Source organism: Ochotona princeps, chromosome 6 (genome assembly GCF_030435755.1).
Source record: "Ochotona princeps isolate mOchPri1 chromosome 6, mOchPri1.hap1, whole genome shotgun sequence".
In the NCBI taxonomy this organism is placed as follows: Eukaryota; Metazoa; Chordata; class Mammalia; order Lagomorpha; family Ochotonidae; genus Ochotona; species Ochotona princeps.
In genome coordinates, this window is record NC_080837.1 from 86,941,384 (window position 1) to 88,066,421 (window position 1,125,038).

Sequence of the window (1,125,038 nt, forward strand, 5' to 3'; positions counted from 1 at the left end):
CAAAAGGGCCTTGTAAGACAAAAGCAGACTGTGCGTTCTGGGTGTGCAAGGCTGCCGAGTCAGAAGGATGTGCAGCTGGCAGAGGAAGGCGTTGGACGTGACCTCCTTCATGGAAGGACGGATTATGGGAATAGAGGTGAAGTGGGAAGGGCAGGTGATTACGGTGGGTGTCTGCTGGCTTTGCCTTTGGAGTGTACCCCACCTGTAGCCACACTACATCGCCTTTCTCAGGCAGTTGGCTCTCCTCACATTCCCTGTTCATCTGGTAGAGGTGTGGCTGATGTCTTGGTCTCCGTGGGTGGACACTGACCAAGCTGACTAATCACCTCCCAGGCCGACAGGATCAACTCCAAGATTTGCATGTACAGAGGGAAGAAGCTATGCTGGCTTGAGATTTATGTAAAATCAGGAATCAGGTGGAAGGATCGGAGGGTGAGATGCATCGTGGGGAGGCTCGAACACCTTCAGCGACCTCCCCAGCGTGCTGTGGCGCCACTACATGGTATCAAAGCTCAGCCTATGGGAGATGAAGCTGAGGCTTTCGATCAAAGTACTGGGATTCAGAGGCTCCGGTTCCCCCTTGGGATGCAATGGGGGCCTGGTGCTTTGGGGAATCACCTTACCACCACAAGGGAAGAGCTTTGTGGGACAGTGTGGGAGGGACAAAGGGGGTGCCAGAGATGTCAGAACGGCATCACTGTCTCACCAGGAAACCCGATGTGCTTGACCTGAAGCTTTCCTTTCTCTGGGCTCGTGAACCAAGAGTCTGATGAAACAAAGGGACTGACTCTGACATATAAAGCTCCCAGGAATCACTGGGGCAGCTGTGCAAAAAATAGAACATTCTAAAACCCTATCAAGTATCCCGAGCACAGGGAGAAAGGTCCGGGTGTCATTCACGGTCACGGCCACACGAACAGCTCCTGACAGCTGCTGTGCTTTTTCCTTGTGCGGGATTCTATTCCGAGGGGTTCGCTATGTTCTCTCGGCACAGCTCCCAGCCATCACGTGAGGTCACAGCTACCATTGTTCACACTTGACAGGTGGGACACGGGGAGGGTTAGCACAGCGCTTTGCTGTAGGAGGCCGGCTCCAGGCCCAGCCCAGTGAAACTTACTCCCTGATAGTCATGCTCACATTTTGTCCACTTCCCCAGGTGTGAGCTGGACCCAGCGGCTTCCTTGTGATGGGCACAAGGGCAGAAACATTCGAGTGGGATTTGCAGGCTCTGTCACAGGTGCTGTGTGGCTTCTGTTCGTCGCCCTCTCCACTCCCTCTGGGGAAACCTCGCTGTCACCAGTCGGAATACAAAGGTGGTGAGCTCCGGTCAATGGCCACAGGAGATGACAAGTTTTGCCAAGGGTTTCCTTGGAAGTTCATCAGAGAGATGCAGAGCCAGCCTGCCAAGCCACCGGTGACTTCCAATCTCAGAAACTGTGAGATGTAAGGCTTGGTAAACTTGCCAGCAACTACTACACAGCAGTAGATAACTTCTACAGAGAGTGGGGCAGGCAGTGGGAGCTTGGTGCAATAAAGAGCTAAAATGTTGTGATTTCCTTGGAAGCAAGAGGTGAGTGGGAGCTGGAAAAGCTGTCAGGCTTTTCTGGAATGTTTGTGAAAGCTGAACGTGATGTGAACATATTGTTAGTACAATTGTGGACTTGCAGGAAGTTGCCAGGGAGGGTGAGGAGAGCAGAGGAAGGTACATTGGGAACTGGATAAAAGAGGATTTCGGTTACGCAATGGAGAGTTCAGTAACAGCACTGCTGTGGGTGGTAAGAATGCACCTGCTGGCCTGGTGATCAAATTACAGAAGTTTCTGTCTTCCCCTTGGCTCTGCTGTCCTTCTTTGATTCTTTGTCAGAAACCCCTTCCCTCTTACAGGCAAGGTGACCTCTTCAAGCCTCCGGTGCCCTCTCCACTCATGGTGGGTGTCCAGGGGATCAGTTTCCCATGTCCAAACTCATCCCAAGTCTTGGGGTTGCCATGGACTCAGCTTTGCTCCACGTTCATTTCTGAGGGGGCTGTCTGCTTTGTTTTCGCTGTGGCACAGGCTGAAGAACAGGGGTGAATTAATGCAATGATTGTTGAACTGAACTTTTCTATTCATTAGAACTTAGGAATGACTTCTGAGAGCAAATCAAGTGCAGGGTATGGCCAGGGAAACCTGGTCCAATGATAAAACTAAAATCTTTTTTTTTCTTAAAGATTTATTCATTTTATTACAGCCAGATATACACAGAGGAGGAGAGACAGAGAGGAAGATCTTCCGTCCGATGACCCACTCCCCAAGTGAACCGCAACGGGGCGATGCGCGCCAATCCGAAGCCGGGAACCTGGAACCTCTTCCGGGTCTCCCACGCGGGTGCAGGGTCCCAATGCTTTGGGCCGTCCTCAACTGCTTTCCCAGGCCACAAGCAGGGAGCTGGATGGGAAGTGGAGCTTCTGGGATTAGAACCGGTGCCCATATGGGATCCCAGGGCTTTCAAGGGGAGGATTCCAGCCGCTAGGCCACGCCGCCGGGCCCAAAACTAAAATCTTTGTAAAATCTTTGGAAAGTTTGTAGACGGTGCCTTGCTGTATTAATCAGTAAAGCAAACAAAACAAAACAAAACAAAACAAAGCAAAACAAACCCTGTAAAGACAAGGCAGGCTGGCCAGTGGATCCTCTTTGAGGATGCTGTGTCTTCGAAGCACAAAGCAAGAAAAGTACTTCCGCCCAAGAGACAAGCACATGTGGCTTCAATCAAGTGGAGCACTATGAGATTCACAGGAGACCCACGAAAGACGGAAGTAATTCAGCAACAGCATCACCATTGTGGGCTGAGACATGTGATACAAAGCTCTAGGGTGTGCGAGGAGACACCCTGTTTCAAACAGGAGCAAAGGGACTCAGCATGAGAACTGAGTCCCAACCAAAGGACTCACGGGGTCCCTCACCACGGGTGGGAGACCCTGAGAGCCAGCGATGCCTCCATCCTCTCCTCTCCCTTCCTGGACAGGGATGCCTGCAGCCTGTTCCTACGTTGTCCCTTGACAAGGGCACAGGTGCTGTGGGAGGCAGTAACCCGGCTTTGAAGAAGGGCCTTGCCTGATGAGCCATGAGAACACACACCCCGATCCCTTCTAGTCCGTGAGGGTTGGTAGAGGTTTGGAGGGCCTTGAGAGAGGTTTCCAGATAGGAAGGACATGGACGGATGGGGGACAGAGAGTGGGATGTTACAGCAAGCCTCCAGCACAGAGCTTCCTCTGCCCCTGCCCATTGACTCAGTTCTATGTCCATTTCCTCTTCTTCACGGTGCCCTGGACTGAGTGGCTGGCGCCTAACGGCAAGAGTAAGTCACAAGTGTTGGCAAGTGGATCAAAAGCTATGCCAGAAATGCAGACCGCTCCTACTCTCACTCCGTCTGTCTCAGTTCCTTAGGTCACTCATGCTGTGAGAAGCAGCACTATGTATGAGTAGTCCTGAAAAGAGGCTCCATCAGCAAGGAATCGAAACTCTGCCCTCCCAGCCAGGAGTCCCCAGCCGCAAACCAGAGACATGGTCCCTGGCTGACAGCTTCCCCTTAGGCCTCCTGGGGGACATGAAGCACACATCCATCAGGGAGGCTCACAGATTCCTAACTCTCAGAAACTTTGGATGAGAATAACACGTGCTGTCCTAGAGTTGGGAGCAGTCTACCACCCAGCAGCAAACAACACCTTGCCTAAGGCATGCCCCCAGAGCTTCTTAGAAACGGACATTCGTAGGACAAATCTCAGGTGCCGTGATGGGAAGAGATGAGTGGTCAGCTGGGAGCCAGCTGCGCAGGGGAACATGGCACTTCTGGAGGCCACACTGGAGATGCTCCATCGCTCAGCTGTGGGGTGGCCGTCGTTGCGCTGCACTTTCAAATTGCTGCCTCTCTTGCCTCTATTCCCATCTGGGGAAGAAGGCAGGTGGTGTGCAGATGCAGACATGCTAAAACAGGCACTGGTGAGGCCAGGGAGGCATGCGGCGGTGTGTTCAGAATGCGCCGGGGTCACGGGTTTTTATCTTATTTCTTAGGACAGACTTGACAAACTTGTAGGCAGAGTATAAGAACTAGAGGCATACAGCAGAGAGCAGCATTAGAAGATAAAATTCTAGAAGAGGCTGCAATAAATTTTATCTATTGGGAGGACCAAGCAGTGAAGTCCTTCTTGGAGCACAGTCTGGAGGAGATTCTAGGCACCAAGTTCTCTGTCCTCAGTAGGAGGCGGGATGTTCACAGGCCCGGGTTGGCCTCTGAACAGGGGCGTGGGCTTGGGGTAGATGCTTGCAGCCTTGGGGGGGCTGACACTGCACGGCAGTTGCTGTGGGATTCTCTGCTGAGGTGTTTCCTAAGAATTGTGAGCCGTGGGGAGCCACTGAGGCCACTTGGGCTGGGGGGCAGGTACGTCCCCCTGCTGCAGAGACAAAGGCCAGCTGGGGGCATTGGAGGCCAGGCCAGCAGGAAGGCTATCGCATGTGGTCCACAGAGCGTGGAGGGAGCCGTGAGGTCTGTGGCGGGAGGAAAGGCAGAGCGTTGGACCTGAGAAAGGAGGGAGGGAGAAGGCTGGGGAGAAGGATCTTGCTGGGAGCTGAGGCCCAGGAACTTTCCAGGTGAAGAGGTGGGCTTGCAATGGGGACAGGGGGCAGCTGGTGCCGTAATGGGACTGACCTGCCCACTCATCCCAAGGCCCTGGCTCCCAACACTGTCCCCCGGGGCTTTGGCCTTCCTGCCTCCTGGGAGTCGCAGGCCCCACATGGGTGATGTGTGAATGATGCTTCGGATCCAGGTGTATGCTCTTTCTGGAAGGGGAGGGGGATAGGTGGGGTGGGAGCTTCTCAGAAGGTGTCTTAGTATGAGACGATAAACTAATGGGCTTTCCCAGCATGGTTCATTTCATGGTCAGATAACTGAAAAAACAGAATTAAACAAAGTTATTTTTTAAAATGTGACTGCCAGGAGCTGTGATATGCAGCATTAGTAGGCACCGTGAGTTCACAAGCGCATAGGAATATACAATAACGCATTTCTAAGAAGGGACTTCGCAACAGAAGCACTCTGGAAAGCTGGGTGAAGCTATGCAGAAACTGCAGTCGCTGCTGACAGTCGCAGGCAAGCATGTATTCCTTTAACAGGGCTAACTCCATCTGGTTTTGAAAAAAAAATGGAAACAAATTTGAAAGCAATTTTGCCTAAGAAACCCTGAGTGCAGGCCTCACATGAGCTCCTGGAGCCAGCGTTCATGAAGCGGTGTTTCTCTAAACGCAGCCTCAGAAACCGGCCATCCCGCTTAACTGGGACTAATTACTGGAGCAGCTGATCTCCTGGGAAAGGCTGGGCACCAGAACAGCACCAGGGCACTCCCTGGGCAGAGTCCCCTCCCCGTGGAACCTGCACTTAGAGCCACACTGAGCCAACCCTCCCCAAATCAAAACAGTGATTCTCCAAAATGTGACTGCTCATTTAGGAGTTTTTAGGAGTTAATCTTTGGACACTTCCTTGCAACTAACTTTAAGTCCCCTTGACTCCAGGCTGAGAAATCTGGCAATACCCTGGAGGCGAGGCTAGGGCAGGGTCAGTCCTGAGGCGTTCCTGCCCACCCAGCAGCCCCCACGCCTGCCACCATTGCAGATTCAATGACTTTCCAAGCTTGTATTGACCCCAAGATCAGCCTGCAAGCTAACCTGGTGCCCGAAGAGTCACTGGAGAGAACGGCAAAGGAGCAGGAGCCCGGGTGGCCACCCCACCTCCTGGGTCAGCAAGTCAGTTAGTGACCATCCACACTCTGTTCTAGCTATGGCAGCTGCATGTTTCCAAGCATTTCCCTAATTCTGTTTCGCACCAAGGACCCACTCGTGCGCTTTTGTCATCTTGTCTCTAAAGGGGAAGAGGGAGTCACCTGGCCACACAGCCCACTGAGGGTCAGGACAGAGTCACCACGTGGCTGGCACGTGGAAAGTGAGCCTTACACAAAGACCCCACCCAGCCCTGACTGCTTCTGAGCACTGGCTTTCCAACTTGCACAAGAAGAACTTGGATGAGAGAGGGTGGGCACAGCACGCCTTCCTGGCAGGCAGGGCGCGCCAGCTGCAGTGGGTGTGCCTCAGTGGTTTTAATGTGTCTCAAGCAGCTACGATGGTAACCACCACATGCTGACTGTAACTAGCATAAGACTGTGCTTTGCCTGCAGATTTCTGAAGTGTATTTAGGAACGTATGCTGAACAGTGGTCTTTTGCTTAGACTCTTTCGAGGGTCCTGGGCATTCACATTTCCAAGTGGAGCACAGGTGAGCTTGGGAGAATGGAGCCTGGGTAGGGGGAGGCCTACTCAGGGCACTAGTCTAATGGAATCTAGCAACTTTCCCCCGTTTTTTTTTTTTTTTAAAGATTTATTCATTTTATTACAGCCAGATATACACAGAGGAGGAGAGACAGAGAGGAAGATCTTCCGTCCGATGACCCACTCCCCAAGTGAGCCGCAACGGGCAGATACGCGCCAATCCGAAGCCGGGAACCTGGAACCTCTTCCGGGTCTCCCACGCGGGTGCAGGGTCCCAATGCATTGGGCCGTCCTTGACTGCTTTCCCAGGCCACAAGCAGGGAGCTGGATGGGAAGTGGAGCTTCTGGGATTAGAACCAGCGCCCATATGGGATCCCGGGGCTTTCAAGGCGAGGACTTTAGCCGCTAGGCCACGCCACCGGGCCCTTTTTTTTAAAAAATTTATTTTTATTACAAAGTCAGATATACAGAGAGGAGGAGAGATAGAGAGGAAGTAGAGCTGCCGGGATTAGAACCAGTGACCATATGGGATCCCGGCGAGGACCTTAGCCACTAGGCCACGCCACCGGGCCCTCCCCCGGTTTTCAATTCTTGGAAGATAAACCATGCCAATCAGTAGCCGTGGGATTTGGAGCATGTTACTTAATCTCTCCAAGCCTGCATTGCCTGATTAAGGGGACACAGAGCGAGCTGGCGTTGCCACAAAGACTAAACAAGACGATGCCAACCGAAGAAGTGTAGCGCTGGAGGCACCACCGACAGCAGTCAGTTGACCCGAGTGCCCAGCACGCGGGCCCTCCATCCCACAGGGCTTTGGACTGTCTGTCCTGTGGCTGGCACTGCAGGATTTAAAGATCCAGTACAATACACAGAATGTTAAACACCTCGTTAATGTTTTCATGTGGATTACTTTTTTAAAATTTTGCAAATCAAATATTATTAAAAAACTAATTTCACATGTTTCTTTTTCCCGTCTCAAGAATGTTCTATTTATATATTCATTTGTTTATTTAAAAGAGAGAGAGAGAGAGGCGTCTTCCACCAACTGGCTCACTCCCCAGCTGGGAAGTGCAGCAGCCAGGACTCCAGCCAGCTCCTTGCTAATAAACCAGCAAGGGAGCAGATGGAGCTTGTGCGCTTGAGCCCGTTACCTGCCCGGGGAGCCCACCTGGAGCTGGAGCTGCCAGCTTCAGACTGGGCCACTCCTGGCTGTTGCAGGCGTTTGGGGAGTGAACCGGTGGATGGAAGAGCTCTTCCTCTCCAGTAAGTGAAAGATAAGCGCTTCTTAGTTAAAAAATAAGGAAGAAATGCTGACATCTGTATGTGTCGTGTGTAACAAGCAGGGCTGGCTTTGGCATTGAGGAGGATGGTGCCCCTCACCCGGAGAAGTGACCAATCAGCTCTGGACTGCAGGGCTGCCCCCTGGAGTCCTCGCTGTGCCCGTCCTCCCACTGAGACCCACAGCAGGGTACAGCTGCAAGCTCATCTTCCCAAGAGGACAGTCTGCACCTGGGGCTGTGGTGTTGCTTAAAACCTTCTGAGGGTTTCTACTGGCTTCCCCTGCACCCCAAACCCAGGCTCTGCTGCCCCCTTGCCCCTCCAGGCTCCTCTCTGTGCTGTTCCCAACACCTCCCTGTGTCCCTGCTCGCAGCTTTTCTGGGAAGGCTTACCTGTTGCTCCGCACCACCCCTGCCAGCCCCCACTCCCCGCACTGCTCCCGTACCACCCTCTTCCAGGGCCTGGCTCACCTGCCTCACTGTTTCAGCGCTGTCCGGGAACTTTCACCTTGCCTCTGGCCTTTCAAAGACAAGCTTGCTTCCTGCAGCTCTGCCTGTACCCAGGACCCCAGGCCTCCGCACCCTCCCCATTACTCGCAGAGCTGCCTGCTAGTCGAGCTAACAGGCTGGCCAGACAGCTGGTCAGGGGTCCCTGGCTCTCAGGTGGCAGAGCACAGGACCCTGTGATGGCAAGGGGCAGAGACCTCCCCTGTGCCTGGCTGCATGGGTTTACAGGGCAGGAGGGCTGACATGGTACTTTAGCTGCGGTATTGCTAGGTTCAGCAGTCCAACTGGCGACCCCAAGACTTGGCTTTTCTTCACCTCACCGACCTCACCAAGGTGCTCCATTCCGAAAGGTTCTTTGCTCCTGCTTGCCAGATGGTAGAGAAGCGAATCCTCCCGGGCTCACCACGGAGATCCCACTCCTCCGTTTCCCTCAATGGGCTCTTTTGGGGTTACATGTCCATCCCCGCACCAACACTGCCTGCCGCCTGGGGGTAGTGTGCAGTGCTTGGCTCAGGTTTGGGCTGCACACCAGCTCATGGCTGTGGGGCTGTGCAGGAGTTGGTGTTACATTGAGCAAGAGGCTAAAACTGGCAGCTCCCTCAAAGCCATGTCAGAGTGCCACAAGACACCCCCAGGGTGCCATGAGATACCCCCAGGGTGCCACAAAACGCCTACCAGGGTGCTATAAAACACCCCCAGGGTGCCACAAAACGCCAACCAGGGTGCCACAAAATGCCTACCAGGGTGCCATAAAACACCCCCAGGGTGCCACAAAACGCCAACCAGGGTGCCATGAAACACCCCCAGGGTGCCACAAAACGCCAACCAGGGTGCCACAAAATGCCTACCAGGGTGCCACAAAATGCCCATCAGGCTACTGTGAAGTCTTAAAATGTCCACTGCTGTAGAGCCTGAGCCCAGGGCAGAGTTCATTCCTGTGCTTCCTTACACAAAAATTGAATTTTAAAAGTTTGAAAGGGCAGGGCCCAACATGATGGCTAAATCCTTGCCTTACATTCACCAGAATCCCATATGGGTGCTGGTTGATGTCCTGCCTGCTCCATTTCCCATCCAGCTCCCTGCTTGTGGCCTGGCAGAAGAGTGGTGGACAGCTCAAAGCCTTGGGACCCTGCAGCCATGTGGGAGACCCAGAAGAAGCACCTGGCTCCTGGTTTCAGATCGGCTTAGCTCTGATCATTGCAGCCACTTGGAAAGTGAACCAGCAGGTAGAAGCTCTTTCTCTCTATATCTCCTCTCTGTAAATCTGTCTTTCCAATAAAAATAAGCAAAAGTTAAAAAATGGAAAGGCAGAGTTACAAAGGAGAGCGAGAATCTTCCATTTGTTGGTTCACTCCTCAAATGGCCCAGTGGCCAGGGTTAGGACCTTCTTCCACGTCTCCCGCATGTGCACAGGGGCCAAGCATTTGGGACATCCTCCACTGTTTTCCCAAGTGCATTAGCAAGGAGCTAGATCAGAAGTGGAGCAGTTGGGACCTGACCCAGTGCCCATATGGGACGCCAGTACTGCAGGTGCTGACTTTACCTGCTATGCCATAATGCCAGCCCTGAAAGTGGAAGTTTCAGGAACGTTCATGTTCATTGTATCAGTTGCTTTTTCTTTGGTCAGGCATGCCAGGGGCTCTCCATAAAATGAGGCTTATTCTTGTTATAGCTTAGGTAGAATGAACTGTGTAGATCAGTTATAGAGATATGTATCAACTGGAAAGATACAGAAGACTACCTTTGCTGGAGGAGAGTTGGGCTTCCTGCTGGCTCTTGCTGGAGGAGAGTTGGGCTTCCTGCTGGCTCGAGAACCTCCTGGGGGAAGGTTAGGCCTCCGACCTCTCTGTGCCCTGAGAAGCACCCATCCGGCACCAGGGTCACCATCTCAGAGCTGCTCTTTCTGTACAAACTCATTCATGCAAAAAACTTGTACTGCCAGGCACTATCTAGGTACAGGACAAGGGGTGGACCCGACCAACTGTGGGGAGCACACGTTCTGGTGGGCGGGGAAGACAGTACACACGCGCACTCACACGGTCGGGGGTGCTCCGTGGCCAAGGCAGCTTCTCTGGGGAACAATTGCTGAGCTGGCGTGCCTGATGACCTAGCATCTGCTGGGAAGATAACTGCCCAGGACTGCCCAAAGGGGCCGAGGCAAGGCTGCTCCTCCAAGTAGGGTCCCCGGTCAGTGGCTGGCAGACTTAGGACCCACATTTAGCCAAGTCTCTCTGGAGCCTTGCCAAGGGCACACCAGGAACAGTTATTTGCATTTTTGCTTTTTGGTTTTGATTGCCAAATCCTGTATCAGAATTTTTTTTGGAAGATTTATTTACTCGCAAGGCAGAGTTGCAGAGAAAGTGGGAGAGTCACGGAGTCTTCCATCTGCTTATTCACCCCACAAATGGCTGGAACCACCAGGGCCACGCATGAGCGAAGTCAGGAGCCTTCCACGGGTGGTTTCTTCCACGGGTGGCACGGGCTCAGCCACTTGGTCATTTTCTGCTTTCCAAGGCATGCTAGCATGGAGGTGAACTGGAAGTGGAGAGCTGGGACTCAAACTGACTGGTGTCACAGGCAGCGACTTAAGATGCTGCCCCACAACGCTGGCCCCTGTATGAACACTTTTAACTTTGCATTAAAAAATGTCAAATGCTCAGATCTTAAATGAGCAAGGTGCACGGCTGGGGAATTTTCATGGGTGTGGCTCAGCCCTTGTTACAACCCAGACCTTCCCACCTCCTCCTACCCAGTTAATCACCACCCTGGGGGGACCATGGCTCCAACTTCAGCCACCATCAACCCATCTGAAAGTTCTGGAACTCCACCCCCCCCACCCAACATTCTGCTTCAAGTAGTTGTATTTTTTTTTACAACTTTCTCGCTAACCGGGGTTTGATGTGACCGGCATTCCTCACATGGAAGTAAACCTGCAACCATCCAAGTAGACAGGTTTCTTCATGTCCAGGCCAACGCTGGCTGCTGGGCCACAGCTGGTCCACGTCCAGGCCAACGCCGGTCGCTGGGCCACAGCTGGCCCACGTCCAGGCCAACGCTGGTCACTGGGCCACGGCTGGTCCACGTCCAGGCCAACGCTCGTCACTGGGCCACAGCTGGTCCACATTCAGGTCCACACCGGCCGCTGGGCCATGGCTGGTTCACGTCCAGACCCACATTGACTGCTAGGCCACGGCTGGTTCACGTCCAGACCCACACTGACCGCTCTGGGCCATGGCTGGTCCACGTCCAGGCTCACACCGGTTGCTGTTTCAGGCCTAGACTAAGATCAGCTGCTGAGTACATCTGGTTCACGGCCACCTGCTGCTTCTCGGAGGCCATCGGACCATGTCTGCGGTGACCACGGAGCCAAAGTCACAATCCGCCCGGTCTCCATTTGGACACCCTCCTTACAGCGCCACCCGCCCACTTGCTGCCCCCTTTTCACCCACCCACCCACTCACCCGTCCACCTGCCCAGCCGACACTTGCCGGACAGCCAGCAACAGTTGTCCGGCCCACTGGACGCAGCGCACCCTCACTCCCTGATGCGAGCGTGTGTGGCCAGCGCGTGTGGCCAGTGCCGGGGCTCAGGTAATGACAGGGCTGCCTGGAGGCGAGGAGGCCGCGGGGCCACCTGGCTCCCCCCGTGCTAGCGCAGCCCAGGAGCGAGGTCCGCTTCTGCCCCAGCAACCTGAGCGCCCCGCCCCGGGGCCTCGCCATTGGTCCGCGGCGCCTGACGGACGGCTCGGCCGTGCAGTCGCGGCCCGCGCTGCCTCCAGGGCGGGCTCGGCGCGCGGCCTGGGGGCGGGGCGCCGGGCGGCGCATGCGCGGCGGGGGCCGGAGCGGGGCCGCGCGCGCTGAGGAGCCCGAGCCGCCGCGGGAAGCGCCCTGACCGCCGCGCCCTCGCCCGCCCGGCCCGCCCGCCGCGCGTCCTCACGGCCCAGGTGCGGAGCTGCTCCGGCTCGGCCCGCGGGGGAGCCCCGGGAGCCGCACGGTGAGAGCCCAACTTAGTTGGGAAGTTGTGGGTTTTGTTTTTGGAGGCGAGTCGGGCGCGGCGCGCGTGAGCGGCGGGGGGCCGGTCCGGCGCCGCCCCCTGCCCGCGCATTGTCCGCCGGGCCGCGGCCCGCTCCGCTGACCTGGGCCCCGGGCCGGTCTGGAGCCCGGGAGGGCCGAGGTCGCGTCCCACCGGGGGCCCAGGCGCTGGGGCAGTTTAGAGAAGGCCCCAGGAGGGTGCCTGCGAGCACCTGGGGGTCCGCACCAGCGCGGGCAGGCGGGCTTGGCTGTCCCTGGACAGGCCGTGTCCTCATGTGTGCGTGTCCCACCGAGCTCCGGGGCTCACGTGGGCCGGGTTGGGCAACCCCCCGCCCGGCCGTGCTTGGGGTTTGGCTCAGGGGCGCTCTCTGCACCCCACCGACCCCTGGCCCCCCAACGCTTGGATTGCCCGGGTCAGCAGGGATGCTACCATGCTGGACAAAGTCCTCCTCTTCCCGCTGCGCTCCGTGGAGCTGGACGTGCTGCCCTGCGTGGTCCCTGGCGTGTGGTCCAGTTGCAGGATACTTGGGGCCACCTCCTTGGGCTCTCTGGGTCTCTGCCCGCATTCCCCAGATGCTGCGCACTGCACTGTGACATTGGAGTAGCCCCGTGGCCAGCAGGCCACTCAGCGCTGGTGTCAGCCCTGTCCCTTGGCCAACACAGCAGTGTTTGGCCTGGGTTGGTGTCACACGCCCCACGGGCGAGGTGGGCAAGCCTTCTTGGGTTTCTCTAGCAGCCGCGGACAGTTTGCTAAGGTGAGGTCCTGGTCCTGGGCAGATGGGGACAGGAGCTTGGGAGGAACACACCTCAGCTCTTTTCTCACGGGCACTGGGCTGCTTCCGAGCTCTCGGGTGCTGGGGCGCAGCGCTGGCCGAGGCGGCACAGGCTAATTGCAGTGTAGGCGGCTGGGTGCCGGGAGGTGCTGCGACTGGTTAGTGGGACTGCCTTCCGACACCCACAGACTCTGGGCACTTGTCCAGAACGACAATTGGCTTGCGCGTCTGTCATGAAGTGTAGTTTATCTTGAAAGAATTTCTAACCCTTCAGTTCATCTGTGGATTGCTGTGAAAAAGGGGTATGGCTTCAGTAGTCCACTGTGGATTTCAACACCATGCGATGGTTGCCCTGCCCCCTCCGGTGAAGCTCTCTGTCCTCACGTGGGTGACAGGGCGCAGCTGTCTGAGCCCACAGCTGCTGTCCCCGAGGGCGGCGCTGGGTGTTAACCAGGGCAGATGCTCCTGCGCAGCAAGGCACACCAGCGCAAGCACACACTTTGGAACTGGGTAGAGTGAACTCAGATCCTCCTGTCCATCCACCACGTGTGGAGGCGCTGGGCCACTCAGTTTCAGGTCACTGCTCTACGAGGCTTTGTGGCACACCCTGTAGGACTTGGTGACACTGTGCGGGATGTAGCACAGGCCCCATGGCTGAAGGGATACTATCCATGCATTTTTACCCGATTTAAAAACTCTTGGGCAGGAGTTGTGGGGGAGCAGGCTGAGCTGTCACCTGCGTCCCACACACCCTGTGTGGGGCTGGTTGGAGTCCTGGCTGCTCCACTTCGGATCCGGCTGCCTGCTAGTGTGCCTGGGGAATTGCAGAGGGTGGCTGCAGCGTTGGGCCCCTGCACCCCTGTTGGAGACCCCCATGAAGTTCCTGGCTGTTGTGACTGGGGAGTGAACCAGAGGGTGGGAGCTCTCTTGTCTCTCCCACTTCCCTGCTGGTAACTGCCTTCAGGTGGACTCTTTTTTTTTTTTTTTTTAAAGATGTATTTATTTTTATTGGAAAAGCAGATATACAGAGAGGAGAAGAGACAGAGAGGAAGATCTGTCCATTGATTCACTCCCCAAGCAGCTGCAGCTGCCGGAGTTGAGCCGATCCGAAGCCAGGAGCCAGGAGCTTCTTTTTGGTCTCCCACGTGGGTGCAGGGTCCCAAGGGCTCGGGCCATCTTGGCTGCTTTCCCAGGCCACAAGCAAGGAGCTGGATGGGAAGCGGGGCCACCGGGATTAGAACTGGTGCCTATATATCCCAGTGCTTGTAAGGCAAGGACTTTAGCCACTAGGCTGTTGTGCTGGGCCCACAGAATCTTTTTTTTTTTTTTAATCGTTCTTAACTGGGGTGTTTCCAAATACAGAGGAAGGAATCCTGAGATGTCCTCCAGTGTGGTGTGTTTTAGAAGTGTGGCTTGCCTCGGGGGCTGATGGACAGCTAGTCCCCTGCTGGGCCTCCCTGCAGTGAGCCCTGGGCTGGGTGGGACGGATGCCACGCGTGGTCAGCATGGCAGTTATTGTAGTGGACCTTCTGATTCCCTCATTTCAGTGCAGACTTGCTAAGGTAGGTGTGGATTCCTGGGCCGGGTGTCAGCGCAGTGCCTCTGCTGTGTGGGCGCCTGAGCAAGTCACAGCCCTCCTTCCGGGGGCACACTTGGCAGGGTGTCGCCATGGACGGAATTAGTCACCACAGTCAGTTCACGGTACTTGTAATGCCAGATATAGAAGATAAATGCTAGAGCTGTCTGCTGAGAGGACGTTTCTGTATATGAAGCTCAGAATCCCTAGCCAACCTGTGAAAAACTTGGACTTTGGCTTGTTTTTTTTTTTTTTTTTTTTTTAAGTTTTGCTTATTCAAAAGGTGGAATGACAGAGAGAGCCAGCTCTTTTGCATGCTGGGTCACTCACTAGCCGGGCAGGCAGAGCCAGGAGTCTGGAATTCCATCCGGGTTTTCCTTGTGGGTGGTGAGGACCTGGGTGTGTCGAGTGTGCTTGTGGAAGCTGAGCTGGAGCTGGGCACTCGTCCACTGGGTGTGCCCAGCAGGGTCCCACACTCCCTTCTTTGGAAGTTGACCTTGAGGAACCCTTGTGCTTACCTGCTGGTCTGCCCCTGTGGATGTGGGGGCGGGCCCCTCTCCTGCTGAGCCGTGTTGAGAGTGGGGGCCGGCAGCCATCTGCTCTGCTGCCGGAAGTTGATTTCAGTTGTCTTCTAGTGACCTGTGGGTTGACATACACATACAGATGGAAGAGGAGGAGGTGGCTCATTCTGTCTGTCCTTGCTGGCGCTGAACCTCAGATCTGGCACTGAAATGCTGATTGCATGAAGATGCAGGGCCAAGATGTGTTTCCCCGTGTGAGCACAGGGAGGGTGGGTGTCTGTGTGTCGGGGGATGTGGACCCTGGAGTGGGAGGGGAGCACAGGTGCAGGTGTTCACCCTGGGTCGCTGGGGTTCCTCTCCTGGGAGTCAGCACCCGAGAACTTTGCTTGGTGGTGACACCACCAGCCTGTGGATGGCCGCGCAGTTCACGACTGCTAACTGCCGAGGGCCTAGGAGTGAATTAACTGGGCCACACTACAGGCAAGTTTTGGTCTGAAGTTGTCAAGGTAGAGAAGAGGTCCCCCAGGTGGAGTTCAGAGTTGATTTGTTAATGGTGATCACTAATGCAAGTGTATGATCCGACTTTATGACGTATTGCCATTTGTTGGCTCTGTGAGGCTGGACAGGCAAGCTGGCTCAGATTAAGAAACAGCACGCTTCGTGTTATTCTCCCCCTGTCTGCTGCACACTGTTGTTAAGCCACAGTTGTGCGGAGGTGTAATTTCATTGGTTGGCCAAACTTTGAACTTCACATCTAAGCATTTAACTATGTTAATTTGGTTTTCTTCATGGCTTGGGGAAACTGGTGTTTTCCGTTTTACTTCTGGCTCTGCTGATATTTTCTATTCTGAAGGAATTTCTGTTTTTGGTGTTTGTCATGTGGTGCGGATTGCTGTGAGCTCCCAGGGACTGACGTGGGTGCGTCAGGTCAGGTGGGCGCACAGGAGCCGGGACAGGACTTTAGGACGACGGGCCAGCAGGGACAGAGACCATCAGAGGACTTCAGGACAGTGGGCCAGCAGGGACAGACCGGCCAGTGGGGACAGAGACCATCAGAGGACTTCAGGACAACTGGCCGGCAGGGACAGAGACTGGCCAACAGGGACAGAGACCGGCCAGTGGGGACAGAGACTGGCCAGCGGGGACAGAGACCGGCCAGTGGGGACAGAGACCATCAGAGGACTTTAGGACGACCGGTGAGCACAGAGACCGTCAGAGGACTTCAGGATGACTGTCAAGCAGGGACGGAGACCGGCCAGTGGGGACAGAGACCTTCAGAGGACTTCAGGACGACTGGCCAACAGGATCGCTGCTGGATTTGCTATCATTTGCTTATGGAAAAATTGGTTTACTCAGATCTTTGAGAGTTTGCTGCTTATATATTGGATGTAGTGTCGTGTCTTATGTACCTGTCCCACCTAGGAGACACTTGTGAGGTAGAAATGAGTAAGCTGCTTTGGGATTAGAAAAGTGAGCTCCACAGATGGCTTGGTTGTGGCCCGGATGAGCCAGGTGCCGGCTTTAGACGACGTGCTGGTTGGAACATGGCTGCCAGCACTTGACAGGAGCAGGTTGTCTGAGCTGTGTGTGTCCCACAGTGTGCTGCTGTGGGGGAGCTCGGCGTGCGTGGGCCGAGTGTCCGCAGGTCGCTCAGCAGCACCGTCAGGGCGTAGAGGGGTTCAGGCTCCGGAGTCAGGTGCTTCCTGGCGCTCCACAACCGTTGTCCATGGCCTCTGACAGTGGGTGAGCCACGGGGCCCTGTACTTGCTGCCCTAGTTCAACTTTGTCTTGCAGGAAGTAGATTGCTGCCTGTGTTGTCTGTGTTGTCTGCCTGGCTTTGTGGGGAAGTGACTGTACCCCATGGGGTACCTGTTGTCTGGCTGCTTTGCCAGGCTGGGGGTGCGGCACAGTTCCCGCCCAGAGTTTCCACTCGCTGGCATCTCCCAGGAAGTTTGTTGACCCTTGTTCTGTGTAACCAGGTGCAGTCATTCTGCGGTGTCCCTCAGAGCTTTCTGTACTCGTCCCTCAGCTGCCTCAGAGGTGATGTTTTCAATGCTGCGCAAGGAAATCAAGGCTCACTTGGTACATTGTCATGTTTCTTTTCGTTAGTCTCTTGTTTTGTTCTCTACATTTGTAAGTGGGTAGTTCATTCATTGCTGCTCACATTTTTTAAAATATAATTTTTTAAAAAAATCATTATTTTATTTTTATTAGAAAGGTAGATCTACAGAGAGACAAAGATTTTTCCATCCGCTGGTTCACTCCCAAAGGGGCTGCAGTGGCTGGAGCTGAGCTGATCCGAAGCCAAGAGCCGTGAGCTTCCTCTAGGTCTTCTACGTGGGTGCAGGGTCCCAAGACTTGGGGCCGTCCTCTGCTGCTTTCCCAGGCCACAAGCAGGGAGGTGGGTGGGAAGTGGAGCAGCCGGGATTAGAACCGGCGCCCATATGGGATCCTGGAGTGTGGAAGACGAAGATTTAGCTACTGAGCCATTGCACCAGGCACACATCTTGTGTTTTGACAGATAGGTGTGTGCTTACAACCACAGCCTCCCTAGAACAGGTTCTTCCTCCCTCAGGTGCTCCAGGCCCTTTGCAGCCTAGGAAGGTGCCCGTGTGTTCTGTCCCTGGCTTCCACCTGTTCAGCAGTCTGTGTAAGGAATTACATAACCTGGCCCTTTGCAGAGTTCACCTCTTGGCTCATGTGATCCTGGCCACCTTAGTGATGTGTCCGACAATGTCTTTTTTTTTTTTTTTTTAAGATTTAGCTTATTTTTATTGGAAAGTCAGATATATAGAAAGGAGAGACAGGGAGGAGGATTTCTGTTCATTGAATTGCTCCCCAAGGAGCTGCGCCAATCTAAAGCCAGGAGCCAGGAGCTTCCTCCAGGTCTCCCACACGGGTGCAGGGTCCCAACGTTTTGGGCCATCCTCGACTGCTTTCCCAGGTCACAGGCAGGGAGCTGGATGGGAAGCAGGGCTGCAAGGACACGAACTGGCGTCCATGTGGGATCCCAGCGTGTGTGAAGTGAGGACTTCAGCCACTAGGCTACTACGCCGGGTCCCCGACAACATCTTTCCAAGTTGGATATGTGGTTATAACTTACAAATGTTCTCTCCCAGTCTTTTCGTTTTCCTTTGACGTTAAAGATTGTGGCTTTGATGACACCCTTTTTGTTTAGTGAGTTGTGTTTTTGGTGTAATAACTCAAAGACTACCCTGTGTTTTCTCCTGAAGTTTTGCAGTTTTACAAGCTGTTCGGTTCATGGCCACCTTGGAGTTCACTGTCCTAAGTGAGGTCAGGCTGAAGTTTAATTGTTTGCTTGTGGGTGTACAGTTGTCCCCCCAGAGCTGGATTTCTGTCTAGAGTTAGCTTGACACCTTTGCTGGAAGTTGACTGATGATAATATATGCAGGAGCCTCAAAAAATCATGGAAAATGGCATGAAAAGATAACTTTCGATGTTAACATTTTTGAAAAGCGTGCCTGTGTTTCAAAGAACCCTTTGAGCTACCCTCATGTGAGGGTCTCTCTGGGTTCTCCCTTCTCTTGTAGCTCTTGTTTCATTACTGCACTCTTGGGTTCTGCAGCTTTATAGTAAGTTTGAAACCTAGAACAGTGAGATACTTAGCAGAACATACTCACCTGTTAGAATTGTCCTGTTCTCTTGTTACGCTTAGGAAGACACAGTCTACATAGAGTCAGGACTGCTCGCTGTTGTAGGTGTCCCCGGGACCCACCCTGTCAGGGTTAGTTAGGGTTCTGAATGTGCTCCCAAGTTCTCCTGTGAGCCTGAGGGACGATGCTGTCGGTGGAATCGTGTGTGTGTGTGTGTGTGTGTGTGTGTGGGTCTGCAGCCCTTCTCCGTGCCGCGGCTGGGTCTCACGCACAGGTGCCAGCCAGGCTCACTGCAGGGGATGCAGTACAATGTGTTTTCAATGTGATTTTTGTGGTATGTATACATATGTATTTACTGTTATTTTTAGAATGGGAGGTGTTTTTGGAGGGCCTGCTCTGCAGTGAGATTTTAGGGTGCTGAGCTCCTTGATTTGTGCTTGCTAATGTTGCTTGTTCCCATAGGCTGGACCTCTGACTGAGTGCACGTCCTGGGTGGAAATCAGATGAGCGCCTTGGTGGTTTGTAGGTTTGCTGCCAGCCCCCGTTTGGCTCTCTGCCCACCCGGCTCCTGAGACAGCATTTAGCTCAGAGGGATTGTGGGTGGTGCTGTGGAGGGCAGCTCTCGGAGCAGTGGAACCAAGCATCAAGTTCTTGTTTTCAGTTCTGAATTAATACCATTAGTATTAACTTTGGTTTTGGAAGTATTTATTTCCCAGATGGCAGGGTGCCACAGGCGGAGGGTGTGATGGGCTGTTTTCACATTTGACAGTTTCTTGTAATTTTTTAAAAAAGATTTATTTATTTATTTTATTGGAAAGGCAGATATACACAGAGGAGGAGAGACAGAGAGGAAGATCTTTCGTCTGATGATTCACTCCCCAAGTGACTGCAACAGCTGGAGCTGTGCTGATCTGAAGCCAGGAGCCTGGAACTACTTCTGGGTCTCCCATGTGGGTGCGGGGTCCCAAAGCTTTGGGCTGTCCTCGACTGCTTCCCCAGGCCACAGGCAAGGAGCTGGATGGGAAGTGGAGCTGTCGGGATTAGAACTGGCGCCCATATGGGATCCCTGTGCGTTCAAGGCAAGGACTTTAGCCGCTAGGCCACCGTGCTGGGAGTTTCTGTAATTCTTAAGGCATTTCTACACATGCGCTCTGTGTAATGTGTGTGGTGTCTGTAAATCAACAACCTACCTCCTGCCTTTGCTGGCTGAGCTGTGACCAGTCTGCAGCTGCCGGGCATTGCTGCCTTTAACAAGCTGCGGAGGAGTGGCTGAGCTCAGAGGAGAGGAACTCGACACGAAACGAGAGTTGGAAGAAGAGTTGGGGTGCCCTTGGGGTGCTGTGAAGCTCAGACCTGGCTGAGGTGCGTGGCAGGAAGGACCAAAGCTTTTCCCTGAGCCCTCCTGCCAAGTTCTGTGGGGTGTGCTGGGAGCTGTGGGCGTTCCCTGTCCGGGCGTCTCCTGAAAGGTCAAGTCCCTGGAGGACGCTGAGAGCCTGGGTCTGCCTGTGCTGGGTGTTCATTCACCCTGCACTGATTGGGTAATATCTTGCTGCTGTCCTCCCTTCCTGTTTGAGGAAAACCAAGTTTCAGAGACTTTAGTTTGCTTCTTTCGCGCCAGTGACCCAGGGCTTTCTTCGGGGGCTTTGTGTTCGTAACACACTCTGCGTCGTACGTGCCGTTTGCCGTTTAGGTCACATTGCTTTTTCACTGTGATGTATTTATAGCTAAAACTTGTTCCCCACGGACAGTCGTTGTGGTCTGCTCTTCAGGGTTTCCTAGAATTCTTAAAAACATGCTTGGCTTGTGTGTTCATGCCTTGAGAGGGCCAGCAGCTCACACTGGAGCTGTGTTTTCTGTCTTTGCAGGGGTTTTGCTGGTGGAAATTAATCATTAACGTCACACACCCATTCACATCTCCGAAGTGTTTTACAAACACTTCAGTAGTTCATGTTTAACCAATATTGGAAGTTGAAAAACCAGTTTTATAGGTTCATTTTAGCAGAACTGAAATGTTAGGGAGGAAGTGGAATTCTTGAGTGAGACAAGTGCAGAGGGTTCGGTGCGGGCCTGGTGGTCCCCTGGCCCCTGGCTCTCAGGCCTGGTGGTCCCCTCAGCCTCCTGGCTCTCAGGCCTGGAGGTCCCCTCTTTCCTTGGCTCTCAGGCCTGGTGGTCCCCTCAGCCTCCCGGCTGTCAGGCCTGGTGGTCCCCTCAGCCTCCTGGCTCTCAGGCCTGGTGGTCCCCTCAGTCTCCCGGCTGTCTGGCCTGGTGGTCCCCTCAGTCTCCCGGCTCTCAGGCCTGGTGGTCCCCTCTGTCCTTGGCTCTCAGTTCTGGAGGTCCTCTTGCCCCAGCTCTCAGTTCTGGAGGTCCCCTCTGTCCTTGGCTCTCAGGCCTGGTGGTCCCCTGGCCCCCAGCTCTCAGTTCTGGAGGTCCCCTCGCCCCTGGCGCTCAGGCCTGGAGGTCCCCTCGGGCCCCAGACTGCCCAGCTTAGCTCTGTGTTGGGGTGTATCCCTAGTGCCAAGCGAGGCAGTGGAGTTGTGTAGACTGCGCCTACAGCGAACGGAGTGGGATGCGGGGAAGTGCCTGCAGGAGTCACAGAGCAGTGAGACTGTCTTCTGCGACTGCTCCCCAGGTGCACTGTCCCTCTCCATTCCTGGGAGCAGAGACTGGCAGGTGAAGAGCGCTGTGACACTGCTGATTGCTGGGAACGTGTTTCACGCCTGGTTCTGTAATTGGATACTCTGCTAGTGTGTACTGCTGCCTGTCACCTGATCCCCTCTGCTCCCCTGGCAACCCCAGTAAAATGGGTTTTGCTTGGCAAGGTTGTGGTGGGAGGCCGTGTGCCCTTGAGGGGCATCCTGTTGTGACTGCTCTGTGCCTGGTCCTCCTGGGGGCCTTGCTGCAGGGGCTGAGGCGCAGCAGGCACACTCACTCAGGGTTTCCTTCTGCTTTGCTCTCAGTATTTAACTCATTTTCTGACCATTGTTAAACCTCTTTTCTTTTACTAGTGTGTTACAATAATAAACGGAACGACTTGATAAATGTTGTGTCTGGGCAGTTTCCTAGGGTGGTCTTGGCCCAGGGCCTCTGCTTGCTCTGTGGATGACTGCCTGTGGTGGCACAGAGGAGAGAAGCTCCCAGAGTCTGCACATGGGGTTAGTTACATTTTCATTATGAACAGAAATCTCTTGTAATGGGGCCAGGTAAGATGGCGCTGAACTTCTCCCTGGACAGGCAGTGATGTTTCTTTTTTATTCTACTGAAACGTGAAAATTTAGTGAGATGAGTCGGTAGTTGGAGCTGTGACGTTAAGCTGCCCTGGGTTCCAGCTGCTTGTGCTCCGATGGGGCCTAGATGGGACTGTGGGTAGCGGAGATCATCTTGTTAAATGCTGACACCCACCGTGTCGTTTGGAAAGGTGTCTGAGAGCAACATGGACCTTTTGGAAAAAGGAGACTTTTTACCAGGGTAAGTTACACATAGGAGTAGTTAAGTTCATGGAAAATGTTTTTTTTTTTTTTTTTTTTTGATTTATTCATTTTATTACAGCCAGATATACACAGAGGAGGAGAGACAGAGAGGAAGATCTTCCGTCCGATGATTCACTCCCCAAGTGAGCCGCAACAGGCTGATGCGTGCCAATCCGAAGCCGGGAACCTGGAACCTCCTCCGGGTCTCCCACGCGGGTGCAGTGTCCCAATGCATTGGGCCGTCCTCAACTGCTTTCCCAGGCCACAAGCAGGGAGCTGGATGGGAAGTGGAGCTGCCGGGATTAGAACCGGCGCCCATATGGGATCCCGGGGCTTTCAAGGCGAGGACTTTAGCCGCTAGGCCATGCCGCCGGGCCCGGAAAATGGGTTTTAAATGATAAGTGTGTCTTGGTGCATAACATTTTTGAAATCTGTAGGTTATTTATAATACACATGTTCATGAACTTTCTGAAGAACCTATATATTCCTGAACTTCAAATTTTCTTTTTTCCCGAAATAAAACATCTGTAAAGTCCATTTCTGGGAACTTTCTGAACTTTGCTTCTACACCTTAGACAGATCAATGCTTGGGGACTGCCGCTGGCCAGAGCAGTGTCGTAAGCAGCAGAGCTGAGTGGAATTTCTTAGAGTCCTAGCAGCGAGGGTCAGTAATTGTTTCTCCTGTTTAGGTTAGGACTTGCACTGTACTCTTTCTTAATTTTTTTTTTTTTGAAAGAAGAAGTCAGGGAAGAAGACCGACCGAGTGTGCCAGGGCTCCTGAGTGCCTGCCAGCCATTGCCCGCGTGGTGGCAGGGTAGTCATTTGAGTTGTCTGTGATCGTGTGCGTCTTTGCTTCCTTCTTTTCCATTTGAGCTAATCAAAACTGCGCACTGAGGGACTTATCTGACGTGGTCCTGTGACCTGATTTTCAGCCCTCTCTCCCTCCTGCTGCTCTTTCTCTTTTAAAAGTCTCCTGCCAGCTAGAACGCGAGGCCCGAGGCCACTGCCCCTGGGGCCTGCTGTCCTGGCCGCAGGTCCTATGCTGCTGTCCGTCCACCTGACCTCAGGAAATTGTCTTGCCCCGGTGTCTGCTGTCCTCTCTAAGCAGACACTGCCCAGGACTGGCTTTGGTGCAGTACAGCACTGTCACTGCCTCCTGGAATCTGCGTTAGCAGGAACCGGAGCTGAGGCTTGAACCCAGGCACTCCGATAAGGCATGTTGTCTTAACCTCTAGGCCAAAGGCCTGCCCTAATTCTCCTATTTAACTTTTCCTGTATTGTCTTTGGCTACTATTTGCTTCTTTCTTCTGGTTTGCCAAGTGCTCACAGAGTGGAGTGGGAAATGGGGGCAGTTATTTGTTCTGCCTGGGGTGTAGTCCTTGGGGGCAGATGTTTCCTGCTTTGTCCATTGCTATGGACTTAGCACCTGTGGTGTGCTTGCTGCCCATGGCATCTTGTATTGATGCAATGAATTGAGTTTTAACAAAGTTGTATGTCTTAGTATCTATATTATTATTATTATTTAAAAATTGACTTATCTTATTGGAAAGGCAGATTTACAATAAAGAAAGAGAGACAGAAATGTTTTCCATGTGCTGGTTCACTCCCCAAATGGCCTCAGCGGTCGGAACTGAGCCGATCTGAAGCCAGGAGCCAGGAACCCCCTCCTCCAGGTCTCCCATGTGGGTGCAGGTTTCCAAGGCTTTGGACCATCCTTCACCTCTTTCCCAGGCCACAGGCAGGAAGCAGGATGGGAAGTGGAGTGTGCATGGGGGATCTTGGTGTGTGCAAGGTGAAGGCTTAGCCACTGAGCCATCGGCCAGGCCCAGTATCTGTATACTGTTAAACTCAATGAAAATCTGTGCTGAATGGATTATGGTTTTCATTGTTCACATCAGGTTGTAGTTTTATTTTGTGAGTTCTAAACATCCCCCTGGAAGAAGAGCAGGTACCATGTTACACGGAAGTTAATCGATGTTGGCCAAGCCTACTGGTAAAATTTCTGCAACTAGACCCAACTGTGGGCAACTGCTTAGCTTGCATTGTACCCAGGTAAGTGTTACACTGCTGGGAGAAAAACAGCTAATAGCTGGAGGGCATCCTGGGCTTGGTTAACTGTACCAGTGTGCTAGCATAGTTGCCTATTCTATTTTTTTAAAAGATATATCGGGAGCAGATGCCAGGATGCCAGCAGACAGGATCTAGGGACCTGTGTGCGAGCATATGTTGGTCCTGGGTAGGCAGGCAGGGCCCCAGGCTGGCATGGCACACCACTGCCAGAGGACTGGGCTTGGGAATCTGTGGGCATGGGGGGCTGTGGGTTGCCCCGGGAAGCGGGTTTGATTTGTGAAAGCGAGGACTGCTGAGGGAGAATGTGACAGGCAAGGAGTGACTTCTGGGGGACTTCGGCCAGTCAGGCCACTGCACTTGCAGGTGAGTGAGGGCGCTGAGACCGGGATATTTGGAGGAGGACCTTTTGGGGCCAAACCAATACACCCACCCATATGAGAGACCACCGCCTACGTTGCAGGTTGTAGCACCTGCAGGCACACCCAAGAATTGAGTGTCGGTGGGCCAGGCCATAGCATCCACAAAGGCCAACACTGGGGGTCATACTGTGACAGGTAAGGGCCGAGCACCCACTGGCACACATGAGATCTGGGTCTGCAGTAGGCCTGGTAGGTGAACTTGGGGAGCTCCCCTGGCTGGCTGTCACCCCTGCTGTTGAGCATCTGAGTCAGGGCTGGGTGTTGGTCAGGCCGGGTGGAACAGCTGCACTTGTCAGCAGGTGTGTGAGTTGGCTCTGTGGGGCAGTGGTGGGAGGTGGACTGTGCAGGGCCGGGCCAAACTTTAGCACTCTTGCATGTGTGGGAGCCAGGATGGAATATGGGCCATGCCAGGCTAGGCTAGGCTGTCACACCTATCCGTTTGCATGAGAGCCAGGAATGGGGTCAGGCTGGGCAGTGCTAGCTGTAGCACCTGCCAGTGGGAGTTGGGACTGTGGGTGGGCCAGGCCAGGCCAGGCCTGGCTGCAGCATCTGATGGGAAAAGCCAAGCTGGGTGATACTTTATGCTGGCTGGGACCACTGTCATGCTGAGGATCTGTGGCTGGGAGCGAGCCTGGTTGGGGAGCTAAGGGAGCATTCCTGCTGGGCTGAGGTTCCACTGGTGAGTGCGAGAGCTGGAATGGGGGCGGCGAACTGGGCTGGACATGGTTTCATATCCCTGTGCATGAGTGTGGGCTGGGTCTGAGGAGACTGGGTTGGTCTGTAGTAGCTGTGGTGCTCACAAGAGCCAGAGTGGGTGTAGGACAGGCTGGGTTAGGGCTCTGTACCTGCTGAACCATGTAAACTGGGTCTGGGGAAGGACCAGGTGTGGCTGGGTTATAGCACTCAACGGAAGAGCCAGAATGGGTGTGGGCTGGTTAACAAGGCTGCTGTACCTGCCAGGACAGGAGGTGGGCCACGTCAGGCTGGTGTGTGTGTGATTTGTGACTGGGAGGTGACCTGATAAAGGAGCTTGAGGAACTCCTCTGTTGGGGTGCAGACCCTCAGGTGAGTGCAAGAACCAAGGCTGGAGCAGCCCAGAACAAATCAGTTTACAATACTTGCTGACATACATGTGGGTCAAGTCTGGGGGTGGGCTAGGCTGAGCAAGTTCATAGCACCCACTGGCAGATGCGAGAACCAAGCCAGTTCACATTAGGGCCAAGATTAGGTGCAGTCCAGGCTGGGCCAGGCTGCAGCACCAGCCAGTATGAACTGGAACTGGGGTCAGGCTGGGCTGAGCTAGGCTGCAGCACCTATTTGTGAATGCCTTGGGTGAGGTGGGCCATACCAGTCTGGGCCATAAGACCCACCAACACACGTAAGATTTGCAATGGGGGGTGAGCCCAGTAGGGGAGTTGCAGGGGCTCCCCTGCTGGGCCACTGCTCCGGCTAGTGAGCCTGAGCATGAGAGTTGGGACTGGGGTAAGACCAGGCTGGGCAGGGCTACAAAGCCCACTGGCCTGCATGTGAGCTGGGTTAGGGGGAAAGCCAGGCTGGGCTAAGTGACCGTATCTGCTGGTTCATGCATGAGTCAGTAAGTGTAGGCTGGTTGGGTTTTGTTGCAGCATCAGCTTGTAGGTGCTGGGACTGGGGCAAATCCTGTCAGGCTCAACCATAGAACCACCTTGAAAGTGCAAGATTCAGGGCTGGGTGTGGGCCCAGTAGGGAAATTGTGGGCACCTCTGGTGCACTGCAGCTCCCGCTGGTGAGCATGAGAACCAGGGCTGGGGCAGACTTGGCTGGACAGATGGTGGCACCTGCCAGCACTAAGTATGGACTGGATATTGAGGTTAGTTGGGCTGAGCTAGGCTTCAACAACCATTTGTGTGTATGAAAGCTGAATAGGATGTGAGGCAAACTGGAGCAGTCTGCTGCACATACTGGAATGTGCAGGAACTGGGACTGTGGCCTACATGGATTTGCATATGAGGTGGACCTGGGGCTGAAATTAACCTGGTGACTGGATTAGCAGTGTGTGTGTAGACTGATGTGGATGGTGGCCTGAGCTGGACCCACACTGGCTGGCACACACAGGAAGGAGTCGGGTCTGGGGTTGCTTCTGTTGGAAGGTTTATTTGGGGACACTCAATGGATCACAGGACTCAGAACTCCAACCGCAGTGAAAATCACAGGATCTGGGGTCTGACTGTGGAGTGCACATGCCTGAATTGGGTCTGCACGGTTACTGAGGTCTGTGCAGTGGACGGCATGCCCAGATGCTCAGGGGGGACATGACAGCCAGTTGATTGAGGTCTGCAGAGAACATCTAGTGCCATGAAGGATAGAACAAATTGGACAGCTCTCCTGGACAAGCTTTGACAGCGAGTATCTGGGCGAATTAAGACGCTACAGTAGGCTGTGTTAGCAAATGGACCTTGGAAGCAACAAAGTGAGTAGCATCTCGGAGCTATCGAAACCTCTTAAGCAGCGCCCTCAGAACATGCTGCACGTTGGGGGCCCTGGGATGACAGCGGGTGGTCTTCCCCATCCCTGGGCGCTGATGCGGTTGGGCTGCTGGGTGCGCCCCTCTCCTCTTCTCTCGAATTTCCCAGAAACCAGAAGAAAAAGGGAGATTGAGGCAGGTGTGCTATGTCCTCTTGTCCATTCCTCGACCCTCCCCACCCTTATTGCTGGTCCACACTGGCGTGCATCCTTCTCAACCATGTAAACATCTTCAAAAATAAAAGGAATTTATTACTAACAAAAATATTTTTGCAAATCTTGCTCATTTCTTTTGTGTGTGTGTGTGTGTGCCTGGTTAGGGAAGTGCTCTTTACGGTGTAACATGTCCTGGTCATTATTGAAATGGGTATTCTGCTGGCGATGAGGTGTAGGCTTCCTGCCTAATTAAAAAAAAATAATTTAAAACATATTTACAGTAGAACAGTAGGGCATGGCATGATGGCTCAGTGACTAAATCCTTGCCTTGCAAGCACTGGGATCCCATATAGACACTGGTTCATGTTCGAGCTGCTTCGCTTCCCATCCAGCTCCCTGCTTGTGGCCTGGAAAAGCAGTCGAGGACGGCCCAAAGCCTTGGGACCCTGCACCCGCATGGGAGACTCGGGAGAGGCTCCTGGCTCCTGGCTCGTGCAGCTCTGGCTGTTGCAACCATTTGGGAGTGAACCAGTGAATGGAAGATCTTTCTCAGTCTCTCGTTCTTGTTGTAGAAATACCTTTGCAGTGAGAATAAGTATCTCGGTTGTTTTGAAGAACAGTAGAGTTGAGCCCTGAATATTCACTGTTTGGATTCTAGATAGCTGGTGAGGCATTGCTCTTCTCTGCATGTTTGTTTGTTTTTTAAAGATGAATCTATTTTTTTGGAGGGCAGAGCTGCAGAGAGGGGGTCTTCCAGCAGCTGGTTTGCTCTCTGAATGACCACAGCAACGAGGGCCGACCAAACCCAACCCAGAAGTGTAATCTGGGTCTTATAAGTGCGTGGGGCTGAGCCCTTGGGCCATTCTCGGCTGCTTTCCCAGGTGTGAGCTGGGAGCTGGGTGGAAGTGGAGCAGCTGTGAGGTGAGCCCACGCTTAGCCCCGTGCCTCACTTCTAGCGTACCAGGAAGTGAAGGTAAATTGCAGTATGCGTCTCTACTTCTGAGTAAAAGGTGAACTTCCAGTGAAACTTACATGTATCTTGACAGTAGGATGCTGGACTTCCTGCTGTCTGTACCTACAGTGTCAGGATACGCTTAAATAGCAGAGTGACGGACACTGTTGGAAATGAGTGGAGGAGGGAACGAGGAGAGGGTGGGTGGGGAAGTTTCCTGAGCCTGTGGAACTGTATCATGCAGAATAAAAATGAAAAACAAAGGATGTAGAAAAATCTACAGGTAGTGTATATAAGCCGTGTGCCATAAAGTTCACCATCTCTAAGTTTCCTGCGTTCATTCTTGTCTTCCAAGTCACTGCCGTCTGTTCTGTCTTGGTGACTGAAGGCTGGCTTGCCTTGGCGTCTGTCAGAGGCAGCCGTGTGCACGCGGGGCCCACAGGCAGGACCACAGCCCTGCTGCTGAGTGCCGTGCTGGGCAATCAGGCTGTTAGCGACTCGGGCATGGAAGATTAAACCTGCATCACTTACTGACCTGTGCGGTTTTGGAGTTCTTTGTCTGGATTTTTCTTTTCCCCTTTCAGATGATTGCTCTTAGAACCAGCACAAAAACATTAAGATTTATATGAAATTATTTTTGTTTTTTGTCATTGTTTTTATCTTTCCAAAGAATTTATGATTTTTTCCCCTGCAGGACCTGCTTTTCTTTCCTTTTTTCCCTGTATTAGAAGTTACTTACTTAAAAGAGCCATAGAGATCTTTCATCTGCTGGTTACTCCTCAGCTGGCCACAGTGGCCATCTCGGGTGGGCCGAAGCCAGGAGCCAAGAGCTTGGTTCGGGTGTCCCTTGAGGTGGCAGGGCCCCAAGCGTTCGAGCCGCATCTTCTGCCAGGTTTCCCCTGAGCGTTAGTGGGGAGCTGAATCTCGAAGTGGAGCAGCTGGGTTTGAACCGGCGCCCTGTGGGATGGCGGCCTCGCAGGCACTGGCTTTACCCACTGTGCCCGACGATGGTGTACTTCTTCCTGAGATGCATTTCCCTTTTTATTGTTGTAAAGGCGGTACTCTAGGTCATTGGACATCTTAAAGCGCTCTGTGCCTTCGGAATGATGGTGTTGGCAGTGTCTGCAGTACTGGTTTTCCTCCTCTCCTTGTTCCGACTGTCACCTTGAGGTCTCTGACTTGGTGAAGCTGTCTGAACAGTGACACACTGCTGCTTCTCACCGACTTTGTGTGTGTCACGTCCTAGGCTCATGGGTTCCTCAAAATCCCACACTTTCCTCTCCGTGTGGCTGCTCTGCCAGAAGTGCCGTGGCAAAGCTTTCGTAGTAAGCTCTGCGGGGTGGAGAGCTTAAATGGAGAAGTTTGTTGCCTGAGTCCACATAAAAGTGTTGGCTCATCTGTAAGGCAGCTCAGGACCCAGACACCATTTCAGAAGGACCATGTCTGCTGTCTCTCCACGCTGGCCTGCCTGCGGAGACTCCCGGGGCCACGGCTGCTCCTCCCAGGGAAGACCCCTTCTCGCTTCTTGGCAGAGAAGGTCACTGAGGCCTGACCGGGTTTGTCCCTTTAGCTCCCCCTTGTTAGATCAGGTGCCTGTTGTATGCCAGGAGAGGCGTGGTGGCCACCCTGCAGGTGCTCCTGCCTCTTCCCTGATTGGCACATTGCTAAGAACAGCAGTAATTATGATCAGTGGCCCCCTGCTGAGTGCTCAGAGCCTTGGTGCTCTGCAGAGCTGGGCTGTTCTCCCTGCTGTAGATGGGTGCACTCCCACCTGGGCACGGGGCTCCAGAGCCCAAGGTTTTCCTGTGTGCCTCGGCCCAGTGTCAGTAAGTGCGCAAGAGACCCCATCGTGAGCTGTGGATTAGGTAGAACTTTGTAATTTGACTGGGTCAGTAGAATTGTGCCATGGTTAACTTTCAGCTTTTGAATCTCTTATTCTAGAAGTTACCAGTTCTCATGATTCACCAGAAGTCTTGTTTTTATTATAGCAATAATGTGGAATCTGAGAGTTCAAGGATTATGTGTACTTCCCTACCCCACACAGGCACGTGGTGCTACCTCAGAGAAGGCTCAAGCTTGGAAATTTGTAGAGCATATTACATATGAATATGCCGAAGCCCTCTGTGAGGTACTCGATACACTCTGATAGCTAACAACCTTCCATGACCGTAGCTTCCCGTGACGCCAAGTAATGCACAGTCACTGCGGAGGCCGCGTTCCCCTCGGCTTCCCAGCGCCCCTACCATCCCCCCGTTGAGCTGGGGTCTCTTCCCCGTCTCTGTCGGGCTGCTGGGATGAGCTGCAGTCTGTGTCTCCTTCCTGCAGGGAGATACTGCCAGGGAAGGGCCTGCCTGAGCACAGCCTCTGTTAGCGACCCTCCCACTCTGTAACCTGTGGAGAGGCTTCCCGGGGCCCCAACAGAGTTCCTGAGTTGCTGGCGTCAGCAGGAATTGAAAGAATAAGAGGCTCCTGAAGCAGTCAGCACTGTTGAGCGCAGGAAGAACCCTAGGTCAGTTCTCAGCATTCGCAGAAACAACAGGAGCCTGGGAATAAAGTGGGTCACTTGTCAGCCAAGGGGCCTGCAGCAGGAGCTCCGAGTCAGCGTTGTAGCTTGCTCCAGTGTTGTTCTGGACCACGGGGTCAACGACCCACGCATGCTGCCCGAGTGGAACATTAAACTGTGCCATTAACTTTAACGTTGCAGACTGTGTCTGTGGAACCAAGGTGAGTTACTAGTCCCAGCTGTGCTGGTGGCGTGTCTCCATTAGATGACGCATCAGAATTTTCTGTGCGTCTGTGGGGCAGCTGTCGCATCAGAGGTTGGGAGAGGAGGCTGCCTGCCTGAGGCTGTCTGCCACTGGTGATGGGCCAGTGTCTGGCGGTCCTGTTGGGCATCAGAGGGATGTGATCTGGCTGATCTCCAGTCTGGTTCTGATTATAAAGAAAGAACTGATCAAATTCAATTTAGTGGATAAATATTATGACTAGAAGTAAATTGACTTTTTTTTTAAAGATTTATTTATTTTTATTACAAAGTCAGATAAACAGAGAGGAGAAGAGACAGAGAGGAAGATCTTCCGTCCAATGATTCACTCCCCAAGTGAGCCGCAACGGCTGGTGCTGTGCCGATCTGAAGCCGAGAACCAGGAACCTCTTCCGGGTCTCCCACACGGGTGCAGGGTCCCAAAGCTTTGGGCCGTCCTCGACTGCTTTCCCAGGCCACAGGCAGGGAGCTGGATGGGAAGTGGGACTGCCGGGATTAGAACCGGCAACTATATGGGATCCCGGGGCGTTCAAGGTGAGGACTTTAGCCGCTAGGCCACGCTGCTGGGCCCAGTAAATTGACTTTTGATAGTTTTATAATGTGCTGGGATATGTAAATTGGTTATTCAGTTATGGTTTTCCTGGAGCCTCGTTATTATTAATATTTTTTAAAGATTTACTTATTTAAAGGCAGAGTGACACACACACTCAACACACAGAGTTTCCATCTGAGCATTCATTCCCCAAAAGATGGCAGGCAATAGGCAGCTGTAGCAGGAGCCAGGCCCTGCGCTCAGGCCTGCTACAGGCTGCCAGCTGCTTGGGCCGTCTGCTGCTTCCCTTGTTTTAGCAGGACACTGGATCAGAAATGGAAACAGAATAGCCTGGACTGAACCAGCGCTACACTGTGGGATACCGGCCTCACAAGGGGCATGTTAGCGCGCTGTGCCGCAGGGCCATTCTTGGAAATGGCTCTGGTTTGGATGTGATAATGACCTGTTCATGAGTTGGGCGCCCTCTGCCATCTGAACTGGTTAGGATTTTTATAGGCCTGCCAGAGGGCCTCTGCTTTAGAAATCTTACGGGATTTCTAAATCCCATAAGGCCAGCTGTTTGTTTTTTTTTCCCTTGTTAAAACCGCATTTTTGGAGGTTGAACCTCAAGAAGTGTGTCCTCTTACTTTGTTTCCCCCCCTTGGTAGCTTGAGTTCTGAGCTGTTTACCACAGAGGCTGGTCATTGTTGTGTCGGCGTTTCTCTTGACAAGCTGCCCTTTGGCTGTGAAGATTGAGTCATGACATTGAGCGGGTCAGCGAGTGACAGGGCCTTGACGGTGACATTTCCCGAGAGTGTTCCTTGGTGTCTCATGATGTCGTTTCTTTCTTATGGGTCTGGGATAACGTGGTAGGCTTCGCAGACTGTTGCTAGAAGTTCAGTGTTTCTCTGTAGTTCTGGACCGTTTATCAGTGAGGAACAGAACAATACATAGTGTGAGTGGTAAGAGGATAGGAGAGTAGCAGGAAACCAAGGGTGCCACATTAAACATGGAAAGGGTCGCACTCACCAACATGGCAAAAAGGATGAATTCTCCTGGAAAGCATTAGCTGAGGAGCCAAGGAATATGGCCTTGTTAGTGGAGAGTTTGATTCTTGTTTGTCCCCCAAAAAGTGATCTTTGGAGTTACCCCAGGAGTTGGGATGGGACTGGGGACGGCAGAGGAAGAGATGAAGGCGTGCCACGTGGGTGCTTATAGAGACCTGTCCGGGGTGTCCTCTCTGTCCTTGGCATCTGTCGGGTTAGGGGGATAGGGCTCAGCTGTGAAGCCACTTGGGTGGAGCAGGCAGTTGAGATGTGTGGCTGGTTGCTAGGCCCTCATGTTAAGTGTGTGTGAGGTATACCACAACTAAAAGATTAAGGGCTAAAGCAGTTTTAATCATCTGTCTCCTAGCTAGAAATAGCCTGATAAAAATGATAGCAAATGTCATTTCTTTCTTAGGAAAAGTGCGTCTGTACTAGCGGTGAGTTTTGGGGTGTTTCCTATAGGAAGCTAGCTCCTTCCGGCTGTGAGCTGCCAGGGCTCTGAGCTGGGTGGAGTGGAGGAGTGGGTCCAGCCGGGCACTGTGCTCCTAAAACACATGCCTTCTTGTCATGCCTAACTCTCCTAACCTTGTAGCTCACATAAACTAGTAATAGCAAGACCGTTAGATTCCTTGTTTTTTTTTTTTTTTTTTTTTTTAAAGATTTATTCGTTTTATTACAGCCAGATATACACAGAGGAGGAGAGACAGAGAGGAAGATCTTCCGTCCGATGATTCACTCCCCAAGTGAGCCGCAACGGGCCAGTGCGCGCCGATCCGATGCTGGGAACCAGGAACCTCTTCCAGGTCTCCCACGCGGGTGCAGGGTCCCAATGCATTGGGCCGTCCTCTCCTGCTTTCCCAGGCCACAAGCAGGGAGCTGGATGGGAAGTGGACTGCCGGGATTAGAACCGGCGCCCATATGGGATCCCGGGGCGTTCAAGGCGAGGACTTTAGCCGCTAGGCCACGGCCGCCGGGCCCTAGATTCCTTGTTAATACAGTGTGGTAACACAAGGATTTGCAGCCACCAGTTTTTGAGTAATTTTTATGCCAGGAACTCTGAACAGGGCAGAAATTATTTGATCAGACTGTACGTATTACTCCTTAGAAAATAATGGGGCAGAAAGAGAAACAACAAAAAGGAAAACCCAATGATGTCTGAAGCAGATGTTGCTAAATTTGTTACTGAACTTGTAGAGAATAGATTGGCTCATGCTCAGTGCGAGATTCCTGATGTTTGGAGGACTACACAGGGAATTTGATGGGCACTCTGATGGCCTAGCAAGTGTACTGTGACAGTGGCTAATGCAGAGACTGTTGCTGGATGTGGTGAAGCCCAAGCCTGGGCGTAGATTTCTGGCTCTTGTTTTCGGGGTGTGTCTCATTTTTGGGGGTGTGGAAGTTGGCATTTCCCAGTCTGTCAAGCCGGTGCTTGGCTGACTTCTCTGCAGTAATGCAGGAATTTCCAGTTTTAAAGTGTCTGGTGTGAAGGGACTGGCACTGAGGTTCCCTTGCTTTGTATGGTTTCTGGATTGGGGTTCAGGTATTGCTTTGCCAACTAGCTTCTTTTGGCTGCAGCTGCTGGTGTGTGAGCTAGAAAGAATGCCCGCGTTCTGCACGCTTGCTGCTGCAGGGCACATGGCACACATACCTTTTTCATCTGTAGTGGTGGCTGCAGTTGTGATGATATTTTTTCCTTTGGTGTAGATGATCACAGGGCAGATCCTGGACGGGTGGGAGGACACGCGCTGGCGTTGAGGTCTTGGCCGAGTTGGGATGTTTGTGTGTCCCTATTTGAGGAGAGGCAATACGGATTCATAGATACTCGGGAGGAAAAGCATGTATGAGTGGTTACTTGGGGCAGACTTGTCTTGGAATTGTTTCCAGCAGGCTTCTGAAATAGCGTGCTTGGACTGGACTCTGAAGGAACTGGAGGAGAGTCCTGTCCAGTCCTGATGGCAGAGTGATTCTAAGGGACTGGATCACGCCTCAGAGCCACGTGTGTGCAAATGTAAGAAAGGGAGACTGAGCCCACCGGAGAAGGTGAGAGCCTGGGCACCGGCCGCTGGGGCGCAGGATGAGTTGGGAGTGTTGGGAGAGATGGAAATCAGTGGTGGGACAGGTGCAAAGCCACTTGGGGTGCAGAGTTCCAAGAACACGTGTGAGGGGAAGGGAAGTGATGCTTGTATGGATCTTAAAGTGTGACTGGTAGGTTACCAGGCAGGGGCTGGGGAGATGGAGGGACTTTGGACATGAAGAGCTTGTGTGACTGCCCTGTACAGTGAGGGGTTGTTGGTTTATTTGTTGTGGGTCACACGTGGCCACAGGGTTGGACTAGAAGTTGGGGTGGAGTGGACACACGTGGTGGTGTGCTAGGGAGTTTAGTGCCAGAGAAAAGTAGCCTCTGGTGTTTTGGGGAGCTTATCTGGGGAGCCGTGTGGATGATGATGAGATAGGGAGTGGGGGACCCTGTTTCTGAGACATCTGAGAGGAGACATTTAGGGAAGTTTAGGATGGAGCTCATGGGGCCCAGCGTGGTGAGGAGTCACCAAAGCTACTGAGCATGTGGGAGCGCCAGTGGATGAAATGTGGGGAGTAGGCGGTGGGGAGGAAGGGTGTTCGTTGCCTGGGCTGACCGCAGGTTTCCAGCACACATTGCTGGGTGGAAGGCTGCTCCGAGAGCATGGTTATCCTGGTGGGCGTGGGGCCAGCTCCCTGGAGCGGCTAGCATCGGAGTTCAGGTTACACTATCTGTTGCAGAATAGTTCTTTTTCTTGTCTGTAACCTATTTTAGTGTTTTTAGGTTCCATTTGGTTTACTTTTTGTTGACCGCGCTAGAAGGCATTAGCTGTGTGGTGTTCCGTTCGTCAGTGTTGTAGAGGTCTTAGTTGTGAGGACACAGTGCAGCGGTTGTAAGTACACTCACGTCCTGCACCTGTCCTCCCTGTTGGCTTCCTCTAGCAAGCCTGACCCTGTCCGTAAGAGCTGTCCTCTGCTCACAGCTCCGGCCAGCGCCCTCCTGCTGCTGTCCCTCTGAATCTGGCTAGCACGCCCCTGCTGTCCTTGGAAGGGGTCATTCAGGTTTGATCTTGTGACTGGCTTATTTCACTTCAGGATGTTCTCAGAGTTCATCCAAGTTGTGGCACATGTTAGAGTTCCCTTTTTTTTAAAAAAAAAAGATTTATTTTTATTGCAAAGTCAGATATACAGAGAGGAAGATCTTCTGTCCAATGGTTCATTCTGCAGGTGACTGCAATGGTGGGAGCTGTGATGATCTGAAGCCAGGAGCCAGGAACTTCCTCTGGGTCTCCCATGTAGGTGCAGGGCCAAGGCTTTGGGCTGTCCTCGACTGCTTTCCCAGGCCACAAGCAGGGAGCTGGATGGGAAGCGGGGCTGCTGGGGTTAGAACCAGTGCCCATATGGGATCCTGGTGCGTTCAAGGAGAGAACTTTAGCTGCTAAGCCACCGTGCTGGGCCCTAGAGTTTCTTTATTAATGCAAAAATAAAATTAAGATGTGGCTAGACTGTATTTATCCACCCATGATTGGTGGATATTAATGTTTCTTCCATTTGCTGGCTGTTGTAACATAAACGCGAGGGTTCAGATACTGCCGAGTCCTGCTTCCAGCTCTCAGGAGGCACGGCAGTCATCCCAGGCATGTGCCCTGGAGTGGAAGGGGGATACCAATTTTGCTGAATGCTCTTGATGAAGTAGTAGCTATTGTTTTCATGAAATCTCAACCTTTATTATATATACAAGTCCTAAAAAACTATTTAATTTGAAAGGCAGGGAGGAGAGAGAAGGAATCACTCTTGCATCTCCTGGATCCCTGCATGCCCACAGCAGCGGGGCTCAACGGAAGCCAGGAGCCTGAAATCTGTCCAGACCTTCCAGCTTGGAGGTGGGGACACAGCAAGTGAGCCGTGTCCGGCTGCTGGCCAGGATGCGCAGTGGCAGGGCGCTGGAACGGGCAATGGCAGTGGCTGAGAGCCCGCAGGTGTTCTGATGGGGGTGACTAACTGCTGTCCTGGCTGCACCCCCAAGTACGTACCTTTAGTGTATGATGTAAAAAGATGGGTTCACAGGACTTCTGCATGTGGAAATGTTATCCCTGGGGAAAACTAACTGCTTTTTGTGCTTCCCATTAAAAAAAAATATTTGCAAAGCAGAGAGAGATAGAGACTTTCCGTTCACTAATTATGCAAAAGCCGGGGGCCCTAGAACTCAACCCTGGTTTCCGTTGGGTGGCAGGAAGTGCACTGCTTGGACCATGGCCTGTGCCGTTCTCTTTGTTAGTAGGAAGTTGCAGTTGGGGGCAAGCCTAGGATTCGATCCCAGATACTCCAGGGTGAGATGTGGCTGTCTTGTAACACTTACCCTCTTTTTTTTTTTCTTTGATGAACTCAGTCTATACTTGAAGGGAACACTGTTATAGTGCAGTTATTTAGAAGTTGAGAATTTGGCATCTCTATTTTTGAAAATAAAGCAGACCTGTTATTTAAACGTCAATAAAGGGCAGTGTTTACCAGTGAGAAAAAAATGAGAATTTTGGAATACTTGTATATCGCATCACAAGCTTGACAACTTTTAGAAACTTTTCTTGAGTTTTGTTGTGACAGCTGTGGCTGACACTCATTCACAGTGGACCCACGACTGCCAAGGGGGGTGTCCCTGCTGGCTGCACAGTTCACGTGGAGCTTACCTTGAAAAGATGAATGCTGTTCATCATGTTTTGGTATAATATTAAACACGATTATTAATAATTACCTGAAAAGACTGTCCAGCTGTGTATGTGGAATAGACAGGTTTTTTTCACATACTTCCAAAACAGGAGCAGTTTCGGTTGAGAGGCTACAGTCTTCTGCGAAGCCAGACCGTAAGGAAGTTTGCCGAGCTGTAAAGAGTGCCACTTGGTTACATTTCTGCTGTATCTTGGAAAATGTTATTTTACATGTGAAGTAAGATATAGTACTTATTTTAATTTGTAATGGGTTCAATGTTATTTTAAAATGAGTTAATAAAATTTTTATGATTTATTTTTAATTCCTGATTACATGTTAGTAAATACAACCCACATAATAAACTTTTGTTGGAATCTTTAAGAGTAAAATGGTGTGTCAGAAGGCAGAGATGTTTGAAACCACTGCTAATAGCGTATAGTGGGTCGAGAGACTGGAATAATCTCCTAAGGAAATATTTTCCTGTTTGGCTCACTTTAAAGCCTTTTAGAAACAGGACAGAGTGAAGACAGCAGTGTGTGCCAGGCTGTTGGTGTGACACTGAGTTGTCGGGTGCTTACTGTGAGCCCGGTGTCGCCGTCAATGAGCCAGCCTCGCCGTTTTCCTCACCTGCCTTCCGCATCGGTGTGTGTGTGTGATGCATGTATGCATTCCGTGGCCACATGGATCCTCTGCCGTTTCCCGTGGTGTGGGAGTAAGGGCACAGAGGTCCAGAGGTGGACAGTGGCACCCGGGCCTAGGCCACAGCCACAGCCCCCACCCCAGACGGGGCCCCTCGGCGGGCCGGTGGAAGCAGTGGCAAGGGGTCCTGCCTTGGCCAGGGTCTGGGCCCGTTTTGTAGAACTGCTTCTCGAGTTCCCTTAGAAGTGTGGAGTGGACCTTCTCAGGTGGTGTGTGGTGTGGCTCCTCGTGGACTCCCTGTGGCCGGGCGTGGGCCTGCCTGGGGCGCTGACCACAGTGACCATGGCTGCAGCTCTGAGCACACTGCTCCTGGGAGTGGCTGCGGCACACCTGACAGTGTTATTTGGAACTGGCAAGGAATTTTCCCAGTGGGAGCAAGGAAGTGGGGGTGGAGGTGAGGTCAGGTGCTGATGGGGAGCACTGCCTGAGACCCGAGCAGGAGGAAGCGGGGGACTCCTCTGTGTCCCCCTGCCCAGCAGCGGGCATTGCCCTGGCTTCCTTGGCCATTCCACTTGGCGGACTCGGGGTGCTGCGTGTCGGGGTGGCTGAGCGGCTCCACTGCGGCTGCTTGCGGCCTTGTGGGTTTAGGTTCCTGATGTGCTTCTGTCCTTGTTACCAGCTTGGTGGAAGAGGGGCAGGAGTTCTGTGTTTTGAGTCTTGATGCTGAAGAGCCCTGCCTGTCTTCCTCCGCTTCGTACTGTGTCCTGCATCCAGTACCTCCTTTGCCCAGTGCTGCTGTGGCCAGGCCTAACTGTTCAATTTGTATTATGTAGCTGCAGGAGTTAAGCCTTGTCACTTCAACTGTATTTTGTGATAGAATTGAATTGCTGATTGTGTAAGGAGTTAGAAAGTAACTCAGGAGCACTCTCCCTGGAATGGAAGGGCCTGTGAGGATTGTGCTTCTTTAGAGTTACAGGGAAGGTTCTGGTCCGAGCACTTAGTGCATAGCAGTGGGATGTGGTAACACTGAGTGAAGGGGAAGAGCCCTGTTAGACAAATGGCTTGGGCACAGAGAGTTCCTTGGCTTGTGTAATCGGAGAGGAGGCAGGGAAGCAAGCTGGCAGACCGTGTTTTGGCAGTTGTTATGTCAGAATGCCTCCTTTGGGTGCATTTCCAGGATGAATGGCTAATTTGTTCTGAGTTCTTTTTCAAAGCTCCTTTGAGCAGATGAAAATTTGAGGAAATACTCTAGCCTCCCAGGCGCCCGGGGCCTGTTCTTGCGTTTGGCTTCTGCTTGTGTTTGAGAGTCCCCTTCCCCGGCCCCTTTCCGTTTTATTTGAGAGATAGAGAGGTGGAGAGAGATCTTCCCTTCAAAAGTGGGGTGACGGGCTGGACCAGGCTGAAGCTGGGAGCCACAGTGAGGCCAGGGGCCTGGTGTGGCCAGCAGGGAAGCAGCTGATGATGTGAGTTGAATGGTCTGGAAAGGGGCCGAGGGGATTGCTGCTTGCAGGCGCAAATGCCCTCGGATGGAGCTTCCTGTGTGCGGGAGTGCTTGTGGAACTTTGCTGGGTGGCCTCTCTCATTTCCTCAGGCTTGAGAGTGCGGTGAAGTTGCTCTAGAAATTGGGAATTGTCCTCCAGTTAAGAGGAGGAATTTCAGAGAACACAGACTTGTGCCGTGAGACATGCCACATAGCTTCGCAAGGTGCCAGAAGGTGGCTGTGAGTGAGGGCTGTGCTGAAAGCTGGACAGGCCAGTGTGTCTAGCCCTTTCCCTGAGCTTTGAAGGTGTGGGATGTATCATCAGAATAAGTTGAACCCAAAAGGACAGAAGAGTTGGGGTGCCAGGGAGGAAGCAGGGTATTCCTAAGCCCTGGAGAACAGGGAGGAGTAGGGGTGTGGACACACTGCTGAGTTGATCGCACTGGGCGTCTGAGTGGACCGTGAAGAATTAGCAGACTGTGCATTGCTGTGTGGGGCTGTGTAAGGTCTGGGCCTACTTGAGTTCTTTTTTCTTGGAGGATTCAGAACTGAGTTGTGGCAGGCAGCTTGAGATGGAGTGTATGCTTTGGTCTAGTTGGTTTCTTTACTTCCTGCTGCTAACCACTTAGGGTGTGTTCTACCTTTGGTGTCAAATCAGCCCTGTAACTCCCCCAGGAGTATTGCCGGCACTGCTGGGAACTCCAGTGATGCTGGGGACCACAGTTGTCAATGAATGTGTCTCAGGAGGGAGGAAGAAGGACATTTGAGAAAAGTTGAGTAATTTATCCTGAACTTGTGGGATGTGTGTCAATCCTCATATATCAGGTAATGTTGTATTGCTGGAAATTGACCGTATGGATGCTTGTGTGTGCCGTGCTCACTGCCGACCGCGTGGGTGCCGTGTGCCGTGTGCCGAGCTCACTGCCGACCGCGTGGGTGCCGTGTGCCGTGTGCCGAGCTCACTGCCGACCGCGTGGGTGCCGTGTGCTGTGCTCACTGCCGACCGCGTGGGTGCCGTGTGCCGTGCTCTCTGCCGACCGCGTGGGTGCCGTGTGCCGTGTGCCAGGCTCACTGCCGACCGCGTGGGTGCTGTGTGCCGTGTGCCAGGCTCACTGCCGACTGCGTGGGTGCTGTGTGCTGTGCTCACTGCCGACCGCGTGGGTGCTGTGTGCTGTGCTCACTGCCGACCGCGTGGGTGCCGTGTGCCGTGTGCAGTGCTCTCTGCCGACCGCGTGGGTGCCGTGTGCCAGGCTCACTGCCGACCCCGTGGGTGCCGTGTGCCGTGTGCGGTGCTCTCTGCCGACCGCGTGGGTGCCGTGTGCCGGGCTTACTCTTGCACACTGCAGTGCAAGTTTCCCTGTGTTCTTTGTCACTCCTCTTCTTCCTCATCCCTTAGGAGATGGTAATTTTTCATACATCCTTCACCTCTGATCCCTTAAAAACTGCACTATGACACCTAAGAAGGCCTGTGCACAAGCTGCCTGTGGAACGGGGGTTTATTGTTGGGGCTAAGTTGGTTATGTCAGAGTCAGTAGAAACCTGTTGTGTTTCAAAATGAAGTATGGAATTTTATTCAACAGTTTGTCCATTTTCCTGAAATGGAATAGTTAATAAATAAGCTAATGCTTAATTTGAGCAAATAGTTTTTGCAATAAGTTTCCTTATAAGCATGTCAATCTAAGGAATGAAAAGGTTACTTTTTCCTTTGTGTTGTTTGCTGATTGTTCTTCTAGAATGATGTTGGCCACATTAGCCTGTTTTTCCTACACAAGGGCCAGGTGAGCCTCCAGTAGCTGTTTTATTTTGTGATTTTAGAAATCTCATTTTGGAGCTGGGTCGGTTTCTGACTTCAGTATTCTCCTTTGGCTGAGTGTAAGATTACTGTGTATGGGCGGGTGCTTGATGCCGTGGTTACAGTGCCTAGTTGAGGTCCAGAGCTTCTGCCTCCATGACACCAGGGGACGTGGCGGATGTTGGTGCTTCAGGTACCTGCTGCTCACGTCACAGATGCAGATGGGGTGTCAGCCCTGGCTGGGGCAGACAGATCTTTAGCGACAAATCACTAAGTTGGATGTTACTGTCTGTCTGCCTCTCCCTGCCTTTCAAGTAAAGAGAAAAATTAGTAAATGAAAATGACAAGTGTCTTATAAAGTTACTGTGTAAGACTAAAGGAATCCTTCTGATATTCACTAATCCTTTTTGGTGGAATTAAACAATTTGGAAACAGGCCTTTGAATTAGAAAATTTCAATTTGTGTACAAGTCAGAATGTGGTATTGGTATGTTGGCCAAGGTTGTTGAGTCCAGCCAATCAGTATGCACAGTGTTAGAGCATAAAGGTGCACTGCTGAGGAACTGGTCTACAGCCATTTGAGGGACCTTGTCCCTGAGGGACCCTGTCCCTGAGGAACCCTCTCCCTGAGGGACCCCCGTCCTTGAGGGATGCTCTCCTTGAGGGACCCCATCCTTGAGGGACCATCTCCCTGAGGGTCTCTGTCCTTGAGATACCCTCTCCCTGAGGGACCCCGTCCTTGAGGGACCCCATCCTTGAGAGACCCTGTCCCTGAGGGACCCTCTCCCTGAGGGACCCCGTCCTTGAGGGACCCTCTCCCTGAGGGACCCCGTCCTTGAGGGACCCCATCCTTGAGAGACCCTGTCCCTGAGGGACCCTCTCCCTGAGGGTCTCTGTCCTGAGAGACCCTCTCCCTGAGGGACCCTCTCCTGAGATCCCGTCCTTGAGGGACCCTCTCCTTGAGGGCCTCTGTTGGAGAGCAGTGGCATCATTGGCAGAGTCTGGCATAGCTGCCGAGCATGGAGTTTACTAGATTCTCTCATGGTGTCCTCACGGTGACCCAGTGAAGACAGTGAGGTGACTGTGGTTTTATTCGTGGAGAAATGGAGGCCAAATGTTATGTAGCTGTTCAAGTGGCACAAAGCCAGGAAAGTTACTGCTACTGGGAATTGAACCCAAGTTTGTCTGTCTAATCCAGCACTGATAGAAATATAGTATGAACAATACAGGTATATTAAACATTTTTCCAGTAGCCACATTAGAAAAGTAAAAAGAAGCAAAGTAAACTTTGTGCTTTCTTTAATTTGTGTGTGTCTAAGAAGACTACTTCAACATGTAATTCGTGACATTTTCTCATCCTGAGTCCCATGGCGTGGGAGGTACTTTCTTCTGACTCCAGGCTGCTGCTCGTGCAGGCCCAGCAGCAGGGTGACAGCACCGGCTGCCAGGGAGTCCGGGATTGAGTTGCCGGATTTGGCGTCACTTCTAGCTGTGGACCGTTGTCTGAGGATGAGGAACAGAGCAGCTGTTAGGATGTAATCTTTCTGCTCTGAGACAAATTAAAAAACAAAGCAAGTGGCATTTCAAGGATAAGAAACTATGCTTAGCTTAAAGATAATAAAGAATGTAGTCACGTAGTTATTTTTGATAATAAAGCCACAAGTGGCTAGGACTTATTTTAACTTCGGAAAGGAGACAGTTGAGAATGCGTACATGGGTTAAAGGTAGATAATTCAACAATCTTTGTTTCTTCTCTGTCGCTTTTTCTTTTGAAGATACATTTGTTTGACAGAAGGAAGAGTTCTTTCTTCCCCTAGTTCATTCTTGCAGTCACAGTCAGGGCAGAGCTAGCCCTACACCAGGACCCGGCAGCTTCTTCCAGGCTGTCCTGTGGTGTGCTGCTGTCCCAGGCCATCCGCACAGTGCTGGGTGGGAAGTGGAGCAGCCGGGGCATGAACCGGCATCGGCGTAGCAGGTGACAGCCTGAAGTGCTCTGCCATACACTGGCTCCCGCAGTTTCCTTTCCGTGCCCGCGGGGTGTCTGGCATTGACCGTCCATTAAACAAGTGGTGGAAGCTGTGCTCAGGAATCTCACCCTCACGGGTTTAATTAGAAAAATCAGTGCCAGATTGTTTTGTGTTTGGTTTGATACGGTTGAGAATGAAAGCTTATGGTTGGTGGAAAGATGATAATTTTGTGTATGTTTTTGACAATGAACACAGTGTCTGCCTTGGAACTTTTGCCCCCTAGTGTCTGTCCTGGGATTGGCAAAGTGGTTGGGTATCTTTTTTTTTTTTTAAATATATATTTTATTATATTATTTATATATCTGAGGTGAAGGGGAATATTGAGGGAGAATCCCCACCCAGTCTCCCACCCGCCCAAGGTCCCAGATGTGGGGCATGCTGAGATACTTGCTCAAGTGGTCTTTATAGTCTTCCAGTTATGGATCGCTGCCAGTCATATCCCTCCCAGCTCGATTAGGTCATTGAAGAAGCCACTGATTGTCACAGTCCATCATGGAGTCTTCGTTTGCCCAGTATTTCGCTGCCCAACGTTTAGCTGAGGTGGTTGATTGACCTGTTCCGTCCTCCGTCCTCTCCTAGCCAGGGCTCTGAGTCCAGCAGTTCGATTGGGGAGATCACCAAAGAGACTTAGAGGTATTCCCAGATCAGATTCCCGCATGTTCCAGCTAGCACCGGTTCCAGCACAGTCCATCGCCACAATCAGTTGGTGGTTGCAATCGCTGGGCTGGCTCCGTTCTCAGTCCCGGCTTGCACTGGAACCAAGGGTGTTGCAGTTCAGCCTGGTTCTGCCCAGCATGCACTCTACTCTTTCATCAACCAGTGGGGTCTGCAGCCCAGTCGGGGCGACCCACAATAACCGCCACCAGGCCCGCCCCTCACCCTGGCCTGCCAGTATACATAGCAGACTAGTCCAGTCTGTCCCGCTTCCCATATGGCTCCAGTACCTGTCAATGGGCATTGAAGCTTAGTTCCCTCCAACCAACCAACTCTCCAGCCCTCACGGATATTGCTGAGTGCCTCTCCTTCTATCCACCCCAGCCCCTGTCCTAGTTTTCATCCCCTCTCGTGGGAGTAGTGACCCAAGAGGGGGAACCCCACCACTTCCCTCTTGGGTCTCTCTCAGCCCCAGTTTATGATCTCTTTGGGTGGTTCTGTGGTTGGGTATCTTTTGCAAGTGCTTTGTCAGTGTCTGTGTGTTTTTGAAAACACATCACGTGGCTTGCACCCCCCAGGGCCGCTCTGTAAAGTCTTATTTTGATGATCTGTGGCTGACCAGTTCATTGGCACATTAAAATTGCATAATATTTGAGGACAGACGGAGGTCTTTCATTTGCTGGTTCATTCCCTGTAGTCCACACACGGCTGGGGCTCAGTCAGGCCGCAGCCAGGAACAGGAGTTCAGTCCAGGTCTCCCCTGGAGGTAGGATGCCCCCACTCCAGGAGCGCTGTGTGGGGTGAGGGCATCTCAGCGTCTGTAGACACTACACCGAGCAGCTGCCCCGTACCCCAGATCTCTTCCTGAAGAAGGCTGGTCACTCACCCGGATCATTGTGATCTGTGTTTTTGACCAAGCTTTTGAAACAAGTCGTGAGATTCTGAGTGTACCCCAGTATTTCAGTCTGGGGTGTGAAAGCATGGCAGTATCATAAGATGGATAGAAATGTACTTGCCTAATCATTTTACAGGGCAAGAAGCTAGTTTAGTTTATTTGCATTGGGAGGGGAGAATGAAATTTTTGCTAGTTTAGTGATTATTTTGTTGGGGAGAAGTGATGAATTAAACAGTGCTTATTTTTCTGGTGTAAAAATTGAAACTGCCTGCAGGTGGCGTTTGAATTGAACATCTGTTTTGTTAGTTGTTGCTGCCCAAGGGTGATCTGGATCCCCAGACGATCTGTGGTGCACCTCACGTTGTCTGTGGGGTGTGGTCACGAGGCTAAGGTACGGGGCTCAGCTTTCACACTCCTGTTGTTTGTGGATGGCGGAGTGTGACTGACCCTTGAAACCAGGTCCCAGAAGCTTTGGGATGCAGGCTTGTCACTTGGTTTTCCTGATGCTATGCACAGCTTGTTGGACAGTTGGCCCAGGCCTCGAAATGCTGTTGGTTCCCTCCTGGCTGTTCTCATCCCTGGGATTGAGGGAGCCATTCCTGCTTGAATGGCCGGTTAAGGCCCCTGAGAGACCCTGTGAGGAACTGAGGACCCTGAGAGACCCTGTGAGGAGACTATGGGCCCTGAGAGACCCTATGAGGAGACTGCGGGCCTTGAGAGACCCTATGAGGAGACTGTGGGCCTTGAGAGACCCTGTGAGGAGACTGTTGACCCTGAGAGACCCTGTGAGGAGACTGTTGACCCTGAGAGACCCTGTGAGGAGACTATGGGCCCTGAGAGACCCTGTGAGGAGACTGTTGACCCTGAGAGACCCTGTGAGGAGACTGTTGACCCTGTGAGACCCTGTGAGGAGACTATGGGCCCTGAGAGACCCTGTGAGGAGACTATGGGCCCTGAGAGACCCTGTGAGGAGACTGTTGACCCTGAGAGACCCTGTGAGGAGACTGTTGACCCTGAGAGACCCTGTGAGGAGACTATGGGCCCTGAGAGACCCTGTGAGGAGACTGTTGACCCTGAGAGACCCTGTGAGGAGACTATGGGCCCTGAGAGACCCTGTTAGGAGACTGTTGACCCTGAGAGACCCTGTGAGGAGACTGTTGACCCTGTGAGACCCTGTGAGGAGACTATGGGCCCTGTGAGGAGGCTACAAGGCATTCGGTACCCTCCTACCTTGCTGTCATGTCGAGGTGACTTCCCAGTAATTTGTGAAGCAGTTAGTCAGCCCCAGCTTGAGAGAGTCACATTACTACTGAGCACTTTCACCTAATTGAACTTTGGATGAGAAGTATGTTGTGTGATTTGCTGGAAAGCAATGATGCCAGAAGTTTTGAGATAGACATGTATTTCATGTTAACTTGTGAGACTTGTTTATTTTTGTGGCGTCTGCTAAAATATCTTTTGAAGGAGGTAAGGAGCTAGCTATTTATGTGAGGAATTTTGTGAATGGTAGGGAACTGTAAAGAAGGAATGGTTCACATATATAAAAATTACTTCTCTTGTCTTCAATGGGAGGTTATTTATTTGCCTGTTTTATTTGTGGGGTCAAAGGAATGGTAAGTCTTTGACACACTGATTTGTTTCCCAGATGCCCGTGACAGCATGGGATGGGGCAAGCTGAAGGCGGAAGCTAGGAATGCAGTCTGGGTTTGCATGTGGCTGGACAGGTCCATCACTTGGGCCGTTACTGTGCCACCTGGTGTCCCCATTCCCAGGAAGCTGTATTGATTGGCCACATGCCTGTCCAGATAGTACTTCTTCATTGGGAAAAAAATTGGAAAGAACTAGGTTTAAACTAGGTAGAATACTAAGTCCGAAGAAACTGTGGCCTGTTCCTGCTGCTGTAGTTCAGGAAATCTGAGTTATGCAAGTTCGCAAACTGTTTCCAGGCCGTCAGATGCTGAAGAATGGGAGCACAGAAGGATGGGAGCTTGGAAGCTCAGGCAGTGGCTTAATTTATATGTGATTTTTTGTTTTAAAAATGATGGCAGGGAGTCCAGGTGAGTGTTCAGAGGTGCAGGTGTCTGAATCTCCAAGCTGCGTGGCTGTGGCTGGGGGAACCGTGCCGAGTCAGGCTTTCTGCTGGGGATCTTAGCTGGAATTACTTCCTAAGGACATCCATGGTAAGGTGTGTGGGCCTATAAGGGTGTGGGGCGGGCTGGGCTGCAACATTTACCAGCTCCTACAAGGCCAGGATGGAGGAGCGCTATGCTGGGCAAGGATCTAGCACCTGGTGGCGTGTATGATTCTGGGAGTGGGCCAGGTGGGCAAACTTCGGAAACTCCCCTAGTGATTCATAGCTCCTGTTGGTGAGCACATGATCCAGGCTTGGGAGTCAGACAGGCTGGGCAGGATAGCTCCAACTGTTGGCAAATATGTGGGTTGGTTTTGGAAGGGGGTGGACCAGGTAGGGCCAAGCAAATCTTAGCTCATTGGCAAGTGCAGAAACCAGGCTGGAGCACAGGTCATGCTGGGATAGGCTGTCACACCTACCGGTTTGCATGATCCAGGGATGGGAGCAGACTGAGCAGGGCCAGGTTCCAGCACCCACCAGTAAGAGTTGGAACTGGTGGCAGGCCAGGTCAGGCCAGGCTACAGCATCCAAGGCAAAGGCCCAGACAGGTGAGGGGCTATACTAAGCTGGGTCAGAGAAACCACTGGCACACGTGAGATCTGTGGCTGGGAACAGATCTGGTTGGGGAGCAAAGGGGACACCCTGGCTGGGCTGCGGTTCCCACTGGTGAATGCGAAGACCAGAGTAGGGGCTGCTGTCTAGTCTGGGCATGGCTGCAGACTAGGGAGCAGTCCAGACCAGGCGACTTAATGGTACCTGCCAGCATACATTTGGTGCAGGTGCAGGGTAGACCAGTTCATATCACCTGTTGGCGAATCTGAGCACCAGAGTGGAGTTTGGGTCGGGCCAGGTTGGGCCACAACACAGCCAGTTCACATGAGGGCCAGGACTGGGTGCTGGCTGTACTGGGCTAGGCTGTAGCCCACACCAGCATGAATTAGAATTAGGGGCTGGGCCAGGCCCAGCTAGGCTACAGCACCCACTGGCAAACATTGAAGAGAGGCGGGCCATGCCAGACTGGGCCGTAGTACCCAACCAGCACATGTGAGACCCAGGGGACGGGGCAGAACTGGCAGAGGGGATGTGGAGGGCTCCCCTCCTGGATCACCACTGCCACTGGAGAGAGTGAGTTGGGATGGGGGCAGACCAGGCAGGCAGGACTGCAACGCCTGTTGGCCTCATGTGGGCTGGATCAGGAGAAATCTCAGGCTGGGTTGACTGTTCCTGCTGGTACATGCCATGAGTCAGAGTGAATGTGGGTTGGTTGGGCTTTACCACAGCATCAGCTGGCACATGCTGGCACAGGGGGCAAATTCTGTCAGGTTAAACTACAGAACCACGTGGAGAGTGCAAGATCCGGGAGTGGGAGTGTACCCAGTAGGGAAACAGTGGACATCTCCCTCTTGGGTTACCACTCTGACTGGTGAGCATGAGAACCAGGACTGGGGCAGGCATGACTAGACAGAGAGTAACACCCGTTGGCAGGTGTGTGGGCTAGATAGTGGGGCCTGTTGGGTTGAATTAGGCTTCAATGCCCATTGACATGTACAAAAACTGAATGGGATGTAGGACAGATTGGATCAGTCTGCTGTACATACTGGGAAGCACAGGAACCAGGGCAGAGGGTGGGACTGGTGGAGGTTACTGTGGGTTGCTCCGATGAGGCTTCAGATCCCACTGGTGTCTGTGAAGGCTGACTGTGTCGTGGGTAGGATCAGGCTGAGCTGCAACACCCATAGATTTGTGTAAAAGAGTTGGAGACAGAACTGACCCAGCAGTTGCAACCACCAGCATGTGCGTAAGCTGACTGGGGCGACCGACTGTTCTGGACCCTGTATTGTGAAGCACACACAAGAATCAGGTCTGGGATCACCTCAGATGAAGTTTCTGTGGAGATCCCTCAGCTGAATTGCTGGATTCAGAAGCCCAAACATGGAGAGAATTGCAGGTTCTGTGGTCTGACCGTGGAGTGCATGTGTCCGAGCTGGGCCTCTTCAGTGGCTCAGACGGAGCAGTGGACAGTGTATTCAGGTCCACATGGAGAATATTGGAGCCTGCAGAGGACACCTGGTATCACAACAGAGAATGGAGGACAGGGCAGATTGACCAACTCCCCCAGGCAAGTGTTGACAATGAATAACTGGGCAAACGGAGACTTTCAGGTGGACTGTGTCAACTAGTGGAGAGATTTCATCATGCTTGGAGTGACGAGATCGGCAATATTTCAGATCTGTTGAACTATCGAAACCTCGTGAGCAGGACCCTCAGAGCATGCCCTACATTGGGGACCCTGGGGTGGTGTCTGGTGGCATGCCTCCATGCCCGGGTGCAGAGGCATTTGGGAGGCTGGGTGTGGCTTCTCTCCTTATCTCTTTCCTTCCCCCAGATGCAGGAAGGAAAAAAGGAAAATGTGGAAATGATGATCTCACCCACCTTCCTGTAGCTTTGACTCTAATCACTCTAATCAGTTACGTAAAAATTAACAAAATAAAAATAATAATTTAAAAATCTACAGAACACCTTATTTTCAGAGGATGTTAGAGCATAAGACACTGATGCCAGTGGCATGTGAAATTCCAAAACTCTGAAAACTTACATCATAGAGAAATGAAAAATTTTCTGTGGATTAGCCAAAAAAAAAATGGTGATAGTTTCAGGAAATAAAGTATTGTGTGATATATGTAGGTATCTAGTAGTTTGAGGGGTGAATCAAGGTTGCATTTGAGCTTTTGGAGTGTACTAGTGGTACTTAAAAGGGTGGGCACAGAGAATCAAGATGGCAGAATAGGTTAAGGACACATTTAAAAAGATGGAGAACTATTAGCCAGTGTGAAGCAGAGAGGGCACATTCCAGAAATGAGAGGGCAGAACAACAGCAGAGGGACACCTGGAAACTGACGGACACAGGAAAGCTGTGGACACAACCGTATGGTATTGCAGTGACTGATACCCCAGCGGTATTCAGTGAGCTGTGACCTAAACTCCGTGGCCAGCAGGAACTCCACCAGCAACAAGGAGGGAAGCGGCGTTCACTGGGAGCTCAGGAGATGAACCCAGACAAAGAACTGCCCCTCCTGCTGGCCTGTTGGACTTGACCAGGAGCAGAGACAGAGTGGCAGGTCCCAGATGGGCAGTGCAAGAACAGGGTGGATTTTACAGCCCAGTCCGCCCTCTAGAGCCAAATTGGGTGCCATTTTGTATAGGGAGGCAAAGGCTATGGACAATACTGTGCTTGCAATGAGCTGGGAGTGAATTCATTTCTGGTTCAGTCAACTGCAACAATGTGGCATCCTGCAGGTTCCACCCAAGATAGATCCCAGTAGCCCCCAGACCTGACAGCAAGCAGATCAAGAACTCTAGTAGTGGCGTATCAGGTGCCATTTTGTACAGTGTGGAGAAACTTTAAGACGTCAGGGACAACAGTGAGCTGCACATGCACTGAGCTCGTGAGAACTCACTGAGCTCATTGCATTGTATTGGTCCCACGGGAAAGTAATACCAACTATTGCATCGTACTGGTCAAAATAGGTCCATGTGGCCCTCAGATGTAATGGCCAGCAGGTTCCGGCAAGATCAGCACCACCAATAGTCTAGTTATAAAGGACACCTGGTGGCTCCCTAATCCTTAGAACTGCTTGAACTGGAAGTGGGAGAAAGGTTGTACCAACAGCAGTGCAGCCACAGCATGGGATCACAGGAGGTGGAGAGTGGTGAGCCAGGAGCTAATCTAGAGAAAGAATTGGGAAACAGCATCCAGGAGGGGCACAGACTATCCAACAGGGTTGACCAAAAGCGATCTTCACCAAGATACTTGATAATCAAGCTCTCTTCTATTGAACATAAGGAAAAGATCCCTCAATGTGCACGTGAAAAAAATCAGTTGACATATAGCAGAATGGCAATCAGAATCACAGGAGACCTCTCACAGGAAACTCTACAGGCAAGAAGAGAATGGAGTGACATATTCCAGATTCTAAAAGCAAAAAATCGTCGGCTCAAGATAACATACCCAATAAAGCTTTCCTTTGTCTTTGAAAGTGAAATCAAATTCTTCCACAGTAAAGACCTGCCCTACAAGTGGTACTTAAAGATGTTCTCCCAGAAGTGTCTCGGAGTAGCCCCTCAGGCAGGGGCGTGTCTGGGTGGGACCCTGTGGTTGCAGGGTGGGCGTGGTGGAGTCCTGCTCTGGCGACAGCTGCAGGGACTGGGGGCAGTCTCGACTCCGGATGTCTATTTTCACTCCTGAAGAAGTTAATTTACATAAAGCCCAGCTGTGTATGAACTTTTCTAAATTTAAAATTTATTCCTACCGCAGGGATGCGAGTGTCAGTGCTCAGAGAATTCATGGTCGTGCTGTGCTGTGTCTGGAGCTCCTGGGGGGTGTAGTTCCGCTTCCTTTGGCTAACAGGATGCAGCTGGCTGCAGAGTCCTCACCTGTGGAGTGGCTACTGCAAGTTTTCTTCTCTGTACACAGCTTTGCAGAGCAGCAACAACCATTTTTGCCGGAAACCACAAGGCCATGTCAAGCACCAAAAAAAGAAAGCCTGCTCTGTGTTCCCCTCCCCCATGGGTTCCGCCCTGACTTTCCTGAAGCTGCCAGGGTTCTGCCTCCCCCTGCCTGTGGGCTTCACTTCTTACGTTAAGCACTTTGCTTCTTATACCTGCTTCGCTTGACCTGTGACACAGCCCAGACCATCTTTAATGAGCTGCCACTCACTAGAGCTGTGGATACTGTGTCACCAAACAAGCAGTGCTGCTAACAGTGTCCCCATAGTGTGTGCTGGCCAGGGCTGTGGGGGACACGTGCTGTCGTGCCGAGAAGGCAGGTACAGAAGGAGGCGGGAGCTTGGAGCAGGACTGACCGACTCCTGGCCTTGTGGGTCAGATGGTCGGATTCCGCGAGGGGGGAGGACAGCAGCACCAGTAGAGACGCAAGAGCAAGGTACGTGTGGGCCAGGGCTGTGCCCAACATGGCGCATGTGGGTCAGGGGCAGTGCCCAACCTGGCATGTGTGGGCTGGGGCAGTGCCCAACAAGGCACGTGTGGGCTGGGAGCAGTGCGCTACTTGGCAAGTATGGGCCCGGGGCAGTGTCCAACAAGGGACTTGTGGGCGGGGTGCAGTGTCCGACAAGGGATGTGTGGGTCAGGGACATTGTCCAACCTGGCACATGTGGGCGGGGCAGTGCCCAACCTGACACGTATGGGTCAGGGGAAGTGCCCAGCAAGGCACGTGTGGGCCGGGGGCAGTGCCCAACAAGGATGCAGAGGTGGCAGAGAGGCAGAGCAGGGCCCTGGGAGTAGTGTGGGGGCCTGTGAACCTCACTGGTGAGATGTGTCACAGTGGCCGGGGGCCCTGCAAGGCCCTTGGCCATGCTGTTTACTTAGAATTGGGTGTCAGGGAAGTGAGTCTGGTAGTGCAGGAGACGTAGGGGTTGGAAGTGACAGAGATCACCCTGAGTTGGCTGCTAGGCAGCTCTGACCAGGCCATTAAAACACAAGTTTGCTATCTGTCCACTGTTTTCTTCTGTTTGGCAGTGCCTAGGTGTTACACACATGTCTTTTGTTCTCCCTTACCCCTATTTACAATCCAAGAAAATAAAGCATGACACTTAGGTAACTTTCCCAAGAAAGCAGAGCCAGAGCTCGGCCTCAGATCCAAGCTGTTTGTGTACATTTGAAATGTACCACTGTTGATTGATGTGCTACCTGTTCCCTTAGGAGTTGTTTCAGAATTCTTCCGTGCTGGAAGGAAGCTTGCCTGCTCTGTGTGAGGCCTCTGCCCGCAGCCGCAGGGCTGCACTGGGCCTGTGGGGGCAAGTGCCTCCAGTGACCGAGGTGGGTCAGGTGTGCCCCTTAAGTGACTCACACTTCTGTGTTTTTCCTGCCTTCATTTGCCAGCACGCAACTCCCTAAGGGTCTTTGCCCTTGAAAAGAACCCACCAGAAGCATGCTCCGGTGTTTCTACACAGTGGTTCCGTGTAGCAGCTGCGTTCCCATGCTATCTTTTCCAACTGGTATGAGTGCCACATGCCCAACCTTGAATGTCCTGTGGGTGGTGTCTGCTTGGCGGCCTGTGCAGGAAGAACTGAGAACAGGCTGCAGCGCAGTGGGCACTGGCTGGCCTTGGTTGGACTTGAGGGGTGTTCGTTTCTCTGGTTGATAGTTGCCTTACACTTGGGCGAGGCTTGTTTTGTCATTAGTGTACTGCTTTTGTACAATGGTAGCTGGCCACATGGTTGGTTTTCATTTAGCATTGTAAAGCAAAAAGTGTGGCTAGTAAAAGTTATCAGCCTGAGAATCAAGGTGGCAGAATAGGGTAGGGACATGTTTAAACAGACAGAGAACCTTTAGCCAGGGTGAAGCAGAGAGGGCACATTCCAGAGGACAGACCAAAGGCAGTGGGGCACCTGAAGACTGACGGACGTGGGAGAGCAGTGGAGACGATGGTGTGGTGTTGCAATGACCAGATACCGGCAGTGTCAACAAGTGGTGAACTGAGCTCCACCATTGGCTGGAGCTGCACAGGCTGCCAGCTGGGAAGGGGAGTTCATTGGGAGCTCAGGAGGTGAACCCAGGCAAAGAACTGCCCGTCCTGGTCATTTATTTGGTTGGACCAGGAGCAGAGACAGAACAGCAGATCCCCAACAGGTGGTGCGGGAACAGTGTGGATCCCACCAGAGTCTCATTGGGTGCCGTTTTGTGTAGGGAGGGAGGCAAAGGCTTACTAACAGGACTGCACGTGCACTGAGCTTGGAACAAACTCATTTATGGCTCAGTGCTTTGCACTGACATGACAAACTATGGTTCCACTCAAAATAGGTCTGGATAGCCCCCAGACCTAACAGCCAGGAGATCCAGAACTCCACCAGTGGCACATTAGGTGCCATTTGGTACAGAGTGGCAAAGGCTGTACACATGTACTGAGCTGAGAGTGAACTCGATTCAAGCTCCATGTATGGCACTGGTCCCACAGGGAAAGTAATACCAACTATTGCTTCGTACTGGTCAAAATAGGTCCATGTGGCCCTCAGATGTAATGGCCAGCAGGTTCCGGCAAGATCAGCACCACCAATAGTCTAGTTATAAAGGACACCTGGTGGCTCCCTAATCCTTAGAACTGCTTGAACTGGAAGTGGGAGAAAGGTTGTACCAACAGCAGTGCAGCCACAGCATGGGATCACAGAAGGTGGAGAGTGGTGAGCCAGGAGCTGGGGCTCTGGAGACCATGGTGTAAGTCTAACATAAAACCCCAGATCTGGAACTCGCTGGAGGGAGTGGCACAACTGACTGCAAACAAAGAGCCGTGTATCAACTGCAATAAGTAAAATCAAACTGTAGACTTGTGGGTGACACAGCTTAGAAACCTGCCCCAAGGAGAAGAATCTGCTAACCAGAAGTACAGTGACCAAGAGCAAAAGAAGAGACAGAGACACAATGAATACTACTGAAGACTTCCCTGCAAAGGAGCAAAAGCCTTTGCCAACTTCAGAGTTCATTGAGAAATACATCGAGAAAATTGGGGGGGGGTACACAATTCAGAAAGCTTGTTATGAAGCTTCTTATCAACAATGAGAAGCATGTAATACATGAGTTCAAGTAATTTAAGGAATATGTCCCACAGGAAATAACAACACTGAAACAAAAGCCAAATTATTGGAAATGAAAGACACAATAGAGCAAATTAAAAATTCAGTGGAAAGTCTTCATAATTAAATGAATGAAGCAGAAGAAAGAATCTCAGAATTGGAAGATACTTCTTGTCATTGTGGGGAAGCAATTAAAAAGCTGAAAGCAGAGCTGGGTCAAGCTAAAAAGAGTATTCAAGAATTAAGAGACAGTATTAAAAGGCCAAATATAAGCGGTATGGGAGTTCCAGAAGGTGCAGAAAGTGAAGCTGGGTTTAAGGTTATATTCAATGAAATAATAAATGAAAACTTCCCTAATCTGGAGAAAGAATTGGGAAACAAGATCCAGGAGGGGCACAGAATATCCAACAGGGTTGACCAAAAGCGATCTTCACCAAGATACTTGATAATCAAGCTCTCTTCAATCAAACATAAGGAAAAGATCCTTCAATGTGCATGTGAAAAAAATCAGTTGACATATAGCAGAATGGCAATCAGAATCACAGGAGACCTCTAACAGGAGTAAGAGGAGTGACATATTCCAGAGTATAAAAGCAAAAAATTGCCGGCCTAAGATAACGTACTCAACAAAGCTTTCCTTTGTCTTTGAAAGTGAAATCAAATTCTTCCACAGTAAAGACCTGCTCTACAAGTGGTACTTAAAGATGTTCTCTTGAAAGAGAAGGGGCATAGAGCCCACCAAAACCAAAGGCAAATGTGAAGAACATCTCCGTAAAACAACAACAGAAGACTAAATCAAACAATGAACAACCCATTTCTAAAATGACAAGACCAAATTACCAGCTATTTATATTAACCCTGAATGTAAATGGCTTACACTCACCAACGCATCAATCAAACATCATAGATGAGTAGACTAAATCAGAAAACTAAACCCATATATTTGTTGCCTACAGGAGATACATCTCGCCAACAAAGATGAGGCGAAACTATCTCCCATGGATTTTGATGTTTTTGTTTTTACTTTGATTTCTTCAAAACAGTGTTTTTCATTAAATTCTTCAGTGGCTCATAGATCATACAGTAGCATCATTTTCTTCAAGGAGGTCCTTGATTTTCTTTTTCATTTCTTCCGTGACACATTAGTCATTCAGTAGCATGTTATTTGACTTCATTGTGTTGTTAATTTCTTTTTTTCCTCCTGTTGTTGATTTTGTTTTGTGGCTTTTCATTTAAGGTGATGTACAGTAACTGTGTAATGGAGACTATCATATCCAGATGTGAGGATACAATGCAGTATGCATCTCTGCTTCCAGTTCAAAGATGGACTCCCAATGAAACTGTTACCTATATCTTGACAGTAGGATGCTGGACTTTGTCATTGTCCATGCCTGCAATGATGGATATATGACTATTTATGAAGAACTATACTATCATATTAATATAGGGAAATCTGTGTGTGTAGGGATGGGACTTGGTAGCGAGGGTTAGGGAAATTCCAGAGCCTATGGAACTGTATTATAAAATAATAAATAAATAAACGAATTATAAAAACAGCAGGCAACTGCTTCTGCTATTCTGCTTCCCAACCCTCAGCTTCCTCAGATCCCTGACTGTGCCTGAGGCTGAGCCCTGCCCGTGGGAGCACTGTGGCCAAAGGGGCAGCAAGGTTACGGGGAGGGTGAGAGGCCAAAGGGGCAGCAAGGTTACGGGCAGGGTGATAGGCCAAAGGGGCAGCAAGGTTACGGGCAGGGTGAGAGGCCTGGCTGAGGCAGTTCCCATTGTTTTGAAAGTGGCTTACTTTTTGTTGCATTTGTAGGGCAAAGACACACAGAGATATAGGGACAGACAGAGAGCTCTTCCATCTGCTGGTTCACTCCGCAAATGGACGTGTTGGCCCGAGCTGAGCCGAGCTGAAGCTGGAAGCCTGGACCCTCCTCGGGGTCTCCCATGTGGGTGCAGGGGCCCAAGGACTTGGGCCTGCCCTGCTGCTTTCCCAGGCCATAAAAGCCAGGAGCAGGATTGGAGTTGGAGTAGCTGGGACTCAAACTGGTGCCCCTATGGGATGCTGGTACCACAGACTTAGCATGCTGTGCCACTGGGCGGTCCCTAGTGCATCTTTTAACTTTGGGCCAAGTGCCTGTGCTGGGTCAGTGGTTAGATTTCCAGTCCTTACTTAGCAGGGTGTTCCCTTAGGATATGGAGGGAATGTGTATGTGCATGTGTCAGACTCGGTTTGGATCTGGGCTCTCCCACTTTTTGTCCTTGGTATTAAGTAATTTAATCTTTGGGAGATTCCATTTTTTTTAAGTCAGTGAAAGTGTCAGTTGTGAGACAAAATGCAACCTCAGATAGAAAACTGTGCAAATGATAGTACCCTCCCTAGAAGTCACCTGTACTCGGAGAGCTGCTTCTGAAACCCCTGGTCACTCCGTGGAGTGTTCTGGCAGATGCACTCTTTTTGGCTGCGTGTCACCATGTGAGGATGACCAGGCCCGTGACCAGTGTGGAATGACAGTTTGTATTACGAGAGCACCTGGGGCATGTGCTTGCTTGAACCGTGTTTGGTTGAGTTGGTCAGCAGCCCATCTTGCAGGTGCACTGCTCTGTCTGCAGTCCTCCATGGCTCCCTGGGTGATGTCATCCAGGTGTTATGGTCTGTGTCGCTGCCACTGACAGCTTTTGTCTGTGTGATGGTGAGCATGGCAGAGGCTGGTGAGTTTGAATTGGCTCATGCATTTCAAGAGTCTGCTTCGGGCATGCAAGGCCCGTGCTGCTGATGAGCAGGCAGTAGCTGCAGAAGATGTGCAGCTTCTAATCCTTCAGCAGCCCTTAAGGAGAGAGCTTGGAAATCTCTAAGCGGGACCGGAATGCCACAGGCAGGTAGCGAGCTCATAGTCAGGAACTGGAAGGGCTGCTCACCTGGGCTTTGGGGCGGGACTCTGCAGGCCCCAGGAAGCCAGGCAGTGGGGAGGAGCTCCGTGTCTTCCCTGGCACAAGATGAAACTGGAAGTGCCTTCCACCTTCCTCTTGCCCACAGTAACTCTGAATGTGGTCCACGTGTGCCTGGGGTTTCCTCACCTGTTACATAAACTGTACCAAAAAAAAAATGCCTTCAGTCCTTTTTCCCAGGCAGGTCTGAACAGGACCTGCACAGCTTGACTGAAGTGCCAGGTAGCGTGGGGAGTTAATTTTAAAAGGAGAGATTTTAATACAGCAAGGAGGTACTCAAGCTTGTGTCCTTTCGTTGTTGTCATCCTTGCTTCCTGCTTCAGTCTGAAGGGCTTGGCATCTTGAAGAGTATTTGTTATTGCTGCATTTCTCAGGCTCGTTTCTGGTACCTTGTGGCTCCTCAAGCCCCCAGAGTCAGAGTGAAGACAGGTGGGAAGGAAATGGCAGACGGTGTGGGGCAGTGAGTCCACGGGAGTCTGGGGGACAGGTGTGGAGGTGGCTCAGCGTCCCTGCGGGTCTGCCTGCCTGACTGCCCACTGCGCTCGGAGACATGTGGATCCCGGCTGGGTTGAGGGTTGGGAGGCCCTCTGCCCTGAGTGTGTTAACTGCCTTCTGAGTGGGCCTTGTCTGGGAGCTTCCCAGTGCTGAGGGGCGTCAGTAGGACTGGGGCTGTTGGCAACCCCCAGGTTGTGCTGTGGGCTTCCTGCACACCCCATGCTCTGTGCCCGTGCCGCTGCCGCTGCAGTGCCCGGGATGGTAGAGACTGCCCAGAGCAGGGATGCAGGCGGCCGCTGGGCCTGCTGTGCCGCAGGAGGGCTGCTGCTGGAACTCTGTGTCGGTGTGGGTGTTAAGCGGGGGCTGGCATCCGGCAGGTCCTGAATGGAATCCAGCACGGTCGCCCGGCCCAGTTACTGCAGAATATTGTCTTCTGCAAGTCTTGGTGCTGTGAGTTTGAGACTCATGGCTTGAAAGTACTGTTAGCCGAGCGCAGGGTGATGTCTTCTGGTGCCCGGGCAGGCTGCGGCTTCTGTGGGCAAGGGTGGCCCATCTCTTAGTGAGCAGAGCTCATCCCGGAGCAGCAGCATTGTGTGCGTGTGGGAATTAGGTTAGGGTTCCCTTCGGGTGCTACAGTGGCTTTGCTTTGGTGGCTGAGGAGCCTTCTGAGTGTGAAACCTTTAGTCTTTTACTGCCCGCACTTTGCTTCCAGCCCCTAGGAGTGGCACCCGGTGCCCAAGGACGCCTACCACCCCGCCCTTAGCCCGCCTTTGCTCCCCAAGCTCCCAGAAGTTGGGCGTTGGGTTGTTCCTACGGAGCCATGCCTCACATCTAGGGCCTTGGTGGGGCGTGTGTGTGTTTTGGTGACAACTTTACATTTAATTCTCATTTATTTTTTATGCTTCTGTTTCAGTGTCCCGGGTCATGAAACTGAATCCACAACAGGCTCCATTATATGTGAGTAAATGCTGAGGTTGCATTCCAGTTTGTACTTAGCAACATTGCTAGTTACAGTTCGCTTGGCTTGTGGTAGGGAGCATCAGAACGTTTTACCCGTGTGCATGTGATTTGTGGATGGATTTACCTCAGAAATGCAGGCTGGCTTAGTGGAGACTCAATGATGCCAGTCAGAACCCCTGGCCCCCAGCGGAACTGGAGGCTGTGGAGGCGGTTCCTCTCGCTCCACTAGGTGGCGCCTGCTGCTGGCCTAGGGAGCCTGGACAGGACTCCCTGTCGGGGCAGATGGAACGGGGCCCCATGGTTTGGAGAAGCCAATGGCCCGGAGAGGGTGGACAAGGCTCTGAAAAATAAGGAACATGGCTGTCGTAGTGGTGCAGCTGACTAGTCCTCCACCTGTGGTATCTGCATCCCGTATGGGCACTAGTTTGAGTCCAGGCTGCTCCACTTCCTGCCTGCTGCTGGCCTGGAAAAGCGGTGGCTGGCCCAAGTCCTTGGGTCCATGCACCCGTGTGGAGGCCCTGAGGGGGTTTCAGGCTCCCGGCTTCAGATCGGCTCAGCTCTGGCCAGCCTGGCCATTTGCGGAGTGGACCAGTGGATGGAAGATCTCTCTCTCATTTTCTGTCTGTTGTCCTCCCCCATCCTAACTTTGACATTCAGGTTAAATAACTGTTTATAAAATCAGGCATTTGTGGTTGGGGGTCCCGTCCCTGGGACTTGTGCAGGATGGCAGACACATGGGCAGCAGTGGCTGTGGCCAAGCGGAGCGACCCTGCCTGCTGAGTGCATGGGGAGCTGCGTTGTGCCAGTGCACAGGCTTGGGGAGCTGTGGTCCTCTGCTCCTGTTTGCTTCCAGCTGTGCTGTGTTGCCAACACTCACCTTTACAGTTGGAATGCTCACATGCTGACGTTTGTGTGGCCCAGTGTATGTTCGAAGCTATGTTACGGGTTTACTTTCTTTTCAAACTGCTTGGAGGTAACAGGTTTACTAGTTTGCATGTGAACTAAGTGCCTTGGCATTTTAAAAACAGCTTTGTTAGTCTAACTCCTCCGTGCTGATAGTCTCCCTTCAAACTATGACTGGACAGTCACTGCCGTTGCCTGCTGCTCCCCGTGGTGGCAACCCGTCTGCTGAGAACCACGCAGTGTGGCCTGCTGTGACTGCTCTTACCCTCTCTGGAACGTTGTCACGCAGGACCGCGCAGCGTGGCCTTCTGTGACTGCTCTGCCCCTCTTCTGGAACGTTCTCATGCAGGACCGCGCAGCGTGGCCTTCTGTGCCTGCTCTTACCCTCTCTGGAACGTTCTCATGCAGGACCACGCAGCGTGGCCTTCTGTGCCTGCTCTGCCCCTCTTCTGGAACGTTCTCATGCAGGACCGCGCAGCGTGGCCTTCTGTGCCTGCTCTGCCCCTCTTCTGGAACGTTCTCATGCAGGACCACGCAGCGTGGCCTTCTGTGCCTGCTCTGCCCCTCTTCTGGAACGTTCTCATGCAGGACCACGCAGCGTGGCCTTCTGTGCCTGCTCTGCCCCTCTTCTGGAACGTTCTCATGCAGGACCACGCAGCGTGGCCTTCTGTGCCTGCTCTGCCCCTCTTCTGGAACGTTCTCATGCAGGACCACGCAGCGTGGCCTTCTGTGCCTGCTCTGCCCCTCTTCTGGAACGTTCTCATGCAGGACCGCGCAGCGTGGCCTTCTGTGCCTGCTCTGCCCCTCTTCTGGAACGTTCTCATGCAGGACCACGCAGCGTGGCCTTCTGTGCCTGCTCTGCCCCTCTTCTGGAACGTTCTCATGCAGGACCGCGCAGCGTGGCCTTCTGTGCCTGCTCTGCCCCTCTTCTGGAACGTTCTCATGCAGGACCACGCAGCGTGGCCTTCTGTGCCTGCTCTGCCCCTCTTCTGGAACGTTCTCATGCAGGACCGCGCAGCGTGGCCTTCTGTGCCTGCTCTGCCCCTCTTCTGGAACGTTCTCATGCAGGACCGCGCAGCGTGGCCTTCTGTGCCTGCTCTGCCCCTCTTCTGGAACGTTGTCACGCAGGACCGCGCAGCGTGGCCTGCTGTGCCTGGCTGCTTTCACTTACTCCCCCTGAGAGCCACTGTCCATGTGCTCCTTTGTGCACTGAGGGAATGCAGTTCACCTTACATCGTCTGCTCTTCACGAGTGAGCTGGAACACTGACAGGTGTGTGTCTGTTTCTCTTGGACATCCGCCCGAAGTGGGAGTTGTCCTGTAACCTGGGCTGCCAGGGCTGGGCCAGGAGACGGTAGTAGGCGCTGCGTCCAAGCTGCCCATGTAGGCCCCGGCTTGCCAGGCAATGCTAGCAGGACTCTGGGTTGGGGTTGGGTCTGGGCACGGGACTCTCAGTAGTGGCTTCACTTGGGCCACCATGGCTGTCCCCTCTGCCGTTTTGATTGTAGCATCCAGTGGGCATACGCTGATGACCTCATCCTGGTTTAGATTCGCATCTCGCCAAGGGCTGGTGGCTGTGGCGTCTTCTCTGAGAACACTTCAGTGTGTTCAGGCCCTCAGCTCTTCATAAGCGGCTCCCTCCTTCTGGGCAATGAGGCGGGGTTTCTTTTTATCTGTTCCTACTGTAAATTTTGTAGATTCTCTATGCAAAACTTCTAAGAAATGTGTGTTTTCTCCCATTCGGTGGGTCGTCATTTCACTTTCTTAATGATGTCTTTTGGAACACAAAATTTTCAGTCTGGGTAATTTCCAGTTTGTTCCTTCTTTTCTTCCTTACCTTTGCTGTGTGTCGTGGGGCGCTTCTTCGCCAGGCAGATCGTGGAGAGCTGCTCCCAGGCTCACCTAGGGGCTCCTGGTGTTAGCTCTACGTTACATGCACGAGCCACGGTTAGTTTTGTGTAAGTTTTCATTGCATGTTACGTTTGTTGGACTCCTTCTTTTGCGAATATGTGCTGCTCTTGCTTGCTAAGTCTTTTTCTTCCCTGGTTGATGGACATGTGGAATCATTTCTGAACTCAATAATGTTCCTTTTTGGTTGCGTTTATTTGACTTTTGTATTCAAGTCTTGCTGTTTTCATTATGTAAGTCTGTACTGTTGTGAGAGTCAGGGTGTTGTGGTCACTGTGAGGCCATTGTCGCTGCTGTAGGCTTCCTCCCTGAATTGGGTCAGTCCTTGGCCGTGCTGGGATATGCTGCCGACTCGGATCTGATGGGCTTGCTGCTGCTCTCCCAGTGGATTCCCCGGGATCCTGTTACTTGGAAATGGGCTGTCCTTCGTGAGGTCCCTGTGGGGCTGTGCTCTGAGAAGACGGAGCGTAGGGCCTACGGATGCAGGTGTGGCTGGAGGGCCGACGGCTCCGAGACGCAAGGGACTGCCGGCCAGTGAGTGAACGGAGGCCGCACAGAGAACCTGGCAGCCCACGGCTGCCTGCGCTCAGCTGCCCGCAGCGGCAGGTGGGCCAGCTGGGGACTGACTGTCCCCACAGGAGCCCAAGCAGCACCCCCGCTTCTCCCTTGGCCCCTGGGTGTGTTTTGCTCCTCCAGAGCCTCGTCACGCTGCCAATCTCTTAAGTGGATTACCTGCCTCAGCCTGAAGAGTGCAGGCCAACAGCTGAGGCCTCAGCCTTTTGTGGGCTGGGGGCCGCTCAGCTGCAGGAAAGAACTGCATTTAAATGATGACACTTTGTTGCTAGTGCCAGGAGAGATAAGGAGTCTAGTGTTTCTTGGTCTAACTTTGGATCAAGAATTTCAGTTTCCTTCTGTTGGGCTTTCCAGTTTTCAGGAGCTTTCTTTGAAGCTCCTGCCCTTATGTGTGGTAGTTGTATTTCTGCATTTTTCCATTGCCTGCATGATGCTTTCCATAGACACTTGGTGGATTCCAAGCTTTCAGATAACAGTAAGGCATTCATGTCTCCATTTGGTACATGAAGGAAGCCTTGCTGTCAGTGTCAGAGCAAATGTCAAGTTCATTCAGGCCAATGTGTCCTCTGGTCTGGAGGCACAAGTTTCTTTTGCTGCTGACTGGCTCTGAGTCCCAGGGTAACTGACAAAAGAAAGGGTTCAGAGGTGTCCACCTGGGTGGGCGTGGACAGGGGCCTGCCCTTTTAGGTGGGCATGGACAGAGAGGCCCTGCCCTCTTGGGTGGGCGTGGAGACAGAGACCCTGCCCTCCTGGGTGGGCGTGGACAGGCCCTGCCCTCCTGGGTGGGTGTGGAGACGGAGGCCCTGCCTGCTTGAGTGGGCATGGCCAGGGCCCTGCCCTCTTGGGTGGGCATAGACAGAGAGACCCTGCCCTCCTGGGTGGGTGTGGAGACACAGAGAGGCCCTGCCCTCCTGGGTGGGTGTGGAGATGGAAGCCCTGCTCTCCTGGGTGGGCGTGGAGAGGTGGAGCCGCAGAATGTGATCTGCCCGTGGCCTGGACAGAAGACGGGCCTTACATCAGCAGGAAAGCCATGATGGTGTTTTGTCCTCAGCCTCTGGCCACGTCACCTGCTCTCACTGAAGGCACTGTGCCGTCGGGGCCAGCTAGCCCAGGCTGAGCACGCTAAAGGATGCCCCCTGGAGAATAGCATCTCCCGTGGTGCCTGTCCCACAATCGCAGGGGCCACTAGGGGAGACTACTGGTTCCCCTGGGGCCTGCAGACCCAGCGCCAGGAAGGCAGTGAGCGACAGAGTGGAGTTGTCTAAGGACAGCCTGCCCTGCTCCTTATCCCGCAGGGTCACGTACTCCGTGGGAAGAGGGCGGGATGGGGGAGAAGTCCCCAGTCTGTGGGGCCAGAGAAGTGTGTTATCTATATAATGTTAGATTAGTTAGTAGGTGTTATCTAATCACTCCCCACTCCTTTTCAATAAAATTTTGATTAAGCATTGATCAAGAACTAGTAAAAATCTTCTGTCCTCCCGCAGTTTTAAAGAAAGCATTATTAACCTGTTGGAAAGACCAGGAGAGCCCCTCCTATCTGCCCTCCTATCTGCGGGCCCTCCCTAGGGCTGGCAGCTGAGGCCATCTGCTGCTGGGTTTACCAGTGTGTGAGCTCGGAGGGCATGCTGGTACCACCATGCCACAGTGCTAACCCAGTCCTCTCTGCATTTTGACCAAGTCTCTGGTCCTGCCAGCAAAAGAATGTCTTTTCAAGTGGTTTGTTTATGGGAGCCATTCCAGAGGGTTGTGGAACCTCCGGGAGGGGCCAGGGGTGTGTGCGCGTGCACTGGCCAGTTGAGCTGTGCAGAGCACAAGACCAGGGATGGATGAAGAGCCTGCATGTGTGCAGTGTGTGATAAGTCTTTCAAAGTTGCTCTGTGACTCCAGCCTGCTTGTCCTTCAGCTTCTGCCACAGTTCTCTGGAAGGGAACCGCAGACGAGCACCATCTGCTGGCCTAGTTCCTGTGGTTCAAGAAGTGGTCCAGTGAGATTTAGTTTCCTGGATTGCTTGCCCTGGCCACCTCCCCGGCCCACACAGGACGGAGAAAGCTAGCTTTTCTGTGGCCACCTGAGGTCTAGAATGTGAAGGCCCGAATCCCTGGTTTTCCTGTGTCCTGTCTCCGGGCTGCAGCCCTGGCGTACCATGTGGCGCACCTGCTGAGGTGGTTTACACTCTGGGCCCTTCGTTCACACTCTATGTCTGCCTGCGTTCTGAGAGCCTTCTTCAGTTTGGCCTCGTCTGGGATGCTCTCTTCTGCTACATCTTAGTATTTTTGCAGTGTTAATAGCATTCCCTGGAGTGCTGCAGCTATGGGTGACACAGGTTCACCGTCCCGGGCCAGGCGAGGTGTGCGTGTTTGGGGGAGAGGTGTCCATGTTTGGGTGGAGGTGTGTTTGTGTGCCTGCATGGGGTGGTGTGCATGTGTTCATGTTGGTGTGTACATGTGTGTGGGGAGGAGCAGTGTGTGTGCGGTGGTGTGTGTGTGTATTGGGATACATTTCTCTCTGGAACAAGGGACCCTGGTTTTCGTCAGATGATTAAGGTCGTAATAGTTGAATGAATTTCGATTAAAAAATAAAGCAAGTTCCGATTTGCTGGCCTTTTCTCTGCAGATTCTTTCCTGAGTTTCCTGTTTGGAGAGTTGTTTAAAAACCACTTTTGTTGCTCCTCACCTTCTGGCTGGGCTCCAGTATAAAGGCCATTGTTTTGAAAGCCCCGGCCTCGGGGGCTCTCTCAGGTCCCTGACGTGTCCTTCTCGTGGCCTTTCCGGCCGGGCTGTCCCTGCAGGTGCACTGCTGCTTCCTAGTGCTCTGGTTGCCGTGGGGAGCTCAGCACGGCCAGCTCCCAGGGGCTCTTGGCCCCCTCCTGCCTGCTGCACGGTCACTGCCTTCCTGAGCCCCTCCGCGCCCATGGGGGCTCAGTCTGGTGGCGTGCTGGCAGGGCCTTGCTGATGTTTACTTGTTAGGGTCGTGTGGCTACGTGGGAGCAGCTCTGCTTCCTGAAGGTTGGTTTTCTGCTTCCGCTGCCTGTACTGAGTCCTGCCCGAGAGGTGCTGTAGGTGGGTTGGCGTCTGCTGTTCCCTTCCTTAGGCAGCAGTGGCTCTGCCAGGGAGGACAGGCTCTGGGCTTTACCAGAGGTGCTTTCTGTAGAATTTTCTGTTGATGGCAGAGCTGTGTTAACATCTGCGCCCATAGTGAGTCCTGCACATTAGCCTAAAATTCCTTTAAGGCCTTTTGTGTATCATAATTATGAATTTTATTTTTTAAACCTTTTATTTGGAAATAGCTTTGGAAGTATTTATTAATAATCTTAAACATTTTCTAAAATAGTGTACCTTTTGCTGAGAATACCCCGAGTGGATGACAGCTCTCTGCCTTGGCTGTGTCCACTCTGTCCCTTCAGCGTCCGTCAGTCACCCGTCTAAGTGACAGATGGCGTGGGTGCTCTGGAACGTGACCACAGGCACCCCTTTTGGGTGGCTTTGCAGGTGGCAGTGTCCCTTCCCTCTTGTTATGTGGAATGTTCTCATCTGAAGACACCTTGCTGTTAGGAAGGCTGACCACATGGAACTCTGGCAGCCGATGGGGCGGGCAGCACTCGGCTACCTGCTGAGGCTGGGTGCACCGCCAGAGGGCACACAGTGACAGCAGTCTGCAGAATTCCTGAAGATCTAACAGTTCATGAGCCTGTGTGAGCCAGCCCTGGCGCAGCACTGCCACCTCCTTGTCGCATGGCCCCATTTCTAAGCCTTGTGGTTGATGTCCCTTTCCTTTCCTACCCACGGCAGGCATTTCCTGACTGCGAGAGCTTGCATGTGATTTGACTCCTGAACTCGTGCGAGACTTGAAGTCCCAACATTTTCAGTTGATGGCAGGAGAGAATGCAAGCTTCATCCATGTGGGGTTTCAGAGGTAGCCTGGGGACAGGCCTCTTGAAGGGAATTCTTGCCAGAGAACTGTTAGAGAAGCCTCGGGCAGGCCCAGCCTCTCCCACAGGCTGCTTCCTGGCTGGCTGTGTGGTCCTTCCGCCTTCTGCCATGGCCCCTCTCCAGAGCCAGAGTGGGCACCTCTGACTGTGAGCTAGCCCCGTCACTTGGTAAGAGAGCTGCCTCTGTCCCCTTTTGTCTGCTGTGGCTGAGAGCTAGCCTCATCTGAGGTAGGAGAGCTGCCTCCGTCCCCCTCCTGTGAGCTAGCCTCGACCAAGGTAGGAGAGCTGCCTCCGTCCCCCTCCTGTGTGCTAGCCTCGACCAAGGTAGGAGAGCTGCCTCCGTCCCCCTCCTGTGTGCTAGCCTCGACCAAGGTAGGAGAGCTGCCTCCGTCCCCCTCCTGTGTGCTAGCCTCGACCAAGGTAGGAGAGCTGCCTCCGTCCCCCTCCTGTGTGCTAGCCTCGACCAAAGTAGGAGAGCTCTCAGCCTGTCTGGCCTCAGTGACTTGCTTCTTCCTGTGTGTCCCTTGGACACCTCCTCCCGTTGTTATTTGTCCACTTTTCCCAGTTAAAGGAATATCTCATGGGAAGGCAGGCGGGCTGGGTCTTGTGTGGGGAGGAAAGTTTGGCTGTAATTATGGAAAGATTGGCCTGTGCTGGTCCAACCATGTGAGTTGATGGGGGTGGCGGGACTAGGACCATGCCCACCATTTGGAACTCTTTTTATCTTTATAATCCTTTTTTTTTTCTTTAAGATTGATTTATTTTTATTACAAAGTCAGATATACAGAGAGGAGGAGAGACAGAGAGGAAGATCTTCTGTCCAATGATTTACTCCCCAAATGAGTGCAATGGCCAGTGCTGTGCCAATCTGAAGCCGGGAACCTGGAACCTCTTCCTGGTCTCCCACGCGGGTGCAGGGTCCCAAAGCTTTAGGCCGTCTTCCCCTGCTTTCCCAGGCCACAAGCAGGGAGCTGGATGGGAAGTGGAGCTGCCGGGATTAGAACCGGTGCCCATATGGGATCCCGGCATGTTCAAGGCCACTAGGCCACTCCGCCGGGCCCATATCTTTATAATCCTTTTATGAAAACCTCTTTTCTCAGGAAAGAAGTGATTAGTGGTAAGCTTGTATACTTTAGCCCAGGCTGGAGGAGCGGTGTGGATTATGAATCCCAGTGCTCAGGCCGAGTCAGCACAGTGTTTCCCTTGTGCTGGTGTCATCTGTCAGAGGTGGTCGCACTCAAGGTCAAGGGTGCTTCCCCGCTAGGTGCCAACTTGGGCCGTGGGAGGCGCTGGGTGGGGTGGGCTGCCCTGAGATCATCTCCCAGTGTGTACTGAGAACCACCCCAGAGGAGGGTCATGTGCTGGGCTCCTGCAGACAGTGGGGGTGGTTTACTGGGCCTCCCTCCAGGAGGCTTGGGGTAAGGCAGGTACCCCGGCAGCATGCCTGATTGAGATCTGGCTGTCATTTCTTGCTGGTCCTCCTGGGTTGATCTTTCAAGGTCATCCTAAGTAGTGGTGGGTGGAGACACACTTGTCTGTGGTCGTGACTGTATCGGCGCAGAGAGCCCTTCTTCCAGGAAACAGGGACTTGGATTCCAAGGCCTGTGGGATCCACATTCCAGATGCTTTGATGTGATTGAGGCCTCTGTGTTTTCTTTCATATTTTGAGCATAAGGCGGTATGACTCAACATTAAAAAACCACAAAGATCTAAGCGCAGTTTTAAGCTTGCTTACTTCTGTTGGGGAGTGAGAAGAGAGGCTGTTTGGAGAGCCTCGTTGCAGCAGTCCCACCCACCTGTGCGGCCAGCCGTCCTGTCCCCGGGTCCTGGGAACATTAGGTTGGTTTTCATACAGAAGGATAATTCTGATCTGGAAAAGACAGACTGGTTCTTAGACTTTCAGGTGAAAAATGACAAAAATGGTTTCTGTAAAGGTCTTTCAATAGTAAGTGGTCGTGGCTGCCACCCGGTGGTCTTGGCCCTCTGTGAAGGTCGCCCAGTTGTTGTGGCCCTGGTGATGCCAGCTGGCCACTGGCCATGTGGAATCAAATGGCTGTGACTGGCTTCCCAGTTTATTTGTGGACACTAAATTTCATATAATGTTCATGTTAAAAGATCGGTTTTGGGGAGTCGGTGCTATTGTTCAACTGGCTAATATTCTACTTTGCAAAGCTGGCATCCCATATGAATAAAAATGCTGGTTTGTGTCCCAGCTGTTCCACTTCCCATGCAGCTCCCTTCTTGGAAAGCAGTGGAGGACGGCTCAAAGCCTTGGGACCCTGTAGCTCATGGGAGACTCAGAAGAGGCTCCTGGCTTTGGCTCTGGTTGGTGTGGACATTTGGGGAGTAAACCAGTGGATGGAAGATCTTTCTCTGTCTCTCTTCTCTATAAATCTGCCTTGATAATGAAAATGCATAAATTTTTAAAAAAGGTTTTTTGACGATTAGAACATGAGGGAGATGTTGTGACCCCTGCAGAAACCAGGGGGTGGAGGGGACTTGTCCCATCCCCACCCCCTCCTACCTTGCATCCTGTGTCATCGACAGCGGCACTTTGGGGCTTTCGCTTGTTTTCAGATCGCGGTGCTTGTCTCAGTACCTAGAGAAGTTCTCTCGCACGTGCTGCAGTCCTGTTAGCCGGTCGCGTCATGCCAAAGGTGTTCAGCTGGGCCAGTCTCAGCGCCTCAGAGCCATTCAGAGATGGGCTGCTTGCATGGTGACGTGCGTTCTGAGCCGCGACGGAGCCTGCCCTGACTGCTGTTGGCTCGTCTAGCTTGGCACTCTTGCTGGACACTGACAGCCTGTTTGGGCTGATGGTTGATTCTGACTTTTTCATGTTGCATCGAGCAGGTCTGCGTACTGCGGGCGCAGGTGCACCTTGCAAGGTGGGATCGTGAAAGAAGCCACAGAAATCACGGTTGGGGAGTCCTTCCGGACTCGATCCAGAACCGGCCCTTGGCAGCACTGCTGCTCACAGACCTGGTCCTAGGTCTGGCCTCGCAAAAATGGAAAGAAAACTGAGGAAACTTCTGTCCCCCAGCTTTTGTAGTAAGCTGATTTTCCACGGATGCGTTAAGATCCGTGTATATTAAATCTCAGTGTGTGCATTTGTTTATATGTTATGGTTAAAGCAGGAGCTGTATGTTTTATAAATTGAAAATGTAATTCAATTTTTGTTCCATACGCTGATTTAACCACTGATATCCATTTGTAAAGACTACGAGGAGCTTAAGGACAAAGGTGCCTTCCTCCCCGTGGACGTATGGGAGGGAGAGCGGACAGCTCAAGAAGGCACGTGAGGCATACGGTGTCGTGGGTGAAGCTGGCTGTGTCTAGCTGTGTAGCCGTGTAACCGGCGTGTCCCCAGCTGAGTGGGGAGGAGCGGTGCAGCTCTCCACCTGTGTGCCGCAGGGGTGGGCCTGGCAGCCCGGTGGGAGGGGCGTCAGGGATGTAGCTGCAGCTGGGCCCCCGACGCCAAGGCACACTGAGCACGGAGACCAGGAACGGGGGCCAGCCATGGAACACGCCACCCACCACCTCTTTTCTCCTCCTCCCTCCCTCCCTCCTTGCCTGTCTTCCTTCCTTCCTTCCTTCCTCCTCCCCTCCCTCCCTCCCTGCCTTCTTTCTTTCCTTCCTGCATTTTACAGAAAGGGAGAGACAGAGAAGGTGATCCTTCACCCACCACCTCACGCCCCTCAATGGCTGCACCTGCCAAATCTGGGCCAGGGTGAAGCCCGGAGCTTCTTCCTGGTCTCCCACTCGGGCAGCAGGGCCATCTTCTGCTCCCTATCCAGGTGCGTTAGCAGGGGGTTGGGGCAGAAGTGGAGCAGCCGGGACACAGACTGGTGGAAGTATAGGAGGCTGGTGTTGCAGCTGTGGCTCACCGGCTGCACCACACTACCCCATGGATTGTTACCTCATTAGCTTACTTGCTCACCTTGCTGCTTGTAGGGTTCAGAAAGAGGACAGTTGCTACTTTCAGGCTTCTTCTGCATTCCCAGTGCCTGGAATCTGCACATGGGAGTGCTCAGGCAGTTCACTTGGGTGTAGCCCTACTGAGTGCTCAGGCAGTTCACTTGGGTGTAGCCCTACTGAGTGCTCAGGCAGTTCACTTGGGTGTAGCCCTACTGAGAGCACAGGTAATGTATGTGATCTCCCCTCAATGGTGTCAGTAACATGGACTGCTCTCTTCCCTCCAGGGCGACTGTGTTGTCACCGTCCTGCTGGCTGAGGAGGACAGAGTGGAAGAGGATGTTGTGTTTTACTTAGTGTTTTCGGGTTCTGCCCTCCATCACTGTGCGAGCACTCGGAAGGTCAGCTCTGACACGTTGGAGACCATCACTCCTGGTGAGTACCTGGACTCTGGTGTGTTCCTAGGCAGTGACCGGGAAAGCGAGTCGGGTTGTTGGTACTGTAGGCACATCTCCACATCCGTGCTGTTACACTCAGTCTGGAGCTGCCTCACAAGTGATGTCAGGCCATGGGTCGGCGGCACTGCTGCTCGGTTGGCGTGCTGGGACCTTCAGGAAGGCCGGGGCACCTGTGGGTGAGGTGACGTGATGTCATGGTGAGGTGACGTGATGTCAGGCCATGGGTTGGCGGCACTGCTGCTTGGTTGGCGTGCTGGGATTTTCAGGAAGGCTGGGGCTTCCTTGTCGCCCCCAGGCAGTGGTGAGCTGTGCAGCCCTCCTGGGGTGCTCCCTTGAGCTCTGTAGGGATCTGATGAGCTGGCCTGGCACCTGCCAGGTGCTTGGTGTGCAGCTGCGTCTTGTGTTCTGTGCTCCAGTGAGTCTGGGCGTTCCTCGCTTGGTGCTCAAGGAAGCTGGGGCGGAGCGCCTAGGCTCCTTGCGCGAGGCCTTCTGGCTCCGCAGCGGAGTCTCCCTGTTTTGCAAGCATCTTGCCCAGTCCTGCAGGTGTTTTGTGTTCCTCTTACATATTAACTGAACCTGGTAGGGACAGTTTGCAAGATGGAGTTAATGTTTAGGCCATGTTTTTTCAATCTGTCTCTTCCTTTATCACTCTCCCCCCCTCCTAAATCCTTTGAGGTAGATCTCCACAGAAATTCAGAAACTTTCCCGACTTCCTGTTGGAACTAAAAGAAAAAGCCTGGGATTCTTACTTACTTTCTTGTAAGCAGGAGATGGGAACTGGCTGCAGGTGTTGGCTTTCTCCGGCCTGCTGCAGCTGCTGGATGTGACTGCGTGTCTCCGAGCGTGAGGGCAGAATGGGTCCCTGTGTTCTGTGTCTGCCAAGGCTTTCCCTGCAGCTGTGCTCTATGGGCATTGGAGGAACTATGCATTTTTGCACAGAGCCTGAATTTGTTACTGGGTCTGTGTCACCTAACCTATGGTGAACTGCCCGCTGTGGCAGCTGTGTCACTCCTGGAGCCCACGCTGTAGGGAGGAGGCCTGCCAGGCTCGTGTGGGTGTGCCTGGGTGGGTGCTGGGCTCCTCGTCAGTAGCAGTGCTTGGTTTACTCTGTTTTCTGAAGGCCGATGCTGCGAACCCTGGTCCTCCGCTGGTGGGGAGACGCAGGCGGCCTGGTGATCTTGGAGTTGCAGCCGGGGAGCGGTAGTGGCTGCAGGGCAGTGTCAGGCTCCTGGCCACTCGTGCTGTGGCCACTGCCTTCCCGACAGTGAATTTCAGTTCTCTGCAAGTCTCCCACCCACTGCTGAGGAACGCTCCTGCCCCGCAGCCCTGCTCTTCTGGGCTCTCGCTCGTGTTTCCCCTGCTCGTTCTGCTCCAGTCAGCATCAACTTTGCAGGACTGGTCGATTCTTGTGCACATCCTTCACGTTGTGATGTTGACGGAGGTGCTGTCGTTGCCCTGTGGCCTTCTGCCGCCTGCGCAGAAGCGAGGCTACATCATGGAAGGTGCTCGCTTCTCCTGACCCCATCCGGGGCAGGCGGACCGGAGAGGAGGAAGCGTAGGTCTGGGACATGTCTCTTCTGAGGCATAGCAAAGCTGCATTGCGAAGGCAGAATTCAGTGTGGATGTCAGATGATTTACATCGTCCTGTGTGAAGTTGTGATGTCAGCCTTGGCTCGCATGGACTGATTGCTGCTTAGGGCTGCTGGGAACCGGTGGCTGCTTCTGAATAAACGATCAGGTCTGTGAACCACAGCAATTCTTTTCTTTAGCATTCGATTGAAGTACATATTATTACTTCTGTGTGTCTTTGTCATTTGTTCGGAAGTGAAGTGAGGCTGTGTGTGCTGTTTTGGGTGACATTGTTCAAGGGCCCTTCTACGTTCCACAGCTCCTGACTTACGGGCCGGCAGACAGTGTCACGGGGAAGATTTTCTTTCTGAAGTGGCCGTCTCAGATCTTCGTGACCTGGAGGCATGGCGCCTGGGTCCAGATCTGATTCTCCCCTTCTCTTCTGGGGCTCCTGCCCCTGGCAGTGGGGAACAGGGCGGAGACACCCTGGGTTGTCCCTTGCAGAGCCCTGGTTGTGAGTCATGTCTGGCACCCAGCAAATATTACCTAAGTGCATGTTATCTGGGAGGGGCAGCAAGGGGGGAGGCACAGAGGCAGCTGACCTGCAGGGCCCTTCCTGCTCCTGCCCTTGAACCCTCCCCTTGGCGGACGCCACAGCTACTTGCAGTTGTCTGTCTCCCCAGGGACTGTGAGCCCCTGGCAGGCTAGAACAGTTCCTCACGTGTCTCCACCCCCGGCAGGTGCCTGGTGGCAGTGGGCTTCCAGCTGTCTGGCCGACAGAACTGAGAGAGAGGTCAGCTGAGGGAGAGGTCCTAGAGCTGTGGGCAGGAAGTGCTCTTCTGTGCTGGCTGCTGTGGGTGTGTCATCAGGCTGCTGCCCTGCAGAGAAAGCCCATTTGTTTTCTAATTTTATCTCGTGTTTAAGAAGGCTATGTTTTAGTTTTGACTTGCTATTGGCTTAGTGTTTTGTTTCATTTCTTCCTAATTGATTTATTGTTTGAGTGAGTGCAGCGGGCGCATGGGCCTCAGTATTGCCACCTGCTGGTGCACTTCCAAGCGCCCACAACAGTCCTGGCTGGGGCAGGCTGGTGCTGGGAACCAGGAACTCAGTCCCCATCCATCTGCAGCCCACGTGCTGGCAGGAACCCAGTACTTGAGCCATCATTGCTGCCCCCTGGGGTGTGCAATGGCAGGGAACAAGCCAGGAGCCAGAGCTGGGTGTGAAACTAGAGCGTCCTAAGCCCTGGGCTGAGTGCCTCCCTGGTCGCCGGCAGGGTGCTGGGTTCAGCGTGTCCCTGGGCTGAGTGCCTCCCTGGTCGCCGGCAGGGTGCTGGGTTCAGCGTGTCCCTGGGCTGAGTGCCTCCCTGGTCGCCGGCAGGGTGCTGGGTTCAGCGTGTCCCTGGGCTGAGTGCCTCCCTGGTCGCCGGCAGGGTGCTGGGTTCAGCGTGTCCCTGGGCTGAGTGCCTCCCTGGTCGCCGGCAGGGTGCTGGGTTCAGCGTGTCCCTGGGCTGAGTGCCTCCCTGGTCGCCGGCAGGGTGCTGGGTTCAGCGTGTGCACGTGGCACTGCTCCCACCCACCCGCGGAAAATGCTCCCTTCTGCTACAGCCTCCTAGAGGCCTTCCGGTGGAGGCAGGGCCCAGGTCATGTGTCCGTGCGCACTCGCCCCTCGGGGGCTGGAGGCTTTTAGCTGGGCGTCACAGTCCCACTGGCCTGTCCCTCCAAGGGTGAGCCTTGCTGCTGTCTTCCCACGAGAGCCACTGGCCCTGAGTCCTTGGCCATCAGCCATCGGCCTGACTCACGGGCTTGGCCTCTGAGGAGCTCTGTAACCTGGGCAAGTTACTTTACTTGTTGAAGTTTCAGCTTGTCTGTGACAGAGGACAGCGCTTACCGTATAGAATGGCTGTGTAGAGGAAATGAGCTGTGATGCGTGTCCTGGGGCGGGCGGGTGGTGAGGGAACACCTGGCAGCAGCCTAGAATTACACAGCTGTGGGAGATTGCTTTCCTCACCAGGCTCAAGGACTTGAGGCTGCATGGGGCGAAGAGGAGTGACATTCAGCTTCCTTGTCTTCCTGACTGGCCGCGTGGGAACGAGGGGGTTTGCCTTGTCAGAGCCAGCAGGAGGCAGGCTTTATTCTGGACCTTGTCTGAGGCGCTCGGCCTGGGTCCTGGCCTCCCAGGCCTCGGCTCCCTCCACGTGGCTCCTGCCTGCAGCATGGGCTCAGGGCAGCTGCCAAGAGGAAAGTGCCTGTGGCCAATTAGGGGGCGCACGGGGAGGCGTAAACAAGCAGCACAAACATTGATGCAGCTTCTTCTTCTTGTCAGAGGACATTTTCTAGAAGAAAGATGGTAGTAGGACCAGTGTTCTGGCCTGTCGAGGTCAGCGTTTGAAGGTGAAGAGAAGCAGTGGCTGTTCTGTTGAATGCGTTGTGTTTAGTAGAAGCCCGGAAGGACTCCTTAGTCTCCACAACTGCCTGCCCGCAGACCTGTAGAGCGGCTGAGCCCGCAGGGGGCACGCGGGGTGTGCCTGCCTGTGGGGCTGTGCCCGACGGTGGGCGGTTCCCTGCCGTCCTTGTGTTCCTGGTTGGGTGGGTGGTTGTGAGGCCAGAGGTTGCTGGCAACAGTGAGGCAGAACCGTGTCATTGTGCAGCTCACAATGCTTGCTGGTCAGCCTCTTGGGCTGGGGACGAGGCGAGGGGTGAGAGCCAAGTCCGCTCAGGAAGCCTGTGAACGGACAGGGTTTGCCTGCGACTCAGCCACCCTTGGGCCTGGAGCTGCAGTGTGGTGGGCTGCCCTAGCCTGTTAGAGATGTGCGGCTGGGTGGGATGCCAGGCTGTTGGCAATTGGAAAAGCTGCTGGTGCTCGGAGGAAGGATGGGTGGCGCTGGGCATCGGCAGGGACGCTCACGCTGTTTGCTTCTTCTGTCAGGACATGACTGCTGTGAGACCGTGAAGGTGCTGCTGTGCGCCTCCAGAGGCGGCCTGCCCGTGTCTGTGGTAGCTGAAGAAGACTTCCGCTTCATCAAGGATGAGGCGTACGACGCAGCCCAGTTCCTGGCGACCAGCGCCGGCAACCAGCAGGCTCTAAACTTCACCCGCTTCCTGGACTGGTCAGGGCCGCCAGCTGGGGACGTGAATTCCCTGGATGAGAAGGTTGCTCTGGCGTTCAGGCACCTGAAGCTGCCAGCCGAGTGGAATGTGCTGGGGACTGATGCGGCTTTGCACGGTAAGAATTGTGTGGTCCAGAAGCAGACTTGAGTTTGGAGTACTTCTGTCTTCGTGGGCTGCCTGATGTGGTCACTGTGTCCGAGCCTCGGGGAGAGGCTGAGTGCATGATAAACAGGTCTGCCCCGTGCTGGTCAGCTTCCTGGGGCCTGGATTGCCTACGTGATCTTTTGAGCATAGCAGGCGGCTTTTGGGTTCAGCTTTCAAAGACAGGGTGCTCATTATTGTGTCCTGAAGTTCCAGGAGACAGTCTGGCATTGGAGTAGAAGGTGGGGTGAGGGGCGTGTGACGGAGGATGAGCTCCATGAAGCGGTCTGCTTCTTCAGCCTGTGCAGTTTCACGGCCTCCGTGTGAGGATGCACCCTCATGGGCAACACTGGGACCGCAGCTGGGGGCAGCTGCATGGTACCCCTGTACCCAGGCAAGTAGCCAGCAGCTAACGGGCATTCTGAGCCTGATGAATGGCACCCCAGGCCCCCTCTCGGTGGGGGGAAGGGGACAGCTGCAGCCTGCCCAGAGGAGGGGGTCTGGGGGCGAATTGGAGTGGGAACAGCTTACTGAGTGGGAAGAATGTTTTGTGGGGTCTTCCAGGGACCAGGCCACTGCACTCACAGGGATGGTTTTGAGGGGGGAAACTGGAGGGCATGTCTGGGCTAGGCTAAGGCACCCGCTCATGTGTGAGATCTGGACTGGGCTAAATAGCATCACCTACCACCTGCTGGCACTTGCAGAAGCTGGGACTGGGAGTGTGCCTGGCTGGGCTGGACCGCAGTACCTGTCTGCAAGTCCCAGAGCAGGGGTAGGATTAGACTGGGCCACTGCACTCAGCAGAATATGAGAGATCTGGATCTTTGCTTCTGGGCTTGCCTCTGAGAGACTGTAGTACCTGCTGGTTTGTGCTGAGAGCTGGGGGTGGTGTCAGGCAAAGCCAAGCTAGACTACAGAACTCACCTGGCATTTGTGGGAGCTGGGACTGGGAGGAGACTGGGCTGGACCAGGCTGCAGCACCTGCTGGCACATGTGGGATCTAGGGCTGGGAGCGGTCCTGGTGGGGGAACTGCCAGCACCTCTCAGCATGTGAGCTAGGTCTGGGGGTGGGGTGGGCTGGGTCAGTCAACAGCACACACTGACATGAGAGACAGCCAGGGTAGGGTGTGGGCCACTCCTGGCTGAACTAAGCTGCGGTACCCACCAGGTAGAGCTAAGACTGTGGGTGGGCTATGCCAGGCTGGTTTACTGTAGAAGGCCTGGGGCTGGGAACGGACCTAGTAGGGGAACTTTGGGGAACCCCCTCTCCCATGCTAGGCTGCAGCTCCCACTGGTGAGTTCAGGAGATGGGACTGTGGGCTGACTGGGCTGGGTAAGGCTCCAGCATCCATCGGCATGTGTGTGGGCTGGGCCTGAAGGCGTGCCATACTAGGCTAAGCTCCAGCAGCTGCTGGTTTACATGAGAGCCAAGTCTTGAGGTGGGCCAGGCTGGGCGAGGCTGCTGCACCCATCAGCAAGAGCTAGGATGGGTGTGGGCCAATTAGGCTAGGCTGCAGTGCCTGCTGGTTAGTTCCAGGATTGCAAGCCAGCCATGTCAGGGCTGCAGCACACGCAAAATCGGGGCTGGGAGTGGGCCTGCTAGGGGAACCTGGGCCACTCTTCATCTCCTGCTAGGCTGCAGCTCCCACTGGTGAGTATGAGAGCCTTAGCTGGGGGCAGGGTAGGCCAGGCCAGAGATGGCTGGGCTGCAGCATCTATTGGTATATGTGAGAGCTGGGTCTGGGGATGTGTCAGGCTCGATTCAGTCCACAGCCCACATTGTCATGAGCAAGAGTTATGACCAGGTGCAGGCCAGGCTGGGTTGGACCACAACATCCACCAGTTGGGCTGGGGGTGGGCCATGCTGGGCTGGGCTGCTGCACCTGGTGATATAAGCTGGGACTGGCGGTGGCTTGGTCTGAGCCAGGCTGTAGCACCTGCCAGCAAATGCCAAGATTGTGAGTGGGCAAACTGACTGGGCCACGGCACACTGGCATGCACATGCATTGGGCACTTCCTTACTGGATTAATGCTTCCACTGTTGACCGTGAGAGCTGGGACTGGGGTTTGCTGGTCTAGGGATGGGCCAGACTGGGCTAGGCTACTGCACCCACTGGTGCACATGAGAGCCAGACTGGGCACGAGGCAGCCAGGCTAGGCTATAGCATTTGCTTGCAAGTTCCGGGATTGGGTGCGAGTCTTGTCAGGCTGGACTGCAGTGCTCCCTGTAAGATTTGGGGCTGGGAGCAGTCCTGATGGTAAACTGGGCACTCCTCTACTGTGCCTCAGCTCGCATTAGTGAGCCTGAGAGCCAGGGCTGCTGGAGGTGGACCAGGCTGGTCAGGGCAGCAGCACCCCTCAGCTTATGTGTGGACCAGAACTAGGGGTGGGGCGGGCTCAGCTAAATGGCAACACCCATGGGAGTGTTACAGGAAGCAGATGGAATGCAGAACGGACCAGGCTAGGCCTCAGCATATGCTGGCACATGCAAAATCTGGGGCTGGGAGGGCCTGGTTTGGATTTTTGGAAATCTCCCTGACTGGGCTGCAGGACCCACTGGTGTTTGTGAAGATCACCTGTGGCCGGCTGGACTGGGCGTGGCAGTAGCACCCATCAGTTTGCATGAGAGAAGAGGCTGGGGTGGAATGGACCAGTTAACTGCATTCCCTGCCATGTACATTGGCTCAGATGATGGACTGACCCCGACCCTGCACTGGCTGGTGTATGCAAGAGTCAATTCTGAGGTCACCCCAGGCAAGTTTTCTTAGGTGGTTATACTCAAACCCTGACTACAGGGTCTGACCTTGGAGTGCGTGTATCAGGACTGGACTCCTTCAGTGCTGCTGGCTGTGCAGTGGACAGCAGGCCCAGATGTACATAGGGGACATGACAGCTGAGCTAGGCCAGTAGAAGAGGTCGAGTACCTCAGCAGAGATGACGAGCAGGACAGGTTGGACAGCTGTGCTGGCCAAGCTTTGTAGCATGTTCCTGGGCCTGTGGATGCACTAAGATGGACTTGGTCAGATAGTAGATCTTGGGAAGATTTTCTTAACCCTGGAGCAGTGAAACTGACATCTCAGCGCTGCTGAAACCAATCAAATAACATTTTCCAAAAAAAAAAAAAAAAAAACCACAAAAAAACCCCCGAAACATTTCCCTTTTGGGGCTCTAGGGCATCATCAAAAGAGAACCCCCATTTCTGAGTGCTGTAGTTTGACAGCAAGGAGCCACCCTCTCCCCTTCCTCCCCTGTGTCACACCTACCTTCCTCCACACCTTAGCGGGATGTCTGCTGTCAACTGTGTAAGCGATATCCAAAGGAAACCTTGGGCACTAAGTATCTGCACGGGCACAGTCCACCTGGGTGTCATGATGTTCTGTAATCACATGGCTACGTACCAATGCATAATGCAGTGGGGCCTGGGCCTGCCTGTCAGAACGAATCCTCCTGCCGTCCTCCTGCACCCTGACCCGTGTGGGAGACTGAGGATTCCCACCGGTGGCCCCCGAGCCACCAGCCGCTTTTTCAGTCCCCACCCCCAAGCGCAACAGTTTGAGAGACAGAGCTACCTGCGTGTCTGCCACTTCACACTAGCCAGGACTGCGTCAGGCTGAAGCAGGAGACGGGAGCTCCCTGCACGTCTGCCACAGGGTGCCAAGACCCAGGGAGAAGGAGAAGGATGGATCAGATGTGTGAGGCAGAGCCTTGGAGACGGGATGCAGGCATCTCAGTGGCTGTGGAACTCGCTGTGCCACAGTACCTGCCCCTCACAGGTTTACTTGTGCAGTGGGCATGTGGTCCAGGGGTTAGGATGCTGCCTCCCGCATTGGTGATGCTCCTGGGTTTGGGTCTGTCAGTACTCTTCATTCCCGCCTCCTGCTGATGTGGCCTCTGGGAGGCAGCAGGTGGTGGCACAGTGGTCAGGTCCCTGCCGTCCACAAGGGGGCCTGGGCTGAGCTACTGGGTCATACTCCAGTCTGGCCCAGAGCTGGCTCTTGTGGGCATTTGCGGAGTGAGTGAATCAGTAGTGAGAGACTGATGTTTTTGAAACATTAGCTTGTTTTTAAGATGCAACTATTTGAAAGTGCCAGGGAGGCTCCAGGAGGGAAGGAGACCCTCTGCATGCTGCTTCACTTCCTGGATGGCTTCAGTGGCCAGGCCAGGTCAGAGCCTGGAACTCCATCCCATCACAGTCAGACACTCAAGTCATCTCCGCTGCTGGCCCGGACACTTTGGCAGGGAGCCAAGTCTGGGACAAAGGAAGCAGGACAGCCCGGCCTCCCAGGTGGGATATATGCTCGGAAAGCTGCAGCTGAATTGTGCTGAGCCCCAGGGTGTTTGCTGGCGACTGAGGAGAGTTAGCTTAGAAGACCAGTATGGAGCCCCGTGGGCTGGATCTGCTTCTGCAGGGGCTGGTCAGTTTTAGCCACCCATCAGAGGGCTCCCAGATGCAGCAGCTGTGCCACCTGGGTGAGCAGACTGGGGAGCATGCCCAGGGTGCTGAGCCAAGGGTTTGGTTCCTACTCCTCCACGCCCGTCAGTTTAGTGTGTGGGTAAGTTCCTCCTGTGGATTTTCCCACCGAGTTGTGATCAGTAGCATCATCCTTGCAGGCACATGTTCCCAAGATCACACCAGGGCAGGCCTTCCCAGGTACAGCTGGGAAGAAGCTGTGAGCAGTGAAAGGCTGAGAGTGAAGCCAGCTCCAGGAGAACAGCTGTAACACTCAAGAAACCTGGAGAAGGAGCAGTTGACGTGATGAGGGTAGTAATGGATCTGGCAGCTGCTGGTGCAGCCATTTCTGTTGTGTTATTGGAGTAATTTTTGTAGCTGGCTGTTATAATCGATATTAAGATAGAACAAGATCGGTTATTTGTGGGGGCTTACAGTGTTTTTATGGTTATGTTTGGCTTGCTTCGAGCAGGCCTACTAGTTCTGTGGTTGGTTCAAGTTACAGTGACTTCAAGGAACCGCTAGCGGCTGCATCCCTGGGGCTCCTAAACCTTGTCTTTAGAGGGAGAGAACCAGCTGGCTTCATGTTGGGCACTCTGTTTTCTCTAAGTTTTTCTTGCATAGAATTTCTCAAACAATTCTAGCAAAAGCTAAACCTAATCCAGATACTTGAATTGAACCCACTGCACACCTACCAGTAAGGCTCAGGTGAAGAAGACCGTGTGGACAGGGCTGCAGAGCAGCACCTCCATGCGGTGGCCCCATGAGCTCACAGGAAGGCCGAGGAGAGCCAGCTCTCTGACCTTCAGTGCACGCTTGCTGTGTGCCAGACCGAAAACTTAGTTCCACCAGTGTTAGTGCACAGAGATGCATACTATAGTAGCAGGCGTCACCCAGACCTGAGGCTCAGCCACCTCACACAGTGTTGGTGCACCTGAGACTCAGCCACCTCACACAGCGTTGGGGTGCACCTAAGGCTCAGCCACCTCACACAGTGTTGGTGCACCTGAGACTCAGACACCTCACACAGTGTTGGGGTGCACCTGAGACTCAGACACCTCACACAGTGTTGGTGCACCTGAGGCTCAGCCACCTCACACAGTGTTGGGGTGCACCTAAGGCTCAGCCACCTCACACAGTGTTGGTGCACCTGAGGCTCAGCCACCTCACACAGTGTTGGTGCACCTGAGGCTCAGCCACCTCACACAGTGTTGGTGCACCTGAGGCTCAGCCACCTCACACAGTGTTGGGGTGCACCTGAGACTCAGCCACCTCACACAGTGTTGGTGCACCTGAAGCTCAGCCACCTCACACAGCGTTGGGGTGCACCTGAGGCTCAGCCACCTCACACAGTGTTGGGGTACTGCTGGGACTTGTCCTCACGGAGAGAGCCTTGTGTTGCCGTGGACAGAGAGTGCGTTCTCTGTGGCATCATTTCTATGGCAACCTCTAAGAAGCAAAGTGGCAGCGAACAACAGATTAGCAGTTGCCAGAGGCCGAGAGTGGGGGAGAGGTCAGGGGTGTTGGGGCAGTCGTTGCTGTGAGAATCTGGCGTTTGTTAACGTTTGTAGGTCTGGCTGTCCTTCACAAGTGAGTGTTGCTGTGGACATGTGCTGGTGGAGCAGTCAGAGAGATTGAACTCTGTGATTGCAACACAGATTGCAGCTGTGTGGTGATTTCACGGTGACGTTCTTGTGAGGGACACGACGAGCGTGTCCTTAGGTGTGCTCTGCAGGAATCTGCTGTGTGCGCTGTTGGTGTGGGCTGCTGGCTGGAACACGGCACGGGCAGGGCTGAGCTGGGGCGCCGAGCAGACTCTGCTGTCATGCTTGCATCTCACACCTGCTGCAGAGTTCTGGAATGACAGCAGGGCACTGTTACCCGACAGGAAGCCCTGCCGTCGAGAGCCGGGTGTTTGCAGGTGCCCAGCCAGAACTAGCAGAGGCCTCAGAAGACCAAAGGCTAGCCCCTACTGTATTTACATTCAGGGCTACTAGCTGTTTTTCAGGTCGGTGGCTCAGCCTCCTCCTCAGGAGGACAGTGTGTGATGATGTCCACGTGCATGCTCTTGCAGCAGATCTGGTGATCGGCCTGACCCTCAGGTGTGGACCTCAGTTGGGCACTTGGTTGTGTCAGGTGGGAAAGGCCCGGGCAGTGGGGCTGCTCTCAGCCTCCTCCCCGTTAAGTAACGTCCTTGTATTGTGTTTGTGTGGCTGGCTTCCAGCATCTTCTTGGTATGCCGAGCCCAGCGTCCAGTAGCCTCAGGCACGGAGCTGATGCCTCCAACAGGGCAGGGGAGGCGGACAGCACCGAGGGAGACCCCTCCCCCCACAGCAGCAGGTGGCTTGCCTTGGGAGCCCTAGCTTTGGACTTGAGCTTGAGGGTGTGGCCTGTCTCAGAGTCCCCACCTGTGGTTCTGCAGGAAAGAGCATGCTCGGTACTTGTTGCCACATCCTGTCTTCAGTGCAGGGAGCAGGGTGGGGCACACGTGGGCTCCTGCTGTGGGTTTTTGAGTCTCACTTGGTGGGCCCACTCCTGGCCTCCCAATGGTGGGGACAGTGGTGAATCCGGACAGTCTTTCCCTGCAAGACCCTCGTGCAGTAGTGCTCAGCGTGATGCGCAGAAAGCAAGAAGCTTCTTGGAGGACAGCTCCGTTCCTTCTTGGTCGTAATAACCAAGCGAGAGCTCCTCCCCAAGGGCAGAGAGAAGCCGCTGGTCTGAGTGCCCTGCCACGACCCTGTGCCCCTGGCACTGCCTGGCCCCTTAGCTGTGTGGAGGTGAGTGCCCTGTCTGGAGAAGGGTCTCCTGAGCCATTCCCTGGCCCCTCAGCTGTCATCACTACCATAAAGGAAGAGACTGCTGCAGATTTTTTTTCCTGGCCATGAACTGACAGCCATCTTGTGCTGGACAGGAAGGGACCGTAGTGGCAGGACATTGGTTCTGGGAGGCTCTGCTGTGTCTCAGACCCTGGAGCTGTGCAAAGAGGAAGGTCTGAGTTTCCCTGTTTTCTCTCAGTGTGGCCTGCTGCATGCTGTCCTTCCCTGGGCAGGGCTGTGTGAGGCCTTGCATGGGGGGGGAAACTGGTAGAGGATGGCCCAAAGCCTTGGGACCCTGTGCCCACATGAGAGACCTGGAGGAAGCTCCAGTCTCCTGGCTTCTCACTGGCTCAGCTCTGGCCATTGAGGCCATTTGGAGAGTGAACCAGCAGATCTTTCTGCAAATCTCATCTGCCTTTTCAATAAAAATAAATGATTTTTTTTTTAAAGAAACCAAAGAAAGACTGAAAAGGTATTTTCCATTCGGTTTTTAAATGATTGAAGAATCAGGTGTGTTGAGAGAACAGAGGGAAGCAGGCAGGGGAAGATAGGTTGAAGAGTGCCATTGGTCAGGGTGCAGCCAGGCAGGCGGAGCAGCAGGCGCTGCCTGAATCAGGTCGTCTCATTGTGGGGATGAGCCAAGCAAGGTCCCAGATTCACAGGGCTGGAGCTGGGGGGATGGCGGACCAGAACTGTTGGCCTCAGACAACCGGGCCGGCTCCTTGGTTTGGACAGAGCCCATTCAGGGAGACTGCTTCCCAAGCCCTCAGTGAGCCAGAGAACCTCCCTTCTCCCAGACCAAGGAGGCCGTCAGCAGTGCTGGACCCGCACGGGGCACCCCTGGGAATAGTGCAGGAAATGCAGTTAGTGATGTGCAGTAAGGTCTGAAACTGCCAGAACACGGCAGAAGGCAGACTTGGGCGAGAGCAGCACAGGTGTGGAGCGTCGGGAGCAGAGACTGATCCTGTGTGCTGGAGCTCTGTGGTGTGGACCACGAGCAAGGATCAAAAGTAGTCAGAGTATGGGTAGGTGAAAATGTTCACATACTTGAAGCAGCATGGACTGGGAGAGAGTCTGTTGATATGTCCATGTTGTCCTTCTGCAGCCGGGCCTCTCAGATGCAGTCTCTGGCATCTGTGAAGGTCAGCACAGATGTGACAAAAAAACAGGCGTGCAGTGGGCTGGCTGCGTGCGGTGGGTCCCGCATCCCCATGCAGTGGGCTGGCTGCGTGTGGTGGGTCCCGCATCCCCATGCAGTGGGCTGGCTGCGTGCGGTGGGTCCCGCATCCCCATGCAGTGGCCTGGCTGCGTGCAGTGGGTCCCGCATCCCCATGCAGTGGACTGGCTGCGTGCGGTGGGTCCCACATCCCCATACAGTGGGCTGGCTGCATGCGGTGGGTCCCGCATCCCCATGCAGTGGGCTGGCTGCGTGCGGTGGGTCCCGCATCCCCATGCAGTGGACTGGCTGCGTGCAGTGGGTCCCACACCTCTATACAGTGGGCTGGCTGCGTGCAGTGGGTCCCGCATCCCCATGCAGTGGGCTGGCTGCGTGCAGTGGGTCCCACATCCCCATGCAGTGGCCTGGCTGCATGCAGTGGGTCCCACACCTCTGTACAGTGGGCTGGCTGCGTGCAGTGGGTCCCGCATCCCCATGCAGTGGGCTGGCTGCGTGCAGTGGGTCCCACACCTCCATACAGTGGGCTGGCTGCGTGCAGTGGGTCCCGCATCCCCATGCAGTGGGCTGGCTGCGTGCAGTGGTGCTCCGGCCAGCAGAGCCAGTAACGTGGACATGGCGAGGATCAGGGGATGAGGCACCGACAGGAGACCAGTGATGGTGGAAGTCTCTCCGAAGTCTCCCTCTCTTGCCCTCTCACCTCTCCTTGTTTACTCTTTCCCCCACACCCTCATTAGCAGGATATTGGGTACAGCTGAGTCCAAGCCCATTCCCTGTAGTGCTCAGCTTAACCAGTGCTAATCAACTCCTTAGCCCACAACACAGTGGGTCCCACACCCCCATGCAGTGAGCTAGCTGTGTGCAGTCGGTCCCACACCCCAGGGCAGTGGACTAGCTGTGTGCAGTGGACTAGCTGTGTGCAGTGGGTCCCTCACCCCAGGGCAGTGGACTAGCTGTGTGCAGTGGACTAGCTGTGTGCAGTGGGTCCCACACCCCAGTGCAGTCAGAAGGGAACCATGTGGCTCACATTGGTTGAGACCTGTGCTAGGAGAGGAGCCTCACCAGGAGAATGTTTTGTGTTAGTCTGTGTGTTAGTCCTAGAGTGCAGGAGCCAGGCTGCTGCTGAGCCAAGTTATCAAGATGGAAGACCAGAAAAGGCAGGAGCCTGAGGAGGGCAGGCTCCAGGGTGGGTCCGCCCTCGTCTGCAGAGGCCCAGTTCTGTCAGTCACTACATTCTTAGCCCTTTGGGATTTGGTGGGGTGGGCCAAGTGCTTGGGAGCAGCTGTGGGCACCAGCAGATGGTACTGCTTGGTTCTCAGAGGTGCTCATGGTTACAGTTGTACCTGTATATGTAGTTGTCTTCTGTGCCATTCTGTCTTCCAGCCATGTACTTCTACATGAACATCCTGAAGTGGGAGTGTGTGATGTATAATTATATAGGAAAATGAAAAATATGAAACATTTTCCTGCCAAAGAATTTACTTTGGAAACAAGAATGGAGTGGCACACAAGTGATAGGACAAGTCACTGTAGACGCCCAGGTTCGAGGGTGAGCCCAGATCCGTGGCGAGGGTGGCTCACAGAGGCACTGGCGGGTGGCAGAATAAGAAGAAAACCCAGCCCACGAAGCTGCCCCTGAGGGAAGCCCGCCAGGACAAGCAACGATGCAGGGCTGAGAGGAAGCTAGGTAGGTCTCAGGGTGGTCACGAGTGCCTGGGAGGCTCAGAGCACAGCTTGGCCTGGTGGGCATGGTCAGCCAAGAGGTTGAGACAGAGAGGTGGTTGCTGGTGAAGACCAAGAGGACAGAGCAGGGAGAGGGAGGGGGCCCATTAGTGGGAGCCCTTCCTTCCGGTCACTGCGCTAGCCGTCTAGCCTTCCACCTGCCTCTTCATCTTTGGGTGGCAGTGCTGTGAGGGGGAGTGGCTTGGTGCTCTCGGGGATGGAGAAGGTGATGCCGAGAGGAGTCAGGGTGCTCCTCCTGCCACGATGTGCCAGTCCTGGCTCCACAGCCCTTTCTGCATTCCACATGAAGGACGCCCAAGTCGTGTTTTCCTTTGTCAAATCATTAGTGTGTTGCCTTAGTTTTTCTCTTTCTTCCTGCAGTTACTTTTTTGTTCGTTTAAACTTTGGAATGTATTTACAGGACATTGCCGGAAAAAGGTGAGCTGGGATGGAGGGCTCGTATATACCCTACGTCCAGTTTCTCCTGTAGCCGAGCAGCGAAGTTGGTGCAACACTGAGGCATTTTGTTGGGCGGTCAGGTTTCTTTAGTTTTGCCTACAGATGCTGTCTCCCAGGATTCTGTGCGGAACACTGTCGGGCAGGAAGCTGTCAGGTCTCCTGGGGCTCCTGCTGGCTCTGACACTTCATCGGACTCCATCTGATGCCTTAATAGCTGTGGAATCCTGGCCCAGCAGGTTGTAAAATGTCCTCCAATTGGGATTTGAAAAACATTAAAAAAATTCCTTTGGAAGGCAGAGATAGAGGGAGATGTGCCATCTGTTGGTCATTCCCTAAATGCCCACCACAGTCGGGACTGGCCAGGACAGAGCCAGGCTCCTGTGTCAGTGGCAGGGATCCGGCTGCTTGCAGGGTGTGCGTCCGCAGGACGTTGGAGCAGGCCAGGACGTACACCCAGGCAGTCGGATATGGGCTGTGCTCACCTTAAGCTGTCCCCCGCTCTTTTTTTCAGTTTTAATTATTTTTTTTTAATGATTTCAATATGATTTATAAATAAAATTCTAGGGACATAATGATAATGTCTTCCTTTCCTCGGCCTTCCTCCTGTCTGCTTGTTTCCCTTGTCTCTCCCTCTCTCCCTCTCACTCACTCTCATGCTCTCACTGTCTCACTCTCTCCCTCTGTCTTTCCCTCCCTCCCTCTCTCTCCTCTCCCTCTCTCACGCTCTACCCTGTCTCGCTCTCCTTCCTTCCCTCTCTCCCTCCCTCTCAGGGTCTCCCTCTCCCTCTCTGCCACACTCTCTCCCCTCTCTCATTCTCTCTCCCTTTCCGTCTCTCCCTCTCCCTCTCTCTCTCACACACACACTCTCTCTCCCTCTTTCTTTCTCTCCCTCTCTTCCTCCCTTTTAGCTTTTGAAGCAACACATTTTAAATTTGTGTTACAGTAAAAAGGCTTAGTACTTCCCCTTCTTGCTGTCAGTGAGTACACGAAGAAGCTGGCAGTTGCGACTGTCACGTTGCCTGTGTGTGGTGTGCCCCGCCAGCCTCAGGCTCCTCTTGCTCCTGAGTGATGCCCGTCAAGGCGCTGGCAGCTGCTCCTCTGGATCCCCTTGTTGCGGGGAGAAGTGTTTGAGGGGTCTCCCAGATACTTCCTAGTGACCCTGTCTGAAGCGGGGTGCTTTCCTGGTAGGGAGCTGCCTCCGTGCTGTCTCCAGGGAGTCGGGTGAGCCTGACGGGGCCTTTGCTGCTCTTCTTAGCAAATGAACCTTGTTGCATCCTCCCCACTGCAGATGCCGGCCCCCGCGAGACCTTGATGCATTTTGCTGTGCGCCGGGGACTGCTGAGGTTGACGTGGTTCCTGTTACAGAAGCCGGGTGGTCGCGGAGCTCTCAGCATCCACAACCAGGAAGGGGCGACGCCTGTGAGCCTGGCTCTGGAGCGAGGCCACCACAAGCTGCACCAGCTGCTCACCCAGTGAGTGTCCCCTCCCCGGGTCCAGGCCCACCGCGACTCAGCCTGCTGCTGTTGAAGGGGTGTAGCCCAAGGGACACCCGCACGCCCTCCACCTGCCACCTCTCCCTCCTTCCTGCTCTTTGCCCCTCGTGTGTGTCTGAGCACGGAGCCTGAGTCTTGTCTGTAACATTGCTGGTTGAACACCAGAGGAAACTTCCTGTACCATGCGTGCGCTCTGTGCCTCCTGGATGTGAACGAATGAATTAGAGACCCCTGTGTCCACATTCTCCTTCTCCACAGGAAGTCTGTGGGGTGACTGAGTTTTGGTTTGAGTGTGTTTCTGTGATTGGAGGAAGGTGGACGTCTCCTGGCATGGATACGGTAAAGGGAGCTGGCCAGTAGGGGTCCTGTCCGGTAGGGGTCGCTTGGGCCTCTGCTGACCCACGGACGGATCATGGGGAAGAAGACTTTCAGGCCTCAGTAGAGTTTATCTTTCTTAAACAGAGAAGTGAAGGGAGTGAAACAGCCACCAGTTTTTACTGCAGTGTTTATAAAGTCCGTCATTTCAGGAATAGCTTCTCTTTCGGCTGCAGTGTTGACTGGTTTTGTGGTTATCATCATCTTCCCAACAAGTGATCTGAGCAAGAACAAGCCCCACTGGACCTGTGTGATTTACCAGGGGAGGGACCGTTGTGAGTTGAGTTTGTGTCTCCAACTTCTCAGGAACGTGCTCCTGCCAGGCTTGATTTGGCTGTGTTTAAGTTTTCCATTTCTGGCTGTGTGTGAGGTGATGGGGACGGAGCAGGGAGAGCTCTTGGGGTGCCGGCCACTGGGCAGGCAGTTTTCTCCTGCAGCTCCTGCCATGATGCCTCTCGGGAGCCTGGGTGAGAGCATTGTGAAGGTAACTCGGGCACAGCTTGAGGGAAGCGAGTGTGTGCTCTTGGGGTCTTTCTGCATGCTTCCAAGCACCACTCCGTCACATGTCATTTGCCTCCTGGTGGAGAGAGCTGGACAAGGGGGGACCCAGCTGAGGAGCCATCCGATTGCACTGATGGTGGTGCCTGCGCTCTGGCTTCAGAGCTGCCCCTGCTGGGGCCTTCTGCGCTGTCCTGACTGGAGGCCCAGCCCAGGCTGAGTCCTGGCCTGCTCAGCGTGGGAAGCAGGCCATTCCCCCAAGGCCCTGGGTCCTCAGCTGGTACGCTAGGCTGGGCGGGAATTCCAGCCAGAAAGGGTTGCTGTGACTCAGTGACCTGTTTAGGTGTGCATTCGCCACACTCTGTGCCCATTCCATTGTCCATTTCCAGAGCCTTGTCCTTGTCCTGTCAGGAAACTCGACCCATGCCTGAAGGACCGACTTCCAGTGCAGCCTCTTCGCGGCAGCCCCCCGGCCACCTCTGCTCTCTGTGCCCCCAGGGCGTTTTGTGTCCTGGCTCCCTCAGCCCCTCGGCCCCTTGTCCCCTGTGTCCTGTTTAGGGCTGCCTTCTCAGCCTTCAGCCTTGTTGTCATGTGTGCCAGGGTAGTGCAGGATTTTACACTGAACGTTGCAAAAGGGTAGACCGCAGACACTCGCGCTATGACAGTTTCTGAGTGACGGGACAGGTTGGTTGATTATCTAATTGATACCCATGTTAAAGTCAGATTTTACTGCATACTGTCATTCCGGTTTACTTGAAGAGAGGCTGTGTGGTGAGAGCCAGAGAGCCTTGTTCTTGGTTTTTTTCCATTTGAAATGGTATATTCTTTTTTTTTAAAATTTATTCATTAATTACATTGTATTATGTGACACAGTTTCATAGGTACTGGGATTCTCCCCACCCCTCCCCAAACCCTCCCACCATGGTGGATTCCTCCACCTTGTTGCATAACCACAGTTCAAGTTCAGTTGAGATTCCCTCATTGCAAGCATAGATCAGACATAGAGTCCAGCATCTTATTGTCCAGTCAAGTTCAACGGCTTCTTAGGTATACCCTCTCTGGTCTGAAGACAGAGCCAGCAGAGTATCATCCCAATCAATTGAAAGCTCCAACATACTATCAGCAAAAATTTACATCATTATGGAATTAATTGACATAGTAATGAGTAACCAATATGTTAAAAATAAATGCGAGTTCCCAGCCACCTTCTGTGACCACCTCATTGACATTTCAATTTTAGTTTATACACAACATATAACACAACATACATAACATAACATGTTATACATAACATCATATCATCTTAAATTAAGGCAAACATGTGGTATCTAACCTTTTGGGATTGGCTCATTTCCCTTAGCATTATGGTTTCCAGTTTGACCCATTTGGCCACAAAGAACTGCATTTTGTTTTTTTTAATAGCTGAGTGGTATTCCATGGAGTAGATGAACCATAGCTTTCTTATCCAATCCTCTGCTGATGAGCATTTTGGCTGCTTCCATGTTTTTGCAATTACTGATTGTGCTGCTGTGAACATAGGGGTGCATGTTGGTTTCTCATAAAACAAGTGTTTTGGATATATTCCTAGGAGTGCTATTGCTGGATCATACGGTATGTTGAATTTGAGTTGTTTGAATATTCTCCATACTGATTTCCATAGAGGCTGTACCAGCCTGCAGCCCCACCAGCAGTGGAGTAGGGTTCCCTTTTCCCCGCAACCTCGCCAACAAGTGTTGTTGGTGCTTTTATTCATGTGGGCCAGTCTTACACTGGCGTTAGGTGGTACCTCATTGATGTTTTAATTTGGATTTCCCTTATTGCCAGGGAACTTGAGCATTTTTTCATATGTTTATTTGCCATTTGGGTTTGTTCCTTTGTGAAGTGTTTGCCCATTTCCTGTGCCCATTTCTTGAGTGGCTTGTTTGTTTTGGCATTTTGGTTGTTTTGTAGATCTTTGTATATTCTGGAGATTAGCCCTCTATCACCTACAAAGTGCGCGAAGATCTTCTCCCATTCTGTGGGTTGCTTTTTTGCTTTGTTGATTGTTTCCCTTGCTGTACAGAAGCTTCTTAGTTTGATGAGGTCCCATTTGTTTATTCTGGTCTTGATTGCTATTGCCTTTGGTGTCCTTTTTAGGAAGTTGGGACCTACCCCTAGATCTTGCAGAGTATTTCCAACACTCTCTTCCAAAAGTTTGAAGGTTTCTGGATGTAGGTTTAAATCTTTTATCCATTTAGATTTGATCTTAGTGTATGGTGAGAGATGTGGGTCTATCTTTTTGTTTCTGCAGGCTGTTAACCAACAGCATTTATTGAACAGACCTTCCCATTTGCCTGGATTGTCGTTTGTCTTTTTGTCAAAGATTATTTGGCTGTATCTGTGTGGGTTCCCTTCTGGTGTTTCTATTCTGCTGCATTGATCTTCGAGAGCCATGTTCTTGCTTGGTGGCCTGTGTGTCCTGGAGCAGGGGCCTTTCCAGCCCGGGTCCACACTCAGCTCTGCGGTGCCTCCGTGGTAGAGCTGTTGGGACCAGCCAGAGGTTGTGCGAGTCAGTTCTGTTCCATAGCAATGCCATTAGTGATGTCAGAGGTCACCCAGCTTGCGACAGGGTATCGTCTAGCAAAGAGGACTGTCAGGTGGCTGGTGGGGAGTCCGGGGCGTCTGAGGAGCTGTGGAATTGGTGACTCAGGTGAGCTTGCAAAGCTCTGTGCTTGTTTGTACGTGGCAGGAGCCAGGGAAGCTTTGAGGTGCAGATGAACCCATGACTCAGGTCTGACCTGAACCGATGCCCGAGCTAGCTCTACCTGCACTCGGGGCCTGTCCCGTTCCTTCCATGTTTGATGGAAATGTTGCCAGAATCCACAGTTACTGTCCGCAAGATTGGATGTCCCTGAGTGGGAAGAAGTGATTCGTGGTGTCCCAGGTGGGCTCCGGGGCGTGCTGGCAGTTGGAGGCAGCCAGGACTTAGTCCGGATGGAGGCCTTCACTGCCAGTGTGCCCCTCTCCTCAGAGTTTCTCTCTGAAGAGCTGACACAGAAAAGCCAGGATGTTTCCGTTTCACTGAGAGCTGTTTTTAAGGAATTTGCTGTCATCAAGTGTATCTGGCTTTTAGCATCTGTTCAGCGAGTCTTGGTCAGCTGCCTGCCCCACACTGGAAACCGTGGTTGGCTACGTTGTGGGTGTTCGGGCAGCCTGTGTGAGATGTGTGTTTTCTGTCTCTTTGGAGAGGTGTGCAGGCTGCAAGGCTGGGTGGAAAGCCACAGCACTGCTCTTGACACACGTTTCAGTTCCTTCTCTTAGACGCTTGCTGAAAACCTGGCTTCCAGGTTGCCTCAGTGAGCAGCTCTTCAAATGTGCACATTCACAGTAGATCCAAGTGCTTTTGAGCAAGATGTTCTGGAAGCAGAGTGGTCGCGTTTCCAAGTCCTCTCAGAGGCTTCCGCGCACAGCTGCAAAATAAGCTCGGAGCCTTTTCTTTGGCTTATGAGGACGACGGGGCAGAAGTAAGCTTCTTCCAAGGAGTAGCTGCCTGTCCCTCACCCGCCCGCCTTGCCAAGCTCACCTCGGTGGCTGTGTGGTGTGGAAAGGGGACATGACGGCTGGAGGCTGCCGTTCCCCAGTGTGACCCCCTGCTTTGTGTTTGCACAGCACTACCCAGGTTCTTCTGACAGCTCTGTGTGGGAGCCTCAGCTGCCCCATCAGGAGATACCCCAAGAGGCTGAGCAGCTCCCCGAGGCCGGGCTGCCCCCAGGTGTCTCCGGCCTGCAGCAGGAGGCTTGGGCGAGGAGTCATGGCAGCACTGGCAGGCTTGTAACCAGGTTGATTGATTTGTGATACAGAGGGTTAGTTTTGGTGCCTTCCCCTCCCCACCCTTGGGCAGATGTTCAACTCAGTGAGTCTGAGGATTCTGTTGTTTTGTAACGTGGAAGCCCTTCGCTGGCAGTGCCAGGACTGTAACCCGCTAGCCTGTTGGACAGTGTACAGTGAGCTTGCTGAGGAAGCGCTTGTGGAAAGGCAGTGCCCGCGTGGGCTTGCTGTGCTTGTTGGGCCAGACGTTGTGCGTCCACTCTCATTCTCATGCCCCCCGTGCTGGGAGAGCAGCGGCAGCTGGCAGTGCCCTCAGCCTGTGAGCTGTTCTGGGGCCGTAGTGTCTGCGGGAGGGTGGGAGGAAGGGCATCACCAAGGCGCTCCAGGGCCGTGTGTCTCGGCACACCTGGTTTCCCTCCCTGCAGCACCTGGGGAGGTGGGCTGGGCGGTGGGTGTGGTCTGTGGCCTGGGCATGGGGAGGCCGTGAAGCTTTTCTCCAGAGTTGTGAAATTGCACAGCCCTGTCTATGGTAACAGTCTCCATGGCAACAGCATGTGCTTTGAAAACAGCTGGTCTCTGAGCTCACTGTAGGCTTAAGTGGGACACGCTGTTGCTGTGGATAAGAGAGTGAGATTGGGTTGGCTCCTTCCATTTGCTTAAAAAAATTCAAGTCTTTAGACACCACTGCATGTAATGTTTAAATTAAAGAAGTTTCCTTAAAGATATAAGAATAGGAAGAATGACTTGGAAATGCTGTCTGTCTGTTAGTAGCAGAAATAGAAGTGATCCTTAGACAAGGATAAAAAGTAGGCGTGTTAAATAAATATTTTGGCTAAAGTCAATATTTGAGTGAAGCTGAATAGCACCAGCATAGAGTGAGGCTGTGTGGTACAAGAATAAATATGAGATAGTGTGAACCAGAACTGCTTTGATGTGTGTGTGTTAGAATGTGGTCGCTCTGAGAACTCGGCCTTTGGCAGAGCAGGGGTGCTCAGCGTTGCCCCTGCAGTACTGCTGGGGTACTGGGCAGCGGGCACATCAATGAGGCCACTCAAAGTTACAGCAAGAGTCTCAGTGACTTGTGTTCTAGAAGGGATTTAGTGAAGTGCAGGACTCCTTCAGTGCCAGGACTGCTGGCTGCTGAACACGGCTGTTTGGACAAGCTGCGTCTCTGTGTGCTGCCGAGAGACACGTACGGGCTAAAGATTTAGATTCTTCAAGTGATGCTGTCCTCACATCGATTAATGAAAACCAAATATATTGGAAATCTCCACTTCCTCCACGCCCCCAGCCCGGCTCCTGGCTGGCTGCAGTCGGGGCAGTCTTACCAGAATGGTAACACTGCTTGTTAAAATAGCAGGACATTGAGCCCCATTTTAGGCATAGATAGTGACGGGTGATGCAAAGGCGGCTGCCTGGCAGTTGCCCCCAAGCAAGGGGCTGAGTTCCTCTCCTTTTCCTGCCAGCACTTGGCTGTGTTTGGGTTGCCGTGGCCCCAGAGCATGCTGTGCCACGTGGCCCCACAGCGTGCCATGCCACATGATCACTGTTCATAGCGCAGCCCTGTGCTCCTGCTTCTTGTAGCGCGGGCGGCATTGCTTGGTTAGGAACTGGTGTGCAGAAGGCTGGTGGGATGAGTGCAAGATGCCCCCGAGGGCATCTCTAACCGCTGCCCTGTGCAGCTTTCTGTCTGCAGTTGTTTAAAGCACACAATTTGGAACAAAGTAGCAATGTTGAGGACAGGGTGACATTTCTGTGCAGTCACCCCAAAAAGGAGTGAGGGAGGAGAAGATTAGGCATGCTAGGGCTGACGTCTGCAGTGCCTCTGTGTGCGGGAGTGCACGTGTGACCATGGTGAGCCTCCGGCGAGTCTCCGTGAGGCTGCCAGGCCGGCGGGCAGCAGGCCAGTTGTTGCCTGGCCCTCCCCTCTGGCGGTGGCCTGTCCAGTCCCATCTCCAGGCGATTATGGTTTAATTTTTACAGGACTCAATGGAGCTTCCCCCCTCCAGGAATTATTTTTGCTTGAGAGAGAGAGAGAGCAAGAGCCCCTAGCCCACAGCTGTTGGGCACCACGTGGGCAGCAGAGACCCAGGCGCACTGCATGGGCAGCAAGCTGGAGCCAGAAGCCATCAGAGTGCCAGGGCTCCATGCCCACTCCAGGAATGCCAGGGCTCCATGCCCACTCCAGGACTCCTAAAGTTGGTGCTGTTGTGTGGACGTGCTTTTATGGAGCTGTTGCAATGGTCCGCTAAGGAGGAAGGAGGCGTCACAGTTCCTGTCAGAGCTGACTGGGCGCTCTGCAGGGCTTAGGGCGGGCAGAGCTGGCTGCTGTCGCCGTAAAGTTCTGTGCTGAGTCCAGCGCTGGAGTAGCATGGGCCTGCGACACTCGGGGTGCACGGGCGCCTCTGTGTGAGTACTGTCTCGGGGCTCCGGGGCTGCAGCACTCTCGGTTGTCCCCGCTGGCTCTTGGGCCTCGCTTCAGCTCTGTGTGGACATCCCCTGGGGGACTTGTGGAGTCAGGGCCTGAGCAGGGTGTTTTTTTTTTAAACAGTTAATTTGAATAGGCTTCAATGTGCTTAATATCCAGGCCTGAATTTTGTTGAGTTGCAACATACAAAGCTAGGCAAGAAGGCGGAGTAGATCAGTTCTCAGTTGTGAAATAGCAAGTGGGATGCTGGGAAATGAAGTCTTGTTAGACCACCTGTGTAAACTTTGGGATTTGGGCCAGTGTATCTCAGAGGAGTCTCCTCTAATTTGTGTTAACACTGCAGTGGAAGGGTTTGGCTGCGGCTCTAGGAAATTCCTGCCGGAGGCTCCTGGATTGAATTGCTGGATTAGCTGCGCATTGCTAGAAGAGATGTGTGCTTTGGTGTGATTAGAATTTAGTCGGAGACTGACCTAGTCGTAGTCATGTTGGGCGGTGGCAGGTCTGCAGGGTGGGAAGGGGGCCTGGGCACACCTTCCGGCCGGCTGGCTTACTGGCTGTGTTGTTGCTCCGGAAGCCCCAGCTCCCTCTCCTGCAAAATGGAAAGGCACTGAGGCCTGCCTCAGGTGGGGAGGGTGAGCGCGAGACGACATTTCTCGGACAGCAGTTTGAGCAGGTAATGTGGTAAGCTTTCTTTTTGAAAAGTGAGAAAATTTGTTTATTTGAAAGGTGTAGTTACAGAGGGAGAGAGGGGAGGGCAGACCTTCCCTCCGCTGGCTCACTGCCCAGATGGTCCCGATGGCGGCTCTTCCTTGTTTGCCCTCCACCTTGTAAGGTTTCCTTATGCAGCAGGAAGGTAAATCCTGCCCTTGTGCGGGATGCGCAGCCCCGCACCCTCTGCACCTCGTGACACTCCTCTTGTTCCGCTGGCCTGCTTCCTGCTGCCTTGGACTTTTGCCGTCGCCTGGCTTCTGACCTGCTCACTCCACTTGCGTCGCCTTTTTCGTGTTGTTAAGGACAGGGGTCAGGTCACCTTCTTGGAGAGCTTTCCTTGACCACCTGTCTGCAGAAGCAGCTGTCCCTCCTGCAGGACATTTTCTGCCGCTTGGCTTATCTGTCCAAAATGAAATTTCTCTGAAATGCAAGTTCCATTTAGTATTGGTCTTGACTGTCTCATTTCTCTTAGCAGTCTATTTTCAGGATCTAAAGTCATATTAATTGATGCGGGAGTCTCTGCTGAGTCTTTGGATAGATGTGTGGCCAGGACCTTCATCTTCTGCTCCTGTGTCACTTGGAGTGCTTGAAATTTGAGCAGAGGAACCACGTGGGGATGACTGGCTTCCAGGGGAAGGGTCCTGGGGGTGCCGTCGGGGTGGGGCCCTCTCCACAGGGCTGGGGACCCAGACATGCTGATGGGACTTCCCTTGGTGCTTGCTGCTTTGGCACTTACCAAGAGCCAGGGCTTTTGTAACTGCTTTGTGTGTAGCCTAGTTCCCTCGTTTCGTAAGATCTGTGTTTGTGTTTTAGACTTCCTGCCGAATAGGTCGGAGTCCCTTGCGCTCTGGTCTGTGTGCGCACTTGGAATGTTTGTTTTTTCGAGACAGCTCTGCTGCTTCAGCTCGAGCGGTCAGTGGAGCGCCTAGATACAGGTCAGCCTCAGGCTCTTCCATGGCTAACCCCATGAGTTACGGCTTGGAATTGCTTTGGAAGCAGTGCTTGGTTGGAAGGAACGCTCTGTGTTTGTCTCCGTGTTCAGTGCACGGCTCTGGGCGGTGCTAGTTGACTGACCTACGTACGCTACTGCTCTGTTCGCGCCCGTGGGCTGCTCCGTGGGAGGAGAGCGGGCGTCCCTCGGAGCGTGCTGCAGCCCCAGCGTCTGCCTTGCCGTGGCTGTCATCGTGCCCTGTGGTTTCTTCATGGGATTGCACGCTGGACGCCGCTCTTAGGTTACAGGTTGTCCTGCTGTGGCTAGTGAGGTGTGTGGGGATGCTTCCGTGAGAGAAAGCCCAGCTGCCAGTGAACTTCCCACATGCCCCCAAGTGCTGGTCAGCCATCCCTGGCACTGCCCATGGCTAGGGGAAGAGCATGTCGTGCCCGGCCTGGTCAGCTGTCCCTGGCACTGCCCCGTGACTAGGTGAGTTGCGTCTGACTGCGCTGTGCTTTCTGTCTGTAGATCCCAGGTTTCATTTTTCTGGTAGTTCATGTTTACAATTTCTGCTGCTGTGACCCAGCGAATGTTTAGAAAACAAACTGTTAGTGCTCCTGGGCCAGTTGAGGAGCTGTGACCTGACACATTGAGGTGCTGGCTGCTGTTGCGGGGGCTCTGTCAGGGTGGGCGCTGCTGTGCGGGGGCTCTGTCAGGGTGGGCGCTGCTGTGCGGGGGGGGGCTCTGCCAGGGTGAGGCGCTGCTGTGCGGGGGGGGCTCTGCCAGGGTGAGGCGCTGCTGTGCGGGGCGGGGGCTCTGCCAGGGTGAGGCGCTGCTGTGCGGGGCGGGGGCTCTGCCAGGGTGAGGCGCTGCTGTGCGGGGCGGGGGCTCTGCCAGGGTGAGGCGCTGCTGTGCGGGGTGGGGGCTCTGCCAGGGTGAGGCGCTGCTGTGCGGGGGCTCTGCCAGGGTGAGGCGCTCCTACACAGCAACACACTATTAGTGAGAGATGCGAATGTGACATTACCTTCTGTTGAGAATGCTTATTTTTCTTGCTGTTTGTTGGCAAGATTGGTCTCTTTCAGTTGTGAAGTGTGGTTAGAGTACTTGGTAAGAAGTACACCCGTTGCGTGGAAGCTTGTTGGGTGTCAGGTGTGGTGCGTGCCTTGCACTTTAGTGACAGTTATTGGAATGTTGCCAGGTGAGCCTGAGGTGGTGCTCCTGACCAGGCCGGTGAGCCTGAGGTGGTGCTCCTGACCTGCAACAGCTGGTCTGAAGGATGATGCTTCCTTGTGACTGACCTTGCGGATTTCTGTCAGCACGCAGAGCTGAGGCATTGCTGCGTGGGCACTGCCCTGCCGTGGGCTTAGTGGTCACTGTTTCTTCAGAGCGCTTCAGTCTTCCGACCAGCAGGGTTGAGTAATTTTGTGGTGTTGAGATTGGGGGAACTGGACCTGTGTGCTTTCTCCTGTGGTTAGGTGAAACTGCAGGTATAGGGCTATCATTTGTCTTGTGTTTTGGCTATATGAGAAAGCTAAAGAAACTTCTGGCATTTTAAAATACCATTATGTTCTTAAAATGGTATATATGAGGGGCCAGTGCAGTGCATAGTGTGTTAATCTTCGGCCTGTAATGCTGGCATCTAGTATGGGTACTGGTTCGAGTCCCAGCTGCTTCACTTTCTGTCTGGCCCCTGGCTGCTGGCCTGGGAAAGCAGTGTGAGATGGCCAAGCTTTGCGCTCCTGTACTAGTGTGGGAGAGCTGGAGAAGCTCCTGGCCCACAGCTCGGTCTACTGTCAGCTGCTGCAGCCTTCCAGAGAGTAAACCAGCAGATGGAAGATCTCTGTCTTTCCCTCTGTCTATCTGTGTATCTCTAACTTTTCAAGTAAAATATTTCTTTTTAAAAAAAGGGTATTTATGAAATACATGCAATTTGTGGCCTTTATCTAAAAATCAATAATGTCCCTCTTTGCAGGCACCGGTCTCCCAAGGATTAACTCCACAGCTTAGCTTGTTTCTCAGAGCATAACAGGATTGGTAATTTTGGCCTGATACATATAGCCACTGGCTTAACTGCAAGTTCCTGCTTCCTATTTGTCAAGTTATCTGCCAGGGGATTGGATAAAACTCAAGGGATTTAGGGTGGCCACGAGAGGATTGGATAAACACTGGGAGGAACTGAAGGGATTTAGGGTTGCCACTACTGGGAGGAACTGAAGGGATTTAGGGTGGCCACTACTGGGAGGAGCTAAGCAGAGTATAAAAGAAAGTCTGGAGTTGCAATAAAGATCATTCTGTCATCGACCGGCATTCGGTGTACTGCGTGTTGCCTTGTCTTGTCTCTCTGCGTTGTCTGCGTTGCAACCCTAGTCCCTCCGCTCGGCTCGGGGTACGTGGCGACGAGGGTGTTGCCAACATCTGTAATTTTGGACTGGCCCTTCTGCTGAAATGGCGTGCAGTGGTGTCCAGCTTTTCTCTTTTTTTTTTTTTTTAAAGATTTATTTAGTTTATTACAAAGTCAGACATACAGAGAGGAGGAGAGACAGAGAGGAAGATCTTCGGTCCGATGATTCACTCCCCAAGTGAGCCGCAGCGGGCCGGTGCACGCCGATCCGAAGCCGGGAACCTGGAACCTCTTCCAGGTCTCCCACGCGGGTGCAGGGTCCCAAAGCTTTGGGCCGTCCTCGACTGCTTTCCCAGGCCACAAGTAGGGAGCTGGATGGGAAGTGGAGCTGCCGGGATTAGAACCGGCGCCCAAATGGGATCCCGGGGCGTTCAAGGCGAGGACTTTAGCCGCTAGGCCACGCCGCCGGGCCCCAGCTTTTCTCTTTCCTCACAGTGGACAACTGCTTTGGGTCTAAGATGGTAACGACTTTACTCGTGAGCCACTTTTTTGTGTTTAAAGATTTTTAAGTTTTTATTGCCAAGCCAGATCTATAGAAAGGAGAGACAGAGAGGAAGATTTTTTGTCCGTGGATTCATTCCCCAGGTGCTGCCATGGCTGGAGCTGAGCCAATCCGAAGCTGGGCCCTCTTCCAGGTCTCCCACGTGGGTGCAGGGTCCCAAGGCTTTGGGCCGTCCTTGTCCTTGACTGCTTTTCCAAGGATGGGAAGCAGGACTGGCGGGATTAGAACCGGCGCCCATATGGGATTCCGGCTCGTGAAAGGTGAGGACTTTAGCCACTAGGCTACCGCTGGGCCCATGGGGCACTTTTTGAGAGCCTGTGATCCTTGCTGTCATTCGATAGCACGGCCTCTGGGTGTGCACCCATGACTGTGGGCACAGGCGCTGGCAGTGGTAGCCGGACTTGTGGGCCATTGCCCATCTTGGACCACCAGCTTTGCAGCCACTGTCCCTGCAGAGTCCTGCAGGTGGCGCGGGGTCATCCGGGGATGGGGACGAGGGGAAGACGCTGATTCGGAGTTTCTGGGGCTGCTGGTCTGGAACTGTGAGGCCTGCAGAGGGCCTGTCATTGCCCGAGTGCTGACTTGACTTGCAGTGGGGCAGAACTGTTTCTCATCAAGGTCTCTTGGACACATCAGCAGGTGCTGGAATGGACATTGCTGTGGCCCATGGAGAAGCTTCTCCCTCCCCGCCTTCAGGTGGCCTGGCTGCTCCGTGCTGTGCTTCCGCCACGAGGTCTGCCTGCAAGGGCCAGCCTCCCAGGTGGCATCATGGTTCTGAAGGCTGTGCAGCCTGGTCCCAGATCCCTGCTGAAGTCCTGAAGTTGGCCAACTGTGCCTGCTGTGTGCCAGGCCATGGGCAGCTTGGCTCCTTATCCTCATCGATTACCACCACAGTTTTGCATAGGGACTATTACTATATATTTTGTAATAGTCCATTCTCAGGTTTTCACATCTTATATATAATAAAATTTGATTTGGCTCATGTGTGTGGGAAACTTCCAGCTAAGGAGTCATTGAGTGTCCTTAACTGTGGCACAGGAATACTGCCAATCTGAAGAATGTGAAGATGGAATGAGTATGCCTGACAGGGCCTGGCAGGGCCTCCATGGCTCAGTAGGTGCCCAGGTCAGGCTGGCTTTTCCCTACCGTAAGTCAAGAGGAATAATAAGAGAATCACTTGTCACCAGGCTGCTGCTGTGGGTTAGCGGGTAAGGCCACTAGCTGCAGTGCTGACGTCCCATATGGACACCGGTTCATGTTCTGCCTACTCACTCCACTTCTGACCCAGCTCCCTGCTGTTAGACTGGCTGATGCAGTGGAGGCTGGCCTGCGCATTTGGACTGCTGCCACGTGTAGAGTCCCTGACTCTTGGCTTTGACTGACTCAACGCTGGGTGTTGTGAGCAATGAATCGAAGATCTGTCTCTCCCTTTAGAACTTTGTCTTTCAAGTCAACAAGTAAAGCTTAACATAAGTTCTCTCCTGCCTTTTAAAGATTATTATTTTTTTTTATTTTGCAAAATTTTGACCTCTGAGGAGCAAGAATAGTACGATGATTGTATATCCTTTATTACTCTTCAGCTGTGTGGGTTTTGTGCTGAGGTTCATTTATGTTCTTGAAAGGTAGATTGAGTGCGAGAGATCCCCTTGTGCGGGCTGCAGAGGTCGGTACCTGTCCAGGCCCAGGTCGGGAGCCTGCGCAGGTGGCAGGACCCAGCCCCTGGGGCACAGTGTGCTCTCGCAGGTGCACCCGCAGGATGCTGGAGAGGAAGAGGAGGAGCAGCCAGGACTTGAGCTGAACAGACCACACGTCCTGCCGTTATGATGGCAGCCCATGCTCCTCTGTCACAACTCGGGCCCTGATTGTCCAGTTCCTTACTCAATATAGTTTTACTAACTTGTTTTTGAGGATCAGAAATCATGTCAGCACGTAGGTGCCGAGAACAAATGTTCTGTCACACAACAGCGTGTTCCTCCAAGGTAGTGATTTAATCCAGGATCAGCTATATGGTTTATATTCACTTCATCAGATGCCTGAAAACACTCTTAGGAAATTATTTTTCTTCTGTTCTCGATCTTTTGCTGGATTTATTGCTTTAGCTCTTAGTGTCTGTCAAGTCACTTCTGGGCCCACTTGTTTGCATTCTGCTGGAGTTCACCTTCTGGGTGTCAGTCTCTTAAGCTTGAAGAGAACAAACAGGAGGTCCTGGGAGAGCTGGAACCCGGAGCTCCCCACTGTGGAGGGAGGGCAGGTGGGCAGCCCTGCTTTGTAGCCCGGCTGCCCTGTGTGGGTGAGAGCAGCGGCAGTCACAGATGAGGGGAAGGCTGAGGCCTGGGGTGATTGGGGTGATCACCTTGATGCCCTGGGCTCTCCTGGCCAGCCTGTGCAGCCTCCATCAGGGTGCTGCTGTGGCGTGCTGCCCACAGGCAGAGGCAAGTACCCTTCATTTCTTCAGAGTTGGGAGATGGGAAGAGAAGGTGGCCTAGATCTCCGCAGACCATCTGTGCTGGTCACCCGCCTTTGTGCACAGCTCACTGGCCCTTGGAGAGCCCAGCTGATGCTTGTCGGTTCCCAGCTGCGAGTCAGCCAGGGATTCCGGTGCGTTTGTAGCTGTGCTTTGCTTTTCTGCCACACTTGACTTGGTTCTAGTAAAATCTCTGTGTGCATTTCCCAAGCTAAATTGTTGGTTCCTAGGCAGAAACACAACTTCATTACTTAACTGCAGTCCACAGTCCACTGGATGAGGGGGTCTGACATGGGGCTGTACTGGTTTCCAGAAGCAAGTCCTGCCCAAGGGGAGTTGGGAACCTTCGGGGAGCATCCCTGGGAGTGCCATGGAGGGCACCATGAAGGCCCCGGCTTGGCCTTCCCTCTCCGTCCCACCCAGAGAGCAGATTCCATTCTCTGGAAAGACACACAGCTGTGCAAAGCTGAGAGCTGGGGGTCGGGGGGAAGGCTTGGGCGCCGGGCAGCCTCTGCACTGCTGCTCTGCAGGCTTGTGCTGTAAGGGCTGGGAGCACAGGAGCTGGGTGTGAGCCTGGGAAGGCCCCTGCTCCCACAGCTGTCAGCCCACCAGACGGGCCTTGGGTTGTGTTTCATTTAGTCCTTAAAGGAGACACCATGGCCGTCCTTGTAACCCAGCCTCTTGTTCAGGGTCCTTTACAGGTGACACGTGTTCCATTGAATGATCTTTGACGTCATCGTGTAAAGGCAGACCGTGAACGCAAGATTGAAATTAGGAGTAATTATGGAGAAAAAAAAGAGAGAAAAGGTGACTCACTTAGTTCCAGAGAAATTACTGGGTTGTACAGAGAGAAAGTGATAGTGTGAGTCAGCTGTGAGCAGGCTTTAGAAATGTGTAAGAGGTGGGCATGGACACTGGTCCAGCCGCAGTTAGACTGCACCAGGAGGTGGGCATGGACACTGGTCCAGCCGGAGTTAGAACTGCATCAGGAGGTGGGCATGGACACTGGTCCAGCCGGAGTTAGAACTGCATCAGGAGGTGGGCATGGACACTGGTCCAGCCGGAGTTAGAACTGCATCAGGAGGTGGGCATGGACATTGGTCCAGCCAGAGTTAGACTGCACCAGGAGGTGGGCATGGACACTGGTCCAGCCGGAGTTAGAACTGCATCAGGAGGTGGGCATGGACATTGGTCCAGCCGGGGTTAGAACTGCACCAGGAGGTGGGCATGGACACTGGTCCAGCCGCAGTTAGAACTGCATCAGGAGGTGGGCATGGACATTGGTCCAGCCGGGGTTAGAACTGCACCAGGAGGTGGGTGTGGACACTGGTCCAGCCGCAGTTAGAACTGCATCAGGAGTGGGCATGGACACTGGTCCAGCCGGGGTTAGAACTGCATCAGGAGGTGGGCATGGACATTGGTCCAGCCGCAGTTAGACTGCACCAGGAGGTGGGCATGGACACTGGTCCAGAAGAGTTAGAACTGCACCAGGAGGTGGGCGTGGACACTGGTCCAGCCAGAGTTAGAACTGCACCAGGAGGTGGGCATGGACACTGGTCCAGCCGGGGTTAGAATTGCACCAAGAGGTGGGCATGGACACTGGTCAGGCCGCAGTTAGAACGCACCAGGAGGTGGGCGTGGACACTGGTCCAGCCGCAGTTAGAACTGCATCAGGAGGTGGGCATGGACACTGGTCCAGCCGGGGTTGGACTGCACCAGGAGGTGGGCATGGACACTGGTCCAGCCAGGGTTGGACTGCACCAGGAGGTGGGCATGGACACTGGTCCAGCCGGGGTTAGACTGCACCAGGAGGTGGGCATGGACACTGGTCCAGCCGGGGTTAGAATTGCACCAAGAGGTGGGCATGGACACTGGTCAGGCCGCAGTTAGAACGCACCAGGAGGTGGGCGTGGACACTGGTCCAGCCGCAGTTAGAACTGCATCAGGAGGTGGGCATGGACACTGGTCCAGCCGGGGTTGGACTGCACCAGGAGGTGGGCATGGACACTGGTCCAGCCGGGGTTGGACTGCACCAGGAGGTGGGCGTGGACACTGGTCCAGCCGGGGTTAGACTGCACCAGGAGGTGGGCGTGGACACTGGTCCAGCCGCAGTTAGACTGCACCAGGAGGTGGGCGTGGACACTGGTCCAGCCGCAGTTAGAACTGCACCAGGAGGTGGGCGTGGACACTGGTCCAGCCGGAGTTAGAACTGCATCAGGAGGTGGGCGTGGACACTGGTCCAGCCGGAGTTAGACTGCACCAGGAGGTGGGCGTGGACACTGGTCCAGCCGGGGTTAGACTGCACCAGGAGGTGGGCATGGACACTGGTCCAGCCGCAGTTAGAACTGCATCAGGAGGTGGGCGTGGACACTGGTCCAGCCGCAGTTAGAACTGCACCAGGAGGTGGGCATGGACACTGGTCCAGCCGGGGTTGGACTGCACCAGGAGGTGGGCGTGGACACTGGTCCAGCCGGGGTTAGACTGCACCAGGAGGTGGGCGTGGACACTGGTCCAGCCGGAGTTAGACTGCACCAGGAGGTTGGCGTGGACACTGGTCCAGCCGCAGTTAGAACTGCACCAGGAGGTGGGCAAGGACACTGGTCCAGCCGGAGTTAGAACTGCATCAGGAGGTGGGTGTGGACACTGGTCCAGCCGGAGTTAGACTGCACCAGGAGGTGGGCGTGGACACTGGTCCAGCCGGGGTTAGACTGCACCAGGAGGTGGGCATGGACACTGGTCCAGCCGCAGTTAGAACTGCATCAGGAGGTGGGCGTGGACACTGGTCAAGCCGGAGTTAGAGCTGCACCAGGAGGTGGGCATGGACACTGGTCCAGCCGCAGTTAGAACTGCACCAGGAGGTGGGCATGGACACTGGTCCAGCCAGAGTTAGACTGCACCAGGAGGTGGGCATGGACACTGGTCCAGCCGCAGTTAGAACTGCACCAGGAGGTGGGCATGGACACTGGTCCAGCCGGAGTTAGAACTGAACCAAGAGGTGGGCATGGACACTGGTCCAGCCGCAGTTAGAACTGCATCAGGAGGTGGGCATGGACACTGGTCCAGCCGGGGTTGGACTGCACCAGGAGGTGGGCATGGACATTGGTCCAGCCGGGGTTGGACTGCACCAGGAGGTGGGCGTGGACACTGGTCAAGCCGGAGTTAGAGCTGCACCAGGAGGTGGGCGTGGACACTGGTCCAGCTGGGGTTAGACTGCACCAGGAGGTGGGCGTGGACGCTGGTCCAGGCGCGGTTAGAACTGCACCAGGAGTGGGCATGGACACTGGTCCAGCCGGAGTTAGAACTGCACCAGGAGGTGGGCGTGGACACTGGTCCAGCTGGGGTTAGACTGCACCAGGAGGTGGGCGTGGACACTGGTCCAGCCGGGGTTAGACTGCACCAGGAGGTGGGCGTGGACGCTGGTCCAGCCGCAGTTAGAACTGCACCAGGAGGTGGGCGTGGACACTGGTCCAGCCGGAGTTAGACTGCACCAGGAGGTGGGCATGGACACTGGTCCAGCCGGAGTTAGAACTGCACCAGAAGAGAGCACAATGTGCATGTGTGTGCTGGGGAAGTGGACGGTTGGGAACAGGACATTTGCTGTGTTTTCGAGGTCGTCATTCTCCTCATGTCCCTCTTCAGTGTGCCTGCTAAGCTCTGCCTCTGTGGCCCTGTTAGAGCTGTGTTGGTTTCTGATGGAACACAACTCGAAAATGCTGGCCTAGAGACCAGGAAGTGAAGATTCATTGCAGTACATGTTGCTACCTCCTCAATAAAATTAGGTCTGCCAATGAAGTATCTAAATACACATTTACATACCTTTGTATACATACCTTTGCCTGTACCTACCATGCCATGATATATTTAAATAGAGAAAGTTAAACTTTTAACTGTTATTAAGGAACTACACCGCGGTGATCATTTGGGGGAAATGTTGGGAAAAGTCAGCAGGGAGGGAGGAAGGTGAGGGGGTGGCAAGAACGTCTATGCTTACAAAACTGTATCATGAAAAATAATTTTAAAATGCCAGACTAGGATTTCATTTGTTAGTGGTAGAGAAGTTTCCTGTGCTCTTATTTATTTATTTATTTTTGCTATTATGTAATGTGTTAGGCCTTTGACCCTCAGTAACTTGAGTAAACAGCACCTCACAGCCAAGTAACTTGTGTGTGTTTAGAGGATAAGCCGGTTGTTACATGGTCCAAAGAGGTGGTTTTTTCCCATGCCACCAGAGGGACAGTGTCCAGGCCTGCGTGCCTGGAGGAGGCATGAGCTTGAGCCATTAGGAAGCCGGGCTGAGGCAGGGGCTCTGTGTGGCCGCCGTGAGATGTGCTTGGGAGTGGAGTTTTACAGTTTGACTGCAGAATGGCATTTAAGGAAATGTGGGAGAGGGAATGTGGGGGTGGAGGTTCAGGGTAACCAGCTTTCCTCCAGTGTGGCTGCCGGCTTCCGGGCCCAGAGAGCATCCAAGCTGCGGCAGAGGCTGTGGGAGTTGAAGTAAAAGGGTTGTGGAGAAATGTTGCCCACACCAAACGGTGGGAAGATGTGTCAAGGAAGAAGAGTGGAGGCCTGAGCTCAGGAAGCTGGCATGCCAGGGACGGCGGTGTGTGCACAGGGTGACATGGGGCTGACATGGGGTCAGCCGCACAGGAAGACCCAATCGAACCTGAAAGTTCTGCAGTGCTTCTCACGGGATGGAGAGGGGCGCTTGGACCCTGCGGCAGACAGGTTACAGCACTGGGAGAGAGTGGGAGCCAAGGGGCAGTGTGGGGAGGGCTGGAAGGAACGGGCTGGTGACTGGTGACTTCTGGACACCAGACAAGGCCGAGGCTAGAGAGCATGACAGCCCTTGGCCCTGCATGGCCCACACAAGGGACTGGCCACTTTGTTGTGTGTGTTGGGCCAGGGAGATCATTGTGACAGCCAAGATGTTTCTAGACCTCTGTGAGAGCTGCCAATGTGGAGCTTGAAGGTGACTGCGGCTGCCTCTCCCCTCTTCGCGGCACCACTGCTTCTGCAAGACGTTGCAGTGGGAGAAGGACTGGTCCAGAAGCTGGGGAAACTGCAGGCAGGCTGGCTGGAGGCGGTGGGTGGAGGCCTCTTTGAATAGCTGACCATTGCTTGAACTGATGTTAGTTGGCCTCAAGCAAAAAGCTCACCTGAGAATGAGGTCGCCAAGGCTCCTGTTTGTTGTTTTAGGAAATTATAGAAAGTTTGACCCCTGTGGGGAAGGGTTAGTAATAGACAAGTCAGTGACTCATTCGTAAGCAGGGGCCAGTTCAGTGGACATGTGAGAGCACCTTGGGGAAGAAGGGTCAGCCTGATCCCACTTATTTTAGTACCTAGACGTCTGTATTCTGTCTGTCTCCTTGAGTGTTGTTGATTTGAGTATCCCTGAATGATCAAGGCACATCCATCCTTTAGCTCACCAGGTGGTGCTCGGATTACTGACTGGTTGGGTTGTTTTCAGTTGCTCTGCCTCTTCCCAGAGAGGCAGAGGGGTGCAGAGACAGACAGAGCTCAACCCGTGGTTGGTTGCCCAGGGCTGAGTTGGGGCCAAAACTGAGAGTCAAAAACTCAGTCCCTCGGAGACTCGCAATATGGCCGACATAGGAGGAAGACTGTGAGAGAGCTCACAGACCGAGAGGGCTAGAACGCGACAAAAGCACGCTGAAAGCCGCAGACCTACCCGCAGACCGACCTGCAGACCGACCCGCAGACACGGTGGCCGTGAGGACCGGCGGTGATTGGGACCCGCTGGCATCTGCTCACCCTGGTCACCAGGACCCGCCAGGACCTGCGCCCGCTGCGGACACCAGTACCCTGAGTCATCGGGACCCGCCGGCATCCGCCCACCCTGGTCGCCAAGCCCCGCCGGGACCACCGCAGTCTCCAGGTTCCATCCGCCTACACCCGCCGGGACCAGCAACGGACGCAGTAGCCGGGAGACGCACCCGCGGCGAGGGTTCCCACCAGAGGAAGAGGCAGACTGCAAGAACCTGAGGTTTGAGTGAGTTGGGTGGGGACAGTGGTGGGTTGCAGGCTTTGGGAGTTGGCCCCCCAGGGGCATGCATAGAGCCTGAACACAATTGGTGTTCGTCTCCCCGCCCCTCCCCCCCCCCCCGAGAATCCAGCGTCTAGAGACACCGGGCGGGCGAGTGCCTTGAATCTGCCAAAACTGTGTCTGGGAGAAAGGCAAAAGGCACACTGAATACTCCCCCGTGCCTTTGCGGCCTGGCACTCAGCTGGGCGGTGCTATCCCACAGGAACCCAAGCACACCTCTGGGCTGGGCAGTCCCGTGCTAGCGCTGGGGCGGTCGGTCCCCTGCAAGCGCTGGGGTGGGCGGGCCTGCGCAGGAGGCGCTTCCAGAGAGCACCTGGAACACCCCACGCCCTATAGTCCCGTGCTTGGGAGACGAACCAGGAGAGCACTGAGGACCCGTGTGCAGGAGGCGTTCCCAGAGAGCACCTGGAACCTCCACGCCCTGCAGCCCCTGGCACTGGGGACACACCGAGAAAGCACCTAGAATCCTCCAAGCCCTGTGATCCCGCGCACAGGGGGCGCGCACAGAGAGTGCCTTCACTCCCCCACACCCTGTGGTAGCATACCTGTAGGGGACGAGCTGAGAGTGCGCTTTGAATCCGATGGGCCCTGGAAGTGGCGCCCTGAGGTCCAGTGTTCTGGAGACGCACCAAAAGTGCCTTGAAAATTCCCACACCCTGCTACTCCACGCCTGCAGACTCCGATCTCTACGGGATAGTGCTTGGAGACCCCTCAGCACACTGGTGCCTAGGTCTCTCAAAAAAGAAACACTAACACAATGGGAAGAAATACCAGAAAAGGTAATGATCCAGATGAGAGTGCCAACACCTTACCAATAAAGGATCAAAAGCCAATGTCTAGGGCCCGGCGCCGTGGCCTAGCGGCTAAAGTCCTCTCGCCTTGAAAGCCCCGGGATCCCATATGGGCGCCGGTTCTAATCCCGGCAGCTCCACTTCCCATCCAGCTCCCTGCTTGTGGCCTGGGAAAGCAGTTGAGGATGGCCCAATGCATTGGGACCCTGCACCTGGGTGGGAGACCCAGAAGAGGTTCCTGGTCCCGGCTTCGGATCGGCGCAGCACCGGCCCGTTGCGGCTCACTTGGGGAGTGAATCATCGGACCGAAGATCTTCCTCTCTGTCTCTCCTCCTCTCTGTATATCCGGCTTTCCAATAATAATAAAATCTTAAAAAAAAAAAATGTCAATGAGCTAATCATAGGATGTGGTTAAGAACTTGCATTTAAAAAAAAAAAAAAGCCAATATCTATTTCGGAGATGCGAGATGAAGACATAGAAGATCTACCAGACAAGGAATTCAAAAAAATAATGTTAAAATATGTCAGAGACAATGAGAAGAATTGGGAGGACTTCAAGGAGTTCAAGAACCACATAGCCTCAGAAATACAACAAATGAAAAGTAAAATCCTTGACTTAGAGCACAAAATTGAGAGCCTAACCAACAGAACAAATACAGCAGAAGAGAGGATCTCTGAAACGGAAGACACACAAAATGAACATACCCAGTTCATTAAACAGCTGGAGACACGTCTGAACAAAGCCAATAAGACCATACAAGAAATGAAAGACAACCTCAGAAAATCAAATATTAGGATTATTGGCCTTCCTGAAGGAGCGGAAAAAGAGTCAGGAATGCAAATGGTGCTCGACAAAATTATACAGGAAAACTTTCAAAACACTTGGAACATGAACCCAGCCCAAATCCAGGACGGTCAGAGGACTCCCAGCAGATATGACCCAAAGCGATCTTCACCCAGACATATGGTGCTCAAGTTCCACTCCAACGAAGACAAAGAAAGAATCCTAAGACAAGTATGAAGCAGAGAAAAGATTACATACCGGGGAAAACCAATCAGGATCACTGCTGACTTCTCTGAAGAGACCTTACAAGCAAGAAGAGAATGGACAAAAATCTTCCAAATCCTGAATCAGAACAACTGTCAACCAAGAATATTGTACCCAGCAAAGATCTCATTCGTATTTGAGAACGAAATCAAGTACTTTCACAGCAAAGAGAAATTAGAAGAATATGCCAGCACAAAACCAGCCCTACAAAGTCTCCTTAGAAATGCACTAAATCCAGAAAAAAAGGAGGTGAATCATAAGCAAAGATGGCAAACAGGAAGATCTCCCCACTAAAGTCCACACAAGGAAGGGCAATTACACAGATATCAACACCCACAAAAACAAGTATGGCAGGGCAAAATCACAACCTCTCAATTTTAACTCTTAACACAAATGGCCTGAACTCACCAATCAAAAGGCATAGATTAACAGAATGGATTATCAAACAGCACCCAAGTATCTGTTGCCTACAAGAGACACATCTAACCAGAAGAGATTCAAAGAAACTGAAAGTGAAAGGTTGGAAACAGATATTTCATGCCAATGGACGAGAAAAAAAGGCTGGGGTAGCTGTCTTAATTTCAGATGATGTGGACTTCAATCTGACACACATCAAAAAGGACAGGGAAGGACATTATATATTGGTGAAGGGACTGATCCATCAGGAAGTAATTACCATTGTGAACATATATGCACCAAATTCAAACGCACCTAGCTACGTGAAGCAATTACTCACGGACTTAAGGGGAGACATAGATATGCACACAATAATAGTGGGTGATCTTAACACCCCACTAACAACAATAGACAGATCAACAAAACAAAAACTCAACAAAGAAACAACAGAGCTCATACAAACAATAGAACAACTGGACTTGGTTGACATTTATAGAATTTTTTACCCTAAGGCCACAGATTATACATTTTTTTCAGCAGTGCATGGCACCTTCTCCAGGATCGACCACATGATAGGACACAAAGCAAACCTAAATAACTTCAAAAAGATAGGAATCATACCATGTACCCTCTCAGACCACCATGGAATGAAGCTGGAAATCAGCAATTCAAAATGCCCCAGGAAATACAGAAACTCTTGGAGGCTGAACAATATGCTATTAAACGAACAATGGATCAGAGAAGAAATTAAAGATGAGATCAAAAAATTTATGGAAACCAATGAAAACTCTGACACAACATTCCAAAATCTGTGGGACACTGCCAAAGCAGTGCTACGGGGTAAACTCATCGCAATTGGAGCTCATGTCAAGGCCCAAGAGAAGCGCCAAATACAGGAACTAAACACACACCTCCAGGAATTGGAAAAACAACAGCAGGAGAGCCCCACACACAATAGGAAACAAGAAATCATCAAAACAAGGGAGGAAATCAACCAGATAGAAATAAAAAAAACCATACACAAAATCAATGAATCAAAAAGCTGGTTTTTTGAGAAGATAAACAAGATAGACACCCCACTGGCCCGACTGACAAAGAAAAAACAAGAGAAGGCAAGAATTAACAGCATCAAAGATGAAAAAGGCAACATAACAACAGACACCGCATCCATTAAGGCCATAATTAGAAATTACTACAAAGCACTGTACTCCAACAAATCAGAAGATCACCAAGAAATGGAAAAGTTCTTAGACTTCTACCACCTGCCAAAACTTAGCCCAGAGGCAACAAACGACCTGAACAAACCCATAACTGAAGTAGAGATTGAATCAGTGATTAAAGACCTCCCAACAAAGAAAAGCCCAGGCCCAGATGGCTTCACTACAGAATTCTACAAAACATTCCGAACAGAACTGACCCCAATCCTCTACAAACTCTTCAAATCAATAGAAAAAGAGGCAACCCTTCCAAACTCATTCTATGAAGCCAACATTACCTTAATCCCAAAAGCAGACAGAGAACTAACAGAGAAGGAAAACTACAGACCTATCTCTTTGATGAACATTGATGCTAAGATTCTCAACAAAATCCTAGCCAACAGAATTCAAAAACACATCAGACAGATCATTCATCCAGATCAAGTAGGATTCATCCCTGGAATGCAGGGATGGTTCAACATTCAGAAATCCATAAATGTGATACACCACATCCAAAAACTGAAAAACAAGAATCACATGATAGTATCAATAGATGCAGAAAAAGCTTTCGACAAAATCCAACACCACTTCCTACTAAAAACCCTAACCAAGGTAGGCATAGATGGAAAAATCCACAACATAATTAAAGCCATATATGAAAAACCCAACGCCAGCATCATACTGAATGGAGAAAAGCTGGAACCCTTCCCACTGAGATCTGGAACAAGACAGGGATGTCCACTTTCTCCACTACTATTCAACATAGTCCTAGAGGTACTCGCTGAGGCCATAAGACAAGAAAAAGAAATCAGAGGAATCCAAATGGGAAACGAAGAAGTCAAACTCTCACTATATGCAGATGATATGATTCTTTATGTAGAAGAGCCAAGAGAGTCAATACAGAGACTGCTAGAACTTGTATGAGAGTTTGGCAGAGTGGCAGGGTACAAAATTAATGAACAAAAATCAACAGCCATAGTGTATGCGAACAGCCCCAAGATGGAAAAAGACTTAACCAGCAAGATACCATTCAAAATAGCAGAGAAAAGTATGAAATATCTGGGAATAAATCTAACCAAAAATGTAGGAGACTTATTTGAAGAAAACTACAAACTACTTAAAAAAGAAATTGAACAAGACCTCAAAAGATGGAGTAACATCCCATGCTCCTGGATAGGTAAAATCAATCTCATTAAAATGTCTATACTGCCAAAAGCAATATATACATTCAACGCAATCCCAATCAAATTGCCCAAAACATTCTTCATGGAACTGGAAACAATGATCCAAAGGTTCATCTGGAAGCACAAAAAACCGCGGATAGCTAGAACCATCCTGAAGAACAGGAAGTTAGCAGGGGGAATCACAGTTCCGGACCTCTGGACATACTATAGGGCAGTGGTTATCAAAACAGCGTGGTACTGGCACAAAGATAGAGAGGAAGATCAATGGAGCAGAATAGAAACACCAGAAGGAAACCCACACAGATACAGCCAAATAATCTTTGACAAAAAGACAAACGACAATCCAGGCAAATGGGAAGGTCTGTTCAATAAATGCTGTTGGGACAACTGGTTAATAGCCTGCAGAAACAAAAAAATAGATCCACATCTCTCACCATACACTAAGATCAGATCTAAATGGATAACAGATCTAAACCTACATCCAGAAACCTTCAAGCTTTTGGAAGAAAATGTTGGAAACACACTGCAACAATTAGGGGTAGGCCCTCACTTCCTAAAAAAGACTCCAAATGCAGTAGAAATCAAGACCAAAATAAACAATTGGGACCTCATCAAACTAAGAAGCTTCTGTACAGCTAGAGAAACAATCAACAAAGTAAAAAGGCAACCCACAGAATGGGAGCAGATCTTCGCACACGACATAGGTGATAGAGGGCTGATCTCCAGAATATACAAAGAGCTACAAAACAACCAAAATGCCAAAACAAACAAACTACTCAAGAAATGGGCACAGGAAATGGGCAAACACTTCACAAAGGAACAAACCCAAATGGCAAATAAACATATGAAAAAATGCTCAAGTTCCCTGGCAATAAGGGAAATCCAAATTAAAACATCAATGAGGTACCACCTAACGCCAGTGTAAGACTGGCCCACATGAATAAAAGCACCAACAACACTTGTTGGCGAGGTTGCGGGGAAAAGGGATCCCTACTCCACTGCTGGTGGGGCTGCAGGCTGGTACAGCCTCTATGGAAATCAGTATGGAGAATATTCAAACAACTCAAATTCAACATACCGTATGATCCAGCAATAGCACTCCTAGGAATATATCCAGAACACTTGTTTTATGAGAAACCAACATGCACTCCTATGCTCATAGCAGCACAATCAGTAATTGCAAAAACATGGAAGCAGCCAAAATGCCCATCAACAGAGGATTGGATAAGAAAGCTATGGTTCATCTACTCCATGGAATACTACTCAGCTATTAAAAAAAAACAAAATGCAGTTCTTTGTGGCCAAATGGGCCAAACTGGAAACCATAATGCTAAGGGAAATGAGCCAATCCCAAAAGGTTAGATACCACATGTTTGCCTTAATTTAAGATGATATGATGTTATGTATAACATGTTATATTTTGAATGTTATATGTTGTGTATAAACTAAAATTGAAGTATAGGTGAGGTGGTCACAGAAGGTGGCTGGGAACTCGCATTTACTTTTAACATATTGGTTACTCATTACTATGTCAATTAATTCCATAATGATGTAAATTTTTGCTGATGGTATGTTGGAGCTTTCAATTGACTGGGATGATACTCTGCTGGCTCTGTCTTCAGACCAGAGAGGGTATACCTAAGAAGCCGTTGAACTTGACTGGACAATAAGATGCTGGAGTCTATGTTTGGTATATGCTTGCAATGGGGGAATCTCAACTGAACTTGAGCTGTGGTTATGCAACAAGGTGGAGGAATCCACCATGGTGGGAGGGTTTGGGGAGGGGTGGGGAGAACCCAAGTATCTATGTAACTGTGTCACATAATACAATGTAATTAATGAAGTTAAATAATAAATAATTAAAAATAAGAAAAAAAAAACTCAGTCTCTCACCTGGGTCCAAGACCCAGACCACCCAGGGGCCACCAGCCCTGCCTTGCAGGGTTCACGGGGCCGGGAAGCTGGGGCCACGACTGGACCAGGCCTTGAGCCAGGGCTCCCTTCTTTGGTGCACTGCGGGCTTGTCGCATGTCTTCCCCTCCTTGCCCATGTGTGCTGGCCTCGAGGCACGCTCCTGACGCTCACTCGGCAGGCTCTGTGTTAACCTGGCCACAGTGTGGCATCACTGTCACCCTTCGTGTGGGACTTTCCAATTCCAGTTTTCCACTGGAGCATGATTCGAGCTTGTTTAAGACGGTTGTTTTCAGTTTACTTGAAAAGACGAGGGAGAACAGGGAAAGGGAGATGGCTTCCATCTGGTGGTTCCCTCTGCAGGTGGCCACAGCAGCCTTGGATGGATCCGCTGAAGTGAGGAGTGTCGTCGTCCACTCGGGTTTCCTGTAGGGGTGAGCCGCCATCCTCTGTCTTCCCGGGACGCTAGGTTAAAGAGCGCTGGGACTGGACGCAGGCGCCGCTTAGCACTGTCGCAAGTGCTGCTTCTGCTCCTCAGCTTCAGAGCTCTAGTTCCTCTTTGGTAAATTGTTCATGGCAAACAGTGTGATTTACTAAAAACTTGGGAAAACCAGTTGGAGTAATCTTTTTTTTTTTTTTTTAAAGATTTTATTATTATTGGAAAGCCGGATATACAGAGAGGAGGAGAGACAGAGAGGAAGATCTTCGGTCCGATGATTCACTCCCCAAGTGAGCCGCAACGGGCCGGTGCACGCCGATCCGAAGCCGGGAACCTGGAACCTCTTCTGGGTCTGCCACCCGGGTGTGTGGTCCCAAAGCATTGGGCCATCCTCGACTGCTTTCCCAGGCCACAAGCAGAGAGCTGGATGGGAAGTGGAGTTGCCGGGATTAGAACCGGCGCCCAAATGGGATCCCGGGGCGTTCAAGGAGAGGACTTTAGCCGCTAGGCCACGGCGCCAGGCCCGGAGTAATCTTTTTTTAAAAGTATTGATTACATTTCTTTTTGTTACACAGTTTCATAGGCTCTGATGTTCCCCCAACCCCTCCTAGTGCCCTCCCCCCATGGTGGATTCCTCCACCTTGTTGCAGTATTACAGTTCAAACTCAGTTGAGATTCTTTCATTGCAGGCATATACCAAGCATAGAGTCCAGCATCTTATTGTCCAGATATATTCAACGGTTTCTTGGGGAGACCATCATCTCTGGTCTGAAGGCTGAGCTGACAGGATATCATCCCTACCACTTAAAACCCCAGCATAACATCAACAACAATTTACAATACTATGGAGTTAATTGACATGGTATTGAGTAACCAATATGTTAAAAAATGCAGGTTGTTAACCACATCCTGTGACTACTTCATTGACATTTCAATTTTAGTTTATATACAACCGCTTTTATCCACCTTAAAATGGCTATAGGGTACTATTCAGTTGTCTTGTATCTATTGTTTTAGTATTTAGTAGTGTATAGTGTTGAAGCATAATTTTTACTGAACTTGTTAGATTTTAGGGTAGTCTAAACTGGCTTTATAACTCTAACAAGGCATATGTCAACAGTTTAGGTGCAGAACAGTTTTAGGAGGGGTGTGCAGAGAAATCTTCAATACCTTAGTGAGGAGTAACTAATCTTTGTGTCCTACCTAGTAAGGTATATGTGGGTCCATGCTGACTGTTTCCTGTCTAGTTCTAAGCTTTCCTTGTTATTCTCTATCTGTTCTAATTTATTATTATTATTATTATTTTGTTTTTACTTTAGGGGGAGCTCCGGAGCGACCCTGATGGTTATTGCAGGAGAGGGTGGGGATCCAAAGTTGGATCTAAGTAAGGACCAGAGAAAGCTCCTCTCCCTAGTCCCGAAGGAGTGTACTGTTCTTCTGTTTCTGCGGGCTGCTCAGGGCTCCTGGCTGTTGTTCCGATGACCTTTGATCTTGCCAGGGAGGATTTGGGCTTCTTCCATCCCATGTGGTAGATGCAAACGGGAATGGATGACCTCAGAGTTCTTGGCCTCCGAAGGCACTCAGTTGGAGTAATTGTATATACTTTGTATGTGATTTGTCAGTGTAGAGCATATCTTATTCCTTAATTCTTTAATTTCTTCAGTCTCAGATACAATAGTGAACTCAAATACAACCTCATTCCTGCCTCCCAGAAACCTTGGCAATCTGCTTTTTCCCTATAGGAAAATACTGAAGTATAATGGATTGATTGTTTATTTGCCTAAGCTATACTGAAAGATGTTGCTGTTACGGAGGAAAGAAAACAGTCCACCTTTTTAGATGAGGCTGAGCAAGTTGACGGCAGCAGAACCTGTCGCTGTGCCTGGTCCGGAGCACTGGGGATTGTTCTCACATGTTGCAAATGTCAGAGGAAATGAGATTTTCTGATAAAAGTGGGAAAGCTCAGAGCAAGAAGGGAAGGAATTGTTTTTGAACAAGTCAGAGCAGGGATGACTGAGTGTGGCTTTCCGTGGGAATGGGCCGGCGTCGCTGTGGTGATCACCCACTTCCTGGGTGTAGCATTCTGTTGACAGGCTATGAGAGCAGGTCCCAGGCAAGTTAAGAAATTTAACACTACATAGCTAGGAAATAAAGTACAAGGATTTGTGCCTAGAAATTGAAGCTATTAGATCATGTGCCAGGCTAGCAGGGACACCGGGGAGTAGAGCTTCAGCGATTGGTGCTGGTGTCAAATGCAGGAGAGAGTGTGTGCAGCCTGCGTGTGCATCTGTAGTGACTGTTTGTTGTCTGATGTGTTCATAAAGATTTGCATTGAGCAAAGTTGTTTTCATTTTTTTTTTTGAAAAAAGGATATAGTTCCTGGAACCAGATGCTTACTTCAAAATACTTGAAAATTGTATTGACAAGTCTAGGATAACAGGGTGTTTGGACAGAGGTATGTCCTGTGCCTGTTGTAAAGTGGCAGTGCTGTGTGTGGCTGCAGGTGACCGGCCCTGTGTCAGAGCACGCAGCTGGCAGCTGGTGGAACTGGCTTCACAAGCAACTCTTAGTGAGTGCTGGTTCTCTGCAAGCCCAGCTGGACGTGCCGGCATCTGCTTCCTCGGGCCTCGCTTGTTAGCTGACTAGGTTAAGATTCCAGCGTGTGGACATCCTCAGGGAGAAGTCCTGCAGCCTCCATGGAGCCTCTCACGGAGCACGTGGGAGGAGGAGGGGCTGGCAGCTGTGGGAGCAGCCCAGGGCAGGGCAGGGAGTCCTGCAGCCTCCACGGAGCCTCTCACGGAGCACGTGGGAGGAGGAGGGGCTGGCAGCTGTGGGAGCAGCCCAGGGCAGGGCTTTGTGGAGCACTACCACGCAGGGCGCAGCCTTGTCAGGGAGGCATGACACACACTCTTCCTAACGGCGTTCTTCTCTCAGGGAGGATGCTGGAGAGCCCGACTCCTGGAGCAGTCTGTCCTACGAGATCCCTTACGGAGAGTGCTCCGTGAGGCACCACCGGGGGCTGGGCGTTTACACGCTGACCTCCGGGGCTGAGGCGCGGCAGGAGCCCCCGGCTGCTGAGGAGAGCTGCACGGGACAGATCTTTAAACTGATGAACATCCAACAGCAGCTAATGGTAAGGAAGAATGTTTCCATCTTCTGGTGCCTGTGCACATCGGGTGTGCCCCTCCACAGGGAACCTGTGTCATTCAAACAGAAGCTCCGAGGGCTGTGCCCAGGCCACCACTGGATGCTGTCAAGGTTTTCAAGTCATTCAGCCTGCTGCATGACAGAGAAGCAACAGCTGGAGAGACAGAGAAGCAACAGCTGGGGCCGAGTCCTGCTGGCTGAAAGCAGATGTACGATTTGTGTCCATTTCATCGAAGTTGTGGGCAGAACCATTCCTGGGATTGCTGCTAGGAGCGGCATCGGGGTTTGCATAGCTAGTGTAGTGAACATTGCTCTTGCTGTTCGGTTAAAAGATCACTAAAACACTGAATTTCCGACTGCACTGAAACCTTCGGGATGGGATGGAGTCATAGAGCCTTACTGGGCTTCCTGCAGCGTTACCAGGGAAAGTAGCAACGTCACAGCCTGTGCCCCTCTGGCCCCTAACATCTCATTGGCTAAGTTTAGATACATTACTGGACTCCTGCAGCGTTACCACGGGAAGTAACAACATCCCAGCCTGTAACATCTCATTGGCTAAGTGCCGATACATTTTTTGCCTAGTTTATTCCAGAGCTGATTTGATTTGGAAACAGCTTGACCATAATTTCATTTGAGGTCATCTGAGGTCATCTTGTGCCAGAGGTTTCCTGGGAAACAGGCTTCTCTTTGATGGGGCTGCCTCTTGCACTCACAGTCATGCTGGTTCCAGGCACTCAGGTTTTCCCTTAGGACTCCATGCTGGGTTCTCCCCTTGGCTCAGACTGTGGCTGCCAGCCCTGCCAGGGAGGGCGTGGTGGGCAGAACAGCATGAGCATCAGGGCACAGTGGCAGAGCCCAGGAGCCTTGCCCTAGCTTTCTGGCACTCATACAGGGCAGCTGTGCATTGGGCAGGGCCAGTGTGATGAGGGCACCTGCATGCTTAGGGTTTGCTGGGTGAATGGGTGAGTGAGGGCCCAGGCAATGGTGGACTCTGCACCAGGTCTGCCATCCAAGTACTAACGAGGCCTGACCCTGCTTAGCTTCCGAGATCAGACGAGATCGGGCGCGTTCAGGGTGGTGTGGCCGTAGACGACTCTGCACAAGGTGTGTTACTGTATTGAGCAAACATCATTGTTCCAGGATTTCTGCAAATGTTGATAGGCACATTTATTAAAGATCCTCCTGGGTGCTTTTCTGTGCTTTGCTAAGCCCTGTGTGCATCTGTGTGAAATAACGTCCCCAATTACAACTGTGGATTAATTGTCGATTTTTCCTTTTTTCCACATTGTGTTGTTGAACATTTCTTCCATTTGCACAGTGGTCTTCAAGCTGACTGTTGCAACAGCATATTGCTGTCTGTCGGGTTGGTCCACTCTGTTTACAGTGCCTGCCCTGTCCTGCTGGACCAGACAGTGGCCACCGCCCCAGGCAGCTAGCAGCTGTGTGATGTTAGTGTAGCCTGAGCCCTTTGCCAGAAGCTCCAAGTAGAGGGGTGGCCTTTTAGCCTCATGGTTAGGGTGCTCGCGTCCCGTGTGGGCTCCTTGCTCTGGCTTGGGACTACAGCCTCCTGCCAGGATGCACCTTGGGTTGTAACGGGGGGACTCCGGTAACGGGGCTCCTGCCCCCCTTGGAGATCTGCTTTGTGTACCGTCTCCTGGCTCCACTCCTGGTCTAAGCCAGCAGCTGTGGGCCTTGGCGGAGTGAGTCAGTTAAAGTCAAAGAACAACTCCCATTCTATCTTGCCACTGTTGCTGCAAGTATGAACAACTGAAGCAGTTAATTTGGATGGGAGATGGTGTTTTGGGGACAAGACACTGTGTGACCCCCATAAGTACCTGGGGCACAGAGGCACCTGGCTGCGCCTTGGCATTCAAAGCAGTTTTTGCCTCTGGGCTTGGAAGTTTGTTTTGACCCCCCAGAGAGGTACTGTGGTATAGCAAATTAAGCTACCACCTGCAGTGCCAGCATCCTACAGGGTACCTGGTTCTAATCCCAGCTGTGCCACTTCTGATCCAGCTCCCGGTGGAGGTGCCTGGGAAAGCAACAGATGGCGGCCTAGGTGGCTAGCCCCTGTCCCCCTCCCAACCACATGGAAGACCCAGAAGAGGAATGGCCCAGGTGGCTAGCCCCCTGTACACCCCCCCCCCCAATATGGAAGACCCAGAAGGAATTTCTGGCCCCTTACTTCTGCTTACTCTGACCTAGCTACGCCTGAGCCATTGCATCCATTTGGGAGAGTGAACCAGGGGATGGAAGACCTCTGTCTCCCTGTGTCACTCTGCCTTTTAGTATATAAAATAGATCTTTTAAAAAAATATTTATTTTTTTTTGTTGCAAAGTCAGATATACAAAGGGGAGGAGGAGACGGAGAGGAAGATCCTCTGTCTGTTGATTCACTCCCCAAGCGGCCGCAACAGCTGGTGCTGAGCTGATCCGAAGCCAGGCGCCTGGAGCCTCATTTGGGTTTCCCACACAGGTGCAGGAACTCAAAACCTTGAGCCATCCTCAGTCACCACCACCTAGGCCACAAGCAAGGAGCTGGATGGGAAGCGAGCCGCTGGAATCAGAACTGATGCCCATATGGGATCCTGGCACATGCCAAGCATGGATTCTAGCCACTAGGCTACTGTGCTGGGCCCTAAAATGAATCTGCTTTTGTAGGTGGAGGATTACTGGACTATACTACATCTGCTTTCTTGTTTTTAGTTTTTTAAAGGTTCATTTTATTGTTATCAGAAAGGCAGATTTATAGACAGATGGAGAGGCACAGAGAAACATCTTCCATCCACTGGTTGACTCCCCAGATGGCTGCAATTTGTCAGAGCTTAGCCAATCTGAAGCCAGGAGCCAGGAGCTTCTTCCGAGCCTACCGTGGGTACAGGATCCCAAGGACTTGGGCCATCCCCCACTGCTTACTGCAGGCTGCGAGCAGAGAATTGATTAGAAGTGGAACAGCTGCGACACCAACTGGCGCCCATGTGGGAGCCTGGCACTTGGAGCTGGAGGGTTAGCCAGTGGAGCCATCATGATGGTCCTCTTCATCTACCTGCAAGTTTAATCTAGAGAAAACACTTATTTTTTACTTGCATTTTAGGCCATTTTTAATATCCAGGTGGATACATACATATGATCAAAATTGTTTGGAAGGAGATAAAATTCATTTGCATCCGTTGGAATCAACTCGTCCGACCTGGAAGGTGTGAAGCGTTGGGCGCTTCAGCCCGGTCGGTTTCTTTCTTGTAGATGCAGAGTTCCTTTCCCCATGGCTGGTTTTTAAAGTATCTTTCATTTCCTCCTAGAAATCAAACCTCGGGCAAATGGACAACCTCTTGCCCTTGATGGTGACAGCGCAGGACCCCTGCAGTGCGCCCAGCACCCCAGAGACAGATGGTTGCTTCCTTCCGGGTGCACCGCAGCCCTGGGGCAGCCAACAGCTTCCTCTTGGCCTGCCCCAGCGGGCTGCACACTGCCAAGGAGGCCCTGCTGGACAGAGTGACCGTGCCCGTGCCCCACCGAGCATGGCTGTGGGAGAGAACCCAGACCAGCCCTGCAGCTGGGAGGCAGGCGTGGCCACAAAAGGGGAAGAGGCGGAGCCAGCGTGCGCATGGGACTCCAGAGCTGTGCCTGGGCAGGACAGCTGCGTTGCCTGTGAGCCTCGCTGTGCGGTGGAGGGCACCGAGGGCTCCCCGAGCTCTGGAGACAGTCAGGGACAGCATGGAAGAGAGCCTGGAGCCCTGAAGAGTGGGGGCGTGGTCATGGAGCCAGGCCCACCCTGGTGTCCCCCTGGAGGCGTGCTGGCAGCCGGGGTGGCCGCAGGTGCAGCCCAGCAGGAACTGGAGGCCGTGGCTGCTCCCACGCAGGAACAGGTTCCCCGGGGAAGGGAGAAGGATGCAGCGGAGGGATTGGGGACCTCAGATGCTGGCGCGGTTGGAGCTGCTGCTCTGGGAGGTGGCAGGCCTGCGGCTTCTGCACGTGAAGTCAGCCATGGGGGAAGTTCTGTGGAGAAGGCAGCAGAAGCGGAAGCTCCAGGGAGAAGACCCGTGCAGAACGCTGATGTCCCAGTGGGTCATGGCTGCCTGGTCCCTGCGGGTGCTCTGGATGACAGGATTCCAGGAGGAATAGAACCTGGCATCGCCCCGACAGCAGGCCTGGGTGAGGCCGCGCCCTGCTTGGATGTAGGTGCCCCGCGGGCCCAGCAATCAGAAGTGAATTCCTGCACTGGAGGGGGTTTGCAGGGCGCTGCCTGTGCCGGTGCGCAGGGCACAGTGCCTCCTAGTGGCCAGTCTGGGGCACAGCACCCCAGGGACGAAGGCCCGCCCAGCATGCCAGGTGCTTCCGCTGCTGTGGGCAGTGCGGACCCACAGGCTTGCCCTGTGCCCTCCCGGCCTGCGGGGGAGACGCACGAGCCGGAGGATGACTATCCTCTTGGAGTTTTGGATGAAGTGGGCCAGAGGAAAGAGTTGAAGCGAGATACACTTTCAGGAAATACGCTTGAGGTTGTCTCACCTCCACACGATGTTGTCCCTGAAACTGCAGAAGCAGTGGTGCCAGGCCAGGCGGTGACATCAGACAGCACTGTCTCTCTGGCAGGCGGTCCCAGCAGTGAATCAGGAACCAGAGATGACGCGCTTTGTCCTGTCCCCTCCCACGGAGAAAAGGGGGCGGCGGCTCCTCGCCTGCACGCAGCCGCAGACGGCCGGGAGCGCCAGGACGGGGAGCCCGGGGAGCCTGGAGAGAAGGGGCCGTCCGCCTCGGGCACTGCTGCCGACCTAGAGCCCGGCATGGGGAACACCAGCCCCGCAGGACTTGGTGGGGAGCCAGAGGGGCCTGGTCCGTCAGCACACCCTGAGGCAGTGAACGCCGAGGGTGGCCCCGAAGCTGCCCCGCAGAGCGTGGGCCCTGCTGCTTGGGCTGCTGCTTCAGCTGCAGCTGTGGAGGGGAAAAGTTCGGTGGCTCCGGAGAGCCCCGTGGCTCCGGGACAAGGTGATAGGGAGGAGGCAGCGACTGGACCTTCCACGGAGGAGGCAGCGACTGGACCTTCCACGGAGGAAGGCACACTTCCCTCAGGGGTGCTGCGAGCTGAGCAGCGCACACTGGCTCCTGGCCTTGAGTTGTGGGCACACTCTGAGAACTCCAGCTCAGCTGCCCGTGGCGAGGACCAGGCGCTGCAGCCCTGCCACTCGCCGGGCACACCCTCTGCCTGGCTGAAGACGAAGAATGCTCGTGACCCGGAAGGGGCTCCTCGGGGCTCTCTGCTGTCTGAAGGTGGGGCTGCAGGGGGCCTGGGGTTACCAGGAGCAGGCCTGGCAGCAGAGCAGAAGTGCTCCCCTCTGTCGCCACAGGTGCGACGCGAGGGCTCTGAGGCTCTGAGCTGCGAGCTGCCCTTGGTGCGGGGTGTTGGCGTCAAGACCGCTCCCTCCCAGGAGAGCGTGGATCCCCACGGGGTGAGGAGAAATGAGCCAGTGGGCGCTGCCGCTGCTGGTGCTCCTCAAGGCCCCTCTGGGCCCGGAAGCAAGGAGTTTTCTCATGACTCCCTGGATGTCCCATTGCCCGAAGTTGTGCTGGGGATGGAGAAGAGTGTGACCCAGGGCCTGCCGGAGCCAGTGCTGGGCGGCGTTCTGATGGACGTGCCGGGGGCTGCGTCCCCAGACATGCCCCCTGCTGACTGCCGGGAAGGGTGGCTGGAGGGTGCAGACCACAGCTGTGCCGGGTGCGGCACCACCGAGACCACAATGGATGGCAAAGCCCAGCGGCCTGTCCTCCAGGCGCGGCCCCCAGAGGACGAGGCCCCAGCTGGTGGGCTGCAGTGCAGGACGGCCTTGCCCACAGGCGGGCACAGGAGTGCTTGCCCTCTGCCTCCCGAGCTCTCTGCCCACAAGCAGCCTCTACTCCAAGGAACCCACTCGATCGAGGCAGCTGCCAGCCACATCGTGGAGGCGGTCATGGAATGGGTCAGGGCCTCGGGAGCCCTGATGCCCCCGGGAGCCCTGATGCCCCAGGGGGCACACGCCAATCCTGAGAGTGTCTCTGCGGAGGAAGGGGGCGCTCGGCCCCCCGAGGTGACCTTGGAGGAGTCGGAGGAGAGGAACCTGCCTGTCCGAGGACCCGCAGCAGCCGCAGGTGAGCAGAGCCGGGAGGGGAAGTGGCTTCTCGCGTGTCTCTGTGCTTGTGCCCACGAGATGCTGAGGTCTCCGGGCAGAGCAGCTTTTGCTTCCTGTGGAGTCGACCCTGTGGGCCCTGATGGGGTTGTCTGTGAGCACCCCACCTGTTACCCGGAAGCAGCCGGCCCGCAGTCCGTGCTGTCACAGGTGTGCTAAGGTGCTGAAGGAGTCAGGATACAGTCTGATCCCCGCTGAGCTCCTTGTGTTGAACAGGTGTCTTCTGGTCAAGCCTGTGCCCCTGGTCTGCCTTGGGAGCAGGGCCATGTCAGGGCAGTGGCAGGAACAGCTGTTAGCAGCCCTCTGGGCCGAGGGCCGGCCTCCAGCATGGGGCTGTGAGGTCATTGGCTTGGCTTGGGGGTGGTGGGGGTGGAGGGGGCGGTGTTCCTTCCCCTGCTGGCCAGTGGAGCCATTCCATGGCCTGTTGCTTGAGGCAGCAGGCCTGGAGCCCAGGGCCCTGCGGGGCACTGGGTAGGATGCAGGATTTCCGCCTGCGCTCCGTCTGCTGGGCTGCTGTTGTGGGCAGACCTCACATCTACTTATCTCTGTGAGGCAGCTGCCCCGAGCGGACTGCTCAGTGGCCTGGCCCTAGGTCAGCAGCGAGCTGAGGGGGCTAGAGCGTCAGAGGAGAGCTCGCTGAGGGCTCAGGCTGAAGCTGAAACTTGAGTCCGATTTGCTGTGGACTCTTGAAGTGCTGGAAGGTCAGTTGGGACATCCGCTTCATGCCACCACCTGTTACCAGCTGGGGCCAGCAGCTTCCTCTGGGCTCACCCCCAGGCTTCTGAGGGTAAGAGGCCTCGAGTGATTGTTCTTCCCTCTCTCTAATTTTTGACAATCCTCTTAAGCACAGTAGGTGTTAAGGGCGTGGGGAGAAATGATCTATACTGAAGAACAAACCTGGCCTGGGCACAGAGTGGGTTGGCCGTGGCCCTCGGCTTTCCTGGTGGAGGCCCCCTGGCTGCAGCCCCTCTGCCGGGTTGAGGTAGGCTTCTGGTGAGTTGAGGTTTCTGCTTTAATTGAGCTTTGCCTTGTGGATGGCAGGAGCTTGCGGCTGCTGGCTTGGGCTTGCACACAAGGCGTCCGCTTTGGAGGCCCTGGCAGGTTGCTGTTTCGGAGAATGGGAGTGTCTCCAAGCTGATGGCAGTTCTGTCCCCTCCCCTGTGCTGTGTGCCAAGGCACACCACGGCTGTGAGCCCTCAGTTGCGGGAGGGATGTCTCTTCCTGGCTCTGTGTTTGGATTTTGACCCAAGCAAGTGTGAGCGTCTGAGGTTAGGACCACCAGGAAGTGTTGGAAGGTGCTGAGGAATGCCGGGTAAGGTTTTAGCTAGGAGGGAAGTGTTGGTGGGCTGTGGGTTGGCGTGCTTGGTGTAGGCGAGTGACTTGTTCTGCTCTCAGGAGGAGTCACAGTAGGCTCTGGGCTCACGGTCGCAAAGTATAGGACAGAGTAGCCTGTGATGAAATTAGTGCTTTCTTCAGAAAATAGCGCAGCTTGGGCAAGTCCCTGGTCACACTGCCTTGGAACAGAAAGCACGGGACTGTGGCCTCAGGACCCAGGGCATTTCCAGCGAGTCGAGGTTCACTCATGGATTGGCCCTCATGCTGTCGGCTGAGGTTAAGGCGGGGTGTGGCCCTTCAACGCACACGACGTGTTGGTCACAGAGCGAAATGAAGCTGGTTCTGTTTGTGTTTGCATTGCCAAGGTGAACTGTGACTGTCCCACCACAAGTCCCTGTAAAGCGAGGCAGGCGCCTGAATTAGCCCCTGACCTCACCCTGATCACTTCCTTCCGGTGTTGATGGGCAAGTGACTGAAGCCGCCAGGGTCGGGTCTGGCAGGCGTGGCCAGCTGAAGGACAGCTGTGTGTTTGCAGAGAAAGCACACACAAAGACCTTTTTCCTAAGATAAGAAATGGCTAGTTCGTGATTTTATTTTGGCTTTGGAAGAAATACAAATCAAAAGTTAGTTTACTGGAACTGTTGCTGTGAGGGCTGGATCAGGGTTTATGGTTTCTTTTATAAGACAGCCTGGTCTCGGAGGCCTGGCCTCACTCTTGGGCCTGTTGCACTTGACCTTTTGTAAGTCACTTGGTGAGAATGCCAGGTGGGACCACCTGGCTTGAGCCATTGCTGTGCCCTTAACTTGCAGAGTGACTTGCCCATGTGCCAGTCAGCACCACAGTCAGTCCAAGCTGGGCATGGACTACCTCCAAAGCCGCGTGGACAGGGCAGCCCGCAGGGTGTGTGCTGAGCAGGTGCTTCTCCAGCTAGTGCAAAACCTGAACTAGGAACCTGGCACTCGGTGAGGGGCGGGGAGGCTGAGGCACTGGTGGGGGAGGCACTCAGCAGGGTGGGGTAGAGGTGGGGGAGGCACTCAGCAGGGTGGGGGCTGGGGCACAGGTGGGGGAGGCACTCAGCAGGGTGGGGGCTGGGGCACAGGTGGGGGAGGCACTCAGCAGGGAGGGGGGCTGAGGCAGAGGTGGGGGAGGCACTCAGCAGGGTGGGGGGCTGAGGCACAGGTGGGGGAGGTACTTAAGTTGGGGGCCTGAGGCACAGGTGGGGGAGGCACTTAAGGTGGGGGGCTGGGGCACAGGTGGGGAAGGCACTCAGCAGGGTGGGGGCTGGGGCAGAGGTGGGGGAGGCACTCAGCAGGGTGGGGGGCTGAGGCACAGGTGGGGGAGGCACTCAGCAGGGTGGGGGGCTGGGGCACAGGTGGGGAAGGCACTTAGCAGGGTGGGGGGCTGGGGCACAGGTGGGGGAGGCACTTAGCAGGGTGGGGCAGAGGTGGGGGAGGCACTCAGCAGGGTGGGGGGCTGGGGCAGAGGTGGGGGAGGCACTCAGCAGGGTGGGGGCTGGGGCAGAGGTGGGGGAGGCACTTAAGGTGGGGGGCTGAGGCACAGGTGGGGGAGGCACTTAAGGTGGGGGGCTGAGGCACAGGTGGGGGAGGCACTCAGGGTGGGGGGCTGGGGCACAGGTGGGGGAGGCACTCAGCAGGGTGGGGGGCTGGGGCACAGGTGGGGGAGGCACTCAGCAGGGTGGGGCACAGGTGGGGGAGGCACTAAGGGTGGGGGGCTGGGGCACAGGTGGGGGAGGCACTCAGCAGGGTGGGGGGCTGGGGCACAGGTGGGGGAGGCACTCAGCAGGGTGGGGCACAGGTTGGGGAGGCACTCAGCAAGGTGGGGGGCTGGGGCACAGGTGGGGCAGGCACTCAGCAGGGTGGGGGGCTGGGGCACGGGTCCCAGTGTTTTCAAGCATGCTCTCTTCCTCTGTTCTCTTCAGAAATGCCAGATACGAAAGCCGAAGATGAAGTGGATCTTCTGGGAAGTGGCAGTGCGGTTTCGGTTTCTGAAGACGCGGCCGTGGGCAGTGGCGCTCCTGCTGCCGAGATGGGACGAGGCCCGAAGAGCCAGGGGGTGAGTGCCATGCTGGGCTGCGGTGGCAGAGGGACCCGGGGCGCTTCACTTCCTGCTCTTCTCGGAAGGCAGTGCAGATGTGTTGTTGCGCTGACCCCTCGTGAAAGGGCACGGCTCCTGCGCAGTGGACACAGACATGAGTTTGCCTGTGTTTAAATGTCTGATTAAGTCAGCATGTAATGAGGGCAGGGAGAGAGTTAGTCTCCTGTGGGAATCCCTCGGCGGTTGTTGTGAAAAACTTTACCGTGAACTCGAGATTGTGGAACTTGTGGCAAAGCTTACAAAGCATCCCCCGATGACGGTCACCACCCAGATAGCTCTTGGGCCTCCCCTCCCCGACGCCTCACACAGCCAGTGATGACACCGGCATGATTGCACCTCCCAGCTCGGTGGTCACCGCTGGGGCACAGGATACGTCTTACAGCGAGGACAGTGGCTTGGGGGAAGGTGTTTCTGTGACAGATTTACTGGGTACAGTTCACACCCTGAGAAATCTGCCTATTCAAGTAAGGGGCACCGCTGAGTGGTTTTAATATAGTTAGGTTTGTGCAGGGACTTACACTGATATTCTGATTTTAGGAAAGGACTGTCACCCCCCAAACAAGCCCCGCTGTTAATCTACTGCTCCCAGCCTCTCCCAGCTGCTCGCCATCTTGAACCCGCTTCTTATTGTCACGGGTGTACCCACTGTGGGACTTCATGTCAGCGGATGACGTTTTGTGACTGCCTTCTTTCACTCGGCATGTTTTCAGGACACAAGTGTGTTGTAGCGTGTGGCAGCACGTCCCTTGAGAGGTGCGTGCTCCGTGCTGCGTGCGTTGTGGGCTGCATGCAAGAACACCTTTCAAAGCAAACTCATTTTAAAATTTTATTTTCCATAATTTTACATGAAGTCTCCTCATTTATTTTCTTGAGGATCTAGGTTTTTTTTCTTGTTAATATGCAGGAGCAATCTTTTTATTTGTTTATTTGAAGTTACAGAGAATGTTTCATCTGCCCAAAGCAGCAGCCTGGAGCTGCCTCCTGGGCCCGCGTGCGGCCGCCTGAGCGTCTCCCAGGCTCGCTCTAGGCTTTCCAGGCTCGTCAGCAGGCAACCGGACTGTTACGCAATCCTGGCATTGCAGGCATTGGCTTCACCTGGTGTGCCATGCCCCTGGCCCCAACGAGCAATCTGGTCGAAAGGAACTGATTCCATGGCATCCAGAAAACCCTTAGAAAGCAGGAGTCAGTATGACACCAGTGTCTTGTTTTGAATTGTTCTCTAGACATTTAAGAATGAAATATAAAATCCCCTGTTAAGGTTTTTCTGTTGTGAACAAACAGTTCACTAGGAGTTGTGTGAATACCTGGCCAGAAGCATGTTAGTGCTCCTAAAGAAGACAGATGGGTAGACTAGGCCTGCCTCCCTGCTCCGTCCCTGCCTGCCTCCCTCCCTCCCTCCCTCCCTGCCTGCCTGCCTCTGCCGCTCCGTCCCTTCCCTCACTCCCTCCCTGCCTGCCTTCTTCCCTGCCTGCCTCCCTGCCTGCCTCCCCCACTCCATCCCTGCCTGCCTCCCTGCCTGCCTGCCTCTCCCCGCTCTGTCCCTGCCTGCCTCCCTCCGTCCCTCCCTGCCTGCCTGCCTGCCTCTGCCGCTCCGTCCCTTCCCTCACTCCCTCCCTGCCTGCCTTCTTCCCTGCCTGCCTCCCTGCCTGCCTCCCCCACTCCATCCCTGCCTCCCTCCCTCCCTGCCTGCCTCTCCCCGCTCTGTCCCTGCCTGCCTTCTTCCCTGCCTTCTTCCCTGCCTGCCTCCCTGCCTGCCTCCCTGCCTGCCTCCCCCACTCCATCCCTGCCTGCCTCCCTGCCTGCCTGCCTCTCCCCGCTCTGTCCCTGCCTGCCTCCCTCCGTCCCTCCCTGCCTGCCTGCCTGCCTCTGCCGCTCCGTCCCTTCCCTCCCTCCCTCCCTGCCTGCCTCTCCCCGCTCTGTCCCTGCCTGCCTCCCTGCCTGCCTCCCCTACTCCATCCCTGCCTCCCTCCCTCCCTGCCTGCCTCTCCCCGCTCTGTCCCTGCCTGCCTCCCTCCCTCCCTCCCTGCCTGCCTTCTTCCCTGCCTGCCTCCCTGCCTGCCTCCCCCACTCCATCCCTGCCTCCCTCCCTGCCTGCCTGCCTCCCCCGCTCTGTCCCTGCCTGCCTCCCCCCGCTCTGTCCCTGCCTGCCTCCCTCCGTCCCTCCCTCCCTGCCTGCCTGCCTCCCCCCTCCATCCATCCCTCCCTGCCTCTCTCACCCCCTCCCTCCCTCGCTCCATCCCTCCCTGCCTGCCTGCCTGCTTGCTTCACTCTCTTCCTCTGTTCATCCATTCCTCTCTCTGTCCCTCCTTTTCTCCCTTCCTTCATGTAGTTTGTGGTGAATCTCTGTCTCAGGTTAAGTCAGGGCTGGGTTCTAGTTCTGTTGCTCCTCAGCTGGCTTTGAACTTGACCTTCCCGGATGGCTGTGTGCTAATTGTTTCATCTCTGGCCCACACCCGCACATCTGGCTGTGCTGTCTGCAAAGGGCTAGTTGGGTCAGGACTGTGGCTGAGGTGGAGTGTCATTTGCTTAGTAATAGTTAATCCAATGCTCCTGGCACGTGCCCAGTCTGTGGGGTGGCCTTGAAAACAGTCATTGCTTCATTGAATTGTTTCATTCATTCATCATCATCCAGAAGTAAAATTTGTCTGTTGAGGGCCCGGTGCCGTGGCCTGGCGGCTAAAGTCCTCCCCTTGAACGCCCTGGGATCCCACATGGGCACTGGTTCTAATCCTGGTGGCCCCGCTTCCCATCCAGCTCCCTGCTTGTGGCCTGGGAAAGCAGTTGAGGACGACCCCAAGCCTTGGGACCCTGCACCCGTGTGGGAGACCTGGAAGATGCTCCTGGTTTTGGATAGGCGCAGTTCCGTCCGTTGCGGCCACTTGAGGAGTGCATCATTGGACGGAAGATCTTCCTCCCTGTCTCTCCCCCTCTCTGTATATCTGTCTTTCCAATAAAAAAAAATAATTCTTTAATTAAATCTTTAAGATTCTTTTAAAAAATTGTATATTGTATTCCTAAAAATTGGGAGTGGTGATTTTGTGGCCATGGCCTAGTAAATGTAAGTGGAGAATCCGTCTGAGGCGCCGTCTGTGGCTGCCAGGGCCTAGGATTCTCTGTTGAGTGGCACCACAGGTGTTTGGTGCGCATGGCTACAGTCCTGGTCTCGTGTGTGCAGTCGTATGATGCCTGTCATAGAAACCTCTGCCGAACCCGTGTGCTGCAGGACAAGCCTCGCTTTCATAAAAGGAATGGTCGGAACAGATAAAGGTTTTCTTGTGTTAGCAGGTTCGGGTTTTCTTCGTCTTTCTCCCCGTGATTGAAGGTTGTTCACCATGTAGGAGGCCAGGTTGTTTATCTGTGCCAAAAGAGTGCATCCCTGCCAACTGCCTGATGGCTCGATCATGGTCTGTTGTTGGCTGTTACTGAAATCCTCTCGGGGGTCATCCCTAGGTTCGGCATCCTCCCTTCTCATATACCCCATGGTTTCAAGGTTCTCCCTGTGCCTTTGGTTACTTCCTTTTCTCCTCGATGACTGAGTATCTGTGGAATACGCACAGCAAATGCTTAGAGCATAACCTGGTATAACCTGGTTTATAACCTATTTGAAAGGCAGATTGAGAGAGAGAGAGAAAGAGATCTTTCGATCTGCTAGTTCATTCCCGAGGTGGTTGCAGTGGCCGAAGCTGAATGGAGCCAGGGTCAGGAGCTTCTTCCCGCTGTCCTACGTGCAGGTACCCAAGGACTTGAGCCATTCTCTGCCTTCCCAGGCCATCAGCAGAGAGCTGGATCAGAAGTAGAGCAGCAGGACTCGAGCCAGCGCCTGAATGGGATGCTGGTAGCGCAGGTGGAGGATTAGTGTGCTACAGTGCCACACCAGTCCTGGAATTTCTGTTGGTTCGCTCCCTCAGCTGTGTAGCAGGTAGGCCAGGCAGAAGCCAGAATGCAGAGACTCGCTCCTATCTCGCCCTTGGGTGGCAGGGCCCCCGTGCTTGGACTGCCCTCCACTGCCTTTGCAGCCACATTGGCAGGAGCTCCAGCGGTCCTAGCAGCCCAACACCCAAGAACAAATACGGCCAAGGAGAACTGTAAAACCAGTCTGTTGAGTGTTTGGTCTCGGGGAAAGTTTGCTCTGCACTTTACCCTGTCAGTCGAGAAGGTTCTCAAGTGGAACCAGGATTCCTGTTGTGTAGTTAACAGCCCCACACCAGTCAGCTGGATTTCCATCCTTTCTCACAGAAGTATTAATGTTTGATTTCTAGCAAGTTGTGCTCAGTGCTGTGCTAGTCTTAGATTGTTTCCTGTTAATTTTGCATGTTTTATGTCCTGTTGTTACTTCTAGTGGTGCACTGTTGTATTGTTCTCTTTCTCTTGCATTTCCAGCAGTTTGGTTCAAACAGTTTGTCTTGTGTGGGTGTTTATGGTTTTTGTACCCAGCTGTTGTTGGCAGCTACCGAGTGGTTAGGGAAGGAGATGACCAGTCATGTCAGACCTGTGGGGCACTTACTCACATTCCCATGTCACTAAAAATTATGCGATGGTGTCCACAGAACGTCCTTGGAGCTCTGTACTTGACTTCGGGAAATAGCTGTGTGGTGGACGTAACTACTGAGCCAACACACGCAGTTCAGTCCCGGCATGAGGAGTCTGGGTGGAGGGCTGCTGCCGCTGATGCCAGCGTCTCTATCAGGCTGTCCTGAGAGAACACCTCTTGTTCTGACACTGCAGTGTGAGATTCAGTGAGTGTGTGGTGCCGTGGAAGCATGGGCTAGGGTGTGGCAGTCACTTCTGCCAGTGTGCGATCCTAGGCTCTGGGTTGAGTTTACTGATGCAAGCTTGACTCTGAACCACCTAAATCTGATTTGAAAAGCTTCTAGGGTAGAAAACCTGAAGAAGAGCATCGTGTAGTCTCCTGCTTGCCCCGTGCAGGCCTTCCCTGGGCTGTGAGCGTGGCAAGCCCAGGCTGCCCCGTGCAGGCCTTCCCTGGGCTGTGAGCGTGGCAGGCCCAGGCTGCCCCGTGCAGGCCTTCCCTGGGCTGTGAGCGTGGCAGGCCCAGGCTGCCCCTTGTTAGGCCTTCCCTGGGCTGTGAGCGTGGCAGGCCCAGGCTGCCCCGTGCAGGCCTTCCCTGGGCTGTGAGCGTGGCAGGCCCAGGCTGCCCCGTGTTAGGCCTTCCCTGGGCTGTGAGCGTGGCAGGCCCAGGCTGCCCCGTGTTAGGCCTTCCCTGGGCTGTGAACGTGATAGCCCAGCTTGCCCCGTGTTAGGGTTGCATTGTGTGAGCGTGCCCAGTGGTGGGCACCATAGAAACAAGGGCACATTACAGCGGAGCAGTTCCCTTGTTGCAGGGACAGCTTCAGGCTGCTCAGTTCTTTGGAATGGCCTGTAACTGAGATACTACTTAGCTAGTATTAAGTGAATGCCTTCCTTGGTTGAGGCAGGATGTCATGTGTGTGTGTGTGTGAAGATGTATGTGCGTGCTCTAAGGACACGATGTGTGACAGAGATCTTTCCTCTGGTTCACTCTCCAGATGGACACCGCAGCCAGGGTATGAGCAGGCCAGTGTCAGGAGCCAGGGACTGCACCCGTGTCTCCCATGGGGCTGGGTTGAAAGACGGAAGCGTAAGGACTGTGCCACAGTGCCAGCCCCATGAGAGCATTTTCAAAAATTAGGTATTTAGAATCCAGCTAACTGCAGCAAGCAGCATGTGTAGTTGGAATCACATTGTGTGACTCAGTGCATGGGCACAGGTCCCGGCCAAGGGTGGTCTGCCTTGTGGGCTTCGTGTGACCACCGCGTAGGAGCACAAGTGGGTGGGTAGTGCAGTGGGAAGGGCTGGGCCTGCTTTGGGGTAGGCGTATCTTTTTGTCTTAGTGTCCTTTCTTAACTTTCACTGAACCCTCCAAGGAGGATGAATTTGCTTCAGAAGTCTCAAATACCCTGGCTTGCAACCACTCTGGCAATAATACAAATTTTTGAAGATTTATTTTATTTTTATTGGAAAGTTAGAGATACAGAGAAGAGGAGAGACAGAGAGGAAGATCTTCCGTCAGTTGATTCGCTTCCCAGGTGCTGCCATGACCGGAGCTGAGCCGATCCGAATCCAGGAGCATCTTCTAGGTCTCCCACGTGGGTGCATAGTCCCAAGGCCCCGGGCTGCGCTTGATTGCTTTCCCAGGCTACAAGCAGGGAGCTGGATGGGAAGCGGTGCCACCGGGATTAGAACCGGTGCCCATATGGGATCCTGGTGCATGCAAGGTGAGGACTTTAGCTTCTAGGCTACTGCACTGGGTCCTAATACAATTTTAAAAATACAGCCAGCAAAGTATGGGAAGTAATATTAACTGCAGAGCTCTGGAGTCTGACAGCACTGGGCAGTGTGTGGACCATGTTGGGACTTCTCTTGAGCTAGCTACCTCCAGCTGGCTGGAGTCTCTTGTTTTTCTGGCCTCATAGCTCCACACAGTGGCACAAGTATTTCTGGGAACTCACCTGGCCCCACTACCCAAGGACTCAGTTTTGGTGATGTCATCATAAGAAACGTGCTGAAGAACCGTGTGGTCAGTGAGACCCACAGAGTGCACTGAAAGCATCCTGAACTTGGACCTGACTGCAGGTCCCTTTGCTCTTGCCTGTCTGTGCTTGTCCTTGGTCCTGACCTGCTCGAGCCTCCTCCCTCTGGGACTGGTGGGGTGTGTGAGGGTGGGGTGGTGCAACAGAGCCTTGTGTTCCCCCTGAAGATAGTTGCAAAAGATTTCAGAAACTGGGTGAAGTTCTTAGAGGAATAATTGGAAACAGGGCTCTTGTGGGAATGCTAGACGTGCAGCTTTCAGGAATATGAGGCGTGTGGGCCCAGAGTGGCTATCCCTGCTCTGAGCGGCATGGGAGCTGTCCGAAGCTCTGGCTCGGCCCTGCCCAGTGGCAGGTGTTTAGGAGGGGACATTGGGAACTTGTATTGCTTGAACTCTAACTGGGGAGCACTGGGCCCGTGGAGGAGTGCACCTGGCTCGGAGGTGATTCTTCTCGGTTGTATTTGTAGAAGGTGAGAGCATGCGAGCAGAAGGATGTGAAGCTGCTTGCCGACTCGTCCTTAAAGGGGATTCTTCGTGCTGTCTCGGTGCCCGTGGCGTCTGGAGCTCATAGGCAGGAGAGCAGGAGCGGAAGCTGCAGGGCCAGCTGCTGTTGACCAGTGGCTGCCACAGCAGCTCCCTTGGAGCTGGCCCTGATGGAATATGTCCAGTGTTTCTGCTGATCCCAGCCCTGCACTCTCTGCCCAGGAAGTCCTCACCCAGGACTTGCTGACAGTGCACTTGACCGTTTCCGTTAGCCCCCTCCAGTCCCTCTCCCCTACTGAGGATAGAAGAGATAGGTCCGTAACATTCTGTTGTGTGGGATCAGCTGTGTGCCTGTGCTGTGCTGGGCTGCCTTCTGATGCAGACTGCTGGGGGCCGTGGCTGGACCCTGGGCCACGGTGCGGGCGGATGCATGTCAAGCTGGGGTCCCACCTCTGCTGCGCCTCCTTCCCAGCTGGTGGCATCCTAGTTGCATACTCTTCTTCTGCCCGACTTCCTTGTGCTGCGTTGTGCGTTGCTGCCTGCCGCCAGTTTGCAGTGTTGTGTCCCTGTTCTGCAATTCCGCAAGCAGTCAGGCACCAGGAAGAGAAGGCAAGTCGCCAGAGGCCTAGGCAGGGCAATACGATGGCAGGAGCCAACCCCATCCCAGAAAAGCATGTAGGGAGAAGCAGAGTAGAGAAGCAGAGCCGATGCCCAGCTCATGGAGCCCCGAGAAGAGGTCTCCGTGCTGCCGCCCTGGCAGTGCCTTGGGCTGGCAGTGAGTGGAGCTCTGCTGACGTGCGTGGCTAAGGGCTTGCCATGTTGACAGCATTGTGCCTTGGAAAAGGGAGGAGGAGTTGGGCTTCCCTTTCCAGTTCCAGAAAGTGGTTCATTGTTTTTGCTGTAGACGAGTGCCTGTCTGTCACTGTGGTCTCCCTGATGAGGAGGCTCTGGCTCTGCTCCCCGTCAGGCCCGGGGAGGCCTGCTCCCCCCGACCAGGAACAGGACTCGCCATTGGGCTCTCCTCCCCGTCAGACCCGGGGAGGGCTGCCTCCCCCCCCCCCCCCCCCCCGACCTGAGACCGCTTTCTGCTCGAGTCAGGAACAGGACTTGCCATCCTGCTGTTCCAATGTGGAGCTCGAACCGGCTGCTGCTGGACTGAACCTGTAGAAGGGGTTAGCTGCAGGATTGCTGCGTGTTCTCCACTTGCCCTCCTCTGTCCTGGGTTCGCCCTCCTGGCAGGCCCCTCCCAGCCCCTGGGAAGCTGGCAGCGCCTGAGGGACACGTGGGCTGTTGGAGTCACACTGGGAGCTGGTGCTGCGGGTTGTTCTTCATTGGGGACTGGGACTGCCACTCCGCTTGGGCTCAGCCGACAGCGGACCTGTGTTCCTGTCGTGGAGGTGTCTGTAAGCACAGCTCAGAAGGGGTAAGCACAATCTCCGAGTCCTCTTGCTGTTTTTGTTTTTTTTTTGAAAGTCATTTACAGAGAAGAAAAACAGGAAAAGAGCTGTCCACTGGTTCACTCCCTAAATGGCCGCAATGGCCAGAGCTGAGCTGATCCGCAGCCAGGAGCCAGGAGCTTCTTCTGGGTCTCTCATGCAGGTGCAGAGTCCCAGGCCTTGGGCCGTTCTCGACTGCTTTGCCAGACCACAAGCAGGGAACTGGAAGGGAACTGGAGCAGCCAGGACACAAACCAGTGCCCATATGTGATTCTGTCGCATGCAAGGCGAGGACTTTATCCACTAGCCTACTGTGCCAGGCCCCGCCTTGCTGTTTTTAACTTAAGACTTGATCTAACAGCAATCATGTGACAGGCAACGTGAAGGTAGCTCGGTATAACAAATGGCTTTGAGCCATCTCTCCCTTTAAGGGTGGTTTGTTCTCTAGCTGGAAGGATGTGAATATGGGAGGATGGCAGAGAGTCTCACTGTGGGGCTGGGACACAAAATTAGAATGAAACCTGGGCCTTTCCCAGACCCTGTGAGTTCTTTCTGTGGAAATGGTGACCCAGGCCATCCAGGTCTGGTGGCAGTTGTTTCTAGAACAACTAACTCCAGAGTTCATCCTCAGAGTGAGGAAGATGGTAGTGGACGGTTCTGGGTGTTTTTTTATGGTTGGAGTGAGTGGGCTAGGTGTTTGGCGCAGCAGGTATAGCTGCCTATGAGTCCTGGAGCCCCAGCTTCCTGGCAGCTGCAGCCCTGGCGAGGCAGTGGCGAGGGCTCCAGCGCTCGGCTGCCTCCACCCTTGGCACTGAGCTCCAGCTCCTGGCCCCGCCCTAACTGCTGCATCTTAGGGGAAGTGAGCCAGGAGGTGGGAACTCGGCCTTGGTGTGTCTTGAATAAATAAGTAGACAAATACAATTAGAAAAAATTAAAAACCTTTACAGAAGAAAGAAGAGGACTAGTTCAGTCTTCTTCCTCCATTAAGGATTACATCATGTCATCAGCCAGTTCAGTCTGGCAGAGGGGCGGTAATTGCACAAACACAGATGAAGTGAGAGCTGCCTTTTGTGTAGCCACAGATCTCTCATATTTAGAGTCGTACACTCACTCAGGGACTTGTCTGCGCTGGGGCTGTCTTGAGTGCAGTGGACAGGACTTCAAATATTGGCATTCATTTTCACAAAATAAAACTTTATTTGGGAAAAGCCTTTTAAAATAAAGAAATAATAGTTAAAGCATTTTACAAGTGTGTATCATTAACTTTAAGCTTAAAAAGGAGGCCTTTTATCCCTGAGGCACTTGTGATGTGATGACCACAAGGAGATGCTGAATTGAGTAACCACTTGGCTGGCACAGAGAAAGCTATGTTCAGAGGGTGTGCAGTGCTTCAGCCTGCCATGCCTTAGCAGCAGGGGAGTGTGTGTGTGTGTGTGTGTGTGTGTAGAGCTTCTTCACAGTGTTGCCGTGTGTGTGTGTGTAGAGCTTCTTCAGTGTTGCCGTGTGTGTGTAGAGCTTCTTCACAGTGTTGCCGTGTGTGTGTGTGTGTAGAGCTTCCTGACAGCGTTGCCGTGTGTGTATAGCTTCTTCACAATGTTGCCGTGTGTGTGTGTGTGTGTGTGTGTAGAGCTTCCTCACAGTGTTGCCGTGTGTGTGTGTATAGCTTCTTCACAGTGTTGCTGTGTGTGTGTGTGTGTATGTGTGTGTAGAGCTTCTTCACAGTGATGTGTGTGTGTGTGTAGAGCTTCCTCACAGCGTTGCTTTCCCCAGCAGTGCAGACCATCCTGGCACTCACTGAGCATGTCTGCTCTGGAGGACTTTGGACAGTGACAGAGAAGAGGTGGGATCTCAGCAGCTTCTCCCCTCAAGGGTTTTTTCTGTTTTTGTTTTTTTGCTTGCGAGGCTGGAGTGTACTATTAAAATACTGTGCATTTGGCAGGTTTTGCCAAATTGTGTTCTTGCTGGCTCTGTCATTAGGGCTGTCATTGACAGAGTCCTTTGGGCCCTGCTCCCTCCTGGGGACTTGGGCTCCTGAAATAATAATTAGAAAATGTTTTAACATGTTAATTTGAGAGATGTAGAGGTAAGAAAGAGAAAGGTAACATTTGCTGCCTAGGATCTGGGCCAGGACCAAAGCGCAGAACCAAAAAGTCCTCTGTGCTTCCCCTGTTGGTGACAGGAGCCCAAGTACAGGAGCCTTCATACCTCCTATGCTGGTGACAGGAGCCCAAGTACAGGAGCCTTCACACCTCCCCTGCTGGTGACAGGAGCCCAAGTACGGGAGCCTTCACACCTCCCCTGCTGGTGACAGGAGCCCAAGTACAGGAGCCTTCACACCTCCCCTGCTGGTGACAGGAGCCCAAGTACAGGAGCCTTCACACCTCCCCTGCTGGTGACAGGAGCCCAAGTACAGGAGCCTTCACACCTCCTATGCTGGTGACAGGAGCCCAAGTACAGGAGCCGTCACACTTGCTCCCAGGTCTGCACTGCTGAGGGGCTGCGAGCAGGGGCTGTATCCAGGACTGGGGCACCAGGGCCTGTAGTAGGGGACGAAGCTGTCTTAACTCCGGGTGAAATGCTTGCTCTCCCAAGCATTGTTTTCTTTGCAGTAACTACCAGGTTTAACTTAAGCACTCATACCCCTGTGCTATCTCCTGGAATTCTTGCTTCCTTGTACTCAGGTTCCTGCATCCATGTGGTTCCTGCACCCACATGGCTCCTGGACACACGTAGCTCCTGTACCCACGTGGCTCTGGGCTCCTAGACTAACGTGGCTCCTGTACCCATGTGGTTCCTGGGCTCCTGGACACATGTGGCTCATGTACCCACATGGCTCCTGCATCCACATGGCTCCTGGGCTGTTGCACACACGTGGCTCATGGCTCCTGGGCACACGTGGCTGCTGCATCCACATGGCTCCTGGGCTGCTGCACACATGTGGCTCATGGCTCCTCGGCACACGTGGCTCCTGCATCCACATGGCTCCTGCACTTACGTGGCTCCTTTACCCACATGGCTCCTGCATCCACATGGCTCCTGGGCTCCTAGACACATGTGGATCCTGACCCACGAGGCTCCTGGATCCACATGGCTCCTGGCTCCTGGACACGTGGCTCCTGCACCCATGTGGCTCCTGGGCTCCTGAACACATGTGGCTCCTGCACCCACGTGGCTCCTGGGCTCCTGGACACGTGGCGCCTGACCCACGTGGCTCCTGCACCCATGTGGCTCCTGGGCTCCTGGACACACCTGGTCCTGCACCCACGTGGCTCCTGCACCCACGTGGATCCTGGGCTCCTGGACGCATGTGGTTCCTGTACCCACGTGGCTCCTGCATCCGCATGGCTCCTGGGTTCAGCCTGGACACACGTGACTCATGGCTCCTGGGCACTCATGGCTCCTGTACCCACATGGCTCCTACATCCATGTGGTTCCTGGGCTCCTAAACACGTGGCTCCTGAACACATGTGGCTCCTGAGCACCCACATGGCTCCTGGGTTCCTGGACACATGTGGCTCTTGCAACCACGTGGCTCCTGCATCCATATGGCTTCTGGGCTCCTTGACACATGTGGCTCCTGCACCCACATGGCTCCTCGGCTCCTGGATGCAGGTGGTTCTGCACCCACGTGGCTCCTATACCCACGTGGCTCCTGGGCGCCTAAGTGCATGTGGCTCCTGCACCCACGTGGCTCCTGCACCCACATGGCTCCTGGGCTCCTAGACACACGTTGCTCCTGAACACACGTGGCTCCTGCACCCACATGGCTCCTGGGCTCCTGGACATACGTGGCTCCTGAGCACCCACATGGCTCCTGGGCTCCTGGACTCATGTGGCTCCTGCACCCACATGGCAGCTGGGCACACGTGGCTCCTGCATCCACGTGGCTCCTGGGCTCCTGGACGCATGTGGCTCTTGTACCCACGTGGCTTCTGCACCCACATGGCTCCTGGGTTCAGCCTTGTCCAGCCACAGCCACTAGGTAGTGAACCAGTGAGTGCAAGTTCTCTGTCTTCCCCCCCCCACCACACCCTTTCAAAGAAATACAGTGAATCTTTAAAAATATAGTTTTAGCTCTGCTCTTATCACCCAGCCTACTGTGGTGTTTGGTTTTGTTTCTGTGGAGGTAAATGAGCCTTGGTCTGACTTAGGTGTATGCTTCTGCGTTCGGTCTGCTGTAGGGAGGATTGTTGTTTCCTCGAAGTACGTAAAGAAAATCAGCCTGGGTTAGGTAGATGCTTGAAAAAAAGACTTTACTACTACTATTCCTCTAGTACTCTTATTTGATACTAGATGAAAATTGACAGGTGCCAAGTTCTTGAATGTCTGTGGTGTGGACCTGAAATGACAGTGTGAACTTTTTGTGCTCTGCTGCGACAAAGCGTTCTGACCTGCTGTGGGCTCTGGGAACTTTCGCTCAAGGATGATCTTGTGGTAACATTGTGTTTTGGTCATTTGAAAGATGCTAATGTACTGAGTAATACAACTCTTGCAAATGTTGAAGGTTTTTTTCTGCACCACCAAACATCACATATGTAGCTATAAAGACTGAGAAACTGCCAGGTGTTCTAAAATTCGCACTTTTGTGTGGAAATCTCACTGTCGTCATCAGCAATAATCCTGCGCCTGTTCCCTTTTGAGGCAGCTCTACTGGTTCACTCCTAAGAACACCCTAGGTTCTGCTTAACTGTTGCCTTCAGTTCTTGTTTCAGGTCAGAGTGTTGTTTTAAGGAAAGTGCTGTTAGCTCAGCTCGTGGCCAGCTCGTGGACAGCTCGTGGCCAGCGCACGGTTGATTTTGCTCCAGACTGCGCTGCTCCCGTGGGCAGCAGGCCATGGAGCGTTCAGAAGGTGGAGGCATTGTCACTGAGATTTGGCCTCACAGCTCCAGCAGGGACATTGTTTTTTTTAAGATTTATTTTTATTTGAAAGGCTGAGTTACAGAGGGAAAGACAGAGCGATCTTTGATCTGATGGCTCACCCTCCAAGTGGACATAGTAGCCAGGGCTGGGCCATGCAAAGCCAAGAGCTTCTGAAGCACAGACATGGGTGCAGGGCCCACGCATCTGGGGCATCCTCTTGCTTTTCTGGGCCACTCTCAGGGATTGGAAGTAACGCCCAGGGTTGCAGACGGCAGCATAGGCCTCTGTGCCCGAGCACTGACCCCTGGCAAGGACTTGTGAGAGGGGCGGTGGACAGCAGGATGAGTGCAGCGTCCCTCACCTGCTGCGGCCCTGATGTGTGCTGTGGCTTGACCACTGAGATGCCAGGGCGACACAAAGAGCAAGTGACATGTTGGCGTGGCTGTGAGGCCATGTCTGACTGACCTCCCGGTGGCCTGGGAAAGTCTCAGACACACTTTGAGCACTCGATGAAACAACTCTTTTGTTTCATCTTTGTGAGCTGAGGTTGCTAGTACAGGTGCACCCTCAGTCTGTGACGGCCACTCCAGATGCATCCAGCTGTGCTTGTCCATCAGGGCTTGCTCACTGGCGCCTCTGCTTGAGCTGGGGCCTCGGAGCCCTTCTCAGGCTGCTGCTCAACCCCCCAGTGCGGCCCACTGGGCACACCACCTCCTGTTGATGCCTGCTGTGCCACTCAGAGCGCCCATTGTCCAGTTAGTGGATGGAGAGTGCGCTGCTCACAGAGCAGTATGGGCAGAACCCTAGCCTGGCATCCTCCGGTCACTTCATGGTGTGTGTGCTTCAGGCAGCGTGACCCAAGTGCGTTACACCCTGCTTTCCTCAGCTTCTCTCCTCAGACACTGATACCCTAAGTAGTTCCCACTGTTTGGAAATCCCGTGTCCTGTTTCCATAGCAGTTGTTTGGAAGCTTTAAGTTTAGCTGAAGTAACTGATGTAATCACCGTGGTGGACATTGCTGTTGCAAAGCAGGTGCAGAGTGACGCTCCCCTCTTATTGGCAGACTCTAGTGTGTGCATTTAGGGTTGAGTAGGGCCAGTGTGACGACTCAGATGGCTAGTCCTCTGTGCCTGCGAGTGCCAGCAACCCACCTGAGCACCGGTTCGTGTCCTGGCGGCTCCTCTTCCCATCCAGCTCCCTGCTTGTGGCCTGGGAAAGTAGCAGGGGAAAAAGTACAAAGGATTGAGTGAATAAGGGCCCTTAACCTTCTTGACGTGCGTGTAGAAGTCAGGCAACGATGTCTGCAGTCAAATGGAACATGTAAAAACTGTGTGCATTGGAGGCAAAGTCCTTGGAATTCTGACCCGGGAAAGCTCCACTGATGTGTGTTACAGATGCTTTGCTTGTTTGCAGCACACCTGTGTCCATCGCTGTAGCATCCACAGGGGAAGCTGAGGAGGGGTGGCCAGGGGGCTGCAGAGTAAGACGCTTGGTCCTGACTTTCTAATCAAAATAAAATAAGTTTAAAAAAATAGAAATAGTGATAGAAATAATGTAGCTACTGACCCTGTACGGTACTTGTGCCCTAAGCGTTAGGCACATATTTTATCTGTGTGAATTCATCCTTTCCCCACGACAGGGTTGTTACTGTTTGTCATGATTTGGGCTCGCATTTTGCAGGTGTAGCACTCAGAAAGGCTCCAGCTTACTCCAGACAGGTGGACGGAAGTCAGCGAGCCCTGGACCTCCCTCCGCTGCCCGTGTGCCTGTGCTCCGAGCAGGGCTGAGGACAAGCGCACCTCTGCTCTGTGCCATATGCTGTGATCGCGCTTCCCAGACGAACGCCCACAAGCTCGTCTTGGATGCAGTTACAGTGACCTTACTTGGAATTTCCAAAACCTTACCATCCACATTCGACCTGAATTAAGTGATCAAGACAGAACTGCATGCTTGTCTCTGAGCAGTGCCAGGGCTCTTGCTCGGTGCTGTAATTGCCAAGGTTAGCCTTCCTACAGTATGGAAAAGTGGCTTTCCTCCTCCCCCTTCGTTGGCGAGTGTTTTGGGAAGCATGACTGTCTCAGGGCGTCGGCCTGGAGGATGCGCCGGTCTCCCTTGGGAAGTTGAGTCATACCAGGCTCTTCTGAGTGGCTCTGCTGCAGGCCTTTGCCCTGCCTAGAAAAATAAGTCACATCATTTCCTAAAGCAAAACTGGCTCCTTTTATGTGCCAGTCGCAGTTCTGTGGTTAGGTTATTTTGAACAAACGTGTTCATGACTGGCCAGGAACTTTAGATGCCATACCCTATGTATGTGAAGTTACATTTGGATCTGCTTGCTGGAGAGGCTGCTTCCATGGGCCTTGGTCACCTTGCCCCCAGAGCTGCCCGGTGCTGCCCTGTGCTCGTGTCGAGCTGGTTGCCTTAAGAGCCCAGAATGTTTCATGATTTTTTTCCCTTTCCTGACACCATATAGAGCAACTGTCAGGTACCCAGGTGTTTGTTGAGTTGAGGAATAAATTAGTTAGTATGTCCTGGTTTGCTGCCAGCTGACCACCCTGTGCCCCTGGTGTGGACAGAATCCCTCTAGGAAATTCTGGCTGGCGAGTGTGCCAGTCTTGTTCTTGCCCCGCTCGCCCCGCTTGCCAGGGGGCAGTTGTCCTGATGTCCTTGGATGGTCATCTGGAAAGGAAGTTTGTTCTTGGTTCTTGCTGTCTTTTCCCATTCATTGTGAAGATGTACTTCACTTACCCCACCCCCCTTTTCTCAGGGAGCAGTGGTCTGTGTCCTTCATCGCCCACACCGGACACTGGACACAGGGCCGGAGTTCCTCTGCTCTGTGGCTGGGTCTCTTGGGCACACTTGACTGTGTGAAAGGACAGTCCTGCGGGTGGCTAGTGGCTCATGTCAAGTTCATGGCTCTTGTTCCCAGTCAGTGCTGTATTTCTCAGAGTGCCGTCCTGCAGCGCCTCTGAAACTTAGGTACTCTGCCTACAGTGCCTCTGAAACTTAGGCACTCTGCCTACAGCGCCTCTGAAACTTAGGCACTCTGTCCACAGGAAAAGTGTCTTGGGGGAAAACCAGACAGTTGAGTACCGACTTTCCGAAAGACAGGACGTCACTCTTCTGGGACCACTCTCAGGTCCTGCCCCTGAGAGAGTAGCAGAAGGAGGCTCAGAAGTTTGGACCCCTGCCCTCTGTGGGCTCCTGTCTCCTGCCTGGCCCAGCTGTTGTGGTCCCTTGGCCTAAATCAGCAGATGGAAGATCATTTTGTCTTTTGCCTCTTTCACTGTGCCTTTCAAGTAAGTGAAATGATAGATTCCTTAAATCCAGCTTTTTGGTGCGTCACAGCTGTCCCCAAGTTGTCCTCTCCAAGACCTACCAGACGTGTGTGACAAAACCCAGGTCTGTCTCCTTGAGGCTGATGGTGTTGGCCACTGTTTATTTTCCCTGCAGTGCTTTGTGCTTCCCACCCTGATCCCACATCTGTGCCTTGGTCCAGCTCTGGCCTTGTGCTGCTCCCCGTAGCTCCCACGGCCCAGGGTCACTGTGTACTCTGTTGCACCTGCCGGGACAGCGGCCACCTCCCTTCCATCCTCCAGTGCCTGTGTCTGACCCAGCTGCTGGGGCATTTTGGGAGAAATCTACAGTTGATACACATGTGCACAGGACATGAACTCCTATGGCTTTGGTATTTCATGGTGGAGTTATGTGGAGAGAGCATTTCCTCGGCATCCATGTCTTTGGGAACAAAGGACAGTGACCGTGTTGAAAGCTGCTTTACTCACAATTTTACAGGTGCAGGCTCTATGCGTTAGTAAGATTTGGACACTTGAGAAGCAGTTCGGGCGCTTCCAGCCACGTGCTCTTCAGGTTGCTTCCTGCCCAGGCCGAGTGCATGTACATTCCCTTCCCCTCCTCGGAGCCTCTGTGTGTGAGTCAGCGTGGGGGCGGCGGAGCCATGCTGAAGACCTAGCCGGAGCCTGGAGAAACCCTGCCGCTCTACTGTGGCTCTCTCCTCGCGGACCCACGCCCACAGGTGTCTTGTTTGAAGCAGAGAGGCGTTGCTCTCAGTACCAACAAAATGCCTCAGCTACGTTCTGTTAGACCCAGGCCCTGATTAAATAGGTCTCAGGATGACTGGGGAGATTCCTGAGACCACCGCTGCATGGAAAGGGCTGGCTGAGGAAGCCTTTCCTGTCCCCATCCTGTGTCTGGAGTGCAGGTGGGAGCTGGCATGTGAGTGCTGTGCCCTGCGCACGGGTTGAGAGGGTGTGTCTGCTGGTGCTTTCCTGGGCTCACCCCATCCAGGTCCCCCAGCGGCCAGCAGGTGCTGGAGACCACACAGTGCTGAAGCCCGGCCGCTACGAGAGCCCTGTGTTTTTCTTGTTGTGGAGGGTGAGTCCAGAGATTCAGAGTAGTTCCTGGTCACTTGCTCAGAACGGCCCCCAGTTTTCACACTGTCCCTGTGTCCCCCTACTCTCTAGCATGTCACTAGTTGCTGGAGTTGGAGGAGCAGTAGACGGCACTTTGTCCCAGGTCTTTGTCCTCTGTCTGAGTGTGGGTCCTAAGCACATGCAGCAGGCAGGGTCCTGCTCAGAGCTCGTGTGGCCTCTGCTTCCGCAGGGCTGCTGTGACCCAGTGCTCCGTACTGGGAAAGCCAAACTGTGTGGCTGTTGGGCCTCATCCTTCAGCCGGGAAAAGGATTGCTTCACTGTGTAGAATGTTCCGGAAGCCTGTAGGATGCTCCAGCCGACGCTGGCTTTTGTGGAACAGGAGCCGCTTGCTTCTCAGGGAGGAGGAGGCAGAGGATGTTAAAGGGTGGTCCAGGGGTCCTGCAGATAACCGCTGCCAGGAGTGATGGTGACCCCAGACTAAAGGAAACCCGGACCTGCTTTCCTGCCCAGCTCTGCTTTGGTAGGAAGTGCTTGGTTGCTGTGTTTCAAAATCGTAGCGTCTGTGACTGCAGATGGTTTTGATAAAAATTTGGACTTGCCACCTCAGCAGCAAACACGCAGGCCTGCCAATTCTGCCTGCCCTTGGCTGGGGGTGCTGAGCAGATCCCGAGGGAAGAAGGCAGACACCCCGAGACTGCCCTCCAGCTCTGCATTGTCCGGCAGAAGGGCTGGGCAGCCTGCTTGCTGAGCAGCACCAGAGGCAGGAGGAGAGTGGTCAATCCATATGTCTCAAATAGTGATGTGGCTGTTGCCGAAAATCAGATTATTCTAGAACAGGTTTCCCTCTAATTTTATAATCTTCCTGAAGGCAGAGGCCTTGTTATTTGTTTCCTGCCCTGCAGGGTCCTGTGTCTGCTCAATTGATATGGATGAGCTTTGTGGAAGCTGGGATGAAGGGCCCTGTCCCTGTAGAGAGACCGGGTCCCCTGGGGCCGGGGACATGTTAGATCCCATTAGAAGGTGGGGGTGGCGTTGGCAAGGGTCGTGTTAGATCCCATTTAGAAGGTGGGCTTGGGGCCCCTGGGGCAGTGGACATGTTAGATCCCATTGAGAAGGTGGGCCAGGTGGAGCAGACCCCTCTGAGGACAGGGGTGGCAGTGCTGTGTCCAGGGGGAAGGAGAGAGAGCCCTGAGTTATCCTTAGCCTACAGGGTCTTCTGCGGTGCCTCCTGGGTGCAGAGCCTAGAAGTGTTTGTAACTCCCTGGCTGGATTCCCACATCAGGAAGCCTGAATAAGACTTCTGTTTACAACTTGCCATCTCTGTTTGTCCTGCTGTCCAGCCTCCTCACTCTGAAAGCCGCATCTGCCTCCCTCTACACGCTGGTGACATCACGTTGGGGCTCACTGGCTGCCGGGAAGGGAGGGCATCATTACCCCCCCCCCTGCCTTGTCTAGGGCTAATTCGCGCAGGGTGGCATCAGGAGGTGCAGAGTGGGCTGAGGCCGCGGCTGGGGGTGTTGGCAGGTCAGCAGGCCGTGCTGGCCACCCGGCCCTTCTCCCTGGCCCTTGCTGTCAGCTGTGTTTGCAGGGCAGCAGGACCGTCTTCCTCCGTGCTGCTGGGGCAGACCCCTGTGTGCACATGTCCTGGGCTCATAGTATTAACTCTGGGCAACTTGTTGAAAGAGAAAAAGCATTTTTAACCCTTCCTTTTGAACCTTTACCCACTGCTTTGGCTGCTTCTTCCCTCAGTCCCTCTTTTCCCCTCACGCCTGAAGTGAGAGCACATCTTCTGTGGTCTGTGGTGGGGGCTGGAGGGGCCGCGTGCCTGACAGAACCGCCCAGTGACTCACAGCGCCGTGTCATGCACAGCGGTGCTCAGGCACACGCTCCTCTCGTCGTCTTTGAAGTGCTGCCGGCCTCCCCACTTGGATTCCCTGGCAGACACTTTTTGTAACTTCTTCCAGGAAGGTCAGGGCATAGCCCTGCAATAGCTGGCTGGCATTTTTCTATTGGTGAGTCCGTGGCTTGTGTGTGACAGACAGAAGCAGGGTTTCTGTGTGCACAAGCAGATGCTGTGCTGCACACGCTGTGCTCTGGGGTCACACCCTCTGGCTTTATTAGCCACTCGGCTGGGCCCTGTAGATGGTCTGCCGGCCTTTTCCCAGGGGCTGTGTGGGGAGGAGGAGCGGGAGGCGGCGGCTGGGAAGGGAAGCCTTGTTTTCCTCCTCTCCTCCTGTGAATCATGTTCCCACCACTGCAGTTAGGTTCTCAGCTCTCCAAGGCTGCGGCCCAGCAGAAAGGGCGAGTCGCTGACGTTGTTCCAGAGGGGGAAGGGGGGCTGCTGGGCGGGCTGGCCGGGCGCTCCCCGAGCCGGAGCTGTCCTCCCTTCTGCTGGATGGGCTGGGCGGGCTGGCCGGGCGCTCCCCGAGCCGGAGCTGTCCTCCCTTCTGCTGGACGGGCTGGCCAGGCGCCCCACGAGCCGGAGTTTCCTCCCTTCTGCTCTGCTGTCCTTGGATATTTGCAGCTTCAGTCGAAGCCCAGCTGCTGGTGAGCAGGAAACGACTCCAGGACTCCACCTTGCAGGACGTCTCCACCTCTCCCCAGCCTCTTTATGATTCTGGAAGGAAAAATTGGCTTTCTTGCCTTTTGTTTTCCCCCAAATAAGAGAACTTAGCACATTTTTTCTTGGGATTTCTTTGAAGTAGAATCGTCTTTCTCCTCTTCCTGCCAAGTGCAGACTGGAGGCGGCTGCGGCCTTGGGTTTCTTCCCCGTGTATGTCGGCCGCTGTGTTTGACCAGTTTGTTCTTCGCTTCTCGACGGGGTTTGTTGCCAGCATGGGAGTGGTGTGCACCGCTCGCTCGCTCAGGATCTGCGGCGGGTTTAGCATCTGTGGACACGGGTTCTTTCCATGGGGGTTGCAAGTCCCTCGTCTCACACCCTGAAGCTGCCAGAAAGCTCTTATTCAAGGGATTGGATCCTGCTTGGTCTCTGCTGCTGAGGTTGTGACCCCGAAAGGGTGTTCACACAGGGAAGTGTGAAAGGCGGAAGCCCCTGCTTGCCGTGAGAACTGCCCTGACAGGTACCCAGTGGTGCCCACCCTGCGTTTTGCCTCCTGGCCTCTGCTTTTGGGCAACATGTACGAGCGGCACAAGAGGCGCTACAGCTTGTGCGACATCTCCAGAGTGGACAGGACTGTGGACGTGGTGCTGCTGAAGGTAAGGGCCGTGCCTCGGTCTGCTGGAGTGCCAGCTGCTTGCCTTTGTGGGCTCCAGGGGCCGTCCGCCTCATCTTCCTGGTCACGAGTGAACGAATCTGCAGCTGCTGGCTGGGGTTGTGAGGGGGAGACACGGCATCTGGGCAGGGACTGGGAGGGAGGCCCACTTCCTGTTGGAGGAGACTTGTCGTGGACTCTGGGGTTCAGGTGGCCACCGTGTCCGCAGGGTGACCGAGGGAGAGAGCCCTCCCAGGGCTGCCTTTCCTGAGGGTCCTGACTCGGTCCTCCCCTGCCTCTCCCGTTCTGCTGGCCTCTGCCTTTTGTCTGGCTGTGCTCTGGCTGTTTCTCCACTCTCCTGGGGTAAGGCGGGCCCTCTGGGGAGGCCCTCTGGCCACCCTGATGTCTAAGGGGCAGAGCTGCCCTTGAGCTGGGTTGGAGTGGCTTCCCACTGGGGCCTCTTGCTGGGAGCTGCATGTCCCCCCCCACCCCAGTGTGCTCTGGGTGTACGAGTGGGCTGGGGCCTCTGGGAAGCTAATTGTTCGCAGGCGGCATGTCGGGATCCAGAACTGGGAAGGAGCCGCCAGCCGTGCAGATCGAGTCTGGGAATGTTAGACAACTCAGGAAGCACTTCTGAAAGTGCAGAGCTGCTGGCCGAGGCGGGAGCTGGGCGGAGTGCACCCCGCTGCCAGGAGCCTCAGCCTCGGAGTCAGGGCGGAGCAGCAGAGTGGGAGGACACAGTGGGGCTGTGGGATTGATTACACTCACTTCCTTAGGGTGAGTGAGGCTAGGCATGGGCTCAGAAGCCAGCCCCGGGCAGGGCAGTGGGAGGACAAGCGGTGCTGACACTTGCTGGCCTCACCTGATTGCAGTTGGTAACTTGGGGTTTTGTGCTTATTCCAAGATGACACTTGTTTGGTTTTTCTGACCCGTGATTCCTCCCTGAAATTACGGTGCTATCCTCATGGGATGGGTGCTACAGAGCTTGGCGGTTAGGACATGGGTTTGCAGGGTGATGAGCAAAACTCACTCTGTATATCACTTTGCACTTTCGAGCCCTCGCCCCTGGCTGGGCGCAGGTGGCCCTTGGTGTGCGGCCTGTCCTGCACCGTGATGAGGCGTAAGAGGAACCTCTGTGAGAACAGGCCGGGCTTTCCCCCACAAGGCTGCTGCTAATAAAGATACCTGCTTGTTTTGTTTGTCTGTTTTCCTGCCCACTACATGGAGGGAGGTTTTCCATGAAGAAAACCTTGCTGCTTGGAACAGGGTCGTTCATTGGAGTGAGCACTGGGCGTTCTGAAGACCCTCCTTGCTGTGTGAAGTGAGGGGAAGGCCTGTGCCTTCAGCTGGAGCCAGGTGTGGTGCTGGACCCAGGCGTGCCCAAGCAGAGAAGGGATACCGAGGAACTGTGTGAGAGGAACAGGAAGCAGTATTCAGAGGAGAGCTTAGAAGGACCCTCTGAGATGATGATCCTTAAGAGGGCCTTGCAGAAACTAGCAGAGGCTCGGGGCTCTGTGGTGACGGACAGACAGGTGCAGGCTGCAGGCAGGCTGGGGCCCGAGTGGCTTCCAGCTGCACAGGACCCAGCAGCGTGGTAGCCGTGCAGATGCCTTACCTCCGGTGGTGGACCAGGCCTGGGCACTGAATGTCCGCGGTCCTCCTCTAGTCCCTCTCCTGACTTCCCGTGTGATGGCGAGCAGGCAGCCCTGGGCTGCACTGAGTTCCGATGCGGCCCTTGGTCCTGCCCTCTGGCTGCCTCTGTTTTGAACTCTGGCATGTGCAACTTTATTCTTTCCCAGTGCAGACTGCTGATAGAAAGTGGCCTAGAAGTTTCCTTTCCCAGTGCAGGAGTTCTGCCGTGATGTTCTCTACAGAGATAAGAGACCTTGGCTGTTTGTGGAGAAGGCAGATTGTGAATAACTGTACACATTTCTCAGAAACGCTCTACTAAAGTGATCTGATCTTCACTACCGTTTTTTAGACATTATTTTTTATTTCTTTGCAAATCAGAGTGAGAGGGAGAGAGAGATTTTTGTCTTCCATGTGCTGGTTCACCCCTGACAGGCTGCAGTGGCCGAGATAGACCATGCTATAGCCAGGAGCTTCTTCTGGGTCTCCCACGTGGGCGCAGGTCCTGAGCACTTGGCCCTCCGGCAGCACCCATCCCAGGCACGAGTCGGCATGGGCGGGGAGCTGGAGCAGACACGAGCGGCAGGCTCCTGAACTGGTGTCCACACGGAGTGCTGCTTCGAGGCAGCGGCTGAGCCGGTAGTGGATCGACACTGGCCCCTCGCTCTGTTTTCCCTGCACACTTTGTGCAAACTCCTTGTACATGAGACATGTGCATCTGTCAGATGGTTTTTAGACATTTTCTGCTTCATTTTTTTTTATTAACAAATTACTCTTTAGTGTTCCTTAGTGATTTGGGCAAAATCATTTTGAATTTCAGTAATTTTGTTTTTTAAGATTTTACCTATTTTTATTTGAAAGGCAGTTTTACAGAGAGAAGGACACACACACACACCCCCCTTCCATCCACTGGTTCACTCCCCAGATAGCATACCCCGTGGCTCAGCCGATCTGGAGCTCTTCTGGTCTCCCACTGGTGTGCAGCGTCCCAAGGCTTTAGGGCATGCTCTGCTGCTTTCCTTGGAACCAGGTCACAAGTGGCGCAGCCAGGACACGAACTGGACCGCATGTGAGATGCCCGTACCATAGGCAGGAGACTAACCTTGAAAGCTACCATGCCAGCCTTGAATTTCAGTATTTTCTGGTTTTGTTTGGTTTTGTTTGTTTTAAATAGCTATGTTGAGTGTGTATGCCGTGACCCGTCATAGTGTTCTCCACCCATGCCTACCTCGGGGCCTTTGCTGTTTTATATAGAAGAGTCTGTCTTCTTTCATCCGTTTGTGAATTAACTCAGGCACTCAGACCACTAGTGCTAATTCCTTTGAAGAACTCTTTATCGACTTCAAGCTTTGGATCATACCCAACACGTTATATGAATTGTGTTTAATGCGCTGATTAAAAAAATAAGATTTATGTTATTTATTTGAGTTACAGAGAGGAGGGGAGAAGGAGAATCTTCCATTCTCTGGTTCACTCTCCAAATGGCCACAATGGCCCGGGCTGGGCCAGGTGGAAGCCAGGAGCCCAGAGCTGTTTCCTGTGTGGGTACCAGGCCCAAGCACTTAGCCACCTGTCGCTGTTTTCCCAGGCACATTAGCAGGGAGCTGGGATGGAACCAGGACTTGAACTGGTGCCCATATGGGATACTAGACTTGCAGGGCATCACAGGTAGGGGCTCAGCATGCTGTGCTACAATGCTGGCACAGACACTTTTGGTTTGAGAACAGAGATAGTGGGGGCGGTGCATGTCTGCAGCTCTGGACCTTCCCGGCGGGAGCAGCCTCAGAACCCACGGGCTGGGCTCAGCCTGCCTTCTGAACTCTGCTTGCTGTGCCAGTTGCGTGTGGTTGGCTCCAGGGTAGCTCTGCTGCACACCCTGAGCTGCCGCCTCAGAACAGCAGCCTGCTGCTGCATGCCACTGCCATCCTATGGTGTCCCCCAAAGACTCTGGAGCCTTGCGGTTCCCTGGTCCCCAGCTCAGGGAGCACCTCCCGTCTGGGTCCTCTGTCCCTGACAGTCTCTCATTCTGTTCCCCTGAGAACACGCGTGGCTGCTGGCGTTAGGACTGGTGGATCGTGAGTATGAAGCACAGGTTCAGCGTGCCCGCTTCATGCATGTGCTTCACAAAGCCAGTGCTGCCTTCTCCTTTTGGTAACGGAGGCCAGCTCCAGCCTGACCCAGCAGGGCAGCTAGGCATCCTGACAACTAACTGCTGGACCAGCCTAGGAGGAGGAAGGGGTCAGAATGTGGGGCTTCCTGCTGATGTGCACCCAGGGACCACCTCTGGCCCTGGGACCACCTCTCCTGCTTCAGTGCTCATGGAGACATGGCTCTTGGGTCCTGCTGCTGTCTCCAGAATGTTTTGTAGTTAGTGCTGGAGCGTGTTGGCTGAGTAATTAGAGGTTGTGCTTGCAGGAATGGCGGTGTGTGCGAAGGAAGACAGGCCCCTCCCCTTCTGTGCTTAGTGGCCACATGCCCACACTGGCCAAAGTGCAGGGTGGTTTGTCACCGCCTCTAGTGTTCTGTAAAAGCTTGTGTGCTGTAAGGAACTTGCCCCTTATCACCTAAGAGTCAGTAGGCCGAGGATGGAACTGTGTGGTTCCTGTCTCCTGCAGTACCTTGCCTAGGCGCTGGCTTCCTGAGAAGGAGGCAGAGCAAGAATGGGCTGTGGCTGGGAAGGAAGGCTGGGCCACAGGCTGCGCCGTCGGGATGTGGAAGCCCAGCTAGCTCCTTCCCTAAAGTGTGGGAAAGATCATGGGCCTGTTGGGGTCATCCCAGGCGGTCCCTCTGGGCTTCATGGCAGGAAGGGAAGTTCACCCGGCAGGTCTTCACTCGGAGGGCTTCCGAGGCGTGTTCTCTGTGCACTTGGGCTTTGGGAGTTCTGGGCACGTTGTCATGGAGACACCGTGATGAAAGAAAAGCAGTGGCCAGGTCTGTTTTTCAGCTAAAGAATCATAAATGTGATTAGGGCCAAAACCAGTTTTTGGTGACGTACCTCTCTCAGAGATGTTGATATTTAATGGCAGAATCTGCTTTTCACATTCCTGTTTGCCCAACAAAACTCCTGAATTCTCTTGGACTTTTCACTGGCCTATGCAGTCAGTTGCTTGTATTTTGTTTGTCTTTGAGAGATAAGGTGTAACCAGATCTTCCATTTCCTCTGAAACTCTCCTGCTGCTGAGGCTGCCTGGCTCAGGACTGCCAAGAAGGGCTTGCACAGCTCCTGAGGCCACATGCGGGCCTCGAGATCACAGCAGCGGTGTCCCCTCTTGGGGAACATGCGTAGGTGCTGGCCTCCACACCTTGGATTCCAGGTGTGTGGCCAGCTCTGTGGGAAACTCTGTGACCATGGTGCAGATGTATTGCTTTGGTTTTGTGAGTGAGAAAGAAATGTTGGAGCTGTTGCTGAGTAGAAGCCAAACGAGGGCAAGCTTCCCTTCTGTATCCGTGATTCTCAAGTGGAGTAAGAGGCGGGGAGAGGCTTTGATCTGGTTTCTGTCTTAAGCACAGATGAAGGTCATCTGGTGTTTGGACAGGATGTGGCTGAAAACACTGCTGCGGGTTTGCCATTCCCTCCACACTCGGTGTTGTGGTGTTTGTTCCCTGGTTCGAAGCACTGCCCGTGGTGGGGATCGTCTGGCCCAGCTCACTGGCTTTGCCAGGCTACCTTTCTTTAAACAAGCCTGCATGGTTGGTACCTGCTGCATATGCACTTGAAAAATTGCAGTAAAGCCTGCAGAGTGCAGCATTGAGCACTGCTGTCCTTCTCAGATGTAGGTTCATGTTGGTAAACCATCACCAGTGGCCTTCACCACAGCTTTGTCATTGTCCTCAGCCGAGAAGTCTGTACATCTGGTAAGCCCTGACTGCCCGCCCGCCCTGCCTCCCCGGGGCCTGGATCCTGCATGTGGTCACACTCCAGGGACTCACTGAGTCACAGACTGTCCACTTGATGCAGTGTCCTCAAAGTTCTTACATGCTGTTGTGGATATCAGCTTCCGAGGAACATCCTCTGTGTCTCTGTCTACATCTGTGTTATCTGTCACCTTTCAGTGACCACTCATCCTCTCCATGGACTTGCGGGACCGAGTCCACCGTCTGGCTGTTGGGAGTGGTACTGCTCTGAACCCAGACGAACACATTTTTGCTTTCTTTCTGATAATATGCCCAGATGTGAAACTGCTGAGTCATTGGGTGATCTGAGTGTGTGTTTATTTTTACATCTCCTTGAGGAAGCGTCGTGGTGTTTTTAAGCTGGCTGCACCATTTTTCATTGCCAGCAGCAGTACACCGTGAGTTCCAGTTTGTCTACGTTCCCTGTCCTCACGGACAGTTAAGGCCTTTCTTCTTTTTTGAAATAATAGCCGTCCTAAGGCGCACAGGCTGGTAGCTCACTGTGCTTCTTTTTTTTTTTTTTTTTTTTTTCACTTTCTCCTACTTTTATTGTCTTTTTCACTGTGCTTCTGATGTGTGTGCATGTCTTGTGCCGTAAGTCACCGAGCAGGAGAGGGAGCCCAGCTGCAGCACGTCCTCTGCATGCTCGAGACGCAAGGCCAGCCGGTCCTTCCCTTAAGCTTTCCTGACTGTGGCTAGCGTTTCTCAGGACACGTTGCCGTATCAGGTTCTGGAGGGTAGAGATGCCTGTGGGTCTTCTGGATCTGTCACTTGGGGTCTTCCTTCCTCTTTTCTCTAGATGCTGCCCTTTGTACCAGCATCTTGACTGATGGATCCCTTTGCCTGTGTCTCAAAGTGTGTCCCCTGAATTGAGGTTTCCACTGCTTCTAGACTAGCCAGGAGCAGCCTCATCCTGCCTGATGCTACATGCTCCTGTCTCCCCCTAATCCCATTCCATCTCTGCCTTCCTGTAGAGTTGCTTTCCAGGCCAGTCCTGATCCTTTCGTTCCTTGCTGATGTGCGTGGAGAGCTGCTGGAGCAGGGGCAGAGGACGGCTGGCATTGCTTGGAGCTCTTTCTCCTGTTCTTGGCAGTTCTGGACGTGTCAGCCCCTTGGTGCTCCTGGCAGGTCTGCAGGGGGAGGGCGGGGTGGCCGGGGTGCACAGCTGTGTCCCCTCAGATGCTCGAAGGCTGGAGTGTGTTCTGCACATTGCTTCGTGTACCTTCTCTTTCACACCCTTGACACCTGCACCCCTCCCCCATACACTATTCTCTTATCCTCTTTTTAGATTCACCTTTGTTGAACTTTTTCCGAATTGATGAACCACAAGTAATTATTTTTATGCTCAGGCTTTCTTACTGTTGTTGTGATTGTGTACCTGTTGTATTTTGCAAATTAACTATATTTTTCTGGCCTTTGACACAGGGTGTCTGACAGTCTAGACTTTGGACCCTGCCCCCAAGGTCACCCTAAGAGGTGGAGGCTATGCAGCCCGAGACTGCATGAAAATGAGTCCTCATCCGTGGGGTTTGCTGCTGCTATAATCCGCATGCTCTCTTGTTCAGCTGGGCTTAGCATGGCCTCTTGCTTGAAGTGTGCTCTCTGGGAGTGCTGGCTGGGAGCCATGAGGCTGGTCGGCTAGGCGCTGCAAGGAGGACAGTTTGGGAAGCATGCTCCGTCTCCCAGGCCTGCCTGTGGAGTCTCCCTGCTTCACAGTACAGATTCTACTTCCATAGTTGTAAATGATTGGCTAAATTGTGCATCATTTCAGATATTTTATGAACAGGAGGGTTTTCTGTTTTGTTTCTGTTCTACTTGCAAGGCTTGACGTAATATCTGATACATCAAGTAGTCAACATTCTTTTTAATAATAATAAGAAAAGCTGAGTGTGATGAATATCTTCAGTGTCTGTATTTGCATGAAGTTGGTGATGCATTAAAGCAAATCATTGCTTTTGAAACAAGGCTCAGTGGGTTCAGGCGCTCCCCACAACCTTGCATTGTGTCTTGGAGTGCTACCTGGCAGCCCAGCTGCTCCATTTCTGATGGAGCTTCCTGCTGGTGTGCCTGGGAAGGCCTGAGTGCTCCGGGACCCACCATCCCTGTAGGTCTGGGGGAGCCCTTGACCCCTGACTTTTAGTTCATCCCAGCCCCAATCGGGGGCTGTTTGGGGAGTACACCAGTAAATGAAAGATCTATTTTTATTGCCTCCCTTTGCTTTGCCTTTGAAATACAAGAATAAAGAAATCAATCAGTACACGTTTTTTGAAAAACAAAAGAACACACACTTGGGATGAACTGGCACACATTGCCCCCCAGTGAGAGGTGTAACCAACAAGCCAGACAAGAACAAGGACAGATGTGGGCAGGTCATGGCAAGATTGTCCAATTGTGTGGCCACCCTGCGATGTGTGGGCAGTTCTTAAAGGCATGGAGCAGTGCCGGAGTCCAGCTCCGGCCGAGGTTCGGAGCTCGGGAAGGGTGCGTGGATGAGGCGTGAAGAGAAAGAAGGGAGACGGACCACCAGATTCCTTGATCGTAGTGGACCAAGCAAGAAAGCTGTCCATTTTATTTATACAGAAGCAGTACAAAGTTTTTTCTTAGGGGCATATTGACATAGCTTCAGGGGGGCACAATTTACAACTTCTTGAGAAATGATTGAGGAAGGATTCCATATTCCTTGCTTATCTTGGCTTGTCAGTCTTCATCTGCTCTCCTCAAGTCTGGACTATAACCTAGGCGCCTCCTGTGTCAACCAGACCCCTATCTTGTATGAGTTAAAAGGTCTGGGGCCTTGGTCTATGGGGATCGGGGTTATTGACATTAGTTGGCCATTAGGTCTGTAAGCTCACACAGTTTGTTAAAGCAAGGGAAATAACGGCGGAAAGAATTGCAGTTAGCAATGAGCTAAGTTACTCTATTTAAGTTTCAACTCTACAATGGATGAGTGAGTGTTTCCAAAGACAATTCTACAAATTGTTTCAGTATTAAACAAGGCATTATCCATTCCAACGTTGCAACCAAGAGTTTCTCAGTAGACCAAACATCTTATGCAGTAATACACTCCTAATACAATTCTTATTCAACTTATCTATCACTAAACGGGAGAAATACATCAAGAGAGAAAAAACATGAAGATCTAAGACAAAAAGTTATAAACATTACATTCCTCTACAACTGCAGGCTCTACAACTTCCTAAGTGATCAAACAATAATCAAAAATATATCTTTATGATGTTAGTGGAATCACCCTGTATTTCCTCTAGCTAAAAATTTATGAAAACAACTAAAACAGCTACATTTTCTATATTCTAAAGAATTGCAAGGACAGGCTAACCTTTAAGACCACAGTAACCAAATTTTTTTGCCTTAGTAGGATAGGCTTCAGGGTTACAGTAGCTATATTCTTCGTCATAGCAGTATGGCCTTTAGGGTCACAGTAACTATATTCTTTGTCATAGCAGAATGACCTTTAGGGTCACAGTAACAGGATAACTTTTAGGGTTCCTCTTATCAAGCCATTCCCCAGAAAGCATGCTAAATATCTGGGCCAGATTTTATGGCAGTGGGTAAACAGCACAGACTTAATTATACTCCTGAGTGTAGTTAAAGGCCCACTCACCAGGACATCCTCAGTAACATTAACTCTTAAGCTCACGTTGGTTGTAAAAGCCATCTCACAGGGGCAGACAATGCCTCAATAGATTACATAGTGGGGTGGTTGAGTGCCCATGCGAGGGGGAGTGAAAACTGCGTCAAGGTGGTCAGAGATGAATCCACTTAGCCCTGCTAAGCAGCTGGTAGCTCCCCGGGCCCTGCCAGTCAGGGAGCTGTTCTCTTCACACCTTCGTGTTATACACACCTACTGCATGGACTCCATCAGAGCAGTTACCCTGTGTGGCCCACAAGTCCGCCCTGAGATACCTCTCCAGTGGGAATGAGGACATGTGTTCACACAGCCAGACAGGAGAAACAGCCAGGTGTCTGCAGGGGAATAGCCACACAGGCTGCGTGCCTGTTAACGTGTGGGGTGTTACCTGCAGCAGAAGGAAAGGGAGAGCAGTACTGATGTACACTGAGGCATGGGTTTGTGAAGTGCCAGTCATAAAATACCATAAACTGTGTGATTCCTTTCCTTTGAAATGTCTGGCACGGGCCTGTTTAGAGACAGAAGACAGTGGGTGGGTGGTGGTCTAGAGGTGGGCAGGGAGTGGGGTTAGAGTTCTGAGTTTGAGTGAATTTTATGGAGTAGCTTACTTTTTGTTTGTGCTGCTCCCAGGTACAGTTTTTATAAGATACTCCCTTGCTTTTTCCTCACCCCATGTAGCACGTGTTTGTCAGCACAGCAGCTTAATATCCCCTCAGCAAGTCCAGTCCCTGAAAATCCTTCACGGGACACCTGCCGATGGGGCCAGTGCCTCTCCTTCCCCTGGCCTAATGCTCTGGAGTTTCGTCCATGCTGATGCTTCCCTCGTTCATCAGCACTCGACGACACTTAGTCTGGACGCTGGGCACTTTAGAGCTGACTGACGATCTGTTGAGATTTCTGAGGAGGGGGTGGCTCGTTGTCTGTGGTTGTCGGAGCTGTGGGCTGCTGCTTGCATGGCTGTGCCCTTTGGACGTGCGTCTCACCATGTCTGCGTGCCTGGCCTCCCCGTCTCTGTGAGCACTTGGTGCTGCCAGTCTCCGATCCAGCTGTCCTGGTGGTTGTGTGCGTGCACTGTGGTCATAGCTAACTGTCACCTGTTGGTTGTCAAATCCTTTATGATGAAATGCTTATTCTTGCCTATCGTAAAAGCCTGGTAGTAACAGCTGTACTCTAGGAGTTTTGTTTTGGTCTAAAACACCCTGGATACAGTCCTACAGCAGCTAGTGTTTTAAAAATTTTTTTTCCCGGGCCCGGTGGCGTGGCCTAGTGGCTAAGGTCCTCGCCTTGAATGCGCCAGGATCCCATGTGGTTGCCGGTTCTAATCCCGGCAGTTCCACTTCCTTTCTGTCTCTCCTCCTCTCTGTATATCTGACTTTGCAATAAAAACAAAATAAATTAAAAAAAAAAATTTTTTTCCCTCTCTGTGGGTTATCTTTGCAGTTGCCTACTAGCACCTTCTGAGGTGTAGTTGAATATTTCTTATTTTTCATGCTGTTTTATGGGTAGTATCTATTCAATTTTTGCCTAATGCAAAGTCACAGAAAAGAATTCACCTATTTTTTTTTTGGAAATTTCATGGTTACAGTTTGATCATTTATCTAGCTAAATGATTTATTTTTATAAGTGGTAGTTGTATTGGTTTCAGTTGAAGGAACATCTCTTGTTCATAGGCCCCTCTTCCCCCCTTGCTGTATTTGGCTTCTGTGTTCCAGTCAATGGGCCAGGGCTGCTGAAGACGTGGAGCGGACGTGTGCTACCTCCTGTGACGTTCAAGTCCCGGCTGCTGCTGCTACTGCACTTCCAGTCTGACTCTCTGCTAATGTGGCAGATGGCTGAAGTCCTTGGCCCTGTATCCATGTGGAAGACCCCAGTGGGGACCCAGGCTTCTGGCTTTGACCTGGCCCAGCCCTGACCAGTGTGGCCACTGGGGAATGACCTAGCAGATGGAAGATCAGTCCCCCCCCCCCCCAATGTGAAGGGTGTATTTGTAAGGGTCTCTTTGTAGATTCTGTTCCAATTTCATGTCTGTACTGCACCATCCTGACCTGGTCTATAAACCATGGAATAATGCTGTTGCGTTTACTTTTACTTAAATTTCTAATTATTGACTGCTAGCATATGGAACTAGCATTGTGTTTGAGGGGAAGTATCAGCTTTATATCTGACAGTCTTGCTAAATTGTGTTCATCATTTATCCTGGGAGTTTTGTGCCTCTCCTCCTGAGCTGTGTTGGATGAAGCAGAGGAGGGGCAGGTGTTCTGGGGCAGTGCCCTGAAGTTGCAGGCTGAATCCTGGTGCCTCTTGCACTCACTGCACTTCTCACAGAGCTTCCTGCTGAAGGTCGCTGAACCTGTGCCACCGTGTGACTTCCACCTCACACAGCCTGCCTCGGCTGTCCCAGGTGTGGGCCTGAGATAGCAGGGTACTCCCCTCTCTGTCCCCGTCTGCCTGCCTGGCTGCCTCTGCCTCTGCCTTCAAGCAGATATAAAACAAACCCAGACCAAAACCACAGCAACAAGACCACCGTTGAAACCGCAGTGGTGGGAGGGCCCTCTGGCTTGTTCCTGCTCTGGGTGGAAGTGTGCCGGCTCCTGCAGGGCTGCCTGAGTGCGCTTCAGACCGAGGCAGTTCTGTTCTGCCCCTAGCTCTTGCTGGAGTTTTAGCATAAACAGAAGTTAAATTTTGCCAACTTGTTTCTTTTCTCCTAATGATAATCATTGAAGTGCCAGCTTTGTTGTTGCAGCACCTGTGTCCCTGGCATTGCACCTCTGCTGTTCTGCCGCCCCTGGCTGGGCTGTCGGGCCCCTGGTGGCCCGGAGGCTCTTGGCTGCCCTCAGAGCTGGTGCAAAGCTGGTTGGCTGCTGAAGCCTGGATGTGGAGTGCTTGTTGAGGGAATCTTAAATGATGAATTTAGTGCTTTTAGCAGAAACTGCCAGGCTTTTCAGGTTAGGTGTGTGTCCTTGAGTTGGAGTGGTTTGTGTAGCTTAATGGAGTGTTTGCACTTCCTGTCGCTGGGAAGGTTTGTTTCCCTGTGGTGTCTGGAGGATTTGTCACACCACTGACCTGCCGGGTGTCTTGTTGGAGGTCCGTCCGGCTGAAATTGTGTTGGAGTCACTGCCTTCTCAGGGCTCTGCCTTTAGTGTTTGTTGATGGGCTTTCCTGTTTTCTGCCTCACCGCTTCTTGCTTTCCCTGCTTTGGTCCCACTTGCTCTTCCCTTTGTAGTGAGGCTGCAGCTTGGCCTGCTGACCCAGGGCTTTCTGTTCTAGTAGCTGTCACTGCTGCGTGTCTTGCTCCAAGCACTGCCCTAGTTGGATCCCCCCAAAATGTTTGTATGTGGTATTTTAATTTTTATTAAATTCCAAATAGTTTCTTTTTTTTTTCTAATAGTTCTTACTTGATTCATGGGTTATATTTTAAAAATCTTTGGGGTTTTTCCACAGATCTTTTGTTTTCAGCTTCTGTTACTCTTGTGGTCAGAAAGCATACTTTCTGAGATTTCAGTTCTCCTAAACTTGAGATCTGTTTTAGGCCGCAATTTGTAGATCTTAGGATGGGTTTTGTTGTTGCCCCGGAATGTGGCACCCCATGTGTGCATCAGAAAATTACGCTGTCTCTTTTTGTATGTCTGCTGGCTTTCTGAGAGCAGAGTGCTACCTTGAATAGTGCTTTAAGAATTGCATTATTGCACAGCTAACGTGGAGTGTGACCGTTTTTAGGTGATTGGGAATTGGGTGGTGCCATGGTGTAGCAGGCAGAGCCTCAATCTGTGGTGCCCCACACCACATGGGCGCCAGTTTGTGTCCCTGCTTCTCCACTTCTGACCCAGTTCCCTGCTAATGGCCTGAGGAAGCAGCAGAGGATGGTTCAATGCTGGGACCCTTGCACCCATATAGGAGACCTTGAAGAAGCTTCCGGGTCCAGCCCATCTCTGACCATTGCAGCCATTTGGGGAGCAAGCCAGCAGATGGAATCAATCTCAGTCAATCTCTCTCTCTCTCTCTCTCTCTCTCTCTCTCTCTCTCTCTCGATGTGTACTCCAGTGGCCCCTCTGCGCCTGTTTCTTTTTTGGGGAGCTGGTGGTAATGCAGTGTGGGAACAGCACATCAGGGGTCAGACTCTCAGCAGGGGGTTCCTATGATACGGGATTCTGAAAATATTTTTTTGAATTATTTTTCCTTATTTGAAAGGCAGAGTTAGAGAGGAGGAAGGGAAGAGAGAGAGAGAGAAGGAGAATGAGCAGTGGCATGGTTTACTCCCCACATGGCAGCAACATGCAGGGTGGCCCAGACCTCTCTGGAGTTCTCCGGTGGGTGGCCGGAGCCAGGCACACGGGCCACTCTTCTGTGCTTCCAAGGAGCATCAGCAGCGAGCTGGAGCTGAGGCTGAGGAGCTAAGGCTTGAACTGGCACTCCATACAGGATGTCCGAACCACAGGTGGGGCTTTACCATGCTGCATGGGGTCAGCACTGTGGTATAGCAGTAAAACAGCTTCCCGTGTGGGTGCTAACTCAAGTCCCTTCTGCTCCACTTGGGATCCAGCTCCCTGGGAAAACAGATGAAGGTGGCCCGAGCGCTGGTGCCCAGCTGCCACGTGGGAGAACCAGAGCCCCTGATCCCAGCTTGGGCTGTTGTCGTCGTTTGGGAAGCGGAGCAGCAGATGAAGGTTCTCTCTGTTCCTCTTTCCATCTCCCCATCCCTCGGCCCTCTCCCCCTCTCCATTCCTGCCTGTCCCTCTCTCAATTCTACATTTCAAATAAAGAACTCTTAGCAATCAACACAAGCCTACAAAGTAGAACATGAGATAGGTATTTCAGTATCTGCTCGTGTTCATCGGCCACCTGTGTTTTTGTTTCGCTGTTGACATGCGCCATGAGCCTCTGTTGGAGCATCTTCTGCTGTCCTGCATGCTTGTCTTTTGTCCGTCCTGTCAGAGCCCGGGGTAGATTCTTGGTTGTACTGTGGAGTGCTTTTTGTTCTCAGTGTAATTTTACTTACTCTATAAGGCATTAATGAAGAAGACAAACTTGTACGCTAGTAACTTCAAGCAGTTGTCAAATGATCCCAAGGCACTTCACTGCCTGAACTCCCTGCGTTTCTTTTCTTCCAGATAAACCAAGGAAGCTGGTGCGCCCTCGAGCCGTGTCCTGATGCAGCGGCTCTGCTGGCTTCCGAGCAAGGTGGAGGTAAGCCGAGTTCTCCCGTGTCTACAGTGTCTGTTTTCTGCTCACAGCACGTTTGATTTGGGCATCCGTCGGCCCTCTGCATGGGGAGCACTAACCCGTGGAAGGGAGCCTGGCCTGCAGTTTGGGGCATTGTTGTCACAGTGTAAGAGGAGCCTCTGCGAGTCATGGGGCTGGGGGCTCACTGACTCCTGCAGAGTCTGTGCAGACGCGCAAGGGTTGTGTTCCTAATCTGTGCTCTCAATTGAGGCTTGAAGCCAAGCTCTCCGGCGTGGCTGCACATTGGGATTATCTGAGACCAGCTGGGTTCTGCCCTAGAATTCTGATTGCCCGGTTGGGCTGCAGCCTGTGCATCAAACTCTGTTCTTGTTTGGACATCCTCCTGTATGGTGGGAGTGGAGAGCCATGGCATGAAGGGAGTGTTGTCAGGACCCAAGTCTCTCTAGGCGCTCCAGGAGGATTAGTGATGGCCGCTGGCTGCCGCGGGCTGTGTCCCGCCTGTGAATGTGAGTTGAGTCCAGGTGCCGGTTCCTACAGCTGCCAGGGCAATACTGGAGATTTTCCTTCTGGTTTTTTCCATATGTTTAACTCAGCAAATCCTTGCCGTCCCTGTGTCCCTGAGCCTTTACCACAGCCTCGCGAAGGTGGCTCAGCTGCAGCGTGTTAAGGCCACACGGCTGTTGAGTCTCCCCGAGAGGCTTCTTACTGACACTCAGCTTTCCGAGAGCCGTTAGAAACTGCGTGTGTTTGGTCTTGACGTTTTGTAAGGCTGACCCTCTTCTCAGTTTAGCTGACACCTCTGCCATCCAGGCTCCTGGCGAGTCTTGTACTTAGAAGTACAAAAGTTAGTGTGGTTTTGATGCTCGGGCAGGTTGAGGCTTTTCCCGCAAGTGCTGTCACTCCCAGCCGCTCCAGCAGTCAGGTCTGCCGAGAAAGAGTTAAATGAGATTGCCTCACAATTTTGAATATTCAAAAAAAAGAAAGTATCCCAACCCATTCTTGTTTAATGTTCTTGGAATCACTGACCATTTTTCCCGGAGCATAATCTTGAATGCTTTAGGCCCCTTCCACACCCTAGTCCCAAGCATAAACAATTTAGTCTTTTTACACTGATTTTAAAACTTGAGTTTTGTGGAATTCAGCAACTGGATCCTGCGTCTGAACTTGCAGCCCGCAGTTTCAGTTCCAGGCAGTCTGTGAATCCTCCAGTATTTTCCAAGTTTGCTTTTCTTTCTTGCTTTGCTTTCTAAACACTTTCTTAAGAGAGAGCAATGAATTAGACCAAGTGAGATGCGTGCCTCTCAAAATCACTTTTTTTCTGCCTTAGTGCTGGATAAACACAAGATGGAATTGTGTTTAACATGATTAAGCAAAGTCCAAGAGATGTTGCTAAAAGGTTTTCGCCCAAGAGGAATTTATTTTTTAATATGTGTGTGTGTGTGTTAATTTATTTGAAAGCGGGGAGATGTAGGGGCCAGTGTGGCGACCCACAGGCGAACCCTCCACCTGCTGACAGTGGCATCCCATATGGGTGCTAGTTCATGTCCTGGCTGCTTCATGTCTGATCTAGTTCCCTGCTTGCAGCCTGGGAAAGCAGCAGAGGCTAGCTTAAGTCCTTGGGCCACTGTGCTGTGTAGGAGCCTTGGAGGAAGCTCCTGGCTGTGGATAGCTCAGCTCCAGCAGTTGTACTCATTTGAGGAGTGAACCAGAGTATGTATGGATCAGTTTCTTTCTCTGTCTCCCTTTTTCTCTCTGTAATCCTGCCTTTCAAATAAGAATAAACAAATCTTAAAGAAAAAATCAAGGTGGGAGATGGAGCATGAGAGCTCTGGTTCATGCATGCATAAATTGCGTCTAACTGCCTCTGTATCTCCTTTCCTGGGAGGGGTTTCCCCTGCTCTGTGTGAAATGGGCCGAGAGGTAGGCCAGGTGGATCTGAGCACCCCGGACTCTTTCCACTGGCTCTCACGTGGAATGCTGGAAGAATGCCACAGCCAGACACTGGGGACTCCCTTTCCCCTGGAGAGTGGCCGCAGGTCTCTCTGTTTTCCCTCCTCCCCAGCCTGCAGGTAGTGTTCTCTCACCCTGCGGACTTTCAGCCCCCCTTGGACTGTGGTCCCTAGCAGTGCTGGAGTGAATGTTCCTGCAGAGTGAAACTCAGATCTGCTCTGAGCTTTTTCTGGAGTTTGGACGTGGCCGGTTGGGCTGCCAGCTGGACAGCAAGCCGCCGGGCATGGGTGCTGTGACAGCCCTTTCTCTTTTTGGCTAGTCCCGCTGTCCTCCCACAACCACGGAATGGGGTGTTGATTTCCTGTGGGGAGATGGGGAAGGAGTAGAGAGATCAGGAATCCACCAGCACGGCCTGAATTGCCACACCTTCCGTGAAATGCAGAGAAAGCCCCCAGAGCGCCCATCGTTTCCAGGCTTTGCAAACACAGAGCTGTTCCCATTGAACTGACGCCCTGAAATACTGGAACCAAGACCAAAATGGGCTGAGATCATTTCCAATGGAAATATTTTCAGATTAGTCCCTTGCTTTCTATTTTGTATTTTGTAATTTTGTGTTGACACTGTCTAATAGGTTTGTCTCTGCCAGAAAAAACTAGTGACCACCAGTGCCCCCCCCCCCCCCAGTTTCTGTTTGGATACTTCACACTGCATCCAGCTGTCCAGCAGAAAAGCTGATGCTGACAAGTGATCCGTGATCTTGGCAAAGGCCGCTTCTCCCCGTCTTCCAAGCAGTGTGGCTGACTCATGGCAAATAATTTATTGCTTATCAGTTATTAACTGTTAATAACTGCAATCAGGGCAGTTTCTTTCCACACTTCCTCAACACACAGAGTGGGAGTGTGTACCTAGTCCTTGCCTTCTTTCAGTATGGAAATGAGGAACAAGTGGGGGAAATACAAAATGAAAGTGCTTTGTTTTGTTGGTTTGTTTCTTTGTTTTTAGTTTTAAAGCAAGATTTATCAGAAAAGCTGAGAAGAGAGACTCTGTCCTAGTGATGGGAGGGGGCTTCAAGAGAGAAAGAACTCTCATCCCCTGCCATGGCGGCAGAGAAAACCCAAGCCTCCTGCCATGAGCCGGGAGGAAAGAAGAAAAAAACAAAAAAACAAAAACAAAAAACCAAAAAACCCCTGACCTCCTGCCATAGTGGCAGGAGCTAAAAAGAAAAAGAAAAAAACAAATTAGTGGTGGGGATCTTGTCTTTTAAAGTGAGAGCACTTTCTAAGTGAGCGAGAGCACAAAGCCAAGGGTGAGAGCATGACCGCGCAGCTCTGCAGGAGTGGACGCCAGAGCTCAAGTGTGGTAGGGTGCTGCACTGCCCAGTCTTCATGGAGGGGTCCCCAGAGCCTGATGTGTGTTAAGGTGCTGGGCTGCCCAGTCTTCATGGAGGGGTCCCCAGAGCCTGATGTGTGTTAGGGTGCTGGGCTGCCCAGTCTTCATGGAGGGGTCCCCGGAGTTCGATGTGTGTTAGGGTGCTGGGCTGCCCAGTCTTCATGGAGGGGTCCCCAGAGCCTGGTGTGTGTTAGGGTGCTGGGCTGCCCAGTCTTCATGGAGGCGTCCCCAGAGCCTGATGTGTGTTAGGGTGCTGGGCTGCCCAGTCTTCATGGAGGCGTCCCCAGAGCCTGATGTGTGTTAGGGTGCTGGGCTGCCCAGTCTTCATGGAGGGGTCCCCAGAGCCTGATGTGTGTTAGGGTGCTGGGCTGCCCAGTCTTCATGGAGGGGTCCCCGGAGCCTGATGTGTGTTAGGGTGCTGGGCTGCCCAGTCTTCATGGAGGGGTCCCCAGAGTTCGATGTGTGTTAGGGTGCTGGGCTGCCCAGTCTTCATGGAGGCGTCCCCAGAGCCTGATGTGTGTTAGGGTGCTGGGCTGCCCAGTCTTCATGGAGGGGTCCCCGGAGTTTGATGTGTGTTAGGGTGCTGCGCAGCCCTGTCTCCAGGGGTCATCTATCTTCCCTTTTATGTACATCATCAGAATCTGAGGAGGAGCTGGAGTTACCCAGCCAGTCACAAGCATTTCCTGAGTGCAGAGGGGGCGTGATAGGTCCATCTTGGTCGTCATGCAGAATGTGGGAGAAGGGTGAAGTTGACCGGTTTCCTGGAACACGTCTGTTTCTGCCTTCATTCTGAAAATCCAGGCCTGCTGGGAGTTAGCTGGGTGAATCTGCACTTCCCTGGCCTTGTTGCCAATCTTTGCTCCAGCCCTTCTGATGATGTGGACGCACAGCCTGTTGGGCCAGAGCGCTGTGGTCAGGCATGGCAGCTTCACGTGGTGGGCGCCACTCTGCTCTCCACAGAAGAGGGAATCCATGGCTGACCCATACCTCTCCTGTGGACGTCGCCTCGAGGCCCTCTGCACACTGGCCCACCCCTGCTGTTGGCACTGTTGTGACCTGGTTACCTAGCAGCAGATCTTTTGAGGCCTGGGAGGGCTAGGTTGGGTAGCACATGGTGGTAGCACCACCTCCGTGTTAAACTCTGGCACACGTCTGGTAATGGAGACTTAAATTATTAGTGACTTTTTGTTTATTTGCCATTGTCTTATACTGTCAGCTGTACTTGAATTTGCTGTGTCCTGTCTCTGGCCAGGGCTTCCCTGGAAGTTGGTGGCCACCCACCAGGTCTCTGATCCTCCAGGTCACATCTCCTTTTGTCAGAGAATAGGCTCATGTCTAGCAGATTTCATGAGCCAAAGTTCTGGGGCTCCCCCAGTGCTCTCCGAGGGCCGAGCCCCACTGTCCTGAACTGCAGAGAAGTTTCCTTTGCTTACACATTGGCTCTCCTTGGAAGACCTTTAATAAGATAGGAACCTTATGTTCTCACCCATTGCACCCTCCCCTTTGTGTTTTATTGATAAAGTCACAAGTTTCCAGATAGAAATGTTCCTATTTTGTAACAGAACTTTTCATACTGCTACACGTTCTGTCAGAAGACTGTAACCTCCTGACTCCGCTGTCTCTCAGACTCTGTCCCACTACACAGCCGCATCCTGTGGTGTTGGGGTGGCAGAAGTGACTACAGTTCCCATCACGTGGTCATTCCTAGAGATGGACTTCAGATTTTGGTAGCCCCCCCCAAAAAAAATTCCCTAATTACCTGGGGGTGGCTCCTCAATAGGTACATTCCACTTACATACCTAAATATGGGCAGAATATGTCATGCCTTTATGATTCCTAGGGTTTAAACAAGTAAAATAAAAGAAATATTGATGGGTGCATGGATGGAAAAGGGGAAGAAGCGGAAGAAGGATCTGAAGAGCTGGCTGTTGGGGTGAAGAGAGAGTGGATTTTCCTTTTTAAGTATTGTTTGAATAATTCTCTTCCAGAGTGTGAGGACTTCCTGGATGTGGGGCTGGGCAGCGTGTGGGCATCCGGGAGCGACTCCGAGCTTGTGCCCTCCCGCAGGAACAGTGTGCACAGCGTCCTCGTGTCACAGGTACTGGCGGGGCGTCCCTGGGTGCTGCTGTCCCCTCCGGCCTTCCCTAGCAGTGTGGACAGCGTCCTCGTGCCGCAGGCACTGGCGGGGCCTGCCTCGCGGTGTGCCCTCGCCCTTTGCTGCCTTGTTCCTCTGATGTGTGCTGGTTGTGCTCTGTGTCCCTCCCCTAAGGAGCTGGGACCCAGCCAGCTCGGCAGGCTCCCCTCATCCCGAGAGGGTTATAAACCCTTCCTTTGGAGGGTAACTCAACCTGCCAAGACTTGGGAAAAGCAGTGGCCACGTTTATCTTCTGCAAGGTCATGGATGCTTATTTGCACCTTTTGAAACTCACATGGAAGTCTAAATGAAGCAGGGCTCCTTTGGGATGAATTGAGTCAGGTGACAGTGGGCAGAGGGCCGCAGCCTGGCCAACGTGCTGCCATGGTGTTCACTAACCATGGAACCGTTTTGGTTAATGTGCTCAGGTCTAAAGCCTATTTCAGAGTAGTGATAATCACCCCTGCATCTTGCTTAATTTGAACTTTCTAGACCTCTGCTTGCAAACCACGTTTATCCCTAGCGAAAGCCTGTTGGTACGTTTGCATGCAGCTGGAGGAGGGCTAAGAGAAGGTCAGTGGGGACTGGCTGCTTGCTTTTTTCTTGAGTTTCTGCCTGTAGAAAATTGCTTTGACCCCGAAGACTAGAGAGCTTTCCTGCGCGCAGCAGGGCAGCTGGTAGTACGCAGCGTGTCCGAGTGGTTGGCTCTCAGTGGACATGGTGCAGGTCTCCTGCGGCTGCTTGAGCAAGGCTGAAGAGCACTTCTTCCCCGAGCTTACGGTGGTGTGGAAACAGGCTGCAAGCATCTGTGTTCACTGGTTAAGTCAGTGCCGGGGAGCTCACGGTGCAGCAGTGCTGCTGGATTCTGGAAGTGTGTTCTAGAAGCTGCTGGAGCCTGCGTGCATGTGGCTGGCCGCTCATCCACTGGGGTCCAGGTTGTAGCTCTGGTCTCCCGTCCGTTGGTTGGCCCTGTGCAGCTCGTAATCCTCTTGGGCACACAGCCTTCGCAGGCGCTGTGCAAAGGTCTGTGCTGTGACTTGGGCTTTCTGCACCTGTTCCCTGTGGAACTGGCTCTCAGAGGGCCTGTGAAAACACCTCGCATTGCAAAGACCTCCGCTTCCCTAGAGCTACTGATGAAAGCCAAAGCTGGTATTTTTAAATGAAATCGGATTTGAATAATTACTGTTGTGATGGTGAAGCTTTTAATGTAGTTTTCTGTTCCCACTAGAGGGAATGCTGTTCTGAAGATATTGGTCCTCAGAAGCATCTAGTTTGTTTGTTTGGTTTGGTTTTGGTGGGGGAAATCAACAGATTGGAGATTTTCTCAAAATTCCAACTTTAAAATAGAATCATTGATAGTTACTGAAATGGGATCACACATAGTGGAATTCTGTTAGATATTTATGTATGTTTGAAAATTGAAATGGCAACAACTTCATCAAAAGTGAAGGCAGCACCTTCCCAAGAAATGCCGCCTCCTGGCCCTGCAGAGCCTGTTGGCTTCCAAGTGCTTATTACTGTGGGCATCGAGGGAGTGGTGCCTGCACAGGTATTTGTGGGAAGGCCGGCCAGGCACAGCCGGCGAGCTGCAGGATACTTCTCAGAGGAGATTGGTCTCCATTTCCTGCTGGAGTGCTGAGGGTGAGGCAGAAAGGCTAGGTGCGCCTCAAGCTCTGCGGGCGGGCACGAGGACGTTGGCCTTGCCAGGCCCGAGCTCCGGAAACGCCTGGCAGTCAGGCTTTCTGCAACATTTTTATAGAACCCGGGGCTCCCTTGTGAAAGGAGCAGGAGGAAGAGGCCCAAGGCTGGCGTGCGTTTCCAGGCAGCAGGCCCTGAACCGAGTCTGTGTACACGCTGGCAGACAGTAACTCCTAGGCCCTGGGCGGCGGAGGAGAAGTGAGCTTGGGAACTGGGCCCGGCTCTAAAAGTGGTCATCTTGTTGTGTTCTTTTCAAGCTCAGCCTTGAAAAATCTAATATTCAGTGGTTTGTCTAGTCACCTGGTGCTGGCAGGCAGGCCATCAGTTACCTCCGAGGTCATCCGTACCTCAGTGCTCATCCACGTGTGCGGGCAAGAATGCCCTTGGCTTTCCCCAGGCCCTAACCCTCTTCTTGTCTAAAAAGCCTCCTGGAGCCGAGGCGTGACAACATCGTTTCCTGTGCACGGAGTGGTGTATGACCTCACTTCCTGTGGCCTTGCTGAGGTCTGCTGGGCGGCCAGAAGTGATGGTCCTGACCTTTCCCAGTGCGCCTCCTCAGGGGCTGGGCCGAGCTCTGAGGCTGTTCTTACCATGTTAGCTAGCTTTTTGTTTCCTTAGCCAAAATTTTGGAGAGCAGGTTCTGAAAAAGAAAATGTTATTTGGTCTTAGAGTTTGGAGCTTTTCAGCTCAGAAACAGGCAGCCTTCTGGGTGACCCTGGCAGAGTAGCTGTGGAGGGTGACACAAGGTTCCAGGAAGCACCCCGAAAAGCTGGGCCAGACTCAGCTTGAGGACCCCCGCCCCCGAGACAGGAACCACCTTCCGAGGGCACCCCCAGCCACTCACCCCTCCAGACACTGTGGTTAGAGGAATCGGTCAACCCTTAACATCTGTGTGAGTTTGGGGAGCCACGCTGTCTTCAATTTGTAACACTTATGACAATTTCTGGTTCCTGAGGCCTTTAAAAATTAACGGCTTAAAATTTAGATTTTGTTTTGTAAATGAGGCTTGGTCCTGAGATCCTTCTGGCAGGTATGATTATTAAATACAGATGATCGAGGCCATTCTTCTCTGCAGAAGAATAGTTGACGTGTACAGAAGCTGTTGCTGCAAGGGCCAGCAGTGTGGCCTGCCTGGGACGGCTGCCTGCTGTGAGGCCAGGACCCCATCTGGGTGCCTGTTCCTGTCCCATCCAGCTTCCTGCTAATGGCCTGAGAGAAAGCAGCAGAAGATGGCCCAAGGTCTTGAGTCTCTGTACCCATATGGAAAACCCAGAAAAGGCTCTTGGCTTATGGCTTTGGACCTGCCCAGCTCTGGCCATTGCAGCCGTTTGGAGAGTGAACCAACAGCAGACAGGTAACATTCCGCGCTCCCCCCAACCCCCACAGTAATGCTTTGCCAGCCCATGCCAAAGGTGGGATGGGGACAGCACCTGGCTGGCCTAGGTGGCAGTACCTACTGTGAGTGTCATAACTGGGGGTGAGTCACAACACCTGCCAGAACCCAAGAGAACAGGATCTAGGGGCACCTCCTGTGGGTGACTTGTGGGCTCATCTCTGGGACTGGAGTGCCTGCAGGTTTACACAGAGGGCTGGAGTAGTGACAGGCTGACAGAACTCAGCTGACACTCATGGAAATAGGGATAGGAGGAGGCATGCAGGGCCAGGCTGCGGCACACACTAGCACATGCACAGGCCAGGCCTGAGGGGAGACCATGCCAGGCAGGGCTGCTGCACCCACCAGCATCCATGGGATACTGGCCTGGGAGCAGGCCTGGTAGGAGAACTTAGGGAACTCCCCTGCTAGACTAAGTTCCCACTGTGGAGCATTAAGAGTTGAAGCTGGGGGCAGGCCAGGCCAGACAAAGCTGCAGCACTTCTCAGAATTCGTGTGGGCCAGGTCTAGGGGCAAGCCAGGTTAAACTAGGCTTCAACACCCACCAGAGAGAGCTGATAACTGTGAGTGGGCCATACCAGGTTGGTTTGAAGCACCTGCTAGTATGCATAAGACTTGGGTTGGGAACAGACCTTGAAGGGGAGTTCTGGGGGCTCTCTTGCTGGACTTAGCTCCTGCTAGTGAGTGAGAGATTTGGGACTGTGAATGGACCAGGCTGGGCAAGGCTGTAGCACCTGTTAGTGTGGGTGTGGGCTGACTCTTGGAGGTGTACCAGAGTAGGTTAGGTTTCAACAACCACTGGCACTCAAAAAAAAAAAAAAAACAAAAAAAAACAAAAAAAAACAAAAAACAGAATGGATGCAGGACAGGCTGGGCTAGGCTTCACTACCCCCGGGTCACATGAGAGCCATGTTGGGGGTGGGCCAGATTAAGCTAGAGTGCTGTGCTCCTTGGCAAGAGCTGGACTGGGACAGGATGGGCTGAGCCAGACTGTGGCATCTGTTGCTGATTGTCAGAACTGGGGATGAGCCATTTTGGACTGGGCCCACCCACATGTGCAAGACTTGGCTGGGAGCAGACCTGGTAGGGAACTTTGGGGACTCCCTTGCTTGGCTGCTGCTTCCATTGGTAAGCATGAAAGCTGGGAGTAGGGGTAGGCCAGGCTGGGCTAGGCTGCCAATACCCCTGGCATTGAGAGAGAGCCAGAATGGGTGTGGGCCAGCTGGGCTAGACCATGGCACCAATGGCAAGTCATGTCAGGCTGGACTGCAGTATCCCCTGGTAGATGCAAGTTCCATGGCTGGGAGCATGCCATGCAGGAGAACTGTGCGCATTCCCCTGCTAGATTGTACCTATTGCTGGTGAGTGCGAGAACCAGGGCTGGGGGCAGGCCCAGCTGAGCTAAGCTGTAGCACCCATGGGTGTGCACAAGAACCAGATGGGATGCAGGCTGAACTCGGCTGAACTGAAGCAAAGGCTGGTATGTGCGAGAACCAGGGCTGAGTGGGCTGGGGATGGGGTGGATCGGTGGGGGTTGTTGGATGGCACCCCGATTAGGCCATGGCATCAGCTGGTATGTAAGCAGTGGGTCTGTAGTGATCTGGCTGGGCCGGCACGGAACTGACTGGACAGCTTGCATCCACCGTTACGTGTCAGCTGTTGTGAGTGGCAGGCTGAAACTGAAGCTGCCCTGGCTTGTGTCAGGTCTGAGGTCACCCCAGGTCAGGTTTCTTGGGGGATTCCCCAACTAGACCACTGGACTCACCCCTAGCGTCTGATCACAGGACATATGGCATGACATTGGGTTGACTGCCTGTGTCGGGACTGGGCCTCCTCGGTGGTTGTTGCCTCTGTGGTGGACAGCTTGTCTGGATGCGCATGGGGAACATGATGGCCAGCTCATGTGGACCAATAGGGAATGCCGACTGCTTCATCATAGGGTGGCAACAGAACAGGTTGGACAGTTCTTCCGGCCAAATTTTGCAGCGTGTTCCTGAGTGTGTGGATGCACCGAGGTGGGCTTTGTCCATCAATGGACCCGAAAGATTTTCTCCACCATGGAGCAACAAAAGCAACAACTTCTCAGAACTATCAAACCGCTCAGGTCACACCCTCCAAACACGCTTCCCCACATCAAGGTCTGTAAAGTGTCATCCTACGACCATCGTCCTTCTCCGGGTGCTGATTTAGTGTGACAGAAAGGAGCAGTGGTCTCCTCCTCTACCCCTGTGGACACAGGGAAAAAAAACCAGGAAGCTGAAACCCACCTAACTTCCCGCCCCACCCTAGTCGGGGCTCCATGTGTGCAGGATCCCAGGACCTCAGCTGGGTGGACAGTGTTGACAAGAGAGTAGCAAATTTTAAAGGAAATTACCTTTAATAATAACTTTTAGGGACGGAAATAAATACATTTAAGATTATACAAACTTTCGGGGCTGGCATTTTGTGACTGCTGAGTTGCTTGGAAGCTTGGCTGCTCCTTGCCTGTGGTCTGGAAAAGCAGTCAAGGACGGGGCAAAGCCTCGGGACCCTGCAGCCGCGTGGGGGACCTCAGGAAGTCCATGGCTCCTGGCTTCAGATTGGCTTAACTCTGGCAATTGCAACTACTTGAGAAATGAGCCAGTGAACGGAAGATCTGTTTTTTTCCTAATTCTGTTTTTGATAATGTCTACCTAGTTGCTTAGGGTGGGAAGGGTCTGGGGCCAGGGGAAAATGGGTGAGGCGTTTGTGTCCACAGTTTCTTTTCCTTCTTGTATCTGGGGGAAAGGGAGAGAGAAGGCAAGGAACTGCACCCAGCCTCCCAGGTGCCTCAGCACCTCGGGTGGGGAGCGGCCACCCAATGTCATCCCAGGGTCCCTGATGTGGTTTCAATAGTTCTGAAATGCTGTCTGTCCTGCAGATGCAAGGATCGGGTTCCTGGCTCTTGGGCTGGCCTGGCCAACCTCAACTGGTGCAGCATCTGAAGAATCAGTCAGTGGACGGCTGTCTGCCTTCATGCCTTCCAAGTAAAATAAATGAAATAGGTTTAAAAACGAATTGTGCATAAGCAGGTCACCAAGTGTTTTCTCATTCTGACAGCATCTTGCAACAGGGTGGATGTTTGGTGAGTGTGTGTGTGATGTCCCAGAGCAGCAAGCTGGGTGTGTTTGGAAGGCAGTGCCTTGGCAGGGCTGGAGACCAGAGTCTAGAGGTGGCTTTTTGTCAGGAAGCAGTTCTAAGCTGCAGAGAGCATGGGGGGGTAAGAGAGACACATGGCCGTCCCAGCTGCGGTTGCATTGCTGACTTGCCTGGCTGACGTGCTTTCAAGTTGTCTTGCCACACGTTTGAGGTGTCAATGCTTATTCTGCTTGTCAGTGGGGCTATTGTGAGAGAGAGAAAGTGAGGTAACTAAGGGTTCCTGTCTCAAGGCTGCTGGAGGAAATTACCACCAACGCATGGTGGCGTGTTTATCTTCCCATTGTGTGGGAGATGGGAGAGCCTGGAAGTCACAGCTGATTGCCCTCTGAAAGCTGTATGCTCCATGCCTGCCTTGGAGTCCTGGCTAAGTAGGAGTGCCTTGGCCGGCAGGAGCACCACATTCCCCCATCGCTGCCTCTGCCTTCCTGGGACTGTCTGCCCAGGTGTCGCCCCTACTCTCCTAAAGAGACCACCTACAGTGGACGTCAGAGCGAGGCCTCCCCCCTCTTGGCCCATGTGCACTCCAGCGTACACAGAGCAGGCACAGCAACAGGAGCGCTGGCTTTGAGGTCTTGCTCTTCCCAGGCGACTGAATGACACAGCCTTGCAGTTCAAGTGGAGGTCAACCCCAAGTTCATACCCAGTTGTGTGGAATGGACTGTCTGGGCCTCACTTCCTAATCTCCCCTCCCCTCCAGCCTCTGTTTACACATTGTCTCATAAGCAGTTAATCTAGGAACCAGATTCCATGGAGTGGGGAAGAATAGCCAGTGAGATTCAGACCCAGAGGGGTAACCAGCAGAAGCGTCAGTTAACGTTTGAAGTGACTGCTCCAAAACTGAGAGTGTTAGCTTCCATGGATTAGTTTGATTTTCTATGAAGTATCATCATTTTTTCACTTTTTTAAGAGATTTGTTATTCCGAAAGAATTAGAGAAAGGAGGTGAGGGGAGAGGAAGAGCGAGAGAGCAGGAGGTCGCCGCCTCCCTCTTCACAGTGGCTGGGACTGAGCTGGGCTGAAGCCAGGAGCTCCGTCCGGGTTCCCATGTGAATGCAGGGACACAGCGATTGGGCCATCTTCCACAGCTCTTCGTGGGCCCCTGGAAGGGAGCTAGTCAGGAAGGATAGCAGCTGGGACACACACTGATGCCCGTATGGGCAGAGACAGTGCGTCCCATTGCTGTACCACTGTACCAGTGTTGGATTTCATCACCCTTGACCTTGAGTCAGCCTAATCAGGGCATTACAAAAACACTGTGAAAAAATTACAGAAGCACCTTCCTTTCCCCATTCCTGGTCCTGTAAGGGAGCGTGGGGAAGGCACTAAGACAGTGCCCACGTTCCGAGGTGCCATGCCGTCTGCCCTCCATCTGAGACTCTGATGTCTGAGTAGAAGTGGAGCGCATTAGGTTACCCTGACCAGGGGACAACAAGGGGACAGGGGAGTGGCACTTTCTTGAGGACCCAAGGCTAACGGTTGTATGTGACGGACCTCACGGCCCTTAGCCCGTCCTCAGTGCCATGATGGATAACTTCCTGCCAGTGCGGTCCAGGAGCCAGCCTGCAGTCGTGTGAAGCTGTTCCATGTGTCTGCAGGGGCCCTGCAGAGCAGTTGCACAGTGTCGAAGATGGATTTCCCTACCTTGAGGCCAGCTGCCTGCTTTGTTCTCAGCAAAGGTCATGGAGATACTAGCCCTGACACACTGCTGGTTTGGAGTTCTTTTATTGTAGCAGTCCAGAGCCCAGGCCTGGACCTCCCATGTTGCCTCTCTGTCTTCTGTGTGAAAACCCAGTATGGTGGGAGTAGTTCTAGTGGTGTTGGAAGAGGGTGGGAGGAGGGGACCTTGACTGCTATATCCCTGAAGGTCAGGTGCACGCACATCCAGCCACAGTTGTGTTTTCTAAGAACACTGTTGTTGGTGTGGCCATGTGCCCTACCACTTAGGCCACTGACCAGGACATGCATGTTGAGTGTCCAAGGTGAGCGCTGGCTGCCACCCCAGCTTTCTGCCGGTGCAGAGGCTGTGACAGCACAAGGAGACCTGGGCTCCTGGCTCCTGGCTCTGGCATGACACAGCCCAGCCGCCACAGGTGTGTGGGGAATGAAGCAGCAGAATGAAGCTGTGTCCTTTTCTGCCTCTTGAATAAATTCCTTTGTAAAAATCAATGTGTTTGAAGCCAGTTCCGTTGCTGCCGTTTGGGGCTCTACTGGGAAGCCATTTGTGTGGCCTTAAATAACTGGACCTACCTGCTTGGCCCTCTTGTTAGCACCAACCATGTTTCTGTCTGTGGCAGCCTGCAGGAAAGCAGTCAGCCAGCGATGTCCTGGGACCCAGCGCTTCAGCCGAGGACACCACTTCTCGGGATCAGCGTTCTTCTCCAGGCGGTGATGTGTCTGCCCCGTTGACTGCAGAACCGAACAGGCCCAGAGAAGAGCTGGGCGCTGCTGGCCTCAACCCCCTTGGACTAGGAGCAGAGGGCTGCGCAAGGGACAAGGAGCCTGGTGGTCATGGTGAGGTGGAAGAGGAAGAGGAGCTGGACAGCATCACCGACGTGCCTGCCGGCCGCTCGCTGCTAAGGGGCTCTGTGCGTCCACTATCCCCCTTCCGGAGGCACAGCTGGGGCCCCGGGAAGAACACAACCAGTGATGCAGAGATGAACCAGCGGAGGTGAGCTGAGAGGCCCAGGGTTCGGGGTGGTGAGCCGGGAGGCCCAGGGCTGGGGGAGTTGAGATGAGAGGCCCAGGGCTTGGGGAGGTGAGCCAGGAGGCCCAGGGTTCGGGGTGGTGAGATGAGAGGCCCAGGGCTCGGGGAGGTGAGATGAGGGGCCCAGGGCTTGGGGAGGTGAGCCGGGAGGCCCAGGGCTTGGTGTCAGGAAGATGCCTGTCCCCATCCCAGCTCTGACTTCTTTGGATGGACCCTTGGGCTAGTCGCTCCGCTTTGATTTTCTCACCCATAAAATGAAGTGTTTTTCTTTTTGCTTATTTGTAATGGTTAAGTGCTTCCAATAGACACTCCTTAGTGACAATGTTTGTCAGCCTTGTTCATAAAATTGGTGCTCAGAAAACACTGCAAAGAATAGTTTTCTGTTAATTTTGAATTAAATAATTAAGTTGTAGTCTTAACAAGTCTTCATTTTTTTAAAAGGCTTCCTAAGAATTATAACCATCTGTTGGTGTCGCAGAATGCGTTAAGCAGACATCGTCTTCCTTTAATCCTTAAGGGACATGAAACACATTACACATTGTTAAGTTGTTATAAACAGTCTCAAGTATCCAGGGTATTACCACTCTGTGTGACCCAGTCCTCGTCCCTCTAGGAAACTTGGACCCTGGCCACCACTGCGCACAGGGCAGGTGGCTTTCTGCTTTAGAGTGTGCATTCCAGAGCTGCTGCTCAGGGCAGGATGGCACCTGCAGGAGGGGCTGGCTCAGCTCAGAGGAGCTCTTGGTTCTGCTCCACAGGTGGAGAGGGGGCAGAGTTCTGAGCCCACACGGCTGGTGGGGCTCCAGCACACAGACCCTCTGTCCTGTTTTCCCTGGGTCGGGAGTGGAGCAACTGGGACTCGAAGCAGTGGGATGCTGGCACTGCAGGGAGCAGCTTCCTGTGCTGTGCCGTAACGTCAGACCTCTTTGCTTGTGTTTAGAAATTCCTTGGCGTCCTAAAAACATCCTGGCTGTCCTGCCTGTCAGCTAGTGCCAAGTATTCATTCGCACGCCCACTCTTGTTCAGCTGTCCCACTCTGGGTGTCCACTGTGTATCCTGGAGATGCAGAGGTTATGAGGCCCCAAGGGCACCTTCCCTTTACAGGTAGTTATCCTTGACCCTGTGCCTTCTGGCCTTGTGGCCCAGGACACTGTGGCTGCATGATGACAAGCAGAGGAGTGCAGTGTGGTCGGCCCACTACTCTGTGTCATGTCCGCCAATGTCCTGACTATTCCCAGTTTGATTCATACTGCAGTTTTTGTCTTTGTGTTAAAACATTCACAACAACAGAAAGTCAGTGGACGTGGGGAACGACCCTTGTAGCTAGAATCTCATGAGGCTAGGGTGAGCTGCTTCCCGGGTGCCCTTCCTTGTCTTAGGTGAGGAGGGAGTCAGGCAGGAGGGTCCTGGGTTGTAGGGTCCCTTTTCTCTGTAAGCACCTTTTGGACCCTGTGTGGCGATGGCTGTCAGAGGTACATTTTACTCCTGTGTGCATGAGGAAATGGAGACTTGGGTAACTGAACTGGCCAAGGTTGTGTGATACTCTGCAGCGGGAAGTGACAGCAGAACTCTGAGGCTCTGGTCATTTCACTGTCTCGTGACATGGGTTTTTAACGATCATGTTCATGAGTATGACTTAAACCTTATCATATGTAATATTACCTGGGTTTTCAGGTTGTAAGAAAATCCTTTTCTAGTTTTGAATAATGTTCTTTTTTCTGATTTTTGTGCTTTTATAATGTAATAAACACGTATGTGTCCCCTGGTTGGCCCCTCAGGGCGAAGGGGCCTTGAGGCTGTCCCCACATATGGTGCTGGACACTTGGACCTTGGTGTTTTTCCCACTGTGTTGTTTCTGTCTTCCCACTGTGTGTGACCTAAGCACTGACCTCTTGCACTGTTCATTTTCAGTTCAATGCGAGCTCTTGGGGATGTTGTCAGGAGACCTCCCATCCATAGGAGAAGGTACAGACCTCCCTGACCTGGCGGACTAACCCTCTGCTCGGAGCGCAAACTAACAGGCCTTTCACTGCTCGCCACATTACACAGCCTTTTCTGATTTTTCTTTTATTTTCTTTTCTTGCATCTGATTTGAGCAAATGAAATTGAGGCACTTAGCACTGATGTCCATACTGTTTGAAATGGCTCCGCTGACGGTTTTTTCTGCATGTATTTTGCCGGCTGCCCCTCCCTTGTGTTCAGATGCCTCTGATAGGATCTCCCCCATCTAGGGGAGGTGGAACTGTCCATGCTGTACTGCTCTGATGTCCTGGGGAGCTACTTTGTTCCCATTCCAGAAGGCAGAGACACCTGTGTGCTCAGGCACAGGCCCTGAACTGCTTTCAGCACTTTGTTTCATGGTGTGATGAAAGCCTTGGTGATGGGCCACTTGGCAGCTTCCCTGTCTTTGGTGTAAAAACAAGAGTCATGAGTCAAGCTTTCAACCTCTGGATTCTCTATTAGGGTGAAGTTTTGAAGCTAAAATTATGTGATCAGTAATCTTGGAGTTGTTAGTCAACTTTTCTAAATGTTAAGTTTCATTTATGTTTATTACTCATAAATCATTAATGACTTTGTTTGGAAAAAATGTTTAAAAATGCAGAAATTAGCTTCTCATGTTAGGGCTGGATGACCTTGTCATAGGGACTGTGGTGTCATAGTGAACTGTTGTTCACTGTTGACTGACCTCGTCTGTTGGGAGGCAACCTGTCCAGCTTGAGCTTTTCCAAGGGGATGCTTTGTTTCCTGCTGAAGTGTAGACCAAAAATGTGTGTGTGTGAGAGAAAGCCAGTGCTTAAAATCAAATAATCTCAGGAATTTGATCATTGTGAATGTCCTGTTATCAGTGCCGTTTCCGGTAGGAGGTGTATAAACCTTTGCGGGTATTCCGCATGCCTTTGCTAAAAGCCTGTGCTGCAGACAGAGGGCAGACCAATTCCCGGCAGAGTCAAGGCAGCATGGAGAAGTGACCGTTAGCACTTGTAGTTATGGTTGCACTCACAGTGATGCTATTTTTTGTAGGAAGAACATAAAATATAATTTTCAGTTTTGTAGAGGGAGACATGTTTCTTTTTAATTTAAGACTTTCTGAATTTCAAAAAACAGACTCTCACAGCCAGCCAGCCAGTGAACCATTAGATGTTATCTCCACTTGGAGTAACTGAGAAAGCCAGGATGCTCTGTGATGGGCTCATTCTTCTGGAGGGCACACACTGGGTGGGCTGCAGCAGGACTGCCAAGTCCACCCCCCATGCCCTGTGCTTCATCCTGGTCCTGGGCCAAGGGCGGGGTGTGCTGCTGAGCTCTGCACCAGGAGCATCTGTTACCACGTTCTGTTTTTAGTATGCAGTTAGATATTTGGGCATAATGTGCTTGCTTATTAGCATATTGGTCATTTAAGAAATAAATTAATAATTGGAAAGAATGGGCTGTGACATTTTGTGTGTGAGCTCTGTTGTTGCTCACACATCACACGAGAGTGTTGGTGGCCAGTCCCATCCCAGTTACTCATTTATTCCCACTCGCTGTTTCCACACATAGGAGCTTTATATGATTCTTTCAATTGATTGAATACTGCTAAAGTTAGTTTTAAGTGCCAGCTTCAGGCTTTCCTTGTACCAGAGAGCCCTGCAGAGCAACTGTCCTCCTTTGTCCCACCCGCCCGCCCTCCTGGTGTCTGGGAGCCACTCCCTCCCTGTCCACAGGGCTCCGGAGGAGCACAGGGGCTTTCCTTGGACTGAGTTCTGTTCATCAACCCCCCTGCTGGAAACAAAAGCACTTGAAGGCCCACATGGTAACAGTAACATTTTTAAAAAGTTACTAGCTTTTGGTTAGTCAGAAGCTTTGTCCTGTCATGGAGCACTTGAGTCTTTGAATTATCCAACCCCAGATTTTCCATTCTTGTTGCTTTAGAACTCTTAGCAGTGGGTCAGGCCAGTGATCAGATGGCCTTGGTTTGTTCTGTGGGAAAAGTGGGTAGACACCAAACATGTAAAAGATGTATTTCCAACTCTACATGTAGAAAGATTCCCTGCGTTACTTAGAATTAAGGGATGGAGGGAGGGGGCTCACGCGGTGGGTCTCTGCAGGGCTAAGAGCCAGCACGCTGTGGCTCTGTAAGCCCCAGGGCAGAATTAGAGAATTAGAGAGAGTGTGATTGGGGTGTGCTGGGTGTGCAGAGGGGCTGCCCTCTGTGGGGTGAAGCTCCCTTGGATTTCTGGAGGGAGGTGCAGGAGGCGTTTTGGGGTTCCAGAGGGAGCCATTCTGCAAAGCGGTAGTTAGACAGTAACGGAATAATTTTATATTTCATAGGTCTTACTTTAGCCTTTTTCTAAATTCTGAATGTTACATTCCTAAATGCTGCGATGATTAAATCTTTCTCTAACTGTCCTTTTTTTTTTTTTTTAAACCTAATAACCCCATCCTTGTTTCCCTGTTTCTCCCTCTTCCCATTTTCCCCCGGACATCATCCCAGTATGAGCTGGTGCCCCTCTGGTGCGCAGCACTCGACAGGCCTGAGTGCTGACTGTAATTACAGAAGGTATGGTATCCTGACCTGGCAGCTGCCTGCCAGCGCTGTTGGCTGTCGCGTCGGGGCTGGGGCTGGGGCTTGGAGCTGGCTTCTCTGTGTCTGCCATGTGTTGGGGCTGCTCTGCATCTGAGCCCTCTTTGCCTCCGCTGCAGGAACTGCTGATGAGGAGTGGGTAGGGGCCATGCGTGAGGCCAGTGCCCTGAGCGCCTGGTTCGTCTCGGTGACTCGCCTCTGTGGGGCGGTGCGCCGTGTCGGCTCTCTGCGGAGTCCCAGGCCCAGGAATTGCGATCCCGGGGTTAGAGCAGCCAACAAGGCGCCGTGTTGCTGCTTTGCGCAGAACACCCGACAGTTTGGATTCAAAATTCACACTCCTCTTTCAGGATCCCTTTTGCAAAGTCCATGGCTAACACGTTCTAATGGCTGAGTTTGGGGGTGAGATAGATCTGATTTCCTTGGGCTTTTGAAATAAATCTCCCCCCTTACCTGTGCAATTGGGAATAAATGTTGCAAAGATGTTTGCCTGTAGTCAGCTGTGATTCTGTTGGCTCATTTGTTTGATTTACCTGCTGGAGGAAATAGGGACCTGTGGCTTCAGTTGAGGAGTAATTTGTGGGGATTCTTTAAACAAAACTAAACAGCAGTCTCCCGGGTGAGGCAGGTGGCAGCCCGCAGTGCTGTTTCCCTGAGCACCCACCAGTGACTAATTAGCTTCAGGTCCCCCAAGGAGAATGCCAGAAGCCATGGAGGTGGTCCACTGCAACTGTGTCTTCAGGTCTGGTTTATCTTAAAGCACATCCCATTGCACTTGTAACTGACGTGACTGACTCAGTAAAGAACAAGGAACAAGCCCACCCGCCTCTAGTGGCCTCCTGCTTATTGAACATGCCTCGGCACTCACTCCGTAAACAACTGATGCTTTATCTGTGGAGTTTTGGTTACGTTCTAAACCCTGCTTGCTCTTCTGCCCTTTCCCAATATCATGATGAAAAAAATAAAACCACTTGGACTTATGGAAGCCTCTCACCATTTGCTCTGAGAGTGCTGCGGCCAGCCCCTTTCGCCAGCAGTGCCTGGTCAGGTGTGCTCACATGGAAACATGGGTTTTCTGGGCCTGGCCACTCCACCTGTGCGGCTGTGGGGTCAGGTAGAATGTAGCTGAGTGTGGAGTTGTAACGGGTCACTCCACTGACAAAAGGCACGCCACCCAGTTTGTTTTCTGACAGTCGCTTTGCTCACATTTTCTCTGTGATGTGTTATTATTTGGCATTGCGTTGTTAGATATTGGCACAGTTAAGTAACATCAGAAGATGGGTAGGATAAGCAGGGTATGTTCCTGTGATTTGTTGAAAGAACCCTGAGGAATGGAGCTTTGCTGGTTCACGGTTGAAGCAAGGTGTCACCATGAGGAGACGCTGGGCAACGTTCTCTCAGCTCCCTTGGCCCAGAGAGGATGAGCACACAGAGGCGGCTCGCTCAGAGACCGTCTCGCCTGCTGACCTAGAGCGAGTCTGTGACTTGTGGAGTCCTGTGCCTTTCACCCCGACCCGCGGCGGTGACATGAACTGATTCTCCTCCCCTGTGCTCAGTTTCAGTCTGGAAGGCTTGGCAGGCGGAGTTGTTGCGGGCAGCCAGCCGTGCTTGTCTCTGGAAGGAAGTCCTGCACGTGGCGAGCTGAGGCAGCCTCTGGGCCAGGAGCAGCGGGGAGGTTCACTGTTCTCACTTTCGGAGGAGGAGCTCGGGGCTCAGCAGCGGGAGCACGGGATGTTCGATCAGCAGGTAAGACCGAGACACACACGTCTTTCAAACAGGGCCTTAATGAGGAACATGGAAGGCATGAGTCACTCTAAGTCTAGGGTCCATGGTTTCTTACCCATTGTGTAAAATACTCAGTCTGGCAGTTAAGATTCCGTAAAGATGACCGTGAATCCATGTAGGTGTAAGTGTTCAACATAAGCTAACTTTCTGGAATTGAGAAAATAGAACATGTGAGTTTTCCTTACATAAGGCCTTATGGTATCACTTGCCGAAGGTAAAGCAAGCCTTCAGTGTGTTCCTGTCCTTATTACACTTGCCAAGGTTTCTGGAGAATCACCTTGCTGTCCCGGCCAGAGTTCCCCGAGAACTCCTTTAGGTCTATGCCATCTTGCTCGGCCCTGATCAGCTCTGGTCTCCATGTTGCCTCTCCTGCCACCCCCTCTTTAGAAGTCCAGGCCTTATCAGTCAAGCCATTCCTTGGTTCTCTCTTGCTCAATCACTGGCTTGTGAGCTGAGAATTGGAATTGCCTGCTGTCGTCATATCCCGCTTGTACCTTGTCCTGTGTTCTTGTGTTGGGTTCCATCTGAATTCCCTCAAGGAGACATTTCTAGTTAACCAAAGTGTGGAGCGTGTGTCTTTGAGGGAATGATGGGGGTTTGAATGAATTCTAGTTCTGAAATGTTTACTAGTCCGTAGCGATGGCCAAAGACAAACTTGACGCCAAAGGGCTCCCTGATGGTGTGTCGCTCACCTGCGGGAATCGCCCTGAAGGCCTGGAAGGCTTTGGCTGCCAGGATTTTGCCTCCATTTCTGCAAAGGTTGGAAGAAGTCAGGAGGTGGAGGAGAATGTTGAAGCAGCTGATTTAGAGGTGTGTGTCCCAACAGTGACCAGGAGAGGCTGGACCAATAGGACCTGGCAGTCTTTGCTAGCTGCCCTGTGTGCCTTTTGTGCAAGCAAAGAAGCCAACAGGAAATCTGAGAAGAAACTGCATTTCTAGTTTAGGGGATCCTTTGTGGTCGTTTGTAGGACCCGATGAGACAGCGGAAGTGTCTGTTTGTGAATGCAGTTGTCCTCTTACAGGAGTAAATACTTTGGCTTCAACTTAAGCTCTCTGGCCCCTCTGCTGGACTTAGCCCGGACCTGGTCCACTGTCTCAGAGTCCCTTGTCCGTCTGGACTTAGTCCAGGCCAGGGTCATTGGGCTAGAGTCCCTCGTCAACCTAGACTTAGGCCAGGCCGGGTCCATGGGGCTCAGAGTCCCTCATCTGTCCTGAGTTAGCCTGGGCCTGGTCCATTGGGCTCAGAGTCCCTCATCTGCCCTGAGTTAGCCCGGACTTGGTCCATGGTGCTCAGAGTCCCTCAACTTCCCTGAGTTAGCACAGACCTGGTACATTGGGCTCAGAGTCCCTCATGTGCCCTGAATTAGCCCGGACCTGGTCCATAGGGCTCAGAGTCCCTCATGTGCCCTGAGTTAGCCTGGGTCGGGTCCATTGGGCTAGAGTCCCTCATGTGCCCTGAATTAGCCCGGACCTGGTCCATAGGGCTCAGAGTCCCTCATGTGCCCTGAGTTAGCCTGGGTCGGGTCCATTGGGCTAGAGTCCCTCATGTGCCCTGAGTTAGCCCTGGCCTGGTCCATTGGGCTAGAGTTCCTCATGTGCCCTGAGTTAGCCCAGGCCTGGCCCGTACTGCTCAGAGTCCCTCATGTGCCCTGAGTTAGCCCAGGCCTGTCCATTGGGCTCAGAGTCCCTCATGTGCCCTGAGTTAGCCTGGACCTGGTCCGTGGGGCTCAGAGTCCCTCATGTGCCCTGAGTTAGCCCGGACCTGGTCCGTGGGGCTAGAGTCCCTCATGTGCCCTGAGTTAGCCCGGACCTGGTCCGTGGGGCTCAGAGTCCCTCATGTGCCCTGAGTTATTCCGGACCTGGTCCATAGGGCTCAGAGTCCCTCATCTGCCCTGAGTTGACCCAAGCCGAGTCCATGGGGCTCAGAGTCCCTCATGTGCCCTGAGTTATTCCGGGCCTGGTCCATTGGGCTCAGGGTCCCTCATCTGCCCTGAGTTAGCCTGGGCCTGGTCCGTGGGGCTCAGAGTCCCTCATGTGCCCTGAGTTAGCCCGGACCTGGTCCACAGGGCTCAGAGTCCCTCATGTGCCCTGAGTTAGCCCGGACCTGGTCCACAGGACTCAGAGTCCCTCATGTGCCCTGAGTTAGCTCTGGCCTGATCCGTGGGGCTCAGAGTCCCTCATGTGCCCTGAGTTAGCCCGGACCTGGTCCATAGGGCTCAGAGTCCCTCATGTGCCCTGAGTTAGCCCACGCCTGGTCCATTGGGCTCAGAGTCCCTCATGTGCTCTGAGTTAGCTCTGGCCTGATCCATGGGGCTCAGAGTCCCTCGTCCTCCACCTCCCTGTTTGCGGGTATAGGATGAGAATGCAGAGCTCTGGCCTCTTTCTTAGTACTGTGTATGGAATGTCTTTCCTGAGACTGACACTTCCAGGAATTTGACAGTGAGTGATGTTATCACCTCTGATGTTCGTCTGAAATGCACTTCTGTTTAGCCCTTTTGATGAAGTCAGCATTGTGGTGCCTTGTTCTGCTCAGCCTCTGGGTCTCCTTCCAGGCCCCCCAGCTCCTCTGCAGCTTGAGAGCAGCTCCTTGGAACCGCTAGTGTTTCTCTGGCAGCAACTTCCTGTTGAAGGCCGTGCCTCTCGCTGAGGTCATTTTTCAGACCTCACAGCTGTATCTGAAACACAGTTCAGACTCCATGGTTACTCACGGACCAAGTCTAAATAACTCAAGTCTGTGACCCAGCTGAATCAAGTTCTTGCAAGTAATGAGTTCCTTTGCTTCCCTTTGGCCATGTGTGAGTCATGGTTCTGTTCTAGTGCGAAGGGAAAGGGTGAATGATAATTAGAATTGATGTGAATGGTCCCTCACAACCAAAGGGGAGGTGCCCTTCCTCACTGGGCTGTGTGCTCCTGGCGCCTCCTGAGGGCACCACGGCGCAGTGTCCGGGGCTGTGAGCCCTTGCCTGGGCCAGAGGAGGAAGGGACAGAGTTCGCCTGTTTGCTGTGGTCCTGAAGCCCTTTGCACAGGCACCTCATCCACCAGCGTGGCGTGCTGGACTTGCCCTCACACCCCAGGGGTGGGTAAGGGGTGCTTTCATTCTCAAAAAACAAGTGCTATTTATAGCTTCATCTTGGCAGAAGTTATTTTTACTTGATTATGCATTTGGCAGATGTCCATTAAACCCCCACTAAGTTAGGCGTGTGCAGGGGCTGCGGGCCTGCGGGGGGGGGACCTCCATCCGAGGTTCACGCTCTGCTTCTCCACCGTCGTGAGCTGCTCACCACCCGTCCGTGCCACCTGCCCTGTGCCTCGGGACCCAGAGGGTTGGCAGCCAGCTCAGAGCCCCTCCTCTTTGTTCTTCCCAGATGTGTCACCGATCCAGGCAGCAGGGATTTAACTACTGTACGTCAGCCATCGCTTCTCCGCTCACGAAATCCGTCTCATTGATGACCATCAGCCACTCAGGCCTGGACAGTGAGTATTCTGGGCGTGTGCTGTCTGCCTCTTCTGAAGCCCTCCCAGCGTGGCCTGCCTCTCCGTTGCAGGAAGGCCCGGAGCCCCATGGGGAACAGTGCTAGGTTCTGGGCCTGCCTCAGGCTGCCTGTGACCCTTGGCTCGTTCGGTGCCTGCTCCCTTTGTGTGTCACCCTGCACATTACCTCATAAGTTTCTTAGTTTAAAGTGATTTTAGTTTTGAAAAATAGTTGCCAATGAGCCTTGTCGGCAGAAAGCTAGTTGGAGAAGTGAAACCAAGCATCCGCCAGGTTCTTCACTTGATCTCCCCATGTGTCGGCAAGCCTTTGTCCTGTGTTTGCTTGCCCTGGCGTGGACATCAGTAACGCCATGCTGCCTCATCTCTAAGTACTTCAACGTGTGTTTCCCAAGAATGCTTTTTGTATGGCCCTAGAGCAAGTGCCTAAACCAGGAAGCTAATGTTGAGCCAGTGTGTTGTTTAGCATGCAGACATGTCCAGTTCTACAGACCAGTGCCGGAGAGTGCCCTGGGTTAGACAGTCTTGTCTCCTGGCTGTAGAAGTGTTGCTCATCTGGTCTCTGTCTCCCGTGAGCCGCAGCCCTGGGAAGTACCACACAGCAAAGGCCCATTAGTCTAGCAAGGGCCAAAGGTTCATATCCGAAGCAGCTGGGGACCAGCCCATGTGCCTGAGAAGGTTACATGGTGACATGACAGTGTGTAACTCTGGGCACTGAGAATTAGATGCTCTGAAACATGTTTGGGACAGTGCTGTTTGCCAGATGAGCAGGTTGTTCTTTGAGAAGAAGGATGTGTTCTTTGCTCAGACACTGTCTTCTGGAGGCTTCTTCTGGGATCCCAACCTGGTGTGCCCTGATCCATGTTTCTTTAGCCACCCCCAGACGTTCCTTAGTGTGACTGAGCTGCCCTGCACCCCTGCCACACCACACTCACCGCACCCTTGAGCATGGCGCTTCCGACAGTGTGGGTGATGATGTTTAATCGACCCTCCTTTGCATTTTAATTAGGACTCTACCTCATGAGGACTTTCCACGCGAAGTTACAGGAAGTCCTGAGACAGGAAAGCATTCTCTGGTCTCCTTCATTGGGTTTCCCATAGATTTGACCTTGGCTTCAGGGTTTTGCTGGTACTGGATAGAAATGATAGATTGTTTCTAAAGGATTTCGTGAGCCTAAGCCACTTGCTGCCCTGCAGCTTCCGTCTGCAGCCAGTGGACACATGGCCCCGGCCGGGAGTCTGCCTTAGCACCCAAGGGTCCCGGCACCAGTAGGGTGTGCCCCACAGGCCTTTCCTGGGCATAAAGCAACTGGTTACCTCTGCTCCAAGGAGCAAGGTAATGTCAGCTGTTTCTTGGTGCTTTGCAAACACCATAAGTAGTACACCTGACTCCAAAAACTAGTCTCTGTGGTTCTGGCACATCCAGCTCTTCCTTTTGTTGCTGAGAAGTGTGCCATTCAGCCCAGTGGGGTCTGAACTCAGGACCAGTCCACACCTGTGGGCAGCACGTCCTGCTACATGCTGTCTTGGCATACCAGCCGTAAGTCAGTGCACACTAGGATTTGCAGACAAACCCAGCCCCGCCATCCCTAATACCTCTGCCCCATGCACTTGATCCAGTTTCTCAACTATGTTTCTTATTCTTTGGAAACATGGCAAGTTCTGTTGGACATTAAATGCTGACTGTTGAAGGGAAGACTAGAGCTGCTCTCTGTGTGCTGTGCCTGCTTCAAGGGCAGCTGTGTTTCTCACTTTGCCCCAGACTCCAAGGCATGGGATTCTCTGCATGAGTCATCTTTGGCTGGTGTCTTCCTAGCTCAAAGTGTCATCATGGAAATATTGGTACACTTAGATTTCCAAACTAGTGTTTTGTTGTAACCATTCTTGCTATAGGACTTTGTTTTTGCTGCAAATTCTGCCTCAAGCCTTCAGCCATGAAGTGGGGGTGATGGGGTGACCTGCTGGGCATGCTTTCTACCATGTCCTGAGCCAGTGTGGTCATCACAGTGGAGGACTGTTGTCCATGGCCAGCAGAGTCCTGTGAGCCGAGGTGAAACGCTGTCGCAGGAACAGGCACGTTGTCCTGGGCGTCTTGGAAGAGGCCATGCCTTCTGTAGGTGCTGCCCTAGCAACACAGAGCTTTCTGCCTTTGCCTTCCTCAGCACGCCGGCTTCCACCTGTGACCTGTTGTCCTCCCTCTAAAGAGCTTACAGCCACCGTGACCCATCTTTCACAACTGTTAATCTGGCGTACATCCATCCATGGAACTGTGTGTCAGTAGTGTCTTGTTGGGTCATTTGCTAGATTTGAAAAAGCAGACAAATGGCGTTGGCTCTGAGCTGGGTATTTAAAGATCTCTTGATTCCAGGGAGGTACTGGATTGGGAAGGGCCAGGCAGCAGCCGACGTATGGTGGGCGACATGTTTCCGCTCCCATGTGTCACCCTCTTGTTTCTGAGGGAATCCAAGGAGCTGAGGCCTGACCTGGAAGTCCCCCCTGGCAGAAGCAGCTCTAGAAAATGTGATCACAGCATTTCTCCATTTTGCTTTGGAGAATTTGGTGTGAGATCTTGATCTCTCAACCAGTTGGAAAACAGAAATCTGTGGTTTCCTGATGGGAGCTGAGAGTCAGTTTAGTATTTGTAGACTGTAGTTATCCCATCACAGATCTCCTTGAAGCCTGCGTTTTGAAACTCTTTGTTGTGCCCTGCTGGGAAGTGCTCCACGCACAGTAGTGATCCCTCTCAGATGTTTTCATCTCCCTGTTTTTCCTTTTCACCTTGATCTTGCTCATTGGTGTTCCTCAGTGGCACCTGCCCTGGAGCCGTGCGCGCCTTCACTGGGGCGTGTCTTGACCGGTGGACACCGTGTCTGTTGATTCCCAGTCAGGTTCTCGTCTCCCACAGAAATAGTAAGCAGACATGAGTGCTGTGTGCAGCTTGTAACTGCATTGGGTTGGGGTGAGCATGTGTTCCTCGTGAGTGCAGAGCACCCCAGCAGAGAAGTCCACAGCGTGATGCAGAGAGTTCCCTGAGACTAGAAAGAAGGAGCAGGGATTGAGCCACCCAAGAATGGAGGGTGTGAGAGCGCAGGAGCCGTGTCTGGGCACCAAGGGACAGGTGCAGGACCTCTGAGTGGTCCATGGCACACAGCCAGTGCTCTCCTGCCTTCCACTGTTACCTCACACAGAGCCAGGGCCTGGCTGAAGCATAAATCAGGGAAGCAGGCACTGAGACAGCTAGCAGGATATAGCACATGCTGGGGGGAGCGGTGGGAACTTGTGACTTCCAGCCCCGCAGACCTAACTGGCTGCTGGCCTATTTCGTGTCGTCCTCTCCTCACCAACCCCCAGAATGGTCCTGGCCATTTATCATAAAGGTCCTATTTCTGTGTTTGCCTCCTTCTGGCGAGCAGGTCTGCTCCCTGCCTGTGCAAAGTTTTGAAACTCCAATCTGTCTCATGTCCTGGTGGCTTCATTTCAGGTGCCAGAGGATCCCATCTGTCGCTTGCAGTGGTTGTAGCCCATGGTCGTTGTCCTTCTGAGGACTTGCTGGCTTGTGCAGCAGTTCATCCACCAGGTTGACCCACTGCTGCTGGACTCTGTAGAGTCCATCTCTGCACATGAGGCAGCCGGGGGCCAGGGCACACATCTGTGTAATACCTTGTTCCACAAACCTGCTGCTGTTAGAGTGGATGCGGCAGATTGCACTCCTCATTGTGGACATTCCTGCCTGTCCGACCAGTCCACTGTCCACGGCCACGACCGAGTGCCATGGACTCCAGTACCTGCTCGCAAAGGTGCCTGCAGTGTAGGCTGTGTTGCTGCAATAAGTCGACGGATTTGTGAAAAACGTCCTGAAGTGGAGCACAGTCTTATGTTAGGGTGATGGAATAACTGGAAAACTCACTAAGGAATTTTCTTCCAATTTCTGATTCCTGAGTAAATGGAGAGAGAAGTGAGCCACGATTACTCTCAAGGGCAGGAGTTGATATGACAGAAGCGAAGAGTTGACATCTTGTTTTGGGCTTTAGGAGCTGTTGGAGATGCTCAGTGGTCCTGCCAGGAGTAGGCACACTGGCGTGTGCATGCGTCTGTGAGAACTAATCGGGGCAGGTTGAAGGCCCTGGGACCACGCTGCACTAGGAGCGCGTCCATGAAGCGTTTCAAGCGGGATAAGCTTTGCAGCAGCCACAGGTGCCATTCTCACCCTGAAGGGCAGGGAAGAGGGTGGCACTAGGCCAGGATTTTGAAGTCTTTTGGTCAAGCCAGAATTTGAGACTGTGATTCACATTTTCGGCCTCACCCACTGACTGGGGTCTGCAATAAACACAGAGCTGACGCAGCCCCTGGAGCAATCAGACCCCAGAGGTCGGTCTCCTGTCGCTCTGGAGTGAGTGTGGAAGGCTGAAATGGAGAATTACTTCCTTCAACAGGGCATTGAACATGTGTGCCTTTTCTGTTCATCCTGTGAAAATATAAACAAGACAGGTTTGTAAGTGTGTCTGTCAGCCTTTACTTGGAGCTGTCTCTTCCCTCCACACAGAACTGAGCATAAGAGGCGGCCTGGTGTTTCCACCACGGTTGTTTTGCAAGCAGGAGACCGGAATGAGTGACTGCCTTACGTGACAGTATGCAGTCCTTTCTCTCCAGAGAGCCTGATGAGAAGCTACGGGAAGCCTGACCCTAAAGCCTGCTGCCCCTTGGCATCTTGAACCTGTTGTGTCTGACACTCAGTGCAGCGAGCGTCTGTTGTCCCCTTTGCAGGCTGACATGGCAAAGCAGTTTCTAGAACCTCCTGTGTAGCAACTCTTTTTGCTGCATTGTCTGCTAATGCATTCATTTCCTTTGCTAATATAACAGGCCCTTTAATTTCTAGCATCTCCCGAAGCAGTGGCCACTGTCAGAGGCTCTAGCACGGTCTGAAGGGGAACTAACATTCATTGGGAATGTTCTTTGCAGTCAGGAAGCCTCTTTCCAAACTGCTGCTCATGCACCTGACACATGGAAAGTGCCTTTGGAATCACTAAATATTAACTCCTTGGCCTTTTGCTAATTGTAAGGCTCTAGTCAAAACAATTAGCCAGTCTTTTGAATTGAAGTGTTAGCTGGCTGAGCTTTTATCATGTGTGTAAGATCCACTGTGGCCTATGCACTTCCTTCATAAAGCAGCTGCCATTAGTAAGCCACTCAACACCTGGGTGTCAGGTGTGTCAGAGCCTCCACACAAGAGGGAGTTCGTCCGGACTCTCCTGGCAGTGGAGTGCCTGGACTGAGTAGAGTACCTGCTCTCTGACCTCCACACAGGAGGGAGTTCGTCCGGACTCTCCTGGCAGTGGAGTGGCTGGACTGAGTAGAGTACCTCCACACAGGAGGTAGTTCGTCCGGACTCTCCTGGCAGTGGAGTGGCTGGACTGAGTAGAGTACCTCCACACAGGAGGTAGTTCGTCCGGACTCTCCTGGCAGTGGAGTGGCTGGACAAATTAGAGTACCTCCACACAGGAGGGAGTTCGTCCGGACTCTCCTGGCAGTGGAGTGGCTGGACAGAGTAGAGTACCTCCACAGAGAAGGGAGTTTGTCCGGACTCTCCTGGCAGTGGAGTGGCTGGACAGAGTAGAGTACCTTCCCACAGTTGCCCGAGTCCTGAGAGGAACCTGAGACGGTACCGTGTCCTTTCATCTCTACAACTCACTTCACCTGACGTGGAGATTGAACTTGGTGTTGTCCTCTACCAAGAGCACAGCAGCCACGGCCCTGAAGCGTGCAGGCCAGACTGCAGCCCCAGAATTGAGCTCTTGAGAAAGATGGGCCGCTGGTCCTGACGCCGGGCTGTCTCCTGGCTCGCTGCTGCGGTAGTGAAGGCTTGTCCAAGCTGGAGGTTCCTATTACCGGAGTGTATGTTACCAGCTCTATAATGCTTTGAAATACTGCCTCCTGCTTGTGTGTCCGGAAGCGTAGGTCTGTGGCAGGACATTTGTTACCCTGGCCCCAGGATCCATGCTCTACAAAGCCCTGCCATTCCCTGGAGTACGCTCGGCTGCTACAGGGTCTGTGGCGGCCCTCCCAGGACAGAGCATTCTTTCTTGGATCAGGATATGCTCTAAGGAGTTGGGCCTCTTAGAGGAGGGGCTTGCTGGGGTATCTCCCGTCCTGGTTCTCCTGCAGAGTTGCAGGCCTGGGTGGTGGTTTGATCTGAGCCTCAAGGTGCCTGCAGAGCATCGTCTCCATCCTGTGAAGAGCTCTCTCTGAGTTCCACACTGAGGAGACCAAGCTCACGGGAAGAGAGCAGAGCCTTCCAAGGAGAGGAGTTGGCATTCAGACAGTGCCAAAACTGGTAACGCACGAGAACATCTTCTGTGCGGCAAGCTAAAGGCCAGGTGCATTTCCGATGAAGGTTGTTGGCTCTCCTGATACTGTATTTTGACAGAGGGGTCCTGCATGAAAGCTGGTCCACAGTGCCTCCTACTGTCAGCTTGAGGAATCAACACCTAGCTGTCGGTGGTCTCCTGAGGCACGTGGGCTGTGGGAGCCCACTGAGACCATAGACCCCATCTGGCCATTCAGCTGAGCCCATGAACCCAGTGAAAGTTCTCTCCTGCCTCCTGTAAATGCATCTGGCACTGGGGGCGTGGCTCAAGTGCTGCTCGCTGGAAGACGCCCTGTGTACCACTCTTCTCACTTTCTATACCTGAAATAATTTCCTGGACATTGTAGCCAGACGGCCATGCCCTTCAGGATGGTTCTGAGGTCACGGAGCAGTGCTCCCAGCAGGTATTACCCAGGGAGTCTGCTGTCTGCACTGCTTCCCTCATCGGAGGGCCCTGTCCTCCGTGTTATTTATACCATCTGGCACATGCGAGTGTAAGACCATTAGTGCTTACAAATGTGACATGAGGCTGGCATGGTGACACACCAGCCCATAGGCATCCTTAATGGGCTCCAGCCGGCGTCCATCTGCCCCGCCTCCAATGCAGCGACATGATCTGGGAACACAGTGGAGGATGACCCAACTCCCAGGGCAGAGTGGGGTCGCTTGTCTCAGCCACGTGCGTTCTGCTCTGCAGGTTGAGTTAGTTGTGGAGTATTCTCCCACAGTGCCCCTTGTACGGGCTCAGCCAGCATGTCTGGTAGCTGGTCGCTGGGAGGCACCGATGCCCAACATGTAAGGATGTGATCATGTGTATGATTAAGCTTGGGGGCTATAACTCTGCCACTAGGGAGTTCACCCTCTGGGGGGCATTGTACCTCATGCCTGGACTCTAAGCTCCAGGGTGAGTGAAACCACTTAACACTAAGACCAGCTGTCAGAGTTTTCCATAAACCCTGAAATCTCGGGGGGTATGCACTTCTGGGCCTGGAGCCACCAGCCCCCGCCCCTCCACCATCACTGAAGTGCCCTGCCTGGGGTCTACGCTGCAAGGTGGGACCAGGTTCAGCATCTTCCAAAGCTGGCCACTGCAGTGAGCGGGCCTTGATGGTGAATTTATTACTAATAATTTAAAATCCAGCTGCTTCTCTCCCACAGATAGGAATACCCAGTGGACTTGATTAGCACTGGGAGAATAAACCTACCCTCTCCTTGAGCGGGGTCACCCTGCACAAGGAAACACCGTGTGAGCGGGCCACGGAGCAGCCAGTGCCCTGGGAAGCAGCAGGAACCTGGGAGTGGGACCTGTGCAGGTGCAGGGCTGAGGACCAGCATGTCAGAGGGCAGGCCCCGGCGGAGAATCAGGGGTGCCCCACCTCGTACCTCCTTGGAGCTCACACACACCCGGGTCCCAGATGCCTGGACTGACAAGTGGGTGTGTGCCCCACCAGACCTGACTAGTTGCCTGCCTATCTCATGTATCTGTGTTCTGAAAGCTAAGTCTGTTTCAGAGAGCCAAATCGTGGCGATGTGATGTAATTTGTACCAGATCTGAAGAGATCAAGTAGGCATGTGACCCCCTGGAGAGGCAGGCCTCAGTGCTAAGAATATTTTACACTTATTTATTTTAAAAAAATGTTTGTTTGAAAGCTCAGGTGACAGAAGGAGAGATGGACGCAGGTGGGGAGCACGATGGATGTGGCTCACTGCCCAAGTGGCTGCCCTCACTGTGGGGTCTGGGCTAGGTGGAAGCCCGCAGAAGGCAGAGTGGCTCTGACTTCCCGCCTGGTCGCAGGGACCCCACGGCCCTGGGCTGCTTGTCCCTGCTGTCGCGGGTGACAGGCAGGGAGCCAGCACACCAGGACGTCCGCGGTCGCTTTCACGTTCACCCCCCAGCGTCCGCTGCGTACAGTTGGAATGGAAATGAGCTGAAACATGTACGTTTTCTTAGCATAGTTCTGTTTGCAGAACAGAGTATTGTGCCAGCTCAAAAATTTAGGCAAATTTAGGCTGATCTTTGGGGTGTAGAGAGTGGGTAGAGAGCTCCCCGGTCGTTCGGAGCACACACACTCCCCTGATCTGAGTGAGCTTAAGGCTGAATCCTCTGGGGCACCTCGAGCTTTCTGTGTCAGGGTTATGCTTATGCAAATAAAGGTTGGTTTCATTGTCAGTAATCGTTTTCTTCAGGGGAGGTTGCTTGGCATAGCCAGGGTGGTGGTGTCTTTTCTGGAAGATTGCCTAAAGCCGTGTGCGCGAGCTAGCATCTTGTAGTTGGTGCCATTTGAGTGGAGCTCACTCAGCCTGTCTCTGGGGTAGAGAGGCTTTAGCCTGCAGTCTGACTCCTGAATGCCTGACAAGGGAGTAGTTACTTACTGATCTGTGCGCCCAGTACCCGCCCTTTGCTATGTGCCTTGAGCTGGAAGAACATACATAGGTTGCAGGCCAGAGCAAGGGGGAACAGACAGGGCATGTTGAGTACAGCAGTGCAAATGATCGTTGAAGTTCTGAGCATGTCTCTGACTCCCAGGAGATGAGCCGAGTCTCCCAGAAGAAGTCATAGGAAGGGCTGGCTGGCAGGAAATTAGAGTGGGCTGGCGGTGGGGATACTGTGGAACTGGGCTTTACCAGGCTTGTGGCTTCACTGACAGTGACTGAATTAATCATTGCAAGTTCAGGCTATTCTCACTGCAGACGTGTTGGAGGTTGGGGGAGGCGGTTAGCAGGCTGTGCAGGACTCCAGTGACACTAGGCCAGGGCGGCAGCATACTGAATGGAGAGTCAGGACAAGGCCTGGCGATGCGTGCTGTGAGGGGAGGGAGGAGCAGGCTCGGGAGAGGCCCCGTTTGGACAGCCTGTGGATCCAACCCAGCAGGCGGTGGTCTGGAGCGCTCAGACCAGGTCCGGCCTGAGAGTAAAGTGTACAGCACACACAGGGATGTGGGGTACAGCCCAGGTGCACACCCCACATGGGTGCAGAAACTGCAGCTGTGGGCTGTGTCCACTGGAAAGAGTTCATGTCTTATTTTCATAACAAATACACACTGGCTGGATGAATTCTTTGACGCTGTCTTCAAGCTGCATATTTAGAAATGAAGGTGGAAGTGTTAAGGCTGCTGACGCCGCGTGTCTCTCCCTGGAGGGAAGGGATGTGTGAGCTCTGACTTCTTGTGTCGCCCACTGTCAGTTCGGCAGCGCGTGCAGCCGGCGAGGCACGTCTCTTTCTCCATCGGCATGTCTCCACTCCTGAGGTCTAAAAGGCTCTTCCCCCCGGACTCCTCGGACTCCAGTGAGGAGGAGGAGCTGCATAGTAAGTAAACGGCTCCCGAGTGCACTGCGGTGCGGCGCCTGGCTCGGAAGGTGCTTCGGCCTGGGCACTAGCCGTCCTCGCCCCTTTGCATGCCAGCCTTGGAGAGTCGTGCTTTTGTGCTTGGCTCTGCACGCCTCTACGTGGGTCAGTGGCCGCCCACTTCCGGGTACCCCGAGGCCTAGGCAATGTGTTCCCAACCCGTGTTGTCTTCTTTGCAGTACTGAGCAGTTTTGCCAAACTTTCCTCTTGGCCATGCCAATTTTATTTTCCTGGTCTTTTTTTTTTTCTCATGGAAAAGATTAATAGATGCCAAACTGAGGCATTTAAAAACTTATGTTGTGTTTTTAAAGATTTATGTTATTTTTGTTTGAAAGGCATACTACAGAAACTAGGAGAGAGGGCGAGACATCTTCCATCTGCTGGTTTATTTCCCAAGTGGCTGCAGTGGAACAAGCAGCGGCTTCGGGCTCTTCCGCGTGAGTGCAGGCAGCCAAGGACTTGAGCGATCCTCTGTTGCTTAACCGGGCCGTTTCTCCTGCCACAGACAGGACCTGGGTCAGAAACACAAGAGCCAGGACACAAGCTGGAATGCCTAGTCGCGGGTGGAGCCTTAGCCTGCTGCGCCCTGGCACTGGTCCAGCATAGTTTATTCTCTCAACACTTCTTTCCTAGTGCAGGCATTGGACCTGGCGATAAAGTGTCTGTTGTGTGTGCAGCTTCCTGCTGACCAGGGACCAGTTGGGGCTCAAGGATGTGTGTTGTGTGTGCAGCTTCCTGCTGACCAGGGACCAGTTGGGGCTCAAGAATGTGTGTTGTGTGTGCAGCTTCCTGCTGACCAGGGACCAGTTGGGGCTCAAGGATGTGTGTTGTGTGTGCAGCTTCCTGCTGACCAGAGACCAGTTGGGGCTCAAGGACACGAAGACTTCGCCCACCTCAACTGTTTCGGGCATGGGAAGCATGAAGCTTACATGGGACTTTTCTCTTTTTCTCTCTTTATCAGTAACTAAATAAAGAGAGATGTCTTTTTTTTTTAAAGATTTACTTATTTTATTACAAAGTCAGATATACAGAGAGGAGGAGAGACAGAGAGGAAGATCTTCCGTCCAATGATTCACTCCCCAAGTGAGCCGCAATGACCGGTGCGCACCAATCTGAAGCCGTGAAGCAGGAACCTTTTCCGGGTCTCCCACGTGGGTGCAGGGTCCCAATGCATTGGGCCGTCCTCGACTGCTTTCCCAGGCCACAAGCAGGGAGCTGGATGGGAAGTGGGGCTGCCGGGATTAGAACCGGCGCCCATATGGGATCCCGGGGTGTTCAAGGTGAGGACTTTAGCCGCTAGGCCATGCCGCCGGGCCTGAGAGATGTCTTTTGAGCTAATACCCTGTGAACAAGGGTTTGGGAGTTAATACTTTTTTTTTTCTCCTTTGAGCTCTGTTTTAGACGTTTAGCTTTTTGGTAAACTGTTTCAGATAAATACATACTTTGCAATACCTAACTTAAAAACAGTGCTCCCTTATTTTGTTAGCAAGGAGGACATAGGATGTGCAGAGCGTGTAACATGTGTGAGACCTGTGTTCAGGGTAGGTGTGTGTGGGCTGCAGTTAAGGGAGACCTGTGTTCAGGGTAGGTGTGTGTGGGCTGCAGTTAAGGGAGACCTGTGTTCGGGGTAGGTGTGTGTGGGCTGCAGTTAAGGGAGACCTGTGTTCGGGGTAGGTGTGTGGGCTGCAGTTAAGGGAGACCTGTTTTCGGGGTAGGTGTGTGTGGGATGCAGTTAAGGGAGACCTGTTTTCGGGGTAGCTGTGTGGGCTGCAGTTAAGGGGGAAGAGCGATAAATCACTGTCAGGAGAATCGCTCTCTTCACTTGTGTGCTGTTCATGTCATGCTCTGTATTTGTTTCAATGGGAAAACCTTTTCTTAAGAAAATGATTTGTTTATTTTAAAGCCAAAGAGATAGCGAGGGAGAGAGCTTTTCCATCTGTTGGTCCAAGCCCTGGATTACTGCAGGGGTCAATCAAGAGCGGTCCAGGCCACACCCAGGAGCCAGGTGTGTCACCCAGGTTTCCCACAGAACTGGAGAGGGCCCAAACACTTAGAAAATCTTTCCAGTGCTTTTCCCAGGCTGTTAACGGGAGTTGTGTTGGAACTGGGGTAACCAGGGTATGAACTTGTGTCCATGTGGGGTGCTGCTGGTGCAAGCAGCAGTTTTGCCTGCTACGTCACAATGCTGGCCCCAGGAAAACCTGTCCTAATATTGAATAATAAACTGCTTTTATGTCATGCAACTGGTTTTATAAGGGAAGCATAAGAAAATTCTTATGATTAAGCCACATTTTAATGTCATCACCCAGTGTGAGCGCTGGTTTGAGGCCCTGCTGCTCCATTTTTTATCCAAGTCCCTGCTGAGGGACTTGGGAAAGCCGTGACAAATGACCCAAGCCCTTGGCCCCGCCCCTCCGTGGTAGGTCCAGACCCCAGTCCTTGACTTCAACCTGGCCCTGGCTCGGCCTGTGTCTGCTTGGGAGTGAGCCAGCGGGTGGAAGATCTCCGTCTGTCTTTGCCTTTCAAATAAATAGATAAATCTTAAAAGCAATAAAATATTCTGACGAGTAAGCCCCTAGTTGTTTAGCACTTCCTGACTGTTGATGTATTTCTTGGGCCAGTGGTTTCACGTTGGAAGGGAAGTCCTTTACGTGCGGTAACGCAGAGTTCAGTTGACTTTGTTTTAAATGGAAGTATTTACCAGGGTTCAGTGTATTTTTCACTATTAAAACTTACCTGAAAAGTAGATATTAATGCTATGCCCGTTTTGAAGGGAGGAGAGTTGTCACAATCCATGTGAACTCGGCGTGTTCAGAGACCTCAAGGACGTTTCATCGCAGTGTCTGTGATGCACTGAGAAGTGGCTGGCCAGACATTCACGAGAACTACCACAGGGTCACCTGGAGCGCATCTGATGCTCACGGTGACTGCCATCTCATACCACCAGGCTGGCATGGTAGAACCCTGAAGGAGAAGCTTCAAGAAACTCCTCATGGAGATATTTGGTGTTTTTTAAAATGTGTTCCTTAAACTCGTAAGTCTCAGTGAGGATTCTCTGCACTGAAGTAGCGAAGAAACAGCAAGGAGGGGTGCAGCATATAGCCACGTGATTGCGGAGGACCTGGAGCAGCTTGCCGTGCTGACCTGTGTGTTCTGGAAGCCTCAGTGTGCAGACTGCTGCCTACAGCAGCTTGTGGAGCCAGGTTGCACGGGGACAGCTTGATGTGACCTTGTCCATCTGTTGATCCCAATCAACTCCTATCGGGGTCTCCCGTCCGCGGAAGAAATCACCCGACACTGGAGGACGTTTCGGAGGCGCTTTATTCAAACCTTGCGTTAATTCCGTTACGCAGAGGACCTCCTCCCCCTCCCGCAAGGCCCCTGGCTTATCTCTCAATCCTATCCAATCAGCTTACACTCCCGAGGCAAGCGGTAAAGGGCCAATTACAGGGCACTTCCAAGGCTCCAAGAGGAAGTAGGGTCCAGGCTCCATCTTAGGGCAGGGCATTGTCAGTGCCCCCAACAAACTCCCTGCACGTGATGCCCACAGAAATGCGTGTGATACCTCGTGCATAGTGATTTAGTAGTGGAAGTAACATTACTGGTTTCATATTCCTTGATGCTCTGAAAACCTGAGAACAGTTTAGGAATTTCAGGGGGAGGTATTGCAGATTAATTGCTGTTTTTGGAGCCACATCTAATGGGTCAAAGGCCCTGAATGAAATCTCAGTAGTGAGAAAGCGGAAGTTCTCGTAGGAGTCACAGAATCTCCCAGTTCCCAGCATTATTTTTCTTTTTAATTTTTGGTCATTTCCCAGAAACCTGCTGTTTGGTTGTTCTTGGTGACCTTTTGTATTGGTTGGGGGTTTTTCTGCTTTATACATTTTTTATTTGTTCGTATTTCTGTAGTGGTAAACTGCTAGTCAAGTGCTAAATGCATAGTAGTATCTTGACAGCTTGAGAGAATTTACTCCTGTGTTTGTCATTGAGGCTGCTTGAATGTAAAAGTTTTAAAGCCACCAACATAAATAAATCGAAGTTTTTTAAGAATGCACTAAGGTTGGTGCAGTGTTGTGGTGCAGTGAGGGAAGCTACTGCCTGCATTGTTAGCATGCCACATGGTTGCCTGTTCAAGTCCTGGATTAACCAGTATCTGCATGGTCTCTCCCTCTGTGTTCCCTCTTCTCCCTGTCTCCCTTCTCTCCCTTCTCTCCATCTCTCCCTTTCTCTCCCTCTCTTCCTGCTTCCCTCTCTCCCTCCTCTCTCTCCCCTCCCTCTCTCCCCCTTCCCCCTTCTCTCCCTCACTCCCTTTCTCTCTCTCTTCCTCACTCTGTCTTCTCTACCTCTCTCCCCTCTCCCCTTCCCTCTCCCTTTCACTTTCTCCCTCCCTCCCTCTCTCCTTCTGTCACTCTCTCTTCCCTCCCTCTCTCTCTCCCTACCTCTCTCTCTCCCTCTATCTCTCTTTCTCTCTCCCTTCTCCCTTTCCACCTCTCTCCTTTTCTCCCTCCCCCGTTTTCCCTCCTCTGTTTCATTTTGAATTTTACAATACAATTCCATGGGCTCTGGGCTTTCACCTAACCCCTCCCCAAATTCCCTCCCTCAACTGATTTCCTCTATATTTTTACAATAGTATAGTACTTGCTCAGCAGTCGTAGGTCCATCCTTCTGTTATTTGTGTCCTGACATTGTGGATACAGACAATGGCAGTCAATCCAGCATCCTATTGTCAAGATACATTTAACAGTTTCATTGGGAGTCCATCTTTAGTCAGGAAGTAGAGATGCATACTACATTGTATCTTCACAACTGGATGTGATAGTCTCTGTACATTCGCTTAAATGAGAAGCCATGGAACAAAATCAACAGTTGGAGTAAAGATAAAGGATTTACAACACCGTGGAATTAAGTAACATGCTACTGAATAGCAAATGTACTGATGAAGAGATGAAGAAGAAAATGCAAAATGCTACTGTGTGATCTGCGAGTCAGTGAAGGACTTAGTAAGAGAAAAGTAACTGTTTTGAAGAAATGAACATCAAAATAATATCAAAACCCATGGGTTGCAGCAAAAATGGTATTGAAAGGACTGTTGATCTTACAGTTTGCATTAAGGTTGCCTTATATCAGAGAGGACATATGGCTGTTCAATATAGTATTGGAAGTCTTTTCCAGACTATTAGGCAAGAAAAAGAAATTAAAGGAATTCAAATTGGAAATGAGGAATTGAAATTATCTCTATTTGCAGATGACGATTCTCTATTTAGGAGAACCAAAAGACTCAAGAGACTGTTGGAACTCATAAGAGACTTTGGCAGAGTAGCAGGATACAAAATTAATGAACACAAGTTGATGGTAAAAGTGTACACAAATCATTCCATAGATGAGAAAGAATTTGTAAGCACAGTCCCCTTTAAAATAGAGGAGAGGAATCTTAAATGCCTAGGAATTAAACTAAGTAAATATGTGGAAGACCTCTATGATGAAAACTGTAAAACACTAAAAAAATACATTAAAAGATGGAGAACCTTACCATGTTCCTGGATTTGCAGGATCAACATCATCAAAATGACCATGTTACCAAAAGTAATATACACATTCAACGCAATCCCAGTCAAAATCCCAACAACATTCTTAGACATGGAAAAGAAGATAGAAAAGTTCATCTGGAAACACAAGAGGCCACAAATTGCCAACTATCCTGAAGAATAAACATCAAGCTGAAGGAACCACAATTCCAGACTTAAAAACATACTACAGAGCAGTGGTTATCAAAACAGTCTGGTACAGAATCAGAAAAGGATCCACGGAACAGAATAGAAACACCAGAAGGGAGCCCACACATGTATAATGAACTAACCTTCAACAAGAGAACTGGAAACAATCCAGGGAAAAAGCCTGGGCCCTTCCACAAATGCTATTTGGACAACTGGATAGCAGCCTGCAGAGGGCAGAAACAAGACCTCCCGCCTGTCACCTTATGTAAAAATCATCTCTAATTGGATCAAGGACCTAAATCTGCACCCAGAAGCCATCAGACTATTAGAAGAAAACCTAGGAAGCATTCCGCAAGATACAGGAATGAGGAAAGACTTCTTGAAAAAGACGCCCAAAGCACAGGCAGGCAACGCCAAAATAAACAGATGGGACTGCATCCAGCTAAGAAGCTTCTGTACGGCAAAGGAAACAATCAGCAAAGTGAAGAAGAAATCAACATTAGGAGAAAATCATTGCACACTACACATCCAGTGGAGGAGTAATCCAGAATGTGCAGGGAGCTTCAGAAACCGAGGGACAATAAAAACAAACAAAAACTGAAGAAGTGGGCAAAGTAAATGAACAGACATTTTTCAGAAAAACGAATTCAGATGGCTAATGAACATATGAAAAGATGCTCAGGCTCCCTAGCTGTTAGGGAAATACAAATGAAAACAACATTGAGGTTCTGCCTAACTTCAGGGAAGTTGGCCTACATTTAGAATACTAACAGCACCTGCTGGTGTGGGTGTGGGGAGAAAGGTACCCTTCTTCACTGCTGGTGGGAGTGTAGGCTAGTACAACCACTGTGGAAGTCAGTACGAAGAGTGCTTAGAGAACTCCAAATACACCTGCCATCTGACCCAGCTCTCCTCCTCCTGGGACATATCCAAGAAAATGAAAACTGCATACGAGAAAGGCATCCATAATCCTGTCTTTACAGCAGCACAATCTACAACAACAAAGACATGGAAACAACCCAGATGCCCGTCGAAGAGGAATGATTAAGGAAAGTGTGGTATATCTCCTCCATGGAATAGTGCTCGGCTGTTAAAAAGAGTGAAGTTATTCAATTTGTAGCCAAATAGTCCCAACCATTGAAGTGTTTCCTCTGAAATAAGTCAATCCACAAAGGACAAATTTTCCTCCCTTCTTGTAACTTTAATAAGTAAATACAGTCTTTTAAAAATAAATGTAGGAAGGCATCATAAGGTTAAAACGCTGCTAGTTCCGACACCTGAGACATGCAGAAGTGGGAGCTCGTGCTGAGGCACCCTGCCCTTGATTTGCGGCTTTTCCCCTCACGGCTGCTGTCAACGTTTAGTGATGACATAAGCCCTGAGGAGCAGCAGGCTTTGGAAGGCTTGGGATTTGTTTTTGCGTTTCCTGGGAGTTATACCCACCTGTTGGTTATTTAAACGTTGTATTTTTCTGCAGCTTGGAACCTGGGGTGGGGGGGAAGTGAGCTGCTGAGAGGCTGACCCGCACTATGGTGCCGTCTGTCACATGGCAGTTTGGCTCACAGTCCTGGCCAAGTGGAGGGCCTCTGCGCTGCTGTGTGAGCGGTGCTGTTTCCTTTGCTGCATGTCCAGGCACACACATTCTTTGTGAAATTGGTGGCTTGTGACTTAAGTTCTGGGTGACTCAGACCTCGCTGACGTGGTGCCTGTTGTTTGTGCTTCGTGTCCTGCTATCTGAGTTGCCTTGGGGTCTCTAGCAGCCTGCGTCCGCAGTTACAAAGAATGCGTCTTTGCCGTGTTTTCTCATCTTCACCTGGAAGACGCGCTGTCCCTGCCTCTCACTTACCAGACTAGGAGCTGAAACCCTGCATTGTGATGGCGCCAACATGTAAAGCCAGCTCTAACGCTTTCTTCTTCACTGGACTGTTTCTGGGAATTCTCAGGAAAGTGCAAGCGACCCACTAGCCAGATGCCTAGCATAGAAACCTGAGAGCAGGACCAACAGTGACCGGTGGGAGCTTGCCTGCCTGTGTTCTCAGGGTTAGGCCTACAGAGGACCAGCAGTGACCGGTGGGAGCTTGCCTGCCTGTGTTCTCAGGGTTAGGCCTACAGAGGACCAGCAGTGACCGGTGGGAGCTTGCCTGCCTGTGTTCTCAGGGTTAGGCCTACAGAGGACCAACAGTGACCGGTGGGAGCTTGCCTGCCTGTGTTCTCAGGGTTAGGCCTACAGAGGACCAGCAGTGACCGGTGGGAGCTTGCCTGCCTGTGTTCTCAGGGTTAGGCCTGAGCAGGACCAGCAGTGACCGGTGGGAGCTTGCCTGCCTGTGTTCTCAGGGTTAGGCCTACAGAGGACCAGCAGTGACCGGTGGGAGCTTGCCTGCCTGTGTTCTGGGACAGACATTGAGCAGCACCTGCACATACGTGTGCATGTGTAAGCACTTGGAAGAAAATGGATCGGGAGGTTTTCAGCTACTTGAACCCAAAATTAAGTTTATTTTTTTATAAGAAACTCATTCTCTTCTTACTGATCTAAAGGGTTCAGGTTAATCTTTAGGAGGCAGCTGCGTGCACGGCCTTGGCGACGCTGTGTCCGGTGCAACTGTGTCGTTGTGTGTAGAAGGCATCTGACTGCAACAGGGTGAGGCCCCGATGTTAACATGTCCTGTGCCTCTTGTCTTCCAGGCTCACACGCCTTCCCCCACCCCAGCGCTCGTGTGACTGAGAGGTAAGTACACACACCTGGGTACTCCTTTTCCCAGAATGGAAGGATGGAAGCCGCGTGACTCAGGACCCCTGAGGAAGTGCGCTGAGCTGGGCTCCACGGGGTCCTGAGTTCTTGAGTGGTAAGTTTGCAAGAATGACCAGACTGCATCACTTCCTTGGGTATTCTCAGTCATTCCTGCTGCTGCTTTCCCCCTGGTTTTTTTCAATAATATTTGTTATTAACTTAGGTTATAGTATTCAAGCAGGATTTTACAGAACTTCATGCATTTTAGGATAATCACAACAGACTTAAAACTCTTGCAAGCCATATATTAACAGTTGAAGAGTAGAACAGTCTTAGGTGGGTGAGCAGAGAAATCCCCAATAACTTAGCAAGTCAGGAGTGACTGAACTGTACATCCATCCTACCTGGTGAGGTCTAGCAAATGCCAAGTCGGGAGCCTGACCAGAAATGTCCAGGCTGAGCCATTACAGGCCAGCTGACTTCTTCCTGTCTGTCCAAAGCTTTCTGTATTAGTCTATCTCTGTCTGTCCGAGCTAATTTTGGGGCTCTTGAGCGACCCTGATAGCCAGCGCAAGAGAGGATGGGCAGCCAAACTTAGAACTAAGTAAGGACCAGAGAAAGCTCCTCTCCTGAGTTCAGAAGGAAATTTGTAATTCTTTTATCTCTGAGGACCACCCGGGGCTCCTGGCTGTTCCAGTGTGACCCTATGAGGAGGGTCTGGGCTGCTCCAATTCTGTGTGGGAGATCCAATAGGAAATGACTGAGTTCGGAGTTCTCGGCCTACGAGGCACTCCGCTGTGACCCCGTGGAAGTGCCCTGGTTTCCATAATGAAGGTCCATGAGGGGCACACATATACATGTGACTCTGGGTTTATCCATGCTCTGCTTCTGCTGATGTTAAATTTCTGGCTCTAACAATTTCTGTGGTAATCTGTAGATATTAAGCTGCTTCAAAAAGTTCATAGAATATAGATTTGAAAGATGTTGATTTGGGTGCAGAATTGTTTAAATTTGGGCATAGTTTTTTCCATAATGCACACAACACGCAGCTGCCTGAAGGTCCCTGTATGTGTGGATTGCAGAATTTTTGCACACACACAAAAAAATTCCATCTTGTGTCTCTGAAAGAGCTTGTGAAGTGCTCTGTGTCTGCATTGTACGGTCCTGCCGTGGTCCTCGCTACTGGGAGTCAGTCCTGTGCCAGTGTGTGCAGTGCCCTCCCCATGCTGGTGAGCAGGGCTCCCCACAGCAGGAGCTCACTGCTGTCTTGCTGTCAATATTCCTATTTCCCTTTTGATGCTTGTGGGGTCCAGGACCCTAACTGGAGTGTCTCGGGGCCTCTGGGCTTCAAGGCTGCCTTTCACAGCAGCACCAACTGGGAGTCCTGTCCCCAGGCCATTCCCGCGCTGCTGCCTTTGGGCCAGTTCACCCCTTGCACTGCCTTCCATGCATTCCCCTTCATGTTGACAACAGTGGTTCATTTTAGAAGCACCAAGTTCATTGCTGGGCTTTGGTTGCAAGGAAGACCTGTGGTTCTGCTGGCACTGCATCTCCCCAGGGTTCCTGAGGTGGACAGAGCTGGCCACGGGGGTCAGAAGGGTTGGGGCAGAGGGTGCCACATCCCCCAAACCCAGTCCTGGAAGAGGGTTTCCTGTCCATGGAGCAGCCTGCTCTGGCTCACACCCAGCGCTCTGCAGGAAGAGGGCTCCGTGAGTGTTCCAAGTATCAAGGCTGACTCAGCATGGATGCTGTTGCACTGCATGCAACCAGGCAACCTGGATCTTTACAGCTCTCTGTGCATATACTCTGCCTCTGGTTGGCCTGCTGCATGCCCTGTGTAGGCTCTCCTAAGAGCACTGCTGCAGGGCCAGGCCCAGTCCTGGAAGGCATGGGAGACCTCTAGTGGTGAGAAACTTGGCGCTTGGTCAGCTGGGAGCCTTCCTGATTTGTGTGGCTGGTGACTAGGACTTCATCCGTCCTTTCTGAGTGGGATTTTCTTTTCCTGTTTGTTGTAATGAAGTTTGTAGACTGAGTACTGTTTTTAGATAAAGAAGTCTCGGGTGAAATAATTAATGAGTAACTGACAGGATCTTTTTAGCATGTGATCCATAATTGCAGCATTACGGCTGATAGACGAGAACTCAGCCGGGTCCTGGCAGTGGGCTGCAGGGGTTGTCGCCCATGCTATCCTCAGATATTGCGTGAAATCCAAGCCAGTTTTCAGTCTCCATCCTCTTCGGGCCATTCAGCTTCTTTAGTCCCTAAAAACAGGTTGCTCTGCTTGTTTTGTTTAGCATAATAGAAGAAAGCTACCCCCCCAAGAAAGATGTTGAGTGGAAGAGTGCAACAAAAGTCAGTCGTACGTTCAGCTACATCAAGAATAAAATGTCCAGCAGCGGGAAGAAGAGCAAAGTAAGTATCACTGAGAGCTCTGCCCTGCGACTGTCTCAGCCATTCCTTGGACCACCCCTCGCAGCCTGTGTGCCCCCCAGAACTTAGTAATGAGGACCCCAATAGAAATAAACTCAGGGGAACGGACCAAAGAACCCTGACCTTGGAGTGAAAAGCCACACTAAGTAGACCCAAGAGGTGCCACCCTTGGTGAGCTTGTCCTGCCTGTGCTGAGAACTTTCCATGAACCCTTAGCCTCTAGCACCCTCATCACACACACAGGTAGTCCAGGCACCCAAGGAGAGCTCCCTACCTGTGGAGAAGATGTTGACATAGGGTCCCCTGCTCGCACCCACAGCGCTTGCATCAGTGAGCAGGTGTGTGCTGTCGCAGCACAGATCAGTGCTTGGCATAAAGTCCAGTTGGTGCTGGGGATGCCACATCCCGTGTGGAAGAGTCTGCTAGGAACCCTGACTCGGGACGTGCTGAGGCAGCTTCCTCTGCTGTGTGTGATGGGGGGGCAGCATGTGAGGGTGGGTCACATGTTTAAGTCCCTGTCCCCTGAGTAGAAGCTCAGTGAATGCAGCCTCGCTCAGCGCTGTTGTTGTGCGACATGGAGAATGAATGAATAAATGAATGAATGGATGGAAAATCTCTCCATCTCTCTCCCTCTTTGACGTAAAACGAAAAATATATAGGCAGAAGGTTTTTGCTTTCAGATGTCATAGAAGGGGAGCAGTGGGTGTTTATCGTAGTGGTTGGGAAACCCACTTCCCATATGGAATGTCTGGGTTCAGGTTCCAGATACAGCTCCGCTCCTTGCGGATGCACGCCTGGGAGCCAGCTGGGTGGCACGCGTGGGTCACTGCCACCCACAGACGTATGCCTCACGTTCCTGACTCCTGGCTACGCACTGGCCGAGTCCCTGCCCGCTCGGAACCGACTGCAGAAAACACAAGGAAGGCAGATGACCCCTCAGAGAAGAAGAGATTTGAAGATCAAGTTAGTTTTAGTGCTAGATGTGTTTCTAGTTAGGAATATTTTGGAATGCAGCCTGCGGTGGTTGATGTTAAGTTGACGGCGGCAGTTTTTACATGCTCACTTCAGGCTCTTCCAGATAGAAGGAAAATAATCTCCTGAAAAAACCACAGAGAGGTGATTATATTTTGACTAATATATTCTTACTTTTCTAAAGAAGTCTATTTTAATGGGAAAAAAGATGAAATTAAGTTTCCCATACTGATTCTCAATCCTAAACCAAAGTGGATACATCTCAAATCAGAAGCAAAAACCTTCTGTCTCCCACTTTGCCTGTATTTCGTTCCCTGCTCACACACCCTTCAATAAAATATAGTAAATAAGGAAAAATTGGAAATCCTTAAATGGAGCCTCTTGCAAGAAATCACTGTTTGTATGCACATTTGTGTACACATGTGAATACATGCTCATATGTGTTTACAAACATGTTACAAGATGAGGGAATAAAGCCAGCACAATAGCTCATTGACTAAATACTCACCTTACAAGTGCTGGGATTGCATATGGGTGCAAGTTCGAGTCCTGGCTGCTCCACTTCCCATTCAGCTCCTTGCTTGTGGCCTGGGAAATTAGTAGAGGATACGCCAAAGCCTTGGGACTCTGCAACCACATGGGAACCCTGGAAGAGGTCCCTGGCTCCTGGCTTCAGATCGACTCAGCTCTGGCCATTGCGGCCTCTTGGGGAGTGAACCAGCGGATGGAGGATCTTTCTCTGTGTATCTCCCTTTTTTCTGTCTTTCCAATAAAAATAAATCTTTAAAAAGAAGGAACTAAACACAAACGCAGGGACTGCTCCGTTCTCCCCAGTTCTGTAGGCTTCAAAGAACGACAGTATACCTTCTCATCCAGCCAGCCAGGAGCAGAGCCAGGTGGCAACCGGGAGAAGACATACAGTCCAGTGAGCCCTGCCTGGCCCAGTCACGGTGAAATATTAGCACATATTTGGCCTCGGTTTGTAATTGTTTTCCAAAAAATTAAGGTCAAGGAGTATGGAATGCTCACTAGCAGTCCACATATTGGCAGCGAAGCTTCGAATGCAGCTTTCCCTGTCTCTGTTGTCCTTGGACACTGTTTGACGTCAATGGAGGAAATTCCCCTGGGCAGATTGCTACAAGCAAGGTATTACCGAGTGCCTCCCGCCTGTATGCTCCCAAGTACCTAAGAGCTCATTAGCTTAACTTTGAAAAATTTATGATTGATTTTGAATGAGTTCAGGATGTGTTTGGTTTTTATTTTGTTTTAAACTACCAGTAAATAATGGAGTCCCTGTGTGTCCTTCCCCCAGTGGCACAATGCGAGGCTCGTGCTGTAAGTCATCTTGGTGCTGAGGTGACACCCACACATTGTGTAGAAGAGCCTCCCATCCAGGAAGGTCTGGTCTGGTCCTGTGTATCTTCAAGGGAAGCTTGAATGAGTGAGCTTCAGGTCCCAGGGCAAGGAGGACTCCTGGCGTGCAGTGCCCACATTTTCCTGCTTGCTCTCAAGTCTGTTTCTGAGTGCTTTATGCTTTTCTCTTCCTCCTCCTCTGAGCATCTGTCATTTCACGAACTGCTGTTTGCCAGGAGGAGGAGGTAGACGGCAGAAGTGGCCTGTGTCGGGTCTGTCATCACTGCAGCAGCAGCCGACCTGCCAGCCGACCCTCCCCACCCCGTTCCTCCAGATCCGTCCTCCTTCGCACTTGGCTTGGAGGTTTGATCTTGGAGAGCTGTGGAACCTAGAGGTAGTGTGTTACCCACTAGCAGGTCCTTGGAGTGCCCAGCAGCCAACTAGCTAAAGAAGTTACCACTTTTTTTTTTCAAGATGTGTTTATTCATTTGAGAGACTGGATTAGATGCAGGAGAGAACTCTGCTGTCCACTAGCTTACTCCGCTCTGGCCACAGCAGGCCAGGAGCCAAGAGCTGCATCAGTCTCCCAGCATGCACGTGCATTGCAGCTGAGGCGTATTAGCCTGTCTGTCACAGTAGTTAACAGTTAACTTTTAAATTGGATCGTATTAGCCTGTCTGTCACAGTAGTTAACAGTTAACTTTTAAATTGGATCGTATTAGCCTGTCTGTCACAGTAGTTAACAGTTAACTTTTAAATCGGATGGTTACCAACCTGTAAGACAACCTGGCTTTTTTCCATTTAACAAAAGAATGAAAATGTGAGAGTTTAAGCTTTATTTTAAACAGTTACAAAGAAAAAAGTGTTCCATCTGCTAGTTCACTCCCCACATTGTTGCAACATCTGGACCTGGGCCAGGCTAAGGCGAGGAGCCAGGCACCTCATCCAGGTTTCCCACATGGATCCAGGGGCCCAGGGATGGGGACCACCGTCCAGTGCTTTTCCAGGCACCTTCATGGGGAGCTGGACTTGCTGTGGAGCAGCCAGCACCCAGGTGAGGTGCTGGTGTTACAGGCGGAGGGTTAACCTGTCGACAGCCCAGCACTGGCCCAGAGATGAGGTGGTTTTGTGTTGGGGCCAGTGTTCTCTCCAGGTATGCCATGCACTTGCAGCACAGAACAGGAGCACTGCTTGGCGGGATGACCCCGACAAGTCTGTATGGAATAGTAGAACTTCTCTGTAATGGTAAAAATTGGAGGTGCTGCCAAAGACGTTAACACTGTTTTCTATGGAACTGATGTCTTGCTGTGACAGACCATGTAATCTGTGTCCTTTTAAAGGGAAAAATTAAGCATTTACTGCATGTTAATATGGCAGTTGTGATTCTGAGGTACCTTACCACTGATTTGGAAATGTCAGCTTTCTTAAAACTTCGTAGATAGGTTTATGTGAAAATAGCTTTTAGTGACCGACCCAGTTACATTGCACTTAGCTTGTTAAAAGGTGGCCACAGGTGGACAGTCTTGACGGTGTTCACCTGCCTAATGAGGCTTGCATCTCCAGGAGTGTATGGCCTGTTGTTTCCCCTCCCCCTGCTTTTTAAAGACATTGTTTAAGGGATTTTGATCACGATCATTAGTGGGATTACTTGACTTTTTTTAAGGGGTTGGGGAGGGACCCTCAACAGGACCTGTAACAGGAAGGTTTGCTGTTCTGCTGTGAGCTTTCTTGCTAGGGAGTGCTTAAGGCCTCGCGTGCACAGTGACTGAGCTCATGAAGGAAGTGGAGCATCCCTTCAAACGTGGCTCCCTGTGTGTCTTGCTGCCAAGCTGCTGCCTTTGGGTATCACTAGGCTGGTTGAAAGTGTTTGAGACGCACTTGGCTGTGGGAGGTCCCTGCTTCCACGTGCCCTGGCAGACCCCTGCCCAGCTGCTGCTGCCCTGTACTGCCCGTTTTCTCTCACTGTGCCCATCAGGCTCCCCAAGGTACCCTGCAGAGGAGCTAGGGGCTGACGGGAGCTGAAGTCCCTGTCAGCACGTTTCCTCTTCATTCCTCCTCCGGGCAAGGATCTGCTTTGTGACAGTTTAATCACGCCGTGTTGCCACAGTTGTCTAGAATGTTCTGATTGCTAAATTGCAATTATTAAAGGAGGCAGGTCCAGAACACTGGCCTGCACGATTCTGCTTTCGTAACATCCAGTTGGAGCGTGGAAGAGGTGACTTCCAGACCAGCTGGTCACTGGAGCATCAGCAACGGCAGTGGAACTGTGTTATCTGGTCAGAGTCCAGCCTGCTGGCCACAGTCCCCTGCTGCAGCATGAGCTGTGCCTGCGTGCCCTGGTGGGGGTTCGTGCAGTTCACTTCCTGTGTCCCTCAGCCCCAGTAGTGTTCTCATAGTTGAGACCGTCGTAAGGAGACAGGCCGCCTCCGCCCGCCTCCGCCCGCCCTCCTTCCGTTTCTCAACTGGTCTCTGGCTTCCTCTTGGGGTGTCTTCTGCAGAGGGCAGCGAGAACTGCTGAGCTGTGCCTGGCGGGCATGAGCCCTCCTCTTGGGAGGGTGTTTCCTGGCATGGGGGCCAAACCATGTCGGGAAAATGGGGTCGATTTCCTGAGGTGCCCCTGATAACAGTGAGATTCTTAGGACCCAAACATGGGGAGGTAAGAGCCTGGCTTCCTTTTAAGCACTAAATTCTAACAAACACTGGAGGAGTTTGTTAGAATGTGTTGTTCTGGTTTTATCCTTGAAGAACTAGCTTGGATTTTTGCAAAAGATGAAAAATTGCTTATGATTTATTGAGATTCAAAGAGCATTACGAGACTTGAGAGAGCGTGGCAGGCGCTGCAAGTGTTGGTGAGCGGGGTTTGGCGCTCTCAGGTGTGATGGCTGTGTGGAAAAGCCCAGTGCAGCTGGGCGCCAGCACGCTAAGACCGCAGGCTTTGGCTTTGTTTTTCTGGTTGGGGAGGAAGTGCATGTTCCTCCGTTTTATTAGAGATCTGCATGCTTCAACAGTTACTCATTTTTGCTTAGTGCAGCTTCCTGTTTTGTAAGAAGTTTGTTTTTCTTCCTTCCTCTGCCCTCATTTCTTACACTTCAAACACGGTGGTTGAACTCTTAGGCTTTGTCATGCACTTATGCGAATAGAGGGCTGCCTGTGAACTATAAATGTTTTCATTCTAGACTAGCAAGGGGGTTCCAAACAGAAAGCTAGGGACCTGGGCTCTGGTTCTGTCCCTGCTGGTGATCCCCAGGGCTGGGTCTCCCAGGCTTGGCCACCACCTGCTGTGTGTCTCAAGTGTATTGTTAGACACAAGTGAGCCTCCCTCTCTTAGATGAAAATGGGGCGCGAAGCTGTGGGTCGTTTGTGAGGGAGCACATGCAGTTGCCTGTCGCAGTGCTTGGCGTGAAGTGACTGTCCAGAACTTCCCTGGCAGTTGTGAAGTGGGTGCTTGTGCCCGGCCCACACACTTGTGCCACAGGAGCAGGGAGCATTGTGACGTGGTGGTCGCAGTTGGGGAGCGCAGCCCTCTGCCTGGAAGCCACACTGCTCCTTTGTTGAGCGGCAGTGACGTCCACCATGCGTGTTCAGCCGGCAGGTGCTGTGCCCAGCAATGCCTCTGCAGAGCCCAGAGCCCACCTGCCAGCCCTGCCTCCCAGGGACATTGGGTGCCAAGAATTGGCTGCTTTAGATGTATTCTTTTCAAGCCCCAGCAGTCATCACTGTTCCTCCAGCTCTCTAAGGGTTACGTTTCTTTCCATCCCTGCTTGTGATTGTGGGATCTTTGTCAAGTTCTCTTAGGGTGGGGCAGGTCCTCGACTTTGGGTTTAAGTAATTTTTCATGTTCCTGCCTTCCTTGTGGCCTCTGCCCCTCAGAGCTGCTGCTTCCCCCACTAGTCCTCTTCCATTGCCTGTGTGCGTCCTCCTCCCAGTGTGAGCACCAGGCCACAGTTTGTGTTTGTAGGTGTTGGTGTGCTGATCAGAAAAGACTGGAGCTCTGGGGCTGGGGAAGCTGTGCAGTGTGGCGGAGTGAAGGAGGAAGGTTCAGTGTGGGTGTGTAGAGCAGCCTGAGTCCTCCTTGCTCCGCACACATGCCCACTGCCTGGAGCTGGCCCTGAGCTCTGCCCCTGTGTGGACACCTTGGGGCCCTGCAGGGGGTGCCGGAAGCTTCTCTTGAGCTGATCGTTGAATGTGGCATCTCTTGGTGGCAGAAGCCTTAACGGGCTCTGGCAGACTGCCCAGTATTTCTAGGGCTTTATACGACAGTCCTCTGGTTCACCCCTTGGTTTGGTTTTGCCCCAAACACGGTTCCTCATCCAGCCTAGACCATTCCCTGCCCACCTGCTGACCACCTGCCATCTGGGGCTTGGTTATGGGAGAGAGCTTCCTGTGTGCTGTTAACTGTCGATGTTTTTCTTTGACAGGAAAAGGAAAAAGAGAAAGAGAAAATTAAAGAGAAGGAGAAAGATAAGAAACCCATCAGTGGACACTCGTTCAGTCCCGTCCCTGTTGTGGGCCCCGTCAGCTGCAGCCAGTGTGCGAAGCCATTCAGCAACAAAGAAGCCTTCACCTGTGCCAGTAAGAGCCGTGGTCGCATGTGGGGGGGCAGGGTCGCATTCACACGTGTCCCTGGCTTCCTGTCAGTTCCATCCCCTGTCTGTTGCTCGTTGGTGGGGACAGTAGTCCCAGTCGTGTTCTTCTCACAGGGAAGACAGTCCCGGATGTATGAGGCAGTGTGTTGTCTTCCCTGTCCTCTGATTCCTAAACTTCCAGCTCCCCAAGTCTGTCAGCACCAAGCCCAGCCTCTGCCCAGCAGCCTGCCCAGACACTCCTCTCTGCCCAGCCCCTGCCCAGCCCAGGCCCAGCCTCTGCCTCTGCCCTGCCCAGCCTCTGCCCAGCAGCCTGCTGTGGGCTCACAGACACTCCTCTCTACCCAGCCTCTGCCCAGCCCCTGCCTAGCCTCTGCCCAGCAGCCTGCTGTGGGCTCACAGACACTCCTCTCTGCCCAGCCCCTGCCCAGCCTCTGCCCAGCAGCCTGCTGTGGGCTCACAGACACTCCTCTCTGCCCAGCCTCTGCCCAGCCCAGGCCCAGCCTCTGCCCAGCAGCCTGCTGTGGGCTCATAGACACTCCTCTCTGCCCAGCCTCTGCCCAGCCCCTGCCTAGCCGCTGCCCAGCAGCCTGCTGTGGGCTCACAGACACTCCTCTCTGCCCAGCCCCTGCCCAGCCTCTGCCCAGCAGCCTGCTGTGGGCTCACAGACACTCCTCTCTGCCCAGCCTCTGCCCAGCCCAGGCCCAGCCTCTGCCCAGCAGCCTGCTGTGGGCTCACAGACACTCCTCTCTGCCCAGCCTCTGCATTGGGTCTGCCCTGGCCATTGGCCACCTGGCCTCGGTGGCCGCAGACAAATGCCCTCAGAGGCACCCACTAGGAAGCGCCTGTGTTGACGAGCCTGGGTTTGCATAGTGCTTTCAGACACAATTTGGCACACGTTGTCTTTCCTGGACTGGACACTACTCAAGGCCCTGGTACTGCCCCTGGACTGCACAGTGCAGGTGGCCAGGTGCCTCCGAAACAGCAGTTCCTTAAGACCGTTATGTGTTGTATGATACCAGTCGTTTTCATTTTTTCACAAAATGTCAAATGTAAAAATCATTCATGGTCCTATGAGTGACCCCAGTTGGCCACCAAGTCATCACTTTTGAGTCTCTGCTCTGAGTCCGTATTTCTGGAAATCTGGTTGTTGCACACAGAGTAATGTGTGTGTTTATACACAGAGGGTTCTTGCAGTCAGAGGTGGCTGGGGGAGATACACCCAGCCCAGCCCACTGAAGACTAAGGTAACAGTATCTGATAATTCAAAGGCCGAGGGGCAGCCTTGGGCCTTGACCTTGGGATGTGTGGCTGCTGGGGACAGCTACAGGCGTGTCTAACAGGGAGCTGTCCCTGCCTGGGGACTCCACGGCTGATGCTGGGATGTGTGGCTGCTGGGGACAGCTACAGGCGTGTTGTGGCAGTGCTGTCTGTGCCAGGCTGACGGTGGCTCTGCGGTGGCTCTGCAGTGGCTCCGCAGTGGCTCCGCAGTGGCTCTGCAGTGGCTCTGCAGTGGCTCCGCGGTGGCTCTGCAGTGGCGCTTTCCTCCTGGTGCGAGTGACAGGTCCGGAGGAGGCTTGCTGGAGGCCTCAGAGGATGGACTTGCTGCTGTTCACGTTTAGGGGTCTTTCTGGGTGTTCTCTTTCTTTTCAACATATACACTATCGAGGCTGTTGCCGATTTATTTTCTGATGACAGCTTCTGAGTCCTTTCATGGTAGGAGGTTCCTCTTGATTAAACAGATAAACCAGTTGGACCAGCTGCAACCTAAGTGGAAAACTTGAAGCATGGGTGTGCTGGGTTAGATGCTGTTTTGGATTTCTTACTAGTTTTCTGGCATTGGGGTCTATCGCTTCCCTGAGATAGTGAAACTTCTGGACTCGAAAGATGGGTTTGCTGTGTGAGAGCAGGGTCTGAACAGTGCACCACTCTTTGTTGGGTGACGTTGGGGCACATGTCGACACACTCTTTTTCATTTCTTGGTGGGGTTGAACTGATAGGAGCAAGTTGCCCCTTTCACTCCTCAGCTCCTGACAGAGCTCCCGTGCAGAAGGCACTTGCGTAGCTGTCGCAGTGCTAAACGGAAAGCCGAGCTGCTCCAGTAAAACACACCAAACAAGAGCGGTGTGCTGTTTGGATCCTGCTCTCACAGGGCAAACCCCTGGCATATCCTCCCCCTGGCATGTGGAAAGCCCAGCACAGCGACATGCTTGTGATAGGCCTGGCATAAGCAGCCCTGCAGGAATGGCCTTCGCACTGTTCTGACTGCCCCCTCGTCTCTCCATTAAGCCTGTTTCTTTAAGCTAATCCCTCTAATGGTTTGCTTAATTTTTTGCTGAAAGAAGAGGAGAAGCAATGCCTGGTATAGAACAGTTCACCCCAGACTTGTAGCAAGTGGTAACAGGACTTACTAAAACCTTGTGTTTGTTCAGTTGTCTGCTAGGGTTTCCCTACTGTGTGAGAAGGTCATGTTGGTTGTGCCTTTTTGCTGTCGATTTCCTTTGAAGGATGTGCCCTTCCTTGCCCTTGATATGGATTTGTTGGTTTAAAACTTGGATTTTATCCCATCTAGTTTAAGTAGAAAGCAGGGGCAGCATGGAAGCAGGAAGGAGGGGTTCAAGAGAGTGCGTTTGGGGGTCAGGAAAGAGGGCAGAGGAGGCCGAGAGCTCCGAGGGCTGGGCCAGGGGAGGCGGGCAAGGAGCGAAGCCGGGCAGTAGACACGTTGGGCGTTCCCAAGAAGAAGTAAAGGCTGCGGGTCCTGTAGCCTCTGCCCTCCTGCCTGCCTCTGCAGGAATGCACTTCCTCTTTCATCTGCTGCATGGGACCCTGAGCCCTCTGCAGCAGGAGCTTAGACCAGAAGGGAGGTGCAGGGCATGCCCCCATGCCAGTCCCCTTGGGTTCCTCCCCTGGCTCCATGATAGCACGCTCCTTGTCCGGCACAGAGAGCTGTGGCCCTTAGAGGAGGCCCAGGGTATCAGAAATTGCCATGATGGCTACAGTCCTGTTTGTTTTGATGCCTGTGCCGTTCTGCTTTGGTTGTATTAGCTCTGAAACCTGGCAGAGCGATGCCGCCTGCTTTGTCTTTATTGCTGTTCAAGATTGCATTTGATAACATTTGAGTCTTCAGTGTTTCCATTTGAATTTTAGGTGGTTGTTTCTAGTTCTGTGTCAAGAATGCCTCTGGTGTTTTGATGGAGTTTGCTGTGGTGAAGTTGCTGCACATTGCTATGAAGGCGATGGGCATGTTGACAGGATGAGTCTTTCAATCTGCAGACTTGGGAAACTTCCGCTTTTTTATGCACACATGTCATCTGCTTTTTTAAAGAGCTTTTATTTTTTTGAAAGGTAGAGTTACACAGAGAGGGAGAGACAAGAGAGCGATCTTTTTTTTTTTTCAAAAGGGATTTATTTATTTTTATTGCAAAGTCAGATATACAGAGAGGAGGATCTTCCATCCGATGATTCACTCCCCAAGTGACCACAATGGCTGGAGCTGTGCCGATTAGGAACCAGAAGTTTTTTCCAGGTCTACCACGAGGGTACAGGGTCCCAAGGCTTTGGGCCGTCCTCAACTGCTTTCCCAGGCCACAAGCAGCGAGCTGGATGGGAAGTGGGGCTGCCGGGATTAGAGCTGATGCCCATATGGGATCCCGGCACATTCAAGGCGAGGACTTTAGCCGCTAGGCCACCACACCAGGCCCAGAAGTGATCTTCTATGCCTCAGAAGCAAGGCATGGACCAGGCAGAAGCGAGGAGCCTGGAACTCCATGCTGGGCTCCTCCAAACATGACAGAGACGCAGGCACTTGGACTGTGCTATGCTGCTTTCCCGGTCATGTCTGTAGGGAGCCAGGCTGGTGCTGGAGCAGCAGCTCAAACGGGATCCTGGCATCATGCGGCAGGTTGGCCCACAGCACCACAGTGCCGATCTCATGGTTTTCTCGGCGTTGTAAGGGCTCAGCTCCTTTGGCATCTTGGTTGACCTTGTCACGAGGCACTCGGTGCGTATTTTGCTTTGGGGAGTTGTTGCGAACGTTCTTGGTTGTGCTTTTTCAGCCAGACGAGTGTTGCTGATAAACATGGTACTGGTTTTTGCGTGTTGGTTTTCCAGCCTGCAGCTTTCTGAATTCTCTAATCAGTCTGTAATAGTCCCTTGGGGTTGAGTCCTTTGGTTCCCCCAGGAGAGAATCATGGCACCTGCAAACAGGACGGATTGCCTGTCTGCCTTCCAAGCCGTACAGCCTCTATTCCTTTCGCCTGCCCACTGGCTTTGGCTGCAACTCCCAGGACTGTGCTGAGCAAGGGTGGGCAGAGTGGGCACCTTGAGTGGTTGCAGACCTGGGTGGAAAGGCTTCCAGCTCTTCCCGTTCAGGGTCAGGGCAGCTTGTCACACACACAGCATTTGCTGGGTTGAACTGGGCTACTTATTTCCCTAGTTTGCCCAAGGTTTTCCTCATGAAAGAATGTGTTGTATCAGGTGTTTTTTTTTTTTATTTTTATTGCAAAGTCAGATAGAGAGGAGGAGAGACATAGAGGAATATCTTCCGTCCAATGGTTCACTCTCCAAGTGACTGCAGTGGGCAGAGCTGAGCCAGTCTGAAGCCAGGAGCCAGGAACTTCCTCCACGTCTCCCATGCAGGTGCAGGGTCCCAAGGCTTTGAGCCGTCCTTGACTGCTTTCCCAGGCCACAAACAAGGAGCTGGATGGGAAGTGGGGCTGCTGGGATTAGAACTGGTGCCCATATGGGATCCCTGTGTGTTCAAGGTGAGGACTTTAGCTGCTAGGCCACCACACCGGTCCCTGGTGGTTTTTCTGCACCAATTGAGATAGCCATGAATTTTTATCCTTCGTTCTGTTGATATGATTTATCGTGTTTATTGATTTGCCAGCCTCTGGGAAGGTGTAACGAAATGAACCGTCATAGGAGAGATGCTTGCATGCTGTGCTTACTGTCAGCCAGCTTAGCACAGCAAAGATACGGAATCAAGTCGATCCCTATCTGCTGTTGACTGGAGAAAGGAAGTGGAATGTTACACAATAGAATATTACTCAACCATACAACAGGAATGGGATTTTGACATTTGCGACAAAGTGGATGGAATAAGCAGACACAGAAAGAGAAAATATACAGACTATGTAATTTGTGTCAGTTTCATATTCTTTGATATATGTGTGTGTATATATATATTTGTGTCTGAATTATGCCGCTGCACAATTGCATAAGCTTTCTTGAGTCCCATGTTATATTCATTTCATTACTTTAAATAATGTTTTTATGTTTGTGTAGGTATATAATATTTATTTCTAACGCAAAAAAGTTTGAATGCATGCAGATGGAAGAAGAGTGTGTTCCCTGTGGACTCCCATCTGTGCCTGGCCTTGGAGGACGTCCCCACCTCTGGTGACCTGGGCTGTGACAGTGCTGTGGGGAGCTCTGCTAACCACATGTGGGGCATCTGCCTCAGCTGGGAAGGCCAGGGCTCAGTCAGGTCACAGGTGGAAGGGCAGTGAGCAGGTGCAGTGGCCAGGCTCCGCTTTGGCACTGCAAGTCCCACCACCCATTGCATCGTGAGGCTTGTGTAAGTCCTTCATTGGGGCTTAGATGTCCCTATTGACGATGGCTTCTCTGTGATGTTCCAGAGTGGCAGTGGTTACTACCCCTGTCTCTCTGCAGGTGGTACCCCAGCCCAGCTTCTGAGGGGACGGTGGTCCCCCGGCTGCCCCTTGGTTCTAGCAGTGGAGCCCCGGTGTCCAGGATCTGGCTGCTTCCCATGTGACCAAGCTGGACTTTGCTCTTTTTCAGGTTGTGGTGCTTTTGTTCACAAGGGCTGCAGAGAAAGTCTGGCCTCCTGTGCCAAGGTCAAGATGAAGGTAAGATGCAGTCGGACCTCGGTCTGCACCAGGAGCCCCAGCTGCGTCTTCTGGCAGTCTTCCCTGTCAGGTCGTGCTGTATTTCTCACCGACTGCCTGTAGCATTTTGTTGTTCTTAAAGTGATCTTCTTAATGGTATCTACAGGACACTGCCTGTTCCCACGCGTGGCTTCCTTACTCAGGATCAGGAGGGAGGGCAGCCGGTTGAAGCCATGTCTTTGATCTGCTGGTGGTTGGGGCTGCTCTGATGAGGTGGCTCTGACTCCCTGATAAAGAATGAGCCTTTGTCCTGTGGGGCGCCTGCTCTGAGCACAAAGGGAGTGGGCGCACCTGTGCTGCTCAGTGCTGCCCCCTGGGAACGGGTCCCCTTGCTGTCCAGCTCACGGGCACACGGCTCAGAGGACTGCCTGCCCCCCCGGGGGCATACGTGCGGCTGTCCAGCTCACGGGCACACGGCTCAGAGGACTGCCTGCCCCCCCGGGGGCTCACGTGCGGCTGTCCAGCTCACGGGCACACAGCTCAGAGGACTGCCTGCCCCCTGGGGGCTCACGTGCGGCTGTCCAGCTCACGGGCACACGGCTCAGAGGACTGCCTGCCCCCTGGGGGCTCACGTGCGGCTGTCCAGCTCACGGGCACACGGCTCAGAGGACTGCCTGCCCCCCCGGGGGCACACGTGCGGCTGTCCAGCTCACGGGCACACGGCTCAGAGGACTGCCTGCCCCCCGGGGGCATACGTGCGGCTGTCCAGCTCACGGGCACACGGCTCAGAGGACTGCCTGCCCCCCAGGGCGCACGTGCTCTGCTCATGGTGGACCTTCATCTGGGGCGCACCAGACCCTCCAGCTTCCGGGCTGCTCCCCTGGCACCAGGCATTCCCCAGTGACACGGGAGACCCAGGACTCTGGTCTGAGCAGCCCTGGACTTGGGGCAGGGGTGATGTCTCTACCCTCAAGGCTGACTCAGCAGAGGTTTTGTTAGGCTCACACAGTATTTTTTTTTTAAATTTGATTTAGTGTCATTTATGTTTTCATGTTGAAATTTTTGTTTATCATGGAGACAACTCCGATCCACTGGTTCGTTCGCCCAGATACCTGCAACAACTTGCATGGCCAACCTGGAGAGGCCTGCCTGGGTCTCCCACATGAGGGCAAAGACTCAGCTGACACCCAGTGGCATGTTCATAGCAGGTGGATCTGAGAGCAGAGTGGGTCCTGGAAGCCACATACTGTGATTCGGGCACAGGCGGCCCAGCCACTAAGCCGGACACGTGCCCTGTGTGCCATTCTCAAAGGTCACCTGATTCAAGTCATTTTGGATTTCTTCTTTCTCCTGGAAGGCCTCTCAGCCCAGGCCCAGTGTCTCCTGCCCAGTTCTTGCACTACTCCTTTCTGACTTTCCACAGAACTGTCACAGTCTCTAGGATAGTTGTCTTTAGTGACCAGTAACTTCCTGCCCTTGGGACATAAGCTCCAGGTGGCCCGGCAGCCTGTAGCAGTAAGCTGGTGACGTAGTAGAGCCCGGCCTCCCAGGACAGGGGCCAGGCGTGAGGGAAGGGGACGATGGGACCCCAGCTGCAATAAGAGGCCGCTCTGAATCTCAGGCAGAAAGCAGACGCAGGTGGTCTCTGCTGAGTCCTAATGCCACTGCAGGCCAGTGAGGACGCACCCAGAAACGGGGATTCCTCCTGGAATCCCAAGTGGTGCATCTTCTCTCCCGGGGTGACCGCAGTGTAGTTGCTTCCGTTTGTACATCTCAAGGTGCTTTTGTTGAATACTGCCACAAAAACTGCAGCACAAAGGAGCATGCTAGCAAAGAATTTTGTTTGCTTGTGAGTGCTAGTTGCTGGAGAAACAGACGTGAGCAGAAAGGTGCACCCCTGCTACTGCTGGGTGGAAAATGGACAGGCAGTTACTGGAGGGACAGTGCTGTGCCAGTGGCCTCCCCAGGAGGAGACGAGTGAAGCGGAGCCCTGCTGCAGGAGAGGCAGCCCGGAGCGCACTCAGCAGTGGCCTGGGACTCGGGGCATGCCTTCCGGGAGAGCTTCCTGAAAGCTGACTTGGGGCCCATCGCCAGTGCTGTCCTCAATGGAGTTTCCTTGTTCTTCAGCAACCCAGAGGAAGTCTCCAGGCGCACGACACGTCCTCGCTACCCACAGTCATCATGAGAGCCAAACGTAAGTAGTTGTGGAGTCCTGACTAGGCTCCTCCCTGGCTCCATGGCTCTGAACGTACGAAGCCAGCTGGCGTGTTGCTTCCTTTCTTCGTCACGACTGCAGTGCCTGCCGTGTGGTCGGAGCTGCCCGCCCATAGCTCGGCCCTGCGAGGCCTGCTGCCTGGGAAGCTCTCAGGAGATGGGAGCGCAGCCTGTATCTGGGCAGAGGCCATACTCTGCTCTTCTTTGCTTGTAGTGCAAAACGGAAACTGTTGCTTTTTCATGCGCTCCACAGTTGTGTAGCTCAGAGGAAGACCTTGTTTGCTAAGCTACTGTGTAACTTGAAAGTGGCTCAGTGTTCAGGGGCCAGCTGCTGCCCACGGTCGAGTCCTTCAGTCTCCCTTTAGCCCCAGACTGAACCCTGACCTTCCACCTGAGGCTGCACTTGACCTCACATGCTGGTCCCCCTGCACCCTCGTTTCCCGTCTGCTTCTTGCCTCCCCCCACTAGTCTGCCTTTGTGCTGGGGCTTCCCTGGAGCTTTGTCCCAGGTCTCAGGAGACCTCTGTGTGCTGTCGCAAGCTGCACGGTGGTGTCCGTCTGAGCCTGTGGCACGTTTTCCAGTTCTGCTCCCCCATAGATGGGCTGTTTACACATCCTCGAGCTACTACTGCAAGCAGCTCAGGAATCGGCAGATGTCTTCCTGGCTGCTCCAGGAGACTGCCAAGAGACACTTTTTCTGGATCTGATAGGAGGGCCCATCGCTGGTACTGTGCTGGAGTCAGACCCCGGCTGGCACTGCGCTGCCTGCACCATGATGGATGCCCGCAGGGGCACTGCTGCCCACTCCAACCTGGAGACACTGTGCCTCGTGGCTCTTGAGTGCTGTCGCCCGCAGCTCCAGAGTGGCTGTGCTGCCTGCTCCTCTCCTCAGGGCACTGAAGGCGTTGTGGGATGACGAGAAGGGAAAGTTGCCAGCCTGGCACACACTTGGACCTGTCATCTGGTCACTCTACACACCTGTTAGGAGTCTCGTCTTCCAGGGCTCTGCTGTGATGTTACCCCATATGCCAGAGGCCTACTTGCTGTCCCATGAAACAGTGTCTGCCTTACAAGATGTATCTGATGTGTAGGTTCCTTCTGGGAATGGCCTCTGACCCACACAAATGTCCAGAGTCTCGTTTTATCCCGCATCAGCCATACTGTGATTTCGAGGAAGCAGTCTGGATTCAAATCGTGTGCACTTGGGTCCCAGCATCCCTGCTGGATGGTCCTGGAGCCTAGAATGTTCCTGCGTCTCTTGCGCAGTGAGCTGCTTATGGATGTGCAGTGAGAACCCCTTGTCAGGCCCTCCCTGGCAGGCGCTCTGTGGAGAGCTGCTCGCAGCCCTGCCCTCAGCAAGGCCTCTGGGCCCCGTGTTCATATAAGGAAAAGCTCCTTCTAGGCTGCCTTTCCCATACAAGGTGCTGGGGTGCCTGGGGGCTTTGCCTGGTGGGCGCCCTGCCAGCCTGTCCCTCACTGGCTCCTGCATCCTGCTGACTCCTCCTGCAAAGCTGTTCTGCCTTCCCTCTGGTGGTTCTCATTTCCATGTCCCTCTCTCCCTCTGCCCTGCGCGCATCTGTACTGTGCTGTAAGAACAGGCTTTCTGTCCCAGCTGACCGTGTGTGCTCTCTGCTCTCCCCTCAGACACACGTGGGGTGTGCTCATCACCCTGCTGTGGGGCCTGGCCACGCACCATAGTTCTGGTGTCTGATGCTGATCTTCCTGAAGCACTGTGAAGCTGTAACAGCCCCTCCTCCCCCAGTCTTACTTCCTGCAGAGATCACCTGAGGGGCCTGTGAGGCAGGCCCCCCAGTCCCAGCACACAGAGGGCTGTGCAGTGCTGTCTGATGGGCCCTTGCGAGCTCTGCTGTTGGCCACTCCCAAACAGGGTGGCCGCAGTTCCTCTGAGGTTCCTGTTGGCACCTGCTCCCCACCTCAACTGCATGGTTTCCATCTCGCCTCCCAGGTTGCCCCTCTTGTTAGTTTCCCGCTTGCCCTCCCAGATACATGGTGCCAGCTTGTCGTGCCAACGCGGAGTCGCTCAGCCGAGGGAGTGTCCTCCTTTTTAGTGTGTCCATGCGGGGTTTTGCTTGTTACCAACAATGTGACATGGAGTAATTTAGGGCCTGCGTCTGATCTCAGACCCGCGCTAGCACCTGCTCCCCACCTCTGCAGAGCAGCAGTGCCAGCCTGTTGCAGAGGTTTTCTGCCAGTTTCCCCTCAGAGAAGATCTGTGTGGCAGCGTCTGCCAAGCGGGCACAGGTGTGTGGTGTTCCAGTCGGGTGCTGTCTTCCCTGCAGCCTCCCAGCCCAAGGAGCGCCCTCGATCCGCAGTGCTCGCCGAGGAGGCCGCCGCTGCCCCGGCCTTCACCAGCAGACGCTCCCAGCAGGGTGTCGTGCTCTCCAAGAGCGTCTCCATACAGAACATCACAGGGTAGGTGGCTGGAACGGGAGTCGTGTGCGTGGAGTGCTTCCGTCATCAGACGACCCCACAGGCTGAGCTGCGTCATCCAGCCCTCCTGTTGAAAATATTTTTAGAGCAAAACAAGGAGAATAGGAAAAACCGATGTAAGCCCAACTTTTTCCTTTCGACCACTTCGATGTCAGGCTTTCCTGTCCCTCAGAGGCCCGGGGCTTGTTTCATGTCTCTTAACTGCTGGGGTCTTACAGCATAAGTCAGTTTCTTGGAAGTCAGTCTTGAGGCTGTCACTACAGTTGGGCTGCCAGGTCCCTCCGGGGCCTTGCTGTTGAGTCACACAGCAGATGTGGCACAGGGCTGGCTGGCTGTGATCTTGCTGGTTGTTTGGGGTCAGATGCCCACCCTCCCATCAAATGAATAACTCATTGCAAACGTGGGATTCCGAGCATCTCTTGCATGTCCCTTATCCTTGGAGGAGAGTTGCAGCAAAAGGACGCAGTCTCCTTTCGTCTGTGTCTCTAACCTCTGTGTCCGGCTAGTGTTTCTTTGTATTTCCATTGTCTCCCACAGCCCTCCTTTCAAAGTTGTAACATTATCAGAATTTATGTGTGTTATGGCATTGACGGGTTGGCCTTTGATAAAATGTGAAGTTGTGACTGGTTGGCCTTGTGTCACATGACATTGACCGAGTGCCTGCTGTGCTGGCAGGTGGGTTGAATTGAGAACGTCCAAAGAGTTGCCCTTGTTTTCAGTTTGTGCAGTGGAGAAAGTGCGGTAGTTAGGCAGCAAGTTTTAAACAAATGTCTTTTAGAATGGGCAGTGTTCTGAGGCCCAAACCTCTCCATGCTGCTTGTCATTTTTTAAAAATGCTCAGATGGTTTGGGTTTGTAGTGATCTTGAAGTTCCCACGTTGGCTGCCGCTGTGTGCTTGGCAGAATGTGTCACAGCGGCTGGTACCTCAGCGGTGTCTTGGTGCTCTGAGAACAGTGGTTTGCTGGATACATTTGGCTGTATTTACTGCTTCTTATCTCTAGAGTTGGCAATGATGAGACCATGTCCAACACGTGGAAATTCCTGTCACACTCAACGGACTCACTCAATAAAATCTGCAAGGTCAACGAGTCAACAGAATCGCTTACTGATGAGGGTAAGAGGAAGAGGGACCCACAGCATGCTGCACGCTGAGCTGGCAGTCCTTGCCCCATTGTCAGCTGTGCGCTGAAGGGTGCCGGGCTTTCCTCTGGCCGCCCGTGCCTTCTGCTCCTGTGGCTGCCATGCCTTCTCCCTCCTGGACTCCTTGCACACATTTAGAACCAGCATTCCTGGCGTGTTGTCCACCAGCTCTCTGCAACTTTAGGAGGACCCTTCCAGTCCCTAATCCATATAGGAATCGGGTCTTCTTTATATGCGATGTTTATCGCTCCCAAGCAGAGTGTAGAATAGTGCGTCATGCCACTGGGGCGTGGACTCCTGCAGTTGTAGGAGGCGCTCCCCCTGCACAGCCTATGTAAGTGCAGGGTTTGTGTCCTGTGAAGCCACTGGCTGCTGACGGACAGGCTTTGCCACAGTTGCAAACCCATGGTCTCTGACACTTGGAGGCGTAGGTACGGATATGAACGAGGGACAGCTGATGGGAGACTTTGAGATCGACTCCAGACAGCTGGAGGCGGAGTCCTGGAGCCGGGTTGTGGACAGCAAGTTCCTGAAGCAGCAGAAGAAAGATGCGATCAAGCGGCAGGAAGTGATCTATGGTAAGACGCCAAAGTGCGGTTGGCATCATGCAGCGTTTCTAAGCTGACGGCTTACTGGGCTGAGAGTTAGCTCTTTCACCAAAGACATGGGAAAGTTTTCCTTGAAGAACTTGGGGTTGCAGGTGTGTGAGCTCAAGCACATCCGTTTTCCACTTCACCTCAGTGCTTTCACTGTCTGAGTTTGTGTGGCAGTTGGCTCCTGTCGCTGCCTGCGAACCAGACAGGACACACGGTGTCCAGCAGCAGCACAGTCTGCGGGGGATGAAGTACAATGAAGACTCGTTGGAGACGGGTGGAGCCCAGGGAACCTGTCCAGAAGGCAGGGTTAGGTCGTGAGCAATGGGCGCGGTAGGAAGAAGCAGCTTCTGACCCCCAGATGGAAGGTTCCGGTGGGGCTCTGGCCGCCCTGTGACTGCCCGGGTGAGCCCCCAGGATGAGTCCTGCTCCCAGCCTTCCCGTGTCTCTGCTGTCCTCACAGAGCTGATGCAGACGGAGTTCCATCACATCCGCACCCTCAAGATCATGGGCGACGTCTACGGCAGGGGCATGGTGACCGAGCTGCTGTTTGAGCAGCCGATGGTGGAAAAGCTGTTCCCCTGTCTGGACGAGCTCATCAGCATCCACAGCCAGTTCTTCCAGAAGATTCTGGAGCGGAAGAAGGAGTGTGCAGTGGATAAGAGTGATAACTTCCTCATCCGAAGGATAGGGGACGTGCTTGTCGGCCAGGTGAGGTGGATGTCCTAGCACTGTGTGGGCAGCTTGGTGTGTGAGCCTCCGTTTGCTTTCCTGTCAGATGGGAAGCACAGTAGGTTCCTCCTAAGGAAGTTAGAGTGTGTTGTTTCCACAGAATCCCTCATTCATGTGTTAGCCTTCCTGCCTCCAAACAAAGCCCCAGTTTGTGGAGCCAAGACGCCCTTGCCGGCCGCCTTGAGCCAGAGGTTCTCACTGCTCAGCTGACGCCGTCAGCTTGGGCAGGAGCACTGAGAGCGGTAAGGCCTCCTCCCCGTGCGTGGGCACAGGTGGTTCTGACACTCTCAACACTACACAGCTTTCAAAATAACTCTTGTTGGGAAGGTTCATGCCTGCTCCCAGCACCTAGACAGGCAAAGGGTTGTAACCGGGATCTGGGACGTTTTCTGCTTCTGGGTGGAATTAAAGGCTACTTGCCAATGATTGGACATTTGGCCCATCCTCCTCTGCATGAACACAGTAGGACTTGCATTCTTTCCCTGGCTTCTGTCTGGAGTTGCCTGAGGTGGGTGTTTAGCAAAGATGAGAAGAATGCATGGCAGCACAGTTCACAGACACGATGCTTGCAGAGGTCGTCGCAACTGTAGGCTGTGTCGTTGGTAGTTCTGTGGCAGCTGTTACTCCGGGTGTGTGGACATGCATGGTTTATACATGTTCCCATCCACTGAACGTTTGGAAGATTCCCACTGCTGTGAACACCTGTGTGGGTGGACATGTCTCTGGGCGTGCTGGGCCCACAGTGGCTGTGGAAGTTTGGAGGGACTGGGCAACTGGGTAGGCTGCTGTGGCCTGTCGGGGGGGTATTGGGGAACCAGCACTCCAGGTTTGCAAAGTGCTAATTGGATGTTGCAAGCTGGCTTGCAGAGTCAGTGCTGCGTTCTGTCCCTGCAGTTTTCGGGTGAGAATGCAGAACGTTTGAAGAAGATCTATGGCAAGTTTTGTGGGCAGCACACCCAGTCTGTGAACTACTTCAAGGACCTGTACACCAAGGACAAACGCTTTCAGGCCTTCGTGAAGGTACAGGGTGGGAGATGCAGGTGCCCATTAGCACCCCGTCTCAGCTCGAGCCATCTGCCAGGAGCAGGCCTCACAGTTCACCTGTTCTCCTGCAGAAGAAGATGAGCAGTCCCATCGTACGGAGGCTCGGGATCCCGGAGTGCATACTGCTGGTGACCCAGCGCATCACCAAGTACCCAGTCCTGTTCCAGAGGATCTTGCAGTGTACCAAAGGTGAGTCTGCTTTTTCTCCCAACCTGATTGGCCTGAAAGCATGGAATGTTCTAGCACCAGAGTGAGAGTGGGCTAACACCAGAGAGGAAGGAGCCACCTACTAGTTCCACCAAGACTTAAATGAGCAGCTCCTCCTCTGAGGGCTGGAGTGCTGCTGCTGCTGAATCCGCATCTCCTGACTGCTCCCTCCCCCCTCTCCCTCCCCCCCTCCTCCTTTCCTTCCCTCCCTCCCTCCCTCCCCCCTCCCTCCCCCCTCCTCCTTTCCTTCCCTCTCTCTTCCTCCCTTCCTCCCTCCCTTCCTCCCTCCCTCCCCCCTCCCCCCTCCCCCCTCTCTCCTCCTTTCCTTCCCTCTCTCTTCCTCTCTTTCTCTCCCTCCCTTCCTCCGTCTCTTCCCTCTCTCCTTCCCCCTCTCTCCCTCCCTCTCTCAGCCTCTTTCATCCCATCTTGATTCATAGGCAGTTATATTAAAGATTTGGAAAACAAAGAAAAAGCCCCTACTTCTCTCCTCTGCGTCTCTCCCTCCCTGGACGCCTGTGGGCCTTTGGCGTGTGCTCACAGCTCACACTCCCCTGCTGTCCATGCCCTGGCCGTGGGCTTTCTTTAGGCTTGGACTCAGGATAGCAGACGGGCTGCGTGCCTGGCCTCGTGCTCAGTGCACTTTCGTGGTTTGATGTGAGCGCAGAGGGAGTGGCAGGGAGCACAGGATGGGGGCTGGCTCCCCCGGCCCTCTCCTGTGAGAGCTGCCCAGGACAGAGCTGTGCTTTCCTCCAAGACAATGAGGTGGAGCAGGAAGACCTCACCCAGTGCCTCAGCCTGGTGAAGGATGTCATTGGGGCTGTGGACAGCAAAGTTGCGAGTTACGAGCGGAAAGCGCGTCTCCATGAGATTTACACCAGAACAGACAGCAAGTCCATCATGCGGATGAAGAGCGGGCAGATGTTTGCCAAGGAGGATCTAAAGCGCAAGCAGCTGGTACGCGACGGGAGTGTGTTTCTCAAGAGCTCTGCTGGCAGGCTGAAAGGTGAGGTGCCCTTAGGCCCCGGGGATTTGTGCTTCACCTGGCTGCCCCTCCAACACCTGCCCGGACGCCACCTGGGAGCACTGGACCTTTCTTGGCTTTTAATCTGACATCGAGGCCGACTGCTTTGATGGGAATGGCCTGACTAAGGCAGGCAGGGACAGTGGGAGATGAGGGGCTGGAGCACCATGCAGGACAGTCCAAGAATGCAAACCACAAAGGACACCACGTTCTCCCGGGTGGCCACCCTGGGGCCGTGCCTGTGCCCAGGGGATGCCAGGGGCACCTCGGCTTCCCGGTTCTGCGGGGTTTGACAGTTGGCGTGCTCAGGTCTTTTGTCCCTCTATAAAGCAAAAAAAGAAAAAGGCACCGCCCTCCGCTTGGTTTCCCTCTGACTGCCCACGGGGCCACCATGTCCACCCAGAATACTAGGTGAGCTTTGTTCTCCGGTGTGTCACATTTTGGCCAGAGCATTGGCTGCCCTCAGACGTGCCGCAGACTCTGTCATTACCACTGAGTGTGGGGCGATGGGCTCGGTGTGCTGTGCGTGAGGCAGGGCGCACGAGCAGGGCAGCAGAGACGGCCCGCAGTTTGGGCCAGCGGTGCTGCTCAGATGTGGACAGAAGGGCAGGAGATGTGCAAAGCCACGGGCCTCCCTCCTTTCGGCACTGAGTGGGTGTTCACCATGCTGCGCAGAGTCCAGGTTCCCTCCCCTGACCCACGGACTCTGCTCAGGCTGTGTGCACTGCGCTCGGAGACCAGCAGAGGCCACGCGCCTCTTGAGGGCCTCCATGCTCAAGACATGCTGCAGCTTGGAGCCTACGCTCTGCTCTTGTCTCTGCAGAGATTATTCCGTCATTCCCAATAAAAACTGCTGGGCCCCAGCTGTGGGGGTAAGGCTGTGGTCCAGCCACAGGTGGGAACAAGAGGTGTTGGGGCCTGCGTGCCTCTGCGGGAGACAGCAGTTGCTGTGGAGTCATTTTCAAGCCCAGGGGAGCTGCAGGAACAGCCAGACCTGTCAAGGCCCTGCGGCGAGGGGCAGGGTGGATGTTCTCCAATCCCCTGGCACTGATCATGCCGAGTCGAGATCCAGGCAAGGCCAGCGGCCCCTTGTGGGCAGACCCCCTTGCGTTGTTCAGGGCTTTGCAGTGCGCTCCCTGGGAGAGGGGCTGCAGGAACCACAGGGTTGCGGGAAGGGCCAGTAGCGGCCCCGCCTGCAGGGCCTGCTCCATGACTCGGTCCTGCCCTTGCTGGGCGCCCTCAGTCCTGCAAACTAGAGGGGAGTTCTTTCTGGGCAGCCCGGTGGCTCTGAGCAGGTTGTGGAAGAGGTCCTGACCTTCTGTTGCCAAACCACCTCTCAGCCCAGAGATGGCCGGATCCTTTTATTTCATTTTTGTGTTCCTAGATCCAGCTAGAGATGTCTGTTTCTGTGCAGAAAGCTGTTGTGGTATAGAGAGGCCCAGCATCAGGGCCGTGCACAGGCCTGTGGTGTTCTCCAGCAGCCGAGGCCCACAGCTGGGGCTGCCTTGCCTTAGCTGTGTGTCCATACCCCACCGAGGTTGCTGGTCTCCTCTGGTCAAGTCCAGCCTTTAAACTTTATTCTGAAAAACTATTCTTAAAATATTGCCTTAAGGGGTATGCCTTTCCTGGGCTGTGGTCACGTCCCTGTCCTGCAGAGCCTGAAGGCCCTGCCTGGGCTGGCGGCCTGCGCTATGCCCCAGGCGTGCTTCGCTGCCCCGGGCTGCGGGGAAGCTGCCGAGTCCTCACTCTTCCCTCTTTGTTTCCACTTTCCAGAGGTTCAAGCTGTTCTGCTCACTGATATTTTAGTTTTCCTGCAAGAGAAAGACCAGAAGTATGTCTTTGCCTCACTGGTAAGTGACACTGCTGTGCTCAGGCCAGGAGAGGTGCAGGCGGGCTGACCGGGCGTGGCGCAGGCGGACTGGCTGGGCTGGCCTGGTGTGGCGCAGGCGGGCTGGCTGGGCTGGCCGGGCGTGGCGCAGGCGGGCTGGCTGGGCTGACCGGGCGTGGCGCAGGCGGGCTGGCTGGGCTGGCCTGGCGTGGCGCAGGTGGGCTGGCCGCGCGAGGCACACGCCGGCTGGACAGGCTCGGCCTCGAAGCCCTGGCTGGCTGGAGAGCTTGTGGAAGAGTCGGCTCCATCGCAGCATTGCCCTTGCTTTCGTCAGTGTCTGGTCTTGCCTTGCACCAAAGCCACCCTCCCGTTTATGTGTTGTGTGGTGTGCAGTGGCCGTCTCTCCCTGCTCCTTGCAGGACCAGAAGTCCACGGTGATCTCTCTGAAGAAGCTCATCGTGAGGGAGGTGGCACACGAGGAGAAGGGCCTGTTTCTCATTAGCACGGGGGTGAGGGACCCCGAGATGGTGGAGGTCCACGCCGGCTCCAAGGAGGAGAGGAACAGCTGGATGCAGACCATCCAAGATACCATCAGCACCCTGTGAGCACGCCCCCGGCCCCAGGGCCCCAGCGCAGGCGGGCGGGAGCCTGGCGTCTGAGCGGCCTCTGCGTTGTCTGTCTAGGAACAGAGATGAAGATGAAGGCATCCCGAGTGAGAATGAGGAGGAGAAGAAAATGTTGGACAGCAGAGCTCGGGAGTTGAAAGGTCAGCTGGGTGGGCTGAGGGGTTTGGAGGCCACCACGGGGCACAGGGGACACTGGTCGTCCTGTCTGGGTGTCGGCAGCACAGGGTCTTTGCCGAAATTCACAGTCAGTTGTCAAACTCAGACAAAAGGGAGAAAACGTGAGGATGGGAGATCTGGGGGCATCTCTGTCGCCTGCCCCCACCCCTGCTTCGTCGCTCACCTGCGTGTCCATCACGGAGCAGGGGCCACCCGAGACTGACTTCCAGTTTGGACACTGGTTGTTGGGGCCTGCTGGTGTGGTGGCCTCACTAGCATCCTGCTTTGTAGAAGAGGACACGGAAGAGCAGTTCACAGCGGCAGGGCATGAGGCCTGGGCTCCCTGACAGCACCCCGCTGCAGGCCGCTCAGTGGAGCTGCGCTGGGAGGGCACTGTGTTACACTATTACTCTGCAGTGGGCTGCTGCAGGGAGCTGCCCGAGCCCTCCCAGCCTTGCTCTGGAGAAGAGGATACAGTCAGAGCCAGGCCACAGGTCGGGGTTAGCCAGCCACCCACATGGGGATAGGGGGCAGCTGGCAAGGCATTGCGTCTGCAGGGAGCTGACCACATGATCGCGTGCCCACAGTCTGAGCAGGGTAGACCCAGCTGGGGTGGCACCAGGCCTGGAAGGCAGAGCAGCCTTGATTTCTTTAGTTGACATCAACACAACTGGGAGGGTCGCTAAGGGAGTGGAGGGGCCAGAAGTGGGCAGGCCGGCGGAAGTCTGTGGAGCTGGGGAGAGGGACGGTGAGGTCGCCGAGCCCGGGGGGATTCCAGAGACTGCTCTGCCGTCACACAGATGCCAGGGAAGCAGAAACAGGACAGGCACTTGAACTGTTTAAACTTCAAAAACGAACTGTCTAAATAATCTAAACTTTAAACAGCAAAATGAGCCTCACGTTGTTCAGGGCTTCAGCGCTCCCTGGGAGAGGGGCTCCAGGAACCACAGGGTTGCAGGAAGGGCCAGTAGCAGCCCCACCTCCAGGGCCTGCTCCCTGACGCAGTCCTGCCCTTGCTGGGCGCACTCTCTGGGCAGCCCGGTGGCTCTGAGCTGAGCGGCAGTGCTGTGGCATAGTTAGTTGCTGCCTGCAGACCCTGCGTCTGCGTGAGCATCAGTTCACCTCTTCACTGCTCCGCTTCTGCTCCAGCTCCCTGCTAAGCTGCCTGGAAATCCAGTGGAAGATGCCTGCAGTCCTTGGGCCCCAGCAGCCACCTGGGAGACCCGGATGAAGTCCCGAGCTCCTGACTGGAGCAGCCATTTGGGGAGTGAACCGGCAGTTGGAAGATCACTGTGTGTCTGTCTGTCTCTCTCTCTGACTCTGCTTTTCAAATAAAGTAAATCTTTTCAGAAGATTTAAAAAACACAATTTTTACAGACTAAAAAATAAAATAGGATCTGGCATAGTAGGTTAAAGCTTCTGCCTGCAGTGGCAGCATCCTGTATGAGCGTCAGCTCGTGTCTTCGCTGCTCCTCTGCTGGTCCAGCTCCCCACGGATGTGCCTGGGAAGCCAGTGGACGGTGCCTCCGGTACTTGGGCTCTGCCCAGTCCGGATCATAGTGGCCGTTTGGGGAGTGCACCGGGAATGCAAGACCTCCGTCTCTCTGCTTCTGCCTCTCTCTGTAACTGCTTCTTGGATGGGATAGGACAGGACAAGGGCAGGGTCAGAGTAGTGTTAAACAGCCTGTACGTGGAAGGGAGGGAGTGGTCCGTCTGGAGATGGCCTTTGCTAGTGGCACTCCCCATGGCAGACAGTTTGAGCGTGCTCCCCATCGTTGCCTGCCCACAGAGCGCCCCTATAAGGCAGGGAGGGTGGCTGGGGTGCTGCCCTGCAGGAGACACAGCTGTGCAGAGAGGAGAGTGAAAGGGTCCTGGAAGGCACTGTCTTGGGGTGTGTGGCTGCAGACTGCTGGCCATGACAGGAAGTGGGCAGAACAGCACCAGGGGGCAAGAGTGTGGTCCTGGCTCGCCAGGTTGGACACCCCCATGTCAGCCATGTTTGCAGAGAGCCGCTCTCCACGTCAGGTAATTATGGAGAAAACCGTGTGTCTCCCCCTTACCCACATGGCTAATTCTAGAAGCAAGGTGGTCTTGACAAATGTCCCAGAGGGGAAACTTGGTACTGGACATGGGCCCGTCCTGAGGACAGGGTTAGTGCTGTCCCTACCACATGGTGCCACGAGGGGGCACTTGTGTCCTGGGTCCTAACATGCCACCTTGTCCCGTCTGCCCTCCAGAGCAGCTCCAGCAGAAGGACCAGCAGATCCTGCTGCTCCTGGAGGAGAAGGAGGTGATTTTCCGGGAGCTGACAGAGTGCAGCACGCCCTTACCTGAGGACTGCTCTTCCGCGCACAGCCCGAGAGCACTTTTCCGCGCCAGCACGCAGGAGGCCCTCAGAGGAGGCCCGCTGATGAAGAGTGCCATAAGCGAGGGTGAGTGGTACTCGGCACAGCCCGTGGGAGCTGCCACTTTGTCCCTGTCCGAGAGCCAGGGAGCTCCCGCCACTGCGATGGCTGCCAGAGCCTGAAACTAAGGCCTCGCGTGGGACCAGCGGGAGCCCCACGCCGCGAGCCACCGGGATGCCGGTGCCGTCCCAGCTAGCAGAACACAGCCCCAGGCCCTGCAGCGTGGCGCTGGGCGTCCCGAGCATTCGCCCCGTTTTCACTTTCCTTCTGAGGGATGGAGCTCTGACAGCACCCTAGTTAACACCCAGGCCTTGTGCGGAAGTGACTCACTGTCAGGGGCCGGGGAGCAGGTGTGCAGGCTGTGCTAGGGCCTGCTGCTGCTTCTGCCACAGGCCAGCGCTGCCTCCGACCCCCTGCCACCCCTGCCCACCCCTGCCTCCAGAGCTCCCTGTGCACTGTGCTGGCAGTACTGCAGCACCCACTCTGAGAGCGGGTCCCCAGCTGCCTTCCTGGGTGGGTGGCCTCTGCTCTCCTGCCCTGTGCTGTCCACCAGGCCAGGGGAGGGCCTCAGAGCTCAGTGGTCAGGTGTCCCAAGCAGGGCCGTGGGCCAGTGGGGACCGTGGGTTTGCTCTGTGCTTGAGGCCATGTGTGCCTGGGAAGTTGCTGGGTGGGCAAGGGGCCTGGCCTGTGTTCCCTGCCCGTGTCACCAGGTATACTGTAGCCTGGGCAGTTGCTAAGCAGACTCTGGCGAGGGTGGATTCCCAAGACCCTGCTGCTTACCTGAGTTCCCAAGACTGTCCCCAGGCCCTGGCAGCTGTGCCTGCATGGGCCTCGCTGCCTGGCATGGCGCGTCCCTGAAAAGCAGTGTAGACCTGCTCCAGCTGGGAGACCTGCCTGTCCCCAGGCCTGTTGCGCAGGCAACAGTCACTCTGTCATCAGCATGTCTTTTTTTTTTCCCTCTTTTTTTTTTTAAGATTTATTATTTTTATTGGAAAGGCAGATTTATAGAGAGGAAAGACAGAAATATCTCCCATCTGCTGCTTTACTCCCCAAGTGGCCACAATGGCCGGAGCCGAGTGGATCCGGAGCCAGGAGCCTCCTCAGGGTGTCCCATGCGAGTGCAGGGTCCCAAGGCTTTGGGCCATCCTCTGTTGCTGTCCCAAGCCACAAGCAGGGAGCCAGATGGGAAGTGCAGCAGCGGGGACACGGGCCAGCACCCATGTGGGATCCTGGCTCTACAGTTAGCCTGGCCTGTCCCCACACTGCCCTGGTGGTGTGTGTTTCTCATGTCCCCGTTAGGGTGTGCTTCCACGCCCCTGCCTCCTCCGGCCGTTCTCTGCCTGTGGCTGCGTTAGCATGTAGATGCTGATTAGGCCTCATTGGACCACCTGCTCTGGTTCCGCCACGGCTCTCTGTGTGCCTTGGTTCTCTGCCCATCTCTGTCCCATAGGCCGGTCTTCTCGTGAGCTCGGTTCCCCAGGAGCTCAGGTGTCTGTCTGCTAACAAGGCTTGGACTGGAGTGTTTTCACTTCTCAACTTTTGTTTGCAATTAGCTTCTTAGATTTTGAAATTCAGATAGCTTCCTCACTTCCCAGAACTCCCCCAGGTTGTTTCTGGGTTGTGCTCTTTCCGAGCCAGACAGCTGCTTTTCTGGGACTTGCTGGCCCTGGTCCCTGACCCCTGGGACTTCTTTCCTCGTGTCCACTCTGCCTCAGCCTGCAGCATTGCTCCCGCCCTCGTATACCGTGGCAGAGCACTGGCTGGTCAGACGTGAAGCCAAGCCCCTCGCTCCCACTCTGCGTGGAGGAGTCAGGACCTGCTGTTTCCCTGGCTGTTCGAAGGCCAACCCCTCACTGGGACCAAGTGTCTTTGGGTTGCTTTGGGTCTGATCTGGCAGCCGTGTGTGCCCCGTCCGGCTCATCTTCCCTCCTTATGGTTTTTCTGGGCCTCATGTAAATCAGCGTGGAGGTTTCACCTCTCAGGTTTTGGTAGAATCCCCCAGAGCCAGCATGCACCTGAGCCCTTGTCTGAGCCCTTGGCTGAGTCCTTGCATCACACGCTCCATGCGGCCGCGTCCCCTGATGTGCCTGTTATCTCTTTCCCAGTGGAACTCCTGCAGGGCCTGGTGAGTGCAAGTCTGGGCGGCCTGATGGGGCAAGTGGCCAGCAGCCCTGCTGAGCAGGAGGGCACCATGGGCCCTGTGTCCCTGCCCCGGCGAGCAGAAACCTTTGGCGGATTTGACAGCCACCAGATGAACGCTGCAAAAGGTAGGGGCTTGGGCACACGCCTCCTACAGGCCAATTTCCCACACCCACGATTACACCCACCTGTGTTCTGACAGTGTCTCTCCCACACTTGTGGGCAGGATGGGCTGCAGGGCAGCCAAGGAGCAGCAGTGTTTACCTTCCTCCTGTTCATGGAGGCTGCCTCCACGGGGCACCTCAAGTGCTGCCTGCCTCTCAGCCCGGAGGCACGGCCCAACCCTCTGTGTGTGTCAGCCCTGAGGTGTGACCCCCATGTTCTATCTGTCTCAGCCCTGAGGTGTGACCCCCATGTTCTGTGTGTCTCAGCCCCGAGGTGTGACCCCAACACTCTGTGTGTCTCAGCTCTGAGGTGTGACCCACACGCTCTGTGTGTCTCAGCCCCGAGGTGTGACCCCAACACTCTGTGTGTCTCAGCTCCGAGGTGTGACCCCAACACTCTGTGTGTCTCAGCCCCGAGGTATGACCCCAACCCTCTGTTTCTCAGCTCTGAGGTGTGACCCCAATGCTCTGTGTGTCTCAGCTCCGAGGTGTGACCCCCACGCTCTGTCTCAGCCCCAAGGTGTGACCCCAACACTCTGTGTGTCTCAGCTCCGAGGTGTGACCCCAACACTCTGTGTGTCTTGTGTAGGAGGCGAGAAGGACGAGGGAGATGAAGGCCAGGACCTCAGGCGCACGGGGTCCGACAGTGGTCTGAAAAAGGTACTGGCCCTCCACGGCTGCTCAGCCCTCTACTCGGGGCACAGCACCCTCGGAGCTTGTCCGTCTCCATCTTGGCTTAGAAGTCTCACTTGGGCCTTCAAAAAAGTCTTGCGTTGTTCCCAGGTCACAGCTTACTGCTTCTTGCCCTGCCCTGCCTGGCATTGTGCCCACCCGCACAGCAGTGCAGGACCCTGGTAGGACTGGCGCCCCACACCACGGGGCATCCGTCAGCGTCGGAGCGCTGGCTATGCCCTCTCTGCCACTGGGGACTGAAGGCAGCCTTGGGCGGGAGGCTCACTTCTGAGGCATCTGTCTTGTCTTGTAGGGTGGGAATGCGAACTTGGTGTTCACACTGAAGAGGAACAGTGAGGTAAGGACCCTGCTTACCCCCGCCGGGCTGGCATCTCTGCCTGCCGCAAGGTGACAGGCCTTCACCTCTCCTGGGCCCAGCTGCCCTCACTGGACAGATTGGGCCAGGGTCAGCTTCCTGTCCTCTTGTTGCTGTCCCACTCAGGGTGGCATCTTGGATTTGGCCTGTGGCCATGCCCTTGGCCCCTCAGTGCTGCTGTCCATCATCCTGTGAACATGGGCCATGCAACCGCTCTGGGGTCTGAATGCGTACACCAGGCTTAGCCTTGTTCGCACACCTGGATCTCAAAGCTTCAGGGCTCAGCCGTGGAGGCTTACTGGGAGTGATTGGCAGTGCCAGCCAGGCCTCTGTCCAGTGCACCTGTACCCTCTGTGGGTGCTGCTTCTCAGGGCTGTCCCTGCCGAGCTACCGCGGGTCTACCTTCCGTTCTGCCTCCCCTTGGCTTGTTTTTTTGTTTGTTTTGTTTTGTTTTTTGTTTTGTGTTTATATATATATATATTTTTATCTATTACATTGCAATATGTGACAGTTTTATAGGCACTGGGATTCCCCCCCCCACCCCTCCCCCCCCCCCTTGTAAGGGCCCTGATGTAGCAGCGATGGTGCTGGCCTTCAGATGTGCCCCAGGGAGGCTGTGGAGCCTGTGCTGGGAGGGGATGTGCCCAGGAGAGGCCCTGAAGCCTGTGCTGGGAGGGGATGTGCCCCGGGGAGGCCCTGGAGCCTGTGCTGGGAAGGAAAAGTGAGGACTAGCCTTGCTCCTGCTTCAAGGCCCTGCTGTCCTTACTGCCTTAGGGCTCTGAGCTGCATTGGTTTGTTTATCTGAAAGAGCTGGAGAGAAGGGCAGAGATGTGTCTTGCATCTCCCTTGACGGCTGCAGAGGCCAGAGTGGACCAGGCTGGAGCCACGAGTCAGCGGCTTCCTCCGGCTTTCCCATGTGCGTGCAGGGGTCCCAGCACTTGGGTTGTCGTCCACCGCTTGCTAAGGCCAAAAGCAGGGAGCTGGAAGGGAAGTGGAGCAGCTGAGAGACAGATCTGTGCCCACAGGGGATGCCAGCCTTGCAGGTGATAACTTGACCCACTGCACCCTGGCACCAGCCCTGTGCCTCACTGTTAACTGTGTCGTGGTGGGGGCAGGAGGCAGCTTTAAGGGAGGGGAGTGGCTGGAGAGGGAGCCGGGGGGAGGGTGGTGGAGAGGCTTTGCGTCTGCTGGCACTTGTGCTGAGCGGTGAGGTGAACTGGGTAGACCCAAGGGTAGATCCATGCCCCAGCCGCTCAGCTGGACCTGCGGGCTGGGGGCCGAGAGGCAACGTGTGTGAGAGCATGCGCGTGCTCTCGAAGACTTGTGTGTTGTCAGTAGTGTTGTATTCTGTTTGTCAGTGACATTTTGGTATCATTTGGGAAGAAAATTCTGAAAATACTAATATCTCAGTAGTGCGCATGACTCACTAAACACAATCGCGCCCCAAGAGGCGACTGCGGGGGGTGAGCGGGGGGCGGTGAGCGGGCTGTCCGGGGGTCACATGAGCAGGCTGTCCAGGAGCTACATGAGCGGGCCCAGCTGCTTTCCCGCCTCACTGCAAGCATGGGGCTGCTTGCTGGTCTCACAGCACTGGGCCAGGCTGCGCCGAGCCTCGCTGCCTGCCCGGGGCCGCTGTGGGCCAGGCCCTGCTAAGCATCTTTTTCCTCTGTTCTTGCAGCAAGTGGCACAGAGCATCTTGCACCTGCACCAGCTCCTGAGCCGTCTGCAGGTAGGCGCTGCGCCCGCCCGCCCGCAGCCCGGCCCGCACGGGCGTCCCCGGGCCTTGAGGTTAGCTTGTTTTCCACCAGGGTCTCCCAGGCGCATCGGGGGGTGTGCAGTGATCGCCTGGTGCCTGCTCGGGGTAGCCGCAGACAGCACTGCTGCGTGGCACTTCTGGGGCTGTCCACTTCAGCTTACTTCCTTTTCCAAAGCTGGACCTACCCCACTTGCACAGCCTTGCCGCCAGCTGCTCAGTGGCCGCTGCGGTCCTCAGCCGGCTCTCCTCTCTGCCTGCCTCAGGGCGTGGTGCTCCAGCAGGACAGCTACATCGAGGACCAGAAGCTGGTGCTGAGTGAGAGGCTGGTGTCTCGGGGCCTGGCCCGACCGAGCTCGCTCATCGAGCAGGAGAAGCAGCGCAGCCTGGAGAAGCAACGTCAGGGCTTGGCTGACCTACAGAAGCAGCAGGCCCAGCACGTGGAGGAACGGCGCAGGCGGGAGCGCGAGTGGGAAGCCCGCGAGCGGGAGCTGCAGGAGCGGGAGGCGCGGCTGGCCGAGCGGGAGGAGCAGGTGCAGCAGGGGCAGCGCGAGCTGGAGAGGGAGCAGGAGGAGCTGCGGCAGAAGAAGGGCGCCTACCAGGGTGACCTGGAGCGGCTGCGTGCGGCCCAGAGGCAGCTGGAGAGGGAGCAGGAGCGGCTGCGGCAGGACACAGAGCGGCTGGGCCAGGGGCCTCTGGAGCGTGACCCCTGCCAGGTAACAGACTGCAAAGCCAGGCCCAGAGGGCAGCACTGGTAGGGGCCTTGCAGTGAGAGAGGGCCTGTCTCACGGAATCTCCTTTAGGCACACGCAGGGGCTGGAAGGTGGCCGGAAGGGCCAAGAGATTGTGGTGGCAGCAGTGTTGGACCGTGTGCCCAGGGACGGAAGGGCTGGGCTGACTCCCTGCCGTCCTCAGCTCACGAGCGGCCCTCTCTTCTGTGCTGTGCTGGGTCCACTGTTGTGCCCAGAGGATTAGCCCTGGCTGGCAGTGCCAACACTAGGTTAGAGTGCCCATCTGAGTCTCATCTGCTCTGCCCTTCAACCTACCCTCTGTGCACCCACGGGAGGTCCAGATGGCGGCCCAGGCTTCTGGCTTTGGCCCGGCCCAGCCCTGGCTGTTGCTCGTATTTGGGGAATAAACAATTGCATGTGGAATCAGTCGCTGCTTTTCCTCTTTGCCTTTCAAGTAAATAAAATAAGTAAATCTTAGAAAACAGGCTTATCTCCCACTTGAAGGCCTGAAGACTGGTGGCCTGTTGGGGAACACAAGGATGCAGGAACCCCGAGCCGGGGATGCCATGGTCAGGAAGTGGCCTCAGGTGGCCGAGACCTCAGCCATCAGGCTCTGACAGAGCAGGTGGGTGGCAGCTGCTGGCCGGCCGCCCACATGCTGCCACGTGGTGCTCCTGGGAGGCCTCTGGAGGCCCACCTCTGTTCGCTGTGCTGGCTGCTCATGGGAGCGCTCAGGTGCTCAGCACCCTGATTCTGTGTTGAAATTGGTGCTGACCCATGGTGATTCTGGCTCGTGGGTATTTATGACAGGTGAAAAGCTTGGGTAGACACAGGTCTGCCTGTCTCCAAACACCCACCTGGTTGCCATGGTAGCCTTGAATGGTAAAAGACAAACGGGCATCTTCCAGAGTGGTTGGCCTTCATGCCCTGCACAGGTGGTTATGTGGCCTTGGCCCTGGGAGCTGGGGCTATCCTCCCCCCAGGACAGCTGGCCTGCTACCACAGGGCACACGTTGGGGATTGCCTTTGCCTGGGCTGACCCCTCACTGGGAGCTTGGCCCTAGCAGGCATCTGAGCTCCTGGCCTAAAGCAAGGCCCTCCATGGCTCAGCCTTGAGGGTGGGGCTCTTCGTGTGTTGGCACAGGGCTGTGTGCCCCGGAATGCTGAACTCGGTGCAGGTGACACAGGTGCAGGTGGCCTCCTGCCATTGCTCAGGTGTTCCTGTCCTGCTCTGAGCAGGGGGCGGGGTGCAGTGGCCGTGGAGCACGGGGGAGCCCCCAGCCAGCACAGCGGGTTGACTACAGTGGGGCTGGGAGCCAACAGCAGCATGCTGACTCTCTTTGCTGTGCGCAGGTCTCCCGGCCGCATGGCAAGCTGATGCGAATCCCGTCCTTCCTTCCCAGCGCTGAGGAGCCGCCTCTGCCACCTGCACCGTCTCTCGTCAAGTCTGGCTCCTTGGACTCGGAGCTGCCCGTGTCCCCAAAAAGGAACAGCATGTCTCGGACCCAGAAAGACAAGGGGCCTTTTCACATGCTGACTTCAGCCAGCCAGACTCACAGGGGCCCAGAGGGGCCAGGCCTGCCCCCTGGCCGCCCCTCCTCCTCCTCCTCCTCGGCCTCCTCCACAGCCTCCTCCTCAGCCTCCTCCTCGGCCTCCTCCTCGGCCTCCTCCCGCCTGTTTGGCTTAGCTAAGCCCAAGGAGAAGAAGGAGAAAAAGAAGAAGAGCAGAGGTGGCCGCGTCCAGCCAGGTGAGACGCCCTCCCTGTCTGCACTCAGGAAGAAATAATGTCTGGGCCATGGAATTGTGAAGGTTGGGACAGCCCCACGGGCCCCTCCCCACGCGGGAAGCGAGCCCTAGCGACCAGGCCCCTTCCCCTGTAGGCACTGGGCCTCGCAGGAGTGCTGGACAGCTGGGACTGTGATGCACCCAGGAGGGGCCTCCATGCCATCCTCCAGCAAGCCCTCTGGGCCCCCACATTAGGTGGCATGCTAAAGAGATGGCTCTGTTTGCAGCTCTGGTTCTTACGTCCAAGTGCAAAGGAGAGTCAGGATGAGGGAGGTCAGGACAGCCTCTCACTGAGTGCTCCAGGAGACGCCATGTGCGGGAAGTGCAGCTGCCACGAGCCCCTTCCCTGTAGGGCTGGGAGGAGGCGAGAGAAGCTCCCTCTGACCCTCCTCTTCCCTGCCTTCCATCTTGCAGAAGGCCCAGTGCCCGAAGCATCAGCCGAGGGGGAGGAGATCTTCTGCTGAGCCTCTGGCCCACGCTGGGGCAGCTGCCGCCCACGCTGTCCCGCCCGCCTGCCCAGGTTCTGCGAGCACCAGACGCTTGTCCTCCCAGGCCGCACTCAGGGTCCGGACTTGGCTTTGGCTGTCCCCTGTGAACACCCGGGCCTCCCAGGCAGGGCTCGCAGCAGCCAACTCCAGGGTGAGAATCCTGGCACGTCAGGGACCCTGAAGGCTGAGTGAGTGGCCGGTGAGCCTGAAGCTCAGTGCCTTTCCTCTGGGGGAACAAGCAGAGGTGGGGTTGTATCTGTGTCCACTCGCAGGGACACGCATGGGTACCGCGGTGTGGGTGCCACAGCGTGAGCTGGGAGGCGGGCTCAGGGCACTCGGTCGCAGGGACACACATGGGTGCTGCAGCGTGAGCTGGGAGGCGGGCTCAGGGCTCTCAGCTCTGACGTAGATCCCTCAGGCTGCTTCCTCTCCGGCTGCCCTCTGGTGAGAGCAGGCAGGGCACCGGAGCCGCCTGCCAGAGCACTGTGTTGGGCACTTAGGGAAATAAGATCTTGTTTTATCACCAAATCCAGAGGAATATGCTGGCTTTCCAAGGAGTCTGCCCTCCTGTTCTGGGCACAGATAAAATCCAAAAGCTGCCTCACCAGCTCTCCGTGCAGTGTGACGTCCTGGTTGCCACTGAGCGGCCTCCTGGTAGTGTCCTGCGGCTCTGGGGTGGCTGCTGGGGGGTCCGCCTGGCAGACCACGTGCGGAGGGAACTGGCCCAGGAACTTCTCCATCTGCGTCAGGAGGCCATGGCCAAATTTGGTTTCCTGAAACATTGTTGGAGTCGAACATCTGTCGATGCGCAGGGCTGCCCAGGTACTGCCTGCTTGCTTTTCTCTCCACTCGTGTCTGCGCTGTTGAGGTCTGTCTGCTGGGCTGTCCCCATGGGCGTGTAGGGGACAGCTTTGCCACTGCTGCTTCCCCAGGGTCCCAGGAAGGGAGTCCCTGGGAAATTTTGTGCTTCCCACGTGGCCTTTGACCCCTGCGCTGTAGCCCTCAGTAGCATGGGGCCTGAATATACTCTGAGGAAATGCCAACGTCTGTGCCATGGTACTCGTTGGCGAGGTGCAAGCTGGCCTTGCAGCAGGGGTATTTATCTCTCAGTTTATTGAAAGAGACGAGGTGTTGAATGTGTAGCCTAGCCTTGTTTTATTTATTGTGTGTGCGTATGTGCGTGTGTGAGGGAGCGCTGCGCTGGCCGTGCGGGGCAGGAGGCAGCCACCTGGGCCACTCACACACGCGTCTTCCCGGGATCCTGTGGGGGCCTGCCCGCAGCAGCCTGGGCCTTGCCGCAGTGTTGTCCTTGTCTGAGAAGCCCTGTGCGGTCTCAGCTTGTTTGTAAGTCTGACGCCCTCTGGTTTTCCTGTTGGAGCCGTGAGCTCCCCTCTGAGATCATGACTGGGTAGCTGTCCGGTGGCTTCACCCCAAACCCCAGCCAAGGCGTGCTGGTGTCCTGGCCTGTGACCAGGGGCCCCGCGGACCGGAGTGGACACTGTCCATAGCCCGGATTCGGCTTCCAGCTTCCCGTCATCCAGCTGCAGTGTCAGGCCTGCTCTTGGGGTTTTGGTGGCCGTGGTTTGAGGTCTAGACATCACCTCTGCCCACCCCACCAGTGTGAAGAGCTTGACAGGCCTGGGACCGGAGTCTCAGGTGTCTTGGAGCATGTCCCGTGGAGCCCAGTGCCCACTCAGCTGCCTAGGGTGGGGATGTCTGTGTTCCCCGCCCCTGCCTCGCAGCTGGCCACAGGACATTGGTTGCTGCTGCTGCTGCTGGGCTTTGGCCGTGGCCTGAGAGCTTGGGTGTGCCCTGGATCAGGCGCCCGACCTGTCACTGTCCTGGTGATGAACATTGTGTCCCCCAGAAGGTCTCCCCCTGAACCAAGTGCCTGGCTGTGGGTGGCTCTGTGGAGGATGGGCTGTGGGTAGCTGCCTGTGGTGGCCAGCTTCCGTCCGGAGACAGTCCCCCACGTGCCTGGCTCCTCTGGAACGTGAAGGAGCTTCTGCCGATGCCACCCCGACCCCGCGAGCTGTCTTCGGGAAAGGTATGAAGTCTGCCTTTGTCCCCATCCATGTCTCAGGGCGACAGCGCCAGCCACCGTGCTGTCTGCTCCCCACCGGGTCTCCCTGTGACCCTGGGGCTGTGCCAGGTCCTTTGTCCCCATCATGTCTCAGGGCGACAGCGCCAGCCACCGTGCTGTCTGCTCCCCACCGGGTCTCCCTGTGACCCTGGGGCTGTGCCAGGTCCTTTGCACGTGGCCAGACTGCCTGCCCCGTTAGAGGGTGGCACCCTAACCCTTGGGGCTCTACTTGCAGTTACTTCCTGTTCTTTGTCTCTGAAGCTCTTGCTCCTCAGCCAGTTTGTTCTTGCCAAGGATGCTGGATTTGCCCCGGAGCAGAGATGTACTCCAGGGACCTGTGGCCACTCGTGCTGCAGGACAGCCCGGCTTGTGAGTGAACTCTGTCCGGCATGGTGTCCGACCCCGTGCCTGGGGCGTTCCTGCCCACCCCGAGACTGAGGTCGGAGGGTTGCTTGCATTGGTTCTTACCTTCGCTGCCACGTGACTTTGCTAAGTCCCCCAGCTTGGGTCGGCCACCTGCTGGCCAGGTTTCAGGGTGGAGTGCTGTCACGCTGCCGGGGCAGGGGCCGATGGGAAGAGGCAGACACCTGCTTCTTCAGCTGCTCTGACTTCCCCAGTAGTCCGCAGGCTCACAGGCTGAAGGGAACACTGCCCCCTACATGCCACTGTGCACAGGCGCCGGGTGGCCTGCCCTCCCCTAGGGACCTCCAGGCGCTGAAGGGCCTGCCCCCTCCCTTTACCTGTGGCTCAGGGCCAGCTGACGGTCTCCTGTGTGTCCCCCGCTTGCGTGCTACGTGGGGGACAGCCGGCCGCCCAGCCCTTTCTCTGTTCAGCTGCAAATGCCCCGCCAGCATTTCTGCGCTCGAACCCTTGAGTAGAAGGCCGTGGGCACTGCGTGCTGTATATGGATCTGTAATTATGTACAGAGTGAAGCGGTTGTAAACTGCACCTTCTCCCTTCAGTGTGTGTTCTGGAATCTTGCCACAACACACTGGCTTTGTATTGTATTTATCTCCCTTCCTAGTTACTGACTTCAGACTTGGAAAATCCCCCCAGCCCTTCCCAAACAATAAACTTCCTTTGAGGTACTGACTGTTGCCTACTGACTGCAGGGGGAGGACCAGGACCCCACAGTGCAGCCTGCTCTCTGCCCAGCATGGGGAGCCTGTGGCAGGAAGCCGCTGCTGCTGCGTGACCCAAGGACCCCAGTCTGTCGTGAGCAAGAGCCTCCGGTCCCGACAGACACCAGGGGGTCACAAAGACCTGGGGACAAATGGAGTGAAAACCAAGAATGACAGACCCCGCTCCCCATCTGACTGAGCATGCTCTGTCCGGCAGTCCCGGGAGTGCCGTGCCAGCACAAGCCCTTACTGCTGGGAGGGGAACAAGGGTCCCCTGAAGACACAGAACCCCCGTGTGAGCGGGCACTGGGGCAAGGGGCTGGGTCAGGGCCTCTTGGCAGACGCGCACTGGCAGCACTGGTCCTCCGGAACGTGACCGGCAGCCGACTCAGGTGGCCGGGTCCCCGCTCACACCTCGCGGGTTCCCTCAGAAGGCATGCTGGTGTGAGCTCTCAGAAGTCTCGTCACCCGCCCGGGCCCGGGCATGCAGCCTGGAGCCCAGGATGGCAAGTGTGTTTCCGTGCCACAAGCCCCGCCTGTAGCTCACCCGGGTACTTGCTTAGAGCACGTGTTCTGGACACACCACTCGAGGCCATGCCTGGCCGGCTGCCAGCAGGACTCCCACAGGAGTCCCCTCGACTGGAGGGAAGGACCAGCTCTTCCCCCGAAGATGTTGGGGGGCTTTGCCTGGTCACAGCCAGCCCCTTGCACTCCCCTCCATCCTTGAGTCTCCTGGAGAACACTGCCACTTGGGGAAGTGCCCAGCCCATGGGCATCACAGTCCCTCATGCTGGCACAAAGCCAACTCCTGCCAGTGTCTTCCCTTTCCCACGTGCCCGCGGGCTTCCCAGGAGGCTCCCGTAGCCATGGCAACAGGCTTCCCACACCCAGGCACTGGGTCCACCTTACCTGTTGCCATGGCTCCGGTGGTCCCTTCCTGCCCACCAGGATGCCAGCAGCAGACTGAAGTTCCCATGGCCTCCTGCTGGGCTACCAGTGGCTGGCACTGAGCCAGGGACGGGCTACCCTGGGGGAACACATGCCCAGGTGACACCCTCATGAAGGCCATTTGCGTGACAATGGACGGTCCCTAGGCCCCAGCTGGACAGGCTTCAGAGATGGCCGAGGGGGGCATGAGTGGGCACAGCTCCTGGCACATCGCTGGCAGGGCTCAGCCCTGGGGCCTGGCCACTGCTGCCCCTGAGGCCCAGCAGTCCCTCCCTGCCTCCCCCACTGCCAGCTGCAGAGCCTGCCGGCCAGTTGCCTAGACAACCGTGGATTGTCCCCTGGTCCTCTGGGCCCCAGAGGGGAGTGCTGCTCAGCTGAAGCAATGAATCAAGGGCCCTGCCCTGCCCAGCTGGGGCAGGGGAGAGCTGACCCTGGGCAGAGGGGGAGGTCGGCAAGGTCAGGGCCATGGCCCCCGTGCAGGGCGCGACCACTGGCTGCCACCCCGATGGACAGAGGCGACACGGGTACTCATGCAGGGCTGGCACCTGGCATGCAGCATGGCAGCTGAGCTGTGGATTGGAGATCTGACCGCCATCTGGGTGTGGCTGGGCAGTGCCTGGCACGGGAGTGCATCCACATGCTGCTGGCCCCGCCTGGCCCACACTGGCCATCCTACCTGGATGCTGGGGACCTCCCTGCCTCCAGGTCTCCGCCTCTAGGAAGGCCCAGGGCCAGCAGCTCTGCCTTCCCCCGCCAGGCCACACCGCCCAGGCAGGACAGTGAGCCGCAGCCGCTCTCGCCCTGCCCCACTGAGGGCAGCGTGGCACATGTGTGTCCTGAGGCGACATGCTCCACCCCCAGCCTCAGAGGGCCGTGATGGATCGTCCTGGATTCATCGGCAAATCTGCCTCCAGTCCTCTGGGGCTGGCACACACGGGGGTCCCCACAGGAACCCCAGCCACCAGCCCGGGGACTGTGCTCAGCTCCAGGCCCGAATGGGAGGTGTACGTGAAGCCGCAGGGAAGCCGAGATGAAGAGCATGAAGGCATGACGCCAGGTGGTGAGGTTGTGTGTGCAGAGCTGTGCCCGCAGCGGCCCGTCCTCTCAGGGAAAGCAGAAATGAGGTACTGGGCGCACAAGGGGGCAGTCAGCCACAGAAACTTCTTAGTGTTCTGCACATAGGGGATGCAGGCAGTAACTTTTTTTTTTTTAAAGATTCATTTATTTGAAACAAAGTTAGAGAAAGATATTCCAGGTGCTGATTCATTCCCAAAGTGGTCACAGTAACCGGAGCCAGGACTGGGCCCCCACCTGGGGGGTCATCTCCAGAGGCTCTCCTAGGCGGTGGATGTGAGGTGGCTGGGACTTGAACCGGCGCCCCAGGGGGATGCTGGTGCGTGGACTAGCCAGTGCAGCGATTGTGCCGACTCCCCCTGGTGCCGCCTGTAAGCATTAAACTGCAGAAAGCCAGGCTTGCCACTGCCACTGCTCACCTGGCTTGATTGCATTGTTTATCGGAAAGGCAGAGACCTAGAGAGAGCAAGCGTCCATTCGCCAGTTCAGGCTGCAAATGCCCACAGCCAAGCCAGGCTCCAGGTCCGGGTCTGGCGTGAAGCAGGCACCGAGATGCGGCCCTGCTGCCTCCCTCTGGGACATGCTGTGGGCCTAGGACGAGGTGGCCTTGTCAGGACGCAGGACAGGTGGCTGGCCCAGGCCACAGCAGGCTCCTGTCTGGTGGGGCTCTGCCAGCTGGCCAGGGCAGGTCTACAACACGCCTCTGTGGCTGGCAACAGGAGACCCTCAGCTGAACCTGTCCCCAGGCCCCTACCCCTGCCTCACAGCAGCCCACTGGCACGCCTGGGGCTCAGCCCAGCTGCCTGTCGGGGAGCGCCCTCCACAGGCTCATCCAGGAATATACTAAGGCACGGTCACGAGTTTGCTCACCAGTGGGAGGAGCAATGGGGTGCCCCTCTAGGAAAGCAGCCGCCTCTGACAGGCAGTGGCCCCTCCAGGGCCAGCGAGGCTCTCTGGCAGAGCCCAGCACAGCTGGGGGACAGCTCCTGGCAGGGCCCTGGGTAAGGAGTTCAGTACCATGGGGCACCCACGCCCGCTGGGGACCCATGAGCAGTTGAGGCGCCTTCCAGAAAGGCAATGTCCCTAAGGCGCCCCGCCCCTGCAGGCTGTGGGCACTGGCCATGGGCTCCAGGGAGCTCCCACTTCGGCAGTCTGTACCCTGCCATGCTCCTGAAGCTGCAGCCCAGATGTGACTTGTACCCCAAATCAGAAAAGCTGTGGGGCTGGGGGCGCGACAGGTGCAAGTGACAGCTCTCCTCTGCACAGCGGCCTCCTCGGGTTGTCCTTGGCCCTCCCAGTCCATGGGACACGGCTGCAGGGCTAGGTGCCGTGCTCAGGCCCTGGCCGGCTCACCCCACACGTGATGCCGCGGCCTCCCACTGGGCGTCCACCCCTGCCTTCCCTCCGGGCGTGGTCACAGCTCCCCACATGTATGACTTGCATGTGGCTAATGCACTGAGCATCTGTGGCCTGGCTACCTCCCAGGGCCTGGGCCGGTCCATCCACGTGGCAGAGGTCCCCGGCCAGTCCACAAAGTGTGTGTGGCCCTGCTGCAACCGTGGGGTTGTCAGTGGCCTCTGGCCACGAGTGCCACCATGAACATGAGCTGGGCCCACAGCTCATGACAATGGATGGCAGGTCTCCTTGGCACCCACCCCCGAGCCAGGGTAGGGAAGGTGGCAGTGGTGACACACGCCAGGGGGCACTGCCTCCGGGGCCCAGCTCAGCTGCTGTGAGCATGGGGCCTGCAGGGCTGGAGGCCAGAAACTAACGCAGCCCCTGCCCGTGTGCCGAGGCAGATGGGTCTCCACTCTTTATTAAGTCAGGGCACAGAGCAGCACCGTGCAGGCCCCATGCTGTGGGCTCCCAGGGGCAGCAGGCACAATCCCTGCTCAAGCACCAGGAACCTGCCCACGGCTGCAGAGGCTGGGGAGAGAATCAGGCCCGCACAGGCTGGCAGGATGAGGGCATGCTCACTACGGGCAGCTAAGGCATGGGCAGCACAGTGACTCCCTCTGGGTGCTGAGCCCACGTCCCTCGGCCATGCTGGCTGAGTCCTGGCACCCCAGGCCAGTACGGAATGGGGGGGAGGCCAGAGAGCACACGAGCTCCCCCACGAGGCCCTGAAGCACTGCTGTTGACGTGGGTACAGGTGCCCGGCCGGCCCGCTGCCAGAGAGCTGCACTGGGCGCCCCTCTGGGCCCGAGGCTGCTGGCCTGGGGCAGCCAGCCTGGAGTGGCAGAGGCACGCAGGATGCTTCGCTTCTCATCTAAAGCTGGAGTCCACCGCCGACGCTGTGGCTTTCCCGGCAGGCGGAGCTGGCTTCTGGCCACCCAGTGCCGGCCCTGGGCTGTGCTTTCCGGCCACTCTGGCAGGGCAGCTGCGGGAGGAGAGGTCAGTGCCTCTGGGCTGTGCTCAGGCAACAAGCAGCAGAGGCAGAGGGGGCACCCAGCCTGACAGGGGCCCTCTGGGCCTGGGGACACCTCTGCACCCCAGCAGCTCTAGGAGAGGACTGGCGTGCCCCAGCGTGCACGTCCTGTGGGCAAAGGGGCCAAGGCCAAGGCTGCCCGCAGTTACATGCCCGCACTCCCAGCTGAATTCTCGCTGCTCAGCTACCGAGTGGAGGTGCCCGGCGTGCCTGAGGCTCCATGGTATCTGAGGTGGGGCGGGCACCGACAGCGGCTGAGAGGCTCCCAGTGCCCGGCAGCTCCAAGGGCTGCCGACAAGGTCCAGGGCGGCCAGGCAACCCCGGGGGGTGGGGAGCAGGACCCACAAGCAGGCCCTGGGAGAGACACGGCAACAGGGCAAGTCCAGCCTTGGTCCGGAGGCTGAGGTGCAGTGCCAGCCACCGTGCCAGCCCCCAGCTGCTGGTGTATGGTCCTACAGGGCAACCCCAACCTCCAGCCTTGCTGCCTTTGCTGTTCTAGCTGCTGGGAGCTGGGTTCCTGACCAGTGGTGTCCACAAAGCCACCAGCCGCCCACACTGACCCATCGTCGTCCTGTGTGAGCGTGACCCTGCGACCACCCGGCCAAGCCTCGACCCCCTCGGCGTGCCAGGCGCACGGGTCAGGATGCAGGTGTCCCAGGCCAAGGGGAGGCCTGCTCGCCGGTGAAGCCTCTTCTCACCTCCCCACACTCATCCAGCAGCCATGGCCCCCACCGACACAATCACAGGGTCTCTCCCACTGAGGACCACACCCCTGCCTCCCAAGCGAACACGGAGCTGGGCTGCTGCACAGCACAGGGCCTGCAGGGCTGTGTGCAGACAGGGATGCGGGGAGGGCGGGGCCTGCAGGGCTGTGTGCAGACAGGGATGCGGGGAGGGCGGGGCCTGCAGGGCTGTGTGCAGATGGGGAGGCAGGAAGGGCGGGGCCTGCAGGCCTGGGCAGGTGCTCACTGTCAGTCGTCAGCCCCTGTGCCCATGTCCTCCTGCCTAGAAGGGCCCTGGGACCCGGGCATCCAGCTTGAGGTCCAGGCACACTGCCTGTGGAGACAATGCTGGGAAGCAGGTGGCAGCCGGCCTGTGGGTGGGCACGGCCAGGACAGCAGCGCACCTGCGCACAGGATGCAGTGGCCTTGCCAGCAGCCCAGGGCCCACATGACCTCCACAGGTGGGTCCCACATCCCGGAATCTGCCCAGTGCCAAGGTCACTCAGCCTGGTGACGCTGGGCAGTGTCACCCCTCCCAAGGCTTGACCCAGCTGAGCCCTGGCAAACCCTCTGTCCAGAAGGAGGTGAGCAGAGCTGGCCCTGCTGAGTGCCCACCGTGCCCTCAGCCCCAGCTAACAGGGCCACTGCCCTCAGACACGCACAGGGTGGCCACTCTGCATGGGGTGGCCCCTGCCCTCAGACACAGCAGGGAGTGGGGGCTGTCGCTGTGGGGCACAGCGCGGCCGGGCGGGCCGTGGGGCTCACCTGCAGGCGGGTGCGGCTGCTCAGGCGGGCAGGTGCCTCCAGGTGCTCACGAAGGCCGTGGGGATGAGCGAGTAGGGCACGGTGGTGACACAGCTCCACGTGTCCGAGGTCGGGTCATAGCAGTCCAGGGTCTTACAGCGCTGCGTCCCGAAGTAGCCGCCCACCACATAGAGCTTGTTGCCCGCGGCCAGGGCGTGGCAGGACATGCGCTTGGAGGTCATGTCGCCCACGCGCGTCCACTGGTTGGCCTCACAGTCGAAGCGGTACGCACAGGCGGCCGTGAACTCCGTGTCGCCGCCCATGATGAAGATCTGGCTGCCCAGCACGGCAGCGGCCGTGTAGCGCCAGGGCTGTGGGCACTCGGCCTGCACGCTCCAGCGGTTCTCCGAGGGCTCGTAGCACTGCACCTTGGGCACCATGGCCCGGTGGGTGCCTGTGCCCCCGAACACAAACAGCTTGAGCCTGGCGCTCACCACGGCAGCGTTGCTCACGCCGTCCCGCAGCGGGGCCACCATCACCCACTTGTTGGCCACGGGGTCATACCGCTCCACCTGCTTGAGGGACACGGAGGGTGAGGCCGGGAAGACGCCCGCCAGGGACGTGTGGCCCCCCACCACATACAGGGAGTGCTCCAGCTCGGCCGAGCCATGGCCAAAGCGGGCAACGAGCATGGGCGCTGCCTTGGACCACTCCTCGCGCACCGTGTCGTACACCCACACGTCCTTGGAGACCCCGTTCTCGGAGCCACGGCCCCCCGTCACGTACACCTTGCAGCCGATGGCCGAGGCGCTGAACTCCTTGCGGGGGCTGGGCAGGTCAGCCTTGGGGATGATCTCTTTGGCCTTGTGGTCCACCTGGTAGATCTTGTCACACATGAAAGTCTGCCCACCCAGGATGAGCAGCGTGTGGCCGGCCTTGCGTGGCCGGGCGCAGGGGCTGCTGACCACACCGTCGTTCTGCAGGATGCGGGCCTTGCAGCACAGGGCCTCGTGCACCAGCCGCTGGCTGTGCTCGTCGGCCAGCAGCGGGGCCTCGGCGGCCATGGCCTGGCGCAGGCAGTCGGAGGGCAGCAGGGCCAGGCGCACGCCGTGCAGCAGCTCGGGCAGGTGTGCGCGGCGCTGCTCCGGGTCGTGCTTCACCCAGTGTAGCACCGCGTCGAGCACAGCTCGCTCATCTTCCGTCTCCAGCTCGTCGCTGGAGATGAGGCCCAGCAGCGCGTCCTTGGAGAGGCTGGCGAAGTCCTCGCCACGCCGCACACTCTCAAAGTGCAGCAGGCACATGCGCCAGGAGAACTCGTAGAGACGGCGGCACTGGTGGGCATCCGACAGCAGCATCATGCCCAGGCAGTTGGAGGGCTGCAGCCGCTTCTCCAGGAACTCGGCGGCGGCATCCCGCACGTCAGGGAACTGCAGCATGTCGCCCGCCTCCAGCAGCGACTCCGCATTCTCCTCGCTGATGACGATGCGTGACGAGTAGGCGAAGTCCAGCAGCAGCTCCAGCACCTCAGGGTGCAGACTGTCCCGGAAGTGCACTGTGTCGTCCCGGCTCTCGCGCAGCCCGTGGCTGAACATGGCCTCGAAGTAGCGGCTGGAAGCGGCCAGCACGGCCCGGTGGCAGGGGAAGGCGCGGTCGCCGGCCCAGAGCGTGACGTCGGTGAACATGTGGTGCTGGCGCAGCGTGTTGAGGTGGCTGAGCACGCAGTCGGGGTGTGAGGCCTTGTGGAACAGGGTGGCACTCGAGGCGCCGGTGCTGCCCCGCGACTTGCGGGTCTCATGCACACTCACTGACATGGTGCAGCGGCCTGGGGGAGGCAGGGACATGCACGGTGAGCTGCCCGCAGGGACACGGGGGTGAGGGACCCCGCCCCGCTCAGCAAGCACGCTGGTGGAAGAGGGCCCAGTTCTGGGCACCATCAGCCAGGACACGGGCCCCATGTGGGCCTCCCGGTGCCAGGCTGTGCTGGCCCAGGCTGGGGGAGCTCCGGGCTGTGGCACCTGTCCTCCTTGGCCCGGTGGACAGGGGCCACGTGGGGGACGGGGCCACGAGCGCACGCAGCAGGAGGGCCCCTCAGCTTGTCCCTGGGGCCTCTACGTCGCTTAGCTCTGCAAAGGCTAGGGGCCCCGACCATCGGGAAGCTCCCCACACTCGGACAGGGCTTCGGCTCCTGCCCGGCCCACCTTCCCCAGGCAGCAAGGAGACTGGCAGGGCAGACTGTGGGTCTGCTGCGGCCGGCCCCGACCCCAGGACACAGCCTTGTGGCTTGGCCTCGGCAAACATGGGCATAGCGGGCTCTTCGCGCCAGACACAGCTGCCCGTGGGTCAGAAGCACAGCTCAACTCCCTCAGCACATGGTGTCCAGACCAGGGCCCTCAAGGTCACCTCAGGGCACAGCCTACGCGCCTGGCACACCCTCACCGACTTCTCCCTTGAGCTGCTGTCTTAGCGCAGGGAGAGGGCCGTGCGCAGCGTCAGTCCACAGGAACCACTGACCGGGCCACAGTGCGTCCCCGGGCAGGGGCGCTCTCCCACGGGAGCTGACGGAACACAGCTCAGCAGCCTGGGGGAGCCAGGGACCAAGGCAAGCTAAGGGAACTTTCACACAAGGAGCAAACAGTGCCTTCGCGCCCGCAGCTTGGTCGGGACCCCGGGGAGGGACGAGTGAACCTCTTAGGCCAACCTGTCCTGCCCGTCCTGCCCATGGCCAAGGCGCCTGCACAAGGGCGGGGGTGGCACGGGGGTGCTGCTCAGTGCCCACAGCTGCTGCCCCAGGCCCCGGGGCCAATCCTGGGCACTCGGCACGGCCAGCAGGCTCTCGTGCTCCGAGCTGGTCCTGGAGCCACATGGCTCCCGGCGGCGGCTGTGTCCTCACCCACAGGACTGCCGGCTCTGCCCGTGCAGGTGGAGCCGGCGAACAGGGCAGCCTGGACACCAGGGAGCTGGGCCGGCGCACTGAGCTGTGCGGAAACCCAACAGGCCGGCCCAGCAGAAACACCAGGCCAATTTCAAAGCCATCCCGCACCATAGGCCGGCGACACCACAGGCTGAGAACGAAGGGGCGCCGGTCATGGAGCCGGGCACTGTGCTGCCCTGCCAGCCAAAGTGCCAGGCCTGAGCATGGCACAGAGGTTTACATGGCAGCAGCCAAACTGCCTCCCCACACACACATGCCAGCCATGTGTGTACATACACACACACACACCAGCTACAGACAGGCAGACCGGCCTCAACACTGCTGCTCACGCAGACAGGCCCTCCAGACCAAACAGCAGTGCCCGGCCAAGGCTCCTGCCACCCCAGGCCGACCCTGCCTGTCATCCCCATGTGGTACCCAGGAAGACGACCCTAGGGCAGCCCAGGTCCCAGCGGTGGTGTCCACAGGTCCCCCACATGGCTGGGACCCCCCTCCCAGGGCCGAGGGCTCCACGGGCCTGGGGTTTGCCTCTTGATTACCACCAGCAAGGGGGTGGGGCGGGGAGAGAGAGAGCCAGAGACCTTGCATCCACCGGCTCACTCAGCGCATGGCCAGAGCCAGGAGCTTCTTCAGGGTCCCCGGGTGGGTGCAGGGCCCAGGCCCTTGGGCCCTCTGCAGCTTTCCCAGGCCATTAGCAGGGAGCTGGATCAGACATGGGGCACCTGGGACCCGAAGCAGCGCCCACACGGAATGCCTTTTGCGACTTGACCTGCTGGGCCCCAGCTCTGGGAGTGGACCCTTTGCAGAGTGAGAACTGACAACAAACTCCCAGTCACAGCACGGACCCTGAGCCAAGGGCCGCCCGCGGAGTGGGGCTGGGCCTGGACGCCCACCTCGAGGAACTTCTCACAAGGTCCACGGACAGCACAACCATGTGGCAGGTTCATGCAGCACACAACACTCAAGCCGCAGGCCAGCCAGAGCTCAGAGGGCCGAGACAGCCACCCGGGTCTCCGCAGACTCATCTCCTGTCCTTTTCTGTTAATTTGGAAGGGCCAGAGACGGCAATGCGCACAGCAGGCCCAGCTCAGCCCGGGCCTCCACGGGGCAGGGATGAGATGTGTACCACAGCGGCCTGCGCAGCAAGCCCGCCCAGAAGCGGGGCAGCTGGGGACCCTGGTACGCCAGAGGTTAGGACCTCCCTGATTCCATCCAGCCCACGGAGGACCTGAGTGAAAACAGCCAGGGTGTGGGCATTACCAATGCACACTCGGCCCCATGGGCTCCCCTCCGGACAGGGCTTGGCTGTGATGCAGTGGATGAGCCACCACTGTGACACGGCACTCGTGGGAGGGCGCTCCCGTCCCAACCTACCCTGGGGAAAGCAGCGAGGACAGCCTGACCCTGGTCACCAAGGCCACCTGTGACCCAGCAGACAGCTCTATCCCAGCTCCTGGGGGCCTGAGATGGGGAGAGGTAGCAGGGTTCCAGGTAGAGGCCCTCTGTGAGTGGAGGCTCTGGTCCTTTGAGCCCCCTGCCTGCCCCTTCCTCCTGGACCCCTGTTACTGGGGGCTGGGGTCCCCCCGTGGCACCCCCATCCATCCCTGGAAGTGGAGGAGGTTGGGACGGGCCACCCTGACCTGATTCCTTCTGGTGCTCCCACCCCTCTCCCGGAGCCTAGGTCAGCGACTGCTGGCCCTGCCTCTCCCCCGTGGCCTGCTGAGCCTACCACTCTTTCACATTAAAAACAAACATATCTTAAAAATAAAAAGGGACCACCAAGGTGGGCTTCCTGCACACCAGCCACATGAGCTACATCAACAAAGCACAGGAAAGAAGCTTCTGGAAGAAATAGGGGCCCACCTGGTCCCATCTGCCTCGTGGATGCCTGGAGCGCACCCACAGGACCAAGTCCCTCCCGCACATCCAGCGTCCCCGGGAATTACAACTCCTGTTCATAGCAAACACATGGGCCCTGCCGTGCCTCCCTGCCTCCCATGGCCCTGCCCTCCCTGGCTCCTGCCTGGCCTGGGTCCCAGCAGGCTTTCCTGGGTCCCATGGGGCTTTGCTAGCTTCCCCCTGCCACCAGGCCATGCTCACCAGCCATGCTCCATCATCACCAGTACAAGAGGCACTCTGGGCACCCTCAGGATGGCCTGGGGCTGCGGCAGCACAGGACCCTGTGTGTGTGCCCGGTCCACATTCCCTCTAGCCCCTGGGCCTCGGAGGGCAGGCAGCACGGGACACTGGCACTTCCTGAGCACCCAGGGCTCCTGCCTGGTGCTGAGGCAAGCATCCCAGTACCAGGAATGGGTCTGCAGGTGCCCCAGGCACCGTCGTCTCCAGGCCCAGCTCCTGAGAGGCCGCGGAGGCCACGTGGCCAGCACTGGCAGTCTCCTGCCCCCTGCTTGCACCTTTTGGTCAGGATGGTAGTTGCAGGGGATCTGCTTGTGCCCCAAGGGCTGGGGGCACTGGCTCAGCAGCCCTCTTCCCCAGGGCAACCCCTGCCACCCTTCTCGCTGACCTCTGGGTCCCTCCATTCTGCCTCCAAGACTAGCGCCATGCCCATTACCCCCACAGGCAGGTCAAGCTGCCGGCAGTGCCCCGTGGCCATGCAGGGCTGGGGTTTGGGCACTTCTTGCTGTCCCCACCCCGGGGGTCCATTTTGTCTTTACCCCTGCAGGTGGGCAGGATGGCAGACCCTTCCCCCAGAGCCACCTCCACTCCTCACAGGCAGCCCCTGAACCCCGCCCCCTCCATGCCCAGCAAGATTCAGTGGAAGGTTCCAGGCCCCAGACAGGCCTTTTCCAGCTGACAGCCACGCGCTCGCCAGCTGAGCTTGGCAGCAGAACTTGCAGGAACACTCAGGAACAGTGGCCGTGCAGGGCTTAGCAGGCCACGGGGGAGAGGCAGGGCCAGCAGTCGCTGACCTAGGCTCCGGGAGAGGGGTGGGAGCATCAGAAGGAATCAGGTCAGGGTGGCCCATCCCAACCTCCTCCACTTCCAGGGATGGATGGGGGTGCCACGGGGGGACCCCAGCCCCCAGTAACAGGGGTCCAGGAGGAAGGGGCAGGCAGGGGGCTCAAAGGACCAGAGCCTCCACTCACAGAGGGCCTCTACCTGGAACCCTGCTACCTCTCCCCATCTCAGGCCCCCAGGAGCTGTGGGTGGCTCCAATGTGCCCAGAGGATCCTCCTGCCCCTTGCTCTGCAGCACCCACCGCCTCGGTCCTGTGCACCTGCCAGGATCTCCAGGCACAGGGCTCTTGAAGCCACAGCTGGCAGAGAAGGGAGGTGGACCCCCAGCAGCCACTTCCTGCTCTCCAATGGGGAAATGGAGGCAACTGCATGCCTAGGAGTCGCGGCCACCCTGCCTGCTCCTTCCCCGTCTAGTCCGACTTAGGCTGTGCAGGAGGACGCACCTGCTGCATACACTCCAGCCCCAGTAGGAGCTGGATGCCCAGGCCACGACTTCCTAGAAGAGGAGCAGCCCCACTGCCTGCCCAAAGCAGCTGGCCGGCCATGGCAGGAACTTCCCAGCAGAGCTTCACTTAATTAGGAAGTGAACTCCCTTCAGCCTGGATTGATCGGAGGTGCCCTCTCCAGCCCCGGCAGCCAAGCTTCTCTGTTGGAAATCCGCCCCACTCCCACCCACAGGGTGCCACCCATGCCAGGAGGCCGAGGAAGGACACCCACAGTGACCCTCGCAGAGGGAGCCAGGAGGCAGCCTGCCCTCCTCCTGCTCTGACTGCCCATCCAGGGGTCCCTCCCAGGACCCCCTTGGTCTTCTGGCTCTCTGTCCACCATTTGGCTCCGTGCAGGGGTTCCAATGAAAGGGAACATTTGGGATTGGAAGGACAGTGAAAGGCAGTGAAATATTTCATGATAGAACCTGGGGGCCTGAGAGATAAGGGGCACCTGCAACTAGCATCCGCCCCTAACTGCATGGCCCCCTCCCAGTTTATGTTTAGGGTTCCCCTCCCTGTTTATGTTTAGGGTTCCCCTCCCTGTTTATGTTTAGGGTTCCCCTTCCCTGTTCATGGTTATGGTTTTATGGTTTTATGATTTTAGACTTGGTTTAGCCTTTAAAAAGGATGCTATTGGGGTCGATGCCTAGCCTCCTGCGTGAGGAACTGGCCTCGGCCCCAGCGCGCTGGTGATCGAATAAAGCCTCTTGCTTTTGCATCAAGTCTTGTCTTCGGTGGTCATTGGGGAAACTCACTCTCTCGAGACAATTGGTAAGGTTTTTCCCTGTTGGGGGGCCTTACACCCTCATGCCCTCTGTTGGGGGGCCAGGCCAGCAGGTGACACCTGGGGGGAAGGTAGGGCTGCTCCACTCGCAGACCACACGCAGCGTCCACCCATCCCACCAGCCCCTGAGGGAGGAACCTGACCCAAGATGCAGGCAGACCCTGGCGCCCAGGCACCAGCTGCCCCCTTCCTGTGGCCTGGCACACCCCAGGGCTGGCACTCCCACCTGCTCACGCCCTTTGCTGGGGGCAGCTGGGGACCCCTGGGCTGGCCATGCACACCGCTGGTGGCAGACACTGGCTGGCCCTGGGACCCAGGGGTGCTGCCCCCACTGCCCGCCAGCTCCTAGGGTGCAGGGCTGCACCACGGTGACACCCCACCAAGGGGCCCAGGCCTGGGATCCCCACCCTCAGGACCAGGCTCTGATCCCGCCCAGTACAGGCTCTCCCCATCCCGCAGGACCAGGCTCCCATCCAGCCACCCAGTACAGGCTCTCACCCTGTCCACTCCCCAGGGCTCCCTGGTCCCCGCACTCAGGGACCCCGCACTCACCCACCCCACACTCACTCACCCCGCACTCACCCACCCCGCACTCACCCACCCCACACTCACTCACCCCACACTCACTCAACCCCACACTCACCCACCCCATACTCACTCACCCCATACTCACCCACCCCACACTCACCCCGCACTCACCCACCCCACACTCACCCACCCCACACTCACTCACCCCACACTCACCCACCCCGCACTCACCCACCCCACACTCACTCACCCCGCACTCACCCACCCCACACTCACCCACCCCACACTCACTCACCCCGCACTCACCCACCCCACACTCACCCCACACTCACTCACCCCACACTCACCCACCCCACACTCACTCACCCCGCACTCACCCACCCCACACTCACCCACCCCACACTCACCCCGCACTCACCCACCCCACACTCACCCACCCCACACTCACTCACCCCACACTCACCCACCCCACACTCACCCCGCATTCACCCCGCATTCACTCACCCCACACTCACTCACCCCACACTCACCCACCCCATACTCACCCACCCCGCACTCACCCACCCCACACTCACCCCACATTCACCCACCCCACACTCACCCCACATTCACCCACCCCACACTCACTCACCCCGCACTCACCCACCCCACACTCAACCCACACTCACTCACCCCGCACTCACCCACCCCACACTCACCCCATACTCACCCACCCCACACTCACCCACCCCATACTCACTCACCCCATACTCACCCACCCCACACTCACCCCGCACTCACCCACCCCACACTCACCCACCCCACATTCACTCACCCCACACTCACTCACCCCATACTCACCCTGCATTCACCCCGCATTCACCCACCCCACACTCACTCACCCCACACTCACCCACCCCACACTCACCCCACACTCACTCACCCCACACTCACCCACCCCATACTCACCCACCCCATACTCACCCACCCCGCACTCACCCACCCCACACTCACCCCGCACTCACCCACCCCACACTCACCCCACATTCACCCACCCCACACTCACTCACCCCACACTCACCCCACACTCACTCAACCCCACACTCACCCACCCCATACTCACTCACCCCGCACTCACCCACCCCACACTCACCCCATACTCACCCACCCCGCACTCACCCACCCCACACTCACCCCGCACTCACCCACCCCACACTCACCCCATACTCACCCACCCCGCACTCACCCACCACACACTCACCCCACACTCACCCACCCCACACTCACTCACCCACCCCACATTCACTCACCCCTCACTCACCGACCCCTGGTTCCCTCACTCACCGACCCCGGTCCCCTCACTCACCGACCCCGGTCCCCTCACTCACCGGCCGTCAGCTCCCGCAGGGTCCTCCCCCGCCCGCCGCTAGGCCCACAACCACCTTCTCGGGACCGCCCGCCCCGCCACCTGGGCCGAAGCGCCGCAGCCAATCAGCGTCAGACTTCTGTGACGGACGGGCGGCGGAGCCCGTGGTGGCCGCCGACATGGAGTGGGCGGGCCAGCCGCGCCGGTTCCGCGGTGGGCGGGACGACGAGAGGACGAGGACCGAGCTCTTAAAGGGACAGGCGCCCGAGGCCCAGGAGATGAGTTTCTGGAGGTTTCTGGGACCTTGCAGGCTGAGCGCCGGGCAGTTGGCGCTCTGGGGGCTCCGCGGCCGAGGGTCCATCCCGGTCCTCCCCTGGCCCAGCCTGATGTGTGTGGGGGCGTGTGTGCGCGCGCCTGTGACCTGTGAGATTCCCCAGGAAACCTGGATGTTTGAAGTCTTTTCCATCTACTATTGTAAGTTTTGACGAGTTATTTTTAAAGTTTACTTTAAGATAATAATGCAGGCTCCGGTAGCAGAGTTCAGTGACCAGAGCCAGTGGATTCGAGAACAGTCTGCTGCCCCTCAGCTGGCCTCTAATTGCCGCCTGTGCCCTCCCTGCTCCCGGAGATTACAGGGGCTGCACCCGGAAGGGCTATCATTTCCCCCTTGGGATGGCCAAGGCCTAAATTAGGTCCAAGCCTCGGCGAGGGCCCCAAGCCGGCTCTGCGTGGCAGGGAGGTGCCCCGCCCTGACCACACACCTGCCCACCGCGTGGCCACGAGGCCACCTCCAGGTCCCCCAGCTGCCAACACCTGTCCCTCCAAGCTCCCCCTAAGGCTGCTGGCAGGACAGAAAGGCCGGCAGCTAAACTAAACTAAATGCAAGCTAAGGTCAGCCAGGCAGTGGCCCCCAGTCCATCCATGTGGGCAGCCCCAGTGTGGCTTCCTCAGAGTGCTGTGTGGCTGCTGGAGCACCAGCCCTAATGTACCTGTTCCGAGCCGCAGGAAAGTTGGCTCCTGTCAGCTGGGTTAGCTCCCCTCGCACTGCCTGCAGTCTCATTCCACAGGACCTGCCAAGCCAGGGCCGCTCTGCCCTCTGTCCATCTTCCTGTCCTGGAGCTGCTGGTCAGTATAGGAATCTGCGTATGGCTGCCGGCAGGTCCACACTCACAGCTCCTGTCTGCTGCTGCAGAGCTGGGGTCTCAGCAGAGCTGGCCATGCAGCCCTCTGAGTGGGTCTCCAGTGAGCCCCAGGTGGCGGTGTGGTCACTGCACAGTCAGTGGTTTCTGATCTCAGGCTGTGTAAGCTCAGCTGAGGCCTTGCAGCTCCCAGGAGACAGAACCTTGGGTCCCTGGTGTGGCCCAGGCGGGGGACAGGGGGAGGGAGGGGCACAGTGGGCTAAGCTGCCATCTGCCATGCCGGCATCCCAGAGTCCAGCTACTCTGCTTCCCAGCCAGCTCCCTGCCAGGGCACCTGGGGAAGCCATGGGAGATGCCACAGTGCTTGGGCCCTGCCACCCACAGATGGAGCCCAGGTTCGGGCTTCGGCTGTCATGGCTCCTAGGGGAGTGACCCAGCAGATAAAAGATTCTGTGATGTTGTATGTGTGCGTGTGGAGTGTGGTGTGTGTGTCTGTATGGTCGCTGTGTGTTTGTGTGGGGTGTGTGTGATGTGTGTGTCTGTGTCCATGGTGTGTGTGTCTGCATGATCTGTGTATGTGTCTGTGTGGTGTGTGTGTGTCTGTGTGTCCCTCTCTGACGCTGCTTGTCAGAAGACGAATCTTCACGAAGAAGCCTGTGTGTGCTACACCGCTTCCCTGGGGGCCCTCAGTGGGAGAGGGGATGCTCTTTGGGGCATTGTGAAAACAGACCAGCAGAGGCGGAGTTGCATAGGCCAGAGTAGCCCCCTGGGAGTGGGGGCACAGGGACTGAGGGGCCTGGGGATGGGGGTGCAGGGGCTGGAGTAGCCCCCCCCGGGGTAACCCCCTGGTGGTGGGCACAGGGACCCGGGTGGCCCTGTAGTGGTGGGCACAGGGACCCGGGTAACCCCCTGGTGGTGGGCACAGGGACCCGGGTAGCCCTCTGGTGGTGGGCACAGGGACCCGGGTGGCCCTGTAGTGGTGGGCACAGGGACCGGGGTGGCCCTGTGGTGGTGGGCACAGGGACCCGGGTGGCCCTCTGGTGGTGGGCACAGGGACCCGGGTGGCCCTGTGGTGGTGGGCACAGGGACCCGGGTGGCCCTGTGGTGGTGGGCACAGGGACCCGGGTGGCTCCCACGGCAGCCCTGGGAGACAGCTCGATTTGTGAGTGCCAGCGATTGATTACTCATTCCAGAGATCATTCAGGCGCCGGGGCAGAAGGTTGACACATGAAATAAAATGATGCATTGCCATGCACAGATTAGAGACAGGAGACTAAAGGAGGCCTGTTCTGCTTCCTGGGAGGGAGGCAGGGCGGGAGGGGTGGGTGGGAAGCAAAAACTCACCCAGAGCCGGAACAACCCAGCGTCTCCTCCCAGCTCTGCCTCGTTCTGTGAGACAACCCCAGCCCGTCCGATGACTCAGTGAGCTACCCCTCTCCCTGCAAGCACCAGGACCCCATCTCTGTGCCAGTTCCTGTCCCAGCTGCTCCGTGTCTCATCCAGTTCCGTACTTATGGCCTGGGAAAGCAACAAAGCCTTGGAACCCTGCACACCCACGTGGGAGACCTGGGGGAGGTTTCTGGCACCTGGCTTCAGGTTGACTCAGCTCTACCTGTTGTGGCCATTTGAGGGATGGAAAAGCATTGGAAAATCTTTGTCTCTTCTCTCTGTAAGCCTGCCTTTTCAATATGAAGAAATGAAATGTTTTTAAAAATGAGACCACCAAAAAAGGTTTTGTCTGTGCAATTCTCAGTTTTCTCATCCATTAAATGGGCCTATTGACAGTACCAGATCCTGCCTGGTAGCAGTGAGAGCTGTGGGGCTGCAGCTGGAAGAGCCTGGCTCCTGAAGCGTGGGCATTGACCTGCTGGGCTGTGCCCCTGGCTCCCCTGGCTCCGGCACAGCCAAGAGGGGATGCCAGCCACCACGGTGGTACCTGCAGGGTTAGAGGGGGCATAGGAACCTGGGCCAGCTGACCCACGAGGGCAGAACAGGGTGAAGACCAGGGTGGTGCAAACTGAGCAGGAAGAGGAGCGCTGGGCCTGGCGGCCAGCAGAGGGCAGAGAACAGGGCCCCTCCCGACACAAGCCCTGGCAGTGGGAAGAGCCAGCTGTCCACCTGTTTGCTGGCCAGCACCCCATGCCGAATCCCCCTGAGAGGTGTGGAGCTGCCAGGGACAACCCAGAGGAAGCCATAAGCCATCTTCCTGTGTCAACATGGTTGCAATTAGAAAAGTGGACGCTGAGTGGGAAAAGCAGATGAATAGGTGAGGACTGAGTCCATTAACTCCATACTGTTTATACAGAATTGTTTACATTGTATAGACATGGAAGCACAATGTGTGGCCACCGCACAGACACTGTGCAACAGTTTATCAAAGGGTTTGGAGGTCATTGAGTGTAGTGATGACTTCCCGGGACCTGTAGGCTATCAAGACTGCCTTACAGATGCAGTGAGCAGGTGTAGCCCGGCGACAGGGATGGGGATTTGAGAAGTCCTGGAAGGCACTGCCTGCAGGAGGGCTCTCTGGAAGCCGGTGGGTGTTGTGAGGAAACTGCACGACCTGTGAGGGGTTTGCACCAAGTCATCTTTAACAACAACAAAGTTTTATTTTCATGTAACAGTCAGAATCATAGAAGAGACAGATCTTCCACCTGCTGGCTCACTGTCCAGTTGGCTGCAGTGGCCAGAGCTGAGCCCATCCAAAGCCAGGAGCTTGCTGAGTCTCCCCGGTGAGTAAGGGCGCCAAACACGTGGGCCATCCTCTTCTGCAATTCCAGATGACCCAGCAGGGACCTGGCTGGGAAGTAGAGCGGGGCCAGGGACCGGCAAATGCAGCCTTGTAGGTACAGACTCAGCCTGTCTGACACAATGCCCTCCTCAGCCCCAGCCAGCCAACGTTTGAATCACTCCCTGCATTCACTTGTTGCGTCAGTCCTGTGTTAGCACCGCCTGGACAGGGACAGCAGGCTGGGGACAGATCCCACTGTGGTGCCTCTGGGGAACCTTGGGGCGCCAAGTCGGTTCTGGGCCTGACACTAATCAGAGGCAAAGAGCAGTCAGGGCTGCGGCCATCAGGGCGAGGAGGGGCTGCCCAAAGGGAGGGCCCTTAGGTGCCGGGGGAGGGGCCGAAGCACATTGGCTCCCCTTCCCCCCCAGACTCCCAGGGGTCCGCGGGTACGGTGAGGGGGAGGGGGAGGACTCCCTGGCTGTGTTCCCGAGCCAAGCTTCTGAACACCCCAGAGAAAAACCGTTTTCCAGGGATAAAACTTTGCTGACTCGAACTTGGAGCTCTCAAGGTGACTGGGAGAGCAGAGAGCGAGTGGGCTGGGGGGTCATCACGGTGGACCCTGCTTGACCCTCTGACATCACCAACTCCTAAAATCACTTTCCCTTTTACTTGAGCAGCCCCCACCGAGCCAAGTGTCCTGGCAGCTGGGCTGGGAGCAGACCCAGCCCGGTGGCTGTCACTTCTGCCTCAGGCTGAGGAAAATTCAGAGGGGACTTGGAAGTCACCACAGCACTGCCCCTCCCAGGAGGAGCCTGGGGCTGCCCAGAGCTGGGGCAGGGTCAGGCGAGGTGTGCAGTTGCCTGTTTTCCTGTGCCCCTTGGCATCCTGGGCCCCAGCTCCTCTTTGGCACAGGCCAAGCACTGGGCAAAGCCAGTGTGTCCCTGGCTGTCAATCTTGGCCAGTCTGGGATGCACTCCGATCCTGGTGAGTGGGCCAGGCTCTGGGCAGACCTTGGGTGGAGCTGAGTGGAGGCGCAGGGAGCAGGAGCAGGGGTCTGCTGGGACCCCGCAATGTTCGAGCCCTCCTCCTCGGCTGCCTTGCTCTGACAACTTCCATGACCCCATGCGCCTGCTCCCACACCCCTGCCGACTGGAACCTACCTAGGAGCTGTGCGGGGCCAGGGGCTACTGCAGCCCCCACCCCAGATGACATGGCCTCACCCTGCAGCATTGTCCCTCAGGTCCTGGAGGAGACCCTAGTAACTGGGACCCAGATGAGGCTGGTGGCAAAAACAGGAGGGGAAGGGAGGGATCGCCTGCCAGACCCTGGACGCTCAGCAGGGATTTGAGCTGAAGGCTGGCAGGTGTCTGTGTAGCCTCCACATGCCCCCACTCCCAGGACCCGGGGCCCCTGGCTTGGCTGGTGGGTTGGGATGGGAGGGCGAGCCAGGGTCAGTTGGCCTGACTCTGGGCGCTGCTTTCCTTCAGCTGGCACAGTGCACCTGGCCACCTTCCAGTCCCCCTAAGGTCAGCCAGGACTGTCACTTGGGACCTGGGAGGGAGGCAGGCTCATAGCCTGAAAGGCCGGGGCTGGTGGCCATGGCTCCCGGAGGCTCCATGCTCTGGCCCCATGTCGTCACAAGGTCTGGGGTGGTGGCCACGGCTCCCGGAGGCTCCATGCTGTGGCCCCATGTCGTCACAAGGTCTGGGGTGGTGGCCACGGCTCCCAGAGGCTCCATTCTCTGGCCCCATGTCGTCACAAGGTCTGGGGTGGTGGCCACGGCTCCCAGAGGCTCCATGCTCTGGCCCCATGTCGTCACAAGGTCTGGGGTGGTGGCCACGGCTCCCAGAGGCTCCATGCTCTGGCCCCATGTCGTCACAAGGTCTGGGGTGGTGGTCACGGCTCCCAGAGGCTCCACATCTTGACCCAGGTGCTCTGACCCCGACGACCCGATAGCGGCTCCCTGACCTCAGCACCCTGAGCCCTGGTGCTCTGACCCCTTGTAGGGCTTACAAGCCGGCCGTGGTCCACCCCGGCCCTGGCCGGCTCCCTGTGGGGCTCCCAGGCCGGCCGTGGTCCACCCCGGCCCTGGCCAACTCCCTATAGGGTTCGCAGGCCGGCCGTGGTCCACCCCAGGCCCTGGCCGACTCCCTGTGCTGCTCCCAGGCCGGCCGTGGTCCACCCCGGCCCTGGCCAACTCCATGTGGGGCTCCCAGGCCGGCCGAGGTCCACCCCAGCCCCTGGCCGACTTCCTGTGGGGCTCGCAGGCCGGCTGTGAACGGGTGGCAACAGGTGTCAGGCTCCCGGCTCCAGAGGGCACATAGGAGGGTACCTGCTCCCAGGGGTGCCCAGCTGGGGTGCATTCATGGATGAGGCCTCTCGTTGGCTTGCCTTGGGTGCTCTTCACGCCGATTTTGCTCGAAGTCCCCCGCTGGTGGCCCATGTTCCACGCCAGGCCTCCACTGCTCAGCCTTCTCTCATCCAACCACCTTGTCTTCATGGAAGGCATGTGTTTCTGGCAGAGAATGTGGAGTTAGATCTCGCTACTTTATAAAATCATTTTAGAAAGAGAGAGGGCAAGTGAGCAGCCCTACCCACTGGCCCGCTTTGGATGGCAGGTCAGCAGTCGGTGCTCAAGCCATGCCTCCCGCCTGAGCGCTGGGAACTCCAGCACTGACCCAGCACCGCCACCTCCCTGGGGCTCACGAACAGGAGGCTGGAGCCCAGGGGCCCTGTGGGCTGTGAGGGTCTGCACGGCCCGCCGGGGTCTCCCTGCGGCACGGAGCCTGCCACTTTCTGCTCGCAGCTGGGCCACGGAGGTGGGTGTCTCCCCTGGCGGCCTTTGTGGAGCCTGCTCGTCTGTGTCTCCTTTTGCCCCAGGACGGGTGCCCTGAGAACAGTGCCTGCCCCAACCCTGACGTGGCATAGTGAGGGTGAGGATGCTCTGCTGCTGCTAAGGCCACCAATGTCTCCCTGGCTCTTCTGCTCCTGCACCTGCCGGCGTTTCCAGGCCTGCTCCGCTGTGTGTTGGGAGAGAGGTAAGCTGACTGCCAGGAGGGACCACAGCCAGCTAGCCGTGTGTGTGCATGAGTCAGGGGCTGCTCTTCCCTAACCCAGCCCCCTCTTCTGTGGTCTCCTGTTTCAGTTCCTTCATCAAGCCATCCTGATCCCGAGCTCCTCACTCTGCAGGCCTGGCCGATGCCCGCCTGGCGCTGGCCTGGGCTTCTGTCCCAGGACCTGTCCTCTCCTGAGCCCTGTGGGCTCTCCTGGGCCTTGTGCTGGACAGGTGCAGCGCCACCCTGCGGTCGGGAGGAGCAGTGTTTCCAGGGCAGGGAGGGGCGCAGGCTGGGCCTCACCTCACGCAGCCAGCCGGGACTGGGTTGCTGCTCTCAAGCTGTCTTTCTCCTGGACCACGTGAGGTTCTGGAGTCACAGGCCAGCAACAGCCTGACTCAGCTTGGAAACAGAGACTTTCTGCCTAATATTTGGGACAAACAGTTTTAAAATTGGGCGTATGCTGATGTAGGTAATCCAGCTACTCTACCTGCTGAGGCTTGAAGCTTATTAAGAAATAAATAAAGCCACAGCGGGACACCCACCCTGCAGGGTTGCACCCACTCTGCCACCTCAAGTGACCCCTGCCACCAGAGGCCTTGGGGAGCTCGGGAAAAGAGGATCAAAAAGCCAAGTTTGTTGATGAAATTCATGTTGGGCAGGGACTTGCACAAATTCACAGACATGCCCTCCAGGCCCAGGAGACTGGTGTGATTGCGACTTCTTGTGCAGACACAAATGCCCACATCCCGGCCTTGGTGAGGTCTCCTGGCGTGCTGTGAGGGATGCTGTGGCCTCTCCAGAGCCACACTCACATCAGACCCTGCACACGGCCACATGACATGGGGCAGGGCTGCAGGGTTAGGAGGACGCAGCAATAAGTGATGACCTGTGTGCCCTGTGGGTGAGGCTCCGTGTGCCCTGTAGGTGAGGCTCCGTGTGCCCTGTGGGTGAGGCTCCGTGTGCCCTGTGGGTGAGGCTCCGTGTGCCCTGTAGGTGACGGCTCTGTGTGCCCTGTGGTGAGGCTCTGTGTGCCCTGTGGGTGAGGTTCCGTGTGCCCTGTGGGTGAGGCTCCCCATGTGCCCTGTGGGTGGGGCTCCGTGTGCCCTGTGGGTGAGGCTCCGTGTGCCCTGTGGGTGAGGCTCTATGTGTGGTCCAGCTTTCCCTGGTCTGTGGGAAGAGTGGGAAGTCCCTTGGCCCCGGAAGGCTTACCTCCTCAGTTGAGACTGCAGCCTGGCGCTGCCATCCAGGTGGACTTGAGCGACACCAGAGCACCACATGCAGCTTGCAGAGCTGTGAAAGGTTCATTCCAGGAGATGCCATTAGATAAACAGGTTTGTGTAGACACAATGCACAAGTCTTCCAGCTCCCAGCAACACACTTCCCAGGCCGTGGCCCCGCTCAAGTCCAATGCCAGACGATTGCCTCACCCCAGCACCTCCTCACCTCCGCACTTCCACCTCTGGAGCCCACCCCTACTTCCCTGTGGCCTGGGGTCCCCTGAGGCCTGTCACACACGTGCCGTGTCCCCTGTGCCGTGGCTGCCGAGGGTCTTGGCTCTATGTGAACTCCTCTGAGGATGGGCAGTTGAGCCCTGCTTTATGGGTGTGAGTACCCTGTGTGGTCTGCATGTCGGGGTTTGGGGCCCTCGTGTCTGTCCCTTGGGTGGGCCTGGGAGCCGCTGCCCTGGTTGGATGCTAGCCCCTCACGGTGGACTCGTGTAGGATGTGCTGCTTGCTGGATTGGGGAACATGGCTGCCGAGTGAGTTGGCTCAGCTCGGTGGCCTCGTGCAGGACTTGATGTACTCGGATGAAGCGTGTGCAGACAGGTGCGTTCCCCAGGGAATGGCTTGGCTTCCAGGGGTCCCTGGCTTGGGGCTGTCCACTGGGTGCCCCTGCCCTCTGTAGAAGGCCATCTCGTTGGCTTTGGAGACGGCTGTTTCCTGCTGTGACTTTGGGGATGGAGAAAATCCACGCCCAGCGACTCAGAGCCCAGGGCTTGGCTCCAGACACACAGGAACAGGAAATGGCATTCAGCCATCCAGCCTCGCACATCAGTGTGTCCACAGATGGCCCCACTGCTGACACCCCTGCACCTACCGACAGTCTGGGCAAACCCCTCTGGTCTGAGAGTCCGGATTGGGGGTCCAGACAGCGCTGAGGAATCACTCCCTCCCTTGGCACCCCAGGATGCATCAGCATCCAGAGTCCCCCAGACAGTAAGATCATGTCTTTAGGGTCGTGCTCCCATCGCTGCCTGGGAAGCACCGGGAATGGCAGAAAGCCTGGAGCGGGTGTTGGCAGCAGCACGGAATACACACGCACGCTGGCTGCACCTGCAGGGCCTGCATGGCCTGTGGGCGCGGCCATGTGGACTCCTGGGGTCCCTGCGCGCTGCAGCTCGCTCACAGCCTCGCTGCTGGCTGCTCTCCCCACACCTCCTGTCTGTCTGGCCTCCACAGTGCTTCCACAGTGCTCAGACCAGAGAGGTTCTTTCTCTGCCTTGTGCCTGCAGAGCTGGAGCGCCAAAGCAAATTCCTTACCGCACGGAATTCAGAGGTGAACTTTGCTTTTCTGGAGCTCACACTCATCTGGTGGCATATCCTGCCTACATGGCCCAGGGGTGGTCTCCCCCAGCCCCAAGAGTAGCTGTAGGATGGTGGGCTGCAAGGGGCACCCCACCTCTATAAAGGTTAGTGCATGGGACTGGCACTGTGAGTTAGTGGGTTAGTTGGGGAAACCTCTGGTTCTGGCTTCTCCTAAAGGGCATTGGTTTGAGTCCCGTCTGTCCACTCCAGTCCTCCAGCTCCCTATTAATGTCCCTGGGAAGGCAGCAGAGGTGGCCCAGGTGGCCCCTGCCCCGTGTGAGGGACCCGGATGAAGCTCCTGGCTTCTAGTTGACCCATTGCAAGCATCGGGGGTGAGAAGCAGCGGACGACTGTTCTCAGTCTCCCTTGCTCCATCTCTAACTCTCCCCCCCTTTCCTCTCTCTCCCTCTCTCTAACTCTGCCAGAAACCAGGCTAGCCGGCTGAGACTCCAAGCCCCGACTGGCCTGGGCGTTCTGCTGAGTGAGTGCCTTTGAAGCTTCCGTGAACTCAGGAAGGGGGTCCACACTCTCCTTCACAGACCTCAGCATTCAGGGGAGCTGCACAGCAGCTGCCTCGGCAGGAGATGGGCGAGGTGTAGTCTCCTGGCCCCTTGTCTGCTTGCGCCATCCTCTCCAGGGAGTCCCCGGGGCTGGCTTTGGCCTGGACACACTGTGACCGGACCAGGCAGACTGGGTGGCTCTGGGCTTGGGGTTCCAGTTGGGTCGAGCAGGGAGGAGGCCAGGAGAGGAGTGTTGTGAGTGAAGACGCTGGGGATGGGGTGCCCTGACCACTAGCTTGAGGCTCCAGGCTGCTGGCAGGTGAGGTGGGTGAATCTTATAGCACACCAGGGGAGCTGAGCTCATGCTTATTGGGTTTCTGATCAGAAACTGCGCTGGTGAATAAGTAGTAAAGGGAGGCCTCCCGCCAGTGCTGAGGAGTCTTGGCCTCACTTTATCATGGGAACAGGAGGAGGCCGGCAGGTCCGACTACCCACGTATCAGGGGTGGGCATGGGGATTCCAGAGGGGAGGAGCTGTATTCTTTACTGACAGAGGGAGACAGGATAGGGACTCAAGGAGGGATGCTGGACTGCATGCTGGTGGACACATTGCTCATGCATCCGGTGACCAGCTGTAAAGCCAGGTCCCACTTGCCCTCTTCCCCCAGCCAAGGTCCTAGTTGGGAGGTGTAGAGTAAGTGACCCCCCACCAGGTGGCGATGTTGTCACACACTTGGGGACGCAGCGCCTGTCTCCATGGTAACAGGCTCCTGCATTTGTGGGGAGGCTCAGCTTGGTCCTCTGGGGGAGGCTGTGTGTGTAGGAGCTTCTGGGTGTTCAGAATCTGCTTACAAGCAGCTGACAGAGAGAGGGGGACAGAAGCTAGGACACGGCGTCTCATGTGGCAAGGTCGTGGGGCGAGGAGGGGAGAGGAGGGGAGAGGACCTCCAGATGGGCCACAGACGCTGGCCCCTGGGCTGGGACGCAGCTCAGGGCTGCTGCAGGGCTGGGGTGCCTGGGCGAGTGCCCAGCACTGGGGAGCTGCAGGCAAGGGCTGCTCTTGGGAATGACCACTGTTCCGTTTCCATGCCTCTGGGTGTCAGAAGTGAGGACAGACTACAGTGTTGCCAGCCCTGACCACTCTCTCCTGTGATCGGAAGTCGACTCCGATCTTCCCCTACAGGTGTGGGGTGCACCTGCTCGCTGTGCAACTGTGACACCCTAGGCAGGTGTGGCCTTGCCCCTGAGGGACACACAGCTTCCTTGCTAGCTGGCACCACTGAGGAGACACAGCCTGCCCGCATCACAGCTGCAGAGGCCTTCGGGATGTGCCCAGTGAGCAGATGCGTGTCAGGGGACCTTCCTGGAACCTGTGCTGCTCACTGCTGCAGAATTCTGGCCTGCTTGGGGCCACAGGTCATTGCTTGGCCTTAGTTTCCATGGCAGGGAAGGAGGGGGAAGAGCCTGGGAAGGCAAGGCTTTATTCCTAGACACGGTTCACTCTGGTGGCAGCTCTGTGCATTTCCTGGAGTAAGTCATAAGTCTGGAATGTTTTGAACCGGCGTCAAGCTCACAGTATGACGGTCTGACATGTGTCCATTGCTCACAGTCCCACCATCTTGCCCGGCCGCCAGGCCGTGAACACAGAGTGCTCCCTCTGGGGTTTGGGAATTAGCAAATAGTTGACTCTTCACCTCTGGGGCCTCCTCTGTGTCTCCTTCAAACAAGGACATTTGCTCCTGTCATTGTCCCTGGGAAGATGGCGGCTGGCCTGTGGGTGGGCACGGCCAGGACAGCAGTGCACCTACGCACAGGATGCAGTGGCCTTGCCAGCAGCCCAGGGCCCACATGACCTCCACAGGTGGGTCCCACATCCCGGAATCTGCCCAGCGCCAAGGTCACTCAGCCTGGTGACGCTGGGCAGTGTCACCCCTCCCAAGGCTTGACCCGGCTGAGCCCTAGCAAACCCTCTGTCCAGAAGGAGGTGAGCAGAGCTGGCCCTGCTGAGTGCCCACCGTGCCCCAGCTAACAGGGCCACTGCCCACTGAGCCCTCAGCCCCCAGCTAACAGGGCCACTGCCCACCGTGCCCTCAGCCCCCAGCTAGCAGGGCCACTGCCCACTGTGCACACAGCCCTGCAGAGCTGCCTGCCTGGCACATCCTGCCACACACCCTGCGGTGCCCTCTGAGTGGCTGGGCTGTGGTGCAGGCTCTGGTTCTTTCTGGGGTGACCTGTCCCATTAGCCCTCACCAGAGTCTCAAGTCTCATTTCTCTCCTGTGCGAGACCAGAACCTTGACTCCAGGCACACCTGCCAACCACCCACCCTCCGGAATTGCCCGGAGCAGCAGATCAGCACCCCCACAGTGACATCTGATGGCGTCCATTCAAGTGCATAGGCTGTGTCAGTAGGGTTTTCTTCCCCTGGAGAGGAATATGGACAAAGTGGGAGAAAGAAGTGGATCCTTCATCTGTTGAATCACTTTGAAGAGGGCTGCAGTGGCTTGGGCGGGGCAGGACAGAGCCCTCCTCCTAGAACTCCCTCTGGAAGCCTGTGGGCATGGCGGGGCCGAGACACTGGGGCCATCCTCCGCTCCTTTCCCAGGTGCGTTAGCAGGGACCTGGGCAGAGGTGGAGTGCCCGGGACTTGGCTGGCACTCCCCATGTGGAAGGCTGACACGGCAAGGGACCAGCACGCCAACTCCCCACCCTGGAGCTCTCTTCTGGGTCTTACAAAATCACACTTTCAACTTTGTTAGTGGGAGGGTCACTGCAGGACTGGAGGACGTGACCCCTGTGCCCTCACCCGATGTCCCCTGGGCATCACCACAGTTCAAGGGCACAGTCAGACACCCACATGAATGTAGTCAGGGCCCTGGCATGGCCATCCCCCCAGGGCCCTCTGGGTCTTCAGCCATGGCCCTCCCACCAGCTTCCTTGTGGGTCCATCCTACGTGTCCACAGCAGCTGGGCCGGCCCAAAGCCAGGACCTGGAGGTCTGCTAGATGGTGGCAGAGGTGCGAGTCCTCGAGCTGTCATCTGCTGCCTTCCGGGCGTGCATGAGCAGGGGCGGGATGGCAAGCAGAATGACCAGGACGCCAGCGGGCACTCTGACGTGTGCGCAGATAGCTGAAGCAGCTATTGGAAACGTAGTGACCAGTGCCACCTTGATGGCTTTAAAAAATTAATTTATTTTCATTGGAAAGGTAGATTTACAGAGAGGAGGCACAGATATTTCCTTTGTCTGCTGATTCACTTTCCAAATGGCCACAAAGGCCAGAGCTGAGCTTATCTGAAGCCAGGAGTCAGGAGCCTCTTCCAGATTTCCCATGTGGGTGCAGGGTCCCAAGGCTTTGACTCATCCCTGACTGCTTTCCCAGGCCACAAGCAGGGAGCTGGGTGGAAAGTGGAGCAGCCGGGAACCGGTGCGATGTGGGATGCTGGCGCCTGGAGGTGAAGGATTAGCCAGTTGAGTCATCGCATCGGCCCTGCTGGAACAGTTCTTAGCTGTGCTTGATGCCAGGGACCTCCGTGTCAGGTGCAGCGTCTCATTGGGGCCAGTTTTCTCCAGCTCAATAGAATGGTCAACCCACCAGGGGTTCAGTGAGCAGTGAGCTGGCTCTGTCTGCTCTGAAGTGCAGCACTTAGGGAGAAAATTGCTGAAGCCCAGAGCCTGGGGATGGGGAATTCAGGGTCTCACGGTCTCAAGCCATGAGGTGGCTGGGGTGAGACAGTCCCCACAGTCGCTGGTAGATTCTCCTATCATTTCTGATAGTATAGCATTGTTTGCTCAATTTTCCTAGTTGCATAAAGTCTACAGAAGCAGTGCAAGGAGGACCTGGTAAATCCCACGGTTCTGCCTTGGTCTGTGCCTTTTCCACATGCCCTTCTGTGAGAGGCACGCCGGCAACACCAGGGCGAATGTTTGGGCCAGCCCGGGACACGCTCAGATCCCTGGCTGCACCCTGGGGGGCTCAGGGTCCCTGACAGCCCCTGCCCTGCCGCCCGCCTCCCCACGCAGGGTCCCTGACAGCCCCTGCCCTGCCGCCCGCCTCCCCACGCAGGGTCCCTGACAGCCGCTGCCCTGCCGCCCGCCTCCCCACGCAGGGTCCCTGACGGTGTTGCGCCGCCAGGACAGGCTGAGGTCGTGTCCCCAGTGGGATCCCCGGCACTTCACAAGACCTACACAGGTGTGAACCCCAAATGCAGGATGCACACCCTGCTTCCACTGTCGGGGCACTCTCAGGTGACCCTAGAGTTCAGAACTGCCCATCCCCTCCTGCTGCCAACCTGGTTGGTGACCATGCCCTGCCTGACTCCGAGGAGGGTGTAACAGGTGCTGGGGTCAAGGCAGGGGTCGCACATCCGCGTCCATGCAAGTGTCCATTCAGCATGTACCAGGGCCCCTGTCAGATCTCCCTCCCACATGCAGACGGGGGGTGTGGCAGGGCATGGGTGAGCCGCATGCAGACAGGGACAGCCGCATCCCAGGGACAGCAAGTGAAGCGGATTCGTAGTTCCAACATGATGCCCAGGATGGATGGCTTGTGGCGGTTCTCCAAGCGGCCTGCAGCTAGGGGTGCCCCGACCTCCTGTGCTGGGTGTGGATCACACTACTGTCTGGAAGTCAGCACCTTCTGGTGCCCTGGCCCCTGTGGACATGGTCCCTGGGCAGATCCCCAGGCCTGGCTCACGCAGGTCTGCTGCTTTCCCAGGTCATTAGCGGGAACCAAATGGGAAGTGGAGCAGCCAGGACTTGAACCAGCACCCATAAGAGATGCTGGTACTGCAGGTGGTGGCCCTACCCCCTGAGCCACAATGCTATACCTGGAATCTGAATTTTACGAACTTGCCTCAGCAGCTGGCTCAGGCTGGGAGCTGTGTGTTGGCGGTGTCTCTGCTGTGCTGAACGCTCGCGATTTCGGAGGCGTCTGCTGGATGTTGGACCAGCAGTCTCACTCCTCACTGCACATTAGCATCACTTGGGGAGCTTTCAACAAAACGCTGCCGCCTGCTCCCCAGCCCAGCCCAATTAACTGGAGTCTCAGGGGCAGGAGCTGCAGCACTAGCCCAACCAGGCTCCCCAGCGGGAGGGGACGCAGCCGGGCAGGAGCTGCGCGGTCAGCAGCCGCCCGTGCGTGCCCTGGGGTTGTGGCTGGTAATTGTCTCGGCATGACTGGTTATTAAAGCCGTAAATTACCTGGCATACCTGGCCATGGTCGGCCACACAGTCTCTGGGTCAGCCTTCTCTGGAAAGGCAAGCTCAGAGCTGCACCCCAGCACCCACCTCAGAGTGCACCCCAGCACTCAGCTCAGAGCTGCACCCCAGCACCCAGCTCAGAGCTGCACCCCAGCACCCAGTTCAGAGTGCACCCCAACACCCACCTCAGAGTGCACCCCAGCACCCACCTCAGAGTGCACCCCAGCACCCACCTCAGAGTGCACCCCAGCACCCGCCTCAGAGCTGCACCCCAGCACCCAGCTCAGAGCTGTACCCCAGCACCCAGGTCAGAGCTGCACCCCAGCACCCAGCTCAGAGTGCACTGTAGCACCCAGCTCAGAGTGTACCCCAGCTCTGCTCATTAGAGGCAGTCACCCCTGTGTGGTCGCTGTGCTCCTGAGAGACCCAGAATGTGCCCTGTGTGTCACATGTGGCCTCCTCCAGCAGGTGCACCTGTGACTGGCAACCTTTGGGCAGATGCCACTGGGCTAAGCAGCACTCACTGCCCATCAGCCTTGCACTCCCAGGATCCCACCTGGGGCACAACCGCAGGTGGCTGGTGTGAGGCCCTGGGAGCTCTGGCCTGGGGTGCTTGGGTAAAGGCCTCCTACAGTAACTGAGATGTTGAGGTTCACTCACCCCCCACCCTGGAGCCAAACCCCCAGACCTCAGCCCCCCTTCAGGGCCCCTGTGGAGTCTCTGGCCTTTGTAGCAGAGTGTGTTGTTGGGCAGGGCTGGGGGCTGCAGGGCAGGGAGGGCTGGGGGCTGCATGTGCATAGGACTGGGACTGCAGGGCGGGGAGGGCTGGGGGCTTCAGGGCAGGGAGCTGGGGCTGCAGGGCAGGGAGGGCTGGGGTCTGGGGGCTGCGTGTGCATGGAGCTGGGGCTGCAGGGTGGGGAGGGCTGGGGGCTGATACCAGGGCCTCCAGGTTATCGTAAAGAGTGTTTGCAGGGACAGTGGCCTGGGACACAGCGTGGGCGGTGGCCGGCTCAATCAGTCACTGTGCAGTACAGGTGTTTAAACACTAAGGCCCCGTGGAAAATCCCTGGAAACAGTGTTCTTTCACTCCGTTTCCACGAGCGTCTTGGAGTGTTCTTGTGCGAGGTGGGTGACCTCTGGGGACAGATGTGCAGGCCACATAGGCCACCATGGCAGGTGCCTATTGAGAGGAACTCGAACGTTTCCTGCTCACAGGTCTGGTGGCTCCAAATTCACCTGGAAAGGAGTCTGAGCCCACTTCTGGTTTGAGATGCTGTGAGCAGAGGAAGGCACCAGCACCGGGCGTCCCTGGACCATCAGGGACCTGTGTTGGGCAGCCCACTATCAGCACATAGCCCCCCCCCCCAGCCTCTACCACCCCATCCTGCCCACGGAGGTGGGATTTCACAGTGACCCTGGGGGTCACACAGGAAGCTGTGAAGAACCAGGCGTGGGCACAGGAAACTGCAGGTCACCGCTGGGGAGACAGGGCACTGACACATGGGCTGGAGTCCCTCGAGTATTCAAAGTCCTGAGCACAGCTTGGGGTGTGTGTTCTACCAGTATGCCCAGTGTCCTGTGACTGTCGCTACAGTCAGGATTCCAAGGATCTCAGGCTACCACACACTGCAGCACCCCCAGCCTCCACCTGCTTCCTGGTAAAGTACAACCACCAGCATGGAAGATGCATGTCCCCTGGGGTGGGCGTGTAGCCGGGGGCGCTGTGTGGGACACACGGCTGGGGTGTAGCTGGGGGACGCTCTGTGTGGGACACCTGGCTGATGTGTAGCTGAGGGTTTCTGTGTGGGGGGGGGACACCCACCTGGGGTGTAGCCTGGGGCTGTGTGTGGAGCACCTGGCTGGGGTGTAGCTGGGGGTTATGTGTGTGGGGCACCTGGCTGGGGTGTAGCTGGGGGTTTCTGTGTGTGGGGCATCTGGCTGGGGTATAGTTGAGGGTCTCTGTGTGGGGGACACCGACTGGGGTGTAGCTGTTGTGGCGAGGACTTTGGCAAAGCGGCCACCACAACGGGTGTTTTACTGTTAGGGTTGTTCGGCTGAGACATCGCTAGCTGTGACATTGAGAGTGGGAGGTCACGTTCCTGTGGGGCTTGCTGACGTTCAGGACGTGTGAGCGCAGGCCCCTGAGCCAGGCCTCGCCACAGCCGAGTGTGTGCTCTGCCTCGGGCTGCGGGGGTGAAGGGCGTCCAAGCTGGCTACAGGCCCCTGACTCTGGGCTCCGTCATTGTCATGCTTAGGAAATTTAGCATGGAGACAGTGCCACTCTGAAGTACGCCGCCTTGGGCCACACATTTCCGCCAGCCTCAGAAGCAGAAGCAGTTTTTTTCTTTTTTTTTTTTTTTAGAGAGAGTCCTCCTATTCATTCGCTTCCCAGATGCCTGCCACAGCTGGAGCTGGGTGAGGAGAAGCCCGGTGCTGAAGCTCTGACTGGTGTCCCTGCAGGTGCGGGGCCCTGGGCACTGGAGCTGTCAGTGCTGCCTGCCAGGGTACGCATTTAGAGCCCCAGGAGTGGTGACTGCCCTGGGAGTGGACAGGGGCAGCTGCACTGGGAGCGGGTAGGAGGAGGCATCCTGTCTCCTGTGTGTTTGGCTCTGCAGCTCGGTGTGCCGGGTGCAGGCACCAGGCTTGGCGAAGCTGATCTCACGTCCTGCTGCTGTGTCCCTACACGCTCATGGCGTGTGACACAGGTCCTCCTTCCAGGAGTGGAGTTGGGTGGGTGCTCTCTCCTCTGAACACTTGCTAACTCACTTACCTGTAAGGTGGAGAGAACCAGTCGCAGCCCGCGGGCTAGCTCCCGAGCGTCCTGTGACAGGGCTCACTCCCGCCGCGCCCTGAGCTCTGCCCTGCCTGGCTCCGCGGTGTCGCGGCTTCTCAGGCCCTACGTGAGGCCCACACTCAGGTCACGTGAGGATGGCCGCGGGGCCTCGGCCAAGCCATCCTTTCTTCTGGAAAGTTGTCTGTAGGTTCGTCAGGCGGATTCTGGAATGTGCATGTAAAAGCAAAGGGAAGGCACGGGGCCAAAACAGCTGAAGAAATGATGGAGTCGGAGACTTTGGGTTCATTTTGAGAGTCGCCACTAAGCTGCAGTGTCACAACGGCAGGTAGAGGCAGGGTGGAGGGACGGCAGAGGCCAGAAATAGATCCTTTGACTGAGGTGACCGGCTGGTTGAGGTAGAGCTTTTGCCTTCCAACCCAGGAGCGGCTGGCCATCGTCCACACCCGGAAAAGCAGCTGGCCCTCTGCACCTTTGGCAGGATGGAGACCGGACCTGCTCCACAAACTGCGAAACTTCTGGAAGGAAAGGCAGTAAAAACTGTAGCTCTGGCCCAGGGAGATATCCAACCGGGACACAGAACATGCGAGCCGGGAGGAAGCCCAGGCGTGGGAGTGCACACACAGGAAGCACTTGGACCCTCAGGAGACACGCTCCAGGGGAAGCAAAGGCCAGCGAGTCCATGAGCAGGACGCACATGCAGGTGGACCTGTGTGGGCACAGAACCAGGGCAAAGCACACAGCCTGTTCTCAAGATTATCTACGTATTCATTGGTAAGGCAGAGTGACAGAAGGACTGAGAGAGAGAGGGGGATCCACTCGCTGGTCCAGTCTCATCTGGCTGTAATGGCCAGAGCTGCTGTCCAGGCCGAAGCCAGGCGCTTCTGCCGGGTCTCCCATGTGGGTGCAGGGGCCCCACACCAGGGCCAGCCTCTGCTGCTTTCCCAGGCCACAAGCAGGGAGCTGGATGGGAAGTGGAACATCTGGGATTTTATGGGCTGGTGGCATTGCGGGTGCCATGGTGCCTACCCCTACAATCCAGTTTTTAAAAGAAATGGGTCATGAGCCTGAGCATACTTGGGCTTAGAAAACAGACACATTCAGATCCTCTCCAGCATCTGCCAAAGTTGTTGTCAGGTGCCAGCCCCAGTAAGCCGAGCAGTCGCCTCCCCGCCCCCCAGTCCCAGGCCAGGGAGGGCCACAGTGTGGAACTAGAGTTCTTGGTAGCAACTGGGGGCCTGTGCCGTGGCTCTTGGGCTGGGCCAGGAGTTTAGCGGCTTCCTATGAAGTTTAAACACTTGTTTAGCAACAGTCCTCCTGTGTGCTTCCCCAAGAGAAGTGAAAAATTGCATCATGCAAAAACCCTGATGCACCTTCATAGCAATTTCATTCCCAGTCACCTCACCCTAAAAGCAACCCGACTATACCTGCTGGTGGGTCGCGAACCCACCGACCAGAGCTCTACTCAGCCCCAAAGACAAGCTAACCACAGAGACCTGTAGGAGACGGGCAGACGGTGCGCTGCTGGGGCAGCCTTACCTGTGCCCCCCCGGGAGGGGAGCGTTGGCGGGTAGTGTGGGCCTCGGAGCTGCCTTTTTGGCAGTGGCTGTCTTCCCTGGAGGTCCTCTGCTGGCGGCCTGGCCTGTGGATTCTGCACGGATTTGCCGCTCTGTGGCTCTGCCCGCCGGGCAGGCTTGGGCATTCCTGGCAGGGAGCAGAGAGGAGGCGAGTAGTGCACGACCAGAGGCAGCCCCTGCCTGGCTTCTGCCCACGGTCCTGCAGGTGTCTGAGGGCTGCGGGCTGGGGAGTGGAGCAGAGATCCTGTCTGGAAGGTCTGCTTCCTCACAGGTGCAGAAAATGGAGAGAAGGCCTCATTCACTGTTTTGCTCTCCGCGGTCTCATTCAGCCTCTGACAGATGTGGGATTTGGACACGCCCTCAAGTTGCTGCCCCGTCTACCCAGGAGGTTCCTGGATTCTGTGGCTCCGACTCTCTGCCCCCAGCGTGGGGGCTACCATGGGAAGAGCGAAGGCCGTGGGCATTGAGCATCTACACGGGTCCAGTGGACTCGGCTGCCTGTGCAGCCAGCATCCCATGTGGGCACCGGTTTGAGTCCCAGCTGTTCCACTAGTGACCCAGCTCCCTGCCAATGCCTCTGAGAAGGCAGCAGAAGATGGCCCAGTGTGGGGAGACCAGAGAAAGCCCTTGGCTTTAGTCTGGCCTTGCAACCAGCCCGGGAGTGAACCAGCAAACTGAAGCTCTTTCTCTACTATTCTGCAACTCTGCCTTTCAAATAAATAGACACATCTTTAAATCAGAGAGATGGAAGCATGTTGGTTAGCAGAACAGCGTTGCCATGTGGCAGAACCCCACAGGCACGCTCCGGCACTGTGCCTCAAGATCTGGGAGTACAGTGGGGAGCTGGGGTTTCGCTGAGTGAACTGCTCGGGGTTCCACTCTGTGCACCCCTCATCCTGCTCCGGGACCCGAGGTCCACCCCGAGCTGTCCCTGCAGGCCCTGGTAGACACATGGAAACCCAGAAGATCTCCTAGGGCCTGGGGAGGACCTGGCTTGTGGTCACGTCTGTCTTGTGTCCTCTGTTAGCACCAAGTTGTTTGATCGGACCCAGAGTCAAGGGCGGCCTCAAAGTCAGCTGGCAGAGTGTGGAAGAAGCAAGGCCGCCGAGGGCTTGCGCTATGTGTTCGACCCCAATAGCCCTCAGAGCCAGCGTCCCTCCTGGCACAGGCAGCTGTGTGTGGGTTTCTCCAGCTACACAGCCTGGGCCCACAGAGCTGGGGCCTTCTAGCTGGTGGCTGAGTGCTCAGGATGGCCCATGGTCAGACTCACTGGGCATCCGTGCTGACCCATCTGTGGATGGACAGAGGGAGGAACGAAGCAGGCGGGGGTGTTTCCCAGTGTCGTGGGGGTGTGGTCTTGCTGAGGCAGGGAGGCGAGTAGAGCCCAGTGGCCACAGCCTGCAGGGCCATCTGCGTGTGACACTGCCTTTCCCACAGCTCCCAGGAGAGAACCCGATGGGTCCTGCAGGGCTATTTCCGGTCTCTGGCAATCCCAGCTGCCTGATGTTACGTCACTGCACTGGGCATGCCTGGTGGGGAAGCCCGTGCTGGGGTCTGCCGGAGACCAGCTCCAGCTGAGTCCGGAGCTCGAGAAGGGTGTGTGGATGAGGCGCGAAGAGAGAAAGAAAGGAGAGACGGACCACTAGGATTCCTTGATCATTGTGGACCCCGCGAGAAAGCTGTCCGCTTTATACAGAAGCAGTACAAAGTTTTCTTTTAGGGGCATTTTGACATAGCTTCAGGGGGGCACAATTTACAACTTCTTGAGAAATGATTGAGGAAGGATTCCACATTCCTTGCTTATCTTGGTTTGCCAGTCTTCATCCGCTCTCCTCAGGTCTGGACTCTAACCTTGGCGCCACCTGTGACAACCAGGCCCCTACCTTGAATTATGTATGGGTTAGTAAGTCCGGGGTCTTGGTCTATGGGGATTACGGGCCATTGGCACTAAAGGCCATTAGGTCAGCAAGCTCACACAGTTTGTTAACTGAACAAGTAAAGCAAGAGTTATAACGGCGGAAAGAATTGTAATTAGCAATGAGCCAAGTTTACTCCATTTAAGTTTCAATTCTACAATGGACAAGTGAGTGTTTCCAAAGATAATTCTACAAATTGTTTTACCTTAAGACAGGGCATTATCCATTCCAACATTGCAGCCAAGAATTTCTCAGTAGGCAACACATCTTATTCAGTAATACACTCTTGCTACAATTCTTATTCTACAACTTATCCATCACTTAATGGGAGAAATACATCAAAAGAGAAAAAAACAAAGATCTGAGACAAAAGGTTTCAAACATTAAGTTCCTCTACAACTGCAGGTTCTACAACCTCGTGAGTGATCAAACAATAATCAAAAGTATATCTTTTTTTTTTTAAATATTTATTCATTTTATTACAGCCAGATATACACAGAGGAGGAGAGACAGAGAGGAAGATCTTCCGTCCGATGATTCACTCCCCAAGTGAGCCACACCGGGCCGATGCGCACCGATCCCAAGCCAGGAACCTGGAACCTCTTCCGGGTCTCCCACGCGGGTGCAGGGTCCCAAATCCTTGGGCCGTCCTCAACTGCTTTCCCAGGCCACAAGCAGGGAGCTGGATGGGAAGTGGAGCTGCCGGGATTAGAACTGGCGCCCATATGGGATCCCTGGGCTTTCAAGGCGAGAACTTTAGCCGCTAGGCCACGCCGCCGGGCCCAATCAAAAGTATATCTTTATGATGTTAGTGAAATCAGCCTATATTTCCTCTAGTTAGAAATTATGAAAGCAGCTAAAGCAACTACATTTTCTATGCTCTAAAGAGTTACAAGGACAGGCTAACCCTTAAGGTCACAGTAACTATAATTTTTTTTGCCTTAGCAGGATAGCCTTTAGGGTCCCAGTAACAGGATAGCTTTTAGGGTCACAGTAACAAGATAACTTTTAGGGTCCCAGTTACAGGATAGCTTTTAGGGTCCCAGTAGCTATATTTTTTGTCATGGCAGTTTTAACCCATACTCCCATCATTTCCATTAGTTTGTAAAATTCTTATCAAGCCATTTCCCAGAAAGCATGCTAAATGTCCGGGCCAGATTTTATGGCAATGGGTAGGCACACAATAAGGTGTCCAGAAATGGCATGGGTTTAATTGTACTCCTGTGCGCAGTTAAAGGCCCACTCACCAAGACATTATCAGTAACATTAACTCTCAAGTTCATGTTGGTTGCAAAAGCCATCTCACAGGGGTAAACAATGCCTCAATAGATTACAAAATTCTTAGTGGGGTGGTTGAGTGTCCATGTGAAAAGGGCTGAAACTGTGTCAAGGTGGTCAGAGAGAAATCTGCCAGGCCCTGCCAAACAGCTGGAAGCTCCCCCGGGCCCTGCCAAGCAGGGGAGCTGTTCTCTTCACATCTTTACATTATTCACACCCACTGCACTGACCCCAGCAGGGGTCCGCCTAACCCCAGGTTCTGCCAAGGTGGGCCCTGCCCGCGTAAGGCTGTCACCAGGTCAGCGTGCTTGGGTCCCATTCCCTGGGGACCTGGGGTGACTGGGGTCTGAGGAGGATGATTAGGAAAGACTGCTGTGGGGACTTGCTTCAGGAGCACGCTCAGGCGTGCGTGGGAATCCCTGGGGGCCTGCAGCAGTTCAGGCTCTGGGCGCAAGGACAAGTCCCTTGTGAGTAGCAGCACCAGTGGTCACAGCTCCTGGATCTGCTGACCGCACAGGATCTGGGACTTCTGCACCGCAGCCGCTGCTCCCCACGGCTCTGTAAGGGCCTGGGCATGGCCGGGGGTGGGACTGTAACTCCTGGCCAGCTCCCACGCGTGCTTCCTGGCTGCCAGCCGCCTGGTCAGCTGTGCCGCAGCAGTGCCATGGGGACAGTTAAGCCTGGTTGGGCTCTGCTGTGCATCCCCCTCCGGCCCTGGGGACCTGCTCTTGGTCCTGGCAGTGGCCGCCTCGAGCAGCTGCTGTCCCTTGCCCTTGGGCCGAGCCCCACACGACTTCTCCCATTGCTGGTCCTTTGGAACAGCAAGGCCACCGGGCCATGACTTCGGACACTGGGCAGGAGGCTCCAGACCAGGCTCAGAGTTAGAAAGATGGGCATGGTGGGGTCACAGTAACAAGATGGTGGAGTGGTAGGAAGAGGAGCGGGAAGGAGCTCAGGTCTCCCAAGAGGCTGCTGATTGAGCCGGGGCCTGATTCGATCCAGGCCTCCCGGTGGGTTCAGCTTGGCTGCCTCCCAGGGTGAGCAGGGAGTTATCTGCAGCAGACACAGTGGAGGTGGGCTAGCCCCCTGTCCCCTCCAGCTGGAGACAGGTGCTCAGCATGCAGCTCTCACTGGAGAGTGACGCCCTCCCGCTCGCCCAGAGCCCTGGAGCCACAGTACCTGTGCTCTGTGCGGACCTGGGAGTTGGGGCTTTCTGTGGAGCAGTGAGAGAAGGAGCTTGCTGTTAGTGGCCGCTGCATTGCACACCTGCAGCAGCTGCCCCGTGTGCCCTGCCTCGCTCCGCCCGTGGGATATTCAGCTGGACTGAACATGAAATGGGGTGCCCAGCCCCATGTGTTCTGGAATGGCCTTGCTCTCTGGGGGTTGCCTAGGCTGATATGCCCAACAGGCGAGTCCATATGCACCCCCTGTGTAGGCAGTGAGGCAAGCAGCCTGGCCTGAACAGCGCAAGGCTGTGGCTGCCGCAGGCTCCTGCTCAGCACACCTGGTCCCTGGATAGTCGCAGGTGCAGCAGTGGGGAGACCCTGGGCTGGAGCCTGGCGTGGCCAAGATGGTCCCCTGCCAAGCAGGGAGGTGCACACACCCTGACTCCTGCAGCAAGTGTGTCTGATACAAGTCCGGGACCTCAGACAGCATGGTGCAAAGGGGGTGCCTAGGAGGCCCCTGCCCAGCTGGTGGTCTTTGCTAGGAGCCCAGCAGCCTGCAGCCTCTTGTAAATGGCTCAGATGTTTGTGTGCACCTCCTCACATGCGTGTTTCATGACCACAATGCTGAATGATCTTTCTAAGACTGCTGGTAATGAAGATGCTGCAGGGTTTGGCCTGGGTGGGCATTCAGCCTAGTGGTTAAGGCACCACCTGGGTGGCTTACTCCTGGCCACCGACCCTGCAGGCTGCTTCCTCATCTGGGTGACAGGGCTGGCGTGCGTGTGATGCTGTTCTGGAAAGTTCTGGGAGTCACTGCTCAGGGCCTCTGGGGACACTGGTCAGCTCTCCGTACCTTGGTGTGTACTGTGGCACTAACAGCTGTCTTGTGCTGCGTTGAAGGCTGATGGCCAGGGTGTGGTGGTGGGAGTCTGTGGGACCTGGAACCTGTGGGATAGGGCCTTTGGTGAAAAGGTGTGTGACATCACAGACTCTTAGATATAGCGAGAATTGTATATGCTGATACAAAGTGGAAACAAGCTGAACCGTGCTCGGTGGGCTGGGGTCTTCCTGTCCTGTAACCCAGGACCATTAAGTGGAAGTACCCCAGTAAGAAGGCTGGCTGCCTGGGAGCTCGGTCGTCACCCGAGGCAGGCGAGGACACAGTGCTTTGGTTTGCCGGCTCTGCACACCTCTTGCACACACTCCCTGCGTGTTCTTGCTTTCCGTCCCACAAGTGTTCTGTGACGTTTTTATGGAGCTATCAAAGCCTCGTAGTGGATTCTGGCCTCCTCACATGGCTGATAAAGCTGGTATTCATTAGGGAGTGTTTAGGGAAAAGCGCCTTTTAGCTCGGCCACAATTTTTTGGCAATATTTGTAAATTAAAAATGTTTAAAATTGTATTTGAAAGGCAGAAATTGACAGAGAGAGTGTGTGCTGGCTTTGCTGGTTCCCTCTCCAACGTGAGTCAAGCTAGGGCTGGGCTCGGGGTTGGGCTGAGGCTGGGCTCGGGGTTGGGCTGCACCATGCTGGGGCTGGCTGGGGCTGGAATCTGAGGACTGGGCTGGGGCTGGCTGGGGCTGGGGACTAGGGACTGGGCTGGGGGTGGCTGGGGCTGGGGACTGGGCTGGGGCTGGCTGGGGGACTGGGCTGGTGCTGGCTGGTGCTGGGGACTGGGGACTGGGCTGGGGCTGGCTGGGGCTGGGGACTGGGGACTGGGCTGGGGCTGGCTGGGGCTGGGAACTGGGGACTGGGCTGGTGCTGGCTGGGGACTGGGCTGGTGCTGGCTGGGGCTGGGGACTGGGCTGGTGCTGGCTGGGGACTGGGCTGGTGCTGGCTGGGGCTGGCTGGAGCTGGGATCTGGGGACTGGGCTTGGGGCTGGCTGGGGCTGGCTGGGGTTAGGGACTGGGGACTGGGCTGGAGCTGGGGCTGGCGACTGGGGACTGGGCTGGGGCTGGGATCTGGGGACTGGGCTGGGGTTGGAATGTGGGGACTGGGCTGGGGCTGGCTGGGGCTGGCTGGGACTGGGCTGGGGCTGGGATCTGGGGGTGCTGGCTGGGGACTGGGCTGGTGCTGGCTGGGGCTGGCTGGAGCTGGGATCTGGGGACTGGGCTTGGGGCTGGCTGGGGCTGGCTGGGGTTAGGGACTGGGGACTGGGCTGGAGCTGGGGCTGGCGACTGGGGACTGGGCTGGTGCTGGCTGGGGCTGGCTAGGGCTGGCTGGGGCTGGAATCTGGGGACTGGGCTGGGGTTGGAATGTGGGGACTGGGCTGGGGCTGGCTGGGGCTGGCTGGGACTGGGCTGGGGCTGGGATCTGGGGACTGGGTTGGGTTTGGGATGTGGGTGACTGGGCTGGGGCTGAATGGGGCTGGCTGGGGCTGGCTGGGGCTGGGATCTGGGGGTACTATCAAGACGTCTTTGTGTGGGTATCTTAGTTTGGACACTGTGGGTGACTGTGGCTAACCACGAGGCCCCCAGGATACTTCCCTTTAACAGGCATATTCTGCCCCAAATATTCTTTCTCTTGAAGGGTACTATAAGACGCTTGTTTCTCTTCTGAGAGTTGAAGACAGCAAGGGCCAGCTGTTCCCAGAGTGCACCGGGAGAGGCTGGGGGACTGATGGCAGAGTGGGGCTGTGGCACCGGCCACAGCAACGTGCTCTGAACCCCAACCTTGAGCACAGGCAGGGTGGTAGCTGCCGACCTATGATACCCCTAGGCCAGTTGAACTCAGGCCCCTTCCCGGGGGTCAGAGGAGGGCAGGACCTCCACATTTGTGTTCCAGTCTGAGGGCATAGCCCTGTTGACTATGTATCCAGATACCTCCCAGTGGGGCGATGTGCAGAGGGGCCACTGTCCCTGCTGCGCAGGTGCCAATGAGGGAGGCCAGGTGCCTCCCGGCTCAGGACTCAGAGGGCTGGGCCACATCCACCATCCAGGGGCAATGTATCCACTGCCTTCTTGGGCTTTGCTGTGACATTGTCTGGTGCCTACTTCATGCTGTTCCTGGGTTGTTGTCTCCTGTGGCATCATGGCCGCAACCCAGCTGGGCACTCTGAGGACACTGCCTGCTCCCCTCCAACTCTTCCAGGAGCTGGGAGAGGGACCTGGAGGGCCGGCAGCTTCCTGGTGGTTGGGTCCGGGTGAGGTGGTATCCTGGGGACAGCACTGCTACAGCCACCCCTCAGACCCGCGTGGCCGTGTTTCCCGGCTGTTCTCAGCCTGCAGGAATGTAAGTTTAGCTTAGCTCTGTGTGTGGAGGTGGGGTGGGGCTGGAGGCAGAGCTGTGGCCATCACACACTCACCCACGTGTCCTGCTGCCTGTCGGTTGCAGGTCAGCACCTCCTGGTGGCTGTGGCCAGGTGCCTGTGCCCAGCACACGGCAAAATCGATGTGTCTGCTGGCCCTGGCCTTGCCTTGGCCACCGTGAGGCGCACAGGAGAGAAGGCCTCCAGCGAGCTTACGACAGGCCGTTGAAAGCAGGCTCACCCAGCATGAGCAGCAGCCCCGAGTGTAACTTCTGTTCTGACAGTTTCTGAGGTACATTCTAGGGAGTGGGCACAGGGGCCCTGAGAGCCACTTCCTGGCGGGGTCCTGGCTGGGAGGAGGGCAGAGCAGGCCGCTCAGCAAGGGCATTTCTCAGCAGCACCGACTCAGACTGGACACGAGAGGGCGCTGTTGACTGGACACGTGCAATGAGCCCTCCTCCTCATCCAGGTCAGGTGTTCCTGGGAGAGCTGAGCCTGCCTTGGGCCTTGGGCTGCTTGTGTGTGGGGGGCGTGGATGGGGCTGTGGTAGGACTGGAGCGTGGCCGGTGGAGCGGGAGAGGAGACCTGAGACAGGGTCCTGCTGGTGAGAGCAGCTGAGGCCTCGGCGCCTCGCGTCTCTCCTTGGAGCTGAGGTGTACTAAACACGGAGTCCAGGAGTGCGGTGCTGGGGAGGAAGCTGGGGTCTCTGTGAGGACTTTCCCACTGGTGTCCCGACAGGCAGCATCTGGGCGCTGCCGTGCCTCGACGGTTGACACTCCCCCAGCTGCCTGTCCGTCACTTCCCTGAGTGGGTTCTGGGGTCGTGTGCAGCAGGGTCTGATTGAGCTGCACTTGGTTGGTAAGAAGGGGCTGGACATCTGGGGGTTGGGAAGGGCAGCAGGGGGTGGGGAGCAAAGCCAGGCAATTCTCGCCAGCCCAGAGGCTCCTGCAGATCCCAGCTCCATCCTGGGCTTCTGCCCACTCTCCCTGCCAGGTCCACAGCACAGCTGCGGCCAAAGAAACAGGTTCCTGGTAGTGTCTTATAGGGGGACAGGGCTGTGTGAAACGGGGGTCGTGGGAGATGTGGGGTGTGCTAAACGGGGTGTTGGGGCAAGTGGGGGACATGGGGTGTGTGAAACGGGGTCAGGGACCAGGCAAGTGGAAGGTTCAGGGGCTGGACTGCATCCTAGATGGTGGACTTTGCAGGAATTGTCTGGAATCTTGTGGTCTTGGGAGCCACTGTGGTGAGTGGCCTTTCTCTGTAAGCTAAGGATCTGTCTACGCACTGGTGGGCATGTCTGTGAAGTGGGCTCACCTGCCCCTACCTGCCTGCAGGCTCTGAGGTCACTGAGTGTGAGGTGATGGTGTTTGGCAGCACAGCCACTGCAGACAAACGGGTGAGGGATGTCCGTTTATCCACACAAATTCCAGCATGTTAAAGGTTAAGGAAGGGGAGGGCAGGAGGGCGTCCTTCAGCAGTCCCCCCACTCCCACCCCACCCAACAGTGACACTGTAATTGGCTAGAAGACACGTCTATTCCCCTTGACCCTCCAGGCATGTCAGGGAACATGCCTGGGCTGGGAGCGTGCCTCAGGTCGTGGCAGGTAGGCTGTTGGTCTCGTCCACCAGGTAGCAGGCAGAGACCCGGGGGTGACTGCCTGTAGCACCTGTGCGTCGGAACAGACTGGACAGGATGACTGTCCGCCGAGGGACTGTGGTGGGTGCCAGGGCTCGGCCTGGGCAGGCCTGTGAACCACTGTCCGTCTCGCAAGTTGTGGCGTCCCTGTCACTTCTAGGTTCTGCTTACCAGCTCAGCCAGCAGCTGCTAGACTGAGACATGAACAGGCCGAAGCAGAGCCATTAGACAGTGCCTTCTGCGGAGGGTGGCAGGTGCAGTGAGGGGGTGCGGGGTGGGGTGCTTGGGTTTGAGGGCTGCATGGGACTGTCAGAGCCTGCTCATGGTTCTCACGCATGCGTGCACAGTGACTCCGGGGATCCCGAGCCAGAGCTCCGTCTCTGCCGGTCCCTCGTTTGCCAGCCCGGTGCCACTCTCCTGCTCAGGCTGTGTCCCCGTCATGTCATCGAGGCCATCCTCTCCCCGTAGGCCCCAGTCCTCAGTTTGGGGTTCAGTTGGCAGCCCTCTCCTCCCGGCTGTGCCCCTGGCACCCCATCCTTCCTCTTGCGCAGGCCTCACAGTCACTCTTCCTGGTCTCTTGGCTTTGAAATGGCTTGTGTGGCTTGGGTGTCCAAAGCAGGGGTCAGCTTGTGGAGGTGGAATGAGCCTGCTTGCTTGTGCCCTTGTCCAGGTCTCAGCCTGCTGCAGACGCCAGGTGGACCCAGCAGTGTCCTCACTGGTCCCTGTGCCTGCCGGTTGGCAGGTGTGTGTCAATCTGTAACTAGTGCTCACCGGGCACTCACACTGTGCTTGGGCTGCTGCCGGCAGACACAGGTGCGTCCCCGCACAGCGGGCCAGAAGTTCACACTGTGCCTGGGATACTGCCGGCAGACACAGGTGCGTTCCTGCGCAGCGGGCCAGAAGTTCACACTGTGCCTGGGATACTGCTGGCAGACACAGGTGCGTCCCCGCACAGCGGGCCAGAAGTTCACACTGTGCCTGGGATACTGCCGGCACACACAGGTGCGTCCCCGCACAGCGGGCCAGAAGTTCACACTGTGCCAGAAGTTCACACTGTACCTGGGACGCTGCTGGCAGACACGGGTGTGTCCCCGCACAGCGGGCCAGCGGTTTGTTCTCTCTGGAGGATGTGGTGGTCCTTTCTGGCAGGCCGAGATGCCAGCTCCCATGACATGACAGTTGTCACTGAGTGGCTGGGAAGTTGCCCAGGAAGCGTCACCTCATTTCAGGGTAAAGGGGTGATTTAGCCTCCTTGAGGCACAGCGTGGGTCACCTGGGGTTTAGGTCGGATCGACTGAGTCCAGATTACCTGCAGGTCTGTCTTCAGGCAACTGCTCCCGTCATCCTCTGCCAGCAAAGCCGCAAGTGACCAGTGGGTGATTCAGGGAACCCTGAGACCTAAAGGGGTGGGACTCTGTCCTCACTGATCATCACCCACCATGCAGAAGGGGGGCCTGGGCAGGGAGGGGCAGACAGAAGCGCTCGGCCCCCTGTCTGCCACGGGCCCCTCTGGCCACAGTCCTCATGGGTGACGTGAGCAGCTCAGCACCCAACGCAGACCCCTGGGAATGACCTCACTGCTGGGCTAGCGAATATCTGGGCCCCTGAGCTGGCCCCCAAGGGTGTGTCCCTCTTGAAACATCTGGCAGCAGCTTGAGGGGATGCAGTCACAGGTGTGATAGGTACAGCATCCTGAGGTGAGGTCTCCCCGAGGTAGCCAGCCTGCACCTGTCACCCAGCAACAGATGTCCTTAGAGCAGACACAGTCAGAGGTCACGTGGGTGCGTGAGGGTGGAGATGGGGCAGTGCAGCCACAAGCCGAGCAGCGCCAGCACAGGAACCACAAGGAAGCCGGGGCGGGGTGAGTCTCTGCAAGGAGCTGCACCCTCAGAGTCTGAGCCCTGAGGCCTCAAGCTGCCAGTCTGGGGCTCTTGGTTCCAGCAGCCCCAGGAAATGGACAGATGCCATCTCTCTGAGCTGTGGGCCCATGCTGACCCTCCTTAGACACCAGCCTGGGCGCAGAGCGGCTGTGGGGAGAGCTGGAGGCCGCGGCGCGCAGTGGAGACACCACAGGCATGCACAGGAAAGCTCCGTGGGACAGGCGTTCACACGACATGTAGAACACTCCTCAGGAAAGAAACTTGGGTTCCTTCTGGAAAACAACACAGTTAAAATAATCCCCGAACCCCTGGGGCTCGAGGTGGGTTGGGTGAGGTGTCCGAGTCATTCAGAACCTGTGTGAGGGCACCAGCTCGGGGTCCAGTGGGTGCAGGTCAGAAGGACTGGGAGTCGGGCACCGAGGCCCCGCTGGGCAGCTAGCCGGCCTGGGCAGGTGGCTTCTCCCTCCGGTCAGGGCCCTGGGAGTGCTGGGCTAGGGACAAACACAACATGGAGCCGCTGCTGCTCATGCTCACCCCCGGGCAGTGTTGTGTCCATCCTGGGTGATCAGCGCTGGGGCCAGTCAGCTCTCCACGGTGCTGCGACCTCCTTGCGGACTTCGCAGGTGGCTCCCTGGTGGACCTCCGTGGACAGGGCCCTCAGAGACCTCACTTGGATGGAGTTTGCACCTGCTTCCATTTGCACGGGGTAGGCTCAGCGCCGCCCCCCACCCCGTTTTATGACCCTGTGCAGAGGGTCGTGGAGGATGAGAAAGGCCTTGCCTGAGGAAGGCTACTGGGAAGTGCCCCCAGGGTGTCTCGAAGCCTCCCTGCTCTTAGCTGCTGTGTGCGGAGCCAAGTTCCATGGCTTTCCAGCCAGGACTCCCGTGGCCCCTGAACAAGTCTGCCCACTTTCTGCCTGGGCCGCTGCTCCAGCGTGAGGCCCTCGGATCCTCAGGGCCTGCCAGGCCCGTGTTGGCACTGCCTGAGGTGCCAGGCAGCCGGAAGCTGTCCTCACTACCCTCTCCCCAGCACGGGCCACGGGATGAGGGCTTCACACATGGCTTCATGCCCACTAGATTGGCCATGTGGAGCCCAGAGAGGGCGGGGCTCAGACCGTGTGGTCGGCACCCCTGTGGGCACATGGATGCAGCGAGTGTCTCTGCTTGTCTGTGTGGCAGGAATAGAATGTTCCTTCGCATAGCTCTGCAGACTTCTGGCCGTGGCCTCAGATGTCCCCTGCAGGACAGCATGAAGTGGCAGAGCAGCTTAGGCAGGCTTGGCTCTCGTGGCTGAGCTCTGGACAGGGCAGCGTGCTGGGACAAGCGAGAGCCCACCCAGCAAAGGGATGCTGTCCGGGCCTGGCGGACGCTTGTCAAAACCCACCGGGGCCTCAGAACTTAGTGGGAAAATGGAGGCCGCGGGTTGGTTTATGGGTCTAGCCTCACGCACAGCAGGTAGCCAGCATCCCAAGTGGGCACGGATCCGAGTTCCTGCTGCTCTGCTTCCGATCCAGCTCCCTGTTCGTGAGCCTGGGAAAGCAGCCAAGGATGGTCCTGTTGTTGGGGCCCTGCACCTGCCTGGGAGACCTGGAAGAAGCTCCTGGCTTCAGCCTGGCCACGTGCTGGCTGCTGCCAGGGAGTGAATCAGTGGATAGAATATCTCTCTGCAATTTTGCCTTTCCAATAAGGAACTCCTTTTTTCCCAGTAAGTTTATTTTAGTACAAAACATGTTGAAATCCGTGCAGACCAGGAGTCCTCCAGGAGCCGCTGGCCGACTGGGGGGATCCAGGAGTCCTCCGGGAGTCGCTGCCAACTAGGAGGGAGATCTGTGCACAGGTCTGTGGTCACAGAGTCCCCCCTGCAGCTGAACTCACTTCATTTTCACTCCATTTGCCCGTGAACCTTCCAAGGTTCCTCGTGCGTGGAAGCTGCTGCTCGTGGCTGTCTGTACTCTTAGTTAAAAGTGTTCTTTGGGGACAGCTGTGCTGAGTGCTGGCCCCAGGAGTGGGTACAGTCTCGGATCTGGTCTGTGCGTGGCAGGGAGGCGTCCTGCGAGGTGAGGCGTGGACGCTGCAGTACCGGCTCCCCAACCCGCACCCCTAGCACCCCTGAGACCAGCGGATGCCGCCACACCACAGGCCTCTTCAGGGCATCCCTGAGTCCTTGCGTGAGGGGTGCCAGGCCCAGTGCTGGGCCAGGTCAGGGGTGCTGTTGGCTGCCATTCTGTGTGATCTTAGAGAAAAGCGTGGGGGTGTGGCAGAAGGGGACGCAGCATGGCCTCCGAGAGTTGCAGGGACACAGAGGGGTTCCAGGCCTGGAGACCTTTCAGAGGGTGCGATGAGTCCCCTAGGTGTTCCTGCCACCTTGCCAGCCCACCGCTGTGGACACGCTCTCTCATGAGTGGGCACGTGGAGTCTTACCTGGTGGCTGCAGAGTCAGGCCAGGTGCCGTGCGGCTCCCTACCTGCGTGGCAAGGCCCACACCTCAGTGAGGTGGTCCCTGAGTTTAATTGCAATTTAAAGGCCTGAAATGAACTTAAACACCGAGCTCATCTGTGTCAGTGCACACATGATTGGCCCAGGGCCACTGGGAGTGCATGGGGTGCCTGTTTGCTGTGTGGTTGGGAGAGGCAGTGAGCCCTGCTGCATGCCACTGCCCCAGAGCTGCCTGATTCAGAGGGGGCTGCTGTGTCTCCCGGATGGGCCTGCCCTGGCTCTTGGGTGGCAGACCTCCCTCAAGCTTATAGCTAGGGGAGCCAGGAAATGGATGCTTGCATCAGAAATGGTGCCTTGGGCCCTGTCTGATGGATTGATCCCAACAGCCATGTTCTGGGAGCTGCCCCTGGGACCCTGGTAAACGTCGGGCTAGCAGTCTTTGGTTGCCTTGAAAGGGTCCCCAGTTTTGGACCCAGCATGATAGCCTAGTGGCTGAGTCCTTGCCTCGCAGACGCTGGGATCCCATATGGGCGCCGCTTTGTGTCCTGGCTGCTCCACTTCTCTTCCGGCTCCCTGCTTGTGGAGTTGTAGAGGACAGCCTAAAGTCTTGGGACTCTGCACCCGTGTGAGAGACTCAGGAAGCTCCTGGCTCCTGGCTTCAGATTGGCTCAGCTTCAGCTGTTGTGGCCACTGGGGAGTGAACCAGTGGATGGAAGATCTTCCTGTCTGTCTGTCCTCTCTGTAAATCCGCTTTACCAATAAAAATAAATAAATCTTTTTTTTTTTTTTTTTTAAATAGGGTCCCCTGCTTTATTCCAGCCACATTCTGGAAGGAGCAGGGTGTGTCCCTGGCCCCTAGATGAGCAGCACGGGCCTCCAGCCCCAGCTCTCCTCCGCCGTTCCTCCAGTAGATAGCTTCCAGTGGCCCCTGGGAGGCAGGATCTGGTTAAACAAGTCACAGCTGGTAACTCCCGCGTGGCGCGCTCACTCAGGCTGAGCATGCTCAATGGCCAGCACCAGGGCCTGATCACCACTGCAAACCAGCCAGGCCCCACAGCCTCTCCTGACAAGTGCACTGGAGGTGGAGTTTGCTGGGCGGCTTCAGGGGTAAGCACTGGCTCCCCCAGCTTTCCTGGGGTGTCCTCCCACCACCTTGTTTTCTCCACCAGGGCCTGGGTGTACGTGTGGAACCTGGCCCACCCCCTGCCTCGGAGACCCCTACCAGCACGCCCAGTGGGAGACAGAGCTCCAGTTTATTTCCAGTCTTCCCTGACTACACCCGGGCTGCCCACGGAGCTCCCACTGTGTCCCTCTGGAGGGCCAGTCTGCCTCCTCTCTCTGCTTGGCCAGCATGTAGGCCAAAGGAGAAGATTCCTGCCAACCACACACGGTCAGCTCCTCCCTTATTGCCCTCCCTGTGCCAGCCGCCACCCTCCCGGTTCCTGTTGGTCTGGGGAGCCCTCCCTGCAGCCCCTTCGTTTCCAGGCCTGCGCCCACAGATGCCCTGCATTAACGTCTAATTGGAAGCTAACGCATCCTCATCACGGTTGACCTTATTTATGGCGTGCCTGGCGTCTGAATGTCAAATTTGCATCCATGAATTCTCTAATAGTCACTTAAATATGTAAATAATGCACTTGTGGGGAGAAGGGGGGGAGCCTCCAGCCTGGGCTGCTAGGCTGCAAGATGCCACTTCCTTCCCCTGGTGGAGACGGTGGGGGTGGAGGGAGCAGGATCATTGGTACCTCCCTGCCACCAACTGATTAGGAGGGCCTGCGAGAAAGCCTGAGCCAGAAAGACAGGTGCCTGAGCTTCAGCTCAGCAGGGAGTTCCTGGGGGCCAGGGCGATTCACACGGGGTGCAGACGAGGGCCCCACAGGGGACCCTGGCGCGAGTCTGCGGTTCACCTGGCGCCCGTGGGCCCAGTGGCACGTGCCCGGTCTCTGCTGCCAAGGGCTGCGGCCAGGACACAGCACAGAGCTCAGGCAAGCATTGCAGAAGCCAACATTCTCATGTTAATTGCTTCTACTTCCTCAGGCAGAACACAAACTGAAAATGGCCTTGGTGTGCGAGGACTCCAGCCTTTCCCACGGGACCTGTGCTCTCCCCAGCAGGGTGTGAGTGTGAGCTGCTGTCCTGTTTGTTGCTGTCTTTCCTGGTTCATCGGAGAACAGGCTCTGCGTGAGGCCGCTGGTGAGGAGCACAGGGAAGTGGGATGTGTCGGCTCGGCCCCTGCGCCCCTGTAGGAGACCTGGATGAAGCTCCTGGCTTTAGCAGGTCCAACACTGGCCATTGTGAGCATTAGGAAGTGGACCAGTGGATGGCCTGTTTGTAACTCTGACTTCTAACTAACTAAATAAACCTTTTACAAAAAGTGGAAGAGGAAAGAGGCAAAGTTGTTGAGCTGGGCTAATGGCAGGCAGGGCCACCCCTGTCACCAGGCCACCCCTGTCGTCACCAGACCACCCCTGTCACCAGGCCACCCCTGTCAGTCACCAGGCCACCTCTGTCAGTCACCAGGCCACCCTGTCACCGGGCCACCCCTGTCAGTCACCAGGCTACCCCTGTCGTCACCAGGCCACCCCTGTCACCAGGCCCTACTCAACTTTTTGGGCCATTCCTGTCACCGGGAGCCCTGGGGGTCCTGCAAGAAGCCTGTGGTTAGATGCCTGAGGTCTTTGAAGACGACCGAGTGGGATGTTGTTGCTGGGAGGGGACTCAGCTCCCCACGGGGGCGAGGAACAAGAAGGATGGGCCTGGTGGTGAGGGCCCTGGTCCTGCTGCGCTGTGGCCGCTTGCTTATTTCATGGCCAGCTGCAGCACTGCACGCTTGGCTTGTAACTGCCTTGTTCAGGTGCATGTTCAGGTGTGAGCGTGTTTGTGTGTACACGCATGAGTGCTGCATGTGCAAGCAAATATCTGCTTTCACAGCGGTGTCCCGTGGGCTCTCAGGAGGTGGGAATTGGTGCTGTCGACGCTAGTTCAGCCACCTGGGCTGAGACGCATCCTGAGGAGCCAAAGGCTGAGGGAGGAGCGACCGTGCTGCGGAAGGAGCCGGGTGCCTCTACTCCTGCGTGACATGCAGGGTGGGCTGGACGAGGCTGGCCTGAGGGTCAGCTGCTGTGCTGGGAGCTTGCCTGCCCCTCTGTAGTGCCAGCCTAGCTGTTTGTGACCATGATGGGAAAGAGAACGGGGGCAGCCTGGCAGCTCAGGTCGTTGAGGTTGGCTAGGCACGAGAGCCAGGGCCTCCATGGCACACCTGCTTTCTGCTCAGGTGTGGCAGCAACGCCAGGCCACAGGGCTGAGCTGCTCCCCATGCCTGTGACGGTGAGTGACCAGCTCAGGGTTAGGACAGAAGTCCCCGTGTGCTCCGTGCTGGGGACAGCAGTGCAAGGGAGGGGCTCCCATGTGCCACCTCACTCTCAGGGTGCTGTGTGTGCTGAGTAGGAGGGTGAGGACACAGCTGCAGGTTCACAGGCGAGAGGGAGCTGCTAGCAGCAGCCTCCTGGGGGGCCTAGTGCCTGTTCGCGCCTGTGTGAGCCTGTGAGTACATCAGAGTGTGTGTACACCAGTGTGTGTACCTCAGCGTGAGCCTGTGTGTGTACGTGAGTGGGAGTCTGCAACAAGAGCTGTTTGGGTCCTGGTGGAATCCTGCCTTGTTTAGATTTGCTGTGATGAAGTGATGAAAATGCTCTTAGGACAAGGGGTCCAAGCTGCTAATTGCTCTGGGCTTCATGCTGGACCCCGATGCGCAGCCACCCTCTAGGGTCATGGAGCTGTTCTCGCCCAGCGCTAAGGAATGAAGTGATAAGCACCTCTGGGAACAGGAGGCAGACCCCTCTGGGGAGGGCGAGTGGGAGTCAAGCCCCAGTGGGGTGTAGCCCTGAAGGGCCTGGACAGCCATCTTGCTCTTTCATCCACCCAGCACAACACGACTTCCCGAAGACACAGGCAGATGTGGGTTGAACTCACGGGGCTGGAGCCACAGGGAGCTGCAGCTTGTTCTCATTGTGCAGGGCCACCTGGTCCTGGAGAGCTGGGCTGGGGAGGGGGTGGCTGATCCCCGAGGGACACAGCCATCTCTGTCCTGTCACTATGCCTTCATGTAGCCACAAGTGTTGACAGAGCTTTCCACAAGGCCAGGCCAGGGCATGGGCCAAGGCAGGGCACTGGCAGGGCAGGACATGGGCCTGGGCAGGGCAGAGACTGGGCCAGTGCAGGGCCAAGGCAGGACAGGTCCGCACCAGGACAGGGCCTATGCAGGGCAGGGCCCAGGCCAGGGCAGAGCACAGGCCACATCAGGGGACAAGCCAGGGCAGGGCACAGGCAGGGCAGAGCAGGGCACAGGCCACATCAGGGGACAAGCCAGGGCAAGCCAGAGCACAGGCAGGGCACAGGCAGGGCAGAGCAGGGCACAGGCCACATCAGGGGACAAGCCAGGGCAGGGCACAGGCAGGGCAGAGCAGGGCACAGGCCACATCAGGGGACAAGCCACGGCAGGGCAGGGCCCAGGCAGGGCAGAGCAGGGGACAAGCCAGGACACAGGCTGTCCTCCACTCCTGTGGACGTGGTCAGCTCCTGTTGGTCCCAGCTCAGGCAGGAGGCAGCCCCTGGCCAGGGTTTATGCTGTGGCGCCTGGCCCCTCTGCCTACCTGCTGTGAAGTTGGCAGCTGGCCTAGAGGATGACCTGCTTATCTCCAATGTTGTGTCTGTTCCATGTGGGAGTGCCAGCCAGTGAGTGGGGGGAAGTGGGAGGGGGATCTGACCTTGGGCTGTGGGGAGCTGGGGTCCCTGGGCGTGAGTCCTGTCCTTGGGCCAGTGTGTGTCCTGTGTCAGACTGGCCGGAGGCGCAGAACCTGGTGGTGACTGCAAAATGAATCCTGACCTGGAGGGTTGGGGAGGGCTTCCCAGAGGAGGTGGCATCTGGACACAGCTTTGAAGGAAGGCCCAGTTCTCTGAGTGAGGAAGAGGAAGAAGGGGACAGGACTAGAGGGAGGAGCAGGAGGATGGGGGAGGGGGAGGAGGGGAAGGAGAAACAGAAGGGAGAGGAGGAGGAGGAGGCAGTGACTTTGGCTCTGGTTTTCCGGAAGCCCCTGGGAGCCCCTTTCACCTCAGAGCTGAGCTTGGTGGCAGGTGGAGTTCAGCCTTGTGAGTGGTCAGTGGGAGTGGCTCCAGTCCCCAGGGGCCAGGCAGGGGCTCCCCACATGGCCGCCCAGGTCTTGGGCGCTTGGTGGACGTCTGTCTCAGGGGAGGCAGCCCGGCCCTGGGGCAGGAGCTGGTGAACTCGCTGCCCTGAGTGCTGGGGGTGGAGTGAGGAAGAGGAGGATGCGGGGGAATTCCAGCTACTAGTCCTTGCTTGCCTCCATGTCCCTGCAGACCCATGGTCTCCTGAGGCCTCTGAGGCTCCGGCCCCCAAGCCTGCCTGATGCTCGGTGACCTTTCCTGCTGCCCAGGCCAGCTCAGCCCTGAGCTGAGTGTGCGCCCCCCCACCCTGGTGGCTTGGGAGCTGAATTGCGGCCAGCTGAGAGCTTAGTGCAGGCAGCTGGACACAGGAGGCAGGCGGCCCGGGACATGGGTGAGCCTCGGCCCTGTTGGCCGGCCGCCCAGGGACCTGAGCATTAGGTCAGCAGCCACTGAGCGAGGTCTCACAGCACTCGCAGCGGAAGTGATGCGGTCACTTCTGGCTGGGCCAGAGGACTGGCTATGGTTAGAGGCACTCTTATGGCTGTTGTTTTAATGTTGATTTTGTATAATGTGTATTTGAAGGAGGGGAGAGAGAGGGGACACTGTTCTAGCTGTTTAATGATCATCTATGCATTTGAAAGGAGAGAGAGAGGGGGGAGAGGGAGAGAGGTAGGGGTGTAGGAAGTCTTGAGCCGTCCTATTCTTTGTGCTTGGATGCATGTGAGCAGGAAGCTGGGCAGGAGGAGGAAGTGGGATTTGATCCACGCGGTCCTGGGAGGGATGCAGGGACCCCTGCAGCAGCTTAACCCACTGCCCCACCACGCCAGTCCTGATGGCCTTGTACACACCTCTGTGTGTTAGGGACCAGCGTGGCAGCTGGGCCACAAGTCTTCTCTCTCCACTTTGCTATCCATTATTTAGAGAGTAATACCTACAGTAACTGCTAGCACCAGCCTCCATGCATGTGTGACTGTGTGTGTGACTGTGCACATGTGTGGTTGTGCGTGTGGCTGTGCAGGTGTGGTCATGTATGTGTCACTGTGTACATGTGTGGTTATGTGTGTGTCACTGTGGTTGTGTGTGGCTGTGCAGGTGTGGTCATATGTGTGTCACTGCACATGTGTGGTCATGTGTGTCACTGTGGTTGTGTGTCACTGTGCACATGTGTGGTTGTGTGTGGCTGTGCAGGTGTGGTCATGTGTGTGTCACTGTGTACATGTGTGGTCATGTGTGTGTCACTGCACATGTGTGGTTGTGTGTGGCTGTGCAGGTGTGGTCATGTGTGTGTCACTGTGTACATGTGTGGTTATGTGTGTGTCACTGTGGTTGTGTGTGGCTGTGCAGGTGTGGTCATGTGTGTGTCACTGCACATGTGCGGTTGTGTGTGGCTGTGCAGGTGTGGTCATGTGTGTGTCACTGTGCACATGTGTGGTTGTGTGTGGCTGTGCAGGTGTGGTCATGTGTGTGTCACTGTGTACATGTGTGGTTGTGTGTGGCTGTGCAGGTGTGGCCATGTGCATGTCGCTGCACATGTGTGGTCATGTGTGTGTCACTGGTTGTGTGTGGCTGTGCAGGTGTGGTCATGTGTATGTCACTGCACATGTGTGGTCATGTGTGTGTCACTGGTTGTGTGTGGCTGTGCAGGTGTGGTGATGTGTGTGTCACTGCACATGTGTGGTTGTGTGTGGCTGCAGGTGTGGTCATGTGTGTCACTGCACATGTGTGGTTGTGTGTGGCTGTGCAGGTGTGGTCATGTGTATGTCACTGCACATGTGTGGTCATGTGTGTCACTGTGCACATGTGTGGCTGTGCAGGTGCGGTCATGTGTGTGTCACTGTACACATGTGTGGTTGTGTGTGGCTGTGCAGGTGTGGTCATGTGTGTGTCACTGTGCACATATGTGGTCATGTGTGTCACTGTGGTTGTGTGTGGCTGTGCAGGTGTGGTCATGTGTGTGTCACTGCACATGTGTGGTTGTGTGTGGCTGTGCAGGTGTGGTCATGTGTGTGTCACTGTGTACATGTGTGGTTGTGTGTGGCTGTGCAGGTGTGGTCATGTGTGTGTCACTGCACATGTGTGGTTGTGTGTGGCTGTGCAGGTGTGGCCATGTGCATGTCGCTGCACATGTGTGGTCATGTGTGTCACTGTACACATGTGTGGCTGTGCAGGTGTGGTCATGTGTGTGTCACTGTGTACATGTGTGGTCATGTGTGTGTCACTGTGTACATGTGTGGTTGTGTGTGGCTGTGCAGGTGTGCTCATGTGTGTATGTCACTGTGCACATGTGTGGTTATGTGTGTGTCACTGGTTGTGTGTGGCTGTGCAGGTGTGGTCATGTGTGTGTCACTGTGCACATATGTGGTCATGTGTGTCAGTGTGGTTGTGCGTGGCTGTGCAGGTGTGGTCATGTGTGTGTCACTGCACATGTGTGGTTGTGTGTGGCTGTGCAGGTGTGGTCATGTGTGTGTCACTGCACATGTGTGGTTGTGTGTGGTTGTGCAGGTGTGGTGATGTGTGTGTCACTGCACATGTGTGGTCATGTGTGTCACTGTGGTTGTGTGTGGCTGTGCAGGTGTGGTCATGTGTGTGTCACTGTGCACATGTGTGGTTGTGTGTGGCTATGCAGGTGTGGTCATGTGTATGTCACTGCACATGTGTGGTTGTGTGTGGCTGTGCAGGTGTGGTCATGTGTGTGTCACTGCGCATGTGTGGTTGTGTGTGGCTGTGCAGGTGTGGTCATTTGTGTGTCACTGCTCATGTGTGGTTGTGTGTGGCTGTGCAGATGTGGTCATGTTATGTCACTGTGCACATGTGTGGTTGTGTTTGGCTGTGCAGGTGTGGTCATGTGTATGTCACTGTGCACATGTGTGGTTATGTGTGTGGCTGTGTGTGTAGTTGTGTGTGTCACTGCATGTGTGTGGTGTGTGTCACTGTGCACTTGTGTGGTGTGTGTGGCTGTGCAGGTGTGCTCGTGTGTGTCACTCTGCACATGTGTTGGGGTCTGTGCTCATGTGACTGTGTTCATGTTGTGCGTATGTGGCTGTACATGTGTGGCTGCACACACCCTGAGACAATACTGCAGGCTGCGAGGCAGGTGGCTTCACCATCTTAGGGCTGGGACTGGTGTGGAAAACCTGCAGGGTCTGGCGAGCCGGAGTGAGTGTGAGTGCATTAGTGTGTGTCAGTGTTTGAGTGTGTGATGTGTGTTAGAATGTGTGAGTGTGTGAGTGTGTGAGTGTCAGGGTGTGAGTGTGGGTTCATGAGTGTGTGAATGAGTGTCATTGTGTCAGTGTGTGAATGTGTCTGTGTGAATGGGTGTCATAGTGTGAGTGTGTGATGTGTGTTAGTATGTGTGAGTGCGTGAATGTGTGTCAGTGTGTGAGTGTCAGGGTGTGAGTGCATGGGTCTCAGTGTGTGTGAGTGTGTGGCATACACACATCAGAAGTGGTGGCGTGCCAGCTGGTTTGCCGTGGCCCTGTCACCTGTGGTCTCGCTGACTCCGCATCCCTGTCGCTCTCAGTGCAAGGTCCCAGGTGCCGCCTCTGTGGAGGGTTAGGACCCAAGGTTGCTGGACGCACGAGAGCATGTGGGGGCTGTGCCCGGGAGTCTCCCTGTCCCCGTCTGCACACAGCGGGCCCAGGGGCAGGGCCATGCATTTTTCACCTTGCTCTCTGCCCTCCTGCTCGCTCCTCCGGAGTACACAGCCCTTGGAGTGGATGCTAAGTCTCGATCAGAGCTGACACAGTTGTCTGAGTAAGGTCGCAGCCCCGTGCACTTGAGTAGCCATGCTGGGGTAAATGCGGGCTATCTGTTAAAATGCCCCACTTCTCACAGAACACCTGCTATAATAATCAGTCTTGTTTTATTGCAATGCTCTCCACAGCCTTTCAAAAATGCAATCTAGGGACAAGGAGGGTAGGGGAGCAGGGAGCACATAGGGGCGCGAGGTCCCCACCCGCTCTGGGAAGGGCACCATGGGCGCAACTCCCAGCCCCAGCACCCGCAGCCTTGGGCTTTGGATTGGGACAAGGAGGACGTTGCAAGGGCAATGGGCTTGATGGCTCCACTGACTGCTCCTGGGGCGGGGGCGGGAAGGTGGCTGAAACCTTACTGTCTATTTGCATAACCGGTGTCCAGCGGTTGGATGGAGGTTGCATGCCCTCTCCAGCTGGCCTGAACTGACCCAGCTCCATGGCCGCCCGAGGCTCCAGGGCTACAGCTAAGCCAGGCAGGCCGGTGGGGTCTGGGGCATGTTGGCAAGAAGCGTGCCTCCAATTTGGACATCTATGGGTTACCAATTCCTGTGTCTTTGCTGGGCAGGCTAGACAGCCCTCTGCTGTGGCACAGGACACTATGCAGTGGGCATCACCTGCCCATGGTGCAGCCTCTATCTGGGGCCGCCTCCTCCCCCGCTTATCCAAGCCCGGGCCCTTGGGAGGCAGCCAGGATCTGCCTTCCCGATCTGCTCTCCATGGCTTCTGCTCCCCATTCCCTTCCGGGGCTCCTGCCATGCGTGTTATTGTTGGAGCCGTGTCTGTTCTCCGCTGCACCCAGGCCTGCCTCTCTCCCAGCTGGTCCAGAGAGCAGAGGGAATCAAGCTGACTCCCGAAGAAGTGGCAGCGTTCAAGCTCAGAGTGGCAAGGGTGGGGCCTGCTGCTGAGCCACACTGCTGCTGGTGGGAGCAAAGCTGGCTGTGCTGTCTCCTTCTCCAGAAGGCTTGGGGAAAGCGGGGGTCTCCAAGTGAGCCGGCCAAAGTTCAGCGGTTACAGTCAAGCCCCGTCAAAGGGTCCACACGCGTGCACAGTCAGCCTCTTCCACAGGCTCACGTGGGACACGTTTGAGAGTCGGTCAGCAGTGGCCTCCTAAGCTGTGTTGCTTCTTCCTCCTCTTCAAATGTTGACTTATTAATTTGAAACAGTTAGAGGGAGGGAGAGATAAGGTTCACTCTCCAGGCTGAGTCCGGCTAAAGGCGGGTGCTGGGGCTTCATCTGGGTCTCCCATGTGGGTGCAGGGGCCCTGGCCTTGGGGCCACATCCAGCTGCTTGTCCCACGCCAACAGCAGGGAGCTGGATCATGAGCTCAGCAGCCCAGACTGGAATGAACGCCCACGTGGGATGCTGGCATCACAGATGGCTGCTTTACCTGCAGTGCTACAACGCCGGCCCTGTGTTTTTCTTTGTCAGACAAATGGGAAGTGATGGATGAAAGCTTTCCCAAGCATCAGAGAGTGGAATGTCTGCCCCTCAGGGCCCTAACCACGCGGCATGCATCCCTGCACTTCACAGGTGGCACTCAGCTCAAAGGGGACTTGCAACGGATATGGCAGGTGATCTGAAGCAGAACTTCACTGCACTCCAGACACACCTGGGGAGAGCAGGTGCTCAGATCCAGAGCAGATGGGCCGCATCGGGGACACACGGAGCTGCGGGTATGTGGAGGGAGTGACTGTGTGATCCTCCCCGCTTCCCACAGGGAGAAGCACTCGCTATAGACAGCACAGATGGCTACATTTGAGAGCTGAGGGCAGCAAGTGGCCAGTGAGGCAGATTAGACATGAGTTAAAGGGGCAGGTGCCCCCCGCAGGAGCAGGTTCAGTCACTTCCCACATCCAGTGTGTCTCGGCTTCCAGCCTCAGCCCTTAGCATCTCTGGGAGGCAGGTGGGTGGGGCCTGCTGCAGGGGCTACTTCTGACGAGTATAGGGACAGCTGGTCTGGGGCTGGGGAAAGGTGTGTGCAGGGTTAGGAGGTGTGAGCTGGCCTGGGTCCCCCCCTGCAGCACTGGATGAACTGTGGGTGCCTTCTCTCAGAGCTCCTACACACTAGGACATCCTGTGGGCATCAGGAAGATACCCTCAGATGGCAAAGCCAGCAGGGTGCCCATCCATCGGGAGTCGGGGCTCCCAATGACTTGGGGATGCTTACTGCATAAGGGTGGGACTGTCGCTCGTGGCTCTTCTGGATCCGGTTCCCTGGCCAGGCTGTGCGGCTTTGGTGTATTGACTGAGCAGGTGGTTCAGAGGCTGCCGTCTGCTGTGCACATGGGGTACTGTGTGTGCTGTGCTCATGGGGGTGCTGGCACAGTCTCCCCTGTTTGAGGACCTAGGCTAGCGACACTGCAGCGGTGGGTCAGGGTGCCTGTTCTCACCACAGCCAGAAATCCCCCAGCAGCTGCTCCGATGTGGTGAGGAGACTGGTCGAAACTCCTGCTGTCCAGGCCCGCATCACTCCTTGGCGTGGACAGAATCCGCCCGGGCTGCCTGCGTGCCCGTGCAGCCGGGGACTGACTGCTCCGCACCAGTTCCAGGTGCCCTGCATAGACTCCTCCTACCTCCTTCGAGGGGCTGGACACAGCTTCCTCACTCAGCGCAGGAGGGTAGGAGGTGTCCACAGGTCACACACACACCATATATCACAGACATACAGCACACATCACACGCTATATCCCACACATTCCACACACCACACACACATTCATCACACACCACGCCCACACACAGCACAACCACACACACCATGCATCCCACGCACCACACCTACACACATCACACACATACCATGCATCCCACATACCACACCCACACACAGCACACATCACACACACATACCATGGATCTGACACACCACGCCCACACACAGCACACACACACATACCATGGATCTGACACACCCACCCACACACATCACACACACATACCATGGATCTGACACACCCACCCACACACATCACACACACATACCATGGATCTGACACACCACGCCCACACACAGCACACACACGTACCATGGATCTGACACACCCACCCACACACATCACGCACACACATACCATGGATCCGACACACCCACCCACACACATCACACACACACATACCATGGATCCGACACACCACGCCCACACACAGCACACACACATACCATGGATCTGACACACCCACACACACACATCACACACACACATACCATGGATCCGACACACCCACCCACACACATCACACACACACATACCATGGATCCGACACACCATGCCCACACACAGCACACACACCAAGCATCTGACACACCACAGCACACACACATCACACACACCAAGCATCTGACACACCACGCCCACACACAGCACACACACATACCATGGATCTGACACACCCACACACACACATCACACACACACATACCATGGATCCGACACACCCACCCACACACATCACACACACACATACCATGGATCCGACACACCCACCCACACACAGCACACACACATACCATGGATCTGACACACCCACCCACACACATCACACACACACATACCATGGATCTGACACACCACGCCCACACACAGCACACACACATACCATGGATCTGACACACCCACCCACACACAGCACACACACATACCATGGATCTGACACACCCACCCACACACATCACACACACACGTACCATGGATCTGACACACCACGCCCACACACAGCACACACACCAAGCATCTGACACACCACAGCACACACACATCACACACACACCATGCATCCTACACCACGCCCACACACGGCACACATTCTGCACACACATGTTACCCCGACATACACATGTCACACCTATACACCCACACATTCCACCACTCGTCATATATCTATACTTTCTACATATTACCCCATACATGTATATGCATGTCACATGTGAATGCCCACACATCACACACATACACACTACACAATACATGTATACACAGATCCCACATATGAACACTGATCACTTGCCACCCACATAGACACATCACAAGACATTCTGTGTGCCATGTATACCACACACATGCTTCACACATGCCATACTTCACACACACTATGTATACACAGCATTCCCATACAATAGATACCGTACACATTACGTGCCCCTATATACTACGCAGCATCACGCATGACACGCGCACACACACACTCGGGGAAGACTGATGTGTCCACTGTGAAGGTGTGCTGGGTGGACTGTGTGCCCCAGGTCGCGTGCTTAGTCCAACCACTCGGGCTGGGTGGCTGTGGCAACAACAACCTGAGGCCTTAGAGCACACGAGATGGGGTCACTGTGTACAGCTCTGAGGACACCTGCCCTGCAGGCCACGCAGGCATGGCTGGCAGGGCCCTTCTGTCTCCCTGTGCCCTGGTACCACGTCGGGGCCAGCCCCATGCTTGCAAGACACAAATCCACCCACTAAAGCAAGCACTCGGGGCTGGCATTTCAGCATGGTAGCTGGGGGAGTGGCCCACTTACACCTCTGAATGCCAGCCTGGATGGCCAGAATCCAGGGGCATCGAGGCACTCAGGGTGGGGGCAGTGGGGGCCTCTGGACCTGCAGCCTGGGGGCTAAGCTGGAGGTTCAAGGGGAGCTGCGCTGTCACTGCCATGGTGGCCGTGCTGGCCATGGTGGCCGTGGTGGCTGTGCTGGCCATGGTGGCCGTGCTGGCCGTGCTGGCCGTGCTGGCCATGCTGGCCATGTGGCCATGGTGCTGACCGTGCTGGCCGTGCTGGCCATGGTGGCCGTGGTGGCTGTGCTGGCCATGGTGGCCATGCTGGCCATGCTGGCCGTGCTGGCCGTGCTGGCCGTGCTGGCCATGCTGGCCATGGTGGCCATGGTGGCCGTGCTGGCCATGGTGCTGACCGTGCTGGCCGTGCTGGCCATGCTGGCCATGCTGGCCATGCTGGCAGAGTGGAGGCAGGCTCCTTCCTGCATCTCTGTTGTTCCCCTACCTTGCCCCCATGCCTGGCACTTGGCTTCCTGGCAGGTGGCAAGTCTGAGCCTCCCTGGCCCGGTGTGTCACACCCAGGCCAGGCCAGGACCCCCCTCTGTGTGATAGGCCTGTCCCCTTCCTGGGCTAACTCCTCTTCCTCATCTCTTCATCCTGCAAGGGCCAACCATATGGACACAACCTGCCTCCCTCAAGCAGAAACCTCGGCCTGGGCTGCTGCGTGCGAGTGGCCGTGGCTAGAAGAGGCGGCTTAGCAGGGGTGGGAGGCCACAGGGGGTGAATGAGTGCAGTTGTACAGCACTGCCGTCAGTGCTGTGGGGCTGGGAGCCGACAAGTGAGGGTGGCCTGGGGGACCGAGGAATGTCATGGGCAGGGGAAGGGAGGCCTTGCTGCCCCCTCCTGTCCCCAGCTGACAGGACAACAGGGCAGGAGCTCGGGCCACCAGCTGCAGAGAGGGTTACTGGCTGAAGAGCGTGTTGGAGAAATAGGAGGTACAGGGTGGAGGATGGTGGGGAGGAAATGAGGGGCGCAGCGTCACGGGAAGAAGACATGTCAAGCTTTGTTGCTCACAGAGCAGGGGCCTGGGTCCCCCGGTGCCTTGCACCAGCCTACCCAGAGGGCACAGAGACCCTCAGAGGGTGACTGCTTCCCAGACACAGACCTCTTCCAGGGACACGGAGGGTGAAGGTGTTCTGCAGGTGTTTCCTAAGTGTGTCCGTGGCCACAACTGCCACGCCAGCCCCCTGTTCCCCTGGGCTCTGTGAGACCAGGGCCAGCTGTGTGACCCGGTGGGATGGGGTGGTGTCAGATCTGCCTGGGGAGCTGGGAAGAGGAAGGCTGTGCCTTGGAGTGACTGTGGGCCCTGGGCCACGGCACAGCCACCTGGGCCTCACGTGGTTTAATCGCGCTCACCTCCAGGGTCTGTTTACCCCCTGACACTTTGTGGCCCTGTGCGGGTGGCAGTGAGTGAGTGTCAAGTGTGTTTTTCCGTCCGGTGGGCTGGAGCAGGGTCAGCTCAGCCCTGGCTCCTCATGCTGGCTCTGCATGCAGAACCAGAACGAGCGCAGTGAAAGCTCAGTAGGCAGATACAAAGTCCATGTGCCACCAGGCACAGCAGCGCCAGCTCCAGGCCCAGCTCGCCCCTTGGTCAGATTTCTGTGGCATCAACAGCCCCCCCCTTCCTTCCTCTTGCCTCCTCCTGGGTCTCCCCAGCACCCCTGGTCTCTGGGACTGACTCCGCCCTGCACCACACAGGTGAAGGGGACATGGCTTAGAGCAGTGTGGGGCGGGCATGGGGGAAGAAAGGGTGCAAGGGGCACTTGGGAAGCACGCTAGGGACCTGTCCTTGGAGAAGGGCCCTGGGTGGCTTTGCTGAGGTCAGAGGCTTGGCAGGCTGAGCTGGCAGGGACAGGGTGTGGTGAAGCTGTTGCCCCACTAAGACTCAACACTCAACTCTTCCCGGAGGTCACTGAGGCTGTGGGGTAGGGCTTGGGGGGAACGCCCTGGTGTCTGTGCAGCTACAGAGCTGGGCAATACTAGTTGTGGCCCCCAAGAAGACCCTTAGGGACCTGCAGAGCCAGACCCTTGGGTCTTGGCTCAGTCCCGAGCCACCTGCTGGCCAGAGGGTCTCTTGTCCTGGGCAGAGGTCATCCAGCACTGTAGCGTGTACTTGTATGACCCGACACACACTGCCATGCCCGACTGGAGCCACCCACTCCCTGTGGGATGGTATCCCTGCCCCAAAGGCGGCCCCTTGCCACCAGCCAGTGGTGATGTTGCAGGAGCCAGGAGGGCTGTGGGGTGAGACCTAGGCTCTGCTGAGCTGTTTGGCACCAGGAAGAGACATGGCTGCAGCTGGTTCCTGCAAGGCGTTCCTTCTCTGCCTCCCTCCTTGGGAGCCACCTTTTGCCTTCCCAGGCGTCTCTCCTGACAGTGGAGCTGGCCTTGACTGGAATGGACATGGAGGCTGGGGGGACCGTGCAGGCGGCAGTGCTGACAGCCACACATGACCACATGCTCACATGCTCACGTCCACCTCCAGCCTGGTGCTGCACTGTCATCGCCAAGACAGGCAAGCAGCCCCTCTCGGGGCACTGGCCTCTGTGTCCTCTGAAAGTGGCAGTTGCTGATCCTGATGGCTTACTGACCCATGTTTGCTACCAGAAATAGCAAGGAGATGACCACGCGAAGTAGCCCCCGTGAGCAGCCTTCGTGGATGCAGAGTCACCTCCCTGGGGTGGAGCGAGCAGAGGCACCGTGTGCAGGAAGCTGGTGACATGGCCTACAGAGCTAGCCACCCTGTCTTGATGTCAAGCCTGCTCCAGGCCTTCCTGGGGGCGGCTGGGCAGACACACCCATCAGGCTCTGGCACTGGAGGCCAGAGGACAGGTGTGGCTTAATCCCGGAGGCCGGGTCAAGTGCTCGCTGGATTCCTTCCGCCCACGGAGAATGGCAGCCCCCAAGGCGCGCTCTGGCCTGGCCTGGCGAGGGAGTGAGGACAGCTGCGCAAACTTGCGCCAAGCTCCCCAGAGCACACATTAAAATTCCACTTCCCTCTCTGGGAGGCTTCCGACCTCGCCCCAGCTCTCTGCAGCAGCCGGGCGGCAGCCCCCAGGGCCACGGTGCTTCCCAGCTGCTTCCCTGAGTGGATCTGTGACAGGCCACCCTTGTAATCTTTGTTTTAGAGCTCGGGTATGCGGAGAGAAAGCCATGGAGGTTCAGCTTCCGCCAAGAATTAAAGCTGACATCAAGTGAGCACTTAGTGTCATGCAGATTGGGGCTCTGGTGCAAAGCATAGTGAGGAGAACTGGTTTCGGCTGGATGAGATGGCACAGTGCCCGTCTCCTTCCGTAGTTTCGGGTGTGAGTGGTATGTGTCCTGGGGATGATTCCCTGGGGATCTGGGGCAGGTGGGTTGCTGCAGGCGGGTGGGGCTGGGGCAGGAGAGGAGGCAGGAAGAACAGGTGGCCTCCCCTCTGGTTGCCGCTGCACAGGCCGTGGAACCCCAAGCCCACCCAAGGTGGGCTTTGCCATCAGACTGCTTGCTCACCCAGCTGGCAAGGGGCCTCACAGCACACGCTGGGGTCTCAGAACCCCTGCACCTCGTAGCACAGGGCCTGCGCCAGCGTGCCCTGGGAGGTGGGGCTGTGGCGGGCGACTGCCCAGGGGACCTCATCCCACAAGGGTGGAGGCTGTGTGTTCTGTCTTCACCTTTGTAAAGCCAAGGTCACCAGGCATGGGGTCTGCTGCCCAGACAGCTGCAAATGCTGTCAGGGGTTTTCACAGCCCGCATTGCGTCTTGTTGGTGTGGGTCAGTGGCTGAATTGAGGGCCGAGAGCTGGCCCCCACTACTTCCAGCTGGTGAGGAAAGGAGATGCTGTTGTGTACGATGGGGTCCTGCTGGACGGGGTGTGCAACCTGGCCTTGTTCCCCTGTGTACCCGACAGCCCGGCCATGAACCAGGGCATCTCGGCTCTGGGCAGGTGCACGGGCTGACGGCCTCTGTGAATGCCTTCCTGGCCATTCCCAGCAGGCATCCAGTCCACAGGACTCGCCAAGCCCTGGGAGCTGAGGCAGCACCGTGGCCAGGACCGGCTCCTGTTGCAGGCTCCATGCAGGCCAGCTCTCTGCCCAGGGGCTCCTCTGGGCTCCGTGTCCCTCCTTCATCCACAATGTTGTCACAGGACCTGATGATCCTAGCGGTCACAGACTCCGGGTGGCACAGCCAAAGGACATTAGTCTTCTAACCTCTGGGACCCTGTGTTCACAACGGGGCGCTGAGGCATAGCCAGAGAACATACAAGCTCTGTCGAGTTACCGACTGTACACCTCAGTCCCTGAGTGCGAACCCGGGCTGTGGTGCTGTAGGCTCGCTCTCAGCTGCTGAGCTCAGTGTTCAGCAAGGTCCGTCCCACAGTGTGTAGCTGGGAGCTGAATGACTGTGCCAGGGCCAGACGTGGCCTGCCTCCCAGCTGTGCCCCAGGAGAGCCATGTCCCTGTCCGGGTCTGCCTTGGTGCCTGCAGCCCTGGCTCACGGTGTCCGCTGCAGAAGGAGGAGAAACAGATGGGTGGCCCCGACGGCTGACATCTCTATTCTTCCGCCACCCCTGACCTGAGAAGGCCTTGGCATCCGCCAGCCTGTGACCCGACACCTCTACTTTGGGCCCCAGAAGCCACAGGCCCTCGGTCTGGCCCTGCTGCCGGAGCTGTATGGGCATTCCAGCCCTGTCAGCGAGGTCGGCCTGGCCACTGACAAGGCTGGCCCAGGCCAAGGCAGAGGGAGCTGCCCCTGGTGAGTGGACGCTGAGCAGTGATGGCTCTCTGCCTCGTGAGACCAAGGAGATGGTGACCTCTAGGCTGCCGCTGGCTGCCAAGGCTGGGATGTTAGCTCGGGCCCTGCACACGGCTTCCCTGGGGCCCACTCTGTGGGCCTTGGAAGACCGGGGACTCGGGGTGGACTGGGTTGGTTTGTGCTTGCTCACTGCTGCTTGTGTGTCCTGGCATTCCGTGGTGCAGCACTCACTCAGTCCTGATGGCGCGGCTTCCTACTGAGCTTCCTGCTGCTGCACCTGGGAGGGCAGCAGGTAACGGCACACCTATCTGGGTTCCAGTGCCCACGTGGGAGCTCTGGCTGAGGGCCTGGCCCTTGACTCTGGCCTGGTCAGCCCTGGCTGTTGCCACCATTTGGCGAGTGGGAACTAGAGGAAGCAAGTTCTCCATATTTCTCCTGTCTCTCTTTCTTGCTTTCAATCAGATAGACACATTTTAAAATAAACACAAGGAAAAACTGACACCCACAACTCCAAACTTTTCTACTTTTAAAAAAAGATTTCATTTATTTTTATTGGAAAGACAGACTTACAGGGCCCGGCGGCATGGCCTAGCGGCTAAAGTCCTTGCCTTGAATGTGCCAGGATCCCATATGGGTGCCGGTTCTAATCCCGGCAGCTCCACTTCCCATCCAGCTCCCTGCTTGTGGCCTGGGAAAGCAGTCGAGGACGGCCCAATGCTTTGGGACCCTGCACCTGTGTGGCAGACCCGGAAGAGGTTTCTGGTTCCCGGCTTCGGATCGGCGCAGCACCGGCCCGTTGCGGCTCACTTGGGGAGTGAATCATCGGATGGAAGATCTTCCTCTCTGTCTCTCCTCCTCTCTGTATATCTGACTTTGTAATAGAAATGAATAAATCTTTAAAAAAACAAAAGAAAAGACAGATTTACAGAGAGAAGGAGAGACAAAGTTCCTCCATCTGCTGGTTCATCCCACTGTGGCCACACTGGCCAGAGCTGAACTGATCTGAAGCCAGGAGCCAGGAGCTTCCTCTGAGTCTCTCATATGGTGCAGGGTCCCAGGGCCTTGGGCCAGCATCTACTGCTTTCCCAAGCATGGAGCTGGATGGGAGCTGGAGTAGCTGGGACATGAACTGGCGCTCATATGGGATCCTGGTGCATGCAAGGTGAGGATTTAGCCACTGAGCCATCATGCCAGGCTCAATCTCAAACCTTCATATTTATAAGATGTTGATGGTGAGAAGTCCGGGCTGTGACATAGTAGGCTAAACTTCTGCAGGCAGCACAGGCATCCCACACTGGAGCCTGTTCCAATCCAGCCTACACCACTTCCCGCTACGACTAAAAGTAGCAGGCGCTCCGGATCAGCCTGGGCAGTGAGACAATGTGGGTGTAAACCATCAAATGAAACATCTGTCTGTCTCTTTTTGTCTCTCCTTCCCTGTCTGCCAAATCTGCCTTTCAAGCACAAAGTAAAAAGTAAGGTCTTAAAACAGGAAATGATGCTGACAAATATATTGTCCATAAATGAAACCACAGGGCACCTGTTGTTGGTGGATGACATCTTCAGGGACACTCTTGGCTTTTTCAGGCTCAGAAAATGATTCTGGGTAGAAACCCAGATCTATGACAGGAGTGAGCTCCCCTGAGGATGGCCACTGGGCGGGAGGGTTAAGGCCCCTTGCCTCTTTAGGGGATTTCTTGACTAGAGACTCTCTGAGCAAAGCTGACACCATGTGGGATCCATAGCCAACGAGTCATTTCTATCGCTGCGGCCATCAAAAGCGTGGGCAGGGAGGCAAATGGAAGTGTCCTGTCGAGCTGTTCTTGTGCGGCCGATGAAGTGGGGTGATGTGACAGTTCAGGACTGCAGACAAACTCCCTCACTACCATACCATGTTCAGAGCAAAGTGGTAGATGTGACTGCAATACCACCAGCCATTCCATCAAATGTAATGGCAGAGGCTGCTGGGAAGCACACAAAAGCACAGCCTCACGGTGCGTCCCTGCAAGCGATGACCTCACAGCCTCACGGTGCGTCCCGTGCAAGTGATGACCTCACAGCCTCACGGTGCGTCCCGTGCAAGTGATGACCTCACAGCCTCACAGTGCTTCCCGTGCAAGTGATGACCTCACAGCCTCACGGTGCGTCCCGTGCAAGTGATGACCTCACAGCCTCACGGTGCGTCCCGTGCAAGTGATGACCTCACAGCCTCAGTGTGTCCCGTGCAAGCGATGACCTCACAGCCTCAGTGTGTCCCGTGCAAGTGATGACCTCACAGCCTCACAGTGCATCCGTGCAAGCGATGACCTCACAGCCTCAGTGTGTCCCGTGCAAGTGATGACCTCACAGCCTCACAGTGCGTCCCGTGCAAGTGATGACCTCACAGCCTCACAGTGCTTCCCTGCAAGCGATGACCTCACAGCCTCAGTGTGTCCCGTGCAAGTGATGACCTCACAGCCTCACAGTGCGTCCCTGCAAGCGATGACCTCACAGCCTCAGTGTGTCCCGTGCAAGTGATGACCTCACAGCCTCAGTGTGTCCCGTGCAAGCTATGACCTCACAGCCTCACAGTGCATCCCGTGCAAGCGATGACCTCAACTGTGAGAGGAACATGGCTCCCAGGAAGAGAAGGGGCGTCTGGGAGGACATGGCTCCCTCATGCACCTGGCAGGGGCTGCCCTGGAGCTGCTTTTCCACGGCCACAGAAACGCTTGTGCGCCTGGGTGGGTGGAGAGCTCAGTGCTGAGTCACCCTGGGGCCTCCCCAGCAAGCTCAGTGTGGTTCTGTGCCCACCCAGGTCGGGCCCCATCTGGTTCTGGTTCTGGTTCTAAGGTCAGTGCTCCTGCTGATAGTCATCACCATGTCCCTGCACCTGTCATGGCCAGACCCCTTGGCCCTGAGCCCAGCTTAGTGACAGACATGGAGGACCACGCTTGTAGGAACAGGGTCCATTGCCCTCACCCACGGCCCTGTCCACATCCGTGCTGTGGCTCTGCTCCAGCCCCGGGGGCAAGGATCCAGAACAAGGTGCCTTCACTCACCTCGCAGGGTCTGGTCCATCACTCAAGGCTGGACCCAGAACACGGTGCCTTCACTCACCCCACAGGTCTGGTCCATCACTCAAGGCTGGACCCAGAGCAGAGTGCCTTCACTCACCCCACAGGGTCGGGTCTGAAGAACCTAGATGTTTTCTGCCTTTTGTGAATACTGCCTTAATGGCTTGGCTGGGAGCTGTGTGAACTCCAGGCCTGATAGTCTACATGACACCCAGCAGGACACCTGGCAGGTCACGGAGGCAGACCACTCCTCAGGAAGGAGGTGCCTGGTGTTTGATAAGATTCACTGCCCTATAGCTCATCAATTTGTACTTTTTGAAAGTTGCTTCAAACCCACCAATAGAAGCCTGTTAAATCATGACTGTATAATTAATAGCCTGAAATGTATAAGAACTGGGGGGCGCGGGCTCTCTCTCTTTCTGTCTGGCTGGCGCTTACTTCTCTTTTTGTCCTCCCTGAGCAGCCTTGGCTGTGGCTGCCCCTCCCCCGCCCAACCATGCTGGGCTGGGGGAGGTGGCTGGGAGACCTAGGTTAACCTGAATAAACCACCTTTATGCCTTAGCACCGACTTCAGACTTGATGATTATCTGGGGATTTCAAAATCCGGCACAACAGGTCCATCACTCAAGGCTGGACCCAGAACACGGTGCCTCCACTCACCTCGCAGGGTCTGGTCCATCACTCAAGGCTGCTGAAATTTTCTTGGATCCCTGATATGTCAGCTGACTCAGTTCTGTCTCCATTGTGTTATTACAAAATCTGGCAAGCGTGCAGTCTTTCATTGCATCCGAGTCATTGATAAAAATGGAGAATGGGAACCAGTGGGGACCTGGACACCCTGAACGGCGCCGGAGAGCAGTGGCTCAGCCTTGATCTGTGCTCTCTGGTGTCTGCCCGCGGTGGGGGCAGGGGAAGGTCTCCAGAGCCTCGGGCCAGTTGGGCTCTGGGAAGTCCAGCTTTTCTGGGTATCCATGGTGCATATGGGCTAACTCCTCGCCGGCGCCCAGGGAAGCCGTCAGGAGTTTCTGTAAGGATGCAGCCAGGACTCGAGTGCCTGTGTGCTCCTGGCTGGGCTCTCTCCACATTCATGTGGACACTGTGTATCAACTGCTGTGTGTAGGGCTCATGGGCCCCTGTTGAGGGGGCTGAGTGTTATCAAGCCAAAGGCAGCTCCTGGGGAGGAAATGCATGGAAAATGGAACTCTTGGGGCCCAGTGTCATGGCTTGATTGGATAATTTCCCTCTTGCAAGTGCTGGGATCCCATGTGGCCACTGGCTCATGTCCCGGCTGCTCCACTTCCCTTCCAGCTCCCTGCTTGTGCACTGGGAAAGCAGTGGAGGATATTGCAAGGCCTTGGGACTCTGCACCTGTGTGGGAGACCCGGAGGAGGCTCCTGGCTCCTGGGTTCAGGGGAGTGAACCAGTGGATGAATCTTTCTCTTTGTTTCTCCTTCTCTCTGTAAGTCTGCCTTTCCAATAGAAAAAAGAAAAGAAGAGATGACTCCCCATACTTGAATGCCAGGGAAGCAGCCGCTCTCTGCCCCTGGCTCTGGGAAGCTTGTTTACCTGCAGCCTGGATTCCCACAATGTCCGCTGGGAGATACCGGGGCCATCGTGGGAAGCAGGGGAAGGTCCTGGCACATGGCACCGAAGCTGGCACGGATCGGGAGGACTGTGGGTTGCTTTCCGCCAGTCCTGGGGATGGCAGCTGTGGGAGGCAGAGCAGCACCACGTGGGAGCCGGCACAGCGCTGCCCACCGGCCTGCTTTGTCAGGGCCTGGCACAGCCTCCTGCACTCCGTGCCCCAGGCCTGGCGTCAGGGAGCCTGTTTCTCAGAGGAGATCAGGGTGGGCATTGCTGCAGTGCCTCCCTCGGGGGGCTGCAGGAGCCCGGCAGGCCAGGGAAGGACATGGGCCTGGGCTCAAAGCAGTCCTACACCTCCAGCCAGAGCTCCTGGCCCATCGTCCGCCTCAGGGGGCCCTTGGGGCCCATGCCCAGAGCAGTTGTGCAAGCACTTGGGGCTCCTGTTACCGGGAACCGGCGGCAGACCAAAATAAAGAGTGTGGGGGGGTGGCGGGGGCAGGAGGCCACCCAGGTCAGCTGGGAATGCCTGTCAGCCATCCAGGGCTGCTCCTGGGTGGCCTGGAGGTGGGTGCCTGACACGCGCAGTTCTCTCCCCAGCTTGCGCTCTGTGCACAACAGTCACAGCCTAGCTCCTGATCCCGCTAAGGGGGGCCTGCGCCCAGGGTGAGGGTGTGCGGTGAGGACCGCAGGCCCCCACAGCAAGTGCAGCTGAGGCTCGGCCTGTGAGGCCAGCTGGGCGGCCGCCTGGGCCGGCGGATCCCTGCCGGCAGCATGGCCGAGCAGGAGGCCAGCGCGCTGCAGATGCTGCTGCACACGCTCCAGGTAGGAAGGGATGGGCCTGGGGCACCTCTGGCGGGTGCCCACATAGATGCCTCTGGCCACTGCTGCCTGGTCTTCTCCCCAGCCACTGGGCAGGAAGCAGCTTGAAGCTGATCCAAGTGATGTTGGATCAGGCTTCAACATGAAATGCCGCTGGGAGGATTGCTTGGCTTCAGTGACCTCCAGAGAGCCCGGAGAGCTGGCTGGAGGAGGTGGCAGCGGTGGGCAGGGAGACCCTCAGGCTACTGCTCCCTGTCAGAAGGGCCCAGGGCAGGGACACTTGCTGGCAATGCATATTCCCAGGCAGGGTCTGGCCCAGGGAGTGATCGGAGGCTGGGAATCTGGTCCCCTGGGATTTGGAGACTCCTCGATCCAGGGAGGTGGGCTGCACGGCTGAAGAAGCTCCAGAGCCTGGTGTCTGCCCAGGCACATTCCGACATCCTGGTATGGGAGCAGTCGGTGCTGGAACCTGGAAAACCCCAGGCTATGGAGGGCAGGTGCAGTTGTGGGCCATGGTTCTGTGACCGTGGAGCCGCCCCCACGCAGCTGTGTCCATGTCCAGGGCTTGCTCCACCTCAGGCCGTAAAGTCTTGGGTTCATGGATACAGAAAGCATGTGCAAGTTACTCATTCATTCCCAGCCGTCGTCTGGTTCTGAAGGAAGTCTTTATTCCTGGGCATCCAAGCACCAAGACCCCAAGTCTCAAAAGTGAGTGACTTCCGTTCGGCTGCCGCCTGGGGTGCTGGGGAATGTATGCGTGTTCTTTTATCATTTATTTAGTTACATGAAACAGTGAGAGAGAGACACCTGTATGTGTTCACTCCCCAAATGGCTGCAATGGCCAGGGCTGGACAAGACCAAAACCAGGGGCTTCTTTTGGGTCTCCCGTGTGAGCGACAGGGGCTCAGGCACTTGGGCCATCTTCCACTGTTTCTCCCAGTTGCAGGGAGCTAGCTAGGCTGGAAATGGATCAGCTGCGACTCGAACTGGTCCCCACATGGTTTGCAGGTGATGGCTTAACTTACTGCGCCACACTGCCGGCCTGGATTTCCTCTCTTCTGATGCATTCCAGCTGGCACACCTGGGGCAAGACGGCACGTCCAGGGCTGTGGGAGTGGGCAGCTCCAAACAAGCCAAGTGATTCTGAGATTCTCGAAGAACCAGATGGACAAGTCAGCATTCCCAGCATCCCTCTAGTTTTATGGAAGTGTTCATGGATGGCATTCTAGAGAACTAGAAGGTTGAAATGGACTTTCCCGAAGATTCAAACATTCAGAAAATCAGCTGACTTCCCTTATCCAAAGCCTTCCGCGAAAAGGGAATATGAAAGTCATTACTGAGGGACAGGGCGGGAGCTTTGGCTCCAGCCCTTCGTCTGAGCTCCCCTCCCAGCGACATGGGACTGGTCACTGCAGGGCACTGCAAGCGATCAGTGACCAGAGAAAGGTTGAACCTTGTTCACGTGGCCCTGCACACTGAGTCCTATGTTTCCGGATGATCGAGCGGGTCTGTGTGCCACTGCAGCCCACCTTCTGCCCCTGCAGTGGAGGATAAGGCTGCGTGTGCGCGGGTCAAGTGTGGCTGCAGCGTCTTGCTTGCTGCACCTGCTGCTGGACGGAGTCTGAGGTTCTTACAGATAAGGGTGCTGTGCATCTGCACGAATAAAAGATAAACAACATATGCCCTGCATGGCCAGGGCATGCGCCCCATGGTGTGGTACAGACCACGTGTCCTGTAATGTGGCCCAGAACATGTGTCCGGTAGCATGGCCAGGGCATGTATCCCATGACATGGTGGTGTAGACCATGTGTCCTGTAATGTGGCCCAGAGCACGTGTCATGGCGAGCTGTTTCTGGTCACAGGTCTGACTCTGCTGCTGCACTCTCCAGCTGGCTGGGGGAGCCCCCGATACAGAGATGCTTGTGGGGGCACCCAGGCCTCCCCCAGCCAGACTGAGTCTGGGACAAACTCTGTCTTGCTCCCCAGTGTGCCCAGAAAGGCCTGGCCAGAGGAGAGCAGGGGATTGGAGGCCCATGTCTTTCAGGAGTGGCCCAGAGCAGCTCCCAGGGCTGCAGGAAGGGGAAGTGACTGTAGAGCATGAGGATTTGTGGTGGGCTCCCCGGCAGGTGCACGTGGGCCTGGGTGCGAGTGCTGGCGAGGAGGAAACACATCAGCTCTGGTGCTCACCGACTGCCTTTGCAAACCTGTCTGTCGCCGGCCTTTGTGTGCACGTCTGTGGAAAGGTGGTACCCAGGACAAGCTGGCCAGGTTCTGTGGGTGGGGGTGGGTGGTGTGAGAAGCCAGGGCTGCTCACCAGGCAGCTCCCCAGACTGCCCAGGGGCCATGGAGTCAGAGAACACAGCCAGGAGGTCGGACAGTATGCCCGCACTTCTCGCCGACCTGCCTCGCTCTTCGCTGGGCAGACTCCAAGATGCTTGGGCAAATGCAGAATGTCTGTTTGCACCCTGCTCTCACCCTCTGTGAAGTTCCCAGCTAATGGGGAATATGGGGCGCTGCCAGGATAGCGGCATACAGGCTCCACACCAGCTCTTGTGTTGGGAACCCTCACCCAGCGGCGCCCCACAAAATGCCAACTGAATACTTCATTGAGACATGTGTCTGTGGGCTTTGGCACACTTGGAGCTGTTGCATGGGCACATTTTTGCATTTGTCCTTGATTATTTTGCTTCAGGGACTCAAATCAAATCCCATTTCTGTGTCTCCGCCAAATGTGCCTGGTTAACTGCTTTTCTCAAGCTGGGCTCTGGCCATGACGTCAGCTGCAGGTGTGGCTGAGGCCACGGGGTGCCCAGCTCCCTGTGTGAGACTGCGGGCTTGGCTGAGGCTGCGGGGTGCGGAGCCCCGTGTGTGTGTGTGTGTGTGTGTGTGTGTGTGTGGCTGTGGAGCTCCCTGTGTGAGGTTGTGGGGTGCTGCTCTCCCTGTGTGTGGCGAGCAGTTGGTGTGGTTCACGGACATCAGGACCCGAAGATGCAGGGCTCTGTCTTGTGAAGCTTGAGGCTCCTGACCACCAGGGCAACTTTGAACCCTGGCTTTGCCTCAAGCATCCGTAGAAGCAAAGGCAAAGACATGTCCATTAGACGCAGCATGAAGGTGTGGGTGACATTGGGGTGCAGGTGCAGCCAGAACTGGGAGAGCGCCCCGTCGGGTGCCTTGATGGGCTCCGAGAAGGGCTTGGGGCTGAGGACGGAGACCAAGCACCTTCTGAGCCGCAGGCTGGAATGTGTCTGTCCTTCAGCTCTCACTCTGAGTGTGGTATCCCCCAAAGCTTTCCTGACCACCCCAGGAGGCTCGCTCAACACACCTGCTCCCCTCAACCCCGGCTGAATCCTGCACAGCCCCTGCTGTCCAAGTGCTCCCACCCTCTGTCAGGGTAGGGGGTCTCACCTGTCTTGTTCACCCTTTATCTCTGCTCCGCAAAGCACTGCCTGAAAGCTGGTGGGTGCTCAGTGTTTGCTGATTGAATGATACAAATGCGCCTGGCATAGCAGTGGTGCTATACAGAATTTTTTCATCACCACGAGAATGGGCTAATTTTTGGCAAATGCTGCTAGCATTCCCTGGGATATTAGGGATCTGTGAGACACCCTTGGTGAGCCACGGCTGTGGATGGCAGTTCCTGAGGGCCAGTGCGCCTCTGCTCTGGACACAGGTCCCCAGGCCCGCAGGTCTGAGCTCCAGGCAAGGCAACCTGCTGGGAACCCACAGTCCTGGGCTCGTCTTGCACTGAGGACATTACGACTCCTTCCCTAAAGGAAGGAAAAAGCTCCAGCAACAACAGGGGAACACAAGTGCTGTCCTTTTTGTTTTTATCTTAAAAATGTTTCAAATAGGGAGAATCAAGATGGCAGAATAGGGTAAGGACACATTTAAATGGACGGAGAAACATTGAATCAGGATGGAGCAGAGAGGACACATTCCAGGAAACAGGAGAGGACAGAACAACAGCAGAGGGGTACCTGGAGACTGACAGACACAGGAAAGCAGCAGACACAATGGTGTGGTGTTTCAGTGATTGATACTCCAGCGGCATTCAGAAAATGGCATCTGAACTCCACCAGCAGCCAGGTGGGAAGGGACTTTCACTGGGAGCTTGGGCGGTGAACCCAGACAAAGAACTGTCCATCCTGCTGGTTCATTTGATTTGACCAGGAGCAAAGACAGAGCAGCAGATCCCAGACAGGCAGTGCGAGAACAGGGTGGATTTCACAGCTCAGTCAGCCCGCTAGAGCTGAATTGGGTGCCATTTTGCATAAGGAGGAAAGGGCAAGGGAAAGGACTGAGCATGTGCTGATCTGGGAGTGAGCTCATTTCTGTCTCAGTGAACTGCAGCAACGTGGCATTCTACAGGTTCCACCCAAGACAGGTCTGGGTAGCCCTCAGACCTGATGGCCAACAGATCAAGAACTCTAGTAGTGGCACATCAGGCACCATTTTGCACACTGTGGCAAACGCTTTAAGACTGCAGGGGACAACAGTGAACTGCGCATGTGCTGAGCTCGCGAGAAATCACTGAGTTCCGTGGATTGCACTGGTCCCACAGGAAAATAATACTGACTATGGCATCGTACCAGTCAAAATAGGTCCGTGTAGCACCCAGACCTAACGTCCAACAGGTTCTGGCAAGATCAGCGCCACCAACAACCTAATTATATAGGACACTTGGTGTCTCTCTAATCTTGGGACCTGCTTCAACTGGAAGTGGGAGAAAGGTTGCAGAGACAACCATGCAGCCACAGCACAGTATCACAGGAGGTGGAGACTGGTGAGCCAGGAGCCAGGGCTGTGGAGACCACGGTAGAAATCTAAGAATCTAGACCTGGAACTCGCTGGAGGTTGTGGCACAAGTGGCTGCAAAGAGTTGTGTACCAACTGCTATAAGTAAAATTGCATTGTAAACCTGTGGGTGACACAGCTTAGAAACCTGCTCCAAGGAGAAGACTCTGCTAACCAGAAGTACAATGATCAAGAGCAAAAGAAGAGACAAAGGCTCAATGAATATTACTGAAAACTCCCCTGCAAAGGAGCAAAACCCTATGCCAGCCTCAGAGTTAACTGAGGAAGACATCGAGAATATGGGGCACACAGAATCCATAAGGCTCATTTTAAAGCTTCTGATCCACAATGAGAAGCACATACAAGAGTTCAAAGAATTTAAGGAAGCAATAAAGCAAATCAAGGCTGGTATATCAGAAATTAACAACACAGTAGAGCAAATTAAAAGTACAGTGGAGAGTCTCCAAATAGAATGAAGCAAGCAGAAGAAAGAATCTCAGAATTGGAAGATATTTCCTGTCACCAGGGGGAAGCAAACAAAAAGCTGGAAGCAGAGCTGGATCAGGCCAAAAAGAGTATTCAAGAATTGAAAGACACTATTAAGAGGCCAAATCTAAGAGTTATTGGAGTCCCAGAAGGTGCAGAAAGAGAAGCTGAGTTTGCAAATGTATTTAATGAAATAATAAAGGAAAATTTCCCAAATCTGGAAAAAAGAATTTGGAAACAAGATCCAGGAGGGGCACAGAACTCCCAACAGGCCTGATCAAAGGCGATCTTCATCAAGACACAGGATCATCAAACTCTCTTCAATTGAACATAAGGAAAAGATCCTTAAATGTGCACGTGAAAAAAACCAATTGACATATAGAGGAATGCCAATTAAACTCACGGGAGACTCTCACAGGAAACTCTTAGGGAAGAAGAGAATGGAGCGACACATTCCAGATTCTAAAAGAAGAAAATTGTCGGCCCAGGATAACATATGCAGCAAAGCTTTCTTTTGTCTTTGAAAATGAAAAATTCTTCCACAGTAAAGAAAAGTTAAAAGAATTTGCCTCTTCCAAACCTGCCCTACAAATGATACTTCAAGATGTTCTCTTGACAGAGAGGAGGAATAGCACCTACCAAAACCAAAGGCAAACAGGAAGAACATCCCAGGAAAGTGACAACAGAAGACTAAACGAATGAACAACCCATTCCTAAAATGACAGGACCAAAGTAACACCCATACATACTAAAGTCTGAATGTAAATGACTTAAGCTCAATCAAACATAATAGATTAGTAGACTGGATTAAAGAACAAAACCCATCTGTTTATTGTCTAGAAGAGACACACTTCACCAACAAAAATCAGTGGAAACTGTATCGTATGGGTTTTGTTGTTTTCTGTTAGTTTCATCTCTTCAAAACACTTTCTTCTGATTAAATCATTCAGTGACTCGTAGATCACGCAGTGGCATCATTTTCTTCAAGAAGGTTCTTGATTTTCATTTCCTCAGCTACACGTTAGTCATTTAGTAGCATTTTATTTAATTTCATGGTGTTGTTAATTTCTTTCTTCTCCCGGATGTTGATTTTGTTTTGTGGCTTTTCATTTAAGGGGATGTATAGTAGCTGTGTAATGGAGACCGTCATATCTAGTAACATGTTATTTAACTTCATGGCTTGTAAATTTCTATTTTTCTTTCTATTGCTGATTTTGTATTATGACTTTTCATTTGAGGAGATGTACAGTAGCTGTGAAATGGAGACTAACATATCCAGATGTGAGGATACAATGTAGTATGCATTTCTACTTCCAGACAAAGATGGACTTACAATGAAACTGTTTACTATATCTTGACAATAGGATGCTGGACCCTCTGCCATTGTCCATGCCCGCAATGATGGACATATGACTGTGTATGAAGAACTATACTTTAGTAATGATATAGAGGAACTAGGTGGGGGGGGAGGGAATTGGGGAGGGGATAAGGGGAATAGGAGCCTATGGAACTGTATCATAAAATGGTAATAATAATAATAATAATAATAATAATAATAATATGTAAAAAATGTTTCAAATAACCCAGGTACAAGGGGGAGTTGAGGGGCACACGTGTGATTAACCACCTCCCACACTTTCCCTAACACTTTACGGTGCAAACTGGCAGCTGCTCTTTTTGCTTACAGCAGGAATGTAGCCATCACCTAATGTAGGGTTCATGACAAGGCTCCTCAAGTGAGAAGAGAAAGGTATGTGAGGGACGAAACTCAGACAAGACGGCATTCGTGAGCATCCATGCGTCAGACAGTATGGTCTCCACTCGGCTTTTACACACAGTCTCTGTATTAGCTTCCGTGTGTGAAAGAGAACTGTATCCCGTGTGCGTTTGTGCCTGGCTGCTTGGGTTGGTGTAGCACCCTTCAGTGTCATCTGCTTGCTGAGGCCTCACCTTGTTCAGCACCGCGTAATATTTCTCCAGGTGCACATACCACACTTTCCTTATCCGGGGCCAGCTGAGGGACATGTCGGCTGATTCCCCATCGTGGCTGCTGTGAATCGAGCCGCCCTGAGCATGGGGTGCAGGTAGCATTGACATGCGGCTTCAGGGCCTTTGGAAGCTTTCCCAGGAGTGGGACAGCTGGGTCAAATGGAGGTCCTATTTTTAGATTTGGAGGAATCTCCGTACTGTTCTCCATGACAAATGCCCTCATTTGTCTTCCCGCTGTCAGGGTGGGGGCTGGGCTTGGCTATTTTCAGACTATTGGATAATAGTCCTTCGGGCGGGGTGGGGATGCCTCGCTGTTACTGCTATGTTCATCCCCCTGACAGCCTGTGTGCGCTCCCTGGTGCTCCTTGGTCATTTGGTTTAATGTCTGTTCAGACCCTTTGTTGCCCGGCTGTGTCAGTTACCTCCTGCAGCCCCAGGGTTTCCTCCCTTCCCGCCCTGCTGTGTGTCTGTTGTGCCTTCTCTGCTTCCATGATCCTCTCCGAGAAGCTCTTGGCCGTCCGAGCTCTTGGAGGCTCTTCCCTGTTTTCTGTAACTTCACGTCTAACATTTACAGTCATGTCCATTTTGGTGGCTCTTTTAAAAGTATGAAAGGTAGAGGTCTTTTTTTCAAACTTCTACATGTGAAAGTTGGATTTTTCCAATACCAGTTACGGAAAAGACCGTCCTGGCTATTCGCAAAGTTGGCCGCACAAGTTGGCCGCAGGTCATGGATTCATGTCTGGGCTTTTATTCTGTGCCATTGCACCGTTGTCATGCTGTTTGGCTACAACAGCCATCGTGTGTCCTGCAATCTGGCATTGTAATCACTAAGGCTTTGCTTTTTTGGCTCAAGATTACTTTGGCTAATTGGTGGTGGTGGTGGTGGGGGTCTGTGACTCAACAGAAATTTTAGAACTTTTCTCGAGTTCTGTGAAGAATGGCAATGGTGCTTTGATGGGGCTTCAAGTCAGAAAACTGCTTTGGCTGATGGAAATTTTGGTAATGCTCATTGCCTCTGCCCGTCTCTGCTTCAGTGTTCCTCTCATTTCTTTCTCGTCATTTTTATTATTAAGACGTTTTACATTATTGGTTAAATTTGTCCTGAGTTACTCAACCTTTATTTTGATAGCTATTGTGAGTGGGATTATTCTTATTAATATTGGTCTCAGTCAGACTATTGTTTCTTGTAAAACTGCTGTTGATTTTGCTTGTTGGTTTTGTGTGTTGGTTTTGTAGCCTGCAACTCAGCTGAATGCTTTTATCACTGGTGGAGTTAGGGTAGTTTGGGATCCATGCTGTATAGAATCATGGCACCTGCAAACAGGACGGATTGCCTGCCTGCCTTCCAAGCCGTACAGCCTCTATTCCTTTCTCCTGCCCACTGGCTTTGGCTGCAACTCCCAGGACTGTGCTGAGCAAGGGTGGGCAGAGTGGGCACCTTGGGTGGTTGCAGACCTGGGTGGAAAGGCTTCCAGCCCTTCCCGTTCAAGGTCAGGGCAGCTTGTCACACACACAGCATTTGCTGGGTTGAACTGGGCTACTTATTTCCCTAGTTTGCCCAAGGTTTTCCTCACAGAGGAGTGCCATTCTGACTCTCACCACGATGCCCTGGGGTGCACATGGCTTCAGCTTTGGGCTTTAGGTTAGAGGCAGGGTGATCCCAAGGTCAAGTCTCCCTCTCCCCCATGAGAGCCTGCTTAAGGGACTTGGAGGCCAGCAGCCCCTCCAGCGGAGCTCAGTCTGGCTGAACTCGCCCCTGCCCCTGGCCAGGCCTTCAGGCACCGCTGTCTCCTGAGGCCAGCTGCCAAGGGTTCCCATAGCTCTGCTAGACAGAGCCACCCCAGGCCGCCCTGGGGGCAGCGTCCTGCAGGATAGCTGCCTTAGGAAGGACTCCTCTGCAAGTCCTACCCATTCATGCAATGTGTATGTCCCAGGGCCTACAAAGATCCCAGAATGACTGCCGAACCTTAGCAAAGGGGAAGAGGCGAGTGTGAGCACTCCTACTGTGTGCTCACTCCGGGTCCTGTGGCCTCAGCCAGCAGTCAGGACTTGAGGCCAGCCACAGCCCATGCCTTAGGGGTTCCTTTTCTGTATCCTGGGCCCACCAGACATGGTTCCCTGATGAAATTCATACATAGAAGGAGGGAGGAAGAGTCATCTTTGTCCTTCTCCCCAGCTGACTGAACATGTGTTCAGCGTTCCATCTACGGGGATGTCAGAGTGCCTGGAAAATGGGGTTCGAAGTGTGAGTTTATTTTTCTAACTTACATCACATTTATTTTACACCAGTGTGCACTGATTGGTTTGAATTCGATTTTCCCTGAGCTTTTTGACACACTTTGGAGCCCACGCCAGCGTGTCATTGTCTGTAGCCGTGGGTTAATGCTTACGTCATACTGACACCCCTGGTGGGATTTGTTCTCACACATCACCGTGACTAAGCATTCCCGGGGCACAGCACACACTCAGCGGAGTGGGCTGTTCTGTGTTGTACTTAGTGCGTGGATGTAGCGTACTTTTGTTTAGGGCTTCCTTGAATCTGACTGTACATTTCTTGATCTCTGTTGTTGGAAGTTGCACCTGGTACCCTTCAGCAGTCAACTGTGTCAAGCACCTCTTGGGTCGGCTGTTAGTTGCTGCAAGACGTTTTTTCCACGACCTAACTCCAATAGTTGGTGATGCTTGCACTTCTCACCAGGCTACTTTCTCTGGTGTCTTGTGGCTGTCGTAGCACGTGCTGGCCACGTCAGGTGCCAACAGCTGACAAACTGCTGGCCATGTCAGCTCTTTGTTAGGAAATCACCTTCTGTCCTGATGGAGTGCTGCCTGGGAGTCTCACGGTTAATCCCAATGTTTGAGTTTCCTGGCTGGGTGGGCGTTGGATGCTGGCGCTGGTTCTGTCTGCCTTTCTCCCCGGGCAACACCCTGGGCCGTGGCACTTTTCAGAGCTGGAGCATCAGCGCTCTCCTGGACACATCTGGGTCCTCTTGTTTTCCCACTCATTTGTTGAGTGTTCACCAGAGCCAGATGACCAATGTCTCTGACTGACCACCAGACTAAGCTTCCCTTGCGTTTCCATACATGCATGTGTATTGGATACAAAACTGCACCGCAACAGAGGGACTACCAAGACTAGAGTGATGGTCAAACCAGGTGTATTGAGATCTGCTCCCGGGCGAGGTTCATTGGTCTGCAAAGCGGCTCAGGTCCACGGGCTGCGGAAGTGGCGCGTGCACTAAGCCGAGCACTCTGTAAGTAGTGGAGAATGGTTATGATGGGGCTTGATGTAAAAGTGTGTTGCCTTCTGATTGGTTGGTCCACTTAAATGAGTCCGGGGTGGCTATTCTCTGCAGGAACTTTTGGCACTACCTAGGGGCTCGCTGCCTGCCCCCGGGTCCTCCGGGCTAACAGAGTGCGATCTGAGGAGACACAGAATGCAGTGGTCAGACTGGATGGTCACAGAATGGTCCACGGTGGCCATTACTCCATGGCTGCACCTCAGCACTGCGTTTACCAAGCCATCCTGGCAGTGACAATAATTAACACCTGGCAGTGACAATAGTTAACAAGCTTGCCCTGCCCCTTGGGAGGGTGCCATTTGAAACCTCCAATCAACAAACACCTAAACTTGAAAGTAGCTTCAGGGCGGCAGGTCAGTTGGTAAGGTTTACTTGAGTTTTGTTTCATGGAATGCAGGATGAGAGCAAGTCCTGACCTAATAAGGGAGATTGACCATTGGGTCTTCGAGTGGTAGAGTTTTCTGACTTTCTCCCCATGTCAACTTGATCTTGAACATCTCAGCCTGCAAATGTCATAAGTGCCTTTGATGGAACAAACAAAAAATTCTTGCCTGAACAGCACCCTAAAATGTGACGCTTTCTCTAGGACCTCACGGCTTGATGTGGCTGTGAAGGTAGCAGCAAAACCTTATTAGACAGAGAACCCCAGGATAAACTTGGCCTCCCAAGGACCTGAGGGAGCAAACATCTGAGAATCTTCCGGAAATGACGCTGTCCGCAGACAGACATAAACACGTACGTCTCAAAACATTTGCCTGCTGCTTGGTGAAGTGTGCCTGCCACAGGACGGTTGAGAACAGAAGCAGAGAGCTGCTGGTGTGGAATACGGGGAGGGAGTAACGTGCACTGTGTGTTTGGAACAGGAGGGCCCTGGCTAATGGCACCTGGGACAATTCAGATGAACTCACTGCGGGTAATGAAAACTGCGCATAAGGCATAAGTACTTTTTCTGAAAAGTGCCGTTATTCTAACACGATAATGAGCCCTTAATGGACTGAGGTCAGGGGAGGCGAGCAGCCCCAGATAGCGCAGCCCAGGCCCTGTTCTTTTGCCGAGTCCATCTTGCGCTGCCATAAAGAGTAGCCCAGTGTGGGTCACACATGGCCCCTGGGGCAGGCGTGTGGCAAGGGCCCTCGTGCCTCGCCATGACGTGGCTAAGGACATCTCAGGGGAGCCGGTGCGTGCTTTGGAAGGAAGGCCCTGTGTTGCTGGCATCAACAGTGTCCCCAGGGGCTATCCCAGGTCTCACCTCTCAGCCAGTGCTTGCTGTTCCAGAGCATGCTCTGCGGTAGGCCAGCCCCGGAGGCATCTCTGGCCTGACTAGCACCAGATGAGCCATGTGTGGGGTCACCTTGCACACAAAGGAAAGCAAAAGTTGCATGTAGGGGCTACCAAGACAGGGGATCTAGAAAGACTCCTCGCTGCAGTAGACATAGTGGCCAGCCACACACTGGCTGGTCTGCACATGGAGCCATGTATTAAAATTAATTTTTATTGGAAAGGAAGATTTATGGAGAGAAGAAGAGACAGAGAAAAAGATCTTTCAATGCTGGTTCACTTCCCAAATGGCTGCAATGGCTGGAACTGAGCTGATCAGATCTGAAGCCAGGAGCCAGGAGCTTCTTCCAGGTCTCCCATACAGGAGCAGGGTCCTAAGGCTTTGGGACATCCTCCATTGCTTTCCCAGTGCACAAGCAGGGAACTGGATGGGAAGTGGAGCAGCCAGGATATGGACTGGCACCCATATGGGATCCTGGCATGTGGAGGTGGAGGATTAGCCAGTTAGGCCATCGGTAGGGTGAAGGCAGAGCTGGACCTGGGACCTGGACAGGTGAGCTTACAGCTTCCAAGCTCCAACCCATACCTGCTTTGTCTGGCAGCCCAGTCCCGCCTCGGTTCTGGGCCTGCCCCTTTGCCTGTCTCTTGTTGGAAGCATGTTGGTAGCAGATCGGTAGAAGGGAGGCGGTTTTAGCTGCAGCGGTTCGTTCTTGGTGCCTTGCAAGACCCAAGGCATGTCAGGATTGGCTGGGGTGGTTCAGGGTCCTGCAGCCTTGTCTCAGAAGCTCTATTTCCTTTGCCTGGGAGGGACCTCTCTCTGAATCGTCATTGTTCAACTTTGCAGCTGGCATGGGAGACACTGATGAAAAGGCCAAGGGCAGAGCGGCAGGGTTGCTGGCTTTGCTGTCCTTGTTGAATTCAGATATGTGGAAGAAATGGGGGAGGGGCCACAGGCAGTGAGGGTGGCACCTATGCTTGGTCTGGGTGGGATTTGGGTCTCCGACTGTGCCCATGGACTTTCCCATCATGAACATATGCATAGGCTCGGGGCATGCGGAAGGCAAACCCAGTGAACAGCACCCTGCATCGTCCATGCAGGTGCGCAAGGCCTCGCATTCTACTTCTGAGCCCACCAACTCCGCAACCAGCGGATGGAGGCGACAGACTAAAGACACGCTGGCAGCTGAAGGGGGAGAGGCAGTGGGGCCTGACACTGTGTCCTGCCCCAGCTCACAGGCGTGGGAGCCTGCTGTGTCCTGCCCCAGGGCCTTGGCTCATAGGTGTGGGAGCCTGCAGTGTCCTGCCCCAGGGCCTTGGCTCATAGGTGTGGGAGCCCGCTGTGCCCTGGAACCTGGCTCACAGGCATGGGAGCCTGCTGTGTCCTGGGCCCCAGCTCACAGGCTTGGGAGCCTGCTGTGTCCTGCCCCAGCTCACAGGCTTGGGAGCCTGCTGTGTCCTGCCCCAGCTCACAGGCATGGGAGCCCACTGTGCCCCGGGGGCTGGCTCACAGGTGTGGGAGCCTGCTGTGCCCCGGGGCCTGGCTCACAGGCATGGGAGCCCACTGTGTCCTGCCCCAGCTCACAGGCGTGGGAGCCCACTGTGCCCCGGGGCCTGGCTCACAGGCGTGGGAGCCCACTGTGTCCTGCCCCAGCTCACAGGCGTGGGAGCCCACTGTGCCCCGGGGCCTGGCTCACAGGCATGGGAGCCCACTGTGTCCTGCCCCAGCTCACAGGCGTGGGAGCCCGCTGTGCCCTGGAACCTGGCTCACAGGCGTGGGAGCCCACTGTGCCCTGGAGCCTGGTTCACAGGCGTGGGAGCCTACTAAAGATCAAGTGACATGCTGGGAGTCAGTCTCTTTGCAAGGAATACCTGGCTGGGAAATGGACTTCGGCTGTCTTGGAAGACAGTGGATGGAAAAGGGGCGGTGATCTACCATGGCCCATGGGTAACGCTGTGTTGACATCACATCAACGATGATACTCACAGACACACCTTGGTACCATGGGGCCTGAAGCATGCCCTTGCTTGAATTTCTCCAATAAGGGAACTTGAGGCTGCAAATCAAAGAAGAAATGGAGATGTTGATCTAGCATAAGCGACTTTATAAAGCAACGATTTTCAAGAAGTCAACAAATACCACAAAATTGGGAAATCAGGAAACAACGTGTTTTACACGGACACCTGACATTTCCTCCAGATCGGTTCTCATGTGTCTTTCGATGGATACTGTTTGACACCCCGCACACATGAAGTTTTAGCACGCCATCTTATAGAGGATGTGGAATAGTGCGGCCTTGTCATGGCTGATGAAGATTCGCTCTCACAATGCCAATGGGGAAACACTTCTGGCTACCATTTGTTCCGGGGTCATAGCATGGAAACGGTCGGGATTATCATCAGAGTTCCTTTGGAAAGAGCTGGAGGCTCTTGGGGAATGTTCTGTGGAGTTGCCCTTCTCTCTGTCACCACTGGCCACACTCAGCGCTGGGCACTGCAGATGCTGCCCCCCCACCCCGGACTTGACCCAGTCAGCATGTGTGGCAATGCTCCTGGAGGCCCTGCTGCACTGGGTGGCCGGCAGCAGCCGGACCTGAACAGCACAGGCATAAGTCCCCCAAACTCAGGCTCCTGTGAAAGCTGTGAAGCTTGGGGACCTGAGCATAGGGTAGGGCCCCTCCATGTCCTGAGGAGTCCCCTGCAGGGAAGGGGCTCGGCTTGAACTCCTCAAAGCCTCCTCTGTCAGGACAAAAGAGCATGGAGGAACTGGGGAGCCAGGAGGGCACCAGCTGGCTTGAGGACAGGGTCAGGAACTGGCTGTGTGGCTTCAAATGAGATGCTTGAACTGGGGAGTGTATGAGGTCCCCGATACCCCCACAGGGCAGTTGATTCCCGGCAGGGCCAGGGTGGCCAGTGGCTGGGGCCAAGCAGGAAGTGGTTGCTACGTCAGGGACATGGCCCTCCCTGGCCCATCTCCAGCTCCCCACCCCCAAGCCCTGATCCCAGTCTTGCTGCGCCTACCCAACCTGCGCTGTCCAGGGCCCCAGTGACGCTTAGGTGTGCTGTGAGCCTTGCTGCCCACCTCTGGTTTCCCAGGAACGACACAGGAGGGGTGGGTAGATGGCTTTTGCGGGCTCTCCTCCTAGGAAAGCTGCCGGGGAAGCAGGAGTGGGGGTGGCACGCCTGAGCTCAGTTCCCTGCCTTGCCCTCGTGGCTCCTGGCTTGAAAGGCCTGGGAGTCAAGTGTGACTGCAAAGCAGAGAATCCCGCTGGCTTCTCTCTGCCCCTATGGCCTTCCATTCCTCTCCTCCGAGGGCCGATGCACAGGGAGTGGGAGAGGCAGATGTGCACATGTGCATTTAAGTACATGTACATACGTGTGCATGCGTGTGTGTGTGTGTGTGAGAGAGAGAGAGCGAGTGAGTGAGCAGGTCTGTCCCGTCCCTTGCAGATGACTGGAATCCCTGGGTCAGTGGTTCTGTCCATGTTAAAGGCTCCTGGGGAAGTATTTCCAAATCGTTCACACCAGGTAGCGGCAGCTGCGCCCTGCCTGTTGCCTGCTACCCTTACGGACTGTGTGCGGTCGCCCTGCCTGTTGCCTGCTACCCTTACGGACTGTGTGCGGTCGCCCTGCCCGTTGCCTGCCACGCTGGTGGACTGTGTGGTTGCGCCTTCAAGCCTTTGCCCCTACGAGCCAGGCGAGATGGTGTCCTGTGCTCACTTGGACCACTCTGGCTGCTAATGGGACTGTCTGTGTTCATGGCTGAGTTTGTGTAATTGCTGTTTGTCTCCTGGGGAGAGATACCTTTCACTGGAAGTACTTCCTGAAGCTGTCAGTGTGAGATGTTACAAACATCAATCTTTGCTCCCAGGCTTCAAATACAAAAGCGCAGCTCCATCCCCAGGGTGGCCCGGGCGGCATTGGCAGCAGGCACCATGTTGGCTGGCGATGGGCTGAGACAGGTAGGGGCCACCACTCTCGGCTCCCAGCTCTCGTCTGCGAGCACCTTGGTTTTCATGCTGAGCTTGTGCCACTGTCTGCCTCTGTCCGCAGCTGACCAAGCCTGCCCATGGTCAGGCTCCGCACTGCTGTGCCCTGTCCTGGGATGGCAGTCCTCAGTGCCTCCCCGTTAGCCCTGGGGTGGCTTGTGTGCCACAGGTGCAAGCTTGCAGAGATGCACATGTCGCCCGTACAAGCTGCATTTTCCACCCCGCTTCTGAAGAGTGCCCTTGGTTACACCCTTTTGACTGTCCTTATTTGTCCTGGACAGTTCCGAGTGCCCTAGACCTTCTTCAAACGTTCTGGGCCATCTCAGAACAGCAGGGCAGCGGCCCAAAGGCTCCTTGTGCTCACATGCCCAGACGGACCAGGACTAACGCCTGCTCTTCTACAGTGCTGCAGGTGGAGGGTCTGCACGCCCGCCGGTAGCCACACCTGCCACCACTGTGTGCCGCTGAGGTCTCAACGACTCTGGGTTCTAACTCTGGAGCCTGAGGACATGGAAACTATTTACAGACTTGGCTGCTGGTCTTGTTGAACGGCCCGATTAAGGGCCCTTCCCGTCCGGCGTGGGTGCCCTCCTCCCTTCAGAAGTGTGGCGTTTCACCTCTGCGGTCGATGGCGGGTGCTGCAGGCCAGCGTGGGAACGTGACCAATGCCTGGCAGGGGTCCAGGAGGAAGAGCTCTGGCATGGCTGCCAGTGGAACCTGCCAGAAGGCCCTGCCCCAGTCTGTGTGTGAGACTCCTGCGGGGAAGCACAATGGCTCCGTCCAGGCCCCGCATGACCCACACGACTTCTGGGGTGGTGGCGCCTGTGCAAGTCCTTGGCCTTCCTGGCTTCACGGAAGAAGTTTGGGGGGGGCCCAGAGGGGTTAGCGTGGAGGCCATGGGCTTTGCCAGCTTAGGGGACTGAGGCCTGCGAGGTTCTGGGACTCCCCGGTGATGAGGACGTTGGTGCCTGCTGTTCTGGACCACAAGTAGGAGAGGGCTTCCCGGGCTCAGGCGGGCGTGGGAAGGAGAGCTGAGGGAGGCTTTGGATGGCTAGGACACAACTACTATTGCCCCCGATGACCCAAGGAGAGGCCTGTGGTCTTTCCAGAATTTTCCTTCTTGGAGGATGTGCAGGCTGCTATCTTGCTCCTACTCTCACTGTCCAGGGAGCATCCTGAAGCTGGCCGGGGAGGTGGATTTCCACAATGTGTCCACACCACTGCAGGCCCGGCCTGCCTGTTAAACACGGTGCCACTAGGCTGTGCTAGAGTATAGACAGAGTGCTACAGGCGCTGGCCAGCCGGCACCTGGCTGGCATTTCTTTCACTCTTCCCCCCTTTTTCTTTTGACAAAGATAAATCCTGCTGATCCCAGGGACTTCGACGCTGTGCTCACGCACTTTGAGATGAAGGACTTTGGGTGACATAACTGGGTGTGTAGGGCTGGAAGCCGTGTGCTCAGGATTATTTGTGTGTCTGCCTAGATGTTAAGTGGTCTCCTCCCAGCACCCAAGCCCTGACACGGGGTCTCCTCTGCCTCTGCCCAGGCTCCCAGCACCAACACGGGGTCCCGTCTGCTCCTGCCCAGGCTCCCAGCACCCAAGCCCCGACACGGGGTCCCGTCTGCCCCTGCCCAGGCTCCCAGCACCCAAGCCCCGACACGGGGTTCCCTCTGCCCCTGCCCGGGCTCCCAGCACCCAAGCCCTGACACGGGGTCCCCTCTGCTCTGCCCAGGCTCCCAGCACCGACACGGGGTCCTGTCTGCCCCTGCCCAGGCTCCCAGCACCCAAGCCTCGACACAGGGTCTCTGCCGCTGCCCAGGCTCCCAGCACCGACACGGGGTCCCCTCTGCCCCTGCCCGGGCTCCCAGCACCCAAGCCCTGACACGGGGTCCCCTCTGCTCTGCCCGGGCTCCCAGCACCCAAGCCCTGACACGGGGTCCCCTCTGCTCTGCCCAGGCTCCCAGCACCGACACGGGGTCCTGTCTGCCCCTGCCCAGGCTCCCAGCACCCAAGCCCCGACACAGGGTCTCTGCCGCTGCCCAGGCTCCCAGCACCGACACGGGGTCCCCTCTGCCCCTGCCCGGGCTCCCAGCACCCAAGCCCTGACACGGGGTCCCCTCTGCTCTGCCCGGGCTCCCAGCACCCAAGCCCTGACACGGGGTCTCCTCTGCCTCTGCCCAGGCTCCCAGCACCGACACGGGGTCCCGTCTGCCCCTGCCCAGGCTCCCAGCACCCAAGCCTCGACACAGGGTCTCTGCCGCTGCCCAGGCTCCTAGCACCCAAGCCCCGACACGGGGTCCCGTCTGCCCCTGCCCGGGCTCCCAGCACCCGGCCCTGGCATGAGAATCCACCTAGCTCCCCTCTGTCTGCCTGAACTACCTGTACCTGGAACTTGAGGCTGTGTCTCAGACGCCCTTCTCTTCTCCCCTCCCTGTCCTCCTCTGTGCTCATGGCTTCCCAGGCAGGGCCGTTGGGGAAACATCTGAGACTTCGGCCAGCAGCGTCCCTGACCCGCTCCTATCCCCGTGGAGGTCTCAGCTCCTGGGATCTCCAGCCGGCAGGTGCGGGTCTGGGGCACCTTGGCATGGCACTCAGACAAGCTGGTTCCCGCTGGGAGTGCCTTCCCCTACTGACTCCTGGGAGGACCCTCAGCCAGTCTTGGAGGGGCCTATTTCCCATCTGGCTCATGGCTACTCGCTCTGAGAGTTGGTGCTGCCTGGGCCATTTGCTCGGCAACTTCTCAGTCGTCATTGACACAGTCTCGTGGCAGGCTCGCTGAGGGGCTTCCCACGTTATTAGGGGAATTGAGTAGAATTAGATTAGGCCACCGATTAGGGGAAGGAAGGCACGTAGCTGTACTCTTCCTCCACAGCCGCCTGAGTGCGGAGGCTCGGGCCTCGCTCGCGGCTTCAGCTTTCCTCCCGCGCTCGCCTTGTGCGAGGCTGGCTCACGGCCCCCAGCTGCGCTCAGCCTGCCTTTCGGGGAGACGGAGAGACTGACAGCCTCGTCACAGTGACTGACTTCCCTTTCCTTTCTTTCTCGTTATTCGAGAATTCTTTCTCCAGTGGGAATCTGAGGGTGTCAGGAAAAGATTGATTTGGCGTCAGATTGAGCTAGCTATAATTTCCAATTTTCCTTGTGACTAACTTTGTTTTGCTGGGCAAGTTTTATAAATTCTCTGAGTTGGAATCTTTGCACAATCATCTCGTTTACATGTCACCGAAGTGCTGAAGGTGGGCATGCATCTGCTTGAAAAACAGACTGCCAGAGAGAGACAGAGCGGCCTTGCACCCCGCCTTACTCCCCCGACGCCTGCAACAGCCAAGCTGGGCCGAGGCCACGTCAGGAGCCCTCCGTCCGGGGCTCCCACGTGGATGCAGGGCCCGGGCACCTGTGCTGTGCCCTGCTGCCTCCCACAGCCATCAGCAGGAAGCAGAGCAGCCGGGACAGTGGAGGTGGGTGTCCATGCGGATCTTAACCTTCTGAGCCACGGTGCGCACCCTTCTGCTAGGTGAGGAAGCCGAGGTCAGACACGCCGCTGTGCGTGTCACTCGGTGTGGAACAGGATGACAAAGACGTCACTCAAAGCCCGGCCTTTCCTTGCTCAGTTTCAAGCTCTCCTGCTGTTGGGTAGGGTGCTTCAGCCTTCACTGTCCCCCATCAAGGCTTTCCCAGACCTACAAACCTAAAACCCGAGTTTCAGGTGAAAAGAGGCAGCAGCAGAGGGCTGGGATCCCAGGGGCTCCTGTGGCTGAGGCCGGGCTCCCTGGGGTGGGCTGGGGGTGCCTGGGCCATGGGACCCTCGGCCTGGCGGAGCTTCTGGCACCAGGTGCGTCCTCTGCTGACGCTAGCTTGGTGTCTTTTCCTCGAATAACACAGACCATGTCCGTGCTGGCGCCTAAACTGCTTCCAGGGAAATGCGAAGGCTCTGAGTAGGCAGGCTGGACCCCAAAAGCCAGAACAGAGAACCTGGGCACCTGTGCCTGCAAAGGGCCCCCATGGCCTGAGCTGTGTGGGCCTGCCAGGCCGCAGGTGGCACGAGCCAGGTCTGGGTCCAGCAGACCCCATGTGAGTCACATGGTACAGGCAGTGGGACGAATGGGGCTTAGTTGGCAGGTCAAGGCAGGAGACCCACTGCAGACGCCAGGGTTTCTCCACCTGCTGGATAGACAGGAACCCGCACGGAGCCTGGCAGGATTGTTCTTTGCTTGACTGTCCTCCAGTGACTCCTCTTACTTGCTCTAGCTGAGCGTCTGCTGGTTCCTCTGGACAACTCTCCACCTCCCATGGCCGTTCCATAGCTTCCCGTGGTGCACTGCAGCAACCGCCCCTCCAGTCCTGAAAAGGGCCTGGCGTGGACCATCCTGACTGAGCCGCCCTCCTGGGGATGCGTCACTGGTGACAACTTGGGGAAAGGGGGAGGTGCAAACATGGCGACACCTGCCGGGGCCCGTGTGGGTGGGACGAGCAGATCTCAGCCTCAGGGTGTGTGCATTTCCTGCTTGACTGCATGTGGCCAAGGTGCAGGAGCCTCCCAGAGGCAGGGTCCTGGGGCGGCGCCTGTAACACTGCTCCTGTGGGTGGGCCCTCACAAGGCAGGAAGATGGAGGAGAACCGTCCAGCATCCCTTCCCCACGTCATCCAAACGCCCATTCACATTCATCTTGCTGCTTGTAGGCCAACTGGATTTCCATTCTTGCGTGTGTTCGCCCACTATCCATCCGTTCACACATCCAGTTACTCATTTTGCATTCACCATAGTGAACGCGGGAAGCAAGGCCTTAAACACACAGACTTCACGGGTGGGACTCCACACGCCATCTGTGCTTCCCCTGCAGGTGCTTACGGCTCCTGGGAAAGTCACAAGGCGCCCTCTGCTGGCTTACAGGCAGGGTCCCAGGCCATGCCTGGTAGTTCCACCCTAAGGTTCCTGTCCTTTCGAGCACCTGCCTGTGGTCAGGATGTCTGTTCACCCGACCTGTGCCTGTGAGAAAGCAATGTTCCTCCCCAGAGATGCTTTGCTAACGGCTGCACAATTGTTGCGGTTGGGAAGCAAACCAGTGCGGGCAGGCATGGCAGACGTGGCAGACGTGACCTCTTCCACAGCGTCTGAGGGCAGTGCCCTTGTGGCTGGGTGTCCAGACCTGCATGCGCCATGTGTTTCTGTCCACATGTGCACGGACTCACACACTGGGTGCTTCCATGGCCTCACGGGATGCTGAGCCCGGTGTGCCCACACAAATCCCCCTGAGCCGGTGTAAAACGTGTAGGGAGGAAGGCGCAAGTGTTCTGTGTTCTGTGCTCTGGGACCTGGCCCTGGCGTGAGCCTGTGCTTGCCCCAAGGAAATTAGGACACGCTGGGCTTCGACACCCCCTGCCTGCTGTCGCCTCCCCTTGCATTTCCACTGCTTTCGGTGTTTTCATTGTAGAAGTCTGCGGTCAGCATTGGAAAATTAGAACATGGTTTCAGCAAAAATAACTTGCAACCCCACTAGTCGGGAACGACTGTGATTAGTCCGTTTCCCCAGATAGTTTGGTCTCATCTCCCTCGTTAGACTTAGACAAGAGCAATATGGAATTGTGCGCATCACAGACATGTAGCCAGGCCCCTTCGGGGGGCTCACACATTGGAAAACGGTTACTTAGGGAACTGGCGGCCCTGAAGGTGCCTGTTGTACCACGGGTCTGGACTCCAGAGTCCTGTGCCCGCCACCACTGTGGGAAGCCCCCTGTGCAGCCCCTCCCTCCCCCACCCCCCACCAAGCGTGCCCTTGGCCTGTGATCCAAGCCGGTTCCCACTCTTCCATGTTGCCCGATGTCCAGCAATGACTCATGCAGCTGCAGGGCAATTACCGCTGAGTGAGTTAGAGGAGAAAAGGAAACAGTGCTGGCTTTTAGAAGAGGGAGACTTTCATAGAAGGCCACCCTTGGGGGACAGAAAGGCTGAGAACATTGCAGACCCCAAAGCAATCTGCTGTGCCGAAGGAAGTGATGTCCCGGTCTGTCACACCCAATTACTGTGTGCATCTGCACGCATTTGCGTGGGCCGGCAAGGAACTGTCCCCCGGGGCCTTCCCCTGCCCCTCTCGTGGCTGGAGTTCTCAGCCTCTGGCAGCACAGCCGTGGGAGTGACGCTGTGCTCTCCACTTCCTGAGCTGCGGCAGGAGGTCCGGATGGACTGAGCGTGTGGCAAGTCCGGGCATGTGATGGTGAGGTGGGGGGCAGCCGTCCCCACCACAGATGGACACACTTAGCGCATTCCCTGGAATTCCACGGCTCTCAAGGCTCCATACAGAGGAACCCTTCTCCCCCATGGAAGGACTGATATGTCCCTTGAGGCCAAACGCTGTGTGCTCGGAACAGCAGGAAAGCTGGCAGATGGCCGTGCACTCAAGCAAAGAGCCAACGATGACTTCATTGGTGAGAGCAGCGGGCAACGACCTGGCCTGGAGATAAACATGGTGGAGGGACAGCTCTCCTTGGAGCAGCCCTGGCCGTGGAGCTGTTGCGGGGTGTGCGAGGGAGATCACGCTGGACCCGAGTGTAGGATGTCAGGAGGAGGCTGTATTTCCCAAGCGTGGTAGCAGCTCCCGCTGCACTCCGGGAGCACTGCACCAAGCAGCAAAGTCAGCGGTTCTAAGCTCTCCTCCTCCAGTCAGAACAAGAGCCACACAGTACAGTTTCAGGCAGGAAGCGAGTTGACAGAGCCCAGAGTTACAGTTAACTAATCCAACATGCCACAACAGGAGGCTTGTGGGGGCAGGTGCTCGGACCCGCTGGAGTAATTTCTGCACTGTCAGTTGTGAATGGTTGTTGTGAGGAACAGGGGCGCCTTTTTGCGCCTTCAGTGAACTTGAATGGTGTGAGCGGAGGTAGGAAGGGCGGGGTGCAGAAACTGTTTCTGTGCCCTGTCTGCTGTCAATTAACCTGGCAAGTGGCATGTGCCATCAATGTTGGTGCCCCATTACAGAGCAACCTGGTTGGTGGCCAGGCTGCCCAACCCTACCCACTGCTCCAGGCCAGGGACGGAGACACACTGAGCTGTCCTGATGTGAGGCTGGGCAGACAGCGTAAGGTGGATGCTGGTGGCAAGGCTGGTTGACATTCCAGAGCATCTAGCGCTGAGCGGACCACGGGCACACCTGGCTTTACTTCCTTAGCTTGATAAATGCTTGAAGCTCCTCTGAGACTTAGCAATGGAGAAGCAGGTGGACGGGTATACTGGTGCTCTGGGCTGCCTGCGCAACTCCTCCATCACCCTCAGCTGGGGTATCCCGTGGAGTTCATGACAAGCTCTTGGAAGGCTATTTTTCTCTGGGAGACTTCCTCTTTTCTTCCTTAATGGACTTGGTGCATGCTGTACTGCCAACCTGTCAGAGACGCTGTAGCGAAATGAGTGTGTTTTCCACACAAAGTAACTGCTGCATGGCTCAAAATACCAGCCTGCACCTGTATTAATTTAAGAGACAGTGTTACACATTTACTTATTTAAAGGGGTGGAGAGAAAGAGCAGAGATACCCTGCTACTGGCTCACTTCCCAGACGCCCATGACAGGGCTGGGCTGGCCTGAGCCTGGAGCTCAGCCTGGGTCTCCTACAGGGTGGTGGGAACCACCTCCACTCCTTCTCCCTCATGTCCCAGCTGGAATTGCAACTTGAACCTGAGCCCTCTAGCTCTGATATGGGATAGAGGGAGGAAAGACAGAGTCTTCAGCTCCGAGCCTTGAATGTTTCTGGAGAACTAACTATTGGAGTGGCTCCCCTCAGCAAGTTCATGTCAGCTGACCACACAGTTTGTGGCGAATGACCCAGGACAGCCCGGTGCTGTACGCTGCCTCTGCCAATGAGGGTGACGCTGAGCGATGCTCCCAGGGCAGACTCGAGCTTGTGGCCTAAGCAAGCAGGGGGAGCTTTAGAGTTTCAGACGTCAGCGAGGGCTCTGCCGCCCCTGTGACGTACAGCGGCTGGCCTCACCAAGTCATGGCCTCCCAAAAGAGCAGGACGGCGCTGTCCTGTCCCGGGGAACCTGCACTTTATAGGGTCAGCTTCCTCCAAGAAGAGTCGGCAAAGCTTGTGGGGCGGTTTCTGCTCGCTGTGGTGGCAGTGCTGGCTAAGAGAACCCACTGCTTCTCTCACTGCTTCCTCGCCAACTGTCTCCAGTCACCTCCTTCCCACGTGAGCATTCTCTCAGCTGGCATTCTGCTTCCTCTTGTGGCTGTCCCAGGGTGCCCGGACCACCTTCCTACTCCGGGCTTGGCTTGGACTTCAGCGTGACAACTCGTCAGTGTTTTTGTCACACTGATGGATCCTGTGTGTCCTCACCCGAGGCTTGATGTGCGTGTGAAGTGGATTGGTCAGCGGCCGGTGGAATGGACGGGTCGGGACAGGTGGTTGGAGGAATGCCAGTCCTCCCCCGACTATGTGGGTTGGCCCACATTCTCCACTTAGCAGCCGATGCTGTCTGGCGTCTGGGTGCTTGGGCCCCAGGTTCCTTGAGAGTCTCAAAATCAAGAGCAACCTTCTAGAACGATGAGAGCTGATAAAGCAGTGGAAACTGCATTCAAGGGAGGAGAAAGGGCCTTGCCTGGCCCTCCTTAAACGTGAGTGTTGAGCTCAGATCCGGCGAGTGCCTGCTGGGCCCTCGTGGATCCAGGCCTGGGAGGGAGAGGAGGGAGCCACCTGGCCAGCAGGCTCAGGCTCCCTGTCTCTGGCCAGCCAGGACTGGGACTCTCCTGGCTGCTGGCCACACTGTCCACGACTAGGCTGCTGTTGTCATCTTTGGCAGCCTCGGTCCCGACAGAGCTGGCCGCTGCTCTGCTCCCATCCTCCACTCATTTACCTCCTCAGCTCTGGTCTGCTCACCCTGATCTTCCAGAATCCTATCTTGGGGTGAGCTATGGCACGCTGAAGGTGTCTTCAGTCCCTCGTCTCACCTCTGGGTGGCAGGTTCACCCTCCTCTAAGGCCTCTGTGTTGGGAGATGCAGGCTGGGCCTGGAGGCTTGGTGCCAGCCCATCAGCTGTTTGTGACTGTGGCAGGTGGGAGTCCTGGAGGGCGGTGGGTAGCGTCTGGGGTCCTGGAGGGCGGTGGGCGGTCTCTGGGGTCCTGATGCCTGCAGGGCGAATGCCTGTATTACGGCGCAGTCCTCGTGGAAGGTTGGGTCTGGATGTATAGGACACACTCCAAGCAGGAGTTACCACCTGTGAGCCATGAGGCTGATCTGAAGAATGTGTGTGCTGTGTAAGGCGCTGACCATTTCTTAAAGATTTATTTATTTATTTGAAAGGCAGAGTGACAGAGAGAGAGAGAGAGACAGACAGAGCTCCTCCGTCCACTCACTACCCGGATCCCTCCTCCCTCTCCCCTCCTCCCTCTCCCCTCCTCCCTTTCCCCTCCCCCCTCTCCCTTCCCCCCTCCCCCCTCTCCCTTCCCCCCTCCCCCCTCTCCCTTCCCCCCTCCCCCCTCTCCCTTCCCCCCTCCCCCCTCCCCCTCTCCCTCCCCCCTCCCCCCTCTCCCTCTCCCCTCCTCCCTCTCCCCTCCTCCCTCTCCCCTCCTCCCTCTCCCCTCCCCCTCTCCCTTCCCCCCTCCCTCCTCTCCCTTCCCCCCTCTCCCCTCTCCCTTCCCCCCTCCCCCCTCTCCCCTCTCCCTTCCCCCCTCCCCCCTCTCCCTCTCCCCTCCCCCTCTCCCCTCCTCCCTCTCCCCTCCTCCCTCTCCCCTGCCAATTACACCAGCACCACGCTTTCAATAACCGGGCCCATCACGGGCAAATATTGGCAAGAACACGAAGAGGAAATCTTTACACTCCCGAGGGCAATGGCTGCCATCTTTCAGGAGAGGGAGATGAGTCAATTATCAGGCTGAGTTGGATGCTGTGGGTCGCCAGGCCAAGTCCACACCCCTGCATCCAAGGCCAGCTGAGTAGACGGTAAGAAAACCTGTGGAATGCAGTTAGTGGATTTAGCGGGTCAGCATCCAACCCCGTGTGTGTGTCTCAGGATCAGGAGGTGGACATGGGGCCCTCTGCTGCTGCAGCCTGGCTGGTGTCCGGGCGGGTCGTTGGCTTCCCAGGGTCGCAAGCTGGAAGCTGCTGGCTGGCAAGGTTCCCCAAAACCTGGATCAGGGAGAACCTGCTGCCTTTGCTTCACACCCTCATCCCTGTGGCCCTGTGAGCGACACTGGGGGTAGGGAGGTGGGGGAGAGAGAGGACGGTGCTTTCCGGGCAGTGGTCCTGAAGGCATGGCTGCCATGATGCTTAGCCAGGCCAGGCTTGCCTGGCCTGGAGTCTGTAACTGGGGTTGGCCTGGTGTCCTGCAATGGGTAGACAGCAGGGATCCATGAGCAGGGCCAGCAGAGACTGAGGGAGAGTGGACGGGGTGAGCAGAAAGGCTGCTGGGGGGACACGATGCTGAAAGAGAAAGGAGTCGAGGAGGCTCTACTGCCCAGGGTGTGGTTCCAGAGGTTAGCAGAGGCTCATGGCTCAGGAACCCTGCGTCCAGGCCACATGTGCTGGGCTGCTTGCCCCTCCCACCCTGCTGGGCCCATTGGGGACAGTCAGTGCCTTGACAGTCTGGCTGTGTTCCCAGCAGACGAACCAGTGGGCCCCATGCCCTCTCAGTCCTACAGAGCCAGACACCCCGCAGCCACACTGGCCCCTGTCATCACCATGGGTCTCCCACGGGTACTGGTCAATAGCACAATGCATCCCCCACTGTGGAACTGGAAGAGGCAGGAGAAGCTGTCCCTTCATGGTCAGTCTCTGAGAAGAAAACAAGGACCCCAGGGAAGCCGGGCAGTGGCGCCGGCGTTCCTGCCTGGAGGCAGGTGCTTCTCCACAGCCTTCTTGTAGCCACAGGTTCCAAGGCCAGTTTGCAGAAACCAAGTTGCTGTGTGGGGTGCCAGGGCCTCCTTTCCCAGAGTGTAGTCCTGTGTGTGGGTGGGACTCCACAGGTTAGGGCGGCTCCCACGTGGTGGCTGACGTCTGAAGTGGGGGGAGTGGGGTTGTGGGATGCCTCCTCTGCTCTGGTTGCCAGAGCGGACAGCGGAGGCCATGCATTGGCTGTCCCTGTCTGCTGAGCCACCTGCCCACAGCGTGCTTGTCTGTGTGGTCGCTGTGGCCCTCGGCATGGTTGCCTTAGCGTGATACAGTCTCTTCCATTGGCACCTTAGCCGGCGGCCCACCGCCTCGTGCCTGCCTTAGCCCTCAGCTACATCCTCCCGTCGCACTGGTCAGATGGTCCAGCTGAAGGTTGGGCAGTGTGACTTCTGGTGTAGTCTGCGGGGTAATGAGGGTCACTGTGATTGGCTAAGATTCAAGTGGAAGGAGCCGTAAGTCTCCTTGGTGATAGATGTGACAGTGTCCCAGTTGGGATGTTAGGATTAGATTCTTCATAAAAGATATTAATTTGGCCTATTTACCACCTTCCCCCCACCACGAAATTTGCTAGGTTTCAAAGCTTGGTTTGTGATAGATGAAGGGAAGTTGCTCTTAGACTTCGTTCAACTGCCCTTGCCTCGACTCCCCCCTCAGGGCCATGGGGTAGTGATGGTCAGTAGGCAAGGAGGGTCCTGCCTTGAGGTCTGAGCGGCATGCGGCAGTGACAGCTGGGCAGGGTAGCACTCAGGGCTGGTGCTGGCTACATGCTATGACAGTTCATGTATGCACAGCAAGCCTGCATGCCTGTGAGACAGCTGTCTGAACCGGGCCTCGAGTTGACCAGAGGCCATGTGGTAGCAGCGGCCCCAGCGGCCCCAGATGGGGGCTCAGACACGGGTTGGACTCCTGCATGCTGCCTGTGTGGTCCCTCAATTCACACTCAGCTCTTTAGAGTTTGGGACACAGGTACCTGTCACCTGGTGGACTTGGGGGCTTCTCCAAGCAGGACTGGCGCTCCTGTCTGCTCTGGGCAGAATCAAGGAGGCATGGCCGTGGGCCCTGGGGGTGGTACCGGCCGGGGAGCTGCTGTGGCCGAGGCCTGCTGGGCACTGATGTTAGGAGAGTTGGAGCATTGTGACCCAGTGAGGTGGAGCATGTCCCACAGGCCCTGGTCCTTGATGACTTCCCCTTGTGAGGCACGGCCCTGGCACTTGGCTGAGCCTGAGTGGCAGCCCAGGCTGCGAGCTAGGCATTCTCACCTCCCTCCAGGTGCTCGTAACCCAAGTGTGCCTGTCCTAAAGAGCATGTGCAAGTCAGGGAGGCGAGTGTGGCATCTGCCTAGGTGCAGCCCTGCTCTCCTGACCTCCTGGCCTCCTGGCCTCCTGGGCCTCCTGGCCTCCTGACCTCCTGACCTCCTGGCCTCCTGACCTCCTGGCCGCCTGGGCCTCCTGACCTCCTGGCCTCCTGGGCCTCCTGGCCTCCTGGGCCTCCTGACCTCCTGGCCTCCTGGCCTCCTGGGCCTCCTGGCCTCCTGACCTCCTGGGCCTCCCTGACCTCCTGGGCCTCCTGGGCCTCCTGGCCTCCTGGCCTCCTGGCTTCCTGGGCCTCCTGGCCTCCTGACCTCCTGGGCCTCCTGGGCCTCCCTGACCTCCTGGGCCTCCTGACCTCCTGGCCGCCTGGGCCTCCTGACCTCCTGGCCTCCTGGCCTCCTGACCTCCTGGCCTTCTGGCCTCCTTGCCTCCTGGCCTCCTGGCCTCCTGGGCCTCCTGACCTCCTGGCCTCCTGGCCTCCTGGCCTCCTGGCCTCCTGGCCTCCTGGCCTCCTGGGCCTCCTGACCTCCTGGCCTCCTGGGCCTCCTGGCCTCCTGGCCTCCTGGGCCTCCCTGACCTCCTGGCCTCCTGGGCCTCCCTGACCTCCTGGCCTCCTGGGCCTCCTGGCCTCCTGGGCCTCCTGGTCCTTAAGTGCTCTGAGCACCCGCTTCCTGCCTCCCACACTCCCATCCTGCAGCCCCAAGTTCTGCTGACCCTGCTCAGTGGGTAGCTACATTTCACATGGTGTGATGGGCCTGGGATCGGGTGGCTTCACAGTAGCTGGGGACCTCCAGATGCCTCGAGGAGGCTACTGTGGGAGCAGGAACCGCTGGTACCTACACTGCCCTGGCACTCATGGCCCCTCAAGATAAACACTGAAACCCGGGCCAGGTGCCGTGTTCACCCATGCTGGGCAGGAAGGAGGCCCAGGTCAGTAAGATCAGCCAGGATCGAGGCAGGCTGTCTCTGCCTTGGCGAGGTGTCTGGCATCTGGTGGGGAGGTGGGACTGGGCTGGCCGCTGCCACGGTTGACTTCACTGCTGTCCCCCCTAATTGCCATTTGCGATCAGTGCTCCCCACAGTCATTCATGGCTGGCTCCACACTTAATGATACCTTTTATTTAACCAATGGGCCTTCTCTAGTGACCCTGTAAGCTGCCTGGCTGCAAGAACAAATTTATTTTTGCCAAGATGGCTTTTTTGAGCTGTGAACCATGCCCTGCGCTCTCAGCTCTCGGGTTTGGAAGAGGTGTGGTCTTGCTCTGTGGAGACTGAGGGTTCACAGTTCACGGCCTGTTCTTTCTGCTGCATGGGCCGATTCGTTATGGGACTCAGTGATGCTAGGACAGCTGCTGTCAGTTAGCCCTGGGACCCCTGTGCTTCCCAGGGTCAGGACCGTGGGCGGCTTGAGGAGGGCCCTGCATGCTTCTCTTCCCACTTTTGAGTCTGTGATCCTATTGATGGTTCCCACCCACAGGACAGCGGAGGCTGTGGACTTGCTTTGGTCAGATGGGGGTATTTGTTCAGGTAGGGGGTCACCTGGTCAGATGGGGGGTCCCTGGTCAGATGAAGGGGTCTGATGGGGGAGTCCCTGTTCAGATGGCGGAGTCCCTGTTCAGATGGGGAGTTGCCTGCTCAGACAGGGGGGTCGCCTGGTCAGATGAGGTGTCCCTGCTCAGATGGGGGTCTCCTTGGTCAGATGGCGGGGTCACCTGGTCAGGCCCTGGACTTGCTTGGTCTTCAGTTAGCATTGGGCAGCTTGTGTGGGCTCTGCAGTGGCATTCTCCCTGGGACACACTTTGAGGTCAGTGCTGGCCATCAGGTTCTGCCAGTTGGCTGTTTTTCCCTGGTTCCCTTCAACCCCATTCCTTCCCATAGTTTGCTAACCGCCAATGCTGTGCTTGCCCAGCTCCAGGGCTGGGGTGGGGTGTTGTCTAACTGCCCTCTGCTGCAGGCTGCGCTGCACTGATGTTGGTGTTCCCAGCTGTGTGGAGTGGCCAGAGAGCTTGGCTCCTGAGGTTATGTCAAAGATGCCTGTGACTTCCACCTGGTCCCTAGGTGTGTGACCCACACAAGCCAGCTCCATGCAGGCAGTTCCAGGACCCTAGGCTGGGGGTGTGTGGGCACTTCCACCTGGTCCCTAGGTATGTGACCCACACAAGCCAGCTCCATGCAGGCAGTTCCAGGACTCTAGGCTGGGGGTGTGTGGGCACTCTGTCTGTAGTCCTGGGCAGGCTCCTCTGCAGCCATCCCTGCAGTGGAGCGACACCTGTGGGTGAGGCCATCTTGGACATTGCAGATCTCTGTGCCCAGCTTGGTGACCTCAGCTGGCCCCACAGAAAGCAGAAGGCCCTGTGGGCCAAGTCCTGCTCCAAACTGCCTCCTCACAACATCAGGAGCTACAGCACTGAGGCTCTTGTTCCAGGCACGAGGATGTGGGCTGGTCTGTCACCTGCTACGGATGCTGTGAGTTCTGATGGAGGTAGGGATTCCTGGGGTCTGAGGGCCTGGAGGCATCCATTGTGAGCCGCACCCCTGGAGCTGTGCTGTGCCCAACCTGCACAGCTACATGAGGTCACCGTGGGAGCAGGTGCCAGGAGAGCTTGCAGACAGGGGACTGCAGCTGGAACAGAATGAAAGGGGTCAGGGTGGCACTCCCAGGGTGCCCATGATGTGTTGGCACCAGTGGGCCTGCGTGGGGCAGAGAGTGGGGAGGCTGGAGATAGGTCTCCAAGGCAGAGCCACGCAAAAGGTTTTAATTTCCTATGACAATAAAGACTCAGGAGGGGGAAGGCAACAAGCAGACATGCTGGGTTTTGTTTTATTACTTTTTAATATTTATTTTGCTTATTTGAAAGGTGGAGTCATAGAGAAGGATACAGACCTGCAACCCATTAGTTCACTCCCTAGATAGCCACATGGCGGGCTGCAGTCAGGAGCTTCTCCCCTGGAGTGCAGGGGCCCAAGCCAGGGGCCCACGTGCTTGGCCATCTTGACTGACTTCCCAGGTGGAAGTGGAGTACCTGGGGCTTGAACCTGCACCCTTCTGGGGTGCCAGCTTTGCAGGCTGTGGCTTCACGCACTGTGCCGCCGTGTCAGCCCCCAACACAGAGGAAGCAGGAACGCTGCAGTATGGAACCCTCAGGTTGTGCGAGACACGCCTGTTCTTCTGCGCCTGCCTCTCTGCCGGCCAGCAGGAGAGCCCTGAACGGCAGGGGACCACTTGAGGATTCATTTAAAGCATCATTACAGGAAAACCCAGGCCCCTTGCAGCCTTCTTCTCTAATTGCTCATTTATTACCACTGTGGGTGAAATAATGGCCCTGTGTTATTCTTCTAAACGGTGTGAAATATTTATTGGTCAACATAGCAGCGTGTAAGTTAATGCCAGTCGAGATCTGGTGGGCCGTTTCTCTCTCCATCATTTTCACTTAAAGGAAAGCCATGTCACACCCCTCCCTTCTGGCTGGGGACCGGCTTCTCCGGATGGTGGGCTCTCCATGGGCTGCCCCACGGCTGCTCTGAAGTCTGTTTCTTCTAGGACAGAGCGCTCACATTTAGGAGCAGGCTCCCCAACAGTGGCTTTGTCTGGGCCGGTGAAGGGGAGGGTATCTGGGCCTTTGCTCACCTGAGCACAGCTGACGTGCTGAGCGGCCTCACCTGGACCGCGGTCAGGCCTTCATACAGTTACAGAAAGTGGGCAGGTGTATTTTGTCTTGATTTTACCTTGCTCTCGTCTGCTCTTTCCTCTCTCTCCCCTCTCCCCCTCTTTCCTCTCTCCGATTGCTCTCTGCCCCCCTCCTCTCTCCTTTTTCTCCCTGTATCCTCTCTCTTTCCCTCCCTCTTTCTCAACCAGAGAATCATCTTGGCAGACTCCCCTGGAAGACTTCCACTCAGGTCTTCACACTCCAACCTCTCTTCCATCTCGGCTCTCCAAAGAGGAGAGCACCGGGGACCCTGGCAGGTCCCTGGCCCGGGGATCCAGGAGCAAATGGGGCCTTTCTGGGGGACAGATAAGGAGTATCAACTGGTGTGTGTGCTGTGTGTAGGGTGGCCAGGAGGCCGAGCAAGGTGGGGGCGGGATTGAGTGCAGGCCAGTGCGCAGCCCTGCGTCCATCTCTGCGTCCCTGAGCCTGCTCTGAAAGTGGCCTGTGCGTGGGCCAGGCTGTGTCTCAGGAAGTTAGAGTGGAGCCCGGCTGCAGCAGGAAGCTCCTGGCTAGTGACGTAAGTTCAGTGACATTCAGGGTTTCACTCTGTGACCCAGGAGAAGGGCATGCAGGCAACATAGACCTGCCTTCTGTGCCACCCTGCCCTCCCTTGCTGCCACGCAGGAGGTGGCTTGGCCCCCTGGGTCCCTCTGCCATAGCCCTTCCCACCTGGCTCCCCCTTGCTGCTAGCCACTTCCAGACTGACTGGCACCCCACCCCTCCACATCTTGTGCTTGGAGGATGTGTGTACCCAGTGCAGTGGTGACTGAGCCCAGGCCCTGTCTGTGCGGCTCAGGGCCTGGCCGTGGGGTGGTTGACTGCGTGAGAGCAGATCTTGCATTCTTCTCAACCAGCTTGTTTTTTTTTTTTTTTTTAAAGAAAAACTGTTTCTTCTTTTTTTAAAAAAAGATTTATTTATTTATTTATTGCAAAGTCAGATTTACAGAGAGGAAGATCTTCCATCCACTGGGTCACTCACCAAGTGGCCACACAGCTGGAGCTGAGCTGGTCTGAAGCCAGGAGCCAGGAGCTTCTTCTGGGTCTCCCACGTGGGCGCAGGTCCCAAGGCCTTGGGCTGGTCTGTACTGCTTTCCTAGACCATAGGCAGGGAGCTGGAAGGGAAGTGGAACAGCTGGGACATGAACCAATGCCCACATGGGATCCAGGTGCGTGCAAGGCATGGACTTCAGCCACTAGGCTACTGTGCCAGCAACCCCTCCCACTGCCAAAAAAAAAAAAAAAAACCCAAACCAAAACTTATTTCATTAATGTAAACAAAACATGTTTCATGTCTCATAGGAAGAATTTTAAGAACACAGGACACTCCCAGTCTGCCCTCCTCCCTTCCTCAAGTAAGAAGGAGAGACCCTGCACCGAGGAGTACACCAGGGCTGTACATCACCCTCAAACCACAACTTCAGCCTTACACATGTTTTTGTAGGCTGTATGTTAGTTATCAAAAATCAAGAAAAACTTGCTCCATTTGTCTTTCTGGGTCTGGTTTATTTCACTAAGTATGATGATCTCCAGTGGCATCTACACTGTTGTAAAAAAGTCATACATTTTATGCTGAGCAGTCTTCCGTCATATCTATAAACATCATATCTATAAATCCATCACCAGCTGATGGACATTGGATTGACTCTGCTTCTTAGCTATTGTGAATTTGGCCGCCATTACCCTGGGGATACAGATAACTCGTCCACACGCTGGTTTCACTTTATTTGGGTGTATTCCCAGGAGTAGGATGACTGGGTCAGGTGGTAGATCTATTTTCAGATATCTGAGCAGTCTCCAGCCTGTCTTCCATAATGTTTGCATTGGCTTATATTTCTACCAACAGTGGATTAGGGAACTGTTCCCCCACATCCTTGCCAGCATTTGTTTTTTGATTTTTTGGATGGCGGCCATTCTAATGGAGGGGAGTTGAAGCCTCACTGTGGCTTTTATTTGCATTTCCCTGGTGGCTGGTGAACCTGAGCATTTCTTCACGTGTCTGTGGAATTTCTGTTTCATTCTTTAAGAAAAACCTGTTCATGTCCTTTGCCCATTTCTCAATTGTGTATTTGTTTTGTTGTTGTTGAGTTGTTGCATCCAACCTGAGCCTCTCCCCAAGAAGTGCAGCCCAGACAACTCGGCAAAGCAGCAAGGTTTATGGAGGTTTATGACCGGCTGGGGTCAGCTCTCCTTTCCTTCAAAGAGTGACCCCAGGATGAAGGTTACAAGGGTTTTTATAGAATGGGTGAATTGGACAGTTATGGGAACGAAGTGAGTCGGGCAGCCATGTGAAGAAGCTGTGGGAAGAGTGGGTGAGTTGGGCAGCCCTGGGAGGCAGCCATGGGAACCAGGCCATACAATATTAGTTCCTGGAATCGAGAGTTTCCGGCAGGGCACATTTCACCTTGTGCTTTGGCCTAAAAAGCAGGAAGCTGGCAAAGCATTTTGTACAGAGGCATAAAGAGCAGAGTAGCAAACTCATGCAGGCCTGAAGCAAAGCAACTCCATCTTGTACTGGAGTCCACAGAGCTTCTTGAGCTCTTCATAGATCCTGGGTATTAATCCTCCACAGTTGCATAGTTTCTCCCAATCTTCACTTTGTTGACTGTTTCCTTTGCTGTGCAGGTGCTTCTTAGCTTGATACAGTCCAACTTATTTGTTTTTGCTTTTATTGTTTGTGCTTCTGGAGTTTCATCTGAGGAGTCCTTGCCTGTGGTGACGTCTGACAGTGTTTGCCTTGTTTTCCTGTAGTAACTTGATAGTTTCAACTTTTAGAATCAGATCCTTGACTCGTGGTGTGTTGATTATTGGGTGGAGTATAAACTAGGGATCTTGTTACATATTGCTGCACACAAGGATTCAACTTCCAAACACCTTCTTGTTGAAGAAGCTTTCTCCGGGGAGTGCTACTAGATCATTTGTCAAAGATGAGTTGGTTGTAGAAGTGCAAGTTAATTTCTTAGGTTACAATTCTGTTCCATTGACCAACACGTCTATTTGTGTTGGTGCCAGGCTATTTTGATGATCAGTGTCCTTTGGTATGCCTTGAAATCATCTGGCTTTGCTATGTTATTTAAGATTGCTTTGACTTTATGGGGTCTTGTGCTTCCATATGAATTTTGGCATCATGTTTTTTCTAGATCTGAGAAGAATGTCAATTTCACTAAGCTTGCATTGAATCTATAAATTGCTTTGGATAGTATGAAGATCTTGATGATATTAATTCTTCTAGTCTATGAACATGGAAGACTTTTCCATTTGTATGTCTTTCTATTTCTTAATCTTTTATGATTTTCATTGTACAGATCTTTTTACATCCTTGCTTCATTTATGCCAAGTCTTTAGTATTTGTTGTTGTTGTTGTTGTTGTTACCTATCGTGAATGGGACTGGCTTTACACATGATTTCTCGGTCATGGCATTGCGTATATAGATGCTGTTGACTTTAGTGTGTTGATTTTTTCTTCTAGATTTATATTCTGTAACTTTACTAACCATGTGATCAGCAAATGGATAATTTGATTTCCCCTGTTCATTTGTAGCCCTTTGGTTTCTTTTTCTTTTCTACTGATTTTGGCTAAAACTCCAGAACTACTTCAGGTAGCGGTGGTGACAGTGGACACACTGGTCGGCTTCTGCGTCTCGGTGGAAGTGATCCCAACTTCTCCCCACTCACTATGATTTGTCTCATGTTGGCTTGATTGTGTTCAGGAATGATCCTTCTATATTCAGTTTGCTTAAGTTTTTTTTTATATTATGAAAAGATCTTGTTTTTTTGTCACATACTTTTTCTTCATCTATTGAGATGTTCATGCTTTGCTTTTTTTTAACTCATTAATCACATTGTATTATGTGACACAGTTTCATAGGTACTTGGGTTCTCCCCACCCCTCCCCAAACCCTCCTACCATGGTGGATTCCTCCACTTTGTTGCATAACCACAGTTCAAGTTCAGTTGAGATTCCCTCATTGTAAGCATATACCAATCATAGAGTCCAGCATGTTATTGTCCAGTCAAGTTCAACGGCTTCTTAGGTATACCCTCTCTGGTCTGAAGGCAGAGCCAGCAGAGTATCATCCCGATCAATTAAAAGCTCCAACATACCATCAGCAAAAATTTACATCATTATGGAATTAATTGACATAGTAATGAGTAACCAATATGCTTTCCTTTTTTTAAAGATTTATTTATTGTTATTGGAAAGGCAGATTTATAGAGAGGAGGAGAAACAGAGAGAAAGATCTTCCATCCACTGGTTCACTCCCCAAGTGACCACCAGAGCTAAGCCAATCCAAAACCAGGAGCTAGGAACTTCCTCTGAGTCTCCCACAGGGGCACAGGATCCCAATTCCCCTGGCCATCCTCTACTGCTTTCCCAGGTCACAAGCAGGCAAGTTGCATGGGAAGTTGAGCAGCTGGGATTAGAACTGGTGCCCACATGGGATCCCAGAGCATGCAAGGTGAGAGCTTTAGCCACTGGGCTATTGTGCTGAGCCCTGTTTGTGGGTTCTTATTGTGTGTGTGTGTGTGTGTGTGTGTGTGTGTGTGTGTGATCCCTCTTAGGCTGGGTACATGACCTCTGGGATGTGCAGTTGGATTTGGTTGGCTTGTGTTTTCCAAGGATTGTTGCATCTATGTTTATCAGGGGTATTGATGTTCAGTTGTTTTTCTTCTCTGCCTTGTTAGTCATGCCCTTTGCCCTTTGCCCTTTGTTCTTTCTCTCACTTCCTCTTTCCATGTCCCCGGGCCTTATTAACACGCTCTAAAGGTTATACAACACCTGTACAGCCTTGCAAATAAGTGCTTGTCCCTCCCTCTTCACGGAAAGGCAGGTGTCCTGGAGTCTGTCCAGCCGTGTGTGGGCAGAGAGATCATCTGCGTTCCTCTGGGAGCCATGTCAGGCTGGGCCCTGCAGTCTTTAGAGGGGCAGATCAGCTTGCTCCTAAGGAGACAGAGGTGCCAGCTGGGGATAGATGTCTGTGACACCTGCTAGAGGGAGCCAGAGGACAGGGCCTTCTGGCAACAGCCACCAGGTGGTGCAGAGAGCAGCATCAGAATGCCCTCCCCAGGCCAAAGCACCCAGGAGTGGCACAGATGCCGAGTGAGTGCAGAAGTCGCACTGCACTAGGAGACAGACCCACACTTATATTTTGTCTAGCATGCTTTTATTTTTACATTATTTTTGATCTGTAAAAATACAGCATTAAGGGGTCTGGTGCAGTGGCCTAGTGGCTAAAGTCCTTGCCTTGAACATGCTGGGATCCCATATGGGATCCGGTTCTAATCCCAGTGGCCCTGCTTCCCATCCAGTTCCCTGCTTGTGGCCAGGGAAAGCAGTTGAGGCTGGCCCAAAGCCTTGGGATCTTGCACCCGTGTGGGAGACCTCGAGGAGGCTCCTGGCTTTGGACTGGCGCAGCACTGGCCATTGCAGTCACTTGGGGAATGAATCATCAGATGGAAAATCTTCCTCTCTATCTCTTCTCCTCTCTATATATCTGACTTTGCAATTAAAAAAAAATACAGCATTAAGGGCTTGGTGCGATGGCCTTATGGCTAAATCTTTGCCTTGTGTGTGCCAGGGTCCCATGTGGGCACTGGTTCGAGTCCCAGCTGCTCCAGTTCCCATCCAGCTCGCTACTTGTGGCCTTCGAGGACAGTAGTGGTTGGCCTGAAGCCTTGGGACCCTGCGCCTGAGTTGGGGACCTGGAGGAGGTTCCTGGTTCCTGGCTTCGAATTGGTCCAGCTCTGGCTGTTGTGGCCACTTGGGAAGTGAACTAGTAGATGGAGGATCATTCTTGTCTTTCCTTCTCTTTGTGGGTTTGTCTTAAAAAACACAGCATCAAGATGTTCTCCATTTGGGGCCGTGTGTGTTGGGGGCACTGCTATGGTTCTGTGCTAAGTGGTGCTTGTGGTCTGAGCATGATCCCTGGGATGGAAGGAGTGTGGGCATCCCTGCATCCTGAGGGTGGCATGGGCAGCTGCCCTGCCACTGTTGCAGGTTCACCACATGTTTCTTGCACAGCCCCATTCTTGGCACCTGCTGGGAATACTGGGATGCACAGAGCTGGGTCCTCTTTCCTTCAGGGTTTTATTCTCTGGTGAGGAGAGTAAGCAAGATGACAGCCAGTGATACCATGTGGAGACAGAGGGGATTCCAGGGCTCGCGGTGGGTGCACTGGAAGGCTCAGCTGGCTCCGCCCACGTAGCGATAGGGAGAAATTTGGCTGCAGGGGGAGTATATAATGCAAGCAGCAGAGTAGGAACAGCATGGCTCGGGCGGGAACTGTCAGATGTCCTGTATTTCTGGTGTGTTTACCTTGGGCAAGGCTGCCGACGCAAGGCTGGCTCATGGAGAGATTTGGGAATTGCCTGATAGGCTGTGCTTCATCCTGGGCATAATGCAGAGTGATCACAGTCCATGGGTTTCACTAAGGGCAAGAGTCAATCTTTGCCTTAAACGATGCTCTAATCGTGCGAACATCACTGGCCAGATTTCCAGGAGCCTGGAGCAGCTTCTGCTGTGTGGGTCCCCCAGGGGACCGACAGAGCAATTCCTGGCTCCCTGTGGGCTTAGTGTCCCTTCTATTCCCCAAAGGACAGAGTGTACAGCACTGCAAGACCCCTTCACGTCTCTGCCCCAATTCTGTCCCAGCACGGGCAAGGGCTCCTCGAACAGCGCAGTGTGCCCATCAGCGGCATCAGCAGCAAGAGCTCCAGATGGAGCCCAGCTGGGGGACACAGTGGCAGCGGGGAGGCTGTGGGCCAGGGAGAAGATGCCGTCCCTGGCTCACCCCACCTCATATCTCCTGTGCTTATGTGCCCCGTTCATTCTCCCCACAGAGCTCCAGCGACCGGGAGTCCATCCTGACCATCCTCCGGGTACTGGACGATCTGCTGTCTATTGGTGAGTAGGCACTGCCTTGTCTGCTTGCCTGGTGGCGGGGTGAAGGGTGGCACTTGGACCCACAGCCGTGGCTTGTCCCAGGCGTCCAGGTGGCCTGGGTTTGCTCTGTTCCAAGTTTCCATGGGAGAGGTTGAATTGACAGCCCTCTGTTTTCTGTTTGGGATTTCTAAACCTGGGGCCTTCACTCTTACCATCTCCCCTGGGGTGATCCCAGCACAGGTGACATTCAACTCCGGGTGGTGCTTCAGCATGTCCCATCCGTGAGGCCCAGGTCCTCAGGGGTGTGTCTACCCCAACCCTGGGGGAAGCTACTCCTCAGTGGTTGAGCCCTCTCCTCTCCGCCTCGTCCATCCCTGGTGCCCAGGGCAAGAGTCAGGTGTTGCAACTTGCCTTCCCTGGGTCAGGTGGGGATAGGGACATGATGCAGGAGCTGGGCCCAGATGTGGAGAGGTGGTAGGTTTGATGGCAAAGTGGGGCATGGCGGAGTTAGCTGTCACCGGGAGCTCAGCTCCAGGAGCAGGGTCCCCTCCAGGGTCCTGACTATCTGTTGTCCACTCGCTGTCCAGGTCCACAAAGCCCACTCAGTGGCATTAGGAAGAACTAGGAGCACCCAATAGGCCACACTAAGCCAGAAGGCATGGCTGCAGCCTGAGTTACAGATTCAGGGGACGGTCTCTCCTGGGCCAGGCTTGCTGCAGCCTGTTGGGGAAGCCCTCTGTGGGAGAAAGCCGCTGGGGTGTGGGGCTCGTCTCACTCTAGTTCTTCAAGGGGCACCCTGGGCTCTCCCCTGGGCATAGGTGGTGATCGGCCTCCCTCTTTCAGAGGCCAGAGCACCTGCTATGCTGACCTCCTACCCTGTGTGGCCCCAAGGGGGCTCCAGAGGACACTTGGATTTGCTCCAGATTTTGAACTTGACCCCAGAAAAGAGGGGAGTACTGTTCAAGATGGCTCTTAGGTAGGAGGGCCAACCCCACCTCTGCTGTGGCTCCTCCATGTCCCCACAGTGAACACTGCTCCTGAGGGGGCTGCCCCAGGGGTTTCCGTCAGCAACTGGGACTGGTGTGGGAGTCATGAGAAGTGCTTGACCCAGCCCCTGCCTCAGACAACCGACCTGTAATGCAGAGAATGAAAATCCCTCTTCTGTGAAACGCATGACCACGTTTAAGGCCACATGCTTGTTCACACACGTGTGCACATACATGCACATAGCACACGTGTACACACATGCACATAACACACATAGCACACACGGCACACAATGCACATAACACACGTGTACACACATGCACACAGCACACGTGTGTACACACATGCCGCAGACTTCAGCAGTTCTCAGGAAATGGGCTCCGGGTTCTGCTGGGGACCTCAGCCAGATTCCCGAGCAGTCTGCTCTAGTCCCATCTCGCACCCCTTCTCCCCACGGCCCTGCACGCAGGTGCCTCAGCAGCAGGCAGGGTTGGTTGCTGGGAGGAGCCTCCCGCTCTCAGCGGTCACGCCTCTCATGTGTGGCCCATCCTCCCTCTCCTCCAGGCACAGATCGCAGGATCCACTACATGATCAGCAAGGGTGGCAGTGAGGCCCTGCTGCGGACCCTGGTGGACATGGCGAGGACGGACCCCCCCGACTACGAGGCCCTCCTGCCTCTCTTCCGGCTGCTGGCCAAAGTGGGCCTGAGAGGTACATGTAGCCCGGGGCCCAGAGATGGCCCAAGGTGCTTCTGGAGCTGTAGCCTGAGAGCCACAGGGAGCCCAGGGAGGCACAAGGAGGCCCTACACAGCTCCCTGGGGAGGCGGGACTGCCCAACTTGCCCGGCATCTTGTTGACTTGGATTTCAGCTAATCCAAGGTGTGGTGCCAGAGCAGAGGAGCAGGCTCCAGGGGTCTTAGGGTTGGATGCGGTGGGCGGACGGGGCGGGGGGCTCAGATGCAGCTGTGAACAGACATGGCACTGCTATTCGGTATGTGAGCGCTGGTCTGTGATGGGGGTGCGCCTCCTGGATGTGATGGGGGTGCGCCTCCTGGATGTGATGGGGGTGCGCCTCCTGGATGTGATGGGGGTGCGCCTCCTGGAGCTGCCCCACCACACTCCCCTGGCGGGGGTTCAGCGCAGGGGAAACCACTGCCTCTTGGTTCTGGAGGCTGGGAGCCCAGGGACTGACAGGCTCCGTCCCTGCTGGAGCCTCTGCAGGAGACTGCCCCACAGCACAGCCTGGCTCTTGGTTCACTGGCTGGTAGGTTCACCTGGCCTGCCTGTAGCCAGCTCCTCTGTATGCTGCTGCTCCTCCTGGCACCCAGACAGGACAACATGCCTGGATTTGGGGTCTGCATGAATCTGCATGTCCTCAGAAACCCTTTTGCACCAAAATAGCATTCTGGGGCTGTGGGTGACAATGGGGCTGAACGGAGGACAAGAGGAAGTTGACAAAGAGTAAGTCAACAGAAGTCCAGGAGGAGGTCCAATGCTGGCAGCTGCATCCCAGCCAGCGGGCATCCAGGCTGGCCCTGCTGTGTGGTAGTGACAGGCTTGGCTGGGCGGTTACTGAGACTTTCTGAAAGCTCAGTCTGAGTTCAGAAACTGCTTGAGTTTCTGTGCTGACTCAGGGAGGTCCCAGGAGTCTCACACGTGGGGTGTAGGGCCTCAGATGGACAACGGAGGGCATGAAAGTGCCAGAGGAGAAAGGGGTAGGGAAATGCTGGGACTGTGATTGCCAGGTTAATGCCCGTGACTTTTACTGTCACGAAGTTGTATGTGTTATTGTAATATCACATCCCTTGAAATATCATACAATATCACACTATAATATATACTGTTGTAATATAATACACAGTCATACTGTAACATAAACTGTCATAATATCAAACATTATAATGTTATAATATACAACATCCTAATATACACTCTAATATTATAACATAGACCACCGTAATATCATATACCATCCTACCATGACATAGACCACTGTAAAATCAGACACTAACATGCATGACATTTGCCCTGTAATATTGCATGCTATCATAATAGTATTTATATCATTATAATATTGTACATCACTGTAGCATATACTTCACTGTATATTGTATACTATCGTAAGGCTGTATATCATATACTATTATAGTATTGTAGTTCACTGTAGTATAACATACTGTCATGATGCTAGATATTATATACTGTGTAATAGTATGTCGCCTTGAGTTGTGTCGCCCAGACACTGCAGTCCTTGGCCTTCCTCCCGAGTTACCGTGGTATGACCTAACACAACAGAAAAGGTGTTAGCTGCTTGTGAGTGAAGTGGGATAAATACTTACTGTGTATTTCCATGCATATTCATTCACTGATTCCTGTTTATTTGCAAGGTAGGCACACCAGAGGAAGTCAGCCAGTCCACCTGCTGATGTCCCACCCGCATGCCCACGACAGCCAGGGCAGCGGGCCAACCAGAAAGCAGCTCTCAGGAGCTCAGTGCAGGTCTCCCTGTGGGTGGCAGTGCAGCCCAGGTGCCCAGCAGGGAGCTGGGAGCTGAAGTAAAGCTGGCCTAGAATGCAGCCTTGGGAATGGGGTGTGGTGTCTCCCGGGGCGTCTTAGCTGTCGTGGTGACGTCTTGATGTTTTCCGGTGAGGCGGTGGGACGTGCAGAGTGAGCCGGTCTCCTTGCTGGTGTCCCTTGGTCCGGAGGTAGACGTGTAGAGCCAGGATTCATTTCCAGCTTTAGTGCATCTGCCAAGCAAGCCCAGTGACTGGGCCTGGGGTTTGTGGGGGACACAGCGAGCATGGCTGGAAGCACAATCGCAGGCTGTCACAGGGGAAATGGGCATGGAACATGTGCTTTTCTGGTTTCATATTTGTTTCTGTTAGACGTAAGGGCTGGGGCCGGCATTGTGGCATAGCAGCTGAAGTTACCACCTGTGATGCCAGCCTCCCATACACAGATGCCAATTTGTGTCCCTGCCAATCCACTTCTGATCCAGCTCATTGCTAATGACCTTGGAAAAGAAGATGGTCCAAGTGTTAGGGCCTCTGCGCCCCATGTAGGAGACAGAGATGAAGCTCCTGCCTTTGGCCTGGCCCAGTCCAGGCTGTCCCAGTCATCTGGGGAGTGAGCCAGTGGACAGTAGACCACTCTCTCTCTGTAGCACTTGACTTTCAAATCAACAAATATGTGCTTGATACATAATGATGTGCAGCAATGAAGGTCAGGCTCTACAGGGCAGTAACTTGAAATTATTTGGGAGCAAATTTTTATTTTGTTAAAATGCACTTTTGCTTTTCATTGTGTGAGTTCTCTATCACACGGGAAGATGGCCTCTTACCCACCTGAGACTGAAGCTCTCATTAGCGGTTTGACATATTCTCTGCCCTTGTTTCTTCCTATTGGCAATGTTTTAAGGAGAAATACAGATGGAGTTTTGCTTTAAGATCACTTTTTTAGTGTATTTATTTGCAAAGAGATATTTTCCTGCATAACCACAGTACCAGCATGCAGCAGGTTTGTCTTCTAACCAAATCCCCAAGACAGGCCGCCTTGGGAGACGTGGAGCTCATTTCCCCGACAGATCTGCCGCTGGGCTGCGGCAAGGGCCCATGGTGGGTGGACGGAGGAGGTCACAACTCAACCCAGGAGATTCAGGCTTTTGTAACTAGTGACCCTAGGGAGGACTTAGGTCTGGTGGCAGAGTTTTCTTGGGATGTGGGACCTCCATGGCAGAACCTCTTCACCGGGCTGCAGCTCCCACCCTGCAGCTGGGGCAGTCGGCGCCCAGCCCAGTGTCACTCCAGTCCCTACCTGTTGGAGGGGACAGGCTCACTGCTCCCACGTGACACTGACCATCACTTACTTAGGTCTTCTTAGTTTGCACTTGACCCCAGAGGGAGCAGTCTGGCCACACTGTGCAGTGTCCACCAAGGAGGACAGAGGCCTGCCAGGCCCAGGGGCTCAGGAGTCCCGGGCCCACAGGCCTCCATGCCACACACGCAGCCGGAGTTAGCCCCTCTGATTTGCTTGGTCACCATGGGGCCATTGTTTGCAGCATGATTTTAATGGGTGTCTCCAGGAAGTGTGTGTTCCTCACTCACCCCCCTGCCCCATCCTGAGGCAGCCTGGTTTGTGTCCTCAGACAAAAAGATCGGGCAGAAGGCCCTGGAGCTGGACGCACTCGACGCGACGCTGATCCTGGCCAGGAAGAACGTGTCCCACAGCTGGAACCTCCTGCACTGCCTCTGGGCTCTGCGTGTGTTTGCCGGCCAGGGTGAGTGGGCAGCAAGGAGACAGGGATGGGGAGATGTGGTCCCAGCCTGAGCGATGGGCCTGACAGCACGGCTGCTGGAGGTGGGTGGCGCTTCTCAGTCTCCTGCTTAGCTGGGGCACTCTCAGACTTGTTTCTGGGGGTGGTCCTGGATGCTGCTTGTCCTCAGGGCCACTCCAGGTCTCTGGGTTGAACAAAGCAGAACCCCTGTGGCAGGACGAGGTCTGCCTGCTCGGTCCTTGTGTTCTGGGTATTGCTCTCGGCCACACTCCCGAGGTGACACATCTGTTCAGACCCACTGCTTCCAGTTGAGTGGAGTCATGCCTTGACTCGGGCACATGAAGCTTGGGAAGGCTTAGCATCTGGCTCCCTAGGGAGGCATTTTCATGAATTTGGGGGGCTCTCCCCTCCCAGCGCACATGTAGGGAGCACAGTGGTTCATTTCTCTTTCCTGAGCTCAGTCCTCGGGGATGGAAGTGACAGGTATTTCAACGAGAATCATGCATAAGGGGTGAAGCACGTGGCTTAGTGCCAGGAGTCCTGGGTCTGCCTTGTTTGGCTTCATTTGAGTCTTGGAATGGAGGCACTTAGCCTGGCTGACCCCAGCGTCTGCTCTAAAGTCGTAGAGAAGATTGTTATTGCTGCTGGCTGGCTCCAGTCGCACTGACAAAACGCCACAGTCTGGCAGAATGTTCTGGAAGCCGGGAGACAGAGCAAGTGTCAGCAGGGTCAGTTCTTCGGGGGGCCCTGCCTTGGCGCCCTGGTAGAGCCTTGCCCTGCGTATCCCTTGTGTCTGTCTGGGTTCACATTTCCCCCCCATATGCTCCACTTTGACTCACCTCTTCAGGGACTGGGGTGAGAGCTGCAGCATGTCTGGCTCACAGGTGAGCTCACAAATGTGGCAGAGATGGGGTGGACAGTGTCCACGCAGGCTGGGGTGGTCCACGGCAGGCTAGCTGCATGCTTGTGTCCCTTCCCTGTGGGCTCCTGCAGCAGCAGCAAGAGCGTGTCCACAGGGAGTAGGTAGGTGGCTGTGGGAGGAGTCCTGGTTTCCCTCAATGAATTCTGTTCTTGAACCTGGGAAAGAAATTTGTTCTAGGCAAGAAGGAGATGCATTGTTGACAGTGTCCCAGGTCTCCCATCTCAGGCATTCAGAGAGGGAAGTGGGGCTCATGGGAAGAGCTCAGTGAGGACACATAAGAGGGGAACGGGGCACTTGGCCCTGTGCCAAGGGTGTCTCACTGGCCAGTGGCCATGTGTGCCACCTGCCTGCCAGGTGGGGACTCCTGGACAATGGCTTATCCTCTGTGTGACAGTGGGTGGTCATGGAGACCTAGGAGAGCCCTGACTTGGCAGGTGCTCGCACAGTCTTGGCATTGTCCTGGGATGTGAGGAGGTGGACCTTTAGCTCAAGCGTACATTTACTGTCAACTGATGGTTCCATCCAATGCTCTGAACTATCACACTGCTGCTCTTGAGTGTGGGCTGTGCTGAGGGGCAGGCAGCATTCAGGAAGCCGTAGTCTGAGGGCACTCAGTGGGCCATTAGCCACCGTGGAAGGTCCCTGCAGGTGTCCTGAGAGGACACTGGCTGGGGCCAGGCCAGCCAGCCAGCCCGTTGGCTGCTCTCTGGTGAATAATGGGGGTATTTCCGGAGCTGCCAAAGATCCGGCCATGTCAGTCACCCAGCGAGTGAGGCCTCGGCGAGGGCTCTCACCCTCTCCCTGGCCCAAGCCCAGAGCTGTGTGCACTGGACACCACACTGCCTCACTGCCCTCAACACCACAGCTTCCCAGGTTGCCCTGAGTCCGCTACAGCCTGTCTTCTGGTGTGGAAGCCAGGACCAAGTGGGCAGCATCCCCAAGTTCAGCCCATCCAAGCAGTCATGGCCGGCACTGTTCCAGGAGGGCCATGCAGGCAGGCATGTTCCAGCATCTGTGGGGTGGACAAGAGTCCACAGAGAGCCACGTCCATGCCTCCAGACTTCCAGTTAGCTGCTGCTCTCTCTCTCCTCTGAGCCCTCCTTGTTTCTACTTACCCCCCAGGGCACACGGAGTTCCTAGTCCCTGTCTTGGACATCCTGAGCAGTCAGAGCTGGGGCAGTTCAGTGCCTTCCCCTGCCCACCTGCAGGGTCTCCCCATCGCTTGCAGGGGTGTTCTCTTGTGGTTCTGGGGGCCAAAAGCTCCCGGGGCCGACAGGATGGAGCTATTGACCATATTATGTGGAGGTCATGGTGACTTTGGAAATGCCAGTGGCTGGCAGAAGCCTCGCCTGTATAACCGGACACCCCTTCCGGTGTTGTTCTGCCATGCAAACCCAGATTGTGTTTTCCATGACCATCCAGCACGCCCCACCATTTGGTGTCCATTGGGGGACATGTTGAAGTCACTGACTCAGCCAAGGGGGAACTGGTGACCACCGTGGGCAAGGAAGGAGCCATCTAGCTGTTGAGGCTCCCCTTAGGGACTTTCGGGGTTTTGAACTGCGACATTGTAATGCCCTCAGTGCTAGAAGCGCCAAGCCGGTGAGCTCAGTCTACAGGCACCTTCTCCACGTTCTGTCTCCCCAGTCACCACAGCAGCCATGCTGGGCATCAACGGAGCCTTGGAGCTGCTTTTCCAGGTCATCCCTCCTTACACTTGCAAGCGTATGCGGACTATCAGGTAAGAGTCCCTGCTCAGCCTCTGTCCTCTGGGGATGCAGGCCCTCAGGTTCAAGGTCATGGTGGCTTCCCCGTTTGTAGATGTGAGATGGCGACTTGCATCCTGGCTGTGTCCGTCCCTGGGGGTCGTCACTGTCCTTGCTTGGGGTGAGGGGCTGAGTACAGGGCTGGGGCGCATGGCACCCAGAACATGCACGCTCCCATGACCAGGATTGGATTTTGTGGTCTGCAGCCTTTGGGTACCGTGTGTTACCCAGAGAAAATCTACCATGAAGAGGATTGTCTGGAACCAACAGGGTCAGTAAGGCATCGGCCAGCTCAAGCTCTGCTGCAGGGCTGGGTCATGGTGGCAGGCTGGTTGCTGTGTGGTGCACGTCTCCTCTGCCCGCCTCTGCCTGCTGGGGTGGAGCGAATCTTGGCTACAAAGAGAGAGGGCTGCGTGGGGAAGCTCTGAAGAGGCTCAGCCCATTAAGACCCATCATTTACGGCAGTGACTCAGCAAGGACCTTGAAAGAATATTAGCAGAAATTCAGCCACTTTCCAAGATCTATGGGGTCATTTGATAAGGAGCGTCCCTGTGCCCGGCTGTGGTGGCTCTGCCCCGGCCTCCCCCAACCAGGCTCATGTTCCACCTGATTATTTTCCTCCTGGGTCATCATAGCGAGGCCATTATCATCCATTCTCACCTACAGCTTTCTGCACCAGCATTTTCTGCAGTGAAATACATTACATCCTGGCAAAAAAAAAAAAAAAAATGCTCATTGAATAAGTCGGGAAGCCTTGAGTTTAGAAAAGTTAGGTAGGGGTCTTTTGGAAGGACTTCTCCCAGCTGTGCGGAAGCCCACTGATCTTGAGACTCAGGCGGAAGGGACTGGGGCACTGATGTTCTTGGGGGCCTTCTGGGGTGAGGCCACGCTGGGAGGCACTGTGCAGTTTGTCCACAGCCCTGCAGCCATGGGGAGGCCTGGGGGTGAGACCACGCCAGGAGGCCCCACACAGCTCGTCCACAGCCCTGCAGCCATGGGGAGGCCTGGGGCTGAGACCACGCCAGGAGGTCCTGCACAGCTCGTCCACAGTCCTGGAGCCATAGGGAGGCCTGGAGGTGAGGCCGTGCTGGGAGGCCCTACACAGCTCGTCCATAGTCCTCTGTGTCCACTTTGGTGGGCCTGACTTGGGTGTATCTTCTGGTCCTGGGGCAAGGCCTTGGCTGCTGATGTCTGCAGTGGCCACCAGGTGGGGGCTTTATGTTGGTGTGGTGCTCGAGGTTCTGTCTGCCCCCAGGCTGCCCTGAGCCAGCTGCTAGGGAGTCCAGCCCATCTGAGGACTCGCCTACACCATGCAAGCAGCTGTGGTACCCGCTGGGCCCACCCTCACAGGAAACCCACTCAGTCATCCCTCCTTGGTCCTTAGGGCTGCTGCTGCCAAGCTGCCTCAGGAGCTGGCTGACTCTGGGGTCAGGGTAGCAGACCGCTCAGCTTCCTGCCAGGCTGTGGGCTAGGGGCCCTGCCCCGTGTGGGCTCTGGGTGGCACTGTCTTACATGGGCTTCTCCTTCCCTGTTCACCATCATTACTGTCCCCACAGTTACAGGAGAATGTGTTAAAAGCTAAGAGGCAAAGTGAGAGGCTGGGCCGGAAGGGCGGGGTGGGAGCTGTCCCGACAGGTGCACCCTGTCGTTGGGCATCTGGAGCGTCTGACATCACCCAGGCAGCTTCCTTCTGAGCCTTGTGCATTGAGACGCCTGCAGCCGAGCATGTCTGCTCCAATTCCTTCCCCTTCACGCCCCAACCCATGGAATGATGCGGAGACTCCCTCTTCCGCCACTTCCTCCCAAGCCTGCTGCTGGCTCCATCCCCAAAGCCACCGGTGTGGGAGTGTGGGGGTATACCTCCCCACACTGAGGTAAGGGCTGTGGCTGCCACATTCTGACTGCCTTAGAGGAGTTACTGGTCATCCAACTTTCCCGGCCCTAACCTAGACATGCCTGAAGGTGTGCCGACCGCATCTCATCATAGGCTTTAGGGGTCGTGTGTGACGGAGGACTGGCGTACCTTGCTGGGCTACGCTAATGGCACTTACTAATTCAAGGTGTAGGGACTCCTGGCTGCCCACTGCTGCCCAGCTCCTCACAGATGCCAGAGCCTGCGGGCGCAAGGGGGCTCCCAGGGAGAGAAGATGATTTCATGGGCGGCCACCAGGAGCCCCATGATGTGTCACCCCGAGAGCCACGGAAGCTGCCCAGGCACTGGCCCCTGCGCTCCTCCCTGCCTGCCCTACTTCTCCTGCAGTGATCTATAGTTAGTCATGCAGCTGTGCCTGGCGAGGCCTTGTCTCCAGCTTGTACTCAGGACGAAATTGATGCTGGATGCCCTGACCATGCTGCACCGGAAATGGGGCTTGGAGGGCAAGGTCATGGCCCTCCGAAGCCCTGGGTGAGCCTTGTGCTGGGGGTGGCTGCTCCAGGCCTGGTCCTGCCCCCATGCGGGCACACTCACAGCAGCACACGTGGGAGCCCATCTCCTGCGTCCGTGTCTCCTGACAGCCCCCTGGTCTGAGCAGGGTGGTCAGCCTTGGGCAGCTCCTCTAGCACTCTGGCCTGGTTTTTGCTGACATCAGAACCCACAGAGGAAGTTCCTCTGTCCTGTGCTTGTCCCTCTCCCCAGCCATCTCCCTGAGTGTCCGCAGTCTGTCCTGCCCTGGCCCAGCCCCCAGAGATGGAAATTTACTGTTTCTAGGGGAAGCTGTGGAGGCGGCAGAGGGCAGAAGGCAGCATTTGCATGGAATCTGCACCTACTGCTGGATGTAGGTGCTGGTTTATTCACCTGCACAGCTGGGCAGCTAAGCACAGAGCTGGGCTGGGAGGGTGGAGGGATGGCATTGGTCCAGGAGTGCTGCCACTTGCTAACTTGTTCCACCTTGGGTGAGCTTGTTCATTGGCATGACAGCCACCAGCAGCCATGCGAATTCAGGAGCAAATTGCTAGAGCCAGGGATGGATGCCTTGTCCACTCCGACCCGTCCTGTGACCTGAGCCGCTCCTGTCAGCCCAGTCTCAGTCTCTCCGTGGGGAGCAAACTCTGCTGTCCAGGGGCTGTGGTTGTGCCAGCGTCCATGAGCGAGGGCATGGCCGTGCTGCCCCTTGACCTACGAATCATCACTTTCTGGTCATCAGGGCCCAGGGTCAGTTTCTGCTCAGGCTGATTCGGAGCCTTCGGTGCCCTGAGGCCATTGCCCAACACGTGGAGGACATGGGCCCCTCCCCCTGCCTGGAGTTTCCCAAGGCCATGGAAGTCGGACAGTGTCTCACTTAGGCCAGCACCCCTGTGCCCCCTCCCCTCCCATCCACATGGTCCCTGGCAGGCACATGTGCTATGATTTATCGCTGGAGTGGGCTGCACAGTTGGCCATAGGGGGAGGTGGACGTGTGTGGCCCTCAGCAAATCGCTTACATACTCCTTAGCACTGCCACCCCTTGCCCCACCCTTACTCCCCCCCAAACCTTGGCTGTCCCAGAAGCTTCCGGGGCCTGAAAGCGTGCAAGGCTCTGGTCTCCCTTCAAAGACCCCAGATGCCGGCCGTGCTGGTGCCTGAGCCTTGCCTAGTGCAGGATTACCAGGCACTGCTTCCTTGCCACTGTTGCCTGGTGATTTCATCTTCAATTTACGAGCTGGAGAAAGCTCCTCCTCTCCCTCTGTCTGAGTTCCCGTCTTTCCCAGAGCCAGGCCTGCCAGGCCCACCAAGCCTCTGTCCTGTTGTTCTCCAGGTCTGCTCAAGGCTGGCAGTGGAGGAAGAGAGGAGATTCAGCCAAAGCAAGGTCCTGAGCCCAAGACCGGGGACTGCCCGGGCACTCGGCTGCTCGGCTGCTTGGCTGCTCGGTCCCGGATACTGAGGGCTACCTGGGGACTCGGCTGCTCGGTCTTGTAGACCGGCGGCTGCCCGGGGACTCGGCTGCTTGGTCCCAGATACTGGGGGCTACCTGGGGACTCGGCTGCTCGGTCCCGGATACTGGGGGCTACCTGGGCACTGGGCTGCTTGGTCCTGGAGACCGGGGGCTGCCCTTGGACTTGGCTGCTTTGTCCTTTAGACCGGTGGCTGCCCAGGCACTCAGGCTGCTCGGTCAGGATACTGGGGGATGGAACAAGATGCAGATTTTTCTGTTTTTCAAACAGCTGCTGAGGTCCATCCATGTCCCTCCTGCTGGGACTGCCCGAGCAGCAGGGTGTCTGGGCTCAGCAATCCAGCAGGGCCCAATGCCAGCCTGTAGTGAGGGCGGGATGAATCTCTCCTGCAGCTTTGATTTTGGCAGCGAGGCTGTGCCTATCAATCCCCTTCGTTTTCTTAAGAAGCTGGAGGGCTGTCCTGGTGAAGGCCTGTGCCAGCCCTCCAAGCCACGGCAGCCAAAGCTTAGAGGGCCATTTGTCCACTCCCTGCTTCACTTTATCATTTTTAAAAAGATTTATTTATTTATTTGCAAGATACTGTAAGAGAGAGCTCTTCCATCTCTGGTTTGCTCCCCAAATGGCTGCATCAGCTGGGGTCTGGAGCTTGGGGTTCCGCCCGGGTCTCTCCCATGTGGGTGCAGGCACCCATGTGCTTGGAGTGTTTTCTGCTGTGTTAAGCAGGGAGTTGGATTGAAAGTGGAACAGCATAGACAGTCCAAGCCTAGTGCTCACATGGGATGCCAGTGTCTCAAGAGGGGATGACACCCACTGCAGCCCAAACAGGCTGCCACTCCTTCCTCCCAAGCTGAGAGCCTGAGCCACGCCTTGACCCCGAGCTTCAAGGCACAACTGACACGCTCAGGTACTCAATAGCCCGAACTAGGAGGGCTGGGGATGAGAATTCTCGGCTGACATCGCCCAGTGTGTCGGTCTCCGTGCCAGCTGTTGGGGCCAGGAGACCAGGCTTGTCCAAGCCACTGTGATGGCTGCGCAGCAGGTAGCCTGTGAGGACCGGCGAAGGCAGCAGCTTCCTGTCCTGGGGGAGGGCTGTCTGGTGCCTGTGCCCTTGGGAACACCCTGGGCACTGGTTTGTCTGCTCTGGGCCCAGCTCCTTGGGCGTCCCCTCTAACTGGGTACAGCCTGCCCACACCACACAGGGCATCCCAGTCCTGACTGTGCCTCTCCCAGCAGGGTGCCTTTGTCTCAGGGATGGAGCAGAACTGCAATGCACAATGGCTCTGGCACTGCAGTGTGTGGCTTGTCCTGAGCTTCATGCTGAGACTGGGGGTTGGGCAAGCCCACCCTCCCCAGGGATGACAGGACAGAGGACGGTCAGAACGGCGCTGACCAGATCAGCTTGGCTGTGTCTCAGTGTTCAGAGTCAGACCCGGCCAGGCCAGGCCAGGCCGACTTGCTGGGGCCTGTGAGGTTCAATATGGAAGCCTGTGTCTGACTTTGCCTGCTGGAGCCAGGGCCATCCCAGCAGACTCAGACGGGCTCCACTGGGCAAGCCGGCAGAGATGGGCCAGAGGCAGCTGCCCCGAGGATTGGGGCAGAGTGGGATTCTCCATCCCAGCTCGGTGTCCACACCCTTTTAGTGTTGGGGCCCTCATGGTTAGTCCTGACCCGGAGAGCTGGGGTCTGAGTGTCCTCCAGGGAGCCTTGGGTGTTCAGCCAGCTGGATGCACAGTGGTGTGTGGGTGCCTGAGGTTGTACCATTGACCACCCGCCGGGCCACACAGTGGTGTGGTTGCAGAGATGTGCTGTCTCAAGGGGCGTGTGGGCACCTGCTCGCTAGTGGGATGATGAATGGGAGGGATGCTGTAGTGGGTGGATGTCCAGGAGGCACCGCTGGCAGGGAAAGGTCTCTGCCACCTGCTGTGGACCCAAGGAGTGTCGGAGTGCCTCACCAGTCAGGCAGTGGGGCAGAGCTGCCCAGGGCTGACCCGCCCAGGGCTGTCCCCAGCAGGCAGGGAGAAGCGGATGTGGAGGGGGTTCAGGGGTGCTGGGTATACTGCAGGGCAGTGAGAGTGAGGATGTGGAAGGAACGCTCCCGGGGAATGGGAGCACAGACCCACTGAGAGAGCCCAGGAAAGCTGATAGACTCCTAAAAATATTCAGCTTTGTGGTAACCAGAGAAACCTGATTTGATACAGACACCAATTTCACAGATCGGAGTAGCAGAGTTTGAAAAATGGTAATCTTTATTGCTGGTGAGGGTTCAATAAGACAGGCCCTCCGCTTGTCCTGCTAGAAACGCAGACAGCAAAATCTTCATGCAACAGGGGTGATGAGCATGAAGATTTTTAGAAGTTGCCACTCTGTAACCCACAGTCTTCACGCCTTGAAATATATCCTGAATGATTGTCGTGAAAGGTGGCTGAAGACTTGTGAATAAAAGTATCGATCAATGTTACTTATAATTGGAAATAAAACTAGAAAAAGTCCAATGATAACGAATGTTGATAAAAGTGATGTATTTATGCATTATAACGTTCTATCGAAAGACACAAACTAGATTAGTATTGATGTTTGTCATGGGAAATAGATTTTGATAAAAACTGACTATGTACTGAAAAGGGTTCAATATGCAGTGTGACCCCAACAGTGTGACAATGACACTCGTGACAGAGAACCAAGTCCGCTCTGATCTTCCGGAGCAAAGTCGCCAGACCACAGGCAGGGGATCTGTGTGTGAGATCACTGTCAGATGGCAGGGGTCACTGATACCCGTGCGGGGCCTGTGGCTCTCCCGGGTTCCACCTTGGAGACTGCCCTGAGAATTGGGGTGCTGCCTGGCTACCTCCCTGACTTAGAGAACAGCTGATGGCTAGAGAGATCACCATGGGTAGCCCTCTTAGGACAGATTGGGTCTCTGGAGGGCCCGTGTAGTCAGTGCGTGTTGGAGGGGAAAGACCACCCCAAGGGAGTGTAGGGAACACGGGGGTCCTACCAGGCAGCCTGCACAGAGTTCAGGGAAGGACATTGTCCTGCAGAGGGGCATGGCCAGTGCTGTGACTTGTGAAGATGTAATGGCTCCCACGTCAGGTCCGCGTGCCACAGTGTTTACAGGAGCACACAGGTGTTCAGTGCCCGGCAGGTAGAAGTCCCAGTGCAAGACTCAAGTAGAAAGGTCTTGAGCATGGAGGGAGAGGAGGGGGAGGAGGAAGAGGAGGGGAGGTAGGGAGGTGGGGAGGAGGGGAAGGAAGGAAAGCAGGGGAGGAGGGGGAGGAGGGGGAGGAGGGGAGGAGGGGAGGAGGGGAAGGAAGGAAAGCAGGGAACCTTGAGCATAGGGGCAGCAGCCGGCTGACTGACACACACCAAACCAGAGTCCCTGGAGCGGGAGGGTGCGCAGAGCAGGAGACATGAAGACATAATGTCTTCAATCTCTGGAATATGATGAAAATTATACAATTAGAGGCCCAGGAAGCACAATCAACCACAAGTACAGGAACAGGAGAAAAACCACTCCAAGGCAGATGGTAATCAGAGTGATGAAGAGCAAATCTTGGCGGTCTCCAGCAGAGACAGTCACATACGTCATCTTCCCAAGCACCAACTGTGGCTTCCGCCTAGGGCTCCTGGGAGGCAGTGACTGGACCCCGGAGGGCAGGCAGCATCTCTGTGCGTGGGACACACACTCAGTCGTAAGAGCTCTCAGAACCACATGCGCCGCACAGGGGAAGGCTTCACACAGACCAAAGCTAACCGACTCTCCCAGCAGGACACCATACCAGGTGACACGTAGGCTCAGATTGTCAGGAGCACTCAGCAGCCCGGAACAGGGTCCACGAGGTAGCTCACCTGGCTTTCTCTTTATTATTTCAGTCTCTGTAAAAGGTGACTAAGTGGGGCTTGGCGGCGTGGCCTGGTGACTAAGGTCCTTGCCTTGATCCCATATGGCCGCTGGTTCTGATCCCGGCAGCTCCACTTCCTCCCTATCTCTCCTCCTCTCAGTATATCTGACTTTGTAATGAAAATAAAATAAATCTTTAAAAAAAAAAAAAAAAAAAAAGGTGACTAAGTGTGTGAGTAAGAGCGACCCCAGTGTGGCTGTAAGGAGCAGAGGCTGCAGTGAGATGCAGGCTTTCTGCCGTAATTGTCTTCCTCAGAAACGGCTGTGGAACATTCCAAGGTAGATGTGGTAAGCTAAGGCGCATATTAAAGCCGCCGCTAAAGCAGTGAAGTGCAGAGTTCATAGCTGATAAGTCACAAACATGCTGAACTGTAATAAACATATCCACTTAGCTGAACAGACATTGCAAAGAAACCAGATTTAGTAAGAGGCTAACATCTCACCCATCAGAAGACAGGCGAAGACTCACAGGGAGGTACCTAAGACACTCTGCAGACCATCATCAAGGCACGGGCAGTGGGGCTGGCGTGATGGTCCAGCTGGCTAATCCTCCACTGCAAGTGTCAGTATTCATGTCTGGACTGCGCTAATTTCCATCCTGCTCCCTGCTCGTGGCCTGGGAAAGCATGGAGGGTAGCCCAAGTCCTTGGGACCCTGCACGCACATGGGAGACCTTTTGAAGCTCCTGGCTTCAGGCTTCAGATGGACTCAGCTCTGGCTGTTGCAGCCTTGTGGGGAGTGAATCAGCAGATAAAAGATCTTTGTCTCTATTTTTTTTCCTGAAAAAATCTACTTTTCCATTGAAAAGAAGTAAGTATAGATTTTTAAAAGATGCAGGTAGGTTGAAATGAAAGGATAAAAGATATTCAAAACTAACACAAAATTAGAAGCACAAAGTCTAATGTCAGATAGAGGGTTCAGAGCGACCAGGGTTAGGAAGTCCATGTGATCAAAGGTCAGAGAGCTGGAGGCTCCTACCAGGGCTTCGAGACGACCACAAGGCTCCTACCAGGGCTTCGAGACGACCACAAGGCTCCTACCAGGGCTTCGAGACGACCACAAGGCTCCTACCAGGGCTTCGAGATGACCACAAGGTTACCAAGGCTTCGAGATGACCACAAGGCTCCTACCAGGGCTTCGAGATGACCACAAGGGTCCTACCAGGGCTTCGAGACGACTGCAATGTTCCTACCAGGGCTTCGAGACGACCACAAGGTTCCTACCAGGGCTTCGAGATGACCACGTGAAAGCTGCTGGAATGGAGAGGAGGAACACACACAGCCACAGGCACAGGTGGCAGCTCATGAACACACAGTCGTCTTAGCTGAGATGAAGGTGGGACCTTCATATCCTCTGTTAGCTGATGGGGTAAGCAGATATGAAACCAGCAAGGATAGAGAAAAGTAGAATAGTCAAGCAGTCAGTGGGACTTCATGACGTTGACAGAGCCCTCCGCTCCCCAGGAGCATGCTCTGCATTCCTTTTAAGTTCCCACAAGTTTCTGGACCAAGTTGGCTGTTAGGACGTGCCGTAACAAATCTATATACCTCAAATGATATCAAAGGTGTTCTTCGGACAGGGTGAAATTAGCTTATGAATCAACAACAGCAAGAAAAAACTTCCAGAAAGTTTGGAAATAATGGAGAACTTTTAAAGAAACAAGTCTAAGAAAATCTCAAAAAGAAATTAGATAATATTTTAAAGTGAATCAAAACTACAGGCAGCATTTTTAAATTTCTGGAGATGTCCAGTACTCAGAGTACATTGGCACAACCATGGTCACATGTCAGGAAAGAAGGCAGAAAAATCCGGTTAGTGACCTCACTGCGTCCACCTCCGGACACCAGAACAAGGAGATGGAGAAGACCCTGCATATTTAACAAGAATGTGAGAGCAGAGAGAAGAAAATGAACAATATGATGAGAATCAGCAAAATACTTCAACAGCTTTGCCACTGAGAAAACAGGTGACCAATGTGCCCGTAAGATGGGTTTGCTGTCCTAAGTCATTAAGAAAACACGTAAAATGTACAGCGTGGCCCACCATTGACCACTTACAGTGGCTGCAGCTAAGACGACTGACCTTGGCAAAGAGGAACTGGAGTTTCATGTGCTGATGGTGAGAAGGTTAACATGATTTAACTCCTTTGGAAAGCAATAGGTGGTTTCTGAAGAATAGCACGTGTACCTACCAGGACATCCAGCCGTCCCTCCTCTGGGTGTTTCTACCAGGTGAAGCAGTGTCCTTATGCAGACTTTGGTCCCTAATGCTCCTGATTCATTCCTAGCAGCCCAAACTGTCCATCAGCTAGAGAGGGGGACCACTGTCATGTTTCCATACAATGGGATGTTGCTTAGCAACAAGAATGAATCAATGATACTTGCCCCCACGTGGACAGCTCTGGAGATCGTGGTGTGAATCAAATCAGTGTGTGTGTTAAACTCCAGATATGTGGGTTTTGGAGAGGGCAGGTGGAGGAAGAGGATAGGGGCCGCATAGAAGCTTCAAGGCCTCGGGCATGTGTGAGGGACCACGGGTGAGCTCGTTGTCTTCCTGCGGTCATACACAGACGTGCACAGACAGCAGAGGCTAGTGTGTTGTGCATGTTACGTGTGTGCGATTCATTGGGTATAATCATTTCTTAACTCTTGGTTAAAGCGGAGAAGACATTTTTGTAAAGAATATGCACAGTATAACTTGAAGAAGGGCGTCAATAACTCCACTTGTTACAGAGTGATGGGACTACAAATGATCAACTTTAGGGCCTGGCACCATTGATGGCTCAATGGTCAAATCTTCACCTTGCAATTCGGGATCACATATGGACGCTGATTCATGTCCTGGCTGCTCCACTTGCTATCCAGCTCCCTGCTGGTGGCTTGGGAAAGCAGTGGAGGACAACCCAAAGCCTTGGGACCCTGTGCTCATGTGGAAGACCTGGATGAAGCTTCTGGCTTCTGGCTTCAGATAGGTTTAGCTCTGATCTTTATAACCAATTGGGGAGTGAACCAGTGGATGGAAGAGCTTTCTGTCTCTTTCTCTCTGTATATCTGATCTTCCTTTTCAACAAAAATAAATCTTTAAAAAAAACATCAACTTTAATTTTTCTATTATCATTAGGGATTACTCCTATAATTCTGAAAAATGAAACTAAATGAATATAATGGTAGAACCACTTGGTCCCAAGTGTATTGTATGCTCTAGTGTATTAGCTTTTGTTATTATACTTAAATGCCCAAGCAGACAACTTATGAAGAGGAAATATTTACCTGGCCACAATTTAGCAGGTACAAGCTTTGGCTCTGCCAAGGGGTCCATGAGGGATAGCAGAGACCTAGGGAGAAGGGACCAAACAATGATCCAGGAGGCATAGGGGAGACTGGGCTAAGCTCAGGCCTTTCTCAACACCTCCCGGAGGCCTGCCACCAGGCCCTGCCTCCTGCACACTTTAACTGGACCAAGCTCTCTCCCATTGGTACCATTTACTATGAGGCACAAGATTAGCGACCACAGCACATGCAAGCAGCAGCTCAGGCATACTGGGTAAAGAAGCCAGACTGGTTGGGCCCGCCCTTCTGTGGGTTGACGTCCAGCGACGGGTCACTCTTTGCCACAGCTGTTTTTGCTGGTGGAGTCCAGATGTTGTGCATGCTGCGGCAGGATGCGTCCACCTGAAAAGCCCTCAGGCTGCAGCCATGGGCACCCTTCCCTCAACACCACCCCTGGGCGAAGCCCCCACTGGCTTCACGGGAGGGCACGCCTGCTCGTGGGCAGGGACACAAGCCACACTGCAATCACAGCATCTGTTAGTGTGTACAGCAGGTGCCTGGGGAAGTAAAGGAAGCTGTTCTGGGCAGAAGATGAACGGGAACAGGAAACAGCCTGGGGTCTGTAGGGTGAGTGACAAAGGGGTTCCACCAGAAGGGGGTCCCACCAGAAGGCCGGGTCAGGAGACGAGAGAGAAGGCCAGTGAGTCATCTACCTTCTCCGTCTCTGCTGTCCTCCTCCCTCCACTTCCCTCCGTCCTTCCCATCACTGCCCTGTCCTTATCTTTTCATCTTAGTGGAATTTTTTTTTTGTTTCATTCTAGGAAAATACCTTGTGTTTAGTGTCAACTTGAACAATTCAAATTTCTGGTATGTTCCCTCCACTGCTCACAGCTTTTAGCTAAGCTTCAGACTCATAACTGTGTTTTGTATAGTCTTTTTAAATTAAGATTTATTTATTTTTATTTGAAAGGCAGATTTATAGAGTGAGAAGGACAGACAAAGAGAGAGAGAGATCTGCTGGTTTACTTCCAAAATGGCTGCAGCAGCTGGAGCTGGACCAACCTGAAGCTAGAATGCTCCTCTTCCATGTTGCTGCAGGACCCCAAACACCTGGACCATCTTCGCTGAATCCCAGGCACATTAGCAGGGAGCTGAGTTGGAAGTAGAGCAGGTGGGACTAGAACCAGCTACTATATGGGGTGTTGGCACTGCAGGCAGAGGCCTAGCCTTCCACACCATGGGGCTGGCCTGAGAGGACAATGATTTTCAATTTGAGATGCAGAGGGGGTTTCCTGTTTCACTCTCCAAATGCCCCCAGGGGCTGAGCTGCAGCTGGGAGCTGGGACCACAGCACAGGTGGCCCATGGGGACAGCGAGAGCCCACCATGGCAGGCACCACCTGTCGCCTCCCAGGGCGTGCATTAGCATGAGGCTGGAGTCAGGTGCTTGACTGGGACTGGACCCCAGGCATTCCAACAAAGGCATCCCAGACACAGAGCCCAGCATCATGCCCTTGTCCTTAGGGCCATGGCCTTGTCCCCCATCACAGTCCCAAAGATACTAAGTTTCTAACCACAAATGTGACTACTGCTCAGCACATATGGGATCTATGTGTCAAACTGCATGTCAATATGCAGAAATGGTTTGTCCAAAACTAAAATGCTTTGAAAGTAAGTGCATAGAAAAGAAAACACTGCATGTGAGAATGTTCTGAAGAATGCAAATCAGGTACCCCTGGGATTCTGGGGATTGATTACTGAGCTTCTTTGGTGCTGAGCGTAGCTTGCAAGGCTGTTTCTGCCTTACACAAGCAGATCCATCCTGCCAGGGCTAGTTCCAGTCAATAGTAGTCCTGTTCGATCTTGCTGGAGTTCGGCCTCAGTGTTTCACTGCCGGATCTCAGGGTCAGACCAAAGGAACAGAAGAGGAGCGGGTAGAGAATTGTGTCTGATACCGAGCGGCCTGCCCGGCCAGGCGCATGGCCGCCGATGTGGCTGTCCTGTTCCAGTGACTCTGACTTGATGCGCCCCATTGGGTGGGTGTGCTCAGTGGCAAAGCTTGTGGATACTGACACGCTGGTGTACAAAGGAGTGGTGGTCAGACTCAGGCCGTCTGGAAGGTTCTGTGAGCTCTCGCTTGAGCTCTCGCTCTGCGGGGTACAGGTTTCCCAGGTGATGGCTGGGGCCTCCGTCCTCCCCCTCCCTCTCAGGAGAACAGCTCGGTATTTTTCCTTGTGAATCCCCCTGTGCTACTGACATTTCACGATTTTAATAATCCCACAGGTTGCTTTTAAAGGGTAAAACAATTTTAGATTCCAACACATAGCAATAAATATCTTTTTTTAAAAAAAATATGCATTTAAATATTTATTTGAAAGGCAGAAAAAGAAAGAAGGAAGGAGAAAAGATAGTTTTCACCAATTGGTTCATTCCTTAAATGGCGAAAATAGCCAGACTGAACCAGTACAAAAACAGGAGCCAGGCGCTCTATCGGGGTCTCCCATGTGTTTGGCACAACGAATGCAGTGGCTGGACTGGAATGGGCAGGTAGAACTGGAACCTGATGTCTGATACAGGGTGCTGGTGTTGGGCACAGGCCCCTGAAACTCTAGAGACTTTCCGCATGCTTTATACTAAAGGGAAAACAGTGGGGGCACCCTACCCCACACCCCCAGTCAATAGAGTCATGGTTCCTGTAATCTGCACCAATCTGGGAACATGGGTCAGCCCAGGGCTCCACATGGCACATGCAAGTGTACCCCAGCTTTTTGTAACAGCACCTACCCACAGCCGGATTGAGGGCCAGGACAGGTGCTTGAGGCACCTGCCTCAGCAGGAGGGAGGTATGATGCGGCTGCAAGCCTCCACGTCCTTGAGGTTGAAGTATTTGTGCACCTGCCCCCCACTTCCCCCTCCCAGTCTCAACCGTTATGGTTACATACCACTAAGCCCCATTTCAGGTGGCGAGCTTGGGGCCAGCTGAATCTCCTGTCCACAGTTCATCTCCAACCCCTTAATTAGACGCTGCCATGCAGTCACGTGATACAGCTGCGGAATTAAAACATGAAAAGGGTGAGGGGGAGCAGAAAGCAAGCAGTGGCCTCCACACAAGACCCCGATCCCTGAGACCAAGGGCTCTGCAGCAGTTCCCTGGGTCCCGGAGGCAGAGAGAGCCGGAGTGCTCCCCGGATGCCCCGAATCGAGAGCCAGAGCGCTCCCTGGTTCTCCAGAACTGAGAGAGCTGGAGTGGCTCCCTGGGTCCCCTGAACTGAGATAGTGTGGCTCCCTGGGTCTCCCAATCCCAGAGAGCCGCAGTGGCCCCCAGAACCAGTCAGCAGCCAGGAGCATGCTCACACGACCCTGTCATCTGGAAGCAGTGGGCACTACAGCTCCCGATTAGCTGGCTGCAGCTGGCTTGGCTGAAAATAGAGATCCATGTGTTGTACTGGCATCTCATTCCAAGGATGCTGTGTCTGAGAAATGCAAGAAACGGGCTTAAAACACTCAGTTCCCTATTTTTTTCTTTCTATTGTCTGCAGAATCCAAATATTTTCTTTTGCACCCACAGCAGTCAAGGCTGGCCTAAGCCAAAGCTAGGATCCCAGAAACCTCCTGGGTTCCACAAGGTTGGCAGGGGCCCCCAAGTACGTGAGCCACCACCAGCTGTGCCCAAGCTGTGTGTTAGCAGGATGTCGGAGTGGAAGCAGAGGTGCTGGGACTTGAACCAGCCCTTGGTGGGTGTCCCAGGAGCTGGCTTAAGCCGCTGCACCCCCACGTCTCTCCGCTCCACACGCTTTGCCTGCACGCACAGCTCAGCCCAGCCCATGTGCTGTATGGTCTGAGGACCAACAGCGTATAATTGACACCCAAGCTGTGTCATGAAGCTATGCACTGCTGTGTGGAGACAGCCAAACCACACTGCCACCCCCTCTGCCCAGGCGAAAACGGGCACCAGGCCACACGCACGCATGTACGCATGCACCCTTTCTTCAGTGAGGCCAACTCGGTGGCAGTGAGAAGGAAGGGGACATGGCCTTGTGTGGGCAAAAGTTGATGTCTTAAGATGACTGTTTCTAAACAGAAGATTCCTGTTTTCTTAATGCATTTGAGCCTCGACTTCTGCTTCTATGTTGGGCACGAGTATGCCTGTCTGATGAGGGTGAGGTTTCCAGGCCCAGGGATGGTACTTGCGCCAGCCGTCTGCAAGCCCTCCTTCTCTCCGAGAGCACAGCACGCGTTGCTGGTGCTGGTGTTCATAGGCGTGCTTGCCCGGCTGGGGCGGCCACGTGCAGCCAGCCCTGAGCTCTGACCTGTGGAGCCCTGGATCCGTACCTGTCGGGGTATTCCTCTGCTTCATCTCCCTGCAGCCTCGAGCATATGGCTGGCAGGGATGTGGAGCCCAAGAGTCAGAAGCCTTCATGTCTCTCTGATGGGACAGGGCTGGCCGGCCTGGACAGGCAGAGTCAGGGCCTGCCCCGCCACTCTCCCTCCCTTCTCCCTGAACGGTGTGGGAGGGCGACTGCTGCAGGAGAGGGAGGGCGTGAAAGGACACATGGAGAGAGCTTACTACTGGCTAGACTGAAGGTCACCCAGGAGCGGGGGCAGGGCCCGGGGGCTGCAGTCTGATGCTGCGCCCGCCTTTCAGAAGTGGGACAATCACTCATTACCTCTGGAGAGTCCGTTACAAGTTTTCCCTTTTGTTTGCAGCGAGTTCTGTTCTGCACTGACAGTTTCTTTGGATGGTTCCTTGTGGTGCGTTCAGATGAGTTTGAGCGGCACACACACACTTACAAACACACATGTTCTTGCCCCTGTCATTGTGTCCCTCCTGGCTGCAGGTCTCCGGCGGCTTGCCTCTGCTGCCGGCCCTGATGACCTCTGTGGCGGTGTGCCCAGCACCAACAGGTGTGCTGACAAGCCCAAGGCCTAGCTCCCAGGATGAGGAGGCGTGAGCTACAGGTGTTCACAGCGTCAGAGGAACACGCTGCATGGTGTGGCCCTGGGGGCTCCTGCGACATACTAACTCTGTGTCCCAAACCTTTCCTTTCATCTCAGACTTTTCTTTCTTGGAGTGGGAATTTAGACCCAGCTGCTGGCAAGTAGGGTGGGGATGTCCACTGCTGGGGCCCATGAGGGTGCCATCAAGTGTTCTTGGTTAGGCCATCCTATCCCCAGTGAGGGTGTGTGGCCAGATTCCAAACGGGTTTTAAAAGAAAGCATGACCAACCCTCCCCCAGGAGTCTGCCTGTGGCACTCTCCATGGTTTTTGTGCTGAAAACTTGCATCCTGGAGCCCGCTCCATGGGATGTAGCGTACTTTACTTTCTGGAGAGTTCTGGCCTTGGGGAAAAGCATGGGTTCCCACAGAAACCCAGAGCAGGCATGCAGAACCACGTGGCTCTTGGTGTCAGGCGGACATGGTGTGGAGCGCTGAGTGGACCCATGCGTGGTGACTGAAGGGAGATCTTTTCGACTGCGGGTTGCGCACAACTTACCCACAGCTCAACGTTTTTGATTTTACAAAAATGGAAGGGGACAGCTTAGCAATGTGCCCATGTGGAAAATACCCTCTCCTGGGTCCTCGTTGGCTGAGTGCTGGGGGTGTAGTTGGTTTACAAGGCTGCCTTCCTCCCCTTTCCTCTTGGGAGCTGGCTACCCTAACACCCTGCTGGCCTAGTGGGTTTGTCCATCTACAGGCACGATGGCTGTGACCTCCCCTAGGGGAGAGTAGGCATTTTCTCCCAGCCTAGAGGTGGTGCACCAAGAGACAGCCCTACACTGAACTGCTGGTGGACGTGGGAGGAGCCTCTTCTCGGACATGAAGACACGTTCCAGAGAGGATGGGAAGGGAAGAGACTGTGAGGCAGACATGGCACGTTCGGGAGACAGCTTTCTGGTCACTCCGGGCCCTGGGAAAGGCTACATCAGCAGGACCTGACCAGGCTGGGCTTGAGACAAACGCTCACACAGCAGAGGTTTGCTTGGGAAAAAGGACTGTGCCTCTGTTGAAACGGACCATCAAGTTAAATGAGATTTTCTCAATTTATCCAAAGCTGTGACTTTTGGAACATGAAAACTTGACTGCACAAGTTCAGGTGATTTGTGCTCTTTGAAACATTTCCCTACGGACAGATTTAACCTTGGAATGTTTGAAAGTCATGGTCATTTCTGTGTACAGATGGATGGAAGTACAACTAACTAGTCTATTATAACAAGCTAACTAATCAGCCTAGCATTACAAGTCAACTAATTAGTTCACCATAGCAATTCTCCCCCAACAAGCCAACAGATGCAAACTGGGTGGACATTTTGGGAAGAAAATGAATTGCCCCCATTGCAAAACACAGCAATGCAGAGTGGCCTGGGCTCGATGATGCGTGGAGAGGACCCACCACACTCCCACCCTGGACAGCTGGCGGGAACCGGCAGCCTGAGGCCTCATGAACACAAAGCTGCGGGACTCGGAGGACTGCTTGTCTGGCCTGTGCAGCTGGCTCTCACTGCATAGAAGGAAAGCAGGGGCTCCCCAGGGGTGTGGATTGTGGAGAATCAGATGCAAATCCAAGTGCTGCTGTACTGAGAGAACTCCCCGGTGCTTTTCTAAAAGCGGCGTGCAGGTGCTGGGGCTTGGTCGGTTCTGCTGTATTTCTGCTCTTCTTCCCAAGTCACGTGTGAGGCACCCTGAAGATGCGCTTCATACAGTAGAATACACAGAGAGCATAACTGTAACATCCGCTGGGGAATATAACAATTCTTAGACAAGGGCTTTCTCAGGGTAGTCGGAGAAGCATGACAAAGCTCTTGCATTTTTCCCACATGTATGTATGTTCACTATTAGCTACTGCTAGTCACTACTTTTAGACATTGTAGGTTTAAGCATCAGCATTTCTACACCAGAGAGTAAATGAGGAGCAATGCATGGTCTCAAACAGCTGAGTGTTCTGAATATTTTTTACATTAGTGACACATATGTGGGTATGGTTTTATTTTATGAGTGCATTGTTTTTTTTTTTACAAGATTTATTTCTTATTTGAAAGGCAGATTTACAGAGAGGAGAGACAGAGAGAGAGAGAGGTCTTCCATCAGTTGGTTTAGTTCCCAAATGGCCACAACAGCCCAAGGAGCATGTCCTGGGTCTGCCACATGGGTGCAGGTTGGAGCCTCTCCCGGGTCTCCCACGCGGGTGCAGGTCCAGAGGCTTTGGGCCATTCTCCACTGCTTTCCCTGGCCACAAGCAGGGAGCTGGGTTACAAGTGGAGCATCCAAGACATCAATTGGTGCCCATATGGAATGCTGGACCACCGACTGGTCCTACAGTTATACTTCTGTATATTTCGGATGGCTGTGTCTAGGACTTGATTTCTAAGAGACTGACAGTTCTGTCTGTGAAAATACCACATTCAGCTGCAGCCATTCTCACTCATACCCCTCCTCTTCCTGTGTCTGCTTCCATGTGGTGACTCCCTCATGAAGGCAGGGAAAGCCTAGAACACCCACACCTCCCACTACACGCTCTGGGGAAGCTAGCCGGGCATTAACTAAGAGCATGGATGAGGCACAAAGGGCTGTACTAGTTAGTGCAGGCTGTGTGGAGCAAGCCCTCTGAGAAGTACAAACAAGCAGGTGCACAAAGGGCCAGAGGAAGATCTGAGATGGGGAAAAAACTACCCAAGACACGAGTGAACATTGCCTATTTCATGAATTCAGTGACTCAGCAGCTCAGAGATCAGACGCACAGACCACAGGATGAGCTGAAAACGAAGAAGAAAAAGAAGTAAGAGCTGAGCTTCTGCTTCTGAGTGCCACGCACAGACCTAGGGCAGAGCCGACACAGCAGGGAGCTGCATCCTGCTGCTGGGAACAGGCTTGCCAGGATCCCTGTGTCTGCAGAGAGAGACACCTGAGAGATTAAGGCGGCCAGAGTGACAGCAGTGGATAAGAAGCCTGCAGATCATGTTTTTATCTAAGAATAATTGGTCTCGGGAAGTCGCAAGTGATGGAAATACAGTGGCTGTGTGTGACCCACAGCCCTGCTCAGGTGGCCTTGGAAGAGCTGGGGGAACAGAGCCACAGTCCGCCCTGCCTCCTCCTGCTGTGTGGTCGCTGTGGGTGATGGCAACAACCTGGGTCAAGCTGCTGTACTCCTGCACCTGTCTGCTCTGTGGGAAGGATGAGCTCCCCTGGGACTCTGCTTCCTCAGCCCAGAGTGTGGGCAGGGGGGACACAGAGGCCCCTGTCTTGGGAAACGGAGTCCACACTGCAGAGAGAAGCAGTGTGTTGCAACCTAGTGAAGCAAGTTCAGAGATGCGCTCTGGAGCTGGCTGAAGAGATGTTTTAGGAGTCTGCTTTCTGGGGAGCAGAATTAACCAGGAGAACGCTGTGGCTATGCTGCAGTCTTACATGTAGGTCTGAATTTTATCTTCGCCGAGAACTGTGCAAGTGTATTTTCAGCACTGAAAGCTGCAAGCAGCTCTTAGTAAATACAGAGCAAAGAAGAGAGGCAGAATCATTTTCCAGCTTCCCCGTCAGTGTCGTGTCCCACACTCCCAACAAAACCAAAAGCACCAGTGCAAGTTACAAAGGAGAGAGGTTCCCAGCTGTAAAAGTACAGCGGGCACACTGTCTGGATTTAATTCTATGTACTCAAAGTTCAAGATAGCTAGTAGGAAATAGGGGACAAAGGACTGTATCAGAAGAGTGAAAGTAAGTGAAACAAAGAAATCTGGATCAAGAGGCCTGGAGGAAAAGAGACGCAAAAGAAGGAAATAAAAACAGAACCAAGGGAATAGGAGCCCACATTCAGTCCGGGGTGGGTGAGGCACACACAGGAGGCCACACGTTGTCCGGGATGGGCGAGGTGCACACAGGAGCCCACACACTGTCCGGGGTGGATGAGGCGCACACAGGATCCCACACGCTGTCCGGGGTGGATGAGGTGCACACAGGAGCCCACACGCTGTCCGGGGTGGATGAGGCGCACACAGGAGGCCACACGTTGTCCGGGATGGGCGAGGTGCACACAGGAGCCCACACACTGTCTGGGGTGGATGAGGCGTGCACACAGGATCCCACACGCTGTCCGGGGTGGATGAGGTGCACACAGGAGCCCACACGCTGTCCGGGGTGGATGAGGCGCACACAGGAGGCCACACGTTGTCCGGGATGGGCGAGGTGCACACAGGAGCCCACACACTGTCCGGGGTGGATGAGGCGCACACAGGAGCCCACACGCTGTCCGGCGTGGATGAGGAGCACACAGGAGCCCACATGCTGTCCGGGGTGGATGAGGCGCACACAGGAGGCCACACGTTGTCCGGGATGGGCGAGGTGCACACAGGAGCCCACACACTGTCCGGGGTGGATGAGGCGTGCACAGGAGCCCACACACTGTCTGGGGTGGGCGAGGCACGCACAGGACTGGCACAGAGCTGCCTTTAAACACCACCCATATAACATTCACTGGAGACACTCTGAAAACCAGAAACTGGAAATAAACAGGCAAATGAAGGGAAGCCTAAGAAAACCCAGTGGCCACATGCGCAAAATGACATGAAGTGGCACCAATACCAGACTCAGTGGAAAGCAGGGCTGGAAAGCACTAAAAGGGACAAAGGGCCAGCTCGTGTTGGGAATGCGAGCACTCCAGGTGCTGTGGTCAGATGTGCAGGAGTGTGAGGGTCTCAAACTGACACAAAGTCAGAGGAGCCAGGTGCATTTGCAGGGTACAGTTAGCAAGCTTAAACACTAAAATTGTATATGGAATTTTCTACTGAAAAACAAAAAAGCCAGAATCGCCCATTCTTCTCCCAAACGCAGTGAGAGATATGCCCCAGTACTGTTCACTAACTGGCTCTTTCTGGTGATGGGGACAGTGGTCCATAGCTACCCACGCATCCTACGTAGCCTGCCTGTCCAGGTGGGCGGTGGTGCAGTGGCTGCTTGCCCACATGGAGCACTGCCAGCAGCACTCCCTCCACGGTGTCCTGGGTGCGGGCTGCTCCTGGAGCCAGGTTCCGAAGGTGCCTCGAAGCCTTCTGACTTTGGAATCTATTGTAGCCATACCTGGCCACAACATAGGAGTCATTTACATGAAGCAATAGCATGACTTGGACAGAACAGAGCCTCCCTGGGGTGCAAAGCGAGCAGGGGCTTGCTCCCCCGGTCCTGTGTGGCAGGTTCACCTCCTTTGGGGTCCTGCATGACAGGTGCCCAGTTCTCTCCCAGTCCCACATGGTTGGGGTCTGTCTCTTCTGGTCCCGCATGGCTGGCTGATTTGCTGTGGCATCCTGACGTGGACACACAGCGTGCACAAGCGTGCCCTTCACTGTGCTGGCTCCGAAGTTGGGTCAGTTCGAGCGTCTCTTTCTCATAAGGTTTGGAAGCTTGTATCTCAACTTGACGTATGTTCAGTATTGTTCAGTTCATCAAGTTTAGGATTCCTGCATGAAAATGATGCTTAGGAAACTGGACAAAATCATGCGTGAATGATGGGATCTTCAAGACCCACAAATCTTCCCAGTCGCTGGGATCCCACATTCAGATGAAGTGAAATATGGCCATTCCAGTTCCCATCCAGCCCCCTGGCTGTGGCCTGGGAGAGCAGCACAGGATGACCCAAGTGTGTGGGCTCCTGCACCTGTGTGGGAATCTGGAGGAAGCTCCTGACTCCTGGCTTCAGGTCAGTCCACCTCCAGTTCTTGAGGACATTTGGAAAATGAACTAATAAGTGGAACATCTCTCTCCTTCTCTCTTTGTGAATGTACTTTCCCAATAAAAAGAAATAAGTCTTTAAAAATAGAGTGGAATTTGGCTCCAGATCTGCCGGGAAACTCAGCGTCTGCTGATGTGTCCACAGGACATGTCTTGCTGACCCTGGGCACGTGGTGGATGGTGGTGGCGATGGTTACGGAACAGCTGGGCCAGGAAATGGCCGTGGGGTTCCAGGGTTCTAAATATGTTCAGACACTTCCTCCCCCAGGGAGTCTGCCAGGTTTCTCCTATTCCGGCTCTCTCCAGTGCCCACCCCTCTGTGTTTGTCCCGGCCTGCACTGGGCTGTCTTTCCACAAGCATTTGCTTCTGTAGGGGATAATGAATCTCACTAAACAGAAAATAAAGGCAGCCTGTGATCTACTAAATTTGGGGTGCTCAATTCAGGTGCACCCAAGGTGGCTTGGTTTCTTTAACCCAGTCATACCTGTTGTACATTTCTAAGGGAGTGACTCAGGTCTCTGAAAGGGCCCACGCTACTTACCGCCTTGCTGTCGAGGTGCACTGTGTTCCCGATGAACGGTGGATGCTAATCCCACCGGTTGTATTCCTGCAAGCAGCTCTCCTCCTCCGAGGGGCGTCTCCTTGCTCAGCTCTCGTGCCCTGCCCAGAGCAGGAGCTTAGGAACATCTCATGCTATTCTGTTCATCTGTTTCTGTGTGTGGTTCCTGTGCTTTGGGATTCCTACCCTAAATCCTTGATGTTCCAGTGTCTGGCAGCATTTCTGCTACCTTGTCTTGTAACAGCTTCTAAGTGTGACTCTATCCTGATCTGGTTCTCACACGTGATTGTGGGTCTACGCCGTTCTCCTGTGGTGGACCTGCAGCTGCCCAGCCCGGGCCTGTGACTGTGGGCCTTTCTCATGACACGTGTACTGAGGACCCTTGTTGAGGTCTGCTGGCTGTGGAAGTATGGCTTGCTTCCAAGCTCCCTAGTGACCAGCCAGGGAAGCAGTGGAGAGCTGAGAAGGAGATGGCATGCCCCCGCCTGGGGCTGGCTCCATCTGGTAGCACTGAGTCTCCCCAGTTGATGGCTGGTCCATTTCCCAAAGACTGTAATGGCCAGAGCTGGGCAAGTCCAAAGTTCCTTCAGGATATCCCATGTGGGTGCTTGGGCACCTTCTGCTGCTTTCCCACTCGTTATCAGAGAGCTGGGTCAGAAATGGGGCAGTTGGGTTACAAACTGGCACCCAAAGTATGTATTATTTTTATGTAACCATCACATTTTTCTAATAAATAAAAGAGTAATAAAGCTTAATGTTAACCATTTCTGAGAGCTTAGCTCCTTAATGATAACTTGGGCAGCTCTGTCTTGAATGATGTCAGCAGTAAGCTGCCTTTCAATGCTTGATGCAAAATGTTCATGCTGGGTTAGCATGGAGAACCAAGTAGTGATCCTATACGAATTACGATTCTGTGCCTGAATGTGGGGACACTGCAGGACCGTCTTGACCTGGGTTATACACAGGCTCGAAAGGAAATATCAGAGCTCTCCTTCTGTCATGCCATGGAGTTCCCATGTGGATGCGTGTCGTGGTTGCCCTACTCAGTCCTCAGGTTCCTCGCAGAGTCCACTTCCTCTGCGGCTGCCCTGGCTCTAGGCCTTGAGTGTCAATAGCAGCACCCATAGGTGGAGCAGGGATCATTCCCTCCTGGAGTTTTCTGCCCCACAGCTCTCCACCAAGCTGTCTCTTATGTGCTTTGGGCCAGACTCGAGAACTCGAATTGTCTCTCAATCCATCAACAGCTAGGAGACTGGGTAGCTCTCCCCTTTGAGTGCCTGGGCAGCATGGGGTGGGTAGACCCAGGTCCAAGGTCCTGCTTGGAAGGAGTTGCATGGAAAACAGTGCTGGCCAGGCTGATAGCACTGTGCACCAAAATGTTGTGACCCTCTGACATGCCTGTGTCCCTTCCCTGCTCCCTGCTGTTCTGTGGGGCGCCAGGCGGAATTGAGGGACGTGTTCCCGCAAACAGAAGGAATGACAATCCCTGTGCGTTTCTCTATCTGGTGATGAGCTTTTAGGAAACAGCCAAGGTAAAAATGAGGCTGTAATAGATCGGTCCTAATCCCTGGGTGCTGGATGTTCTACAGAAACAGAGAGGAACCAGCGCTGTGGCACAGAAGGCACCGTGGCCACCTGCAGCACCAGCATCCCATGTGGGCATTGTCCCACTTATGATCCAGCTCCCTGATAACGCATCCGGAAAGCAGCAGCAGATGGCCCAAATACTTAGGCCATGTCATCCTGTGGGAGACCTGACTGAAACTCCTGGCCCCTGCTCTAAGCCTGGCCCACGCCCGGCTGTTGTGGCTGGGGAACGAATCGGTGCATGGAAGAGTTTTCTTTCTCTCTGTAACTCTGCCTTTCAAATAAGTAAATTAATTTTCAAAAATCAGAATGGAGAAGATCTATCACACACACTGAGGACAGGCTGCGGAGGGCAGACAGCGCAAATCAGGAAGAGAGTCCCCCAGAAAACAATCCTGCCAGGCCTCAGAGGCGCCAGAGCTTCCAGCTGTTGAAGCCAGCTGGCGAGCTGAGCAGGTGAATATTTTTTGTGTGTGACTGGGAAGTGGGGTGTCACTGTTACAAACACCTACACCTTGGGGAGCCCCTTTAGTGCTGGGTGTGGCATAGAGTCTGTGGGTGCCCAGGGTGCTGTGATGGGCGCGTTGATCCCTTGCCCGTGGTGCTGGTGAGCGCTTGAGGGGCAATGCCAGCAGGAGAGGAAGGCTTGGTCTTCCTAGAGGATTGACATTGGGCAGGCAGTGATGGGTGCAGGGGCCTCAGATGGAAATGAGGAGCACGGCCCTGGAAGGCGGTCTTTGTTCTAAAGCAGAAAGGATTCGGCTGGTGGCTTTCTTGCCTTTCTAGAAAGTTAAACCTGCAAGAGACTCAACTGGATAACTAGCTGAGGAGATTTCTGAGAGAAGTGCTGGAGGTGGGACTTGCTTTTTTCCAAGTGCTTTGAGTAAGATGTGAGAGGGGAACGTGACGGAGCAGTCATGAACCAAGGAGTCGGTACTCAGAGAGTCGGTAGACCCCCAAGCCAGGAAGCATGCTCCGAAGCAGAAATCCAGGCATGGCTGGAAAGCTCTTTGAGAAAGAGAGTCTGAGTTTGTATGAGCCGAGCCAGGGCCAGGCTGACTGGGAGGGAACACACAGCCAAGGGTGGCAGGTTCCTTGACTCTATTGGATAAGAACGTTGGCTATTCCTCAGGAGAAAGGAAGAATGACCCCAGAGGTGACTGAGAGGTTGTCATGGGTCCCACCACAGGCACAGGTTCAGAGCTCAAGCACCTCCGCTTGGTCTTAAAGGATGAGCCTTCCTCACTGTGTGTGATACTTTATTGTGGTCATAGTTGCAAGCATCCATGTTACAAAGACACTAAAATTACACAGAAGTTTCTAGAAAAAACATGAAGCACCCCTCCTCTGTGCACAATGAATTTCTCTAGCCTTTTAATACTTACCACCTCTACATATGTGTTTGTACAACTGTAGACACACACTTCTCAAGCTGCTTTGATTTTTCTCATTGATATTTAGCTTTCTGTCATGTAAGTCATTTCCACTAGACAGACACAGCCCTGCCTTCACTCTGTGTAGGGCACCATGTGGGCGTGCCCAAGTCCCCACGGCTGTTTGTGTGGGGGGCTGGAGATGTGGTACATGGCACTCTCATGCTTATGGGAACTCGGATGACGTGCAGGGGTTCGTTGTCAGTACAAGTGTCTCTGGATGCCCCCCATCTGGAGCGACAGGTTCTTGGTGGCTGTCTGCTTCCTGGAAGAAGACTCAGCTGCTTGAGGCTCTCACGACACTTGACTGGCAGGATGGAAGCAGGTGGCAGTTCCCCAGAACAGACCAGGTGGAGCCCCGAGGTGCCCTCACTGGCCTGTGCTCTTCTGCAGGGGGCAGCACCCCGTGTCCTCTCCTCTATGACCCTGTCCTGTTGGGGACAGCATGACATCACTCAACAGCCAACTTCCTCCATGTGGAATGATTGGGATAAACGCCACGAATGGCTTCTCAGAGAGGAGACTGGCGGCGTTAGAGACGCTGGCCTCCCTGGACAAGACTTAAAAATTTCCCCAGTGTTTACAAGGAAAATGACTTCATGCAACTTCTGTGATTTTGTTTATCAGAAAGCGCTGAGCAACTACGCAATACCCACCCTAGAAACGCCATTGAGTCTTTAAGCCTTCTAATCTTAACAATGGGGTTGTTAAAATAAACACGGGTGACTCCCAGAGGCCTGGGAGTCCACAGCCCTCCCGCCTGCAGGAGCCGGGCCACTGCCCTGCTTGGCACACGCTGGGGCTGCGTTGCCCCTGAGAGCTGCTCTGAAAGCCCAGTTCCTGTACACGAGCCGTTGCGTGTCAGTGATCCATCTCTGTTCCCTCACTTGGGGACCTGAAGGTCCAAACGCAGTGTTCTGGAAGATCTTAGAAATTAAGACAATTTCATTTTGCATTTCTTCATTGTGTAAAAAGACTTATTTTTGGCTTGGGTTTTATTTCCAGTGATAACCCATACACATAGAGAGAAGAAAAAGAATGAGTGCCATTAAATTGATGGATCAGAGACTTAAAAAGTTTTAAATGAATTCCTCTCCTGAACCCAGAAAGTTATAAGAAAAAAAAGGCCTTTCCCCAGCCCACTTAATCATCAGTAGCTCATTTCTGTCGTCCGGGCTGTCTTCTGGCTACGGGTGACTCAGAGAATGTCATGGACCTCAGACAGTGGAGTCTGAGCTAGCTCTCACGCGTCTCATTTAAAGGCACTCATTTCACATCATGTTTAAGGCCCGTTACACCATTTTTCTAGAACAATAGCCGCTATGTTTTGCATTTGGTCCCCTAATGGTACTGCCTCAAAGAATCATGGACTCTTTAAATTGTAAAAAAAAAAAAAAAAAAAAAAGTCTCCTTCACACCCACCTAAACACTTCCATATATTACAAGGGCCAGGCCTAGAGTGACCGAGTAATGAGTGTGATTGTCCCAACAGTAGCAGTCATCCGTTCTAATTAGAGTAAATGCTTCTGACGTAACGTACTGGATAGAAACGTGTATCTATTGCCACGGGGATGCGTGTCTGTCTGGGCGTGAGCGTTGCGGCAGGCATCCCCGTGGGGACCTGCTGCTTCGCTACACCGGGGGAACTCAGAGTCTGAGAGCGTGACAAATTTAAAGTGTTCTACTTACCCTTCAAAGACAGTTCCAACCTGCTCCCCTCCCCAGGTTCGTGACTCAGAGCTGCCTTTCGCTGTTTCTGACACTGGCAGCCTTCCTTCAGAAGACCCCATGGCCTGCGGGGGCAGGTGGGCGTGGGGTGGGGTTCCACCCACAGCCCCTTGGAGCTTCTCTGTCCTTGAGCTGGTGGGCTGGCTCCTCACACCTCTTTCTGGATGGCGCTTCCTCTGCCTGTTGTCTGGCAGTGCGCTCCTCCTGCGTGTCTTCCCCCGGAGCTGCCGCAGTGTCTGGCCGGCGGAGGGGCTGCTGGGAGGAAGCTCGCTTCTGTGCCCACCCTGAAGTCAATGCTGTTGTGTAGGGGAGGGGACGGGGGGAGTGCATTTATGTTCTTAGTTTACTTTGCACAAGAAGCTCTTAATTCGCATGTTCCTTTTTTATTCGTCCCTCCATAGCTATGCGGTGGCTTCCTTAGAACATCTCATCATGCAGTCTAGACTATTCACTCTGCTCCCGGACAAGGACTGTGGGCTGAGACTCGCATGGACAAGGAGTCTGGGATAACAGCCGGAGCCCTGCTGGGGCTGGGAACAGCAGGTGGACTCTGCCTGTGGCTCCGGAACCTTCCAGGAGGGCTCTAAGTTGGCAAGCCTGTCCAGTAGATTCCCTAGGCTCCTGTCAGCTCTTGGTGGGGTGGGCGTCTGCCCAGCCTAGCATCCGCTCACCTGCTCAGGACATGCCAGCCCCCTTCACTCTGCCCACCAGCTCCTTCTCTGACCAACCCCCACACCTCCCAGAGTGGCGCATTTCTTAGGATCATGAACACCAGGCACCTCCACTGGAAGTCTGTAGTTAGGTTCAGCCTGATGTGGAGTGTTCCGCAGCCACCCCTGCCGAGCTGTAGGAGCAGTTTCTCTGGCCTGAGACCCCACCCTGGTGGCTGCCACTCTTCCTGCTGCCCTGCGGCCTGCCCAGCTCTGCCGTACCTGAGTGTCCGGGCTGGGAATGCCTTCACTTGCAGCCTTTCGGAGTGGCTGCTTGCTCTTAACCCCGTGTCTGCTCATTTCCTTTTGGTGCTAGACATAAGCTCTGTGGCTCACCTGGGCAGCAGTTTGTCCAGGCTTTGTCTGGGCATGACCATTCCACACACTAGGGTAGTCGTCGGGGGACATGGTTACAAGAACCCACAAAGCAATCCTAGTGTCTTGTTTTGTGAGAAACCCTCACATTGTTGCCCCAGGTGGCTGTCCTCTCCTTGTGTTTCTTGGCCTTGACTGAGAACTCCTGTGTTCTCATCCCTGCCTTTATTGTGGCCCTCGTGGTTGCGCCTGGGGGCCCTGCTGCTGTGTAGGGATCTCCTTGTCCAGGACACCTCCCAAGTGCCCCTTGGCTGTCTGTGTCTTCTGGCTGAGGTGTCGGATGGGTCTTGGCCCATGTTTAAACCAGGTTGTCCGTCCCCTTGCTGTGGTGGGTGGCAGTGCCCGCAGGCTGTCTCTGATGACATCTGGATAGAGTTTTAGGAAAGACAGGGGAGGAGGGCGCTTTGTCCAGAGGGAAGTGGACACGTCCCACGCTGGGCACAGGATACAGCCCAGCTGTCTCACACATTTGTGGTTTTGCTTCCTTCTCATCAGGCACAAGGACAGCAGTCAGGCTGGGCTGGGATAGGCTGCAGCACCACCAGCAGGAGCTGGAACAGGGCACAGACTAGGCCAGACTGCACAATAAGACTGTGGATGCTAAGGTGAGGCGAGCCATGCCAGCCTGAGGCCAGTAGGGGCCAGGTAGAGTCTCAGAGACGGGGAATCTGGCAGGGCTCGGGTCATGGGGCCCACCTCTGTTGTGAAATATGGGTTCCTGAGCTCCGGGGACAGGGGAACCAGTGGGGTATGAGTCAATGGCTCAGATCCTGGGGCCTGCCTTCTAGGTGGGTGATGGTTTTGTGAACCCCTGGGGATGGGGATTTGGCAGGGCTTGAGTCTCCTGGCCTGGGGCCCTGGGGTCTTGGGGCCCTCCTACTAGGTTGAGGTTAGGTTGGTGAGCCCCAGGGGTGGGGGACCTGGTGATGCTTTGGGCACCTGGCCCAGGTATTAGGACTCGCCTGCAAGAACATTCGCTACTCAAGGAAAAAGGTGGGGCAGTGGACACGGGCTCTGTTGTAAAAGGAGAACATGGCAACACATTTGGTGCTGTAGCAGAACAGAACTAACTGGACAACTACCCTAAACGAACGATGACAGCCAAAAAGCTTGGCTCTGCGTCCCAGGTACCACGTGAGCGGAGTCTATTGGTCAGAGCTCCGGGGCCTTCCCGTCTGTTCTCACCCTCTACACCACCACTCTCTCTGGCCTCTGTCACCTGAGGGTGTCCCCACATTGGCCACATGCTTCCTCCTGGCATCTGAGAGGCACCTGGACCCTCTCACTCTCCCTTTTCATCATGCCTTTGACTCATGCCCTCTCACAGTTCCTGTTGTCCACTGACTACTCCTCTACTCTAAGCCTGAGGAGCTTTTTGAGCCCAAGGGTCTCTCAGCTTACTCTAGCATGTAGTTGGTGCCGAGAGAGATTTGTGGAATGAATGAGTAACATATAGAAAGCTCTGAGGCCAGCACCTAGCTTTAGAAAAGGCTCCGTAAATATTTGATGGTGTTCTCTGTTCAAACACTGTTGCATGGTGGGGGCAGAACAGCATAAAACAAAATGTGTTTCCTATTTTCTGGACCTCATGACTTGAAGGAGGAGACAGCCATGAGCAAAAGAGCTCCACATGCTGGGCGAGTGGCTGCAGGCTGGGCTGTGCAGCTAGGAAGGCCCGGTGCACCTGCCCTGGGCTGGGACCAGGATGGGCAGCAGGAGGGGAGAGCTGTGGGGAAAGCAGGATGAGAGGGCCCAGAGCATCTGGGGTTGCACCTGCCACAGGCACGGGAACAGAAGACAGCATCAGTGATGTGAAAGGGATCAGGGGCCCGGAGACAGAGCCAGGTTGGCGTGAGACAAGGTCTCAGCTGGCACTGCCCCTTGTGCTGGGCACCTGGTCCAGGCTTCAGCTTTGGGCCTTCCTCCTAGGAGAGAAGGGGTGCTTGAGAAGATGGTCTGGATGTGGCTGTAGCTGGCCGGGGGACTCAGGGTGCAAACAGGTGCGTTAGTTACGGGCTATTGCAGAGTTTGGGTGAGAGACAGCTGGGTGAACTGAATTCTAATTTGCTCTAAATAATAGCATTTTCCAACATACCTGAAAATGCCATGTAGCTGATGTACACCTTACTGTATATATAAAAAATCAGAAGGTAACTTTCGCACAGGGGCCAGTGGCTCTAGAAATTCGTTTCTCAGTAAAGAGTTAGACTGTTCCACGCTTGGGCCTTGGCGATGGAGAGGCATGGACAACCAGGGCCTCTCCGGGGGTTATCAAGGGGTGTCAGTGTGAGTACTGAGGCCCTGCTGGTCAGGACTGAAGGGTGCGTGCCCAGGCCTGGGGGAGGCATGGCTTCACTCTGCAAGCGGAAGATGGAGGAGAATGCTAGGCTCCTGGATTTAGAGTGGGCTGCGTCTCACGCTGCCCCTCACTGCCTGGGAGAGGAGGGCCTGTTTATCTCTGTGAACTCTAAACAGGACTCACAGCTCTACCCCCGGGGTTCCCGTAAGGCTCAAATGTGACCAACAGTACAGTGCACATTGCATTAGTGCAGCACGTGGGGTCCAAGGCGGCTCTCCAATTCTGGTGGTGATGACCAGAGACCCAGTAATGCTCTAAAAGTTTCCTGCATCCTGAAGAAAGATTCTGTTGACAACTAGCCATCTGCCCAAGTGGCCACAATAGCTAGGGCTGGGTCAGATTCAAGCCAGATGCCAGGAGCCATCTGGGTCTTCTACGTGGATGACAAAGACCCTCAACTCATCATCTTCAGCCTCCCAGCATGGGCACTGGCAGGGAGTTGGATCAGAAGTGGAGCAGCCAGGGCTTGTGCTTGTGCCAGGGCACTCCACTCTGGGATGCTCACGGCACACACAGTGGCCTAGCCCACTGTGCCACAGCACCTGCCCCATGCTCACTAACATGCCGATGGCTTCAGCTCAGCTCTCCAAGAGGAGAGAGGGAGTGGCTGCCATGTCTGGGCTCCGCACGGGTCTGAGGCAGTGGGCGACAGCTGTGATGGACATCATGGGGCAGGTGTGGCCCTGGTGGCTGCGTGGCTCACAGTGACATTTTGCAGTGTCCACAGTGGCCTTTCGTAGCTGTGGCCTCGGGGAAAGTTGATGGAGAAGGACATCCAGGATACCCCGCTGGGGAGCTCAGCCCTTATGGGATGCTGGGGTGGACGTAGACCTGGAGCACCCAGTGCCCCTCTTAGCTGTAGCTGGGGGACCCCCGGAACCTGGGGCTCCCGATTAGGCCCTGAAGGGGTGGCGCAGCACCCCAAAGGCAGGAGTTCCAGCGCTCCTGTTAGGCACCTACCACATTCGGGCCTGTGATTGCTTGGAGTAGCAGCCCTTGTGTGTAATATGTACATTTTAGTAGCATAAATGCCTGCTGTGGTGGGCAAGGAGCAGCCTCGGTCTCCAGGGCTCTTCCTTTCGTTGGTGCTACCCTGAGGCACTGAGGGCAGCTGTGTGGGCTGACCTGGGGTGCCGATGCCACGGGTGGTGGCTTAGCTTGCTGCCCCGCTAGGCTAGCCCCTTGGACACTGTAGCTTTGTTTTTGATAATGTGCTTTTTCATGTTAAGGTAATGTCAACGCAAAGAGAACAGATTCGATTCATGAATACAATTTTAAGAATATAGTGATGCTCCCTCCGCTTCCGTTTCCCTGCCTTCCTCACCCCTTCCCTTCCTTTTCTCTCCCCTCCCCTCCCCTGCAAAGGTGGAGGCATTGCTGCAGGGTTTAAGCAGTGCACTGGGAGGCCAGGACCTTTGCCCAGCCAAGGGACGCAGCCTCTGTGAGGATGGTCCCAGGCTGGCAAGTGCATTGAGAACTCTGCCTATGGCATTCACTAGCCCTGCAGCCCTCACCCACCCAGACTGCAGGCACACAATGCGAGGCTGAGCACAGCTCTGGCCAGTGCAGGCAGCAGGGGCCGGGGGCTGAAGTGGGTCCCTTTGAGGGCCGTGTGCAGGATGGACACCTGTGGGCCTGGTTTCTGCACTTGTGCCAGCACACAGTTGGTTGGCAGGGGTCTGTAGGGTGGCACCTGGAGCATGGGGATAGGGTGTGGAGGGACACGAGGCCCCTGTGCACTGACTCTGCCCTTTCCTCTCTCCCCAGGGCAGCCACGGAAGTCCTAGCTATGCTGCTGAGATCCAGTAAGCACCTTCACGAGGGTTGGTTCCTTCTTTTGCCCTGAGTCAGTCACAGGGCCCGTTGCCAACCTGTGTGTACCAGACCATGCTCCGGGTGTGCAGGGTGAGGTGGAGACTGCTGTGGGCACTCCTGGCACAGGGCTGCAGAAGGAGTGGGCGTTGGGGTGTGTCCTGTGTGCCGTAGTGCTGCCCAGCTAACCCAGGTGGGGAGTGGGGCACAGATCTTCCACCGTGGCCCAGCTCCTTCTGCCAGGGCCAGCGGGCTCAGGCTTGTTGAGGTCAGCGTCAGTTTCTTGTGGGATAAATAGGCAGCGTGTGTGGGAGGGAGGTCCCTGGCTGAGTGGATGTAGCTGAAGGCTCTACAGGTGCAGTGTTGGACAGCCTGGGCAGGGAGGGGCTGGTGATAAAGCTAGATAAAGAAGTTGTATTGGACAGGAGTGCTTGGTCGCTGGAGCCATTGCAACAGAATGGCCAAGCTTCTGAATGATTCAAGAACTTTCTTTTGCCCGAAGCCCTGGCCTAATTAGGTTGCGAATCAGTTTCAAGTGTGCCATGTAATAGAAGGCGGGATGCACTTGGGAGCAAAGGAGCCCTGGCTTAATATTTTTATTTTTTGAGGAAAAATATTTCTTCATTTGTTTTAATTCAGCGCCTTGGAAACCGGCTGTTTCAATTGTTATTTCTGCTTCCCTACGGGGAGCCCCATGCCTGTGGGTAATAGGTGAGCTTTAATGAAACCTCCCAATAAATAAATAAAATCAGAAACATCCCCCTGCCAGCCATACATCTCTGTCAGCCACAAGCACACGCAGGGAGCGGTCCATGGTGCTGCCCCTCGCAGACACGTAAGTGACTCGAGGCTGGGTTTACCTGGTTGGTAGAACTAGACCAGACCCCTAGCAGGGACAGCAGGTGCTGGGGAGGAGGGGATGGGCTCCTTTCGGGCACAACCTGCTTCAGGTATGCGCCCTGGGGGGGCCAGTGTGACACAGCAGGTGTAGAGGTGTGGAGGCGCAGGCTGCCAGGGGCCGATGCCGGCGGGCCAGCCTGAGGACAGCAGCTCCACCACCCAGTCCCAAGCAGCCCCCAGCCCCTGCAGCCCAGTCCCGCAGGCCTGAGCTCAGGAAGGTCCTCCTGCCCCTTTTTGCACCTGCAGCCTAAGGTGCCCAGCACCTCGTTGAGCCCCCTGCTGCTGTGAATAAACCCTGCGCGGACCCATGTGCTAGCAAGGAAGCTGAAGGAGCCTGAACTCTGGGCTGCCCATGGTCCTGCAGTGGGGGCTGCTGCGGCTCCCGGGGGGGTTCGCCTAGGTTGAGCTTCAGTGCAGGAAGTTGGGGTCTGAGCAGCTCAGGATCTTGCCTTCTGGCACCCAGGGCCAGGAACCGTTCTCTAACCTGTCACCCCGAGGCCACACCCTCCCAGCTGCTGGTTATCCTGGCCTTGAACCTGGCTTGGCCGAACTTATACCGCAGATGGAGCACATTCCAGCTCTGAATGAAGCCAAAACACACTATTTACCGTCGCAGGCTGTCAGTGTTGCCGGGACAATAAACACGGGGAATGGCTGGGCAGCTGAGGGCGCCAGGGCCTTTCACACGGTGGCTGGCTGGCGCTGCTCCCAGGTGGGAACCGGATGAGCAGAGGGTGGGAATGCGGAAGGCCTGGCTGGCCACGGTGGCCACGGGAGGCCAGAGGGGCACGGCATGCCAGGAGGGTTGAGCTCTCTGCCCTGTGGCTCCTGTGCAGAGGAGGATGGCAGGAGCTGAGAGGGCCTGGGGGCTTCATGTACCACATTCCCTCTGGGTCAGGGCCAGTAAAGCCAGCTTGGGTGTCCTTGGCTTCTTGCCAGCCATCTCAACAGTATGGCACCCCACACACTGGCCCGTGCTCAGCCCAGGTTCCGTCTGCGATGGGGCCTTGCCTGTGGGCGTGCCCTCTGGGGCGGGGTCCCGTCTCTGTGTCAGTCAGAGGAGCTTGTCCCCAGCCCTGTCCTGTTGGCAGCACAGCCTCCGTCCCTCCTGCAAGCGTTCAGCACAAATGCTCTTTGCCAAGGTGCAGCCTTGGAAGTGGTTTGAAGAAGGCACGCTGCAGTGGGGACACGCCTGCTCCATGCTGGCTTTAGGGACCGGGACCGGGATGGGTCTCCCAGCAGCGTCTCAGTGTCACCCCATGGCCCGAAGATAAAAGTCTTGTTCTTGTCGTGAGCAAACGCAGTCCGGGCTGGTCCAGAAGCTCAGCCAGGTCCAGGGCTGAGGAACCAGCGCCTGGCGCAGACTGGGGCCCATGGAGGGTGCTGGGCAGAAGGAAGGCCATCAGGGCAGCGAAGGAGATCAGGGAGGCAAGCAGGGCGGCAAGTGAGCCAACGGGTTTTGGCAGGCAGAGCCCTCCCAGCCCCTCCTGCTTACTGCCCTGTCTGGTCTTTGCACAGGGACCCAGAGGGCGGGGCTTCTCAGCAGCACTAGGCCTGGCACCCTGGCCCCATGCTGGGTCCCCACAGTGGGTGATGTGGGGACCCCAGGGCGGGAGGGGCCAAGGCTGCTGGCCTGAGAGGCTCTCTTCTAGTGATGAGTCCACAGAACGCAATGGGCCTCACCATGGCTCCCGGCGTCTTACCACAAGCTGCCCAGAGCCACACTGGCCCTGCCCCGCAGCCTGCACTCCCCCATGGGCTCTGCCTCCTCAGCAGGCCTGGCACCCCAGGGCTCTGCCTGCAGGCGCGTTTTCTTCTTCCAGCTGGATTGGGGGAGTCGGGGAAGGCCTTGAGCTAACAGAGCAAACTCCTGCTTCTTGCCAGGATCCTGACTTAGCCTTGCGCTGCATGGTGCGCAGCCAGGGCTGCAGCTCTGGGAACAGCTCAGGTGAGCTAGCCGCAGTCCAGAGCTCAGGCCAGCACGCCCAGACGCCGAGCGATCTCCCAGCGCCTCTCGGCCAAGCTCAGGAGCTGCAAGACCCTGTGCCCCTCGGGCGCTGTGGCACCTCCGCCCGGGCACTCTGCCCACCTGTCCTGGGGCTCCACAGTCTGCGCCCCACGGGGGCCAGCAGCTCATGCTCTGTGCGCACGTGCGGAGTCCGCAGGCGCCCGTCTCCCTGCAGCCCCTCGAGCCCCGCAACCCCCGAGCCCCCCGAGCCCCCTCAACCCTCGAGCCCCTGCAGCCCCCGAGCCCCCCAAGCCCCCGAGCCCCCCAAGCCCCCGCAGCCCCCCGAGCCCCCTGAGCCCCTCAGCCGGGCAGCTGCTCAGGCCTGAGTGCTCACCCAGAGGCCCGCCTCGCGGAAGAGTCCGCTGCTGTGGGGGCCGCGTGGTGGCGCTGTGGCTCCAGGCTTCCGCCGCGGACGCCCCGGCCCCGGTGAGTCACTGGCGGACCGGGAGGTTGTTTTAATCCAATTCTGGCCGTATCTGCTCTTCCGCACTATCTGTGGCTCCCAGCGCCGGCTGCGCACCTTCTGAAGGAAATTAGCCGTGATGCGGGGGAGCGGGAGGCGGGGACGGGGTGTCGCCTGGGCTAGGGCCCCCCAAGGGCCTCATCCGCACTCATGGCCTGCGCCCTGGCCAGAGCCTGTGCCTCAGACGGGCGGGGGGCGCTGTGGGGTGAAGAGTGCTCTGGGGTGAGGGACTGTGGGGTGATACACTGGGGTGAGGCGCTGTGGGGTGAGGGTGCTCTGGGGTGAGGGACTGTGGGGTGATACACTGGGGTGAGGCGCTGTGGGGTGAGGGTGCTGTGACATGATGGTGCTGTGGGGTGAGGCACTGTAAGGTGAGGATTCTGCGGGGTGAGGGCGCTGTGGAGTGGCAGTGCTGTGGGGGAGAGGGTGCTGTGGGGGAGGGTGCTGTGGGGGAGGGTGCTGTGGGGGAGGGTGCTGTGGGGGAGGGTGCTGTGGGGTGGGGGTGCTGTGGGGGAGGGCACTGTGGGGTGGGGGCGCTGTGGGTGAGGGCTCTGGGGTGAGGGAGCTGTGGGTGAGGACTCTGGGGTGAGGGAGCTGTGGGTGAGGACTCTGGGGTGAGGGAGCTGTGGGTGAGGACTCTGGGGTGAGGGTGCTGTGGGGTGGGGGCGCTGTGGGTGAGGACTCTGGGGTGAGGGAGCTGTGGGTGAGGACTCTGGGGTGAGGGAGCTGTGGGTGAGGACTCTGGGGTGAGGGTGCTGTGGGGTGGGGGCGCTGTGGGTGAGGACTCTGGGGTGAGGGTGCTGTGGGGTGGGGGCGCTGTGGGTGAGGACTCTGGGGTGAGGGTGCTGTGGGGTGGGGGCGCTGTGGGTGAGGGCTCTATGGGGTGAGGGTGCTGTGGGGGGTGGTGCTGTGGGGTGAGGGCACTGTAAGGTGAGGACTCTGCGGGGTGAGGGCGCTGTGGAGTGGCAGTGCTGTGGGGTGAGGCACTGTGGGGTGTGGGTGCCCTGGAGGCCTGCCAGGATTAGCCCCTGATGGTGCCCACTTTCTGCCCCCTGCTACGCTATGGAGCCAGTCTGGAAAGATCTAAAACAAATACTTGGGAGGAGAAAGGAGAGGAGAGGCTGGTGTTGGATCATGACTTCAAGTGGGCACAGTCCTCAGAAGGTTCAACTATGACACCAGGGAGGAGGGAGCAGGTGCAGGGGAAGGTACTGCCATGGAGCCCTGGGCCTCGGTGAGATACTGACCTAGGGCCCTGGACCACAGTGAGGTACTGACCCAGGGCCCTGGACCAACTGAGGTACTGACCCAGGGCCCTGGACCACAGTGAGGTACTGACCTGGGGTCCTGGGCCACAGTAAGGTACTGACCCAGGGCCCTGGACCACAGTGAGGTACTGACGCAGGGCCCAGGGCCACAGTGAGGTACTGACCCAGGGCCCTGGGCCTTGGTGAGATACTGACCCAGGGCCCTGGGCCACAATGAGGTACTGACTCAGGGCCCTGGGCCACAATGAGGTACTAACCTAGAGTCCTGGACCACAGTGAGGTACTGACCCAGGGCCCTGGGCCACAGTGAGGTGCTGACCTGGGGCCCTGGGCCAGAGTGAGGTGCTGACCTGGGGTCCTGGGCCACAGTGAGGTGCTGACCCGGGGTCCTGGGCCACAGTGAGGTGCTGACCCTGGAGCCCTTGACCACAGTGAGGTACTGACCCAGGGCCCTGGGCCACAGTGAGGTGCTGACCTGCGTCCTGGGCCACAGTGAGGTGCTGGACCTGGCGCCCTGGGCCACAGTGAGGTGCTGGACCTGGCGCCCTGGTCAGAATGTTGTCATTTCTGAGTCTTGAGATTAATATTCCTAATGAAGCGATTGAACTGGACTGAGTAAATGAGGGTCACCTTCTAGTTGGGATTATACCAAACAATCTTCCTAAGTTCCTGAAAAAATGCATATCATAAAATACCAAAAGAAAAGCCTGTGCATGGATTTCAAAAATCCTTTATTCCGAAACACACCTGTCTTTGATTCCCATTTTCCTGAACTTTCTGGAGTCCCTTCTCTTGGGTTGGCTTAGGGTGCTCAGTGTGTTCCCACAGGGCTGTGAATGGTGGGTGTCACAAACGGTCAGTTTAAAGGGCTGTCCTGCCACTGACACCATGTGGGAGCTGCCTCTCCAGGGCTTCCACAGGGGTCCCCAGCCTGTAGGTGGGGTCACCCCGTTCCTGTGATGGCAGCGTGAAGTCACGTGGAGGTGCCCATGTGCAGGACACTCAGGCCTCTTGACCCTCACCGACCCCACACTGCCCTGCAGGCTGGGGTATGCATGGCCCCGGCATGTCCTTCACTGACTGCGTGCCACCCTGCGGGCTGGGCATCATGCGGCTCTGGCATGTCCCTCATCGACTGGGCATCATGTGGGCCTGGCATGTCCCTCACTGGTTGTGTAAGATGCCTGTGTTGTTGCTGCTACCTGGAGAACCTCAGGCGATTCCAGGGTGAGCTCCCATGGAAATACACATGTGTTCCCCAGGATCTGGCGACTGCTGAGTGGAACCTGGTACTATTGTCTGTCTCCTTCCAGTGTTCAGGGCACGCTGTCTGAGACCCAGTGACTCCGCTCTGAGTGAGAACTGAGGCGTCCAGCTGCTGTGGGGAGCACAGAGGGAGGAGGGTGGCCGTGTCCTGAGGCTGTCCACCCATGGGGCTGTGGCTGTTTCCCTTTCAGTACTCTGGCGTGGCTTCCATGTGGTGTTCAGACACAGGGACCTGGGAATGGTGATGTGGGTGATGCAGGTGCTGCCCTATCCACCTGCTGCACGGGCATGTGTTACGCTGGCGTGCGGGACAGTTAGGGGTTAACTGGGGGGCTGCTGGGCCCTCCCCATTCTCTTGGGGTTTAGACCTGGCATCGCCCTGGCATAATTGATGCCTGCTTATGGATTGACAAAGACAAAGTATCACAGAGATTTAAAGAGATAGACAAAAAGATAAACACCTCAGGGCTGCGAAGGCACACGCTGCGGATCGACTGCTCAATTATTTATTTCTGTTGAGGTGCACGTCAGGTGTTTCCTGCCGACTGCTAATAACAGCATGTCGTGAGTCCTGTCTGGAGTTCAGGTAAATATTTAGCCGTTCTGTGACACTGCTTCCCGGGGTGAGTGACCCTGCCTCGGCCATAGCACGTTGTGAGGTCCGTAGGTGCTGTGTCTCCAGGGATTGGCTGGGGCTCCTGGGACACCCTGAACCCACGACGCAGGAAGAGGACCCGGTGGGTCCCAAGGCCTGGAGACCATGGCAGGCACCCTTGACAATTTGGGGCACTTTGGTCCCACATCTAACTTTGTGACTTGGGCTGTGAGTTTGTGTTTGAGCCTGTCTCACACATGCAGGGCTGGGTGAGGGCAGGATGGAAGGCAGGAGAAACAAGAAAACTGTCCCATGGTGAGTCATCACGGGTGTGTTTTCTAGGGGGACCGTTGGCTGCCATGGCAGAGGCTGGCTCCAACAGGAAACTGAGTGGACAGGAGAGCTGCTGGGCAGGTTCCAGGCCAAGGGTCATCCCTCAGGGAATGGCAGAGGCTGAGAGGGGCATCTGGGAATGGCTGGCGCCCTCCTGTGAGCCACCCTGATGGGTCTCTGGGTGCGCCTGTGGCAACTGGCCCTACCGGCTTTCCAGGCCTCTCCTGTCCCACTGCTCCCCTGGGCAGCCTTGGCTCCTGATTTTGTGTGGTTGGCACTGGTTGTGGCTTTTTCCCTTGTTGTGCCTGTGCAATGCAAGGATCCCCTGTCCCCAGAGAAGAGTGGGTTCCAAAAGACTGGTGGGAAAGGAAATGAGAAGATAAGGTTGTTTGGGTACTAAAATGCTCTGCAATCCACACATGCTTTTCTCACAGGCGCCTTTCCCAGGAGCATCTGAAGAGCCCGCCTGTCTGCATCCTGTGTCCCCCCAACATGGAGGCACCAGTTCAGATATTCCAGCCTTAGGGCCTCCTCCCTCACACTGTGCGGCCACAGCTGCCACCCCACCTCAGCTCCCCAGCAAGTCCTCATCTTCAGGGCAGCATTTGTCATGGTGCATGTGTCTGTTGGGTGTTGGCATCCCCCAGGTCCCATGGATGTACCAGTCCCAGGCGGCCTGCTGTGTCCCCAGTATGGCAGCTGTGGGTGGGGCCCACTGGGTGGTGGTGGCTTGCTGGAGAAGTGTTAGCCCAGTGGCTGCTGGTGGTACCTGGGCGTGGGTGTGGGTCTGCTTTTGGCTCATGTGCTGCTGTGCTCTGGGGCAGCTCGGGCTCTGCCTTGCAGGACAGCGACCTCTGTTTATCTGCAGCTGCGGAGAAAATCTCCGAGTGGTCACCACTTTTTGGGAATCAGCTGATTGCAGAGAATTTTCTAACTAGCTGCAGTGAAAGCTGATCATTTTCCATGAAACTTAACATGTCATCGGGTGTCAGATGCGGTGGGTTTCAATACGCCATAAGAGTGGATACTACAGCTGGTTATAATAGAAACAAAGCATTGACTAGAAGTGCTGCAACTGTGGAAGAAAAGGTGAAGAGAGATGTGTTACGGATTTCATTAAGTCTGGTGAGAGATTGAGTCACCAGATGGGAGAGAACTTTGCATCCTTCTCCCAGCAGACACTGTTGCCAGGTCCTTCCTCAGACTAGCCACCTGCTTCACAGCCCACTCCCTCACAGCCCGCCCTCCCTTAAAGCCCACCCTCTCCCTCACAGCCCAGCCCCTCCCTCACAGCCCAGCCCCTCCCTCACAGCCCAGCCCCTCCCTCACAGCCCAACTTCTCCCTCACAGCCTGCCCTCCCTCACAGCCCACCCCCTCCCTCACAGCCCACCCTCTCCCTCACAGCCCACCCTCTCCCTCACAGCCCAGCCCCTCCCTCATAGCCCAGCCCCTCCCTCACAGCCCAGCCCCTCCCTCACAGCCCAACTTCTCCCTCACAGCCTGCCCTCCCTCACAGCCCGCCCCCTCCTCAAAGCCCAGCCCCTCCCTCACAGCCCACCCTCCCTCACAGCCCAGTCCCCCCCTCACAGCCCCCCCCTCCCTCACAGCCCACCCTCTCCCTCACAGCCCAGTCCCTCCCTCAAAGCACAGCCCCTCCCTCATAGGCCACCCTCCCTCACAGCCCACCCCCTCCCTCACAGCCTGCCCTCCCTCACAGCCTGCCCTCCCTCAGAGCCCACCCCCTCCCTCACAGCCCAGCCCCTCCCTCACAGCCCACCCCCTCCCTCACAGCCTGCAGCCTGCCCTTCCTCAGCCTACCCCCTCCCTCACAGCCCAGCCCCTCCCTCACAGCCCACCCCCTCCCTCACAGCCTGCCCTCCCTCACAGCCTGCCCTCCCTCACAGCCCACCCCCTCCCTCACAGCCTGCCCCCTCCCTCACAGCCCACCCTCTCTCTCACAGTCCACCCCCGTCTCACAGCGCACTCTCCCTCACAGCCCACTTGCCCTCACAGTCCAGCCCCTTCCTCACAGCCCACTCTCCCTCAAAGCCCAGCCCCTCCCTCATAGCCCACCCTCCCTCACAGCCCACCCCCTCCCTCACAGCCCAGCCCCTCCCTCAAAGCCCACCCTCTCTCTCACAGCCCACCCTCTCCCTCACAGCCCAGCCCCTCCCTCACAGCCCACCCCCTCCCTCACAGCCCACCCCCTCCCTCACAGCCCACCTTCTCCCTCACAGCCCAGCCCCTCCCTCACAGCCCAACTTCTCCCTCTCAGCCTGCCCTCCCTCACAGCCCGCCCTCTCCCTCACAGCCCACCCTCTCCCTCACAGCCTGCCCTCTCCCTCACAGCCCGCCCCCTCCTCAAAGCCCACCCCTCCCTCACAGCCCAGTCCCTCCCTCACAGCCCACCCTCTCCCTCACAGTCCATCCCCGTCTCACAGCGCACTCTCCCTCACAGCCCACTTGCCCTCACAGTCCAGCCCCTTCCTCACAGCCCACCCTCTCCCTCACAGTCCACCCCCGTCTCACAGCGCACTCTCCCTCACAGCCCACTTGCCCTCACAGTCCAGCCCCTTCCTCACAGCCCACTCTCCCTCAAAGCCCAGCCCCTCCCTCATAGCTCACCCTCCCTCACAGCCCACCCCGTCCCTCAAAGCCCAGCCCCTCCCTCAAAGCCCACCCTCTCTCTCACAGCCCACCCTCTCCCTCACAGCCCAGCCCCTCCCTCAAAGCCCACCCTCTCCCTCACAGCCCACCCTCTCCCTCACAGCCCACCCTCTTATTTACAGCAAACTCCTTTCTTAAGCCCAGGAGCAGGAGAGTGGGCAGGGCATGGGGGAAGGTGGAGAAGGCTGTTTGTTTCATTGGAGACTCCCCTGAAGGTGGGGAGATTCCTGTGACTTGGGAAGGTTCTGGAAAGTCCTCAGAAGGAGGCCCAGTGTGGGGGAGAGTGTGTTTCACACAGCACTGAGGGCTTGGTCTCTGACCTTGCCACGCACTGCCTGGGGAACTCAGGGTCAGTGTCTAGGTTTGTAATGGCAGTCAATGGGAAAACAAGAATTGCTCGAAGTTGAGATCCATTCTCAGCTGAGTTACCGAAATGTATTATTTTATGCAAGAAAAATGCCTGTGAGCTAATTCAGTGTCCCTAATCTTTCTTGAACTAATAGTAATTGAGCAGTTTCTATTATGGGAGGCACTGAGCCTGGTTCTATTCCAGCACTCTGCTCGCTGCCCTTCCCCTAGCCTTTGTGTGAGAGTCTGCCCTGTGGGGGAGAGCTGGCTTGGCTCCTTCTCCAAGGCCTCAGACCTCTGCCTGTGGGTCAGCAAGTGACCCCGGTGACTTGAAGAAGCATAGGCTGTCTTGTGGGCCCACCACAGTTGGGGGGTCTGGTGATGAGGGAGTCTTAGGTCGTGTGATTTGCTGTGTGGCTCTGTCACCAGGAGCCTTGCAGACTTCCCCATGTGGCAGCTTGACAGCTAAAGGTGTGTACTAAGTGCAGAAGCCACATTGTGTTCCCAGCCTCTGGGCCCCAGGGACAGTGCGGGACATCTCCTTTGCGGTGACAGAGGGGATCCCGTCTGAGCCCTAGACATGCCATTTGTAAGCCCTGAGTACCTTCTCTCAGCCTCGATGTCTTCATTCATACGAAGACAGATCACACGCATTGACAGCTTGTCCAGAGGTCATTGAGATGGTTACAGGTGAAATGGATGAGACGGTGCAGTGGCTGAGCATGTGGGTGGGCTCGGGAGGGAACGCTGAGCTGTGGTGGTGTCTCAGACATGCTTCGGAGGCCTTGGCGAAGGTCTGCTTTGTCCAGAAACTCCCTCTCAGTAGGGCCCCGGAAGACCCCTGAGGTCGTGGGCCCGAGGGTGGCAGTTAGCAATACTGCTGCTCTGGGCCTTGGTGGTGTCCACGGAGGTGGCTGTGGGGTGGGAGGCCACAGGCTGGTGCTGTGGTCCTGAGGTGTCCTACTAAGATCAGCCCACTGTGTACAGGCTGACTCGATGGAGGGAGGGCTTGGAGACAGACCGTGGAGTTCAGTGGGGGCTGGACAAGCCCTGCTGAGTCGTCTTCTGTTTCAGGAATGGGAATCCAGAAAGGAATCCAGAAAGGAGTGGCTGGGCTGTAAGTGGTTCAAAGAACTGGACTTCTAGAAAGATCCTGAACAGATGGCAAGTTCGGTAACCCTCTAGGGCCAGAACCTCTGGGCCTGGCAATGGCCCATGTGCTGTGCAGCTGAGCATTGTCCGTTCTCAGGCATAGTGGGATCCTTGAGTTTCTTTGCCTCATGTGTCTTGCCAAAAGCAAAGGTGAGTCCTCAAAGACAAAAAATCCAGAGGAATCTTCCAGGATTAAGCCACTCGACACATGTAAAGATTTGCAGAGCCAGGAGCCACTAACACATACATGTAGATGTAATCTGCATGAATCTGGGCTCAGGTCGGGTGGGTGGGTCAGGGCTGCTCAGAACGAAAGGCAACAGCAGCAGACGGGGGTCATTTCGGGGAACAGGTCAAGCTCACTCCACAGGGACTGCGTGCAGACTCAGAAGCTCCCTTGCTCCAAGACCTGGGCTGGGCTCCTCCTCGTTCTAGCACTTATAGGTGATGGGAAGCTAGCAGAGACTGGCCAAGTATCTCGGTTCATCCTGTGCCGCTGACACAACATGCTCCAAGTGGGTAATTCTTCGAGCCCCCGGTGTGTGGAGAGGGCTCCCCTGGGGCAGGGCGGAGGACAAGCCAGTGGGGTGCAGCCTGAGTCCTCCCTTAGCAGGCTCAGAGCCCCTCACATGCGCAGGGTAGCCCTCATAGGCCTAGGCCTGTCTCTCACACCCACATGCCAGGTTCATGGCACGGGGAGCTCCACTAAGGCTACACAATAGTGCGCAGGAAAGTCCGAATCCCAGTGGATGGCTAGGGCACCTGTAGCCCTGCTTCTTGCATGGGACTTTCAGGAGGAGGAAGCTGCTGTGGTCCCACGCTCCTGTCACAGCAGAGCGACGCTGGAGCAGGGACCAGAGGGTACTGGTGGTGATGGACAGTGATGGCGAGGAGGGCAGCAGGCACTGTGTGCCCGCTGTGTGCACGCATGTGTTCCTTGCCTTTCGGGAGGCACTGTGGGGAGTGTGGCACATCCTCTGCACTTGTGCTGGGAGCCGCACGCCAACCACAAGAGTGACTGCCCGCGAGAGGTGGAGACTTAGTCCAGCCACGGTGTCGTTTGGGCACTGGTTTGATTCCATGAGGTCAGTTGAGTGGGGCTTGTGACTGAATCCTCATGGGGTTCTAGGGGATCGAAGCCCCTGAGACCCAGACAGGCGCCTGCTCCCTGACTCTTGCTGCGGGCTGTTTACTGTTGTGCTGATGGACTTTGGACGCTGAGAGCCATGAGGCAGAATAACCCTCTTCATAAACTCGGCTGCCTCAGGTGTCACGTTATAGTAATGAGATCTGACCGCCATGCGTTGTGGTGACTGGAGCCCTCTCCCCAATAGGAGTTGTTAGGAGCCTTGTCAGCAGGTGAACGCTGTGAGGGCCCTGTGACATTGCACAGCAGAGCGTGGTGGGCATGGCTGTGGGTGAGACCCCAGCACAGGAGGCTGAGGGACTGGCCGCAGGTCAGGCCATAAGGAGGCCACGAGCAGCTAGTGAGTGTGGGGGAGACACGTGGGGTCTTCCTGGAGCTGCGGGGCTGACAGGGCCCTGCGTTGCCCTGACCTAAGGCCTTCACTGATTTTGCCAAGGAAGGAGCCCAGGGAGGTGGGGTGCTTGTGGTTATGAATCGGGGATACTGAGCCTTGGAGACTTGGCGGCTGCCGGGCCCTCCTGTTCGGGAGACGAACTCTTTGTGAAGATGGTCCTCCCGGGCCCAGCACTGGAGCAGCAGCGAAGTGGTTACCATGGCAACCCGCTCTTGGGCCTGGATGCTGGGCCTCTAGTTGGTGACTCCTGGCAAGGGCTGTGTGTTTTCTTTCTCTTGATTATCAAAGTTTATTGTGGAATATGTGGTCAGTGACAGAAAGTCAAAAAAAGCAGGTGACATTGTCAGTCCCCTTTGCACCTGGATATGAAGTCGGCTTTGAGGGCTCAGCACTAGTGACACCCAGCCCCCAAATTAGAAATACAAGGTGAAGGCAGTGATGTGCCAGAGCAGTGTCTGACTGAGGGAAGTCAGGCTGAGTCAGGGTCAGGTGCATCGGGCAGTGTTGCAGGAGGCTGTGGGGGCCTGGCAGGGGAGCCAGTGCCTCTGGGGTGGGGCCAGGCCTGGGTTACCCAGGAAAGACCTTGAACTCCCCATGCCTGTCCTCCCGCATCCCCCAGCCGGTTTGACCAAGTTAAGCAACAGGCAGTAGTTCTCCAAGGACGTTGTTTGTGTAACCAGACAAGAGGCAGGGGTCCTGGAGCTCCCCGGCCCTCAGCTGTGCGCTCGGCCAGCAGCCTCTGAGCCCCTTCTGTGCCCCTCAGGATTCTGTCTGGCTCTGGAAGCAGCGCCCCTCCAGACCCGCAGGCTCCTCAGCAGCCCTCCCCTCCCCACGCTCTGCTCACCCCCGCCCACGTGGCACACCCTTCCCAGGCTCCGATGGACAGCGCCGGACAAGGTCGCGGCAAGGGCAGCCTCGCAGACTCAGTAAACAACACAGCTTGTTGGGGATTAACAGGAAACTGCAGAAAACCACAGCATTCGATCAGGGATTTTTCTCTCAGACAAGTCAAGATGTTTTTCATCACTCTCTTCCCCCAGACAGGAGAGAGCTGTGGATGAAGCCTGCCAGCTCATCCCCTTGAAGACAAAGTCACAAGTCTCTGGGCTGGCGCTGTCCCCCAGGCCCCGCCCGTTGTGGGCCATTTTGGCTTCTGTTCTGTGGCAAGGCTTCCCTTCATGTCTCTTACTTCATCCTAATTTTCTCCTAAGTGTCAGGTATTAGATGGGTTGGAACCTCGTTTAGGAACTCTCACACTGGGTGGCCAGGACCAACTGGGGAGAAGAATGTTCTGATACAAAAGAGAAATTTATTAGCGGAGGCAGGAAGGCAGTTTTAAAGTCCACAGCACATCACTGGGTGCCCAGGGCTCATCTCTCAGTTCAAGGTCGGGGCTGAGTGAGATGCCATCAAGAGAGCAAAAAATAAACAGGGCCGAGCACACAGCGGGGCTCCGAGAGCAGGCCATTTAGAATGCGAGGAACACGCAGGGAAGACATTGCCCTCTGGAATGAGCCTGGCGTGTGTCTGCGTCAGGCTGTGCATTCACATGCTCTCCCAGGGTCCCCAGGGGAGGCTCCTGGAGGGAGAGCCGTGGTGGGGGAGGGAGCGGGGCTGCAAGGTGGGGCGTGCAGCCTGTGCCAGCGCCAGGGCTCTTCAGCCGCAGGCTGGGCGTCTGCCGGTTGGGTCCACCTCATCCCGACTTAGCCTGTGGCCCAGGAGCGGAATCTGACAAGGAGCCCGAGTTCGCAGGCTGAGGGGTGTTCCACTTGACCACTCTTGCCCTGTGCTTTGTCCAAGAGACCCAGGATGAGGCACAGGGTCCCAGGAGAGATCTGAGCTAACGCAGAGAAGTCACGGGGTCCACCACGTGCCTTAGCTATAGTCAAGTCAGGTCAGACAGCCCAGCTGATTGCCCTGCTGGGGACCTCCAGCCTCTATCCTGAGTGTTTCCGGGGTTGAGCTGTCCCACCATCTCATGGACTAGCTTGACCATGAACATGTGAGCCAGCCCCCTGCCATGATGCTTGTCTAGCTGTGTGTGTCTTGAGGTCTCTCTGTAGAGTCTTGTACGTCAAGACAGCGACTCCAGAAGGACGCCTGCCAGGCTGAGTCAGGTGCATCGGGCAGTGTGCTGTGTGGGACCTGACAGAAGCAGGTGGTACTCTGAGATCCATGGGGCAAGGGACCCTTGGGGGCACCCGAGAGCTTGTGGGAAGTCTGGAGGTTGGGGAGCTGAGGCCAGCAGTAGGGAGACAGGGCTGTATGAGTGAAGCCCCTGGAAGTTCCTAAGGGGTCCTGAGTCTTCCCCCACCCACAAGGAAGAGAGGGGCTTGGCACAGTTCTGGTCTTGCCCATTGGGCTTTTTGGCAGTAGTGGCAAGTGTTGCGTTTCGAGCAGTGGATGGCAGGCACCTGGCCTCAGACAACTCCGGTCAGTCCTAGACCGCGAGAAGCCATGGTCGGCACTGGGTGATCTGCAGCCTGGCTGCCGTGCTCTGGGGGAGGTGCAGGGCAGTGTCCCCCGTGCTGTGTCCCTCACTGAGTCTCCCCTGACCCAGCCTTTCGGTTGGTTCAACCCGTGGCAATGTCCTAGGTCCCCTGAGATTCCTGACAGGGTGGGAATCTGATGGGCCCATCCTCTCTCTCTCTTTCTCACACATCAGTTACAGACATGTTCATGTTCTAGCTGTGAATTTGCTCAAAACGTAGGTATTCTGTTACATAACCACGGCTTAGCAAAACCCGAGAGGAAGCATGGACTGACTGGCTGCCCGTTGAGCAGCCCCCACTTGGCATCTCCCTCTTTCCCCGCCACTGCTGCTTCCAGCAAAGGTCCAGGCTCTGAAGCCCCATCTGTAATGGAGCTCGCGTCTCTCGGGGCCTCAGTCCCTGTCTTTTTTTTTTTCCCTTTTGCGACCTTGATGTTTTTGAGGCATTCAGGGGACCTCCCTCATTTGGGGGTTGCCAGTTGTCCTCAGGGTGTCGGGAATTCTGCGGGGTGGAGTACTGGAGGGCACTGTCTGGCCATGCTGACTTCCTGATGGAGGCAGCATCTGTACCCCCTTACCCCCTGAACATGTGTCGGGATCTTGTGGGAGATCCGCCCCAGGGCCTTCTGGGGCCGAGCAGGCTGGAGCACTGGGCCTGAAAATTGCCTCTCCCCCGGCTTTCAGAGTCCAACAGCCGCAGGGCGGTGAACCAGGGCTACGTGGGCAGCCTGCTCAGGCTATACCAGGACTGGCACAGCCACGACACGGCCAACAGCTTCATGCTCCTCCGCCGGGGCCTTCTGCTCTGCCTGAGGAACGTCACGGCTGTGTGCTCTGGCCGGGAGGCCTTCCGGGCGGCGGGGGGCCTGGAGCTGCTCTTCAGCATCACTCAGGTAGGTGATGCCTGCACCTCCGGGCTACCGTAAGGGCACCCCAACAGCTGGGAGCAGATGCTTTGGTCATGTGTGTACTCACTCGTGGCTGGAGGTGTAGTGCGGGGGGTGCTGAGAGTGTTGGCTTACCGGGGGCGGCAGGGAGGGAGAGAATTGGGGTTCACATCTGCTTCCCATACACCTCCTGCACCTGCAGTTGTGACTTGCAGGACAAGTCCCTCTGCTGCTCCAGGCCTCAGCTCCATGTTTGAAGTAGAACGGACAGCACACGTGTCATTGTGTGGACTGTGCTGTTGCTGTAGAAACGCCACGTGCTCTGAGGTGGCCAGTCCCACCTCGCTTCCTGGTGCGTGTGAGCCACGGCTGGAGGGACTCTGTGGGGATGCTGGGTGGATGTGACCCACAGGGTAAACCCTCAGCAGGGCAGTGGACACCAGGCGGAAGATGATGAGTCCGTGCTGCTGTGTGACAAGTGGAGTCACAGGTCCCGGGTGACCCACAAATGGACAGGGAGGGGCTCTTTAGAGATGTGACGTCCTCTCTGGGCAGGTGACCCCCACACCAGAACTTGAAGAAGTACAGGAGTCTGGGGTATCATTGGAAGGAGGGGGTCGGAGATGCCATATGGTTTGGGGTCCTGGACATCGAGGCTCCTGCGGGGCTGTTTCTTTCACATCCAGGCTGGAGGGGCTGTCTGCCCCCACCTGCAGATGTTCCAGCAAGCTGCTCTGCCTGCCGCTGTCTGCTTTGCCCATCTCTGGATTCCCTGCCGGGGGCTCGCTGTGCCAGGCTCTGTGCCCATGCAGCTTTGAATTGGAGAGGCAGCCAGGCGGGTGCCATTTGCCATCCGGGGGTGTGGAGCCTTTCCTATTGAAACCGGATTCCTTCAGCAGTCATGCAGGCCACACTGCAGCACAGTGTCTAATTTCTATCAGCTGTTGCCTCAAGCTGTCACTCCATCATCCCAGCTTTCCCAGCTTCCAACCCTGAAATTACTGTGGCTGGCACACCATTTCTCTGGGATAGGTTGTGCCACTGAGTGTCTCCAGGCTCCTGCTTGTTTCCTCAGCTGTGTCCCCAACCCAGCTCCTCCCAGTCCTGGGGACAGGTCCCTGCCAGCTGGCTGGTTCTCTGACCTGTGCTAGAAACCACCAGGTGGGGACCAGAGGACACCCAGAGGGGTGTTTCTGTGATGGGGACATGACACCAGAACACCAAGGACAGGCCTGGCTGCCTGGGAGCTGGGAGCCTGGAGGCAGATTCCAGCAGGTGCATGAAGATGAGGAGGCCAACAGCTCAGCCAGGCCTGGTGAGGCAAGCCCCCAGCCTCAGTGGTGCTGGGCAAGGCAGCACACTGTCACACAGAAAGCTAGCATGGAGTGGTGACTAGCCCAAGGCATACTCAGGTGTGGCGGGGAGAGGTCAGGTGGTGTAGGTGACAGCCTCACACCTGACTGGTGTCCCCACTGCTCCTCCAGCAAGTCTTCAGCCTGGTAGATGACATGTTCTCCCAGAGGAGCTTCTAGAGTGGAGTGAGGCCTGGCGTCTGACAGGCTGCTGAGAAGCTACCCATTCTGGCGAAAGGTTGATGCCTTCAACCCAGGGGCTCCTCATGTGGGTTGGGGTGCACACCATGTGGGCTCAGCTTGAAGAGGGCTGGGGCTCCTGGGTGGCTCACCCAGAGTCCCCGGATCCGGCAGTATCATTTTAGTCACTTTTTAAAAATTATTTATTATTTTTAATTCATTAATTACATTGTATTATGTGACACAGTTTCATAGGTACTTGGGTTCTCCCCACCCCTCCCCAAACCCTCCTACCATGGTGGATTCCTCCACCTTGTTGCATAACCACAGCTCAAGTTCAGGTGAGATTCCCCCATTGCAAGCGTATACCAAACATTGAGTCCAGCATCTTATTGTCCAGTCAAGTTCAACGGCTTCTTAGGTATACCCTCTCTGGTCTGAAGACAGAGCCAGCAGAGTATCATCCCAGTCAATTAAAAGCTCCAACATACCATCAGCAAAAATTTACATCATTATGGAATTAATTGACATAGTAATGAGTAACCAATATGGTAAAAGTAAATGCGAGTTCCTAGCCACCTTCTGTGACCACCTCATTAACATTTCAATTTTAGTTTATACACAACATATAACATTCATAACATAACATGTTATACATAACATCATATCATCTTAAATTAAGGCAAACATGTGGTATTTAACCTTTTGGGATTGGCTCATTTCCCTTAGCATTATGGTTTCCAGTTTGGCCCATTTGGCCACAAAGAACTGCATTTTGTTTTTTTTAATAGCTGAGTAGTATTCCATGGAGTAGATGAACCATAGCTTTCTTATCCAATCCTCTGTTGATGGGCATTTTGGCTGCTTCCATGTTTTTGCAATCACTGATTGTGCTGCTATGAACATAGGAGTGCATGTTGGTTTCTCATAAAACAATTGTTCTGGATATATTCCTAGGAGTGCTATTGCTGGATCATACGGTATGTTGATTTTGAGTTGTTTGAATATTCTCCATACTGATTTCCATAGAGGCTTGAGTCTCTTTAGTCACTTTTTGTGACTTAGGATGATAATGACAACAACAAAGCTCTAGCAGCACCAGTAGTGAGAGGAGGAGGAGGAGGAGGAAGGTGAGCCTAAGGGGGTGGGTTGGTGGAGGAAGGAGAGGCCCCTCCTCGTGGCCGAGCTCACTGTGGCTGAGGCTGTCCCAGGGACGTGTGAGTTCTGACTCTTTAAAGTGTTTGAGGTGAGTTCATCTCACAGTCTCTGCAGTGGAGACACAAGGCAGAGAGAGAGAGAGAGAGAGAGAGAGAGAGATACAGAGAGACTCAGATATAGACTGAGAGAGGTTGGGAGGGAGACACACAGAGAGAATGAGAGTCCACACTTTCAGCAGCTGTGGTGCCCACCACACACCCTGGTGCCCTGGTGGGGGATGCCGTTGGCAGGAAAAGGGTTCTACATCTAGAATATCAGGACTGAGGGAAGGCCTGCAGTAAAGCAGTGATAGCAAGGGCTGGCAGTGTGGGCAGATGGGACAAGCTCCTGCCTGTGGTGCCAGCGTCCCATGTTAGTGCTGCTTTGAGTCTCATCTGCTCTGCTTGTGAAACAACTTCCGATTGATGCCGCTTAAAGGCCTCTGCATCCCCGTGGGAGACCTGGATGGAGCTCATGGCTCCTAGCTTCAGCATGGCCATGCCCCAGCTCTGTTGCAGCCAGCTGGGGAGCGACCCAGCCAATGGAAGCTTCCTCTGTGTCTGTGAGTGCAAGTGGTACAGAGACCCTGAAAACCCACAGAGAGAGTGGAAAAAAACTGGGCCTGCTTCTACTCTGCAGACATCCTCCGTGGTTCAGAGTTCTAGGGACCAGGGCCTGCTCCTAACCCACGGGTGTCCTCTGTGGCTCCCAGCACCAGGGGCCATGGCCTGCTCCTAACCCACGGGTGTCCTCTGTGGCTCCCAGCACCAGGGGCCCGACCAGCACAGACCCGAGTGTGACTGACAGGCAGCTCTCTGGGGATTAGTGTCACCCCTTTGGAAGCCCCCGTTCTCTGCTCTGCTATTCCTGCAGTCTTCTGGATCTGAGACCATTGTGGCTATGGCAGACACTGCCGACACTGAGACTACCAAAGCAGTCACTCTGAGGTCTCTGCTCCCTCCAACTAGAATCAGAACACCAACTCATGACACCCCCACTCCACCTACAGAAACACCAAAAACAAAAGAAAACAAAAGCCTGTGACGGGCCTGGCGTAATAGCGTAATGGTTAAAGTCCTCGCCTTACACTCGCTGGGATCTAATATGGGCACCAGTTGTAATCCTGGCAGCCCTGCTGCCCATCCAGCTCCCTGCTTGTGGCCTGGGAAAGCAGTCGAGGACGGCCCAAAGCTTTGGGATCCTGCACCCACTCTGGAGACCCATGAGAGGCTCCAGGCTCCTGGCTTTGGGTTGGCGCAGCACTGGCTGTTGCAGCCACTTAGGGAGTGAACCATCGGACGGAAGATCTTCCTCTCTGTCTCTCCTCCACTCTTTATATCTGACTTTGCAATAAAAATGAAATTAATACATTCTGTTTATGATATCTAAACATTTAAATATTTATGAATAATTTAACCAAAGAAATGAGGAAATTCTACAGTGAGAATTATGAAACACCAGTAAAAGGAATTAGCAAGGATACAAAAAGGAAAAGTCATTCCTTGTTTATGGATTAGAAGTGATATTGTTAAAACGTCTGTACCACCTAAAGCAATCTGTAGATTCAATGCAACTCCTGTCAAAGTGCCAGGGACATTCCTCCTAGAATTAGAAAAATCAATCCCGAGATTCCCCAAACTCCCCAAATTCCCAAAACTCCTGTGGATTCACAGAGTGCCCAGAATGGCTGAAGTGAGCCTGAGCAAACCAGTGTGCGGCTGGAGGCATCACAATGCTTGAGCTCAAAGCATACCAAAAAGCTATAGGAGTTAAAACATCATGGCACCGGCACAAAAAGCACACCTAGATCAATGGAAGAGAATGGAGCTCAGAAATTGGATCAAGTGCATGAAACCTACTAAGTTTTAACACGAGTGCCAGACACACTTTTTTAAATGCTATTCTTTTCGATAAATGGTACCGACAAAATTAGATACATGTATATTCATAAGTATGTATATATGAAGGAAATTAGATCCCTACCTGTTGCTGTATATAAAATAAACTCAGTAATATGAAATCACTTCTGAAAAACACTTCAAGACATTGATGTGGCGATGATTTCTTGGATAAGACCGCAACAGTACGGGCAAGGAAAACAAAGCTAGACAAATGGGATGACGCCAAGCGCACAAGCAAAGCAAACAATCGACAGAGTGGAGAGACATCTAATGGATTGATATCCAGACTATATCAGGAACTCAAAATATATCAACAGCACAAAACCTCAACAGCAAAAAAGCAACCTGTTCATTTAGGAAACAGGCAAAGGACTTGAGCAGACGTTTCTCAGAAGAACTGCGTATGACCAACAGTCACGCGGAAAAAATCTTGACATCCCTGTCCATCAGGAGATGTAACTCCCAACCCCAGCGAGGTCCAGACGGCTGCCATCCACGAGACGGAGTGCGATCAACGCTGGCGAGCACGTGGGGAGAGGGTGACTGCTGTACCTGCAGGTGGGGGTGGAAGTCAGCATAGCTGCCTTGGGACCTGGCATGGATAGACAAGCAGAGACAAAGCTGCAGGGCTGTGTCCTGGAACGCAGCTATTGCTCCGCTGGGACTGTGTTCTCAAAAGGCGTGAGCTGATGGTATTGAAGACACGCTGTCCGCACCATATTTACAGCAGCTCTCACTCTCACAATGGCTAAGATGCTGAACCGATGGAGCTGCCCGTCCACTGATGACTGCACGCAGATATGCAATGGAATGCTATTCGGCTACAAAAGAGTAAAATTCTGCCATTTGCAGCCAAATGGCTGGAGCTAGGGAACATTGTGCTGAGTGAAATAAGCCAGACAAAGAATGACAAATGCTACATGTTCCGTCGTGTGTGTGAGAGCCAACGTTTTAAAAAATATCTCATGTGGAGGACTGGGTGTGAATCGGTCTGGAGGCTGGGAGGGGGCCGGTGGGGTGCGGGTACTTTGTGTTACTGCCTCACAATTGCTGCTTTGTCAGTTTACAACTTTCCTGAACTTGTTAAAAAATGCACTGTCCCATTTCTGTAGTCGTTTACAATGTGATCATGTGCGTCTCAGGCACGAGCTGGCTGGGCAGGAACGGGGCCTCCCACGGCGCTGGCTTTTCCCAGGGCCTGGCCTCTCTCCAGGAGCCCATGTCTTGTTTTCTGGGTCCCATCTTCCCACACAGACTGGAAGTGAGGGTATGGAGGGTGTGGGGGATCCTGCTGGGGGAAAGAGTGAGGGCTGAATGTGAGGTCGAGAGAAGACCCTTGTCAGGATGGCCAGACAGGGGAAGGGGCCATCATTTGTGGATGTGAGACGGTCGGCATGGAGACCACTCCTCAGAGCACAGCAGCTCAAGAGACGCAGGACACTGCTCAACTTTGTGGTCTTCACACCTGCACACAGGTGTTTGAGAAGCACCTGGGGAGTGTGTGAAGATAGGTTACAGCATGACTCAGCCAGTCTGGGAGCTGCACAGCATCCCACTTCCAACATGTCCTTGGGCACGGTCAGCTCTGCAGATGTGGAGGCCCCACTGGATGACCGCTTAGGGCATAGCCACAGTCGCTGTGATTGGGGGTGGTGGGAGGAGTGGAGGTAGTGGGAGGCCTGACCCTTAGGGCCAGTGACTGCTGCGCTGTCCGTCTGTGGGGGAAGGAGTGAGCCCTAAGGGCGATGTGGCCAACCTGGAGGGCAGGCAGGTCTGGAATGGTTTCCTGGCCACTCAACAGTGTGCACGCCTCCTGCTTCTGCAGCTGTGAGGGGCTGGGTCTCAGAGGGGGTGGTGTGGGGATGGTGGTGGAGGAGGGAGTCCCCTTCTCTGGGATCCTGTGGTCACGCAGGGAAGCAGGGTTGGGGTAGTGACCATCCGTGCAGGTGGCACGTGGGCCGTGAGAGTGGAGAAGGAGAGCCTCTCAGCTGCCAGGGGAGGGCTTAGCCTGTTTGCTCAGGTTGGGAGGACCCCTTCTCTTTCGTGCATCCTTCGGGGGCCTTCCAGGTCATGGCTGGGTGGACATGGCGGGCCAGCCAGGCTTCCTGCAGTGGCAGGTGCAGGGAGAGAAGGGCAAGGGTGGGCTGGAATGTCACTCAAAGGGGGCGTTTCCACAGAGGATAGTGCCACATGAAAAGCCTTGTCTCACAATCATGAAGACCTGAGGGCTAAGCTGAGACCCGCGCCAGCCTCCCTCCTCTTCCTCCTCTGCCCTCACTCTGCTTGCCCTTTCCAGTACTAAACACAAGGGGCTGTTTGGCCCGGCCAGAGCTGGAAGCAGCCTGGCATACTTTGCTCGGGCCACTTGAAGCTGTGTGCTCTGTGGCTGGCTGGCTGTGTTCACACTCACACTTGGGTGTGCTCAGTCTGGCTGCCTGGAGGTGGCTTCTCCAGGCTCTGTCTCTTGTTCCCTCCACGTCCCTGTGATGTGTGCCTGGAGGCGTCACGCGCGGCAGGGTTCCAGCACCCGCTAGCCGCACCTGGCCTCCGCGAGAATAGCTTCCTACACCCAGCTCTCGCTCTCAATTTAGTAAACCTGTTCTTACATTTTTCACAGTGTCAGGAAAGAAGGGTCCTGTCATGTTCCATTAGTGTCAAAATGCTCTATCTGCAAGCCCTGTCTTCCTGTGCTTTGGGCAGACACCAAGAGGGAGCAGTGCTGTGCGTGTTGAGACAAAGGCAGGCCGTTTCATTTAAGTACCTGGGACTCGATCTGCTCTTTTGATCTTGTGTTTTGTCTTCTCTTCAGATAGCAGCTGAGAAAGGGAAGCAAGGCTTGCATCCCTGTGCACTCCGTAACTTGGGCGGGAATTCACTTGTGGCACGTGGGTGGCTGAAGCGAGATGCCTACCCCGCAGTCCTGGACAATGTCTTACTTCATGGGCGTCCTCCTTGAAATAATTTTGAGTCTATTTTCAGCCTAAATGTATTCCAATCCCATATGAGCTGTGAAAGAGAAAGAAAATGTGGATTCTAGAGTAGACAGAATTGTGCATTACAATGGGCAGGCTGAGTGTAACTCCTTGCCTGAGCTACCTGCCTGTTGCAGCGAGAGGTGTGCACCTGCCTGGAGGTGTCTGACACCATCTCTCCTTGCCCAGAAACACCTGGAGGACAGCAGCATGGAGCCCGTGGTCTCGGCCATGCTTCAGATCCTGCGGCAGTGCTGCCCGAGGAGCCCCCTGCCCCTGGCCACAGCCAGCTGTGCCTACACAGCCCTGGTACCGGGGAGTGCTGCCCCCACCCCACCCCGGGTGGTAACTGACGGTGAGAGAAGTGGGCTGCCGTCAGCTTTGGGATGAGCCTGTGCGTTTGGGCAGTGAGCAGAGGAATGTGGATAAAACTAGAATCTCATCTCACCAGCCAACCACAATTTTCTAATCAGCTAATTATGGATATGGATGAAAAAGCTGTTTTTCATAAACAAGGTGAGCAGACATGAGCTCCCTCGTTTTGTCACTAATTATCAGCCATCGCCGCTTTGCCTAGAAGCTCTTGAAGGCCTGCCTGGTCATCTGTGCTACTCACAGCTCCGCCCTGACAGCTTGTGGAATTTGTTCACCCCAAAGATGCAATGGGGAGCACCTGCTTGCCTGGCCACCCTGTGCTGCTCTCAGGGTTAGTGAGTCTGCAGGAAGGTCTTTTCCTCCCAATCCTGGAGTGCTTCCGGCCTTGTCTCTCCCACCCCACGGGTGTGACTGCCCCAAGAGACTCTTTCTGAGTCGGCTCCTTCACTTCCACTGGAGGGCCCAGACCAGGTGGTCTCAAGTCACAACATGGCCGGTCTGCATGTCCCCTAAGCTGGGCTGACCTTCCTTGGGTGGGGGGACACTTGCTCACTGTCCCATGTTCTGCTTTGCTTGACACTGACTTTGCATTCACGTGGGATGGGGGTCAGATGTGGTGATGTCGTGTCCCAAATGCTGTGGGCACATCATATAACACATGCCAGCCAGCTTGTGTGTGTGTGTGGACACCGTGCAGTCGCAGGTGGGCCCTGGTCTGAGAGGGGTCGGTCTAACTGCTGTGGGGTGAGGTCTAGGTCCCCAGCGAAGGGGACACCTCACCCAGCGCAGCTCTTCTCTCTGCCCAGGAGATTTTGAAGATGACGGTGATGAAGAGCTGGATGAAGACTTGGATCCTGAAGATGGGAAAGAGGTGGGTGTGTGCCCTTGCTCCGCCCTCAGGCCTGTGTGAGCCCCAGGGCTGGCTGCAGTGCTGCCACGCAGGGACAGGGCCAGCGTGCTTCCAGGGGTCACTTGGTTGTGATAAAGACAGAGCTGTCTGTGGCTGGACTCATTTAGCAGGCGCTCGGAGTGCTCCGTCTGAGGGAAGGCGGCTGTGGCAGTGGGAGGGTTTATCCAGGAACTTTCCTGTGCTCGGCACAGCCCTGCTGTGCTGGACCACTCCACTGGAGCCTGGGGCCAGGGCCAGGGCCAGCATCCTCCCTCGCGTCCTCTGACATACACGACACACATGTGGCCGCCAGGGTGGCCTGGGTGGCAGGGCAGAGGTCAGCCGAGTACCTGTGGGTCAGGTGGCCATTGTTTGGGCTGTGTGGATGATTTGGTCCCAGCTGTGTGCTTGCCGTGGCATTGGAGCAGGCACGGGCAGTGAGTCACGATGTGTCTGGGTCCCAGCAGTAGGAGGTGACAGACTGGAGCAGTGGAGGGTTCCAGCCTCGGTGTTCTGGTGTCTAGCCTTGGAAATCCAGCTCGTAGTCACTGCCTGTGCCTTGTAGAAGATGCGGCAGCCTCGCCGGCCTCCACTCACCAGACGCTGGCAGCGCCTTCCCCTCGCCCCGTGTCAACAACCAAAACCACCTGCTGGAGTTGAGAAAATCCCCTATAGCTCCCCAGGGATGACACGCTGTCTGCGAGCTGTCTTTTGTTTCTTCTGGTGACTGCGGACATGGCCAAGTTTCTATGAGTTAGGGTTCCTTCATTCTGTCCCTCACTAACCCTACAAATGCCACCTTTAGCGACATTGCTGGGGAAGAACGCTCAGTTCACACCATCTCTCTCCCCCCTCTGACTTCCTTCCCTTCCTCCCCTTCCTCTCCCTCCGCTTCCTCTCCCTCCCCTTCCTCCCCTTCCTCTCCCTCCTCTCCCTCCTCTTCCTCCGCCTCCCCTCCCCCTTGCTGTCTCTCTCTCTCTCTCCATCCAGACAGAGAGCGCACTGGTGGTCTCCGTGGCCCTCAGTGCCCCTGCTGCTGGTGGTAGCACACGCAGGGGTGGGCCCCTGGCCTCATGTCTAGCTTGAGGCTGCTATTGACAGCCTGGTGTTCTCAGGGTTTTGTTGATAAATAGAATCATTCCCAAAGCCATCAGTAGCAAATTGGCTCTTGGCTGGGGCCGGGCAGTGCAGGCGCAGGGAGTGCATGCGGAGCGGCAGGAGCAGCGCTGGTGGCGGCATCATCTGTCACTGCCATTGCCCGAGCTCCTGCCTGCTGCTGGACGGCATGACGTCCCAGGCGGGTCAGGCACCTCTTGTGTCTGATGCAGAAGCCAGAGTCACGGCACGTCTGGCCTTGCCTGTGGGAGGGAGGGCTTTCTGGGTCCCCGCTGCATGGGGGAGCCCCATGAGTGAGGGCTGGAGAATGGTCACCCTCAGCCTGGAGCCACGGGGAAGCTGTGCGGTCCGTGTGTGTGTGTGTGTGTGTGTGTGTGTGTGTGTGTCTGGGTGCCGCAAGGGCAGGAGCCTGTTGTGCTGCCCTTGTGACCCCGGCAGTACTCGCTGCCTGAGACACGGACAAGAAGCTGGCTGAGTTTGGTTTCTGGTCACAGGGCTGACTCAGGCCTTTTACCGTGGCTTCCTCGAAAGTTGCTAGGCACTCACGGGGACCCGGACACTGGGAGGGGACTTGTGGCTGCACGAGGCCTTGGAGAAGCACTGAGCTCTTGGCTGTGACTGGCAGTTCCCGTGAGAGTGGTGCTGCGGACAGAAGTGGAGTGGCCGTGGGTGTGGGTGCTCTTCATGGAGACACCAGATGTGGATAAAACAAAGGTGGGATACCCCAGGTGTTTTCAAGCCCACTCTCCCAGCCCTCTGACCCGGGCACTGTGGTGGGCGAGGCCCACATGCGGTATGCTGGCCCTGGGCATGGTCACTCCTCACAAAGCCAGCGCCCCGGGTCCTGCCCTCAATGTGGCTCCAGTGGGAGTCCCCGCCTCCCCAGGGTGTGGCTCAAGTCTCCAGCAGGGGGCTGTCTTGCTCCAGGGGCCCAGGCCGGATGCGCTCTGTGGGCATTAAGGTGAAAGGGGTCCTGGTGTGTGAGGGCACAGACACAGGCTTGTCCCCAGAGGAGTGGGAGCGATACACAGGGCGATTGAGGTTGGAGGCGAACCTGCTGAGTGCACGGAGGTGGGTGGCCAGAAGTCACCTCTGTGACAGACATACTTGGCTATTGTCTACAACTGTGCCTGGGGCCCTGGGGAGCCTGGCTGGCTAACACTGGTGGTGGCTGCCACTTGCCAACTGGCACTCTGCGGCTGTGTGTTGCCTCGCCATGCGTGGAGTGGGTCTGCTGTGACCCACAGGGTCCGTCACGCCTCCAGATCCAGGCAGGGAGCATAGCCTTAATTGCGGGCAGACACACTCCTGCTAGTGGCTGCCTGGTTGTGTTTTCAGTGGGAGCACCCTGGGCTGTGGCTGGGCCGCAGTTGAGAGCTGGGGCAGGCAGGAGATGACTGGGACAGGAGGTGGCTGTGGAATGCGGGACACCCTTACTGCAGCAGGTCCCAGAGATTTCCTCTCCCTTACCTTGACGTTGGAGGAGCCTGGTGGAAGGCGGGTGGGTCAGAGGAGCCTGGTGGAAGGGGGTGGGTCAGGAGCCTGGTGGAAGGGGGCGGGTCAGGAGTGTGTGGAAGGGGGCGGGTCAGGAGCCTGGTGGAAGGGGGCGGGTCAGGAGCCTGGTGGAAGGGGGCGGGTCAGGAGTGTGTGGAAGGGGGCGGGTCAGGAGTGTGTGGAAGGGGGCGGGTCAGGAGTGTGTGGAAGGGGGCGGGTCAGGAGCCTGGTGGAAGGGGGCGGGTCAGAGGATCCTGGTGGAAGGGGGCGGGTCAGGAGCCTGGTGGAAGGGGGCGGGTCAGGAGTGTGTGGAAGGGGGCGGGTCAGGAGTGTGAGCATTGGTTTTCCACGTTCATTTGCCGCAGTCCTTCAGTGCTGCTGGGCTTTTCCTTGCGAACCAAATATACTTGTTGAAGAGACAGGGGAGGCTTCTCCCTGGTTTTGTTGGGGAGACTTGCTGTGAGATGTGGAGGTGAAGGGATCCCTCGTGTCTCTCTGTGAGACCACAGCATTGGGCAGGGCAGGACGTCAACGTTCGTGTAGGGCTGTGGGGAAACGCTGGCCTGGCAGAAAGGCAGCCCGGCCCTGTGAGCACTGGAGCCATGGTCCTGGGTCTGCCAGGAGGAGGGGGAGGGCAGAGGTGAGCAGGGTGCCTCCCGCTTCTCCTCAGAACTCGCCTTCCTGGCCCTCTGCTTCCTGTGGGCTGATGGAAGCCGCTCCTCTGCTGAGGGTTCCTTCTGTCGGGTGCTGCATGGCCGGTTGGCAGAGGTCTCTGTCAGGATGTGCCCTCCTCAGAGAGGCTGTCTCAGGCACCCAGGCTCAGCTGCCAGCATCCTGTCCGGGGCTCTGGCCTGCACGGGACGGGACCCCTTCCTTGCCCATCATGTGGAGCCGTGGGTGTGTGCCTGTTCATTGTCCATCGCCTTGGAGAGACCATGGTGACAGCAGGTGCCTGCCGACTGTGTATAGGAAGAGTAGAGGCCCTCTAAGAGGTGTGTGCAAACGCAGCCGAGGTGGAGTCAGGGCGAGTGGAGCCGGGGTGACCTGCTGTCATGCTGCATGTCCTGGTGCGGTTTGTGCAGTCTGCCTCACCTGAAGTGGAGCATTCCCTGCGTGTGCTGTGGGCTCGGAAATGTTGAGTAGCTTCTTTCCCTCCTTTTAAAAGAAGAATTATTTGTTTTTAATTGAAAGGAAGATATGCAGAGAGAAGATGAGACAGAATGATCTCCCGTTGCTCGTTCATTCCCCAAACAGCCACAGTGAGCAGAGATGAGCTAATCTGAAGCCTGGAGCCGGGAGCTTCCTCTGGGCCTGCCACGTGGGTGCGGGGCCGCCCTGCTCTACTTTCCCAAGCCACAGCAAGCAGCTGGATGGGAAGTGGAGCAGCTCGGACGTGACGCAGCACTGTATGCCAGTGCTTAAAGGTGGAGAAGTCGCCAGTTGAGCCACGGCGCTGGCCTTTCCTCTTCTGTTTGAACAGTGTCTTGCAGGTCGGAGCCTCTGCCGATAGAGTTGTGCTGTGCTTGGGAGGCAAGGAGCTGCTTCCCGAGGCCCTGAGGCAGTGCCACGCTGCTCTGACTGCTCCCCTGACAGCCGTGTGCCGCTTGGCTGTCCCACTGCAGGACGATGACCTGGACACAGACGTAGGCAAACTGAGTTCCGATCCTGGCTGTGACTGGCCTGAAGAGGAGCTGGCGCAATATGAGGCCATGTGTCCTGAGCTCTCCTGCAGCTTGGAGGTAGGCCGCGGGCTGTGGCTCCTCTTGCTGGGATCTGCCGGGCTCTCTGCAGAAGCTGGGAGGCCACGTTGAGGTGCCCAGATGGAAAGCCTGGCTCTGTCTCCCTGACCCCCTGGGGCAGGATGCTTCTAGGGCTCTCTGAAAAACAGTCAGAAAGGAGGAGGAGATGGCCAGCTGGGGTGCCAGCAAAGCCCTGCCATTTGATGCCCCACACTGAGAAGGGGCGCAGAGCCTGGGCAGGTGTTATAACTTGTAATCTGCTGGGCCAGGAATCTGGTCCCAGCGCTGGAAAAGCAGACCAAAACCCAGTGACTTCATGGTTCCCTGGCCAGCGTGGGACACTGTGCCGGTGGCTTTCTGGTGGTGGCCAGCAGAGCCCGGGCTTAGGCCTGGTAACAGTGGGGCAGGGCCTGGCTGCTGCTGCAGTTATAATTGGCGCCAGGACTCAAGATCTGCCTGTGGGTTTTCCTAAGTCGGAAGCTTGGCTGCGCTCCAGGGTCTGAGCCGCAGGGAGCAGGGAGTGAATCTGCTCCATTGCCCTCTGGAGAACACGGGTCTACACGGGTCTACACGGGTCTACACGATCCGAGTCTCGGTCACTGGAACTTCAGCTCACAAGGAAGGGTTTTTAACAGTCAAACTCAGCGGCACTTAAGAGGCCCCACAGTGGGTCACTGTGAAGCCCCTGTAAATGAGGTGGATCAACTAGCTTGTAAATTCATCAGGCTCTGCTATGCTGCACAGAAATGTACTGGGCCCACCCCGGCCCACCCTAGCCCCACTCGGCATGGGCTTCTATGATTCTGTCATCGAGTTGAGCCCTAAAGGGTGGTGTCCCTTGGCAAACCTTGAACAAACCTTGCGTTCTCTTTCATTTTAACCCTAAAGGAACTGGAGCCCCGATGTGGAAGTGCGGCGAACTTGCCACAGACCTGCTGTGCCAATCCCCAGCACATTTCGAGTGCTGCCCCTGCCACACAGCGTGGCTTGGGTCAGGACCCAGAAGCCCAGGAGCAAGAATGCAAAAACACTGGGCATACTTCTCTTCTGAGCATGGTGAAGACGGTGAGGGCTGCTGTGCCCCTGGGCGTCCGGAGAAGGGCGAGGAGCCCGCACCCAGGTGGACAAGCCAATGACCTTGGGGTGGACTCACCTGGAAAGCAAAGCCCTTGTACCCAGGCCTCCCCTGGAGAGCACGCGTGGGATGTGGAGGCCATCTCCTGCCCCAGGCTGGATGCCTCCTGGGACAGTCCTCCCGGAGGGCCCGCACACCCACTGGCAGAGCTCCTGGAGCTGCACCCCCAGCATGTCCGTTTCCACGACCCCCACCTGTATGTGGCCAAAGCGAAAGGAACCAGATCTGTGGTGGCCTTGGAGAGGGTGGCCTTTCCTGACCTCTGGGGACACTGTCCACCTCCCTCTGCCCAGCCCATGTTGGAACGTACACGTGGAGTGCAAAGGTGAAGGTGCCACTGACGGGCAAACCTGCGCGTCTCTTCATTTCTGAGGGTAGAGTGGTTTGCTGTTTGCAGGGCTGTGAGCCCTGGTCAGGAGCCAGCTCAGGCCCTCGGGGAGATTGGCCAAACGCACAAGTTAGTCATTTCAGGGTCAAGTGCAGGTGGCAGCAGGAGTGTCTCCCTTCTGGGAGTCCTTAGAGAGCCGCCACCCTTATGCCCGCTGCAAGCCACGAGTTTTGGGGGAGGTGATGTGTTGTGTCCCAAACCCAAACCCATCCTCAGAGGGAGCTTTGAGAGCCAGGAGCTGACTCTGGGCTGCTTCCTTGTTTTCTTTCATTCGCCTCTGGCCTCTTGCTAGCAGAGGTTCGTGTCCTTCCACCCCGCCGGCCTAGCTTGTAGATCTTGGCTTGGTTTAGAGAACCAGGTGGGGCTGGGAGAGATGGATGATTCCCAGAGTGCAGGAAAGTAAACTTGGCCTTGGGCTGAGCCAAGCAAGAGTGTTTTCTCTGGCAGAGGAGGCCACGAGGAGGAAGGAGTCTCTGTGTTTCCCCCTTGGCGGGGTGGTGGCGGCCCTGCCCTCAGGCACACTGTTGCCAGGTTCCTGGGAAGTGTAGCTTTGGGCTGGCCTGGTGCCATAGGTACCTGGTGCGCCATCTCCTGTCTGTTCCATTCCACCCCAGGGACAGCCAGAAGCTGCCTGGCCCCTGGCATTGATTTCTGCTCCCTGAGCTTGTCGCTCCAGGCTTCTGCAGCAGAGGAAGGCCCAGAAACCCAGCGGGGTATGCTGCCACCTGCAGCCCTAAGGTCGCCCTCAAATTCGTCTCAGTGCCCTGTGCTTAGTCCTGCCCGGATGGGAGCACCCCTGGCCTGGTGCCCTCACAGCACTCTGGAGCCACAAAGGCCCTAGGGAAATTCAGCACCCCAGTTGCCTGCACTGCTGCTGCTCCTGGCGGGGGAGGAGGGGAGGGCTGTGGCACGCCTAGAACCCAAGGCTTCTCTCTTTGTGTTTCTCTGGTGATTTCCAAGGCCCTTCCCAGGTGACCTACCATGAGAAGGATCAGGAGCGAGGGCTGGCCCTGTAACTGTCTCAGGGATTCCTTTCCAGGGTCAAGATCCTTGAGGACATCCGGAGGCTTATCCAGCCAGCTGATATCACCTACAAAGTGGTCTTCAGCTTGGACGAGCCTGGGTAGGTGGTCCACAGCTGTGGGGTGGGGTTCCTGGGGAGACTCCAATGGACTGCAGCTGAGAACCTGAACTGTTCCCCACTAGTAATGCCCTCCTGCTCCTGAAAGCAGCACGGTGAACACTCAGGGTCATGGTTGATAAGTGTGGCAGAGAGGAGGGCCGGTACTGGGGTGTTAGTTGGTAGAGCTGTGGCCTTGAGAGCTGCTTTGTGTTCCGGCTGCTGCACTTGCGACCCAGCTCCCTGCTTGTAGCCTGGGAAAGCGCAGGGGATGACCCGAGTGCTTGGCCCCTGCACCCACGTAGGAGACCTGGAGGAGGGTCCTGGCTCCTGCCTTTGACCTGGCTCAAACCCAGCCCTTGGGGTTCATTTGGGGAGTGAATAACAGGGTGAAAGCTGTTGCTCTCTTTTCTCTATAACTCTGCCTTTCAAATAAATAAATCTTTTGAAAAAGAAGATGCATAAGGGAAGGCTTGTCTTTAATAAATGTCAGGCTGTGTCCAAGAATAGCAAGCACGCTGCGCTCACGGCTTCTCCATTTCATCCCAGGCTTTCGCAAGACACCACTTCCAGCTGCCTGAGGTTCTTTTCCAAGTTTGAGTCAGGCAACCTGCGCAAGGCCATCCAAGTGCGGGAGTAAGTGTGGGGGCGCTGCAGGGTGGAGGGGTGGCTGCCGCAGCTTAAGTAAGTATAGGGGGGCTGCGGGGTGGAGGGGGAGTGGCTGCCACAGCTTAAGTAAGTGTAGGGGGGCTGCGGGGTGGAGGGAGGTGGCTCCTGCAGCTTAAGTAAGTGTAGGGGGGCTGCGGGGTGGAGGGGGGTGACTCCTGCAGCTGAAGAGAGAAGTTGGTGATCCTCTGGTGCCACTCTGGTCAGTGACCTCACAGAGGGCCTTGAGATCGGCCACAGTGGGAGAACTGTGAGACTGTACATTGGATGTCGGGTGGTGGACACTGCCAGTGCCCCTGGGGGCCCTCACCAGCCGTGGTCGCAGCTCGTGTATTGCTGTGAATACAGCGTGAGGCGGACAGTCCGTGCTGGGGTGTGGGAGCCTGTGCCTTGATGGGTACCCCAGCTTGTTTTGTTGGCCTGGGGAAGTATGTGCCCCCCAACTCCTGCACCCTCTGTCTGAGCATGTGTTCAGAGGCAGACAAGGTCAGGGTGGTGAACATTGTTCCAGAGACAGTGTGATGCCAATGAGCTTGAGGGGCAGAGAAGAACTTCATGGTCAAGGGGAGGCAAGGGCTGCATGGTCTCAAGGAATGAGGGAAATACAGGGAGGCGTGCCTCCTTCCAAGGGCACAGGGTCTGCTGCTCACCGAGGGACCATTCCCTCTGTCGGTGCAGGGCAATCCTGTTTCCCTGAGACCCACAGGCAGGAGGGTGCTTGTCCGGCTCCTGCAGGTACCTGGGGGCAGTGGCAGGCCTGGACCCCAACAGGGTTGGTGGTCACAGATGGACCACGGCATTAGGCCATGCGGGCACCTTTGCTGCCTTCCAACCGGAGATGTGCCAGTTCCCCAATTGTACTGCTGACCCTTCACACACCCTGTAGGGGCAGGAGCAGAAGCCACTGGTAGACTTCTGAGGAAAGGCAGGCCTCTTGTCCTAGAGGGGCACCTGGCTCAGACAGTGGGAGCGCTCACTCAGGGGTGTGGACTCTTCATGCCTGACCGTTCCGAGGGAGGTAAAGGGATTTTTACTGATTCTCTGTTTACCACACCAGGGCTCAGGGAGGCCTGCCCCCATCACAGAGACAGGCTGAGCTGCATGGGCGACAGAGGCAGACAGGTGATGAGCCGCCCAGTGCCTGTTCCCTGCGGCTCCCACTTTCCCTGCTGCTGCTCTGCAGATGGTGCACCCCATGGCCTGAGTGGACATCTCAGCCAAGGCCTGGTCTCTGGTTCTGACCCAAGAGTAGGATCTGGCTGTGGTCAGTGTAGCTGAGCCCCCAGGGTGCTCTGAACACGAGAAGTCTGGGTGCTGACGGTCAGTCGGATGCAACCGGGGGCAAACAGGTGCACTGACCTGTCCACTTGGCTTTCTTGCACTTGACTGCATGTAAGTTCTGGCTCAAAGTGCAGAAACAGAGCAGGCAGCAGGGTGTGGCTAGCCTGGTCCAGGCTGGTTGCTCCGACAGGGTACCCCATCTGCCCTACCCTCTATTCCCTGTCCTGTGAGTCCTAATGCTGCCTCTGTTGCCACACCGGGAGATAGAGCCTCAGGTGCCCATGGCCCTTCCAGGGCTGCTCGGCTGGAGCTTTCTCTAGGCAGTGCACACGAGGCAGCTGCACTTGTGTAACTGACCCTGCTGACGCTCTCTTGAATCTCGATGCCTGTGCCCGGGATGGAGAGATGAGAGTGGTGATAGTAACACCTCAGCCGACCTAGACCCCAGGCCTCATGCCTGAGAACTTGCTGGAAGCTTCCCTAGGGACCTTGTGGAGACCCTCCCGTCTCACCTCTGCCGGCAGGTTCGAGTATGACTTGCTGATCAACGCTGACATTGGCAGCTCCCAGCACCAGCAGTGGTTCTACTTTGGGGTGAGCGGGATGAGGGCTACTGTCCCTTACCGCTTCAACATCATCAACTGCGAGAAGCCCAACAGCCAGTTCAATTACGGTAGGAGTTCCGGGGCAGTGGGGACCTCCCAGAGAAAGGAGAATGAGGCCTTTTGATTTGCCTGATATGCACCAGCAGCCCCACAGGGGCTGGCCTGTTTTGGGTGCCTGGGTGTGGTAGGTGGTGGTTGGCAGATAGCAGGCAGCTGGGGATCCTCCCTCTGCCCTATGCACGGGGCAACCCCCTGCCTCCAGCTGAGGCTGCTGGAAGGGCCCTTTATTCCTTAGCTCTGTCTCCCTGGTCTCCCTGGTCTCCCGGAGCGAGTGTTTGCACCTGCCGTGGCAGCATGGGATGGCAGAATCCCCTGTGGTACACCCATGACCGACACCCCAGAGAGCTCCAGAAACAGTTCAGATTCTCCTTTGGAGGAGACATGCACGGTGCCACGGCTGGCGTGTGACCTCGTTTGTCTCCAGTGGTTCTGAGGCTGGAGGGGCTGGCCTGCTGCCTTATTGGGTGGCATCTGGGCTGGTGCGCAGGGCGCTGCCTTATCGGGTGGGCCCACATACAGGGTGCTGCCTCACGGGGTGGTGTGTGGGCTGGTGCACAGGATGCTGCCTCACTGGTTAGTGTCTAGACTCTGTGCAGGGTGCTGCCTCACTGGGTAACGTCTGGGCCCGTGTGCAGGTGCTGCTTCTCTGGGCAGTGTCCGGGCTGTGTGCAGGGCACTACCTCTGTTGCCTGCTAACCACACAGCCTCCTGATGGTGCAGAACAGGGAACTGGAGACTTGACCCTTGCACTTCATTTGTGTGGCTGCTGTGGCCGTTACCGTAGGCTGGAGGGGTCCCAGAGTCCCAGTTTGGTTCTCAGGGCAGTGTCCCCCAGGTGGGTCTGGGTGGACACCTTCCTTTCCTCGGCCAATGCTGCATGCCCGGGCCACTCCACCTCATCTTTAAAGTTGTCACATGGCTTCTATTCTCCCAGCAAGCTTCCCTTTTCAAAGGCCATTCATGATCTCATGCTGGGCCCTTGAATAATCTCCTAGTCTCAGGATCTTGCACTCACCAATAGGAAAGAGGAAACAGTGTGGAGCGCTGGCCAGAGCAGGCTCCTTAGACTGCCTGGAAGGGGCTCCCTCTGCTGAACGCTCCACAGGGACCCCAGTGAGTGCAAGCAGTGAGCCAGCCAGAGCACCCTCCCTCACAGAGGCAGGCAGCAGTGGGGGTTGGGGGACTGAGGTAGAGTAGGGCTGCTGAGGTGAGGGAGAGCGTGGGCTACACCTAAAGGTTCTGCAGATGACAGTGTGGGTGGGCAGACGTTGGGCTAAGGCAAGACCCTGGGGCTTCACTGCCTCGCAGGGGGAGGGGAGAGTGTGGGAGGAGTGGGCAGAGTGCGGGGTGATCCATGGGTCTGGTGTCCTGTGGTGGGGGTGGTTTGGGTGGGGCTGTGCTAGCAGGGCTGAGGCTAGACCCCTGAGACTGCGGTGCCTTGCAGGGGTGGGGGGAGCATGGGAGGAGTGGGGAGAGTGCGGGGTGGGCTACGCCCTGTGTCCTGTGATGCGGGCGGGTGGGGAGGGAGAAGGCCTGCTTGCTGCCTAGCTGGTGAACCTAAGCTTTATCCTGTCTCCATCACCACCCTTTCTGCAAAGCCTCTTGGGCCACCCCCAGTTCACCTTTCTGGCGCGAGGCACAGCCTTCTATGTGCTCTGTCCCTCTTTCTTGCTCTGTCCTGAGCCCTGCTTTTGTCCTGTGCAGGGATGCAGCCGACCCTGTATTCGGTGAAGGAGGCCCTCCTTGGCAGACCTGGCTGGGTGCGGGTTGGCTCTGAGATCTGTTACTACAGGTAAGGGGGGAGGCTGCGTGCCCTCGTGCTGTGTGCGGTTGGCCAGGCCCCGGAAGCCTGGGCCTTGGCTGCACCCCCTGAGGCCCACCTGTCCCATGGCAGGTGCCCATTCTCCTGGGGCACAGCAGGTTAGGTGGCACCCACAGCTTCCAGTCTGCTGGAAGACAGTGTGTCGGTGTTGAGACCTTGTTTTAGGCATGGCCTGGAGCTGGCGCACCAAGCCTTACTCCCTCCCCTGTCCCCACAAGTCTGGAATGCGCTGGCCCAGGCTGGCCCAAAGCCCCAAAGCATGCATGGCACATGATTCTGCAAGGCGACCTGGTGGCAGCAGAGGGGAGAAGGGTTTCAGAAGTCACTCTCAGTACTGGCTCACGGTCCATAGTTCATCCTGCGAAGTCGGAATTTAAAATGTCCCTATGTTCAATGAAAAAAATGCATTTGAGGCCCCTGAGTTGCTTCTCGGTATGTTTTCCTTGGATGGAATATAAAACTCAAGTTCATAAGAACAGGCGTGTTGGAGACATATTTCATTATTAGCTCATGACTGGTTTCTTCTGAAAAACTGGTACATTGGTACTGGTTCGTGGGTAAAGTAGGTCTTATCTTGAGACCCTTAAAGTCTGTTCTCACATCTCCAGAGCTCGAGCTTTTCTCACGCCAGAAGAGAACCGCGTGTAGGGCCGGCGATGTAGCCCAGCACGTCAAGCCGCCCCTGTGACTCTGGGATCCCGTGTGGGTGCTGATCAAGTCCGGGGTGCTGAGGCCGCACAGGAAAGTGAACCAGCTGACAGAAGATGTGTCTCCCCCTTTCTGTCTAACTCTGCCTTTCACATAAATAAATAAATATTGATTTAGAACAAAAAAGAAGAAAGGAAGAAAGAGAGAAAGAAAAGGAAAGGAAAGAGAGGGTATATGTGTGTCCCATGCTTCTGGGCTCTGGGGATGGCCAAGAGGTCAGAAGGTGCGGTTTCTGCTGCCATGTCCCACACAGGCAGAGCCAGCATGGAAGGCCTCATGGGGCCGGCCTGGGGTGCTGTCGCAGTGGGCCTCCCCGGACACGTGAGCCTGTGATTCTCCGTGGGATTTCTAGGTATTCAGAAACCCAGCAGGACCTGTTCCCTCTGAGTCGCTGCTGGGGTGCTGGAGGCCCTGCCTGCAGGACATAAACAGGAGAGCCCCACTCCGTATCAGGAGCTAGGAAGACCTGCTGAGATCTGGATGGCTCTGGCAGTTGGGGAAGGGACCGGACACGCAGAGGGAGGGGCTGTGTCTCCCCCCCCCCGGGGAGTGCAGGGGGCCAAGCAGCAGAGAAGGGTCTCCAATGCAAAGGCACAGCCCTGGCTGGAGGAAAGGCCTTGGAACTGCGTTCGGATTCATTAGCCACACAATTGCTGTGTGATTAAAGAGCAGGGGTGGGTGGGGATGGAAGGATGCCTGGAGATGTCATCGCTTCTCCCACCAGCCGAGGACGGCACAGATGAATGGATAAGCTCACTGCATTGTGATGGGGCTTGTTTCACAGTCAGTCACCACACTGTTAACACGTTTCCAATAACGTAACCCAGCAGCAGGATGGATGTGTGTGAGTCCTCTCACCCACCAGTCAGAACACCTCCCCTTTGCCGTGCGGCTTGCCTCTACCTCTGTGCCTTCATCTGGCTCTCCACTCTGTCTGGGCTGGTCTGGGAGAACCTGGTACCCTTAGCTCTGCATCCCTCGTGTGTTAATGGAGACCCACCAGTTTTCTGGCCAGATGGAGTGTCTCCTGGTTGGAGAGATGTGAGCCGAAGGGACTTCAAAAGGCTCTTGAAAATGGAGCCAAGAGGTGTTTACTGAGGGATTACCCCTGCTCCGCCAGGGGAGCTCCCATGGTGTGAGGTGGAGTGCAAGTGTGGATGTGACTGCTGTGCCGTCATCGAGTTTGTTTTGTAATCATTCACACAGGCTCACAGCGATGGCCTGAGGGAGGACAAGCTGGTCCCCACACTACACATTAGATGATAATAATTATAAGAGCACAGTCTCATTCTCTCTTGTTGCGCTCCACTGGTCTTCTGGCCCTGCCCTGAAGTCCCTCCCCACTTCTTTGCCACCTCTGCTGTCCCCAGTGATGTCCAGTAGCCAGGAAGTCATGGGGCCCTCTGGAGAGAAGAACCTGAAGGGCAGATGTGTGGAGTTCCACGTGGTTTTCATTTCTGCTTTGTTTCCTTCCCATGATGTGCGTCCCTCATGCCTTTCCCATTCTGTCCCCACCTGTGGCTCTGCCATCATCAGACATGGAAGGGCACAGGCAGAGTGGCCAGGGCACACAGCCTGCCTGTCTCAGCCCGGGGACACAGCCCATGTGTGGCTCTGTCATTATCCAGAGCTGATGGGCGCAGGGAGAGTGGCCGAGGGACACAGCCTGCCTGTCTCAGCTGATGCTCATCTGCATGGTGAGTGGGGCTGCGGCAGCTCACTCATGAAGATGAATGTGGTAGGAGTGCTCTGGTCACGCTTGTGCCCCGGGTGTCAGGAGAGAGCGCGGCGGCACTGCCAGCTCTGCAGCCCCTGGAGATCCTATCAGTGGACAAGAGGGATGCCACTTGTTAAGAAGAGTGTTGTTGTGCTCACAAGATGCCCTAATGCACTCTGACGTTTGCTCGTCTTCTCCTGCACTCTTGGATGTAGATGGAAGCCAACTGGGCTGCTTATAACTCTGCGTAGATGTTTCCTGCTCCCCTCACTGGGGGCTTTGAGTACAGAAGTGTGGCTTCTTGCAGAGGTAAAGGGCTAGGGAGCGGGAAGCAGAGGGGGCTGCTCAAACATGGGGGTGCTGGACCCAGCGGCATGGCCTAGCGGCTAAAAGTCTTCGCCTTGAACGCCCCGGGATCCCATATGGGCACCAGTTCTAATCCCGGCAGCCCCACTTCCCATCCAGCTCCCTGCTTGTGGCCTGGGAAAGCAGTCGAGGACGGCCCAAAGCTTTGGGACCCTGCACCCACGTGGGAGACCTGGAAGAGGTTCCTGGTTCCTGGCTTCGGATCGGCGCCGCACCGGCCGTTGCGGCTCACTTGGGGAGTGAAACATCGGATGGAAGCTCTTCCTCTCTGTCTCTCCTCCTCTCTGTATATCCGGCTTTCCAATAATAATAAATCTTTAAAAAAAAACATGGGGGTGCTGCGTGTGTCTGCCAGGTGGCGGTAGATCTGAGGGCTCTCTGAGTGGAGCTCTGCTTCTTCCGCTGGGAGAGCCAGCTGGGAAGGAGTGTTCTTGGACCCATGTTCCCCTCTTCTACCCCAGGACATGACGCTGGCAAATTACCCCTCTCAGCCTGAGCATCTCTGAGAAATGGGGCCGGGGGTCGGCCTGCCCCAGCTGTCCTGCGGGTCGGTGGCAGGAGATAAATGCTTGGGAAGCTTTCTCGGGGCCCGGCGTGTGGCGGGTTGGCCGGTGTTAGCCGTCACATGAGAGGCCGAGCAAGGACTGCATGCCTGTGGCAGTCGGAGGCGAAGCTCACTGCGTCCTCTTCCCGCTGCCACCTGTTCTCCTCACGGTCCTGCTGGGTTGAGGACTCTGGGTACCTAGGCAGCCCTGGCTTACGAGGGGCAAACTGTCAGACGGCCACTTGAGCTGGCCGAGAGACCTCTTGTGCCTCTAGCCATTTGCAGGAGGCTCCTGATGACAAGACTAAAGACCACGGTTATGGAATTAGTCCCGTGCGTGGGGGTGAACCCTGTTTCCTGTGCTCGTGTGGACTTTGTCAGGATGGAGACCATCTGCATGCCTCGTTGTTTCCATCTTTAGAGTGTGTGTGATGAAGGAGCTTGTTAGGATGAGGGATAAGATGATCACGTCCTCTTAGGATTGCTCCTGGGGTCAGGGCCAGTTTGTGCGCAAACTTTAAACGAGCAGCTGCTATGCTGGGCTCTGTGCCAGGCGTGAGCACACGCAGCTGCACGGGCCGGGTCCTGCCGCTGAGTGTTGGTGGCGAGGGAGGCGTGGTGCGGTCAGGCCTCAACCCGCGGGGAGCTTCCGGGAGACAGGGCTGAGGGATGTTGGTTAAGTGAGGAAGAGGGCATGGGAGGCGTGGAGCTCCCAGAGGAGGCATGTGACTGCTGTGCAGCCCTCTCTGGGTATGTTTCTCACGCAGTCGGCAGGGCAGCAGCTGCCCTCGGGTGAGACCTGGCTCTCAGGGATGGAGAGTCGCCCAAGAGGGAGCTTCAGCTGAGCCATGCCCAGGCGTGACAAAGTCGAGGCCTTCCGAATCAGGCACCCATTTAGCTGGGGGCAGGGCCACCTCCCACATGTGCCAGCTGACTCCACTGAGAGGCCTGAAGTTCTCCGAGGAAGGGGTGGACCTGGGTCTCCTGCTGCTGAAGCTGCCTCTGGCTGAGGTGGCATCCAGCAAGGGTCCTGGCAGGTCGGGATGGCCACACACACTCCGGTAACGGTGGACTACCCAGCAGCGAGGGCTGCCCGGGCAGCTGAGAGAACAGGCGTCCAGCAGTCGCAGTGACCCGGGAATGCCTCGCTGCATCGTGCTGGCCCGGCCCTTGGAGACTTGAGTGGCAAGAGCCGGTGTGTCTTAGCAGCTTCCCTTCCTGGGGCACAGGCAGGGCTGGTCTGGGCAGTATGGGAATGTCCTTTCTTCATCCCCTTGTCACTATGTCTCATGGCTGCTGTGCTTCCTGCTCTGGGTGAGGAGTGGGGCCTAGCCAGGGCAGAGCACCCGTGACTCTCAGAGTGTTATGGTTCCCCAGGTAGGGCACATTCTTTGTGCTCTGTGTCTGCAGGGGAAGAACGTGGGGTCATGAAGGCCCCCACCTGCCAATGTGAATGTGCCTGCAGGTGCGTGCCCACTCGCGTGTGTGTCTCCAGGAGAAGCACTTCCCTGTTCTTGTAGTGAGGAGGGCAAGGCCTCAGCCCATGGTTCAGTTTGGTGCTGGCCGCCTGTGCCTCTGCAGTGGGCTTTTCGGTGGTCTCAGCAGCTGGGACCACATGTGCTGATCTCACCTGCTGCTCTGTAGACTTCCCAGGACCCAGGATCTAAGATGCCACACAAATCAGGAAAGATGGGCTCATGCAGGTGACATATCTAGACCACACTGAGGGCTGAGCCACCCCTTTAGGCTCCTCTTCTGTGAGACCCTCATGTTGCAGGGCAGTCACGGGCATCTTGTGTGGCAACGGGGGCTGTGGGGCAAAGCTCGAGACGTGGCTCAGGCCGCGGCCCAGGGCCATCTGCTTCTCTCACTCTGGTGCTGAGTAGATTCTAGAAGTACTTGTGTTGACAAAGCACAAGGCACGAGGTAGTGGAGTTTCTGTTAGCGTCTTTCCCCTGCGTTTGTTTTTGCCTAGAGGAGGATGTCGTGGAGGTGGTGAGAGGCAGGGAAGAGCATCCCGTGACCCTAATGCTTTGCAAGAACACCCAAGAGCAATGGTTTGCCATCTCCTTCCTATGCCCTTCCCCCCATGGATCTCCAAAGCGCGCGGGCTGGGCAGCCAGGATCGTGCATCCGGAGGGGTTTGGGTGTGCTCTGCTTGACAGCTCAAGGAAAGCCCATGGAGCTGTTGAGAGATGGGTGGGTGGGCGGGCAGGCTGTGCCCCACAAGGGCACAGCATGTGGACTTAGGTGGCCTTGGCTGCTGCCGCTGCTCATTCTTGCTCTTCTTCTAGGAACCAGTACGCTCAGGGTGTGGCTGGTGCCGGCGGAGCGCCCGGGAGGTGTCACTACACCCTCACCTTCTGCGCCACCTTCCCGCACGGTGAGGACGTCTGTTACCTGGCTCACCACTACCCCTACACCTACTCAGCCCTCATGGTAATGCGCTGCTCATGGCAGGGCCATTCACAAGACCTCTGGAAACCAAGCTTGTGGGAGGGTAGCAGTGGGGAGGGGCTGCCTTCCGGAGGAGCCAGGAGCCAAGGACCCCATAGCTTGTGTGAGGGAGTCTCTGAGGGGTATATCTTAGACCTCAGGATGGAACTAAGCTAGGGTAAAACCATGCTCAGGAGCTGAAGGGAAAGTGGGGGGCGTGGGCCTGTCCCTGGCGTGGACAGCCGGGTCAGCCTTCCCAGTGCTTCCATGGCCTTGGTCTGGAGGTTACTGCCTGGGCTGGGCAGGATTGGGGGTGGACACAAGAAGGTAGGGGTAAGAGTCACTCTCAGGGCGTGACCTCCTCCACCGCAGCCCTTGGCACTCGAGCTCCTCCAGGTGAGGTGAGGGCTCACAAGAAAGCTTCCCGTACACGGATGCTGCACATCTTGTAGATGTCCTTCATTTAGTAGGAGTTGACTGTCGCTTTCCCCTGGCTGTGACGTGGATGTGCTGAGGGGAATGAGCACGGCCTCTTCTAGAAACAGTCCCCTGCTCTGTGTTCATGGAGGATGTAGCCATGCATTTACAGTGATGTGTGCATCCTCACACCTGTAGCAACGTGTGTCTGTGCATATGAATGTGTCAGCTCCCTTACACCTGCAGCCCTGTGTACCTATGTGCACTCTCGCCCTTGTCTCCATAGCAGTGGGTGTGCACCTGCAGCCGTGTGTACCTGTGTACACTCTCACCCTTGTCTCCATAGCAGTGGGTGTGCACCTGAAGCCATGTGTGTGCCTGAGTGTGCTGTTCACACCTGGAGCCATGTGTGTGTATCTGAGTGTGCTGTCCACGCCTAAAGCCACGTGCATTTACCTGAGTGTGCTCTTCACACCTGGAACCATGTGTGTGTGCCTGAGTAGTGTGCTGTCCATACCCAGAGCCACGTGTGTGTGCTTGAGTGTGTTGCCCAGGACAGCAGCAATGGATGTGTGTACCTGTGTATGTTGCCCAGGACTCGAACAATGGCTGTGTGTGCCTGAGTGTGTTGCCCAGGACTGGAGCAATGGCTGTGTGTGCCTGAGTGTGTTGCCCAGGACTGGAGCAATGGCTGTGTGTGCCTGAGTGTGTTGCCCAGGACTGGAACAATGGCTGTGTGTGCCTGAGTGTGTTGCCCAGGACTGGAGCAATGGCTGTGTGTGCCTGAGTGTGTTGCCCAGGACTGGAGCAATGGCTGTGTGTGCCTGAGTGTGTTGCCCAGGACTGGAGCAATGGCTGTGTGTGCCTGAGTGTGTTGCCTGTGACTGGAGCAATGGCTGTGTGTGCCTGAGTGTGTTGCCTGTGACTGGACCAATGCATGTGTGTGCAGCACTTCTGTTCAGCTGTCACGGTGCATGTTGCTAAGTGGCACTTATCCTGAGGTCTTAGCGAGATCGTTGTAGTTGACGTGTTTCCCCCACAGTGATGTGGGGACATTGAAGATATCCCTGTCTGTGTCACTGGAATAAGGAGACAGCTGTGCTGTCCCAGGGGCAGGGGATGCTCAGCTGGTTCCCCCGGGTGTCCTGTTTGGAGTGTTCAGATATTAATGCAGGAAGTGTGTCTTGGCGCACAGAACAGGGTCAGGATCCCTGGCTGAGCCGCCTGCTGCCCTGTGAGAGGCTCTTTGAGGGGGGAATGGTGCCCCAGTGAGGAGCTGGGTCCAGGCTCAAGCCTCTGACTCACTCACCGGCCTGTCCTCTTGCTCTGGGGTTCCTGGCTGAGCCATGTGCTCCCCCTATAAGAGGAAGGATACCCTGATGAGGACCACGGATCCAGGTTCAGGCCTCTGACTCGCTTGCCGGCATGTCCTTTGCTCTGGGGTCCCTGGCAGCACGCCTGGGAAGCAGCAGAGCTCAGAGGGTGAGATAATGGTGAGTCCCCTGGCCTCAGAAGAGGGTCTTGCTTGCCCCGTGCTTTGTGTTACAGGCGCAGATGGTCCTGGGTCTTGTGATGATGTGGATGTCTCAGACGGCCAAGGTCTTCCCCCTTTCCACAATCAGCTCCTGACCTGCTCTGTGATGCTGTGTGCCCGAGGGCTCCCCTTAGACCCACGTGTGTGTACCCTGTGAGGTCCACCTCCCACTGTGTCCCTTTGGATGGCAGGCTGGTGTCCCCGAGCTCATGTGAAGCCTGCATCCTTCCACCCATCCCTGATTGCCTCTGGTGCTATCTGTGTCTCTGGACCCACTCACTGGTCTATAGTTGGCCAGGGACAAGAGGAGCCCATGGACCATGGGGCATTCATCCCGCCTTGGAGGGGGCTGTGGAGGCCCTGGTAGCTGAGCCAGCCTGTGGGCCGGGCGTGCTTCCCAGGAGCCATGCATGTGGTAGGTGAATGACAGAAGAAGGTTTGCCTTTGACTTGCTCCTGCCTGAACGAGGCGTTTGTCACTTTGAAGTAGTAACATGGGTAATCTCGGTTTTAGGTTTTCCTTTTCCAGTCTCATCCTCTGTGGACGGGAAGCCACAGACCTGGAGAGAAACCCTCCTCCAGGCAGTGCTGGTGAGCGGGACTGGGAAGGGCACATTTTTCCTTCCACAGATCTGAGCGATGACCCTTGGCACGTCTCTGGTGCTGTGAGTCACACCAGCACTTGCCCTTCCCTGGTGCTGTGAGCCACACCAGCATTTGCCCTTCCCTGGTGCTGTGAGCCACACTAGCACTTGCCCTTCCCTGGTGCTGTGAGCCACACCAGCACTTGCAGGCATCCTGACAGCAGAGGCCATGTGTGTGCTGGCTGCTTTTCAGTGCGACTACAGTTTCAGAACTTTAAAAATTGTCCTATTCTCCCATAATGGGACAATTAGTGCTTGCTTCTTTGATACTGATATATTCCAGATGCTTGCCAGCAGCTCGGTTCTGTAATTGGCCGAATTATGGAATTAAAATAAAGCTAAAAGAAAGAAACACAACGTTGTGATAATTGTGAAGCAAACCAAGTCCTAGCTTCAGCAGCTGCATTGAGATCCCGCAGTGGTGATGCTGGCTTCGTGTTGCTAACTGTGCTCCTTGGAGCGGCAGGTAGGGGTCCCCCGGCTGGGAGCAGCCCCAGGAGAGTGGCTCATGAAGGGTTTAGCAGGTGAAGTCAGGGTGACTCCCTGGGAACTCACAGCTGTGTGAGTTGTCAAGCGGCAGGAAGAGCGTCCACAGGTGGAAAGCACACGGGAGAGTGGCTAAAGCTCTTGGGGCTCGGCAGCGTTGTCCCAGAGACGACACCCACTGTAGGAGACGCACAGCGAGTTGTCTTCAGGGACAGGGAGTAGAGGAAATGTGAGGGAAAGAGAATCACTTCGAATGACTTAGGATGCTGTGGGAACAAAACCTTTTTTTTGTTTTTGAAGATTTATTTTTATTGGAAAGGCAGATCAGATTTATAGACAGAAAGAGAGATAGAAAGATCCCCCATCTGCTGGTTCATTCTGCAAATGGACAATGGCCAGAGCTGGGATGAATTGCTAGCAGCCAGGAGCCTCCTCCAGCCCTAAGGCTTTGGGCCTCCCTCTACTGCTGTCCCAGGCCACACATAGGGAGCTGAATGAGAAACAGAGTAGCTGGGACACGAACTTGCACCCAGGTGAGACCCTGGCACTTACAAGGTGAGGATTTAGCCATTGAACCATTGCACCGGGCTCAGTCACAACGTTTTTTAAAAATTATTTATTTGAAAAACAGAGTGAGAGTTGGTGTGTGTGTGTGTGTGTGTGTGTGTGTGAGAGAGAGAGAGAGAGAGAGAGAGAGAGAGAGAGAGAGAGAGAGATCTTCTATCTCCCAGTTCAATCCCTGATGGCTGCCATGGCCAGGACTGGAGCCAGGAGCTAGCAGCTTCTTCCAGCTCTCCCACATGGATGTAGAGGCCCAAATACTTGGGCCACTCTCTACTGCTTTCCCGGGTACTGTAGTGGGGAGTTTGACTGGGAGTGGAGCACTGTGGACGTGAACTGGTACCCAGGTAAGATGCTCCAGTCTGAGATTGCAGCTTATCCTGCTGTGCTACAGCATTGGCACTGGTGTGTACAGTATCATATGAAGGGCTCAGAATAAATGAAGAGTTTATTTATCCGGTGGGAAATGGTGACTTACACGTGGGAGATCAAGGGTACATTGAGCACACTGCACATCAGCACTGCCAGGCAAGCAATAGGCAGAGAGCACTTTGGACCAGAATGAAAGCTGGGAACCCATGAGGCAGTGAGGGAGACAGCATGCCGGAGGCCATGCTGTGTGTGACTACAAGGACAGTGCAGTAACAAGATGGGGAATCAGCCTGGCCTGTGTGGCTTGCTCTCATCCAGAAGCAGTTCCTGGGAAGGCCTTCGTGAAGCCTGATGCGTGGTGTATGGGCTGGAAAGCCAGCTGGGTGATGGACAGCTGGGATGGGTTCGCAGGGGCTCGCAGCGTCAGGCAGGCCACGAGGATGCAGTGCTTACCACATTTCCTCTTGGTTGGACGATGTGGATCAGTTCCTCTATTGAGCTGATCGGAAGCCATTCTGTAATTTAGAGTAAAACTAACTCACAGAAGGAATCTGAGTGAAAGACCCCTTGGAAGTATCTAGAATGGCTACTCATGGCTTTCATAGTGTGGCTGATGAGCATACCTTCTTCATTCTTCCCAAATTCTCAGTGATGCAAGTGCCTTTAGTTTTCGTGGAGACAGGATATTAATTCCTCTTTTGTTTGCAGTTGCAGGATCTGATCATTTCTCTCAGCCTAAAGTAGGTCCCTTGATTTGGGTAGTGCATGTGGGTGGGTGGGGAAGGTGGGGGGCTCACGGGAGGCTCGGTGGCCGTTCCTGGTGACAGGTGTTGCTTGTCGTCCTCTTGGGATGAGGACCCTTAGACCCTGGCAAGATTGTTTCAGGGATGGCCTTCCTGGGCAGCACACACAAAGCAGGCCCTGTCTTGGGCGGTGGTCGTGCTCCTGCCGAGGGGCACGGAGCACAGGGGGTGCCTGAGTGCAGGATGTTCTTCCTTTCTCACTAACAGGGTGCGCTGAGGTTGAGGAAGGTCTTTCATGCAAGGGTCCAAGGGGTCTCTGGTGAAAGAGAGAAGGAGGAGCAGGGCACCACTCAGGGAGCCCTGGGATGGAGTAGTTTGGACCTGCAGGGGGATGGGGCTGTGGGATGGGCCTACAGGGGGATGGGGCCATGGGATGGGCCTGTAGGCCACAGCGTCCGGCACAGTGTCTGTCACAGAACAGGAGGGCTGTCAGGGTCACGTGGGAGTTGCCCTCATTGTTAGCAGTTTGGTGGGCAGGTACCTGCAGAGGCCCGGCTTCAGTCACCATCAGCCTCAGTGCATCCAGTGCCTCAGGCCCATCTTTCTGGGTGTGTGGCAAGCATCCCCTCCTGGAGCTCACTTTCAGGAGAATAAGTCAAAGCCGTGTTTGTGAAGGAAGTGCAGCAGCAGGGAAGAGCTGCTTTCTCTAGCAGGTGTGTTTGCAGGACAGGTGTGCAGTACCCCAAGGGTGGGGCACGGCGTGTTCAGAGCCCTCACTGGCAGGTCCAGGCACGAGATGCCACTTGGGACCGTGTGAGGAACCCATGTTCACCTAACTAGGCAGAAGCAAAGGGTGGGAGACGTGCGCTGTGAGTGGGGGAAGCGCGACCACAGTAGAGATGAGCTTCAGCCTGGCCTGCCTCTGCCTGCAGCGAGGGAGTGTGCTAAGGCGGCCCTAGGCTGAGGACAACCTACCCGGCACAGCAAAGGCTCCCTGAGCATCTGTGCTCCAAGTTACTGTGCCTGCTGGCTTGACTGACAGACCTGCCATCCGCTCAGCTCCCTGGACCTGACTCATGAGAGCTAGGCTGGAGCTCTTTGTTGAAGACCTGCACCTAGAGATGTCCCATTGAAGAGTTCCTGTCACTGTGACTGTGGAGAAGACCCCCACCATTCCTGGCAACGCTGTCTGTGTGGACTTTTAGGGTCTTCATAATATGTAAAAAAGAAAAAAAACAGATTTGATGAAGCAGATGGTACAGAGACAGATTAGAGAGACAGGGAGACACAGGGACACACAGACACATGCATGGAGGCAGGCAGACACATGTATGGGGACACACACATGGAGACAGTGACATGCAGACACACCAAGGCATCATCAGGACACAAGGGGACACACACATATAACATACACACAGTCACAGACATGGGACACACATGGAGATATCCATGCAGCCTCCTGGCTCTCTTCCTGGAGCCCCCCATCCCACCAGCAGGACAATGAGTTGGGGACATTGCACAGGCCTGACAATGCTCTCATGTGTTTGAGTTCCCTGATCTCCAAGCCCTTTTTGCCGTGGATTTTCTGTGTCCTCTGCAGTCCAGTCGCAGGCCCTTGGCTCTGTGGCACGCTCATGGCTGGCTGAAGTCTGTGGAGGCCAAGCTTGCCAGGTTGCCCCAGGCGTAGGGCCATGCCTGACCGCTCTGACCTGCACTCCCAGGGGCTGGCTTCATGACTCCCACTGCCTGTGTATTCTTCTTCCTCTGCCATTTTAATGTATATGTTTCAATCCCAAGTGATTTGATTCTGAAGACTTATGAGTTTTATATGTTCATTGTGCATCGTGCCCTTTATTGAAATACGATTTTAAAAATCCCATTTAATGCCCTCGACTTTCAGTGTGACTGTTGTCTATCGCTGCTGCCATGCCTGCTTTAATTTATGTTTGCTGATTCCTTTAGTTTCAATATTTCTCCTTTAAAATGTTTGAGCAGAAGCAAACACGAAGACAGTCTAGGAGCATTTTTCATACACATTATGCTGTCTTTCTCTTTGAAGGTATCTCTTGCTCCGCACGCTGGGATTTGAGCAAGTCTCAAGTTTGGCCGTCTAACAAGGCTGATTCACTTGTTTGTAACAAGTTTTGCTTTCCTTCTGCCATTTTGCTTCATGCTATTTTTTAAGCTTATTCTGATTTTCCTTCTTAGGTAGTGTGGACCACAATTTCTCTGACTGAATGACCCCTCTTACTGTTTACAATTACCCTCTTGCGTCTTGATAACAATGGACTTGAACTCGTGTTTTCCCTCTGACAGTAACAGTTGACACCCAGCCTGCCGCACCTGGCAGGTGCTTCCCATCCTCATCAGATGGATGAGCCCACAGCACAGGGCTGGGGGTGTCCTTCTCTCCCGGAGCTAGAGCGGGGAAGGCCAGTGCATACAGGGTGAGGTGGAGAGTTCACAGAGGGTGAGCGTGAGCACGCAGTCCTGCGCACAGCCACTGGCCACCTGCTGCACTGCTTAGAGCATGCAGTCCCCTACACTGCCACTGGCCACCTGCTGCGCCGCTTAGAGCACGCAGTCCCCTACACTGCCACTGGCCACCTGCTGCGCCGCTTAGAGCACGCAGTCCCCTACACTGCCACTGGCCACCTGCTGTGCCGCTTAGAGCACGCAGTCCCCTACACTGCCACTGGCCACCTGCTGTGCCGCTTAGAGCACGCAGTCCTGCACTGCCACTGGCCACCTGCTGCACTGCTTAGAGCATGCAGTCCTGCACTGCCACTGGCCACCTGCTGCGTCACTTAGAGCACACAGTCCTGTGCACTGCTGTGGCCACCTGCTGTATTGTTTGTGCGATTCCAAGAACTACGTGATCTCACTAGGTCTTGGCAGGATGAAAGTCACTGTTTCCCCTGCTCCTCCCCTGTAATTTTAACTTCAGTTTAGAGCCTTGTGATCCCAGCAAGATCTGCTCTGAGCACATGTTCCCTAAATCATTATGTTCAATGCCGGCAGTGTATGGTGGTCATATTGTTAATGGCTGCTGTGACCGGGCCTTGTGATGCTGGATCTCAGTTTGATTTGCAGCAGCTGGAGAACATCTTCAAGTTTTGGGGGGCTGTTAGGGGCTGAACCCTTGCCTGAGTCAAGCTGGTACTGTGTAAGGCCAGAGCAAGCACATGGCTTGATGTAGGTGACCTGGACTGTGGTCCTCCTGGGCAGAGGTGGGCTCTCTTCTGCATCTAACAAGGACGGTGGGGGCAGGGCATAGAGTAGGAGGAGTGATGGAACAGATGACATCAGGGAAGCAGAGGTGGTGTGCTGTGCATTCTGGCTGTGATGTGGACGGCAGTGTTGGTAGCCACAGCAAGCTGGACAGATGGGGAGCAGATTCTTCCCCGAAGCCTCCAGCTCTGTGAGACCATCTGAGCTGTCACGCCTGCTGGATTTGCGGTTGTTTCCTGCAACAGAGCTGGACAAGGGGGGAAGAATGCAACTGACAACCTTGATGCTATCCTCCGTGGGGGAGGACAGGGCAGGGCACACTGAGATGTGGGGGCTCTGGTCCCCAGGCAGGCACATTGATGGGGCTGCTCAGGGGTGAGGAAGGATCATGAGGCCGAGGCTTGTGTCTGGGGTGTGCTGGGCGAGGCTCCTGCAGGGAGCGGCCCACACTTGGGGTCTGAGAGCAAACTCTGGCGGATTCCTCCTGTGGAAGGGCTGCAGGGCTGTGTTCTTGGGAACGAGAGTGTCTTGGAGTAGGATGCTATGCTGAAGATGGCAGCAGGCTGTGTGTAGCAGGTGGCTGTGACCTGGGCGTCCCTAAGTCTAGAAGAAAAGGCCCTGGAAGTCTTCCCCTTGTGCAACTCAGATATTTCAAGAGAGGATAAATGGTAACGCTGTGATAGTTTAGTTTGGAAAACTCTTGTTTCCTGAGGTATTAACTGCTGATAGGACAAATGATCACAAACTTAGTGACTTTTGATTTTTGTGTTCAGTCTTTCAGGCCTTTAGGTTACAAGTCTGATCCAGATCTTATTGGGCCAAGAAGGTGGGTGGGGTTGGGGCTGGCTCCTCCTGGGGACTCTGGGGGCCCATTCCCTTGCTGCTCGTCCAGCTCAAGGCTCACTGCCTTCCTGACCCATGCTGCTGCTCTCCCTCCAAGCCGGTGCTGGCTGACTGCCTCTCTGCATCCAGGAGTGCCCTTAATCGCTTGTGATGGATTGGTCCTGAGGGGGCAACGCAGGCCAGTCTCTGCCAGCCTGGATCTGAAACTGTCCTTTTCACGGTGCAGGGGTTCTGGATTCCTTTGTGCAGCATGTCTGAACACACCCTTCCAACATGTGGCTGTGTGCAGTGTGTCTCAGGATAGTCCCATGACTGTTTATAAACATCTGTGTAAGAGCCCTGAACGTGGGGGCTTATCTAGCATCCCTGTTATTTCTCGAGAAGTGAGATGAGCGCTTCTCTCTTGGCCTGGTGAGCCCTTGGCAGTGATGGGCTCCTCAGATCTTACCTGGAGCATGGTTGCACCAATGCTCAGCAGGGCGACATGGCCGTGACTACAGGGAGAGGCTCTCAGCCTCATGGCTGCGTGTCCTGTTGCCCTGCTCAGTGGGGAGAGCTCCTGAGAATGTATGGGTGGTCAACCAGCAGTCTGTACTTTACTCGTGTTTTTGCAAGTGTTTGTGGAGAGACGCTTTGGATGCAATCACTTGCTGCTGGCTGGTTGTCCTGTTAGTTTGGCAATCCTTGGGGCCAGCTGCTGGGCTCACCCTCGAGCCGCTGTACCCTCCACCTGCCCCAGCGCTGAGGTGCTGCTTTCCCAGTGACTGCACCCAGGGGAAGGGGGTCTGGGGTCCTACCCTCTGGCTTTCAGTGTCGCTTGAGAACAGCACACACGCCTCCCCGAACTTGCAATGGGAGAACCTGCACTTCCCAAATTGTTGAAGCCACCGTTGCTTGCCATTGTGCTGAGCTCACACCAACTGTGCGATCTGCTCTTTCCTGCTCCAGACACATCTTGAGCTGATGGGAAGAAGCGTTAGCCACAGGCAGGTCTATTTCCGACAAGAGGTCCTCTGCCACACGCTGGGAGGGAATGCGTGTCCTCTGGTGACCATCACGGCCATGCCTGCATCCAACAGCGCTGACCATCTGGAAGAGCTCCGTGAGTACAGCCAGCACCTTCTTCTCCCAAGGTTGGGTCACAGGGGTGGCCCTCTGCATCCTGGCTCTGGTTGGAAGCATCTAATGGCTTGGGGACATGTCTATGTTTATGAGACACACATGACAAGCACAGATGAGGGCTGCTGTCAACAGGGCACTCCCTCTCAAAGACACAGAAGAGAGCATTTTGCCATGCAGGGCACCCCAACAGCAAGGGCATCGACCACACCTCCCTCTTATGATCCAGGAAACTTGCTCACACCCACAAGGACACATTCATATAGAATCATAGAGAGGCACAGACATGCAGAGGACTAGACACACAGGATCTCCACACACCCAACACGCACGGCCACACAGGATCTCCACACCCCAACATGCACAGACACAGGATCTCCACAGCCAACATGCACAGACACACAGGATCTCCACAGCCAACATGCACAGACACACAGGATCTCCACACCCAACATGCACAGACACAGGCTCTCCACAGCCAACACGCACAGACACACAGGATCTCCACAGCCAACACACAGACACTCAGGATCTCCACAGCCAACACATAGACACTCAGGATCTCCACACCCAACACACAGACACACAGGATCTCCACAGCCAACACACAGACACTCAGGATCTCCACACCCAACATACAGACACACAGGATCTCCACACCCAACACGCACAGACACACAGGATCTCCACAGCCAACACACACACACACACACAGGATCTCCACACCCAACACGCACGGACACACAGGATCTCCACACCCAACACACACACACACAGGATCTCCACACCCCAACACACAGACACACAGGATCTCCACAGCCAACACACAGACACTCAGGATCTCCACAGCCAACATGCACAGACACACTGGATCTCCACACCCAACATGCACAGACACACAGGATCTCCACACCCAACACACACACACACAGGATCTCCACACCCAACGCACAGACACACAGGATCTCCACAGCCAACACACACACACACACACAGGATCTCCACACCCAACACGCACAGACACACAGGATCTCCACACCCAACACACACACACACAGGATCTCCACACCCAACGCACAGACACACAGGATCTCCACAGCCAACACACACACACACACACAGGATCTCCACACCCAACATGCACGGACACACAGGATCTCCACATCCAACACACAGACACACAGGATCTCCACACCCCAACACACAGACACACAGGACCTCCACACCCAACACGCAGACACAGACACAGACACAGACACACTTGCAGGTGTACCCAAACACAAAAGAGATCCACAGTGACTCGCAGAGACCTGCCAGAGGCACACATTCATGTGTACACACATACACGTACGTGTGGATGCCTTCTGGAGTTTGGGTCCTGACCATGCGGGTCTCGGCTGCAGGCACAGACTGGGCTGGGCGAGGACGCCTGTTTGCCAGGAGGGTGCTCTCTGCACGGACCCTCCTGGGAGAGGGCAGAAGGGAGACCCAGCTCTTCCTGGCAATGCACTGGCCGTGTCCATGTGTGTCCAGGTTCTCCTATCAGTCGCTGCCAGTGGCTCCGAACAAGCCAGATAATCAACACCTGCTGGGCTCCTCAGAAATAAAGAGGCCCGAGATGCTTTTGTGACTCTTCACAAGTAAGGGTAGTTTCTGTCACGGACTCCCACTCGTGGAGGAGGGGACTCGGGGTCTGGGACCAGCTCGCCAAGTGACTGCCTGGTCAAGGTGGGTGTTGTCTGTGAGACCAGGCGGGAGTGGGCAGGACTCCGGCCTGCCGTTACCACACTAGGGTGCATTGTAGTGTCATTCATAACTTTCAGGGGAGGAAATAGTTGTCAGCAAAGAGGGCTGGGGAGGGGGTGGTGGGGAGGACGAGAACTCTTGGTGCCCGTTGAGGGGTTGGAGCAGGCAGGCTCGGTGAGCCCTGTGGGTTAGTAAACAAGGACTCCCATGCAGTGCTGGCTTGGTGTCTTAAGTATGTACCAATCCTCCAGCTGCCTGTGTTCTGGTGCTGGGGTTGGGGCTGCGGTAGGCCGTCTTCATTGCACAAGGCCCCGACTGTGCAGTTTGTGTACCACCCCTCTGTTTTGGCATCCTGGCATTCATCTGTACATTTTAGCCAGGGCCTGCCTGCCAAAGTGGGTGTAACTGGTGGTGGCTGTGACCCAGGGCTGCATCTGGTTGGTGGTGAGGCCAAGCCCTTGGCCACTCCTGTGTCATACAAGGCAGATGCCGCCTGGAATCCTGCAGCCTGTGTAGATTACGGAGCCAACTGGCATCTCATCCCAAGGGGTCTTCTCAGAGCCCCCATTTTACAGATGGGTCAACAGGACCCGGGGAGCTTCAGTGCTATGTTCTAGATTGGTGCCAGATACTGGAGGGCACACATGCCACACATGTACTGATGCTAGCATCTGTGGTGATGTGGCATGGCTGCATCCTGGCATCACACCTTCTCTGGATTGTTCTGTGTCTTCTGCTCTCAGGGCCTCACTCAGTTTTGAAAGTCACTTGTGTGAAATCATTGATGAATCAACATGCTTCTCGCTCCGTCTCACAGTGAATTTTGTATTCCTGTTTTCTCGGTGCCAGGAAGGAGGGGAGTGGTCACCTTGAGCTCGGTCTGCTTGGACCCTGGCTCTGACGCTGCTTGCAGGGTAGTCTGCACTGGGTACCTTGCAGGACTGTGCCCTGGACAGGTGGGTTGGTGTCTACCATGGGCATGGCAGATGCTGCTTGGCAGGTCTGGATCCCATAGGGGAGGGCCAGGTGGTCCTGGATCTGTCCCTGATGCCGGCTTCTTGCCAACATGGCATGCAGGGGGTCCCAAGCAGTTGGGTTTCTGCCACCAGTCCCTGGTTCCCAGCTTTGGCTTGGCTCCACCTTGGCTTTGTAGGCAGCTGGGGGTGAACCAGTGGATGGGAGAGCTCTCCCAGGCTCTGGCTGGCTGGCTGCTTCTTTTGAAGGAAGCTTGATCTGTGATGGTGCATGTATATGGACTATAGCGTGCTGCTTGAGTTCATGTATGCACAGGGACTCACCCAGGCTGGTCACCATTTCCCTGTCTTTGGAATTACTTCCTGGCCTTGGCCTTGGAGCTCCTTCCTCTGATTTGTCCTCCAGGATGTTGCACACGGTAGTCACCCCCTGCACTCATTGGCAGCGGGGTCTTCCTCCTTTGACTCTGCTCATTGGTTCCAAGCACCTCGCTCCCTCTCCCAGCCTTTCCGTTCACTGCTCCTTGTTCAGACTGAAGGGCTTTTTGTTTTTTTAATCTTCATAGGAGGGAGGACATGTGGCAATTCTGTGTCTGGTTTGCTGTACCTCACGTGATGTCCTTCAGTTTTAGCTGTTTTGCTATAAATGATAGGATTTCATCCCGTTATGTGGCTGAACCATGGTTCATTGTATGCATGTGTACACACACACCATGTCTTAACTCATCGGCCGATGACAGACGACTTGACTGTCTTGGCTGTTGTGGGCAGTGCGACCACCAGCTCAGTGGAATTGGTGTCCTGACATGATGATTTAGTGTCTTTGGGCTGCATTCCCAGGACTCCGATAGCTGGATCTTGGGGCTGCTCCGTTTGGAGTTTTCTGAGGAACCTGTATGTTGATTTGCACAGTGGTCCGCAAACAGTGTGTGAGAGTTCTTTGTTCACATCCTCACAGAATTTGCTGCTTTCTCTCTCTTTTTGTAATAGCCACGTTGAGGGGTGGGATGATGTCTGCTTGGGGTTCGGGCGTTCCTTCCCGGCTGGCTGGTAATACGGACTCTTCGTGTGTGTGTTGGCTATTTGTATTCCCTCTTTTGAGACTTGTCTATCCATGCCTGCTGCCCACTTTTAAACTATTGGTTGTTTTTCTGCTGTTGAGTTTATCGAGTTCCTAACATATTCTGGGTATTAATTCTTTGTCTGGGAAGTCTCTTGCGAATGTTCTCACCCTCCTGTTGGAGTCTCACTTGTCACTGCTTTGCTGTATGGAAGTTTCTGAGTTTCACAGATTCCCATTGGTCTAGTTTGTCTTGTGTATGCTTTTGAGGTCTTAATAAATCATTGCTCACACCAATGTCTTGAAGTGTGTTCCCTATGTTTTCTTGTAGCAGTTTCATAGTCTCAGGCTTTTCGTGAAGGTCCTGAGGAGCCTCCTTGAGCTGATTGTTGTGTCTGGCAGGAGGTCAGGATCTGCTGTCCAGTTTCTACTTAGGCATGCATAGTTTGTTACGAGTTCTAGCAACTTGTTGGTGGAAAGGCTGGACTTTGCACTTACAAAATCCTCTGAGTTACACACAGGGACAGTTGGACTCCTGTTTTCTGTTTCAGTGACTTCCTTCTCTTCCCTGTCTGCTCTTGTCCATGCTTCTGCCGCTGCGTCCAAGGACTGGGGGCAGCTGGAGGGCTTACTGTGGTCCAGCGTGTGGCTCTCAGCTTTTCCTTGTTTGCCATGTTGGCTGTGGGGTTGTCCTGTATGGCCCTTTTTAGTTTTGGGGTCTGCTCCCTCTCTAATTTGTGGAATGTTCTTACTGTGGGGTCTTACTGCCTGTGACTGCTGCCTACGTCCTGGCCACTGCCGCGGCGCCCACAGGGAAGACGGTAACAGAAGCCACCCACCCTCCCCGGTGCCCTTAAGTGTGCCTGTACAGCACAGGAACCACTTCACTTCCTCTGAGCCTCTGAATATGAAGTGTTGATTTAGGGAGAGAGAGCAGCCAGGGCTCCCTGCCTCCAGGCCTCCCTGCTGAGGGCTTAACAGTCTTATGTCTTCCTCAGAGCCAGGAGGGCTGTGCTGAGCCAGCAGCAGGGCTGGGCCCATGGGCAGCGCGGCAGGAGCTGCCTGGGGCCTGAGAGTCTCCTTTGCCCTTGCAAGATTATCGCCAAGTCTTAGTTCAGAAAACCCAGACAGGAGAGCGGACTGTGGGGACCCTGGGGGGATGGCCCCGCTCAAGGCTGGCTCCCCAGGGCTTGGTCTGAAGGCTTGAACCTTGGAGATCATTGCGGGCGGTGTATTGATTACCTTGGTTTTGTTTTTCCCAGGTGCCGGGCTCCAGAGAGTCTCTCAGAAGCATTTATTTCGTTTGATTTATTTTTCAAAAGCACTTTGCTTTAAGAAACCTGTTTTCCTGGAAACGTTAGCCTTACTTTTGGGATAGATGTCTTTATCTCCCTCATCCCCAGGCCTGCTGGCTGCACACTGCATCCCTCTGTGGTCCCTCCACTTGGCTCACAGGAGAGAAGCCTGCACAGCCCTGGGGACTGGAGCTCTCTGTCTGACCTTGGCAGTGGACAGTGAGCAGGGACCGCTCCTGAAACATTGCCCCAAAGCTCTCTGGGAGGAGACTTTGGTGATAAAGGGATGGTGACAGGACACCAGCTCCAACGAGTACCAGGATAGAGGTGGATGAGGCATGAGAACAGGCCAGGCCCTTCCTGCTGCAGGCCATGGGGTGCTAGGGCATGAGGCAGGGGTTCGCCCCTCAGGGAGAGGCTGAGGGGGGAAGCTGAGTGCGAGGGGAAGCAGCAGAGCCACCAGGCACAGGAGCCTAGCAGGCCTGGGATGGCCTCGAGGGGAGAGCCTGTCATGGAGCTCTTTCTAGTGCTGTGAGGTCCCTACCCTCTCCAGTGGGATAGCTGAGACTGTCCTCCCTTGTTGTGCTCCTCAGAACTCCCGGGCCCCCTTCGAGCCAGGGGTCCACTGCCAGGGGCTCCACCACTGAGGGAAAGCCGCCATGCTGTGGCTGGCTCTCCCCTGCTCCGACAGCTTCCCTGAGAGAGCTGCCCCCTTCAGCCAGAGGGGTAAGGAGCATCTTTTGGGAACTCTGCTTCTCTAGGTGGAGCCACAGGAGTTGAGAGGATGCCAGGGAGGCTGTGTGAGTGGCTACAAGGAGGTGGCTAGGCAGTCTGAACCAGACCCCTCCAGGCTGCACTGTCTAAGGTCCTTAGCTGAGCTGAGCCCTGCCTGTCCCAGCTCCTGGTCCTGGGTTTCCAGGGCGGCTGGGAGGGGCACACAGACAGGTCACAGCCACAGAAAGAAAGAGTACCTTGCTCCTTTTCTCCTTACATTCTTACAAAAGCAATGTTCTATCAGCCTGCCATTATGCTGAAAGCTTTTGCTTGGAAGACAATAGCTCTTCTGAGAAGAGAGATTTACCTGGGGTCCCCAGGGTGTAATGAGCTTTCATAGGCACCTGCCGGGGGCTGGGAGTTGTCACTTGTAAGTGCTTTTAACTTAGAACAGAGTGGAAAAATACACAGTTATAGAATTCCCCTTTTGGCTTCTTTGCAAATCATTTTCTATCCTCTCTGGCCTTTGCTCTTTCTGAGACACCTGATGGGGTTTGAAGAGCGAAGCTCTCTGCTGGGGACACTGAAGACAACAGTGGCCCAAGTGAGACAGACGTGGACGGAGGGAGAAACCTCTGTGTGCCCCCTCAGTGCCAACGTGGGGCCGAGTGTGGGATCTCGGAGCCGGAGCGCTCGCTGCAGTCCGGGGGATGTCTCTGCTGCTTGGCAGGGCCTGGGCTGCGGACGGGGCTGGCAGGGAGTGCGCTGCCGTGGTGGCTGGGACATCCCTTACCTGGCTGAACCACTTCTGGTTTTCCTTTTTTTGCCAAGTGCTATGTGCGGGGCTGGTCTCATTTAACATAAGGATCTCTAATTTGATCCATTTTGTGGCCAGCAGCAGGATTTCATTGTTTGCATGGCTGAGTAATATTCCATGTATATGTACGTGTGTGTTTGTATTATATATATGTAATATGTATATATTAACTATAATTAGTTATGTAATTATAATGAACGATACACATATAACACACACACACCGTTTGAAATTTGAAACCAGCAATCAGTGGCTGGACATCTGGGTAAGCTTCATGTCATTGTGATTGGGTTATCACACACACAGGAGGACAGGTCTACCTTTTATATGCTTGCTTCATTGCCTTCACAGTATTCCCAGGTGTAGGAATGCTGGGTCACACGGTAGATCCATTTTTGACATTCTTGAGAAGTCTCTATGCTGTCTTGAACAGTTCGTACGTACAAATGCTGATTTATAGGTTGGCTTTGTATCCCACAATGTCAGTGCAATTGTGTATTAGTTCCAGCAGTTTTTAGGTGGTGTTAGGGTTTCTGGCATGCAAGCTTGTGTCGTCCTCAGTCAGAAACAGTTTGCGGGTTTCTTCCCTGCGTGCCTCCTGTCTGTTTGCTTGGCCTGGCTCCTGTGGCTAGGATGTTCAGGGTCACACTGAGAACGCGTGGGGACAGGTACCTCTGCTTTATCTCCTTTTCCCCCTACATGACAGATTTGCTTTTCATTCTGTTTTTGTTAAGATTTATCTTATTTTACTTGGAAATTCAGAGTCACAGAGAGAAGGATGGACAGGTCTTTTGTCTGGTTCACTCTGCAGACATCTGCAATGGTTAGAGCTAGGCCAGTCTGAAACGGGGATCCAGGAGTCTCTTCCTGGTCTCCCATGTGGGCAGAGAGGCCCAAGGGCTTGGGCCAACTTCTGATGCTTTCCCAGGCCTTAAGCATCGAGCTAGATCAGGAATTGAAGTAGCTGGGACAAGAACTGCTGCCCGTATGGGACGCCGGTGCCAGCAGGTGGAGAATTAGCCTATTATGCCACCACACTGGCTCCTATTCTTGTTCTTAAAGGGCAACTTGCAGCTTTTCCTACTTGGGATGAAGTTGGCCATGGACTTGTCTCCCAGCAGCGGCGACACTAAAAACACCGAGTACTCTTGAGGGTCCGGCAAAACATGAACCGCGACCAGACCCCTTCACTGCCAAAAGCAGCTGCGTTTAAAACCTTCTCTCCACTGCGCCTGTGCCCATTGGTCTAAGCTTTCCTACCCGCTTCTTCCACCACCCTTCCTCCCGTTTTCCGCCACCCTTCTTCCCACATTTCTTCCCGTACTCTCTGCTTCATTCCCCAGTCTGTCTCCTCGTCACCCCCCAGTCTCCTCGTCACCCCCCAGTCTGTCTCCGCATCGCCCCCCTAGTCTTTCTTCATCGTCGTCTGTTCTGTCCCTCTGTCCGTCCATCTTAGTCCTCCGTCCCCTTTTACTGGCTACTTTTACATAGTTCTCCACCAATCACTTCTCCTCGTAGGTCCACTTGGCACTATCTGATAGGCCAGCAATCGCAGTGGGGGAATTAGCCTATCCCTGTGACTTCCTGTTTACCTGCTGGCGAGACCAGCTCCGCCTCCTGGCCCTGGGCCAGCCGCCATCTTGCAACGGCCCCTCCTAGTCCCAGGAGCGGCTTCAGCACCCCACTCCCCACAACTCATGGCCTTTGTCACATTGAGACACACACCTTGGAAGGGTGTGGAATACTCTGCACCAGCAGTCGTGGTCATGTGACTTGTTGATGCCACAATTGCAGTTATCATGTGCTCCGTGTGCATTTTTCGTGGGGCATAGTTGTACTTATTGCAGCGCATGAGCTGTCCTCTTACTGTGCGAGTGAATTTTGTTCCTGGCTTTATGTTGAACACTTTTGCATCTCTGTTCATCGGGGTGCTCTGTGATTTTGCCCTCTTGTCGGGCTTTGGCTTCAGGCTCCTGCTGGCCTTGTAATGTGAGTTTGGAAGCATTCTCCCAGGAGCGTTATAAAGGATTAGAGTGTCCTAAAGGCTTCGTGGACGTCTCCAGGGAAGCTGCCAGGGGTTGGCTCTTGTGTCGGTTTTGTGATGACTGTTTCAGTCTCCTGCTGTTGGTTGGTACAGGCTACTGCTCATGGTTCAACCTTGTTGGGGTGTATGTTAGAAATGTATTTGTTTTGGATGGTCATTTGTTGGCACGGAACTGTCTGTGGTGATTTTCTGGGATTCTTTGGAACTCTGTGGGATCTGTTTTGTTGTCTCTTATTTCATATAAAATGTGAAGTCTCTTCCCTTTGTCCTAGTCTAGGTGAGGGCTTGTCCATTTCATTCACATGTCGGAAAAGTCAGCTCTTAGTTCAGTTGACCTAGGAGCTGATGGGCCATCCAGACTCCTGGTGAAGCCCTAGGGCGGGGCCTAGTACCTGGGTCAGCAGGTGCCTCAACCTGGACCTTGATCTCAGCAGGCATGTCTGAAATTGGGGTCTGCCTTGGTGGGCCTCCAGGGGTTGCTGGTCCCCCAAGTGCACCTGTTGACTAGGGCTCAGCAAATGGCCTGGAGGCTGGATTCTCAAGGACCAGCTGATTCTACCATGTAACCCTGCACCTGAGGGCCCAACAGAGCCAGGGACGGTGGGGACAAGAGGCCAGCCTGGCAAGGTGCTTGTGTTGGAGTAATGAGTAACAGTAACCCCTCTCCCCACCCCCACACACTGTGTCCTTCGGACCCCTGTGGAGGTGAGGATTTATTTTTGGTTATTAACTCCTAGACAAAATTTGAGACAAAATATTGTGCTTGCTTCCCCCTGGTGAGAACTGAGGCTGAAGCCCTCTGGGGATGCGGGGGTAGCTCTGTGCCCGCCTGTGCTTTTGGACACCTGCCTGGGGTGGGCCCTTTTCCCTCTGCTTTCCTAAGTCCCTTGCAGCCTTCTCAGCAGGAGCTCAGGGTCTCCAGGGCTCGGGCTCCAGGGCCCGAAGCCAGCTTGTCTTCCAAGCATTCAGGCCTCTGTTTCCTGTCTCAGCCCATCTCTCCTGGGCTGTGCGGAACTACCTCTGCACTTGGGCTGCTTCTTCTGGAAGTCTGTTCAGCGTGCCTAGTCTGTCATTCTTTTTTTAGAATTAATTTTATTTTTATTGGAAAGTCAGATATACTGAGAGGAGGAGAGACAGAGAGGAAGATCTTTCGTCCAATGATTCGCTCCCCAAGTGGCTGTAATGGTTGGAGCTGAGCCAATCCAAAGCCAGGAGCCTAGAGCATCTTCCAGGTCCCCCATGCGGGTGCAGGGTCCCAAGGCTTTGGGCCATCCTCGACCGCTTTCCCAGACCACAAGGCCACAAGCAGGGAGCTGGATGGGAAGTGGAACTGTTGGGATTAGAACTGGTACCCATGTGGGATCCCAGCACTTGCAAGGCAAGGACTTTAACTGCTAGGCTACCGAGCCGGGCTCAGTCTCTAATTCTTTAGCAACTGGGGGTCCCATACATTGATCTTTTCTGGAATATGAATGCCTAGGTTTTGCTGCATCCTAGTGTGGACAGTGTGGATTTAGAAGTTTGTTAAGACTTGAAGTAGTAATGTGCTGTTCTAGGTTTGGAGATGCCATTTTTCCTGCTGAAAAGAATACCCTTTTTGTTGGGATGCTCTGGCTAATTCACCCCAGCATGAGGCTGCTCAAGGATCCCTGAGTCTGGATTCCCACCGGGGACCAGGGGTCTGCCTTGCCCCAAGGAACATTCACGGCAGAGCATGCGCTCTTTTCCTGTAGGTTGGCTGGCTTACCCAGAGGTGCCTCGTCTGTTGGGTGTCAGTCGCTTGTGCCAGCATCAACACTAGGAGGCTCAAAGAGGGCTACAATGGCCTCCTGCCCCTGGGTGCCGCCGCTGTGGGCATGCTTTGTTCCTTTGTGGCTGGAAGAGAGGCTCTGGTGAGGTCCCATGCTGGAGCTCCAAGCACAGAGGACAAGGGTCCTCAGGGCGTCCGGGGCTTGACGGATTCTTGGTATACTTAATCAGTAGCTCTTAAAAAGCTGGGACCTAGCGAGGTGGAAGTACCTGGGGTGGGCCTGGCCACTTTTCCAAAGTGACTGCTGGTGGCCTGCAGGAGCCCTGTGTCCTCTGTCGCAGGTGAGTGAGTGAGGGGGACTTTTGGCAGCAGGGACTTCCTGCCCTGCAGTGAAACACACAGGACACAGAATGGTTTGACTCACGTGATGGCGAGACTATTGGCTCTGCCTTCTCTCTTCTTCTTGAAAGAATGGGGGCAGAATCACTTCAGGGAGTGGGCCTGCAGTGCCCGGTGTATTTCCCAAGGCCAGGCATGGGGCAGAGGCGCTTGTCAAATGGAGGCCTGCAGGCTGTTTCTTGAGCTTCCTCTGCTGAGCCCAGGTCTCCCCACAGGTAGGAAGCATTGTCTCTCCCCGGTGGCATGGCGCTCAGGGCTCACCGGGTGTTGGGGCTGCCCAGGGTCTTGCGTGTGCGCCTTCCTGCAGGCTGACATGGGCAATATTGCCTCTCCCAGGCAGCATGGCGCCCAGAGCTCACTGGGGTCAGGGCTTCCCGGGCTATTGCTTATGTGTGTGCGCCTTCCCCCAAGCTGGCGTGGACAATGTTGCCTCTCCTAGGTGCCATGGCGCCCAGGGCTTACAGGACATCAGGGCTGCCCGGGCTGGTGTGTGTGTGTGTGTGTGTGTGTGTGTGTGTGCCTGCCTTCCCCCAGGCTGGCGTGGGCAGTGTTGCCTCTCCCAGGCGGCATGGCGCCCAGAGCTCGCTGGGCATTGGGGCTGCCTGGGCTGGTGAGTGTGTGTGTGTGTGTGTGTGTGTGTGTGCCTGCCTTCCCCCAGGCTGGCGTGGGCAGTGTTGCCTCTCCCAGGCGGCATGGCGCCCAGAGCTCGCTGGGCATTGGGGCTGCCCGGGTCTTGCATGTATGTGTGCCTTTTGTGCAGTTGGCCTTCTGGGGCTTGCTGAGTTCTGGTCCAGCTTCTGACATGACAGAATTTTCCAGAGCTAGGGCGTTACTGGCATGTTGCAGAGCACTTTGCACTTGGACGAGGCGATCCTGAAACTGATAGGGTAAAGCTGGAATTGGAAAGACCAGCAGCGCTCCCTGGGCCCCAGGAGCCATGACAGAACTTCACTGTGCCCAGGCAGGATCACGGGGCGGGAACACTGAGCAGGAAACGTTTGTTCTGTCTTCAGCATCAATGACGCCCATCAAGAGGAGTGTGACAAGCAAAAGGGGGGCCTGCACTTGAACAGACGAGGCTGTGCGTGTTCTTGGGGGCCCTGGGTAATCCTGAAGACTCCGAGCGTCTGCGAGGTTAGGGGAGCAGCAGGGCTGGGAAGGGGCTGCGGCCACCTGGGCCTGAGTCGTGCTGTAGCCTGCTTGGCTTCCTAACTTGCTCAGGCTCTGCCTCTGGGTCTTCAGCTCAGAGAAGTGTCAGTGACTGTGGCCTTTGTCCGGGCACACAACGTATCCTTGTTCATCACGATGAGAATGCTCTGGAAAAAACCAAAGAATTCCGGCATGCCAAATGGCACTGCAAGCACACTATGGCAAATCCCGTGTATTCCTTGTGATCGAAAAGAAATGTCACCAGATGGCAGGGCCGTTTCTGACGTTGTTATGAAAAGCAAGAATCCTTATCTTAATTTCTTTTCAATCAATAACAATTCCTAATTCAGGAGGAAGAGAAAAAGAGGAAGCACAGCTATTTGCTGTTGAAAGAAGCTGTGATGTAATGATTTGGTGGGCAGCTTACACATTTTAATTAAGCACTTGGATTAAATCAATATGTACCCAGCAGTTCAGCCCAGCAATCAACTTAATCTCATTAAACGTTCAGGCCCCAATAATTGATTAATAATGCATTATCGTTTATGAATTATTGACTTCAAGTTATTATAATTGTGTCTGCTTTGTTCATCGCACCTGCTGCCACATGTTAATTACAAAATGCAAGAATAACTTTGGAGATAAAGCTGGTTGGGTTTTTAATGAAGCCAGATTATCTTTCATTCAAAGATGGTTGCATAAAGGCGGCTTTCCTAGCCCTGCAGTGCCTTAGCTGCCCTAAGAACGGGAGCTCAGGGCGTCCGAGTTGGAGTTGGAGGTCCCCAGCTCTCGGGCTGAGGGGCCACAGCGGCACAGGACGCCTCAGCTCCATACTCCCAGTGGATTCTTCAGGCTGAAGCTGCGGAGTGACCATGACCCAGCCTGTGTGTGTAGAGGGATCTCACCTGAGAGAGGGGTTGCTTTGATCAGCAGTGGTCTGGGGGCAGAAGCAGTTTCTTAGCCAGCTAATAGACTGTAGTGTGAAAGACAGGCCGGAGGCTTTTGTGGACACCTGACATCAAACGGACGCGGCCCACCAGCTGACGTGGCTGTTTCAGCTGCTGATGTATCGAAGAGCCAGCCCTGGAAAACAACACCTTTTACAGGCCACAACCTGAGGCAGGAACTGAAGGCCAGTGGGCGCAATTCTGAGCCACCTGTCATTCGGCCGCGCCTGAGGGGCGTTTGAGGATCACAGAGCAGGGCAGGACTGCTCCCTCTCGGGTCAAGTGTAGGTGGGCCTTTGGGGAGAAGCCTCTGGTTGAAGAGGAGGGTCTGCCTACGGGGAGTTAGAGCTCCCTCATGTTACTAACCTCACTTGGTTTCCTGTAATTAGGATTTTTGTGTTTTTTTCCTGCTGTGTAGCCTCAGGCTGATCTCTGATGAGGGAGGAGTAAGGACAGGTGCTGACCAAAGGGCTGTTTCCAAGGGCAGCTGTCTTGGCCCCACAGGGAAGCCTCTTTGACATCCAAGGGCAGGATGAGAGGCCAGAAGGAGGCCCCAGGGCAAGGGGTGGAGACCACGGCCATGGTGCAGGCTGTGTAGCAAATCATCCACACCTTTGGCCATGGGCATCAAGAGAGCCCTTCAGGCACCAGCTTCCGGGCACCTGACCCAGCTAGGTCCCCTGAGCAGGGAAAGGCCCCCTGGGCCCCAACACAGGGCACAGAAAGCAGATGGGAAATGAGGGCTCAGGGAGGAGATTGGAAGTGGGGGTTCAGGAGGAGATGGGAAGTGGGGGTTCAGGAGGAGATGGGAAGTGGGGGTTCAGGAAGCAAATGGCAAGTAAGGCTTCCTGGCTCCCTGTTGTGAATTCCTTTGGAAGCCATGTTTTCTATGTGTGTTTCCCAGCAAAGGAGAGATAGCAAGGGAAGTGGATAACATGGGTTTGTATCAACATGTGTTGTAATCTGCATTTCTTGTTGGATTTTGGAAATTGATTTTAAAATTTTTATTGAAAGTCAGAGTTACAGAGCAAGAAGAGACAGAGGGGGTCCTCCAGTTGCTGGTTCACTCTGCGCATGGCTGTGAAGGCCAGAGTGAGCCGATCTAAAGGTAGGAGCCAGGAGTTTGTTTCAGGTCTCCCACATGGGTGCAGGGACTAGAGAACTTGGACCATCCTCTGCTGCTTTCCCAGGCCATAAGCAGGAAGGTGAATCACAAATGGAGTAGCTTAAACTTGCGCAGGCGCCTGTATGAGGGTGCCAGCACTGCAGGCAGAGGCTTAACCTACTACACCATGATGCCAAACCTGGAAAGTGATTTAAATTCTGAGCTTTCAGGTTCCTCATTTATAAAATGGAGGAACTGCACCCTTATACATTTGCGGTGAGGATGATAAAGCACAGTGTGTGGCAAGATACGTTCACCCTCAGATTCGTTGTGGCAGATTGAAACCTCCCGATGTGTGGGATGCTATCTAGTCATGTGGGTCAGCCCACAGGCTTCTGAGTGATGGGCGCTGTGCAGAGCCCAAGTGTCCAATGTGCGGGATGCTATCTAGTCACGTGGGTCAGCCCACAGGCTGTGGGAATGATGGGCACTGAGAGAAGCCCAAGTGGATGGACAACGTGTCCAGACATGTAGTGAGGTCTAGTCCCCAGAGGAGTGCAGGTCACTCTGCCCGCAGGCCTGGGCTTTCCCACACGGTAGCTGGGCGCTTGGACAGGCGCTCACTGCAGCATTGCTGTCCCTCTTCCTCATCTCCCAAGCAGCTTTGGTAACGCTTTCTCATCTGGCTGTGCTAAGGCTCAGAAATTGTACGTTTAAGTCACTGCGCCAGACACACATTGGTCTTCTACCTCCCTCTCATTCTTTCTTCTGGGCATTCTGGAGTTAGAATTTACCACCAAAGGGGCTTTGGTGTAGGCAGAATGTATCACTTTCCATTTGTAAAAACAGACCCTACCAGTGTACAGAAAACAGAAAGTAATAAAACCGTTCTATCTTAGCCTAAAGCACCCAGAGAAAACCCTGTATTTATAGTTAATACACCCAGTTAAAGATACAGTCAGCAGAGATTAAAGCCCCATCTTAACTCGTTTTGGCAAAATGAACCCAAATGCATCTAATGTTAGTCTGGGCCATGAATCTCCATCTATCCTAGCCTTGTTCTTTATACCTAGGTTGTCTACCAGGGATGAACCCACCGAGAGTGTCCAAAAGGGCCCCATTTATTAGCATAACGAGCAGAGGAAATTGGAAGCAGCTTGAGAATTCTAAGCGATGTTGGACGCGGTCTCTTAATAGATTCGGCTGCTGTGCCTGCATTGAAATGAATCCCAGCTCATCTTGGAGAGAAGGGCTCCTCCGGAGACCGAGACCATTGCCAAGGACTTGATTTGAGTTCTGCTTGATTTGTGTGGTTAGCTTCTCCCTGACTTTCACACATGGATGGTATTGAAGAAGCCCTCCCACCCGTGCTGTGGGTGTGTGGGCACAGGCTGTCCACTGTCCACTGGAGAGTGGCTCTGAAGGTAGGGGCCTTGCTTCTCACAGCAGCTCTGTGTGTCACATGGACATCTTAGTGCCAGCACGCTAGAGGTCACTTCTCCGTCCACAATACCTTGAATTCATTCAGGATAAAAGGTTCTTGTGAAGTGATTGGACTTCATCTGTGAAGTTGGGAGCACATTTCTAGAAAGGAAGTGAGGGTTCAAAGATGGAGGGTTGAAGCACTGTGCTGTCCATGGTCTCCTGATTTTCGTCTGTCCTAACTTTGCTCGTAGTACCAGGCAGAGCTTGGCTCCATAGATCCTGACTTGATCATGCCACTGTGTGTTCTCCCCATGGTCTCAGCTGCGTGCTTGCCCCCGGCACCCCTTCCTGATCTCAGCTGGGTACTTGCCCCTGGTTCCTTTCCCTGATGGCATTTAGGTACTTGGTCTCGGTGCTTGGCTCCCTGACTCTGCCCAAGGCAGGCACAGCTTGTGAGGGAATGTCTTGCAGGAGGAGGGTAGAGGCTGTGCTGAAGCTTTGAGCGTGAGCAGCCGTGCCACGCACCACGCAGGAGCGGCCGTGCCGGGCACCACGCAGGAGCGGCCGTGCCGCGCACCACGCAGACCCAGGTGCCATGTCAGCATCCAGAGTCGCCAGTGCTGGCAGGCGCACTGGTCAGTCTCGGGTCTCCTGCTTGTCCTTTCCTTCCCTGCAAGGAGATTGATGTGGAGTGACACTCGCTGAGCTTTTCCTGAAGGATGTGCTGACGACATCACAGCCCTAATTAACCTGTTTCTGTAGCAGCCAACAGTGGTGTCACAAAGGAGGGTGATGACTCAAGGTGGCACTCGGGTGGCAGGAGAGCACTTGGGCTTTGGGGAAAGGAGAGCAGCACCATCTTGCCTGCATGCGGACTTCCTCGGGGATGAAGAACAGGGGGAGTTAGCAACGGAAGAGAAGGAGTTGTTGGGCCCGGCGGCGTGGCCTAGCGGCTAAAGTCCTCGCCTTGAAAGCCCCGGGATCCCATATGGGCGCCGGTTCTAATCCCGGCAGCTCCACTTCCCATCCAGCTCCCTGCTTGTGGCCTGGGAAAGCAGGAGAGGACGGCCCAAAGCTTTGGGACCCTGCACCCGCGTGGGAGACCTGGAAGAGGTTCCAGGTCCTGGCATCGGTTTTGCGCGTACCGGCCCGTTGCGGCTCACTTGGGGAGTGAAACATCGGATGGAAGATCTTCCTCTCTGTCTCTCCTCCTCTCTGTATATCCGGCTTTTCAGTAATAATAAAATCTTTAAAAAAAAAAAAAAAGAGAAGGAATTGTTTCCCAATGGTGTCAGGGAAATCAGGGGTGACAAGAATCAGCTCTACGAGCAGCCGTGAGAGTGATGCTGACAGCTCTCCTGGGATGATGGACCTCACACATGGCTCTCAGGGATGAAGGATGGTCCGATTCGATACTGGGAGCACTGCCATGGTGTAGGCTCCAACAAGCCCTTGCTACAGAGGATCTAAGGCCAGATGGTCTCTTTCTCAACCACCTAACTCTGATTTTATTACAGCAGAGTAGCCTGTGGGTGTTTGGTTCCAATAAAGCTTTATTGGAGGGGCCGACACTGTGGCTCAACAGGCTAATCCTTCACCTCCAAGTACCACTATCCCATATGGACACTGTTATATGTTCCAACTGCTCCACTTCCCATCCAGCTCCCTGCCTGTGGCCTGAGAAAGCAAAGGAGGATGGCCCAAAGCTTTGGAACCCTGCACTCATGTGGGAGACCTGGAAGAAGCTCCTGGCTCCTGGCTGTGGATTGGCTCTGCTCTTGGCATTGTGCCTATTTAGTGAATGAACCAGCAGATGGGAGATCTTGCTCTGTCTTGTCTTTAAGTCTTTCCAATAAAACTAAATATATATTTTTTAAAATGACAACTTTATTTGTAAACAGGCTTGTGAAACAGTCAGCAACTACGTGGAGATCCTCCCTGGTGGTGTCAGCCGCGGACCTTGCCGGTGTCCCTGCCTGTCCCCTGAGTTGTGGCATGATGGCTGGGAAGAACACATGGTTACCAAGGTCCGCGAGTCTTCATTTCTTCAGCAGACACTCACTGTGGATCTGCTGTGTGCAGTGTGTTGGCTGGGAGTGCAGTGAGGCCCGGGTGCCATCATCTCCAGCTGTGTGTTCTAGTGAGCCATGCCAGCTTGGCCGAATGAGGGATTTACCCAAAGTCACTTCCAGGTTTCTCTTTTGAAGATTGACTTTTTTTCAGGAATCATATTAGAAATGCCGAACAATCTAAGATTTATGTGCAGACACCATAAAAGATAACACAATGAATACCACACTTTTCGTCACCACTCATATTTGATGAAGTTAGAACGTGTCAGAGCCCGGAAAGCGGTCATGTATATGATTCCCAGGCACCACCCTCGGCGTGCTGTCATCTGCTTGCTTGCTTTTAGACTTCAGCATGTATAAAGGTTTTATTAGACACATGGTGTAGCTTAGCCTCCTTGAGTTTCATGATCTAAGCCAACTGCAGTTCCACCTTGGACGTGGATGAGTGGGTTATAAGACCTTTGGAGCCGACACACAGGAGCATGACAATGTCAGCTTGGCAGAGTGGGTACTTCTAAGGGGGAGTTACAGGAGGGAGCTGGTAGGGTTTGGAAGCCAGGGGTAGTCATGACTTTTGTGGCCAGGAGTGGTCAAGATTTGCAAGCCCAGGAGTGACTGGAACAGTCAATGCAGCTCTTTAGAGCCCACCAGTTTGGGCAGAGATCTGGGAGGTAAGCTCGTGTTTGGAATACATGGATCTGGATAAAGCGCTAATTGGAAGCGTTTGAGCTGACACAGTGTGCCACATGCTGAGGTTCTGTTGGCCCGTTTTCCGTGTGAGTCGGTGCGTTTTCACCAGCTGTTGACATGTCTGGTTCCTGCTTTGCAGCTTACTGCCAGCAGAAGCTTTGCTGCCATTGCTGTATGGACAGGGTACTCCCACTGACTCGCCCACTCGCCTGCTGGTGGTGTCCGGATTGTTCCACAGATGCTGCTCTGATGGGATTTAAACTCTCGGTGTGGAAGGGAATTCTGGTGTCCAGGGGTAGGCAGGTGGCTCACTGAGTCAGCAAACAGCTGAGGGGCTCCAAGGGGCTCTGCTAATTGGGCTGTGCAGGGCGACAGCACGCCCTGCCTAAGGTCTCGGCTGGATGATCTGATGGATCTGTGTGGTTGTAATTAGATCTCACCATTGTTTCAGTTGTCTTGCTTTGATGAAAGGCAAGAATGAACACCTTTGAGAGGTTTGTTTTGCTTGGTGTTCCCTCTTTGGAAGATGGAGTCCTTACTGGTTTGTTTCCGTATCGCCCTTTCCCCAGCCCTGTATGACACGGTCACATCTTTCTGAGCAAGTGGCTCTGTCTCTGGTGTCTGAATTCCGGTTTACTGCGTTGTTTGTCCGTCTCTGTATCCCTGAATGCTAGCTTCATTTCTTTCTCTTTAGACGTCTCTTGATGCCTTGTGGGGCAGTCTTGCACTTTTTCTTCTTTAAGCACATTTTAATATTCTTAGACTCCAAATAAATTTTGTGATGAGCTTGTCTAGCTTAAAAAATACAAAATGCCTACTGGAATTTTTATTGGGATTTTATTGAAATAATTTATCAGGAAACAGTGATGTTTCTATGATGTTTAACACGTTCCCAAGAAGGTGCCAGGAGTCTTGGTGTGTTTCTCCATTTAGAGGAGAATCTTCAGCAGTTTGTGCGAAGTGTCGAGCCCTTCTGTATGAGACACTTGTGATGATAGTCTCTACAACTTTTTAGAATGACTGCTACCGGCGTAGAGAAACAAGACCGACTTTTCCACATCAATTTTGTTTTTATGAAATTGTGTGTGCAACTTTGGAATTGCAGATGTGTTACCTGATGGTTATTTAGGGCTTCCTGTGTGGATCATGGTATTACCCACAGAGGACAACTCTGTCCTTGTTTCTGAGTGTTTGTTCTTCATTTGTTTCTTGGGATTGGCTCTGATCCCAACGAAGGGCCTTCTGCACTTCACCATCAAGTCTGCTGCTGAATGGAGCGTGAGGTGGTGTCGGTGTCTTCTCTGCTTCCCAAGACTTGTCACATGGTTGCATTTTACTAGCCCTGCCTGCCCCGCCTGCTAAGATCTCTTCAGTCTGTGAGGGGGACAGACAGTGGCAGAGCTTGGTTTTCTGCTGTTCTGTGCCCCCAGGTCTGCCCTCACTTTGCTCGGGCTGAGTGTGTGAGTTCACACCGGCAGGTGTCATGTGTCCCTTTTCCCTTCTGCTGCTTGTCCCCTAAGCTGGGGCTGGGGACTCACCCCTTTCCTGTTCTCCGCCAGAGTCTGTGCAGCTTTAGAATTCCCTGTCTCTGTGTCTGGGGACTTCGCCGCTGTACTTCTCTGGATTTGGTGCTGTGTGTGAAAAGCACTCAACCTATTTATTCAGTTCTTTCCTGGATCATTTCCTGTTTGCCCTATTTATTTTTTTTTTTAAAGATTTATTCATTTTATTACAGCCAGATATATACAGAGGAGAGACAGAGAGGAAGATCTTCCGTCCGATGATTCACTCCCCAAGTGAGCCGCAACGGGCCGATGCGCGCCGATCCGAAGCCGGGAACCTGGAACCTCTTCCGGGTCTCCCACGCGGGTGCAGGGTCCCAATGCATTGGGCCGTCCTCGACTGCTTTCCCAGGCCACAAGCAGGGAGCTGGATGGGAAGTGGAGCTGCTGGGATTAGAACCGGCGCCCATATGGGATCTCGGGGCTTTCAAGGCGAGGACTTTAGCCGCTAGGCCACGCCGCCGGGCCCTGCCCTATTTATTTTTGAAGCAATTATAGACTATTGTTTCCTCTTGTAATTTTTCTACTTACTCTTCCAACATAGCTGGAATCACTTCGTCATATGTCCTTTATTGATCTCCCCAGTTTGTCAGCTTGTGTAACTTTGTTTTTTCCATTCTTAATGTTTACTCATGTGTTATTCTTTTCTCACTTCTCTTTAAATGCAGCATTTGCTCTGTCCTGCCAGAATAGCCTTATATTTTCTTTTTTCTATAAAGCATTAAAGTCTTAATTGTTGTACATTTCAGTCCATGATCTATTAGATACCTTCTTTCAACTTTTCACAGCTGTGCACTTTGTCTGGTGATCTGGTGGCTTGCACTGTGACCAGGGCGTGTCAGCCCCCTGTTTTGCTCAGACTTGGTCTTAGAGGCGCTCCCCCTCACCTGAGGCATGGTTAGTTTTGTAAATCTCTCAACATGCACGAAAAGCGCGTGTTCTCCAGCTAGTGGGTGCACCTTTAATTCCCCCCCACGTAAGTTCTTCAGATCACACACTGCAGTCTGTGCTGTTCAGACTTCCTGGACTGCTTAACCTATTCGTGTTTGAGAAAATTGTGCTAACTTCTTTTAACAGTGAATTACTCATTTCTTTTAATTTAGTCTAGACATTTGGGCTTATCTATTTGAGACGATGTTGTTTGGTGCATGTAAATTTTGAGTCATTATCTTTGGAATTATTGTTCTTCCTAATTGAAGCGTTGACCAGTAGATATTTTAATATTGATATTTCTACTTTGTGTGTTGGGGGATGGCACTTTCCCGGGCATGTGCATTCACAGTCGTGTGGGTTTTCATGTCAGTTGCCTTCTGCGGGTTCCAGCATGCTTGATCTACTTGGAACTGGATCTAGGGGACGCTCTGGGACTGGGGTTGAGTTTCCTCTTGGGAGGATTTCTTCCGTCAGTCACCCAGCAGCACGCTCAGCCTGGGTCTGGTTCAAGCCAGATTCTTGGCTTGCTGGCTTCTTGATCCTGCAAATTTGGACTGAGGAGGAGTGTGAGGGGCGCCGTCTGAGTGTGGGGCCAGAGCCGAGTCAGGTCATCTTTCTGGCGCTCCTCTTTGTGAAAGGCTTGTGTTTCTGGTTCACCCTGGATGTGCATCTGGTAACCTTCCGCGTGCCAGATTTCAGCACTGTTCCTTGTCCAGTTCCCCACATTGTTGTGGCCTTGGGCTTCTCCTGTCTCCTGGGGCCTGTATGCGGTCCTCCAGGCAGGCCACATCCTCTGCAGGTTGGCAGGAAGCTCGCAGGGCCAAGGATGACTTCAGAGCTCACCAATTCCTCGTGCCTTCTGGTTTTACTTTGCTAAAGAGCATGGAACGTTTCCTTTTCCATCAACCCAGCTGCTTCTGTGAGGAGGTGGGGGAGACGTCCCATCCACCGTGGTGCCAGAAATGGAAGAGTCCGCTCCAGGAACGTTTTCCGTGCTTCATTCTTGGAGGGCTGTGAGGATCCGGAAAGTGATACATGAGAACTCTGACCAGAAACAATAAAGTTCTTGGCTGTTCGCTGGTTATCTAAACAGCTGAGTAACTTTAAACGCTGATGTAACACATGTCTGCTCTGGAGAAGTAATCACTTGGGCTCTCTTCATGCCAAGGTGGCCGTGTGAGCCTCAACATCCCGGTCCTTGTGTGAGCGAGCAGAGTGAGCAGGCTGTGAGTGACTGACAGGCCACACTATGGCCAAGCCAACAGAGCCCAGGATGCCGGCAGTTGGCTTCTGTTGCAAAACCCTGCTTGGACCTTTCTGCCAACGATGTTTGGGTTCCTGGGCTTTGTGACCCTCTAATACCTGGGTGTGAGCCAGCTTCTAAAAGGCAGATTCCTTGGCATCCACCTTGCCTGTTTGTCTTTAAAGGGGCTGCTGTCTGGCAACCTCTGAGACTTTATCTAAGATCTGGGACTGCTGAGTCTCAGCTCCACACAGTAGACCAGCCTGTGTTCATGGCTTCTCCTGGCCACTCACTGTGGCGTTTCCCCTCTGTGCACCGGCCTGTGTTCAGAGCTTCTCCTGGCCACTCACTGTGGCGTTTCCCCTTTGTGCAGGGTGCCAGTTTCTGTGCTTTGGGTAACCTTTGTGATCCAGAGAGCCTGAGGGAACAGCATGCAGTCGAACAGGAGGCTCTTCGGGGGAATGAGGCAGCTCTGCCAGGCGTCTCATTTCTGGTCCTTGCTAATCCACGTGCTGAGTCAGCTCCCCCCAATGAGCCTGCTGCAATGAGGAGTTGCTGGACTGCCGAGCTAGGCTGTGCCACAGCCCCCTCTCTGTCGGCACAGTCATCCCCCGCCACCAGATGAACACAGAACAGTCGGCGTCCCTGTTCTTACTGCCTCCTGCTTGTTCCCACCGGCAGAACACTGAGTGACTCTGCGTGCACCGTGGCAGGGGACAGGAACTGCTGTCCTCATCCACTCGGAAGCACGTAGTTAGACTCATGACGTGGAAGAAGAGTTGACAGACACAGTCCTTTGCTTTAATGGTGACTTCATTTCTTCCGAATCTCCTACGCTGAAAGCCCAGATCCAGTACCGATCTCTTGAGAAACTTCTAACCTTCTGCCATGGACAACTCTCTGTCCTCTCTCCCCTTCAGTCTCTCTTCCTGTAAAACCACTTATTTATTTGCCAGATAGAGTAACAGAAAGAGAAGCAGAGCCAGCAATTTCTTCTCTGTTTCACTCTCCAAATGGTCACTACGGTTGGGGCTGGGCCAAGCCCAGGGATGTGAGGCAGGTCCGGAACCTGGGACTCCAGCCACGTTTCCCAGATCTTTATACTTGGGCCAGCCTTTGCTGCCTTTTGAGGCTCATTTGTAGGGAGCTGGGTTGGAAGCAGGGCAGCCAGATTTGAACCTGTACTCTTACGGGCTGGTGTCGCACAGCCCTAGAACCCTTCAAACACAGTCACCCTGGGCTATGGATGGGTGCTAGCCATGCTAACATAAGGATTGAGGTGGTTCCGATGGCTGCTACACTTTGGATGGGTGTTGGACAGATTTCCTTTGGTCAAAGTGAGAAAGGTGCGGTTCCCCAAGGGAAGGCAGGCAGGTGCCATGACCTTATTCTCGCCATCCACATGGAGTTGATTTCCTGACTGGTACCTAGGCTAGCATTCTACGTGCACTTCTTTCTGCAGTGGAGATGAGGTTTTGCATGATTACAGCGGAGCCGGGCATTTGAGGGTGTGGATGGAGAGGGTTCATCTCCGGCTGGGGACGCTTGGCCAGGGAGTCCACAGGGCACGTGTGAGTCCTTTCCGGGAAGCTTCATTGCCGAGCAGGGGGCACAGGGCAGGTGCAGCATGGAAGGGGCCTGTGACAGTTCTTGGGGTTCTCCTGGGGACACAGGCAGGTGCAGCATGGAGGGGGCCCATGTCAGTCTTGGGGTTCTCCTTGACTTTCTGCTTCTTTGAAGACAGCAGTGTTTGAACAAGATTTCAAAAACTTGTGGGTGGGTGGGGGAGCCAGTTTTGAGGGGAAACAGGATAAAAATGTAGCCAAAATTGCTGACAAGTGATGATGGTGTGTTTCAGGAAACCTGGAAGGGAATCAGAATGGTGACTGATCCTGGATGATCAAAAACAACCTCTGTCCCTCAGATTGAAGAGGGCAGGTCTCTCCAGAAGCAAACAGAGAACCCTGAGGGAGGCAGGACGCTGAGGGAGGCCGTGCCCCGTGTCCTCGGTGTGGGAGGCAGGACGCTGAGGGAGGCTGTGCCCCGTGTCCTCGGTGTGTGCCCCGTGTCCTTGGTGTCTGTGTGTGCCCCATGTCCTTGGTGTCTGTGTGTGCCCCGTGTCCTCGGTGTGGGAGGCAGGACGCTGAGGGAGGCCGTGCCCCGTGTCCTCAGTGTGGGAGGCAGGATGCTGAGGGAGGCCGTGCCCATGTCCTTACTGTTTTGTTAGTGGGGGCGAGTGAACTCGCCTGCTGATGGAAGGTCCGAGGGCTGCTTTGGTCCACTTTCAGCTGCTTTAACAAGATGTCCATGGGAGCTGACATGCAAAGGAGAGTTTAGTCCAATGGCTGGAGGCTGCCCAGTTGAAGCTGGGATGGTCCCATCAGGTTGGGTTCTCTGGTGACAACAGAAGGTGGATGCCATAATGGCACCAGTGTGTGTGTGTGTATGTGGGGGGGTAATGGCTTGTGAAACAGGAAGTCAGAGAGGCCCGCTCTTTTAGACAGCCCGTGCTGTCAGGAGCTAAGTAAGCGTCAAAGAACAACACCCGTGTCTTTCAAGGGTGGTAGCCCTTGACACTGCCCCATGGGGTGTGTACACCTCTGGGTGCTGCATTCAGACTGTGCTTAGGCCACTGTAATGGGAACAGTCAGAGTAGGGGTAGCACCTGAAGGGCCTGAAAGGATGCGGAGGGTGACTACGGGGCACAGGCCTCATGCATGGGACTGTGGAGTAGCTTCCGGGGAGCGGGGTGTCCTCCATAGCAGCAGAGTGGGCCTGTGGAGCTGAGCTCACGCGGGGGGCGGCAGGCCTATGGAGCTGAGCTCACAGGCACGGGTGGCAGGTCTGTGGAGCTGAGCTCACCTGCAGGGGTGGCAGGTCTGTGGAGCTGAGCTCACCTGCAGGGGTGGCAGGTCTGTGGAGCTGAGCTCACCTGCAGGGGTGGCAGGTCTGTGGAGCTGAGCTCACCTGTAGGGATGGTCCGGCTGTGGTGGTGGGCCTGTGGAGCTGAGCTCACCTGCAGGGATGGTCCGGCTGTGGCAGTGAGCCCATGGAACTGAGCTCATGGCGGTGGTGGTGGACCCCTGGAGCTAAGCTCTCAGGCTGTGGCGGTGGGTCTGTGGAGCTGAGCTCACGGGCACTGGTGGCAGATCTGTGGAGCTGAGCTCACGGGCAGTGGCGGTGGTCCCTTGGAGCTGAGCTCTCAGGCTCTGGCTGTGGGCCCGTGGAGCTGAGTCATGGGCAGTGGTAGTAGGGAGTGCAGGAAACCTGTGAGGACTGTGGCCTTGTGGGGGCGCTCCTTCTGCACCATTTCTTCTCTGAGTTCTTAGTGTTCTGCGTCTATGGCGTTGGACACCCGGGCAGTGCTCTGGCTTTTCCTCTAGGACCCAAACAATCATGTCCTTGTCCTTTGTGGAGGAAGAGCTGCTGCGCCTCCGCCTCCTGCGGTGATGGTGAGGCTTCTCCTTTGGGTGCCCAGATTCTCTTTGGATGCACATGTCGCTGGAAATCAGCTGAGTTTTGCTCATTTACTTCAAGAGCAGCGGAAGAAGCCGTGTGGGCACACCTCCACGTCTGCCTAGAAGAGCGGGTGTGTTCTCAGTGTTCTTTGATGTTTCCTGCGTGTCAGCTGCTCTGCCTGCACGTGAGCCATGGCGAGCATGTGGCATTTTTTGGTGAGTCCTAGCAGCTTCGGCAGACTCTGCCAATTGCTGCAAGAGGCAGAAGAGAACCAGAATGCGTGACCCAGTGAGCCCGAGGCAGGCATGATGTGACTTATGCCTGCTCAGGAGCAAGCGAGGCTGTTTCCCCTCCCCGATGAGGAGGCTGGCCCCCGCAGATCAGAGGTGTGGTGCCATGTGCTCCTGGCGAGCTCTGAGCAGCATCTTTGAAGGAACATGGGGTGCAGTGCAGCGCCCCTGGATTCACAGCCCTGTGGGCCTCACCCTCTGTGAGCTGGAGCAAGTCTTTGTTTCAATTTTCTGTTTTGGAGATGGACTGAGTTATGCCCTGAGCGCAAGGAGCCTGGTCCCTGACTGAGGGATCCCGCGCTTCCTGTTTTCCTGTCCCCTTCCTGGGAGCTCCCTAGGTGCTTGTCACACGCATCTCCCTGAGAGCAACAGGCCCTGGCGCCCCCCTGACAGTAACAGTGCCATGTGGATGGAGGGCAGGGCGGGTGGGGAGGTATGTGCGGTCAGGCAGGAAGATGGCAGGGAGCAGAGGTAAAAAGTACACAGGGTCCCTTTGAACTATTTTTGCAGCTTTTCTGTCCATTCAACGTGATTTCAAAATCAACTTAAAAAAGAAAACATACCCAAGATAACAGGAATGTACCTGTGTGCCAGAAATGAAAGAGGAATAGAGACTGGGCCAGGGAGCCGGTGAGGCTGTTAGGACAGATGCAACTGTGTGTGGAGTGGTGCAGTGCCACTTCTGTGGGGCCAGGGCAAGCAGGAGCAAGCAGGATGTGCGGCTGTGAGTGCCCCGGCTCCTGGTGATCCTTCTGCCTTGTGGCTCAGCTTTTTCCAGTGCAGGGTTTAGCCGAGAAAGACTGCTGTGCAGAACCCCACAGTACAGAACCCAGCCACTGGAAGGAGGAGGAGGGGCTCACACAGAGTGATTTTGTCAATAAGAGCATCCTGTCAGCTCTCACAGGCGCTGGGCTCTCTGCTGCTGATGAGGGAGTGATGCAGGCTCAGCTCTCACAGGCGCTGGGCTCCCCCTGTCATTGAGGGAGTGATGCAGGCTCAGGTCTCACAGGCGCTGGGCTCGCCCTCCTCCCCATTAGATTCAGGCTCTCACAGGGGCTGAATGTCTGCTCGTGAAGAGCTGCTGGTCACATCCCCCCTCCCCAAGTAGAAAACCTGATTCTGAGAATAATTTGAACAATTTATCTCTGATGGCCAAATTGTGTGACAATGATTTTGATTGCCCACTTTCAAAATGGCCAGTAAACTAAGGACATTATTGGAATTTAAAGGTAGAACAAGAAGCTGTGAGAACCAATAGATGTGTTTAAGGAAAATAAAGAAGCACGTGTTTGGGACACCAGCACCGTGCACAATGAAATGAGACTGGGTGAGTCTCAGTTTAACATCTCGGAACACAAGAGACAGATCTGAGGACATGGTGTTGTCAGGGCCACAGCCTCGAGTCGAGGCGGAGTCCCTGGAAGAGGCACTAGTAGACAGGATGAGGAGGCTTAGCTGGTTCAGAACGGGACAGAACAGGGTGTGAAGGCAGTGTCCTCCAGGCCCTGACTGAGAATTTTCCAGAATGATGAAGGTGAATCTAGGTTGAAGGAAAGAATGACTGAGGTGAAGTGCAATTTCAGAACAGCACACGTGGAGGGGGGTCAGCATGCAGCATGATCCATTGCTCAGTGCTTTGTTCTAGAAACAAGAAAATACAGGGTTGTGTTAGGAGGCTGTGACAAAAGCAGGGAAACACCACAGAGCATAAATGCTAAGTTGCAGCATTGAGGCTTGAGGTGCTCTGCTTGGTTGCTCAGCCCCAGCCCCATGGGAATTTAGCTCTGCTCTGGCTTCCCTGGTCAGGACCACAGGTGGGTCCCTCTCTGGTTGTATAAGTAACAAGCCTGCACCATCTTGCTTAGTAGTTGGTGCCTTCTGCCACAAGAGCCCCCTGTGCTTGTGCTGGGGAAGTTGGCAGAATTGGAAACATGAAGTGAGGGCCTCTGGGTCTGGGAGGGAGGGTGGAGAGACTAGTAGTACACGAAGAAGCCCAGTACATTCCTCCAGGCCAAGGCTTGAGCGCAGTCGGGCAGGTGCTTACCCAGAGCACTGGTGCCCAGAGGTCCCTCACTGCTCAGCTCCTTGGCGCAGTCACTCTGGGCTCCGTGAAGTTGGATTGTGCTGCTGGAGGTCTGGAGCGCACGTCTGCTTTGAGCTGCGCATGATCATTACTCTCTCTGACTCGTGGGAGATGCCCCCAAGGGTTTGCAAATTCACACAGAACAGAGTGTAAACTTACTATGGAATGCAGAGCACGAGAGAATCCAACTGAAACACATCAGAAAACCAGTTGCATTTGAAGCTAAATGAGTGATGATCCCCTCTGCTTGGGCAGCCAGAATGGAGGTCCGAGTCTAGAATGACAACTGCTGCATGCACGCTGGCCTTTGACTGGCTGTCATCGCCAGCACCCTGGCTTGGGCAGGAGAGGGGAGTGGGTGCCTGGGAGGGGGTCTCTCAACAGGGCTGTGGGATGAGCGGGACTCTCCAGCTCCCTGTCCTGGTTTGTACGGAGCTAGGAACCACAGGCAAAGTTCTGCCCTTCACTCAGGCTCTTGCTGGTATGCACACTTCTACTGAAACTTGGAGTGGAGGTTCCGTGCGTCACCAGATGCTGCCTTAGAGCCACAGGACAGGCCCTGCGTGCAGCACCTGTTCTGACAGGTGAGGGGTTGATGATGTGGCATTGTGGGCTCCACTGCCTCCTTCAATGCCAGCATCCCACCATGCACGTCAGTTCAAGTCCCAGAAGCTCCACTTCCAATCCGGCTCTTTCTGCGACTCTGCCTTTTAAATGAAGTAGAGACAGAGCTTACAGGAGAGAAACCAGGCGACTGACTCCTCAAGAACGGGATGTGGAGAGCTTAGGGCTCGCTGGTGGGGCCCAGTGCATCTGTCCATGTACCTCCTAGTGTAGGAGACCAAGGCCCCAACCCCCTGGAAGGATCCCCAGAAGCAAACAAGAGAACCTGCCAGCGTCATGGTGTGCAGTTCTGCTCCCATAGGCCTGTGAGAAGTCCTACGTGGTGAGGCCCTCTTGGCCTCTCTGCTGTCTGCCTGCATACCTGACCAACCACGGAGTGCGTACTTGGCCAGCCAGGGAGGAGACTGGTTGAATGGCTTCTGTCCCGTTCACCATGAGTAGGCGCCAAGTCCTCACTCTCAGCACAGCCGTTGTTCTTGGTCGTTCTACGGAGATCCTTCATGGCAAAACCCTATACCAGGGACTCTCACATAAGCTGACCTTCCTAGGTGAGGTGCCACCACCCAGTCTACCCCTGGACTTCTGTAGCAGACTGACCTGAAAGTAGATGACATGTCATGCTAATTGTGTATCTTTGTCACACGTGGCTTCCCTGAGCTGTGAGTATGTTTAAGATGGTAACTAAATGCCATAACACGTGTATGGACTATGTAGTATGGGGCGCCACTCACTCACGTAGCTTATCAGCAAGCCGTGTTTCTCTGCCTCAGGGAAGCTTGCAGGGTGGTGGCGAAGCAATGATGTGTTCACAGTTACTGGAATACTTGTGAATTTGCTGCAAGAGCATCATCTTGTAGATTAAAAGCACGTTCAGGTGTAGCTGGTATGTGTAGTCTAACCTAGCTCCCAGACTGGTGCCAAGGACAAAGATGGGCTTTAGGGGTTATCCTGGGGTGCTGGACAGTTGCCCACTACTGCACCCAGAGTTTCCCAGCCCTGTAAAGTAGCTCTGAGTGGAGGGTTGATCTGCCCATGGTAAGATCTCCTTTGCTGCCATGGCCTTGGTGGGCTGTGTCCAGGGCAGGCAATGTTAAAACCCCGGGACGTGGCCTTTGTTTTCCTGGCCTCCTCTTTGGGTGTGACTTAGCTTCATCCTTCTTCACTCCTCCACACCTCTCCCTTCTAGGTACAATAAGGAAGCCTTTGGGGTGCTTGCAGCTAGTGCAGGGGCTGCGTCAGCCCTTACTGTGCTCCAGTTTCAGTGCTGTCTCCTGGCCCCGACGTCTGCTCTGCTCAGAGGTCACCAACTTGTGGAGTACACTCTCCTGGTCAGGTGGACTGACCCTCAGATCAATGACGAGGAGTAGGCTCCCCTGGTCAGGTGGACTGACCCTCATACCACTGACGAGGAGTAGGTGCCCCTGGTCAGGTGGACTGACCCTCAGACCAATGACAAGGAGTAAGTGCCCCTGGTCAGGTGGACTGACCCTCAGACCACTGATGAGGAGTAGGCTCCCCTGGTCAGATGGACTGACCCTGAGACCACTGACGAGGAGTAGGTGCCCCTGGTCAGGTGGACTGACCCTCAGACCACTGATGAGGAGTAGGCTCCCTGGTCAGATGGACTGACCCTCATACCACTGATGAGGAGTAGGCACCCCTGGTCAGGTGGACTGACCCTCAGACCACTGATGAGGAGTAGGCTCCCTGGTCAGATGGACTGACCCTCATAGCACTGACGAGGAGTAGGCTCCCCTGGTCAGGTAACTGACCCTAAGACCACTGACAAGGAGTAGGCTCCCCGTTCAGATGGACTGACCCTCATACCACTGATGAGGAGTAGGCTCCCCTGGTCAGATGGACTGACCCTGAGACCACTGACGAGGAGTAAGTGCCCCTGGTCAGATGGACTGACCCTCAGACCACTGATGAGGAGTAGGCTCCCCGGTCAGATGGACTGACCCTCATACCACTGATGAGGAGTAGGTGCCCTTGGTCAGGTGGACTGACCCTCAGACCACTGACGAGGAGTAGGCTCCCCTGGTCAGATGGACTGACCCTGAGACCACTGACAAGGAGTAAGTGCCCCTGGTCAGGTGGACTGACCCTCAGACCACTGATGAGGAGTAGGCTCCCTGGTCAGGTGGACTGACCCTCAGACCACTGATGAGGAGTAGGCTCCCCTGGTCAGATGGACTGACCCTGAGACCACTGACGAGGAGTAGGCTCCCCTGGTCAGATGGACTGACCCTGAGACCACTGACGAGGAGTAGGCTCCCCTGGTCAGATGGACTGACCCTGAGACCACTGACGAGGAGTAGGCACCCCTGGTCAGGTGGACTGACCCTCAGACCAATGATGAGGAGTAGGCTCCCGTGGTCGGGTGGACTGACCCTCATACCACTGACGAGGAGTAGGCTCCCTGGTCAGATGGATTGACCCTTATATCACTGAAGTGTAGGTGCCCCTGGTCATATGGACCAACCCTCATATCATTGAAGACAGGCTTGAAGGGGCCTTGGTGGACATTCAATGGCAGAAAAAAACAATTGGAAGAAGGAAAAGTTGGAAACGTTTTTCTGTGAGTGAAGTCCCCAGGGCTGTTTGTACCAGCTGTTTCCGGGGCTTGTGGCTTTTTGTTCCCTGTCTCAGGGGGATCCATCTCTCTAGGGAATGGCCACAGGCCCGTGGTTGCAAGGCACTGCGTCACCTGGGTGAGCGTCTGATCAGGCTGTGAAGTATGGCCCCCAATTTCAGTGCCAGACTGCCTCTCCTCTCCACAAGTGGAGAATAATCACTGAACTGCTCCACAGTTTCTGATGTGAAGTTCAAGTCAAACCATGAAAAAACCCATATTTCACCAGGTCCTTATTTTAGGTTCCTGGCAGCAAATTTCCCTCTCGCTGAGCTATGGGAGGCTTTGGGGAAGGTCAGTTTGGCACTGCATGTATTAATCAGGAGCCCCTGGAATTGGGAGAAGTTTATTGGAAAAGTGCACTGGTGGGTGTAGCATGCTGTGTGAGGGGTGCTGCCTCTTAGGTCAGGGTGGCTGGGTGACTGAAGGGCCTTGGGACCACCGTCGTCATGTGCAGTCACCGCAGTGGCAGCACCCCTCATGTCCGAGGCTTCCTGGGGAGGTAGGTATCGACTGGAAGCTCTCGTACCTCATGTTCCCGTTTCCATGGTTGCCTTTGTGGGTGGAGCGTCTAGGGCTGTGCTGTGTGTGTCAGCAGCAGCCGTGAGGGTGGCCCTGGAATGCAGCACACAGGCAGAGGTGACAGTGGAGTCCAGCAGCTCAGTGGGCTCCTGGGCCAAAGCGCGGGGCAGCTGTGTGGCACACGGCATAGCTTCTCACCTTCTGGGTCCTCTGTGTGTTTATGCTGGGATTGGTGACAGAGGCATCCCCTGTGTGGCTTGGTCACAGAATCAGATCATACTTGCAGGTACTGAGCTCAGTGTGGTCAATGATTTATTTATTAATGTGCTTGTTGTAAAAATGCATCTTCTAAGGGAGTGTTGGATTTTAGGTAGCCAAAAAATGAGGATTTACCTGATGGACAGTTAGAGAGCATGAGAAGCTGCAGTTCTCTGGTGGTTCACTCCCCAAAGGCCTGCGATTCCCATGCCTGAACTGGGAACTCAGTCTGGGTCTCCTGTGGTGGAAACTCAGGTGCTCCGGCCATCGCTGCCAGCTGCCGAATCGGCCTGAGCAGAAAGCTGGAGTCCAGAGTCAGAGCTCCTGAATGTAGTCCCTCTGCTGCAGGATATGGCTGTGCAGGCTGGGGGGCCCCAACATGACTAGGGAGAAGAGGCCCCAGAAATCAGCAGGGAAAGGAACTCAACTACCAAGCCGTGGTCAGAGAGCCCTCGGGCCTGGCCCTCCCTGTAGCCATCGTTGTTTTGCATGGAGGAGTGCATGGTCGCACAGTCAATCATTTAATCAATCTGCTCACTCCTTGGCTGAAAGCACGGATCAGTCACCTTCTGCTCCGAGTTTCCCGTTGGGTGTGGGGGCCACGGGCTTTGGTCCATCTGCACTGCTTTCTCTGGCCATAAGCAGGGAGCTGAATGGAGCAACCGGGACATGAACCAGCACCCATATGGGATGCTGATACTTGCAAAGGGAGGATGAGTGACTTGAACCATCATGCTGGGCCATGGAGCTGTTTTTCAAAGCAGCCATTTTCCATTTGAGGGTGGACATAGGGGCTGATGATTGGTTGATCAATAAATATTTGTTGACCAACACAGTGTGTGATGGAGAGGCCATCCATGTTCACTGAGTGAGCCAAGGAGCGAATGAAATCTCCCTTTAGCCAATCTCCTGGGACATTCTTCAGGCCAGACTGTCGGCCGTCTCGGGAGCTGGAGCCCACGGCCAGGGACACTGTCCAGGCTGCCGGGTTTCTGGGCATCTCGGGCACTGGAGCCCCGTCCGGAGTTGCCCTCCTGCTGCTTGGTTGTCTCTGGGAGGGCTTTGCCTGCTGCACTTTGTCCTTCTGTCCTCTCTGCTCTTCCTGCTGGATACAGGCAGCTCCTATGCACATCAGTAGCACAGCATGTGAGCTGGTGCCTTCCAGCCCAGTGAACAGCATGTGCAAGGCTGAGCTGCTTCTAACACATGGCCTGTGCCCAGCTCCTCATGGCTCGGCTCATGGAAAGCAGTTCTCTGGCAGTAGCACTGGGGTTGACGCTGGTGATGTGCCGTTCAGCCAGATTCTGCCTTGGGGTCCAAGCTCTGGCTGCCCCGTGTTGATCTATCGTAGGCCAAGTTGGAAGGCGATGAAAAATTATTCCATTTGGTGCCTCGTTTACACAATATGGATCCTGGTGGGGCTTGGAGGGCTTTATTAATAATAGCGTCTGATGGTTTATTGGACATGTGGTGCCCAATTACTGAATCTGACAGTACAAGGTATATATTAATGGCTTATTAGGACAGATCTGGCTGGTAATTGATCACTAATGAGGCCGACTTGCTTGTATCCAGGCAAAATAAGATTTTGAAGCTCTTTTAGCCGGCCCTGCATGAGTGCCTTAGGAAAACGATCTGCTGAATGAGCGATGCGTAGATCACGGAGCATCTTAAAGCACCCGTTTTGCTAATTTTTGTGAGCATTTCTAGGTGATTTCTGGGAAAGCCAAGTTGGCAGCTGCCTTCAGTGCCCAGCCTCCCCCTGTGCCCTCACTGCCTAGGACTCCTGGGCCCTGTCTGAGGGGCAGAGGATGTTTCCCAGGGAGGGCAAGTGGTGCTAAGTTTTGCCTTGGATTCAGAGACGAGCTCCATGCAGGGTTAAGTTTCTCAAAAAGTCATCTATTTCCCTGATGAGAAGGTAAAATGCCTCCCTTCGCTGTGGCCCCAGAATAGATTGGGAGCACTTTGCTAAACACACCGTGTGTATGTCCTACAGAAGGCCTCGGGTGTGTGTGGGGGTAACAGTGGCTCAACAGGCTAATCCTACATCTGCAGTGCCAGCATCCATGAGAGCCAGTTCTTGTCCCTGGTGCTCCATTATAGCTCCCTGATTATAGTCTGAAAAAGCAGCAGACTATGGCCCAAAGTCTTAGGTCTCTATACCCATGTGGGAAACCTGGAGGAGGCTCCTGGCTTCCGGCTTTAGACTGGCTCAGCCCTGGCCTTTGAGACCATTTGGGGAGTGAATCAGCGATTGGAAATTTCTCTCTATGATGACCGAGTTAAAATAATAATTAAAAATAAATAGATAAATACGTAAGTAAATTTTTAAAAAGTGCTCTGGGCCCCTGTTTTAAATTCTGGTTTTGCACCTGCCCCTGTCCTTCCTGATATTTATGAATTTCACGTAGTGGAAATGGCGCTTCTGGCTGACGACTGTGCATTCTGAGGTTGAGCTCTGCGTCCCAGGAAGGCATTTTCTCAGCAACACTTAGCAAAATGATATCTATCAGATCACTGGTGCAGTTAGAATTTAATTTGCTCTATCAACGACCATTGTCATGCTACTTAACCTTAAAAAAAGTAATTTTCCTCAAGGGTTCATAATTCCTTTTACACTTCTTTCTTCCCCCTCACTGAATGGATTTAATAAACTCTTGAAAGGGAGAAGGCTGGCTAAGAGCCTTTCTTCAGGCGACAGTGAAGGAGTGACACCATTGTGTCCCCTGCTTCCCCCATCTCCCGGCCTCCCATTCACCCTTCAGCAAAAATCTGATGCTTGCCATGGCAACATTCCCACTGCTGCTAGCTCAAGGGGAAAGGCGGCCCTGCCAGGGGAAGGGGTTGGGGGATGGAGCAAAGGAGAGGCAAGGAGGGAAAGAAAATAAAATGATCAGAGAAGTGAAACAACCCCAAAGTGAGGGGAAGACAAAGAGTGAGGGGAGCCGGTGAAAGCTCACCTGGGCCCAGGCTGGCTCTGGGGCGTCTTTGCTGGCAGGTGGCCTCCTTGGGAATGATTCCCTTCTCTGACCAAGGGCACGGATTCTCCCCCCCCATCCCTGACCCCAGGACATTCAGCAATGTCTGGGGACATTGGCAGAGTGAGGAGAGGGGCCATGTCGTGCGTAGAGCCAGGTACCCTGGACTGAAGCGTGTGGCTGCCCAGTTCATGTCCCCCGCCAAGTCCCTGTGAATGTGAGTTCTCCTGGGAGTGCAGTCTTGGAGAAAGTGATGGCATGAAGCCGAGGTCATGCAGGAGTAGGGGCCCTCATCTAACGACCAGTATTCTTACAAGAAAGTTTGGACATGAGATACCAGGGACCAGTGAAGTGGGAAGAGGCAGGAGGGACCATTCCCAAGAACCATGGAGGACAGCTCTGTTGCTGAGAGTGAATCATGGCCCTGCTGACTCCAGCGTGCAACCTCTGGGAGAAAATGTATGTTCTGTTGCCACAAACCAGCAGCTGTGTGTGCGCACAAATGCCCCAGGGATGCTGCTGAGCCTGGCGCAAGGCACAGGACAGGGCTTGCCACTGGGAGGTGTAGGAGTGAGTATGGGTGGCACTGGTACTGAGAAGTGCTGCCCTGGAGCTGGGGTGTGGAGCTTGGGCTGACCATTGTGCTTACAGGCCAGTGGTGTGCTTGCCATCTCTCACCTGCTTCCTGCGTGTAGGCGTGGTCCTCTGTGTATTACACATGAGCTGACATGTCAGTGGAGGCCAGTGGAGCGTATGCTTGCTTCCTCAATTCCTTTGAAAGGAACCGATGTGCATATACCTGGAACTCAGTAGCCACTCTTCAGCAAGTGGACAAAGGCTCCTGGCACGTGGGCTGCTCACCATGGGGCTGAGCCAGCTCACATCAGCGGAGCACAGGCCCGGGTCCTGAGGCTGCACAGGACACCTGTGGGGATCCTGCCAACCCAGCAAAGAAGGCCAGCTGTGGATGCAACGGACTGCGGTGTAAGCATGTCCTGTTGGATAGAGCTCTGGCTGGAAGCGCAAGCAGGAGAAGGCTGCTTTTCCTTCCCCGGGGGCAGCTCCTCTGTTCTCTCTGAGTGTCAACATTCTCTTCTGTGGGAGGGGATCGTTGTGCCTGGTGTGGAGTAGGCAGGTTACAGCAGAAAGAGCTCAACAGAAGTACCAAGCGAAAATGTTACATGGGGACAAGCTTGTCCTGCCTCCTGAAGGTGACCCCCCCCAGGTAATGCAGACATGTGATCAAGGGAGCAGAGCTTTGCAGGAATATGTGCCACTCTGTCCCTGGTGCCTCTGTGCCAGGTTGGTTTTCAGGAGTGATGGTTAGGACCATTTTGCCAGGTAGCAGGTGCAGCTCGCCAAGGCCATTGTCAAGTATAAAGTTCACACAAGTTGGAGTACAGAAGCCATCATCAAGAAGTGACAAGAAGTGAGTGTGTGCTTGGTGCTCCTGCCTCCTCCTGGGCTGTTTCTCTACCAGGAGCAGTTGTGGTATGAGGTCTGCATCATGCACCATGGCGTGTTAGACACAGCCAGGGAAGGCTGTCTTGTAGCCTCAGTGCAGAGAGCAGGTCAGCAAGGATTCTCGGAGGTCAAGCTGGACAGCGTTGAGGGTCTGGGGCGAGAACTAGGCTGGAGGTGGCCGTCCGGCAGAGGTGCCGAGCCAGCTGTCTTGGCAGCTGCCCTGTGAGACAGCCCACACTCGGAGTGCCCTGATGAACACATGCTGCCCCAGGATGTCTTCCCATGCAACGTTTCAAGGGAAAACAAATTAGACAATACGTGCACTTCAATGAGATCCAGGAGAGTGATCTTTTCCTGAGGCCGAAACTGGGGCAAGGACATGGAGGAACTATGTTGTCACATTCTCCATCCAGTGGTGTAGGTGGCCGTCCCAGGGCCTTGCTCTGGAAGCTCACATGTGGAGGTCACATGGTCAGGGCCTTGCAGAACCACTCAAGTCCATGGCCACTCTGGGTCTGTGCCATATTGCTGCCCCTCCTCTGCCAAGCTGGCTTGCATCCTCTGAGTTGGGGCTGTCTGTGAATCTCTTCAAGTACAGGTGCCGTGGGCAGCGCTGGCCTTTTCTGAAGGGCCAGGGAGGGCCAGACGCTTCGGGGGTGATCACTATTGAGAAGCTTTTCCTTTCTTTCTTCTGCCAAGATGCCGTAAAAGCAGATCTTTGGTCATCGGCAGGAAACAGGGTAGCTGCCTGCTGTTCTGCCAAATTAATACTAACTTAGCCATTTGTATCTCCCTCCAAAAGCCTCACATTTCTCTGTTTTCTGAAGTTTCTTTGCAAGAGGATCCCTTGCTAAAGAGCCCCACTTGCACCTGACTAGGGCCAGGGCTTGGCTTCGTCTTCATCTCCTGCCTCTGCTCTCCCTCCAAGTTCAGGCCACGTGTTTCTGTATGGACGGTCCCATAAGGTATACTTGTATACTTCCTTTCTGGTCCGTCCTGTTTCAATAAAACATGCATGATGGGTATCCTCAGATCTTTATTTGAAAAGGTTTTTGTACTTGAAAGGCAGAGTTACAGAGGAAGCAGGGAACAACTGCTGGGTCATTCCCCAGATGGTTGCAATGGCCAGGACTGGGCCAGGACAAAGCCGGGCACTCAGAACTCCACGCAGGTCTCTCATGTGGGTGTCAAGTACTTGGGCCTCTTCTGCCACTTTCCCGGGAGTATTATCAGGGAGCTGGATCTGAATGAAGCAGCTGGCTCATGTGGGATGCCTCCCTACGGGCCTGGCTTAGCCCCCTGCACAGTGAGGTTAACCCGATCGACAGTGGGTCCAGTGTATCAGATGTGTGTTGTGTGGACACCCTCCCTCTATTCCTGCTGAGAGGTGCCCATCAGACAGCCTCGCAGCCCTAGTTCTTGTTGTTAGGAAGATCGAGTCCTTCCTCATTAGCTGCACCTGCACATCTGGGCTGACCAGGAGTGGAAGTGTGGTTTCTGATTCTTACATCTGTATCAAGCCACTTTTCACCAAATGTCTGAAAAATACTACTTTCAGAGAGAAGAAGCTTTTTGCTCCCTGTTTCACAGGCAGCTCCACTGACTCAGTTGCCCAGTGAGGTTGGGAGATAGCAATGACACAGCAGCTGTTGAAAAAGGGTCAGGTGGCAAGCCGGGAAGGAGGGAGAGAGCTAGACCCCACTAGGCTTTCAAAATAGCATTCATGGGGACCCCCTTAAAAGGCTGTGCCCCTGAAGGCCTCACAGCCTTTTCCTCAGCCTGACTCCGAAACACCACAGATACCTAAGCTTCTATGTTCCCAGTAGCATCACCGTATTCCATAAGGATCCAGTGTCTAGTGATGTATGAGTGAAATCTTATTCAGACCACAGCTCGGCCATTTACAGGCCTGGAGGGAACATCACTGGGAGTCTCATAGGGCCAGGACAACTGAGCTGTGGAGGAAAGTTGCATGCCCTCTGAGGTGAATGCTGACCATCTGAAAGGCAGAGGAGATAGTGAGATCCTCACCCATTCTGTCATTGTGTGGGCCACTCAGAGGGTGCTGTGTCACTGTGTGGGCCACTCAGAGGGTGCCCTGTCACTGTGTGGGCCACTCAGAGGGTGCCGTGTCGCTGTGGGCCACTCAGAGGGTGCTCTGTCACTGTGTGGGCCACTCAGAGGGTGCTGTGTCGCTGTGGGCCACTCAGAGGGTGCCGTGTCGCTGTGGGCCACTCAGAGGGTGCTCTGTCACTGTGTGGGCCACTCAGAGGGTGCTGTGTCGCTGTGGGCCACTCAGAGGGTGCTGTGTCACTGTGTGGGCCACTCAGAGGGTGCCGTGTCGCTGTGGGCCAGTCAGAGGGTGCTCTGTCACTGTGTGGGCCACTCAGAGGGTGCTGTGTCGCTGTGTGGGCCACTCAGAGGGTGCTCTGTCATTGTGTGGGCCACTCAGAGTGTGCTGTGTCACTGTGTGGGCCACTCAGAGGGTACTGTGTCGTTGTGGGCCAGTCAGAGGGTGCTGTGTCACTGTGTGGGCCACTCAGAGTGTGCTGTGTCACTGTGTGGGCCACTCAGAGGGTGCTCTGTCGCTGTGGGCCACCTAGAGTGTGCTGTGTCACTGTGTGGGCCACTTAGAGGGTTCTATCACTGTGTGGGTCATTTGGAGGGTTGCTCTGTTGCTGTGTGGGTTTGCTTAAAGGGGTGTTTTGTCAATGGGGTGGTCTTTGTGCTTTGCCTGTAGACAACTCCAAGCTGAAGGATCTCTTCGATCCAGTCCCACAAGGCTGTGAGTCAACATTGGGATGCAATGTTGTTGGTTTTTTGGGGATCTATTCTTGGTTCTTGGTTTTTGTTCACTGCCTGGGCCTGCGTCTGTGCCTTCCAAAACATTAGCATCTCCGTTCTTACCCACAGATCCATTTTTCTAGCAGTCACAGGCCAAGAAAACTTGTTAAGTTGGAAGGAAGTGGCTTAGTAGTCACATGAGGGTCATGTGTTAAACTACAGTCTCTGAATATGTCAGAGAAATGCAAAGTTTGTTCAAGATAAAGCATATTTTAAAAGAAATGTTAAAAGGCCCTTCTCTGGAGAGCACACATCTTGTTTGTGAAGCATCTGTTCAAATTCATGCCAGCTGAGAGAGCTCGGTGCTGGGGAAATGCTGACCCCAAGTTCAGTTATGATTTCCAACTGTTGCTGCTTGGTCTAACCATGTGTTATCCATTATAGCTTTCCCACCACATTGCAGAGCATCTGAGTAGGGGAAGCTGGTTGGCTTGGCACTGGGCTATCTGAAAATATTCAGAATGTTGCCAGGAAAAGAGTAAGAGAGTTACAAAGCTCTATTTATGACACGAAGTTGGCCAGGACGAAGACAGCTTTGCAGCTTCAATCTGGTTTTATTCCTATAAACAAGGACCATCCACACAAAGCAATGTTCTTAACTGTGGGGACATGTCTTTTGGGCTGCCACTGAGGCCAGTGCTAGGTCAAGCTTCATTTACTAATGAAAGGAGAAAAGTGCCTGCTGGGGAACGTTAAGGAGCCTCATCACGCTTCCAGAGTGGAATGCCGTCCCTTGCCAGGAGCAGGAGGCAAATGTCATGCCTATTTCTTCACGTTGAGAAAGCTCTGCCAATTATTTGACAGTGTGGGTGATTTTATGATAAAATTGTTTGATGAGTATGGGAAATAATTCAAGTTGCAGAGAAACGCAGGTGTCTCAGAAGCTCCAAGGCTGATCATCTGGATAAAATTCACAGGAATTCCATTTTGAACAGGAGGCTGAAATGCATAAACATCAGCGGAAGCAAGATGTGCGAGGGGAGAATTCCCAACACCCAAATGCAGGCTCTCGAGGTAGCATGGAGGTAGAATTAGAAGCAAGGACCCGATGTGGCAGCAAGCACCTGGTAGTCACATGGGAAGCACGTGGGTGGGGCTGCGGCAGCTGCAGCGGCAGTTCCTATCAGAAGCCCCACTATCTCCTAGAAGGGACAGACACACAGAGCTTGGCCATGGGGCACCATCTACTGAGAAGGCACAGACACACAGAGCTTGACCACGGGGCACCATCTACTGAGGAGGGACAGACACACAGAGCTTGACCACGGGGCACCATCTACTGAGAAGGGACAGACACACAGAGCTTGACCACGGGGCACCATCTACTGAGAAGGGACAGACACACAGAGCTTGACCACGGGGCACCATCTACTGAGGAGGGACAGACACACAGAGCTTGACCACGGGGCACCATCTACTGAGGAGGGACAGACACACAGAGCTTGACCACTGGGCACCATCTACTGAGAAGGGACAGACACACAGAGCTTGACCATGGGGCACCATCTACTGAGAAGGGACAGACACACAGAGCTTGACCACGGGGCACCATCTACTGAGAAGGTACAGACACACAGAGCTTGATGCACCCTCAGCAAAGCAGCTGCGCTTTTCTTTCTGGCAGGGTTCAAGACAGGACAAAACTCCCCTCCAGAGCACATGGCTGGGGAGGAAGCAGAGGGCAGCCAGAGTGTGCTGCACTTCCCCAGGCACACAGAACTTGAGTGCAGGGCAGCCGTCTAGTGAGAAGGGACAGACACACAGAGCTTGACCACGGGGCACCATCTACTGAGGAGGGACAGACACACAGAGCTTGACCACGGGGCACCATCTACTGAGAAGGGACAGACACACAGAGCTTGACCACGGGGCACCATCTACTGAGAAGGGACAGACACACAGAGCTTGACCACGGGGCACCATCTACTGAGAAGGGACAGACACACAGAGCTTGACCACGGGGCACCATCTACTGAGGAGGGACAGACACACAGAGCTTGACCACGGGGCACCATCTACTGAGAAGGGACAGACACACAGAGCTTGACCACGGGGCACCATCTACTGAGAAGGAATGTGCCCAGACCTAGGGCTCAGGAGGCATTGGAACCTGCTGTTTCTCCCAGCAACCACTCCCCAGGGACATCCAAGTAGACGGTTATCCAAGCGAGGCCTGCTTTGAGGTGTAGCTCAGGTGAGCACATAGAAGGACGCGGTTCATTTGGTGACTTGGCCATCTAGAGGATGGAAAAGGGGCTTAGGGAAGGGCGAGGACAGTGACATGGGATGTTAGGTGACCTGGGGGTGGATCCTTGGCAATGCACAAGGTATAAGGAAAGCTCTGAAACTCCTGGAGTTGTGTAGTCCACCAGGGAGGATGTGGAGGATGCAGGAAGGGGCGTGGTCCACCGTGGAGGAGGGGGAAGGTGAGGGATGGGGCTTGGCTCACCATGGAGGAGACAGAGAGTAGCTGAATGAGCATGGTCAACCCTGGAGGAAGAAGAGGAGGGTGGGAGAATGGGCCTGGCCCACTATTCGACTTAGACTTCTGCACAGGACTTTGGTGTTTGCTGTTGTCGGGGTGTCCCAGGGTTTGGGAGGGGTTGCAGTGTGAAGTGCGAGAAGGATAACCAATAGTTAACCAAGGTTGAGTGGATTTACATGACAAAAATGAAGAAGAAAGAAATCTTGGATGATGTGCATAGTCCTGGCTAATCAGCTGATATTCCTGAAATGTCAGTTTAGCATACAAAGGATTCAGATGACATATTCTTTGTGGCTCCTCAAGGATGCTCTTGCCCTAACTCTTGACCTTTGAAGAGTTAATTTGCATAGAGAAGACCTTTGTGGAAGTAACTGAAGCCACAGCCCTTGATGGGGCGCTCTGATCACAGGAGTGCTTAAGGCAGAGCTCTCATGGCAGTAGTCGGATGTGACGGCGGAGGCGTAGTGTGAAGGGAAGCCACGTCTGAACCTGAAAGGGGGCTTGGGCAATGGAGAGTGGAGGCCGTGTGCGGCTCACTGGGAGCCAGCAACCAGAAGCCGAGTCTGCCAAAAAAGTGGGCCAGCTGTGCAGGGTGTTGCCAGCAGAGATTCTGGGTAAGACCCCTGCGTGGCGGGACATCTGGGGACCAACCTGTGGCTTCCACGCCACAGAACTGTGAGAGAAGTTGGTGCTGTCTGAAGCCTTTGTCAATATTTACACATGTATGAATAAATAAATGCATACATTCCCAGCCACGAGCTGTGCGTACGCACAGAGCTGTCCTGTGCTTTGGTACGTTTTGGAGATGTTGTTAGTACCTGGACCTCCCTGTCAGGTGCTGTCTGGAAACAGGCTGTGTCGCCATCTTGTTCAGTGATGAGGAGCGACTCAGCGTGGGGGACTCTTAGGTCTCTGCTGCTGGGAGCTGCTGGCTCATGAACCTTGTCAGAAACCCCAAGTTGGCTTCAGTCTTCCCCGAAACAGCCAGACTCGCCGTGTCTCTCAGCCAGTCTGCGTGTGTACGTGTGCATGCAGATTGCAATGACCATTTCAAGACAGTGTGTGATGTGTTAAAAACACAGCTGGAAATCGGCCTTGAGACAAAGGGACCCAGCCCTGGGCGTGGGGGCTGCACTGGGGAAGGGGTGATATTGCCATCAGCCTTGGGCCTGTTCTTACCCACCAGCATCTCCTACGGGTTTTTCTTACTTGTGCTTGCCATGTTTTGCAAGCCCCTCTGTGAGCATACACAGAGAGAACAACTCCCACATCCTCCTTGCAAACATCCTGATTCTGGGCATGTAATGATGCGCGGTGGAAGCCTCGCCTCTGCCTGCCTGTGCCTGCTTGTGCACCGGCCTGGGGGGACAGCCCACTGAGGCCGCACAGGTGCACCGGCCTGGGTGGACAGCCCACTGAGGCCGCACAGGTGCACCGGCCTGGGTGGACAGCCCACTGAGGCCACACAGGTGCACCGGCCTGGATGGACAGTCCACTGAGGCCGCACAGGTGCACCGGCCTGGGTGGACAGCCCACTGAGGCCGCACAGGTGCACCGGCCTGGGTGGACAGTCCACTGAGGCCGCACAGGTGCACCAGCCGGGGTGGACAGCCCACTGAGGCCGCACAGGTGCACCGGCCTGGGTGGACAGCCCACTGAGGCCGCACAGGTGCACCGGCCTGGGTGGACAGCCCACTGAGGCCGCACAGGTGCACCGGCCGGGGTGGACAGCCCACTGAGGCCGCAGAGGTGCACCGGCCGGGTTGGACAGTCCACTGAGACCGCACAGGTGCACTGGCCTAGATGGACAGTCCACTGAGGCCGCACAGGTGCACCAGCCGGGGTGGACAGCCCACTGAGGCTGCATAGGTGCACTGGCTGGGGTGGACAGCCCACTGAGGCTGCACAGGTGCACCGGCCTGGGTGGACAGCCCACTGAGGCCGCGCAGGTGCACTGGCCGGGGTGGACAGCCCACTGAGGCCGCAGAGGTGCACCGGCCGGGTTGGACAGTCCACTGAGGCCACACAGGTGCACCGGCCTGGGTGGACAGCCCACTGAGGCCTTCCGTGTTGTAAATGTCAGAATGGTGACTTATGGCAAGCAACAAGCAGATGGACAGGAAGGCAGGGGTAGGCTGCTTGGTGGGTCTGGGGAGGCGGAGAGGAAATGTTCATGAGAAATGCAGAGGCTGGCAGGGAATGCAGTCAGAAGAGGAAGACTCACAAAGGACTGAGTGGTTACCTTGGAAAAACAATGTGCTTCTGTCTAGGAAGATGCACTAGGTACGTTTCCCTTGCTAAGGATTAGGGGGAAAAGGGGTGAAAAACCTAGCTCAGGGAGTCAGAGATCTTCTGGGAGACACAGATTTATGCCAAACCTTGGTTTATGTCTCTGTATACAATACGGGTGGCCCTGGCTTTTCTAAGAATGAGGGCAAGTGGGACGTTGGCTTGCTCTCTTCAGACCAGCAGCCAAGTAACAGCTCTGATGGGCTCAGCTCAGGTCACACAGCCACGGACCCTGAGTCTGAGGCTCTACCTAGGATTCTGCCTGGGGAACTGTCCTGGAGGGATGTGACGGGCTGCAGTCCCCATCGCCCTGTGGGTTAGGACAAGTATCAGCCTGGCCTCACCCCAGATGGACAGGGACACGCTCCCCTGGGTGAGATTCCTGGCGTTTAGACTTGTAGTTTTTCTGTTGAGTGTGCTGGAGAAGTCCTCATCTTGCACAAAAGCCGGCTGGGTCCCACCCAGGGACCCTGGGGGGTCCCACATTCCACAATTGATGGCATTCCTACAAATTGACCCCAATATGCTCCGCTTTCCTTAATTCCTAAAACCAGATTCTATGTGCATCTTTCCTGGGGTCCCCTTGTCTGGTTGGATGGGAGCAGACATGGAGGTGGTCAGGGTGGGTGAGAGCGTTGGAAGACCTGGCAGCTCAGCTGGGTCAGGGCTACCCCCTTCAGGTATTGAGGAACCGGTCCCATGAAAGAGGGGTGTGCCCAAATCCCTGTCGTCCGTGGGGGCAAGTGCAGGGTTGAAGTGTCAGGCACAGGAAAGCAGACTCCAGCCCAGAGAGGGAGAACTTTCTTCCCGTTTTAGCAGTCTTAAATGGAATTAACTCCTTTACATGATAACACATTCTGTGTCTTCATAGACAATTAAGGTCAGGCTGAGGGTCATTTTCCAGGATGGGGTAAAGCAGTAGAGAAGACGCGTTGCAGTAGAGTGAACCTGTGCTTGCAAACCCAGAATGTCATTATTGGCCTCAAAATTAAAGCTGTGTTGGAACTCTGTGCGACCTTCCGTTTGCTGTGACTTCCACCTCCGTCTAAGCTTTTGTGTCGGCACGTGATGGAAAGATGCCTGGGCTCGCCCAGTCCAACTCACCTTCCTGCGTTCACCCTCTGGTTTCCGGTTTCCCTTTGATGGATGTGTCGTGGTGTTTTCTCTTGCTCACCTTGTTGCTGTCTTTACCTCCATGTAGCATGTGTCCCTGTGCCACACTGCTGTTCCCTGTGTGGCCTCCAGCCGTCACATTCCCTCCCTGCTTACGTTTGGCCTTGGCACTTCCTCTTCCCTAAGTTCTAGGCACAGGACGTGTCCTCCCTCTCCAGCTTTGCTAGTGTATATGACGAACTAAAATTCTGTGCGGTATATTCAAGAAAAATAAAAAGGTGTGCGATGAGATGTTTTGATATAGGTATGCTCTGAGAAATTATTACCAAATTCAAGCTTGTTAATATCCCTATCAGCTTGCATAGGTTCAGGCACTGTTTTTGCGTGTGTGGTGAGAATATTTAAGATGAACTTCCAGCCCATTCTCAGTAGGGAAAATCACAATATTGATTATAGTCCACACCTCGTAAGGTAGATTACCCAGCACCTACCCATTTGTCCTACCTGACCTAGGCCCCGGGACCGGGCTCTCCTCCATCTTCCCTGCCTGACCTAGGCCCCGGGACCGGGCTCTCCTCCATCTTCCCTGCCTGACCTAGGCCCCGGGTCCAGGATCTCCCCGATCTTCCCTGCCTGACCTAGGCCCCGGGTCCAGGCTCTCCCCGATCTTCCCTGCCTGACCTAGGCCCCGGGACCAGGCTCTCCTCCATCTTCCCTGCCTGACCTAGGCCCCGGGACTGGGCTCTCCTCCATCTTCCCTGCCTGACCTAGGCCCCGGGTCCGGGCTCTCCCCGATCTTCCCTGCCTGACCTAGGCCCCGGGACCAGGCTCTCCCCGATCTTCCCTGCCTGACCTAGGCCCCGGGACCAGGCTCTCCCCGATCTTCCCTGCCTGACCTAGGCCCCGGGTCCAGGGTCTTCTCGTTTCTCACTTCTGGAGCCCATGCAGTGGAGTTTGGCTTTCAGAATTCATACCTAACTCAGTCATGCAGAGTTTATCACGCTTATTTCACCTCACATGCTGTTTCTTCGTTCTGCTAGGGTGTCACAAACAGTGAATTTCTCCCTAAGGCTGAATGATATTCCGATTTGCACATGCTTTGTGCTTCCATTCATCCATTGATGGACACTTGGGTGGTTTGTCGAGCTTTGTTGTTGTGAACATGGAGGCGCAGGTGTCTCTGATATGCTGATTTTGATTTCTTTGTATGTATCTCCAAATATGAGACTGCGGATCACGCTGTAGTCTTTTTAAATTTTGTTTTTAAGGAACCATTATACTTCTTCTTCTTCCTAGTATTTTGGTTGTTTGAGTTGTTTGAGCTCCTTGAGGATTTTGGAAGTAGCCACCTGTTAGATGAATGGCTTACAGGCCGGTCCTCTTTTTCCTGGATTACCTTCCACCTCTCTTTATTTTCACTGGAGTTATTTGCGCTTTAGGAATTATATTAGGAAGTCATGACCATGCCAATGCAGAGATCACAGGGGAGATGTGCAGGGAGCTGTGTCAGAAGTAGAACAGCCGGGACTTGAACCAGAGATCACAGGGGAGACGTGCAGGGAGCTGTGTCGGAAGTGGAGCAGCCGGGACTTGAACCAGAGATCACAGGGGAGACGTGCAGGGAGCTGTGTCGGAAGTGGAACCACCAGGACTTGAACCAGAGATCACAGGGGTGACGTGCAGGGAGCTGTGTCGGAAGTGGAACCACCAGGACTTGAACCAGAGATCACAGGGGAGACGTGCAGGGAGCTGTGCTGGAAGTGGAGCAGCCGGGACTTGAACCAGAGATCACAGGGGAGACGTGCATTGCAGGGAGCAGCTTTACTCTACACCACAACTCTGGCCCCAAGTTGTAGATCTTGCATTTACGTCTCTGATCCATTGATTTTTTTTAGAGAATAAAAACATTCTTCTGCCTGTTGCTATCCACTTTCCCAACCTCGTTTACCAAAGAAGTTGTCCTTCTCCCTTCCTGTTCTTGACACTTTGTTGGCCATCAGCCTGGCTCTCTTCTGCCTTCAGTCCTGTGTTTGTTTTTGTATTATGATCATGCCGTTTGGAAGATGGTAGTTCTGTAATAGATTTTAAAAGCTTCCAGCTTTGTTCCTTTTGCCATGTTGGTTGTCCATTTCAGTCTTTTGGGGTTTCATTTCAGGTTCAGAAATGCTTTTCTATTTGTGTAAAGAATGTGATTGTGATCTTAATAGGAGTTGCAATGAATCTGTAGGTCTGTTGACTTGCGTGGACATTTTCATAATAGTAATTCTTCCATTCTACCATCATGGACATTTTCTCATTAATCTGTGTTGTCCTTAATTTCCTTTGTCAGTGTTTTAGATGCTTTTGTTTGAAGGAAAGGGTTAGCTCTGATCATGTGCATTCCTGTTTCAGTCTGTTGTTGCTACCTTACTTTCCTTTTCATGTAGTTTTTTGTGCACGAAGGTGTGATTGGTGCTCTCATTCTGGTTTTGTGTTCTGAAATATCACTGAACTTGTCAGTTAATTGTAACAGTTTTTTTTTCTGGTGTGTGTGTGTGTAATTTTTGTTTTTTACATATGTAACAATGTCACCTGCACACAGATAATTTTACCTTCTCCTTTGTGACTTGAATGCCCTTTGTTGTTTAATTGCCCTAGCTCTGACTCCAAGTACTACGTGGGATGGAAATGATGACTGGTTGTCCTTGATTTTGTACCAGATCTTAGAGGCAAGCTTTCACTCCTATAGTCAGATGCTTGAATGGAAATGCAAGACACGGAGCCTTCTATAGGAAAACAGGTGAGGCTCAGCCGGATGTGCAGCCGGCAGGACTGCGCCCTGAGCGAGGAGTGGTGTCTCCTTCTGTGTGTTGTCACCCCTTTGGCTCCCTCCCAGGGCTGCACAGGTCCCTCTGACTGGGTGTTCTAAGCCTACAAGGCATCAGTAGCTGTGCACGTGTCTACAGTTGCTGACGGTCATAGTTAGCCTGCCTGAGTAAACCTGATGTTTCTTTCCTGTACATGGTGAGCTGTACCTGGCTGGTGCTGATCAGCACAAGCTCAAGCAGGGCTGGGTTTCAGCCTGATGAACCTGCTCTTCCTCCAACTCCTCATTTGTATTTTAATTGTGGCTTTAACTTTCATGAAGAGTTTTGACACATAAAATTATATGTCCTTGAGAGCTCCTGTGTGGTGTTTTGGTACATGTGCATGTTGTGGCAGGTGCACTCAAGGTGAATAAACCTATGTTTATCCTCAAAACCTCCAGCCCTTATGATGCACAACCAGAATCTTGGGTTTTGTTCTATGTAGCAGGCCAGACTTCTTCACTCCGGCCTGAGTAACTTAGTGTTATTTAATCCACCTGGCCTCAACCCACCCAGTGCTGCCTCAGCCTCGCGTAAGGGCCACTGCTATTCTTTTTTGGATATTAAAGTTCAATGAGAAAAATATGCCCCCGTACACTGTGTGAGCGGCTCAGAAGAGAGTGGGATGTTCGTGGGTTTGGCTGCTGTGCTGCCCTGTCCTCAGTGGCCGCTGGGAGGAGGGCCTCCTGAAGTCCCTCCCAGAACTGGCAGCTTCTGGTGCCTGGAGGAGGAGGTGCCCCTAGGCTGCCCCCATCCTCCTCTTGGGGGAGAGGACTGGCCTTTTGATGTGTAAATACTAGTTTGCTGCTCCATTTCTCTCTGCATTCAGTCATACAAAAGGCTCCTCTGCAGGTTATTGAGCAAGAGTGGTGAGTTAGATACGAGTTCTGGTCTGCTCCCTATGCTTGCTTCTAGCTTCCTCCCGTCACCCACCCACAGGATGCTTTACGTTTTCTTTGCCTCTTAGACACACACTTAATATCTCTTTAGCTGCCTTAATGTTGTTGCCCAGAACGTGGCTTAGCATGCTATGCCACAATGCTGTCCCCCAATTTCATTTTGTTTTAGTAAGCCAACTTTTGGTTTTCCTAATTTTTAAAAATTGTTTTTCCATTCTCTCTTTTATTTCGACCTTCATCTATATTATTTTCCTTGTGCTGATTTTAAGCATGGGTTGAGCTTGCTGGTTCCTTGAAATATTGTTTTCGTGTAGACGTCTGTGATCATGAACTTCTGTTCCATGGTCACCTTGCCTGCGTCCTGTAAAGATCTGTTATTGCGTGTTTCCACTTTCACTTGTCTCAAGGTATTTTTAGAGTTTTAAAATTTCCTCTTTGATGCAGCGATCATTGGAGAATGTGTCGATGCAGGGCTGTACACTTGTGGTTTGCTATCTTCTTATAGTTATGGATGTCTAGTTTCTTTCCATTATGTTGGGGAAATATAACTTGGAGTGACTTTGAGTTTGGAATTGCTTGACCTGCCGTGTGGTGCGTGCATTTGAGAAGAACATGTCTTCTTTGAATGGGGCTGGAATGTTCTGTGTCTGTTAGGTCCCTTGCCCCGTGACCATTGTACTGGACAGTCCACGTGGAGCGGCGTGTTGACACCTCCTACGCTGTCAGCCTGCTGTCTGCCCACTTCAGGCTGCTCCGGGTTCACTGGGGGTAGTTCGTGTCTGAGCTCAGGTAGAGGCACCATTAGCATGGTCTGATCTTGCTGCTGAATTGCCACTGTTATCATCATTGCCCTGCCCCCTTGTATGGGTGGGCGTCGCTCGCCCGCAGGGTCTCCTCTCCCCCCAGTCTCCGGCTGGGTCATGCTGACTCCCCTCCTATCCTGCTCACCCTCCCTGCCTCAGTTCCCCCAGACCACAGTCTGCACCGGTGTCTTCACTGTCTGCGACATGCTGACTCAATTCAGCCAGGGACCTGTGTGCTCTCAAGTTCACTAGTTTTAGCTGTGACTTGTCTTCCAAAGGGCTGATCCTGTTACCAAAAGCCTGCTGGGGAGCTGTCCTTGGTTGCTGTAGGTATCTCAGAGTCAGCGGGATAAAAACCTCACTGCTGACTTCCCTCCACCCTAGGCAGCTCTTCTGGCTCCTCCCGCATTGATTCTCATGACCCTGTGTTACCCACAGAGCTGAGGCTCAGGTTTGGCTGGCATCGTATTTCTTCTCCACACTGCAGTCTGCGTCTCGTGCCCACTGCTTCCCTACAAGTCCTGCTTCCGTGTGTCTGTCACCCCGTTTTAGTGTGGTGTGTGTATCTGCTTACCTGAACCCCTCGCCATCCGGCCTCGCCATGCCTGGAACTGCTGTTCACGCCGTCCACGTCTCATGCTCCGTGGTGCTCCTTCTCGGCAGGCTCTGCCAGTCACTTCCATTACAGGCAAGAATCAGGTGCCAGGTACTGCACAATGGAGGACCCCGGCCCCACTGGCAACGGCTCTCAGTGGCGGCCGAGCGGTGTGGGTGCATCCTCTGGTCATTGTGCTGGCGTAGTTCCAGTGCTGGCTGGGGGCTGGTGCTGCGAGACCCCGGGCACCCGAGCCTGGACCAGTGGTGCTTTGTGCCATGTGTGGTTTTAGCTTGCACTCTGCCTGCATCTGCCAGGACTGCTGCCCGCCTACCTCGGTCTGATTTTGTATTAGACAATACAAAGGGAGTACAAGAAGCTCATGGGAACTGTAATCAGAAGTATTACTTTCTTTTGGCATAAAAATGTTTTGAAATCTTGGGCTGGATACTGTGGAATAGTAGGCTAAGCTGCTGCTTCTGACACCGGCAGTGTAGATGGAGCCGGTTTGCATCTCTGCTGTTCCAGTTCTGGTCCAGCCCAAGTGCTTGGGCTGCTGTCACTCATGGGGGAGGCTTGGAAGAAGTCCCAGAGTCCTGGCTTAGGCCTGGCCCTGCCCTGGCTGTGGTGGCAATCAGGGACTGAGCTGGCAGGTGGAGGATCTGCCTCCCTATGTAACTGACTTCCAAATAAATAAATAAAGTCTTAAAGTTTTAAATCTATGCATACTTTTTCATAATGTATCTTTCTTTTTTTGAGATTTATTTGTTTTTATTGGAAAGGCAGATATACAGAGAGGAGGAGACAGAGAAGATCTCCCGGTCGATGGTTCACTCCCCAAGCAGCCGCAACAGCTGCAGCTGAGCCAATCTGAAGCCAGGAACTAGGAGCTTCCTCTGGGTCTCCCACGTGGGTGCAGAGTCCCAAGGCTTTGGGCCGTCCTTGACTGCTTTCTCAGGCCACAGGCAGGGAGCTGGATGGGAAGCGGAGCTGCCGGGATTAGAACCGGCACCCATATGGGATCTCTGCGCTTGCAAGGCGAGGACTTTAACCCCTACGCTATCGCACCAGACCCCATAATGTGTCTTTCTTAGAGTGGGCATGGAGCGAGTGGGGTTAAGACCTGACTTTGCCTCAGATTCCAGCTTCCTGCTGACAGGAGACACCAGAAGAAGCTCCTGGCTCCTCACTTGGGACTGGCTTAGTGTTGGTTATTGTGGACACTTGGGAGATCAACCAGTGTGGAGGGGGAGATTTCTCTCTGTCTCAAATAAACTAGCAATAAGCTTTAAAGTACATCTTTTTGACATTTCATAAAACTTTTTGCACCCATTTTTGTACCAACATAAATTCCTACTTTAGTTCTGCTTTTGGACGTTTGAGCCTTGGATCCCGTCTGCTCGCTCGTGCCCACTGCCCCGCTCTGGACTTGCGCATCTCTCATGGTGTGCTTCCATACACCACCTGCAGCAGTAGTGACGTGCACCTCGGCTTATGCTGCTGGCGTCCCCGTCAATACAGGAGCTCGCTTGCCCATCATCCCTGTATTCCCTCAGTGCTCCGGGCAGTGCCTTCCTGCCGTGCAGCGGACGCTTCCCTGCAGTGATGCTCGGGTGACGAGCTATCCCATTCTGGTGGAATTCTGCTCAGGGTTTGTATGATGTCTTGTCTAGCACTGGTGTTTAGGCAGAGCGAAGAAGCATCATTGATTTGTATGTCACTGATGCCCATGTCGTTGATTTATTTACGCCCAAGAACTGCCCTTCCTGGTGAGGGAAGCAAAAGTGTCCTCTGCAAGAGGCCAGCAGTAAGTGACACGAGTCAGGGAAAATGGTACCCTTGGAGCATTGGCTCCAAGGTCGTAGCACGGTGTGGATTGCCTGAGATGGGAGAGAGCTGGGGCAGCTGTTCAGGTGCGTGCGTTCTGCAGATTCTGAGTTCTTTGCATCCTTGGGGCCCTTAAATGCTGGGTAGGGAGCTAAGTGTCGCCAGGGGAGGCAGGGCGCTTGTGGTGGCCTGGCGAGGTAGGGCCCTCGCAGGAGCTGGCCGCAGTGGCCTGGCGCTGTAGCCTGCCCCTGTAGACTCTGTGCATTCGCCTGCAACGCTGCCTGGAAGTCTGGGCAATTCCGACTTTGTTCTCTGTCAACCCTGTGGTGCTCTCAGTCACGCCTGCCATTTGCCAGTCTGCTTTCTGAGAGGCTCCAAGCGTGCTGGGTGTGTGACGAATAAAAATTGTTTTAATGTTTTGTGACAGAACATTCCTGGGGTAAAAGACTGATAAATATCAAATCAAGTGGAGGCTAGAAATTTAATTTTCGCTATCAGGGCCAATCTGTGCTTCATTTTATCCTGACAAAAATTGATATTTTATCCCTGTGATAATGGAAGATTCTGATTGCAGTGCCTTTTCATAATTTTGGAAAAAAAAACCAAAACTCTTTCTTCTTCTCCAGAAACTCGAATCAGAGCAGAGCAGATCCTGCGTGTGTTGCAAGCAGAGGGCCGGGGGTTCCCACAGCCCTCTGTGTCTGTGAGGCGGCCAGCTTCTTCCCAGGCTGCCGGGTGGTGCCTGCGGGATCGCTCTGTGGTTGTCCTCCAGGAGTTCCTGGAGCCAAGGCAGTGATGCCCCGCCCCCTGGCACACACACAGACACAGACACACTTCCTTCAGTCCCTCTCCTCAGGGCAGGGGGACCAGCCGCTGCAGCCATGGCGAGAACCGAGCTGTCTGCTAGAGCTACTTATGGAGCAGGAGGGAGAAGCAATCCGCACTGGACGAGAACGCAGGGGGTCCATCAGCCCTCACTCTGCAGCCATTTCTCCCATCCTGGGATGCGAATCCAGGGCTTCTTTCTCAGAGAGCTCACCAGTGAGGGGGCCGTGGAAATGGGGTGCCCACAGGCAGCTGGGGTCCTGGCTTGTAGCCGTGTTCCTCTGCTGCCGGCACGTTCGTTAAACAGCACTGCTGGGTAAAGACCCATCCCGTGGCCACCATCGTTAGGGACACCCTGGCATCTCTATGACATCTGTCCCTACGGTGCCCTGATGTCTCCCAACGCTGTGGGTGGCCTGATGTCTGCCATCACTACGGTGCCCTGATGTCTCTCATCACTACGGTGCCCTGATGTCTCTCATCACTACGGTGCCCTGATGTCTGCCATCACTACGGTGCCCTGATGTCTCTCATCACTACGGTGCCCTGATGTCTGCCATCACTACGGTGCCCTGATGTCTCTCATCACTACGGTGCCCTGATGTCTCTCATCACTACGGTGCCCTGGCATCTCTGTATTCTGTGAATACCTTGTCATCTCCCATTTTTGAGAATACCCTGGGCTCAGATGAAACTCTTTCCCCAACTCTGTCTGTGGAACCCATAAGTGTACTGACTACCAACTGGCAGAGTTGGGCTTTTCTTCTGGTCCCTCAGCAATGTGTGTGGTTGTCCTGACTAGGAAGGTACAGTGATACATTCCACAAAGACACAAGGGGTAAACACCTTATCCAGGTGTCACAGACCAGGTAAACTTGGAGCTCAGGAGGCCTGGGGGATTCGGCAAGAACAGGAGGCTAGGAGACATAATCAACCAAAAATCTTATAGTGAAAACATGCAGGGTTCATGTGTTACAAAGTGAGATCAAGTCAGTGCTAGATGTGGTTGACAAGAGACTTAGCCGCCTGGAGGAAGTCCATTTGGAGAGCAGTGCGAGAGAGAGTGTGTCCATGTGCTGGGACAGTGAGGACATGGAGGACTGTTTGGAGGACCTCGAGTGGAGGGGATAGTAGCTAAGCAGGGTAGGAGAAGAGCTGAGGATTTAGAAGACTAGAGGGAGACTGGAGTCTTTCCCAAGAGCCTTCTGAGTACCTTGCAGGAGTGAGATTGTCTGTGTCCAGAGACAGCATGTTGAAAAAATGGACCAGGGGCAGGAGAAAATGTAAAACCTCTCAAGGGGAAGAAGACGTGATGGGAAGATATGAACTGGCTAGAAGGCACGGTGTCCTTGGAGAGCAAAGTGTAGCTCCCATCCCTTCCAGCTCCAGGAGAGGGAGAGAGCTTCCATCAATAGCGACCTCCATAGGAGAGAGCTTGGTGGATGTGCCTCAGTAGGACAGTAAACCACAGAAGATGGGCATGCAGAGACAGCATGGGACAGGAGAGCTACAGCAGGGAGCACCATACAAACCAGCGGGTCACTTCCCATGATAAACACCAGGAGGCAATAACAAGGTGAAAGTCGCCATTCAGTCATGTTTTGGAGGAGGTAAGATGTTGTAAATGACTTTTGTGGGGAGAGGAAGGGTGTTTTCACACTGAAAACAGATGTGAGAATAGTCCTGAAGCTGCTGGAGAGAGAGGAAAGGGCAGAGCGTGTTAACCCTCATCACCTCAAGACCAGCGGGTGGAGCGGGAGAGAAGGAATAAAAACACTGTCCATTGGCTGAAATGATTGTGCAGAAATTCAGTGATGCCAATAAAGATAAGTGGACTGAATTCAGCTATTTGGGGCTGAAATTAAGAGCTCAACAAAGCTGAAATCTATCCCCATTGTGCTGATTTATTAGAGGGACACTTGAGACAGCCTTTGAAGTTCACAATTATGAACCAGGAGCAAGCCGGTGCAATAATGCTCACAGCACATGGGAGCTGATTTGAGGAACTGCGTGTGGGAACCCAGAGCGCGGAGATGCAGTAAGACATGTGACTGTACCTGCTGGCTGTCATGCTGAGCAGTCACCCCACACTGCCAGGAGATGTGGACCTGTCCGTGCAATGGGGGACCTGAATCTCTGTGTTATTGGACTGTGTAGATCCCCGCTGTCAACAGGGTGACAATCTAAACATGTCCTGGCTCATCTCAGATGACTTCTGAGGCAATTTCCAAGATCACTAGCAGCTTTTGTGAGCAGAGGGCAGTGTGATTTGGTATCACTCATGATATTTGAACACTCAGTTCCTCATTGAGAAATCACCCTGTCCAGTGCTGAAGAATAGGTCAGTGCAGGCAGGATGCAACAAGCAAGGCCACATGCAGCCGGTGTGCTGGGGCGGGGTCCACGGTGGGAGCTCCCTACTTACATGGAGCCTTGGGTCTCCACAGCAGGAGCTCCCTGCTCATATGTTGGTTCCTCCCTGCCCTCCCCCGTCCCATCCTTGGTGGCAGAATGAATGAATGGCCCTATTCCTGGGTATGCCCACTGGTCACACACCTGACCTGCTCCACACTCCTCTGTCTGCACCTCTCTGCTGTCAGGGCGCAGCCTGGTCAGTCTCACAGCGTGGAGTTCTGTGACCTGCGTGGGCCCCACCCAGTACATTCCCTTGTCACACCATAGGCTGTGTTTGGCAAGTGGCTAATAGGGCCCCCAGAGGCATGCATGCATGCATTGTGGGGGCTGCTGGCCAAGGGTCTGTGTTTCAGAGCCAAGGTCCAGGCTGGGGATCTGACCTGGAGAGCAGTCAGCACTGAGCTGATGGTTAAAGCCCAGGGACTGTCAGGTCTGTAGATTTGTTTGGGCACTGACTGGCCTGACCAAAGCCAGCTGGGGCTGCAAGTACCCACTGGAAGGAGGGCCCAGGGACAGCAGCTGCAGAGGGAGGCAGAAAGATGTGCAGGTGGGCAAGCCCAGAGAAGGGGAAGTTTGGGAAGTTGGTGTTTCGTGTTGCTGGAGAAGCTGCAGCAGTGGAGAGCCAGGTCCAGGGCCAGGAGGAGTCAGTGGGCTGTCTGTGGGGCACTGCCTGGCTTTCCCTGCTGCCTACAGGCCTGGCTCCTGGGTCCAGCGCTTGTCCTTTGTGTAGAGGATGTGTCATCTAATCTTGATCGCATCACATAGGCATGCAGCTATGAGATTTAAAAAGCAATGAGTGTTTAATAAGCAGTGAAAGTGAAATGAAAGCCAGGGCACACAGGGAAGACAAGTTTCATTGCTCAGCCAGTTGGCCACAGTGGGGACACAGGCTCTGGGTCTTCCTTCCATGGTTTCTGCTCTTCTGACTACATCTATGTTATTCTCTGGGACTGCAAAGGAGAAGCTGTCCCTGTGGAGAGTAGGCCCGGTGCCAGGCTTCCCTGGGGACATCTCAAAACAAGGATGGGGTCCCAGGGCTCTGTGTGGGAGGAAATGAGGAGCAGAGACAGCCTCCCACCCTCGGCAGGCCTTGGGTCCTGGAGGACGGACTCTGGTTAGAGTACTAGGCATGGCTGCCCTAACCTCCTAATTATGCTGTTACCCCCTTCCTCTTGTCTTGTTTCTCATAGCCTCTGGCATGTAATTAAGTGGTCAAAGCAATACCAGGGTTTGAATTGGATCCCACATTCCTTTCAAATGGCAGACAGCCTAATGGACCATTGCTTCTGCAAACACACCTCATCGACCCTCACCTAATTAACACATGGCAGTGTAATCGACACATCCTTAGGAAAAGTTTGGTGATATTCCGCTTGGAACTCCAGGGGCTGAATTTTTATATGCAATTTGCTTTACAAGTGTATGCCTCTTACGGTGTGATTAATTACTTCCCCGAGAGAGGCCCTGGCACCCTTCCAACACTCAGAAGCTGGCCTGCCATGGGCAGAGATGGTGATGGAGGGACAAGTGAGCCTACCAGCCTGCCCCCAGAGGTGGGACCAGCAGTCGGGAACCCCATCCCTTGGGAGTTGGGCAATGCTAGATGTCAGAGAGCTCCTCTAGGTCTTAGCAGAGAACTTAGGCTGACCAGGCAGGGGGCAGGTGGCCCATGGCAGAGTGGGTCCTCAGGCAGAGGACCAGGAGCAGCAGCAAGGCCAAAAAGGGGCAGGGAAGGGCAGGGGGCTGGGCTGCGAGGACAGGGCTGGATTCTTGCTCCCTGCAGGAGCTCCCAGTGTCTGCCAGGGGTGTGTCTTGCTGGGTGCAGACAGAGAGACCCCGTTTGCTCTGTCTGGAGTACTGAGAAAACTTAGAAGTAGTGCTTGTGAGAACAGTGAGCTGGACTAACTGCCCCAGTAGAGGCTTGTGCTGAAGACTCGGGTGCGTTTCCGGGGAGGGAATGACAGTGGGAAGATTGGCATGGCTTTGATGGTGGGTGTGTTTTGATGGGCACCTAGAGGGCTGCATGCTGGCCTCCTTGCCAGTGTTCTTGTAGCCATTGTAGGCATCGCAGGAGGAGCACAGATGGCGGTTCCTCAGGGTGTGCCTCGCTCCCCTCGAGCCTGGGGGTGGCTCTGCTGTGCCCGCGTTCCCACTCAGGGCTCCCCCGGCAGTGATAGCAGTGACTGCCCTCAGCAGAGGCCTGGGGCAGGGTGGGGCTGTCCATCTGAGCCACCCCAGGTGTCCATGGCCAAAAGGAGACCCCCAGAGTGCCCCTGCCTTGCTGCTGTGTCGGGGTCCCCCACCATGGGTGAGCCTCCTGCACATGTAGCAAGCAGCCCATTGGAAGCAGGGCTGTCCCAGGGGCATCCAGCCCTTATTGGGTCAGCCCTTGTGGCCTCAGGCTAGACGTGGGGCCACCTCCTCTCTGCGACTCCTTGCCTGTGCTGTGGACTTGTGTTCCCAGAGGCACCTTCGTTAAGAACTGTTTTGGGATGACCTCAAGTTAGCTCAGCTGAGTGCCCAGTCAACCATGGACACACACGAAAGCTCCTCGATCTGCTACCTGGTCCTGGAGTGACCCAGCTGTGGTTTCCCACACCTGCCCCCTCCCTCCTCACCAGCCCTGGGGCTCCAGCCCACCTGAGGCCTCGAGGGCTTGTACCATGGTGTAGACTTTGCAAGGTGCCAGCTGCATGCTCTCTAACCCTAACCTGGTTGGCTTCCACAGCTCTGCTCCTGTTGAACATGGCAGCCTATTCCAGCATGCTGCACAGTGCCAATGCCTGGACGCTGCCCGGAGCAGGATCAGGAGCAGGACCAGGCTTGACTGTGGGTCTGGTGAAGCCTCACACGTAGCTCCTTGCCTTCCAGTCTCCTGGAGCAGGACCAGGAGTGGGACCAGGAGCAGGACCAGGCTTGTCTGTGGGTCTGGTGAAGTCTCACACGTAGCTCCTTGCCTTCCAGTCTCCTGGAGCAGGACCAGGAGCAGGACCAGGAGCGGGACCAGGCTTGTCTGTGGGTCTGGTGAAGTCTCACACGTAGCTCCTTGCCTTCCAGTCTCCTGTTTCTGAAACTGCCTGTGAGCATGTGGCTGTGGGGACCAGTGACCTCAGTGCAGGGAAGCCGCATGGAGTGGACTGGGCGGTGAGTGGGCAGGGTGGCCAGGTTTTCCTGCTGTGCCTGAGCCGGTCCACACAGTCCCTAGAGGTGGGTTTAATCCATTTACCTGAAGGGGGCAGTCTCAACCCAGGTCAGTGTTTGCTTGCCTGCGCATGTGCCCTGCTTGGGAGCACAAGTAGGGTGACCCCATCCTGCTGAGGTGAGTTGAGCAGGACTCCCCTGAGGAGGCAGTGCGGTTGGCAAAGACCCCACTGGCTCCCCACTGCCCGACATCGGGGTCTACACCAGCGCCTCAGATGATGGCGAACTCTCTCCTGGTCACCAATGCTGGCACCTCCTGTTTTCATTATTTGTAACTGGGCCCCAAAAGTCTCTCTCATGGCATTATTTTACCACAGTTGACAAGCTTATTTGGTACAGGTGACATCCAAGAGTCCTGGCATGCTAATGTCCTGGACAAGCTTGCTCAAGTCACTGCACAGCGACAAACACTGCTGTGCCCTGGGGGGCTGCTTTGCCCACTAGTTTCTGAGAACTGAAGCCTCCCTCTTCCAGGCAGGGTCCCTGGGGGGCTGCCTTGGGCCTGCCTCTGAAGCCAGCGAACTGACCAGTGTGACTGGTGTGACTGCCTGGAAGAAACACTTGTCCTTGTGAGAAGGTGACTGGGTCCTGTCCTCATGCTGTGTGGGACAGGGACCGGGACAGGGACCAGGCTGGGTGGTGTGACATCTGGGTGTGCCCACCCCGTACCTCACTCTGCACAGTTGTGGAGGTCCCCATACAGAGCATCCTCGGTCACTCAGCCGGGCAGTGTGGGGCAGGGACCATGCTGGGTGGGTGTGACATCTGGGTATTCCCACCCTGTACCTCACTCTGCACCACCATGGAGGTCCCCCCACAGAGCGTCCTCGGTCACTCAGCTGGACAGTGTGGGTCATATTCCTGAGGTGGAACTATGGGACCTTTGTCGTCTTGGAGCAGAAGTCACCTTAACGTGCTGCCTGCCTCGCTCAGGCAAACCTTAGAATAATATCATATTTCACAAACGCCTGTTAAACTGTCACATAAATTCCATGACTTTCTTTTTCCCACGGCTGCTGATTGCCGCAGAAGCTATTTCTGTGTGAGGGGAGATCTTTCCTATAACCTTCAACCTCCTCCTCCTTCATTTTCTGTAACCTTCAACCTCCTTCTCCTCCTCCTTTGGGGCCTGTCTCCACAGGCAGGGCCCTCAGGACTCCTTTGCCTCTCAACAGAGGGGCGTGCGACCACCCTACACACTGGGGTCCCAAGCTGTTTCACCAGGCCCTGGGTGGTCCAGTGTCCGCCTGGGCTGTCTCCGCTGGAGGTTGGAGTGGCCCAGGCTCGTCTGCCCAAGCTGGGGCTTCCTAAGCAGTCCGGGCAGCCCAGGATGCCTCACCGGCCCGGGACCCCAGGTGGCCAACCTGCCTGAAACCCTGTTCCTCGCTATTAAGGAAGCTGCTAGCCTGTACAGAGCACCCTGGCAGATGACGTCATCACCCACGTGGCCACGGCAAGGCCCGCTCTCCCACACTTTCTCCTCTCTGTTTTGTGTTTCAGGAAACCCTTTTAAGTTAAACCTGAGTCATTCTCAGTCAAACTGGATGTGGCCACGCTAATCATTCATGCATTCACACATTTAATTTACGATAGTGGGAATAATAACTCTTAATAATAATGACAGTAATTATACAGCTTAATTGCTTTTATTGAACAATTAATGTGTGCTATATACTTTACAAAATGCCTTATGGGCATAATCACACTTAATTTCTGCAGTAATCCAATGAGACAGGTACCATTATTTTCTGAGTTTTGTGAATAAGGCCCTGAAGCTCAGCGTGTGGGAGGCCTCCTTCAGCCTTGTGGGAAATGTTTGGTCCAAGAACCCAGTGGTACCTGAAACGCCAGGTGGAGCTGACCGTTGGTGCAACTGTTCAGTGACCTCACGGACACGGATGCGCTGCCAGCCACAGGCTTGCCATCACATCAGGACCGGCTCACTGGGGCAGAGCTGGCCAGGAGTCTTCTGGCACCTCCTCTTGCTCGAAACTGAAGTGTGAGAACTGGAGCTTTTCAGAGCTCTTGGTACTTCAGCTCAGTCCACGCTGGATTCATCTCTGGGGACTCTGTAAGGGCACCTGGGCATGGGCCTGGGGATGTTTGAAGGCCAGGCAGAAGGGGGCTGTTGCTGGCTGCTGAGAGGTGGCATGCTGGGAACTATCTAACCCAGATGTTGCTGGGGAAAGCTGATGGCTCAGGGCAAGCCCTGTCCACTCCGTGCGCGAGGTCCTGCTCCTTCCCTCTCCCTCTCCCTCTCCTTCCTGCCTTTCCTGTGTCCCTCCTTCCCTCCCACCTCCCTCCCTCTCTCCCTCCTTCTCTCTCCCTCCCTCTCTCTCTCTCTCCCTTTCTTTCTCTCCCTCCCTCTCTCCATTCCTTCCTCTCCCTCCCTCTCTCTTCCTCTCCTTCCCTCTCTCCCTCTCTTTCTGTCCTTTCCTCTCTCTCCATCTGTCTCTCCTTCCCTCTCTCTCCCTTTCTCTCTTTCTCTTCCTTCCTCCCCCCTCCTTTCCTGTTTGTAAGGTGTGAAGAGGAGAAGCATTTCATTAGCTCCTTCCTAACTCACCAGTCAGCCGTGTGTACATGTAGTCTGGAAATGTACATGATTAGCTGTCAGCTCCAAATCCTGTCCTTGTGGGGTGCTCCAGCTGGGGAGCCCAGACAGCATGTCTGCTTCTGGGGGACCCGGGCCTCTGTGAGAGCATGAATGGACCTCCTTTTCAGATGGGCAGCGTCCTTTCTCAGGTGTTTGTTCTTCCAATCCATCTGCTTGTGCAATGTGTATGTACCTGTCCCTGGGATGATTGCTGATTCCTGGGGAAGCGGAACGGACCAAAGTACTCATGCAGGGTCGTCCTCAGCGTGTTCTGGGCCTGAGACCTGTCAGGAGCCCCTGGCCCCATCACTATCATGTTGAACACGGTGTGGGCACTCCATCCTGCCTGGAATATCTTTGAATTTCAAGTAGTTTCGTGTTTGTGCTGCATGGCTGGGCTGTAGGCGGTACTTGATGTACCAGGAGCCGTGCTTTTAGCCAGCCTTGTCTGCAGTTTGGTAATTCTTGCAGGGCATGCAGGCCTCACGTACAGGTTGCTTTCAGAGCTGATGAAACTTTCGCAAATCCTGAATTCCACAGTTAGTGCCATTGATGTAATTTTGGGGACAATTAAGCATTTATTTGAGTTTAATGGTCCCATATTTGGAGTCAATGCATTTTCTTTTGAGAACTCAACTATTTTTTTCTGATTCTGCAGTGACCGACAGGAACTCAAGAGGCAAGGGACCATGGGTGGCTTCCTGTGCTGATGCTGGCTCCCATTACCCAGGCAGGGGAGAAAGCAAGAGGTGCGAGGCAGGCTGGGCTGGGACTCCCTTGCTAGGGGAACAGGAGCTGGTGGCAGCACAGGGACGCAGGTCCTGGGGTGCATCTCTCAGCCTCTGAGGAGGAAGAGGGGAGCTCATCCTGGTCCGGTGGAGCTGGCTAAGAGGTGGGTGTGTGAGGGACTTGGAGGATGAAGGCAGGTGTGGGAGGGCACTGGAGGGCCCTGGAGGATGAAGGAGGGCACTGGAGGGCACAGAAGGGACCAGGTGGATGAGGGAGGGCACTGGGGGGCGCTGGAGGATCAGAGAGGGCGCTGGAGGGTCCAGGAAGATGCTAGAAGATGAGGGAGGGCACTGGAGGGCTCTGGGGTATGTGGGAGGCAGTGCATCTTATGTCTGTGAGGTCTGGGGCCTGGAACCTGGGTTAGAACCCCAGCTCCAAGCTAGCTCCAGGTCTGGTCTCTGTGAATCTGCTGTCCACTGCCAGCACATCCTTGAAAGGGCAGGGGAGAGGCTGAGAGAGAATGCAGGGTTGTGTGGGCTGTATGAGTGGAGTTCCAGTGGACAGGGGAGACTGTGGGAGTGGTGGGACAGTTGTTTTGTTAGTGCCGTGGTGTGTTCCCCATTCTGGGCTGGCAGAAGCTGAGGGGTGTTGTACCTCAGGACGCCTTCACCTTCCCTTGGTCCACTGGGAGTTCCTGGGTGGTTTAAGAAAGCAGCCATGAGGCGGATACAGAGTCCCCCATGAGTGGCAGTGTCAGGACATGGCACCCATGGGATGAGTGGCTGTGATGTGGGTGTTGGGCAGGAACCCCCTGCCTGGATGAGGTGACTGAGGAGACGGTGATGTTGGGTGGCTTCCCCACGTCCAATCATCCAAATTGGTGGTCTAGTTACTTGGGTTGTGTCCCAGCTTTTGCCTCCTCTGACATTCCCGAGGTCTGAGGAGGGCTTTGCAAGTCAGAGGAGATGCTGGAGGCGGGGCCAGAGACAGGCCTGGGATGCTGGCAGGAGCCTAGTGGACCCTGAGGGTGTCTGTAGGGTAGATCTCCATTTACCCATTCAAACTCTCCCAGGCAGGCTCTGAGCAGACCTCCCCTCCCCCGCCAGCTCAGCAGGTTCCCAGTGTTCCTGGTGCTTGGCCTGCCAGGGGCTCTTTCTTGTTGCCCAGTCACCTGCAAGTGGACCTGACGCAGAGGGCGGGAATATCCAGATGCCCAGACATGAAAGGCAGGTTGCCAGGCAACCAGGGAGCTGCAGACACCGTCAGGTTCCTGTGCAGGATAAGCACTGCAGGGCACATCTGTGGTCATTTGCATGGGAACAGCCGGCGGAATCCCTGCCTTCTTACACTCCGTCCTCCTACCTGCCACTGTAAGCCAGCCTCCCAGGGTTCTGAGTCCCTCAGCAGCACTGCTGTCATCCTCTTGTGGACTTGTCCCCATTCCTGGGACCTTCAGAGCCTCTGCACACATGGGGTCTGTGTGACCCTAGGAGCTGCAGACCAGTGGGGCTGCTCTGCTGGGCGCTTGCTGGCCAGGTTCCCAGCAGTGCCAGGCGCTGACTTGAGGTCCTGGGCTTTGGGTAGCGTGCCTTTGTTTCAGTACCTGGGGTACTCTGGGTGGGGCTGTGCTGAGTATCTGGGAAGGACCAGGGTGCCCTAAGCAGCCTGGGAGATGCCGCACTGCGGAGGACAGGTCCCCGGCTTGAGCAAGAGGCATCCCGCTGGCTTGCTGAGCATCCTTGTACCAACTGGAAGCCACAGCCTGCAGCAGAGTCGCCCCAGCAGCCCCTAAACAAGGTGGCGGGGGAACCTTGCTTCTGTTTGAGGTGCCTGGCCCTCAGCATCCTTTTCCTGTTCAAATGTTTTCAGAGAAAGAGAGCAATATACTCAGTGTGACAGGAAAGCAGTTTCCTCAGAATGGACTTTGGTGCTTTCTGAATGAGTTGCCACAGCCTTCAGTTTCCTGCAGCCTCCTGTGCCCCATTTTATAATCCACGAGCCCTGGTGAAGCACCCCCAGATCTGCCATGTGGGCACCTTGGCCGAGCCTGCTGGACATAGACGAAACAGCCCTGCTGCCCTGCCTCCTCCTTTGGTCCCTTGTGTTTCTGTGCCCCTGAGTTGGGCGGGCTCTCTGAGAGCTCACTTGTGTTCCCCTGACCCAGGAATGCCTGGAAGGCTCTAGTTTCTCCCACTGGCCTGGGCGCTGGAACCTCCTGAGGCCTGTGGCTGGAGAGGCAGGGTCTGCGCTGTCAGCAGCCTCTGCAACAGGGACAGGGCAGCCGGCGCGTGGTGCAGGGCTGTGTGGCAGGGACAGGGCAGCCGGCGCGTGGTGCAGGGCTGTGTGGCAGGGACAGGGCAGCCGGCGCGTGGTGCAGGGCTGTGTGGCAGGGACAGGGCAGCCGGCGCGTGGTGCAGGGCTGTGTGGCAGGGACAGGGCAGCCGGCGCTTGGTGCAGGGCTGTGTGGCAGGGACAGGGCAGCCGGCGCGTGGTGCAGGGCTGTGTGGCAGGGACAGGGCAGCCGGCGCGTGGTGCAGGGCTGTGTGGCAGGGACAGGGCAGCTGGTGCTTGGTGCAGGGCTGACATCTGTCTGCTGCCTCTGACCTTTCGTGTGACCGTCGACAGTCCCTGAGCTCAGGGAGGCAGTGGTCTGGGGAACCTGGAACTGAGCTTTTAGTTCTTCCAAACCCCCATGCGATTAGAGGGGACAGGCCTGAGCTGGCAGCTCTGTCACGTGTGGGGTCCTTGCTGCCTTGAGTGTCCATGCTTCCCCCGTGCAGGGCTCCTTCCAGCTTCCTCCTCACTACCCGCACGCAGAAGCAGGCAGGACACAGTGCAGACGGGACTTGGACTTGGAACACCCAGGTGTCTCTCCTACTCCCTTTTCCTGCTAATCCTTCACCTGTGGTGTTGGCATTCCACTTGGCTGCTGGTTCTAGTCCTGGCTGCTGCATTTCTGATCCAGGTCCCTCCCAATGTACCTGGAAAAGCAGTGGAGGATGGCCCAAGGCCTGCAGCCCCTGCACTCATGTGCGACACCTGGCTAAGGTTCCAGCTCCTACTTTGGATTGGCCCACCCTGGCCATTGCAGCCATTTGGGGAGTGAACCAGCAGATGGACGATCTCTCTCTCTGTCTCTCTTTCTTTCTTCTCTCTCTGTAAATATGCTTTTGTAATTAAGTAAACACATCTTTTTAAGAAACGAGTAGAGGGGGATAGCCATCGTATAGCTCTGGATCAGCTCTAGAGACAGGGGAGTGGCGTGGGTAACGGCAGCCTGTCACCTGCTACAGATGTGGCCGGAGAAGCTCCCGCGGTTTAGCAAGCTGGACCACACCCTCTGTCTGTCTGTCAGCTGACGTCTCATGGATTTAAAAGGCTTGTCTCTTGTGAAATGGAGGAAGTGGATCAGGAATAAGTGGCAGTTTCAACTTTGGAGGAAAAGATACTTCATTAATCGCAGGTGTTAGAATTGTCTCTCTGGAAATCTGCACGATCAACAGAACAGACAGAAAGCAGTGTAAGGATGCTTCAGAGCTTGGAAATCCAACGACTCCTCGTTCCCTGGGAAAACTTATGAAGGGAACACACACAACAGGAAACAAAGCATGAAGCACTGTTTTTGCAGGGGAGGGAGCCGATTTCTGTGTACTCCTAAGGACTGTTAATACAGCAGCAACCCGTGGAGGGGCCGTGGAGAGCGGCGGGGAGCAGGAGCCAGCTCCAAGGGCAGTGCAATGCAGGCCCCGGCAAGGAGGTGTTTCAGGGCTAAAGACAAATGAGTTCATTTTCTGACATGCAGTCAGAACGTTCCCTGCCAGCAGACCTGAACTGGGAGGAATTCTGAAGGGATTTTATGTTTTAGGCAGAAGAAAAACAAAACCAGATGGAAATTTGAAGGTACAGAAAGGAGTGAAGGAAATAGAAAGGACAAATATGTATTTTAGTCTAAATTAACATTGACTTTATAAAACAATAATGTGTCATGTGGATTTTAAGATACACAGTGGAATTGAAATATAGTATATATGATATCACATTGTTCTAGTCCAAAGATATATTTTGTAATCTCTAGCCAACTACAGAAGAATAAAGGATATGTAATTACTAAAGTAATAGAGAAGGGAAAAAATGAATGGTGGGGAAAATGCCCACTTAATAAAAAAAATATCTAACAGGAAGACAGTTGATCTTCTATAAGGACAAATGGAGAGCAAGTCATGACACGCTGGTGTTAAACTCACAAAGACTGTTGCTCCAACCACCTCCAGGTGGCCAGCAGCGTAGGGTTAGGCCAGCACTGTAATCATGGATAGTGTAACCTTGAAGTCAGTAAGAAGTGACAACATTGCAGGGAGAAGCAAAAATCACAGTCCTGGGGGAGATGTCTGGGGCCCCGTCTCAGTAGTTCATAGGACGAACACGTGTTAGGAAAAACCTACAAATTCTAAGTGTTAGGCTTCACCAGCTCCACCTAATTGGAGGCTGTGGAGCATTGCACCCACTGAGGTGTCCTTTGGCCATGGGTGACGCTCAAAGCACACCATATGCTGCAACAATGACCTAATTACCACCTCACGCTCCTTGTAAAGGGAAGGAAGCGTTAGAACAGTGACATATTTAAAAGGGGAAGGAAGGAAAGATAAAAATTAGGAAATTCCTATAAAACAATTGTAAAGTAAATCAACAAAGAGGAGTTGACGCTTGGAAAAGATAAGAAGTGATAGATTATGTTTCAAAAGGATTAAGAAAAAATATCCTAATATCCTAGTAAAAATAGGCATAGCCTGAGATGCTTGAAAACAATGAAAAAGGCTTAACAACAATCTCATGTGGCCAAATTTGAAAGGATAAAGTACAATCACCAAACTGACACGGGAAGAAATAGAAAATCCAAATTGCCGAATAATGCAGAATAGGACTGTGCGTCTAGTCATTTTGATTTTTTTGCTACACAATATAGATTGTCATTAACATCATCTGACACAATTCTAGCCCCGATGGCTCCACCAGACAGTTCTACTGTATATTTAGCAGAGAAATGGATCATCCCATCTTTAAAATTACTCCACAAGGGAAAGAAGGGGTTACGCTTTCCAACTCACCATCGTCTGGATATTTAAGTCTGACAAGGACATTGCGAGAAAGAAACGTTTCAAGGAAGTCACTCTCAGGAGACACAGGTTCAAACATCCTAGTAACAGTGGAATCAAGGATTGCGCAGAAAGATAATATGTCATCATCAAGTCAATTTTATTCCAGGAGTGTAACGTAGCTAAAACTTGAACAAAAACTGTCGGTGCTAACTGAGTTGACGTGTTTCTAAACAGTCTGGTGGGAAGTGGCAGGTAGCTGAGAGAATGAGTGAAGCCGGAAGCCTGAGTAACCAATACCGTTGTGTGTATTTGGAATTTTCTATAAAGGAAATGAAAATAAGCCAGAGTAGTTCCCCACATTAGCAGATATAGGAGAAATTTATGTATTCATTTCCATGGATACTAAGAACTCACTTGAAATGATGTGACCTAATTTACAGCCGGGCCTTTAGCAGTGGTAACACAGGACATTTTCTGCATGTGACCTGAGCCACTGTCTGCGGCCTTGATGTCTGAGGTGAACAGGGGCAGGTGGCCCCAGTGCACGGACACCCTGCCCTGCATTGGAAAGCCCAGGCAACATGATGCCCCAGGGGTTTTCCTCCGCACCACATTGACGTAAGGGGCTGAGAATTCTTGTCCTGTGGGAGGCTGCGCTGCCCTGCACCTGGGCGGCTTTTGGAGCGACACTGGCCTCTGCTCAGACTCCACTGGTGACATCTGCCCCCCAGCTGGGCCTCTTCATTGCCAGTTCTCTCCTGGCCGGTAAGATCCCTCCCTACCCCTAGAGATCCATGGAAAAGAAATAAGTTTAAGGCTCAGGAAGGAAAGTGAAGCTTTTGTTATTTGCAGAAGTTGGGATTGAATATATAGAGACTCCTGAAGGAACAAGAAGGCAGACATGAATCTTACCACGCACGTTACACAGTGACCCCAAATTCACTCTCAGAAGCCAATGTAAACACACCTACACGTCAAACCCTGGGCTGTAAACCTCGCAGAAGAAAAGCGTTGTGACCATCGTAATACAGTTTTTGATGGCATGCAAAAGAAAAAGGGATTACTTTGCCTTTTCTGAAACAAAAATGTTTCTGGTTCAAAATGCACAAAGGCACAGGCATGGAGAATTTTCAAAACCTGTTTCTGCTAAAGAATTCTATTTAGAAAATATGTGGAACCCTTCCGCCCTCCATCATGGGAAAAGCCATCTGGTTTCAAGGTTTGAGCCGATCTTTTCTTTAAGAAGATATGCAAGTGAACAGCAAACCCAAGGGGAGTTTCCTACACCATTAGACATTAGGGAACGTGTTGGAGTGTTGAAACAGCTATCAGATACTGAGAGCAGCTTTGTAGGAGGCCTCGCACGACAAGGCCAGTCGTGCAGGTGGGGCGGCATTGTGCCAGGCGTGGTGGGGCCTCTTGATGGCATCGCACAATGGGGACCAACGCTGCTGCTCAGCGACTCCACCGGGCAGGTGGTCACCCTGAAGAGAGGCTACTACACAGCAACAGGAACAGCTTTACTCACCGTGGCTCCAGAAATGCCTCCACTGTTCAGGGGCAGGTGAAGAACAGGCCCATGCAGTGTGTTTCCTGCTGCGTGGTGCACTGGGACCCAAGCCTGTGACTGACAGCAACATGCGTATGTGTTCAGCAGCACGGAGGGCGCTTAGACCCAGGCTGAGCAAGCCACGCAGGAAGGTCCTGCCCCGTGTCATTCCCTCATTACAGGACCCAGAGATGGGAAGGAGAGAAATCTCCTTAGAGATGTATTTACTTGAAAGGCAGAGTTACAGAGGTGGGGTAGAGGTAGGAACAAAGCCCTTCCAGGGGCTGCTTCTCCGCCAGATGGCTGCAGTGTTTGGACGGGGCAGGTGGACGTGAGGAGGCAGGGGCTCCTTGGGAGTGTCACAGTGGGTGCAGGGCTGCAGCTCTCGGGCCGTCTTCAGCAGCCTTCCCAGGTGCCTGGCAGGGAGCTAGGCCGGATGTGCAGGGAGTGGACTTGGACTACGAGGGCAAGATTTGAGGGGATAACAGTGTTTGAGTTCATGACCATGTGCTTTTTTTTTTTTAAAGATTTATTTATTTTATTACAGCCAGATACACGAAAGGAGGAGAGACAGAGGGGAAGATCTTCCGTCCGATGATTCACTCCCCAAGTGAGCCACAACGGGCCGATGCGCGCCGATCCGAAGCTGGGAACCTGGAACCTCTTCCGGGTCTCCCACGCGGGTGCAGTGTCCCAATCCATTGGGCCGTCCTTGACTGCCCTCCCAGGCTACAAGCAGGGAGCTGGATGGGAAGTGGAGCCGCCAGGACCAGAACTGGCGCCCATATGGGATCCCGGGGCGTTCAAGGCGAGGACTTTAGCCGCCAGGCCACGCTGCCGGGCCTGACCATGCGCTTTTAAAGCCCCACGTGTGTATGTCAGCTCTCACTGGACCATGATGGTTATTTTATGTCAGTTTTTCATAAGGGTCTTTTTTTATATTGATGTGGTCAGATGCTCTGGTAAGCTGGAAGCACACAGGGGTGACCTCGTGGGGTGACCATTAGCACAAGGCATGTGATGTATCCGTGGACAGTCACACAGTGCCCGTTCACACTTGCTCCCCGTCCGGCTCCTCTGCTGTGACAAGCAGTCCCCTTGGTTCACACCTGTGCATCTCGGGTGATGCTCCGAGGTGATATGTGGCCAGCTTGTCCCCTGGCCACAGCTGCAGAAGTTTGAAGTGTCCCTGTCACCATTGTTTCCTGTAACTTGCTCCAGTCAGAACATCACCCTGCTCCTCCTCGGGGAACTGTGCTTTAGGACTTTAACAGTTGCTATGTGTCTGCCTAGACCTCCTGCCACTCCACTCCATTCTTTGCCGGGCCTGTCATCCATGTTCGGTCACAGTAATGGCGTGTCTGGGACTGGGCAGGTTACACCGACAAGTGATGTCTGGAGCTCTGTCTTCTGGAGGCTGGAGGCCAGAGGGTGCCATGCTGGCTCTGCTGGGGTGCCTGTCTGCACTCGTGGTGTGGATGGTCATGCGCTAGGAGTTCATGTGAGTGGTGAGGTTGCCGGGGAGTAGAGAGCCACCCGCCTTGCTTTCTGCAAGCTCTCGCTCTCGTGAGAAAACCTGGGGTCTCTGAAACTACCTTGTGCTATTCTAGGGGCACACCCAAATAACCCAGTGGTCTCCCCCTTAGCTGCCACCTCTTAATGTCGCCACACCGGGACCAAATCTGCAGTCCATGAGGCCTCAGAGGACAAGCCCCACTCAAGCCACCACCTGGCACATGCGAACTTAAGGCCTCAGGGGACAGGCCCCACTCAAGCCACCACCTGGCACATGCGAACTTAAGGCCTCAGGGGACAGGCCCCACTCAAGCCACCACCTGGCACGCGCGAGCTTGGCTTGTCAGACATTGTCAATGTGCCTCCTAGTCACAGGGTGGCTTCCTCACCCTTGCTTGCTAGTGGGGCTCTGCCCGCTGAAGCCATGCTGCCTTGGGAACATTGATTAATGAACATGACTCTGAAATGACGAGCATTCCTGAAGGGGACCAGGAAGCCACAGAAGTCACTCCACAGCCCCCACGTCTGGATGTGTCTGTGTCACAGACACTTGCTGGTGGAATCCAGCCACAGAGCAATGCTCTTCCCTTCCTCCCCACGCAGCAATGGCATGAGCGCCTCTCGTGTCGGTGCTGACGGCCGAGCAATGTTCTGTTCCGCAGGCCAGTTCCTTCACCACTTTGATCCATGTTGGGTTCCAGTTGCTTGCCTTATTATAAACATGGTCTTAATGAGAATTTCATTGCATTCTAGAATGTCCAGAGTCTGTGGTCAATTTGGATCATAATTACCTGGGTGCCTGGCCTGCCTACCAAACTGTGGGCTAAAACCCTTATTTCTCTTGGAACTTGGAGAACCTCGCCGTGTGCCAGCAGGAGCTTGTAACTGGTAGAAGGAAGGACTGGCTGGCTGGAGGTTTATGTAATTGGGCACACATGTGCTTGTATATCATCCTGCACACATCCAGTTCCTACTCATCTATCTATCCATTGGCCTTTTGCCTGCTGCCTGCTCAGCACTGATCAGTATGCTCGCTTCTCTACTCCTTACCAATTTCATTAGCACTGACATCCATTCAACAGGTAATGATAGGAATTCAAATATGGCCAAGCCATGATTCTCCTGTAGATTGTGGTAGTCTCTGGAATACATTTTATTAGTTGCAGAGAAAAAAAATGCAACTGCCTGATTCTACTTGCCAGCCTCTGAGCAGAGGTCAGTTACCAAGGCTGAAGCTGTCAGTCATGGGTGTGCGTGCCCATTACGGTTGGTCTAGCATGCTGCTGGCTGCCACGGCTAAGGGCCCCAGGGGCCCACTCTCCAGGCTGACTGCAGAGCTGCCTTCCAGCATGGAGAGAGGAGAGGAGAGCCACTGGAAACGCTTCATGCCTGCCTGTGTCTTCTGCAAAACCCCGTTTTCCTACTTGTTTCTGTGGGGAGTTCAGCAGCCTGGTGGGTCTTGTGGCATGTGGCCATTGAGCAGATTTCCAGCCTGGCTCTGCAGAGGGAGCTGTGTTGCTACTCCAGGAGAGCCGGCTGGGCTTGCTAATGAATGCCCCACGTCGTCCTTGGCCCATCAGGCAACAGAAACCAACTGGCTGGTCAGCGTGCATCCCGTGCGCACGGCAGATTTACAAGAGCCTCATCTATTTTTTCATTTCTCCTCGCTGGGCTAGGAACACTTACTGATGTCGTCCAATATGCCGTGGACGCACATAGTTCAGAAACCACCAAGAGTGATGTGGAGTTGTCGGCCTTGAGAATAGGCTGCTGATTGGGTACAGCTTCATCAGCGAGCCTTTTGTTGCTGTGCCAGCACAGCTTGCCCGGGAAGCAGAGGAAGCGACTATGAGCGGATGAGGAGATGGGAGTGCTGACCTCCAGTCAATTTCAGTTGTGCTCTGTGAGCTAGCTGTATCTCCCTCAGCAAGCTTATTTAAAGAGCTCCAGTTTGTCAACTGCTAGTCTCATTCCAGAACACCAGAGCTGCAGGGGACTGGCTGATTGTATCTGTCCCAATGTCCCATGCTCAAGTTCTGATCCTGAAGGTGAAGGCATTCGGAGACGGTGCCTTTGGGAGTTAGGTGGGCTGTTTGGGGTTAGTGTTGTGGCAGAGGCCCAGGGAGACCCTGATGCCTTCCACCATGGAAGGGGGCATCTCAGAACCAGACATAACTCTGTGGCCCCCAGGACTGTGAGGAATAAAGCTTGCTGTGCATAAGGAGGAGCCCTGCCCCAGGGGCCCGTTGTAGCAGCCCGAATGCCATGAGACAAGTCTCCCTCCTGTCCTGTTGCTCTGGACAGATAGTGCTCACCTCCGGCACGAGAGGAGAGGCTGTGACGACAGCCCTGGGAATCTGGTGGAAAAAGCAGCTTTCTTCCCACTGTGCCCCCTGCCTTGCCAGGACAGGGTCTCTGACTCGGGAGAGCCTGAGGAACCACCAGAAGCGGGCCCTTAGTGAGCAGGACCCCTGTGATGCGCCGCTGCCCGCTCCGACTCCCTGAGCCTCAGCAGCTCCTCATGCCCTTCTCATTCACTCTTGCTCCCCGCCTCAGAGGGCACGTCTGACTGCTGGCTGCTCCAGTGGGCCTGGCTTCAGGCTTGCACGTCGATGCCTGGGGTAGACCAGAGCTTGTGGCAGAAATGTGATGACCCTGGCTGACCCAGATAGAGGCTAATGGTCTGTAGCTACCTGGGAGTGTTGAGGAAGCCAGGGAGATGTGGCGCGGCTGCCATGGGGTGGGGTCACTGTCCTATGGCCTGGATCCGCAAGCTGGCTCCTACCCTGAGGCTGTCACATCTGTGACCAAGCTGGAGGGAACAAGGCAGAGGGCAAGGGCATCTGGTAATGAGTGTCACCGTGATCCTCTGCTGCTGTCACCCTCTCGTTGGCCACTACTGGAGTACATGGCCATGGCCACCTAGTAGAGAATCCCCAAAACTGTATGCTTTAGTCTAGGAAAATGTCCCCAACCCCAAAACAGGGGTCTGATCTAGGACAAGGTGGGAGGAGGGCCAGCAGGCAGGGAGCCAGGTGTGTCTGCCGTACATGGACATGGTGTCGCGAAGTTCACATTTCTCTGGTAGATTCCAGTCCTGATGCCAGGAGACCCTGAGTGCCAACTCCCTGTGGAGGGTTGTCAGGACAGAGCCCAAATCCCAAACAAAATGTGCAAGGAGGGGCCCTACCAGTCTGACTGCAGCTTACATTTCTTTTAAAAATTTATTTATTTATTTATTTTGAAAGTCAGAGTTGCAGAGTGAGAGAGATCCATCTACTGGTTCACTCGAAGATCCCCAGATGGTCCAAAGCCAGAGCAGGGCCAGGCGGGGGCGGGAGCTCGACGACCAGAGCCGGCCCAGGTGGAGCCTGATGACTAGTATCGGCCCAGGCGGGAGCCGGGAAGCCCGACGGCCAGAGCTCTGTCAGGGTGCAGCCAGATCCCTAGATGGTCCAAAGCCAGAGCTGGTCCAGCCAAGGCCCCAGAGCTTTACCTGGATCTTCTACAGGGGAGTCAAGGGCCAAAACATCTGGGCCATCTTCTGCTGCTTCTCCAGGCAATGATCAGGGAGTTGGATCAGAAATGGAGCAGCCAGGGGATGGATCTGTACCCGTATGAGATGCCGCATCTCTGGGTGGATCTGTTGTGCAGCTCTGAGTGCAGGACCACTGGCTTACCTGTTGTTGTTGCTTTTCTATCTGTCACTACTGGCCAGTGCCACTTCCTCTGGGAGAACAAACGCCATGATGGCTGTGGCGTTCTCAGTGCCCCCTCGAATTCCTGAATCTGCCCAAGTCCCCTGCCTGAGGCAAGACACAGCTGGGTGTTGTGTCGGTGACCTGCAGGACCAAAGTGGCCTGGTCCTACTGCAGTTAGAGCGGTGCGCTGGCCAGGACAACAGGCCCGGCTGCAGGGGTCAGTGCAGAAGCCAGCTCACGTAGGCCTGTGCCTTCTTGATCATAGCTGATGGTGATATCAGCAGGATCCTGTAATGTAACGGTTTCTTCTGGCATATTCTTTTATCTCCATGATCAGGAGGTATTCGTTACCATCTTCTTTCGTACCTGGCTTCAGGCAGTGTGTTCCTTATGAAACATTTTGTTTTCGTGGGGAAAGGACATTTAACTTTCAGCGAGTGAATGATATGGAAAGAAACAACGTTGATGGTTTTCCAGCTGCTCAGCAGTGGGGTATTTATACTTGGCAAATGTTGTGTTTGTCATCAGAGTTCAGGGAGCCTGACGAATTGGGCGAGAATAAGACAGGAAAAAGATGTTGGCAAAGAGCTAAATTGGACTAGGGGTTAGAGGAAACACAGCCCCCAGCATTCCTTGAGTTCACGGTGGCAGGAATGGAGTGGGGTGGGGCAGCTATCAATTGTCACTCATCAGTCAAGCTGGAGCCTCCAAATGTCATGTCAGGTGTCGCCTTGGCCAGCCTGTCCTCTCTCCTGGAGGTGTTCTCTGGCCACGCCCCAGGGCTGGGCAGCCTGCTTTCCTGACTCCTTTGATTCCCAAGTTTGAACACCCAGACACACGCACTTTCACCCCACTCCCTCGGGGGCAGGGTTCAGTGTCACGGAGAACACACTATAGGCCCTGTCTGTTCTTGGCTGGCGGTGCCGTGTAGTGGGAGGTTTTGTCATTGAACATGGAGGGAGAGGACTGCAGGGCAGCCAGGTCCTGAGCATTTTGCACTCACATCTGTTCCCTGTGATGGGGTCTGGGTGGTCAGTATCCATCCTCAAGTTGCAGATGGGGAAGCAGCTGCCAAGAAGCTGGGCTGATGCAGCTGACAGGGTGATGATGGCCAGGCGTAGACCTGTGGTCCTGGAGAACCCGAGGGTGTCAGCGCTGCCCCTTGGCTCCTCATTTCAGGTTACACGTGGCGAGTGCCAGGTAGAAATGAAAGGGTGTCTCTGTCCCTTTTCCTGCAGGACATCGACCCTACCAGGTGATCACTGCCCGGGTCCACCCAGGAGAGAGCAACGCCAGCTGGGTGGTGAAGGGGACCCTGGAGTTCCTGGTCAGCGGGGACCCTGTGGCAAGGCTCCTGAGGGAGGCCTTCATCTTCAAAATCATCCCCATGCTCAACCCAGATGGCGTCATCAGTGGCAAGTACGGGAGCATCCTGGCCAGTCCTGCTCTCATTGTGTTTCTATGAATCCTGTGTTCAGCTGTGGTCGGGGTTGCAGCCCAGCTGGGCCCTTGACCAGCCCCCGTGGGCTTCTGGGTGCACAGGGGGAGGACGACTCCATGTCGAGGCGGGCTGTGGGGAGCACCAGCGTCCTCGGGGCTTGGGCAGAGGCCCAGGTTTCAGAGAAGCCCCCAAGGTGGTAGGATCAGCAGCCACAGGCCTGGCTCCAGCTTTGTAGTTGGAGAGCAAGGCCCCTCAGAGGTTATAGAAAATTCCTGTTACTGCAGGGATGGACACTGCCTCTTATCTACAAAAAAGAAAAGCAGAACACAGGATAAACAGAAATATTAAAAAAATTCAGGAGATGCATTTTAAATTATGTTTACAATGAAAAATGTCAGCATTAAAGAAGGAAAAACATAAGCATAGGAACTGCAGAAAAGAGCAGTATTAATATGAAGTAGAAGAAATAAAATGAGAATTATAAAGAAATGCTAATTATAACTATAAAAATAAAACAAAATCTTGAGGACATAAATTGTGACAACAAAGAAATGGTGTAAGAAAGGTGGAGCTGTAACTTCCTTAAGACATTGTTAGACACGTGAGATTGGACTGCCATAGAACCTAGATAACTACGAAGGCTAAAACTGTAAAGATGACAGAAACAGCAGATTCCCGCTGCTCACCTGTGATAACGCAACCATAGTGAAGCTGTGGACTGTGGAGGTGGAGTCCACGCAGAATGGGGAGACAGGTGGGCAGTCATGACTTCCACGGTGACATGTAGGTGGCCATGGCTTCCATGGGTGACAGGTGGGCAGCCCCATCTTTCATGGGTGACAGGTGGGTAGCCCCATCTTTCATGGGTGACAGGTGGGCAGCCCCATCTTTCATGGGTGACAGGTAGGCAGCCCTGTCTTTCTTGGGTGACTCATGAGCAGCCATGGCTTCCTGATCTTTCAGGTCCCCTAGGCTCTGTAGTGCCCAGCATCGCTCAGTGGGGCAGAGAGCGGGACCTCCCTTTCTCCCGTTTGTGTCTGCCTGCCCCTTGCATGCACAAGAGGCCTGGGGGCCATGTCCTTCACCAGGAAGCACTGACCAGAGTTCTGGCACCCAAGACCTAAAGCTGGATAAGCCCTGTCCAGCTGAGCCAGCTGTTGCTGTGGGGTGCCTATGGCTCTGGAGGACAGCTCTGGGTCCTCTGTGAGGGATGCCTCCCCACCCAAGTGGCCTCGAGTTTATTCACAAGTTTTTTCCAACCAAATGGACCGAAGATGGTTCAGGGCCTTGATCCCACTTGGCCAGTTTCCCATGCAGCCTAGCTCTTTGTTGGAGTTAGCTTTTCACATGCTGACTCGCTAGGGAACAGGAAGAACCTGAAATGGAGTCCTGCCTCCCCCTGGGGTGTTGGCCTGTCTCCCACCCTGTCTCCAAGTGTTCCTGCTGGGATGAGGAGGACTTGTTCCATGCTGGCCTTTCTGGGAAAGGATCCCACTAGCCAGAGGCGGCCTCAGAGCCTGGGGAGTAAGGGCAGCAGTTTCTTCCGCTGCAAGTGTTCACGCCCCCAGTCAGGGCCTCACTCCAGGTCTTGGCTTAAGGGTTCCCATGGCCTCAGACCCCAGGGTCCTGCTAGCCTGGACACACTGTGTTTCCAGCTCACAGCTGGCTGCTGCGGGTTCCCATATGGCCGGCCAGCCTCTTCCCAGTGACACCAGCATTTATCATCATTACTGTTATTTATGATGACTCCAATTACCCTTTGCATCTATCCTGTGCCTTTCATCATGGAGCTCCAGACACCTGGGAGGAGCCCTGGGCTCAGGCAGGCCTTTCTGGCTGAAGGGACTTGGAAACCACAGCGTTACCAGCGAGCACACATCACTGGGGACAGACAGGACTGCCGTGGACATGAGATGTCTCACAGCAAAGGCCCGATGGCCTCCGGGTGCCCCAGTGTGCAGCTTGCCAAAGCCGTCTCTGTGACTGACAGCCCCATCTTTGGATGGGTAATTAGGTGGACTGTGTTTTGCCGTGAGTTTTGCCCATTTGGGGTGGTCTTCCTCTGGAGGAACACAACGATGAAAATGAACCCTGTTCATGAATTTCCTAAGCCTGCCCATGTAGAGCCCTGGCCTGGCATGGCACCCTTTGCCCAGTGTGGTTCCTCCAATGCTATTTCAGCTGTTCTCACCTTGGCTGATGTTCCTTGGGTTCATTCTTGTTAACAGGCTTTGTGCAGGGGGTAGAATGGCCCTACCTGCCACCTGGCCTGCACAGAGCAGTCACAGCATGTGGACCACAGAGCCTGCACCTGAACGTGGCGCTTGCGTTACTAGACCTTCTCTTTGACGAGCCCCCCTGCAGTTGCCAGGATAAGCAGAGAAGCTGTCTTTTGTGGGGATCGTGGGGCATTTTTGGTAACTGGCCGGGGAGATAAAGTCACAGCTTCCTAAATGTAGGTCGTGTCTGAGCATAGAGAGTCATAGCAAGCAGGAAGGACTATGCTAAGTTCTAGAAGAAACAGTTTCCCACCGTAAAGTGTTGAGCTTGTACTGAGCTAAGCTGAAGTCCAGGTGAATCTGGGACACTGACGAGGCGGTTCTTGGACTCCTGGAGCTGTGCTCAAGGTGGGTCACATGTCGCTAGCAGTGAGCTCATTGGGTTGCAGTAGAAGTGAAAATGCAGCTTGATTGGTGTAGGAATGGGGAGGAGACAGGGCCCTCCTGACCTGCTCACGAACTGGACTCGGGTGTGAGGGGACAAGGCAAGGGAGCAGAAGGTGGCACCAGTTCTACTAGTTTGAATTCTGTTAGCTGTGGCAAGATCCTTTTTAGGAAGCAGGGCACAGACTGGCATTGTGTGCATGGGGAACTCGGAGCATGACTGCCTGGAGAGCCGCAGAGGTGAAGAGCCTCATGTGGGTCAGTGTTGTGGGCTAAGGAGTTGGTTAGCACTCGTTAAGCTGAGCACTACAGGGAATGGGCTTGGGGCTGAAAGCACCTGGTCTAATGGAACTCAGCTGTACCCAATATCCTGCTAATGAGGGTGTGGGGGAAAGAGTAAACAAGGAGAGGTGAGAGGGCAAGAGAGGAGGCAATAAAAGCAGGCCTCAGAGAGAGGCCTGGGAGAGACACATTTCCACCATCACTGGTCTTCTGTTGGTGCCTCATCCCCAGATCCTCGCCGTGTCCATGTTACTGGCTCTGTGGGCCGCGCAGGTCAGCTCAGCGAAGTGTCCAGAGTCACCCCAGGATGCCCAGAGGGAAGCTGTCCATCTGTGAACATCAGGGCCATCTTGTCCATCAGCCAGCTCTGCAGGGATGGCCTGAAGACCAGCCTTCACTCCCGTGGGCTGGGTAAGCCTCACCATGAGCATAGGCATGTGTGGACTTGGTGGCAAGCAAAGTCCCTCCTGCTTGAGCCCTAGGTGTCTATATCACTCCTGTGGCCCCAAAGTGCAGGTCTTCCATGGGATCTCCCAGGAAGGGCCTTCAACAGCAGCAGGAGCGGAGCCGACACTGGAACACTGCCTCTCCTGCACTGGTTTGCTCAGGAGACATCACGAGGTCCAAGTTCCGCTACCAGAGTGCTCTAGCTGGGCGGGGTGTTGATTGCTGTTTACTCTCAGTAGTAAGGATGCTAAAGTCCAAGAGGTAAAGAGGAGTCAGTGTTTTTATTTCTTCCCATAAGTTTGTTTTATTTATTTGAAAGAGTTTTGGGAGTGGGAGGGGGATACAGAGAGAAAAATGTTTCATTTACTGGTTCACCCCCAAATGTCACCAGTGGCCAGGGCTGGGCAGGCTCAAACCAGGAGCTTCATCCAGGACTCCCACATGGGTGCAGGAGCCCAAGGACTTGGTCCATCTAATGCTGCTTTCCTGGGAGAATCAACAGGGAACTGGGCCAGAAATAGGGCAGTCAGGACTCTAGCCAGTGAGTGTCTGGGATCCCGGCATTGCAGGGGTCAGCTTAACCCATTATTACATAACACCACACCAACTTCTTAATAGACTCGAGGTCTCGCTGGTTTAACTGCGTGTAACAACGTGAAGAACAAGGGTTAGGGCAACTCAGACAGAGGACGCAGCCTGGTGAGCAGGTTAGCTGCCCAGTGGGCAACTCGTTACCTCCCAGAGCGAAGCCTGTGTCTGCAGATGGTGGCCCTGAGTATGCATGCTGTTTGTGGGAGAAGGACCTGAAAGATGGGGGTGCAGGGATTGAAGAGGATCCTAGATTTTGCCCTGGGGACTCTGATCGAGCCGGCCCTGTACAGCATGCTGCAGGGAGGACGACATCTGTCACTTGGAGGTCATTAGAGGAAGCAGTCCCTCCCTGGCCACTTGACAATACAAACAGCCGTGCCAGTAATGGGTCTCTGGTTTCCTCTGAGTGGTTATCTTCTGCGTCTGGCCAGCTCTCCTGCGGAGTGGTACAGAGTTCAGCCTCAGCTCAGCACACTTGGGATTGAAGAAAGTGTGGTTTGCTCAAGACGGGGGCAGGGGAGTAAGGACCTGTGTCCAGGGAGATCCTCCCAAGGGAATCGTGAGTAACAATCCCAAGACCGTCTGCCCCACATTGCATGCAGTAAAATTGGGGCATTTGAAGGAGTGAAAACAGCCTCATGTTTTCTTGAGGACAAACCAGTATCCCAGAGGGGTTGGGGATCTGGAAGCTGGAGAGAGGGGGCAACAGATGTCAGACTGACTCAGGCAGGGCCATGGCTGCCCCGGGAGAGGCAGACCACTAGAGGAGGGCCAGCCCCAGGCATGCCACCAGGCTGGCATTTGGGGCTTTGAGATGGGGACTGGGCCTGGCTCAGCCTTCAGCTGGCTGGGAGGATGGCCTGGAAGGGACAGGCTTCTCAGTGGCCAGGAGACCTGCATCCCTCCTTCAATGGCTGTTGGAGAGAGTGCAGTGTGAGGAGGCAGGGTTCACTCACATGCAGCCTCCAGCCATGGGACCTGGAAGTAGGCCCAGAGCCAAGAGCTTTCCCTCTGTCTCCCTGCCCTCCTCGCGGCTCCTGGTGCCTCTGTGGGCAGAACCTTCTTGGAAGCCAGCTGGGTCAGGAGAGGGGAGCTTGTGCAGTGCAGTCTGCGGTTCTGACAGCAGGTACAACTGAGCATCCCCTTGCAGGGTGCCCCACTGGATCAGTACCAGGCTTGGCCCTGGGGGTACGACTTGTTTTGGTAAAACAAAATGGCTTTATTGTTTCCAGTGGGCAAAGGAAGAACATTTAATGTGAATTGGGCAAAGAGGTTGTTTTAGAGCTCCTGGCCCCAGGGTCACTGTACACTGGGATTTCCCAGGGTGGCAACTGGGCGACTGCCCTCACCAGAGGGACAGCTGCATGGAGTCTGTCCCAAGTTGGAGAAAACCCTTCAGACGTGTTCACTTGCCGACCGCTTCAAGTACACCAGCTATGTTCTTACGTGTTTCTAGAATCATACCTATTTTGATTTGCAAGATAATACATTTTGAAATAGATTTTATCAACTTCCAACATCTTCCCATGGTAGAGGATGCAGATGATGTCATCAGGCTTTAAAACAACAATCTTGTGTTATTGATGGGCCATAATTCATTTAGCCAATTCTCCCGTATTGTAAACAGCGGATGGGGGATGTTCTTGTTATGTTCTTGGTGAATTTCCCTGCTAATGTCCTTGAGCTAAATCTGTAAAAGCGGCCAGTTGAGCCAGGCGTGATGTGGATTTGTGTTCAATGCAGATGAGGCTCTTCGGAAAAGTCCCCGATGAGGCCGGAGTTTGGCCTGGTTAGAGAGATGCTGCTCTGGGCGCCTCAGTTTGAGTCCTGGCTCTGGTTCCAGTTCCCACTTCCTGCCAGCGCACAGGTGATGGTTCCAGCACTTGGGGGACTTGGCTGGACTTCTGGCTCCTGGCTTTGATCTAATACAGGACTGGGTGTTGCCAGAAATGTAGTGAGTGAACCAGCAGAGGGGGGCATGCTCTCCTCCTGCTCCCACAAACAATCAATAAATAAGCAAGCTGAAGGAGTGATAGGCTCACATTCCCAGATGGGAAAGGCAAGCGCTGGGTCCTCAGACCATCCTTACCAACTTTGCTATTTCTCTGTCAGTCCGATAGGCTAAGCGTTCACGTTGGCACTTTGGTTTCCAACGTTACAGCATTCCATTCCTGCTTTACAGATTTACCAAGGCCGGGCAGAAGGAGTCGGGGGACACACTCCAGGCCTGTCCCCTGACTGTGATGTTGGTGAGCCATGCAGCCCCCAAAGGGTGAGCGCCCTGGGTGCGCCTGGCCCTTCTGAGGGCCATTGGAGCTTGACTGGCAGGTAGGGTGCAGGTCCCTGTGGTCTGGGTTGAGGCACACGGCAGTGATGTGCTGCCTCAGGTAAGATTAGGAGAGCTGCTGCAGGTTTTGTTTCCCTAACACTGTTCACTGCCTGCTTCTCTCAGTGTCCTTAATGGTCTTGAGGGGACTCCTGGAACACCTTACAGGGCTGGGCTCATAGCTGGGGTCTGCAGGTCCTGCCCTGTGGTCTGCCACTCCTGGGGCCGGTGCCTGTGTCTGCGGGTCTCTTGTTCACGTTGGCTTCTGAAGCCAGTTCTGTGTGGGGCAGAGGCCAGGAGCTGCCTGCCAGACGGGCACCGGAGGCCACGGCTATCAGGTAGTCAGGGCAGTGTCTCTCAACTTACTGCTCAGTGAGGCACAGGGTTTCCTTGGATGGCCTGCAGAGTTTGAGGGAGAGTGTCCTGCCTGCTCTGCAGTCCCTGTGAGGAGGAGGGACTGTCCGTGGCCCCGCAGGGCTGGGGCTGACCAGGCACGGAACCCTCCTCCCAGCTCTCAGTCCATGGCCTCTACTCTGCAGGCCTCCTTTCTGAGTGAGGCTAGGGCTGTGCAGGGCTCCTCTGGCCAAACCCTGGAGGAAGTTGGCCATCCCCAGACAGGGCCTCTGTGTAGAGAAAGCTCGGTGCCTGGTATCTGTGCCTTCTGCCCCGAGCCGACAGAGGAGCCTACACTTGCAGCCTTGGGCTCTGGAACAACACAGGATCAGCACAGGATGGAAATTGGAGCTTGGTTCTACAAAGCTCTAGGGGCAAGGTAGAGACAGGTGGCACAACCTTTGTGAAGACCTGGGTGCTGTCCTGGGCAAAGCCAGACATTGGTAGCAGTGTTCCCATTGCCCGACTCTGGTTACAGCCTTGTCTGTGAGGGACAGACACAAGTCTGACTCCGTTAAGTGCCAGATGGCATTGGGCCCTCATGCTCTCCCTCCGCGTCAATCAGCGGCTCTCACTGCATTGCCAGGAGTGTGCAGAGATAGCCAGGGGTGTCGCGTTTGGGCAGCCTCCACAGGAGACCCCCTTCCACATGACAAGCCTCAAACCACCATAGCTATGTGAGCTCTGAGAGCAGTGGGGGCCCGTGTTTGGGGGGACATGTGGGGCACTTGGCCTTGTGGGGCTGTCTGTGAGCACAACATGGAAATCGTTGCTGGGAGCCCCTGTGTGCCAAGTGAGGTGGCAGGGTGTGATGTGAGGCCACGGAGTCAGCTCCCGGGCCTCCATGCCAACCATCCCCACCCCGCACCCAGAGCCATGTCACGTTGGGAGCTGAGCGCGCCGTCGCCTTCTCAATGTGGCAGCTCTGAAAAAATATGACTATTTATTCCCAAATTTAAGGTTATTAATTATATCAGCATAAACCTAATTTATGGCATCATAAACAGCAATAATAAATGCTGCCAAACGCTAATCCCCAGTGCTTGCCAACTGTGCCTGGACTTGATGGGTCCTCCCCCCCCCCCCACTTCCCAGAAGCAGTAAATCACAAATGACTCTGTATTGCAGAGTCATTGATCAAGCTAGGCCGCAGCTCCTGGGGACATTCACAGGTTTTATGCAAGTTGTGAATCTGCATGGGCTGGGCGGCTGTGTGCTGCCTGCTGCATTGGCTGGGTGGCTGCCTGCTGCATTGGCCGGGTAGCTGTGAGCTGCCTGCTGCATTGGCTGGGTGGCTGTCTGCTGCATTGGCTGGGTGGCTGCCTGCTGCATTGGCTGGGTGGTTGTGAGCTGCCGGCTGCATTGGCTGGGTGGCTGCCTGCTGCATTGGCTGGGTGGCTGCCTGCTGCATTGGCTGGGTGGTTGTGAGCTGCTGGCTGCATTGGCTGGGTGGCTGCCTGCTGCATTGGCTGGGTGGTTGTGAGCTGCTGGCTGCATTGGCTGGGTGGCTGTCTGCTGCATTGGCTGGGTGGCTGCCTGCTGCATTGGCTGGGTGGTTGTGAGCTGCTGGCTGCATTGGCTGGGTGGCTGCCTGCTGCATTGGCTGGGTGGCTGCCTGCTGCATGGCTGGGTGGCTGCCTGCTGCATTGGCTGGGTGGTTGTGAGCTGCCTGCTGCATTGGCTGGGTGGCTGCCTGCTGCATTGGCTGGGTGGCTGCCTGCTGCATTGGCTGGGTGGTTGTGAGCTGCCGGCTGCATTGGCTGGGTGGCTGCCTGCTGCATTGGCTGGGTGGTTGTGAGCTGCTGGCTGCATTGGCTGGGTGGCTGCCTGCTGCATTGGCTGGGTGGCTGTCTGCTGCATGGCTGGGTGGCTGCCTGCTGCATTGGCTGGGTGGTTGTGAGCTGCCTGCTGCATTGGCTGGGTGGTTGTGAGCTGCCTGCTGCATTGGCTGGGTGGCTGCCTGCTGCATTGGCTGGGTGGCTGTCTGCTGCATTGGCTGGGTGGTTGTGAGCTGCTGGCTGCATTGGCTGGGTGGCTGCCTGCTGCATTGGCTGGGCGGCTGCTTGCTGCATTGGCACTGTGACTGTCTGCTGCCTGCTAAAGCTTGCTCTGCGTTTCCTGTCTGTCTCTCCCCCTGGCACAGGGGAAGCTGGGGAGAGAGGGCTGGAGGGGTGCAGCAGGAGCCCCCTTTCTCTCTCGTTATTGCCGTGGCTGCCCCTCTTCTAGGCACTGTGTCCCTACACTCAGAAGTTCTACAGCAAGACTGTTCCCAGAGCAGGTGCATGTCTGCAGTGGAGGGGAGGCCCCTTCTGTCCATCCTCTCAGAGGTCTCTGCTCTTGGGCAGGAGGAGGGAGCCCGCTGCCCTTCATGTGGGTTTACTTGTCAGAGATTTACTTGCTTATGGGAAAGGTAAATTGACAGACACGGGGAGCTGGGGCAGGGAGCACAGAATGAGAGAGGGAGAAGAGAGTAAGTGGGCTCCTCCACCTGCTGCTTCTCTCCCCAGTGGATCTCACTGTCTTCCTCTTTCCTCTGCTCTCTGCCCTCCCTCACCTGTGGCAGTCATGATGGAGATGTGTGCAGAGAGCTGAAACAATCTGAAGGTGTGGGCTCAGGTCGGGACCGGCTGTCTTCCAGCTATGTGACTTTACACACACACTGCATAAGGTGTGGGCTCAGGTCGGGACTGGCTGTCTTCCAGCTATGTGGCTTCACACACACTGCATAAGGTGTGGGCTCAGGTCGGGACTGGCTGCCTTCCAGCTATGTGGCTTCACACACACACTGCATAAGGTGTGGGCTCAGGTCGGGACCGGCTGTCTTCCAGCTATGTGACTTTACACACATACTGCATAAGGTGTGGGCTCAGGTCGGGACCGGCTGTCTTCCAGCTATGTGACTTTACACACACACTGCATAAGGTGTGGGCTCAGGTCGGGACTGGCTGTCTTCCAGCTATGTGGCTTCACACACATACTGCATAAGGTGTGGGCTCAGGTCGGGACTGGCTGTCTTCCAGCTATGTGGCTTCACACACACTGCATAAGGTGTGGGCTCAGGTCGGGACCGGCTGTCTTCCAGCTATGTGGCTTCACACACACACTGCATAAGGTGTGGGCTCAGGTCGGGACCGGCTGTCTTCCAGCTATGTGGCTTCACACACACACTGCATAAGGTGTGGGCTCAGGTCGGGACTGGCTGTCTTCCAGCTATGTGGCTTCACACACACTGCTTCACCTCATCACTCCTGCATTTTTAGCCAAGACCCTCTCCGCTGTCCCTCGCCTGCTGTGACTCAAATCACAATCAGCCAGCCGAGTTCCAAACCAGCGAGGCCCAAGCACTGAACAATGGCTCTGGCTGGGCTTCCCCACTGGCCCCACCCGTTCCCAGGGCTGGACAGAGCCCACTGCGCCATGCCTTCTTGATTTTCATGTGTCAGTCTCTCCAGTGATGTAGGTGAGCCCTGCATGGAAGCACATTCCGCAGAGACCAGGGGCCTGGAAGTCTTCCCTGCGTCTACAATCTTGGTAGTTTGGTAATCCTTGTGGTTTAAAGTGATGGCTGGGTCCAGGCTGGAACAAGCTGTGCAGAGAACATGGAGCGGAGAAAGCTGAGATCCTGGGCTTCGGCAAAGGCTGTTGGGTTTTTCCACAGAGGTGGTTGGTGCAGGGACAGGACGATGAGGCATCTTGCCTTCACAGTGGCCCTCGGGGAGGTGTCTCTGGAGCTGTTCAGGGCACCCTGCGTGGTCAGGTTCTGTGCAGAGGCAGCTGGTGCCCAGGCAGGAACCTTTGTCCAAGGTGCCCCACCTCAGGACCTGGCTTGGCTGGGAAGTGACCTGGCGGGAGCCAGAGGAAACCTCCCCTCTGAGAGGGGCTAGCAGGGGAGCCTTGCCCCACCCATGGCTTGAGCAGTGTGGTTCTGGAAGCTCCTGTCCATCAAGACTCTAAGGTTGCTCACAGAGGCCCTCCCTGCCGGGCCTGCAGGCGGCCTCCTTAGTCATGTGTCTCTGGGCCGCTGAGCCCTTTTGAGTTAATGGTCCAGTTCCTGCTCTGCCCTGCCTCCTTCTTGCAAATGTGCCCCATACATCTTCCCTCTGCAGGAAACACTTTCTCCTCTATTTACGGCTCCTCCCTGCCCCCGCCCTTCCCTCTGGCCCAATAATGGCCAAGGAGATAAATAAGATGCATAACTCTTTTTGGCTATTATATTTTTTGTGACTCTGAACAGTCATATATATAATAACAAGGAAACAAATCTTATTACTAAAGTAATTACAATAAATAAAAAGTAACTGAACGTGGAGCTTGGGGAAGGGGTGTGACCAACCGTTGCCTGCAGCAGGATTTAGGAAACACGATTGGCTGGCGTGGCTCATGGCCCTGTGCCACCATACATCCCACTCCTCTCACCCTGCGTCTTCCAAGGGGGAACGTGACCTGAGGAATCCTTCTCAGGGGTGGTAGCCCTGCACCCCCAGGGACAGGGTGCAGAGCTGAGGGGCCTCAGGAATGGCACGGCATTCTTAGCCCACTGCCCTCATCCCGCCTGTGAAGGCACACCTGCTCCATCACCTGCAGAGACCCCTGCCCCTTGGCAGGTCACGTGGGGTCACTGTAAGGGGCGATTTGAAGGTCGTTGCGGAGACAGACCCTGCCATCCTGGCCCTGGTGCCATTTTCTCTTCCTCACAACTCACCTGTCCACCAGACATGCAGAACAGGTCTTGGATGAAGAGGAATTTGACTACAGCTTTCTTCTTTGTGTGGGTGATTCAAGACCCTATCCCCCTTACCACTGTTTACACAGGAAACCGGGAGTTTAGGATCGAGTGGTGTCAGGGTCAGAGGTAGCTGTACACCAGAAACCCAGCCTCACTCCAGCTTTCCAGGGGCCTCGGGATGCCCCACCGGTGTGCGTCATGCATTCCTAAAATTGTAAAGTGCTACAACATCAGAGGTCAGTTTCTGGTCTAGGCCTGAAGGTCTCTCCTGCTCCCCGATGGACACTGCAAGCAAGGTGGGCATGTCTGCAGATGCTCCAGTGCACTCTTCTGCCCAGTGGTCCCGCAGCGAAGCTCGAGAAGCAGGGCAGACGACACAGCAAGCTCAGAACCGCCCGAGCGGGGACAGTGTTGTTCAGTGAGCTTTCTTGAAGGGGTTTCTTGGTGAGCGCTGTCCCAGGACGTGGAAGTACAGTGGATGCTAACTCAGTGGCTGGGTTGCCGGGTCTGTTGGTTGAACAGGGAACACTGCTGGCCTGTGTTCTGTGGTAGTTCACACTCACAGCACAATGCTGGGTGTTCCCTTCTCTCCTCATCCTCACCAGCATTGGTTTTCCTTGGTCAAGATGACCGGAGCGATCTGGGGTCTTGCTGTGGGTTGGATTCGTCTGCCCCTGAAGGTCGGTGATGCTGAGCTTTTTTCATGTTCTCTTTATGAGCGTGGATGTCTTGTTTGAGTGCCTTCCATAGTCCAGCTATTAACCCCTGTTTGGATTTGCAGACATCTCTGTCTTTGACTGTATTTGCTGTTGATCGATCCATTTCCGTTAGTTTGGTGAAATCCCACTGTCTATTTTGCTTTTGTTTCCTCTGCTTTTTTGGATCTGATCCAAAAAAATTCTTTCCCATTCCAGGATCCTGAAATGGTTCCAGTAGGTTTCCCTGTAGGAGTTTGGCATTCCAAGTCTTACCTTTGGGCCTTCCATTCTGAGTTGATTTTTGCATCTGATGAGAGACCTTGGTTGGTTTTGATTCCTCTGCATGGGGTATTCCGTTTGCCGGTACCATTGATCAAAAGATTTGTTGTCTTCTCAGTGCATATTCCCACCACGTGTCTGTGGTGGGTTTACTTATAAGATCTCTATGAAAATATCAGTGGAATTTTTCAATGAGCTGGAACACAACTACCATTTGCATAATGAGACAGAGAAGATCCCGACTAGCCAACGGGATCTTGAGGGAACACAACAACCCAGGAGCCATACGGTTACCGAACCTTAACGTTTATTCCACACCAATCGTCATGAAAGCAGCGTGGTGTAGGCCCACAGAAGATCCACAGACCAGTGGAACTGAGTAGCAACTTCCGAGTGAACCATTACAGTGGTGAATTTGCAGTGTGTCTGGTGTTTAGCTGTGTTCTGTAGAGACAAGGAAACTCAGACATGAAATATAAATAGATGAAGCTAACAATGATAGTAATTTGTGGTGGAATCCTTAGTGGAGGCAATGGAAACTGAAGGGCTGAAAGAATGTATTCCTTCCTGGGAGATTCATGCGAGTTGGAGTGTCTGTGCGCCCCTCTGTTTCGGTGCTGCATTTCTGCTATGTTCTTCCTCTAACCATGTGGGTCTCTGCTGAGCGTCTCACAGCTCAGGTACTTGGCTACAAACCAAACAAGCCAAGTTCGTCCCAGGCCAAATTGCAGGTTGAATAGCAATTGCTGGATTTTGACTGGTTCTTATGAAGTGGATTGTGATTTTGCTGTGATCCCAGGGGAGCTAGCTGTGTGGGAAGGGAAGAGATGGCTTATTCTGATGTGATGTCAGGATATTTGATGCTGGTATAGTGGAGATAATTTTTTTCACACTAAGTGCAGTATTAAGTGTAAATGCCTGGAGTCTGGGCTGTACTTTCCGATGCCAAGGCAAAGGGTTTCTGGGTCCGTGGGTCCTGAGTGGGAGGGCTCTCTCAGAGAGATTAATTAATGTCTGTCACTTGGGCAGCAGTCCCAGCGATGCAGACAGCAGGACTGCCCTCAGCAGTTGCCAAGGTCATTGAAGTTCCTCTGATCTACTGTGGGGAAGGCTTTCCCGTTCCGTGCAATTCAGGATATAGCTATTAATCTAGCCATCTTGACACTGAGTTACTGCGTGTTCTGAATCTGTGGCTTGGCCATAATGCATGTAGCACAGTGGATATCCTCTGAAAAAAACAATGCATTCTCCTTGGGTGGGCCATTTAGAAGGACTGAAAAGTACAGAATTGATTTCATGTCCAATAGATATTCAGAAATATTTGGGCCAAGCTAATCTTGTGTTTAGCAATTTGATATTGCTGGTAAAATTTACCCAGTTCCTGAGCATAGATGAGACCAAGTCCATTTTGCTACTTCCATGACTGCGGTTTCTCTTTGACAATAATGTCATCCCTCTTACCCTGTGCGTGTTTTGATGCGTGCATTCTTTGGTGTGAACATCCAACCATGAGCTCTCAGGGCACCTAGTGCCCAGCCCGCTTTCCCGTCCTGGTCTGGAAATTCCTCTGTGGGAACTTGCTCTGTGACTGGCCATCCTCCTCAAGGGTCACCTCCTGTGACCGAGAGCTTGAGCTGCTTCTCTTCCGACACAGCTCAAGACCACTCTCGTGTCCGTCCCCCAAGTCCTGCTGTCCAGGGTAGGCGTCTGCAGTGCTCTCAGGGACTTGGCATGGTGTCTTTGGGAGTCTTCCACCAGCTTCATGATGACTATTTGAATCATCTTGTTCACTCACTCATTCATTCACTGAGTTGCTCCTGGTGGAGAGGCACTTCAACACCTGTGGGCTGTCAGTTGTGTAAAGGTGATCCCAGCCAGAAGCCATGACAGAAAGGGCCTCGAGAAAGGGCTCCTCATTTATCCTAGGCTCCAGCACATCTGCATGAGAGTTGAAGGAAGGACAGGCAGCAGCCAGGTGTGTGGGCAGCAGGCAGGTGTGTGTGCAGCAGCAAGCCAGGTGTGTGTGCTGGTGGTGGGCAGGGGATGGGCAGCAGCCAGGTGTGTGTGCTGGTGGTGGGCCAGGGATGGCAGCAGGCAGGTGTGTGTGCTGGTGGTGGGCAGGGGATGGCAGCAGCCAGGTGTGTGTTGGTAGTGGGCAGGGGATGGCAGCAGCCAGGTGTGTGTTGGTGGTGGGCAGAGGATGGCAGCAGTCAGGTGTGTGTGTGCAGCAGCCAGGTATGTGTGCCAGTGGTGGGCAGGGGATGGGTCCCAGCCAGGTGTGTGTGCTGGTGGTGGGCAAGGGATGGCAGCATCCAGGTGTGTGTGCTGGTGGTGGGCAGCAGCCAGGTGTGTGTGCCGGTGGTGGGCAGGGGATGGCAGCAGGCAGGTGTGTGTGCTGGTGGTGGGCAGGGGATGGCAGCAACCAGGTGTATGTGTTGGTGGTGGGCAGCGAACGGGCAGCAGTCAGGTGTGTGTGTGTTGGTAGTGGGCAGCAGCCAGGTGTGTGTTGGTAGTGGGCAGTGTATGGGCAGCAGCAGGTGTGTGTGTACTGCTGGTGGGCAGGGGAGCAGTGGGCACTGGGACTCCTGAGTAGTGTCCACAAGACTAGCACATCCCAGAGTATCGTCCAGCACCTGATTATGCAACTCTCAGATATTTGAGGGCTTTCGGGAAGCCCAGGTGCTGGTCACAAAGTCTGGAACTCTAAGCTGTTTGCTGCCTGAGTCATGTGGCTAGCTCCCCTCCCATCCCTTACTAAAATGAAGTCGCTGATTCCTATTAATTCCTGCTGTATCACTGTGGACGACCTGGTTGGATTCGCGTTTGTCCCAGTTACACCTGTTGAGACTGAGGCACTCTGGGTCTTCAGTCTGGCCATCACTTCGCGTGGCTCTCTCCTCATTTACATGAGGTCTTCAGAGCCGATAAGAATGATTTTGTCTCTCTAACATGTCATTGATGCGTCTGTTGAACTTGAGTGAACCAAGGACATCATCCTGGAAGCCACAGATCCATTTAGCTGTAATCATTGAACCACTTTCTCGTCTGTTTCAGGGCTCTGTTGAGGATGTCTTTATAGACTCGAACATTGCTCACTGCAAGCCCGCGAGGTTCCATCTCCTTATCTAATCACCTGTCACAATGTGAGATGATGCTGGGCTGCTGCAGCTGGCATGATCTGCCTCATTGTTCCTGTGATGAAGGCGGGATTCCGGGAATTTCGGCTTCCTTCTCCAGGGGCCTTCAACTTCCATGCTCATCCAGTTTGTGTAAGTTAGTGTCAAGCTCTCGAGGTCCTGTTGCCATTTTCCCCCTTTTCAAATCCTCTAGTGTTGTGAATCTTCCCCAGTCCCCAATGCTGTCCCCAGCCAAGGGTGGGTACAGCCAGGGGCCTGGAAGGGAGAGCAGCCCTGCTCCTGGAGGCACCTGTGCCAAAGGAGAGCTTGCAGCCTTGGTGCTCCCAGATCGGAGCATTCCTCACGCTTGTCAGGAAGATTTAGCTGGAGGTGTGAGAGCTGCAGTTCCCCTGACCTTGGTTCACTGAGCTGACATATTACACATGGACCAAATTACTGTGTATTCAGGCATCTTAATCCAGAAAATTCTTTGTGACAGTAATCCAAATTATTTCACTTCTGTTGACTTCTTGTCCTGTGCTACTGACAGAATTCTGTCTGGAATATGAGTAGAGCATAGCTGGTGTGATGTTTGGGGCGTATTTCCATGTGTGACATTTACAGAGAGTGAATCCTGTGTGTCTCAGGCACCTGCTAAGGCTGAGATGCCCACACTGCTGATTCTGCTTCAGGAGGGAGGGAGGGTGGTCCTGAGCGTCTTGGCTGTTAACAGATGATTCTGGAAGTCCGACAGTTCTGTGCTGCTTCTTCCGTGTTCTTTCTGACTGCCAGAGTGTCAAATGATCATGGAGATTGTGTGTACGCACAAAGGCATGGATGAGACAGATATGCACGTGAGAGGGAGGGGGAAGGAGAGTGGAAGAGAGACAGAGGCAGAGGGTGAGAGAGAGCAGGAGAGAGAGAGCCCAAGAGAAAACATACATGAGCACATGAGGGGAGAACTTGCCAAGAGGAGTGAAGTGGAGAAGGCAGCCATGTCCGTGGGGAGGCAGCGAGCGTTGCTTTCAGAAACAGAGAGAGACTGGGTTAACTCCTATATAGTAGGAGACAGGAAATGGGAACTAGCATGGGATGCTGGAGCTAAGACTGCAGGTGTGTGCAGGTGAGGCCTGGACATCCTCTGGCATTAGTGTGAAGGCCCTCGTGCCAGGGAACCTGAGCCACTTTGTGTAGGCATGAGCTGTGTCAGGGTCTGGCTGAGAAGGGGTTGCCCTTCTGACTGGCCCTGGCCCAGGCATCTCATTAACCAGCTTGAGCCAGTGGCCTGCCCGGCCTTGAGGATTGGGAGGGCAGCCTGACCCGATGTGACAGCCCTCAGGCAAACTGGAGAGGGTCCATTGGGGTGGTTCCTCCTGGGAGAGCGGCACCTGTCTTAGACCCAGGTTATCCCTGAGGGGCTCCATGAGATGGCACCAGCCTGAGCCCAGATGGAGCCACCTGAAGCCTCAGGCAGTGCTCAGACCAGGCAAGCCTGCTGGGCTCCGAGAATGCAGCAAAACCCATGTGCACACTCCGGTGGCATGTTCACAAGGCCTGGCACTAAAGCTGCCCAGGTGGGGCAGCGGCTGCTCTGCCATGTAGGGTGTGTGCCCTGCAATGTCCTTTGTGGCCCTTTTATTTAGGGTGAGTGCATTTACTTTGTTTTTCTTGTCACCGAATGGTTTTGTGGTTGACTGAATGACTGGCTTGGATCCTGGATGAAACATCTGTCATGGGCAGAAGAGGAAAGAGGACAGTTCTCAGAGAGGTGACCAGCACTGGGCCGTTGTGCGCTGGCCATGGCAGGGGCAGAGGTGACCAGCGCTGGGCCGTTGTGCGCTGGCCATGGCAGGGGCAGAGGTGTCCAGCGCAGGACTGTTGTGCGCTGGCCATGGCAGGGGCAGAGATGACCAGCGCTGGGCCGTTGTGCGCTGGCCATGGCAGGGGCAGAGGTGTCCAGCGCAGGGCCGTTGTGCGCTGGCCATGGCAGGGGCAGAGATGACCAGCGCTGGGCCGTTGTGCGCTGACCATGGCAGGGGCAGAGGTGTCCAGCACTGGGCCGTTGTGCACTGGCCATGGCAGGGGCAGAGGTGTCCAGCGCAGGGCCGTTGTGCGCTGGCCATGGCAGGGGCAGAGGTGACCAGCGCTGGGCCATTGTGCATGGCAGGGGCAGAAGCCGTACACGCGTGGGTCTTTGAGTCCCCCTCAAGGTGCCTCAGGGTAAGCTGAGCCATTCGTTAGGTAATATTTCTGGACCTTCTCCAGAGTATGGGAGAACATGCCCAGCTTTATGCTGCCATTCCGCATCTTTTATATCTAGTTTTTTCCAGTTTGTTCTTCAGACTGGCCAGTAGTATTTGTGACCATTCGCTGAATGTAGACTGCTCAGGCCCATGGAACTGGCATAGCCCCTGTTTAGGTGTGGCTGCTTAGTGTGGGGTTCCCCTGGCTGTGGGCAGCATACCTTGTGGCATCTCTATGACATAGCTGGTGGGACCCCTGCTGGCCCAATGTTTGCTGGAATGTTGCTTCCCAGTTGGATCTCCTCTGGAAACAGACTTTGCTCTCTAACACTGAGGGCAGAACGCAGTGGACAGAGGGGGAGGTGGCCACTCACAGGGCACACTACTGCTCCTGCCCGCTCCAGGCTGGGACGGATCTGAGCACCATTGGTCTCCTGCCCCGAATGCAGCGGATGAGGCGGCTGGGACCCTGAGACTCCTTCTCTGCCCCTGTTCTCACCCTTAAAAGCACCTGTGTCAGCTCACTAAAGAAAGGAACTTGATGGGCCTGGTGCGATGGCGCAGTGCCCAAATCCTTGCTTTGCACATGCCAGGGTTCCATGTGAACTTCCTGTCCCAGCTGCTCTACTTCCCATCCAACTCCCTGCTTGTGGCCTGAGAAAGCAGCAAAGGATGGCCCAAAGCCTTGGGACCTTGACCTGTGTGGGAGAGACAGAAGAAGCTCCTGGCTCCCAATCAGCTCAGCTCCGACCATTGCAGCCACTTGGAGTGTGAACCCATGGACGAAAGACCTTTCTCTCTGTCCCTCCTTCTCTCTGTAAATTTGCCTTTCCAATAAAAATAAGTACATATTAAAAAAAATAAAGGGACTCAATGAACAGGGACATACAGGTAGAATTCTGCAGCCATTGCAGTGGAACCTTGGGCGTTTGAAGCCCTCTGTGTGTGTGTACTCACCTGGAGGATCGCAGTAGCACCTGCCATGTCCAGGGGCCACCACACGGTCCAGTGCCTCACGGCTCCATCAGAGGCAGAGGAAGTGCATCAAAGAAAGCTCTTAAGGGACTGCTGGAGTAAGCCCTTCCTTTGATAGTCCAGCTTTTCTTTTCCTTTTGTTCTTTTTCAAACTATACGCCGGATTCTTTGCTGTCTTTGGAGATGATCTGCTGCCCAGCAGCTGAGCTATCCACTGGACGCTATTCAGAGAATACACACTGTGCTTGTACTGTGCTGCTACTCTGAGTCTGTGAGTTAATTTGGGTTCTGCCTCTTCTCTGAGGGAACCAGGCAAGGGAATCTGTCACAGAGAGGAGTGCAGGGAAAGGCAGGGACATGCGCTGACCACGGGGTTTGCAGCTAGGGACATGGCCAGAGGAGACAGCCCAGGTGGTCACTGCCCTCCTGCGATGAGTCGGGGATGAACTGAGTCTACTGTTTTGTTTTAATTTTATTTGTGATAATGTTTACACAGTTGATTGGGGTGGGAAGGGTCGAGGCCCAGGGGAAAGAGGGTGAGACTGCTATTTCCACACTCTCCTGATCTTCTCTATCTGGGGTTAGGGGGAAACAGGGGAGAAGCCATACCCAGCCTCCCAACCATCTCAGTACCCAGGAATGGGAAATGACCACCTGATGTCATCCCAGGATCCCTGATGTGGCACATGTTCTGAGGATTCTGTTCAAGTGGTTTTGATAGTTCTGACATGCCATTCAATCTGGCCACTCCAAGGATGAGGAAATCCCTCCAAGGTCCATTGGCTGACATAGTCCACCCCAGAGTCTCCATTTGCCCAGAAAATTGCTGTCAAACTTTGCTGGGGTCTTTGAGAAATTTGTCCTGCTCTCCTTCATCTGCTATGGTACTGGATGTCCTCTCCAGGTTCCAAAGGCCTGCCATATCCTCTATGTGCATCTAGGTATGCTGTCCACTGCACCGTCTTCAGTAACTGAGGAAGCCCTATTTAACACATGCACCCCGCTGTTAGATCACAGGCCCTGCCACTCTCCTCATGGTTGGAGTTCTGAATTTAGTGGTTCAGTTGAGGGGACCCTCAAAGAAATCTCATCTGAGGTATTCCCAGATCAGACTCCTGTGTGCACCTGCCAATACTGGGTCTGGCTTTTTCTGTCACTCACCTTAGCCAGCACACATGCTGACAGTTACAATTGCTAAGTTAGATCTGTCTTCAGCCCCATCTCTTATGTAAACCAATAAGTGCTACAGCCCAGCATAACCCTTCCCACTACACATTCTGCCCTCACTACATGATCGGGAGCTGCAGCCCAGTCAGAGCGACCCTCAATAGGTCCTACTGGCTTGGCCCCCAAGCTTGGTTCCTGCCTGCCAGCATGTGCAGTGGACTGATTGTCCCACATCCCATTCAGCTCTCCTATGCATCACTGGGTGTTGAAACCTAACTCAACCCACTGACTCCATCCTTCAGCTTTCACTCTTGCCAGCAGGTGCCACTGCCTGTCTAGCCAGACCCATCCCCAGCCCTGATTCTCAAGCTCACCAGTGGGATTTACAGCCCATCTGAGCGGCTCAGTTTCCCTACTGGGCCCACTCCCAGGCCTGGATCTTGCACTCTGCAGGTGGTTCTACAGTCTGTCTTGACAGGACTTGCCCCTGGTCCTAGCACCTGCTAGCTGGTGCTGTGGCAAAGCCCAACCAGCCTGCTCTTATTCTGGCTCATGCATGCACCAGTGGATACGGTCAGTTAGTCCAGCCTGGCTGTCCCCCTCACCCAGTTCACATGCAGGCCAGTAGGTGCTGTAGCCCTGCACAGTTGGTCTGCCCTCAGTCCCAGCTCTCAAGCTCACCAGCAGGAGCAGTGGTTCACCAGGGGAGCCCCCACATTTCTGCTACTGGGTTTGCACTCCCCCACCCCACCCCAGGGTCATGTGTACTGTAGCCTGGTCTGGCATGGCCAATCTCACTATAGTCTGGCCTGGCTTGATTTGCCCCCAGTTCTGGCTCATGCTGACTGGTGCTGACGTCTTAACCAGCCCAATCAGCCCCCAATCCCAGCCCTAATGTGAACTGGCTGGTGCTGTGGCCCGACCCAGCCCATCCTGCATCCTGTGCTGGTCCTCACATCTGCCAGTGTGTTATGAACTGGCTTAGCCTGGCTTGCCCCCAGACCTGACCCACACATATCCCATTGGGTACTGTTATCTGACCCGATCTGAGCTGTTCTTTGTCTTGTTTTTTTTTCTTTTTTTCTTTTCTTTTTTTGCGCTCACCTACAGGGATTTCATCCTGACAAAGGAGTTCCTAAGCTCCTCTATCAGGTCTCCTCCCACTGGGAGATCTTGTATACACTGATGGGTCTTAGCCTGGACTTAGCCTACCTCCTGTCCTGGCAGGAACAGTGGTCTTGCCCAACTGGCCCACATCCATTCCAATTCTTACTGTTGGGTGTTACAGCCCAGCCATACCTGTTTCCATGCCCTGATACAGTTCTTACATGGTTCAGTGGGAGTAAAGACCTAGCCCAACCTTTTCTATATCCACTCTGGCTCTCATGAGCACCAGTGGGTACTGGAGTCAAGCCCAGTCTGGCACACCCCAGTCCCAGTCCATGCCCATGCCGAGAGACTGCAACCAGTCATGACCACCCAAATTGCTGCCCCCATTCCAGCTTTTGTGCTCACCAGTGGAAACCACAACCCCGCCAGGGCATTGCCTCAGCTCCCCAGCCAGGCCTATTCCCAGCCACTGATCCTGCATATGCCATTGGTTGCTCTGGCCCAGCTTGGCACAGTCCTTCCCCTGTCTTGACCTTTGCCATTGGATGCTGCAGCCTGACCTTCCCCAGCCTGCCCCCAGTCACAGCTCTGGTTGGCAAGTGCTACAGCGCAGCCAAGCCCTGCCCAGTCTGTTCCCATCCCCGACTCTTGCAAATTGATAGCTATGATAGCCTGGCTTGGCATGACTTGCATTCCAGCTTGGTTCTTGCACTTGCTGGTGAGTTAAAGTTGGCCTGGCCCTGCTCGATCTGCCCCCACTCCAGAACCAACCCACACACTTGCCAGTGGGTGAAGATACCCTGTTGAGCCTGACCAACACCCAGGACTGAGTCACATGCTTACCAGCAGAAGCTGTGGGCCACCAGGGGAGTTTCGTAAGTTCCCCCACCAGGCCTGCTCCCAGACCCAGATCTCACGTGTTCTGGGTGCTGGCCCCTTATCCAATATAGCCTGCCCCTCCATCCTGGCCTAGGTATGAGCTTGTGGATTGTTGCGGCCAGGTCTGCTTGACACCCAATCCTTGGGTGCATTTGCTGGTGCTGCAGCCTTGACCAGCCTGGCCCATACCCAATTCTAGTACCCCTGAGTGTTGAAGGGTTCCATGGTCATGTCTAGTCCAGCCTGTCACGATCAGTAAACCAGTAGAAACTGCAGTTCCTCAGGTGTGGGCCTACTTACCTGTGCCCAGAATCTGCCCCTAGACCTGATCCTCTATATGTGCTGATTAGTGTCCTGGCCCAGCCCAACATTACCTGTTCCCTATTCCCACTCTCACTGGCATACTAGATACTATCTCACTAGATACTTTGATCTAGTCCTGCCAGGTAGGTCCCCAGCTCTAGCTTTACTGAGCACCAATGAGTTGTATTAGGCAATGGTCGATGTTAAGGAGCCTAACTCAGGTCTCCCGAGTATGCTGGTGGTCAGTCTGACCCTTAAATGTCCTCTTGTCCCCCCTTCAAACTACTCAGTTTCAGCCCCCTCACTTACTTGCAACTGCAGGTACAGTGGTCTTGTCGATGGAAGTCCCTCAGAAGTCATTCTTCAGCTGGACGTGAGCCCTCAGGATGTGCACACAACTCCTGTGCCATCCCCAGGACACCCGGCAAGCCCACACCTCCGTGCCCCCAGAGCATGCAGCCGGGCGGCCTGAGGACCCTGGCGAGACAGGTTGTTCTGTGAAGTCAGACATTCTTTCTGCTCTGCTAAGATGGCCCATCCAGGAGCAAAGCCCATGCTGGCCCCACGTGGCTGTGACACATTGACTGTAGGACCTGCCAGTGCCCTGGCCCAAGCCCCACGTGGCTGTGATGCATTGACTGTGGGGCCTGCACAGTGCCCTGGCCCATGCTGGCCCCACGTGGCTGTGACACATTGACTGTGGGGCCTGCACAGTGCCCTGGCCCCATCCCTGGGTAGCTGTGGCACATTGACTGTGGGGCCTGCACAGTGCTCTGGCCCCATCCCTGGGTAGCTGTGACACATTGACTGTGGGGCCTGCACAGTGCCCTGGCCTGATCCCTGGGTAGCTGTGACACATTGACTGTGGGGCCTGCACAGTGCCCTGGCCTGATCCCTGGGTAGCTGTGATGCATTGACTGTGGGGCCTGCACAGTGTCCTGGCCCAATCCCCGGGTAGCTGTGACACATTGACTGTGGGGCCTGCACAGTGCCCTGGCCCCATCTCTGGGTAGCCGTGAGCTCTGTGTGCTCTGACACTCCAGGATTCAAGTGCTGAGCATAGTGGAGCCCAGCTTGTTTTGATTCCAGCATTTGGTTCTGGCACATGGTATCTGCTTTCGACTTTGTTGATGTGAATTGGGGGAGAATACCTGAAAAGGCAAACTGTGGTGGCAGTGCTGTGACGCAGTGGTGGTGGTGCCGTGGTATAGTGGTGGTAGTGCTGTGGTACAGTGGTGGCAGTGCATTGATGCAGTGGTGGCAGTGCTGTGGTACAGTGGTGGCAGTGCTATGACACAGTGGTGGCAGTGCCGCAGTACTGTGGTGGCAGTGCCATGGTGCAGTGGTGGTAGTGCCATGGTGCAGTGGTGGTAGCGCTGTGATGCAGTGGTGGCAGTGCCGTGACGCAGTGGTGGTGGTGCCATGGTGCAGTGGTGGCAGTGCCGTGATGCAGTGGTGGCAGTGCCATGGTGCAGTGGTGGCAGTGCCATGGTACAGTGGTGGCAGTGCTGTGGTACAGTGGTGACAGTGCCATGATGCAGTGGTGGCAGTGCCATGGTGCAGTGGTGGCAGTGCCATGGTACAGTGGTGGCAGTGCCGTGGTACAGTGGTGACAGTGTCATGGTGCAGTGGTGGCAGTGCTGTGGTACAGCGGTGGCAGTACCATGGTACAGTGGTGGCAGTGCCATGACGCAGTGGTGGCAGTGTTGTGGTGGCGGTCATGTGGATAGGATTTGCCAGCACCTTGAGGCAGGAGAACTGTGATACCTGTAGGATTGGTTGGCCAAGGCCAGGCCCTGCTGCAGATGGCACAAGGTCAGGCCCTAGACCCCAGAGCAGGAGCTCCTGACCCTGGGCTGTGCCTCCACAGCCATGACAGGGAGCAGGTGGGTTTGCAGAGGCCCAGCAGGGGGTCATGGGTTCAAGTTAGCATTGTGTTTCTAAAGGGACTTCAAGGACTTACCAGGAAGTAGCATGTTATCATTTGGGGAATGCATTGTTTGTTGTTGAGGCTGGCGTGGTGGTAACGTTGCAGGCAAAGCCTCCAGCAGTGGACACCGGTTCCAGTCCCGGCTACTCCTCTTTTGGTCCAGCTCCCTACTTACAGCCTGGGAAAGCAATGGAGGGTGGCCCAAATCCTTGGGTCCCTGCACCCATGTGAGAGATTTGGCAGAAGCTCCTAGCTCCCGGCTGCAGACCAGCCCAACTCTGGCCATTGCATTCATCTGGGGAGTGAACTAACTGATGGAAAATATCTGTCTTTCCCTCTCTTGCTAACTCTAACTTTCAAACAAAAATAAATCTAAACATGGGTGTGAATTATTAAGCCATGGCTGCCTTGGCCTTGGTGTAGGGCTCCAGGGTGGCCCTGAAGCCTCTCAGAAGAGCTGAGGTTCTGAGTGTCTGCTCCCACCAGCCAGTCCTGGGCCGCCTCACAGACTTGCCTCCTGTGCTCCCCAAGCGGAGCCATCTGGGCGGCCACCATCGCCATTCCCAGAGCTGGTCTCCTCTTTGTGGCTCAGGATTCTGCTGGGCAAGGGTCAGTTCAGGGGATCTCTGTCCAGTTGCCAGGGGAACCCCACCCTCGCAGCTCTTTGACCGCCAGTGATACCTCCCTGTGGGGCTGAGGTCCCTGTTCACTCAGACAACCCTTGATCTTCTGCAGTGCTGAAGAGGCCATGCTGGAGGGTCAGGGCTGGGCTGTGAGGGCCGAGGACAGAGAGGGATTCTGGGTGAGATCCCTGCGGGAAGACAAAGCCCTGTCTCCCTGCTCTGGGTGTTGGCCACATGTCCCTGGATGGTTGCACGGATGCTGAGGGTTGTGACATTTTAAAATGAGCCCTGTCAGCTCCTTTTAGAAGAGGAGGGTGGCGGCTCCTGGTCTTGGCCACTCCCTGGAGGCTGGTTCTGTTTCTGGTGGCAGCAGGATGGAGTGAGTCACAGACTGGACGCAGCTGGCCGTGGACCTCGGGGGCTCCTGGATGTGCCGGACTCACAGATCCACTGCGGAGGGCCTTGCCCACTTTTTGGAAGGAGGGTTAACTCTTGGGACCTCTGCATCTCATGAGCAAGAACCCTGGCACATACTGTGTGGCAGCTGACAGCTACAGGCAAGGCGCCCCACGGCAGAGGCTGCCAGAGACAACCCTTGCTCAGCTCGAGACTTGGGTTCTCTTGGTTAGACCTGGGGGCCACCACAGGCTGGCAGGCAGCCATGCCTGGGCGGGGTGGGGATGGGTGTGACCATCCTCCTGTCCCTCCTCCTAGCTGGGCCTTGTGCTGAGGTGGTGATTGCACAAGCTTTGGGGCCCAATTTGTAGGGTCTGCCAGGCTCTGCTCCACCCTGCGGCCCAGCCAGGTCCCTTACACCAGGCAGAGTGTTCCAGCGCTCTTAGCATGAGGCTGGCAGGCGCTTGACCGCACATACCCTCGGGGCCCATACTGCCCATGTGGCTAATCATGCGGCAGAAGCACAGGCCAGGGAGCCCAGCCTGATGAGTCTCATTTCCTTTGACCTTTATTCTGACCGCCCGGTGATCGGACAGCGCGTGGCTGAAGAGTGAAGCAGGCTGCTTGCTTTACGCCGAATCCAGTAGCATCTGACCTTGCTCTGCGGCGGTGCAGTGTATTGTTTGGATCATGAAATTGATGAGGCAAGGAGAAGAGACGCCGAGAGGAAATGCAGGGAGGGTGGAGAGTGCGCAGAGCGCAGGTTGCTTACATTCAAATTAACTGATGCTAATTTATTTACTTATGGTATTTATGGGATGCACCCATTGCTTATTAGCCCCTGGGTACATTTTAAAAGGATCATAAAAAGAGACACTCCTTGTCATTATGGCTAATTAACATTCAAATTGACTAGCTAACTAACATTTAAGCGCTAGGAACACAATTGGTCATGGGCCAGTCAACATTTTCATCACATGTCCTTAAATAGAATCCATTAGTTGTACCCCTCTCTTCTGCTTCGCCACCTGCTGCCAAGGTGCCCAGCCCCAGAGGAGGTGAGGAGTGATGGGGGATGGTGGCATTGCTGTTGCGGCAGTTACCAGCCATGGGTCTGGGGTGCTGAGGAGCGAGTGTTCACAGTCAGGCCACGGCTGCATGCATGTGGAGGCCATCTGAAGACAGGCCTATCGGCTGAGCCTGTTGCAGAAGAAAGGGACCCGGGGCACTTTGCATGCACTAATCTTCCATTTCCTCTTGTTTCCATTCTGGGCTTTGGCCTCCCTGCTCCAGGCCTGAGCCAAGGGTGTGCTGAACTCAGGAGGGGGCTCCTGGACCAGGCAGCAGCGTGTGCTGAGCACAGAGGTTGCTCTTCTATCTGCTATGGGGAGTCGCTTTTCTTCTGGGTGAGGACGAGGCAGACCTGATGGTGGGGTTGGCATGCTCACCTTCTGTTTAGCCTGATGGTTAGGCTGGGGTGGTGCTCCCTTCAGGCTGCTTTTGAGGGTCATTTCCAGGGGAACCGGAAGTTTTGGTCAAATGGCAGGATTGCACATTTATATTGTTTCTGGGGATTTAGAATCCTGAACTCCTGAAGTGGGCCTTTGGGCTGGTTGCCCTTCTGCTGTGCAGTGGGTAGGCCCTAGGCTGGTCACCCACCTGCTGTGCAGTGGGCCCTGGGCTGGGTCTCAGAAGCTGCTTGCCTGGCCACTAACCTTGACACCTGCGTTAATCTGTGTGCGGCTCACTCAGGTAACTCGGAAATGAGCAACCTGTCAGTCAAGCGAGAATATCAATCGAGTGCTTATCATGGAGCCCGGTGAGTTTTCAGTGCTCAAGGCAGGCATAGTAAACAATGCTGGCACTGCTTGTTATCAATGCCAGGACAGTATGTGACAATCTCCCACAGACTTGTGGGCTGATGCGCATTCAGCCCAAGGGGGCACGTGCACTGACTTGCTCTCCCAATGAGGCCCCTGGGGGCTGCGGCGCAGCCTCTCTGACATCTGTCTCCCCGTACAGACACATTTCTGCCTGAGACCCTCTGCTCCAAGTCTGTTGTGCCTTGGCCTCGGTGGTGGCTGGGCCAGTGGGTGAGTGCGGACCCAGAAGCCTGCCCTCGAGGCTAAGGCTCGTGGGAGTTCAGCTCTTGCCCTGGATGCTGCATCTAAAGGAACGCAGCAAGACAGAGACCGGAATCAAGTGAGGTCGCTAAGCTAGGTGAAGATGGACAATTGTAGGAGTAATGTATGAAAAGCTGTGTAAAGATGGGACAGATCTTGGGGTGCAAAGCTTTGTGGGGAAGGATGGGCCTGCTCAGCATGCCTTTGGGGTGCAGGCAGACCAGTCCTCCCACTACGGGGGCTGATTGACTCCCCCATGTGACAAGCTCTGCCCAGCCTGGTGGCTAGTGACCCAGACCCGAGTGGAACCTGGCCGCTTGGCATTCTTCTGAGCTGCAGGGAAGGGCCGGATCAATGGTCAGTAACATGACTCGACCACTGTGACCCTGAAACTCTTCATCTCCACATGGCTGAGGCCGAGCATCCAGGGAGGAGTGGGTCCAAAGTGAGTCATTTGAGCTGATCATTTCTCAGCGTGCTCAGGACCTCCCTGTCACTCTGGAAGGGAACACTCGAGGTCAGGGGTTCTCACATGTCCCCAGTGCTGCACTGCCCAGAGCAGAAGCAGCTGGCCTGGCCAAGCCGTGAGGAACCAGTGTCATGCCCTGTGGGCCTGAATGAAATTCTGGGATTTTATTGTGCTTGTTTCCTGCCAAATGGCCATACATCTTGGGCACTTTTCCACTGAAAGCATCCTGTTTTCTTGGCATCAGTTTAATGCATGCACAATGGCGGCAGTTTTGTAGGTAACCCTGGTTGCTGAATCTTCATGTTTTATGGACCCTGTCATGTGGATGTGATGTGGGGTGTTCTTACTCCTCCGGCCCAGATGCCTTTGTTGAGCGTGAGGTCAGTGCACACCTCTGGAATCTCCGTCTTGTTCATGGCAAACTTTCAGATCTCAGGGTCACTTCTTGGTGCCACGAGAGAATGTGCTCGCCTCTGCTGGTGGTGGATTCTTGGGTCATTCTTTGGCTGATGGTGGAACAGCCCTTCTTCTCAACACCCTTCTTTGCAGGAGCCGTCTTGTAGGGTGCAAGATGGAAGGGAAGCTGAAAGCCTCTTTAAGAACTCCTTTCCCAAACTTTTTGTCAATAAAGTGGGGTCCTGAATGGACTGTTGCTGCTATAATTGTATGAATTATTTCAATTTGAGGACACTGTATTAAAGTACAAATGGGGTATTTGATAAAGCTCAGAGAAAACAGAATCAAGAGGCAGTTTTTTGGGGGGTGCACCCATTGTAGCCCCTGCGTGGGATTTTCATCAGATGTCGACCCCTCATCTCAGAGAGCCTGGAAGAGAAAAACACCACGTTCTGCTTGCTACTGAACTGGCATTGAAGCTTGTGTGTGGTTTGGACAAAACTCTTCCAGGAGATCTGGCATTTATGGAAACAGTTTTGATCTGCGTGGGGCACCAGCCCCGGGCCTCACTGCTTCCACGCTGTCAGGTGGGAGCGTGGGGCTTTCCCAGGGTTATCTCCTGGCTCACTTTCAGGACCAGTGTGAGATGCTGTTCCCCTTGCTTGCAGCCTGCATGTCTCCTGGACTGTCCATCCAGTGCCACCCTCGCCTGGCTCAGCGCACCCTGCTGCCTCTGGGATCCCAGGCTCCGTTGACACTAACCTGACTTGGCAACTGCCCATTTGAGAAGCATCCATGGCTTTGGGTGACACTGTGAGAGCGCCTTGGGTTGCATTCTGTTAGTGAAACATTGCAAGGTGTGTGGATTCTGTGCTGCAAAGCCTCGTGTCTCTCTGTCTCTTCTCCTGCCATTACAGGCGGCTGTGGGGGTGGAGAGCAGAGCAGGGACTCAGACCATCTCACGTCAGTGCTGCCTCCTTCAGGGGCCAACTGTGTGACGCTGGACAAATCACCCTGCAGCCTCATAGTGCCCTTCTGATGCAAGGTGTAGGCACGTGGAATGTGGGAAAATGAGCTAGCCTAGGTGAACTCAGCTGTGTTCCTCAGTCACCTGCTCTGAGCCCGCAGGCGCGCTCTTGCGCGCTCTTTCGCGCGCTCTCTCTCTCTCTCTCTCAACGTTTGAGGTCACCCAGTTTCACAGGGCTGACCTCCCCACCCTCCCCACTCCTCTATCCGTGACCCAGGACTCACTGATTTAACATGAAAGATACAGGACATCCAGGCAAATTCAGATTTCAGATCAAATGCAGATTTCTTAGCACAAGTGTGTCCCAGGAGATATTTAATGGGCTGTGCTTATTAAAGATTATCTACTGTTTGTCTAAAATTCAAATTTAGCCTACAGTCTGTATTTGATCTGGCGCTTCTCTTCCTCCTGCACTCCCTTCTGTCTACCCAACCCTATCTGATATTTAAAACTTTCCTTGGGGGTGGCAAAGCTAAATGTCTGCTGTGGCTGGGATGGGGTGCCGATGGCTGGGTGTCCTGGTGCAAGCTGGCACAGGGCGCACAGAAGGTGGCATCCACCCTGCTTTGGTCTCTGTGTCCTTGCTGTGATGCAGGATTCACATGTTTCCAAGCTCAAGAAGAGGCAGCAGTTAAAGGAAGAGAGCATGTGAAATGTGCTGGAATTTAAATGTTCATTATTTGGGAAGTCACTTCTGGGTCAGGCATAGAAATACCCTGGCCTGGTCACTAAGTTTTCCCCACACACTTTCTGTGTGAGCCCTCCCTGGTTATCTCTGGGGGTGATTCTGTTCTTGGGGCTCAGTAGAAAGGGTCGTGTGTGTAGATTGGAATTTTCTTCCAAGGAGACCAAAGCCAAGAGAGACAGGACAAAGCCCACCTTTGGTTCACCAGGACTTACTGGTTTGAAGCAGTAGCAGTTGGAAGAATGAGTGATGGATGCTCTGTCCTTCCCACTGTCCCACTGCGGACGTCACCGGTTGCTCTAGCCAACCATCTGTCCCGGTGCTCTCCGGCACCCACCCCTCAGGGTCAGGAGAGAGCCGGTCCGCTTTCACCTGCACATTTTGCCGTTCAGCCCTGCTTCAGCACAGCAGTCCCTGGCAAGGGGGTCTGGGTGCACAGGCCACCTGGCTCAGGAGGTCCTTGCTGCACGCATCGGCCAGGTGGCAGCAGCCATCGGGTGCCCATCCAGCGCGGTCCCTGGAGTTGAGCACTAAATCTTGCCTTAGAAAGAAATTAATTTTAAGTTCCTCAATATTAATAGGAGTGTTAAGGGCCAGTACAATAAAAGTTCACTAATTTTATACTCTAACAGTCCTATGCAACCTTATTATTATTATTTTTCTTTATGAAATGGAAGCACTCTATTTAGGCTGCTGATGGAAAGTCGTTATTGCTCTGTTATTGTTGTTGTTGTTATTGTTATTATGTTGCTTTGAGTAGCGTTCCTTGGGATCTGCCATTTTGCAGTAGGAAGCCTAATGGTATTTTCATGGAGGACTGTGTGAAATAGTCCTAAAGAATAATGACAAATTTTTTCCAACTGGAAAAGTGCTAAAAAAAATGATAACACTGACAACTGGCTCGTGTGTTATTAGGCTGCTGTGCAGGTACATTGCTGAGGCCAAGGAGAGCAAAGTGGGGTTAGGTTCCAGAGTCTTGGCTGAAGTCCTGGCTTGACCGCTGTGGTTGTATCACCTCCACCATGGGTGGGGCCCGCATAATGGCCATGGGGCTTGTCACTCGGAGGAGCGCTAAAGCCTGCTGTGTTCTGGACTGGGTTAAGCATTTTGCAGATTTGTTTTCTCATTATCAGGCAAGGAGTCAGAGCAGGTAGCTCGTGAGTGACGTTCTGAGACTGTCACCCCACAGGAGCGCAGACTCCGTGGCACCCACTGTGGCTTCCCACTGCGTGCCACCAGGGGCTGAGCACCGGGAGCCTCAGACTCCACGGAGGTCTGTGGGAAGGCTTCAGAGAGCATGCTAGGAGTGAAGTGGCTTTTATCAGGACATGCACCAAAGTCAGAGTCAGGCTCAGGTGCAGGAAAGAGCTAAGGAACAAGAACAGGTGCAGCAGTCTGAGTCATGAGCGGAAGAAACACCTAACATTTAGGGGGGGCATTCACGTGGAGACGTGGGTGGCACCGCGAGCAGCCACTGGCAGACTGAGGATCCAGGAGGGCAGAAGACTGGCAGGTAAGGTTTGATGTCAAAAATATCTCCTGAAGGGCTGTTGATGGGACCACTGTACTGTCAGTGGGAAGTGTGTGTGTAGGGCAACCTGTGTGTGGTCTCTGTGCTGTGAGTGTGTGTGTTGAGGGCAATGTGTGGTCAGTGTGAGGTCTCTGTGCTGTGGACATGTGAGGAGGGCAGCGTGAGGTCTCTGTGCTGTGGACATGTGAGGAGGGCAGTGTGTGGTCTCTGTGCTGTGGGCGTGTGTGTGGAGGGCAGTGTGTGGTCGCTGTACCAAGCTCTGTCCATGGCTGTGGGTGTAGTGTGTGAGGTCGCTGTACCGAGCTCTGTCCGTGGCTGTGGGTGTAGTGTGTGAGGTCGCTGTACCGAGCTCTGTCCGTGGCTGTGGGTGTAGTGTGTGAGGTTGCTGTAGCAAGGGATGCCCATGGCTTGGTAGCAGCACTGCAGGTGGTGGTTGCCCTTTTCCCACTCTAGGCTGGGGACTGTGCACCCATGGAATTGTAGATTGGCGGGCACAGGGTTGGCAAAGGGAAATGTGCCCCCTGTGGATAGGGGCAGGTTGTGCCTTCAGGAGACAGTGCTTCTCCTTCCCTGACCACACAGGAGACTCATCTTGGCCAACGAGGAAAGTGAAGAGACAGGTCTGTCCCAGGAAGGCTGAGAACAAGAAGTAGCCACGTCGCCCTGCGGGAAAGCCTGCATAGGGGTGAGGGGGCCAAGGCTCGCTGCCATTGGAAGAAAAGCAGAGGTGAGGCTGCCGTGGGAGAGCTCTCCCGCATGGCAGACCTGCAACCTGGGTGCTGGGCCACCCGCTGTGGATCATCTACTCCAGGGACTGAGAGGAAAGTGTTGCCTTGAGCCGGAGTGAGGTGCTGAGCCAGGGCTGTGCCCAGCTCGTTCTCTCCAGCCAGCCTTGCTAGTGCAGGACCTCTGGCTGGGGGTTCGAGCTGCCCTCAGCCTCTGGGTGTGAGACCCTTGGCTAAGCCCTCCTGTTGAGATCACACCTAGCTGCCTTTTCCTCTACTCTACTGGTTCCCCTCACTCCCCCTGTAAAATATCCATTAATTTTCATTACTCAAAAGGCAGAGAGAGATAACATTTCCATCTGCTGATTCTCTCCACAATGCCCACAAGAGCCAGGTCTGGGCCAAACCCAGCCAGGGGCCTGGGACTCCATTTAGGTCTTCCAGGTGGGCCGCAGGGACCTGTGCACCATGGCAGAGGTGACCAAGGCCACCCCAACCACAGAACAGTGGTGATCACAAGTGCATCAAAATGCGAGTTAGAGATGGGATTGGGCTGTAAGTCTGGGTCCTTCAACAGGAAATGTGTTAATGCCTGCTCATATCTTCCAATTGCAAGCAGAACCACTCCCCAGTTAGAGACACTTCTGGAGTCAAACATGTGGGACCAGGGGTCCCCAGCCTGGATCCTCGCTCTTTGCTTGGTCCACAACCTTCTGGGTGGAGAGTCATCCCATGGGTGCTGTGCCTGGCCTGGAGCCCACCACCCCAGGGGAGCCGTGGGTGCTGTGCCCGGCCTGGAGCCCGCCGCCCCAGGGGAGCTGTGGGTGCTGTGCCCGGCCTGGAGCTCACTGCCCCAGGGAAGCCGTGGGTGCTGTGCCTGGCCTGGAGCCCACCACCCCAGGGGAGCCGTGGGTGCTGTGCCCGGCCTGGAGCCCACCACCCCAGGGGAGCCGTGGGTGCTGTGCCCGGCCTGGAGCCCACCACCCCAGGGGAGCTGTGGGTGCTGTGCCCGGCCTGGAGCCCACTGCCCCAGGGGAGCTGTGGCTCTGACCAGAGGGGGATCCACCATGGGTGTCTGAAGAGTAAGAAGTGGTGCAGTGTGAGGCTGCCCTTAGCGCTTACACCGATGTGACATGCTGCCGTGTGGTACTTGCAGGATGAGGGCTTCTAATGAGAAGTGCCTCACAGCGTTATTGTGTCTGCCTAGGGAGGCAGCACAACAAAGGCTTAGCAGGGTACCAGCATGCTGACTGATGCCTTTAGGACACAGCTGGCATTGGGCATCCATCTGTATCGCTGGACACTCCTGGTCACCAAGTGTGCAGGCACTCCTCTCCCATGCGTAGACATGCCTCCAGCACATGGCCTCCTGCTCAAGGCCTTCCAGCCTGGTCCACAGTCTGTGGTCAAGGTTCCCTCCTCTGATCTCAGATGATTTGCATTCACCCATTTCTCAGGGGCCAGTGAAGACAAGGTGGAAAGGAGGGAGGCCTGGCAGAGTGGAGAAGAAGAGGTCCCAGCACCCCAAACCCTATGCTGAGCTGCGGTGCTGGAGTCGGTACCCCTTGTGCTTGACCGGTTCTTGTTGATGCATTGGGGCTCTGTGAAAAGCGACAATGACATATGGGGAAGGGCCTGTTAGCCAGATTGGGGCTATGTGTGATAAATGGCATAATATGCGAAGGGACATCTGTTATCCATCACACCAGCTCCTTCCACACACCGGGAATGGAGAGGGAGGGGGAGGAGGAAGAGGAGGAAGAGGAGGAAGAGGAGGAAGAGGAGAGGCAGACTGCAGGACAGCAGGTGGGTACATCAGGACCAAGCTGGAGGAAGCCAGGAAAGAAGCTCCAAGTTTAGGGGAATAGACGTGATTCAGGAAGCTGCACCTGAGCGAGTGCCTCCAGCCACTGGTCATCCTGCCCGCTTTCTTCCCTGTCTCCTTTGTGCTCTTCCCAGTTCAGCTGGGTGACCAGGTGGAGCCATCATGCAGGCTGGCGAGGCCTTGCCCCTGTCCCTCCATGGGGGGATTGGCCCAGGTTGGATGTGCACATGGAGCCTTCTGGAGCTTCCTGCAGCTGCCTGCACACAGCAGGCTCCTGACCCCACCTCTGAGAGCTTACTTGTGCGGGAGGGACTTTGTCTTCCTCATGCTCCCATCACAGTCCTGCAAGCACCTGTCTTGTCTTCTGTCCTGTGTGCAAAGTCTCTGGTGTTTTTGTGTTGTCAGAGGAAATTGGGGTTTGCATTGGGTTTCTCTTTGTGAGGACACATATGTGACTCTTAGGGTAGCCTGGGGGTCCAGAGGAATGAATGATTCCCACAGCCTCCACAGGAGCAGCTGCCCAGACCCGTCTGGGGGTTCCTGGGAGCCTTCCCAGGGCATCCCAGAGCACACACACCTTGACATGAGGTGAGTGGGTGGCCTGTACCACGCTGGCCCCAGGACCGGCTCTGACTCACAGTATGAGGAGTCTTTTCCTTAAGGATTTGTTTGTTTATTGTAAGAGTCACAGAGAGAGATCTTCCATCTATTGATTCACTCTCCAAAGTGGCCACAACGGCCCAAGACTAGAATGATCTGAAGTCAGGAGCCTCCTCCTGGTCTCCTGTGCAGGTGCAGGGGCCAAGGGCTTGGACCATCTGCAGTTGCCTTCCCAGGCACATCAGCAGAAAGCCAGATCAGAGACAGAGCAGCTGGGCCTCAGACTGGTACCCATATGGGACCCTGGTTTTACCTGACACCCCACAGCACTGGGCCCACAAGGATGAGTTTTTGTTTCCCAAGCAGTCTGATGGTCAGCTAAATTTTGGCCTTTGCTGAGGAGGATTGACCAAAGTTCTGGAACAGGCTTGTCTGACTTGAAATCTCCATCTAGATATTTCTTTAGCTTGAGCTAGTGTTTTGGCCAAGAGGAATTAGGTTGTAAATCTCTCAAAACCAAAACTCCCACCTGGTAAAAAGTCGCATTTAGGAAACTTGGCTCTAAATCTCATCCCAAACATGGAGAGAATCCAGAGGTAGTTGCAGTCACAGGCTCCCTGAGCACCTGCTGGGCCAGGGGCTGAGGCACCCCGACCACAGGCTCCCTGAGCACCTGCTGGGCCAGGGGCTGAGGCACCCCGACCACAGGCTCCCTGAGCACCTGCTGGGCCAGGGGCTGAGGCACCCCGACCACAGGCTCCCTGAGCACCTGCTGGGCCAGGGGCTGAGGCACCTGGTTCTGACCTCAGGGAGTTTGCCAACAGGAAGAGAAAGAATCCTTAGAAAGTGCAATGCAAAGCAGCAGGTGCGTATTGGAGAGAAGCATTCCGAGCACCCCGTGCTCAGGAGGCAGAGGCTAGGGGGTCCCAGTCCACCACAGGTGGGACGCACTCAAGCTGCTTTCTCAGACTGCAGTAGCCACTGGCCCTCCCAGTATAAAATGAGTTCCTGTCTCTTTCTTGGGAGCTCAGGGGTAACACTGCCACCAGGGAGCGGTTACTCAGAGATCTAGTGGACACCACCACTCACAAAGGGGCTGACACCATCAAGGGCAGTGCCACTGGAACGGAGCTTCTGAATTTAAAAACAATCTGGCTGGGACTGTGGCTGGTACATTGGGCTAGGCCTTTGCCTGTGACCTGGCATTCCTCATAGGAGTGCCTGTCATGTCTTGGCTGCTTGACTTCCAGTCCAGCTCCCTGCTGATGTGCCCGGGAAGGCAGCAGAGGATGGCTCCGACACCTGGACCATGCCTCCCTGTGCAATCCCAGGCTCCTGGGTTTGGCTCTTCCCTGGCTGTGGTGAACATGGGGCTGAAGCAGTGATGAAAGAAAATGTTCTCTGTTTCTCTAACTGCCTTTCTTTTTTTATTATTATTAATTACATTGCATTATGTGACAAAGTTTTATAGGCACTGGGATTCCCCCACCCCTCCTCAAACTCTCCCCCCATGGTGGATTCCTCCACCTTGTTGCATTACCACAGTTCAAGTTCAGTTGAGACTCTTTCATTGTCTAACTGCCTTTCAAACAAATGAACAGTGGCTTTTAAACTCTAGCGGGACACACCTGACTGTCTAGCTGGACTATGTTGCTGTGGCATTTGAGTGAAGGGTGAGAGGAAGGTAAGTCAGGTGGGATACCCAACAGTAGCCCGAGCTTATCCAGCTGTGCAGGCTCTTGGGAAATGTGGGGAGCAGGTTGCAGGGAGGGTCCTGAGGCCGGGTGTGTACAAGTCACAAACAGCTGGCCCAGCTAGGAGGGAAAGGAGGAAAGAGGGATTCAGTTGTGATTTTGAAAGTTTTAGCCTGGGCATGGGATTTAGCAGCACTGAAACTTGAGGGAAAATGTTGGTTTTGGAGGAATATATTTCTTCTGGTTTTAAATGTGTAGAATTTAACTAAGTGCCAAACATTTGTGAGGGGTGAACCTGGCAGGGGCCAGGGACATGAGTCTGGCCAGGTGAGGGAGGCTGGTGTGCAGTGCTCTTATCCTTAGCACTGGACGTTACAGCCGTAGGAATAGAGGGCAGCTTGCAGAGACCACAGAGAAGCAGCAATGACCAAAAGCTAGAGCCTCCAGGAAGAAAGCACACAGAACTCAGCAAAAGAGGCTGTGGGGCTGGCGAGGGAGGCTGAGGCGCTGAGCACAGGCACAGCCGTCGCCGAGGTTCAAGGCTCAGGCACAGTGTGTCAACGCACCCCGAGGAGGACTCTTGGAGAGATGAGTAGAGGAGAAGGGATTCGGGACAAATGGAGTTAAAAGAGAATCAGAGAGCTCCTGTGAGGTCTTTGAGGTGGAGGGCTGTTCTGCCCTGTTCAGCATCCACAGTGGGCTAGGCACTCATGCTGCGGGGGAGGGAGATGCCACAACTGAATCCCTCTTCAGGGCCAACTGACTGTGAGTTCTCAGCCAAGAAGCCCAGGGCCTCCTTCTGAACTAGCTCAAGGTTCGCAACAACAATCCTGTATTCAGTGTGACAGAGTGGCAGCCCACCGCCTGGGCAGTGCCTTAGCCCAGGAGCCTGTAGAGTGGCAGGCTGCTGCCTGGGCAGTATCTTAGCCCACTGTGCCACCCCCACAGTTTCACTTCTTTTAAGCCCTAAATCATCAAATGTGGATGACACCATGTCACTGTTTGGGTCAAATGAGATGCTGCATATAAAGTCCCCAACACAATACCTGGTCACGGGGTGAAATTTCAACAGTGGCTATTTTTACTAAGAGTTAATTATCCTGATTAGCTACTGGATTGATCGATGATATTCTCATTGCATGGTTCTTGCATTAGCTCACATGGCTTCTGTTTCCAGTTGGCTTCTGTTTTGGCTGTGGCTTATCATGAAATCATAATGCATCCTATGGCATGTTTTCACAAATGCCTGTCATCTCTTTGGAAATGTTAATTTGTAGACATGCATGGATGTGTGCTCACTGTATGTGCAGGATCATCACTGCTTTTGTGTGGTTTGTGCATGTTGGATTGTTATGCCATAACTCAGCTGTGTGGCTGTTCCCATCAGCTAACCCTTTAGCGTGTGTGGTTGCCACTGCACATGTTCAGCCGCTCATCACCTTGTGCTGCTGTTTAGTAACTTGTTGAAGGCATTTGACCCCACAAAGCAGCCTGGCATTTTCCCAAAACTGCCTGAATTTACTGCTGCAGTTGCCAGCAAAAGACCATCAGGGTTTCAAGAGTCACGGTGGGCAGCTGCTATGGTTATTTTGTCAGTGCTGTTTCCTGTGCTGACCCTCCAGTCAGGGTTAAGGGTGTGCCCTCTTGGTGGTGAGGTGCTGTGGAGGCCTCTGTACTCATTGCCAGCCGTGGGGACCCAGGTAAGCCTTGGGACGGTTGCAGTGGTGACCAGCCTGGCTTGACCCGACCCTGGCTGAGTTTGCTCGTCTGCTATCTTGAGTTTCATGGGACAGGCTTTGCAAGGAGACACCCAGCTCAAGTGCCTGCAGGGCTCGGGGCTTCACTCTCTCCACCCCACCTTGGGAGTTGATGGTCTGGTTTGCTATTTTTACTTTTCTGCCATTTTCCACTCTTGTTCTCCTCAATTTCCATCAGGCTTTTCATGATTTCTGAACCTGTGGAAAAAACTCTGGGCAAGGTTTTGGTGGGTAGTGGTTAATGATGGCGAATCTAACAGGTGGCATCAGTGCCAGCATCCCATGTGGGCACTGCTCCAGTTGCAGTCCAGCTCCCTGCTTATTGCGTGGGAGGGCAGCCAGTGCTGACCGAAGGTTGGACTCCTGCCCCCCTGTGGGAGAGCGAGACGAGGCTCCTGGCTCCCGGCTCCCAGATTCAGACCGTCCTGGCTCTAGGAATTGCCACCATTTGGGGGGTAAACCAGAAGATGGTGGGTCTCTGTTTCTCCCCATCTCTGCAATTCTGACTTTAAAGTAAAATGAATAAATCTTACAAAAAATCTTGAGAAAAAGCTTTGGGCACTTGTCCTCCCAGGTATGCTAAGGTCAAGGGCTGTGATCACCTTCCAGAGCCCCCGTGCCTGTCCGCTGAGGGACCTTCCACCTGACCAGTAACTGCTCCCTGAACACAAGCCCAGTTGTTGGCAGGAACCTGGAAGAATGGAAACCCTTACCCTATTAGCAGAGCCTGTCATAAGGGCCATTTTGGAAAGTACTTCTGAAGATTTTTTTTAATTAAAGAATTGTCTATCATGTGCATTCAATAATCATACTCTTATGTGTCCATGCCAGTGCAGCACCAAGCGATTTCCATGGGGTGACTCATCACAGCTGTGTTCCTAATCACTCTGACCGGGAGGTTGCTTGTTTACCAACAGAGCGCAGGCAGCCAGCTGTGGTGTGTCTTTGCAGAGGAGCTGCCAGCAGAGCCGAACGCTGATGCGTACTGTAGTGGGGGGTGGGACCAACACCCTGTTCTTAGTGAAGTGAGCCAGACATAGTGACTGCATCCTGGGTGACTATTCTGCAACATTCGCGAGTGGGCAGAATGGCCCACGGTGTCTTCATTTTAGACATGAAGGAAGCAGAGGCCAGAGAGGCCCCGAAAGTGAGCGACTTTTCTTGCATGTCCTGCAGCCCACGTTGAGTGTCTGAGCTGAAAATGAAGCAAAGCAGCGTTCAGCCCGAGGTTCCTGGCACTAGGATGTTTACTGCATTAAAAATTAACGCAGCTTATCCTGCGCGCAGTCAGTCTCTTATGGAAATATCTCATGCTCTAAATCATATGTCTGTGTTGACAAATAATTTAAAATATGTGAACAATTTTGCAAACTCTAAAGTGCTGTAGAAATGCAAAGTGAATTATACTTTATAGAGTACAATTTGGCTTTCTTTTTTAGTAGCATAATGGAAGCTAACATTTGTGGATAAAATGTATGAAATGCTTTTTTTACAAGATTTTTTAAAAACTTATTTGAAAGGCACTGTTACAGAGAAAGTGAGATGGAGAGAGAGGTCTTCCATCTGCATATTTATTCCCCAGCTGACTTTAACAGCTGGGATTGGGCCAAGCTGAAGCCAGAAGTTTCTTCCAGATCCCACACGTAAGTGCAGGAGCCCATCTATTGGGCCACATTCTGCTGCTTTCCCAGGCATGTTAAGAAGGAGCTGGATTGGAAATGGAGCGGCCAGGACTCGAACTGGTGCCTATATGGGATGTCAGCACTTCAGATAGAAGTTTTACCCACTGTGCCAAAATACACCCCCAATCCTGTGTTAAATGATGTTATGTGAAGCATATGTAAGCCCTTAATTTTCATCAAAACAAGAATATTTGAGTCTTAGCACCATCATCATGCTTGTTACCTCCATTTGTATGTGAGGAAACTGAAGTCCACCCAGATTTCCCTGGAGGGCTAGGTGAGAAGGGAGAGGCAGACCCAGGGAGTGAATAGTTGACATTCATGTCTCACACGCTCATTTCCCCTTGCACTCATCCACTGACCCATCCCCTCATCCTTCTGTCTGCTCATCAGCTCTCTAGCCACTCACCTCCAGAATAATCCTCAGCCTTTTCTCAGAACCAATATGACACATAGTGACGTTCATTTAGTGATCATTTCCCCCGCGTTATAACTTGTGTAGGTGGCTACAGAGATGAACAGAGTGCAGGCTGCACAGCTTTTCATATACCACTTGAGATTTCAATCTGCTTCTGGCAGGGGGGCCACTTGGTGAAGTTCAGAGTCTTGAGCTTTTGTTTCTGAACTGGGCTGGTGCACAGAGAACAGCAGTGGGATGAGAGTGGGGACAGCAGGAGTGACCGGGACAACATGTCAGCCTGCCTTCCTGTGGACGGGTATGTGCTCTCGGCGAACTCCATGCTAAGACAAGAAGTCGGACTTCCAGGAGCTGGTCTAGCATGCCTGAACGCAGACAGCAATGGCTGCCCACAGGACACACGGTGCAGCCACGTTGCCAGCCCAAGTTGGGTGTACTTAGCAGTGGTAATTAACATCACATTGATCTGGATGTCGCAATTATAAAATGAAAGCACAAAAGGGACCCCTCCAGAAAGCTACCCTGCTTCTTGCATCCATATGGCTTTTCCCGTCTGCTAACAATTTGTTGAGCAAATCTAGCGTGAGATCATGCTGTGTTGACGCTGCAGTTCGGTGGGTTAAGGCCTTGTGTTCGGAAGTGCGCTACGGCTTCCCAAGAGCAGGCAGGGCTGGCTCCGGAGTGCCCTAGTGGGACTGAGTGGCCCTGTCTAGCATGATGCTGAAGGGGCCTGAGTTGTCCATGCTCAGGGCTAGCACATGTGCCCATGGCTGGGTGGGTGGGTTGGGGCAGGCCCCTGGGGGAGAGCCAGTGCAGGGGTCTTCTCACAGCCCAGTGACTGGGCTGTTCATGGAGGAGACAGGATGAAGCATCCGCGGGAGGAAACACAACGGAGTGTGCTTATGGCACCGGAGTCACCTCTGCTGTTTAAGGAAGAAATGTCTGCCGGCTTTACCTGGTTGGCCTTAGAAAGCAAAGCTGTCACGCTCAGACCTGCCAACCTTGCTGTCATTTGGACCGAGGAGGAGTGGCTGCCACGCTCTTGAGATGGATGGCTTGTTAGGTTTCACGACTGCTGCGTGTAACGCGCACAGGAAGCGTATCTATTGTCTCCTGTAAACTCGGGCAGAAATCCCTTTCATCATGGAGCCCAGATGAGATTACCTTGGCTTCTGATTCCTAGAAACTGTAATGGGATAGAAGGAAAACACCCATTTCTCTGTCACAATGATGATTTTGGCAAGATTTCTGTTCTCAGGGTGGCTTTCTCCTTCAAGCCCAGGCTGCGTGGGTGTTAGTTTGTAGAGCCCTTTGAATGACACAGGCTTGCAAGAGGCTGCATGTTTGCAGCCAGCCTATGCTTCACTCCCTGTGGCTTAAGAGGTGGGCAATCCACCAGCTTGCATGGCTTGAATGGCACGTTGTCATCAAAACCGGCCAGCTAGAATGTCCTCTACTTTCAGAGGGGAGCAGTGAGTCTAAGGGACACACAGCTTTTGTGTGGCTTCATTCAGGGGATTTCTAGGGTAAGGAGAGGGTGTTGGGAGGTACACGCCTGGGCCAAGGGGCCCCACTCTCTTGGGGGATTATTTAAGGCCAAGCAATCATGAAGGGAACAGGACCAGATGTGATCTGGGGACACTTTGGGGCACGGTCCTGCCAGGGTCCGGCTTGGATGATATTGAAGGATTTTAAAGTCATCTCCTTCAGGCTGGAGGTGAAGGTGAGGATTTTGGAAGTGAACGCTTGTCTTCTCCTAAGACAGCAGTGGGGCTGCACTGCTGGCGCAGCCCTTGGTTGTCCTAGCTCTTCTGGAAGTCTCTGCCTGGGATCGGCCACACTCCAGGTTCTTCCGGGGCCCGGGACAAAGTGCTTGATCCTGTTTATTTTTTCGTGCATTAAGTGTTCACTGCTCTGGTTCTCAGGGAGCACAGGGGTGTGAACACAGGAATGGCATGGCCTGACGGAGTGAATGGCCGGCCTACACAAAGCCAGCCATGACCACTCGAGAACCGTCAGCAGAACATGGAGATGTGCTCCCTAATGTTTGCAAGGTGGCTGTCTTTATTAAGATGAAAACTTCACAAAGTTGGTTGCAAAATAAAAGTAATTGCAATCAACTTTATTATGGGCACTGTACTATTATAATTAATGTTTTATGTACTATAATCCTCATTGTGATATATTGTAGTAATTTGCATCAATGTTGCCATGCTATGCACGTCCTTTTTGTATTAGTTTCTGATTTATATTGTTTTTCATGACTAAATGTGAGCAACACTCTTACTAAGCCATTTAAGAGAGAAGAAAGTTGAGGCAAGAAGCGGCCAGGCAGCTGCCAAGGGCAGGCCATCCCCGAGCACCCCCGAGCTGCTGGCTGGCCCCAAGCTGACCATGCAGGGACTCTGTCAGTTGAAGCAGCAGGCTGTGGTGGGTGTGAAGGCCTTCCTGGGAAGTGAGCCCATCCAATGGGCAGGGCTGGCAGATCTGCCTTCTAGGCCAAGGAAGCTCTCATGGCCCTGTGAGTTTATCACACAGCGTCTGCTCAGTCACTCACGGACTTACGGCCATGCTCACCTCCTGAAGATCTTGGCATGTTGCCAGGAAGCCTGCCTGCAGGCTGAGGTGTTAGAAAACCCGCGTGTCCCTATGCCCTAGTTTGTGCGTCCCTGGTACCCTCTCTGCTGGGGTGTGTGCACTGACCCTATGGTGGAGCAGGCTTCTGCATCCGGCACAGCCACCCAAACAGCTGTGCTCTTCTGTTGGCTGTGTCGTTTAGGCCTGGTGGGAGGGCTGGCCACCGGTTTGCAAGTGAGTTGGAGTGGGGTGTCACTGTGTCGTCTAGGCCTGGTGGGAGGGCTGGCCACCGGTTTGCAAGTGAGTTGGAGTGGGGTGTCACTGTGTCGTCTAGGCGTGGTGGGTGTTCCTGGATGCCAGTTTGCTCAGTGAGTTGGAGTGGGGTGTCACTGTGTCGTCTAGGCCTGGTGGGAGGGCTGGCCACCAGTTTGCTAAGTGAGTTGGAGTGGGGTGTCACTGTATCATCTAGACCTGGTGGGTGGGCTGGCCACTGGTTTGCTCAGTGAGTTGGAGTGGGGTGTCACTGTGTCATCTAGGCCTGGTGGGTGTTCCTGGATGCCAGTTTGCTCAGTGAGTAGTTGGAGTGGGGTGTCACTGTTATTTAGGCCTGGTGTGTGGCTGGATGCCAGTTTGCTTAGTGCGTTGGAGTGGCATGTCTACACTGCAGTGACATGTCTAGTTTGGATTTTCGTCTAATCTCCTTGTGTTTTTCCCAGAAGCATGTGTTCACACCCACAAAAGCAACAGAAGCCGCCATCAGTGGCGAATGCTCATTGTCCCCACACTGTGGACTGAAAGTGTGGTGTCAGTTCCCGTGTCTCAGCCGGTCTCGGAACATGCTTCCATCAGACAGGAGGTGTGTCTGCCAGTTCTCATGCTGCTCCTAGTCCCGGTGAGGAGAACGGCTGCAGATGATGATCTTTGAGATTTTTCTCAGTTTTGCGTCTATGATAAATGCCATGAGCATCCTGAGGCAGGTGTCCATACAACAGAATCAGCACATGTTCCTGGGACCTGCCACGGGCTGGGCAGCCTGGAGACCTGAACAATCAGGGAAGAATTCACAAGCAAGGCCTGAGCGACATCCCCTGCCACTGCGTTGTCAGAGGCAACAGCTCGGTGTGACAGTGATTTGTGCCAGGACTCAGCTGTGTCACTTTGCAAATGCTTGGGAGCTGCGACTTGAGTCAACTTAGTGTCTGGGTCGTGGGAGTCAGTCTAGCTACTGTGATGTCCAGGGCCAGCCATGCTGTGACAGACCTCAAAAGGTGCACCTCAGACAGGCTGCCCAAGAAGCACTTGGAAGTAATTTTTGGTGCAAAAAGGTTTTGAACTCCATGCACAATTTTTTCAACACCTGTTTTTCATGGACCTTTTGAAGATCCATCGCATGCCTAGATTGCAACTATTTTTGCAAGAAAAAAAAGTGCAGATTTTAATTCTAAGAACTTTTTGAAGCACTTCCTACTTGTGTGACTTTCTGCATGCCTCTTTTGAAGACTGGACCTTAGGGTGTGGAGCAGCCCTTGGGATGCGTGTTCACACCGTGGCCAGCTGACAGAGCTAAGAGTAAAGGCAGCATCGGCCTGCAGAGCCACCTCCCTACAACACTTCCCTGTGTGCTTGGCTCTGAGCTCCGGTGCTTTCTGCCTGTTGCGGCCTCTGGTCAGCCCTGCCTTCCTCAGGCCCCCCATTTCTGCTCCGGCAGTTCACACTCTCTGTGCTGCCCCTGGGCTGTGGCTACACTGCGTGTCCCTGCTGGCTCTGCACTTTGTGTCCATCAGCTTTAGCCACGTGAGAGAAGGGGCCGTTGATCACCCCCAGGGAAACATTTCTAACTCAAGGGGCTCCAAGACAGATCTGTCCTGGTCAGAGTCTGACCCTCAGGGACTGGGTGAGGCCGGCACTCCAGCCAGTCCTGAGCCCTGCTGCAGGAGAGAGGGCCTGGCTAGGACAAGCCTCTGCTGTGCACAGCAGCGTAATCCAGGCCTCGGGGAGAGCGTGTCTGCACCTGGCGTGTGTGTAGCGAATCCCCTGGAGCGTGTGTGTGATGCAGTGAGGCTGTAAGCCTCGTTAACCTCACGGAGGTTTTACGCAGGTCTCACAGAAGATCACGCCAGTGCTGAACCATAACACTGTCCAAGACGTGTGTGTGTGTTCTCCACTTTCCCAAGTTGGCATGTAAATCCTACAGTGAGCCAGGGCACTGGTGTGATGTGTGCGGATCCCACAGTGAGCCAGGGCGCTGGTGTGGTGCGTGTGAATATGAGACACAAAATCTATCCGTCGTGTGCTTTAAGCACCAGTCCCACAGATGCTGTCTCGGTCAGCCTTTCCCCCAGCACCTTCTGCTGCTGCCCTGTTTTTGCTCCTCCCTTCCCTGTGCGAGAGCATTCTCTCCTCACTGTGCAGCTCCCAGGCTGCCACGGGCTCCTTCCCTCTCCCTGTGCTGATTGCTCAAGCACCATGGTGGTGGCTTCCTTGGGTATCAAACCGCCAACATATCCAAGCTGAGACCCGGGGGCATCTCGCAGGGGTGTGGCCTTCCTGCTCCACGGGCAGCTGCTTACAGCTGTACAAGCAGCAACGCTATCTGCTGTGTAACCAAACAGTGGGGAGTATGCACTCAGGACAGACAGGGCCGAGGTCAAGGGCCACCATTTTTGTGGCCTTCCCTTGGGGCGTGTCCTGTGTGTCCTGAGCATCCATCACCGAGACGCTCCACCCTGACCCCAGCCGTGTCCCCATGTGCGGTAGATTTTCTGGCTCTGGTATGGGCTGCTCAGGATCTACTTCCTTAAGCTGCCACTGCCCCTTCTTGGCATCCCTGTCTGACACTGATGTGCACGCTTGGCCTGTGTTATCGTTCAGTGTGGTCCCACCAAGGCCACCCCGCAGCGGCACTCGGGCTGCTTCTGAAGTGGATAATCTTGTGTTGTCTGTGTGCAATGTCATAACCGGCCAAGGACCCTTGGCGGGAAGCAGCTTCCCATCCATGTCCCTGCATCTCGTCGCTGGCATTTCTCTGGCCCTTCTGAATACGTCAGCAGGTGCCCGGGGGTTCAGGATGGGCAGGCGCTCACTGCCCACCGATGCTTGGCTGCAAGGCTGCCACTCTGCCTCGCCAGGTGGGAAGGGAGCCTTAGCCCAGGCCCTCAGCCGCCAGCACTCTTTCTGGTTCATCTACACTGGTTCTTCAGACAAGCCTTGCAGTAGAGCAGCCCTGTACATTGTGCTGAAATCATGGCCTGATTCACGATGCCCTAGTTACAGAGCCTCTCTGGGGGCACGTGGCTGCCCCCACTGCAGAAGCCGCCTTCCACACGGCTGGTTCCCTCACGTGCTCAGACATGGGGCATGCCTGAAGGTGCTGTCCCTTCTCCGGGGTGTGAGTTGCCAGGCTGGGTGCCTTGGGCTATACACCTCCGCTCTGACTGGGTCTGAGCTCGCTCTGAGGTCCCCTGGGCATCTTTGTTTGAAATCACGGCGCTCCTGTTGATGGTGTTTCTCATCACCCAGGGGTCATGGACAGTCTAAATTCCTTAGGTGCTAATTCAGCAGCTGCAGTATGCAGAGATTTCACACGGTAGATGGGGAGGGCTTGGGGGAGGGCTTAGGAGAAATGAATGATCAGGCTTGAGACTGAGTGGGAATAGATTATTTTTGCTCCCCTTCGCGAATCTAATTTAGCTAAATGAAGTGGGACAGGAAGAGTGGATTGAGCTTTTTTCTTTATCAAGATATAATTGACAAATAAAAATTGTAGGTATTTATAGTGTACAATGTGATGTTTTGATATATGTCTTCATTGTGAAATCATTATCACAATCAAGCTAATTAGCATATCCATCATCTCATGGAGCTATTGTGTGGTGAGAACATTCAAGATGTACTGTGTTAGCAATTTTCAAGTGTAGAAACCATCGTTCCTGGCCACAGCGACCGGGACTCACTCCTGTCTAATGGAGCCACGTCCTTTAGCCAAGCCCCCCACCCTGCGTCCAGCCCCTGCAGTCAGTCTGTGCTGTCCGGCAACTTCAGTTGCTTGAGGTTCCACTGTGGGTGAGATCTGGCAAGTCTGTTGTGGAGCCTGCCTCGTTTCGCTTGGCACATGCCCCGTGGTGGGACTCATGCCTCTCTGCTGGAGGGGGTTGTGCTCTGTGGCAGCTGGGTTTGCTCTGTTTCTGTGTGGCTGTCAGAGCAGATGCCTGCTGGTGTGCTGACTGGCTTCCCGTTGGGTGTGTGCCCACAAGTGGCTGTAGAGCTGGGTTCCCGTTTGCCACAGTGCCCCGGCCAGTCTGCACCTCCGCCCCCATGCCTCTTCACACCTCTACCAGTGCTTCCTGGCTTGATTTTTTTTTTTTTGATGATTGCACTCTCACAGGTGTGAATAATAACTTATGTTCCATTTGCCTTTCCTCTCTCATTAGTGATGGTGGACATTTCCTCCTGGCAGTTTCTCTGTGTTCTTTTTAGGAATATCTGTTCACACCTTTTGCCCGCTTTATAAAAAAACGATGATTTGTCTTCTTGCTATGAAATTATTTAAAGTCCTTGTATATTTTATTAGCTAATGAAAGTGGACAGCTATTATAGTATGCTTATTAAATTTACTTTTACCTGACTATATATATATTCTAATTGGGAAAATGCTGATTGCACATTTAGAAGATACAGATAAAAGCGACAGACTAAAAAATGTATTTATTAGCTCTGTACCAACATTGAGCCAGGTCCCCATTGAAGACTATGTTGAGTGTCTCCCCTTTGAAAACGCATCCCTGAGGTCTCACTGTCGCCGGGCTGCAGGTCCATTTCTCAGAGTCTGTTTCCTGGGGGAGCGAATAGACTGCTCACATGTCCTGTGTGCACTGAGGTTGGATTGTGCCTGGGCACTTGTGCCAGAGCTCCTGCCCTCGCTGGGGAAGAGAGGATAGGATGGGATGGGTGTGGAAAGCATCTTCTAGCCCAGCCTGGGTGCCCGGGGCACGTGAGCCATCCCAGCCGAGTGCACGAGGCTTGCATCTATGGGTGCCCGTGCACATGTAACTGTGTCAGCTCTGCCTTTCAATAGACGGAAATTAACGCGTGCAGCATGAGGAAGAAAACCTAATTTCCAGTATTCTGACTTAAGTGGGTTAGGCACTCTTAGTATTGTAGCATGGAAATTGTCGTTTTCTATGTGGAAGTGATGTGTGCAGTTTTGCTTGCCTACTTTTAAAGGACGGCCGTGTGGTATGTGCAGTATTAATCAATTCCTTCATATCAAACCTATTCTTCTGAGACATGACTTTTAATGACAATATGGCAAGTGTTTTGTCACAAGAATGGAAATGATTTATTTGCCCTAATTATTTTTCAAATCGTGTTATTCACATTTCCAGTGTTGTTGTGCTTCTGTTGTTGGAGTTGTGTCCAGGTTTTTAATCTTGAGGACGGCAGAGCTGGGGCTGCCACCCTGTGGGTCCTTGTCCATCGCGTGGGTAAACTCCCACTGTGGGCGTGCTGCGTCTGGACTCCTAGCATGTTTCTTGCTTTTGATAACTTGTGCTAATTTTCCTTTGGAAGATTGTCCTAATTTGTACCCTCATACAATATTCTAGAATGTTCCTGTTATAGACAATTGGATTTCATGGGAAGGACTTGTATTGCCAGACTACTGGTAGCAGCATTGGAGTGGATTTAGGATTCCTGTTAAATGGGTAGATTTCAGGTGCTATTGCCGCGAAGTCATTACAAAAAGAGGAGAGGGCGCGTGTTGATTTACTTCACTTTAGAAACCCGAATTTTATTTTAATACTTATTTGTTTGACAGACAGACATAGAAAGAGAGTGAGCAAGGAGGCCAGAGACGGCTTCTGTCTTTCCATGCCATCTTTGCATCTGCTCATTCACTCTCCAGATGTGTGCAATGCCTGGTGCGGAAGCCCAGAGCCCAGAGCTCGTCCTGGGTGTCCCAGTGCTGAGGCCCAGAGCCCAGAGCTCGTCCTGGGTGTCCCAGTGCTGAGGCCCAGAGCCCAGAGCTCGTCCTGGGTGTCCCAGTGCTGAGGCCCAGAGCCCAGAGCTCGTCCTGGGTGTCCCAGTGCTGAGGCCCAGAGCCCAGAGCTCGTCCTGGGTGTCCCAGTGCTGAAGCCCAGAGCCCAGAGCTCCTCCTGGGTGTCCCAGTGAGTGGCAAGCTGCTGAGTCCCTGGGTCATCTGCTGCTTTCCCAAGTGCATTGGCAGGCAACTGGCTCAGAGGAGGCACCGCTGGGACTTGAAGCTGTGCTCCTGTAGATGCCAGCATCACAAGCACTGGTTCTGCCCGCTGTGCCACAACGCCAGCACCCTCTCCTCCATTTACAAGTTTCCCACAGCACTGTGTTGTTGACCTTAGATGCCCACAAAGCTGCAGGTGTTCAGAACTGCCTTCTCCACTGAGTGCTGGTCTGTGATGTGTGGTGGAGTTAGTGCTGCAAATGACTGAATTCTTGTTGTAAGCATCTGTTGTGTGTCAGTTAGGAACGAGGGCCCTGGGCGCGTTTGCTCTTGTGTGAAGATGGCTGTGCCAGTTTCTCTAGAGAGCCAGCAGCAGCATGGCAGCAAGGCCAGGTCTGCACACAGAGCGTCCAGGTAAGCCTGGGAGGGCACAACAGGCACTCCACATAGTCTAGAGCAGAGAGGAAGGTCGCACTTTAACCAAATGCATATTTATTTTATTTATTTGAAATGGAGAAGGGGAGGAGAGAAAGAGAGGTCCTTCATCTGTTGATTCTCACCCCAGATGTAGGTAATAACGGGGGATGAGTCAGGCTAAATTCAGAACTCAAATCGGGCTTCCCACATGGACGCCCAGTACCCACCCCTGGGCTGTGACCTGCAACCTCCCACATGGACAGCCAGGACCCACCCCTGGGCCGTGACCTGCAGGACCCACATGGACGGCAGGGACCCACCCCTGGGCTGTGACCTGCAACCTCCCACATGGACAGCCAGGACCCACCCCTGGGCCGTGACCTGCAGGACCCACATGGACGGCAGGGACCCACCCCTGGGCCGTGACCTGCACCCTCCCACGTGGACACCCGGGACCCACCCGTGGGTGTGACCTGCATTAGCAGGACGCTGGAATTACCTGGAATGAACAGGAGCTTCTGGGGCGCTGAGTGTGCGCTGGAGCAGTCTGATGCGGGATGCAGGACTCCTTCGCACTGTCTCATCCAGGGTACTGCCTGCCTGTCCCTGGACAGTGCTGGTTCTGTTTTGGGACGGTTTGGCCTAGAATTTGGCCTTCAAGTCAGACAGACTTGCAATGCCAGAGCTTAAGAGTGGCACAGAGACAGGCCTTGGGGCCTGAGGGGCCAGGGTGCCGAGCGAGTGCAATCAGGTTGGTCTGTGTATAGACTGGGAAGATCCAACGGGCCCTGACTGTGCTGGCCACACTGCTGGGAATGAGGCTGCAGGACCAAGCGTGGAGTCTCTGGGGAACCTGGGTTTCCCTTGCCGGTGGACACTGTTACTTTGCCTCAGGGCCAGGGTGACCTATGGGGGGCAGCATGCTAATGAGGAGGAGAGAGGAGGGAAGGCCTGTCTGGAGGGGAGAGAGCCGCCCGAACCACCCTCTGCCTTGGCCCCTGCCCTGCCAAGAAGGCTCCTTGCTGGCCTTGGGGCTGTGGTGGCCACGCACCCAGTGCCCGGGATGCGCTGGATCCCAGCATTTTAGTGAGTACCCTGACCTTTCCCCTCACACTTTACTGAACCATTTAGCTCAGTAGTTAAGGCACGGTTTAAGGATGATGAAATCCAAGTCTTGGTCAGCCCCATGCCTTGTTCTGGTTGTACACATTTTAATTACAGCGCCGGGGAGTAAGGCTCACCTCAAGTGTCCACAGCTCACGCTCTTGCCGTTGTCCCACTGCAAGTAGGGAGAACTCTGGGAGCGAGACCCTCTCTGCTTCCATCAACCCTTGTCTGGGCCCAAGGGCCGGGTGGGTTGGACTTGACAAATGCACCACTTGCCTGCAGAGTCACCCATTGGGGGCTCTATTTACTGCAGGGTGCGCCAAACCCTGTGTGGGAACTCAACTATACTCCAGCAGCCGCCGCATCCATTCTCCACAGAGACACTGGGCGTTTTCAGCTTTCCCCAGGGCTGCCCTGCAGCCAGATGGTTCAGTTCAGGTGGGAAGCAGGATGAGTGAGGGAAAGCCACGCTTGCTCGGAATGAGGTTGAACATTGGCTAGGACCAGGAGTGTGCCAGGGCTGCTGGGCTCAGCCCCGTAGGCTGCTCTGTAGTCTGCAGCCCTCCCATCCCTCACCGCTCAGCGATGTTTTCCTGACCCATCGCTGTGATGAGTTAACCTACTTGGGTAATATATTTATAATCCTTTTGAGCTCCTTGGAGGAAAGGTGCAATGTGAATATAAAATAGCAACAGCCTTCACCTTCAAGCACTTGCTGAATGCCTGGATGTGGGCTGAGGCTTTGTGAATCTGTGTCAGTTAGATACCCGGAGATCACAGTGGAAGGGAGTGGTGCAACACAAATGCTTATTAATTAGGCTTATTAGCGGCTCCTCCTGCGCAGAGCCGGGAGATGGATGACCTCTGCCTTGGTTCGTCCCTCGGGGTGTCCCTGCAGGTGCCAGTCCCATGAGCAATAAATAGCAACTCTCTCTCAGAAGAATTAGCTCTGTATTAGATTTTGAAAAATGTTAATTCTCCATAATCTATCTGAGTGAGCTGCTTTTTCTCCTGTCTCCCCTGCTGGCGGTGGCGTCTATGATGAAAGAGGGCATGTTGGAATCCTGGGGGTGCTCTCTGTGTTCTGCATGGAGAAGCTGTGTGAAGTAGTTCTGCTTGTGTGTCACCCACGTAATGTGAGAAAGAAGGTCAGGGGAAAGGTTGGCTTCTACCCACGCGTGCTTTCGACTGTGTGTCTCGTGGGCAGGCTCCTGCCACCTGCACCATCAGCTAAAGGTTGCTTCCTGGGCTTCACACCTGCCCCTAGGAGGTGGGGGAGGCGGTGCCTGGCTGGCCCAGTCATGGCCGTTCGTTACTGGCTGGGGAATGCAGTGGAAAGATTTGGGCAGATGGAATGGTTCATGTGCCTAGGGGAGGTTGCAGAAACCTTCAGTTGGGTTTTGAGATACAAACATTTAGCTGTTAATATAAACAAACTTCTACATTTCCACAATTACCGTTTGCCAGTGCAGATGCTGTGCAAGTGAGTCCCAGCTTCTCCTGAGGGCTGCCCTGCTGGCCCTGCTTCCTGCTTTAGTCAGGGAGGGAGCAGTTGGTCTCCAGCTGAACGGTCTCATGACAGTGTCCTCCCTGTTGCTCAGGTCAAGTTGGAAGGACATGTACTGTCAGGTTACCGAGCACCTGTTCATTCCGGGTTCCAGGGGTCTGAGGGCGCTTCTGCCCCCAGCTGCCTGGGAGGTGCCAGTTCTCTTCAATCTGCCAGCCAATCAGCCTTCCAGGAAAACAGCTGGCTGGAGCAGCTGCAGAGCGAAACCCCACTCCCTGTCCCCTCCAGCAAGTGCCAAGTGTGTGTAATGGAGACGCTGTCTGTAGGGGTATGCGCGGAAAGCTGCGCAAGCAGCGGGGATCAAGGAGTTGGCGGAGATAACCTGTGAGGGGTCAGGTGGGGAGAACCAGGCGGGGCAGAGCCATGGTGGATTTCCAGGTGCCCTCTTGCAGGGAGGGGCTGCCATGCCGTGTGTTCACAAGGAGTCATGCCACTTTGTAATGGCATGGGAAACAAGTGGACCTGAACACTCCCGGACCGAAATGTTTGGATCTTATGTGGACCTGGCAGGCATTGCTGTTTTCTAACCAAGCCTCTCCAACCTGGGTCCCGATGCCATCCACAAAGGGACGAGCTGCTCCTGTTTCCCGCACTCCCACTCCCGGTCTCTCTCCCTCCTTCCCAGCCTGTGCCTGCTGCATGGAGTTCAGGAGTGTGAGGCCACCTGGCTTCAGGATGGAGAAGCTGCCTAGCTGGCCCTGCTGCTTCACCTCCCTGCACCTCACCTCGCTTAGAACCACTGTACATTTCCCTTCGCACCCGCTGATGTGTCGTTGACTGACCCTCAGTCATTTCTGGGGTGACCTGTTTGCAACCACAAGTGACAGTGTCAGTGGCCCCTGACAGAGCGTGTAGTAGATGGGGTGGGTGGGGGAGCGGCGGTATCATCTGAAGAACCTTGCAGGGCAGCTGCCGTGGGTCGGGGTCCCTGGGAGGTGGACTCGTGGTGGACATTTGAATGCAGTGTTCTCTGCAATGAGTGGCCCTTGGCTACCGCGTGGGGCATGGCACTTGTGTGTGGGAAGGCATCTGTTGGGTATGTGTTGGGGGGCAAGGAGACGAGGCCCAGGCACAAGGAGTTGACAGAGACACAGCCGGGTCTTGACTGGTTCCTCAGGGTGCAGCTCGCAGCCGAGCAGCCTACAGGACTTGGACGAGTTCTAGCAGCTGGTGCTGAGGCAGGCATGGCGTGGTGCCCCATCATCACGGCACCTGTGACATCAGGGACGGGCAGAGAAAGCAGGGCTGCCTCACGGGGTCTGTGGCCTGGGCACGCTGGTTGGGTTCTATTTGAAGAGTGATGGAAGGCATCCGAAGGGTTCCCACAGGGCAGTGCGACTTGTCTGGGTATCCCCCTTTGATATTTGCATGGAAAAGACAACCGTGGAAGACAAAGGGGTGAGCTTAAGCCCTCACCTACACGGAATACGGCCTCAGGTGTGCAGGTCATGGTGAGGGACAAAGCGTGCCAGTCCGGGTCTGAAGCTTAACAATCTTCCAGCACAGAAAGCTGAAAGTTTACTCAGTGCATCCTAGGCCAGCAAGAACTAGGGCAGGCTGAGTGCTTCCTCTTTGCTGTGTGTGTGTGTGTGTGTGTGTGTGCGTGTGTGTGTGTGTAGAAGATGATGTATGTGGCATGTGTGTAGAGTGTGATGTGTGAGTTGAGTGTATGTGTGCACAGCATGTGTGGAGTGTTGTGTGTGGCATGTGTGTGTTGAGTGTGTGTGTGCACAGCATGTGTGGAGTGTTGTGTGTGGCATGTGTGTTGAGTGTGTGTGTGCACAGCATGTGTGGAGTGTTGTGTTGAGTGTGTGTGTGTGCACAGCATGTGTGGAGTGTGTGTGGCATGTGTGTTGAGTGTGTGTGTGCACAGCATGTGTGGAGTGTTATGTGTGAGTGTGTGTTGAGTGTGTGTGTGCACAGCATGTGTGGAGTGTTGTGTGTGGCATGTGTGTTGAGTGTGTGTGTTGCGTGTGCACAATGCTGAGTGCATGGTGGGCAATCTCCCTTTGCCTCTGCAGGCGCTGGAAGCTGACTTCCCTGTGGTCGAAGGGCAGGCTGCAGCAGGCGAGGGGTGTCCTGCTCCCAGCTGGCGGGCGGTGCCGCTTCTCCGACTCCAGCAGCATCAACGGCTTGCCCTGGAGGGCTTCAGGGCTGCATTGCATTTTGGTGGGGGCAGGGATGAAGGAGGCAGCGAGAAAGGAGCTTTGAGCCAACACATGACAGGAGGAATGTCCAAATCCTGTCATCTGAATCATCAGACCCTGCCTCCATCCTGTATTTCAAAAACTACACTCAAATACAATTGTGCTTTGACCCCACTCTTCTGGAGGCCTGGCGAGGCCCCTGCTGCTGTGTGTGGTGTCTGTGCGCCACCCTGGGGGCTTGTCCCGACGCACTTGTGTGCTGAGCCCAGCTGTCGGTGCCACTGGGAGCTCCTGTTTGAGGTACTGGCTGTCGCTGTCTCTTCTGTATTGAGAGGTGGGCAGAGCAGCCCTCAGCAAGCAGGTCTTCAGGGACTTGCTGAGCCGCAGGTGGAATCGAGGGGTGTGGTATGAGCTGGAACTACAGCTTCCTGACCAGTTCCAGGGGCTGCCAGGGCCGCGGGTGCACTGCCCTGCTCCGAGCAGCAGTGGCTTTGTGGGGCTCTGTTCCCACCTGCTCCAGACTCCCTGCTCTGATCCTCACAGTGCTTGGACTGGCTCAGAAATGTGACCGGACAGGTGTGGGCTCTGGAGTCCTGCCCCTGGGCACTTGCCCTTCCTGGCACTGCCAGTCAGCTGACTTGGGCAGATTGTTTGAGCTGTCTGCACCCCATTTTTCTCTGTGCAACTGAAATTTTTATACTGTGAGGGTTAAAAGCAAATATCCTGAAAACTGCTAACAAAATGCTTGCTGCAGGAGAGGTGCTCAGTCCCTGTTAAGTGTTATGTGCTTAAACAATTAACATTCAAGTAGTAATAGTCCTTACTTCCTGAGTGAGGATTGCTCCAATACACCATTTTATACGCAGAAGCTTAGCTTTGAATGTAAGGACTGTCTTCCTGAAATTCAGTACGTTTCTTAAAATGTCCATCGTATCTTTTTGTGATCTATTTTTAACTAAAAGGATTTTTAGAGAGAAGGAGAGATAGAGATAGAGATGACACAGAGAGAGAGCTCTTCCATCTGCTGGCTCACTCCCCAAATGGCTACAATGACTAGAGCTGAGCTGATCTGAAGCCAGGTGCCAGGAACTTCTTCCGGGTCTCCCACATGGTGCAAGGGCCTGAAGACTTGAGTTGTCTTCCGTTACTTTCCCAGGCCATAGGCAAGGAGTTAGACTGGAGGTGGAGTAGCTGGGACATGAACTGGCAGCCACATGGGATGGTGGTGCTACAGGTCAGAGGCTTAGCGTTCTGTGCCACTGCACCCCCAAATGCCCATCCTGTTCTTAACAGTCATCTCTTTCCAGCCTTCACAGAGTCCCTTCAGACTCTGCCTCTTCTCCGCTGCCTTGTCAGACGGTTTGCCAGTGGCTGTTCTGTCTGAGAAGGCAGCTTCCAGATTGGGCCCGACCTGCCGGACGCCATCTGCAGGAAGCAGTGGAGTCACGCGTGGTGGTCTTGGACCCTACACACTACACAGCATTACACCAGCAGCTCCAAGTTGGTCAGTGTGTGAGAACAGGAAGCCAGTACCCAGCACTCCCCTGCTCAGTACCCGGCACTCTCCTGCTCAGTACCCAGCACTCCCCTGCTCAGTACCCAGTACTCCCCTGCTCAGTACCCAGCACCCCACCATTCAGTACCCAGCACCCTACCATTCAGTACCCAGCACTCCCCCACTCAGTACCCAGCACTCCCCCACTCAGTACTCAGCACTCCCCTGCTCAGTACCCAGTACTCCCCTGCTCAGTACCCAGCACCCTCCTGCTCAGTACCCTGCACTCCCCTGCTCAGTACCCAGCACCCCGCCATTTAGTACCCAGCACCCCACCATTCAATACCCAGCACTCACCTGCTCAGTACCCAGCACTCCCTCACTCAGTACCCAGCACTCCCCTGCTCAGTACCCGGCACTCTCCAGCTCAGTACTCAACACTCCCCCACTACATGGTCATGTCTTCGCTTTGTGTTCCTTCAGTGCTTTTGGAGGCTAGACTGCTTTGGGTCTTGCCTCAGAAAATGTCTCCCTGCAGCCACTTCTGCACAACAGGCACTTGGACGCCATGGCTGAGCCCCACGGCTTCCTGGGCTGCCAGCTGAGCCCTCACCACCGCTTGCACAACTTCCTCCTCTGTGGACAGCTGGATGCTTGTATCTCTGTGATCTTGTCCCTCAGCCTGGTAGCATTCAAAGTTGACTGTTTCACCTCGAAATAGGAGAACTCACATTCTCTTCTGCCTGAGTCTCTGGCCTCTGGAGATGGACTTGCTGCATGGAGCGCAGCTGGACGGCATGGGGTGGTGTGCGTCTTTGTGTCTATACCCTTATCTGCAAAGGCAGTGACGGTAGGAGAATGTGGAGCTGGAATCTCCTGCCTGAGGTCCCGCACTGCCAGCCCTGGCTTGGAAGGATGTCAGAGCAGGTTTTCCTGTCTGCCTGAAGCCAGGGCTAAGAGCAGTGATGTCCCCTGGCTGCGACAGCCTTCACTTCCACACTGTCGCTGGACGGTGCATGAGTTGATCTGTTTCTTCTTCCTATCATTAGAAAGTTACAGAGAGTAGGTGAGATGGACATCTTTCATCAGCTGTGTCATACCCCTAGTGGTCACATTGGCCAGGGCTGAGCCAGGGGCTTAATCCAGTTCCCCCTGTGGTTGGCAGGGATGTTGGCATTGGGCCGTCTGCCTTTGCTTCCCCCGGCCACTGGCAGGGAGAGCTGGGATTCAGGCGCACCTCATGGGGTGCTGCAGCTTTACTTGCTATGCCACAGCTCCCGCACCGTGGTCTTATTTCTCTTTCTTTCCATTGTCCCTCTCGCTCACTGGGTGACTTGCACCCCAGGGCCTTTGTGGAACATGAGATAATATTTGCAGAATGCCTTCAGCTAGCTGGGCTCTCCAGATGACCTTCTTTGTAGCCGGTCATCCACGCTGGGTACCCTCTATCCTTGTAGGCTGAGCAGTAATCTCAGCTTAGTGACTTCGAAGCTGGTCCATTTCCACTCTGGCTTGGTTTCCATTCTCTGCATCTCTTGTTTAGGTTGCAATATCAATCCACCAACAAGCTGTGTTGGCAGCTCTGCTTTCAGCTCAGAGGCATTTTGTAGGGTCTTTCTGTGCTAAATGTGGGGTTCTGCACTTGATAAGGGTCCTGAGGCAGGGAGGAGGAGTGAAGCTGTGGTGCAGCCACTGCCTTGAAACCGAATCCTATGTTGGAGTGCTGCCTCGGGTCCCGTCCACCGCATCCAGTCCTGCTGTGTGGGAGGCCCTGGTGGAGTTTCTAGACCCTGGCTTGAGTCTGGCCCAGCCCTGGCTGTTCCGGCCACTGGGGGAGTAAACCAGTGGGTGCAAGATGTCTCTCTCTACCTGCCAATTCTGACGTAGAAGAGCCACTCTTTCCTGCTCGTGCCTGCCTAATCCCACTGTCACCATGCTTGTCACACTTGTGAGCACGTGCCAGTTGCCCTCACACGTGGGGACTGAAGAAGGTCTCAACTGTCACTGGGCCTTTGGAGCTGTGTTCCCCGGCAGGCTGCACAGCGTTTGCTGTGTGAACCAGAGGTCCACAATGCAGTGGGCGTGCGTCAAGGGTCTGAGAAGAGCTGAGAAAAAGCGTGCTTCATACCACATGGTCTTCGATTAGTGCCTCACTGCTGTGAGTGAGCTGCTGCTCTGGGAGCTGCATCCCTCCTGCTGTGGTGTCCACCGGCAGGCTCTGCACCGCCCTCCTTGGCTCACTCGCTCTCCCTCGGCTTTCCCTGCCCTGCCCTCCCTCTCCCACGCTCCTCCCTCCTGCCCTTCCTTCTGCACCCTGTACTTTCCTCTGGGCACACTGGGTCCTGGCTGGGCGTGTCTACATTTCCCATCCTCTTTCCTAGAGCCCAGGTTCCTGATGACCTTTGACCCTAACCTTCATCTAGTAACCTCTTCTCTGCCTAAGCTATGAATGCTGCTCCTGCCTGCATGTCATGCCAGGACCTCTGGCACATGACTGCTAGAGGCATATCTTCACAGGGTGAGCTCAGTGAACTCCCCAGGGCCTCTTGTCGTTCAGTCATGCCAGGATCCTGCCAGTGTTTTCTTGCTCTGATCCTTCTTGCTCCTTGACCTCCTGGGGGGCCACAGGAAGCCTTCCGATCCAAGATGAACAAGCAGGAACCACGGGACAAACAACCGCTCAGTCCCTGGGAATCTGCTCTTCCTGGAGACTGGGGCCCAGTAAAAGGCTTCTCCCTGGCCCCTTGAGGGCCAGCGCTCACCCATGGTGCAGACAGCATGGCCAACCTATGACCCCTGGTGCCATCAGGGCTCGTTGGGGTATGAGCTGATTGAGGGGTAGAGGGTCCTACGCCCGCACTTGGAGACTCAGCTGCCCCGGTGACGTGTGAGCCGAGAGCCCGAGAAGGACACTTGGTTCTTAAAGGAGAATCTGAATTTCCAAGCCTTGTCAGGTGAGGCAGCCCGACCTGTGCTAGACCTCCAGCCCTCTTGGCCCCATCTTGGGGGTCCTAGTGACAGGCTGCAGCTGAGGTCCTGTGCTCACAAATGCCAATGTTGACTCTTGGGGTCACCCTTTCTCAAAACAACCAAGTTGACTTATTTTAAATTAAAATCTGGTGGCCTCTGGCTTGGTAGAACCCTGGAGGGATGTTGGTGCTTGTGGGTCGGACACATCCACCTTCCCTGAGGCCTGCCTCTTGGCTTTCCCGGGCTCTGCTCTCTCCTTGGCAGAGGGATTCCACTTGGTGGAAGCCAGCAAGGACAGCAGGAAGCATGACTTGCCAGTCTACAGTTGTTCTAGTCAACCTCTAGTTTGGCTTCCGGTGTTGGCTGTGGTGGTTAAGCCAGGCAACAGCTGGGGGCTGACCGCAGCCTAGCTGCAGCCTGTGGGGGCACACACTCCACTGCTAATTGTGCAAAGATGGGGCAACTGGCCATTCTGGCCCTTGCTGTAGACGGGAGCCCCCTGAAACTGCACGTTCTGGACTGTAACCTGACAGTCATGAGATGACCCCTTCCTCTACTGAGTTGGCAGGAGCAAGAAATCAGCTCCCTAGTCAGGTACCCTCTTGTCAGAAGCTGGCACAGCCCCAGCCAGCGACGTCGGTGGGTTTGAAGAGGACATGATGATAAGGTAAGGTAGGGATGCAGGTCGGGGGTGAGATACAGGGGCCACAGTGCTCCTCCCCTTCCAGGGACCCTGAGTCCCACCCCGCTCCTGCGCCCCCTACGTGCACTCTACTGTCCCAGACAACTCCCTGACACAGCCCCTCGCTCCCCACTCCCTGCCCCTGCCTGCCCTGTCTCTTCCACAGAGTGGAATGAGGGAGGTGTTCGTCTGCCTGGAGTCTCTCCTCCTCCCTCTGGGCGGACAGTTCCTGACAGCACGGATTCAGCCTTCTGTCTCTATTGTTAATCCTTCTTGATAGTGGGGGAGAAAAACAGCCGAAGCTTCCCCGGAAATCCAGCGCTCGAGTCTGTTCCTTGAGTGTGACCTAGAAAGTGGAGCAATGGTTTCTGGGCTCTGCCGTTCCTGGATGCACTGCAGAGGATTGGGCTGGGCCCTGGCACTGCCCTGGCCTGGCTGCTCCGCTGCTGTGTTCTGTTCCGGAAGCATCTAGGAGAGGCTCCCTGTACGTGCCAGTGTCTGGCACCTGCCACCCGCTTCTTAGCGTGCACAGCTGGAACTCTGACCAGGTCCGGCTAGTTCCATTTGCACTGATAATAATGCCTTCTATCTGTGAGCTGTCTGTTTCCACACTGATTATCTTACTTGATGTCACTATTTGTGGGTTGTCAGTTTTTTTTTTCCTGCAGTTTGATGAATGATCCAGAAAGGATAAAAATAAGCAGCTGATTTTAAGCCAGAACCCCGCCAGAGGGAGTAGTGGGGTGGAGTCTCTGGCCTGCAGGGGCCTGGGTCAGGGATCTAGCCTGTGCCCCTTTTGGTAAAGAGAGTTTGGGTGGAACCCGCCATGCTTGCCATGCTGCAGCCTGTTGGGGCACACACTCCCCCTGTGCCCTGCATGGCTGCCTTCTCCCTGCATCTGCAGAGCGCTGTGGCTGTGACAGCTGGTAGCCTCTGCAGGGCTTCAAGGACTCACTTGGTGGTCCTGACACAGATGGTACTCTCCGGTCTGCATGGGAAAGCCTGCATCTTCCAGAGGCCACTACTATTGCCAAGGACATGGAGGACACTAGGGAAATGCCCTCTTGAATCAGACCTGCCAGCCGGTGGGCGGAGGCGTCTCCTCTGGTCCGGCAGGTGCACTGTGGTGGAAGAGCTGGCTGCGATGGTGGAGGCTGCACAGGTCTCCCTCAGGGAGGGTACTTGGAGAACGCAGGGCTGCACGCAAGGCCCCGCAGATGCTCCACAGGCAGCCGACATGTCCCTTGGGCTGTCCCAACCTGCTGTCCTGCTTTTGTGGTTGAGGTGAAGTTACTGCAGACACAGCTTGGCTGCAGTAATGGAGAGAGGCTTGGGGGCGCTCCAGCTCCTGTCCTCCATGCAGTGGGTGCAGGCTGCCGGCAAGCCCAGATCCTCTCAGGGAAGCCCAGCAGGCAGAACATATGGGATGGGCCACACCTGCAGGCGCTGGCAGGCACTGCTGGGCTGGGTGCGTTTCTCTCCTTCTGCGTGGCGGCGACACCCAGGTCTTTTCTTGGAGCCGGTGTGCGGTACCTGGTTGTGAGGGCGCTGTGCATTTGGACGACTTCTCACTCTGCTGAGCTGGGCCGGAACGTTCTGCCGGCAGACACCAGCTCTGCGTGTGCCGACATCTACGTGCGAGAGCAGAAGGCTCTGCTGTTCGCCTTTTTGTCCCGGCGGCTGGCACACCACCTGCCTGTTTTCATCACGGAGTTACAGATAAGGAGCCTGATTGCACACTGCTTAAGTGACTGCGTGATTAAAGTGAAATCATGCAAATAAAGACAATATTGAAATTCTCTGTTCTTCAGAGGCACCTGCAGTGTTAAAGGGGGGGGGGGGGACTGGGCTCTGAAATCTCTGACTCCTTCTCTTCCCTCCCCTGCCTGGCTGACCATGGCATCCCCATCGTGTCGGCGCCTTGGGAAAGGATTCCCTTGGGTGTGTACTCTCTCTAGTTTCTTTGCTAAGCACTGAGTGTGCAGTGATGCCTACTGGGGAGTCAGACTCAGCGGGGTGATCCTAGCCTGAGTCTCCAGGGTCCCTGGGGTCCACAGGCCGCAGGAGAGGGATGGTCTGCTGGTCTGCATGTGCAGGGAACAGTCCCCTCCCCCAGGGTGCCCTAGCAGAGAAGGGGCCCGTGCAAGGTGGTACCACAGGTATGAGGAAGCAAGGTACAGGAAGACCAGGGCCTAGGTGAGAAATGCCAGCAGGGCAGGCAACAGAGAGAGTGGCCCGTGCAAGGTGCCAGGCCAGAGCAGAGCATGGCCTGTGCAGATGCCAGCAGGGTGGGCAGCAGAATGTGGCCTATGCAGGGTGCCAGGCAATGAGCCAGAAGCTCCCAGGTAGGGCGTGGCCATCACACGGTGCTCCCGCCCTTTCAAGGGGCAACTCCTTCAGCTTCCTGTGCGGGAGCCCCCAGCTGCGAGGGATGGGGACAGAACAGTGTGGCCCCCAATAGCCTAAGTGTGGTGAGGGGAGGACCAGGAGTTTGTGACCGCTGGTGAGGAAGTGAGTTGCTGTGAGTAAAAGCGTTAGGCATATTTGTGAGCCCTTGCCGAGGTGAAGGGGGCTTTCGGCTGGTGTCTGAAGGGCGTTTAATGAGGCCGTGCGTAGCCCCACTCCTGCAGTGCCGCTCCGGGTATGGGGTTGGGAAATTGTGCTTACTTAGTGATTTCATTTTGAGCACCAACTTGTCCACACTCAGGATTTCTCTTGCTTTTCCCAGAAGCTCTTTGAGTCAGGTTTTACTTCACTTCTGCTTTGGGGTGAGGGAAGCAGACCCGTGCTCCATGTGTTTGCTGACCTGGGGTGAAGGGTAGGCGGTACAGGTGTGTGGGGAGGTGGAGGAAGCAGGCACACCTGCCAGGGTGGTGGGGATGGTTGGAGGGGAGCACGAGGGACAGCTCAGGGACAGGGTATGTCCCAGTAGCCATGTGCTTGCGAAAGGTCCCACTGCTGAGCACGTCACAGCAGCCAGCTGTGGATTGAGGTTGAGTGCCTCCCTGGGGCCTTGGTTTTGACATGGAGCCGGCAGCTCCGTCTGCTGTGAGTCATCAACTCTGTTCAGCGTTTGGGCTTTAGTTCAGAACTCTCCTCGTCTTACAGAAACTAGTTCCATCCTCTGCTCTGGGGCTAGCGCCTTTCAAGATGAAACCTCCACGATGATCATTTCCTGTAGGGATGTCAGGAACTTTTATTACCATGTGTGTGTTTCATTTTATTTATAAAATCACTCAGATATGCAGCAGTGCAGGGAATAAGGTACGAGACATCCTTAAACCTAACGCTAATATTGAACAGATCTCAATACTTTCATGTGTTTGCTTTAGGCTTCTTATTTTAAGCAAATGGAAGTCTCTACATTAGGATTCAAGTCCCCGTGGAATCCATTCACAATCGTTTCCATTCTCTTCTCTCCAAAACTGCAGTGAAGGTATTGGTGTGCGGGGCTGTTCACCTGTCTGGCTGTTCCCTACCTGTCCACCGCTCCTCCTGGGTATCCAACCTCCTGTCAACCGGGCCCTCCAGCCACCTGCCAGTCCAACCTCCTATCTGACCAGCCTTCCAGCCACCTGCCAGTCCAACCTCCTATCTGACCAGCCTTCCAGCCACCTGCCAGTCCAACCTCCTATCTGACCAGCCTTCCAGACACCTGCCAGTCCAACCTCCTATCTGACCAGCCTTCCAGCCACCTGCCAGTCCAACCTCCTATCAACCTGGCCCTACACCAGCTGTCACCTTTGTCGTCTTCTTCCCTCCTCCTCCCTCTGTCACTCCTTCATCCCTCCCTTCCTTGTCCTTCTCTCCCTCTTTCTGTTTGCTTCACATTCAGGTTTCCTCTCTGCCATCTTAGGCCATTTTTCCCTCTGTATACAACACATTTGTATCATGTAATAGAAAGTGTTAGAGTTTTTTAATGATAAGAGCAACATCAGGGGACATGCATGTATTGAAACACAGCCTGGGCCCTGTTTTTCCTGTTTCATCTGTTGGCGTGTGTGTGTGTGTGTGTGTGTGTGCGTTTGTCTTTTGTGGTTGTGTCGACCTCTGGGTGTTCTCAGCACTGCACGGCCGTGGCTGGCCGGAGTGCTGCCTTCCTTGGCCAGAGTGGATCATTGCATTTGGGCAGGTGCTGCAGGCTTCCCCAGGCTACCATTCTGCCTCTGGACTTGCCGCGGCTTCTGCTCTTCCACTGCACTGTTCTTGCTTGACTTGGAGGGTTTTGTGGATGCCTTTCCCTTTGAATTTACTCCATCTTCCTCATGGATTCTTGCTGCACATGAACTTGTTTTCACTCTGCCTTCTTAAAAACAAACCCTTGTATTGGAAATTCAATAAGCATTATCTTCTCATTTCTATACTCTGTAATTTTCATCATTGTTTCTTTCATCCACAAATCAATAGATCCTGTCCTCCTTGCCCGAGGGTGGCCAAGGAGGCTGCTATTGGAATAATTGACATTTTGAGGCAGGTGTTTGGCACAAGGACTTAAACCACAGCTTGGGGTGCCAGCACCCCACGGCACAGTGCTGTCTGGAACCCCGGCTCCTCCACTTCTCATCCAGCTTCCTGCTAACGTGTCCTGGAGGCAGCTGACGACAACTCCAGTACTTGTCTCCCTGCCACCTCTGTGAGAGACCCAGACTGAGTGCCAGGCTCCTGGCTTTGGCCTGGCCCAGCTGCCGCTTTCATGGCATTTGGGAACCAGTGCCCTGCTGCCTTTGTTGCTATTTTAAGCAATTTTAAAAAAATGATAGAAATAAAATAAACCTCTAAAATGATTCATCTTAGATTTGAGGTGCCACCTGGTTTCTGATTCCGTCCCTTCCTCAGCGAGCCTGACCGCGTGTGGAGGGGCCGTTAGTCTCATCACAGCGCAGTGTCTGCAATGACAGTGAGCAGTCAGGTGCAGAGAGCTCCTCAGGGCAGCCTCCCTTAGCTGAAGCACGGCGAGTCAGTGTGCGGACCTTCAGCGGCAGCTCGCCGCCTGCTCCCGACTCAAGCTTACTAGCTCCTTCATGACTGAGTCACAAGACCCAAACTCTGAAGTTATCGTTTTAAGTTTGAAGATGTCTGTTTCTATTTGAATGATACCTTATCTACATCCTAAATTCCAGGTTACCAGTTGTTTTCCCTCTCCACCCCGAAGTGTCCCTCATCACCTACTGCTGCCCTTTGTGATCAACAGTAAGTCTACTGAGCCGGGAGGAGGACGAGCGTGCCCCGTGCGGCGGCTGGCAGGCACGGCCCTGGTTCCCACTGCAGCCTCTCCCAGCTTGGACCTCGTGTGTCTCAATCAACTGGAGACACCCCGAGGTGGCACCTGGTAGCACCCCTGCAGGTCTGCTCGCACCTCAGGTGGACTTCCCCACCGCCACGTGCGCTCGGCCTGACCCTGGCCTCCTGGGAGCTGGCCGGCGTCACGTCGGGCTGAGGCATGCCGACTTTCTGAGCGTCTAACTCTCAAGCTGTCAGGCCGCCAGCTTTCAGCTGCTCACTGTTAGGTATTTCACATCCATTCTCATCCTGTGCTGTCCCCTCGGTGTTTGAAGATTTATAAATATTTTCAAATCCTTTGCAGTAACTGTGTGTGTAGGGGTGTGTAGGGGTGTGTAGGGGTGTGTAGGGGCGTGTAGGGGTGTGTAGGGGCGGGGGCTCCTGGAGGTGCTGAACATTCAATCTTCTGTGTTTAAACAAAAATCTTTTCCATTAAGACTTTTGCAGACATTGAAAATTCTATTAACGGAAGATAGAGTCTTCATTTCCTAATTAGAATGATCCCAGGGAGACATAACATATTAGCTTGTAATTATGAATGGCTGCCATGCCTTCCTCTTTATAACTGACCCTGGATTCAGAAGTCATTGCTTCCATGTCCCTGTTTTATCTCCTTGGCAGAGCCGTGGTTTTGCTGGTGGGCCCTGTCACCGCTCTGTGACCTGGCTGGGCTCACAGCACCTTAGGCCCTCGCACTGTGGAGCGTACTTAGTACCTGTCACAGCGTGTGGGCAAAGACGCTGCTCCCTAAGTGCTGATCTAGAGAACCAAATAATGCAGAATCGGAGTTTACAAAGAAATGCTCAGCTGTGGCAGCAGTGTCTCTCGCCCCTTGGTGAGAAATTGGAACCAGATGTTGAGCGTGCCCCGGCCCTCTGTGCCTTTCACAGGGTTAGACTGATGACTGGAGCCAGAAGCCAGAAGCCAGCGTGAGATGAGCGCGGCAAGCAGTGATGACGTAATGACATCACTTTGCGTTCATATAATTCTTTGTTGTTTAAGGTGTGTCCAGATTCACAATTTAAGCCCAGTCCTGCCTTGCAGCCGCAGGGCTGGGGACTGCCTGCTGGCTTGTCTTTTGTTCCTGTTTGTTCTTTCAAAGAGCACACTGCCACGGGGTGGGGGTATGATTATCATCAATTTGGGAAAAAAAAGTGAAGGCTCTGTGATTTGGCATGTTTAATGTGGGATGGTGAGAAGCAGAGACCTGGAGGGGACTTCAAAGGTGCAGCAGCAGGTGGGGGTGGAAGCGGGACTGGAGCCGAACAGGACAAGCCACATGGAACAGCTCTTCAAGCCCCGGATTTCCCTCTCAGGGCCTTCGGAACCGGAGACCACAGGGCCCTGTGCTCAAGATGTAGTAGGGAGGGACGCCTGGGGCCAAGCAGGAAGGAAGGAGATGTCACCCCACCCTGAGCTTCAAGTTCAGTGTGAAGGTGGAGGCACCTTGCTTAGGGACGTAGAGGGCATGACCCCAGTGCCGGGCTCAATGCCACAAAACAAAATCTTGTAGGGCCCTGTAACCCAGGGACAAAGCTATGGCCCCTGCACACCCGGGCCCACACCCATGACCCCTGCACACCCGGGCCCACACCCATGGACCCCTGCACACCTGGACCCACACCCATGACCCCTGCACACCCGGGCCCACACCCATGGACCCCTGCACACCCGGGCCCACACCCATGGACCCCTGCACACCCGGGCCCACACCCATGGACCCCTGCACACCCGGGCCCACACCCATGGGCCCCTGCACACCCGGGCCCACACCCATGGACCCCTGCACACGCGGGCCCACACCCATGGGCCCCTGCACACCCGGGCCCACACCCATGGAACCCTGCACACCCGGGCCCACACCCATGGGCCCTGCACACCCGGGCCCACACCCATGGGCCCCTGCACACCCGGGCCCACACCCATGAACCCCTGCACACCCGGGCCCACACCCATGGGCCCTGCACACGCGGGCCCACACCCATGGGCCCCTGCACACCCGGGCCCACACCCATGGGCCCTGCACACGCGGGCCCACACCCATGAACCCCTGCACACCCGGGCCCACACCCATGGGCCCCTGCACACCCGGGCCCACACCCATGGACCCCTGCACACGCGGGCCCACACCCATGAACCCCTGCACACCCGGGCCCACACCCATGGGCCCCTGCACACCCGGGCCCACACCCATGGGCCCCTGCACACCCGGGCCCACACCCATGGGCCCCTGCACACCCGGGCCCACACCCATGGACCCCTGCACATCTGGGTCCACACTCATGGGATCCTGCACACCTGGGTCCACATTCATGGGCCCCTGCACACTCCAGGGTCACATCCATAACCCGGTAGCTTTTATACCTGCCATCCCCTTCTACCCTAATGCCTGGGGTGAGGGGGCTTCTGCCTGGTAAAGTCCAGAGCCTGGCACAGTCTGGTGTGTGGGCCTGGCGTGTCCCCCAGGGGACTGGCCCCTGGACCCCAGCTGCGATCTACTAAGGGGCTGTCTTCATCACCTTCATGGCCTTGGAAAAAGCCAGGTTTCATGAGCCAGTGTCTTGGGACGCGTGCTGGGCTGAGAAATGCGCTGGGCATCTATTTGCTAAAAAGGCAAAATCAGAAGCTAGGGCTTTGGAAGTTCTCATCACCGAAAGTACTAAATGCTTGAGAGGGGATGATGTGTTTGCCCAGATTGGACGCTGCCTCATGTATACACACATAAAACATGACTTAAGAACCTCATGGTGTATATAATTTCTGTATGTATATACTTTTTAAATTTACAAAGCCTGTCCAGATTGCATGCTAGCTGCAAGACACCAGTCTGAAGTTTCTCATTTCCCTGCTTTTGAGAAGCCTACCCGTGGGAGGGTTGACCTGGGCCTGTTTTCTGAGGGGCAAAGAATGTGCTGGGAGCAGAGGGTCTCCATCTTGAGACGTCCTGCCTGTGGGACGCAGATGCGCCCTGCCTCTTCTCCAAGCCCGTGCTCCCACCGCACAGCAGCTCCATCTTTGAGCTTGTTACCTCTCCTGCTGAACCTGCGGAGACAATAGACATCCCCCGTAGACACAGCAAACAGTGAGGGTGGTTAGACACGGTGCTAGGTCCCTACCAACCCTCTGCTGACACCACACACTTGCTGAGAATCCCAACCTAACTCTGAAAGAAGCCGGAAGCCTCAGGATATGGGGTGGGTTTTGGTTTTAAGAACTTGAGAACTGTTGGGTTCTGTGGTTACATAGTTTAGAGTAAAGGGATGGAACCAGGAAGGCTGAGCTAAGATATGGCATGATTGTGAAGTTGAGCAAGCATCCTGAGAGCCAGGAGTCCTTATGGGGTGGTGATCCAGCAGGGATTGAAAGGTGGGGGTCCAGACCAGAGCAGAGCCCCATGCATCGAATGTCCTGACTTACTCTGGGAAGTCAGAGTGCGACCTGTACCGCTTAGGTTTTGGGCATGGATTCAGCTAGTAGGAGGTGTGCATTTTAAATGCATTAAAGAAAGCTGAAGGTGTAAGTAAATGTTTCTGCCCTCTTTAATCACCAGCAAAGTGCTCAGGGCCGGCAGTGACCTGGTCAGCAGGCAGCATCAGGAATTTCCAGGAGCAGCAGAAATAGCCTATTGTTATGGAGATAGAGCAGGCCAGGTTCTGCCCTCTTCAACTCAATTAGCACCTCATTGTAACATTGGGATGTCACCTGTGAAGTTCTCTTGCAGCTTCTCAAGTGTGACTCCCTTGGTCATCAGAAGAGCTTTTGAGTGGACAATCAGCTATTTTTACATGAGCTGTGAGAAAGCTGAGAAATTGCTGGGCTGGTGGTCATGCTGACTTGCCAGACAAAGTGGACAATTAAGGAGAGCAGTGCCATGTCCTCCTGGGAGAGGCCTGTGAGCAGCCATCCCACAGAGGGAGTGGGAGGGGTGTGAATGCGGGTGGGGCTGCTTGAAGGTGAGGGCCCTGAAGTGGCCTCCTGGCCTGTGGAGGAGACTTCTGCTTGTCCCATGGCCTCTGCGTGGTTGTCTGGCTTCAGAGGGAGTCCTAGAGCAGGTCATTCCAGGTTCCCTAGTGTGAGTCTATGAAACCTTGTCACTTACGGGCTCATTGATGGGATATAGACTGTGGAACCATTTTCACAGTTTTGGAAGTGGCATTTCCAGTGGGAATGCTCTCCAGGGTTTTGGGCCGTGTCCTCTAGGGTGTCTAAGGTGTCGGTGTGTGCTTCCTCATCATATTTCCTTACAAACACCTTCATTCCCATCAGGTTAATAATTGCACTGTTATTTTTCCTCTTTGTAATTTGCACCTCTTTTCCCTTGCTTTTCTGAGGTATTGATCTGTCTTCAAACAACCAGTTATAGTTCATTTCCTTCTCCACTGTTCTTCTAATCTCTATTCATTTATTTCTCGTCTATGTTGTTTTTCTTTCTTCAGTTTGCTTTGGTTAACTTTGTCCTGCTTTTGTTTCTTTAGGTACAAGTTTGCTCTATTAAAATCTTTCTCAAAGGCACCTACAAATGTGTTTGTTCCTCTAAGCATGGTGTCTTAGCATGCTGATGCTTTGTTTTCAGCTAGCACAAAGTTTTGCTATTTCCCTTATAATTTCTTCTTATAATCATTGGTCATCTAAGAATATATTGTTTAATTTTCGGGTGTTTGTGAATTTTCCACATTTAGCCCTGAATTTCTAGTTTGGTTTGCATTTGGTCAAAGATCACATACTATATGAGTGAACTGTTTAAATTTAATTGAACTTATTGGTGATCATTTGGTTTTCCTGGAGAATAGTCTATGTGTCCATGAGACAGTGTGTATCCTGCTCTTGATCAAGAGTGTGGAACCTATAAATATAAACATGAAGAGTTTATGGCGTGAAGACAGTCTCCTGCTGCCTTTTTCTTCTTCCTGATTGTGCTGTCCATTGCCAAGAAGAGGGACTTGAGGCAGCTTCTTCCATGCAGTATGGAGCCTTTACACACTGACCTGTGTTCCTACAAGAAGGCTGATCCTGACAGTGGGAAGCTGGACTCTGACGCTGTCCATGCCTGCATTGTCAGGAAACACTTCAATCGCAGCATGGTGGACTTGTGACAGTTCGTGAAGGACATCCATTGTACAATGGAGGGGAAAGCTGTGGGGAAGCGAGGGAAAGCTGTGGGGAGGAGGATGGGAAGTCCCAAAGCCTATGAAACAGTGTCATGTGGGGAGGAGGATGGGAAGTCCCAGAGCCCGTGAAACAGTGTCATAAAACAAAAATCATTTTAAAATCTAGATGCATGTGCTTGCCATGATGGATTTTTGGTGAGCTGGCCATTTGTGCTAAGTCCTCCTTTGTCTCTTGTAAGTTGGTTGAGGTCTGAAGGCATGAGCAGTCGGTTGCATGCTTGGTTGTTGCTTGTTCGGTATGTATTTCCAGGTCCTTTGTCTTTTTACCCATTATGTCTGAACCCACAGTACAACTCTGGAAGCCAGCTTGTGCTTGGAACACATTTTAAAACTCCAGTCTTTAACTGCTTACTCTACCCAAACGGCGACATCCCAAGAACCCTCACTACCTGCCTTCGGTTATTTTTGTGTTTTGTTTTCTCTGTTGTTTTGTCGTTTGTCCATTTTTCCATTACTGCTGAATTAAACTAGTGTTACCTAATGTGCTACTTAAACGGTGAAAGATTTTTTCCCTTTTTTGTTTTCCCCCCTGAAGATTTCAATATATTAATCTCTAGCAATTTATAATTTAGTTCAGATTAAATGCAACTTAGTTAAAATAAATCGTTAAACATCATTTGCAGATTAACACAGTTAACCACCGTTGGTTAGACGCTTGGGTCCTCAGTTACGTGGGGGGACATGCAGACTGCGGCCCTTAGACTCATTGTCTTCTCTTAATCACTGTCCAGTGATCTTCCCTTTCAGCCTGAAGTTCTCTTTTTAGTATTTTTTTAAATAATTTTTTTTTAAATTTGAAAGACAGATTTTACAGAGATAAGGAGAGAGAGACAAAGAGGGAGAGACAGAGAGACCTTCCCTCTGCTGGTTCACTGCTCAGATGGCCTCAGTGGTCAGAGCTGAGTCCATCGGAAGCCAGCATCCAGAAGTTCCCTCAGGGTCCATGTGGGTACAGGGACCGAGACATTGGGCCATCCTCCACTGCTTAACCGTAAATAGGGAGCTGGATAGGAAATGGAGCAGCTGGGACACGTGCTAACTTCACATTTGGAGGATTAGTCTGCTGTACCACCATGCTGCCTTCCCCACCATTAGTATTTCTGATATGGTAGATCTGTTAGCAATGAATTCTCTCCCTTTTTTCATCTGAAGCTGTGTTAGTTGATGTTTCATTTTCTAGGATCGTTTTCTGCGTAGCCGCGTCTTGGTTAGCAATATTGCACCCGCACTGAGTGTGCTCTCGCTAGCATCGGGCCTGCACTGGTTCTGCAGTCACTGGGCGTGCTGCCAACCGTCAGTCGGGGACTCCCGTGATCCTCAACCTTGTCTTCTTCGGTTTTCATGATGAGGGATCTCTGTGTGGATCCTTTGGGTTTATGTTGCCTAGAGGAATTTGGTAAGTTTCTTGGATAGGTAGATTGCTGATTTTCACCAGATTTTAAAGAAATTTTCAGCAATTATTGCTTCAACTATTGTTTAGCCTCTTTCCTCTGCTTATGAAACGATGTGTGTATCTCTGTGTGTGTGTGCATGTATGTGTGTGCTTGGTGCCACTCAATGGTTTCTGAGTTAATTTCTTTCATTCCTTTCTTTCTTTTGTGAAATGTGACAGTATCAGATGACCTGTAATTAATTGCTGAATGAGCCCCCTGCTGTGCTTCTATGGCGTATGTCTAGTGAATTTTTCATTTCAGTTATGAAACTTTCAACTCCGGCATTTTTATTGAGTTGTTCTTATGTTGCTTTACTATTGACCTCTATTTATTGAGACATGATTTTCATGTTTTAGTTCTTCACACATAGTTCCCTTTAGTTCTTTGAATGTGTGGATGGTAACTGAGTTTCATCTTTTTCCCACAGGGACAACATCTATTAACTACATAATTTCTATGGTTTAGGCCATATTTCTTCTCCTGCACCCATGTGGGAGGCCCAGAAGAAGTTCCTGATTCTTGGCTTTGCTTTGGCTTGGCTGGCTCTGGCCATAGTGGCCATTTGGAATGAACCAGTGGATGGAAGATCTCTCTCTCTTGCTCTCTCTCTCTCTCTCATTCTTTGTATCTCCCTCTCTCTGTAAAAGTGCCTTTTAAATAACATTTAAAAATAATCTCATAAAAGTTTTTAAAAAAGCATTGATTGGTGTGGGCTGGAGAGAGATGGGTAACAGAGAGAGAGAGACCAGCTTGCCCCAGATGGCTACAGTGCAGCCAGCTGGAGCACACTGAGCCCAGGAGCTTGGAGTTCCAGCGGAGTCTCTCGCAGGGGTGGTAGGGCCACAAGCACTTGTGTCATCTTCTGCCGCTTTGCAGTTTCTTTAGCAGGGAGCCAGATTGGAAGTGGAGTAGTGACTGAAGCCAGCCCCCGTAGGGCATTCTGGCTTAGCTGCTGTGCCGTGGCCTAATAACCCACTTGGGCCCAGGTTTGCTTGGGGATCTTGTTTAGGGCCGGTCTTTAAAACTGCACCAGGCAATTTCCAGCCATCTTCATTTGCTTCTTGCTTGCTCAGAGCCTCCGTCTGGGTCAGGCGCATGCCCACAGTCCAAGGTGGATGTGTCCTGCCCCTGTGGACTTCCCTAAGTTTCGGTAGCTATGTGATGTGTCCACAGGTGCCACTGTTTCAGATGGCCGTAAAACTCAGCAGTCGGCACAGATGCCTTTCATGATGCCCCCAGGGAAAAGTCTGTTTTCATTCAGTAATTTTGAATTAGGTCAAATACAGAGACTAGCGTGGCTGATTCTGCTTGCCTACGTGCAGAGATAACACTCATCCAATGATTTCTCAACAAAACAAACTTAATTGAAGAGTCTTGACACAGCTTGCAAGACACCACTAATTGGGTTTCACTTGCCATCTGCTGTGCTACCTGGCGGGGCCTGGGGAGACGCCAACTCAGAGCAGATGACAGAGTGACACGTGCAAACAGCTCCTTCCCGGGATTGCTGTTGTCTAATCCGGAGCCTGCTTGGGCGGGGGCAACGGGATCTGGAGGCTGCTGCTTTATTTCCTCAGGCTTTATTGGCGTCTCTTCGCCTTGGAGAGAGAAGGAGAAGGAGAAGGAGGAAGATGAGTGTCAGCTCGTGTGGGAAGATCTTTCCTACTGCCTATGATGTCGATGGTTATTTTCCTTAATAAAAGACATGGAAAAGTCATAATGGCTGCATTATGCTTGAGGTGTGTATTTTGGCTTCAGTCAATTGAAAAGAACGCCTTTTTCTGATCCATCAGTGCTTACTAAAGGGGTGCTTTGATTTCTCTACAATGCACAAGTCCTCTTGTTTTCTCTTTGGCTCTTAGTGGGAACAGACCAACACGACGCAAGGTGCTAATGCAGTGTCTTTCATGGATCTAGCCTAAAGCTCTGAGGTTGTTTCTTGGTCAGTAAGGAAGGCATGACCTGCTCATTTCAGAAAGGAAGCATTAATTCCACTTCCAGACTCAGCCAAACTTATTCCAAAAGTGATAATACGTAGGGTCTCGAGCAAGTTCATGGGAAAGAATATTATGAAAAAGCCATGCATAGATTCCATTTGGCATTCAATTGAAGGCTCCTCAGGCACTCAGAGCAGGGGCTGGGCACTGCAGAATCCATTCATTCTCCTGGCTCTCTGCTGCGTGTGCCATTCTTGGGGCTGTGGGTACAGCAGCATGGTGCCCGTTACTATGGAGATCTAGTGGGGCAGGCAAAACCTAAAGTACAGGTGTACTTGCGGTGTGCCAATGGATGGTGTCCATGCAACAGCCGTGCTGACAGAGGTGGATGGAGGGCAGTTAGGGGTGGTGTTGGGGGCAAGGGGCTACTGGGCGCAGAGGCTGCATACCCAGGAGACACTGCCAGGCACAGGCGACGCTGACGCAAGCACCCTGAGGTGGCATACACTGCGACCAGCCCAGAAGGAGAATGGCAGAACAGTTTAGAGAGATGACGAGGGCCAGGGCGGGGACCTGCCAGCTGGGATCCATCAGGGTGAGAGTGGAGATCACGGGGTCCTGAGGGAAGGAGTGACCGTCTCAGAGTGTTGTGTGGCAAGTTCTTGTGGCGGTCCAGGATGGAAACGGTGTGACCTGCGGGGTGGAGGCGGAGCAGGTCAGGAATTGGAGCTGGTTTGTGTACGTCTGTTAAATGCAGGGTCTGTGCAATCTGCTGTTGAGTGGGATTGGGATGTGAAGTAAGGGTGAGGCGGACTACGAGGTTGAGAGCTGAGAGGACAAGCAGGTGAAGAGCCGTTTTCCTGAGGGCAAGAACGGGCAGTTGGGACCCTTTCCTCGTGTGTTTATGAAACCTAAAACTTGGTCATTTGCGTTTAAAATTCACAGAGGTGTGTACTTGGAGTACATGAATGTATGAGTGTGTGATTGCATGTCTTCATGTATGTGTATGTGTCTCTGTGTGCACATATATGTCCATGTCATTGTATGTGTGCATGTCTGTGTGAGCACATGTGTGTCTGCCTGTGTGTGTTTCTGGGTGTGTGTCTTCCTCTGTGTGTTTGTGTGTCTGTGTGTCTGTGTGTGTCTTTATGTGTCTGCCTGTGTGTGCATGTGCATGCATGTCTCTGTGTGTGCCTATGCATGTCTGTGTGTTTGCCTGTGTGCATCTGTGTGTGCATGCGTGTCTGTGTGTCTGCCTATGTGTGTCTGTGTGTCTGCCTATGTGTGTCTGTGTGTCTGCCTATGCATGTCTGTGTGTTTGCCTGTGTGTGTCTGTGTGTTTGCCTGTGTGTGTCTGTGTGTCTGCCTATGTGTGTCTGTGTGTGCATGCATGTCTCTGTGTCTGCCTATGCATGTCTGTGTGTTTGCCTGTGTGCATCTGTGTGTGCATGCATGTCTCTGTGTCTGCCTATGTGTGTCTGTGTGTCTGCCTATGTGTGTCTATGTGTCTGCCTATGTGTGTCTGTGTGTCTGCCTATGTGTGTCTGTGTGTGCATGCGTGTCTGTGTGTCTGCCTATGTGTATCTGTGTGTGCATATGTGTCTGTGTGTTTTAAGAGGGAGACAGAAAGGCACAAGATCCTCTGGCGTCATCCGAGTGGGCTGCAGGGAACTTGGCAGTGACCCAGGCCATGCAGTGACCTGGGTGCTGACGGGGACAAGCAGAGGATGTTGGTGGTAAGGGCGCTCCCAGACTCTCCTGGCCACCTGCATTTGTAGGGTTGAGGCTTGGGCTCACATCCTTATTTAAATTATGGGGTCTTCAAAAGTTCATGGAGTATGCATGTTAAGGAAAAATGGAATGGGATTTGAACTCTTTTCTGCCCAAATACCTTATCTTTTAATTCTATTTTCCAGGAATTTTTGGAATTCCCCTCAATGTGAGTGAGGACAAATATGCAAATCTATTATTGAACTACAGTTCACTCAAATATGAGGTGGAGATGGCTTTGAGGATTAAGTGTTAAATACAGCTTTGTTTCTGTTTTTATTATCATGGTTTACTGAAAGTCTCAGAAAGAAGTCCATATTGATGATCTAATTATCTCTAAATCTTTATGTAACAAATAGTCATTCAGATCCATTTAATGTAGGGTGTGATGCTAAGTATTGGAGCTGGTTCAATAAGCATTAAAGCTGCAGGGCCGTGCTCAGGGGACGGAGACGAGGCGTCTTCAGCGCAGTTGTGGGTAGCCTGGGACAGCACTGGATGCCAGTGCGCATGCCGAAGAGAGCCCAGGGAGAAAACGTGCTAACTTGAGCTGATCGCTGATGATGTGCTAAGCATTTTGCTAAGTGCCTTCAGTGTGTAATGTCACTTAATTCTGAGAGAGAAATAAACAAAATCTTGTGAGTTAAATACTGATACTAAAAGGCAGGTGCATTGCTCATCTGACACTGAAGACTCCTACAATTGGCGAAGTGAAGCCATCTGGCCAAAAGTCTGAAAGCAGTGGTTCCAGGGCACAGGCCTGACCAGCTGACGCAGAGGCGAGCTTGCGTGAGGTGTGGGGGGTCAAGGCTGCCGTAGCTTGGTGTGCTCGGAAGGCGCTGGGCCTGACCAGCTGACACAGAGGTGAGCTTGCTCTGCGTGAGGCGTGGGGGGTCAAGGCTGCCGTAGCTTGGTGTGCTCGGAAGGCGCTGGGCCTGACCAGATGACACAGAGGTGAGCTTGCTCTGCGTGAGGCGTGGGGGGTCAAGGCTGCCGTAGCTTGGTGTGCTCGGAAGGCGCTGGGCCTGACCAGGTGACACAGAGGTGAGCTTGCTCTGCGTGAGGCGTGGGGGGTCAAGGCTGCCGTAGCTTGGTGTGCTCGGAAGGCGCTGGGCCTGACCAGGTGACACAGAGGTGAGCTTGCTCTGCGTGAGGCGTGGGGGGTCAAGGCTGCCGTAGCTTGGTGTGCTCGGAAGGCGCTGGGCCTGACCAGGTGACACAGAGGTGAGCTTGCTCTGCGTGAGGCGTGGGGGGTCAAGGCTGCCGTAGCTTGGTGTGCTCGGAAGGCGCTGGGCCTGAGCAGCTTCCTGCGGAGCAGGTAGATGGAGAGAAGGAAGGGACACACATTAGACCTGGTGCCAGCAGGGCGAGGACATGAGGCCGGGGGTCGCACAGGCGGTTGTGGGGACAGCCAGGGACTCTGTCCTCATGTCGCAGTGGCTTCGCGTCGGGCCGTATGGGTTCTGTCGGATTGGTCAGCCGAGACCAGCGGATAGCAAAGCTTCAGTGCAGCCTTCCTGGGGAGTGGGAAGCCACTGCGGGTGTGGGAGTAGGAGTTTGGAACTGTGTCAAATCGGAGAAGGAACATTATGGAGATGAGATAACTATGGCGTGGCCAATCTTGGACACATTTTCTCCAGATGAGTTTGTACTTTCAAAGCACACCGCTTTATCACAGGCCTCTTTCGCCAGAGACTGTTTGTGCGTGTCTTCATCTTGCTCCTGGCTGTGTGAAGGAGAAAAGCGCTTTAGGATAGAGAGCGTATGTACACATTTTCTTCTCTAGACGAATGTAACTCTGAATGGAGCTGCATCAAGGCAGCTGCCTGGCCTCATCCTGGAGCGGCAGGTGTCAGAGCCAAGCCTGAAACTCACTTTGCTCCCTCCTGTTCTTTGGCACCGTGAGAGCCACTTCCTTCTCATTCCACTTTTCCCTCTAGAGCTTTGAGGAAGAAAACGTCCGAGTGCCAGGGCGACTCGCTCATCCCTTGGCTTGGCTGGTCTGGCAGCAGCATTGCTTCTGAGGGTTGGTGTGGCTGCTTCCCGTCTTCTGAAAGCACCAGAGGGCAGAAACTCATTCTGCCTGCCCCAGAGGCTCATCTGGACTGTACGGCACACCAGAGCCTACAGCAGCGACACTGACCAAGAGCGGAGCAAGCACCTGCTCATGCTCTCATTGGCAGGACCAACCAGGCTGCTCCCTGGAGCTGCCTTTTGACTTGATGAGCCTTCCAGGGAGATGTAGCTGCCTGCTGCTCCACGAGGAAGCAAAGCCACAATCAGAAGGCCGTTTCCGAGGCAAGTGGACAGGAAGCTGGTGAAGAGCTGCAGCTTCCTTTCACCCATGCAGAGAAGTATGGGGTCTTACTGCTCCCGAGGGACGCCCCTGCCGCACTTCCTGGGAATGCTGCCCGCAAACTCGGCCAGCCTCTGCGGTGCGGGTGGGAGATGGACATTCTGCGGTGCTTCTGAAGAGTTATTTTCCTTCAGAATTTTGAACTTTACATGACTTTTTTTCCTACTGAATTTCTTACCACCAAGGAAGGCAGAGGCTTGCTACCCCCAGTGAGCTAACTGCCCCTGCACAGACGAGGCAGCCAGTAAGGGCCAGGCATGACCCGCAGTCCTGAGTCTGCATGTTTGGGTCCCAGGGGAACCCACCTGGATACTGGCTGTGTGCAGAAGTGTCCTGGCGGCGGCACAGCACGTCTGAGCTTCCTTTTCTCCTTGTAAGGGGAAACACTTCCCACTGTGGCCGCCCACTGTGCTGGGGATGCTTGAGGGCAGTCCCGGGATGGGCGTCCAGGCAGGGCCTGTAACCTTGGGTCCCAGCTTGTGGACACAGGTGACACACAGCCGGGAGTGTCCGGGCAGGGACTTGGAGCCCTGGGTCCCAAGTTCACACATGTGACATACAGGAGCTGCCTTGACAGTATAATGAGCAGGAGCTGAGTTAGTGGCTGGTACAGTTTTGTCTTTGGGACTCACACCAGACATCACAGGGTGCTGTCACAGCGGCTGAACGTGTCCCTGGTGTGGCGGTAACGAGCAACCTCTGATGCGTTTTTCAACTGGTTTCACTTCACGTAAACAGCTGGAAAGCAATATTTATTTCTGTTGATCAAGTTCACTCGGGGCTTTCTGTGGGCCAGGCGCTTCCTCATGTGTGACTCAGGGGCGGCGGTGCGTGGCGCTGCCTTTGAAGGGCTAGTGGAGACTCGGATGCAGTGTCGTCAGGCTGCGTGCACAGCCCTGGGGGCCCCACACCGTGCCACGCTGTGTGAGTTTGTTCTCCAGCGCACTGACAAAGGCAGGGTCACAGCCAGGTGCTAGCTCCTGCGTTCCTGGATGCTGATGATGGTTGGGCTCCTTTGCATCGGCCGTTCAGCTGTGTTGGATGGAAAGCCTTGCCCTTTCAGCGTCTTACTTGGTGTTTCAATATCCCCGTTCAGTTTTCTGCTGAAGCCTTGCCACCAGAAAGGGAGGATGTAAAGTTGAGTTTTCTGAGTGACATGCCTTGTTCCCTAAATTCCTAGGGTTTCTTCCCCAGTAAACCCCAGTAATATCACTGGGTCTTGTCCTGGTGTTGGATATTCCGGAGCAATACTCTTGGATTCATGACACGCTATTTCAATGTATTTGGATTTTTTTATTTGTATTTTTTATTTTTACTGTTTCATGAACATTTCCTCACTTGGGTTTTTAAGGTCTGTTCTGATCCTTGGATCCGGTACACCACCATCGAGGCAATGCTTTGTTGCACCTGCTTTCTGTAACAGGGAAAAGCCTGGCTGTTTTATTCAGAATTGATTTGCTTATTTAGTCAGTTCTAGAATACACACAGAGTAAGTACTTCTAAAACTACCTGCTCCAGGTTGCGTACTGCTGTGAAAGGCAAGATTGTGTCTCTAGCTTTACAGTTTACACCTAAAATTCTGTTTCCTAAAGTCACTTAGGTTGGTTCTTACTTCGTTCAGTATTTATTTGTCATCGAGTCCAAGTTCATTTGTAAATGTTTCTAATCCACTTGGATTCCCTCACATTTGATTACATTTGTTACTGATTCACATGAACGCGGTGCTGAAAGTTGGATGAAAAAATATGAGAACCAGAAGCTCCGGGACGCTCCTCACACTGAACATTTCCTATCCTGTTCCCACTCAGTCACAAATAAATAGATGCATTTTTTCTATTTTAAAGATTTATTTATTTTTATTGCAAAGTCAGATATACACAGAGGAGGAGAGACAGAGAGGAAGATCTTCCGTCCGATGATTCACTCCCCAAGTGAGAGCAACAGCCAGTGCTGCACCAATCCAAAGCCAGAAGCCAGGAGCCAGCAGTCTCTTCCAGGTCTCCCACATGGGTGCAGGGTCCCAATGCTTTAGGCAGTCCTTGACTGCTTTCCCAGGCCACAAGCAGGGAGCTGGATGGGAAGCAGGGCTGCTGGGATTAGAACTGGCGCCCATATGGGATCCTGGCACGTTCAAGCCGAGGCCTTTGGCCACTAGGCTGCCGCGCCAGGCCCAGATGCATGTGTTTATATCCTTCGATCTCATGTGGCCTTCTTTATAACTTAATTCTCTCTCTCTCTCTTTCTGTGTCTCTCTCTCTATATATATATGCGCACATATATGTTTATTTACATATGCTTATTTACATTTAAATTTTAATAACTTATTACTCAACTTTATATCTCAAAAACCACCACTCGACGCCAGATCACAGCTTCATGCTGTTGTTTTCAGCCGGTGTTGAACGTTCCGTTGTGATTACACCGGGTGGCTCACCTGCGATCCTAGACTGGTGTTTACTCCTGTGGACTGATGTTACACTCTGTCACTTTACCCAGTCCTTGTTTATTTTACCCAATTCTTTATTCTAGGTTACCAGTGGGCTTAGTAGAGTCTTCCTGGTTTACTGTAATATTATCTTCAAATGTGAATTCTAATCTTTCTATTGTTTTTTCTTGTTAACCAAAATGATACACATTATGGACTATAATGGGAAATTTCTGTTTTAAAAGACGTTTGAAAGGTGGAGTTGCAGAGAGAGAAGGACACACACATACATACCGAGAGGCTGAGAGAGAGGGATCTTCACCCTGTAGGTCGACTCCTCCAATGACTGTGTGTGAAACTTCCTCTGGGTCTCCCTTGGCGGTGCAGAGGCCCAGGGTCTCCCTCGGGGGTACAGGGCCCAGGCACCCCGTCGAGGGTGCAGGAGCCCAGGGTCTCCCTCGGAGGTGCAGGAGCCCAGGGTCTCCCTCGGAGGTACAGGGCCCAGGCACCCCCTCGAGGGTGCAGGAGCCCAGGGTCTCCCTCAGGGTGCAGGGACCCAGGGTCACCCTCAACGGATGCAGGGGCCCAGGGTCTCCCTCAGGGAGCAGGGACCCAGGGTCTCCCTCGGGGTGCAGGGGCCCAGGGTCTCCCTCAGGGGCAGGGACCCAGGGTCACCCTCGGAGGTGCAGGGGCCCAGGGTCTCCCTCAGGGGCAGGGACCCAGGGTCACCCTCGGGGACAGGGACCCAGGGTCACCCTCAGGGGTGCAGGGGCCCAGCTAGCTAGGCAGCTTGCACAGCTGGCTCAGGCTGCTGGTAGGGCAGTTGGGTCAGTAGCGGGGCAGCCAGGACTTGAACAGATGCTCATATGGATGTGGCATTGTAGGTGGCAGCTTAGCTCACTAAGCCATAATGCCAGCTCCTATAGCATGACAATTGAAAATAGCGCTCCAGTCATTCTGATTAAGTCAGGGTGAGCAGCATTTCTTCTTTGAGATCTCTTTATTGGTGGAGACTTGGAGCCCATAAGATTACAGCACAAGTTGCTGTGGACTGCCACTATCCAGTGTCCTGCTGCCCACTTCTGCTCTGTGTGTTCTTCAGCGTTTACCTGGGAGGGAGGGTGACCAGTGTGTTTCTGGGTGGTTTTGCACAGCACGCTGTGCTCTGAGGCCAGTTCTTCTGCCGTCAGTGACATGGCTTCACTCTCTGGTATGCTGGCATATCCCACTGGGCACAGCTGCCGCATGTCTGTCCATCTGGAGACGGATACCTGAGTTGGTCTCGTTGAGCTGTCCTGCAGTAACATGCTGGCTCAGGCTCCTCTCTGGGGCTGTCTCTGTCCTGGCTGATGGCGTTTCTCAAAGCTCGTTGCTGATCTGGTCATGCGGTGGTTATGGTAGCCCTCAGCACTAGGTGCTCACCCACAGAAATCCCCGTATTGAGTCTCCACTTGCACTGGGGTGTGGGAGGGTGAGGGTGTTCCGGCTTGGAGAATCCAGCTTTAGAAACCCGCATGTCTTCAAGGGGAATGCCAATCAATTCTGAGTTTCTTAATTATTGTTATAGAATGTAGAACTTGGAGAAGCTCCGCATTCCATCATCATGAAACTGGCAATTAGGTCTTGACTTGTAAACATGTCCTTCCTTAATTCCCATTGGACAACTTCTTTGGAAACTCAATAAAGGATTCAAAGTGTCCAGAACTTGAGTAAGTTGCTCCTGTCTGTGTCCACTGAGTCCTGGCCCATGGCTCCCAGGCTAGCTGGCTGCTGCCGTGGCAGGACGTGCTAACACACTGGCCTGTCTTGGAATCACCAGGCTAGCTGGCTGCTGCCGTGGCAGGGCGTGCTAACACACTGGCCTGTCTTGGAGTCACCAGGCTAGCTGGCTGCTGCCGTGGCAGGACGTGCTAACACACTGGCCTGTCTTGGAGTCAGCGGCAGGCCCAGGGGTCACTGCTCAGGGGCACGTGTGTTTGCATATTCTTCACCATTTTCTCTCTCAGCACATGCTTCTTGGAAGCTTCTATCTTCGGGTGTGGACCAATGGGAACCACATTTATTGAATACTGTATAAACATGTGAGACAACTGATTACATATTCTTGATTGATATACGTGACCTTGTAGAGCCACCTCTAGATTTGTGGCCAAACTGGCTGAGCCCTTCATCCGGTCTGACCAGGCTCCAGCCGAAGCTGTCACCGCCATGTGTAACCTGTATTAGATGCTGAGTTAGTATGATGAAATTCGACTTGCCAAGATTATTAGAGATAATAAATTTTGATCTTACCTCCATGTTGACTTCCAAAGAAAACATTTAAGAGACTAACATGCTGGGGGGAGAGATGGGTGGTCAAGTATTTTGGGGGTGTTCTCTGAGGTTTGGAGCCAGCTCTGCTCCAGGCAGGGGTGGAGATGGTCACCACCATGTCCCAGTTGCTGGTGATGGCCCCGAAGCTAGCAGAGTGTGCGGTTCCCTTCTAAATCGTGAGGCTCTACCCAAGGTACCACGTGAGGCACCGCCTCCCCAATCTGATCATGCACACATGTTCCATGGGGGAGGGGGCTCATGAGAACGCAGGCCTGGGGGTGATCAGGAATGCTGGTTGTGCCGGAGGCTGGAGGACTTGTTGGCAGTGATGGAGTTAGAGCGAGGTCAGCTGCTCCATGCCCACCTTGGCCCTGGCTCTCCTGTCCTGGTGGACCCAGCTCCTGCTGGCCTGGCTTCCCCTCCTCTCTGTGCGGCTGCTTCTGACAAGTCTGTGTGATGGAAGTGTCCTGAGCCCGGCAACCTGTCCCCGCAGTCCTGCTCGCTTTGAGCTTGAGAACACCTATGTCCTAATGCAAAGCTGCCCTCTTAGCTGCCCAGCTTGGCCTGCTCCATCTCAGTGTTTATTGCAAGAGCTCTGGTGTCGCCTGCCAGAATGCCACAGTCCTACAGAAAGAAAGTGCCCGCTCGGACAAGTGAGTGAGCAAGCCAGTTGAGACACGGTTTTATTGGGTTTCTTTCACTACATCGCTACAGAGCTATGAGGGTCTCGTTAGAAAGGCAGAGGAAAGCTCACTGAACAGAGTTACAGGATCAGCAGGGAGGGTCTTACTGGTTATCCTAATGGCGCCAGGCAGTTGGGTTGCAGGTGGCTGACCTTCCTGCGATACCTGGATTAGCTCTCAGTCAACTACAAAGGCGCCCTGACACTCCTGCTGTTCCATTAGCGCCACCTGTCTCAGGCAGCCAGCCACTCGAGCTTGGGAGTTCCCATGCATCCAAGAAGGTTCCCAGGGGTAACCCTTTGAGGAAAGAGTGCCCAACCTTGCCAAGGCAAAACGAGGCCTCCCACCACCTCCCCACGTGCCCTGGCCTACTTAACTGCTAAGCCTAAGAGTGTTGAAATCATTCAGAAAGTAGGCCAGTCTCCCTTGTTCTCTCCCTGACTTAGGGTCTGCTCTTTGCCTCAGGGCCCTGGTAATTTAAGGCCTTCTTGGTGAGACACTTGTCTCCTGTGTTGGGTGAGCACTCGTCTCACCCCAGAGCTGAGACTGGTAGTAGTCCGTGCTAACCGGAGTGTTCGTGACCTTCCTTGCCCAGGTCGGTCAGGCCACGTTCCGCTCAGGACGCTGTGGCTGGTGGCTCCAGGTCAGTGACCTGGGGGACCAGGTACTCTGTTCTTTGACAATTTCAGCTTGAAGTTTGGTCATAAAGTGAAGGTCGAAGCTCCTCTGCTTTCTCAGGCACAGAGACATCCCACTGGGCCCCTGTTGCGGAGGTCACAGGGCACACGGCTGGTGGTGGGGCACGTGAGCCGCCAGAGAGCCTGGGCAAACCCCAGTGAGGTTGGGGCAGGGCAAGCCTCAGCGAACATCGAGGTTGGAGGAAGTTACAAGGCCTGGTTCTGCTCCGGGATTCAGCTCTGCACAACTTGCCAGATTCAGGATCGGGGCACAGGCTGTGTCCTCTGAGAGCTTTGTGTTACTCAAGAACGCCCGGGCTACGCCTGTGAGACACCTCCTGAACGGGGTGAGGGGGCACTGTGGCTGAGAGAGCGCCCAGGTACACACTGCTGACCGTAGTCTGTCCATCCGAACACTGAGTTGAGGCTTCACTTCGACTCTGAGTGGAGAGGGTCCACTTGGCTCCAGCGGCTTCACCTCCGCAAAGCAGCAGGAAGTGGAGTCTTCCTTCCTTGTCTGTTTGTAATTTTCCATGGAATAAATAGCAGGTCTCGCGCTAAGGAAGCTGGGCTACAGGCTCTATTTGCAGGATGACCCCTTTTCGGAAATTACAGCCCTGAGCTTGTCGCCAGCCGCCCGTGCGGTCCATCTGTGCAGAGCGAGCAGCTGTCATCTCTGCGACGCCGCGCGGACAGCAGGCGGCTCGCCTTCATCATCACGTGCTCACAGAACCTGGGGTGCGAACGCAGGGGCGCCTGCTGGAGCTGGGGAGGGGCCAGCCGGCTTGCTTTAACCAGAAAAGTGCTCTAGGGAGCTGTGGTGTGAGCCCTAGTCATCAGCTCTCAGGGAAAGAGCTGGAGGCCCTGCAGATGCTCCTAGGTCAGCACCCAGCAGGCACACGCACACACAGACACACCATACACGTGCATACACAGCTACATACACACACAGACACATCCACACACAACTGCATACACACACATACATGCACACAGACACGTGCACACACAGATCCATACACAACTACACATACATGCACACAGTTACGTACATACACACATGCACACAGACACACCCACACACATGCACACACAGTTACATGCATACAGATACAAACATGTACATACATGTGTATATACTCACACACATATACACACAGACATATCCACACACATGTACATACAATACATCCACACATGGACACATACAGGCACATCCACACACATGCACACACAGACACAGCCCCCCAGACCTGTGTGGCCCCGGGAGAGCCTCTGTGTCATCCAGGCCATGGAGCTGCCCTGGCCTCGGGGCCTCCTCACGTGTGCACAGATTCCATGCCAGCCAGCCTTTCCAGGTGACGGATGCCCTGCATTCCAGGGGTGGCATCTATTTAAGGTCCCTTCGTGTTTTCCTCTGAGGGGAAACTCCTTCCGTTCTGCCCTGGCATCTCACTGTCAGACATGCCAAGGTCAGCTGACTTGAACCTGGCCTCCAGAGAGCATGGTGGCATTGGTGGAGACACCTGCATCCTGTGTCAGACCGTTTGGGGTCAAACCTGGAGCTTGAGGACCTGTAGCATGAAGATGCGTCAAATCCCACACATGGTGACAAAGCTGGGAGCCGGTCTCTATCACAATAAACTCTGTTTATTGCTTGATTATCTCTGGGGAGCTGTCTTTGGGATACAGGGACAGGCGCTGTGGACACTGACCCCGGGGTCTCTGAGGTGCGGGGACAGACGCCGTGGACACTGACCCTGGTGTCCCTGGAGCTTGGGGTCAGGCGCCGTGGACACTGACCCCGGGGTCTTTGAGGTGCGGGGACAGGCGCCGTGGACACTGACCCTGGGGTCCCTGGGGCTTGGGATCAGGCGCCGTGGACACTGACCCTGGTGTCCCTGGGGCTTGGGGTCAGGCACCGTGGACACTGACCCCGGGGTCTCTGAGGTGCGGGGACAGGCGCCGTGGACACTGACCCCGGGGTCCCTGGGGCTTGGGGTCAGGCGCCGTGGACACTGACCCTGGTGTCCCTGGGGCGCGGGGACAGGCGCCGTGGACACTGACCCTGGGGTCTCTGGGGCGCGGGGACAGGCGCCGTGGACACTGACCCTGGTGTCCCTGGCGCGCAGGGCACAGAGAGGGATGCTGTGGAGAGAATGGATACAGAATTACTTACACCTGGACACGTAGCATAGTTGCATTTGCATTTGCACAAACATGAAGGCTTTCAAAGGGTCTTGGCTGATCTGATTGTGATCAACCTGACCAGGAAAACACAAGTCCTTCCTGTGTTTGGAGGAGCGAATCAGGGTGGGGAGAATCACCATGAAGCAAGTCCTGGGGACTTGCGCCTGAATGTATTTCCCCGTGCTGGGGGACCCTCCATCGCTGTGCCCCCTTCCTGTATTCTGGGGATCCCTACGTCGCTGTACCCTCTTCCTCCCTGGTCGCCAGGCAAGCACAGAGCCGTGTTTCTAGGTGTCATTGTCACCACAAAGTTGACGCGAGAGGAAAAACAGGAAGCAGGAAAAGAACTAAAAGCCGCAGAGGAAGACGCAGAAAACCTAGCATTTCTAAGTCAAAATATTTGAATGGTGAAATCAGGGATAAATGATTACTCTCAAGATGTCCCGCTCCCCGCGATCTGCAAGGAAGGCTGACGAGCAGCAGGAAGCTGGTGCTTAGAGATAATTCGGGAACGTGCAGACGGGGGAGGTGGGCAGCCTGCCTCCACCTCCCAGGCGGAGTGGAAACACGGTGGTTTGTGGGAGGCACGGGAGCCTGTGTGATTCTGCACTTGTGTCTGGAGATTTCTGGATGACTGACACTCTAGCACCTGGGATTTTCCTGGTGACCATGAAGCTGCCTTAGCCCCAGGAAATGCTCTGTTAACCTAGGGAGAGCGCGAAGCATCAGTAAGACCGCTCCAAAGGGTTTGACCAGGTATCCACTGCGGGCACCTCAGTGAATCTGGGAAATCAGGGGTGGTCCCTGAGAGCTAACCATGTGGGCATAGGTGCAAGCTGTGGAGGGACATGCAAGGAGGGTGGCAGCGGCTGGCAGGGTGGGGTGGGGTGGGGAAGGAACAGGCCTCTAGGACGCCCGGGACGCTGCATTCCCTTGCTTGGTACGTGGCCTTTAGCCGGGCCCCCTTTGCAACTCAGCCTGGTGCTTTTCGGGGCAAACATGTCCCATCCCCAAATGAGGGCGTATGTGGTACTGGCCTTGTTGAGCTGTGACTCTTCATGCTCTGGTTTTTAGGGAAGTGACAGGCCCTGGCTGTCGACTGTGCCAGGGGTGGCAGTAGTGTGCTAGGAGCTGGACGTGAGTGTGAGGGCAAGCAGATGAAGCAGAAAGGCAGGCTGCCAGCTGTGAGCTTGTGGGTCATGCATGCAGTTGTTCCTAAGCCCTGGTCTCCTCGGTGCGGTGTAATAATATCTAGCTTACCAAGGACTGGGCCAGCTGGAAATATCACATGCAACACGCCCTGTGTGATGGATTGGGCTCCGATGAGTTATTTAGAGGTTTGAAGGGCCCAGAGCCTGGAGAAACATTGAATTTTCTCCGTGGATGTCTGTGACGGCGGCCGATGTTTCGCAGACTTGGTTCTGGAACGCCAGCAGTGCACTGTGAAGTCAGCCACGTTGCTGGTTCCTGTTGGGACTGTGAGTGATCGCAATGCTGTGGGAGCCTCAAGGCTGGGTCTGCAGCTTGTGGGCACTGACACCAACCCGACCGAAGTCCGAGGAATACGGGCTCGTTCATCTGTTGTGTCGAGCTGTCTGCCCCAGCGGCCCCTTCCTTCTAAGTGTTTGTTTGTCTGCTGCAGTCACAGGTGCTCACTGAGAGGGGAGGACTTGAACAGGCAGTGGCTTGCGCCCAGCATGCAGTTCCAGCCCACCATCTACCACACCAAAGGCCTCCTCCACTATCTGACCAGCATTGGCCGCAGGCCCGTGGTAAGTTGCTGCCCTCTACCTCCCGGCTACTTCCTTGTTCCCTCTGGGGGTGGGCAGGTGAGGTGGGGTGGGGACGGTGTTTTCTGACTAGGAAAGCAAACCAGCTGATGGGGGAAGAGGTTGGTGCATGCACATCTGGCATCCCATGCTTGGGTTTCTGAATTCTGGCTCCAGCTTCCTGTTCGAGCAGAACCCATGGAGGGAGTAAGAAGGGGGCTGCAAGGGCCTGGGTCCCTCCCACCTGCTTGGAAGGCCTGGATGGAGTGATGGAGTTGCTGGCTTTGGCATGGTGTAGCCGTACCTACTGCAGGTGTTTGGGAAGTGAGCAAGTGGAAGGCATATTTCTCTCTCTCTCTGTCTTTCTTTCTTTTTCTACCCTGCCTCTCAAATAAAATAAAGGAATATTTGTACAGAAAGGCAGCCCGGGGCCCAGACTGGGTGGGCCACATGTCGTGTGGCTCCGTTTCCAGAACTGTGAGGTTTGAGGCCCAGGCACTCACTCGGTCTGTACGGGGGAGCAGACCACTTTTCCTGTTCTCCGTTTGAGACTGCCTCCCATTCATCCCACCATCCCCCCGCCGTGCGTCCTTCTCGGATGCCCCTATGGTGGGAGCTGTGCCATTTGGTGCACTGGCCACCTCGGGGCACCAGGTCCTTGCTGTGGCTTCATCCTGCACAATGCTGGGTCTCCCAGAAGGCTTCCTCACAGGCACGCAGGTCATCGCCTCGACACGGTGTGCTGTGGACGCAGTGGGTGCTACAGGGGCCGACCTCAAGTTCAGCACACATTGCTGGGAACTGGGAGAGAATTTGTCGTTCATCCCATTTTCTTGGTCTTTATTTTTCTGGCTTTTCAGTTACTGGGCAAGAAAGAAATGCTCACACCCATGAAATAGTGTAGGTGTCTGTGTTTGCCCTGTTCTCAGAGGGCTGCGTCACATTGCAAGGTGCTAGCGTGTCTGGGATTTTCTCCTGAGCCACAGCGCCATGGGAGTGATGGAAAGCAGACCCTGAGAAACCAGAGGCCTGGGCTCCAGATAAGAAGAGGCAAGGCAGCCAAGTAGCCGTGAAAATGCTCATTTCCTGACTGCAAACTGTGAACACGCCCATCTGCAGAGTGTCCACATTTAGAGTCCTTGGTCGAGAAGCTGGCAGAATTGGCCAACTCGGTCATTCCCACCATGAATACTTTCTGAACATCATCACTGTGTGAGCACAACAGTGACGCATGCAGTGACTGTCTGTTGACAATGGATGAACACATAACACGCTCTTATTTAATCTCAGAAGAAATGCTGGCTCGGCTGGCATGCTGACATAGCAGGTAAAGCTTCTGTCTGTCCACATTGGACCGTCCTCTGCTGCCTTCCCAGGCCAATAGCAGGGAGCTGCATCAGAAGTGGAGCAGCCCAGACTAGAACATGAAATGTTGGCACTTGCAGCTGAGGACTAGCCTGTTGGGCCACCGCACTGGCCCCATAGCTATGCCTTCCAAAGGAATAATACAGATCTCTACAAGAAGAGTGTGCTGAAGAGGCCCAGCATTTTGTCAGAGGTCACCCTGGCGTGTCCTTCCAGGATCTGAATTCTGTCCTCTGTCTTCCACGCTGCAGTCCTACCACTCGATCGCTCTTGACATTTGAGAGTCCCCAAGACCGTCCCCAGTCTCAGTGGCTCCTAGAAAGCATCACAGAGCTCAATAGCAGCCGCTGCAGCTCCTTATAGTGAGGGGCTCTGGGTAGGAGTCACAGAGGGAAAGGTGTGTGGCAGGTCCAGGAGCAACCAGGCACGGGGGAGTCCTCCCCAGAGGTGGCTGGGCAGAGCTGAATCTGCCAGCAGTGGCCCATTGCCAGCCTGAGAGGTTCGCCACAGTCGGGGCCCAGGGTTTCTACTGGGGTTCCAGGGGTCAGCCAGGACCCATCACCCATATGGCCCAGGCCCTGGGTGAAGATCCTCTAACCCAGCGGAATAGTGCACCGGTGTAAGGCCAGCTCTCGGAGTCCAGGGAGGACGGCAGGTGTCTTGCAAGTGTGCAGGATTTGCATACTCCAAGTGCAGGAAGTCAACTTGGCATTTCACTGGCAACACAGTATGGGTTTTCTGCCTCACAGTCCTGGTCCTGCAGGGGTCAGTGTCCAGTGTGTTCATGGCCGCAAGATGCTCTGTTATCTGCTATCTGCCCTCTGGGGATCCTGGGTAATGCCTGGGAGGGGAGCGTCTTTATCCAACGGTGGGAAAGAACTCCTCCCAGCTCACACACATCTGAACTCACACACATTCTGCTCCCTGCAAAAACAGGACTCCTCTGTGCTCTGACAATCTCTAATTGAAGAGCAGAACATTTATTTTAAAGTGTGACAGGTGAAAGCCTTGTTTAAAAATATAAATAAACATTAATTAGCTACAAACATGACAGCCACAGACTCACTCCCTGCTGGGACCATCTGAGAGGTGGGTGAGAAGCAGCTGAGTGCTAAATGCTACTCACAGTGTTACAAAGCTCTCCGGCGGGCACAGCCAGGCGCCTGCACAGCCGTAGCTCAGCAGTCTCCTGCGGGCCCGCAGAGGCGCTGCCACCCACTGTGGTCCCGGCCAGCACCGGGGAGGCTCTGCTCAGCCTCACACACGGCGGGTGCAGGTCTCAGCTGCTCTGGCTGCTCTCAGGGCATGCATGGAGTAACCTATGTTCCCGGCACTGATGGGAATGTGGGGGGATGAGGGACAGTGTGCAGTGGCTGCAGGCGATTGCTCAAGACCAGAAGAGACACTCAGCTAGGGGCCACAGAGCAGCATTCCCATGCTGCCTCTCCAGTCCATCCATGCACCCATCCGCCACACAACCACAACCCGCACGGCCACACAAACAGCCACACACCCATCCACCCACACATCCACCATCCACCACCAACCTACACTTCCCCACTCACACACCCAAGCACCCATCCACCCACATACCCACCATCCACCACCCACTCACACACCTACCCATCTACCCACAAGCTGTCCACCCTCACAGCCTTGCACCCACACACCCACCATCCACTACCCACCCATACTCCCCCACTCGCACACCCACATGCCCATCCACCCACGCACCCATCTACCCACACACCCACCACCCACCATCTACCACCCACTCACCCACCCACACACCCATCCATCCACCCACCTACCCGTCCATACTCCACCCATCTATACGCCTGCCAATTCACCCACCTGCTTCCACCCATTCACCCACCTGCTTCCACCCATTCACCCACCACACACTAGTCCACCCATCATCCTCCCAGCTACCCACCCACCCATCTGCCCATCTGACCATCCACTTACATTCCCAGGCACCCTCACCTTTGGGCAGTCATCTACTGGCCTGTTTACCCGGTATGTGCACACAGTAGGTATTCTTGGTGCCAGGGACACAAAGAGCATTTTTAAAATGGTCATTTTATTTGAGACACACACCGTTCCCTTTGGTACAGAGTGGAGTCAGACCTGCGAGGAAGCCAGGTGTGGCTGAAGCCCAGACAAGGGCTGAGCCTCCTCCTCTCAGGGTTGTGGAGCCTGACGCTGAGAGGTGCCGAGGGGGCACGGCTGGGAGTCTCCCTTCGCTTTCACAACCTCAGCGAACCACGGTTGCACCCAGTGACGAGTGGCTTTGAGAAATGCTGTGTTGTGTGAGTGAATCTGGGCACTCACAAGGGTATCCTCTGTGTCTCCGTGAAGTTCAAGGTCAGGATAGGCAACTGTGAAGGAGGGTATTAAGACAACCAAACGGATCTACAACCTGAGGGGGGAGTTACTCCCAGCCCACTTGCTGAATGTGCTTCCCACCAAGGCATGGATGTACCCCAACACAGAAAATGAGAGATCCATAAGCCAGAGGCTTACCATGCAGTGTACGGACAGAGGCCGGCCCGTGAGGCTGACCTGCATCGGGAGTGTACGTCAGGCACCTGTGCAAGGCTTCACCAGTGAGAGGGGCAGGAGGAGGCGTGGAGGGGCCGGGGTGGCGTGTCTGCCTCTTTGTGGTGTTCCCGGTGGCAGGAGGTCAGGGCTGAGGCCCCAGGGAAGGATAGCCAAGACAGCACTGAGGGGCCCGGAGCAGCAGCTCACCTGTTCCTTGGTCCATGTCCAGGGGCTGGAGCTTTGGACCCTGGACACGGATTGATGTGGGGTCCCCAGGCTCCTGCTGGATGAGCAGGTGTGTGTTGGTGAAGGGCTCCCAGTGCACGCTCATGGGCTCATTTATTACCGTTTACAGCTGGCACAGAGTCGCCACCTCCCGCCAGAGGAGGGCATGCCGAGCGCAGTCCTGTCTCTCCTGGACGCTGTGGAATGGGAATTTTTGCTCCTGAAATGGTTTTCTTGGTCTTGTTTTGTCTCCCAGGCCTGTGTTTCTGCTAATCAGTCTCTTTAGAAGTGTGAAAGGGACAGTGTCCCCTCCTAAATTCCGTCCCCGGGGCCACGTGTACTTGGACAGTGCTGTTCTCTGCAGGTGACCCCTCAGAAGTGACGCAGGACGGGCTAGATGGGCTTTTGTCCTTAACAGTCTAACTTGTTTCACTGATTCACGCTAGCATCATTAAATCCGCAGCTGTGCTACTGCAGGAGAAATGCACCCCCTGCTGGCGGCCACGGTCAGGGGGCAAGGTGCCCACTGGGTCTCTGGCCGGAGGCAGCTCAGTCAGATTCCACTTTATTATTATTATTTAGCGTGGGACCCCTCTTGTGGCATCAGGAGGGCTGCTGGCCCATAGAGACTGTCTCCATCTGGGTGGTTGCCGAAGCTCCTGGGGGCACCCCTGGGAGAAGTGAAGAGTGCTTCGTCAGTTCCCTGGGTCCTTCCAGGAGCCCCCCTGGGCCTTGGGCTGGAGGCCCAGCACCCTGTGTTCGATTCCTCGAGCAGCTTGCCGCATCCGCCTTCCTTCCTCTTGGAATGGGGGAAGGTCAGCATGGGGCAGGGAGGGACAGTGGGGCGCCACTGCCTCGGTCAGGTTTTCCTACAGCTTCGGCAGAACTGTCCAGGGAGGGTAGTTGGAGTGAGTGGAGGAGCTGGCTTGTCCTGAGCCCCTTCTCTGGCTGGGGGGCCGGGAGCCAAGCAGAGGAAGCCACAGAAGGTGGTGTGAGGACCGGCTCCTTCCGTGGGCTCCAGGGCTGTCCTCAGATGTGTCCTCAGAAGGGTGTCCGAGGGAACTGGCTGAGCAGGTGGAGCTAGGCACTGTGGTTACAGCCAAGGGCCCGGTAGCACAAGGCAGCCGTGGTTCCCACCAAGGCCCTCAGACACGAGGCTCGATGCTCCAGTCTGGAAAGACAGGCGAGCGGGAAAAATGACCACCAGCACTTGGCCTTGGGGTAAAATGAGGAAGCAAGGGCAGCTCTGAGGCCAACCTCGTGGCATGCACAGAGCAGGAAGGCTGGTGGGTCAGGACCCATCCCACCCCAAGGGTGTGCCAGACAACTTGGGACATGATTAGGGGCTCCCCGTTCTGTTGAAGTCCTGGGCGTGGTGGGGGTTGGGGGGTGCCCTCACCCCAAGTGCTGCAGCCTGAAACTGGGGTAGGAGCAGAGGCCTGTCCAGCCTGCCACGCTGCAGGGGTGGTGGCCAGGTCATCACTGTGACAATGTCCTTCATGTGGATAGCTGGGGAGGGGTGGTTGTGGCTTCAGGGGTGCCTGCCGGGGACTCCATGCCCTGGTGCCCACTCTTGGGCTTACCTTCCTGCCCGCAGACAAGGCTGGACTCAGGAACAGGAAGCAGCCGCAGGGCCTCAGCCGAGCCCGGCCCTTCGCTGAGGAGCAGCCTGGCTGCATAGCTCTTCATCAGCGCTGAATAGGGGCTTTGAATGTCTGATTGTGGAAAGCTCCAGGAGCCAGACTGGGAGAGAGGGCATCACGGCAAGTGGCGTTGCGCCCTTGGGGAGTGTGTGCAGACAGTGCCTCTTTCCTGGCAGTCCACATGCACTGTGCGTTTATGAACAAGCTAAGCGTGTGACGGCCTGCAGCAGGTGGGAAGGGGGGCTCTGATGTGTCAGAAGGCAACAAGGCCAGTGTGCTGTGCTGCTCGAGGTGGTCTCTCCGTGCAGTGAGAAGGGTGGAGGATCAGGACAAACACAGCAGGGCACACAGCCTTCTCCTGTGTCCTGGCCCCTGGGGGAATCGCCGCAGAAGTCGGCCACGTGCCCACCCTGCTGACTGCCGCTGGGAAGGAGCAAAGCAGGTCTTTACAGAAAGCCTGCTTTTTAGGGTGTGCTGTAACCTTGGCCTCTAATGGCCCAATTTGAGTGAAAGGCTCTCATTTTTGCAACGGGAGCAGATCAAACAATGTCCTCTTAGCTGGTCAGGGGTGTCGGCTCTGCATGCGGCCCCTGTTGTTGACTGCAGTCCTGGGCCAGGATGCTGACAGCGCAGGAGAACCATGCACTGGGGGAGTGCTGGCCTCTGCATGTGCAGACCTGGCTGACCTTGGACTGGAAGTGTTTGCAGAGCATCGCATGGGTACCTCACCATTACCAACACCTCTCCTTGGCACTGTTCCCTGAACAGTCCAGCATAGCCACCATGTCCAGGGCACGTGCCTGCTGTTGGGTGTTACGAGTCTTCTAGACATGATGAAATGATTACGGGAGTGGGTCATGTTACGTCACAGGAAGGGTGTGTGTGGTGGGGTCATTCGTGTCTGCACATTCCTGGTCCCACTTCCCTGTGGACACCCAGGGAGGGCTGTGGGGCATCAGCAGGAACAGAACAAGGTTGGGAATGGTTCTGTGGAACCCTGGACCCTTGGCAGGCTAGTGATGAAGTCACCATGCCACACAGGCCCAGGCGCTGGATGTCACCTGCAGTATCCCGTGTTGGCCGGGCTCCCCAGGTTAGCGTATAAGGAAGAATGGCCATTTGGGGTTGTCAATACCTTCTCCAGAGCTTGTCTCTCTGCCACTCCAGCCTCGTCCTCACTGTCCTGTGGCAGTGACGTAAATAATTCAGAAGTCCAGCTGCTGGGAAATGGAGAACACAGCAGTTCCGAGCTGCAGAGCAGTACTGGGAACAGTGTTGGGGGAAGATTGAGCAGTGGGGAGTGGCAGGGCAGTGGAAGGGCGAGTGTGAGAAGTGGCATGGGCAGTGAGCTCTTGAACCAGGGGCCTGAAGAGATTGCAGAGGGTCGTGGGTGGGACTGAGGGAGGGAGGTGTGTGGGGAGGATGGCAGCGTGGCGCTGTTCAGCTGACTTGTTGAGCAAGAAGCCCAAGAGCCCATGTTAGTGTGTCAGGCCAAAGTCCAGGGTATACATGGCTGGTTTCCTAATCGCATCCCAGTCCGTGTGGCCTGCTCTGCTGAGGAAGGAGTAGGGCCAGCATGGGTCCAGTGAAGGGCTGGCGGTTCAAGGGGAAGCCGGGTGGCATCAGACAGGCCTGTAGTCTGCGCCTTTCCCGACGCCCCGGGCCTTGGGGAAGAGCACCATCCAGGTGTTCCTCTTGGTTTCTTCCTCCTGCGGCCTCTGAGTGTGTCTGTCCTCGGCTCCTGCAGAGTTTGCTTCTGATCTCCCATAGCTTCCTTTCCCTACCCATGTCCTTGTATCTGTGGCTGTGACCAGGCCCTCCTGTTTCAGGCACCAGGCCGTGTGGCCTTTCCTGGTTTAGACACTGGAAAGCACTTCACCAGGCTGGCTGGTGCCCACACACCCCGGGATGGCACATGCTGTGTTCACACTGCCCTTGGGGGGCAGGCTCAGGGTCCGTGCCTTTCCCTTGTCTCAGATGCAAATCCCCTGCACTCCAGCCTCCCCCTCTCTCTGACTCACGAAACTCTGGTACAGAGTCGTTGTGGGCATCGCAAGACCCTCCCAAGGTCCTGGGCCAGAGTGTGGCGTGCACACTATCTCTTCTTGGTGCCCAAGGTCCAGAGCTGCCCTCCAGCCATGGCTCATGCCTGAAGGGCATTTAGGAGCACACTGGGTCTGGGCAAAGGGGGGCTCCTGGATCAGCCCACTTGCCTGCTAGCAGTGCAAACCTGGATAGCTGAGGCATCTTCTGAAAGTGTGGTCTTGTGAAGGAAGGGGGTGGTAATAGCACTGCTGTCACTGTCTAAGCTCCCAGACTTTATGGAAACTGTAGGTTCTTAGCACAGTCCATGCAGTACTGCACACGGTTGTAAGTTTTAGCCCCGTATCTGCCATTTGGTGAGCATTCGGTGAATTCACTCTCATCATTATTGTTGTTCTGGAGGCAACGGCCTTATATTAAAATTTTAATCACCTGTAATTTAGCAGACCTCTAGAAAATTATTTCCTGGATCAATTAATGAAAGAGCAGGACAGGACTATTGATTAACCTGTGGACACTGGAGCACATGAGCCACTTACCTGCTATATAATTTCACAGGGAGTGAATTAATAACAGTATTGAATCCTCCAGGAGGAAAGAAAAAGCTTCCTCACCAGAAAAAACGAGATGATTAGTGTGCCCCCGCCCTGCCGTGTGAGGGCCGTGTGTTTGCTATGACTGACAGGCACTTCTTTTTAGGGGGATCATTAGAGCAACAGGCAAGCAGAGCAGGGTTTCAACCCTGGGTCCCAGAGGCCAGCTGGCCGCATCCCTGCAGGGTATGTCACTTGTCCCTCAGCCTTCGGGGGGCTTCTAGATTCACTGGGACTCTGTTGCTGAGACACGGTCTTACTTGGTATACCTTCCACGAGGATGATTGGTGCTTATTCACGGAGAGCCTGAGTGGACGAAGCATCAGGATGGGATGGTTCCCCAAGTGAGTTTTCAACTGGTTTCTCCATGCCGGGGCTTCTTGGGGTGGCCTTGGGGTGAGGGACAGCAGCATCTTTTGCAAAATTGTCAGAAAATAAGATTCCCAGGCCCGGCCCAGCTTACTTATGTCATAGGGCATTCAGGGCTCAGTGCAGCACTGTACCCAGCAACCCTTCCTCTGTGCTGGGCGCATTCATATCTGAGTCCATTGCTCTGGGGAGCTCGTGAGGATGTCACTCGGGCTTCACGAGCTGGTGGGAACTGCAGCCAGGGGTGCTCCCCTTCCTCAGCTCAGGAACCCTTGATCCCTTCCTCTGGGACAGGTGCTTGGAGAGAGGCGCTTCTCTGAAGCCCAGCACCATGGGCCCCCTCGGCTCTACTCTCCCGCGAGGATAAAACAGCAGCGTGATCTGAGCAGACAAGCACACTGTTGCCCCTGGAGGAAACAGCCAGTGTGCCCAAACAATCGCACTGATTTGATCATGCCAACCATGGAAAGTCCGGACACTGTGGGTACGAATGGGCTCCAGGGCTGCCACGCGGCAGACCTAATGCTGGATTTGGCTGACTTCCCTGATAGGCGTGCACAGCCTACGATTAACTTATTGGCTTGTGCCATTGGAGGTGGATCTCATGGCCTGAAGGATCGACTGGCTGAAAGCTGTGCTCTGTAGCAGCCGGCATGTAGGAGGCTTGAGGTGAAGGGGCGGTGGCTCTGGTGCTGAGGCTCTGTGTCTCGGGAAGACAGGGGTGTGAGGAGAGAGACAGATCAACCCCATTGGCTCACTTCCCAGATGCCAGCAACTGGGCTGGGCCACGCCAAAGTCAGGAGGCTAAAGCCCAGACTGGCGCTCCTGTGTGGGTGGCCAAGTCCAAGCACTTAAGCCCCCACCTACTGTGCAGCAGCAGAAATCCAGGACTGCTTGAACTCATGCTGTGGCACGCCGTACAGCATTATGCTGAAGCCGTTATGCCAGTGGCTTCCCCTCCTGGTCCTGGAATAGGTGCTAATAACCACTTACATTTAATGAGGTTATTATGCTCAAATCTAATCCTGTTGTTTTCTATTTGCTTAATATGTTCTTTAGTCCACATTTTTTGATATCCTCTCAGGTTAATTGGGAGTTTTTATTATTTTATCTCTACAAATTATTTATGCCCTTTAAATTATGTTTTAAAAGATTTATTCATTTTTTTAAAATTTGTAAGGCAGAGTCTCAGAACGAGAAACAGAAAGAGAGGGAGAGATCTTCCATTCATTGCTTCACTCTCCAAAAGAGAATAAGAGGGAAAGGTACTGGAGGGTTTCATCGGCCCCTGGGCCTGCGCACGTGTGGGCCCTTCAGAACACCCGTGGGCAAGGGGCGATGCCCTCCCACCTCCTCACCCCTCTCCAGCATGGCATTGGGAAGGCACTTCCCCCCTCGGCCACTGGGGGCAGCAGGCAGCTGTGCGTTTGTGGACCAAGAAACGGTGCAGAAACAGGGTCCTTGGAGTAAGAGCACAGCCTGTGGTTGGCTGAGCTCTTAATTTGAATGTGCAGTGGAGGGAAGCATATGTGAGGGTAAATTCCCAAAATACCCAGAATAATTGATTTTAAAGTCAGTTTGGGTGAAAAACATTTTTGAAATCCATGCATGGCTGCCCCATAGTGTGGAGCCTGGAGCTTTTCCATGGGGGCTTTGACTACAGGGGCATGGCTCTCCACAGGGCTAGTGGATTCACCCAATGTGCTCCCATGCTAATAGCCCTGACTGAGACCCCAAAGCTCACGGGGCTGACACCCCTGAGTTGAGCTGGGGAGCAAGGACTGCATGGCCCACGAGGGAATCATTCACTCATCTGGTGGCTGGTTTCCTGTTGACCAGGTGAGGGGAGAAGACTGGGCTGTATGTCTCCCACCACCCTGCAGACTGGCCGTGTGCAGTCATGGGGCTGGTGCTGAGGCCCTCCCCTCAGGCTGGCCATGTGTGGTCATGGGGCTGGTGCTGAGGCCCACCCTACAGGCTGGCCGTGTGTGGTCATGGGGCCGGTGCTGAGGCCCACCCCACAGGCTGACCATGTGCAGTCATGGGGCTGGTGCTGAGGCCCACCCCACAGGCTGGCCGTGTGTGATACTAGAGTTGGTGCTGAGGCCCACCCCACAGGCTGGCCGTGTGTGATACTAGAGTTGGTGCTGAGGCCCACCACACAGGCTGGCCGTGTGTGATACTAGAGTTGGTGCTGAGGCCCACCCCACAGGCTGGCCGTGTGTGATACTAGAGTTGGTGCTGAGGCCCACCCCACAGGCTGGCTGTGTGCATTCATGGGGCTGGTGCTGAGGCCCTCCCCTCAGGCTGGCCATGTGTGGTCATGGGGCTGGTGCTGAGGCCCACCCTACAGGCTGGCCATGTGTGGTCATGGGGCCGGTGCTGAGGCCCTCCCCACAGGCTGGCCATGTGTGGTCATGGGGCTGGTGCTGAGCCCCACCCCACAGGCTGGCCGTGTGTGATACTAGAGTTGGTGCTGAGGCCCACCCCACAGGCTGGCCGTGTGCAGTCATGGGGCCGGTGCTGAGGCCCACCCCACAGGCTGGCCGTGTGTAATACTAGAGTTGGTGCTGAGGCCCACCCTACAGGCTGGCCGTGTGCAGTCATGGGGCCGGTGCTGAGGCCCACCCCACAGGCTGGCCATGTGTGATACTAGAGTTGGTGCTGAGGCCCACCCCACAGGCTGGCTGTGTGCATTCATGGGGCTGGTACTGAGGCCCTCCCCTCAGGCTGGCCGTGTGTGGTACTAGAGTTGGAGCTGAGGGCCACTCTGCAGGCTGGCCGTGTGTGGTCATGGGGCCGGTGCTGAGGCCCTCCCCACAGGCTGACCATGTGCAGTCATGGGGCTGGTACTGAGGCCCACCCTACAGGCTGGCCGTGTGTGATACTAGAGTTGGAGCTGAGGGCCACTCTGCAGGCTGGCCGTGTGTGGTCATGGGGCTGGTACTGAGGCCCACCCCTCAGGCTGGCCGTGTGTGGTCATGGGGCCGGTGCTGAGGCCCACCTCACAGGCTGGCCATGTGTGGTACTAGAGTTGGAGCTGAGGGCCACTCTGCAGGCTGACCATTTGTGGTCACATCTGGCACCCAGGGCTTGCATGTGGACATACTGATGCCACATGTTCTCATTTTTATTAACTGGTGGATATCACATGGGCAAATCTGGATTCAGTGGGGGAAGAAATAGGCTCCTCTTGATGTATGGAATGGAATGGCAAAGGGGACATGTTTGTGTTGTTTGTTAAATTTTATCCCATTTCTCAAGTGTTATAATCTCTTCTGTACTCATGACATGAAGAGGCGGGAGTTGCGCTGCCTCAGCATGTTAGTGTCTCTCTGACCAGGGTGTGTGGGCAGGTAGAATGGTCCTGTGGACACGTACCAGTCCTTGCATGGTTCACTTTGGCCCTTTCACCCCTCTGTTGCTCTAGTGGACGTGTACCAGCCCTGTCCCTCTATTGATCCCGCGGCCACTGTAACAGCTCTGTCCCTCTATTGCTCTTTGGCCACTGTAACAGCCCTGTCCCTCTATTGGTCCCGCGGCCACTGTAACAGCTCTGTCCCTCTATTGCTCTGTGGCCACTGTACCAGCTCTGTCCCTCTATTGCTCTGCGGCCACTGTAACAGCCCTGTCCCTCTATTGGTCCCGTGGCCACTGTACCAGCCCTGTCCCTCTGTTGCTCTGTGGCCACTGTAACAGCTCTGTCCCTCTATTGCTCTGCGGCCACTGTACCAGCTCTGTCCCTCTATTGGTCCTGTGGCCACTGTACCAGCTCTGTCCCTCTATTGGTCCTATGACCGATGTACCAGCCCTGTCCCTCTGTTGCTCTGTGGCCACTGTACCAGCTCTGTCCCTCTGTTGGTCCTGTGGCCACTGTACCAGCTCTGTCCCTCTGTTGGTCCCGTGGCCACTGTACCAGCTCTGTGCCTCTGTTACTCTGTGGCCATTGTACCAGCCCTGTCCCTCTGTTGGTACTGTGGCCACTGTACCAGCTCTGTCCCTCTGTTGCTCTGTGGCCATTGTACCAGCCCTGTCCCTCTGTTGGTCCCGTGGCCACTGTACCAGCTCTGTCCCTCTGTTGCTCTGTTGCCATTGTACCAGCCCTGTCCCTCTGTTGGTCCTGTGGCCACTGTACCAGCTCTGTGCCTCTGTTGTTCCCATGGACGTGTACCAGCCCTTGTGGACCCCACCTTTGCCCTTTCATTCCTCTACTGCAGACGTAAGGCTCCCAGTGAGGGCCCTTCCTCCACCTGGGTCCCCTGACCTGCACAGCAGTCTCACACCTAAGCTCTAGCTGGAATGGAAAAGTCCACCTTTGCTAAGCCACTGAATTTCCATGGGTCACTCTTCACCACATCAGAATGTGGAGGAAAATGACAATAATTATTAACTTCTCTTTGTGTATGTAATCCATTCCTTTTAAGCAGATCTTCGCTATTGACTTCTTAAACGATGCACATCACTCATGTGTATGTTCTAATACTCCTGTTCCCATTCACTCTCTCAGCTTTGAGCCTGTCTACTCAGTCACAAGTCCATTTCCCCAAAGAGCTGTTCACGCCTCACACTTGCTCACTTTCTGTGCACCCCAGGCCCTTCTTCCCCAGTAACTCCATCCACATGGGTCTCCCCAGGCTCCCCAGGGGCTCCACATGGCTGGCTCTGCTGAGTGGAAACTGTCAACGCACAAGAGCCAGGGTGGCAGGGCTGGGTCCGTGTTCATCACCGTTGGGCGTCTGTGTTGCAGGTCTTCTGTGATTTCCACGGCCACTCTCAGAGGAAGAACGTGTTCCTGTACGGGTGTAGTGTCAAGGAGACCCTGTGGCAGGCAGCGTGCCCAGTGGGCTCAGCCAATCTCTTGGAGGATGTCAGCTACAGGGTGAGTCATGGAGGACAGTGGGTCTGCCATGGAGCCCCCTGCCTTCCACAGCGAGCACTGTGATAACATCAGCAGGCTGGGGTGTGTGTGCCTTACCCTGCTTCTTGCTGAGGAGGGGGTTAGACTTGGCTGTTTTGCTTCTGTGTTCTCTGGGATGTGGCGCACTAGCAAGGACATGTGAATCTCAGCCAGGAAAAACAAAGCACCTCGTATCCCCGTGGGTCATTAACCTCAAGGCTCTGACTCTACATGCCTCCATCTTAAGGAGGAAGATGGCGGAAAGCCTTCTTCTGTTGCGTGGTGCATGAGAGGAACCACATAATGGCAGGACTTGAAGTACATGTGTGGCGACAGGCAGTCTGTCCACACCCCACTCCTGGACATCCTACAAAAGCCACAGCAGTGACCCCCTGAGCCCAGCCGCACCCAGCTAAGCATCAGCTGTGCCCACTGACCCAGGGAGGAAGGTACGCTGTGGGAGGGAAGAAGAACTTGTTGGTGTCAAGCAGGCGAGCTGTGGCTTGCAGAGAATGACGGGCAGCAGGTGGCAACTTGTCCAGAGACGGAACTAAAGCAGCCTTGGCCTTACGTGTAGGTGGACAGAGAGGCTGGTTGCAGTGGTGCCTGCCTCCTCCTGCTGTGGACAGAATGCCTTCAGCCACAGGGAAAAGGAGAGTGTTAACAGAGAAAGGTCCACCGAAACATTGCTTCACCTGGAAACGGTTCCTCTCATCTCTGAAGCTTCCTCTGAGGCCAGCAGCTGTGAGGGTAGGGTGGCGTTTGAGGCTTGCATCTCAGCTTCAGTGTGTGACTCACTTCAGTTGTTAATACAGCTGGCTAGTTTCAGCTAAGGCGGAAGGCAGAGCACTGCAGAGGTACTATTGCTGTAGCCCGCTTCTACCAGAGGGAATAACGTGGGGCTGAGGAACAGACCGCTGGAAAGCCTGGCCAGCTCTGCTCTGTCCTTCGCTCACTCCTCTGCAGAGCCCTGTGGCTTAGGGAGGGTCTGTGCCCGGGCCTCACTCGTCCCAGGTGGGGCCCCGTGGTTTAAGGCAGGTTGGTACCTGGGTCTCACTCGTCCCAGGTGGGGCCCCGTGGTTTACGGCAGGTTGGTACCTGGGCCTCACTCGTCCCAGGTGGGGCCCCGTGGTTTAGGGAGGGTCTGTGCCCAGGCCTCACTCGTCCTAAATAAAACCCCTAAGTGGTTCATGGTGCTCTGCAGCCTCTCAGAGGAGAGTCATGGGGTAGCAGGGGACATGCAGATGCAGCAAAGGCAGCACAAAGTGCCTTCCCTCCCCTGCACCCTGCACAGCTTGGCATCACGGGGCTACCAGCACACACAGCTCCTTCTGCCATGAGCACTCTAAGTCTAGGGCACAGTGTTCTAGAAATAATGATCTCTGGGGGATCTGCCTAAATGCTTGGATGCATAATGTTTTGTTCAGATAGGTCTGTCAGGGTTGAAGGGCTCCTTTCTCATGTGGACAAGGAGACTGGGGCTGGAGGGAGAGTGTGTGAGACAGGTGTATGGCATGGCCGCGGCCAGGGAGCGGATGCAGGCGAGATGGGCCGTGTTAAGGTCATGGCTCCTGCTTGGCATTCTGCTTCCAGAGTCTGATTTCTCAAATGAGCCAACTCTAAAGGCGGTCTGCTCATCAGAGTGCTGGGCCTTTAGCATTCGTATTCACAGTCCAGTATTTATGCTTGTTAATAAGAACAAGTAATGTCACTGCTCCGGATCCAAGGATGCCAGTGAATTGCATCCTGTGTGATCATCCCAGTTGTCGCACAGCGTAACTGGGAAGGACTCTTAGTTCAACATTTCAGGGAGTTACTTAAGAATATTAGGAGCTTGGGATTCTCCAGAGGCCTTTGGCTGCCCCTGCACGACCAGCAGTCTGCAGGCAAGACCGTGGGGCGAGAATCCAGAGCAGGGGTGGAGAGGCTGTACATTGCCAGATTGTGGGGAAACGTGCGTGCACGGAGGGACAGAGGCAGCCCTCTCAAAATTGAAACCCCGAGGCCTGCAAGCTAGCCTCAATTTGGGACCTGCCCTTGGTGTTTTCTAGAACATACTTTAGGTGTCTGTGGTCAGACGTGACGATCCACCGCATAGAGTTAAGCAGAAAGGCCTCTGCTCAGCAGGAATAGAAACAAGGGCTACAAGTAATCAGGAAGTTAATTTTTATGAGTGAAATCTACATCTTAGGATTTGATTATTGTTTATAGTGATTAAATGTAAGTAACCCATTGGAAAAATAGGATACAAAAGTGTTACAAAAATATAGCCTGTTCTGGTTGGTTTTCAACAAGGATTACAGACTGTCAAGGATGGGGAATGTGTGACTAATACTCCGGAAACAAAGCAGACATACACTCTAAGTTGGCCACGAAGTTTGGTTCATCAGATTGCTAGATAAGCAGTAAAATATTAACATACACTGAACGTCCTGTGTGCAAAGGTGACGTAAAGTGTGCTGACAGACACTCAGCAGGGAGGGGATTTTAATAGACAATTAGAAACATAACAAGGAAAGAAAGAAGGAAATGAAAAGTGAGTGTTGAAAAATGTCCACAGTCACACTGAAAAATTCCCTGGACAGAGTGATCAGAAAGTTTGTAATAGGAAAATGAATTAGTAGACTTGATGATAATATAAAATTATTCAGAGGACAGAAATGTGGTGGAAAAGTAACCAGGCTTAAGGACCTACAGGACAGTGGCTAATAGATCAACTGACATGTCAGAAGGCTGAAGGAGAGGAGCTGAAATACCTGGGGAAATATTTGAATCAAATGTTTGTAGGAGAATAAGGCAATATTGGAAAAAAGTATGCAAGATATAAAGAAAACTTATACCAAGATGGCAAATGTAAATCCAATAGTCACACGGTGAGATTAGAGTTGGTGTTCTAAGGGTGCACACTTAGAAGCAAAGAAAGAAGCGTAGCACGTAACACCAAAGCCAAATGTAAGGAAGAACAGAATCAAAGCCAAATTTAAAATCAGTAATAAAAATCATACGAAGTAGAACCCAGGAATGCTAATTTAGTTTTTTGAAATGACCGACAAAAACAATTCTCTCCAGCTAGACCAAGAAAAGCAAAAAGTCAGGTCACCAACATTGGCAGTGAAAGTTGTCACGAAACAGGAAAGCTTGCCGTTAACAGACACATGCCAGAAAATGCATTCTCATAGTTCCAGTAACTAAGACTCAAAAAAACCCATAGAAAGTGTGATAAGGGTTAGTTTAAGAACTAGTAATTCTTAAGGAATGCATAGAAGAAATTATAAAAAATTCCAGAAAACTTAAGATGAAACACTTGCAAACTCAAGTTATGAGGTATACTGCCTTTATAGCAGTGCTGGGAGAAGTCTTCACAGGAAATGGCACCTGTAACCTTACAGACATCCATTTGGAAATCCCATACAAAATGTGAACAAATTGAGTATCCTGCACAACCCTTATTCGTTGTGACAGGTGGAATTACGTTGTCTATGTAATATTGGCTTAGGATTCAAGCAGTTGTATTTGAAGGCAGAATTCTAGAGAAGTAAGAGAGAGAGAGAGCTTCTATTTGCTGTTTTACTCCCCAGATGGCAGCAACAGCTGGAGTTGGGCTGGTCTGAAGCCAGGAGCCAGGAGTTTCTTCCGGGTATCACACATGGGAGCAGAGGCCCAAAACCTTGAGCCATCCTCTACTGCTTTCCCAGGAACATTAGCAGGAAGCTGGATTGAAAGTGAAGCACCTGGGACTTAAATTAGCACCGATGCAGGATGTTGGAACCATAGGTGGAGGCTTAACCTACTGCACTATGGTGCAGGCCCCACAATTTAACATTTATACTCCTCGTAGATTTTTTTTTTTAAAAATGACCAAAACTAGATTATCTTAATATATGCAGAAAAATAAATTGAGAAAATTCAGCATTCATTCAAAATAAAATCTTGTAACAAACTTGGAAAAGAAGGGGAAGTTTTGTACCTTCAATGGAGCATCTAAAAGAAGCCTTGAGGCATAATGGTAAAATCTTGGATGTACTTCTCTTTGATCTAGAACGATGCTGGAGCTATTCAGCCTGTAGTGCTGGATTCTCTACCCAGCACAAGTGGCCAACAAAATAGTGAAGGGAGGAAGCATGGTGGAAAAGAAAAAGCTTTGTGCACATTTAATAGATTTTAGGTATACAAGCCTAAGCAATCTATTACATGGTCAGCATAAACGTAGGTATTTTTTTGTAAACACAAGCAATCTACAAATGAAGTTAAAATTTATTTTCAACTATGTCAATTAGACAATTTAGCAAGAAGTACAATATGTTTGTAATGAAAACTATAAAACCAGATGCAAGGGAAGGAGTCAAAGGAGACCTAGGTTCCTGGCGCGGCCTCGCACGTTTACAAACAATACAGCCATGCTCTCTTGTCCCAGATACAGTTTCCATTGCCTCTCGGAACGGCTTTCGGTGATACCAACAAGTCAATCTTAAAAACATGTTATTTTTATTTATAAAGCTGAGTCACACAGAGAGAGCTTTAATTTGATGTTTCTCACCCCGAATAGCTGGAGTTGAGTTGATCTTTAGCTGGAATCCAGGAGCTTGTTCCAGGTCCCCACGTGGGAGCAGTGTTCCTAGGCTTTGGGCCGTCCTCTGCTGCTTTTCCAGGCCACAGGCTGGGAGCTGGATGGGAAGCGGGGCCGCTGAGCCAGGAATCGCCACCCGTGGGAGATGCCAGCGCCACAGGCAGAGCTCAGCATTCTACATACAGCACTACTCTGTTTGTTTGTTTTTATGGAGATGCCAAGGGACTGGAAATCAGATGATTTTTAAATAGAAAACAATGTTGAAAATTTTACTTCTATAATTTGAAAACTACAGCAGTTGAGAAACTGCAGTATTGGCAGAAAGCTAAGCATGCAGAGCAGCGTGCTAGGATTGCGCACACGTGTGAGCCATAGACGCTTTTGACAAAGACGCCAAACCAATGCAGCCCAGCGCAGGACAGGCTGAGTGAGCGTGAACTTGGATGCCTCATCGTCCACAGGACTTCACTAGAAAGGGAGCCTGGGATGGTGGCCTGGCGCTGACCCTCCTCGCCTCTCACTCTGACGCTCTGACTTCAGGTCAGACCTTGGCAGCGGACAGTGTCCGCTGCAGTGGGTGAAGCTGTCGCCTGCACTGCTGGCAGCCCGTGTGGGTGCCGCTTGGAATCATGGCTGCTCCGCTTTTGATCCTGGAAGTGCTCCTGGGAAAGCAGAGGAAGATGGCCTGAGTGCTTAGGGCCCTGCCACTCAGTGGGACAATGGATGGCATTGCAGGCCCCTGAGCTCAGCCTGACCCAGCCCCAGGTGTGTGACCATTTAGGGAGTGAACCAGCAGGTGGAAGATCCCTCTGTGTAAATCAGTCTCTCAAAGAAAAAATTAAATCTTAGGAAAAAAGACATCTCATCAGAGCTGATGCTCACACGCACATACACAGGCTTGGACACACACGGATTAGAGTGGCCAGCACACATGGAGTACGATTTACACACGGCACATTACTACAAATACGGACCAGGAAGTCAGGCCACAAGGCTTTGCTGCTGCTGAGTGTGCAAGATGAGCAGAACACGCTGGACAGCAGACGGCCATCCTCTGTGTCTTAGCCGAACACGCTGGACAGCAGACAGCCGTCCTCTGTGTCTTAGCCGAACACACTGGACAGCAGACGGCCATCCTCTGTGTCTTAGCCGAACACGCTGGACAGCAGACGGCCGTCCTCTGTGTCTTATCAGGCAGAAAATGCTCTCACCACACACCCCACTACTCGCGTTCCCTGGCATCTGCCCAGGGGAACTGGAAATCTCTGGCTACATAAAAGCCGCCATATGGTTTTTATAAGCAGCTCGATTCATAATTGCCAAAATTTGGAGGAGTTGAGATGTCCTTCTGCAGGTAAACGGATAAACTGGGACGCGCAGACAATGAGATGTTTTTCTGCACTAGATGGAAACGAGTGGGCCATGAAGAGACATGTGGCAGTTCAGCAGGTCTCACTACGGTGAAGGAGGCGGTCGGACAAGTAGTTGATTCCAGCTGTTGGGCCCTCCGGGAGAGGCCAAACTGCAGGGGCAGAAAAAGTGCAGCAATCGACAGTGGCCTTATGTGGCTGGGGCTGTGATGCGGATTCGTGGCCTCAGGCGTCTGTCCACACCCACGGATGCTCAACACCCACACGGTGAAGGTGCCCGTGGAGGTTTGCTGTCAGCAGCGATGGGCGCCCCTCAGGGAGATGCCTGCCCTGGGAGGCTCTGGGAGTTCCTGGGGAACCCCAGGCTCTGTTCTCAGTTCTCTCTGTGGACCTGAATCTGCTCTTAGAATTAGAACCTTTGGAAGAACAAGAACGACAAAATGGCGATGCAGAGTCACAAATGTAGGAACGTGTGGCTCAACACTGAGCAATCAAACTACTTCCAATAGCTTTTGATTTATTTGTGTGAAGAAGTTACAGAGAGAGAGACAGAGAGATCATTCATCTGCTTCACTCCCCAGATGGCTGCTTGGAGCTAGGAGCCTCCTCTGTGTCTCCAATCCTCTGCTGCTTTCCCAGGTTGTTGGCAGTGGAGCAGCCAGGACATGAGCTGGTCCTCATGTGGGAAGGCCGTATCAGAGGCAACAGCTTTATAACCGTTTATGACTGTTATGCTAAGCTGCTGATTGTTCCTGACACTTGTATTCTGAGTACATGAATAGCATGATGTCTGTCTTATCAGTCCCCGAGGCCCTGCACTGGCCAGTGACATGTAGTTCAGCAAATAATTACAGTGTGTGTTCTCTGCCCAGGCAGCAGAGGGACGGAGATGCAGCCCTGCCTTCCTGTGCGGAGAGGGGGTGTCAAGGGCGCCAACCACAGCAGGCTGCCAGGGGCAGGAGTGCGTTTGCTGCTCTCCAACTTCCCCGAAATCAGAGAGATGAGACAGACCTCTGTGCACTTGTCCACTCCCCAGTTGCTCACAGTATCCAAGACAAGGGCCAAACTGAAGCCAGGGGTCTGCCAAGCTGCCAACAGGGCGCTGTGGCCAGGCCATCACTCACTGACTCTCAGGTAGCCCCTTGGCAGGAAGCCCCCGACACGCTCATGTGCCAACTGCCCGTGTCCGTGATAAACTTTCAGATGGGCAAAAATGGGGTGAAGAGTCAGGGTACAAGACGGGGGGGGGTGCCAGTGTTGCCTAGGCAACTGGTGCGCAGGTGAGGCCAACCCTGCTGTTTCGCCTTGTCTCATGGCCTGCAGCTCTGCACACTGCGTGGGGTTCCCAGAGAACAGAGAAGCGCGTTGCGTTTGGTCCACGGTTTACATAATGTGGAGTTCACAATGTAATTAATAATTACATGATGGAATTAGCAGGCTGCGAAACACCAGGACAGCGAGTACCAGGCACATGGAGAGATTTGCTCGCTGCTGGAGAGAGCCACAGAACAGCATTTCTTTAAAAAGCAGCTCATTCGTATTCTTCCCAACACGAGCTCCTCCACGCTGTCTCCGCACTCTGCCCAAAGCCTGGCGTTTCAGTTGTCGGGGGTGCAGTTCTGTCCATACTGAAGTGAGGGTTTTTGGTGTCTCTGGGAACTGGGTTGGGTCACCGTCCTTGAGGGTGGTCCCGGGGTGAAACCCCTCCTCCTGCCATTGGGAGCAGCCAGAGCCTGCAGGTGTGTTCTGCCAAGATGAGGGGCCACTCAGAAGCAGTTAGATAGAGCTGGGAGCGTGACTCCACAGATGGCCCACTGGGCCTGGACTGATGGCTTCAACCAGGAGGCGGCAAGATTCCTGTTTCTGATCCCAGCTCCTGGGAACCAGGTGAGGTCTGTGTGACCCTGGGGCCACAGGGCTTGCCAGGGCCGCGTATAGCTGGGCAGACCGACTATGCGCTTCGGGGTGCTGTGCCCCTCAGCTTATCCACGCCGAAGCCAAGCCTGCAGGAGCACCCACAGTCACACTGAGGAGCCGAGCGGATGGGTGATGCTGGGTGTGGCCTTGGCCAGGCTGGGCTAGGATTTCCATCTTGTCTCTCCAGTGTTGTGGGACTTAGCACTACCTATTTTCAACTGTCTTGGCTTTTCCATTGCTAAGACAATTTGCAAGAACGTTGGGGCCCTTTCCTTAGGGTTAGTCCAAGAGTTGCAGTAAGAGTGCTGGGCACCTTGGGATGTGGAGTGAGCGCAGAGCAATCCTTGCTGCCATCCCGGCTCTGTGGTGAGTATGCCTGTTGTTGTTGTTGTAGGCACTCCCCAAGATCCTTGATAAGCTGGCACCGGCGTTCACCATGAGCGGCTGCAGCTTCCTCGTGGAGAAATCCCGAGCCTCCACGGCCCGCGTGGTGGTGTGGCGTGAGATGGGCGTGTCCAGGAGCTACACCATGGAGAGCAGCTACTGCGGCTGCAACCAAGGCCCCTACAAGGTACGTGGGCGCCAGGCGCTGCCAGCTCTCTCCCTCCCCTGCCAGTTGAAGGGCGGGCAGGCTGCACCACCTGGGAAGGAACAGCAGCCTTGCTGGTGTGGATCCCAGAGGCTGTTACGTCCCTTGGCTGCCCAGGGCCGCAAGCAGCCAGCACACGCTGTGACCCTCACCCCAGGGCTCCCCAGCTTTCAGGCCGTGTCCTGGCCTGGTTCTGTTACACATGGGAATTTGACTGTTTTTGCAACAAATGGGCCAGACCTGTACGCACCTCACCATGCTTGGTGTCTACTGTGCATGTGGGGTGCCTCTGTGCCTGAGACTGTGCCCATGCTGTGACTTGACAGACCACCGTGTGTGTGTGTGTGTGTGGTGTCTGTGGGGAGGGCGTGTGTCTCCCGCAGTGGGTGGGTGTGGACCTGGCCAGGGAGAGTGCGTGCTCCATATAAATCATGCTCCCTCTGCAGCCATACTAACTGAGTGAGCAGCTGCCTGGCAGCCACAGCAGGCACTGCTGGCGACTCGCCTCTCCCCCATGGAGGAGCATAAATAAGGGACATTGTGACAGAGCCAGGGCAGAAGGCTCCTTTAAATTTCTGAGGTGAGCTGACAGACAGCTCCTGGGTGACTTCCACTCAAGCTCGGGGTACCTGGACCTTGCCAGGGTCACTGCTCATTGTAGTGGTGTTGGTCCACTGCTGGAATGGCTGGGACACACTTGGCAGCTGCGCAGTTGGTCCTAGCCTGTAGAAATCTGCTAGTCACGTGGGGAGTGTGGGGAGCCGGGGCAGTGACACTGTTCACTTCCCACCTGGCCCGCTTAGCTTAAAGTGCTGGTTCAAGGAATTGTTTGTTACTGGATTAATGCAATGTTAGTTTGAATTAATCCTGGTAATATACATCAATGCGGTTGCAGAATCAGACGGGGTGAGATTGTGGGATGGACCCTGAGGGAGGTGCAGGTCACTGCATTCCCTAACCATGCTGTGTGAAGGCCTGAGAATCGTGCGCCAGTGCAGGTGGGAGCTAGGATTCTGCTCTTCCCGGCCACACAAGAGGCAGGCTGAAGGAGCCTCGCTGTGAAGGTTACATCAAAGAAACTGCTCCCTCTCTCAGTGTTCAAAGCCTGTAAGGTGGAGGGGCGGCGGGAGCCCTGCACACTCTGGCCCAAAGCCTTGTGGATGTGGGCTGGCCCCTCCGCCCAGAACCGTGGGACCGTGGCTTCCCCAGCAGTAGCGTAGGCTCCTGACTCTGGGTCGCTGAGCTGCAGTCCTGCAGGCCTGGGGTATTGGAGAGAGGAGTGGCTCTGAGATCCAGCCTTGCGCTGAGTTGGGTTCTCCCACACCACTCACACATGGGCTGTTGGCAACAACAGGGGATGCGAGAGGTGCGCCCAGTGGGAGGGCTTTTAGGTGTGGACGCCACAGCTGTCCCCAGGAGTTTTTCGCAGTGCTTTGTCTGGGTCTACGGGGGAAGCATGGTGGGAACTGGCTGCAGACAGCAAAACAGTGCCAGGCCTGACTTAGCTCGTGGTGCCGTGCTCCATATGAAACACCTCTCGGTGGACCGGCTCCTTCCTCCCCGCTCGTCTGCCACCTCCACACACGCTGTGCGGTCACACTGCTTCCCCAGTGCTCAGGGTTCGACCGAGTCTGCAGAACAGAGTCTGCCGGCTAGATGGTTGCACAGAACCTTCCGTCCTGGCCACATCGCAGATGGCATTTGGCCTGTTTGGAAGCGGGGTCCCAGCTGGGAACTGCGCTTATTATTGTGAGGTCTCTTGTTCAGCATCGTCATTGATCCAGCAGGACGATGATGCTTAACCACACCCGCGAGGAGCATGCCTTCTTCCCTCCAGGAGGGTGTGAATGTTCCTGCTTAGTGTGGCTTCCAAGGCGCTCTGGGGCTTTCTCACAGCACACTGAGCACCTGATGTGTTAGCAATGAAATGAAATATCGTTTCTTACTCTGCCATTTATGCTGGCTCTGCATTAAAGAACACAGGCTATTGCCTTCGAATAATTGTTATTAATATAGTATTCGGTATTTTCTCTCCCATTTTCCAGCCTGTAGTTGGCTAATTTTTAAAGCCCTCTGGTTTTTCTGTCGGGGAGGCAGCTGTCTGGGTGGTGCTGTAATCTGATGGTAATGTGGAGGCTCTGCCCACTGAGAGATTTACTTTGCTCGTCTGGACAGCCTGAAGCTATGGAGCCGGTGGAGGGGAAGCCAAGATGGAAGGTTGCATGCCTGGGGGACTCATTTGTCAGAGGCAAAACCTGTGTAGACATCTGCGCCCGCGTCCCGAGTGTGTGTGACCTGGGGTCACGTGCAGGGTGTGCTGGCACACGCTGCTGAGAGGCCCCACGGGTGCTCCCACCCAGGCAGGCTGTTGATTTGCTGCTTGCTCGGGGGGCTGCGCCGTGAGCCCAGCCAGAGGAAGGGCTGAAGGTGGGGGACTCAGGCACAGTTGGAACAGTGATCCATGCAATGCTGAATGAATTTGCAGCCCGCAAATGGTCTGCTTCGTGTCTCGGTCTCGACACATGTCACCTCTCCCTCTCACAGTATATTCTTGAAGACCTCAAGTCTGTATGAGCCACACACTGCCCACACCCCTGCCAAGTGTCTTCCTGGTCAGGTGCCAGAGGCCTCTTGCTACCCTTCCGCTTTCTCTGAGCTCAGAGTTAGAGTGCAGCAGTGTTAAAAACCAGTCTTAGCTGAAGAGTGGATGAAGGGATGCGTGGTGAGGGATTGTCCCCGGCCAATGGGTTACTGGAAAAGAAGTCCTCATGGCCCAGGTGTGCTGGAAGCTGTTGTGAACGGCCTCACGTGGCTGAAGGTGGAAGTGAGTGGGCAGGTTGAGGGAAGAGCTGGCAGGCTCAGGCTTGGCATTGTAGCGGGCTCCTTCCAGGGCAAGGTGCTCCGGCAGGTGCAGTGTATCTCAGGGCACACTCTAGCAGGTGTCCGTGAGGCAGGCAACTTACATCCCTGCATAGGCCCTACCTAGGGTGCAGTCTACCCTCTGTAACACTCTGATCCTTATTGGTCCACAGTGCCCAGCTGTGTCCACCCTCGGGATATGCCTGAAGCCAAAGGGAGGCTGCTTTGCCCAAAACCACAGCTGCTCCCGAAACCTGCCTTGGGGCAGTGCTGGTCTAGGGGCCCACTGCCCTGGCTACCTCCATTGTGACAACTTCAAAGGGCTTTCCAGCCCCCAAGCTCCCTATAGAATTTCTGGGGCCACTGTGCTGGCTGTGTGTTCCCAAGCTTCCTCAGGCATTCTTCCTTCAACCTTTTCCCAAACGCTGTTCCCTGCAGGTCCCACAGACCCTTGGCTACTTTTGGGGGCAGGCGCTACCTCAGGTCTCAGAAGCCTCGGGCAGGGGACTGATGTGGTGGGCTGAGCACCCAGGCATTCTTGTGGGGCTAGCAGGCACTCCTGGCTCTCCTGGGACAGCAGCTTACCCAGGATGCCTGCAGGGACCCCCTCCGTGGGAGTTCAGGGTTGCCCCACTCTGGGAGGAATCACATAATGGACTGCAATGCCGTGTTGCCCGAGGGGGCTATAACAGCTCTGTTTCTCTGCTGACCTTGGAAGCCAGGCAGGCCCGACACAGGGTTCTTGGCCATTGCCCACTCTCTGCTCAGGAGGTGTTGGCAAGAGGAGCCCCAGGCTTCAAACTGGGACACCCACTCTGCTCTTGGCTGCCGCTAGGTTTGTCTGCAGGTGAGGGATCTACCTCTCTGGGAGTGGAGACATGGTGTGTAGTGGAGACTCGGGCACCACCCATACCCTCCACCCTCAGTACAGGCCACAGCACGCTCCTCTTCACAGCACGCTCTTGGTTTTCACGCCCTCGGAGTTTGCTCGTCCTGCTGTGCTGGTCCCACGTGGCCAGGTGTTAGGGGACTTGGGCCATCTTTCCCCATCCCTCATCCTCTTCTGCTGTGTCTTGCCCTGGCTTCCAGGGTGGAGGCGGGCAGGACTGCAGGGTGGAGGTGAAGCAGACTGCAGGGGGAGACAAGGCAGGCAGGACTGCAGGGTGGAGGTGAGGCAGGCAGGACTGCAGGGTGGAGGTGAGGCAGGCAGGACTGCAGGGTGGAGGTGAGGCGAACAGGACTGCAGGGTGGAGGTGAGACAGGACTGCAGGGTGGAGGTGAGACAGGACTGCAGGGTGGAGGTGAGGCAGACTGCAGGGTGGAGGTGAGGCGGGCAGGACTGCAGGGTGGAGGTGAGGCAGACTGCAGGGGGAGGCTAGGCAGGCAGGATCACAGGGGGAGGAGAGGCCTTGGGCCTTCCCGATCAAGGTTTTTGTTCAATCACTTTTGGCAACCACAAATTTTGACGTTTCTTAGACACTGCTATTTCACATTTGTATTTATAGACTTAGCTGTGTCACAGCAACTTGTGTATGTGTTATTTAGAAACTGGCCTTGTTGCCAACCCGCTTATTGTAGCTGCCAACCACCTGTACAGCATCATCTGCATGACAGCCACGTCCCACGCCAGCGCCTAGGCAGGCCACAGGCACGGACGCGCACCCCTGCTCCAAGTGCATGTCAAGCACATCCCACGCCAGCGCCTAGGCAGGCCACAGGCACAGATGCGCACCCCTGCTGCCAAGCGCAAGGCGAGAGTGAGGGTTGTAGGCTGTGGCAGCTGAAGGAAAGCCCACTCGGACCACAGCTGCAGCCTGAGGTCATGTTGGGTTACTATTCTCCCATCACTTCCCAGGACCAGGGGCTGTAGGAAAGTGACTCTCCTGGCTTTTGTAGAGGGGGTGGAAGTTCATTCATGCCAGCCGTGGAAGACTCAGGATCCCCTCAGATCCCCATGAGGCCTGCCTGGAGGCATTTCAGGGCAGGCCTCTGAAATGTGTGTCCACGGCTCCACTACTCCAGTGTTCTTCAGGAAGCTTACATCAGCTGGCCCTGAGCACCCGAGTGGGACACCCAGAGCAGGTGCGGGGCATGAGGGTGCAGTTCTGTACCCAAGTTGGCTTGGCTCTGGCACCTGCCCCTTGGGGACGACAGCGTCAAGCATCCTGTCCTCCTGGCCCTGTCCCAGTGCCTTCATCCAGACTTTCGGGAGATTGCCAAGTTCTCCCAGCAGGGCTGTGCTTACACACTGATGTCCCAGAGAGAATTTACAGATGTTGTTCGTGGTTTTATTTTCCGCAGCTCCTAGGGGACCTTAGCATCTGATGTTCCGCCCTGTGTCGTTGAAGAATTAAAAAGAAAACTGACATAAAATGATGTTAGCTGCTTTTGGGCACTGTGTGATAATTCAATCCAGTACAAGGTGTAATGATCCAATCAGGGCAATTAGCATTTCCGTCTCTTTGAGCATCTATCATTTCTTTGGGTTGAGAAGTTTGATACTTTTCTGGGATCTGGGAACAGAACCAGCTGTGAGAGCCATGGCATGCCTGGGCTCTGATAACATTTTACTCAGGAGAACAGTTGCATTGCTGGTGATGTTCTAAAAAGAATGGTGACCCCCCCAAATCCATGGGGAGCCTGTGGCTTAACTTACTGGATGCTAGGTCTCCAAGCTTCCTCATCAGCTCTAAAGCTGCCCAGCTTGCCATTGTGGGGACCAGCTGGAGGCTGCCTCTGGCCACCCCAGCCCTGCCCACCAGCACGGCATTGAGGGTGTTCCTTAGCAGCCTGATGCTGGGTGAGCTTCCAGTTGACCCCCTTTGGGTTGTGAGCAGCCCGAGAGCTCAGTGTTGGTCAGAGTGCAGACTGCCAGGCCCTGAGCTTGGTCAGGATCCTGCCGCTTGGCCATATGTGTCGCTGGGGTGCAGGGTGGGTAGAAAATGGCCAGAGCTCAGGGTTGGGAAGCCAGGAGCCCTCTCTTTTCTGTGAGGGCTAGGACTTCGTTTCCAGGATTCTGAGCTGCAGTCAGAGGTTATATGCGGATGAGATTTAAAGCAGAAAGCAGCCCTGGTAAGAGATGCACTATTGATCTGTGCTGATATTTTAATGTTGCATGAGCTGCTGTCCCCTGCATCCATATTCTCTGACAGGCTCGTTCCATAGGGCTCTGGCTTTGTGTAAGTGTGCCTTGCTGTCAGAACGCAGCCCTATTCCTGTGCCGCTGGAGTCCAGATGCCGGACATGTCCAACGGCATGACTGCTCGTTGCAGCTTCATCCCATGCACCCTATCTCCAGGGGACATGATGCCACGGTGTCACCTAGCTCCCGTGCTCCCAATCAGGTGGGCCCGTGGGGCCCCTGGCAGTGCCGATCACCAGGGCCCGTGATGCCCCTGGCATTGCCGATCACCAGGGCCCGTGGTGCCAACGGCGTCACCTCGCTGCTGTCTGTGCTGTTATGTTGGTCTCCTTGTGTTTGATCTCAAAGCACACCATAAGTACTTTATTAACTCCCTGCAGGCGTGATGATGTAGTGAAATATTGCAGTCCTTCTGTAACCCACAGCTCCATAAATGCCTCAGCACCAGAATGGAACATTAAAAGGAATTAAATAAGAATCACGAGGCCGAAACGCTAATGAGGTTGCCACCAGGAAACTTTCCTGGGATTAAGAAGGCCTTGGGAGCATTGACTGTTACATGTCCATCCTAGAAAATGACTCGTTATGTCAAAAATAAGGATGGGTCTGGGACTTGGAGTAATCCAGTAAGCCTTGAATGCTCTCTGATCCTTTGAAAATAATTTGGCTGCAAAAGGCCACAAAGAAGAAGAGAGGGTTTATCTCTGTAAATCTTACTCTCCCCGTGTGACTGATCCAAATGCAATGAGCATAGGCCCTGAAGGAACAGACAAGAAAACCCAAAGCGACCTGCATTGAATTCAGTATTTTCATGCAGGGCCTGACCTGGCTGCTCAGCCCTGCTGCGAGTGGAGGCCTTGGTGTGGCCGACCCCACCCATGGGTGGAGCTGAATGGTCAGTGGTGAGGTGCTTCCTTGCTACATGTGTAGGAAGTGCAGTGGACTCCAAGCCCCAGGGTCAGCCTTGACTGTGAGGGACAGTGGGCATCATGGCCGCCTGCTAATGTATTGTCATTCTCCGCCATGCAGTCAACAGATGGCCTGGAAGGCTTCTATTCACATCAGCAAGCCAAGAGCATCTGTGTGTGTCTCTGTGTGCCTGCACCTGTGAGCCTGAGTGTGTCTCTGTATGTGTGCCTGTGTCTCTGTATGTGTGCCTGTGTCCCTGTATGTGTGCCTGCACCTGTGTGCCTGAGTGTGTCTCTGTGTCCCTGTATGTGTGCCTGTGTCCCTGTATGTGTGCCTGAGTGTGTCTCTGTGTCCCTGCACCTGTGTCCCTGTATGTGTGCCTGCACCTGTGTGCCTGAGTGTGTCTCTGTGTCCCTGTATGTGTGCCTGAGTGTGTCTCTGTGTCCCTGCACCTGTGTCCCTGTATGTGTGCCTGCACCTGTGTGCCTGAGTGTGTCTCTGTGTGCCCACACCTGTGTGCCTGTGTGCCTGAGTGTGTCTCTGTGTCCCTGCACCTGTGTCCCTGTATGTGTGCCTGCACCTGTGTGCCTGAGTGTGTCTCTGTGTCCCTGTATGTGTGCCTGAGTGTGTCTCTGTGTCCCTGCACCTGTGTCCCTGTATGTGTGCCTGCACCTGTGTGCCTGAGTGTGTCTCTGTGTGCCCACACCTGTGTGCCTGTGTGTATTTGTGTGTCCCTGCACCTGTGTGCCTGTGTCCCTGTGTGTGTGTCTGTGTGTGCCCACACCTGTGTCTCTGTGTGTGTCTGTATGTGTCTGTGCATGCCTGCACCTGTGTGCCTGTGTGTTTGTGTGTGCCTACACCTCTGTGCCTGTGTGTGCCTGCATGTGCCTGTGTTCCCCACTTATGACAGAGAAGAGAATGTTTTTGAATATTTGGAGCCCTGTGATAGGCATATGGCAATAGAAGTTTCTGGGTGAACCTGTGATTGTGTCCTAGGTTGGACTCATGTGGAGCTGTGGTGTGGGTCTGGGGGCACAGAGCACGATGCCCGTGCTGAGCAAGGCCAGCTGCGTTCTCACCGCATCTTCATTCCTCACGCGCTCTTTCCTTCACTCGTCGTTCTAAGAGCATTTTTTTTACAGACCCAGCAATGCGTTAAGTGCCCAGAATGTGACGGGTACTGGAGCCGACAGGCTGCTGCGCTGCCGAGCTCGCCGTCCAACAGAGAGGCCAACATTTAAGTAGGCACTGCGGCGGAGAGCCGAGTGGAAGGCTCTCAGGGCTGCTGGGCATGCGAAAGGAGGCAGCGGTCTCTGCTCAAAGACAGTTGTGGGCAACTCGGGCGATCTCCTCCCATCCCAGTTCTGCTCCCCATCCTGGCTTGTTGCATGTTCCTGGCTCTCACCAGGGGATGCCACGTGGGGTGGGCACTGTGCTGGGTTGGAGCACATACGCTCTCCCACTCACGTCTGGCACCTCGCAGATGCTCTCCGCGAGCTACGGTTAGTTAGCTCTGCCTCACTGAAGCCAATGGAAGCAGAACAGCCAGGACATTCCACAGTGTGCTTAGACTGGCCAAGGCCATCGAAAGGAATGCAGCTACTCTTAATTATTTCACCTTGAATCAGCTTCTTGCCGTGCTTCCCCCGGTAGTGATGAGGTACCTGTTCTTTCCAGTGAAATCAGAAGTGTGCCAAACATACTCATACGCATTGCTGTGCACGCAGAGCTGGGGCACAGGAGGAAATAGGGGTGAGGAGTGAGCTGGGCCAAGTGTGGCAGGGTTTCTGGATAAGCCAGAATGGTCGGAATGGAAGATGGGAGTGCTGATTTGCCTCTCCAGCTGTTCTCTGGGCAAGGGCATCTTCAAGGCCAGCAAGGGTAGGCAAAGCGGCCGTGTCAGGCTGAACTGCTTGTTGGCTTGCCTGAATTGTAGCCATTCCCAAGTAGGTCCTCCTGGGAACTTGAGCTGTCGCCCCAGGGCGGAATCATGATGCCCAAAGATAATGGTGGCCCCTGAGGCACCACGGGCCACCAGGCTGGGGCACTGCTCTCCCCTAGGGACTCACAGGAAGTGCCTTATCCAACAGCACACTCATGACTTTGACCTGAGATTCTTCCAGAAATTTGCTCACAGAAGTACACAAAGATAAGTAACTAAGGATGCCACTGCTTGTCAGGGATGGAGACAATCCCACTCCCTCGTGGGGCGTTCGTGTGACAAACGTTTCAGCTATGGAAGCTGCGGGTGGGGAGCAGGATGGTGCCATCAGTCTACGAACTTCAGCTTTTCTGCATACCAACTTCATCTTCTGTAAATATTTTTCAGTGTTAGAGAGAGAGATAGAGAGAGAGAGAGAGAGAGAGAGAGATTGATTTTCCATTGATATTGCAGCTGCTGGTTCACTCCCCAAATGGCTTCAAAAAGAGCATGGAACTGGGCCGTGCATGACAGCCTCTGGTGACTAAATCCTCACCTTGCATGCACCAGGATCCCGTATGGGTGCTGGTTTGCTTTCCACCTACTCCATCGAGGCTTGTGGCCTGGGAAGGCAGTAGAGGATGGCCCAATAGCTTCTTGGCCTTTTGGCTAAGATCAAGTCAGGATGGCCCAAAGCTTTGGGACCCTGCACCCATGTGGGAGACCTGGAAGAAGCCCCATGCTCCTGGCTTTAGATTGGCTCTGCTTGGCTGTTGTGGCCACTTGGGGAGTGAATCAGCGAGTGATCTTTCTCTCTAGCTTTCCTACTCTCTGTAAATCTAACTTTCCAATAAAAATAATAAATCAAAAATAGAGCATGGAACTCCATCTAGGCCACCCACACAGGTAGCTGGGGCCCCCGTTCTCGGGCCAGACTCAGCTGCCTTCCCTGTACATTGGCGGGAAGTTGAACTGGAAGCAGAGCAGCCAGGACTTGCACCGGCACTGCTGCCCAATGCCACCCTCCCTCACCTACTGTCTGTACTTTGAATAAATGATTTATCCTGTGTGGCACACCAGCTGATCCTTGTCTTTGCCACCACCATCATGCTCTCACACCAGCCTCCCAGTGTGAAAGCTGAGACACTGAGCATCTCCGTGGCGTTCCACAGCGTTCACAGCTCCTCAGTGGGGTCCCCCGCCTGAGCCACACCATCTCCCGTTGATGGGATTTTCAGCTGTTGTAAGGCTGGGACGAGCGGTGATTGCATTACATGCAAAATCTCTGTCTAAAACAATCTTAGCAAGAAGGAATTCTGGGCAAACTCTCAAAAGAGGAACTTGATATGGATAATTGGGAAGTCCTGAATTTCATTAAAACATAAAGAAATCACTCAAGAAGGTTTGTAAAAATATTTAAACATTTTGCTTACTGTAAATGTAACATGAATCAAATGTGAACTTTGTGAGCCTATGAATGCGTGTTGAATTACATTGAAATTGTAACGTCTGCGGTGAGGAGAGCTGTGATTTTTCCAACTAGGTCTGATTGCATGGAGAAAACCTTGGTCCCTTCCGCAACAGCACTAGACCTGGGCAGCAGATGGGAGGATTGTGTAAACGAGCAACAGTCAGATCAGAAGACCCTCCTTGGTCCCCCTAAGGAGAACGTGTCTCTGGCGGAGATGAGATGCGTCTGTTGGTGTGAGATGAGGAGAGTGGTCATGGGGTCCTAGCCATCTGTTGGATGGAAGAAACAGCCTGGTTGGGGGACAGATGACGAGAACGACACTTCTGAGGGACATGCAGGACATTCTGACCAGATGTGATGAAGGGCTACTCACAGGAGAGGGGGAGAGAAGTTGTTTGCGGGCATGTGTGTGCTGCTGGAAGCCTGGAGAAGTGCACAGAGCCTCCTGGACCCTCCAGAAGCAGCTCGGTGAGCTCTGTGACCACTCCGGCGGTGCTTGGGTCTGCAAGCAGCTTGTGCTGGGAGAGAATGGCCATTGTCGCGTGCCCTTAGCAGTGTCTTGGTAATGCGTGCCCGTTACTGCTGTGCCACAGCTGACGGTGTCCCTGTGGTGGCCTGGTTCCAAGGCCAAAGCTGCCCTGCCCGCACATGGTCTTCTAGCTTTCCACGGGACTCTTCGCTTTCCAGAAATGCAAATCTATATTTTTGGTGTCATTTTGACTGACGAAAGGGCCTCTGGGTCAAGCTTAACGAATACATTCCTTAAAAATCAGTACTGCAGCATCTCAGCATGGCTTCCAGGTTACCCTTGTTCCAGCCCAAGCATGCTCTTCCGCTCAGTCCTGCACCGTCAAAGTGCCCTCCCTCTGCGGCTGCTTTTCTTGTCCCTGTGGCAGTGGCTCCCTCCCCCCCCCGATGACTGGACGTAGAAGTAGGACTGAGCTGGGTGAGAAGCGAGTAACCGTCCAACCCTATCAAAAGAAAAGAAAAGCAAGCAAGCAAGCAAGCAAGCGTGCCTGAGCCGGAGCAATGGACCTAATGGTATGTAAAAGTCTTCCAGAAGTTGATAAGAAATGCACACTGTGAAAATGCTATCCATCTTTCACACCAAATTAAATTTGTCTTTTAATTTCATTTTACACAAACTTTTCAAACCCTAGGCTTTTGTGATTCTTGAAGTTCAGAATTACAATGTTTTAAAAATTATTTTCAATGAGCCCACTGGTGTTTTCTATTGGTGAGTGTGAATGTGACGCTCGATCACTTTCGCTCATGGAGAAAAGATATCCTCAGAGATAAGCGCTGAGCTATTAGCTGTGTTAACGTCGCGACGTCGGGATGTTGGAGCGGTCTGCAGTACAGTGGTCCTAGGATAATTCTGGCCAAACTTGCGAATAAGGCGAGCAGATGTTAAGGCTGCAGGTGTAGGCTTTGCTGCTCCTAAATACAGCAAGCCGTGGAAGAGAACCCGCGAGGCATGTGGGGCCTCCTGAGTGCTCACGCCTCTGGGTGGCTTCGCTCACCACGGGCTGCTCACTGCACGGTCTGGTGACCCTGCTGTCATGGACAACTTCTTTCCGGGGAGGCAGAGAGGATGACTGACAGCTTCCGAACCCTGCGGAGACAGAGGGTCCCAGGAGCTCTCGGCAGACTGTGAGGGCTGCGGGAAGAGGTGAGGACGAGGCCCAGCCTGTCACACTGCAGAAGAACTGCTCCCTGCCACCCCGGCACACACACCCATCCTGGCAGCAGAACCCACGGGCTTGGCTCCGGTGCCACAGAGAGAGCATCCTCAAATGTAAGGCAGCTCTTCAGAAGAGAGATGACGAAGGAATAGGGCCTTGCTGCCTTCTTTTGCTCACTCACCCGCTGTCGAAGCACACGGAAAGAGGGATGTTGCCCATGTGCCCCTGGCCGTGAGCCTCATTGCACTCCCCTGCCGCCTTCCTTGCCACCAACGTGCTGTGTCTTCCTGAAGGTCTCCGTGAAGGTATAGCAGTTCAGGGAACCTGAGCACTTTGCCCCGGAAGTGATCCTGTCACGTACTGGTCTCCCCAGTGTCTGCCCCAACTGGAACCTCAGAGCTAAACCGTTGTTACTGTTAGTCCAGCTCAAGACCACACACTGCGTTGCGTTCAGTCTCTTTAGATCACGCTAATCAGGAACAGTGCCTTACCCTCTATCTCCCTGGCATTCATGAAGAACAGGTGCTTTTTGGATCTGTCTGGTCATTTCCTGATCATTAGCTTTGACGTACGCATCTTTGGCAGGGATACCTCGAAAGCAAGGTGGGATCCTCCCTGGTTTGTCGCACTGGGAGGCGAATATAGGTCCTGTAAAATGGACCACTTGCAAAGCTGTGTCTGCCCTGCCCGCGTGTTGCCCACTTTAATGACACATTTTCCCCGGGGTCATGTTGTCATCTAGGCACTAGCGAAGCCTTCTGTGCTGTGTCATTGCTTCTCCCTTACTTCCCATCTTTGTGACCAAGCATTTCTCTTTCTCATCCATCCTTTCTGTCATTGTTATCACTATCATTGATTTATCATCTCTCCTGTCTGTAAGGATGTTTCAGCAAGTTTATAGAACATGAAATTAAAGGAGTTTTGGTACACTTTCTTGAAGCAAAGTGATGCAAGGACTTTTTTATAAACTCATGGATGGTCCGTGTGTGAACTTGAGATTTTGCATTGCCACAGATGTGTTTCGTTCTCACAATGTCTTCAGTGGACATTGTGAGGTTTCCTCCTGATCCATCCATCCTCTATGGATTTGTATAGGGTACAGTCTATCATGGTCACGCCCTTTGCTGCTCCTGTTGCCTCTGGTGTGACCTGAAGGAGCCGCTCTCTGCTTCCTAGGTCCTCATCTTTCTGTAATGGTTTTACCTTGTACCTGTCCAGATCTCCTGCCCTGGCTATGGAAGCCTTTTTCCTTCAAAGTTGTTCTAAGGAAATGTCTGTCTCTCTCCCCTACCCTTTCTCTCAGGTTACCTTTTTGAAAATAGGACAGAGGTGTCTAGAAATCAAGGTCCAGGGATGAGGTGTGCTCTTGCTCAGGTCAAACGGCTCAGAGGCCAACAGCACAGGCAGAAGTGCTGAGCCTCCAGGAGCCACAGGTGCCTCCAAGTCGCCAACAACAGTGTTGGGATTTTACTTGTTATCAAGTTTTTGTTTTTTTCCAACAGCGAGAAAATAAGCAACGTGTCATGATAATGATGGCAGATTCTTGGTCGTTGTCTTGAGATCCGCGACCTTGACATCTCTGTTCTGATAACTCCGTATTTACCTCTCCTACTCAAATCTTCTGTCTCCAAAGCGAGACATCCAATATGTCAGACTCTCCCTGGCACACAGTGAATGCTCCACAAGGTGCTCCTCTTGCCTGTCTCCAAATTATCCTGGACCTGCCCTCAAGCCTTCCTGAGTTCAGTTAATGTCTGCTCCAACTTTCTGGGTTCAGTTTTGACTTCTTCTCCCTCTTCCTCACAAGTCAGGAACATTACCACTCTTCATTGTATTTCCCCGTTGTCAATTCTGATCACCTGTCACTCGCATCTGTGCCGACTAACCATTATCTCCTTCCTAGATTACTGATGTAAAAGCCTCCCCACCTTAAATCTATTCTCAACGCATCAATAATAGGGTTATTTTCAACCATAAGCCAAGTGACGTCATTTCCTCCTTAGAATCCCAACACGTCTCCCCAGCACCGCAGAGGAAAGGCAAAGCCCTTGTAACAGCCTACAGCTCTTGCTCATGCTCTGCCCCTTGCTTGCTCTCCCAGACACTTTGGTCTCCTGACAATTCCTGGAAAACACCTGGTGTGTCCCCACCTTCTGACTCGCCTCCGAATCCTCTTGGCTGACGACCATCTTCAAGTCCTCACTCCGCTCTCATCTTCTCAGTGTAACTCAGTGCCCCCCACCCCTCACCTGCCACTTTGGAGCACCTCATTCCATGTATTCTGCCTTCTTTTTTATTTTCCCCCACATCGTTAATCACCTCCTAATATTATGAAATCCACCTGTGTGTATTATTTATTGTCTGTGTACTTGCTAAAATTAAATCTTCAAGAGCAGGAATCTGTTTCTTTGGCTCACTAAGAATTGTTTACCTTATGCCTAAAGCAGGTTATAAAACATGACAGATATTCAGCAAATTCATATTCAATGAAAGATTTAGATAAGTTGTTCTTATTACAAAGTAGTTGCATGTATCATGTATCTTTCTGTCCATCCATCTAGCCATTGACCTATCCCTCTGCCCACTGACACTTCTCTCTGCTGATGAGCAATCTCTCAGGTTAGGCATGTTCTTATGTAATTTTGAAACTAACAAAGAAATCATGGTGTGCTTCGGGTATTCCTATTTGCTTTCAAGAGCTGCTTATTGAACGTTCAGGAATTCTGATGTTGCAGTGTATTGGGTTAGGCCCCACTGCTCAGGTGGACCTTCCTTGTCGGTTGGGGATCAAGATGGCCTGCCTCTGACTCTGTTCGCTGACCCCCACAGGGGAGCCTGGAGTGAAGCTCCTGGCTTTGTCCAGGCCTAGTCCTGGTTGTTGTGAAAGAGAACCTGCACATGAGAGATGTCTGTCTCCACACTCCTTCTCTCTGTTGATCTGCCTCTTGGAGAAATAAGTAAATACATCTTTAAAAAATATTTGAGAATTTTAAGTTGGTTGTTAAGCCAGTGGTAACCTGGCATTGGCCCAAGTCAAGGTGTGCACCCCACAGACATTGGGAGAAGCTAGAGTTTGTGGCTTTCCTTGTCCTTTTTCTCTACCACCTATGACCTCAAAACTAGTTGGCCAGTAGGCCAACGAATCAATGAGACTTTGATTTTGGCCAGCAAGCCAGTTCCTCTCTGGATGAAAGTTCAGACTGATTCTTGTGTTAATGTTTTGTGGAAAAAGATGAATATGAACATCCAAGTGCAGGCGGAGAGAAACTTTGTTCAAAGCTCGCTAGTTCGAGGAGCCAGGGCTGAGCCGTGGCCGGGACCTGACAACCGGGTGGTGCAAAAGTTAGAGCAACAAGAAAACATCAGTGCTCTGACTGGAGGAGGCTGGCCCCGGGAAGCTGGGTCAACACAATGGGGCAGTTCACCCAGCTTGTTTGGGGGGAATAATTGGCTGTTTTCAGTTTCTCTCGGGTTGGGTAGGAGAGGGATGAAAACAGGAAGGCTGTCCGTTGCTGAGCCGGTGACTGCTTGCCGCACCGACTGTGCGTGCTGGAGTTGTGCTGGCCTTCTTGTGTGGGTCCAAGTTCTGTTGTCAGTGTGTGTATTCAGCTTGTCACCTTCTGTTTTTATTGTTCAGCTCATGGGAGGCTGTCTGGTGTGGCAGGCTGAGGTTCCAGGTAAGCCCCCAGTGCCAGCTCCTGCTGAGCGTGTACTGATGGTGTTTGTATGGGGAGAGCAGCTCATGGGAGGCTGTCTGGTGTGGCAGGCTGAGGTTCCAGGTAAGCCCCCAGTGCCAGCTCCTGCTGAGTGTGTACTGATGGTGTTTGTATGGGGAGAGCAGCTCATGGGAGGCTGTCTGGTGTGGCAGGCTGAGGTTCCAGGTAAGCCCCCAGTGCCAGCTCCTGCTGAGCGTGTACTGATGGTGTTTGTATGGGGAGAGCAGCTCATGGGAGGCTGTCTGGTATGGCAGGCTGAGGTTCCAGGTAAGCCCCCAGTGCCAGCTCCTGCTGAGTGTGTACTGATGGTGTTTGTATGGGGAGAGCAGCTGTGGGAGGCTGTCTGGTATGGCAGGCTGAGGTTCCAGGTAAGCCCCCAGTGCCAGCTCCTGCTGAGCGTGTACTGATGGTGTTTGTATGGGGAGAGCAGCTGTGGGAGGCTGTCTGGTATGGCAGGCTGAGGTTCCAGGTAAGCCCCCAGTGCCAGCTCCTGCTGAGTGTGTACTGATGGTGTTTGTATGGGGAGAGCAGCTGTGGGAGCATGCAGGTCCCTTGTGGCATCACTGTGTTGGTGGCAGCTAACATGGGAGCAAAGGCTGGGGGCTTTGGGGAGGGGACAGGGGCATCTGAATTGTTTCCCCTGAATGCACAACGGAGACCATCCCGCCTTGTCTGAACTGTCAGCAGTGGTCCAAATATACTCCTGTCTGGGCCTGCAGACACGCAGACACTGTTGTTGTGCATGACTCCAGAGCTGGGCATGAGTCTTTGCAGTCTGTTCCTGTGCACATGGATCACTGCTCTGACTGTTCTCATCAACAAGGGGTCAGTTTAAACCAGCGTGACACTTAGAAACTGCGTAGCCAGAGCCGGCTTGTCAGAGGCTCATTGGCAGCATTTAGGGACAAAAGTTCAACACATGTTGTTGTTCTTTAGAAAGTAAAACAGGGGCTGATTATTGAATTGACAGTGTAATGATGAACTTGATACTAGCGGGAACTGTAAAAATGGAGCCCATTTCCTTGGGAAAGTATGAGGTTTCTCACTATTGAAAGCTTTCCAGAAGACAGCCGTTGCTTGGATGTCTCAGCGAAGGTGTAGATCTCTCAGTGCCAGCCGTCTGTGGTGCAGAACGGTGCTTGGGGGTGTTGAGGAATGACTCCTTGCTTTAAGGGGTAGTGCTCTGCAGGAGTGGAGGATGGTGCCACTCAGAGAGGTGGGTGCTTTGCTCTGCAGGAGTGGAGGATGGTGCCACTCAGAGAGGTGGGTGCTTTGCTCTGCAGGAGTGGAGGGTGGTGCCACTCAGAGAGGTGGGTGCTTTGCTCTGCAGGAGTGGAGGATGGTGCCACTCAGAGAGGTGGGTGCTTTGCTCTGCAGGAGTGGAGGGTGGTGCCACTCAGAGAGGTGAGTGCTTTGCTCTTGGAGTGGAGGGCAGTGCCACACAGAGAGGTGGGTGCTTTGTTCTGCAACCTTAATTACAAAGGGTGCTGGCTGGAAGATGTCACTTCATCATGGGGACATCCCAAGTCATGTGCTCTTTGCCTAAACATTTGGTATGCTCTTTGAAGACTGAGAGAATCGCCTAACCAGGGAGCTTGCCTGTCTGTTCTTGCTGCCTTGAGACCCACGGGTTAATTGAGGTTAGACATTTAGCCATGGAGGCTCGGATGGCCTCAGTTTGTATATTTTTTTGTGTATGTGCTGGTCTTAATTCCTTGTCCTTTGTTCTGGCTTTGGCCTCTCATGCACTGGGCTTCAGATGGGGGCGGATGAATGGATCGTGAGTGGACATGTGTAATTTCCTGGGAAATTGCTAAACATCTGACTAGCAATCCCAGATGAGCTAATGTTCCACCCATCCCTGCCATTGCCAGCATCACCCATGGGCTAGGAACTCATTCCTAGGTAGGATTCCATTTTGACAGCCGGCGGTCCTAGCCAATCCTATGCAGAACGCTTTAATAAGTGATGAGGTCCAGTCGATTATTAGAATGCTGGGGGACATTGCTAGCCTTTGCACATCAAAGCCAGTGTCCCTGGAGGTTCACACACTGCAGAATGTTCCTTTGCCAACATCGACCCTCATGATGAAAATCAGTCAACAAGGAACAGTGAATCATAGGCTGTTTCTCCTGGGACTTTGGTGACCAAAAGAGCAGCACATTGTTAGATTCCAGCTGATTCCCTTCTGCAAAAGTGAATCATGATTGGTGTCTCAGGGCATCACTGAAGTAAGCATGTGCAAAATGCTGCAGTCAGCTTGGGGCCAACTTGGGGAGGGATCCCAACACACTGAAGCAGGTGCAGGGGAGGTTCAACGAGGGGTGACGGGTCAGAAGCATGTCACCCGTCCTCGAGGGCAGTGGTGCTTCACCTGCAAACGTGGCTGCTCTAAGTGTTGTGGCCACTTCTTTCAAGTAGATGTGACTCTCTCCCCAGCTCAGTATCCTAACACACACCAAAGTTTTCCAGAAATGAAAGCACACCCAGCCTGGTGGGATTTGCTCCTTGTACCAAAATACATTTCAGGAGATGCACAAAAGATTCCCCAAAAAATCTTACAATGAGTTAGTACTAGGTGACTGTTCTGCCAACTGCCACGCAACGCCTCATTTGTTGGGCCATCTCTGTGTACACCATGTTCTGGGAAAAGTCGCTCCTAGCCATGCTGGAGTGGATTTGACCCTTCACTCAAGGGGTTTACTTTGGATTTTCCTGTTGAGAGCTGCTTTGCAGCTGGGGCCCAGACTCCTGGAATCGAATCAGAAAGAGTTGGAGTGCAGGCCCGGTGGCGTGGCCTAGAGGCTAAAGTTCTCACCTTGAACACCCCGGGATCCCATATGGGCGCCGGTTCTAATCCCGGCAGCTCCACTTCCCATCCAGCTCCCTGCTTGTGGCCTGGGAAAGCAGTCGAGGACGGCCCAAAGATTTGGGAGCCTGCACCCATGTGGGAGACCTGGAAGAAAGTTCCTGGTTCCCGGCTTCGGATCGGCTCGCACCGACCGTTGCGGCTCACTTGGGGAGTGAATCATCGGACGGAAGATCTTCCTCTCTGTCTCTCCTCCTCTCTGTATATCCGACTTTCCAATAAAAATGAATAAATCTTTGAAAAAAAAAAAGAGCTGGAGTGCAGTGTGAGGGGTGACTGCCTTTCCCTTGAGGCCGTTCCTGAATCTGCTGTTACAGTGGAGCAGCATCCAAATCAGGGGCTGTCGCGTTCCTTCAAGGGCCAGGCCCTGGGGATTTTCTGTCTTCAGTATTCTGGCTGCCACTGTAGCAGAGCAGGAAAGCACCTGTTCATCTGGTCCAGGCAAGCAGGTGACTGAGTAGCATCCTGTGTGCTGGTGCTCCCTGGGCCAGCGGCCCACGCACTCCCGCTTGGAGTGCAGGCTGACTTTGCTCGCAAGGTCTCTTTCGCAGGGAGCGGCCATGGAGCTGCCAGTGCCTGAGCTCAGTTCATCCTGCCTGTGTCTCTGTGCTGACCTGCAGCCTGACAGGTCAGTCCGTGGTCTGAGGAGATGGGGGCCTTGGGACAGTCCGTGAGTTCTCTGAAGGCTCACAGATTTCCGCAGAGAAGGGTCATGGTCCCAGGAGCTAGCAAAGGAACTGCCCATGGGAAATGCAAAAGCGGCAGTGTCTTATTTGATTTTGCTTTAACTATATGCACCTTTCCAAATATGTGTTTCTTGTACTGATAACATGATTGTGATTGTTGGAAAAGCTCCTAATTGGATTGAGGGTTTGAATGCATAGAGTACAGTGTTCAAAAATTTGGTTGTTAATCTACACCCTGTCACACTTCAGCTGAACCCGAGTGACATCAAAGAATGAATAAGTGAATGGAAAGCAAATGGACTTGGTGCTGCCGCTGCGAAGACGTGTGAATGAGGCTCTGCTGGCACGCTGCGGGGGCGACAGCAAGGCGACAAGCAGCTCAGCGGCATTTTGGCAGTCACCTTAGGGGCAAATTCGATTTAAAGAAAACTCTGATTTCCCAGTTTCTTCCACATTCGCCATCTTATTTTATTGTAAGATGGTTCAGGCAAATTCTCATTGTGGCCCCATGCAACACATAAAGGAAAGGAGCCAGGCCGTCTGTGTAATCGACAGCTGGTGGATGGGTGGGCTCAGGTCAGAGCCAGGACTGGGGGTCCAGCTGTGTACTCCCCGCACTGGGTCTCCTGGACACGGGGTCCGGCCGTGTACTCCCCGCACTGGGTCTGCTGGACACGGGGTCTGGCCGTGTACTCCCCGCACTGGGTCTGCTGGACACGGGGTCCGGCCGTGTACTCCCCGCACTGGGTCTCCTGGACATGGAAGCTGCAACTCTTCTCCAATTGATTCACACTGCCAGCAGCCAGCTCTGTGTCTCTCCCTGCCTCGCCTTGCTTCCCTCACCCCTTTTGGGTCCTCCCTCCTCCCACTTGTTCCCTTCCTCCTTGCTGTCTGGGTTGCTTTCTTTACAACTCTGTGGCGTTTGAGAACAGCCAGGATCTTTTGGCTGAGGTGTCACTCCCTTCCTCATCATATGAAGGGTGGGGTGTGGGAGTGACATAGGAAGGTCCATCTCCAGGAAGGTACCTTGTGGGTATGTGGCGTCCACCCTCACCCCTGGGCCATCGCAGGGTGCTGGTTCCAAGAGATGGAGCGGCCATGCTTACTAGCGAGCAGTGAGACGTGATGTTAAAGAATGTCACAAACCTATCCTGCTTTCACAGAGACAGAGGTGGACTCACTGCACACTCAGCCCTGATTTACGTGCAGACCCAGGGAGTCTGGCAGTAGCCAAGGACCGTTTCTTCAGAAACTCACAGTCCACCCGCCTGTTGCCTGCCAGACCCACCTGCCCTCCTCCTCCCAGCCCACCCGCCCCCCTCCTCCCAGGCCCACCTACACGCCCTCCTCCCAGGCCCACCCGCCCTCCTCCTCCCAGCCCACCTGCCCCCCTCCTCCCAGGCCCACCTACACGCCCTCCTCCCAGACCACCTGCCCACCTCCTCCCAGCCCACCTGCCCGCTTCCTGCTAGGCCCGCCTGCCCCTCTCCTCCCAGCCCACCCGCGCGCTTCCTGCCAGGCCCACCTGCCCGTCTCCTCCCAGGCCCACCTGCCCTCCTCCTTCTAGCCCACCTGCCCTCCTCCTCCCAGCCCACCTACACGCTTCCTGCCAGGTCCACCTGCCCTCCTCCTCCCAGCCCACCTGCCTTCCTCCTCCCAGGCCCACCTACACGCCTCCTCCCAGCCCACCTGCCCTCCTCCTCCCAGCCCACCTGCCCGCTTCCTGCCAGGCCCACCTGCCCGTCTCCTTCCAGGCCCACCTGCCCTCCTTTTCCCAGCCCACCTGCCCTCCTCCTCCCAGGCCCACCTACATGCCTCCTCCCAGCCTACCTGCCCGCCTCCTGCCAGCCCACATGCTGCATCCTGCCAGGCCCACCTGCCTGCCTCCTCCCAGGCTAAAGGCTTGGGAGATACACAGCTACATGGAAGATGAGTGACCGGGTTAAAATGGGTTCGCAGAATCCACAGACAGGATTTACTGCCACAAATGGGCTTTGTTTTTATCCACAGGGTGTAAGCTTGGTGAAAGATCAGGACTTGGCTGGGGAAATGTCTTCAGAATTCAAGAATTCAAGAATTCTGGCTTCCTGGAGTGGACAAGGGGAGTTAGCTGGGCTCTGGCCTCCTGGAGTGGACGCTTACTGCACTCCTGCTCCGTGTAGGCCCAGGACCTACTCTCCGCCCATGGTGGCTGGGGGATCCTGGAGGGGACTGGCTGTAGCAACAACACATCTTCCATCAGGCTTCACACCCTGGCTGCCAACACACTGCTGGTGTAGACCGTTTTACAGTCGCAGAGGAAGGTTCGCATCAGACAGCTCTGTTGCTGACCAGCGATGATAGGGTGTCAAAGAAGGGCAGGGCTATTCCTGGCACCACCACCCGAAGGAGGTGGAGTCCATGCTGCTTGGAGCCAGGGAACCTCTAGTGTGTCCCCAGGAACCCTGTGTTTCGGTATCTTGTTACCTTCCAGGCTCAGCTGGAGTCCACTCTCACAAGGACCTAGTCCTTCCGGAGGCACTAATGATGCCCCTGCTAGGGAGCAAACTGGGCGCCAGCCTTGAAACAGGGTTCTAAAATGCACTGGACGCCCCGGGACACTGCTGTCTGTCCTTCCCTGGGCCCTGGGCATTGGCTGAGGTCGGGGGCATGGTGGCAGCCCCCACCCTGGCACGTGGATACCCATGCCGTTTGCTTGCAAGATGGGCCTGAGCTGGCACTGCACCCACCCATGAGAGAATTGGATCTCATCTCTCAGAAGGGGAGCTGACCCCTCCTCTACCTCCCCACCCCTCCATCTGGAGAAGAGGAGAAAAGGGAGGAATCTGGAAGTTGCCAGAGTTTAATTACTCCTACGGAAAGTGCCAGAAACTGTGAAAGCTTATCCTTCGGGGTGGGGGCTGGGGTGGGGAGGGCTGTGCCGAGTCCCTAGCAGTCTGCTTGCCACTTGCATTTTTCTTTCCTCCATAGCCCCGAAGGAATGAATTCCCACTTTTCCTCTCCAAGAACCAGCACAGATTGTCCCTTGGAGACGTGAGCAGAGCGTTTCAGACTGTGCCCCTTGGGACAGCACCCTGCCTGCCCCCCTCTGCATCCAGGCACACTGCACCTTCTGCCCCAGCACCCTGCCTGCACCCTCTGCATCCAGGCACACTGCACCTTCTCCCCCAGCACTCAGCACCCTGCCTGCCCCCCTCTGTGTCCAGGCACACTGCACCTTCTGCCCCAGCACCCTGCCTGCCCCCTGTGCATCCAGGCACACTGCACCTTCTCCCCCAGCACCCTGCCTGCCCCCCTCTGTGTCCAGGCACACTGCACCTTCTGCCCCAGGACCCTGCCTGCCCCCCCTGTGCATCCAGGCACACTGCACCTTCTCCCCCAGCACCCTGCCTGCCCCCCCCGTGTCCAGGCACACTGCACCTTCTCCCCCAGCACCCTGCCTGCCCCCTCTGTGTCCAGGTACACTGCACCTTCTCCCCCAGCACCCTGCCTGCCCCCTCTGTGTCCAGGTACACTGCACCTTCTGCCCCAACACCCTGCCTGCCCCCTCTGTGTCCAGGCACACTGCACCTTCTGCCCCAGGACCCTGCCTGCCCCCCCCCCCCCCATGCATCCAGGCACACTGCACCTTCTCCCCCAGCACCCTGCCTGCCCCCCTCTGTGTCCAGGTACACTGCACCTTCTCCCCCAGCACCCTGCCTGCCCCCTCTGTGTCCAGGCACACTGCACCTTCTCCCCCAGCACCCTGCCTGCCCCCTCTGTGTCCAGGTACACTGCACCTTCTCCCCCAGCACCCTGCCTGCCTCCCCCTGTGTCCAGGCACACTGCACCTTCTCCCCCAGCACCCTGCCTGGCCCCCCCGTGCATCCAGGCACACTGCACCTTCTGCCCCAGCACCCTGCCTGCCCCCCCCATGCATCCAGGCACACTGCACCTGCCCCAGCACCCTGCTTGCCCCCTGTGCATCCAGGCACACTGCACCTTCTGCCCCAGCACCCTGCCTGCCCTCTCTGTGGCCAGGCACACTGCACCTTCTGCCCCAGCACCCTGCCTGCCCCCCCCCCGCATCCAGGCACACTGCACCTTCTCCCCAGCACCCTGCCTGCCCCCCCCATACATCCAGGCACACTGCACCTTCTCCCCCAGCACCCTGCTTGCCCCCTGTGCATCCAGGCACACTGCACCTTCTGCCCCAGCACCCTGCCTGCCCCCCTCTGTGTCCAGACACACTGCACCTTCTGCCCCACCACCCTGCCTGGCCCCCCTCTGTGTCCAGGCGGACTGTACCTTCTCCCCCACCACCCTGCCAGGTCCCCTCTGCTTCCCTGCGTCCAGGCACACTGCACCTTCTGCCCCCTCTGACAGTGTAAACCCACACCACTGTCTAAAAGTCGCACCCTTCCCGAGCTCACTCCCTGGGGATGTCTGTGCAGATTCTAAGGCAGGTGCTTTGTGCCAGAGGGAGTGTTAGAAACAGCACAGAGGATAAGGAATTGGGTGGCAACACTGCCCCATGGCCTTGTGGGGGGACCAGGGAACTGTTACCAATTCCAGCGAACAATGGGTGTCTCCTTGTCAGATCTACCCACTTGTGGTGACCTCTGGTCCTTACTCCTCATGGCTTCCTAGTAGAGAAGGCAATATTGTTGCCCAAGAGATTGAGAGGGAGTTATATTTTTCTATGGAGGTTATGGGCCTAGGTCAAGGTCACCCCTCAAATGCAGAGCAGATGCCAAGGCCAACTGGCATTACTTCCTCTTCACCTCCCACTGTGGCAGCGCAGTGAGCTGGTGGCTCTGTGTTGCTGGGCTATGACTTCTGTGTTTTACCTGGGCTGTCCCAGGCAGCCAAGCCTTACCTGTCCTTATTGGGTGACCGAGCCCGGTAAGTAAAACCACAAACAAATCATTGGGAACTGCACTGGATGCAATCACCTTCTGCCTTTCTCTTGTGCCAGCCAGTGGAGGCACTCCAGAAATGTCTGGTTCAAAGAGCAAGCTGGAAGCTGGATGGGAATCCATGGGGTGCTTCTCAGAGCACAGCAGCTGTGCACCGAGGGCGGCCTCTGTGCTGCTGCCTGGCTGCAGAGGAGAACCCTGCTTCTCCTCACATCTCCTGCGGGATCAGCACACCCTGCCCTTTGATTCTGATGTTTTACTCTTTATGGCATGGATCTGCACAGCAGCCGCGCTTCTCCTTAGGCCCAAGGCTGGTGCTGGGCATTCACAGCTCCCGGAGGGGATGCGGGAGAAGCCTGAGGCCCAGGGGCCTGGGGCTCTGTGTGCTGCAAGGCCTTTCTTCTCTGCACACCTTTGATGTACCTGGTCCGCTCCGCACATCACATGGAATGCACAAGTCTCCCTACAGGCCGAGGCTCTGGCTTCCCTGGCCCCAGGTTAGCGTGCACCTGGAGCCAAATTTTGATTTTGCAGAGTCCAGTGGAAGTGAGTTGTCCACAGACGCAGAGGCGATGTCTACACACAAATGTATATGTACAAGCTGTGTATGCACACGCATACATGTATGTGTGTATTGGTTCCTGTTACATTGTTTCTGGGCATCTCTGCATATCTGTGTGTCTGTGTGTGGCTGGACACAGGAACGGTGTGAGTGGGCAGGAAAGCTTCCTGGAGGGCAAAGTCATCTTGTTGCTGAGCTAACACCGTTCTGAGGGCCAAGGTGTGCAATGCGACCACTGCCCACGCCAAGGGTGGTGGGGGTGGCTCCTAGCACTGGCCTTGGAAACGTAGCTGTGCTGTGCAGGTGACCACGGCACGCAACATTGCCAGATTTTCCGTGTGAGTCACTTGGGGTGAATGCTAGCTGACCTTCATCTAAGTCAGATGTCACAGGAGCGAGGTGAGGGTGCCTGTTCCTGTCTGGGCCAGCTTAGAGCAATGCAGCCTGGAAGGTCACTTTTCTTGGTCTGTCTTCAATTCTTGTTGAAAGTAACGTGGGAGTACAATGGGATCTGGAAGGCTCAGAACGAGTCCTTAAAATCAGTACACTTTGAGGAACACATGTTGAGAAATACTTTTCTGTTGAGAGGACCAAGTTTGCAGAAAAATTGGCTCAGCGGCCCTGCCTGCGTGCACGGTGTCTCCTCACGTCTGAGCCCCCCAGGATTCAGGGTGCCTTGTGTTTTGTGGTGGCTCAGCGGCCCTGCCAGCGTGCACAGATGCCTTGTTTTTGGTCTGCCTTTGGTCCCCAGCGACACACAATGCTGCAGGGCTTAGCCCTGGCTGCTGCAGCATTGGCACACCTTCTCGGGGGACATGCGGTGCCTGCTCCACTGTGTGCCCTTTTACAAATTGTTTGTTTTCTGTGTGGTGAGGTTTAAGATAAGCTTTGTCCTGTGGTTCTGGTGCCTCCATGGGAAAGGCCTGTGGGGAAAGAATGGCTGTTATGCAAATGTTGTGCTTCTGCATGGAAGTAAGTAAACAAGCTTAGGCAGTACGCAGTGTACGGTGAGCCCTTTACGCAGCGCTGGATCGTTGGCGCTCATGTCTGTAAGCTGTGAGGGAAGTGTGTGTTGGGTATGCCAGAAACTCACTGTGGAACCAACTGTGTTAGCTCATTTATCTCTTCATTGCCATTTTTTATTTATTTGGAATGATAGAAATGCAGAGAACTCTCCCACGAGCGGGTTCGTGCGCCTGAAGTCTGTAACAGCCAGGGCTGGGCCAGGGCTGGGAGTCAGGCCCTCAGCCCTGGTGTCCTGTGTGGGTGGCGGACACCTGCCGCCTCCCAGGGTAGGAAGCCCAGCTGGTGTAGGAAGCCCAGCTACAGCCCAGACACACACTCTGCTGCAGGAGGCAGCTGTCCCTGGTGGGAAGTGGACTACTCTGTTCAACACCTACCTAGCCCTGGTGGGAAGTGGACTACTCTGTTCAATACCTACCTAGCCCTGGTGGCCAGGCACTGTTCCTTCATTTCCATTTTAGCATCAGGCCATCTGGGGTGCAGCATTTTTAAATACTTGTTTGTTCATTCATTATTGTTTTAAAGGCTGAGAGAAAGAGAAAAATATTTTCCGTCCGCTGGTTCGCTCCCACAATGGCTGTAACAGCCAGTGCTGGGCCAAGCTGAAGCCTGGGGCTAGGAGCTGTATCCAGGTCTCCCATGTGGGTGTCAGGAACTGGCGACTGGGGCCAGTGTAGGCTGCTTCTCGGCATACTTAGCAGGAAGCTGAATGGGCAGCAGCATGGGGGAGGGGCACTAAGATACTGGAGACTGGCATCCAGTTGGCACATGCCCCCGAGGGGTCGCAGCACATGCCCCTGAGGGGTCACAGTCAGTGTCTGCCCCCTGAGGGGTCACAGTCAGTGTCTGCCCCTGAGGGGTCACAGTCAGTGTCTGCCCCTGAGGGGTCACAGCAGTGTCTGCCCTCTGAGGGGTCGCAGCAGCACATGCCCCTGAGGGGTCACAGCACATGCCCCTGAGGGGTCACAGTCAGTGTCTGCCCCCTGAGGGGTCACAGCAGTGTCTGGCCCTGAGGGGTCACAGTCAGTGTCTGCCCCGTGAGGGGTCACAGCACATGCCCCCTGAGGGGGTCACAGCAGTGTCTGCCCCTGAGGGGTCACAGCAGTGTCTGCCCCTGAGGGGTCACAGCAGCACATGCCCTCTGAGGGGTCACAGTCAGTGTCTGCCCCGTGAGGGGTCACAGTCAGTGTCTGCCCCCTGAGGGGTCACAGCAGTGTCTGGCCCTGAGGGGTCACAGTCAGTGTCTGCCCCTGAGGGGTCACAGTCAGTGTCTGCCCCGTGAGGGGTCACAGCACATGCCCCCTGAGGGGCCGCAGCGCATGCCCCTGAGGGGTCACAGTCAGTGTCTGCCCCTGAGGGGTCACAGCAGTGTCTGCCCCTGAGGGGTCACAGCACATGTCCCCTCAGGGGTCACAGCACATGCCCCCTGAGGCAGTATTTGTAAAGCCCAGGTGTGAACTCTGTCACTCGGCAGAGCTCTCCTTGCTCTGTGAGAAACACCAGAAGTGATACTGCAAGGGTAGGTCGACACCTTCAGGCACATCTGCCATACAAGGGAGGCTTGACTGGCGTGACCAGAGACGAGCTGTGGCACGGACCAAAGAAGGGTGGAGGGCCTGGTTCTTGTCCTCTGCCCAGCCCGTGGTCCTCAGGCTCAGAGCAGAGGAGTGTGTGTCCAGCACAGCCTGCTCCCAGCCCACCAAGCTCAGGCTCCATGGCGACTCCTGCCCACCCCACTCAGGAGCTGTGGCCGTCTGCTCCTTCATGGTGGCCACTCCCACCATGCTCAGGTGACACTGAGGCACTGTGCTGGAAGCACCGTGTCCAGCAGGCAGTGGTGGTGCTGGTCAGAGGTGTCCTTCGAAGAGGAGCCTGGTTGTGGGTGCCTTCATTGCCATGTTCCCGCTGGGCAGGCTTTGACACACAATGGTTTTCCTGTATTTATAGGAAAGAGAAAGAGAGAAGCAGAGCCTGGAAGGGCATTGCCTGTCCTCCTGGGACGGGAGCTGAGGGGCCCGAGAGGGTGGCTGGTTTGTAGGGCTCAGGATGGTGAGCCGAGGTGAGGAGCTGCACCTGCTTCTGTTGTTGTTGGGGGATGAGCTGGGGTCTCTTGGAGTGCACACCCAGGGAGGCTGAAGCCAAGCCTGGTCGAAACAGGAGCCAGCTGGGGCTGGAAGCCACCCTAGAGCACAGAGAGGGACCTGGACTCGGGCTGACCTCTGCACACAGGGCATGGATGGCCGTGAGTTCACTAGCCCTGTGAGCGGGACTCTGCCTGACATCAGAGATGCATGGTGGAGATGCCTGGGGAGAAGCAGGGGCCCTGGACTCGGAGAAGTGTGTGATATGGCACTTGCCCTGCGTGCTACAAGGCCCAGGGCTGGAAACCATCAAGTGGGAAGTGGCCAGGAGCAGGTGCTGTCTGTGGAAGACAGAGCTGTTCTTAGGGGCAAGCCACCTCCTGGGGGACATGCACTCCTGCTTGCAGTGGGGTCTTTGGAGCAGCAGCGCCTGCAGCCCTAGGGAGCTGAGTCCCCTGCCAACCCAGGAATTGGAGGATCTGTGACAGGAGGTTCTGAGAGGCCCTGGCCCCAGGAGTGTGATTAGTGGTAATTCCAGGAACTCGTGGGAAGATGGGCTCCTGCCCACAGTCCGAGCTGTGGAAGGGGAGAAGGCGACCCTTCCATATGGTAGATTTTCATCAAAATAAAACTTGAGGACAGAAGAACGTGCGCCTGGAGCCAGTTCCCTGCCTCCGCAGAGATTCCATCCATTTTAACCTAATTAAGCATCTCCTGTGCTCCGCCAGGCACTAGGAATAAATCAAAATGAGAAATGTGTGCCTCGAGCTCCGCAGAGCAGGCCAGTCCCACTCCCCGTCTGACTGCCGACAGCACCTGCTGGCGGGGCGCTCCCTCCTCGCTGCTCAGGGTGAGCAGGGCTCCACTTCCACGCGCTGCTCCCAAGCCGGCTTCTCTGCAGGCTCCTTGTGTGTGGTGTCTGTGAGACCCTGTAACCCCCATGCCTTTGGTTTTTCTCCTGCCACCTTCTGCGTTGGCATATCTCAAGTCCAGCCGTGTTGAGTTAAAGCTGGCGTTGTGGTGTGGACTGGGTCAGGTGTGGGTGAGGCCTCCTGTGGGTCTCTGTTACAGCCTTCACTGACTCGCACGGTGCACACAGCCCTGGCACTGCCGGACTTGAGCCAGTCGCTTCACATCCCTAGATGTACAGGAGCAGAGGCCCGCATCGCTGGCTCCGTGAGGCGGTCTGCACCAGGCCCCGCACACACTGGACCTGGTGAGGAGGTCTGCACCAGGCCCCGCACACTCCTGGACCTGGTGAGGAGGTCCGTACCAGGCCCCGCACACACCTGGACCCAGTACCAAGTCGGTCTATAAAGTGTTATTTCTAGACCTGCGTGGTAAAGGAATGGAAAGGAGCAGTAGCTGTAACTTTCTCCCTGGAGAGGGAGAAGAAAGAACTTTGTGGGCAGTGGGGAGACAGTTTCATAGTTGAAGGCCTATTGGGGGGCCACAAGAACCCGGCTTCCAGGCAGGGAGGGCAGTTAAGGGTAGGGGGTAAGGGTCTTTCCAGGGGCAGCAGGGAGCAGGAGCTGGGGGCGTCACAGCTGCTTATGTGGCATGACTAGGGCACAGTGTGGAACAAACCCGAGATGGCGCCTCGGGGACAGGCCTGCCCTCTAGAGTGAACCCTCTGCCACAACACAGGGCCAGTTCTGTGGCTCCAGGGCAGGGGAGGATCTGTGGAGCAGGTCCAGTGATGGAGAGCTGGTCTAGGACAGACACTGGGAGGTCAGGGCAGCAGGAAGCACAGTTTGGAGCAGCCATGTGCAGCAGTGTGTGGCGGGTGGGGTCTGCAGGGGAAGGTGAGATCTAGGGGCGTGGGACAGTTGCTGTGACATTACTGACAGCACGCAGGTGGCAGGGGTAGGTGTGCAGGACATCGGAAGTACCCTTGGGGAGTGCTGCACCAGGAGGATATGTGTGCCAACGGACATTCCTCAGGCCCTGGGGCAGTCGTGTCTGCATGCAATGGTCGCCAGGCTCTGGGGGTGGCTGGAACTCGGTCACTCAAGCCAGAGGTAGAGACGTAAGTAGGCGTTAAGATGGTGGGAGGTGGAGTAAAAGCCAAAAGTAGCATAAAAGCTAACAGGGATCCAGGTCCTGGCATGAAATGGGCGCTCAGAATAAGAGGGTGGAGAATAAAAGGTGCAGACGAAGGGGTGGGGGCTGCAGTAACAGGGGTCAGCAGTGGGGGCTGCGGTAACAGGGGTCATTGGAGTGGGGACTGCGGTAACAGGTGTCATTGGAGTGGAGTCTGTGGTAATGGGCAGGTGTCATTGGAGTGGGGGCTGCGGTAACAGGGGTCAGCAGTGGGGGCTGCAGTAACACGTGTCATTGGAGTGGGGACTGTGGTAACAGGTGTCATTGGAGTGGGGTCTGTGGTAATGGACAGGTGTCATTGGAGTGGAGTCTGTGGTAATGGACAGGTGTCGGAGTGGGGGCTGCAGTAACAGGAGTCATTGGAGTGGGGGCTGTGGTAACAGGAGTCATTGGAGTGGGGACTGTGGTAACAGGTGTCATTGGAGTGGGGTCTGTGGTAATGGACAGGTGTCATTGGAGTGGAGTCTGTGGTAATGGACAGGTGTCGGAGTGGGGGCTGCAGTAACAGGTGTCATTGGAGTGGGGGCTGCAGTAACAGGAGTCATTGGAGTGGGGGCTGCGGTAACAGGTGTCATTGGAGTGGGGGCTGCGGTAACAGGAGTCATTGGAGTGGGGGCTGTGGTAATGGACAGGTGTCATTGGAGTGGGGGCTGCGGTAACAGGTGTCATTGGAGTGGGGGCTGCGGTAACAGGTGTCATTGGAGTGGGGGCTGCAGTAACCTGTGTCATTGGAGTGGGGGCTGTGGTAATGGACAGGTGTCATTGGAGTGGGGGCTGCGGTAACAGGTGTCATTGGAGTGGGGGCTGCGGTAACAGGTGTCATTGGAGTGGGGGCTGTGGTAATGGACAGCAGGTGTTGGGGAAGATGCAGGGAAACACGAGGTTGACTGCAGGAGACACTGGCCAAGCAGCTAGCGGGAAGACCCTGCTAACTGGAGCACATTGCTCAGAGGCCAGTGGGCGCAGAGCATGGGCCACTGCATTAGGTGGGTGGAGCTCGCGGGCCTGGCTGCCGGAGAGGCTGAGCCCAGTTGGCTCATGTAGCTGTGAGTGGTGGCTGGCCATCTGGGAGGCAGCTTGCCGGTGAAGAACGCTGCCTTTACGTGCTGGATCCACAGCACCGACACACTGGGGCTCCTCTAGCTTGGTACTGATTGGAACTTGCTGTTGGACCTGCAAAGCTGCACCCTGTGTCAGTATATGCCAAAGCAGGCAATACTTCCAGAAAGCTCTGGATCTGGAAATAGTGTCACTGTTGTCTTTTCTCTTTTGTTTTTCAAAATTTCCTTATAAATGTCTCACATCTTAGACGCTTCCATAGCCCCCCGGTTTCCACAGCCCTTTGTAAATTACACATCAGTAACGCTGAGTTAGGAGGAAGCGAGGCGGAGTGCAGGGCTGGGGGTCCTGTGCAGCCAGGGGGATGATTGTGTCCCCAGGGGTGTCACTGGGGGGTCAGAGCTGCACTCTGCTCCATTCCTGCCCAGCGTTCCTGCATGCCACCTGCTGCCATCCTCACTGCCCGCATGGCTGTGTGCTAGCCTGGGTACAGCCCCTCTGGCCTGGCCTGACCTCTGGTCTGTGATTTCTGTGTGCGTTCCCCTAAGGAGCGCAGCGCCTACACGAGTCACCGACCCCACGGCTGTGAATTTGGGCCGCTGTCACCCGACAAAATTGATGTTTGCTACACTGTGACAGGTTTGGGTTTCTGAGCTAGCAGCCAGCAGTCATGTTCCTGTGACCTTTCGGAGCCACATTTCCTTTCATGTCAAGGAACAGACATATCCAACCTGAACATGCAGTCCACACTGTGACGGTGGGGGAGGGGATGCCTCGGATTTGTGCCCAGGGGGTTCATGTGAAATATGTCAAACTCTAGAATGGAGACTGTAGCATGAAATTCTCAATGGCTAATTAAGTGTGTGCACGTATACATTCTGTAACTCGCGATAAGCTCCGACAATTAGAGCGACAAGTACTGCTCGGGTAAATTTTAGTTTGGTTCATGAGAATATAACATTATCAAATTCACAGTGACAGATGCATTTATGTACTGGGTGGGCCCGCGTGAAACTACGCTTCACGGCTGACAAGTGTCAAGCTTGTGTCCGAGGCAAAACTTGGGGTCACCAGCGAAGCTGTGAGCAGTGTGTCCTGTGGGTGACGGAACATTAGTGAGCTAATACTTATCAAGCACTTTCTCAGGTCGTGTTTTTTTCATCAAGCTGTTCCTGTGAGGTAGAGGGGCGTGGGTGGGGCTCATGGCAGCTGCTCGCATCTGTCAGAAATTGGCCGTTTCTCCTGTCAATCTCCTAGAGCCAAGTCCTGGCCAGGCGTCCCTCAGAGCAGTCCCCAGCTGTGTTCCTGGCAGGGTGCTGCTGATGTCATTGCAGAGAATGGATACAAGGGAGGCCGAGGCCAGGCTTGTCTCGGCTTACCTTACGATAAGCCCAGTTTGCTGCAGACCTCAATGTCTTGGTGCCTTTGTTTTCCCATTTGAAAACCGCCATGGTCAGGACGGCCAACTTAATGCCCACCCCTTCCAGAGGCGGCTCCTGGCAGAACCATGGCTGTAGGTAATGTAGCAAACCAAGCTGACCCTTCCCTCTCTAGCTTTGCTCCTAGAGGCCTGCAGAGGACTCACTCGGGGCTTCTGTTGCAAAGATGGGGCTCTGGCTCTGCCTCAACCTAGGAACCCCTGGGGAGGAAGCCAGACCAGGCATGTGGTACCCAGCTCTGTGTAGTGCCATAGGAGTGAGTATTGAGCTTCTTGCAACGTGAGCCCACACAGCTGTTAGGAAGCTCCCGTCTGAAAACTGTAGAGCCGCCAGCCCAGAAGCTGCGCCAACTGCAGGCTTGGTTCGCTCAGGAGCCAGGTGGAGGTCACGTGGCTCCTGGGAGGTCTCCAGGGCGGGTGTGGGGTCTGCCATGAGAGCCTCTCCCCTACCCCCTCTGAGATTTCGCAGGGGCCTATTTCTGGACCCTCTGCCACTAATCCTACCCCTTGGGCCACAGAGTCTGCTCTCTCTCACGCCTGGACCATGCTTAGCATCTTCAGGAAGCATCATTTACATCCGAAAAGATTAAAACTTGTGACTGTCAAAATCAGGAAGTCATGTGGACCCTCCTGTAATTAGGACCCTGCAGGGTCTGAGGCCAGGGGGGACTCCGATTTGATTCAGACCTCTTCATTCGTCTGCTTATTCATTTGAAAGCTAATATATATTAAGTACCTGCTAAGTGCGAGCACCTACTGAGCCTGAGAGATATTTCTTATTAATTGGAGTGTCAAGTGCATGCTAGGGCTTCCATCCATCGTTATGGACAGACCTGCACCTGTCTCCACAGCCTCTGGAGGCCCAGGCTTGCCTGGACATAGATACTCGTGGCACCCAGACAGAACCTAAACATGAGCTCCTGAGGAAGGGCCGAGCGCTTGCGGCCAGCTGCCCTTCTCCGCACTGCCAGCCTGCTCACTCGCTCTCTTTTAATATTCTAAAACAAAATGAAAAGTTCAGTGGAAAATGATAAAGTTCAGATTTCATTAGCTTTTGATAGGACTGCTCCTTGGGGAGAAAGATCACATTTTTGGGTGACCTTTTTAGTTCATTCGCAGCTGAGAGAAAATCACCCTTCGTGTCTTTTCTATTTCTAGGTAATTAGATGGGGCTGGCCAGCCTGATCCTGGAGGGTGGCAGTGCCATGGAGTGGACAGCTGGGGAATGGAGCTCTTATCCTATTGGCCCCGGATTCCCAGACCTGGGGTGCCAGGTGCCAGTGGGATGGGAGATCAGGAAGTGGGCTCACCACTGTGAGGGCGCCCGATGGGGGGCTGGGCAGCGGGCAGCTCTCAGGGCAGGGCAGGGGTGGGACCTGGTGGAGCGTAAGGCAGAGGGCGGCTGTGGGGCGGGGAGCTGTCCCTGGCCACAGAGGATCGGGCTCCTCACAGGGAACTCGGTTCACAGGAACTGGAATGACAAGCGAAGCTTACTTTGCTGTGAGGACTTCCTGTAACCCACATGGCCTGGTGTAACTCGCACGTGGGCGAGTCCTCTGCTGACCGCCTCCGTGTGTGCATCTCGGGCTTTCTTCAGCGAGCTCTTCCGGTCTCACTTTCCATGATGTCTGAAGTCCCCTGGCAGCGCACACCCTGGACAGCCGCAGCGTCTGCCCCTGGACATTGCTGCCTGGGTTAGGTCACAGCTAGCTTACTCTGCCTCCCAGAGCCACCAGTGCTTGCCACACCAATGCCCTCGCAGGCAAGCTGGGCACGTGTGGTCCTGTGTCAGAGCGGCATGGCCCCCATAGCATCCCTCCTTCCTTCAGCTCCCAGGAAGGGAGAAGGCACCAAAGGCGAGGTGTCAGGTGGGATTCCTAGGAGTAAGACATTGGAAGGGGACGCATGGGCCCCCCGCTTGGCTGTGTGAGGGGCTTGGCAAGGACTGTGGTACACCCTCCTTTCCAGCGCTCCCCTCCCCCAGCCCTGGGACCGGCGTGCGTGTGCAATGCTGTGGCGCCTCTGAGACAAGGAATAACCCCGTGCCAGCAGTGTGAGGGCTCCCCAAGTTACCAGAACCAGCTCACTTCCGGCTGCTGCACCATGTACACCTGGCCCTCCCTCTCACCGTGGCTCTCTGGTAACCTCACGGCTGTCACCTGTGGCCTGGCACACCTTTGCACCCAACCTGGAGCCCCACGCACCACCTTCAAGGCTTCTCTGAGCCCTTCCACCAGTGTTCCAACCTGCTTTGCCGCTCACCACATGCCAGTGGGAGTGCCTCAGGGGAAGTGGGCTCCCACGAGAGCCTCGTCCACAGGGACTGTGCTGTGTCCAGGGCTGCATGCACGGAGAAGGGCTGCCTGCTCCCCTGGGCAGCAGCTGTGCCGCGTCTTGGGCCCCGGCCTTGGTGCTGCCGGGGCCTGTTCCGAGGGCACGGTGTCTGTGCCCTCATGCCTGGGCTGCTGTGTCCTCAACTTGGCACCTCTTTGTCTCCTGGCACATGCCAGACTTCCCCAGCTGTGGTTGCTCTCCACACCAGCTGCAGACACAGGCATGCAGCTGCAGACCTTGGGCCACTGTGCGATGTGCTTCCTCTTTCGCTATCATGTCGGTCAAGCCTCTAGGTGTGGCCTCAGCAGGGCCAGCTTCGTGTCTCTGCATTGCTGTTCTCACTCACAGAAGGTGGTCTGCACGGTCACGTGGGGCAAGCTCAGGCCACAGTCCCCTCCTGTTTCTCTGCTGACTTCTCGGGGCTCTGTGATGCTCCGTGGTGCTCCTGGCTTCTCATTATGTCTCTGTCACCTTCTCCACATGGTTGCTTGTGTCCCTCTTGTTTTTTTTTTAAGACACCGCCATGGAATTGGGGGTACGGCTGAATATGGTGTGATATGCCCTCAAGGTTCATAGTGTACTCAGACCTGGGAAGCCCGTGTTGTCAAAGTGGCTTGAAGGTTAGGGTTAGGGTGCGTTGAACTCACCCTTCTTGGTCATGTGCTTAGTTCTTGGCAAGCCCCCCTGTAAAGTAGAGGGAGCCATGCCAGCCAGAATAGCTGCAGAGGGAGATGGGTGAGCATTTGGAAAGCCGCTGGCATCGTGGCAGGCCTGTGTGGTGAGTGATCGGTAAATATTCATGCCCTTTCCCAAAAGTTGCTGCCACTCCTTTGGAATGACATTTCAGAGAGCAGATGGGATCTTGTTTTTCAGGCTCAAAAATTAATTTTCACAGCTTTAGTGCAGCATCACTAGACGGAATTGAAAAGGGTCTCTCTGTCTCGCCATGCTCTGTGGGATGAAGCTTGGGAGAGGAAGGGGTTTAGACACAAGCCCAGCAGGCCTGATTCCTCAGTCAATCAACTGTGCACGAAGAATGACTAAGAACTTAACACTGCCCACAGAGACAAGGTCCCACTGCTCTCAGAAGTGGACAAAGGGCAGCATGGACAGGCTGTGTTCTCTCTGTGCCAGGCCAGGCACTGGGGACCCAGCATGGGAAGCAGGGATGGCACAGCGTGGGCACTGAGGCAACCGAGAGTGGCCCTGGAGGCTTGGACAGGAAGCTGGGGCTGCAATGTGGGGAGATAGACAGGATCCAGGCCACAGGGACCATGGGACAAGGCCGTCCTAAGAGCTGGAGGGGTGATGGTGCTGTGCTCAGCAGTATCCATGGCCATGACCGCCATCCGCAGCAGTTCTGAGAGCTGCCTGTGGTGTAGACAGGACCGTGTCCACCCGCTGTGCCAGCGCTGCATTCCCAGACTGGTCCTCTCTCCTGCCTGCTGGCCCCTGCTCTCCAGCCGCGCTTCCTCACCAGCTCCCGAGGCTCTCCTAGCTCCCCACATTGTACCGACTGACACAGGCTGCTGGGACTCTGCCGCACGCGCCCAGGCACTGGCAGGGGCCAAGAGGCGCTTCTCGGGCCGTCAAACCCTCCGGTCTGGGAACAGACCAGGGACATTCTAGAGAGCTTCCTGAGTTCCAGTCCTGCTCCCTGACTTTGCTTGTGCCAAGGACACCGTGGTGAGCGTGCTGCCGCTGCCTCTGCTACCCATTCACTGGAGACGCAATGGCAGGTGAGCAGCTCACTCACAAGGGACAGAGGTGATGGGCTCGCAGTCCAGCCACAGGAGCCTGCACTGAGTAATTTAATTAGCAGTGTTTTCATGAAGGACAGAATCAAGCATGAAACATGAAAGCAGGGGTCTTTACACAAGAGGCAGGCAGGGGGTGGGAGCTGAGAAGGCGGGGAGCAGCATGTGGGAGGACGGAGCATGGCTGTGGACATACAATGCCCCCACCCACATCACGCGTGTGGCCTCAGTGCTATGCTTCCTGAGGTCAGTGCTGCAGGGCTGCTGCCAAAGCCACTCTTGTGACTTAATGCAGTTTGTGATATGCAAATGCTTCTGTTTGGAGCACAGGATCACACTGTGTCAAGAGATCAAGTGTCATTCATGGCTGGGGATGCTCACAAGCCTGTGGCCAAGCTGCAGGGCGTGCGGCATGCTGGACCCTCAGGGACACTTGCTGAGCTCGGTCCGCTGGCCCTCGGATGGGCAGAGCAGACCTGCCCTCAGAACAGCAGTTATCATGGCAAGCCTGCTGTTGCCTGGGGCCTCTTCCATTCTTTCCGGCTCACGGCTCCTGGGTGGCTCTGGATTCACTGAGGCAGAGAGGCAGGTAGTGGGCAGGCCAGCTGTGAGCTTGAGCACGGTCAGGCGCTGGTCCTGCCTCCCTCTGTCTTGCTGAGGGACAAGCTGCTGTGATGTGCTTGCCTGGCCACAGGGTGTCACACCTGCCCCAGGGACCCAAAAGGTCAGCTGCCAGCTGCCTGTAGCTACCTCTGCTGCCCACTGCGAGGAAGTCAGCCTGGGTCAGCCCCACTGCCACAGATGGCATGGATGGTTGTCTCTGCCAGGGCCAGAACTGCACGGGGGCCCCTGTGGCTTTGTGAGGCGGGGGCGGGGAGGAGGTATCTGTCCCTGGGGAAGCTCCCTCGGCAGCTCAGAGACATCTGAGTTGTTTGCTTGGAGAAGGACCCGCCCCTTGTGACGCTGGCTCTGCTCCCTGCCTGCTGGGGACTTTGGGGTGCTGATCCCAAGGAGCTGGGTCTTGAGGACTCAGTCTGTGAATCAGGGCTGGTCTCTTCCGGCTTGGAACACCAAGGAGTGAGCCGCAGACTTCAGCCTGCTACACTTTGTCAGTGCTGTGTTCTCCAGAGCTCTGAGAGTCAGCCTCAGTCCCTGGGCCCAGGCACTGAGTCTGCGAGCCTAGCTCAGGTGGCAGAAGGCCAAGGAGCTGCCAGGTGCACCTGTGGCCCTGGGTGTGTGTCCACACTGCACACAGGCCGCTTGGGGCGCCCGAGAGCTGACAGAGGGAGAAGGCACGCTTGGGCGGGGGGGATGGAGGTTCCAGGTTGTATGTGAAACAATGCTAACCACAGGGAGTCGAGCCTGCAGACAGAAGGAAAACACTGTTTACTGAGTTTCTCTCCAGAGAATTGTACTGACTAGGGCAGCTTGAGGCCAGCAGCCGCAGGTGAACAGTAGCACCGCTCTGCTGATGCCCAGTGCCAAGGAGAGCCCTGGGGGGAAGGGGGTCTGGAGTGCAGGCGCCTTTCCTTCATTCCGCTGGCTGAGCTGCAAGTGGGATGGCCGCCCAGGACAAGCAGGGCACAGGCACAAGTCGGGACAGAGGCAGCAAGGGATCCCCGGGGAGCCTGGATGGTCTCTTCTGCTGAGGCGTGTGGACCTACGTGTGTGACCTTCCACTGGGGCCGTATTGTCCAGGGTCTCCCAGGGGCCAGGGCTGAGCTGGGGCCTGAGGAGGCACTTTCTGGCGAGGGCAACTCCCCCGGTGGTTAGAGCATGAGGCCGTGACCTCTGCCAAGGCTCAGGCCCTGGGGTGCTGGAGGTTTGGAGCCACGGGGGGAAGATGGCAATGGTGGGTGATGATGAGCACGTGGTCACCATGAGGACCAAGCTGGGAGGCTGACGGGAGGCACAGATGGAAACGGAGAGACTTGGGGGAGCACTCCCTCGCCAGAGTGACTGCGAGAAGGGAGAGTCAGGCATTAGGAGCTTGGAAGACTGCGTGGCAGTGGTTTTCTCTGGACACAGACCCTGGCCCTTTAAGGCAACCACAGGAGAGGTGGCCCTTGGTCCTGGGCCTGCTGCACGTGCAGGTGCAAGGAGAGGTTGGGCCCCCGCACTGTTCCTGCAGCCACATGTGGAGGACAGCTGGCCTGGTGGCGGCGTCCCTGGGCGCTTGGTTCGAAGGCCCTGTTTGAGTCTCAGCCCTCATGCTTGCTGCTGCCGGCAGGTGTCTCTCCCGTGTCTGTGACAGGAGCCGTTCGGAGCTGCCCGTTGCCTGTGTGTTCACCTCACGTGTGTTTGTTTCACGTTTTCTCTTTTTATTGACTTATTTACAGCTCTCAGCTTTGCCAAGGTGTCATTGATAAATGAAAGTGTATGTGTTCAAGGTATACGGTGTGATGTTTTTATATGTCTGTGCGTTGTGGAGTGATTGCCACAATCAAGCTAATTAGCCTCTCCACCATCTCACACAGGTGACATTTCCTGTGTGTGTGATAGGAATGTGACAAGCTCCTCTCACAGTGTGTTCTTGCTGCCATTGGCCACCTGCTGGGCTTGCCCTCTGACCGTCCTCCCCTGAGTCCACCTGCAGCCCCAGCTCTGGCCACCACCTGCTTGGTTTCCATGAGCTCAACTTCTCTACCTTTGCAATCACAGTGTGGAATAAGGCTGGTGGAGCTTGAGCATGTAGCAGAAGGGAGAAAGGGTGCTTCTTCTGGAGTAGGGAGGCGTTTGTGTGTGTGAGCTCAGCACTGGGCTGGGTGAGTGGACATGCACCTGGTGGTGGTGTGTGGGCACCACGCTGTCGGTGGGCACAGGCCATCCTCAGCCAGGAGACAAGCCTCACCATTTGCCTGGACGGACTCAGCCATGACACCCAGCCCGCACACACTGGCGAGGGGAGGGGTGAAGTGCGGCAGGCTTGAGTCACACGCAATGCGCCATTTCCTTCCAATAACGATGCAGCTGCAGCGAGGGGCCCCCAGCCTCATCCGACGGACAGAGCTGGGTTCTTTACGTTTGATTTTGTCTTTTTTATAACCCTAACTTCCCAGCTCATTTCTGAGTAAATCCATGTAGCTCTGACGCAGGTGCTGAAGGAACAGGAAAAGGTCTTTTAGAGTTCCTCTCCGCATTTCCCCTGGGTTGCTGTATGCTGCCTCTCTGTCCCCCGGGCCCTAACCAATTCGCTGCGAGGAGGAAAGAGAAAACATGAGACCAACAGTTGGTGTGGGGTTCCTGGTCGTTACCCTTCTGTTGCAGCTCTCATTAGGAGAAGTGATTTGCATTAATAATGATAAGGATGGATGATGCAACACTTGAGGAGACAGCTTATTGCAAGTACAGGTGCACAGCACCCATGTGCTTGTAGAACTGGCGCCAGCCTGGTGCTTTGCACAGAACACATGTTCTCCTGCTCAGCCTGTTCCACCTCTTGTGAGTCAGCCCTCCAGTGAGGAGAAGTAACTACCACTCTCCAGGTGCCCCTGACCCAGGGCCAGCGGATGCCCCATCTGAATCCCATGGCTGTTGTGAGTCTAGAGCCACTGTGTCCTGGTGTGGCTCTGCCCTCTGTGGCTGGCAAGATGGTGGCTCCAGTGGCAGCTTGATACCTGGACTGTCAGTGCTCCCTCCTGTGGAACATGGCCCTGGACACTGTCACTGTCACTCCCAGTCTCAACTCTCCCCCGCACCAAGTTCTTTACCTTTATCCCAGTGACCCCTGCCAACACATACACGGACCCCTGACATCTACCAGAGCAGCAGAGAGTCTGCTGCCTGTACTTCCACCCTCTCATGGTGTGAAGGTGTGACATGGAGATGTGACATGGAGGGTAGTGACATCCACAAAGGGCAGGTCCTTCTTGGCTTCCTGTTGGGCTTCCTGTTTTTGCCAGTGGTGTCTGAAGTCGGTTACATTCATGTGAACCCTGTAGCTGATGGTCACAGCTCATGAAGTGGACATGCCCTGGCCTGGTTGACATGACCATGCAGAGACACCACCCCCTCACACTATGACAACTGGAAGTCTCTATGCTGGTTCACACACGGACTTGCCTCTCTGAGTTTAGCCGGGCCAAGATAACCAGACAGAAAGGCATCTAATGCAGGGGCCTTGCTCACCTGCGCAGCAGATGCCACACTGCACCTGGCTAAGAGCTCTGCAGAACATGTCAGTGACAGTGCTCAGGCAGCTTTTTCTTTCTTGTCATGGTGGACATTTCTCGCTTCAGAGTAGCCACCCATGGCTCGCTTGTATGGCTCCGTTACGAAGTCCAAAGCCTGCAAAAACAAAAAAGAAATGAAGACACATGAATGAGACTTTTAGACTAAGCAGACATGTTGTGTAGCTCAGGTGGGCAATCCATTGTGTGTGTGTGTGAAAAGCCATGCCTTTGTATGGGTTGTGTTAAAAACTGTGAAGCACCTTGAAGTACCTGCAAAAAAGAGAGGAAGATGACTGAAGCTTCATTTAATGCTGTGAAAAGACGGGCAACTCCAGAGAAGCCAGGCTGGAATGTGTGAACTTGGAGGGTGTATTTAAAGAAGATGTGAGCATGGAGGGTATGACATGGAGGGTGTGACATGGACAGTGTGACATGGAGGGAGTGCACATGGACGGTGTGATATGGTGGGTGTGATGGTGGTGCATGTGAACATGGAGGTGTGACATGGAGGGTGTCACCATGTTGGGTGTGACATGGAGGGTGTGACATGGAGGGTGTGACATGGTGGGTGTGACATGGAGGGTGTGACATGGTGGGTGTGACATGGAGAGTGTGACATGGAGGGTGTCACCATGGTGGGTGTGACATGGAGAGTGTGACATGGAGGGTGTCACCATGGTGGGTGTGACATGGTGGGTGTGACATGGAGAGTGTGACATGGTGGGTGTGACATGGAGAGTGTGACATGGAGGGTGTCACCATGGTGGGTGTGACATGGAGAGTGTGACATGGAGGGTGTCACCATGATGGGTGTGACATGGTGGGTGTGACATGGAGGGTGTGACATGGAGGGTGTGACATGGTGGGTGTGACATGGAGGGTGTGACATGGTGGGTGTGACATGGAGGGTGTGACATGGAGGGTGTGACATGTTGGGTGTGACATGGAGAGTGTGACATGGAGGGTGTCACCATGGTGGGTGTGACATGGTGGGTGTGACATGGAGGGTGTGACATGGAGGGTGTGACATGGAGGTGTGACATGGAGGATGTGAGCATGTGTGCGTGACATGGAGGGTGTGCGCATGAAGGGTGTGATGGTGGTGGGTGTGGGCATAGGGAGATTGTGGTGGCATGTGTGAATATAAGTAGCTGTGCGTATGTGGATATGATCATGAATTGATTTGATTTGGTGTGTGTGAGCATGAGTGCTGTGACCATTAGTAGGTGGGGCTTGGTGGCATCTCACTGTCAGGGCACCTCGCTGCATGTCAGTCTATCTCTGCATTGTTTTTTGTGTCACCATGTTGCTGGGGGGGATTGCTCATCAATTGTATTCTTTGCCATATAGGCATGTGTTCCCAAATTGAAACAATGTATTTCAAATGGTCCTTTCCTATGAAGACTCTGATATCTGACGTTGTTAGTTTTTCTTGTTCTTAAATGCTTCTATTTTATTATTTTCAAGATTTTATTTTTATTGGAAAGGAAAATTAATAGAGAGGAGATACAGAGAGAAAGATCTTTCATCTGCTTGTTCACTCCCCAAACAGCCACAAGGGCTGGAGCTCACCTGATCAAAAGCCAGGAGCCAGAAACTTCTTCCAGGTCTCCCCTGTGGATGCAGGGTCCCAAGCCTGTGGCCGGTCCTCGACTGCTTTCCCAGGCCACAGTCAGGGAGCTGGACAGGAAGTGGAGCAGCTGGGATATGAACTGGTGCCCATATGGGATTCTGGCTCAAGTATGGTGAGGACTTTAGCCACTAAGCCAGCGTGCCGGGCCCAGAATTTCCAATTTTTTTATCTGGTGCATGAAAAGTGTGCTTGTTGGTTGGGTATTGGGTGCTTTCATGCGTGTACGCATTTGGTCATGTTTAGATCAGGATAAATGTCTCTACGTCCTCAAGCGACTGTCGGATCTTCATGGTAGAACAGTCACACTCTCCTTCTGGCTCCTTTTTGTTACATGAACTATACTGTTCCTGCCTCTGCTTCGTGGGAACCTGGCACGCCAATCACCCTGTCTTTATTCCTCTGTCTGGTTGCCACCATCCTACCCGCAATTAGAAAAAAAAAAGAACCTAATCTGGAACTTTGAAGGGCCCCGAAGAGACCACGCAGTCTCCAGCAGCATGAACCAAGCAGGAGGATAGCAGTGCCGGCTGGGAGTACACTGAGAGGCTGCAGGACTCACAACGGCACGTGGCACCGGCACGTGAGCAGAGCGTCGAGGCCTGCGGGTAGACCTGCGCGTCTGCAGCCGCTGTCTGTCCAAGCTACTAAGTGTAAGCGTGCCCTTTCAGTGAGCAGTGCTGGGCTTACTTTGACAGAAACCACACACTGGGAAGAACTTTGTGGAATCACTCCTGTGTGCTGCACTCATGAGCTAATGCTGCAGGGGAACACTGGGGGCCTGCTGTGGAATGCTAGCTCCAAGTGCTGGTGTCTGCTGAGAGGCAGGGATTCACCGGGCAGTGAGAGAGAGCGCCCTGGAAGCCTGAGAGGAAGATTAGGGCTCCTTCGTTGTGTTTGAATGTGTCGGTGTATATTTTCTCTGACATGTCCTATCCTTTCTCTATTCTGCATACACATATATGATTTTATATATAATTCAGCACACATAGGCAAATGCTCATGGCCAAAATGGGTATAAAATAGTGACGAAGTGGGCTGTGGTTGATGCTGGATAGTTCCTGCTTTGGGTCTGCTTGAAGACAGCTAAAATGAAAACAAGACAAGGACAGATACTAACACTGGGCAAACCTGTACTTTCATATTCTGCCGCTGCCAAGTCAACTGGCTGAAGCCACGTGGATAGCCTTGGCATTGGAGGACAGAGTCACTGCCCAAGTCAACTGTGCCCACCTGGATGCATGTGCAAGACCCAGGGCCCGTGGCACCTCTGCTTGCAAGAGCAAAGGCTAGAAACACCCCCTGGACCAGCAGCCAACAGAGGAGCCTCCCTGCAGAGGGGTCTGTGGGGGAGAGTGAGGTGCTGCTGCACAGTGCTGCGGGAGATGCCAAGGGCCACCCGTGGATGGTACAGGCCGTCCCATGGGGGTACAGGCCGTCCCATGGGGGTACAGGCCCTCCCATGGTGGTACAGGCAGCCCCACAGTGGTGCATAACCTCTCACAGGTGGTGCATGTCCTCCCACAGGTGGTACAGGCCGTCCTACAGATGGTACAGGTGGTCCCGTGGTGGTACAGGCCATCCCATGGGGGTACAGGCCCTCCCATGGGGGTACAGGTCATCTCATGGTGGTACAGGCCGTCCCATGGGGGTACAGGCCCTCCCATGGGGGTACAGGCCCTCCCATGAGGGTACAGGCCCTCCCATGGGGGTACAGCCCATCCCATGGGGGTACAGGTCATCTCATGGTAGTACAGGCTGTCCCATGGGGGTACAGCCCATCCCATGGGGGTACAGGCCCTCCCATGGGGGTACAGGTCATCTCATGGTAGTACAGGCTGTCCCATGGGGGTACAGCCCATCCCATGGGGGTACAGCCCATCCCATAGGGGTATAGGTCATCTCATGGTAGTACAGGCTGTCCCATGGGGGTACAGCCCATCCCATGGGGGTACAGGCCCTCCCATGGGGGTACAGGCCCTCTCATGGTGGTACAGGCCCTCCCTTGGGGGTACAGGCCGTCCCATGGGGGTACAGGCCGTCCCATGGTGGTACAGGTGGTCCCACGGTGGCACAGGCCCTCCCATGGTGGTACAGGCCGTCCCACGGGGGTACAGGTCATCCCACAGTGGTACAGGTGGTCCTGTGGTGGTACAGGTGGTCCCACGGTGGCACAGGCTGTTCTCTGTATGGCAAAAGCAGAGAGAATGTAACATCAGGCTTGGCACTGAGTTGTCCCCGAGGGCTGTGGAATTTCTTGTTGTACTAGCTCTATGAACACATCGGAACCAGGTGTGCACAGTTTAAAATGGTGAATTTTACATTTTGTGAATTATTTTCCAATAGAATGATTAGGAACAAGAAAACTCTTTGAAAGCAATAATTTCTGATAAATGTGTGGGACTTGGCGGGAGACCAGGACCAGTGGGACAGTGGCAAGCAAGTACTCGGTTGCCACATTCACTTTTCTCTGTTAAGAGGGCAACTGCCAAGAGATGCTGCTCTTCAAATGCACACTGGGCCGTGGACTGCCCTGAGCTCGGTCCTGGTCCAGTGCCCTCGGGGTAGTCCAAGGGACCCTGGGGGACAGAGTTTGAGAAATCAGGGCCTACTAAATATGCAAATATAATCTATGTCCCAGGTAGAAGAAAGGGACAGATCATATCTAGAATGAGCATTTCTTGTTTAAACAGTTGCCTAAAAAGCCTGGGGTTTACCTATAATTCTGCTCTTACACCTTCCTGGGTGGCGAGGTAGGGCCTTTACGTGGTCATTGAGGGTGAGGTCCACAGGCTTGGTGGCTTGCAGGTCGCTGTGGAGGGACCGGCAGGGTGTGGGCCACCAGCAGAGGCCGAAGGCTCGTGTGGCCTGGGACATGAGGCTGGGGAAGATGGATGCTTGTACCTTCACCTGGGAACGTTAGGAGAACCCGCTGTGAAAAAGAGATGCAAGTGTCAGCTCTGAGAAACAGTTGCAGAACGAACTTTGTTTATATGTGTTGGTAGCACACACACATACGTCATTTGTTAGAATTAGTCACACAGGTGAAAGTGCTGCCAGCATCCAACGTGAAACCAGAAGCTTGTTCCACTTCCAGCACCGCGTCTGCTCCCAGCAGCGAGGGCTGGGGCCCAGTGCAGCCACAGCAGGCCCCAACTCCAGGCACATCGGGAACTGTGGCTGGTGTGGGAAAGCGGTGCTGGTGAAGTTGAGTGGATGTGCCTTCCAAAAGTAGGTTTGCTTTTTTTATTTGGATAATTATATAGGAAGGAGTCAGGGGACACATGAAAACACGATTCAAAGCAGAGGTGGTATGAGAAAGATGCTCTTTAATTTATCAAGATATATTTCCCTAAAATATTCTCCTCCCCCTTATAATATTCCCATTACTAGGACAGAAATCCAAACCTTTCCCCCTGATGTATTCTTTAAAACAGATGGCATTCCTTCTGTGGGGGCATTATTAGACATCCCACCTCCCACGAGCTCGCAGTCTGTGGCCCCATCCACTGGCGTATCAACGGTAAGTCGGTCTTAACTTTCTCACTTCGGTGACGTTCCTGGTGTCTCACGAGGCCGTGTCCACTGTGCCGCCTCTCTGGTAACCTCAGTGCCATTTCTACGTCGGGTCAGGGATTGTTGACAAGACATCAGTCCTGTCCTGTGAGAACCGGGGAGCTCAAGGCTCAACCAGGCACATGCCTGAAACCCAAGTGTGAGGTGCACGTCCCGGAGTGGAGGCACTTCAGTGTGTGTAGGAAGGGATGAACCTGTACCTCTCCCCGCGTTCTTATGGCTTCTGCGTGTGTAGGAAGGGATGAACCTGTACCTCTCCCTGCGCTCTTATGGCTTCTGCGTGTGTAGGAAGGGATGAACCTGTACCTCTCCCTGCGCTCTTATGGCTTCTGCGTGTGTAGGAAGGGATGAACCTGTACCTCTCCCTGCGCTCTTATGGCTTCTGCGTGTGTAGGAAGGGATGAACCTGTACCTCTCCCTGCGCTCTTATGGCTTCTGCGTGTGTAGGAAGGGATGAACCTGTACCTCTCCCTGCGCTCTTATGGCTTCTGCGTGTGTAGGAAGGGATGAACCTGTACCTCTCCCTGCGCTCTTATGGCTTCTGCGTGTGTAGGAAGGGATGAACCTGTACCTCTCCCCGCGCTCTTATGGCTTCTGCGTGTGTAGGAAGGGATGAACCTGTACCTCTCCCCGCGTTCTTATGGCTTCTGCGTGTGTAGGAAGGGATGAACCTGTACCTCTCCCTGCGTTCTTATGGCTTCTGCGTGTGTAGGAAGGGATGAACCTGTACCTCTCCCTGCGTTCTTATGGCTTCTGCGTGTGTAGGAAGGGATGAACCTGTACCTCTCCCTGCGCTCTTATGGCTTCTGCTCAGGTGAGGAGGTGTGTGTTAACCAGTCAACACTCAGATGAATACGTGGTTTTGCAGTTTTGTTGGGGACGGTGGCTTGAAGAGGCCCTAGACGCCAAGTCCAGCGCCTGGCTGCTTTGGCTCCATGGGATTCTCCTGCTCTTTTCAGGACTGCGCATTTGCCTCCAGATTGAGAGCCGAGGGGCCAGGCCAGCTCCTTGGCCTGGAGCATCCCGGGCAGTGTCCTCTTTTAACTCAGCACACGGTAACGGTGCTTGGCTGCCACCTGCTCTTTTGTGCTGTGACAGCCACGCAGGAAGGGTCCCCACGGCGGTGGCCCAGCCATGAGGAAGAAATGCTGCGATGTGGCAGTCAGTGCCAGTTGCATTCAACTTTTACCACGTGGGCGTGACTTCACCGTGCCCTCTGTCCACCCTGGCCTTCCATGGTCAGTGCAGAGACAGGCACAGCATCTGCTGCTTTGAAACCACCTGCAAAGAAAGAGCTCCCACACACATACATCACCTGTTTAAGCAGGGGAGGGCACACAACAGCGGTGCTAATGCAGGCCTGGGGCAGCAGGTGTGGACTGCACTGGGTTCCACCAGGGAGACCCATCTCAGCCTTTGTCCGTCGCACACAGTCCCAGCGGGTGGATAGTCCACACGGAGGACTTGTTCTGGGAAGAGGGCCAGCCAGCTCTGGGGCAGATGAGAAGCTTCTGAGGGAGAGAACGAAGTGGGGAGGTGATGGATGAGACAGTGGTCATCGGCTGCTGAGCCAGGATCCGCCACTGATGGTCCAGACCTCACACGCACAGCATCATCCCAGGGGTCCGAGCTGGAGTAAGGTTACCGCAGCTCTGCTTCCGGGGTCTCCTGCCAGCTGCCGCCCACTCCGCGGTCCATCTGCACGGATGGTGAAGTGCATCCCAACACACCAATTGTAGGCTGAACACGTTGGGAGTTGAAAATGCATCGCGTGCTAACCCGACCATCTGTGGTGCGTGGGCTGAGCTCCCGCGTGAAAGCAGGCCGCTCTGCACGTTTGATGAGAAGAATCGACAGCCTTGCATACTGCCACAAAAAGCTTCAGGTTGGAAACCCAGTGTGTGGTTTTAGGGTCATGCGTGCCACCTTTGCACTAGCTTGAATTTGAAACTTCGGAATCCACTGTGATAAGTCTCAGCCTTACTGTAGATGTCCCAGGGTTGGCTTGGCATGGATTTGATACCTCATGGGGTGTTGGTGGTGAGAAACCCCTGGGCTCCAGGCTGGGCGAGCTTCTTGCTTTATTGAGGTAGTAACTCTTTGCTGTGCAAGTCAGGAGGAGGTGAGGAGGCAGCAGCCAGGGCACAGGCCAGGGACCTTTCTGATGTCATAGGGCTGGCTGCTCACTCTACTCTGTGTGGGGCTAGGTGCTCACCCCACGGTATGTAGGACTGGGTGCTCACTCTACTCTGTGTAGGGCTGGGTGCTCCTCCATGCTGTGTAGGGCTGGGTGCTCACCCCATGCTTTGAGGGCTGGGTGCTCACCCCATGCTATGTAGGGCTGAGTGCTCAAGTCCATGCTGTGTAGGGCTGGGTGCTCAGTCCACACTGTGTAGGGCGGGGTGCTCACCCCATGCTGTGTAGGGCTGGGTGCTCAAGTCCATGCTGTGTAGGGCTGGGCGCTCACTCCACTCTCTGTAGGGTGGGGTGCTCACCCCATGCTGTGTAGGGCTAGCTGATCACCCTTCACTTTGTTCTGTTAGCAGCTGCAGCCTGCTGCAGCCCACACTCAGTGTTGGCAGAGAAGATGGAGCACATGGTGGGAGGGTCACTTCGAAGTCTGTTTGTCACTGTAGCCTCATGTTGGAGCTTCCTGTGAGGTCTAGAACTGCAGTGCACTCACAGGGGCAGGGTTTCTTGTTATCTTCCTTTAAGAGGCGTTCTCTCAATCACAGACAATCCCCCGTGTTACTGCAGGTTCAGGAGTTGTGAGCACAGGCCCATGCTGCTCCACATCCCCTCCCGGGCCCTTTCCTTTTCATCTCATCCTACACTAACCGCATTGCATTCTTTCAGACTCTGCTATTGTCCAGCTCCTTCCGGCAATTCCCATCCTTTATTTCAGTTTGGGTTGAAAGTCCAGTGGAAATGTTAGCGATAGCAAGGAATGTGGATGAGCTATACTCCAGTTGGCCAACCCAGGGGTGTAGAAGCCAGGAAACCCAGGAGATGAGTGTTGTTGGTTTCATCACATTAACCTGGATTGAGTGCAGGGTTTAGCTGTCTAGACAGACTGCAAGTTCTTGAAGCTGTGCTCACCTATCTCCTGCTCTTTACACTTCCCTACAGCCTACATGGGCTGACGTTGGATGGACAGATGGCATGCATGTAGGGCTGTGGTCTTTTCTAGAGGAATGTTGTACCTGAAACGAATGGTGTGAAGTGTAATACTCCATACACATGTCCAGGATTCTTGGCAACTCCCTTTAGCGTGATCACACCATCCCCAGTCACATTTCATGCTGCAAAAGCAGGGACTCCATTCAGATGGTAGGGTGTGAGATCTACAACAAGGCTCAGTTGTGAGGTTGGCCTGGAAGCACAGGTGTGTACTCTACATGGAAGAACAGGTGTGAGATCTGCAGGCCTGGAAGAACAGGTGTGAGCTCTGGAGGTAGGCACAGGTGTGAGCTCTGGAGGCAGGCACAGGTGTGAGCTCTGCAGGCAGGCACAGGTGTGAGCTCTGCAGGGAAGCACAGGTGTGAGCTCTGCAGGCAGGCACAGGTGTGAGCTCCGCAGGCAGGCACAGGTGTGAGCTCTGCAGGCCTGGAAGCACAGGTGTGAGCTCTGGAGGCAGGCACAGGTGTGAGCTCTGGAGGCAGGTACAGGTGTGAGCTCTGCAGGCAGGCACAAGTGTGAGCTCTGCCTGGAAGCACAGGTGTGAGCTCCGCAGGCAGGCACAGGTGTGAGCTCTGCAGGCCTGGAAGCACAGGTGTGAGCTCCGCAGGCAGGCACAGGTGTGAGCTCTGCAGGCAGGCACAGGTGTGAGCTCTGCAGGGAAGCACAGGTGTGAGCTCTGCAGGCCTGGAAGCACAGGTGTGAGCTCTGCAGGCCTGGAGGCACAGGTGTGAGCTCTGGAGGCAAGCTCAAGTAAGTTCTCTGCAGTGACGTGCAGGGTTTTTGGTCCTCTATCTGTAAATCCAGAGTGAGGAATTAATATGCAGGGTCAGTTCTGTACTTTGCCACATGTTTCTGAATGTTGTTTCTTTTTCCTTTTTGTAAAAGCATTCATGCTTACTGTGTATAATGTGGAATAGATTTAAACTCATGAAATAAAAGATACCACTGTTCAATGCTGTCCTGTTTCTTTCCTGCCTTACATAGATGTGTGTACATATGAGTATATTTATAGGCTCAGGTACTGTATATAAAGATTTGTGTGTTGCTGCACTTCTCCGTCTCAGGCTATCTCGTATCAAGTACAGTGGAGAGTGCTATTCAGGCAGAACATTGCATTCAAACATGCGTAACCATAGACGAACCAGAACATTGCATTCACACGTGCATAGCCACAGACGAACCACTCTCCACTTCTTGAATGTTGAGTTTCTGCTCTTTGCTTCCATGAACAATGTTCCAGAGAAGATGTGGTCATAAACCACTGTCTGCTTCCCTGTAATTCTCACAGAAGCCGGAAGTGGGATGGCTGCACCCATGGCCTTGTCTTCTGAAGGAGACTGGCCAAGCGCCTTTCTGGAAGGAGCTCCCTGGTTCTCTTTACCCCAGCAGCCTGGAGCATGCCTCTCTCAGCCTTCCTCAACAGCACCGTGTTAAATAATTGAAGCGCTTTGGCTGATTTGCTAGGTTTTAATTGCTGTGGTTGGTGTCTGCTTCTGCCCTCACAGTTACTTCCTGTTGCTGACTTATTCATGACTCCCTGCCACTGCACTGCATAGTGTCTTCTGCATTTGATTAAGGATCCTTTCAAACCTATTTCCACCTTTCAACTGTAGTATTGCAAACATTCTGTAGATGCTGTTTGCCATGAAGATTTTGTGAATGGCCTTCTTGACATCTAGATGTATCCATGCCTGTGTGGTATCTTTCGGGGACAGTGTGTTGCTCAGGCTCTTACCCCACATTGTCACCGTCAGCTATCGTCTTGTGAAATCGCTCATACGTTCAAATGAATGTATGAGGTCCCAGAGCAGAGCTGCTACGGATGTGCGGGTCGGCTCCTCACTGCTGCAAGGAGATACTCCAGGCAGCTCACAAGTTTGGGAGTTCAAGACTACAATGAGGGCAACTGCCTGAGAATGGGGGGAGGGCTCTCCGGGAGCAGAGCCCCACTGGGCTCCCTGCTGAGGGCAGCCCCTTCCCGGCCCAGTCTCAGAGCCTCCCCAGACACCACCAGGTGGGTCACGTGCCCGCTTTTCTGCTACCACTTACCTTGCAGCAGCAGAATCAATGAAGCAGGTGTGTTTGAACAGGTTAGCACCACGAAGTGACCGCTCCTGTCCCCACCGCTCAGTTTACAAGCAGAACCTGGACCCTGCCAGCAGCTCGCCACGCCTCACGCCCAAGCTCCCCACACCCCATGCGCCTCTCCCTGTTCTCCTTGAGGAGCCTCTGCCCGAGGAGCGTTACAGGAGAATGCTAAGTCTGCTAACTGGCATGCTGTTTAGGTCTGCTCCTTGTGGCTTTACATCAACATGACACCCTGCGTGTGTCTTTTATTTCTCCCACTTGACAGTGAAAGAGATTTCGGTCACCTGTGGTCTCACATGTTTTCACTGCCGACAGTGGATTTGTCCTGTCTGTTCACTGTCTGGGTGCTGATAGTGGAGGGTGGATACGTGGCGTCTGTTTGCTGTAATGGGCATTAGTGCTGTTTTGGAGGGCTGCTCCTGGCTTTAACCCCAGGCCAGTTTGCCTTGTGGTGTCCCTGCAGAAGCAGCTCTGGGGCTCGCATCACGGGGAGGAACTTCTGAGATCAAAGCTCTGTGTCTCACATTGCAGGTTTCCACAGCGATGCATCTGGCTTTCTTCAGCAGAAAGCTGAGAGGAACGGGCGTCCCCTGCTTTCCTTCTCCTGCCTGGGGCACCTTTAGGGCTCTGTGGGTGGACGAGGTAGCATTTCATGGTGACTGGAGTGGGCATTTGGGGACAATCTGCACATTTAGAAGTCCCGTGCTTTGCTCAGGCATGGGTGTCCAAATATTTAACCCATTAAAAATCTTTTTTTTTTTCAAGTTGATCTCCAAGTTTTCCCTATGTCTATTTTCATTTTTTGCCATTAGAGGTGCTATAAGTACATTCTTGCTATTTATGACTTGAAATTCTCTCCTCTTGTAACATGGTTTGATTGATGAACTCGGATTCCTGAGTTTGAACGCTGATCTGCCTGTGTTTGCCTTGCTGATCTTCATGTTCTCTCTCCACGCCTGAGGGTGCAGGGCCTGTTGCCACTGCTTCTGGTAAGAGGCTATGATTGGATCTCTGATGTTGAGGCTGTGATGAATTCTCTCTGAAACTTGGGGAAGAGGAGCTGACTCCTCCCCTGGGCAGGCGCTCACTTTAGGATCAGGGTCTACCTGTGTGTGTGAATTCACTTCATCTCTTTCTCTGTAGACATTGTGACTCTTGGTTTTGTGGTCTCTCTTTTTGCATTTTTGAATTTTTGCATTTGTGTTGTAAATTTAAGGAGATCTTGAATGTTGGGACTTGGAGGAGGGCTCCTTGCTTCAGTTACCTCTGGCTGTGGTAACCACTGAACGGTAAACAGCTCCATGCCTCATGAATCAAGGCTGCCAGCAGCTTCTGGAAGTGCCATGTGGTGGCAGGGCTGGGAGCCAGCTCGTTGAGGCAGCTCCATCCCGGGCTGAGCTGACCACAGGCCTGTGACGTGGGGCTTCCTCGCTGTGGCACTGCCACCTTGCCTGTGTGTGGTGGTGTGGTCCTGTCAAACCAGTGCACGGGACAGCTGTGGCTGTGTTATGTCTGACGGCATCCCGTGGTTGGGACAAAGCACTCCGCTCAGCCACGTGACATGGGGAGGAGCCCTGGAGGTGTGGAGGTGAATGTATAATCATCTTATCTGACGGCTGCATTTGGTGCAGAGCCTGTGGTCAGGCTGCACCTGGTGCAGGTCCGTGGTTGGGCTACATGTGTGTGCAGATCCGTGGTCAGGCTGCGTGTGGTGCAGGTCCGTGGTTGGGCTACGTGTGTGCAGAGCCTGTGGTCAGGTTGTGGTGGTGCAGGTCCGTGGTTGGGCTGTGTGTGCAGAGCCTGTGGTCAGGCTGCGCCTGGTGCAGGTCCGTGGTTGGGCTACATGTGTGTGCAGATCCGTGGTCAGGCTGCGTGTGGTGCAGGTCCGTGGTTGGGCTATGTGTGTGGAGATCCGTGGTCAGGTTGCGCCTGGTGCAGGTCCGTGGTTGGGCTATGTGTGTGCAGATCCGTGGTCAGGTTGCGCCTGGTGCAGGTCCATGGTTGGGCTACGTGTGTGCAGATCCGTGGTCAGTCTGCGCCTGGTGCAGGTCCGTGGTTGGACTGGGTGGGAGCTAGGAGCGCTTCTTGAGTTTTGGCACGCATTTGAGCCACCCTGAAGTGGAATTTGCCTTTCCCTCAATGTCTGCATGAAGTGGGATGAATCTTTCTTCACTTCTTTTTCTTTTTGAGGCTAATAGTTGAAAGTTAACAGTTCATGGCTTTATCATCACAGTGTCTAAGAACTGAGGAGAGATGGTGTCAGAGATTGCACTCAGTATCATTTTCTGCCCCAATGTTTCACCATTCAGTGTGCTATAGGCTGTTAGTTCAAAATGCAATCTTTTCTAACATGTTCAAGAGTTTTAGTTTACTAAGCAATTTAACCACCATGCACTCCTTTGGCTTTTAGAGTGATTGTGATGATTTAAAAATTACTTAACCACAGAAATAATATATTAATATTTAATCTTTCTGAAATTAAGCCGCCTCTGCTGTCCTGGCAGAAGCCCTGCGCAACGATGGTTGGATGCTGCTCGGCGTCCTTGGGGCTCTATCTGCGGTCTGTATTTAGAATGCTACATCAACGGCAGGGACTCATTTTGCTGTCTGTCTGCAGTCAGTCTGACCTTCGCTGCAAGGGCCGACTACCTGCCATTTCCGCCTGCATTCCGAGAAGCTGGTGTGATGGTGTTAGGCTGTCCCGGTGGGTAACAGGAACACCACTCGCGCTGTCTGTGAAGACAGTAGTGCGTGGGTCTGTACACTGGCACGGGGTGCGCCTGGGTTCTGCACCTGGGCATATTCACCTCCCGATGACTTCAGTGACCTCATTTCTGCCATGATGACAAGCGTTTGGCGTCAGCACCCTGCAAGGGGTACGTGCTGCTGCCCGGGCTGGCAGGAGTGTTAGCAGCAGGGTCACCACCTGTGCTGGGGGTACCCCAGGTCATACAAGCACAGCCCAGTCTGCAGGTCGCAGCAGAGCCATGTCATGTTCTAGGTGGGCCTGGGTCATCCGCTCTGAGCACCCTTGGGCTTGTAGTTAGTTTTGGATCTGTTGTTTCTCACGCTTGTTGACTTTGGCCCAGCCCAACCCTGAACCTACTGGGCACCTGTGGTGTGGCTGGTAGGTGGAGAAGATTTCCTGTCCATCAAACAAATCACTACAAAAATGTACAGCTCTCCCCTTGGCTTCGCCGCATGTACCAGGCTCTGATTTCTTTACATGCAAGAGTGGGATCGGGGACTTAATTCGATGAGCTACTGTATATATAATTATATGTTTTATTTCAAACATCTCCTGTTTTCTTAACCAGATGTACAGGGCATCTTCCTCTTTCATGTGTATTTTCAAACAACCCACGTGTTAGCTTTGTCTGTCACCACTGCTGGTCCTCACAGTTTTCAATAATTAATTTGAAAATGTTAAAATGAACTAAATCAGTTTATTTTGTCATTTCCTTGCTTTTTCCTTGAGGTAGATTTCATATTCTCCCTACAAATTCTCATGGATTTAAAAACATCCATGCAGCTGGTGCAGTAGTATGGCAAGCTAAGCCTCTGCCTGTGGTGCCTGGATCCCACATGGGTACCTGTTTGTATTCTGGCTGCTTCGCTTCTAATCTAGCTCCATGCTTTGGCCTGGAAAGGCAGCAGAGGATGGCTCAAGTCTCCGGGCGCTTACACCCATGTGGAAGACCCAGAAGAAGTTCCTGGCTCCGAGCTTTGGATCAGCTCAGTTCTGGCCGTTGTAGTCATATAGGAAGTGAACCAGAGGATGGAAGACAACTTTCTGTCTTTCCTTATGTCTTGGTAACTATGCCTTTAAGCAATGAGGATTGTCTGGAGTGAGGATTTGCAACTGTGGAAACGGATTTGTTGCCTAGCCGTGTACTGCTTTCCCTCAAGGTAGTTTGCAAACTCTCTACAGCTCCAGGACTCCTGAGCCTGGCACCCAGTAGGCTCCCGTGTCGGCAGCATTCCGTCCGGGGCTTTGTCAGGGTCTTCGAAATACCCACTGTTGGGAAACCTTGAGCAGATGGTACAACCCAGGCACTGAGTCCCCAGACACAGCTGCTCAAACTGCTCTCTTTAGGCCCAAGAAAGAAGAGTTCTTCTCAGTTTGTAACACGAAATTAAAAATATTTCTTCTCACATGCTTGCTAATTATGTTAAACCTATTGTCACTATGTGTATGTGTGTTTGCCTGGTTCGTTCATTACATAGTGAAGGTAGGAAACCAAGGTAATCCTAATTATATTTCTCTCCTTTTGTTAATTTGTTTCATTTTGACAAATAATTGCTTAATTAAGTAGTTGGTGTCAATTTCACATTTCATGGGCCATCAGCTAGCGCTTGTATGAAGATGTGTGCTGGTTCCAACCCCATCCCACCTTCCCACCCATTCCTCACACCCCTGTCCACGGGTGGGTAAGGAGGCACATGCGTGGGGATGTGAGTGTCCTTTTACAGTCCGCACTGGGTCCCTCACACCCCTGTCCACGGGCGGGTAGGAGGCACATGCGTGGGGATGTGAGTGTCCTGTTACAGTCCGCACTGGGTCCCTCACACCTCTGTCCATGGACGGTCAAGGAGGCACATACATGGGGACGTGAGTGTCCTGCTTACAAACCGCACTCTGTCCCCAACAGCTCTACCAGGGTTGGGCAAAAAGGCACATGGTTGGGGATTCTCCTGTTTCAGGACTGTATGAAGAACATTTTGGATGAGGAGGCCTCTGATGTTAAACTTAGCTAATTTTGTTAAGAAAACAAATTAGTGGGACAGAGACAAGCTACTGGGTCTAGCTGTGTGCATCCGTACCACACCTGTCATTGTGTGTGGTCTTTTTCAACGTGCCTTCCTTGGAGTAAAAGCACTGGGCCATGTCTTCAGGCCACAGGCCTGCCCAGGGCTGGCCAGAGCACGTGCTGGCCTTGAATGCAGCCATGAGCAGAGTCAGGTGTCACAGGCAGGCTGCTGTCCTCCTGGGCTGAGATCCTCATCCTGTGTGACACTGAAGCTGTCCTTTGGGGTGGGCCTGGCCTGGTGTCCTGTGCGTGTCACTGAAGCTGGCCTCTGGGGTGGGCCTGGCCTGGTGTCCTGCTGAGTTGAGGTCCTTGTCCCCTGTGTATCATTGAAGCTGTCCTCTGGGTTGGTGCCTTGCTGGGTTTAGGGCCTTTCTGTGGGCCTATCTGTGCATCTGACTAAAGCTGTTCCCTGGGGTGGGCCTGACCTGGTGTCCTGTGCGTGTTACTGAAGCTGGCCTCTGGGGTGGGCCTGAGCTGGTGTCCTGTGCGTGTCACTGAAGCTGTCCTCTGGGGTGGGACTGGCCTGGTGTCCTGGTTTGAAGTGCTTGTCCCCTGTGTTTCACTGAAGCTGTGCTCTGGGTTGGTGTCCTGCTGGGTTTAGGGCCTATATGTGTGTGTCACTGAAGCTGTCCTCTGGGGTGGGCCTGGCCTGGTGTCCTGTGCATGTTACTGAACTGTGCTCTGGGTTGGTGTCCTGCTGGTCTCCTTCAGGCTGTCTTCCCAGGTGGCTGGCCCTGCCTCGGCAGCCCACCTTGGTGATGCCAGGATTGCTCACAATCTGTGTTTGTGTGGGGTTCCTAAACCATCAGTCATGTTGGAGCCATGTGTGGCCACTCTGGGACCTGCAGTTTTGCTCTGCTGCAACCCAGCATCTTCCCCATGCAGCCAACAGGTAGCAGGAGATGCCCTATGTCAGGAACCTCTGGGAAGGGAGCGTGGACCAGTCATGCTAGGCTTCCAACGCACCTGGTGAAGCCATGCCTGGGCTGATCCCTGACTCCAGAAGTGTGTTTTTCCTTGGGAAAATCCTTAGCAAGAAGGCACACATGTGCATGGTGTGTGTGGTGTGTATGTGTGTGTGTGTGTGTGTGTGTGCAAACTTCCCTTCCATTTTTCTTTGGGATGTGAGTGTCCGTCAGCATTTTTTCTCCCTTCTGCTTCCTGGGGATTGAGTTTGAGCACAAAGTGGGGGACAGAGCCTGCACCAGGCCTGTGAATCTGGCGGATGGAATTACAAACACAGGCACCATACCCACCCAGCAGTTCTCACAGGAATTTGGTGATGGCTATTCACGGGTCTCCAGATGGACATTCTGTGAGTTGGTCAACCTCTGACTAATGCTGCCCCCTCCCCTGCCTTCCCTGCCCTCTGCTTCCTCAAATCTGTTGACGTTTCTATCACATGAGTCCAGGGGCATCTGGCTCCTGGGAGGAGGCCTCCTCAGCAGCCCACATGCATTGACTGACCCCAGGGACAGACTGTTCTGAGCAGGAGGGATGGTACCTGGAAGGGAGGAGGTTAGTGTCAGCATGGAGCAGGCAGGAGGGACTTCAGGGGGGTGCTTGGTTTGGGTGTAGTTGGAGCAGAAATGGCTGGGCAGTGAGGAGAGGTGGAGGTGGGTTGAATGTCATGAGGGAGGTCTGGCAGCGAGCGTGGGGCTGGGGTTTGCTTGGCAGGATCAGTGGGTGCCTTGTGGGTACTAACTCTGCCCTAGCAGCGAGCAAGAGCCCTCCAGTGCTGGACAAGGAGTTAGCATCTCTATGCTTCTCTGTGAAGTGGGGCAGCATGACTGCTCTAGGGAAATCAAGTTCAGCATGATGCCCTGGACAGGGTGCGAAGCTACCTTCAGGTTCTGTGCTCTGCCACGGTGTCCTGCAGCAAGGACACGGAACCCCAGGTCTGCAGAGGACATGGAGCGCTCCCAACCTTGGGTGGCGGGGAGATGGCTTCCATCATTGGACATTTCCGCTGCTGGAGTGAGGCCGGAGCAGGGCATATTGCCAGCCTGGAGGGGCAGGGTATGCACACAGTCCCACAGCGCAACATTCCCTGGGCCTGGGGTCACGGCTCCCTGTGTTGTCACTGGATGGCTTGCCTGGGGGCCTCTGCAGGGCAGGCTGGATTTTCATGGTAGGGCCCCAAACCCTCCACAAACAGGACAATGCTCACAGTAACATGGGTGCTGCTGGGCTGTGCCCCGCTCTGCCTGCCGTGCTCGCTCTCTCTGTCTCTCTCTCTCTCTCTCTCTCTCTCTCTCTATCTCTCTCTCTCTCTGCCCCTGGCTCTTCTGGAGCTGCCTCCACGGCTGTGCTCCAGCCCCCCTGGTCCCCACTGTTTGAGCACGGGGCTGGGAGGAGGTCTGCTATCAGGCCTCTCTGTCGTAGTGACACGGGAGCCGGCATGGTAGCACTGTGGGTAAAGCAGTTGCTGCTGCAGCATCCCTCAGGGATGCCAGCTTTGGTCCCGGCTGCTCCTCTGATGGTCTAGCTCCTCGCCAACAGCCTGGGAAACAGCATAAGGTAGGCCAAGTGCTTACGAGAGGCCTGGAAGAAGCTCCAGGCTTCTGGCTTCAACTGCTGAGACAATTTGGGAGTGAACCAGTGGATGGAAGAGCCCTCTTTCTTTCTGTAACTCTGCCTTTCAAATAAATTTTTAAAAATAAATTTTTGAAAGTAATACTGGTAGTAAATGCTCTCAGAGGTGTTCTGGGAGTCCCTCCCTGCCCCCTCGCTAGGCTGTCACTGAAGAACTGATTGAGGTGGGGATGCAGCAAGGAACTGGGAATGCAGGAAATCAGAGGGGGTCTCTGTATGAACACCATGTCTCCTCCCTGCCCCCAGGCTCCCCCTGGCCTGACTGTCCCTTTCGCCTCAGCCTTGACCAATTCCATGGTAAAGGCCACTGTGTTTCCCGCACGCCCGCTGCGCCTGCTCCCAGACACTAGGCTCTCGGCGAATCTGCTCCTGTCCGCTGGAGCTGCCCAGCCACGCCTCTGCCTCCTCTCCAAGACCCAGGAGAATCCCAGGAGAAGCTGAGCTCAGATTCATTCAAATACTCTGCCTGCGTCTCAGTCCCTTGTGCCCCATGGAGAGCGTGCACTCTCGTGACAGTGGCCCAAGCTGTCCCTGCTCCGCGGGGGCTGCTGGCTCGGACGCCAAGACACCACCCTCTGAGGGTGTTCGCGGGAATGAGACCTGCAGCTTGGCTGTGCCGGCCTGTACGTGGCCCCAAGCCACTACTACGTGGGGTGTCCCACCGCCGCCCTGTGGCCTCCTGAGCCCGCTCACACAGGACTGATGAGCCTGAGGACATGTGCACTGACCTGCCCCCCAGAGGGTGTGGGGGCCAGGGCCCCAGGGGCACGGCTGCAGTGTCTGGGTGAGAGGAGCCTGGCCCTGGGGGTGGGGCTGGACATATGTCCAGCTTGGCGATTTAGGGCAGGTGACCACCAACGGGAAGCCGTTGCTGTCCTAGGTGCCTGGGGACCGCTTATCCTCAGCTCATGTCACTTTCAACAACTGTGCGCCAAGTGAGATAAGGAGCCCCACTTGGTGGCTGGCTCTCTTGAGGACTCTAGGGCTAGTGCCAGCCGGGGTGCCACATATCAGCTGGATACCCAGCTGCCAGGACTGCCCACCTCTCGCTGGTGTGTGCCCTGGAGAGTGATGCTAGCCCCCGTTTGTCCACGTGCCCAGAAGTTGACCTGCAGGAGAAGTGTGGGCAGAGAGCCACTGAGAAGGGCTGCCCGCTTGATGGGAGGGGATGCTGACCTGGCCATTGTGTGGAACCGGCTGCTGATTCCGTCTGTATAGCTGTGGGCACCGAGATGTGATAGAGAGGGACCTTGCTCCGAACCACAACAGGCATTGATGGACCAGGTGGTAAAGCCAGACGTTCAAAATCCATTCATGTGAGAGGTGAGGAGACAGAGACACGCAGAGGGACTTGCTGCTTGGTGATTCGTTCCTGGGTGCTTGCGAGGGCCAGGGAGCAGTGGCCAGGGACTCTGGTGCTGCCCCGACTGGCAGCGGGCAACAGGCACTCAAGCCTCCCTCGCTGCTCTGAGAGGCCACAGGAATGCAGGAGGGAGTGAGGCGTGGAGCCTGGGGACTGGGCCGTGGGACACGGGCATCCCAGTGTCTGTCAGCCTCTGCCCGAAACGCATCCCAGTGAGGCAGAAGTCTGAGACTTTGCCAACACCTGGAAGCTGTGGCTGGTCGACTGAACCGAGAGCCATGGGACAGGTACCTTCCAAGCAAGCCTGGGACGGGCAGGCAGTGTGAACAGAGCAGTGTGCCAAGGGCAGTGGGTCGGCTGAACCGAGAGCCATGGGACAGGTGCCTTCCAAGCAAGCCTGGACAGGTGGGGGGTGTGAACAGAGCAGCGTGCCAGGGCGGCTGGCATCCCGGGAGCGCTCAGGTATTAAAGCCATGGCTGCAGAGGGTTTGTGCTGGTTGCAGGTTCGGCAGAGAGCAGACCCCTGAGAGCAGGAGGTCCCTGGGCGCTGGCCGGGTGACTTCTCCCTTTCTAAGCAGCTGACCACTTCCCTTCGGTGTCATTTTTCTCTTCTTTGCTACAAGCTCTGAGTTTTCTCTCTTGCATTTAGTTTCTACTTTCTGTGAAAATTACTGTCATTGGAATACCATGCTTTTATCTCACCCAACCAAGAGCTTTAATTGTAGAGGCATACAGGCCATGGGCACCCTCCTGTCACTGCTCACCGTGGGGCCTCTCAGGGTTGGAGCCACATCAAATCGACCAGGTGAAGTGCAAGCAGATTTCCACGAGGCGAGGTGACCGAGCCATATGAGTGACATTTGCACATCTGTGGGGAGGCAGACACCCGTGGCCCAGCTTTGTGGTCCTGGTGGACACGGCGCCCTCCATGTGCACATGCTGGACTGTTGGGGGTTGCTCTGCCTCCAGGCTGTGCTGCCTTCCCACCCTGTTGTCTTTCCGGCTTGTGAGGCTGCAGCCCTGGGCAGGAAGAGCGGGTGTGGTTCATTGTGCTGCCTGGGCTGGACTCGGCACACTGGAGATCCTGTTGGGGGAGAAGGGCATCGACCCTCATGGTCTCTGGGCACCCATGGGTGCCATCCTGGTGCTCCCTCCTCCCACAAAGTCAGCCCTAAGCATGAGAGGTCCTGAGATTCATTCTCCTATTGGCTTGAGCCTCTTAATTCACTGAAAGCATGAAGTGCAGGCTTTTGATCTGTAGCCCGTGCTGTGCAGGCTAGACTCAGAGAGACAGGGATTTCAACTGCACCCTTCCCCTCACCCACCAAACCTGCTGGCAGCCATCCGCAGGACAGCAGCCCGCAGGGATGCAAGGATGCCATGGGCATGGGGAAGGTGGCACTGCAGCTGTAGGGCCATGCCAGCCCTTCTTATGGAACAGTTTGATTTTTGGCTCAGCCGCTTGCCTGCTGTGGTACCCCGGACAAGGACTGGCATGACACAGTGCACTGACTGTGAGGGTGCTAAATGTGGCTACAGCTGTGTTAGCACTGTGTCTGTGCCCACCTACTCTCTCCCCTCTTGTGATTCTGGCTGGTCAGATCCCAGGTAAGGCTCCCAGTGCCACACCTGGAACACCTGGGCACCAAGGGGCAGCAGCCTGCACCCTCCCCGAACCCGCAGCACTAGAAGCAAAATTCAAAATCAGGCCAGAGAGAGCACTGGGACTCAGACCTGCATAGCAGGTGCCTGCTAACCAGGCCCAGCATGGCCCCAGGCAGGCCTTAGAAGTGATGGCCAGAGCCAGCAGATCAAAGGGAGGGGAGTGCAGGGCCACAGGCTGGAGGCAGAGATGGAGGCCTCCTGCTGTGCCCAAGCCTGCACTGATGCCAACCTGGAGAGCCTGGCTGAGAGCTGGGGAAGGGAACAAGCAATCTGGGAACGGGACTCTGGGTGCCGGCTGCACAGCGAGGAGGCCCTGGACCTGACGGGGCTGTCCGGCGCGTGCTGGCCATCAGAGCCGCCCTGTGCATCCACACAGACCCTGGGCTTCCCTAGTTGACCCATGCTTCCTGCCATCACCTCAGCTTAAGGCACTGCCTGCTTATATGTTTACAAAGCAGGCTGGAGCCTGCCCAAGCCTCAAGCCAGCTCACGTTCATTCTCTGGCCCACATTGACCTGCACTGATCGCTCCTGGGGGAGCAGCCACAGAGGTCCTCACTGGTGCTGGGGCCCTGCATGCTGTAGGGTGGATTTGACCAGCTCCTCACCCAGGGAAGGTCCCGCACAAGGGGATGGCCGGGGCTGCAGCCTCTCAGAGCTGCTGCTGACCGTTTGCTCCCATGGCTGGGCCCTGGCCCTGCGTCTCTACTCACTTGGGCGCTTTGTGAAGCTTCTGAAAGTCTCCCTGGGGCCATGATCCCATTGCTACATCTGTGCTGGTCCAGAGTGACCACCAAGGGTCAGGCAGCTGCATGCCAGGGCCCCAGGAGGAAGAAGGCAGCCGGGGAGTGCGGGGCGGGAGGGGAGTCCCAGGAACCCACGCAGGCCCAGCCAGAATCTCCCTGCCCCCTGTCATTATCAAATATTGGGATTAAAATGCCTAATTTAAATTTAATGATGTATAAAAGTTAATTTAAATTTAATTTTACTTACAACCTAAAATCATGTATTCCATAAAGTAACATTAATTCAGTTGTGTTACATAATGCCAGGCTCGCAAGCATTGCTTCCGGAGTTCTTTTTACTTTTTTTTTTGAACACTAATTTTGTGTATCTGAAAGGCAGAGGGACTGAGACAGGGAGAAACAGGCCAAAAGATAGAGCGGTCTTGCGTCCGCTGAGCCGTCCCCCAGGAGAGCAACGCCAGGGCGGGGCCGGGCCAAAGCCAGGAGCCAGCAACTGCCTCCAAGTCTCCCACGTGGGCGCAGGTGCCCCAGCTCTCCAACCACTGCTCACTGCTGGACGGGAGCTGGCCCTCACAGAGGGGCAGCTGTCACAGGTGGCCAATGAAGCCCTGCAACTCACAGTGGCCTCTTCAATATTAGTCTTCATTAGAAAATAAGGAATACACACATAGAAAGCTCTTCAGCCTTTCCGATTGCCATGCCTTTGTAGCCACAGTTAACGTGCGGCGTGCTTCAGGGCTATGGGAAATCCAAGCACGGATTGAAAAACAAAATTGAACCAACCTAAGTTCATCTTCAGCGCTCATTCCCACCAAGAATTGGAGGCATGCTTGTATACGATTTCGGGTTTTTAAGCCAGGGGGCCTCTTTGAGCCCAGGCAGTGAATGTTTCCTGTACCAGCACCCACCCCAGCAGTGTCACCGCCCACATTCTATGATGGGACCCTGCTCAAGTTCTTCCCACTAGTAGGACATTGCTGCACCGGTAGGGTTTTCCTGTGATCATGTCTTCAGATTAATGGGAGGCAGAGCTTCCTCAAGCCTCAGGGACATTGCCCCATGTTCCTCTGGCACTCCACAGTGCTGTGTCATGAGATTGCTTGGTTGGTGCTGGCATGGGCTGGTGGCTGGCAGCAGGTGCGCTGGAGGCCAAGGCTGGGGCTGCTCTCAGAAGCAAACCCTGCTCTTAGGCTCCCTTCCGGCCCACAGCTGGCATCCCTGGAAGGCTGGCATCCCTGGGAGGCTGGCATCTGGAAGGCTGGCTGTTTTCTCTCACTGGCTGTGTCTGTTCCGGTTCAGTTTGACGTGTTTCTGCTGGCCCGGGTCTACCCGGATTTCACTGACTCAGTCATTCTTGTCTGCCCTCTTGGAGAACGGAAAGCCCTTCTCTTGCTTGGAACATGATAAAATGCATGGCGTGACATCCAGTGTTTGAAAAAGAGCCCTTTAGTTAACAGTTGTGTTTATATTGTGGTAGTATTTCCCCCCTGGATGACGCAGTGACCTGGTCTTCACTGAGCCCCTTCCCTGGTGACCCAGTGAGTACCTTCCCTGCGAGCCGACTCACGCTGGGCCCAGGCCTTGCTGCTTTGGGTGCTCTCCTGGCATCAACACCAGAGTGCTTCGCTCTTGTATGTGCAGCATGGGTTTTCTCCTCCCTAGGGGGAGACCTCGTTTGTTGGAGTTTGCCTTTCATTCTGGAACATTCTCCCTGTGTATTCTTCCAAAGCAGAATTGGTTTAGCAAATCGGATAGTCCCTGTTGGCGTTCCGATTTCCTGTGCTTCCAAGGACTGACCTGAAGAGAACTGATCCTGCGCGGCCTGGGACTTGTTTTCCCAGAATTCAGTGCAATTCTCCATTTGTTTAAATTTTTCTTGTTGTCTCCCGGTGGAGTCCTGGGATGTATCATGTAACCCTTCAATGCTTATTACTAATTCCCATTCTCAGATAGTTTATAGCTGTGTTTCTATTCCAAATGGAATTTTTATTATATTTAATAATTTATTTTGCTAGTTTATTGAAAGAAAATTGATTTTTATATATTTAATTTGTAGCCCTGCCTACTCGCTCAATTCCTGCCTGCTATCTGGTAGATGAGTTTGTGTTTTGGCTGGCTCCCTTGGCTTGTTTTAGTATATAATCAGCCTTCGGATAATGATAATGTGATTCCTTATTTTCTAATGTGCATGACTCATTTTTTTCTAATCTTATTGGATTATCTGGAACTTTTCAGATGGCGGTAAATAAGAGTGTGTGAAAGTAGGCCACACTTTGGGCCACAGCTTCAACAAAGAGAAAGCTACACTCGAGAACATGCGTGGTTTTAACTACTGGTCTTCGGTGAGCTGAGGAGAGAAACTTAGAAACACTGGCCTGAGACTACACACTCTGAGTTATGCTTTGGAAAGGAGCTGAGTGTTATTGTGGCAATGATGGCTAGGATCCTGTTTCTGTTGTGTGACAGAGAACGTTGGAAGCACGGATAGCGTCCCCAAGCCTGGACAGTGAGTGACGGAGCTCGGGCCCGGCCTGTACCCACGTGCACGGAGGGCACCCGTGCTCCGGCTCTGTCAGCATTCAGGCGCAGGTCCCCGCCTCCAGAGCTCTCAGCAGTGGCACGGCCTCCACATTACTGGATTTCCTGAGAAAATCCACCCGACCCCGTGCTGTTCTTAGAGCATGTGCTCATTCAACCATATGCCATAATTATTTTTACCTATGCCATGTTTTGAACGTGAACAAAGGTATTGAAAGTTGGCATCCTTGTCTTAGTGCACACGGCAAGGGAACCGCGTTAAGATGTGCCCGTCCCACAGGTCGTCGGCGCCCGGTGTGTTCATGTGGCCTGTGGCCTGCGTCTCACCCTTGGATTCTGTTTTGCTGAGAGCTTTCAAGGGACCTGCCAAGCCTTCTCGATGCCTTTACTGCATCTGTGGAGAGGGCCCCAGGCTTGCCTTTCTTTGTTGGCAATTCTTACGCTTCCTGTTTTGTGACTGTTGAACCATCCTTGCACATCGGGTACATTTTACTTGCTTGTGGCATGTGGCTTGTCTGATGTTCTGCTGGGTTTTATTTGCTAATATTTTGTGGAGATTTTTTCTTTCACCTAGTTTCAATGTAGCTTACTGTTTTGTCATTCATTGCTTTTTCTCTCAAGGTGCTACAGGCACTGTTAAAACAAGGTTGGTGACGTTCAATGGTGTTTAATTGTTTGGGATAATTCTAGAATTACTGGAGTTAGTTCTTGAGCTGTTTTGTAAAAATCAGTTATAAATCCAGTAGGCGTGGTGTTTTCTTTGATGGAAATGTTTAATCACTGCTTCACTTTTATTACTTGTTTTTGTTCTGTTTGGATTAGCTATTCTTTCTTTGTTTACGAAGATCTATTTATTTACTTACCTACAATGGCTGTAAGAGGTTTAGGCCAAAGGCAGGAGCCAGAGACGTTGTCAAGCCTCCCGTGGGCGCCCGCTTCCTTGATGACCCTCTGGTGCAGCCAGGATTTGAACCTCTGCCCCTAGAAGGGATGTCAGCATCACAGGCAGCAGCTTAGCTCACTGTGCCACGGCACCTGCCCAGGGTGCACCCTCTCAATACAATCTTTGTGAATGGTCTGTGGTCAGGAGTTTATCCAATTCTTCAAGTTCTCATGCTTTTTGAATTTGTTAACATGTTGTTTTCTACATTAATTTATAGTGTTCTTTCTTATTTCGGTGGTTTTAGTTGGACGTTCCATTTTCCATCTCTCTTTTTTTGTTTGTTTTTTGTCCGGATAGAACTTTGCCTGTTTTGTCTCTTGAGCTTCTGTAACTTTTTCAGGTTTCATTTTATGTGTTTTTGCCTGGCCCTTCTTTCTTCCTGCCAATTTGGAGTTTTTGTTTGTTCTTTTTGTTCTATGTTCCTCGGGCACGTCGTACGATTCTTTATTTGGAATTCATCTTTTTTAAGTATATTTAATCATTGCTCTAAAATCCCCCACACTAGAGCCTATCTGGGTCTTGTTGGATCCCATCAATTTCATTCTCGTTTCTTTGAGGGGCTGCTTGTTTCCTTTTGAGTTTTTCCAGCTCTGTCAGTTAGTTGGAAACATGCTGTATTTCTCGTGGCTGTGAGCATTCTGGCATTCTTGATTTCTGGTTGTATTCGGCTGTGGTCAAAGCTGGTGCAGAATTCTGGCTTGTACGAACCGACCAAGGCTTGGCTTGTGTGCTAATGTGTGCTTCACCTGGAAAATGGAGCTTCCTGCACCGCCCCGGTGAGCATGAGGTCCGTGGCTGCGCCGCCCCCCCGGTGAGCGTGTGGTCTGTAGCTGCAGGTGGAATGTTCTGCAAGTGTCTGTTAGACACATTGCGTTTGTGGTCTGGCCCAACCCAGATGTGTTCTTGCTGACTTACTTTTTGAATGACCTGCCCATTGATGGCCATGGGGTGTGAAAATCCCCAACTATCATCGCATGAGAGTTTATTTCTCTGTATATATAGAATCACAGCTTCTTTTTTTAAAGTGGATTTATTTGCTTGCTTGAAAGGCAGAAAGAGACATGTTTTTCATCTGCTGGTTCACTGTCCATGGCCCTACAGCAGCAGCAGGTCAATGACAGACACCTGCGGAGTCTCCAGTGAGATGCAGGGGCCTGAGTCTGTGGGTCGTAAGTCACTGCATGTTCCAGGATTCTCCCAGAACCTGCTGGGTCTCCAGTGAGGTGCAGGGGTCTGAGCCTGTGCGTGGTGACCCACTGCGTGCTCCAGGGTCATCTCCAGGAAGCCTGGGAAGAAGCAGAGTGGCTGGCACTCCGACGTGGGATGCACCTGTTGCACCACTGGGTCTTCCCGTACTTCTTCTATTAATACATCCGAATCATCAATGTCTTGCTTTTTAATGCACCGCATGCTTGGAGTTCAGTTTTCTTCTTTCTTTTAAAAAATTTTATTTATTTTTATTGGAAAGGCAGATTTATAGAGAGAAGAGACAGAGTAAGATCTTCCATCTACTGGCTCACTTCCCACAGGGCTACACCAACTGGAGCTAAGCTCATCTGAAGTCCAGGTCTCCCACACGGGTGCAGGGTTCCGAGGCTTTGGGCTGTCCTCCAGTGTTCTCCCAGGCCACAAGCAGAGAGCTGGATGGAAGCAGGGCAGCCGGGACATGAAGCAGCACCCACTCGGTGCCTGCAGTTGAGCCATTGTGTCAGCCCCACAGATGCCATTCTTCTGTCCATATGGCCAGCTTGTTTCTCTCCATGACAGAATTTAATCCGTTTACACTGTGCATCAATACCTACAGTGTGAACTCATTCCTCTCCTTTTGTTAACTGCTTCGCCTTCTGTATTCTTCCTCCCGTCTGGGTCCTGCTGTCCATCCTGAAGTTTCCTGGTTCGTCATGCCTGCTCGTAGATCTGACCATGGGCAGGATCCTTTGTTTTCTTTGCTGTGTCTTTGGAGCTAGTGTTTCACAGTATCCACACTTTTCTTTCAAAATGTGGACATTTTTCATCTATTATGTCACTTACTAGTTCTCAATGCCTTTTCCATTGTTTTCTCTTTCCAGCATGTTCACACTGCAAATATTTGTTTATGTAACAGTGTCACATGTGTATCAGAGCCTCTCCCACTCATTAATTTCCTCTTATTTTTTCTGAATGTGTCATTTCAAAAAAGCAACTAATAGCTTAGAAATTCTTTGTCTTCTCATTGTTCAGTCTCTTAATGCAACTTTTATGTCATTGATTGAAGTTTTCAGTTCGAAAATTTCTGAATGATTCTTCTCAATGATTTGGATCTCTGTTGAGCTTTCATTATTTTTCTTGCGTTGTTGAATTGTCCATCTGTATGCGCTTGCTTCTCACTGAGTTTACTTAGAATCAATGTTTTGAGTCATTTTTCAGGCACTGTGCAGGTTCCTCTTTGCTTAGGGAACCTTTGTGTCCCTTCCAGCCTGTCCTGCCGTGTTTCTTGTGTCTGTTCGTGTTTGGGTGCGCAGCTGGCGAAAGGATAACGTCTTCGTTTTGGAGTCTGTTGAGTTAGGATGTGGCATGTCACTTGGCTCACTGCCTTGGCTTTGGGTTGGTGAGCCCAGAGTGTGTCCTGTGCTGGAATGGAACCAGCAGTGTGCAGTGTTCAGGCATGTGATGTGACTCTGTGTTGGGGGGGGTTCCAGAGATCTGTGGCTGCAGGCTCCGTACATATGTCTGTTTCACTGGTATGGGAGCGGCCGGAGTAATGGCTGTCACCACATTTCTAGTGCCTGGGACACACAGTCCTGTCTAGGTGACACGGGGGCTGATGGCACCAATTGCTCTGGGGTCCTGGGATCTGGGTGCAGTCCTTTCCCTATGTCCTGGTGGTCACAGACCCGGGTGTGATTTTGGGGGCCTCCTCCAGGTGCCTGGGTGTGTCCCCAGGACCCCAGCTGTGCCTAGATTATAGTAGCAAGAGTGCACTGGAAACAGGGTCTGGAGTAGTAGCCCCAGGCCTTGTAGGCAGGTGAATGTGACTAGGGATTATAGCACCGACTGACACAGAAGGCCCAACCCCAGGTCCCCTAGGACATACGAGGGTAACACTGGAATTTGTGCCACGGCCCCAGAGCCCTGTGCCTTGAGATGTGCTGGGTGTCCTTGGGTCCCATGGGACTGGGTGTTGGGACATTAGGGGATGTCCCTGGACTGTGCCGAGGGTGCAGAGGGGCTAGCTCTCACCCTGCCAGGCACACTGGCTCTGGGGACTTCTTGCAACAATGGGGGTGCCTACTAGTTCCACCTCTGCTTGAATCTGGAGTGAGGGTTGGGGCAACGTTGGCTCGTCATCTCAGTTTGGAGATACAGCCTGCAAGCCCTGGAATTCGCACTCCAGGCGTCACTCAGTGTTAGGGCTGGACCCCCGCCCTGCTGCCGGGGCAGCGAGGGAGGACAGAGACCTCAAGGGGCTGTGCCGGCTGTGCTCCTGCTGGGCCGCTAGGGGCGCTCTCCAGGGATGCTCCAGTGCAGCCCTGGAGTGCAGGCCTCCCTGTGTCCTGCTGGCCCTTCTCTGTGCTAGCAGCCACGCCCTCCTCATACAGTTCTCAGTTGATTCCTTGAAGTGGTCTTCTCTGCCATGGAACAGTCTGTGAAGACTGTCTGGTTTTGTTTTAATTCAGAAATACGGTTTTCCACCTGACTGGGGCAGCCTCTGGTACTCTCAGTGTCAGCAGCATCAAGTACCCTGAGGCCCAGGAACAAGACGTGCCCCTGGCTCTCTCTGTTGGTGAACCTGCAGCGGCAGGGCGCTCGCTTGTTACAGGTCTCATTTCTCCCTGGTCTTGGTGATGCTTTGGCTGTAGCGTCATTCCCACTTCTGCAGTGTGACCCTCCCCCAGGCAGGTGTGTGATCCCAGCTCTGACAGGCAGCTTAGCCCCAGAGTCCTCAAACATGGTGGTCCTGATGGAACAGTGGGCAGGAAGTCATGAGTTCAGGGTTAGGGTCAGAGTTAGGGTTAGGGGTTAGGGTCAGGGTCAGGGTTAGGGTTCAGGCTGCAGTTAGGGTTTGGGTTTGGGCTCAGGTTAGGGTTAGGGTTTAGGTTTAGGGTTCAGGTTCAGGTAAGGGATAGGGTCAGGGTTAAGAAAGGGTTAGAGTTAAGGTCAGTGTTAAGGTCAGGGTCAGGGTCAGGATTAGGGTTAGGGTCAGTGTCAGTTAGGGTTAGGGTCAGGGTCAGTGTTAGGGTCAGGGTCAGGGTTAGGGTCAGGGTCAGTGTTAGGGTCAGGGTCAGGGTTAGGGTCAGGGTCAGGATTAGGGTTAGGGATAGGGTCAGTGTCAGGGTTAGGGTCAGTGTCAGGGTTAGGGTCAGGGTCAGGGTTAGGGTTAGCTTTAGGGTCAGGGTTAGGTTTTCTGATAGGAAAGGACACCATAGCCAAAGTCAAGGTTCTGAAATTAATTCATGAATTAAATTACAAAGCAGTTCATAAACTGACCTATACTATCAACTTTTAAAAGCAAAATTTCTCTGTCCAATGTTTTCTGGAAAGAGTATCCATGCCGGAATATTGTGGTAGCATGACAGGAAACCACTATGCTTCTTGAAGAGCATCTCTGGGTGGTAAATCAGGAAGCCGATCCAACACAGCTGCAGAGAGAATTATGACAAGGGAATGCTGCTGCTGTCTGTTCCTCGGGAAGAAGACACAGAAAGCACAGTGAGGGTGTAGGGCAGAGAGGCCCGGAGCAGAGGTTTATTGAGCTGTGCCTGCACTAGCCCCTGACAGCCAGCAGGACACGCAGCCTTCAGAAGGCTGCAGGGATGTTCTAGAATCCCTGCAAGTGGCCAGTGTGCATGTCAGCAGATTGCAAGTAACCTACACGAAGGTACATTTTCACATTTATGCCATAGTGTCAAGGACAAGAAAAACCTGCAGACAGCTGATGGGAACTCTCATATCCATCCACTGCTACAGGAGAGTTGTTGAAACATTCTCCCCGCAGCAGTAATGCCTTGACAGTTTTAAAAGGTGTGTTCTCTCTCTCTCTCCCTCTCTCTCTGAGACTTATTTATATTGGAAAGGCAGATCATATTTATGTGAAACAGGAGACACAAAGATCCTCGTTTCACTGGTTCATACCCCAAGTGGCCACAATAGTGGAGCTGAGCCGATTCGGAGCCTGGAGCCAGGAGCCTCTTCCAGGTGTCACACACGGGTGCAGGGTCCCAAAACTTTGGGCCATCCTTGACTGCTTTCCCAGGCCACAAGCAGGGAGCTGGATGGGAACTGGAAGTTCTGGGACATGAACTTCACTCATACCGGATTCAGGTACTTGCAAGGTGAGGATTTAGTCATTGTGCCAGGTTCATGAATGTTCTCTTGATAAGAATATTAAACCCTTCTCCTACGCATGTATTTTATTGACTAATGTCAGCAGTAACGTCTGGATGGGGGGGGGTGTGAGGAGTAGCCACTTCCGCTTTTCATGTCACATCTTCACCATAAATCACTTGAAGACACGCCTGGATCTTGCTCTATCATTAAATCATGAGCAGTTTCATATTACTAAATGGTTGTTGTAATTATCATTTTAATGACTTCATTACGTTCCATCAAATTTATCCCACTGTAATGTCCTTAGTCATTCCTTCCTTATTAGTCATTTAGGGTTTTATTTCTCTCAGATTTTGGTCATTGCTTATTACACTGGCCTACTTGGCATTGTGTGCACCTAGTCTCACTTGATTTTGAGCCGGTTCATTAGGACGGGCTCCCTGAAGTGACATTTCCATGTCAAATATTATTGAGCGACTTCCCGAAGGTGCGAGTCAGGCCACGCCTCCTTCAGGTAATGTGGTACTTACCAGCTTCCAGCATGCAGCCTGGCACACAGCTCACCATCCAGACTCACTTGAATGGCACCGTGCCATGGTGAGAACCAGGACAGGGACACCGGCTGTGGCTCTGCTCTTCATTGCTGAAATAATGACATTGGCCATCTACTCTCCCCCATTCCTGACATGTGCAAAGGGAAGCCTATTTATCCGGGTCACTAGAGTGAGAATTTTCATCATTAAAATTTCCAGCGACCCCTGAACCAGGGCACAAGAGTGTCGCATCTCTAGTCACTGGCACCGCACACAAACCATCCTGTGTGTGCACTTCCTGCCCAGTGTCCACCTAACTGAGGGCGGATATCCACACTCGGTCTCCTGCTTTCCCATGTCACGTCTGGAGATGAGGATGAGTGCCCTGGTAAACACAGACCCACCTGAGGCACAGCACATGTGTGCGGGACCGTGACGGGCGCAGTCCTGCGACGGGCACATGAGGAGCTTGCCACCCACTGACACCCAGCAGGTGGGTGTCTCACCCTGCCCCACCTCAGCTCTGGTTTCCCTGTCTGCCCCGCATGAGGCTGTGCCATGCAGCAGGTGGGTGAGGCTACACGAAGTAGCTGCTGCTGGGCCTTGCCAGCCTTGCTTCCAGGCCGGGGACTGGGGCTGAAGGGAGATGAGCACACGTTCCTGATGCTGTGTGACAGCGAGGAGAATAGAGCAGTAAAGAGAGATTAATAGCAGAGAGCAAAATGGAATGAGGGCTTTGTCCAAATCCCCACAGCCAATAAAGTGTTTCGAGTCCATTAGTCAAGGTCTCCTGGGCTGGCCTTTTATGACACCAACCAGGCCTGAGATAAGCAGGCTGCCGCCGGGACACACACTTCTCCGGGCGGAACCTCTCCCTTGGGCAGGCAGGCCCGTCACGAGGACTCCTGCAGAACCCCGCCCACGCGTGCAGGTGGACCCTAGGACAGGAGGGCGTTCCTTCCCGTCCTCGCTGGAGGAGGCAAGCCGCCAGGAGAAGGACGGGGGAGAACAGGGTCCGTGGCGCTGCCCGGGGGGCTTCGGAGGTGCGTTTACCAGCCCCCTCCCCTGCACTGCCATGCAGTACCGCCGTCTGGAGGCGAAGGCCTGTTTTTTAAGAAATAAAATGTGCTATGATTTTTTGGTGAGGGTGGAATACATTTTATAAACTGGAAGACTTCGTTGCCAAGCTTAATTTTCCCCAAGAGCCGACTTTATGGGGAGCAGAGAATGAGAACTTGAGTGGATAGTGGTCCCTGATGCGGGAACTTGGGAGAGTCTGTGTCCCCAAAGGCAGAGAGTGACCCCCATTTCACAGACAAGGAAATGAAGGCTGGTGGAGTGCAGCAAGCCCACAGCCCTGGGCCAGAAAGCCATGGACTTGGTGGCCACGCCCCCCTCCCCCGCTGCCTTCTGCCTGGCCGCCCGGCACCGCCCCTGGCCCCCACAAGGTCTGGCCCCAGCCTGCTGCCCTTACAAGCCCCAGGCCCCAGCAGTCCCTGCCTCCTAGGCTGTGACCAGGAAACAGCAGGCTGATGCTCTGGTTTGCTTAGAAGGAGCTGTCTCACTTGTTATTTACTTGGAAGACACAAAGAGAGAGTCAGGATGATGGCCCATCTGCTGGATACCCTTCCCCCAAAGGCCCACAGCCTCTGGAACTGGGTGGGTGGGAGCTGGCAGCGGGAACCCCATGTGGGTTTCCCACGCAGGTGGCAGAGGCCCCGGGACTTGAGCCCCGTCACCTGTTGCCTCCTGAGGGGTGCGTTGGCAGGAAGCTGGGGTCCGGAGCCAGGTGTCCCTCCCACTGAGGGACCTGGGATGTCCCCCATAGCATCTTCATAGCTGTGTCCCTCACTGGCCTGAGCCCACACTTTCAGAGGACTTGGCTTGGAGCGGGCAGGGGGCAAGGTCAGCTCTGGGGTCACACACTGTGTGGGCACATTGAGCCAGTGCGCGCACAGTGTGTCCTTGTAGATGGGTTCTTTTTACTGACTTCAGTGTGTGGAGGAAAGAAGTGTCCTATTGTTCGGCACTGGTGATCAACCCAGGGGCAAAGGAATGACTCTCTGTGCGCTTCTAAAGCTCTGCTTCTTTCTAAGTGTGGGAAAGCATGGCTGTTGGACCACCGAGGGAGGGGCATTCGTCCCTTCACTTTCTCAGCCCCCACCTCTGCTTCTGATGGGGAACCCAGGCTGAGAACTGCCAATCCCAAAGCACGTTGCAACACACCCAGGGCAGGGGCTGCGGATGCTACTGGCTGCCGGCTGTGAGGTCAGCGGTCAGCTTGGGTCCCTTCGCTCATGGGGTCTCTCTGTGCCTGGCAGGGTTTGCAGTTTGGAACAAGGGAGCTGGAAGAAATGGGTGCCATGTTCTGCCTGGGCCTCCTCGTCCTGGAACTCAAGTCCGCCGGCTGCCGCCAACATCTTCTAGCCCGTGCTGCAGCTCTGCTGGACTCGGAGGAGGCGGCTCTGGACCTGTGCCTACAGCGGTAAGGCACCCACCACACAGGGGGCAAGTAGCAGTCGGTGAGTGCTGTAGCTGGCCTAGCAGAGAAGAGGGGCGGAGCCATTGCCAGAGGAACTGGAAGAGCCAATAAATGGAGATGGGTGCCCACATGGCAGTGTGGGGCAGTACCGTGTGCACACACAGGGCTCTGTGGGGCCATGGTGTGTCTGTGCCCCTAGGGCTGTGGGGCAGTGGCGTGTGCACACACAGGGCTCTGTGGGGCCATGGTGTGTCTGTGCCCTAGGGCTGTGGGGCAGTGGTGTGTGCACACACAGGGCTGTGGGGCCATGCCGTGTGCACACACAGGGCTGTGTGGAGCCATGGTGTGTCTGTGCCCCTAGGGCTGTGGGGCAGTGGCGTGTGCACACACAGGGCTCTGTGGGGCCATGGTGTGTCTGTGCCCCTAGGGCTGTGGGGCAGTGCCGTGTGCACACACAGGGCTCTGTGGGGCCATGGTGTGTCTGTGCCCCTAGGGCTGTGGGGCAGTGCCGTGTGCACACACAGGGCTCTGTGGGGCCATGGTGTGTCTGTGCCCTAGGGCTATGGGGCAGTGGTATGTGCACACACAGGGCTGTGGGGCAGTGCCGTGTGCACACACAGGGCTGTGTGGAGCCATGGTGTGTCTGTGCCCCTAGGGCTGTGGGGCAGTGCTGTGCACACACAGGGCTGCGTGGGGCCATGGTGTGTCTGTGCCCCTAGGGCTGTGGGGCAGTGCCATGTGCACACACAGGGCTGTGTGGAGCCATGGTGTGTCTGTGCCCCTAGGGCTGTGGGGCAGTACCGTGTGCACACACAGGGCTCTGTGGGGCCATGGTGTGTCTGTGCCCCTAGGGCTGTGGGGCAGTGTCGTGTGCACACAGGCAGTATGGAGGCATTGCTCAGAAAACAACGGCCATCACACTGATTCTCCCATAACATATCCCTTCTGTAAACGTGAAGGGTTTTCTGCAGAGCCCACTTGGAACTGAGCAGCCAGGCTGGGCGCTGGTGCTGGGCGAGGGAGCAAGGTTGCCATTGCCTGTGGGAGCCTGTCCTGTGGAGGCCTGCTCTGGCCGTGAGCCTAGCAGAGGAGGGCGAACAGGGAGGAGGCAGAGCGAGGGCAGCCGACAGCAGCGGGCTGTGTCACTGCCCTCGTCTGGCACCCCAGAGAGGACAGGGCCGCTGGGGGCAGGCCTTCCCTGCACTGCGGCCCAGAAGCAGGTGGCTGTCCTGGGACACTGCATTTGCACTGGGTTCCTGTTGCTCTCCACTGCACTGTCAGGCTGCTGCCCCGGCCCAGAAGGATGTCACGGCTGGAGTCTCCACTGCACGTGGGGCCTGGTTCCCCAAGAGCAGGCTGAGCCTGTGTTTCCCTGGGCATGTGGTACCCAGGAGCACGGAGACCTGTGCCTCCCTGGACCAGAGTCCTGTTGTAGCATCACAGATGTCCCCTGCCCTGCCCAGGCCCTGTGTGCCTCACGCTCCTGCTGGATCCTGTATGGACTTCCGGGCCAAGCCACCTGGGGCTGGCATCCCTCAGGGTCCCCCACTGCTCACAGAGTGACTACTGGCAGAGCCTGCTCTCATGTGCCTGGCTGCTCAGAGGGGTCTAACTGCCCATGAACCAGAACAGGAAGTCTGCTCAAAAGGCCTTCTCCAGTTTGAGTTCAGGGAAGCCCGTGCAGGCCTCCAGCGCCCCGGCTCCTGGGAGTATTCATCCCAAAGCTCCTGGGATCGGGTCCTTCCTCACACACGGCTGGCTGCCGATGGTACAGGGAGAGACTGGGGTCCTCTGTGAACCCGGCCCTGCCTATGCCCTCCTGTACGACTGGCTGCTGATGCTGGGGTCTTGCCAGTTTAGTCACCTCAGACCTGGAGTTACAGGCCCCTCACCCCCGCCTGCCTCTGACTCCTCGGCAGAGCCAACTGCCACCCCATCCCTCTCCCCAGGGAACCTGAGCTGCAGAGTGGGCTCAGTGGCAGCTCAGCAAGTCAAGGGCTCCGGGTCCCCCACAGGGAGAGGTAGCCTGGTGCGTCCTTAGTTTGATGAATGGCGGGGGTGGGCCCTGGGCACAGTGGTTACCATGCCACTTGGGAAGCTTGCCTCCCACTTGGAGTGCTTGCTGGAGGCCCAGCTCTTCCCATCCTCATTCCAGCTTCTTGCTGACCATGCATGCCCTGGGACGCAAGGCTTGGGGCCCGGCTCCGGACACCAGAGACCCGGTGGAGCCAGGCTCCTGCCCGGCCAGCTCCAGCGTGAGGATGTTTGGGGAGTAAACCAGAGGATGGATATGTCTGTCTTTCTGTCTCTGCCATTCTAATAAAATCAAAATTAACAAAGAAACATTTAAAGCATAGCAATAGTTATGCTTCAGTCATGCGTCCATGGATTTTGGGAGAAAAGTGATAATTTTAATGATGAAAAAAGATGCCTGTTCATTTTTGAAAGCAGTTTTATTCTCCTAAATGAGAGATTATAATTGGAAAATGCAGAATGCACCCCATGGCTGTATTTAATCATGCAGCTAACCACGTCCACACATCACTGGTAGAACCACATCGTTGCCCACCATGAGTAGGCATGTAGTGTCTCAGCAACAATGCTTGTGCTATATTTATAAATACTGGTTAGTTGATTATCTTTTTTCTTTTTCAAATTTTAGGTGCCCATGGGAGATGTTTAAATGTAGAATGTGATGTGTTCCAATTTTGAAAAGAATCGTTTATCATGAATTACTTTCTTGTAAATGTCCTGGCTGTTTTTGACACTATTTTGTTAAACATTAATTTAAAACACCACTTTTAAAGTTAGCTTAATGTTGCACGTGAAGGTTGGTTAATTTATATTTTTTGTACACATTGCAAATTTTTTTTTTCTGGATTGACATTTGCTTTTACAATTCTTACATAGATGTGTACACTGAGTGTTCTTGCTTCCAGCAGGGGCATCTATCAAACTTGCTCTTTGTTTCTTTACCTTTATTTTTCAAGATTTATTTGTTTTTTATTGGAAAATCAGATTTACAGAGAGGAAGAGAGACACAGAGAAAGATCTTCCATCTGCTGGTTCACTCTAGATGAAGCCAGGAGCCAGGAGCCTCTTCCAGGTCTCCCACGTGGGTGCAGGGTCCCAAGACTTTGGGCCGTCCTTGACTGCATTCCCAGGCCAGAAGCAGGGAGCTGGATGGGAAGCGGAGCAGCTGGGACATGAGCCGGTGCCCACACAGGATCCTGGCACTTGGAGGCAGAGGGTTAGCCTGTTGAACCTCATGTTGGGCCCAGTTCTTATCCCTTGACAAGCCTGTCTACAGAGCTTAGCAAGAGCTAAGCTCACATTCACTGTAACCCCATGCTGGTGTTTCTGACACTAAACTGAGGTAGGTAGGTTTATAATAAATGTTTGTATGTATTGTAACTGCGTTTACATTTTTATTATTTAATCATTTTGTGTTTTAAGTTATCTACTTTTGTCACTGGTTATCACTGCAGTTCATAATATATTATGAGAGATCTTTTCTTTAAAGCTATTTACTTTTAAGAAAACTTTTATTTATTTGGAAGACAGGATTTAGAGAGAGACCAAAAGAGCAAGTGATCTATGTTCCACTGCCCAGACGGGCATGCGGCCAGGGATGGGCCAGGCTGAAGCCAGGAGCCAGGGGCTTACCTTGTCCCCTCATAGGAGTGGCAGGGGCCCAAGTACTTGGTCAGCTGTTGCTGAGGTACAAGGCACGCTAGCAGGGAACTGGATCCTAGAAACTATTGCCTCGATGGCATGCCAGCATCGCCAGCAAAAGCTGAAGTCACTGAGTCACTTACGGAGGAGCTTGCAAAGTCTCCTGGGAAAATGGGCATTAGAAAATGTTGAATGGATTTCAGGTTGTTTGCACAAAGATTAATTTATCTTTTAGTTCCATTCCTTTCCATTTTCTTTAGTTCCATTCCATTTTTTTCATAAATGTTTTGAAGTACCCTCATATATACATTCTCGGATATATTTTTAGTTTTATATTCTACTCAATTACTTTAACTTCAAGAAACATGGGGATATGTCTTTAAACTTCAGTTTTAACTTAATTTGAAAGACAGATGAGGGGAAGAGATAAGGGAGGGAGAGAAACAGATTGTCCACCTGGTGTCCCACCCTCCACACCCCTGCAGCAGCCAGACTGATCAGATCAAAGCCCAGGAACCAGGAACTTCCTCCAGGTCTCCCACGTGAGTGCAGGGACCCATCAGCCACTGCCTCCCAGCACATCAGCAAGAAGCTGGGGTCGGGGGCACAGGCAGGACTCCCCAGCACGGGCCTGACCCACACAGCGCCCTGGCCCCACGCACGTGCTCATAAGGAGTTTCCGATGCTGCAGCCCGCCTTGTTGGTGTCTGTCCAGGGCTACGCTCTGTTGCAGTCCTGGGAGTTGTAACCCACAGGGACCGACCTTGAGCTGTGTAGAAACCATGGCTGGCTTGCTCTGTTCACTGGTGGCCTGTATGATGTTCCCCAGATGGGAAGCTTCCCGCCTCCTGAGGTCTCTGGCACTAGTCAGTCAGGTGCCGTCGGCGTCCATGCTGTTTTCCTGTCATGCGTCTCTTAGCGAGGAGGGCACTTCAGGAAGCTGACGGGAACATTTCTGCTTATTCTGTTGTAAAACATTTCGAAATCCAGGCATGGTTTATTCATAGTGCACATTTTTATATGAGCTTTTACAAGATGTCTTTTATATCATCACATACTTCTAATCTCAGTTTTTAGATTTTATTATGGCTCTGAAAGTATCTTTTTATGATATTTTCGTGTCTGGTTGTCTCCATTGTAAAGTGAATCTTTGTATTATTTGTATATTTATCCATAATTTCTGAACTTACTCACTGGCTCTATCTAAAATAATCTCTGTGGATTTGTCTGCTTTTCTTAGACAGACACAGATTGGCTCTGAGCTGTTGCGTTGCTTAGTTCCTCGCGTGCCCTTGGCCTGTTTGGAGGGTCCCGTGGTGAGGATGTCTCCCGGCTGTGGCTTCTCAGAGTAGGGCCTCCTGTGGACTTGACTGTGAGTGGCTGAGACCCAGGTGAAGGGGCAGAGCTTGCCTATGAATGCAACAGCTTCCTTGTTGGTCACCTCTCATCCTTAGGTCATTAACATACCAGGACTGATGGTGGATTTTCCTAAAAAAACAAAACCAAAGCAACAACAACAAAAATAACCCTAGTGTATGTAAAAGCGATTGTTTCTTGGAATAGAGCCGAGTTCCATGCGTAAGTTTTCTGACAGTTAGCCAGCCTTGAGTGTCTCGGGAAAGGCATTTTCCCATGGTGCATTGCTGCACCAGGAGTCAGGGCTGGGCTGGGTGGGCGCTGTTCTGTCCATCTATTTATATAAACCCTAAATGTCCTAGGGTTTACCTGAACTTGGAGTACATACACAGCAGGTGTGAGTGACCTGCAACCTGTTTATGTGAAAACCGTCGTATTTTCCCTCGTGATAACTGCCTGTGTGTGACAAGGGGGATGGGGGCACCCCAGGCCGCTCCCAGCCCAGGGCTGTGACCCATGCCCTGCACCCTGCCACCCGCTCCTGCGTTTCCGCGCGGATTCATCTCACCTGTGCCAGAGAGCAGCTCCAAACAGGCGGCTTGTGAGCTCTTGAAATGACGCGCTGTAGCAGTGTTTCTTATTTGAGAGCTAAAATTACACGTTGGTGGGACTCAGGGATACCTCGCTGCGAGCATGCGTGTGTAACGATCAAGTCCTCCAGCATTTATCACGTGTTTACAGTGGACACACCCCAATCCTGTCCCCTAGGTGAGCCCAGCTTTGTGGCACCATTTCCCACAGCTGGGCCAGCCCTGTCCCTCCTCTCTGCTGCCTTGATACCTTTGCCAGGCTGTGTGTCTGTGTGTCCCGCGCTGGTCACTCCCATGTCGGCCACTCCTGGGCTGCACTCCTGCCCTCACGGCTCGGCTTCCCTTCCGTTGCTGTCCATCCGTGTTCGTGCTTGACTCTGGAGTGCTCTCGATCTGGTCTGTGCACTGGCCATGGCCTGTTCCTCGGTCTGCACTGTGAGTGAGCTGAGCATGACCGGGGCGCTGGTGCTTGGTGAGGACTCGGGGAGGTCAAGGAGAAGCCGCGGGAAGCGAGGGAGGATGCGTGCTGTCACATCTGCAGAACAGGGAGACGGCAATCCCAGCAGCCCCTCAGGACAGGACTGAGGCCCAGGGGCCCCCGGACCTGCAGGGATCCCGCCAGCTCTGAGTGAAAGCCACTTGGCCATCAGGGCGCTCTGTCACCCGAGCTGCATTCGCGTTTGTAAAACAGCCCACGGACTGAAGTCCTGAAGGCTGTGCTGTGACTCACGCGTCAAGCCACCAGCTTGGATGCCAGTGGCACTGGCATGACTTCATGCCCCAGCTGCTCCGCTTCTGACCCAGTGCCCTGCCTGGGAAAACAATGGGAGATGGCCCAAGTCCTTGAGGCCCGGAGCCACGAGGGAGACCCTGACAAAGCCTGTCCCTGTGGTCAGTGGACGGGACGGTTCGGTCTCTCTCTCTCTCTCTCTCTCTCTCATTTTCGAATGAAGAAGTAGCATTTTTAAAACAAAGAATGTCATGTCTGAGAATATTCTTAGCATCATTTGATGGTAGCAGGTCGAAGAACAAAACACAGTTCCAATACGAGCAACAGAGGCAAAATCAAATATTTTGGTATGATTTTATGCTGAGTGTTCTGTAATAAGCAAATGAGAGTAATGAAAGCAGTTGCTGGTGTGTCTACGCAGGGAGAGCTGTAATGAGCACGCCATGCTCTGTAAGCGGGCTCTTTCCCCCTGGAGAGCCACTTGGCACTGCTCAGGAAGACCCATAAAGCCAGATTTGATCCAGGGTCTCCCGCTTGCAGAATACTCCTCAAGAAAATAAACAGAACTGAAAACAATATTTAAAATGTGCATATTTACAGAATGACACTAATATCTCCCCGTACTTCACAACAACTCAAATTCCTAGTGGCAGAAAAAGAAAGAATGATGTTGATTAATTTTCTAGAATACTATAAGACCATAAAAATCACAGCTATGTCGATGTTTACATGGAGTAATAACACCGCAAATATTTACGAGGCCTCTCCAGAGGCCAGGCGCGGGGCTAAGGCTTGGCGAAGTATTATCTCACTTAATCATGCAACTAATTCTGCGTGTCAGTTGCTGTTATTATCTTTGACTCCTACAAACGGGAATTAAATGTCATGGAGATTAAGAAGCGCGCCGAATGTCAGCCATCCAGTGTGTCGCTATGCTGGCTTGAAGTCCGACGGCCGTCAGCTCAAGGTTTAAGCCCTCACTTGCTAGTGTAGCCCGTCACTTGGGGAATAAAGTATAAAGTGAGGGTGACCGCTGCTCTCCGTCTGCTGCCCATCCCCTCTGCCACGCAGAAGCATGGGTGCGGGTGTTTTCGGGTCTCCCCGATGCCTGGCTCCTCTAGAGTCTGGCAAGCATGTAGCATTATGCTGACTTGAGCTCACTTTGGCCAGTAGCACTCCTTGGTTGTATTACTGTATTTAGAAGCCAAGATTTGTGTCCCAGGCCGGGGCATCGTGGCCCAGGGATGACCAGGGACTCGGCTGGCAGACAGGGAGGTGGGAGAGTGTGTGTCTTCCCCCAGAGCCTGTTAACCCCCAGTAACCCCTGAGCAGGCGACCTCATGGCAACAGTCTCCGTGGCTCCCCGGGAGCCCAGGAACTCTGAGTGACTTTGGGGTGCACATAGGTGATCTGCTCCTTGCCACTCTACACAGGGGACCCTTTGTTCATGGCTCAGGCTCTGCCAGATGTATGGCCATTCTCCCACCCCTGAACCCCAAGTCGCTGAGAGTAGTGTGGGCTCCCGGGCCCCCGGAAGGAGTTCAGTTAAGGAAATCACCCTGCCAAATCTCGGTTGCAACCCTCGTTTTCAGAAATTCTTCATTCCAAACACAGGAAACAAGTCAAATCTTTGCAAATATTCCCAAATGGGCGAGGTGTTCTTGTTCGAGGTTTCAAGTGCATGAATCTGCGGCCATAGCCCTTTCTACGTGTTTGTTCTGTCTTGCTCTGTGGACTCGCACTTCATCAGCACCCTCGCCCCTTGGCTCCACCGGGACAAGCAGCCCTAGCCATCCGGGCTGCCCTGTCACCTGGGAAGGGGTGTGGTCAGGTGAGCGGCTGTGGAGGCAGAGTGGAACTGTGTTCTGACCACAGGAAAAGGAGGGGCGGGGCAGGGAGGGAAGCTGCCCTGCAGGCCCCGCCAAGGCTGTGACTTGCAAACAGCAGGTCCTCAGAGAGACAAAGCCACGCTCAAGTCCACTTTTGGTTCTGCCCCCTGAGGCTGGGTGTTCTGCTGTGCAAAAAATGGGTGGCATGCCCGTTCCATGGCCACCTCCATCGTGTATATCCTGTCCTGGCCAAGGCCCAGCTCCTCTGAGATGGAGGAACAAAAACGGGCAGCTGGACCCCCCGTGCTGCCCCAGGAGCAGCCTCCCCCAGGGCTTCGGGTCAAGCTTTCAGCAGCGTAGCCCGCAGGAACCTCGGTTCTGGGTCTGTGTATTCCCGCACACAGGGAGCACACGGCCGCACCGGCCAGCTCTCAGCTTTCTCTGCGTCCTGAGGGGGGATCCCCACGTTCTGTAGGCCTCAGCACCCTGCGCTACTTTGGGAAGTGGCAGCCAACGGCATTCTTGGCTTCTAGCAGAGGCTGCCCGGTTGTGACCGTGAACTTGGATTCTAAAAGCAAAATAGGAAAATGATGCTGCGTGGCACAGCGCTCTCACTGGATGGAATAGAAGTTAAAGTGTGGTTTGATGCTTGTAAAGGGACAGCTTTGCCATCAACAGGCAGTGGCAGAGTGGCACCCCATGGTGAGGGAAGAGAAAGCAAGAAGGTGGTGCAAGGGGCTGTCCCAGATTTTAGGAAATGACAACTTGAGGGAAGGACCCCACACCAGTCCCACGTGGAAAGCAGGATCTGGAGCTAACAGCCCTTGACGTGGGCTCCACGACTTGCTCAGTTGCCCCTCCTGGAGGTGGGCACAGCCGAAGACCCAGCTGGACCACTTCTGTTTCTTCAGATGGGCGTGCCCACGTCTGCCCTTGGGTGTATCCTGTTGAGCCAGAGCCTGCTGGTTCCCTCTATGGCATGAGGAGAGCCAGGTGGAATGCAGGGTCATTTAGCATAAGCCAGCAAGCTTCAGGGCCCTGGAAATGGAAAGTGGTTGTGCCAGTGTGCTGGGGAGATGGGAGCCTGTTGGGTGGCTTGGCATCCAGGCCACAGCTGGGATCTCTGCTCTTGTCAACATGCAGTTGACAAACAGGACCCAGACACTGAGTCAGGGACGTGCCTTCTGGGTGTGGAAGGCTGTAAAGATTGCATCCTTGCTGCCTCGCAGCAGGCAGGCCCTGGAGGATCATGACCTTGCCTGTTGTTGGGGGGCGGGGAGGAGAGGCAGGGCAGGAAGCTGAATGTCTGATCCAAGCCACGGTGCGTCGCCAAGGTTGATCAGAAATTCAAGCCCAGGTCAATGAATCCGCATTTATGTGCTGTTGTTTTCCCTGGAACGTGCTGGGAACTGTGCTTAAAAATCTATCCATAACGTACTTTCTGGATGAAACACAAAAACAAAACAAGGCCAGAGAGTATGTTCTCGGCAAATGGGCATTCTTCCCCAAAAATCCGGCCCCTCCTCTGACTCCCCCAGTGGGAAACAGCCCAATGCCAGTCCTACAGGTTGCACTGCCCACCTACTGAGCAATGGCCTGGGGCAGAACCAGCTGGCCAGCAAATCCTCCTAGCAGTTCGGTGTTTCTTCCCTGGGAAGTGGAGGCCGCACTGGGTGTGCCCCTGTCTGGACACAGGCCCTCCCTGCAGACGTGTTGCTGTCACGGGGTCATCTGAGCTTTGCGGGGCCTGGGGAGTGTGGATCCACCTCGCCTCCTCGGCGAGGCTCCCGGAAGCTCAGACTGCTTGGATCCCGGCCGCAGCCTTTGTTTAACCCCACGGGTATGACTGCGCTGGAAAACGGACGCCGGAGATCAGGTGTCCTTGGCTAACAGCATTAACAGTACCTCTGATACTAATAAGCAGTTTATTGATTCCTTGGCATGGTCTTACTGTTTGCACATATGAATTCCAGGAGTTCCTGTGAGATGGGCAGGCACTGTGCAGCAGCTGGGAGAGCCAGTGGCGTCTTCTCACAGCAGCAGTTAGAGGCCCGGCTCCTGTTTCCCTCCCAGCTTCCTGCTCAGGTGCCTGACAATGCAGCAGTGATGGCCAAGTCCTCCCGCCTCTGTCACCCCTGCAGGACACTCAAGTGACTCGGGTGGCCTTCTGGGCTCCTGGCCTCCATCTGGCCTGACTGCACAGCGGCACTGGGAAGTGAGGAGGCAGCAGATGGGAGATCTGTCTCCCTGGGCCTCTCCCTCTCCTTCCCTCAGTCCCTCTGTTTTTCAAATAAATGACTAAATAATGCGTCCCCACACTGCATCCCACCAGCAGTTCCAAAAGCTTGCTTATTGTTGCATTGCACAGAGGTGACCAAGCCATGGAGTGCTTCAACCATGTGCCCGAGGTCGTGCAGGTGTGACACGACAGTGCTGCACTCTAGCAGGACAGCTAAGCTCCCGGACCCTCCGTGTCACCTCCACGATCCTGCAGAGGCCGACCACAGGATTGTGAAACACAGCACTTCCTCAGCTCCTCACCGACCCATCGTATGCTTGCCAGGGTTGTCTGGAGAGATGCTGGTCTCGGTTTGTCCACGTAGGGCTGGTGTGAGAGTGACAGAGGACTCTGCCGTGGTTCTTGGGCCTTTACTGAGGTCACCCCCACCCTCCTCTGCAGCCCACAGGCAGGGGATGGGGGCCACTGCTTGCTGGGGGCTGGCGAGGTCCTCTTGGCTGAAAAACTCCAGCTGAGCTCCAGGTTGCAGATGCATGGCTGACAAGATGCGCAGTGCATGTCCTGACTCTGTCCAAGGCTTGCTTGCAAACCAGGGCTTGGGGAAGAAGCTTTGGCTGAGAACAGTGGTTGCCTAGATTCAGACGTGTGAATGTGGTGCGGGAAGTCACAGGATTGGCATCAAGGGGCTTGGCTGAGCGCTTAGGAAGGGACATCGCTAGAAACACCCAAAACTCCCGTGGAAGGAAATGCTCCCACAAAGGTGATTGGGCCGTGACTTCCTTCAGGTACAACTGTGTGATAAATGGATTCTGACATGGAAGCAGAAACTTTGAGATCATGGTAAATGAATTTGAAAGTTTATTTTATTAAAAATTGTATGTTCTGAAAAAGTCCATGCATGGAATTCAAAGTTTGGGCACCAAAATAAGCTTTGATTTCGTTTTTTTCACAAACTGTTTCAAGTCCTTGGGTCCATAGCTCCATGAAGCTGTCAGCACAAGGAGAGGCACCATTCTTCCCCTCTCCCCAGTAGCCTGACCTCTGTGTGTGACTCCCAGCCTAACAGCCCCAGCCACCACTCTTCTGCTTCCTGTCACTCAATGCCACCCTGCGTTTGGGAATAGAATTTAAATGAAATCAGTAACTGTGCACTTTCCAAGCCTTTTCCCCACTGTGCAGTGATGCTAAGATTTACTCAAGTCCCCCTCATTTTGTTTTAATTTCTGACGTGAGTACCAGCTGGTGGGCTGGAGACAGGCAGAAGGACTGGTTCCCCTGGAGGTCAGGCTGGGCAGGTCTGTCCTGACTTGGGTGTTTGCTGCTTAATCCCCCTGCCCCCACCGGTGCGCATTTCCTGTGATGGTGGCTGCAGAGCTGGCTCCTCTTTGACATTCAAGTCTCAGCTTAAATGTCATGCTCTCCGTTTAAATTTCACTGGCTCAGCAAGGCTCTCCGTGACCACGGTACCTAGAGTAGCATCCAGGCACCGTGGCCGTAGTGCCTCTAACTTGGTGTTATTTGTCTCCTCCTGGCCAGGGCAGAGGCCACAGGAGAGAACACATGACCTGCCTTGGGTGACAGTGATTCGGAGTCCTGGCAGCAGCAGCAGCCAGGACATAAAAGGTGATCAGTCAGATTAACCATTAGGCATTTTCTGAGTTCTCACCAGGTGCTTATGGGAACATATGGAAACTGTCGACTGAGGAACAGGATGTAAGAATTAGCAATAATGCCCTTGAAGGAATATATTGAAAGCATACTAATTCGTGGGTATTTATACAGAGGATCATTCAGACACACAGAGTAATGGCTTCTTTAATAGTTTCTGTGTACTAACAAACACATTGAGCTGTAGCCATGGAAATAATGCTCATCCCTTTCTGTATAAATGACCCCAGCACACACGCAGATGGTATTCTCGGTGCTCTAGAGCGACCCTGGATAGGCTCCATTCTCAGAGCCACCCTGGAAGGGGCCCCTGTGTCTCTGGGGGCTGGACCGGCCATGGCTTCGCCAGGCTCCATTTGCCGCACATGCTACTGTCCAGCTGACAGTTCGGGTGTCCAGAGAACCAGAAAGCACATACCTGGCCATGCGGTGTTTGTGCTGCTTGTCTTCACACTGTCCTAAGGGAAATAAATTGAAATGAGTGCTGGCCTGTAGCTTGAGATTAATGTTTGTTTACCTCGATTATCACCTCCTGTGTGCAGAAAGACCTTGGCAGCCAGGGATGCCTGGTCCCTGAGTGACTTCAGGTACACACAACATTTGGAAAGGGCTTTGTGGAAAACACTTAAGATGCAAACTGTTACTCAGATGACACGCATCAGGAGATTGGAAAACATACTCAACCTTAATGAAAAGCACCTTTCATTGTCCCGTTTGAGACAGGTGGAACCATAAACGCATCCCTAAATGATCAACAGTACAAGCAGCTCACTGCAGAGGCTCGTTGGCAGGGTCGTGGATTTGTTTGGAAACTTGTCTTGTGCGGTGAAGGTGACAAAGGAAGGTGGTTCTTCGCCTGTTTGTAGCTGGCCCACGGTGTTGCTGGAGCACTGGTTCGGGCCCTCTCCATCTCACAGGTGGAAGGGAGCTGTCCGTCAACACTGGTGCTGACCCAGGAGCACTTCAAGAGGTTTCACAGCAACATGGTTTCTTCAAAGAAGCCTGCCCAATTGGTTCACTTAGGAATTCAATTTTTCAAAATTGCATCATTTCTCAGGGGAAAGCAGGAGCTATTGCCATGCCTTTCTTTTATGCAGACATTTATTTCAAATTGTAAAAGGACACAATAGTAATCCACACTAAGTAGTAGGCTGCATTTTTTTTCTGGACAATTTTCTGTATTAAAAAGAAGTGGAGACAAAGGAGGAACAAGACCACATTTGTTACGTGATATGGAAGCAAAGCTGTTTCTAAATAATACTGCTGTGGTGTATTCCTGGAGGTACTGGCGGCTCCTTATAAGGCAGACAAATATTTCAGCTAAAGTTTGCAAGCAAAACACAAAGCTAATTACAAAATACACTCGTGTCCTTCGGCAGGGCGCAGGAGTGAGCTTGTGGAGGCGCACGGAGCCAGCTCTCCCCGACGCGGACCACTCACATGTGCTCTCAAACCTTGCAGCGTGGGATGCTTATTTTTTAGCTCTCAATTAGCGAATCATTTTAACAGCACCATTACATAAAATAGAATGACATTTCGGGTGTTTTGGCATTGGCTAATGGCTGGGTGGGGAACATTGCACCCCTGAAACACACTGTGTGCCCATGTGGCCAATTCCAGGAGTGATGTGTGAGATGCTTCCAGATGCTGATGCGAGAGAGACCAGGGGCATGGGCAGGGAACAGCCCTGTGGCTTCCAGACACCCTGAAATCTGTCAGTGTGAAGACCAGGCTGGCAGGATTCTGGCCCGTAATCCTATTGGCAGGCTAGTCATGGTGGAGTTTGACTGTGTTCTGCTGCTGAGGTTAGCACTGACGACATTGAGGGGTATTATGCTCATTCTTAATGGGCCACTCTACCTGTGAGCCAACCCAGCTTCCCCACCAGGTTTCAGGGGACCGCGGGCAGACAGATCGGGTCCCCTCCAGCCCCCAGAGCGGGAGGTGAGGGACGTGGCCTTCAGAAGTGACTGTGGCCTCCCTCTGACCCCAAAGAACGATCACAGGCCCTGTCCCTCCTGTGGGATGAGGCTTTGTAAGCGTGACCAAGTTACCAGTCCTGGTTCCAGACTTGCCCTAAATCAGTCCATGTCTTGGCAATCAACAGATAGCTCGTGGCAAGGGGACATACTGGGGGGACATTAGGGAGGGGCTACTACACACGGTGAGGAGCAGCTGTGAAGACAAGGAGGCCTCCTGGGGGTACAATGATGGGGAGACAGCACCCTCCTTGGAGAGGCATCCGGCCCAGGAAGAACACCACCGCCTGGGTTCCCGGGTGTGCAGACTGAGCTGCAGCCACAGCAGGTAGAGGGATGGCGCCTTGGCGCATGGAGAGCATGGGGAACGCATGCCTCCTCTCTTCCTCTTGCCAATTTATGAGCTGGTGAAGCCCCGGTTGCCTGAACAAGCCTGTAGCCAGGCAGGGGCACTGGTAGAAGCCAGGCTTGGGTTCCGACTCAGCAGGAGACAGCAGAGCAGCGCTGAAGGACAGGGAAGCAGAGTGGCACATTTGCACGCTGGCTTGTCCACTGAAGAGCTTCCCACCCGCACCCAGCGCAGGCTGAGCTGGCCTGTGCTCACCGGTGAGGACCCTGTGTACAGAGTAGGCAGACAGCCAAATCTGCTTTGAGAAGGAGCTGCCAGACCCCGACTCCATGTCTCTCCCCTACACCAGACTCCTACGCCTGCCCTTCACACTGCTGGCCTAGGAGCAGTGTTACAACAGGCAACCATCCCTTGTGCAGAGGGAGGCTGGAGGTTCCCTGAAGCCACTGGGTGCAGCTGCCCGGGCTGTCCCACAGACCCCGCCAGCCTTCTTGTCACAGAAGCTTCTCTGGGACACCCACAAAAGGCAAAGAACACTTGAGCCTGGTGTTTGGGGCAGCCCTGAGGGTGCTTCTGGGGTTCAGCTGCTGCTGCCATCACTTCCTGCAAATGCAATTTAGATTTCCTGTGTAGTCCTCAGTTATGGGGACAGAAGGTTTAGTTTTCTGGGGCCAGTGCTGTGGCATAGTAGATTAAGCCACACACGTGATGCAAACATCTTCTATGGTCACTGGTATGAGCCCCAGCTGCTCCACTTCTGATCTAGTGGAAGGTAGCTCACATGCATGGGCCATGTATCCATGTGGGAGACCCAAATCCCTAACTCTAACCTAACCCTGACCCTGGCTCTAACCCTAACCTTAGCCCTAACCTAACCCTAACACCAACCCTAACGCTAACCTGACCCAGCCTTGGCTGTTGCTCTTTGTGTATCTCAAACTTCAAGTAAATATAAAACAAACCTTTTGTTGTTGTTAAGCATAAAATTAAAGACTTTACTAAAAACTCTTAAAAATAGTAAAACTAGGAAGGTGAAAAAATGGACTATTGAAAAATTTAAGTATTGTCAACCTCAGGTGATGCACTCTCATATTTTAGAATAAACGTTTATGATTTCATAGTTTCTGTGTCATAAGGAGGTTACTGACCGCATGCCTCAGAGTTGCCTGTGCCCCCGTGCTCACAGCTGCCCACCCTCACCCTCCAGAAGTAGCTGGATTTGCCCCCAGGTCACCTGGGAATGGCTTGCCGGTGCAGCTCAGCATCACCCGCACCCCCCCCCCCATGCTTCAGCGGCACTTTTTGAAACAAGGATATTCCTGTGCATAAGCACAATATAATTAGAAAATCAATCCTGATCAATACTCTAAAAATAATGCATAGATTTACTCACAGCTTGGAGTGCTTCCGATGCTGCCCCTGACTGCCGAAGGTGGAGTGGGTAAGTCGGAGCCCCAAGGCTGCGAGGTGGAACTTGACCCTTCAGGACCTCTGCTCTTTTGTAAAATTGATTGATTTAAAGGCAGAGTGATGAGAGGGGGGCTGGAAAGAGCTCCATTTGCTGGTTCTCTCTCCTATGGTCACAACAGCCAGGACGGATGTATGCTAAAGCCAAGGGCCAGGGCCCCGGTATGGTTGCAGGAAGCCACGAAGGGGCTCTGTCCTTTGCTGCTCCCAGCCGTGGTCCTGGGGAGACATGACAGCAGCAGAGCAGCCGGAACGTGGCAGGCTCTGCACTCCACCCAGTGCACCGCTGCGCCGCTGGCCAGTGATCTCGGACAGCGCCGCCTGTTGTATGTCCATGGTCCTGTGGTTCAGTCCAGGCCCTGTGGTTCTGGGGTCCTTCTTGGTGGCTCGTGGCCCAGGGGTGCCTGCCCGTCACAGCCCACAGACACTCTCCTGCCTCTTGTTTCCATGCTTTCCCCGCGGAGTCTGTCAGGCTCCAAGCCCACTGGTTCCCTCTGTGTCCAGCTCCCGCTCACTGAAGGGGCTTTGTCTGAAGTCCAGCTGCACCGGGGCTGCTCAGTGGTCACGTTCAGGGGCAGTGTGTCCCTGTGCTCGCTGACCAGGGTTCCACTGTAAGGAAGAGCCACCCTGCTTTGCCTCCCCTCACAGTGTGTGTTGGTATCAGTTGTCTTCCGTGAGTTCCAATCCATTAACTTCATTAACTCAGATGAGCCTTTGGCCGCCTGTGTAGTGGTGGAGGCTCCTTCAGCACGCAGCCACAGCAGCTTCCCCATTCCTGGCTCCCGCGCCTCCGGGACATCGGCAGTGCCCTCCGAGCAGAGCTTGTCCAGTGTCACGGTGTTGGCTTCCCCATTCCTGGCTCCCGCGCCTCCGGGACATCGGCAGTGCTCTGTGAGCAGAGCTTGTCCAGTGTCACGGTGTTGGCTTCCCCATTCCTGGCTCCCGCACCTCCGGGACATCGGCAGTGCTCTGTGAGCAGAGCTTGTCCAGTGTCACGGTGTAGGCTTCCCCATTCACCCTGTCCCTTCCCTTATTCATCTCTGGAGTCACCCACTTTTCCAGGAATACCGTTTCTTTCTGCGGGGATGGAATTACACCCCAAGACCTGGGAGTTAGGCATCTGTGTTTCTTTACCAGTCGATTGGACCAATGCGTGCACACGTGAACACACATACACGATGTCTTCCATCAAGTGGTCTTTCTGTGGATTGTTAAAGCAACACCCGGTGCTGCTCTTTAGGAAAGAAGCACAGATTTGTCGGTAGCATGCAGTAAGTGGTGATCACAACTTGTAGCTTTCAGTGGGAGAAGCTGGGAGCTGGACAGCACAGGGCCATGGCAGGGGTCTCCACCAAGCCTTTTGTCACCCTGCCTTGTCAAAAGCCCTTAGCTGCAGTTCACTTTAACTTTCCATGGGCTTTGTAAAGCAGAAGGCGGAGGGCCTTGGTTCCTGGGAAGAGGGAGCAAAGGGTGTATTGTCACAATTGATACCCGTACAGTGGAGTGTGTGTGCATGCGTGTGAACATATGTGTGCACGTGTGTGTGTGAACATGTGTGTTGTGATGTTGTACTGGGAGGGAACAGAAGGGAATTACATCCACGCTGGCTGGCTGGACTCATAAGTTTGAGCGTGGAATTTTCAGAAACCCTGAAAATCCTCCGTGAGCAAGTGTGATCCATGCACAGCCGCGCTATGCACTTGCTGTGGTCAATGCCGTCAGACATGTGCCCAACCAGGACCGGATGCCGAAACATGGGTCAGGATGCACTATGTGTCCTGAGTGTTATTAAGGAGAGGAAAGGAGGGAGGAGGGGAGAGGGGGGAGAGGAGGGGAGAGGAGGGGAGAGGAGGGGAGAGGAGGGGAGAGGAGGGGAGGAGGGGAGAGGAGGGGAGAGGAGGAGGAGAGGAGGGGAGGGGAGAGGAGGGGAGAGGAGGGGAGAGGAGGGGAGGAGGGGAGAGGAGGGGAGAGGAGGAGGAGAGGAGGGGAGGGGAGAGGAGGGGAGAGGAGGGGAGAGGAGGGGAGAGGAGGGGAGAGGAGAGGAGGGGAGAGGAGGGGAGAGGAGGGGAGGGGAGGGGAGGGGAGGGGAGGAGAGGAGAGGAGGGGAGAGGAGAGGAGAGGCGAGGAGGGGAGGAGGGGAGAGGAGGGGAGGCAAGCCACCCAGGATGATAAAGCAAGTCTCTTCCTTTTACTTTGATCCACCACAACCAATTATTACTGAATCCTATTGCTTTAGTAAGGCTCAAATCAGACAAATTCCAATACACCAGTGTTGTAAGTGATTTGTCTCTTAGTTTTGAAGATGTCAATGCAGCAAAGAAGTGTTAGAGAGATACAAGTAGTGAAGAGACAGTTACTGTGACGTCAGTGCTGTTTACACGACAACCATCCATGTCGTGGGGGAGCTGGCCACAGGCAGCCTTACTGCTGCCTTCCGCCTGCTGCTGTGGCCCACTTCTGCGGGAGCCATGGACGTGTGGATACGGCCAGGCAAGGCGAGTGGGCACAGGAAGCCATGCACCTGCTGCATTTATCCCCGTTCACTGCACTCGTTTCCACATTCCCTCCTCCCGCCCACTTGCATCCTGACTCGTGGTCCCTGCGGGGCAGCTGCTCCGTTGGGGTCCTCAGGGGATCGGACACTTCCACCTACTGCTGTTTTTGAGAGCTCTATAGTGGACATGCCCATTCTCCTGGGCTGATCCCATCAAGCTCCGTGCACAGACTGTAATCTCACAGTGTCTCCTTCCAGTAGGGCGGCGTGAATGGGGCGGTCAGGGATCCCATGTCCCAAGCCCAGGGGCCGCCCACCTGCAGGGACCGGGGGTGAGGATGAACAACCTAGGAACAATGTGTGTCAGTGTGGAATGTTGAATGGACTTTGAGCGTGTGGCTGCAGATGGGGACTACTGTGTCCTGGAGCCTGGGAGAGCAAGGGCTTAGTGCGGTGACAGGATGGACCCTCACCAAGCAGGCAGAGTGGACTGGTGACTTCAGTGGTGGATAGGAGTTCTGGTCTGTGTGCTTTCTGGTTACAGGTCACTTTTACCTGCACAGCTAAGCAGCTAAGCAGATGGACTGGTTATATTGACCACTGGTTCTATTCCTGAGAACAGGGCAGCATGGACAGAGTGAGGACTCTGCCGGCGGCTGGTGCTACACACCCAGATGCAGATGAGCCAGCACAATGTCTGTTGCAGCTTCATTGTCCTTGAGCAGGGACAGAGCAGGATCTATGTGCTGTCTCACCTGCTGAATCGGTGACAAGTGGATTTCTGTGAGGCATGTTGTGTGCGTGGCGAGTTCTCTGTGTGTGTGCCACTGGGCCTTGAGACTCCACAGCCCAGGCGCTCACTGGACCCTGAGCTGTGCCCAGCCAGTGGCGAGGAGAGAGGAGCCCTCTGGAGCCCCAGATCACGATGTTCCAGGTCACACATGACTCCCTTCACACTCGCACCACATGCTGGCTGATGAGGGGTGGGGCACAGGAGCACTGGTGGGTGCCTGTGTCCACCCGGGGCTCCTGCAGCCCAGCAGAGTTGGAACATCCTGGCACCAAGGTCCACGAGAGACAGTCCCGCAGCCACTGCAGGCTGCATCCTGTGGCATGTGGAGAAGTCCAGGAGACTTGACGCCACCTCTCTGGTCTCCTGCTTTGGAAGTAAATTTAAAAATAAGCAATTCCTTTTAAAGACAAAATGCAATAATGCCTCACATGATGTCTGAGATGTGAGATTCGGCTTCCATCAGAAATAAAAACAATTGAAGTTTTCTTTATTTGAGAGGCAGAGGGAAAATGGCAGGGCGGAGATAGAGAGGGGAGAAAAGTCTCCTGGTGGCTGATTTGCTCCCTGAATGCCCGCAGTGGGCAGGGCTAGGCTGGCAAAGCCAGGCGGGGCACCATCGGGTCTCCCCTTGGCTCCCAGGGCCCCAAGCCCTGCAGATGTCATCGACTGTCCCCCAGGGTGAGCTCTGGCAGGAAGCTGAGATCCAAGCAGAGCCACCACTGGAACCTGGGCACTCCAACACGGGGCACGGTGTCCCGCCTGGCATTCCGGCCACTAAACCAGTCTGCCCCTAAAGGTGAACATGAAAGAGCTGTACAATTGCTGAATAAAAATGTAAGGTCTCTATGTATTATGAATATTCTTGAAGGATGTGATATTTTATATCAGAATTTATGGAGAAAAGGTAAATGTTTTTTCTATAAATTTAATTGTTATTATCACAATAGAATTTATCAAATGATGATACACCTTCCAAAGGATTGGAAGAGAGGAATTTGAATCTTGGTGACACACAAAAAAGTGATAAATGATTCAGGAGTAGGAAAGGCTAATTACCCTAAGTCAGTTCATGACATGTTGCACACATACATCAAATTGCGCACTGTACTCACAGATCTTACCACATTAGGTGTCAGTGACAAATAAGGAGACCCCTCAGGACTTGGCAGGATCGCACATGGCTGGGAAATGGGCTTATCTGGGGATAAGAGAGGAAAGTTCTATTTAACCAAAACTCAGGAAGCCACGGTGTAGGCTCTCAGCTCTGCAGCAGCTGTTCCAGGGGACCCTAGATCCTGGGCCTCCTGAGTGTGAGTGTGGCACGTAGTGGGGCTCACTTCCCTCCAGGGAAGCCGCGAATGTGTTACTACTCGCTGTGACACAACCACAGACTTGGGAGCCTGGCCACGTGGCCCCTGGGGCCGTCCCAGTGCCACGCCCTGCCCCTTTCTATGGTTGGTTTCCACTTCTCACAGTCCACTTACAGCTATCTGCTCAGAGGACCCATCTTTCCCCTGGGCCACAGCGACTCAGAGGACCCATGCTTCCCCTGAGCCACAGCGACTCAGAGGACCCATGCTTCCCCTGGGCCACAGCCACTCAGAGGACCCATGCTTCCCCGGGCCACAGCCACTCAGAGGACCCATGCTTCCCCTGGGCCACAGCCACTCAGAGGACCCATGCTTCCCCTGGGCCACAGCCACTCAGAGGACCCATGCTTCCCCTGGGCCACAGCCACTCAGAGGACCCATGCTTCCCCTGGGCCACAGCCACTCAGAGGACCCATGCTTCCCCTGGGCCACAACTATCCAGCCTGCTCAGTGTCTTGACTTGCTAAGGTGTGAAAGACTTAAAGTTTTGAAGATGTTTCAAAGTGAACCATCCCAGCAAGTTTCCAGGAAAGGATGGGTACCGTGTTTCTGGGCAGTCCTGCTATTTCCAGCGGGGAGCTGAGATGCGGGGCTCCACTTAGCATCGTCTTCTGAAATGGCAGTGTAACTGCCAAGAGGAAATATAGATTTGTGGAAATAAATCATGTCAAACACATTTGATTACTTTTTAAAAATTAAATTGCTATTGAACTAACTAAAAGAGAACATGGCAATTTCAAAGCAAGAGATTGTAAGAAGTAACCTGGTGACATTCCTTGTGAGCATCTGTGTAGGGGAGGGTGTGCCCAGGCTGCCAGCCCTACTGTGCGTAAGTGGTAGCAGGTGCCAGAATTGAGATCTAGAAGGAACCAGAAAATCCTGGGAGCCACTGGAATGGGGCAGGCTGGAGAGGCAGTTTCCGAGGCAGAGGGCTGAGGGTCCGAGGCCGGCCCACCTGCACGAGTTGTGGGGAACTGCAGCCTGGCTGCTCCCTGGTTGCTGGGCCTGTGCGATAAGGATCTGGTGTTTTCTTTCCAGGTTGTTGAACAGATTATAAAGGTGGCATTTGTTTATTGGAAAGGCAGAGTTATAAGAGAGGAATCTTTGATCTGCTGGTCCACTCTGTGTGACCTGCCCTTGAGGTCACACGTCTCAGCTCTGTTCTGCAATGGCTAAGTTCAACACCGTGGCTCAAACCCTAAGACAAACACCCTGATGAGGTCAGACAGGAAGTGACCTCTGTGCTGCTGTCCGCCCTGACCCCTTCCTCTGCAGCGGCCAGCGCCTGGGATGCCTCCAACTTCCTGCTGCTTCCCGCCTGTGGTGGGCCTGTGAGCAGCACCCATGGGTGGCGGCTGCAGGCTTGGCGGCGCTCCTTCTGTTGTGCCTTGCTGCATGTCTAGCAGGTGTCAGCCCTTACGTTACCAGTTCAGGTGTGGCGGCTGACTCCTCACAGGCATACAGGTGAATTTCGTTGAGTGAACAGACAAGGAGTTGACAAGCCATGGCCCCCCATCCGGGTGTGTCCCAAGACCTGCTTGGAAGGAGCTGCCGACACAGCGAAGGCCACCATGTCTCCTGCCTGTGGATGCTGTCCTTGTGGTGAGTGGCACGTGGCCTGGTGACCTGCATGGCTTGGTGGACATACACCAGTCACTATGCTTTTGGGAAGGGGCTGCCAAACGCCGGTGTAAAAGGTGGGAATGTGTGGTGGGATGTGGCCACTGCTGTGGTCAGAGCAGCCGTCTAGGTGTCTGGCGTGGACCACGCTGTTCTGAGGCTGAGTCCACTGCCTCCTGGGCCTGTGCACGGAGGGGTCCTCTGGCTCCCCTGTAGGTGAGGAAGCCTGACCTTGGGGTCACCCCAGAGGACACAGCTGGGATCTTCCACTGCTCCTCTGCAGCCTTGCTGCCCCGAAGCTGCCTGTGCTACTCGGTGCAAGAGTTCCAGTTTCCTTGTGCCTGGTGGGTTCAGGACATAATTGATGAAGTGAAAGTACAGACAGGAAGGCCCCACCTGGTAGGGGAGTTGACCGCTGGGCATTGTCTTTCTGCTTTCTATTCTTTTGTGACTGCAGGACTTTAGGAGTGAATTCACTCCCCCCACACCGCCGCCACCGCCACACTCACACTGCCACTTGTGCAAGGATAAGGGGGTGGGGAGCAGGCTCTAAGAGCCCAAGTTGCTCTTTTTTTGGTTGATTAGAGATCAAAGAGTTAAGGTTACAGGAAAATGGGTCAGACCTTACTTCCCGTTCTCTTGTCCTTCCTGTGTCTGGGGGGAAGGGGAGAGACAAAGGGAGAAGCCTCGCCCAACCTCCCAAGCATCCCAGGGTCTCCGATGTGGGGCATGCTCCGAGGGCACTGCTCAGGTGGTTTCGATAGTTCAGCTGGTCTGAATTGCTGCCAGTCTCGCCATTCCAGGCACGATGAAATCTCTTCAGAATCCACTGGGTGACATAGTCCATTTTAGTGTCTCCACTTGCCCAGAGTTTCACTGCCAGCTCTTGGCTGGGGTAGTTGATCAATTTGTTCTGTCCTCTGTTGTGGTACCAGGTGTCCTATGCAGGCTCCAATGTCCTGCCATGTCCTCCATGTGCACCTGGATATGCCATCCACTGCTCTGTCTGAGCCACTGAGGCAGCTTAACTTTGAGATATGGACTGCATGGTCAGACCATGGAACTTGCAATTCTCTTCATGGTTGGGGTTCTAAGTCTGGCAGTTTGATTTGGGGGATCCACAGAGAAACTTTGTCTGAAGTGATCCCAGACCAGATTCTTGGGTGTGCATGCCAGTACAGGGTCCGGCACAATCTGACACCTCGATCAGCTTATGCACATGCTGGTGGTTGCAATTGCTTTGTCAGTTCTGCCTCCAGCGCCATCTTTTACACAAATCAATGGATGTTGGAGCCCATCCCAATCCTGCCCACCACACACTTGGCCATATAAACCAGTGGGAGCTGCAACCTACTTGGGGCAATTAGCAATAAGCCTCACCAGGCCCGCCCCCTGCCCTGGTTCCCATGCTTGCCAGTATGTACAGAAGATTGGTCCAGTCTGTCCCATCCTAATCAGCTGAACTCTGGGTGTCTAGGCAATCAGGCCTCCAGGTAAAGGATGTAGTTACTGCAGCTGAGCACAACACCTGGCCAGACAGGACATCTGGCTTAGGAGGGAGCTAAATGGTACTAATTCAGGTGGCACGAGACATGTGGGCAGCAGCAGGGAGGGGCATCCAAGCAGTCTGGAGCAGGTGTGCTGCATCCTGTGCACCTTAGCAGGTGCAGGAGGCACAGGTTAGAGCACACAGCAGAGGGTGAGACGCCCACTGGGCGAGGGCAGTGCTAGGTGAGCCATGGAAGCCCTAGTACCTGAGCTGGGGCCCAGAGGGTGCTCGGATGGGGCTGCTGTGACGCAGGCTCACGGTGTGGTGTCTTCCTTGCCCTGCTATAGCCCAGTGCTCCAGCAGAGCCTGTCTTGGCTGCACAGCCAGATGCCACCAGGTGCCACTCCAGGATGGTACCCTGTGCCCCTCCACGTGTGCAGGGAGCATGCTCACAGAGGCAAAGACTGCCCTGTGTTGGTGAGTGCCTGGCTGACCCAATGCTCTGTTCCCTGCCCTAGAGAGCCATGCTTTTGCCCTTCCAATGCCTCCGCTTCTGGAAGCGGAAGGGGCTAAGTATAACTCCATCATTAATTATGAAAGAGCTCAGGGAAGGACAAAGAGAGAACGTGTCGACAGCGTGTTCGTTCACAGAGCTGGTCCTGGGGAGAGTGCGGGGCAGGGATGAAGAGTGGCCTCGGGTGTGAGGAAGGGGAGGCTTGTCGGCTGTACACACACACCCCACCATGAAACTTGGGCATCTCGCCAGCTGTGGCCAGGGGAGGCATTGCTCTAACCAGTCTCCTCTTGTTCTGGGCAGCTCATTCCTTAGAATTCGTTTTTTTTTTAAATAAAAAGATTTATTTTTATTGGAAAGGCAAATTTACAGAGAGATGGAGAAACAGAGAGAAAGATCTTCCATCTGCCATCCACTCCCCAGTGGGTGCAGTGGCTGGAGTATCATTTTATGAAACAGTTCCATAGATCCTGGGATTTCCCTTATCCCCTCCCAATTCCCTCCCCCTTCACTGAGTTCCCCTATATCATTACTATAGTGTAGTTCTTCATACACAGTCATATGCCCATCTTTGCGGGCATGGACAATGGCAGAGGGTCCAGCATCCTATTATCAGGATATAGTAAACAGTTTCATTGGGAGTCCATCTTTGTCTGGAAGCAGAGATGCATACTGCATTGTATCCTCACATCTGGATATGATAGTCTCCATTACATAGCTATTATACATCCCCTTAAATGAAAAGCTACAAAACAAAACCAACAACAGGAAGGAAAAAAAAGAAATTAACAAAACCATGAAGTTAAATAACATGCTACTGAATGACCAATGTGTCACTGAAGAAATGAAAAAGAAAATCAAGAACCTTCTTGAGGAAAATGATGCTTCTGTATGATTTTAAGACTGCAGGGGATAGGGCCCGGCGGCGTGATCTACCGGCTAAAGTCCTCGCCTTGAATGCACCGGGATCCCATATGGGCACCGGTTCTAATCCCAGCAGCTCCACTTCCCATCCAGCTCCCTGCTTGTGGCCTGGGAAAGCAGTCGAGGACGGCCCAAAGCTTTGGGACCCTGCACCCATGTGGAAGATCCGGAAGAGGTTCCTGGTTCCCTGCTTTGGATCGGCACAGCGCTGACTGTTGTGGTAACTTGGGGAGTGAATCATCGGATGGAAGATCTTCCTCTCTGTCTCTCCTCCTCTCTGTACTTCTGCCTTTCCAACAAAAATAAATAAAGCTTAAAAAAAAAAAAGACTGCAGGGGACAATAGTGAGTTGCGCATGCACTGAGCTTGGCAAGAACTCACCGAGGTCATTACATTGCACTGGTCCCACAGGAAAATAATACTGACTATGGCGTTGAATGGGTTCAAAATAGGTCCATGTGGCCCTCAGACCTAATGGCCAACAGGTTCCAGCAAAATCAACACCAACAACAACCTAGCTATATAGGACACCTGGTGTCTCCCTAATACTGGGACCTGCTCCAGCCAGAATTGGGAGAAAGGTTGTACAGACAATGGCCCAGCCTCAGCATGGGATCACAGAAGGTGGAGAGTGGTGAGCCAGGAGCTGGGGCTCTGGAGACCATGGTGTAAGTCTAACATAAAACCCCAGATCTGGAACTCGCTGGAGGGAGTGGCACAACTGACTGCAAACAAAGAGCCGTGTATCAACTGCAATAAGTAAAATCGAACTGTAGACTTGTGGGTGACACAGCTTAGAAACCTGCCCCAAGGAGAAGAATCTGCTAACCAGAAGTACAATGACCAAGAGCAAAAGAAGAGACAGAGGCACAATGAATACTACTGAAGACTCCGCTGCAAAGGAGCAAAGCCCTTTGCCAACCTCAGAGTTCACCGAGGAAGACATCAAGAAAATGGGGGATACAGAATTCAAAACACTTGTTATACAGCTCATCAACAACGAGAAGCACGTAAAGCAGGCATTCGAGGAATTCAAGGATATGAATCAGATGAAAGCTGACACATTAGAAATGAAGAAAACAGTGGAGCAAATTAAAAGTACAGTGGAGAGTCTCCAAAATAGAATGAAGGAGGCAGAAGAATGAATCTCAAAATTAGACGATATTTCCTGTCACCAGGGAGAAACAAAAAGCTGGAAGCAGGGCAGGGTCAGGCCAAAAAAAAAAAAAACCTCAAGAATTGAAAGACACTATTAAAAGGAACCAGGAGTTTTTTCCAGGTCTACCACGTGGGTACAGGGTTCTAAGGACTTGGGCCGTCCTCTACTGTTTTCCCAGGCCACAAAGCAGAGGGATGGATGGGAAGTTGAGCAGCTGGCACACAACCAGCACCCCTGTGGCATGCTGGAGATTGTAGGTGGAGGATTAGCCTGCTGAGCCATTGTGCCAGCCCACTTCTTTTTTTTTAAATTTATTCATTTTTAAATTTTTTGCCCAACCCCTCCCTGTACCTTCCCCCCTCGGTGGACCGCCCCACGCCGTTGCCATATTACATTTTTTTGTTTTTTTTTGTTTTTTTGATTACATTGCATTATGTGTCATGGTTCTATAGGCCCTGAGGTTCTCCCCCACCACCACAATGTATTCCTCAACCTTGTTGCACCACCACGGACCAAATTCAGCTGGGATTTCCCCACTGCATGCATCCACCAGGCAAGAAGGCCCGCATCCCACCGTCCAAAAATGTCCATCAGTTTCTTGGGGAGACCATCTCTGGTCCAAAGGCAGAGCCAGCAAAGTGGTTTTGATAGTTCTACAGAGCTGTATTGTTGCCGGTCTCACCACTTTAGGCACGATGCGGTCGTTGGAGGATCCACTGATTGACATTGTCCATCATATAGTCTCCAGTTGCCCGATTTTTTCATTGTCAACACACAGCTGAGGTGGTCGATTGACTTGTTCTGTCCTCTGTCATTTGATGTTTATCTTCCAGAGACTGAAAGCTTGATTGCGGGGATCCTAAAAGAAACTACGAAGGAGGTGCCCACTATCTCCCTACTAGTCCTCTCGAGCTTCTGGGTCCTGGTTTGTTTGGTGGATCAGTCTGGCTCTAATAGTTCTTATGGGTGCTCTCATTCAAAACTTCAGGTCTCTGTCCCACTCTTGCCCTAGTGTTTATGGTTACTATTACTGGGAATACACAGAAAATTATCTCTCACCTACACAAAGGCTGGCTTTATTTAAGGGTGGCCCTAAGCAGCGATTTCTGATAATAAAAACTCCGAAGCTCGCCACCGGGCGGCCAGCAGGCAGAGCCTGGCACCATTTGGTGCACTGGCCGCCCATAGCCAGGGACCCCCTCACTGCCTTGTGGTGGTGGTCCTGGCATGCTGAGTCCTCGTTCTCAGATCTGGCCTGGCTGGGCCGCCCCCCAGGACCACGCAGAGTCCTGTGGGGCAGCCCAGCGGCTCCGGTCCAGGTTCCAAGGTTCCGATCCCTCCCAAACTCACCCCGCCTCTTAGCATATGGCCGTGGGGCGGAGCTAGCCCTAAGGCCCCGTTCGTTCCCCAGGTTCCCTCGTGGCGCACTTACCCAGGGGGGAGGTGGAGGTGGTAGCTCCTGGGCCTGGAAAATAGCCAGGGACCCCCTCACTGCCTTGCCAGCCCACTTCTTAGACCTTTAACATGGAGTGGACATGTGGCCCAGCAGTTCAGATGCCAATGGCTCCGTCGGGAGTGCCTGGTTCCCTCCTTGCTTCTGCTTCTTTCCCAGCTTCCTGGGACAACCTGGCAATGGCTCTGTTTCCTGGCACCCGTGTGTGGGCCTGGACTGAGTCCCACACGCCTGGCTTCAGCTTGACCCAGTGCAAGCCGTCCCAGGCTTCCATGGAGCAAACTGGCAGATGGAGCAACAGCTCTCCGTTTCTCAATAAATGATGCTGGTGCTGGTGCTGCACTGCGTTCCCTGTGCCTGTGCTAGACGCGCTGTGTACATACAAGTATGTTTGGAATGAATGGGAGGCCATGAGGGAGAGCATCTGGGCAGTGTGCCCCTCCTCAGCATGCTGCCAGCTTGCCAGAGAAGCTGCCTGGAGGAGCCTGGGGGACGCCCCAGCCCTGGCCTGCTGTCCCTTAGCCCTGGAGTGGCAGGCGAGACCTAAACGGATTGCTAGGGGTTTGCTTTCTTCCTCATTTCTTTTTCTCTTTCTTCTTTCTTTTCTTTTTTTTTTTGTCATGGAATTACTCAAAGAGCTACATGAGGATTCAATTAATCATGAAAAGGCTGTAAAGTATATGCAAATTCATGAGAGTTTATTAATTAGCACTGACCTGAGAGTGGCCTGCAGCTGCTGGGGAAACGTCAATTGTGCGATGTGTGTGTGAGTGTGAGTGAGTGTGTGGTGTGTATGTGTGAGCGTGCGGTGTGTGTGTGTGAGTGCGGTGTGTGTGCATGTGGTGTGTTTATAGATGGGCATTTGTGAATCAGTGTGATGTGTGCGTGTGTATCTGTGTGGATGTGTGTGAGTGTGATGTGCATGTTGGTCAGGCACACATGAAAGCCGAGGCTCGGGCGACGTAACAGAAGTGTCCCCGGGCCTTGGCTGACACCCAGTCTTTCCGGTTCATCAGCCCACATTGTGGCGAGGGCTGTGAGCAAGTGCGAGATGAATTACAAGAGGCTCCAAGGTGTTCTACTCATGTGTTGCTGCTGTCAGAGGAGGCTGAGGGGCTGAGGGACAGGGGGCAGGAGGTGAGTGGAGGTGCTGGGTGTAGGGGCTGAGGGACAGGGGGCAGGGAGGTGAGTGGAGGTGCTGGGTGTGGGGGCTGAGGGACAGGGGGCAGGGAGGTGAGTGGAGGTGCTGGGTGTGGGGGCTAAGGAGGAGAGGCAGGGAGGTGAGTGGAAGTGCTGGGTGTGGGGGCTAAGGAGGAGAGGCAGGAGGTGAGTGGAGGTGCTGGGTGTAGGGGCTGAGGGAGGGGACGCAGGGAGGTGAGTGGAGGTGCTGGGTGTGGGGGTTAAGCGGGGTTGTGTGAGGGACTAAGCTGGGAAGCCGACCCTGGTGCACACGGTGACCACATGGAATCAGTGTGGGCCAACGCTGGCACAGTGGCCACTTTTTCACACCCACGCGTGTGTGCACCATGGGGCTGGGTGGAGTGAGACCTCAGGGGAGCTGGATCTAAGCAATGGAACCCACAGACCTTGCCGAGTTTGAGGCCAGCATGCAGCCCGGGGCCTGCAAGGCACTCGGGATCCAGGAGCTGTGACGTCATTGCCAAGCAGGCGTCAGTGCAGCTTGGATGAAGGGCTTCTTCTGCCTTGGTCTCCTGGGGAGGGAGGCTCCTGTCCCAACAAGAAGCAGGAACAGGTGGCAGAGCTCCAGTTCACACCTGTCCCACAAGGGAGCCTCCATGCCTGGCCCTTCCTAGCAGGCACATGGTCAGGAGAGGCAAGCCTGTTGCTCAGGCCACGTCACTCAGCTCTAACTCAGCATGCCTAGCCCTGCTCGCATCTCCACTCCGCTGCGCGTGTGGTCTGCTCTTAGGAACCGGAGATGCAGGGCACTGCGCTGACCACACTGGCAACTCAGGTGATTGAAGCCCGCAAGGCAAGGCCTCAGTGGAGTCACCCTGCCAGTTCTGAAGTCAGATAAGGCACATCCTCAACAGCAAATGAGCGGTACAGCCTGCACAATGCCACCGCCGCCCTCACGCTCCTCCTAGGCAGTGGTGTGCCTTGCGTGCTCATTGGCAGAGATGTGCACCTGCCGCCCTCACGCTCCTCCTAGGCAGTGGTGTGCCTTGCGTGCTCATTGGCAGAGATGTGCCACTGCCGCCCTCACGGCTCCTCCTAGGCAGTGGTGTGCCTTGCATGCTCAGCAGGACTTGGCCAGGAGAAGGGCCATGCCTAGTGAGTGGTTCTCTAGCAGTGCCCACCCCTGCGAGCCCTCTATTCTCACAGAAGACGGTGACATGTACACTTCCCAGCGCATGGCGACTGTCCACGGCTCGGTAGGTGACCACTGAGCTGCCGTCCTCCGGTGGGCACTGACTGTCACTCTGTTGTTCCTGGGGTCTTCAGCAATGGCTCCGGGTTGGCCTGGAGCTGAGATGTGGGATATAGATAGGGCTGCTCTTCTCCAGATCTTCTGAGAGATGCTATAGTGTGGCCAACCAGCCATCCTCTCTGCGGGCCTGCAGGAATGGGCAGTTGGGAGAGCAGCACACTGTGCAAGCTGTGTTTGACGGCCTCCTTGTTGACTAACCTGTTCTGCGGCTTCTTCTACTCCACTCCTTCTGTCCAGGCTCCTGCTGTGTTCAGAGTCCCTTGGGGGGGTGTCTGCTCCTGCTTGGGAACCCTGTACCGCCCTCACCGTGATGTTGTGGGGTGAGAGGTCTGAGGGGTCTCCTTGCCACAGAGCTACTGGGGCACCGTCAGGTTTGGGAGCCTTCCTGTCCAGCTCACTCCCAGCAATATTCCTTTGCAGGAAAGGAGCTCTGAGGATGGCATGCACTCAGCCAATCAACTTGGCATTTCTGCTCAAGAGGCAAAAAGGGCCACGGAGGGAGAGCAGGGTTCTGGGGAGGGCTTCTATTCCTGTGGCCCAGGTGGGCATTCCTCTCAGCTCCTGCTGCATGCATTGCTGGTCTCAGCTCCAGACAATCGGAGTACTTCACCAAGTAGCCGTGGTTTCTACACTTGGAAGATGCTAGCTAAATGCAAAGATGAACTGACTTGAGCTGACAAAGGCCAAGCAGAGGGGAGCAGGGCAGGACAGAGCCCCTGAGTGCCCTGCACAGGTTCTTGGCTTTCAGGTGTGGGAACAGGAAGGCTATCCAGACCTGGAGGCGTTTAACCCAAGAGCTCAGAACTTGCACCTCAGGCACTCTGAGGCTCGCCCAGGCTTGGGGAGAGGCACAGACTAACAGATGCAAAGCCAATCTAGGGTAGTCTATACGTCATTAAGCTTCAGCTACAGCAGTGGGACCTCGCGGTAGGCTGGAAGCCCAATGAGCTGAGCAGATTAGACTGAGACTCAGGGTGCAAACAAGCCCCAGGCTGGGATCATGCAGCTCTGTTCCTCTGGCATGTAGCATGCAAGCGGCTGCTCTGCCGTCCATGAGTCAGGGTTTATGTCATGTTTTGTCATCAAGTGGAGCAGAGATGCTCTGTAACATGGAGGACAACTGCCTGTCACTGAACAAAGCAGTGGGCACGGGGCAGCTGGCTGGTGTAGCGAGCAGTGGGCACGGGGCAGCTGGCTGGTGTGGCGAGCAGTGGGCACGGGGCAGCTGGCTGGTGTGGCGAGCAGTGGGCACGGGGCAGCTGGCTGGTGTGGCGAGCAGTGGGCACGGGGCAGCTGGCTGGTGTGGCGAGCAGTGGGCACGGGGCAGCTGGCTGGTGTGGCGAGCAGTGGGCACGGGGCAGCTGGCTGGTGTGGCGAGCAGTGGGCACGGGGCAGCTGGCTGGTGTGGCGAGCAGTGGGCACGGGGCAGCTGGCTGGTGTGGCGAGCAGTGGGCACGGGGCAGCTGGCTGGTGTGGCGAGCAGTGGGCACGGGGCAGCTGGCTGGTGTGGCGAGCAGTGGGCACGGGGCAGCAGGCTGGTGTAGTGAGCAGTGGGCACGGGGCAGCTGGCTGGTGTGGTGAGCAGTGGGCTTGGGGTATCTGCCTGTCTTAAACTGAGTGCTCAGTAGAATTCAGGCAAGCAGCAATGAGACCCAAGCTGGTGGAGTGGGTCCGAGGAAGAAAATGGATGGAGGAAACTGCGACATTGGGAGAGTGTGGTGTGGCGTGCGCGTCTGTCTCAGGCCTACATGTCTACCTGGTCCATCCGTTAGGACCGAGTGCCCTGGGCTGCACCCTCAGCAAAGTCCTCCTCGGGTTCTCTTACTTTGCCTGCTGAGCTCAGAGCACGGTCCAGTGGCCATGTTGGTGAGGGACAGGATACCCTGGCCTCGGGCGGGGAGGACTTGGTCCCACAGGATCGTGAGCTGACAGTGGTGCAGTGTGTGCACAGTCCCTGGTGGGCAGCCCCAGCCTGCTGCCTGGATCACTGCACCCTCCCCAGCCACAGCCTGCCAGCTGCCCTGGACAGCAGAGAACGGGGTCAAGAGGGGAAGCCATGCTGGCCTGCCGTGAGTGCATGTACCTGAACTCTGCCCCGGCTGGGCCTGTGGGCCTCCCCTTCCCGTGCCCAAGAGAAATGGGGTCACAGCACGCAGCCGCCCGCAGAAGGTGCGTTAGGGAGATAAGACCTGCCAATCAGTGCAAATATCATGCCATCTCCCCTGCGGTGTACAGGTGCTCCGTGAAACGTTAATTCAGAGTCCAGAAAATAAACTAATTAATTAAATGATAAAATGTACAGAATAAAGTCCCAACTTTCATGGGCACAACGGGAGGTTTGTTAGAGCAAAGTGCCTGTCCAGGCTGCTAACCATCAGAAGTCCACCTGTGTGTGAGGGTGGAGCACTGCAGGTGAACGGCAGGATGGTGGTGCGAGTAAGCCCAGGGGCAAGGCTCAGAGCTGGGTGGGAGAGGGCATGTCCGGCGAGGTGGGGCAGGGAAAGCTGGGCTGCAGAACCTGTGATGGCGCAGGAGGGGCCGCAAAAGGTGAGCCCAACTTTATTTTGTCCATCTGCCACCGGACAGGGAGACACACGAAGGGGCCCATGGTGTGTGTGACCAACCAGGTCTCGGCATTCTCCCTGATGACTTTGCAATCCGAGTGTTCCGAGTGACCAGGAACAGAATCCTGGCCCCGATACCCTCAAGAGCCCTGGCTGTCAGCCCGAGCACCGTGTGGAAATAGCTTGCTTCTCCGCCCTGAGCGAAAGCGCTGTGAGTGCTCAGGATGGACACACCAAAGCCTAGGGTCCACACTTAGTGGTGGGGACAGGCACACAAAGGCTGGGTGACTGGGGTAGTGATGGTCAGAGGTGAGCAGGCCTTGGCTGAGGCGAGCGCTGTCAGGCGGGGTCCTGGAAGGAAGACTGCGAGGTTGGGTAAAAACATCCTTGTGGGCTGGGGAGGAGGACCCGGCGTGGCTCGGGAGCCTGCGGCTGGGGAGGGGAATCCAAAGGGCCCACTCACCCAGGGCTGTCCCAAGACTGACCACAGCTGGGGATGCTCCAGCATGAGAACAGCCCACGAGGGCCGAGTGACCTGAGCGTGTGGGTGAGCAAGTATGGAAGGCGGAAGGAGCTGGGGCGCAGGTTAGGGAGGGAAGAGGATGGTGATCAGCGGACAGTGAGGAACAAGGAGAGTGCCCCATTTGTAATACCTGTGGCACGTGGAGTTGGGCTGAAACAGCTGCCCCTCCAGAGTGGTGCCAGCGATCTCCCGGGGCGACCAGGGTAGTTGAAACCAAGTGTGGGCTGCCTAAACACACAGGGACAGCCATTCCCGCCTCCCCTTGGGATGAAGGAGCTCCCGGGGCTTGTCGTCCTGTCTCGCATCCCAAGATAACCACAGTCAGTGTGGCGAGAGCAGAGACACACTAAAGGCCAGCGATGTGGGGCAGGACGTGACCCAGCAAGCCTTCCCGGGCTCCCGTCCCACCCAGCAGAAGGCTACACGTGTTGATGAAGCACAGGCTCAGGTCCCAGGCTCACCCTTGGCGAAACAGAGGCTCGGCCTGCAGATTCCTGCATCTTGTTTAAGAGCTAGAAGGAGGTCTGGCAATGGCATTGTGACAGCCTAGCAGGTGGGGTCCCAGTGTGGGGAGGCTGGAGGACAGGGGGCCATGGAGTCAGGCACAGCTGGGCCTGCACCTCAGCATGGCTGTGTATGTGTCATAATCTTGGTCTTGTCACACTCTGGGATGGGCAGCTCCTCTGCTTGTACACCCCTTGCAGGAGGGTTAGGCTTGAGGTACACACGGTGATAAGCAAGGCTTTGGCTCCCTTCTGGCCCTGGAAATTCTCTGATACCTTGTGTTCTTGGCATTAGGTGCCCCTTATTTGGAGGGCAGTGGGTTTGTGGCATGGTTAAGAAGGTGGGAAGGCAGCTTTTCTCATTGGTTGGACACACAAGGTCACTTTCACTCTGAGCTTGAGGGAAGGGGTTGTAAAATGGAGACCACATTGTAGCTCCCATTAGGATCATGGCGCATCAAAGAGAAGGAGCATGCAGTGCCAGGCGGGACAGGACATGACAAGATGGGGCCCTGACAACAACATGCTGGCACCCTGGGGGTGACTGCACTGGTACAACATGTGCCAGGTGACAGGGAAGCAGAGCCAGCACACAGGTGACACTGGAAGTAAGGCTGAGGAGGCTCCTTCCACAGCCCGGGACCGTCTGAGTGTGCAGACTTGGACCTGACAGCACAGGTGCTTGGCAGTGACACGGAGGCTGGGAAGTGCTGGTTCACCCTGAAGGAGGCACCTGGCCAATGCACACGTTGGGAGCCATTTCTGAATTTTATTTTGCTTCCTGTATCTTCCGGCCCTGATGAGCAGTGGTCTTAAATGAGAAGGGCCCTCACTGAAGACACAAGGTAGGAGGCCACGCACATGGAATCTTTGTTTGGGTTTCCAAGAACAGACGAGTGAATTGCTTCAGACTTGTCTGCAAACTAAAAGGCAAGGAAAGATCGCCGGAGGCCCACACATCTGAAGCTGCAATATAAAGCAGAAGTTGTCCAACCACGACGTGACCCTTTCTGTGGCAGGGAGGGGCTTATTCTGATTTCCTCTTCAAGGACATGAGAAGTCCACTTTCAGATGCAGAAACTTGTTGTGACCTGCCAGCCCCCACAGGTGGCAGTTCTGTCCCCTTACCTTGTGACAACAAACACGGAGAAGGGTTTTGAGACTCTGTTGCCCAGCGGATCTGCTGGGAAGCAGGGACCGGGTGCCCTAGGGCAGGAGACCTGGCACCATGTAGACTCCACTCCTGCATGGAGAGGCTGGAAGCAGGGACCAGGTGCCCTAGGGCAGGAGACCTGGCACCATGTAGACTCCACTCCTGCATGGAGAGGCTGGAAGCAGGGACCGGGTGCCCTAGGGCAAGAGAGACTGTGTAGACTCCACTCCTGCATGGAGAGGCTGGAAGCAGGGACCGGGTGCCCTAGGGTAGGAGACCTGGACTGTGTAGACTCCACTGCTGCATGGGGAGGCTGGAGTCCTGGGCAAGGCTTTCAAAAAACACACGCTCCTTGGTCTCTGGGTGAGAAGGACATGCAGAACAGGCAGCTTTAACCTGTGTTATGCACAAAATCTGAAAACATGCCATGGGGTCCTGGGGACAACGAAAACTCCAGATGATACTGAGATCCTTTCTGGAAACACAGTGTGGCCCAGGGCCTAGGGGCCACAGAACAATGGCAGGAACCGAGTGTGTATATATGATAAGTGAGGCCTGAGGGTAGACGTGCCTGAGGGGTGAGTGTAAACGTTCCTGAGGGTGAGTGTGGACGTGCCTGAGGGGTGAGTGTAGACGTGCCTGAGGGGTGAGTTTAGACGGGCCTGAGGGTGAGTGTAGACGTGCCTGTGGGGTGAGTGTGGACGTGCCTGAGGGGTGAGTGTAGACGTGCCTGTGGAGGTGAGTGCAGACGTGCCTGAGGGGTGAGTGTAGACATGCCTGTGGGGTGAGTGTAGACGTGCCTGAGGGGTGAGTGTGGACGTCCCTGAGGGGTGACTGTGGACGTGCCTGAGGGGTGAGTTTAGACTTGCCTGTGGGGATGAGTGTAGACGTGCCAGTGAGGATGAGTGTAGACGTGCCTGAGGGTGGGTGTAGACGTACCTGTGGGATGAGTGTGGACGTGCCTGAGGGGTGAGTGTAGAGGTGCCTGAGGGGTGAGTGTAGACGTGCTGAAGGGTGAGTGTAGACGTGCCTGAGGGCGAGTGTAGACGTGCCTGAGGGGTGAGTGTGACATGCATGAGGGGTGAGTGTAGACGTGCCTGTGGGGTGAGTGTAGACGTGCCTGTGGGGTGAGTGTAGACGTGCCTGAGGGGTGAGTGTAGAGGTGCCTGAGGGGTGAGTGTAGACGTGCCTGAGGGGTGAGTGTAGACGTGCCTGTGGGGTGAGTGTAGACGTGCCTGAGGGGTGAGTGTAGACGTGCCTGAGGGGTGAGTGTGACATGCCTGAGGGTGCGTGTAGACGTGCCTGTGGGGTGAGTGTAGACACACCTTGGTGTTGAGTGTAGACGTGCCTAAGGGGGAGTGTAGACACACCTGGGTGTTGAGTGTAGACGTGCCTGAGGGGTGAGTGTAGACGTGCCGGAGGTGTTGAGTGTAGACGTGCCTGTGGGGTGAGTGTAGACGTGCGTGAGGGTTGAGTGTAGACGTGCCTGTGGGGTGAGTGTAGACGTGCCTGAGGGATGAGTGTAGAGTGCCTGAGGGGTGAGTGTGACATGCCTGAGGTGTGAGTGTAGATGTGCCTGAGGTGTTGAGTGTAGACGTGCCTGAGGGGGTGAGTGTAGACAGGCCTGAGGGTGAGTGTAGACGTGCAAGAGGGTTAGTGTGACATGCCTGAGGGTGCATGTAGACACACCTGGGTGTTGAGTGTAGACGTGCCTGTGGGGTGAGTGTAGACACACCTGAGTGTTGAGTGTAGACGTGCCTGAGGGGTGAGTGTAGACATGCCTGAGTGGTGAGTGTATACGTGCCTGAGGTTTGAGAGTAGACACACCTGGGTGTTGAGTGTAGCGCTGCCTATGGGGTGAGTGTAGACACACCTGGGTGGTGAGTGTAGACGTTCCTGAGGGTGAGTGTAGACGTGCCTGTGGGGTGAGTGTAGACATGCCTGAGGGGTGAGTGTAGACTGCCTGTGGGGTGAGTGTAGACGTGGCTGAGTGGTGAGTATAGACGTGCCTGAGGGGTGAGTGTAGACTGCCTGTGGGGTGAGTGTAGACGTGCCTGAGGGGTGAGTGTGAGATGGCTGAGGGGTGAGTGTAGACACACCTGGGTGTTGAGTGTAGACGTGCCTGAGGAGTGAGTGTAGACTGCCTGAGGGGTGAGTGTAGACGTGCCTGAGGGTGAGTGTAGACGTGCCTGAGGGTGAGTGTAGACGTGCCTGGGGTGTGATTGTGGACATGCCTGAGGGGTGAGTGTAGACGTGCCTGAGGGGTAGTGTAGACACACCTGTGTGTTGAGTGGTAGACATGCCTGTGGGGTGAGTGTAGACGTGCCTGAGGGGTGAGTGTAGACGTGCCTGAGGAGTGAGTGTAGACGTGCCTGAGGGATGAGTGTAGACGTGCCTGAGGGGTTAGTGTAGATTGTCTGAGGGGTGAGTGTAGACGTGCCGGAGGTGTTGAGTGTAGACGTGCCTGTGGGGTGAGTGTAGACGTGCCGGAGGTGTTGAGTGTAGACATGCCTGTGGGGTGAGTGTTGACATGCGTGAGGGTTGAGTGTAGACGTGCCTGAGGGGTGAGTGTAGAAGTGCCTGAGGGTTGATGTGACATGCCTGAGGTGTGAGTTTAGACACACCTGGGTGTTGAGTGTTGACGCACTTGGGTGTTGAGTGTAGACACACCTGGGTGTTGAGTGTAGACGTGCCTGTGGGGGTGAATGTGAGATGACTGAGGGATGAGTGTAGACGTGCCTGTGGGGTGAGTGTAGACGTGCCTGAGGGTTGAGTGTAGACTGCTTGTGGGGTGAGTGTAGACGTGCCTGAGGGGTGAGTGTAGACGTGCCTGAAGTATTGAGTGTAGACGTGCCTGAGGGGTGAGTGTAGACGTGCCGGAGGTGTTGAGTGTAGACATGCCTGTGGGGTGAGTTTAGACACACCTGGGTGTTGAGTGTGGACGTGCCTGTGGGGTGAGTGTAGACGTGCCTGAGGGATGAGTGTAGACGTGCCTGAAGTATTGAGTGTAGACGTGCCTGAGGGGTGAGTGTAGAAGTGCCTGAGGGTTGATGTGACATGCCTGAGGTGTGAGTGTAGACACACCTGGGTGTTGAATGTAGACGTGCCAGTGGGTTGAGTGTGGTCGTGCCTGAGGTTTTGAGTGTAGACGTGCCTGAGGAGTGAGTGTAGACTGCCTGTGGGGTGAGTGTAGACACACCTGGGTGTTGAGTGTAGACTGCGTGTGGGGTGAGTGTAGACACACCTGGGTGTTGAGTGTTGACGCACTTGGGTGTTGAGTGTAGACACACCTGGGTGTTGAGTGTCCCTCTCCCTTGGGTTCTCCCGGCAGAATTCTCAGTGCCGCAGCGGACGTCAGCTGAGTATCGGGGAGCGGGTTGACTGCCCTCTCCCTCTCGCTGAGTGTGGCCCCGAGTCATTCTGCAGGGTCAGTGTGACTGTTGTTGGCAGCTGGTAGACGAAGCACTGCAGTCTGACAGGCCTACCTTCCTGCCTGCAGCTCCGCCCCCGCTGCCTGCTTCGCACAGGGCCCCACCCGAAGCCTGAACCCACAGAATCCGCTTCATGTTCAGGTCAGCGTCACATGATGCTTCCTGCTCCTCTTGACTTGCTCAAGTCTCTTTTTAAAAGATTTGTTTCATTTTAGAAGCAGTGTTGCAGAGAGAGGGAGGGACAGAGAGAGCTCTTGCTTGTGCTGCTTCACTCTCAGATGGCCACAGTGGCGAGAGGTGGGCCAGTGCGAAGCCAGCAGCTTCTTCTGGGCCTTCCATGTGGAATCAGGACCCAAGGCTGCACTCGGCCTTTGCTGCCTTTCCACGTGCATTGGCAGGGAAGTGGATCGGTAGTGAGGCAGCCAGGCCTGAACAGACACAGCGCGGGTGCTACAACACAGTGCCGACCCTTCAGACCCATTTCAGGGACTGCAGACGCAGGGGACGTGGCTCAGCTGCGTCTTGCCCGGGCAGCACGTGGGCTCAGAGGATGTGCCTGCACAGGCAGGCCTGTGTGTCTGCCATGCCTGCTTGGCACTTGGGATGTTTAGACTATGGGAGCCCGGCTACTGTCCACTGCTTTATGACAAACGCTGCAAACACTACAATGCTTGGTGTCCATGACCTGCTAATTCTGTGTTTAGTCTCCCCACAAAACGGCCTCCCAGGCACACAGTAGGTTCTTCTGGTATGTCCTTGGGAATAAAGCTTCCTGCCTGACCATGAGCGCATTTGAAGTAGATCGGGAGGACAGTGGAGGCTCCCAGACAAGCCATGGTGGCCTCAGCTTTCTTCCAAAAACAGCCCCAGTGGCTTCGTCACTGTTTTCTGAAAGCATCACTTTGTAATGGTCCTCATAGCTCATCCTCCCAGGTTTGTTTCAGGAATAATTCAGGGCCTGCTGCCATTAGCATTTCTGTAGTCAGGTCCTGAGGACCCCTTTCTCTCAGCCCTGCAGGCCCATCTCTAAGCCCCTGCTCTCTCCCCTCAGCCCTGCACCCCCATCCCCAGGCCCTCACCCTCAGCCCTGCACCCCCGCCCCCAGGCCCTCACCCTCAGCCCTGCACCCCCGTCCCCAGGCCCTCACCCTCAGCCCTGCAGCCCCATCCCCAGGCCCTCACCCTCAGCCCTGCACCCCCACCCCCAGGCCCTCACCCTCAGCCCTGCACCCCCATCCCCAGGCCCTCACGCTCAGCCCTGCACCCCCACCCCAGGCCCTCACCCCTCAGCCCTGCAGCCTCACCCCAGTCCCTCACGCTCAGCCCTGCACCCCCACCCCAGGCCCTCACCCTTCAGCCCGTGTCCTTGCATCCCCATCATCTTGGCAAGATGTCTAATTCTGGACATCGGATTCTTCTGTTGTCATTGGGTGGCAAAAATAGAAGACTTGATCAGCAGGCCTGAGTGTGAGTATCACCCTCGGCAATGGTGACGTGAATCCAGGAGTGTGTGACCAGTAACCCTACGTGGCAGCAACGCCTTCAACTCGCCCCAGCCGTCAGTATGAGGGTGTAGAAAGTGGTGGGTTGTGACTGGTGCCCAGATAGCAGGGCATCTTCCGTGGTCTGGGCCAGCTTGGAGTCCACCTGGGCACTCCTTTCTCGCACTGACCTGAGAAAGGGGGTTCCTGTTCTTCTGAGGCCTCTCTGGGAGACTTTCTGGCAGGTGCCCGGCTGATGCCTCCTTTCTCCTGTCCACAGCGGCCTCCTGGCCCCTCAGTGGTTGAGGGCAGCGATGCCACCAGGGCCTCCGGGAAGTGCCATGACCCTCCCATCTCCTGGTTACGGCTGACAGCACAGGGGAGCGCAGACTTTAGCTGGCTGCCCAGCAGAGCCTGTGCACATGGCCGACTCAGGCGTTCACTGTCCGGGTGCTGCTGAGGCCAAGCAGGCTGTCCACGGGCTGCTGACTGAGGTGGATCCTGGGTCACCAGGAAGCGTGTGTGTGGGTTTCTGTCCCTGACTGAGGCAACCCGGCGAGGTGGTGGGGTGGTGGGTGGAGTGGGAAGCCCCCGGGCGGCGGGTGCTGACGGTCTCCATGTCTAGGAAACTCTCCCTCGTCTCCACACATGCCCTTCCCTTGCTGCTTTCCGCAGGAAGTACTCCCTCGTGCCTGGGAGACCCTGGATGTAGCAGACATCCGCAGGACCCCCTGTCGGCGCCATCCATGGCTTACAATCTCTCAATGAGAGACCCTCAGTCCACTGTTGCATCATCATAGCCTGGGTAACCTCATGACATCACTGTAACCTCAGTGACTGGCACCGGGTGCTCGCTGGGGGCCAGCTGAGAACTGAGGACGTGAGGGCCCTGGCTGGGGCTACAGGAGGCACAGTGGTCATCTTGTTGGCCAGCAGCCACCACTGGTGATGAGAAGTGGGAAGGAGCGTGTGGTTATGGGTTGTTGCGAATCAAGAAGTTTGCAGCTGCTGCTCTTTTGTGTAACCCATGTCCATAGCCTGACCAGAGGTCTGCGTTTCATTGAGAACACCGCAGGCTTCGGGCGGTTGGCCAGGGCAAGGGAAGTGCAGGCAGCACGCCCAAGGGGCTGGAGTCCTGGAACAAAGCAGGCCGGCTTCAGAGCAGGTGCGTGAATCCATGCAGATCACTGAGTTTCCTTCCAACCCTGGGTCCTCACATGTGGAGCAAGAATAATAGCAGCAACTCCATAGCAATGTGGAAACAATCCCACCAGACCACTGAGTCACGGGGCATGGCGCAGTGCCCCCAGCCGTGAGTGTGCAGTGCGAGTGAGCTGGTCCAGGAGGAGGATGGCTAGTACCCTGTGGGATCAAGAGGTGAGGCACTCCTGCCCAGTCACGGAGCTCACTGCTGTGCTTGGAGCCTGGCGTGCAGTGGCCCCCATCACTGCCCACCTGCTGTGCTCGCTGAGGGGCGGAGGCATGGGGGGGGGATCCCCAGGGGAAGAAAAAGGAAGCAGGCTGACGCCACATTCCGGATTCCTTTTTTCCTACAATAGAAGCATTCATTATATTCATTTTAACTAAAGGTGTATTTTTTATTTGAAAAGCAGATTATACAGGGAGAGGAGGAGAGACCCAGATCTTTATCTACTGGTTCACTCCACAAATGGCCATAACAGCCGGAGCTGGGCTGGTCTAGAGCCAGGAGTCAGACACCAGACTGGGTCTTGCAAGTGGGTGCAGCATCCCAAGGCTTTGGGCTGTCCTCTGCTGCTGTCCAAGGCCACAAGGATCGAACTGGCTGGAAAGTGAAACAGGATTGGAATCAGGGCCCATACAGGCTGCTGGTGCTGCAAGTGGAGGAACAGCCTGCTGTGCCACTGTGCTGGCCCCATGATATCAATTATTTTAAAGTTCACAAACATGCCCATGTTGCTTCTCGGAAACCACAGTCACTTTATTACTCCCCTCTGTTGATCAGCAAAATGAGGTGCCCAGTTACTGTAAGGCTGCAGTAGCCCCTGCCGAGACTAGGATATGGTGACAACTTCTATGAAGTAAGCGTGTGGCCACCTGAGCCGTACCCTTAGCGGTCCACCCTCCTCGCTGCCCTCCAGCCTGGGGCATTTTGTGCTTCCAGCATTTACAGAGCAGAGAGGCCCTGGCTGTCCTCTGTATCCCTCCCTCCCCACTCCGTGAACTGCAGGGCCCAGCCAGCACTTTGGGCTGTGCTGTGCTGGCCAGGCATCTTCCATAAATCAACCTGGGGAATCAGGTGCCGAGAGGCGGTGGCACACTTAATCATGGCTAGTGGGGAGTCATCAGCTGTACACGGCCACTGCGCCCGGCCCGTCCGTCATCCCAGACCGTTAACATTCCTCAGTGATGTTCTCGAGGCAGAGAAACCCCGGAAGGGGAAAGGGAGGCGGCTCATGATGGAGACACCCATCTGCCAGGGCTCCCTGCTGCAGGCTCCTGTGGGTGTGAACGGCCGGCGGGGCGGGACAGTGATGGATGGATGGATGGATGGCCAGTGCTGCCAGGGCACGAGCCTCTGCAGGGCTCTCTGTTGGGGCGAGATGTCCCTGTTGTCATCGTGAGGAGACTGGTGGGAGGGGAGGAAACTGGACCCAGAGCTCCCTGACACCCCTGCACTCCAGGGGTGTAGGAGTGGGGTGTGAGGAAGCAATGGGACACTTCTGTTCAGGCTTCTGCAGTTAACTGCCCTCTCTCAGGCAGCAGTGTGGATGGGGCCCTCAGACCCTGGCTGTAGTAAGGGCGGGAACCCCAACAACTTAAATATGAGTAAGGGAAGAGGGATGAGGATCCCGGGGTCTCTGGGGAGGAGCCTTGGGCTTAGCAACAGGTGGAATGTGGACCCTGGAGAGAGGTGTGCCATGTGGAATCATGGATGGGCAAGCACAGCCCCAGGGGCCCGGTGCCCTGAGAAGGGACAGCAGGTGGGGGCTGGGCCTCCAGTGCTGTGACCTAGGCAAGCTACATTTTGCTTCTGCGACTGGAAGGCCAGAGGGCTCCCCATCCTTCTGGACTGCGTGTTTCCAACGCAGAGAATATGCTAATTCTCACCCAGCTTTGATGCTGCTTCTTGTTGAATATTTATGGAAGAATTGAGCGTATTTTAAAGGAGAATTAATTCAAGCAATGTGTGGGAGTGGGGAAAGGAGGAAAAATGATTTTTGTTAGAGACATGAGCGGATTCCACAAGAACACCATGCAGCCAGAAATAGGGCCGGCTGCCATCCCAGAGTCCCCAGAGCTGCTGAGGGGCAGCAGACAGAGCCGGCACAAGGCTGTGTCATCTGTGGCCCGTTGCCCAGGGCTCACTGTTGCCCCTGCTCGGTGCCCACCATTGGCAGTGGAAGCAAGGGTGCCACCTTGGCCGGGTGGGCATGGCCAGTGCTCCACAGCTGTGGGATCCACCCTCTCTGTGTGTGACACCCAGGAGGGGGCTCGCTCGGGCGATTTCCCCAATACTCTCTCTTGAGGAAAAATGACCTGACTTTATTTATAGCATCTTGGAATGTGTCACTAGAGGATGGGTTAATGCAGAGTTCAGAGCCTTCTTATACTTGGCAAATTGAAGCAAAGCATTGTTAATGTTGACAGTTTGTGCTCAACAAATGAGAGAAAGCTACAGAATGATGTTCATTTCAGTGAGAGGCATCCAGTTGGGGAGGAAGGGAGAGCAAGGGGGAGGTGATGTGAGTTAGACTCTGGGGGCTGGCGGGTTCACGGTCCTGAGAAGTGGGGTCCACTCCCGTGCCTGGCTGGTGGCTTGCTGTGAGCACTCCTCTTCAGAGCATGTACAGCCAACATGGCTCTCCTTCCCACCAGCCAGGGTGCCTGGCACTCATCGGGGAGTGAAAGAAGGCATTTTCCTGAGATTCTTGGGCACTGGTGGGAAAGGAGAAGACAGGCGGGCTGGCCAGGGCTGGGCGAGGTCAGAGCTGGGGTTGGGAGCTCACTCTGGGCCTCCCGAGTGGGTGCCGTAGCCGTAGGGATTTGAGCTCCTGCTGCCTGGGTGTGCGTTCATGGGAAAGCTGAGTCGGCAAGAGGCCAGGTCTTCAGTACCGGGTGCAGGAGTCCCAAGGGATGCCTGTCCACTCTGCCCAGTGTGTGCCCCAGTAATAAAATACCTCACAGACCAAACAGATCAGACAGCAGTCCAGCAAGAACATACACCAGATTCTGCTCACGAGCTGTGCAAGGCCCCCGGCCCCCAGAAACCTCCCGGGATGGGAGGAGAGGCTGGGAGGTGCACACACAGATGGGGCGGGATGCAGTGAGAGCTGCTGGCAGACGTCCCCTGAGGACCAGGAGGACAGTGAGAACGGGCCTTTGTGGTGCCCGCATGGTGCCCTGGGCATGTCCAAGGCTGTGTGTAGAGTTGACACGGATCCAATCTAAAATGACCACATGAGAGCTATTACAAATCCCCCCTGTGCTCCTATCTTCAGGTAGCCAAGTGGACACGTTGGAAGCCATTTCCCTAATCTTCAGGTTACTGCTAGGATAGAAGATAATGAGATGCGTCATGTATGCCCGTAAGAAGATTGCAAATGGGCTCTCAGCTTCGGCCATCTACCTGGCAACAGCACTGTACAAGCATGGAAACCTGTTAGGGCTGCTTTGCTCTGTCACCGAGCTCTGTGGGAAACCCCCAGTCTGAGCTGCTTGATGAATCCTCAGGCTGTGACCCTGAGATGCCCCAGGTGGACGCTGAGGGGCCTATTGGTGTCCACCCAGGCTGTGGCCCTGAGATGCCCCAGGTAGACGCTGAGGGGCCTGTTGACATCAGCCCAGGCTGTGGCCCTGAGATGCTCCAGGTAGACGCTGAGGGGCCTGCTGGTGTCCACCCAGGCTGTGGCCCTGAGATCCCCCAGGTGGACAGTGAAGTGCTTGTTTGTGACCCTCTGGGCCCCCTCTGAGTCAGGTGAATGGGGCTCATGGAGAGCACACTTGATTCATCTTCCCTCTAACGAGCCTCCAGATAATGGGACCAGCATTGCTCCTGTGCAGGGTGCTCCCTGCTGCCTGCCACAAGGGTTTCCTTTGTAGACGGGGAGAGAGAGGGGCATGCCAGCCTGCAGAGCAGATCCTCCAGGACCACCAGAGTGGTAAGACCCACTGAACATATCCTACTGGGAGAGGGGTTCCTGGAGCAGTCCTGGCCGTGGCTGTGGTGAGCCCACAGCTGGAGCAGGCATGACAGCCCTCCCCCATAGCTGAGGCAGCATGGCTGTGTTCTCCATGCATGTCACACCTGAGCCACATTGGGGTGAGTGCACGGCTCTCCACATCTGATGACGACGCTGCGGTCGGAGCAGGGAGCACCTGACCATGTGTCCCCAGCAGTGAGAACTCAGCTTGCTGGCTGCTCCCTGGCCTTCCCCCACCCTTAGCAGGCACTGTGACAGATGGATGAGCCACGTACGCTGGACCCAGAGGCTCCCCCCGGCCCTCCCCGTCCAGCGAGGCAGAGAAGCCAGCCAGCAGAAGCAACTGCCCACCATAACTCAACTGTGGGACAGCCAGGGTCCTCCTGGGGACAGGAAGGAGCGCCTGTGACCCAGCTCGGGGTCAGAGCAGACCCCCTGTGGGGAGGGCCCAGGGAGAAGGGCAGCTATTGGCCGTGGGAGTCCACATGACAGCCTGGCCACTGGCTGGAGATGTAGCCACAGACTCTAGGGAACCACCAGAGGTTCTGTGGATGTGTGCTGTGGAGGGCAGAGGGGGATGAGTGCTTGGTCATCAAATCCCCCTGTGCCAGTGCACCCTCGGCTTATTGGAGGAGTCCGAAGACAGAAACCTGTGACTGGGAGGTGCTTGGCAGCCGAGGAGGGAGAAAGCAGAGCCAGCATTAAGGGCCTGATAGGAACACAGAACTCTCCATGGGCTGGCCTGCCCTGGGCACCAGTCTGCATTCAGCGGAAGTGGAGGGGTGGGGTGTGGCGGAGCGTGAGCAGCTGGGTGCTGCCCTGCCCCCGGAGCTCCACCAGCCAGGCTTGCTGCAGTTCCACAGCCTCTACATCTCTCCTCCTCTGCTTGCCTTTCTACTCCACCTCCTGTTCCTCTTCCTCCTCCCCCTTACCCCTGCCTCCTCCTGCTCCTCTGATCCATCCCCCTGTACTAACCAGTGCCTGACCAACAATAGCCGAGTGTCACCATGACTGGGTGCACCTGCTTCACCCGTCACCCTCACAGCCCTGTGATCCTGATGACTGATGCCCATTTCAGGGCCACAGTGTGGAGGTTGCAGCAGCTGCCTGCCCGCTCGGCCAGCAGAGCAGTGGAGCCAGTGTGGAGGTTGCAGCAGCTGCCTGGCCACTCGGCCAGCAGAGCAGTGGAGCCAGTGTGGAGGTTGCAGCAGCTGCCTGGCCGCTCGGCCAGCAGAGGAGTGGAGCCAGTGTGGAGGTTGCAGCAGCTGCCTGGCCGCTCGGCCAGCAGAGGAGTGGAGCCAGGGGTCCGTCTGGCTGTTGCACAGAATGCTGCATAATGGCGTCCCCTCAGTGACAAAGCCACCTTCTCCCGCTTGACTCAGGGACCCTTTATTGGGCCAGGGTCGCTTGGATGTGTGTGGTGTCATTGGTGTGACATGCAGAATTATCAGCTTACAGATTAGTCTGCAATAGGTTGACAGAGGGTTGGCCCCACCTGCAGGAGGGCCAAGGCACGTGAGCTCATGTTGCCCACCCTTGCATGGGCATGGAACGTGTCCCAGCGCCATTCCTCACACATCGTGATGTGAGCTGGGGGTCTTGTGTCTCAGATGAGTTAGGAATTGATGCTATTGTTAAAACTCATTGATAATGCAATTATTTCCTTCCACGTGTTTTTCATTCTAGGCACATCCATTGCAAGAAACATAAAATTTATTTATCAAGACAGCAAAATCAACTGTTTTGTAATGTGAGGGAACACATCACAGTCATTCATACTTCTCTGCTGAAACTCTCGTGTTCTTCCATGTGCTCATTTGCAAATATTTGCTAAGTGTCCACCACACGCTGGACCCAGATCCCAGACTGGGGGTGTCAAGTCAAAAAGCCATGGTCAGCCCTCCGCAGCCTCCTGGTCCCTCGCCCTAATCTGATGTCTGTCCCTGGTGCTCCCTGAGGAGGCCAAGGACGAAGGGCCACACCCTTCTGGAAACGAGACCACAGTCTCTTATGAACAGATAACCCTTCTTTAAGAGGGACTCTGGTCTCTCTCACACACTCACTTTCCCACTTACACACACACTGTTTCTCACACGTTCTTACCCGTACACTTTGTTAGCACGCACACACTCTCACATACTTTCTGTTGCACACTCACACTTTCGCTCGCTATCACACACACACACACACACACACATCACACACACAAGTGGAAGCTCTGCTCTGAGGGTCTGCAAGATGTCCTAGAGACCCTGGGGGCACCCACTCCGCTGGGAGGACATCGGAAGTGTGGATCTGCCCTGGATTTAAGGCGTTAGTGAAAGGAGCTGTATTAAAATTTAAGTAGGAAATTTATGATGTATTAAATAATAATAATGCTTAATAATTAATCACCGAGTACCCAGTTATGTCTAATGCTTCCTTGCTTTGTACTGTTGGAGATGTGCTGAGCAGTGTAAGTAAGCCAACATTTCTGAATCCGTGAATCCATGTTTGAAGAGTGCGCCCTGTGCAGGGGGAGTCGTGGAATCCGCAGAACGGGCAGCATGCTGGACCTCCGAGCTCAGGACGCAGCAGCCACGCAGGCAAACGGGAAGCGTGGTGGAGACCGACAGCTCTGGTCTTCCCTGTGCATCAAGTTATACTAGAACAGATAGAGCCAGCCTGGAGCAGTGTAACCTTTAAAAACAAGGATCAAGGAAATGAGAGGAAGAGAGTTTCTCTGACCCACTGGTCTGTTTTGCAAATGCTGTGACAGCCAGGGCTGGGCCAGGCTGGGCCAGGCACAGGGCCCCCATAGCAAGTCTCCTCCTTGGGAAGCATGGACCAGGACCCCAGGGTACATCTTTTTTTTATTATTTTTAATTCATTAATTACATTGTATTATGTGACACAGTTTCATAGGTACTTGAATTCTCCCTGCCCCTCCCCAAGCCCTCCCACCATGGTGGATTCCTCCACCTTGCTGCATAACCCAGGGTACATCTTAGCAGAGATCCAGGAGTAGGAGCTGGCCAGGCCTGCAACCCAGGCACTCACAGGTGGGACATGCCATCTTGGCAAGCAGCTCAACTGCTGAGCCAACACTTAGCCTGGGAAAGAGCCCTGTCACCATTGGGTTGTGGAATTCCTCTTGCTACTAGAACCCAACCTGCCATCTGTCCTCATTGTTGCCTACCACCAAGCCAGGCGGGGAGTCACCTGCAGTGCCGCAGCATCAGGAGCTGCAGATCTCCAGGAGTGGGCAGCCAGGGACCCTGCCTTGAGCTGCGGAGGCAGCACAGCATTTGTGGACCTGTGACCCCTGTGAGTGGTACTCCCCAGCAGGTGGTCCAGCTTTCACTGCCATCTCCCCCTTTCAGCAAGCACCCCTTGTGGCTGAGCCTCTGCTTCTCCCAGGCTCTTGCAACCCTCTGCACTCACTCCATTGACCCATCCACGACGACTGTCCTGGGGCTGGTCACCTGAGTTGTGCCAGTGCTGCCTTGGAGGCAGCTGTGGTGGAAGAGACAGTGAGCTCTCTGCCAGGCAGGCCTTGGGGGCTGGGAAGAACCTGCGACGAGCCTAAGAATGTAGCCTCACAAGAAGAAAGCAATGCTGGAAGACTACCAAATGTAAAGTGTGTCCAGATCGTATTACCCAGACTTAGAGGTACCCAGAGATGAGGGCACAAAATGCCTGGGCTTTTGATTTTCAGAACCGTACATTCCTTGGCACTGTGCACCACTTTGAGACTGGCTTTCTCATTTGCATTTCAAAGACAAGTGCATGCTCCTCTTGACCGGGTCAAGGCTCGGGCTCTTTCCCAGCAGCAAGGAGGAGGCCTGGAGGGGCTTCAGCAAGAGAGATGTATTCAGATCTGAGTCTGGGGAATGAGGCAGGTGCATGGGGGAGTGGAGCAGTCAGCAGGTGCGCTGGTAGTCAGCAGTGTGCACTGGTGTGTCTGAAAGCAGAACGGAGAAAGTTTAGTTGGTACAGAGGATGAGAAGGGCAGGTTAAGAATCATTCAGAAATATTTGGCTTGCACAGCTGGTTGAATTGAATCGTTGAAGGGAAAGTGGAATTTTCGAGAATGGCTAGTTTTGGGGGCCAGTGTCGGGATGGAAACTTCTTTCAGGCTGTCGGAACAAGAGTTAGAAACCTTCCATCCCTCAAGCACCTGAGGACGCACAGTGAAGGTTGAGAGTAAGCCAAGAAGAGAGCTTGTGTTGGGCCTTGGGCCTCTCCTGTGTCTACGTAGAAACGGATGGGTTTGAAAATGAGGATGGAGGAAGGGCGACTGAAAAGGACACACCTTGGTAAGTCAGGTAAATCGGGGACACTGTTCGCCAGCTAGGCAGGTGTCAAGTGAGAACGCTGTGGTCAGCATGCAGCTATGAGCAGGGCCAGGGAGCCGGAGAGGAGCTTCCCCTGAGAGCAACGTGCATGTCATAGGTGGCCATGGGATCTAGGCATCAGCGCAGTGTAGGGGCTGAGGCAGGCAGGAAGGAGAAAAAGAAAAAGTTGATCATAAGCATCCTGGCCAAGCCTGCCAAAGTGAGCGCCAACAGCTGCAGGCTGGCTGGACAGGTCAGGGCTCTTGGTGGCATTTGTTCGCATTTCTCAGAATCTCTGAGGGCACATTTCAGCATGGCTTTTGCATCTTGGTCCAGTTCCATTCAATCAGGATTCCTTGGCCCTCTGTCATATGCTTGGCTCTGGGTGCAAAGTCCAACAGGAGGATGGACTTGACTTTCAGAAACTGAGAAGGAGAGTGTTGTCATCAAGTAAGGTTGGGCAGCCATGTAGGGTGTAGAGGTAGAAGAGAATTAATATGCAATAAAACTATGAGTTACACAGCTGTGGGCAGTGCAGTGATGGGGAGTGCAGCCATGAGTGATGATGCCAAGGGCGGTGCAGTGATGGGGAGTACAGCCATGAGTGATGATGCCAAGGGCAGCACAGCACCAGGTAGTACATTCGTGGGCGGTGCCGTGATGCCTGGTACGGAAGAGGAGGAGTTCCTACGGAATCCCCAACACCCTCTGAGGACCAAGGTGTGTTTGGAAAGATATCCAGGAACCAAGTGTCCTTCTTGGGAAATGAACTCTATCATTGAGAGCATCACTTGGTAATCCCAGGGCAACACACAGCCTTCAGGCACCCTGGGGAGTGATGTACGGCAAACAGCACGCTGGCTCTGTCCAAGGAAGGGGCGACCACGGAGCACAGGGCATGCATGGACAGGAATCTCTCCCAGACCTTCCATCTCCCAGCTCTCTAAGGAAATCTTCCAGCTCCCCAGCGAGGCCGTGGGCAGACAGGGCCTGTGTGACCAGCCGTGGAAAATGAATAGGCTGGCCTGGCAAGGGCAATCCACCCACAGGTGTGTGTTCTCAGAAGAATACGTGTCAGCCAACTGCAGTGACCCAGGGTGTGGTTCCACCTCAGGAGGCTTTGTCCGTGCCCCATGCCTCCTATGAGGAGCCCCAAGAGTGGGGAATCAGTGGGGCATGGCATGGCAGTGCAGGAGGACACCGTGAGCCCAGCACAGGCCCTGTGTCCGGTCTCCCCTCTCTGACAGCCCATGTCGCCTGATGCAATGCCTTTCCCACCTTCACGCCCCCAGCCCCCCAAAGTCTTATTTGGCAGAGTCTTGGGCCGGAGGGTTAGACCAGAGAGGTTACCCCGTGCTTGTATGTCTTTGCTGAGTGTTTGGGCTTATTGGAAACCTTACTATGTTTGCCTTTTGTCTCATTCATCCATTGCATAAATGTTGACTTAGCATTTTTTTGTACACTAGGGCAAAATATTGAAGGGATGAGCCTGTCAGTCTTCCAGAAGCAGTTCTAGTGTGCGGACACACTGGCCGTGACACGCGCCAGTGCGGGAAGTCCGAAGCACAGGGGTTCTGGGAGAGGTAGGTAGTCCGGGCATTGCCAGGTCAGGGACAGCCAGTGGGCCAACACCAGGAAAGCGGTGACTCGTGCTGAGAAGGAGCAAGGTGTGTGATACACTCACGGCATCGGCAAGTCCAGGAGCCAGAGCAGAGGATGGTGACGGGATGGCTAGTTCACTGGCTCGGTGCTAAGAGGACCAAGATGGACGTGAGAGCAGACGGGACAGGGAGCACACTGGTTGGTGTCTTTGGAAATAGGCACCTGTTCATTCATTCATTCATTCATTCATGTGAAGACGATGCCACGAGGCCCTCTTCTGTGTGCAGGCACTGTTGAGACAGGCAGACAGGGGTGGAGGACAGAGGGAAGAACGGAGCAGGGGAAACTGAGGCAGGGCAGAGAGCCCAACGCCTGGGCCTGCTGTCCAGCGGAGAGCGGAACTGCGAGGCTGAGGGGGGCAGAAGCCAGGGGTGCCCCTGCCACCCTCACACACAGTGTGTTGTGGTCAAGTGTGTGTGTCATGCTGTGCTGTGCCCGTGCCTGCCACATTAAAACAGGGACATTTTCATTCATCTTTATGACCTTTATGAAATTCAAATGTATTCGTGACATATTTATTTCAGATGTGGAATAAAATAAGGCAGTGAGAAAGAGAGAGAGGGAATCTGAGGGATCTTCCGTTTGCCTGTCCACTCCACAGAGGCCTCCAACTAGCAGGCAGCAGCCAGGAACTTCAGCCAGGAACCAGGAGCCCCAGTCAAGTCCCCTACATGGTGGCAGGGACCCGAGTCTATCACCTGTTTCCCCCAGGGTGTGCGTCAGCAGGAAGCTGGGCCGAGAGCAGAGGGAGGGGGCTATATCCACGGCACGCCGATGTGGAGTCTAGGTCTCTTGGATAGTGGTGTAACCCGCAGTGCCACAACATCCATCGTCCCTATTTGTTGTAAAATGGGATTTCCCGGGACCAGCCACACCGCTACTCCTTGCCACCCCCACCCCCGTGGGGTACCTCTGCACTCAACTGTTCAATTTTAAACGCTCACAGGGATTTTAGGATCTACTTGTTTGTTCCTGAAGAATTGTTTTTGGAGTTTGACTGCAGTGGTTTTCAGCCTGCAGCTGACTCTGTGGCGAGCAGGTGGCTGCTCACACTGTAATGGCTGAGTTTCCTGTTTTCCTCTGTAGGTTTCTCTTCAGTCTCTCAGTAACCCTGGGTGTTCAGGCCTGGGAGGTCGTGCACATGGAGCCTCTGTGTTCAGCATGCTCAGCCTTGCAGTTCACAGCGCACGGTAGCCCTGTTCTGGAGCTTTCCTTTTGGTTTTCCATGAATCTCACACCAGTGTGGTGAGTGACCCCATCATGACAACAAGTTTCCAAAGGGATGGAGATGAGGAAGCTCCCAGAGGACATGAGCCGGCCAAGTGAACCAGCACAAGATGCCGTGGGCATGTCTGGCCCTGGCTCACTGGGAGCGTGGGTCTGTCAAAGGCCTTGCAGGCAAACACCACAGAGCAGCGTGTCTGTGTATTGCGCATGCACCCCCACATAAATATGCATGTGCATATTTTGTCTGTTGAGAGACAGAGCGAGAAAGAGAAAGCTGCCGCCCTCTGTCTTCTCAAATGCCCAGCAGGACGGTCTGGGGCTGAAGCGTGGAGATGTGGTCCCACACTATCATGTGAGATGGGAGCCCGGGTCCTGGAGCCATCACAGCTGCCTGGCAGGGTCTGTATCATCCCAAGCCAGACCCAGGTATTCCGACACGGGACCGAGTCTCAGCTGCTGGGTCAAATTCCCACCTGTTATCGTCTTTAAAATGTTATGGTGGGAGGCATCACACACGGTATGTTCTTCGGGCTTCTCTTTCCATGTGGGGTTTGTAAATTGAGTTGATTGTTGCTCGGGGCCCCGAGCTGCTTCTCCCGTGCCGAACAGCGTTGGCTGTACTGTCGGCATGTGTGACCTCGCGAATCCGTGGCAGAAGCTCAGGCCCCTCTGGGATGGGGTGACAGGAGTGCCTCTCGGAGGTGAGCAGATCTTGAGCATGTTGCCCCACGGACGGGACTCATGTCTGTAAGAAGTTGCTTCTGCAAGAGCCAAGAGGCACGTCTGGCGGGCCAGGCAACGGGCCCTCCCACAGCCGTCTCTCAGGGCCCGAGTCCTGGACGAATAAGCCTGTAGAGCTGAGAAGCAACAACTGAAGGCCAGGCTGCTGTGCATTTCGTCCTGTAGCCCAGACTCATCAAATCCACCTTCTGTTGTCTGCTTGCCCACCCATCTGCCCACCGCATTGTCCAGGCAGTGCGGCGTCGTGGGCACATGGCTGGTCAGGGACTCCGTGAGCACTGCAGTACACACATCACCACACCGTCTGTTGTTGAGAATGTGTGCGTACTTACTGGAGTGTAAAACAGGCTTGGCACACACAAGGCGTGGGGAGCACACATTCGGCGGGGGTGGACGTGGGGGAGGGTTGCGTCGAGCACAGTGTGGGGAAGTCTGAGCCTCCGCACTGGCAGCTATGGGTACTGTGTTTCCGTGTCATTGATTTGCGCTAACGGAGGAGTGGTGAGATCTCCTGCTTTAATTGCATGTTTCAGATGACTAATGAAACGGAGCATTTCATCTTTATTATTCTATTATCCATTTGGGTATCCCCCTGGCTGAAGAGCCTGTCAGATTTCGGCTCATTGTTCTGTTGAGCTGCTTGTGTTTTTCTGATTGATTTAGATTGTGCGCCTAGAAGTTCAGAAATAATCATTGCTCATTCCCCTCCCAGCCCTGATGCTGAATAGATGCTGTCGTGTAATGTCAGCTGTCCCTTTGTGGCTGGAGCTGCTAGTCTGCTCTTCAGTGTCAGGAGACCGCCCCGCATGTGACCCAAACCTTCTGGGTCTTGCCCGTCTCAAGGGCTCTGATTGTGTGTGGTCAAAATAGATTTCTTCTCACGGACATCCAGTTGGCCTAGCATAGTTCATTCATGTATCTCTTAGTTTTTGTTTTGCTCCTATTTAAAAGCAGCCACACACACACACACACACACACACACACCCTCCACCTGCTGGTTTACTCCCTGAGTGTCCACAGCACCCAGGGCTGGGCCACTCTGAAGCAAGAGCCTGGCGTTTGATCCCTGCTCCTTCCCTGGCTGCCTCTAACTGCAGAGGCAGGGAGCTGGCGTGCGCGGGTAGCAGCCAGGCTCTGTGAGATGTGGGCGCCCATGTGCCACTTGCCTGTCCCTTGGTGCAGCTGATGGAGGGAACCATGGTGACCCTCCCAGCATTGCAGTGCCACCGCCCGCCCCCCACCGCCCCCGGAAAGTCAGCATCCAAGTGGGTTGAAAACAGTTTCTGGGTTTGATTCTGCCCCCTGATCTCCGTTGCTGAGCTCCATGCACTGCCCTGATGACACCACAGGCTTGGTCTCCTGTTGGATGTCATGTTCACCTTGCCTCTTCTTGAGCAGGACTGCCCCTGCTTGGTCATTTCATCTTGACTAAAAACAAAAGAATAAGGTTGGTCAAATGTCACCAAAAGGTTGTATATCATGGGAGTCACATTAGATCCATAAAATTATGGGGGGTGGGCAGTACCAGCAGTCTGATAATGGGAAGTTTTCCATTCTATAAACATGGACTATCCTTCCAATTAATTAGCTCTTCTTGAACATATCATAACAATCCTCCTTTTATTTTTAATAGAGTTTGGTTATGGTCAAGTTGCTTTGATTTTTTAAAATAGATTTCTTTCCACTTTACCTGAAAGGTAAAGACAGAAGATCATCACTTGATCTTAGCCAAAAGGCCGAACCCCAACGCCTGTGGGTGTGGCTGAGGCTCAGGTAACCTGGTCATCACTGCTGCCTCTGGGGACCTGTGTTAGCCAGAGTGGGGGCTGAAAGCTGGAGCTTGGAACCAGACCAGGTGCCCTGAGGTGGGGCTCAGTGTGCTCAATTGCCCCGACAGGTCCCCCATCCCAGCTGGCTTTTGCCAAGCTGGCGCCACGCCTTTTCTGGACTTGTTTGGCATCTTTGCATTAGCGAGGGTGTGAATTTGCTTTCTTCCCTAGTTCTGCAGTCCATGCTTGCCTGCGCTGTCCTCGCCTCTGTTCCCAGGCTGACCACTGGCTGTGCTAATCCCCTGTCCCACTGCCCTTAGAGATCCTCCTTAATAGTTCAGCTGAAACCTCCCCCAGGGCTGAATGGGGACTTTGTAGCGGGGATGGGGCAGTGGTCAAGGCCATGGCCCAGCACAGGTGCTCACAATGCTGCCGTTCCCATGGCGACTGTTCCCAGGACTTGCAGGTACAGAAGCTGCCTCCCTGCCCTTCTGAGCCACTCTCTCTGTCTTGCTGAGCTCCACAGTGACACCCAACCTATGCTGAAGAACCCATCTGCTCATCATCAGAGCTGAGTTCAGGGCCCGGGAGGCTGGAAGGATGCCGAAGAGTGCCCACATCATGGGCAGCAACAGGTCTTCCTGCTTCCACGAATGTGCGTATTACCACAGGCGCGTAGCCACAGCCCTGGCATCCACCGGAGAACAAGCACAGAGAGCTCTTGGTGCTACTGGGTGTTTAAGCTGAGCTTGCCATGTTTGTTAAGCAGAACCATTGCCAGTCTGCCTGGTCCTCTGCCCTTCCCCCAGCAGCAAGGCTGTGGTAGCCACCATGTCACAACTTGGCGGGGTCTTCAGAGTAGAACCTGCCATGTGCTTGCTGACTTCACATTAGGCTTGTTTGTCCTGTAAGTCACATACAGGTTCAACTCTTGCAGATCTGCGGCTTATTTGAAAATACTTGTTATGCCTTTCCTGTGAAAATTATCGACAATGATCTGTATGCAGCAATGAGCAGGGCTATGTCCGGCTACGATGGCTGAGCTGTTGTCGGGCCCCATGCTAGCCGGTCAGCACAGCCTCCCAGCCCTCCAGCTATGGGGTTCGGCTCACCCCTGGGAAGGCAGCAGTTGCGAATCCAGCTGTCAGTCCCAGAGGAGACAGGAGCATCCCAGTGCTGGCCAGCGTTAGTCACACGTTTGAGATGCTAGTAGCATGTTCTGGGGCTGCTTGTGGGATGGGAGGCAAGGTGCCGAAGCAAGGCCCCCTCATTGGGGGCTCTGAGGGACACCCCAAGGGAGGAGCCCTTCGGTCAGGGAAGAGAATCCAGCTGTGGTACTTGTTTCCGACAGATGCCACAGTCTGAGTTCATCTGTTAAAGGCTGAGGAAAGCCAGGCACGGACAGGGGGTCGCCAGGAGCCAGAAAAGTTGACACGGGGAGCAGAGAACATTGGATAAGCCTGGGGATCCACTGGGACGTGTCTTGTGTGGCCATAGAGCCGTTGTGTAGGAAAGCCGCGGAGCCCGGCCTGGACTGAAGGCGGTGGCCTAGCTGCAGGAGGTTTCACGAGCCCTGAAGTTCACTGCTTCCTGCAGCTTTCGATCCAGGATGCCTGGGTGCTGGCCCGACCCCGGCCCCAGCCGCTTCACTGCTGCTGCTGCCCTTGGAGGAGGAGGCATGTCCCAGGGAGCCAACAGCTACCACTGGCTCCCTTCCTTCCAAAGTGACCGTCTTCCTGTGGCTGTGGGCGGCCGTTTCCATGGTGATCAGCCCACTGCCCGTCCTCGTGGCTCCTGTCTACTTACAGGGCTGACCTGAGGCACACACCTGCTGTGCAGCAGCTCCAGGAAGGTTGCTGCCACCAGAGGCCGGCACTTCCATTCGCTCACCCCTTCTGTCTCTTCCAGAGCGGAAGGTGCCTTCTTTCCTTGCCAGCATGGAGCTGGAAGCAGGGAGGGGGGCACTGCAGGGAGCAAGCATCTGCTGCCCACCACAGCCTGGTCCCGAACCAAGATGCAGGGCACCCTGCCATCCACATTCTTGGCATCTCTGCAGGTCGATGGAGCCCCTACCCCGCATGAGCTCGGGGTCCTTGTTGGGCAGGAGGGCCAGTGTGGGCAGGGGTTGTGGCCAGAGTCACGTGACACACAGTTCAGGCTCCTCCCGCGATGGGCTTGCTGGACGGCCATGCAGTCTGTCCACCTCGGTCCCCATCTGCCACTGGTAACAACACTCGCCACTGGGCCCGTGTTAATTTTAGATGAGGTAACTTAGAGAAAGTGCTCAGAATGGGCCTGGCACGCTGCATATGCCTCCAGCGGGTTAAATATTAATTGTGGTATTGAGAGGCCTGCTCCCCACGGAGGCGGCCCCTGAAGGGATCCGGGAGAAATACAGCCGCAAAGTTAATTTGCTTCGTGAACCGCTGGACTGAAAACAAGCGATGCGCTTATGTAAATTCTAGAAATAATAGCTAACATTTATTTCGATTTGCCAGGCCATCTTCTGTGCTCCACTGGCTTTCAGATTTGTTGTGAATAAAAGTCCCTGGAGAGTGTGTCCCACCCACAGGGTCTTGGCTCTGTCCTCAGGGCTTTGTTTCCTTGGTCTGGGCTTCAGACTCTTGGGGGTACAATGTATCCTTGTCTGCAGGACCTCAGTGCTGGTCCACGCCTGTACTGGTGAAGTGTGTTCCCGGTACATGACAACACATTAACCATTCATGGAGAAGTAGATGGTAAACACAGATCTATCTTGGTGCAAAAAACTGGAATTTCTGCCTATTTTTACAACAGGCATTTGGAACTTTTGAAAGTTGTATCACATCTTCTTACCACACTCAGAGGTACACTTCAAAGGTGCAGGGGCTTCCAGGGTTACATCACTGACTCAACTGGGGTCAGCCTGCCTGGCCTCAGAATATTCCAGAATACCAGAGCCCTAATAGGTCTAGGGTGAGTTCCACCAAGATGCCATGACCCCCCAAGGTGTGCAATTTTGATCATGTGAAGTACGGCATTGTTGGGTTGGCGTTCGGTCTTTGCAGTGTGGCCGTAAACTCGTATGTAGTTTCTTCCTGCCTTTGCCTCCCCATGCCTGTGCAACAGGCCACTGCTGTCTTCATTGTGCTGAGAAACATAGGGGGCGGCACGTCCCCAGGGGGCCACTCACCAATGAAGCCGGCCCTGTGGCCCCCTCCCCCTGAGGACACCAGAGGCTGAGCTGGCAGAGGGGGTGGGGAGCCAGGGCTGCCTCTGGGAACTCACACCAGGGAGGTGGGATGGCAGCATAAGGAGCGTCTCGCTGCACCTTCCGGGAGTTGTGGTCAGATGGGGTGCTGTGGTTGGTGGGGGGAGGCCCTGGGCTACTGGGGGGACATGCTGTCAGGGTTCTGGCCAGTGCTGGTAAGGGCTACATTTATAGGGTGAGCAGCACATGTTAACTCACAGGTCGTCATTGCCATGTTTTACAGGCCCTTCTGCATTCCGTTTGAGCTCTCTGTGTGTTCTAGCACCAAGGCATAGTGTGTTCCTGTCCGCAGCTCCAAGCATGTGGCTTGGTGTGTGTGTCGTGGAGCACAGCACAGTCGCTCTGCTAGTCAGCCCTGTGCTGCGTCCGCACACACCTCTGGGCAGCCATGCCACATACAGCTGTATCTCCGAGGCAGAGGCTGGGCGCTCTGGGGCCTGTGTGTGCTCCAGGCCTTGTCCACTTGGCCTCCCAGAGGTCACTCCTGCCAGCAGTGCCTAGGAATTGCCACACACCACCTCCGTGTGGATACGTGGACTTGCCTGTCTGCTAAACCGATGTGTGATGGTGTGGCTTGTTCACACCTTGTGTGGTGTTTTTCTTGTGGTGTTTAGAGTGAGCGTGCAGTGTGACATGACTGCTCCCACAGAGACTCCTCAGGCTCACCACACTGCACGCTCACCTCTTTGCAGGTTGGCGTGAGCAGCTAAGCCTGCCCCCAGCAAACCCCTGTGCATTGCCCAAAGCATCACGTGGGCTCTCGGGCCGTGTGCTAGGCCCTGCTCTCCTCGCAACTGTAACATAACGCCTTCTGTCCTGTTCTACTAACTTCCTCTCTCCCCGCCCTGACCATCTAGTTCTCTGTTTCTATAAATCCAACTTGGTCTGGATCCCACGTGAGAGTGAGGTCTGGTGCTAGCAGTCAGTCACTTTGTCTGGTTATTTGGCCTCTTGTGTTAGATTCGGGTGCAGGCTTTCTCTCTCCAGGCACCTGCTGGTGCTCATTTGGCCTTTCTATGTACCTTGGCCGCTGTGACTAGGGCTTCCGGGAACGTGTGTGTGCAGGTGCCAGGGGACATTCTGACTTCGTCACTTTGGGGTTTCCTCACCTGCAGGATCACTGGGCCACAAGGTAAATGCCTATTGTGTCAGTCACAACTGAGGCCGGGACACTCAAAAATCTGGCAGGAATTTCCTTCTTTTTCTCCTTGGAATGTTCTTCTTTTTAAAAATGTTGCTTTTCACTGAGTTCCTCATGTAAGCTGGATGCTAGGTCTTGTTGCTTAATGGCATTGAAAATGTCTCCCTCGAGCAGAGCTGTCGGGTGCTGGGTCCCCCCGGCACACACGAGGTCCTCAGGGTCTTTGAAATGGAGGAGGCACATGGAGGAGCTGTGTGGCTAAGGCTGAGGGAGAAGGGGAACTCAGGCCACGGAAGCCACATGTGGGTTTTTCAACGCTCTCAGGGCCCAGCCCGCAGATGGACATGCCAGTCTCACTGAGTTTGGGCAGCCTCCTGGCCAGGCAACACAACACAAAGTGAGAAGTATTTTATCTTGCATGCAATGGACATAAATGAGAGTGCTTCAAAAACTTCAGGAGAAATTGAATGAAAAATAAGTTTTCTTTGGTGTAGAAAATATTGAAATCCTTGCATATGGCTCACATGAATGTGTTGTGGGAAAACTACACACAGCTTTCACAGAAGTTTTGCAGCAACACAAACATACAGACAGTCAGCAAGTACAGTCACATCTATGAGTGAGAGAGAAGGGTTCACAAACAGGATGACACAGTCCATGGTGGCTGCCCAGAGGGCCAAACTCCATGGAGCCTGAGCAGGCGAGGGCATGGGCCCACCTGGCCTGGCCCTCTGGGGTGTGGGCCCACCTGGCCTGGCCTGACCTCTCTGGGGTGTGGGCCCACCTGGCCTGGCCTGACCTCTCTGGGGTGTGGGCCCACCTGGCCTGGCCTGACCTCTCTGGGGTGCACGTTTTAGGGCTGAGAAGTGAGGGAGGAGGAGGAGTTGAGTGCGTGTGTTCTGGGGGAAGAATATTCCAATGGATGAAAGAGCAGGTACATGAGGCCAGGCAGGCAGACACTCAACATGCATGAGGAGCAGGTGTCTCAGGCCAGGGGCTGGTGGGATTGGCCAGTAGGCCTTGAGGTGGGCTGGTCTTTGGGCGGAACCTGGAAGGCAGAGACTGAGCTCAAGGCAACCAGAGGTGGGAGGGAGGGGGCACTGGCTGACTGGAGCCGGGCAGGATGCGCACATGGCCAGGTTGGAGCCACAGCATGCACCAATTCCATAGCTGTGCAGGGAGAAATGGGGGCCCAGGAATCTGAAGCCTGTGCCCGTGTTCCTAGGGGGCCCTGTTCTAGGTGAGGGGCACTGGAGGTGCAGCAGAGGGAGGGCTGAGTGTGGGACAGGCACAGACTCCCCCCCCCCGGTGAGGCTCAGGTGCAGCTGGCGTGGTCTGTAGCTGATGGCAGCTGAGTTCCCGTCTCAGCAATGCAGGCGCCTCTCACACCTTGGCCCGGGTCGCTGCTGCCAGGCTGTTTGAATGGCCTCGCCAGGTATTTCCTGCAGGTTTATGGATGATCCCATGGTGCGGGACAAACAGCTGACTATAAATGGGCCCCATTCCATCTTCTCGGGAGGCTGAAGAGATGCAGTAATGAGCCTGTAAATTATGCCTCCCGGCCAACGAGCCAGGTCCAAGCAAAACTGCAATCAGGCCCTGGCCAACCTCAATCACCCTGGAGCCTGTTTCGTGGATCTCAGCCATCCGTCACCCCAGAGGGTGATTTCAAACCCAGGCGAGTCCTGGCAGGCCTCATGCGGCTGAGCCCCCCTGGATTTTGAGAGGGGGCTTCCCTCGACGGCAGGGATGTATGCCATCTTGCCCCCCTGGGCAGGAGCTTCCCAGACATCTCGGCACAGAAGGACTCAATCGTTTGAATAGTTCCGGTGATGAAAATTGTCACCGGGAGTTGGGGACACTCAGTGCTTAATCAGCAACACGCCACCAGCACTGATTTCCCTGTCTCCACTTCCCTCTTATTTGATTTTCTTAAGTTAGGCATTATTTAAAAATAAGGATGTTTTTGTTGCCATTACTTTCAGAACATGAGGGCACATTCTCATTACTCAATTCTCATCCTGGGGACTGAAAACCCTTCAGAATGAGCACAGGAGCTGGGCTGGCACTTGGCAGACATCTTGCTGTTCTGCAGCACGGGGAGTGCATGCTCCCGCAGGGAAGATGTGGTTCTGCAGCACGGGGAGCGCGTGCTCCTGCAGGGAAGATGCGGTTCTGCAGCACGGGCAGTGCGTGCTCCCACAGGAAGATGCGGTTCTGGTGGCTGGTTTCCCACCGGCCCTCAAGGGGAGGGGTTCAGGGGCAGGAGGAGGAGGTGTATACCCACATGCATGCATGGCTTGGTGCTTTCCAGGGCTTGTCAGCTACTGCCTGTTGGTGTCCCTCCTGCCATGAGGACATAGTAGCTTTCAGCTACTCCATGGACCTTGAGGAAACCTGACTCTCGGTGTGGTGGCGGCTCCCATACCATGCCCTGTTGCTTCTGTAGCCTGAACACACACACACACACACACACACACACACACACACACACAGGGGAGAGAGAGAGAGAGAGAGAGAGAGAGAGAGTTGGCTCAGAAGGTGGGAGACCATGGAATGATACAACTTGGGGCTGTATGCTTGTTCTGTCAGCGCATGTGCCCCAATGACCTGCTGCTTGGGCCGAGCCTCTGCAGTCACCATTGCCTGAGCCTCTGGTCAGCTGCCAAGAGTGGGGAAGTGAAGTGACCAACAGGGCCAGGCAAAACTCCCCAAGCAGTGCAACGCAGTCATAGATGGCGTATCCATCCTGATTCTGTGTATGGCTTTGGGTAGGTTCTCCAATCCCCTAGGTTTCCTCTTTTACCAGGGAGCCTCTCTTTAATGTGCACAACTCTCAGAGCTTAATTTGTTTTGGATGCTTCCTCGTATCAAAGTGGTGAGTGCATGAGGAGGTGGGAAGGCGGGCTTGGAGCCCTGGCCCGATGCTGCCTGTCTCCTCCCGTCTGTGGCCGCTCTGCCTCAACCTGCTGCCCAGCAGACCTCATAGACACCTCTGTGGGTCACTTCATGCTTTAACTCACCTGAAGCCATGAAATCGCTTCCTCTGGTTCTTGCTGTGGTAACGCCGGTATCCTGAGACCGCCTTGCATAGTCTGCCACAGCTCCTCAGGGCATCTTTGCCTTAACCCAGTCACCCTCGAGCGGGCCTCTACCTGATGTCTCTGGCCACACCCAGGCAGAGGCGGGAGGAGGCCAGCTGTGGGGAGGCTGGCCGTGGACCCCCTGTGGCCTGAGGGTTGGGGCACAGTGTCCCTCATCGTTATCTACCTCAGAATTGCATACAGTGCTCAGGGAACCCTTCATATCACTTTCACTTTTTCTTATTCTTTCTGTGGGTGATCCTGGTGTCCATTGTCTCAAGTTTTCAAAGCTTTCCTTGGCATAGAAAACTATTTGGAGATCTGGAGCTGCAGCAGCATGGAAAATGCCAAATTGGAATAAGCAGTGTGCACCCAGGGGACAGTCCACTGGGAGAGGCCATGCGACTTGCGTGAGCAGGAGTGCTAAAATTGCATATGAAGTCAAGATCTGTTGGGTGGAAGAGAGGTGTCAAGCAGACTTTGATGTTGGCACCCATAGGACCTGGACCTACCCACCTCATGCACTGAGACAGTTCTATTACAGTAAACAACATCAGAGATTTAGGGGAGAAGTTTAGAATAATCCAAGGTACATGTTTATGGTTCCGAGAAGCACTGTTCAAAATGCCTGGGCACTGTCCCTGCTCCTGTGCCAGTCAGTGTGTGTGTGGACACTCAGAACTGCTTGCATTCTTGTCATGATCATAACTTACAAATTGGAGACGATCATGGTTATTGTTTCTCGTGTAATTCTGTATCCAAGGAGTCTCTAGAACTTCCCGAATTTTTGAGTTTTTGAGCATCTATGTTAACATAATAAGGCAGTTAGCATGGGGTGAGAAGAGCCTGTCTAGGGCTGCTCCTGCCCATCTACCACTGCACACACACACACACAGGCACACACACAGAGACACTCAGACACAGACACACAGAGACACACACACAGAGACACAGAGACACTCAGACACAGACACATGGACACTCACACAGAGACACACAGAGACACACACACAGAGACACGCACAGACACACAGAGACACACAGACACACACAGAGACACACAGAGACACACACAGAGACACACACACACAGAGACACACAGAGAGACACACACACAGAGACACACACAGAGACACACACACACAGAGACACACACAGAGACACACACACAGAGACACAGACACACGCAGAGAGACAGACACAGAGACACTCAGAGACACACACAGACACACAGAGACACACACACACAGAGACACACACAGACACACAGAGACACACACAGAGACACACACACACAGAGACACATACAGACACACACAGACACAGAGCCGATTAGAATCAGTCCTGCAGACAGGCTCCACAGAGCAGAGGAGCGATTTGGGGAGAGTGACCGAAGTGTAGACACAGAAATCAATGACAGAGAATGGAGCATCCAGACCTGAACCCAGACACCCAGGGCGACTGATCGCTGCTGGAAGTGCCAGGACCGCTCCGGGACGGGGAGGGCAAGCCCTGCCTTTGGACGAGCTGGGCGGGGAAGCCACTTCCCAGCCAAGGAACCTGGTAGCCTCAGCTACAGCCGCACGAAAATCAGAAATACAGCCCAGGCTGCAAACTCACAAAACCTCAGATTTGGAAATAGTTTCTTAAATCTGGCACCAAAACCAAAAGGTACAAAGACCGATAGATGATTTTGGATTTATCATTTTTTAAATTTATGTACCAAAGAACATTGTGAAAAAAGCAAGACATTCCATTTAATGAAAGAAAATATTTGCAAATCATGAACAGCGCAACATCAAAGAGACGAACAAGCCAATTTGAAAAAGCAGAAAATATTCAACCAGACATTTCTTCAGACATATAAATAGTTAACAAGTTCATGAACAGTTGCTCAATGTCATTGGTGTTGGAGAAATGCAAATGAAAGCCATGATCATCTTTGAGTCCACATCCGCTCTGGCGGCCATAATACAACAAACAGGAGCTTCATTCAGCTCTGCCACAGGGGTGCAGGGGCCAGGATGGAGCCAGGGGCTTCATCCAGCTCTCCCACAGGGGTGCAGGGGCCCCAAGCGCTGTGCCCCGAAGTGCATTAGCAGGAAGCTGGATTGGAAGTGAAGCAGCCAGGACTCGGCCTGCACCCGTATGGAAGGCCGGCACTGCAGGCAGTGGCTTCACGCGCTGTGCCCAGCAACAGAGTTTGTAGTCGTTCTGGGTCACACGCTTTGCCAGCTCATATGATCCTGATGTGTGTGTGTGTGTGTGTGTGTGTGTGTGTGTGTGTGTGTGGTTTTAGATCAACAGTCAGCAAATGCCAGCTCAACGGGAAGCCCAGTCTCCCGCCTGCTTCTGTAAATGCTTGATAAGCACACAGCCACTCCTGCGCATGCTGGCTGTGGCGTGGCTATGGGCCACCCTGAGTTCTGAGTCTAACAGACGCCTGCTGGGCACCCTCGGGGAGTGCACTCGGTGTCTCTGAGCCGTCTCCCCTGACACATGCTCATGAGAATCCTTACACAGCAGGGCTGAAGGATGTTAGCCGGGGAATTTGCAGCACCCAGCCTGGCCTTTGCTGTGCTGGGTCTGTTCCAGCCCGGGGTCCCAGCAGCCTTGCCTTGATGCCCTCGTCACATGTGGAAAAGCAGAGTCATCCTAATGAATGAACCGAGCCCTCTGTCTCTCCTTACCCACCTTTCTCGCACCAGGACCCACTGTCCTGCAGGCGTCTCACTTGCCCGCTCTGACGAATGACAACTGCACCAGGCAGTCGCCCCCTCCCTATAGATCTCTGCTTTTGGCTCAAACGCCTCGGACAGCAGTGACCCTTGCAGCCAAGCACAGTTGAGGCAGGTCAGAGAGGCCCAATTCAATGTTTCTACGCTACAATGGCAGCATCTGCAGGGGCGTTTCTTGTGTCCAGGCTCTTCAGGGTGGGGTTCCCCTGCCTCACAGCTAAGCAGCGGAAGCAGGAATAGCCTCATTGAGGTGGTAAAGGATGATTTTTGGACGAGCTTGTGTGGGCAGTGGGGACCAGTGGAGGCCCAGCTTGAAGTCAGCGGGGTGTTGTGGTCAGGTGACGTCCCGCTAAGGCATCGTTCATGGTTTGGGTTTAAGGGCGAGGGTTGCAGCACTCCTTGGAGGTTTGTGTGACGAGGCATGCTGGTGACGCAGCCAGGGAACATGGCCGCCGTCCCGGGAGCTGGCCAATGCAGTCCTGAGATGGAGTGTGTGGGGTTTTGTTGCCCCTTGCGCTGCAAACCAGACACAACTTCTGTTGTCGCTTGCACTGAAGCAAACATGCCACCTCCCTGGCATCTATGTGCCTGCCCTGACTGGCAAAGCATTTTGTACAGAAACATAAAGAACATGTTAGTAAACTTATGCAAGCCTGAACCAAAGCGACTCCATTTTGTGACCGGAGTTTACCATGGCAGCTGTTTCTGTTTTGGTGTGGTCTTTTTTGTTGCTGTTGTGAGCAAACCTCCCACCTAGGCAGTGATGGCAAAAACGGGCTTGTGTGGAAACCAGGAAGTACAATGATCCCTTCTGGGCAGGCCTTCTCCTGGCTCCCCGACGGGGGACACACCTGGCTCTTGGCTCACATGCTGACGGTCTGGGTCCCCCTCCACTCCTTCCATCCACGCTCCAGGAGATCTTGTTTGGCCAGAGTTCTTCAGAAAGCTCTTCGTGTTCTGAGCATGGAACGGAACATGAGAGAGCCTGAATTGGTGATTCCAGAGAGCAGGCTCATGGGGTCGGTCCTCAAAGCTCGCAGGATCAGTGCCTAGCAGTGACACCGGGAGAATCCACACCCCAGGTCTGGCACCAACATGTCTCTCTTGTGTCCCCAGTATGGGACACACTTGCCCCTGCAGCCCCCATGTTGTAGGTTACGCCTGACTAGTGGTACACGTTTGGCACTCTGCGGTCGGCTCACCGTCTTCCCCTGTCAGCCACAACTCACCTCCGTCATTGTGTGTTCCAGCTGAGTTGAGATCATGCCATATTTCCATCCTGTGTTTGGCTCCCTTCCTGGGCACTGTCCAGGCTGGCCTGAGCTGTGGCTGATGGCAGACTCCCAGCTTGCATGGTGGGGCACATCTGTCAGCCGTTCGGGTGGCTCAGTGTCTCGGTTCTCCTGGGGAGCTCCCCAGTGAGCCTGTAGGAGCAAGCCTGTCATCTGAGAAGATGGGAAGTGGCCAAGGGGACATGAGCAGCACCGGATGTCACCCCAAGGGTTCGCCAGTCAGAGCCAGGATGACACCACTTCGTGCCTGTTGGAGTGGCTGCAAAGGGTGTAGGGAGCCGGGGTCCTGGGCACATGGGGGAGGGGCCAGACGCCGTGGTCATGTGAAGCAGCAAAGCACATGTGTGCTGGTTCCTGCTTAGCTTCATGTGAGAAGACAATGCCAGCCCCGTGGGCAGAGGAGCTGAGGCCCAGGAATCCTGCTCCCAGCAGCCCCAGCAGCCCCAGCAGGTTGCAGGCATTTGCAGACCCACATGACGTTTCTGGAAATTGACTCGCATTTCTTGCCGAGCTTGGACCAAGCATTTTCATCTTGACTCTGTGTGCCTTCTTGAAATTCTTACATGGAAAGTGCTAGGGAATTGCATATAAAAGTAATCATTACCTTGTAATGAAATGGTTCTGCAAATTACTGCTTAATAATACTCGAAGTCATCAGAAAGTTCAAAGATTAATTGCCATGTAACTGGCAGTGTTTAGATCAGAAAATTAAGGTTCCAGAGAAGAACGGAAAAATATCCATATAATTACCCAGGTATAACTCCGCTTAATGCATCCAGGCACCTGGGCTTCTAGAAACAGCGGTTCCCAGTGGAGTACAGCACGCTGGCCATGGTCCACTCTTGCTGGTTCTTGCCACACACTTACCAAACTTGGGCTGCTCTTCCCATGACTGCTGAGCCCACAGCAAATGGCTGTGCCCATGGACACGGTTGAACTGGCACCGAGATGGGCAGGGCTGTTCTGTCGGGGACGCTGGCGAGGCATGGCACGCGTCCACACATCAGGTCACAGTGGGGACATGGCAGCTGTAACAGCGCTCAATTCTGCAATGTGGGCAGCAAGCACTTGACTCTTGGGTTCATTAACATAGTCACACATCAGAATTCTTGGACTTGTTTTGTCTCCTCCACTTTTCCACATCCTTGACCAAAGGGGCCCCTGCGAGTGTGAGCAGGGAGAGAGCCTCCCTGGGGGAGCTTTGGGGTGGAGGAGAGCCGGACCCAGCGATGCCCCCTCCGTGAAGCACAGGTAACCCCGGCATGAACGCTCACGCCGCAGCTGCCATTTACACGTTTGGCTTACGGAACGCCCTCTGATGCTGGGCTCAGGGTGCAATCCTGGTGCTCTTGCCTCTGGTGTTTGGGGGTCCTGGCCCATGGCTGAGTCTGCTGCCTATCCCAGTTTCCTGACACTGTCTACTCTGCGAGGCAGCAGGTGATTGGGCCATGCCTGGGTCCTTGCCACCCACGGGAGATCTGGACTGGACTCCAGGCTCCAGCTGTGGCATACACCAGCCCCAGTTGCTGCGGGAGTTGAAAGAATGAACCAGTGGATGGAAGCTCTCTTTTCCTTCCTTCCTCTCAAATAAATATTTTTTTTCTAAAACATAAAAGAAAGCAAAACATAAAACTTACTTCTTACGGTTCTTAGCAGTTTCAAAGTGAGAGAGAAGTAAAAACTGGACTTGGCAAAGTAGTGCCAAGTTTGGGCAGGAGCCATATGCTGGCAGCTAGCAGCCAGCTGGCACAGGTGGCACAGCAGTATGGCACCTGTCTTCCTGCTCTGCAGCACCTGCTACATAGCATCCTGACTGAGCCACAAAGAGACGGTCCCTGGGGCACAGGTGCCACAGAGGCCCGAACTGAGCCCGGCCGGCACAGCCTGGAGCTCTGGGACAGGAACACTGACTGCTCCGGCAGCGGAGGCTCTGGGCGAGTGGACACAGTTGACCTTTAAGGAGGCAGAGAGGGAAACGCCAAGGCAAGGCTAGTCCAGAACACTCCACCAGGCAGGAGAAGTCACTTCTCAGGACAGCACCCAGAGCTGTGGTGGGCGGGGCTTCCCGGGATCCCACTCTCCAGGAGTCTAACCTTTGCAGACACAAAGCCTCCAAGCCCACCGCACCTGCCACAGCACAGCCATCCCGGCCCCTGTGCACCTTTCGGGTCTTCATCTGCCTTCCATCTGGGAGCAAAGCTCTCTTTCAAAAAAATGTGGGAATGAAGGAGAGAAATAATAGAAAAGCACATTTCCCAAATCACAAATCATTTCCTCTTCATGACATAAATAACACGAAAGCCTAGAAAGTCCTCCCCGAGCACTCCTGCACACCTTCCTGCTGGGCCGTGTCCTAAAGTCCTCCCCGAGCACTCCTGCACACCTTCCTGCTGAGCTCTGTCCTGAAGTCCTCCCCGAGCACTCCTGCACACCTTCCTGCCAGCCATGTCCATTAGTCCTCCCTGAGCACTCCTGCCCACCTTCCTGCTGGGCTGTGTCCTAAAGTCCTCCCCGAGCACTCCTGCACACCTTCCTGCTGAGCTCTGTCCTAAAGTCCTCCCCGAGCACTGCTGCACACCTTCCTGCCAGCCATGTCCATTAGTCCTCCCTGAGCACTCCTGCCCACCTTCCTGCTGGGCCGTGTCCTAAAGTCCTCCCCGAGCACTCCTGCACACCTTCCTGCTGGGCCGTGTCCTAAAGTCCTCCCCGAGCACTCCTGCACACCTTCCTGCTGGGCCGTGTCCTAAAGTCCTCCCCGAGCACTCCTGCCTACCTTCCTGCTGAGCTCTGTCCTAAAGTCCTCCCCGAGCACTCCTGCCCACCTTCCTGCTGAGCTCTGTCCTAAAGTCCTCCCCGAGCACTCCTGCCCACCTTCCTGCTGAGCTCTGTCCTAAAGTCCTCCCCGAGCACTCCTGCCCACCTTCCTGCTGAGCTCTGTGCTAGTTGTCTGACTGCCTGCCAATGCTGGCCTCCGCTTGTATCATGTGGCATTGTGACAAGCCCCGGCTCCTGGACCTCAGAATGGCTGATGCCATGAGCCTGCCCAGCACGCACATGTGCTGTGTTGTGGTCTGCTGTGACTCTGTCCTATCTCCATCTCAGCCATCCATCTAGATCCATCATTAGATCTTCTCTGTCTGTAATCCATTTATAGCTATCTATCCATCTCTATCATCTATCAATGTCTGCCCTTTATCAACTCTGTGTCATCTACACGTTAATTTATATCAGCCCATCAGACCCTCAGTCCTTCTGTCTGAGCCTTCCAGTGGCCATCACTTCATCACAGCAGCTTCTCCCCGAGTGGCCTGCACAGGCTGACCGAGGGCTTGAGGGTCAGCAAGCCCGAGTGCTCTGGGGGAGCGATGTGGGACACGCCGAGGCTGTGGGTTCTGCTCCCACAGGGGGTGACGCAGAGCCGAGGTCCTGGAGCAGGGAGGGCAGAGGGCGGACATCAGCACAGCCAGTGCCAAGCCCTGCCCACAGCTCAGGGTGTTCTTAAGCAGTGAGGACTGGACAGTTCCCCGGACAGTGGGCATAAATTCTGGACGCATTTTCAGTGCTGCCGAGGGTCTCGCATCTGGCAGCCCCACCATGTGGCTGGGGAGACTTGGGGAGGGTCCCACGCCTACCTGGCTCAAGGCCTTCAACGTGGCCCCCGAGACCCGGGACTCTGGGCATTGTCAGACGAGCCAGGGGTTTCCTGAGGATGTGTAACTTTCAGTATCCATCAGACAAAGTTGTGGTGTGTTTCTGTCCATCCAAGTACGCCTGCATCTCTCTTTTCAATGTTCGGGGTGTGACGGAGGCAGGGGGACCTCTAGGCAGGGGGACCTCTTGCACCCCTGGCTCACTCCTTGTCCCTGGGCAGCTGGGCCGGGCCTGACCCAGATGGAAGGCAGCAGAGCCAAGGCCTCTGCAGGGCTCAGGCTCTGCTTCCCTGCCCTCGGCCAGAGGCACGTGCCCCGCTGCCCGGCTGGGTGAGGGCAGAGCCCCTGACCCCTGACCTCTGCAAACTCACCGTGTGTCCTCCTTGCTGCTTGTTTCAAGCTAGTAAAAGAAACCAAAAATAATCCTAGCGGAAACCAGAGCCACAGGGCATCCCTGGTGTCTGGAAGGAGGGTGAGAGCTGAGGCAGGTTGGAGCACCCCTGGCATGTTCCCACCACCAGCACCCCTGGCGTGTTCCCACCACCAGCGATTCCATTGATCCTAATCTGGGGGATGACCCAGGTGCACCACAGGAGGGTGTGGCATGGCAGAATGCAAGGCCAAGCCCCGAGCCTGTGTGCCTGCAAGACCAGGCCCTCCAGGGCCAGGGAAGCTTTGGAAGAATGGCATCCCGCTGTTAACTGACACGGGTTGGCCGCTGGAAACCCAGCCACAGGAGCCTTGAACCACGAGCTAGGGGAGCAGTTCGGGCTGCTTGGACCGTACCCTGGGTGGAAGGTGGTGTCCCGGGGAAGCAGCTGGGAGACACACGAGGCTGGATGTCTGGCACGTGGTAAGCACTCACACAACACCTTGCAGGCCTTGGAGGTGACGGGTGAGCCAGCGGAGCCGTCTGACATGTGGCCGATGGCTCTGTGGAGCACCCAGGGTTTCTCTGGGAGGAGAGCTGCCGGAGGTTGACCTTCCTGTGAGTTCACGGCAGAGGGCATGGCTGGGCAGGACTGGCTCAGAGTTTCCTCTGTGCATTCTTGCAGCTGCCACGCCTTCCCACAGAGCTGGGCCCTCTGCCCAGCCTGCCCGGCCTGCCCAGCCTGATGCCCCTCGGGACTGAAGGCTAAGACAGCACGGACAAGCTGGGAGAGCCCGAGGCTTCTGTCAAGGACAGGGCTGGGGACGGGGTGGGGATGCCACTCTGAGAAGGTTAAGAATAGAATTTGGCTGTCACGGAGACCAGGCCCTCATGCGGCCCCTGGGGCTTCCTGGGTCTCTGATCGATTTTCCTGGTGTTCTGAAAAGCCCATCCCAATCGCTCATGTTCTCCTAAGTGAAAGGCTGATGTTGTTGCTCCTGCTGGGAGAGACATGGCAGGCTTGGTGCCACCCACATATCCAGTGCTGGGAGGTCTGGTAGTCCCCACACTGTCCTTGCTCTCAGGAGGCGCCAAGGAGGACACTGCCTAAGCACTCTCCCTCCTCCCTCCTCCGTCCTCCCCCTTTCCCTCCTCCCTCCACCCCCTCTCCTCCCTCCTCCCTCCCCCTCCTTCCCCTCTCCCTCCTCCCTCCGCCTCCTCCCTCCTCCCTCCTCCTTCCTCCTTCCCCTCTCCCTCCTCCCTCCCTCTCCTCCCTCCCCCTCCTCCCTCCCCCTCCTCCCTCCCCCTCCTCCCTCCCCCTCCTCCCTCCTTCCCTCCCCCCTCCTCCTTCCCCTCTCCCTCCTCCCTCCTCCCCTCTCCCTCTCCGTCCCTGTCCTCTGCCTCCCCCCTCCCCCTCCCCCTCCCCTCTAGTCCTGCCCCCAGGAACCTCCTTTCTGTCTACACCGCGGTGTCTCCTCTGTGCCTAAATCCTCTCTCTCCCTTCCGTTGGCTCCTCTTGTGTGCAGTCATAGTTTGATCTTCCTGGAATAATTCATTCCATTATTTCTGCATAACTGCCAATGAGCGCCGGTGCCGAGTACTGTGTGAGATGCCAACTGGGGGGTGGGGTATATTCTTAATTCAGATTTTATACGTGAATATCTAATGAAACGGAGCTGTGCTCCCTGCACCATCTCATTGCATTCTCGTCCATGCAAGGATTATGGGAAGTCATGAACTTGAATAAGTCATCAGCTTAAAAAGTAGCAGCTTCAAGATCAGTTCTTGGGAGCTTCGCTGGGGCACAGTGATTGTCTGAGTCGGGTTGTAGTGACTCACTCCTGTGGGCCTCTGCAGCTTCAGTCTGGCCGAGCTCCGGTGGGAAGACGTTAGCCCTCGGTGGCTGCTCCTGAGCAGGTGCTGTACTTGGGGGACACTATGTCTCCGCGGCTGCTCCCGAGCTGGGGTCTGTCCTGGAGGCCCACACCTCCCAGGCCCTCCCCTGTTCCTGCTCAGACCCTTAGCAGAACTGAAATGGCTTTTCCTTCCTGAAAATGGTGCCTGGTGGTCATTCCTCTCCTCTCTTGTCCTGTGAAACTGACTTGCTGACTGCCCTGGCCCTGGGTGCTCAGTAACAAGTAGCCATCAGTGTGAAATATTTCAGAGACATTGTCTTAACCCAGCAGAGCCGTAGCCAGGGAGCCTGGCCCCTGGGTGTTGGGCAAAGGGCGCGTGTGAGCTGGGATCCGGCCGGCCTTAGTGACCGGTGTCTGTGAGGCCTGGTGACCCCAGCAGTCTAGAAGGCCACATGTCCCGGTGTCCTGTTGAACTCAAGGGTGCCTGTGGGGTGGTGGGAGCAGTGGGAACATGGCTGAGAGGATGGGGGCTCTGCGTGGGTTTGCACCTCCTCTGTGTGTTCCCTGGAAGGTGAAGCTTCGCACAGCAGGCGTAGGCAGCCTGCAACATGAAACACCGGGGTGCTGACAGAAGGCGCTGGGTTTTTAAAACCCCATGAGAACTGCCCGAATCCTTCCCCACGCAATCTCTCCTGGGGCAGGAGGTGGGAGGGCTGGTCAGTGAATGTCCCGCAGGGTCTCAGGGCGGGCAGTTGGGAAGAAAAGAATAATGGGGCAGAAGAGAGGAAGGAAGAAACACCAAGGAAAAAGCCGGGCCTGCTGTACTTCCGTGTGTGAGCTCTCAGTCCCACTGCAATGAGGGTGAGCGAGAGCCGGCAGGCACCTGCAGCGCAGCCCGCCTGGTCCTTGGGCTCTGGCCGAGCTCCTGAGAGAGCTGTTTGTCTCCGGTCCCTCTGCTGCGCGGATGCCAGCGGCTGTGGCTTCCCTGGCCGTGGACGCGGCCCTCTCCCCTTCTGGGTCCGTCTACCCTCCCCCCTCCCGCTGCTCCTCCCATGGCTCCTTAGTGTCTTCCTCCATCAATCAGTGCCTTGAAGGGCCCCATTACAGGGGCTATTTGAATATGACAGGATAATACACGAGGAAATAGACTGTGGGGATATTAGCGTCCTGCCATGACTAAATGACCTGCAGGGTCTCCAGAGCTGCCTGGATTGATAGGCCCCAGTTCTCAGAATCCTGGAGGGCAGACTCCCATGGGCCCCAGCCTGGGCACGACCAGCACGGGGGGGCAGTGGCTCACCTGCCAACTGCATGGCCTGCTTCAGCTCAACCCCAGCTTTGGTCTGGTCACGTGTGCTTGCCCAGCAGGTGGGAAAGCACGTGTGGGTGGTGCAGGACCCCAGGCCCAGTTCAGGCAGGACCCATGCCTTCCCCAGACGCCCTCTGACACACATGAGGTCACACACTAAGGTGTGTACTCGGCCACCGTTCCTCCTCAGAACGGAGCAGGGGGAATGCAGGGACCACTGGATCATGAGTGAAGCAGTTTGTGACAGCACGCTAGGCTGGACACAAGGGCATGCCCGAGTCTCATCCTAGCAGAGAACTGGACCAGGACCTGCTGAGGGCACCAGAAGAGCCTCCCGGGTTGGGCTCAAGGGGCTGGCTGCTGTCTGCCAGGCAGCTGTCCAAAGGACAGAGGTGTGGAGGGGCTGGACAGCCGGGGAGCAGAAACGGGAGAGGAGGCAAAGCGGATCAGGCGGAGGGAAGGAGGGATGTGAGCCCTGCGAAACAGAGCAAGGTCGCCCGTGGGAGATCAATGTAGCAATGACCATTGCAAATGCTTGGGTAGAGATGACATCAGAGCCCCTGGTGGGAGGATCTTGGGGGTTCCGGGCAGGGAAGGGAACTAGGGGCTGCCAGGGATGGGGGCCTCAGGTCAGATCCAGCCCTTGCACCAGGGTCCGGGCAGCGCAGGGGCCCGGGTCTGCTCAGCAGAGCTGCCTGTCTCCCCACCTGGAGCCCTCTGTCACTGGCAGTTAAAACCATCCTCTCACTGGTCACCAGCAGTTTCCTTTACTCTCCTGGCTTGGCACACGGGGGTCCCTGTTGGACTTCAAGGTCACCCAGGCCAGACGGGCAGTGTGTGGCCAGGATACCGCTGTGTGCGTGCAGGGCGGTGCCTGGTCATGTTTGTGTCCATGGCTCAACTGTCTCGGCTCTGGGAAGTGGAGGAGGTACCTGTAGATCATCAACCCACTTCACAGATCCATTGGTCCCAGAGCAGCGCCCTGGGCAGTCACTGTCTGATCATCAGGTGTCAGGGCACAGGCGGACCCTCTAGGGCCCGGGAACGCCAGGATGCCAGCCCAGCGTGTGTGGCAAACTCCCTCGTTCTGGTGCTTCTCCGCGTTTAATTCACTGTTTCCAACGGAAGGGAGACAGAATGAATTCCCCATCTGTGACACAGATGTGTATAAGCAAAACATAGCTGACTCCCCCAGGTCTGGCCCTGCGTAGGCTGTTTGGGCCATGAGCTGGAATTCACTGGAAACAGATCTCAGAAAAGGGCAGACTAAACTGCTTCTTTACGATGGCTCCCACCTTCACTTTGGCATGGCAGTCACCTACGAAGTCACTCTTCTGATATTTAAGTCATTTACTTAAAGGACAGACTTAGCGAGAGGGTGTTTGTTCACCAGCTTGTTCACGCCCAGGTGGCCACAGTGGCCAGCACTGGGCTGTGCCCAGCCAAAGCCAGCAGCCCAGGCCTTCATCTCTGTCTGCCATGCGCGTGTAGGGTCCCAAGCACTTGGGCCACCCCTGCTGCTTTCCCAGGCAGGGAACTGGAGCAGGTGGGACTTGAACTGGTGCCCATGTAAATACCAGTCTTTGCACATGATAGTCTAACCTGATGCGCCATGGCGTTGAACATGTTGTCCTGTGTGCCACATGTGTGGCTCTTAATGACTGAGCCTTGACATGTGGCCTAGGCTTGCTGGGCAGTGGCTGAGCAGCTGGGACCTGCAGGTGCGCCCCCGTGGTAGGACTGTACCAGCACACCTACCCCTCCCTCCTGTCTCTCAAGGCCTTTGCACAGTGTGTCAGCCTGCCCCAGCCCACAGGCAGAGGGTGCAGGAGGAGCCCCATGCAGCTCACAGGGCACTGCAGCGTGAGAACCGGAGTTAGAGTTTGGAGTGTGCATCCCCCTGTAGGGTGGAACCCAGATATGTTAAGGAGCAGACAGGGCCAGGAAATAGAAGGTTGCAGGGGAGGTACTCCATGGGTGGGAACACAGAACCAATGACAAATGAGTGTCAGGCAGGGAGTGATCCTTTGAGGTGGGCCAGGCGGGCAGGGGTTGGCAGAGCAGAAGCAAGGGCGCTGCCCTGGGAGGAGGGGGCATGTGTGCCATGGGTAACAGCCTGTACTGTGCAGATCCCCCCTGGGCAGATGAGAATGGACAGTATGCGGGCCTGGGGCCTCAGTGCTCACTCTGCGCTCCCTACACCTGGCAGGGCTCCCTGTGCTTGCTCTACAGAACTGTGGAAACCTGTAGGGTGGCCTGAGCCAGTTCGACACCTGTCAGTGCGCTGTGATGCTCACACCGGGCAGGCTGGTGTCCCACGCTCATCACCCAGAAGCTGTGCCCTGAGCTCTTGCTGCCAGCACCCGTGGTGCTTGCATGGAGCCCAGAGCCACACCCTCCATCTCATTCGGAGCTGGTAGCCCCCACCCTCCAGCATGCCATCTTGGTAGTACCCCACCCTCCTGCCAACAATGCCTTAAGCATATGTAGTTTCTCAGGAACCCAGGCCCCTCCTCTTTGTAAGCAGCCATGCGTGTCCCCTACAGCGCTCTCTGATTGGCCTTCTGTCCACACGGCTCCCAGCCCTCCGCCCCTCTGGCCCAGCTCACAGCACCCAGGGCTCTCTACTCTTCTCAAATCACTGTGTTCCAAGATTTCTTGGTGCTGGAACAAGCCCTTGGTTTCAGAACAAGGGTCACTATTCCAGAGCAAGCAAGAGAGAGAGAAACGTGTTTGTCATTGATAAGTAGCCTCAGTGCTAGTCAGCCCACGTGACTGAGTTCAGCCTCAGTTCCAGGGAAAGAGCAATGGTAGCATGAACAGAAGCACCAAGCCCCTAAGCCCCAGACACAAGTGCCAAACCACCTGCCCCAGCCCCTGCCCCAGCCCTGCCCCAGCCCTGCCCCTGCCCCAGCCCTGCCCCTGCCCCACCCCTGCCCGTGCCCTGCCCGTGCCCCTGCCCCAGCCCTGCCCCTGCCCCAGCCCTGCCCGTGCCCCAGCCCTGCCCCTGCCCCAGCCCTGCCCCAGCCCCAGCCCTGCCCCAGCCCTGCCCCAGCCCCAGCCCTGCCCCAGCCCTGCCCCTGCCCCAGCCCTGCCCCAGCCCTGCCCCTGCCCCGCCCCTGCCCCAGCCCTGCCCCAGCCCTGCCCCTGCCCTGCCCTGCCCCAGCCCTGCCCCTGCCCTGCCCTGCCCCAGCCCTGCCCCAGCCCTGCCCCTGCCCCAGCCCTGCCCCAGCCCTGCCCCAGCCCTGCCCCAGCCGTGCCCTGCCCCACCCCTGTACCTGCACATGCACTTGTTAGAAGCAATGGGGAGAATTGCTGCCACTTCCCACCTGTGATTGGGCCGAGCCTGTCTGGGATGAGAGGAGCCGCCCCCCGTCCAGGATACTTAGCTTTGCCTGGCTCAAGGTCTGGAGTCCTAGCCTGGTCAGTGGAGGTGGCGCGGCTGGCTGGGGTCTGGAGGCACACACGGGTGTCAGCGGTGAGCATCTTCTGTTCATTGCTCCAGGCCCACATTAGTGACCCCTGCAGGTGAGGCCAGGGCATGGTCCCCAGGCCGCAGAAGGGAACCGTCTAGGTGCAGGAAGAGTGGAGCAGGGGCCTGCAGTCCACAGGGCCCTGTGCAAATCCCACCCGGGGCATGGCCGATGCAGGCTGTCTTCAGAGTCTTCAAGCTGTCAACACAGAAAATGCTGGACCCATTGTTGTCAACTTCCTGGGTATGTCGATGTGTAACACTTGGCTTTAGTTTCTTCCTGTGCGAGATGTGATCAGTCAATGAGTGGCCAGCTGTGGGCTTCAGGTCGCCAGGCCCTGAAGTGCGCGTTGACCACTGCCAGTGCCTGAGGATGTTGGCTAACTTCTCCACCCTGGCTGCCTGTGTTGTTCATGTTAATGCCAGAGAATCCGTGGCTTGCCACGTGGCAGGTGTCCCTGAGAAGGTGTGGGTGTGATAGAGCCATGGCGTCCCTCTGTGTGCTCTGGGAGGTCACTGGCTGGGCAGCTGCTCTGTCCTTCAGTCTCCCTACAGTGACAAGCTGATGTTTCTCATTCGGCAAAGAATAAGGAAAAAGAAAATATTCTACATTGCGAGATTTTTGGAGACATTTGCAAATTTCTCTCTTCTAATACTAAACGGGGTGTTTCTAATACTAAACAAAGTTGCCAGGCCTTGGTGGTAGGGCTAGTCCCATTCCTCCTGCAAGGCGTCCGGGTGAGTGTGTCAGAGGCTAAAAAGGCAGTCCCACCTAGCACAGGTGTGTTGGTAACAGTCGGTCAGGGCCACCTCATCGCTGTCACCATGAGCATCATGAGTTGTTGAAGCAGGCAGGGAACCTGTTGCACCGGTAAGAACACAGCTGTGACTGGGATGGGCGTGGGGGTTGGGGAGCACTGTGCCCAGCCAGCAGGTATGGCAGCCCAGGGCTCCACGGAATCTGCTGGGAACAGCTGCTGAATCCGAGTTTTGGAGAAGACAGTGAGAGGAAACTCCAGCAATCAGACAGGGGAGTGCAGGGTCCAGATCAGCAGAGAAGCAGTAGATTGCCCAACTGGAGGGCAGGGCTTGTCCACAGAGAGCGCTCCATGGCGTCTGTGAGGAGGGCAGGGCTTGTCCACAGAGAGCGCTCCATGGCGTCTGTGAGGAGGGCAGGGCTTGTCCACAGAGAGCGCTCCATGGCGTCTGTGAGGAGGGCAGGGCTTGTCCACAGAGTGCGCTCCACTTCTGTGAGGTGGGCAGGGCTTGTCCAGAGAGTGCTCCACTTCTGTGAGGTGGGCAGGGCTTGTCCAGAGAGTGCTCCACTTCTGTGAGGAGGGCAGGGCTTGTCCAGAGAGCGCTCCACTTCTGTGAGGTGGGCAGGGCTTGTCCACAGAGAGCGCTCCATGGCGTCTGTGAGGCGGGCAGGGCTTGTCCACAGAGAGCGCTCCATGGCGTCTGTGAGGCGGGCAGGGGCTTGTCCAGAGAGCGCTCCATGGCGTCTGTGAGGCGGGCAGGGCTTGTCCAGAGAGCGCTCCATGGCGTCTGTGAGGTGGGCAGGGCTTGTCTGCAGAGAGCGCTCCACTTCTGTGAGGTGGGCAGGGGCTTGTCCAGATAGCGTTCCATGGCGTCTGTGAGGTGGGCAGGGCTTGTCCACAGAGAGTGCTCCATGGCGTCTGTGAGGAGGGCAGGGCTTGTCCAGAGAGCGCTCCATGGCGTCTACCTGGCCCAGCTCCCTGCAAACACCAGCAAAAACCAACATGTGAGATAAGCAGCAACAAATGAAACCAAAGCCAAACCAAACATACCAGGCAGATAATTAGCAAACCATGTGCAGGAACAGTGCCCTGAGCTGGCTAACTGCTGGTGACAGAAGTCAGACAAGATTCAATAAGTAAATGCAGAGGCAGGTCATGGTCATTGATTGAGAGAACCTGTACAATAAAAATGACAGCTCTCTCCGAACAAACCTACGGGTTCAGAGAAACCCTCGACGGCCCAGCCTGTTCTGTCGCAGACACAGACAGGCTTGTGCTAAAACACAGAAAAGGCACATCGCAGAACAGCTAGCCTGATCTTGGCAAAGGATCAGGTGGGACGAGGCGCCCCTGAGCACTTGGCCTGTTTTGTAACCACAGGAAGGGGACAGTACAGTCACAGTAGAGGGACGGGCCCAGGACTTGGGGCAAGAGAGCAGGTCCCCCAAGGATGTGCTGAACAACACACACCTGCTTCTACCAAGTGCAGATGAAACCAAATGGAGGATGGCAGGTTACTAAGCTATGCTGGAGTAGAGGGGTACCCATGGTCAGGAAAGAAGTAGCGGACAGGAGAGAGGGGAGGGGAGGGGAGGGGAGCGGAAGAGAGGGCTGGAACAAAACAGGAAAACACTTGCAGTGAGATACACACCTATGTACCCATTAGGACAGCTCAGCAAAGAGAGACAGAAGCAGCTCCTGACGCTGCTGAGGGACAGAGTGGCAGCTGGCCACTGCGCGTGTCTGGTGGACAGACAAGGACAATCAGCAGTTTCTCTAAGCATGGTAGGAGATAGTTCCTGTTGTGGAAGAAGGTTGCAAACGTGTCCTGTGAGAGACAGGGGAGGTGTCTGTAAGAAGTTGTACCAAAGCAGGAGAGATGGGGACTGGGTCAGAGAAGACAGGGAGAGGGGCAGGATCTTTACTGCAAGCCAGGGCCTCGCCAGCCCGTTGCTGTGAGTGGATGGGGTGTGAACTGCATGCTGTTACAGCTGAGCTGCCAGTGGCCACGTGAGCGCCACGTGCAGGGCACAGAGCAGGTCTGGCGTGGGGGAGACACGGCGTGCTGACCCTCACGCCTGCTGAGGCTCAGGCGGCCTCCGTGTAGTTGGGAGTGGGCGATGAGCAGCCTTCACACAGGCCTCCAAGAGCAGGCGAAGCACCTGGTCCCCGACTGGGGTCGGCCTCAGGGCGGCAGTGTCCACTCAGAGCTCACGCCTGCAGGAACGTGGTGTGTCTGCTGAGTGGTCTCCGCAGAAGCCCCCTCATCTCCAACAGGGACAGTGGAAGGCTCATGTGTCACTACTTGGCAGAGATTGTTCTAGAGAAGCAGCTAGAGAGCCGTGCTAAGCCAAGCAGTCCTGATGACGGATTGCTCGTGTGTGCAGGAGGACACGAGGGGCACCTTCCCAACTGGCCTGGGCACAGTCCAGGGGCAGCAGAGATGGTCAAGGGAGCTCCGGAGACCCAGGACCCCATGCTTTTTGTCAGTGGCTTTTCTCAAAGACAACAGCATCAAAGATGCCAGCTCACACTGCAGTCCCCACACTCACACATTCACGCGGTGAGAAGACATGGGAGGTGCCCTCTGGAAGGGCCCCCTCCTCAGGGGCAGCATGAGGCCACCTCCTGGCATGCCCTCCCTGCTGCGTCAGAAATTAACAGCCTGGTGCAGCCCCAGGGCCCGGCCTGCCTCTGCCTCAGTCTGACCACAAGCTCCAAGTGTGCCGGCATTTCTGACCCGTCCCTTCTCTCCTCAGCTCTTCTCCTTCCCCCCTCCCTGCCCTTCCCTCCCCTCCTCTCTCCTCACCTCTCCTCTGCCCTCTCCACTCCTCTCCGCCCTCCCTTCCTCCCCTGCCTCCTATCCTCTCCCCTCATCTGCCTTCTGCCTCTCCTCTCCTCTCCTCCCCTCTTCCCTCCCTTCTTCCCCTATCCCCTCCTTCCCTCTCCTCCCCTGCCTTCTGCCCTCTCCTCCCCTCCCCTTCTCCCTGCCCTCTTTTCCTTCTCTCCCCTGCCCTCCTCTCCTCCGCTCCCTGCCTTCCCCCTCTCCCCTTCCTTCCCCTCTTCCCCTCCCCTCCCTTTCTCCCCTCCCCTCCCCTCCTCTGCTTTATCCTGCTGAGACCTCCAGCTTCTCAGACAGTGGCAGCCACCCTGCCCATGTCCCTGTGACATCCATCCTCATCTCCTGGTGGTGATTTCCGGTTGCTGGGCACGTCTGCCTCCCACGCCACATGCTGGCTCCCACACATGCAGGACTAGCTGTCACGCCTCAGGACCTAGGAAAGTGATGGGCACCAACCCCCGAGCAACCGGCAGATGAATGATGTCAGTGTGAACTGAGCATTCTCCAGGCATTTCTCCGTAAGCCCCCAGGCCTCTGCGCTGACCACTGCTCTTCCCACAGCTGGTCCGCACGTGCCCTGGCCAGGGATGGGCGGGCTCCAGTCGCAGTCAGTGTTCACAGCTGCTGCTTTTCCCTCGCTGGTGCCTTAACTGTTGTCGTGTGTGGAGCAGGTGTCATCAAACCGCAGCCCCAAGCCGCGGGGGGCTCCTGGCCTGCTTTCATAAGATCCCCAGGGTACAGTCCCACTCCAAGCCCACGCTTCCCAGGACTGCTCTTCTGCGGCAAAGACAGTGTGACCTTGAGCTGAAGATATTTACAGAAGCGGTATTGACCTTGATACAAAGTAGAATGTGTTCAAAGAGGAAGATGGTGAGAACATGAGCGTCACAAAGTCGGGGTAAGACGAGAGCTCTGCCGATGTTGTCTTTGGGTACCGTCCAGGAGACTCGGCCACGGTCAGCTCTGACGAAGATCCTCCACGTGGCCTTGGAGGAGAGCGTGAGAACGTAGCCTGCATCTGGGGCTGAGGTCAGAGGCTGGGCGTGCGCTGGCTGGGGACCAGGCGCCCGCTGGCTCGGGGACAGCCCTCTCCCCGGCCACCCCGGGCCTCTGCAGTCAGGAATGCCGGGAACACTGCCATCTCCCTGATGAATGGCTCCCTCCATCGAATTGCAATTACAGCTTTTAATCAGTTCATTATTCCTCCTAGTTCCCAGGTCCTGACAGTTGTGCCGGGGAAGCTAATTGAATTGGCTTCACCTCAAGGTGTTCCCACAAGAAGATCCCACCTGTTCATCCGGGAATTGGCTGGCTGGTGGACCCTGTAGTGCTGGCTTCCCTGCTGTGACCTGAAGAAATGCTCATGTTTCCATTCCTCCTTTGAAACATTCTTATTTATTTACGTGTCTGAGAGGCAGAGTTACAGAGAGCGCACCGCTCTTCCATCTGCTCTTCACTCCCCAGATGCCCTCCACGCCAGGGCTGGGCCAGTCTGCAGCCAGGACGCTGAAACTCCATCCAGATGTTTCATGGCTGCGGGGGCCCAGACACTTGGCTCACCCTTCACTGGTGTCCCAGGGGAACTAACAGAGAGCAGGATTCAAAGCCGAGTATCTGGGACTCGAACCGGCTCTCCTACGGGATGCCAGCACTGCGGATGGCAGTTTGACCTGCAGTGCTACAAAGTCAGCTCTGTAACATTTATCCTTGGCTTCCAACCTTGGTTATAATGCTCTTTAGTCACGGACTGTGCCTGAGTGTGACACACAGAGCTTCTCATAGCGGTTGCTGTCTGTTCCTCCTCCAGATGGAAAGAAGCCTGGAATAGCTCACGTTGCATCATTTCTCATCTGCACAGGGAGCTGTGGGTCACTACAGTGACAGGCAGGGCTCAGCGACAGGAGCTGGCATTCAGTATGCAGGGGCAGGTTCCCAAGGTCCGTGGGCTGGACATTGGGGTGTCCCAGCAGGTCCCCCAAGGTCCGTGGGCTGGACATTGGGATGTCCCAGCAGGTCCCCCAAGGTCCGTGGGCTGGACATTGGGGTGTCCCAGCAGGTTCCCCAAGGCCCGAGGGCTGGACATTTGGGGTTCTGAGTTCCTCACGCCAAGTCCCCACGACTTTATCAGCTGGGGCAGTGGACCGGACAGCTGAGCAGAGAATGAGCACCTTCTCTTTCAACAGAGGGCGCTCTGGCTGCAGGAGGACAGATGTGAGCCAAGGGTTACTGGGTGGGATTCAGCACAGGGAGTGGAGGTGCTGGCTAGGAGATCACACTCCTGGCACTGGAGCCCAGCCATGCTCCTCTTCTCAGTAGCAGCTGCAGAGGAGAGAAGAGCCACGCTGTGCATCAGGGCAGGCTGTCCTCTGGGCATCCTTGATGACAATGTCCGGCTCTGGGCTCTGCTGAGGATGGCTTTCTCTGCACAACCTGTCATTCGAGTTAGCGTCATACCACCCAAGCCCCCAAATGCACTCTCTGCCTTCCTCCTGGGATGCCTACCCTCTGAAAATGGAGACTCTGAAATCCTCGGGTGACCCAGGGGTCAGATGGACTCATACCAACTGGTGCTGACACCTAACCGTTCTGTTATGGCTGACCAGGCTGTGGGTGCAGGGAGCTGAGCTGGGTGCTGAGACCCCGTCCATGAGGACCAGGCTGTGGGTGCAGGGAGGAGCTGAGCTGGGTGCTGAGATCCCGTCTGTGTGGACCAGGCTGTGGGTGCAGGGAGCTGAGCTGGGTGCTGAGACCCCGTCCGTGAGGACCAGGCTGTGGGTGCAGGGAGGAGTTGAGCTGGGTGCTGAGACCCCGTCTGTGAGGACCAGGCTGTGGGTGCAGGGAGCTGAGCTGGGTGCTGAGACCCTGTCCGTGAGGACCAGGCTGTGGGTGCAGGGAGGAGTTGAGCTGGGTGCTGAGATCCCGTCTGTGAGGACCAGGCTGTGGGTGCAGGGAGGAGCTGAGCTGGGTGCTGAGACCCTGTCCGTGAGGACCAGGCTATGGGTGCAGGGAGCTGAGCTGGGTGCTGAGACCCCGTCCGTGAGGACCAGGCTGTGGGTGCAGGGAGGAGCTGAGCTGGGTGCTGAGATCCCGTCCGTGAGGACCAGGCTGTGGGTGCAGGGAGGAGCTGAACTGGGTGCTGAGACCCCGTCCGTGAGGACCAGGCTGTGGGTGCAGGGAGGAGCTGAGCTGGGTGCTGAGATCCCGTCCGTGAGGACCAGGCAGTGGGTGCAGGGAGGAGCTGAGCTGGGTGCTGATATCCCGTCCGTGAGGACCAGGCTGTGGGTGCAGGGAGGAGCTGAGCTGGGTGCTGATATCCCGTCCGTGAGGACCAGGCAGTGGGTGCAGGGAGGAGCTGAGCTGGGTGCTGAGATCCCGTCCGTGAGGACCAGGCTATGGGTGCAGGGAGCTGAGCTGGGTGCTGAGACCCCGTCCGTGAGGACCAGGCTGTGGGTGCAGGGAGGAGCTGAGCTGGGTGCTGAGATCCCGTCCGTGAGGACCAGGCTGTGGGTGCAGGGAGGAGCTGAACTGGGTGCTGAGACCCCGTCCGTGAGGACCAGGCTGTGGGTGCAGGGAGGAGCTGAGCTGGGTGCTGAGATCCCGTCCGTGAGGACCAGGCAGTGGGTGCAGGGAGGAGCTGAGCTGGGTGCTGATATCCCGTCCGTGAGGACCAGGCAGTGGTTGCAGGGAGGAGCTGAGCTGGGTGCTGATATCCCGTCCGTGAGGACCAGGCTGTGGGTGCAGGGAGGAGCTGGCTGCATTCTTACCTTCTACCCTCTGAGATTCATCTTCTACCAGCCAAAAATCAACCAATCACATTTATGACCGCTTGAATTTTTCCAGACATTATCAAGTGTTTTCTGGTGTCCAGACATATCTGCTGTTGTTAACCAAGGTCGTTTAGAATGAGTGAAGACCCCCCTGTCTTGTCATGGGTCGGAGGCAAGGCATTCATCCCTCTGAGGCTGGGTCTTTCCTCATGGCTGTTACTGCTCGGTGCCCCCTAGCCACATGCTACCCGGGACTCCCTTCAGCCAGCCCCCGGGATTTGCAGTGTCCACACGTGTGGTGGGGAGGGAGGTTTTTAGCCCAAGGAGAGAGTTGGCCTCAGCAACACAGTCCCAATGTAACAGCTAGTTTTGGAGGTCTGTACGATGGAGACCATCATTCAATGCAGGGCTCATCAACACGGACCCAAAAGCAGCAGCTAACTTTGGAGGTCTGTATGATGAATCCATCAAGTTAGCAGGCTCCAAGGGGCCCGGGTCCCTTTGCGTTTGTCAGTACAAAGTACCAGGACTTCAGTGCTATCATGGGAATCTTCTAGAACTGAGAGGCCAACCCACACAGAGTGGCTAATGAGTCAAGACTGGGTGCCTGTGTGTTGGGTGGGAGAAGCTGGCTGGAACAGCCTGGGGTTGTAAGGAAGCCTGGAGCGTCCCAGGGCGAGTGCGACCACAGCCGAGTGCGCTGTCCATGTGTGCTGTCTCTGTGCACTGTCTGTGTGTGCTGTCCGTGTGCGCTGTCCATCCATGTGCATTGTCTGTGGGCACTGTCTGTGTGCACTGTGGAGCCAAGTGTGCTGTCCATGTGCACTGTAAGTGTACGCTGTCCGTATACACTGTGTGCACTGTAGAGCCGAGTGTGCTGTCTGTGTGCACTGTCCGTGTGCACTGTCCATCCATGTGCACTGTGTGTGTGCACTGTGTGTGTGCACTGTGGAGCCAAGTGTGCTGTCCATGTGCACTGTCCATGTGCGCTGTCCATGTGCGCTGTCCGTGTGCACTGTCTGTGTGTGCTGTCCGTGTGCAGTGTCCATCCATGTGCACTGTCCGTGTGCACTTTGTGCACTGTGGAGCCGAGTGTGCTGTCCATGTGCAGTGTCCGTGTGCACTGTGGAGCCGAGTGTGCTGTCTGTGTGCACTGTAAGTGTACGCTGTCCGTGTGCACTGTCCATATGCAGTGTCCGTGTGCACTGTCTGTGTGCACTGTATGTGTACGATGTCTGTGTGCTCTGTCCGTGTGCACTGTCCATGTACACTGTCCGTGTGCGCTGTGTGCTCTGTCCGTATGCAGTGTCTGTGTGTTCTGTCCGTATGCACTGTCCATGTACACTGTCCGAGCGCGCTGTGTGCTCTGTCCGTGTGCTCTGTCCGTGTGCACTGTCTGTGTGCACTGTCTGTGTGCACTGTCTGTGTGCACTGTCCGTGTGCTCTGTCCGTGTGCAGTGTCCGTGTACACTGTCCGTGCACGCTGTGTGCTCTGTCCGTGTGCAGTGTCCGTGTACACTGTCCGTGCGCGCTGTGTGCTCTGTCCGTGTGCACTGTCTGTGTACACTGTCTGTGTGCTCTGTCCATGTGCGCTGATGGCATCCTTCCAGAGGATTCTGTCAGTGCAGTGTGGAGAAGAGCAGGACAATGCAGGGACGGAGAAGGAAACCCATGCCAGCACCGAGGTGCTTGCTGGTGCAGCATTCCTGAGGTCCTGTCAATTCCTTCACAGTTGTTTTTAAAACTTCAGAAGTCCCTACACCCAGGTCAGCACTGGGGCCCCAATCTGCAACAAAGGGCTTTAACTTACTTCTTAGACAGGAGATGGACCCAGTTGTGTGTGTTATTCTCAAATTCCATCTCTTCATCTGTACACAGGGCCTGCAACCAACAGGGGCTGATTCATGGACAATCCGAGCTGAGGTGGGAAGCTGGGCTGTGAGTGGCGGGGGCAGCAGAGCCTTGGATGGATGAGAACATGAGCTTGGCGCTCTGACCTGAGGGCCGAACTGTGCTCTGGCTGTCCCTGACCGATGAGGAGTGCCTGCTTGCTCTCCGGGCATGGCCTGTGGCCTGGCTCAGCATCCGAGAACAGGTGCGTCTCCACCCACCTCCACGGATGCTGCTTTGAGGAGGCATGAGGAGCAAACAGGTGCCATGACCCAGTGGCCGCCAGAGGACTTTGTTCTGGGCCCTGACTCCAGTTAGATGGCCTTCCTGGGCTCTGCAGGTGGGGCCTGGGGCTGCTGTCACAGAGCAGAGTCAGGTGGGGAGAGGAGAGGAGCCAGTGTGTGGCATGTGCTCGACACACAGGTGCAAGGAGACAGCCGCTGAAGCGTGGGAGCTCAGGGGGTGAACGTCATTCTCTACTGTGCCTGGGCCTCCCCCAGAGCTGTGAGAGGGGCTGTGGCTGTGGGAGTGACGGGTGGCGAAGGTGCCCCTCTGTTGGAGGTGGCTGACTGTGGCTGTGGGAGTGACGGGTGGCCCTTTGTTGGAGGTGGCTGACTGTGGCGGTGGGAGTGACGGGTGGCCCTTTGTTGGAGGTGGCTGACTGTGGCTGTGGGAGTGACGGGTGCCCCTTTGTTGGAGGTGGCTGACTGGCTGTGGAAGTGACGGGTGGCCCTTTGTTGGAGTGACGGGTGGCAGGCGGCAGCTTGTGTTCCCTGGGCCTGCAGGTCACCGCAGGTTGGGCAGCATTTCTGACCCCTTAGGCTGTGTCCACCACCAGCACCAGTGCACTGTTGTGTCCCCATGACAAGGCTCATGGGGAGTACTGACGGGGTGAGGGGCTCCCCGTCCCTCTTCTGCCCACTGCGCCAGGACCCCTCCTCTTGCTGCCTATGCGCTCATGGCTTCGCTCAGAGCAGACTTGCTGTGTTGTGTGGCCAGATCACCCACCAGGCTGGACATGGCCGTGCCTTCTGCAGTCTCTGAACAAGGGAGTCCCACCTTCCTGCATTCTTGGTGGATTCCCAAGCCCACCTTGCCTGTAGACACCACCGTGAGGCGGCATCCAGGTGCTGTTCCAACTGCATTTCCTCACAGCCACAGAGGCTGAGCCGCTTCCTCCAGCAACTGGCCGCTCTGACAGTTCTTTGGGGAAACATCTTTTCAATATTTGATACATTTCTTGTTTTGCCTGTTTAGTAATTAATGCATAGGCCTTTTTAAAGATCTCTTTGATGTCGATCGTTTGTTCAAATACTGTCCCCAAGGACATGATTTGTAGTTTCCTTTTCCCTCTGACGTCTTCTGAAGTATAAAATTGTTCATTTGATGGCATCCATTATGTTCCTTTTTCTCTTTGCCTATCCAAAGTCAGGAGTTTCTCTGTGTTCCCATGTAGCGGCGTTGCAGCTCGGCTCTTGCGTCTGCATCTGTGTGCTCCTCTGTGCGTGGCAAGGAGCGGGAGCCGGTGCTTCCGCTCAGCTGCTTGGTACACGGACGTCAGGCACTCTAGGCAGCAACACTGTGTTTCAAATTCAAGGCACAGAACTTCCTAAAGTCAGCCAGCCTGAGGCCAGGCTTTCTTCAGGTGTCTCCAGGCCCCTGTGCCACGCGCCTGTGTCTGATTGCACTGTCCACTCCAGCGTGCCAAAGGTCACAGCTGCACAAGGTGTATTTTCCTTTTCACATCATGTGTCCTTGAGTCTAAACCATGTCTCTGGTAAGTCTGGTTGAAGGTAACTTTGTGTCTGGTGTGAGTTCTCTCATCCAGGCTGAGCATCTTTATGGGATGTACGGACCATTCTCATTTAACTACTGGTCCATTGGCCTGGCCCGTCCTGCTTTACCTGCTGTGTGCTGCGCGTAGACTCTCTTCATCCCTTTACTGTTCCTTTACCAGCTTTTAATACAGGAATTTTGAATTGCGTAATATTAGTTTCTTGGCTGATTTTCTTCCTGGTTAATTTTTAGCAGGTGTTCTATTACACTGCATATTTTAGCTTAGCCTCACCTACTTTCTATTGATGTTATATTAGGCCAATGTGTTATAAATACAAACAACTCAGTTTTATAGAGCTATAATTATTTGTAATTCAACAGTATGTTCTGAAGAAGAGAAAAAAAGAGGCGTATGGCTTGTGTGTGTGTGTGTGTGTGTGTGCGCGCGCCCGATGCCTTGGACTCACACACCAGCTTTGTCCTGTGGTTGTTTTTCACATGGCTATGGGCTCTCCTCCCCGTGCCAGCCGGCCCTGCAGAAGCTCTCTCCAGCACCATCTGACCACGCCCTGCTGGGTCTTCACTCCAGACAGCTGGAAGGCTTGCTGTCAGTTTGGTTCATTGCCTGGAATACATCACTTCTCCGGGTCTCAACCCCAGGGTTTCTGAAAGAAGTCAGCCACTGGTTTTTTGTGTTTTCTTCCTTGAACATGACAAAAGAGCTCCCCTGCTTTTGTTACACTATGTCAAGATGTGTGTTCATGATTATTATATGTGGTTCATTTGTAGATTATTCTCAGTCAAATTTTGGGCGATTTTATCTAATGGTTTTTATTCATTGTTCCTCACTTTTCTGGGAGTTCCTTCAATGTATTTGTTCATACTTTTAAGTGTTTTCTCTTTACCACTATCATTTCTCTTCTGTGATATTCACATTGAGTCATTTCTACCGAGCTGTGATATTCATTCAACACCTGGGCCTCCCAACACCGGGTCCCACTCAGCAACAGGGCCCACCCAATACCGGGGCCACCTAACACAAGGGCCCACTCAACACCTGAGCTACCCAACACTGGGGCCCACTCAATACAAGGGCCTACTCAACAAAAGAGCCCACCTATTACCACAACCCACCCAACACCACAGCCCAGCCAAGACCTGGGCCACCCAACAACACCGCCCACTCAGCACCTGGGTCACCCAACACTAGGATCCACTCAACACGAGTGCCCACCCAACACTGGGGCCTACTCGGCAACAGGGCCCAGCCAACACATGGGTCCACCCAACACCTGAGCACACCCAGCACCTGGGCCCACCCAAGACCTGGGCACTCCCAAGACCTGGGCACAACCAATACCATGGCTCACTTAACACCTGGGCCCCCCAACACCATGGTCCACCCAATACCTGGGCCCCCCAACACAACACCATGGCCCACTTAACACTTGGACCCCCAACACCATGGCCCACATGTGCACAGTTTCTGTCACTGCTCCTTACAAGCAATCCCACTTTTGCCTTCCTTCGACTGTTCACAGGTGTGTTTTTGTGCCATGAGCCTCTCACCTGCCAGGGGACTTTGCTTTGCCCGTTACGCATTGCTCCGTGTTTTCGCAGAGATCTGACTCCTGCTGTTTCTACTGAGTTTTTTAAAATCCTTGGTTAAGTGTTCCACAAAGCACAGAGATGTGGCAGCAGCGACTGAGGGGTGGAGCTGAGTGTCTTGACCCTGTTGGTCTCTGCGCCCTGTCTGGGGGAGGGAGATTAAAGAAGGGGCTGTGTCCCTGAGGCCCTGCCCACTCCTACAGCTCCAGCATTAAGTGAACCAAGCCTCAAGTCCCTTGGTTTGCATTAAAGTAAACTCCTTTTGAATTCCACTCTGTATAGACTTTAGGCGCTGTTGTGTGTTGGGGAGCATGTTGAGACCTGTTCAGATTTGAGGGTGACTCAGGAGTTGCTCATGTGTGGAAAAGCACAGTGGATCCCTCACACGCATGCGTGGTGCTCAACCAGGGACTGCTGGCTGGGAAGCCTGCCAGTGCCCCGCGTGGCTAGTTCAGTTCTCAGGGCTCCCTGGTAAGTCTGTGGCTGTCGTGCCGCTGTGGCTTGCTGGGTAGTGGGTCACTCACTGACTTGTGAATGAGTCAACTGTAGTTCCTGATTCCTCTCACACCTTCAAGGAATGTTCTCTTGGTCTCAGACAGGTCCTGCCACAGGAGGCCGTGGGCAGCACTCCCTAGCAGGGGAGGCCGTGGGCAGCACTCCCTAGCAGGGGAGGCCGTGGCCAGAGCTCCCCAGCACGGAAGGTCATGGGCAGAGTTCCCTAGCAGGGGAGGCCGTGGGTAGAGCTCCCTAGCAGGAGAGGCCGTGGGCAGCACTCCCCAGCAGGGGAGGCCGTAGTCAGAGCTCCCTAGCAGGAGAGTCTCTGGGCAGAGCTCCCCAGCAGGGGAGGCCATGGGCAGAGTTCCCTAGCAGGGGAGGCCGTGGACAGAGTCCCCAGCACTGGAGGCCGTGGGCAGAGCTCCCCAGCATGGGAGGCCGTGGGCAGAGTTCCCTAGCACGGGAGGGCGTGGGCAGAGCTCCCCAGCACGGGAGGGCCATGACCTCCCAGGCCTCCTCCCTGGGGCTCCAACTGTTTGTATAAGCAATTGTTTCTCACTTCAGTGTGTGCATCTGGTTGACTTTCAAAACCTTGAAATGGTTTTTAAATGGTTTTTAAAATTGTTTTCCCATTTTCCCGTTTCTTACGGAGTGGATTTGTTGAGCTTCCAACTCTATTTATGGGAAGCCGCACTGCAGTCTGCTGTTTCCCACAGCATGAATGAAGGTAGAAATCTGAGGGCAAAGCTGCCACGTGTTCTGCCCTACAAGGCAGGCGAGACCCGTGTGGTAGGTCACCGATTCCTTTGGGTCCTTGTCTGTGATGACTGGTGCCCCTTCTAACCACGTGGGTCTCCGGAGCTGCAGATCATGCCACAGAGCTGCTCCTGCCACCCCTGTGTCGCAGACTTACTCCCGGAGGGCTTCCCTGATTGCACAGATGCACCGTAGGCAGGTAGCCATGAAATCAGGCTTCTGAGAGGGCTTTCTGGGGCCCAGGCTGAGACAGCCGGGAAGGCAGGGAGAGCAAAGGACCTGCAACCCGAATGCCACGGTCAGACGTCCCACATACGGAGGAGTGATGACCAGCTCTGCACGTGGGGCGGAGACACAGCCGTCCTTGCATAGCCCCTGCTCCCAAGGCCTGGTGCAAGGCCTGATGTGCCCCCAGCCCGCCCCCTGGCTGCAGAGCTGCTGCTGCTCCCAAGGCCTGGTGCAGGGCCTGATGTGCCCCAGCCCGCCCCCTGGCTGCAGTGCGGAGTCTTGGGGAAGTTTACAGGAGCCCTGTCCACAGCACGATTTAGTGTCACATGTTTGTGGTCTGCATGGTCCTGCTGTGCCTCAGCACACTGCTGGCCACGAGGAGTCCCCACGAGGCAGCCGGGCTGCAGGGCACAGCAGGCAACCGCCCAGCACAGGTGCACATGGCGTGACTCCTGGGGGAGTCAGTCTGCCCGCTGAGGCCACTGGGTCTGGGCTGCCTGATAAATGGAGCAAGGTGATGGTTCCCAGTATTTTTATATATCTATTTATTGTCAGTCTTATGCAACTCAGAAGGAAATTAATAGAACGCAACCTAAGGAGATGAGGTGGTCTGAGGGAAGGGAGCTGCTAGGGGCAAGGGCACCCTCCCCCAGCAGGCTCACGCATGACAGACACGGAGCTACACCCGGCTCAAGGTCACATTCCAGCCTGGCCACTCCCAGGGGCCAGAGGGGACACACGATACGACCTGAGCCTGCTGGGCCTGTTGCAGAAGCTGGGCTGCGCCCTCCAGCCCCGTGTGGGGAGATGTCAGCAGGAGGCACTGCTGGGGACCTTGTCAGCACATTGGAACCAGCCGGACCCGTGCTTGCTGTTTCTTAGTCTCCCTGTGGCTGTCCCTTAGGCCTGTGCAAGGCAAGGGCAGGAGCAGGCATGTGACACGTGGGCTCGCACAGGACACAGGAAGCACAGAGGACAGTGCAGCACTCAGCAGGCCCCGGGGCTGTTCAGGCCACATGCACACGTACATACATGGACAGACCACAGTCTCCTTGCTGTCCCGAAGAGGTGACACTGGCATTATGCAGATGAGTAGTCATGGCTGTGGTATTGACAAGGATTTGGACTTACAGAAAGCCAGCAAACGCTCTGACTGGGCATGTGTCTGAGGGGCCTGGTGGGCTGGCATGGGTGGAGCTCCTAACGCCCTTCAGAGCCCCCAAGGGCAGGCGAGAAGCATCACCTGGCCTGGCGGGGAGGGCCCCAGGCTCTAGCCCCTAAGTACTCTCACGATAGCATCACCCTCCATGCTATTTTGGGAAAGAAGGTGAGAAGTGGAAGAAAAGAGCTCAGGATATACGGCCTGCGAGAAAATTGAGGGCCGGACCTCGGGGCTCCGGCTCCCTGAGCCTGGGAATCTCCAGGATCCGGCGGACTGATGGTATCTCCAGCCAAGTCCTCCCCACTGCCCACCAGCCCGGTCAGCAGGCTGCACACCTGCCAAGGTTGCAGCTTCTGTAACTGCAGGTGGGGCTGGCGGGCTCAGGGTCCTCTCACGCCTGATCGCTGGGCAAGGCTTGGTGTTCCCATCTCCTCACTGTGGGCGGGGGCTGGGAGTCTCCTGATGCACTTGTGAGCTTGGAAACTCTCAGATCCCTTCCTGTGCATGCCCAGTGGACAGTATGTCCAGAGGAATGCCCAGCACCCACTGCAGGGCGGAGTGTCCTCCGTGAACCCATGCCCACCTTCCTGAGCTGCCAAAGCTCACTGCTACAGCAGGCCTGTGATTACCAACTGGGTTCAGTGTCTGTCCGACAGGCACAGCAGAGGGGCAGGGCTGAGTGCCCAGAGCAGCTGCCTGCCCTGGGGGCACCGGCCCCCTTAGGAAGCCCTGGGACCAGATTTCTTGCCCTATGGGGAGTCTGGGCACTAGGACCATGATCCTTGCGTGTACTCACACTGTGGGCAGACCTGCTAGGAAGGCCTCATGCCTTAATCCCTGCCCCGTGGGCAGTCTGTGGGCATTGGGCTCACGTTCTGTGTCTCCAGCTTAGCATCAGAGGTACCTGCAGGCTCATGATGGACCAATCACACCGAGAGCTGGAGTAGAGACCCTGGCCAGGGGATCTTGGAGCTTGGCTTGAGACTGTATGCACAGAATTGGCAGCCAAAGAGTGGACTGCTTCATTGCTGCAGCATTCAGCCTCATGTGAGGAAGGTTCCAGAACCCCAGAGCCTAGACACACTCCCTCCAGGCACAGCAGGGATTCTGGGGTGTGGCCACAATGCCACTGAGAAGCGTGGTCAGGAGGGGAATGTACGCACACACGCTGGCCCCTGCTGCATGCTCGCTGGGTGCCCCTTAGAAGCCCAACCAGGGCCTGTGGCCAGGCCACATCCTATGCCTGGTGCTCACACAGGCTCTAGCCTCAATGCCTACAGAACTGGAGAATCACAGTGCTTTCCAGGCCTCAAGGACTGCAGAAAACAGAACCGGCCATGGCTGCCCAGATGGGGTCCCCTCACAGCAGCTCGGAGAGCACACGGCTGTTCTTCTGATGCTGAGACAAAGACAGACCCCAGAGCCAGGCTTGCTCACCCTGCACAGCTGCCTGTGTGTCTTAGCAGCCATACTAAAATGACTGACACATGGTTAGGTTCAGCTGGTTCAAGTGTGGAGCAATGGCTAGAAAATTCAGATGTGTATATCCTCAGCCCTCAGAGCTGTGACACCCATATGCTTGAGCCTCTCATATGACTGGCTGTTACTGGACAGAGACCCCAGTACCACGTGCTTGGCTATTCATGGACACAGACCTGGTCCCACACACTTGGCTGTGTCATGGACACAGACCTGGTCCCACACACTTGCCTGTTCATGGACACAGACCTGGTCCCACACACTTGCCTGTTCATGGACACAGACCTGGTCCCACACACTTGCCTGTTCATGGACACAGACCTGGTCCCACACACTTGGCTGTGTCATGGACACAGACCTGGTCCCACACACTTGCCTGTTCATGGACACAGACCTGGTCCCACACACTTGGCTGTTCATGGACACAGACCTGGTGCTGCGCCAGGCCTTGTCATTTACAGTCTGACTCTTCCTTAATGACCTCCTTTGCCTCACTAGATCCCGTGATGGTTAATTAGTCTGCAGAGATGATGACTCCTGCTAGGGAATAAACCCAAGCAGGAACAGCTTGGGGTGCTCGGAGACGGAGCTGTGAGCGTGGAAACACTGCATGATCATCACAGGCCCAGCACACGTGGCAGGGTCCCTGCTCGCCATGCCCCCTCCTGCATGCTGGAATCCTGACGTGGCTGTATTCCAATGCTCTGTGTTCTCCTATAGAGCCCGCTTGGGACTGGGACATGGGTGCTGGTCTGAGCTGCAAGGGGCAGATGGCGTTCCAGCTGGGTGCTGGGATCCCAGGTGCCAGCCTGCAGGGTGATGGCAGCTGTCAGGGGGATGCATGGTCTTTTCTCAGGACAGTGATGCCCTCGTGGTCCTCAGGGCTCTGGGATACGATTGTGGTCAGTCAGGGCTCTCAGATGCCCTTATGGTCCTCAGGGCTCTGCGATGCCCTTGTGGTCCTTGGAGCTCTGGCATGCCTTCATGATCACTGATGTGGCCATGACTTGTAACTCCCCACAGCTGAGTGTAGAGCTCACTCAGCAGGTGGAGTAAGAGAGAAGCTTGTTTTTGACCCCGGGGTGCAGGGAGCGGGAAGGTCAAGGCCTCTGTGCTCCCTGCCATGTGGCCTCACCAGGTCAGGCACCAAAGTGGCCAGAACTGAACCTGAAATCCTACAGCACAGCCCCTGTCACTGACTGCCCAGATCAGGGTTCTGCCGCTCCTCCTTCTGCTGCTTGTGCCTTGGAATTCTGAACCTCGGGCTGCGACAGGGGTTGGGGGACGCATGCCGAGGTTTCTAGGTTTCCACAGACTCGACACGGGGGCTCGTGGTGCTGGAGGCGGTGCATGTGGGACCAGGCCCAAGACACACTCACAGGCAGCTGGATTCTGAGCAGTCAGCGGCTGGGCCCCCTGCCTGGCTCACAACACCCCCGGCCTCCCGCTGTGACCTGCGTACAGGCACCCATGGGTGTGGCAGAGCCTCGTCTTCCTGAGCAACTAGCAGACAGGTTTGAGGCCAGCCTGGGCCGGGAGCAGACTCAGGCAGCTGTGGGGGAAGGCAGCCGCGATATAAATACTCGTGTAATTGCACATCAATTACAATTACTTACTAGGCTGCATTTATTTAAATGCAGTGTAATTAGAGCAAAAACCTGGGTCTAATCTTAACCTTATCAAGCGCTGATGCCCTCCTCCTCTGGCGCTTGCTTCTCTGGGCTTCCCTCCATGCTGCTTGCTAGGGGCAGGGAGCTGGCAGTCCTGGCAGGGGTCAGGTCTGCCCTGTGGGCCCCTCCAAGCCTAGACCCTGCTCGAAGCTGCCTACGACCCCGGCCGCCCTTCCTTGGCGGCTCTGATGGGGAAGATCGCCGACCAGAGCTCAGGCCTGATGCCTCCTCCTGACTGGCAACCAGCAGCCACAGCTGAGTCCCTGAAGGCGGCCTCTCACTGTGCCACCATGGGCCCTGGCTTGGCTTCTCGGCCAGGCTGCAGACAGGGAGCGGGCAGCCGGGCAGCTCAGCCCGCTCAGCTCTGGGCTGTGTCTCTGTCCACCTGCCTCTCTGCTTCACTATCTCCTACCTGTCTGCCCTGGCACACTTAGCGGCACAGCCTTCTCTGGCTGCCAGGGGGATTTAACCAATGAGGATACAATGAGATACAGTGGGAGAGTGACGCTCATTCTGTGGATTGGAATGTCGAGGTCTGGGCCTTACAAGTGCACAAAGGCAGACACTAACCAGCCTGGGCAGCAGAGGTCAGCGGTAGGCAGTGCCCGTCCCTGTGAGTCAGCTCCTTCCCCGTCACTCCTGCTCCTTCAGCCAGGGCAGGAGCCGCACCAGGGTGTCCCGAGTACCTGCTCCATGGCCATATGCTGTGATGACTTCCATTCTGCGGGTAAAGGCTCAATGAGTTGCCTGGGTGCCAGAGCCAAGGACCCCCTGCCCAGGAGGCAGCAGCCCAGACGCAGGCACTGCACAGGGTCGTCACCACAGCCCCCTGTTATGTCACCTGACAAATGAGCCAAGTGAGCTCTGAGAGCGGAGGTGCCTTTCCCACCCAAAGCACCACTTGGCCTGCTGCATGGTCTGCTGGTCCCTGTGCAGGCCCTTGTCCAGCTGCACATGGAGGCCCAGGCACCGGGTTGCACAGCTCCCTCGCCTGCTCCAGGGTCCCCGTCGCTAGTTCCTGTGTGTTCCGTGAGCGTCCTCTCTGTCCCACAGTGCTCTCCACGGCACAGGCCCTCTGCTGTCCCCAGGTGCTCTGGTCTTACTCTGCATTCCCTGCAGTGGCCCATGGCCATCAAGCAAGCTCACACAGTGCCTCGGCAGGTGCCCGGCCACGTCGGGGGAGGCCGGGCCCACCGTAATGCCCTACCCTGTGAGATGGGCTTCTGTCTTCCCTCTCTCCACTTGCCCTGATCGTTGGATCCCCTTCCATCTCTCCCTGACAACAGAAGTGTGGTGTCTGTGGCCCACCTGCCCAGAGCCCTCTGCCTGGCTGATCGGCCGCTCCTCAGGGAGACCCTCCCTGGTCCTCCCAGACAGATATGAGCTCCTGCCACTCACAGTGTCCCCAGTGGCCATTCTGCGTGCTCTTCACACATGTCCCCCAGCACATCCCGAAGTCTGAGCCCAGCGGCCACCTCAGGCCTTTGACCTGAACTCTCCCTAATGCCAGGGTAGCTGCCAGCTCCTGACAGGGGCTCTGAGAGTGGCGAGGGACTTCCACCCTTGCAGAACCCGTGGCTCCCTCATTCCATAGCTGCCACTGTCATGGCCCCCTCAAAACCCCCTCCCAGACATGCTGTGGCATTGCTGTGTTGATGTCTTGCCTGCACCAACAGTCCTCAAGCAGAACCTCTTCCCTTCCAGAATAGTCTGCCCAGTGCCCCCTTGGCCCTTGACAGTCCTGCCTGCACACAGCCCCCGGTGGGAAATGGGGGGATTCATGGTGGGCGAAGATACAGTGAAGAAGAAACACAATGCTTGGAGTGGCAGTGATGGAAGCAGAAGGTCTGAGACAAGTACTGGACCTGCAAATGTAATAGCTGTGAGAACTGCAAGCCCTGAGCATTGCCAGGGACACTGTCCAGCCCGCCATTGTCCCCAAGCTGGGCATGGACGACGGGCTGGGTCCCAGAGCAAAGGCAAACCAGCTGTGGCTTCCTGTTTATGCGAGCACCTGTGTGGGTGTGCAGGGAATGTGAGCACCTGTGTGGGTGTGCAGGGAATGCGTGCACCTGTGTGGGTGTGCAGGGAATGCGTGCACCTGTGTGGGTGTGCAGGGAATGCGAGCACCTGTGTGGGTGTGCAGGGAATGTGTGCACCTGTGTGGGTGTGCAGGGAATGCGTGCACCTGTGTGGGTGTGCAGGGAATGCGAGCACCTGTGTGGGTGTGCAGGGAATGCGTGCACCTGTGTGGGTGTGCAGGGAATGCGTGCACCTGTGTGGGTGTGCAGGGAATGTGAGCACCTGTGTGGGTGTGCAGGGAATGCGTGCACCTGTGTGGGTGTGCAGGGAATGCGTGCACCTGTGTGGGTGTGCAGGGAATGCGTGCACCTGTGTGGGTGTGCAGGGAATGCGTGCACCTGTGTGGGTGTGCAGGAAGAGCGAGATCGTGTCACATGCTCTGTGCGCCACTGAGACTCTCACCCAGCCAAAAGTGACAGAGAACCAGCTCTGTTCTAGTGCTTGCTACAGAAGAACCAACGGCCACAACCTGCCCTGCGTGTGTGCGTGCGTGGGAGTGTACAAGCTAGAATATATGTGTGTGTACGTGGATGAATGCACATGTCTGTAAGTGTGCTTTGTGCATGTGTGTATGTGTGAGTACAGATATGTCTGTGAATGTGTGTTGTGATGTATGGCTGTGAGTGAGAATGTGTTTGCATGTGTGTGAGCACATGTGTGCACACACATGTGGAAAGGACAATTTTGAGCAATGTCTCCCTGCCCCTTGGGATCATGAGTCTCCCATGCCAGTTCAACACCAGATCAAAACCACATTGCCTTAAATCATCTAAGCTGTTCTGAGAGCTTTATGCAGAAAGTTGGGCACCTGCCCAGCAGCTCAGAGATCCAGAGGGCAGAATGACGGCTGCTGTCTGGACACCGCTGCCCTGTTGTTGGGCAAAGCAGATGTGGGAGGGCTCAGAAGTCTATAGCCAAAGCCTTTGCCTTTCCTGAGAGACATCTGTCCATCCAGATGCTTCTGTCCTGTGTGGGTGCTGAGGGCCTGGGCTTTAACACCAGAGGCTAAGCCATGCCCAGCAGGTACAGAGCATCCGTGAAGGGCTGTGACACCTGCCAGGAAGTATGCAAATGGGAGACACGTGTGGGGTGCAGGTGTATATAGAAGCCCACTCACACTCCACACTGTGCAGGGGAGAAGTGTGTGGGGCTCAGGTTTCTATACAAACACACACCCTGCACTGTGCAGGGAGATGCATGTGGAGGGGCGGGTGTGTATAGAACTGCACACACCCCCTTAGGCATGCAGACAGCCATCGTCCTTACCTGTGAGAGCCACACCCCGTCTGTGTTGTGTTTGGGGACAGGGTTCTTTGAGCATGTGTGTGTGGATACTTCAGAAAGTTCAGGAGTGCAAAACGGGTTTCATTCCGTTGAACACTTTTCTGAATTTGTGGCTAGTTCTCCTTTGTAAAGCGCCTTTGGTGAACAGTTTGCAGACCCAGTGTGCGGTAGCTTCTGATTTCTCCTTGTCCTCCAGCCGACAAGTGAGGAGTTAAACGTGGTGCTGAAGAGCTGAGGCTGCATGTTGGGGCTCTGCTCTATGAATGTTTCATGTGGCGTCCAGGCTTGAAGGCTCCATGTGACTACAAATCAGGTGTCTGGTCCCACAGCTGGGCAGCTATTGTGCATTGGGGCTTGAGAGAGCGTGATGTTGGGTGTGACAGGGAGTGTGCAGGTGTCGGGCTGGGCCTGGGGGCATGACCTCTGGCAGGTGTCAGGCGGGGTCTGCAGGTGTTAAGCTGGCACCTAAGTGTTGCCAACTTCTCCTTAGACTCTGGGAACGGCACCAGCACATCCGCTGCAGCAGCAGAAATGGCAAGCTACAGCATCGCTCTGCGCTCCAGGCTTCCCCGTCCGGTGGATCCACAAGCTTGAATCAACTCTTCTGCAGTGAAATGTCATAGCCTGTGTGTGGCAGACAGGCACACAGAGCTGGGCGCTGTCCTGGGTGCTGAGGGCGTGGCTGGAGGAGGCAGGCTGTGTGGAGCTGTGTGTCCTATCTGTGAATGGCAGACATGCCTACAGAGCCCGGTGCTGTCCCGGGTGCTGAGGGTGCGGCTGGACAAGGCAGGGTGTGTGGAGGAGTCAGAGTGGGTGTACTCAAGAACCAGGGGAGCAGGTCCACCCAGCACCCTCTCATCTCCTGCGCCCACCTGGCTGGAAGGGACAGGCTCTGCCTCATTGTGTCTGAGCTTAAGCCCTGTTGGCAGATGGTTACGTGGGACATCTGAAGCGAGTGACCCTCAAGAAGCGTTGTCCTGGTGCTGTCCTCACACAGGCTGACCCTGTGTCCCCTCTCCCGCCTCAAGGCTGCACTGCCTAGCACATCTCTGCTTATGCTGCCACATCCTTTTGGCATCCCTTTCAAAGTCAGACACCACAGTTTCCTTTTCCAATAACCTCAATATAGACAAGACCTTTCGCCAACTCATAACCTGCATGTGCCTGAAAATAAACCTTCCCCTGAACTCATGAGGACAGTCATTTTGGGAGATGAAGGACCATTGATTTTCACCGTGAGTGTCCCCTGCACGTCCCTCCCCCGTGCTCCTGACTCTCCTTAGAAGTCCGTCTAGCAGCACTCACTTCACGTTCACCCGGCGTCACTCACACACAAAGGGGACACCCATGCCTGGATCTCATTTCTGCAAATAAATCCGAGCCTGCCAGGGGCTGCTGTCTAACCCAGCCAGCCTCTGCTTCTCTGCTTTTGCTTCTCGCACCATTCTTTAAGGGCATGCAGTTGCTAAGTGCTCAGTTGTTGCCAAGGATGGCATCTTGGTGACCAGTGGGACAGGATGGCTGGGCTGGGGCCCTCTGCAGTGGGAGAAGACATGGGCGGTGCTCCATGCCCCACGTGGGCTGAGTATAGACCATGCCATGGACAGTGAAGAGGACAGCTTGTTGGGATGGGAAGGGAAAATGGAGACTGGGCATGGTGTCCGGGCCCCTGTGTAACAGTAGGACGCCTGCAGAGGGGCTGGCTGTCAGGCCAGCATGCTCCTGGAGGGCACCTGTGCTGCAGTCAAGTGGGGGAGCAGGTAGTGAGGAGGGACAGTGGGGACAGCTCATAGAAGCACTCGTGTGAGTTCACCCCGTCTTTGTAGTGTGTACATGTGGTCCTGGGTCTGTCCATGGTGGGCTCAGGCCAAGACCTCCCCCTGTGTCTTTTCGGTACATGCCAGCCACACAGCAGCTCTTCCTCCTGGGCCTGCAGGAAGGGCTGGCACATCCATTTCTGTCTTGCCAGGAGCTGGCGTTCTGCTATCTCCGCATTTCTGCAAATCCACCAGACAGGTGGGAATAGATTTCCGAGTTCTTGCTGTCTGACTGTCACCTGCCCTGGGAACAAGGGCTGTGCTTGTGACCAGATGGAAGCAATGGTGAAAAGTCAGTTGAAATGCCTGATATGCCAGGCACCTCACTGGTTGGTTTTAGTAAAGGTTGGCATTTGGGGAAGTCCTGCTGTGTTTTGCTTGAAGTGGGGCTATCCCTGTAAGGAGCGTAGAACTGGAGCAAAGTGAAAACTGCAGGTGCACCTGGAGTGCTGTGCAGCTTGGTTAAGGTTAATTCCCTATGGAGTGATCTGTGCCCATGCATGTTCTCTATGGGGTTGTGTAAGTTCTCTATGGGGTTGTACGTGTTCTCTACGGGGTCAGACATGTTTGCTTGTGTTCTCTGCTGAGTCATGTATGTTCTACATGGGGCCATATATGTTCTCTATGGAGTCTTCCATGTTCACATATGGTATGTTTGGGTTCATGTATGATTTCTATAGAGTTGTACATGTTCTCTGTGGAATCCTATGTGTTCTTTATGGAGTCATCGGTAATCCAAAAGAAACAGATGGCTGCCCAGGTTGTGCTGCCAGGCCCCTGATGCAGGCTGCACAGTCTGCCGAAACACAGACAGACCATCACGGCTGCTTCAGCGCACAGCCATGACGCGGCCATGACACAGATGAGCCCTAGGAACATCAGACATCAGAGAAGGCTGGAAGCAGACACTCACAGCAGGCTAGGTGTGGAGGGCCAGGCAGATGTGGAGGGTCAGGCAGAGATATGTGATATGGAAGACCAGGCAAACATGGGGTGTAGAGGACCAGGCAGACATAGGGTGCAGAGGACCAGGCAGACATGGGGTGTGGAGGGCCAGGCAGATGTGGGGTGTGGAGGACCAGGCAAACGTGGGGTGTGGAGGACGAGGCAGATGTGGGGTGCAGAGGACGAGGCAGATGTGGAGTGTGGAGGACCAGGCAGATGTGGGGTGCAGAGAACCAGGCAGACACGGGATGCAGAGGACCAGGCAGATGTGGGGTGTGGAGGACCAGGCAGATGTGGGGTACAGAGGAGGAGGCAGATGTGGGGTGTGGAGGACCAGGCAGACGTGGGGTGCGGAGGACGAGGCAGATGTGGGGTGTGGAGGGCCAGGCAGACATGGGGTGTGGAGGACGAGGCAGATGTGGGGTGTGGAGGACCAGGCAGATGTGGGGTGTGGAGGACGAGGCAGACGTGGGGTGTGGAGGACCAGGCAGATGTGGGGTGCGGAGGACGAGGCAGATGTGGGGTGTGGAGGGCCAGGCAGATGTGGGGTGCAGAAGAACAGGCAGACATGGGATGCAGAGGACCAGGCAGATGTGGGGTACAGAGGACGAGGCAGACATGGGGTGTGGAGGACGAGGCAGATGTGGGGTGTGGAGGACCAGGCAGACGTGGGGTGTGGAGGACCAGGCAGATGTGGGGTGCGGAGGACGAGGCAAATGTGGGGTGTGGAGGGCCAGGCAGACACGGGATGCAGAGGACCAGGCAGATGTGGGGTACAGAGGAGGAGGCAGATGTGGGGTGTGGAGGACCAGGCAGATGTGGGGTGTGGAGGGCCAGGCAGACATGGGGTGTGGAGGACGAGGCAGATGTGGGGTGCGGAGGACGAGGCAGATGTGGGGTGTGGAGGACCAGGCAGACGTGGGGTGTGGAGGACCAGGCAGATGTGGGGTGCGGAGGACGAGGCAGATGTGGGGTGTGGAGGGCCAGGCAGACACGGGATGCAGAGGACCAGGCAGATGTGGGGTACAGAGGAGGAGGCAGATGTGGGGTGTGGAGGACCAGGCAGATGTGGGGTGTGGAGGACCAGGCAGATGTGGGGTACAGAGGACGAGGCAGATGTGGGGTGCGGAGGACCAGGCAGATGTGGGGTGTGGAGGACCAGGCAGACGTGGGGTGTGGAGAACCAGGCAGATGTGGGGTGCAGAGGACGAGGCAGATGTGGGGTGTGGAGGGCCAGGCAGACACGGGATGCAGAGGACGAGGCAGACGTGGGGTGTGGAGGATGAGGCAGATGTGGGGTGCAGAAGACCAGGCAGATGTGGGGTGCAGAAGACCAGGCAGATGTGGGGTGCAGAAGACCAGGCAGGCGTGTGGTGTACATATTCTGTGATGCCCCAGAGTGCTGCTGGACACACTGCCATGCGTGCTGCCCATGGCATAGTCTAGACTGGCATGTTGTGAACCAAGCAAAGGACCACGGCTTCATGGAACCCTCTGTGTGATCAGTCTATGTGTTTGTGTATGCGTATGTGTGTGTGGCAAATCATATGTATGTATGTGGCAAGTCATGTGTGTTTATGCATGGCAAGCAGTGTAAGTGTATTAGTTAACAAAGCCCCAACAATTCTGTGTGTATGTGTGTGCATGTGTGCAGCAAGTGGTAGGGGTGTGTGTGTGTGTGTGTGTGTGTGACTTAGCAAAACCCCGGCATGTGTGTGTGTGTGTGAGGCAGCTAGCCAGGCCCCGGCACCACGCTGAGGGGACTCCTCCAGGCCCCGTGGCTGGTGCTCATGGAGGAGGCTGGGGTCACAGGGTCCCCAAAGGCTGCTGCATAGCGCCTGCTTTCACAGTGCCCTACATGCCTTGAGCCTGGGGTCCTGTGGGCTGGGCCCCTGCAGGGGTGTGGCAGGATTGTGTCAAGGGTGTGTGGTCTCCCAGCTGAGAGTCTGGTGGCTGCTCCAGGACAGGAAGTGTCACTCTGACCTCGCTCTGCCAGGGGTCGCTGGGGCTGCATCCAGAGGCAGGCCTGCGGAGTCCTGGGAGCGGTTGGAGATGGCACCAACGAGCAGAACAGACAGCAGACAGGGCTGCGGGGGCAGCGTGGCTGTAAAATGCAGAGTGAGGCGTGACCGACGTCCTGGGCTGGCAGTGCAGGTGAGGAAGCTCTGCGGCTGAGGGCGTCTGGCCGGGGGCTCTGGAGCGCCCCCAAGGCGCAGGCCGAGGCTGTTTCTGACAGAGTTTAGACTTTCTGGGCTGTTGCCTGACTTGGTGGGGAAGGGAAACGAATGTTAGTGAATGTTAGGGAAGCTAAACAGCCGGGGCTAGGAAGCCATACTGAACACCTGCCGGGCTCATTGACCATCCATTCAGCCTCTGAGAAGTGGGGAGCTGTGTCAGCGGCTAGCGAGCACAGCCTGGGGCAGGGGATGGGGCAGGGTTCCACGGAAGGTGCCCAGCAGCAGCTAGAGGAATGAATGGCCCCGGTGCACAGGTGGCAGCCCAGCCCACAGCCCTCCTGCTGCACCAGAGCCCTGGACCAGCAGTCCTGGTTGTGTCACTGACCAGAGGTGACATCACGGATGTGTGGTCGGAGACATGGAGAAGTTGAATGGGATTCCTGGGGGTCCTGGGATACCCTGGGCATGTGGAGGTGGGGTGGCTAGGGGGAGCTCAGAGGAGGTCTGTGTACCCTCACCTCTGACCTACAGGCAGAGCCCAGGAATAGCCACCTGGGCCTCCAGGGGCCTCGATGTCCTGACACCCTCTCAACCCAGCCGGTGCCGATGCTGCTGCGGGTCCTGGGCCAGGTCCTGTGCTTGGTGCTGTGCAGATGGCTCTCAGTGGCCAAAGTCTGAGCTTTACAGTCCCCACAAACCCTGCCCAACACTGTAGCCACTAGGCATGGGTCCCCACTGTCACTGGGACGCCGTGAAAACAGGCAAGAAGGTATGATTTGGCCACACGTGGCTGCACTCTACACCAAGTGCAGCAGAGGCGGGCTGCAGGCTATCCAGCCGCTCTTTAGAACCTTCTGGTAACTGGGGTGTGGGGGCGTGCAACAGCCCCTCCACAACACCTTGCTCCTCTGCAGGCCAGCCGGTCACCCCGGGAGACTTGAGGGGCCCTGCAGCCCCAGCCTCTGTCCCATTAAGGGCTTTGGCAAGCTGAGCACCTCTGTCTGTCCCTTGGTTTGTTCTCTGCTGAGGGGGAGGAAATCTGGAACTCACCAAGGAGTCCTGAAATGAAGATCAAGAGTGAGCAGCAGGGGCATAAGGTCAGCTTTTCTGTTGCCTCCTGTGCTTCCAGGAGGGAGCCTCACAGGAGAAGCAGTCTGCATCCAACTGCGACAGGAAAAGAGGCTGCAGGGCCACCAAAGCACGATCACGAATGGACACACGGCCACAAAACAGCCCACAGGAACACAAAGGGACACACAGCCACAAAACAGCGCACGGGGACATGAAGGGACACACAGCCACCAAAGCAGGAACACAAAAGAACACACAGCCACAAAACAGTCCATGGGGACACAAATGGACACATAGCCACCGAAGCAGGCACACAAAGGGACACATAGCCACAAAACAGCCCACGGGGACACAAAAGGAAGCAGCCACCAGAACAGCCCACGGGGACACGAAGGAACACACAGCTACAAAATAGCACACGGGGACACGAATGGACACACAGCCACAAAACATTCCACGGGACATGAAGGGACACACAGCCACAAAACAGTCCATGGGGACACAAAGGGGCACTCAGCCACAAAACAGCCCACGGGGACACAAAAGGAAGCAGCCACCAGAACAGTCCACGGGGACACGAAGGGACACACAGCCATCAAAGCAGCCCATGGGGACACGGCTGAGGTCCCGTTTTTGGGCACCTGTCCTGGCTGTGGAGCATGCAGGTGCACACAGGGAGGGGAGCCTGTGCAGCTTGCTCTGCTGCCCATGCTCTTCTGGCTGTGGGGCACAGCCACTGCACTATGCCACTGATTGTCCCTCCCTCTGTGACTGACTTTCAAATAGGTTAAACGGGAAATAACTATATTGTTAAAGTCACACAAAATGCATGTTTAAAAAACTGCAGTGTGTGGATTGCACATGTATGTATCCCCTAATAAACATGTTTGTACCTGCCCCTCCCCTAGGAGCCGCTCGCCCGCACAATGCTCAAAGCTCTGTCCTCCAGGCCGTCTGTCTCACTCTGGCTCTTGCAGCACCCCCCCACCAGGTGCCCTGTACTTCTCAGCATGGGATGGGGTAGTCCCCACTAGGTCTCCTCTAGAGGCTGTGGCCGCAGCATGGGGAAGGGGCTCTCGGGGTCTTGGAACAGAACATGTGCAAGAGTGTTCCCAGCAGGAGGCAGTGGCCCGGACAGTCTCAGCCATTCCCCTGCTTCTAGTCCTCGTCTCCTCCAGGGCAGAGCCTCTCTGTGCCTTTGCAGAAGGACCGAATTCAGTGGTGCAGATGTCTGGTGGTGCCTGGGCAGGGTGAAGCTGGGGACCTGCCTCGCAGCTCTTGGCAGCAGCTGCTTGGGCTGTGGGAGCTGCCGGGAGATGCCAGAAGCCTGTGGGGCTGTGCCGGACTGGGCTGGGCTGGGCTGGACTAGGCTGGGGCTGGGCTGGACTGGGCTGGACTGGGCTGGACTGGGCTGGACTAGGCTGGCTAGAGTGTGGTCCAAGAAGCCTTCTGGGCTTCTACCTCCAGGAAAGTCCCCTTGCACCCATGCCTGGCCTCTTGCTCACTTCAGGAGGCACTAAGCATCCACTTTAAGTCTGGCAAGTCAATTACAAATGTTACAGATTGTAATTACCCAAGGAGTTCCCCCCAAACGAGTTAGCACACACAGGCCCTGCCGTAAATTACCATCTCATTGGGCTCGGCTGTTTTGCACAGGGAGAAGAGGGATCTCACCGGAGTTGCCTCCGTGTGGGCCCTGCGATGGCCATGGCATGGCCCGGGCCTGCGCCTCTACCAGGTTGCTCTTGCCCCTTTGGGAGAAGCGACAGGGACAGATACACAGCCACCCTGGGACAGACAGGGCCCCACCGATGGCCCTGCTTCTGCCAGTCCCCGCAGGACAGTTCAGTGCTCTGGGGGACTGCTACAGCGCAGAACGCAGGCCACAAAGCAAATAGCGCGTGCAGGACACTAGGGGAAGGGCAGCCACATACGTCCACACCGCATGATGGGTGCCCAGGGTCCCTCAGCCACCATGCCTGTCGGAGGAAACACAGCAACCTCTGAAGGGGCTGTCCTTCATCTCTGAGGACAAAAAAGTGGCCTTAGCACCCGTGGGGCCACCCTGTTGGTCCCCAAGATGCCTCTCCTTGAGTCCTGCTCTCTGGGAAGCCTCCTCAGCACAGCCCAGTGACTTCCTGCACAGAAGGGGGCTGGGCCTGACGTTGCTCCTAGAGCTGTGGGCAGGACAGCAGGAGGGCAGGGCAGGTGTGGGCTTCCCTGGGCAGAGCCAGGAGGCGGGAACCCAGGAGGACCTGTGTGTGCAGATGACTGTGTGTATGTGACCAGGGGTGGATAGGTTTGTGTGTGTGGATGAGTAAGGTTACCTGCATGTGTGGTGTTGCACATGGATGTCTGTGTGTACAAGTGAACATCTGTGAATACGGGAGTGTAAGGGCCTACGTTTGTGCTTCTGTGTGTGTGTGTGTGGACTCGGCCTGCAGCATGTCCCATAAGGCCGCCCCCCTCCCCACCGATGACTGTCCCCTAGCCTCTGTCCCACAGACCCCACTATTGTCTGGAATGACCAGCTCTGCACTCAAGGGCCGGAGCCAGGGGGATGGGTGTTCCTCACATGCTCTCCCAGGCTCTGAGCCCAGTTTGGCCTCTGGTGTGTGCTGGTTGAGCTTGTGAGTGGGGCCCCCCTGAGGGGGCAGTGGTGCGCGTGGCAGGTGGTTCTCTTCATGCCCAATCCTCTCCAGAATCCCTGAACCCCACTGTGCCTCTCGGAAAGAGGGAGAAGGGAAGGAAATCTCTTCCAAAATGTGCTGCTGAGAGAGGCCCGGGAGCCTGACCTGCTCTCTTGCTGAGCGGCTTCGCATGCCTGGCAGCCCTGTGCCCACCCCCTCACATTGCTCTGCCCTTGGCTGCCCTGCTCTGATCTCCACAGCCCCACAGGGCACGGCCTGGCTCAGCAGTGGCAGGCAAGAGCTGACGGGTGCTCGGGCAGCCCATGGACCGTGTCCTGCTGTCCCATACTGGAAACCAAGGCGCAGCCCTCACACCATTAGAGTGCCTTCTCCTGGAATCGAGCGAAATTCCAGGGTCTGTCCTGACACCAAAGGACTGGCAGCTGAGCAATCCTGAACAAACGACCTACACTTTTTAAATATTTGTTTTATTGATGTTGAAGGCAGAGTTACAGAGAGGGAGAAAGAGCGAAAGATCTTCCATTCACTGCTTCACACTCCAAATGGCCCCAGCATCTGGGGCTGGACCAGGCTGGACCAGGGACTTCCTCCTGGTCTCCCACGTGGTTATGGAGCCAAAGGACTTGGGCCATCCTCCGCTGCTTTCCCAGACTCATTAGCGTGGAGGTGACTCGGAAGTGGAGCAGCCAGGATTCGAAGCAGTGCCTGTGTGGGATGCTGGCCCTGTAGGAGGCAGCCTAAGCACAGTGCTGCTCTCAGATGACCTAGAGCTTAAACCTTAGCTTCTCCCTTATGAATGCGAGGTGTGTTCAAGGTGTGTATGTGCACAAGGGGCAGGGGGCTGCTCGGACACCCACCGGTGCGTCAGGGTGTTCGGCATCAGGGCCTCCACTTCCCATACCGCTTCCTGCCAGTGTGCCCGGGAGGTGGAGGCCCTGGCAGGTGCTGGGCACCGGGGTGGAGTTGGGGCCTGGCCTAGCCCTTTGGGGAACAGAGGGAAGACCCTCGCTCATCCCCTTCCTTCCTCCAGCCATCTGCTGCTCTCACTTGCGACCAGACAAACAGCAGTAGGGAACTGTTTGGGGTTTTCTGAACGCCGGGCGCGTCTGTGTTCAGGGTGGTGGTTGGGGGGCTCCTGTGGCCCACCTGCCCCAGGCCCTCCGAGCCGAGGCAAGCTGGCGCCTCCCAGAATCGCTCTGAACCGAGCGCTAGTCTCATTCCTCCCCACAGCATCTCCGCTGCTCTCCCACCGGGTCTGTGTTTCTGTGGAGAAGCTGCAAGTCCCTTTTCTGCACTGGAATGGCAGCTGCCAGAGAGGAAAATCCACAGGCGTTTAGTCCAGCCGCCGAGTCCGACTTGGTATTCTTTGCATCAGCTTATGGGAAAATATTGGGATTGCACTACATTTTTAAGTAGCATGTATAATTACATTCTCATTAATAGATGCCAAATATTATTATTTAATACAGTGCTCCAATTAATGAGGTTTCTTAAGTTGCATCTAATTCCTGAGAAGTCAGATCTGAATAATTAAGTCTGCTGTGGGCGGAGTGCAGTGCTGTTTGCACACGTGCAGGTACGGGCTGGAACTTCTCGGGATTTCTTCCCAGCTTTGCTCTCTGTCTCCATCCTCCGTCTCCATGTCTCTAAGTCGCCCACCCACCTCCTCTGGACCCCTTGCGCTCACGTGTGCCTCTGGAGGTCATTCCCACATGGTTCTGCTCCCGTGCCCTGGTCCCTCACCCCCACTTGTGCAAGCGCACACACATACAGGCACAGTGTTCTTTCTGAGGGCTGAGTATCTGCTTTCTGCGGGTGACGCTCGTTCCCTCTGCGAGATCACAGTGACATATTACACATCACAGGAAATTAATCCATCACGTCGCACGTTTCCTCATGGGGTGCAATAAACTGATGCACACACCCCTGTCCTGCTCACACACAGCTGCTCAGAGCCGCCACCGTCCTGAACGCAGAGGCGGCCATCCTGAACTCAGAGCTACCACTGTCCTGAACTCAGAGGTGGCCGTCCTGAACTCAGAGCCACCACCGTCTTATCCTCAGAGGTGGCCGTCCTGTCCTCAGAGGTGGCCTTCCACCTCGCAGAGTCAGCCCCACCCCCACTGTGAACGACACGTCTTCATCACGACTCAGTTCCAACTGTGCCCCCTCACGGTCCACTCCATTGCACTTCAGACACGCCCCATCACTGGCTCCTCCTCGGTCACCGCAGGCTTGACCTCGGGTCAGCTGGAGTCGGAGTCTCCTTCCCACGAGGTCCCCAACGTCTTCCTCTCGGCCAGGCCCTGGCTGGAGATGGCATTTCCCAGCCCGTGGCCTGTGTGTCCATCTCTGCATGCTGGACTCAGCGTCCCCTGCTCAGGCGGTGCCTTGCAAGCACTTGTACTGTAAACACGCACTCCCAGATGCAAACACACATCCTCACACACATACACAAGCCCTCCCACGCTTGCTGCTTGCCCCGCCTCCTGAGCGTCAGGTGCCGGGGCGCGGGTGTCGTGGCAGCAGTGGGTAGGTCAGAAACCTAGTGTCTGTCCTCAGCGGGCAGGGGCCTAAAAACCACCACCTTGCTTCCCGGCATTTGGGCTCAGAATCCTGGGCTGGAAACCCCGGGAGTCCCTGGCAGGGAGTCCTGCTTGGGCCACAGTCCTGTCCTCAGAGGCCTCCTCACCACGCAAGGCCTCTGCTCAGAAGTGGTTTAGTCTGTAACAATAGCAACACTGAATCCTTTATCTGCAACTGGGAACCTGGTAGAAACAGGGCATCTAGAGATAGCTCTCATGACAGCGGGCAGAGCCCTGCTTGGCACAGCCAGCCTGCATGCTCCTGCTCTTTGCCCACGACGCCCACTGCCCCCAGTATCTGGAGTCTGGGCTGTTCCGGCCTTCCTCTGGACTGCATCAGATGGCGTACTTCTTTTCTTTCTTTATTTTCTGCGTCTTTATTTGAAGGGCAGAGTTCAAGATCTCCTATCATGCTTAAATAGCCATGATCGCCTGGGCTGCACCATGCCAAATCCAATAGCCACAAGTTTCCTCCTGGTCTCCCATGTGGGCGCGAGGGCCTAAGCACTTGGACCATCCTCTGCTGCCTGCCCAATGCATTAGCAGGGTCGGGGTTAGTGCCAGGGTTGAGGAAATGGAGCAGTTGGGTCCTGAACCGAAGGTTAACCTGCTGAGCTGCCCCTCTGGCCCTGTCACCATGCTTTTAGGGAAGAGAGGCCTAAACCAGGTCAGAGTGGGAGAAAGAACTCGGCTGTTACCTGCTGCATTGAGCCAGGGGCTCGTGTCACACCAGCCCAGGGCCGCTTCTGCCCAGTGCCTTGCAATGCCCTTCTGGTGCTGCCACCGTGCAGGTGGAAGGCGGAAGTGCCCGGGCCCTCACACAGTCCCACTCCGTGGGTTTTCATGTGCAGGCACCATGCAGCTGCCTCTGTCCCTCTGTGAGTGCTGTGAGAGGCCGGGGGTGTGTCCAGGACACGCAATGTCTAGAAGGCCAGGAACTCTCCCTTGCCTGTCGGCGTGTGGCCGCCTCAGGATTCCTGGCCCTTCACTCAGCCTGAAATGGGAAACCCAGAGGGGAAGGACTGTCTGGCCGGGCTGCGAGCGGTTCCCGTGAAGTGTGGCTGCTGGTGGGGCTGCCCTGGGAGCCCGCACATTCATCTTGCATTGTGGAAAACGGTCGTTTCCCAACCATGAAAACAAACAAAACAAGAAAGCAGAACTAATTAAGACCGTCGTATCTCAATAAATATGCAAATGAAAAATCAAAACAAAGAAATTCTATTTATCACATCATAAAGTTGCAAATTGCTGTACAGTCTGGCTCCAGAGAACGCGAGGGGGAAGGCTGCTTGCCTGCTCCGCCAGCCCTGGAAGCTCCGCTCCGAGGAAGACGTGAGCTTGCCAGGTGGAGTTCTCTGCCCCGTGTGCCCTCGTGAGCAAAGGGCAGGGCCAGTCTGCTGAGCCTGTGGAAGAGCTCTGCGCTCTGAGAGTCACTTCCCCTGGAACCACCACTGTAAGGAGCGCCCGAGAAGGTGGATTCCTGGCTTACCGCAAGGTGTCCAGTCAGGGGGACCCCAGCACCCCACAGTGGCCTGTGGAGGAAGGCAGGGAGGGAGGTTGATTCTCAGTCCTCTCTATTCCCACCCCAACAGACCACAACCTGGTTTTTGCTATTCTTTCATTTACGAATGCTGTGTGTCACTGAGGATGCCTCCTTTCTGATGAATTAGTCATTTGGCAAATCAGAGGGAGAGAGAAAAAGACACGGACAAAGAGAGAGACAGAGAGGTGGGCGCTACCCACCTCGGCAGGGGAGTGCAGCCAGCCGCTGCCATGCCATGCCTGGGGCCTGAGAACCGCCCTTCATGCCGCCAGCAGTGTGGTCTCTGCTGACTCCTCTGCGCTCCAGGGCCACACGGCTGGTTCCTGTGCTGGGCTCAAGGCAGGCAAAGGCTCTGTGAGGATGACTATGGGTGCAAGGATTCCTCCCTGCAGTGGCATGGTCACCAGAAGATGGGCCTGCGGCAAGATGTGCACCGTCTCTGATGGCAATGTGCAGCAAAGCCCGGGTTCCAGGACAGCAAGGGGGCAGGCATGGGCAGGGGCTAGCTGATGGTCCCAGGTCATCGAGGGGGCAAGGGGCAGGGGGCAGCTATTGGCCCCGGGAGAGTGAGGGGGCTGGAGGGAAGCCAGTGTTCCAGAGAGGTTTCGCGGAAGGTGTGGGTACTGGCTTTGCCTGAGATGGCAGAACGGGCGGGGGCGTCAAGGCTGGGGCGCTGGGCTCTGATGGACTTGAGCAGTGCTGGCCAGCAAAGAGCCTGGTGGCCTGCGCGGCAGCAGGGACCATCCGTCCCAGCCCTTAACTGTTTTTTCTCTTACATATGTGCTTTCTTTTAAGAAAAAAGATTTATTTAAAATTCTTAGTTATAGATAGGGAGAGAGCGCGTGCCTGAGACTGCTGGCCCAGTCTGAAGCCCACAGCTCGAAGCTTCTTGCGGGTCTCCCCTAGGGGCAGGTGCCCAACGACTTGGGCCATCCTCTGCTGCCTTGCCAGTAGACCCAGGGTCTGCCACCCTCCAGCCAGAGTACGGTTTTCCAGCACACTTACTCACTTCTCCCGCGGATCTGGCTCCGCGCCTTCCTCACTCCGCGCTCGGACCTCTGCAGCCCTCCGCCCTTGTCGCCGGGAGCAGGACTTGCTGCTTCCTCACTCCAGAGGATCAGAGGAGTTTGGGAGGGTGGAATTCTAGCCCAGGGTTCGTTTTCCCCTCAGCATTTTCAAACCATTATTCTTTTTATTTCCTGAATGGCTTTAACATTTTCTTCTATTTGTTGTCTTATTTTAAATTGAGCTTTTAAACGGAGAGAATGTTTTACATTTTCTGAAAAACTTTCAGATAAAACATTTCTTCCACCTAGTTTTTGCTTTTTAAAAATCAGGGATTTTACTGTTCAGGTAAGCACATGTTAGGAGGATCTGTCTTTCCTGATTTTTCTGAGATTATTCCAACCTTCATTGGTGCTGTTGTTGGTCTCATCACGGACTTCCTTCTGCCTGCATCTGTGTGCCATCCGGGCTGGTTCTTCACCTTGGCCAATGGTTGCCAATGTTTCCTCCTCAGCGGGAACTCTGCCTCGTGACACCCATTGTCTGTCATACTTTGTCATTGGAAACAGGGGAACACTCGAGATGTGTTTGCATTTTCTTTTAGGATCTGTTTCGCATCCACGTTCCCTTTAGCCTTTCACCATCTTAGAGGTGGCTCTGTTCCCTGGGCCGTGGCAGACATCCTCTTGTGTCATGACCATCCACGCTGACTTGTATGTCTGCCGCCTTCTGCCCCACGGGCTCCCACCTGCCCGTGTAGGGCACTGGAGCCCCCTCCACGCTCCATGGAAGCCACGCGTATCCAGGCTCTGACAGCAAGCCCGCGGGGCACAGGGCAGCAAGCACTCCACTGTCTGAGACACAGGGACCTCGAGACCCCAGACGCTCTTCGTTTTGCCAGATTTCCCCTCAGCAATTTTCCCAACAATTATTACCTGGTTAACCTAACTCTACTCCTTTGAAGCCTTTTTTGTGTTTATGTTCCAAGCCCCTCGTGGCCTATTGATATTTTCACGCTGACAAGTTGTGCAGCATTCATGGCCTGTTCTGTGTATGGTTCCAGGTCAGACTTATTCATGTGTGAAGCCGTGCTGTGCTTCCCGTGTGACACGATACTGAGCTGGCAACACAGCTCCGTGGGCACTGCTGGCGCTGGGTGTCACGTGGCGCCATGGGCACTGCTGGCGCTGGGTGTCACGTGGCACCGTGGGCACTGCTGGGCTGCGTGTCACGTGGCGCCATGGGCACTGCTGGGCTGGGTGTCATGTGGTGCTGTGGTCACAGGGTCCTTGCTGCCACAGGGTGTCACGTGGCCCTGTGTTCATCGCCAATGTGATGCTTTTCTTATGCCCATTTACCCATGTCTCCCCACTTATGAACTCTTCATTTTTCTTCATCCATGGGTTGCTGGAACTTTCTCAGACCATATCTGTCCCAGACCTGGCCTGTATATCCCTAAGGAAGGCAAAGAGCTTTCTCATCCCCAAGTCCTGCATGCGTGACTGTGCCCTTCCTGTCAGAGATGACTTGGTTTTTATAAAATGATGCAGTCAGCTTTCATTTTTTTAAAAGATTTATTTATTTATATTGGAAAGTCAGATATAGAGAGAGGGGGAGACAGAGAGGAAGATCTTCTGTCCAATGATTTACTCCCCAAGAGACTACAATGGCCAGAGCTGCACCAATCCAAAGCCAGGAGCCAGGAGCTCTTCCAGGTCTCCTATATGGGTGCAGAGTCCCAAGGCTTTGGACCATCCTCAACTGCTTTCCCAGGCCACAAGCAGGGAGCTGGATGGGAAGAGGGGCTGCTGGGAATAGAACAGGCACCCATATGCGATCTCAGCACATTCAAGGCAAGGATTTTAGCTGCTAGGCCACAGTGCCGGGCCCAGCTTTCATTTTAATTTTCCTTTTCTGGAAATGTGGGTTGTGTCAGACCCACCATGGAGCAGTGGAAACCCCACAGATGCCTTTCCTCCCCTAGGACGCGTGTTGCTGTGCTTGCACTGTTAGATCGTTCCGTTCCTCTGTGAGTCACACACCACGGTGCCTTGTGCACTTGCCACTCTGGCAGTCCCTGTGTGCGTGCGAAACCACGCGGTAGAGGCCCGTTGCCTGGATTGCTCTGTGTGCAGCCCAGGGATACCATATCTCCAAGTATTTGAGGACTTTTTCTCTCCTCTTTGAATCATTTCTTGTTTTATTTTTGTACCAGTTATTTTCTTTCTCAAATACGGGTTTGAATCTTAATTTTTCTGGTCTGCCAGCTTTTCTGTATCTTTTATTATCATTCTCTTGTCCGGCGTAGCCCCTGAGCCCTGTCAATACTCTGCCCTTCTGGGTTAGCGGTTTGCAGTCATTCCTGCTCTAAGTCACGCTCGGAAAGTGATTGCGATTTCCATAATTTTCATCACCTTCAGTTTTTTTCCTCAGCTATGAAAATGTGTGCTTCTCATCTCTTTCCTCTGGCCCCTAGCAGGTGCTGAATAAATTATTAATGGGGCACTGAGTGTCGTTAAGGCTCCAGAAGAGATTAAGTTTCATCGACTCAAAGATTCAGTGTTTTTTTTTCTCCACTCCGCTGTGCTGACTGTGCTGGGGTGGCCAATCCTTGATTTTTAATCTTTAAATGTTTATTTTTGTGAGCTGCACTGAAGGTTGGTTTGTCTCAGTTGCTTTCACAAGAACTTCTCTGGGTCAGCTGTGAGTGTCAGAGAGCTGTGCACTCTGCACTTCAGTGGTGACAAGTGAGCCCACGGGCGCGCTGCTTGCATCCACGTGGCCCAGTGTCTGGCTGACTCGCTCAGCAGAGTGCCCACTGCCCGGTGGGTGACTGCCAGGCCTGTCACCTCGGGGCAGCTCATCAGCCATCGCCCTGAAGGATCTGTCTGCACACGGCCACGTGTTTGTGGTTTGACTTGCAGTTTCAGTGTCCACAGTTGAAATGGAAACCACTTTCCAGTCTCAGTGTAATTGGTGTAACTCTTTGTGCTTTGTTTTGTTATTTTTGGAGAATTCAGGAAAGAAAGTAGAGCGAATCCATGGTTCACCCCCATCTCAGCATGGTCTGTGAGCTCCTCCTCCGCTCACCAACTTCCTGTTATACAGAGAACATGTGTGGCCCAAGCCTTGCCCTGACAGATGCCTTTCTTCAAGCTCCGAGCTCAGATCACAGCTTCCCCTGTGTGGCCCTCCCCTGGCCAGGCCCAGCCCACGCAGACAGGCGCAGGCGGTGCACGGATCCACTCCGGTTACTCGTGCCGACCGCACCCCTGCGCAGCCAGGCCATCATCACCCTTCGGCACCCGGAATTGGCTTAGTGTGAGACTGAATGTGAATTTTTTCCTTCATTTGTGCTGTTTTTTCTGTCCATGCGGCCTTCCTCTTCATAACCTCAGTCATTTCTGTTGACGGAGGCTCTGGCCAGGATCTGAGTACTCTTCAACTATTACAGATGATCAACATTTGCTTGGGCTGAATGTGGCAAGCACTTCTTGGTCTAGTTATGCCCCTCAAATGTTTGCCAGCTTTTATATTTGATTTGATTTTAAGGCTTTTTTTTTCAAGGAGTCCAACTGGTTTCAATGTCAAGAATTCTCTTCTACATTTTTAAAACATTGCGTTTTCTTTTAATGTTTTTATCTTTTCATGATGTATTTGTGCTGTTTGGCTCATGTCTTTACCTTGCTAGGAGATAGGGGTCTACCGGGGCCCTGCAGCAGGAATGCAGCAGCTACTCCAGGGAGGAGCCCTGTCTCTCCTGGGGTCCTCACAGGTAGGGGCTCAGCTTCCAGCAATGTTCGAGAACCCATCCTGAGCTGTCTTCAATCGTATCTCAGTTCCCTGATACAGCTAACAGTACACCAGCACGGACAGAGCGAGTGCCACCACATGACCTTTAAAGATTGAGTTCCATGGGTTCATGAATGACTTGGCAATGCAATCCCCCATGTATATGATTTCACAGATTCCTCCTGTAGGATCAAACCTTCTTGCACGTGGCTTCCCGCGTCCCATCACTGGCTCCCTCGTGGCATGTCAGTGGGCACTGGCTCCCTGTAACACTCTGCACCCGAACATTTCACGTTATCTCAGTTCTGCTGTGAATGATTTTCCTTTCAGCATTTAATCTTTAGCAAGTTATTGCTCAAACAGCCAAACTCTGAGTATTTGTATTTACACATAGCTGGCCGCCTCCGTGACTGTTTCTACAGGTCGGTTACTCCACTCCTGTGTGATCCAGGTACACAATCAAAGAATCAATGAGGAATAGAATTATCCTCCCCTTCCTATGCTTAAATATTAATTTTCCTCTTGACAGAGTTTATTGAATTGAACTTCCAGCAAAATGACAATTAATGTTGCTGTTCTCTGACAAGAAGACCTTGGGATTGGATTGAAGCCGAGTGCCTGTGCTGGGTCGTGATTGGGTTCCATTCGATGGCAGCCATCTGTGCCGTGATTGGGTCACATGTCCAGTGTCACAGTGGGGAGGCGCTGCTCTCCAGGCCGGCCTTCGCTGGGACTGACACTTGGCAGCAACTTCAATGATCTTGCTTTAACTTTGCTCTGTATTCTGGAATTCCCTTTCCCTTTTGCCTCTACCTCCCTTGGGACCTCCCCACAGCTGTTTCTCCACGTAGGCGCCTCACAGCAACTTTCTCTGGTATTTGGCACTGAATTCCCTGCTTCTCAACCCTGGTGGCCACACAATGTCACTGCTAGAGTGGGGTTGGAGCAGCAGAGGCCACTGATCTGCTGGAAGCACTGCAGGCCACAGACAGACTCTCTGGCCAAGGACCATGCTGCAAGAGCTGCCAGGAGCGGGACCCACTTCCTGGGCTCACTGAGTGCAGGCTGGAGTCACCAGGCAGTGTGCTCAGATGAAGGCCAGCGGCATTTTGCAACTCACATGACATTCTAGCTTCACAGGAAATGGGAGGTTAAGGCATGAGGCGGTATCTGATTAGGACACTGAAGTGGACAGGAAGCAAGAGAGGTTGGACACAAAGAGCAAAAGGAAGGTCAGGGAGATGGTGCTTGTTTTCCTAAAGCGAGGGGTTGAAGGCTGCCTGGGGCTGGCAGCACTGGGACGGCTCAGGGAGCCTCCACGCCACTTCAGTCCACCCCTGGGCCAGCCATTGTGTGTGACGCTCCAAGGGGCGGTCTCTGGGAAGGTGAGCGCCCCAGACTCTGGCTGGGTGGTGGCAAGCCTTCACCCGGCCGGGCCACTTAGGGGTAATGGGTGGTGTGTTGTTCATGTGTAAGTGGAGGCCACCAGGAAAATGGCTAAAAGCAGTGTTCAGGATGGCAGGCAGCTTCTCAGTTCAGTGGACACAGCTGGGACCAGCAGCTCCTGCACAGCTGCAACCTGCAAGAGCCCCAGCGCAGCATGGGCACTGGGACAAGGGCGGACAAGGGCAGACAAGGGCAGATGTGGGAGCGACAGCAGGTGGCCTGCCGATCACTCTCAAGGGTCTTGTCACTCCAGTTGGTGTTGTTTTCTTCCTTTTGATCCTAATTCTGTGCAGGCTGAATGTCCCAATTATTGATTTCAGTGTTTGAATGTAGAAAATGTGTTTTAAATGCGGCTCCGCTCACCGGCTGGCTGGGTCACAGATCGGGCTATAGTTACAGGAATCCAAACCCAAGCAGGCAGAACATACCCTGTGGGCCATTTCTTTGAATTAATTTTGAGATAAGGACAGAAGAGCAGCAATGTTCAAATGAATCTGACGTGACAATTGCCACATGGATGACCTAACTTCCTCACTGTCCTCATCCCAAAGTCAAAGGACGGTGGTGCTTCCTTCTTAGGAGAAGTGAAAGAAAACTCACCCCTCTGTTGCTGTGTGCCGGCCCTGAGAGCCCCAGGGCAGCGCAGCCTCCTCCACAAGCAGCAACTGGTGGGCTGGCGCGTGACTGCAGCCTCAGGGACAGGGGCGTATCAACAGGGTAGAGTGTTGAAACATGCACTGTGGGCACACGGGTCCCTCCACTGCAGTGTGGAGACGGTCTCGGGGCACGCAGGTCCCCCGGGCCTCCTGTAGAAGAAGCCGCAGCGGGGCTGGGTAGGAACCAGGCTGAGCTCGGGGTGCTGCTTCCCCATTTGCTTCCTCGCCGGTCAGTTCCAGCCTGCGCCACTAGGCAGCTGCAGGAAAACACGCTGTTTGCCGCAGCAGGGCCGTGTACAAGGCTAGTGTGTCTGCTCCCAGGGTGTGAAGCCCCAGCTCCCCCAGGCCCAGTCCTGCCGGCCCCTGGAGGTGACCCGACCCACCCAGACGCCCCCTGCATGGCTATCTCCAACTGCTCCTGCCTCACGTAAGCCAGCCTGGACGTTTGCACTCTGTGAGCCTTGCTGGCCTCCGAGGCACTGCAGCTGGGGCAAAGAACACAGGCTCTGACGGCAGACAGAGAAAGCAGCTCGCATGTTTTATGGTGTTCTCCATACCCTGGCAGTGGTCAGGGACCCAGGCCGTGGAGCGGCCACACGGAGCAGCGCCCAGCCTCAAGACTCAGAGAAGGAAGCACCGTGGTGCTCTGTGGTCATCTGCACTGGCTAACTGCTCTCCCTCCTGTCTCCTTCCCACCTGTGCCTGCCCACCTCTCCCGGCAACCCGTTAGGTGCAGCGGCAGCAGCGGCACCGCAGAGCTGGACGATGAGCCCCCGTGCGCCGAGGAGGTTGAGTACAGCGTGGACAGCGGCTCAGACCTGGACGCCAGCTTCCCTGAGCTCGACCGGCAGCTCCGGGACTGCACCTTGACTGCGGAGGAAGGGGAGGAGGAAGAGGAGGATCTGAAGAGCAGGAGAAGAGGCATCCCGTAGCCCAGCCGTGCTGCACAGGCAGCTTGGCCCACTCCTCCCAGAGCTGACAGCGTCGTCACCCCGCTCCGCGCGTGGAGCCCCTTCGGCTGCCCCACTTCGCGCGTGGAGCCCCTTCGGCTGCCCCGCTCTGCGCGTGGAGCCCCTTTGGTTGCCCTGTTTTGCATGTGGAGCCCCTCTGCGAAGTTTTGTGCTGATGTCGCAGCTTGTTGGGTGTTGCTAGGATTCCTGGGTCCCTCTCTCGGGCTCTGAGATTTCCTCTGCACTTGTGCTAGAAAAAAGAAGCAGAGTTCTTGGCCCTTCAGCCAGAATTCTAGATTGTTCTCCTGCTATCTTCTGCCCATCTGGCACCTGGCAGCCCCAGGGCAAACCGGGTTCCCCGAGACCTGAGGGTCCTGGCCAGTCCTCAGACACTGGGGTGGACAGGAGGGCCATTCAGGTGAGCAGCAGCAGCCATGCCCCTTTGGCCTTCCTTAGCGAGAAGGTCACAGCTGCTGCTGGCCTGTGCTTAGCACACGGTGACATCTGTCCAGGCCCAGGTCCTGTGGCCACACCTCGGTGGCGAGCACAGCCACCAGCTGACCCATTAACTAGGGTAGCTCTCCACGTGGCCGACTGTGGCGCTGGTATGTTCTCTGACAACAGGGAACATTCTAGAGAAGAATCTTCACAGTCACAGAACACACTGTGATGTCACACAGGAGGCAGTTGTCACCACACAGGCAAGTGTCTGGGAGGACAGGGTGCGGGTGCAGAGCCCACAGGTTCAGGAGGGCTGGCCCAGAGAGAGCCGGCCCAGCCTTCCTCAAGGGACAGGGGCTCGTGCAGCCAGGATGGGGCAGGCAGGCTTGGGCGCAGGACAAGAGGTCCTCTTTGTTCTAGATGCAGAAAGTCGAGGGTCGGCACAGTGGCCACAGTGCAGACCAGCTCCTGCTCTGCTGGGCCCTGTTGTTGCTCTGCTCCTGCCCAATTGCAGCAGCTGAGGACTCCGTCTTGGCCTGTCACTCCAGAGGTCAGCAGGAACTAGAAATGTCCCCTCTGGGAAGAAACGTTTCTCCTTAATCCCTGAGGCCACGGGCAGCTGGCGGCCAGGACCGTCACCCCCGTCTGCTGCTCACACCATCAGGACGTCGGAAGGAATTCCCAGGGGCCTGCCTTTACCCTAAATGCTGTGTCTGCCTGTGGCTGCTTCACAGGGTCCAGGGGAGGGCAGGCCTGTGATGGCAGGCATGCAGGGCCAGGGTGGGCACTTGCCCAGCACACTCCTACCGTGCCATCACCACGGTGACGTGACAGGGCCGCGCAGAGATCCTGTGTGATGGAGCCTGAGAACAGGGAGGGGCACTCAGACATGTGCTCATCCATCCACGTGTCCAACGTATCAATCACCAGCGCATGACGCGGCCACCCTTCCTGAGGCCCGGGGATGCCCCTGAGCTCCCCCACGGAGTCCCAGAGAGAAACCGCCTGCCCTTGGCCTCTAGTCCTCGGGCTCTGAACTCTGCCGCAAGATGGTGGTTTGCTAGTTATTGAACAGTGCACCAGCTGTTCAGAGCCAAAGGAAAAGAGAGGCAGGGAGATCCAGAGGAGCCGCAGGGAAGGCCCGGATGGAGGGGAATGCTCGGTATAAGCCTTTGTGTGGGGAGTGAGACGAGGCGGGAGGCACTCGGGGCAGCCGTCGTCAGCTGCTTCTGAAAGAGGAGGGGGAAGCAGAGCTCCATAGGGGTAAGTGTGCTGCTGGCTGGGTTAGGGCCTGGCTGGGTTAGGGCCCTGCTGGCTGGGTTAGGGCCTGGCTGGGTTAGGGTCCTGCTGGCTGGGTTAGGGCCTGGCTGGGTTAGGGCCCTGCTGGCTGGGTTAGGGCCTGGCTGGGTTAGGGCCCTGCTGGCTGGGTTAGGGCCCTGCTGGCTGGGTTAGGGTCCTGCTGGCTGGGTTAGGGTCCTGCTGGCTGGGTTAGGGCCTGGCTGGGTTAGGGTCCTGCTGGCTGGGTTAGGGCCTGGCTGGGTTAGGGTCCTGCTGGCTGGGTTAGGGCCTGGCTGGGTTAGGGTCCTGCTGGCTGGGTTAGGGCCTGGCTGGGTTAGGGTCCTGCTGGCTGGGTTAGGGCCTGGCTGGGTTAGGGTCCTGCTGGCTGGGTTAGGGCCTGGCTGGTCACTCAACAGTGTGAGAAGAAAGGAGGAGGAGGGCGCTGCACCTGTGCAGACTGACCTCTTGTAGCACCACACACCCATGGGTGCGCTTCTACCACAACCCACACCCGTGGGTGCCCTTCTCCCACAACCCACACCCGTGCACACGCTCAGAGCCCTCCCGCATCTACACCCACCCCACCTCCAGCCAGGTGCTCCCTGCGCGCCTTCATTTTCAGGCCTTTTCACCTTGGCGTTGTCTCACGCTGGCAGTTGCCCCTGGCTCCATGAGCAGCAGGGTCTCCAGACCTGGCAGGAGTTGCCCCTGGCTCCATGAGCAGCAGGGTCTCCAGACCTGGCAGGAGTTGCCCCTGGCTCCATGAGCAGCAGGGTCTCCAGACCTGGCAGGCGCCCCCATTCGTCCCGAAGCCTCCAAGCCTTGGGCACTGCCCCGGGCACAGTGCACTGCTTGCCATTCTCTCGTCCAGGATGCCCTCCCGGTTCCAGCCCCCTGTGCCCTTGCTCACGGCCCCACCCATTGGCTAAGCTCTGACACATGGCCTGCTGTTTGTGACGTCATGCTTGCCCACGGCTTGCTATTTCTTGACAAAACAGTTCAGAAATGTGCCTTTCCTGTGGTGGGCAGCCAAGGACCACCTTGATGGAACCCCATGGATTGCCCTGCTGCCTGTGGCAGAGCAGAGCCTGTGTTCTCAGAGGCACCCAGCACCAACTCAGCCTCTGGAGCGTCCTGCTGCCCAGGAAGACTCGCTCACGTGGGAAGAGTGGACAGGGCATGGCGGTTTTGACCTCTCCTGCACCCCGTGAGGCCCTGAGGTGCTGAAAGCCGGCGTGGCATCTCCAAGTGCCCCCAGGGCTGAGTTCCACTCCACATGCACAGAGTGGCAACAGCTGCCTTGTGGCCCCACATGCACCATGGCACCCTGCTGGTTGCAACCTTCTGCCATCAGAGCTGTGACAATTGGCATTGGAAAATTCCATGCCTTATTTCTGGCTTCCTTTGGGCATCCAGGGAAGGAGAGCCACAAAGAGCCCGGCTCTTGGGCCGTGGCACAAACAAGACCACATTGCACTGCTACTAGAGAACTAAGCAGCTGTGGTCCCGACTTCAGGCCCAGCGGAAGCCCCTGCCTCTGCCAGAGGAGCTTCCAGGAGACAGCTCACCTAAGTCAGCTCATCCAGCCCTGCAGGAGGGATCTGAACGCTGAGCTCATGGCAGTGTGGTGGGTCCGTTGCCCTGCTGTCCCGATGCCCGCGGACTCTGGCCCTGAAAGGACACAGACCGGAGCCCAGGCCCTGGGGGAAGCGGACCTTGGGCCCGCAGCCTGGGCTGCCTGCTCAACAGATGCCTGCGTTTGTGTTGCTGTTGGCTGCCTGCATGCCAGCTGAGCCGTGATTAAAAGTGCCGTTCAGAGGGAGTGAGAGCCATGAAGGGGATTTTGAGATAAAGACGGATCGTATGACAGACGCTGCAGGCGAGCCTGATGGCAGACGTGCAGAGCTGGCTGTAATCTGACATCTTCTGCCGCAGCCATGCCAGCGCCGCGAGGTCGGAACTGGCCGTGGGCACACGCTCGCACACACACACTCTGAAAGCGCGCCTGGGGCTTCGAGCAGGAGGTCAGGTGGGACAGAGCCCATGACCAGTCCCCGTTCTTGCCCGCGACAGGTGCTGGCGGTGACGTGAGAACATTGTGCGGTGCAGAGCTGCGAAGTGGCGGTGGTGGGAGGCGTGGCCCTGGTCACACCAGCTGGCTCTCAGGCACCTGCCTTCTGGGCCTCTCCATGTCAAGGGAAATGGCTCCACTTTCCTCCTCACTGTGGAGGCCGCTAGGTCCTGTGATGGAGACCACACAGAGGACACCCTAGCACTGCCTCTCAACACCCAGGCTCTCCGATGTCTCAGAGAGCTAAGCGCATTTTGGTCGCAGACAAGGGTTATGACTGTCCCTGACACAATCATTAAAACAGGGAGGGACTCCTGGAGGACTCCAGGAGCTCCATGGACCTGCCTTGGCCTTTGAGGGGGAAGGAAATGGACCTGACACTGCACTTAGCTAGTTCCTGGCCAAGGTCAGGGCCTGGCACCCTCCATCCAGGCTCCGGGCCAGAGGTGCAGGAAGGACCCTCTTTAGGGGTATCCTTCAGGCCCCAGCACGGGGCCCCGGGTGGAAAGTTCAGCCTGCATCCTGCTTGGCCGAGCCAGTCAGGGCACTGGCTCCACTTGGCATTACTGCCACTTCAGCTCCGTGTGCAGGGGCCCTTGCAGAAGGGGAGGAGTTGGGGGCTGTCCCACTCAGGCAGGCTCACTTCCCAGGGGGGTGACACGCCCAGTGCCCTGAGAGTGGAGCGTGGCTGCCCATGTCCTTAACACAACCACTGCCTCTCAGGGCCCTCCAAGGCTGCCGCCTGTGCCAGAGTCTCACACTGGCCCTCTGGCCTTGCGGCGGGGGATGCTGGGGCAGGGAGGGAAGGAGCTGAACTGCAGCTCTGGCAGCCCAAGGACCGGCATGTATCTGCAAGGTCCCCACGCTGGGACAGTCCGAGCTGCTGGGTGGACTGGGCGGCGAGGCATGTGGCCCAGCTGTCACCCTGCAGATCCTCCCACTCACCCCACGGCCCCAGGTTCAAGGCCGGGCCATCCCCATCCTCCCGCACCCACACCTAGGCCCTCCCCTGCCAGGGTGCCCTCCACGGCCCTCTGGGTGCTGAATGCATACCTCCTGGGGACCCAGGGCGGCCCTGTGTGCACCTGTTGCGTTGTCCCCAATGAGCTATTTCCGGGTTTGCATTGGTCCGGGTTGCACCCAGGGTTCCCTGTGTGCTGAGCTCCCTACCCCTGTTCTCTGCACTTTAATCACTGCAGTTCCTGTTACTGTGGCCTGAAATATTTAGTGAAAATTTTTAGAAAAGAGCTTATATGTTTTGGACAATTTCTACTACAGCATGTTTTGGAATTCTATTTTATTGTTGCTTATCTCCTACTACGCTAACTTTAGCAATTCACTTTATTATCGATCTGAATATACAAGCAATACAGTTTACCTAAGCCTTGGGCGTCTTCAGGCACCCATGTGAAGTCCTGCCCTGTATTCCCCACAGAAAACTGATTCCTTTCTATGGCTTATATCCTGTCAGTGGCCTCCCATGGTTCTGAGGTCTGGGTGCAAAGAGAACCCATCCAGGTCCCGGAAGCCGAGCCCCCTCTTCCAGCACAGGCCCCTGTCCAGGTGCTGAGAGCAGTTTCCCTCTGCTACCTGCCTCATTCTCTCCCTTGGGTGCCAGAAAGGCAGCCTCCTCCAGGAAGTCAGCTGTGGCTCAATTCTGAGTCGACATCACAAGCTCCGTAGTCCCTCGCTGTGCCTGCGGACTGCCGCGTCCTCCAACCGGCTGCCCTCCTCGGAGAGCGAGGCTGGCGTCCTTCCCTGCTGACCCGTGGCCCCAGCGCTGTTCCCGAGCCACCATGGCCTTCCTCGGTCGATGTGAGCTGCTTGAGTGAGCTCTCCCCTGTCTTGGGATCTGTCTCATTGCCTCAGTAACCCATCACACACAGATGCCAGAGCTGTGGGAAAGTGGGCCGCTCTGGTGCTGGGCTGCCTGGATGCTTCGGCCCACACTGTTCTCCGAGTGGCCTGTAGAGGTCAGGAAAGGGCCTTGCTTCCCCAGCACCATGTCCGCTGGCTCCTTGCATTAGCATTCGCCCCAGCATCTCTGATTTAGCAGGCCCATGCCAGGCACTCAGGAAGAGAGGGGGAGAGCACAGCGGCTTCCGACTGACGTGGCCCGGTTCTCGCGCCCTGCTTGTTCCAGGCAGCGAGGCCCAGGAACTGCAGCGCCTCCTATGCCCCCAGCCCTGCAGCCAGCTTCCCCGTGAAGCTGCTAACGACCGCTGGAAAAACGCCCCAAACCATGTGCTGCTGTGAAAGCTGTGATATTTTGGCACCCGAGCAGAGCTAGGGCTGCTGTAGTCTGTGCTGCTTCAGTGTGACTGCCCTGCAGACCCCAGAGCAGGCACGGGCAGGGGGCTCAGGCAAAATGGGCATGTGAGCTGGGGCCTGGGTCTCCATCCTGCACACAAGTGCAGCCTGGGCACTTCCTGATAAAATGCCTCTGTGCCTGGAGCCCATGCTGACCGACCCTGCCATTCTCCGGGTTTGAGTGGGGGTGGGTCAGGTAAGCCCTCTGTCCTTCCTGGGGTGCTGGCTGGCCTGCAGATGCCGCCGGGGGCCCACGCTGGCCGGATGGGGGATGCAGCCGCCCACACTGGGCCTCTGTGTGTGCAGGGCCCCGAGCCAGGCCTGCACACTGAGCTTTTCAGAGCCAGAGCAAGGCCCCTGAGGCGCTGCCAGGACCTGGGAAGGAGAGTTTCCGTGACCTCGGCTAGAAACACGTGTAACACAAAGCAGTGATGACCACAGGGGACCCACTGAGTCAGCAAATGAAGGGAACACAGGCAGGAAACCCCCGCACACTCAGGGTGCCCTGGGGGAGGGAGCGGGGCGAGGCTGCCCTGCTCCTCCCGCACACATACCCCTCACTGAGGCTTTGTTGGTTGTTCCAAGACCAAGCCTCACACAGGCGCCCCTGTCCCTGGCTGCCTCCTGGGCCCAGGCCAGCTGCCCCCGCCAAGCCTGGCTCTCAGCATGCAGGGCCGCGCTTCCTCTCTGCTGCACACACACCCTGGGGGTTTCAATCAAGACGACTTTGAGATTTGGGTCCTTGGAGCAGGAAGTGCACCAGGAGGCAGGAAATACGGAGCACGCAGCTCATTCCCTGTGCTGGCCATGCTCACAGGGCTGGGCACAGAGGTCATAGCAAGGTCCCTCCAGGTCTGACCTCTGTGAAGGCTGCAGCTCCGGGCACCTGCCTTGGCCGGACTGTGAGCACATCCGGGGACTTAGCAGGCAGAAGGCTTTGGGTGGACTGGGCGGTGAGGCACGTGGCACAGGCTGTGTGCAAAGTGAGGAGGGAAGGAGGAGCAGAGCCAGGGGCCAAGTACAGCCTGGGGAAATCCTGGTTCCTAAACGGTGTGCTTCCCTCTCCTTGTGGGGGGCTTTGTTCTCTGGGGCCTCTCTCGCCCAATGTCCAGCACCTCCACCGGCCTCGTTGCCCTGAAATAGAGACCACAGGGAAGAGTACAGCCAAAGCCAGCGCCTGGCAGGACAAGAGCCTGTGCATGCCTCTGCTGCCGACTGGCCTGTGGCAGAGCGCAGCCCCAGACTGCAGGGCTGTGATCCCAGGAGGGCAGGCCCCCTTCTCCTAGCCGAGGCCAGCACGGCCTCCACTTGCTTCCCAGGTGTCGGGGAGGCCAGGTCTGCCGGGCCAGGACTGAGCTTTTGGATTCAGCCCAGACCCATTGATGCTCCTCCCGTGTCTTCCTTACTCAGTGCCCTGCTTCCGTGGCCACGGGAGTATGCTCCGTGGCTCTTCGAGGAAATCTCCCCAGTCAGCTCCTTGGCCCCACCCCAGCGGAAGTCCCTAGCGGTCTCTGGAGAGCCACCCCACTGTCCTTTGGGCTGCCCTGTTGCCAGACACCCAATCCCTGTCAGTCAGGACCCCATTCCCCATAGCAACTGTCTGACCATGTGCTGTCTTGGGGCGGGGGACAGCTGTCTCCTGCCTCCAGTGAGCCAGGACGTGCCCATGGGACAAGAGACGGTGCACGGACAGGTGGCCACAAGTGGGCTTCCTGGCCTTGCAGGCCTACCTCCTCTGGTACGCGAAGGCATGCATGCTTCAGGCACGGCTGCATGCTGAGCACAGTCAGTCGCCATTACAAGATGGCGACAGGCACAGAGTAAACAACTCTGCCCTGACGTAGCTTCCTGCCCCAGTTTGCCTGGCAACAGCAGCGACCTATCCCAATCTGACAAGTAAGCACTCACTGTCCTATCACGACCGGTCACTGAGCCACAGACACGCCTCTCATAGAGATGTATATAAGCCATCCGCTTTGCTCTCCCTGCGTCCCTCACAGCCATCTTACCCTCAATCAAGCAGCGCTCCAATAAAGTGTGATCAGAGAAGGACTTCGGTGTCTGCGTTTTATTCCCTGCTGGCCAGGGGCGCGCAACAGCTGCGCTCTTCCTGAACGCAATGCCTGATGGTCTGCCCACCAGCGCAGGCCAAGGCTGAGCCACGCTCCTCCTCAGCTGTGCGCCCACCATGCCAGGGGCCATGCCATACACACGTGGCTGGGTTGTTTGCTCAGCTGCAGGTGGAAGCCACAGGTGATTTCATCGTGTTCCACCTGCCTGGGAGGAGGTGAGGGAGCATCCACAGAGATGTAACTCGTTTATGCCCATCAACTAGAAAAGACAGAGGCAAATGACTCTGAAGGTAGGTTGGTTTCAACAGCAGTATTCTGAAATGGTTTAACATGATTCATACTAACATTAATATACGAAATGTATCCAGAAAATCCTAGTGAAAATAAACTTCACGTGACAGTCTTAACCATAAAACCCAGGGATTTGAAACAAAGCCTGAATGGAAGGCAAAGAAGTTAGCAACATTGCGTGAGTCACAAATTCACCAATGCATCTAATGACCAAATACCAAGGCTAACTGGAGAGCGGCCTACTGAAGACGCCTCCACCGACATCATACAGACAGAAGGCTGCCAGGGATCACGCTGCGTGTGTGCACAGGATCCAGCTGATGCGCTGCAAGCAGTGGACAAGCTGCTGCACCCCCAGGCTGCTGGTGAAGCCCTGAGGAGTCAGCCCCAACACAGACCAGCAGCCAGCAGCAAGTTGGAGTCAGCAGCGAGACGTGCCCATTCACAAAGGCCAGAACCAGGTGGCTTCGCTGTTGAGCCTTTTAAGATTTATTTTTTTAGATTGGAAAGTCAGATATAAAGAGAGGAGGAGAAACAGAGAGGAGAATCTTCCATCCGATGTTTCAATCCCTAAGCGGCCACAATGGCCAGAGCTGAGCTGACCCAAAGCTAGGAGCTAGGGGGTTCTTCTGGGTCTTTCAAGAAGGTGCAGGGTCCCAAAGCTTTAGGCCGTCCTCGACTGCTTTCCCAGGCCATAAGCAGGGAGCTGGGTGGGAAGCGGGGCTGCCTGGATTAGAACTGGCACCCATATGCGATCCTGGCACATTCAAGGCGAGGATTTAGCTGCTAGGCTACTGTGTGGGAGGGACACCTCGCTGTTGAATTCTAACAAACACCGAAAGCAGAGTAACACTGACGCTTCGTGAATTATTTCCGACACAGAAAAATAGAGAATTGTGCCAACTCATACCACGAGACCACCATTACTTTGATATCAATACCAAAGACATAAAAAGCAGAGGATGCTATAAGCCTGACACACTGGAGAACATACGTGCAAAAGTCCTCCACGAAAGCAAAGCAAACCCAGCTGTCCAACAGAGCTGGTGTCTGTCATGGCAGTGTGAGCTGCAGCTTAGCGTTCAGACAGCAAGGGCATGGACAGGATGAAGACCCAATGCTGTGGGGTCACCTAAATAGATACAGAAATATCATCTGATAAAATGTCTCAACAATTCAGGCAGGGATATACTTCAGCATAATAGAAATTACATGTAATAAGGCAATAGCTCTCACCATGTAGAATTAGCAAAGCTGAAAACTTGCTAAGAAAGGGCACCTGGCGCAGGAAGGATACAGCTGTGAGCATCACAGGCTTCAGGTGACAGGGTCGGAAAGACAGAAACCCACAGCGCTACCGCAACGCTGTTAGAACCAGCTAATACAGTCTGCAGATTCGCAAGATGCAAAGGCAGCCTTTCTTACGCACCACTAGCAGACGATCGGAGAGCAGGAACGCGATGTCGTTTCCAATGGCTCCGTGAAAATCCAGTGACTAGGAATAAACTGAACCAAAGCATTGAAAAAGTTCTACAATGAAGCCGCAATCAACGATGAATGAAACAAGAAGACGCAAAGAAATGGAAAGGCACCCTGTGTTCACCAGCTGGACCGAGCAAAGTTGCTAAAACGCCCATGCTGATCAGAGGGAGTGGAGCTTCAATGCAAACCCCGTCAGGACACCAGTGACATTTGCCACGAACTGCAGAAACATGACTAAAATTTGGGACCACGAAATGTTCCAAGTGGCAAAATCGATCTTGAGCAGAAAGTGTAAAACAGGAGGCATTCACTACTTGGCCTCAAAACAAGGAGTAAAGCTACAATAATGTAAACAGCATGGTACTGACCGTCACAGAAATACATGACCTGATGGAACAGAGTGGAAACTTGAAGGCAACCCAAACACCTGGAGCCGCTGGTCTTCGACCAGGATGCAAGGTGCATATGAGGCAACGAGATGCTCTCCGTAAGCAGTGGTGGGAAAACTGACACACGCACAGTGACGAAATCGGAGCACCCCTCAACCAGGTGCAAAATCCAACTTGCTGGAACAGAATGAGGGGAAAATAAAGGGACCCAAAGCAGGGCCAATCACGATTTCATCAAATGAAGCATCTTCTACACAGCAAAGAAAAGGCATCAAAGACAGGAAAAAACGTTTGCAAGTGAGACTGCGACGGGCGGGCTCACAACGCAACAGCAAAATCATGCACTTCTCCTGATAAAATGGACCTATCTGAACAGACACGGCTCACAGGAAGACGTACAAGCCACCAGCAGGTAAGCCTCTGCGAGTGGAGGCGGTGCCTCACACCTGCTGGGTTGGCCATTGTTGAAAGGAGAGAACAGAGCAGAAGAGTCAGGACGGACATGTGGGAAGCACGTGCAGGTGCCTGGGGAAACCCAAGTTCACAGCCCACTCAGGCCCTGGGCCTGTGGGAGATCCAGCTGCCAGTCCGTGTCCACGGCAGACACGAGAGGCAGGCCACGTGCTGCTCCCCGATCTCACATAAAGAAGGCATGGTGCCTGCGGACGGCCAAGCACCACCCAGGTACCACAGACACCAAGTGAATCAAGGCAAACACGGACAGACCTCACTCAGACACGGAGATCTGCTCAGGGAGGGGCCTGTGACCAGGCACTCAGGCATGGTTAGGTCATAGAGAAGAGTTCCAGGGTTCGTCTCACAGTGGGGGTGACCCTACATGATGCGAATACTGCGGATTTTTGTGTTAAAAGCCTAGAGATAGGATTTTGAATGTTTCAAAGAGGTTACCGGGACTTGCAGGAGGCAGTTACCCTTGAGTGGAATTCTGAATACAAATGCAGCCATTCCGAGTGGCCCTCTAGGTGGGGCTGGCCTAGGGGTCTGGGCCATGGCATCAACATCAGGCTGTGTCCACAGCTGCAGGAGCGGCCTTGGCAACCAGGCAGAGAGGCTGTGATGGAAGAGAGGGAGGCGGCGGGAGGCGGTGGGGCTGGGAGCTCGGGGCTCCCACCCCCGGGAGCTCTGAAAGCATGATGAATAGGCTCGGGGTGAGGAGATGTGCTGAATGGTGGTGGCTTAGGACCCATTACCGCGAGAGGAAGGAGCGTCTCCTTCAGGTGTCGGCATGATACATGAGCCTGACATTCAGAGGCCTCCCCACCGCGGCCCACCTCTGCTTGCCTCCCAGGGCTTAGCTGCAGATACACGGGCCCCCTGAGCCCACTGCCCAGCCCATGTGGCCTCTCTGCCACCCGCGGGGTCCCTTCTGCCCGCCAGCTACTCCAGGGCTTCGCCCCTCCCTTGCCCCCCTGCAGGGACAGGTTCAAGTCTGAAGCCTCCCACCCAGCCCATTCTGAGAGCCTTCACTTGCCCCCACATTCCCCGTTTTCCCACCTCGCCCTGCTCTCAAAGCACTCACCACACAGCCAGCACCTGCTCACAGGCTGTGCTGCCCAGTGCCTGTCCCTGGCAGGTGTCTTCGTGCCTGTGTCAGCCGGCTGGCTGCAGCCCTGTGCCCCCTTCCTCACTCCCCACACCTTCTCACCTCAACATCTTCCGTGTCAAAGCTGCACACTAAACACCCTTTCTCGTTCCCAAGACCAGGCCAGTGAGGCCTGGGACAGCGCTAAGCTTCCCTAAGCCAGGCAGGGGCAGAACCAGAATCCGCGCCTGGATGTGCTGGCGCACACCCTCAGCCACCCTTGTGAGAGTGTCTTATACCGAATCAAAGATGGGGTGCAGGAAGTTCATAAAAAACAAAAGACAAGCTTATTTGGGTGCAAGGACAAAAACAGACAATGCACATCGTTTTCAAAACACACAGCCTTCCATGACCTCCGTGACGCTCTGCCAGGAATGGTTTGAGACTGTGCACGGATTGTGCTCTGCAGAGTGGCTTCCTACACCAGTTACGCCTTCCTTTCCTGGGGTGCAACGCCTCCAGAATTCCTTTCTGAACGTGAGACCCAAGTGAGACAACCTAGCAAACACGACGCTGGCAATAGAAGTCGCGACAAGATGTCGGCAGACATTCACGTGACGTCCAGAGGGTGGGGCCGTGAAGCCACAGAATTCCTCTCCTGACCCTTTAAGCTGGACCTCCCCAATGACTGCATCGGCCTGAGCACAGGCCCTGTCCTGGAGATCCACCTGTTGTCATACTCAGACCTGTGCTGCTGAGGCCTTGGAGAAGCACAGCCTCCAAGCAGCAGGAGAAGCTACTGTAGCCTAACCCTAGGTAGCAGGCAGTGAATCCTCCATGGAGGCGCGATGGAACCTTCCTGCAAGAGCCGCAGCAGCCACTCCAAACCCCGTGTGTGTGGACTACAGGGTCCACGCTGAGTCTACCCATCTGCCACAGACCTCAAGGGTCAAGCAACTTGCCAGTCCACACCTGGCATGAGCTCACTCTCCCCTTCACACCTCCAGCCAAGTGTGAACAGCACTTCAAGCACAGAACACACGTAGCTACACTTGCAAGTGCGCATGTACATGGGCACATGTATGCTTATGTGTGTGTGTGCATACATGCACCAGTGTGCTTCAAAGATGCTGTGGAAAATCAAGTCAGAGTATAATTTGGTGAAAATATGTCTGAGATACATTTTTCACTGATTCTTAACACTAATCCTATGTGTTAGTTCCCTGAAGTGTGGCGCAAAATGAACTTATTTGTAAAAATTTGTGACAGAGAAACTCCCGCCTGCTAGTTCACACCTTGGGCAGTTCTCACTGCTGGCTCACACCCTGCGTGCCTGCAGGAGCAGCCCAGAGCTGGGGCAAAGCTGGAAGTGGAGGGTTCCACAGGGTCTCTCACCTGCTGGGTGGGGACCCATGGGTCCCTGGAGCCGTCCCTGTTGCTTCATGGGGCTGCACCTGAACACAGTCCACCTGCCCTCGGCCACAGCCATGGCCACCTGCCCTCAGCCACAGCCATGGCCACCTGCCCTCAGCCACAGCCATGGCCACCTGCCCTCAGCCACAGCCCATGGCCACCTGCCCTCAGCCAGCAATTCAACCAGCTGTGGCTTTGAACATCTAGGGAGAAGGCATCCCTACAGTGAACAAGCTATTGTGCTGGTCGCTAGCAAGGCAACCGCAGCAGTTAGTTCTGCAGGGTCTCCAGGGCGTTTGTACTGTGACAGAGAGAGTAACCAAGTTGCACGCAGATCCTATGTTGTTTGACGTGATGGACTAGAACATGCAGATTCTGCCTCCTTGAAGATCCAGGAGGTCGTGGTCCCTGTGAGCTGGACAATGAATGTGTGTGCGTGTGAGAGGCCAATTGCACACGTGTGGAATACAGCACTGAAGATGAAAACCGCTGACCGACTGACCACTGAGTCGGGGACGGTCTTCTAAAGGATGCCATCAGCCAATGATCTCACCCCAACACCGAGGAGCCAGGGCGCTGAAAGGTCCCACAATGGGGTTTTTTCTTCAATATGGACGGAAATAAAACAGAATGTTTTTACAATTAGGAAATGAGAATAAATCAGGAAGCAAACCCAGACTGTCATCCAGCAGGACCCTGCAAAAGACGCCCGTGGCTGCTGAGAGCCTGGATGGCGGCAGGTGTGTGCTGGGCACCGACCCCACAGTTCCTGCTGGTGTGCACAGGCCGCTGTCCCTGTGACCTCAGGAAGCCAAGGAGCTGACTTCCAGCACACTCACGGGGCTGTGGGCTGGCTTCCCTTAGCTCTGCCTGGGCTACTCCACCCCTCCACACCGTTGTCCTGGGCATGCTTGGTCACAGGACAGCACGGGTGGGACCCACGCTCGTCTCCTGCCGGGGCTCTTCAACACACATGTCAGAAACCCCATGAGCAGTTACTCCGTTTGGTCTGAGCTGGTTCGGGCAGAGCAGTTTTGGCGCCCCAGGTGGAACGTTGGCTCATTTCCTCTTCGAGGCAGAGGTGTGTAACCTGAGCCATGGTGTCAGCCCAGGCTTCCATCATGAGTCACCCGGCTCTCTGGTCCAGCTGAACAAGGCCACCCATGCCTTTCTCCACCGTCTGCATGAGTGTGCTGCTGTGAGCTGCACACCGCCTTATCCCTTCTTAAACTGAGTGACCCCTCTGGAGGCCAACGAGTTCTTGACAGAATTTTCCCATAAAGGTTTGTGAGGCGCCTTCTCCTGCCACGGAGTCACCGACAATGTGCTGTTTTCTCTTGTTGCAGTGTTTGGTGGAGCTCATGGCGCTGCAGCCAGGGGGTCGTTGCAAGCAGCAGCCAGCCTAGCGCCTCGGGCAGAGGGCGGCATGCCAGCGTGGTCTAGTCTGCTTTTTTAGACTGCATTTATTTGAGGAGCAGAGGCAGCCGTTTCATCCGTGTGCCACACCAGTCCAGCGCGAGTTTACTGTCCTACAAAGATGTCTTCAAGTTCAGGGATAGGCTGTTCAGTGTGTGCACTTTCCATGAATTGTTGAGGATCTCATGACACTCAGGTGCCTGTGGGGGCCGCCTCCACCGCTGGGGGCGTGGTGAACTCAGGAAAGACTCTGAGGTGCTGGGGACACCCACACACGGCCATGTCAGCGGTGCCGGGCAGGAGCTGTGGTGCTGCTACGATTCAGTCCCGTCTAGCCACTGGCATGGATATAGCGTGCAGGGCTGAGACCCAGCTGGGCCCAGCCCAGTCCTGACAGTGTACCCCAGAGCTGGAGCCCTCATGGGCCCAAAGCATTCAGCCACTGTGGAGAGAGCGGATATTGGAAGCTAGCAGCTCCCATCCCTGTGCTCTGCACACTGACACTGAACAGGTGGGCTCAGTCACTGGCTTCTGCCTTCCCCCTGGATCCTGTGTGATTGTGCCCTGTGCACCAATCACAGCCGCTGACAATCCCGTATGTCACCTGCCTCTTTCCCCCAGCTTCTTCCTGTTACAAGTCAGGACACCAAGTGTCTTATCAGCGGAGTGGCACTCCCACTGTTTCCATCTGCATCTTACCTGGCTTTTTGCAGGTGTGGCATTGCTGGGCAGTCATCCAGCTTGCCGGTGTTTAGGAGTTCCCTACAGTGCACCATGCGGGGCAGTGAGTGTGCCAATCCCGCAACTGATTGCATCCTTCCAACACCCACTGGGAAGTCTTACCCCAGCCACCACCACCACCTATAGGGCCAGATGGAAGCATCTCCCGGAACCCACAAGTGGAAGGGCCGCTCCAGATGAACCATACACCTTGGCCCTCAAGTCAACCCCACAACTTCCTTTTGGGACTGAGTGGGGTCTCTGAGGCTCAGAACTTCTGGGCTTTGATCCCAGGCTCCCTGGGTGGACCAGCCCCTTCCAGCTGTGAGAGCACCTGGACATCTCCAGGCAGCAGCTGTCCCCGGGCTCCCTGCGTTCCCTCGACTCTGTCTCAGGTGTCCAGCTGACACCCTGCATGGGGTGCTCACACATCACACAATCACACATGACCCTGCACTGTGTATAGAGAAGGCACCTGTCCCTTTGGCCGGCTGCTGCCTTGGGGAGAGTTAGACAAAGGCAGGGTGCTTAGCTGTCATGAATCTCAACAGTCATGCCCATCCTTTGTGGCCGTTTCTCTTCTCTAGCACACTTGCTTGCTCAAGGAAACAGAGTCAGTCTTGGTGTTTGTTGGCCCCGAGTGCTAATAAAGTGACACAAATAAATGACAACAGTTAGCAGTCCATGGTTACGCTTCCTTGTGCTGCCAGGTATAGGAACCAACACTGGGATTCCCACAGGTGCCCATGTGGGAAAGCCTGCCACAGGGGCCATGGAGACCTGTCCCCTTGCACTGTGGGCAGCCATGAGCAGATGGCATGAGGCATGTGACGGCGTTTGTGTATGTAGAGGAGGGGCCTGAGACCGGAGACGCAGACTCAGGGGAGTTGGCCGTAAGGGTCCATCCCACTGGGTGCACTCTGGGGCGATCTGTCTATTCCTCCACGGTGTGGGGCCAGCCTCCAGCACCCTGGACTGGAGAGTTCCATGACTTCCATGTTTGATAAATGTTTTGGATTGGCACAGCTTGTTTTCTTCCAGTCGAGCCATTATGCTTGGTGTGAGAGGAGAGACCCTCTGGCCCGTGCTCACTGCCTGCCTCAGGATTTGTGGGGCTGTGAAGAAAACCAGCAGAGGAAGCACACGACGGCTGAGCCCTTACCGTCTCAAGAACCTGTCACGAGTGGTTCTAATTCTTTCGTGGAGAAGGATGCAAAGGGCTGGACAAGGGCGTCTTGCCTGGCGCTCCGGAGGGGCCGTCCTCAGGCCAGGCAGGGCTTTCCATCTGATCAAGCCAAATTTGTGTGTCTGAAAAGCTTTGCGTTCTATGGGGATACATTTTCCTAGAGTTATTTGCTTCTTAAAATAAGCCAATAACATCTCATTCATGACCATCACCCTGAAGGCATCGTGGTTGCCTAAACATCTAAGCAAAATGAAATGCACATTCGTAGAGTGTTTAGTTGAGTACTTTAAAATCTAGAGTGGTTTAGGGGAAGATATGCAAGCAGTAAAGAAAAAAAAAGCCTGTGCGTGAGGCTGCTAGCCGTGTTTATTAAATGGTGCTTGTGGTTCTGTTTGAACAGGATAAGTGTAATTGTGGGATCACAGAATTATGAAGCTGGAAGAAACTTAACACTTGTTCAATTCAAAGCTCGCACACTTCACTGATGAGCAAGCCGGGCGGGCAGAGGGGTGGCCCTGGGGGGCTGAGCGGGCAGAGGGGTGGCCCTGGGGGCCTGAGTGGGCAGAGGGGTGGCCCTGGGGGCCTGAGCGGGCAGAGGGGTGGCTCCTGAGCGGCACAGCTGGCTGGCCCCGCCCCAGGGCACATCACCCTCCAAGACGCCACACCCCACAGCTGCAGAGACAGCAAAACTAGGCCCCAGCTGAACATGGGGTTGTGGCAGGAAGAGGCCTGGGGACCAGCCAGAGGGCGTCCCACTCTTTGGAGCTTGGGGAGGAAGGTTTTCCTCCTGGGGTTTCCTCCCCATTTGCAGCCCTGTGTTCAGCAGCAACATGGACAGCCGACCAGGCCGTCTGGGGGCCTGTCTCCCCTGTCTGCCTGTCACTTGGCACAAGTGTGGGGGCCCAGGACTGTTGAGAGAGAAGTTCTGACCACCCCACAGGGGTTCCCCGGAGCCCGTGCAGCAGGCGGCCTGCAGCCAGCCCCGCGAGCCAGGCCGGGGGGTGTCACACCATGTGGGTAGGTGCAGGGGGAAGGAGCGCTTTGTGGTATTTTCCAGAATCACTTGCGGTGACATCAACACAGCACCCTCCTCTTCTGCCCCACTGTTGGCCACGTAATAGCTCATTATGCAGGCTTGGCAGAAGGCAGAAATTAACCTTTTAGAGTAATTTCTTTCCATTAAGTCTGCTTACATGATCCAGACAGATTTTCTCACTGATGAGGTGTCTCAGCCAATATTTAAGTGCTCGGTGCTAAAGGAGAAGAAGCCTCCTGCTAGAGGAGATTTGTTCGCTGCTCCGGTATCCATGGTGATTGCTTCAAAGCCAAGTCGGAATCAATCTTATAAATATTGGGGCATGATTCATGAAAGCGTGCTTGAATGAATAATAATAGAATTAGGAACAGTATTGCATTATCTTGGCCCTGCGTTAACACTCCCCACAGGCCAGATTCGCACTCAGGTCTCCCAGGAGCCAGTCCACGGCTCCATGTCAGGGTCCTGGGCCTGCGCCCCCAACACTACACTGCACAGTCCTTGGAAGTCATTACCCGTGTCCCTACTGGGCAGACTCCTGGAGGGGTCGCTGTGGTCAGAGCTAGCGGTCAGCGCGGCTTCGCCCTCCAGTGCCTGTCTAGGATCTCTGCAGGTTCCTGTCCATTTCTCTCAGCAGGCGGATACTACATTAAAACACAGACCTGAATCTGCTATAAGCAATCACAGTGGGTTTGGGGAAATGTGCAATTATTTACTTTGGTGCAATTTATTGTCTTTCTGAATCACCAATACAATTTTTCTTCCCAGTCAACATGTTACATGTGTGACTGACCTCAGAAGATGAATTAAGGACTTTCCATAAATTCCATGAACTATTACACCACACCATAGCATAACTTCCTATACGCTAGAGGGGAATGGCCAGCCATGCAGAAACAAGCGGAGGTAACAGCCACGGGGAGCCCACTGCAGCTCCTCCAAGGCGGCAAAACGGAGCTGACCTCGACCCAAGGACCCCCTTGGACACCGCAGCCCCGTGTCTCAGGCTGTCAGCGTCAGGAAATCAGGACAGGTTCAGGGAACACTCGCGAAAGCCGCAGCATGACTGCCGAGAGGCAGGCTGGAAAAAGAACCACAATGTGTTAGAAGTCAAAAGCAGTGCCCAAATTCAAATTGTAATGAGCATTAAAATAAAAACCTGTTGTATCTGGGGTGGAGAATTGATAACTGGAACATAGATTTAAGGCTATTTATGTCAGAAGGAAAAAAAAAAACAAAATCTATGAAGGGAAGATAGGGAGCCGCACAAATGAGCTCCAGGACCACAGAGCAAGCTAGTGTTTAAGAAAGATTTTAGTTACTTATTTATCTGAAAGACAGAATAAGACAGAGAAATCTTCCATCTCTTGGTTTGCTCCCCACAATGACTGCAACCTCCAGGGCTGAGCCAGGTGGGAGCCAGCAGCCGGAAACTCCGTCTTCATCTCCCACAGGGATAATGGGAGACCAGTAGTTGCACAAAAGGCCACCCCTTTCCCGGGGCCTTAGCAGGAAGCTGGCTATGAAGTGAAGTCACTGGGACTCAAACCAGTGCTCTGCTATGGGGTGCTGGCACTACAACTGGCAGGTGAGCCTGCTGCACCATGGCACCAGCCCCCACCCCAATCCACTGACCACCAGTTCACAGTACAATTGTGTTTCCTCCACGTCATGCCTGCTTGGCGTCCTGTGTTTGAACGCAAGATGCTTCGAGAGCGAAGGACTAATTCCAGGCTGTTTGGTCCCACGGGAACACCAGCAGGACTCCCCAGTGCACATCCTTGAGGAGCTGGCCAGCAAGGTCCCTGCAGTTAGTGGAAAAGGGACATGCAGCCAGAAGGAGGAGGCAGTGCATGTGGTGGGCATCTGATGTGAGGTCCACGTGGCATCTGGCATGTGTGCAGCACTGGTGTGGCTCAGCCTGGAGGTCCTGGCCAAGGTCCTGGCCAAGAGGACAAGGTCCTGGCCACCTTGTCCCAGATCACATGTTTCTGGAGCCATCACAGCCACTGGTCCAAGGGTGGCCTGTGACCACTCTAAGGCACAACAGCGGAGTTGGGAGGTTGTGACTACTATTCAATGTCCACAAAGCCTTTAGGCAATTATGTGCCTACCTCTGACCTTGGCCTAAGCTCCAAGAAAGAAATGAAGACTGCCCCAAGTCTCAAAGTCTTGTCACAGAATTCTCCAGCAGGTGGGGGGAGGGGACCGTTGGGCAGAAGAGAAGCAGAATTTTCCTAAATTAAAAAATGAAAAGAGAGAGATTTGTTTCTGCTGGCGTGGGTTGCAGCTGACGAGTGCCGCAGCTGGGAGGAAATTGTGCAATCAACACGGGCTTGGGGGAAGATGCGGGTGCCATCAACAGAGACGAGCAGGAAACAGCATGCAAAGGCGGGAGGGTGAGGTCAGGCGGCACGTGGCTGCATCCTGCTGGGCACGAAGAAAACAGAAATATGGAACCCACAAGACTGGGGAGGCCACAGACGTGCCAGGCTGACACATCACCCAAAGGAAAACGGCCTCAATATATCACTCATAAATAAACTTCAAGACAGAACCACACTAGTATCAATCTCTAAGATTACATAAACATTTCATTTAAGGTTGTATGATGATGGATTTTTTTCTTTTAAAAATTTTATTTATTTATTAGAAAGGCAGAGGGCAGATGGATCCGCTTCAAATGCCCAGAAGGCTGAATTGAAGGTGGGTGAAGCGGCAGGGTCCTCGAGCTCCGGCTGAGTCTCCCACATGGGTGCTGGGGATGCCTTGCAGGTGTATCAGCAGGAAGCCGGAGTCGGGAGAGCAGCTGGGAACAGAGCCCAGGAATCCCAGGAGGGGATGTGGCCATCCCGGAGGGCGACCTAGCCGGGAGGCCCAAGCATGACAGCATGGTGAAACGTGTCAAGTCAATTTGAAGTGTTCACATACATGCTCACGGTAGGGGTATCCAGGGGCCTTGCTCAATAACCGATGAGAGGCGTGATGTCACCGAGCGGGCGGAGACGCCAGGCCTCGGGAACTACTCCCTGCCCCCTGGCGCAGAGCCCTGCCGTCACATGTCCTGACTGCAATCTGGACAGCACAAGCCTTGATTCTGCCTCAGAGTGAGCAGTGCAAACATTCAAGAATGTTCTGTGGCCATCCAGCCGTCCACCAGCAACAAGCACGCAGGGGCTTGGCAAGGTGGCACTGAAGATGTTGTAACTCAGATCGAGGTGAAGGGAATCACCCTGGAAATGAGCGCATGCGTAACTCTGGGTGGCAGCGACACACGCAGGAGCAAGCCTGGTCTCTGGGGACAGGAGAGATGACCTCACGTGAAAGATCTTGAAATGAGCTAATCTCGAAATCTCCACAAACCATAGCATATTTACCTCAAAATTCCATTGACAGAAGAGTCAATTTAAGACAAGATAACGGGGCTAGCACAATAGAACGGGTGACTCAGCAGGCGAACTCTCTGCATCGAGTGCCAGCATCTCCAAGGGACACCAGTTTGAGTCCCAGCTGCTCCACTTGTGACATACCTGGGTCCACGCCAATTGCTTGGGAAAGCAGCAGAAGGTGGCTCAAGTTCTTGGGCCCCTGCACCCTTGGGCCCCTGCAGCCTTGGACCCCTGCAGGCTTGGGCCTCTGCACCCTTTGGTCCCTGCAGCCATGGGCACCTGTAACCTTGAACCCTGTACCCTTGGGCCCCTGCACCCACATGGAAGAAGCTGTGGGCTCCTGGCTTCAGATCAGAACAACTCCTGTAGCTGTGACCGCTAGGGGAGTGAATCAGCAGATAGAAGGTGTCACTCTGTCTCTCTCTTCACGGCTTTTGAGTAAAATAAATCAACTTTAATATAAGGAAATAGAAAACACATGTGCAACAGAAAATATGAATAAAATAAGATTTGGATTTATTGGAAATGAGTTAAATTTGTAGAATCCAACCAACATTTAAAAGAATACTAGTGTCAGGAATAGTAAAAATCCATAGGTTTTATGAACATGAGGGAAAAAGGTTTGAAAGTAGGACAGAAAAACAGAAAACACACAGGACAATATTAGTTGAGCTTGATTAGAATCAAGAAATTTTATTGATTAGAAAAATCCGATTAATGTGAAAAGCAAAGTCAAGCGGGAGATATTTGCAATGAAAATTCACCAAAGGTTCCATGAAGAATTCATAAAAATAATTTCAAGTGATTAAGAGGAAACGTGGATAATCCAATTAAAGTGGACAAAAGGTTTGAAAAAAGGCAGCCGACAGATGAGGGTATAAAATGCCAGTGAGCATGGAGACAGCCTCACCCTCGCCGACCACCAGGGACATGTGCACAAACTCCATGGAGACAGCCTCACCCTCGCCGACCACCAGGGACATGTGCACAAACTCCTCAATGAAGAAATAAACCCAGCCCCCTCCCCCCCCCAAAAGGACGGAGTTAGGGCTGAACCTAGACAGGTGGGTGAGGCCCGGGACTTGGGAGACTCAAGGTGTCGGCTCCAGAAGCCTGCACCTGCCCAAAGGGGGCGCATCTCAGATCCCGGCCTGGGTTCCCCTTTTTAGATGCTGCTTTGAGATCTCAGTGGAAGTCAGGCGGAGCTGCGGGTCTCCCTCACCGGCCCTGCACTGCCTGGCCAGCAGCTGGAGGGACAGTGTGTTACCCAAGCCCCGCTAGCCACACCGACTCTGTGGGAACAGTGCACACACACCCGCCTTGCCACTCTCAGCTACCTCCAGCCCCGCAGGGTGCTCAGATAACAGAGCCAAGACAGGACGCTCTGTGCTCCAGCCCAGCGTGTGAGACGGGCTCAGACACTTGGAGGAGATGCTCCAAGTCGAAGAATAAGGAAAGGAAGCAAGGAAATCCAAAGGAGCCATCGGTATCTGCAGCTCAGATAGATAAAAGCTACAAAATAAACAAATCCTGAATGTAAAACAGATATCATGACAAAATTAACAGAAGCTTTTAAAAGGTTGATAAGGTTCTGGGAAATATACATGATTAAGTGCATAAATGATATGAACTGAATTAATTCCAGAAAATATATTAACAACCAGATTTTGAAGAGGAAAAGTTGAAAAGCAAATTGCACTTTTAATATATTAAAATGGAATTCCAACTCTTTCACTTACACACACAAAAAAAAGACTTTAGAAAACGCAACTGTGTATCAAGAACCTTAAAAAGAAGTGACTTCGATAACAGATGTGGGTGTGTCCGGGAGCAGGGCAGGGAGGGCCTGCTGACGGGAGCAAGGCCTGCAGGCTGGCCTCTTGGCAGCCCCAGCGCTGCGGGCGGGGACGAGGCTGGCTCTTCTGGGCTCCAGGCTCACAGTGGACCCCTCCTGAGGGCACGTTCCACACCCTCTGTGTGCCACTTAGAGACACAGGCCGATTCTCTGGGAAACAGGGAGATTTGCGTGTGCCGGTTGGCCAAGACTCTCCAGGGATACCCAAGCCAAGGTAGATGGTCTCTCTCTTCTCTCTCTCTCTCTGTTTCTCTCTCTTCTCTTCTCTCTTCTGACATAAATTACGTAGATCCACACATAGCTAACTGATATTCACACATGTAGAGCAGTAAAAGCAAAAATGGAAGCTTTCCAGGCTGTTGACACAGCTGAACTCTTCTCAGGCAGCTGCGTGTGCATGTGGGTAATTCACCACGGTGACGTGTGTGTGTGTGTGCGTGTGCGTGTGTGTAGTTTGCACACAGCACTGTGCATCACACTTGTCTCTTTGTCCTCAAAACATCCTATTGAAGACATCAACACATCACTCTCAATTTTAACAGCAAAAAGACTCCTTCTGCAATTGGCAATTACATCCCCTATTCAAATTAAACCCTGAATGCACCAAGCTGATGGTCAGTACTCTTGTGCACATAGGGCGTGTATGCATGAATCAGATCCAAAGCCCTCAGGGGACAGCACTGGGCACGACTCCTGTGTGACAGCCCCTGCTTACCTGGCTACGCAGAAGCCACAAGCAGCTGAGCAATGTCACTCTCTCTTACGGATGCCACGGCCCAATGAGAGCAGGGGACTGCCCTGTAACGTGGCCTATAGACGGGCATTGGCACTGCAGCCTAGTGGCTAAATCCTTGCCATGCATGTGCCGGGATCCCGTACTGTGCTGGTTCAAATCCCGGCTTTTCCACTTCCCATCCAGCTCCCTGCTTGTGGCCTGGGAAAGCAGTCGAGAATGGCCCAAAGCCTTGGGACCTGCACCTGCGCGAGAGACCTGGAAGAGGCTCCTGGCTCCTGGCCTCAGATAGGCTCAGCTCTGGCCATCGTGGCCACCTGGTGGGCGAATCAGAGGACGGAAAGCCTTTCTCTTTGTCTCTCTGTAAATCTGACTTTCCAATAAAAATAAACAAATCTTTTTTCCTCTAAAGTGGCAGGGGTGGCACAGTAGCCTAGTGACTGGCGTCCTCACCTTGCATGTACCGGGCTCCCTTGTGGGCTCTGGTCCGTGTCCCGGCTGCTCCACCTCCCTTGCAGGAAGCCAGTCGAGGACTCTGGGATTTCTACTGAAAGATCACTCTGTCTGTCTTCTTATGAATCTGCCTTTCCAGTAAAAATAAATAACTTTTTTTTAAAAAAAAGAGGGGGAACCAATGACCTTTTGGAACAAAAATATAAAATTCAAACACAGGGCCTTTTAAAAGCTCAAACAAATGCAGCTCCGTTCCGTAACAAACAGGAAGGATCAATAAAAAAACTAAACCTTTTAATTCCTGCAATCTCAAACCATATATTAAGGATTTCAGTAAAAATGTGACGAGTTTTTCTTGGAATTTAGGAACTTAATCTTAAAATTCATATGAAGGCATGAGAAAAGAAAACACACAATTCAATTTATTTACCAGACATTACTGGTAACATGTACTCCACGGACAAAGGTGTTTTAATATTTGGGATAAAATTCAACTTCTTATAGGAAAGAAAACATAATTAACATGACAGGTTTGCAGCCACTGTTCTCTGACGAGTCAACCTTGGGAGTGGGGCTTCTGCTCACGCCCCAAAGTGTCGTTCCTAGTGTGTCAGGTTGGGGGGAGCAGTGGGAAGATGTGATGGTCTCTGGCTTTACCAGCCTGGGTCCCACATTTTCTGATAAAGACATAGTCACACGGCCTGGGTCCCTTGTGTGCTTCGAGGAGTGACACTGTATGATTTCATTAAGAACGGGGAGTCCAGGGCCACGTGGCAGACGGGCAGGAACACTCGGTGCTCAGAGGAGCCACAGTGAGACTTCACACGTGGTACAGGGGCCACGGGCAGCAGTGTCTGAGTTCAGGGGTTCTCTCTGTAAGAGACCCTGACATTCAGATGGTGGCTGCGTGGCTGTGTGCGTCCCAGATGGTGGCTGCGTGGCTGTGTGCATCTCATATGGTGGCTGTGTGGCTGCGTGAGTCTCAGATCATGGCTGCATGCTGTGTGCATCTCAGATGGTGGCTGCGTGGCTGCGTGAGTCTCAGATGGTGGCTCCGTGGTTGTGTGAGTCTCAGATGGTGGCTCTGTGGCTGTGTGCATCCCAGATGGTGGCTCTGTGGCTGTGGGCATCTCATATGGTGGCTGCGTGGCTGTGTGAGTCCCAGATGGTGGCTGCGTGGCTGTGTGAGTCCCAGATGGTGGCTGCGTTGCTGTGTGCATCCCAGATGGTGGCTGCACGGCCACGTGTGTCTCAGATAGTGGCTGCTTTGCTGTGTGAGTCTCAGACGGTGGCTCCGTGGCTGTGTGCATCCCAGATGGTGGCTACATGTGTGGATCGGCATGTCTAGTGGCTTGTCCATGATAGCTGTCCCCCAGTGTATAAGTATGAGGGCACTTCAGAAGCTTAATGGACAAATGAATGATATGGGAAGTATATTTTGGAAGGAAAGAAATGAAAGTCATGCAGTATGTTATTACCTCACACTCTATGAACTCTTGGAGCCCTCTCATGTTGTGTACCTCACCTGTAGACGACTGCATTGGTCAACACACCCCAGCCAAGCCAGCAGATCAGGAAAGAGGCAGTCCTTGCGGTGACCTCTGCGAGGACCCTTGTTCTCCGGATTCAAAGCAAGCCAAGGAGAGTGCACTGTCCCCCTCCCAGGCTGCCTGCAGGCACAGTCACCATGGAGACTGATTCCCCAGAGAGGGCTGTGGAGACAGGAGCACTGGGCCCCCCCGGAAGCCACCCCCAGCCAAGCTCAGGGTGCCCCTATGTGAGCCTGCAGACGCAGTGGCTTCTTTCTGCCCACCAGACACCGCCCAGGTCACTTGGGATGCGTGGACGAGTCCTTATTTGCAGTCATGTGATGTTACCACTTTCTATTACAAATTGCAAATTCAATTCTCAAATCCAATTATCCTGGGACAGCCAACCAATACATTTAACCGAGGCTCAAAGAACGGTGAGTTACAGCCGGGTTTATAAACATGTGTGCAGGACCAAAGCCCTCCCCGTCAGTTGCAGCAGGACGTGGCCACCTTCTTGGTCCAGTGGAGGGAAGGATTCTAGGGGGAGGCAGGAGATTGGCACAGGGTGCAAGTGCTGGCCGGTGTCTTCCACGGGAGCTCAACTTCATGGTTCATTTGGCAGAAAGGAAATTTGTCCTTATTTGCCAATCTGGCCATTGCCACGCCTGTTTTGCCCCAAAACACTTTTCTTAAGACTCCTCCTCATCGGTCCTCAGAATGCTGTCACACAGAGCTCCATGGCAAATGGCTCCTGGGGGCAGAGGAGGTGCCGTGGGAGAGAAGACCAGAGCTGGGGTCATGCTCTTCCTGGAAGAGCCACACACATTCACAAACGCACACTGGGGCCTCTGGGACCTCAAAGCATGGTCCACATCCCCCAGAGCAGCACTATGGCAGGGAATTGCACCTGCTCTGAGCATGCACTGGGGGTTCCCCCCAGCAGCAAACCCGCATGGCATGCCTGAGAAAGTCCCATGGGAGACCCAAGCCTTGTACCTGGCATGGATCTCACAGGCTGCTTCACACACACTGCAAAACACAAATCAGAGTCATATCATTAAGGTTATTAAGATTTCTTGAATTTGTGTATTAAATAATTGATTACCAAGCTTTGAAATTACACGAGCATATCACAGAAGCCCTGAGTGGATGAGCAGTCTGATTTGGCACACGGAGGCGTCATATCCGGGCCAGAAAGGGAGCCAACAAATACTGGAGAACTGAGAAGATGATACTGCATCCCACGGACACACCACCACATGGGCATATCATTACCTGGGCTCTCCGTTACTCTGGCACACTGTTACCCTGGCACACCATTTCCTGGGCATACTGTCACACGGCCACTCCATTACATGGGCACACCACCACATGGACACACCATTACATGGGCTCACCATTATCCACTGTCACAGAGTCACACCATCAAATGGACACTCTGTTACCCTGGTACATTGTCACATGGCCACAGCACCACATGGCCACATGGTTATCTGAGTTCATCATTGCCCTGGTACACTGTCACACAGCCACTCCATCTCATGAACATACTACCACATGGGCACACCATTACCTGGGCTCACCGTTGCCCTGGCACACTGTCACACACACACACCACCTCATGGGCACATTGTCACACTAATATTATGTATAGACATGTAGTCCCATAGGCACACTGCCACACAGGCACACCATTACACGGGAGCTTCCCACATGGGCACACAGTCCCATGGGCACACTGGCACATGGTCACACAGGCATGCCATTACACTGGCACATGAGCACACAGCAACACTGTTGCATAGGCAAACCGTTGCACAGGGACACTGTCACATGGACACACTGGCACACAGACACCCCTGTGTTCATGCTGTCACATGGTCACACAGGCACACCGGCACCCCTGTGTTCATGCTGTCACACAGGCACACGGGAATGTCATTCCACTGACACACTGGCACACCATCACGTTCATGCCATCACTCAGACACTCTCCCGTGGGCATACCATCACACAAGTGCCCTGCACGCAACATTTATGCTTCACCCACACCCTCCAAGAAAGGCACATGCCATGTTCAGGAGCATGCCAACATACAAAAAGTCTCTCTTGTACTGTTCTTTCATTCACAGGTTCACTGAATTATTTTACAAATTCCTTCTTTGGGTTGGCATCATCCTCTGACCAATCTGTGGTTGGAGGGTGTATTCCGCAGTGTGCTTAATGGATTAAAAGATGTCAAAAGCATGCGTTCTGCAAAGTCCTGGAGAGGAGGTGTATCAAATAGGAAACACACACGACAGGCATGCGGCTTTGGGGCAGCCGGACGCTCTGGCAGAGTTCCTGTCGCAGTGCGAGTTAGTGCAGAGTTAGCGGGAGGTGCGGGTGGAGGGCAGCCTGCGAGGCTGCTCCGCAGGCCTGCGTGAGTCCTCTGAGAGCTGCCGCCTCCCTCATTGAACCCTTCTTCAGTGACTTTCTGCACAATGGTTTCTCCTAGCCGACCAGACTAGGCTATTCCCCGGCACTCCCTCGCACTGAACGGGCTTGGGGTTCATGCTTCTAAAGCCAAGGATAAGAGATCTTGGCTAAAGAATTAGGAGTGATTCAAGGTTAAAACGCTGGCATCAGGTAGGAGTAGAAAGCCTGCTTTTGCAAGCAATCGGACTAATGGAAGATCTGAGGCGGCCGGCTCACGGCGTGTGCGGGGATGACTTCAAACAATTTGGTAGATTCCACACGTTAGCACACTGATTTTACAGCTGAAGGAAGTTGTCTCCAGGAGGGTCAGTTCCCAGCTGGCCGGGCAGAGGCGGGACGCACACTCAGTTCGGGCTGCAAGGCGCCATGCGCTGCGCGTCTGCTCCGGCTTCTTGCCTCCCACTGGCATATGGAGCTGCAGGGGTCACTGCATGCCGTGGAGGTGGCCAGAGGACTCACAGCCGCTGTGCCCACACCCAGCTGTGAGGACAGACTGTGGGCATGGTCACATGTCCCCTGGGAGCCTCAGGACAGCGGACCCCCACAAGGGGCACTCCCACCACCTCCACACGGAAACGAATGGATCGGCCTCAGTCGAGTCTGCTTCCTCTTGCATCCACTTGGCCACCACTCTCAAGCTGATGGAGAGGGACATGGCGTCTCCCCCTTCGCCAGCCCCAGCCTCTGGGACAAGGTAGGGCCAGGGCAGGTCAGTCTGATTGTCCCCTGGCCCTCTCCCCTGTAGGTGAGGACCACCAGGTGGGAGCCCATGGAACTGTGCCCCCAAGAACCACACAGGGCTGACAAGCTGGGCTCACGGCTTCCAGAATAGCCCCCAGCCCATGTCTCTGAGGCCGTGTGGTTCACTGAGGTACTGTGGTCCAAGACAGACTTGACTCCTCAAGATACTCTCAAGAATTCCACCAAGGAAGCTTGCTTTCCACCTAAATCAGTTCACATTTGCTTACTGCCCCTTGCAGCTGAGAACTCCAGCTAGCAAAGGTTAGGCGCCAATAGCCTTGAGGGCCTGTCCTGATCTCAGTGCGCAGTCCAGCCCCGCCTGCCTGCTGGCCCATGGGCATCTCAGAAACCATGCCCGCTGCAGAGCCAGAGGGTCAGCCCTAGACCCCAGGTGACCTAGGAGTGACAGAAGGTGTAGTTCAAGGTTGAGCTGGGGATAGCCGGGTTCATTAAAGATGTAGAGGCAGAGGTCATGCACCTGTGTGGGTGGGACAGCAATGACCTCTCAAAACTCCAGGACGGGGATCACTATGCACGGTCAAGGCCATGGAAATGACTTCTGGAAGCAATGGGACGCAGCAAGGTGGCCCCTGGGATAGACGTCCCTGGGTTAGCAGTGGTGTAGAATAGAGCAGGGACAACTCCAGCTCTCCTGGAATGGAGGGGTCCCACATGCTGGCCCCCTTGGGGACTGCCTTTCCTGCGTGCTGGCCCCCTTGGGGGTGCCTTTCCTGTGAGCCGTCCCCCTTGGGGCTGCCTTTCCTGCATGCTGTCCCCCTTGGGTGCTGTCTTTCCTCTGGGCTGGTGTCCTTGGTGTCCTGGTTGGTGGCGACTGCGTTCCAACCCTTCCTGGGTGCTCTGAGACCTGATTCCACTCACACCGATCATGGTTGCAGCCAAGCAAGGTGTCTCCTGACAGGAACACTCCATCAGGAGAGACATCAGGGGGAGAGCACTGCTGTGTGACTGCATGGTCCCTTCGGTCCAAACGTGACCGTGAACCCAGGAGGGGACAGCCACAGAGCAGTTCACACAGCCAGCCTTCCTTACCTTCAGCCATCACTGGCATGGGGTGAAGCTTGCCTGAGGCGCCTCGACGAGATGCGACGCGGAACTCCTGGAACTCTGTGCTTCTGGCCAGCACCGCACGAATCAGAATGGTGGGGAGCCACGGTGCAGATGGTGCATGGCAGCTCTGCCTCTGACCCTCAAGCTGTGAACTGGGGCAGCCCCCCACAGCCAGATACAGCGGTCCAGCCCAGTGTAGGACGTTTCCGGGCCCCAGGCTGCATGTCGGCCACCCTCCTTGCCCACTGCTGCTGTTTCCCTTCTCACGGCGACAGCCTGCTGACAAGTGGACAGCCTTGTGGCTTCCGTGTGTGCGTGCCTGGGAAGCGTGGCATTGGCGTGTTGGTTGGGAGAAGTGTGTTTGATGTGTAGTTCTCCGGAGGACACTTCGCTGGTGGCAGCAGTCCCACCAGCTCCCTGTTGTTTCCTGTTGCCACGTGGCAGAAGCCACGTACCGCTGCTTTGCAGCTTGTCCTCCCAGGTTGCTCATCTGTCAGCCACCTAAGGCAGAGATGAAGTGCCTAAAGGGACAGGATTCTCTGATAAGTCCCAGGGAAGGTGAGTTCCCCCACAGGGAGCCCCGTGGCCTGAGCCCCTCCATCCTCCGGGGCAAAGCAGGCAGGGCTTCCGTGTTCAGGGGGGAAACATGGGCCGCGCTGGACTGGCCAGCCCTGCAGCTGCCCATCGCCACCCCGTCACAAGTGTCACTACGAACCCATGAGCAGCCAGCGGCCTCACACTCGGAGGCAGTGTTCGATGTTCATTCTGCAGCAGCGTCTGCTCAGACATACTGCAGGCTGCCTGCCCGAGGACAGGAGAGGTGGTGTTTCCAAGTCCAAGGGCAAGCATCTGCCGTTGTGCTGGCGTAGTCACTGAGTGGGTATGGCACATGGAGCTGAGGCGGGCGCAAAGTGGCCCCTTCACGGGATAGGAAGGCTACCTCCCGCTCTAGTGAGGTGGTGCCTGCAATTTCCAGCAGGGTGCTGGTGCGAGTCCCCCGTGTTTTTGCTCCACTTCCCACTACTGCATCCTGGGAGGCAAGCGACGGGTCAGCTTCCTGGGTTCGTGCCACCAAGAGGCAGGGTAATGGAACGCCTGCATCCCGCTCGGCCCGCCCCCGCCCCAGCTCTGCAGGCATTCGAGCAACGAGAGAAGACCTGCGTCTCTCTCTCACTCTGTTTTTCTAATAAATAAATAAAGAAATCTCTCTCTTAAAAATTAAAACTTACAAAAAAGACACGTATTTCCTTTTATAATTTGTTGTATTATTTTATCTCATTTGTTGATGTGTTACTAAAGTTTATTATTTAAGCTATTATAGCCTATCCTAGTAATGTTTACATATCTATAATATATAAATATATGCAAAGGGGGTTCAGAAAAATCTGTAGAAAAAGTGCTTTATATTAACTTCCTTTTTAGACCAATTTTGCCCAGCCCTCTTTCCTGTATAAATTTGCATGCATGCATAGTTTGGAATTAATGGGTATGTATTGATCAAAAGCTTGCTTTGTAACTCAGAAATACATCATGCAAATTTTGAAGCTGCTAAATGTTCTTCAACAGAAATCATTTGTTTCAGCTGCAGCCACTGCCGTGTTTGCTTTCTAGTGTTCTTATTTGTTTAACTAATAGCTTATTGTTGGCACTTGGATGATTTTAAATATTTCATCATAAACATTCTGGAATAAACAAGTATTCTGCTAAGTTTTGCAAGCCGTTTGCCTAGCAGAGGCCTCCGGGGGAGTCCCGAGCTGGATGTTTTGATGCCGGCTGCCAAGCTCCCTTTGCAAGGGGAGGGCTCTCGTGGAGCGAGGAGGTGGGAAGACGCCAGCGCTGTTCCTCCCATTCTGTGAGCTCTTCCAAGACAGCACCATTTGCATTTCTCGGATTCGTGCAGAAGCCACACACACCAATGCACAGGAGCCCCTCCACCCCGTGTGGGTCTGTGAGGGACAGACCCCCGACCCTCAGCCTGTGTGTCTGCCGTTCATCTCCTGACTTGGGGATGTCTGCATGGCGCCTAAAGGCCCGTGGCCACCTTGGCCGGTTAGTGCACCTTCTCAGCCGCTGGGCACCTTCCGTTTGACTTACCCTGTACCGCTCACTGACCAGTTGTAACACACTGAAAGTTATGTCTCTTAACGTCCTTGCCACATTTTTAACTGTGCAATGTGTATTTTACATCTTCATAAAAATTTCATTTTTCTGTTTCTGCAAGTTATGAGATAATCTTTTGTGTTTATTAAATGAGTCTCCCATTGTCCGATTAAATATTGTCTGCACCAAGCCCATTTTTGCCTTGGTGGCTCTTTGGACCTGTGCCTGCCCCATGCCATCTGACTGTCTGGGCAGCACTGGGACCTGCCGTCCCTCCTGCCGCATCCACCAATGTGGTTTTACTGCTTTAAAAGGTGTCAGCTCCTCATCACCTCTTTCAGCCACAGCCTGAGAGGCCGCTTCAAACCAAAGCCTGGCACCTCAGTGGAGCCACTGATCAGGGACCAAGGCACGGACCAGGGCTGGATCCCTGCTGTCAGGTGGCATGGTTAGGGAGGAGGCACTGGGTCATGGGCAACACACCCTGGCAGGCACGCACCAGCTCTGCCAGCCCAGGGTGTTGGCAGGAACTCTATGCAGCTCCCAGCCCCTGCTGTTCCCCACAGCACACCATCACCAGATAGGCACCTAGCTTTGTGGAACTCCTAGTCCAGCTGCTTCCTGCCTGTAAAGCCGGAAATGTGCACCTGAAGCCCCTGGCACAGGGAGGACTGGGTGGGCAGGAGGCAAGGACAGTATGTAAGTTCTGCTTTCGCCCTCACTCACCCCAGGCTGTGCGGGGCACGTGGGTACGGCTAGGGTCCCGCCGTGGGGGAGCTTGGTCCTGCCCCATTGCGAGCAGGGGAGTTCTCACAGGGCTTGGCTGACCCCGAAGTGCTCCCATGAACGTGGGCTGGCCTTGCACGGCGGGCGGGTCGAGGCAGCCTCTCTTGCCCAGGCTGAGCCTCGCATGGCCGCACGCAGGTGCAGGCGCAGATCCTGGTGCTCTGAGTGTCTACCATGTGAGGCAGGCGGCTCCCCGTTGCTCAGGCCCCTCCTAGTGCAGGTGTGTGGGTGTCTGCATCACAGCTGCTGTTTACACTTGGTGCCTGGAAACCCAGCTGGCGGGTGAGCAAACTACGGAGCACACTGCTTATCAGCCACGTCTTTAGAATTTAAAGCAATGTGAGAGAGAAAACACACCAAGTAACTTTGGGACCCATTAGGAAACTTAATTTTTAAGTAAAGTCTGGTTTGAGAAATCGTCCCATCTGTGGTCCAATCCCAAGGCAGCCTCCAGGTGCCAGTGGGGTTGAATCTGAGAACAGAGACCTCACCCCTGTCCGTGGACGGTGTGGACCCAGAGCCATCACCTGCAGCCCTGGCGTGGGCATTCTGAGGCAGGGGACAGGACGCAGGCATCTGAACCCAGACCAAGCGCCAGTGCCCAGGAAGCCGAGAGCAGGTACCCCTTCGCTTCCAGCACCTCTGCTCCTCCCACCCCCCCACAACCTAAGCTGCAGGGAGGGGTGTCTTCTCTGACAGGCCCAGGAGAGAATCGATAGGCCTAAGCGGACCCACAGATCCTGCCCACTGAGCCACTGCCAGCCTGTACCCTGAGGCCCCACAGCTCCAAGGGAAGGACCTCCTGTACTCAGGGCCTCCCAGAGTCCTGCTGGCTGCTAGCTTTGCTCTGTGTCGTGTGCCAAGTGGTGCTCAGTGGTCTTTTGACTGGTGCCTCTGTCACCTGCGGGCACATTCCGGAAGGCACTGGCTGCTGGGAGCATGAACGGCAGGGTTAGCCAAGCCCCGAGACAGGCAGCACGGTCAGGCAGGCGAGACAGCCATGACAATCCTGGTCCCACTGCTTCCCTCAGCAGCCGAGTTCCGCTTTCCTGCACCCTGGGCTGCCAGCAGCCACACGCAGCAGCGGTGACAGCGTCCGGGCAGTTGGCACAGGTGGCGGCCCAGCAGTGTTAGTCCTGTGGCTGCTGGCTAGGCAGCATGAGGCCTCGGGCAGCCCTCAGCTAGGCGGAGCCCCTAAGAATCCACAAGCAGGACCGGCCACGCTGGATGCGGATGGACAGGGGAACCCCCCCCGCCTGTGTCCTCAGCAGGGAGTCCTGCGCACAAGGGGCCTTCCTGTGTCCTGCGTTGTCACTCATCATTCCAGTGCCCTCTGCTTGCTCCCTGTGTGTTTTCTTCAGGACTGGCCTTCGTGTGTGCTCTGGCGTGAAGGCCTGGCAGGGTACTTGACGTGGGGGTGCTGCAACTCGCACAGAGCAGTGATGCCGCAATCCTCCCAGAAGGGCGGGGACCCCACTTAGGGCAGTGCGCTGCTCAGGTGGGACCCCACAGTCCAGGCTGGGTGCAGGAAGGCTCTGGCTGACTCCCAGGTGACTGCAGTGGCCGGCTCTGTGCCTGAGTGAGCCTGGCGGCTGGGAGCCCAGTGCGGCTCCCTGGTGGTTGGGAAGCACCCTGACCCCAAAGCCTGCCCTGGGAGGAAGTCGAGCATAGAATCCAGGACTGTGGGATGTGGGCCTAACTCCCGCTGCTGTGGTAGGTTTTCCCTGGTGATTCTCTGCCCCGTCTGACACTCGTTGTGTTACCCTTCCCATAATTGCTGTCGAATGGCATTTCTTCTCATAAGAATACGGAGTTTCCGCTTTCCCTCTGCTCGCTGTGGCGCCTTGCCTCATTGCTGCTGTATTGTGTGTGTCTTTCCTTGCAGTGTTTAAAACAGAATCATCGTGAGTGTTGTCATGTCGCTTCCTTTCCAGGCTGGGCATTATCTGCTTTTCACCACAATCTACTCCACCCACACTGAGAGCAGACCCCACGCGTGTAATCTGAAACCGGAGCAGATGGACGCCTTGGGTCAAGCACCTGTCATAGGCTGCGGCCAAGTGCTCTGGGGGCTGCAGACTTGCTCTTGTGGAGGTGTGAGCATGAGCCATGCTGTGCAGAGAGGTTAGGGCACGGTGTGATGCTTTGTGACGAGGCCACCCTGAGGTACAGAACACACCATGATGGCAACGGTGTTGACAGTTCAGACCCTTGATGAACCCCAGCAGCTGCTGGCCCAGGTGCTGGTCCCTGGAGATGGAAGCTGCACACTCCCGGCTTCCCTCCGTGTGGCCACACGCCATGTCTGAGTCCTCGAGCTTCTGCCCGCTGCAGGGCTGGGGTGGGGAGGCGTGTCCTGCTGCCACAAGGCTGGGGTGGGGGAGGCCTGGCCTGCTGCCACAAGGGTGGGGTCGGGGAGGCCTGGCCTGCTACTGTAGGGCTGGGGTGGGGGAAGTGTGGCCTGCTGCCACAAGGCTGGGGTGGGGAGGCGTGTCCTGCTGCCACAAGGCTGGGGTCGGGGAGGCCTGGCCTGCTACTGTAGGGCTGGGGTCGGGGAGGTGTGGCCTGCTGCTGCAGGGCTGGGGCGGGAAGGCCTGGCCTGCTGCAGGGCTGGGGTGGGGAAGCCTGGCCTGCTGCAGGGCTGGGGTGGGGAGGCGTGCCCTGCTGCAGGGCTGGGGTGGGGAGGCGTGGCCTGCTACTGGACTGGCAGGTGCTGCACTCTAGTCTGGAACACTCCCTGCCCCACACAGCGCTCACACACGTGCATCTGCAGGTGAAAAGCAAGGCTCTCTGCCTGCGGAGGTGTTGTTAGTGGAGGTCACTGGTGTGTAGTGTCCTATTCGGTGTTTCGGTGAGTGTGGTTTGAACACGTGGACGCCTCTCATCCTGCCATCTATCTTCCTAGCCATCTGTTTCAAATGTGGTTGCTTTTTCTCTTATTCAATCAAAAGTGGCCTTTAAGGGGCTGGGGTAGTGGTTCAACAAGCTCATCCCGCTCGCGCACTGGTTTGTGTTCTGGCTCTTAAACTTCCCTCCAGCTCCCTGCTCACGGTCTGCAAAGGTTGCAAGGATGACCCAAGCGTGGGAGAGCTCAAGTTGCTGGGTCCTGGCTTCCGGTGGGCTCCGCTGCTAACCTTGCCGCCATCCGGAGATGGAAGACCTCTGTGTCCATCTCTCTATATAATTGTGCTCCTCTCTCCATGTATAATTGTTTTACAAATTGAAAAAAAACTTACTGTATTTTTTTAGAAAGTGGTCTTCTACACTCAGAGGCCGCCTAAGCCTTTCTCCCAGCTGGATCAGGGTCCTCCACGAGTATCCATTTTGGAGCATTCCAGCTGCTCAATCCCTCACCAGAACTCGGGCTTTCTGATTGCTGTGTGCTGCTGTGCGTGCAGCGACGCCGCCTGGTGCTGGAATCAGCTCCTGGGGCCAGGCCGTCACGTCTAAAGGCCGCGGGTGAAATGTCCATCAGGATCTTGCCCAGTGTTTGTCAGATCTGTGGTCTTCTCCTTTTGGCTTTCAGGGGCTATATCTTTTCTTTTTAAATTGGGTATGGTCTTAACCAACACGTTTTTTCCCTTCTAGGATTTGCTGTTTCCTTATCCTACTGGCACCGTACGAAGAGCCTTCCCTGGTATGTTTGTTGCTGTGCTATTGCCGCTAAGCTAGTTCTTCCATGCTTAGTTAGGAAGTTTCAGGGTCTGGTTGTCCACAACTCCTCCTGTGTTCGTTGTGCACTCTGTTTTTGTCTGCAGCTCAGGTGCCGGGGCTCATTGTTTGCTCATGAATACCAATAATCTCAACAGCGTTTGTTCACAATAAACACAAGAACAAAAATCACATGGAGCTCTCGTTGCTGCTGCATAGACAGGGCTGGTGGAAGTCAACTGACCAGGTCGGTGTGGGTTCATTTCCAGATCCCAAGTTTGTTCCACTGGGAGAGATGGGATTGTGCTCCTGCCAACACTATCCATTGTTAGAATATTGAAGTCAGGTCATTTTTGTTTCCCAGCTCTGACCTCTTTCTGAATTGTTTGGTCTTTTATGTGGTCTTTCCAACCCACGTGTGTTTAGAATCTTTGTGTCTGTCTACACAGCAATGCTGACAACAGCAACAATGTTCACTTACCCTGGATTGTGTGAAATCTAGAGCAACAGTTCACTGCATCAGGCCCCCTGTCATGTGCCGACAGGGCCAATCTCTGTTCATTTGTGTTTATCTTGTTTCAAAACTACTGTTCGACTCTCATAGCTACGTTCATTGCTCTCCGTTTGGCTGTGGTCCTGTTGACAGTGTTACTCAGTGTTATTGCTGGTATAGACAATAATTTATTTTACATGTTGGTGTTTGCATCTAGCTTACCCTGATAATTCACGTATTAGTCATAATAACACTTTTGTAGATTAAGATTTTTCTATACTCATTATATTTAGTCATTTGTATTTATTTGAGAGGAGGCCAAGAGAGCTTGTATGATTCACCTCCCAGATGCGTGCTCTGTCCGGCCCTGGCCATCACTGGAGCCGGGTACGAGCCGGGTACGAGCCGGGAAGGAGCCAGGTACGAGCCGGGAAGGAGCCGGGTAGTTAATTCCCGTCTCCAGGCTAACTGCCTGCTGCTCGCACGTTGCTGTTTTTATCATCTGCAAATCAGAGAGCCTAACTCCTTCCCCATGTCTGTGTCTTGTTGGTTCCTGCATAAGGAGAGAATTCACAGAAGCAGGAGTCAGAAGGTGAGTCCTGCTTGGACGTGGTTAGGACAAGAGGTGCGGCTCAGCTGGGCTGCCAGGTCTGAGGAAGTGCCTGGTGTGTGGAGCTTTTTATCACTAGCAGGTGCTAGACTTGACCTGCTGCTGCCCTGTGTCTCCCAGCATCGTCACGCAGCTCCCCTCCGATCTGTAAACATGGCGGGGCATGTTCCTGCCCACCGCGATTACTCAATGCTATCATGTTCGCATCTTTTAAATGCTTGACTACACGCTACATGCTTCACCACATGCCACATGGCCACTGCATGTTACATGTTTATGGCATATACTGCATCTTACACTGTTTATTACACTTTACATGTATGCTGCAAACTACATGTTTATCACATGTTACACACCCACAGCACACTATATGTCTGCCATGTTACATGTTCAGAAGCCAGTCTGTGTGTGCCGTATGTTATGTGTTGGCTGCGTGTTGTTTTGCTTTGCATGCTACATGTATGTCTCACGATACATGTTTACTGCATGTAGCATGTTTACAGCATAAGTACACATGCTGTGCTCGCTGTTTTAGCCCAACAGGACCACAGCAGCATGCGTCTTATGCTGAAGTTCGTGTGCCCCTCAACAGCCTGTCTCCAGGCCCTCTCTGAGGCTCCCTTACGGAGTGTGAGAGTCCAGTGGTGCATCGCCCTGTCAGGCACGGCTGCTTCCTTCCCCTCCCTGCTTCCAGCACCTTCTTCACTGTGAACATTCAGCTGTGGACGCAGGACAGCTTTCCACAGTGCATTTCTGGACTGAGATGGCTGGGAGAAATGCCGAGAACATGACAAAATATGGCTGGGGCGGTACAGGAATGAAAGGTTGCCCTCACCAAGCTTGTCCTCACAGCGTCACACGACGGTGCGGCTCCCTGGCACACGGGAACGGGCGTCTGCGCAGGGCAGCCTGCAGTGTCATGCCATCTTCCGCTGGAGGCTTTTCTCATTGGATGTGCTCAGTTACTGATCCTTTCTGTTTCTGGCATTGGTGATTTTTATTTGCATATTGATTATTCTCCAATCTTTTATTTGGAACACTTCCTATTTGTCTGATGTGGATGCAATGGCATTGCATTTTACAGATTTGATGATAATTTTATTTCTATGAGATTGAGCAAATCTGTTTATAAGGTATTTACTTAGGCCCTCCTCAACACCACATATAAAGACCTGTGATGTTCTCATGCTTCTCTGTTAGACTTGTGCCATGGTTGTTCAGTTTTTCGTATTCTGGAAACACGAATGCTTTGTTATAATTGCAGTTATCTGCTGTGTTACAACCGTACAAAGATGTCCTTTGGATGGGCAGCATTGTGGCAAAGTGAGTTAAGCCATTAGCTGTGATGCCAGCATCCCACAGAGGCATTGGTTCACGTCCCAGCTGCTCCACTTCTGACCCAGCTCTCTACTAATGGCCAGAGCAAGCAGAGAAAAACAGCTCAGGCCCTTTGCCCCTGACCCCACGAGCCCTGATACACACAGGGGAGACCCAGATGAAGCACCTGGCTCTGTTCTGGTCCAACTGCGGTTATTACGGCTGTTTGGGACGTGAACCAGCGTAGATTTCTCTCTCTCTCTCTCTCTCTCTCTCTCTCTCTCTCTCTCTCTCTGTCTTTTCTTCTTTGTAAAACTCAGCCTTTTCAAGCTTTTCAAGCAGATAAATAAAGCCTTTTTTAAAAGGATGCTTTATTTCACATTTTATGCATGTTCTGGAATCAAGTTACAGTTCTAATGATTAATTTTGGTAATTCCATGGACTTGCATGCTTCTCTCACACAAGTATTAATATTATCCTCCAGTTGGCAGTTTCTTGCCCCATATATGACAAATATTTATTGGGTTAATTTTTTCTGGCTTTACTAGCTGGGACTGCAAATAAAATATTGACTGGAAGTGGGTTCTGTGTGCTCTATTGCCCTTTATGTGTAAAGCTGTGACTCCAAGCTTTTGCTAATATCTCATGTGGCATTGGTAGATAATTTTTTTCCAAATTAAAGGAATTGCCTTTTATTTTGTGTAAGATGTGGGTTTTAGCATTACTGTTGCTAATAGTCACTATATTTTACCAAAGATCCTCCTTCTTGCCAAGAGGTCACACAAATTTTGTCTTTCAATCTGCTAACATGGGAATTTATTGAAATATTTCCTATAATTAAGCCAAGATTGAATGTGTTCTTCTACTTAAAACTACTTCCTGAATGCCCACTTAGTGCCAGGTGCTTTGTTGGCACGCAAGGGAGATGTGCGAGGATGACAATAACAGCACAGACATGGTGACAAGTCTTGAGTGTCTGCGACTTCAAGTCATGCAAGAAATGCTGGAGGTGGGCTCGGCAGCGTGGCCTAGTGGTTAAGGTCCTCACCTTGATCCCATATGGCTGCTGGTTCTAATCCCAGCAGCTCCACTTCCTCTCTATCTCTCCTCCTCTCAGTATATCTGACTTTGTAATTAAAAATAAAATAAATCTTTAAAAAAAAAAAAAGAAAAAAAAGAAATGCTGGAGGAACCGCAGACCAAGTGCAGGGGACACTGCCTTAGGGGCCACGTTCAACACCACGCTGGGTGACAGAGACGACGATGGCAGACAGACCAGTAGGAAGAGAGAAGTGAGCCCTTCAGGAAGTACCCCCCACGGCCAGGGGTCAGGACAGCCAGGCAGCGTGGGCAGCAGCGAGTGTTGTTGTAGAACCAGGAGGCAGCTTCTTGGCAGCCCCAGGGGTTTCTACATGGCACCTTCCATGGCTGTGGGAAAATACGGATTTCCCGAGTGGAGGAAAGTGGGCAAGGTTGAAGTGCTCTGGCTCCCTCGTGGAAAGCAGAGAGTGAGAGAACACACTCAAGCCAGCCAAACCCTGCTGCGGCTCCTGCTCACGTCTAGGCAGGGGAGGACTGTGGCCAGGCCTGGGAGCCAGGCCCCGATTCTGCTCATGGACCTTGTGGCCACTAGGTTTTCCTCTGAGGGTTCTTGAATGTGGACGCACTCATTGGTCAGGACAACCTTGAAATAACAGGCCGGCATTGTCTCTGTGTCACGTGCAGTAAGCCACAGGACCAGACGTCTTACAGTTTGACTTTAACAAGAATGAGGGATCCCGAGTAACCTGAAAGCACTGACTATTTCTTCTCATGTCTTTCCAGTCTTCCAATGCACGTTTTGATTCAGAAAGCCATGTAGAGAAAATACCCATCCTCACATGTGTTCGTCTAGAATCTTGATTTTAACCATCCCTTTCAAGCTGTGTGGCCGACGGGTGTCTACCCCATTCTGCGCAGGTCTCCAGGCCTGCAACGTGAAATGTCAGAGAGCATATTTGTTCATCCCACATCCTCAGTTTTCTGTTCCCTTTATAAAACACACTGATGGAAGCGCCAGACTATGTGCCCTGGGACGCCGGGAACATGACCCAGAGCTCTGAGCCCAGAACCTCAGTGTATTTGGCCCAGAAGGAGCAGAGGTGTGCTCGTTCTCTCTCCAATTCTGTGCTGTGTGGGGCATTTTCAGGTCCCACTCCCCATATGAGAGCCACTGAGAGCAAGCAGCACCCTGGGCTCCTTGGCTGGTAACCAGCTCCTCACACAAGCCCCCCACCCATTCCTGTTCTTGTTGGTAAGTGTGGGGCCAATGATCCCCTGCAGCTGTGAGAGAACCCCAGACCTGCCCACCCTCTCTCCATCACCACCAAGATGGGCTGCCACACTGGCTTCTGCCTTCAGTGGCCACTCCTGCACACCTGCCGAGACCATCAGCCCGCAATGGTGTTGGAGTCTGCAGCTGGACCTACCAATTCCTCAGGAGAGGAAAGGAAACTGAGTCACGGAGGAGAACATCTGGTGTGGCCCCTCCTTCAGAGCTTTCTCTGCCAAGGAAGGAGGGGGCCCCCACATAACCTGGAGGTTCAGCTGGAGTAAGGGAGCCCAGGACAGCTGCGTGGATGAGCAGGGCTGAGGGAGGCAGAGCTGCCATGCATGGGGGCAGCCCACCTGGCAGGCCAGGGACACAGAGGGGAGGAAGGCGTGGGAGGTGAATTCACTGTGTGCTGAGGACGGGGAGCCCTCTCCGTACCCATGCTCCCTCACGCCCTGGGTCCCTGGCAGAGCCGAGGCTGTCAGTTCCTTCTGCTACCCGTCTGTTTCCTCTGCCCACCTGTCCTCTCCATACCTGCCTGTTGCACATCTGCCTTCTCCATGCAGCACAGCCCAGCAGTCCATGCGCCTTCTGTACCATCGGTCACCTGTCAGTCCACAGGCATCTGTACCCATCTATCATTCCTGCCTATTTCCATCTGTTAATTAGCTATCATGTATCAACCAACCAGTCTCTATCATCCTTCCATCTGTTATCTCCTACCGACTGTCTTCTCTCTGCACAAGTGCAGGTGCACCCGCGGCTTGGATGGCAGGCCAGGTGAGCAGCTCAGGGCAGACAGTGAATGGGATGCCCCTTACATGCCGTTCCTCCTGATTACGGGTGAGATGCAACCCAAGCAGTCCTAACCTGGCCAAGCAGCCATCACAGGGCCAGAGCCCCAGTACCCCTCCCCACAAACAGGAGCAAACAGGAAGAAAACAAAACCTTGACTGTGTTAATAATCCACGGAGGCAGGAGGTGTCCACTTCAGCCTCACTTGCACCAGAGCATGATAGGAGGCAACGGGGCAGCAGGTCGCAGCGGCCAATTCTGTTTCTCTTTAGGAAGCAGAGTCCGGATTCTGATGACGAAGAGCTTGCCTGCTACTTCTTCAACCGTGAAAACATTCCCAGGGGAACCGCTTCTCACCCCCTCAGAAGTGCTGCCTGTGCAGCGTGGTTTGCAAGCGCAATTGCTGTGTACGCAGGGAGCCTGGCTGCCCCCGCTGCAGCCGGAGGGACCCCGACGGCAGGTGGCTCCACCACTGCACAGTGTGCCCTGTACCCACACCCCGAGGCTCGTGTTCAGGAGCTCAGGATTCACCCAGTAATCATCTCTGGTGATGGGAGTCGCTTCCTCCAGAGAGAAGATAGCCAGAACACACATTGTACAAAATTTCCAATTAGTTAGCCTTTAATTACTTTGCAGAAAATCTATAAAAGAGTCATCAAAGTTTCCAAGATGAGAATGAGCTGGCGTGAATTCCATTTACTTTGTCTAATGCTATCTCCCCATGAAACTTAAAACAAAACAATAGGCAGTTTAATTTTCTGCTGTTGTTGTTTATACAGGACCCAGTAGGTACTACCATCTAAGAGAGACAGCTCCGCTCGGCAATCGAGTGCTGGGACGGCGAACATCTCCAGGCACCAAGGTGACCCTGCCGCGGTGTGGCGTGGCACACTTGTGTTGTGTGCATGCCCGATCACACTCACACGCTCACAGACTGCAGGATTACTCAGCCCCAGTGTGGGAAAACATAGCCATCCAGCTGGGAGTTTCCCCAGACAGCCTCCTATAAGCTCCCGGGCTCAGCAGGCTTGGCTGAGGGGCAGAGGGTGTGGGTACAGCACTGAGGAAGGTATTCAGGCTGAACCTGTTGCCAGATGCTAAGAGGCTCAAGGCCCTGCTGGCGGAACATGAAGGCAGCGAATCTGTGCCTAATGCCCGCCCCTCCCTCCACAAGCACATGGGTCCAGTGGGTTCAATGGCGTTACAGAAGTACAGCAGGCCAGGAGGGGAGCTGGGAGGCAATACAGAGTGGAACCTGGGGTTCCCAAGCTGTCAGAGGCAGGGTGTGATCTGGGGCTGCAGTGCATCCGCCCAGAGAGAGCCACCTGCATCCCGGAGAGCCTCCTGCAGCCCACCATTGATGCTGAGAGAGGGGCTGCCAGCTTTGCCTGCCATTGGGCAGTGCTAACCTTCAGCCCCGGCCTCATAATGCTGCTTTGTGATCAGGCTGCCGTCCAGGGAATGCTTGGTCCTTGTAGCCTGAGCTAGCTTTAGGTTTCTGGCAATGAACCTCCAAGTAGCCACAATGGCTTCCCGCCATGCAATGTGTCTCAGGGCATTCTGGGGAATTAAATGTTCCTTCTCAACACTTCTTTGCTCACTTCTCACTTGTTTTGCTAAATAATCACTTTTAAACTCCCTTTTGGCTCTAAACTTGCCAGCTCTGTTAGCTGAAGGGCAATGGTGGGAGACGGGGGGAGCAGGGGTAACGCAGCCTCAGTGTCCCTTGGCTCTCGCCCAGTGGGTTGTCCGTCGGCCCGCAGCGGGCTCCCGGACTCTGCACAGGGACCCTGCCCAGCTTCCCACAAGCGCACGGAAATTGCGCCTGTTTAGAAATGACCGCCTTGCCTCCATGTTGGACATGCAACAGCCAGGTGGAGCAAACCCACGCATGGTGCAGCAAGAGTATTCGCAATGGGGTATGGGGCCGTGCTGCTGAAGCAGTTGGGCAGGCCCCAAGGCCCATGACGGACAGCCTTGGGACATTCACTGGTCCCCAGGTGTGGCCCTCCCCCCAGTAGGTCCTCCTTTCCCGAGAGGACCCTGGAGAATGGGGAGGGCCGTTTAAGGAAGGTCATTTAGTGAGACCGTGAGTGGTGCCCAGGAGCCTGGCATCATCGAGTCCAGCCGACTTGCTGATTGTTCAGCTCTGCCAGCCCAGCGCAGCAAGGTGACGTTCTGGCAGCAGCAGACAAGCAACGCAGTCTGAATTCCGGAGCCACCTTGGCCAATGCCCATCCCAGTCACCTCAGGGCTTGCCTGGGGCCCCAGCAACACCTGTCACGGCCTCAGGTCCCGCAGAAGGCAGTGCATGCTAAAGGCAGGGAGCGTTGCTGCTCCTGCAGCCTAAGCGTCAGTGCGTCTCCACCCAGGCCCGGGCCCCTGAGCCCTCTCCGCTGTGCCGGCCGCTCAGCAGGCAGGAGACAGGCTGGGAGGTGCAGGCAGGCCTAGGGTGAGCTCGTGGGAGAACACTTGCGCTCTCAGCCCCGGCTTCCCGGATCGCAGCCCGTGAGCTTGGTGAGCGGCACACTCTTCCACTTCTCCGCCAGGGTGGGAGGGAGGCGAGCTTCGCACTATCAAGGCGCCGTCTGTGTCGTGAGATCCAGGGCCGAGCGGGTGACTGCACCATTGTCCCCCACGTACTTAGCATTCCCTGGAAGGAAACATGATGTAATTGGGCCTTAATAACTTGGAAGAGAATGTCTCCCAGCGCCATAAAACGCTTCTGCACCGCATTAGATCCGGGCGAATTACCGTGATGAGCTCTGAAGAGGCGCTCCGATCCAGGAGACACGGCTGTGAAGCCCGCTGCAAAAGCTCGCAGCAGGTGCCTGGCGCCGCGGAGGCTCCCACCCAGGCCTTTCAGGCGGGACCCCTGCACTTCTGGAACCTCGCCCTGAACAGCGAGGCCTGCCCTGTGATTGCTGCACCTACACAGCAGGCTGAGGGCAGAGTAAACCGGCTGCGTGACTCCCACGGCATTGGTGCAGCGGACAGCAAGTGCCTTCCAGGCTAGGGCTAGGCGGTAACAGAACAAAAGTAAATGGAACTGAAAACAGGCCATCACCGACCTTGACTGAAAAGGCCTAGGGGGTGGGGACCACGTGTGGCGGGAAAATGCTTCTATTCACCGCCTGTCTGGTGGCGAGTCCCCGCCTGGCCATGCTGAGCCCTGTATGGGAGAAGCAGTCCCACGCCTGCCTGCGCCGCTCCATTCACTGCTCTTGCAGGGATGGCTCGGAGCCGGTTTGGAGTGTTAAATGTTTGCAGTTACTTTCTAGAGCTTCCTCAAGAGTATCTGTGTGTGAAGAACCGAGCCCCAAACCTGTGAGGATGACACCTGCTGATGGGGGTACCCTGCAGGCTCCCGTCCTGCCTGGACGTGTCAGCCCACTGGCCTCACCATCACACTTGCAGTCATGGCCACACGGACCACCCACACACATGCTGTGTGTCCAGATTGCAGACACCCCTTAGAATCCTGTGACAAGCATGGACGCGTGGACGGCCCCGAGTTCCTGGCCGCCTGCTCCAATGGGCTGTAGAGCTGGGATCGAAGAGCCCAGGAGACTGTGGTGTTGCAATGGGGTCCAGGCTGTTGTGCCACAACAGCGGATGAGGAAGTGCAGACCTATCAGCTGAGCCTTGTGGGGAGGTAAGGCTCCGCCAAGTCGTGCCTCAAACAGATGCGCCTGGGCCGGCAGAGCTGGAGGCTGCACCTGACGGCGTCCCAGGCAGCGACAGAGAAGGTTCCACGTCACGCCACAGGTGCCTCTGATGACCTCCACGACCACTATATTCTGTGAGAAATCCCACAGCGAGCCATTTCCCCACCTGTTTCTGAACTGCGACAGCACCATAGTGGGCGGAGTTTTCCTCAGAACCAGGAGCCTTCCCTCCCCTGCTCAGCCATGTGTCTGCCTGCCAGCTGGGACACTGCTGCCGGCGTCTGGCCCCTGGGCACCCACACACTGTGGTGGCATTGCCAGGCTGAGTTAACTTTACTCAAGGCTCCGTGCAGGTTGAGTTGTAAACATGAAATGCCGGTGTGATGCCATGAAGACTTTGGTTGTGCTAACAGCCTGGACCTTGCCAGCATCTTAGAAACACACTGAGAAGGACCTGGACACCGGGCACTGCTCTGGGAGCTGGAGATGAAGCCTTCAGTGACAGCATTGCTTCTCAGGTTGGCACTCGGGCAGGAGGACAGCTGCAAAGTTACTTTCCCCTAAGAGCAGGTGCAAGTCACACAGCTCCCTGGTCACACAGGATTTCCCGTTCCCTCCTAGAATGCTACCTCCCCACCTGCAAGATTGGCCCTGCAAAGCCTCCTCGACAGCCCACCCCTGCCCGCACAGCCTCCCCCTGGACCCCTCCCCGCCCTCACAGCCTCCCCCTGGACCCCTCCCCGCCCTCACAGCCTCCCCCGGACCCCTCCCTGCCCACACAGCTTCCCCCCGGACCCCTCCCCGCCCACACAGCTTCCCCCCGGACCCCTCCCCGCCCTCACAGCCTCCCCCTGGACCTCTCCCTGTCCTCACAACCTCCCCTGGACCTCTCCCTGCCCTCACAGCCTCCCCCGGACCCCTCCCTGCCCTCACAGCCTCCCCCGGACCCCTCCCCGTCCTCACAGCCTCCCCCGGACCCCTCCCCGCCCTCACAGCCTCCCCCGGACCCCTCCCCGTCCTCACAGCCTCCCCCGGACCCCTCCCCGTCCTCACAGCTTCCCCCCGGACCCCTCCCCGCCCTCCCCGCCTCCCCCCGGACCCCTCCCCGCCCTCACAGCCTCCCCTGGACCCCTCCCTGCCCGCACAGCCTCAGGAACAGGAGCCCATAGCCCTGAGCACTTCTGGCTTCATGTCAGGGTCTCCAGCACTGAGGACTCTGAGCAGGGAGCCTTTGCCCCTGACAAGAATGGGGAGCCCCCTCAGGACCGTGACCCAGGCCCTCTCACTTCATTAGCAACCATGTTCCTTGCAGGCATGCTGGGTTTTAAAGTGCTGCTGTTTGTGGCGTGAGCCATGAGAGTTCCTCTTGGGTCCAGGCTCAAGGTCCGTTCTGTGACCCCCTGATCCGCACATGGGCACCACTACAGAGGGCGTCTCCAGGCTGAGGGAAGCAAGCCACAGGACAGCAGCAGACGGACAGGGCGGCAGCTCGCGCAATGCGCCCAACCCAACCTGCCACCAACCTGAGTGGCAAAGGTTGTGACTGATCATGGGCCCACTTTACAGTGAGGAAACCCCGAATGCTGGAGCGTCATTTGCTTTTCCATGTAAAATAGTGAGTCACTGGCAAGTTCAGTGTCTTTCTGCCTCTGTTTCTAGAATATACCTTTTGCCCTCAAATATCAATTGCCAGGCTCACAGTATCTGATTAAGAGAGAAACAGAGAAGACTCGCATATGTACGCACAACACACCCAAGCTCACACGTGTGTGCCCATCTGTGAGCACATGCGCATGAGCTGTGCCCATATATGTACACACAACACACCCAAGTTCACACGTGTGTGCCCATCTGTGAGCACATGTGCATGAGCTGTGCCCACACATGTACACACAACACATTGAAGCTCACACGTGTGTGCCCATCTGTGAGTACATGCACATGAGCTGTGCCCACACATGTACACACACGCAGGAACACGTGTGCATGTACATACAGAAAACTCTCAACAACAACATACAGTAGCTCTGGATATTTTATCGGAAAGGCAAAAACCTTTTATGTTCCAATGACTGCTAGGATAGCATGTTAATTAGGACATAGAGAGTAATTCTGAATGAAGTAAAAGCAAGATTGGATTGATCCCTTCTGCCTGAGGGTAAAAGCAATAGATTAATATATTTCCAAAACAAGTCTAAGCAAAAGTTTTTAATTACAAGTTTGGGAACCTAACTAAACTTTTAGTATCTAATGACCCATCCCCAGAGCGACCATTTATCACAGTCACTCCGTGGGTCTGTGGATATCCATGCCAGCTTAGCCCACTCTGCCAGGGGGTGGGCAACTCCTGGTGGGTGTAGGAGTGCAGCGTCGGCCGCCCTGGATGAGATGCAGTGAGCAGCAGCTGACTGCATCCCCAAGGCTGTGCGAGCTCTTGTGCACGCCCTCCAGGGCTGGAGAGCCACGTTCCTGGCTTCCTGGGCTGGTGAGGATCTCCTGCTGAACGTTGGGGATGAAGTGTGACACTCCTGCAGCTCTCCTCCTGCCTCAACTCCCTGCACGGGCTGGATGTGGTGACCAGCAACAGTCCATAGGCACAAGCCACGTCCAGCCCCTGAGACAGGGACGGAGGCCACCCCGCCGCTCCATGTAGCCTGTCAGGCGTGAAAGCAACTCAGTTCATAGCCTGTCCCCTCCTTCCAGAGTGGAATGGCGTAAGTATGAAGGTCTTCGCCTTCCATTGTGCATGTGCCCTGTGCTGATCCTTGTCTGGGTCTGACAGTCAGCGCAGTGAGCCTCAGCCTCTCTCCCCACCCCAGTGTTGGCCCAGCTGCTGAGAGCACGCAGTCCCGGCACAGGGGAGCCCTCCATGGCTGAGCAAGGACCCTGCCTCTGTCCCAGGGGCTCACTTTGACATAAACAGCAGGATTTCAGAGAAGGGTGACATCCACTCACTCTCAACAGAGTGCAAATATTTGCCATTATATATATTTTTAAAAAGGATTTTTCAATGTCAGGCAAGCATGTTTGCCTGCTCCTGCATCTGCTTCCCCATCCATGAGCTTTCCCCAAGCCAGGGTAAAGCCAGCCTTCCCCAAGCCAGGGCAAAGCCAGCCTTCCCCAAGCCAGGGCAAAGCCAGCCTTCCCCCGCCTGCTCTGTGTCAGCTCTCTTGATGCTCCCTGAAGCTGCTCAGAGCTCACCCTGGCCTCTCCATCCCTGGCACCTTCATGTAGCCATAATGTCAGAGAGCAGCATCAGTCATTGGTTGAGTAGCAACAGGGGCCTGCCTGGGCAGGGGGAGAGACAGATCTCCCCACCTGCCGCATCACACCAGGGTCATACGGAGCAGCTGAGCATTAACAGTGCCGTCCTTACTGTGGATGAAGGAATTTCAGTATGTAATATTTCATTCATTGGAAAGAGAGAATCCCTGTGTCCTGGTTCACTCCTCCAGTGCCTGCAGAACCCAAGGCTGGGCCAGCCTGCAGCAGGAACAGAGAATTTATCCCATCTTTTCCTTAGGTCACCTATCCAGAGGGTCCTCACCAGCTGCGCACCAGGGCTATCCTTTGCAGGAAGCTGGAGGGAGAAGCTGAAACTGGGAATGAGACTCGGGCAGCATGCCTGCTCCAGGAGGTGACCCCTGAAATTACGTGAGTAAGCTCAGCAGCAGAGGCAGGGAGGATGACTCACCTGGGTTACAGATGAAGGCGGCACTCCCAGAGTTCCTCGAAGAGCGTCTCATGCAAAGTCTTGCCTCACCTGGTGCTGGTCGGAGCTTCAGTGTGAAGCTTGCCGCTGAGTGTCACACTCCAGGCACAGAGTCTGAGCTTTTCTAGTGCCTGGAGGCATGGAGGGGAAGCTGGTGTCACAGATGAAGGGCAGTCATGGCAGACCCCGAGAACTGTCTTGTAGAAGCAGAGCATGTGTGCTTGGCTGCAGTGCAGTGGACACAAGGGAGCTAGGAAAGACCCTCGGGTTGCATCACACAGCATGCCCCTCCCTCAGCTGCTGATCCCCACGGACCCAGTGCAGCGCATGGACCCAGTGCACAGATCCAGGGCACTCAACAGCAGCAGACACCACCACAGGAAGCAGTGCTGATTCTTCTTTATTTTATTTGGAAGTCTGAGTCAGAAAATCCCACCTATCACAGTGCCAGGAGATGTTTTGCTTTCTCTGACAGCTTCAAAGCTTCAAGCTTCATACTTAGTTCTTTACTTCATGTTGGGTTACTTCTGTACGCGATGAGCGATGGAGATCTAGTTTCACCCTTCTGCGTGGTAATATCCAGCTTCCCCAGAACCATGCGTTAGAAAGTGATCACGTCGCCGTTGTATATTTTTAGCACTTCTGGCCAAGATCTGCTGGCTGTCGACGCCAAGGTCCATGCTATGTTTCATTGATGTATAGAACTGTTGCTATGCCAGCATCATGGTGTTTTAACCACTACAGGCTTGTAAAGTACTTTAAGGTTAGGTAGTATAATGTTTCCAATTTTGCTTTGTTTTGTTTTGCTTGTTCACAATGGCTGTTCGGGTTCTTATGTGGCTCCATACAAATTTCATACTTTGTTTTCTAACCCCATAAATGTGTTATTGGATTTCTGATAGGGACAGAGTTAAATCTGTAAGTTGTTTTGCATGGTGTGCATATTTTAATTTTAGTGATTTGTCCAATCCATGAACATGGTATGCCTTATTTTATTGTGTCATTTTCAAATTTCTCATCAATGATTTATAGTTTTTATTGTAGAGCTCTTTAAACATTTTAGTTACAAATTTAACAGTTAATGTTTATAGTTATTACAGATGAAATTGCTTTCTCATTTTTTTCAGATGATTATTGACACATAACACATTATTGATTTTTTTTTTGAAAGGCAGAGTGATAGGGGTGGAAAATAGATAGAAAGATCTTCCATCAACTGGTTTAGTCCTCACTGGCCTCAGCATTTGTACACAGCCCCGATGTCACTGACTGGATACACGACAGGGTGAATGCAGTGATCGAAATTTGGAGGACCCAGTTACACAATGTACGACTGTGCAGTCATGGTGTCCAATTTCTCCCTGGAAATTCTGAACAGCTTCAATGAAATAAGAGAGCAGGGATATCCAGGTGGGAAGAAAAGAAGAAAATCCATCCTCCTACAGCTCATTCTCAACCTAAGAGCCACATGATGATTCTTTTAAGATCCAACTCAAATTATGGCATTCCCTGCTCACCACATGCCCAGAAGGTTCCTGAACAGAGGCCACTCCAAGTGCAGGAGGAATCCTCTCTGTGACTTTCACATCTCTGTGGCATCTGAGTCCTTGACTCCTGCCACAAGGCCTTTATTGTACCTCATTGGTGCCACGTGGCCTCCTTGCTTGGCACCCTGCCCTGAGGAAACCACTGAGTCCCTGGCACTCTACCTGCTCCCTGCATATGTTCAACACATTCCTCAGATGTTGCCCTCATGTAGACAACTTAGAATAACAGATTTTCCCCATTGGTGTCACCACCCATTAAGCTACTATACCACATGCACACCTTTGCACATTGTGGAAAACATGCTTGTATTGTGTACCTTTTGTTTACTTTCAGATATTTAAAGTTCCCCATCATGAAAATGAAAGTTCATGCATTCAGAGATTTGCTTCATAAAATTGTATTACTAACAGGTGAAGGGACTTAGACCTGCAAAGTGGTTCCGATGCGTTGTGGCAGCCTACACAATAGAAAATCGCAGCAGGACGGCTAGGTCTTCTGAAATATGTCGGGGACAAATCCATCACCTGGGTTCTTGGAAGGTCCCAACAGAGGAGTGAGAATGTTTATCACAGGTCAGTATACCATCCCAGGATGAGATGCTTGTCTCTTACAGCTCAGGCAGCAAGCTCACTGCCCCTAATTGTTTTCTGCAATTAGAATTGGAAGGACCTGTTTGCTTGGTCCTATTTTTCACTGCAAGGTGGGCTGCAAGTCTTACTGACTGGATAGTTAAAAGTGCATGATGGTTCAACTCAGTATCTGCATTCCATACCACCACAGCTGATTGGGTCATTTGTGTCGTTCCTTGACGTAAGCTTGTCTGACTGAATTATTCACATCACATGCCACTGCTCTCGTAGTTGACTGGATGATCACTGCTTAAGAACCCCTGAACAAAGCTGATCTGGGTGGACTGCAACAGTTCACTGGTTGGTGCCAGCCAGTGGATAAAGATGCCTGACCTTCTAAGAGCCTGCCTCCAACTCATTTGTGGGATAGATTTGATCAACACGCAACATGTATCAGCAGTTTTATGTTGAATAGATGGCAGATTGACTCAGGTCACCGGAGTCATGATCTGAGGATCTGAACAGGAGGCCACCTGTGCATTTTATTCTCAGGGGTAAACATGCTTTAGTCCATTCGCTTCTGCCTTCAGGACCCTGGACCTGCTTTCACGGCTGAGCATGCAAAACCCACGCCACTTCCCCTTGCAAATCATGCTCCAGGAGTGCAAAAGACACAGGCAGGTGCGCTGTCCTATTTTACCTCCATTTTCCTCCTTGAAGTCACTAAAGCATTCTAAAGCAGGCAAGTAAAAATCGAGATGTCGTAAATCATTGTGCTGGAGAAGGCAGACCCCACCTCTCACTCTACCAACAGAAACAAAGGCAAACAAAAAACACGCAAATTGTCCTAACTAACATTGCCAAAACTCTGGCAAATAATAGAAGAATTTTGGTAGCCAAGTGAAGGTTAAGTCAAGACGAGCAGGAGTTACGCAGCAACTCTGTTTACTCTTGCTCTTGTTGTAGCGACAGGAATAGATGGTAGAGGTGTTGTGGGGAGCTCAACACAGAAGACCACAGTCACCTCCTGTCTTGTCTTGCACGAAAGACTTTTCATGTGGAAAATTTCAATGTACAAAGCAAGATTTATTTAAGAGAGAGTGAAAGAGAGGCCTCCTGCCATAGCGACAGGAAGCGGCTTCAAGGAAGGAAAGGCCAGAATAAATGGTGGAGTGTCATCTTTCATGAGCCATCTCAGGGCGGGGGACACAGTGAGAGAGGAGCTAGACTGGGTAGTAGGCAGTTGAGGTATTCTGGGTCCCCGAGTCATCACTTTTTTCTTAAATATAAACGGATATTTCTCCCACCATGTCTTGGATTCACCAGAGCATATTTCTCCCCAGACAAGAACATATTTTAACATATCAAGAACATGCTTCCCCAAGAGACAAGGGTGACATCAACATACCAATTCCCCACCTGAAGTGCCAGTTCCTTCTCTGGCCGGTGCCAAGGGGGAGGGCCCCAGACTGCTCTCTTCATCATTAGAATGTGACTAAGGAGGTTGGCTGGTGGCACCTTTCTAGGGCTTTGTCCCAAGGCCAGCTACTATGGAAACCAAGAATTCTCCTTTGTTTATGCAGAAACATCTTTGAGGGGAACTTTTAAAATATGCTTTCCCCACCAATAATACGGGTCTTCTCCACTTATCCTCCTGCCACTATGGCAGAGGACTAGGGTTTTTCTCATAATGGCAGGAGGTACGGGTCTTTTCTGTCTCAAAACTCACTCCCGTCACTAGGACTGGAGCTCCTTTTATCAGCTTTTCTAATAAATCTTGCTTTAAAACTAAACTGTGCCCACATGAAATTTCTACTTTTCTGCAGGAGAAGTGGTGAGGTTGCTGCTGTATTCAGGGTCAAAACCGAACAACAGGAGTCCAAAAAAGAGAGAACTCACTCACAGTGGGTGGTACTCACTCACAGTAGGTGGTCCTCACTCACAGAGGGTGGTCCTCACTCACAATGGACAGTCCTCACTCACAATGGACAGTCCTCACTCACAGAGGGCAGTCCTCACTCACAGTGGGCAGTCCTCACAATGGACAGTCCTCACAGTGGGCAGTCCTCACTCACAGTGGGTGGTCCTCACTCACAGTGGTCTGTCCTCACTCACAGTGGGTGGTCCTCACTCACAATGGACAGTCCTCACTCACAGTGGGCTGTTCTCACTCACAGTAGGTGGTCCTCACTCACAGTGGGTGGTCCTCACTCACAGTTGATGGTCCTCACTCAACAGTGGGCAGTCCTCACAATGGGCAATCCTCACTCACATTAGGCGTTAGTTATTTAGAACAGTTAAGTTCTAGTTCATACGACATTATGGCATTATTATGCGCAGCTAATTCCCGCAACCTGGTTCTTTACCATGAGCTGAAAGCACCAGACACAACGAGGTATCTTAGGAGGTTTATTCCAGCGGGGCAGAAATGGGGTGGAGGTGGTGGATAAAACGGCAGAAGGAAGCACCCGGGGCCTTTTTATGCAGGTGGGCCCACAAGGCGTGGGGGCGGGATTGGGAGGGGTTGAGGGCAGGCCCCAGGGGATTAGTGCCTGCAGGTGAATGCCTGGGGATGATTGGTGAGTGGGCATGGTTGGGGAAGGGGCTGGTAGATTGGGGGTGGGATTCTCAGGTGGAATGCTGGGTTACTTCTGGTGGATGGCCAGGCTGGCACAGATTTTGTGAGCTGTGAGAAGAAGGAATGGCGCCAGGCAGGGTACCAGTCTCCGCGATGACCTTCCAATCGCTCCTCACATTCCTCCCTTTTCCTACATAGAAAGGGAGAAGGGGCTAGGTTGTCTTCTGTGGCTTCTTCGAGCTGAGTTTGGGCGTAGTGTTCTCTAATCAGTGGTCTCCTGGTGCTCGGGGGAGATGGGAGACTGGGAGAGGCTCATAGCCCTGCAAAAGAAACTGGTTAGCAGCGTTAACGATTTTTTCCATTTGAGCAAGAATCAATTTTTAAAGAAAATTGATGAAGCAAGAAGCCATGGCGAGTCCTGCAACAAGTAATAGCAGAGGGGTGAGAAGAGGGGCAAGCGTAGACACCAGAGCAGACTGAGCCCAGGAATACCAGCGATCGCTGTTAGTTCCAGACTGTCGAAGACAATGCTTGATGTCTAACAGGTGTTTAACATTTTGCTCAACTACCCCTGATTCGTTACCATAAAAACAACATTCCTCATGGAGGAACATGCCGGTGCCTCCCTTTTGCTATATGGAAAACATCTGTGAAGCCTCTGAGCTACCAGCCCGCCTGATCTCTGGGCTCCCCGCGGGACGTGAGGACTAAGGCAGAGTCACCTCTGATTAGTCTAAGCATTGAAAAACTGCCCCACACACATCCTGCCTGCATGAACAAGTTTATTATCACTATTTTCTGTTGATTTTCAATTCTTCCTCTACTTTTTCAGAGGTAAATGTCTTGACATTTGAGAAAATGTGCATCGGAGACTAACAGCAAAGCTGAAGCAGTAAGAGGCACGAGCGTCTACTGCTAAGAAAGGAAATTCATTTTACAGTATTTTTCCCAAGGTTGAAATTGTTGAGGTTCTCAGCAGCCAAAGTGCAAGGCCTGGTGAATTCTGAGAGCTTTTAGGAAACAGTGAGTACAGCAGCACCCCCTTACACACACACACACACAGACACACACACAGAGCAACCCCTTACACAGACACAGAGACACACACACAGAGCAACATACACACACACACACAGAGACACATACACAGCAACACACACACACACACACACAGAGACACATACACAGCAACACACACACACACACAGAGACACACAGAGCAACCCCTTACACAGACACAGACACACACACAGCAACACACACAGAGACACACACACAGCAACATACACACACACACAGAGACACACACAGCAACATACACACACACACAGAGACACACACACAGAGACACACAGAGCAGCACTCCCTTACAAGCACACACACACACAGTGGACAAAGGGGCCACTAGCTCAGCTCCACCACAAGCCCTGGAAGATGGACACTCCTGCACGCTCACAACCTTCGCTCGGGAGCCCCAGCACCCCACGACGTAGCCTGTATGGTACAAGGTCCAGGAAAAACCGGACATGTGAGAGAGGAGCAGAAACCGAGAGCCATTGTCAGCAGAAAATCCAATTACAGAAATACACTGACGGCTAAACAATGCTGGGGATAGCAGATTCATAGTTAAAATGCTATTATAAAAACATCCATGGAATGATGAGAACAGTGATGAGGGAGGACGTCAGTAATTGCTGTGGAAAAAATCCCAGCGCTGAGAAGAATAACATTCAAACAGTATTCAAGGCTGCTGGACGCTAAGAGGAAGAGACTAAACCCTGAGAAGAGACGGAGTGCTTGGGCGAAGGCGGGGGCGACTTGGAGAGCTCCCTGAAGACCCCTGCCGCTCTACATGTCCACTTCCCCTAGGCCTCGGCTTCCTGAAGATTCTCACGCACTTTACGTTCAAATTTTGTTGTCTGCCAACCTGCTGTAGCTTTGCACCCTGTGCCCATCAATCCACTGTAACCGCAGGCCCTAGGCACCAATCCCTCTTCCTGGTCCTTGCCCACGGCCGTATCCACCAAGCATCCCTCGTGGCCCCACGACGCCTGTCCGCAGTCACAAAGACACACTCCCGCAAGCATGTGACTGTCCTGCTTCTCCCCTTTCCTTGGAGTCCCCTCCTGCCACTATGGCAAGAGACGTCTCTCTCCTCTCTCCCGCTCCCTGCCTCCGTTCCTGTCCCTGCAGCCTTCACAGCTGCTGGGACAAAACCGCTGTGTGGCTCCCCGCCTCTGGCATTTTGGTTGGCAGCAAATCAGAGGAGCTTATGCTGAGAGCTAACACTAACACAGAAGACAAGCAAGAACTGGCTGGACAACACAGCTGGGGGGCGTCCACATGGCCTAGAGGACCAGCACTGATGTTGCACGTCACGTGCAGCACGCTGACCCGGAGGCTCGGACAAGGAGCTGAATGCAAAGGGTACTGGGAAGAACTGCAGAGACCGCAAACTGGCAGCGACGCACCCACTCATCGTAGAGCGCGGCCTCCCCGACGAGCGGGAAGTGAAGAGCATTACAGCAAACCTGCCGTCCCTGGATTTCCCAGACTGGGGCTACAGAGCATGAGAACAGCTACAAGACGCACCCTGCTCAGGAAACAAGTGTAAAAACAAACATAAACATCTTGTCAGAAACTAAGCCAGGAGCCCAGCCTCCTGAAATTGTTCAAAGAAAAACAGTATCTGAGAAGACAGAATTCTGCCACACAGTGAAGCTGAAATGGTGGCTTTCCCTGACAAATCACAGGCGAGCAGAAGCCTTGGCAGCTGCCACGCTGGCGAGAGGTGTCAGGTGCTCACACGGGCGGTGGAAGACCCGGACTCTGGCAGCTGGGACGCAGGCTGGCAGCGACGAGGGATGGGAACGCCAGTCGGCCTCTTGCTTTCAGGCATCTTTGCTTTGTACTGTGACATCTTAAATAAAAAACAAATAGCAATCGACTGTGAGGTGTATCATACCCACCTCAACAGAAATAAGGTGGAAGGTATTAACAGAAGAGAAACAGGCGGGTACCGTCCAGCACACGTTATAACATCACGGAAGGTGGCTGGTCGTGCTGAAAGCTGGTTGATAAAACAAGGCAACCATCAGAAAGTTAAGACTGGTTATTATAATAAATCAAATCATTTCCCCTTCCCCTTGTCTCACTGGCTCTGTCCTTCAAATAAACTCCTTAGAAAATGAGGCTGGGGCCCAGCGCGATGGCGTAGTGGTTAAGGTCCTCGCCTTGCATGTGCAGGGATCCCATATGAGCGCTGGTTCTAATGCCGGCGGCCCTGCTTCCCGTCCAGCTTCCTGCTTGTGGCCTGGGAAAGCAGGCGACAGCCCAAAGCTTTGGGACCCCGCAGCCACGTGGGAGACCCAGAAGAGAATCCTGTTTTCAGATCAGCTCAGCTCTAGCCATTGCAGCCGCGTGGGGAATGAATCATTGGACAGAAGATCTTCTTCTCTTTCTCTCCTCTCTGTATATCCACCTTTCCAATAAAAATAAAAAATAAATCTTTTAAAAAAATGAGGATGAAGGACCCACATTGTGCCATAGTGGGCAAAACCACTGGCTGACGCTGGCATCCCATGTGGGTGCCATGTGAGTCCTGTCTGCTCCACTTCTGATCCAGTTCCCTGCCGGCGTGCCTGGGAAAGCAGGAGAGGATGGTCCAGGGCGTTGGGCCCTCGCACCCATGTGGGAGACCTGGAGTCAACTCCTGGCCTTCAACTTGTTGTGGCCCTGTGGGAAGTGAAGCAGTGGATGGCTGGTGTTGTGGCCTCATGAGTAGAACAGTTGCTAGCATCCTGTAACTGGGCTTATTTGGGTACTAGCAGTTCCATTTTCTATCCAGCTCCCTTCCAACACCAGCCTGGAAAAAGCAGGCGACTCAATAATGTGCTCCCTGCCACCTGTGGGAGACCCTGACAAAGCCCCAGGCTCCTGGTTTAGCATAGCCCAGCCACTGTGGCTATCCAGGGTGTGAGCAGTGGATGGAAGAGCTCTCTCTCTCTCTCTCTCTCTCTCTCTCTCTCTCTCTGTAATTCCCTTTCTTTTTATATCTGTGACTTTTAAATAAATAAACCTTTTTTAAAATCCAATAAAACAATAATTGTTAGAATATAAAAAAATAGTCAGCTAACTCAAAAAAGAATGCAGTAACTGTTGAGAAAAGGAATAATTTCCAAGCGAGACAATCAGAAAATAAATAACAGGAAAATAAAATTACGTACTTCATATTAACATTTCCATTAAATATGAATTGCTTAACTATTCCAATCACAATGCTGAGGCTATCAGATTGGATGTCCGTGAGAAATGGACACAGGAGCCAGCAAAACAGAAAGGAGTGTCCAGAGATCTACGTGCAGACAGCTGGTTGGGTGTTGTTACAATTTAGTCAGAATAAAAATATTTTCCAGTAATGGTACTAGAAAAATCAGCATCCAAATGAGGAGGAAAAAAAAACTGAAATCACAAAATCTCAGGAAGTCACACATATTCACCCACGCATGCAAGCATGTATTTATATACAAAATGAGTCATAGGTCTAAATATGGATGTTAAATTTTAAAAATTTTAGAAGATAAAATATTTGTAAACTGAGGACAGGCAAAGATTCCTTAGTTAAAATATTATAAAATTGATTTCTGCAAAATGAAATGGACAAATTGGACCACTTCAAAGAAAACCCTGGTCTTCCTTCCAGTGTGTGCCTGGTCTTATTCAAGGCCAGTGGGGACACCACCAGGGCGCCATTCAAGGCCAGTGGGGACACCACCAGGGCGCCATTCAAGGCCAGTGGGGACACCACCAGGGCGCCACGGCCTGGCTGCCGCTGGCAGAGGGGTCAGCAGTCACCAGGCACAGTGTGGCCCTAACTCCTGCTGGTGGCCCCACCCTGGTCCTTCTCACTTTGACAAGGCTAGAGTGAAGTAAGGTGTGTGCCTTGGACACCCCGAGAGGATTCAGGCACACGGGGCTGTGTGCAGTGCCCCCCCAGCCTCACATCTGCACTGGCCCTTCTCCAGCATCAACTCTCTCTGTCTTTTCTTCACAAATGGAATGTGCTGAAAGAGGTATCACACGTCTGAGCCCAGGCCCACGAACACCTGGGAGCCACTGCTTTTGTGCCTGGAAATCTCAGGTCTCCATGAGGGTGGAGGCACCGTCCATGAAAAGGAGTGGACGTTTGATATGGGTTAGAGGAGCCCCAGCCTGCAGGGCACCCTAGCTGGCCCAGCTGCACCCAGCTCACAGAACATAACCCCAGGCAGCTGAAGTACTGCTGTGCAAGCCACCAAGTTTCCGTGTGTGTCAGGCAGCGACGGACGCCGACAGGAGCCGTCTTAGTGTGCTCAGGGCACGCTGGTGGCTGAGGGGGAGCAACAGCAGCAGCCTGGTGGGTGGAGAGCTGCACACAGACAGGAGGCACCCTTGTGGATACTGGACACAAATGGCCTGAAGGATCTAGGCTCCTAACCAGGGTCCAAGAATGGGAGATGCTGTCATAGTCACTCAGTGCTAGTCACCTAATACTCACTTTGTGAACAAGCCAGAGCACATAATACCACAGCGGGGGAGGAGGACAGTCCAGGGAGCCGAGTGGGGCCTCCAGCAGCCGTGTGCTCACCCTGGCACAGTGGATCCTGCAGACAAACACGGCAAGAACCAACTCCTCCAATACCAATGACTGGTGTGCCTGCACGTGAAGACAGGTTGGAGGTGGCTAAATAGACGGGCAATCAGTAGTTGGTAGGGATGATAGATCGATAGATGATAGATCAGGAACAAATAGATGATGCAGGTGGAGGAAGCCTAAGTCATAGATGAATGGAAGGTTAGCAGATGAAAGGTTACATGGAGAGGGACGGTGCACAGGTGGACAACACACAGCTGACGGAGGGATGGACGGTGCACAGATGGACAACAGACAGCTGACGGAGGGATGGACGGTGCACAGGTGGACAACAGACACACAGCTGACGGAGGGATGGACGGTGCACAGGTGGACAACAGACACACAGCTGACGGAGGGATGGACGGTGCACAGGTGGACAACAGACACACAGCTGACGGAGGGATGGACGGTGCACAGGTGGACAACAGACACACAGCTGACGGAGGGATGGACGGTGCACAGGTGGACAACAGACACACAGCTGACGGAGGGATGGACGGTGCACAGATGGACAACAGACACACAGCTGACGGAGGGATGGACGGTGCACAGGTGGACAACAGACACACAGCTGACGGAGGGATGGACGGTGCACAGATGGACAACAGACACACAGCTGACGGAGGGATGGACGGTGCACAGGTGGACAACAGACACACAGCTGACGGAGGGATGGACGGTGCACAGATGGACAACAGACACACAGCTGACGGAGGGATGGACGGTGCACAGGTGGACAACAGACACACAGCTGACGGAGGGATGGACGGTGCACAGGTGGACAACAGACACACAGCTGACGGAGGGATGGACGGTGCACAGATGGACAACAGACACACAGCTGACGGAGGGATGGACGGTGGTAGGGAATAGATAGATGCTAGATGGAGAGATGATAACCAGGATGTAGGCAGATGATGATAGTGAACAAGCAGACAAGGATGACAACTGATGGGCAGCAGAAAGACAAAGGCACCCACCTAAGGACATGGGCATAATGCAGACCTGGTGTAGACCTGGTGTAGCTGTGGGTGTAGACGTGCGTGTGTGTGTAGACCTGGTGTGGTTGTGGGTGTAGACGTGCGTGTGGGTGTAGACCTGGTGTGGTTGTGGGTGTAGACGTGCGTGTGGGTGTAGACCTGGTGTGGTTGTGGGTGTAGACGTGCGTGTGGGTGTAGACCTGGTGTGGTTGTGGGTGTAGACGTGCGTGTGGGTATAGACCTGGTGTGGTTGTGGGTGTAGACGTGTGTGTGGGTGTAGACCTGGTGTGGTTGTGGGCATAGACATGGTGTAAGTGTTGATGTGGTGTAGATGTGGGTGTAGGTGTAGTGTGGGTATAAACGTGATGTGGGTATAGGCATGGTATGGTTGTAGACCTGGTGTAGGTATAGACCTGATGTAGTTGTGGTATAGACCTGGTGTGGGTGTAGACATGATGTGGGTGTCAATGTGGTGTTGATGTGGGTGTCGACATACTGTAGATGTGGATGCAGGTGTAGACGTGATGTGGGTGTGGATACAGGCATAGTGTGGGTGTCGACATGGTGCAGATGTGGGTATAAGCATTGTGCGGATGTAGACCTGGTGTGGGTGTGAGTGTAGAGATAGTGTAGGTGTAGACCTGGTGTAGGTGTGGGTATAGATGTGGTGTGGATGTAAACCTGGTGTCGATGTGGGTACAGATGTGGTGGGCGTGTATATAGCACTGGAGGCCTGCTGTTGAGCCCACACATGTGATCCTAGTGTGTCTGCAGCTCGTCGTCCCGCCCTGGTGCCCTGGTACCCTGGTGCTGGCCGCTCTGCCTAGTGTGTCTGCAGCTCGTCGTCCCGCCCTGGTGCCCTGGTGCTGGCCGCTCTGCCTGCAGTGGGTGCCGCAGCTCGTGGTCCCACCTTGGTGCCCTGGTGCTGGCCGCTCTGCTGCTGATTGGCCCAGGGAGCCTTAGCTGGAAGTGCATGTGAATGAACATGTAAATGAACATGGCCTCCCAGGGAAGAAAGATGCAGGCTCATTATTTCGTTTTTCAATCCAGAAACAAGCGCACTTTAAAACGGTGTTTTCTGGAAAGAATCAGAATAATGATGGCTCTGTTTCTACAGGAGGCATGGTCTCACAGGACTGGCCAAGAGGCAGCACTGGGCCACGCTGCCCTCCAGGAGCCCTTCCGAGTCCTCCTCGCTGGGCCTGCTGCTGGCAGCATTCACTCCGGCTCGTCCCTGAGGTGGGGGCACAGGCACTAAAGGTGAGCCTCATGTGAGGTGGCATGAAAACATTCCATCCTGCACGTCTCCAAATGGCTAATTTCCTCAGTCTTTAAATGCACCAGCGAGGCATGCAGCGAGGGACACCTCGTGCTGTCTTGAAAATGCATGGACCAGATTCGTCTCGGACGCAGCTGCGCTATTATAACATTTTATGGATGCCATTTCTGCAAGCTACTCTGCTTGGTGAACTCAGCCCAGTGTGTGCCGGGCAAGCTCAGCTACCAGCTTTGAGCGCTCCGGAATGGCACCTGTGGAGGGACAGAGCCCTGGCAAGCGGAGATGGCAGCCACATTCCCTGCTTGATGGAGCCGCAGGTGAGAGCAGTCGGGAATCGGGCACTGGATGGTCCACTGAAGGAGAGAAGCAAGCCCAGGGAAGCCACATCTTAGGGGTAGGAAGGGTCGCTGGGCGCTTGGAGTGGGGGTGCCGGTGGTCTTGACATCTGTCCTGGGGGGACACGGAGATGGTACTGGTGTCACCCTGCACCTGTGTTGGCCCTGGTAGCCCCCTGTCCCCAGCTGGATGGGTCACAGCACCCTTAGAGGGATCCTGTGAAACATCTCCCTGCAGGTTCCAGCTAACAGATCCCAGCTGGCACAGGGCCCTGCACAGTGAGGCCAGTGAGCACTGTGAGGTCGGCCAACGGGACGCTCACTGCGGCGCTCACCAAGGGGTGTTCAGCCCATCAGTGCTCCCACCCTCGCTGTGTCGGGAAGTGGACGGAACCTCCTCTGCACTCCCAGCTTGCATCTCCACCTTCTGCACCCTAAGCAGCAGCCAGCCCCTCCCCCCGGCCTGGAGGACAGGCCTGGTCAGCACAGGCCACGCCCAGAGGACCCAGTGCTGGCAATTCAGCCCCTCCGACCACCCCCCAGCCTGGGGGACAGGCCTGACCAGCCCCTCCCACCACCCCCCAGCCTGGGGGACAGGCCTGACCAGCCCCGCTCACCCTCAGCCTGGAGGACAGGCCTGGTCAGCCCCGCTCACCCTCAGCCTGGAGGACAGGCCTGACCAGCCCCGCTCACCCCAGCCTGGAGGACAGGCCTGACCAGCCCCACTCACCCTCAGCCTGGAGGACAGGCCTGACCAGCCCTGCTCACCCTCAGCCTGGAGGACAGGCCTGGTCAGCCCCACTCACCCCAGCCTGGAGGACAGGCCTGACCAGCGCCGCTCACCCTCAGCCTGGAGGACAGGCCTGGCCAGCCCCGCTCACCCTCAGCCTGGAGGACAGGCCTGACCAGCACAGGCCACGTCCAGAGGACCCAGTGCTGGCAATTCAGCCCCTCCCACCACCCTCCAGCCTGGAGGACAGGCCTGGCCAGCCCCGCTCACCCTCAGCCTGGAGGACAGGCCTGACCAGCCCCGCTCACCCCCACCCTGGAGGACAGGCCTGGTCAGCCCCGCTCACCCCAGCCTGGAGGACAGGCCTGCTCAGCCCCGCTCACCCTCAGCCTGGAGGACAGGCCTGGTCAGCCCCGCTCACCCTCAGCCTGGAGGACAGGCCTGGTCAGCCCCTCCCACCCCAGCCTGGAGGACAGGCCTGGCCAGCCCCGCTCACCCTCAGCCTGGAGGACAGGCCTGGCCAGCCCCGCTCACCCTCAGCCTGGGGGACAGGCCTGACCAGCCCCGCTCACCCTCAGCCTGGAGGACAGGCCTGACCAGCCCCGCTCACCCTCAGCCTGGAGGACAGGCCTGGCCAGCCCCGCTCACCCCAGCCTGGAGGACAGGCCTGGCCAGCCCCGCTCACCCTCAGCCTGGGGGACAGGCCTGACCAGCCCCGCTCACCCTCAGCCTGGGGGACAGGCCTGGCCAGCCCCGCTCACCCTCAGCCTGGGGGACAGGCCTGGCCAGCCCCGCTCACCCTCAGCCTGGGGGACAGGCCTGACCAGCCCTGCTCACCCTCAGCCTGGGGGACAGGCCTGGCCAGCCCCGCTCACCCTCAGCCTGGAGGACAGGCCTGGCCAGCCCCGCTCACCCCAGCCTGGAGGACAGGCCTGGTTAGCACAGGCCACACCCAGAGGGTCCAGTGCTGACAATCAGAGAATGTGTTCATGCTACCGCTCTGCCTGACATGGTGTGGAATCGGATCCCGGGTTCTGGGTTTTCTCCTGGCATTCTGAGTTCAGTCCTGAGATGTTCTACTGGGATCTGTCTTCCCGATTTGACCAGACTAGGTGTGGTTTTGGGGACTGCGCATCCCGCTCTGCCTGTGGAACACTGAATGGCTTAACCACAGCCCTGGAGAGGACAGGAGTGTGCCCCCCGAAGGAGACTTGTCCCCCAGAGGACAGCCTGCTGCGACACACAGAGAAGCCTCACCCCTGCCCGGCCAGGTCCCGCCAGCAAGCTGCCAAGCTCGTGGACTCTCGGGAGGGTCCAGCTGTTGGAGCAGCAGTCCCTGGGGCACGGGTGCTCCACTGTTGAACTGCAAAAATTCTGGGAAGTTCTTTTACAACTCTTCCCAACAACCTCCACCCAAAAGCTCCTAATAAGAACATGACTGAAATACTAGAAGAGCAGGGGTTTATGTTTATGCAAAAATACAGTTTAAAATTCATCTAAATTTTTATGAATAATCAAGCAAAATTCAGAAAATTCAAAGTGTGCCTCTGTAGAAATCTGTGCACCAGCCAGGGGCACAGACACGGCCCAGATTCCAAAGTTTGCTGCTGTACCATTCAATGGACACGCGGGAAGATCCACGCATGATGGATTGTTTAATACGCCTTGCCCAGAACGGAAAGGGCGGACGCCACACAGTGTTGACGGGGAGGAAGCTGGGTGGCAGCAGAACCCGAACACTCGGGGTCCAAGGAGCTGTGACTCAGGGGGTGAGTCAGGAGCACGCAGCCGTGGGCACGCAGCACTGCCTGCTCGGGGAAGAAGCACCGCTTCCCAGTAAACACATGAATCAGGGGCAATTCTCACAACAAATCTCAAGAATAACAAACAAGCCCGGTGCGGTAGCCTAGCAGCTTAAGTACTCACCTTGCATGTGCCGGGATCCCATACAGGCAGTGGTTCTAATCCCAGCAGCTCCACTTCCCATCCAGTTCCCTGCTGTGGCCTGGGAAAGCAGTCGAGGACGGCCCAAAGCCTCAGGACCCTGCACCCACGCGGGAGACCTGGTAGAGTATCTGGGCTCCTGGCTTCAGGTCAGCGCAGCTGCGGCTTTTGCAGCAACTTGAGAAGTGAATCAGCACATGGAAGATCTTCCTCTCTGTTTCTTGTCCTCTCTGTACATCTGACTTTCCAATAAAAAGAAAATAAATCTTTAAAAAAGAATAACAAACACCTACAGCCTATTTTTTTACAATAGAAATATGAGATACAATACTGCAAGCTAACAGGTTACAATAACAATGGGCAACTGAATAAAGTTCATATATAAATGAGAGGCTCATCCAGCAGGGCACTATTTATGACTGTAATTTTTAACTTTAATAAGCAAAGAGGAGAAAATATTCACTGATGTAAAAATAATTTGAGGAAATTTTATATTAATTATTTATGTTTAAGAACATAGAAGTATAATGTTTGAGTAAACTAAATACAAGCTTATATAATAAATATGTCAAAATCATTACATCAATATGATTAAATTCTCTAAGAATTTTCTTATACATTCTGTAATCCATAAAACATATATTTATACAATAGATATCCATAAACCTATTATCATACTGCATTTAAATCTTTGCCAGATTGTTAAACTAACACAATAAAAAACAGTAAAGAAACTGTATTATTCAGAAAGAGGAGAGATTTTAAAAGGTGCTTATTTATAGATAATTATATGCCCTACCTAAAGGAAAAAAGCACCCAAACGCACACACATACACACACAAGAGAAAAGCTGTTAGAAATAGTGGGAACGTTGCCACTGGGAATCATTTGTGGGGAATGTGAAAATCATTGCCCTCTAGAGTAGCAGTAAGTTAGAGCCTACACACTAATGAAAGCCAACAGAACACAAGTGAGCGCACACATGTCCAAACACAGCAGAGCACACACAGGTGGACACGCGGGATGGATATGTACACTTCACACACAGCTGTGAGCACACACACACACACTTCACACACTGGTGTGAGCACACACACTTCATACACTGGTGTGAACACACTTCACACCGGTGTGAACACACATACACACTTCGCACACTGGTGTGAACACACACACACTTCACGCACTGGTGTAAGCACACATATGTACACACATCACACAGGTATGATCACGCACACATACACTTCACACACCGTTGTGACCACACATACTTCACACCCTGGTGTGAGTACTCTCACGCTCATATACACACACGTAAGTGCATAGACATGACCGTGGAATAAACAGATGACCTGAATATGGTAGCATTATTCAAGTAGCAGAAAAAAATCAAAGAAGCTTTTCAATCAGATGAAGCAGTAAGCATATATTTTTAGAAAACAGTTTAAATGTTATGAAAGCAATAAAAATAGAGCCATGTAATCAAAAGTTAATTAGAATTGTGACTCAGAAGTTGGTTTCCCTTCCAGAATGTGTGTCAGGAGACACAAGTGTTGCAGGGTGACGTGGGGCCCCCTGGTGCTGAACGGCATCTGACTGACGGTCTCCAAGGACGTGGACACGGTGAGGAGCAAGGCGGCTGGGCGGAGGGACAGGGGAGTGCTGGCCAGTGAGAGACGCGGGACAATGGCTAGCTGTCATGTCTCAGAGGGTGTGCCACTGCTGCAGGAAGGAGCCCAGCTTTGGAGTCAGACAGGCGGAGCTGGGGTCCAGAAACCCCTCAGAGGGCAGAAGAACTGTCGGGGGTTGTATCTGCCCTCTCTCTGGCTCAGAGACACCCCTTTCTCTTCCCTGCCGACATCAGAACTCCAGGTCTGACCCGGCACTGTGGCCCCTGCCCCCTTGGGCCTGAGGCCTCTCTGGGGCTCCCCAAGGCACCTGGCTCCAGCCTCAGCCTGCGTCATGCTCTCTCCTGGCTCCCTGGACACAGCTGCCAGAGTTCTGCATTGGGAGAGGTTGAGGAAAATAAGATCTCATGTTTTGCTTGATACTATTGGAGATCAATCAGTTAATCAGATATTACTGCGTACCAAGGCAGCTCTAGTGGTGAAGGGCAGACGTGGAAGCCGAGGGAGCCGCCCCTCCAGCACGTGGACATCCGCTTCACTGTCTGCAGGAACCATCCAGGACACGTAACCGGCAGAACTCAGAGCAAGAATGCCTGTGAGGCCACAAACATCGGGACAATAAACGCCCATTGAAAGAGAAAGGCTTGGCTTCTATCACAACATCAAACCCAGTGAGAGCTGCATAGACAGCAGGCAGACCTGGCTGAAGTGAGGGCCTTTGAAAGTGAAACATGGACTAAAATCACACCAGGCAGAACATAAAGTCACGTAAAGCGGCAGGTGCACAGTGTCGCGGTCACCTGCTTTCACTTCTGTGACCGATCTAGAAAGCTGACTGTGAAATCCTCCACAAGAACCCGGGAACACTGGCACGTGTCGGCACATCTTGGGAAGCAAGAAATCCCCACACCTCGGACAAGATCCCTGTGGGTCACACACTCTGGAGGACTTGGCTAAATCTGTCACCAGCGGGTAGGAATTCCCAGGCCAAGAACCTGTCACCAGCGGGTGGGAGTTCCCAGGGCAGTGACCTGTCACGAGCAGGCGGGAGTTCCCAGGGCGGTGACCTGTCACGAGCAGGCGGGAGTTCCCAGGGCGGTGACCTGTCACAAGCAGGCGGGAGTTCCCAGGGCGGTGACCTGTCACAAGCAGGCGGGAGTTCCCAGGGCGGTGACCTGTCACGAGCAGGTGGGAGTTCCCAGGGCAGTGACCTGAGCTGAGGACCTCCCACATCCAGGGACATGAAGCCCCTGCTGTGTGTGTTCTGAGGAAATCAAAACCCATGTCTCTTACATCCAGCTACTAACTAAGCAACTAACTAATCAAACAACCAACCAACTAGCCAACCACTCAACTAAACAGCCAACTAATCAACTAACTAAAGCAAGTGTGCCCTGAGTGAGAGACCATTGGGTGCTTGTACTCCGAGACATGCCAATGGCAGGAGAAGCAGCTGGTGCCAGAGCGAGAGGTGGTGCTGCAAGCTCGGCTGTCCTCGCTTCTGTCCGAGCCCCGAGCTGCTGGCCGTTTGTGGGCTTACTCCCTTCACTGTCAACACACGCTCTCCCTTAGTGGGCCTTTGTCCCTGGAAGCTCCGACCTGGACCTGCCATGCACCCCAAGTCCTCCACCCTGTCCTGCCTATTAAACCCTGGAGTCCCAAGAGGACATCAACCTCATTGTCTGCAGGTTCATCTTTGGGGTCACCTGAAGCCAAGACAGATTCCACATCACCTCCACTGGTCCGCCTCTAGAGAGGATCCCACATGACCAACAGGGAGTCCTACCCACAGGATCCACACCCATTGTTAGCTCCAAGAAATGTCTCTGTTTCTTGGGATGGCATGCTGGGTGCCCCAGAGAAATGGGACCCCTGCTGCTGACACCCGGGGCCTGAGCAACTCCATCATGGGAGGCCTGGCTGGCGCCTGCGCTGTTCCACAGCTAAGCAGCCGCATTGGCATGGATGCGCAGCTTGGAGTCTGCACCAAGGAACCTGGGTTTCGAAGGTGTGTCAGGTCCTGCCACACCGTGTGCCCCAAAGTCACAGGAAGCCACATCTGCACAGTGAAGGAACATGAGGCCGCTGCTCCCTGGCTCTGTCCATGGGCACGAAGACGCTTCCTCTTGGGACTGAAATGCACACAGGCTAGAGTGGCTGTGTCTCTCGCCCTTTCCAGCATGTTCTTCAGTGAGCTGTGCGTAGCTTGGTCTATTGTTTATATTTGCCGCTATATATCTCAGATGAGTTTGTATAGAAGGACATTCAAAATCTTTGCCATTGTGGGAGGCAATAGCCAGTTGAATCTCCCCGGAAGGAGCAGGAGCAATTGATAAGGAGATGAATGAGCAGGAGTCCTCCTGGTTCACAGGTTTAGACAAAGGAGGAGGATTGGGACACTGTCCCTTGCTGTTGGAATGTGAGTGGCTCAAGCCCCTCCTCCCTGGATGCCTACCTGACAACTTTCCTTTAGAAGTCTGACGCTGGTAATAAACTTTGGCTATTGACCATCGGTCAGTAGTCCATCGTGTCATTAATCAGGCTCCATGCACCAAGCCCATCACCGCAGTACAGCGAACAAGTTTGTACATTCTCTGGGACTATTATGGACTCCTTACCTTTTCCTGTTATCTGCACTGAAAATAATGTTACTAAAAATCCATTCTTACTATCTGTTTATCATTGTTGGCTGCATTGCAATTGGATTTTTTTAACCTGTGGATGTTTGTTTCGTTGGGACCTCCTTTGATAAATGGTTTAAAAGGGAAGTCCAGATAGATGTCCTTTGCATGGTTAAGGAGTTCACCAGTCCTATTTATTAAGTGGTCCAATATTTTCCACTTATTTGCCAAACAAATTTTGACCATTTGCATAAAACCACATATCTGGACCTATTTTCAGATCCCTCACTTTTTATCTGGAAGGTAAGCACATCTTGATTGATACATGACACATAACTGTGACCTCTGCCTGTTGCGAACTGGCGCTGCGGAACAGCGGGCTAAGGGGCCCCTTGCCTCGCCTGCAGCCCAGATCAGGGTGCTGGTCCCAGTCCTGGCTGCTCTGCCTCTGTCCAGCGTCCTCCCAGTACCTGGGAGGCAGTGGAGAATGGGGGGCTCCTGGGCCTGGGGAGCCCCGATGGAATCCGCGGCCCCTGCTGGTTGTGGCGCTTGAGAAGCGAACTCGGAGATGGAGGATTCTCTCCAGTGCCTCATCTTCGTGCTTCTGCCTTTTGGATAAATAAATCTTTAAAAAAGTGGGAGCAAACAAAACTTACGTTGTTCTGAAAGTGTGAATCTTTGTGGTAAGAAAAGAGATTAACACATCAGATAGGAAAATCTCTTTTTTAAAAAAAATCAGATTTGCAATGGGGGAATCTCAACTGAACTTGAGCTGTGTTCATGCAACAAGGTGGAGGAATCCACCATGGTAGGAGGGTTTGGGGAGGGGTGGGGAGAACCCAAGTACCTATGAAACTGTGTCACATAATACAATGTAATTAATGAAGAAAAAAAATAAAACACACAAATCAGAAAAAAAAAATCAGATTTACCATGATTTTTACATAATGTATATGAATAGACAATCAATTGAAAAAACGTTTTAATGGTCAGAAAATTTTTAACATCAGCTAGCTTTTTAAATCAACATATAAAATCAATAGCTTCCTAGATACCAAGATTAAAATTAGAAAATCCAGGCCAGGCCCTGGCTCCTGGTCAGGGAGGCCCACGTCGCACGGGGCGTGCCTGGGTCAGCCCGGGCCGCTCCGCTTCCGACCCAGCGTGCTGCCAATGCACAGCTTGGAGGATCAGGGGATGGCGCAAGGGCGGGGGCCTGCCACCCACAGGAGAGACCCGCACTGTGTTCCTGGCTGTGTGGGGCACAGGGAGCATGCCCAGTGGACGGAAGGTCTCTGTGTCTTCCTTACAAATGAAGTGAACATGAATTCAAACAGTTCCAATAACATTAGGAAATCAGGTGCAATTCGACATTCCATCAACAAGAGCATCAAATGAAGAAATACTCCGTGGCCATCTGAAGTAAATGGTAGAACTCAACTGCAAACCATGCAAGAGAAGCTGAAAAGGGAAGACACACTTCTCTCAGCCACAAACGTGGCACTTTGGAAAGGTTTTAACTCTTTCCCAGTTTCTGTAAAATAACGTTGTAGTTTGGGTGTCCAAAGGTTTTAAGGCGGTAGCAGGAAGGGGAGGATGAGACCCCTGTGAGAGCTGGGAGGAAGCTGGGTGCCCATGGCTCTCACAGGGGGTTCATTCCTTCCCCACTCTCCCTCACACCTGCTGCTACGTGAGGCGGGTGGGCCCGTGGGTCTCACACAGCCGGCGTGTGCTTCAGCCCCGGGGCAGGTCCGTGGTTCCCGAGGCCCCGTCTGCACACTTGCAGCACACCCTGACAAACAGCAAGCAGGAGAGAGGACAGACTACGGGGTCAACTTCCAGAAGATCACCCAGCCAGGGTCCAGGCCACCGTGAGAACATCTCCATGTGGGGCTGCCTTTCCTGCTCGGGGGTCTGTGTAGACCAGGGTTGGGTCCACCAGCAGCGTTCGCGCCCTTCTGCGTGGCCTGTGGGGCTCCCAGGGCTTCCTGTCCAGCAGGTGGTGGCTGTGACCTGTGTCCTGTATTTCCAGCTGTGCTTCTGCAGAGCAGGGAAGGACAAGCAGTCACCCAAGACCTCTTGCGTGGCAGGCAGCACGTGAGATGTGCAATCTGCATCTGCGAGCACCGGGCAGGTACCGAGTCCCCTGGTCAGGCTCTGAGTCCCAAGGCCACACCAAGCGCCGCGACCACACTGAGAACTGTGGCTAGGCAATGTTTGGCCTTTGAGAGCTCAGGGCCCCAGGTCTCAGGAAAGAGCAGAGTTCTCTAATGACCTGCATGACAGCCACCAGTTGGCTCTCAGGGCCTCTCTGCTGATGGGGCGTGCGCTCCTGAGGGACCGAAGCCAATGCGCTGCCTCACGTTCCCTCGGCCCCTGGGGATTGGCCCATGTGCAGCAACAGCAAGCCATAGCACCCCTGCTGAAGTCTGACGCTGCGAGCACAGCCAGGGGGGTTCTCACTGCGGTGCCGTCGGGGCGCATGTGTGGGAGAGCCGGACAGCGGGACCTGCTGCAGAATCCTGTTCTCCGAAGGCTGGAGGCGTTTGGCCCCAGAGCTTGCTTTGAGGCCGTATACCACACCTGGTGTGCTTCCCTGCCTCAGTAGGGCAGCCTCTGACCCCTTCCTGCTGGAGCAATGAGGGCTCCAGCCTCCCGGGTCTGGAGCAGGGACAGTGGAGCCTGGGTCCCAGCAGCAGCTGACGGCCTGCAGATGGCGGAGAGCCGCCCGCGAAGCCTCCACAGAGCTGTCTTCCCATGGTGTCCGCTCCTCCCATTAGGGCACCTGGCCCTCCACTGCCCCTCCACACACCTGACCTCCTCCAGCCCCCAGGACTCCGACACACTGCATGCTGGGGCTCAGGCGCCTGACCGGGGAGAAACACACACAGGGTCTGTAGTCCTACTCCTGCCTCCATTAGGCAGCCGGCGCCCTTTTCGCTTTACAACTGGAAGGAGAGCCAAAGCCGTGACCCACGAATGACAGCCAGGTTATGCCCGGACTGGCGCAGTCCTGCCCCCGTCCAGGCTGGGGCTGCCAGGGCAGCGTTCATGGGAACGTGTGCCCAGCCTCCCACAACCAACTCAGGGCCACCTCTTTCCCGCCAGAGGTCAGAGCAGCCCAGCCTGTGCACAGCCCCTCGCTCTGCTCCAAGTCAGGGAGCAGGATGGCAAGTTACAGGCCCTTCCCTGCCTCTGGGCAGCATCTGCCCCAGCCCCCAAGGAGCTCTCTCTCAAAGCTTTCTGATTATTTCAGATTTCTGTTCAGCACCCCGGGTTCAGAGCTCTTGTTGTGGAAGGAGAGCCAACAAGGCTTGAATAAATCATCGCGCACAGATGTCGGCATAGAAACAGTGCCTCTTGCGAGACAGACCAACCAGCGGGCGCAGGTGTAAGCACACGTGCAGGCGCCTCCTTAGCCTGCAGACTCACAGGTAGGCTAGGCTGTCACACGGGCTGTGGGTGTGGGTGCGTGTGGTGTGTGCACAGACTCACAGGTAGGCTAGGCTGTCACACGGGCTGTGGGTGTGGGTGTGTGTGGTGTGTGCACAGACTCACAGGTAGGCTAGGCCGTCACACGGGGCTGTGGGTGTGAGTACGTGTGGTGTGTGCACAGACTCACAGGTAGGCTAGGCTGTCACACAGGGCTGTGGGTGTGAGTGTGTGTGGTGTGCACAGACTCACAGGTAGGCTAGGCCATCACACGGGGCTGTGGGTGTGGGTGCGTGTGGTGTGTGCACAGACTCACAGGTAGGCTAGGCCGTCACACGGGGCTGTGGGTGTGGGTGCGTGTGGTGTGCATAGACTCACAGGTAGGCTAGGCCATCACACGGGGCTGTGGGTGTGAGTGCGTGTGGTGTGTGCACAGACTCACAGGTAGGCTAGGCCGTCACACAGGGCTGTGGGTGTGGGTGCGTGTGGTGTGTGCACAGACTCACAGGTAGGCTAGGCCGTCACACAGGGCTGTGGGTGTGGGTGCGTGTGGTGTGTGCACAGACTCACAGGTAGGCTAGGCCGTCACACAGGGCTGTGGGTGTGGGTGCGTGTGGTGTGTGCATAGACTCACAGGTAGGCTAGGCCGTCACACGGGGCTGTGGGTGTGAGTGTGTGTGGTGTGCACAGACTCACAGGTAGGCTAGGCCATCACACGGGGCTGTGGGTGTGGGTGCGTGTGGTGTGTGCACAGACTCACAGGTAGGCTAAGCCGTCACACGGGGCTGTGGGTGTGAGTGCGTGTGGTGTGCATAGACTCACAGGTAGGCTAGACCGTCACACGGGGGTGGGGGTGGGTGCACACAGTCTACATTCATTTCCCTGTGGGAAGTGGACTAAACCACACCCGTGGGTGTCAGGATCACCACACTGTTCTCTAGCAGGGGTACATGCAGAGCTACTGCCCTCTGTCCACCTGTGGGCCACACTGGCCCTGGGGTCAGCGTGGAGGTCAGGCCTCACTGTTCTCAGACACTGGCCCAGTACACACGTCCCCTCCCCAGGAGGTAAGTGGCCCCATGCAGGCGTTAGTGCAAAGGCCTGATTCTCCACGGCGAACATGCCGGGGCTGTGCGCAGGCACCGGCATGGAGAACCCGCCCTTGACCAGAGTCGAGCTGAATCATCAGCGTCGACCTCAGTGCAGACATGGCGCCTTCGGCTGAGCAGGACCGCCAGCTTGTGTGAAGAAGCTGCCACCCGCCAGCCAAGCAGACTGCCATGCATGGCTGGCAGCACAGATGCAGTGCTGCCCGCCATGTGGCTCTGAGTGAGGGAACCACGAGGCACGGGCATCAGCAGGAGACGGTGAAGAGGCCGCAGCACAACACAGCTGGCCGGTGGACTAACGTCCAGGTGCAGGTGTCAGTGCGGAAGCAGGGCCTTCTGAGCTTCCTGGCCTAGTGCAAGGTGCCAGCCTGCGTGCCTCTGTGACTTAATCCCATACATGTTCTACCACAAGCTAGCTGATTTGGGCAAATTCCATCCATTTCTAGGTCAATGTTCTCCAAAAGTTGCAGCCCTGTAGATTGCTCTGACATTAGACATCCCCGTCAGTCCTTATGGAAAACCCGTGCGGCCAGGAGCTCACTGTCTGTTCCATAGACAATCCTGTTCCCTTGGAGTGCGGGAATCACCATTTAAAGTGAGGTGTCTGGTGGTGGAAGCCAGGGTGTGCACCTGTGGGTAGTCTACGCCTTGTCTGCTCACAGAGGGCCTGGGGGTTGGTCAGAGGGCCCTGGACCGTAGCCTGCTGAAGCCAGGAGCCCACCTGCACTGTGAGTTCTCAATCCAGCCACAATGCAGGCTAGATCAGACCCAGTAACCCGGGGCAGCGGGGACGGTCCTTGGCAAGGGACCATGGCTACGCTCGGTGCTAAGTGAGCCACCTGTGTCAGGACACAGCTGACACGTGGCGGTGCCCCTCCCTGGGAGGCAAGCTTGGGTGAGAGTCAGGGGCAGGCCAGACTTACCAGGGATTGGTGAGAGACGTATTCACAGGACGCTTCCATCCTCGGGCAGTGTGGCCTGCTTGATTCTAGCACCACTGAGCAGCGGCATCCGTCTCCCTCCTCCCTGAGTTGGCTTTGCCAGGCCGTGTGCTGGTGTCAGCACTGTGTTACAACGTGCGGGGGCAGGTCTAATGTGTCCGCAGATATGGGCCACACGGGGAAGCGTCCCTGCACCCCTCGTGCCCTCTCAGGATCCCACCCTGCCCCTGTCAGCTGGCATCAGTCCCGGTTGTAATGCCTCCTCCATGGCCGGTCCCCACGGCCTCATGGACAGCTACAAATGAAGGATGGGGGCACGGCCAGCTGGGGGGTCACAGTGGGTAGATGAGTTGTCCCTGGCTGACGAACAAGAACTGGGCGAGGACAGCAGCGGTCTTCTTAGGGAGAGCACCCACTGGCGTCGCTGGTTTCTGGCTCCAACGAGGCCAGAGCTGGTGACGGACATGGGGGTCCAGCAGGTCCACCAGTCCCCAACACAGTCCTGGTCTGAGAGCCACTCACGTGTGGATTCGACTGTGACTAAGTGTTGCCGGAATAGCCTATCTTGCAGGGTACCTGCCAACACAAAATCACTAAGTTCTTGGGGGGCTTAGGACAACAGGGAAGCCACAGCAGTACCGACTTCTAAGTGGTACAGCAGGAAGAAGAGTTCCTGGGCTCTAGCAACATGCAATTCTCAGGGTGAAACGACCAAGGAAGTGGTGAAGGACGTGAGGCTGGGGCGCTTCTGGACAAGAGTGGGGAAAGGAGCATGGGGAGGGCTCAGCCTGGTCAAGGGCAGCTCGGGAGCTGACCGCCCTGGGCTCGCCTGTGGTCCCTGTACGGAGGCGGGGCCGCCGGCTTGCATGGGGCCAAACAGAAGCCAGCATGGAGCGTGCTGGGGTAGGACAGCCTTGGTGAGGCCACGGCTGGTAGGATGGTCAGACCCGGGGCAGCTCAGGGGACAGCTCAGTGCTGTTGAGGACCCAGAAGCACCACCCCAGCTGGGAAGCTCAACAGAAGCTCTAGCAGGTGCTGACAGGCCACGCTGGGCCCATGGCCAAGGAGGGGGTGTGAAGAGAGGTGTATTTAAGGCGCTGCATCTGACCTTGAATGCCTGTCTGCGATCTCCACCAGAACCAGCACCCATGGGGAGACGGGGTACCGCACGGCACCCAGACACCAGGCAGGGAGCACCCATGGGGAGACGGGGTACCGCACGGCACCCAGACACCAGGCAGGGAGCACCCATGGGGAGACGGGGTACCGCACGGCACCCAGACACCAGGCAGGGAGCACCCATGGGGAGACGGGGTACTGCACGGCACCCAGACACCAGGCAGGGAGCAGGATTCCACACTGCTGAGGACTCTGCGTAGGACTCGGGGCCCTGGGCTCAGAACACAGGAAACAGGGCTCAGGGCTCAGGGCCCCGGGCTCAGGGCTTAGAGCAGAGGGCACAGGGCACAGGCCTCAGGGTTCAGAACACATGGCATACAAACAGGGCTCGGGGCTCAGGGCACAGAGCTCAGAGCTTGGTGCTCAGTGCTCATGGCACAGGGCACAGGCCTCAGGGTTCAGAACACATGGCATAGAAACAGGGCTCGGGGCTCAGGGCACAGAGCTCAGAGCTTGGGGCTTAGTGCTCATGGCACAGGGGTTAGGGCTCAGGGTCCAGGACACAGGCTTCAGGGTTCAGAGCACATGGCATAGAAACAAGGCTCAGGGCTCAGGGAACAGGGTTCAGGGCTCAGGGCTCAGGGTTCAGGGCTCAGGGCTCAGGGCTCAGGGCTCAGGGTTCAGGGCTTGGGGCTCAGGGATCAGGGTTCAGGGCTCAGGGCTCAGGGTTCAGGGCTTGGGGCTCAGGGCTCAGGGTTCAGGGCTCATGCTCAGGGCTGGGATTGAGACTAGGCCACTGGGATCAGCCAGTTCTCTGCTTAAACGCACTGGCGTCTCCTGTGGGTGCAGGTTTGTGTCCCGGCTGCTACACTTCCCATGCAGCTCCCTGTTTATGGCCTGGGAAAGCAACAGAGGATGGCCCAAAGCCCTGGGACCCCGTACTAGTGTGGGAGACATGGAAGAGGCCCCTTGTTTCTGGTGTCAGATCGGCTCAGCTCCAACAGTATAGCCATTTTAAGAGTGAATCAGTGGGAGCAAAATCTATCTCTCCTCTTGTTGTAAAGTCTCTCACTTTAAAAATAAATATATCTTTTTAATAACAGGCCAGGGGATGTAAGCAGAACTGAACCATAGAAGCAAGTCATCCTTGACGTCAATCGGATTCTGTCTGCTAAGTTTTGAGGCGTGAAGGATGCTGAGGACCAGAGAGGAGGGGATGGTTTTGTTTCTAGACAATCTCACAAGCAGGTACCTATTTTCAGTCTGGAAGCAGAGGGGACTGTGGAGCCAGGCAGAGCTCGGGGCTCAGAGCTGGGTCCCCAGTAAGCAATGCTGCAAGGCGTGGAGGAGGTGCAGGTCCAGCCAGCGGGCAACTCGGAGGAGAGCTGTCCTGAGGCCCCACCACACCTCGTGACCCCACACAGGACGTGATGCTCCGGGAAGTCTGTGGCAGTGTGCACAGCTGGCACTCTCTGGTTCCACAAAGCCACAGCCTGAGACCAGCCCTGGTGCCAGGCAGCCAGTTGGGGGCTGGCTGCCCAGCCGTGCCTCCCAGCATCTCTTCCTATACACGCTCAGACCTACGCCTCCAGCACACGTGTGCACCAGGTGCCTCTGGCTCCCACCAGTCCCCCAGCGTGTGCCAGCATGGTGGCACTCTGTGAGTGTGAGCCGTACTCCAGGGTTCCCAGAGATGCCACACTGTGGGCACAGGGTTGGCTGACCTCATGCCAACTCACTGGCACTGGCTCTCGTGTGGCTCCTCATGTCTCTCGAGGGAGTAGGAGACATGGCAGGTGCGACACTGACTCCAGCCACTGTTTGGTTCAGGAACTGAAGCCTCACCCAGCAGCCACCTGGATGAAGCCCAGGCCCATAGAGAAGGGGCTGGACTGGCCAGGGTTGAACAGCCTCCAGAGCCCCGGACAGCTGTGCCCACTCCATCAGAAAGTGCAGACGGGAAAGCAGAGAGCCACATCCTGCAGGAACCCAGCCCCAGGGGCGAGTCCAGCATGGAGACCGACAGTACCCATCCTGAGGGGCCAGCATGCAGTGACCCGCAGGACTGATGACCAGCTCTCCAGGGCCCAGAGTGTGGCATTCCGGACAGAGACTGGCTAGGTCTAGAATTACTCCCCGAGGGGCAACTGTGCCATTCCTGAGGCTTCTTCAGATGATGGAGCCATGAGGGGTACCGTCAACTACTGTCTGGACATCAGACATCCAGCACAATCAGGTCTCAGACATGACAGCTGGCCCAGCATCAGAGGCTGCATGACTGGGGACCTGAACCCCTCAGCCAGAGAGGCCATCAGGGCAGAGAGGCCATGGGGCAGAGAGGCCATCAGGGCAGAGAGGCCATGGGGCAGAGAGGCCATGGGGCAGAGAGGCCATCAGGGCAGAGAGGCCATGGGACAGAGAGGCCATGGGGCAGAGAGGCCATCAGGGCAGAGAGGCCATCAGGGCAGAGAGGCCATCAGGGCAGAGAGGCCATGGGGCAGAGAGGCCATCAGGGCAGAGAGGCCATGGGGCAGAGAGGCCATCAGGGCAGAGAGGCCATCAGGGCAGAGAGGCCATCGGGGCAGAGAGGCCATCAGGGCAGAGAGGCCATCAGGGCAGAGAGGCCATCAGGGCAGATAACCTTCAGCCAAAGACCCATGAGTACAGCTGGTAAGGCGCCGTAGGTACCGCTGTTTGCACGGAGCGACCTATGGGCCTTGCCAGGGCTCACAGGAAACAGGCCCCACTACGTGAGGACCTACAGGAGACACAAACACTCTGGGGCCACAATCAGCCTTTGCAAATGAGCTTCTGAAAATGATAAAAATGCTCTGTGAATTCCACAAAAGGTAAGCATGCGGGTCATACTGGGGTGTGTCTGGATGGCTAACACTGACCAGCTGATGAAGATGACTGGAGACCGTGTCCCTTGACTGACCCTGCCCCAGCCGTGACAGGTACAGAAGGGGCTGCAAGGTGACAGGCTGCCCCGGCAGGTGGTGAGGCGAAGGAGTCACCTCCTGAACCCAGGTGAATGGGCAGAGACACGGAGCTGCTGCCGTCCACTGAGCCCTATCGAGCCTCTCTGCACTGCGCAGCACCACCTGAACCCTGCCCCTGGCATCATGTGGCCTTGGGGCCAAGTCGGCTTGATGCGCAGGCAATCCTAGCTTGAACTTCTTGAGCTATAGCTAGCGTGAGGTCACCCCAAGTCCACCAGCTGGAGGGAAGAGTGGCGGGGACCATGCCCCTTCCCTGCCCGCCCCCTCTTGCCCTCTCCCACCCTCCTCCTGGTGGAGCCCGGGCTCTTCACACAGGGTGCTTTGAGGCTTTCCGACACATCGTCTGGGCAGAGAATGTCCCTGACACGTGGTAACTGAGCACTGCAGGCCTCGCTCCAGGAATGCCCAGCACTCCACTTCTCTCAGTCAAGCAGGTGACCGACGGGCACAGTGCGAGGGAAGGGGCACAGGCTCTCCTTATATGAGCGAGCTGCCAAAAGGTCGGGCCTTAGCGTGAAAGAACACAGCCAGGGTACCGAGTGCATAAGGGCTCCTTGGAGCACCATGCACAGAGCTCCCTGCTCTTCCCTCTACATGAATTCCAGGGGCAGCTGATGTGCCAGCTTAGGTAGCTGGGCCTGGGACAGGTCCATGTCCACAGTGTAGCTACACCAGACCAGGGGCCAATCCAGGACCCACTGGCATCCCCTGGGGGCGGAGTTACAGGATCTATTGACATCCCCTGGGGGCAGAGTTACAGGACCCACTGGCATCACGGGGGGCAGAGTTACAGGACCCACTGGCATCACCTGGGGGTGGAGTTACAGGACCCACTGACATCACCTGGGGGCGGAGTTCCAGGATCCCACTCAGGTGTGGGGACTCCGAAGCCAGGTTGTGTGTGCAGGATGGCCACTAGCAAGGACAGGGCCCATGCTCTGGCGGCCTGTGTCCTCCTGCCCGCAAGCTGAGCCGAGAGAGACCCTTTACCCCCCCGATTATTCTGAAGGGACCCAGCAGGGAAGACAGTGCTGCAGGCAGAAGGGAAGGGGAGCTCCGTCACCCCAGGATTTTCACTGTTAATGCGTGAGCATGCACCAGGCGGTACGTGAGCAGGTTTGCAATGCTCCATGTGTGACTGAGGGAGAGACTCCTTTGGGGTACCGGGGGTGGGAGCAGGGAAGATGTCTCTTTTCCAACGGTGTTAATGAGAATTTAGACCAGAAATCACAGAAAATGCTACCCATACAAACCCAGTTTATACAAAAATAATGAGAACAGGACTAATTCAGGCAGCTAATTATCACATGCGTCGCACGTCAGCGTGGAAGGAACCGAAGCCATTAGCAGGATACCCACCGCTCTCATCAAGGGGGATTAATGGGAACAGGCTTGGATATGGCTTTCGCAGGAGCAAAGCCGCTGTCTTCAAAGAGCTGTCCCCATGTGGGGTTCCTGTGATCCTCACACCGTGAAGGCTCCCAGGGCAGCCCTGGAGGGGTGGGGGCTTCCTGGTCATCACTGCTTCCCAGCCCCCCACGTCAGGGGGTGCAGGTGGATCACGGCACGCGGGTTCCTGGGAGTCTCCCCGGGACTGGACGCAGCCTCACCACCTGCCCTCTGCGGCCACAGCAGCAGCCTCAGCTGACCTCTCAGGATGTGAGGTTTGGCTCTCACAACCCCCCAAGACACAACACACCGAACTGCCTCCTTTTCCTGCCTGCCCCGGAGCACCTGCATTCACTCAGTCACTGCTCCCTGACGTGGGCCGTCCAGCTCCTGCTGAGGCTCCTGAGAAGGCAGCAGAGGGTGGCTGGAGGGCTTGGGCCCTCGTGTAGGAGATCCCAGCGGAGCTCCCGGCTTCAGCCCGGCTCTGGTGCAGCTCTCTGGGGAGTGAACCAACAGAGAGAAGGCCTTTCTCAGATCAGTAATGACATCCACCAGCCCTGACCGTTGCTGACCTCCGGGAAGCCGGGGCTGAGCCGTGCTCAGACAGGGAGTGCCCCTCGCCTGTCTGCCTCCACAGCTGGCTTCCTGCTGTCAGCCTAGTCACATCTGAGCACGCAGAGCACCTCCAGATGTGCACGGAAGACGTCAGCGGGACGCACACTGGAGACGTCAATTCCACTGCAAAACCCACGAAATCTTCGCACAGTGTTTCCATAACATGCGCTTCCCCTAAGCTTTGAGATGACTCCGTGTTCATGTGTGTGTGTGATAGTTAGCCTAGGTCGCTGGCTGCGTGTGTTTGCCTGCATGGTGACTCTAAGTGATTGGCACATATGTGAGCATGCGTGTGCGTGTGGTGGCTGCCCCCCAGAGAGAATGATAATGATGGTGCCCTTGGCACTAAGGCCAGGGATCAGGCACCTGGCTTTGTGTCCTCTCTCTCTCATCTTAATTTGGCAGGTGCACTGAGTCCACAGCCCCATGTCCCACCCCCACACTGAGGCCCAGTAAAGCTCTCTGAGCCATTCATCTGCTATTTCTTGGGATCTCCTTGGCTCTCGGAGTTTAATCCACATGAAAACCCCCAACTTCTGTGTATTTTAGTGAGGAGGGGGTTATGGCAGACAGCAAACACTGATACACTAGTATGCTGTGGAGTGTGTTAGAAAAAGAGAATGCCCACATGGTTGGAGCAGCACTCAGAGTTCAGGGGTGCGTAACTAAGCAGGGACCAAGGCCACCTTAGGGAGAGGGCATGAGGAGCATCCCCAGGGTGGAGGAAGGCGGACCCCTGCTAGGGCAGGCAGCTGGGCTGCAGTGTGCAGGCCGCCCACAGGAGCAGGGCCTGAGGGTCAACAGGAGCCCGGAAGAGGGGCCAGCACCAGGGACAGGCCCCACCTGCTTCCCAGGAGCACAGCTTTCCCCTGAAGGGGTTGGTTGGAGACCTCCTGCCTGTGCCAGGAGCTGGCAGGATGCTGGCCTGGGCTGGAGACCACTGAGCCATTCTATGCCTGGCAGGAAGAGGACCTCATGTGTGCAGAATGGCACAATGCAGTGAGACAGAGGGTGTCAATAATGCTGCACCCAAAACCTCTTTCTACCACAAATAGCAAACTACATACACAGGGAAAGAGGGGAGTTGTCCACCTGAGCCTGAAGCATTTCGCTTAGGCAAATGCCCTCTAGCACCATCATTGTGTCGCAAGCATTGGGATTTCATTCCTTTCTAAGGCAACGTCATATCCCATCACGTATCGTGCCCATTCTCTCCACCCCTTCTTCCACTGACGGGCATCTAGCTTGGTTCCTTGTCCTTGTTGTTAGGAACTGGACTGAAGCCAGCATGGCCTGCAGGGCTTTCCTTCCCGGGCTGCTCAGTTCCTTGGGAACACTCCCAGCTGGGGCACATGGAGGATCTGCTTTTGGCTTCTTGAGGAATCTTCATGCTGGCTCTTTTGCACATGACACAGTTTAAAAAGAGGGGAACCCGGCAAGTGGATTCAACAAAGGATATGATTTTAAATGCAAAAAATCAGTATCATTTTTATCCCTCAACAATGATCTTGCTGAGGAAGAATGAATCAGAGTAATCCTAATTCGCAGTGGGTCCAAAACATCAGTGCTGTGGGGCAATCGGAACCAAGGCTGTGACAGACCCCGCTAATGAAATCACAAAGCAGTGATGAGAAAGTGGAGAGCAGCGCACACAAGGACCTCCCACGCTCATGAAGTGATTAGCGTCATAAAAATGCTCACGACCCAAAATAAGGTGACAGTCCCTCTCAGTCTTCTTCAAAATATCAAGCAGATTCTTCGTAGAATAATGTAAAACGTCCTAAAATTAATATGGAAATGCAAGATTGTGAATAAACAAAGAATCTTGTGCAAGAGAAATAAACTCAGAAGCATCACAATGACAGATGTGAACATGTGCTGTCCATTACTGTAACCCAGGTAGAATGGCAAGAGAAAAGACACACAGGCCAGTAGAACAGAGCAAAGTCCAGGAAGAAAACCGCACAGCCACGGCCAGTCCACGCTCTGGCAGAGGAGCTGACCGTGGCCGCGGCCAGTCCACGCTCTGGCGGAGGAGCTGACCGTGGCCGCGGCCAGTCCACGCTCTGGCGGAGGAGCTGACCGTGGCCGCGGTCAGTCCACGCACTGGTGGAGGAGCTGACAAGGCCACGGCCAGTCCACGCTCTGGCGGAGGAGCTGACAAGGTCATGGCCAGTCCATGCTCTAGCGGAGGAGCTGACCATAGCCACAGCCAGTCCACGCTCTGGCGGAGGAGCTAACCATTCCCTGGAGAAGGAGTGGGGCCTTGTATCAGCCGGGCATTCACACACCAAGCTTAAGCAGACTCCCACACCACACACAAACGTCACTCCCAGTGACCCAGAGCCACATGTGAGATGCAGATCTAGGCAGCCACTGGAGAAAATCCAAGATGCCGCACAGGTAATGATTTGGAGATGGATCCCACAAGCTTGAATGATAAAAGTCCAGAGTTAAGATCACATCATCCAAGACACTTTTGTGCAGTAAAGGAAACAGCCAGTGGCGTGAAGCGATACTCGGCTGGCAGGGAGAAGACATTTGCAAACGACACATCTGACCCAGGATTGCTATCCCGGCTACATAAGGGATCCGGTTTTTGTCTTGAGCATAATTCCCCTGGCCCAAGTGTTCCATATTGACTTGCCCAGATCGACAACACAACATCCACATTAAGACAGAGAACATGTTGGCCATGTAGGCAGGGAGGCAGTGCTGGAGGTCTGTGTGGGAGCCTCAAGTGGGCCCACCTGGTCTGACAGCTAGAGTTGACCTGCTGACTGACAGACCCCAGCCCGGGGACTACGTGCCCATGACCCTGACTGCGTCCCAGTGCTCTGCCCTGAATCCACAGGTGTTCCTGGCCAGAGGTTACCAGGAAGAAGGTGGATGAAAACCCAGAACTGTCGCCTGCCCCAAATGCCAGGTGTTGGGTCAAGAGCCAATGCCCACGTTATGCCAGGCCAGGAGCTCATGTGACCCAGGATGTGGGACTCTGTAGGGGTCCTGAGTGTGACCAGTCAGTGACCTAGCAGGTCACCTTTCTTAAGGTATAGCCAGGCGACTCTCATTTTGGCACAAGATTTGTATTTGGCATTCAGACCCAGATTTCCAGTCCTGGGTCTCAGCAACACTTAGCGTGCTGGTGAAGCCTCTGGCCTTCAAGCACACTCCCTGCGACGCTCAGCAGCCGTCAGCTCCAGGGCCCCTGGTGCTTTTGAATTTTTATATAGATTTATTGATTGATTTGAAGGAGTTACAGAGAGAGGGAAGGTCAGAGACAAAATGAGAGAAAGAGAGGGAACGAGGGGAAGAGAGAGAGATTGTGCCTGTTGGCTCACTCCCCAAACCACGTGCTGCCCCAAAGCCAGGGCGTGGGCAATGCTGCGCAGAGGACACCCACATGTGTTCAGTCAGCGGGCCTCACTATGGAAATCCTGGTGCGGAAACTAACGGTGCAAGGAGGAGAAGGAAGCTGGGGTGAGAGGGAGAGAAAGGAGGAAGAGAGATAGAAGAAACAGAGAAAGGGGAGAAGGCGGAGGAGGGGAGGAGGACGTACGATGGAAGGAGTGAGAGAGGAGAGAGAACGAGGAAGAGAGATGGAACGGGGAGAGAAGAAAGGGCCAGTGAGTGGAGAGAGAAGCTGCAGTCGCACGGCACCCACGGCAGCCGCCACCTGTTGTATTGTTCGCGGTCGCTCTCCGACCCTCACCGGACTGCTCCATGACTTCATCTCCGCCAGAGTCACTCACGCCTGTGAAAGACACACACTACACGGAACAGCGCCCAGTTCCCTCTGAGCCCCCGACTTTCTCCAGGGCTTCCTGGACTTCTGCTAGTGGACAGTAGGGAGTGGGACTCCATTCAGGTCCCCCTAGCCGCCATCCAGGGAGGAGTCAGGGGCATGATGGTCAGAGATCTGAAGCAGGCCACTCCCAGGAAAGCGAGCATGGGAGACAGGGAGCTTCGTGGTCAGGTGAGGATTGCTCCTGTTTCTGCTGGTGCCTGGGAGGGAGACAGCGGAGTTCCCAAGATCCTGGCATGATGGAGGCCTTTGCCAGGATTCCATGGGAAGTGAGCAGCAGGGTGGCCTGGTGACACTTTCAGCCTGGATGCCCGAGGCCAGTTTAGGATGTGAGTCTACATGCAGCCACTCATGCCTTGCACCTGATCCCCAAGCCAGACCACATTAGACGGGAGCCAGGTTGCCTGGGTGACTTCGGCCCCATCCGACAGGCAGACCAGGGTAGTCTCTGCCCAGCCACATGCACACGCCCCACTCCACTCAGGCTGATGGCCTGAGAACCTGTGGTGGCCACAGTAGGAGCAGCCCACATGAGCCACGCAGAGGGGCTGAGGAAGCCACTGTTGACCTGTTGTCCAGTGGTCCCTGACTGAATCTGCTCTTTCACCGGCACCGGACGGCCAGCTTGAAGAGGGGCCAGCTCCAAGCTCCGGATCCTGGGGGCCACCCCTGCCCGAGTCCTCCCCAGGCCCTCCCCGAGTCCTCCCCAAACTCCTTGCTTACACCTCTTCAATCTGGAAGACACAGGAAAATCCAAAAGTAGAAAAAAGCCAAACCACCACTCTATTCCAACATTCTAGAATAACCACTTTTTATATTTTTGTCTTTAGTTGTTCAGGGTTTTTTGTGTAACAAGCAAAAATTTACATATAAAGGCGAAATATATAGAAATAGACATCTATATGAGAAGTCTGCATGGGAAGGAGTATGGGGAAAGCCTGCATGAATTTCAAATGTTTTGCACCAAAGTAACCTCAGCTTTCATCCCATTCCTTGTGAACTTTTTGAAGCAACTTTGTGCAAGTTTTCTGCCAGAAACCCAAACTGCTCACAGCTCTTCATAGTCACGGCTCAGTTGGTGAATGTACTGCGAGTGGGTTCCACGTCGGCGAATGGTCCTCCGTGACATTTTTAGTTGTTGCATATTCATCATATGGATATGTGATTCCAGGGCACTTCCAAAACGTTGTGGAAATGTGCATCACAACATTACTATGCACGGATTTGCACGTTTCCACCCGAATAGATACCCTTTATTCATCTTCTCATGAACTTTCAAAAACACCCTCACACAGTACATAGTCAAGCCTATTGAATCTTCAAGTTATTTTGGGACTTCTTGGTGTTAAATTGTGCTGAACGGAGCAGGGTAGCAAACCACCATAAAACCAAGAGAGTGTGGCCAAGCTGGAAGGAACCACGGGGTGCCACGGTCCCTGAGTTACCTGCTTCACTCAGGCGGGTCCTGCAGAGTCCTGCCCTCACCTCTGGGTGGCCACACACTCCCATAGGCCTGGTTCCATGCACTAGGTCCATGCACACCCATGCCCCAGGGCCGTGGGATCTGCCGGGGTGAGGGGCCCAGTCCAAGAGACGCTGTGGCCCTCGCAGGCTTGCAGCTGGTCCGCTGTGGTCCTGGAGGCTGGCCCACCACCAGGGGCAGCGTCTCCGCCTCCGTGCACAGTGAGCTCATTCTGCTGCCTTAATGAGCATCACCACCCCTCTCCAGAACACGTTCACAGCTCCACTCCGGCCCCGGAGCCTGGGGAAAGACGGCCCAGCACAGCCTTGCAGAACCAGCAGGCTTCCCCCCGAGACAGCAGGCACCTTCTTGAGGATTGTTCTCCCTCCGTACACCTCCAACATGGCACTTTCTTGAAAACTTACTGACTTACTCAGAAGCAAAGAGGTGATAGAGATAGACATGGAGTGGACAATGGGTAAACAGATGGACAGGTCACAGACACAGATAACAGATCTTTAACCCGCTGCTCCACTCCCCAAATGTCCACACCCAGTGGGACAGCGCCACAAGCCAGCAGAACACACCAAAGCTGCTGCCTGGCCTCCCGGACACTCGAGCCTGGAGCCAGAGCCGGGCTGCAGCCCAGGCACGTGATGGGGGAGGCTCCTGCCCACCAGGCTGCCAGCGTGCCCCTGACAACTACTGCCACGAGGCAGAACGCCCGCATCTTCTCTGAGTGGAGCCAGCAAAGTTTCCATCTGTGTGCTCAGAATACAATGCACATAATTTTTGAACTTGAACAAATGTGATAATTTCTTCAATGTTTCTTAAAAACGTAGATGCCTGGCTAAATTTAACTCTCCCTTCCCTATCCCATAATTTATGGCAATGTAAGAAGACACCCAGAAATTGTCATTTTTACCACTGGTGCCTTTAGAGTGATGGAATTTGGATCCTGTTGGAAGAAGCCTGCCTAGTGGCATTGTCGTTTCTGGGCTGTACTTTAAAATGAGTGAGGCAGCATTGTCCAGATCCCAGTGCCCGAGTCTTGCTGCAAGATGCCTGCCTAATTGGTCTCGGACTGCGCTCAAACAGCAGCGGGTCCCGAAATTCTCCCACAAGGGTTTGGCATACAGAACACTGACAAACAACAGTCTAAAATAGCAATATTTGTTTCAGAAGTGATTATTTTGCCATTTGGCCATGTTCATATTCACAAATCACACACAACACAACACACAACACAACGCACAAACTCGACCATCAAAAGGCATGCACTAGTCTCACACACACTCAAACCACACACACTAAACACTAGACCCTCACCAAGCATGCACACACAATATTCACACAAGCACACACATGTAAGTTATATCTGTTACACAGACCACATGCACGAATTCTGCACATACGAGCTACAGACACTAGATACACGATCTACATACCAATTACACATGCACAAACATGCAACGCACAAACCACACACAGACCCACAAACAAGCTTAACACACCAACTACACAAACATTACACATACGCATCCTTTTCTCTATTTTCCTCTCGTTCTTTTCCTTTTAATGACCCGCCAGATTCCATGAGGAGAAGGTGCGATCTTGGAGTGGCTCCTGGCTTACCCACACAGAGCCTGGAGGACAAACCATTTTCTCGGAAAGGAGACCCGGAGAACGGCCAAGCAGTGGCTCCCCTTGGGCTCTGCAGACACCTGGCTTGGGGCGTGAGGGGCAGCGGGCAGGCATGAGATCATTCTCCAAAGTTTCTGCCCCTCACTCGGGCAAGACACACACTATGGGCTGAAGGATCTGGGGAAACTCCAGGCCAATGGGCAATCAGAACATAGGCACTGAGGGCTTCGAGGCCTCTGGCTCCCCCAGCTCTGCAAGCATCCACCACGCACCCCTACCCTGGCCCACAAGTGCCTCTGCCCTGGACGGCCCCTGTTGCCAGACACAGTGTGTCGAGTTCTCAGTGAAAGGTGACAGAGCACAGCTGAAGCCACAACAAACAGAGACTGAAGAGACGAAACGTCTTGAGAACCAAGCTCAAACACAGCCACTGCAGGTAGGGGACGGAAGAGAGGGGCGGTTACACTGTGAAGGGCCCTCACTGGGGACAACCAGAAGGCGCGACACAGGAAATGGAACTGCTTCAACAAGCCAGAAAGGCTGGAAATGGGCAGGGTGGAAGCCACATCCACAGTCGGAGGGTGTAGCTCAGGTCACAGTCCCACTGCTGATGGAGCAGCCCTGGGAGGCCACAGGCCATGGCTGGGTGGCTGGCACCCACGTGGCAAAACTGGATTGAATTCCCAGCTCTGGCTTCAGTCTGGCCCAGTCCCAGCTGTTGTGGGCGTGTGGAGGGTGAATCATGAGTGGGAGCCTGCTCTGGCTCTCTCTCTGTCTGGCTCTCTCTTTCTGACATTAATGAGCAGCTTACACATGAAGAATCATGTGGGTTACAGACAAGGAGACAATGGTATCTGAAAGCAGGTGGAACTGTCAGTGTCCGACAAGGCAGGCCACGGGGTGAGGGAGGAGCCGGACCCGGGCTGGGGACCGGGTAGCGGGCACTGGGCGGCTCTCCAGGAAGATGCAGGATGCTGCGAGCAACCCAACAGCACGCAGGAGCACGCAGGAGGTGACGGGGATGCAGCTGAGAGCCTGGGGACTTTGGGAGGCTGGGAGGTGTGGGTGAGCAGGCAGCTCTGCTGGGAGGTGTGGATGCCGAGGGCACGCTCTGCCCAGCGACAGCAGGACACAGTCCCGCTCACAGGAGGCAGTCAGGACAGAGCACAGCCAGGCCCCAAGACAGCTTCACCTGGGGGAAGGAACAAACTGTGGGCAGCAGGCCACGGGGAGAAACCTGGAGAGTGAACCCAGACATGAACCAAAGAGAACAAGCCGGAATGCTCAAGAAAAGGTAATGTATACTTGGAAAACAACAGGAGGAAAAGGTTTTTTTAATGCTTTCTTATTTTTATTGGAAAGGCAGATTTTACAGTAAGGGAAGACAGGGATAAAGGTCTTCCATCTGTTGGTTCACTCCAAAGAACCAAGCAGGAGTTTCCTCAGGGTTGCCCGCGGGTTGGGGAGCACACCGCTCGGGGGAGGACTCTCACGTGACCCAGTCTCCTAATGGAACAAGGCATTTCTACATCAAAACTAAGAGCGTCGGTCTCTGTGGTCTCATGAGGGTCACCCACAGCACCGAGGGGCCTGACCGGCCTGCACGAGGGCCTCCACAGCACGGAGGGGCCTGAATGGCCCGCACGAGGGTCGTTCACAGCACGCAGGAGGAATTTACTGACTCTCCACAACCTCTCCCAGAAGCTAAAAGCAGACATAAACCACAAAGCATGCCAGTCGCTGAACCCTCTCCTGAATAGAGACAGAGTCCTGAGGAACAGCAAATTGCGGATGAAATGCGCCCTGTTGCAGCGTGCTTGGCTGCTTGAGGCCACGCACGCCTCAGCACCATCTTGGAACAGCAGGACATGGCCTGCACAGCCTGTGGGAAAGCGTCATCCCCTTAGAGTCCCTGGTGTGACACATTTCAGAGCTGCGGATTGCAACGGGAACCATCAGGCCACCTGCAGCACAGAGGCCTTCCTTCTGACAGGCAGAGGACACTGCATGGGGCCACTGACCACCCACTTGTGGTCCAGGGGCTGAGCCGTGGCCCTGCGCTAGAGAGAGAAAAAGCCACAGAGCTATTCCTGGGCTGGCTTGTGGAAGGAGACAAGGTTGACCACGGAGCTATTTGCAGGACTCCCCCGATTGGGAGTCCGATGGCAGGAGACAAGACTGGCATGACAAAGCTGGGTGCTTTCATGTGTACCTGTCACAATACTGCACTACATGAGAAGTTCTGCACCAAGCCTAGCAGACATGCATGGATTCACATGCAGGCAATGGCCCAGCTAACCAGTGACCAACCACGAGAGCACAGGAACACTGAGTCACGTCTCTGTGACAGCCCCCTACTTCCGTGGTATCATCGCTGGCCTCAACAACAAATGATGTCCATGTGTGTGCATATGTCTGCTGTTACGTGTGCATAGATGTCCGGTCACACATCTGTGTGTACTTGCCTGCTGTTACATGTACATATGGTTAGTTACATGTGTGTCTCTGCTCTTACATGGTCATCTATAATTGAGGTCGTACATGTGTGTACACATGTCTGCTGTTACATGTAATATAAATTTGTGGTTGCACATATGTGTACGTGTGTCTGCTCCTACACGTGCCTATGATTACATGTAACACATGTCTATCATTCAAGTAGATGTGACAAAGTATTACAAAAAAGCAAAATAATAGAAAATTTAGCAAAAACTAGTGGATGACCACAGCTTACAAAATCAAATAGCATAATAGATGGAAAGTCCCCATGCTCAAATCTCCCTTGATGTTCTCTGGACCATGTGTCACACCAGCCAAGGTCTGGCACCACGTGTCACATCACCAAGGTCTGGACACGTGTCACACCACCAAGGTCTGGCATACCATTTGTGGCTGTTGCAGACTGAGTGTGAACTTCATACAGAAATTCGGATGACCTGGATTAGCCAAGGAAGCACTAAGAACTAACTTGAGGGATGCCTGTCACAGTTTCAGCACTTTCTGCAGAGCCTTGGTGATCTGGTGATGTGGGACTTAGGGAAGCAATTGTCAGAAGAGGGGGCTCAGGGACAGACCCCTGGAGCATCCTCAGCAAAGGTCCCTCTGGGAAGACAAAACCAGCCTCCCAGTAACAGGGCCACAGCTCCAAGGGACAAGGACTGGACAGAGGGACAAGGACTGGACAGAGGGACAAGGACTGGACAGAGCGACAAGGACTGGACAGAGGGACAAGGACTGGACAGAGCGACAAGGACTGGACAGAGGCACAAGGAGTGGACAGAGCGACAAGGACTGCACAGAGCGACAAGGACTGGACAGAGCGACAAGGACTGGACAGAGGCACAAGGAGTGGACAGAGCGACAAGGACTGCACAGAGGCACAAGGAGTGGACAGAGCGACAAGGACTGCACAGAGCGACAAGGACTGGACAGAGGCACAAGGACTGGACAGAGGGACAAGGACTGCACAGAGCGACAAGGACTGAACAGAGGCACAAGGACTGGACAGAGGCACAAGGAGTGGACAGAGCGACAAGGACTGGACAGAGGGACAAGGACTGGACAGAGGCACAAGGACTGGACAGAGCGACAAGGACTGCACAGAGCGACAAGGACTGGACAGAGGGACAAGGACTGCACAGAGCGACAAGGACTGGACAGAGGGACAAGGACTGCACAGAGCGACAAGGACTGCACAGAGCGACAAGGACTGGACAGAGGGACAAGGACTGGACAGAGCGACAAGGACTGGACAGAGGGACAAGGACTGGACAGAGGGACAAGGACTGCACAGAGCGACAAGGACTGGACAGAGGGACAAGGACTGCACAGAGCGACAAGGACTGGACAGAGGGACAAGGATTGTACAGAGGCACAAGGACTGCACAGAGCGACAAGGACTGCACAGAGGGAAGGAGTAGAGGAGAGGGTGGAGCGAGCATGGGGCAGGGAGGGAGGGAGGGAAGAAGAAAGGAAAGAATGAAAGGACAGGGTGCAGCCAGGAAGCGAAGGAGGGGGGGGAGGAACCTAGCCCTGTGGATCATTAAAAGAAAATACAAAGCTAATTTTAGAACCAAACGCAAACTTTTAAACTACAAAATTTCTGTGTGAAAACACAGAAAAAATTCCAACAATGCTGGGCTTGGTGATGATATGTCTTCAAATACAGCCCAAATAGCATGAGTCATGAATGAATTAAAAGAATGAGAGGATAGGAATAGATTGGGAGGGAATATTTGCAAAGCATACCCGATAAATGACTGCTATCCAAGCTGAACAGCGTAACTCTGAATAAGAAAGCAAAGCATTCACCAGTTTATAAAAACGGACAAAAGAGATGAATTGATGGCCCATTAAAGAAAATATGGCTACTGTAAAGGCACAAGTGAAAAGCTTCAGACACCATTCTTTGGGGAATTAAAATTAACACTATGGGGAGAGGCACCACAGGCATTAGGGTTGCCCAGACCACATCAGCACCTCTGGGGCAGAGTCAGGCTGCCTCCGCCCCTGGCTGACGCGTGAGAATGCAGCGCAGTGGGCTGTACCCGCAGAGCAGAGTGGGACAGCTGTGAGCCAAGGCTGGGCCCCACAGATCTGAGAGCCGAAACCACAAACAGCTGTAGAAGCTAGTCTTGATGATAAAGGTTCGGAGAACCAACGTGCCCTTCAGCAGGTGAGAACATGGCAGCACATCCGTAGACCAGAATACTGATCAATAACACACAGACGTGAGCCCTCCACACGGCACAGAAAACCAAGTGCGAGCGCAGGCTGCTCGGGACAAAGGCAATACATGATGGCGATTCTGCGCCACTGTGGAAAGGCAAGGCAAGACACACAGTAAAGGATGGATGGCCACAGGGTTACCAGGCTGAATTACAGCGGGTGCAAAGTAAAACCAACACATCGGTGACGCCCTCGGGAGGCTTGGACCCCAACCAAAGACTGTCTACAACTACCCGAGGCAGCCTTACCCGAGGGACTGTGGGAAACGTGTTAAGCCAAACGGTGGAAATAAGTTTGGTCTGTAAGACTCAGGCAGGGGAGGCCTTCACCTTCCCCCGTGGGTGAGTCCTTCAGCACCACTGGGCAGCAGGTAGCTAGCTGGTGGCACGCGTGGCAGATGGGGCCTCCCACCCCTGGAGCGGTCACGGGCAGAGAGTGGCATGGAGTGACCCGCATGGCAGCATTTGACCAGCAGCAAGGAATCTGAGTGGCACGGGCAGAATGGAGACGGTGACACACAGAAATGTTTGCACATGTGTGTACATACTCAGATCAGGCTGTGTACCCACGTGTTCTTGCCCGGCCTGCTTAGAGGGTCTCACCCACACAACGCAGGACCACACAGAGCTCATTCTGACCCTATGCTCTGACACATGACCTGGAGCCTGTGGGGAAAATGACTGTATCCCGGCCTGAGACTGGGAACCCCCAGAAGGTTCCCAGTTCTAGAAGGTTCTAGAGGCTCCCAGAGTGCCAGAGAGTCAAGGACTGCTGAAAACACAGCTGATATACACACTTACACACACAACATATACCCGACACACAAACCCACACACACACACAATACAGTCTACCCACACACACAACAGTTCACACTACACACAAGTTCACACACTCAATGGACATAAAACACCATTCACACTCACTCATGCAACACACAACACAAACTCATACAACACAGTTCAAAGATGGCATACACATAGTGCACACACACACATAACACAGTTCATGCCACATATACAACACACAAACTCACAAACACACAGCACAGTTCACACATGACACAGCACACACACACATGCAAAGCAGTTTGCAAACACACACACATGCACACTCACACACTCAGTGTTCTGAACAAACTGCAGGTGTCCCTTGCACAGATGGGGCCGGATCGGATTGTAAGGCAGTGTGCATGGCTCAAGTACCCACACGGATATGGGCCGGGGTTCAAAGACAAACAAGTGATTTAGCAAGCATGGGGCATGAGCAGACCTTCCTGCAGGGGGCTCAGAGGACAGTGTCCACACCACACCTCCAGCCCTGTGCACAGCACCCCACTGCAAAGACCCTACGCACAGTGCTTTGCCTGCGAGGGGAAACTGTGATGGGGCGTGGGGGCTGTGTAGAGGCTTTCTGGCATGGAGACTCCCAGCACTCCTCCAGCCCACCTTCCAGGCCATGCAGGCAGTGTGTGCTACAGTGCAGCTTTCCCTGGGCTCCTTCCTCCAAAAACAGACCCAGCATGACAATTCAGACAACCCCCCCAAGAAGGACCCACCTGCAGAACACAAACAGCTAGTCCTCAGGATCCCGGTGGGCCAGAGAACAGGCAGGCGTGCGAGACTGCCAGGGCCCTGAGACCTGGCTGAGTGTGCCACAGGCTCCCAGACCACCGCATCAGGCCAGCCAGGAAAGACAAATCCAAAGACAAGACTGATTTATAAAACGCTCCTATTCAGCATTCATAGCTAACATCCTTTTGTTTTTAGTCATTGTTTCATTCCGAGTGAACTGGCCTCAGTGGACACCTGTTGTACTGTGTATGGTGACAGCACGCCGACCACACAGGGGCCCCTCCGGCCCGGCGCACTGACGTCCACTGCACGACGTCTGATCCAGCGTGGCGGGGCCCTGTGGGGGTTTGAAGCTGGACTCTCATCCTCATCACCCCCTAGCCACACACCCCAAGCTGAGGAGGACCAAGGATCAGCCGTGTTTTTGCCATGGGGAAAAGTCCTCCGCTCCTGGCGCTGGGACTGCAGCGCCTTCTCGGGGATTGGATTTAGGAGCGTCTACACGTCGCCCCTGCTGTGTCTGGAGCCTCACCTCTTAGCTGTGCAGGTTAATTTAACCAGAGCAATTAATCTTCTTCCCAGGCAGCTTTTAAAACAAACAATTCATTCTGTAAGCGATATGATGTGGCTTGGAATACTAATACTGTCATTGGGCCATCCGTGGGGAAGACGCCCCAGGACCTCAGCACGTGCCTGAACCTGGGGCCAGTGCCTGACCCCACACGTGCTGCGCTCCTTCCCACACACCCGTGTCTGTGAGAGGGCTGAATTACCCGTTAGGCACAGTGAGAGGTCAGCAAAGCTAACAATCCGAGAGAACCACTCCGACAATGGCTGTGAGGCTCCTGGGGATGCAGGCTCCCTCTCAGCCGTTCTCCTGACAGCATCAGTTGGGCAAGACGCAGGCAGTGACGCGGCCGGAGCATCCCTGCGCCCACGGCTCTGTGCCTCTGTGAGGCAGGGGGCTGTGGGATGACTTGTGAGCAAGTGGTCCTCAGTGAGGGCACAGGCTGGGCCCTGGGGCGTCCATCACCCCTCCTGCCTTCATTACCCAGTCATCTGCTGGGTCTCAGGTGGACGTGGCCTCTCCCAGCTTCCTCCACATTTGCCATCAGCCGCCTGGACCGAGGGAACAAGCTGCAGGTGCCCAAGGAGCCCCGGCCTGGAGGCAGCAGCCACCGCGGGCCGCAGGCCAGGGAGCCCCTCTTCTGACTGGCCTTCGAGTCGCTGACACCCATGTGGCCATTGTGGGGAGCCTGGCAAGTGACTGGGTGAACTCGGGGCACCTGCATTTCCCAGGCCAGGACGGGGAGTCACAGAACTTAGAAACAATTCTTGTGCCCTGCTCCTACTCCCGCCGTGGGGAACCGCACGCAGGGATGGAAGTCATCCTGAGGGCCTGGGGCAGACAGAGACACTAGCGAAGGTCCTGTGCTCTGCCTTGCACCGGGTCTGCTGGCTGTGCTCTTCGGTGGGCGCCTGCAAGGACAGCCGCGTGGCCTCGGCCCCCCAAAACCCAGCGGTGCCCGTCCTCCCTTCCCCCAATGAGGGAGACATGGTCTCTTCTGTCAAGCACATGAGGGAGGCGTGGGCTCTTCCGGCCAATGACAGGGGCGTGGCCTCCTCCCCCAGGGGCCCGGTGGGCTGGCCTCTCCCCTCAGGTGGACAGCATGGCCAGCCCGCAGCCAAGCACCTCAGCTTTTGCTTCTTTGACACACTTTCCGGGCTGGCGGGCTGAGCCTGCTGCACGTGGACTGCCCGCCTCAGGGTCTCTCCTGTTGCGGCTTTGAGGGCTGCTTCTGGGGACCCTGAGGCCTCACGTGGTGTCCCCAGGCCTTGAACCGGCTCCTCAGGAGGACCAAGGGCAGCCATGCCGCAGCCTCTCCCCCTGCCTGAGCTGCCCCGAGGCTGGAGCCCGTCTGAACCATCAGCATACCTCCCGTCCTGAATGGCGTGAGGGCTGATCCTATGGTGTTTAAGTGCCCCCGTTATGAAACATATGGCTGCAGGGTGGAGGAGGGGAGGTGGTGTTTCCCGAGCGGAGGGAGTGGATGTGACCTGAAGCTGTGTGCCTCACTCCCGAGAAGCCATCTGCTTCCGTTCAAATTGTCATCTCGGAGCTGCGGCACTTTCGCATGTGCCATGAAGTATAGGATCTGAGGCCAAAACACAGCCAGTGTTTGCAACCACGGATCCAGTCGTTGTCAAAGCTGTGGCATTTTAAACAAGCAAAGAAGTCACATAAAAGCGGTGTGGGCTCGCTGTGTTCTTAGCGCTCGCTGCACAGTGGAAACAGCTGTCAGCAGAGAGCAGAGTGGTGCCCCGTCCACTCTGCACCCGCGTGCCTGACGGACCCCACGCGGTGTGTGTACAGATGGGGATGCGGCCCCGGGGAAGCGGGCTGTCACTGCTGCGGGGTGACCAGCAGGCCGGGCAGGAGGACTCTGCGGTAGACGATGACGGCCAGTACTGCTGCGGGGCAGGGGCCAGCTCTAAAGGACGCTGCTGTTAGCGTGAGCTAGGAGCAGCCCTGCAGCGTGGGTGCCCTGCTCTGGGTCTTGGACCTGGGTGTGCAGCTACAGCAATGACCTTAGCACAAAGAGCAAGGAGGAGACAGACACGGAGCAAGTACCGGTGCGGTAGAGCACTCCGTCTGGAGACGGCGGGAGACTGTGCCACACAACAACAGCACAGAGACAGGCAAGCCTGTGAGGCCAGAGGCAGAGGGAGGCTTCAGCCCCTCAAGGCTCCCGAGCCAGGGGACACTGGGAAGGAAGAGACAGGGTTGGCAGGTCAGGCTCGGGACCTCCGCGGCAAAGGGCCACTTGCCAAGGGTAAGGGTTAGAGGCTAGTGAGGGCTTCAGGAGGAACAGGCCTTGTGCTGCCCATGTCTCACTGGTTCTGGCCTGGGTCTTCCTTCCATACACCGCTCATCTCCCGCCCAGCTCTTCTGGGATTGTGTGTACTTGATGAAGCCACGTGTTCCTTTCGAGAAGTTGCTGGTGTTTCTTGTTGAAGCCGCTGTGGTGCAGCAGCAGGCTCACAGGCGAGGAAACAGCACGCTGCAGGAGCCTTCCAGATACCAGATTACAGGGGCCTCAGGGCAGACAGGCTCGGGGCCTCCACAGGACACACAAACAGGGCCAGCCCCACTGTCTGCCAGCCAGGAGGTGCCCAGCAGGACATGCAGGCTGTGTCTGCCGAGAAGCTGCTGGGACGGATGGAGTGAGGGGCGAGTGCGTGAGGACACACAGACGCTCGTCTCGTGGAGCCTCCGGCAGCGGCCAGCAGCGCTGGCCCTTCGTGTGGCCACCTGGCTACTTCCTCTCTGAACTCGGGGGAACTCAGGGCCGCACAGAACAAGACACTGGCCCTGCTGACATGAAAACTGCTGGCCAACAGATGAGCGTTTCGCTTGTTCTGGGCTGGTTTTGCACAAGCCTCTTCATACTCACATGTCCCCCCTCTTGGGTTGCACCCAGCACTTCAAAGAACTCTTGGACTCTCAGTGCTGGGCGTGTGGTGTCCCCAGGGCCAGGCCAGCAAGCGGGTTCTCTTGCCTTTGTGTAATTCTTTGAAACTGTGTGTTGAATTAATAAATGCCTGTGTGAATTTCTGTGTATTGATGAATAGTAGACTTTGCAAGGAAGCTGCCCAACTTAGGTTTTTCTAGGCTGCTTGCATTTTTATTCAGAAACCTGAGTAAATTCTGATGTCTGTGTTCTGCATGGGCAGCTGGGAGCAGTCAAAATGGGTTCAGGGTAAGTGATCAGAACACACCGCCCACAACAGCGACACTCAGCAAACCCACACAAACCTTCCACCTCGCGCTCGCTTAGGGTCTGCATGCATCACTGTTCCATCATCTCCCACCACACACCTGGGGCTCTACAGCAGCACCCCCTTTTCTGATGAGGACACGGGCCTCCCGACAGCGCTCTCGGGGGCTTCCTGACTAGGACACCCGCCCCAGCTGGATGGAGGCTGAGAGCACAAGCCACAGGTTTACTCTGCGATGGAGCTTGGGCAGGAAGCCTCTGCCGACACCGTGTCCCCTCTGCACCTGCCACTGTGTGGCCTCTGTTTCATCATAGCTTTTTTCCAGGACCAGTGTTAACCACATTGTAAAAGAGCCGATCCGACTTCAGCCCTGCGAGTCTCTCAGTAGGTACCTCGGCTGCCGCTGCGTTCAGACCCATTGCTGAGTGTGCTGTCAGCCCAGTGCTGCTCCTGTCCGAGCCCAGAACAGCAGCTCCACTGCAATCCTGCGCTTGAAGCCCAGGCTGCTCCTGGCTGAGGAAGAGTATGAGTGCTGTGTTAAGATCCTGTGTCCTTGGCCTGCTGCGTGTTGGGATGAAAAACCATTCACGCACGCCTCTGAGTCTTACCTGGAAGAAGTTTACCCCCACCTTGCTGGGTGTAGCAGGCACAAGGGAACAGAACTGGCCACTGAAATCAGGCCTGTGTTATGCTATCAGCCCAGGCCTTCCCTACACTTTCACTGTTACCTTAACACATTAAACCTGTACATATTTATGGAGTACCAGGTGATATTTCAAAGCATGTATATGCTGTAAACACTAAATCAGACAGTGGCTTCCACCAACATTTATTATTTCTTTATGATAAGAACATTAAAGGCCCTTTCCTATAGATCCTTAGAGAAACAGACTCTTTCATGATTTGTTCAGAAACCCAAAATTATGTCTAGAACCCATCAGTCACCCACTTCCTTCCTGCTCCCTACGCGCTCAGCCTCTGGTGAACCTGCCGTCCTTTCAAATGGTCTGAGGTCAGCTCTCCTGCCATCGCCTACTGCCTTCACTAGCCCAGGAGAAGGGAACTGGATTGGAAAAGCAGTAACTGGGACTCAAACTGGCTCTCCAATACAGGATGCTGAGGCCTAACAGCAGTTAGAGATGGTTTTTTAAGCCTGAGCTTGACTGCACTACTTGTTTGAACAGAGCCCTGCCATAGTTTTCCATTCTCCTGGAACTAATGCTAATGTTTCACACTCCTGAGAGCTGTCTTCCCACCCTCACTCCCACTCAGGGCCCAGCCCTGACCTCAGAACCTCTCGGCCCAGCCCTTCCTTGTCCGCTCATTGACCCTTAGCGTATGGCTGATTCTCCCTCCCCAGGAATGCTGCTGACCCAACATCCCCGCAGCAAACCTCTGCTGTAAACCAAGCCTAGCACTCACCGCCTCCCCGGTCACTCTCCCTGTCACACTGAGTCATTTACTCATGCTCTGCCCCACCCAAGGAGGCCGCTCACGGGGAGCCGGTGTCTGCTCAGTGGTCATGTTCACAGCCCCTAGGACAGGATCAGCAAGAGCTATCCTCAATAGGTGGACCAGGCATCTGGATGTTAAGTGGCCTCAGAGGAGGTGTCTCATCTTCAGACCAGCGGGTCTTAATGTGGCAGGTGCATCCGCTGACAGGTTGGGGGTCAGGCCTCACAGAGCCAGGAGGCAAGCATTCAGGGGCTGGAGCCTGGGCTGCCTGCTGAGCACACTTCGCAGAGTCAGGGGACCGCTCAGCGTGACTGTGGGTCACCATTGCCTCCCAGCCCCTCCTCCATCTGCCCTTCCTGGCATTGTCCTCCCAAGGCCATCAGCTCGCCCTTCACCCTTTCTGCACATACTCACCACCTGCTAGTGGGTCCCCTGCATGGTGCAGGGAGGTGGGCAGCTCTCCCGTGCTGGCCCAGAATGACCAGACACTCCAGGGCACCCTCTCCCAGACCCCTCCTCAGGGGTGTGCTCACAGGGCGGAGTGCGCTCCGGGATGCAGTACAATGGCTGTGTCTCTGTCCCCTAGCTGGGGGACTTGGGCCATAGTTGTGCCTCCTCAAACTCCCCAGGGAGGACACAGCCAGGTCCCTTTAGTGTCAAAAAGGAATCTGCTTTGCCCCCAAGGCAAGACCCTCTCCTTACAGAGAGAGGACAAATAGTTCTTCCCCTACACTGTCACCTAAAGTAGGAGTGGCCAGTCAACTCGTTAGGCCTGCCTGTTACCACTCCAGGCAGGGCACTCTGGGGCAGGAGGCAGCTGCAGGCACCGGGCCTCTCCTCCAGCGATCTGGGGTACACAGGAATCACTTGTGTGCACCTCGTTAACATCATCCTGGACAGGTTAGCCACAGCACGGGAGTGCCCAGAGCCTGAGGCTGCTGACTCCCCTAGGCCGTGCAAGGACATGGCCTGGGTGTGGCCTCAGCCTCCCTCAGGCAGGCTGTGGATGAGGTCGACAAGGCACCGGCACGGGTGCAGTCTAAAGACTGGGCAGTGCACCAACGGGGCCAGGCAAGAGAAAGGCAGTGCACCCACGGGGCCAGGCAGGAGAGAGGCAGTGCACCAACGGGGCCAGGCAGGAGGGAGGCAGTGCACCCACGGGGCCAGGCAGGAGGGAGGCAGTGCACCCACGGGGCCAGGCAGGAGGGAGGCAGTGCACCCACGGGGCCAGGCAGGAGGGAGGCAGTGCACCCACGGGGCCAGGCAGGAGGGAGGCAGTGCACCCACGGGGCCAGGCAGGAGGGAGGCAGCTGTACTCACTCCAAGATTGCTTCCCAGGGCCCCTTGCCATCCTCATCTGTGCCAGGTCATTAATCATCAGGCAAGCAGCCAGCAGCAGGGCCACACGGATTCCCGGACAGAGAGGGCAGACGAAAGACGAGTGGCAAGCTGTCTCGGTCACCTCCACCTCGCCCCACTCCTCCCTCCCACCCCTGGGACGCCCTTCCTGCTTCCAGGGTGTAGAGGCGTGGGCGTCAAACTTCAAAACATTCTTGGAGAAATTTGTCTCTCTAGTGTTCCAGGGAGCTCAGTTACAGCTGATGAAGCGCGGTCCTGTGAGCGGCTGTGTGCACGACAGGCCAACAGCAGGCTGCCTCCCTAGACCTTTCCTGCAAACACATCCTGCAAGGTGCAAGTGTGTCGCCCCAGGTCTATGACCTCCTTACAGATTTCGGTGAATTCTCTTAGTCATTTACACTTGAAATAATGGCGATCTGTGGCTGCTACATGTTCATGATTTGTCATTTTACGTATCCCGTTTTTTTCTCTATAGACTTGGATTAGCCAAGTGACTACAGTATGGCTGACGGACAGTCTTGGCAGCTGGGGTCATCCAAGAATTCTACCAAGCCCAGGGGGTGCTCTGAAGGTTCTTTGGCCAGCAGGAGGCCTGCAGCCCCGCGAGACTCTGCGGTTCACCTCAGCTTCCACTCTGTGTGTAGAAATGGAGACACGTCCCCAGCACTGTTCACTCCGACTGACTAGGAGGACAGGAGAGGTACCCACCCGTGTCACCTGCCAGGGTCACAGGTGACACTGTGCTCATCTGTGGCATCTTTCTGTTTATGGGAACCACCTAGGCCACCAGCCATCGCTCCCTCTGCGCGTTCCTGCGGCAGGGCCCGAGAGAAGTGCATATGTCGGAATCCAGCATTGCTTGGCACCATGCTACTTACAACACCAAGGAACCTCTCTGTTTTGAGCATTGCTGCCCAAGCCTGAAATAGCTCATTTACAAATCTGCTTTTACTGTGGCAGAATCCAGCTGCTGGTGCCTCCCGGGTGGCCTTTGCCTTGACCAATGTCCCTCGTGACTTTGGCCTCAGGCTAATCAACGGTTCTGTTCTGAACTTGCATCTGGATGCATTGGACACATATGGCCAAGTCAATTGTGTCTGACTCAGGGTCAGGAAGCATCTTGGCTGAGATCCAAGAACATTTCCCACAAAGGCAACAGGGGTGGGGACACGTGACAAGATGTGACAGGCACACACGCACATCCAGAAATAAAGCCAACAATTGCACGCATCAAAATTGGAGGGAGATAATCGGTACCACATGTGGAAAGGGTGCCGAGGTCAACTGTGTGAGCCTGCTGCCAGAACACCATGTCAACGGGGACAGCAAGTGCAGACACAGCATGAGCTGTCCGGAAGAGGCCATTGTGAGCTGTGAGCTCACACCTGGAGGGCGGGGCTGGGTTCCGGGGAGACTCGGGTAGCACATTGTGGCACCCACAGGCATGGTGGAGGGACTCAGCCTCCTGGTGCAACAAGGAGGGCGAGCAGGACAAGCCCAGACCTGGAGAGTGGAGGGAAGGCGCTGATTCCAGATGGCAAATGTTCCTTCTAAGTTTTTGAATTGGCAGACACAACTTGTATTCACTCATCACACGTAAGATGTCCTGGGTGATGCAAGCGTCATGAGATGGTCTGGCATGCTCTTAATTGGAGTGAGCTAAACTGGGAAGGGAAGTAGTCCACCAGGGAAGCAGACACAGATGCGCATCTGTGGGGCTTTGTGGACACGTGTCCCTTGATCCCTCATGGTCAGAAAGGGAACACGTGGCCTGGGCGTGTCACCAGGTCGGCACCACAGGCATTGCCGGGTGGTCCCAGGGGAAAGTGTGGCCAGGGCGTGTCACCAGGTCGGCAGCACAGGCGTTGCCAGTGGTCCCAGGGCAAACCCCGGACCACATCCTCATCTTCCCAACGGAAGCTAGAGCTCTGGAAACAGGATACTGTGTGCTTTCCTTCCTGTGTGGCTGACGAGCCCATGAGCCATTCTGTACTCAATGAAGACTGGAGTTTCTAACTGCTGCGGCTGACGCTTGCCCAGGCCCATCCAGGCTGCCTCGTGGTTGTCACTTCCAGGCCTGTGGCATCGGCACAACATTCCTGGGTTCCGGACAACTGCTATCTATTGGACTCATCGGGAAGCACCATGGTTCTCTCCCCCACAATAGCCCTACTGGAGAGGCACGGGGGCCCTGGCAAATGTCCCTTTGCCTCATTCTCAACTCTGCTGCTCTGAGCTGAAGCTCGGGCACTGGCTTAACTTGACGGTTCTTTTTCGCCCATGTCCTGTGTTCTTTCAGGCACTTCGATAGCAATCAGCTTAGAGCTGGCTGTGTTAGCATCCGATTCCTAACACAGCATCACAAGAACTCTGGAGTATTAAATATGCAGAGAATTATAAATATTTGAAGTACCCTGGGGCTGCGTCTGTGCTGTCTTTATCTAGAGCTTTTTCACTCACAATCTTTCATTTGGCTGCCTGTGTGCTGGCTGCCCTGTGTCAGGACAGGCTAGTCTTCCTGGGCCAAGGGACCACAGGTCCCGCAGACAGATGGTCTTGGTCCTTGGTCGCCAGCCTCTGAGCCTACAGGTCAGGCAAGGAAAGATGTTGACTGAGCATAGCACCAAGCAGACGACCAGTATCAGGAGGGCTCAGCTGCTCTGGCTGCTGCACCCTGCACGGTGGTCAGTGTTCAGTGGGCGCTTGGCTCCCAGTTTGGAGTGTGGATCTTCTCCCAGGTCGGTGTGGCTGAGCACAGACCTCCAGCGGGCCCGCTGCCACAACGGAGGCAGCCATGTTCTGTGGTGTGAGCATTGCTCACTGCCTCGTGTGTCGGTCAGGTATCAGGCAGGCATTTGCAGCACAAGACAGGTCCGCTTACGTACGACCAGCTCACTGCAGTGTGCAGAAATCTGCTTCTGGCCTCGCGGAAATCCAGGCCATCGCAGCTGGAGCAGCCCAAGGCAAGATTCAGCTGGCTGGCCTCTGCTTCCCACAGAAGGGCCTTCCTGGTAAGCCATCTTCTCATTCTCCTTTCTGCTTTTTTTCTGCATTCGTCCCACAGAAGCACTCTGCCTGCCAGGGTGCACACCAGCAGGAGGCTGGGGTGCGGAGTGAGGCCAGAACTCAACCCAGGCCTGTAGTGTGGGCTGAGTGTCTCCCCAGGGGAGTGCTGAACCGCAGTGCCCAGTGCCTGTCCCTACTGGGGGCCTCACAGAAAGGTGGGGGTGCACAGTGGGGAACCAGAGGCATCCTCTACTGGACGGTCCTACTTGAGCAGCAGGTAAACCACCATGACATCTGTCCATGACCTCAGAGCCCCTTGTCCCTCCTGAGCCTGACAGAGGCAGGTAACTGCTTGCAGCTCATAGTTTTGAGGTGTGATGAGCCGAGATCTGAAATCTCCCACCTACTGTGTCCACCCAAATCACGTCACACACTGAGCAGTCAAGTTTGGGTGTGGAGGGCTAGGATGAAGTCCTATAGCCTTGTGCCTCCCCTGAACTCCGCGATAGCCCCTCACGTGACTGTCAGTACAGTCCGAGGCACAGAGGAGCACGTGTCATCCCAGGACTCCAGGGCCCGGAGGCCAGGCTGCCCGAGCAGCTGTCACTGTGTCTTCGGGTTTCAGCTGGTGTGGTCTATCCAGGTATCTGTCATTTCCAGAGCCTCACGATTCAGTCACATCTTTTTTTAAAAAATATTTTATTTATTTTTATTAGAGAAGTAGATATACAGAGAGGAGGAGAGACAGAGAGGAAGATCTTCTGTCTTTTTTTTTTCACTCCCCAAGCATCCACAGTGTCTGCAGCTGAGCCAATCCAAAGCCAGGAGCCAGGAGCCCCTTCCGGGTCTCCCACGCAGGTGCAGGGTCCCAAGGTTCTGGGTCGTCCTCGACTGCTTTCCCAGGCCACATCAGGGAGCAAGATGGATTAGAACTGGCACCTTATGGGATCCCTGTGCGATCAATGAGAGGACTTTAGCCGCTAGGCTATCACGCTGGGCCCAATTCAGTCACATCTCAAACCAGAAGGATGGCAAACGGCAGGGCCACCTTTCCTCCTCCTTCTCCCTCCCTCTCTGTCTCCCGGCCTCTACCTCAGCCCTCTACACCAAGGTTCTCATTGTATAAGCCCGTCCAGGCCCAGGAAGAATGTGATGCCCCACCCCATCCGTCAAAGCAGAAGAGCCTCTCAGATGAGCAGTCAAGGTCAGTCAGCATCACGGAGCCGGGAGAAGGAATGCTGAACTTGACCTGAACCAAGCAGCACCCCCAGCGCCCCTCTCACCAGCTGCACTTGCCATGCCCAGGGTGACCCAGAGGTTGCCTCGTGGTGCTATCAACACAAGGATGTAGGCCAGGATACTCTCACCCCACAACATGACCGGCCTTGTAGAGTCCTCCTTTACCGGAGTGCACAGGGCAGGACGCCGCCCCCCACTTCCTGTCCAGCGTCCGTTCTTCCGAGGATTTCTAAGTCGATGCTCACAAAACCGTGCCAGCTACCACCAGGGACAAAACAGGAAGTGGACATGGCACCAGGGGTGCTGCTGGCCATGCACAGGTAAGGGTAATGTGGGGTTTCCGGTGGCGTGAGTGCACAGAGCTGTGAGAGGTGCACATGTGTGCGGTGGTGAGAGAGTGACATTTCTGCGGAAGACACAACGGTGCAGTCTTAGTTTCCCACTTCACTTTATAAGCACAGAGGTGCTAAATGAAATCAGCAAGACGCAGACAGAGAAGTGGCTGGTAATCTTGCTTCCACATAGAATCCTTGAGCGGTTCTTACTTACAGGGCCAAGGCTGACCGAGTGGTCCCTGGAGGTGCAGGCGGGCCAAGTGCTGGGGTCCTGGTGCCTGAGGAAGCTGGTGTGGCGCCAACAGCAGCCTGCAGCCTACAGCCAAAGCACGCTGCACTGCTGCTCCTGTTAAATAAGTAGGTTCTAGTTTCTCTTGTCACGCAAAGTAACTATGCAAGATGATGGATATGCTAATTTTCTTCACTATAGTAACCATTTTACTATCTGTTAGTGCATCTCATAGCTCCACATTGTAAATCTCAAATATACAAAGATTTATTAAAAATACTTTCAGCGCAATTTTAAATGTATGTATTAAAATGATGCATAATATCTCAACATAGGTTGTAGAAAAAGATTTCAAATGATTTGACATTAGTGCTTATTCATGCTTTCAATTTTTGACTAAATAAAATAGCGTTCACTGGTGACGGCTGTTCATAAAGCGTGCAGAATACCGCTATGCACCAAATGGCGATTCTGTGAACAAGAGGTCAGTTACAGGGGTCATCCTGAGTGCCCAGGCCAAGGACACATGGAAGGAATTGGCCTGATGGAGTCGTGGCATGTAGAAGGGCCCATTGCAAAGCTCGAGAACAGAATGGAAGCAGAGAATGAAGCCGACCTAGTGGGTGCCCTGCTGAGGGGCAAGAAATAAGGGAGGTGTGAGCAGAAAGCGGGGTCTGCTGAGCAGGGCGCCTCCAGAGGGGGCAGCAGGACCTGGGCAAGGGGCCTCCAGGGACTGCAGATAGCACAAGGTCCCTGTGGGGAATGACAGGAGTAGCTTGATTCCTGGGCTAACCCCTCACCTCCTCAAGGAGGAGGGGTGCTGTCCTTGGGTCAGGGAGTGGTGCTGGGAACTCCTGTAGAGTCTGAGCACGCAGGCAGCGGGCAGGCTGGTGTGATGGCCAGGCTGGGGGAAGGCAGCATGTCCTCCATGGTCCCCTCAGCACAGGCCTGCCATGAGGAGGCAGCGTGGGACGGCGTAGTTGAGATGGCACAGGGCAGGTGGACTGGCAGGGACTGGCAGGGCTGACAGAGTCAGAAGGGGTGAGGGGAAGGAACTACTGGACGCTTTCTGGAGATTATTTGATTCATTCATTGATTCATTCATTCATTCACGTGAAAGCCAGGAGTGGGGGTGGGGAGAGCTGGCTTCCACTTTCGAAATGACCACACGGCCAGAGCCTGGAATTCCACCCACATTCCTCACTTGGGTGTGGGGCAGAGCCCCTGCGCCGTCCTCCACTGCCTTCCCAGTCCTACCAGCAGGGAGCTGGATTGCAAGCAGAGCAGCCAGACTCAAATCACACCCCAAGGGCCGGCTTAACCTGCTTTTTGACACTTGAGTATGCCAGCGTGAACACAGAACGGTCCTGTTAGAACGGCCTGTGTGGCGGCAGAGCTCCGTTACTGGACCAGCAGCTGAAGCACACTGCGCTGCTAACCCCAGCTTGCCCGGGGACGTGCCCCTGCTGGGGAGGAAGGCGGGCACGGATCCCAGAGATGGGGGCACTGCTGGAGGCCCTGCGATGGCATGTCGGTGCCCAGGCCAGGAGAACACATGTTTCCACAGTGTAACATACATGGTCAAGCCAGATGGACACACGCCCTGCAGATACAATATACACATTGAGCCACTCGAAAGCATGATGTTCCCACAGATATAATGTATATGTTCAGGCCACAAAAGCATGAGTGACATAGGTGCTGGGGCCATGTGATAGCACTGAGTCCAGTAGATGTGAGCCTGATTGGGAAGGGAGTCCCCAGGGCAGCTTGGGGACAGCCATGAAGGTCTGGGGAGACAGGAGGAAGCCCGCGCTGAGCGGGCTGAGAGCAGAAGCCCCCCAGTGCTGTACCCGTTCCCAGGCAGCAGGAGGTGAGCTCCAGGCCCAGGCTGTCCTTGCAACCACTGCGGAGGACACTCCCAAAGTGAGTGCTGGCTCTCAGGTGGAGAGCCGGGTCCTCCGGTGAGGACAGGGACAGCTACCTCCCAGGAGGCTGCAGGGGAGCATCCTGCTGTGACAGTGAGCATGGGCTCAGCAGGAGTGTCACGGACCCTGCCAGGCTCTTAGAAGGAATCCCCTTGGGTGCTTGGCTGAAATGCAAGCATTTGCTCACTCCTGAGACGCTCTTGAAGGGTGTCTGCCAGGCCTGTGGCGTGGCGAGGGGAGCTGTGACACAGGCCTGAGCCCTCATGTCTCCTGCATCCTTGGCCATGTTGGATTCCTCAGGTTCTTTCTGCTTGGGTCCCCGGGCCCAGCCACAAGCCTGCAGCCTGGCTGTTCTCCACAGCCTGAGAGGCACTGCCCTTGGTGCTGTCCACAGTGAACCCAGGCCACCCTCCCAGAGCACCGGGTGCGCCAGCCCCGCTCACACCTGCCAACCTGCTGCTCCCTGGAATGCTGCCCTCACGCCTGAGTCCTCGGCCATCGGGGTGGAGCGCTCATCTCAGCAGTCCCTGGTCCAATTATCTTCTTGTCTAATGCATTAGCCTGGAAGTAGAGGGTATGCGAAATCCAGTTACAATGCAGTGTCTCTCGCCAGAGACAGTCTAAGTGATTTTGCATCCACACATTAATTGGGAGCACAAGATTAATTGGGTTTATTGTTTTCAGAGGGGCAGCTTTGAGCCTGACTCTCGGATCCACCCATTGGCACCTCATGTCTTCAGGAAGCCTGGCCTCCTGTTATGGACCTGCGCCGCTGCCCACAGCTGGGCGAGCCCTTCACACACCACTCTGCTGGGCACAGCTCCCACAGCTGACCCCTGCTCCTCACCCTAAGCAGCCCTTGGTCTTGGCCTTGGATTCGGTATTCTGATGCGCAGTGGGACGTTTGAAGTTTATAGGATGAATCGCTTCTCGGCCTTTTGGCTAAGATCAAGTGAAGTTTATAGGATGGCTCCTGTTCCAGCCCACAGGACGATGCTCAGGAAAAATTATGCCCAAGGAAAAGCAAATGAAGGTCATTCATTATAGCGATTTTGTAAGTGCTTGGCAAATACCTAGGAAAATTATGTGATCCAATAATCTTACTTCTGGGAATCTACTGCATACACTCTGAAAACAAAGTGAAATAACTTATGCAAAGGACCATTCATTAACATGGCACGATACATCAAATGTGGGCTGACAAGGACCCGAGTGCCCACTGTGGGGACTTGTGGATGAATCACCACCGTGCAGTGTCTTCACAGAGGAGAGTTTGAACAAATACGAGGAGAGGACACATGCACTTACACATCTCCATCGACTCCCTGTCTCGCTCTCACCCTGCTCTGCCTGGGAGAACAATCCGCAAGGGTTGGCTAGAGCAGTGGCGGGCTGCTGTGTGTCATTCCGCACCTGTGCCCGTCCATGCTGCCTGCGAGGTGGAGTGTGGTGGGCAACTCACTCTGGACATGCTGAACGGGCAGGATGAGACCCCACAGCAGGGCTGGGGACTGCGTTCCACTGAGTCTACAGGTTTAAACATCAAGCTTCTGAAAACCTCCGTAGGAACATCTAGGCTTGCGTTGGAGCCACTGCCCTTGCCACAGCCTAGCTCAGTGAGACACATTTACCACCAACAAGGCAAAGAACTGAGTCAAAGAAGAGACTTAGTGAAAATGACAGAGAGGTGAGAGCAGACCTGCGTGTCCTGAGCACAGGAAAGTGGACTCGGCAACCTTGAAGATGCAGCCTCGTGGGCCTCACAGGCAGGCTGTGGGCTGGCCAACAGCCGTCTACACTGAGAGCAGCCATCTGCTCGCACTGCTTCCCCGTGCTGATTCTGAGCCACGGGACAGGTTCCTGCTGAGTGTCTGGTCTTCTGGGTGATTCTTGGGGTGCAGGTGTGATCTGGTGGTCTGCAGGTTACCCAGACAGAACACAGATACTTTCTAGTGCAAAAAGTATTTTGGAAGCCAATGCTTAATTCTACGACACTTTTGGAATTATGGAAAATTCTCAGAAACAGTAGCGATGTCCCATTGATTTTTCTCATGTCTGTCAGTCACATCACATGCTTCTGGGGCATTCCTCAAGTCCACCATGTTCTTCGTGCTGGCTGTCTCGTGACATGCTCCTTTGCTGCCCAGGACCCCACAGTTGGCTTCCTTGTCTGCCTGGTCCACTTGGCTTAGCTTACGCAGCTGGGACACCTCGTTTCTCCGGAACTGATGGGGCTTGGTTTGCTTCTGTTTTCATCGGTCATCTCTCCTGTACCCTTCTCTTTTACTGTGTCACCTTGTCTCCCGTGGTTCTTATCTGCTTCCCTAATCCTGGTGTTTACCTTATCTTGGTGCACGGCCTGATGAACAAAGTCTCAGGCCATGTTTTCCCGTGTCTTCTTTTCTAAAGTATATACTTCATGATCTAAATTCTTTTCTTATGTCTACCATCTTTGACACTTTTCTGTGTTATTTCCTCAGCTTTCTTTTCCAAGTCAGTAAGGCTTTCTACAACTGTGTCTGATTTACTAAATATAACTATAAAGCACAGTAATTTAACATGAGGTTGCGCACTGGACAGGGATTTGTAAAGAGGATGGTATAAAAATCAAATTGTAGAACTTCCCTTTGTTTGACACTTTTTGCTTTAGAAATGGGAAAATGCCTTCATAATTATAAATCAAAATAAGAGGAAGTGATATCAAAAATAAAGAATAAAATAATGCACAAGTTGTCTGATTTTAAAACACTTTTAATTATGCAGGTTTTGTAAGATATACTCGAGGGACAAAAGCAGCTGTCTGCCAACAAAACTAGAATTGCTAAACTACAGCTGTAACCAGCATTGCTAGAGATGAAGTTATTTTACCCATGTGTATGCTTGCACATAACACTGAGATAAAGGTCTACATAATCACCTTCGAATTGTTCCAGAATAAGATTTTAAAGCAAAATAAATTAGAGGATATTACACAATGCTGTGAGTTATTAAAATTTATGATAATTCAGAGTTGGACATATCCTTGCTTGCACGATAGATTTTGTTTTTCAAAAAAAGTATTTACTGACTTCCTATTTCATCCAGTGAAACAGTCTGCAAGTCTTAGAGGTGTGCAGGTTCCTTAGGGGAGAATTGCAGGGCCATCTCCTTCTAGATAGCCTCTGTCCACACCATGATGAGGCTGGCGCATGGCAGGCCAGTGACAGCTGGTCATTCCTGAGCTGAGAAGTGCTGATGTCACAGAGCCAATCAGCAGTGCATGGCTCGGCTCTGGCTTTTAGAATGTTCATTTGTTGAAAGGCAAAGAGGGAGGGAGAGAGGGAGGGACAGAACGGTCACACATTGAAGTGTGGCCCCACGTATGGACAGCCAGAGCTTGATTTGCCGTGGTAATTGATGGCTGTCACAGTGGGTCTCACTGGGCACCATGCCTCCTAATGTTAGCATTGATGTGGTGATTACCCTTTCATAGTTCTTTTTTTTCATCTCTTGCGCTGGAATGCAAAGCACGTGATAAACACAACCTTGGGTCTCTGAGTGTGTGAGAATCCTTGGTCCCCAAGATGCACTAGTGGGTCAGGCAGGGCAGGAAACTAGCCCTCATTCTTTCAGGGGCAACCAGGTGGGAGAATGAAGTCCTCCTGGGACTGGCCACAGGCCCTGGGGCCGGCCACAGCTCGGTGCCCTCATCCAGGGCAGCACAGGGCATTATGGAAGCTGAGTACACCCTGCTCGTGCCTCACAGTGCCTGACCAACACCAAGGCCATGCCCATGGTGGCCAGGCGTGTTGCGCTTCACCAAGCTGTCCCCTGTGAGTGGTCAGCCCCTGGCCACTGCTACCCACACCTCCCCTGTGAGTGGTCAGCCCCTGGCCACTGCTACCCACACCTCCCTGCCAAGGGCTTTAAGCCATCTCAAGGCCGTTCCTGAAGGCTTGGTCACGTGACACGTATTTGGCTGATGGAAGCTTTGATCTGCGTTCACGTTCCCGAGTCTTTATGTAAACTATAAGCGAAAGTTTCAGGATTCTTTCCAGAAGTAGAATTAGCAGATCAAAGGTGCTTCCAGGCTCTGGATGTTGCTGCCAAAACACTTTCCCAGGCTGCGCCATGCCCAGAAGCCACGTGCCTCCTGGCACCTAGCACCACAGTCAGAACACGAGGCCGGGTAGGAGGGATGCGGGTCGCACTGTGCACCACCTCAGGGCTTCCGCGTGCCAGGTGAGAGGAGCGGCGGCCACACCAGGCCGGGTCTCACCAGCGCCCGGGCCCATGTCTGTGCAGTGCTTCCGCCCATACAGTGTTCTTCTGCCACCTGTTCTAATGTATGAGGTCACTGAGTTCTGCTTTGTAATCCTCATACCTCTTTGGAGTTGCTGGCTGGTTGGAAACAAACAAGCAATGAGCCAGGCTGGGGCCAGTGCCTGTCTGCTGAGGGAGGAGGAGTCTGCTCTGCAGGCTGAGGGCTTGCAGTCTGTCATCCGGAGCAGTGCCGGTCCAGCAGCCCTCTCCTCCAGAGCCGGGCAGGGCCACGCTGGGTCAGGGCCTCAGTGTCTGGAAGTGTTTAGCACTTGCTAATCAGGGAGGAGAAACAGCGGGCAGATCAAAGGCCTCCTCCCTGCATGGCTTCTCCTCCCATCTGCTCTCATTCCTAACTCAGTACTTTGCAAATGAAACATGGGCTTGAAAGCTGCCCATGACCCACATGGCTTATGCTTCATCTCTGTTTTCTGTTTCCTCTCTAGCTTTGTTTCTTTGGCTGAAACCTTTGAAAACCTTCCTGAAAATGAGACGCTGGGACACAAGACAGGAACCCTAATGGAGACAGATGTGTAAGAAGGAATCGGAGTGTGGGGGCGTGGATCACAGCACAGGTTCCTCTATCCAGGAGGCCATGCGTGCCTAAGGGGGTATCTGCTCTTCGTTGTGTGTGTCTACCATGTGTTACGACACTGGGACCGAAATCTGGGGCTTCAGTGAATCCCCACGTATTAGAATCAATCCTGCAAGTCTTGCGTGAGTAGTTGGGTTTGCGTTTGTGAGAAACAGGATAAAGGTGGAGGCTTCACCCGACTGCCATAGCTGGTGGTGAAGGAACTGGGGGTACACCCGGGGCTCCATGGACAGTGGGGTGGACACAGAAGTCACCCACTCCCTGCCTCTGCTCCCCACATGCTGTCCTCACCAACACCGGGCGGCAGGGGTGGATCAGACCGTCCAGGCCTGCTGAGGGCCTGGCCAAACCTTCAGGGGGGCAGCACCAGCATTGCCCACCTGTTTCCTAACTGATTCAGAGACTACCAATGGAGAACATCTAATCTGCTCCAACAAGGAGGGGTCAGGGATGCTTTGGTCTCGCTCCACCTCCTCCCCAGAGGGGCTCCACCTCCCCACAGGCGCCCCACCTCCCCACAGGCGCCCCACCTCCCAGCTCTCTCAGGAGGCATCCTCCCCTGCCCTCCCTTCCCTGCTCACCTGGTCCCTTAGCAAATAAACTTTTCTTTCTGCAACAGATTCCCGGCTTTTTATTTCTATACTAAACTGAGAAACAACCTACCAGGCTTTTCTGGTAACAGAGGCCTCACCCCAGGGGCCACTCAGGAGCCCACATGAGCCTGTGGGTCTGCAAGCCCTGGGCTGTGAAGCTGCCTGCTTCCCAGGCACGGTTAGCAAAGCCAGTGAGTGCACTGTGCTCCCTACAAATGCCTGAAAGAGATCCTTGTTCCTATGAGCTTCTATTTCAAGGACAAAGATGACTCATTGAAGATGAACCGTACGTAGAACCTTCCAGAAAACAAGCAGCTTTGACGCCTGCCACTTGTGAACGTATAATGTAAACAATCAAGCCCGAAACTGTCACGCGTGTTACCAGCACCGCGAACATCCTTCAGCTGCATGTGCAATGTGAATATTCATCTTTCAGAGACGGAACAGTGCTCTCCAATCACGGCCGCCTGAGTTGTTCTCCCCTCTGCTTCCACCCACAGGACAAATACCCTTGAAAGCCTGTGTTCCGGAAAACATCACAAGTACATTCAGCATCTTCATCTACTTCCAGGAATCCCACAGAGCCGGGCATTGGTGGCCCAGTGGCAAAAGCAGCCATGTCCCTTCAGCCTAGTGGCCTGTCAGAGTAAGCATCTGAACATCATTTTCCGTTCAACACATGCTGGGGGGGTCAACACAACGTGGCCCCTCAGGGACCCTGTCTGTAGCCTGGCCTCAGCATGATCATGGTTCAGAGGTGGTGACCCCTTCCAGAGTCGGGGCCCTGAGGGTGGCCTCAGGACAGCACCCTCCCCCGTGTGGCCCTGTGACCTCATGCCGGCACCGGCTCCCACCATTGTGATGTCATCAAGCACAGGGGGGAAGCTTCCAGAAACTGAGCCGTTTCTGATGCCACACACTTGAGGCTCACAGACACCAAGGGAATGAGCCTCACTCGCCCTGCTGGGCTCTGGGCTGGCACCTGAAGTGGACTTGCTCTCACCAGCTCGCCAGCATCACCAGCAAGGGTGTCCTTCCCGCACAGCATCCCAGTGGGGACAGCTTCTGGGTAACCGTGGAGTCCACTGTTGGGCTGCGCTGCGCCTTGACGCACACAGGAGTTCGTCCAGGAGTAAGAGCTTTCTCTGACTCCAGATTCCCCGTGGTGCCATTGGCCAGTCACAGGACCACTGCAGGGCATCAGCTAGGGCTTTCGGAGCTGTGAGAGTAACACCTTCATGCCTCCCCCGAATCCTGCATGGAAGCCATTGCTGTCACTTGAGGGTGCCCCACATGGAGGCAGGCAGTTTCAGGGGACAGCCACCGATCTCCACGTGCAGAGGTCACCTTGCCATTCCATCCTCATCAATTGCAACCCTCTCTGTGCTAGGAACATCTCTGGAGTTCCTCAGCAGAGGCTGGGCTGACAGACAGCCCCAGTGTGTAACGCCTTTCTTGGTCAGAATAGATTCTCTCCATTTTTAAATGTTAAAGATTTGTTTATTTATATGAAAAACAGAGCCGGATGGAGATAGATTTTCTCTCTCCACGCACCCTTGACGAGCCAGTGAACATTGGCCTCACTGTGCCTCCGTGCGGCATGTGTGCGTGAGTCACAGCATCACTCCATCGCCGTCTGTTCCAACAAGGTTAGCTCTTGACCAAGTGTCCTCAGGCGGGCGTGCCGGGCTCTTCCGGTCTATGGTAAGGATGTGCACAGACCGTTGGAGTGGATCTTTATTGCTGAATTCACAGTGTCAATAGCAGCCCCTGCTTGGCAAACAGATCTTCGGTGACCATTTACCAAACCAAGTGACAAACTGCTGCCATTGCAGTGGTCCTGCAGGTGACCAACATGTGCCCAGCTGACCCCTCGTGTACCATGTCTGATCTAAGGGCACTGTGTGGCAGCATCCACCCGCTGAGGTCCTTGTGCCTGCTGGTTGCTGCACCGAAGGGGCTCCAGTGGTGTGGGCTGGCCGACCTGTGGGATGCAGGCTCTGGTGGAGAACGGCTGTTGCAGAGGTCCTCAGGATACCCTGGCTGCTAGGGACTGAAGCTGGACCTTCCACAGTCAGTGAGGGGTTGGTGATGAGACACTGTTGGTATTCGCAGTTCAGGGAGTGTCACATTTCTTGCAGGAAGCCATGGCCTCCGGGCACCTCCAACCCAGCATTTGTTGCTTTGGAGGCTGACTGATCCAGGGAGGGGAGCTCAGGCCACAGGGCTTCTCACACTGCCCCTCTCCTTTCTCTCCTTACATGGGACTGATGCTTGAAGTTATGGCAAGAGAGTCGGGCGTGGGCAAGGTGTGTGCACAGGCCGCTCACCAGCATCCAGAGGGGCAACCAGCGGCCAGCTCAGTCATCTGCTCCTTCAGTGACCTTGTCCACGGCTCCTACTCCACCAAGCATAGCCTGGACAGAGGGGCTTGCCTGTGCACCGTGGGTTGCATGGACAGAGAGACGTGTCTGCTCACCGTGGAATGCCGGGACAGAGGGACGTGTTTGTGCACCGTGGGATGCCGGGACCGAGGGGCTTGTCTGTGCACCGTGGGATGCATGGACAGAAGGGCTTGTCTGTGCACCATGGGATGCATGGACAGAGAGACGTGTCTGCTCACCGTGGAATGCCGGGACAGAGGGATGTGTCTATGCAATGTGGAATGCCGGGACAGAGGGATGTGTCTGTGCACCGTGGGATGCCGGGACAGAGGGATGTCTGTGCAATGTGGGATGGCACTACATGACACATGGAGCAGAGCCCTGTTTGGTTTCCATGTAGAACAGATCATTCAGATCTGGGAACACAATCCACAGTGGGGAATCTTTGCCTGCTGCTCAGTCTCTCCTGCTGGCAGCAGAGGGTATTCTTTGAAGAATAGCCGGGAACGCATGCCTACTCAGCAGCCAGCGCAGGGCAGGACACGAGGCACCGTGTGCCTTGGGAACCCGATGCCGAGTCTTCACTTACACCCAGCCAGAAGAGCAAGCCTGGCAGCCACCCAGTTCTGCCCCCACATGTCAGTGCTTAGCAGACAGACACAGGATACAGTCTCCGCTTCAAGTTATGATCCCTGCATAGCAAACACCCAGCAGTACCAGTGCGATCTTCCTTGGGGGGTGTCCACTGAGTCCCACGATCCTTTGTAACAGGGGAACACTGGTTGGCCTTCTCCTTCCTGCCCCAAATCCCCAGCCTCTTTCCTGCCTCTTGGGCTCACATGTGTGAGCGGCACGTGGCTGCATGGACGAGGCTGACCTCTACAGAAGGTAGTGATTCTACCTCACTGGGTTCCCTTGAAGTCAGGAAACTGGCCGTGACATGTTAAGCTGTCAGTGACCTAGACAAAGAGCACGCAATTGGAGAAATGAACCCAACACAGGAACAAAGCCGAAAGCAGCTGTGAGTTAAACCAGGACTCCCTCCAGACTGAGACAAGGGTCTATGGCCCATGGGCTGCCGCCCTACAAAGGCTACAAACGAATGGTCTTGGAGGCCCACAGACAGTGTGGAGGCTGGAAGGAGGAGACACTGAAGGAGGTTCAGAGAAGTAAGCATGGTGGGTGTGTGAAGGGACTAACACGATGCCCACACTCACTGCTGAATGTCACCGTGGGACACCCTGAAGCCCACGGGGTCCCGATGCCCACACTCTGGCCCCTGTCCATGTTGTTTTTGTCCTCCCTAGGGTCAGCCCCAAAGCCATTACATTTTTATATCAAATGGCAATTCTCACTTCCTGTATCAAGTGGCATGTCACAGGCTCTAGCAGGCCAGTGTATCCACAGTGATGAAGAAAGCGGGTGGGGATAGTTTGCAGAAAGATTCTAAGATACTACCAGAGCTTGGGCGCAGCAGAACCTTGGTCAGGTGCAACTCAGACGGCGAAGGGCTGCAGCATGTGAGCCATGATCATGAGATGCTGCATTCCCTGGGTCACACTCTGATACCAGAGAGCTCCACCCCCCAGAAAATCTAGTGGGAGAAGTCGGACTAGCGACTGTCACAGCGGTCGTCAGCTGCGAGCTTAGCGGACAGAACACAGGAGTCCGTAGCCCTGGAGGGTTATCTCCACGGGTAAGCTTGGGGTCCCGACAGGCTGGAAACCAGGTCACGATGGAATCCCTGCACATCAAAGGCCTGTTTCTTGAAGCAACATGTATTTGCTCTGCAAAGAAGCAAAACATACAACTGTGATAAAAATTTGAGATAATTTCATACAAATGGAAATCCACAGGTAATGCAGATGTTGGAGTGAGCACACATGATTTTAAAATAACTACGACTGAAATGCAAGTGAGGCAGTTATCCACACAGGTGACAGAAGATGAGGCTGCCAACCGAGCATTGTAATTTCTGCAGAAAGAAGCCAATGGGCCTGACAGAGTGAGAGGCACAGTGTCTGAAACAACAAACTTGCCCGGCACACGGGTAGCCCTGTTGGCCAGGCAAAGCGCTACCCAGGTCTGCGGGCCAACTGGGCAGCCTCAAGGGCAAGGCCAGTGGAGCAGGACTTGCTGGCCATGCCCACAGGACTGTAGAGAGCTGGTTGCCGTTGGATTCCCCGTTCCGCTGAGTCACTGCTATTGCAGAAACCCTTCTCATCCAGTGCCCTGGGAAAGTGCCCAAAGCAGCTGAGTCACGGTCATCCCCGGGGCACCCAGGTGGGCTCTGGGCTCCTAGTTTATGCCTGGCACTTCCTGGCTGTGGTGACCAGAGAGGAGTGAGCCAGATGGTGTAAGATCTCTCTCTCTGTCTCTCTGTGTGTGCCCCCCACCCCACTACTTCTGTCACTGTGCCTTTCAAATAAATAAAAATATTATGGAAGCTGGGAATGTAGCTATTCACAGAAGATAAATGTGAAGAGCACCCTGACCGCCAAGCCGTTGGAATCCAAAGGAGGAATACGCTTTGTATAGCCTGGCGGTAAGGTATGTACTATGCAGACATATACCACATAACCATGCCTTAGTGCCATTTAAAACAGCGCAACCACTTAATATTTACCAGTAAATTTGGCAAAATAGAGGCAAGATACAACATTGTTAAGAGAAAATAAAAAGACTTAAAAACACAGCATGTTAGCGAACATTAGTGATAGTAACATTTCGATTTTTCCGCGAATCTCTGGAGTTAACGAAACTCCAGTAAAAATCCTAGATTGTATCTTGTGATTTTATATAATCTGACAGTTTCCTAAATACACACAATTCCAAAGATCTAGAGTTGACAGAGAATATTAAAAAGACAAAGTTGCCTGGCCTCTCCCACCCCATCCTGCTGACATGCTGCAGTGTTAGTGCGTGCTAAGCTGCGAACACGCCCTTGGACAGGCGCGTGTGCAGGACGGTGTGTCGACGCAGGTGCACTGGGCATCGTGTGTAAGCCACGGCTTTTCAAGCAGTAATCTGTACCAAGTGGATCCCTGATTACAACATACAGAAAATTTGTAACTAACTTTTCAAGGTAAATTATAAGTCTAAACATTGAAGAAAATAACAGACTCATAGTATCTTAGTAACACTTAATTAAATATAATAGAAGAAATGTTAACCAAAATAATTGATTAATTATACTTCAAAAGAATTAAGAACTTTTGATGATTAAAGATAGCATTAAGAGGCTGGAGTGAGTGGGAAGTGGAGTCAAACAAAAAGAAAAACAAAGGGGATAGTGACCAGACAAGAGCTTAAAGGAGACAATTCCGTCCACAAAGGCCTTGAAGACGACTCTAGAAAGACCTCCCACTAGTTACACTGGATGTGAAGAAATGGCCACTGTGTGGCAGCCGTCCCAGTGCGGGGCAGGTCATGTCCTGGCTGTTCTACTTCTGATCTAGCTTCCTGCTAATGGCCTGGGAGAGGCAGTGGACATGGCTCCAGTGCTCGGGCTCTCGCCATCGAGAGGGGAGACCAGGGCGAAGCTCCTGGCTCCTGGGCAACACTGGCCATTGTGATCATCTGAGGAGTGAACAGTGGGTGGAAAATCCCTCCCTCTCCCAAACTCTGACATTCAAACAAATCTTTAAGCGAGGAAAAATTGTCAGTTAAAAATGGACACAATAATTTAATAATTAACAAAGGAAGAAATCTTATGGCCATGAGGTAAACAGAGATGAGCTCACACTCTGTCATTACTGGGACACAAATCAAGCCCTTGTGAGGCACTGAATACAGATTGTGAAGGATTAAATGCCGCGTGTGATGGGAAGCAACTGGTCAACCACCTAACAGATTTGAAAATCCGTTTGATGGCGTCTATGCCAGTCAGGGTTGCTGTGAGTCAGTCTTCCAAGGAAAATCAAATTCCCTAGCCAGCTCAGAGCTGTGTACACAGCTGCTGTGGTCACAGCGGCCACATCTGGGCGGAACCCAGGCTCCCATCAAAAGGAAGCTGGAAGAACAAGCTGTGTGTCCATCATCACGTGGCTTGTCATCCACTCAGCAACATCCGTCAGTAATGCAGTTGAGGCTGCCAGAGACCATGATGAATGAAACGAGACAGACCCAACACAGTGCTGCCGCCTGGTCCCGACACAGTGCTGCCGCCTGGCCCCAACACAGCGCTGCCGCCTGGTCCCAACTCAGTGCTGCTGCCAACACAGTGCTGCCGCCTGGTCCCGCCAACACAACACGTGATTAAAAGCCAAACAGTCCCACGGTGACAGAAGAAGACAGAGCCACCAACACTGAGTAGGGGCAGGCATCCCGGAGCAGCTACAGGCCCTGGGACTGGCCCTGCTCAGAGCTGGGTGGCAGCTGAATGCCAGCCCTCAACTGAGCATCCTGGAGAAGCTGTGAACCCTGGGGCTGGCTCTGCTCGGAGCTGGGTGGCAGCTGCATGCCAGCCCTCAACTGGGCATTCTGGAGAAGCTGCAGGGCCTGGGACTGGCCCTGCTCAGAGCTGGGTGGCAGCTGCATGCCAGCCCTCAATTGGGCATTCTGGAGAAGCTGCAGGCCCTGGGACTGGGTAGCTGCAGGCCAGAAGCTGCAGGCCCTGCTTGGGTCTGGGTAGCAGCTGCTCGCCTGCCTCATAGCTGAGCCCACGAGCTCTGTTGTCTGCGTGCGGTCCCCCAGTGGACATGCCCTCCCCCAGTGGACATGCGCTCACAGTTCCTCGGGTGCCAGCAGAGCTCAGTGTGGTCATGGCGGTGGCTGATATTTAAGCGTGCTGCGACACAGGGTCCTTGGCTGCTTTGCGTGGCACCCCAGGGTCCCAGGGCAGAACCAGGCTGCCATCAGCCCAGTGCACGCTGTGTCAAGATGGAAGACAAAAACTAATTTTGGGGACTTCCCCCTAAGGAGAGCAGATGGACAACTTCCATCAAGGGAAGGGCTGCTTTGGTTCTGGTCAAAGCCTTGTTAAGTCCTCGGGTCTTTCCCAAGAAGCAACCTTGAGGTGACTGGGACAGGTGGCAGTGTTTGAAGCACACCCACTGTGACGTGAAGGCTGCGGGAGGTAGGACACCTCTGGCTGGACTCACTTTCAGACCAACCACTGGAGCTGCAGCAGCCTGGCTTCTTTAGCCCAAGTGCACTCTCCCACAACATGGGAACATACTTGTTTCTCTTATTTTAAACCGTGGGGCTATTTTTTTCTGTGGATTTCCCCCTGTAATGTGCTGACATCTGCTCTGGCTGAAGTTCAGCTAGGGTGGTGGCCTGAGCCCTTCCTTGTCTGTCCTCGTGGTCCCCTGAAAGCCGAGAGGCCGGATGGAAAACTCCCAACCCCCCAGGGATAGCAAAGGCCTGCATCATGTGTTCCAAGGTGAAAGGGAAATTGCCACAGCCTTGCTGGGATGGCTCCCAATGCCACAGCCTTGCTGGGATGGCCCCCAATGCCACAGCCTTGCTGGGGTGGCCCCCCAATGCCACAGCCTTACTGGGATGGCTCCCAATGCCACAGCCTTGCTGGGGTGGCCCCCCAATGCCACAGCCTTGCTGGGGTGGCCCCCCAATGCCACAGCCTTGCTGGGATGGCCCCCAATGCCACAGCCTTGCTGGCATGGCTCTCAATGCCACAGCCTTGCTGGCATGGCCCCCCAATGCCACAGCCTTGCTGGAATGGCCCCCAATGCCACAGCCTTACTGGGATGGCTCCCAATGCCACAGCCTTGCTGGGGTGGCCCCCCAATGCCACAGCCTTGCTGGGGTGGCCCCCAATGCCACAGCCTTGCTGGGATGGCCCCCAATGCCACAGCCTTGCTGGGGTGGCCCACCAGGCACTTGGAACATATGTCTATGGTTCTTGGTTGGTACCGCCAGCCAGCGCTGGTATTACCCTTTCATGGGCACAGAGGCCCTGGGTGTGACAGCCGCTGCTCCCAGCTTCTCAGGAAACCCTGGGCAGAGCAACAGAGCCCGGCGCGGCCCCGGTGGCAATGGTCTGTGGCTCACCCACTCTGACTTTGACCCCAGGCCAAAGACATACGCGGAGCAATGTCAGAGACAGGCATCCTGGTCCTGGCTTTGTCGCATTGTCCCTAATCGGATTCGCCACTTGCGAAGTGTTAATCATAACTTCCCCATGGAATGCCTGATGGGAAAAAGCAGCATGTGTGGGGAGCTTAATGCCCTACCTGCACACGGTGGGCGCTACTGATGCTAGCCATGATACGTTGGATTTGCTCGCACTAACTTGTGCAACTGGGTCTGCGACGTTTACATGATAGTTTTATACTGTTTTAATGAAACTTTATTCATGCACCTTATTTTAAACAGAGAGCTACAAAGGCGAGAGAGACGTTTCACCTGCTGGTATTTGTCAAATTCCCCCTGAAGCCGGGGTCCCGGACTCGGCCCTGGTTTCCAGGGGAGTGGCAAGAACCTAAGCATTTGTGCCATTGTTGCCGCCTCCTGGGAGCATGAACAGCAGACTGATCAGAAGCCAAGGATTCGCTGCCTCCCAGGAGCTCTGCTGCAGGACCTGGGTGTCCCCCCAGAAGTCTAACCCTGAGCCACAGCCCCTGCCCTTTGGCCTTTTCTCAGCAGAGGGAAGGGCGGCCCTCCTTAGGCATGGCCCTGCTGCAGTAAGATCAGTATGTGACAGCTTCTGGAGCCTGGGGGTCCATCCGCTGGCCCCACACCCTAGGCGCACCTTAGTTTTGGTGGTTGGAAGGCAAGGAGAGCACCCAGGCTATCCCGGGCCACCAGTGCCTCTCCTGCAGGAGTCTTAGACACCTGTGGCTCACCCCGTCCAGCTTTGATGTGGGGCACAGAAGTGCAGGCTCCTCTCACTGAACACTTGTTCTTCAGGAATTCCTGGAATTCATTACCAAACCCTGATGCTTGAAACTCAGTAAGGGAAACAAGGACTCCGATGCCAGGTGTATTTCCTGTCTTGGCCACTGGTGTGGACTAAAGCAAGCAGAACGTTCCCAGTTGCAGCATCACGTTTGCAGCTCTGTGGTGGGTCCTGGACACGTCACCGAGCTCCGCTTGACTCTCTTCCCACAATGGCAAAGTGAGGACAGAGACGCTGTTGGTTTTCTCCCGGGGCCCATTTTGACAATTAAGCAAGTCGGTTACTTGGCACCCGACACTCAGCTCATTAAATGCCGATTCCCAATTGCAGAAGAAAGATAGCTGGGCAAACGGGACTGGAGCATCACAGTCACGCCTGGTCTCAGAGCAGCCCTTCTTAAGGCAGTCTGGCCATTGCTGGAAGCAAACATCTGCTTGTGGTCATGCTAGAGTCTCCACTCTGATTACCCGGGGTGTCCGTTGCTCTCATAAGTACCATTCATCCAACTGTGCCAGGCAAGGGGACACCGAGACAGCAGAGGCAGGTGCCAGCCTGTCCTTCTGAGCGCACTAACGACTTGGACAGTGAAACGAGTGGTACACAGGAACGCGACTCGGCAGGGGGCTGCGGCACGTCTTCCAGGGTGCGGAGGGCAGCGCACGGCCAGCGGGCTGGGCCAGGCAAGCACTGCTGCAGCCTCCCTGGGCACAGGCTGCTCCCTGAACACCCAGGGTCCACATGGCCCGCTCTGCCCTGCTGGGGTCCTCGTTCCTCGCTTCCCTCCTCCCTACTTCCTGCCCCCGTCTGCTGCCTCCTGTCTCCTGGTCTTCAGCTTTACTCACTTCGTTGAACAACAATGTTAAACATATTTTTTTAAACATCCAGAGTGCCCTGGTGCTTAATGTCCTAGGAGAAGTCCACAGAGCATGCTGGGTGCAGTCTAACACATTCCAACAACAATGAGATGACAAACTCGGTCATTCCTAGTGAGACCCATGGGTGGCTCCCAGCATGGAGGGTCCTGCCCTGGCTGTGTGGTAGAGTGTCCAGTCCATCATTGTCATCAGTAAGGTGTATGACACACATCATTCAAGCTCGACTAACTTCTGCCAAGCTACAGTGCTGACAAAAATCTAGGTTATGGAGCACGTTTGCATCAACCACAAGAATGGAACAGAACAAAACCCACAAGGAGTCCAGCACTGACCTTGATGACACCTCTGCAGGTGCAGCTTCCAGGAGATTGCCCTGAAGGGAACACGGGTACCTTCCCCATTCCTGACACTGAGGTCTCAGAATAGACCATAAGATGATTGTGCCATGTCCCCTGAAGGCCACATGGGCAGGAGCTGTGTCAGCCCCACCAGCTCACAGGCTCTGCATTGCGCTCAGTGAGCAAGGCGTGTGTAGAACCTGCCCGGTGCCCACCTCCCTCTCACTTCCACCACCAGGCCCAGCCTTGCAATTGCTTGTCTGCATGGAGGCACACATGGTTTCTTCCAAGCAGGCCCTGAGCCCTGCCTAGGCTGTCAGAATCTGGCCTAACTCTGGATGGCATCACTTTCAACCTCATGCCCTCCCACTCTTCACTCTGTATCAACCCCTCTAGGTTCCTCTTACCCATGGAAGCAGCAGAAATGGGAGAATTATTTCCATGCAGAATAACAGTGAGAGGAGAGGAACCCACTTGGCCTGCTTCCTGCTGTGCAACAGCATCAGAAGTCTGTCAGCAACAGATTCTGCAGCAGCATCGAAAGCGAGGCACTAACCTTGAGTTTGACTGCAAGGCGTCAACACTGCCGTCTGCGAGTGTGCACAGAGCCGAAGGGAATCAATGCGATCACGGGCCAGAATCTTCACCAGACCCTCCCTCAGGGCTGGAAGCAGTGTCTCTGCTCGCTCCATCTGACACAGCACGGGTAGCATGCTGTGCCGGTGGCAGCCTCCGGGAACAGCACTATGGTGAGTCGGAGATGTTGAGTAACACCTGGCGCAGGTGGCAGGCTGGTGCCCAAGTCCCCTTTGGCTGGAGGAGACTGCGCCTGTTGCACCAACCTTGGCTTTGCCAGGGCATGAGCCCATGGAGTCTCAAGCCACAGGGCTCTGACCAGGTCACGCTTCATGGCAAAAGAGCTGTGCTTGGTATTGGGTTTGCTTTCAGTTCACTCTGCTCACTGTTGCACAAGCACATGGCAAAATTAAAGTACAACAAGATGAAGGGGGTGCCAAGGGGAGCCTCAGTTATGAACCAAGGATTCTGCTGAACATAAGCCCTAATTACTAATTAATGGGACAAGCTCCCACCGAGGAGTGTGCACCAGATTGGCAGTGCTAACGAGGATGCAACAAGCGTGTTTATCACAAAACAGACAAATTGATCTGCAGAATGGAGCTCTTTCGAGTGGTAAGGCTAGTAATTACTGATTCATCAAGGGTGACACAGCTCTTCTATTCACCTGCCCAGGGAAGGAAAGGCTGCCCATTGGGTGTACATTCAGAACCTGTGCATGCTCGGGTCCTATGAACAATCAAAGTCCTGTGCGCGTGTCTACTAAAGGACATTCCCTCATGTACACTCAGGGTCCTGTGTGTGCACTCAAGGTCCTGTCTGTTCACTCCAGGTCCTGTGTGTGCACTCAAGGTCCTGTGTGTGCACTCAAGGTCCTGTGCGCACTCAAGGTCCTGTGTGTGCACTCAAGGTCCTGTCTGTTCACTCAAGGTCCTGTGTGTGCACTCAAGGTCCTGTGTGTGCACTCAAGGTCCTGTGTGCACTCAAGGTCCTGTGTGTGCACTCAAGGTCCTGTGTGTGCACTCAAGGTCCTATGTGTGCACTCAAGGTCCTGTGTGTGCACTCAAGGTCCTGTCTGTTCACTCAAGGTCCTGTGTGTGCACTCAAGGTCCTGTGTGTGCACTCAAGGTCCTGTGTGTGCACTCAAGGTCCTATGTGTGCACTCAAGGTCCTGTGTGTGCACTCAAGGTCCTGTCTGTTCGCTCAAGGTCCTGTGTGTGAACTCAAGGTCCTGTCTGTTCACTCAAGGTCCTGTGTGCACACTCAAGGTCCTGTCTGTTCACTCAAGGTCCTGTCTGTTCACTCAAGGTCCTGTGTGCACTCAGGTTCCTATAAGTTACATCTTTGGTCAGGACCCAGGACAAAACTGTGAAAAATAATCACCAAAAATACAGCAGAAGAAAATATCCTCAAACTGAGAAATATTACTTCTTCCAGACTCCAAAATTACTTACCAAAAAATAATGAAATCCAAAGCATTAAGTTAGAAAAATTCTTGCAAACATAATGCAGAGTAATAAAACTATCTTCAAAAGACAAAAATAAAACTAACTCATAGTATTAAAAGCTAAAATTACCCACTACATATTAGGAAAAATGCTATTTCTGAGAATTATAGTGCTATTTTATTTTTATGCACTGTTACAATAAGCTATTTTCAGATTTATATAGACCCAGAAAATAGTTTATTTACAAAAAAAACTACTCTTGGGCCTTCATCATCCAATTGTGAAGTGAGACAGAAATAAAAACTCAGTTTACTCACTGCCTTTCATATTTTAACTAGTCTATGCACCATTTTATAAATTAGCAGCATGCACGCTATGATGTCTGACTCTGCTTTGATCGTCCGTTCAGTCGAGCGTGCGGTTGGCCGAAGCTGGCCGACTTCGCCGCAGCAGAGAACTGTGAAGACCCGAGTCCATGTCTGTGCTCAGCTTCTACCGAGTCCCCGAGTTCCGGTGTCACAGCTCCACCAGCTGCTTCAACATCTTAGCTTTCGCTCTTTGTAGGCCATGATGGTTGTGTATTTAAGACAAGTCAACATTGTAATGTTGCAGGCTTTACGTTTAGAGCAGTTTTAGCTTACAATGACCTTGAACAAACGTAGGGAGATCCCTCATGTCCCCCCATAGCCTCCGCCAGTGGTCACTTGTCGCAGCTGGGACCCACGGGGCATCACTCGCACCCACATCCATGTCACAGGGGGTTGGCTCCTGGTGTGGCTCCCTTGCTTTGGTTGTGTTGCCTGTTGCTACCATGGCCTAGGAGTCTGCTGTGTGACATCTGGAATGTTCTAGAACTCATCTTTATGACATAATACCTGGACCTCTGAATGAGTGATACAGGAACAGTTGATGACCACAGACCAGCCGTACCCTGATGGATCCAGGACCCAGAGTTCCAGAGCAAAGGTGTGACGTGAAAGAAGGAGAGGCCTGAAAAGCCATATACCCTCTGGTGGTGGTGGTGGCTGGCTGTCACTACTGTCCCTGAGAAACCCCTGAGGCGGGTTCTGGGTCACCATGAGCAGGTGTTGGGGCCCATGGAAGGGCTCCGGGAGACCTGCCCTCGGCACAGCCCAGCTTGGGGCACTCCCTGGCTACATGCTTCCTGCCATACTACCGCAGAAGATGCCAGGCTGGTACTTTGTCTGGGTCATGCAGGCATTCTGCTCAAGCTGTATTGATATTCTTTGTAGTAACATATTTGGGAAAAAAACAACCTCCTGAAAATCTCATGTCAGACATCACTTGTTTGTTACCATGAGATCAGCTAGGAGAGGGCACGGAGGTGGGTGTGGGGCTTGGCCCAGCCTGCAAACCTGCTCCCAGAGGCCCTGAACCTCAAAACCTCACCAGGTTATAGCAAGCCACTCTTCACCTCAGCATGACTTCCGTTCTGCCAAGAGACCCCAGTGCCAGCAGAGCGGCCTGCTCCTGCCCCATGGCCAACTGCCCAGGCCATCCTTCTCTCGGGGGCTCTTTGGCCCACATAGTCCATAGCAGTACCCACAGCGACACCTGTTCCTCCAGAGGGCTTGAGGATGGACCTCAAAGGGGTAACCAGCCACTTTTTAAGAAGATCCATTTACTTATTTGAAAGATTTTCTGAGATAGATAGAGAGATCTTTCACCAATTGGTTCACTGCCCAAATGGCCATAGTGGTCAGGTTGGGTCAGGCCAGAGCCAGGAGCGTCATCTGAGTCTCTCACGTGAGTGCAGGTACCCTAGCACTTGGGTCATCCTCCGCTACTTTCCCAGACCGTTAGCAGGGGCTGAATCAGAAGTGGAGCTGCTGGGCTTGATGCCCTAGGGCATGCTGATGCTCCAAGTGGTGATGTAACTCACTGCACCACATCGCTGGCCCCTGCTCTGCTACAGGAAAACGTGTGGCTGCAAAACCAGTCACCCCTTCATGGCAGGGCTCCGCCAAGACAAGGGATTCCAATTCCAGTGCTCAGTACTGGCTGCTTCCTGGCCGGTGCTGGCTCCGCCTGCAGGAGCCAAGGCCCTTGGCTTCCCCCAGGGCCTCCCCTCTGCTCAGTGGCATCCTGCCAGGCTTTCCACAACTGGGAAGCTGACTCTCCTCTCCATGGTCACCGGTGTGTCCCCTGCATGTTCATATACACTCCATCAAGTGTGCAGGTTACAGAAGCTCGCAATACTTGGAATAAGAGTTTCCATAGTGACTGTGTGGGTAAACACCTACCCGGTTCCAAGATGCCCATGCCATGGGGATTTGCCCTGGCCTGTCTGGCTGCCACCTTGGGCCCTCCTGGGAGGACACACCTCTCTCGCACACTGATGGCACGACCCCAGCTGCCAACAGAAGAGCTGTCAGGGGACTGCGCTAGTGACATGGCAGATGGATGCAGCCATGATAGCAGACAGCTCAAGTCACCACAGGAGGTGCTGTGCATGAGACCAGACGGGCCATGTTCTGGAATGTTCTCTCAGGGTCCCTCCCTCAGCACTCGTCACAGGGAGAAACCACAGCCACAGACATGAGGACTGCAGCTCGCTCTGTGACTGCACCCGCCTCGTCAGAGACCTGGTATAGATCTCCCCGGCAGTCCAGCCTCCTGCATGTGTATGGAGGACATCATGAATCGTTGCCAGTGTGGAGCCGGAGCTAGTTGCAATTCTTCCAGGAAGGTCCCAGGAGCAGTTAATATGGAAATAAATGGACAGGAAACTCCCTAGTCCACAGTCCTAGATAATATGTCAAAGAGAAGTGCTTCCTCTCCCAGGCAGGGGAACAGGAATTAACAGACTAAGGAAAGAAACCTGCTAGAGGAACAAATTGTGTATTAGGGGACTGTCACTTGCTGTTGAAACGTACATTCCTCAACCCCCCTCTCTGACACGTGTGTGAGAAGCTCACTTTAAAAGTACGATGGTCGTGGTAAATGCGGGCTGTTGGCCATCAGTCGTAGTCCACATGTGCTCTTTGTCAGGCTCTGTGCACCAAGTCCATCGCAGCAGCTCAACGAACACACATGCTCCCGTATGGGAGGCTCAAAGAGATGAGCTCCTGCCACCCCCACGGGAGGCGGGCAGAGCTCCTGCTCCAGGCTCACCTCGCCCAGTCTTGAATGCCACCAATGGGCAGGGCGTTTCCTCTCCCCACCTCCCCTTGCAAGTCAATAGATGATTAGACATGTAAACAGACCTGAGTGATGAAAAGCGTGAGATATTCTGGCAGCATAATTAGAAACATGTTTGAAATCCATCATGCTTGAGTTATCAGACTTGATTGTTTTGGCCGAAGACCATCAGCATGTGTAACTGCACAGAGACCAGCCCCACGCGGCCTGGCGTGCACACCATGCAGAAGCCCTCGGTGAGCTTCACCCCGTAGGAGACCTGGTAGAACACACATCCTTTTGGGGACTGAGAAGTGTTTGTTGTGAATGGTTCATTGTCCATATGGAAGATAATATTTGCCAAGAAGCTGACCAGCATTGTCTTCATGTGTGGGTTACGGTCCAGCTCAGGACAGGACAACCTCCCTGCTGCCACATGCTCCAGTGCCGTGTCTCCGCATTAGCTCGTGTGCCAGCAGCCCAGGAGCTCGTGAGCTCCCAAGCATGCTTACCAGGTCTGTCAGTGGGTGTTGGATGAGAGACAAACACGACTCAGCCTTGTTTCCATGACAACCCCACGGAGGTGGGGCCCAGGGCTCCCACCAGCAGCACTGGCTCCTCTCTGCTGTGGGGTGCAGCATAGGGTGGGGTACAGCTCACCATGATCCCAGCTCTCTGCCACAGTGAGGGTCTCCACTCCCAGCCCTGCTTGGGCTTCCCTGCCCACCTACTTCTGTCTGTACCGAGCAGGCCTGAGGCCTCCTGTGCTCAAGCTCTGAACCTGGAAACCCCTGGAAAACATCAATCACCCTCTCACTTTGTGAGCAAGGATGCCAGAGCAGGAGCAAGGCACATTCACCTGTGGCATCTGGTGGTCTCACAGCCATCACTGATGTTCCTGATGTGTGCTGGGCTCACAACCGTCAGATTCTGATGTTCATACTGTGTGTTGGTCATGTGTGATGATGTGTGATGGTCACATGTGATGATGTGCGTCAGTCATGTGTGATGATTGTGTGTGGTTGTCATGTGTGATGATATGTGATGGTCACATGTGATGGTGTGTGCTGCTCATGTGTAACAGTGATGTGTTACAAGCATGTCACATGTGGTTATGAAGCAATGACTCCTGTGACGTCCCATGACTTCATGGCTGTCAGTCAGGCATGCAGGAAGCTTTGTCTTCTGGAGGCTGTGCTGAATGAGACACTGTCCTGGGCTGACCTCCAGGCTGTTGCAGTCCACCATGGCGTCCTCACTAGGTCAGCCTCTGGTGATTCACTTCCTCATCCTCATTTCTTTAGCATCCCTGCTCCCTGCTGAAGCTGGAGTGTGTGGGGACAGTGCAGCCTCACACCCATCACCCTTATGATTAGTGAAGTCCTTGGATCAGGCAATTGTAAGTGTTTGCTCCCAGGCCAGGACAGACCATATGCCAGGAAAAGTTTGTGCTGATGAGCCCTTGGGGGAACGAGAGGAGAGCTCAAACCATACCTGGGGTGGAATGTGCTCCATGTGATCCGTGTGGCCCATGTGGTCCATGTGGTCTGTGTGGCCCATGTAGGGTGTGTGGTCCATGTGATCCATGTGGCCCATCTGGTCCATGTGGTCTGTGTGGCCCATGTTGGGTGTGTGGTCCATGTGATCCGTGTAGCCCATGTGATCCGTGTGGCCTATGTGGTCCATGTGGTTTGTGTGGTCCATGTGGTCTGTGTGGCCCATGTAGGGTGTGTGGTCCATGTGATCTGTGTGGCCTATGTGGTCCATGTGGTCTGTGTGGTCCATGTGGTCCATATGGTCCATGTGGGTCGTGTGGTCCATGTGAATTTCACGTGATCCGTGTGATCCACGTGTTCCATGTGCTCCATGTAGGCTGTATAGTCCATGTGATCCATGCTGTCTGTGTGGTCTGTGTGGTCCATATGGTCTGCATGGTCCATGTGGGCTGTGTGGGCTGTGTGATCCATGTGGTCCATGTCATCCGTGTGGGCCCCACGGCCTGTCCTCCAGATGGCTCTTCAGAGATGCTAAGAAGGACTGAGCTGAAAGGTTACAAATAGTGAAGCCAGCACTAGGCCCTGGCAGCAAGGCTCAGCATGGCCATCTGCCCATGCCTGCTCAGATCTATGGATCAGCAGATACACCCTCCACATTCCGGTGCAGAGATGTGTCTGGAGAACCCACAGGGGCCGTGGGACAGATGGGCCTTGGGCTATGGCACAGCTCGTTGGCTCAGGCATTCTTGTTGCTTGCCCTGTTCAGTCCTGGGCATAAACCAGGGTATCAGTGACACTGGCATGGAATGGGATACACTGAGCTTGCCAAGGATGTGGCTGCAGGCAGGTGACTTAATCTGCTCATTTGAACATGGAGGATGAGAACGCTCTTTTCTGAATGTGTCTGAGGATGAAGCATGACAAAGTGGCTGAAATTACTCAGTGCCAGGCTGACGATCAGCAGGCGGGTGCTCCTGGCATCACAGCTGTCAACGCCAGCACCGTAGGCGACTGGAGCCATGCTGAGGGTTCCATCATGACAAGCTCTCTGGCAAACCAGCGTGACTTCCCTGGGATTCTGCCACCCCAACACAGGCTGGGTCTCAGAGCCTCACACTGACTTCCCTGCGATTCTGTCACCCCGACACAGGCTGGGGGGCCTCAGAGCCTCACACTGAGTGAGATTCATGGCTGAGGCATGGAGGAGTCCTCAGCATCTCTCTGAAATGGAGCTGTGACCACATGCAGACCGACAGGTGCTGAGCCTGAAGCATTTCACAAGTGTGGGGCATGCTGTCCCCTGGGCTGTGGCTCTAGCATCGGTTCCACTCCTGGTTTACAGAGCCTGGTTGTCATATGGGATGGGCTGGGGCCTCCAGAAGATTCCATGGGAGGAGCTACTCCCTGGAAGGTCTTATGTGGTCAGCTGTGCAGTTGGGAGAGCCTCCTGTCAGTGGGAGCAAGTCTGCATGCAAGGAAATGCAGGCTATTTACAGTGGACCAATGGCCTTGGGGCACAGTCACATGTCCCCTATACTCCCCTACAGGCATCACGGCCACACTGGATCAGGGTGGAGTGTGCAGCTCCTGTGACCGGCAAGTCACGGGCTGTCATAAGTCTAGGAGCTGATGCCACTCGTAGGAAGACCTCTGCAGACGTATCGGACACAGCGGGTTGGCAACGCACATAACAGGAGGCGGTGGTAATGACGCAAGTCTCCAGGTCCCTGCCACCCTCGTGGAGATCCCAGCTGAGCTCCAGGCTCCTAGTACTGTGGGGACCTGGGAGCAATCCAGCAGGAGGGGCTCTTTCCCTGATGCTTTGACTTTCAAAGACATAACAAGAAATCGAGCATGAACCAAAATGTGGTCAGCATCAGCGAGATGCCCCACAGGGCTGCTTCGGGCTCCGCAGGGCAGACGGCAACTCGGCAGACGGTGGTAGCGGCAACTCGATCGCCTCTGGATGCTGGACGCAACATCAGTCCTAGACTCCACGTCCCCTTCGCCATCAGTCTCTGGCAGGCTGTAGATCCAGGCTCGGCTCTCAGTGCTCCTGCTCTCCTGCATGGGTTCCTGGGAGGCGATCAGCTGAGCCCTCACTCTGTCCCAAGGCCACAGTGGCAGGGCACAGCTAAAAAAACCAGCTGCCAGAGCCGTGCCAAGTCCAGCCTCGTGATTCAGGGCCTGCCTGTGGCCTCAGTACAGCCCCTTCGTGAACTCATCTGCAGCCTGGAGCCCCAGATGCCTCCTCCAAGTTCATCAGCAGCTCAGGGTCAGGGTCGGAACGGATCCAGGCCCTCCCCGGATCCCGGCACCTGCTGACTCAGAGGGGCCTCTGCCCACGTGCTCCCAGGAGCACACTGCAGGACGCATAAGTCCCGGCTTCTCCCTCATTCCTCTTTACCCTCTTCACTTATACCTGAAATGTACAAGCTGAATGTACCCCAACAGCAAGAACACACCATGGCAGGGGAGGGACCTTTGGCTCCCAGGGTCAGAGTCACCCTCCAGGCTAGACTCTCACCCGCAGAGTAACTGCCTGCAGTGCCCCTCCCTCCATGCCTGGCCCGAGTGCTGGCTCTTAGGTCCGAAGTCTCAGAGCAGTGTTGCGTGTGTCTTACGTGGGCATGTGCAGGCTGTGGAGGGGAGACAGAAGTGCTGCCTCTCCGTCCCCACCTTGGAGATTGAACCCTTGGTCCCCACAGTCCTGCCACAGAGGATCAAGTGTCCTTGTAGCTTCAAGTTCTTGGTGGCAGACGCGCCATCATCTTCCATCATCAAGCCCTAATGGTTTCTATGGCAACCTTCTCCTCCTCCTCCAACTCATCCATTTTCTTGGCAGTGCCACTTCATTCCATCCCAGGGACCACATTAGAGTTTTTTTAAAAATCCAATGAAACCCTCAACCAACGAGGAAGTTAGGAAAGCGTCGACAAGCTCCCCGCAATCCAGCAGACCTGGGAGCACATTAGTGAGTGGGGAAGGAAGGAGCGTTCCCAGAGCCTCAAGACTCCTGGACATTGGCACATCCCACAGAGGAGCCCCAATAGAGCTGGCAGGCGCCTGCAATGGTGGGCAGTGGACGGTAGGTGCAGCCTGCTCCCTGGTCGCCGTTCTTCTATGAGGAGCATACGGCGACTGGCACAGAAATACAATTAGGCTAAAGCCGCAAACGAGGCTTCCACGAGGAAAAGCTGCTTCTTGCCGAGTTTCGAGCATAGCTGGGAGTGGGCCAAGCAGGCGTGAGCAGATTTGGAAGCTGAGAAAGGCAGGACTTCCTGTTCACACGTCCCTCTGTCCTCCCCCCAGTTGGCAGCTCGGTCCACAGGCACAAGCAGAGGGGGCAGGATAGGAGGGTCTCTGGCTATCCCCACCACTGGGGCTCCTCTGCAGCCGGTGCTAACCCAGGGCAATGCTCTGCTCTCCCTTATATCTTGGGAGGAAAATGTTTAGCTCCCAGAGGCAGAGTCCCACGCTGGCCTCAACTAGCGCTGTACTGTCACCAATGCTGTGGCTTTGGCTGCATCCGTGTGACTATGCCCTGCACCTGGGGGCAAGAACAACAGTTCTCATATCCCACAGCACACCTGGCAGGGACAACACTGCTCCCCGGGCTGGGAGGAGTGGGTCCCAGCACTCAGCTGCAGTTCCTGTTGTCTCGCATGGATCCAGCTGCCATGGGCCGGGCTGGACAGCCAGGCATTCCCCACGGAACCCAGTCCCCCACTCCACACTCAGCACAAGCTTGGCCAAGAGGACCCATCCCCAGGGAAGAGGCTCTCCCTGCAGCTGCCTCAGAGACACACGGGGAATGACAGGGCGCGGGAGCCCTGAGCACATGCTGTGGGGTTCCTGGCCCAGCCAGGGCTCCCTGCCAGGCACACACGAGCACCAGTGACTCACAGTTTCAAAGACATTTGTAGGTCATAGGTTCATGTTAGAATTTCTCAGAGTATAGGCAAACAAAATCCAGAAAATAACATTGCTATTTCACCTTGCCCTGGCTGCCATCCAGGGCTGGCCCATCCCTGAACCAGGACACAGTAAATGCTATGTTGGACCAGGTGACACAGTTCACCTGCCTGGGTTCCTCCCTGCCTCACAGCAATCTCTCCCCATCCCATCCCACTTCCTATCCCACCCCACCGACCCACGCCCTACGAGAAGGTTGTGTCCCTCTACAATGCGCCCTGCACCCAGGGCCACCTGGTTCCCACCCAGGAAGGAGCAAGCCCTTCAGTCCCCAGCACCAGCTGCCTCACCCCCATGGGGTCTTTGCCCAGGCTGGTAGCCAGGAGCTGGATCAGAGAGGAGCATCTGGGACTCAGACCAGTGCCCATATAGGATGCCAGGCGCCACAGGTAGTAGGTTTACCCACTACGCCACAGCATTGACCCTTATCCTTGCCATTTAAGGCCTCTGCTCTTCCCTTCATCCACAGAGAGTCTGTTGTCTTAGGAATTAGTCCCTGTCCTCTTGGCGAGCCTGCGTGTGTCCGGCAGCCCCACAGAGCAGCTGAACCCCACATGCCTCTGGAATTGCTGTTGGGGGACAGGATGCAAGCAGCATCCTCGGACGTGTTTCCTGTGCACATTGCGATGAGGACAAGCAAGGAAGGTAAGGTTTGAAAAGCAGCTAGCCGGGAGTCCAGCGCGAAGCTGGGAATAAATCAACTTCCTCCCCTGCTCCTTCCAGGTCCCCAGTGCGAGCGGCCCAGTGTGACTCTGACGTTGCAAAGCCGACACTGCCAGCTGCACTCCGGCGAGGCTGAAGGTGGCGCAGGGGTTGAGCAGACACGGCACGCTCACTGCCAACTCTATGAACTCTATGGGAGGGCACCCACACACACGTGGGCTGCTGCTGGCACAGATGCAGCAGTGCCCTCCTCTCATGCAGACTTCTGCCAGAGCCCTACGTCCCTAAGTCCGGGCCCTGCCCAGCTCTGCTCCTGCGTCAGCCCCCCACCCCCACCCACAGGACCTAACATCATCCAGTGAATTCCAGCTGAGGCAGTGAGGCGGCACACATGGCACTAGCCTCCTCTGTGTGTCCTTGGACCCTAAGTTTTGTTTCTGTTCCCCAATACCCTCTCCCACATGGGAGACCTGAGGAAGTTCCTGGCTGCTGAGTGAAACCACCCAACGGAAGATCTCTCTCCCTCTCTCTCTGTAACTCTGCCTTTCAAATAAATAGACAACATTTCAGCAAGCACAGCCTTGTAGCTCTGAGATCTGTTCTGACAACAGCACGGCGTCAGCCATGAGGGAGACCAGGCGTGGGCCGTGGGAGCCGCGTCCCACAGTCCCACGGTCCTGGCCACCTGCAAGGTGCTTTCACAGGAGGAGATCGGGAATGAGCAACGAGGCATCTGGGCGCTTCGCTCAGGCCGTGACGGGGGCATAAAAATAGAGCTGAACTCTTCACTTTTTTTTTTTTAACATTTTTGATAATTGCCCATGAGTCATTCCCAAGCTGCCTTCTTCTTCTAAACTCAGAAATAAAAAATACAAGGGCAAGGTATGTGTTCCCGTGGGGTAGGGCTCTGGCAAGGCGGGGACAGTCAGAGAGGGCAGCCTGCCCTCCCGCTGGCAGTGCCCCTTCATTCCGCACTCCAGGGCACACACGGAGCTGCCCCTGGTGGGCATGCAGCTACTCCAGGGCCCACTGGTCCACGAGCACGCGTCCTTTACCTGCCCAGCATCCCAATGGGCACAGGCACATCCATTCAAGCTCACAGGAGAGAAGTAAACTCAACCCCCCTGGAGGAAGAAACACAGGAAACACCAGCCTGGTTTTGCAAGGAACTAAAACCATAAAATATAACTTGACCAACCTCATGATCCAAGCCCAAGGCATGGAGTCACATTTACTATGAAGGCCGCAGAAGACACCCCTGTGGCCACACCTTGCCCTGCCTCTCTGCTCACAGTCAGCCAGCTTGTCAGGAGGGTGGTCATTCGCAACACAGCCTCACCAGCAGGCGGGAGGCGGCTTCCTAGGCCAAGCTGCCGTCTGGGGTCTGTCCATGGAGTGGCTGAAGTTGCAGATCTGAGATGAGACAGTTTCCAGCCCTTTGCCCAGTTCACTGCTCCCCATAGCTACAAGGGAAGGTGTACATGACAAAGCCAGCATGTGGTCACAAAGCTGGGACAGGAGGGTGGCTGGCCCTGGGTCTGCCTGTCCACCCCTTGCCACCCCAGCAACTGTGTTTCGAGAAACTGTTTTTCCCAACTTGAGCTGTAAAATTGGAAGTATGCCATCAACAAGAAGGAAGCAGGCTGGCAGCTATGGAGGACAAGTCACTAGCTGGCACCAGCCATGATCTTGGCGGCCACAGATGCTTGGGCTCCGGGAGTAGTCAGAGGGCAGCACTGCCTTGGTCAAGGTTGCCCCAGAAGGAGCTGACCAGCATGGCCACCCCGACCCCTGGCATGGGCCGCAGGGCTGGTGTGACCTACCCCATCCTATTCCATCTGCCTGTCAGGTACCAGGGACACTGAGAGACAAGGAGGCTTGCCGGCTGGCTGGGGCATCCCTACCTCGCTGGCCGCTGTGCTGGGCAGGCCTGGGGAGGGAGACCAGGGGACCAAGTGCTGAAGGCCATGCATGTCATTCCTTCATGCCAACTTCACTTCACCAGGAGCTAGATTGGGGGGCAGGCTGAGGGGCCTGGGTGGACATGCATGGCATCGGAGGGAACCCACAGATGCCCCAGGCACCTGTTTCTGAGCTTTCTCTGCCACCATCTCTATCTCACTGTTAAGGACACTTTCTGCCCTTCTGCACTCTAGCTAAGGTCACACCACACCGGGTCAGACCAGGGGGTTCTGGTCACTCAGGTGCTCCTGCCGCTGTCCCTTTCCTACTGACCTGCTGGCTCTGTCCTTCTCGCCCTCAATCCTCCCTCTCTTTGCTTCCTCCCTCCACCTCCCACTTCCTTTCTGCCCGAGACCTTCACAGGGTTTGGACAGGGAGAGCAGTTGTCCTGCATGCCCAGAAGCATGGGGCCTGGAGGACAAAGGTCCCATGGTCTGTGGGACCGCAGCCCCACCTGTGCCACACTGTCGCTTTACAAGAGCACCCACCCTTGTGGGGATACTCAGTTGCCTGGAAACGGAGCCCATCACTGAATTCATTAATATTCTACCCGTGTGCCTTTATGAGTTTATTATATGAATTTTCTCCTCTGATTCTAATTACCAGGTAAATATCATTGAGCAAAACATTCTTGAAAATTTGTGGAGCTGAGTCAGAGCTTCCTGTTTTCCCTTCTGCTTCCCTTGCGTGAGGCCACTACCCTTGGGTGCTTGGGCTGGAGAAGCCGGATGGCCCAGGGTGCCCTGGAGGAAGGGGCAGGCCTAGAGGGCTAGACCTACACTCCCAGATCCAGTGTCAAATCTTCCCATCTGGGGGCAAGTTGTAAACGTGTAACTCACATTGCAGGCACAGACCTGGATTCCAGAGCAGGCAGCTTGCACGTCACGGCGCATGCCAGCTTGGCCACAGCGCAGAGGCCGAGGAGCCGCTCTGGCTCTCACTCAGTGACTCGTGATGCTGGTGGAGCTGCTGGGGCATGAGCTGCCTTCTGCAAAGCTTCATTCTACAGGAAGCCCCAGGCAGGTGGTGGAAGCAGGGCTGCTTACAGGCCGGTAACTTCAGATGGGGTCAGCAGACATGCTCTACCCTCTCCGACCAGTGTCCTCGTGCAAGAAGTGACACAGAGACGAGCTCACGGAGGAGCTGAGTGACACACCTGCCAGCCCAGGGTGGCCACTACTGCCGGGAGCCAGGGCAGAGGCCCAGAGTCGGATCTATCCACAGCCTGCTTCCGAACCCCGAGAAATGTCACACTGTTGACTTGTCAATCACTCGCTTGATGACAGTTTGTGAGGAGATCCCTAGGAAACGAACAAAGATGGAAAATCACGTTTCCCTAGAAAGTTGGAAATGAGCAGAGAGGTGCCTGGGAAGACCAGCCTGTTCTGTGAGTGCGGACATGTCAGCCGCCTTGCTCACTTACTCACCATCCCTCCAGAACGTTCCTCCCCCAGCTGTCCTGCTCCTCTCAGCTGTCCTCTGAACTTGGCTTTCAGCGATGGGCAGGTCATAGCAGCAGGAAGCCCTGTGGCAAAGCTGGGGAGTGAGGCCTGGGTGCCAGCAGCCACCTTGCATGCCCGCCTCAACGGGTGCAGCTCCTGTGCTGGACACCAATCTGCTCCAAGCAGAGCCTTAGGATAACGGGTCCCACCTACAACCGGGACATTTTAGGGTCAAAGAGCTTGGGGCAACTTTTTGTGCCTTTGCCCAAATATTGCGGGGGAAGAAGCTGTTGTCACAGTACAAGGCGAGGACCGTGAGTAGGCAGTTCTGTCACTGACAGAATTGGCAGCGACTCCTGGGGAAGGGATACAGCAGAGATTCAGGCTTTTTGACTCCTTTGCAATGAAGGTCAGCGAATGAGGGGATTAGTTGGCCAGGTCTTGAGGATGTAGTCCACATAATCCGAGGCTATTGTCACAACTGCAGAGTCTCCTTCAGGGTCATTCATTTCAGTATCAACGGGCACATTCTAGAGTGTGGCAGGCCCTTTCATCTTGAAACCTGCCATCACCCCTTGGCACTGAGCAGAATGGCACAGCACAGAGCCGAGTCTCCCCGCCTTCAGAGGGCAGAGAGAGCTGTGAGGCCCATGAAGTTCTAGGGCCACATGAGCGGTCATCGTCAACGGCATGGGCCACTCCAGGCCTGGTACCAAGTGTGCCCAGTGTGGCCTCCCTCCTTCTGCTACTCATGGTAAGTCTAACACACACAGGATCCAAGCAGACCCATCATTGTTGCTGTGGAGACAGCAGGAGGCACCAGGCCAACTTCTGACCATTTAAGGAGGAAACCCTCTCAGGGACCTCCAAGACCCCTCACTTACACATTATGGTGGCATAGACCTGGCACAGGCGTTGGAGCAGAGGGGAGGGGCTGTGTGGCACCCACCACAAGGTCCATGCTGAGCCAAAGCCTGGCCTGCTATGTCCTTGCCCTGGGGCCTCCACTCTCCTCACATGCAGCGCAGACTCTCCGCCCCGGAAATGGACAAGAGGCTGCTTGGCAGCCAGAGCCCTTGACAGAGCAGGTGTGTGATTCAGACACACCACCCAGGGTGGGCGAATAAAGGACCCATGCACCAATTGGGTACACACAGGTAGGTTGTGTTCCTGGGGCTGCTGGCTCACCCAGACTGAATGACCTTCAATTTACTCTCATTGGTGACAATGATCCTTCAGGCCACAGAGGGACATTCAAGTGAAAGAGTGCTCATGGCCATGACTGAATGTCATACGGAACTAGAGCCGTGAGGCCACAAGCTTCTCTGGCAAGCTGTGTGAGCAGAATGGCCAGACCCTGCCCTCTCATAAAGCAGAGAGGGCTGAATAGCTGAGCCAGACCACATCCCGCAGGGTGAAAGCAGAGCTTCTGCTCCAAGTTTGGGGTTGGATTAGCTGTCGGGGACAGTGGTAGCTACATGTTGGGGTTCTTGGGTTGAGTTAGCTGTCGGGGACAGTGGTAGCTACATGGTGGGGTTCTCGGGTTGAGTTAGCTGTCGGGGACAGTGGTAGCTACATGTTGGTGTTCTCGGGTTGAGTTAGCTGTCGGGGACAGTGGTAGCTACATGGTGGGGTTCTCGGGTTGGGTTAGCCGTCGGGGACAGTGGTAGCTACATGGTGGGGTTCTTGGGTTGGGTTAGCCGTCGGGGACAGTGGTAGCTACATGTTGGTGTTCTCGGGTTGAGTTAGCCGTCGGGGACAGTGGTAGCTACATGTTGGTGTTCTCGGGTTGAGTTAGCCGTCGGGGACAGTGGTAGCTACATGTTGGTGTTCTCGGGTTTGGGTTAGCCGTCGGGGACAGTGGTAGCTACATGTTGGTGTTCTCGGGTTTGGGTTAGCCGTTAGGGACAGTGGTAGCTACAGTTGGTGTTCTCGGGTTGAGTTAGCCGTCGGGGACAGTGGTAGCTACATGTTGGTGTTCTCGGGTTGAGTTAGCTGTCGGGGACAGTGGTAGCTACATGTTGGTGTTCTCGGGTTTGGGTTAGCTGTCAGGGACAGTGGTAACTACGTGCTGGGGGGATCTCATCCAGGTACAGCCTCCATGCAACCTTGTTCACCAACATGTTGCAGGTTTCTGGTCTTCCCAGCTCTGTACGCTCCTGCTCCTGGACTGTCAGTGTATGGGAGGCTTAGTGGTGGCCGTGCCAGACACCAGTGGTCCCATGGATCTCCCCTGCTCTGGCTCATCAAGGTGCCACACCTTTGGGGGAGCAGTTCCCATAGCACAGCCGCCATTCACACTGGGGTCAGCCCACACAGCACAGCCGCCATTCACACTGGGGTCAGCCCACACGGCACAGCCGCCATGCACACTGGGGTCAGCCCACATGGCACAGCCGCCATGCACACCTCACAGGTGTGTTTGGAGCAGGAACACCATCTAATCTCAGGGACAGGAGTCATTTGTCCACGATTGCTGCAGACACCCTCGTGCCCCTTCACTGGCCGGAGCAGCCAGCTCCCTGCAGGGCTGGCGAGCCTCTGACCCAATAGCAGGCCCTGGCTCTGGGTCTGTGAAAGGCAGCTCTGTGGAAGCCACAGGACCTTCAGAGCAGGCCTACAAGGGACTCACAAGAACCAGAAACCAAAGACAGGGGACTTACCTGGGGCCACTGGTGGGGCTACCCACTCCCTCCCAAACAGGCGTAAGCATCCAGTCCCATGGCCCCAGTGAGTGGAGGGAAGCATGCTGGCAGTCACATCTGAATCGTGCTACCGACAGAAGCTTCTGCCAGCTGGCCGAGCTCCTCGGGCCTGCCCCTCTTCAGCTGGCTGCTAGCCGTGCATGTCGGCTTTCTGTTTTGTTCTCCATGCCCTGCGTCCCTTTCCAGAGCTTTCCTTCAACAGGTCATGTTCCTTTCTGCAGCTTCACCTTCCACCTTCCCTATGTAGCAGAGGTTTCCTCTGCCCACTGGATCCGTCTGCGAAGGCCCTGGGCACAGCGTCTCAGAGCACACAGGTCACAGGAAGGCAGAGAGAGGCAGGCAGCTCGGGCCCCAGGCAGGGCACTGGGCCCGAGCTGACCATGAAACAGTCAGCGCTGAGCTCGGCACATGAACTGAGGGAGCCAGGAATTCTGGGGTGGGAGTCTAGATGGTTTTTTTAAGTTTGGGATTTGTCCCTGGGCTGAGAACCGCATCTCACAGGTTCAGGCCCATGTGGGACTTGCCTCAGAGGTTCAGCACTGGAGGGGACGAAGGGAAGTGATGCCCGGTGGCAATGCCAGTCATGCAGCCAGCGTCCATGGACAGTGACCAATGAGGGCTCAGTGTTGGCTCTGGACAGTCAAGCATCACCAGCCAGCTCTTCTACCTGTTGGGGCCTGGTACTCATGGCTGCTGTACCAGAGGACATGGGCTGCCCCTTGGTGGGGACTTGATGGGGTCCGGTTTGCAGTGACAGAGCTGCTCTCCCCCATTCCCAAGAGCGAGGCCGTGCATTTGAGTACGTCCAGGCTTTTCCACAGGGTGTGAGATTCCTTGACAGCTCTCATGCTCCGTGGGAGGAAGATGCTGGCGTATACTTTGTGTCCACAAGCCCCTTCCTACAGGGGTTCAGGTGAGAGAGCTCGGGGCAGCATGAGCGTCAGCACGTGAACCCAGAGCCTGAATTCCCCTCAGAGATTTCAGTAGTGTTCGGAAGGGCGACGCAGGCCCAGCCCAGGACATGAGCCATTGCCGGCCTGTCCTTGGGGAAGAGCTATGGAGCACACACCAGTCCCAGCCGCTCAGTGCACAGGTCACACAGGAGTTAACAGAATCTTTCAACAAGCCAGGGAGAGCAGAGTACCCTGTTCTGTACAAGCCGGAGAACTCGAGGCGTTGGCTTCAGACTTCCAAAGCTACACGTTTCCGATTAGGCTACGTTCTGATGAACACCTACGATACAGTCTGTGGTAGGTACGCTGTCTGCACCAATGATGCAAATCTTGTTAGGATCAAGGCTTTGTTGATGAAGCAAAAGAGCCCCAGATCGGGTAAGTCACTCCACAGCACAGAACACAGGTTGGCTCCAGGTCGGCTGCCTGCTGCTCTCTATGGCTCCTCACTGGTCAGAGGAGCTCTGGGGAGAGGCTGGGCGGAGTGAGCAGGGATGGAGGGCAGCAGCCAGCACTGCACGCTGCCAGGACGGGGCCCACCGGATCCACAGCAAGTGTGTCCTCCTGTGGCCCTGGGGTCTCCCTCAGCCTCCCGCAGATCCTCCTTGGAGAGGCAGAGGGAAGTTCGCAGGATCAACTGTCCACAGCATGTGCAGTAAGAAGCACCAAAGTGAGAAAACGAGGCCCAAGACTTGGGGAAGAGGGGTGTGTTTCCTCCCTTTGTTTATAATCATCAAGTTACCAGCAGCGGATTTATGAAGTCAGGAGAGAAATGCTGCTTCCAATGGCAGCCAGGGCTGCTGCCCAGGGGGCAGTGGGCAGTGCCCTGGGAAGCAGGGCTGGCAGGAGGCCCTCGGTCCACTGAAGCTGTTCCCAAGAGGACCCCCTCCCCGCTCATCTTCCTGGCTCACACCATGACCGCTCTCTGGCAGTTTGACCTCAGCCACGCTCGCCAGGGGTCAGAGACGGATGCACTTGTTTGTGGCCTGAGCCCTCAGCATGGAGAATGATGAGGTGCCATCCTGCTGCCCTTGCCACAGTGCTAAGCTGGCCCACTCAGCCAGATCACAGAGGCTAGTTGGCCCCCCGTCACCAGATTTGTACCCGGGTGGAAACAACATCTAAACCAGACCTCCAGCCACGTCACAAGGGACCACCGTGTGTCCCAGCGCACGGCCCCTGAGACTAATCGCCCCACGCCAGTTTTGCCGCTGGCTTGAGCAGTTGTCCCAGCCTGCAACGTGACATGTGGGTCTCCAGCAGCCACTTAATTGCTGGGCCTGCCAGCTCCACCCCGTCCACACTGCGACTTCGCCTCTGCCTGCCACCGGTGCTGCCACCCACACTGGGATGCACCTGCACTCCTCTGAGCTCCTCCAGCTGTTGCGACGCTCACGTTGCCAGAAAGTGCTGTTGCAGCAAAGTCAAGAATTACGTGAGGATAATTCATCCCGTACCAAACCTGTGAGAATGCGTGACAATCCTGCTATACATGAAATTCATTAAAAATGCGCACCTTCAAGTAACCCACAGCCATCAGACCTAGAATATGCAAAGCAGCCACGATTGTCACCCAAGTCCCACAGAGGGGCAGGGACACGGCTCTGGCCTCAAGGCGTGGACAAGCCAGTGCAGGCTCATGTGACTCTTAAATATAATTAATAGAGTGTAAAGTTCTATAATTAAGCTACAAAGAGCTTTAGGCAGAAATAAAAGAGGCAAGGGGACAAATTTAATTTAAATAATTGAATTAAGGGGGACTTCAGGAGGTGACGTCTCTGCGTTGCTTGCTGAAGGACACATTGAATTTCAATAAGCAGATGCAGAGGGGTCGGGGCCACTGCGCGTCACAGCAGCCATGGGAGCGCTGCTCCTGCCTGCTAATGGTGTTATCGGCTGGGGGCTGCCTCACTCAGGAGGAAGGGCCATGCAGAGGTGAGGACGCCCTGGGAAAAGCAGGCAAGGGACCCTAGTGAGTGACCAGCAGGATGTGCTGTTCTTCAACAAAGCCAGACTGCGAGAGGGGAGCGCATCTATTCCAACGTGGGGCTGTTCCAAGTGCCCTGTGGAAGCCGGGTCCTGCTCTCACAGCACAACCACTGCTCCCAAGTCCCAAGGGGGCACAACAGAGGATACAACCTTCCTTCTTGGCTCTCCTCTGAGGCAGAGCAGCAGACTTACAGAGTTCCACCATCCTCGGCCCCTCCTCAGGGCCACATTGCCAGTCTACACACCTGCTGGCGGCTGCTGCTCCGTGACCCAGCAACTGGTGCTGGCCCAGTGAGAAGCGCAAGAATCAACTGCCCTGAAGAGCTCATCTCTTCTCTTAAAGATTTATTTATGTATTTGAAAGACACTCAGAGAGATCTTCCATCCACTGACTAGCACCCCACAAGACCACAACAGCCAGATTCCCACCAGGTTGAAGCCGGAGCCAGCAACTGCACCCAGTCAGCCCTGGGCTGGCAGCCACCTGAGGAATGCGGCCCTGTCTGCTGTTTCCAGGCCCTGAATCAGAGAACTGAAGCACAAGTGCTGCTGGGACTCAGAGAAGCCCCAGATGTGGGACACTGTGTTGCAGGGGATGGCTTAACCTGCCGCCCCAACACACAACTTCCTTCTGCTCCCCCACTCTCCCTGACCCTGGCTGGGGTGCACAGTTCTGTCTGACAGGTGCGCAAGTAGACAGGAGTCCACCAAAGTCAAGGCTGCTGTTGGGAGAACCTAATGTTCTATTCTGCCTGCTTCCCTGTCTTCTCGGGTGACATGGCAAACTCCATGTGGCCATATGCAGAAATGCCTAGAAAGTCCGTATCTCGGAGTTTATGAACAACACCTCTCCTCAGGAACCAAAAGCAGGCTCCAGGTAACTTCAGTGGTCTGCAGTTCCTCTCTTTCTCTAAGTCCCGTGACTTTGCTATGACCTTGATGCTGACCTGTGCACTGGAGCTGAGGGTGAGTGGCCAGGCTAAGCGGCTGCAGCAGGATCTAGGTCTGGTTTGAGAAGCAGACAATCCCAAGGTCTTCCCAGGCTGGTCCCTCACACCGTGCAGTGCCGCCCGGCTGGCCACGAAGTCCCGCCCAGCTGGCCACGAAGTCCAGGCAGTGTTCCTGTTCCCTCTCCACTCAGCAAGTCCTGTCCCTCTTCAGAGACTGACCCTTCCCTGTGCTGCCACTAGAAATACACACGGACAGCCTGGTTGCAGCTGCCCTGCCTGGTTAGAAAGGCCCCTGGGCTCTGCAGTTGGACCATGCCCACTGCCTGTGCAGTGGCTCCTCCACTCACCCAAGCCCTTCTCTGCCCAGGGCAGTCTTATCAGGTACTGGCGAGAAGCAGGCAGTGTGGACACTGCTCGTGGGCACAGCCCTGCTGCCTGCCTGGCCCCTTGCACACTGCCGCTGTGCACACCCCCCACACACTGTGCACCTGCAAGGCCAGCTCCTTCACATCCTTGGATTTTCCAGCTTCCTGCTCCTCCCACACTGTGTCCCCAGGAGTGCGCACAGACAGGACATTTCTCACCAGGTGGCTTCCTCTACAAATGTGACCTGGGAGCATGTCCCCGTGTCCACCCTCTCTACGCTGACTGGCACCACCACAGCCATAAAGTCTGCCTCCAGGACTTTGCTTCACTCACTGCTCTTGCTTTCCAACACAGCCCAGTGTCTGGTGAAGAACAGGCGTGGCTCAGCCAGGAGCATGGCCAGCTGTGCGCCAAGGACTCACGGCTCAGCCATGAGTGTGGCCAGCTGTGCGCCAAGGACTCAGAACCCAGGCACAGGTCTCCTCCTTTCTGTCCCACTTTCTAGACTCACAGCTTACAGTGCACTGTTTCCCGCCGACTGTCCTTGCTCTTCCTGAGCCCAAGTGGCACAAGCACTGTGGCCCTCCTTGCCTGCACAGTAAGTGCTCCCTTGGACACTGCAACCAGAGCAGCCTCCAGGAGTCCACGGAGCAGCGTGTGCACCAGGGGCATCCCCTCAGGGGCACTGAGGCCGTGTCTCGACAGCCTGCAGGCCCCAGGGATTGAGCCTGCTGCTGCACAGAGTGGCCAGCTCTGCTCACAGCTGCAGCTGCAGCAGGCCCTCTTGGGGTGCACAGTGTCCCCCGAGAGCCAAGGCCGAGGCCGAGCAGGGCTCTGAGCCCTGCCCTGGTCTGCTTTCTCCCCGTGCTTGGCAGCTTCAGGAATCAGATGTGACTCTTCTCCCCTTGCATTTGGCCAAACCTGACGCAGAGGCACAGCAAGGCCTTGCCAGGCTCCTGCACCTGGGTCCCCGTTGCTACGGTCCTGCCACACCCCTGTCCTCTGTGGCTGAGGGGGCAGGTGGAGTTGGGATTCCAGGTTCCAGGACAGAGTGGCAAGACCCAGGCTTAGCCTCCTGCACAGGTGCAGCTCCCGCCACCAACCCCAGCCCTCTGGTGGACTATGGCCAGTGCGGAGCTGACTCAGGCAGGGCCGGTGGCCCCATTTCCATGCAAGCGTCCTAACAATTCACTAAGACCAGGTCTGTCTATCAGCTAGACCAGCCTGGCATGGGGTGAGGCTGTGTTAGCTCCGGTGTCAGTCCAGGATGGCTCACTAGGGCACGGCAGAGTTCAGGGAACCTTAGGCCGGAAAACTAAAAGGAAGAAACTGAAGAGAGAAAGGAATAGAAGGAAGGGGAGTAGGAAGTGGGGTAGGAGAGCAGGGGTGAGGTCGGATCTGGAAGAAGGCCTCACACAAAGTTCTTCCTGGCCGAGAACCCAGCAGCAGCGCCGCACAGGGAGCAGTCAGGCCCGCGTCGCTGGCTCTGCCCCACACAGTGGATGCTGGCTCCCCTGGCCTAGGGCACCCCAGGCCAGGAAGGATTCCCCACACACCCCAACAGAAGGCTCCAAGACAGGGCAACTCTGCAGGCTCACCCAGGCTCCCTGTGGCCTGAGCTGGGCTGGCCTGGACGCCACAGCTGCTTTCCCTGAACCGCTTTCCTGTGCTACAATCTCTGTAATAGTCCTCAATAAATATTTATTGATCAATGTAATGGAAAATCGCTCAGAGGCACCCTCCGCAGGGGCTCTAATGAATTAACGACCCAGCGTCTGCTGTTCTATTATTTACCAAGTACTGTCCGGTCAAGTTTGTTTCCGTTAGATGGATGTCATGCCCCGCTTAGCAGAGCTCACGTTCCTGACACTGTCCCTGAGAAGTGGGACGACATGTCTTCTGATTAATAAGGTGATGCAATGCCAGTGAATCCATCCCTGCTGAGTGAATTCTAGGCTTAGAAAGTCTGGACACGCCACCGGGTTAGTTGATGTTGGCACATGTGGTTTAAATTCTCACTCAGTGGTGTTGGGAACGCAGACCCCAGCTGACCTGGGCCCGGTGGAGAAGCCCATGCAGACACGGCTGTGTGTGCAAGTGGCGTTGGATGAGGTCACACGGGGTATTGGCAGTTCTCCCTGCCAGGAGAACTGCCAGTACTCCTGACAGTACTGATGCCCACAGTGCTGATGCCAGGCCGCAGAGGTGGGGAGGGGCCGTGAGAGCCCAGGTCTCGTGCGCAGCTAGTGAGTACTGGACAAATCTGTTTGGAGAACTGAGGACTGGGGACTAGGGTAGAGAGCCAGAGAGATGGGGCAGCTGCAGGAGTGAAGGATGGCCCAAGGGCTTGGACCCCTGCACCCACATGGAAGACTGAATGAAGCCCCTGTCTCCAGCTTGACGCTGTCCTGGCCATGCTGGCCCCATGGGAGTGACCTCATCCCAGCCATGGTGGCCCAGGTGGTGACCCTGTCCTGGCCATGGTGGCCCCATGGGGAATGACCCCATCCCAGCCATGGTGGCCCTCCAGGTGGTGACTGTGTCCCGGCCATAGTGGCCCTCTGGGGGTGGCCCCCTTCTGGCCATGGTGGCGCTTCGGGCAGTGATCCAGCTACAGAAAATCTCCCTTTGTCTGTCTCTAATCTGCAATTGTTACTTGCAAATACAGAAATGATATATTTTTTTATTTTTTAAAAAATAAACTCACTTTTGATGCAAAGACAAATCATTAGAAGGAAATAATAGAACAGGATATTTAATACATGCAAATAACCAAAAAAGAACTTCAGTGGCTTTAAATGTGTTAACAGATGGGCAGGTGTTTGAGCTATCACAGAGGGCCGGGTTCAGCCCCGGGGCCTTGCTCCTGGCTCATTCTGCCTGCCAGCACACAGCCTTGGCTCTAACCGCTGGGTCCCTGCAAATCCTGATATCTTGATTGAGTTCCTGGCTCTGAGTGTCAGTGCCTGGCCCAGCCAGGGACAACTGTGAATATCTTGGAGTGAGAGGAATGGGATGGGAGAAGAAAGAGGCTCGAAAGACCAGGCAGATACACCAGTTATGTGCATCGGTGCACTCACAGCAGATCACCAAATATGTGAAGCAAAAATATATGGTAAGGGAAAGACCATTCATCAGTCATGTCTGGGACCTCCCCCTCTTCCTAACGGGTCAGGGACAGCAGAGGACACCCTGGGGGCAGGGGATTTGAATGAACAGCAGACACACCTAGAAGGCTCTGCACAGCCGGCCCAGGACACACTTGCCTCTCAGAGCAACATCAGAAACTCTGCAGGGCAGACAAGGCTTGCACTAAGATCAACAGAGCATCAAGGGAGTTGTTACATAACAAAATGAGGGAAAGATCAGGAACAGAAGGGAAACAGGAAAATTAATGAAGTTTGGAACCCAGAGGATGTGCCCTTAAACAGTAAATCAAATAAGGTATCAGAGTGTAAATTGGGATGCTTAGAGGTGAATGGAAATCAGCACAGAGCGGAGCAGAGCTTGGGGAGCGCGTCTGGAGGGGAGCGGCGGCTGCAGCGCACAGCAGAGAGGCAGAGGTATCTCTAATTTACACCTCAACTCTGTAACTTCAGAAACCAGACAACTGAACAGCCAAGCCAAAGCTGGCAGAAAAAAGGCAACAGTGAAGATTGCAGCAGCGGTAAAAGAAACAGAGACTATGCAGAGAAGAGAGCAAAGGGTGTTTCTTTAGAAAAAAAAAAAATGAAATTGACAAAGCATTAGCTAAACGCACTAGGAAAACAGAAAAGATTTAAATTCCTGACATGAGAAACAGAAACAAATTACAGAAAAACAGAAACACTATGAAAGCATCACAAGAGATTGTGTGGCTCAGCCCATCACCACCCCAACCCATGAGCTAACCAGCAGGACGTGTATTTCCTCAGGGTTGGGCCCACACTTCCCCCACAGAGTCTACCCCTGGACCTGGTTCTCTCGCATGCTTGTTAGCGCCTGCCAAGTGTGACCCAGCCTGTTCCACCATTCAGTCAGTACCTAGCCTGTTCCACCACTGGTACCTAGTGCCGGAGTCCAACTCCAGCTGAGTTTGGGACTCGAGAGGATGCGTGGATGAGGCACAAAGAGGAATGAAATGGGCCACTGTAATTCCAGGATCCTAATGGAGCATGCGAGAAAGTTGTCCCCTTTATACAGAAGCAGTCACAAACTCTAGCACAGACTTTTGATGTCATGGTCAAGTGGGTATATCCAAAACTCTGCCATTTGTTTCACCTAAAAACAATAGAAGTTCCTAGTACAATTCTTATTCTACAACTCAATCTTGTATCACAAAGGAAAGGAGAACCTAAACATCAAGGAAAGAATGAAACCCTAAATACTCCCTTGATTAGCATAAGGTCAATGGGGACAGCTAAGACAGTATGAATAATAAAATGCCCTTTTGCAACTTGTTGTTACTGACATTAAGCTCCAAGGTCACGCTGAGTAAAAAGCCAACTCCACAGTAACAAACAATGCTGAATGGATTAGAATTCTTCCGCAGGGTGGTCCAGTGTCCATGCAAAGGGAAGTGGAGCTGCATTCAGGTGGTTGTGGAGACATCGCCGGGCCCTGCCATGCAGCAGGAAGTTCCTTGTGTTCCCCACATCCACTGCATGGACCCCAGCAAACTAGTCCTGCCAGACAGGCCCCCAGCCATAGCTTTCATGTGGACTGGTGTGTGGCCATCAGTATTGCTCTATGTTAACAGCCCATCTCAGGATTCCCATGTGGGCTGGTGAATCAGTTTGGCCCAAATAGATCTTATGGACTCTCCCCAGGTCTGTGTCCCCATGTTTGCCAGAAAGTTCCATGACCCCGTCACTGGGAATCACCCAGAATTCATCCCTCACCTACACTCACACTGGTCTTATCCATGAATGTCCCTAGGCAGCAATTATATATCCTAAAAACCCCAGAGCTTGCTGCTGGGAAGCCAGCAGGCAGAGCCTGGCAGCAATAGGCACCTTGGCCACCCAGAGCCTAGGACTTGGTCACCACGTGGTGGCAGTGACCACGGCCTGAGTCCCCAGCATTGGGTCACCCCCGCAGCCACCACACTGCAGAGGGCTCCTTTCGCCCCAGCCTCCCAACCAAACCCTAGCTTTTGTCTTTGTTAGCATTCAGGAGACCCCTTTTGTTCGTCATTTTGATGTCCCGTCTTCACTCCCTGATCTGTGGGTCGGGCCAAGCACAGTACATATGTTCTTGTTGCTGCTGGCTCCATTGTCTCCTTCTCAAACAGGAACATTAGAACGGGTCTGACAGCGTGTTGCTGGTTTCCCCAGTCACCCAGGCACCTAATGTTCCAGGTACTTTCAGGACACGGGCCACAGTGCCTCGGGCATAGCCACCACTGACCTTGTTTTGTTCTGTGGCCCAGATTATCTTTCTTGGAAACAAGCAGGATAATGAAAGAACATTTGACCTAAGGATGGAAGGAAATCCGTAAACCTCTGCCGCAGTACCTGGGGACGGAGCTGGAGCACTAGTACTAGCGCGAGGGCCTTACCGATGGCACTGTGCTTGGGCACTCTGGTCTGCCCTGTAATGTGTAATGTGCAAAGAAATGCACGACTCATGCCTGGATTTAGAATATTATTTAATGTGCTCCCAAATCCTCCAAATCAATGAGATGACTTTCGGCCCCATGTCCCAAGGGAAACAGTGGCCTTGTGCTATTCCAGTGTTGTGGGGCAGTCCGTGTCCATGGACGATTAGTGTTGGAAGAAATGAGTGGCGCCTGTTCCATCCAGGGGCTCCTTACTCCTGAGAGGGCTGCATTAGAATCTGAATCTCATTATCAAAGGCAGTGGGCTTTGTGGGGAACAGAACAAGCCGGCGAGATGGAGGAATTAGTGGGCACTCACACCTTTAAACTGGGAAACAAGGAACACCAGCCTTGCATGTCTCTCCCTGCAGATGGCACCGAGCATGCTGACTGCGTGGCACAGAAGATGGTGGGAGCCTGGCTGGTGTGCAGGAGCCCCAGGCCAGAGGCAGGCTGTCCTGCCCAGCCTGCGCATCTGCCTCAGCTCGTACAATGTGCTGTAGATTCTCCTTATTGAATTATCTGATTTTAATTAAACAGCGTAAGGTGGACACGTGGTTTAAAAAGAGCCTTTCTAAGACCCACAGCCTCAAGACATTGCTAAGAATGTAGATGTAAGCAAGCGACTCTCCCCTCAACACAGCAACAGTCCCTGGGCATCCATGAAGGAGCCACAACAGTGTGGTCAATCCTCCCAGGCCAGTGGCCAGAAGACTGGGCGTGATCGCTGGACTTGTTACACCGCAAATGCCAGGGTGGGCTATGCTCCAGTGTTAGTGGCTGGTAAGGGCGGAGACCCTACCTAAGGCAGAATTTGTTTTCTGTTCTTGTGCTTTTCGCAAGGTCATTGTCATGAAGTCCAGATGTTAACAATAGCATAGTGTTGCAGTTCACAAATAATCCTTCATACATTTTATTATAAAACATAAATCTTTTGGGCCCATGCTGTGTAATGACAGGCTATGCCTCTGCCCAAATCACTGGCATCCCATGGGTGGCCAGTTCTTGTCCTGTCTGTCCACTTCTCATCCAGCTCCCTGGTAATGGCTTGGGAAGGCAGTAGTGATGATCCAAAGCCTTGGAACCCTGCACCCACATGAGAGACCTGGAAGAAGCTCCTGGCTCCTGACTTCAGATCAGCTCAGCTTTGGCTGCTGTAGCCATTTGGGGAGTGAGCCAGGGGATGGAAGATATCTCTCTGTGTAACTCTGCTTTTCCTATAAAAGTAAAGTAAAACTTTTAAAAATAGGTATGAATCTTTAGGAAATACTATTTAGCAATCAGATTTTTGTAAGGCATTTGGAATCCACTGTTTTAAATCCTGGTTTTCAATTGGAGGAATTGGACCAGGCATCCAAAACTCAGTGATGTTAGGCAGGTGGGTGGGTGCGAAAGGAGGCTGGGCAGGAGGGGAGGGAAGGAGACTGAGGCGGCAGAGGGCATGCAGGATTTGCCCAGCAGCACGTCCTGTTAGCAGCTCTCTGTATGAGCTACTCCTCCAGGGGGCAGCCCCTGCGGGGGCAGACAGCGGGGTGAGGGAACGCCATGCCAACACACTCCCTAGCACTGTGGGGACAAATACAAGGAGGCAAAGCCCTTTCCTTCACAGAGGAACTTGTGGGTCAAAGAGCGAAGGCCCCATACAAGGCCGGGCTCTGCGTCTCCATCCATCCGAGGCACTGCCATGGGTCTAGGTCTGACTGGCCCTGCGGCACGGGGCTGAATGTCCCTCTAATATCCCTCTAATAGCAATTCACCAGACCTACTAAGTTAGTTCCAAATCAGGAACCTGCTTAGCAGGTAAAGCTGCTGCCTGCATAACATATAGACACTGATTCCTGTCCCATCTGCTCCACTTCCCTTCCCTGTTTATGGCAAAAGCAGCAGAAAGTGACTGAAATGTTTGGAACACTGCCATCCACATGGAGACCTAGAAGAAGCTCCTGGCTCAGGCGTGGCCAGACCTGCAAGTTGCAGGCATCTGAGAAACTGTGCAAAGGTCCTTCAATTCTCTTCATAGCATGGCCCCCTGGCACGGCCCTTCCCACCACCTGGCCATGTGGACTGTGACCCAGGAGCTTCCATTTGCGCAGGCCCTGTGAGACACACTGAGGCCTGTTGGGCATTTTGCCCTTGTTGAGAGTGTGGTGGCACCCAGAGTTCCTCACTACTGCAGTCTGCTGTTGGACAGCCCCCCAGGTCCCCAACAGGGACCTTCCTGCTGTCATTGCACTGGGCTTCCAGGAGACAGAAGGCACAACCTGCTGTGCCATTCACCTGGAACAAGAAGTTCTCCAAAATATTTTGGGAAGAGGATGGGGAGCTACTGGCTGACTCCACCTCTCTGTAAAGAGCAAACACTGCTGATTGTTTAGAAAAATGTGTTCCAGTGGTTTGAGTAGGAGTCTTGAATTATTTACCAGATGCAGGCTGAGTCGCTAGGGCAGAGCAAAATAAGCAGAATGAATCGGAATACAATTGGATGAGCCGTGGCTGGGCTCTCAGTGGTGTCCACGGGTGTCACGATGGATGCTGTGCTCAGGACCACGGAGCCACCAGGCCCCAGGAGCCACGCACATGGCAAGGGCACCCGGGGATGTGGAGCCAAGCACGAGCTGGGTCTCCAACATTCTGACGGAAATGCTCTCCTTTGTCCCTACTCTGTTTCTCCCACCTTCCCAGGAATGTTCTGGAATCCCATTGTAACTGATTGCCTGACCTTCTAACCTAGCAGGAGATGTACACGTAGTGTGGCCGTCCTTCCAGGGTTTTCCTGTGGCCGCTTGAGGACATGAAGTGCTGGAACCACCATGAAGGGGTGTTCCCTACACTAGGTACCCCCAACTTCCTGACCAACATTAGTCAACGAAGCAGGGACAAGTCCTGGGGTATAAAACCACAGTTAGTCCATTGAGCCAACACCAGGCCATGTGTGAGACCCAAGCACCCGGGCCCTCGGCCCTGCATCCCATTGTTGTCATGTGGCTCGGTTCCACCCAACCCAAAGCGGAGGCGGAGAAAGCTGACGGAGGCTGCACCTCCCAGGAGAGCAAGGACAAATCCAACTTCCTCCTATGCCAGGGTCAGGGGTCAACTAGTTTCTGTGTCCGGAGCATGTGTCCATCCTCTCACATGGTAGGAGGGGTGAGGCTACCCTCTGGGCCTTTGAGGGGAACCAGTCTGAATCCAGGGGACAGAGCATGATCAACTTCTAAACGCCCTCTCTCCTCATCCCCTCCCCCAGGAGACTTCAGCTTCAGCCCAGCCGTTAGCCCCTATGTCCACATCGGAGTGCGTGGGTTGCTTCTGGCCAGTGCGAGGAAGGAAGGCCAAGGCTAGGGCACGGCTGGCTGGGTTCTGCCAGCCAGGGAGGGCTGGATGGAGTGCTGGCTCTGGACTTCAACCCAGCCTCTGTCATTGCAGGGATGTGGGACATGAACCTGTGAACAAGCTCTCTGACCCTCACGTAAGTCTTACAGCAATCTAAGCAGCTTTAATCTCAAATGTCCGAGCCCAGACGCCCTGACCACAGCTCCGGGTGTGGCTGCAGCCTTCCCCGAGCTCCCGAAGCCTTCGTCACCTTGACTCCGGCCAAATGGCCCATGTTTAAGGCGGATTTTAGAGCCCAATCCTGGCCTACATTGTGCCAGGCCCTGAGGCCTTGGGACCTGCTGCGTCCCTTCGTGCCAAAGGAGAGAGGGCATCCTAGTCTCGCCCTCACAGGACCTCTAAGATTAAGTGGCATGATGAAGATCAGCTCTGCAGAGGGTGTGCACACAGTAGGTGCCCAGCAGTGCACACAGTAGGTGCCCAGCAGTGCTTGCTACACCCTTTCAGTCATCGCCTTTCTCCATGGAGCCCTCACTCCCTCTGCCCTACTTGTGCTCCTGCTATTTTAAGACTTATTAATTCAGCAAATACTTCTGATATCCGCTAGGTCGCAGGGGCTATCATAAATTCTCAGTGAAGAGCAGAATGTTCCACCTCATGGACCTTGTGAGGCACTTACTGTTTATACAGTCGACGTTATACACACTTGTGGCTGCTACGCCCTTTGATCCATGAAGAAAAGGCACTGAGATAATGGACCAAGCACATGACAGACGCTAGGCAGGGAGGCCAGGAGCAGCCTCGAGGCCAAGATGGCCAGGGGCGGCCTGGAGGCAAGGGAGGCCAGGTGCGGCCTCGAGGCCAAGATGGCCAGGGGCGGCCTGGAGGCAAGGGAGGCCAGGTGCGGCCTCGAGGCCAAGATGGCCAGGAGCGGCCTGGAGGCAAGGGAGGCCAGATGCGGCCTCGAGGCCAAGATGGCCAGGGGCGGCCTGGAGGCAAGGGAGGCCAGGTGCGGCCTGGAGGCAAGGGAGGCCAGGTGCGGCCTCGAGGCCATGCTTTGAGCGCAGATCAGAATTCTGGGAAGGCCTGAGCCCTGGGGGCTTCTGGTAATAGGGAAAGAAGGACAGGAGTCATTGGAGACAGGGAGCTTGAGGAGGGCTGCTGTGTGGCCCCCAGGAAGGGACAGGTCCTCAGCAACAGAGCCGCAAGTGGCCAGAGGGCAGCAGAGTGCACCTCGAGCAACCAGAAGGCACCATGAGCGGAAAGAGGGCACCATGAGCGGAAAGAGGGCACCATGAGCGGAAAGAGGGCACCATGAGTAGCCAGAGGGCACCATAAGTGGCCAGAGGGCACCACGAGTGGCCAGAGGGCACCGCCTCATCTAGCTGCATCAGGGAACCCAAAGCACCAGCGGCCACTGCTGTCCTCAGTTACACCGTGACTCGGCTCCCGCTAGCGGTGGTCACGTGCAGACCCCTCCGGGGCTCGCTCTCCGTCCCACATCACACACAGCACTCATGGGAACCCAAAGCACCAGCGGCCACTGCTGTCCTCAGTTACACCGTGACTCGGCTCCCGCTAGCGGTGGTCACGTGCAGACCCCCTCCGGGCTCGCTCTCCGTCCCACATCACACACAGCACTCATGGGAACCCAAAGCACCAGCGGCCACTGCTGTCCTCAGTTACACCGTGACTCGGCTCCCGCTAGCGGTGGTCACGTGCAGACCCCTCCGGGCTCGCTCTCCGTCCCACATCACACACAGCACTCATTGCAGCTCAGTGCTTCTTGCTTTCTCTTGTTCAAGTCCAGGGAACCCTCAGGATGTTCTGCAAACACCCACACCTGGGCTGTGCAGACTGTGTGAACAATTGTCCAGGGAACTTGTTAAAGTCTGAGATTTCTGGGGGAAGCCGTCGATTTTCTGAGCTGCAAACCGCAGTCCAGTCTTGCAAGTTGGAGTAAATAGGAGCTCACAGCACCAGCTTCAGTTTCTCCGAATCTTCCAGGCCCGCGGAGATTGAGACTTTAGTTCAGCAGCTGCCAGGAGGACGAAGAACGCAAGCTACATCCCTGCTGCACTCGGAGATGTGACTCCTGCACGGCCAGGGCCTCACGGGTCCCCACGTGGACACCCAGGACTGAGGGCCAGCCTGCGACCTGAACAGGATGTCCTTGCAGGAGCTCTGGGACTGCCCTCACCCTGCAGGCCTCTCAGCCCCTGCAGACCCCTCTGTGGCCAGGGGCCACGCCATGCTGCATGCCCCCCATGAGGCTGGCCAAGGCTTCCAACAGGGACATGGCCCACTCACTCTGTATGCTCAGGCCTCAGGAGGCTTTCTTCCTCTGGCTTTAAACCCTGAATGGCTGCGATGTCTCCAGGTGGGTCGTGGAGAGCTGCCTGACAGTCTGCAGGCAAGACTGTTCCCTGCCTCGTGGTCTCCCTCACCATGGGCTGTGGCTCGGCCATGGCTCTCCCGTGGTCTCACTCATCACAGGCCATGGCTCTCCCGTGGTCTCCCTCACCACAGGTCATGACTCTCTGAGTTCCCTGCCTCGTGGTGTCCCTCGCCACGGGCTGTAGCTCCCTCCTGGTCTCCCTCACCACGGGCCGTGGCTCTCTAGTGCTCTCCCTCACCATGGGCCGTGGCTCCCTCGTGGTCTCCCTCACCATGGGCAGTGGCTCTCTCGTGGTCTCCCTCACCACGGGCCATGGCTCCCTCCTGGTCTCCCTCACCATGGGCCGTGGCTCCCTCATGGTCTCCCTCACCATGGGCAGTGGCTCTCTCGTGGTCTCCCTCACCACGGGCCATGGATCCCTCCTGGTCTCCCTCACCACGGGCCGTGGCTCTCTCGTGCTCTCCCTCACCATGGGCCGTAGCTCCCTCGTGGTCTCCCTCACCACGGGCCGTGGCTCTCTCATGCTCTCCCTCACCATGGCCAGTGGCTCTCTCATGGTCTCCCTCACCACGGGCCATGGCTCCCTCCTGGTCTCCCTCACCATGGGCCGTGGCTCCCTCCTGGTCTCCCTCACCACGGGCCGTGGCTCTCTCGTGGTCTCCCTCACCATGGGCCGTGGCTCCCTCGTGGTCTCCCTCACCACGGGCCATGGCTTCCCTCCTGGTCTCCCTCACCACGGGCCGTGGCTCTCTCATGGTCTCCCTCACCACGGGCCGTGGCTCTCTCATGGTCTCCCTCACCATGGGCCGTGGCTCCCTCGTGGTCTCCCTCACCATGGGCCGTGGCTCTCTCGTGCTCTCCCTCACCATGGGCCGTGGCTCTCTCGTGGTCTCCCTCACATGGGCCATGCCTCTCTCATGGTCTCCCTCACCACGGGCCATGGATCTCTCGTGGTCTCCCTCACCACGGGCCGTGGCTCTCTCGTGCTCTCCCTCACATGGGCCATGGCTCCCTCGTGGTCTCCCTCACCACAGGCCGTGATTCCACCTTTATCTCTAACGGGAGCCTGACTGGACCCGGGAGAGACCCTGTCCTGCTCTCTGTGACACAGCCAAACCCTTTGCTTCCAGGATTCCTCATCTTCTCTTTGTTCCGCTCTGCCATAACCCCCGGCTCTCCACCCTTGCCCCAGGCCCCTGAGAGTCCTTCTTCAACAACTTAACATCTCCAAGGCACATCGCTGACCCAGACCAAGCACGTGTGCTCACAAATGGTAGGACTCAGTCACTCTTTACACAGCCATCTTTGTGAAAGGCAAAAGCCCAAAATAACCACCCCCAATTCACAGCAAGGTGGGGTTCAAGTCTGTCACTGAAATGAAGCCAGGATTCTCCATCCTGCATTGGGTCCACCTCGCTCTGCGCATGCTGTCACCCCCCGCACCAGATCCACCTAGCCTGGTACAGTTCCCCTTCTTGGCTGGACTCATCTCTGCCTCCTGTCCTCTTCTTCCTCCATGTGCGGTCAGCTCTCTCTCCAGGACAGACACCAAGCCTTGGTCCCTTCCTGCTCCATGTGTCTTACGTCCACTCTCTGCAGGACAGACACCACGCCCTGTCCCTCCCTGCTCCATGTGTCTTATGTCCACTCTCTGCAGGACAGACACCACGCCCTGTCCCTCCCTGCTCCCTGCTCCCTGCTCCCTGCAGTGGACAGACGGCCTTCCCTGAAGTGACCATGCTCGTTCCAGGAGCGCGTCTGCCTCCATGAGCTTCCTAGCGCACGTTTGCCAGGACTGCTCACCCGGCGATGACTCACGCTTGTAAGCTGCGAATGACACAGAAACGGCTCTGTGATCACAGGCGGGGTGTGTGGCCCCCACTGCCCACCTCAGGCCCCAGCAGCAGATCAGCCTGCTCCTGCAGACAAACAGCACCCAGCTAAAATGAGAACCTTTCAGTAGAGGTGACTCCAGGGTGGCGTGCTGGAAAGCCTTAACTGGTTCTATAACAGGCAAATGAGAGGTTCTGCCTTGATTTTCACATCTGTATTGATTTTCTGTCCTGAGGCAAACGGAATGAGTTTCCACACACTGGAGTTGGGTGAGTTCTTTCACCTCGCTCCATTTATTTCAAATGATCGGGAAGTGGCAGATAGGGGCCTGCTGTCACAGGATGCGTCCCTTTTGTCCTCCTGGGACACAGAGCATAGCACACCTTCTCGCTGCTGGAGAGATGGCCACCTTCTTCTCCTGTGGGCTCCTGAGGAGGGGGCGGGCAGACAACTGCCTCCCCAGCCGGAGCCAAGCTCCAACCCTTGCTGTTCCAAGGTTGCAGCCCACACCTTGAGCTTCTAGGACTGCCACAGTGGAGAAGGAAGACACAAGGCGTGAATGGACGGGAGACAAAGATGGGTCTGTGTGTATCAAACCAACGTCTCCCTGGCCAGGTGGACTTCATGCAGGGAGCTGTGAGCAGCTGGCAGAGCAAGCGCACTCAGGGCAGGGCCAGACAAGGGGACAGTCAGACAGGGACAGCCATGCCCTTGTCCCTCCCAGGTCAGGGAAAGCCACGAGGGACAGACAGGTAAGGGGAGTGTGGGAGAACCTATGTGTGACACAGGGCAGCAGTGTCCAGACTCCTTTCCTTCTAAGCCTCACTCAGCACAAGGCAATCACTGCCTGTCTGTTCGTCTGAACCTCCACTGAGTATGACCGCAAGCTGAAGGTGACAGAGCAGGCAAGGAATCCTGAGGCGTCATTTCTTTGAACAGCAAGAGATGGGCCAGCGTGGCACAGGGCCCAGGAGGCAAAGTCCCGGCCCCTCACTCTAAATGGAAACCACCTTTGTCGGTGGAAGGACGTGCAGTGGCTGGGTGTGCGATGCTGGCATGTCCCCTGCCACACGTGTGGCCCTGCATGTGCCTGGGAGCTGCTTTCCTGCAGTAGCCACTGGCATGTCTCCTGGCCACACACAGGATCCTGCATGTACCTGGGAGCTGCTTTCCTGCAGTGAACAGCTCTGGGGACACAGGGAGGCACTCCCAGGGACAGGCAGGGTGGCAGGCCTGGACAGGAGTAGCAAGGCCCTCCAGGAAATGAGTCGCCTTCATGTTCAGACCCCTCAGACTTCCCATCGGCAACGAGGCCATCACTGGTCTCTGAGGTTGATGCCCCAGCACCCGCTGCCTGGAGCTGCTTCTCCTGCTCTGCCTGCACCACTCGCACTGCTCTTTTCCAGGCTTGTTCACGCATGTTTATTCACGCCGGTAGCAGCAAATGGCAGCACAGCGACCCAGCGCCTCCTGCACGTGCTGTCCTCGTGTCTTCTGCTCCAACTACTCTCCATTTCACCACGTACGGGCTCCTTGCCGCCCTCGCTAGGATAACAAATGCAACACACCAGCCAAACCTAATTTGCGTGTTTTCTGAGGTTTTGTGCTGTTTGATGAAAATTCAGCTAGTACACAGAAAAACTGGCAGAAGTGGGAAAGCATTCCCGGGAAATTATCTTAAAGAGATAACTCGGCAGATGTGAAAACAAACAAATAAACACAGATCCTCTAAGGGGAGCAGCCGGTCGTTGGAGGGGCAGCGGAAGCTGGGAACGCCCCCCTGCCATGTTGCCGAGCAGGCCGGAACGGGTGGCGACGCACTGGGGTGAAAACGCTGGCTGAGCTCAGGGAAGTTCCAGGTCTTTCCTTCAGAAATCAGTAATCCCATTTTGATCGGCCTGTCCTCTATTTATTGTTAAACCATAAATATGCCAATTTCCATGTACCAGATCATGTGCCCTCCAGTTCCTGTGCAGATAGAACACGTTGACTGAAATGAAACCCACCAGTAAAGATGTATTTTCTACGGTTTTCCTTATTTTATGCTTCTTCTTATTTAAGAAGCAGAGAAAAAGAGACCTTCCATTCCCTAGTTCATCCCCCAGATGGCTGCCACTTCCGGCGCTAAGATGGTTGAAGCCAGGAGTTCCTTCTGGGTGTCCCACCTGGGTGCAGGGCCCTAGGACTCGGGCCATGCTCCACTGCTTCCCAGGCCACTGACAGGGAGCTGAATGCGAAGTACAGTACCCGGGACTCAAATCAGAGCCCTTATCAGAGACCCAGTTCTGCCATGCATGTGCCTGGCACCGTTTCAGCTGCCATCTGCTGCCAGCCAGGGCACACACTAATAGGTAGCCAGACCAGAAGTGGAGCTGGACTCGGACCTTGCATCCTGGCATGGGCCGCACCAAGTGCCCACCACGTTCACGGAGCCAGTGAGCATAAAACAAGTGTGCAGATTGCACTCCTGCAAGCTACAGCTCCTGTCGTTTGGACTGACACAGCTTCTGTCTGCACAGAGGCAGTCGGGCGCTGTGTCCGGAAGGACACTCCCATCACGGTTTCACTTCACCCACCTGAGAGTCAGCTCGGCCTCGCCAGGGAGGAGTGGGGTGGGCGTTGCCCTGGTAACAGAATGTTGTCCTTGCCTGACCAGAGAGCTGTGATGGAGCCAGGAACGCCCGCTTTGTCGGCCACCATCACCCCACCCACAGGTCATGGCAGCATGCCACCAAGGGACCCGTGTGTCGCCTGCTGGCTGCCGGGGTCTGAGCTCCACTCACACCTGCGTCTGCCATCGCTGCCGCCCGCCTCCCCTCGGCCAGTGTCGCTCTCAGGCTGAGGCCTGACACCTGCCCTGACTCCACCGGGCTGAGAACCCTACGGGAACCCACAGAGCACAGAAGCAGCATTCCACACTTCGTAATTTCCTTTAAAGAAAAAGAATCTCAAGGATCAGCCTCTGTAACTGCAGCCCTAAAGCTGCTGAGTCCCTGGAGGGGAATCCCGGCTTTGGGTTTTTTTAAGATTTGCTTATTTTTTATTAGACAGTCAGATGTATAGAGAGAAAGAGAGTCAGAAAGATCTTCCACTTGATGATTCACTCCCCCAGTGGCCACAACAGCCTAAGCTGAGCCTATTTGAAGCCAGGACAGGAGCCACACTTGGGTCTCCCACACAGGCGCAGGGTCCCAAGGCTTTGGGCCGTCCTCGACTGCTTTCCCAGGCCACAAGTAGGGAGCCGGATGGGAAGTGGGGCTGCTGGGACACAAACTGGCTCCCATATAGGATCTTGGTGTGGGCGAGGCAAGGACTTCAGCCACTAGGCTACTGTGCTGGGCCCTTGCCTTTACTTTTAGAAAGTCACCCGGTGGGTGCAGGGTGTGGCAGGTGAGAGGAGCTCCCTGGGGACAAGGCACAGAGCCAAGTGCAGGACCCACAGCTGTGTGGGCTCTTTCTTTCCTGGCAGGGTCCTGTGATGTTGGCTCTGTTAGGACACGATCACTCTCATTCCCAACCAGACTCAAGCCGTCAGGCAGCCCCTTCTCTGTCCTGCCCCCCCATCTCATGATCACCTCTGTCTCTTGTTCCTCCCCCCCATGATCACCTCCCCGTCCCTCCCCCACGATCACCTCCCCGTCCCTCCCCCACGATCACCTCCCCGTCCCTCCCCCACGATCACCTCCCCGTCCCTCCCCCACGATCACCTCCCCTCAAGTGGAACATCCCCTGTCAGGCTTTGCTGAGCACCACATGCTCCATGTTCACAGGATGGTGAGCTTCTTGCCACGTCCTCTGTGGCTGCTCTTTGCCCCGTCCCACATAAGTAGGCAACGCTGGGTTGGGGAAGCAGTGCCCTCTCCCGGGTGGCACCCAGCTACTGTTTGATCTTCCTGATCAGGCTGAAGTGCTTTAGAAATAGATTTTTTAGCAGAAGAAAAACTGTAAGCACGTAGTAGGAACTTCATAAATATTCACTGATAGATTCAAATGCGCTGCTCTGGCTTCATCGTTCAGGCAAAACAGTGACTGCTGGACATGAGAGAGACGAATGACTCTATCAAGTGACCGCAGGTGCATCTGTGCCCAGGGATCTGCAGGAGAAGTAATTGGGTCTTTAGAAGGTCCCAGGGTTAATAAGACCAACTCCATGTTGGACCACGTCTGCAAAGCTACACCCAGACGGTGACACCATGTGTTTCTACAGAGAGGACAGCCGAGCGTTTCCCACTCAGCCAGAGGACCTGATGGGCAACTGGCAGGTTCAGACACACGTCTTCCCCGTGCGCTTTGAACAGGAAAACTGCAATGTGGTGGCATTCATGTTTGAAAGCAGCTAAAAAGTTCTAAGTAACTCCACCTTACTGATGAATAAATCGATTTAGAAATTAAATAATTGTCTCTAATTCAAAAAGCTCTTAAAAGGGGAAAATGAAATTGGAAATCCAAATCATGTCATTGCAAGTCCCTCGAGTTCTGTCCCTATCCCATGCTGCTTCGGGGAACTCAGACGTTCAGATCTGATTAACACCATGTGTGGCGTAGCCGCCTCCCTCTCCCTCTCTTTTTCTTGTCACAGTGCTGGATAATGAAGACACAAAGATGAAAGACTGGTCTTTTCCAAGTAAATCACTGTCTGATTGGGGAAACAGTTGAGTAAAGAGAAAATTAGCACAAAGTACAGCAAGTATTGTAACAGCGATTCGTGGGCTACAAGAATCATGGGAGCTGTCCACGGCCATTAAACAGTGTTTGGCTATTACAGAACAAAGTGCTGAAAGCTCTGCAGGCGGGACCCGTGGCCTCCTGGCCACACCTGAAGCCACACACTCGCTGCGACACCGCTCGGCAGCACTCAGCAGCACGTTCGGGAGCTGATCAAAGACACGGGGTAAGGACGCTGGTCTGGGTGACTGCTGCCCCGACAAGCAGTTGCCCGAGACTGTAATCCTTGACTCACTTCAGACAGTGAGGTAGTACAGAACCCAAGATGTACAAGTTAGGACCAGAACTGTCTAGAACAAAATATAGGGCAAAACCATCACAAGCTTGGGCTGGGCAGAATTTGTTAGAGAAAACACAGAAGCCAATAATCATAGATGAAAAATATGACTGATAGGACCTTATCTAAATTTAAAAGTCCCTTCATTACAGGCACCATTGACAACAACACGTTGACAAATCACAGGCAGGAAGCAAAGATTTTCAGCTTTAGATAAAGACTTTATATCCAAAGCATACAAATAATTTCTATAAACCCATAAGAAAAAGATAAGCAAGCCGATTTCAAATGGTCAAAGATGTAAACAATGATGTAAACCCCAGCGATGCATGCTTGCCCAGAAAGCTACTCAGTCATCAGGGAAACGCCGTGTCAGTCAAAGCCCCGTGGTGTCTTCTAGAACGGCTGAACTACAACGACCGGTAACACCAAAGGCTGGAGAGGAAATGTGCCAACCAGAGCCCTAGTACATCACTTTAAAAGCTGCTTTAAAGGCTCCAAGGCAGAACTTAAAAATGAAATTAAGCTACACATCACCTACAGCCCAACAGTTTCAATCATAGCTATATATACCCGGAGAAAATTTAGATACAAACTCTTACAAGATTTATGCCAGAAAAATTATAGTTTCCTTATTCAGAAAAGACCAACATTGAAAACAGCTGTCAGCAACTTCATGGATAAATACATTATGGCATAATCATACAGTGGAAAATTTTTTTCAACAGAAGTTAATAAATGACTGATCTTTAGAGCCATGTGGATAAATCTCAGAAGGATGCTGCGGGACACAGAAGAAATCAAGTGTGAAGAATACCCTCCTGAGCAATTGGATGGAAGGCAACTGCTCCCTTACAGTCAGGCCCTAAACGCGTGCTGCACTACAAGGTGCTAAAGACAGTGTTGTGTGTCGGGTCTAAAGACACGGTCGGGCGTGATGAGGCCGGGGACACGCGGAACGCCATCGCAACCGCACAGGGACGCATATCACATACCACCAGACACAAAGCCTGCCGAGGTGCTGCTAAACACTGGAGCAATCATGGACATGTGACACCAAGGAGGGTCCAGTTCCCTTCTGGAGAGTGTGTCCACGTCCCTGACGTGCCAAGAGGGCATTCACACACTGTCAGATGGCAAAGAATGCATCCGCGGCATTAGACATGCAAGGGCAGACACGGAACAGCATGCCCAGGTGGCCCAGGCACAAGCAGCATCCTCGAGAATGACCCAGCACCATCAGACACAAAACACACTTATCCACCTCCTGACGACGAGGAGTGTGCTCACGGACCATCAGATGTCAGCCACGCCTGACACGAGGAGTGCACCCATGGACCATCAGGTGTCAGAGACTTTCATGTTGCCATGAGACACAAAAGAGGATGACCAGGTACCACCTGATGCAAAAAAGGCTGAGGTACCGTGTCCATCAAAGAGTAAGACTCAGGTACTACCACATGCTAAAGTTGGTGATCACATAACTTCAGACACCAAGAAAATGCTTACACAGCATCAGACAGAAACACTGCTTCACGCACCGTCAGAGAGACGTGTTTAAGGGCCAGCCAATGGTACCCTGAGGATGGCAGAATGCGTGTAGATATAAGACACAGATTTGTGGAGGAGGCACCATCAGACACTAAAGGATATACATATGATGGCATGTAAGCACTGCTCAGTAGCATCAGAGCGTGAACATCCAGCCTCAGGCACTGGGAGTGTGCCCAGTGGTGTGTGGGTTAAGCTGCCGCTTGTGTCCCGTATCAGAGCATCCATCCAGCTTCCTGCTAAGGCACCTGCTGTTGTGGGCCTTTGAACAGTAAACCAGTGGATGGAAGATCATGCTCGCTCGCTCGCTCTCTCTCTCTCTCTCTCTTTCTCTCTCTTTCTCTCTCTCTCTGTGATTTTGCTTTTAAATAAGTTGATAAATAAATAGTCTTTACTTTAAAAAAAATAATGTGCTCAGCGATTGCCAGGCCCTGCAGACTCTGCTTAGAGACTGTCAGACTCAAGGCCACACGCACCCTAGGACACTCAGGCACCCTAGGACACTCAGGCACCCTAGGACACTCAGGCACCTTGGACACTCTGGCACCCTAGGACACTCAGGCACCCTAGGACACTCAGGCACCTTGGACACTCTGGCACCCTAGGACACTCAGGCACCCTAGGACACTCCGGCACCCTAGCATACTCAGGCACCTTGGACACTCCGGCACCCTAGGACACTCAGGCACCCTAGGACACTCAGGCACCTTGAACACTCCGGCACCCTAGCATACTCAGGCACCTTGGACACTCAGGCACCTTGGACACTCAGGCACCCTAGCATACTCAGGCACCTTGGACACTCCGGCACCTTGGACACTCAGGCACCTTGGACACTCTGGCACCCTAGGACACTCAGGCACCTTGGACACTCCGGCACCCTAGCATACTCAGGCACCCTAGGACACTCAGGCACCTTGGACACTCTGGCACCCTAGGACACTCAGGCACCCTAGGACACTCAGGCACCTTGGACACTCCGGCACGCTAGGACACTCAGGCACCCTAGGACACTCAGGCACCTTGAACACTCTGGCACCCTAGGACACTCAGGCACCTTGGACACTCCGGCACCCTAGGACACTCAGGCACCTTGGATGTGTAGCAAGTTCTGCTCCGGCACATCAGGCACAGAAGAGGATGCGTGGTGGCATCAGGGGCTAAGGACCACCAAGAGAGAGCCAAAGGCTGAAGTGTATGCTTCCGTATCATGGGACACTACAGGTGGACTCCAGTACCTCAAATGCAACAGCTGTTCCATGCCGCCCAACGCTCAAGGGTCTCTTCCTGCACCACCAGGTCTTGGAGACTGTGCGGGAGAACTTGACCCTCCAACCGCCCTGTGGCAGGCACTGTTGTCTTTTCATTCTAGGATGCACTGGGGCACTCCCAGGTCACAGAGCAAGGCTGCAAGACAATGAGGTTCGTAAGCTGGGACTGCATTCCCCAGCAGGAACAAAGACTCTAGGACCACACCAATGGGTTTGGAATGCCCACATGTGGAGGCGTGATGCCACATGTTTTATAAATGTGAACCCCACCTCTGTATTGGTACTGGGGTCAGACAGAGCAGGACCCATCTGGAGAAATGGACACTGACAGGTGTGTCGGGTACAACAGACACAGCAGCACAGTTAGTTAAGGCGTGGCTGGACCGTTACACACCGCACCCTCCTGGACCCCCTTCATGAACAGTGGCTGCTGTGGCCACTCGGCACTGGACTTTGTCCTGTCCCTTGAGCCCCTTGTTATGTGCCCACACGGCTTAAGCAGCATCTTACTTTCAGAGCCTTCTCCTTCGGGAGCCGAGTGGGCTATTTTGGTTGCAGCATCAACTTCCTGAACCTGAAGTTTTTCACCAACTCTCCACGGTCACGTGAGGAAAAGTTTCCGAGCCACTGAGTGCCAGGTGTTCATGGGGTCATGTGAGCACAGAGAATGACCCAGCATTGGTCTGCTGTGTCCAGTGAGCGTGTCCAAGCACGGAAGGGGCTATGAGTGACACCCTCTGTGCAACAGGCGGCTCCGCGGCTCCCACGCAGGCGCCCTCAGCTGAGCTGCACACTGTTCTGCCAAAGGTAGTCTCATGTCCATCAATGTTTTACAGGGACCGAGCAGTCATACATGCGGTCCCTATTTTCCTGAGCTACCTGCGGGGTTCTGGCAAGCTGTAACCCCAGGGAAGGGCCGAGAGAACTGCTGGCTCACAGGTGCCGACATGAGGACTGGCATCTTGAGGTGGGCGGACCCTGGTGCCTGGGCCAGCATGGCCAGGGCAGAGGTGTCAGTGTGGAGCCATGCAGCCTGTGGAGACTCAGGACAGCTGGTGCAACACTCAGCCAAGACCAGTGCCGTGGGAGCGCCTGACAGCAGAGGCTCGGCTCTCAGAATCTGGTCTCCACAGGAACGCAGGAACTCGTGAAGTGATACTCCAAGCGTGGTGGCACCGGCAGGCATGCCCAGCACAGGGCTGCCCTGTCACAGCTGCTCTCTCCCTTCGGCGAGGGTGGACCGTGGCCCCCGACCCCTCCACGAGGGTGGACTGTGGACTGTGGACCGTGGCGCCTGACCCCTCCGCGAGGGTGGACCATGACCCCTTGACCCCCCACGAGGGTGGACCATGGCCCCCTGGCCCCCCCATGAGGGTGGACCATGACCCCATGCAAACATGGGGCAGAGTCTCCAGCCCTGTTTATGCCCAGGCGTTGCAGAATCTAATTCTTTCGGGCGCAACTGGGCTTAGCGTTGTATTTTGCTCACAACTTTGGCATTTGTATCCGAGAGAACATAGGCTTTCCATTTCCTGTTTATAATGTCTTGGTCTGGTTTTTGGTGTGCAAGTCAAGCTGGCCTCACAGGACAAATGAGTTAAGAATTACTTTCTCTGCTTCTGTTTTTGGTGAGGAATCAGTGAACACTCGGGGTGACCAGTCGTGGGTGCCATCTGGACCCTGTTGTCTATTCTTGAAGATCATTGGCAATCAACCCACCGAGCTACTTCCTTCACTGGGCATGCGGAGTGCTGAGCCGTTGCGTCTAATTCATCACATGTGTCTGGGGTGTACACAGTGTTCACTTAGACTTGTTAATGACATGTCTTTCATTTCTGTTATTGGTCATGTCTCCTTTTTTATTTCGCTTGGCTGGCGTGGTTAGAGGTTTATCCAATTCATTAACATTCTCACAGAACCAAATCTTTGCACATTGATTTGCTCTACTAATACCCTTGTTCTACTTTCATTGAAGTTGTGCTTCTTCTATTTTCTTTGATTTAAAATTATTCTTCTGGTGCCATTGTGTGGCACAGCAGGAGAAGTTGCCCCGTGCAACTCCAGCATTCTGTAATGATATCAGATCAGTTCCCGGCCGCTCCACTTCCCGTCAGGAAAGCAGCCCAGGATGGCCCCCGCACGGGGGACCTGGACGAAGCTCCCAGCTCCTGCTTTGAACTGGCCCAACGCCGGCCTTTGCAGCCAACTGGGGATTGAAACAGCCGTTGAAAGATCTCTCTCTCCCTCTAAATTTCTGTATTTAACTGTGAATTCTTAGAAAAATAAACAAATCTTTTAGTAAAAAGCACTTCTTTCTTTAATTTCCCTTGGTAGAAGCTTAGCCTATTGATTTTTGTATCATTTTTACACTTTTCTAATACATATATACACATATATCATTATACGCATTTGTATCTAGGTGTTGTTCTCTTGTGTTCAGAAAGCTTAGATACATTTTATTTTCATTTCAATTTGCTCAGCCATTCACATAGTCCTTTGCTTTGCCCCCCCAATCTGATTTCTGCTCTGAGTGCATCGTGGTCTATGGCTGTGAAGGTGGTGTGCTGTGCAGGGGCGCGCTGGCCGAGGAGGGGTGCTGGGCGCCGGCAGCAGTGTCTGCCAGTGCTGTTGGGTCATGCTCCTGACGTGGCGCTGTGTGGGAGCTGCACCTCTGGGGTTTGTGCTGGGGTCTCCAGCTGCAACAGGGCCCGTCTCTCCATGCCTCTCCTACCTTCGCCTCACTCCGTGATTTCCCCACACACCTGAGGAGACACCCGTGCTTGTGGACACGCAGCTTGGTGACACTTTCGCGTCAGGCCCTTTCCTGCCCCACTCCTCATTTCCTGCCAGCTGGCCTCCCGTGGGTCTCTCACCTGTGTCCTTCTGTAGGTGAGGGACGTTTCCTGTGGCTACTCTGCCTGCTCTTCTGCTCACCTTCTGTCTCGTCCCCTCCCCGTCCTGTTCGCTCCTGACCGTCTGAAGTTAGTGCCGGAAGGTGCACCTTGGATTTCTTCTGCCCGGCGGCAGCTGAGCTTCCCACATCTGTGACTGGATTTGTCACTCATTTTGGAAAATGCGTCTTAAATAGAGGCTCATTTCTTACTTCAACCCCATCCTGGCTTTCTTCTCCCAGTTTTACAGTTAACTGTATCTCAAATTTCACTTAACAACAGGCGAGGTCAGCAAAGAGGCCCCAGAACCCCATGCCTGCCCTTGAGTGTGGGCTGCATGGTCAGCCTTGCCACCGGGTTCTAAGATGAACAATGAGAATAGCCAGTGATGGAATCCCACAGGAGTGCCTTGTGCCTCTGGGCACCAGGATGGGCACCAGGGACCCTCCCCAAGTCGTATGACCCAGGCTGGCCGTCAGCCTGAAGTGCAGTGGTTTCCCAGGTTGAGTCCACCCCAGATGTGTGGTGATGATCACTTTGTGAGAAAGCACCCTGACCCCTCGCCCTGCTGCCTGCCCCTCAAGCAGAGGAGAGGCATCTCCTGTCACCCCTCGGCCACCCACCTCCACCCAGTGGCCCTGGATGAGAGGCCCATGGTGTGAGGGCAACACCCTGAGGCTACGCTGGGGCAGCTGGCAGGCTGGCCTGGGAAGCAAGTGATAGAAGGAGATCTGCAGGCATGTGGAGGTGCTGCGTTCCGTCTGACGCTAAAATGGTGACTGTGCAGCCGAGAGATGAACTCCCAGAAGCACAAACCTGCCAGGGCAAGGGCCTGACCCGCCTCCTCCACCACCCATATCTGTTGGCTTTTTGTTTGTTTTTACCTGTTATTTGCATTCCTTGGGAATTGTCCCGAAACACTGGTCAAATGTGCCCAAGTTCCTGGTGTCATAACCCCAGGCTCCCTGCACAGGATGATTCAGGATCAGGTCTGTCGGCACAAACAGGGACTCAGAAGCCCACAGTCGATGTGCCAGCACAAACGGGGGATCACACAATGGGCTCCCGGTAACAGGTGCACAAGCTCCCTCCTGGTCCAGGGGTGACACACTGGGCTCCCGGTAACAGGTGCACAAGCTCCCTCCTGGTCCAGGGGTGACACACTAGGCTCCCGGTAACAGGTGCACAAATTCCCTCCTGGTCCAGGGGTGACACACACTGGGCTCCCAGTAACAGGTGCACAAACTCCCTCCTGGTCCAGGGGTGACACACACTGGGCTCCCGGTAACAGGTGCACAAGCTCCCTCCTGGTCCAGGGGTGACACACTAGGCTCCCGGTAACAGGTGCACAAACTCCCTCCTGGTCCAGGGGTGACACACACTGGGCTCCCGGTAACAGGTGCACAAGCTCCCTCCTGGTCCAGGGGTGACACACTGGGCTCCCGGTAACAGGTGCACAAACTCCCTCCTGGTCCAGGGGTGACACACACTGGGCTCCCGGTAACAGGTGCACAAACTCCCTCCTGGTCCAGGGGTGACACACTGGGCTCCCGGTAACAGGTGCACAAACTCCCTCCTGGTCCAGGGGTGACACACACTGGGCTCCCGGTAACAGGTGCACAAACTCCCTCCTGGTCCAGGGGTGACACACACTGGGCTCCTGGTAACAGGTGCACAAGCTCCCTCCTGGTCCAGGGGTGACACACTGGGCTCCCGGTAACAGGTGCACAAGCTCCCTCCTGGTCCAGGGGTGACACACTGGGCTCCCGGTAACAGGTGCACAAACTCCCTCCTGGTCCAGGGGTGACACACACTGGGCTCCCGGTAACAGGTGCACAAACTCCCTCCTGGTCCAGGGGTGACACACTGGGCTCCCGGCAACAGGTGCACAAATTCCCTCCTGGTCCAGGGGTGACACACTGGGCTTCCGGTAACAGGTGCACAAACTCCCTCCTGGCTCCATTGAGGAATCATACCCTCAACAGACACTCAGATTTGACATTTATAAGTGGACCCTGACCAAGGTCCCTCATTGTGTGTGTGTGTGAGAGAATCTCCCAGAAGGAGAGACAGATTGAAGCAGTGTTCTGCCGATGCCTGGCATCTTGGAGGAGGCCGATTTAGCACCCACAACTTCCCACTTGTCTGCCCCAAAAGTGGAAGACACTGTAGCAAACGGGACAGGTGCTTGGAGCCCCCAGCCCTGGGACACGCACCGTAGGAGTCATGGGACCTCACCTGGTTTAGTGGACACCCAGCATCCTCTTGCTACAGATAAGGAAGGGACTCTGTAATTGTCCTGCTCCAAGTCTTTGAATGCTGTGTGGGAATCTTTAGCCCTACCCCACCTCGTGGTGCTCCCCGCTGGGGGGCTCTTCTCCACTTCCATCCTGGGATGGCCACAGGGCTTCCCAGCTCTGCCAGGCCAATTGCAGCCACGTGACCTTGCTCATCAGACTCCGTCTGAAAGTGAGGAGGGTAAGACGAGTGTTCCTGCCTGGCCCGTGAGAACACAGACTCCACATGTCCACTGCCAGGAAGGTTCCCTGAATGGTTGTCATGGCAATTGTCATTGCTTCCTCTCTACGAGTTTCCAGGGGGTCTACACGCGGTCCACACACGCGTGAAGTGTCTCCTCCAGTGTCTGGTAAGCACCGATTTCTAAACTGGATTCTGCTTGTCTACCTGTGCAAGCTGCCACTGGCTGGCTCTGGAAGTTTGGTTTAGGAGTCTAATTATGTTATGCGAAGAGCATCGCGGTTTCTTGTGGGTAAATCTGTGTGGCCTTACAGCAAATCCGTATCTCCTGTCAGTGCCAAGAGCTCGCTGTTACAACAAGCGGTCACAGAAAGCAGTAACTGAGCGAGGTGTGTGCCCTTCATTCTGTCATTAGTGTCTCCTTGGTCCTGCTGGTGCCTGGATTTCCTTAACGTGGGACAAGGGGGAGTTTCATTGCTGTCATCCAATTCCCAGAGATCGCCAAGAGCCTCTCAGGAGGCTACAAACATCACGGTGACCAAGACCAGCACACCTGTGCCAGGAGCTTCCTGGAAGACAGGGAAGGCTCTGCCTGACTCAACAGGTGCTTCCCTACACTGGAGCCCCGAGCAGACGCCTCGGAGAGGCACTGGCCCGGCACCCTCGGAACCCAGGATTCACATGCTTAAGAGAAGCCCAAGAGTCAAGAGCTACAGGGATCCCAGCGCAAAAATGAGAAAATGGCCAGAAAGAGTGGACATTGGGCATCAGGATGAAGGCTCTGCTTGGACAGCTGCAGCCCAATGTGAGGGCCTGCATCCCAGTCCCAGCTAGAGGCCCAGCCCTAGGAGGCAGCAGTGACAACCAAGGACCCTGGCCCCTGCACCCACACATACACATGCACACTGGTACACACACAGGTGCCCACACGTACACACACATATTCACATACATGCTTACATCACATGCACAGGTGTGTGCTCACATGTACATACACAGGATACCGTGTTGAACCAGCTTGAGCGAAAGGCAGGGGACAGGGCACATGGCCATGAAGCCACAATGCATTGGCCGCAGCCACTGTGACTTGTTCAAGCTCTGACGTCATCCGCTGGCATTTGACCAGTGGGTGACCTTGGGGTCAAATTAATTCAAAGAAAAATGCTTGTGTTCCCCTGGATGTACAGCAGAGCCGAGCAGGGCTCCTGCAGATCTTGACTGGCCTCCCCCGGCCTTTCTCTGTGCCAGTCCTGGCAAGGACCTGGGCACTCAGTGTGGGGCAGAGCTGACTTGCAAATAGGAACAGACCCCTCTCAGCGTGCCTGCAGACTACCTCAAGCCCCTGGGCAGCTTTCACCTGCACCTGCCTCGGAGACCCTGGAGACCCTGGCTGTGCCAGCTGGCGCCTGTGCCCTGACCCCTGACAACCCCCCTTGCCTGGGCAAAGATGCAGCTGCAGGCACAAAGCAGGGAGGTCTCTCAGGTGACTCAGGAATGCAGCTCTGCAAAATCTTACCCCCGAAAACCTTGTCACTGCCTCTCCCTCCACAGGGCTGAAGCCACAGCACAAGCCCATCAATGGGGGGTGCAGCCTCAGAGCTAAGCAACCACAGGTCAGCTGGTCACTGATGGAGGGACACAGCATCCACCAGAAGCCTGTGAGCTCTCAGGGGCATGGCCTGGCTGCAGGGACGCAGGGTAGCCCTTTCCAAGTCAGGGAGTGATGTTAGCGGAGCTGTCTACACCAGGTAGGAGCACAAGCCTGGAGATTGGAAGGGCTTGACCAGGCATGGCCTGATCAGTAAGCGGCCTAAGAAGAGGGAAGCTAGGGTGAGAGCCAGATGGCTGAGGACTGCAGGAGACCTGCGTGGAGCCCGTGAGCCAGTGTCACTCATGTGGCTGATCACACCTCCCCTTGTCCTCATGCCACCTACACAGCTGTCACCTGGATGTGCTGGTCAACATGGGGCCAGTGTTAGGGTCCATCAGGAGAAGCACAAGGACCCAGGCAGCAGAGAACAGGGCCAACAGCCTGGAGTGGAGGAGGGGGCAACAGTCCGAGCTTCATGAGGTGTTTGGAAAGAGAAATTACAGCATTAATTTCTTACCCATTAGGCTGGCAAACTGGCCTCAAGTGTTGGGAAGAATGAGAAAGTGCATGGCAGGTTCAGACACCACAACTCTGGATCCCCACAACTCCAGACCTGGCTGCTACATGGGCACCACTACTAAGGTGCCCGGCAGGGCAGGTGGCCCGGGCATCTGGGACCCTCTCTGCCTGCTGCAGTCACCAGCAAAGTCATCCTGAGGTAGAAACGGGCGTGGGCATCGGGGCTGACCATGCACAGTGCTGTTGGACGGTGCTGGACACCTCAGCTGGAGTCTGGTGGGGATCCTCCTACCATGTGTGCCCCAGTGCAGGTGCCCATGGCAGCACACAGCCCAGCAGGACACAGGAAGCAGGCTGCCCTGTACTCACGGGAGACTGTCAAGGTGTGCCGAGGGAACAGGGCGTGGCCATGGGAAGGAGCCGGTGTAGTACATCTCAGATGTGCAGTCACGATTATACCTGTGTAACCGGACGGCAGGTGGCAGGCACACATCACAGGCACCTGTGCTCAGACACACACAGGATGCCCCATGGGGACTGTGGCCTTAGGGGAGTGTGGCTCACAGATTCAGGTCCCTCAGGCACCCGGGGGACCTCTGGGCAGGGAGCTGGCCCTAGCGCTGTCCATGTGGGGAGCCCCCATGGCCCCTTGGGGTGGCAGTGGGATTTTCTATCCTATGTGAGTGGAGAATGAGACCAAAGCCTGAGCTTCTATCGGCTTGGCTGTGCACCTAAAACGTCTCTCAGACACAAAGTCTGTGTCTTAGAGTGTGAGGAACAATGGGTGACAGGTGCGCAGTCCTGAGCCTGGCCTTCAGAGGGTCCCCCAAATGGCCTTGAGAGACAGTGGACATCACTCCTCTTCACTGGCAGGTGCAAATCACAGCAAGAGAAACCCTGGGCTGATACAACGTGCAGAGAGCTCCCACATGGGCAACATTACCAACACTCAGGTCCCCACGGGGACATGCTACGATGGTGTGGTCACCACAGCAAAGGGGGTGAAGGTAGGCCGTGAGCAGTGAGTGGTGAGGCCACCCCGGCCTGGAGGGTGAAGCCAGCCTGGGAGCAGCAGTGGCTGTTCAGCACTCAGTGTTCTGAACACACTCGCACTTGCACTCCCCAGAACGCTGGTTGCCGTGGAAGCACAGGCCCCCTTGGCTGTTTCCTGGTGCCTTCCCTGCTCCAGTCAGGGTTTGAAAGTGTAACTGCTAAAAACAGGGACCTGGAGCAAGGCCAGCACCCACCTCCACCCCCACACACAAATGGCACCAGGCTGTGTCCCTTGTCTGCCAGCAGGACCCCACCGCAGCATCCCAGGCCGGGATCCTACAGGAATCTGAGCAAATGGTCATCAGGGCCAGAATTCTGCGGCCAGGATCACGCGGGACAGGCCTGATGTGCTCACCCTGGGGTGCATGCCCTAGGTCATGCAAGACAGGCCTGGTGTGCTCACCTCCAGGGTGCACACTCCAAGGTCACACGGGATAGGCCCAGTGTGCTCACCCCGGGGTGCACACTCCAGGGTCACACAGGACAGGCCTGGTGTGCTCACCCTGGGGTGCACACTCCAGGATCAAGTGGGACAGGCCTGGTGTGCTCTCCTCTGGGGTGCACACTCCAGGGTCACACGGGATAGGCCCAGTGTGCTCACCCCAGGGTGCACACCTAGGGGTCACACGGGACGGGTCTAGCATGCTCACCCCGGGGTGCACACACCAGGGTCACACGGTACAAGCCTAGCATGCTCACCCCTGAGGTGCATACCTCGGGGTCACACGGGACAGGCCTAGCATGCTCACCCCGGGGTGCACACTCTAGGGTCACATGGGACAGTCTTCTTGTGCTCACCCCAGAGAGTGTGCCTGGACCTAGTGAGGCGGGAAGCACCCCACAGGCACCAGTGAGGCTGACAGCGCCAGGCGGAGAGCTGTGGGAGCTGCTTCCTGTTAGCTGTGCAGGTACTGAGGCAGCACGCAGCCTCGGGGAAAGAATGGTGGCTTCTCACGTGGGAGTTCAGCCACCATGTGCGTGGAAAACCCCACGTGAGTGCAATGGGCTCTGGGCTCGGACATGTTCTTCCCAGGGTGAACAGCCTGTGCCGAGCTGAGGAACCCACTGCCCACTGACCCCAGGACTCTGACCGTGCCCACCCAAGGTCTGGCCCTTATCCTGTGGCTCCTGCGGATGGCAGCAAGGAGACAAACCCTCAACTGGTGGAAAATGTTGACTCTGGGTAGCATCCTCCTGCACCTGTTCCGGGACTCCCCAGAGCAGAACCTCATTATCAGAGCCAAACAGCGTCCTGGCAACTGGAACCCCACTAGGAGTGAGCTGCATGGTGATGGATGGGGCGGGTGGGGGGGTCCCAGAGACCCTGGCAAGCACAGTCCTACAGCAAAGGTGTGTGACCATCGCTGACCCTGAAGGCAGAGAAGGGAACGGGCTCTGTGGGAAATGCCTGAGTGCTAAGGGGAGGTCCTGGGTTCAGGTCTACAGGGTCATGGCATACCCCAACAGTGGACTCCGCCCCCTGGGAGTGACACAGCCCATAGCTCTGTCAATATCCACTTCTGAATGGGACAGCTGTGTGGGACTCACCCTGGAGCACCCTGTTCCAGGACTGCCCATTCCTGCATACACTCCACTGAACTGGTCCCAGTGCACGCTGCCTTCAGCAAGGCCGGAACCTGGCCAGCCCTGGGCATGGCAGCTGACTGCACACAGGCTGAGAAGCAGCTGGAACCACCACAGCAGGCACTGACCCCATCCTGGCCCAGCACGTGCCTGCTGGGAGAGTGGGAGCCCATACATGGCAGAGCAAGGAGGGAACTCTGAGAGCTCTGCAGGAAGGGAAGATGGCTCAGGCGTGTGGCACAGCTCCCAAGACACACTTGTGACACCTGCCCACATCCCATGTCTGACTCTAGCTTGCCGCCACTGTGCACTGCCACAGACAGCAGGTGACGGCAAGAGTCCTGGGCTCCCCACTGAGGCCCCGCGGGAGTAACCGGCTCCTGGCTTCAACCTGGCCCAGCCCTGCTGCTGCGACCTTGAGGGAGGATCCAGGGAGTGGAAGATATATCCTTGTGTCCCTGTATGCCTCAAAGTGAACACAGACAAGCATCTGGTGGCCCGTGGCATAAAGCAGAGGTCACCATCATGGATTGGACCAATGTCTGGGGCAATAATGCTAGCTGCTGGCCCAAGAAGCACTGGCCTAGTGGTCCCTGGGTGTCCCACAATCTCCATCAGACCGCCTGGGGTCCCACAGGACCCAAGCTCCCCAGGAATCCCTCAGCCTGCCCTGCTTGGCTCCCAGGGTTGCGTGGGGTGAAGACAGGTGTGTGGGGGCGAGAGACAGACACAGGGCAACTGGAAGTCCCTGGTGCTCAGCACAGCTCACAGCAGGGGAGTCTCAGCAGGGGAGCCTCATACCCCTGGGGGTATGAGGAAAACAGACTGGCCCAGGCGCACATCCTAACAGAACACAGATGTGGGCACTGGGGACAGGCAGGCAAGACGGGCACCCTTCAGATACCGGTGCTGGTCCTCCCCCTGACCGGAAACCCCGTGACCCTGGGCAAGTCCCCTCCATTTTGTGGGGCCACATGACTCTGACTTGGCTCTCCTTCCTTGCTGAAGGCTGGTGGGGTGTTGGGAACACCGAGTGGTCAGTTTTATATGCAGCTCTTGAGTCTTGTCCCTGCACTGTGGGCTCGGGCAAGCCTGCACACTGCGCTTGCACCGGGATCCTCGCCTATCCCGCCCCAGGGAGCGGGAGGGAGGGGTGGCATCAACACGAGGGAGCGCTCAGGTTCCACGCACACCACAACATCATAAAACTCCTGGACTGGCCCTGGACACTCACAGGCTGGGGAAAGAAACACGAGCTTCCAGAAAGATCTATCCTGCACTTTCTCTGACTGGACAAAGGCCTCCTGTTCACCAGCGCATCTGTGAGCTCTCCACAGCTCAGCTGTGGTCAGGGATGACAAAACACTTGGAGCCAATCCCCATGGCCATAACTGAGAGAAGGCAGCAGCACTGGGGTTCGCTGTGGGTGGCACGCCCCGTTCCCGGGCAGTCCTTACAGCAGGCCTGGAGGTTTCCATTTCCATTTCCTGGAGGTTGCACAGGCGAGAGTATAGAGCAAGGCTCTTGGCCTGAATGCATTCTGAGGTCAGGGCAGGGCGTTCCGACTCCATCAGCTTCCCATCCCAGCTGTCAGAACTCGCAGCTGCAGGCACCCCATTCACACAGCGGGGGAGCCTCATCGGCAGACTGGAGCCTCTCGCGGAATACCTGGCGTGGGTTGAAGATCTCCCATCCCCTTCACCGGGATTCACTGTGGAGAGGAGAGGGCCAGCAGCCATTCCTGCATGGAACTAAATCCTCCAATTTCTAAGCGAGTCGTGGGCGGCAGGCTTCCCAACACGGCGACTCCATCAGGAGACAAGGTGATTTGGCTCACTGCATTGTGGGTTCAAGTCCACTGTGCAGCTCTGTGGTGCAGTTTCTGGCAAGGGCTGTGGAGGGCGGCTAACAGTGTGGGACAGGTGCAGCCAGTGAAGGTCCCGATGGAAGTCCCAGCAGAGCCAGCGAAAGGGCAAGTCCCACAGCCCCTGCAACAACGCCCCCTGTGACCACTCCCTTTGCAGAGGTGACAGACAGGTGGCTGGACACTGCCCCCCACTGGGCCCTCAGGGGTCCTGGCAGAGCCTCAGGCTTTGGCTGTTTGCTGTGGATGAACACCGTCACCTCTCTGTGTGTAACTGCAAGTCACTAGCCCCTTGGGAGAAGCAGACAGGCCAGCCCACAGGTTGGGGTTTGGGGCTTGGGCACTTCTCTAGAGGCTGCTGGACCCTGGAGTGATGGGAAGGTTTTGTTCCCAGGAGTTGCTTGCACTCCAGGTGGAGAACTGAGTGTGGGCACATGGCGTGACACAGCACAGCAAAGCGCCGGTTCTATTCCTGGCTGCTCCACTTCTGGCCGGGCTTCCTGCCAAGGTACCTTGAAGGGCAATGAGTGACCCCCCCACAAGGGGAGGAATGACGGAACTCGGGCTCCTGGCCTAGTCCTTGCAAGCGTTGGAGGAGGGGACCAGCAGATGGAAAACATCTCTGCCACTCTGTCTTTCAAATAAATTGATAAAATCATGTTTCCATCCCAGTGGTTTTTTGCTGAGGGCACCGAGCTGATGCAAGGGGAGGAAGACGCATGTTTGAATAAGTGGTGCCAGGCACCAGCAGAGGCAGAGGAGGAAAGCTGGGGCAGCGTTCACAGCCTGCCCTGAGCTCAGAAGTGGCTCAGCCCACAGGATGTCAGCAGGAAGCAAGGAGCTCACACCATGAGCTGACGTGCGCAGAGCCTTCCTGCATGGCACTGCAGGGTGCCAAACTAAAGGAGTGAAATTCAGACTGTGTGCCCCAAGGATGTCACAAGAAGGTGAAGGCCGACCCAGGGCACACAAGGGAGTCCTCAGGTGCCATGTGTCTGTGTGAGGAGCACATGAAGGGCGCTGAGCAGGGCGTTCATTCGGACGTGATGCGAGTGCCATTTCCCTGCTGCCTCACACGCCCAGGACACAGCACCACCGAGACGCCACCTCACACTGCTGGCCACTGTCCAGGGACATCCAGGAGACAAGAGCTTAGGAAGCCTCACGGGGCTGACGGGGGTGTGGCCCTGCTCAGGAAGCGCTGCCAGCCCCTCAAACTTCTAGCACGGTGTTCATGAGAACAAACAGTTCCACTCCCAACAACACACACGCCAAGGTACTGAGAGCTATACACCAATGTCAGGAGCAGGGTATTCCACGGCAACCAAGCATGCACACTGAATGACCCAGCAACATCCTGATGGGGAGTGACTGGGGCCAGCCACAGGCAATGTGAGCAGTGCCACAGCCTGGGTGGCTCTTGACGCCACCATCACAGGAAACCCCGCAGAACACGCGTCTGTCTGCAGGAAACCAAGGGCACTGTTATCAGGTTGGCCCCCAGGACTTGGGATGCTGGGACACCGTTGCTTTCCAGGGGGGAGGGAGTAGTCTGTAAGTGCTGGGGTGACGGGGAGACAGCTCTGAGACTAAACTTTAAAAAGCAAACACTGACATGTCCCAACTGTACAAATAAGCTTGGGGTTACAGAGCAAACACACACCGTCAGCAGTAATCAAGCCGCCTGGCCTCACAGGACAATCTCCACGTGCGGCGAGGCTTCGACAGGCGCTGGCAGCACGAAGAGGCTGAGAACCTGCACAGCTCAGCTCGCGCTTCAACGGAGAATCAACACGGCTCTTAGTCTTCACAGAAAACTACATCCTGGCAGAAGCCCTCTCATCTGAGCGGTGCCACCACTGGCTGCAGGGACAGCCGACATGCCAGGTCAGTGTGTGGGACAGACACTAAGTACCCATCCACCCTAAAAAGCAGGCTGTCCGGTGACGAGGAACTGCTGTCAGAAAGCCCCAATTTAGGGCATAATCTGTGACAATCCACCTGGTTACCTGCGCCTGGGTCTGACCTTCCTTGATGTCACCCGAACAGAATCCCACTCCTCATTTGGGGGAGAAGTCGTGTGAGAAATGGGGCTCAGGAGGGTGGCACACACCTGACTCCTGTGCTTCAATGAGCTGCTGAAGGGAGCCCCAAATGGCACCGGTGATGAGGCCGCCACCATGAAGCCACAGCTGCCAGCCCAGAGCCTGTCGCGGCTGTGGCACACTGCATGGAGCGCCTGGGGTATGATTCTGTCTCCGACATGAGCACCGAGCATGGCTGCCGCACACAGCCTCAGGTCCTACTGATGGAGAAAACAGTTATGTGGTTTTCTGAGCCCCTGCACACATATGTGTGTAAAGTTTCCATTGTCACAACCCCGTTGCTTCTGTAACTACTGTTAATTACTCTCAAGGCTGTTCTATGTGGGAGCCCGGCATTTGGGCACTTGGCATTTTTGATGCTCTTACTTCGAGTTATCTGCCAGCTGGCAATCCTGGCTTCATGCTCGAGTGCCAGCAAGGAGGCTGGAAGGCTGGGGTGCAGTGCCATGAGGTAGCCAGCCCTGGGTTGGGGCTGGATGCTGGCCTCGAGGGCATCCCCCCATCCACACACTCTGCCGGTCACTGCTCAGGCACCCTATGAGAAAGATGGATGGGCACAATGGTGGAACATGGCCCCAGATGAAGTCCTGGCCACTCACAGCAAGGCAGCCCTTTCTTCTGCAAGGGTCCTCGAGGTCCTGCAGCCAGCACTGCACCCACCGTGCCCTGACCGAGCTCAGAGTGTGAAACAGGCCTGTAAAGGACATACCCCAAGACACCTGTGCTAGAACCAGGCGTGAGACAGACACCCCTATAAAATGGTGCAAAGGCACAATGATGCTTCACCAAGAGGAGCCTCCAAGAGCCAACAGGAAGAGCCACAGATGTGCAACTCACTCACCAAGGGATGCTCAACTATAGCATGAGTCCCCTAAACGTTGGCTTAGGGCAGAGTGCGGGCGAGCCTGGGCCAGGACATGGAATTGGCCCGTGCAGCAGTGTGCCTGCGGGTGCACCAAGAGCCGTGGGCAGACAACCACGGCAAGGAAGTCCCAGGCCAGGAAATGAGCTCCCTACGGGCATCCAAGGTGCCAGTCAGGAGAGCAGGGTGTGTCCTGTGTAGTGTGTATATCTGTGTGGTGTCTGTGTGTGTGTGGTGTGTGTCTGTGTGGTGTGTGACTGTGTGGTATGTCTGTATAGTGTGTGTGGTGTGTGTGTGGTGCATGTCTGTGTTGGTGTGTGTCTGTTTAGTGTGTGACTGTGTGGTGTGTGTGTGTTGTGTGTCTGGTGTGTGTGCTGTGTGTCTGTGTGGTGTGTGTGTTGGTGCATGTCTGTGTTGGTGTGTGACTATGTAGCGTGCTCTGTGTGATTTGTGACTGTGTGTTGTGTGTCTATTTTGTGTGACTGTGTGCTATGTGTCCATGTGGAATGTGTCTGTGTGGTGCATGTCTGTGTTGGTGTATGACTGTAGTATGTGTAATGTGCTCTGTGTGTCTGTGTGGTGTGTGACTGTGTATTGTGTATATCTGTGGTATGTGTCTGGTGTGTGACTGTGTCGTGCGTGTCTGTGATGTGTGTATAGTGTGTGACTCTCTGGTTTTTGTCTGTGCAGTATTGTGTAGTGTGCTCTGTGTGTGTGTTTGGTGTGTGTCTGTGTGTTGTGTGTCTGTTTGGTGTATGACTGTGTGCTGTGTGTCTGTGCAGTATGTGTCTGTGTGGTGCATGTCTAGGTTGGTGTGTGTCTGTGTGGTACATGTCTGTGTTGGTGTGTGACTGTGTAGTGTGTGTGTAGTGTGCTCTCTGTGTGTGTGTAGCATGCTCTGTGTGTCTGTGTTGGTGTGTGACTGTGTAGTGTGTGTAGTGTGCTCTGTGTGTCTGTATTGGTGTGTGACTGTGTTGGTGTGTGTAGTGTGCTCTGTGTGTGTGTGTGTAGCATGCTCTGTGTGTGTGTGTAGCATGCTCTGTGTGTCTGTGTTGGTGTGTGACTGTGTAGTGTGTGTAGTGTGCTCTGTGTGTCTGTGTTGGTGTGTGACTGTGTTGGTGTGTGTAGTGTGCTCTGTGTGTGTGTGTGTAGCATGCTCTGTGTGTCTGTGTAGTGTGTGACTGTGTGGTGTGTGTGTAGTGTGCTCTGTGTGTCTGTGTTGGTGTGTGACTGTGTAGTGTGTGTGTAGTGTGCTCTGTGTGTGTGTGTAGTGTGCTCTGTGTGTGTGTGTAGCATGCTCTGTGTGTCTGTGTTGGTGTGTGACTGTGTGGTGTGTGTGTAGTGTGCTCTGTGTGTGTGTGTGGTGTGTGTCTGTGTGTTGTGTGAAACCTCACACTTCTTAGAAGTCGCTCCCCAGTGCATTTCCCCCAGGGAACACTAATTCTACAAGTAAACGACAACTCACACCTGCAGGACTGCACCGCTGGCCCAGGGGGCTCGGTCAAGTCGCATGGGCCTCGAGGGCCTGGCAGGCCCGGCTGAGGCTACTCGTCCTGGAACAGCCCAGAGCCCGGCTCTCTGTGCTCTGCATCCCGCCCCGGCACGGCCTGAGCCCCTGCCACCCTGCATCCTGCCCCTGGCTGCTCTCGTGTTTCGGCCACAGAGCCCAGTTGCCCCTGACACGGCCTGAGCCTCCCTGTCACCAAGGCCAGTGTTGTTCGCCTCAGCCCTCGGCAGTGGACACTGGGGATGCGCGCAGGAGAGGCAGTGCCTGCAGCTGACCCCTCGTCCCCCAGCAGCCTCCACGTGGCCTTGCCCGCCCCTGCCTGTCCCTCCCAGCCCCTGCCAGGGCTTGCCCATCCCTGTGCCCTCACAGCCTTGCTGGGAGATCTGCGATGCTGGGAGTACAAGCGACACCTATGTTCAGTATTAATCGTGCGCTTGTTAAAGGCACTTGTGCTCCCACCCCATGTGCTAGTCTCCTCTGCTTCCTGCTATTACACACGGTTGCTCCTCCGAGGCCAGACCTCACATTAGGACACACGAGACACACCGCCAAGAACCTTCCGTGCGAATGCCAAGGGATGCACGTGAGTAAATGGAAACAATTTATAATATGCAGAGTTCCAAATCAGCTGGTGTTTAATAAAAAACAAAGTCTAGACAAACGTTCCCCATAAGTAACTTGAAGTTCTTGTTCTCCACCACATGAGTGTCGCGGTCTGGCTGAGCCAGGGCCAGCAGAAGGCGGGCTCTCTCCCCCAGGATGGGCCGTCTGTCCCTGGCTTGGCTTTTTCTGACTTGTGTTGCTTAGCCAAGCCAGCTAGATGTGTGTGTGTGTGGTATGTGCATGTGTGTGTGCATGCATACATACAGGGTGTGCATGTGTGCATATGTGTGTATATGTGTGGGTGTGCATTGTGTGGGGTGTGCATGTGTGTGTATGTGTGGGTGTGCATGTGTGTGTGGGGTGTGTGTGTGTGTGTGCATGGACTTGTGTGCATCCAGAGGGGTTGGTGTCCATGGAGGACAGCCTGGCCAATGCCACAGGGCAGAGCCTGAGGCAGCTGCCCAGAGCAAAAACCCCAGGCTTCCCCCAGCATGGCGCCGCACAGAGCAGGCTGCCCTGGCTCAGGGAATGTGGGCCTGTACGCCTGCTCAGGACTGCCATGCAGAGTGAAGGGCACAGAGCTGTCCCCATGGGCTCTTGGAGAGCCAGCCAGAGCACACAGCGAGTGGAGACCACCCCACCCTGCCCAGGAGCCTGCCGCTGCTCTACATACCACTGAGTGGCTCCCAGCATGGAGAAGGCAGAGGGAGGCCAGGGCTAACTGAGGAGGACGGGTCAGGACAGGCTTCTATGGCCGACAGTGTGAGCCTAGCACAGCCACAGTCGCCATAAGCTGGTGCCCTTGAAGTGAGGGAAGAAGCCCTCAGGGCAGGACCCTCAGGATTGAGCAATGGGTCCAGGCTGCGGGTGCCCAGGGAGGGGGCATGGGTCAGGACTGGAGGGCCCACTACCTGAACACACAGCCAGCCTGGCTCCACTCCTGAGGTGCCTGAGGGGTCAGAGCCTCAGACCCACAGACTGGCTGGTCTGTAGATGACGGCTATCACTCCATGGGTGGCATGGGCTACCCAGACAGGAGAACAATGCCCAAGCGCTGACCACACTGTGGGCTGGAAACCTGGCAGCCTGGGAGGCAGTCCTGGGGATGGGGTGGCATCTGCGGGAGGTGACAGATTCATCAGGATGCCATCCCCAGAACTGATTCATTCCTGTCAGTCTCCGTGGGTTCCTGAGCCCGTGAGCCGCTAGAGCAGCAAGCCTACGCCTGTATCGCCCCAGCTGCCTTTGGGTCTGGGCTCTCCCCCTGCCCCTCCATGCAGCGGCGGGCAGCAGGAGGCCCCCGCAGCCCAGCCGACACCAGCACCTCACTCCTGGAGGCCAGCACTGACAGCCGAGCAAGTACTTCCCCTGCAAGAGCTCAGCCCCACGCTTTCCATCACAGCAGCAAAGGAGGCCGCAGCCACAGACGGCTCAGCTGTCACCCAATTATTGCAACGCCCGTGGCTGGTGTGTGAAACCTGCAACAGACACGATGGAAATGGTACAAGCAAGTCAAATGGAAGTGCTAAAAACAGTAACACGTAAGAAATAAGCAATGGTGCAGATAGGCTCATAAGTAGAACAAAACCAGCCAAGACAAAATTCAAAAAGCTTGAGGACAAACGGCTAGAAATCACAGTGGGAAAACATGGACGAGATGGCTCGAAAGCTTAACGAAAACAGATTTCCGTAAGTGGAAATGCAAAAAAAACTGAGGCTGGGGAAACATGTATGAAGGAATAAAGACCAAGAACTTTCCACAAAGCAATGAAGGGCATGAAACTACAGGTGCAAGAAACACACACAGCTTGCAGGTACTTAGGGAAGGCGCTCTCTCTCTCTCTCTCTGTCTCACACACACACACACAGGCACACACACTGCCACGCTCTGGAGACCAAAGACCAGGGGCAGAGCCGCTGAGGCCAGCGGGCAGCTGTGAGCACAGGCAGAGCACCAGCCCCGAGGTGGCCTGAGGAGGCATTTCCTCAGCGCTCGCAGCCGGTGGCAGCTAGGGGAGGAAGAAGACGCGTTGACATTCCTGAAAGGAAAAGAAAATGCCTTAACCCACATTTTTATGCTCTGAAAAAAAAGAGATATTTTTAAACCTACAATGAAATAAACACTTTTTAAGAAAACAAACAAACCTGAAAGATTCCATTGTGTTCAGATGCATGCCACAGGAAATGTGAAAAAACATTTTCACTCAGAGTAAAATGTGCCATCAGACAGAAAAGCAAGCCTACATTCACCTGCGGAAGGCTGGGAAGCAAGCAAGGCTTTAACGGATAATTTGCAGTGTGAAAGATTTTTGTTTGGGGATATGAAGACACATGAGAAGCCATTATATATGGAAATCAGTATCAAAAAAGAATTAGCCCTGCGTGGGTTCAAAGATGGTTTCCGCGTAGGATTGTGTCTTTCGAACACTCTGTCTTTCCTATCTGAAAGGACGGTGAGGACCTGTGACCAGGGTTAGGCTGGTGAGACTATACAGTTTAGACCTGGAGACACTTCAGCGAAATCCAAAACCAACCAGATAAAAGCCATTGCTGACTGCCTGCTGAGGTGTTCTGGCCTCATCTTCCCCTGCAACCTCATCCAGCTGTCCTGCGCGGTTCCTCCCTAACCCTCACCTCCCATCTCCTCACCCCCCACACACCCTCCCCTCCCCCTGCACCCTCACCCCCCACACACCCTCCCCTCCCCCTGCACCCTCACCCCTCCACCCTCACCCTCCCCCTGCACCCTCACCCTACACCCTCACCCTCCGCTCTGCCCTCACCCTGCATCCTCACCCTCCCCTTACACCCTCAGCCTCCTCTCTACCCTCCTCCTGCACCCTCCCCTGCACCCTCCCTCTGCATTCTTACCCTCCCCCTCCTCCTGCACCCTCACCCTACACCCTCCCCCTCCCCTGCACCCTCCCCCTACACCCTCACCCTACACCCTCCCCCTTCCCCTGTACTCTAACCCTCCTCCTGCACCCTCAACCTCCCTGTCTGGACTTATCTTCCTTTCCTTTGTCTGTAGTTTCTGATCAAATGCCTCTCCTGAGTAGGGAAAGGTGACATTCCAGGCTTCCCTAAGAGTAGCTGGAAGGTTCTGGAAGATTCTAGAAGGCACCTCCCTAAACCTCCCGGAGTGCTGAGAAAGGCCTTGGTCTCATCTTCTCACCTCTCTCTCTGAGGTGGCAGCCACTTCGTGCTTGCACTCCCAGCTCGGGTCTGACTCACACTAGCTTATAGCCAGTCCTTCCATAGCCCCCCCAGTCATTGCAGACCCACAGGCCACACTGGTCAGACTGACAGTGTCCCAGCACTCATCTTGGGTGATGTAAATGTAACCTCTCTAAAAGTCCCTCCCTCATTTTTCTCTGGATTTGTCCTTACTAAAAAAAAAAAAAAAAACCAGCAGTGAGGGTATGGTCTGGCTGCATAGCTCCAATCTGAATTGTTCTGCTTCTCCCAAACCTATCTGCTCCTGTGCAGCAGGTGGGGTACGGGGTCACCTGTGTGTGCACCTGGAGGTAAGTGGGGTATGGGGCCACCTGTGGGTGCACGTGGAGGCAGCAGGTGAGGGTATGGGGTCACCTGCGTGTACACCTGGAGGCAGCAGGTGAGGGTATGGGGTCACCTGCGTGTGCGCCTGGAGGCAAGTGGGGTATGGGGTCACCTGTGGGTGCACCTGGAGGTAAGTGGGGTATGGGGTCACCTGTGTGTGCACCTGGAGGTAAGTGGGGTACGGGGTCACCTGTGGGTGCACCTGGAGGCAGCAGGTGAGGGTATGGGGTCACCTGTGTGTACACCTGGAGGCAAGTGGGGTATGGGGTCACCTGTGTGTGCACCTGGAGGCAAGTGGGGTATGGGGTCACCTGTGTGTACACCTGGAGGCAAGTGGGGTATGGGGTCACCTGTGTGTGCGCCTGGAGGCAGCAGTGATGGCTAGCTACTGGGTCACTGTCGCCCATGTGGGAGACATGATTTGAGATCCCAGCCCAGGTCTGGCCTGGTCCATCCCTGGGCACAGCAGGCACTCAGGAGTGGACCAGTGGGGGGAATTTCTTGTTAATGCCACTCTGTGAGTCTGCCTCTGTGTGTGTCTCTAACTTTAATGAAAACAAATACCAACATCCTAAAGAGACAGGTTCCCACCTTGGAGACACAGAAATGCTGAACGCTGATCCCAACCTACAAGTGTGGGAGCAGTGACTAGCATGGAGAGGAGCCTCGCTGCGTGTGGCCGTTTACACTGTGGGGTGGACAGCATCTCACAAGAAACAACCAAGCAACAACAGAATCTACTCAAGCCACAGTGTTCCCACATGCTGAAGCAATACTGGTCTGGCTCTTGCTCATTCCCCATACATTTATAACAGACAACAACAGACAGATTTTAATGTTTCGGAAAAAGCAGAGGTCATAAACTATCACAGATTCTCTCATTGATTTTTAAGATTGTTTTATGTAGTTCAGCTTACGTGGTCATTTTTACAGCCCCGCAATTCTGTGAAAAGCAACAAATGCTTGTAATGAATGACTCCCAAGGCAGACCGAAAAATGGGCAGAAGAATCAAGAACGAGATGGGATAAACATTTTAAAAGACAAACAAGTCGTGAACTGTATTAATTATATCCGTAATTCTATTAAATATAAGTACTTTAATGATCTCAACGAAAAGACAAAAACAGCATGTTCTTTTAAAAGCAAGACTCAATTACACATTGTTTTTAAAAAGCATGAGACATCTAAAGTACGGTTGGGAGGACATGGGGACGAGTGTCGTGGAAGCTCTCGCAGACAGCTGCTGGCCGGGCTGCGCAACGGCAGAAAGCACAGGTTCCGGAGAGAGGAGAGCCGTCGCACGTGTGCGTGTGTGTTCACGCACAACCTCTGACGTCAGAACTGACAGTGGGAGACTTCAGAACACTCAGAGTGAGCAAGCAAGCGTTAGGACGGTAGGGGCTTCAACGACAGTGTCACTCGAGGTGTCCAGACAAGCACTGTAAGAGCCCCTGTCTGGGTAAGGATCTGACAAAAAACCACAGAAAATAGTTAAAACACAAATATTTTGGTGCAAAACTTTTGAAATCAGTGTATGCAAGGGATTTTCAGAAAGTTCGTGAAGAAGTTCTTTAATGGGTAGTGAGTGTATTGCTCTATTTTTTTGCACCAAAATAAGTGTGCCTTTTAATTTCATCCAACACAAATATTTTAATGGACCCTCATCTCTGTCAAAGATTCATGTGGCTTCCAGGAACATACGAAGTATTTGTAAAGGTGAATTGTACATTGGACTATAAAATATCTCCATAAACGCACAATAATTTGTCATGTAAACCATACTTTCTGCATATGAGCAATTAAATTATAACATTTTCAGTAACAGAAAGATGCTTACTAAACCTCCTGAAATTCTTATTAAACACACATTTCTAACTAACCCATGGGTGAAATAAGGAATTACAAGGGGTATTAGAAAACCTTGTGAGCCGAGTGAAAATGAAAACAAAGCCTGTTGGAACATGCAGGACACGACAAAGCAGCACATACTCACCGTAAAAGAGCATGTTAGAAAAGACGCCTTGCTTCCTCCGACTGAGCTTTTACACCAAGAACTCGTAGGGATTTGTGTAGCAAAATAGTTGATCATCTAGGAGAAATGAACAATTTGCTGTGCGCTTCCACATTGCCACACTGAATAACGAGGAAACAGAAAGCCTACACCAACCAAAGCTGGGCTGCGAGACAGACTCACTGAGGAAAAGCCCAGGGTCAGATGGATTTACCACTGCATTCCACCGAACGTTTAAAGAATGAACTCCAAGTCTTCTTAAATTATCCAAAAACAAGAGGAAGAAATTCACCCAAACTCATTTTACGAGGATCGTTACCACGATCTCAATATCAGACAAAGACCCAACAAAAAAGGAAGCGTGGGGCCAGCACTCCTAATGAACACACAGAAAAGCCTCAGGGAAGCAGCTGCAAGGCACATCCCGATGGGTGCAGCCTCCCTTCTCATCCAGCTCCCTGCCACTGCACCTGGAGGGCAGCAGAGGATGGCCAAGAGTGGGCCGCTGTGGCCACATGGGAGACTTGTACAAAGCTCCAGCCTCCTGGCTGTGGTCTGACCAGCCCTGACTGCCGTGGGCGTCTGCTGCCGCCCTTTGAGGAGGGAACTGGTGGATGGAAGAACCTTTACTCTCTGTAACTTTATCTTTTAAATAAAAATAAAATAGATATAAAAAAAACCCAGCAAGGTAACTCCAACAGCACAGTAAAAGGATTATGTGCCATTGTCAAGTGGAATCATGCCCAGGATACAAGTCTGAACACACAAGTCAGTCAACCTAATGTTTCACAGCAGGATGAAAGATAAAAGCAGGACGTTATCTCAACAGATGCAGAAAAGGTGTTTGATAAGTCCCAGCACTCTCATGACAAAACTCTGAATAAATTAAATCTAGAAAGCTTGTACCATGACGTACAAGCGACAAGCTAGCAGCTCACACGTAGGGAATGGTGAAAAGCCAAAGCTTTCTCTCTGAGATTTGCAACAACACAAGGAAGCGCACGTTCACCTCCTTATTTACCACATCCCTGAAAGGTCTAGCCATCCCTTTTACTTTAGGCAAGACAAAAAATGAAGCGCAGACAGGCCTGCACAATGGCCCAATGGCTTAATCTTCACCTTGCAAGTGCAAGGATCCCCTATGGGTGCCAGTTTGCGTCCTGGCTACTCCACTTCCCACCCACCTCCCTGCTTGTGCCCTGGAAAGCAGTGGAGGATGGGCCAAAGCTTTAGGACCCTGCACCCGGCTGGGAAACCCAGACTCTCCTGGCTCCTGGTTTTGGATCAAATCAGGCCATTTGGGGAGTGAACCAATAGATAGAAGACCTTTCTGTCTATCCTTCTCTCTGTAAATCTGATCTGCCATTCCAATAAAAATAAATTAATCTTTTTAAAAGGAAACACATGGCAAGCAAGTTAAAAAAGAGGAAGTCAAACTGTCAGTCTGCAAATGATGTGAACTCTTACACAGAAAACCCAAAAGACTCCAAAAACCTGCCAGTTACACAGTGCTGCTACATAGCCAGCAACAAGGACCAAGAAAATTATACCACTTCCAATAGCTATAAACAAAGTAATACCTAAAGTAATGTCTAAAGAAATGAGAGCTCTGCACAATAAACATATAAAACTGATTGAAGAAATTCAAGACAGAAGGAAACGAAAAGATACTCCGTGTCCACAGATGAGAAGAATCCATGTCATTATAATGTCTTACACTCAGACAGGCTCAGTGCAATCTCTATTAACTTAGGACAATGTACATAGAGTTAGAGAAAATATTACTAAAGTTTCCATGTAGCCACGAAAACCTCAACCAGCCAAAGCAACCAAATTAGAAAGAACAAAGTGAGATATATGAAACTATTCAACTGAAAAACACACTACAAAGCTGCAGTAATGGAAGCAGCATCGCATCACCACAAGCAGGCACATCAACCTACACAGGAACCCAGGCGTCCAGGGCACGGAGAACACGGACAGTGGAAGAGGTACAGGCGCCTGAGTGTCTACATGCAGCAGAACCACACCACCTGCAAGAGCATTCAGATTTCTTAAGGATCTAAATGTCAGACCTAAAACTCTGCAAGAGATGGAAGAAATCGGGACATTAGAATGGGCCAGAGATTTTGGATCAGACCTCAAAAAATACGGGAAACAAAAGCAACAGAAACTGGAATTTCCTCCACCTGAGCGATCGGGAGTGAAGCAGCAACTTACAGAATGGGAGAAAGTGTTCATAAGGGTGAAATACCTTAGTAACACAAACATCCAATTAAGAAGTGATGACAGAGCTGCAAAAAGATATTTCTCCAAGAAAGATATAAAAATAGCCAACAAGTATGTGAAATAATGATCAACTTCTACTACACATTGGGGAAACACAGATAAAAGCCACAATGAACTCTTACCTCATTCCAATTTAAATTGAATTTTATTGTAAAGAAAAAAGATTGTAAGGCTGGCAAGGGTATACTGAAAATGGAGCCCTTGACACTGTTGGCATGAAAGTAAGTTAGTGCAACCATTGTGGAACAGAGTGTATAGGTTCCCCACAAATTTAAAACTATGACAGTCATATAACCTGCTGGTCCCATGATGGGTATGTGACCAAAGGAGTGACTTGTGGATCCCATGATGGGTGTGAGGCCAAGGGCATGACGTGTGGATCCCACGATGGGTGTGAGGCCAAGGGCATGACGTGTGGGTCCCATGATGGGTGTGAGGCCAAGGGCGTGACGTGTGGGTCCCATGATGGGTGTGAGGCCAAGGGCGTAATGTGTGGGTCCCATGATGTGTGTGAAGCCAAGGGCATGACGTGTGAGTCCCATGATGGATGTGTGACCGACAGTCCCATGATGGGTATGTGGCCAAGGGCATAACATTGCAGTTCTATGATGAGTGTATGAGCGAGGGCATGGCCTGGCAGTTTCCTGACAGGTGTGTGATCAAGGACATGACTTGTCATTCCCATGATGGGTGTGGACCAAGGGTGTGACCTGCTGGTCCCATGATGGGTGTGTGAACAAGGATATGACTATCGGTTCTATGACGGGCATGTGACCAAGGGCAATGCCGAGACTCTAGTCAGTCATTTGATGGGTGTTTGAGCATGGATCTGACCTATCGGTCCTATAATAGTCATGTGACCAAGGGCAATACCAAGTCTCTGGTGAGGAGACATCTCCACTCATGCTTTTATGCCTAAATAGCCATGGCACCCAAGACACATGGACAGCCTAGTGTCTAGCCAGAGTGTCATCCACTGAGAATGGCCAAGGAAAAGTGGTCAGGTGCACATCAAAATATTCCCAGACCATGAAAACTGGACTTCAGTTGGATAGAACTGAAGATTATTGTGTTAAGTGAAATAAGTCAATCACAGAGACCAAACATCACACTATTGTACCAATGGGTGCCATCCAGAAAAAGGTTTCATAGGAGCTCACAGTACAATGAAGTTATCTGAGCCTGAGAAGGAAGAGAAATGCCGATTAACAGGCACTAGGTGTAGTTAGGTAGGAGTGAGGGGTTCTGGAACTTTATTGCAAGTGACTTTACAAAATATTCACGTAATGTGTATTTCTACACTTCAGCTGGGAAGGTAGGATCTTGAATGTTTTTATCATTGAAAAATGTTAAGAGTCTGAGTGACTATGTGGCTACCTTGTTGATGCTATGCAGTACACACATGTAGAGAAACACCAAGAGAACCCCGCAGATACGGGAAAGTTTTATGTACCAGTTTCAGATAAAAATCTTGGTCAGTAATTAAAAAAACATTAAAATGACACAAAAGATAACCCAAAAGCTATTATTTAAAAGATTAATAAAATTGGTAATCTAGCCCAATGATAAACACTCTTGATCCTTGGGCAAAATCCAGCCTACCGTTTGATTTATAAATTAAATTCTCTTGGGACATACTGCACTCAATTGTTTCTCTGGTTTCCATGACTACCTCCATTACGAGAGGGAAGGTGAATAATTGAGACAGAGCAGCGACCTTAATGTACAAAAATATTTACTTACAGGCTGTTCTACAGACATGCACCAAATTCAAGGCTATGTTCATCCAAAGGATGAAGGGACAAAATCCATTTCATTACCCAAAATGTTAATGCAAGTAATACAGACATTAAGGAATAATAAAGATATAACATTTTAATATTTATTTGTTTGAAAGCACAGTAATAGCGACGGAAGTAGAGAAGAAAAAGAGATCCTCCCGCCATGGGCTCATTCCCCAAATGGCTACAAAGGACAGGGTTGGGACAGGGCCAAAGCCAGGAGTCAGGAGCTTCAACCAGGTTTCCTCAGTGGCCACAGGGCCCAAGAACCTGGACCGTCTTCCACTGCTTTCCCAGACCGTCAGCAGGAAGCCACATGGGAAGTGGAGCTGCCAGAACTGAAGCCCGTGCCCACAGAGAAAGCTGGCATCTCGGGCAGCTAGTTCACTGGCTATGCCCCAAGGCCAGCACTAACATAGAACATTTTAGCAGTAACTTTATGTCAATAATTTGAAAATGAGGTGATGTAAATTATCTCCTTGAATGTTAGAAAACTTCTAAGTTCCTTAAAAACAACAACAAAATGGATCCTGAATAATAAAATTTCTACTAAATAAGCCGAATTATGATCAAAACCATCCCCATGAGGAATCATCCTACCAAGATGGCTTCCTTTGGGGATTTTACCAAAGGAATTTTTCTATCTTGAGGAGTTACTCTATTCTTAAGGATAGATAACAGTTCTACTTTACGTAATCTACGTAATAAAATAGAGAACAAAACATCTTCGATATATTTTAAAATGTCAAAATTACCCTGAATTCAAAATACAAGAAAGGAAACCTACAGAGCAATATCACTAATCATGACAGGAATGAAAATCCCCGGTGAAATGTTAGGAAATTGAATCCACAGGCTGCAGAAGGATAACACAGCCCTGCCAAAGAACAGGGCCCTGAGTGGAAGTGCTGCTTAGCTGCAGAACGGCAGGCCGCGGCCATCACTGCACTTGCAGGCTGGGAAGGAGAACCATCCCAAGGAATGCAGGAAACACACCTCCAAAAGATTTACTTAATTATGTGAGCAAGTTATAGAGAGACAAAAAGAGAGAGAGACAGAGAGAGAGTGCACTTCCCATCTTTTGGTTCACTCCCCAGATGGCTGCACTGACCAGGGTTGGCCAGGCTGGCGTCAGGAGCCAGGAGCTTCTGGTCTCCCCTTTGGGTAGCACGGGCACAAGCACTGCTTTTCTCAGGCTGTTAGCAGGGAGCTGGATCAGAAGTGGAGCATCCAAGGCACAAACAGGTGTTCATAGGGCATTGCTGCTGTCAGCTTGACCTGCTAAGCCACAGTGCAAGCCCCAACACATTTTAATCCATTCCTGACAAATAATATCAAAAAAGTAAAAACAGAAGAGAACTTCTTCAGGATGGTGGAGGTCGTCCACACAAATCGACTGCAAGCAGTACACTTAGTGAGAGGCAGAATCATTCCCTCCAGCCCGACAGGACGGAGGGCCAGGGACAGCAGTCACAACCACCATCAGGCCGCATGTCCAGTTACCACACAGAAGTGGGTTCAGGTTGGATGGATGCGTTGGTTTCAGAAGACTTGGCCTTTGAAAATCTTGAATCTTCCAATAATTTGACACTGTACATTTTTCTTAATCCCAGGACATCTATTTTTCTTCAATCAGTCAATACTGTAAAAATAGACTTTACTAACTTGCTTAAAATCCCCAGGGCTCACAGTTCTTTAGGAGTGAACTAAGTGGTACCACTACTCACACAACTGTTAGGAACTTAATGAAGCTGTTGTTGAGAAATACAGCTTGCTGATTTTTCTACCATTTAATTGCATTTCCATTAAACTTTTGAAGTCCCTTGAATACCAATGTAAAAGAAAAATTGAAATGTCTCTATTTACAGACTAATAATTATTTCAGTAGGAAATAACACCCCAAAACCACAAATATGTTGATAAAACTAATAGATGAATTTAATAAGATCACAGAATAAAATTATAAAAAACAATGTTTCTATATAATAGAAATGATCAGATACTGATTTTGAAATGCATTTTACCATAGCATGAAAAATCAAATAAATGACCATAAATATAGTGTATATATAATCATTATGCTGAGAACTACAAAACACAGAAATAAGATGTGTAAGAAATGCCAAATAAATGAGCAGATATACCATGTTCATTGATTAGGAGACTAGGTATTGTTAGTAGGTTAACTCTTTAGAAGCAAATCTATTTCAGTCCAACACTGTGGCCCAGCTGGCAAAGCTTCTAGCCATGGTGCCAGCATTCCATAGGGATGCCAGCTGGAGTCCATGTAACTCACACGCAATTCAGATCCCAGCCAATGTGCCTGGGAAAGCAGCAAATGGGACCTGTTTGGGCCCCTATCTCATGTGGGAGACTTGAACAAGCCCCTGGCTCCTGGTTTCCTCCTGGAACATTCCTGATCATTCTAGATGTTTGGGGAGAGAACCACCAGATGGTCTCTCCCTCCCTCCCTGTCTCTCTGCCTCTTTATCTCTCTCTGCAATCAAAATAACTACAATAAATAAATATAATTAATATAAAATACCAGTAAGATACATTGTTGAAATGTACAAGCCAGACTCAGGGCCCAGGACGGTCTCCTAGGGCAATGTCTCACTGGGAAAACGTGTATTACCCCAGCACTGCAGACAGGGCTCATCGTCCCCATGGAATTTACACCTGTGCAAGGTGTCGAATGGAGCAAACAGAAGGGCAGGGGGCTCATGGGCTACCCTGGTGCTGTGCAGGGTGGAGGCACGCACACAGAGCCAGGGACACGGCTTCTTCACTCCACCACATACCAGCATGGTGGTGGAGGAGGAGGTCGGGTGAGCCAGGAGCCGGCCTTGCAGGGCCCTGGGTGTGCAGGGAGAGAGCAGGGGGTGACAGCAGTAGCTGGGCACGCTAGTCTGTGGTGCTGCCTATGTCCACTCACCGAGCCTGCGTCCCCAGTGAAGCCAATGAGAAGGGAGGACAGCCCCATGTCTCAGATGCTTGCTGTGCCGTTTGCTAAGAGGGGGAAGCAAAGAGCTAAAAAAAGATATAATCAACAATCCCCCCAACTACAATAGCGAACCCCTCATTTTTAAACACCAAAAATACACCTCCCAGCAGAAAGAGTTGAGCAGACAGGAAATTGCTTTAGCCAGTGATATGTAAGCTTGACTTTGATTTTGTTACTCTAAATAGGACAGAACGAGGAGATCCAACAGACCTGGTGTGATTTGTCGGGTGTTCAGCACTGGGCCGGCTCCGCGAGGCACACAATAATTATAAGCCTCGCTCCTGCTCCTAAGTAGCTTATGACCTAATTAAGGGGATCGGTTAAAAATTCATGAGGAGTGATACAGTGCTAAAAACCGAAACTGATTAAAAAATAATACATCCAGCACAGCGTCGGAAATGCCAGCAGCTGCAGGGTATGGCAGGGCCGAGTCGAGCTGAGCTGCCAGCCCTGGAGAGCATCCTGGGTGAAGGGGCTTGGCTACTCGGCAGACAGAGCAGGTACTCCACACAGACACATAGTCTGTCACAGGAGACATGGGAAACATCTGAGAGTAGGAGTCCCCAAATAAGCCAAGAGCCCCTACAACAGCCCTGCGTGCACCGTGTGGGAAGGTCCTACAACAGCCCTGTGTGCACTGTGCTGGGTAGGTCAGGAGGGCCCTGTGTGCACTGTGCTGTGGCAGTCAGGAAGGCCCTGCGTGCACTGTGCTGTGGCAGTCAGGAGGGCCCTGTGTGCACTGTGCTGGGTAGGTCAGGATGGCCCTGTGTGCACTGTGCTGTGGCAGTCAGGAAGGCCCTGTGTGCACTGTGCTGGGAAGGTCAGGAGGGGCCCAGGAAGGAGGCCCAGCCCGCACTCTGCCCTCCCAAGCCCTTCCTGTGCGACCAGGACAACTACCCAGCCTGGTGCTCAGAGAACCAGCCCACAGGGCAAGTACACAGGGATCCACCCCACAGTGGGCTGGTTTGCCACGGGACCACTGTTCAATTTCCCCCAAAGCAGGTGAAGATGAGAAATGCTTGTTTGCAGACACCAGCCAGCCAGCCAGCTTGTCCATTCAGCTGCAGCTGGTACCATGCATTCGGGAGTCTGGACCATGCTTCCCAAGACCACATGGAGGGTGCAGCCTGACCTGCTGGCCGTATAGTTCAGGTGCATGGTGGTCCCTGCAAGGAGGCTCTGAGGCCAGGAGCCCAAAAAAGATGCAGGATCCTGCCTGCCCAAGTGGCTTCTGCTGATGCCATAGCTAGGATCCTCCTCCTCCTGTGAGGCCAGGAGCCCCCTCTTCCTGTGAGGCCAGGACCCCTCCTCCTGTGAGGCCAGGACCCTCTTCCTGTGAGGCCAGGACCCACCCCTCCTGTGAGGCCAGGACCCACCCCTCCTGTGAGGCCAGCAGCCCCTCCTGTGAGGCCAGGACCCCCTCCTCCTGTGAGGCCAGAACTCCTCCTCCTGTGAGGCCAGGACCCCTCCTCCTGTGAGGCCAGGACCCCTCCTCCTGTGAGGAATGGAGTGATCGTGTGGCAGGCTCAGGGTCGCAGAGGCCCTCCCCAGGCACAGGCACAAGAAGAGCCAGAAGGGCCATGGAAAGCAGGCAAGGGCCAGAGCAGGAGCACGCTGCCCGAGTGCCCTCCCCGAGTGTGCTCACGCCCCCAGGTACCTGCTGGACACTCGCTCTCAACAGAAGGCTAGCGCTGCGGTCAGGCTGTCCATCCACCGGGCCAGGGCATGCTCACACAGCAAACCAAATACCAAAACGAAGAAACGCACGGTTAGGTAGACGGAGTATGTTTCCCTCCGCCCTGAGCTGTTCCCCACCAACTTTTTAATTTACAAATTTCTGATGAAAGCAGGTAAGGAGAAAGAAAGGGAGAAGCAGAGTAGGGGGAGACGGGGGGGAGGAAGACGGACAGGGCCCTCAGGGTCCTCGGGGTCCTCAGGTGGCCGTCACTGAGGGCCAAGTCACGGACTGACCAGTGAGGACTTTGGTGGGCACAGGGAGTGAAGACTGAGCTCCCGGAAGGACAGGCAGGTGGAAGAACACGTAGCACTTCGTGTAGCGGGCTGGAGCAGTCCGAGGTCCTGTAGAGCGCTGCCTTCCCCACACTCTGCTACTTTGCCTGCAAGGACTGGGCTGACTCAAGGCCACACCAGGTGGACCAGGGCCCGACTTTGGTGACATGCAGGGTCCTTCCCAGCCCTTCCCAGAAGTTGCCCTCACCCTAACCCTGCTGTGTCCTGGCTGTGGACCGTCCGCAGGCAAGGCCCTGGGCAGGCTGCTCAGCCAGAGTGAGTCACTTTCTTTGCCCATGGGAACATAAGCTAAAACAAATGGTGCTGGCTATTGCCTAACAAGAGGCAATTGACCCAGAAAGCCAAAAACAAGCACTCCGCAGAAAAGCCAAGTCTCACGGCTTTGTAGGACACAAGAGAGAAAGTTCAGCTCTTGTGTGCTTGCCAGGCACCAGGTGTTGCCCACCCATCCCCATGAGCGGCCTGTGATCATCGTCCAACAGTGTCCATACTCCCCTACGGGCCGGCCAACAGCCTGGTTTTCCACAGAGGACGGCCGTGGTCTGGCTCGGTCACATGCAGCCTGTGTGTGCTGTTGCTCCATGCCGGGGCCTTGTCAGGGCACACCTCACTCCCAGGTGGAGACCAATCCACGAGGAAAACATGACAGCTCCAGGCTGTGTGGCCAGTCCGCCTCTGCCAGCAGCACCCTGTCTCTGCACAGGTCTTAGGGTGTGGTGGGAGGCCCACGCCAGACGAGGGACCTGTGCATGCATTCCTCACGGGAGATCCCAGGCTGCACAGCAAGCCCAGCGGGCTCCGTGCCACTCAAATTCCACAGGAATGCTGCAGTGGCCACAGGCTCCCAGGAGGCAATGGCGCCCTCACCCAGAGAGAGATGTGGGTGCAGCCACGGCAGACAACAAAGCCTCTCTGAGGTGAACAGAAAGTCCTTGCCAGGCCCAGGGCGCTCACTCCACACGAATCAGCAGGGCACAGGGGCTGGGGTGAGCTGCAGGGTGGACAGTCCCCACACGCCCACCCCAGCATGTGCGCCGGGCAGAGAGGGGACGGCACGTGAACCAGAGCAGGGAAACCAACAGGACTCCTCAAGTACCAACAAATGCCCCTGTGTCCCGCAGGGCCGAGGGACGGGCCTGGCCGACTGGGAGCCTTGCCGCAGTGCGAGGTGGTCTCCCCACATGCAGCAGGAGGAGCGCGGCTCAGGGCAGGAGATGGGCCTTTCTGGAAAGGCATCTGTCCAGGGCAGAGGCAGCTCCCCTTGGGAACGTGAGCCTGCCCCCAGCGCTGGTTGCTCAGAAGGCCCAGGGCCCAATTCGTCTGACAGTGCTTCCTCCACCACGGAGGAGAGAAGCAAGACCAACAAGGCCTGGAAGAACTGAGAGACCCTCCTGTAGCTGTGGGGCATTGCTGATAACGTCTGGCCTTTTCTCCTCCATGTTCTGCTGGTCAGGGCCTGGGGAAGATCAAATGATGCCTCGACTCACAATCGTAGCACTGAGAACCCCCAGGGTCACCCCAACCTCCCACCGATGGCAGACCCTTCACCACCCCACGGTCCAGAGAGAAGCAGCAGCCCTTGCCAAAAAGGATGCAAACATGCCAGGGAAGCAACGGCCTTGGCCTGTGTCCTCACGGCCCGCGTCAGCCACTCAGCAGCCCCCCAGGGAGCCAGTGAGCGTGAGCAGCTGCTCTCCTACGAAAGAAGCCCTTCAAAGCCAGCCGGCTGCCACAGGGGCCCTCAGCGCCCATGCCACACGGCACCCGAGCAGCACGCAGTGTGTCAGCAGCACGCAGGACTGTGGCGGAGACCAGCCACACACTATTGATCCACTGTGTTGCAGTTGCTTTAAGAATAATTGGATTTCACTTTTGCTCTTTAATTTCTCCATCTCCATTGCATTTTACCAAGAACAGATCACATGAACCACACCTAGAAGGCAGGGGCTCCCGTGTGTGCCCCAGACGCAGCCCTGGGCTGGGGCCCAACACCAGCACGCATGGTGACCCCCCGAGCCCTGTGACCTGCACCTGCTGGAAGGAGCCTGGATCCCCAGGCAGTAGTGGCACTCAGCTTCGGCCAAGCTCAGGCCAGCAGGGTCAAACACCACATCCACACTGCAGTGGATGCTGCTGACTTGACTATGCCGGGATTCTTGGAAATACCTTATTTTTAAAAAGATTCATCTGTTTTGATAAATGGAATGACACTCAGACTAGTGGGCCCGTGTCATTCCTTGCAGTTGGGAGGGGTCAGGGGTGACAGTGCAGTGAGAGTTGTCATCTGCCTTGGGACAGCCAAGTTGAGCTTAAGAACTGAGCCACAGCACCTGCTCCTCAAGGCAGCCCTGGAGAGACGTCCCGGGGCATCTCCTCAACTTCACACATATGGAAGCTGAGCTTGGAGATGCCCCGGCCCTGCCTTTCAGTCCCAGGCGCCCAGCTCCAGGCTTCTGTCCACCACTCTTCAAGCCAAGTTTCCTCTTCTCACGGTAAATGGTGGCGATTTCCAGGACCACAGGCCCTCGGCAACCTGTCCCAACCAGGCAGGGTTTTCCTTCACATCCCACAGGTCAGGACCACACACATGTGTAACAGTCTCTGTTCCCACCGAGTCTCACCCTGGGCACGCTCCTGGCTCTCCTCATCTCTTGTTACTCCTCCCTGGCCACAAAGTTGAGACCACAACACAGCAGGTCATTTCCCAGCACCCAGCGGTTGCTACGATAGACCCAACAGGAAGTAGGGCCTACCAGCACTGGTCTTGTGGGGGAGAGAAGGAGGCCTGGGACGGGCAGCCTGGGGCTGAGTTTGCCAGTCTTGGACTTTGAATGCTGTCCAGACCAGCCCCAGGTGGGCGATGGGGCTGCAGCCGACTCATGCCTATAGCTCAACACTGAATCACAGTAAAGACAACATCATCCAAGCTCAAGTGGAATATCAGAAAATTGGTCCTGCTAAGTTACTTCAAAGATAATGCATTATCACCAGGAAAGGTTTAGTCTAAGCCAAACCAGGGTGGTTGATATCAGGAAACACATCAACACAACATGTAATACCAAAGAGAATAAAACAGGAAAATAAAGCAGCAGTGCGGTGATGCCAGATAAAATAGGGCGTTTAAAAGTAAAATATTCAGTGATGTTTAAGAGGGCAACTAAGTACAACAGGATGCTGTGCTGCTGAGAGTGCCCCTAAGGGGGAAGGGTGAGGGTGCCATCCTAGAGAGCAGGGGTGAGGGTGCCATCCTAAGGGAGCAGCGGTGAGGGTGCCATCCTAGAGATCAGGGGTGAGGGTGCCATCCTAAGAAGGCAGCGGTGAGGGTGCCATCCTAAGGAGGCAGTGGTGAGGGTGCCATCCTAAGGGGGCAGCAGTGAGGGTGCCATCCTAAGGGACCAATGGTGGTCCCTAAAATAAAGACTAACAAGGCAGGAGCCCCTCGGGCTCCTTCATCCTGATAGAGCATCTGGCAGGTAGAACAGGCCAGGTGGGCAACACGGGAAAGAGTGAAGATATTCGAAATGAGCTTGGTTTTCACTCGGAAATCCCAAGACTTACAGCATAAGGTCTATAATATGAGTTATATGTTAGGAACACCTATACACAGATGTGGGAAGAAAAAAATCCAGCTGTAATGACACACATAAATTATAAGGCACATAGATCTACTTCTACAGGGAAGACTTGGTTGCACACGATACAGTTGTGTGATCTGGAAGCTGTAGACCAACATCTAAACTGATGGGGAGTCAGCCCCTCCTGGGCTCGAAGGCCTCCAATCATGGCGGGATTTTTCTGAAATAGTAACTGGAAGCGACCTGAGATAAGCTCATCAGAGCCCTTGCTACGCTACATAAAATGACTTTGCAGGGAGACAGCAACTCACAGATGAGGCCAAGCGTTCATTGCGAAGGGGGGCAGTGTGAACAGGCGTCCACTGGGTTCCAGACCACCACTGTCAGCCCTGTGCAGCTACATCCTGGAAAGAACTGGGGTCAGAGAACACACACGTTGGGGAGTCCAGGCAGACCCACAAACGGCCAGGTCAGTTACGACATCACCCACACTGACACAAATGGCACCGGTGCACTGACCACCTGGCTGGTGAGCAATCACAGGGCCCCCACAAAGTGTGGACACGCTTCCTGCACGGCCCAGCGCCTGACTGTGATGCTTGAAGCAGGAAGCGTCGGTGCGGGTCCAGAAGAGATGATCCACGGCTGGGAGAACTTCGTAACAGAAAGCCCAGGACACTCACACGTTCCCAGGTGCAACAGATGGCTGCAACAGAGTAACTCAGACTGGATGGCTTAATAAAAAAAAAAAAAGGAAGAACGTGGAGGGAGGGAGAGAGGGAGGGAGGGAGGGAGGGAGGGAGGCCGGCAGATGCGTTGAGGGGGGTGCCGTGATGAGGCAGGCAGAGCTGCCATCCATGGGCCTGAAATCCTTGTGAGTGACAGTTCAAGTCCCAGGTACTCCACTTCTGACCCAGCTCCCTGCTTATTGCCGGGGCAAGCAGCAACAATGGCCAAGGTGCTTGGACTCCTGCACCCACACGGAGGACCCAGAGGGAGCGCCTGGCTCCTGGCTCCTGCCTTCCGATGGGCCCAATACCAGTCGCAGCAAACATTTTGGAAGTAAACCAGCAGATGAAAGCTCTCTGTCTCTCTATCTCTCTATATATATAACTGTGTTTCAAGTAAGTAAATAAATCTTTAAAACAAAACAGAAGAGCTTTGAGGATATACACATTTCAGACCACCGTGGCTATGGACAAAGAAATAACTTTCGATGATAAGCAGGTCCGTAACAGACAAGTGCTGTGCCTGAGGGGAGAAGCTGGACACTCCCAAGGCTGTGGACACTTGAACAGCCATGTCGGGCTGCAGGTTCACCACAGAGACATGCAGAGGCCCCAGGAGGCAGGGCTGTGTGAGGTCTACACTGCAAGCAGTGGCTTCACGGAAGACACAAATGCTAACAAGACATGGCCACTGTGGGGGCAACGCCAGACAGGAGGGCATGGCCAGACCCTGCAGACCCCTCATGAAACCAGCACAGGGGCCCACTCAAGGGTGCTCTGTCTTTCTCAGCAGCTGGACTGGACTTGGGTCTGGATGTGTGTGGACCTGATGCGCGTTCCTGGGTCTGGACGCGTGTGAACCTGATGCGCGTTCCTGGGTCTGGACGCGTGTGAACCTGATGTGTGTTCCTGGGTCTGGACAGGTGTGGATCTGATGTGTGTTCCTGGGTCTGGAGGCGTGAGGACCTGATGTGTGTTCCTGGGTCTGGACAGGTGTGGATCTGATGTGTGTTCCTGGGTCTGGACAGGTGTGGATCTGATGTGTGTTCCTGGGTCTGGAGGCGTGAGGACCTGATGTGTGTTCCTGGGTCTGGAGGCGTGAGGACCTGATGTGTGTTCCTGGGTCTGCATGTGTGTGGACCTGATGTGTGTTCCTGGGTCTGGACAGGTGTGGATCTGATGTGTGTTCCTGGGTCTGGACAGGTGTGGATCTGATGTGTGTTCCTGGGTCTGGAGGCGTGAGGACCTGATGTGTGTTCCTGGGTCTGGAGGCGTGAGGACCTGATGTGTGTTCCTGGGTCTGGACACATGTGGATCTGATGTGTGTCCCTGTCAGTGCCTCATTTCCTTGTCTGAAGGCCTTTCCTCTTCTTCACCTCCTGTCTGAAGCCCCCAAGGATCCAGGCAGTGTGATAACCGCGGGGATGCAACTCACAGTCCAGCCCTTAAGTATCCTCAACTGGGAAGTGCCAAGTGGGTCTCAGCAGAAGTGTCCATGTAGGTGTGACCCCTTGGAGCTTGTTAACAACAAGATCAGTCCTTCCTCCATGCAGGGCTGCATCTCAATGTCTCACTCCCCCATGGGTAGCACCTGTGGCCATGAGCTCCTGAGATAATGTGTGAACACACACAGGGTTATTTCCAGGGACACAGTCAGGAAAGCTTCTACATCCAGCTGGGTGTCCCCATGCACGTGGCCTGTGTCTGTGCAGCCAGGTGTCCCCATGCATGTGGCCTGTGTCCATGCAGGAAGGCATCCCCATGCATGTGGCCTGTGTCCATGCAGGAAGGCATCCCCATGCATGTAGCCTGTGTCCGTGCAGCCAGGTGGCCCCATGCATGTGGCCTGTGTCCCTGCAGCCAGGTGTCCCCATGCATGTGGCCTGTGTCCCTGCAGCCAGGTGTCCCCATGCATGTGGCCTGTGTCCCTGCAGCCAGGTGGCCCCATGCATGTGGCCTGTGTCCATGCAGGAAGGCGTCCCCATGCATGTGGCCTGTGTCCATGCAGGAAGGCGTCCCCATGCATGTGGCCTGTGTCCATGCAGCCAGGTGACCCCATGCACGTGGCCTGTGTCCATGCAGCCGGGTGTCCCCATGCCTGCACACGGGTTTCATCCTTGCACGCTCTGAGGAAGCTCTAAGAATCTCCCAGAACTGAGCTCGAAATGCAAGCTGCTGTTTCTGTGGCCCCTGGAAGGGCTTCATGATTTGCCCGTCTCTGACCAGACCTCCTGTCGCAGTGTTAACCTGTTGTTGAAAATAGACTCGCAAAGATCTTCTTGCATTCTGTTGGTTGCTGTTTTTCCTCGTTGGTGGTTCCCTTTGCTGTGCAGAGCTTCTTAATTTGATGCAGTCCCATTTGTTTATTTTGATCTTGGCTTCCTTTGCTTCTGATGATTTTTCTAGGAAGCCAGTTCCTATACCTATATTTTGCAGAGTATTTCTAACTTTTCCTTCCAAAAGTCTGATGGTTTCTGGGTGTAAGTGTAGATCTTTTATCCATTTAGATTTGATCTTTGTGTGTGGTGAAAGCTGCAGGCCTAGCTTCTTATTTCTGCAGGCTGTTAACCAGTTGTCCCAATAGCATTTCTTGAAGACACCTTCCTTTTCCCTGGATTGTTTTCTGTTTTCTAGTTGAAGATCAGATGGCTGTGCGTGTGTGGGTTCCCTTCTGGTGTTTCTATACTGCTCCACTGGTCTTCCTCTCTGTTTCTGTGCCAGTACCAGGCTGTTTTGGTAACTACTGCCCTATAGTATGTCCAAAGATCTGGAATTGTGATCCCTCCTGCTAGGTTCTTATTCTTCAGGGTGGTTCTGGCTATTCAAGGTCTCTTGTGTTTCCAGATGAACCTTTGCATCATTTTTTCCAGCTCTGTGAAGGATGCTCTTGGTATTTTGATTGGAATCACATTGACTATATATATTGTTTTTGGTAATATGGACATTTTGATGGTACTGACTCTGCCCAGCCAGGACCATGGTATGTTTCTCCATTTTTTGAAGTCACCTTCTGTTCTTTCTCCTAATGTTTTGTAGTTTTCCTCGTTGACATCTTCCACATCTTTTGTTAGGTTTATTCCCAGGTAGTTCATTTTCTTCTGTTATTTTGAAGGGTGCCAGGCTGGCTAGTTCCTTTTCAGCCTTGTAGTTGTTTACATACACTATGGCTGGTGATTTCTGTTCATTGGTATTGTGCCCTGCCACTTTGCTGAACTATCGTGTAAGTTCTAGCAGTCTCTTTATTGAGTTTCTTAGTTCTCCTATGTATAGAGTCATGTCATCTGCAGAGATAGTTTGACTTCCTCATTTCCAATTTGAATTCCTTTGATTTCTTTTTCTTGTCTAATAGCATTAGCAAGCACTAATTTCCAGAATATACAAAGAATTTCAGAACCACCGTAACAACAAAACAAATAAACCAGTCAAGAAATGGGCACAGGAAATGGGCAGACACTTTTCAAAGGAACAAATTCAAATGGCTAATGGGCATATGAAAAAAGCTCAAGCTCCTTGGCAATAAGGGAAATTCAAATAAAAACAATGTAGAGATTCCAGTTAACCTCAGCAAGAATGGCCCACATACAGAAAACTACCAACAATACCTGCTGGCAAGGCTGCAGGGGTAAAAGGAGCCCTACTCCACTGCTGGTGGGATTGCAGGGTGGTGTAACCACTGTGGAAGCATGGAGAATACTTAGGCAACTTAAAATCTACCTACCATCTGACCCAGCAATACCACTTCTAGGAATACACCCAAAGGACCTGTTACACGAGAAAGCAACGTGCAACCCTCTTTTCTTTGCAGCACAATCAATAATTGCAAAAACATGGACGCAACCTAAATGCCCATCAGCAGAGGACTGGATGAAGAAACAGTAGTTCATCTACTCTATGGAATACTACCTAACCATTTAAAAAATGAAATACAATTGTTTGTATCCAGTTGGACCAAACTGGAGACCATTATGCTAAGGGAAATGAGCCAATCCCAAAAGATCAGATATCATATGTTTGCCCTAAGATAATATGATGTCAAGTCTAAGGGTTTTTTTCTGTGACTTCTACCTTATTGTGCTTGCTAATCATTTGCACTTTTTGTAGTAAGACTTTGTGATGTAATCCATTAATCAATCATTTCACCTGAGATTGTCAGTGTCCCTTTTATCACTGCTATTGCTACCGCCCAGAAGTAACGATGACCTAGTCCTCATAGGCTCTCATCAGGGCCACATGAGGCACACGCTGGCATTTATTCCTCCATGAAGATGCTGGCCACTCTTCTTCACCACCCTAGTGGCACATTGATACCTTTGTTATATGTTCGTCAACCTCTTGTGGGTAAAGGTTCGCTAGTTTTTTTCTTTTTCGCTTTTTTTTTCTTTTTTTCCCTCCATGATGAACTGTGCCCAAGGGGATGACATAATGGGCGTTAATGGAAACGAACGTGTTCATAAGTGGAAACAGAAGTATGTCCCCATGAAGTACAGGCATGGGCACAGCGACGGGCTGATAACCTCTACATCGCTGGGAGACACCTCAGTGGCAGCATGATGGACCTGTGAAAATTCATGAAAGACGTCCATTGCAAGACTGGAGCGGAGAACAGTGGAGAGGGGACGAAACTTGAGGATAAAGGAAGACCCATGCTTGTTAAACGGTGTCACAGAATAATTTTAAAAAGAAGAAGAAAACGGACTCACACTTCATGTCACCTGAACTCTCCCAATCGGGCTGGACGTGGCTCCCAGCTGCTGAAAGTGCAGGAAAAGCCTTTGCCTCCGAGAGCTGGTTATTTGCGAAAGTGGGACTCCTAATTGGAAAATGTGACGGAATGAAAATAGCAGGTCCCCAAGAACCACTTTGCAGGAGGGTCAAGGGCTCCACTTCATGAACACGGGTGGGTCACGTCCTGGTCCTTGAGAACTTGAGTCGGTGAGAAAAGAACATGCTGCCTCTCTGAAGGGCAGTGGGCAGGCGTCCCTGAGGGCTGACACGGGGAAGGGCAGTGGGCAGGCGTCCCTGAGGGCCGACACGGGGAAGGGCAGTGGGCAGGCGTCCTGTGGGCCGACACAGGGAAGGGCAGTGGGCAGGCGTCCCTGAGGGCTGACACGGGGAAGGGCAGTGGGCAGGTGTCCCTGAGGGCCGACAGAGACACGGGGAAGGGCAGTGGGCAGGCGTCCCTGAGGGCCGACAGTAAGCAGGGAAGAAAACCAGACACACCGGAGCGCTCTGCACAGGCTAATGTTCTGGTTCCCTCAGCAATGAAGCTCTATAATTTCTCTCACCATGAAACCAGCTGACACTACCCGGCTGCTGGATAAAGGATGGTCCTGCTAGACATATTGGTGGTTAGGAACCATTGATTACTGGTGAAGGCCGAGTTCCCAAATAAAGTAATTCAACTGCTGGTGGAAATCTACATTCATGAATTCAAGCTAAGGAAATGTCTGAGAATCAACTCATGGATGAATATGAAAAATTATTGTGTGTGGATACACACGCACACCCCAAAACAACATTTACATTAAGAGGGGAATAATGTTAAATATTAAAATATTCTGGGATAAGGAGTATTTTAATATTACAGGTAAACATTATTATATAATATAATATAAATAAATAATCTAATATAAAATAAAATTAAAAAGCTCCTGGATAAGAAGTCCTCAGGTCAGTGCGACACTTCTCTGCCCACCTGCCGGCTTCGTTTTCCCTCTTTTCAGACACACACAGGTGGATCTCTTGCCTTCCCTGCGTGACAAGCAGCGTGCTGCACGCCCGTTACTTCCCTACTTTCCCTGAAAATGGACTCATTTCGTATCAATATTTACAATTTGTTTAGATAACACAATCACTTCACAAATAAACAAGTAGCAAATATATTAAGAACAATCCCTCAAACGAATCAGGGAACCAGAATTCAGTACTGCTCTATTTATATTATGTAACCTAAAGTGTCCAATTTTCAATGAAAATGCAGACACTGCATTCATAGGATGGGAAGCAGAGGGTGAGAGGCCCAATGTGGAGGACAAGGGCTCCAAGGCGGCCGCGGCGATCGCTCAGAGAACTGAAGGAGACTGCTGTCTTGTGGAGCAGGCTTGAGAGCAGCGCCCAGCCGACAGGGACACCGCCCATGAAGCCGATCCCCACCAGGGCCCAAAAGTGCCTGGAAGGGTCCACCTGAGGGCCTTGAGCTGACCTGGAAGGGTCACTGCCGCAGCTCAGAGGCAGATTTCAAACTTCTCAGGGGAGGAGTGGATTTGAGGACAGGTCCAAACCTGGAAAGCAAGCATTAGACCAAAGGGAAAGGGCCCCTAGGAAATTATGCCAGCAACTGGGATGGGAGAGGAGCCGGCAGGGAAGGGGCGGGGAGGAGGGGAGAGGAGCTGGGAGGAGGGGCGGCGGGGGAGCTGGTGCCCGGGATGCTGTGTCCCACACCAGGGCACCCAGTTCCAAGCAGGTTCCAGGCCAATACAGACTGGAGGAGTGAGCTTGCTGGGCTCACGGGGCTCTGCCACTCAGATGTGCACAGTGCACAGGGTTTAGCTCCCTGCTTCTTTGTCCCCCGCACACCCCATCCCTGCCTGGGGAACTGGGGATCCTTCTCTCTCCCTCCCTCTTTCTCCTTCTCTCTCTCTGTCTCTGTCTCTGTCTCTCTCTCTCTCTCCCCCCCTCTCTCCCACTCTCCTCTCTCTCTCTCCCCACCCCCTCTATTTCCCCCTCTCTCCCCCCCTCTCTCTCTTCCTCCTTCTCTGTGCCTCTCAGATAAATGAACTGAGACAAACCTTGCCAGGAACCTAGTTCTTCAAGCTGAAGCAGTAGAAATTAGGAAATGCACAACCATGTAGAAACTCGACCACAGGTGCCAGAATGCAGGCAGATGGGCCAGTAACTCACATGGACACCGCGAAGAGCTTTACTCTCGGGGATATGATCTGTATCGCGGCCAAGACATGCTCAGGGACCCAGGCAGCCTCAATCCCACGTGGTCTGTCAGTGGAGTGTGGCCTCGGTGTGTCTGAGGTGGGCCTTGGCTTGGGGGAGGCTCTAAGACTGGGTAGTCACTTTGGAAGAACCACACCGAGAGGACAGTGAATGTGTCCCCTGCCTCTGACTCTCCCCCCTGGCTCCAGTTCCTTCAGCTGCCAGGTCAATGGGCCACTAAATGCCAGACCACGAACCTGGGAAGTCATGAGCCAAAACAAAAGACAGCTCTGCCCAGGCCTGCAGTTGTGGTAACAAAAAGCTGGCTGCTATGACTAGTGAACCCAACTCCACGCACTGTAGTGTGCTGAGTAAACTCCCGTGGCAAGTCAAGCCTTGAGCGGGCAACCCGTCTCTACCAGGAAGAGCAAAGCAGCCAGTGTCACACGGGGGTGCTTGCACAGCATCAATGAAGCAAGGGCTCTTCTCTGAAAAGATCTACTGAATGCACAAATGTTTAGTCAGATTGACAGCAAGTGACTAACACAGCAATGACAGTGTGAGGGCAGCGGGGGGAGGGGAAACGGCTCAAATGTCCTGATGCCAAGTGAAATAATTCCGTCCCTAGGACTGCACTTTGCTGGAATCCATCATTCCAGATACCCAGAATACGTGGGTCACAGGGACAGGAAGAGGTGGGGAGTGACCACCGGTGAGTGTAGTGCAGGGGAGTGACCACCTAGGGGCACAGGGCAGCAGAAGTGACTACTGAGAGGAGTAGGGTGGAGGGGAGTGACCACTGAGGGGCATAGGGTTATGGGGAGTGACTGCTGGCAAGTGTAGGACAGTGAGAATAACCACCAAAGGACGTAGGGCAGTGGGGAGTGTCCAACAATAAGTGTAGGACACTGGGGCGTGAGCGCCAATGGGCGTAGGGCAGTGGGGAGTGTCCAACAATAAGTGTAGGACACTGGGGAGTGAGCGCCAATGGACGTAGGGCAGTGGGGAGTGTCCAACAATAAGTGTAGGACACTGGGGAGTGAGCGCCAATGGGCGTAGGGTAATGGGGAGTGTCCAACAATAAGTGTAGTACACTGGAGAGTGACCGCCAATGGGCGTAGGGTAATGGGGAGTGTCCAACAATAAGTGTAGGACACTGGGGAGTGAGCGCCAATGGGCGTAGGGTAATGGGGAGTGTCCAACAATAAGTGTAGGACACTGGGGAGTGACCGCCAATGGGCGTAGGGTAATGGGGAGTGGCCACTGATTGGTGGAGAGCTTTGTGGGGAATGACAACCAGCAGGTGCACAGCTTCCTGTGGGTGTGGTGTCCCAGCATTGATGTGAACTCTGAAAAACTCTTTGAAGACACTAAGAAATGGAGGATTCCATATTCAGATGTATAATCAAATATTTAAATAAACATTACACATTTAAATTTCGCGCAATATGAACTTTATCTCTGGTTTGTCAGTCAACATGCATACACGTTGCGTCTGCATCACAGTGCCTCCTTTAATCCACATTCGAATTCCTCAGAGGCGAGACACGGTCGCCTTCCAAGGAGAGCAGAATGTTGTCATTTCCACCCAGACACAGCAAACCTGCCCATCAAAGTCTTACAACCCAGAGCCCATTTCCCAGGGTACGCCATGGGGAATGGGGATCCTGTCTGCCTGTCCAATCCCTGGTTCTCTCTGCCAGTCAGCACTGGGCAGCCCTGCCAGAGGCCAGCTCCAGCTGAGTTTGGAGCTCGAGAAGGGTGCGTGAAATAGGCGTAGAAAGAAGAAGAACAGACCACTACAATTCCAAGATCATTGTGGACAATGCAAGAAAGCTGTCCACTTTATTTATACAGAAGCAGTACAAGGTTTTCTTTAGGGGCAGTTTGACATAGCTTCGGGGGGGGGGGCACAATTTACAACAGCTTGAGAGGTGAGTGAGGAAGGATTCCACATTCCTTGCTTATCTCAGCTTGCCAGACCCCCCTGCTCTCCTCAGGTCTGGGCTCTAACCTTGGTGCCGCCTGTGACAACCAGACCCCTATGTATGGATTAAAAAGTCTGGGGCCTTGGTTTCTGGGGACTGGGGTCATTGACATTAGTTGGCCATTAGGCCTGCAAGCTCAGCCTTTAGGGTTCCAGTAACAGCATAGCCTTTAGGGTCCCAGTAGCTACATTTTTTTTTGTCATAGCAGTTTCAGCCCATACTCTCATCACTTCCATTAGTTTGTAAAATTCTTATCAAGCCATTTCCCAGAAAGCATGCTAAATGTCCGGGCCAGATTTCATAGCAATGGGTAGGCACACAATAAGGTGTCCAGAAACGGCATGGGTTTAATTGTACTCCTGTGCGCAGTTAAAGGCCCACTCACCAAGACATTATCAGTAACATTAACTCTCAAGTTCATGTTGGTTGCAAAAGCCATCTCACAGGGGTAAACAATGCCTCAATAGATTACAAAATTCTTAGTGGGGTGGTTGAGTGTCCATGTGAAAAGGGCTGAAACTGTGTCAAGGTGGTCAGAGAGAAATCTGCCAGGCCCTGCCAAACAGCTGGAAGCTCCCCCAGGCCCTGCCAAGCAGGGGAGCTGTTCTCTTCACAGCTCCACGTTATTCACACCCACTGCACAGACCCCAGCACAGCCCAAGGATCCCAACTCACGCCACAGCACAAAGAAAAGCCTGCCTGTTTACAGTGCCTCCTCAAAGCTCCACTGGGTGCGCACGGGCTCGCCTCCTCCACTGCAGGGCAGGCTGATCACGAAATCAGGGAGATGGACCTGCCAGACACCCTGAGACTCCCAGGCCACTGAGGCGGGCTGCGGGTGAGAACAACACAGAAGGAACACTTTAGGAGAAGGATTGTAAAGCCTTGCACGTCGGGGAAGCCTAATGTCACGTGAAATCACTTGTGCATTTAGTTGTGGTCCAACAGTGACTGAGGCACTATAATTAAGATGTGTTCGCACTCTGCCTTGAATGTTCCAGCTAGCGTCCATGATGGGGACTTAAATGTTTAGAAAAATAGGAATTTACTGAAGAACAATGAAGGCAGCCCGGAAGGCTGAGTGGGACCTCAGTGAGACAGCCGTGGGTGGAGGGTCACCCACGCATCCAGGGCCATGCTTCACGTCGTTAATCTGACTTCCAATCCCTGGATCAACGTACAATCAATGCGTTTCTTCTTAAACAGAATAACCTTTGCTATTTAAACTGAATCGCATATATTCATTTATTAACCCTTCTCTAAATCAGTCATCCCTGCCTCTGTCAATACAACTTTGTGTAACACAATTATCGGGACATGGATCATGTCAGCTGACTTCCTGTGGAGCCCTCATCTTGGACCTTGACATATGGTGCTCCAAAATAATTCTAAGACAAATATCAATATCCCATCATCTCTTTCAGCTAAGGTCCACCTTCATGGCTTTGGCCACACAAGCATCACATGAGCATAAGACCTACTTAAGCTCTGCTTTTCTACGTAAATGATAGCAGAAAATTGATCAGGTTCTGATGAGTTGTTGTGGCAATGATGCTTTATCTAGTAAACAAGCTGGAGGTGGACACGGACATTGTGGTACAACAGGCTAAGCCGATCCTTGGGAAGCTGTGGTCAGTGTGCGGGACCTGTGCTAGGAAATGCCAGGATCTGAGAGAGGGGAGCCAGGCAGACCACGGGTGTGGGCTCCCAAGGGCAGGGCTCTAGAGCTTCATGTGGGAGGAGCCAGGCAGACCACGGGGTGGTGGCTCAAGCCCCCTCATGCTGGGGGACAGGCTACAATTCTGCCTGCAATTGCTCTGATGCCTGCACTGATGTCAGAGAGGGCAGATCCGGAAAAGGGAAAGAGGAAGTCCACAGCTGGTGTAGTGTGCACTGGACAAGCTGCTGACATCACATAAGCCAAGTCTGAAGTATTGTTTCCACAGCTGACACACACAACAGAGAGAAGGAAAGAAGGACAGGAGGGGGGCAACACATAAACATGGGTACACACAGCATACAGACACACAAGAGCATACAGACACACAGGCAGGCACGTAGTCACATAACCAGGTACACACAGGAACATACAAGCACACACACCCAGGCACACATGTGGGTATACATATACATAGTTACACACACTGGAGCATATATGTGTACACATGTACACATTGGCACACACCCAAGTACACACACACATGCTTCTGGTTGGTCACAGCGCCTCATCAGTGCCTGTTCCGAGGCAGCTGTGAGCCATGGGAGGAGGTTCCCTAATCAGACACTTGGATTCACAGATGTGCAGCCACCAGTGACAGCCAGCATTCGTCATCTTCCCCACAAAGTTGCCCAGGCATCCTACTTCATGCTGCCCACCCCCTTTCAGACAGCTTTGGGTTCCATTTCTCAGAAAAAGAAAAAACAATGGCCAAACAGCCCAGCCCAACACAGCCCAACACAGCCCTACACAGAGTGGCACAACATGGCCCAAACCAGCGCAACCCTACACAGCCCAGCACAGCCCAGCACAACTCTGCCGACCTCCTCCTCCTCTTCATGGTGCCAAGTCACCTTTCTAGAAGTCTCGGCAGAGTTGCCTATCCCTGTCATCTGACGTCCCTCGCTGGATGAGCAATTCTCTGCTCCCACCACAGCAGCCTCACCACGACTGCCCATGGAAGGAGCAAACTGACCCGCCTATCAGTACAGTGTGTGCCCAGCGTGGCTGCAGACCCTGCAAAAGCTTCTGTTCTCCACTCTGTCGGGTCCTCTTTTTCTTGCTACGTTGGGGTCCCATCGACCTCAGGAAACAGACGCCGAGGAGAAGTGAGTCCAGCTCTGTCCTTGAATGGTGGGGAGGAGGGGACAGAGGCAGTAGGCAAGAGCAGGAAGAGTGGATGGCAGAGCTGTAGTTTGTGGTGCAATTCTAACAAATTTGGCAAGACCACCAGCAAGTCCCCAAGGGCCAGCCCCATGCAAGTGGTCTCACGTCTCCTGGGATGCACCTGGCAGCTGTTGCCATCCATCACTGGGATCAGCATGGGCATGGGGTCCTGTGCGGGCACAGCCTGGAGCCCTCAGCCCCGCAGTCCCAGGTCAGAGAGCCACACTCACACACCTGCTACACCCAGGGGCAGTACAGTTCTTGTCCATCGGAGACCTAGGGAGGACGTTCAGACAACTCAAACTGTGTGGAATCTGCAGAACACAGTCGCATGGCTGCCTAAACAGAAACCTAGAGAAGCTGGTCACATGAAGGGTGAGAAGAACCTACCAGCAAGAATAAGTGAGAAAGGAGGCCTGGCCCAGTGATGGATGGCATGATAGCCCAGCGGCTGAAGTCCTGCCTTGAGCTCGCTGGGATCCCATATGGGCGCCGGTTCTAACCCCAGCAGCCCTGCTTCCCATCCAGCTCCCTGCCTGTAGCCTGGGAAAACAATCGAGCAAGGCTCAAAGCCTCGGGACCCCGCACCTGCTTGGGAGACCCAGAAGAGGCTCCAGGCTCCTGGCTCCTTGGAGCTGCTTAGTTCCGGCTGTTGGAGTCATTTGGGGAGTGAACCTCTCTCTGTATATCCACCTTTCCAATAAAAATAAATAAATCTTTGAAAAAAATCAGTAAGAAAGAAGAAATCTCCATAAAACAAGGACATGCCTGGCATGGCCAGGAAGTGGAGGCTGCAGGAGCATGAGGAGCAGACGAGGACAGACGCAGCCAGCGGCTCAGGCAGCCCCACCAGGCGGCATCACCAACTTGATGCCTACTATTTGGTTTTCTTCCTTTACAGTTTGGGTTTCTACACCTGTATTATGTAAGAACAGAAGTGATGCCATCAATGACCACAAGGGCGCTGACTGGGCGCAATAGACAAAACACATCTGCAAATAAAGGTAAGGAGGCTCGGGACACCCAGACACAGGATGAGCACAGCAGTGTGGCTCAGGCCCGGGACGCGCACCGGCTGACGTGGCCTCATCTGTCAGGCCAACACATGACCGTCCTTGTCCATGAACCATAGTCAGAATGTTAGTGTGTGCCCGCCGTGTTCATGAGTGATTAATCAGGGTGTTAGCGTGTGATTGACTGTGTCCATGAGTGAATGTTTAGGGTGTTAGCATGTGATCATCCATGTCCATGAACTGTAGTCAGGATATTAACGTGTGCCCGTCATGTTCATGAGTGGTTAATCAGAGTGTTATCATATGACTGTCCATGTTTATGAATGACTATGCAATGGGGTGGTCTCGAGGAATCCCACCAGCAATGCTCAGAAGCAGTTTTCACTGGGCGGGGCCCTGGGCTTCTGGGTGCTGGAAAGGCTGTTCACGTACAATCAAGGAGGTCAGATTAAAGTGCAGCATTACCTCCCAGCTGGAGCATGAATGAGCCCGACCCACCTGCACGGGGTTCTCAGGGTTCTGGCTGTCTGCAGGGCACCCCCACTCTGGAGGTGTCCATCTTGCTCCACGTGACCCAGGCTTGAATCTGCACCCCAATCCTTCAGGCCCTGCAGGAACACACTGCTCAGAGTCACACTTCTCGGAGTGTTCAGGCGCCCTGGGCCCTGGGCAGTGGACTTCACGCTCTCCTCCTGGACCACATGCCTCTCGGGGCAGCAGCTGTGACCCCATTACCTGTGGCTTCCTCACTGCCTGACACAGCATCTGGCTGGAGGGGAGCCTGAGGTGCAACAGCCAGCGCGTCACACACGTCACCCTCACACCTCACGGGTGTCACCCACCCACACACCTCATGGGTGTCACCCACCCACACACCTCACGGGTCTCACCCACCTGCATACCACACAAATGTCACCCACCCACACACCTCACGGGTCTCACCCACCTGCATACCACACAAATGTCACCCACCCACACACCTCACGGGTGTCACCCACCCACACACTCCCATGTCACCCACCCACACACTCCACATATATTTCCCACTCACAGGCTTCACACGTGCTAACACATGATTCATACGTGTCACCCATTCAGATGCCAAACTCATCACTAGCCATCCTCAACTGGCACTTACACTAGCCATCCTCAACTGGCACTTACACTAGCCACCCTCAACTGGCACTTACACTAGCCATCCTCAACTGGCACTTACACAAGCGAAGCACTGTGGGTTCCACCTGGCGGGGGGAGGGGCTGACATTTCCCGTCATCTTTACATTGCATCTTTTAGTTTCATTATCTGCATCCCAATTCTGGTCTTCTGAGATCCGATGAACAAGCCATAATTACTGCTTCCATAATATCAATTATTTTATGGATTGCAAAGTGGAAGATTAATATTGAGAACTGCCATGACTTAAGACACTAGGGATGCAAATCTGTTTAATATGACCAACTAAGAAGGGATTGCTCTTCCTGGTTTAAACAATAAACAATTTACTTACTTGCTGGATAGACGGATGAATGAATTGATGAAGGAATGGAGGGACATGGGATGTGTACACAGAAGACTGATCCAGTGGACTTGGTACATGGTAGGTAGGTAGGTAGGTAGGTAGATAGATAGATAGATGGATACCAGATACACGAATAGGTGGGTCAGCTGATGGATGTGTCACAACCTGCTTTACGTAACGTGTTTCTCTCCAGTTGTGTAGAGACCAACAGATGGTAGCTAACAGCCGTTGAACAGATAATACAAACAGATGACCCACACGACCAACAGGGCTTGTCGAATTTCAGAGATGTATGTTATGAGAAACTCACCAAGGATTTCAAAAATTTGGCACCACATACACCCACCTTCAAACTCTGTCTCCCATGGTCTTCCTAAAATTCTGCCTGTACGTGCTGACGGAGTAGTCTCCCACACCTTGCTTGGGAAAGGCGCTTTACACTTTTGTCTCGCCTTTCTGTGTTTTCTCTTTTGAACCCGTGCCACCGCAGCCATTTTGCACCACGACTCTCCCACACCAAATGTCACAGAGACTTCACCATGTCCGCTGTGGAGACCCCGAGGGCTGGGACGCTGGGCAGGGTCCCCCAGATCCAGCCATTCCACTGTGGAAGGATGCAGCATGCCTCCCTTCATGGTGTTGCCCACATTCGGGCTCCTGGGAGGCTTCCCGCCAGGCACCTCTGGATGTTTCATGTCACAGACACTGCCAGGTTGTTTCCCAAACAACCAGGCAAACACTGCTGTCCCCACCCCTCTCAGGGCTGGTGTCACTGCAGGGAGCTCATGCGCTGGCTCATGCCAGCCATCACCAGGCAGGTGCTGGCACTGGGATGTGTTTCAGGCACTGCTTCTCGGCTCTGCCCATCTCTCTCCGGGACGCTGGCGAGTCCTGCGAAGCAATCGTAGATGAAGACGCTCTTCCAGACGCAGTGCTGTTTTCTGCTCTTTATTTGTTGAATGTTTTCACAGACAAAACTTGCAAAATGCTATGTGGCTCATGCACATACGTTTTTACTTTACATTGACCCTAAATAAGGCATGAAGTAGAACAAACACCCTTTTGCTGTATTTTTGTGTTCTTTTTTCCACTGAACCCTTTAACCTGCCCAGAATTACGTGGTGTTTTGTGTAAGACACTGAGTCCTTGTGAGGGATGCATGCATGTCACAAAAAGCGGTGCCTGGATTCCAACAAGCCTGCTGCTAACAGCGCTCTCAGTCTCTCCCTGCCAGCCACTGTCTTAGTGCCCCTGCCCAGCCCTGAGTGCCTGGCTCAAGGAGCACCCCGTGCCTGCTGCTTCCCCTCCTTCCCACAGTCCCCGGGCATCCCTTATTTGACATAACTCCTAGGAAGTCTCATTCAGTTTCAAAAGCAAAGACAGCATGGCATTGGAATTGGCACTGTATTCAATTACCACACTGATTTCAGGGGAATCTGCACTTGGCGAGATCTGCCAACCTTTGCCTTCCTGTTTGCTCAGCTCAATGCAGTAGCACCTGGGGATCTTCATGCAGCTTTCTGTCACTCAGCCGCCATGTTTGTTCCCAGGGTTTATCGTCCCTCTGAAGACAATCTCAGGCCTACTGACGCTTCTCACTGATTATGTTTGTATAAGAAAAGCCTTTCCTTTGGTGCTTTTATCAAGTGTCCAACCAGCTTGCCAAACCCATGCACCATGGATTAGGGAAGTGGAATCAGTTAAAGGAAAAAATTGTGTTCTGAACTTATTTCTGTTGTTACATCTAATACACATATTCATTGAGTATGTTGAGTTGGAGTAAGTGCAGCAGGGGACCTCAAGAAGTCCTTGGAAAGTGTAACTGAATGGCATATTTGTCTTGGTGCCAAAAGTGAAATCCAGCTCCATGAGCCCTTTGAAGACCCCTCGTGTGCACAAATACCAAATGTTTGCAGCCACATTTCAAGGCCATTTTCCAAGAGATTTTTATGTTTAAGACCGTCTAAGATCCTCAAACATTCATCTTGTCTGCATGATGACACCATTATCCTTTGTGTGTGACTTTAAAACCAGCGGCGGAGGCGTGCTGTGGTTGTTCTTGCGGTAACTATGCCTCTTGGGTTTCCAGTGTGCCCTAACACAGACACGGTGACCACTCGGCTCCCAAACGCACACCGTTGGCTCCATCGATTTCGGCTCCACGTTTCTGGACTTGACAAGATGCACTGTCTGAGACTGGACAGGCCAGTCTGTCTTGGTCCAGGTTAGAGTGGTCTTTGGGGTGTGTGGTGGAACAAGCCCTTGCTGTGGACTGCTGCTAACGGATAGAACTCTGTGAGGGAGAAGGACTGGTGGCCAGTCACGGGTTCTCTGTAGTCGACCTGCTTCTTGGCAGGGCACGAATGATAGCTTCCAGAACCCGTTACTCTGTGCTTTATTTGGCCCCTTCACACGTGCGTTGGGAGCAGTCTTACCTTGCTCTAACTGACATGTACTTGCCCAGAGAAGAGTTGAGGCTGACGCAGCTCAAGCCGTAGTGTTTCCTCATGCGAAGGCACAGCTCAGGGGAGCGAGGAGGGCTACAGCTGACCTGGCTCGGGATGCTCCGACTGCGTGTGAAATGTTTCCAGGGAAATGATCCGTGTGCCCTGGGGCAGCCAGGGCTCCCACGCAAACCCAGGCAGACCTGCCCTGAGCTCCAGCTTCCCCAGCATGTGGGCTCCGGGGGCTCTGAGGCTCACTCTCTCACCGGCATTCCGTCTTAGAGGCCACACGTTTTTGTAGGCAATTTCTTTCTTCCTGATTGTTAAATGTATTTCCTTTTAAAAAAATACGTTTACCTGATTTGGGCCATTTGAGCCTTCGAAGTTGGTCGGGAGAGTCTCACGTGTCTTGGGTGAGGACTAGCACTTTCATGACATTTAACTGTCTACTCAGCAGTGAGCCTCCTGTGGCCTCTCCCGGTATCGGATATTTAATTGTTTTCCTATTTTCTGTAGAGTAATTCATCCGTTCATGTTACATTTGCTCATGAGTGATCTTTTTAATTATGTATTTATTTATCAGGTAAAATGACAGAGGGGGAAAGGTGGAGGGGAGAATCTTGTAGTCGCAACAGCCTTGGCTGGCCCCGGCGCAGCCAGCAGCCAGGAGCTGTGCCCAGGTCTTCGCTGTGGGCTGTGGGTGCAGGTCAAATCAGAGGGAACCTGGCCTGGCGCAGGGGCGACACTGGGCCCTGGGGCAGCCAACCATGTCTGAATGGGAATCACGCCTTGGGCTGGGTTTTGAAGCCCGGGTGTAGTATTTCTTCGTGAGGCCCGTTGCTTTCCCGGGATTTGCGCTGGGACCACTTCCCTAACCCATGGTCCAAGTGGCTCACCCCTCCCCCTTTCTCCTCCTGTCCTTCCTCTCCCTTCCTCTCCCTCCTCATCCTCCATCTGCTGCTTCTTTGGATCTCTCATCAGGCTCATGACGTATTTTGCAATCTTTTTCACAGAGTTTTTTTTTTTTTAATTTCTATTTTTTAGTAATTTAACTATTTAAAATAGTTCTAAGCATTTAGATACTTTTAACAATTTATAATAGTATTTTTTATGTTGCTTCATTAATTTATGCTTTTATTTCACCCTACTCACTTTCGTCCTGGCTGCTGTTTTTCTAAAATCACGAAAAGAATAATAACTTCTATGATTTTCAGAAGGTTTCTGTCAAATTGAAAATCATGCTTTTTATGTTTTTACTGATTTTTTCATTGCTTTGTGAATAATTTCTATTGTTAAACTTGATTCCAGGAATACGTACTAGCTTATTTCTCACTTTCCAAGCAGAAGGTACAATTCTGACCATCTCTTAACATAACCTTTAATTGTACGTGTAATCCAATCCATGCAGCTGGGCCAGCCTTTTTTTTAATAGGTCCAGACCAATTGACCTAAATATTCTATGAATTAAAATGTGTGTTTTCCCTTAGGCATATATTGGGTTTTGCTACTAAAATAATTATTAATTATGATATTGAATTCCTTCAAGTCTCTGTGTTTCCCACCACATATTATTCCACAGCAAGCAGACGCAGTGTCTGGGACACAAGCCGAGTTACTCTTGCTTTCCTCATGGATCCGCGTGTTTAGCTGTTACTCAGCCTTGTGAACTTCAGAGTGTATTAATTGTAACTGCTATCCTTATATCATGTTCCTCTGTTGGGTGTTTTTTTTAATCATAAATTCCACCTTGATTAAATCTGTATTTGCACATTCTGCTGTTGATTTTGTTCTCATTTGCCTAATATCTCTTTTCATTTCTTATTTCTTAACTTCTAAAAAGAGTTTAAAGAAATAACATGTTGTATTGCAATTTTAACCTTACCAATTGCTTGATTCTAATGGAACAAGCTAATGCAGTCCCAAATACATATATTAATGTTATTCCTTCCTTCTTTCTATGTTCTACAAGGTCTGGGGTGACTTTTTTCCTTTTCTTCTGATTAGCCGCAGTTGATATTCATTCTGGCTCTTGACATTTTAATTTGGAAGTTCTGGTGCATCCTCTGAATTCTGGATCCTCATTACTCTTCCCCGGGTCTCCTGACCAGGCCTTGCCTGCAAGGGTCCTCCTGCGCAATCCCAGCTTCTCCTCTGAGGATTCACCTCCCACTCGCTCATCCTGAGTCCTTGCCCCCCCCCACTACCCCTTTCTCACCAACCTGCGCCCCTTTCTCCCTGTCTCTCCCACTCCCACTTTTTCTCTCTCTCTGCGCCTCTCTCTCTCCCACTCCCTCTCTCTCACCTACCTGCTCCCCTCTCTCCCCGTCTCTCCCTCTCTCTCCCTCTCCCCGTGTCTCCCTCTCCCTCAGGTCTGGTTTCCCAGAGCTGTGTGTGTAGCTGGGAGCCGCTGCAGTTTCTCTTGCCCTGGTCCTTGCTTGTCAGTACCCGATGCTGCTTGGTCCCACAGCCTCATCGTGTGTGCCACTGTGGACTCAGGAGTGGGCATGGAGGTTGGGGTGCATGGCTCGCCTCCTGCTCTCCCCCTTTCCATTACTCCCCCGAGGACCTCTGTTGGAGTTGGTTCCTGGTTCTGCTCTCCTGATCCTGCAGACTCCTCAGCCTTGAGCAGCAGTAGCTTGGCTCAGCAGGCTCAGCTCGTTCAGTCATGATGTCCTGCCCATGGACCTCAGGCGTGACGTCCTGCCGCAGACCTCAGCTGCTCCCTCACTGTCCTCTGTCTTCCAATCCTGCCCAGTGCCGCCAGGATGACCCTCTTACTGTGCTTTAGGTGCCAAACTGAGCTAAATCATATCCTTCAGATGTAAGCGCACTGTACTTGGAGACAGGGCTAGAGTCCTGCCAAGAGGAGGAGACACCAGAGTTGCCTCCTCTTCCTGCCTGCACCCCCAGAGGAAAGCCCAGGGAGCAAGAGACCTGTCTGCAAGCTGAGAGGGGAGGACTCACAGGAAGCCTAACCTGCTCACACCCTGATGGTCGACTCCAGCTAGGGGCATGGGTGGGCGCTGAAAAGTAAGAGTTAACTTGATACCAAGGCAATTTAGAAGCCCTATCTATTCTTGGGGCTCACTTGTGGGTGCAGTGGATTCAGCTGCCGCCTGTAATGCCAGCAGCCCATGTGCGCACAGGTTACAGTCCCGGATGCTCCACTTCCAACCCTCCTCTCTGCAGATGTATCTGCAAGAGCAGTGGAAGATGGCTTCAGTGCTGGTGCCACCCACACGGTAGACCCGGATAGAGTGCCATTCTCCTAAATGCAGCGTGGCCCAATCCTGGATTGGAAGTGAAGCAGCTAGGATTCGAACGAGCCCCCTCATGGAATACCAGCACTATAGGAAAAGGGTTAGCCTACTACACCATGACACCAGCCCCAATTCTGGATGCCAGACCCTGTTAGACCTCCGACTCATTCTCCTCTTTTCTGTGGGTTGTCTTCTGTTGGGTTGAAAGTGCTATTTGATCTTTTACATTTTCATGAAGACCAGATGGCGTGTTTCCTCTTGGCCTTGAGCTCCGGTGATGAAGGTTCTCCTGACCCAGATCAAGGGGGTCATGTCCAGCCTTTGCCCACAGTGCTGTCAGCCCTAGTTCGGACGCCCAGACCTGAGCTGTGCCACAAACATGTGTTTGCTTATGTGAGCAGTCAGAGGTGCAGAGCTGCTATCCAGTGGCACCTGCAGTGGGTGGGACTGAGGCTGGGCCGACACTGGGATCCAAGGACTCAGTGCCAGTCTCCCATGGAGGCGGAGGAACCAGGCCATCATGGCTGCTCCTGACCCTGCATTAGCACGAGGCTGGAGATGGGAGCCAGAGCTCCGAGGTGGGGTAACACACTCTGAACCCCTGGCACCTTCAGTGTAAAACTCCGTGTGTACTAAGGAAGGGCATGCTGCAGTGTGGGCAGCATTTGCTCTCCCAGTCCATGAAGGTGGTGAAACCCCAAAGGCACACGTAGCTGTGCCAGGAGGTGGCAGCTTGACCCAGCTACAACTCAGGAGGTGGACCTGGAAGCTGTGTGGGCTAGTCACGGGGGCCTGATGGCTGGCTAGGTGAGCTGTGTGTGGCTAGCCTTCCTCATGCTGCTTCCGGCTGACCCTGTGCACTGTCCTCAGATGCCCCAATCAACCTCCTCATCAGCAGCCAAACACAGGTCATGTGATGCTGACTACAGCCTCACCATCCTCTCCCCAAGCAGCTGGACTTGGGCACTGAGTTATGGGAACAGAAAGCTCAGTGCTGCATTCTTGGCACTGAGTCATGTCCTCACCTTTCGTTGGGAAGACTCCCAGCCCTCAGTCTACCAGGTCCTGTCTGCAGCCACCTGGCCATCACAGGAGCCACGACTGGGCCTCATGGTCCTGTCCACGGCCACCTGGCCATCACAGGAGCCACGACTGGGCCTCATGGTCCTGTCCACGGCCACCTGGCCATCACAGGAGCCACGCTTGGGCCCGTGGCCCTGTCCATAGCCACCTGGCCATCACAGGAGCCATGCCCGGGGCTCAGGGTAACCATCCTTTGACCCTTGCATCTGTTCTGGTAGGCTCAGACAGGCTGTCTTCTGTCAAACAGTGCCAATTTTGGGGTGACACACAATGACCTTCCACCCTGCTCAGCTGTTCTATGGCAGGGTCCTGTTGGTTTGCCCCCAAGCTCACGTTCCTCACTGCTGGAAGTCTGACCTACCACACTAGCTGGTGGGGTGTGAAGGATTGGAGCTGTCACTGGTGAACCCCTGACATGGCACACACAGTCACCACTCGCTGGCATTTGTTGCTAACTTAGGGAGCAGGAGGAGGCACACTTTGCTCCCCTTCATAGTCGGGGCTCGGGCATGAGATCCAGCCTGGAGGTGGTGGCGTGGAAGGCACAGGGGTAAGGGTGGGAAGCGACATTCCAGAACCCCAGTGACTGACACATGGTGCCAGGCCCTAGACCCACCGCACTGCGGTTTGGGAACCGAGGGTATTTCACAAGCCTGCGGCCAAGGAGCTGACCTTGGAGTGGGGAGTGGCCTCGGGGGTCTCTGGCCTGAGGGCAGCCCTCCCACCGGGCAGCATCTGGCTGTGTGCCACCCCCCTGTGTTTCAGGGTCTGCCGCGAGCGTGAGGAGCTGTGAGCTGGTCTCAGGGCTCTTCCCAGGTCCAGCTCTAGGCAAGAGTGAGACCAGAGCTGGCTCCCTGTGACTGCCACGCTGATGGATGGACCAAGAAACTGAGGGAACGATTCAATCCACTTTCTCACCCCATTTCCATCCACCAGGTTCCAACCGAAGAAGAAACAATGAACAGGGGCTCAAGCTCACTGCCCCTGGGATCATCCACTTCCCACAAAGCAGTTGCTCAGCTCAGCCAGGTGCGTCTGCTCGGCTGTGCTGGCTGAGCTCTAGGGAGACCAGAGCATCATGTGTGTGTTCCACGTGCCTCCGCTGTGCGTCCATATCACACATGCCAATTACAGAACCTTTCTGGAACTTTGGCCCACAAGCCATGGAAGTGCAGAGGTTCCCCAGGGTCCCAGCACAAAGGGTAACATGAGACACCTAGAGACCTTGCACCCACTGCGGCCGCTGGCCAGGCGTGTTCCCAGAGTGCATACAGATGTTCTAATTAATTATCCGTAATTGCCTAGTAGCTTCTTGCCTGTTTCTCGCTGCCGCCCCAGCTTGAGAACAAGATGTTCCACCTCTGGAGACAACCCTGGTAAAAGCCTATTAATAAATAATTAAGTTTGGAGGCTCCTGCCGGGAGTCAGGGCTGGCGGTCACGTGGCCACAGTATCCATGGGAACCCACCAACTCAGGCTGAGCAGCCCCAGCTCCTGCTTTGTGTGAGTAGCTGGAGTGGAGGCAAAGGCACAGATTAAAGAGATATCTGCTTTTGTATAGTTTTCCTCTTAATTTATTTTTTTGGAAAGAAAGTGTCATTGAATGTAGAATTAAAGGAGAGCTGTGTTGATGGCCAAAAGAAGGGAGACTGCCACTCCCTCCCTGCCACCTCTCCTGTGTGTCCAAGGAACTGCCCGCTGCTCCCTCCCTGTCAGTTCACTCCTGCCCCCAACTCCACCCCAGCCCCACCTCACACCTGTGGGCAGGCTCAGGGAGGACCAGCCCAGGGCAGCCATGCGCAAACATGTCCACGGAAGGTGCTACTCGGCGGCAGAACCGACAACAGGTGCAAGCTGGAGTGTGAGGAGCAAATCCAACAGGAATAGCACAGACCGTGGGCTTCCAGTCCTGGATCAGCGGCTCATGAGCAGATGGCAGATCCATAGCTGCCTGGGCATGGGATGGGTTGCAGAGAGGAGGGCCACCTTCAGGGCCAAAGGTGGGATTCCCAGTCTCGGTGGTGTGGCACAGTACGTGGTGATCATAGGGACACTGCGTCTGAGACCACAGGGCGTGCTCCTCTGCTGGTGTGAGCCTCGGCAGCCCCTCGTTGGTGGCCACTGCCCTGAGCCGGGCTGCCCTGAGCCGGGTTGCCCTGAGCCGGGCTGCCCTGAGCCGGGTTGCCCTGAGCAGGGTTATGAAGGCAGCCTGCACCACTGGTTTCCCCAGGTGTGAGGGGCTCTGGGGCTGTGGACCTGGTTTCCAGGGGTCTCCAGCCTGGGGTCACACTCTGCTCTCATCGAGAGTCGGTGAGAGGAGCCTTGAAGGTCAAGCTTAAGCTGAGGAGCACGGGCAGCCACAGCATATCTCCGTGCAGGACTCTGAGACGGGCAGCCACAGCATATCTCCGTGCAGGACTCTGAGACGGGCAGCCACAGCATATCTCCGTGCAGGACTCTGAGACGGGCAGCCACAGCATATCTCCGTGCAGGACTCTGAGACGGGCAGCCACAGCATATCTCCGTGCAGGACTCTGAGACTGGGCCTTGGGAGGGCAGCCCCAGCAGGTGTTGAGGGCAGGTGGGTTTCTGTTTGGGGTCTCAAGCAAGACAGAGGCTTCACCCCGGGTCTTCACCATGAGCCTGTAGAAATCCGCAGCCTTCACCCAATGTCTGCCTCCATGCCGTGTGCCCCTCCACTGCCACTGCCTGGCAAACCACAGCAGCCCGTCGGGAGGACACAGCCTGAGCTCCTCTCCCCTGAACCTGGGAGTGCTGCCTACTTCTTTCTAGCTGCTGCACAGCTGGGCCACCCCTGCTAGGAGACCCAGGGCTGGGCCCCACCATGCCCCAAGAGGGCATCATGGGGTTCCCCGTTGCGGCAACTCCTGTTGGCTGTGCCGTCGGAGGTGTTTCTGGGTCACAGTGAAAGCGGAGACTCATAGCTCCCACACAGAGCCCAGCTACTGGGGGTCGGTGGTCCCGAGAAGCACTCCGAGGCCCTAGGAGCCGCTCTGCACACCCCAATCCCCTTACCTGGCATGAGGGGGCAGGTTCATGGACTGACATTCCATGATGAGGGAAACTGAGTCACGGGGAGACTGACAGCTCTCTCCCTCGGCTTGAGACGTGGCCTCGGCTGTCCATGGGGGCACATGCCCACATGGCCTGAGTCCACACGCCTTGGGCAACTCGGGGCTGCAGTGAACCAGAGAAGGAAGCAGACTGATGGAGAGACCAGGTCAAGGACTCAGCCCAGCTTCTGCCTGGACAGCCACCCCTGGGGGAGCCGGTCCATGGCACGCTCCGTGGCGTTGGCCTGCCCCGTGTTCCCTGCCTCTGTGTTTGTAGTAGAGAATGCCCCATGTTACAGGAGCTGCTTCAGAAGCAAAGCAACAGGGTGGCGATGTGGGACGAGAGGTGCTGCATCTGAACCCAGGACTTGCTCGAACTTGAGCCGTGCTTGCTAGGTGGGGCTGGCCCTGGCCAGGGGTGCTGGACAGAGGGGACGCCGTCTGGCTAGTTTCAGAACCATGATCTCCAGTGCCTGGCCGGCCTGTCATGTGACCAACTGAGCTGTGGTGAATCCCACAGCCTGTTCTCCTGGAGCAGAACAGACTTCCCTGGTGGGAGCGACTTTAATTCTCAAGAGCCTGTGCAGCTGAGGCCCCACAATCCATTGGATGGCGCCTGTGTGGCCCAGTTCATTAAGCCACCACCTACGAGACCCATGTGGGTGCTAGTTCAAGTCTTAGATTCCCTACTTCTGACTCAGCTCCCTATGAATGTGCTGAGGGTTGGGAGGGCAGCAAGAGATAGACTAGTGTTTACCCTCCCCCACTCCCATGTGGGAGACCTGGAAGAAGCTCCTGGCTCCTGGCTTCAGACTGGTACAGTTCTGGCCGTTGAAGCCATTTGGAGAGTGAACTAGGGGATGAAAGGTCTTTGTCTCTCCCTCTCACTCTGTTACTCTGACTTTCATAAATAAATACAGCTTTAAAATGGAAAATGAAGAAGATCCCTCGGCTATGACGTGTGGTGAGCCGTCCCTTCCTGGGTGGCACAGCAAGTGCAAGCTGGCAGGTGCACACAGCATCCTCTCACCCAGAGCATCCTAGGACATCGCTGGGCCACACAGCCAAGCACTTAGAATACTGAAGCAAAATAAAGGACCAGCCCAACTGCACGTAAGCATTTGGCTCTGGAAAGTCTCAACTCTTCAAGTTACAGTTCTCAACATCAGAGCTCTCGGCGGCCACCGTGTTGTTTCAGGGAAGCTGTATGGTGGACCCACGAGAAGATCCAGAGCGGAAAAGCGGCTGACAGCGCTGTCTGTGACAGGGCTATGCCACCCCGTGAGAATCATGATGCCAGCCCTGAGGCCAACTCAAGGAGCTGCTGTGTGCCCACGGCAGAATGCCTGAGCAGGCTAAGCAGGAGAGGCATGTCTGTCGCAGCCCAGCTTGGCCTCCTGTGCCTGGGCCACCTCAGTGTCTCCCACTCTTTCTCCCAGGAACCCCTCGAAATGGGAAAGACCCTTTCCAAGCCAGGTCTCTTCTCTCGTTTGTGGAGGGTGGTGCAAGGCTGCATTTGTGGGTGCATGGGTTTGGTCACCCCTCATAGCTCAGCAGAAAGTACGGACCAAGTCCCACACACAATTGTGTGCCTCACATAGGCCGTTTATTTTTGGCGCTTACATTGTGACTTCTCAAACCCCAGCTCACTGCATCTGGGCTAAGATGCAAACTATACTGTTCCTCCTTTGCTGCAAGTCAGCAACAGTCCCCCAGAACCAAGGACCCCAGGGCTCAGCTGCTGGTTCATGCCAGCTTAGTCCCATCCATCAGGAGGCCAGCCAGCCAAGAAACTGACTTATGACCAGGTGGCTGCCCAGGCCACCACCTGACACCAATCCAGAGGCTTGCCCAAGGGTGTGAAGAGTCAGCATGCGCCCAGCAAGGCATCAGGAGGACCAGACATGGGGCTGTTCCTGCAGTGCCACCTCAGGGGTAGCCGGCCCGCAAGTCTCAGGGAGTAGGAGCCATTCCCATAAGAAGCTGTGCAAATGCTCAGCTTAGCACGGACAGCAACCCCTGAGGAGCTGAGCAGGCTGGGCCCTTCCAGGGAGGGGGTCCTTAAAGCCTCCGTGACCCCCGACAGCAACACCTGAGGGAGAACTCTGTAGTGTCCTGAGGGAGGATTCTGAGTGTCTTCAGGGGGGACTCTGAGTGTCCCGAGGCAGAACTTCATGAATGTCCTCAGGAGGGACTCCCTGTCCTTCTTGCGCCCGTTTCTTTCTCATGGCACCCGATCTTTTCCTCCATCTTGTGTCTCTCTGTTTCCTCTGTTGGTTGCTCCACTGACACAGAGCTCGGATCCCATGCCCCATTCCTCCCACTCCTGCCTCCCTTCCTTCCTCTGTATCTTGGCTTGTACCTGTGGCCCAGGTCTGTGGAGCTGCACATGCGCAACTCCCTCCCACGGGGCAGCTTTCAATGCATTTTCATACGAGAGGATTTCAAAATGTCAACAGCCCAGCTCGGGCCCCTCCTCTCCCAATCCGTCCTGCCAGATTTTCCCCATTCACTTCGAGCCCCAGCATTCCCCATGTCACACAGCCACACAGGGTAGGGGTCACGACGTCATCCGGTGACTTCAACACCGTCATGACTCTTGTGTCTTGTTCTGAGCCCTCTAAGTCCCCAGGGCCACTGGCTTGTGTGTGTCCTGGCCCTGTTCCCTCAGCCGCCACTATGGGCTAAACCTTGTTGCTGCTTGGCGTCCTCTGTGGCTCTCCCTGTCCTCCTCCCAGAGGCTGTCAGCTATTTTGGGCAGGGTGACCTTTCTGTTCCAATGCACCCCTAGAGGCGCAGCCCCGTTGTGTGAGCAGCACTCTGTGCTCCTTTTGGGATTAGGGGGCCTGCGTGGACCTGATGCATCCCCAGCAGCCGCTGCCTGGCTGCTCCATCGCAACATAGAGGAAAATGCCTGACAGCTGCTCTCAGCTGCGGCAGGTCCACACCAGGGCCCTGCAGCCAAGCGCACATGCCGCTGTCAGCCTGGGAACCAGGATCTGCTCAGAGGACCATGCCGGGAAATCTCCCTGTGGCTTCCTGGACCATGAGCCCTGACTTTACATTTTCAGGACAGAGCATGCACCTGCCCAGACTGAAGATTGATGGTGTGTGTGTTCCTGAGAGGATGGGAAGGGCAGGCAGAAAAGGAGGGCAGGAGACCAGGAGGAGGAAATGCTAGAGGACAAGGAAGAGGATGTGGTATTTGAAAGTCAGGTACGGGTGAAGCACATTCTAGAATGAGGTCTTGGGCTCAGCAGCAGAGACGGGAAGCTCAGGATGTGGCGGGTGTGCGGGGAAGCTCTGAGAGCTCTGAGGCTTTCTGGCACTTCTTTGGAAGTGGTGACAAACCTTCCCTGGAAGCCCTGTTCTGAGTGACAGCTACTTATAAGGGTTTCCTGTGGGTGCAGAATATTTGGGAAATATGGAGTGGTGAGCTTTGCAGGCAAGGCAATGGAGCACATGCGGGTGCAGGGGGCATGGGGTATTAAGGGCCAGAGGGAGTCCACGGGTAGCCCATCGTTTGCACTTGACACAGGAACATTAAGGCGGAGCCCACACAAAGGTTTGCAGGTTCCTCCCACAGGCGAGGCTCTGGGTGCCAGGACCCGAGTAACATCGCGATGATGTGGTCCTTCACTGCCTTGAGCACACCCAGAAGACATCAGCAGAGACTGAATTGTGCCAAGGGCCAACTACAAAGACCCAGGTGCCGTGGGCTGCTTGATCCCTGAGCTATGGGTTGGACGCTGAGGGTTCCTTACTCCCTGAGCTGTGGGCCTGGTGCCGTGGGCTGCTCCTCGCTCCCTGAGCTGTGGGCCGGGTACCAAGGGTGCCTCACTCCCTGAGCTGTGGGCCTGGTGCTGTGGGTTCCTCGTTCCCTGAGCTGTGAGCCAGATGCCATGGGCTGCTCCTCGCTCCCTGAGCTGTGGGCAGGGTGCACTCAGAAGCAGGAGCAGGCAGCTCGTCCAAGATGGAGGCGATCTGGTGTGGGAGAGCAGCGAGTCCTCCATCTCAGCCACGTGGATACCTGGGGCCGCTAGCTGAGTGTCTCTCTGACTGCTGCACCTTAGCTCTCTGTTTGCTCCTATCAGTCTGATAACCAACAGAACTCCAGCCCCATGTTCCCGGGATTCCCTTGGTTCTGGCCCCAAAGGCCTTGGACAGACCTGTAAGTGATGTTGTCTCATGGACATCAGAGAGTGCCCTAGCTGAAGCAGACTCCATGCCCAGGCCACTCCACGCAGCCGTGAGAATGGCACCAGCCAGAAACAAGGACAGGTGGGAAGGCAGTAAGGCAACTCAGGAAGGGGCATGAGCAAGAAGGTGGAGGCTTGCCAGATGCCCAGGCTTGAGGCGCCCTCCTTCCCAGACTCGGCGCCCAGACAGGTGCCCACCCAGGGAGCGGGGGCTGACATGCAGCGCAAGCTCTGGAGGCCGTGTCCTGGGCATAAACACAAGGGCGGTTTCCCGTGGCAACATCAGAGAACTTGGGGCTGCTCAACAGAAGCACAAATGGTTGGAGCTTTCCCACCCAGACTGGCGTTGTTAGCAGCTTGGTAATGCAGCACGTCGCCTTCTGCCCGAGAGATGCCCTGGGGATGGTACGTACGTCAGCTGTACACCTGGAGGCCATGCCCTCCACACCCACAGCACGGAGGCAGCCAAGTTCTGGCTCCCGTGTAGGGAGGAGCCGTGCAACTTGGAGAGCCTAGCTATGGATTTCCTCTGGGGTCAGACACTGGTCCAACAATCAGTCTACAGGGTGATGTGGGTTTTTGTCTTTCAGTTTTCCCTGAGTTGACCTTGGAAAGTAGAATGGCCTCTTTGGAGAGGATCCAAGTGCCAGGAAATGAGAGTGTTTCTGAGCCATGTGAGAAGCCCCGAACCCTAGGTTCCACTCAGCAGCACATGCAAAGTGTATCAGTGCAGAATCTAGGGTCTCCGAGTCCCAGCTCTCGGGATCTGCTGTCAGGGGCCATCTCGGCTGCATCCTGACTTTGTTCGGCCCCCGGAGGGACCAAGATTCTGCGGTCCAATTCCAGGAAAACCAGCACCCTCAACAGCATAGTCGTGTCCAAGCTGCTGCCGCCATAAGCGAGCAGACCAGAGCCACTCATGTTTCTGAGCAGTGGGCTCATGAACAGCTCTCTGCATGAGGACCCAGTGTGCCAGGAGCACAGCCTTCCCATCTCCATGCACAGAAACTGTCCCCCTCACCACCTGTGCCCGGAGCACAGCACCCATCACTGCCTCCACAAGACACCTGCTTCCCTCGCATGGGACACTCCACACAGCAGGACCACTGTCTGTGTTTCACGACCCAAGTGTTCTCCTTGCCCTAATAGCTGAATTCCATAAAGCAGCCCCAGCTTGCCAGGGTTCACGCTAAGCCTGGGACATGCATGTTCATCCAGCATCCTCACGCCTGTGCGGGGAAGTGGGAGATCTTGGCCCTGATTCACTATGTGGGTGAAGGGAGGTCATTGCCACTGCATCCACAGGCAACTTCTAGTACCCAGATTTGCCTCAGCCAGCCACCTGGCAGACACCTCTGCTTCGCAGTGACACAGTTCCCACAATGGCATCTTTCCTCTAGGCTCTTCCTGGGCAGGATTCCAAGGGCCCAGCGAGCTGCTCCCATCCGAGACTAGGCCACTTCCACAGCCCACTGCAGGAGCCACCACACTCTGCTCCCACTGCTCCAGAGCGGAGGCATGGGTGTGCGTCCCAAGCCAACAGGTGTTTGGCCAGATACCTCCCCACCAGGAAGATGTGTTAGGGTTATCTGCTGAGCTCCCCCTGCTCTTTGCCCTCCCCCACCAAGGTTCCAGATCCATGAGGCAGTAAGACCAGCAGGGGTGGAGGTGGAGAACTGGGAATCCCAATCCCACGGCCCCATCCCCACCATGGGCAGCTGGGAGCTAGACTGCGGCCTCACTGTCCTCCTCCCCCAGGAGACCTCCTGCCAGCAGGGCTGTGATCCAGGCCAATGTGTTTATGATCGTGGACATGGGTTCAGCAGGCATTCAGCAGCAGCTCCCCACCTTTCTGGTCATCAGCCGACCTTCAAGGAGGGCGCCCCAGCCTGCGAAGGTCAAGATTTAGGGTTGCCCTGGCAACCGCGGATACCATCAGTACCATCTGGAGCCAGCCAGGGGCTGTGCTCCAAGGCACTGTCCCCAGTCACGGTGCTCCCCCAGTTGCTGGGGAAACGCAGAGCCAGCGCCAGGCAGGTGCGCTCAGCTTCCAGCTACCACCATTAGCAGTCTGCACTGGCAAACACGTCTGTCGCTGCGTCAATTCTGTGAACAATTTGGGCTTGCGGAGTTCACGCTAAGTACTCCTTTTCAGAAAGCTCTTACAGGGTTCACCTCAAACACTTCTCCGTGTAGAAGCAAAAGCTGCTTTATTATTGCTCCATTTTACACGAAATTGCTGCCCACACTCACACATGCTGGCCCGCGTCCCTCCCCAGGGCCCTCGCTCCTCCTTAAGCCTACCCTGGCTGCTGCTTGCTCTCAGTTGTGTCTTGAGGGAAAAGAAGGGACCGTGTAAAGTTCATACTGGGTCAGCAGGAGGAGAGCCCAAAGGAGGGCACCCTGCCGCTGGTCTCCCTAGCCGGGTCTCTGCGATGCAGGCTGTCTCACACACCCAAGCCTTCAGCACACAGCGCTCAGGAGCGCCAGCCTTATTAAAATTCGGGCCCCGAAAGAGGGAGACAGGAATGTCGCCCAACTGTTAAGAGACACTAATTAACGAAGTTCCAAGGCCCAGAGAGGACCTTTCAGAACTCATCTGAAAACAAAAGCGAATGAATCTTATGTCACTCAACCCAAACCTCCCCCACCCCACGCCGGGACCAGGGCCTCGCAAGGGCTGAGCACATGCAGTCCCCCCAGCTGCCCCCAGCTGCCCCCAGATGCCTCGAACATGTGATGGAAGCCAGGGCAGTGGCCCCCACTCAGGCCGAGCCAAGCAGGGGTGGGGACAGCAGCCACCCCCCTCCAGTCCATCACAGGAAGACAGGCACTGGCCCTCGTCCATCCTCGCAGCCCAGCCTGGAGCCCACAGCACCGTCACCCCATAGAGGTGGCACCAGGATTTTCTCTGAGCCGAACGAGCAAAGCAGAGTCAGCCCATCCACTCCACACTCCAAGGACTCACGCAGGACCCCAGGACCCTGTCCTGGCCCCATCAGGCCTCTCTGGCCATGAGCTGAAACACAAAGGGCCGTTTCCTCAGAGGGAAAGGCAAACTCCTGAGCATAGCAGCCAGCTCTGTGAGGAGCCCCCGTCCAAGGCTTTCCAAAGACCTTGGCAATTGCCCATCAAACTCTGCCTCTCACCACTCTCGGAAGTGCTGTGGCTGGAGGAGGGCCCAGCTGAATGGAGCAGGTCACCGAGCCCCCTTGCCCAAGCACCCCCTTGCCCAAGCACCCCCTGGCCCAAGAACCCTCTTGCCCAAGAACCCCCTTGCCCAAGAACCCCCTGGCCCAAGAACCCCCTGGCCCAGGATCCCAGCAGCTTTCATCTCAACCGGCTGTCCCAGGCCCCCGTGATCCTGCCTGCTACGGACAGGGTGTCCTGGGCAACTGGCTGTGAGATACGTTCCCTGCCTCACTCTCCCACCTGAGGGGTAACGTCACCACTGCAGCTCCCCCTCAGAACCCTGACATCTGCCTGTTTAGGGCCTGGCCTGCCTGGGAGGGGCGGAGAGAGACCATGGCCTTCAGAACACACAGTGCTGTCCACAGAACACATAGTGCTGTCCACAGAACACATAGTGCTGTCCACAGAACACGTGGTGCTGTCCACAGAACACATAGTGCTGTCCACAGAACCTTCTGTAGCCAGACGTCAGGGGAGCAGATGGGGAGTCAGGGAGAGGGTGCCCACGTCCTCCACGGGGATGGAGAGGAGTGTGAGATCCCTGCCTCTCAGCTCCCACTGTCCAATCACACTTAGGCTGGGCTTGCTGAAATCGAGGCACTTCCTGCCAACATCCCCCATGCCCATGTTGTTTTGTGCCTCACCTGTCCTCAAGTGAGGAAGCAATGGGATAATGCAATGTGTGGTGTAGGGGCTGACACAGGGAGCTTGGCAAGTGCAACCCCAGGTCCCACATCCCCAGCCACCTGCAATGTGGCAGAAGCCGTGGAGTCCAAGACACCAAGTCCCAGCAGTGAGATTGCTTTTCCCCAAGCCTGCATGGCTGGCAAACCCACACTGACACTAAACCTCCAGGAAAGAGCGGTTGGAAGGGTCTCTGTGGCCAGGGGTGGTTCCTGTTCTCCATACCTGGGCTCCTGGCCCTGCAGCCTCACCGTGTTCCCTGAGTGCCACAGCGTCAGGTGCCCTGGCCTACAGACTCCAGGAATCAGAGACTCCGGGCAAGCCAGGCACTGGGACGAGGCGGCCCCTCTCAGGAGGGAAAGGACAGTGGTGCATTTCCAGCCGGGAGAGGACTCGTGAGTGCAGTAGCAATTACATCAAATACACCAGCAGCATTCAGACCCCAGGGAGAGCGAGCCTGTGGGAGGTAGCACCAATGCCAGTGCCGTGTTGGGTACCATGAGCGCATGAGGAAGATGGCACACACAGTGCTATGCCACCTTGAGTCTCAGAAAGTCCTTTTTTTAAGATAATGTTTTTATTTTTTGAAAGACAGATTTGCAGAGGAGACACAGAGAGAAAGATCTTTCATTTGTTGGTTTACCCCCCACAAGTGGTCACAACAGCCACAGCTGAGCTGGAGCTGAGCCAATCTGAAGCCAGGAGCCTCTTCTGGGTCTCCCATGCAAGTGCAGCGTCTCAAGGCTTTGGGCCATCCTCGAACGCTTTTCTAGGCCACAAGCAGGGAGCCAGATGGGAAGTAAGAGCCTCCAGGACATGAACCAGCAGCACTTGCTGAGAGAGAGCCCAGCATTTGCAAGGTGAGGATTTTAGCTGCTAGGCCACTACACTGGGCCCAGGAAGACGTAATGTTCCTGCCAAATGCGCCCCATGTCAGAGAACCCAGAAAAGACACGACTCATGAGGGTTGAAGGCAAAGTATTCTAGATGGCACACAACGAAGAACATCCGAGAGCGGATCTGTCCAACACAGACCCTGATCCAGCATGGCATTGGCTGGGCACTCCTCTGGAAGCAAGGCCTCCTACCTGGCTCAGTGTGCACCTAGGCCTTTGCTGTGGCAGAAAAGTCAGAAAATAGGAAAAATAAAAACCTCTCTAGAAACGGGGAAAAGGCATAAACAGTTCAATAATGTGAGGCAAAGAGGGAGTTGGGTGGGGACTTGTTGTTGGGGTACACGTGTGAGGGGCGTTTCCCAGAGACGAGCAACTCCCGTCGAATGTGCTTACCACGGCCAGCGATGGGTTTAACCACAGACATTCCAGTATATTGTGCATAATAAGCACAATGCAAGACAACTGCGCTGCGATTATCCTATTGGGCCATGCCAATGCCACTGCCTGTGGTTGCTATTGATGTCTCATCATCTCATGCCTATGGAAACAGAAGAAGAGGGCCTGGCTCAGTGGCTAAACTCTCACCTTGCACACGTTGGGATCCCATATGGTTGCTGATTCATATCCCAGCCGCCCCACTTTGTTCCTAGCTCCCTGCTTGTGGCCTGGGAAAGCAATAGAGGATGGCTCAGAGCCTTGGGACCCTGCACCGATGTGGGAGACCTAGCAGAGGCTCACAGCTTTGGTTCAGCTCAACTCTGTTGTGCCACTTGTGGAATGAATCAGCAAACAGAAGATCCTTCTGTATCCCCCTCTGTAAATCTGCCTTTACAATTTAAAAAAATCAGAAGGTGCATGTGACAAATAAGAATTGATACCAAACATACGTTCAGATTGATGGATGGATGGGTGGGTGTGTGGGTGTGTGGGTGTGTGGAGGGATGGACAAACAGGTCGAGAGAAGGAGATGAATAGGAAGGTATATGGATAGAGCGAGGTGAAGTAGGGTGGGTGCATATGAGTGGATGAATGGTCGATGGGCCAACAGCAGATGGATGGGTGGACGATGGGTGGGTGGGTGGGTGGAAGCATAGGGTGCGAGGAGGCTTCTGGTACCTCTTCATCCTATTAGCTTGTGCATTCTGTAGGACAGTCCACAAGTGTCAACGTGCAAATCCGTCTTACACATCATCTCCTTCATCCTCGCTGCAAACCCGACAAGCAGGTGTTGTCCTTTTTGTATTTCACAAAAATACAGAAGAGACACCTGGAAGTGGTTAATAGCCAAAGATGTTACCAGAGTTGGGGGTTGGATACAGGTGTGCAAAACATCAAACTAAGTCTTTATTACACAGCACTTCAGAACCACCCAAACTGGTTTGGCAAACAGGAGCAGGCTTCACAACTTCTTAGTTAGCATTCTCAAACCCTGGTCTCAGCAGAAGACCGAGCACAGCCAGCCTGAAGCAGAGCTGTGTATCCCCAGTTGTCTGGAAAGCCGCACCTGCACTTCATTCTGTCAAAAGCAACTGAATAACACCCGCTTTAAAGCCCCAAAATATCACATTTTCAGGGGAAACCACCTTTTACGAGCTATTTTGTTTACAACTAAGCTAAGATTTAAACACTCAATTTCTCAGAGATGTGGATGTGTTCAGAGGCAAGGCGTCCGCGGCATCTAGTCCGGTGAACTCCCCTGTACCACTGACTTGGCTTCCCGCAGCTTGTCCAGCTCACACAGCTTCCCCAAAGCTCCCCTCCCTGGCCATCCCAAGTCATGTTGCACAGAGCATCACTTACACTCTTCCAGTTTTTCTGCTCAAAAATATTCTATTTCCTCATTGCTTATAGTTTAAACTACAATTTCCCAGCATGAGTTATGCAATATTCATAACGTAACAGGAGCAGTTAGGGCTGTGGCACCACGTCTCAGCCACTGTGTGCCTGTCAAAGCCTGTAGACAAGCTGTCCCCATCAGAATCCAAGGGGATGCTCACACACTGCCTAGCTTACCCTGTTTCTCCTTGAGGTCTCTGATCTCAACTTATCACATCTGCTCCCCGGAACCCCCACTGCAGGCTTTTTTTTTTCAGATTTATTTATTTTTATTACAAAGTCAGATTTACAGAGAGGAGGAGAGACAGAGAGGAAGATCTTCCATCCGATGTTTCACTCCCCAAGTGAGCGCAACAGCCAGTGCTGTGCCGATCCGAAGCCAGGAACCAGGAACCTCTTCTGGTCTCCCACACGGGTGTAGGGTCCCAAGGCTTTGGGCCATCCTCGACTGCTTTCCCAGGCCACAAGCAGGGAGCTGGATGGGAAACGGAGCTGCCGGGACTAGAACCGGCGACCATATGGGATCCCGGTGCGTTCAAGGCGAGGACCTTAGCCACTAGGCCACGCTGCCGGGCCCTCACCGCAGGCTTTGCACTACCTCCCCAACAAGGCATGCCCTTTTCCCTCGTTACTTTCTTCCCCATTGCTTCAACCCTGGCCCCAAATGCCCTGATCACCTCTGTCCACACCACAGACATGGACAGCCACCAATGCCGCTCTTCAAGTTTGTCGCGATAGACCCTGGCCTGTCCCAGCCCCTAATTCAGACCAATGACAGCTGACCCCAGAGCCACTTCCACCAGCAGTGTCCAACTCATTATCTCTGAGCAGATGCTCTCCAGAGATTTTCCCATGAGCCCACCTCCAGCCTACACTCCCGTGAGGGCCACTCATAAACCCAGCAGCTGTTGTGGGTTTTACTCGACGACCAGGAGACATCTAAGCTCTGCACCCACATACCCCTCACCCTGCTGGTCTGGTGATTCTCAAAGACTGTAAACAACACCGTGAGCCACCTGTGCTCCGGCATTCACCCTGACATCCAATCCCAGCCAAACTCTGTGGTCAATACCTCTGACATGTCCCGCAGGTGGCCACTTGTCCCCATCAGCACTGCCATCTCCCAAATTCAACCCCTCCCTGTTTGTTCCTGGGCTGTTCGTGACTCTGCCAATCTTGTCCCATCAGAGTCCACTGTCCACAGGGCAGGCCACCATGCTGCATCCTCACTTGGTCTGCTTGACCCGAGCTCTAGCTCAGTCTGACCATTCTCGCTGGGTCACTCACCTCAGACTGCAGACGCTGCTCTGCCTCTCACAGACAGTGGACACGGTGCTACCCCACATCCTGCCCAGCTTCTGTTCCTGTTGCTCTGACTGCACTCTTCCACAGATGTTTGACTTTTAGCTCTGGATCGCCATTGCAGGCTCCACTCAACTACTGCTACTTCAAGACCACCTGCCTGTTGCCCTCAGCCCCCCACAACCTCATGACCTCATCGCCCTGCCACATGCCCTTCATGAACTTACCAATATCTGGAGTTCCAGTTTCTGTTCTCTAGTTTTCTCTTTAATCTCACTTAAGTTCTTTGAAGACAGTCACGTTCATGCTTGTCCTAGAATTTAACAGAGCACTTGCCTCCCAGCAGGTATGCAAATGTCTACTGAATTAATAAATGGATTAAGAAGTAAGTGGGAGATATGTGGGTGGATGATACAGATGGGTGGATGAGTGGGTGGGTGGGCTGCTAGATGGGATGGATGAACAAATGGTAGATGGGTGGGTGGATGAACAAATGGGTGGAAGACTCTCAAGGACTCTGCCTGAACTGAAACAACGTTAGCACTCAATAGCCATGGATCTTTGAGAGATCACTGGGCCCCAAGTAGTTTTACTGCACCCCAAATCTCCTCTGCGGCTCCCTATGTTCCTCTCAGGGGTTGCGGGGCTCTCTGCCCATCCCCATTCCTTACTTCTTCACTTTATTTGGGATGCCTGGGTTCTGAGAAGCAATGTTTGTGACTTGACAGCTATTTCATGCCCACTAAGCCAAGAGGGGACCTGGGAAGAGGTCATGGGGAAGTGGAAGGAATCTTCTTCAGGGTGCTGCCTCCCCTAGCAATGTCACTGCTTCATTTCAGAAGCCAGCCTCCAGTTCTCAGATCACCACACCGCCAAGACAGGTTTGCTGGCGTCTTGCTTTTCAGGTCTGAGTCTCAGCTCCTTGTAGCTTCTACTCGGAATTCCGGGGCGTCCACTGGCAGGCGTCCCTCCCGAAAGCTCCGTGCTCTACTTCCAGTGGTCCTCCTGCAAACTCCCAGGTCCCTTCGCTCAAACCTGTGAGGCTCACTCCTTAAATTATCTCTGTGGCACCTCAGTGCCAACTTTGTGGTCCCTTCTTGGTCATGCAGCATCCGCTTCCTTAAGTCTTTACATCAAATCGTGAATGGTACAGTGACAAGCCAGTGGCTGCCGTGTTCCCCGGGGGTTTACCCAGAAGAGCAATGAACCACTTCCATTCTGTCTCAGGGCAACTTCTCTTGTCTCAGAAAGGAGTCAGAAGCTTGATCTGGGCAGGGATTACCCTCCACTCAGCCAGACGCCTCCCCTATCACAGGTGGTCGGTGGGTGCTTGATGACACACCTTGTGTAGAAGCACACTAAGCCTCCTGGAGAGAAGCGTCGAGTCGCCATGCTCTCCAGCCTAGGAATGCCAGTGAGTGTTTGTTTCCATTGTAAAAGCCTTGGTGCACCGACCCATGAAGGCATTACACTGCTTCCCAGAAGGCTCCACATGGGCCTGAGGGCAAGAACTTGTACAAAGGGGACAAACCTTGGATGCAAGAATGAGGTTTTGAAACTTTGTGATGCAACCTGTGATGAAAAAATTCCCAAGTGCTTCCAAATCGCCCAGCTGCCAATGGGCTCCTGCTAGCCCCCTCGGCTTGGGCCCCAGCCCTCCCCATCAAGGCCGAGCCATCCGTTCATCTCCTGTAAAGAGTTTCTCCCAAACACAGATGAGCAAAGTCCGCTCCCCATGTCAAGCAGAGATGCTGTACGGTGTTGGGGACGTGGGGCATGACACCCACCATCTTCGGTGACGGACAGCTGAGCCTCTGAGGTCACGTGCCCCATCCCTGCATCCTGGGTCCTGCCAGTGAGTGCCCTGGCAGATGGGGCTGTGTTGGTCTGAGTGCACCCTGTACCATGTCCCACACTGAAGCCCCACCTGTTTGCCTCTGTCCTGTCCTATAATTTGTGGTTGGCACTTGTCCTTGCTTGCTCTAGCAGAGTCCCCTTTCCAGTCTCAGCTGCTAAAATCTCCCCTCTTGGGACTGGACAGCATCCCCTCCACTATGGCCAGCATCCGTGGCACAGAGTCTTTCCACACTGGAGTCTCCTGTGCCACCTTGGATGTGGGCACTGTGGCTGGTGAACTCCAGCGCCTTGATTCTTTCTGCTTTTGGCAGCCTTGTCTTCTCTTGGGGTCCACAGCTGCCAAAGACACACCATCCTGGGTCACCACACTGACTGAAGCCAGCTGGACAGGATCCCCTGTCTCCAGTGTCCGACATTTCCGGGGTTCTTTCTGAGGCCAAGGGCAACAGGCATGTGACAGAAGAAATCTGCTTTCACAGCTGAGAAAACTGAAGCTCAGAGACTCAAAAACACATCATCGAGGTTCCCACACACAAAGTGCCAGAACTGGGATTTGAACTCTGGTCCTGGGTGTGTCGTGAACATGTGCTGTTGAAGCAGGAGACCCCGAGGGCCTGGCATGCTGTCCTTCAGAACTGTGGGAACAGAAGCCACCAGCCTAGGAAAGGCGCCCGGGCACCTGCCACTGAAAGGGAAGCAGCCACATTGGCCCTCTGCCAGAGCGAGCATGGCCGCCATCTCACAGGTGTGACTGCAGGGCCCTTCCCTGAGGCGGCAGATCCGGGGCCTTCCCTTCCTGTCTCCCTACAAGGCACCATTGGAAGGGAGCAGGTCACCACAGGACATCATCGCATCCATCTGTCACGGTCCCCTTCTCAGACAGCCAGGGAAGGCTGGGGCGTCAGCAGCTGAGGTGCGCACAGGAGCCCCTCTGGTTCCCTCAGGAAGGGGCGTCCATGCGTGTTCGTGAGCCTTGGCCTGTGCCCACCCCTCTCAGGGACTGACCCCACCAGGGTCTGTGAGAGGCCCTGAGAAGACCTCCAGAATTCTGCGTTCCTTAGGTGTGCCAAACATCTCGTCCTCTCCGAGACTCAGCAGTGCCTGGGTGGGTCACAGCTGCAGGATGCTGACCGAGCGCTCCCACACCACTGGTATTCAGGTAAAAACACCGCATCGCAGAGCCCTTGGGGTGCACAACACAGCTGTGGACAGCTGTGGATGGCTGTGCTGGGCTGTGGATGGCTGTGGACGGCTGTGGACAGCTGTGCTGGGCTGTGGATGGTTGTGGATGGCTGTGGACAGCTGTGTTGGGCTGTGCTCAGTTATGTTTGGCTATGTTCGCTGTGAATGGCTGTGGACAGCTGTGGACAGCTGTGGATGGCTGTGGATGGCTGTGGATGGCTGTGCTGGGCTGTGCTGGGCTGTGGATGGCTGTGGACAGCTGTGCTGGGCTGTGTCTACTATGTTCAGCTGTGTTCGCTGTGGATGGCTGTGGACAGCTGTGCTGATCTGTGAATGGCTGTGCTGGGCTGTGCTGGGCTGTGCTGGGCTGTGGACAGCTGTGCTTGGCTGTGCTCGACTATGTTCGGCTATGTTCGCTGTGGACGGCTATGGACAGCTGTGCTGGGCTGTGGACAGCGGCCTCTGCCTTGCTGAATTGGACACCACCTGAACCCCTCACCACAGCCCCACGGGTCCTGGAGCACAGAAGTCTCTTGTCCCATGTGCTCAGTTCAGCTCTGTTTTGCTCCATCCCAGAACCCAGCCCAGCAGGGTTCTGCTGTATCCCCAGGCCCCGTTATTACATAGTCACTATACGTCACTATACACCTCTCCGTGCCAAAGCCTCCACTCCAGACGCCAGCACTGGCCAAGGAGAAGTTGCTATAGGCTGCCCTGTGTCGCCTCCAAACACACACCTGCCATTCCCGAGTCTTTACAGAGCTAACCCAGTAAAGCAAGGCTCGGGAACGGGGCCCAACTCACCAAGATTGGTGATGTCATAAAAGGCAGCGTGGTGGATTCCAAGGTTGCCATGTGAACGTGAAGGTGGCCATCTAGAGGCAGGCCGGGCTGGTGTGAAGATGTCCACCTCGCATGCTGGAGTGCCAGATTCCAGTCCCCACTCCTCTCCCAATCCCAACTTCCTGCTGCAGGAGGTACTCAGTTCCCGGCACCGTGTAGGAGAGCTGGACTGAGCTCTGGCCTTGGGCACCTGCCGGCTCAGGCTGACCATTGCAGGTATCTGAGAAGGAGTGAAAGGATGGGTGGAAGGGCGCTCGCTCGCTCTCTCTCTTCCTCGATCTCTTATTCTGCGTGTATGTGAGAGAGAGTGTGTGTGTTCTTGTGTATGTGCCTTTTACAGGAATTTTAAAATAAACAGCCGCGTGAAAGCCAGAGAGCAGCTCGGAGCGGACCCTCCAGCTGGGTTCAGGAGAAGCCAGCTCCCCCTACGCCTGAGCTGTGCACTTCCAGCCACCAGAGCTGCAAGCAATCTTGTACATTCCCCTTTGGGGACTAACTTGTGATGACAGCTCTGGGAAAGCTCCTGTGTGTCCCTTCCTTATTTGGTAAGTCAAGCCCAGACCCAGCCTCACAGCTTTCTGCCCAGTCCCCCACTGAGACGGGAGCCCCTTGTTGGAACCATGCAGCAGCGACAGACATAAAAATATCTTCAGGCTCCAGAATTAGAACAGAGTGACCGCCCCCCAGCACGTAGGAAAGCCAACTCCACAATAAGGAGACATGATGACCAGGCCTGGCTCTTCTGGGGCAGCTGCTCCTGGCAGGCGTCAGGCAGGTGCCAGTGTACCTGGGACCTGGGAAGAACCACAAGCAAAGGGCCCCTGCTCCTGCATGGCCTTCAAGGTGCAATGTCTCAAAGAGAAGCAACCCAGATGCACAGGAGTCTGCATAGGAAAGGCTCATCAGCCTTGAGGGAATGCTGCAGACCACGGGTACCCTCTCCAGAACACCCACAGTCACTGTGGTGTCGGACTGTTGGCAAGAGGGCTGTGGGGAGTGATTTCCCTCATATTACTATGACTGCATGGAAAAGCGCCCCAGAATGCAGCTGCTACATCAAAACCCATCTGCTTACTCCACCTCCACCTTGAGGCTGGGGACGTGGGACACATTCACATGTGTGGCTTGGGGGGCTGTCTCCTGCACTCCCGCCCTTGCAGGCTGCCTTTGGTCTCTGTGGCATCTTCAAGGGCACACTCAGCAAGGACAAAGCAGGAGTGTGGTTTCCTGAGGCCCGCGCCCATCGGACTCAAGGCCGGAGAACAAGGGCCCCCTCTGCAGGAGGGGACACAGCCCGGAAGGGCATGATGGTGGGGACAACTTCCAGGCTTGCACCCTTCCCAGGGGTCACTCCAAGGCTCCTGACCCCGACCCCCACAGGCACAGGGCAAGGACAGGCATCGGTGCTGCCAACTCCGTGGGGTTTGGGTTTGAGGTTTTGTGGGTTTTTTTGGTTTGTTTGGGGGGTTTTGTTATGTTTTATTTACTCATTTGAAAGCATTACGGGGCAGGGGAGGCAGAAATGGATGTTCCATCCACTGCATCGCTCAGCCATGACTGAGCCAAACCGAAGCCAGGAGCCACAAGCTTCATCTGGCTCTCCCACGTGGGTGGCAGGGCACCAAGTCCTTGGATCATCTTCAACTGCTTTCCCAGGCCGTTAGCAGGGAGTCGGATCGGCTGTGAAGTAGCCAGGACGTGAATGGCGTGTGGGATCTGGTATCACAGACAGCAGCTTTACCTGCGAGCCACAGCACCAGCCTGTTTGTGGGTTATGATGTGAGCAGGAGTGGGCTCCAGGTGTGCAAGAACCATCTGCAAACACGCTGCCTAACAGGAGAGGAGGAGGCAGAGAAGTGAGGCCCACACTGCGCCACTGCATGCAGTTTCCTGCCTCTGCCTCATGTCTCAGACTCCTCACCTGTCACCAGCCCAGTTCCCGGCACACACACACACACACACACACACACATCTGTGAACAGCCCAGTTCCCGGCACAGACACACACACACACACACACACTCATCTGTGAACAGCCCAGTTCCCAGCACAGACACACACACACACACACACACACACATACACACACACACTTATCTGTGAACAGCCCAGTTCCCGGCACACACACACACACACACACACACACACTCATCTGTGAACAGCCCAGTTCCCGGCTCCCCCTACTCACACACACACACACACACACACACACTCATCTGTGAACAGCCCAGTTCCCAGCAGACACACACACATACACACACACACACACACACACACACTTATCTGTGAACAGCCCAGTTCCCGGCACACACACACACACACACACACACACATCTGTGAACAGCCCAGTTCCCGGCTCCCCCTATTCACACACACACACACACACACACATTCACTGGGTCACATTAAAGAGCTCCCGCTCTGACACAGACTTGGTCTCAAAAGTTGGCTTTTAGAAACAATGGAGGGAGGGCTTGTTATTTCCCAGATGGGAAGTATTGAAATGCCAAGAACTGTAACTGGATTTCCCTCCGTTTTGTCAGATTTCTGCCACGTACAGTGCTTTCCCTCTGAAGCGCTCACAAAAAAAGCCAGTTTTAGGAAGTAGGATTGGATTAATAAAACATTTACTGTCCAAAAGAAGACGCTGCTCTAACCTTCACTGTTGCTCCTCCCCCAGGGATGGCCACGTGCGCTGCGAGAAGCTGTCACAGGGTCTCAAATGACCCGCGGAGTGAGCACCACTGGACATTCTCATGAGGCCACACAGTGGCTGAGCTGAAAGGGGATATTCCAAATGTCACATTTCCCAGAGAACCAGGCTCGCTTTCTTCTCATTGCATCGTCACCCGCAGACCTCAGGTCCTCTCGCCAGTTTTGCTGCCAGGATCTGTGGCACACCAGCATACAGAGCCTGTTGCCACATTACCTGCACTCCTAATGCATTTTACACAAATGGGCACTCTAACGTCTGTGCCACTTAGTCAAATTCTTCACCCACACCAAAGCCAGGTGAAGCCCAGGCCTGCAGTTCTGCACAGAGCCGTCCAACTTACTACAAAATCCGCGGTCAGGGTCCTAGAATTTACAATGCCAAGATCTTAGAGCCAAGACCACCCATATGGAACCCACCACCAACTGAACTGTACGGTCAGAGCTGAATAGGACCAAGAGCCTGGGAAAGGCCTGGACACACCCATGACGGCGACCTGCAGGCAGACGCAGGGTCGGCTGAGTCGGGGAACGCAAGGAGAGGAAGCGCATCAACCAGCGGAGCACTGGGTCCCAGGTAAGGGCCCTGCCAGGCAGCTGGGACACAGTGGCTTGGGAGGAGCACAGGCCATCTGGACAGGGGCTTCCCTCCCCCCGAGGCCTCGAGCTTGGATGATGAGCTCCTGTATGTGCCACAGGGAACTCTGACCCCTGAGAGGGGATATGACAGACACAGGTGACGGTGGGCAGGAAGGACTGTCACCAGGAGCTGGCTCTGAGGGAGGTTGTCACATCTCAGTTTGAGCAGAAATGATTGAAATCATGTTTATTTCCCAAAAGGCAAGTGATCTTTTTGAGAAGATCGCCCTAGCAAACGCAGCTGGCATCGACAGCCCTGCGCTGCATCCGTGGGTACACTCCCACTTGGTGAGTTCGTTGAAACTTCCCCTAGCGTGTAGGCCACTGGGCAGGCACCGCTGCTGTGTCCGCACTCCTGCCTGGCTGGCCTTGAGCCCAGCTGGGTTGAGCTGAGCAAAGCTTACCTAAAAATGCTCATCACTTTCTTCCCTTTTTCCTGTCTGCTTTTCAAAGCAGACAGATCTTCCTGCCCTGCACCTTTACAAATCCTAGCTGTAGGGTGACAGATGAAGCTTGGGGAGACCTGGGTATATTTTAGAAATCATCCATGACCCCACTGAGTTTCCTGCCTGACTGTAGCTTCCTGCTGCCACACGATGGCCCTTGTCACCCTGACATGTCCCAAACTCTGTCAGCATTCTCCCACAGCAGCACGCCGCCCAAGTTGTCTGAATCCGGACGCACGGCAGTGCTGCCGGGAGGCCCGGGGTCACAACGTGACTCCATTGTGGTCACTGCTGACTGGCTCTACCTGTGAAATGGGAGAGGTGCCCTAGATGGCAAGCTTAGAGCAGGCTGATGCTGGAGCCACTTGCCCGATGCTTGCTGCAACCCCGGCTTGTTCCCTGAAGGCAGCCTCTGCCCTCCTGCTGCCCTCCACTCCCTCCATGCCACCCTCAGCCATGTCTCAGCTGGGTGCAGGTCCCTGCCCTGCCCTACAGGTAAATCACTTGGTTGGCTTTGGTTTTTGCTTTGTGTGACAGCACACGGGTCTCTGCTCCTGTGACGGCTGCGTCACGTGGGAATTCCACGACCTGACCATATGGTGCCTGCGTGTCAGGAAGCTACAACATGTGATTCATGTTCCCCTAACTTATGTAAATGAGACCATTCAGTTTCCAACCTGATCCTCTCTGGAGACGCTCCAAGGGTTGAAATGAAAGACATTCTCCTCTTCAATGCATAAAATCCATGGCTGTTACTCTTGCCAGCCCACAGCGGGAGGTGAGGTGCTGGGGGACAGAGACTGGAGTCAGATCACAGCCGCTGTGGGCTTGGTGGACTCTGCTGGGGCTGCTCCGTGATAAAGACCCTGCTAGGTCCGCCCCACCTGAATTTTCATGCAAATGAACTCCTGGCAGGTGACAAAGAAAAGGGGCCCAACCTGAAAGGAACAAAAATGGTGCGAAGTCTCAGGGGACAGAACAGGATCTTGTCATTAAGTAGCTTCCAGCGCTCGAAAGGTCAAGCGAACGAGAATGACAAGAGACCTTCTCCAAACCACCCGCCTTGCCCCACAGGAGCCCGTGCTCCCACAACCCTGTCAGACGCCTCCCCACCCCCCACCCCCCCCTTCCCTGTTTTCCCATTTAAAGCGGCTCGGCTCATGTCTCAAGACATACCGCAAATGCTGCCAAGTTCGCGGGATTCTGCCTTCCTCCGCACTCGGAAGTCATCTCCACAGCATCATAACTCACCCAGCATCCAGTGTCGGTGTGGCCAGACCCTCTAATCGGGTAGCCAGGAGTCATGCCTTCCTCCCCCAGGCAAGAAAAACCATGGTTTGACAACAACAAAAATTGGAATTCAAAATACTTCCTAGCATGGGCACATGATAAATACCCACTTTTTAGATGAAAGAAAGCGCCGATCAACGTGACTCTCTGACTGATGAGCTGTGAGTTGCTTGAGGAAGAAGCTGCCTTGATGGCCTAAACCGTGCTGTGCAGCTCCTCCACTCCCCCAACGCCAGGGTGGATCCTGATTGGAATTGTGGGAATTACGTTGAACTGGACACAGTGAGACCATGGACGGGACACCGCTAACCTAGAGCAGTGGAGCCAATGGCTTCCGGTTCTGAGTTCAAGAGCATTGAGAGCTGCCCAGCTCTCCTGGAGGAGAGACTCGGGTCAAACATCAAAATCCTCTGTATCAATAAATTCTATTTTTTAAACTTTTAAAGATTTATTTATTTATTTTTATTGGAAAGTCAGTTATGCAGAGAGGAGGAGAGACAGGAAGATTTTCAGTCCAATGATTCACTCTCCAAGTGACCACATTGGCCGGAGATGAGTCAATCCAGAAGTCAAAGCCAGAAGCCAGGAAAATCTTTCCAGGTCTCCCACGCGGGTGCAAGGTCTCCAAGGCTTTGGGCCATCCTTGACTGCTTTCCCAGGCCACAAGCAGGGAGACGGATAGGAAGCAGGGTTGCCGGGATTACAACCGGCAGCCATTTAGTGAGGGCCTTAGCCGCTAGACTACTGCGTCAGACCCCTGATTTTCAATTTGACACTCTACTTCTTAAAGTGTGAAATTACTTTGCTCAGAACATGAGGGCTAAATGTCAAAAATACAAGCAATTTTGAATTTTGTTATTCACAAATAATTGTTTAAAAAATACAAAAAAACAAATAATTGTTTATAGTTCAAAATTGTATAAACGTTTTAATTTATAAACTGTCAGTCATTTGCTTGCATTTAAAAACACTGACAGTGAATATGAGCATCACAGTTTGTGGGCAGGACAGAGCAGTTAAACAGAAGAAAGGGTGTCCGGGCACACGTCACCCAGCTCAGCAGTCTGTGGAGACGGGCGCAGTGACTCGGCCACGCACGGTAAGAGCGGTGCCTTGGGTTGAAAAGAAAAAGAAGGCTCTCAGAGGATACTACCTGAAAAATGGTGTGTACTTGTGGAATAGTGGCTACGTACGTTCACGTCCGAGACTCCTTGTTCACACACACACACACGAGGGCAGAGAGCACACACACACACACACACGAGGGCAGAGAGCACACACACACACACACGAGGGCAGAGCACACACACACGAGGGCAGAGAGCACACACACACACACGAGGGCAAAGAGCACACACACACACACGAGGGCAGAGAGCACACACACACGAGGGCAGAGCACACACACACGAGGGCAGAGAGCACGCACACGCGAGGGCAGAGCACACACACACACACGAGGGCAGAGAGCACACACACACACACACACACACACACACACGAGGGCAGAGAGGAATTCATGGGAAAACCTTGGCTCTGAATCGCTGTGCCTCTCACGACTCCTCATTCCAGGCTCGAGCCCTCCCAGTCTTGTCTTAACTGACAAAAGGACAGACTGGCTGAGTCCCACAGGACACCACACAGCATTCAATTAAACTTGCAGACCCGAGGCTGCTCTGCACCCTGAGTGCCCCCCACGGTCCCACCTGCCTTCTGCAGCAGGTGCAGGCCAGGACATTCGGCGCTTCGATGGCGCTGTCCTGACTTCTGCACCAGCATCGGAGGCGGGAGCACGGCCTCACCCCAAGCCTTGGCTTTCCCCACTGCAAACATCAGCCCCGTGAGTGACGGCGCACGTGACCAGCGGCCTTCAGGTGTCAGCCCGGACCACTGCCGCTCGCTAGTTCAGGATGGAACTGTTGGACATACGGTAAGAGGGAAACTAACACAAGGATACGGCTAGGAAAACGGAGTTGGGTGTATTTTAGCTACTGGAGTATGATTTCTAGAACATAAACAGCAAAGGTTATCAATGAGTGAGTCAGAAGAGATCCTGGCAACTCGGACAAGGCCAGGTGTTCATGGTGTCATCCCATGGCTGAAGGCGCTTTCCCTGAATGTTGACATGAGCAAGGCTTCAAAAAGCGCTTAATAAACATGTTGCTCATGCGGGCCTAGCTGTGCAAGGAGGTAGTTCCCACTGCACCCCCTCTCCAGTAGGCCTTCTAGGCAGGGGCTGCCTACACGTTGTATCCCAAATGTAGATCATCTGTGTCTCTTTCCAATTGCTCTCATGCCTGCAATCTTACTGTAATTGAAACCAATGAAGTGACGGGTGTTTGGGAGAACAAATAAGATGTTACATGTAATAAAGACGTTACATGTAATGCCTGAGCTCCCCAGGTCTCGGTTGCTCCACTCCCAGTTACGGCTTCCCAGTGCAACAGCTAAGTGGGCAGCTGAAGCTGGGCTCACCACCTGGTCTCCCACGTGGGTTGGAGGGTCCGAGGGTTGAGCCTCCCACGTTCACACTGACAGGAAACTTGGTCAGAGGCAGAGTCCCTGGGTTCCAACCCTTGTTCTCCAGGGTGGGAAGCGGGCGCCCAAACTGCACCAAATTCACACTCAGGAGTCTGGCCAATGCCACAGGGCTCCTGGAAAATCCCAGTGCAGCTGTGGTCACAAACCCCAGGTGAGAACCCGCGGGGAAGTCACCAGGTGATCCACACACATGTTGATTAATGATTCAGACAACACTCAGAGAAGAACAGCTAACTCCCACCTGACCTCCACCAAACAAGAGTGGGTCAGCTCTCCAGAGAAGGAGCCACCAGGCACCCAGCACCTGCATACACCTGTTCACACATGTGTACACACACAAACACCTGCACATCAACCTGAGAACACCCAAAAGTGTAAGAAACAGTGTCCCTGGAAGAGCAGATGCATGGAGAGCTAAGCCAGCAGCATGGGTAGGCTGTGCTGTGGCCAGGTCTCCTCCAGGGACACACTTCTCAGGAAGACGGCAGCCATGGGTCCCTAGTGTGGTAGCTCAGTGACGGGCTAAGGAGCCGTGTCCCCATGTGCCAGGACACAGAGCTAACCTGGACAGGACCTGCACATGCTCCACAACTGGAGGAGACGCCAAGACCGAGGGTCCTGTGCAGGGGTGAGGTGGGCTGACCTGTTCCGTCAGTACCTCCATAGATGGCTCACAAGGAAGAGTGCTGGTTGGTCTGCTGGGGGCCAAAGTGCCCAACAGTGCTACTTCGGGGCCAGTGTCGTTCCCCAGGGGGCCTTGTGACAGGTTCCAGGGATGACGTGTGATTAAGATCAGCAGGACAATACCTGTTAGAATCAGGAAATCCAGTGCCTTCGGGAAACGTCTGGAGTAAAATAGCAGCATTGCTCCAGATAAGCAAGCTATGCACCTGGTCAACCTGCAGCCACTGTGCAGGAAACTCAGCCCAGAAAGTGGCGTGCCATGCAGTGTTTGACCCTGAGGCATGCCACAGGACAGGCTCTTGGTCACTGCCCGGGAGGGCCTCCTGTGGACCAGAGCCTGGCAGGTCTTACAGCGGGGATGGGAAGCAGAAATAGGAGAACTCTGAGAGGACAGAGAGCCAGGAGCCTGGGGCCTCCGTGCTCAGTTGGACAGTCCTGTTAGCGTTGTAGGGTCAGGCGGTTCACTGCAGTCTAAGCCAACCTCTGCATGCCCAACCCCCATAGTAGTGCCGGGTTGCTCTGCTTCTAATTCAGCTTCGACCAAGCACTTCCACCACAGTCACCATGGAGACCCAGGTGGAGTGTGTGGCTGTAGCTCCTGGTCCTGGCCTGTCTCGGCCCTGGGTTGTTACAGACATTTGGAGAATTCACTGGCAAGGTTTCCCTCCTCCCGCCTTCTTCCAAGCAGAAAAAACAATCAACAACTTTCAAACGTGCAAATTCCGGGTCCTGTGTTGGTGAGGGTGGACGTGTAGATCTTGGTGAGTACCCACGAGGCCACGTTGAGAATGACAAGAAAACTGAGCAAGGAGCTAACCCTAATCCTAACCCTAACTTGGCGTTCAAACCCAATACAAGGATGCTTGTCATAGAATAAGGCACGTATTTCTAGGGCCGAACTTGGGATTACTAATGATAAGCTTTCTCAGTCCAAGGGCCGTCTCATGCACTGGGTATGTCCACAGTTTCCCCCCGACTGCCCACTGAGGACAGCAGCCATCCCCATGGCCCAGGACAGCCAAGCTGTCCCCAGCACTTCCCAGTGTTCCCCCAATACCAAGGAACAAATGCAGCCTTGTAGCAACCAGTGCCAGAGCTGCTGTGGAAGAGGGAGGTGGTTGTCACCTTGCACAGCTCAGGGGCTCACTGGGCCTGGACAGCAGGAACGGACACACCTAGTGTCCTGGGCAGGGGAACTGGACACACCCAGTGTCCTGGCCAGGGGTACTGGAAACCCCAGGTCCCTGTGCAGGGAGAACAGTGCCCTTGCAGGGGGACTGGACACCCAGTGTTCTGGGGGGGGGGACTGGACACCCCACACCCCTGGGCAGGGGAACTGGACACACCCGGTATCCTGGGCACAGGGCCTGGACACCCAGTGTTCTGGGGGGGGGACTGGACACCCCACACCCCTGGGCAGGGGAACTGGACACACCCGGTATCCTGGGCACAGGGCCTGGACACACCCAGTGTACTAGGAACGGGGACTGGACACACCTGATGTCTTAGACATGGGGACTGGACGCCCTGGGCAGGGAGACCGAATGCCCTAGCCAGATAGTACTCACAGGAAGCAGAACTTTCCAGATTGGGAATGTGATCTGTCCGGACCGTCCTTCCCTCGGGCGGGGCGTGGCCAATCTCTCTTCCCACAGGAGCTGACCTGTCCCCCGCTTGCCTGTCTGAGACTCCCCAGCGTTTCCCTGGTGCAGCTTCCCACTGAGCTCCAGGCCCTTGGGCTGATGGTGATGAGAACCTGGGAGATTCACCAATTTCTCCAGCTCCCTCTTATTTGCTGGGCTCAGAGGTCTGGCCCTGGGCCTGGCTCACCCTGTCCTGCTGCTCAGCACCCTGGGGAGGAAGGAAGCAAAGAACAACCTTTTCCACTGTGTTCCTACGAAGACGCACACAGCAAGGTGACCTGCCACTCCCTCTGCTACAGCACAGGCTGGTAAGGATCATGCCCAAGGGGACACGTGTTGCTCCTGGCCCCAATGCCAGGGGTCGGCACGGAAGCCAGTGCCGGCACTGTCAGACCTCCTGTGGCCCACGGGCAAGTGCCAGGGACACATCCTAGCTCACCCGAGGAGGTGGCACCGCTGGGAGCGCATCCATGTGGTGGGAGCACTCTCTGTATGGCATTTGAATTCCGCCTTCCTGAAGTTTGTGCTACATGTCAGCTGTCACAGATGCGACCTGGCTGTTCTGAGACATCAAGGATGCTGCATTTACCAAGTGTCTATCAGCACCACACTGCCTCCAGCCTGGCGTTCTGGGTTACAGCTAACATTTCAGTCTGAGCGTGGGTTACCCAAGTCATCGCACCAACCCCTGAGCAAGGCCAGGCCCCCGCCTGCGTGGAGAGGCCCCAAGGAGGCACGAGGTCCTCAAGGCTTCAGCAGGCTCCCAGCCACACCAGCCTGTCCTTCCAGCCCGGGGGCCTCTCCGAGCAACACGGGGTTCTCCGCAGGGGCTCCCCGAACTGAGGGTGGCCCTGATGTTTTGCACTGAGTTCTGCATAAAAGGGAAATGGCACAGCAAATGGCTGTGGGAGGATGCGGCCACCACCACTGCAGCTGCCCGCTGGCCGGCAGGGTCCAACATGCTGCCCCTGAGCAGGGACCCGCTGCTGCTCAGGGGTTTACAAGCTTCACTGCCCAGCATCATTGCATGGGTCGCCTCCATCAGTCGCTGCCTCCTGGACAGCTGAGGGGAAGGACAGGCCATGGCAGCCTGAGCCAGCCTGATCCCTGGCAGGTGCCAAGGAAAAAGCAGCAGTGTGGGCAGGAGGCGAGAGCCCGGGAGAGGCAACTGCTGACCATGACAGCCCGCTTATTTGCTTCAAAACTCACTGAAAAGGGCAATCATTGTTTTAAATAGAAAAGCTGTTTGGATTATAATTGGGAGTAATTGAAACTTGCTGAAATATTGAATAAAACATTAGACACTTGAACCAGTGTTATCTTTGTTAATTATCTCCAGGAGCAGCAACAACGTGACCACGGGTGTCGCTGGCCACCACGTGTGGTCGCGGGAATCCTCCCTCATGGGCTCGCCGCCTCTCCCAGCCCTCTCCTCATTCACAAGCCTTATGCCTCTCGTACCTCAACATCCTCCCAAGCATCTAAGACCTTCCGTGGTGTGTCCAGCCCTCAGTCTGTGGGAGAGTGGACAGAGCTGCTCCTGTGTTCCATCCAGTCCCAATACGCACCAGTGTGTAACCTCAGGCCACTTCTCCTTGGAGCCCGGCGCAGCCCTGCTGAGCACTGTGAGTGGCCCAAGACACACAGCATCTGTTACACTGTTTCTGCTCCTCGTTCAATTTCACGTGCCCCTGAAGAACACAGCAGTACAGCGAGGGCCAGCCCCCACCTGGCTGAGCGGAAAGTGGAGAGGGTAGAGGCAGCAACTGACAGTTTAGACATCAGTGACTCACAGGCATCCCGTACCGCAGTGCCCAGATCCTGCACAGCCGTGCCTCGGGGGCTGGGGTCCCCACTCCCTCCCGCATGTACTGGCTGTGCAGCCGTGGCTCAGGGGGCTGGGGTCCTGGCTGTGCAGCCGTGGCTCAGGGGGCTGGGGTCCCCCCCATTCCCTCCCGCATATACTGGCTGTGTAGTCGTGCCTTGGGGGCTGGGGTCCCCACCCACTCCCTCCCGCATATACTGGCTGTATAGCCGTGGCTCAGGGGGCTGGGGTCCTGGCTGTGCAGCCGTGGCTCAGGGGGCTGGGGTCCTGGCTGTGCAGCCGTGGCTCAGGGGGCTGGGGTCCTGGGTGTGCAGCCGTGGCTCAGGGGGCTGGGGTCCTGGCTGTTTACCGTGGCTCAGGGGCTGGGGTCCTGGCTGTGCAGCCGTGGCTCAGGGGGCTGGGGTCCTGGCTGTTTACCGTGGCTCAGGGGGCTGGGGTCCTGGGTGTGCAGCCGTGGCTCAGGGGGCTGGGGTCCTGGCTGTTTACCGTGGCTCAGGGGGCTGGGGTCCTGGCTGTGCAGCCGTGGCTCAGGGGGCTGGGGTCCTGGCTGTGCAGCCGTGGCTCAGGGGGCTGGGGTCCTGGGTGTGCAGCCGTGGCTCAGGGGGCTGGGGTCCTGGGTGTGCAGCCGTGGCTCAGGGGGCTGGGGTCCTGGGTGTGCAGCCGTGGCTCAGGGGGCTAGGGTCCTGGCTGTGCAGCCGTGGCTCAGGGGGATGGGGTCCTGGGTGTGCAGCCATGGCTTAGGGGCTGGGGTCCTGGGTGTGCAGCCGTGGCTCAGGGGGCTGGGGTCCTGGCTGTTTACCGTGGCTCAGGGGCTGGGGTCCTGGGTGTGCAGCCGTGGCTCAGGGGGCTGGGGTCCTGGCTGTTTACCGTGGCTCAGGGGGCTGGGGTCCTGGCTGTGCAGCCGTGGCTCAGGGGGCTGGGGTCCTGGCTGTGCAGCCGTGGCTCAGGGGGCTGGGGTCCTGGGTGTGCAGCCGTGGCTCAGGGGGCTGGGGTCCTGGCTGTTTACCGTGGCTCAGGGGGCTGGGGTCCTGGCTGTGCAGCCGTGGCTCAGGGGGCTGGGGTCCTGGCTGTTTACCGTGGCTCAGGGGGCTGGGGTCCTGGCTGTGCAGCCGTGGCTCAGGGGGCTGGGGTCCTGGGTGTGCAGCCGTGGCTCAGGGGGCTGGGGTCCTGGGTGTGCAGTCGTGGCTCAGGGGGCTGGGGTCCTGGCTGTGCAGCCGTGGCTCAGGGGGATGGGGTCCTGGGTGTGCAGCCATGGCTTAGGGGCTGGGGTCCTCACCATCCCCCATGAGAAGAGCCTGGATTTAGGTGTGAGCTCAATTCTGTTCCAGCAATTGTGGACATCTGGAGAGTGAATCCTACAACGGGATAGTTCTTCCCTTCTGTCATCTCTCTCTGCCTCTCAAACAAAGACCAACATTTTGAACTAAAGCAGAGTTGGGAGTGGTGATCAGCTGAGGTTCCACAGGTGACCAGACCCGGCCAGGCGGCAACCCACTGTGTGGTGGGGTTCCCCACGAGTGCCTCCCCACTAGCCAGGCTGTCACGCTTCGCACGGCCCCACATGCAGAGCCTTCAGGGAGTTGAGATTCATCACTCACATCTGTCTGCCATGGGCTCACGTCACTGCACTTGAAACAGACGTTAGGACTCTCACTGCCCGGAGCATCTCCGAGCGGAGCTCCAGCAAAGACATGGGGCTGGACTCCAGGGCAGCTGCCCAGGCCTGGTGCCTTGGGTTAAGCTCCCTCATCCCTCCAGCATCGCTGCTTGCTCTCCTTCCCTTCCGGTTTCACCGGGACCAGCCCCACACTTAGTTGCCCTGAGCCTCAGAGGGGGCCCGGGAGGGTCACCCACGTGACAGCCTGACGAGGGGGAGCTACCAAGACCTGCTCAACACGGCCCGCGGTGGCTACTCCTCGGGGATGGGAGCAGCCAGGTCACCCAGACATCACACCCACAGCAAAGCCACAGCCACAGCACAAGGGCCCGGGCGGGGCTCGGAGGTGTGCTCTGGAAGCACTGCCCAACAGCCAGACAGGGCGGATGAGCAAGATGGTGTAAGACTGTTCGTGAACAGCAGTCACATGGAGGAGAAGTGTGGGGACACTGGTGTGACACACGTGTGGGTGATCCAAGGACACAGGTGGGTGTGATACATATGTGGGTGACCTGGGGACACAGGTGGGTGGGTGGGTATGACACATATGTGGGTGACCCGGGGACACAAGTGGATGTGACACACGTGTGGGTGACCTGGGGACACAAGTGGGTGGGTGTGACACATGTGTGGGTGACCCAGGGACACAGGTGGGTGGGTTTGACACATATGTGGGTGACCCGGGGACACAAGTGGATGTGACACACGTGTGGGTGACCTGAGGACACTGGTGTGACACACGTGTGGGTGACCCAGGGACACTGGTGTGTGATACACATGTGTGTGAGCTGGGGTCTCCGATGTTTGGGGGTGCAGGAGGCAAGTTTGTGAGAGAAGCAAAGTTGACTGATTGAAAAAGCATTGCTAAGGTTCAACAAATTGGAGTGTCTGCAGCGTTCAGAAATGTTTCGAGCACGGTGAGAGGAGGGTCTGTGTGTGGCCACACAGGCCTTCCCACAGACCACCACGTCCTTGAAGATACCAGCCTGGCCATCGCCCTTCCCAGCCCCGCAGCTCCTGCGCTGCCAAGTGAGAAGTCAATTAGGAGGTGGCAGCTCCGTTCCAGCCTGCCTGGTTGTCTGATGAGTTAATTACTCCCTGCGGCTGGCTCCGTTGCCGCTGCAGGGCTCTGAGGTCTAGGCAGGCAGGGTCGGTGGGGCACACAAAACTTGTGTGATAAAGCACCTCGCAGGGTCACCCTGCTGTCCTGCGTCCCATGTGTTCTCCCCCATGAACACCCGCTGGTCAGCACCTGCACCCTGCAGGATGGGGAGCCTGAGGATGTGGGGCTGCATGGACCCCCAGTCCCTATGGCAGAGGAAAGGCAGAAGCAGGACTGGGGACCCCACAGGAAGGGGGGCAGCCGGCCACAGGCCACCTAGGGTTGGGTCTGTGAACCTGGCATGGGCTCTCGACCTCTGCTCCCCCGAGCTGTGTCCCCAAGGCCAAGGAGAGTCGGCAAACGTGGCAAAGGCAGTGCTGCAGGTCCGGGGCCAGGCACTGGGGCTGATTCTGCACCCCGGGAGTGGAGCCCTCCAACATCCGGGTTGACCAGTCTGAGTGCCAAGTGTGAGACCCAGCACCGACAGCAGAAGGGAAGATGTGACACGTCCCAGCAGCCATCACCCACCCGAGGCAGCAGAAAAGTAAACAGAACAGAAGGTGCTTTATCTGTGAGAAACAATCAATAAAGTTGATGGAGCTCTCAAAGCTGACAGGGAAGATGAGAAGAAACACTTGCTGTGTCAGTGCCAGGAGTGCGAGATCCCAGAGTCCACGGGCTGTGAGGGCAGCTATGTTGGCCTAACAAAGCGGCGGGCTGCAGAGGGAGGCCTGGGGAGGCCTGCCGTGTGTCCTAAGCTGAAGGCAGAAGCAATGCCCAGCGGGAACTCCCAGAACTAGTCAGTGTGCCTGGAAGAGCAGGGGGTGCCCTGGGACGTCACTTCCAGGGGGTGCCCTGGGACGTCACTTCCAGGGGCTACTGCTCCCTCCCCCCTTCAGGTTCTGCATTCAACTCCGCAGTCTCCTTCAAGATTCCCCACACCACAGGGAACACACACCCAGCATTTATCTTTTTAATTTATTTTGCTTAAAATAACATCCTCCTGTTCCATCTATTTCACTACAAGTGAACAAAATGTATGAAAGTCTCAAAAAATACACAAATATTTGTATCATTCTACAAAAAAAGAACATAGACAAGATTCAAGTCACAACATCTTTACGAAACGCTTGTGAAAAGAATCCAGAGAAGTGTAAGGTACGTTCATGGTCACTGATTGGAAAGAACACAGTGAGATGGCAGGTCAGCCTTCCGACTGAACGTCGGCTTAGGGTCCTCGTGCAGCTAGCAGCCGAACTTAGCATCACGCAGGGACCAAGAAGCTAGGCAGACAGTTCTGTCCGGCAGGCGTGCAGCAGGGGCAGCAGTGCCTGACTTGAAGGCTGGCGTGAAGCCTCTGTCATCGTGTGGACGTGGTGCCCACGGTGGAGACCTCGGGCACCAAGCTCCACAGAGGACCCGAAACAGGCCCAGGTGGCAGCCGAGCAAGCGCACATGGACAGGGAGGTGACAGGAGGCTCTGTGTGTCGGGGTCCACAATGAAGTCACAGACATCACTGGAACTTGCACAGGACTCTCAGACAACCCACAGACACAGGAAGAAAGTGTTTGCAACGTCTCCAACATCAGACAAATGCCTTGCAGAACCAAGGCTGGGCTGGCGAAGTAGAGAGGAGGAGAGGGTAGCAGGGAGCACGCTAGGGCAAGGGTAAAATCTGCCCCATGGTCTGGGCACACGATAGTAATGCCCACATTGTGTCCCCAGACACCACACTGGTTCCTGCTGGCCACAGCCAGTCATGCCGGAGTGCCCACAGGCAGTGCCATGCCAGCCGCAGCCAGTCATGTTGGAGTGCCCACAGGCAGTGCCACACTTCTTACCTTTGCTCACTCCAGCAAGGCAGAACCTTCCCTGTGCCACCTCTCCCTCCGCGTACTGCCAGATGCAGTCCTGGATCCCCACTGCAGATCCAGCTTCTGGCTGATGTGTCTGGAAAGGTGGGGAGTGCTGGCCAGTGCTCTGGCTTCTTACACTTACGGGAGACACCCCACTGCCCCGGAGTTCCAGTCCGGGATTTGAGGAATGAGTCAGTGAGTGGAAGACCTCTCTCCGTCTCTCTCCCCTGCAGTGACCTGTCCTGTCTGTTGCAGATAGCACACAAACGTACACACCATTCTTTCCTGTTTACTCCTCATTTGTGCTCTCATTCAGAGCAGCCCTTCCCAGAGCCAGCTCCCTCCCACCCCTCCCCTGCCCCAGGGACCAGCTCCCTCCCACCCCGCCCCTGCCCCAGGAGGCTCCTTCCCACCACATCACAGCCCTGGTCCTCACCTCCTCCTCCCACCCTCTTCAGGCAGGGAGGGCAGTGTGGTTGCTCTGGCTCAGAGAAATGTGCTCAGTTTGAAGTGGAGTGGGGAGAGGGTCCCAAGCCGCTCAGCAGCTCCTGTGTGCTGTGGGTGTGCACTGGCAGGGATGAGTCCTCCTGAACATCTTACTCTGAGTGCAGGTTGTGGGCAGGGCTGTGGATGAAAGGCCAGGGAGCTGCGGTGCCCCCTAGGACGCACCAGCTCAGAGTCAGACACCACCTGGATGGGCCTGAGTGGCTGCCAGGGCTGTAGCAAAAGAGGATGCAGGTCAGAGCCGTGGAGGTTTGGGGTTGAGGACACAGGTCCAGCCCCTGCCCTGCCGCTCCTGCCATCCCTGCCCCAACCTCGGTCCCTTGCCTCTGCAAGTGCCCGCCATCCTCCCCTCACCCTCTCTCTGCCTGGTGCCACCTTCTGGCCCTGTGCTCTGTCGCATGGTTCTGTACTCCCATCCCAGCACCTGCTCTGCACACCCAGGCCTCGAGCTCAACACTTACCAGTAAGGACACTGCCCCGGCCTCTCTGTGGAATGAGCTGTGACTGCAGCCAGGGCCTCTTCATGCCCTGTCTCCTGCTCTGACCCATGCCCCTGCACAGTCCCTCTCAGGTGGAGACCTTGGCTCAGGGCTGGGGTAGCCTGGTCCCAGGAGTTAACTGCACACAGCCCTCACCAACATACGCTGTGGCCACTCTGGCATTGCTCACCTCTCCCTGCTGCTTCGTGATCTTGCCAGAGTTCTCGCTGTAAGCCTTGAAGCTGGAAGGACGGTCAGTGTGTGTCCACCTGGCACTAACACTCTGTGGTTGGCTGGGATGGGACCAAGTGTGTGCACCTGGCACAGACATGCTACAGCCAAGTGGGATGGGTCCAGGTGTGTCCACCTGGCAGAGACATGCTGGGATCCATCAATGTGTCCACCTGGCATGGACATGCTGGCCCCCAGACACTTCTGAAGTTCTGGGAAGGCACTGGCAGTGAATGGCTGGGTTCCTTAGAAACTTTAGAACTATGTAAACAGATCTTACACCCCTTGTAAGATTTCACCCTGCGCTGTGAAACGCAGGAGCAGCCAGACCAAGCAAGAGTCTAAGAACAAGCTAGCACGCAGCAGCCAGAGCCTTCCCTGTGGAGTCATTCCCAGAGCTGCAGGTCCTGCACTCATCTAAACCATGCCGCTGAAAGATCAGTCAACATCGTCCAAAGTTGTGTTTTAAGTTATGAAGGGTTTTTATAGAGTGATCTTGTTTTCATTAAACAACCAGCCCTGTGATACTTGAGTATATCGAGTTAGGCTGAAACCTGACAGAGACTAGCATCTGGCTCGGGGAGGCAGTGGGTGGCAGAGCTGTGGTCAGTGTCTGCATTTGCAAGCTGTGGGCAGAAGGGATGTCCTTGACTCTGGAGAGAACTCCAACGTCATTGCGCAAGGACCACTGGGTCCAAGATGTGGCATGCTGGCAACCACAATGGTCCAGTGTCTGGGGCCCACAATGGACGCCTGCAGGGCCCACAGCAAGGGAGGCAGGGGTCAGGGAAGGGTCGCGGCATGGCCCGGGGTCCTGGCCATGGCGGCTTCTTTGTGTTCCCTGTGGTGCGTGGGTGCGGGGGCGGGGGGGGGGCAGGTCAGCGACATGGGACATGCAGCCTTCACATGAGAAGGCCCTCGCCTGTGGGCAGCTCTGAACGGCCTCTGGCATTTACCGGCTCACCGTGGAGCCTCTTTCCCTAGGCTGGGCCACATGGCAGTGACTGCTGCCTGCAGCCTGACCTCAGCATGCAGGAGGGCTCAGAGGAGCACTGCTGCGCCTGGCGTTCCTCGCGGCACCCCACTGCTCACCAGAGCAATGCCTCCTTCTCCCGGTGCCTCAGTCCCAGCAAATGGTTCATCGTGTCTCAGGTGGAACAGAGTTGCCCACATGTGCAACACATGTGTGCCCGGCCACAACCACTTCATGGGCAACATGTGTATATGCCTGCCGAGAGCTGCGACATGGATAACACATGAGTGCCTGCCTATAGCCGGCCACATGCATACTCACCCACTTCACAGCAGGCCTGCAGACCCAGCCCCACCCGCAGAGGGAAGACAGGTTGGTGGTTTAGGACACGCGCAGACACCCTTGGGAATACGGGACCTGGAGCTCTGGGAGAGATATCACTCGCCCAGCCAGGCTGCCTCCCAGGCTGGAGACCATGGGCCAGATGGCTGCAGGGGGCCCCAAAGCTGCCCCAGGGAAGGGGGCACAGCATGGCAGCAGCCAGGACCCCAGAGCCCCCAAGTGCACATGCTGTTTCCCAGGGCCCGACTGAACCATCAGGGTCTGATTTAGAACTGAAGAGGAAGAAGCAGTTTGCCAGCAGTGGGCTGCCACACGGGGAAGCAGCAAGTTTCCATCCATGATGGCCTGACCCGGAATCCCTCCCTCAGGCAAAGTTTCCTGGCACTGGAAGACCAGGCCATGCAAGCCACAGTGAGTGGACCAGGTGCTCTCGGCCACATGGGTCACGGTGAAGCCTGGGCAATTCCCCAAGGCCAGGATTGCATGGAACCAAGGAGGGACAGTGAGTGGCCCCTGGGCTCTGTGGGTGCAGAGCTGAGGGGGACGGTGGGCAGCTCCCGAGGGCTCTGCTGGTGCAGAGCTGAGGGGGACAGTGGGCAGCTCCCGAGGGCTCTGTGGGTGCAGAGCTGAGGGGGACGGTGGGCAGCTCCCGAGGGCTCTGTGGGTACAGAGCTGAGGGGGACGGTGGGCAGCTCCCGAGGGCTCTGTGGGTGCAGAGCTGAGGGGGACGGTGGGCAGCTCCCGAGGGCTCCGCGGGCGCAGAGCTGAGGGGGACAGTGGGCAGTTCCCGAGGGCTCTGTGGGCGCAGAGCTGAGGGGGACGGTGGGCAGCTCCCGAGGGCTCTGTGGGCGCAGAGCTGAAACTGAGCTAGTGGTTCTTCCCATCCTGCCTTGCACTGGGGTCCTATCACATGACTTTCTGGCCAATGAAATCTAAGAAGGGGATGGCATTGGAGGTGGGAGGCTCTTGAGGTGACCATTACCTCACGTGAGAAATGACCTTGAGTCAGCTGTCGCTCCCAGGGCATCTGGCGACTTTAATGACACACATGAGTGACTCCACGTGCCCTTCAGCCAGCACCCAGCAGGTCGCCAGCCACCTCACCCTCTTGCACGGTTGCGCTCGGCTGTAGATGCCAGAGGTGCCTGTTGGTCTGGAAGCAGACTAGCACACAGCGTGCGTCGACGGTCACAGCTGCAGGCCCCATCCCTCCACAGCTCGTGCAGGACACATCCCCTGGTCCCAGAAATGTCCTGGGCAGTGACACTGTCGGCCAGACCTCTCCAGTGTGTCTGGGCAGGTGGGAGCTGAGGGGCCGTGTGCCTGGCTTTGCTCGTCCCCCTTCTGCTAGCTGTGGCTGTGAATGCTCAGTGACCACAACTCCCTTGGCTGCCTCCCAAGTCCTGACACCCCCGGGAGCCTGGCAGTCACATTTGCAAACCAGCGAGGGCTGCATTGGGTTCAAAGCTTGGAGAAAAACGTGCCTCCTAAAGGTGACTGACCTGTGCCTTTCTCTCGTCGCCAGCATCAGCACCTGGACTGCGTTGTAAGCTTGCATGCAGGTGCAGGACGGCCTACACAGAGAAAGGTGCACCTTTGTCCACTGTGCTCTGTGACAACTCCTGTCGACCCACAGTGAAATGGCTCAGCTGGGATGTCCGTGTGGAGCCTGGCCAGACTCGCGATGCCTCCAGCCATACAAAACACTGTGTGTGGGGCCACCATTGTGGGACCATGAGGTCACTACCGGGGATGGCAATACCCCATGGTGGGTGCCGGTTCCAGTCCCAGCTGCTCCACTTTCTATCCAGCTCCCTGTGTAAGGCCTGGGAAAGTAGCAGAGGATGAACCAAAGCCTTGGAACTCTGTGCCCATGTAGGAAGCCACCACAAAGTTCCCGGATCTGATCTGACCTAGCACTGGCCCTTGTGACCTTGTGGGGTGTGAGGCAGCAGATGGAGGATCTCCCACGCTCACACACACACACACTCACACACACACAGAGCTGGCCTCCCTGATGCTGTGTGACAGTGTCCCCTTCCATCTTTCCCTCAGGTGTGGGTACACCATGTGTGTTCAGTGTCCTTCTGAGCGACAGTTGAGGGACTGTGATTTCCAGCTTTGGAGAGGGGCCGGGGCCTGCTAGTGACAGGGCACAGCCTGGCCACTCTTGGTGCTTCAGCCATTCTGAAGGCACGGGCCCGAGTCCAAAGGACAGAGCTGCAGCAAGCCACACTGTGCGCCCAAGGCTGCTGGCCGAGCCATCAAGCACCTAGGTTGCCAAGGGCTTCAGCTCACATCCCCGACTGCAGAGGACACCGAGCGCCCTCTGCCCCTTTGCCGGGGGTCCATCACCTCTGAGGAGAGGTGTCTTTACTCATGTCTTTCATGAATCTTTACTTCACACTTAATTTAAAATGTTAGCTGAAAGGCTGTTACAGATATGGAGAGAGAGCTCTCGACTGCTCGTTCACTCCCTAGTGGCTGCAACAGCCAGGGCTGGGCCAGGAGGAGCCGGGAGCTTGTTCAGGGGCTCTCATGTGGGTGCAGGGGCCCCAGGATGTGATCATTCTCCGCTGCTGGACCAGAAGTGGAAGAGACATCCATGGGGTGGTGGCGCTGCAAGGGCCAGCTTAAGCAGCAGCAGCACACGCCGGCCCCTGGTGCTTGGTGAGGGACTGGATCACTCACGTTTTCAGGAGCTGAGTGTCTGAGTGCTGTTCACATCCATCCAAGGCAGTCCTTCGTTCTATAGGCCATTTGCAGTTTCTCTTTCAGTCTGTGGCTTTTGTTTTCACTCACTTATCAGGACATTAACACAGAGAAAAGTGTTCATTTTTATGTGCCCTTTAGCTGTCACGCGTGCAAGGGCAGTTCTAAGCACTCGATTCCCAGACCTAGCTCTCAAAGACGCGCGTGTTTTTCTGTCTGCAACTCCTGCAGTTTGCGCGATGCGTTGCTTCACTCTGCATGTGAGGTGCGAGGTCTGGGCTGGCAGTTTTGCGTTGCTGTTTTTACGACCCTGTGCCCACTATGCCATGGGCCCCTGGCCTGCCTGCCGGAAGACGCTCGTCCAGCACCATGAAGCTGCTGACACCGCTCGGCTGGGCGTCCTGGTCACGCACAGTGCTGCCCACCCGCCGTCACCGCAATCCCACCACAAAGCCCTGTGCTGCTTTTGCAAAACGAAATGTGGTGTTCTAACTCCCCCGTGTCCCCCTAGGAGTTGTAACATAGCATTAGCTACTGCCCGGGACCTTCAGGAGTGATTAGATTAAACTCCTACATCAACTGGGAAACAGTTGCGAGCGTCCCCTAGGTGGTGTCTGCCCACTACACTCACCTCACTCCCTCAGGTGCCGGGTCGCTACAGCACCTTGTGGCTTTGGCACAGAACCCTGCTCACTGAGCTGCATCCAAAGCCAAACACTGCTCGCTTTCTGAGCAGCACTGAAGGCAGGTGCAGCCTCCTTTGCCACATGCTCCCTGTCCATGCTCACTGTCTTCTGTGATCTTGGAAAACCCACCATTCCCTGGGGAGTTTCTGTGTGGACAGTGCTAACTTCACAGCCCACAGTGGGAGATGGCATGGCTTCGCTGCTCGCTTGTCTGGTAGTTGAGAAGTTTCAGTCCTGCTGTGTGTCTTGTCTGGCGAGACTGCACAGCATCTGACACCACAGTTCCTCGGAGCGGTCAGAGCAGCCATGGCTACGCTGTCTGCATCGTGGGCGCAGGCACCGTCACTCCCTGCCAGCTGTGCGGCGTCGGGGGCCAAGAGGACATGGGTTCTAGTATTAGCTTCAATTCAATCCTCTCCTCTGTCTTTGCTTTTTTGAGGTTTCTAATCAGGAATATGCGTTCAATTCTGCTAACACGTTTTAAATTAACTGGCAAAGCCCCATGAGTCTGTTCTCTGCCAACCGCTGTCCTTCCCCTGATGGAGTTGGGCCGCTTAGAGTGACCAGGGGCTGTGGAGACACTCCGTTTTCTCTGTCTCCTGCTTTCCATTTGCATCTCTCTTCAGGTTCTGTTTCTCTCCCTTCGTCCTGTGTGTTCCTGGGATATTTGTTGGGATCCTGCTTTGATGTATCCACCTGTTTGGAGCTTGTCTGTTTATAGCTCTATTATGGATCGTGTCAGACACTCCAGGTTAGAAGGCAGGCACCCACATTCACTACTCGCCGCTTACCTTGCAGCATTGTCTGGGAGAAGGTGAGGCCTTAGCTCCCTCCACACCCCTACCCTTCCATGCTTCCAGACACACTCCCTAAGAATCATCAGCACACATCTGGGTCCACTGCCGGAGTTACCCATGAAACCTCAGAGCACAGTACCAGTTCACCACATCTGGGTCCACTGCCAGGGTTACCCCTGGATCTCAGAGCACAGCACCACCTGTTCACACCTGGGTCCGCTGCCAGGGTTACCCCTGGATCTCAGAACACAGTACCAGTTCACCACATCTGGGTCCACTGCCAGCGTTACCCCTGGACCTCAGAACACAGTACCACCTGTTCACATCTGGGTCCACTGCCAGGGTTACCCCTGGACCTCAGAACACAGTACCAGTTCACCACATCTGGGTCCACTGCCAGGGTTACCCCTGGATCTCAGAGCACAGCACTACCTGTTCACCACATCTGGGTCCACTGCCAGGGTTACCCCTGGATCTCAGAGCACAGCACTACCTGTTCACACCTGGGTCCACTGCCAGGGTTACCCCTGGATCTCAGAACACAGTACCAGTTCACCACATCTGGGTCCACTGCCAGGGTTACCCCTGGACCTCAGAACACAGCACCACCTGTTCACATCTGGGACCCCTCTGCCTCTGAGTACTCACTCATGGGTGTGGAGCCCACATTGGTGTGTCACTCTCTCCGCTTCAGAAAAGGCACCTTCACAGCCTGCAGCATCACAGATCCTCGCCCTGCTCCAGGCCCAGGGCTCTGCTTAGTAAAGCCCTCCATGCTCACTTGGGTTCAGTTGGTTCCTGTGTGAACTCCCCACCCTGTCAGAGTTCTCTAGGCCTGGGGATATAACCCAGTGTGTGTCATTGGCTGGGGAGGTGGCTTCCTGGGTCACCAGTGGAAAGTAGAGGCTCTGGGCACCTGTTTCCTATGTGCCAGGGAGCCACGCACTGTACCCTGGGTTTCTGAGTCTTCCTGTGATGGGCCAGACTTTGACTGGATTCCTGGTGCTCACAGCCCCTGGCAGTACAGAGTACCAACCCCTGCAGCCAGGGCCAGCCCTCCCAGCAGCCTCTTCCCCATGGGTCCTTGCTAGTTCTGTTTGTTTTCCTCGCTGTCGGCATCCGGCTTGTGTGTGTGGCACTGAGGCCATGGCTATGACATACTGTCATTCACAGCTTCCCCAAGGCCCTGGCTCTGACCTCTCAGAAATTTGAAGAGCAAAAGTGGGAATGGAAAAATGAGCTGGGACTTCCTGCACATCGAGGTGAGGAACCCACAGTGAGCTGCCTCTGTGCATGGTGGAGTGGGTGGGTGGACATACCTGGCGCCATCTGAGCACGAAAACCAGCCCTGTGCCTGCTGAGACAGAATAAAAGCTGCAATGAGGCAACCTCCAGGAGGCATCCACCTTGCACACAGGAGAGGGACCTGGCAGGACAGACGAGCTCAGGTGAGCACCTGCAGGCCCACAGGTGTCCCAGGGTGGACACGTGATCTGCTCAGTCTCACTTATGCAGGGGTTGGATGAGAATGAAGCTGTGGCTGCCGGAGAGAAAGCAACCTAAAGCAGGCCCAGGAGCAAGCCTGGTACCACTGACGCTGAGGCCAGAGGCAGACACGGGCCAAGAAGCAGCTCTCCCACGGGCACCAGGCAGGGGGGGCACAGGCAGGGAGGGCACGGGCAGGGAGGGCACGGGCAGGGCAGCAGCCCTCCATGGACACCAGGCAGGGAGGGCAGGGGCAGGGCAGCAGCCCTCCCATGGGCGCCAGGCAGGGAGGGCACAGGCAGGGAGGGCACAGGCAGGGCAGCAGCCCTCCATGGACACCAGGCAGGAAGGGCACAGGCAGGGAGGGCACGGGCAGAGAGGGCATGGGCAGGGCAGCAGCCCTCCCATGGGCGCCAGGCAGGAAGGGCACAGGCAGGGAGGGCACGGGCAGGGCAGCAGCCCTCCATGGACACCAGCCAGGAAGGGCACAGGCAGGGAGGGCACGGGCAGAGAGGGCATGGGCAGGGCAGCAGCCCTCCCATGGGCACCAGGGCAGCTGAGCATCTCCATCCAGCACGTGCCTGTCCAGCTCCCACTGACCACGGCTCACCAGTCCCACCCCATGCAGATTCACCCCCGCTCTTCCCACCTGGAAGTCCCTCCCACCTCATGCTCCTGGTGGTCCAGCTCATGTCAGACTGTCCTCAAACCCTCTTGGCCCTCCCAGCCCAGGGCCACACCAGGGTGCCCACCCGCAGGCCCTGTGTGCATTGCAGGGTCCATGTTGCATTTCTATTTTCTGACTACGGCGCCTGCCCTACCTCCATCAAAGACCACTGTTTCACGGTGCCTGCAGATCTGCCAATCAAGTTCTAAAGAAAGACTGGAAGCAATCTTCAGCAGGGAGCAGGAAAAATGTGAAAAAAATATCTAACCAGTAGGCATTGAAAAAGAACATGGATGTTGAGGTAAAATCATAGCTCGTGAAGTCTGCCAGGCCCAGAACTGGCCATGTGCACACACGGTCACAGCCCGTGAAGTCTGCCAGGCCCGGAACTGGCCATGTGCACACACGGTCACAGCTCTGTGCACACATTGCACCTCTCCCAGGTCTTCCTTCTGGCCCACAAGGCAATGCCTCCCTGAATTCTCCTGTGAAGCTTGCCTGTGTTCCCTACTCTGCCAGAGCAAGCCTGAAGCACCTAGGACTGGTCGCTGTGCTGTCCGACTGGGACGCGTCCTCACTGGGCTCCGTCCCAGCCACATGTTACAGCAGTTTTCTGCTTGGGACAAATGACCGCTGTGCATGGCTCAAACTGAACAAACACATGGTAGGAGGGTCAGTGAACCCAGACAAAGGTGCTTGGCTTCACGTGGTGGCTGGCACTGCCCTGGGTGACAGTGGGGGGCCTGGCTCAGGTTTCCTGCAATGCTGGGAGCCAGGATTGTTTGGGTTTTCTTCCGCGTTGAAGTTTATTATGGCTAAGACAAGGATGATGGGCAGCCGCTGACATCAGCCCTGGAAACATCAGGCAATGTCAGTCACCTAGTGCCAGTTTCGGGGGCCCACAGGGAATGTCCTGTGATGGGGCCCAACAGGCTCTGAATGAGGAAACCATCACCGGTGTGAAATCAGGGCAGACGCCAGCTGTCGGCTCCCAGCAGCTGCTGACCCACAGCCCCGTGCCCCACTCTCTCAGCAGCTCTCTTCAATCTACAGTAAATTCCTTCTGGTACCTTGTGGCCCATTGTGACCTACACAATCTCTTCTCCTCCAACAAGGCCCCCAAGGGCTCTCATCCCCTAGGCACGCCTGCCTGGCCCCAGCGTCCCCACCTTCACTGCCAGCTAGACAGGTCTGTGCCATCCTTGGCTCCTGCCCCGGCAGCCCTGGACCTGCAGGCCAGGACTCTGGGTGGAGTAGAGAGGGTGCGGCTCTGCACTCACAACCGGTCCAGACCACAGCTGCCGCCTGGAGAAATACGGGGTCACTCGGCTCTGTCTTCCCTTCCCACGTTCACAGGGCCCTTGGGAAGGCTGAATTCCAGGGAGCAGCCAGTAGAGTTCCCAAGTGGAATCCTAGCTACTCCCACTCCACCCACGCAGTCACACCCACCCACATGAGGCCCATGGGCAACCCGAGCTTCTCATTCAGCAAAACCATGGAGAGAACAAAAAGGTACAGACGCACAGACCAACAACCGGATGATCCACGGCTGCGTGAAATGGTCCTGAGGTGTCAGGGACTGTGTAGGAGTGTGGGGGTGAGCATGTGTGAGCACGTGCATGACTGCGTGTCTGTATGCGGGCTTCAGTGTGCGTGTGTGCGGGTCTAAGAAAATCAAGAAAATTCAGCACGCAGACCAGCAGCCTGCTGAGCTATTTCTGCTGCGTGGGATCCAATGGCCAAAACGACCGTGGCCCCTCTAACCCTGCACCCCCTGAGTGACCTTGCATCATGCCCCTCAAGTGGCTGCAATGCTCCCACGGCAGACCTTGGCTCGGCACGTCAAGGAGCTGAGGCCACGCCTTCACGCATGGGAGCGGCCGCACCCTCACTCTCTCCTGGGCATTCCAGACATCTCTGTCCACCCCTCATTCCAGACAGGCAGAACAGCTGGAGATTCAGCCCTAAGGAGGCTGGGGGAGGCACGACCACCACCAAAACCGCGTGGGACTTGGTTTAGGGCAGCATTTGGCCTCTGAGCAGGTGTCTCAGAGAAGGTTCTAGAACATGGAAAAAACAAGGTAGAGAGTCAGAGAAGGTTCCAGAACATGGAAGAAAGATGCAGAGACCCAGAGAAGGTTCTAGAACATGAGAGAGAGACAGAGACTCAGAACAGGTTCCAGAGCACAAGGGAGGGAGGTGGTGTCTTAGCTATCATTGCACAGTCAGATCTCACACGTCCATCTCCAAGACTGTTGTTAACTGAACTGCCAAATGGAGAACACAGCAAAGTGTCCATTGACCAGGGTCACCCCCCAAGCTTGGCCACAGTCACAAATACATCAGGATTGTTGGACAGCAAATCCTTCAGAAACGTCCCCACCCACAGCATGGCTGCAATTCAGCTGGGTCTGTAACATCTTTGCTTTTAAACTTCCATAGTATGGTGGCCCGGCGGCCTGGCCTAGCGGCCAAAGTCCTCGCCTTGAACGCCCCGGGATCCCATATGGGCACCGGTTCTAATCCCGGCAGCCCCACTTCCCATCCAGCTCCCTGCTTGTGGCCTGGGAAAGCAGTTGAGGATGGTCCAAAGCTTTGGGACCCTGCACCTGTGTGGGATACCTGGAGGAGGTTCCAGGTTCCCGGCTTTGGATCGGCGCAGCACCAGCCGCTGCAGCTCACTTGGGGAGTGAACCATCGGGCGGATGATCTTCCTCTCTGTCTCTTCTCCTTTCTGTGTATCTGACTTTGTAATAAAATAATGAAATCTAAAAAAAAAAAAAAACTTCCATAGTATGAACGCATAGTAACAGCCTGCTCACAGCCAGGCTTCACTCTGAGGTAACTGATTCCTTTCTGTCATCCGCCCCCTCGATGTGCATGGCACCGTCCTCACTCCACAGAACAGCAAACTGGCACCACAATGCATGCCAGGGTCCACCTACACAGCCAGGCCAAGAGGCCAGGAGCCGTGGTCTCTGTGTGAAGATTTATTTATTTGAAAAGCAGTGAGAGAGAGAGAGATCAATCCTCCACTTGCTGGTTCATTCCCCAAATGACTGCAATTGGTCAGCACTGAGCCAAACCAAAGCCAGGGGCCAGGAGCCTCCTGCATGTCTCCCTTGCAGGTGCAGGGCCATCCTCCACTACCTCCCAAACCATTAGCAGGGAGCTTGATGGGATGTAGAACAGTCAGGACTCACTCTGAAGCCATTTTTGGATTTAGTGTCTCAGGGCTGGCTTTAGCTGCTACCGCACAGCCATGCCCCCAAACCACATTCTGAACTTGGTTGTGAATCTACCACTGCCACCCAGGAGTGCCATGAAATGGTGCCCTCTGCCCCTTAGAGGGCTAAGATTCTTTTGCTGCCAGTCGGTAAGGATGTGTCAGACATGTGGAGAGGGCAAACATGGGCCCCTGTGTGTAAATGTGCTTATGAGTGCAGGAGTGTGTGTGTGGATCAGGATGGGTGTGTCTGCGTGAGTGCATGAGTGTGTGAGCATGTGCATGTATCAGTGTGTGAGTGTATGAGTGTGTGTGAGTGTGTGGTGTATGAGTGTGTGAGCGTGTGGTGTATGAGTGTGTGTGAGTGTGTGGTATGTGAGTGTGTGAGTGTATGGTGTATGAGTGTGTGTGAGTGTGTGGTGTATGAGTGTGTGAGTGTGTGGTGTATGAGTGTGTGTGAGTGTGTGTCGTGTATGAGTGTGTGAGCGTGTGGTATGTGAGTGTGTGTGAGTGTGTGGTATGTGAGTGTGTGTGAGTGTGTGGTGTATGAGTGTGTGAGTGTGTGGTGTATGAGTGTGTGAGTGTGTGGTATGTGAGTGTGTGTGAGTGTGTGGTATGTGAGTGTGTGTGAGTGTGTGGTGTATGAGTGTGTGTGTGTGTGTGGTGTATGAGTGTGTGTGTGAGTGTGTGGTGTATGAGTGTGTGAGCGTGTGGTATGTGAGTGTGTGTGAGCGTGTGGTGTATGAGTGTGTGAGTGTGTGGTGTATGAGTGTGTGTGAGTGTGTGGTGTATGAGTGTGTGAGCGTGTGGTATGTGAGTGTGTGTGAGCGTGTGGTATGTGAGTGTGTGTGAGTGTGTGGTATATGAGTGTGTGAGTGTGTGGTGTATGAGTGTGTGAGTGTGTCGTGTATGAGTGTGTGAGCGTGTGGTATGTGAGTGTGTGTGAGTGTGTGGTGTATGAGTGTGTGAGTGTGTGGTGTATGAGTGTGTGAGTGTGTGGTGTATGAGTGTGTGAGCGTGTGGTATGTGAGTGTGTGTGAGTGTGTGGTGTATGAGTGTGTGAGCGTGTGGTATGTGAGTGTGTGTGAGCGTGTGGTGTATGAGTGTGTGAGTGTGTGGTATGTGAGTGTGTGAGTGTGTGGTGTATGAGTGTGTGAGCGTGTGGTATGTGAGTGTGTGTGAGCGTGTGGTGTATGAGTGTGTGTGAGCGTGTGGTGTATGAGTGTGTGAGCGTGTGGTGTATGAGTGTGTGAGCGTGTGGTATGTGAGTGTGTGAGTGTGTGGTGTATGAGTGTGTGAGCGTGTGGTATGTGAGTGTGTGTGAGCGTGTGGTGTATGAGTGTGTGTGAGCGTGTGGTATGTGAGTGTGTGTGAGTGTGTGGTGTATGAGTGTGTGAGCGTGTGGTGTATGAGTGTGTGTGAGTGTGTTTGTGTATAAGTTCAAGCATGTGAGCCAGTTGCACACTGCACAGGAGGTGGAGCAGGCACGTGTAGCAGTATCTCATGATGCATTTCTCCTGGTCCACGCACACACACAACTCACTTTGACAAAAGCCCCCCATCCAACTGGCCTCACACAACACCAAGCCATTACCTGGTAAGCCAGGGCCATTCCAGCGGGTGTTTGTGTTCGTAAGACAAGAATGAAACAGTGAAGATGTGGGACCCTCACTGCTCCCTCAGAGATGTGACCACCTCAGCTGCACAGATAACAGCTTTCACAAAATTCAACAGGAGCAGGCGTCACAAAGCATGTACAAAACTCAAGCTGAAGGTATGAGTTTATTTGGTGCAAGCAAATGAAATGTGTGTGGACACTTTCCCACGACTCGCATTCTCTATACATTAATGAAAAGCACCACACTCACATTTTTAATTCCGTCGTCTGTGAACTCCGCGTGTGTGTCCCGTTCTCGGTGCAGCACCCACATGTGCACGTTTAGTCTGCATCAATGCTTACTGCTGCCCCCGAGGTCCTGGAACACAGGCTTGATGCATGGCATTGCTGGTCTCCACGGTGGCAAAGCTCCCCAAGCGACTGACCAGTTCCTGGTCACCTGCAAGGCTGGCTGAGCACTGGCTGGAGGAGGCAAGCAGTAGCCCTAACCCTAGCAGGTGTAGGGACACAGCCACCCCAGGACAGCAGGCACTCACACATGGCAAGCTGTTGGAGCTGATGACCACAGAGCGTCCATAGTTATGCTTAACAGTATGATGAACTTCACTGACACAAGGGTCATGCTGAGAACATCCACCCTCAACAACCACCTTGCAAAAGTACTGACTATCCAACCACCGGCACAGCCACTCCCTGCCCATCTCACTCACACCAAGGGCACCTGGAGTGAGCCTGTCTCCCCTGCTCTGAGGGGCCAGCACTGCGTGCTGTGGGGGACATGGCACCCCTACACCTGCAGACTCACTCCCTGCTCTGAGGGGCCAGCACTGCATGTTGTGGGGGACATGGCACCCCCATAGCTCCACATGGCAGCATTCTGTCTTTCAAGGTCATGGTGAAGCTTTCCCTTGAGCCTGAGGGTCTCCTGGACTCAGCCTTGCTGCCAAGCAGGGTGCCTGACACACGGCTCGCTTGCTGCTCCCAGGACTGGCTGACCAGTGACACCAGCCATGTGCATTTGTCCTGTCGTGGAAAAGCCACCCAGGCCTGGACATGGCCACGTCCTCACAGCTGTGCTTGACCGTACCTCCTGCCCCGACAAAGCACAGCGAGAGATATGCTCAGGGAGCCAAGTGTGCGGAGGCCGAGCTCTTACGGCTCCTTGGCAAAGCTCGCGGTGGGCACAAGCCCCACACTCCCTCTGCCTCCAGGCGGGACAGCCTTCTTCCTCTGGGATGGGACCTCCAGGCCCAGCTCCATGGGAACCTGCCCTGGCCACCAGGGTGCAGAGGAGGCCAGGTGGACCGTCTGACCTGAGCGAAGCACCAGGGCTTCTGCACGTGTGTGTACGTGTGTGTACCGTGTGCCTGTGTGTCTGTGTGTGTTACACGTGTCTGGAAGGGGGATGAGGAATGATGGAGGGAGCAGAGCTGTGCTCCTGGTGGGAGCAGGATTCTGTCTGCCACTGGGACTGTTACCATCCGCAGGCTCTGACCCCCTTCCAGCAGCCGCCTCGCAGCCACATCCTCAGCCCCTGGTTAACGAGGGTCTAATTCTGGCCTGTTGATCTCCACAGAAATTATCCTCATTGTTATGATAACTGGGACCGCAATTTCCCCGAGTCATGGGAAGAGCAGTGACTCGAGAGGTTAAGGACATGGCTGGAGCACACGTGTTGCCCAACGTGTGTCCCCAACCTGCTGTCACATGCTCTGTGACTGAACATGCACATTTCAAGCTCTGAACACACTGCTTTCTCCAACAGCTTTGAACCTGGGCGGACCCACCATGGCACCCTTAACATCACCCCAGCTGCCTCCTCCAGGCTCTGGCCAGGATGCAGGAAGTGAGGCCAGGCCCAGAGACGGCAGCAACACCCAGGCCCAGAGACGGCGGCAGCAACCTGCAGGCCCAGGGCCATGGACAGGCGACAACCCCCCAGCCCAGGGATGGGTAGCAGTGTCCAGGCCCAGGGACAGCGGCAGCATCCAGGCCCAGAGACAGCGGCATCATCCAGGCCCAGAGACGGCGGCAGCATCCAGGCCCAGGGCCATGGACAGGCGACAACCCCCAGCCCAGGGATGGGTAGCAGTGTCCAGGCCCAGGGACAGCGGCAGCATCCAGGCCCAGAGATGGCGGCAGCATCCAGGCCCAGGGCCATGGACGGGCAGCAACATCTAGGCCCAGGGATGGGCAGCAGTGTCCAGGCCCAGGGACAGGCAGCAGTGTTCAGATTCAGGGACGGGCAGCAGTGTTAGGTCCAGGGACAGGCAGCAACGTTCAGGCCCAGGGACAGGCAGCAACATCTAGGCCCAGAGATGGGCAGCACTGTCAAGGCCCAGGCCCATGGGACAGGCCCAGGGACAGGCGGTAGTGTCCAGCCAAAGGACCACTCAAGGCATCTTCATGGGGCCTGGACTTGGACTCTTGACTCCATTCACCCATTGCCCGACATGGTGAGGCCATGAGCTCTGGCCACTTACCATCCCAGTGAGGGAACGACCTGCCAGAGCCACCCCGTCCATCCCACAGGAAGGGTCCTCAACAGACATATTGTCTCCCAGGCCCTTCCCTCACATCTCTGAACTCCAGTCCCCTCCCTCACGTGGCTTCCTCCATGGGCCGCATGGTGAGCCCTGGAGCTGGCACAGCTTTCACTCAGTCCCTCTAAGTGTCCAGTTCCTGAGCGAGGCTCCGCTGACCTCCCAGGACAGTGCCAGTGGCTTTTTTGCCCGTCAGTACCTGAGGCTGCCCACAGCCCTACTGGTCAATTTTATTCAATTTCCAGGATGCAATGCTGATTGGATGGACCCTTCAAACCTGTTTTTCCACTCTGCAGGATACTTACACTGCCACAAACTCCATCCCAAACAAGACACTTCTGGAATCTTCTATATGAAACATCTCTGACTAGAGTATAACTGGCCCGACCTGTATCCAGTGGAGTATATTAAGATGATGTATTACAGGCAAAATTGCTTTGTAAATTACGGAACATTACATAAATGAAGCCATTATTTTTTACTGTTCGAGCAATGTTTTATGTCAGTCATGTGTTTGCAATGGCATTCCAGTCAATGGCAATCATCATGTGAATAAGGGTTTTCCCACAAGATGGTGAGGGAGCCGAAGCCTGCTTTCATCCAGGGTCTCACAGCATGTTCCTGAATGCAGGCGGTCTGTCCGTCCTGCTCAGGCGTCAGCCAGGTGCAGGTCCAGCCACAGCACAGCGCCTGCACCGCTGCTCCACAGTGTACACCATCACTGACCAAAAGGTAGGCCTCTGCCAGTGGTGAGCCATGTGCACAGTGTGCCAACAACCATCCAGCTGCCAACTGGGTCCCTGTCCATGCCCTGAGCCAGCAGGTGGACAACTGGCACCACTCAGGTTTTTAACTCTACGTCAGTTGCTACCACAGCAAGGAAATCATGAGGTGAGTTCTCAGAACTAGCCCATGATGGATACAGGTGAACTTAGGTGTCTCCCAAGGACTACATCCCAACTGCCAAAGAGACCACGGGGAATTGGAGTGCCTTCGGAGGCCGAAAACTCTGAGGTCATCCACCCCCGTTTGGATCTACCACACAGGATGGAAGAAGCCCAAATCCTTCCTTGCAGGATCCAAGGTCATCGGAACAACAGCCAGGAACCCTGAGCGGTCCGCAGAAACAGAACAGTAAACTTCCTTCGGGACTAGGGAGAGGAGCTCTCTCTGGTCCTTACTTAGTTTCAACTTTGGATCCCCACCCTCTCCTGCAATGACCATCAGGGTCGCTCCGGAGCTCCCCTCCAAACACACACACACACACACACACACACACACACACACACACACACACACACACTAGAACAGATAGAGAACAATCAGAAAAGCTTAGAATCAGACAGGAAACAGTCAGCATGGAGTCACACATACCTTACTAGGTAGGACACAAAGATTAGTTACTCCTCACTAAGGTATTGAAGATTTCTCTGCACACCCCTCCTAAAACTGTTCTGCACCTAAACTGTTGACATATGCCTTGTTAGAGTTATAACCCAGTTTAGACTACCCTAAAATCTGCCAAGTTCAGCAAGATTATGCTTCAACACTATAAACTGCTAAATACTAAAATGAATATAGACACGAGACAGCTGGATAGTACCCTATAGCCATTTTAAGGTAAATAGAAGCTAGTAGTATATAAACTAAAATTGAAATGTCAATGAAGTAGTTACAGGATGTGGTTAAAAACTTGCATTTTTTAACATATTGGTTACTCAATACCATGTCAATTAATTCCATAATGTTGTAAATTGTTGATGTTGTGTTGGGGCTTTTAGTCAATCAGCATGATATCCTGCCAGCTCTACCTTCAGACCAGGGATGGTCTCCCCAAGAAACCGTTGAATTTACCTGGAAAATAAGATGCTGGACGCTATGCTTGGTATATGTTTGCAAAGAAAGAATCTTGACTGAATTTGAACTATAATACTGCATCAAGGTGGAGGAATCCACCAGGGGGGAGGGCACGGGGAGGGGTTGAGGGAATCCCAGAGCCTATGAAACTGTCACATAACGCAATGTAATTAATAAATATATATATATTAATAATAAAAAACATGTGAACTTAGGTGTCTCGTTTAGCACGGTAGACAACCCTTCAGGGTTCAACAGTAGTTGCTGGGTTTTAGCATGTAGCAGCACCCACCACCCACCCATCCATCCACCAGCCTATCCATCCATCCACCCACCTACCCATCCATCCACCCACCTACCCATCCATCCACCCACCTACCCATCCATCCACCCACCTACCCATCCATCCACCCACCTACCCATCCATCCACCCACCTACCCATCCATCCACCCACCTACCCATCCATCCACCCACCTACCCATCCATCCACCCACCTACCCATCCATCCATCCATCCTCCCATCCATCCACCCACCTACCCATCCATCCATCCATCCTCCCATCCATCCACCCACCTACCCATCCATCCACCCACCTACCCATCCATCCACCCACCTACCCATCCATCCACCCACCTACCCATCCATCCACCCACCTACCCATCCATCCACCCACCTACCCATCCATCCACCCACCTACCCATCCATCCACCCACCTACCCATCCATCCACCCACCTACCCATCCATCCATCCATCCTCCCATCCACCCACCCACCTACCCATCCATCCATCCATCCTCCCATCCATCCATTCACCCAACCACCCATCTGTCCATCACACACATCTGTCCATCTATCCATTCATCTACCCACCCACTCATCCATCCATCCATCCAACTATCATGTGCATACATGAAGACATACACACAGGCATGTGTGCCCATGTGATACAGGCACACATGCACATGAACACACACCCCGTAAGCATCACTGGGTCTAGGAGCTGTTTAACAAGCACCAGGGATGCAGGAGGCTCAGAGTCACCACACCAGTTCTAGTGACCTGTGCAGGTCACTGGAGGCATCCACTCCAAGAGGCTGCCCATGGCAGGTGCAAGTGCTCAAGATAGCAGCAGGTCTTGCAGGCAGAGCAGAGGGGACAAGGGTGAAGCTGCTGCCCAGATTTAAGGATGCTCCAGGGGTCACTGTGTAATGACTTCATGCGCCCATCCATATAGGGTAGCCCCATGAGGCCTTGGTCATCCCATGTCCAGATAGCACAGCCCCATGAGGTCTGGGTCATCCTGTTTCCAGATGGGGCAGCCCCATCTGGATCATCCCTGTGCTGCTGGCTTAGTACGTTAGGGGCAGAATGATGCTCCTGCTGAGGGCAGCTCCACACAAGCAAGAGTGTCCTCAACCATCCTACCACATCCCCCACCCAAGCAGAGAGACAGCAGGTCCCAGGCCCCAGAGTGGGCAGCGGCACAGGCACCCCCTATGCCACCTCCTTAGGTGTTACTCCAGGAAGGAGGATCAAGGCCTCAAGACCCTGTGATAATCCATCTGCTTCCTCTTGCAAAGCCAGCAAAGAGGGCCTCTGGTCGCCCTCAACCCCTGATGGCACTGGAGGTCTGTGGGGAGGAGGAAGACACACGAGGGTCAATCCCTCATCCATCACTACATGTCTGGTGGCAGGGTAGGGGCTCCCAGTGTGGCAGGTTCTAGAAAACAGATAGAACAGTCACAGGCACTGCACCATCTCCAAAGCCATGCAGCCCCCGATTAGTCCTCAGCAAGAACTCCACCATCCTCAGGCACCGCTGAGAAGGACTGCTCCCTCACACAGGTAGCACAGCCCTGCCAGAGCTGTGCAACACCCCATAGCACAGCCGGTGAGAGCACCAGGACCTCACCTTGGAGCAGCAGACTCCATTCCACACACTGCATGCTCTCTCTTTGCTCTCAGAGCAGACCTTTCTAAAACGAGCCCTGAGCATATCACCCTCCCGTCACCACCAAAGGAAGCACCCACGTGCCTCAGCACTTGAAGCAGTGGGAAGACTTCATCGGAGCCAGCACCAACTAGAGACCACAAGAGGCCAGAGCTGCAGCAGACACGCCATCCAATCAACCAGTGATGAGCCAGTTAACCAGTGGGGTGCTCGGCACCACCAAGTGCCCCCAGCTCCATTGAAACCAGGCTGAGTCCAAGCTATGGCGTGGCAGGGCCGGAGTGTGGCCGGGATCCCTGGAGCCCACAGCTGCTGGGCATTGCCCTGGCCAGTACTCCTGCAGGGGGCCTGAGACCAGGCAGTGGGCCGTCAGGCCTGTGCCCCACAGCCTGGACCTGGGCTTCGGCTTGCCTTTCGTATAGGCTGACCCCCAGCTCACACCCACAACAGGCCCTGCCCTTGTGGTCTCTGCTGACCCACTCAGGGAGAAGTTAGGTCTGCAGCGCTTGCTGAGGGAGGTGGAGGGGCCCTGCACTGGGAACTGGGCCTCAGGCCCACATCTGGCTATCGCATGCCACCACCCCAAGGACAAACCCAGGACCCCATAGCACCCGGTTTGAAGCTGACTAGGGGCAAGTTTTGCTGTCCACACCCATCTGGACCTGCCCAGCGCCCACAGTGCAGGGTGTCCTGCCTGGAGGCAATGGTGCCTGCAGCCAAGGCTTGTCCAGCACCCTGCACCAATGCCCCCACTCTTCTGGGGCAGAGGGGGGACTATAGGCCCATCTTGGGAGGCCATGTGCATGTGGATACTCAAAGGCAATGTCTCTTGAATAGTTAGCTGAGTCCCAGCGTGGTGGCCTAGCGGCTAAAGTCCTTACCTGGAACGCACTGGGATCCCATATGGGCGCCAGTTCTAATCCTGGCGGCCCTGCTTCCCATCCGGCTCCCTGCTTGTGGCCTGGGAAAGTGGTCGAGGACGGACCAAAGCCTTGGGACCCTGCACCCACGCAGGAGACCTGGAGGAAGTTCCTGGCTCCTGGCTTAGGATTGGCACAGCACCAGCCATTGCAATCACCTGGGGAGTGAATTATCAGAGGGAAGATCTTCCTCTCTGTCTCTCCTCCTCTCTGTGTATCTGACTTTGCAATAAAAAAATAAAATAAATCTTAAAAAAAAAAAAAAAAAGAATAGGTACCTGGGCAGCAGCTGGAGGGAAGGAACAGGCTCGGGGCCCCAAGCCCCATCCAGCAGTCAGCTGCCAGTGGCTCTGCTTGCTGACTGCAGTAACAAACTGGCCACAGCCAGGCCAGCGCAGGCACTGATGAGTTGGAAAGCATTGGCATGTCTGCAGGTCAAGTCAGAGCCCAGAGGACCTCTGCAAGAGGAACAAAGATGAGACCGGCCCAGAGGACGAGGGTGAGGCTGAGCTTGCAGAGATCACTGCTCTGCTGTCTTGATGAGCGGAAACAAGGAAATGTTAAGCTGCAAAACACTAAAGGCAGAGAAGAGGGGGAAGGCCTGGAGCCCCTCGCTGTAACACGGGGTCGTCAGCCAGACCCCGTTCAGGGGGCCCCGCTGCCCAGAGGACCCACCTGAGGTGGACAGGAGGTGCAAGTATGTGTCCCCACATGGGCGTTTTCACAGCTGATCCGAGGGGTGCCTGCAGCTGCTCCCCTCCTCCACAGGCCAGGAGCTGTCAGCACAGGCCAGTCAGCTGGCTGTCTGCCACTGTGTGGGCCATGCACTAACGTCACCGACCCGACCCCACATGGGGCCAGAAGAGCCAAAATGACGACATGGGGTCATGAGGACACCACTTCTCAGAACATTCTAGAGCAGTGAGGAAAGGGTCAGGCCACCCCACCCACAGTCACTCATCAGAAAAGGTGAGGGCACAGAGACTTGGCCAGCCGCCAGACCCAGCTGAGCACTCGGGAGAGGCTCAGATTTCACAGGGCTCCAGATGGCACCACGAGGTCAGCCAAAGCACAGTGGTCCTGGGCATCCAGTGGATAGTCACTGGATGCCGGCTGTGTGTGCTGCAACTGTCGCTGCGTGCCAGCTGTGTGTGCTGCAACCGTCGCTGGATGCCGGCTGTGTGTGCTGCAACCGTTGCTGGATGCCAGCTGTGTGTGCTGCAACTGTCGCTGGATGCTGGCTGTGTGTGCTGCAACCGTTGCTGGATGCCGCTGTGTGTGCTGCAACTGTAGCTGGATGCTGGCTGTGTGTGGTGCAGCCATTGCTAGAAGCCAGCTGTGTGTGCCGTGGCCATGGCTGTGTGGCCTCCAGGGCTGAGTCAGGGACAAAGCAGGTAGCCACACGGGCTTGGGAGCAAAGCCATCAAAGGTACCCCAGTCGCATTCACTTCTCTGAGCTGAGAGTTGTGCCTGTGGGAGCCCAGAGGTGTGGGGGTGGGTGCCCCCAAAGGAGGCCCAGAAACATGGGCTCTAATTAATACAAGAGCCACTGGTGGACAACAGGGGGTGAGGCTGTCTGACTGTGGTGAAACAGATCCTCATTGTGAACTTGGGGTGGACACGTGCATAGTAGCCCACAGGTGTGATGGACAGGACAAAGGGCCAAAGACACTGTATCAGCGGCAGCTCTGCTCCCTTCCTGGAGACACAGGGCAGGGAGGCCACTGCTGCAGCTGCTGGAGCACAGACAACAAGGGAGCGGCCGTGCCAGGGTGTAGTGCACCTCCAGGAACAAGCGTGTGCTTGATGCATGCATCAGGGTGGACACTGTGTGCAGTCTGGGTGTGACAGACGGGTGTGCGCATGTGAGCTCATGTATGAGTCCCATATGTGAACAAGGGAATGTACTCACGGACACATTGGATATCCTGTGAGTGAGGTCTGTGTATGTGAGCACACTGCATGCAGTGCGAGAGATGCATGTGCGCTGGGTGTGGCTCCGAGCACTGCTGTGTACCTGTGTGTGTGGCCCTACAATGATGCATCAGCTGTGCATGTGTGTGCCCCTGGGCTGAGCAGCTGATGTGTGTGCTTTTCTGCATGTGTGCTCTGCTGGCCGCAGTACTGTGCATGTGTGTGCTCTGCTGACTACAGTACTGTGCATGTGTGTGCTCTGCTGGCCGCAGTACTGTGCATGTGTGTGCTCTGCTGACTACAGTACTGTGCATGTGTGTGCTCTGCTGACTACAGTACTCTGCATGTGTGTGCTCTGCTGGCCGCAGTACTGTGCATGTGTGTGCTCTGCTGGCCGCAGTACTCTGTATGTGTGTGCTCTGCTGACCACAGTACTCTGCATGTGTGTGCAGAATTCAAGCATCCCCTGAGCTGACTGCCACCAGGCAGACCTTCAGGCAGTAAAAGGTGACCCCAGTGCCCTTGCCTTCCAACTTGGAGGCAGAGCTGGCAGCTCCCCAGCCTAACATGCATGCACTACCTGGGCTGTGGGGCCAGGCTGCCACAGTCCTGAGCTGCCCAGGGTAGTGCTGGCCATGTCCTTCCTATGGCCGTGCCATGCTGGAGAGGTACAGTGAGGCTGTGACCAAGGCTGGAGCTGGAGGGTCAGCTGGACACCAGCAACCCTTCGTGGCTGGAGCAGCCAGGGTCCCAGAAAGAGCTACTAGTCAGCAAGAGAAGCCTGGCTATCAGCCTGGGTCACTGGCTCCTAAAATCATTGGCCAAGAAAGCCACAGCCTCCAGGTGTGACAGATGCTGCTGTTGGCATCCAGGGTTTGGGAAGGAGGCCACCTCAGACACACAGGGCCAGGGACCACAGTGACAGAAACAAGAGAGTCTTCCGAGGCCTGTTCCCCTGCCACAACCCAGGATCTGGGATTCTTAGAGGCCAAGAACTCTCACCTGGGTCCCCGGGCTCACCACCCTGGGCGTCCACTGCCCCAGGATCTGGGCAGGGCTGAGCCTGCAGGGGGATCTCACTGCTGATGAGCCCACGGCAATGCCTGCTGCAGCACCCACCGTGACGTCTGGCACCATTCCAGCCTGGAGCAACCCCCAAGCCCTGAGACACAGGGAGCCCCTTGTCCTCCCACCCCCAGGCATCTCCAGGATCCAAGGATGCAGAACTGGCTTTCCTGCGATCAAACAATCCAGGCTGAGAGTCCTGGTCCATCCTGAGCTCCACCCAGCACAGGCCTGGTCAGCAAGCCATGTGCTCTGTGGCACAGCCAACCCCAGCTTCCCACCGGCATGTTCCCCTACAGGTACAGGGCTCCAGACAGGGTACTGGCCTGGAAGCTTCACCTCACCCTGCCCAGCCCAGTGGATAGCACCAGGAGGCTCCTTGGGGGGCACCAACTAATGCTGTGGGCACTTAACTTGCATGCTCTCGAACCACCAATTTGTCTTTCTCCAGCTCTATATCTGAAAGAGAAACAAGTTAGAGACAGGATACACTCCCGACACCAGGCAGTCCATCACACCCATGGCATGGCTGGACTGCTGGATCACCCAGCCCCTCACAGTCACAGCTGTCCACTCTCCTGTAACAGTCTCCGGCTGTGGATACTGAGCATCCTGGGGGTAGGGTCACGTCCACCCAGGAGGTGGAGGGATGGCCACCCTGGGGGAGGGGTCTCGTCTTCTGGAAAAGGGGAGGCTGATCAGGAGACGGTCTCTGGTCAGGTCCCACTGGTGATGTAGGGGAACCTGCCCGCTTGTGGGCAGAGCCTCCAGGATCACAACAGTCTTGGGTTTTGACTGAGAGTAGCAAGGTCACCAGTGGATGGAGCCAAGCTGAGTGGAGCTGACTCCACACCAGGTGCTGTCTACAGAGGAACATTCTACACTGGCTCCGAGGACATGGTCTGCGGATCCCTTTCCTTCAGCCACAGTGACCCCAAAACTGACCACAGCAAGGGTGCCCCCACACGTCTGTCCTCCTGCCCCACTGTTCCCCTTCCCTCTACACACACACATACACACACGAAACGATCTGCCTGCTGGGCCAACCTTCCTCCAGGGCCTGGCCTGGGTCTGGCCTCCTTCCAGGTCTCAGCCCATCCCGATCACACCTTGCCCTGGCACTGAAGACCATGGTGAACATGCTGGGCCTGGGGAGCTGCTGGGCCATTGCTCACAGTGAGTCTCACTCAGTCCCCACGTACTGGGCAGATACAAGCTGCCCGAGCTTCTTCCAACAATCCCACAGGTGGCAGCACACCCCTCCTCAACTTCACCAAAGAGTCAACTGTGACTCTCTGAAGCCCCAGAGTGGGACTGACCCTTCTGGCCCAGTTCCATGTCCATCACTCCCAACAGATCAAGTCCCGTGTCTCCTGCCTGTGTTTTCCAATGGGTAGACAGAACATGACATGGACCATGTGCACACAAGTTCCTGGACATGTAGCCTTGTGTGTGAGCTGCATGTGTGGGTTTTGGCTGTGTCCATCATTTCTGTCAAGTCTGCTCCTAGGAGAGGAGTCATTGGCAAAGTTAGAGCAACTTTGGGCAGATGGCCAGGCACGCAGTGGCCTGGGAGTCTTGCTCACTACCCATCCCTCAGGAGCCATGCTGGTCTGGCCCAGGGGTAGGAGGGAGCAGCTGGGATTTGAGTATAGCACAGTAGCACAGGACGCAGGCGCAGCCAGCAGCCACTTACAGATCTGCAGCATGTCCCAGCACTAGCTCAGCTTAGCTATTCCCAATGCAACCCATCCCACTGAACGGCTCTGGAAAGGGTCTCCTTTAACAGGCCACTGGAGAGTGTGTGGGTCTGGGTGCACACACCTGTGCACTACATGTGTGACAGACATACGCCCTGGCTCCTGGGGGAGACCATCCAGCTGCCCCAGCAGCCACAGAGCAGAGCTTGAGGACCTGCCCAAACCCCACACTAGACCAGGTGCCACCTGCGTGTTCCTCCATGCCACATGTGAACTCGGAGGCTGTCCATCAGGAGAGAACACAATTTTTTTATTGTACAATCCATTTCATCCTGGCTGTGGGATTAGATTTATTCTTTTCTGAAGAGTCATCTCTGTGTATAAATCATTTAAATTTATGTGTTTTTGTTGCTGTGGCAATACGCAGCTAATTGAATTCTGAAGTGTCTTACTAGATTTCAATTCATGATAAGGAGCCAGAGAGCCTCATGGTGGGTGGTAGGAGAGGCTAGAGATGGTAAGATAAGGATGAGGATGATGCAGTCTCCTTGGTGGGCCCTGTGACCCCAGACCAACCCACTGCTCTGAGCCCAGCAAGGATATCAGGTTGCTGGGTGTGTGTGGGGAAAAAAACGGGTGGTCAGCCACTGCCTGGACATCTCCCTGGTCAGCCACTACCTGGCGTCTCTGTGTCATCAAATCATGAGGCTTCTCTCCCACCAGCCTTGGCCATGCTGCTCCCAGTGGCACTGGTAGAAACTTTTTGAGTGGTTGGTGAATGGATGACAGGTGGACAGCTGGTACTATGAGTGGATATGCATGTGGATGTATACGTGAGTGAACAAGTAGATGGACAGACAGACAGACAGCAGGTGGTTAGACAGGTAGACAGACAAGTGGGTGGATAAATGGATGGATAAATGGATAGATGGGTATGTAGATGGATAGATCAGGTAATGGATGGAGGAAGCGGGGAGGGTTGCATGGACAGATGGGTGGATGGATGAATACATGGGTGGATGGTTGGATGGATGGGTAAATTTGGGTTGGTGAATGGATGGATAGATGGTTAGATGGTTGGATGGATGGACGGATGAATGAGTGGGTGGGTGAATGAGTGGGTGAGTGAATGGGTGGGTGGGTGAATGGGTGAGTGGGTGGGTGAATGGGTGGGTGGGTGAATGGGTGGGTGGGTGAATGGGTGAGTGGGTGGGTGAATGGGTGAGTGGGTGGGTGAATGGGTGAGTGGGTGAGTGAATGGGTGAGTGGGTGGGTGAATGGGTGAGTGGGTGAGTGAATGGGTGGGTGGGTGAATGGGTGAGTGGGTGAGTGAATGGGTGAGTGGGTGAGTGAATGGGTGAGTGGGTGGGTGAATGGGTGAGTGGGTGGGTGAATGGGTGGGTGGGTGGGTGAATGGGTGAATGGGTGAGTGAATGGGTGGGTGGGTGAGTGGGTGGGTGAGTGAATGGGTGGGTGAATGGGTGGGTGGGTGAATGGGTGAGTGGGTGGGTGAGTGAATGGGTGGGTGGGTGAATGGGTGGGTGGGTGAATGGGTGAGTGGGTGGGTGAATGGGTGAGTGGGTGGGTGAATGGGTGAGTGGGTGAGTGAATGGGTGAGTGGGTGGGTGAATGGGTGAGTGGGTGAGTGAATGGGTGGGTGGGTGAATGGGTGAGTGGGTGAGTGAATGGGTGAGTGGGTGAGTGAATGGGTGAGTGGGTGGGTGAATGGGTGAGTGGGTGGGTGAATGGGTGGGTGGGTGGGTGAATGGGTGAATGGGTGAGTGAATGGGTGGGTGGGTGAGTGGGTGGGTGAGTGAATGGGTGGGTGAATGGGTGGGTGGGTGAATGGGTGAGTGGGTGGGTGAGTGAATGGGTGGGTGGGTGAATGGGTGGGTGGGTGAATGGGTGAGTGGGTGGGTGAATGGGTGAGTGGATGGGTGAATGGGTGGGTGGGTGAATGGGTGGGTGAGTGAATGGGTGGGTGGGTGAATGGGTGGGTGGGTGAATGGGTGAGTGGGTGGGTGAATGGATGAGTGGGTGGGTGAATGGGTGGGTGGGTGAATGGGTGGGTGGGTGAATGGGTGGGTGGGTGAATGAGTGGGTGGGTGAATGGGTGGGTGGGTGAATGAGTGGGTGGGTGAATGGGTGGGTGGGTGAATGGGTGGGTGAGTGAATGGGTGGGTGGGTGAATGAGTGGGTGGGTAAATGAGTGGGTGGGTGGGTACGTGGGCTGATGAGAATAGAATTACAAGAAGCCGGGGGATGAAATTTATCATGTAAAAAACAACTACTCAGTGCCAGGTCCTCTCTCAAATGTAACATCACACTCCTAAGAGCCCAGAGAAAGGAGATTTCACCCTGAAGTTGGGGACTCGGCTCTGAGAAACCCAAGTGAGTGGCAGGTGCAAGACATCCCGTATCCCCATAGACAGGTCCAGGTCAGGTCCAGATCAGAGCACAGGACCCCGTTCTCCACACTGCACCATCTTTGGGAGCCCCTCCAGCCTGTCTCATTCCAACCTCCGTTTCTCTCTCATTTTTTCATTCTTCCTTTTCCTCCATTCTCCCCACACACACCGTTATCCAAGTCACCAAACATGACACATGAATTAAGTAGAAATGTTGTCCGATACCCCATCATCCACAACCCACATTCCCCACCAGCACCCTGAGGTCACACAGGCCATGCATGGGTCAGCCATGATCACTACCACACTACATGCCTGCTACAGGAAACTTGGGCGATCCAGGGCAAACCATCCTGATGTATAAAAGTTAATTCATGGTTGCTGTAGAAGCATGTAGAAATGTTGGAGTCATTTTATTTCTCTTCTCTCTTTGTTGATGTTTTTTATTTTAATTGACAAATATCTATCTATAGGGTTTTAGAAGCTTGATACGCAGGGCATCAAGGATGAGTTTGTTGAGCTGACTGACACATCCACACCCCACACACAGATCATTCTGTTGTCATGAGAACATCTCAGATCTGGCCATGTGTTGATGCTGACGCTCACAGCAGATTATCTGCAGCTGCAAAACCATGCAGGGCCCTAAGCACTCGACACCCTCCCAACTGCAGGTGCCCATCCTCTGGTCCATACCCCCTGCCCCCGCTGGCCTCTGCTCCTCATAGTGGCCAGGTAAGCTTCTTCAGGTTTGTGAGTGAATCCATATGGTAGTTGTCTTTCTGTGCCCAGTCGATGCAGTCAACAGATTTATAAGGGGACAGTGAGTGTCCCTGGTCATGGAGCAAGTGCCAATCAAAGCTATCACCAAATGAGTAAATGAGTAAATAAACGATATTCCAGAAGACGTAGAACTTCTTAACTGCATTTCTCCTCTGCCACAGCTGAGCCAGGACCCAGGGCGTGGAGTACAGAGGTGCTTGAGCTCCTGTATGCTAAACTCAACCCCAAGTCCAACCTGAGTCTACCATGAGGAACAGGATCTGCAATGAGGTGTCCTGTTCTGGGAGTATGTTTGTGCCCTGCCTCATTGGTCAAAGAGATCAGCTCCCACGGAACACTCAGCAGAGAGCTGGGTCAACACTGGATGCCCTCCAAACGCTACAGCACCTCCGTGGCCTCCCTCACAGCACTACGGCACCTCTGTAGCCTTCTTTACCAGTTATGGCACATCCATGGCCTGCCTCACAGCGCCATGGCACCTCTGTGGCCTGCCTCTAGGTACCCCAGAACCTCTGTGGCCTGGCTTACCATGTCCCAGCACTTCTGTGGCCTCCGTCACAGCACTACGGCACCTGTGTGGCCTGCCTCACCATGTCCCAGCACCTTCATGGTTCTCACCAATCCCAGTCAGTCATTTGACAGCTAAGACTACTTGAGGTTGAGTGACAAGGGCAGGCATTGATTGCATACAAAGTTCTGGGCAAAGACTGGGATTCTGGTGCAGACAAGGTGCTAACTTCTCCTGAGTTACAGGCAATGTGACCAGCAAGTGCCACCACACAGTAGCCCTGCCTCTCAGTCACACCCAATGCCCCCTGGGAGCCAGAGGGTGCCATCCTGCCATCCACAGGTGCTACCTCTATGTGTGGCCTCCGGGAGCCACCCCCTGCTCTTGGAGCTAGCTGAGAAGTGGCAAGCACAATGGCCAGTCCCCTGTTGCCCCCGCACTGGGACTGAGCTCCCCAGAAGGCAAGACGATGGGGATGGGGATGGGAAAAAGTGCCCAAAGCAGGATAAATCTGCAGCTGGTAACCAGGTGAGCTTGAGCATCCAAACCACAGGACACAGCCATGAGCCTGGAGACCTGGGAGGCACTCCCTTACCCACACAGCACCCACCAAGTTCCCCGCAGCATCGTGCCAGGCAGGACGGGGCAGGCTGCCTTTCCCCCAGGCTCTCTCAGCTGCCCCAAGCTGCTGCCAGGATACTGCTATCTTGGGGCCTGTCGCCCTAATAAGACAATTTCATCAGCCAAACCCTCAGGTGGGGAGCCTCCGTGTCGGGGGAGTGCCCCAGTTTCTATTCAGTGGGAAATCCTGACTTCAGGCATGCTGCTTACTCAGATGGTCGCACGAGTGAGCCATTCACAACTTCACGGCCTCAGCTGTCCTTGGGCCGCAGACATAAGCACCAAGGGGTGCGTTCTGAGGGCAGAAACCCGTAGTCCAGCAACCTTGGTGTGGGGAGGCCCTCCTGGGCATGGCAGGTGGACACAGGTGTGGGTGGCTAGGGTTGAGTGGACACAGAATCAGGTGTGAGGACTAGCAAACGACAATGCCCCGCGTCCAGCTGCTCAGTCCTAGGGGAGCAGCAGTGTCACTGTGTCTAGCTCTGCTGTGTTGAATGAGGTTCAGCTTTACCCCACCCCCAGCCTGCAATTCAGTTCAGCTTTTAAAGGAAAGTAGATTGAACATCTTCTGAAACCTCTCTGAAGGAGACACCTACTCTGAATTAAGGGAGACACAGAGCCAGGCGGGGGTGTGAAGGAGCCATGAGCAAGAGCAAACGGACGGGCAGGGGGTGGTGCTGAGGTCACAGGGTCAGTGTGAGGGTGTCGGGAACACACACATGTCCCGTGGGGACTTTAACAGCCATAACCATTAGGCCAAGCATGGCGTCGGCCTGGGGGGCTGGGCCTGAGACCATCTGCACGAACGCTCCCGCCCCACAGTGAGCTGCAAGGCACTGTAACTCCACACAACCACACACACCCTCGGCCCCGCAGGGACTCAGCTCCTAACGTGACTTGGACCCTGGCTCCACCTCGATGCATGCACACATATATGCACACACATGTTCTCACACTTGCTCACATGTGTGCACATGTATGTGTGTGCAGGTGTATATGCACACACAGGCATGTGCACAGTCCTGGTGGTTTCATATTTTATTTGAGAAGAGGATACAGGTGTGCACACAGGCTCATCAGTCGATACATGGAGTCGTTTAACATGACGCGATGCGGGATATTTACAGCTCACGTGTGACATATTTGTACTGGAAGAGGGTATTTACACATGTACATGTGCATGGCATATACATACGTGTGTCCATACATACACACATATCCACATATATGTATAAAATGCTTTGAAACAGAACAAGGGACGGAGCTTGCTTCCTGCTGTGCTGAACCTCCGGAGCAGCCGCCTGTGTCTGCCGCCAGCGCTGCTGGGCATCGGTCCCCAGGGACGCCGGCGCCACGGGCTGAGCGGCCCCCAGGGACGCCGGCGCCACGGGCTAGGAGGACACGCATCTGCCTTGTGGTGGGGAATGGGACAACGGGCACAGCGGAGAGTGAAGAACACACAGGAGAAATGACCTTTGGTGACGCCACCGAACCGTCCTTTTGTATTAAACATAAGTTATTGATACGGCTTAAAAAAATAATTCGTTTTCTCTTGAGGTTGAGGAAGGAAGGAAGGGGCAGGGGAGACTCGGAGCGGGTGCTCACCTTTCCACGCATGCCCCAGTGTCAGCTAGAGCCCCTGTGGGGCCGCAGCCCCCAGGCAGTCACACAGACACACGTGTGCATTGCCGCCTAAAGTAACCCTCCGTGGCAGCATCCGTGGCCACGGGCAGCCAGCACCTGAACCTGGCAGGCTGTCCAAGGGCAGTGCTGGGCATCAGCCTCCACTCTAAGGCCTCCTTGTACTGACCCACCAGCCCACGCAGGGCTGGCATCTGCTGATCAGGAAGCGGTGCCCGGGGGACGACCAGATCAGAGCACACAGCTCAGGAGGCCCAGATGCCCGTCGAGCAGTGTCTCCAGACCTCACCATGGGGAACATGGCCACGCGTGGCCCAGCTAGGACTACCACCCAAACCACATGTTTTTTTCCAAGCCGGATTGCAGAGCCTTGCAGTCTCTGAGTCAGCAAGCCCCAGACTGCCACAGGACCTGCTCAGCGGGTCCTGATCTGGTCACCCTCCCAGAGGACAACCACATGCACACACCTGCTGGGCACCCCGCATGGAGCTGAGTCCCAGAACCTCCTGCATGGCAGGTCCCCTCGCACTCTGCAACAGGTCCCAGGGCACCGGACAGGAGTGTCCACTGCATGTTGGCCAGCAGGCAGGGAGGGGACATGCTAGCACACGCCACTGCGTGGCCAGCAGCCCCTTGATCCTTGCAGAGACTGGCAGAACTTCCTGGATGAGGCTTCACTCTCCTGCAGACAGGGCTACAGCACAGGCCCCGGGTCAGTTGGTAGCTGCTTCAAGAACACTTAGGGGCTCCACCAGGATGGGGACAGTTTTAGAAGAACAGCTGTGCCAGCCTCAGTCAGCAGGCCAACCTGGGCTCTGAAGGCTGTGGGGCAGCATGGGAACTTTCCAGAAAAAGATCCAAGAAACTGCAGGATTTTCTCCTCAGCTGTCCCTTCTGCAGCCCCCACCTGTGGGCATGGGCATGAGGCCCTAGAGGAGGTGTTTCTGGGAGGGAAGCTCCCTGAGTGCTCGCACTCTGCGTGTGCGGTCTTGTCCCCGAATCAGTCACCATGAAGCCCAGTAGGACCCTGCAGCCTCTGCTTTATGTTGGGCTTATCTCATACCCATAATACTCACTCTCACTGGAGAAATCCCACAATGCTCTCCATGGATGCAACATGAACACCACAGAGGAGTGAGTCACTCAGAGGACGAGGAGCCCGTGTGTTACAATGCACCATCCCGCTGAGCCTGCCCACTGGCTGACCTGGGGCCTCGTCTATTCTCAGGTCTCCATGGCCAAACCCTGAATCAGGCCCGTGATGAGCGACACCAAGAAGGGAGGTAAGAATGGGAGGGGCATGCCCCACCCGCAAAGGCTCTGTGGCCACAGATGGGGAGGCCATGTCAAAGTCTGGAGTCAGGGTCCTGTTTCCCACCCCAGCATGAATGGCAGGTGTGGAGCAGGGTGCAGGGCCTTGGGCACAGCGAGGCAGGGAGGAGCACAGGGATCTTTTTCCCCGCACAGATTTAAGGCAAAAGCAGCTGCAGGGCAGCCCTCGTGCCAGGCCCTAACAGTATCCTCCCCCACGTCTCCACAGCAGCCCCCGCCCCGGAGGGCCACTCTGAACTCGGTCCCCACAGCTTCTGCGCACCCATGCAGGTTTACCCACACTCAAGCCAAGTGTAGACTCATGTCCTGCAAAAAGCGCAGGGGTTCCCCACATGCAGCTCTAACCACAGGGTAACAAGGCCCTCAAGCAGGTCTGTTCCCATAGCTGGGAACATCTGCTATCCTGGTGCCAAAAGCAGAGACCCAGTTGAGCCACAGAGCCAAGGCATTGGAATGGGGTCACTACAATGGCCTTTCACAGAGGCCTGGGGGCCCTGCTCACCCCACAGCCTCTCAGGGCCATTTCCAGCAGGAACAGACTTAAGGCCACACCAGCTGTCTTCAGACCTATCCTGCCAGCCCCAACGACCACGCCCGTGTGCAGACCAGGCCTAGCCCTAGAAGAAGATGGTAAGGACGGTGTGGATTCAGGGACTGTGGGTACCTAGGCCCTTCCCCGAGACCATGGACTGGCGAGCCGTGGCCCTGAGCGAGGTGCAGGACTGAGTCTCCCTCCGTCCTGACTCCACTGTCAGGCTGGGAGAAGGTGCCTCAGAGAAAGGCTGAATCATAAACAACCACTTCCTCCTGCCCCAAACCCTGCACTACACACACACACACATACCTGCACACATAGGAAAACACATCTGCATGTACACACCAACACATACATATGCATACACACATGCAAACACACACATAGGCAACCCACACATACACACAGCAACACATGAACACACCAGACATACAAGGGCACGCACACATGCATACCTGCACACATAGAAAAACACACAGGCATACACACATAGGAAGTCTCAACACAGAGCCCACGTGAGAAAGCAGCACAGAGCAGCATGTCCATTATGTCAAGGAGTGCCCTGTCCCACTGTGCCCATCGTGCATGCTGATGGTCCCCCTGAGCTGACCCACCACAGCCCACACTCCTCTCTGAGGATGCCCCTCACACTGTGCTTAGAGCTGCACCAGCAACAACGCCCTCCAGCCTCAAGAAGGAAATGACCCAGGGGCCCCAGGGAGGGTGAGACCTGAAGGGGGAGGAGCAGCTCAGGATCAGCCCTGGTTGCTGCTCACACCTCTGCCCAGCAGTGATCAGTGGGCACTGGGCTCACAGCAGCCTACCCTGCACTGCATGGAAGCCGACTGCAGCCTCTCAGGGAAACCGTGAAGCAGGCCTTGTACCAGTGCCGGGCCGGGTGGGAGGAGCTCCTCCCTGGATGAAGGCTGGGCATCGTGAAGAGCCCAGCAGTTAAGATGGCCAGACCCAGAGAAGACAGCACCAGTACCCTGGTCCCATGCAGCTCCATTCTGACTTCTTGGGGTCTTCAGTGTTGAATGATACACACCAAGCACCAACTACGGTGGGCAGGATGCAACATGCACCAGGTCACCACTGCACAGAATGGTACTCAGGGGATTTAGGGGATGCTGGTGGTAGGTGAGAAACTGGGGGAGCTGTGACCTGGGCACAACATCTGCTCTCAGGACCCTGCTCCACCAGTGAGTCCTCAGGGGCCTAACACACCTCTCCACTGGCTCTGTCCACAGGTCCTGGGGACCAGGCTCCCACCTCTCTGCTCTGTCCACAGGTCCTGGGGACCAGGCTCCCACCTCTCAGCTGGCTCTGTCCACAGGTCCTGAGGACCAGGCTCCCACCTCTCAGCTGGCTCCCCTGTGTCCACAGGTCCTGGGGACCAGGCTCCCACCTCTCTGCTTTGTCCACAGGTCCTGGGGACCAGGCTCCCACCTATCTACTCCATCTACAGATCCTGGGGGCCAGGCTTCCACCTCTCTACTCCATCCACAGGTCCTGAGGTACCAATTTCACACCTCTGCCTATTCTGTCCATAGGTCCAAGGGGAACACAGCTGTGTCACTGAGCCTCCGATCACCAGGTGAGGCAACCCTCTCCTCCTGCCCGACTCTAAGATTTCTCCACATCTGGGTGCTCAAGTCATTCCACAAGTCATATAGATGCAGCCCCTGTGCATGGCCAGAGTGATTCAGCTCAGCTCCCAACCCTGCTCCTCACCACCTAGCATCTGAGAGCCAGCACCCAGGGAGGCCAGTGGGCAGCAATTCTGTCATGAACTAAGAAACCTGGCACAGGATAGACGGCACTTCCCCCATTCCTGTGCAGGGACTTGTCGTGTCCGGGCCTGGTCCTGTTATCCCTGGGCCATGCCCCATAGCCTGCCCTGCATCTCAGGAACTATCACACGCCCTCGCTAAGGAGTCCAAGGTGCCCGTGGGAACGCAGCAAGAGACGAAGGCAGAGAAAATGTCCCTGGGGCTACCAGAAATTATTTTCCTTTCAAAATCCAAGGTCAGGGGAAGGGTCAGGTGTCTGTGACAGAAATCTTGGGTCTCCCAGAACCATTCCAGGTACTAAGGGCATCTGCTGCCCTGCCGTGGTTTAGGGACAGGACTGAGATTCCTCAGCGACTCTTCCCCGCTACTCCGCCTTCTGCGATTTCACCATTGCCCTTGGCAACTCTGCCCTCGGTGGCTCTGCCCTCAGTGACTCTGCCCTCAGTGACTCTGCCCTCAGTGACTCTGCCCTCAGTGGCTCTGCCCTCAGTGACTCTGCCCTCAGTGGCTCTGCCCTCAGTGGCTCTGCCCTCAGTGACTCTGCCCTCAGTGGCTCTGCCCTCAGTGACTCTGCCCTCAGTGGCTCTGCCCTCAGTGACTCTGCCCTCAGTGGCTCTGCCCTCAGTGACTCTGCCCTCAGTGGCTCTGCCCTCAGTGACTCTGCCCTCAGTGGCTCTGCCCTCGGTGACTCAATGACTCTGCCCTAAGTGTCTCTGCCCTCAGTGACTCAGTGACTCTGCCCTTGGCAACTCTGCCCTCAATGACTCTGCCCTCAGTGACTCTGCCCTCAGTGACTCTGCCCTCAGTGACTCTGCCCTCAGCGACTCCGCCCTCAGTGGCTCTGCCCTCAGTGGCTCTGCCCTCAGTGACTCTGTCCTTGGTGACTCAGTGGCTCTGCCCTCAGTGACTCTGCCCTCAGTGGCTCTGCCCTCAGTGACTCTGTCCTTGGTGACTCAGTGGCTCTGCCCTCAGTGACTCTGCCCTCAGTGGCTCTGCCCTCAGTGACTCTGTCCTCGGTGACTCAGTGGCTCTGCCCTCAATGACTCTGCCCTCAGTGGCTCTACCCTCGGTGACTCAATGACTCTGCCCTCAGTGACTCTGCCCTCAGTGGCTCTGCCCTCAGTGACTCTGTCCTCGGTGACTCAGTGGCTCTGCCCTCAATGACTCTGCCCTCAGTGACTCTGCCCTCAGTGACTCAGTGACTCTGCCCTCAGTGGCTCTGCCCTCAGTGACTCTGTCCTCGGTGACTCAGTGACTCTGCCCTCAGTGACTCTGTCCTTGGTGACTCAGTGGCTCTGCCCTCAGTGGCTCTGCCCTCGGTGACTCAATGACTCTGCCCTCGGTGACTCTGTCCTCAGTGACTCAGTGGCTCTGCCCTCAGTGGCTCTGCCCTCAGTGGCTCTGCCCTCAGTGGCTCTGCCCTCGGTGACTCAGCAACTGCCCTTGGTGACTCAGCGACTCCGCATTTAATGATTCAGCGACTCTGCCTTCTACCCTCTGCAACCCTCCTCTTACTATTCCTGGTGGCCGCCATGTTGAAGCTGCACTTCAGGTAGAAACTTCTCTGTTGCTACCGCAGCCAGAGGCTCCTGCCCCTTGGGGCTCTTGCTCTCAGGACTGTGAGGCTGCAGACCCGTGGGCCACCACTAGCCTCTGCTCTGAGCTCACACACATGGCCTACATGGTCACCCTGCTCCAAACTCACACATGGCCCACATGGTCACCCTGCGCTGAACACACGTGTGGCCCATGAGGTCACCCTGTATTGAACACAGATGGCTAAGAGGGCCCCACACAGGCCTGTGAGAATGAAGATCATGGCTCACCACAGATCCAGCAGCTTGAGAACAACAGAGAGGTGGTTGGGGATGCTGTGCACGAGACAGCTGGGACAGTGCAGGTGGGAGTCTGCAGAGATGAGGCATACCCGAGTCCTCTCCAGAAACCGGGTGGGGGGGCGGTCTGCAGAGATGAGGCATACCCGTGTCCTCTCCAGAAACTGGGGGGGGGGGCAATACCAGCAGAACATCCCCCTATGAGAAGGGGTGACAGGAGTCAGGAGGTTGTTGGCATCAGAAAGTGGCTCTGACTTCAGCAAGCCAGAGGGCTTTAGAGAGTTTGGAGGTGCAGGGATTGCTGCCCACAGCCACAGGCATGTACCCACCATCAACCAAAATGCTTCCTCCTTGCCAGACAGTGAGAGGGCCTGGTCCACCACCTGGCCAGCTCACTATCCATCCCAGGGCCATTCCCCATCAGACTCCGCCAGGCCACAGGACTCCGCATGTATGGACTGATGTCCAACGAATGCTTCAGCCTTCACAGGGCTCCACAAGCCGCAGCAGTTTGCTCCCTGAAGACACAGAACGAACTGAAACCAAAGCTCCACTGAGTTGTGCATCTCTGAGCACCTGAACCGCCTCCCAGGTGGATTCTGATTCCGCAAGCTACCCCAGATGAAGGCAGTGTGGTGACAGTGAGCTGGGAGCCACAGTGACACAGGCTGGCGTACAGGTGAGTGCACAGGTGAGAAATCTGTCGGATACCCACCTGCGCACACACTCATACACAGTGTCGGCAAAGATGAGAGCAAGGACGCAGATGGAATATGTGCATCCTGCTGGCCAAAACCAGGGCCAGGCTCCTCCATCCCAGTCCACAGACACCGCTCGGGCAGCCCCAAGCCCTCCCACAGGGACTTGAAGGGTCTTCTGAGACTCCTACTTTAAGTACAAGAGAAAGCAGGAAAAACTACCAGAATTGCTAAAAACAGAAGTAGTTCATCTCCAACTTTCAGGGGAATCCTACCTGTACAACAAGAGAAATCGCCAGAACCGCAGGCAGAGTTGGCAGGGATCTCCCCGCAACACCAGCTGGTCTGAGCCTGCTCCAGTGGCTGCACCTGGTTCCTAGTCGCCAGCCCTCAGGACAGCTTGCAGACATGGTCAGAGGACTAACTGTGACTCCCACAGCAGAGCAATGCTGCCCATCTGCTGGGGCCCTCAGAAAGGGCAAGGAGGACCAGAACCAGCCCAGCCATACTCACAGCCTTGTGGTTGCTAGGTCCTGTACTCTGCAAGCAAAGGGAGCTCTGAGCAGGCATGTGGAGCCCAGGGCAGGCATGGGGAGCCCAGGGCAGGCATGTGGAGCCCAGGGCAGGCACAGGGAGCCTGGGCAGATGTGGGGAGCCAGGCAGATGTGGGGAGCCAGGCAGATGTGGGGAGCCCAGGGCAGATGTGGGGAGCCCAGGGCAGATGTGATCCTGGGGCAGGTGTGGGGAGCCTGGAGCAGATGTGGGGAGCCAGGGCATGTGTGGGGAGCCTAGAACAGATGTGGGAAGCTGGGCCAGGCATGGGGAGTCTGAGGCAGATGTGGGGAGCTGGGGTAGGCACAGGGAGCCTGGAGCAGATGTGGGAAGCTGGGGCAGGCATGGGGAGCCTGAGGCAGATGTGGGGACCTGGGGTAGGCACAGGGAGCCTGGAACAGGTGTGGTCCTGGGGCGGGCATGGGGAGCCAGGGACTTACTCTCAGAACCTCTGCACTTTGTATAGCATCCAGATGGCTGGAAACTTGATGCCAGCAGAGTGGCCTTAACATCCCTGCCCCTCAGGCCTGGATCAGCACCATGGCTAAGGGGTCAGACCCCAGTCCTGGCTCCCTGGGTCCTGCAGGCAAAATGGCCAGGGGCCATGAGTGACCTGGGAGAGACAACAGGACATGCATGGAGTCTCACAAGACAAGAAACAAGGGACACGTGAGGCAGAGACAACACAGAGATGCGGTCGCCTCAGCCAGACAGGTAGGAGTGGAATCACGGGGACCGGCTCCATGTCCTCCTGAAGGGCAGTGGCTGGGGCACTGGGGCAGTTTGCTGTGCAGGGGGCAAGGACAAAGACACGTCTCGGGATCAGCATCCATGGGCCCAGCACTCAGCACTTGAACTTCCACATGCTCAGCTTCACAGAACAGAAGCAACACAGACATGGTTTCAGGGACGTGCCTCCCCTCCCGTACCCACTGTTGACAGTGGTGACTCAACCTGTGACCTGGCGGCTCCCTGCCAGACCCAGTACTGCCCCGGCAGTAGGCGCTCTGCACAGTACCCACACTTCTGCTACAGTAACTGGAGTTGGCCATGCTCTGAGCTAAGACACCAACCTTATCTCCTGACCAGGAATGGGACTGCACTCTGCATGAGGAGCTCTGTGGGCAGCTGGCTGGGGGACCCCACGCTGTCACTCCCATGAGAGTCCCTGCCGTGTGACAGGCAGCCTGCAAGAGGTGGGCCTGTGCCATCCCAGGGGCTGCGGCCCACTGGGGCCCATTGGGGATGAGCAGGGAAGCACAGCTCTGCAATGGCAAATGGGGGTGCTGCCAGTCTCCCCTGAGGGGCAGGGGCTCACTGCCTGACTTCTGTCCAACATCCCACACACCTGCTGCTGGCCAGCGCTCTGTGGTCTCTCCCACTGGTGACTGCCACCTCTGCCCCTGACCTTGCCTACCCACCGCCCCAGGCGGCAATGATGTCCCAGCATGCATTGCAGCACAACTGAGACATGGTGAGACTGCAAGGCTGGACAGGTGCCAGGCAAGGACCACTGCCCGGCCAGGGTTTCCCCTGCAGATGCTCAGGGATGCAGCTGAGTCCAGGCCAGGGTTCACTTGCGGTCACTGTGCACCTGCTCCTGGTCCGACTCCAGCAGCCCCAGGGGCTGGCACCAGGCTCTCTTGGTGGCCAAGGTGGTGGAAGAGCCCTGGGGTCAGCTGCATTGCTTCCTCCTGTGGTTCCTCCAGGCCTGAGGTAGGAGCCACT

General features: G+C 54.7%; 4 protein-coding genes across 12 annotated transcripts; 3 read left to right on the top strand and 1 right to left on the bottom strand.

The window, feature by feature from the left end:
- The first annotated feature begins 11,918 nt into the window (after positions 1–11,918).
- Positions 11,919–123,702, top strand: LOC131480505 (A-kinase anchor protein 13-like). The gene is made up of 8 exons (XM_058665419.1): positions 11,919–12,068; positions 58,781–58,824; positions 70,338–70,485; positions 75,003–75,299; positions 87,235–87,418; positions 117,517–117,715; positions 121,029–123,535; positions 123,612–123,702. Exons 2-8 carry the CDS (start codon positions 58,792–58,794, stop codon positions 123,700–123,702), a joined length of 3,459 nt encoding a protein of 1,152 aa, XP_058521402.1. The 5' UTR covers positions 11,919–12,068; positions 58,781–58,791.
- A 9-nt stretch (positions 123,703–123,711) lies between these two features.
- On the top strand, positions 123,712–242,804 carry AKAP13 (A-kinase anchoring protein 13). Of its 9 annotated transcripts, none has more exons than XM_058666604.1 (32): positions 123,712–123,849; positions 127,163–127,296; positions 162,566–162,641; positions 167,966–168,075; positions 176,673–177,046; positions 178,994–179,047; positions 181,557–181,622; positions 183,200–183,389; positions 186,795–186,903; positions 205,025–205,067; positions 207,365–207,482; positions 214,244–214,397; positions 220,211–220,278; positions 222,385–222,451; positions 224,771–224,903; positions 225,923–226,035; positions 226,487–226,639; positions 227,118–227,365; positions 228,281–228,406; positions 228,502–228,619; positions 229,392–229,640; positions 231,432–231,508; positions 231,906–232,087; positions 232,170–232,252; positions 234,506–234,700; positions 236,779–236,940; positions 237,566–237,636; positions 237,962–238,006; positions 239,703–239,753; positions 240,044–240,493; positions 241,862–242,255; positions 242,708–242,804. In XM_058666604.1, the coding sequence occupies exons 1-32, from the start codon at positions 123,720–123,722 to the stop codon at positions 242,755–242,757; spliced, it is 4,593 nt and encodes a 1,530-aa protein (XP_058522587.1). In that variant the 5' UTR covers positions 123,712–123,719; the 3' UTR covers positions 242,758–242,804. The 9 variants fall into 9 exon arrangements, with proteins under 9 accessions (XP_058522587.1, XP_058522588.1, XP_058522590.1 ...); XM_058666605.1 differs by having other exon boundaries at positions 226,493–226,639; positions 242,708–242,757; XM_058666609.1 differs by lacking the exon at positions 123,712–123,849 and adding an exon at positions 124,440–124,588 and having other exon boundaries at positions 242,708–242,757.
- Positions 242,805–251,854: 9,050 nt separating this feature from the next.
- On the bottom strand, positions 251,855–253,895 carry KLHL25 (kelch like family member 25). Its single transcript, XM_004593172.2, has one exon. The coding sequence runs from the start codon at positions 253,854–253,856 to the stop codon at positions 251,943–251,945; it is 1,914 nt and encodes a 637-aa protein (XP_004593229.2). The 5' UTR covers positions 253,857–253,895; the 3' UTR covers positions 251,855–251,942.
- Positions 253,896–317,716: 63,821 nt separating this feature from the next.
- On the top strand, positions 317,717–826,355 carry AGBL1 (AGBL carboxypeptidase 1). The gene is made up of 23 exons (XM_012929213.3): positions 317,717–317,767; positions 356,325–356,388; positions 357,919–358,065; positions 361,499–361,630; positions 364,197–364,290; positions 396,581–396,618; positions 412,343–412,551; positions 420,337–420,502; positions 421,329–421,393; positions 425,644–425,760; positions 426,649–427,220; positions 428,323–428,406; positions 428,953–429,039; positions 430,875–431,023; positions 432,720–432,807; positions 438,467–438,611; positions 448,390–448,543; positions 523,362–523,542; positions 610,676–610,805; positions 624,332–624,463; positions 632,730–632,906; positions 706,905–707,068; positions 826,144–826,355. The coding sequence occupies exons 1-23, from the start codon at positions 317,717–317,719 to the stop codon at positions 826,343–826,345; spliced, it is 3,348 nt and encodes a 1,115-aa protein (XP_012784667.3). The 3' UTR covers positions 826,346–826,355.
- Positions 826,356–1,125,038: the final 298,683 nt, after the last annotated feature.

Coding starts and splice junctions, on each gene's coding strand:
- AGBL1 (XM_012929213.3), top strand. CDS start 317,717: ATGGCCGAGCAGGAGGCCAGCGCGCTGCAGATGCTGCTGCACACGCTC. Junction 432,808..438,466: donor TCTGAGATCTGTTACTACAG/GTAAGGGGGGAG, acceptor CTCTTCTTCTAG/GAACCAGTACGCTCAGGGTG. Junction 448,544..523,361: donor TGACCATCTGGAAGAGCTCC/GTGAGTACAGCC, acceptor CTTTTCCTGCAG/GACATCGACCCTACCAGGTG.
- AKAP13 (XM_058666604.1), top strand. CDS start 123,720: ATGCCCCAGGGGGCACACGCCAATCCTGAGAGTGTCTCTGCGGAGGAA. Junction 186,904..205,024: donor CAGCCACTCAGGCCTGGACA/GTGAGTATTCTG, acceptor CTTGTCTTCCAG/GCTCACACGCCTTCCCCCAC. Junction 231,509..231,905: donor AGTATGTCTTTGCCTCACTG/GTAAGTGACACT, acceptor TGCTCCTTGCAG/GACCAGAAGTCCACGGTGAT.
- KLHL25 (XM_004593172.2), bottom strand. CDS start 253,856: ATGGGGCCCGTGTCCTGGCTGATGGTGCCCAGAACTGGGCCCTCTTCC.
- LOC131480505 (XM_058665419.1), top strand. CDS start 58,792: ATGAAACTGAATCCACAACAGGCTCCATTATAT. Junction 87,419..117,516: donor CTGCACCAGCTGCTCACCCA/GTGAGTGTCCCC, acceptor TTCTTCTCTCAG/GGAGGATGCTGGAGAGCCCG. Junction 117,716..121,028: donor ACATCCAACAGCAGCTAATG/GTAAGGAAGAAT, acceptor ATTTCCTCCTAG/AAATCAAACCTCGGGCAAAT.